Source organism: Mastigoproctus giganteus, chromosome 11 (genome assembly GCF_048544385.1).
Source record: "Mastigoproctus giganteus isolate SK-2022 chromosome 11, ASM4854438v1, whole genome shotgun sequence".
NCBI classification, from domain to species: domain Eukaryota; kingdom Metazoa; phylum Arthropoda; class Arachnida; order Uropygi; family Thelyphonidae; genus Mastigoproctus; species Mastigoproctus giganteus.
The window spans coordinates 168,362,997-169,487,558 of NC_143585.1; the positions used below are offsets into that span (position 1 = coordinate 168,362,997).

The 1,124,562-nt window shown below is 39.8% G+C and overlaps 4 protein-coding genes across 8 annotated transcripts; 3 read left to right on the forward strand and 1 right to left on the reverse strand.

The window, feature by feature from the left end:
* Positions 1-9,055: 9,055 nt before the first annotated feature.
* On the forward strand, positions 9,056-177,633 carry Apoltp (Apolipoprotein lipid transfer particle). Its single transcript, XM_090384611.1, has 34 exons — positions 9,056-9,168; positions 14,589-14,633; positions 18,490-18,647; positions 28,570-28,818; positions 38,115-38,270; positions 39,784-39,985; positions 41,013-41,256; positions 43,030-43,195; positions 44,651-44,818; positions 48,049-48,198; positions 49,073-49,217; positions 53,524-53,807; positions 54,253-54,405; positions 56,848-57,182; positions 65,068-65,250; positions 66,276-66,540; positions 66,827-66,983; positions 72,603-72,860; positions 76,489-81,496; positions 87,666-88,794; positions 88,929-89,099; positions 99,799-100,131; positions 103,472-103,637; positions 107,226-107,401; positions 108,720-109,012; positions 110,806-111,179; positions 118,638-118,882; positions 119,062-119,410; positions 119,655-120,262; positions 124,319-124,469; positions 127,946-128,388; positions 134,017-134,137; positions 153,623-153,954; positions 177,157-177,633. The coding sequence occupies exons 1-34, from the start codon at positions 9,114-9,116 to the stop codon at positions 177,217-177,219; spliced, it is 13,335 nt and encodes a 4,444-aa protein (XP_090240737.1). The 5' UTR covers positions 9,056-9,113; the 3' UTR covers positions 177,220-177,633.
* Positions 177,634-187,697: 10,064 nt separating this feature from the next.
* On the reverse strand, positions 187,698-854,242 carry LOC150078563 (catenin delta-2-like). Of its 5 annotated transcripts, XM_090385059.1 has the most exons (21): positions 853,587-854,241; positions 684,713-684,860; positions 658,804-658,875; positions 636,332-636,447; positions 586,690-586,879; positions 578,273-578,444; positions 571,476-571,853; positions 556,247-556,519; positions 510,494-510,629; positions 495,934-496,054; positions 457,515-457,631; positions 392,898-393,058; positions 351,941-352,182; positions 327,557-327,816; positions 315,268-315,418; positions 293,772-294,004; positions 267,885-268,110; positions 253,198-253,217; positions 243,274-243,381; positions 227,777-227,829; positions 188,552-188,674 (listed from the first exon to the last, which is right to left on the reverse strand). In XM_090385059.1, the coding sequence occupies exons 2-20, from the start codon at positions 684,812-684,814 to the stop codon at positions 227,809-227,811; spliced, it is 3,099 nt and encodes a 1,032-aa protein (XP_090241185.1). In that variant the 5' UTR covers positions 684,815-684,860; positions 853,587-854,241; the 3' UTR covers positions 188,552-188,674; positions 227,777-227,808. The 5 variants fall into 5 exon arrangements, 4 of the variants coding, with proteins under 4 accessions (XP_090241184.1, XP_090241182.1, XP_090241183.1 ...); XM_090385058.1 differs by lacking the exon at positions 227,777-227,829 and having other exon boundaries at positions 187,698-188,674; positions 267,894-268,110; positions 853,587-854,242; XM_090385056.1 differs by lacking the exon at positions 227,777-227,829 and having other exon boundaries at positions 187,698-188,674.
* Positions 773,953-774,735, forward strand: LOC150078564 (uncharacterized). The gene has a single exon (XM_090384612.1). It carries the CDS (start codon positions 773,953-773,955, stop codon positions 774,733-774,735), a length of 783 nt encoding a protein of 260 aa, XP_090240738.1.
* Positions 854,243-1,078,021: 223,779 nt separating the features above from the next.
* On the forward strand, positions 1,078,022-1,101,598 carry Reg-5 (Rhythmically expressed gene 5). The gene is made up of 5 exons (XM_090385154.1): positions 1,078,022-1,078,279; positions 1,082,142-1,082,208; positions 1,095,153-1,095,257; positions 1,101,158-1,101,232; positions 1,101,368-1,101,598. The coding sequence occupies exons 1-5, from the start codon at positions 1,078,076-1,078,078 to the stop codon at positions 1,101,445-1,101,447; spliced, it is 531 nt and encodes a 176-aa protein (XP_090241280.1). The 5' UTR covers positions 1,078,022-1,078,075; the 3' UTR covers positions 1,101,448-1,101,598.
* Positions 1,101,599-1,124,562: the final 22,964 nt, after the last annotated feature.

Below are 1,124,562 nucleotides of genomic sequence, written 5' to 3' on the forward strand. Positions count from 1 at the left end.
GTTTGTGTTCTTTCCTATAACGTGAGAAGATGGCAAGAATTATTGATTCTTGTGCAAGAATCCTTGCTTGTCACTGTGACTGATGTGAGAATATGTGCACGTTTCAAAAGAATGTTTGTCAATAAGTTGTGCTGAACAATATGAACTGAAGTGGACCCGCGCCTTCACGAGTAGAAACTGTGGGTGAACATGGCCTGTTCGTACTCTGGCCAGTACTACCTTTTCTGACCTATTGTGCCGACAGCTAGAGTTACAAATTTGTGGCCGATTTGCAAGAATTTGTATGGAGAGTTTCCATGCGTTGAGTACGCTTAGTAGTTGAATTAAGGGCGTCCGTTCCATCTGGATTTGGCATGGTGCATCTGGTAGACCTGTCCACATTTGTGCTAGCAACTGCTGTCTGAGCGACTTGTGCATAAGATCTGGTGGGTCCCTTGGCGTCAATCCGGGGTTTATATACTGCTCCCTTGGCAGGGGAAGAGAGGGCTGAGTTAGGGTTTCTACAGTGACAGCCAAATGCTCGTCCAAGTTCTGTCGAAGGGGTAATTGTTAAAGGGGAGCTGAGAATTTGGTCTCCCTGTGAATGCGTGTTGCGGGAGGGATCGAGGTGCCCGTTTGGGTGACATCTGGCCATTGTGATTTTGCTGGTTCTCTATAGGTTGGTTGGTGGAGTACGTTGGACCTGCTCTGTTGTCAAGTTGTCTGGCATGAAGCTCTATCAGTGCGCTTCTCTCCGCATCAGCTTTGCATTTGTATAACTTAACAAGCTCCTGTGACGATAGGATGTTGGTAATGACCGAGGCATCACCCAGTTTGGTGAGTTCTGTTAGGTTAACTAGGTCCGTAACCAGAAATGTCAGATCCTTAATTTGTTTTCTGAGCAGAAGTAGCTCATCTCTAATTTCCGCGTTCTGAATTTTGAGTCGATAATTATCGCTCAGAAGTTTTTCCAGATTCTTTTACCATCGGTTTCACCATATCTTCAAGATTGTGCCCTTGAGGAGACCTACTAAAGTAATTTCCTGTGTGGGATGAATGTTTGATGCGAGAGGGAGGGTGGTTGGGACAGTTTTCAGCTCTTCCCTAACAACAGGAGTTTCGAGGTAGCATGTCTGACTATTGGCTTCATTCCCGTTCCTTGTTCTGTAGAGAGAAGCTGAGGCTCGCCTATAGTCATTCTTTCACGTGACTTTATCCGATGTCATCCTGCGCGAGAGCTTGTTCACTGGGAATGCCCGGTTGGGTGGGTGGAGTTTCTGATGCTTCATTATTATGAAGCATCAGAAAGGGGTTTCTTTCTGATGCTTCATTATTATGCAGTTGTGTAGGGCTGTTCTTCTCAGACTCGATAGAGTGCCTACCACTCTTAGACCGTTCAGCGGCAGGAGAACTGCGTTGGCAGGCTATTTTCGGAATCTCAAGCTCTCCGAGTGTTTTCTGACCTGATCGTGCGGCGCAATACATAGCCTCATTGTTGCTGGTTAGCACCTCACACGGAATTTCATTCTCATTGACAGCTACGTGGTCCTCCGAGTTGCTTAGGGTAGCAGGCCTGAGACTACTGTTTTCTTCTTTGGCTCTTGACGGGGACGTCGACTTGTCTGTTTTCGTGGAATTATTAGGTTCAGTTACCTTTCTCTTCTCTTAAATTTCGACCTTTTATTTAATGGTAGTTTCTGATTTACAGGTGATTTGCATTCTTGGCATAGGTAGGATTTTCGCTTCGCAATTGTCAATTTCGAAAGATTATTGACATAGCACGCCCCGAAGCTAAGTGAGCAGCAGCTGACACATGGCGGCTCCGTAGCCAGGTGGGCAGGAGCAGCAGTGCGTAGCGCACGCTTCTTGATTAGACCGGGGTTTGAGCCCGTCACCACCAAATACGGAGAATGCGGAAAGGTCAGGGAATGACTACTGCATATCCCCGGAGCAATATGGCCTTAGTTGCAAAAACAAATAACAAGCTCACACATGTATTGTAAGCGACACAAGCTTTTGACATTGGCTGCAAGTGCATATACAGGGGGCCATGCCTTTCTTCTGAATAGGACTAGGCATATTTAAACTAAGCCAAGTTATACTGTAGTGGTATTAGAATATCTTTCTTTCCGCGATTTTAGAACTTAAGCTCAGAATGCGAGTTTTCAATACAATTCGCCACAGTGACAATTAGCAGATTTCCTTGAGATTGCAGGCCTTTAGGCGGTGGGGTAGAGACCACTTGGGAATTGACCGCACTGACTGATTAAGGGATTTAATCCAGTAAATTGTGTGACGACCTCGATCTCGGGCGGTTCTACATTAATCGTAAGCCGTACTCGGGAAATGTTTCACTGTAGACTACAGAAAAATGACCATAAAGATTTACCTGTCAGAGATAGTTGTACGATAGCTCCATCAATGGGTCGCTCACACTACAAGAAATCTTCCGGTATTAGATTCATCATAGTGCACTGTTTTGAACACTGTTTTTGGCACTAAACGCGGAGCAACCAAATGCGTAGCCGCACACTAACTTCGAATTTGAGACGAACTATCTCAACTATGGGATGGCTGGCATCCACTGGTATTGCACTGCCTCCAGTGGGTACTGAACATTGTCCGTGTCAGGAGCGGCAAACAAGATTGTTAAAGTGGACTACGGCATAAAACTTAGTTGTGGTCCACCTCCCCGCGATGTAAACGAGCAATGGGCGGGCTTTCCAAATTGGCCAGAAACAACTAAACAACACAACACTTTCACTACATAAGCACAACATAACGCACTGGCCTTTTGCAAAGCTCTGTATCATCACACGTAGTTGAACTGACCGCCTTGCGTAAGATATACCTTCCTTCCCTCTCTCTTACTCTTGTGTACATATTCTTGGATGGAAACAAAAGAATTGTACCATTGCATTGTCCATTAAATTAAACATAAGAGAAAAACAAAAAACAGTGGATGTAGAATTATTTTTGACACATCCATAGCAAACGTGTGGCTTCAGCAAAGTTTGGCAAACACTGACAAAGTTCAAATTGTACTTTTATTACCAAAAATTGTGATCCGATTGCGCCGTGACAGAAACCTTTTCCACCGACTCATATTTGCCGCCAGAATTTAGTACAGGAAAGTAGCGGCGTTAGCAAGCTTTTCACGACCTCGATTCTCTGAATACGAACATTCATTTTATCATCATTCTACTCTTCCGTTTGGCAGGGGGTTGAGTCCCTATCGACCTCCATTGTTGTCTGTCTCTTGAATCTTGCATCATTTGTTGATGGCTCTGTGTTTTCCTTTAGGCATTGGAGCCATTCTCTTTTGGGTCTTCCTGGTAGTCTCTTATCTCCAATTCTTCCTGTCAGTACTACACTAGGCAGCCTGTGTTGTTTCATCCGGTTCACATGTCCAAACCAATGAAGTTTTTTGTAGATCTGCTCTATTATTCTGCGTTCAAAATTTAATTTTTCTTATTTGTTCATTAATTTTATGTTCTCTCCAATTTGTTTTATTGATTTTTCTTAGACATCTCATTTCAAATGACTATTTTTTGCCTTTCTTTCTTATTTATTCTCCAATTCTCTGATCCATAAGTTTCTGTGGGAATGATGACAGTTTCATATAATTCAATTTTTAGACTATTGAGATTTTGCTCTTCCATATGTTTTTGAGTTTGTTCATGTTTGTCCATCCGATGTTCAGTCTGTGATTAATTTGGTCAATATTACTTAGATTTCCGGTTATTAGAGAGCCCAGGTATACAAATTTTTGTACTTGTTCTATTTGTTGATTTTGGATGTGTGTCTTCTATGTTTTTTCCCCATTTGCATTACTTTGGTTTTATTTATATTAATAAGAATTCCATAATGGTTGCTTGCTTTATCGAAGTTTGTTAATATTTCTTTTAGTTGTTCTTTGGTTTCTGTTAAAATCTGCATATTTTATGTGGTTTATATTTTTTACATTTATTATTGCGCCTCTTTTTGTTTCAATTGATTTCATTAGTTCTTCTAGGTAGATATTAAATAGATATGGAGATAAAGGGCATCCCTGGATGACTCCTTTCTCTATATCAAATTTCTCTGTTTTAAGGTTGTTGAATTTTACTATTGCTCTTGTATTTTATAGAAATTGTTTACAAACATGATTATTTCCTGATCAAGTGGGATTTTTTGTAGTTGCTTCATTAATTTTTTTTTGTTTACAGAGTCAAATGCCTGCTTGAAATCGATGAAGCACAGATAAAGATGTTTCTTCTTATTCCAATATTTTTCTGCAATGATGTTTAGTGTGAATATTTGATCTATTGTTGATCTGTCTTTTCTAAATCCTGCTTGTTCCCCTATAATCCGTATATATTAAACATAAAATGTGTATATAATATTTCGGGACGAGACTACGTGTTCAGTATATGTAACCCACTGCACGTAGTATCTCGTATCCTGATATGTACTTAGCACCCTCCTGGCACTTTGCCGTCCCGGGGTGGTTTCCTTATGGAAATAAACAGATAATAATAATAATAATAATAATAATATTGTTTCTTCATATATTTTAATAATACAAACATGTTATTCCGCTCAATGAGGACCCTCCAATTATGTGGCCGGCCCACCCAGTTAGCATTACTGGGATCTAACGCCCACAACGTACCGGATTTCTAGCCTTAACTAGAAATCCGGTACGTTGGACGTGACGTAATTTGAGACTTATAGAAATCGGAACGGGTGGAGGGTCCACGGTGATGTTATTGTATTCTCTATCTTGTGAACTGCTCTGACTCTAGGTGTCCGTCTCAGAGTATAAACAGAAAATTTATTTTATGTGAAAGTGTCCAAATTTCTGCCATTTGTAGCACCTCACGGGATTTTGTAAGTGTGGGCGAATGCGAAAATTTAAAATTCACCTTTATGAGCTGATAGTAGCAGATCGGTGTGTTAAACGTTAATATAATATTGCATTCAAGTCCAACTGTCCTCCTCTTCAGATTCAAGATTGTTTTGGCCTATACTCTTAATCCTTCTGGTTACTATTTCTTCCTCGAAGACCTTCCATTCTGTTGCTTTCTTCGACAGTATTCAGAATTTCATGTGAATTTCAACACGCTTCTGTCCAAAAGGTGATAACTTTATTAGCTATTCTGAGTGTTGTGATTGCCTATGTTTTCCAAACTCCGGTTTTTTTCATCCGCAAAACAGGCAAACTAATAAAAACGTGCGATTTATATATATAAATTGCACTTGGGATGTACGAGCTGGGCTACAGTATTTCATAATTGAAAAAAAAAAAAAAAAAAAGCATAGCTTCTGCTATGAAAATTCTGCTTGGAAAATGCATCTACCGCAATCTCCAACCACTTCTGAATTATAAAGTGAAATAACTTACAAAATTTGCCAGAAAGTATATGAAAAGCAAAGTTGGTGAACATGTTGCACAGCTTCCGCCCACCATCCTCCTTTTGAGAGAGAGTGATCACAGCCAGATTCGCTATTACCATCAGTGGACGATCCCACTAGTTCAAGAAGGAAATTATTCAATATCCATGCTAATATACTCCTTTATGTTCCTCCTCTGTTCAGGTCACCAGCTCCGCCACATGGAAGTAAGAGTAATGGCACAAGTGGACAAGCGGTGTGTTAAGTTACTCTAAAAGGAATTCATTTTCTTTCCTGCCTTGATTTGTAAGACTGTAGTCTATTGAACTTCATATAAATTTAAAAGATCTAAAATGAAAAAAAAAATCGTTGATTGTAAGAATCACTCTTTTCAAAGTGTTCTCCTTGCTAAGAGAAAGTAAACGCTTGGCATCCACCATTCTCAGCACTTACTTGTCCCTTTAAATTTGTACAAATTCTTAAGACAGTCTGCGAAGGCTTCCAAACCATTTTGGATAAAGAAGGGCGACATCTTTGTCAGAATGAATTATCGGGAAGCGTGGTGTAGGCTCTGATACTTCTTCCGTTCTAATTCTTTTTTTCTGCGGTGGCAGTATTCGATTCTACCTGAAAATGTGATGACAGGAATCGTATTGGAGTCCCGGAAGGATTTAGATTATCAAAATTCATGCGTCCCCACACCACCATGGATCCGTTCGAGATACTCAACACGTGGCAAACAATACCAGAGTTACCCAAACACCATGCTTTCACAGCGCCCAGCCTGAAGCTTGTTCTTCGGATCACAACGGTACCGCCTTGGGAACCCATCCACAGACGATGTCCCGTCTTGTGAAAGCAGAGAAAGTGGTGTGATTGAGTTGCTCTAACCCAGTGGTTTTAAACCTTTTTTTTTTAATAACGGCACCCCTAAGTAATTTATTTCATTTTGTGGCACCCCTACTCAATTTTCTACCTGTTAGATCCGATTCTCTGTGGTGTGTGTGTGTGTGTGTGTGTGTGTGTGTATGTATATATATATATATATATATATATATATATAAAATATTAAAAAAATATGTAATATGATAGTTATTACAATAATATAACTATAAACAAAATTACAATTCATAATACAAATTATATATATATATATATATATATATATATATATATATATATATAATCATATAAATTAGAATAAGGTTTAAAATAAAACAAAATAATACCAGCAGTACGGCAAGACTAGAGCGAAAAAACAAAATTAAACCTAAATTCAAATCTAAACAGGGAGGGAAGAGAGAGGGAGTAAGAATTTATTTTTATTAAGTAATACTTCTTTTTCAACATTATTTAAATATAATTATATATATATATATATATATAATAATTTTATTCTTTATATAGAGGAATTAAATAGTATGAATCAGAGCTGTAATACTCAATATGTTCTACGTTGATAATAATATTAGTAAATTAATAAGAGGAGTTTACCTCAATATAGTACGTGGAACACTTCCGTATGATACCCTCCAGAAATTAAAACGGAAAAAACGAAAAAATCGACAACTTACCGGTCCATTAAAGTAAAATATAAATAATTAAAGTAAAATATAAATAATTAAATAATCAATTTAACACAATTTAAAATCAATTCAAAACAATTAAAATTAAAATTAACGCAATTAAAAGAATAACGAAAATATTCAAAACGATCTTCCTTCCTTTTTTTTTTTTTTTTTTCCGTCGTTGAATATTTATAGGCATTTAGAAATTGATTAAAGATAATCGATCTTTTGTAGGTGAACGGGTGGTAGCTATTATAATGTAGAAGCATACCGGTGTTTGTGGGTTTTCGATAGATGCTAAATTGTATTTTGTTCGAGTCCCGGGTAAGCGTGAAATTTAGAAAGTTTAATGATTTTGTATCCGTATCTTCCCTTTCCAATGTAAATTTGAGTCTAGAATGAATATTATTAAATATCATTATTATTAATGGACCGGTAAGTTGTCGATTTTTTCGTTTTTTCCGTTTTAATTTCTGGAGGGTATCATACGGAAGTGTTCCACGTACTATATTGAGGTAAACTCCTCTTATTAATTTACTAATAGAGGAATTAAATAAACATCAATTGTAGATCACCACAAAATTAAAAAGATACCGTACACCTTTTTATAATGAAATAAATATATACATTTAAAAAAAATAAGTTTAAGTAACTTAAACCAAAATTACGTGGCACCCCGGTTGAAAACCACTGCTCTAAACCAGAGAACCCCATCATCCATTCCCACAAGTCGCAACGTACGTCACGTCCAACGTACCAAACTTCTAGCCTAGGTTGTGGGCGTTAAATCCGAGTAATGCTAACTGGTGGGCCGGCTACATGATGGGAGGGTCCTCATTGAGCGGAATAACAGGAAAGGACTGCTTCTTTCCGTTTGGTGATAAAAAGGTCCCTTTTAAAGCTTGACAGTGAATAAATAAAAGAATTTTCTAATGGAGAAATAAAATGCGAGGTCGGTATGTGTAAAAAAAAAAATAATAATAACTGCTAACCTCTTTCTGTAGATAGTTATCTACAGTTCTGTAGATAGTTATCTACAGAAAGAGGTTAGCAGTTCGGTAAAGATTGCAATTTCGATATGATTAAAAAATGACGTTTGTATTATTTCTGATATCAAATGATATCCTGATTTGTTCACAACAGCGTGCATTTAATTAGGAATTGAAAAGGAATGGAAATTGAACTGGCTTAAAAAGCCAAATCTTCCGTAGCAAATTGCGTATTCATACAATCTGTTATTCCCATCTAGCTCTCTTTCGTTATAATTAGCAATTTATGTGAAAATGAGTCATCTGAATTGCGATATTTCATTATTATTACTACTACTACTCTAACAGATGATCCTCGCTTTCTCAGTTATAAAAAAAAAGTTACAAACTGAAGACGCTATCATAATTAGGTAGAAATAAAGTTCCAATTGCTGTCCTAATTTTCCTTGTCCTTCATGACGTTTGTCTAGTGCTATTCATAACACGAACGAAAATGAGAATAAGGATGCTGGGAATAATATCTAGAACTTACAAGCCTTGTTTTGACCTTGTCCATTGTTCTCATTAATACTACGCAACGATAAGGTCATCTGCCGTATTTGTTAAGTAAAGAACGGGGCCATGCAAATCATAAACCAGATATGTCAAAATAATTGATATTCTGATAAATGTAATACAAAGGTTATGGAAGATACAGCGATCTGGGGAGAAGAGAGATACGTAAAAGTGTTACATGAACAATGGTCAGAACATGTTTTGAAAACGGTGGTCTAAAATCGAAACATGAAGAGAGAGAGAGAGAGAGAGAGAGAGAGAGAGAGAGAGAGAGAGAGAGAGAGAGAGAGAGAGAGAGAGAGAGAAGGTGCACCCTGGTTGTGCAAAAGGAATGAAGCGATCTCATGTATTTCGAGTGCATGTCCTGTTGATAGCAACCGAACGGTAACAGCCCAATCGCTGACCTTTTGGACCTTCTGCGAATTGATCACAAGTTGACATATCTTATCGCCGCTTTAACCTCAAAGTTTATTAGGATCAACCGCTACCATTTCCTACCGGCATACATTGCGAACTATGCCCATTGCTTTCCGGAGCTCCGATATAAAAGATGAGGTCACGCCTTTGTCCATAGAAACCGCTTTACTACTGGCAACAACCGAAAGCCAGTAGAACCTTCCATAACAGTTTTCATCCGAATGCAGCGATGAGCTACACACGCGTAGTTCTGCTCGTGGCCTTCGCAGCCAGTGCAGTTGCAGGTAAGCCGATCTTCCTTTTCAAGCATCGCCGCGTTATCTTTATTTTCAGCTGTATTTAACTGAATTCAGAATGATGCGAGAAACACAAGTTTAAAGATTATCCAACTCATATGCATTCTTCGTATAGCAAAAAAATATGCGACTGGTGGAGTGGCTGCGGTTCCATGAAACGCATTCATTCATTCAAGTTCTGCAGGAGCAGCGAAAGATGATCTAAAAGAGCCATAACAACAAATAGTCCGAATGCTAGAAGTACGAATGAAAGAGTTGTCGGAAAGAGTCACTAGAAGTAGAATTTTGTGAATGTTTATTAATTTTGGAGTTGCGAAAAAGAATAAAAATGCTTTCGAATAAACAGAAGAGGCCGATGACAACAGTAAGTTTTAAAGAAATCTCTCTCTCCCCGAGTTCTTCAACGATATATAATGGATTCATTTTGGTAAAAGCCCCACCAACAATATTCATTAAATTAAACCGCCTAAACTTATTAAAACCAGTGGAATTTCGCTAACCAAAGATACTATAAATATGAAGTGATCTATCTAATCATTGGTGCATAACCTAAACGTGATTGAGAGTTACTTTCACATAATTTAGTTTTTCACATAAGAGTTCATGGCGTCATGCGACAATAGGATGAGGAAAATAATATGGTTTTAGTGGTGAAATAAGTGTAAATTTGGTTCCTATTGAATTGTAAACCCAAGTTTCAAGGTGACGGTGGTGGTTGTTTAGTTTATTATTATTGGAATCTGTTTATCAACCTAATTAAGCACTCCTCTCTATGGTTACAATATAATATATTTAAGGTATGGTTACAATATAATTTACTTTGGTACATATCCAAAACCTAACATTTAAACTAAAAGGACTCAGTTGCTTACAGCGGATGTTTCAGACACTCAATGATATAAGCAGAGGGCAATATTCTTACTTAATTCCATTGGCTTTTATAGAGCAGATATTCAGCAGAATACAAACTTTTATTATGTCATTTTATTTTGTGTTAACTGTTTAAACAGACCCAATTTAACGTCTTTTTTCTTTTTTACAACTTCCACTTCTATCTTATTCTCTACCCTGGGTGATCTAGATTTCTGTAAGCCTTAATTGCAAAAGGCCTTTAAGCGTTTTTTGCAAGCAAGACAAGCAAACAGTTCTTCCATTATTCGAAGATTCATATATTCGACAATCAGATGCAATTGATATGTAAACCTTATCTGAATTGTTTTGGATATCTACAGCCATCTTGAAAACCATTGAAACACATACCAGCGAGATTGATGTTTCAGTCTCGCGTTTGGCCGACTTGAAAAGAAATTACATTCGCTCTTGTTTCCAAATTTAGTAAAATGATAAAGCCTTCAAAGACACATCACCTCTAACATGACTGCCCGCAAACAACTTATGATATTGCAAATGGGCAGCTACTATATCATGTTTCATTACAGTCTTACGGGCTTGGACACGCATAACAACTCAGTCCTGAAACCTCATTGTCAAGCCTTACCATATCTACATTTTGGGGGTGGGGGGGCTTCCTTGCCAACATGGTTAGTTACGAATAAATTAAATGCTCAGATATTTTTATTATAATTTAGTTGTTATTAAATATTTATCATTACTGTTCGCTTGTTATTACGTAATCATTAAACAAATTTCATGTTAACCTAACGTTGAACGTTTCTGTAAAATTCCTGACGGATAAATTGAGAAGAGGGTAAACTGCTTTATGCATAAGAAGCAATAAATATTACTTCTCTCTAAACGCATAGCAGATTGGATTGTATGCAACTGGTGCTAAGGCCAGCTAATATAAGAGGCATTACTACATAGTGTTTGTAAATCGGGTGTATTCTGTGTTCGATTTTTTATTGCTGGTAGATGAAGTGAGAATTACAGACCTACAAGTTTGATTTCTGTGCCGGGGTTTTGACTCCTTTAATGTAACTCATCAGTGGAGTCAAAACCAAAAAGAAGTAAGTAATGCAAGATCATCTCGACAGAAATAGAACTATAAAATAACCCCGGTATAAATTTATTTAGGGAGAAATCATTTTGATTTTCCCTTAAATAAATGGATGCAAATAATAAGTTTTTTTAAATAGCAAAAGTAGAAAATGTTAAAACCCATTTCCTACCAAAATTAGGCATGTTGAATACAAGTAGACCTCTATATATGCGATTAATTCGTGCAACGAGTGTACCGGTTATCTCGAAACCGCATATAACGAGGTTAAAAACCAATGGGAAAAATTCTAATTCATCCATGATGTTTTGGAACATTCGTCAGAAGACTTAATTTAGGCCTTTAAAATACGTTTTAACTGTGTACATAGAAATATAAAGAATAATGAAAAGCAAGTAAGCTAAAAAACGTTTATTAGAGAAATGAGCTACAAAATGAGTGAAAAATGGATATGCTACTTCCTATAAAAATATTTTTCAAGCGTCGTTTGAATAGTTGTATCCTTCATTTTCATTTTTTATTCATAAAATTTACGATAGCAGCTATTTCCATTTTATAGGGTTCGGTGAACTAGCATGCTTCTTTCCATATTCGGTTCTAAATCCATAATTTGTTGTTTAACAGTTTCCAAATTTCGAAACATCTGCTCGAGTTCCTTCGAGTTGAAATTTCCTTCGAGAGACACTCCTCTCCTTCAGTCGCAATTCATTCTTTCTCATCGTAGGCACGCTGTTGCTCCAATTCTATAAGATCCGTGTCAGTGAGTGACTGTGGATGCGAATCTAGGCATTCCCTGACATTAGGGGGAATCTTCAAAGCCAAGATCCTTTCCAATGATTCCAATTTCTTCAATAACATCAACTTTTGGGGAATTTTTTTTTTTTTTTGTTTTTTGTTTTTGCATTTTTAAAAATATTTTGTTTCATAATCGGCTGCGCTATTCGAAATTTTAGAGGGCATGTATAGAGGAAAGGTGTCAATGTTTGACATTAACAGAAAACTCATATATCGAGGTTTACCTATATATTAAATAACGCAGTAGAAGTCTTCGTTATCCATCACTCAAATTACCGGAAGGCTCTGATAACCTCATGTTTATATTCTAGAACAAAGACAGTGTGGGGGAGGGGTTACTACTTAATCAGTTTTGTCTGGGGTCTATATATTAGGGAAAAAAATGTAACTCACCGCAGTCGGATCCCTCTCTGGCATAAAAATAATAAAATTCCAAGTAAATATTATCATAACACATTTTTATTTTCTTTTATTACACAAAAATGCGAGACTAAAATTATATTTTGAAATAATCAATTTTTACCATTTTTCAGAAGTTGCGCAATTAATTACCGTTACTTTAAACAAAATAAAATAAAATTTTACTAAGTTTTCCTATACATACTGTATTTTTATATGGTATGGTTATAATTTAATTTACATTGGTACATAACCAAAATTTTAGTTTCTATTGTCGACCAATGGGTTTTCGTAGGCTTGATGACATGCACAGAGAACTGAAACGCCATAATCCACGTGTGTACCACATGACAAAGCTTTTTTTTTTTACTGTGTTCCACTAAGCCAACTTTCAGTATCCATAAGTTGGTTTATTGAATGTTGGTTGAAAGTTGGCTTAGCGGAACTGAAACTTTCAACTCTCAACCCTTCCAACTTTCAGTATCCATTATCAAAATACAAGTAAGAGAAAGAAAAAGAATAACATAAAGATGATGCGCCTGTGTTTAAATTAACAACGTCTGTTATATCTATGGATTAGTAACAACATTCAGTTATCTCTTGCTTAAGATAAAACAGGATCGAAATATAAAGCTGCTTCCAATAATCAATTTTGGGATGAAAGGTTCTAATTTAAGCTAAAGCATTAAAATCCTTAAGACAACTAAGAATAAGAGTGGTAACATAATAAATATCTTACTCGTGATAGCCTTAAGAATTTTATTACGTGAGCTTAAATCAGATACTTTTTCTTCAATTAAGTATTCTTTTTTATTTCAAGAAACAGATAAATGTATTAAAAACCCATAGGTATAGCATATGTTATTAATTAATCATAGTTGCACCATGCTTATGTTTACTTTACTTTCTTTCCATTGGTAATGTTTTGATAACGGATGCCCGAAGTTGGATCCTAAACATCGATATCTGAGTAATTATTATTTAGTATAATAAACGTGCCTGTTTTTTTGGAAAAAAGGGTTTAAGATATCTGACACTCAAATTAATCATTTAATTGCATAAGAAATGTGGAATCAAATTTTTCATCCATCTATGCCTTTACTTTAATCGCATACAGTACTTTGATTTCAGTAAAGCTTTTGATACTGTTCAACATGAACGGTTGTTTTATAATTACAGAAGTGTGGCAGTAGAAGCAGTTACTACTACTGATAGTTAAATTGTAGGAAACTGAGTAATAAATGACCACCTCATGGACTAATGTTAGGAATGAGGTCCCACAAGGCGAAGTGTGCTAGTTCCCTGATTCTGATGTGTATTAATGTAGGTATTTAAGGACGTCTAAGTTTGCTGATGATAATGCAAAGGTGGGTGGTTAATGGCAGTAATCAGATCATGCCACTTCGATAAGATCTGGACAAACTAAGCAGATGGGTTTAAAATGGAAATTAGCTTTTACTGTTGATCGTCTACGCGGTAGCATAGTGGTATCGTCACCGTCCTCCCCACACTGGGTGGAAAGGGGCCGGTTTCGAATCCCGTGGATGACGCGAGGAACTTTAATGGGCTTTTTTCATTTCGTGGCTGAGTTAGTCGGTCTTAGGCAAAATATAAAATATCTTGCACAGAAGCAATTAAGGCCACGAGGAATCATTTTATTACGACTGTAACTTGTGTGCATTATTTGATTGGTTGCTGATTTTTCGGACGAAAAACAAATTCTCACGACCGACTAAATTAGTCACGGTGTGAAAAAAAAAAAAAAAAAAAAAAGGTTCATCTAGATGATAAAGGTCCGTCTAGATGATATTCAGACCTTGGTTTTTCATACGAAGGGAAAATGACTATAACGCTGCTCACAGTCCAGAGTAAGGATTTGATTTTGCATTCAGATTTAAAGTTCTGTCGATGAATGACATCTCTAAAAGAAAAAAAATAACGAAATGATATGAGGCATTCATATAACTGAGGGTGAAACAGGGGTTGAGCTTTGCGACTGAAATACCCTTCAAAACAAGAGTTGATTCAGGAAATAATACATATTTTCATTATGTACTCCTAAATCAATAAGATATTTGAGAAATAAACAAAAATCCAATATTGATCATTAAAAATAGTAAATTTATTAAAATGTACGTATTTATTTATGAAAAGCACCTTTAAAACTCTTCAATGTTTTTCTTAGTAATACGACATGCTCTTAATATGATTATGATATTAACAATACTTACAAATTCTCTCGTTTCTCATTTTACAGTTCCGCTGGAATTCCGCAGCGAGCAATGTGCAAGGCACTGCACGGGTGAGTAGAGATTTTTCATTTCCTCTTTATCGACATTTGTGTTCGTTATGATCTGACTTTATGCCGTTATATTAGATCAGGTTTCCATAATTCAGTGAAGTCCTCAATCATCACAAGATGCAGGGCTGCGCTATGCCAGTTTAGCAATATAACGCAAACGTTTTCCAACCCCGGACCCCCTTTTTCCTAGGTTTCCGGTGGCCTCCAAAATAAAATATCATTCTGTTTTATTGTTCTCAGCAATAAACCGCTGTGATCGTCAAATAAATAGCTCAGCCTCTCGAAAACTACACGCAAAAGGGGTTCATCTCGAGATGGATATGTACTTATATGCATCTGCCAAAACGACTGGAATTTCTTCAAGAACAAGAGCTAAGTGGATTCTAGACCTTTAAAATTATTTCGAAATGAAACAACCCTCATAGCGAATGAAAAATTTGAGGTACCACTGAAAACAGAAACCAGTACTTTCCACTTAATCATCAGCGGAAAATCACCACGCCAGACTAACAATTCTCACTTCCAGCCTACCAACTAGATCAATTACATCTGACGATGTAATTCATCTAGTTGGTAGCATAACCTACTGTGATCTATCCAATTTGATAATGGGGCATACTCCATGCCATGAACTGTAATAACACATCTACTATAGCTTCCAGAGTGAACAAAAACCTCCAGTTTATACTTCAGGCTTCTCAATCCTGACTGATTTAGGTTGTTCTCCCTGAAGGAATAACATGAGGAGGGGTCACAAGGTTGCCTAAGTACTCTTAGCTACCAGCCAAAAAGCTCTCGATATCTATTTTGAATCGAAGTTCAGATTCGATAACTACACTGAACCCCTCAAGCGGGTCAACTGCCTATGATGGGGGAGCGAAGAAGCAATTACCCTAAGTCCCGACAAGGATATTCGGGACCAATATTCGGATTGGAATCTTGGACCTTAAAATGGACAACATACAAGAGCCAACTCCCTCCTCAGACTAGAACCACAGATAATGGCCCAACAAGTTGGTTGGTTACTTGGTTGTTTTAGGATTTTAGGGCGCATTAGCGTCTAAGGCTACAATGCGCCAAGTCAAAAAGGTGTAAAATATAAAACTATAATATTATAATTGTTTATATATTATTGTAAAGGAGTGTACGATATAAAAAGTTTATAAAGCATAAAATTAATAAGTTGTAAAAACTTAAATATAGCTGACATGTTGTCGTTGTCCGATAAAATCTGTCTGAATGTATAGGGCTTAGACAAATGACTAAAACATAAACGACGATCATTATAAAAATACGGACATTCAATTAAAAAATAACGGGCAGTTAAAATGGTGTCACAATTTCTACACATAGGACGATCGTCTGTCCTCAGCAGATAGCAATGTATCAAGTGACAATGTCCTATGCGGAGCCGAGATAGAACAACTTCCTCTTTTCGGTTCCTATGCAAACTAGACTGCAAATGTTCAATTACAGGCTTAATCTCATATAAATTGTTTGCAGTCTGTCCATGCCATGAGTGTTGCCATTGGGATATAAGTTTCTTTCGAATTACTTGTCTGTAGTCTGTATAGGGGATAACAGGCAAGAGTTAAAGAGGTTCGCTGATTTGGCTGCAGTGTCTGCCAAATCATTTCCTGAGATCCCAATGTGGCCTGGGGCCCAACAGTTAAACATCCCAAGGTTGCCAAATTTCACCACAATGAGGAAAGATGATGACCATAAAAATATTAATACGATTAATATACGTCCTAAATATCTGAGATTTATGCGAGTGGCACACTCCTTCTCCAGCTTATCAAAAGAAGAAGTCATATTAAAACAGAATCGACCCCGGCCCTTCCAATAATATAACAGCAGCTCTGCAGTGAACAATAAATTTCGTCTCCATTCGCATTAAAGGATACTGTCCGTAATGAATAGATACGAAGATAAACTGTTCCAATGAACTCACCTGGACTAGCAGGCGCCTCCGTAGTCAGGTGGGAAGGAGCAGCAGTGCATAGCACACGCTTCTTGATTAGACCGGGGTTCGAGCCCGTCACCACCAAATATGGAGGATGCGGAAAGGTCAGGGATGACCACCGCATATCCCCGCGCAATATGGCCTTAGTTGCTAATGCTCCTAAAAAAGAAACCAAAAAAAAAAAAAAAAAAAAAAAAACCTGGACTAGCATTTGGCTCACTGAAACACAACAGTCTTGCTATTGCTATGCACAATTTGTAATTTGGTCCTCTGCCCGAAATACTTATATTAGGAAGTTTCTCGGCCTTCAATACTGGGTACTCCGGTGGTTGAACAGGATTGCCGGGAAGTCCTTTACAATATTAAAAGCCATACTGTATACAAACTAGAACCAGCTGCTCCGTGGATTCAGAGGGTCACCTTACATAACATCTGCACTTTAGCACAACTGACTGGGAGTTTAGATGCTCCTCAAATTGAAAATCTTGTGGTTAGGCCTCGCCTTGAGCCCTCGAAAATTCCTCGATGTCTCCGTAGTGCTCTCCATAACGCAGACGATTAAGGCGGTTGTTTCCTGCCAATACTCTGAAGCTCTTTAGACTTCAAAATAGACCAGGACAGGTACTGCCATGTAAAAACTTACAGGAAGCTCATTGCAGCTAATCTGTATACGAAACTACAACTATAATGAAGAACGTACTTCAAGTGCCCTTGAACTCAAAAATCTGTAATGAATGTTTTTAGTGTCTTCAAAAGACTCTTATAGCACTGAGAATATTCCATTTGTTCAACAGAATGATTATTAGAATCAATTCATAGTGTGAATGCAATTTATCAATGTATTTCTGTATCTACGTAATTTTTCCTCTATATTTATTTATTTTATGTATTTTCTGATATTTTATTCTATGTTGCTCTAATAAATTTTCTTGGATGTATGTTGAGCCACCCTCCTAGATAATTTCTGTACAGGGATGTTTGTTAAATAAACTGATGATGATAATAATAATATGGCCTATTTAAATTTTTAATGACTTCGCTGGAATTTGTATTTACTGCGAATTTAAATCTAAATACCTGATTAATCATTAACTGCTTATCAATATTGTAATGCTCTCCATTTCACTGCAATGTTTTTTTAATTATAACTTATCTAAGTAACAATAATTTCTTAATTTTTATTGTACTGCACTTGTCTCTGTGATGAGCTTATGCTCATCACAGCGACAAATGCAGATTGTGAGGAGCAGAAGCTCATCACAATGACATAAAAATGTGGAGTTTACTATTTGGGTCACGTATTGTAACCCATTATTGCCAGTAAATAAGATTTATTTTCTTTATTTAAAAATTAATTTGTTTGTCCTTCATATTAATTTGTCCTTCCCCATTTAAAAATAAAAAAATAATTTAAAAAATAATAAAATTAAAAATCTACCCGCCTCTCTGTCCCTTTATGCAGCTTGCTCGATGCATAATCACTTAGCTCGGCTACCAGAAATACTAGAGAAAAAAGATTTCTCATCGCGGTGGGCGAAAAAAAATACACCCTGGAAACAGAATTTCTGTTTTCAGGGTGTATGTCATTCCTGAGAATTATCTCCGAAATATTCGGGAATAATTCTCAGGAATGACACTAAACAGGGCACCAATTACTTTATTTAATAGAGTGCATCTTTAATTTAAATTAAAAATGCAAAATAGTTCAAATTAGCCCTTAAAATTATTTCAAAAAATAATCTTTTTTTCGGGGATATTTTTTCCTGAATTCGTTATGCGCATTGTACGAAAGTAAAGTTGATATATTAAACTTATTTATTAGATTTAGGCCTATTTTAATATAAAAAATGCGTAATAATAAATTTCCTTATTTTCTTTTCTTTCGTATAGAGAGCAATGAATTCAAATATAGCCCAGGTATTTACACATACGACTATGAAACCACGACGGTGACAACGGTCGAAGGCCTGACCCAAGAAAAGTCTCAACTGCACTTCACGGCTAAAGTCGATATCCATGTGTTAACAAAGTGCGAGTTTGCTCTGAGAGTAAGTCATTTTGATTTCAGAATGCCCAAATAATAATAAATACATTTCAGTCAAATTATGGAACTTTAATTAATGCAATGAATTAATGAAACTCACTAAACACACGGCAGATCTATTAATTTAACGATGTATTATAACTTACATAATAGTTATCTTTGTGGTATCTAGTTAAAAAGGAAGAAAAACAGCGACTGTATTAACTACTTGGCATTGTCCAAGAAATTCAATATTATGGGGGAAGGACGCTACGTGGTTGTTTCCATTAATATTGTTACTATATTTAATACCACTCATATCACGTAAAATTAATAGTAATATAGTTTATTAAGCCATTTGCCTAAACTGCTATACATTAGGGTGACGTTTCAGGCATCTGACCGATAACCCCAGGGGCTCATATCTAGTGAGTATGGGCTTGGCACACCCAGGGTCCTGAGCTGGATATCATCGTTCTTCTCTTCTTTGGTGATCCCCTTCTACTTTTGACTCTCTCTCTCTCTCTCTCTCTCTCTCTCTCTCTCTCTCTCAGTGTAACTCAATTTTTTTGGCTGGTGCAGCATAAGCCTCAGGCTTCCTTGCGCCGTATTGGCTAATAATATCCATCATCAGACCATGCAGACTCCTTTTGACATCAGGGAGAAACCTGATGTACGCATCAGGTTTCTGGGGGCATCGGCAAGAGGAGTCTGCCAGCATCATTGTCTGATGATGGGTATCGGTAAGATGCCTGAAACGTCACCTTAATGTATAGCAGTTTAGGCAAATAGCTTAATAAACTATATTATTAATTTCACGTGGTATTTGAGTGGTATTAAATATAGCAATAATCTTAGTAAATTCTATATTACACAGGGTGAGCGAAATATCCTATGAATCAGTATTTAAACTGTGCTGTAAGTAGTAAGAGCCCATATACACACACGCCTTAAATGTCGTGAACAAATTATTGTCAGGTAGTTTGTTTGTTGTTTGTTATTTGGTTTTTAGGAGCATTAGCAACTAAGGCCATATTCCGCATCCTCCGTATTTGGTGGTGACGGGCTGGAACCCCGGTCTAATCAAGAAACGTGTGCTACGCACCGCTGCTCCTTCTCACCTGGCTACGGAGGCGCCTTGTCAGGTAGTCCCAATTCGCATTAATCTTTAACTAGTCGTGCGTACACGACTAGTCAAAGGCCAGAGTGTTTTGGTAGAACATTCGTTTCTTGCGGAGGTGAACATGCAGTAGTCAAACAGAAATTTGAGGAAATGTATCCCGAAATTCATTTACCGCATCGTTCACAGCTGATGGAAGACAATTCTGAACGTCTACCATTTTTAGCGATGAAGGGGGAGTTCCATTTATCGAAGTACGTCAACTCCCAAAACAGGTGCGTGGTCGACTGTTAAATCCACATGCCATTTGGATCACTGCATGATCCAAAGGTTGCTACATGGTGCACAATATCACGAAGACGCTTAATTCATACCATATTGTTCGAGAACACTATCAGATTTATCGTGACATTATTCTGTGCCCTTTCATTGCACATTTAACGTGAGGAGCAAATTTAGCGGGGGGGGGGGCACTTTTAATAGGATGGTACTACAGCGTACAAGGCTCATATCCGTGATACTTCAGAATTTCGCCTAATTTCCAAGGATACTTAAGCACTGAGGTGATCCGATCTTACTCCCACCGACTTTTATCTGTGAATGCAATGGAAAAAGACAGTCTACCAAACAATCCTCGTAGTCTCAGTGATTTGAAGGAAACTATCGCGAACTTCGGAGTGTCGTCCATAGTAAACTGGTACGAAGCTAACAAAATAGAACGAATTGATGCTGGTTTATATGCCGGAGAAGGGTCACTTTTTATATTTATTGTAACTGTACATCCAATATAACTATTTCCACTCTAATCTATATCCAGTACAGACTTTTCGCTCACTTTTGTAGTCTTGATACTTAGCAATCTGCTATGCCGGATAAAACTTCTTGTAAAACTTTTGTCATTTAGAAAAATTTTCGGTGAAAAATTTTATCAAAAGGGTGTTTAACCTACTAAAGAAATGAGTCAAAGTACACCGTGACACAAACGAAAGGGGTCGATTATCTAAAAACCTCTCTCAAACTGACTGCTGGAGCAACACATTGCGATATGTCTGTTTAATCTTTAAGCAGTCCCTATCCCAGTCAATGTCAAAGATACGACGCCCTCTTTTAAGCATACGGAAATTAACAAAAGTTCACTCAGTAAATGGCCAACAAGAAATCACCAGGATCACCATCTTAAAATGCACCTTGCTTTAATATCTTTTAGTCTGAAGGGAAAATCAACCCTACAAAATCTGCAATGGTGTTCTCACTGAGACCATGCCAGCTGCATCTTCTGGTGATGCTGAAAACCATCTTAACCCCACAAGGTTGATTACACCGCCACACAGATATATGGGTGTTTAACCAACCACAAGCAAGCGACGTGCCGAAACACTTTACGTCTAAATCTGTATTTTTGAGGTAATACAAAATCTGCTTCACTTTTGAGGCAGAAACATCCATCAAAGTCATTCAGAGGAGGATTCAACTTCACTCCTGTATGCTGCAGAGATATGGACTTCAGCTTTCCCAAAGCGTTTCACAGCATTCCATCAGGCGAATATTGGTTTCTCAAGTGGCTTGTAAGCAATCATAACCTCAACTGGCCATACTCACCATAAGTGCTACCATAATTAGAGAAGCCGGTTATGAAAAGAAAGACTGTAAAAAGAAGACCGATTACATACCACTGTAACAACCGGTGACTCTGTATCTGTTGACATATCCCCCGAGCTACCCGCGTGAAATGTTAAAAACTTTATTGTCGATTGATGTCTCAAGTGAAACTTTTAAGAGTAATTTAATTATTTATCAATACCTTCTCGGGTATGGCTGGGAAATGAATATCGTTCTTATTAGGTGTTGGCATTCAATGCTGTTCAATGCCTTTTTACCATCCAAATAAGGTGATAAACTTTTTCTCTTAGGTTTTATGTATACAAAGTGCGGCTAAAATGAAACGAGAATTGTTGCTTACCAACGCATGTCAACAATAATCATATTGTGCTGTAGCTTGTTTTTTTCATGTACAGATCAGTTTTTGTTTTGTTGCAATTAGTTAAGTTTTGATTGAACTATGCCTTTTTAAGTGAATTAGTGTTCCAATCCTCCCTCTGAAAAAAATGAGTGATTGTAATTTAGAGCAAAGAATTGTTATTAATTTTTTGGATTCAGTGATAACAGGAGATGAATCCTAGGTCTTTCAGTATGATCCACAAACCAAGCGTAGGGCCTCTCAGGGACATTACCTTCAACCCGTTTAAACAAAACAAGAATCTCTCAATCGAAGATCAAGTCCGTGCTTGTAATTTCTTTTGATTGTCGTGGTTTTGTTCATCATAACTTTTTCCGGCCAAATCAGACATTCTATATTGAGATTTTAGGAAGACTTCGTGAAAAAATTCGAAAGATACAGCCCAATTTATGGCCGGGAAATGGTTTTTGCATCGTGAAAATGCGCCGTGTCATTCCTCTGTCTCAGTGAGAAAGTTTTTAACGAAAAACAAGATCACAATGGGATTGAGTAAAATGAATGAGGAAAGTTTTCCTTCGTGGGTGAACATGAACCAGGGAACACAAAATTAAAATCTCGGAATATAACAGAAGACTGGACCTCACGCAGTGGGATGTCGAACACTGGAATAAGTTGCCTCCAAAAGTGGCACAGGCAGTGAAGTCGGGTTACGTTTAAAGCAGAATTAGATGATTATCTTGTGAGAATGGAAATAGTATGAATATTCTGTTTTCTTTTCTTTTATTGTTATTATTTTATTTTATCACTTTTTTTTTTTGGTCGATGTAGAAAAACGTACATTCCTCGCATCATTTAACCTTGCACACTAATACAATTCATAAGCTAATCCATCACTTTAATTGCACCATCCACTACCAGTCAATGCAATGGAGTTCATCTTTTGGGGTCTTGTTGTTTCTAATAACAATAGGTCCCTAAATAAATTAAGTAAATCTTATTTATGGCTCCGCGAGATGTTAATCCTAGCCAGACTTTAACAACTCAATCTTAAAATCACAAGTAAGTGAACACACAAGTGAAATAACCAACCGCGAAGAAATTCACACAACCAAAACTCGCTGTAGCCGACTGGTGAAATTGAGGGTAAAATTGCACACGTTATTTTACCCTTGATCGTGGTTCATATACAGGTGATTGGCATATATGGTGCTGTGTGTATTTCTCTTTATTTTGTAAACTCCTCTAACCCTATATGCCATCCCGGAATGCAAACAGAAGAAATTCGTTTATCACTACAGTTGCCTTCTTTTTGAGAGCATCAGCTGGCAAATTAAGACGGGCTTGTCTTTGTACAGATAAATCAACAAAGAGTTTGTCAGAATTCTCTTATCATGTCGGGGATTGCTATTCCGGGTCAAGATATTTTGCTGTCTCAACTGCATCGCAGACTGGGCAAGTTCCTGGGTTTGAACTGTTGCGTGTTGTTCGCCTCAGACAGCCGCACCTACAATGGCCGCTGGGTTTCTGCGATTGAGGAAAGAATCTTGACCCTTTATCAGGTGAATTAGTAGAAGTCACAAACCACCACCAGAGGTCATAACAAGAGTGTGGGAAAGGAAAGAAATACAGATTAAAATTCACCAATCATTCGTTTGATGAACTAATCTTGCTCCCTTTGACTGTTCAAATCCATCGAAAACGTTTGCTTATCGTCAATTGTTTATTTCAGTGGTCGAATGCTTCTCGACCTGCGATTTCAAGAACGAACGATAACCTTCCAACTGCCACATTTTACAGGGGTCAGACACTTAATGTCCTGACCGCACTAGTTAGGATAGTGCAGGTCGCCGTTTTTAGTTTCTTTCAACAATGAAGGTTGTTTACTCCGCGCTGACTGGATGAATCACAGTAATGTTGAAAACAAGACGCCATAAATGTCTTCAAGGTTATTGACAAACACACCGTTAGCACGAATTTATTAGATGTGCAGTGCTCGGGAGCTTTTGTTCAGTTTGGTCGCATTTCTTTCGATTTTTTTTTTTTTTTTTTTTTGCCGTATTAATTGCAGAAGTAGTTGAACTAAGCGCAATTCTGTTAAATACAGACACTAATTTATCAGCGCAGAATGGAGCGATTTGGAGGTGTCATTCGACAGCACGTGACGCCCTTCTCACCGACCAATCCTCACCGTCGCATAAAAGACGCGCAATGTCTGCGCGCCGAAACTTTGGACCATTTGGCATTCCATGAAGTTGATAACAACAAATCTCTCTCTCTCACTCTCTGTGTAGTTAACGTCAATGGCGTTGCCTCTACAGTCGAAAAAAGCTATGCGCATTGCTTAGTTGGCCTTAATGTGGGGAATTGTCAGCAGAGCATCACTAATGATTGCAAAAAGAAGTTGGTTTTGATTAATCTGTACGGTTTCATTTTCGCGATTGCATATGTTATGTTATATAAAAATATTATGTGAAAATAATTATATCTAATAATAATCATATCTTCTACAAAAAAATAGTATTCTTCGTACGTAATAATGAACACACAGCAACACATGGCGTCCTCTCATAATTTAATACGCAATTGTTTGGGTAGCATTTACTGCGGGTGTACTTATTACCGCTCCTCTCTTTTCGACGTTCGTTCGCTGCAAATGAAAGCATGCAGCTTCATCCCCCCACCCATTCATCAGTGCAGCATGAGGTCATCAAACATTTAACACCTCCACTTCCGGAGAACGAACTTGATAACCAAGTGGAAGGCCGTGTCACACAAACTGACTGATAAACAAAACAAAAGTCCGTTAAAGAACTCTGTGATAACTGCGAACTCTGTGTTCGCCATCATCTTAATTTCAGCCTCCTTTTTGGTAAAACAGACAAAAAAAGCACTTACCCCCCCCCGGCGCATGAAATGCTAGCACACAAATATTTCCTAAGAAACTCATTTATTTATTATAATATTAAAGTAATTAACACAAACGGTATGAATTTTCATGCTCAGATTCCTTTCCACACATAATAAGAATGGTTTCCACGTTCTCACTTTATCAAATTATTATTCTTATCATATTCAGATTTTACCAAACATTGGTGTTCACCTTCAGTTCCTGAAAGTGGTGTACACGAATGTTTCTAATGACGCGACAACTATGTTCTCGCCACTTTCGGTAAGATACGGCTGAAGAATCATATCTCTGAAGTCCACGAGTGCAGCGGATTCCTGCAGAACCATTCTTTCAAAGAACTCCACAAGTCACATGGGTTCAAGTCTGGACTCAGTTGTGGCCAAAATAATGGCAACTATGACGATCGGGATAACGATATCCCAATCTGCGAGGGCTAAAAACAACGTGCAAGAATACGAACGCGACATCATCCGTATTTGGCATGACGCCACCTTGCACAAACCACAGGAGTCCATGGAATGCCGAGTTGCCATCAACCGTACCAGAGAGCCATTCTGACCCAAACGCAGGAATCGCTGTGTGAAGTTTCGGTGAAGGGCTCACGAAGGGCAACATGACTGACAACACTGAAGGGCAACATGACTTCACGGGGCTATTCACACGGGCACGCACTTACCCTCCATGAGGTTGGTGGGGAGGTTCTGTTGACCAAAACCGTACTCTGCTTGTTCGCAGTCCTGTCCAAAGGAAAATAAGCTTCATCTGAAACCAGTTTTTATGTGTAACATTGCATTTCTGCCCATACGGATAACTGAAGTTCTCTGTGCCTATCTTATTTGGAAAGTTTGTGTAATTTTGTACGTGAACATTTTCAAATCCAACCGAAGCATTCGTTGAGCAGAACGCCGAGATATTGCAAATTCACGAGCTGATTTTCTTTTTGACTTTTCTGGACTAAGCTGCATTGCAACTGGGAGGCCTTTAGAAATCTCTAGTTAACAACTAGCAACGAAGGTCGTTTTGGGATAAAAGAATTTTTTTTAAAAAATTAGTTTAAAAAAAATCGAGATCTTAGCACAGAACATCTTCTTACACCCTGTTTCGGAGAGAAGGAAAAAAAAAAAACAACTTTAGCCTTCTGCTTGATTTTGCGGGGCGACTTCTGTGCCATTTTACTTGATGATTCATAAATATGCTCCCTTGCGAATTTTTCAAGTCCTGTTGCAAACAAATTTCGCGGTTAAGCTTTAATTGGTTATGCAAATGTGTCAACATTTTGTGCCGGCAGAATAGAGATTTTATTTTCAAGAATTTTAACCAAAGTAATGACTCTTGTCTTCGGCGCAGGAAGGACACTGTTGTGGATACCGTTGAATCGGAAAATCCCCCAGACACTTCCATAAGAAAATAAAGCTACTTTTGTTTAGATCCGTAAGTAAGCGTACTGATTAACCTAGCAAAGTTCCAGAGGAGGAGATGGATTTTTCTCCGCAGTCCAACAATGGTGGAGCCTGGATAAACGTGTGTGTGTCTGAAATTCTGTAAATGGTAGGGGGGGGGCATAATTACAAGAAACTAAATTGCGAATGAAGCCAGTAAACAATACCTTGCAGCATCACTCACCACAGTGTCAGATTTTCAGCCAAGTGAAAAATTAATGTGCGAATTAATCATGCACATGATGTCAATCGACACCACCATTAAGTCGGTGGCCCAACTGCAGTCTAGTCAGAGGGTAACGTTGCCTCATGCCAACTTATAAACAGAAATTTAACTGCTGTCTTTTCCTTGTACTCTTTTTTTTTTTTTTTTTTAATCTATTCAGCGATAGCTGCCCTCACTTCATGTGTTTATATTTCGGTTATCTTGGATATAAACAAGAATTGCCTTTCTGCACAGGAATATGATGCGTGATCTAAATTTCTTTATGTAAATCTAATTGAGCTACACAGAGTGTGTTTTGCGAACCACTATTAGTTCACTTAATTGCATCAGTATCCAAAAAGCAAAACACACCTAGCATTGTGCCATTTTTAACTCTCATATTATTCCCATCGCAAAAAAATGTGGCCATCCATTCAAGCTTAATCACGACTATCTGAAATGGACTAGGCCAATTTTCATAAAGAATGATGGTGTCCAGAACTCCCCGACCTCCAATTATGAAGCAAATGATGGAATAAATATCGGAAATTTAGCATTAATCAAAGATCTCGTTTCAATCAATCAATTTCATCAATATTTGATGTTAAAGGAAATAAAATAGCGAAAAATGTTGATATGACGCTGGAAGTTGGCGACAATTTTGAAAACCCTATTCAATGTGTTAACTTAATTTCTAATTTTTCACACCAATTGGTGGAGGGCCACAGAAACACGGATTAGCCATCCCTATTCTATATCATTCTTTGGATGCAGCCTCCAGACCTGGATGCAATATCTCAATTGTGGTTGCACCATCGTTTTATATAAGAATATGGATCTCCTCCTCTTGCATAATTTCGATAAATCATAACAGAACGACATGTATTCGTCTCCTTGCCTGCTGTCTGTTAAACTCCAGTCTTTCTCATCCAGGAAACTCTCGTCTTTCAATTCATCCCACCACAATCCATCCACTAATCAATATTTAAGATGCTTTATGATTTTTAAGTACCATTTTTCAAGATCATACTTGCAATCAGTCTAAATCATTTTGAAGTAGCCTGGTTCTGATTGTTAACCACCTCCCAACCTTCAAATAATCAGAAACTTCGAAAACTTCCCCTGTATTCTCTCATCAGTGCCGTTTAGGAAGACAGGAAACAAGAGATGATGAGCAGTGATCACTGAGGATTCCACTTGCTAATCCAACCAGTCCACTGTGAAGAATATCCATTATTGCCACCCTCTGCATCTTACTCTAGGGTAAGACCAGTTAGGTTTTCTATGTATTTTTGAACGTTAAGTGGCGAAAAAAAGTTCACAGGGTGTAATACAAGATGCATGGGATCTATTAAATTATTTAGGTCCGCTTTCGACACTTAAGAGTCTGAGTAGGGTTATTTTCCACAGCATTGTGGAGAGCATTTTGTTCCTTTTGACACTGGATTGTCATTACCATCCAGGTTTCTGGCCGCGCCACGGGCGCGGCCAGAATGTTGAACAAGCAGCATCACTGAGTGACCAAGTGAAATTCTATTAAGGTTAGTCCTACAGTGGTGACGAGGGCTAACTTAATTGTTACTAACATGGTGGCGCTACACTTCAGAATTAATAGCCACAGTCCATTATTTCGCATATACTTTACATAATCTTCAAGGACAATTTCAACGCCTTTAACTTACACAACCACTACCAATTCCTTAAATGCTATTCAATCCAGTGGGCAAACATAACTTAGTTAATGTCAATCCTTCTAAAACCTGGTCCTTATATGTCGCAAAAAAATTCTTCTTCTTCTTCTTCTCCTGGGCATATTGTCGATGACACTCAGATTTCTCTACAAGGTTACATATCTCTATTAGGGATTAACCTGACTTCTAATCTCTCTAGGCATAAACACATCACAAATATTCCTTCCTCTACATCTAAAATCTTGCGTTATCCGCCCTACCATGGAGAGTAAGGAAGTTTACAGTGCAGAATGAACAAAATATCGCAATTGAACAAGTGAATGATGGAATTGACGTTTTTTTTTTTTTTTTTTTTTACTAACGATAATCATTTGTTCTGCATTTCAGTAACATATACAAATGAACTTCACCAGTTGGCTTAACAGTCATAGGAAGCGTTGGTTTATGAGACAAAACTGAATGACTTGTCCTTTTGGGGCATCCTCGTCTGGTACCAAACATCTTTAATTTTGTAGAATCGCGTGCATTTTTTTTAAATGATTTTTTTTAAATTTATTTTTGAAAATGAAGTGAAATAGATAAATCTCCGGATAATGCCTCTATTAATTCCGTCTTTTTCAACTGTAGGTTCGAGAAGTGAGACTCAAGCAATCGGATCCTCGAAATCCAAGCGATGTAGTACCCGTAAAAGACACTCGGGAGTTTGCAAGAACGATAGAAAGGAACACACTTCACTTCTCCTTCCAGGACGGCAAGGTCGATGCTCTGTGCCCCGTCGATGGAGAACAGCCGTGGGTACTTAACATCAAGAGAGGTATTCTGTCAGCCTTCCAAACTTCAATACCAAGTCCAGAGTCAACGGGAAAAATAAACGAGGTAAGGAGTCAAAGTTATTAAACGCAATTCTACAGCAGGGCAATTTTGCCAAATTCATTTTCTCATGATTTCATAATTATTCTATTTAAATGACTTTTTACTCTTCTGAGTCCCATTCTTTTCTTTAACTGTGTCACATTCTTTTCTTTCTATTGCTCAATTAAATCTTTCAGCTTGCTTGTCTTGCATTTTAGCCTATATTTTGGGTATTTCTCAACTTGAACGAATGTGTGAAATTTTTTAGGGACCCTAGGGTTTAGGCCCCTTAATTAAGGTATTAATATTAAATCGCATGTATTAATAATCTCAGTTAACAGAGCTCAAGAAATAGTAGTCCGCTGTAGTACAATACTTTGATTAAATCCTGTTAATTAAATAATTTAATTACTTCCTGTAATTAAAACCTTTACCACCAAAATTTCCTTCAATACTACCCATTACTGTCATATTTTTGATACTGCTTTTAGATATTTGTCCCCTTTGTACTTTCCAACTGATTCAAGAAACCACCCCTCTATGTGTTCACTGCGCATTCACGATTTTCGTTATTATAACAGGGAAAACAGTCTGCCATAATGTTACCCCTGCTCTTTCTTGCCCAATCAAGTTAAGTGATTTTTATCTTTTTTTTTTGGTATCTTTAATCTTTATTGTATACAAACATGGTATATACAATAGACCCTTCACAGCAGCAATGCCAGGGGTTTTACATTGGTTGGTGGACAATAGCTTTGGGGGAAGGGGGCCCACATCGAAGTTCGGGCTCATCCCCCAGTGCCAACAATAAAATAGAATCAATGTCAGATTATTTACAGAATATATGCTTTTGACAGTATTTACAATGAAATAATAAAGGTATTCATATTTACATTATGTTATATTAATATTTATATTCATAAAGATATTGTTGACTTTATTTACAACATATTCATAAAGACATCGTGCTTTGAACAATATTTACAATATATTGGGCATTATTATTATGCTGCCCTTATCAATGTGCACTTTGCCTGGCCAAGGTCAGGCTCTTAAGGATCTGTCTTCGGTACCTCCGATCTTTCACAAACCTACAGAGGTCGCCGTCAATTGAAACAATTGTGGAGAGCATCTCCCTGGGGAGAAAGCGGTCACTGAGCGATAGTCTGTTATAGTCAGCTGTGAGCGTGGGAGCTGACCTCAGTCCGGGTAGAGGGATTCTCCAGCCACACAGTTCCCAGATGCTTGGCTCCGAGACCATTCCGGTTGTCATCTTGACAGTGAGAACGAGGCGTTTTTCAAATAGAAGATCTGGAAGTCGGGCAAAATTAAGTGACTTCGCCATCGCAGTTGTTCTTTGCTGGGGTGGACGACGATGTTTTTGCGTGATCCAACGAAGGAGCCAGTATTCGGCGGAGTACACGCGTTTGATGTTGGTAGGGGCCGCGGACCCCCAAATTTCCGAGGCATACAGTACGACGGAGTATACTGAGGTGTATACGTATCGACGAGTCACATCCAGATCCCTAACGTGGAGCAGTTGTTGTTTTGTGGTCCAGCGCATTTGACAGAATTTTGCTGTGAGCTTGTCAATGTGGGGGTTGAAGCTCAGTTTATAGTCGAAGACGACTCCAAAGTCTGTATGCATCTTGACCACTGGGAAGGGAATGCCGTCTAGAGAGACTTGGATTTCAGTGGGTTGGCGCTTCAGAGAAAAGACAATTTGTGCTGATTTGGCAGGGTTAATGAGGAGGCCAAATTGACGGAGATAGGATCCTAAGTTACGTAACTTTTCACAGATCTTTTTATTGATGTTTGAGAGATGTTTGCCGGGGTTAATCTGAGTAAATATCTTAATATCATCGGCATAGCATAGTATGTCTTCTCTCTGTTGCACAAACGGAAGAATAACTGCGGTGAATAATGCTCCGGAGAGAACTCCGCCTTGGGGAACTCCTGCAGTGATCTTTCTCCAGATTGTGTGTTGATCCGCTTTAAGAAGAATGGTTCTCTCAGAGAGCAGGGCTGTGATAAACCACAACATGTCACCTTTTATGAGGTGAACAAGTGAGGCGATACTGATGGAGTCGAAAGCAGCTTCCAGGTCGATATAGGTGACAGAAAGCTCTGCTTTAGCTTCTAGTGCACTGAGAATGGTGTTGGTTATCGATGTTAAATTGGTGACTGTGGATCTACCTGGAATGCCATAGTGGATCTGTGGGGGTTTGTTAGGCATGATTTGATTGGTGAGGCATGATTTGATTTATCGTACGCTTCGGAATCGTTTAGCATACAAAACACAACTCAAATCAAATAACTTCTGATTTCCGATAGTCATTTTTCACACCACCCACAAGGAATCAATCCCTGGACTTCATCAATCTCTGGGAACCGTCTCGTTGCTTTCAAGCAGTATTTGATTTTTTTTTTTTTTTTTTTTTTTGTAAGTTGTTGGCGCATCGGCTTCTGTGGCCAGAATGCACCTCCCAAAGTTTTTGCATTTTACTCTGATCCAAGCCCGAGGCGGGATTCGAACACTCGACCTTTGGGTTGCCATGCAGGAACTTTACCCACCTGGCTAGCCCGGTCGGCGCAGTATTTGATAATTAATATAATCCCCCAACTTCTGAGCAAACTCTTCATTCCCTTATCTCGGGATGGCGCCATGTTCCAGTTATTCCTTCGGTTATTAGTTGACTTAAGTAGAAATTCAAGTTCTATATTATAGAATTTGTTCATTCAAGTACATTTCATAAGCAACACCCCTATCATTATTATACCGAGAGATTAAAGGTTTGCATTTTTTAAAACACTTTTTTACATGATACATCCCATTATTTGCTTCCCTAATTTCTCTGCATGCAACTGCTATGTCCAATTCATCAGTATTTCGATGTGTATACAAAGTATAATTACGAAGTACCCTCGAGGAGGTGGACCTCTGCTGATTTCCTTAATCTGATTGTTACCAAAAATTTACCTATTTCCCCACGATTATTAACGATTTAGAAAAACTGGGATTTCCCCCAGTTTTTATAAACCAATAAGGTCTCTTCTGTGTCGTCAGCAAAGAACATCAGGTCAAAAGGTGAAATCGCTGTAGCCCAGCTTTTGTTGCTATTGCAAATGCACTGAAGGGATTACACAAAATTTCTGCCCAGAGAGAGAATTTGGTGCAATTCCCTTCTAGTTGATCGTAGGGTTTTGGGCTCATCAGCTCTGTAGTCGATTTGCTGAACGAAAAACTCGAGTTTCGGGGTGGGGGGGAACACACACCCTCGCCTGATACCGACTAACTCAACAACGTCGTGAAAAAGACTCATAAAAATTCCTTACGTCATTGACGGGATTCGAACCTAGGTCTTTTCCATCAGATCTGGGGGGAGAGGATGGTGATTTTATCAACTGCACTACCCACGAGGGAGTTCTCTTCTGATTTCTTCAATGAAAATCCTTGTTCTTTCAAGTTCGTTTCCCTCTTCTTTACAGTCCGGTTGATGCAGGAACCGAGTGACCGAGTGGAGAAGGTCGATGCACGAGTAAGTGAAGAAGAAAGAAGGCGCACGCAATGAAATCCATATCTGTATGATAAAACAAGTAATCCGAGAAGCGTAGGGTTGCGACAGGGCCATGATTCCGTCATGCAGTTTGTTCAACAGAATGTTGTGTAACACTGATAACGAAGAAATGAAAATCGGCTTCTACGAATAAAGCGGTTTTTAACAATATTCCGGAGGGCAGGAAGACAAGTTTGAATTTTAATTTCCAGAAACTGTGCTCACGAAAGATAATTTCTGAAAACACTTAATGGTAAACATGTTTCCATTCTTTTGAACAGAATTGTCGCAATCGCCTAAATAGGCAACTGCTGCAATTCTCTTCTGGTGGGAATTTTCCACCAGCAACGACCAGCTTCAGAACTCAGTTCGCCTTAATACTGGCTGTTAATTCGTAACCATCGTAATAGGAAATCTATCGAGTAACCCTGAACGTTGAGATTCACAATCGAAGACGTTGTCTGTTAATCACTGGCCCAGAATAGATTCCAAAGCTCATTTTGTTGGATCATCCGCAAACTGTCGGACCAGACTTCGTTTATTTCTGGTCAATTGGACCACAGGAAAAAAACTGTATTTCTAGGGCTAATTGATAGACCACAGGCTGAAACTCAATTCACTGGAAAGCGCATGATTGTTGGTTCCTCAACTTTGACTCACAAAACCGCCTCTGATCTCCGGAGAAATCCATCTTTTTTTCCCACCCTCAATTTCTTTACTTCCTTTATCTATAAAAGTACAACTAACAGTCCTTTCAAACGTCCAGCTTCCATCTACTCCACCTCATATATACCAGGAAACTCGCTAACAGTGGCACCACCCGTGTCGATTGTCTGAAACGTTCCACTGTTTCTTCTACGGTGGAGTGGTGTGCAGCTGATCATGTGAAAGACATACAAGGTCAAACCGTAGGTTCACCACATTCGATTTTATATGTAGGGAAAAGGAGCCACTTTTCCCTGTCTTCAACCGTCTTCTTAGCTCTGAGTGCAGCGGACCCAGTACAGCCGGACACCATCCACTCTTGTGCAAATTTCTCCTTTTGATTTGTTTCCATCAATTAGTGCGGCCTACAACAAGAAGTCCACTTTAACAAATATAGTTTAGCGCAAGGTCAATTTAAAAAGACATTATTAAGAACTTAACGTCTTAATAAAACTTAATATTAATATGCAAAAAACATGAAGTTGCGAAGGCTTTTTTTTTTTTTTTTCCGCTAATCTGTAAAGGCGCCTCCGTAGCCAGGTGGGAAGGAGCAGCAGTGCGCAGCACACGCTTCTTGATTAGACCGGGGTTCGAGCCCGTCACCACCAAATACGGAGGATGCGGAAAGGTCAAGGAATGACCACCGCATATCCCGGAGCAATATGGTCTTAGTTGCTAATTCTCCTAAAAGAAACCAACAAAACAAAAACAAAAAAGCTAATCTGTAAAAATGAACGATATAAAGATTCATATAAATCTCTTTCAGGATTGTCAATAGCGTTGTTTCACTTTTTTTTTTTTTTTTTTCCGTATTTCAAAGGAAGATCCATCGCTCCACTTTAATTTCAGTTGATTCACCAATGACCATAAGTTGTCCGTGGACACTTCGGAACAGCTTCCCAGCAAAGTACCAACCAACCTTCTTAAATTGCTTTGCCAATTCAGTCCTCAAAAAAAAAAAACTGCTCCGCTTTCTATCGGCGAAAATAAAAATTATAATTACGCACAGGTCTTATGCAAAAACATTCTTCCATTTGTCTTCCCTGTCTCATAACATATGCTATACGTCTAGTGAACTCGAGAGGAAAGTGAAAGCCAAAGATCAGGCAGTCTATTATTAAAATGAACAACTACTGAGTTTGACACTATGGAGGGTTATCTTTTAAGACATGTTTTTTGGTTAGACGGGTATTGTCGAATATGGATTTTGGAAAGAATGACTTCCTCCATTCTATGGATTGTAAAACTAAATATCTATCGTTTAGTTTCATATGATTTGGAATACTTTGTTAGCAATTCGTGCTTCTGGAGTGATAACCACTGTCTTTCACAAGCCTGTTTAATTAATAAAAGATTTATAATCAGTGTAAAAACCTTGGATTGATGACATTTTTGGCATTATAATTTGCGCGTTCAATTTCCCGAATTTCTGCCTGAACATCGTAATTGTGAATAACATTCTTCTTATTGTTATTCTGCTTTTTTCCCTGAAAGCAAACTGCTTGTTGAGTTTAGGACAAATCACTTTTCCATCTCCGCCAAAGATGCCGTTGCCTTAGCTGGGCGAATCAGCTAAAACTACCGCATCATTGACGGCTATGCCCATTAATCAGGTGGTTATTTTCAAGGGCGAAAGCAACTCCCACTTGTTTACACTAGTAACAAACCAAAATGAAATGAAATGAAATATAACAACGGTGGAGAGATTTAGGCGCCACCTATGACAACATTATGAACCAATCAAAGAAAGAAAAATATCAACGGACCTTGGACTATCCCTTCGATAAGCACTCGATATCAGTCGTTTTCAAAACATATTTCCAATCAACACTAAAATATTTCAACATATTAGGCATCACCTAATCATCCAATAAGGCATTAGTAAAAGATTGCTAACTGATTGAAATGTGTGCAGGAAATGTGCATCCTTTTACAAGAAATTAAATTCAAATTATACCGTGACATAACACTTGAAGTGTTTCCGTTGCGATACGTCCCGTTCGTTTGAAAGATGATTAGATCAAATGCATCAAAATGTGGAAATAGCTTCAACTTGTGTAGGAAAAAAAAAAAAAAAAAGAAAGAAACATGAGAAATACACATTTTCAAATAAGAAGAATTGGTCTGGTATACAATTTTTTTTAAATTTAAATGATTGATCCACCAATATTTTAATTTAAGGGTGTAGGAGGGAGTGAGGGATACCCAAACACGCGTTAAAGATATATCTTTCTAATATCGGCTTTTGTGGCTACAAACGGAACCTCCTTGAGTTGTATATAAGTGTTTCTTTGACGCGTATCCTTAGACAAACGTGTCTATATTACCACTATCCCAGAACCTAATTATCCCCAAATCACCACTTTCCCTGAACCCAATAGCACTGAGGCCTTAAACCCCTCAATATTATTGAGGGGTTAAGGCCTCCTCATTAATATTGAGTATAAGGAAAGACCCTTGCATAACCCTTGTTCAGGTGTATTTCATCTATACAAGTATGTTATTTCAGCGTACTTGGAAAAACTAAGCTGATAAAAATCGGCCCTAACAACTTTTATAGAGTCCCTCACATCTGGAGTTAATCCACAAGGCTTTGGCATTCATATATGGTTTCCTATTGTGCCTGGGTAGAACTGCCGACACACGCATTCTGATCCGACTCGAGGCATTTTTTTAGCGTAGTCCTATATTCATCCAACACGTCGTTAATTAGTACGAGCTTAAGAAAAACAACAATTCTCTACTATTATAATCAATAACTTATCTATTCTATAAAAAAATAATAGCGGAACGAAAACTATACATTGACACTCGATTAAAATAAAATTTTAAACGTTCCGGGAAGGGGAAAAAAAAAAAAAAAAAAAAAAAGGCTTTTTCAGTTTGGCCAGCTGGTTTACATTTAAACTCAATAGCATTAATTTCATTAAACTGGGAGTTAACATGCGGCGCATTCCTAAAACTGTAAAAGAGGCGTCAATATGTCACGGATCACCATGATCCCTAACACTTTAATTTACAACGCTCTAAGTCATTTAACACGGTCTCTAAGTCATCTAATAATATATTCAGACTAAACAATTTAGGGAAAACATGGTAGCAATCGATATGTAACAAATACAAAGTGAACGATTAAAAATTGCCAATAGCAAAACTTGAGTACTTACCAAGAAATCGGCAATCAGAAGCCACATCTTGAAAATGGAAATAAGAATATCGATACTAACTTCGAGGTCTCACTGAAACGACTAATACCGACTACTGACTTAACTCAGAGATCCTTCAAAAGAGCCCTTAAAATTCACAAAGAGCAATAAATGCCTAAATATTTTATATCGAGAATATTGTTATTATCGCTATATTAGAACCAATCTTATTATAAACTTCATATTTTTAATAATTTAATATTTCTCTTTAATGCTAATTTTTGAAAGCCGCTCGGCATAATTGCCAAATTCTTTTCCTCACTATTAATAGCTCCATTTTATTGATATATATATCAACTATTACATATACATTGCTTAATTTCGCTGCAGTATCTGCCAGATCATTGTCCTGAGCTTCGGACTGGACAGCTTCAGGGTTTTTATTCACCAACCCGGAAATGTGCGCAGGGCAGCTTAATCGCAAAACTACAATTATGGCGGAATTTGTGCGATGAGTTGTAGCAAAGTATATGGACCTTTCTTATTTGAAGAATTTAGTTTGGTTTGGTGTTTATTGGCGCATCAGCAACATTGGCTATAATGCGCCAACAGTAATAAAATTGGTAAAAGATAGAAAAGTGATTAAAGATTGCCACTGCGATTTAAATTAAAACAATGACCCGTTAATGGTCACTGTGTCAAGAAAAGGTTTAAAGCCCTTTGTAAAAATAGAAAATGATCATAAAAGTATAAGCGATATATAAATACAATTAATAAAAGAGTATTTTTAAATAAAAGGAAACAAGTTAATTAAATTTAAATAGGAAATAACCGCCGACACGTGGCCGTTGTCAGATAGTATCTGGCTAAGAGTACAGAGCTCAGCCAGATGGTTAAAAGTGATAATATATATGCACTGTTCATGTCTAAAACATGGAAATTCGGTTAAAATAGGTTTAATTGCTTAAAAGGTGTCACAGTACATAGGAGGACAGCCCTAAGCAGAAAAGCGTCTGTAAGATGCTTTCTTACAGACGCTTTTCTGCGCAGAGACGACAGCAATATTTGGATTACAGGCTTAATCCTTGTTTGTGGCCATTGGGAATGTCGTATATTTACATTTCGTATCACTTGCCTGTATATGGGACCATCAGGCTGCGATTGCTCTGGGATTGTGCTGATCCGGCTGCAGCATCTGCCAGATCATTGTCCCAGATCCCAATGTGACTCGGGATCCAGCAGAAGCGGATGTCAAATGTACTGGTAGATCCATGAAGAGTATGTGATTTCTCCTGAACCCTGTACAGGACTGGATGAGATCGCGTCTCATCATTGATAGAGCCTGTAATGAACTTAAAGAATCTGTGTATACCTTTGACAGTTATTTTTATGTGGTCCATAGCTAGCTCTGTATCATACAACTCTGCTGTGTACATACTGTAGTCGTATGGAATCTTCTCAGATACTGTGAAACGTGACTTTGGATATTTATTTTCAAATACATTACAAGCGATACACCCTATTACAATTGGTAAAACTGTATAAAATATAACTGATACTGAGTGTATGACACTGAGTCTGTGACATCACTGTCATACTGAGTGTATGACAGCGATATCCCTGGCTCGAGTATGGATTCATTTTGAAAAAAAAAAAAAAAAAAAAAAATTGGCAGTAAACATTTCTAAATAAATTATAAATTTTTATTTAAATTCTATATACCAATTCAAACTTACTACACCACATAAAACAGAATGGTGGAATAATACAATGTATCCTTTGCGTATTTTCCTCCACCCCAAAAAAGTACAGTTTGAATTGCATGATTTTGCACTCGTCCTGCGTATCCTATAATTTATATTTAGAATAATTTTGTCATTGAAGATGTTTTTCTCCTCTCTGTGTATTCCAGGTTGACGTAGCAGGAAAGTGCATCGCAGAGTATCAGTCACTCGGAAAGAACTGGAGAGGTCATCTTACCATTCGGAAGACTAAAGATCTTTCACTATGCACGGATCGTCAGAACATCCAGACAGCCCTTCAGGCCACCCCTTATACAGAAAACGACGTAAGTAACCAAATATGACATTGTCGCTCGCTAGCTATTCAGTGACATTCGCGCTAAAATTCCACCCCATCTCATCAACAAACTGTTGATTTAAGAAACTTACAGCTTACGTAAGCAGTACCACGAAATATGTGGGTGAAAGGCATATGAGAAAGAAGAGGACAGTCACAGAATGACCTTCAACCGCCTCTAGAATTTCTCTCTTTCTCCATTATAATATGAATGCGAAATGAATAAGATGAATTTTTAATGCTTCTTAAGGCTCTTGGAATCTCGTTATACCCAGATGAATTGAATGATGGGACATAAAAAAAATTTCCCTGGTCACTCAATTACAAAAAATTACTTTTTTGAAGAACCTGCAGGCACTCATCGAGAGCACGAAATGAAAGAATAATAAGATTTAATTTAATTCTATGAGTTTGGAATTGAAACTGGAGAAGGATGCGGAGAAGTATAGACCAGGATAAAGTCGGGCCGCAACTGATTCAGATCAAATGTATTGTTGGGAAAATCAACTTTTCGAAATCGCTGTGTGTTAGTGAAGCTACAACCGTTCTGTAATAATTAAAACCATAAAAAATTTAAAAAAAAAAAAAAAAAAAGCTCAGCACATTCTTTCGAGAGTTTTATGAATATCGGCTTTTTTTTTATTTTTTAAGCGTATATCCTCATTGAGAGCGATAATCAATGAGGTTACGTATGACTGTTAGTCGAGTCTTAACAGTAGGATCAATCAGGAAGCTTCCTTTCATAAGTAAAAAAAGATGAGTTAAGCGAGAATAGCCGATATGCAGTCTCGCCAGCAGTTCCTTCTCTGGTGTGTCGTAGTTAAGACCGGTGATCTCCGAAATTATAGGGTCATCGGGTTTGTATTCCTCGAGGAGGATCAGCTCTTTCATTCCAGAACTACTGGGGATCCAGCAGAAAGTTGTAACCGTGAGTGGATGCCTCTCCCCTGTAATTTTTAGCGAAGGGGAGAGGATGTGAACAGCAGAGAGATCATCCGTTAAATAAATAAATCTTTATTTGCCACGATTATACTAACCAAGCGTAAGTGCGAGTGTGGCTGACAGTTCGGCAACCCGATCCGCAGATAATTTGACGGCATAAAATCCAGCAGTGAAATTACTGCATCATGAAAGAAAGGGGTAGTGGGAGTAAAAGAAGGAAAGACCGCCGCAGCAACTATCAGTATGTCAGTTTTTGAACCATCAGTGCAAATTATTTTCTGCTGGCCTGGGAGTTCACTACTGAGATTGCTGTATGTAACTTTAATATTGTAAGGCTACATGACATTCTTTGCACAGTTTACAGTGGTCACCACAGGATAAGTAAAGGTTTCATTATTCACTAATGGCTATACCATTAGTGTGTCCACTGTAACGTAGTAGTACCTTAAATAGCTTCCCCTGCGTTTATTATTATTTTATTTATTTTTCTTGGGTGACGCGTAATGTCAGTAAGACTTATCTTTTTGGAAGAACTCACAAAAAATCTTCTTTCCTTTCAGCAAACAAAATCTACGCCTTTGGTGAAGGGTTTCCAGGAGTGCGAACAGAGTATCGCCGAGGATATCCTCCAGAGTTCTACTTGCAAAGAAGCGCACACCTTCACGCCGTTCTCCCGTCAGTCGAACGGGGTTATGACCACGGTGACCCAGAAAATCAACTTCCGCAACTTCAATTCTCAATCTCAAACGTTTACTGGCAATGGTAAGTGCAACAGATGGCGCTATTTGCAATCAATCCACGTCTTTTTAGCATTAAGAACTTCGGTGGCTGCTTCGCACAGAAATATCGCTGGTGCGGCCATGGTTTGGGACGAAAGAGACGCCCGTACATATTTGTGTTTAGAAATAAGCGCAGAGGCCGCTAAGGCCGTGGCAGGGTTGGCGCAAATGAAATTTCAGGAAAGAAAACTCCAATTTTTCACTGAGTCAACTCTTGGCAAGAGACTTGATTGGTACGCTTCAAATCCAGTTCGGTACTGTCCATTCCGTGTAACAGAGGAAAAGAGATAAAGTTATATAGTTGTAATTAAACGAAATGGCTTATTAAGAAAGCGTAAATGATATAGTTTTATTAAGTGTTCCGCAAAGTATAATCTTGTAATTAATGCGACAAAGAGATAATTATTTTCTTTTCACTTCTGTTAATCAAAGAAAAGAAAAAATATTCAATTATTTTCTCAAACAAATCGAATGCGCCTGAAATGTAAGGAACTGTACACGTTAACTCGCTTCCCCTGAACTTCGGCTAAGAAACACTTGGGAGAGCCCACCTAAGTTCAGTCTGCGCAAATTCTTAACAATCAACTTTTTTTGTTGAATTTAATATAAAGAAAAACAAAAAGGTGATAGGAATGGATTATACTCAATCTGGATTAATTATCCTGGACAAAAGAGCAAAAAAATAATTCAGAAGTGTAAAAAATATAAAAATCTAACTAATGGGATGAGAAGATTCTTCGGTTCATTTTTAAACAGCATTAGTTTGTAATATTGTATCGGTGCGCTTTATAGACTTCATTAGAATTTAAGATTTAAAGAAACAAGTTAATCTCAGTGGAAGAGCGAGTAACGGAAGTTCCGGCTGCAGCAAATCTTGAGGCTATCAAATTAATTATTATTTTCCTTCCGAGTAAAAGGAAACACGGCCATTCTAAATAGTAGATCATATTTTGTTGTCGCGTTTGTTATAAAACCCAGCTGATACAAATCTTAAATGTATGTCGTTCTAGATTACAAGCCTACCAGGGAGAGTATGCTGTTTGACCACGAATACGAAGAGGTGCCTACAAATGCGATAGCGCAGGCAGAAGGAGCCTTACTTGAACTCTGCCAAGCAGCGAAAGATGACATCCGATCTTCCGTACCTGGCCGTTTTGCATCTTTTGTGTACCACCTGCGCAACTTGGACGGCAAGTCTTTGTACAAGCTTTTTCTCAAAGCTGACCGCATCTGCAACAGCAATTCTAAAGCGAGGTAATTGAATTAAGTAGAAATAATTTAAGTGGTAATGCATTTAAATAATTTCGCAGAGATCTTGAATAACAGCGACACCCACCATCTCGCATGAGGGCATTTGTTTATTACCTCTTCGCTATTTTTTTTTTTTTTTTCAATGTCCTGGGTTAACTTGTGGTGAGAGGAGACCCAATGGTACAGAACCCTGCAGAGCTCCGCTAATATCACTTTGGGACTGTAGGATGTTATTCATGCGCTGTTTAACTGCACGATTATTAAGTGGAGATGTTAGGAAATCTAGAGTATCGGCCCCTATCTAACGATAGTTCTCAACCAGTTTTTTGAATTTGTAAGTTCATAACCTCAAATGCTGATTCAATGCGCAACTAGGTGACTGCCAGTCCTGTTTTCAAATGCTGTAAAGATTCTGATAATGGTTGCTAAAAGGGTGTTTACGGGTGACTTATTTGGAATTGATAAATAAAATTTAGGGAATGCTGCCTGGCAGTATCTGTCTGGAGAGGACTGGCAGCAATATTTTTTCGAGAAACTTCGGTAGGGTTGATGAATTAAACATTGGCGTGTAATGTTTGTCAATTGATGGAATAAGTACTTTAGAAAGTGGTCTAATAACGCATTCCTTTCACTAGTGAGGGAAGCAGCGGTTTGAGAGTTACGAATTAAAATGTGCCGTAGAGTTTGTTAACAAGGGATGGTCTGAGGCACTAACTTAAGTTGCTAGATTCTGATGGAATCTAGCAACTTAATTCGAGCTTAATTCTGATGAACTTCAAGCAACTCAATTCCAGCCATTGCAGCAGTCGGATTCCATCGGACTGTTGTAATGGCTTGATTTGAGTTTACTGCGGGGATCACCTATTGTTCTGATAACGTTTTGGTGCTAAGTGGGTTCAGAATGGCAAGTTCAGAGAGATGGACCCTCTCTACCTCAGTGGTAGAAAACCTGGTCAATCCAGCAAATGTGGATTTAGCTGCAATTCAATTAGGTACGATTCAATCGCCTTAGACGTGAGTCGTTAAATTAGGTTCGAGGTTTTCGAGCAAACATATCTGCAACGGCTTGAGACTGCCTCCAAGAGTGGTGCAGGAGAAGGAAGAAAGGTATTTGTTTTACCATCCATACTCAAACTTTTGTCACTCGAGTCACACTTGAGTTAAAAGACGCTTTATTCGCGACACACCTAAAGAGTGAGTGACAAGAACTCAATGGACTTTTTTTCTTAATCTCGCTGCTCACTTGAAAGTCTCGTGCACCAAGGCGATGGAACAGTCAGTTTATAAACCATTGCATGTTAACTCTCTCAGTGACGCACTCTGCAGTATCATACGTAATGTGATACGGAAGAGTGCATCAGTATCATACGTAGTGTTGTGAGTGGACGTTTTGACTCCGAAGGCCCATAATGGAACAAAATCCATTTAATGGAACAAAATTGTGGGTGGGTGGGTGTGTGTGTGGGTGTGTTTTTATACCAAGTTTTTATATTTTTTCCTTAATTATATTGTCGATATCATCATTATTTTTACTTTGTATAATGGAAAATTAAGTTTACCGTGTTTTTTATTAAATTTTTATTGACATATTTATTGTTTTTCCCCATTTTCATGGGCCTTTAGTCGCGCTAACCGAGGTTTTCCGATACTTATCAGGAACCTATCCTCCACGGTTGGTGAAGAATTATTGTGCGCAAGGTGGATTCTAAATGGTTGAATCATAATTATATTTCCTTTATATATACATATATATATAATTTTTTTTTCCACATCTAGAAAATTCTTTCTGGATGCCATCCCAGTGGTAGGAACAACAGATTCAGTCCGCCTGATGAGCGAGATGATCAGTCGTGTGGAGGTTTCCAAAGAGGAAATCGAATTCTGGCTCACTTCCATCGCATTCGTGACGAAACCAACGAAGGAGATGATAACCATACTGAGCGTAAGTGCATTCAAATCGGGGGTTTTATTCTTAATGCACTGCAATTAAATAACATATACAATCTCCAGTCAAAACACTGTCCACCTGTTGCTACCAGTATTGCCACCACACCGGTGCGGCATGGTCTCTATAAGGCCTCTGAATATTATGCATGCATGCATAGTACAAAACGTGATTCATCGGAAAAGGCAACCCTTTTTCAGTTGTCAAAGGTCCAATGACGCGGTTTTAATGCAAATTTCAGGAGTCGTTGGCGGTTGGTAGCCGCAAACATGGGTACCTTGACCGTGTGCCTACTCCGAAGGCCCATAAGCAGAAGAGTTCGTTAGATCGTGGTCTTGGAAACACCACTAGTCATCCGTCCACCATCGTTGCTCGCGGGAACAGCCTATGTTCACAACGACCATCGATGATGCATGGGGGCCGGAGACTGGCCCAGCGATTGCTGCTCTGTCCACACATCCGTCTGCGATTGGAACGCTTTAACTACGGGACGCCGCGAACATTTGCGGTTTCCACAATACTGCCACCCTTCAACCAGTATTTGACAATCATCTCTTTTTCAGTCCATCAGAGCCGACCGGGCTAGCCGAGTGGGTAAAGTACCTGCCCGGCAACCCAAAGGTCGCGGGTTCGATTCCCGCCTCGGGCTTGGATCAAAGTACTGCAAAAACCTTGGGAGGTGCAATATGGCCACAGAAGCCGATGCGCCAACAACTACCAAAAATCAAAAAAAAAAAAAAAAAAATCAGTCCATCAGATCACGTTCCTTGCCCATATACATCAAGTACTTCGTATGGACCGAAAGCCACAAACCTACAGTATCACATTTACCTGCGCAACACCTGTGCCACCAGATGGAGAAGAACGGCCGATTGCTACAACACGGGGATGATCATAATATTTTGACTGGGCAGTGTATACGCTAGCGTAAACTCACGCATTATTTTGTACGAATTTATGGTTAGTTTGCATATACAGTATTTACTTGTCTTCGAAAAGTTAATTCAATCAAATTGAAAATGAAGGCGTACATTGAATGTTTTGTTCCATTTATTTTTATTAAACTTGATATTTATAATTAACGTATATTGAAAATAAATATTTACCCAAAGCGATATAAAATTCGGTACACTTTGAATGAAATAAATTAAATAATTTTATTATTATTATTTTTTCTTTTTATAATTTTATTGTCGTAAAGTAGGCCAAGTCCACTTAAACCCGAAGGGGTTCCCTTTTCCCTTCCGACACCCATGAATTCAATCTGGAGGTATAAAAATTACGTAGCGAGAGCTAAGATTTTTGATACAGCCTTTCCTTTGAGACGTTTTTAAGAACTTAACGCAACTGCACTCTCGAAAATTGAACACTGCATTACATAATTGAAGTATTACGTATAAAAAGTGTGCGGGTCGCCAAATTACTCATTTGCCTTCTTGTACTGTTTTTCAGCCTCTTCTGAGCAGTCATCACGACGAAGCTATTCTGGGGATATCTGCCCTCATCCATACTTATTGCATTCATAATAAGGACTGCAGCTCGAGCTCTGAAGTTCGTGAGGCGCTAACAACGATAGTCAACAGTCTGGGAGAAAGTTGCTATGGACCTGATGAAAGGAAGGTAAAATCTTTGTATTTACAACTGATCTTTATATATTTGTATGGCTGCTTATACAGAAGGATATGTCCCCTCCCCCACGCTCATCTCTTCTTATTTCTGCAAAATTACCAGTAGTGAAGTCGGCACAGAAGCTTCTTCCTATTTTTGATTAATTCTTAGACCATATCCAGTATTTTCGTGACTCAGGGAGGGGTTGGTGGAATTGCAACACAGGGACGATTGAGAACCACTGCATATACTAGCCTTTCATTCTCTCTCGCTCGGATATATATACAGGGCGCCTCAAAAATACACGGCATAACTTCAGGAATGAGTTCCTCATATGTAGACAATAAAAATACAGTATTTTATATCAACACAGTTCAGGAAATGCTTGGTTTCCGAGTTTTGAAGGTCTGTCTATGACACTTAACTGTTCACATCACCTTATAGTAATTGTTCAAAATGTCCACCTTCTGCCTGAATACAGGCCTCACATTGACGTCTCATGGACTCGCGAAGACGATGCCAAATTCCAGGCATGTTTCCTATTGTCTCACAGCCTGCCACAATTCGATTGCGGAGAGTTTTCACATCAGCTACCAGAGTCGAATACACCAATGACTTTAAATGAGCCCTCAAGAAGAAATCTAGTGGGTTTAAATCAGTGAGCGTGGAGGCCAGGCAGTTGGTCCACCTCTACCTATCCACAGACCAGGAAACCTTCGATTCAGGTAATTGCGGGCTAGGTGGCTGAAATGTGCGGGAACGCCATAGTGCATGAAGTGTGCTTGTTGACGAATGATCAGTGGCATGTCATCCAAGAAATCAGGCATGTTGTTTTCCAGAAAGTTTCTGTACGCCTGCCCTGTGAGTTTGTTTGGAAGTACATGGGGTCCAATAACTTATCAACAGCCCAGATGTTGAGGCTGAACCGCTGTTGGTGATGTGATGGAAGAATTGCACGAGGGTTTTCCTCAGCCCATACCTGCTCATTGTGAAAGTTTTGGATCCGTCTCGTGTGAACTGTGCTTCATCTGCGAATATCACTAAGGCAGAAAAGTGAGGAGTTGTACTACACTGCTGCAAGAACCACTGGCAGAACGTTACTCGCGCAGTGTAATCTGCTAGTGACAAGGCCTGTACCCGTTGCAGATGGTAAGGATACAGTTGGTGTTCTCGCAACACTCTCCAAATAGTCGAACGTTGAACAGCCAGTTGCATTGCTATTCTGAGTGTGCTGATTCCAGGAGTGGCATGTACAACATCCAAAATCTCCTCTCTACTTGAGGAGTCGTAGATCTTGGTCGTCCTCTGTCGGCAGAACGAGGTGTAACGGTCCCAATGTTCACAAAGACGGCAATGGATACCTTCAAACGTTTTCCTGTCTGGACATCTTTCTGGGAACCTTTCGTGGTACAAACGACGAGCCTCCAGAGCATTGCCGTCTGCCAAACCGTACATAAAGTGCATATCCGCTTGCTCCTGATTTGAGTACATGATCGGAATGGAAAACCACCAGATTCTATCAGTACCTTGTGATGAAGGAAATCACCTGCGGGAGATAAGACATTCCGGTTAATAACTCGGGAACCAAGCATTTCCGGAATTATGTTGATATAAAATATTTTTTATTGTCTACATATGAGGAACTCATTCCTGAAGTTATGCCGCGTATTTTTGAGACACCCTGTGCATATATATAAATTTTTAACCGCTAATTTTAGTCTTTTATCGCTGTGATGGATAAACTTTCATGTTAATGCTATTGCTGGTTTAACAATTATACATTATACGCACACTAATAATACTGTGCATAAATTTTATTTGATCCATTTTTTTTTTTTTTTTTTATTTAGGACGGGAGGCATTTCAGTCATTAAGGCCTGACTGTCTGTCTAGCAATTGGTGTGCTATCAGTGGTCGGTTAGCCTATTATTACACGCTGAATTTAAATTTAAATTGTTAAAAGAATTATTACAAGACAAAGAATTATTAATAGGTTAGTGGAAATAATAATAATAAGGTAAAGTTAGGAGAAATTAAGGAATAAGATTAATAAAAAATTAGGGAACAAAATTACATTATTTCACATGGTCATCTCTCTCCGCTACTTCCTCAGGGGCTTTGAGCGGATATATAACAAATTTTCTTTAATTCCCAACTTTCATAAGACTAAATAAGACCCAACTTTAAAGGCATTGTCAGCAAGTCTGTTTGTCACAACAAAATGAGCATTGGTGCTCATCAGTTTTATTCGCACATTCGCCAAATTAAACGTTCTTGCGGTAGCACAGTGGATAACGTCGTCGTATACAGTGTGGCGCTCGATTCCCATTCCCTGATGCCATTCGACGAACGAAACTGGGAAATGTTTCTCGTCTTTTATGAACTTTTTTCTTCAAATCTAGCCGAGTTCTTGGATATACCGGGTTTCGAGGTATTTTCGTTATGAAAACTGGGAGTTTTCAACCTGAAGGATAGGAGCACAATACTGTTATTATTAAATAAACAGTAATAATAATATTTTGTTTTTTCACCGAAGACACTAAGACTAACACAAACTATTGTTTCTGTAAATTTAGAATGCATAAATACATACAGCGCTTAACCTTCACATCGCCAGTCCAAATGATTTACTCCCTGAAATCAATCCAGACACATTTTGATATGTCTCATATACCTTTTAACCTTCTAATCTCATCTTGACCGTCTCTGGAACGCAGCGTAGCAGTTTTGGTCAATACACATATGGACTTGAGTGTCATCTTTGACACAAAGTTTTCTTTCAAGCAGCACATCGACAATTAATGGCTTAATTTTTACCGAAATGGGCCACAAAGCAGCAGCTACTTCAAGCAAGGAATAAATCCATCATGAGAAAGTATTTAGTAACCAAAATACATCCTGAGAAGAACGTGGTAAGATCCTGGGAGGTACCACGACATGACAAGTTCGAACAGAATCAGAATATAATATAATAAAGTGGTGGAATAAGATCCAGATACATACTCAAGAAACATCAACTACACTTCTTCCACCATCTTGTTCTTATATAGGTTAGTTTTTATATATTTTATATTATTAAAAATATTATATTAATAATATAAATATTATACTGTAAAAAATTATAATATAAATATTAATACTACAAATATTAATAATATAAATTATTTCTTTTAAATCTCAACTCATCTCGATCACTGAAATGTCCAGTTTCACTGATGGACTTTTTTGTTTGTTGTGTGCAGGTACTGTTGAGCCTGAAAGCAATAGGGAACATTGGTCAGATCTTTGGGAAGGAAGACATCTTAGAAAAATGCTACGGCAATCCTCAAAACAGCATTGAAGTGCGACTGGCGGCCATTCAAGCCTTCCGTCGGTTCTCCTGTGACACTCCGGTAAGTGATCGATTACCCATCCCTTGGTTAGGTGGTTTATTGCAATTTACACTTTAAACAGCTCTCCTGATTGGGAACTGTGGGAAACAGTCATCGGAAAAACGAGTCATTTTACTGCAGTGGTGGTCTTAGGATTTTCTGAAGGAGGTGGGGAAACTTAAGTAATGTTTCTTAAGTAAGAAATCCGAAAACCATTGAGTTTTAATTACACCACTCGATGATATGAGAAAGCTTAAAGAAATGTGGGTCGACCTAAATGGCGAAATATGAGGAATGGCAAGTTTCCAAGGAAAAAAAAAAAAAAAAAACAGAGGTCGACGTACGTGACGGTGCGGTGTCTTCATTTCTGACTTTTTTAAAAATCAGCTGTACAATTAAGTTATTTCTTCCCCCAAATCGGAAGGCGAGCCATGGATAAGTTGCGGGTCACTTATGGCACGTGCAGCAGGTTGTCCACCTCTTCTTTAAAATAATTACGAATAATTCGTTTACTATGAAATCCGAGTTCACTTTCTTAACTTTAACATAATAACACAAATCTCTTCGGAATCCTTTCTTCTAAAATGGCGCTTCTATGGTATAACTTGAACGAGTGCTATAATTAACTTTGGTTAATTACAGCTCTCACTCCTCCAGTTGCGTTCAAGAACAGCCAATATATCCAATAGAAAACCGGTTTATAATGCTGAAAATGGTCTTCATTGAGCAAAATCTTCGGATGCTGACGGAAAGGATGTCAGAGGCATATGGACCGAAATGGCGAGGGCTTCAATTTATTGATTTATCAATAATTCTATTATTTATTAAAAATATTTTTAAACTAAAAATGAGACACAATAAGATAATTTGCAAATTGTTCGTTTCTCCGCCGCAGAGAGAAGATCTGATGAAGCTGTACTCCAACGTCAACGAAAAAACCGAACTGAGGATTGCAGCTTATTTGTCTGTCATGAATTGTCCCACCCACTCCACCATAATGGGAGTTAAAGCAGCCATGGAAAATGAAAGAATTAACCAAGGTAAGCAATGAAAAACTACACAGGTCTCAGCTATTTTTCCCTAATGTGTTCCCTACTGGTGTCCCAGAACATTAAATAAATAATTCGAGAACATATTTTTATATCTTCCTAAACTACTGGGACATAATGTAACGGTTTACTGTGTCCCTTTTTCTCCCTTGCATTCCATTAATTTTTTGCACCTCTGAATTACACGTGTTATTCTTCATTATAGCGGAAACTATACAGTTCCGTTTACAGGGTGGAAGGGTATATTACATTCCAAGGCAGACTGAGCTGGTAACTTCGCAGGTTAAAAAAGGGACAAAATATTTTAGGTTCGGCAGCGGGAAGGGAGGAACAGGTATATTGAAAAGCCTTGGGTTAGAGAAGTTGCTGCAGTAGCTTTAGATACTCTCCCAAAAACAAACAGAAATAAATCCAATTTAGGGAAATTCAGAAAGGAGAAATTGAACCTCCAAAAACATCCACAACAGTTGGAGTGTTCCTAGGTAAAAAAAAAAAGAACACCAAACCATTTTAGGGAAAAAAATTAATGGACCGCATGGTGTTCTTTCGGAGTTACTTTCACTTCCACACTAACTTTGTCTCCTCATTTTTCTCCTTAATTTACAACATAAGCGTTAACCCAATAGCAGTGTAAGTTTGAGGAACAATCAAAATACAAATCGTTGATGAGCAATCCTCAAACGGAGTTTTATTAATTTTTTTTAAATGTAAATTTTTAAAATGCAAAATAACTTATCAGGAAAAAAAAATAGAACAGAAAATAATAGTAATCTTCTGGAATGGAATTTAACTAGATATAGCACTTGCTTCACAGTGAATGCTTAGAGACCTGACATATTCTCTAACAGAAATTTTCGCTGCTTTAGGATTGCAAAGAAATATCCGTCGGGGGAGTTTGATATTCTGAAGAACCTCTTATGGGGCCTTTGTTTCATATCAGAATATGGTTATATTCGGAACAATTCTTGAGATAGCACAACATTTTTTTGCTTTTATGGAATACTTCAAGGGACATCCCGAGTGCTTCTTTTTGCCAGAAGTATGACAATTGCTATAGTCAGAGACAGAAAAGAAACTTTATTGGAAGAAGAGACTAGAGAGCTGCCGTCCTGGTAATCGCCGCTTCCTAGTAGCTAAGTAGCCAGAAACAACAAAACAACACACTAGACGTACACAGGCATAACACAATACTCATTTCTGGCCATTTTTACAGTATTGTATTAATCACACTGTACCATGGCAGAGTTGAACTAACGTTTAGGTGCCGCCGTACATAAGACAACACATATCCATGTTGTCCCCGCCTTGATACGAGATTTCACTTCACCTTTTCCACTAGGTACCACAATCCATATTGCTTCAATATTTTCTCTAAACAAATTCCTAATCTTTCACACATACTCGTTCATCTCCTTTATGTCCTCCTATTAGCAATGTTTCCTCAGAATCTGTCATCAGTGCCATATCATCTGTAAATGTAATACTTACTCTTGATAATCTTTCTAGCCATTTTCATCCAATACAATTCTGACGTATTTCCTTTATCAAATGCCTCTTTAACCATTTCTTCTACATCTATTAAAGACGGGTACAGACAACACCCCTGGTCTCACACTTCTTCCTATCTCCATACTTTCAATATCACCTTGTCTTATCCTAACGATTACCTTTTGTCCCCCAGTGTAATCTACTAATCATTCTGCTGTTCTTCCATCCACTCCTATACTTTTTAATATGCTCAAGAATTTAACCCAACCAAAAACTTTCTGTAAGTCAATGAAACATATACATACATCTCTGTTCGCTTCAGTCATTCTTTTCAAGCTTTGCTCTCTTCCTAAAATCAAACTGTCCTCCTCCCACATTTTCCTTTATCCTTTTTAATATTTTAACATTATGTTTTGCTGCATGCGGTACTAAACTTACACTTCAATATATGACTTTTCTTTTCTCTTGGCATCAATTAAAACTTCTGGCCACATTAATCTACATAATTCTGTTAATTCTCTCAAGTCCGCTTTCCCTAGACCCTATAATTTCCACTGGAATACATTAATGCCTACTGCCTTATGTTCCTTCATTTCCTTTAACCCTCGCTCACTGGCATCCTCAACTGTAACAAGTACACTCGCGTGGAGTCTTTCATCACCCTGTTCTGTTTTAACTATAAAACATTTATTTTTAGCTTTTTTACTGATCTGAAAATAGTAATCTGTTAATTATGATCTGATAAACCCAACTAAAAAATATATCGAACGAAAGTAAATGAGAGCAATAAGAATAATAATAAAAGAAGTTGTCATCGTATTTTTTTAGAATTTAGAGTCACTAAAACAACTCTCCCCGATTGAAACTCAGGTGCTCGCGTGGTGGCTAGCAGACTCAATGTGAACGTCGTTCGCATTTAACCGACGAAATAAAAGCATCAGGCGAGATTAAACACGTCTTTGATGTCTCAGAGACATCACATGTGAATGGGAGTTGCCTAAGAAGAAGGTACACGCTTTTGCTCACCTGGAGTCTGTTAGTCTCTTTTGAATTTAGACTCTTAATTCTCTAACTGAATATTACATAATCAGTTGGAGAATATTTGTGGGAAAATGCAGATGGGAGGTTTTGATTTAATCTCCAGATTAAAAAAAAAAAATTAAAGTGGCGTCTGTCAGACACTATGCTAACAGATGAAGATTACTGCTTCGATTACCTCTTGCTCCAATATGACTGGCCCCAAGCCTGTTTTGATTTATTATGTCGCTTTTTCTTTCTGCCGCTCGTCTCACCCATATAACTTTCATTTATGTTCCGCTCATCTCCCTTTGATCTCCTCTGGTTCCCTTAGTACAGAGGTTCCCAAACTTTCTCGGTTCACGTCGCCCTTAGTGTCCCAGTAATTTTTTCATGGCGCCCCTAGGCCAAAAGAAATAGCTAACACAGTGACTTTCGACCTTTTAATAAACCGATTCTGTGTGTATGTGTGCGTTTAAAAAATATGATAGTTATTATAATAAAATAATTATAAACAAAATTACATTTTATAATATAAATTATATATGCTTATAATAATAATTTTTTTCTTTATATAGACGTACTAAATAACCATCAATTACAGATCACCACAAAATTAAAAAGATGTGGTACAATGAATACCGTACACCTTTTTATAATGAAATAAATTTATAAATTTCAAAAAAAAAAAGTTTAAATAACTTAAACCCAAATTCCATGGCACCTCTGGAACGTTGTTGCTGCATCCAGGCTGAAACCACTGCCTTAGTGCCATCCCATTCCTTCCGTCTGTAACACCCAGACCTCTTTCTTCCCTTTTGATCTCTGCTTGTATCCTTACTCTCTCATGCATAAAATCGCAAACGTAAACAGAACCCGATGTGAAGCTCACCCAGACCAACCCGCGTTAGCAAAGCCTAGGATATAATAACACAACATTATCCAAAGCTGAATACAACTTTAAAAAATCTCTCACGTTATTCCATAATTAATAATATGAGTGCATCTTTGCATTTATCAGAAATGCATAAAAATTAGAGGATTTTGGTTTTTTTTAGGAGCATTAGCAACTAAGGCCATATTGCTCCGGGATATGCGGTGGTCATTCCCTGACCTTTCCGCATTCTCCGTATTTGGTGGTGACGGGCTCGAACCCCGGTCTAATCAAGAAGCGTGTGCTATGCACTGCTACTCCTTCCCACCTGGCTACGGAGGCGCCTAATTAGAGGACGACAATTTTCACCAATGCATCGATCATCAGTTCCTTCATTTAGGTACCTTAAAAACTTGCAATCTGAAGAACTCCCAGTAAAATAAACCGGGCAACATAAGGAAGCAGAGCTGCTTTATCAACACTCCTTAAAATATTTCTTTTCCACTTTTTCTGCGCTAAATTACGCAGTCGGTGGACAAATCAAATGCTAAAATAAAGAAACAGAAAAACACAATGCCCGGACAACTCGTTTGAAAGTCGAAGTTAGTTCTGCATGATGCAAGAAAGGAAGTCACCAGAGGGTTAGCTGACCTTCCCCGCTGAAAATGTCTCACATCTGAAATATGAGTAATTACTTACCTTCTACTTTGACTCTCTCTCTCTCCTACATAAAATAAGAAAAGTGTGTATTCTATTTCAGTCAAAATCGCCTTTACTATGTACAGCTCAGCTAAAACTTGGCTGCAAGAGTTGCTACGAATTTTCCACTCAGTTTTTTTATTATTATTATTATTTAAATATGTCGCTGTCTATCGTTCAACAGATGTCTTACTTCATTGTTTCCTGTTTGTCCTCCAGTTGGATCCTTCGTGTGGAGCCACTTGACCAACCTCGAGAGAACTTCCAGTCCGGCGAGTCACAGCATCAGGGCCATTCTCTCCAACTTGTACCTAATGAACAAGTTCAACGGGGACGCGCGTAAATTCTCCCGAGCTTACTCGGGTTCGATATTCTTCGATTCAATCAGCACCGGAGTTCACGTTGACAGCAACATCATCTTCACGCCCGAGTCTTACATCGCCACCTCAGGCATGCTTAATTTCACCTTCGACTTGTTTGGACAGAGCTGTAACTTATTTGAGGTACTCATTTCGTTCATTCTCTTTCTCTTTTTTTATTTTAAAATATAAGTATAGTAATTAATAACACGAAACTCCAATTTTCCCCATGCGGTGGTCATATGTAACCATCGGATATCCAAAGTAACACAAGCAAACGAATTGTTCCCTCGTGTTACTTTGAAATTTGATTCCTTGAAATTAAGATTTTTGGCAGAGTACGTTCTCTGACCGCCTCTATTTGTTCCTCTGACTTTTCTTATTCATATCTTAATTTTCTTGATATTAAGATATGAATAAAACTTAAAAATAATTACAGCACTCCTATTAAATGGTAAGGATGCCATTTATTTCAAGCGTTGCAATTTTTAAGTTTTAATGCTTAAAAACAACAGCTAGTCAAAGTTATGTCATAATGTGAAATATACGCAGGACTTTTCTGGAAACAATAAATTTCATTCATTTTTAGGTGGGAGGTCGAATAGAAGGACTGGATCAAGTGATGGAATCTTTCTTTGGTCCGAAAGGTTATTTCCCCAAGAGCGCAATTAGCAAGATGCTGAACAACGTCAGGCCGAAGAGGTCCATCGCTGATAACAAAATTGATGAGCTCGATTCGGAGGTAAGTTAGGGTTACAAAAAATTGTGTGAAATTCCTGTTTTATTTCCTTTCCGTGCAATAGGAATTAAAGTGTTAGTTGTCTGACGGGGGTCAGGCACAATGTGGAACGGGGGTCCCCTAGTGGGACCCCCGTTCCACATTGCGCGGACAGGTACTTGATTTAATTTTTTTTTTTTTTATATATACATAAAGTAGAACCCGGATAAGAAATTCTCCGCATAAGAAGTTTTCCTCTTTAATTAAGTCCCAATTTCATCTCTATATGTTGTATTGTAATGTATTATTTTACCGCGTAAGAAGTTTCCCGGGTAAAACGTTTTCCCGCATAAAAAGTCCCTGATAAAGAATAGACTGTATTATTATAATGACGTTTTCCTACTTAATACGTTTTTTTAAATATAGAAATTCTTTATTTTTAATATTAAACAAATAAACATTTGGTAATGGAACAATTTAGTGCCAAGCGTCATTTTAGTTCATAGTAAACCATCGAAGTAGGCGAAATGGCATCGTTTTTGTTATATCTCATATTGCGAATGCCTTCACAACGAGTTGCCCTGATATTGCACTACCTCCAATAAGCAACGTTTCGCCAATGGAGAAGACTAATGTTACTTATTCTCCGCGGATACCACCACCCAGGGATGGTGAGGTGGTAGTATCTGCCGAGAATCCATTGGCAAAAGTTTGCCTATTCAAGAATCCAGTGTCGAAACGTTGCTTATTCGAGGTAGTTCAATATCAAGGCAACTCGTTGCGAAGGCATATAACAGAAACGATGCCATTTCACCAACTTCGGTGGTTTACTACGAACTAAAATGATGCTTGACACTAACTTGTTCGATTAGTGATTTTCCGTAGTCTGAGGCATTCAGCGTTAAAACCTTTTACTATAAACATTTTGATATAATGGAAATGACATAGCCTGACGTAGCCGAGTGGTCAGGAGAGAGAGAGTGCAGTAGCACGTGCTCTTTGAGTGGACCTGGGTTCAAGCCCGTGACTGCTAATGCGATTAAATTTTTGTATTGATTGATTTATTGTGAACTCCATTGACCTAGTGGTCGTGCCGGAGTATAAACAAGAACATTGATGTTAATATTGCAATTGTATTCATCGATATCCATAATTGGGTACGTGGACCGCGTTAAGTTCTGATGGTTGTGAAGAGTTCTGAATTACTTAGTGGATTGTTGCTCTGTCTTTTTGTAATTGTGAACTTTTATGGTACGTTGAAACTCCAAAGGAACTCATTCTTCCAACTTGGTAATGAGTTTACCAAAAGCAGAATGTTAAGCAATTAGAATCCTCAGTTTAAAATTGTTTCCCACAGGTAGAGTAAAATATTTACAAATTCTAAAATTGTATCTTTCATTTTTATTTGCGTAGTTAATATTTCATACACTTAGGTGCTGTTTTTTAGGCGCATCAGCAACTTAGTACAGAACTTATGTCATATTGCACCGTATATAACATGTCTGTAAGTGGGGTTTGTTCTGTGGTCGAAATGAGGTTACACAGGTTTTTCTCTAGAATTACTGGTATACGGACTATACCATTGTGAGACAGTTCTTATGGTACTCCAGCTCATACAGTTTTCCGTGTGTGTGTGTGTGTGTGTGCGAGCGCGCCTATGTCTGAATAGATGTGAGTTCACGGGTGGATTTGCATGTTAAATCGGTCTCAAAACTTACTCCTTCCTTAAAGATTTTTAAGATCCTTAAGGATCTAAAAGATTTTTGAGGATTCTTAAGAATTGTCTTATTAGGTGCCTCTACACAGAGAAATACCAGCAAGGGCAACAGGCAGTGGAAAAGATTGTCATTGTGTAATAAATTATAAGAGCAGCAAATGTTTGCTACTTCATGTGGGCAGTACTGTAAATAAAAGGCGATTCTGTGTGCGCGAAACTCCCTAAAATAGAAACTAGGCATAGTTTTCGTTTAAGACTTAGAAAGAAGCATGTGCAGCCAATATGAGTATTAGGCAAAGCTACAAGATACGCATACAATTAAAGCATAGATTAAACATTTTAGTAATATTGCTTTCGTATCTGACGTTATCCTTCATATAAATTATTGAACTGCATATTGTTTATTCCATTTGTTATAATTGAGAAATGGGACAGCTTGGATAGGCAACCAGGAGGTAAATGAGAAAACTAAGTTTGTACAATGCTTCACTTTCAATTAAATAAAAAAAACAAAAGTTACAACTTCTCTCGACATAAAAATAAGTCCAAACCGATTCTAGTTGCGCGGTTAAAGAATTTATGACAAAAAAAGTTCGGGGAAGCGCGAATACGGATTAACATTGAGGGAGCCTGTACGGAGAGACAATAAAACAGTTTCAAGATAAATCCCCAATTCCCTGTATTGTTTTATTTAAATATTTGAGTTTTACGAGAGGAATCGACAATTTATTTCATCTGTTTTCTTACAGTTTGATGCCCGATCTCGCTACTATCGTGATCCCGTGGGATCCATGTACGTTAAACTCCTTGGCAACGAACTCTTCCACACCAGATTAGGCGGAAATTACGAAGACGAATATGTCCCAACTCTCGATGACATCATCACTCGATTGGCCAAAGAGCAAGATTACGAATTTTCAAAGAGCGTTATGTTCCTGGATACTACTTACACCATCCCCATGGGTACGGGAATGCCACTTCGTTTGGACATCAATGGTACTGCCACAGTGGCATTTAAGATGGGCGGAAAGTTTCTAGTAAGGTCCTTCAAGGAAGTTGACATAAGGGGACGCTTCGAACCAAGGTGAGTTTTTGTAGGTTTCAGAAAAAAAACAAAAGATTATATTATAGATATTTCAGAAAAAAAAAAAAAGATTTAGGTTTTGTTTCTTATAAAGTTGCAGGAAAATCAGTCAGCCCGAAGACGCCCGGTGGTTACAGTAGTACACACATTTGAGTCAATCGTGGTTCAGGTCAACGTGACTGCTATAAAAAGAAAATTTTATACTCCGGGGCTGCCACATGGGTCAGGGAAGATCACAAAACAGAGAATAAACAAGAATATCACCGTATTTATCAGCCACATGAGCTAAAACTATAGTCAAGTCTAACGCGTGTATTACTATATAGTTGCATTTCACCACGTATTCCTTATTTTGTTAACTCCTCTGACTGTGCGGTTACACCGCAATAAAATTTATTGATTTATGGCAAAATGCACGGAAGTCGTTATTTTACACGTAGCTGAAGATCATAGCAGAGTAGTCTCGCATAAAAGACAGCTTATTTGAACATGTCTATTGTGAATCTCTTCAACAACGGGCAGCCCTATTATGCACTTCAAATAAGTAGTGCACATTGAGGCTACTCGACTTCAGCGCGACTTATCACTCTCCCGAGCCTATGCTAAGAGTTTCCTCACTTCTATAATTTGTTCAATGAATTACCTCAAAACGAAGCAAAATGTTTTACCGTTGTTCTTAAGAACCTGCGGTTTACAAGAGCCACTTTTTTTTTATTTACATTTGAATAAATATTTATTATTAAACCGAATAACCGAAAATAATAATAACATATTGCACAATTCCTGAGCTCAGACACTGTGCAATATGTAAGACAGCAAATTCCGTAAACCTGCAGTGGTCCCCTCTAGACAGCCGTATTTGGGTGGTCCTACTGTGCTTCCCAATCAAATGAAGCCGGAATATCTTTTGCAATTTTACAGAAACGTATTGAGAGGAATATGTTTTTCGTATTCAACAACGGAATTCAACGAGTATAACGAGTTGAAGCAACGCACTTCAGTTGTATTAACAACTCGAGATAATTCAACATCCCAAATCGAGCTGACTGGAAATTAATGTCAGTATGTTAACAAAACACTCATTTTATGTGCCATTATTTTTATTTCAGTAATCTGTCAGGATGGTTCACTTTTTTTTTTCTTTCTGTTTTTGCTTATTACTATTCAATAAATAAATTGAACAGTAACTAGCAAAAACAATAACTGAACGGTAACAAGCAAAAACAATAAATGAACAGTAATAAGCAAAAACAACAATTCAATAAATGATCACAAAGACAAAGCTCATTATACTAATAAGCTTTGTCTTTCACACAAATTACCTTGGTATCGAAATAGTTTCGTGAAATAACGCTTTACATTAAGTTTTTCGTCTGGGGACGCTGATATCCCTCCAGTGACAGCGCTTAGTCTTCCGCTCTTAAGAAACTACATTTATCTACATAGGCAACCAACCTAATATCGTTTTCAATCGGATAATAGCATCACCCAGTAGGCAAATCCATTAAAAACTCAAGTAGTGCTGTGACCAGTTTCCGAACTGCGTGCTTTCAGCATCACACAGTTGTTTGTCTCTATTAGCGCCCTTGTGTCGAGCGGTGAACGAACACATCGAATCTAAACAGCATGCCAAACGTAACTTACGTCACGCATGTAGAAGATGAAGAAGTCTTTATTGTATACACAAGGCACACTCCGTACACAAAACCCTTGACAGCTACAAGCCGGGGGTTTACATGAAAGGATAACACAACTTAATAAACGAGAATGAGAAAAAAACAGTATTATTACTAATTTTACAACCGTATATTAAAATTCGAGCGCAAAAAATGCCAAATTACATATAATAATAATAATTAGTTAATTAGTTATTTTGGTTTTTAGGAGCATTAGCAACTAAGGCCATATTGCTCCGCGATATGCGGTGGTCATTCCCTGACCTTTCCGCATCCTCCGTATTTGGTGGTGACGGGCTCGAACCCCGGTCTAATCAAGAAGCGTGTGCTATGCACTGCTGCTCCTTCCCATCTGGCTACGGAGGCGCCACATATAATAATAATATCTTTATTGCAGGCATTGAATAGTTACATGGATGCCTGATGCAATAATACCCATAACAGCGACAATGCTAGGGGTTTAACATAAAATTAACCAATACAGGAATAATTACATAAAATATATATTAAAACGTATAATTACATACACTGTGCTGCCACTTTATTAGGTACACCCCTGCTGTGCACACAAATGGTTTGTCCCACAACGTTGCAAGTCACATGACCACAGTTGTGGATATAAATGCAGCAGAACAACCTTTTTAGTAACAGTTAAGCGTATAAACAGTAGCAAGAATGGGGTTTTCCCCCATTCTTGCTACTGTTTATACGCTTAACGGACTTAACGGCTTAACTTATCTAACGGACTTCGAACGTGGCATGGTAGTAGGTGGAAGACGTGCTGGACAAAGCATCTCTGAAACGGCAGTTCTCCAGAACTTTCCACGCACCACAGTTTCAAGGGTGTATCGAGAATGGTGCAACGAACAGAAAACATCCTCTCAACGGCACTCCTGTGGAAGAAAATCGCTTATTAATGAGAATTGTCAGAGAAGGATGGCTAGAATTGTGCAAGCAAACAGACGGGCCACAATGTCGCACATCACGTCAGAATACAACCTTGGTGCCCAAAACAAAATATAGCAACGGGCCCCTGATTGCACTTTGTCGCGAAAGGACTTCAACAGCCGACGGCCACATCGCGTACCTTTGTTATCAATGAAGAACACGAGGGCACGCCTCCTGTGGGCACAGAAACACTAGCACTGGACTATCGAGGATTGGAAAACAGTTGCTTGGTCTCACGAGTCGAAGTTCCTGGTGCATCATGTTGATGGAAGGCTCAGAATTTGGCGAAAAGAACATGACTCCATGCACCAGTCATGTCTGATGACTACTGTGCAAGGTGGTGGGAGCAGTGTTATGGTGTGGGGAATGTTTACTTGGCACACGTTGGGTCCATTGATACCCATAGATTCACGTCTGAATGCCACATCGTACCTAAACATCGTTGCTGACCAAATGCATTCATTCACGTTGACAGTTTATCATCAGTCTGATGGTTACTTCCAGCAGGATAATTCGCCGGTAAACAAAGCCCGAATCACTATGGAATCATTCCAGGAAGATGACAATGACTTTTCTTTGCTACAGTGGCCCGCTCAGTCTCTGGATCTCAATCCTACTGAACATCTTTGGGATGAACTGGAAAGGGCTGTTCGCTGCAGGCCTACACCTCCGTCGAATCTCAAGGAACTGCATGATACCCATGTCTGCATGGTACTCCATTCCTGCACAACATTTGCAGCATCTTGTTCAATCCATGCCTAGACGAATTAAGGCTGTTTTGAAGGCTAAAGGAGGTTCAACACGCTACTAGGTAGGTGTACCTAATAAAGTGGCAGCACAGTGTATATTACGTTTAAAAATTATATATTAACATGGAAAATTAAAGAACATTTGTTTTCTTCATGCTACACACTGCGCGATGGAAAAACGATGGCAGTCACTCGGCTGAAGACGAAACCTGTTCCCTGATGATGCGTCTTCTGTACGATTTATCCTCTATGAACTTTTTGTAGTCCACACTGATCTCCTGGACGTTGTGGAGCAAATCCATGGGCAGGAATCTGTCGCCTATCCTCAGCCTCCACGCCAAAGACTGCAGAGAGGGGAGGGCTCTTAACTGTTTCGGAGCGATCCTCCAATTCCACATCTGCCAAAAACTTGGCGTATTGATTTCACCCGCTATCATTTTAATTGACACGAGCAAGCGGAGAGTGAATATCCGTTCGGAGACTCTGTATTTTATAAATTAGGCAATATCTGAAGTATGTGTGAGGGGGGCAGTTTACGCTTGAAGAGGACCCACTGAAGAAGCCAGTACTCATCAGATGCAATGGCTTTTAGCGTGGTTTTCGTTTCCGACCCCCAGATTTCCGAACCGTAGGTGATGACTGGCTGCAGAAATCGGTATATGTATTGGAGCGTGTACTCGGGCTCTGTGACATGAAGGAGGTGTTGTTTCGCAAGCCATCTGTATCTGCAGACCTTGTTGTGAATGTCTGCAACATGGCGTTTGAAACTGAGTTTGGGGTCGAAGATAACGCCGAGATTTCTGTGCATGGTTGCTAGGGGTTCCATGGATTTCCAGGTTTAGTTGCGTTGGGTTTGATTTGAGTGAAACCACCATTTGTGCACATTTGTTTGGATTTATCTTAAGGGAAAACTGTGCCAAATATTTAATCAGATTCTTAAGGCTGTTAATGATGGTTTCGGAAACAGAATCAGGTCGGGCGGTCCGGTGAATTCGATAGAGGAGCTTCAAGTCGTCTGCATAACTGATAAATTCTGTTTGCTGGCACAGGAATGGGTGGATGGCAGCCGTAAAGAGGAGCCCTGAAAGAATTCCGCCCAGGGAACACCTACACAAACTTTCCTTGCGAATGATTTTTTTATTCAAGTCAGGTGAAGGACCCTGGTCGTAAGTAGCGACTTCAAGAATTCCAATATATTGCTTTTGATTTGGTACTCCTCCTCACAAAGTTTCAGGAGGGGCTGGATGTTTATGCTGTCGAATGCAGACTGGATATCCAGATAAACAATTGCCATCTCAGCCCTATCTTGTAGAGCCCCAGAATGGTTTTGGTGGTTTTCAGGAGGTTGGTAATGGTGTACCTGCGTTTCAAGGTGATTCACATTCAAGGTGAATAAATGGTCATTCACATGGCAGAACCTGGTTGGTTAGAATGGGAAGAAGGCACTTCTCCATGACTTTGAGGAGACAAGAGGCTTTCATTATTGGCCTGAATTGTGAAACTGAGGTCGCTCCTTGTGTTTTGGGGATTGGTCGGACAATATATTGGTTCCAGGCTGTTGGAAAACTTTGAGTTATGAGGATTCCATTAAAGATTCCTAGGAGTGCATCAATGATGAAAACACTAACGCTATTAAGGATGAATTGTGGGACCAACATGGACCCCATCATATCCGGTGCAAGACATTGATGGTCTGGATAAGCTGTCTTTTTGCAATGATGATGAAAGCGAGGACATCCCGCTGACAACTGTTGTGAATGCTCTTAAGGTCTGACGCTGACTTTGGCTTAAATCTTGATGTAGTCTAGCCATTCGATCGGATTAAGTTGAGGGAATTTATCATGCCTTGCCTTAAACGGTGCCTTTCCGTTCTCGATTGTTTTGTCGATGTAGGCTTTCATGGCTTTAGATTTTCTTCTATTAAACTGGGCACGGGCTCTTGAGTATGAAATCCTGTCTAGTGGGTCTGATGTTGCTTTCCATTTTTCATGTAGCCTTTGTTTATTCTGAAATTTAAGGTTGAGCTATTGGGTACACCATGCTTTGCTCCGACAAGACATTGAAACTGTTTTTGACGCTGCAATTCGAGCAACAGACTGCAGCCAGCAAGTAAGAAAGTGCAGGCCGAGCTGTGGGTGACATTGGTTTAGGGCTTCCCAAGGAAAAATGGATGCTGCGAAGCAGAATTTCTGTGGATTGAGGAGTGAAGGGCTAATCACTGTCTTCTTAACTGGTGCCTGGTGTTGCCAGATTTCCTGGAAGTTATTGGAAGAATGAGGGCTACTGCTAGATGATCTGACATGAATGCTGTTTCAGGCTGGCTGTAGACGGTGAGAGTGTCTGTTGCATAGATTAGGTCTAACAGGTTAGTGCCTCTGGTAGGGGAAAAATTCTGGAGGGTAAGACCTACTGCACCCAGATTAGAAGATAACAATCTGTGAAGACTGTGTTGGCCTGAGTTAATATTAAAGTCTCCACACACAAGTACTGTTGCTTTGGAGTGGCATTGATTAATGATCCAGTTGGGGACCTCTTGTAAAGTGTTCTTTACTGTGGGAGGGGGATGTAGACTGTGCACACGTCATGTCTGTGGCCTTGAATGCTGAGTGAGTCTCTTGCAGCTTCAAACAATTCTGTTTTTGGAGTGGCTGAGCTAGTTAGTGAGAATTTTTGTGTGTTCAAGAGAATGCCTACACCACGACCACCAGTCGTCCGTTCCCTGGAGGCAAAAATATTAAAATATATATACAACAGCGTGTTGGCAAGTAAACTTTTTCCCAAGGAAAAGTCGTTTTATAGTGCAGGACAGTCTGAACAGACGTAGAAATGTTTGAACACTGCAGTGATGGAGAGGTCCTCGGGAGCAGGTTCTAACGTCCTGTGACGTGGGTCTGAGTGGGAAGTCGATGGAGTAAGCCTTGCCTTTTTTTTTTTTTTTATCGACTACCAACTTGTTAAAGTTGCCCTTCAAGGAGTATATGTACTGCAGCATTTGCACGGGTAAGAACCGATGAGATAACTTCAACCGGTTTGAGGTGGCCTGAAGGACTGGGTTAGCCCTAAGGCTTGGGACTGGAATCCTCCATTCGCAGTTAGCCCAGAAGTCTGGTTCGCCAACCATCATTTTGAAAGCAAAGACGAGTCTTCTCTCACGAATGATGGCAAGATGATGTCTAACCTTGAGAGCTGCCGCCATCTAGGTATTCCTTGGCAGGGGGAAGCCGAAATTTCCATATGGGGCCACTTCAAGAGCCAGAATTCCCCGCGAAAATCCGTCGTAGCAGTTGACGTCCAGACTTCGGCACCATAGAGAATGACCGGATATACACAGGTCTTGATGTATCTGCACCCCACAGCTCGGTCATGGACGTGTGAAAGTTGTTGCTTAAGCATCCAGAGTTGACATAACTTTATTTGCAGGTGATCTATATGTGGTAGAAAGGAGAGCTTTTGGTCAAAAATAACGACTAGATCGGCGCGTTGCTGAACAGCAGAAATCGCTAATCCTCTTACCAGACTGGAATTCAACCTTGTGGGATTCCAGCTGTAATAGTCCTAGTGTAGCGCAGATTGCCATCGCGAACAATAATAGTCCTGTTCTCAAGCATCGTCTGAATATATTAAATCTCTACTGGGTAGGCTGAGTGAGCATACCACTGTATATCGATGTAATATAGAAGTCAAACACTATTCTAACGCTGGTTACTGAAAAAGTGAAATAGTTTCTAAAAAAATAACGCGACTTATGTTCTTCCGTGGCAAGAGTCGCTCTGCGATATTTTCACAACGTTGATATTCTCACGAGTTTCCGTAATGCAAATTTCGACCGTGTTTAAGGCCACAAAAATCACGTTCCGTAATTTTTAACGGCTCTGTTTTGAGGTAATATACCACCACGGCCATTCAATCTTCTGTGCTGACTGCCATGTTACTTTATTGCTTTTACTAAGCATGTGCGTTCGTAATTTTACAGTTTTTCCACAGACGGGGACACTATGCATGGAACAAAGTTGTTACTTTTAGATTTCATATCAATACTATTCTTTCATTCGAAGTTATTCGCACGGTTGTAAGCAGTTTACTTTCTCGAGAATGGTTGATAATCGCACTTTGAGGATCGCAAATACCGGAGAGAGATCCTTGATGACCTAAACTCAACCAGGCGAACTGCACAGTAATGTGGAAGTATAATAAATTTAAAAAGGATGTCTGTATAATATTGTATATAATGTCAAAAATATTGTATAATATCTTTGAGTATATTATTATACTCATAAAACTTATTATATTGTTGGCCCTGGAGGATGAACCCGAATTTCGATGCGGGCCCCGTCCTCAAGGCCTTTGTCCACCAGCCAATGTGAAGCCCCTGGCATTCCTGCTGTGAAGGGTGCATTGTATACGTCCTTTTGTACACAATAAAGATTATATTTATTTATATTTGCTGAGTGAGCGTGTATTTGTCTTTTCATCGTAAACATTTTGTATTTACAATTAATTATTCATTTCCAGCGGTGCCGTCGAAATCGCAACGTTGATGACAGTTGATGTCGGGAAAGCCAAAACGGGACTCAGAGTGGTTGCCACCATGCATTCTTCCTCTTCAATAGACGGACTCGTACAACTAAACAATGGCGAGGTGGTTCGCGCTCAACTGAATGCCCCACGTGATCGCATGGAAATTATAGACATTCAGTAAGTATACGTAGCCTACTTTTACGCGCTCTCTTGAATTTCGTATCTCAAAATATTCTCCCATTAGTCATGTAACGATCAGTCCTTCACATCACATTAAAAAAGAAAAAAAATGCTTTCGAAGACCCTTTTCTAAGGGTGAAATACACTTAGAAACGCTCAAACTATTAATAAATATGAGGAAATGATATAATCGTCGCAAACGCACTCTTCGAAGTCACACGAAAGCTCGGCAATTCTTTATTTCTCCAAATTAACGGAGATATTACGATAAGCAACTTAAAACGATTATGCGCTAGCCCGCTCTCTAACTTACCCGTGTGTGCTCCGTCCTTACAGGGCTCTCAAGAAGTCGCATAACCCAGATTAAGTGGGGTCAGCACCATTCACTGTAATACTCACGCAAGAAGAAACAAATTCGGCGTTTAATTTTTTTTTTTTTTTTAAGATTTTGCAAAGGCTTTTCTGGAATGCCTGTGGGTTTTTCAGTGAAATAAATCCTAACTGTTTCACAGCTTTATTGGGCACCATTAAACCCCTTAAGTCACAATCCTGATTGCACCGAAAGTTTCTTGGGACTTTTTGAAAGAGACCGCTGTAACTTTTCCATCACTTAGCATTGATCAAAACGAGAGGTCTTCTACTACGTGTCTTGTCCGATATATTTTCCACTTTCCCGAAGAGCTGATGTCAGCAAAAACTTGAAATGTCGCCATTTATGTCCCCCCCCCACCGTATCTGCTCAATTAAAATTTGCTTAATATCATTGCATTTTCTCAAAATTAATTCATTAATAAAATGCATTTCATCTCCTTTAAAAAAAAACATTTATTAACGTCAGTTGTTGATTTCGGGGCCTTCGAAGCATTTTTCTTATCAATCCTGAGAAGAATGATATCATCTTAGAACACCTATTTCCTACAGATAAAGTTAATCCAGCAATATTCAGAATTCAAGCAATAAATTGAATAATGATGAGTGGAGGCACTTAATGTCTTCTGTTTTTTTTTTTTTTTCATGAACAGGAGCAAGATCTATTTGGTCCACGGTCAAGAGGAGAGCGAACAGAGAGGCATCACCGAAGAAAACATCGATGTCCGAAGATGCACAGGAAAACTTACCAGCCGCCTGTTGGGAATGGAATTGTGCGGGGAACTGCAAGTGCCTGGTGGTGGAAACAACGCTCCATTGTTCCCCATCTCAGGTCCAGCTGCCCTTCGCATCTACTTACAGAAAACAGATCCAGCGCTTAACAGCTACAATTTCGAAGCGAAGTGGAACAAAGAAATGGCAAGTAATCCTTTGAAAACCAACTCCCAAGGAGACTACACACGGTAATGTGTAATCTCGTTGGGAGCTTTTATAAGCAATGAAACCACTACGGCAATTTTCGCAAACACGAGCATTTTGCACAGCTGTTTACCTTATTTTAATATCTCTAAATTGAAAACGATCAGCCGTAGTAAACAAATAATGAAATCAATAAACAAACAAATAATAGCTGTAGTAAACGAATAATTTTGCATTGTGTGTTTTGCGAGCGCTCTAAAAACTTTCTCTCTTCTTTTCTTCACAGATCACCAAAAATGAATACATCCGTCACGCCGCCATATCGTTTAACACCCCCAATTCGAATATCGACCGTGAAATAAGTGCAGAATTCCACCTCAACAAACTGGAAAACTCAGCTGCGCTGAAGCTGAAGACTCCGATCAAACGCTTTGGAGTGAATGGTAAGAAATTATTTCTCGTTGCTCATTTTCGTTTAACTAAAAATTATTTTTTTTGTTTTTTAATTAATTTATTCAAGTGTCTTATTGGTTCTTCTGATAAACTTTATTTACTTATTCCCCCCCCCCATACCCCATGGATCACATTTTAAAATGAGGATTTTATTAGAATTAGTAGTGTTTCCCATCGTCACTTTTCATTCCTTAAAACGTTATTAATGAAAAAATAAAAAAAGCGTGCGCCCATCTTTGCCATCCAAAACGGAACTCTCAACAAGAAGATGCCTACGGAAGGAGTGGATCCAGTCCGGCCTCCTATTCATTTCTTCCAATTCCCTTCATATTCTGCAAATTCTGATTCCCTTCATATTCTTCAAAACCAGAAATGCAGATTCGGCAACGACATTGAATGCCCCAAGCGGTTCAACTAGCCACGATGGAGAGTGAAGCAGCATTCTGCTTATATAAGTATTGTGTGGTTTATTGCAGATATCAAATAAATTAAAACTCAATGATAAAATTAAACTTTCTTCTTCTACAATGATTAAAATTGAATTCCAACCACTTGGAAAATAGATAAATCAATTTACGCCTAAATTAAAGAAAAAAAAAACGATTGTGTTAACACATTGATAGACACCACCCTATTATATCAGGTGGTAGATTCAGTAATTTATTATCAAACTTTTTAAAGGAATTGAACCACCTCGAAGCCAAGGCTACGTTTCGGGAACTCACCCAGGCCTGAAGGAGGGAACATGGTGAGTTCTCGAAACGTAGCCATAAACAGTTTGTGTTTGACATCGAGGTGATTTAATTCCTTTAAAATTGTATCATTTCGATAATAAATTACTTAATCTACCATCTTATATGATAGTGTAGTGTCTATCAATCCATTAACATGATTGTTCGAACATGATTGTAAAATAAACGACGTAGCCCATTCTCAACTGCGTCAATTCCTGTAAATGACTCAAATCACATATAACTACTACTATAAAATACAACCTAAGGCTTCTTCTTCACCTAATGAAATTTAAAATATTACGCAGATAAAGTCTTTTTTTTTTTCAGATGCACACAATATCCTTATGATTATGGAAGAGATCCTGACGGCGTTCCGCATATGTTTTGGAAACGCTGCACATTTCTATTAAATATTAACGACATAAAAACTGCTATTAATTTATATCTTTAATCCTCCTCAACAATTAATGTTGAGGAAATGGACCATAATCTGCCACGCTGGTCCAGTGCGGGTTGGGGGATCGACTGTACTCCTCCTCCTCCCACTGAATAACTCGTTGAAGAGCTTCGTTTAGGATGACGCAGTCATTGATACTGCGAATTGCTTTATAGATTTTTATGTCGTCTGCAAATATGTTGATTTTGATTTGGTAGTCTCCAAGGGTGCTTGGCAGGTCGTTGATGTAGATAAGAAATAATAGCGGGCCTAAGGATGAACCCTGTGGGACACCAATTTTAGGCTTGAAAGGATATGAGGTTTTACCTTTAAATGTCACGGACATTTCTCTACCTTCCAAGTAGTTTTCAATCCAGTTTAGTGCCTGTCCTCTGAGACCATAGTGATGCAGTTTGTTGATTAGTCTCTGATGGACTACCTTGTCGAAGGCTTTGCTTAAATCAAGGAAGATGGAGTCGACTTTTCCTTCGTCAAGCGCCTGGGATATATTGGAAACAAACGAAATCATATCTGTGCAGGTGGAACGACCCTTGATAAATCCGTGGGAGTAATCTGACAAATTACGCTTCATAAAGTTAAATAGCTGCTTCATTACAATGGATTCAATTATCTTTGAGAGTGTATTCAATTGACAAACTGGTCTGTAATTGTTGGGTGAGGATGGGTCTCCTTTTTTGTAAAGAGGGGTAACAAGGCCTTTTTCAGTTGAGCTGGATCGATTCCACTCTCAAATACCAATTTTATTAAGTGAAGTAATGGCTTTACAAGTGTGGTTCCACATTTTTTCCATAAGACAGTAGGGATACCGTCCGGGCCTCGTGTGAGGTCCGTTTTCATACTGTGCATTGTGCTCAATAATTCTGCTTGGTTGATTTCGAATGCTGTTAGTGTATCAATGTAGTTGAGAGGAAAATTTTCTTTACCTTCCATTCTGTCATTTGCTGTATCTGTTTTATAAATTTCTTCAAAGTTGCTAGCAAGGTAGTCTGCCTCAGACAAAGATGACAATTCACTGGGAATATCTAGCGTGTTTACAGCCGCAATTTGATTTTTTGCTTTGAAATAGCTGAATATAGGCTTCATATCTTTTGCCTCGAAGACTCTTCTTTCGACAAAGCACAATTATTTGTTGTAGTCCTGATTTTAATATCATTTTAACCTGTCTTCTTAAGGAAGAATATTTATTGTAAAGGCATATTTCTTTATTTGTCTTAAACCTACTATGCATTTTTCGTTTTTTTGCCAGTAGGGATTTTAGTTCCTTAGAGAACCAGTGTGGGTAATTTGGATCAGGAACACTATAGCATGGAACAAGATTGTTAGTTACTTCATTAATGATTTGGTAAAAGCAGTCCAGTGCTTCTTGAGGATCATTGATTTTTAATAGTAATTCCCAATTATAGTTTTTAAATGCATAATTCATATCATGCCATTTCACTTTATTGAAATTGAGCTTCTGTTTTTGTTCTAAATCCGTATCTTTAACTGGTCTTTTCTTGATGGAAAAGGCCGCGGGAATGTGATCTGATTTGAAAAGATTAGTTGGCTTAAAGACCACCAAAGGAAAGTTGGTGAAGACTAAATCCAAGTAGTTTTCATTTCTAGTTGTAAATTCACAGATCTGATTCAGATTTAGAGAGATGAAATTTTTTTGAAATCTACCCTTAAGTGTCCAGATATTGGTTGGATTGGCATTACATCCATTGTAGGCATGTATATTAAAGTCCCCTAAAACAATTAAATGGTCTATTCCCAGATGTTGATCAAGAATTTGGTCGATAGTGTTCTCAAATTCCATCATAAGAGTGTTATCTATAGGTGGTGGAAGGTAGACAAGCATAACATAGCAGTTATAAGAGCCACTGCCCAGTTGGAGAAAAATTCCTTCAATGTTAGCCAAGACTTTGATTTTTGAGATAGAAATCTCTTTTTGGCAGACGATCATGAGCCCGCCGCCTCTCTTATGCAGTCTATCCCTACGAATAACAACAAAGCCCGGTGGGCCCAATTCACTGTCCTTAACATCCTGAGTGAGCCATGTTTCCACTAAGAAGTAGATGTCGTAGTCTTCTTGTAATATAAGGGAATAGGTGGCTTTATAGTTGCTATCGTTTAGACATTGCACGTTTTAATAGTAACATAGGAAATTATCTTGTAAATTATTCTTATTTTGCCTAACTGGATTCATATTTTCCTGTATTTTCTTGATTGTCTATAGTTGCTATTTATTTACGTTTTCAATATTCGTAGGTGAGGATGGGTTTATTCATTTTGTCCTTGTACTTACATTCTTGTGGAAAGGCAATATCAGTGTTCCTTCAGGCCAGTTATTAGTGTCCAGAATTCTTGCTTCGTTGTCCTCACTATATGAAACTTTCAAGGATGAGTACCTCTGTGGAAACCTTGCTTTCAGTTTGGTTACCTGAACATTTAACTTACAAAAGCTGTTAACGTATACTTGTAATTCTCTTTCACTTGTGTCCGGGGCCAACCTTGAAACAAATATAGCCTTGAGCTTTGAAATAACTTTAAGCTTTTTGTTGCCCCGATTAGTAGCTGAGAATTCGGATTCCGGTTTTTTTTTTTTCTGCTAGAGTAACTTATTTCAATTTTGTTTGTGTTATCCGCTTCATCCTTGTCGCCGCCATTTTCCACATCCCTTTTTAATATTTCGGCATAAATATGCTTTGTCTGTACCTTGGCTGTATACGAAATGTATTTAGCAGTCAAGGGACATGAACTTCGGTCTACTCAAAGAGCGTGTGCTACTGCACTCCCGCTCCTGACCATTCGGATATTGGCCATCAATTTATATCTTAAATGGACTCACATATCCTTGATATTTTAAAAGCGCTCATATTATTATACCACGCATACAAAAGCGGTTCTAACATCGCTTTTGTATTTCCAGTTCCTCAAATCAATGCTTGGAAAAATTATTAGATACAATAATACACCGAAAATTATCTTCTTACTTTCTTCCAGTTATATCTGCTGATCAACACAGCTTTCGCACTGGAATATCAATTGTGACTAACCCGCTTGCCACCTGGCAGTTTGCTACTATAGAAACTGAGAGAAGCAATTGGATACATTGTCTATACTGATCTCCCAAGCGATTTTGATACGGTCGAACATGATTTATTAAAATCTAAATTACAAAATTATAGTATTGGAGAATTAAATTGGTTACGTGACTACATATCTAATTGTAAATTACTGCATCTACAACGGATATACGCCTTGAACCATTCCAACTGAAGTTCAGCAAGGGTCATCCTTTTTATCCTTTACTATCCAATATGTATATCAATGATCTTACTTGTATGCCTAAACCTGATGAAGCCAAGATTTTACTATACATAGATAACGTTAAATTTTACATTTCACGTAACTAAGCAATTGAAAGAGAAAGACCACAGCCAACCGTGGTTACTTTTTATTACTGGACAAATTAAGTAACTCGGACATTGATAATAAAAAACGTAACATTTTCATTCAAATATCCACTGATAAAGCACCGATAATTTCATTCAAATATTCAATGATAAAGCAATTAATTACACAGCCAATTCCAAAATTTACATACTAATGAAATAAGCCATTTAGAGATAATTGCTCTTTGGCCACATATCGACGGTATATTTATCATTACAGTATAGTTAAAACAAGACCACAGAAAACCTGGATTCTTAAAACGTTTTTAAAATAATTTTAAAAGCTCTAAACTGAAACGGACTCCAGTAGTTTTACTTCTATTGAAATCTGCTGGTCCAGTGACTAATACAACCCACGTCTCGAACTTACTTGAATTAATGAAATTGGATAATCAGATGCCTACCGTTGATAAAATTATGTTTTAAATTTATCAAAATACAAATTAATCCAAATTGTAAAAATAAAAAGGTTAACTGGATTAAAATTTTTAAATTAAATTGCAAACGACTAAATACCGAATTATTTCATTAAATGTTTCACCCTTCACACGAGAAAACCTTTCACATAAAATATGTGACCGACTGACTATCCGTTTTATGTTATCTTTATTGAATGGGAGAAGCCGGAATCCATGCATTCCAATTAAGGAATTCATAGAGCAATTAAAAAACAACTTGAAGTTTTCAATATTATTATTTTTGTGTTTTTTAAGAATTTATGATTTGATATTTAGTTTAAAAACTATAGTTAATAAATTTTCAATGTTACGATGATGTCCTTCTCCTATGTTATAAGTGGGTTATCCTTGCTTATAGTACCTATTTTGTATATTAGGATTTGTAATTGGGATAAAAAAAATAATAAAATTTAAGTGTATCCCGCAACAATCTGGGACTCGGCATCACCCAGCCTCCACTACAGAAACCAATATACAGGGACCAAATACTGGATTAATTATAACAGCGCGTGTTTTCTTTCAGCCAAGTACGTCGCCGAGCCGAGTCAGAAGCGGTTCGACTTCAGCGTCATGGTGGACGACAAGGAAAAGTTCGCCATCCAGTCGGAAATTAGGACTCAATTAGAAGCTGGCGGCGCTCGCTACACGCCGACGTTGGAGATCCGTGGGCCTTCCAGTCGCCATCTGAGGGTCAGTGGTTCCGCCTCACTTCGATACGGGCAGAAATACAGCGGACAGCTGAGTGTGGAGGATTTGACGGAAAGACCGATTACTTTCAGAGGTGAGACACTCCCGCATCAGCAGAGCGGTTCATTTGAAATTACCGCGAATTTAATAAAATGCAAGAATTATCCAATGACGATCGAAACTGTAAACAGTTTATTGGCGCACTGACAACGGAGATCATAATGCGCCGGTTCATTTGTTATATTATGTTCTCTGTGTGGAAATCTTGTTCGAATTTATGGAAGTTAAATATTTTCTGCGGTTATGTGTTATATTATTATTTCAGTATTTAATATCCGTGTAGATACACCATATTAAATATATAATTTCAAGCTCTTAAGATATTATGCCTAGTTGCATTTAGTTTTATTATAGTATTATTTACAGTAGATGGTAGGAGTTGATTGTCTGCATGAATCAAAAAATATCTGATACGTGTTCCTTGGCACCCAAAATATCTTTGAGGGTCATGTTTTGGTTTTATTTATATAATGTCGAAAAAATCTGTTGTTGATCATTTTCATACGTTGGGCATTCTGTCATTAATGTTTGGATAGTATTGCATGCTAAGCATCTTGGGGGCTTCTCCGCACACAGAAGATAACCACGTGTATATCCTATCCGTAATCTGGTCAGAACAACTCTCTCTTTGATTTCCATGTGCTCGTTTTCCAGTCCTCAACTTTTTGGTTTTATTTAATATAATTTATTTGATGTTTATTTTTGCCAGGGTTCTTGCCATTGTGTTCGATAGCGGTTTCGAATGATTGCAATCCTTATGTGGAACTGGGAAAGATTGTTTCTGAATATTAGTTGTTCATTTTGCGATTCTGTCAGCTTCTTCATTTCCGTTTATACTTTTGTGTCCTAGTATCCAACAGAAAAGTATTTCCTGTTTTTTTTTTTAGTTAAGTCTGTTAATGTCTGTTTAATTTGCCAGAGTATGCTAATCTCCTACATGGTTCTCTGATTTTGATCCGTCTGCATATATTGGTACATGATCGGGATATTGCATTCTGTGTACTAGATGTAGTTGTTGAAATTTGATGGCTGATAAAGTATTTTTATTCCACTTTTGTGTGAAGAGTTCACAAATCGTGGGGTGGTTTATCCATGGCGGTATTATATATCCTTCTAGGTTTGCAACATTATCTATTTTGAGATCAATAGCTCTTGTAGCCTGATGCCTAGAGATTGTTATGCACTTGTACGGTTCCTATATATGTTTTCTCATTTTGGTGAGAATAGGGATGTCCATATCGGATGTTCTCTTATGGGTCTTATCCTGTATGCATATAGTAGTGTCAACTGTTGTTTCTTGAAGAACTGTGGTGGTTCATTAGCCTCTTATAGAGATTGTATGTAGAGGTGTGCGGAAGGCTCCTGTTGCTATTCATACAGCACTATGGTGAATCGGGTGTAACCTTTTGAGGGTGCTCTTTTTCGCCGATGCATAAACGGGTGATCCATAATCTATTTTTGACCTTACTAGTGTTTTTTAAAGGTTGAGCAGAGTATAACTGTCTGCTTCCCAAGATACGGTGTTAAGACTTTATGAATATTGAGTTGTTTCATACATTTTATTCGTAATTGTGTTATATATTCTACGAAGGTCAACTTATTGTCTAGATGAGTCCAAGAAATTTTACACTTTGCTTAACTGCTATTATGTGACCGTGCAGCGTTAGTTCAGGATTTAAATTTTGTTTTCTACAGAAATGTACGCAGACTGTTTTTGTTGTAAAATTCTAAACCCGTTTTTCTGAGCCCAATTATTGCTGATTACGCCTTTCTACTGTTTAAATATTTTGAGCTTGATAAGAAATACTGAAGCCATCTGCATACAATGCATGTGGCACTGTGGGTGGCAGTTGTTTGTGATGCTATTTATCTTTATGACGAATAGTATGGCACTCAGCGCCGACCCATGGGGAATGTCTTCTTCTTGTTTATATGATTTTGACATGGTGTTCCGTATTCTAACTTGACATGTTCTATTTTTCATGAAATTTTGGATGAATAGAGGTAAATGTCCCCTAGACCTATATCATCGATGTCGTGTAGTACACCGTATCTCCATGCTGTGTCAAAAGTACGGCAACCATATGTTTTGATTTGGTTATAATTGCATCTCTTATGTCTGCTTGTATTCGTGCAAGGCGGATCTAATGGGAATCTATTATGTCTAAACCCACACTGCACACTCTTGAACCAGTTGGTTGTCTCTAAATACCGACTTATCTTTTGTTGATTATCTTCTCTATAACTTTGCTTAAGCAGCTAGTGAGGGCTATCGGTCGATAGTAGTTTGGGTTGTTGTGATATTTATTGGGTTTTTGGAAAGCTAATACACGCTTCAGGATATTGTTTGTTTGTTATTTGGTTTTTAGGAGCATTAGCAACTAAGGCCATATTGCTCCGGGAATATGCGGTGGTCATTCCCTGACCTTTCCGCATCCTCCGTATTTGGTGGTGACGGGCTCGAACCCCGGTCAAATCAAAAAGCGTGTGCTACGCACTGCTGCGCCTTCCCACCTGGCTACGGAGGCGCCTTCAGGATATTGGTTTTCTAGTACAATCAAAGATTATAGAATTAAACTGTACAATCTTTGCGATTGTACAGTTTAAGAAGGTTTTCTACTTATTTTTGCTTTAGATGTTTAAGCATATCATTGTGTATATTGTCTGGTGCAACTGCACTTGGTTTTGTTTGTGATATTGCTTTATGTAATGTAATTGGTTCGAACCAAAAGGATCGAACCAATAGGGTTCGATCCTTTTGGTGTAAAAATTAATTTTTTTTTCTTCTCCTTATAGATCGAAAATTCTGTAGGGTAAGATTGTTTTTAAGACACTTTGGCAAAAATTTCTCCTAATATATTGGCTATCTTTGATGCTTCGTTAATGCTTTCTCCATTCCAGTGTAATACTACGGATGGTTGGTTTTTATTTTTCTCATTCATTTTTCGTATTTTATTCCATATTATGTGCGTGTTTGTTGTTCTATTTATTGAGGAAGTAAATTGGATCCAGGAAGTTTTTTTGGCTTGTTACTCGGTATACCTACCTAGTGCTTGTGCCTGTTTATATTTTAGGAGATTATCTGCTGTAGGATATGTGAGTTCCACGGAACACCGAACCAAAGAAGATCCATAATACAGGGTATTGCAGACCTGGTTTGCTTCAGTTGAACTTGTGTAGTTTGTTGTTGGTTAATTCATCTACTCTTCATGTTTAACATAAATATACAGGGAAGGTTCAATGGAAAGTCGTCTGAGAGCCTGTGACCCATTCAGCCGATTCTGACGAGGTTGATTTGGTTATACCCAATTAGGCGACAGTATGTCCAGAGGAATTCCATTCTCGCGCAATTTTTTTGTTTGCTGATGAAACGAATGGTTTCATGAGTGGAGGAAGCAAGTTTGTTTCATTATCATCTGCGCCTGCACTTAAAATCCGAACGCGTGGATGATGACGTCGCATGCGGCTCTTAATCGCATTAAAGACCCACATCGGCCTACTGCGCTAATGATAAAATCAATCAATACATGGTGCGGGATAACCCAATGCACGAAAATGCTCGAAACGAATTTCTATTGAACCTACCTTTTATGGGAGATAGTTTTCTGTGCTCGTTAATTTCGTCAACATTCTCACTGACTTACACGCTATCCTTTTTTCAGGTGACATCGACATTAAAGGCGAGGAGAGATACGAAGGCCAGCTGACCCTGAACTCCTATCTGCTGGACACTACGGTCAAAGGTTATACCCAATTAGGCGACAGTATGTCCAGCAAACTTACCGTGGACTACCAGTTCATGCAGGGACGTCGGGAGAAAATTGACTTGAGCCAAAAGTTCCGCGATCTTTCAGCTAGTTCGCTCACGAAGTATACGGGAGTCGTGAACTTTCAATCCACAGCATTACCGCAATATAACAGCGTTCTTTCGTGGGAGACGCAGAGTACCACGGGCCACATAGAGAACACGTTGCAGATCAGCGTGGGAGACAGCCAACGAAGGCGAGTCCACAAAATCACGCTTCAAGAGATCGTACGCTACGAAGGGACGCCGACTAATAACAAAGCCTCGGTGACGTTCAAAATACTCTACCCGGAAAGAGACATCGATTACGTGCTCAACATGAGGCACGAGAACACAGACTCATCCCTCAAAAACCTCGTTAACATACAGTACGCTGCCGGGAAGCAGATCAACACACTGATCGACCTAAAGGCGGACACGAGCGAACGCATGCAGCTCAGAGCCGACCTGCAACTGGAATATCCCGGAAGGGAAATGCGTCTGACGACCGACGTGAAGAAAGTTCGAGCCAGAGAATACCGAGCCACCTTAACCACCCAATGGCAGCGAGGTCGGCATGCGGCAGCAGTTCTCAACTACAAGAACCGAAGTGACCGCTACACACTGAAGCACGATGCAGATGCCGAAGTCAGACTCCCTGGGCACCATCCCATGACGCTAGTCACGTCCCTAGATGTCTCTGCAGGGAAATATACAGTTCTTGGCGAAGCCAACTTCGGGAACGAGAAATACCGAGCGAATGCAGAGTACACCACCGATTTTCTATCGCACCATCGCATCAAGGGTCAGCTGAACTGCCAAGAACGCGCCTACACAGCTGATGCCATGCTGCAGTACGAGGGAGAGAAAATAAATGCCAACGTCGACCTCATGCATGCCTCGGGTCAGCGCGTGACGACCAAGCTTTCTCTGCAAAATGCCCAACGTTTAAGCGGTGTGACCCTTGACCTGAAATGGGATGCCGACCGGGACCCTTCTCGCGGAGTCACCATTGAAGGAGAAATACGGAGTCCTTCGTCGGGACATCAAGGGGTAGTGAGTGTTACCTTTCCCGGCAGAACCATCAGGGGCTCGTTCTCCACCTCCAAGAACGGCCAACTCTTTGGAGGCAACTTCAAAACCAACAACAAGGCGGAGATTGAATGGGCGCCCAGCAGGAAGGTCACCCTCAGCCTCGATGCCAACACCGCTCTCACACGTGACAACAGCCAGATAATGGGAGATATTACCGTCACCACTCCCTTTCGGGATTATGAAAGCTCGGGTCTGAAAGTAAGTCACAGCGGAAACCTGCGAGAGTGGAACAGCGAAGTAGTGACCACATGGAAGCGGAAGAACTTCGTCACGGTGTCTTCGGAAGGTAAATTCGACAGCAACCGGAACGGGAAAAACCTTCTCGCCAGCCTGAAGTTTATGACGCCCATCAAAGGCTACGAGTCCATCGCTCTGGGGGTGACACACAACAGCGGTCCATCGGAGTTGTCGAGCAGAGGAGAACTGCTCCTGGGATCACACAGAAATTTCGCTGCCACACTGCAAGGCTCCATCACACTAACGGGTCTACGTGGTGGTCTGAACTTCACTACTCCTTTCAGAAACCTTCGCGAGATTTCTGCCACCCTCGTGCATAGCCACACCCCAGGATTCTTCAAAACTCAAGGCGAACTTCAGTGGGATCCTACGAAGAAAATCACCGTCGACGTGGAAGGCAAGCACCGCTCCTCCAGAGCCGGTTACGCGTGTGCTTTCACGGCTCAGTGCACCACCCCATTCCGAGGTTACGATTCCGCTTCGACTCGAATCACGTACAACAGCGACGAAAAGGCCATCGCGGCGAACGCAGAAACCAACTGGGGATACAACAAAGTCAGCGTTGGGTTATCGCGTTCCAAAAAAGGCGAGTCCAGGAGCCAGGTCCTAGACGGAAAAATATATTTCACGAGTCCTTTCCGCCACTACGAAAATCTCCAGATAACAGGAAACCTGCGGGCTGACGACAACACTTTTGCAGTCGTCACAGACGCCCAACTGCCCTACAACAAAGTGATCAATTTGAAGAGCAACGGGAAAATGATTTCTGTGAATGACATCGAATTTAATGCCGTCTTCCGTTCGTCGCTCAACGGCCTAGACGTTGTGTCACTGAACGTGCTGCATAATCTTCGACACAACCTCCGCACAACCGTAGACCTCAGTTACGGAAGTAAGAAGGTAACGGCTATTCTCACAGGCAGTCGGAGTGAGGACTACAGTTCGTTCGCCTACGAATCCACTCTTTTCATCACCACCCCGTTCAGAAACTTCGAGGAAATGAAAGTATCCATCGTCCACAACAGGAGGGATCTGCAATACACCACTCGCATTCGAGCCAACAAGAACAGGAGCGTCGTCACCCTTGCCCATGAAATGAAAGTCGTGGACCCCTTAAACTTTAACGCCGAACTCGCTGTTTCTACCCCTTTCCGTACGCTGAATGCTCTGCAGGTGAACGTGAACCAAGAGGGAGGCTCTGGCCAGCTCAAACACAACACTAAAGTGGAGTGGAACAGGGCCAACAAAATTGAGCTGTCCGGACAATATCTCGACAGCAGCCCGGAGCACGGAAACAACGGTTTGGTTATTATCAAACTGACAACCCCCTTCGAGCAACTGAAATCGCTTGGCATTGACGGATCGTATGAAAGCAACAGACGCGAATATAAACCCAAGTTGACCCTCCAGTGGAACGAAGATAGAGCTGTAATGGAGGGCAGCCTCTTTCTCCACCCCCGGCAGCAGCGCGCGCACGGAAAGATCACTTTCACCAGCACCATCCCGGACTACGATTTCTTCAGTCTGTCGGGAGCGTATGACATCTCTAACGCCAAGAAAACGGCGCAGGTGGCTCTGCAACATGACCGGGACTCCACCATGTCTCTGAAAGGCTCTCTCTTCCGCGATGACTCGTCGGGGCAAGTGGAGATCGCTGCCATCACTCCCATCCGTGACTACGAGAGTGTGATTGTTTCCGGAAATTACGATGTCCAGGATGAGCAGAAATCCGCTTCCGTATCCTGCAGATGGGACGCACAGAAGATAGCACTGTCTGGTCAAATGGACAGCGACGACAACGGGTTGCAGCTGAGGCTTACCCTCGACACCCCCTTCCAGAAAGCGAAAGAAATAACGGCTTCGGCGAAGTACATCCTGAAAAGCGATTATGTGTTAGGGGAAGTGACCGGCCAGTGGGCTCCGGAGAGCAAAGTTCTCGTCAACGGGGAGTACAACCAAAGGAGCACGGGGGTTACTCTGAAGGGGCTCGTGAAGTCCCCCTTCCCTGGATACGAAGTGCTGATTATGGAACTAAAGACAGACCAGCAAGGCGCCAAGAAGACGTTCGGCGGCTTCTACCAGTGGGATGTGTTCAAGAAGATAGAGCTCACTGCCGAACTGGAAACAACCGCCAACACTGGTGGTAGAATGAACGTGCTCTTCCGCACACCCTTCCATCCGTACGAAGAAATTTCTTTCAACGGCGCTCTGATGAGTGAACGTCAAAGTCTCCAGACAGAAGGAAACTTCCAGTGGGGAGCGAGGAAAGTGATAAATCTCGCTGCACGTGTCCACTACAGCGTTTACCCAACGGACATCAGTGTCTATTTCAACTCTCCTTTCCGCCCGTTCAGAAATGTCAAATTTACGTTTACCGTTTACAACGCGGAGCGTCAGTTTGATCTCACTTCAGTTCTGGAATGGGAAAAGAGTAAAGCCGATCTGGTGGTGTCGTTCAAGAATCCCGACGACGGCTACGTGGAGGGGAAGATCAAGCTGAACACCCCTTTCACCGACTATCGCGAGATGGGCGTAGAGGGAAACTTGAAGAACGATCGCAGACTGATCAATGGGAGATTGAGTCTCACCACCCCCATAAGAGGCATCGAGAATTTTGACATCACGGGCGAACTGAAGACCACCAGACACGGATACGAAAGCGAGATGGTCGTTCAAACACCCCTTCGGAGGTACTCTTTGTCTGGAATCGTAAGTAACAATCGTTTCCAGCCTTTTGAAGCGAAACTGATAATCAAGACCCCGCATGTGGACTACAGTTCCATCACAATAGCCGCCAAAATTAACAATGACGGACGTTCCACTACTTTGGTTGAACTGAGCTGCGCAACGCCCTCGACTACACACAGTTTCGGTGCTGCCGTTAAAGTAGAAACAGGCGCAACTCGAGTCGAAATAAAGCTCGATTCCAGTCTGCTTTACGGCCGTGCATTGAACTTTCTCACAGACGTTAATTACATCGACAACTTGCAAGCCACACTCTCTCTTCAGTACGCCCAGAATCTGCACCGCATGACAATCACTCACAGGTACACGCCCTTTGAGATCGCGGTCAAGTTCGAGAGTCCCATTATTGCGGACAGAGAAATGACGGTGAAAGTCACCTACAGCAACAGACGGAACAGAAACATCGAAGGCACGTTCACCATCGGCACGCCATCGGAAACTCACCAATTGAAGGTAAAGTACGACGCTAGAAACAGGCAGACGACAGCTTTAGTGGAACTCACCTGTCCGATGCTGCCCTTCCGCAAGCTCACCACAGAGCTGAAGTTGATCAATAGCAACAACAAGGACATGGAAGCCACCCTGACTCTGTTCACGCCCGACTCCCGACACTCTCTGACGGGCAGCTACAAAGATTACAGCATTGAAAAGCAAGCTCAGATGAAGGTCGAAAGCCCACTTCTTGGATTTCATTCGCTCTCTGTCAGCGGCACCGTCAAGAACGACAACGAGAAAGCGATGGAAGGCATTCTCACAATATCAACGCCCAAAGAGGAGCTCCGCATTGCCGGCAACATGAAAGGAAACGGGTAAGTACACTTTCAGCGAATTACTTCTGTCCAACCTTAACTCTCAATCAGTTTCAATAAAATTATAATCAGTAGCATTGTGTGTGCAATCGATTTAGTGTTAGTGTGATGGCTAAATGATGCGGGAGCTTTTTCTGCATCTGCCAAAAAAATAAGTCTCATTCGTACATTCTCCGTCGCCAAAAAGTGGTTATCCAGTTCCAATTTCAGCACTACCAAAATATCACGCTCGACCAAGTCTGCAGGCAGTTCGGAATGAACTGACTGCATGCATGCATGATGATCTACAGCAACGCGCTACCCAAAAGTAAACTTTGAGATTCTCTTACTCGCTAAATTTTTTATCTGTGTCCCTTGGTGCTTTTCTCTTCTGTCAGTAAAAATGTAACTCCCTCCCCATCATTTTGCTGATTCTCTTCAGGGCTTTATACACTTCTAACAGAAACCTTCTCCCTGCCCCACCCCACCAAGATAGTAGCCAAGCAATGCAGTCTGCACTTTTAAGCTGTTGTAATCGATGGCCACATGAAATGGGATGATGGAAAATAAAGTGCTAATCGATGTCCAAATTTCATATGGACATCGATTAGCACTCATCACCAATATGGTTGCCCTTCTCTGACGAATTTCTAGAAGTTGTCTTTTTTTTTTTTTTTTTTTTTTTTCAAGTGTGGCCGCCAGATCTGATGTCATGGCCTTCCTAGCCATCTGTTTACGTTGAACAGAAAGTTCATGTCTGGCTGAATCATAACCTCGACGTCTTTTTCATTCCGCTCCACATTTAACTGCACTCCCCCCTCCTAGCTGGAAACTCCTGGATTTCGTGTCTAATCTTACATTTTATAAGCATTAAAATGCATTTGCTATTTTTTAGGCCCTTTTTGCAACCGATTTTTCATTTCTAAGTAATATGGCCTGGTTCTACATAACTTCCACTGCACTCCCTCATCAACGTCATTAAGGAAGATAAGAAAAGAGAAGTGGTCCCAACTGATCCCTAACTGATTTCGCTTGCCACACTGGTCCACCCCTGACGCATGTCCATTTGTGACTGTTCTCGGTCTCCTATCTTTTAGCCAGTCCTTGATCTAAAGAAAGATCTTCCCATTAATTCCAGTTTGCTCAAGTTTCTATAACAGCCCTTCGTGAGGAACAAAAAAAAAGCTTTATTGAAATCAAGGTAATGTTTTTACGACCGACTTCATCATGATATTTTTACTAGACTGGCTATGCGAGACTTCTCCCTCATGAACTGATGCTGCGATCCATTAAGAATACCATACTATTGCTATCGAGACGGTTTGTATTTCATCCTTAATCAGAGACTTCACGATCTTCACAAACCCCCACAAATTCACTATGCCATTCCCGGAAGATCCACAGTCACCAATTTAACTTCCATAACCAGCACCATTCTCAGTGCACTAGAAACCAAAGCAGAACTTGCTGTTACGTATGTCGACCTGGAAGCTGCCTTCGACTCAATCAGCATTCCCTCACTCGTTCACCTCCTAGAAAATTACTTCCATATAAAAGGTGACTTGTTGTGGTTTATCACAACCCTGCTATCAGACAGAATCATTGTTCTTACAGCGGATCAAGATATAATCTCAAGGAAAATCACTGCAGGAGTTCCCCAAGGCGGAGTCCTCTCCGGAGCATTATTTACTGCAATCATTATTCCGTTTGTTCAAGAGAGAGAAGACATAATTTGCTATGCTAACGATATTAAGTTACACACCCAGATTAACCCGGGGGAACATATCTCAAAAATTAATGAAAAGATCAATCGAAAGTTACACGACTTAGAATCCTATCTCCATCAATTTGGACTACTTATTAATCCTGCAAAATCAGCCCAAATTGTCTTTTCGTTGAAGCACCAACCCACTGAAGTCCAAGTTTCTCTAAATGACATTCTCCTTCCAGTGGTAAATACACATACAGACTTGGGAGTAGTTTTCGATTGCAAACTGACCTTCAAGCCCCACATTGACAAGCTCATAACAAAATTCTGCAAAATGCGGTGGATTACCAAACAACAACTACTTCACGTTAAGGATCTCGATGTGACTCGGCGGTACGTATACACCTCTGTATACTCCGTCGTGTTATACCCCTCAGAAATATGGGCATCTGCAGCCCCCACGAATATCAAGCGTGTGTACTCCTCCGAATACTGGCTCCTTCGTTGGGTCACATATAAACATCATCGTCCACCCCAGCAAAGAACAACTGCGATGGCAACCGCACTGAACTTTGCCCGACTGCCAAATCTTATAATGGAAAGACGCCTCACCCTAACTGTTAAAATGACCACTGGAATAATCTCGGAGCCAAACATATGGGAACTGTGCAGCTGGAGGATCCCTCAACCCGGACTGAGATCAGCTCCAACCCTTATAGCCAACCATAACAGACTAGCCCTTAGCGACCGCTTTCTCCCCAAGCAGATGCTTATCACAGTCCAAGGAATCGAAGGCGACCTCTACAAATTTGTCAAGGACCGCAAATACCGGAGGGAGATTCTTGATGACATACACTCAACCAGGCAAACTGCACAGTATAATAAATTTAAATAGGATATCTGTATAATATGTTATATAATGTCAAAAATACTGTATAACATTTTTATGAATATTGGGAATAATTTAAGTGAAATGTATTATATTGTTGGCCCTGGGGGATGAACCCGAACTTCGATGTGGGCCCCGTCCTCAAGGCCTTTGGACACCAGCCAATGTGAGGCCCCTGGCATTCCTGCCGTGAAGGGTAAATTGTATACATCCTTTGTACACAATAAAGATTATATTTATTTATATCTTACCCCATTGAAGTCAAAAATTTCTTTAGTAGAAGCTCGCAATAGCATCAGCCAAAGAAAAAATAGCTCAGATGGTTGAGAGTTCTTATTATATAATTGCGAATTGTTGCCTCTTCGATAAAACTGAACGAGCCTTATGAAGCATCTAGAAGTGCTTACACAAACAGAACTGTCAACAAAGAATTTAAGAAATAACAGAAGACCAGTTTGGGATTTGACTGTTTCAGATTTTCCACCAAAGCAAATAAACCTAATGAGGCATTATTTTGGTAACTGCGTGTGGTAGATGAAAAATTCAATTTCTCATGGAAAAAAGAAATTTTCAGTCTTCGAAAGAAATCGATTAAATCGGCCAAACTGCCATAAAAATTCCGAACCCAGGCCTTTTCTGCACGGAACGGAAGAACCAGCGACTACAGCATTGCTTTAATTCCAGGTATCCTTCTGCTAGAAATCTAAGGCAATCACGTCCGGTTTATCACTCTCTGCAAAGTACTAATCCGTTTTAAGGTGGATCCTCAAACTGCAGCGATGTTCGGTCACGCTGATGTCTCCACTGTTTCTAGAAAACTTGTATTTCCTGTTTTCTAGAATCAGTGGAGGAATCTTCCACTGATTCTAGAAAACAGGAAATACAAGTCAAAACTTCGTTCGAAACGTGGTTTGTCCCCTCAATCCTTCCTTCGGCTGTACAGTTAGAGAATTCGATATGCGGGAGTTGAAGGGCCAGCATACTCAGGGAAAAAATTATAGGATTCGCTTTATCGCATTATAATCGGATTCAAAATCATGCCTTTTGCTCCCACCCTGATGGCCCTTGACAGCAGACATAACGGAATAATAAATTTAGGCCGGACGGAGGCGATCTGGTCAGATAAAAAGAACCTGGTAACCCTCCAACCGCAGCACCACAATGAAGTGGCAGGGATCAGCCACGATCAGGCCACCGCCTCAAACATGACCAAAACGCTCCATAAGGATCACCCACATGTCATGAAATGACACGCGATCACACATCACGTGACTATAATTCCCCACGAGTTGTTGAGACTGTTTCCTTGTATACTGTACTTCTATTTAGTGTTTACATTATGTGACAACAATCTCCTACTCGGTTAATTTAGAGAAAAAGTCATTTATCTTTTCTCTAATTTGACCTACTAATTGATTTTACCACGATGAAAATTAACGGAACATTAATACAGAAAGTCAGTTCTTTTACAGGTGATATATATATCTCACGGATGACATAAGCACACTACAGGCGGACACTTGCGCTCGAGGGAGGGGAGGGGGAGGCATAGTTTCATAATTTATTTAACAGCAATCCGATTCCTTGTCGTTGTCCCCCCCCACCTCCCTCGCACGCTTCGAACGGCCTTCTTACTCTAAATATCGTTGCATAGTACCTATTCAACGGACGGCGTTGAATTGCGTACCAAGTTAAATGTTAATTTATTGTTTGTGTTTTTTTTTAAAGATATTTTATGACCATTTATTAAATAATCTTTATAAAACACAAACTTTAATGTAAAAATGAAGTATAACATGTAAGAAATACCTATTTAACGTGTTATTGGAGAACGAATTACAGGATATAAATGTATAATGGGTTTCGACTTACAATATTTTCAACATACAATGGGTTTTGTGGAACGAATTACCATCGGATGTTGGGGCGTCACTGTGTACACACACACACACAGTCGGACTTCCATATAACGAAATTGATCGTTCGCCAAATTCATTAAACATAAATTTCGTTATAAAGAAATATGACCTTTACAACTATGAAAAAAAAAAATACTGTAATTCAACATTCAGAAATATAGTAAAAGATGAGAAATAAATCAGAAAAAGTGGGAATGAATAAATTTTCTAACATTTTAAAACAATTAAGTTATTAATATCACATATTAAGGAATTACTAATTATATGATACGCACAATATATTAGTATACTTTTAAGAAGTATGTCGGTAAATATTTGGTTATTTTTGTTATACACTGGATTTTACTGTACATCGTTTAAAAAAATATTCGCATTTGTTTAAGCACTCAAATATATTTTCTGGCACATTTTCTCCACACTGAAGGCCTCGACGAAAAGTTTCAAATGCTGCCAACATTTGTTTGGAAGGTTTAATGTTGCACTCATTGGAGTAAGTTACTATGACATCGTTATCAACTCCTAAAGATTCTTCAAGATCAATTTCTCCACTGATCAAACCTCTCGCTTACAGTTCTTCCCAAGATTGCTCAATGTCTTGTAGCAGTTCATCCCTCTCATCGCTGTTAATTGGCGTTTTATCAAAACCTTTTGTGAAACAATTCTTAATCATTGTTTCCGTCACACCTTGACTCCACATAACACCACTGGAATGTGGGGACCACGCTAACTGAGTCTCTACAAATTTGATTAGAGACTCGGAGTATTTATGGCTGATGGTCTCAACCAACCTCTTAAGGAGGCCACTTTTCAGTGTTCGCACCATTCTAGGAGAACCAGCTACGCTTTCAAGCCTTTCTGTATGAGAAATGGCGATGTGGACAGGAAGGTTCTACAGGTAAGTTCTACTCCTCGAGTAGAACTTAGATGTTCTACTCGAGGAGTAGAACATCCGTCTTCGGTCTCTTTCGGTCGGTTAAATCATCATCGAGTTGATGCAAATCAATGGAAAGTTGTCACAGTCCCTGATGATCCTTTTGGCCCCTGGTAGTTAGCTTCACCACCCAGGTTTGCGGCACTGCCACGGAGAGACAACAGGTGACAGAGTTAGTTTGATAGTACTGCTAGAAAAAGAAACAGAAAAGTAGATTTCCATTCTGGACCTCTGCCTACTTGTAGTGCAACGGAGCTACTCTAATTTATAAATAGAGAAAAATAGAATTTTTCACTGAGAAGCTCTTTAGAGAAAACGCTTTGAGAAACAGTGATATCGCTTGGCCAAGAAACGCTTTGCACCCAGGGCCTATATTAATACTGTACATATTTATTTTTCTTACATTTTTTAAACAGGGTACTACGTTTATATTATTTGAACTCTATGCATTGGGTTTAAAAGTGAAAGTGGAATAACTATAGCCAGTCTCATGTATGTTGTTAAGTAATTAAATCGATACGAGTACTGACATTATCAGTACTCGTATCGTATTACAAAAAACTACACCTGCTAGAAATAGTCCGCTATGGAAAAAAGAAAACAAATTAATCACCGGGCGAAACTGGTTCAGAAAAATTTCTTTAAATCTTTGAGAAGTGAAAAAAAAATTTCATTTTGTTGACCAGCTTTATTTTCTCTCTGTCTAACCGATCTCTTTCTGGTTTTATCTTATTCTTCTCCAGATGGAATGACTTTGAAGCCTTCGCCACTGTCAACACTCCATTTAATGTTCTGCGCATGCTTCGAGTGGACACCAAATTCCACAATAACATGTTCCGGGACATAGCAGGAAGCGTACAGATTGAGTCTTCTCATGAGGCTCTCAGAGCCGCGGCCATTTCTGGCAAATTCCGTCGCAGCAGCGGTGTGGAAGATCTATCCATTATGCTAGTACTTCCCAGTGAGCGGTATAGCTCCGTCGGTCTGTTGGCCAATGTCCACTATAGTCCCGATTTCACATCTGTCATCTCCAGAGTCACTCTGTCACTTCCTCAGAAGAGTTTCAGCGTGTCCAGTAAATTTTCAAGTAAACCGGGAGAGATCTCCGCTTCTGCTGGATACGAATGGGGACATACGAATAAAATAGATCTCGCCGGCAGCCTGAAATATGGCAGAAGTCATTTGGAAAGCCAGATTACCCTCGTAACTCCTTTTAAGAGCTATGAAAACTACGATTTACGTATGAGTTTCATGAGGCGGGATCGGTCGCGATACGATATTGTGATGAGCTACAAAAATCCAACCGATGTGGTAAGCACGTTCAGAACCATTTACACCTATCAGAACTTATTGAACTTTGAAGGAGACTTCAATTTGAACATTCCTCTGAGTGGATTCCAGGAGATGTCCGTTAAGATACAACAAGAATTTGTCAGCGGTCTTTGGCGAATGAGCTTTGAGTCTGCGTGGGCCCGCAATCGAAAAATCTCGGTGGATTTCAACCACAGATACAACGAAACCCACCACACGGGATCTGTAGAAATGAACTCGTCGTACAGAGCTGTCAGATCTACATCTGTCACCTACACTTTCGGTAACAGCTATCAGGACACGAAGGTCGCGATGAACATCAACTTCAACAGTCGTAACATCATACGAAGTGAGTTTGCATCATCATTTGACCGCAACACACGCGGATCTGTCAAAACATTTACGGTTGACCTACCAGGAGTACCGTTTACAGTTGCCGCATCCTCACAGCCCTTGCCCGCAGGATACGAAATATCTGCGAAAACCGTGTGCCCGACCAGGACTGTGACATTCCATACCACGTACCAACGGACTGCAGAGGGTTCTGAACCACGAGATGACGCTTAACTGGGATGACGCCGCTCGTAGAGGCCTATCTTACGAGTTGCGTGTTTCAGGCGCCTCCCGAGGACGTTCCGCTACGAACGAAATTTACGGCCGCCTACACCTTCCAATCAGATCCTTCGAATTGAAAGGCACCACTCATCCACCCACAAAGGAGTCTCGTGTGGAGTCGACTTTTACTGGGATATCGCACGCAATCCCAGAAGCATCTGGCCCTTGGTTTCGAGCACTTGGATCTCAGCACTCGAAGTCAGGCTGCTCACAAAGTGAAGATTACCGCATCCCACCCACGATTAAACAAGGTAAGTTTCTCTTTCGTTAAGTTGATTTTGCTTTTAATGTCTAGTTGTTTTGGCATCGGTTAATCAATCTTCAAATACGCGTGCACGCACTTTTGTTTCCGAACTTCAAACAGAAAGTTTATTGTATAAATAACACACCCAGATTAACAGCAGCACATCATCAAAAACAGATCACATCACCAAAGTTTTCTGTTTTTCAACAGAAAGGAAGCATTTTACAGCGCAAGCTAAATCCGATGTGGTGACGTTAATTAGGCTTAAGTATGCAGATGATATGAAGGTTGGCAGGGTAGTTAATCACAGTAACCAGCGTATGGCTACTGCAACAAGGTCTAGACAGACAGGTTTAGAAGTGGCAATTGAAGTTTAATATTGTCAAATGCAAGGTACTTCTTAGGGTAGCAATAATTCCAGATTAACGTACCAGCTGTATGGATTTCTGGTACTATACTCAGGGCATTCTATTTAAGCAGCCAGAGCCCACCACTCCCTGTGCAACAGCACATCCGTGGCTGGGGTCTTAATATTTTATGGCTTCAGAACTTCTAATTAAATAAGTAAATTTTATTAATAATAATAATAACAAAATAAGTAGTGACAAATGGGCCTGGAGTACTGGGGTCCATAGTTTAACAGATATTTATTTAAAGTATACCCAGTATAAAATAAAATAAAATAAAATATTCCAGAAGCTTTCGGAACTCGTGTCCCTTTCTCAACTGACAGAATTTTTGAATACATTACAAGCAAAGTGTGGCACGTTACTCATTCGTCATTGTTGTAGCACGGACGTGTGCTGCCTTGCGCCAGTGATCATCCATCAATAAAACGGTTGTCTCCAGGATTGGATGTATACGCATGCCTTCTCTGGCGATTTAATGCCTTAGGGGTTGTTCATTATGTTTAGTGACTCTAGCCATAGGCGGTGGCGAAAGTGTCGCGCGTGGTCCACTACCTCAAAGTCGCGCTTGGGGTCAAGATCGTGGTTGGTAGCCCAAAAATGTTCTGCAAGCGCGGACTGGTCAGTTTCGGCAAGCCGGATTGCTCTGTGGTGTTCCGTGAGGCGATCCTGGAGACGTCTCGATGTCTCACCTACGTAGCAACTGTTACAGGGCCCTACAGGTGATACGGTACACTACATTGCTGCGTAAGACAGGTGTGACAGGGGTCTTCACACTGGAGACAAGTGAACGTAGGTTCCTACCTGGTAATTGTACACATTTTATGTTGTAACTTCTCAGGATCTTCGAGATACGTCCTGACACTCCTGGATAGTACGGAATGTAGGCGGATGATATGCCGACTTGCTTCGGAGGTCTTGGGTTGGAAGTAAGTTCTTGTGCCTGTAACAAGCATCTGTTTAGTACATGGGATGGATAACCGCATCTGGTTAAGTCCGCCTTCACACGGGAGATCTCGTTACGTCTAATTGTGTCGGTGCTGAATGGCTCCAGGCCCTGGAGAACAGGGTGCGGGCAGTGCTATTGAGATGGCTTGGAGCGTGGCCGGACCCGTAGTTGGTGAATTGACCGCACCACATGGGTTTGCGGTATACTGAGGTCTCTAGATGTGGGCTCTACGCGATGCACTAGCACGTCCAGAAACGGGAGCGAACCGTCCACCTCTGATTCTACGGTAAACTTGATGAAATTGGATAGAGAGTTGAGGTATTCTAGTAGTACCGTTTCAGAACCACGTGGTATTATGGTAAAAATATCGTCGACATATCTACACCACGTTGTAATAGGTGTAGGTGGGTTCTGGTGTATCTGCTATGGGTGCCCCTGTCAGTTCCGTAGTAGCTAACATCGCCATGGAAGATCTGGAGAAGCAGATACACCAGAACCCACCTACACCTATTACAACGTGGTGTAGATATGTCGACGATATTTTTACCATAATACCACGTGGTTCTGAAACGGTACTACTAGAATACCTCAACTCTCTATCCAATTTCATCAAGTTTACCGTAGAATCAGAGGTGGACGGTTCGCTCCCGTTTCTGGACGTGCTAGTGCATCGCGTAGGCCCACATCTAGAGACCTCAGTATACCGCAAACCCATGTGGTGCGGTCAATTCACCAACTACGGGTCCGGCCACGCTCCAAGCCATCTCAATAGCACTGCCCGCACCCTGTTCTCCAGGGCCTGGAGCCATTCCAGCACCGACACAATTAGACGTAACGAGATCTCCCGTGTGAAGGCGGACTTAACCAGATGCGGTTATCCATCCCATGTACTAAACAGATGCTTGTTACAGGCACAAGAACTTACTTCCAACCCAAGACCTCCGAAGCAAGTCGGCATATCATCCGCCTACATTCCGTACTATCCAGGAGTGTCAGGACGTATCTCGAAGATCCTGAGAAGTTACAACATAAAATGTGTACAATTACCAGGTAGGAACCTACGTTCACTTGTCTCCAGTGTGAAGACCCCTGTCACACCTGTCTTACGCAGCAATGTAGTGTACCGTATCACCTGTAGGGCCTGTAACAGTTGCTACGTAGGTGAGACATCGAGACGTCTCCAGGATCGCCTCACGGAACACGACAGAGCAATCCGGCTTGCCGAAACTGACCAGTCCGCGCTTGCAGAACATTTTTGGGCTACCAACCACGATCTTGACCCCAAGCGCGACTTTGAGATAGTGGACCACGCGCGACACTTTCGCCACCGCCTATGGCTAGAGTCACTAAACATAATGAACAACCCTAAGGCATTAAATCGCCAGAAAGGCATGCGTATACATCCAATCCTGGAGACAACCGTTTTATTGATGGATGATCACTGGCGCAAGGCAGCACACGTCCGTGCTACAACAATGACGAATGAGTAACGTGCCACACTTTGCTTGTAATGTATTCAAAAATTCTGTCAGTTGAGAAAGGGACACGAGTTCCGAAAGCTTCTGGAAATATTTTATTTTATTTTATTTTATACTGGGTATACTTTAAATAAATATCTGTTAAAATAAGTTAGTTTAAACAATTCCAGCTTCTTAGCCTGCCCTGAGTAATAATATATTTTGATTCCTCCATATGTCTTAATCAGGGCAGTTACCGCCCCTGCCTCGAGGAGGCGAGCTTCCACTATCTTGCAATCTTTTCCTTCTATTAAAAACACTTTTGATAAATTCATTAAAATAGTTTATATTTTCCTTACTAGTGAACAAGGTACCAAGACAATCTCCATCCAAGACTCCAACTTTTCTTTCCAATCTTACTCTAATAGCCACATATTGATAACACTCTAGCATAACGTGCTTGATGTTTCGCTCTCTCCACATGTACACAAACCATTTTCTCGTAATCTCAACTCAAATAATTTCTGATTCAGACCATGACTAGTTAAAATGAAGGTCGCCTGTAGCCCAAATTGCTGCCAAGGTCTTTGTCTTGTATTAATTATCCCAACATTTGGGAGAAATAAAATGTTTGCCGGCCTTTAATAGTGGCAGCCCACAATTCTTGCCATTTAATTTGGATATCTATGATTATCCTTTTCTTCTGTTCTTTGACATCAATTTTTGAATATACATATCCATCTCTGGGACAAGACGTAATACCCAATATAGTCTTCCTCACATTGTTTTTTGTGAGGTATATTAGGCCTTTCAATAGTACTTCGTACGGTGCTGGCATCCTCCCTGCAAGGCTTCAGAAGAAACAGTTCTACATGCTCTAGTGACTCCTAATAATGCAAATCTTTGAGCCTGAACTAAGTACTTTTGTATCATTACATTTTCAACTCTATGTACCGAAGCCCCTGAGGCATAGGTCACAATTGGTATGAATAAGCATTGGTATAATAGTGTTAATGCTCTACCTTTGATCCCCCAATCGGTCCGTATAACCCTTCGATGCTTGGAGTACAAGAGTCTTATTTTATTCTTCAAATATTTCACATGTTCTGTAATGAAGTCTTTCCTCAAGTTGCAGGCCCAAATATCTAGCCACTGTTACATACCGAACAGCACCCCCTTTCCAGCCGCAAGGTGGGAGGTCGGCTTGCACTTAGCTTACCTTTCAATAGCATTTGTACCTTCTTGCCCAGAGAGAGATTGTAATTTATTAAGCTTGCTCCATTCTTCCAAAGAACTTAGAGCTATACCTGCCCTAGTTTCTAATTGTAGCCTAGAATCGCCATAAACTAAAATTGCAACATCATCCGCATACGCTATGCACTCTGATCCTTCAGTTCTTTTACCCAAGAAGGTATCAAGCACTATGTTCCAGACAAAGGGGCCCATCACCTTGGCACAAAGGGGCTCTTGCGGAAATCCTCTGTAGATCCTTCTTGTTACTTGTTCATATCTTGTTTTAACAAGTATGGATCTATTATCAAAGTAGTCCCTTACTACACTGTACAATCTGTTTGGGCATTCCATTTTTCTTATTCTTGCTAAGATGCCCTACCACCAGAGTCGGTCAAAGGCTCCATGAAAGTCCACGAATACCGGGAGGACATACCTTGCATCACTCTCCTTAACAGCTTTGGTTAGTCTATACACAACGTCCTCAGTTCCTTTTCCCTTTTTAAAACCAAATTGGTTTTCTGAGGACATAGACATATTTTCATATATAATCATTAATCTGGTTATAACCAGTCTTTCATAAACTTTTCCCATTACTGATAGGAGAGCAATGGATCGATATGCCCCAGTTTCATTTAGCAGTCTATCCGTGCTTTTTATTAATAACTTTACTTGTGCCTCCTTCCAACTCTTAGGGAAAGCACCCGCTTTAAAACATTTATTGTACAGTTCTAATATTATCTGTGAAGTCAGCATAAAAGCCTTCTTCAACACAGTCACTTCAATTTTATCTAAGCCCGGCGACTTACCATCCTTTGCCTGATCCATAGCACGACTCACTTCTTCAAGCGTAAAATCACTTTCCTCTTTGGTAGACAAGTATTGCATATTATCAATTTTCATTTGCTCCTGAATTAGAGTATTTTCATTTTCATCCAGACTTGGAAAGAGATCATCCAGTATTCTGTTCATTGTATCCTTCCAATTTAAGGTTTAATTGCACTCAGTACCAACTGTAGTGGTTATGTTCGCTATACTCTTTTTTTGAATTTATTAATTTATAAACCGTTCCCCATGGATCTCTAGCTCCTTGCTCTTCGACGTACGACTTCCAACAACTATTCTTAGCTTCATTAATTTCATTTATATATTCACGCCTTTTTCTTTGATATTGTTGCACATAAGTTATCACAATATCAATATTACCCAATCTGCGCTGTCTTTGACATTGTCTTCTTAGCTTCATTACATTCTTCCTTAGAACAGAATCTTTCAGACCACCAAAACACTGGTCTGCTTGCTACACACATCTTCTTCATACTATTATTACAAGACTGAATTGTCACATCAGTTAATTTTCTAACATATTCCTCCATATTTAATTTTAACCACTCAATGCCATTAATTAATTGCATATAAATTTCGTCAAATCTTGGCCATTTTACAGTTTTAACAGAAAACCTATCCAGATTATACTAAATTCTATTTTGATCTTGGCATCTTATTGTAAACAGAATCGCATTATGATCACTGTGTAGTCCTCCATAACCTTCCAATTTTCAATTGCATTCCTCACCGAGCCAGTTACAAGAGTAAAATCGATATAAGACTGACCATGCACTGTATTATAAGTAGGCAGATGTCCTGCAATATTCAACACTTCCCAGTTTGAAGTTATAATAAACTCCTCAAGTTGTGTGCCTCTATCATCAGAGTTCATTCCACCCCAAAGTGGAGAGTTAGCATTAGAATCAAGTGCAATGACAACTCCCTCAGAACCCAGCAGTCTTTTTAGCTTTTCCAAGTACTCAATTTCATGTTCGATGTTACCAGAGTGCTGACAATACAATGTCACCACGTAGACTCTACCAAATGCGCCCATAAGCTCACAACAAACAGCATTTGTATTACATAGTGTCAAATTTTTTGTAACCACTACGTCTGGTGTTCGAACTATAATGGCCGCACTCGGCGAATCACCCTCGGACAACACTCTATACCTTTGTGGGTAACATCGTACTTGTTCGTGGACCGCATAAGGCTCCTGCAAGAGTGGCACTGCAATATTGTCCTCCATTACATAGTTTATTTGAGAAGCCACACTTTTTGCTCTTTGGGCATTTAGTTGTAGCACTTTAATGCCTCCACCCATAATTTATTTTTTTCTTGTATATTTCTAATGCTTTCTTATATTCAGGACAATCCTTACTTACAGCAACATGGCCCACCTCCACCAGATTTTTCTCACAACTACAGCAAACTGGCTGCTTATTCTTATTTGTGCAATTTTTGAAGGTATGTCCTACCTCTCCACAGTGTTCACAATGCGTCTCCTTCTTACAATATTTCGCCACATGTCCATACATTAAACATTTATAGCATTGAGTGACTGGAAAAATTTCTTTATATCTGCAAGCAGACCAGCCAATCAAGAACCTACTTCTTAATTTTGCTCTTTTCCATACACTAGTACTAAGTTGAAGTACCCAATTTTCAGTGTCTGTTCCCTTGGTCTTATTTACAGATAGAACTTCAATACCTTGTATACATTTGCTTTCAGACATTCCCATGTCTTTAAAGTTCTTTAACCATATGGAGATGGGGATGAAGAAAGAAGAAAGTTCTTTAACCATATGGAGAAGGGGATGAAGAAAGAAGAACTTCTTTTGGAAGTTCTTCTTTCTTCATCTCCTTCTCCACATTAAAGACGACAACTTTTGGTAACATTGACCTTGGAATTGTGCATTTTAGGCCTAAAACACCTAGCCCAGAACATCCCTTGATCCTTGCAATATCATTGTCAGTCGCTGCCTCCAGAATGACTCTTCGATCTCGAATAGGCCTTATATTTTTAACTTTCGTATCTTTGAGCATAGGTCTAATTTCTTTCAAATTCACTTCTTCACTTGTTTTAAATTTATCAGTTATCGATTTCAAAATTACAATTTTTGGTGGTTTATCTTGATCATCAACATGCTTTTTTGCTACTGATGCACAGGAATCTTTTTTTCACCTTTTCCTCTTCTTAACTTTTTCTTTTAGTGCGATATTTTCTATATAAACATTGTGAGCTTTCATTTCTAGTTCATCCCACTGTCTAATATTTTTCGTATCGATGTTGCAGGAACATTACTGCATTTATCCCACAAATAATATTTCAATCTATTCCTTACGTTTCGTACATCTTGAAATCCTTCATATTCAGTTGTTATAGAAGTACTTTCATCTTTCTTTTGCTTTTTTCTGGACTGGGATTTCTTTGTAACACTTACATCTGAGTCACCCTTAGACCTTTTCTTTTTCCTTGTTTTTTGTGCATTAGCCGTCTGTGGTGCACTTAGATCTTCCTGAGTCACTTCTGAAGTTCCAGCGAGCGACAATGATCGGCCCTTCACTAGAGTTCTGGCCAGGGCACGCCCAGAGAAGACTTCTTTTACTGTCCTTTCCTGTACTTGTGTGAGGATGTCTTGGTTAGTTCCTTCACATTCTTCCTCTGTCAACTCTGAGGCTGCCAAAGTCACCTCGTCCTCCATCGGATCTAGTTCACTAGAAGAGGACATTGTATAAATAAAACACAATATGTACAATTAAAAAGCTAGTGCCAACAATGACAAAAGCTAAATATATACACTATTTACACTTATCGAAGAGCAAGAAGCTGTTAATCCAAAGTTAACTCAAATGGAATTTTATTAAAAAACTAAAACACCAACTAAAAACAATCCCCATCCCAAGTGAAACGGACTGGAGTCCCAGAGCTTAGGACTATCTCTGAAGGGCACGGAAATGCTAAATTTATATTCCAGAAACCTTCTGTTCCTCACTAATTTATTCTGGCCCGTTCAACCGGAAAGTGGAATCTCCACAAACCAGCGGCCCGTCGTCTGGGGCGGCCGCCCCAGACGACGGGCCGCTAATCTCAGCTTTTGCAACTCGTTCAATCAAAGCAAAAAATGCAAAGTAGCACACAACAATAAACTGTACAGAAATTAAAGCTAACCTCCGAGTTCAATTGTCGGCCAAAATACAATTATGCTTATCAGTGTCCCCAAGATTAGCCCTGGGGCTTATCTTCAATATCTTCCGATATGCAATGTCCGGTTAGATAAGAAGTTCTCTGAGCAGTGCAGAGGGGCAGCCAGGGCAGCTCATGTGGTGTGTGTTTCCCAGAATATACAGGCCAGCAGAGATAAGAGGATTATGCCATTTTATAAAGCCGTATTCTTGAGCGCTGCGTACAGGTCTGGAGACTATTTTAGGAAAGAATTTTTGGAATGGGTAAGAGAAAAGGAACAAGAATATCATTGTCTCTGTATACATTAAAAAAGTTTTCCTCCCAGTGATATTTATTCGAGCCAATGGGAGAAAACGGCGAGGCAATTACGTCACTACAAATGCAATTAATTATTGACAACTGCCTCCATAACCTTCACCAACCTCATCCACATGCTTCCCTGTCTAACATTTGATGTTCCATTGTAACGTTTTTGTATACTAATGAATATTGTTTATTTGTAAATACAGTTTGTAAATATTTTAAATATTTATATAGTTTGTAAATATTTCAGTCCAACTCTTTGGGATGCAACAATATTCCTCATGAATTTTCAAACCCGAAGCAAACGGCTTTTTCCTAAGTGACCTGTGTAAACGTAGGTAAATAGCGTAATTACATTGTGATATTTATTCCACCTTGAGAATTCTGCGCACTACAAATGCACAGGTAAATAATTACATAGGTCATTTCCTGATTAGATATCGATCATAGTAACAGTGTTTTTTTGTCTGGCAGCACCGGGGGTCTCCCCCAACTCCGCGTTTTTACCTGTGCAGAATACAATACTCTATATAAGGCCAGGGTGTATGTTTTGCGAAGTATTAGTGTGGGTTGGGTTGTGTTGTTCCTCTGGCCACTTAGCCTGGGGGACTGTGGAGAGCTACTATCATCCCCCAGTTTCCATCACCGCCCCGGGGAGACGGGCCAGGACACATTAAGAGAGGAAAAAGCTCTGGCGGGGTGAATACTGGTGTAGCCTAGGCATCCAAGGAGATGCCCAAAAAAATTATTGGAAAGGAGATAATTGGGAGACAGGAAGAGGGTGGGATAAAAGGAGCAGAGAACAGAGGGGGGAAATCGCTGAGGCACTCGCTTGATTTGAAAGTTTTCTTGATCTGACCCCTGGTACAGGACACCCATCCTGGTCAGAGGGTGGGAGTTGAAAGTGGGTGGTGGGGGAGCCACCCAGGGTGGAGGAACGAGACTCAACGATCTGAAGCTTATTACATACCATTTAGTCTCCTCTTGCAAGTGAAACCGTCAGTGGATCATCAAACTGCTACCCAATAAGGCAGCAATAGCTGTCGAAATGAAACCAGACCTCCATCCAACGCTTGCTCCCACCCCACACGAGTGCGGGGCTTGAGCAAGCGTTTGCTGTTTTCAGGATAGATCCCTGGAATAGTTCCCATAATGAACCTATATCCAACAGTGTATAATTGTTTTTACACAGCGAGTGGAATCCACGAAATATCGCTACAGCCCTGCTCGATCCACTACTGTCCCATTCATGAACTGTAGCCCGCTCGTTTCCTTTAACCACTGTTTTATGACATTGTTGGCAATAGTTGCTATTCGTTTCTGCATTGTCAAAATTTTGATGTTTGGATCCTTGCTGAAAATCAGTTCGCTGATATCAGAGTGCCTTGTACTTTCCTCGACATGTTGAAATAAACAAGCATGCGAGTGGTTAAAAAAAATTGCTGCATGGCTTATTGCCAGTCCAGGATTCCCAAACTAAGAGGTAGATTGAAGTCGTCCCTTCAAGTTGCCTATAGAATTGTTTGGTCTGTAACGTATCCCGACTATCACTTCCCGTTACCTCAAGTCATCTAATGCTCCATAGTCTTCAACATCCATCTGAACTGCATTTAATCCTGAGAACAGCTTGGCAGTTTTCAGAGAGCTTTCAATAGCAGGCAATCCCGCTTTGACCTTCCCTGTCCTGGAACACGCTATACTCGCCATAATGAAATTCATCATCCCTCATCTCTGGATGGCGCCATGTCTCCGCCGGTCCGAATATATAAACATTGTTTAAACTAATCGAAAATTCAAAGTCGTTTAATTAATTTACAGTGCTCTTGGCATTACGGTATAACTAAAATTAAATTTTATATTTCACTGCTTATCACAACCCGGACACATCCTGATAGCTGTTAAAATGTTACTCAGGTGGTAGTGACTGCTGGTGGTTTTTGCATCTTATACATTTGTACATACGAGAGCTCGTATAAATACTCACGGGGAGAATACAAGTGTAATTTTGGCCCATGTGTCGCTAACCTGTTTAACTGCTAGAACTCTTAACCTCTCTCTCCCTAAAATTATCAATTTACCTTAATTCTTAAGAGTGTAAACACTTACAAAACCCTCCTCTTCTTAAATAAATTCCATTTAGTAATGCAGGCGAGGCTGGAAAAAACTTCCCTCCATAAGCCCTTCAGAGTCTCTCCCTCAAATATAGAATTAATCCTGATATTTTTCGTTTATGGTTAGCAAAAAATTCATATATTTATAAAAGAATCAATTTTAATAAGAAATATTAAAAAAGAAAGTAGACTCAATAGATCGACATTTTGTTTTCTTTCTTTCTTTTTTCTTAGGATATCGTGGCCCTAGCAGAAGTCACTCTGAGTCCCTTAGAAATTCACGGAAAGATGGAGTTGGATTACTCTCGTTACCACGAACACAACCTTCTTCTAGAAGCCAGAGCCAAGAACTTGTCGCGCAACGGAGAGAGTACTCATTATTCTGTATTCTTGAATGCCCGCCATCCCATCAGCTCCGTCGATACGCAGTTGTCAGCAGAGGTTATCAACACCCACCAAGAAATGTCAGCCCAGATGCGTGCTAATCACCTAGACAGCGGGAGACAGCAGTGCGTGCACATGTTGAAAGCTAAAATCATGAAGCTGAGAAGCGAAATCAACCTGCTGGTAAGTTTTATTCAAAGAACACTTGTGCACTTTGCTTAACAAATACAATTAGCGACACCAGCAGAAGTAATTGAGTTAAATTATATTGACTGCACATAAGATACGATATACCCACCACGGCGTACTCGGAAGGATCTCTCTCAGATTGATATACACATTCTTCTTCCAGTCACATAGTTCCCTGAGTAGCTGTTGTGGCCACCAATAAATTCCTCCAACTGCATCGATCATGTGCTATACGAGCGGCATCGCAAAATGTCACGCCCAAAAGTTCACTGATCCCATCCTTCCACCTAGTTGCAGGTCATATATATATATATATATATATATATATATATATATATATATATATATATATATATATATATATATACAGGGTGATTCACTACCAGTGCGACAAACTTGCAGGAGGTGTAGGGGGCACAAAGACGAATCGGAATCACATAGCATTGCAGGGTCCGAAATGCCTTCGTCATGCGGTAGAGGCCGTTGAACGGGAGGTCGCGTGAACAGCGATCCCGCTGGAAGTCAGCATTTGCGAACCGTTTCTGTTGAAGAAACCAAGTAGCAAAAGTCCTCCGGAGTGGATAATCCGCAGGCTCCAATGATTGGACGCGTTGCAGATGGTATGAACTCATTTGGTTTGTTGACAGTATCCTCCATACAGTGGATTAGGAAATACCCAATCGTTGGCCTATCGCTCGAGTACTTTTTTTTAGAAAAAAAAAAATAACAATAAATAAATAAAAAACAAACATATTAATCAAAATATAATAATGAAATAGTAATTAAAACGAAAAAGGACTACAAGTTGAGCAGAACATGAAATGACATCGGCTAACTAAGGCTGGCACTTTGTTTCTGTTTGTAAAGGACATAATTGTCCTTTACAAATAGAAAGATAGGCCTAGGTTCCATCGCGATATGCCTTGTCAACAGACCACAGGTCGGTGTTGAGCGAGTTGAAAGTGTCGAGAGTCACATTTGGGAAGTGTCTCTTGAAATTCTATAACCTCTGGAGTCTTCAGCACAAGGATGGGGATATTGCGGAGATGTCTGCCTGGCAAAAGGCAACCAACCGTGTTCCAGATGTTGATGTGATCATGCTTAGCCGAGCACAGATGAAGGAATGCTTTTATTTTTAGCACGTGGGATCTGTGGACTGTGGCGTGTATTGCCGGTTGGAGCAGAGTGCAGATTTATATGTCGTATCTATGTGGTGCGACCACAAGTTGGCCCACTTCAGCACCCAGAATTCGAGGCCCCATAGTTTCCTGAGGCTGGTGGGTGGTGCCGCCGACCAAACTTCCACAGCATAGGAGAGCAAGCTACAGAACTAAGTTGCGAGGTATTTCCTGATTATTTGCTTATTGTGCGTTTTGCACAGATCTATTTTCATTTCCCAGAAGGCTCTCAGGGCTTTGAAGTACTCAGCTTCGATTTTTTTTTTTTTTTATAGGTGAGGTTGGCATCAAGAATTACTCCTAGGAATTTGGCACAAAGTAACAAAACCGATGCCATTTCACCTACTTCGGTCGGTGATTTAGTACGAACTAAAATGATACCTGGCACATAATTTGTTCGTCTAGCTTAAGAACTGTAATAGTTTTTACACTTGTTATCAGTAATCATGTATGTGTACTGATACACACAGAAATCACCATATAACAAGTAAAGTGTCATATTTAGAACTGTAGCTGAAAGACAGCCCATAAAAATGACGTTACCTCCCACGGCATATTTCAGAATTCTTCTGATACAATAAGTCTTTCTATTCGTGTATTCACTTCAACACACAACGGTAGGGGGGGGGGGTTATTGTGTGCCTGCTTCAGAATACTTCGACTAGAACGACATCAGAGACGGACTAGCTCAGGCCCGATTCCAGTAACAGTAGTCCTCTGTCATGCCTCGCCAGGAGAGCTCTCCAACTGATTGTCTCAGATGTGGAAGGGGAAGAAAGACCTTTCCTGCAAGTATTTTGCAGTATATCTCTCTTCAATCATTATTGGTCGTTTCAAACAAAGAACTTTGGCAGTAGCTACTTTGGTGGAGGAGAGAGAAGTAATAGAAGAAGAGAAGGAAAGAATTTTTTTTATATTAATATACATATTTCCTTTATTGCTAAACATTTTAGTAAATTTATCCTCTGCATTGTAAATATACCCCTCTGGCTTGCACGCCGTACAAGGGGCGATTGTATCTTACAATCAACCGAAAAATAAATAAATACACGAACTTTTTATGAAATACGAGTATCAAGAATTTTGCAGTTGTCTTTTAATAACCCTCATGTTGTATGACTGAGAAAATATGCTAAAGTTGTCAACACAGAGGGCACTGTTCCTCCTCTTGGCAAAAGGGATGAAAGAGTGAGGATCCCACACGAACTTGGAAGACGATCGGCTAAAAATTTTTAATAAAAACAGGAAGATGCCCTCTAAGAAAGAGGATACAGGTCTTTTAAGATGCCAAATCATACGCTTTTTTAGGAAAGCATCCCAGATGGATATTTCTAGTCTAATAAGATGACTAAGCTGGCCCGGTTCCTTCGGAGCAGCACTAGCTGCTGGAGAAAAGGTCATTTAATTCTAAATACCACATTAAATGAAAATTAACCATTCTCAGGAAAGCCTACGATAATCTTTATCGATGGTCTACTAGTAAATAAAGAGAACTTATAAAACGTCTTATATTATGCTGCTTAACATTCGAAATTCCACTCCGAATTAAGCATTGTCTCAAAAATGGCAGAAAATATGGCGCGTATAAGTAATAGGTGACTTCAACTTGGTCCAAATGGAAACTAGGTACAAATACTAAGAAACGACCTGTCAAAGGTGACTGGCACTAAAGCTCAAATGGGGGATGCATTTAAAATGTTTTCCTGCTCAAAATGCTATTTGATCATTCTTCGTGTTATTCAACGATTTACTTGAAACACTTCGAAATGAAACTACTGTTAACATATCTCATCTATAAAATGCAAACATTTTTTTTTTTTTACAATTTAAACGTTAATATCTGCTATCCTATATGGGCAGCGAATTAACTATTTTGTTCATAATTTTTAATGAACATGAACGGCAAACGCAATACCGGACTTAAGAACGCGCGAGTAAGAAACTTCGACGAACGTTACAACGATCATAACAGCAAATGCTGTCCTTTCATCCGCATCATGCATGGCATAAATTATTTAAAATAACATTCCTCTCTATAATAAAAATGTTTCGATGCATTTTCAGCAACCTATTAATGTTCTGTTTATTTAAATAAGCGGCCAACAAATGAAGAACGCATTCACGTTGCTAACAAATCTCCTCCTTTATTTCATTAGTTGAAAACGAATGCCGAAGAGTCGCTTATCACAGGGCGGATGTTTAACAGAGACCGCGAGTTCACCATTGCTGTGGAGAAAAAGCAGAATGACCAACTCACCCTTCACTCTCAAATTCGGTTCAGCAGAAGACACAAGAATGTCGACCTCAACATAACTCTACCAGGTAAGTCCGACTACGCGGCAAAAGAACTTCCTCGCTCAGTTTGTTAATGTTCAAGCATCTTACAAATTTATAAAAACTGCATCAAACTCTTTGAATTCGATCATTGAACCCTTTTTCTTTATTCACATATCCACTTTTAGTGCTCTTTATTATTATTACTGCCATTAATTCCCGGAAGTCAAAACATTTAAACACATGTTTGATAGGGAGAAAAAAAAAAAAAAAAAAAAAAGTCTTCATCTTTAGGAAAATATTTTTTTTTTATTTTATAAAACTCGTAATCACTTGGAGACAACTACCGCTTAATTTGATTAAGTTCACTCTTGATTTTTAAGGAGTCCTTATGTGCTGTAATGTAATAACTAGATCGTATGTATAGCTTAGCTTAATTTTCAGCACTCACCTCATAGTAATCCGCTTAGCTGGTGGAGAGTTTTACCACATACATAGTGGTTATAGGATTCTAATAATTTACAGGGATTATGGGTTTAAAAACTAAGTTATGGGCTATAAAATTTTCTTAAAAAAGGAAAGTGCACCTTCCCAAATTCAATTCATACAAGACAACACACGAGTACGAGACACAAGATCATAACAACGTTATATATTTGATCAAATGCCAATCAGATTGCCAAGCATGTTACGTAGGCAGTAACAACAGCAAAATTCGGGACATCAAAAATTTCCAACACACGTGCATACTACTACTGTAATAGTAGTATGCAAATCTAATTCAACAAGTACAGAACTAACACAACACGTCCAATCTTATAATCATAACCCACTTATCGATTCAGCCATCACAGTAGTGAAATTAAATTCCAGCTACAAAATCCTTGAAAACGAAGCCCTCGGCATCGAATGGTTTAAGCGCCATACATCACTCAATGCGTTAAACAAAAGGATTCCCGCCAATTTCTCCCCCATTTGGAATTTAGCACGTATTAAGTTTCCACGTGCACTGAAATGCATTTCGGGAAACCCAACCCGTATATAACACAAGCGCACTCTCCCCCCCCCACTATAGCTAACTGAGGACGATTTCGAAAGTCGCTCGTGCACGGCTATTAGCTTCTATTTTTCTTAATTTAATTTAATTTAATTAGGAAACCATAGAATGAAAGGTGCACTTTCCTTTCTTAAGAATATTTTTATAGCCCATAACTTAGTTTTAAACCCATAATCCCTGTAAGTTATTAGAATCCTATAACCACTATGTATGTGGTAAAACTCTCCACCAGCTAAGCGGATTACTATGAGGTGAGTGCTGAAAATTAAGCTAAGCTATACATACGATCTAGATTTGATTAAGTTCTTAAAAGAATAATACGTAGGAACAGGCAACGTAAGAATACTACACGTCCTACCATTAAAATCTGGACACTTGCATACCTACAAATGAACTTCATTTACAGGGAAACTAACAGCGTGTGCTGAAACCTTTATGACTCCTCTCCTGGTCTCCAGAGAATATTCCCCACCAGTCTTTTGACGCCTTAGCGTATTTGCATAAATACCTATTGCCATGTCCATCCGCATGTAACAACTTGACTCCTACTGGACGGATTTTCACGAAATTTTATATTTTGTTATATAGAAAGATTTGTCAAGCTATCCCAAATTTCATTAAAATAAGGCAAATATCAATCCAGCAATTATTTCTTTTTTCTGCACAATCTATATGAAAAGAAAAAAAGAAATTCATAGTTTAATATATAATGTGCGTGTTAGAACGCAGTTTTAACACGCACATTATATATTAATATAAAGATGTAAGTATAAGTTACATGGAATGCCAAAAAGGAATATTTTTTTTCCTTAATAAAACAGCCGAATTTGTCGCCGCTTTGAAAACCGAATAGCGGAAAATATCGGAGGTCATTTACAACAAGTTAGTTAATCCGCGCTGTGTACTAAATTCAGGCACGTCAGCAAATAGTAGTAGTATTGATTTATGACAAAATACCCCACCATGAGCACAGAAATCTATTCCTATAAATGAAAGTATATTTCATGTATTACTCTAAGAAATGCGAATATTACCAATAAATTTTCAACATATATTCCGTTTGCCGTTGGAGTGGTTCTAAGTTTAATTCTGATTTCGTTGCATTTTCCATTCAGAAATATTACCATAAATTTGGACCGGGAGCCCTGATCCATATCAAAATTCCAATGTTTACTCAGAATACTTTAGAAATCTCTATAACAAATGGGTTGTTTATTTATAAATAAACAACCCATTTGTTATAAATATATATATTTATTTATATTTGTTATTGATTTATAGCAATAACAAGTTATTGCTATAAATCAATAACAATAACTTATTTCGTCATAAATCAATAATACTACTATTTGCTGACGTGCCTGAATTTAGCACACCGCGCGGATTAACTAACTTGTTGTAAATGCCCTCCGATATTTTCCGATTTCGGTTTTCAAAGAGGCAGTCTCTCCGCACACTCATCTGACGATCCAATTCATTCCAGAGGTTCCCTACAGGATTGAGGTCAGAGCTCCGGGCTGGCTAGTCCAACTTTTCGACACTGTCCTCAAACCAGCATGTCACAACGCCAGCAGTATGCAGTATGACACGAAGCGTTCCCCTGTTGATATAACCCTTCCAAGATGTCTAGATAGACATCAACATTCATCCAAAATAACCAATGCCCCCAAACTCCATTGTCAGGACAATACAGTCCAGCAAGCTACTTTCTCCAGGCATCCGCCACACCAAGGTACGACAAACTGGAAGGCCCTGTACTCCAACAGTGCAGCTTTCTATTGGTCCACAGTCCAAGCATGGATAGTTTTCATGGTGTCTGTATAGGGAACTGAGAGGCGTTGGTTACCCAGAGAAGTGGCTGATTCCGCAGCGATATCAGTTAATTCGTTTCTCTCGATTCCAGTGTGGTTTGAGATCCAGCAAAAAAAAAAAAAAAAAAAAAAAAAAACGGATGTCATATTCAGATTTAAAAAGAGAAGAGAGCATCTGCTGAATCTGGGACTGAACTGAACGAAGTTTAACTTTACTGTTAATAAATAAAACTGACTATTAAAAACATGCTTGAAAAATCAGCGCCTATCATATATCTTTCTTAATAGCTGTCGTTGATGGGATCAAGGGCTAGTTCTATTGCATGCAACTCTGCTGTAATACACACTGTTTCCTGTAGAATTTTGTTGGATACTATATTTTGCAGAAGGACAGCAGCTAATCTCAAATGTGATTCTGACTTCGAGCCATCTGTATAGACGGACAGGAAGTGAAAATATTTTACTTGATTTGCTACAAGGAGTTGCTGGAAAAGAAAGTGGGGTTGCAATCGTCCCCGGGTTGGGACCGTAGCACATGTCAGGGTGGAAGGAATTACTTAGGAAATTCATAAAGGTTGGCTATCGTCAAGTTTAGGTAACTTAACAGCCCTTGAATCTGAATACCAAAGGGTAGATCGGTAGTCCGATGAGTGTTGCATAGATTAATGCAACATTTGAAATATGTTTCCACGCTACCAAATTAACAGACATCCAAAAATTCTAATCACTTGAAAAATCATTAATATCTTACCTTTTCTTTCTTTTCAGACCAGGACGGTATTCACCTGAGAGGTTCTCTGCCGGACTCAGCCGCACATTTCAAAGTTCTTCACACCACCAAAGGACGGCAAATTTCCGATGCCAACTTCTACTTGGGTCTCGAAAATCGCTACACGCTCAAGTCGCATCTCACCTGGCGTCCTGAACTATGGCAAGAACTTAAGGTAAGGGATGGCTGGGAGAGCGCATCCGGTTTAGGTTTCACAACCGTTCAACTGCCAAGAAATCCAATGATATTCAACATGTGTTATAATGTCTACCAACTGGTCAGCTCTCCTCTAATGGCGAAGTGGGTGTTACTGGAATAAAAACATAAATATTACTGATAGTTTCAGTTGCATAAACGGCGACATAAGTGGAAACGATCACAATTTCCCGGTTATAAACAGAGGCAGAAGGGAAAGTAGCCAAAAAAGCAGCACTTATCAACAAGCTGCTCGCTACAACAATATCTTGGAACGAAACTTTGCTTTCAGTCGTCACCGGGAAGCTGTGATCATAGCAAGATGATAATAATTATTACAGTTAACTATAGTCGCGAATACATGTTAATGCGTTCTTTCTTTTAATTTATTAATTAAATACATAAATTGGTTAAAAATAGAATTTTATTCATAATGCAGTAAGTGTAGACTAAGTTAGGCATACATTCCTTCAGAATGATTTAAAACGGCACACATAATAAACAAGTATTTCTAAGATTCTTTTTCTTTTCATTTATGACGAAAATTTTATTTATGACTTAATTCTTTTCATTTAAGACAAAAAAAAAGCATTTATCGAATAAGAACTAGAAAAACTTAAGACGTTCCAATCTAATTAGGTACTATGAGGTAATCACAAAGGAAACGGATGCAAAAAATATTATTGGATTCTCTGCAGTCGAAAGCTTTTTGACAGAAGGTGGTTATTAATGGGAACTGCTCTTCACACATTAATATCAGCGGTCCTCAGAGTTCGGTTCCGGACCCCTTACCGTTTCTACAGAGTACCACATTTGGGTAGCTATAATCCAACGATAACATACCAGTTTCGCTCCGTGAATCCACATTCGCGAGCCACCCTCGTGATCTTATTAGAGAAAGAGAAAACTGCGACAGTTTGCATTTCTCTTTCTTTATTTCAAAATTTCTTGCTGCGCAAACCATTAATCAAACAGATTAATGTACTATACTCATTTACCGCTGTTATGCCAACGGTTTACAACAACTACAAGTTGATTAGTTTATTTATTATTTGAAAATACAGTAAAAATCAATTACCCTTTACCGCCAAATGTGCTAATTTTACAATTGGCAATTTTGTAAAAAGGCTACAGAAGTTGAAGCACGTGAGGAAGAGGCGGGCCGTAATCGGCAATTCACGCGAAGAATTATTACTCGCTCAGCTTTCTTTTCTTTTCTTCAAGTTTTCACGAAAACGAGATACATTTTTACGTTTCCGTTGTAGCTCCGTTTAGTAATCGCAGATATCCTTTTTCAGGATTCCGTTTCAAGGAAGTACGAATACGTCAACGAGCAAATCCGCCGCATCCCTTTCCATTTGGTAAATGATGTCGCATCTCACATCACGGTCAGCACGTCTGCAGTAGGGCGCTCGATGAGTGAGGAACTTGCACCATTCCATAAAGACTTCTCGCAAGATTTGGAACTGCTGGCTACAGATATCCAGGGAGCACGTGAAGAGCTTCGTCAAATGTACAGAAACAACGAATTCTATATGCAGGACATCGCTTATTACCTCGATTACCTCGGCTTGGCCGGAAGAACTTTGTGGTAAGTTTCGTAGTATTCATTTTATGCGCGTGCCATGGGAAAACAGTTACATTAGGGCTATTTGAGAATAACCTCATCTAACTGATGATTTAGTTCCATAAAGTATGTTTGCTTGTTCGTATGAAAAAAACCCAGTTTTACGGTCAAGGGCCATGTTATCTCGCCTGAGACCGACTAATTCCACCATAGAGTGGAAAAAGTTCCACGTCATTGATGATATTGAAATCCGGACCTTTTCCACCAGCTGTGGGGGAGGCGGTGACTGAACTAGCACGGAAATAATCGCCGTAAAAGGACAATAGCAAATAAAATTTTTAGTAGCCACTCAACTGTAGAAAACAAACCAAAATGAGCGAAAAAAATTGAAGTAGTCTTTCTACAATTTTCGTCATCTTGTCTCTTTTCTACCATTGTATACATAACTTCTGCACACTGGCACAGGGTTTCTCACAAAGACGGGGAGGGGGCATCTTCGGAAAGTGAACAGGTGATATTTCGCTGCTGTGATTATTACAAATTTTTAAAAAATTTGTTTTTGATTGAAATTAGCTTTTTCACTACAACTCCCAATTTTTCTAGAAATTAAAAAACTTAACTTACTGGTTTAACGATTTACAAAATTGTAACATTATTACACCACGTTAAAGGAATTGCTTCCGTCAGCAAGAGGTAATGCTGAAGAGGGGTAACTGCCACTTTCATATAAACAAAAATTAAAACTCAGGCAACCAAATAAAATTAATTGAAATTAGGGGGCTCAGCCCCCTGCTCGCTAACCCCCGCGCACACTTTTCTACATAAATTGTAGAGGAATGACGGAGTAGGTCAAATCTTTCTAAGTAAAAGACACATACCTGTCGCAACGCACTGATCAATATCTAATCAGGAAATTACCTATGTAATTATTTACCCGTGCATTTGTGGTGACGTAATGACGTAAATAAATGGGAATCTGCCCACTTGCACCACGCATCCCTCTTCTCCCATTGGCTACCCCAACCCCAAGGTGGAATAAAAAGCACTATGTAATTATTTACCCGTGCTTACATAGGCCACCTAGGAAGAGGCCCTTTACTTCGGGTTCCATGATGCATGAGAAATATTGTTGCATCCGAAAGAGCAGGACTAAAATATTTACAAAATACTAAACGATTTACAAATATATAAACTACATCGGGTCCCTTCATCAGCTGACATTACAATGGAACATCAAATGATGCCGGACGTGGTCATGTGAAGCACGAGACAGTGAAGCACGTGGTCATGTGTCATGAGACAGTGAAGCACGTGCACGCGGTTGGTGAACGTTATGGAGGCAGTTGTCTTTCAATGGACGACACAATGTAATCATTTACCTGAGCATTTGTAGTGACGTAATTGTCCCGTCCTCTTCTCCCATTGGCTCGAATAAATATCACTAGAAGGAAAACTTTTTTAATGTATAGAGAGATTATGGAATAGATAAGCAGGGGACAAGCATAGAGGCACGGTCTCCTACTTACTCTGACTGGTCATTCTCTTCTGTTATAGTGAGGTTACTGCTTTGCATATTAAACTGTCCCCAGACAGAGGAAACAAGAATATTTTAACTACCTTAGATATTACACTACAGAATACATTTATAGTATTAAAATTACTGGTTTAATTTAATGTCAGTACAGTATTAAATCTTCAAGCAAAGGAGTATTAAAAATTCGTAGCTAATTTTACATAAACTCAATATTAAGCTTACTCGACTTTTTTGTTTCTTTACAGTTTAAATTTTAATAAGTTGCATTCTTTTTCTCTTTCAGTAATTTTATTGAGTACTCGCTATACCTTATTAAAGAGGGTGTCTACGACCTTACTGAGATGGTAGGGACGGCAATTAGCTACCTCGGCAATGCGGTAATAGACGGTATGACGTACATGGTTGACACAGTTAATTACTACCTCAGCGGACTTACCGAGATGATGAGCAAGCTGGAAGAATACGTCCTCAGGTGTACTCAAAATGCCTTGGAATTCACGATGAGAGCTGTCATCAGCAGTGCAGAGTTTCTTCTTCGCAAGACGCAGGAAGCCGCCGAGTACTTCAAGGAAAATGGTCTCGATTTCATTCGCCACTATGTACCCTTCGTTGAGGAATGGTGTACGGCGCTGCAGAGAAAGATGGAAAGAATTTCAGGTGAGTTACCTCATTGCGGAGCGTGCTGCCTTCTTATATGTAAACATAAATGAAGTCTGCTTTTTTCAGAAAACACTCTTTTTATGAGAATTCCCCGATGACTTTGCTTAACATTTATTTATGAAGAGGCAGCTAGCATCAGTTTATAGCAGTTCCTAATTGTCTATCTGACAAAAGGTAGTTCACTAGATGAGCTCTTTTAATTAGTAAAGTGCAGCTTTGCGAGTCCACACACACACACATTGCATTTACAGAATACAATTAAGATGTATTTATTTACAAAATACTTTACAGGTTGCCCTAACAAAATATGTGATAACAAAAGATGTTTGTTACGGTCAGTGATGACCTACAAAAATTTGTTGCGAATTACAGTATTCGGAAATCACTGTTAAAGTGGTTATACTTCATAAAATGTAGTCAAAAAACGAAACCCTTATCGGACTATTTCCTTTTTCTCCCGCAGTTCCTCGAGGATCTTCTTTGGGTCCATTATTATTCTATATTATTAACGATTTTGCTCCCATAGATAAACCTGAAGCGGCCAAAATTTTCATAAACTTTGAATAACGTTCAGCAAAATTTCAAGAATAATTTAACATTGACGACGTTGAATTTTGTGTGCGTTGTAAATGACCTTTGTAGCCTGCGGTCAGCACTGGATTATCTTCTGCCGTTGGGCACAATCATATAATCTGCATATAAATATCGAAACATGCAAAACAATTTAATTTAAAAATCAACCCAAAGTGGATTATACAATTAATTTCCAAATTAACACACACTCCCGCCTAAAAGTTTGGAATCACGTCTCATTTTTCTTAATTTTCAGAGTTTTTATTAAAATAGGACAAACTGTTTACCAACGTTTACTAAATTATTTTCTATTACGTATAAAAATCAAATAACTTAAATAATATTTAAGAAATTTCAAGAATATGCCAGAATATTCATGAAAGGTAGAGAAGATTCCTGAACATTGTTGATTCTAGAATATTCTAGAAAGTGGGAGTATTGTTTCAATACTATAGAAGGTTGTAGATGATTGTAGAGCGTTTTGCAACAATAAAAATGGAGGAGTAGTAGTGGCATGTGATGCAAGAAAGCAAGTGTATGAGCTTATGCAGCATCAGCCAAAAAAAAAAAAACACACTATTCCCTCCAAATGTCTGTCTAGCTCCTCCTTAAATTTATTCAACCTATCAACTTCCATAACGACAGATGGAAGTTTGTTCCAGCAATTAACAACCCGCTGGCTAAAGACAAATTTTCCCACATCTATTCTACATCTGTCCTTTCTTAATTTGAATTTATGCCCCCTTAGGTTCGTAATCTGAACAAGTGGAATGATCCCATCAGAATTCAGCGTGCTCAACCCATTCAAACCCTTACACACCTCAATCAGATAACCGCGCAGGTGTCTAGTCTCCAGCCACTTCAATTTGCAGAACTTAAGCCTCTCTTGGTAAGAGGATCCTTCATTCCCCTCACCAATCTTGTTACCCTTCTCTGTACACGCTCAAGTAAATCGACATCCTTCCTAAAATGAGGCCTCCAGACCTGTACGCAGTACTCAAGGCGTGGCCTGACCATTGCCTTATACAGAGGGACAATCACCTCTTTCTCCCTGCTAGCAAAATTCCTATATATCATTGACAAAACCTCATGACCTGCCCTGGCAGCCTGTCTGCATTGCTCAGAAAACTTCATATCTGACTGCACAATTACTCCCAGGTCTTTTTCATTTTCTACCACCTTAAGTGTAGTATCACACAGTTGGTACGTTCTCTGGGGTTACTTCTACCCATATGCAGTACTCTGCATTTGTCAAGGTTAAACTTCAGTTGCCACCTCTCAGCTCATCTACCCAAATTTTCTAGATTCTGTTGCAGTAGCACACTGCCATTACTGTCATTACCAACCCTGCCAATCTTTGTATCATCTGCAAACTTCGACATTAAGCCTGATATACCTTCATAAATATCATTGATAAATATACAAAACAGCAGTGGACCCAACACTGAACCCTGTGGGACTCCACTAATAACATTAGTCCAAGAAGAGCAGCACCCATTGATTACCACCCTCTGTCTTCTCCCACTTAACCATTCTTTTATCCATTGTAGCAACTTACCCTTAATACCATTCTGATCCAATATGTACAATAGTCTTCCATGCGCAACAGTGTCAAAAGCTTTCCCGAAATCCAAATATATGATATCAAAATTATTTTTTGCATCCTGTTCCTTTGTAACCACATCATAATATCCTATCAAATTTGTCAGACAAGACTTTCCCTTAACAAACCCATGCTGTGTCTGAATTATTGTTGCACTCTTGTCTAGATGATCCTGCAATGCATCTTTAACCAGTGACTCCATTATTTTACCCGGAACAGAAGTTACACTAACTGGTCTGTAATTACTCGTGTCACCCTTCGATCCCCTTTGTGAATTGGGGATACATTTGCACATCTCCAGTGCGTGGGAACTTCCCCTGAGTCCAAGGATGCTCTCATAATTATGGGTAAGGGTTTGCTTAGTTGCTTTGCCGTCTCCTTTAATATAACTGGATAGATCCTATCCACCCCAGGTGCTTTTCTTACTTAAACGTAATGATAAATTTTGTCTGACGATTTTAAACTTTCAATCTATTAAAAAAAAAAAAAAAAAAAAATTTGCAAAAATAAGTAAAAATAAAAATGGCCTTGTGGTTAGTGACCGGCCGGCACTATTGTGAAGCGGCATTTAACTTCAACAATTTCTCTTCCACTTTCCTCTCAGTTATTACAAAATCATTAAGTATCCTGCTACAATTTGATAACCTTCTGCCATTTTCAAACATTAATAATTCCTCACGTGTGAATGTAGATGCAAAATACTCATTCAGTTTGTTTGCTATCTGAGCAGGATCATCAACAGTCGAACCATCGATGTCAAGTGGACCAATCAGATTCATCCCCTTCCTTTTAGAGTTTATATAAGTAAAGAAATCCTTGCTGTTTTTCTTAGCACATTTTGCCAAAGATTTCTCCTAATCTGCCTTTGCCTGCCTAACCTCCTTTGTGACCTGATTACAGACTAGCTTATATCTGCCATAGGCTTCTGAGTCGCCTGATAATTTATATGCATCCCATGCATTTTTCTTCTCTGTTACGAGCCTCATTAGTTCATTTGACAACCATTTAGGCCTAAACCTTGAACAATATTTCTTAATAGGTACGAAACTTTTAGTAGCTTCCACGATTAATTCCTTGAATGCTTCTCACTTAGAATTTACTGTTGGTAACATCGTCAGTTGATCCCACTGTACAGAATTTAAAAAAAACTTTCTGAGACCACTGTACTCACCTTTACGGAATCAAAAACCCTTCCCTTTACCCATGATTGTGATTATATCTTTAAGTAAATCCCACATCAGTAGATTGTGATCACTGCCACCTAGTGGTTCCTTTATCTGCAAATTCTTAATACACGAATGATCACTGCTGATAACCAGATCAAGAGTATTAAATAAATAAATTTTCTGTTTATACTCCGGGACGACCAAACGGTCAGAGGAGTTTACAAGATACACAGAATACAAGGAATAGCACCGTATTCAGTAGTCACGGGCTTGAACTCCGGTCACTCAAGGCACGTGCACTTATGCACCCGCGCGCCTGACCACTAGGCTACGGCGGCAACATAAATAAATAAATTTTCTGTTTATACTCCGGCACGACAACCAAGTCAGTAGAGTTTATAATAAATCATCAATACAAATATTTATCGTATTTAGTAGTCACGGGCTTGAACCCCGGTTCACTCAAGGAACGCGTGCTATGCACTCTCGCTCCTGACCACTGGGCTACGTCAGGCCTTATTACTTTCTCTGGTTGCCTATCGAACATGCTGCTGCAGAAAACAATCATCCAATAAATCCACAAAAGTCTGACTAGTGTGTGAGTGACCAACCCACAAGTTCCAGTCAATATCTGGGAAGTTAAAATCCCCCATTATAAGACATTCCGATTTACTAGCCCACTCTATTTCTCTGTACAATTGTTCATTGTACTCATTCGAGTCATTAGGTCTATAACACACTCCTACTCTTATTTTTGCTTTCGCAGTGCTTATGTCACACCAAACTGACTCAACAGTGCACTGTTCATCTATATCAACTGGATGCACTTCTTTTGATTTTATGTTTTTCTTAATTAACAGCATAACACCTCCTCCCTTTCTATCCTTTCTGTAAGAGTAAGAGCTGTAAACTTACAAAATTAAACACCCGTCATTCGGAAAGTGTGTTTGGTGTAAAGTCGTGTATTTCGTGGTAAACGTTAAAAGAAATAAGGAACTGAATGTTGAAAAAAGAAAGTTATTCCATGAGAAGTATTGGCAAAAAATTAGGTGTTTCATTTAAAGGGGTATAAATATTCAACGAGACTGGCAGTGTAAAAAGACAAACCACGATAAGGACAACCTCGCTTAACAACGGAAACAAAAATTAAGACCATAAAACTGATTTCTAAACGCAATCGACGACTTCCTGCATCCGAAATCCGAGCTGAGTTCAACAGGAATACAGAAATTCCCGTGCCTACATCCACTGTAAAAGTTCGTCTTCAACAACCAAGGCTACATTGCTCGTATAGCAGTCCGGAAAAATCCTTATTAAAATCGGAAAATCAAAAGAAACGGTTGGGTTGGGCTAAGACCTATCAATATTGGACAATTGATGAGAGAAAAAACGTATTGTGGACGGATGAATCCAAATTTGAAATTTTGGATCCAAGTGTAGAGTTTATGTGAGACGATCCACTGAAAAAAAAAAAATAATAAAAATTGTGTCACATTGTTGCCTACAGTCAAGCACAGTTGCATCATAATCAGGATTTCTTTTTTTCTAGAGTGGGTGACATAATCAGAATTGAAGGAATTTTAAGAAAAGAAATCCATAAAAAGATTTTTAAACATATTGCAATATCCTCTAGACTTTGACTTTGTAGAAGAAATTTTATATTACAAGACAATTTTGTATTACAACAACCCAAAGATCTAAGCTGTGCAGGGACTTTATAGCAACTGAACAATGGGAGGGGTATTGCAAATTATGGTGAAGCCACCCAATCGGCTGAATTAAACCCAATAGAACTATTATGGGATCATCTGGACCGTCAAGTCTCTGATGTCTGCTCATCTTCACAAAATTTATAGGAAACCTTGCAGATCGCTTGGAGTAGCCAAGTGGTCAGGCGCGCGGGTGCATAATTACACGTGCCTTGAGTGACCGGGGGTTCAAGACCGTGACTGCAAAATACGGTGCTGTTTCTTGTATTCTGTCTATCTTGTGAATTCGTTTGGTCGTCCCAGAGTATAAACAGAAAATTTACTTTTAATTTATTTATTTACTATGAAAACAGTGTCTTGGCTAACATATTAAAATTGACATTAAAATTATGGATATTAAAATTAATCGCCAGAATTCCATTTGTGTAAGACAGGGATAAAATCTCGTGCAGGATATTTTGATGAAAAATTAGAACAGTTGTTAATATTAATCATTTCAATACTTTTTGCTGTATATTTTTCAATGCTTAATAAAAAAAAATCTTGAATTACTTTGTAGTATGTTGTTTTTAAACCTTCCAATTGTCATAGCTAATTTCAAAAAAAATATAAAGAAAACTGTTGCCATACCTTTGATTCCAAACTTTTAGGCGGGAGTGTATATCAGGGTTGGCCAACCGGCGGCTCCTTGAATCTTTGACTACCTTTCATGTATCGTATTGTCTTGATTATAATGTGCACCCTGCGGCCATTCGCATTCCTCCCCACCCAATTTAAGTCCCAACCGATTAAAATTCTAAATATGTAATCATTAGTGGAATAGATACGACACACGCGTACTTGATAATTTCCCAAACAATGTTATTAATAAAAAAACAGTTACTTTATGAATTAATACATCTTAATATTTTTGATTTTGTGTTGATTATTTTACATTCAAAAACTGAAATCGCATCCGATCCGTGAACTGCAAACCCAACCCATAGTGCAGGTAATATGCAAACACCCGACCCAGGACTCTAGCCAAGCTGTGCACTCCATAACCACAGATGAATATTCCAAACCCAATTCCCCAGAGACCCAATTCCGCTCCTTAAAACTATAAACTTCAAAACACAAACAAAAAAAAAAAAAAGTCATGCTCAGCGTCTCGCCAAAATTTCTAACCAATCGCAAACGGTAACATACAACTCGTGAAAAAAAAAAAATAATATAAATAAATAAATAAAAATAACGTATTCATTTAAATACAGAAAAGTTAACACACAAAGGATTACCATATTTAAATTACCAGTTCTACGCCATTATTATATTTTACATAATAAAATATAATATGCAACAAGAAATAAAAACAAATTTACAAATAATAATCGTAATTAAAATAAAAAATTACAAGTTTGCTTAATAGGTTGCACCTTTCTAGTGCCTAATATTAATCTGGTAGCTACAAGCTGGAGTAGATATACTCGATGTCATCTCTCCCTCTCTCTCTCTGCATATATATATATATATATATATATATATATATATATATATATATCCCCCCGCCAGAATGTCAGGGCTTTTCTCTACAAAACAAGTCAGTCTAAATCCAGGCTGAGCAATGTTCCCACATTGTCGGTAAAGAACCAGATCGAGGCTCTTTGTACTGTTCTTGGGTGGCTGCAATGTAGCTAGACTATTCCGATGAGAGTCTGCTGGTAGTTGGGTGTAGTAAAAGACAATCTTGGCGAGACTTGGAATTTCTATCCTTTCCGTGAAGAGGTTTGACGGTATCGTTATGCGGAATTTGATTATGGATTGGCGTCAGCAATACTCAGTCCGGGTTGGCATCAGCAATACTTCTTCAAAGTATAAACGGCTCTCCAAAGTAACGGCTCAGCCACCTAAGAATCCAGTATTCAACAGATAGTTTAATGTTAACTGAATGAGCACTGTTTATTAGCGAATGGCGGAGTTCCATCTGATAGCGGCTGCTTCCATTCATCATTATAAACGTGCAGTCCGAGGAGCGGTTGCTCGCTAATAATCTTGCACTTCAAACAGCTTTGAAGTCGACGCTTGAATGAACAAACGAACGAAAGAAAAAAAGGGGTTTAAGATTATATATAAACTGACGGGCACTAAAAAAGCAGGCTGTATAAAATCGTGATGGAACATGGAAATGACAAGAGCACAGCAGCAGTGTTCATAAAGTAAAGGGATCATTTATTGAAATGTTGAAAAAAAAAAATTCTTTTTTCGAGATCAATTAAGTACGAAACATCATCATGCAAACAAATAAATGAGTATAATTGAATATAAAAGGCATCACATCATTGAATTTATAGTTTCGTTCTTTATTACATTTAATTATCCATTATTTCGCCATGATATAATTCATTCGCATTATCTTATTTTGTAGATGCCGTGGGCTCTGCGATAGCATCGATATACGAACACCCCTATGTTTCGGCTCTATCGAGCTACTTCAGCAGAATTGCGGCCACCTTTAAGTCCTTCCGAGACTACACCATCCAACTGAGATTTTCTGATGTGGCGGACTTCATCCAGTCTACGGGCAACTTGGCACTCCAGTACTACAGCAATATTGTTAACCACCCCAATGTAGAGTACATCAGTGACGTCACCAATTGTGCTATGGAAAAGGTAAGGAACACCTCAGTTCAGTGGAAATATTTCCCATTTTTAGAAAACAGGAAAAAAAAATTAACAAAAGAGCCCCAGGTCAATTCAGTTCCTATACCTTGCACCTAAATTCGTCAATTGATTTACAGTATATCTTTTATATCGCAAAGTACTGAAAGCATTTATTTCTTTTATTGCAGAGCATCCAGATATATAGATACTTAGGGTTGGACTCGTTGATGAAATATTCCTTAAAAGCGGCTTTCCAGCAAGCAAGTAAGCTACTATTGGATGCAGGTCACAACGCTATTAACGACATTTATCGGCTACAAAGAATGCCGACATACGAAATAAAACCTGGCTCCATCAGTTTCCAATATACTCTTGTGGTTCCGGAATTCATCTTGAACGAAGCTGGTTTCAACTTTTTGCCAAGGTCGCAGCAGAGATTATTAGACTTCGTTAAGGAAAAGAGATTTAATCTGTGGGATCTCTACTACAGCATAAAACGACGCCTTGACAGAAGTAACTGGATCCCGCCTTTTAACAGTAAGTAATCTATGCATTCAACTACCGATGTTGATCATGACTAGCTTAAACTGAACGTTCATAAATATCCTCGGGGGTTAAAAATGGCGCACTGTGGCCTACATTGCTTATGCGCCTAAAACTCAAACAAACAAACGTGCACTAACTATAAAATTTTATTTCTTTGCTTTATTCAATTTTAGAACAGAGTACTGTATTTGTAGTATTCTGTCAACAAAGTAACTTTGTTTTCTCTTCCCGATAGCTTACGCCGTGATTGCAGGCAACCAACACTACATGACTTTCGATAAATTTTTCTTCGACTTCGCCGGCGAGTGCAGCTACCTGTTAGCTCGTGATTTCGTGGATGGCAACTTTACTGTCACCGTCAACTATGACAGCGACGGCCAGAAAATCATCAGAAAATCTATGACAGTCCTCAGTGATGGCAGGAAAATTGAAATCAGTTCCGACTACAAGGTCACCATCGACGACTTGAAGGTCGAACTACCTCAGAAGATCGACGGAACCACCATCAAGCGAGAGGGCGCAATTATTCACATACACAACGATCGGGAAGTCGACATTTTCTTCAACTTTATTCACGACATCTGCACCATAAAAATGTCGGGATTCTACTTTGGAAAGACTGCTGGTCTTTTCGGCACTTACGACTATGAGCCTTATCTGGACATGATGACGCCCGACAGGAGGATTGCAGACAACGTTGAGTCCTTTGCAAGTAGCTGGGAAGTTGGCAAACGGAAATGTAAACATAACAACGTGGCTGCTGTGGCATCCAATGATTACAGGGTCAAAGAAAAGTGCCGGGAATTGTTTAATAATAACGAATTCGCTTTCTGCCTGCCTCAGGTGAGTTGTCTATTTTCATACTTAGGAAAAAGAATTTAAATGTTCAAAATTTTAATAAATGTACTTCCACAAACATCATGAGCCGAAATGCATTGGAGAGGAAGATAGTTTACTGCATACGTTGATATTATTCTTCAAAAAATGCTCGGAAAAAAGCGCTTCGGTATATTTTTATTATTATTAACATCAGTTTATTAAGCACAAAAGAAACCATGGGTCACCCAGGGACGGCAATGTGCCAGAAGGTTGTGAAATTTACATACACCCTTCTGGTTTTTAACAGGCATAAAAAGACAGCAAATGAAAACATTATCAGATCCGAAATCCACACAGTATATGATGAAAATCTGTAGGAAATAACTGGAAGTTAAACATGTTATAAGTTGTTTTTCTTCACTTATTGTTTTGTACACGCCTGTTCAACAGGAATTTATAAATTAACTTTCTAAAATAACAGAAAGTTTAGTAGATTTGCTCAAGCCTAAGCATGCAAACGCGTCCTATAGTTAAAGGCGTAAAAGACCGACTCAAAATACAAATAATGATAAATTTTTCCTTTTTCCAAAATTAAAGGAATACAAACTTAAACTTCATACTATCATGAGCGAGGTGTATCCGAACAGTCGCACTAGATGTTCGACTAATCTTCAATAGTTGTTCATTTGCTTTTACATTCAGGTGTTTCACAGTATTGTATGCTGGATCCAACATGACATCCATTTTTTAGCTTGTTCACAAATGCGTAAAGAGCCTGCTGTCTTTATCGCGTCCGGTCCATCCGCGTGTAAAAACTCTCCTCGAAGTAGGCAGATTTTTATGTCATTTTATATTCCGTCCTTCGAAAAGACTTATCGAATTTTTAAATGTCATTAAAATTGAACCAATAGACATTCGGCATTTTATTTCTTTATTTTTGTTTCCCATAAGATTTTCAGTTATGTCTGTGCATAAATTGGAGTGTGATATTTTGGATTCTTCAGCATTATTCGATATGGAAAAGTCGGATGGACACCAAAACTGCAACATATATTTCATTGGTCTGTTGGAAGCGTTTAAGATATTTCCCCTGCCTCGATTTTTCCTCTTGCAAAAATATATTTATTCATTTATAATAAATGAATAAATATATTCATTTATATATAAATGAATAAATGAGTAAATAAATAAATAAATATTTCCAACAGTTGATCGACAAGGAAATGTCTGATCGATATCAACTTTTCAGAATATGTCTTTTTGGTCCATGGGTAGGTTTTAAGCATAATTCTAATTGCATACCCACCTTTCCTCCTCTCGCCTATGTAAATGCACACGAGGGGTGTTTGAAAAGTTAGTGGTCCGAGTATGAAGGAGTTATTGGGGGGTTTAGTAGCATGCTATATTTCAACATAGTCCCCTTTGAGGTCGTTCCCACCGATGCTGCAATGCGTTGATTCCAGCTGCAAAGAAAGGGCTTCCAGGAACACGTATCCACTGGTAAACCCTTCGTAAGCATATTACAGAAGTTTATACTTCTGCTATGCGTTATTTGATAATCGAAAGCGCCTGAAATGTAACGATCTGTTTTGTTTTATTATTTTTTTTTTCTTTGCTGATATATACAAATATACACCGCCAAAGCGATTTGCAGTGCTCGGCGGTCGGAGGTACTCTTCATTCCGAGACCTCATTTCCTTATATCAAACATTAAAATGCCCTTGCATTAAAGCTAATAACTTATTCGCAACTTTTACTTGGAAACCATTAACAATAACCATGTGTTTAAAAACCAGTTTGCGGAATTTTTATTGGAATAAAATCGTTCAAATTCTATTCGAATTATATTTTTTCGGGTTCCTGTTTTTCTGTCAGCTCTAGGCGGAGTGCCTAAAGGAAAATGAAAGCTGGCTAATGAAAAGGGAGCCCTGTATACTATTTTAAAAAAGCTATTTTAAATTGTAGAATCAGCAATGTGCATAAATAACCTTGGCGTATCAGCAACATCACATTTTTCCAGGAAGGTCAGACCGTACCTACTTTCTCAGAGACAAAGACGGATTATGGGCTCCTTTAAACTTTTATTTTTGTTCTGAAGCCTTCAAACAAGAAATAAACGACTGCACTTCGGAATTCCTGTGATCTGTCCTTAACCTGAGAAATATGGAAGTCATTATCATTTGTATTGGTGCAATACATAAGATGCATAACAGAGCATCCGTTCTCCAGATCTTCCACCTGCAGTAGGACCTGTAGCACGTGGGCGATTCCTTCACCTACCAGAAAATTCTGATACGGTTGTCATTATCTGACGATTGGCAAGCCAGAATACGATAGTGACTCTTACCAACCAAAATATCTCAGTGAGCTACTTTTCACTCAAGCTGAATGGAATGATATGGTGTGAATTGGGCCATATGGGTCGGATTCTAGGTATATTCTGGTTTTGAAAACCAGAATACACCAAGACGAATCCAGCTTTTGGGAGTTATTGTTGTTGGTTTTAAGTCGCACGGACTTAGGCTATGTTGCGCGAGTGTGTGTGTTATGTCTGCACGAGACAATATACATGTTGTGCAGGCTGAAGCATCCCGGAGTAACTCAAGGGGAGAGCCCCCCCCCTGAAATTGGTTAACTTCATCCTTGATTGAAGACGAATATAGAAATTCTGAGCGTGTACGAATTGCACATCGACCACAGAGTTAATGAATCATTCACTTTTCCTATTTTTGAAACAAGAACATGGGAGGGATATATCCCCTATCCAGCAAGGTTATTTGGATAACAATCCAAACGGATAAGTATTCCCTACCTAAGAAATGAGCCACCGTCACAAATTTTTAGAAATGAAAAGTCAATAATCACGAATCTATTTCAAGGTCACTATTTGAAGTGTCCTTGAAATAGTGAAATCAACGACACTATTTCAAGAATGCATAATCAGACTTCACTTTTTTTTTTTTTTTTTTTTTTTCCAGCTACATTTTGTTTCTGGTCGGTGTAGAAACACAAATTGGCATCACAAATGTTATTCGGAACTTCGGGAATATGAAAATGACTGTTAGAAGCACGCTAATTAATTTCAAAAGTTGGCTTGAAAAATGAACTTGAAAGTTCACTTTTACAATTCAATCCCACTTAAGCTACTTTCCCAAAAAGTCTTTGCTGTGTCAACAAAATTCAAGGAGAAAATTCACCAAGACATCCAGGATTAGGATTTTACTGGCGCAAAACCGACTAAGGCTATGGTGTGCCACGACCACCAAGACATCCAGGTAATGGAGAAAAAACAACCAAAAGAGGAGGAGGAGGAATGGCAAAAAAACTGAAAATTGTAAATTTAATCGTACATAACTTATAAAATTCAGGAAATCTTCACCTAAATACTAAAGGAATGAAAGTAAAATGAACCTTTGATCATTTTTGGAAATGTTTGAGAACATTACTATAAAATCAATATAACCAGCACAAAACAAGCAAATATGTTGTTCGTTTAGAGAAAATCCCCCATGCGATGGAACATTATTTTCGAAATTAGCATTGTTATGTTATTATTATACAAGTTATATTATTATGCTCATATTATTCCCATATGGCCCGATTTAATTAATGGTAGCATGAAAAATCTAAAGCAAAACAAGAACTTAAGTGGGCAGGGAAAACAGAAATTAATAAAAGGTTATGAATCTGCAGATTCGCTTTCGCCCGTTCTTAAATCATTTCGGATTAATGCAATTTTTTCTTGCCTTAAAAGTCGAGACGTCCCACCACGAATAGGCTTTCATTCGCTATTTGAGATGTGTAAATGGAAACAAATGTTTTGAAAAATGTTTTGTTAGTTAATAATACAGTACTTAAATAGGATATTAATAGCCTTTCACACGGTCAACTTCCACTTACTCTGCTACTCTGCGTTAACTCTAATTGAGGCATGATAGGAAACAATGATTTGCCACTCAGCCTCTGAAATGGCCCATTGTTTCCTATAAGCACCTCAGGTGGCGTGGATTTGACCGTGTGAAAGAATTGTAATTTGCTTCTGAACAACTGGTCTCATAATAGTTCATCTCTTTTCATTAGGTTTCACACGAACCTTATGAGCGCATGTGCATTAACGACCTCTCTTTGGTCTCGGAAAGCACGTACAACAGTGCTCTCTGTACATCCGCGGCAGCTTACGTGCAAGAGTGTAAGGAAGCAGGAATACCGCTGAAGATGCCAAACTCATGCAGTAAGTATCTCGTTTTTCGCCTTTGGTATGTATTTATGTATGTATACAACTTATGTTAATAAAGAATCTTATTATTATTCTATTAATGGGCGGCTCCTGGGACATTAGTTCAACACCCCCATGTCATTCTGTATAAATACAGGTCATTGTAAAGGCTGGATGTAGTGCTGGTGTGGGTCTGCGTTAGTGTAGTGTACGACTATGTTGTTCGTGTTGTCATCCAGCCACTTTTCTTCCAGGGGCGGCAATCCGAAGGATCACAAGCCGCCAACTCTGGCACACGACCATGCCACAATGAGGCGCAGTGGGAACAAAAATATGCGGAGGGTAGGTAGGCCTTTGCAAGCAAACACTGTCGGTCTTCAAAAGAAGACAGTGATTTTACACCCATAGGCGGATGACCTAACCCAGGTGTAACAATCAGAGAGATTGGCTCACTGAACAAATCTCACCCGAACCCAGAAAATAAAATAAGTAAATAAAAAAAATAAATAAATAAAATTGAGGGATGGGGAGTCCTTTAGTATTGTGCTTACAGAAATTGGGCAATCGCAACCAAGAACTTTTCATTACCACTTTCTCATATTAATAATAACAATAATCGACAAGGACCCCGGCGTGACATACGTCGCCAACTTGCCCCAGAAACAATACAGCGCACCACCGCTAGATATAGGGTTATCACCCAAACGGATTACACTCAAAGACATTGCCAGGTCTTCAGAATAGTATATCAGAAGCTACAGAAGAAATACCAATTACATTAATAGAGTTCCTGAAGTACACTGTGTTACAAGTACGAGAAGCGCACTATAGCCAGTGTAGCTTATGCGCCATTAACCACCCACAAGTACGATCATCAGGCCGTACTAGAGACCCCCACCCACAAGTTGTATCGCAGCGTCATAAGCACGCACAAGATGTTCCCGCACAACAGACTAAACATAACCTCCACTGACAAGAAGGAAAAGACTACTTACCTAATCGACATGTTAGATGCTGAAACCAGCAACCCCCAAGTAAAAGATGAAGTGCATGACAGGAAATCAGAGAGATTGGCATATAGAACAAATAACGACCATCCTGATCACCGTGCCAACCACCGGCATGGTGCCAAAGAGCTTACGTATGAACTTAGTAGCAATAAGCATCCCAAGAAACACCTACAAGGAACTCCAGAATGCCGCGATCCTGAAAACCTGTAGGATAGTCAGAACTCCTCAATCAATAATAGTAATCGGACATAACCATCCCATGTGCCTCGTACAAGTGCCCATTGCGGGATAGCAGAATCCCAGAGGAAGAAAGAAATAATAAACTACAGAAATGCGAGCCCTATGGAATGCATCAGGGAAAATCAGTCGGTAGAAACTACCAGATGAAGACGGGTAAAGAGATCGAAGCTATGCCAGAGGGAAAGACCTACAAATACCTTGGGGTGGTGCAAGCTAAACATCTCGAACAAGATCAAGGCCTGTCTAACCAAGAAATGCCATCAGAGAAGCTTGCTAAACAGAAGGAACGCAGTCAAAGCCATAAACACCTGCAAAAGTCCCAGTACTAAAGTACTCCTTCGGGACCATAGAGTGCACCAACACCGTGTTGGGGGAGATCTTGAATGAGGCCAGAATAATGATGACCAAGAACCGTGAACACAATCCGAAGGTGGCTGTCGAGAAACTGATGGAAAGGAGCAGGAAAGGGTTTGACAGACCACATCGAACAACAGAATAAGGCATTTAAAATCTGAAGGAAGGATTACTTTCAGAAAACTAAAACAACAATCTACCAAAGCCATAAGAGAGAGAGTCAAGAGGCACACCTCGTTCAACGTCAAAGAGGAGAGCCCCCCCCTAACCAGACGGAAAGATGGTCGATGGAAAGAAGGCACTACAATGACCTCCGTCAAGACTTTACTTAAGGTTTCCAACGCATGGCTGATCAGCGGGACGCTCCTCCTCGAGACCGAAGGATTCATGCTCACCATCCACAACCAGGTAATAAACACCTGTAAATTACTGGTGTTGATTACCTGGTTGTGGATGGATGTAGTTACTGGCAGTAACTACATCACAAAGGAACTCGAAGTGATAGATGACACATGTCGACAATCCTGCTTGAAGCCAGAAACAATCCAGCACATCCCTGCTGGATGCAGGGTACACTCACAGACAAGACCAGGTCGCCAGGAAAACACATCAGAAGCTAGGGAAGAAATATCCGTTGGAAGAAATAAAGAAACCATACCGTACTGCATTGCAAACCTCAGGTCGTGCCCGCGAACTGTACTGGGACCTTGCCATAAGAACAAACAAGTTGATTCTGCACAGCAATTAATTTTAAGTAAAACAAAACACTTTAAAATTATTTGAAAATTTCAACTAATTTTAAAGCGCTTTGGTTATTTATATATATTTACAGTAAAAAATTAATCAGGAAACATCTGTAATTACGAAAGACTTCTTACTAATGTTCCCTTCCATCTGAGATCGTAATGCTGCACCAGATGACTTTTTTTCTGCTTTTAAGTTTTTCTACTTCACCCGGTACTCTTTTAATCCAGTACATTAAAACCACCTCTACTTGATAGCCCTTAACACTGCGAGGCCAGTCACAGCCATCCTTTCGCGATGCCTGTGCATCATGGTGTTTAGAAAATGATTTTCATACGAACTTAATCAGTCACGTTTCAATTACATGCGTACATATTTTTTATTATTATTTTTTTTTATATTTTTTTTTAACGCGAAGCTTAACAGGTCGACTTCTTCTGCGAGGTAAAGGCCGCGGTGAACATGAGAAATTTATGGAATCTATTAAACCTGTTATTAAAATAATAAACCAGAAATTAACCTATTAAAACTGAGATCGAAATTCTATAAATACGTGCAAAGTTTGAAACATTTGTGAGATTGAAAAAAGTGATTTTTCAGTAACGTGTGTCCTAGAAGGTCGCGTAAAAACAAGCGCACAAAAAAAACAAAGTTTAGAAAGAACACTACGGAATACTGACGTATAAAACGTCGATTATGACCAAGTTTGACCGAGAATGACCTCAAAAGATGCAAAAACAGAATGTTACCCAAAAGGGAGTCTTAAATCATAATTCGCGTTTCTCATAGTCAGAGTTAGATCAGAAGCCCGTCCGAAACTATGGAAAATGCTTGCGGCGAAGCAGTTTTCCTTTTTAAAATTATCCGAAAAAAATAAAATGAAATAGTTAATTCCAAATTCAGCAGCTCGTACGTTGGTGAACCTTTGTTCTAGTAGACTACGAGTCTACACAGCACGTTTTTCTTTTTTTTTTTTTAATGGTACCTTGGAAGTGGAGTCACCTGGCTAGTGCAGCGTTCACCGAAGTATGTGAAAATTTATTAAAGTATGAATAAAATGAAATAAATAGATGAACAGAGTTCCTTCCTTGAAATATTTAATTCCTGTTAACGATTTTAAGAGTTTTCATGTTTCAATTGCAGCGCGCTGTGAAAAGCACGACGGGACCATGATGGAAGTTGGAGACGCCATCAAGTTCACTAGAGAGGATGCGATCAACTCTGCCGACATCGTGTTCATTGTGGAAGAGCAAGAGTGCAACAGAGGCATTATGAGGACGTTGAGCAAACTAGCATTTGGAATCGAAGACAGCTTTAAGCAAAAAGGTTATCGCAACATTCGCTATGCAGTCATCGGCTTCGGCGGCGACAATGTGCACGTGGCCCCTCACATCCATACCATCGATGGACAAATATTTGGCAACATCAGAGCAGTTGAGTCAGCATTTTCGAGTCTAACCATCGGGTCCAGCCGGACGAATATCATCGATGCCCTCAGATATGCAGCAAACCTCCCATTCCGCGCGGGTGTCACGAAGAGCTTCATCCTGGCCAAGTGCACTATATGCAAGGCGGAAGACGTCAAGGTAAGATTACGCGCTTACACACCTTTTAGGATAGAGTGTGCGATATCAGTTGTAAGAAAAAGATGATAATCCTGGGCATCCCAACCGTTTTAAGTGGAATCCTGAAAATCAAACTTTGGAGGGTCGTGCTATTCACGACCCTCCAAAAAAAAAAAGGAGGGTGTTTCCATTAATTAAACTGACAAGCCCATTTTATATTTAAGAGACATGATAATTTACGATGCTTGCGTCTGACTCTCGTATCACAGGCGATAGAAGTATATAATTGTTTAACAATTATAAATTGGCCGTTTATTCATCTCAATGTTTTTGTAACGGCGTCATCCCACTAAAGTGCGTCATTAACAGCGTGGCACACAATCATATCGACACTCGGGCAAGGTAAAGTAAGACGAATCCACTTATAAGCGCGCACTTGGAGAAAGGCGCCTAAATTCGCTCTTCGAATCCGGCCAAACCAAAGTAGTAATAAGAAAGAATAATTTCAAAGATCAGACTTAAAACAACTGAGACTAGTCATTACACTGAAAGGACAGATTTAATGGGATACCTGGTTCCTAGGCAACGCGACGCTGTCACATATAGGTACACTGCATCACTGCATTCACGTAGACGATAATTCGATGTCAGTATGGATAAACGTCGTGAGTTAACCGACACTGAACGAGGGATGATAGCGGGTGTCCGACGCATGGGTCACTCTATCGCGGAGATAGTACAGAAATTGCACTATCCCTATTCGACAGTATCAAGAGCGTATCGGGAATACGCCATTTCCGGAATAACATCTCATCGTGGACAGCGCTGTGGGAGCAGAAAGGTGGTGGATGAACGTGGCCGTCGAAGTCTGTCTCGCATTGTTTCAGCCAACCGGAGAGCGACAGTGGCACAAATCACCACCGATTTCAACGACAGAGGTGCCAGAAACGTCTCCACCAAGACCATCATCAGGCGATCATCAGTCGCAATAGGTTATGGGAGCACCATGGGATAGTCGCCCCATTCACCGGATATGAACCCTCTGTAGAGCATCTTTGGGATGCTGTGGAAAGGTCCGTTCGAGCTTTGCATCCTCCACCCAAGAATGCGACGGAATTATGGACAGCGATGCAGCAGGCATGGATGGAAATACCTGTGGAACGCTTTTGTGAACTAGTGGACGCAATACCTCGCCGTGTGACTGCCCTTATCCGGGCGAAAGGTGGGCCTACCTGTTACTAGCTAGGTACCCCATGATTTCTGTCCACTCAATGTACATGATTTTCCAGTTTAATCGTAACACTGTACTCGTGGAGGTGTGTTGTTTTTTTTTTTTTTTTTTTGATAAGGAGCTACTTATGGACAATTTCACTTATCAAGACATCAACAATTATAAAATCTCCAATGAAAATACTTTAGCTGATGAAAAGGCAGATTAGAAATAAACACTTAATATTATTAATTGTTTTATTCACTTTCTTCATTTTCTCACACTAATCAAGGATGATGGAATTAGAAAAATTCCAGCGATATCTTGATTTCTAGGAACTCAAAACCTCTGGTTCCACTCAAACTCGAGATTTATAAACTTACTGCATTGCTGACCCAACTCGGACACCTCTGCCAAGAAACTCAGCGTAAGGCTTCCAGTTGTTCCACTGATGGCATCTAAAGAAGCCATTAGTGGAGCTGTACCAATTTTTTCGCTGTTAGCAATGAGATCCTTGACCGAGTATGAGCAGAAATCAAGTAATGATATGTTTAATGACACATACATTGAAGTTATGTAATACCGTTAATACATTTGAGACGAAAAAGTTTGCGAATCAAATAAAGAAAAAGTTAGCCCAAATATGGAAAATGTACAGTAAGAACTCTTTTTTTCGCAAATCCGCTTACAAAAGCCCGCCATATATCTGTGGAAAAGTTTTTAAAAGTGCATCCATAAAACCTGAGATCGCATCCTTACATAATAATCTAAATGAAACCAAGCATTGTATTTCTCTTTGATCAGCTTGCCATGCATGCCCGATCACACGCACTCGTAGAAATATTAGGGGATGAAAGAAGAAAAATCTGTTTATTCTAGAGGATGTATTTTCGAAGAATTTCCCCGAAGAGCTGGGGGGGGGGGGTCCTTCGAAAGAAGGATTTAACAATTTGCACCCATAATGAGAAAAATGTGTTACATATCCAAAGCTGCGTATTTGTGACGTCTGTAAATTGAGATGCCCGATTTTATTTCCGCATAATGATCACTAATCGATGATAAAAAAAAAAAAAAAAAAATGGTAGGTCAGCTACTTTATTATTGGTGATCTACTATTCCGACAACTGCACACTTTCTTCGTACCCTAAATTATGCAAATTACTGTAGCTCAGCTAAAAACTCAAAGCGTTTTATATACCTTATCTTGTCACTGGCTCTGTCATCAAATTTGCCACTTTTTCAGTCACTTCTAATAGAGACAGAAAGCTGAAATTTTGTACATATTCGTAATTCGCGTGGCAATGCATTCTATGAAAATTTGAGCTAAATCCATCAAGCGATGCCGTACAGCCATTGCATGTCATATATATTGGCTACCCGGATTTATACCTAATTTAGATTTCGGACCTTTTCCCCAATTATATGATTAGAAGGATGTAATTTTGAAGATGATCTCTTTTGACGTAATCATACTTTATTTATAAAAAAATGCATGAAAATTTCTATTCATAAAAAATAAGAAAAAATAATATAAAAAACAAGTTTTTTCAAAAATATACCTTAATTCCAATAAAGGTATATTTTTGAAAGACTTGTTTTTATATTATTTTTTATTTATAATATTCTGTTAGCTTTAGGCCATTTTGTCGTCTGGAACTCTTGTCATATTTGGGCTGAAATTTTTGAATTTGATGTTAAAATTGAACTAAATATTGCCGTTTAAATTTTTACCATTTATAATTTAAAATTTACGTAACCAACCGTTTTTTTTTCCTCAATGGGGAAAGTTGTTCCTAGTTCTAAAACATCGGTGTACTTCTGTAAACAAAGTAAATAAATTTTAACATAACTGCCCCTATACAGGGGCATGTTATATGTCGCATCTCCTCTTGAAAATAATGCCACTGAAATCTAAGGAAAGTAGGTGGCAGGACCCGCCAGAGTTACAAATATTGGTAACACCCGGCCGGCCTCCCCGTGGCTGGTATTGGTAACATCGAATCTCACTAGGGGCCCGGCGGCTAACAGGCCAAACGAACAATGGGCACAACATACCCCACACACTTATAAATGGGAGAAATCCCAGGAGCCATCAGACCCTCAACGTACCTAATACGTAATGGCAAAAGGAAAACATTCAAGAGAATTACTTTCTTAAAAAAAATTGTGGTGGAGAGCAGCAATTTCATGAAAAAGAAGTTTTTTTTTTGGGGGGGGGGTGAACAAGTACGCAATAATAAATTCATTGTTAGTAAATAAAAATGAAATAAATCAAACGGGAAAGGATACTTTGGAGTTTAACTTTGCGATTTTGGCCATTTGTTATCAACGATCAGGCATCAGCAGTGGCGTATCCAGGTATCACCGTAAGGGGGGGGGGGCATGGCGACCAGGCTTTAAGTTTTTTTTTTTAGAACGCCTCCTGCGTTCTTTTTCTTGAATTGAAAACTTTTGGTTAAGGGGGACATATGCCCTTCTGCCCACTCCTGGTTATCAGTAATGTTCAACAAGACTATACGGCTGCTGCCATTATTTCCACAAATGTAAGTAATGCAACAAACGAAATTTAAGTAAATTTAATATTATAACAAAACACTACAAAAATAATTTATAACATTATTTACTGGAGAGACTGTATGCAGCGTAGTTTCGAAAGAGAGCCAACATGCGCTTTAAATGTTATTCATAAACTCGATCTGGCTCCCTCTGTCACAAGAATGTAACTTACGTTATAAATTAGAACTCACCTCCATTCTTTTAGAATGGTGCTAACTTCAAAGCATGCAATACCTATTCTCTCTTTTGAGATAGTATGAATTGCCAATGGGCGTTTCGTGCAATTTTGCCAAAATCCAAAATGTGAGAGATCGGAAGAACGTGATGGCCAAGACACATCACCCCCATATCCCATACAATGGCCTTCAAAATATGCATCGTACCCATTCTTGTACCGCTACGATATTTTGTGAGGTTGGGCATCGTCCTGCTGGAACTAAAGATGTCGGGCGTCGAACTTTACAGTACTTTTTACCAGTCAGCCAGATACATTAACGCGAAGTGCCCACTTCCCATAAGGACGCCCAAGGGACTGTTCCAGGCCTCCCGCTATATGAGTGTACAAGTGGCGGGCAAGGAGCAAAACAACCCACCGGATTGGTGCGAAACCTTTGGTGAGTGAATGCAAGGATAAACCGACAAGGCGAGGAGAGACGTATGGGAGACAATGCAGAGCACTTTGAAGCAGGGCGATTCTACATGTCCTCCATCGAGTGGGGGATCGCAGCAGATGCTGATTCAACATTCCTTTCTGACTTACATCGCAGGTATCTGCGTCTCATTCGGTGAACGAGAGATGAATAGCGAATGACTCCAAGAAGGCCACGTATCGTGAAGATGGAAGGGTGGGTGTGTGGTAAAAAGACCCTACATTCGTTCTGCAGTTGGAGCAGGTTGGCGAATGTTTGACTATAATATGCGTGCAAGCATGTTTATAACGAACGATCGCTCCATCATTGCCGACAATGTGCACAGGATATCCCTGCTTAAGGAGGACACTCACTGACGATCATGGCGCCTTCAAGTAGGATACCACAGAGCCAGACGTGTGCATAAATGCAAAATGTGTTAAGTGTCTAACAGCAACAGGTGTTTCCCCCATCTCTGCGTTGCTTGCATTGTGGGTGTACCAGTTCACTGGGAATTTAAAAGTGTGTGGAACATGTGAGTGTGTAATGTTATGTACGTTCTTCCTCTGACCATTTAGCGGCTGGATCCCTGCTGAGGCCCAACGTTGCCTGCACTTGACTCTGTTGCTGAACATGAAGATTTTCCCATCCGGTGACCCCAATCCCCTCATTCGAAACCCTCACTGACTATCTGTGGATAAGATCGCCATACTAAACAGATAGCGTGGCAACCCCCACCCCACCCCACACTGGAACGTGGCATTGCAAGGTGTTTAAAGCCATTCTGCGAACCGATGGGCACGACTCGACATTAAATATTTCAATATCCTTTCAACCGTATTTGCAATTTATTACAGATGGCAATTGGCATATTTGGAGATCTGTTAAACTGAAATTTACGTAAAGCTGCTCAGCTACAGTTAACTCGACAAGTAGATTACTAATTAATTAATCGGAAATTCGATTTTCGAGCTGTGTGCAATTTAAACCGCCAAAATACTACTTCCCCGACATCCACGGAACTGACTTTTTTTTTTCTTTTTTTTTTTTTTTTTGGAGATGAGACGGGGGAGGGTGCATACCAGATAAAATACTCCTAAATAATGGCAAGCGAAAAGAATTTATCGTTAACTAAGGTTTTCACTTGGAACGCCGTGTATTAGAAACATCTGGCTCTTTTTGTGTACTTGTACAGATTATTCAGAATTTTTACTTAAGTAAAACGTTTAAAATGAACTTTTTTTTTTTTTTCAGGCTAAATACAGCGAAATGTTGCGCACTTTGCTGGATGGGGACATCACGCTACACGTACTAAGCGAGCAACGATACGACACCAAGACAGCATCCAAGAAAACGAAAGTCAGCAAAGTAATTGGTAAGTTGTGTGATAAATAAAAAATAAATAATTTCAATCCTGTCATAATTTTAAGTATGTTTTTAAACAAGTCCAATCCCTATCTCTAAAATTGGAAGTTCACAATATATATAAATAAAAAAAAAAGCTCCGTTCCGCAAAAGGATAACTAAATTGTCCCATGTAAACAGCACACCCAACTTTTAAACGCGATTCTTAACGCATTCTTTAAATTAATTTTATTAATTCATTTAATGTTTTTTTATTAATTCTTTTAAATGCAATTAAAGGGTAAAAGTAACTTCAACTATCGAACTGTGCAAGTTCTGGAAAAGCACAAACCAGAAAACCCCTGTAGAATCAGTTCATCTCGATAGCAACAAACCTCGTTTTTAAATTCATATCTCTACAGATTTTGTTTTGTTATTTGGTTTTTAGGAGCATTAGCAACTAAAGCTATTCTGAAATGGGTGGCATTGTCTCATCTTCCTGATTACAAGACCAATGAGGAATTTCTCCGTCCCAGAGTATAAACAGGAAATTTATTTATTTAATACAGACAGAATGTAAGCCTGTCTTAATAATAAACAGAATATAAGGAAAAGGAGGGATGCATAAATTGACAGGTGCCCCCTTACCCCCTCGCTACGCCATTGTCGATAGGCTCGTTCAAAGTTCACCCCGCCTCGTTCCTCAATTCACAACTTACCCACAGTAGAAAGTGCCTCAGCTAAGATTTTTCGCCGGCAGTTTTTGTGAGATTTAAATTATCTGAAGAGGTAAAGGAAAACGGCTATACTCCATTTTATAGGTACACCTTGTCATGGGCATGGCCGAAGAACGGAGTGATTGTCTGGTCGAGTTCTGCGATTGGGTCATTACTGTTGTTGTTAGATTTGTTGGTGCATCAGCAACTAAGGCTATAATAATGCACTAATTATTGTCTGATATTTTCTTACAGGTGATAGGCGTTCAGATATGGTGATATTTATCAATTTTAAAAAAATAAAAATGTCATCCATGTTCTCTCGATCTCCTAGGACACTCTAATGGCTGCAATTATGAAAATGAGGAAAAAACTGTTTTCCGTTCTTTTTGATCTATAGCGGGCATTCTATGATGATATGCTTTACTGTGTATGAGTATAAATAGTTAGGGCATTGTTTGTTAGTAGATAGCTATGAGTGAGGAATGTATTACCAATGTGCGTAATCTGATCTGGCTAGAATGGTTTTTTCCTTTCTGTTTCGTCTGAGGCTGGATTGCCACTGTTGGGATTCTCTCTTGATTTCAAAAAGTTTGTTACTTGTTTGATATTTCCACATTCGTGACTACCGTTCTTTATATGTCTGTTTGATAATGGATTTATGATCACTATAAGGAGTTTTGAAAGTAGATGGCATCACATTTGTAGCAATTTTAGCAGTTAAATCTGCTTGCTCGTTTCCTAGGATTCCAATGTGTCCTGGGATCCAACAAAATATTACGAGCTGTCCATGAAGTTCTAGTAACTTAGCCCAAATTTTCTGTATCAGCGGATGATTGGGAAGAATTTACGCTGTAGAGTATCAACAGCACTTAACGAGTCCGTATATATATTGGATTGCATACAAGGCTTCTTTTATATTCTCTAGGGCCATATAACTCTGAGGTATAAGTTCTGATGAAAACTGTCTGAAGATGGTGGCATTTTGTAGTACTACAGCTGTGCCAACTTTATTACCAGTTTTTGATCCATCTGTGTATAGTTGAATGAAACTGCTAAACTCGATGGAGTGGGCCATATGTATTTGTCTAATGTTGATATCTGGAAGGTTATTCTTCCGCATTGCTGAAAATATCTATCAATATGCACCGGAGGCATTTGCCATGACTGGGTTTCGATGCTGATATCCTGAAGTGTGTTTAGTAAATTTCAGGTCCCAGCTTGCGATCAGAGATTGAAGCCTAAAGCCAGATGGTTTGTTGAACCGTGGGTAATTAGTGTGAATGCGTAATTTCTTTTTGATTGGATGCAAATTCGCTTTTAGCAGTAAATGCGAAATTATCATTTGCACGTGTTTTGTTTTTGTTTAATCGTCGCCGTTGTGCTGCTGTTGGATATTTTCTCTGCTACCGTATTTCGTCGTGTTGTTTGCTATTGGTATGTCAGGACTAATGCGGTGAGTTTTCTTTGTATTCAAGTAGTCATTTTTGTTTAGTGAAAAAATGTTATGTTTTTACGAGACTTCGGGAGGGATTCAAGCAAAATCCGGTCTTTGGCCAGAGGTTTGGATACTAAAGTTTTACCCTCGTTGTTAATCCACGTGGAATAGCAAGTAATGTACGGCCGAGACGTATCAGTGGTTGTGTCTGGTGTTAATATTTGTCACTTGTTTAAAAAAAATATTATTTCTCTATATTTTGCTCCCTATTGCTGTTTCTTTTTCATCATTTCAGCTCCGGCATATTGTGGTGTCACGTGACACGCATGTAACGTGCGGGCGAGGAAGAGAGGGAAAAAGCAGTGGGTGGGAAGTAGCTTCACCTGCCTTCATTCCCTTTTTCTCGTCGAATTACGAAGATGTACCCGTAATTGGAGTATAACCAGAAAAACGATTTGTGTGAGGAAAAATTTCCCCCTCCTACTACTTCTTCAGAAACGTAGGGAAAACATTTTCGGTGTTAGTTTCGCAAGTACAGTTACATTCTAAGAAACATTTTCCCTTTTTCCCTTCGGAAACGCTACATTCGTTTTAAAGAATGCAAGTAGGTTAACTGAGTCACCGTACACCTTATTAACAGGGGTTGTTTAACTAAAGACTCCAGGATATAAGGCTACCAATCTTATCTTGAAACAAATCGAACAAACTAATTCGATGAACCTTCTTTCAGCTCAAGACACTATTCCTACGTGCCCGCTCGCTCCACGTGCCGCAATTCACGCCGTAGCTCGAATGTTCAAATTGCGTTTTAAAATATCCGGTATGTAAAGGAAATTACTCTTTATAAATAGTAGTAACTCAGCTTCCTTTTTTTAAAGCGTTTACTCTCATTTCTAGAGTTAAATGACAAAATATACGCTTAATGAAAGAAAAAATCCGCTTCCCTAAATCATTTCAGTTCTATTATAATATTAATAATAAACAACGGCGCACAGAGAGAAAAATTCGAATTGAATTAAGACCGGGACTAATGAATTAATTAATCGGAATGCGTATCTCATTATTCAAAAGCGAGCTCAGATTTCTTCGAAAGAAATCTAAGCTGCTCGATTGTGAACATACCTAAAACTATTTGGAACGTCTTCTTCCAATGCAGCACACAACCCTTCTTGGATTTCCACGTAAGGCACATCGCGATTCTTAGAGAGCACCGACAGTGCTTAATCCGAACTTTCACGAGCGACATCTGGACGGACAGCAACACACAGCGGCGTAAACAATTCCTTGAAGTTTGTTGTCAATGCAGTTTACTTAAAATAACAATTTTAAGTAAACTGCATTGAAAGCTTAGGATTCTTGTCCAATTGGAGAGAAACCATCCTACTTGTACAACTTCTTCTTCTTTCAATTTGGGAGTAGAAATACCAGATATTTTTGTCACACGGGACTAATTAATTCAGTCACAGCGAGAACAGAGCTCAAAAATATTTCTGCCCTTTCCAAATTAGATTGCCTTAATCCCTTGGTTTTCCATCTCTGGTCTAAAAATGCCGGAGCGAAAGTGTTAATAACAATCCATGCGGTTAATAAGTGCTATTCTTTCTTCGCATTAATTCTTCTTTGTGAAAACACATGTAATGAACCTCCCTCACACAATAGCCAAACCATAACCCAAACTTATGGTCCCACATTTTAAGAGCTGAAAATCGAGACAAAACGAATCGGGAGGTGAAAAATCGGGACAAAACTGGGAAGAAAAAAATCGTGGAAAAAGCTCGGGAGAAGAAAAACTGGACAAAACTCTGATAAAGACAAATCATACAATTACCGGTATCCATCTGTTTTTGCCACGGTGAGGTAGTCATTATTTGTCCTAGGTACCTCACCGTGAGGTAGTCACGGTGAGGTACCTATGACATCCAATACACTGCTCGATAAAATTAACAGAACAAAATGAATATGTTAATTTGAACAGTAAGGCGAATATTTGATATACTGGTGTGCAAAACTTAAGGACCAACACTATTTCTAAAGGTTACAATCACAAAATCAAACGAAACAGCCTGTGGCGATTTGCATAACCGTGGCCATTCAGTAGAAAGCTGGTGCACATGCAAAAATTTGAATCGTGATGAGAGGGCTCACATATCACATCTGGTGAGTATGGGCTTGGCACACCCAGGGTCCTGAGCTGGATATCATCATTCTTCTCTTTCTTGGTGATTCCTTTCTACTTTTCTCTCTCTCTCTCTCTCTCTCTCTCAGGGTAATAGGGAATATTTTTTTTTTTTTTTTTTGGCTGGTGCAGTATAAGCCTCAGGCTTCCTTGCACCATATGGCTAATAATAATAATAATAAAAAGATAAAAGCAGGAGTTCAGTAGTTATGTACAAATTACCGAATGGTGAACACGATTGTTACAGACGTTCGATTGGTTTCATACAGTGCTATAGACAACGAAATGGAAATGGCCAGTATATAACATCTGGATGACTTTATCCGGGGTCGAATAATTGGGAAGGTCGAAGTGCAAGGAGTGTGGCTGCAGAGTTCGGTATCTCCCATAGCATCGTCTCACGTGCTTGGTCAGCCTTCAGAACGACAGGTACAGCTGTTCGAAGACCACTGGTGGTCGTCTACGAAAAATAACGCTCAATTATGACCGCTATATACTTTTACAGGCCAAGAAGGACCGACAGCGGGATCCATTGCAAATCAGCTGCACAGGACGCAGGATATCGCAGTTTACTGTGACCAGGCGACTCCACAAAGGTGGACTGATTTCCCGACGGCCAGTACGCTGCGTCCCTTTAACACCTACCAATCGGAGACACCGTTTACAGTGGTGCATCGAACAAGGACTGGACAGCAGAGCAATGGGGTAAGGTACTCTTTACTGATGAGAGTAGATTCAGTCTCAGCAGCGATTCTGGACGTCAGCTAATCTGGCGAGAGGTTGGCACACGGTATAACCCCCCAAACATCACTGAAAGGGATCGATATGGCGGTCGAGGTGTTCTCGTCTGGGGAAGCTTTATCTTGGATGGATGTACACAACTCCAGATACAGGAAAGCAGTACTGTAACCGGTGCACGCTACTGTACTGAGGTAATCCTTCCCCATGTGCGTGTCCGTTCCGAGGTGCCATTGGCCACGAGTTCGTGTTTATGGATGATAATGCCACACCTAATCGAACTGCAGCTGTTCATATGCTTTTGGAAAGTGAAGACATTGTTCGTATGGACTGGTCTGCCCGTCCCAGGATCTGAATCCCATCGAACACATATGGGACGCTCTGGGGAGACGCCTAGCGGCACGTCCACACCCACCATAAAATGTTCACCAGCTGAAGATGGCGCTGACAGAGGAATGGACAATGTTACCGCAAGAACTTATCAACAACATTGTTCTAAGTATGGACAGGCAGTGAAAAGCCTGCGTCGACATTTGGGGTAGCCATGTCTCCTACTGAGGACCACCTCTTCCCTTTGTTCCATCTTTGGCATTGATGCATCTGTATCATGGCAGCCAGTGGTATGTTTCCATTTTTGAATAAAGTCCCTCTGTACCGTTTTGTTTCCGTTATTGTGTCGCTGTTGTTTACTTCATCATTTCTGTACCTCATGAGGTTCCTTTGATATGCGTTTTGCCTATCCAGGCCACTCCTATGAGAAGGTACAGGAAAACCTGACTGGTCCTTAAGTTTTGCACACCATTGTATAATAGGCATCTTGGCATGCAAATTCCGAGTATCCAATAGAAATCGATTTACCGCCTTATAGAGCCGCTTATTATGCAAATTACTCATGCCTATAAAAACACAGGTTGAGAACACATCACTTCATTACCGGTTTTTTTTATTGCAATTCATCGATTTAGATGATTCTTTCAGATTGCGGGCCTTTGGACAACTTGAAGCCAGGCAGTCGCAGGCGGAGGTGCCACGTTGGCTTAATGTGTCACTCAGTGACTTCTCGGCACTATGGAACTATGGAAGCAGTTTGTCTGGCGGTAGCACAGTGGTATCGTCACCGTTCTCCCCACACCGGGAGGAAAAGGCCGGATTCGAATCCCGTCGATGACGCGAAGAACTTTAATGGGCTTTTTTCACTCGGTGGCTGAGTTATTCTGTCTTAGGCGTAGATAGCAAGGTCCCCCCATGGGGGAAAACCTTGCTATCTATGCCTCAGACCCTGGAACTCAGGGTTTTTCGTCCAGCAAAAAAGGCAAATCGACCAGAGAACACACGCAATTTACAGAAGCAATACACATGGGTGACCCTAATAAATAGAAGGATGTATAGCTGCTGGAACGAGTACAGAGAAGGGCAACAAAATTAGTGAATGGAACAAAGGGGTGCTCTTACGAAGAAAGGCTTAAGTTTTGCAAATTGCAGTGTCTGGAGACTAGGCACCAGCGAGGTGATCTGATAGAGGTGTATAAAGCCTTGAATGGTTTAAGCATGCTCAATGCTGATGGAATTCTTCCACTCGCTCAGAATAATCACCTGAGAGGGCATAAATTCAAATTGAGAAAAGACAGATGTAGGATAGACGTGCGGAAATTTGCCTTTAGCCAGCGAGTGGTTGGTTGGTGGAACAGACTTCCATCCCTTGTCGTGGAGATTGATAGCCTAAATAAGTTTAAGGCTCAGCTGGACAGGTATTTTGAACGAACAGAGGGGTGAAGTGGAAGTGTGTTTTTTTTTTTTTTTTTTTTTGGCTGTTGCTGCATAAGCTTGCTTTCTTGCATCAAATGCCTCTACTAATGCTAATGCTAATAGGTTTTTTTTTTTTTTTTTTTTTTTATAGAAGCATATTCAGGAGACAGGAACCATTATAAGAAGAGCTGGTTTGGTTTTTGTGGTAACTATGGTTATAATACACCACACAAGAAGAGCTGTAAAAGGTCGCCCGAGGGCTGCATCAACCAAAACTGTGCGTTGGACGCCCATCAACTGTCTCTTAAAGTTGCTGCAGCCACAGGCAAAAACATTTCCAACCTGTCTGTGTTAAGAAGGCTTAGTTCAATGGATTCTACGCAAGGCAGCCTGTCGTTTTTATCCCATTAACACCTTTGGTACGTAGGGGGAAACCCTGGAGACCACCTCAAAAAACAAGAATCACATTAACCCCAGACCACCGCAGAGCTCGTCGAAACTGGTGTCATGAACATGTGACCTTGGAGCCCTGACAAATGGTATTCAATTCTTTTCTCTGATGAGTCCTGTCTTAGCCTACAAACAGGTTCTAGACGTCATTTCTGCTGGAGACAACGAGGAATGCGGTACCATCCCTCCAACATCAGAAAAAGGATACACGGTGGAGGCAGTGTTCTCGTGTGGGGCGGAATAGTGATCAACGGCCGCACCCCTCTTCACGTTTTTGACAGGACAGCAGGATGGCAAGTGTTCAGCGGTACCTAGAATAGATTCTCGAACCCTATGCGTGACTTTTTAGGGTTGCAGTTGGCTCAGATTTTCTTTCCATGCATGACAACGCCACTGCACATAGAACTCAAGTGGTGAAGGAATATCTTGAAACTGAAGATACCCAACGACTGCCGTGACCAGCACGATCAGCGGACTTAAATCAGATCGAATATGTGTTGAGCGCCTTTGGGCGTTGCATTTCAAACCGACAGCCAATTCCTCAGTTTACTTGGTCTGCTCTGGTAGAAGAATGCGATTTGTTGCCACAGAATCTTATGAGCACCTTTATATCGAGTATGGTTCATCGCTGTTAGGTCCATTTAGCCGTTGGAGGGGATCATTCTGATATTTTCGAGCATCTTGTATCGACTTCTGTAATGTGGCTTTTTGATAATTCTTATACAACCCCTATAAATGTTCCTTATACCTGTCCGAAGTTTCTCGCTGTCTCCTCGTTTCATCGTTATTCTATGGAACATCGCCATATCAAATTTTGTCCCGCTTCATCGCAAGCTGCGAGTTTTCTATGCAGCTTGCGATGATATTATTTCATAAAATAGTTAAAAAATGAAAAGAGGATTACCTCAGTAATTTCTTGTAAAACGCTCCAATATTGACATTGTTATACAAATGAATTTAGTAAAATTACTTAAATGTATTTTTACACCCAAAGAAAAATCGATGATCCAACATATCCGGTATCAATAATTTAAAAGCCCCAAACCTGACCCCAAAAATATGCTAAATCACCAAAAAATACGAGTAAAAATGATATATATATATTATTATATATATTATTATTTTAGGGTTACCCGTAATTAAATACATTAACCCATATTTGTGTCTGTAAATTGCGTATGTTCTATGGTTGATTTGCCTGTTTTGCTGGACGAAAAAACCCCAGTTACTGGGGAGAAAAACTTGCTATCTACGCCTGAGACCAACTAACTCAGCCACGGAGTGAAAAAAGCCCATTAAAGTTCCTCGCGTCATCGACGGAATTCGAACCCAGGCCTTTTCCACCCGGTGTGGGGAGGACGGTGACGATACCACTGTGCTACCGCGCAGACAAATATCAGCATCATTAAATAAACCGACCGGGCTAGCCAGGTGGGTAAAGTGCCTGCCTGGCAACCCAAAGGTCGCGGGTTCGAATCCCGCCTCGGGCTTGGATCAAAGTACTGCAAAAACCTTGGGAGGTGCATTATGGCCACAGAAGCCGATGCGCCAACAACTACAAAAAAAAAAAAAAAAAAAAAATCATTAAATAAAACGAATACTATGTAATTGCGGTACTCTCCTGAAGCGGACGAAGCTTTTCGACAAAGGTCGTGGTTACAGGGCCTGTATGTACTTAAGTTTTCCAAGGTTTTCCAAAAAAAAAAAAAAAAAAACCACACTCAAAAACCAGGTCGTCATGTCCCTTCCTTATAATGATACCCGGATATGCCACTGATAGAGAGTGTAGATATTGGAGTGTTTTACAAGAAATTATTAAGTTAATCCTCTATTTTTTTTATTTTTTAATTAATTTATAACATAAAGCATATTGAGTCTCGCTGCTCTTAGACTTATTAATTTCATAAAATAGTGCACAAAAAATCTGTAAGTTTATTTTTGGTTCAAGTAAAATTATCAATCAGTTAACAGTAGGAACACAAAATTCTATTTCAGGGAAAGTCATCATGTTTTGCACCTACAAGTCAGAAGGTCGCTTTGCTCCCTTCTGCTACACGAACTTGAATTATACGTTTTTATATTTTAATTTTTTTTTGTGGGAGGGCCCCCCCCACACCCCATTCTTCAGTATTTTTGATTCGGTTTCCGTTAATACAGAGAGATTTTTAGCTGCTTTCAGTTGTCCATGCGAAAAACATGGTGATGTTAAGTCAAACACGAAACTTAGATAATGTTTGACCTTTACTAAAAGCCAATTTCACAGGAAACTGTGTTCGTTGTAAAATGAAGTTATATCCCCATTCGTTTGAATACACACAGTATGAATCCGTGGAATATATGCTTTCTATCCAGCTCTGTCACCTGCGACGTGTTCACAAACCAAACATGTCTTCCATATTTCCACTACAGTAGCATTGTGATATAAAAGTAATCTTTCGTATCTTTCCTTTCTTAATTGTGAAGCCTTTAACTTATTGTTTTCATATTTTTCAATAATCGCTTTGCCTTCTTCGATATCAGAATTGTTAAGTGCTCCTTCATACTCAAGATCTTTTATTTTATCTCAGCCTTTCTGGTACGATCTTTCTCTTTTCTATTACTGCCATTAATAACAGCATTGCTAATAGGTGAAGAAACCTTTAAAAAATCGTTGCCTTGAAACATGTAGAATTCTAAAAATTAAAAGCACTATAAATATTCTTTTGTATATAGAAAAATTTAGACAGCAAAAAAATTAAGAGTTCTTAAAAGCATCTTTGAAACAGACTTGTAAATCACTTTGTTGTAATATGACGCAATAGCAGTTAGCCCCGCCTTGCGGAAAGCAAAAAGTATGCACGTGAAGAAGCAAACTATTCTTTTATATATAGATTACAAAATACGATGTAAAATCAAAATACATTTTTCAATAAAAATGCCAGATAAATCTTTTCATAACTATTAGTCAGTCATGTTACAACCTCTTTAATTTAGATTTTCTGTTTCTTAACGAAGTTAAAACTTGCACACAAGTCGATACGAAATCAGTTGCTACTTGCAGACTAGCTTTCAGGCCTTCCACTCCATTTCATGCCAGTGTAAAGAATACGTTCAAAGAAAATATGGTTTCAACAAAAGATGAACGTTTTATAATCTTTTTTTTTTCTTTTTTTTTTTTTTTTTTTTTTTTCACAACGTGGCTGAATTCTCCGGTAATGGTGAAGATTGCATGACTTTTTCTTTATCTCTATAAAACTGAGGTTTTTTTTTTTATACAGCAAGCCATCCGCCAATAGCAAACATTGAGGTTTCAAAATTAGGTTTCATAGCATTAGCACGCTTAATACATGCCACAACCTTTGAGTATTGCGAACTTTGATCACATTTTTCTTTTAAAGAATGGTAATTCATTATTTTCCGCAATGCTAACAAAATTGGTGAGGAAAGCTCAGCAGCCCTTTGTTTTCATTCTTTATGAATACGTGTTCCGTAAATAAATAAGTAACTATAGATTGGTTTTGAAGAATCGGAGGCTTGAGCCGTATTACCATTATTAACCCGAAGGACACTATTAGGCAGTGCTCAAGGGCAGCAATATAGTACTGTAGTTTTAAGTATTTGCTATTTGCAACCACATGTTGAGATGTCCCAAAAACTCAGAGAAACCGACGATTGGTTTGGTATGATTGTTAAAGAACATAGGGCGAGCACGTTCGAGTACACGGGTAACAGAATTTATAGTTTAGCATCCGCAATTTTTTTTATTTTTTATTTCAAGTAAGCTTTTATATCTAAAACCACCATGTTCACTATCTAAAAATGTCATGCATATCGGAATTTAGGATTAAAATGGAATAACGATGCAAGGAAGTGAACTTATTCCGTATCTGCTAAAAAACCTCTCATATTAATCTCACATTGAAAAAGATTTGCCAAACTCTTTGACTCGACCGCTATTGTGGCAACTTTTGTTCTGTTTCACAACATGCCACCTGAAGATAAACTTTATAAGATATAGTCTACTGTTCCAGATTAAAACTTTACGGATGTGACTTCTGGTTCACGAAAATATTCCTCCTACATTCATTTTACTAACACCTCTCATGTCCTTATGCACTTTAATCAACTCTTCCCCTCACCCCCAGGTGTCTATCCATAGGTGTCTTTGCTATTCTCTGCAGACCGCTCTAGAGACCACTCCTTGCCCTCATGCAACCACGTGCACAGTTGATAGAATCGCCATCCTCCCCACACCTGGTGGAAAATACCTGAGTTTGAGTTCCATCGATGACCTGAGGAATTTTTATGGGCCTTTTTCACAATGTGGCTGAGTTAGACAGTCTAAGGCAAGGGAACAATGGTTTTTTTTTCTTCAGAAACTCGGGTTTTTCGTCCGGCAAATGGAAAATCGACCACACACAATTTACAGACATTTTACACGGAGCAATATGGTCTTAGGCGCTAATGCTCCAAAAACCCTACAACAACAACAGACCGTTCCTTATAGAAATAATACTCAGGGCTCTTTATCAATTTAGTTGCTCTTCTCTGTACCTTTTGTAGAAGTTCTGTATCTTTCTTCAGATGCAGCGTCCACATTTGGATACAATATTCCAAGTGTGTTTGTACCATCATTTTATAAAACGAAATAACCTCCTCCTCTTCCCTACGTGATTGGAAAATGTTTTTTCAGTGCACAATGACCTGCACAGCAGGTCATTGTGTATTATACAGTCTATATAGGGATAAAGAATGAGGAAAAATGATGGGACACATTACTGTGTGTTGTGACACATTACTCCCGTCACCAGCATTCTAATTACCGGCGAGTTGCACCACAGTCGCTCTTCTGTTGCCACATACCATCCGGGAGAGCCTTCACTTATCTCAAGCATCGATGAGCCGTGGTCGTACAATACCTCGCCGGCGGTTGGTGGGTTTTTGCTCCTTGGACCATTTTCGGTAGGTTATGACCACAGCTGACCATGAGCATCCCACCAGCCGTGTCGTTTTGGATATGCTCTGACCAGTCTGCGTGGGTAGCATAGCGGTATCATCACAGTCCTCCTCACACCAGGTGGAAAATGCCCGGGTTCGAATCCCATCGATGACACGAGAAACTTTAATGGGTTTTTTTCACTCCTTGGCTGCTTTCCGTAAAGCAAAACAGACAAATTGACCATAGAACACATGCAATTAACAGACATAAGACACACAGCACGGCAGATGAATTTAATTATTCGGGTTGTCTAAATAACCCGAATAATTAAATTTAAATTAGTTGTCTGTGACCCAGTCGTCCGGCCATAACAATTTGGCCTTTGGCAAACTCGCTTAAGTCTGCTGCCTTTCCTATCTAAAGAACACTGATTTCCTATCTAACACTGATTAACGGAGCTCAGTATCAGCTGTTTTTTATACCGTGTCCCGACCCGCGCACGCGCCGTAGTTCACCTGCAGTGCTTAGATTTGCATAATGACTCGCTGGTCATAATGTTTTAGCTCATCAGTGTATATATATGGAACTATGCATTAGACGAAACATTGAATCAAGAATGGGAAGGAAGTTACATAGTATCAGATGATGTCGCATTAATAATACAGGGTGTTTCAAAAATTTAAAGGTGAACTGTACACACTATAATAATCAAAAAAAGCCTAGTAAACATGAGTCCTTAAGTGAATCGTTTTCGAGATATCGCACATTTCTGGTTGGAATCCACCACTGACAAGGTGAACTGTAGAGAGTTCGGATCCACTACTGACTTGTTTGTTTAGGTTAGGTTAGGTTATGCTCATTCTCTCCTTTTCCCCTCTCTCAATGCTCTGGGATGTAGCAGGCATACTAGTACTTGTCAAAGGATAGTCAACATGGAAAGAGATTAAGCAACGAAGAGTATGCGAACATGCACTTCATGTACGGTAAGGTCAACGGCAGTGCACTCGAGGCTGCACGTTTGTACCAAGAAGCATTTCCCTGCCGAAGGCAGCCCAACAGGCACACATTCATCATGGTACATCAACGCCTTAGAGAACAAGGGCGCTTTGCACATGGAGTACGAGCAGGTAGACCCAGAAGGAAAGGGTGTTAGAAAGAATAGTAGTAGTCATAGTATATTGATGTATGTAAGGTGGCACCTAGACATAAAGTCCATCTCCACCGTATGATCAGTATCAAGCAGAACATCTACCAATAAAAAAAAAAGAAAAAAAAGGCCACTCTGCAACCAAGGAGCAAACACCAAATTGACGATTGCCTCCCGGTGCCCATCCCTAGAGCTGGGTCTGGGTCAACTGTTCCTGTCTGTGCACAATGCACGAACTCCACACCCATCGGATGAAGTGCAATACCGATAGATGTCAACTTCCCCGCATCCTGGCTGCCTACACCAGGAATACAATGTTAGAAAGAATAGAACCAAATCCAGGAACTTCGACAGAGTATTTTTTGGATCTAACGGCACCAGGGATTTACTCCATCTCCGCGTATGTTCTTTGTATCGAGGACAGTACGCTGTCAAGGCCAGAGGTTTAAAAGTGTGTGGATCATGTATTGTCCCATCTGGGGCCTGGCGGCTTGTTAGCCGCCAGGCCCCAGATGGGACCTGTCGTTTACGTACTCCGCCACGTGGAGGCCAGCCAGGTGTTCACCTTAAAGTTTGCTCTGGCAGGTCCTACCACCTATTTTCCTGAGATTTCAGTGGCTAGGAACTTAAAAAAAAAAAAAAAAAAAATCTTCTTTTCTTTTGGGCACGGATGGTACATTACACGCAACTTAGAGGGGCTATAAGGGATAAGCGCTGGAGGTAATAATATTTCCTAATAGGTCGGGCATGAATTTTGGTGTTTTAAATTTGGACGTGTGGGGCAGGCGCTGTTGTAAAGAGAAAGAGATGGGAAGGGAGGTGGAAGACTGGGAAGTTGGAAATTGGAAGTAAGGGGTCTATAGGGAAGATGACCCCTGTTGAAATAGTGGGGCATGCCCATGCCCCACCAGAGGAGAAAGAGGGGTGGCAGGAGGGGGAGGAGACAGCAGGCCGTCCCCTCCCCCCCTTGCTAGGGAAAGAGAAGTAAAAAGCAGGCTAGACAGAGCCGGGGCGCTATATGGCATCATAAGATGCAATCTTCAAGGTCCGAGTCCAAGTTTCAATCTTCGTCTCTGCATTGATCCAGTGGAGGTCCAAGTCCAGACGTCAGGTCCAGTTTGTTACATTCATGTGTTTTATCTGCTTCAGGTGGTCACTATTTCAGAGTTTCGCAGTCATCTCAGGTAGTTACGTCTGTGTTTTCATAGGTTAGTGATGATGTGGCATGGATCTTTGTCTTTCAAAGAGTTTGCGGGCAAAGATGGTGAAAGCCCGGTAATTATCTTCCTCTTGCAATATTATTTCTTCTCGGTTTTTTAGCAAGGAGTTGATGCGTGTATATAGCTGACATCTGAGGTCCTCGTAGTTGTCACAGTCATGGATAAGATGTTCCCATGTTTCCTCCTGGCCGCAGTTACAGCTCGGGTTGTCAGAGATTCCCAGCTCATGGAGTTTTCCTCTGAAGGAGCCGTGTCCTGTAAGAAGGTTACAGCTCGCATTTACAGGCCGCAGTTACAGCTCGGGTTGTCAGAGATTCCCAGCTCATGGAGTTTTCCTCTGAAGGAGCCGTGTCCTGTAAGAAGGAAGGTGGTGTGCAAGCCAGGGGAAAACCAGGACGGGGAAATAGGACATACCCTGCTGACATCGGGTATAAATTTTTTGGTGACTTGACCTTTTGTGGTAAGATTCCATCTATTTTGCCAGATAGATTGCAGGTGTTTCGTTAACCTCTTATTTTCTGAGGATTTGCTTTTCTGTGGATCTGTTGTGTAGCCTAAATAAGTTGTGGTTCTTCCTTTTGAATGTTGGTGTAGCAGCTCACAGCGCACAATCTCCAGGTCAAGGGGAAGGAAGCCTGCCAGGACCTGGAGCGCATGGGTGCTCACCGTGCAGCAGGCTCTAGTTGTTGTCAATAGTATGGATCAGTGGATCGACTCCAGCTTTTTCTTGTTGACTGCTGTGTTTGCTTTCTGATACCAGGCGCCTGCACCATAGGAAAGGATAGGGATGAAGAGAGCTTTGTATAGAAGAGAAAGGGCCCTCTTCTTTAGTCCCCAGTCCCTCCTGGTGATTTTGGTTATCAGGGCCGAGAGCCTTCTTGTTTTCGTTCTGAGATAACAGAGATGAGATGTGAAGTTCAAGTTTCGGTCTAGTGTTATTCCTAAGTATTTTAGTTCCTGTTTGAGTTTGATGGTCGCTCCATTTATTTTGATTAGTGGAGGTCTACCAGGGTGAAGGTGACTCCTGAGGAGTATTGAGTTTGTTTTTTCGGTTGAGATCGTTAGAAGATTCCTATTGGCCCAATCCTGTAGCATGTGTGTGGCATGATTGCCTATGGCCTCCAGTTGAGCCCTGCTGTCTGCTTGAAGCATCATAATCAGATCATCAGCGTATGCCTGTGTAATGACATTTGGAACATCCAGGTTTAAAAACTCATCAAGCACCAGGTTCCACAGGAGCGGCCCCAGGACGGATCCCTGGGGGCAGCCCCTGTAAACCAGTCTGGATGCAGAGGTAAAGGGAGTGCTGACAGTAATTCTTCGGTTTTCCAGGTAAGATTTCATGCAGCGAAATAGATTTGATGGGATTTCAGCCCATCGGAGCCTGGCTAGAACACTGGGCCACCAGAGGGAGCCAAAGGCTCCAGCGAAGTCAATTGAGATGAGGAGGAAATATTTCTTGTTACAGTTTCTGACTGCATCGATGATCCTCTCGAAGGCATCAGTGGTGGAGCATCCCCTCCTGAAACCAAATTGGTTTCTTGACATCAATTGAGCATTCTGGTAACGGTTTTCAATTCTGTGGTAGATGAGTCGCTCAAAGAGCTTGCTCAGCATCGACAGCAGAGCGATAGGCCTGTATGAGCCTGGCATGTCCTGGGGTTTAGTGGGGTTTTTCAGGGTAAGTCTGACTCGGGCTGTCTTCCACCAAGTTGGAAAGAAACCCTCTGTGAGGCATTGATTTACTAGGTTTAATATAGTAATAGTATCCGGTATAATTTCCACTGCCTTTTTTAGTATTTCCGGCTCTATTTGATCTTCGCCGGGAGTTTTCCTGTTTTGCATTTTGGCTGCAGCTATGTTGAGTTCTGTTATCGTGAAAGGGGGCTCCACTGTCTGGGTGGAGTATTTATCATTCTCCTCGCAGAGAGTTCTCTGTTCATGCGTGTGTGGAATTGTTGAAGGTAGGAGGATATGGTCCAATATATTATTAATGGAGGAGTGCCAGGATCTAGTGTATGTCCCTTGAGGTGTTAAGGTGGCTGCAACGACTTCTCCCCTGGGGAATTTACTTGTGGTGATTTTATATGCCAATTCCCAGGGGTCTGCATTTCCCAATGTGGATACAAAGTCTTCCCAGGAGTGTCTCTTTCTTGTTTTAATTTGAGCCGTATATTGGTTCCTGACCTCCCGGTATTGCTGTCTGAGTATGTCAACCTCTGCTTGGGGCCAAGATCTGCGTGCCCTTTGGAACCTTTTTCGGGCATTATTCACTCGCTGTCTTATTGCCTGGAGTTCTGGTGACCACCAGTGGACCACTTTGGGAACGGGCTTCTTCTTCCTGATGGCCATGTTTGCTGCTTCAGTTATAAGCTGCGTTACTTTTTGTTGGTGTTGGTCTGGATTGAGATATTTTGGGTCGAAATTCCTGGCTTTTTCCATCAATGTTTGTTGGAATAAGTTCCAGTCTGCTTTTGGATGGCGTATCTTGGCGAGAGGAATCTAGGTGGATACTGTGCTACGAGGGAGTGGTGGAGGTCAAAGGTTAGGACTCTGTGGGCCGAGGTAGTCCAGTGTTCTTGTACCACCCAGGGGGAGAGATGCCCAACAATCGACCGGGTTGCTCTGCAAGAGCGTGTACTGACACGCTCTTGCAGAGCAACCTGAGTCATAGCAGTGTGTGGCGAATTTTACATCGCCGATTACTGTACCCCTATCATATTCAGCGTGTACAAGGTCTCATCAATACAGACTACCCTCCCAGAGTCAGTGGCGGATCTTAACAGAAAATGTGCATTATCTCGAAAACGGTTCATTTGCGGCCCGATGTTCACTGGGACTTTTTTGCTTATTTTAGTTTGTACTTTTCACCTTTAAATTATTGACCATCATTTTTGAAACACCCTGTATATGGAAATTCAAGATCGAAAATAAAGCAGAAATAGCTTTGAGTAATGTACAGAAGTGGGCAGAGTTGCGTAGGCTCAAAATTTCTCCTACAACATCTAAATGTGTAATGCTTAAGGGTCTTTGTCCCGATAATGATGTATGCATATGGTGCTTGGGCTCAGTTGTGGATAATGTTATGATGAAAAGGCATCATGCAGCACAGAAGACTGCCCTATTGAGCCTTACTAGAGTTTGCAGACAACTCTCCAACGATGCCTTGCAAATAATAGCAGGCTAAAAACCTATAGACTTCGTTATCATAGAGAGAGAGATACTTGATGTGTAAAACCAGAAGGAAGCAGTGTATAAAGATATGTGGGACAAGGGCTTGTCCTATTTTAGGGTAAGAATATAGTAAAAAAGATTTTAAGAAAGAAGAATGAGAATTGAACAGCATATAATGGAGACACGGCACGATCGTTGGAGAGTATCTGATAAAGGAAGGATAACGTATAAGATGATTTCTGATGAAAGTATGACAGAAAATGTTAAGGGTTATTCAAGTATGGGGTTATATCCGATAATAGTGCAGCATTTTTTTATTGCTAGGTAACGTTCTCATTTTTCTCTTTTCCTTTTCAGCCCCTCTGAGCTCATGCCCCAGTGCAATTGTCCCGCTTGTCCCATAGGGTGATAGCCACTAAGTCTGCTGCTATTTCCACAGTTAAAAATGGCATAGCACTTAAATTTCTAGTCAAAGGCTGAAAGATCAAAGAAAAATAAATTTTTACGTTCACAATTGGTTCCAAACGAGAAAATTGTTAGCCCGATCTCATATGCAATCGCCAAGCCATGGTTGATATTATTTGAAGTAGCATTTCATGTTTAACTGGCAATATTATCAGAGGGGGCTTGGATGAAGAAACGTTGAGGCCTCTTCATATGGAATTTAGGACACTAGTTTTTCTAATTTTGTTTAATGTTTATTTTTTCCCAGACCCACAGTCGTAATTCAAGCTGCTTTGTTGCTAAATCTGAACTAGTCCTTATCCTATGAACAACTTTTTTGAAATTACCATTAAATTGGATTCTAAATATAATAAAAAATTTGAAAGTATTCAATTTAAGATAAAATTTCTTGCAGAACATTTTACATTAGATAATTATAGAATGCCTTAAAGTACCGTGTGATTGGACTAAGTTTCAATAGCAAAAGCTTAATTTACGATACTCACCTTGGACGATCTGCAGTTGTTATTTGGGTGAATGAATGACTAAATTTTTTGGGTTTGGGTAATTTAAAGTTAAGTAGATTAATTGGTAAGTTTACGGGATGGGAATAAATTAATTGAAAACGGAATTAAAATATGCAAGGAAGCAGAAGTGAACAACTCCGTCCCTGGTTGTCATGGAGAATTAATTAATTAAGAACTCTAAAATATGTGAAACAGATGAGGCCAATAGTCATAACGGTAGACTTTCGTTTTGTTAAAAACGTCTTCAGTTGGCAAAGTTTGGTGGAGAGAGAACGCGTGCTGTATTTTAAAGAAATTTTTATGTTCCCGTGATGCACTTTGCGACATGCGGAAATCTCAAGTGTGTAAGATTCCAAACCACTAAACTTTGCCAACTGAAGACGTTTTTAACAAAACGAAAGTCTAGCGTTATGACTATTGGCCTATCTGTTTCACATATTTTAGAGTTCTTAATTAATTCTCCATGACAACCAGGGACGGAGTTGTGCACTCTGCTTCCTTGCGCATATTTTAATTCCGTTTTCAATTAATTTATTCCCATCCCGTAAACTTACCAATTAACCTACTTAACTTTAAATTACCCAAACCCAAAAAATTTAGTCATTCATTCACCCGAATAACAACTGCAGATCGTTCAAGGTGAATACCGTAAATTAAGCTTTTGCTATTGAAACTTAGAACATTTTACTTATTTGCACATACTGTGTAGCATAAATAAAAATCCCCACTATGGGTATTTTTCTTCGAGCTTATATTCAGTGACAAATTAGATATGAAACAGTAATTTTATGGCAAATTAAAGGTATTTAAACTCTCTTCCAGGTTTAGACAATAAGTTTGCTTATACCTTGAAAGATGTAAAGGATTCGTCGTTGAAAGGTGACGCAGACCTGTTAGCACAGTTGCGAATTGTTAAGAAGGATATCTGCGTTCCCCTGGCGCTGGAGGCAAACGGATCGTCATTCTCGTCTCAAATACTATCCGAGAACAAGAAGAGCAACTACAAGAAGTTCTTTGATGTCATGTCTCGTCGTGTGGCACTGACTGCCGAGCCCTCAGATTGCCAGATTTGCGAATGTATAAACAGCGAAGAAGGCGTCGGCAAGAGTGTATGCCAACGTTGCATCTCCAGTACCATTGCCAATATGATTTCGGTGAGTATTGACAACTATTTAAACTACAGTAGTTGTAATGATATACCGCATTATGAAAAACAGAAAAGGTTTTTAGAAATGGTATTTATTCCTTAATGAACCTAATTTAGCAGAAATTAAAATATAATGGACAACGTAAACTGAACCAGGCTTGACGTTTTGCAGATCCCAGTGATATCTACTCAGTCTGATGGCATTTACCATCAGTATTTTTCCACATTTTTTATTTGCTTTTGCATTTTCTGAATCCTGTATTTTAATGCATTCATAACCCAAGGGGATCACATCTGGTGAGTATGGGCTTGGTACACCCAGGATTCTGAGCTAGATATAATCATTCTTCTCTTTCTTGGTCTGACTCTCTCTCTCTCTTTCGGGGTAATTCGTAATTTTTTTTTGGCTAGTGTAGCATAAGCCTCAGGCTTCCTTGTACCACATGGCTAATAATAAAGAAAGTGCGAATATGTGCAGCTGCAGAAGTGTTTGAATTGACATGGTTCGACTCCCTCACTGCTATACATAATAATTATTGCATTTCCATCAGAAATGATTACTTACCTATGAAGTTGTGTTTTAGTATAAAGATATATATTAAAGTATAAGTAAGATTGAGACAGAATGGAAAAGGTGTAGAAAAAAGGGGGAAGAAAGAAACAAATAAATAAACGAGGACAGAAGTTGAAAAATAAGGAGTGGAGTATCTAAAACTTTTTCGAAAGGATTAAATGTTAAACGTAAAGCAAATATAGCCATGATTACAAGCCAATAAATAATATACTGGTGCAGTATTTAGACCAGCGTCCACCTGACCGCGCCAATCTTGCGTTTTAGAGGTACAACATTTTGTCTATAAATATTGAACACTGTCTCGTTCAGTGTTATGGTATCATGTCATGTTTCTTTATAAAAAAATGTATATATTTAAACATTGGTATTAACGGCCCTAAGCTCATAACTCATTATGCTCATAAGTGAATTATGTCTGTAGAAGTGTGTGTCAAAGCTGATTTGCGTGTTGTGCAAACAAAAAAAAAAAAAAAAAAACAGAATAGCACAACGGGGGTGGGGGGGTGGGGGGGATAACGTACAGTTCGCGTGCCTCTAGGGCCGAGGCTCTAATGCAATTAGCTATCTACAAATTAAAATTATTCCTTTTTTTTTATTATTATATTTTTTAATGTATTCGTTGCAAGTTGGACATAGCAAACTATTTCCAATTAATCACTGCCACCGCAGCCAAGCGGTCAAACGTGAGGGTACAAAAGTAGACGCATGTGTTTGAATAACTAACTGAGGTTCAAACTCATGTGACTACCAAATATGGTAATTTGTATTTCCTATATTTTTGTGAATACCTTTCACATTGTGGTCATTCTGGACTATAAACGGAAATATTTGGCAATTTACCTTAATTTTTTTTATTTTTATGTAGTATATAACAGAGCTATAGTGCTCTATACATTCTACGTTGATTATTATTATTAGCTATATGGTGCAGGAAAACCTGAGGCTTATGCTGCACCAGCCAAAAAAAAAAAAAAAAAATTCTCGAGTTACCCTGAGAGAGGGAGAGAAAGTCAAAAGTAGAAGGGAATCACCAAGAAAGAGAAGAATGTTGATATCCAGCTCAGGACCCTGGGTGTGCCAAGCCCATACTCACCAGATGTGAGCCCTTAGAGTTAAATCAATATTTGTAGAAGTAAAATCGTTATTCAAAATTTACGTTTAACTTTAGATTTCCAATTATTTTTTTAATTTGTTTTTTGAATTTTAGTTAATTTTTGAATTGTGTTCAATTGATTTTTTACTGTAATCATTTTGCGTTAATCTTTTATTCGTTTTAATTTCTGGAGAGTATCATAGGGTGTTCTACGGTGTAGGGTGACCAACTCTTGATCAACCAATTTCGGGATATCGACCTTAAAAATCGGGACACAAAAAAAAAAAAAAAAAAAATCAGGATTTTTTCATTGGTACATGAGATTACAAAATACCCCGGATCCCCGCTTTATACATGCCAACGAACCTGTTTCACAAATATTGCGATGTGGCAGCGCACACACACGCGTACCAATTAAAAGCTTGGATTTTGTTCGTGTCCAGGAATTTAAGACAAATAAATATCGAAGATGTAAATGGGGATTTATTTTATTTAAACTTTCTATACACATTCACGTTTTGCTAGTTAATGAATTTTAGCACGATCTATTATTACAGTTTATATAATTTATTTTACGTTATGTGATAAATCGGGAAAAATGCCGATTGTTCTTTCGGAACACCTCCATAGAGAGCCGAAAATCTAGATGCCCCACAAAATTCGGGACAGTTGGTCACCCTAGTTTTACGTATCATATTAAGGTATACTGAGTGATCACTGACCACCTACCTAATACTTTGTAGTTCCTCCTTTTGCCCTCAGTACAGCAGTTATCCGACGTGGCATTGATTCAACAAGATGTCGGAAGGGTTCAGGAGGTATGGCCAACCAAGCTGTGTGTAATGCGGTCAGGTATGGAGGTGACTAGTGTAACCAGGTGCTTGATATGCCTTTCCATAATGTCCCACAAGTGCTCTATGGGATAGATATCGGGGGAGTTCGGAGGCCAATCGAGATGATAGAAGTCAGAACTGTGTTCCTCAAACATTCCTGCACATCAAATGCCCAATGGCTTGTCATCTTGGAAGACACCATCGCTATTCAGGAAAAAGTGTAACATAGTGGGGTGTACAGTCAGCAAACAGTTGACGATAGTGGAGACCACTGATACATTGTTCCCCACGCACCAGGGAGTCAAAGTTCCTGCCAGTGAAACATGCCCCAGACCATAGAACTGCCTCCATCAGCCTGCACTTTTGATACCATACACGATGGATCAAGAGCCTCATGTTGTTGATGCCAAATCCACACATGACCATCCACGGATTAAATAATGTGACTCATCCAACCAGAACACCTTCCTCCAGTCTTGTAACGTCCAACTTGCTTGCTCTTTGCACTAGGCAAGTCTTTTAAGCCAATGAACCTTGGTTAGGAGAGGATGCCATAGGGGTTGTCTGCTGGTATAGCCCATACATGTGAGCATACGACACATGGTCATGCCAGATATTGTTCCAGGTTGGCCCATGTTGTATTGGGTAGTCAACAGTGCTGTGCCTGTTCACCTGTAGGAGTCATCGGACCCAGCGCTCACCACTAACATCAACCTTTCGCTGACCTTTGCAGTTTTGCTGTCAGATCATTGTTTGATCATTTTGACACCAGTCCTGGTACACTAACTACAGCGGCTCTCGAACACCCCACCAGTTCAGCCGTTTGGGAAATCGAGGCACCAGCTCGTCAAGCACCCACAATCTGTCCTTTATCAAAGTCCGATAAATCCTTCCCATCACTCTCGGAATTTTACTACACACTGAACCACCGACACCTTATCTATGCTACATAGGTCGACTAACTCCGCATTCTCATGCCTCACGCAGTCAATGGGTTGCATTCAGTTTTCATAGGGGTGGTCATAATTCAGTGATCTTTCAACAAATACTTGATTTTTTTTTTTTTTTTTATATTGCCATGCTAGCTATCTCAGAGCAGATTCCTCATTTCTGTTCCTGTGACAAATTTTTTTTCTTGAAATCCTCTACTGTTCTTCTTTAAAAGATGCAGTTGATAGCAGTTTCAGGAGACTTCTTTCACCATTTGTTAATAATGACAATTATTAACAAATGAACTAATAAATTATGATTAAGAAATTAACCATTTCAAAAACAGTACTTTTATGATAACTATACATTAAAATAGTATTAAAATGAAACTAAATGCTACTAGGCATAATATTTTAAGGTTATCAATATAATATCAGTGCAGACACACCATAGACAACTCAAAAAAAAAAACTACGATAGTAGTATAAAGGGCATCATTTTATCTGTATCTCATATTGTGCTAATCCTTCACGAGTAGCCATATATTGCACTACCTCAAATAAGTAACGCTTCACTAATAGAGAACACTATTGTTACTTATTATGTGGTGGGGACCACCACACAGACTACACCATTTCAAGGCTTGTTTTTTTATGTGTGGGATAATAACTCTACTATCCACTTGTAAAGGGACAGAAACTCCAACTCACACTGCTCAAAAACCCCCTCAAATAAGCAACAATTCCCCAATAGAGAAGACTGTTATTACCTATTTTCAGAAACTCCATGATTATCAGTCTCCCCAGATGGCACCATTTGAAAAATGGTATGGAATAAGTTTTTTTTTTTTTTTTTTTTTTTTTTATCATCTCATGGATAATAATTTTTATAATTTGATTAATAGTATAATTAATTTAAGTCTGTTTGGTATAACAAAAGCACCGGGAAAGGAAAAATGAGAGTAGGTGTGTGTTATAGTATGAGGATACTCTGCTATCCTCATACTGTCCCTATTAGACTTAGGAAAGCAAAAAAAAAAATGTGTAGGACAGGAAGAAGAAGAAATTCTGTAATTCTTGCAAAAGGTGGCTCTGCTAGGTAGTGAATAAAGATTTCTAAATTTTTGGCCTGCTCTGTCTGTAGTCATGATTATAGAATTTTGGAATTGTTTCTTTCGGCAGTGATGACAAGCAGAGGGCACAAATAGGGCAATGCGAGTGTGGCCCTGGCAACAAGTACTAACTCATCATAGGCACCATGTAGCTAAGACTTTGAATCACTGAATTTATAAATTATTTTGTAAGAAACTGCTATTATCTTAAATAATTTTTATAAAAGCCTCTTTTATTTTTTTTTTTTTCTCCCCCCATATAAGTGTACCATCTCATGGATAATAATTTTTATAATTTAATTAATAGTATAATTAATTTTTAAGTCTGTTTGGTGTGACATAAGAACCGGGAAAGGAAAAATGAGAGTAGGTGGGTGTTATAGGCCTAATGAATCTGATGAGTATAATAAGAAATTGTACAGGGAAATAGAGTGGGCCAGTAAATCAGAGAATCTTATTTATAATGCGGGATTTTAATTTCCCAGATATTGACTGGAATTTGTGGGTTTGGCACTCACACACTAGCAAGGCTTTTCTGGATTTATTGGATGATTGTTTTCTACATCAGCATGTTTGGGAGGCAACTAGAGGGAGTAATACTCTTGATTTGATTATCAGTAGTGATTCTTCATGCATTAAGAATCTGCAGATACAGGAACCACTAGGTGGCAGTGATCACAGTGTGCTGAAGTGGGATTTGCTCAAAGAGGTAACTACCATGGGGTAAAGGGAACGGTTTTTACTTTCGTAAAGGCAACTACGATGGCCTGAGACAGTATTTATTTAAATTCTATACAGTGGGACCAACTGATGATGTTACCAACAGCAAATTCAAAATGGGAAGCATTCAAAGAACTTATCTTGGAAGCTAGCAGGCTTTACATACCAACTAAGAAATATTGTTCAAGGTTTAGGCCTAAATGGATGTCAGATGGACTAATGAGACATATGGCAGAGAAGAAAATGCATGGGATACATATAAATTAACGGGTGACATGGAAGCCTATGATAGATATAAGCTGGTCTGTAACCAAGTCACAAAGGAGATTAGGCAGGCAAAGGCAGATTATGAGAAATCCTAGGCAAAAGATGCAAAGAAAAACAGAAAAGAGTTCTTTATGCATGTAAACTCTAGAAGGAAAGGGATGAATCATATTTGTCCACTGGATATTGCTAGTTCAACTGTTGATGATCCTGCTCAGGTGGCTAACAAACTAAACGATATTTTGCATCTACATTCACACTTGAGGAGTTATTCAGGAAGGGGAATACCAGAGGTGAAGTAAACTCTGGCAGTGAGCTAGATGATTTTGTAATAACTGAGAGGAAAGTGGAGGAGAAATTTTTGAGGATAAACATAAAAAAGGCACCTGGGGTGGATGGGATCTCTCTAGTTATATTAAAGGAGGCAGCAAAGGAAGTAAGCAAACCCTTAGCCATCATTATGAGAGCTTCTTTGGACTCAAGGGAGGTACCCATAGACTGCAGATATGCAAATGTGTGACCCCAATTCACAAAGGAGGATTAAACGCTGACACAAGTAATTATAGACCTGTGAGTTTAACTTCTGTTCCAGGAAAATTAATGGAGGCACTGGTTAAAGACGCACTGCAGGATCATCTAGAGAAGACTTGAGTTATAGCTCGGACACAGCACGGTTTTGTTAAGGGAAAGTCTTGCCTGACCAATTTGATTGGATACTATGATGCAGTCACAAAAGAACTGGATGCAGGGAATAACTTTGATATTATATATTTGGATTTTAGAAAGACTTTTCATACTGTTTCACATGGAAGACTGCTGCACAAATTGGAGCAGTGTGGCATTGGAGGCAAATTGCTGCTATGGATAAAGGGATGGTTGTGGAGGAGAAGATGGTTGAGTGGAAATCAGTGGACACTGCTCATCACGGACTAATGTTATTATTGGAGTCCCTCAGAGTTCAGTGTTGGGTCCATTGTTGTTTTCTGTATTTATAAATGATATTGATGATGGTATAGCAAGCTTAATGTCCAAGTTTGCAGACGATAAATAGGTTGGCAGAGTTGTTAAGGACACTACTGATGCTATGCTGCTGCAACAAGATCTGGAAAGATTGAGCAGACGGGCTGAGAGGCGGCAAATGAAGTTTAACATTGACAAATGTAAAGTACTACATGTGGGAAGCAGTAACCCCAGAGCAACATATCAACTCTGGTACTACACTGACAGTGGTAGAGAATGAAAAAGACTTGGGGGTAATTGTGCAGGCAGATATTAAGTTTTCTGAGCTGTGCAGACGGGCTGCAAGAGTAGCTTGCAGCCCATCTTGTCAATGGTATACAGGAATTTTTCTAGCAGGGATAAGGAGGTGATTATTCCCTTGTATAAGGCAATGGTCAGGCCACACCTTGATTACTGTATACAGGTCTGGAAGCCTCACATGAAGAAGGATGTAGAGCTGGTAGAACGAGTACAGAGAAGGGCAACAAGATTAGTGAATGGAACAAAGGGTTGCTCTTACGAAGAAAGGCTTAAGTTTTGCAAATTACAGTGTCTGGAGACTAGGCACCGGGAAGATGATCTGATAGAGGTGTATAAAGCCTTGAATGGTTTGAGCATGCTCAATGCCGATGGGATTCTCCCCTTTGCTCAGAATAATCACCTGAGAGGGCATAAATTCAAATTGAGGAAAGACAGATGTAGGATAGATGTACAGAAATTTTCCTTTAGCCAGCGGATAGTTGGTTGGTGGAACAGACTTCCATTCCTTGTTGTGGGAGTTGATAGCCTAAATAAATTTAAGGCTCAGCTGGAAAGGTATTTCGAATGAACGGAGGCGTGAAATGGGAGTGGTGCGTTTTTTTTTTTTTTTTGGCTGATGCTGCATAAGCTTTCTTTCTTGCATCATATGCCTGTACTAATGCTAATCTGTAATAAAGTCACAAACGAGGTTAGGCAGGCAAAGGCAGATTACAAGAAATCTTTGGCAAAGGATGCAAAGAAAAACAGCAGAGTTCTCTACTTAGGTAAACAATATAAGGAAAGGGATGAATCAGATTGGACCACTTAACATAGATGGGTTGAGTATTGATGATCATGCTCAGGTAGCTGATAAACTGAAATGAGTATTTTGAATCTAAATTCACACATGAGGAGTTATTCAATGAGGGGAATGCCAGAAGTTTATCAAACACTAACAAGGAGCTAAGTGATTTTGTAATAACTGAGAAATTCTTGAAGTTAAATATAAAAAAGGAACCTGGAGTGGACAGGATCTCTCCAGTTATATTAAGAGAGGCAGCAAAGGAAGTAAGCAAACCCTTAGCCATAATTATGAGAGCTTCCTTGGACTCAGGGGAGGTTCCCATGGACCGGAGGACAAATATATCACCAATTCACAAAGGAGGTTCTCAAAAGGTGACACAAGTAATTATAGATCTGCTAGTTTAACTTGTGTTCTGGGGAAAATAATGGAGTCACTGGTTAAAGAAGCATTGCAGGATCATCTAGAAAAGACTGCAGTAATAGTTAAGACACAACATGGGTTTGTTAAAGGGAGGTCTTGTCTGACCAGTTTGATTGGATACTATGATGTGGTCACAAAGGAACTGAATGTCAAAAATAATTTTGATATCTTACACTTGGATTTCAGGAAAGCTTTGATACTGTTGCACATGGAACACTGCTCTAGAAATGGGAGAGGTATGGTATTAAGGGCAAGTGGCAACAATGGATAAAGGGATGGTTGAGTGGGAGATGACAGAGAGTGGTAATGCTCTCGTGGACAAATGTTATAAGTGGAGTTCCCCAGGATTCGGTGCTGGGCCCATTGTTGTTTTGTGTATTCATTAATGATATTGATTAAGGTATATCAGGATTAATGTCCAAGTTTGCAGATGATACAAAGGTAGGCAGGGATGTTAAAAACAGTAAAGATAGTATGCTACTCCAACTGGATCTAGATAAGTTGAGCAAATGGGCTGAGAAGTGGCAACTGAAGTTTAACTTGACAAATTTAAAGTTTAAATTGACAAATGCAAAGTACTGCATATGGGTAGCAATAACTGAAGAGAAATGTATCAACTGTGTGCTACTACACTCAGGAAACTGAGAAAAGTCTGGGGGTAATTGTGCAGTCAAATATGAAGTTTGCTGAGCAGTGCAGACAGACTGCCAGGGCAGATCGTGGAGTCCTGTCAATGATATATAGGAGTTTTACTAGCAGAGACAGGGAGGTGATTATTCCGTTGTACAAGGCAATGGTCAAGCAACACCTAAAGTATATATATACAGGTCTGGAGGCCTCATTTTTGGAAGAATGTAGAGTTGCTAGAACTAGTACAAAGAAGGGCAACAAGACTGGTGAGGGGAACAACGGGGTTCTCTTAGCAAGAAAGGCTTAAGTCTGCAAATTGCAGCACCTGGAGAGTAGACACCTGCAAGGGTTGCTTGTTGTCTGTTGTTTAGTTTTATGAGCATTAGCAACTAAGGCCATGTTGCTCCGGGGATAGGCGGTGGTCATTCCCTGACTTTTCCGCATCCTCCGTATTTGGTGGACACGGGCTCGAACCCCAGTCTAATCAAGAAGTGTGTGTGCTATGCACTGCTGCTTCTGTCCACCTGGCTATGGAGGCGCCACTTGCAAAGTGATCTGATTGAGGTGTATAAGGCCTTGAATGGGTTGAGCAAGCTGAATGTTGATGGGATTCTTCCTCTTGCTCAGATTAAGAACCTGAGGTAGCATAGATTCAAATTGATGAAAGACGTTTGTAGAAAAGCAGTGCGGAAATTTGCCTTTAGCCAGCGGGTGGTTGATTGGTGGAACAGATTTCCATCTTTTATTGTGGAAATCTTTGAGGTTGTCACAGACATTCTCTCAGATATGCCAGACAAGTTGTACTTGTTATCTGGGAGTCTAAAACGCTGATGGAAGGTCTTGCCTGACCAATTTGATTGGATACTATGATGTAGTCACAAAAGAACTGGATGCAGGGAATAACTTTGATATTATATATTTGGATCTTAGAAAGGCTTTTGATACTGTTGCACATGGAAGACTGCTGCACAAATTGGAGCAGTGTGGCATTGGAGGCAAATTGCTGCTGTGGATAAGGGGATGGTTGAGTGGCAGAAGACAGAGAGTGGTAATCAATGGACACTGCTCAACGTGGACTAATGTTATTAGTGGAGTTCCTCAAGGTTCAGTGTTGGGTCCGTTGTTGTTTTCGGTGTTTATGAATGATATTGATGATGGGATATCAAGTTTAATGTCCAAGTTTGCAGATGATACAAAGGTTGGCAGGGTCGTTAAGGACAATACTGACGCTATGCTGCTGCAACAGGATCTGGACAGGTTGAACAGATGGGCTGAGAGGTGGCAAATGAGGTTTAACATCGACAAATGTAAAGTGCTGCATATGGGAAACAGTAACCCCAGAGCAACGTATCAACTCTGCGGTACTATACTGACAGTGGTGGAGAATGAAAAGGACCTGGGGGTAATTGTGCAGGCAGATATGAAGTTCTCTGAGCAGTGCAGACGAGCTGCAAGAGTAGCTCATGGTGTCTTGTCAATGATATACAGGAATTTTTCTAGCAGGGATAAGGAGGTGATTATTCCCTTGTATAAGGCAATGGTAAGGCCACATCTTGAGTACTGTATACAGGTCTGGAGGCCTCATTTCAAGAAGGATGTAGAGCTGCTGGAACGGGTACAGAGAAGGGCAACAAGATTAGTAAATGGAACAAAGGGTTGCTCTTACGAAGAAAGGCTTAAGTTTTGCAAATTACAGAGTCTGGAGACTAGGCACCGGCGAGGTGATCTGATAGAGGTGTATAAGGCTTTGAATGGTTTGAGCATGCTCAATGCCAATGGGATTCTTCATCTTTCTCAGAATAATCACCTCAGAGGGCATAAATTCAAATTGAGGAAGGACGGATGTCGGATAGATGTGCGGAAATTTGCCTTTGGCCAGCGGGTGGTTGGTTGGTGGAACCGACTTCCATCACTGGTTGTTGAAGTTGATAGCCTAAACAAATTTAAAGCTCAACTGGACAGGTATTTCGAACGAACGGAGGGGTGAAATGGGAGTGGGTTTTTTTTTTTTTTTTGTTTTTTTTGGCTGATGCTGAATAAGCTTGCTTTCTTGCATCATATGCCTCTGCAATGCTAATGCTAATGCTAATATTCGGGTGACACTCAAGTCAAGTGGACTCAATTTCGGCGAAGTTTGGACAGTATGTGACAGCCAAATCCTCTGCTTGCACCTTCACGATGGTGCTATTGTTAGTAATCCTGGGTATAACCTCCATGCGCAAGAACACGGTGGGTGACCACACAGGTGTAAACCAATGTAATCAGGGGTCGAGGTGTGGCGCCCACACCACATGGAGGAATGCCACCCCCTCTGTGTTACCAGGCAGTAATACAGGGTAGATAACTCTCATTAACTGGTGCAATGACACCACTTTGCTTATTGGAGGCTTGCAGTGGTGGAACCCATGTTTAATCTCCAGAACTAATTTCCGGTCAACCCTTCCCCATCTCTTCCTTCATGCAGTATGATTGATGACTTTTGAGGTTATGATGAACATTGTGGCGAGATCCATTCTTCCTTACATTTCAAGGGTACAGCTGTAAAACGTGTTCGCAGGCCAGCCGCTAGTACCGGACCGAACCTATTGGTAACTCTCTAGAAGGTTTCCGGATCAGATAGTGTATAAGCTTGCTACCTCTACTCTGCCAGATAGTGACTGGAGGGAGTCCGAGTAGTGTGTATGTACGGGGGGAGGGGTATTGTCGAGGGCTTGTTATGTCAACGATCTGGGTATATTCTTACCATGTGTACACCATATCCAAAAATTTCATTACTTCATACAGCATGTCCCACCCACTTTTTCTTACTATTGAATACACCATGAATTGTCAAACTAATAGAATAAGCTTATCTGCAAAAAGATCTAAACCTCTCAAACACTTTCTAATTCATTTCACAAATATATGTGGTCTCAGTTCTAATCTCAACGATGTCCATTTCCACTTGCAGTCTGCCAAACCCCATGTAATTTTTCTGACAGAATCTCAGTTATCGGTTCAACTACTGCTCATCTTAGTTGCCCAAATTATTTGCTGTATGATTCTTTTCGCCTCAAAGATGGTACTTGTGCATATGTCTGTTCCGATATTCCCTGTCAGACACTTGGTAATTTGGAATCTCCTCTTTTCGATCTTCTCTGGCTTAAAATCTCTACCTCATTGTGTCAAATTCATCTGTTGTCTCTACCGTTCTCCCAACTCCACCAATCACTTGGAGTGCTTTGACTTCCTCTCTTTACAACTTGACTTTCTCCAGTCCAACTTTCCTAACAGTGAGGTAATTTTCCTTGGTGATTTTAATCTTCACAACTCCAGTTGGCTTCCGTTTTCTAGTCACACCGACCCAGCTGGTCGAGATGCTGAGGCTTTCGTAATTACTAATAACTTTGCACAGTTTGTTTATTTACCTACAAGAATACCGGACAAAACTAACCATACAGCCAACACGCTTGATCTTTTTCTCACAAACAACCCTTCTAATTACACGGTGAAAATTAAGTGGTCCTTTAAGCACCTCAGATCACAACATGGTGATTGTCTCTTCTCCAATGGAGCCTTTATCTCATGACTATTCCCAACCTCATATTGTTGCAAAATGGTATGACCTGCGAGATTTCTTTCCTTCTTTTCCTTGGCTGGATTACTGTTTCAAAACTTCTGATGTCAACGTTTAGTCTGATCGTGTCAGTGAAATTATTCTTGCAGGAATGGAATCCTTTATCCCACACTCCACTTTAAAATCTCGTCCTTTATCTAAACCATGGTTTTCCAATAAATGTGCTAAGGCTGTTCAAGAGAAGAATGTTGCATATTGTAATTGGCTTGTTTCTAATTCTTCAGTTTCATTTTCTGCCTACAACAAAGCTCGCTACAATTGTAAAGCAGTTATTAATCAGTCCAAACTAGAGGTTGAACAGGCTAAGAGTAGAAAACTTGCTTCTTGCCCTAATGGTAGCCGAGCATTCTGGTCTTTTGCCAAAGCTATAGGCCGCAACTTTTGCACATCTCAGCTCCCACCTCTGTCCAAACCATATGGTTCTGTTGTCACTTCAGCCAAGGATAAAGCTGACCTGCTAGCATCCCATTTTCCTTCCAACTCATGTATTAATGATCTTGGTAAAACACTTTCCACCATTCCCAACACGCTCCATTCACTGCCTCCTGTGGTCTTCAGTCAAAAGGATATCAGAAGGATTTTAACGAATCTTGATGCTAAGAAAGTTCCAGGTCCCGATGGTATTTCTCCACTTGTTCTCAAAACCTGTGCTCCTGAACTTACTCTTGTTCTTTGCCGCCTCTTTTCACTTTCTTATTCCAAAGGTGTTTTTCCTTCTGCTTGGAAATTTTCTCATATCCAGCCAGTTCCTACAGAGGGTGACAAATCCCTCCCATCCAATTATTGTCCCATTGTAATTACTTCTACTCTTTCCAAAGTAATGGAGAAATCGATTAACCACCAACTCAAACTACCTAGAAATCTTCCGTCTGATCAATGATCGCCAGTATGGATTCCGTCAGATTCGATCCACTGGGGATATTCTGGCTTATGGTACCCATTTATGGACTAATTCAATGGAAAAGTTCGTTGAAACATAAGCAGTTGCTCTTGACATCTCAAAGACTTTCGATCGTGTTTGGCATAAAGGTCTTCTAAACAAGCTTGCATCTTATGGTTTGCCAACTGTTTTTTGTAATTGGTTATCCAGTTTTCTGTCTGATCGTGAGGGTGATGGTAGATGGCTCTTTGTCTTCTAACTTCTCCACTAATGCCAGTGTCCCCCAAAGTTCTTTCCCCCACTCTTTTCCTCTTGTATATTAATGACCTTCTTCCATTGACTGGAAATCCTATCCATAGTTTTGCCGATGATAGCACATTGCATTCCAATTTTCATTTTTAGAAACCTTGTCCTGCTCGATCAGCTTCAACTTCTCGAAAATCTGCTACCAATTCCTTAAATGCCGATCTCCAGGTAATTCTCCAGTGGACAAAGACAATTTAGTTGATTTCAATCCTTCTAGAACTCAGCCTTGTCTTATATCTTGCAAAAAGGATTCTTCTGCTCTTCTGCTTATCTTTGTTGACACTCCAATTTCTAGGCAAAATGATATATCTCTTTTGGGGATTACTCTGACTTCTAATCTCTCTTGGCACAAGCACATTAAAAATATTGCTTCCTCTGCATCTAAAAAACTTGGTTTTCTCTTTCGCTCTTGGCATTATTTTTCTTCCAAACAGATGTTCACTCTTTACAAATCGCAAATCCACTCTACCATGGAATATTGTTCCCACATCTTTTAATGATTAATGATTCATCTCTAACAGAGTCTCTCTGCTCGATGTCTCATAGATGTACTGTTTTTGCTGCATCCCTCTTCTACAGATATTTTCATGGGCACTGTTCTTCTGAATTGGCTTCTATAATTCCCGCTCTCTCTCTTTCAAAACAGTCCAAATACGTGCCGCCACCAGCCAACATCCATTTACTGTCCAACTTCAAACTTCCTCGTTTATTCATTCAACTGCAGTTTTCTGGAACAACCTTCCTTCATGCGTATTTCCTGAAAATTACAGTCTACAGAAGTTCAAGTCCAATGTCAACAAATATCTTCTTTCGTCTTCTCAACCTCCAACCCAAGTATGGTTCTAAGTACTATAGGTTCTAATACCTCTCGTGTTTGGGGTTTACATAAAAAAAAAAAAAAAAAAAGTTGATAGCCTAAATAAATTTAAGGCTGAGCTGGACAGGCATTTGGAACAGATGGAGGGGTGAAATGGGAGGGGTTTTTTTTTTTTGGCTGATGCTGCATAAGCTTGCTTTCTTCCATCAATTAAAGAAGCTAATGCTAATTAACTCTGTGGTTCAAAGCACTCTCTTATCAGCTTCTTAAAAATTAATATGCATGCACCACCAAGCTTCAGGAGCCTTGCTCATGTTTAGTTGCAAAAGAATTTTCTAATAATATTCTGAAATCTTAATTTCACTAATTTCATGCTTCCAACTTGAATCACACAGTTTCTCCACTTAAATTAGCTATAAAATACAATAAGAGTAACAATGTATTTGTGGAAGTGTATCTCATACTTCTTGGAATTGGGTAAATCATTATTAGGAGTTGTATATCCCCAATAAACTTGTTACTATTGCTTTGTTTACTACAGTTTCCTCTTCCCATCTTAGAAATTTACATCACCACTCCTCGGAAATTTCTTAAATTACTAGCACAGTGTGCTGTTCAACCTTTTCTAAGGCAATCTACCTTTTCTAAACAATTGAAAATACCTATCTACCCCAGTTGGGAAGAGTGATAAACAAAAGGATAAGCATACATATTACTAGTGTCCCCCCCATGGTTGATAATAACAAAATTAAAACATACAATATGATACTAGCCTTATGACAATCTGGTGGTGGAAAATGGCAATACCACTGAACATAATAATAAAAGAAAACTGCTACCACTACATATTAAGTAGCATGTTGAAACTCAACTTAGTTTTTGGTGTGGGGATATCAAAACAGCTGGAAAAATTAGCTGCTGTTTCATCAACTAAGGTTGCAAAACACTTAAATAAAATGGCAATACTTTTATTTTGATTTTCCTAATGAATTTGAATTTTCCTCATAATAGCACCATAGAAACTGCTATAATGAGTTATGAGCCTTTCATGCATAACTGCAGTGAAAATGTGCCATTCGTTATTTTAAATCAGTTACTACCAATTATACTCACACTTTAAAAGAAAAAAATGGCTGATTTTTTTTTTTTTTTTTTTTCTGACAGAGTGAGAGAGAGGAGATTCATCTCATCAACCCCACATAAGCTACTGACCCCAAAATAAATCTTAGCTACCCAAGAGTACTGTCCACCAAGTCCACCACTTATAAAGAAAAGAACTGTTATACCTGAATTTCAAGTACATTTTTAACAAATCAGATTCCAACTTGGATATCATATTTTATACATTTGGCTCAGCACAAATTTTGAATGGATTCTATCTCACAAGCTTGTACATTAAGTTCTTAATAAGCTTTCCCATATGAACAATATTATAAATTTATTTATTTCTTCAAACACATTAAAATGGCCAAATATGTGTGAAATCATTTAGATTTATCACACTCGTAAAAGCATTAGAATGGACATAAGATGCAAGAAATCAAGCTTATGCAGAATCAGCCAAGCCCACCCCCTCCCATTTCAATTATCTATTCACTCCAAATGCTTGTCCAGCTCAGCCTTAAATTTATTTAAGCTATCAACTTCCACAAGAGTTGGAAGTTTCCAGCAATCAACTACCTGCTGGCTAAAGGCAAATTTCCGCACATCTATTCTACGACTAGCACAGTGTGCTGTTCAACTGTCTTTCCTCAATTTGAATTTATGCCCCCCTCAGGTTCATAATCTGAGCAAGAGGAAGACTCCCATCAGCACTGAGCTTGCTCAAACCATTTAAGGCCTTACACACATATCGATCAGATCACCTCGCATGTGCTTAGTCTCCAAGCACTTCAATTTGCAGGAATTAAGCCTATCTTGGTAAGAGCACCCCTTTGTTCACCAATCTTGTTGCCCTTCTTTGTACTCTTTCTAGCAACTGTACATCCTTCCTAAAATGAGGCCTCCAGACCAAGGTGTGGCCTGACCATTGCCTTGTACAACGGGATAATCACCTCCTTGTCCCTGCTAGCAAAATTCCTATATCTCATTTACAAGACTCCATGACCTACTCTGGCAGCCTGTCTGCACTGCTCAGCGAACTTCATATCTGACTGCACAATTACCACCAGGTCTTTTTCACTCTCCACTTCCCTGAGTGTAGTACCACACAGTTGGTATGTTTCTCTTTGGTTACTGCTACCCATATGCAGTACTTTGCATTTGTCAATGTTAAACTTGAGTTGCCCAACTTATCTAGATCCAGTTGCAGTAACATACTGTCATTAACAACCCTGCCAACCTTTGTATCATCTGAGCTCGATAGGTGTCAACTTTGACATTACGTCTGATATACCCTCAATCAATATTCTTGATGAATACAAAAAACAACAATGGGCCCAGCACCGAACCATGGGGAACTTCACTAATAACATTATTCCACGAAGAGCAGTGTCCACTGATTACCACTCTCTGTCATCTCCCACTCAACCATCCCTTTATCTATTGTAGCAGCTTGCTCTTAATGCCATACCGCTCCAATTTGTACAGCAGGCCTCTGTGTACAACGGTATCAAAAGCTTTCCTGAAATCCAAGTATAAGATATCAAAATTATTTTTTGTATCCAGTTCCTTTGTAACCACATCACAGTATCCAATCAAACTGGTCAGACAAGACCTCCCTTTAACAAACCCATGATATCTTAACTGTTACCGAAGTCGTGTCTACATAATCCTACAATGATTCTTTTTGCCAGTGACTATATTATTTTCCCCGGAACCAAAGTTAAATTAACAGGTGTATAATTACTTGTCACCTTTGTGAATTTGTGATACATTTGCACACCTCCAGTCCATGGGGACCTCCCCTGGGTCTAAGGAAGCTCTCATAATTATGGCTAAGGGTTTGCTTACTTTCTTTGCTTCCTCCTTTAATGTAACTGGATAGCTCCCATACACCCCAGGTGCCTTCCTTATATTTAACTTCAACAATTTCTCCTCCACTTTGCTCTCAGTTATTACAAAATCACTTAGCTACCTGTTAGAATTTGATAAGCTTCTGGCATTACTCTCCTTGAATAGCTCCTCATGTGTGAATGTAGATTCAAAATACTCCCTTTCCTTCTAGAATACAAAGTTCTTTACATAAGTAAAGAACTCTTGGCTGTTTTTCTTTGCATCCTTTTCCAAAGATTTCTCGTAATCTGCCTAACCTCCTTTCTGTCTTGATTACAGACTAGCTTATATTTGCCATAGGCTTCTGTGTCGCCTGATAATTTATATGCATCCCATGCATTTTGCTTCTCTGCCACGAGCCTCATTAATTCATCTGACATTCATTTAGGCCTAAATGGTATGCCAAGTCTAGTAGCCTCCAAGATTAAGTCCCTGAAGGCTTCCCATTTAGAATTCACCATTGGTAACATCATCAGTTGCCTTTACGAAAGCAAAAGAATTTCCATTTACCCTTGATGGTAGTTACACCTTTAAGTAAATCCCACATCAGTACACTGTGATCACTGTCACCCAGTGGTTCCTTTATCTGCAAATTCTTAATGCATGAATAATCACTGCTGATTGAGAGTATTACTCCCTCTGGTTGCCTCTCAAACATGTTGCTGTAGTAAACAGTCATCCAATAAATCTGCAAAAGCTTTGTGTAGGTGCAAGTGACCATCCCACAAGTTCCAGTCAATATCTGGAAAGTTAAAATACCCATTACAAGACATTCTGATTTACTGGCCCACTCTATTTCTCTGCACAACTGCTCGTTGTACTCATCAGATTCATTAGGCCTATAACACACACCTACTCTCATTTTCCCTTTTCCAGTACTTATGTCACACCAAACAGACTCAACATTGCATTGTCCACCAACATCATTTGGATGCACTTCCTTAGATTTTGTGTGTTTCTTAACTAATAGCACAACCCCTCCACCCTTCCTGTCCTGTCTATCCTTTCTGTACACACTGTACTCCCCAAATTCCAATTCTGCACTGCTTATATCTGTGTGACACTGTCTCTGATATCCCAACAATATCTGCACTTGATGTCTTGACTAACACTTCAAGTTCATCAAATTTATTAACTATACTAATAGCATTGGTGTACATGCAACTGTTCCTACTCTTAGTTACTGTAACACAGCCCATTAGCATTAGCATTAGCATTAGTAGAGGCATTTGATGCAAGAAAGCAAGCTTATGCAGCATCAGCCAAAAAAAAAAAAAAAAAAACCACTTCCACTTCACCCCTCTGTTCGTTCAAAATACCTGTCCAGCTGAGCCTTAAACTTATTTAGGCTATCAACCTCCACCACAAGGGATGGAAGTCTGTTCCACCAACCAACCACCCGCTGGCTAAAGGCAAATTTCCGCACGTCTATCCTACATCTGTCTTTCCTCAATTTGAATTTATGCCCTCTCAGGTGATTATTCTGAGCTAGAGGAAGAATCCCATCCGCATTGAGCAAGCTTAAACCATTCAAGGCTTTATACACCTCTATCAGATCACCTTGCTGGTGCCTAGTCTCCAGACACTGTAATTTGCAAAACTTAAGCCTTTCTTCATAAGAGCACCCCTTTGTTCCATTCACTAATCTTGTTGCCCTTCTCTGTACTCGTTCCAGCAGCTCTACATCCTTCTTGAAATGAGGCCTCCAGACCTGTATACAGTACTCTAGGTGTGGCCTGACCATCGCCTTATACAATGGAATAATCACCTCCTTATCCCTGCTGGAAAAATTCCTGTATATCATTGACAATACTCCATGAGCTACTCTTGCAGCCCGTCTGCACTGCTCAGAGAACTTCATATCTGCCTGCACAACCACCCCCAAGTCCCTTTCATTCTCTACCACTGTCAGTGTTGTACCATAGAGTTGATACGTTGCTCTGGGGTTGCTGTTTCCCATGTGTAGTACTTTACATTTGTCAATGTTAAACTTCATTTGCCACCTCTCAGCCCATCTGCTCAACCTTTCCAGATCCTGTTGCATTAGCATAGTGTCAGTAGTGTTCTTGACAACCCTGCCAACCTTTGTATCGTCTGCAAACTTGGACATTAATCCCGATATACCATCATCAATATCATTTATAAATACAGAAAACAATAATGGACCCAACACTGAGCCCTGAGGGACTCCACTAATAACATCAGTCCACGATGAGCAGTGTCCATTGATTACCACTCTCTGTCTTCTCCCCCTCAACCACCCCTTTATCCATAGCAGCAATTTGCCTCCAATGTCACACTGCTCCAATTTGTGTAGCAGTCTTCCATGTGCAACAGTATCAAAAGCCTTTCTAAGATCCAAGTATATAATATCAAAGTTATTCCCTGCATCCAGTTCTTTTGTGACTGCATCATAGTATCCAATCAAGTTGGTCAGGCAAGGCTTCCCCTTAACAAAACCATGCTGTGTCTGAGCTATAACTGAAGTCTTGTCTAAATGATCCTGCAGTGCGTCTTTAACCAGTGCCTCCATTAATTTTCCTGGAACAGAAGTCAAGCTCACAGGTCTATAATTACTTGTGTCAGCCTTTGATCCTCCTTTGTGAATTGGGGTCACATTTGCACATTTCCAGTCTATGGGTACCTCCCCTGAGTCCAAGGAAGCTCTCATAATTATGGCTAAGGGTTTGCTTACTTCCTTTGCTGCCTCCTTTAATATAACTGGATAGATCCCATCCACCCCGGGTGCCTTTCTTGTGTTTATCTTCAACAGTTTCTCCTCCACTTTACTCCCAGTTATTTCAAGATTCTGTAACTTACTGCTAGAGTTGAATACACCTCTGGCATTCCCCTCGCTGAATAACTCCTCATGTGTGAATGTCGATGCAAAATATTCATTTAGTTTGTTAGCCACCTGAGCAGGATCATCAACACTTGACCCATCAATATCAAGTGGACCAATCTGATTCATCCCTTTCCTTCTAGAGTTTACATAAGTTTTTTTTTTTTTTTTTTTTTGATTTGGTAGTTATTGGCGCATCGGCTTCTGTGGCCATATTGCACCTCCCAAGGTTTTTGCAGTACTTTGATCCAAGCCCGAGGCGGGAATCGAACCCGCGACCTTTGGGTTGCCGGGCAGGTACTTTACCCACTCGGCTAGCCCGGTCGGCTAATTTAGTTTACATAAGTAAAGAACTCTTTGCTGTTTTTCTTTGCATCCCTTGCCAAGGATTTCTCGTAATCTGCCTTCGCCTGCCTAACCTCCTTTGTAACTTGGTTGCATATCAACTTGTATCTATCATAGGCTTCTGTGTCATGTGTTAATTTGTAAGTATCCCATGCATTTTTCTTCTCTGCCATATGCCTCATTAGTTCATCTGACATCCATTTTGGCCTAAACCTTGAACAATATTTCTTAGTTGGTATGTAAAGCCTAGTAGCTTCCAAGATAAGTTCTTTGAATGCTTCCCATTTTGAATTTGCTGTTGGTAACATCATCAGTTGGTCCCACTGTATAGAATTTAAATACTGTCTCAGTCCATCGTAGTCGCCTTTACGGAAGCCCATGTACCATGTACTTACTTGTTTCACTGTGACTCCCAGTGGTCCTGGAAATCCCCTGCAACTTGCTTTCCATTCCAATAGAAGCAGTGCAACAATCACTTTTGCTCTGCCTTCGGCCACTGTTAATCTTTTAGTCTGTGTATCCCCCCCGAAGTTAGCAGTTTTCCGACCCGCTTAACACCACCTCGATAGCATCAGCTGTTATTCTTGCACCCTTTCTATTTAGGTGTACCTCATCCCTGTAGAAGCAATCGCTCCAGTTAACAAGCACAGACCACACTGAAAAAAATTCTACCCTATGAGCCTTGCACAATCTCTCCAGGGCCGATTTGATTGACAAGGCTCTCATCATATACTCCCTCCTATCGTGCCTGGGCAGAATTGCAGACACTTTCAAATTCAACCCTAGCTCGCAACTTTTTTTTCAACATTGACCTGTACTTGCTAATTAAATCTGTAGATCTCTTACTTTGGATGTCTTTAGTGCCAATATGTACAACATGTTGGTACTAATGACCTCCCTTTTGTGCCCTTAAAAGATATCTGCTCTACAATGTCATCAACTTTTTCCCCTGGCAGAAATACCCTGATCCTGTTCCACCTGTCCTTTTTGCATAATATATTCCCCATCTCCCTGACAATAGTCACCAAATATAACTAGTTCCTATGGAACCAGCGCATTCTGCCTTGGAGATTGCCTCTGCGTTGCCTGCTGTACTCTGGCATTGAATTGGGCAGCTTGATGGGCCCCTCGTATATTAATTTCTTTGAGAGTATCTGCCCTACACCTCAAACTCTCATTGGCACTTAATTTCTTGGTTCTAGGTACCTAGAGTACCTGTTCCTGAAATGTCCGCAAACATTTCACACATTTTTTGAGACTATGATATGTTAGAAAATCGCCCCCTTCATTTCTCCCCCGAGCCACAGCACTCCTGCTACTCTGTGATCTTTGCTTTGCAACTCTGGTCTAGGTCATGATTTCCGTTTAAATACAGTTTAATTAATGACAAAATTTAATAAGATTAATAAATTTATTGGTTAATTGATAGTACTATACTAAGCTAACAGATTTCTAATACAGTGCTACATATTATGCTATCTCATTTTATGTTATACCTTATGCTACAATTCGAGATATATGTTAAGCTATTTTGCATCGATCAGTACAATGGCCGCAAGTTGAACAATGTTGGCGCCAAGACCGGTATTAGTGGCAAGTCTTAAATTACAGAAATCACTAGTTAAATTTAAAAAAATAAGCTAACGATATTAAATAGGCTACTAAGCCTATTTAATATCTTTGTGAAAAGCAATGTAGTTTGTTAATTAACAAAGAATACGGTAAAAATAACAAAACTACTTATTGTTTTCAGCAGCCGAAAATCCACCGACTCTGTATTTGTTATTTGTCAAATGGCTAGATCTAACAATAGAAAAAAAAAAAATGTATAGTGGCTATTTCATCCATGATTTAGCTAAAATCAGGGCCCATTTAAGCATTCTTGGGACTAAGCACAATTGTGAGGCCCTAGGTTGTCTGAATATAAGTAAAATTTGCAGGTCCCTATTTCACCACCAGCCCACCCGTAATGGGCAAAATACTATGTTTTAAAAAAATTACAAGAGTAAGATCAATAATATTCCAATAAAAAATAACATTAATTAAATAATATTATTACAATAATATTAAAAAATAATTATATTCAAGGAAACTAAAAAAAACTTTGTTATACAAAGTTTTTTAATTTCCCTGAATGCAGTGTGTAAGCAGAGACTACATCTCAGAGCCATAATTAGTTGTTACTAATTTGTGCCAAACACTTTAAAATCATAATTATTATTTTATAATATAAACAAGTTTGCTAGGCCATGTGATTGTCAAAACAAGATTAATTAACAACAGGATGAATTAAGCTATTTCAAAACAAGATTAAACAACCTATTAATAGTGGACTTTTTTGTTTTTTACTTTGTCCAATACCAATTAAACCTACCATAAATTACATTTGACACAGGTGCAATAGTGAAGCTACCATATTATCAAATCCATCACCACCATGGTGGTGGTGATGGATTTGATGGGGGGGCACGGTCTTCCTATGGCTGGATAGGTGTCATTGTTAGAGATCAACCATCCAGTAGGGTTGAATATATAATTTCATTTTTCCATAGACAATCTTTCTTGCTTCAGGACCCATTCTTGTTTTGCATTTGTGCATGCATGCATGTGCATCACAGTGATTTGCCTGATGAAGAACTATGGGTTTTAAACTCTCCTTAGGTTAGGCAGGCTTTATGTAATATACCAAATTTAAATAGCTTAACTGCCATAGTAACATAATCATTTAGATAACACAGATAAATATTAATCTGTATGATTTCCTTATTTCTATTTATTTTTCATTTCTAGGCTGATTTTTCTCCTACATATTTTGCCGGCATTACGTCTGACCAGCAAGAATTAGTGAAATGAAAGGTGACTGTAATGAACAAATTCCTTCGTTGAAGAAACCAAAACCGAATCAAAGTGGACGTTCTATGTAAATTAAAAAAAAAAATGGCAGTAAAAACTTTTTTTAAAGCTACAGAATGTTACTGTGGCATGTATAAAGACACGGTGTTCATAATCAGGGTATTATAATAATAACTTCATGTCATTCCACTAATAACCGTGTGGTGGCACTGCTTTGCAGTACAATGCAATGTCCGTGTACATTGTTGGTGTGTCTGTGTGTTCATCACGTAGCTACATTTTAAGGTAAGATATGGTGTGCACAACATTTCTTATGAGTAGATTGTATCATCATTCCCCCTGCCTACTTGAATTACATACATTTGTCAATGTTATTTACTACTGGAATTAAATAAATAAAGCTGCAGCCTTCAAGGTGTCATGTGAAATCATTAAAATATGAAATGATTAAAACTGTTTCGCCAGCACAGCAATCTGTGAATTTAAAACTGAATCTTTCTCATTGCTAGCACAGAGGTCCACACCTTTGGTACTCATGCATCAGCAAAATATCCATGTGAGTTAATTTCACTGCCGTGAAAGTCTCAACCAAAACAAACTAGCATCCCTGAGTTCAACCTCTAACCCCATATGCAAAAATAACAACAGGTTTTGCACATAGGTGAGGGGGATTGAACACAGGGACAAAATACATACAGCTCATAATTTCAAAACTCACCCACGACTAATTCAAAATGGATCTGCCTCACCCATACCAGTATGAACCTGAAAAACAACTGGAAAATTGTATGTTAGTGAGAAAGGTAACTGTAATGAAATATTCCTTTTCAGAGAAACCAAATCACAGACATTTAAAAAAATATATATCCTAATTTTTTTTCTGTGTGTGAGAGAGAGAGAGCTGATCTCATCAGCTCATATATCCACCCCATGTAAGCAAAAAAAAAAACCTCTGCATATTTACACACACACACACACACACATACACACACACACTCTCTCTCTCTCTCTCTCTCTCTCTCTCTCTCTCTCTCTCTAAAGGGGCGCCTCCGTAGCCAGGTGGGAAGGAGCAGCAGTGCGTAGCACACGCTTCTTGATTAGACCGGGGTTCAAGCCCATCACCACCAAATACGGAGGATGTGGAAAGGTCAGGGAATGACCACCGCATATCCCGGAGCAATATGGCCTTAGTTGCTAATGCTCCTAAAAACTAAATAACAAATAACAATAACACTCTAAAGGGTTTTTAGGTAGCCTAGTTACATAATTACCTTCGCACCCATCCATGAATTAGTGAAAGACTAGTAGATCATAATAATAATGAGTAGCTCATGGAGTATTGTCAATGATATACAGGAATTTTTCCAGCAGGGATAAGGAGGTGATTATTCCATTGTATAAGGCGATGGTCAGGCCACACCTAGAGTACTGTATACAGGTCTGGAGGCCTCATTTCAAGAAGGATGTAGAGCTGCTGGAACGAGTACAGAGAAGGGCAACAAGATTAGTGAATGGAACAAAGGGGTGCTCTTACGAAGAAAGGCTTAAGTTTTGCAGATTAGACCGGGGTTCAAGCCCATCACCACCAAATACGGAGGATGTGGAAAGGTCAGGGAATGACCACCGCATATCCCGGAGCAATATGGCCTTAGTTGCTAATGCTCCTAAAAACTAAATAACAAATAACAATAACAATAACACTCTAAAGGGTTTTTAGGTAGCCTAGTTACATAATTACCTTCGCACCCATCCATGAATTAGTGAAAGACTAGTAGATCATAATAATAATGAGTAGCTCATGGAGTATTGTCAATGATATACAGGAATTTTTCCAGTAGGGATAAGGAGGTGATTATTCCATTGTATAAGGCGATGGTCAGGCCACACCTAGAGTACTGTATACAGGTCTGGAGGCCTCATTTCAAGAAGGATGTAGAGCTGCTGGAACGAGTACAGAGAAGGGCAACAAGATTAGTGAATGGAACAAAGGGGTGCTCTTACGAAGAAAGGCTTAAGTTTTGCAAATTACAGTGTCTGGAGACTAGGCACCAGCGAGGTGATCTGATAGAGGTGTATAAAGCCTTGAATGGTTTAAGCATGCTCAATGCTGATGGGATTCTTCCTCTAGCTCAGAAAAATCACCTGAGAGGGCATAAATTCAAATTGAGGAAAGACAGATGTAGGATAGATGTGCGGAAATTTGCCTTTAGCCAGCGGGTGGTTGGTTGGTGGAACAGACTTCCATCCCTTGTGGTGGAGGTTGATAGCCTAAATAAGTTTAAGGCTCAGCTGGACAGGTATTTTGAACGAACAGAGGGGTGAAGTGGAAGTGGGTTTTTTTTTTTTTTTTTTGGCTGATGCTGCATAAGCTTGCTTTCTTGCATCAAATGCCTCTACTAATGCTAATGCTAATGATAATAATTCATAATAATCATTTATACACTACAAACTTATTTTAAAATAAAAGATGTACAAAATCACATTGATAATGGTTTGAATGTAAAGAAATAAATTGATAGGTTTGAAAACAATTATTTCAATCAAAAAGATGTTATGTTCTATGTAATCAGAGTGCTTGGTTGAGATTTATTTTAACGTTTCACAAGGGAGAAAAAATCCTAAAGGAGAAAATATAAAATAAACAAAAATTACATTTTAATTATTTTATTTTAATTCTATTTTTGTAAAATATTTTAATTTGATGTTTGTTATCGCTCTGAATACACTAGGACAATAATTTTCATTCAAAACCATATTAAGGTAATAAAATAAGAAAAAATGTCTGCTAGAATATAGATAATGCAAAGCATGGATTTATCTTTGAATGTTCAAGTCTAAGGAATAAAAGAAAATTAAAAGGAATATTTGAAGCAAGAAATTATGGAACAACATTAAAGGTTAAGCTTCACACTAAGAGATAATCATTCCCATTTCTGTCACTGTGGTTAAAACAAATCAATTTTCTGCAATAATGTTAAATGATTTAAGTGAAAGTCAGGGTTGCCGCATATCCAGCTTTTCAAACAGGCATCCCCCTTTTAAAGGCACATTTACACTTATGGATTTTTGGTCCAAAAAATTTGTTGTCATGTGTCTAAAAAAACAAAAAATCCAGGGCAATAAAATGTTCTGAACAATGTTTAGAACAAAATCTAGGGGTCACTCGGTGAGCAATATAAAAGCTACTCATCTTAAAAAGCTCTTTCAATAGCTCTGAAATATTTGAATGAAAGAGAGACAATATCTCTTCATCAAATACCTCATGGGGCCTTGAATTCACTCTACTGAACCAGGCCTTGGATGCTGAGACATCATAAATTTTTCAACTGTCACAGGACTGACACAATTGTTGTCAACTTAATCAATTACCCAAATTAATAACCCTTTCCTACAGTGGTGATAACCCTTTCCTACAGAAGTAGGGAAAATTAGCAACACAGCAAAACATTGGCTGCTTTAATGCTTAATGCACACATAATCTAATCTAACCTTCATATAGCACTTGTATAGTAGGAAAGCATAGCAATGGATATCCCTTTGCTATGCTCAAAAGGTGAATCATTCATCTTTAAGTCTTTCAAGAAGCTTGATGTCTTATTTCAAAATGCAGTTTCTTAAGTCCTTAATTTAAATTTACTGAAAAACAGCACTTGCTGCAGAAAGTCTACCTGCATTTTCTTCGTCTACTTTGAGATTGCCAAAAATACACTCATTCAAAATGCTTCAAAATGGAAGTGACATTAATTCAAATCAATCATAGAAATTCAAATCAATAACTTCATTTTTAGTAAAATATTTTCTCAAATATTTGTTGATTTTGTTTATCAGCTACAATTGTAGCTGATTAACAAAAGGTACTGTTGTAGGTGACATTCCATGTTCATGTTCAATATTGACTGTTCATTTGCCAGCTTCAAAAACTAGCAATAATTTTCAATTTAATTTCCAAACTGGAGACTACACTCTTGACTTTATAATTATTAAGTTGTAGAATAGATGTGCAGAAGTTTGCCTTTAGCCAACGGATAGTTGATTGCTGGAACAGACTTCCATCTGTTGTGTGTATTTAAGCTGATAGCTTAAATAAATTTAAGACTGAACTAGACAAACATTTGGAGTGACTGGATGGGTGAAATAGGAAGTTTTTTTTTTTTTTGGCTGATGCTGTATAAGCTTGTTTTCTTGCATCATATGCCTCAACTAATGCTAATGCTAATTATTAGCCATAGGGTGCAAGGAAGCTGAGACTTTTGCTGCACCAGCCAAAACATAAAAAAAAAATTTGAGTTACCCAGAGAGAAAGAAAACAAGAGTCAAAAGTAGAAAGGAATCACCAAGAAAGAGAAGAATGATGATATCCAGCTCAGGACCTAGGGCCGTGCCAAGTACCTGAGGCAAGAATGAAAAATTGTACCCTACTGTTAATGATGGCAACATTGGCAATTATTTAATCTTTCTTTTGAGCCCCTTTCAGCTTTTAACCAGAGGCAAGAGCCTCATTTGCCTCACCCTCAGCATGGCTCTGTCAGGACCCTGTGTGAGCCAAGCCTATACTCACCAGATGTGAGCCCTGGTTCTTAGCTTCCTTCTAATTTTACAGAGGTGCTGAGTTAGTTAAAAAAAAAAAAAAAAATTTATCTAAGAATTGGTATGAGAACTGCACCAGAAATATTCCTGGTAGACTGACACTGTGAGTGACTGGAAGTTGCAAACATGAAACATATGACCAATGAACCAAAGAATGAAAGCATTTCTTCAAAGGGTAATTGACTGCCATATTTTTCTACACTTCTAAACTTAGCAGCAACAAATGCTGTCTTCATTCTTTGGTTCGTGGGAGATAGGTCTCCTGTGCAATGTTTGCAACTTCCAACCACTCAACAGTGATTGAAAGTTGCAAACATAGCACATCAGATGGTGTCAGTCTGCCAGGAATACACCTGGTGAGGTTTAGAAACCAATTTCCGGATAATTCTGTCTTATTTTATTTTTTTTCAATGGACTCCATGCCTTCCTCTGCAAAATCTGTTTTGTTTTTGGGTAGTCTCTCCTCTCACACACGTAATGATCTAATTAATTTAATTAAATGAAAGAGCTAAGAACCACCAAAAATACATTGTGCTCATTCATATTTTGGACATATAGAAGAAAGCTGCTTAATAAACTTTCAGAAGTAATAAGTTTTCCAAGCTTTATATTATGTAACCTTAATTAACTTAAGTATAATTGTATAGAACCATTCAACAATATTACTTGGAGAACAAGTTCATTACCCAAGGAGGTGGGGGGGGGGCTGTTTTTTTTTTTTTGGATTTCAGATATTCTACTTAGCTTGAGAATTGCATGAAATTTACATTATATTTTTTATATTATACATATTTTTTTTTTTTTTTGCAACCAGCCTATGTGGTAAAGGCTGGTTGCAAAAAACTTTGCAACCAGTAAAGTTTTTTGCAACCAGCTTTTACCACATAGGCTTGCAACCAGCTTTTATTCTTTATCCCAGAGCACAGGGTTACCAAGGTTATTGGTCGAAAACCATTTACTACAAAAATGGAGTGACTAATCATACATTTTCTGTCTTTCAGAGAACAGTCCAATGATTAATTACATATGGCTTTGTATAAATTCAATTTTTAAGAAAAAATTACTGAACATGCAAGTGAACCACCAGATCTCCATATTCCTAGAACATAATTTTCAGTTCTAACTGATTTATAGCCTTAAAAAGTGTTTATCACTATTTTTGAAGTTCATTTTGTATTTCCTGCAAAAAAAATTGTGGCTCTTTGATAATCTTATTAAAACTATATGAGAGCACATAGTTGCATTCCCATTTACACTATATTGTGAACAAGGAGAAAATATTTCAACTTTTAAATAGTTGTTTATTTTCATTTAATACATGTTTTTAACAGCATCATTATGGGATCTTTTATCGCTTTGTACATAAACAGAAAAAAAAAAAAAAAGAGAGAGAATTATTTATATATATGTGGCCAAGTTATAGGCTTTTAACAGGTCCAGATGCAAAAAATCACTCTGGAAACTGTTTCAATCAGTTTTATAATAATTACTGCCTTTATGAATAAAATGTATTTTTAAAGTGCTCAGAGCAAATAGTTCAACTTTTAATAGTTACTTATTTCAATTTAACATATGTTTTTGACAACAACATTATGAGATTTTTAATCCCTTTGTATAAGAAGAGAAAAAACAAAAGTGAATATCATTTATGTTGTCAAGTTATAGAATTTTAGGTCCAGTTTCCAAAACCATTGTGACAACTGTTTCAGTTAATTTTATAAGAATTACTCCTATTATGAATAAAAATATTTTTAATCTGAATTGTAACCAAGTGACTATTCATATTATAAAATGAAATGTGGTTCACTGATGGGTTAAAATTAATAATATTTTATGATCACAGTCTTAATTTCAGCAAGGAAACCTGCTTTCTTTACACTGTTTTAATCCATTAACTTGAATTTGTACTAAATTGCTGAGTGCAAACCAACCAACAATTACTATGTAATATAATACAGTACAGTGCTTCAACAAATTCTATTTCACATCTGTTCAAGACATTTAAATTTCCAGTCTAAAAATCAACTTGATTTTTTCAAGTTTTAACAAGGAATAACGAATAAAAGTTTGATGAAATATCTTATGTAACATTTCATACTCTTTATAATAAATATTTTTTAAGAATTTGAAATCAACAATATTTCTGAAAATATTGTGATATGCACATTAATATAGGAATTATTTCTCTTTCTAATGCAAAAATTCTTATAAAGTACTTCACAAAATTAGAAAAGTACACATCACATTTAATACAGTTAAAATTTAGAAACCATAAGTGAGGATCTGTATGTTCCCACCTGAATTCTGATGAAAGAAATGCATTAATTATTACGTAATATATTCAATTTGATATAAATCGCTTATAGACTGGCAGTTTAAATTGATGGGGTTTCAAATCCCAAACCATGCCATGGATTTGGTTTACAGAAAGCATGTTAAGCTAGTGACCCTTGGTGCACAGCCCACTCATAGTTGTGCCCCACGTGTTGTCAACTTTCACAAGGCAACAAGGTTAATCCTCTATGAAAATAATAATAAAGTATGATACTTAACTGTCCAACAAGAATGTAAAAAACAACAACGGCAACAGGCATGTTTTCATTTTTACTTTACCAATAAATCTTTTGAGGGGGGGGAGAGAAAAGGTAAGAAACAGTTTAATTTGGAAAACTTTAGAAATTCATTCTAAATTCTGACATTAGGAGCACAGCGGTGAAAAAAAAGAAACCATAAGAAACAAACCATAAGAAACAAACAAACTCTATGGAATGTTACCATAGCAAGAGGCATTTTCTGACATTTCTTATGGCTAAACTTTTAAAAAACAATGACGGAAACTGAAAGCAAACATCATATTCTAAAGAAATATTAAACCTAACGCTGATATAATTCTAACAGATATTTAATTTATAAGTTTTACTCTGTAGAATATAAGCATGGCAACCAGAAAGTTAAAAGGAGATATGCTAACTAATATAAATTTAAATATAATTCATAACTTATACAAACCATAAAAAGTGTTGATCAGCATACAATTATATATTTTTGTGCAAGGGGAAATATAGGAAAATATTTAATAAATTTTTCTCGGTAACATCAGTGATATGATGTGCGCACACTAGTTTAAGCCTGCAAACCTCCCTCCTGAGAAATGTTTGTGCAGCCCACCATCACTTTTGTTTGACACCTCAGTTTACAACCCCCCCCCCCCCCCCAAGTAAACTATTCACTAAATCCATGCATAATGTGAGATCTGCACAGGCCACACGTTTAAGCTGCCGAGCAATAGTTCAATGTTTCAGAATGATTACTTGATGTTAGAGATGCATTATAGTTATTAATAAATTTTTTTTTAGGATGAATTTTATTAAATTTAATGCAACATGCATAATTACAAGCAAGAAAAGCAGAATGTTTAGTGTTGTTTTTTTGAGTATTATGTGTGAACAATGGCATATAATTAATAATTAACAAGGAACTTTAAGATATATAAAATAAGGTACAACAGTTTATAGTTCGTGTATTAATACAGGTTAGTCTATGTGGCCCAAATTCAACATAGATACGGAATACTGTATAAGCATCTAAACCATTTAACACCATAGAAAATAGTACTGGGAAAAAAGTATTCTTTAATAAATTAAGGACAACAAAAGCAATTTAAAAAATATATACCTGCCCTACTGGACACCTGCATATATACAAATAACCTTTATTTAAAGGAAAACTAAAGGTTTCAGTGTGCTAAAATCTTTAGCCTTTATGGCAGACTATAGTCTGCATGGAACACTCTCCATTAGTTTTTTGTAAATGTTCTGTGACATTTTCCACTATCCAGCCTTCAAAGCAGCGACCACTTCAGTTCTATTTTTGGGTAGTCTCTCCTCTCACACACACATAATGATCCAATTTATCCCAGGTGTTCTCTCTCTCTCTCTCTAGGATTGAAGTCAGGGGCCAGTCGAACTTTTAGATGCTTATATCCTCAAACCAGTCAGTCACAACACAAGCAGAATGATATGGGAAGTTGTCCTGTGATACAGGTATGGACTTTCCCAACAAGCAGCCACAATGTAGGTAACACATTACTGTCTAGGACATATAGAAAAACTTCAGCATTTGTGGTTTTGTCTGAAATAACTAATGATACCAGGAAAAACTGACTCGTTACTCCAAAGCACAGCTTTCCATTGGTCTTTGGTCCAAGTAAAGGAAGCTTTACACCATGCTAAATGTGATCTGGCATTAGTTGGGGAGATTAGCGGCTTGTGGATGGCTGCATGGCCATGGTAACCTACATCATGCAGCATCCTTTGCAATGTACTGGTAATGTGTCCTAATCATTTCACTGGGGATCTGTTTTTGCTGCGACAATATGAACCAGCGTTACAAGAGGATGATTCTTTGAAGAGCACTCCTCTCATGTTCCAACAACTTCCATGATTTCCAGGTTGCTTTTTGACAGTTTTGGCACCAGTCCACTTCCATTTGCAGATAGCATCATTGATCATCAGTGCAGGGATCTTCAGTGCCATTCAAACATAACATACAGACTGACTGCTTATGTGAGTCTGTTGATTCTGTCAACTGTGGCATCCTGCATTCAAAACTGTACTACTGTGTCCTTGATTGCTTATGAGCATATTTAGTTGTCTGACTAACTATCAGCGGAGGGGTGTCTGGATATTAATGGTAGGGCAGTGTATATTTAGTGATTAAGCTTTTATTAAATATATGGAAATAGACAAAAAAAAAAAAAGCAAGCAAAAGTTATATTTGCTTAACATAGTATGAGAGGGATGAAAAAAAAAAAACTTCCTTTTTTATTGAAAAATCAGTGCATAACAAAAATGTGTTTCATTCATTTCCTATATTCTTGCTTTGATAAAAGATATACTTGATTTATTTTCTACAATGTTATGCAGTCTTCATGTTTTCATAGGAACAAATAGATTTTTTTTTACTGATTTGTGCCCAGTGAATAAAAAAGCACTTATTTTAAACTTGACATTGAGGTAATTTCTCCATCAGAGGAAGTAATTTCATTTTTTAAAAACAAAAATAAAAAGAGGAAGTAATTTTCATTTTTTTCTAAAGAAATATTTATTTATTATACAATTAGTTTGTTGGTGTCAAGAAGCTAGCCAACAATACAACCTAAATATTTCTTAAAAGTCCTTTTAACATTGTGTGGTGAGTGAATTTATAACAATTCAACTAATATAGTTGCTAATCAATGTACATGAAATTAACACAGTCCAGAAAAAGTTAATAATAAAGAGGAATTATTTAGATCACATCTGTTTTAAAGAAATCTGATGCTTCTGTTTCAAAAATGTAACAAAGAAACAAGTAATAACAGTTTTTAATTTTAATTTACATTTCGACTGAGATAATAATAATCTGTTATACCCCTGTAGTATAACAGTCTTTGCTAACAGATACCCACTTTATATTTTACCAAGCCATGCCACCCACATGCAAAAATCTATTGTGAGCAATTTCACTATTATTTGTTACCTGCATGGCAATCACTTAACAGATTAAGCCATTGGCTGGTTTGTAGGCTGATAAACAAATAACAAGTCACTGGGGATTAACACCTTACAACATTTACAAAACAGCTGCATATATAACAATGGGATTCCCAATAACTCTATAAGATTTTGCATAAAGAGAATTATCACAAATACATCACGAATTGCAATGTATGACTGGCAAAAATAAACAATACTTTCAGGATTACAGAGAGAGAGAGAGAGAGAGAGAGAGAGAGAGAGAGAGAGAGTGTGTGCATGGGGAATAAGAGAAAATGTGAGGATGGGGGGGAGACAAGGAATGGTAAGGGATAGAAAAGGTGGGGTGGAGGGGGAAGAAAAAGGGGGGGGGGGGGGGAAGATATAAATCACCACTACAAAAAATGAGATTTTAAAATGAACAAAAACAATATTAAAAAGTATTAACACCATCAGTCCAACAATGTTTAAATGAGATAACTGTATGAGGCATTTAGCTTCTTTCAACACTCAACAGTCTTAAAGAGCAGTTCCTTAGATTCATCTCTTATTATTACAACAGAATTACACTTTGGACCAACCTGCAATTGAGCATTGATGAACCAACACTGTACAAATAAGGAGAACCCTCCAAACTGCAATGAACACACTTGTGGTTTGCGGGCAAGTCCACACAATTGTGCAAAGTGGCAGGTAAGTACTTTGGAATTTGAAGGGGTGGGGGAAGAGGAGCAGAATCCATAAAAATTACCCAGAATTTACATATCAGATTCCATTTCATGACAAGCACTAAAATTCTTTGTAGTCCTATCCTTATACACCTTAGGTTGTTCTATCACAAATATGTTGTCTTGGCACGAATAAAATCAACATGACACATGTATTGGACTCAATCACTTATTAGGAGAAAGATGTCAGAACCTTGCTCCTGTAATTCCCCCTCTTCACCTTCAGGCACTAGTGGTATATTACATTTGTTGCAATCCACTGAGCCCTTTGGGCACAGGTTAATACTTTCTTCCAATCACATCAGTCAAAAGCAATAAGAAAGCATAATTTAAAATGACAATACAAAAAGTATTTTGCCAACTGTCGTTTTATAGGAATGTTAACATCTCACTGCTTTGACTTCTTTGTGACTCACTTTTAATGCTATATCACAAATCATCTTTCCATCTCTGATTAGGCTACAGTTTAAAACCTTTCTTGTTTCATACCCAGGAATCACCTGCTGAAGGTACTCCATGGTGATCATCAAGGAGGAGTGGCAGGGAAGACATATCTGTTTGCCGATTCTTCTTCCTGTCCCTATTTACCTGAGCGTACACAGGCTCAGTGGCGGACTGCAACTTCTGGAAAATAAGAAATGAATGTGAATATTAGTTTTTATTTTAGAATACTGCAAGTACACACACAAACATAAGTGCAATATTTTTAACAAAGCTGCATGTGCTCTATTTCTTGGGGTCTTCAAGGATGACATCTATTTTTAAATCTAAAAAATATGGTGTATAAACTGATTGTGCAAAGACGTGATGATGATGTTGAGATGTTATAGGAAATATTGTTGAGAAATACTGCAGTACTTTAATAGCAAATTCATGCATAAAAATTTTAATAGAAGAGGTGCAAGAACTTGCTGATGCTACTGAGACAGTGTTAAGTTGTTTGGAAAAGTGCTAGTTTGGAGGAATACACAGACTGATAGTTGAATGGCAACCATAAACATAAGTGAAATTGATTCTTGCAGAATTCTATTATACTGAGACATGCAGCAGCCGGAAAAGCAAGATGTGATGGATTACAAGGCCTACTAGGGGTGGGGATCCTAATGGGACCAACAAATAGGTTTTTTAGGGTTACTAAGAGCAAAAACATGCATATGCGTGCACGTGCGCGCGGGCTTGATTTGATTTTGATTTTGGTAGTTGTTGGCGCATCGGCTTCTGTGGCCATATTGCACCTCCCAAGGTTTTTGCAGTACTTTGATCCAAGCCCGAGGCGGGAATCGAACCCGCGACCTTTGGGTTGCTGGGCAGGTACTTTACCCACTCGGCTAGCCCGGTCGGCTTGCGCACAGGCGCACACACACACAAGGGTTATAATTTTTTCTCTCAAACCTGGGAACAAAATGGTTTCGACAGAGAATATGTTGTTGTTGTTGTTGTTATTTGGTTTTTTAGGAGCATTAGCAACTAAGGCCATATTGCTCCGGGGATGTGCGGTGGTCATTCCCTGACCTTTCCGCATCCTCCATATTTGGTGGTGACGGGCTCGAACCCCGGTCTAATCAAGAAGCGTGTGTTACACACTGGTGCTCCTTCCCACCTGGCTACGGAGGCGCCGAGAGAATATGAAAAATAAACATACCATTCTGTATTTGAAAGGATGGAATTAAATAATATTTATTAGTAATAAACAAATGAAATTTTATTAATACTGCTGAAATACAAGAGTAATATTAAAAATTTAAATTGATTAGATTATAAAAAAATGAAATAAATATAGTAAAAAAGGCCTACGTGCTCTGGATTCATTACGAAAATTTTATTTTGTTTCTCAGAGCAAACTAAACTAGAATTACAATTAATAAGTTTTCGGCTGGGAGGCAGCCTTCTTCAGATTGAATACATGAATGGCAGTTGGAATAGAGATGTGCACTGCCAGGATGGTGCGTGAGGCGCGTGGTTAATTGTTTGTTGATGTTTGTGGCTGTGACATATGGTGGTGATGTGGCCAGCGTTTGTCTATGCCAGGATGCACTGCCAGGATGGTGCGTGAGGCGCGTGGTTAATTGTTTGTTGATGTTTGTGGCTGTGACATATGGTGGTGACGTGGCCAGCGTTTGTCTATGGATAGAATTACTGCCTCTGTGATGGGGTTAACTTGGGCGTTTCATTTTATCCATAAAAGGGCGATTCGTTTGGCAGATGTAGAACACTCAGCTATCGCCGAGCATGTCTGGACAACCCGCCACGACATCGACCCACACCGCGATGTCGTGGTTGTGGACAGGTCCCACCATTACCTAAAGCGCACCTGGTTGGAATCGTTAAATATAAAATGCTCGGATGCCTCTTTGAACAGGAACAGTGGTTGCCAAGTTAACCCCATCACAGAGGCAGTAATTCTATCCATAGACAAACGCTGGCCACGTCACCACCATATGTCACAGCCACAAACATCAACAAACAATTAACCACGCGCCTCACGCACCATCCTGGCAGTGCACATCTCTATTCCAACTGCCATTCATGTATTCAATCTGAAGAAGGCTGCCTCCCAGCCGAAAGCTTATTAATTGTAATTCTAGTTTAGTTTGCTCTGAGAAACAAAATAAAATTTTCGTAATGAAATAAATAGATTACAAAAATAAAATACTTAATAAATCGTATGGAATAAGGAGGTATATTCTGCTTTTTTCTTTTTTTTCTTTTTTTGCCAGTCATATTTAAACTGTTTAGGTAATGTAATGATAATAATGCTGACAGCAGAATAAAATTTCCCTTCACAACATGTTGCACTGGTTCACTACTTTATTGTTTTACTACTTTTAAACAAATAGAATGGTTTGGATTTTATTGGTACATTAGCAACTAAGGCTATAATGCGGCAAAACCAAGTCATATATAAAAATTTAAGCTTTCAGTGACCTAACAAATTAGGTTAAGATATATAATTTAATAGGTATAAAAAGTATTAAAAGATATATCAATAACGATAATAACATAGGTATAAAAAGTATAAAAGATATATCAATGAAGAAATAACAATAAAAGGTAAATTTTTTAAAGGTGAGTATAAAGGTTTACTGATTTTAAATAGCTAAAAACAGCAAACACATGGTCATTGTCAGACAATATCTGACTGAGTATATAAGACTCCCAACTGGATATCTTCTTCATAGGAATGACGGCACTAACTGATAGCAATCAAACTCACACACTTTCCATTGCACCTACTCAACTTTGCAGCCCTCCCTTGTTCTGCAAGCTGTATTCCTTTCCCTGGCCTTTGGTGAGCTCCCAGACCAGGGGTGATTCCTACTTCTCCCTTCCCACCTCTTCTTTCTGCTGGAGGATGCCTTCTTTCCTCATCCTCCTCCTTTTGACTACTTTGACTCCACCACTCGCTTCCCTTTTTTTTATTTGGTCTCTGTCCAGAAAGCTCAGACAACCTTGGCGGAGATCAGCCAGAGTATGAGGGCAGTCTGGCTCACTTCCAGTGGTGGCAGCGGGCAACGTAGGGTCCCACTAAGAGCCCTGCAGCCAAGTAGCCAGAGCCACAACAACAGAACATAACACAATACTGCATAAATCAGACACTACACTTTTTTTGACTTATGCAATAGTTCTGTTCCATTACAGAGTACATATGGTGCAGATGTGAGAAACTACAGGTGGTGCCTAACCCTAAATACTATGCCACTCGGCCAGATGATTAAAAGTGGTAAAATATAAATTATGCTAGTCTCTAAAACTTAGACACTCAGTTAAAATGTGATGAATAGTTAAAACAGAGCAACAGTTCTTGCACATAGGAGAGTCATCTGCCCTCAGCAGAAATCAGGGCCGTGTGAGCCATTTTAGTACCTGAGGCAAGAATGAAAAATTGCACCCTACTTGTAATGATGGCAACGTTGGTAATTATTTAATCTTTCTTTTGGCGCCCCTTTCAGCTTTTCACGTGAGGCAAGAGCCTCATTCGCCTCACCCTCGGCACAGCTCTGGCAGAAATCCATGTGCAAGATGACTGTGTCCTATGCAGAGGCAAGCTAGAACAACTTCCTCTCTGCAGTTCCTGCACAAACTTGACTGCCAGTTGTGGATTACAGGCTTTATTTGATAGAGCTTGTTTGTGTTCTGCCCATGCCAAGACTGTTGCCATTGGGAGAGTAACGTAAGATGTATCACCTGCCTGAAGTCTGTGTAAGGGACTAACAGGCAATGAGGGGTTCTGGTGATCTGGCTGCAGTATCTGCCAGTTCATGGCCCCTGATCCCAGTGTGGCTTAGAATCCAGCAGAAATGAATGTCAAATGCGCACTCAGATAGAGAGTGTAGCATCTGTGGATCCGGATCAGGAATGGATGAGGAGTAAACCTCATCCCCGATAAAGCCTGCAGTATATATAGAGAATCAGCATACACCATACACCTTTGATACTTATGGATTTTAATGTGGTCCAAGGCTATAGCATACAACTCAGCTGTATATTAGCTACATTCTTGGGGAATCTTCCAAGATATAGTACTACCTGGGAAGATAGCAGCAGATCCGACAGACAACTCCAAGCCATCAGTGAAGACAGGCAAGAAGTCACAGTATTCGGTTCAGTGAGCAGCATAGCATTGTTGGTAGACAGAAGATGGAGTTATGGCCTCACCCCAATTTTTAATGGAGAAGTTGCATGATGGTAAGTGAGCATGCCAGAGTAGAAGTGGTTGCCTTGGTGACTGGGCAACATTGTCTACCATGATGTTGAGCTCTCTGAGCAGCTCTTGGACATGGATACCAAAGGGACAATTGGCAGTCTGACAGGTTCCATTTGAGACAAAAGTGTAGTGTATGCAGGTTTCTGAGGTGAAAACCTGAAACCATTAGCCATTGCCCAAGTTTTAACATGGTCAATGGCATGCCGCAATTATCTTTCGATAATCCTCATGTTGCATGACTGAGAGAAGATGGTAAACGTCATCACAAAGAGGGTGCTGTTTACAGTTGGAGGAATAGAATTAACTTTGATAGCAAAAAGCTATCAAGGTTAATTTTTACTGAACTTCGCTTAGCACTAACCCTTAGGTGGACTCCTTCCTCTTGACAAAAAGATCGAGAAAGAATGGACTCTACACGAACTTGGAATGGCCGGTTCAGAAAAAAATATTTAATAAAAAGAGCTAGTGGCCCCTAAGACCCAGCCCATAGATATCCTTTAAAATTCCAAAGCTAGAACAAATCTCCAAGCAGTGTCACACCCTTTTTCCATATCAAATAAAATTGACACTAAGTGCTCATGTTTGAGGAAAGCATCTCAAATAGATGTTTCCAGTCTTATAAGATGGTCAAGTGTTGACCTGTTCCTCAGGACCAGATTTACACATAAGCTAAACAAATTACAGCTGAGGGCCTCACATTACAGGGAGCCTTGCTCCATCTTTAAAAAAATCCTTTTTTAATATTATCACAGGTGAACTGTAAGAGAGAGAGAATTGGCCTCACATCCTTAATGTCCTTTGAAAACCACATTGTACTTTGGAAAGGAAGTCATTTGCTTCTAAATAACACGAGATGGGCATTTCAGGATTTTGCATAAGCTACTTGTCAGAGAAATCGGACAGTAGTTATTCGGAAATTTTGGATCCTTTCCTGGATTCGGAAAGGCAATCATGATTCCCTTATGCCAGGAGTCCGGAAATTCATCTTTAAGAAAGACTGTTGTACAAACAGAGCTACTGATCCAGAGATTCAAATAAAAGGTGTTTAATAGTAGTAGTAGTAGCAGTGGCATGTGATGCAAGAAAGCAAATATATGAGCTTATGCAGCATCAGCCAAAAAAAAAAAAAAATCACACCTCATAAGGGATGTCATTTGGCCCTACAGCACTTGCCTGGGATAGTGATAGTGCCACTTTCATTTCCCAATCTGTGAAGGGTTGATTGTATTCATTCGGGGGTGGTTGAGGGGGAGAAGACAGAGAGTGGTAATCAATGGACACTGCTCATTGTGGACTAATGTTATTAGTGGAATCCCTCAGGGTTTAGTATTGGGTCCATTATTGTTTTCTGTATTTATAAATAATATTGATGATGGTATATCAAGCTTAATGTCCAAGTTTGCAGACAATACAAAGGTTGGCAGGGTTGTTAAGGACACTACTGATGCTATGCTGCTCCAACAGGATATGGAAAGGTTGAGCAGATGGGTTGAGGTGGCAAATGAAGTTTAACATTGACAAATGTAAAGTACTACATATGGGAAACAGCAATCCCAGAGCAACATATCAACTCTGTGGTACTACACCGACAGTGGTAGAGAATGAAAAGGACCTGGGGGTAATTGTGCAGGCAGATATGAAGTTCTCTGAGCAGTGCAGATGGGCTGCAAGAGTAGCTCATGGTGTCTTAGTATTAGTATTAGTAGAGGCATATGATGCAAGAAAGCAAGCTTATGCAGCATCAGCCAAAAAAAAAACAAAATTTCCACTTCACCCCTCCATTCGTTCAAAATACCTGTCCAGCTGCGCCTTAAATTTATTTAGGCTATCAACTTCCATAACAAGGGATGGAAGTCTGTTCCACCAACCAACTACCCGCTGGCTAAAGGCAGCGGGTATTTATGCCCTCTCAGGTGATTATTCTGAGCAAGAGGAAGAATCCCTGCCTTGTCAAAACAGGGACTTGCCAATGTCTTGTCAATGATATACAGGAATTTTTCTAGCAGGGATAAGGAGGTGATTATTCCCTTGTATAAGGCAATGGTTAGGCCACACCTTGAGTATTGTATACAGGTCTGGAGGCCTCATTTCAAGAAGGATGTAGAGCTGCTGGAACGCGTACAGAGAAGAGCAACTTCCATTAGTGAATGGAACAAAGGGTTGCTCTTACGAAGAAAGGCTTAAGTTTTGCAAATTACAGTGTCTGGAGACTAGGCACCGGCGAGGTGATCTGATAGAGGTGTATAAAGCCTTGAATGGTTTGAGCATTCTCAATGCTGATGGGATTCTTCCTCTTGCTCAGAATAATCACCTGAGAGAGCATAAATTCAAATTGAGGAAAGACAGATGTAGGATAGATGTGCGGAAATTTGCCTTTAGCCAACGGGTAGTTGGTTGGTGGAACAGACTTCCATCCCTTGTTGTGGAAGTTGATGGTCTAAATAAATTTAAGGCTCAGCTGGACAGGTATTTCGAACGAACGGAGGGGTAAAGTGGAATTTTTTTTTTTTTTTTTTTTTTTGGCTGATGCTAATGCTCACAGTTATTTGACAAAACTTCAAATATTGCCTTTTAGCATTTTTTTTTGAGGGTCAGAAACTCAGGGATGGAGGTAAGGTATTTTGACAGACACTTTTGCAAATATCTTCCCAAGAGTGTTTGCAATTGAAGTTGGGTCTGCAACTGCACATCCATCATGCTCCAGGATCGATGAAGGGTGTGATGTATATCTGCCCTTCATTTTCTGGACTTTCCTGGTTGATGGAAGATGTGAAGTGGATCCAATATTCCTTCTGACTCTGATGTCTTACATAACGTACTTTGGAACATGCATGTTTGAAAGCTATTAGGTTATCTGTGGTGGGGTAATGGCAAAATATTCCCCACCTCTTGTTACGAGCCTTCCTTGCTGATGTGCATTTAGAATTCCACCACGGTTTTGGAAATAGTGGAAACCGAGTTGAGGTCTTTGGAATTGCAAGTTGCCACTTGGACAACAGTGTCCAAGATGTGTTTTACCACATCATTAATTGATTCCTTGCTGACAGTGGTGGTATCAAATGATGCCAGATCTTTGAAGGCATTCCAGTCAACCTGATTGACCTTCCACCATGGTCTCCCATTGTAAAGGGCGGATATCATGGGGAAGTGATCACTACCATAAAGGTTGTTTTCAAGCTCCTGTACAAACAGGAAGGATAAAGGGGAGCATATTGGGTGATTCCATGTCAAGTGGCCTAATTTTGAAGATGATCCCTGCTCGACCATCTTCAATTTTGTTGAAACTTGGTGTAGATGTTTAAACAGGTTTCCAAAGAAGCTGTGCAAAAATTCAGTTCAAAATATAGCATGCTTGAGGCGCCAGCACCTTTTTTGTGGAGATCACTTGTGTTATGTGGAGAAAATCACAAAAAATTTTCAAAGTTTTAAGTGTTACTGTTGCAAAACATTGAGAGGTAGTGCTCTGAAACTTGGTATACCTAGTTAACTTTTGGCAGAGAAAAGAAAACGTTTGGTGTCCAGGCACAAAAACCTCCACACTTTTTACAATGCGGTTTAAAACTGGCACCAAAAATTGGTCTTGACAAATTTAAGCAAGACTTTTGAAAGTCACAACTTTGAAATAAAAACCTTTGGTACCTTCTTCTTTGGGTATTCCATTTAACATCTGCATGAATTCAGCCTAACTAAATATGAGCTCTTATACTTCTTGTTTGCTGGCTGAGATATTTTCCCTCAAAATTTGACTCAAAATTAGGGGCAAATATTTTAATGTGGGATACCTTCAATTCTCTTGTTTTTGCAACAAGAATCATGGTTTTTCAGTTTTGTGTCTTGCTACTTAAGGCCTAAAAATGGCCTTAAACATTTTATATTTTCCACATAATATTTACATACTTATTTGATGGTGAAGTTTCACATCTCAATAAGGACAGAACTATTGCATTTACAAAAGTGAAATTTTCTGCAATTACTCTGCCCTTTGGTTTAAGGAGAAAGGATATACTGCCAATGCACAAAAAGATCTGCGTTTTTTTACAATGGAGGTGCAAATGGCAAGAAAACAAATTGCATAGGTTTCTTTAGTGCAAGCTCCCAAGCCTGAAAAGTGGTCTTTATTCAGGATTCCAAGCATAAAGATGATGTTCTATTGGTTTCTAAGCTTGAAAGAAGTTACAACCTGCAACAAAATTTATTTAAAACACAATACAATTTGAAATAAGCAAGTGAATGTGAAGATATTGAATCACTGCTTTGTAATGGACTGGAACTTTTCATTGATGGTTGATATTACTACTTCAGGCAAGCTATATTGTCGTCCCATTGTTGTTGTTTTTGGAGCTGGAAGATTGGCAATAATTTGTTGTTCAGGAATCCAGCCGACATCTTGTCCAGCAGGCCAGTGAAATGAGTGAGCTGCTCCATGAGGATGCATGAACTTTACCAATACATAGTGTTCTTCAAATGAAATTTCACAAATATTTCCAATCCACCAATTATTGTCATAAATACAGGCAATGTATTGGCCAGGTTGTAAATTAACAATTGGCACATACTGAATATTGGTTTCACTAGTCTGATCTACATGAACTACAAATGAAGATGGTGTGCCATTTGATACTCTGCAAACACAAATCTGTCTTGTGTCAATAGGAATGAAGTGATGATTTTCTCTTGTTCCAGCAATAGTATGACCATTTATGAATCTTTTCTCTTGAAATGGTCTTACTTGCTCAATTTCCTCTTTAGAAACAAAACAGAATTTTATTCCAGTCACATGCTTGTCACAAAATTCAAACATGTTTCTTGGTGTCAGGATTTGGTTTTCAATTGGTCGTTGGAGACTCGCATGTGCTGCCAATCGTTTTATTGTTCCACCAATTCCATCACATGGTGACTTACCATGGCTAGTGCCAAAGAAATTCCATTCAGCACTGATATCAAAATCCTTCTAATGATGACACAAGTTAATAAAATTCTTGAAATTCTTGTATTGAGCTGCAGAACCATCACTGAAGTAGTAAAGTGCCTGATTTCTGTCATGAACTCTTCGAATATTCAATTAAGTTGGTTAGAAAAACATGCACTGCAATTGTGTCATGTTGAAGGCAGTCACTGATTATGCAGAAACTTATATTCTGAAGTTCAACATCCTTGTAATCAGGGCTGTCGCAAGTGGGTAGGCAAGGTAAGTGTTGCTTATGGGCGGCAGTTCAAGAGGGTGCCAAAAAAACACTTTTTACATATACAAGTAGGACCTCTGTTTAATTAACAAACTTCTTTATAGTGAAATTTTCTATTTAGCGATACATGCAATATCACATGCAAAGCGTTTCATAATTTCATTTTTTTCCTCTATCAACAAAGACTGGCCTTACCAGGGAAACCCTGGTGGGCCAGAGGCCGGTGTGATTTTGGCCATAAACACTTGTATGAGGCGGCTACAAGTTTTCTCCAGAAGAATTTTTGACAGTCTATTGGTATTGCTTTTCTTTTTCTCTCTGAATCTGTAGTATCTTCACCAGCATGCTTCATTTTCATACTTTTCTCAAGTATTTTACTCATTTTTAGGGAATAAAACACAATTTCAGTATAAAAAAGGACAAAAATGAGGAGGCATGCTTGATACACAAACAAAGCTGCCCACGTGTGGCGAATGAATAAACAAAGCAGCAAAGACAGAAACAAACTATTATCCCTCAAGCTAGCTTACATTTTACTAAAATACATTTTGGAGATCACTACCATAAAACAATAAAAACAATATCCAGTTGTTTTCCTGCTGGTGGAATTTGTTATAAACTCGATCTAATTACATTTGCGATAATACCAATAGCTGCAATTGTGGATTTTTATGTTATTATGGGGAAATGTGTTTCCACTTCACTGAAACCTTCAATCATACGAAAAACACAAATACATTTTCAAAAACTTCTCTTCTTTCAGTTTGGGTGATTCCCGAGTTCGACTGCCATTTTTTGTAAACACAAAGGCGAATTCGGTTTGTGTTATATACGACATCATTCCCCTATTTATAAATCGTGTAGTGTAAACACGTGTTATACAAGGACTGACCGTACTATATACTATATTTTAATTTTTTTCTCAGGGTAAGTATTTTTTGTGCTACCATGTGCAACTTATTTGTTAGCATATGCTTATAACTTCGATTCTTTATACAATTTCAGCTTTTCAGCGTTGCTTATAAATATCACGAAACTTGCCTCCTAATCCATATGGTTAAAATATAATGAGGAAATTAAAATGGGAAATTAAAAAATTCCCCAAGGGGACAAAAGTGCACTCTTTTCTGCTTGGATTGTCATACATAAAAATTAACGATTATGAAACTAAGAATGAGAAGAACCAAAAGTCCTAACGTTGGACTTTCGCAGTTCCATCATCAGTTGGTTCATTTAATCAGGAAAGAAATTCTGTGTTATAAAGGTTAACTCTAGCTCTTGTGGTGCATGGTTAGCGCACGTGCCAGAAATTTTACATGTTATCCTGCAAGGTTCAGTAGGAAAATCATTCAATGGCTAAAGCTTTGTGTATTGATAATAGTTTATAATTGGAATTCAGTTTTGTTAATATTATTGCAGAATCTGTTTGAGTGTTATAATTATGTGAATGCAAATGTAGACTGAGTTCTGTAGCTGAATAATTAGCATGAGAGGCTGATTTGGTGATATATGCTCTGTTATTTGCAGTTTCAGTGGATCCAAATTTGGTGGTAATACTACCAATTTTGTATGCATCAGGGTACCTACAGACGCTTCAGCTTGCCTGCACAGGCCAAGTTTGTGCAGTCAAACTGTGTGTGTATGTAGCGCAGGCCACCTGAATGGCCATCTGACCCCGTCTGTGTAAATTTGAGCGACGACAGATATTGCCCGACACAGATATTGACCTATAGGTCTATGCATGTAGATGTGGTTTTCCCAAATATGGCACACATACACACAAGGAACCTTGTGAAGGCGCACTCAATGCCGTAAACAAATTCCCTACTTGATAACATTATTCTATAATTATTAGCTTCACAAATTCTGATTGTAATTGGGCCTCTGGTGTCGGTAATTTCCAGATTCTGGGTTATGAGAGTGAGCAAACAGCAGGTTAGACAAAAAACTAAACACAGTGAATGGAACAAATAATTCATATTTAATGCACTTTAAATTCTTCTTCACTACCCTTAAGCTGTACGAAGAAATTCTTCTTCGCTACTCTTAAAGATAATACTGTATTACTCCATGTGAATCGTTACAACATATTTTTAAAAACGATTTTACAGATACTTTTCCAAATGTAGCAGTTGCACTAAGAATTTTTATAACTACCAGTTTCAGCTGCCTGGGGTGAACGGAGTTTTTCAAAATTAAAATTAATCAAAAATTATTTATGATCAACAATGTCTGAACGACTTTCTAATTTGGCAATAATTTCAACAGAAAATGACCTTTCGGAAAAAATAAACATAAATGAAATAATTAATAAATTCGCATTTCCTTTAAGAAATGTGAAAATAAGCAAGGAAACATAAATTTGTTTCCTTGCTTATATTCCTTTTATTTTATTATTGTGGTAGAATACGATTACTGTGATTTAGAATTTAAAGTTTATTTACAGAATTTCAGAATGATTTTGTTATTTTTGCTTGTTATTTCATTATATTACATATGAGATATTTTGTAATTATTTTCTCTTTTAATAAATGAATGCTATTTTATTTATGCCTTGTTTTATTTTTTAATCCAAATATTTTGGGGCGGCAAATTTTATTTCGCTTACTGATGGCACATAGGGTCACGGCAGCCCTGCTTGTAATAAATGACAAACGGATGCAATGTAGCCTGGCTATTCTCCCAGTGGAACCCTTGAATAGCATCTTGCCCAACAAATGAATAATTTTCTGCAAAATCCATCAAGATGACCAATTCTCCTTTCATTAGGCTTTCCTTTGTTGACTTCAAATGGTAGCTTTGATGTTTAGCAATATAGTGATGACAGGAAAGGTTAAATATCTTTGTACTCAACTCTTCAATAAAATCTTCTATTGTTAATTGCTTTGTGTCCAGTGTATCTCTGTCAGTGTGTATCCATTGCTTGAATTCAATAACATCTTCTGGTTCATTGTTTTCAAAAATATTCTCTAGAAACTTTTTTAATTCATCTATTCCTGGATTCATCTATTTCACACCGATGAAGCATACAATCTTTTGACTCCAAATCACAGACTGTTTTACCAATGAGAACCTTGTAATCATATTCAACAGGATTGCTGCTAGAATTAACTTGATATTTTGATGGATTGTGCATACACATACAAAATGTGTCCTGGTGACACCACTTGGGTCGAAGTTCACAAAATTTAGAAAATTCAATGTCAGATCCATTTCTATCTTGATAAATTATAAACATTTCCTTCAAGTTGCTGAGTAGTAGTCGCTTTTGCATTCCATAGGCATTTCTAATGGAAGTGTAATCTTTCTTTCCAGGGCATATCTGACTAAATTCATCATCTTCAAAAAATTTCATCACCTTTTGCTTTACTTGCTCAGAAAGATTTTTTCCTTGCTTTTTTCCAGGTATGGCCATGATCCTTTCTTTTGCTTTAAGTTTTCTAGCTTTCTTGACCATTCTTTCTGAGACACTAAACTCTTCCGTTGTTTTCTTTATGGACCAACTAACTGGAGCTAGTGTTAATATTTGAAGTATTTCTGAATGACTTGATACCATAAACTTTTCTTTCTATTCTTTCAGCAGCTCGTTGTAATCTAACAGTTTCCACACTGATGATTTGCACTTGGCTCCACGATGTCATTTGGATCCAAGACACCAATAGATGCAATTTTACTGGCAATTACATCTTGTACTTGCCTTCCTTTTAGCACAGCCTTGTAAGTCTCTTAGCCATTCGCTGAAATTTCAGAGGAGAAATACCAATAGCCATCAAACTTGTGTTCAAGCTTTCAGTCACATGCATTTTGTCACCATGGTCTGATCCAGATGAAGTTGATGTTCTTGTTGCTGCTTTTCGGCTGTTAGACTCTTTTTGGCATGATGGGCACAGCTTCTGGCGTGGTTTTATGTCTACCTTTGTTAGGTCTTTCAGGTAGTCTGCCATTGACAAATCACTTGGTTGTAAACTTTTTTTCACCATGTGATTTTTCTTCTGGAAAGGAATGCAACATGTCAAAAAAATTCAAATTTTGTCAAAAGCAAAGCTTCATGATGTAGACAAATTGCATCTTCTTCACTCAGTTGTAATCCACAACTTTGACCTATTAGCTGTTGTTCTTTAAATTCAAATTCTTTAAATAATTTTAACCTAGGTTTGGTTGTATAGGATAGCACATGACATTTAGAATTATCCATATGACTGATGGAGCATGAGTCCAGCTTATCTCCAGCAAAATCTTTTGATTCCATGGCTTTCATGCTGACTATTAAGTGGACATTTCTGCAAGCAATGAAACCTTAACTTTATTACAGTCAAACAATAAAAAATAGAGGAACAAAATTAACAAACTATTCATTGTGAAGATAAAACACATTAATAACAGCATGGTTCAAATATCAGCTATTTATACTTTTTTTTGTGTGATTCTAGAATATCCCAGAGTTCTAGAATGTTCTGGAATGTCCATCAGTTTTTTTGGAATTCAAGAATATTCTATAATTCTTCGGTTGGTGTTGTTGTTGTTGTAGGGATTTATTAGGCATATCAGCAACTATGGCCATAGTGCACCCTAATTCTTGGGTATTCTTCTAGAATATTCCAGAATTCTAGAATATACTCTATTTCTAGATTATTCTAAACATTAGGCAGTGTTCTGCAACAAAAAAGATCTCACAAATACCACACTGCTCCAATTTGTGCAGCAGTCTTCCATGTGCAACAGCATCAAAAGCCTTTCTAAGATCCAAGTATATAATATCAAAGTTATTCCCTGCATCCAGCTGTTTTGTGACTGCATCATAGTATCCAATCAAATTGGTCAGGCAAGACTTCCCCTTAACAAAACCATGCTGTGTCCGAGCTATGACTGAAGTCTTGTCTAGATGATCCTGCAGTGCTTCTTTAACCAGTGCCTCCATTAATTTTCCTGAAACACAAGTTAAACTCACAGGTCTATAATTACTTGTGTAAGCTTTTGATCCTCCTTTGTGAATTGGTGTCACATTTGCACATCTCCAGTCTATGGGTACCTCCCCTGAGTCCAAGGAAGCTCCCATAATTATGACTAAGGGTTTGCTTACTTCCTTTGGTGCCTCCTTTAATATAACTGGATGGATCACATCCACCTCGGGTGCCTTTCTTCTGTTTATCTTCAACAATTTTTTTTTTGGCCGGTGCACCTTAAGCTTCAGGCTTCCTTGTACCATATGGCTAATAATAATAATAATAATTTCTCCTCCACTTTACACTCAGTTATTACAAGATTATCTAGCTTACTGCCAGAGTTGAATACACCTCTGGCATTCCCCTCGCTGAATAACTCCTCATGTGTGAATGTCGATGCAAAATATTCATTTAGTTTGTTAGCTACCCAAGCAGGATCATCAACAGTTGAACCATTGATATCAAGTGTATGTCTGCCAGGGGCAAAGGTTGATGACGTTGTACAGCGAATATCATCTTTTAAGGGCACAAAAGGTGATATAGTTGTACACGTTGGCACTAATAATATTAAGAGTAGGAGACCGGCAGAATTACTTAACAAGTACAGGTCACTGTTGAACAAAAGCCGAGAATTAGGGTTGAATTTGAAAGTGTCTGCAATTCTGCCCAGACACGATAGGAGGGAGTATATGATGAGAGCCTTGTCGATCAATTCGGCCCTGGAAAGATTGTGCAAGGCTCAAGGGGTAGAATTTTTTTCAGCCTGGACTGTACTTGTTAACAGGAGAGACTGCTTCTACAGGGATGGGATACACTTAAATAGAAAGGGTGCAAGAATATTTGCTGATGCTATCGAGGCAGTGTTAGGTGGGTCGGAAAACTGCTAGCTTGGGGGGAGATAAAGACCAATAGATTGACAGTAGCCACTGGCAGAGGTGAAAGAGATTCTTGCACTGCTTCTAATAGAATGAGCAGAAGCCTGAAAAACAAGATGCATGGTATTTCAGAGACTGCTGGGAGCCATTGCTGTACAAGTCAACACATGGGTTGTGTTAGGGTAGCTAAGAATAGAAACAGGTGCAGGTATACTTGCGTGTACACCAATGCTAGGAGTTTAGAAATAAATTTGATGAATTTGAGGTATTGCTCAAAACATCGAAGGCAGATATTGTTGGGATATCAGAGACGTGGTGTCACACAGATATAAGGGATGCAGAACTGCAATTTGGGGAGTACAACGTCTACAGAAAGGATAGACAGGATAGGAAGGGGGGAGGGGTTATGCTATTAGTTAAGAAACACATAAAAACCAAGGAAGTTAAGCCAGTCGACATCGCTGGACAGTGCAGTGTGGAGTCAGTTTGGTGTGACATAAACATTGGGAGATCAAAATTGAGAGTAGGAGTCTGCTATAGGCCTAATGACTCTGATGAGTATAATAAGGAACTGTACAGGGAAATAGAGTGGGCCAGTAAATCAGAGTGTCTTATAATGGGAGATTTTAATTTCCCAGATATTGACTGGAATTTGGGGGCTGGTTACTCACACACTAGCAGGGCTTTTGTGGATTTATTGGATGATTGTTTTCTACATCAGCATGTTCGGGAGGCAACTAGAGGGAGTAATACTCTTGATTTGATTATCAGCAGTGATTCTTCATGCATTAAGAATCTGCAGATAAATGAACCACTAGGTGGCAGTGATCACAGTGTGCTGAAGTGGGATTTACTCAAAGAGGTAACTACCATTAGGGGTAAAGGGAAGGGTTATTGCTTCCGTAAAGGTGACTACGATGGACTGAGACAGTATTTAAATTCTATACAGTGGGACCAACTGATGATGTTACCAACACAAATTCAAAATGGGAAGCATTCAAAGAACTTATCTTGGAAGCTACTAGGCTTTACATACCAACTAAGAAATATTGTTCAAGGTTTAGGCCAAAATGGATGTCAGATGAACTAATGAGGCATATGGCAGAGAAGAAAAATGCATGGGATACTTACAAATTAACACATGACACAGAAGCTTATGATAGATACAAGTTGATATGCAACCAAGTTACAAAGGACGTTAGGCAGGCGAAGGCAGATTACGAGAAATCCTTGGCAAGGGATGCAAAGAAAAACAGCAAAGAGTTCTTTACTTATGTAAACTCTAGAAGGAAGGGGATGAATCAGATTGGTCCACTTGCTATTGATGGGTCAACTGTTGATGATCCTGCTCAGGTAGCTAACAAACTAAATTACTATTTTGCATCAACGTTCACACATGAGGAGTTATTCAGCGAGGGGAATGCCAGAGGTGTATTCAACTCTAGCAGTAAGTTACAGAATCTTGAAATAACTGGGAGTAAAGTGGAGGAGAAACTGTTGAAGATAAACACAAGAAAGGCACCCGGGGTGGATGGGATCTATCCAGTTATATTAAAGGAGGCAGCAAAGGAAGTAAGCAAACCCTTAGCCATAATTATGAGAGCTTCCTTGGACTCAGGGGAGGAGGTACCCATAGACTGGAAATGTGCAAATGTGACCCCAATTCACAAAGGAGGATCAAAGGCTGACACAAGTAATTATAGACCTGTGAGCTTGACTTCTGTTCCAGGAAAATTAATGGAGGCACTGGTTAAAGACGCACTGCAGGATCATTTAGACAAGACTTCAGTTATAGCTCAGACACAGCATGGTTTTGTTAAGGGGAAGTCTTGCCTGACCAACTTGATTGGATACTATGATGCAGTCACAAAAGAACTGGATGCAGGGAATAACTTTGATATTATATACTTGGATCTTAGAAAGGCTTTTGATACTGTTGCACATGCAAGACTGCTACACAAATTGGAGCAGTGTGACATTGGAGGCAAATTGCTGCTATGGATAAAGGGGTGGTTGAGGGGGAGAAGACAGAGAGTGGTAATCAATGGACACTGCTCATCGTGGACTGATGTTATTAGTGGAGTCCCTCAGGGCTCAGTGTTGGGTCCATTATTGTTTTCTGTATTTATAAATGATATTGATGATGGTATATCAGGCTTAATGTCCAAGTTTGCAGACGATACAAAGGTTGGCAGGGTTGTCAAGGACACTACTGACACTATGCTGCTGCAACAGGATCTGGAAAGGTTGAGCAGATGGGCTGAGAGGTGGCAAATGAAGTTTAACACTGACAAATGTAAAGTACTACACATGGGAAACAGCAACCCCAGAGCAACGTATCAACTCTGTGGTACTACACTGACAGTGGTAGAGAATGAAAGGGACTTGGGGGTGGTTGTGCAGGCAGATATGAAGTTCTCTGAGCAGTGCAGACGGGCTGCAAGAGTAGCTCATGGAGTATTGTCAATGATATACAGGAATTTTTCCAGCAGGGATAAATAGGTGATTATTCCATTGTATAAACCGATGGTCAGGCCACACCTAGAGTACTGTATACAGGTCTGGAGGCCTCATTTCAAGAAGGATGTAGAGCTGCTGGAACGAGTACAGAGAAGGGCAACAAGATTAGTGAATGGAACAAAGGGGTGCTCTTACGAAGAAAGGCTTAAGTTTTGCAAATTACAGTGTCTGGAGACTAGGCACCAGCGAGGTGATCTGATAGAGGTGTATAAGGCCTTGAATGGTTTAAGCATGCTCAATGCTGATGGGATTCTTCCTCTAGCTCAGAAAAATCACCTGAGAGGGCATAAATTCAAATTGAGGAAAGACAGATGTAGGATAGACGTGCGGAAATTTGCCTTTAGCCAGCGGGTGGTTGGTTGGTGGAACAGACTTCCATCCCTTGTGGTGGAGGTTGATAGCCTAAATAAGTTTAAGGCTCAGCTGGACAGGTATTTTGAACGAACAGAGGGGTGAAAGTGGGTTTTTTTTTTTTGGCTGATGCTGCATAAGCTTGCTTTCTTGCATCAAATGCCTCTACTAATGCTAATGCTAAGTGGACCAATCTGATTCATCCCCTTCCTTCTAGAGTTTACATAACAAAGAAAAACAGCAAAGAGTTCTTTAAACTCTTTGCTGTTTTTCTTTGCATCCTTTGCCAAAGATTTCTCATAATCTGGCCTTTGCCTGCCAAACCTCCTTTGTGATTTGGTTACAGACCAGCTTATATCTATCATAGGCTTCTGTGTCATGTGTTAATTTATATGTATCCCATGCATTTTTCTTCTCTGCCATGTGTCTCATTAGTTCATCTGACATCCATTTAGACCTAAACCTTGAAGAATATTTCTTAGTTGGTATGTAAAGCTTAGTAGCTTCCAAGATAAGTTCTTTGAATGCTTCCCATTTTGAATTTGCTGTTGGTAACATCATCAGTTGGTCCTACTGTATAGAATTTAAATGTTGGCAGGCTGCTGTTGGAATCTCATGTGGGAGACACCAATGGGCGATTATAAAAGGCAAAACATGACAAAAGCAGTATTTTGTTATCAGATAAATATTTCTGTAAATAGAATACGGTTAATGTTGTTGTTCTTTTATGTTGTTGTTCGGCTTTTAGGAGCATTAGCAACTAAGGCCATATTGCTCCGAGGATATGCTGTTGTCATTCCCTGACCTTCCCGCATCCTCCGTATTTGGTGGTCACGGGCTCGACCCTCGGTCTAATCAAGAAGCGTGTGCTACGCACTGCTGCTCCTTCCCACCTGGCTACGGAGGCGCCTATACGGTTAATTGGCCGATTGTTCAATATTTTGAACTGTATGTAACATTTTCTTAAAATATATGAAATCTTTTTCACTAGAACTGATTTAGATTTTACTCCCTTCTCCCATAAAATTGGTGGGTGTTACAACAATATGGGTGTCATATTTGAATTCAACATCACATTTACAAGAATCACGCTGAATTTTAAGGGAGTGAAACAATTTTTTTTTTTGTCGGCCAGTGTTATTAAGTTAAACATAAAAAAGACACCTGTGGCAAATGTGATCTATTCCATTATATTAACGAAGTCAAGCAAACCCTTAGCCATAATTATGAGAGCATCTTTGAATTCAGGGAAGGAAGTCCCTGTGCACTGGAGATTTGCAAATGTATTCCCTATCAGAAAGGAGGATCACTTGTTACTTTCATTTCAGTTCCAGGGAAAATAATGGAATCACTGGTTAAAGAGGTAATGCAAGAACCACTAGACAGGAGTGAAATTATACTTAGTCCACAAAGAGCAGTGTCCTTTGATTACCACTCGCTGTCTTCTCCCAATCAATCATCCCTTTATCCATGGCAGCAATTTGCCTCCAATGCCACACTGCTCCAATTTGTGCGGCAGTCTTCCATGTGCAACAGTATCAAAGGTTTTTCTACGATCCAAACATATGATATCAAAGTTATTCTTTGCATCCAGTTCCGTTGTGACTACATTATAGGATCCAATCAAATTAGTCAGACAAGACGTCCCCTTAACAAACCCATGCTGTGTCCGAGCAATAACTGAAGTCTTGCTCTAGATGATCTTGCAATGCTTCTTTAACCAGTGCCTCCATTAATTTCCCTGGAACACAAGTTAAACTAAAAGGTCTCTAATTACCTGTCTCCCTTTGATCCTCCTTTGTGGATTGGGGTCACATCTGCACATCTCCAGTCCATGGGTACCTCCCCTGAGTCCAGGGAAACTCTCATAATTATGGCTAAGGGTTTACTTACTTCCTTTGCCGCCTCCTTTAATATAACTGGATTGATTCCATCCACCCCAGGTGCCTTTCTTGTGTTTATCTTGAAAAATTTCTCCTATCAGTTATTTAGAGAAGTGTATTCATCTCTAGCCTACTGCCAGAGATGAATACACTTCTGGCATTCTCCTCCTTGAATAACTCCTCATGTGTGAATGTTGATGCAAAATATTCATTTAGTTTGTTAGCTATCTGAGCAGGATCATCAAGAGTTGAAACATCGATATAAAGTGGACCAATCTGATTCATCCCCTTTCTTCTAGAATTTACACAAGTAAAGAACTCTTTGCTGTTTTTCTTTGCATCCTTTGCTAAAGATTTCTCGTAATCTGCCTTCGCCTGCCTAACCTCCTTTGTAACTTGGTTACAGACCAGCTTATATCTATCATAATCTTCTGTATCACATGTTAATTTATAAATATCCCATGCATTTTTCTTCTCTGTCACATGTCTAATTAGTTCATCTGACATCCATTTAGGCCTAAATCTTGAACAATATTTCTTTGTTGGTATGAAAAGTCTAGTAGCTTCCAAGAATGAATTTGTTGAATTTTTTGAATTTGTTGTTGGTAACATCATCAGTTGGTTCCACCATATGCATTCCAGTGTGGAGATATATGGCAATTTAACAACCCTAGTCCTTTCAAATGACCAATAGTACAATAGGAGAAAATTTAAAGAATCATTCTTTATAAAAATGATCAAGGCCAACTCTATAAAGAGAAGACAAGGTATAGAATTAAATCAACAATATTTCAACATCCTTAAAGTGACAGTAAATGAAGACCTTAAAAAAACAAACAATGAAAGCTCCATACTAGAAAGACAGCCATCTCTTCCTCTCCCCACCACCAATCCCCCTTAGTTCCAAGGCTGGCATAATTATAACCTAGGCAGTTTCTAGGAAAGAGAGCTAACCATTCTGAAAAAAAATCAACCCCCCCCCCCCCAAGGCACATTTGAACAACAAGTAACATTGGGGATCAGGATAGTCGATCTGGCAACCTACCATTGGCCAATTAATAAGATTCCAAGGCATCTTATTAAGTAAAGAAAGCCAACATGAGAATGACGAGAGACATAGGATAACTTATGCGGAAAATTAGTTTCCCAACACGGCACTCTAGCGTTGCATGCTCGGTAAACAGACAGTAGGTGTTATTGGTCTGGAGCAAAGTCGAGAACGATATATTGATTGACAGGTAGGCGTGGCAAACGATGTGCATATTGGTGTGTGAACACAACACACGATAACATCGGGTTAGTGTCATTTTAGTAGCACTCAGAAGCACTAATGGTAACTTGCCCTAATGAACGCTTTCCATAATGGGGAAAAAAGGTCAGGTTACCTCCACTTGAATTCCATGGGAGCTCGAACCCCTCCCGAAATGGAGGGGGGAACCTAACGTTTTTCCTTTAGAATCATGTGGACCAGGGCATAAATTGTTTATTAACAAAATATTATTTTTTTTATTACTGTACTTTTATTTTTAGACACTCATGTGGATACACACGTATCATAACATCAATCAACACCTCAACAGCTATTCACTATATATATATATATATACATATATATATATATAGAATCTTTCTTTCTTTTCTAGGCGCCTCCATAGCCAGGTGGTCGGGGCAGCAGTGCATAGCACACACTTCTTGATTAGACCGGGGTTTGAGCCCGTGCCCACCAAATACGGAGGATGCGGAAAGGTCAGGGAATGACCACTGCATATCCCTGGAGCAATATGGCCTTAGTTTCTAATGCTCCTAAAAACCAAATAACAAATCTTTCTTTTCTTATATTATTTCCTAACCTAATGTTTAACGTTAGGTCACTAAATATAAGGAAACCGTTTCTATTATTTCCTAACCTACCATTTAATGTCAAGTTACGAAATATAAAGAAACCTTTTCCTTTTTTTCATAACCAAACCTAAATCTACAGTATAGTAAAAACACTCATGAACTCCAAAAATCTGCTTTGAGAAAAAAACATAATGAAAAACATAAAAATGAACAGAACGAAACTTTTATTAATTTAGTTTTCATCAAAAAATCAACCAACGTTTTATTTTCCTTACAAATTTCTTCCATCTGTTTACCGTTCATTACAAAACTATTATGCACCATTCTTTACTCATAAATACATTATAATGCCAACCAATGACTACACAGTAGCTTGTCTTCTGTCACGTCCACCACCAATCATTTCATCGTTTGCTACGCCTACCTGTCAATCAATATATCCTTTTCGATTTTGGCTCCAGACCGATAACACCTACCTATCTGTTTACCGAGCGAGCAGCGCTAGAGTTCGGTGTCCGGAAACTAATTTACCATGTAAATTATCCGATGTTTCTCGTTGTTCTCGTGTTGGCTTTCTTTACCTTAGCTGATGCCAACATTCAGCACCAGACCCAACATATATAAATGAGATGTTAAAAGCATCCCATGTCTGAATAAAGATGTAGGCATTCAGCAAGACAGGAGTCTGTTAATAGGTAAGCCAGTATTTCATTTACATTTGCTTTTTTTTCCCTCTATTTGTATAAAAGTTACAAATTATTCATAATTGAATGTTTGTAGTAAACATAAATGAATTAATAATTGTAACAATTTGTTTTTCCAAACTTTAGTAGAGCCAAGTATAGGCCTGATGATGGGTTGGGTTGGGGCAAGGTTCCCAAAGTGTTACCTAATTGTACAGTACATTTAGTCAATAATAAACTAACTTAAAAGAAAAGAAAGAAAAAAAATGACCACGTGGTAGAAGTGTAGTTATTTAAAGAGAAAAATTACACATAATGCCATTTCCTAATTATATTATTCCAATCTCTGTTTTTATTCACACTTGAGTTGGTTATGTTAATTTTCCCACAAAGCTTTTGGACTTTGCCTAAGATTTGGGAGTGTTCTTTTCATGCATTGTTTAGCAAGTTCTTTCACTTTGTGATACAAGCGAAAGCATCATCAACAGACACCCTTGACACAACTCATTTGCATACCATTGTTCATTTGCTTATAATTTCCCAATTAACATTAGCAAAGTTCCACCTAATGACATGACTAAGGCAAGATGGTAAATTTGCATTTATTTTGCAGTGACAATACAATTGGGCAACAGTCACTACCCAGTTGATTGTTATTAATATTAGCAGTGGCAAAATGAATGATACAAGGAAGCAAGCTTAAACAGCATCAGCAAAAAAAAACAAACAAAACCCACAATATCCAAAACCCCTGATATCCACATCACTGTTCTTCTGAATTGGCTTCTATAATTCCTGCTCTCTCTTTCAAAACAGTCCGAACACGTGCCGCCACCGGCCAACATCCATTTACTGTCCAACTTCAAACCCACAGAACCAACTTTTCATCTTCCTCATTTATTCATTCAACTGCCGTTTTCTGGAACAACCTTCCTTCATACGTATTTCCTGAAAATTACAATCTACAGAAGTTCAAGTCCAATGTCAACAAATATCTTCTTTCGTCTTCTTAACCTCAAACCCAAGCACGGTACTAAGTACTATAGGTCCTAATACCTCTCGTGTTTGGGGTTCACATAAAAAAAAAAAAAAATCATCTGTCCACCCCCTCTAATAACAAAGATTAACAAGTATAGTCGTGCTCAAAAAATTGTATCACTTGCAGATTTCACTAAATTTCTGTAAAAATTGGCAATATATCATATATGTTTTCTAATAGCATTACCATACTACATGATCCATTTCTAGCAAGCTCTCTTAGATGCCATGTGCTATACATGATTGCATCACCCTAGCAACAGTATACAATGCAATGCCACAAGCCCATATTTTGTGCTATTGTAATGGCTAAGTTTTTGCAATTAACACCACGAAGGAAAAGTGCTGCTGCATTAAATGCAGAGGGACGTTCTATGCATGAAAAAGTTAAAAGAATTCACTGTAATCAGTCAACAGTGGCACATTTATTATGAAAATTATCAGAAACTGATGGTTGAAACAGATGGAAAAGAAGTGGACATTCACAAATATCTTCTGCATATTTGGATCAGTGGAAATGTGCTAAAGATCCATTGCATTTTGCATTTTTCAGAATGACTCTGGTCCAGGTCATAGAGCCAAAACTGTAAATATTACTTGATAAAATTAGGAAAAGTTTTAAATTTATGAAATGTTGCACTCTTGCTTAAATAAATGTAATTTATTTTGCTGTCTTTACTGTCGACAGATGCAAAAATAGTTGAAGGGTAAATCAATTCACACAATAACATGGCCTGGGGAAGAGTCCAGACCTCAATCCATTTGAAAATTGTTGGAACAAAATGGGTGTTTCAGTAATGCAAAAGAAACAAAAACACTGAGAGGGCTGCAGGAGACAATCTGTGTTAGGTACCATGAGTTTCCCAGGAATACGTTCAGTACCTTATGTTCTATGATGTGCAGCAGTTATCAAAGCAAAGGTTGTTGTTGTTGTGATGGGGGTTTAATGGCGCACGAGCTGCTGGGGCTATAGTGCACCTATTCATAGGAAAATGATAAAATTCAAATTTCAGATAGAATCAATTTATGATTTATTACAGTGATGTTTTAGAATTTTTCATACAATCCAATTTTTTTCAAAAACGAGAAGAATTCATTGATGTTTGCATCGTCACCTATAATATTTTTTAATGTCTTCGGTTCCGGAAGATTTTTTAGGGAAAGGAGGATGGATATTCTGTCCTGATCGTAGTGAGGGCAGTCAATGAGAATGTGTTTGACTGATAAGTGCGAGGAACAGTGTGGACAATGAGGAGGATCCTCTCCTGTAAGTAGGTGAAGGTGTGTCAGATGTGTATGTCCTATCCGCGCTCGTGCAAGCACTACTTCTTCTCTGCGTACTATTTTGGTGCTAGAGCGCCAAAGTTGTGGATCCTGTTTAAACTTTATCAGTTGGAGCAAGGGTTAAATCATAAGTTGATGGATTTTTGGCAGTTTTGTCAGCCAGTTCATTCCCTTTTATCCCCGAATGGGCTGGGATCCAACAAAAGGTCACTGATTGATGACGTTCTTCAATTTTTAATAAGAGGCTTCTGATTTGGTTTAAAATAGGATGAACCTTGTAAGAAAAGTTTTGTATTGCTGTAATTGAGCTTAGAGAGTCAGTGTATACAATATATTTTAGAGATGGGTAGCGATTCAGGTTTTCTAAAGCTAACTTTATTGCATGAAGTTCTGCAGAGAAGCTGCTATACTCAGGTGGAAGGGAAGCAGAAATGATTGTAGAGGGAAATACTGCTGCTGCTCCAACGGCTGAATGTGATTTGGAGCCATCAGTATATATTGGCAATAAATTAGCATATTTCTGAATATGGCTTGCATGGAGTTGTTTCACGTTGAGTGACGGTAGGAGATTCTTTCCCCATTTTTGAAGATAAGTATCACAAGTTAATTGTGGAGGAGGTGTCCAAGGTGGGTGAGAGCATTTCACTACATCTAGCCTGTTGACATTAGGAATATTCCAATTCTGTGTTACTTCAATTAGGCGTAAGCCTGCCGGTCTTATTTTACTGGGTTTATTTCTATAAAGGTTTTGCAGTGGTGGATTAAAGAGATATGGCCCAATAGGATGCTGACAGTAACTTTGTATTCGGGCTGCATACTTAAGAAGTAGTGCTTTCCTGCGGAGACAAAGAGGGGGCTCATGTGCTTCAATGTATAAACTGTGGGTAGGAGATGTTCTGAATGCGCCAAGGGCAATCCGCAATGCACTATGCTGTATAGGGTCCAACCAGCGTAGTGTACTCTTTCGAGCAGAATCGTAGATTGGAGCACCATAATCCAAACGGGATCTGATCAATGCTCTATATAATAGAAGCAAAGATGTACGGTCTGCTCCCCAAGACATTGCAGATAAAGCTCTGAGTATGTTCAGTTTTTTGAGGCAGGAAGTACGCAGCGATTTAATGTGATCTAAGAAATTTAATTTTCTGTCAAGGATTAATCCCAAGAATCTGATATTGTTGGACACTGGAATGATAAAATTTGACATCTGAAGTTCAGGATCTGCATGCATTTTTCGTTGATTACAAAAGTGGATTGCAACAGTTTTCTGCTGAGATAGTCGATAGCCATTGAGTCCTGCCCACCTTTGGACCTTATTCAAGGTCCAAAGGTGGATCTCATATTCTGAGAATGGCAAGAAATGGAGAGATCATCCGCATAAAGATAGGTCTCAACTGTATTTGGAAGTTCCTTTGTGATAGAATCAATTTTAAGGGCAAAGAGGGTTGCACTCAATACTGAACCTTGTGGCACTCCCTCTTCCTGTAAGAATGTCATTGAAAGCGAGTTGTGGTATCGAACTTGGAACGAACGAGTCTGGAGAAAGTTCCTGATGAAAATAGGAAGGTTGCCTCGTAGACCAAGGGCATGGAGGTCGCTGAGAATGCCATGACGCCAGGTAGTGTCAAATGCCTTCTCTATGTCTATGGACACCAAAACAAGATGTTCATTTTTTTACGAAGGCATTGCGAATTGCAGACTCTGCCTTGATCATGAGATCTAAGGAGGACCTGTTCTTACGAAAGCCATGCTGATTATTACTCATTAGATGTTGTGCTTCGATGGCCCATGCAAATCGATTATGAATAATTTTTTCAAGTAATTTTCCGAGGCAACTGGAGAGGGAAATTGGTCGGTAATTGTATGGAATTGTAGGGTCTTTTCCAGGTTTCAAAAAGGCAAGGACTGTGGCATGATGCCAAGAGCTGGGATAAATGTTTTCCATAAATATTCTGTTATAGTAGACCAGTAGTATTTGTAAATTTTTGTCAAAGCAAAGGGTGGGCCAACGAAATATTAGTGTGCATTTTGTTGTTTCTTTAGTTATATAACTACCTGTCATCCTAGTACACCTAATTCTGTTTTTGCACGAACTTTTTTTACACAAATTTGATTTAACACGAATTCAAAATAAATATTTAATTCTCTTTTTACGCGAGTCATTTTGATTTAACACGATTTCTATAAATTTTTTTTTGCCTAAATTCTAAGAAAATTTTTTTTTATTTGTGGCATATTAGTATAATTTCTATATTACATGCACCGATAGATTGAATAACAGCTAGTGTGTGCGTTCTGAAACCGGTGCTTTTGTTTACCAATGTGTACATCTAGGTATCTATGAATCCTCAACATTTTTATTGAATTTGGTGCACATCTACAGTATTCGTGCATTGTATCTCCGGAAGACATTTAGTAGTAAGCTCTATTTCAAAGTGAAAGAATCTTCAGTGAAATTTGTGCACATATAAATTTATTAATTTTGCCGATAGTCAATAAATTGTAAGTTTACAAATTTTTCATATCTTTTTTTATTAATTATAACTGAGATATTTTTCAGTAGCCCTTATATAATGTCGAATAATTCGCCTATTACCAAAATGAAAAGGAAAGTGATTTCTTTGGAACTTAAAATTCAAATTTTAGATCATCTTGCAACTGGACAAGAGGCTACATCTGTAGGAAAGGATTTTGGTGCACATGAAGCTACTGTAAGAACTATTAAGAACAATGAAGCTGCAATTAGGAAGTCGGTATGTTCTGGAACAAAAGTAAGTGTTAATTCACCATCATATACAAGAGATATTGTCAAGGAAAAAATGGAAAAGGCTCTGGTAATATGGATAGAAGATCAGTCACAAAAAAAGTACCAGTAGATGGAAATGCCATCAAGCAAACAGCACTAAGAATTTAGAGACGGATTAAAGAAAAGGAACCAAACATTTCATCTCAGTTAAACAGAAAGTATATAAGGATCTAAAGTGAGGGGCCCATCAAGCTCTCAGCTTCCCACATCAATGCCAGAGCTTCACTTGGTTATCACGCAACAGTGCGACAACCCCCAAGGCAAAATGCGCTGGTCCCACAAGAACTAGTAGTTGTTGGTGACTCTATTGTCAGGGAAACGGGGAACATGCTTTGTAAAAAGGATAGGTGGAACAGGACCAGGGTATGTCTGCCAGGGGCAAAGGTTGATGATGTTGTAGAGCGGATATCATCTTTTAAGTGCACAAAAGGTGATATAGTTGTAAACGTTGGAACTAATGATATTAAGAGTAGGAGACCGGCAGAATTACTTAACAAATACAGGTCACTGTTGAAAAAAAGCCGTGAATTAGGGTTAATTTGAAAGTGTCTGCAATTCTGCCCAGACACAACAGGAGGGAGTATATGATGAGAGCCTTGTCGATCAAGTCGGCCCTGGAAAGATTGTGCAAGGCTCAAGGGGTAGAATTTTTTTCAGCCTGGTCTGTACTTGTTAACAGGAGAGACTGCTTCTACAGGGATGGGATACACTTAAATAGAAAGGGTGCAAGAATATTTGCTGATGCTATAGAGGCAGTGTTAGGTAGGTCAGAAAACTGCTAGCTTGGGGGGATACAAGGACTGATAGATTAACAGTAGCCACTGGCAGAGGTGAAAGTGATTCTTGCACTGCTTCTATTGAAATGAGCAGCAGCCTGAAAAACAAGATGCAGGATATTTCAGAGACTGCTGGGAGTCATTGCGGTACAAGTAAACACATAGGTTGTGTTAGAGTAGCTAAGAAAAAGAACAGATGCATGTATACTTGCGTGTATACCAATGCTAGGAGTTTGGTAAATAAATTTGATGAATTTGAAGTATTGCTCAAAGCATAAAAGGCGGATATTGTTAGGATATAAGAGACGTGGTGTCACACAGATATAATGAATGCAGAACTGGAATTTGGGGAGTACAACGTCTACAGAAAGGGTAGACAGGAATAGGAATTAAGGAGGGGTTATGCTATTAGTTAAGAAACACATAAAATCCAAGGAAGTGAAGCCAGTCGACATCGGTGGACAGTGCAGTGTCGAGTCAATTTGGTGTGACATAAGCACTGGGAGATCAAAATTGAGAGTAGGAGTGTGCTACAGGCCTAATGATGTTTGTTTGTTTGTTTGTTTGTTTTAGGGTTTTATGGCGCATTAGCATCTAAGGCTATAATGCGCCAAGTCAAAAGGATGTAGAATATAAAACTATAATATTAAAATTATTTGTATATTATTGTAAAATAATATACAATATAAAATGTTCATATAGCATAAAACGATAAAAATATTTTAGATAGAATTATTTAGATTAATAAGTTGTAAAAACTTACAAATAGCTGACACGTTGTCATTGTCCGATAAAACCTGTCTGAGTGTATAAGGTTCAGACAGATGGCTAAAACATAAACGGCGATCATTATAAAAGGACGGAAATTCAAACGGGGTCATTATAAAAGGACGGACCAGGCCTAATGACACTGATGAGTATAATAAGAAACTGTACAGGGAAATAGAGTGGGCCAGTAAATCAGAGAGTCTTATAATGGGCCAGTAAATCAGAGAGTCTTATAATGGAGGATTTTAATTTCCAGATATTGACTGGAATTTGTGGGTTGGTCACTCACACACTAGCAAGGCTTTTGTGGATTTATCGGATGATTGTTTTCTACATCAGCATGTTCGGGAGGCAACTAGAGGGAGTAATACTCTTGATTTGATTATCAGTAGTGATTCTTCATGAATTAAGAATCTGCAGATAGAGGAATCACTAGGTGGTAGTGATCACAGTGTGCTGAAGTGGGATTTACTCAAAGAGGAAACTACCATCAGGGGTAAAGGGAAGGGTTATTGCTTTCGTAAAGGCGACTACGATGGTCTGAGACTATTTAAATTCTATACAGTGGGACCAACTGATGATGTTACCAACAGTAAATTCAAAATGGGAAGCATTCAAAGAACATATCTTGGAAGCTACTAGGCTTTACATACCAACTAAGAAATATTGTTCAAGGTTTAGGCCTAAATGGATGTCAGATGAACTAATGAGACATATGGCAGAGAAGAAAAATGCATGGGATACATATAAATTAACACGTCACGCAGAAGCCTATGACAGATATAAGTTGATCTGTAACCAAGTTACATAAGACGTTAGGCAGGTGAAGGCAGACTATGAGAAATCTTTGGCAAGGGATGCAAAGAGTTCTTTACTTATGTAAACTCTAGAAGGAAGGGGATGAATCAAATTGGTCCACTTGATATCGATGGTTCACCTGTTCATGATGCTGCTCAGGTAGCTAACAAACTAAATGAATATTTTGCATCGACATTCACACATGAGTTATTCAGTGAGGGGAATGTCAGAGGTGTATTCAACTCTGGCAGTAAGCTAGATAATCTTGTAATAACTGAGAGTAAAGTGGAGGAGAAATTGTTGAAGATAAACACAAGAAAGGCACCTCAGGTGGATGGGATCTATCCAGTTATATTAAAAGAGGCAGCAGAGGAAGTAAGATAATCCTTAGCCATAATTATGAGAGATTTCTTGAACTCAGGGAAGGTACCCATAGACTAGAGATGTGCAAATGTGACGCCAATTCACAAAGGAGGATCAAAGGCTAGTAATTATAGAGGAACAAGTAATTATAGACCTGTGAGTTTAACTTCTGTTCCAGGAAAATTAATGGAGGCACTGGTTAAAGATGCACTGCAGGATCATCTAGACAAGACTTCAGTTATAGCTCGGACACAGCATGGTTTTGTTAAGGGGAAGTCTACCCTGACCAATTTGATTGGATACTATGATGCAGTCACAAAAGAACTGGAGGCAGGGAATAACTTTGATATTATATACTTGGATCTTAGAAAGGCTTTTGATACTGTTGCACATGGAAGACTGCTGCAGAAATTGGATCAGTGTGGCATTGCAGGCAAATTGCTGCTATGGATAAAGGGGTGGTTGAGGGGAGAAGACAGAGAGTGGTATTCAATGGACACTGCTCATTGTGGATTAATGTTATTAGTGGAGTCCTTCAGGGTTCAGTGTTGGGTTAATTTTTGTTTTCTGTATTTATAAATAATACTGATGATGGTATATCAAGCTTAATGTCCAAGTTTGCAGACAATACAAAGGTTGGCAGGGTTGTTAAGGACACTACTGACGCTATGCTGTTGCAACAGCATCTGGAAAGGTTGAGCAGATGGGCTGAGAGGTGGCAAATGAATTTTAACATTGACAAATGTAAAGTACTACATATGGGAAACAGCAATCCCAGAGCAACGTATGAACTCTGTGGTACTACACTGACAGTGGTAGAGAATGAAAAGGACCTGGGGGTAATTGTGCAGGCAGATATGAAGTTCTCTGAGCAGTGCAGACGGGCTGCAAGAGTAGCTCATGGTGTCTTATCGATGATATACAGGAATTTTTCTAGCAGGGATAAGGAGGTGATTATTCCCTTGTATAAGGCAATGGTCAGGTGTGGCCTGACCAACTGAGTACTGTATACAGGTCTGGAGGCCTCATTTCAAGAAGGATGTAGAGCTGCTGGAACGAGTACAGAGAAGGGCAACAAGATTAATGAATGGAACGAAGGGTTGCTCTTATGAAGAAAGGCTTAAGTTTTGTAAATTACAGTGTCTGGAGACTAGGCACCGGCGAGGTCATCTGATAGAGGTGTATAAAGCCTTGAATGGTTTGAGCATGCTCAATGCTGATGGGATTATTCCTCTTGCTCAGAATAAACACCTGAGAGGGCATAAATTCAAATTGAGCAAAGACAGATGTAGGATAGATGTGCGGAAATTTGCCTTTAGCCAGCGGGTAGTTGGTTGGTGGAACAGACTTCCATCCCTTGTTGTGGAAGTTGATAGCCTAAATAAATTTAACGCTCAGCTGGACAGGTATTTCGAACGAACGGAGGGGTGAAGTGGAAGTTTTTTTTTTTTTTTTTTTTTGGCTGATGCTGCATAAGCTTGCTTTCTTGCATCATATGCCTCTACTAATGCTAATGCTATGAATTTTCTGCGAGTACAGGTTGGATGACAGTGTTTCTTAAAAGGAATGCTCTTCATAATATAAAAATTATAAAGGTGAAACTGCATCTGCAGATGAATCGGCTGCTAAAGTATTCCTGCAGGAACTTGCAAAAATTATTGAAGATGGAGGATACACTCCTGATCAAGTGTGGAATGCAGATGAAACTGGTTTCTTCTGGAAACAAATGCCAAACAGAATGTATGTAGCAAAATCATAGAAAACTGCTGGTGGTTTTAAGGTAGATAAGGTTCGTGTGACCTTATTATTTTCTTCCAATGCTTCAGGAGATCGTATGTTGAAACCACTGCTGGTAAATCGAGACCTAAACCCACGTTCAATGAAAGGTGTAGATATCAATAAACTGCCTGTTCACTGGATGGCAAACAAGAAGACCTGGGTGACCACTGCTATCTTTATAGAATGGTTCAACAAATGTTTCGTCCCAGAAGTGAGACGTTATATGAATTTGAAAGGTCTCGAAACGTACAAATTTTATTTCTGCCACCTAATACTACATCTTTGATACAACCGCTAGACCAAGGTATAATTGCGACAATTAAAACATACTACGTAAAACGAACATTCCAACACGTTTTGGACAAACTGAACGATGAAACACTAACAGTCATTGATGTGTGGAAGAAATTCTCAATTATGAATTGTATCAATCAAGTTGGATTAGCGTTAACTGAATTAAAACCAGCAACTTTAAATGCATGTTGGAAAGCGGTTTGGCCACAATGTGTAAAAAGCAAAGATCCCATCATCCTAATACGATCAAATTTCCTAACATCATTACAATGGCACACAAAATTGGTGGAGAAGGATTCGATTATCTATCGTTTGAAGATATTGATGAATTCTTAACCGACAAAGCCCAAAGCGAAGATGAAATATTAGAGGTTGTCCTTGGGACTCCTTATCCCACAGAACACAGTGATAATGAAGAAAATGATACTGTTCTAAATGCAGATTTAATAAAAGAAGGTCTGGAACTGGCCAGAAAATTAGGTAATCATTTTGTCAAACATGACTCTAATGAGGAACGTGCTGGGAAGTTTCAACGTGAACTGAAGTTGTTGACAGCCTCTTACAGAGAATTATATAATGGCCTAACCAAAACACGAACACAACGATTAATAACTGAATTTGTTCGTAAAACCGGTGAAACATCAGCACCAGAGGAGACTCATGCTGATTTTGCTCAAGAGATTACAGAAAGAATTTCATTAATAGACGTTTGGTTTGGTTTTTAATGGCGCATTGGCAGCTGTGGCCATAATGCACCAAATCATTAATAGAGGAAGAAGACGATGTCCACAACATTTCTAGTGATAGCAGTGATATTCCAGTCGTACGCAAACATATGCGCTGCTTATTATCAGAAAGTGAAAATGAATAAAATCTTGTTATGTGTAAAACAGATTTTTTTTATGAAAAATATGTTTCATTTCATATGCATACAAATTTACTTTAATACATTTTCATTACATATTATTACATGTGTAATTTGTTGAAATAAAGTAATAAGCTTATAACGAATATTTTTATGTGTTTTTTTTTAATTATTTTTACTGATTTTTTAGATCTGGAACCAATCTTCTTTTCTTCCATAAATACAATCTTTTTTTTACACAAATTTTTTTACACGTATTTTTCAGGAACGTATCTATCGTGTAAAAACAGAATTAGGTGTATAAGCAAAGAAATGAAAAAAAAAAAAATCACTGCTTTCATAGAATTTCTGTTATTATATGAACCATAAGTAACATGCTGTTATTTTGTAGAACAGTACTTATTTCATCATTATGTACCCATAAGGCATAAAAGTAAATTTTTCTGCAATTAATAATTTCATATACATATTATTACTTATTTATGTTCTTTCAACTATTTCTAATTTTTTTGAGCATTGTTGCATTTTTTATTGGAAAAAAAATATGTGGGGGAGTAAAATACATCTCTGGAAGTTGATTTCAAATTTGTGTTCCGTTTTCCTCTAGCATATCTAGTTTTTGCAATGAGACTGATATTATATACATGATAACTCCGCCATGGACGGTCCCAAGCCCGGTTGCAAAAGGAGGAGGGTGGTCTTCCTGCCGAAATGACCAGAACCGGGAAACCGGGGAAACTAGGCAAGAAACCACATGAAATTCGGAACAAGCTCTTTCAACAATGTTACTGCATCCGGGGCAGCTGATGCGCCAGCACTGGGGACCCAGGGTGCCGGTGTGAAGTGGACCACTGACCACAGCAGTAAGCTTACTATGCCGAAAAGGGCAATTAACATTGGCAAATGGAATGTTCGAATGGAGCACCACGTTGGACAAAAGGAAATCATCACCCAAGAACTACTTAGGTCCAAGATATCAATCGCGGCATTATCTAAACTAAGGCTCACCGGGCATGGAACGATGATCATCCAACCACCAGCACCTAACGAAGCAGTTACGCTATTCTACTCTGGTGGTGAGAAACGAGAAGCAGGAGTGGGCTTTATGGTCGATGTTCAGGCCACCAGTAGCGTGGTCGCTTTCCAACCAATATAGGACCGCCTGGCAGTCCTTACTGTCAAGGGCACCATCAAGACCCATATCATCTCCGCCTATGCACCAACTGAGACTAGCTTGGACCCGACCAAGAATGATTTTTACAACCAGCTCCAACATACACTGGATTCAATTCCACAGACAGAAGTGATCATCCTTGCAGGTGACTTTAATGTCCACATTGGCGTGGACAGATCTGGTTGGGAAACAACAATGGGCAAGTTTGGTCATGGGAAGATCAATGACAACGGACTACGTCTGCTGTCGTTTGCCGCATCTAACAACCTGATCATCGGAAACAGCCATTTCCAGCACCCTCAAAAACATCGACTTACATGGCGAAATCCATCTGGCAAGGACTCAGCAATCCTGGACTACATTTTGATCGACGCCCGATTTCGCTCATCACTCATGGACGTCCGTGCCATGAGGGGACCTGATTCCGGATCTGATCACTACCTCATCCGGGCTAAGGTGCAGCTCAAACTACGACATGCAAAAAGGTCATCTTGGTCAGCCAAGCTAGACTGGAGGCAGCTAATGAATGCTGCCAACAAACAGGCATATCACATCGCCCTATCCAACCGCTTTGAGACACTGGCCACATCCAAGGATATAAATGAAGAAGAAAAGCAGATCTCTGATGCCATCCTGAAATGTGCCAAGCTCCTATGCCCACCTGCCCGACGCAATCATGGATATCAGACGAGTGCCTCGACCTCATGGACAAACGTAAACAGGCAAAATTGGTCGACTTCGAACGGTACCGGCAGTTAAACCGAGAGGTCCGACAGAGGATGAAAGCGGAGAGAGAAGCATACTGGAACCAAGTGGTAGACGATCTTGAAGAGGTGGCATCCAAGCACGAGTACCGCACTCTCTACCGCACCCTCAGATGTCTGAGTGGAAAGACCAAATTGACTAGTGACAACATCAAGAACGCTGATGGGACTTTCATGCGATCACCGTCCGAACGCCTGCAACGGTGGAGTGAATTCTTTAAAGCATTGTATAATCATGACCCACCTGAGGGACCACTAGCAGCCACACCACCGATCGATCCCCCTGAGGTCTCCATGGTCGATGTCGAGCCTACAGTAGAAGAAGTGAAAGCAGCCATACAATCCCTAAAGAATGGCAGGGCACCATTTCCTCAAAACCATCTGGTACACTGAACAAATTCCGCTAACATGGAGGAAAGCTATTATCGTGCATATCCACAAGAAAGGTGATAACCGGGATTGCAAGAACTACTGTGGCATCAGTCTCCTTTCCATCATCGGAAAGGTCCTTATGAAGATCATTCAATCAAGGCTGCAAAAACATAGCGAGCAAACCAGTCGAGAAGAACAGGCAGGATTTAGACCCGGGCGAGGATGCTGTGATCAAATCTTCGCCATCCGTCAGCTGATGGAGGAGAGGATCCGGTGTGGACGGCGAACCGTCATTGTTTTTATTGACTTTAAGTCTGCTTTCGACTGTGTCCACCGGCCCGTTTTATGGAAATTGCTAGAGGTCGAACATGTACCTCGAAAAGTCATCACACCCCTTCAAACTGCATACAACGGTTTAACCAGCCAGGTGCGCATCCAGAACGATTTATCTGAGGAATTTACCATCCAAACTGGAGTCCGCCAAGGGAACATGGCCTCCTTGTTGCTTTTCAATATTGTGGTCGACGCCATTATGAGGCAAGCATTCAGCAACAGACAGGGCATACAATACGGCAAGGATCACTATGTGACTGACTTGATGTTTGCCGACAATAGTGCTATCTTTGCTGGAAACGACGCTGAAGCCACGGACATCCTCTATGACATTGCCCGCATTGCCCGGCCATACGGGTTGAAGATCAATGCTGATAAGACAAAATGCCCTGACAACAGATGGGTCACAAGCCAACATCTATCTCGAAGGTGTCCAGATCGAGCAAGTTCAGGATTTTAAATACCTTGGGTCGCTGGTCCAGGAGAAGAAAGTTGCATCCACCGTGGAGATCCACAGCAGAATTGGACAGGCAGCCACTGTGTTCGCCTAGCTCAAATGGTTGTGGAAGAGGACCAACATTTCCTCAAAGACTAAAATCCGACTCTTCTGGACTTTGATCCTGCCCATTCTCCTTTACGGATCGGAAACATGGATTTGTCTCAAGCTAGATTTAAACAAATCTGAGGTATTCCAAATGCGATGCCTGCAGCAAATCCTGGGCATCTCACTTCGTGACCATATCACTAATGATACCATCTGCGCCAGATGCCAACAGCAACCAACCATCGCCAACCAAATCCAGAAGCAAAGGCTTAGATGGTTTGGCCACGTATGTAGAATGGGCGCGAATAGAATACCATCCACACTCCTTTGGAGACAACGACCCACCCAATGGAGCATTCAACGGACCGTGCCTAGGAAAACGACCTGAAGAGCCGACGTCTCGACCTTAATCAGGCCAGGACCAACGCCATGGATTGTAAAGCATGGAAGAACATCACAGAGCAAGTCTGAAACCCTGCGGCACCTACAGCAGCGTACTGGTTGCGTGGCCAACCGCCTCCTCCAGCCGCCAGCTAAGGACCAAAGAAGAAAGAATATACATGATGAGCCTAATTATACCATATCTACATGACATAATTATTTAACATAATTTAATTATTTATTTATTTATTATTATTATTGCTTACAGATTAATATTTATGTAATTGTTTGAATACACCTATGTCCTTGTTATTTCATAATTTAATTATATTTTGTTTCAAGTAAGATCTGATGAATTACTAAAACATATTTGTTATTATGCCTTGAAAGTGAAAAAATCACCCTAACAAATTCTGCTGTATGTGTGTGGCTCTTCCCAAACTAAATCACAATGGTACAATAAAAACAGATATTCGGGAAAATTTTATGCTTTGGTTGTCCCATAGGAAGCTAGAGGTATGGGCACCACCTGTTATTTGTACCTTGGTCTAATAGATTATATGGTTGAATGAAATGAAAATGTTGATGCCATTTGTCACATCCATGATATGGAGGGAATCAAAAGATGATGGTGATTGTTTCTTTTGTAGTGTGATCCTCAGTGAAGAATAAGTACAAGAATGTTTATTTAAACTGAATTCAGCTATGAGACCAATCCCTCACAGTGACAGTATATCAATTCCACTACTTCCAACAGCATGGACTAAATCCTTCAAATGTGGAAATGGAATGCAATGAAGGTGTGATTGACGGAGACCTGAAAACTTCAGCAGATATTGAGTCCACCCAATGAAGAGACACTGGAGCCAGAACTGTTTACCCAAGATGAGTTGAGTTGAATGACCACATTAGAGATCTAGACCTCTCCTAAGACTTTTTTTTTTTTTTACTGCTATTTGATCAGATTATTAAAGTTTAATGATCCCATGTAACACTAGTTTAGCCTACTCCCCATTAGAAAATACTGGGACCCTTCCCCAAATATAGGCAGATAGAAATTATAAACATTAAAAAATATTCAATGTATAAAAACATTTTTTAAACTTCTTCTAAATTACTGGAAGTACGGTGTAAATTCCTAGCACAGAATCAGGCAAATAGAGCAAGCGACAAGCATGCTCTATCCATTGCTACCACGCTAAAAAGCCATGATGCTAAAGTAAAGGATTACCTTCTGTTTTCTTTCTCCTTATTAATGAATATCATGTTTATTAATATATAAATATGAACTGAAAGTAACTATCTTATTAATAAGACTAATAACTGTAACAACTCACAACATAAAATGAAATGTCATACAACTGCAAATATAACACACTGTGTTCGCAATTTTATGACAACTGCCTTGCCCTGTCAATTTTTTTTCAATTACACAGCATAACTTCTATGTTTCAAGTAACATAAATTTTATTAGAAATGCATTATCTTGTAAGATTACAATATCTACCAAAGTACAGAACATGATGTGGTAACCACTGTCTTGCACATTATGTTCGTATGGATACAGTAGCTAACAGCCAGTCATTCTTTCCACCCATATTGCTATAATGGCATTTTCAAACCCAAGATTTATATTTATAACTCTATAAATATAAATTACATTTATAACTCTATGTATTTCCTTCATTTCATTATATTTCATTAATTCTTCATTTCACAAAATGATTACTACATACTTCAATTTGTGAAAATGCGAACTCTCAAGTCAATCACAAAAAAGAGAACACAAAACTGTGTAGAAAAATGAGTTTATTAGTTTATTATAGATTAAAGTTATTACATCTGAAGTAATAATGGGAGAAGGGGAGGACTGTCTGATTTTTTTGAAGCTACCTTGCTCCCTTCTTGTAAGGCTTAAACATTGAATGAGAAATTTATTTTATTCAGTCTTAACACCTGTACAGTGCTCGTGCCAGAAGGGTTTATAGGTATAGCCATTAAACTGTTTAAGCCTCAGAAAGGGAGCAAGGCAGCTTCCAGATTGTCAGGCAAACCCCCCCCCCAACACACACACACACTATTAATATTTCTTTAAATGTAACAACTGTAATCCACAATAAATTCACCATTTTTACAGTTACATGTTCCCCAAGTTACCAGCTGCTTCAGCAAAACTTCAGAAAAAAAAGTTAATGGACAAGCTCACTTGGTATCGAGTCCCATGATGAATAAGAATAGAAAGAGTAGAGAAGGAGTTTGTGTTCTCTTTTTAGTTATTTATTCACCTGAATAACTTGCAAAATGTCCTTCCTTACAATATATTTAGAAATCATTCATATTTTTTGCATATAAAAATTTTAAAGGAAGAAATTATAGCTTAATGAAAATTTCATAGAACCCACCCACAGAGAAGGTGTGCTTTGACTGCAATAGGTTAGAAGCCATCAGGAGGAGGCTGTTAGAGGAAGAAAGAAAGAATGACAGCAGTAAAGTAAGTTAGATGAGACTGTTAGATGAGAGGAGGTTATACAATAATAATCATAAATCCTTACTTACTTACTATAAAATTTGTTCCTAGTAAATTTTATTTTACATAGTACTTTGAAAATGAACAGTAGTTAACACAGAATATGAAATTTGATTCTATTTAACTGAGAAAACTGTAAAGCACTAATTGAAATATGTTTAGGATTACATCTTTCATTATTTGCTAAAAAAAACTAAAAAGAAATGCACACTATGAAATAAATATGCAAATTATAAGAAATTGTATTCAGTGTGCTGACAAGATTTTAAATGATTTTAAACCGAAACACACAGAGAATATTTCAAACTGCATATCAATTCACTGTTTATCTTTTAAAAATTAAAAAATTTTATTTTTTTCAAAAAAAAAAAATCAGAAAGATTAAAGAACTTAATACCATAATAATATTATGAGGTGAAGTGAAATAAAAATAAGATTTCTGGTAATGAAAGATAAATTATGCACTGACATAGCGGAAGTTTGGGGACAAGCACATAAGGTACATGCATACTGTATAGTGCCTTCTACATATCTTAATTCTGAAAAGTTACCACTTCAGAGTTACAAGATACATACATATTTGATAGATGGCACTATCCAATATGCATGTACTGGATAGATGCATATATTGGATCTATCCAATATATGCATCTTGATGTGCACAGCAGTGTGAACAGAGGCAAGACATTCAGTATATCTCATTACAGTGTGTTCCAGTTTTTATCTTAGGTAAGGTGTGGCAAAACATTTGATATCAAACAAACTACAGTATAGGACCTGTATAAATTGAATATACAAATGTCTCTAGGGTTAGAGACAAGTGTGAAAGACTAAGGAAGCTGCATTCATAATGCAGCCTTGGTCTATACTGTGATCATGATCGATGAGACTATAGATTTAAACCTTATGAACTGGTAGTTCAAAGGATACAGTGCAAAAATACACCATCACCATTGACAAACAGATTAGTTTTAAAAGCACTTGGAACAGCACACTCTGGTGAAATAGCTTGTGTCAGATTGATATTCAAGTATTCTCCAAGATGATCTGAAAAGTGCTATTAAAAATGAGAGATGCAGATCCAGATGTTTTGACTGTAGATGTTATTTTGAATACGTAAGTGTACATGGTGCAACATAACATAGCAACACTGCTGTGACTCCAGTGAGAGAGAGAGACTCAACTATCTTCCATATAGCCTGATTATCATTTTGAAACATCATCATTGAAACAGGTCCAAAAATGAAACATCATCGTTGAAACAGGCTTAACTGAAAGCAGGAGACAAGGTCATTTGATTCTAGGTACCGTAAGAGACGAGCACTGACAATTTTCTCCAATATTTTGCATAAACAGCTAGTTCAGAGTAATAGGAGAGTAATTTTTTTGGAAATTTAGGATCCTTTCCTAGCTTAGTGAAAGCAATAATAATTGCCTTGCACCAGCTGTCTATAACTGTTCTCTAAGGAAAATTCTGTTGTATAGGAAGAGCAGGTGTTCCATGAATTTTGTTGATAGATGGCAATTTTGGCGATTATAAAACACTTAAGGTGGTAGAAAATGAAAAAGACCTGGGAGTAATTGTCCAGTCAGATATGAAGTTTTCTGAGCAATGCAAACAGGCTGCCAGGGCAGGTAATGGGGTTTTGTCAATGATATATAGGAATTTTGCTATCAGGGAAAAGGAGGTGATTGTCCCTCTGTATAAGGCAATGGTCAGGCCATGCCTTGAGTACTGCATACAGGTCTGGAGGCCTCATTTTAGGAAAGATGTAGATTTGCTTGAGGTGTACAGAGAAGGGTAACAAGATTGGTGAGGGGAATGAAGGGATCCTCTTACCAAGTTTTTTTTTATTTTTTTTGAATTTTAGGAGCATTAGCAACTAAGGCCATATTGCTCCAGGATATGCGGTGGTCATTCCTTGACCTTTCCGCATCCTCCATATTTGGTGGTGACGGGCTTGAACCCCGGTCTAATCAAGAAGCGTGTGCTACACACTGCTGCTTCTTCCCATCTGGCTATGGAGGCGCCGCCACTTACCAAGAGAGGCTTAAGTTCTGCAAATTGCAGTGGCTGGAGACTAGGCACCTGTGAGGTGGCTAGTCTCCAGCCACTGAAATTTGCTCCAGCCCAGTCTCCTGATTGAGGTGTATAAGGCCTTGACTGGGTTAAGAACGCTGAATTCTGATGGGATTCTTCCACTTGTTCAGATTACGAACCTCAGGGGGCATAAATTAAAATTAAGGAAAGACAGATGTAGAATAGATGTGCGGAAATTTGCCTTTAGCCAGCGGGTGGTTAATTGCTAGAACAAACTTCCATCTGTCGTTGTGGAAGTTGATAGGTAAAATAAATTTAAGGAGGAACTGGACAAACATTTAGAGAGAATTGTTTTGTAAATTTTTTTTTTTTTTTTTTTTTTTTTGGCTGATGCTGCATAAGCTCATACACTTGCTTTCTTGCATCACATGCCACTACTACTACTGCTGCTACTACTACTACATCTCATAACGGATGTCTGGTCCAACAGCACTAGCCTTGGTTAGCATGATGGCTGTTTTCAGCTCATGTATGGTAAATGGCTTATTATATGGGTAGATACTTTCTGATGAAAATTAAGGACCTGTTTTTCCGTTATGTGTTTAAGGACCAGATACTCTGAATAAGAAGATGTTGCTGAGATGTTAGCAAATGTTTTCCCAAGAGATGTTTCCATTGCAGTTGAGTCTGCGTCCACTATATTCCAAGACTGAGGAGGGGTGTGCTGTGTATTTTCCCTTCATTTTCTCTATTTTGCCCCAGACCACCTTACTGCTGGTTATCTCGATAATAGATGATGTGAAACAGATCCATGATTCCTTTGACTCTGATGGTGATGTAGTGTGCTATTAGGTTATTAAGGCTGGCCATTGTAGGATATCATTGGAATATCCCCCATGCTTTGTTTTGAGCCTTTTTTCCTGCTGTGCATTGTGAATTCCACCATGATTTGGGAAATGGTGGAAACCAGGTGGATGTTTATGGAATTGCAATTGCAGCTGCATGGATGATGTTTTCTGTAATGTTCATAATTCCATCTTTGATAGGTTCCTAACTGACTGTAGTGATGTCAAAATTTACCAGATCTTGAAAGGCATTCCAGTTGGCCTAATCAATCTTCCACTATGGTAACCTAAAAAGAAAACATGGTCTCCTGGTATGCAAGCAGGTTATCTTGGGGAAGTGATCACTTCCATATGGGATTTCTTCCATCTCCCAGGTACGTGAAGGAAAGAGAGAAGGGGAGCAGATAGAAAGATCAATGGTAGAAATGTGGAAGAAGGCATTTGTTCCCACATTCAGAAGGGAGAGGTCATTGTCAGTGAGCATATGCCGAATGACTCATCCCCTTCAACTGATGTCAGAAGCATCCCACAGGGTGTTATGCCCATTAAAATTCCCAAGTAAGAAAGAGGGAATCAACTGATCATCATCAGGATCTTTTAGCATTTTTTTTTTTTTTTGGTAGTTGTTGGCGAATAGGCTTCTATGGCCATAATGCACCTCCCAAGGTTTTTGCAGTACTTTGATCCAAGCCTGAGGCGGGAATCGAACCCGCAACCTTTGGGTTGCCAGGCAGGCACTTTACCCACCTGGCTAGCCCGGTCGGCCTTTTAGCATTAGCAAAGGCATATGATGCAAGAAAGCAAGCTAATACAGCATTGGCCAAAAAAAAAAAAAACCTTCCCATTTCACTGATCCATTCGATCCAAATGTTTGTTTAACAACAGATGGAAATTTGTTCCAGCAATCAACTACCCACTGGCTAAAGGCAAATTTCCACACATCTATTCTACAACTGTCTTTCCTCAGTTTGAATCTATGCCCCCTCAGGTTTGTAAAATTGAGCCTGCTCAATCCATTCAAGGCCTTATACACCTCAATCAGATCACCTTGCAGGTACCTGGTCTCCAGAGGCTGCAATTTGCAGAACTTAAGCCTTTCTTCGTAAGAGCATCCCTTTGTTCCGCTCACCAGTCTTGTTGCCCTTCTCTGTACTCGTTCTAGCAACTCTAGATCCTTCTTAAAATGAGGCCTCGAGACCTGTATACAGTACTCAAGGTGTGGCCTGACCACTGCGTTATACAAGGGTATAATTACCTCCTTATCCCTACTCGCAAAATTCCTGTATATCATTGACAAGACCCCCCATGACCTACTCTGGCAGCCCGTCTGCACTGCTCAGAAAACTTCATATCTGACCGCACAATTACCCCCAAGTCTCTTTCATTCTCCACTACCCTGAGTGTAGCACCACCCAGTTGGAACATTTCTCTAGGGTTACTGCTACCCATATGCAGTACTTTGCATTTGTCAATGTTAAACTTCAGTTGCCACTTCTCAGCTCACCTGCCCGACTTTTCCAGATCCTGTTGTAGCAGTATACTGTCATTACTGTTATTAATAACCCTGCCAACCTTTGTATCATCTGCAAACTTGGACATTAAGCCTGATATAGGTGAAAGACTTGTGGAATTTGCAGAATCTCAAGGAATGTCAATAATGAACACTTTCTTCCAAGAAAAGGGTGAGCAGAAAGTGGACATTGAAGAGCCCAAATGAATTAACAACTAATGAAATCGACTTCATCCTCACTAACAGAAGATATATCGTGAATGATGTTACCGTCCTGAACGAGGTAAATATTGGAAATGATCACAGAATTGTAAGATGCACATGTGATATAGATGTAGGAAAAGAAAGGGAAAAAAAAAACAGACTCGAGTAAATAATATGAAGGTCTTTGAGATAACAGAATAGGAGAAAAAGCAGTGTGTACTGGACCTTGAGAACAAGTTTGAGCTTCTGCAGACTGTTCAGGACCAAGATATCGACGAGGAATACTACAACTTTCTGAAAGTGATAAAGCCCAAGAAACCTATAGGTAAAAAGAAATCCAAAGAAGAAAAAATTAGTCAAGAAACGCTTGTCATGATGAACCAAAGATGAGAAATGAAGAGCAAGATAAACACTGACTAGGATAAAATTGAGTATACTGAGTTATGCAAAGCCATTACGAAGAGACTCAAGGAGAACATAAGAAGATTTAACACAAGAAAAGTAGAACAAGCATTAAGGGAAAACAAAGGACTTAAATCAGCAGCCATGAGCAGTAATACAGAAGGACAAATTATATTGAAACCAAAGAATAGCGATGGTGTACTTATAAATCGCTGAGAAGGCATAGTTTAAATAGCAGAAGACTATTATAGAGAATTATACAAGGAGCGAGGGAATGATGCCAACAGTGGGGAAGATGGATCACAAATTAGTAACACATACAGCATACCCGATATCCATCTTGATGAGGTAGAAGATGCATTGAAGAAAATGACGAATCAGAAAGCCACAGAGGAAGATGAAGTTACTGTAGAGTTGTTAAAATTGGGAGGAAGAGACATGACACAGAAACTTGCAACACTCTTCACAAAATACATTAGGAAAGGTGTGACCCCCTAAGGAGTGAAATAATGCATTCATAGTTTTGCTGCATAAGAAAGGAGATAAATCAGAAATTGGAAATATAGACCAATTAGCTTATTATCCCATATCTACAAGTTGTTCGCAAGGGTTATTACCAACAGATTAGAAAGAATACTTGATGAGAATCAACCGAAAGAGCAAGCTGGCTTTAGGACAGGATTCTCAACTATGGATCACCTTCACGTAATATCACAGCTAATGGAGAAAGCAAATGAATATAAAACATCATTATGCTTGGCATTTCTGGATTATGAAAAGCATTTGACTCCATACAGCAGAAGGCAATGTTTCAGGCACTGTTAAGACAAGGCATAGATACCTCATATATTATAATTTTGAAGGAAATATATGAGAACATTATTATCTGCTTTATTAGACTAGACAAAGACAGTAGCAAATATAAAATTGAGAAAGGAGTTCGACAAGGAGACACAATATATCCGAAGATGTTTACTGCTGCCCTTGAAGAAGTTTTCAGAAGATTAGACTGGTCGCAGAAAGGAGCCAATGGAAAGTACCTAAACCATTTACGATTTGCAGATGACATTGTCATCATAAGCCATGATTCCAAAAAATTAGAGGAAAATCTTAATCGGTTATGCAGAGTTAATAAGGATTTTGGACTAATGATGAACAGGTGTGCCACAGAAAGGGATATAATCATTGAAGGAGCAGTAATTGAAAAGGTGGATTCATATATTTATCTGGGACAAGTCATTAGCTATAATAATGATAAATGGCTGGAAGTAAAGAGAAGAATAAAATTTTGGATGGTAGCATTCAGGAAATATAGTCACATACTGAGGACTGGAAGTGAAACTTGGGAACTCGCCAAAAGAATGGAAGAGAAGCTGAGAACTACACAGCAAAGAATGGAAGGAATTATATTAGGAATCAGACTGTTAGATATGAAGAGAAACACATGGATTAGGCAGCTAACTTCAGCAAAGGACATTCTTATCAAAACTAAAGTACTAAAATGGTCTTAGGCAGGACACATACCTTGAAGACATGATGACAGATAGACTAAGAAAATAACAGAATGGTACCCAACAGGAGCTAGAAGAAAACCTGGAAGACAACAACAAAGATGGATAGATGAAATTCACAAGTTCGTGGATGTTTTGTGCAATGGATGGCCATTGCACAAAACATAAGGAACTGGAAAGTTGCTGGAGAAGCCTTCATCCTGCAGCGGATTGAAAATGGCTGATGATGATGATGACCTTCATCAATATCATTGATAAATATACAAAACAACATTGGGCTCAACACCGAACCATGAGGAACACCACTAATAACATTAGTCCACATAGAGCCATATCCACTGATTACCACTCTCTGTCTTCTCCCACTCAACCATTCTTTTTATCCATTGTAGCAACTTACCCTTAATACCATTCTGCTCCAATTTGTACAGTAGTCTTTCATGCACAACAGTGTCAAAAGCTTTCCTGAAATCCAAGTACAGGCATACCTCGGTTAACGTTACCTCTGATAACGAAGCCTCGATATAACGAAGTCGGCAATTTCAAGCCCCATTTAACATAAAAAAATATTCCAATTTAAGACCAACGCCCGACAATCATTCGATTGGTGACTGACGGCGACTCGTTACGACTCGTCCCGAGCTGACGCGAAAAACGTTGTTTCAGTGTGGCGCATTGCAATAATCGAGGTAGGTTCTTTGTAGCATTACATAACGTAGATTTTGTAAATTTTAATAGAAATATTTTTGTTTTAGTTAATTAAAATGTCAGAATCAAAGAAAAGAAAAGCAATTTCTTTGGAAACTAAACTAAATATCGTACGACGTGTTGAAAGCGGCGAAAGAAAATCCGATGTGGCACATTCTTTAGGATTAGCGCAATCAACTTTAACAACCATACTAAGTCAATCAGAAAAAATAAAACAGTCTGCTCAGAATTGTACAGATGTTACAGCGGCAAAATTAACTCGCTTAAGGAATCCAATTTTAGAAAAAATGGAGAAAATGTTAAGTTTGTGGATAGATGATATGTCACAACGTCATATGCCTTTAAGTCAAATTGTGATTCAAGAAAAAGCATTATTTTTGTTTAATCACCTGAAATCTAAACAAACTGAAGAAATTACGGAAACCTTTAGGGCTTCTTGTGGTTGGTTAGAGAAATTTAAAAAAACGGGCCAGTGTAAAATTAACAGGAGAAGCTGCAAATAAGTTTCCAGAAAAACTAAAGGAAATAATTGAACGTGAAAATTTTCCACCAAATTTGGTGTTCAATGTTGACGAAAGCGGTTTGTTCTGGAAACGGCTACCAACAAAAAGCTTCATTTCTATTGAAGAAAAATCAGCTGCTGGGTTCAAAGCAGCCAAAGACCGTTTAACGTTACTCTTTGGATCAAATGCCTCTGGCGATTATAAATTAAAATTGTTATTAGTTTACCATTCAGAAAATCCGAGGGCGTTAAAAGGTAACATAAAAATGAATTTACCTGTAATATGGAAAGCAAATAGAAAAGCGTGGGTTACCAAGGAGTTATTTACTGATTGGTTTGTTAACCACTTTTGTCCTGGAGTAAAACGGTATTGTCAAAAAAAACAACTTTGAAGAAAAAGCTCTTTTGTTGTTAGACAATGCTCCAGGACATCCTACTGATCTTAACACGTTGGACACATGCATTCCTGTCAAAGTTGTGTTTCTTCCAGCAAACACAACTTTCCTGATTCAACCATTGGATCAGGGAGTAATAGCATCATTTAAAGCTTATTATCTGCGTCGAATTTTAAGCAATTTACCTGAACTAGAGGATAAAGAGGAAATGACAGTTAAAACTTTTTGGAAAAACTACACCATTAAAAACGCAATTGAAAACATTGATAGTTCTTGGAAAGTAGTCACTAAGAAATGCTTAAATGGAGTTTGGCGCAAAATATGGCCAGAAGTTGTACTAGAAGAAGAAAATAACATCCAAGAAATTAGAAATGAATTAGAAGTTATCCAGATGGCTCAATCAATAGGTTTCGAAAATGTCGATGAAGAGGATGTTAGAAATTTATTGAATGCAGAAGATGATGGTTTTTCAGTGGAAGATTTAGAAAACCTTGTTAGCAACGAAGACAAAGATAATGAAGGCGAAGTTAAAGAAGTTCCTGCCGAAAAAGTGTTAACAACCAAAGATTTAAAAAGGTGCTTAAATGACATTGAAAACGTTTTAAATTTTTTTAGTGAAAATGATCCTGATTTAGGAAGAAGTGTTATAGTTAAGCGATCAGTGTTAAATGCAATAACTCCGTATAGGCCATTGTTAAATGAAAGAGAAAAAAAGCATAAACAATCAACTTTAACCTCATATTTTAAAATTGTGATTTCACTTTGTATGTAAGTTGACTGTTTATTTAATAAAACTTTTCTTTGTTCGAAAAAAAGCTTTTCATTTTCTTTACGTAGGAACGTATCCCTATTCTGGCCATAGTATTTTTACCTCTGAAAACGAAGTTTCGCTTAACGAAGTAATTTCGTGGAACGCATCCTATTCGTTAATCGAGGTATGCCTGTATATGATATCAAAATTATTTTTTGAATCCAGCTCCTTTGTGACCACGTCATAGTATCCAATCAAATTAGCCAGACAATACTTCCCCTTAACAAACCCATGCTGCGTGTGAATTATTATTGCAGCCTTGTCTAGATGATCCTGCAATGCTTCTTTACCATTGACTCCATTATTTTCCCTGGAACAAAATCAAACTAACAGGTCTGTAAATTACTCATGTTAGCCTTTGATCTCCCCTTTGTGAATTTGGGGGGGGCCCGGATTTGTACATCTCCAGTCCACGAGATCCTCCCCTGAATCTAAGGATGCTCTCACAATTATGGCTAATGGTTTGCTTACTTCCTTTGCCACCTCCTTTAATATAACTAGATAGATCCCATCCATCCCAGGTGCTTTTCTTATATTTAACTTCAACAATTTCTCCACTACTTTGCTCTCAGTTATTACAAAATCATTTAGCTCCCTGTTAGAGTTTGATAAATATCTGGCCCTCTCCTCCTTGAATAACTCCTCATGTGTGAATGTAGATGGAAAATACTCATTTAGTTTGGCAGCTATCTGAGAATGATCATCTACGGTCAAACCATTGATATCAAGAACATGACCAATCTGATTCATCCCTTTCCTTTTAGAGTTTATATAAGTAAAGAAGTCTTTGCTGTTTTCTTTGCAACCTTTGCAAAGATTTCTCATAAACTGCGTTTGCTTCCTAATCTCCTTTGTGACTTGATTACAGACTATCTTGTATCTACCACGGGCTTCTGTGTTGCCTGACAATTTATATGCATCCCATGCATTTTTCTTCTCTGCCACGAGTTTCATTAGTTCATCTGACATCCATTTGGGCCTAAATCTAGAACAGTATTTCTTAGTTGGAACAAAAAGCCTAGTAGCTTCCAAAATTCCTTCCTTGAATGCTTCCCATTTAGAATTTGCTGTTGGTAACATCATCAGTTGGTCCCACTGTTGTTGTTATTTGGTTTTTAGGAGCATTAGCAACTAAGGCCATATTGCTCCGGGATATGCGGTGGTCATTCCCTGACCTTTCCGTATCCTCCGTATTTGGTGGTGATGGGCTCGAACCCCGGTCTAATCAAGAAGCGTGTGCTCTGCACTGGGTCCCACTGTATAGAACTTAAAAAATCTATGAGACCACTGTGGTCACCTTTACAAAAGCAAAAACCCTTCCCTTTACCCCTCATGGTAGTTACATCTTTAAGTAAATAATCCCACATCGGTACACTGTGATCACTGCCACCTAGTGGTTCCTTTATCTGTAAATTCTTAATGCATGAATAATCACTACTGAAAATCAGATCAAGAGCGTTACTCCCTCTTGTTGTCTCTCTAACATGCTGCTGCAGAAAACATCATCATCATCATCATCAGCCATTTTCAATCCACTGCAGGATGAAGGCCTCTCCAGCAACTTTCCAGTTCCTTCTGTTTTGAGCACTGGACATCCATTTACTACCCACAAACTCATGAATTTCATCTATCCATCTCCGCCTTTGTCTTCCAGGTTTTCTTCTAGCTCCTCTTGGATACCATTCCGTTATTTTCTTATGCAGAAAACACTCATCCAATAAATCCACTTTTTTTTTTTTTTTTTGGTAGTTGTTGGCGCATAGGCTTCTGTGGCCATGACGCACCTCCCAAGGTTTTTGCAGTACACTGATCCAAGCCCGAGGCGGGAATCGAACCCACAACCTTTGGGTTGCCAGGCATGTACTTTACCCACCCAGCTAGCCCGGTCGGCCCAATAAATCCACAAAAGCATTTCTAGAGTGCAGGTGACCAACCCACAAGCTCCAGTCTATATCTGGGAATTTAAAATCCCCCATTATAAGACACTCGGATTTACTGGCCCACTCTATTTCTCTGTATAATTGTTCATTGTACTCATCAGAGTTATTAGAACATTGCACTGTTTGTCTATGTCAACTGGATGCACTTCCTTAGATTTTATGTGTTTCTTAACTAACAGCATAACTCCTCCTCCTCCCCCCTTCCTATCCTGTCTATCCTTTCTGTAACATTGCACTCCCCAAATTCCAATTCTGCATTCCTTATATCTGTGTGACACCACGTCTCTAATATCCCAACAATAGTTGCCTTGGATGTCTTAACCAGCACTTCAAATTCATCAAATTTATTTACTATACTCCTAGCATTGGTGTACATGCAAGTATACATGCACCTTTCTTAGGGATGTCAATCCCAGGCAGTTGCTGACAAGGATAGTGACTCCTCCATGAGCAGGGCCATCCACAATTCTATCCTTATGAATAATCATGATCTTATGCATGGTGAGTCATAATTTGTTTTCAGATAAGCCTCCTGTAAGCAAGAACAGGCTGGTTCATGCTTCTGCAAGAGTGTCTTGATGTCTTCTCATTTCGCTGGAATCCATCACAATTCCATTGTAGCAATTTAATCATTATTTTGGCTTGGTGGTGGTTCTGTTGACAGGCTTCTGAAGTGAGGGCTTACTTTTATCAGTCTTGGATTTTTCTTTTTTGGGGAAGTATGGGCACTATCCTCCACAAAGTGTTCCAAAATTGTTTCATCAGGTTCCTCCTGAGTTTCAACATTAATTTTTTTTTGGACTGCCATTGACAGTTGGATTTTCTGTTCTGTTACTTGGCTTGATTTTTGTCCTGCTGGAGCAGAAGGAGGTACTGATATTGGAGTGGCAATTGACTGAGTTTCCTGCACTGGCTTTACTGAACTCAGTAAATAGCGGGCTGTGGGTGTAAATGACTTTACACCCACAGCCCGCTATTCCAGTGATATAGTCAATTCGGTTTGAGTTCCAATATGAACATTCCTCAGCAACCTTTTTTTCAGTATATGTTGACTTTTTGCTATTTACTGGTTTAACTGCTTTTCTGGCCTCCTGGTATGAGATGTTCAGCTCTTCTTTTAATCACTGTATTTCTTTTTCTTTCTTCAACCTCTGACATTCTTGAGAGTATGCAGGGTGCTCACCAATTAATGCAGGTGGGTTTTGTAGCTTTGCATGGTGTAATTTCATGGTCCTTTGAACCACATAAAGTGCATCTGAGAACACCAGCAGGCCATGTGTGAATGTCATATTTCTGGCATTTGAAACACCTTTACAGGTTTGGAACATGTAGATGTACTGTGCAGTCCAGACAACCAGCTTAAATCTCATTAGGTGATATTGGAGCATTAAAAGTAAGGATAAGGTTTCTAGTTGGCACTAGATTCCCATCCCTACATGTGAATATTCACTTTGCAGCTGTTACTCCTTGCAATTTTAGTTCTGAACAGATCTCCTATTCAGACACTGCCAGAAGATCATGCCTCTGGATGAGTTCAGTGACTTATGGGTTGTGCCAGTAATTGGCATTTTCTAATTATTTTGCATGGAGGAGCTGTTCAGAGTGCTTTTCACACTTCATTTAAATGAGGACATCCCCAGAATGCAGCTGCTTTACAGATTTGGGGGAGCATGCCAACCCTTCCACACTTTGCTAAATAAAGAAGGGTGACATTTTCTCTATAGGTTTCTTTCTGGCAGAATGGCGTATCAGATATCTAGGTGTTGGACGTGATAGAGCTTCAGTCCTGGCCTCTCTGTCATTAATTTCTGGTAGGGGCCAAGTTGGAGCTCCCAGAAGAAAAGTTAAGATTATCAGGTTTACTAATGTACAAGTTAGGCAACTGCACATTTCTGTATGTAACCAACTACTTAAGTAGTTATAAATTGGCATCATTAAGTATATCTCATATTGTGAATACCTTCACAATGAGTTGCCATGATATTGCACTACCTCGAATAAGTAATGCTTCACCATATTGTTACTTATTCTCAGCGGCACCAATACAACACTGTTTCAGAGCTTATTGGCTACTCATCAATGGGTGAGCAAGTATCTGGTGTTGCAATGATGACAACCCAGTTGCAAAGTATAACTCCACAATATGAGAGATGCCTGATGGTGTGGATTAATTTAGATTACAGAATAGTTTAGGGCTAAAGCCTCAGGTTACGAGGGAATTAACTAACATACAAGTTAGTGCAATTGCATCATTTCTGTCCATAGCCAACTACTTAAGTAGTTATAAATTGGCATCATTAAGTATATCACATATCGTGAATACTTTCAAGAGTTGCCATGATATTGCACTACCTCAAATAAGTAATTTCTGTCTGTAACCAACTACTTAAGTAGTTATAAATTGGCATCATTAAGTATATCACATATCGTGAATACTTTCATGAGTTGCCATGATATTGCACTACCTCAAATAAGTAATGCTTCACTTATACTCAAGTGAAGCATTACTTATATTGAAGTGTTACTTATTCGAGGTAGTGCAATATCATGGCAACTCATGAAAGTATTCACAATATGTGATATACTTAATGATGCCAATTTATAACTACTTAAGTAGTTGGCTACAGACAGAAATGATGCAAATGCACTAACTTGTACGTTAGTTAACTCCCTACGTAACCTGAGGCTTTACCCTAAACTATTCTGATTATCAAGTTTGCAATAGTTTTGGTTTTGGTTCAGTGTCCAGATTCTTCACCCACCACAGAGCCCAAATAGGACACCCACTACCTGGCAAACATTAAATGCACTTGGCATTGGGATGCCAGGGTTACGCAGACACTATACCTGGACCATGAGAATAGGGCGCATGGCATCGATACAATTGACCCTTGCAGGTGAACCTATTAGTCGACTGATCCTGGCCGAGCCATCCAGGACCACCTGTCTTGTCTAAGCAGGGGCCAAAGAGGTGTATTGAAGCTGGGCCCCCTCAACCACCAGGATTCCCCTTTCCGAATTTCCATGGGTCGCAGTGCATGGCAAATACGCCGGATTCCACCAGTGACAACCTGGAACCTAGGCTGTGGGTGTTGGATCCCAGTGATGATAAACTGGGGGACCAGCAGCATCACTGGGAGGTCCCCTCACCTACTTGGTCCCCACGTTGAGGGGACCAAGTAGGTATGTTACAAATAAGCTTGGTGAGAATGTGTGTTTACTTTTACTGATTCTATAAGTAAATATATAAATGCTTCTGCCACTATTATAGAATGCTCCTAAAATCCCAATGTGGTACATCTCTTCTGTGACTGATGTACCATCCAATTTTTTTCTAAGTGGACAATCTCTAGTTGTGTTGGATTTGATTATTTATTAGTGTATCACTCTTCCATTACAGATTATTTAGAAAGTGTGTCAGTTTATGCACTGCAAGAGGGAGAAAAAATGATGAACCCCTTTTTGAAGGCTGACTAATTTGACTAGTATGAGAGAAATCCATAAGAATTCTACTTTACAATATGAATTGAACCTGACATTTTCCATATGGTGGGGGGGGGGGTTATTATATAGCTACTTTGCTAGTCTTGAGCATGCAGAAGATGGATAGGACATCACAGTGCAATTAAGTGGCAAGTCACATCCTGATTTGCCATCCCTTAATTCCCTTCTGAGGGGTTATCTCAAATTGGTTGCTTACCAAAAATTGGACAAGGTTTTGGCAAACAACCATTGTTAATTGCCCAGTTAATTGTTAAAAGAACTATTGGTTACTTGTTCAAGACCTAGGACAATTAACCAATTAAAAGATAATACCACAACATATGCAGAAAAATTAATAAAAAAAAATGCTTTAGAGAGTAAAGCATAATGCAATTTGGACATCAGTTTTAAATAGTGAAGTAATAAATTAAACAAATGTTAGATTTCTGTGAAAACAGACTTTTGTAAATAGGATTATATTAAAAGTTTTTATGACAATGTACTTATTACACACACACTGTCTCAGAGCTAATATGTAAAATATGGCAAAGGATTCATATAAAAATATATATGATATGGAAGAAATGAACAGATAATACATATCTAACTTATACCATCTTTAAGATACTCAAAATTATATAATATTCATAATTTATATAAATAATTACACAATTTATTAGTTGTAATAAAGTGTAATTTTATTCTTGCACAATTGCTTGCCTATTTCAAAACTGCTAGAAATCTGACCATAACTGCTTGAAATTAATGTTTTTTTTTCTATATATATACATTTTAGAGATTTCGGGGATAGTGTATGTAAAACTGAATAATAAATACAGAGGAGTGGTCATCAGAATTAAAAAATTAAAATTAAATACAGATTTACATTTTATGGAAGAATATACCAAGTGGAAGCAAGTGAAATGTGATCTTAACCAACTACCTCAAAATTTTAAATATGCCCCTATCATTACCAAAATCAAAATCACTATCATTAAAAAAAAAAACTGTAACACTTACCAAAGGGGGGGGAAATACAGCAACCCCACCCACTGGTCGCCTAGGAAGTTGAGGCTGAGCAGCAGGTTCTGTTTGATGTCCAATTTCATTTAGTGGAAGTTCTTCAGACTGAAAAAAATAAATAAATACGATAAGAAGTGTATACCAAAGCCTTGTTTATATCAGTGAAATAATATTTTAGTGGTGTCAGTATTAACATACTGACATTGCTAAAACTTTATTTATGAATGGCAACAAAGCTTTAAAGTAATAAAGTTACTTTACAAACTGTGTTGTCAGAAATATGACAGAAGGATAATAGTAAAAAATAAAATAAAATAATACATATACTATATCCTTGACACACACACATTTTGTCCTCCTAAAAAAATGGAAACAGAAATTTGGGTGGATGACTTTATTCATGAATTTAATCCAAGGCTTGAGATTTCTCCTAAGGCTTGATGAGCAAATTAAGATGCTGTTTATTTTTTAACTAAATTCAGCATTTTTATTAAAACTTTTTATTAGCTTCAGCATTTTTACTAACAAAGTTCATTAACTTTAACATTCTTTTTCACACATCCATAGCCTGAAAGAGATAGATAAAACTGGAAATCACATTGCTGGTAGAAAATAAATTCACAATTTGTTTATATATTTTTTCATGTCTTAAAAACATGGGGTGCATAGTTTTTTAAGCATGCAAGGTTATTCAAAAAAATATAAAATATAAACAATTCAGTGTGGAAAAAAAAATAAAATAAAATAGCCAGAACTATTCAGGTTTTCAAAGTTGACTTCATCAAATTTATATAGAAATATACAAGTACTCCAGTGTTTCTCAATCTTTTTACTCTAGTGGCACATTTTCCAAAGAAAAAAATTTCGCGGCACACCTACATAGTCATAGAAAAAGAAATTTCTAAATTAAATAAATAGAACGAAAAATAATATTAACAATTTTTTTATTTATACTTATATTATATCTGTGTTATGCAAACAATTCTTACAACCAAAATAAAATATTCGGACAATGATGTTAAAATAAAAACGACGCTAGTTTTTTTTTAAGATTTCGCGGCACACCCTTTGAGAAACACTGAAGTACTCCTAGATGCTTAGTTACCAGATGTTGCAATTTAGCAACTTGCACCTCTCCCAACAGGTTTTCCTAAAATAAGGTTTTAAAAATTGTAGGCAGTACTCAAGATTTGGCATAACCAGTGCTCCGAATAATGAGATAATCACCTCTTCCCCCTCACACCTATATGTTAGTAAAGTTCCTATATATCATTGGCACAACTCCCATGAACTGTCCTAGAAGCTATCTGCCCAGAGAACTATATCATAAAAAAGAATAAAACAGAATGATTATCCCAGATCATTTTCATTATTCACTGCCTTGAGATACTAAAATGCCATTTTTCAGCCAATCCAAGTAGTTTATCTAAATGTTGCTGAATTGGCATAACCTTTGCCTAATTTTGTATCAGCAAACTTTTAGAAAAACTAGAAATTCCTAAACCAATATCATTAATAATTTCAGAAACAATAACATAAAGAATACTGAAACTTGTGAGATGCTGTTCATAAACATTTATAACCATTCTTGTTTCTTCTTGCTTGACCATCGGTTGGTTAGGGATTTATTTGGTGCAGCAGCATCTATGGCCATAGTGCACCAACTTGACCATCGCTTTATCCACTTGACACTAATTCCATATTGTTTCAATTTATGCAGTCAGAAAGGAGGTTAGGCAAGCAAGGACAGATGAGAAATCTTTGGCAAAGGATACAAAGAAAAACAGCAAAGACTTCTTTACTTATGTAAAAACTAAAGGAAGGGAACAAATTTAACTGGTCCACTTGATATCAATGGGTTGACTGTTGATGATTCTGCTCAGGCTACTAACGAACTGAGTGAGTATTTTCCATCTATACTCACACATGAGGAATTCTTCAGGGAAGGGGATGCCAGACATTTATCAAACTCTAACAGGCCGCTAAAAGATTTTGTAATAACTGAGAGGAAAGTAGAAGAGAAATTGTTGAGGTTAAATATAAGAAAGGCACCTAGGGTGGATGGGATCTATCCAATTATAATAAGGAAGGCAGCAGAGGAAGTAAGTAAAACCTTAGCCATAACTATGAGAGCATCCTTGGATTCAGGGGAAGTCCCTGTGGACAGGAAATGTGTGAATGTATCTCCAATTCACAAAGGGGAATCGAAGGGTGACACAAGTAATTACAGACCATTCAGCTTAACTTCTGTTCCAGGGAAAATAATTGAGTCACTGGTAAAAGAAGCAATGCAGGATCATCTAGACAAGGCTACAAGGGAAAATCTTGTCTGACCAATTTGACTGAATACTATGAGGTAAGGAACTGGATGCAAAAAAATAATTATGATATCATAGGAGGTACTACCCAAATGTTCCCAAAATTTGAATGTTGTGTGGGAACTACAACTAGTACAGACTTGTGGTGCTAGGTAACACTGCATGAGCCCTTTGTGAATCAGTGTGCCACGTGGTGCTGGGCTGGATACAGTCATTGAATATTTATGCACAGTTCTTTGGTGGTGTGTTTCACGTAGTTTGCGATTGTTGTGAGGGCTGATGTGATAGAGCAATGTGCTTGCTTGTTTGTTATTTGGATTTTAGGAGCATTAGAAACTAAGGCCATATTGCTCCGGGATATGTGGTGGTCATTCCCTGACCTTTCCGCATCCTCCGTATTTGGTGGTGACGGGCTCGAACCCCGGTCTAATCAAGAAGCGTGTGCTACGCACTGCTGCTCCTTCCCACCTGGCTACAGAGACGCCCCAATGTGCTTGCATCAAGTTTTGTTTCCTTCTTAACGATACAGCAGCAGAAACCCATAAGAAGTTGAAACAAGCTTTTGGTGACAATGCTTTAGGCCAGACACAGATCTACTACTGGTTTAACTGTTTTAAAAACGGTCAAATGTCAGTTGATGAAGATGATCGCTCTGGGCGTCCATCATCAAGCACCACCCTGGAAAATGTCGCAAAAGTTCGGCCGGTGATCCGTGAAGACTGTAGGAGGACCGTCCACAACATTTGTGGCATTGTAGGATTATTGTACGGCATGTATCAGTGGATTTTGTCAGACGAGCTGAACATGAGAAGGATTGCGGCCAAGTTCAGGCCAAGGTTACTGAGTGAAGACCAAAAGCAGCATCGCATGGAAATTAGCAGAGATCTTCAAGAACGTGCCAGGAGTGATCAAAATTTCCTTTCTACGGTTGTCACTGGTGAAAACAGTTAGGTATATGGGTATGACCCAGAAACCAAGCAACAATCATCCCAGTGGAAGAGCCCATCTTCACCCCGACCGAAGAAAGCCCGAAAAGTGAGGAGCAACGTGAAGTACATGCTGATCTGTTTTTTGGACATTGACTGGATTATCCATAAGGAATTTGTCCCTCCTGGCCAGACTGTCAACACAAAATTCTACTACAACATCCTGAGGCAGTTAAGGGAAGCCATCAGGAGGAAACATCCAGAGAAGTGCCACACAAACTGGGTCCTTCATCATGACAATGCACTGGCCCACAGATCTCTCACTGGCACAGTTCTTGTCATCCAACAACATGAAAATCATCCTCAACTCCCCTTATTTTCTAGACTTAGCCCCCACCCCCCTGCAACTTCTTCCTCTTCCCAAGAATGAAAATCAAACTGAAGGGACGAAGATTGACAGCATAGAGGATATTCAAACTGAATCACAGGCGACGTGGAACACTATGATGAAGAAGGACTTTCAGAACGCATTGCATTCAAATCATGGGAGAAGAGCAGGGATCAGTGTTTATGCTCTCAAGGGGACTACTTCGAAGGTGACGAATAAGACCAAGAGTGGGTCTAATTTATTTTATAAATACATTTCGGGAACTTTTAGGTAGCACCTCATATAATTGGATTTCAGGAAGGCTTTTGATACTGTTACACATAAAAGACTGCTGTACAAATTGGAGCAGTGTGGTGTTAAGGGAAAGTTACTGCTCTGGATAAAGGTGCATATCTTTATTGGCATATTAACTCATAATGCACCAGTTCATATGATATGTTGTGTTTCAGAGGTGCTGACTATGGATTTGAGTTGTTCCTTTTAGCCTGGTTCATACATCATTGGATTAGTCTGTTGATTGTGTTTACTTCTTTAGAGGATGTTATATAGATTAACAGCTTTAAGGAAAGTGAAAACATCTGTATGGTCATCTCTATCATTTAAGAGGTCTGTTAAGGCAATGGTGTGATGTGTCCTATAAAACATCTTTGAAGGCTTGTTTGCATTCGTTTTCATATGTAGGAGTTTCAGTCTATTAATATATGTTGGACTGACTGGATACTGCCACAAGCCTGACATTGTGGTGGTAGTTCTGCTCACAAAAAGAATGGGTGCACGATATGGGTATGTCCGATTCTTAGTCTGGCCAGTACTGTTTCTTCTTTTCTCGATTTTCGTGTGCTAGAAACTCAGTTTTCAATATTCGGCTTTATTTGGTATAGTTTGTTTGCTGATTCCAATTTCTTGCCATTGCAACTGTCAAGTACTACATATCGCAGTACACCTTGTAATCGAAATATGGTACTGAAATTTCTTCTCCGGTCTGCAATGTGGCTTCTTTTGCTGATCTGTCTGCTGCTTCATTTCCAGCAATCCCTGTATGTCTTGGGATCCAGCAGAAATGTATATGATGTTCTTTTATGGAGCAGTCAGTTATTATTGTTGTATGTGTCAAAGAATTGGGTGTTTGCATGTATCTATGTTTTGCATGGCTTGTAAAGAACGTAAGGAATCTGTATATACACTTCTCATGTAAGTATTACATGAAGTGTATATAGAAGTGTTAATACACGAATTAAGGCTATTTTTATTGCATACAATTCTGCCGTTTATGTAGACTGCACTCTTTCGGTAGTTGTTGCATTAAAGTAATATCTGGAAATACATCTGCTACTCCCACTAAAACATCTGTTTTTGAGTCATATGTTTATATTGGAATATAATCAGAAAAACTGAGCTGCATGTAACTGTTGGAAGACTGTTGCAGGTATTGATTTTTTATCCCATTTCTGAAAGGAGAAGTCATGTATTGGGATAATCAAATCCCATAGTGAAGGGGTGTGAACTGGCAAGTGTGCTACACAGTCTATATTAAGGTTATGTACTGCTAGAAAATCTTGCATTCTGATCCCCAGGGGTCAATTTGCTTGTTGGCAATTCTGGTAGATATTTCTGCAACATGGATCAAAAAGAGGGTCTCCCAAGCACAGATTTTATTTTAAATGCATAATCCAATGCCAGTTGCTGTTGCCTAAGAGTTAGGGGTGGTTTTTTGGCTTCGACACAGACTATATATGGGAGAGATATGATAGGCACCAGAGGCTACACACAGCACATTGTGATGAACTGGGTCCAGCCATTTCCGAGCTGTTTTCTGTGCTGAAACTTACACTGGGTTCCATAGTCCAACTTTGATCTCATTAGCTTTGTATAGGTTTAATAAGGAATATCTGTCTGCTCCCCATGCTGTTGATGGAAGGATTTTAAATATGTTAAGATTTTTTTTTTTTTTTACAACTTTTACATACCTACCGATGTGCTCCAAGAATGTAAGTTTCTTGTCTAAGATTAGTCCAAGAAATTTTGCTTTTGGCTGTGTTGGTATTCTCTGGTCTTCTAGTTTTAATTCTGGGTCAGGATGGGGATTTTGTTTGTGACAGACATGTACACATATTGTTTTTTTTTGCATTGACAGTCTAAATCCATTATCTAGAGCCTACTTACTTATATTATTAACTGTGCATTGCAACTGCCTCTCGATAGTTCTTAAGGTTTGTGACTGACTAGAGATGCTAAACTCATCAACATAAAGTACATGTGACACTGAAGGAGAGAACTGATTTGTGGTTGAATTAAACTTTATGGCAAACAATGTGGCACTCAAGACCGAGCCCTGTGGGATGCCTTCTTCTTGGTAGATTTTGGAGAAAGAAGTTTGTATTTTGACTTGGAAGGTTCTGTGCATAAGGAAATTGTGGATAAGCAAAGAACAATTGCCTTTGAGTGCAGCATGGTGCATATCTCATAGAATCCCATATCTCCAAGTGGTATCATAAGCTTTTTCAATGTCAAAAAATATAGTAATCACATGTTGTGATCTGATGAATGCATTTCTGATGTTAGCTTCTATCCTAACTAAATGGTCTAGTGTAGATCTGTAATGTCTAAAACCACACTGCATATTTGTGTAGATGTTATTTTCCTCTAAATACTATATCAATCTTTTATTTATAATTTTTTCTAGTAATTTTCCTAAATAACTGGTGAGAGCTATTGGTTGATAGTAGCATGGATTTGTTAAGTCTTTGTCAGGTTTACGGAAAGTTAGTACTATTGCATGGCACCATGTGTTTAGAAATACATTTCCTTAGAATATTCTGTCATATAGTTTCAATAGATTTTCCTAATTCAGTCTTTTTAAGGTGCTTGATCATGTCGTAATGTATGTTGTTTGGGCTTAATGCACTCTGTCCGGCTAGGGACAAAATTTTGTGCAATTCATTTATTGTAAATGGTTCATTGTAGGGCTCATTTCCCTTTGATTTAAATTTTTAATATTATGTTTTTCTGCTTTTTCTTTTTGCATCAGAAATTCCAGAGGGTATGAAGCTTTTGCTGATACTTTTGCAAAGGTCTCACCTAATGTATTTTCAATAACGGTAGGGTCAGTCAAACTGATTCCACTGTAGACCAATATTGGTGATGGCCTATTTCTATATTTTTCTTATTTTATTCCAGACTACTGGCAATTGAAATTTAACATTGGCAAAGGCAAAGTACACCTAAACCTCTTTTTATGCGAATTTTTTTTATGTGAATTGGGATATCAAAAATATTTTTTTTACATGATTTTTATTCACTTTTACGCGACCACACTAAAGGCTAAGTTAGGAAAAATTATTCTGAAAATTTTGTAGAATTGCATTCTTGTTTCAATTAAGAAAATTCTAAATTCTAAATTCCCCGAATTACATAACTGACTGCGCTTAAACAAAAAACAAACAGCAGTTGTTTGCAATTTGAATTTGGTTTCTCATATCAACATAGAAAATTCTTACGAATTACATTTATTGGGAATTCCCCGAATTATATAACTGACTGCGCATAAAAAAGCAGTTCTTAGCAGTTTGAATTTGGTGTTTGAGTAGACAAACACAGTTACCGCATTTTTTAAGTGAAATCAAAATAAAAATCGCATTATAAAATTAATAACTTTGCCAAGAAATAATAAATGGTAAGCTACATTGTACAGTAACGTAATTTTCAAACTTTCATTTCATTAACCAAAGATTTTAATCCAGCCCTCAACATGATGTTGCCAATAACCAAAAAAATAAGGAAAGCTGTTTCCTTGGATATAAAAAATTCAAATTTTAGATCATCTTCAAACTGGGGAATGTGCAACGGCTGTGGGTAAGCATTTTGGAGTCCGTGAATCAACTATCAGATCTATAAAGATCAGGGTATAATTGCGACTTTTAAAACATATTATGTCAGATGAACATTTCAGTTCGTTTTGAACAAGCTAAATGATGATGAAACACTGTCAGTTATGGATAGGTGGAAAAAATTTTCAATTATGGATTATATTGATCAGGTTCGATTTTCGTTATCTAAATTGAGACCAGAAACTATGAATGCATGCTGGAATGCTATTTGGCCCGCATGTGTTAAAGAGAATGCTCCTGTTCCCTTCAATCATACTGCAGAATCCCCAATATAATAAGTTTGGCATGTGTGAAATTGGCGGAGAAGGATTCGATGATCTTACGTCGGCAGATATTGAAGACGAAATAGTGGAGATTGTTTCTGAGACTACTGAAAGCAAAGAAGTTAATGATAATGATTAAAATAATCCTACTTTTACTGCTGATATAATTAAAGGTCTTAAACTGGCCAGTAATTTAGGCAATTATTTTTCCCAACATGATCCAAATGAAGAATGTACTGGGAAGTTTTCACGTCAGCTTAAGTTGTTAATGTCTTCATACAGAGAATTATATTGTGACTTATCTAAAGCATCAACACAGCGATTAATAACTGAGTTCGTGCCTAAAACTACTGAAACAACCAGTGGTACTTTTGTTCAAGACATGAAAAGAATAATTCCACAAGTTGAAGCGGAAGTCGATGATGATAATACCATATCTAGTAGTTCTAGTGATATTACAGTCTCAGGAAAATGAAAGCTTTCGCATTTATTGTCAGAAACTGATAGCAAATAACATAATTTTTTTATAGAATCCCTAGCAAACAACTGAAATGAATATGTTTTTTTTTTTTTAAGTTATTAAAATTCATTATATGTATGTGTGTTATCCATGAAATGTAAATAAATATCTTATGATCCTAACGAATTTAATGTTTGTTTTTTTCATTATTTTACTTATATTTCAGGTTTGGAACCAATCTTCACTTTTTCTATGGAGTCGGTAGTTCTTTTTACGCGAATTATTTTTACGCATAATTTTTAGGAACGTATCTATCGCATAAAAAGAGTTTTAGGTGTACTGCACATGGGTAGCAATAATTCCAGAGTAACATACTAATGTGCGGTACTCAGGGTAGTGGAAAATGAAAAAGACTGGGTAATTGCACAGTCAGATATGAAGTTCTCTGAGAAATGCCAACAGGCTGCTAGGACAGCTCATGGGGTCAATGATATTAAGGAATTTTTCTAGCAGGGATAAGGAAGTGATTATAATGGTATAAGGAAATGGTTAGGCCACATCTTGACTACTGCATAGAGGTCTGGAGGCCTCATTTTAGAAAGGATGTAGACCTGCTGGAATAGCAGATCTACATCCTTTCTAAAATGAGAAGTACAGAGAAGGGCAGCGAGATTGGTGAAGGGAACGAAAGGGTGGTCTTACCAAAAAAAGGCTTCAGTTCTGCAAATTACAGCATCTGGAGACTAGGAACCTGTGGGGTGATCTGATTAAGGTGTTTAAGCCTTTTCATGGATTGAGCAAGCTCAATGCTGATGGGCCTCTTCTTCTTGCTCGGACCACACGCATGAGAGGGCACAAATTCAAATTGAGGAAGGATGATTGCAGAACAGATGTGCTGTTATTATTTGGAGCATTAGCAAATAAGGCCATATTGCCCCGGGCATATGCAGTGGTCATTCCCTGACCTCTCCGCATTCTCCATATTTAGTGGTTACGGGCTCGAAACCCGGTCTAATCAATAAGCGTGTGCTACGCATTGCTACTCCTGCCCACCTGGCTACGGAGGCACCTGAACAGATGTGCAGCAGTTTGCCTTTAGCCAGAGGGTGGCTGATTGCTGGAACAATTTTTCATCTGTTGTTGTGGAAGTTTATAGCTTAAATAAATTCAAAGAAGAACTAGACACATTACTGGCAAGCAAGCACCCATAATAAGACATTCACACTCGCTCACCTATTCCATTTTTGTGTAGAGGTTCTTGTGATAATCTTTTCAATCTTCTGATCTGTAAATTACTCTTTAGTAGGTTCAAAAGTTATTCTCATTTGAAGAAAATGACAGATTTTCTTGATGCATGTACAATTAGAGAGATTTCTTTAATACAGAAGCTAAAAAATCAGAAAATATCATAGGTTTACCAGATGGAATCATGCAATGAATGTATGCACTTTTTTCATTACAGACAACTTTCTTGTCCAATCATTTCTCCACTGACCAATGATGAGATCAGTATTCCTTTTCATTCTTTTATTCAATTTTCATTCTTTTTCCTATTGCCAACTCCCTAGTGAATGAGATAAGCTACATGCAAGTAAATAAAGCATTGACTTTTAAATAAAAGAATAGCTTTTGCTAATTTTTAATATACTATCATAATTAGAAAATTAAAAAACACTTACTTGAGTATAAGGAACTGTTCCTGCAAAAGAAAAGAAATACAATTTGCAACCTGTGTTTAAATATATCTTAAGTTCATATAAAAAGGAAATAATATTTTAGATATGTGTATATATATACATACACATTACTTCATTTACCTTCTAAAACTGTTTAGCAATGGAAAAAACTATGGACCTAATCCAGTGAGCTTCCTGCATGTATGAGGTTTTTCAAGCAGTGTGTATCCTCACTGAAGTAAGAAATAGCTTACTAAAAGGAAAGAGAGATCAAAAGAACAAAAAGACAAGAAAAGAAATAAGTTTCTCCAGTTAAGCTAATAATTACGTAATTTATGTAAATACAGTCATTTACATATATTAAAAAAACAGAATAAAGATGAAAGCCTTATCTTCTGTTGTTGAACAGTTATTTGATAGCCAATGTCATTTTGATTACCTGTGGTTGATTGTGTTAAGTGAACAAGTACACATATAACCACTTGGTAAAAACAGCTTTAAAGATGACAAGTTTCTTGCTATTTGCAGATTTTGTGTTTGTCGTATCATTTACAATCAATGAGCATTTAGATACATACAAATGTAAATGCCAAATGAGCATTTACATACATAATGAAATGACTACAAACACAAAAAATAAACTTTTTGTGAATAGCTGTTTATATTCAAATTGCCAAGATTAAGTAAAACCAAGCTAAAAAAAAAATTACAAATCACCAATGCTTTTAAATATATCTTCCTTTGAACAGTAGCACAAAACCTAATTAAAAAACACATTTATGATTCATCATATATCAGTTATGTAAAATTTAAAAAAATCAAAAAAAAAAAAAATTAAGCTTTTGCTATTGAAACTTAGTTAAAAAATTCTAGTTTGAATCTTATGCTTATTGATAGAGTTATATTTCACTTATAACATTTCTCCTTATATGACAATACTTGTGAAGCATGGGAAATTTTATTTATGTGAAAATATTTTCTTCTTGCACATCCAACAGCACATGCAGATGCATATGGAAATTTTCCATAAATGCAATGTTTCTTCAGTGATATTTGTCTATGGTAACTCTAATTGTGGCTTTCAGTTCATCAGCCAAAATAGGGTTATTCCTTATATGCTACCCTTAAGAAATCTCAAAAAAGGAAACAATCACATGGATTAAAATCTGCTGTGAGTACAGTAGCAAAGATCATCCAATTCTGGCCATCCAGGATATAGATTCATGATGATCCTATTACTAAAAGGTTTGACTGTCAAGGAACCAAAACCTGCATTTTTTAAATTTGTAGTCACGCTCCATCCCTTTTAAAAATGATACCTGCGCATGCCTTGAAATCTGAAATAGTGGTCTCTGAAGGATTTTCAGATAATGGTTGGCATTCACTATATCATCACAAAAAACTGATCTCACAATTCTAGCACACATTCTGAAGCATGCTCCTCAGTGTATTTTTCTGGATGCAAAAGTGTCTTCATCATTATGTAGAAATTTTCCACAACCCAGACATGCATATTTGGTTTAATGATATATCTATATGTGGAGGCGAGTTTTATTTGGGAACAAAATAAAATCAATAACTGTTCAATTGTCTTCGAAAAACCGTTTAAAGAAATCACAAAAGTTGAGCTTCCTATCTTCATCAACATTTATCAGAGAAAGTTGAATATGCATTTTAGAGGAAAACAGTTTTACGACTTGCTAAATTATGGTTAAGGTGCTGTTTGTTTTTAAACAATGCTAGCAAGAGCTTTGTTTAAGATTTGTTTAGATTTTTTCAGAGTGTGAATAACATGCAATCTTTTCAGGCTTCTTTACACTTCTTTCCTTCTTATTGTCATATGCAACACCGGCCTTTTCAATTTTTTTTTAACGTTTTCAAATTTTACTCAAAACCTACACTGCAACTCAATAACACTACAGTATGATAAAAAATTTTCATGCAAAATATATGCTGCTAATTAGCATAAGTTATTTTATTTACAAATGATTGTGGAACAGTATTAAATCACTGATACATGGATTTTTCAGTATCTAGACTATTTAAAATATAACAGTACTTGCAAATTGAAGGCAATGCCATAAGTTGTTTTAAAATGCTACTCTAGAAATAAACAGAACTTTCCAAATGAGAAGCAATATGTATTCAGTCAGCGTTGATCCACAGGTGATGCAATGATTTACATTACCCATCTTTTGAATAAATTCAATGGAAAAGTTTGGTGAAACTCAGGCAGTTGATCTTCACATTTCCAAGACATTCATATTTTGCACAAATGCCTTCTAAACAAGCTCCCATCATATAGAATGACATGTACAGGCGGGCCTCGATTAACGCGATTAATTCGTCCCGTGAGTGCATTGCACAAAGCGGAAGCGCGTTAATCGAATATAATAACCAATAGGAAAAATTATAATTGGTCCATGACCTTTTGGAATGTCCATAAAGAATTTTAAAAATACCTTTTAAATAACTTTTTAACTGTATATAATGTAAAAGATAATGAAAATAATTATGGAATTAAATATTTATTGCATAAAACAGCGGTTCTTAAACTGTGCGCCACGGAATATTTTAAATTTTCGAGGGAAACACAGCGATACTCGACATCTGTCAAACACCGCACGAACTACTAGCTCGAGGTAGTTCACAACTACTAAACGAAACTGTTAGGTATTTCTTTTGGTCTGGGTGCGCCTTGAAAAAATTACTGAGACATTAAAGGCGCCGTGAACAGAGAAACTTTGGGAACCTCTGACATAAAATACACAATGAAGAAATTACTGCTGCGGAAATATTTGAACATTGTTGACTTTCTCTTTTCATCAATCAATTTCTGATAGCCGACAACAATCTTCTCTGGGCCCTGGCGAAATAAATATCACAGAGAACATCAAACCTTTTCTTGGAGTTTCTATGCGATACAGAAGATTTCGTCTAATTCTTTTACAGTTATCTCCTTTGCAGTAATATTTTCATCTGGCTCATTTAAAAATCTGAATTTTTAAATGCAAGATTGCATTGACTTTATTAGCAGGAGACAAACACGTCTTCTTCCGATGCTAGATGGAACACACCGAGGCGGGCAGCAGGCAAACATTTGTTTATTGACCGTACGACTCGCGGTAAGCTTAACGCGCGATTCAAATCTTTTTCAACTATCGCATAAAAAAAAAAAGATTGCGTTAGCTGGAAATTTGCATCATGTAAAGTGAAAAGTGGTATCATTTTTCAAATAGCGTTAACTGAATATCGCGTTAATCAAACTCGCGTTATGCGAGGCCTAGCTGTATTTTTTAGCAGATTCAGTAGCCAGTTTTCTCTCTGACTGCTCACTGCAAGTAGTAGTGGCATGTGATGCAAGAAAGCAAGTGTATGAGCTTATGCAGCATCAGCCAAAAAAAAAAAAAAAAAAATCACACCATTCCCTCCAAATACCTGTCCAGTTCCTCCTTAAATTTATTCAACCTATCAACTTCCACAATGACAGATCTAAGTTTGTTCCAGCAATTAACCACCGCTGGCTAAACGCAAATTTCCGCACATCTATTCTACATCTGTCCTTTCTATGCCCCCTTAGGTTCGTAATCTGAACAAGTGGAAGGATCCCATCAGAATTCAGCGTGCTCAACCCATTCAAGGCCTTATACACCTCAATCAGATCACTGCGCAAGTACCTAGTCTCCAGCCACTGCAATTTGCAGAACTTAAGCCTCTCTTGGTAAGAGGATCCCTTCATTCCCCTCACCAATCTTGTTGCCCTTCTCTGTACATGCGCAAGCAAATCTACATCCTTCCTAAAATGAGGCCTCCAGACCTGTATGCAGTACTCAAGGCGTGGCCTGACCATTGCTTTATACAGAGGGACAATCACCTCCTTTTCCCTGCTAGCAAAATTCCTATATATTATTGACAAAACCCCGTGACCTGCCCTGGCAGCCTGTCTGCATTGCTCAGAAAACTTCATATCTGACTGCACAATTACTCCCAGGTCTTTTTCATTTTCTACCACCTTAAGTGTAGTACCACACAGTTGGTACGTTTCTCTGGGGTTACTTCTACCCATATGCAGTACTTTGCAATTGTCAAGGTTAAACTTCAGTTGCCACTTCTTAGCCCATCTGCCCAAATTATCTAGATCCTGTTGCAGTAGCACACTGTCATTACTGTCATTAACAACCCTGCCAACCTTTGTATCATCTGCAAACTTCGACATTAAGCCTGATATACCTTCATCAATATCATTGATAAATATACAAAACAACAGTGGACCCAACACTGAACCCTGTGGGACTCCACTAATAACATTAGTCCACAAAGGGCAGTACCCATTGATTACCCTCTGTCTTCTCCCACTTAACCATCCTTTTATCCGTTCTAGCAACTTACCCTTAATGCCATTCTGCTCCAATTTGTACAATAGTCTTCCATGCGCAACAGTGTCAAAAGCTTTCCTGAAATCCAAATATATGATATCAAAATTATTTTTTGCATCCAGTTCCTTTGTAACCACATCATAATATCCTATCAAATTTTCAGACAAGACTTTCCCTTAACAAACCCATGCTGTGTCTGAATTATTGCTGCAGTCTTGTCTAGATGATCCTGCAATGCATCTTTAACCAGTGACTCCATTATTTTACCAGGAGCAGAAGTTAAACTAACTGGTCTGTAATTACTCGTGTCACCCTTCGATCCCCCTTTGTGAATTGGGGATACATTTGCACATCTCCAGTCCATGGGAACCTCCCCTGAGTCCAAGGATGCTCTCATAATTATGGCTAAGGGTTTGCTTAGTTGCTTTGCCGCCTCCTTTAATATAACTGGATAGATCCCATCCGCCCCAGGTGCTTTTCTTATGTTTAACTTCAACAATTTATCCTCCACTTTGCTCTCAGTTATTACGAAATCATTAAGTACCCTGCTACAATATGATAATCTTCTGCCATTTTCAAACTTTAATAATTCCTCATGTGTGAATGTAGATGCAAAATACTCATTCAGTTTGTTTGCTATCTGAGCAGGATCATCAACAGTCTAACCATCGATGTCAAGTGGACCAATCAGATTCATCCCCTTCCTTCTGGAGTTTACATAAGTAAAGAACTCCTTGCTGTTTTTCTTTGCATCCCTTGCCAAAGATTTCTCGTAATCTGCCTTCGACTGCCTAACCTCCTTTGTAACTTGGTTACAGATCAACTTATATCTATCATAGACTTCTGTGTCACGGGTTAATTTATATGTATCCCATGCATTTTTCTTCTCTGCCATATGTCTCATTAGTTTCATCTGACATCCATTTAGGCCTGAACCTTGAACAATATTTCTTAGTTGGTATGTAAAGCCTAGTAGCTTCCAAGATGAGTTCTTTGAATGCTTCCCATTTTGAGTTTGCTGTTGGTAACATCATCAGTTGGTCCCACTGTATAGAATTTAAATACTGTCTCAGTCCATCGTAGTCGCCTTTACGAAAGCAATAACCCTTCCCTTTACCCCTGATGGTAGTTACCTCTTTGAGTAAATCCCACTTCAGCACACTGTGATCACTGCCACCTAGTGGTTCCTGTATCTGCAGATTCTTAATGCATGAAGAATCACTACTGATAATCAAATCAAGAGTATTGCTCCATCTAGTTGCCTCCCGAACATGCTGATTTAGAAAACAATCATCCAATAAATCCACAAAAGCCTTGCTAGTGTGTGAGTGACTAACCCACAAATTCCAGTCAATATCTGGGAAATTAAAATCCCCCATTATAAGACTCTCTGATTTACTGGCCCCCTCTATTTCCCTGTACAGTATCTTATTATACTCATCAGAGTCATTAGGCCTATAGCACACTCCTACTCTCAATTTTAATTTCCCTATGCTTATGTCACACCAAACTGACTGGACACTGCACTGTCCATCAATGTCGACTGGCTTCACTTTCTTGGATTTTATGTGTTTCTTAACTAATAGCATAACCCCTCCTCCTCTCCTGTCCTGTCTATCCCTTCTATACACATTGTATTCCCCAAATTCCAGTTCTGCATTACTTATATCTGTGTGACACCTCGTCTCTGATATCCCAACAATATCCACCTTTGATGCTTTGAGCAATACCTCAAATTCATCAAATTTATTTACCAAACTCCTAGCATTGGTGTACACGCAAGTATACATGCACCTGTTCTTTTTCTTAGCTACCCTAACACAACCCATGTGTTTTCTTGTACCCCGATGACTCCCAGCAGTCTCTGAAATATCCTGCATCTTATTTTCCAGGCTGCTGCTCATTCCAATAGAAGCAGTGCAAGAATCACTTTCATCTCTGCCAGTGGCTACTGTTAATCTATTAGTACTTGTATCCCCCCAATCTAGCAGTTTTCCGACCCATCTAACAATGCCTCGATAGCATCAGCAAACATTCTTGCACCCTTTCTATTTAGGTGTATCCCATCCCTGTAGAAGCAGTCTCTCCTGTTAACAAGCACAGACCAGGCTGAAAAAAATTCAACCCCTTGAGCCTTGCACAATCTTTCCAGGGTCGAATTGATCGACAGGGCTCTCATCATATACTCCCTCCTATCATGTCTGGGCAGAATTGCAGACACTTTCAAATTCAACCCTAATTCACGGCTTTTTTTCAGCAGTGACCTGTACTTGTTAAGTAATTCCGCTGGTCATTTTAAAACAATTCTGCCGGAATTGTTTTAGCATAACATAACGTACGTCATCTGGGCCGGTAGCGCTATTTGAAGATTTATTTAAGGATTCCTTAAGTTCTGATAAATTAAATGGTTGATTGTATGGAAGTGAGAGATGTGTGTAGAAGTTAATTTTGTGGTATTCTGCAACTACCTTGAGGTGCTGAAAGAGAATGGAGTAGGAAGCAGATATTGTAGAGAATAATTCTGCTAGCACACTGGCGATTTCCTTAGGTGCAGATAGATCTTTCCCATTCCAGCAGAGTATTGGAGAGGGTAGTCAAGAGAATTTTCCATTTAGTGCTTTTATTCTTCTACAAATAAGCCATGGTCAGTGTCTTTGGTGAGAGTTGAGCCAAATGAGATCCAGGAGTCACATTTTGCATTTCGTCTAATCTATTTTGCTTTGGCTTTAAGTCTTTTGTATTCGATTAGATCACTGGTCATAGGAAATTTAAGGAATTTGTTCCAAGCACGGTTTTTCTCCAACTTGGCATCAGAGCAATCTGTATTTCACCAGTTGCTATGGTGGGAGCACTTGTGAGATTGTGACTTCGGAATAGAATTTTTAGCTGCAGTTAGTTATCTGATTGGTAATGTAAATAGTTACATTTTCAATGGGATATTAATGGACATAACTCCTCTCCAACTGGACGTGGGGGAGTAGCTGCCCCAGTTTGCCTTCTTGAACTTCAAGTTAGATAGTTGCTCGAGAGTTGGAGTTACCTGTGTTTGTAATGAGCAAAAGAATTGGAAAGTGATTACTGTTCAGAGGATTGTTATCACTGACCATGTCATGCTTGAAAAAACTGATGGTGAGCAGATTGACACCATCAGTTTTTTAATCTATTGCAGAAGTAGATCCTGTAGGTAGGTGAATATAGGTGGGAGATCCAGAGTTTAGTATAGTTAGGTTGTTATTATTCATGAATGTTTCTATTAATTTGCCACTTGCATCAATCGCAGGCAACTCCCATAATTGATGGTGACCATTGAAGTCACCAAAAAGGCAGATTGGAGATGGCAGTTGCATAATCAGATTATCAAGTTCTGTATTTGAAATTGGTTGAGAAGGGGGAATATATATAGAAGCTAGGGGTTATCGATATACCAATTGAAATATATGCTGCCACAGCTTCCATACTAGTTTGCAACTGAATGTGCCTGGAGGGTATAATTGATTTCACAAGCACAGCTACTCCTCCATGGGTCGGAGACTCTGAGATCCTGTCCTATCTTTTCTATACATTGTATAGTTTGTAAATTTTGGTGAAGCTTGAGATAATAAGAAAGTTTCCTGAAGAGATACTCCTAGTGATTTATACTGAATTAGTAAATCTCTTAAGTTGTCAGAATTGCTGCTTAGTCCTCTGCAGTTCCACTGTATGCTATTAGACATTATTTAAGTTTAGTAGTGGCAGATCAGTCTGACTGTTTTTTTATAAGTGGAGCATTTCTGTCTATCTTGTTTTATTTTATCTTTTTTTTTTGGGAAATAGGAGCATAGAGAATCCATCCATGGTGTAAATTGCATGGAGTTACAAAATGGGCTCCTCATTATCTAAACGCTCATCCACTTCCATACTGTTGATGGGAGTTTCCATTTTTTTTTGAACCTGAGTCAGATTTTACCTTTTCTTTTTCAAATGGGACTGATGGAGTGACTTGGAGGATTGTCTTTCTTAGTGGTTATAAGTGTAGATTTCAACCAGTTCACTAGAGAGATGTTAGGCAGAACTGAAACTTCTGTTTCTGCTGCAGTAGAAACAAAGTTCCAAGTGCAAGCTGCATAGGAACATCCACTAGGTAAGCTCAACATAACTTGCCTACATGCCTCAGGAAACATGACTTTATTTACTAGTTTGTATTTTCGAATTTTCTTTCTGTTACCCAAAGTTCACAGATTTTGGAAAAGGGTGGGTGGCTTCCTTTACAGTTTGGACAAACAGGAGTTGTGATTGTGCAATCTGTTTGAGTATGCTCTTTAGATCTGCAGATGGGACATATGGCTTCACCTCTACATGCCTGCTGCAAATGACCATATTTCTGGCATTTGAAGCAACGAATGGGATCGGAATGTTTTTAAGTGTTTTAGTCCTTTAGTGAGGATGGACTACTGAATATTAAAATGATGAATCTTGTTGGAGTGAGATTTCCATCTTTTTTAGTCAATCCGTTTCACATTTATTAATTTTTGGCTACTGAGTTCTTGAAGTAGTTCTTGTTTGGAGACTGTAATTAGGTCCCATGCACTGATCACACCCTTTGGTGAATTTAAGGTTCTGTGGGGAGTAACTGATACTGTCAGCCCACAAAATGATGTTGTGTTTAAAAGCCATACAGAAGGTTTTGAGGTGGCTGTTTCAATCAGTTGGGCTGCGGACTGTGGTCTTTTTGCCATATTTGGTGATCCAGCAATTGATTCTAAACATTTTTGAATCAAGAATGGTGATAATTTACCCACAAGTTGGGTGGATAAAGAATGAATCACCAAGAAATTTGGTAATTAATCATGACATTGTGCTTCCCTTCAAAGCCTTATGGGTTAGTTGGAGTCATGGTTGATGTAAGGAATTTCTGATCTCGAGCTCAATGGTTCTAAAGGTGGATAACTGCTTTATCCATGATGATTCCTTTTGGCTCTGGGGGTTTATTTTTACCGTTCCCACCAGGAGGAGGAGGAAGGAGCAGTGCCACCTCGTAGCCAAGCGTAGAGATTAGTTAATAAATTAAAGGAAAAAGGTACTTTCCTTCTTCTGGGCTCTCTTCTTAGTTCTTTTAAGAAAGTAGAGCTACTTAACAGAAAACTTTAATAATATGAGAAAAAAACAAACAGCAAAGAAAACTCTGTCGATGGGAAGAAAAACACTCCATGAACACACAAGAATCACTTGGCACTCAAGGCCATTCCTTTGCTGCTTCCTTTAGTATAACTGGATAGATCCCATCCACCTCAGGTGCCTTTCTTATGTTGAATTTCAACAATTTCTCCTCCACTTTGCTCTCAGTTATTACAAAATCATTTTGCTCCCTGCAAGAATTTGATAAGTTTCTGGCCTCCACTTCCCTAGAGACTTCCTCATGTGTGAATGTAGATGTACAATACTCATTCAGTTTGTGAGCTACCTCAGCAAGTTCATCAACAATCGAACCGTCGATGTCAAGTGGACCAATCTGATTCATCCTCTTTCTTCTAGAGTTCACATAAGTAAAGAAGTCTTTACTGTTTTTCTTTGCATCCTATGCCAAAGATTTCTCATAATCTGCCTTTGCATGCCTAACATTCATTGTTGCTGTTGTGTAGGTTCCACGACACAAGGGCAACTATGGCCAAGATGTGTCTGTCAGAGTCACTATATTCATTTTTATGAATATTGGATATAATATCAAAATGTATGTATATTTCTAAGATGTTTAATATACATAAAGAGTTCACTTAGGTTTGCTTTGTCACCAAGTGAGGGACTGCAGGATCATCTAGACAAGAATTCAGTTATAGCTCGGACACAGCATGGCTTTGTTAAGGGGAAGTCTTGCCTGACCAATTTGATTGGATACTATGATGCAGCCACAAAAGAACTGGATGCAGGGAATAACTTTGATATTATATATTTGGATCTTAGAAAGGCTTTTGATACTGTTGCACATGGAAGACTGCTGCACAAATTGGAGCAGTGTGGCATTGGAGGCAAATTGCTGCTACGGATAAAGGGGTGGTTGAGGGGGAGAAGACAGAGAGTGGTAATCAATGGACACTGCTCATCGTGGACTAATGTTATTAGTGGAATCCCTCAGGGTTCAGTGTTGGATCCATTGTTTTCTGTATTTATAAATAATATTGATGATGGTATATCAAGCTTAATGTCCAAGTTTGCAGACGATACAAAAGTTGGCAGGATTGTTAAAGACACTACTGACGGTATGCTGCTGCAACAGGATCTGGAAAGGTTGAGCAGATGGGCTGAGAGGTGGCAAATGAAGTTTAACATTGACAAATGTAAAGTACTACATATGGGAAACAGCAATTCCAGAGCAACGTATGAACTCTGTGATACTACACTGACAGTGGTAGAGAATGAAAAGGACCTGGGGGTAATTGTGCAGGCAGATATGAAGTTCTCTGAGCAGTGCAGATGGGCTGCAAGAGTAGCTCATGGTGTCTTATCGATGATATACAGGAATTTTTCTAGCAGGGATAAGGAGGTGATTATTCCCTTGTATAAGGCAGTGGTCAGGTGTGGCCTGACCAATTGAGTACTGTATACAGGTCTGGAGGCCTCATTTCAAGAAGGATGTAGAGCTGCTGGAACGAGTACAGAGAAGAGCAACAAGATTAATGAATGGAACGAAGGGTTGCTCTTATGAAGAAAGGCTTACGTTTTGCAAATTACAGTGTCTGGAGACTAGGCACCGGTGAGGTGATCTGATAGAGGTGTATAAAGCCTTGAATGATTTGAGCATGCTCAATGCTGATGGGATTCTGCCTCTTGCTCAGAATAATCACCTGAGAGGGTATAAATTCAAATTGAGGAAAGACAGATGTAGGATAGATGTCCGGAAATTTGTCTTTAGCCAGCGGGTAGTTGGTTGGTGGAACAGACTTCCATCCCTCGTCGTGGAAGTTGATAGCCCAAATAAATTAAGGCTCAGCTGGACAGGTATTTCGAATGAACGTAGGGGTGAAGTGGAAGTTTTTTTTTTTTCCTGGCTGATGTTGCATAAGCTTGCTTTCTTGCATCATATGCCTCTGCTATTACTAATGCTGAGTATATGGATTAGAGTCAGAGAAGCTTGCAAGTTTGCTAATAATCAGAAGGAGGTGGTACGGATGGTTAAATAGAATGGGCAATCAATCAGAATGTGCCTTACTGTGAGTTGTACCTGGCAGACAGAACAGAGCGGAGAATCTTCTCCTAGAAGCAGATGTTTGCATGTGAGGAAGGTATGTCCGATACGCAGTCTTGTCAATATAACTTCTTCCCGTCTATTTGTACGTGAACTAGAATGCCATAAACATAGATCTTTTTTTATTCTGCGGAGTTTATTGCATGGCTGTTCTCTCCAAAGTTATGTCCAAATAGAAATATATTTGGCGCGAAAGACATCTCTATAATCTGTACAAGGTACGAACTGAAGGTGATCATGTGTATAAAGATCTGGATTTTTGCAGCTTGGTCTGCATGATTATTTCCTGGGGATCCAACAGATAGAACCTTGTTTTCTTGTTTTTTGGAAATCTTCAAGTTGTTTTTTGAGATGTTGAATCAAGCTGTTTGAGCAATATTTGCTATTCTGTAGCACTACTAGTGCACTAAGGGTTGAAGGAGCCTTAGCAAATCGCAAGTAACCCAGGAATGCCTCAGAGGATTCACAACTCAATGCAGAGAAGACTACAAAGCTGTGTACAGATGAAAGCATTTTGAACACCTTTTGTAACAACCTGTAACATGTAACATCTATAAAATCTTGTGGTGTTGAAACCAAAAATTAAAAATGTATTATCTTATGTTTAGGATTCACAGCTTTTCGCTAAACTAGTGCTCCCATAGTCAGTGGCGGATCTTAACAGAAAATGTGCATTATCTCGAAAACGGTTCACTGGGACTTTTTTTGCTTATTTTAGTTTGTACTTTTCACCTTTAAATTATTGACCATCATTTTTTAAACACCCTGTATATCATTGACAAAAATTCCATGAGCTGTCCTGGCCGCCTGTCTGCACTGCTTAGAGAACTTCATATCCAACTGCAAAATTCCACCCCCCCCCCCCAAGTCTTTTTCATTCTCTACCACACTGAGTGTAGACCACACAGCTGATAAATAAGTTACTCTGGGGTTACTGCAATCCACATACAGTACTTTGCATTTGTCAATTGTAAATTGTAAGCTCAGAACAATTGTCAATTGTTCTGAGCCCCACTGACCCAATTTTCTTAGATTTTGTTGCAGTAGCACACCATTATTACTGTCATTATCAACCTGCCAATCTTCGTATCATCTGTAAACTTGGACATTAAGCCTGATATGTCATTATCAATATCATTGATAAATATAGAAAATGACAATGGATCCAATGGTGAACCCTGGGAAACTCAACTAATAACATTAGTACATAAAGAGCAGTGTCTATTGATTACCACTCTGTCTTCTCCCATTCAACAATCCTTTTATCCATAGCAGTAACTTGCCCTTAATGCCACACTGCTCCAATCTGTACAGCAGTCTTTTATGTGCAACAGTATCAAAAGCTTTCCCGAAGTAGTAGTAGTGGCAAATGATGCAAGAAAGCAAGCTTATATAACATCACCCAAAAAAAAAAAAAAATAAATAAAAAAAAAACACTACATGCTTCTCCTGTCCATACCTCCAAGATTTTGTCTAGTTCTTCCTTGAATTTATTCAAGCCATCCACTTCCACAAGTGCATGATATCAAAATTACGATTTGCATCCAGTTCTTTTGTGACTACATCGCAGTATCCAATCAAATTGGTCAAACAAGATTTCCCCTTAACAAACCCATGCTGTGTTGGAAGTGTAATTGCAGCCATGTCTATTTGGTCCTGCATTACTTCTTTTAACAGTGACTCCATTTTCCCTGGAACAGAAGTTAAAATAAAAGGTCTGTAATTACTCATGTCAACCTTTGATCCTGCTTTGTGATTTGGGGGTACATTTGCACACCTCCAGTCCTCAGGGACCACCCTTGAATCCAATGATACTCTCATAATTATGGCTAAGGGTTTGCTTACTCCCTTCATTGTCTCCCTTAATATAATTGGATAGATCCCATCCACCCCAGTGCCTTTCTTATGTTTAACTTTAACAATTTCTCTTCCAATTTCACTCAGTTATTACAAAAGCATTTAGCTCTCTGTTACAGTTTGATACACATCTGGCATCACGTTCTATAAAGAATTCCTCATCTGTGAATGTAAATGTAAAATACTCAGTTTGTCACCATAATGAGCAAGATCATCAAGAGTAGAACCATCAATATCTAGTTGACCAATCTGATTCAATCCCTTCCGTCTAGTGTTTATATAAGTAAAGAAGTCTTGGCTGTTTTTCTTAGCATCCTTCACCTAAGATTTATCATAATCTGCCTTCACTGGCCTAATCTCCTTTGTGGCTTGATTACAGATAGTTTATATGTACCATAGGCTTCTGTATCGCGTGATAATTTATATGCATCCTATGCATTTTTCTTCTCTGCCATGAGTCTCATCAGTTCATCTGAATCCATTTAGGACCATATATACTTTGAAGAATATCTCTTAATTGGTATGAAAAGCCTCATACACAGTGGTATGAGGTATAGCGGTATTTACTGAAGGATTAAAAAAATTACCATTCTTTTTAAACAATAATTATAATGAGGTGTAGGCAATCATTATCAATTTACATGACAATTTGATTTTAACAATGCACTGTGGAGAAATTTAATCAATAATTCATGAGTAATAACAAAGAAGCTAAATTTTGTTTTAGTGGTTGTATGGAATTACATTTATTATTGGCATACATCTGAAGTTAAGTTGCAGCTTATAGAGGAGATTAACCACAGATTTAATGAAGCATACAATTTTCCAACTGACTTATACTGGGAAATGTCTCGCTCTCATCAATTTTAACTCCACATCTTTTTTGAATGGATTCTTGAAAGACAAATGCAATCATAGATACACATGCTGAATTGCATTTTTAGTATGTCCAGATTGCAATTTTTTTTTTCCCTTAAAATGTGCTAGAATTTAAAGAATTCTGGATTATAAAGTGTGAGATCTTCCTGTAATCACCAATTCATGAATTAATAAAAAATATGAAAAAAAAATAAAATCTTGCCTTAGTTATCAGTAATTACAGTATATTTTTCATCTCAGAAATTCTGTTTAGTCATATAAATTTCATAAAACCAAATCAGACAGAATTTAAATAAGGCTGCAATATTTAAAGAATATTTAAAATAAAAAACAGATTCATGCATGAAACAAAAACGAACCTGGATTACCAGTGGAGTTGAGGTCCCTTCCTCTTATTAACGTCCTGTCCTCATAATTAGTTCCTCCCTGTGTACTCATTGGTCGACTTAATGTATTATTAGCACTGCTGGGTGGAGAAGCAGTATTACGAGCAACCATGGTTTTTGTAATAAAGTGAGATTCTTTCCATCCTGCTTTCCTATAAACCTCTCTCAATTCTTGATGTTGCCACATATTGAAAAGTAACTATAAAAAAATACATATTTTAAAAAAAAAAAGTATGCATTCACACAGAATAGTGGAGCTGTTTCATTCTTTTTACTACTGTAAGGCTCTTAAAAAAAGACAATGTTTTAGAACAACCCCAGTTTACTCTAGAAATTTTAAAATATTCATTTTTGTTAAACAAATATAGACGGGATTAAGTCTACAAATACAACAATTATGTTCACAATTTTTTTAAATGGTAAGGATAATCTTTGCCTTATTAAAACAGAGATTAACATATGCCAGAAAATATGATAATCATATATTGTGGCAAATGTAAACCTCTATTTTTCACCTCAGAAACTGTGTTTAGTCATATAAATACCCCCCCCCCCTCAGCTTTACACTCATTTTTTGTATCTCAAATAGTGGTGGAATTACAGGAGATAGAAAATGATTGCACAGTAAATTGTAAAGAACATGGAAAGGATGTACAAGTACTCCCTTGTGTAGCAAGTCACAAAATGAACAAGAATAGGTGACAACATGATATCACTCTTACTGATGCTACAGGTATACATGGGAGGCTTTGATTTGTAACTAAGTCACTGTTGGTTGCCTATTCAGTACTGCACTGCAAACTCGAAGATGATAATTTCTTTTTAATTAATTAATTTATTTATTCAATTGATTGCTACTTACAATCACCCCTTGTACAGCGTGCAAGCTAGAGGGAATAAATTCTGTTTATACTCCGAGACAATCACATGGTCAGAGGAGTCCATAAGACTGAAAGAATACCAGAAACAGCAATGTATTTAGTAGTCAAGGGCTTGAACCCCGGTTTACTTTCCAAGAATTAAAAAGTAAACTCCCAAATAATTCTATGAACTGCTTTCATCTGACGAAGAAGATGAACAAATTCTTTGGTCAGCAAGCATGTATATTTGTGCAAAAATATATATAATAAATTATAAATATATTAGTATTAATTCGTGTCCTTTAACTTGAAGCACTTGCCTTTAATTTAAGTTTAAGATTTTATACTTGGTATATAAGTCAACTTTAAAATTTAGATGATTTTCTTTAGCATTTCAAAGGCTGTCTTATAAGATTTAATTTGAATTTTAATGGGGCATTAGCAACTAAGGCTATAATGTACGAAAACCAAGTCATATAAAAGATAGTTAAAAATTTCAATACCCTGAAGAGTTAATTCACTATTTCAAAATCTATAACAATAAAAATATGAAAAAAAAAAAAAAAGTATAAAAGGTACATTTTAAATAGGAGTAAAAAGTCTTAATGCTTTTAAATAACTAAAATTGGCTGACTGGCGGTGTTAGCCATTTTTAGTCATTGTCGGATAAAATCAGACTGAGTGTATAAGGCTCAACTAAAACCAGTAAAATTAAAATGTATTTGTCTGTAATTAGTATTAACTAAATAATATTGGTGTAAATACACGATTGTTTACCCATAAGTTTAACTGCATACTTAGTTTAATGATATCGTTTAGATTTTATCTCATATTAGCATCAGTATTAGTACAGGCATATGATGCAAGAAAGCAAGCTTATGCAGCATTAGCCAAAAAAAAAAACCCCCTAACCCATTTCACCCCTCCATTCGTTCCAAATACCCATCCAGCTCAGCATTAAATTTATTTAGGCTTTCAACTTCCACAACCAAGGATGGAAGTCTGTTCCACCAACCAACCGCCTGCTGGCTAAAGGCAAACTTCCGCATATCTATCCTACATCTGTCTTTCCTCAATTTGAAAATGTCCTCCCAGGTGATTATTCTGAGCAAGAGGAGGAATCCCATCAGCATTGAGCATGCTCAAACCATTCAAAGCTTTATACACCTCAATCAGATCACCTCGCAGGTGCCTAGTCTTCAGACACTAATGTGCAAAATTTAAGCCTTTCTTCGTAAGCGCAACCCTTTGTTCCATTCACTAATCTTGTCGTCCTTCTCTGGATTCGTTCCAACAGCTCTACATCCTTCTTAAAATGAGGCCTCAGACCTGTATACAGTACTCAAGGTGTGGCCTGACCATTGCCTTATACAAAGGGATAATCACCTCTTTATCCCTGCTAGAAAAATTCCTCTATATATCTTTGACAAGACACTATGTGCTACTTTTGCAGACCGTCGGCACTGCTCAGAAAACTTCATATCTGCCTGCACAATTAACCCCAGGTCCTTTTCGTTCTCTACCACTGTCAGTGTAGTACCACAGAATTGATAAGTCACTCTGGGGTTACTGCTTTCCATATGTAGTACTTTACACTTGTCAATGTTGAACTTAATTTGCCACCTCTCAGCCCATTTGGTAAACTTTTCTAGATCCTGTTGCAGCAGCATACTGTCATTAGTGTCCTTAACAACTCTGCCAACCTTTGTATCGTCTGCAAACTTGGATACTAAGCTTGATATACCATCATCAATATCATTTATAAATACAGAAAACAACAATGGACCCAACACTGAACCCTGAGGGACTCCACTAGTAACATTACCCACGATGAGCAGTGTCCATTGATTACCACGCCCTGTCTTCTCCCACTCAACCATCCCTTTATCTATAGCAGCAATTTGCCTCCAATGCCACACTGCTTAAAATTGTTCAGCATTCTTCCATGTGCAACAGTATCAAAAGCCTTTCTAAGATCCATATATATGATATCAAAGTTATTCCCTGCATCCAAGTTCCTTTGTGACCACATCATAGTATCCATTCAAATTGGTCAGGAAAGACTTTCCCTTAACAAAACCATTCTGTGTCTGAGTTATAACTGAAGTCTTGTCTAGATGATACTGCAGTGCTTCTTTAACCAATGACTCCATTAATTTTCATGGAACAGAAGTTAAACTAACAGGTCTATAATTACTTGTGTTGGCCTTTGATCCTCCTTTGTGAATTGGGGTCACATTTGCACATCTCCAGTCCTTGGGTACTTCCCCTGAGTCCAAGGAAGCTCTCATAATTATGGCTAAGGGTTTGCTTACTTCCTTTGCTGTCTCCTTTAATATAACTGGATAGATTCCATGCACCCTGGGTGCCTTTTTGTGTTTATCTTCAATAATTGCTCCTCCACTTTCTTCTCATTTATTACAAAATCATCTAGCTCACTGCCACAGTTTAACTAACCTCTGGCATTCCCCTCCCTGAATAACTCCTCATGGATGAAAGTAGATGCAAAATACTCATTTAGTTTGTTAGCCACCTAAGCAGGATCATCAACAGATGAACCTTCAATATTCAGTGGACCAATCTGATTCATCCCTTTACATAGGTAAAGAACTCTTTGTTGTTTTTCTTTGCATCCTTTGCCAAAGATTTCTTATAATCTGCCTTTGCCTGCCTAATCTCCTTTGCGACTTGGTTACAGACCAGCTTATATCTATCGTAGGCTTCCATATCACCCATTAATTTATATGTATCCCATGCATTTTTCTTCTCTGCCACATGTCTCATTAGTTCATCTAACATCCATTTAGGCCTATACCTTGAACAATATTTCTTAGATGGTATGTAAAGCCTAGTAGTTTCCAGGATACGTTCTTTGAATGCTTGCCATTTTGAATTTGCTGTTGGTAACATCATCAGTTGGTCTCACCATATAGAATTTAAATACTGTCTCAGACCACTGTAGTTGCCTTTATGAAAGCAAAAACCCTCCCCTTTACCCCTGATGGTAGTTACCTCTTTGAGTAAATCCCACTTCAGCACACTGTGATCATTGCCACCTAGTGGTTCCTTTATCTGCAGATTCTTAATGCATGAAGAATCACTACTGATAATCAGATCAAGAGTATTACTCCCTCTAGTTGCCTCCCGAACATGCTGATGTAGAAAACAATCATCCAATAAATCCACAAAAGCCTTGCTAGTGTGTGAGTGACCAACTCACAAATTCCAGTCAATATCAGGGAAATTAAAATCCCCCATTATAAGACTCTCTGATTTACTGGCCCCCTCTATTTCCCTGTACAGTATCTTATTATACTCATCAGAGTCATTAGGCCTATAACACACTCCTACTCTCAATTTTGATCTCCCAATGCTTATGTCACACCAAACTGACTCGACACTTCACTGTCCAGCGATGTCGACTGGTTTCACATCCTTGGATTTTATGTGTTTCTTAACTAATAGCATAACTTCTCCTCCCTTCCTATCCTTCCTGTACACATTGCACTCCCCAAATTCCAGTTCTACATTCCTTATATTTGTGTGACACCACGTCTCTGATATCCCAACAATATCAGCCTTTGATATTTTGAGCAATACCTCAAATTCATCAAATTTATTTACCAAACTCCTAGCATTGGTGTACATGCAAGTATACATGCACCTGTTCCTATTCTTAGCTACCCTAACACAACCCATGTGTTTACTTGTACCGCAATGACTCCCAGCAGTCTCAGAAATACCATGCATCTTGTTTTCCAGGCTGCTGCTGATTCCAATAGAAGCAGTGCAGCATCACTTTCACCTCTGACAGTGGCTACTCTTAATCTATTAGTCCTTGTATCACCCCAAGCTAGCAGTTTTCCGACTCAACTAACACTGCCTCGATAGCATCAGCAAATATTCTTGCACCCTTTCTATTTAAGTGTATCCGATCCCAGTAGAAGCAAAATCTTCTGTTAACAAGTACAGACCAGGCTGAAAAAAAAATTCTACCCCTTGAGCCTTGCACAATCTTTCCAGGGCCGAATTGATTGACAGGACTCTCATCATATACTCCCTCCTATCGTGTCTGGGCAGAATTGCAGACACTTTCAAATTCAATCCTAATTCATGGCTTTTTTTTTTTTAACAGTGACCTGTACTTGTTAAGTAATTCCCACGGTCTCCCACTCTTAATATCATTAGTGCCAACATGTACAACAATATCACCTTTTGTGCCCTTAAAAGATGATATCCACTCTACATGTGGCAGAGAAGAAAAATGAGTGGGATACATATAAATTAACAGGTGACACGGAAGCCTATGATAGCTATAAGCTGGTCTGTAACCAAGTCACAAAGGAGGTTAGGCAGGAATATGCAGAATACGAGAAATCTTTGAAACTCTAGAAGGAAGGGGATGAATCAGTTTGGACCAACTGATATCGATTGGTCAACTATTGATGCTCCTGCTCAGGTAGCTAACAAACTAAATGAGTATTTTGCATCTACATTCACACATGAGGAGTTATTCAGCAAGGGGAATGCCAGAGGAGAATTAAACTCTGGCAGTGAGCTAAATGGTTATGTAATAACTGAGATAAAAGTGGAGGAGAAATTGTTGAAGATAAACATAAGAAAGGCACCTGGGGTGGATGGGATCTATCCAGTTATATTATAGGAAGCAACAACAGATGTAAGCAAACCCTTAGCCATAATTATGAGAGCTTCCTTGTACTGTGGGAGGTACCCATGGACTGGAGATGTGCAAATGTGATGCCAATTCACAAAGGAGGACCAAAGGGTGACAAAACTAATTACAGATATGTTAGTTTAACTTCTGTTCCAGGGAAATTAATGGAGATACTGGTTAAAGCAGTGGTTTTCAACCTGTTTTTAATAACGGCACCCCTAAGTAATTTATTTTATTTTGTGGCACCTCTACTCAATTTTCTTCCTGTTTGATCTGATTTTCTCTCTGTATATATCTGTATAAATATACAGTAATACCCCGACTTACGCGAACTCGGAGTTACGCGATTCTTGATTTTTTCATTTGGCAACACTGCCACCCACTATCTTCAAGGTCGTTTTTCATATGCTATCGATATACGGTGCGACGGCGGAGAGTGAGAGCGAAAGATGAACAAAATTCAACTTTGCTGCACAATGAGCTGAACACATATACAAGAATTTGCATTCCAACTGTCATATTTATATGTATGCGTTCGAATTTGTGCTCAACTTTTGTTGGAAATTACATCGTTTTCAAGAATAAAAAAAACTTTCCAGGCTTTAAGGTTTCCAAAGACCGATTGACAATGATGATTGGCGGGAATGCTGCTGGTGACTGCAAGTTAAAACCTCTCTTAATTTATCGCTCCGAAAACCCAAGAGTTTTAAAAAATATATCTAAAATAAGCTTACCAGTGATTTAGAAGTCCAATCATAAAGCTTGGATGACAGCTTCTGTTTTTGGGGACTGGTTTGGTCACCACTTCATACCCGAAGTCGAACATTACTGCAAGTCTAAACAGATTCCATTTAAATTGATCCTTCTTATTAATGCACCCGGTCACCCTCCTGCCACCCTAATTAATTTCGAACGACGTGTGAAAGTTGTGTTTTTGCCTCCAAACACAACCAGCTTGCTTCAACCGATGGACCAGGGAGTCATCAAAACATTCAAGGCCTACTACACGAGGTGTTCGTTTGCACGTCTGAATGAAGCTATGAGACAAAATAGTGAGATATCTGTTAAAGACTTTTGGAAACAATTCAATGTTTTAGATGCCGTAAGAATCACTGAAGAATCTTGGGATGAAATTCACAAAAAAACATTGAATGGTGTCTGGAAGAAACTTTGTCCATTTTTTTTCAAAAACGAGATGAAAACAATGCCAGAAACTGATCATGTTGCTCATATGACAGAAGTTGTTAATCTTGCCAGGCAATTAGATTTGGAAGTCAATGGTGATGATGTCAACGAGCTGTTGGATTCACATAGTGAATCCAACTGCAATTGTATAACCAACTGCAATTTTATTAAATATTTTTCTTTTAAACAATGAATGAGCTCATAGAGATGCGTGAGCAATACGTCACTGAATTATCCAACACTTCACACCCAGTTCCACCAGAAAAGCACAAGACAATTGCAAGCTTGACAGAAGGTCTCAGCTCAATTGAAAAGGACTTAAAAATTTTAGAAAACATAGACTCCAACGGAGAATGCGTTATAGCTACAAAGCAAAGGAATAAAAAATTATTAGCTTGCTATGAAGAAATTCTGCGTGAAAAAAAGAAGGCGCTGTGTCGTCAGACGAATTTGTTAGATTTTATGAAGCCATCGACATTGAAATAACTTTTTTACGTAACTCATTTATTTTTTAATACATAATTTATATTAATATGTATAAATAACTGCAATTTTATTAAATATTTTTCTTTTAAACTAGTGTTTTTGTTAGTCCTTGGTCCCAATTAAACAAAATTTATATGTATTTATATGCAAAGTTGGACCCCAACTTACGCGAATTCGACTTAAGCGATTTTCGTCTGACCCACCTATCGCGTAACTTCGGGGTATTACTGTATATATATACATAATATTAAAAAATATATATATATATGTTATATGATATTTATTACAATAATATATGATTATAAAAATTACATTTCATAATACAAATTATATATACAGTGAAACTTCCCTTTAACGGACAGCCATGGGGAATGAAAATCTGTCCGTTAGAGAGAAGTGTCCGCTAACAAGAAGTCTGAGGGAGAAAAAAAAACAGAATGAAAGAAAAATCGTTAAACGTTTAATGTAAAATTAAATTAAAATATATACAGATTTTGAACAATATTTTTGTAAATAATATACATACAATTGTGCTATGCATATTATGACTTTATCTTAAGAAAAATACATACAGTAATCACTTATTTTCTTCTGCACCTTCTTCCAGCTGATAATTTTGTTTTAAACATTTGTTTGGAGTGAAGAAACCATCGAAAGTCCTTCAGTATCTTCTTCAGCGGCGAAAAACATTTTTAAACGATTGATTTGTATGAGCGCTTCTTCTATTTTCATCGGTGGTTCGTCTTTAATATGTTCTTCGACAAAATGACCTCCTTCCATTTCTTCATCCTCATGAGGAACTTCTTGAAAAATATCGTTGATATCTAGAGCGCCATCTTCTGTAGTGAGGTTTGAGTCTATATCTTTGTAGCCAGGGTCACTTGTAGCTGAAATATCGTACATTATCAATAGATGTTGAAGTGCTTGTTCTTCTTGGTGCTCCACATTGCTGTTCACAACTTCAATTTTGCGTTTGAGAAGCCAGACTTTACAAAACAGTTCACGACAGTTTGTTTTCTAATTGCATTTACTGAAGAGGAAATCCACTGAATCGCATCTAGGATGCTGATTTTCTTTGGAAGGTCACTCGCACATGTTACATCGTTCATGTTTGCAATGAGATGTCTTAAAACACGTTTTCTGTAGTGAAGTTTAAAATGTTTTATTATCCCTTGATCCAAGGGCTGACACTCCGCAGATGTGTTTGGTGGCAGAAAAATGATTTGAATGTTGGACAATTCAATGTGCGGGTGAGATGCAGCATTATCCATGAAAAGAATAATTTTTATGTTTTCACGAATCATGTTTTGGTTAAAGTGACTTATCCATTCGTTCATGATATCTCGTGTCATCCACGCTTTTTTATTAGACTTCCAGTCAACATTCAAAAGATTCAACTTTATGCCCTTGAAACAATGAGGATTTTGTGGTTTTCCTATAACAAGAGGTTGTTCAAAGTCTCCCAGCATATTTGTACACAATAGTACAGTCAAACGTTCCTTAGAAATTTTTCCGCCTGGCACTTTTCGTTTTTTAGACTCATTGTTTCTTCAGGAAGAGCTTTAAAAAACAACCCTGTTTCGTCACAGTTGTAAATATCCTTAGCTTCAAAATCACGACATAAATCTTCCAATTTGACGGTCCACTCTGTTACAACCCAAGTATCAACAGATCCACCTTCACCACTTACGGTTTTCCAAGAAATTTTATGCCGAGTTTTGAACTTGTCTAGCCATCCCACAGAAGCTTTGAACTCATTTACTCCCATAGATTTCGCAACCTCCAAAGCCTTTTCCCTAATAATAGGCCCATTAATGGGAATTTTTTTAGCACGTGCGCAACAAAACCACTCATACATAACATTGTCAATTTGAAGTCCAACAGTTTTCGGGAATGATTTTTGAACCTGATCATTTCCGTGTTGCCAAAATTGTTTGAGTAGTTCATTTTTTTTTTCTTTAGGATGTCGCTTACCTGCGTCTTCCAGATTTTGAATTTTGCAGCGAGAGTGCGAACACTATTTTTTTGCCGATCATATGCATTAATGAGTTCGACTTTATCTTTTAAAGTTAAATGTTTACGAGAAGACATTGTGTACTTCACAAGACACTGAACGAAACTGAAAACTGAAACTCAAAAGAAGAAAGGCCGACAGAATTTAACCCGCCCCCTGCAAACACCGAATTCATCAGAAGTTTTACATGTGCCTTAAAAATTCTTGAAAAAGGGTTTAGAACCGCGACATAAACCTTGATAAAATTCAGAGAATCGGAAATAGAAAATAGATTGAGGCAATATGTGGAAGAAAAGTTCCTAGAAAAAAGGGCCGTGAGTTCTCCCGCTGTCCGTTATGGGGAGATCAAATTAAGTGCTAATCTAAACGAAACAGTGCAGATTGCCTGTCCGCATCCGTTACAGAGAATGTCCGCTAGACAGAAGCTGCAAACACGTTAAAACCAATAGAGGTGAGTTGGGGAATTTGAAAATGTCCGTTGTAGAGAGATGTCCGTTAACGAGAGGTGTCCGTTAGGAGAAGTTTCACTGTATACAGTATATAATAATTTTATTTTTTATATAGAAGTACTAAGTAAACATCAATTATAGATCACCACAAAATTTAAAAGATACTGTACACATTTTTATAAAGAAATAAACATATAAATTAAAAAATTTATGTTTATTTCTTAAACTTAAACCCAAATGACGTGGCACTCCTGGAATGCTGTTGCGGCAACCCGGTTGAAAACCACTGGGTTAAAGAAACATTACAGGATCATCTAGAAAAGAATTCAGTTATAGCTCGGACACAACATGGGTTTGTTAAGGGGAAGTCTTGTCTGACCAATTTGATTGGATATTATGATGTGGTAACAAAAGAAATGGATGCAAAGAATAATTTTGATATCATATATTCGGATCTTAGAAAGGCTTTTGATACTGTTGCACATGGAAGAGTGCTGCACAAATTGGAGCAGTGTGGCATTGGAGGCAAATTGCTGCTATGGATAAAGGGATGGTTGAGTGGGAGAAGACAGAATGGTAATCAATGGACACTACTCTTCATGGACTAATGATATTAGTGGAGTGTAAAAAGCCTTGAATGGTTTGGGCATGCTCAATGCTGATTGGATTCTTCCTCTGCTCACAATCAGCTGAGAGGGCATAAATTCAAATTGAGGAAAGAAAGTTGTAGGATAGATGTGCAGAAGCTTTCCTTTAGCCAGCGTGTGGTTGATTGCTGGAACTAACTTCCATGTATCGTTGTAGAAGTTGATAGCTTAAACAGATTCAAGGCAGAACTAGACAAACATTTAGAAAGAGTGGATGGGTGAAATGAGAAGTTTTTTTTTTTTTTTATTTTGCTGATGCTATATAAGCATCATGTGCCTTTACCATTGCTAATGCTATTTAATTATTTAAATATATAAATACCCCTGTACTTTGAAACCACTATTGAAGTTGCTATAATTTTTGAAAGGAGAACCTGGTACCTCACTCTTCCAAAGCCCACAAGCTATCTAACTGATCAACAATTTCATTTTTAACCTTTTCTTGTATCAGATGATTCCCGATTATGTGGTTGTCTTATTTTTTTTTTTTTTTTTTATGTGAACCTCAAACACGAGAGGTATTAGAACCTATAGTACTTAGTACCGTGCTTGGGTTGGAGGTTGAGAAGACGAAAGAAGATATTTTGACATTGGACTTGAACTTCTGTAGATTGTAATTTTCAGGAAATACGTATGAAGGAAGGTTGTTCCAGAAAACGGCAGTTGAATGAATAAATGAGGAAGATGAAAAGTTGGTTCTGTGGATTTGAAGTTGAACAGTAAATGGATGTTGGCTGGTGGCGGCACGTGTTCGGACTGTTTTGAAAGAGAGAGCGGGAATTATAGAAGCCAATTCAGAAGAACAGTGCCCATGGAAATATCTGTAGAAGAGGCATGCAGCAGAAACAGTACGTCTATGAGAAAGCGAGTGGAGAGACTCTGTTAGAGATGAATCATTAATTAACCTAACTGCCCTCTTCTGAATGGAATCAAGAAGCCTGAGAGAGGTTTTGGGGGCACCACCCCAAATGTGGGAACAATATTCCATGGCAGGGTGGATTTGCGATTTATACAGAGTGAGCAGCTGTTTGGAAGAAAAGTAACGCCGAGAGCGAAAGAGAAAACAAAGTTTTTAGATGCAGAGGAAGCAATATTTGTAATGTGCTTGTGCCAAGAGAGATTAGAAGTCAGGGTAATCCCCAAAAGAGATATATCCTTTTGCCTAGAAATTGGAGTGTCACTAAAGGTAAGCATAGGAGCAGAAGAATCCTTTTTGCGAGATATAAGACAAGACTGGGTTTTAGAAGGGTTGAAATCAACTAAGTTGTCTTTGCCCCACTGGAGAATTACCTGAAGATCGGCATTTAAGGAATTGGTAGCAGATTTTCGAGAAGTTGAAGCTGATTGAGCAGGGCAAGGTTTCTCAAAATAGAAAGTTGAATGCAATGTGCTATCATCGGCAAAACTATGGATAGGATTTCTAGTCAATGGAAGAAGGTCATTGATATACAAGAGGAAAAGAGTGGGGGAAAGAACTGAACCTTGGGGGACACCGGCATTAGTGGAGAAGTTAGAAGACAGAGAGCCATCTACCATCACCCTCAGTGAGCGATCAGAGAGAAAACTGGATAACCAATTACTAAAAACAGTTGGCAAACCATAAGATGGAAGCTTGTTTAGAAGACCTTTATGCCAAACACGATCGAAAGCCTTTGAGATGTCAAGAGCAACTACTTGTGTTTCACCGAACCTTTCCATTGAAGTAGTCCATAAATGGGTAACATAAGCCAGAATATCACCAGTGGATCGACACTGACGGAATCCATACTGGCGATCGTTGATCAGACGGAAGGTTTCTAGGTAGTTTAAGAGATGGCGGTTAATTGATTTCTCCATTACTTTAGAAAGAGTAGAAGTAATTGCAATGGGACGATAATTGGATGGGAGGGATTTGTCACCCTTTTTAGGAACTGGCTGGATATGAGCAAATTTCCAAGCAGAAGGAAAAACACCTTTGGAATAAGAAAGTGAAAAAAGGCGGCAAAGAATAGGAGTAAGTTCAGGAGCACAGATTTTGAGAACAAGTGGAGAAATACCATCCAGGTTTTCCCCAACCAGGATAATTCTCAATGAATATTCTTTAGGGCTGTGTAGATCTCTTGAATAAGGAGAAATATTCAGTATTGTAAACATAAAAGAGATTTATTTTCGATATCAAACTTTACAGATAATATTTCAGCATTCTAAGTGAAATGTACAAATATATTTATCACTTTCCTCCTCAAAACATATGTACATAAATCGCTATTTTAAGTAAAGAAAATATAGCTACTGTACAAATATCTCTCAATGCTACAACACACATATGCACTGGCATTCAAAGAAAGTGAAAAAGCGTTAGAAAGTTTCTAACCCTTTTCTGCGATGGTATGTTACATTAATGACTAGCATCACAAAAAGATATAAAACAAAAGATATTTATTAATAGTTAAGGCAAAGCTAAGTAATATTTGACAGGTGCTCTCAAAATATTCCAAAATGAGCATTTGAAACCTTTATACAACAGTATAAAGTTGTATAATTCTGATAACATTTCAACCATATGAAATGTTATCAGAAGCCCTCAATTTGCTTCAGTTTATCATTTTAAATGGAAAACAAAATGAAAAGTTCACCAAGTGCAAACTAATATTTAATTGAACTGCCTCTGGCCCTGATGACAGTAGCACACCGTCGAGGCATTGACAAGATCAACAATCTGAAGATAATCAACTGATAGTTTGTGGTTATAAAACACGAATTATGACGTTCATGAAGGGTCTTTGGTTTCTTTCTGGAAAATGAAGATTCCACAGTACTATAGGATTCTATAGGATTCAGGTCCGGGCTGTTTCCTGGCCAGCTAAGAGTTGTAATGGACCGTTCTTCCAACCATTTTTTCACCTGTAACAAATGTAAACACATTACTGTCGAACCTCTAATGCAGAACTGAAGCTAAAGTAACTACGGCAGTGCCTACTTACACTTTTCGCCTGATGACAAGGAGCAGAGTCATCCTGAAAGATGCAGTTACTTGGCAGATTGAAATGGTCTCTAATAGTTGGCAGCAATTTCCCTTCCAATATAGCCAGTTACTTGGCAAGTTGAAATGGCCTCTAATGGTTGGCAGCAATTTCCCTTCCAATATAGCCAGTTACTTGGCAAGTTGAAATGGCCTCTAATGGTTGGCAGCAATTTCAGGATGACTGCCATCCGTCCCTGAAACCCCCAAAACCCCTCACTCCAGGTCGTTACTTATTCTAATAGAAGTTGTGCAAGAATCACCTTCACCTCTGCCTACGGCTGCTGTTAAACTATTAGTCCTTGTATCCCCCCAAGCTATCAGTTTTCCGACCCGACCCACCTAACACTGCCTCGATAGCATCAGCAAATATTCTTGCACCCTTTCTATTTAAGTGTATCCCATTCCTGTAGAAGCAGTCTCTCCTGTTAACAGGAGATGAAGAAGCTTTATGGTTTTTAAGGCATAAATGATTCAAAACGTGGTCCTGTTTTGGCATAGAGATTCGTTTGCATCCGGTTCCTTTTTTCCTATCAGCAGAACCAGTATTCTTGTGTTTGGAAAGAAATCTGCTCACTGTTAACTGATTACAAGACACTCTATAAGCAATATGACGGGCAGAACATCCTTCCTCACTTAAAGCAACAATAGCACTCTTTCTTCCAGGCATCAACTGCACGTAACCCGCCATCTTGACACAAGCAAGGAATAAATGCAACTCTTGCAGAGCATGCTTATATAGCTGAAAGTAACAGCTGATGCAATATTATGTCATCACCTACGCATGTCAATCTTATCTGATGCAATCTGTAAGAAATATTGCCATATACTTACGTTATTCGAAAGACAATTACAATTTTAAGGGGGTGATGCACTTTCTTTGAACACCAGTGTATAATGTAAGTTAATATACATAATCTATGTTACTTTCCTGACCTTAAAAGGCTATACTACCAACACTAATACTATCTGTTCTTGTTGGCTCCTAATTTCCTAGTCCAATAATCATTTGTCCTCTTTATACACTGCTGTACATAATTTAATGAGCACTTATATATATTCCCTTTATACATTCTTTTAGACCTGAGCATACAATCCTCACGTACTCTGACATCTCTCTACAAACCATGGACATACACTTGCCTAATGTAAGAGTTAATTAAACATGTACACACATACTTACATAATTTTAATCACATCAATATTAACCTAGAACATAAATCCTACACTTCCTAGGATTCCTTTCTGTAAACAAAGAATTTGAAAACCTTAGTTCTAACAATGCTTTTAAATTATAGAAGGATAACACATTCTCTCTCTCTCTCTCTCTCTCTCATCACTCTTTTTCTAATTAACACAGTTTCTCTACCTTTATTTTTCTTTATTTTTAGTTAGTTATTTCTACAAGGCTACCTAACTCACTGCAATCTCTAGATGCAGTTAAGTCCATCAGTCCTATTCATACTTCAATTTCTAAACAATCAATACTAGGGGTCTTACTTTTCTCTGCCTTTCTCTTTCCTCCAGTTGGTGATCCTTCGCTTTTGGTCTTTCCTACACTTCTACATGGCTGTTCTCCAGTGTCTTGGCTTACTTGTCTGCTAGGCGTACATTTCTGGAGTCACACTTGGAGCCTTCGTTTAGGGAAGTCGGATAAGCTATGAACTGCATTTGTTTGCTGGTTATGGTTCTCTCAATAAAACAAGGCTCTTGCTTCTGGAACATTCCTCTGGCCATTCATTTAGACATTCTTCTCACTTTCTGGCAACTAGCATTGCTTCTCCACACTTTATACCTAAGCACTTGCACTTCTCATAAAGGTGCCTCCGTAGACAGGTGGGCAGGAGCAGCAGTGCGTAGCACACACACTTCTTGATTAGACCGGGATTCGAGGCCGTGCCCACCAAATACAGAGGATGCAGAAAGGTCAGGGAATGACCACCGCATATCCCCGGAGCAGTATGGCTTTAGTTGCTAATGCTCCTAAAAAAAAAAAAAAAACCAAACTTCTCATAACATTTTCTTTCTTAACCTTTCCCTCACCCTTCACATCGCTTCCATCCTCTCTCTCTGAATTGCTCTTCTCCTCACCTTTCCACATTTCTCCTTTTTGTTCCTCCCTCTCCCTCCTTTTCTTGATCAATCACCATGAATTTCTCTTTCTGCATTTCTATTCTAATTTGCTCTTGTCTTCTTCCTTTGTCCTAAACATGTCCTGTATGGACAAGCCATCCTTCCCCAGAAGTACATATGTTGTTTTCGGAGCTGCCTTCTTCGGTGACTTTTCCGTGGCAGTTACTCCTCTTAATCCCTTTTCGCTATGCTCTTTTCCAGACCTAGCCACCTTCAGTTTTAAAATGCATCTCACTTAAGCTTAGGGTAGGTCACTTTGTACCTACCCTAAGCTTAAATTATCTTCCATTACTCTGAAGTACAGACAATTTCTGGCAGGTGTTTTCCCTTTGCAGTCAATTCTAAACTATCCATCCTTTTGTCTTTACCAAACCATGATTTATTCTAAGACAACCATTTAGTGCCTTTTTTCCTTTCCCAACTTATCCTTTTCGGCCCTTACCTGAGTGCCGAACTACTAAAATTTTAGGTAAACAGACCAGTCTCCCATTGACACACTTCAATTGTTCAGTTATCACTCCGAACTGCTCCCAATGACAGTGCTAATCAGAGTTCTACTTCAAACAAACACCTGTGGAAACTTTATGCTCAAGCAATTAGCCTAACCCTATCTGTTTAAAATAATTAATTTCAAAGACAAAATTTATTATTTTTCTAGACTTGTAAGATGGGTTTCTTACAATACAATTGATAGAGAGCATGTCGACCAAATATTGAAGCCAAGCTTTAACCACTCACTTTCTTACTAACCCAAACATTTTATATGCATGTTTATACGATGTTCATTGTCAATCTCCTTTGACAAGTGATCGACCATCATGTTGACTAAAAAGGCACATTGATCACTTGAGCCAGAATGCCATATTGTCTGTATGCGTGTCTCAGGTGCCTTATCAGCATGAATGGTAAATCAGGAGAAATCAGCCTCCCTGTCACAAAATCCAACTTTGGTAAATGCAATGGAATTTCTGGGTAGACAAAGCCATTTAACTTTGATATTGCCGGAATAAAATTAAAAAGTGTTGTTCTTCAGTGATCCCCTACAGCTAATTATACACAAGGATGCAAGCGACAGCAACATCGGGAGATGCAAGGTATACACATTCGATTTTAAAATGGTTCTAATTTTCATCAAAAGAGGTTTTCACATAAAACATCTTTCATGCGTACAGGGTACACGTTTTTTTTTTAATCTGTCATGTGTACATGATAGCTCACATCAGATTATATTGCTGCTAAATCAGCAATACAGTCAGTTCTGCTATAATGCGGTACATGTGTTCCTAAAAATCTCCATGTTATGGTATTTTGTGCATTAAAAACAACAGGGCTTATGAGAAAAATAGAGATGGGCTAGAGAACTCAAAAAAATAAAAAAATTTTCAGTCTGGTAAGTAAAACACTTAAAAAAGTTAGAAACTAATAAAATTGCTAACAAAGGTTTAAACATCTTAACTTTCTAATAAATAAATAAATATTACAGTAAATATAGCACTTTACCTTGACGAGATATGAGTTTGCTTGATTGATATTTGTGTTCACTGGCATTTTCTTTTTTTTAATTGGAATGTAAAATTTAAAACAGTAAAAAAAGATAAGCAATCGATAATGATGAACATGGGACGTACAAACTGCACAAGTGAGACAAGTTTACGAAGCTTAAAAAATAGGAATGAAGAGAAGATTCTGAAAATTTATTTATGTGTTTTATATGATTCAAAAATTTCATTGAAATGGAAACACATTTCACCGTAATAATGTAAAAACCCACACAATTCATCTATCGGTATTATTGCAAATGCAGTAAGATCAAGTTTACTACCATTTATAATTAGATTGCACTAACACAGAAAAGCCCAATAACCCACCTGGAACTGCAAATTGTTTTTATTATTTTATGGTAGTGACTTCCAGAAATGTGCTTCTCTGCTCATGCTATCAACACCGCACCAAATTTCTGTTTGAACAGAAAAATGTGAGCTCCTGAAAAAATGAGTCAGCCAACAATATCACGTGTTATCTTGTGTATACAGCAAATGACAATAGTGTATCTCCAACCAATACAACTACAGTAAATGGGAAATACAGCTATCGCACAATTGATGTTTGACATTTTTTAATCTTAATTGAAGATTAAAAAATGTCATGTAATGTCATGAATGTCAGTGTATCTCCAACCAATACAATTATTGGTTGTAATGAAGATTAAAAAATGTCAAACATTTTTTAATCTTCATTACAACCAATAATTGTATTGGTTGGAGATACACTGTTGTCATTTGCTGTATACACAAGATAACACGTGATATTGTTGGCCGACTCATGTTTTCAAGAGCTCACATTTTTCAGGGGTTTTCAGGAGCTCACACTGAATGTAGCAACCTGGGCAGCAGCGCAGGTTGCTACATTCAGCTTGATGCTGGGTTTTGCATTCACATGGCATTACTCGCAGACAAAATTGCAAATGAGCCATTCCGAAAATCACATTATACTCACTATGTTGCCTAATATATCAGTCACGTTGGAACAAATTTGTGTTGCAAAAATGCACATGAATATATAATCTCAAAATTTCTTATAAATTTCATTGCAACCTTAATGTGACTTTCAATTGTTTAATATTAAACTTACTCAAAGAGATAACTACCATCAGGGTAAAGGGAAGGGTTTTTGCTTTCGTAAAGGCGACTATGGAGGTCTGAGACAGTATTTAAATTCCATACAGTGGGACCATCTGATGATGTTACCAACAGCAAATTCAAAATGGGAAGCATTCAAAGAATTAATCTTGGAAGCTATTAGGCTTTACATACCAACTAAGAAATATTGTTCAAGGTTTAGGCATAAATGGATATCAGATCAACTAATGAGCCATGTGGCAGAGAGGAAAAATGGATGGGATACATATAAATTAATGGGTGACATAGAAGCTTATGATAGATATAAGCTGGTCTGTAACCAAGTCACAAAGGAGATTAAGGCAGGTAAAGGCAGATTATGAGAAATCTTTGGCAAAGGATGCAAAAAAAAAAAAAAAAAAAAAAACAGGAAAGAATTCTTTGCCTATATAAACTCTAGAAGGAAAGGGATGAATCAGATTGGTCCACTGGATATTGATAGTTCAAATGTTGATGATCCTGCTCAGGTGGCTAACAAACTAAATTAGTATTCACACACGAGGAGTTATTCAGGGAGGAGAATGCCAGAGGTGAATTAAACTCTGGCAGTGAGCTAGATGATTTTGTAATAACTGAGAGCAAAGTGGAGGAGAAATTGTTGAAGATAAACATAAAAGAGGCACCCGGGGTGGATAGGATCTATCTGGTTATATTAAAGGAGGCAGCAAAAGAAGTAAGCAAACCCTTAGCCATGATTATGAGAGCTTCCTTGGACTCAGGGGAGGTACCCATGGACTGGAGATGTGCAAATGTGACCCCAATTCACAAAGGAGGATCAAAGGGCGATAAGTAATTATAGACCTTAGTTTAACTTCTGTTCCAGGGAAATTAATGGAGGCAGGATCATCTAGACAACACTTCAGTGATAGCTTGGACTTCCCCTTAAGGGGAAGTCTTGTCTGACCAATTTGATTGTATACTATGATGTGGTCACAAAGGAATTGGATGCAGGGAATAACTTTGATATCATATATTTGGATCTTAGAAAGGCATTTGATACTTGCACATGGAAGACTGCAGAACAAATTAGGGCAGTGTGGCATTGGAGACAAATTGGTGCTATGTATAAAGGGATGGTTGAATTGGAGAAGACAGAGAGAGTGGTAATCAATGGACACTGCTCTTCATGGACTAATGTTATTATTGGAGTCCCTCAGGGTTCAGTGTTGGGTCCATTGTTGTTTTCTGTATTTATAAATGATATTGATGATGGTATATCAGGCTTTATGTCCAATTTTGCAGATGATAAAAAGGTTGGCAAGGTTGTTAAGGACAATAATGACAGTATGCTGCTGCAACAGGATCTAGAAAAGTTAAGCAGATGGGCTGAGAGGTGGCAAATGAAGTTTAACGTTGACAAGTGTAAAGTACTACATATGGGAAGCAGTAACCCCAGAGTAATGTATCAACTCTGTGGTACTACACTGACAGTGGTTGAGGTGTATAAAGCCTTGAATGGTTTGATCATGCTCAATGCTGATGGGATTCTTCCATTTGCTCAGAATAATTACCTGAGAGGACATAAATTCAAATTGAGGGAAGACAGTTGTAGGATAGATGTGCAGAAGTTTGCCTTTAGCCAGTGGGTAGTTGACTGGTGGAACAGATTTCCATCTTTTGTTGTGGAAGTTGATAGCCTAAATAAATTTAAGGCTGAGCTGGACAGGTATTTGGGATGAACGGAGGGGTGAAGTGGGAGCATTTTTTTTTTTTTTTTGCTGATGCTGTATAAGCTTGCTTACTTGCATCGTATGCCTCTACTAATGCTAATGCTTAACCACTCAGATGTGAGTGCATGAGAGATCAGTTACTATTATCTTGTGCTGGAACTTTACATATGTCACCTTATTTTCCACTTTGGATTTGAAAAATTTTTTTTGCTACTTTTCCCATTTTTAGAATATACAGGATGTTTTATTTTGCAGCTGGATCAGCAAAGTATTTTCAGCAGTTCAGTCTTTCTCTTAGAGGTAAATGTTTCCTTTTGAAAGTTTTCTAAGTGTAATTAGCATATCATTGATATATTTTGTATTGTATCCATAGCAGGGCAAGGTATAGGGAAATTGCAAATCTTTTGTAAAGAGCGTCAAAGTCCTGTTCTTTATAAAAGTTTACTCAGCAACTGAATATTCTACACAAGAATGCAGTAGCTCAAAGATTCCAAACTTTGCAGGCATGATCACAACTGAATTATAAATGAAATAGTGGTATATTAATGTTGCAGTGTATTTTTATAATACTATATTACAAAAGACTGTTGCAAGAAAAAATTTTTTTTGCTACTTTTCCCATTTTTAGAATATACAGGAAGTTTTATTTTGCAGCTGGATCAGCAAAGTATTCTCAGCAGTGCAGTCTTTTTCTTAGAGGTAAATGTTTCCTTTTGAAAGTTTTCTAAGTGTAATTAGCATATCATTGATATATTTTGTATTGCATCTATCCTGGTCCTTGAGGTTGTCACAGACATTCTCTCTGATATGCTAGACAAGCTGTACTTGCTACATGGGAGTCAAAAATGCTGATGTAACTGATATTCGGGTGACACTCAAGTCAAGTGGACCCAATTTCGGCGAAGTCCGGACAGTCTGTGACAGCCAAATTTTCTACTTGCACCTTCACAATGGTGGGACTGTTAGTAATCCTGGGTATAACCTCCATGCACAAGTACATGGTGGGTGACCACACAGGTGTGGACCAACGTAAGCAGGGGTCGAGGTGTGGTGCCCACACCACCCCTCTATGTTACCAGGCAGTACCAGGTGGTAGATGACTCTCATCAACCAGTGCAATACCACCACTTTGCTTACTGGAGGCTTGAAGTGGTGGAACCCATGTTTAGTCTATAGAGCTAAGTTCCAGTCAACCCTTCCCCATCTCTTCCATCATGCAGTATGATTGATGACTTTTGAGGTTATGATGAACATTGTGGCGAGATCCATTATTCCTTACATTTTGAGGGTACAGCTCTAAAACGGTGTTCGCAGGACGGCCGCTAGTTAGTACACAGGACTGAACCTATTGGTAACTCTCTAGGAGGCTTCCAGATCAGCTAGTGTATAACCTTTCTACCTCTACTCTGCCAGATAGTGACTGGAGGGAGTCCGAGTAGTGTGTGTGTGCGGGAGGCATTGTCGAGGCCATGTTATGTCAAGAATCTGGTTATATTCTTACCATGTGTACGCGATATCCAAAAATTTCATTACTTCATACAGCATGTCATACCCACTTTTTCTTACTATTGAATACACGATGAATTGTCAAACTAATAGAGCAAGCTTATCTGCAAAAAGATCTAAACCTCCCAAACACTTCCTAATTCATTTCACAAATATATGTGGTCTCAATTCTAATCTCAACGATGCCCATTTCCATTTGCAGTCTGCCAAACCCCATGGACATTTTCTGACAGAATCTCGGTTATCGGTTGATTCAACTACTGCTCATCTCAGATGCCCAAATTATTACACTGAATGATCCCTTTCGCCTCAAAGGTGGTACTTGTGTGTATGTCCATTCTGATATTACCTGTCAGAGACTTGGTAATTTGGAATCTCCTCTTTGATCTTCTCTGGCTTAAAATCTCTCTATATATGTGGACTCCACTAATCACTTGGAGCTCTTTGTCCAACTTTCCTAACAGTGAGGTAATTTTCCTTGATTTTAAAGTTCACAACTCCAACTGGCTTCCGTTTTCTAGTCACACTGACCCAGCTGGTCGAGATGCTGAAGCTTTTGCAATTACAGTAAACCCCCGCTATTCGCGGGGGTTACGTTCCTGAGAAATGTCGCGAATACCGAAAACGCGAATACTGAGTTATGGCTCCCATAGTAATAAAGGGGTTCCATTCCAAAGTATGAAATATATAAGAAAAACTAGTCTAAAATTTTGTCTATGTATGTATTATATGTACCTTCATAATATGACTATGTACATAGACAGTACATAGTGAAATGCAAGCATATGGCATCGAAATGAAAATAAGAAACAATTTAATATTAAACGTAATATTTATTAGAAATTTCAAACAAATCTTTCAAACCAGCGCCTTTGCTAGCAAAAAAAAAACATCCCGCCAGTGCTATCACCAGTTTCGCTAAAGTGTTGATTAAGGAGTTTTGCCTTTTCGCGAATGATGAGTGAACTTAACGGAATTTTATTTTGAGTTCGGTCTTCTATCCACAGATTTAAAGCTTTTTCCATTTTTTCTAATTTAACATCACGAGTTACAGAGCAAATTTTTGAAGCAATTAGCGCGTTTTCACAGACACTACGGCAGATTTTTTCTTCCGATTTCTTGATTGATCGTACCGTTGACTCATTGATTTTATAATGTTTTGCCACTGAGGAGACACTTTCACCATTAGAAATTTTGTCTAATAACTCAATTTTATTCGCTAATGTTATCACCTTCTTTGATATTTTCACATTTCTCTTTTTATTCGTAGCCATACTTTTGTAGGGGTTAGAAAGAACTTGTCCACAATAACGTCACTTTCTTCCGTTAACACACTCGAAAAAGTCTGTTTTACACTGCAAAACGGTAGATTTATCATTTTTGTAAGCATATCAATTAATAAATTGATAAATTTATTCAGTTTATAAGCATATAAATTAAAAGCAAACGACGAAACCTTCCATGACTAACACATACTGAACAAGGATTACCGAGAATCATCCACGCTCGCAATTTTTCACCCCTCTCCCCACACCCACTGAGCGCTGTTTTGACCGGGAAAGATAATTTTAGCCACGCCCATGTTTTTTATGGCAGAAAATATTCACGGCGCTTTAAAATTCACATTTTTTTAGGTTTCATTTTATATTAAATCGGCGATCGCGAATACGCGAAACTGCGAATACAGATACCGCGAATAGCGGGGGTTTACTGTACTAATGACCTTGCACAGATTGATCATTTATCTACAAGAATACTGGACAATCCTAATCATACAGCCAACACACTTGATCTTTTTCTCACAAACAACCCTTCTAAGTACACGGTTGAAGTGAGAGGTCCTTTAGGTACTTCAGATCACAACTTGGTGATTGTCTCTTCTCCAATGAAGCCTTTATCTCATGGCTATTCCCAACCTCGTGTTGTTTGACATTACAAGAATGCAAAATGGGATGACCTGCGAGATTTCTTTTCCTTGGTCGGATTACTGTTTCAAAACTTCTGATGTCAATGTTTGCTCAGATCATATCAGTGAAATTATTCTTGAAGGAATGGAATCCTTTATCCCACACTCCTCTTTAAAATCTTGTCCTTTATCTAAACCTTGGTTTTCCAATAAACGTGCTAAGGCTGTTCAAGAGAAGAACGTTGCATATCGTAATTGGCTTGTTTCTAATTCTTCAGCTTCATTTTCTGCCTACACCAAAGCTCACAACAATTGTAAAGCAGTTATTAATCAGTCCAAACTAGAGTTTGAACAGGCTAAGAGTATAAAACTTGCTTCTTGCCCTAATGGTAGCCGAGCATTCTGGTCTCTTGCCAAAACTATTGGCTGCAACTTTTGCCCATCTCTGCTCCCACCTCTGTCCAAACCAGATGGTTCTGTTGTCACTTCAGCCAAGGATAAAGCTGACCTGCTAGCATCCCATTTTCCTTCCAACTCATGTATTAATGATCTTGGTAAAGATCATTAATACATGAGTTGGAAGGAAAATGTGCTCCTGAACTTACTCCTGTTCTTTGCCGCCTCTTTTCACTTTCTTATTCCAAAGGTGTTTTTACTTCTGCTTGGAAATTTGCTCATATCCAGCCAGTTCCTACAGAGGGTGACAAACCCCTCCCATCCAATTATTGTCCCATTGTAATTACTTCTACTCTTTCTAAAGTAATGGAGAAATCGATTAACCACCAACTCAAACTACCTAGAAATCTTCCATCTGATCAACGATCGCCAGTATGGATTCCGTCAGTGTCAATCCACTGGTGATATTCTGACTTATGTTACCCATTTATGGACTAATTCAATGGAAAGGTTCGGTGAAACACAGGTAGTTGCTCTTGATATCTCAAAAGCTTTCGATCGTGTTTGGCATAAAGATCTTCTAAACAAATTTCATCTTATGGTTTGCCATCTGTTTTTTGTAATTGGTTATCCCATTTTCTCTCTGATAGCTCACTGAGGGTGATGGTAGATGGCTCTCTGTCTTCTAACTTCTCCACTAATGCCGGTGTCCCCCAAGGTTCAGTTCTTTCCCCCACTCTTTTCCTCTTCTATATATTAATGACCTTCTTCCATTGACTGGAAATCCTATACATAGTTTTGCCGATGATAGCACATTGCATTCCACTTTCCATTTTGAGAAACCTTGCTCTGCTCAATCAGCTTCAACTTCTCGAAAATCTGCTACCAATTCCCTAAATGCAGATCTTCAGGTAATTCTCCAGTGGGGCAGAGACAACTTAGTTGATTTCAATCCTTCTAAAACTCAGTTTTGTCTTATATCTCGCAAAAAGGATTCTTCTGCTCCTATGCTTATCTTTGGTGACACTCCGATTTCTAGGCAAAAGGATATATCTCTGTTGGGGATTACCCTGACTTCTAATCTCTCTTGGCACAAGCAGATTATAAATATTGCTTCCTCTGCATCTAAAAAACTTGGTTTTCTCTTTCGCTCTCGGCATTACTTTTCTTCGAAACAGCTGCTCACCCTGTATAAATCGCACATCCGCCCTACCATGGAATATTGTTCCCACATCTGGGTTGGTGTCCCCAAAACCTCTCTCAGCCTTCTTGATTCCATTCAGAAGATGGCAGTTAGGTTAATTAATGATTCATCTCTAACAGAGTCTCTCCACTCGCTGTCTCATAGACGTAGTCTTTCTGCTGCATGCCTCTTCTACAGATATTTCCATAGGCACTGTTCTTCTGAATTGGCTTCTATAATTCCCGCCTCTCTTTCAAAACAGTCCGAACACGTGCAGCCACCAGCCAACATCCATTTACTGTCCAACTTCAAATTCACATAACCAACTTTTCATCTTCCTAGTTTATTTCATTCAACTGCCGTTTTCTGGAACAACCTTCCTTCATACATATTTCCTGAAAATTACAATCTACAGAAGTTCAAGTCCAATATCAACAAATATCTTCTTTCATCTTCTCAAACTCCAACCCAAGCACGGTACTAAGTTTTTACTCTCGTCTTTGGGGTTTACTTAAAAAAAAAACAAAAAAAAAAAAAAAACAGTTACCTTAAATATGGTACAATTTGGAACGGTCTGGCCATGTGGTTATGTCAACTGATATTATGAAAACTATTTACCCACAAAATTTAAATTTTTATTCCAGTAACATGACATGGTATTTAGTGTTTTGGACTTTTGTGTTTAGAAAAAACAACAGGAAAACATAACTATGCAAAATACAGAAGATCACATAAGAACTATACAAAATACAGATAACTTGCTATAAAGTTGCCATTCTTTATTATATGGCTACTCTTTCAATCAGTTAGGTTCGTATTAGAAAGTTGCTTCCAACAGCTTAAGTTCCACGAGATATGTATTTCCTAAATATTGTTCCTCTAAATAGTATTAAATGCAAATATAATAGCACTTTGAGTCATTAAAAGTTTATTTATAAAATTTTAATAAGAAATAAACACATAAAACAATACACAGTAAACTGACCCCATACATGTGCCAGTTTTAAGAGTGTATGTGTGTGCGTGCGCACAAGCGCACATAACATGAAACAACACAAACTATATCCTTACCTGAGAAGTAAATTTAACAACTCTTGGAGAAAACTTGCCCTTTTGCTTTGTTATGTATGATAACCTTTCAACCCCTCCATTTTCAAATAAAGAACGAGCAAAGTCACTATTTTTGACAATGACCTCATTCAAAGTAGCTAATACAGCTGCTATTGTGTCATCTGAAGTGTTGGAATCATGCTGAGGAATCCTGTTTGGTAATTTCTGTACCAGGTCTTTCATTGCATATTTTCCTATGGAATAATGATATCTATAAAAATTACTACATATGCTTGAAATAAATCTTAAAAAAAAAAAAAAAAAATATATATATATATATATATATATATATATAAAATTTATAGAAGGTAAAACTGACGAGGATTAAAACTAAAAAAAAAAAAATATTCAAAAAATTATGTTCTATTAATAACAGAGTAGTGGCAAAGACAGATAAGAGCACTAACCAAATAATACACTTACAATGGCTCCAAACTTGAAGTATAAGTATTATAATATTATTAATATTACTAGGAGTAGTAGTAGCAGCATACAATGCAAGAAAGGAAGCATATAAAGCATCAGACAAAAAAAAAAAAACTTCCACATCACCTGTCCATTCACTCCATGAATTCATTCAAACTGCCACACATCCAGTGCTGAAGTCGTAAAATTAGCAGAAGGTATACTATGTGAAAGTTATGTATGCAAGAGAGTATATTGTGCTTATTAATAGAATTCCTGAGAATATACAGCATATACCCATATCTATATAGTTATATGCTGTATATATATATATGCACATTAATATAAAGATGTAAATATGAGTTACACGGAAAGCCAAAAGCCAAAAAGGGATAATAGCCGAAACATAAAAGAAATATTTTAAAGTAAGTGACCTGTAAAATATCTGCGAAATGATCTAATTGAGGTTTGTTTGTTTGTTTGTTTGTTTGTTTGTTATTTGGTTTTTAGGAGCATTAGCAACTAAGGCCATATGCTGTGGTCATTCCCTGACCTTTCCGCATCCTCCGTATTTGGTAGTCAAGGGCTTGAAACCCAGTCTGATCAAGAAGTGTGTGCTATGCACTGCTGCTCCCGCCCACCTGACTACAGAGGTGTATAAGGCCTTGAATGGATTGAGCAAGTTGAATGTTAATGGGATTCTTCCTCTCGATCAGATTACTCACCTGAGGAGGCATAAATTCAAATTGAGGAAAGACAATTGTAGAATAGATGTGCGGAAATTCACCTTTAGCCAGCGGGTGGTTGATAGTTGGAATAAACTTCCATATGTTGTAGTGGAGGTCAGCAACTTAAATAAATAAAAGGCAGAACTAGATAAACATTTGGAGTGAATGAATGGGTTAAAATGGGCAAGGTGTATGTTCTTTTATTTATTTTTATTTTTTTGGCTGATGCTATATAAGAGTCTAGGAAAGTTTATCACCAGCAATTGATCGCCAGCAATTTACCGCCGCATCAGTTTATCACATTTACCATCTAGAAGCAATGAGATGTGTTTGGTCAAATCATAAAAAGTTATTTTTTATTTAAGTTTCTGCCTTAAGCTATGATTAGCATATTTTTGGAATTCTATGAACTGTGAGGGAATAGTACGGAAATAAAAAAAACACATGTATGGAAATATGCAATTTAATAGGTAGATTATGTATTTTAATAGTTACATGTATCACAAAATTAGTAAAAAATCCATTATTTGAACAATATAACAATTGGTTAATTTTAAACTAAACTAATTATAACATCATGTATGTCATAGTACACTGCAAAAATTCAAAATGAATGTTTATGCAATCTTCAGAATCAGTCACGTTGGGATAATTAATTACTAAAAAACTGTAATATTTACAACATAGTATGTACATTATTAATAAGAAATATTATGCACTATACCTCTTAGAAAATCAACAATATCACCCCGTTCATCGTATACACTAACAAGCCTTTTAATTCGTTCATCATAATCGCGATACTTCTTTTTTTTTGTTGCCCGGATCACTTCCACTTAAATATTGTTCAATGCGCATTTCGTTAATACTTTGTTCTTTTTTAATGCAATCGATAAATTTCCAAATGTTGGGATGATAAGCAGCGACTTGTTCCTCAAATCCTCTATGCCACCCTTCAACAGAATTATTCGTTCTTGGTAATCCTTCAAGAACAAGCTGGCATATGTTCCACATAAGATGTAGTCTGGTTGGGCATCCAATCCATGTATCCTCAAAATAATCAACAACTTCTTGCTATCCTGGAGGAAAAACACCATTTTCACACAAATGTTCAAAAATGACCGTCACAATTGGAGTGGGCACAAATGCAATTGCTGGCAAAATTCACATATTTAAAGCAAAATTATCATCAGTTTCATAACGTTGTTTCAGTCCATTATTCTGAATGGAACGAAAAATACATTGTGAAGAGTGGAAAAAACAACCCCGTTGCAAAGCGTCAGGAAAAACTCTTCTGCAAGCATTCATCATTGCCATCTCAAAATCTATAGTTGATTGTGGGGACATAGCTGGTTCCAATTCTTTCAGCTGCTGTAGTAGAGATACATACATTTCCTCAGACTTGTTAGGCAATAATGCATAAACTAATGGAAGCGATATTTTGTCCTTGAATCCATGTATTGTATACAGCTCATAAAAAAGTAAGGGAACAGTTTTGAAAGTCCCATCGGCATACCAGTGTTCACTTTGCGCTAACAACTGCAAATTTATTTTTGTACTGAAAATTAACATACGATTGTCCTCGGGTCCAGAATCAAATTGTAGAAACAATTCTCTATTGCATGATGTTTTATATTCTTCTGTAAAAACTGTCTCTACAATGCATTGGAAGAACTGGGCCATCAAAATTTCGATTTCTTATATTTCGGATCGTTCGTTTCATTGTATTTACACTTGGAAGCCTAGGGGCTGCTGCTTGGCTACAGATTCTCGAAACATTTGAAATAATACTATGAGACATATTATTATTATTATTATTATTATTATTAATAGCCATATGCTGCAAGGAAGCTGAGGCTTATGTTGCACCAGGAAAAAATAAAAGTTCCCGAGTTATCCTGAGAGAGAGAGAGAGAGAGAGAGAGAGAGAGAGAGTCGAGAGTAGAATGATGATATCCAGCTCAGGACCCTGGGTGTGCCAAGCCCATACTCACCAGATGTGAGCCCCAGGGTTCATTTGTTGTTTCTGCATAAGTTCGAATGGTATCAAGAAGTTGTGCTGCCTCAACTCCTGCTGCGTCTCCACAATGATTGTGCTCCTTCCATGTTTTAACGATGGTGTTATCTACCATAGTAACTCGAGCGGCACATTTGGTTTTTCAGTATTTTGACACTTCCAATGAATTTTTGTTTCATTTTGCCTGTCTTTATAAAACAAATGTCCACTAAAGCACAATTTCAGTTTTCCTTTTTCTGATTTCAAAAATTCCACCGAAATGATGCATTCACAAACTCAAAAGGATGAAAAATAAACTCAAAATAAGAAAATGTTGTGATTGTAGGAGATTATAAATATATAAGTACCTCCCTAATTGGCATATCCTACCCCTACTCCCCTAAAACATGCTACTTAAGTTAAAGGAATTAAGTAGGTACCTACCTAATTCCAATTTTGGAAAAAAACAGGCAATTAAATTAAGGCACCTGCAATGGTATGTATTTCTAGGAAATGTACACCTAGTGTATAACTTCCATTTTTAACTGCACTTAATTCTTAAATAACACCTATAGAAAAGCCTTATTTTCAATTTAAAATGACCAATAAATTTATATAAATAATATATATTGTATGGCGATAAAATATGCTAGCGATCATTTGTAGGCTAAATTTTCTTAAACTTTTGGCGATAAAAGGAAAGTTTATCGTCCGCAATTCACCGCCAGCAATTAATTGCTAGCAGTTTACCGCCGCGTCAGTTTATCGCATAAACAATTTATAGCCTACAAATATCGTCAGGCAATACATATAATTTATATAAATTTATTTTTAACTTGTTTTATTCTAATAGTTTTATTTTATTCTAATAGTTGAGGCATGTGATGCAAGAAAGCAAGCTAACAAGGTAACAGCAACCCTTTGTTTGCTTCCCCAATCTTATTGCCTTTTGCTTTAGCATCAGCCCCAAAAAAAAAAAAAAAAAAAAAAAACCATTTCACTCATCCAATCCCTCAAGTCGTTAAACATTTGTCCAGTTCCTCTTTGAAATTATTTACACTATCAACTTCCACAATGACAGATGGAAGTTTGTTCCCACAATCAACTACCTGCAGGCTAATGCAAATTTCCGCACATCTGTTCTATAACTGTCTTTCCTCAATTTTAATTTATGCACCTCAAGTTCGTAATCTGAGCAAGAGGAAGAATCCCATCAGAATTGAGCCTGCTAAACAGTTTTGAGAACGAGGGTAGCCTGAGCAGACGAAGCTTATTGCCGCTCCTGGAACAGAGAAGTTTTTTCAGCTTAAATTGGCATATTAACTTATTTTCTAGAGTAGCTTTATATTCCTAGTTACGATACTTAGTTTAAAGTTTAACTTAGACAGACATTTTGTAGGTATTACTTAATATTGGTAAGGGTATCAAATCCATGTGTTACAAGTTGCAGCTCCGTTGAACGAGAGGTTTTTTAACCATATTCAGCTGACTTATTAACCAATTGTTATATCAAATTATTATCTATAAGTAGCTTACAGAGCTAGTCAGGATCCTTAGTTTATTCTAAATTGAGACAGCGAGAAGTTAATCAATACTTAAGTGTCCGTAGAAGTACTGTTCGTAAATTGCCGCCATTGTACACAATACAACATATCCCGAAGTAGATAGCGTTAGCTAAGTATAGTATAGTACATAATATAATATGGTCAGTTAATCAGTAAATCTATTAATCTTGTTAAACTTCATTGTCAATTAAATTGTACTTTAACTATATATATAACGACTTAGATTACAAACGTAACAAATAATTAATACATAATTTGATACGGAAGTTATACAAGGGAGCTCGTAGATAACACTCGATACTGAAAAATAAATATAGCGTTATACCTGAGTTGGGATACAAGTTTAAGGTTTTAGTTTTCTACTGAAATTGAAATTTTATTGAAATTAAATCGAAATCATGACTCAGACCAGAGCAGCAAACCAAAAGGCTCAAGCTAATGGGTGCTGTGGCTCAGGGGAGAACTGAGGGGGGGCAGTTGCCCTCTAAATCACAGCCTTTTAAAATGCACTGCTTGCTTGATGTTTGCGGAGCAATCGAATACAGGACATGATAATGCCATGAGAGATGTCTTTGTGTGTGCGCAACGTAAGGAGTGTAAGGAAATCAGGCGACAACTCAGCGTTGTTATGGGCCTATATGAGAGTTTGAAGGACAGGGTGGATGCCCTCGAAGGAAATAAATTGAGGGACCCATCAAGCCCTCAGCTGCCCACATCAACGCCAGAGCTTGCACTTGGTCATCATGCAACACAGAGGCAATCCCCTAGGCAGAATGTGCTGGTCCCACAGGAACTAGTAGTTGTTGGTGACTCTATTGTCAGGGAAACGGGGAACATGCTTTGTAAAAAGGATAGGTGGAACAGGACCAGGGTATATCTGCCAGGGGCAAAGGTTGGTGACGTTGTAGAGCGGATATCATCTTTTAAGGGCACAAAAGGTGATATAGTTGTACACATTGGCACTAATGATATTAAGAGTAGGAGACCGGCGCAATTACTTAACACTTAAGTACAGGTCACTGTTGAAAAAAAGCCGTGAAGTAAGGTTGAATTTGAAAGTGTCTGCAATTCTGCCCAGACACGATAGGAGGGAGTATATGATGAGAGCCTTGTCGATCAATTCGACCCTGGAAAGTCTGTGCAAGGCTCAAGGGGTAGAATTTTTTTCAGCCTGGTCTGTACTTGTTAACAGGAGAGACTGCTTCTACAGGGATGGGATACACTTAAATAGAAAGGGTGCAAGAATATTTGCTGATGCTGTCGAGGCAGTGTTAGGTGGATCGGAAAACTGCTAGTTTGGGGGGATGCAAGGACTAATAGTTTAACAGTAGCCACTGGCAGAGGTGAAAGTGATTCTTGCACTGCTTCTATTGAAATGAGCAGCAGCCTGAAAGACAAGATGCAGGATATTTCAGAGACTGCTGGGAGTCAATGCGGTACAAGTAAACACATGGGTTGTGTTAGCGTAACTAAGAATAGGAACAGGTGCATGTATACTTGCACCTGTTCTTACACCAATGCTAGGTTTGGTAAATAAATTTGATGAATTTGAGGTATTGCTCAAAGCATCAAAGGCGGATATTGTTGGGATATCAGAGACATGGGGTCAGACAGATATAAGGAATGCAGACCTGGAATTTGGGGAGTACAACGTCTACAGAAAGGATAGACAGGACAGGAGGGGTTATGCTATTAGTTAATAAACACATAAAATCCAAGGAAGTGAAGCCAGTCGACATCGATGGACAGTGCAGTGTCCAGTCTGTTTGGTGTGACATAAGCATAGAGAAATCAAAATTGAGAGTAGGAGTGTGCTATATGCCTAATGACTCTGATGAGTATAATAAGATACTGTACAGGGAAAGAGAGTGGGCCAGTAAATCAGAGAGTCTTATAATGGGGGATTTTACAGATATTGACTGGAATTTGTGGGTTGGTCACTCACACACTAGCAAGGCTTTTGTGGATTTATTGGATGATTGTTTTCTACATCAGCATGTTTGGGAGGCAACTAGAAGGAGCAATACTCTTGATTTGATTATCAGTAGTGATTCTTCATGCATTAAGAATCTGCAGATAAAGGAACCACTAGGTGGCAGTGATCACAGTGTGCTGAAGTGGGATTTACTCAAGGAGGTAACTACCATCAGAGGTAATGGGAAGGGTTTTTGCTTTCGTAAAAGAGACTATAATGGTCTGAGACAGTATTTAAATTCTATACAGTGGGACCAACTAATGATGTTACCAACAGCAAATTCAAAATGGGAAGCATTTAAAGAACTAATCTTGGAAGCTACCAGGCTTTACATACCAACTAAGAAATATTGTTCAAGGTTCAGGCCTAAATGGATGTCACATGAACTAATGAGACATATGGCAGAGAAGAAAAATTCATGGGATACATACAAATTAATGGGTGACATGGAAGCCAATGATAGATATAAGTTGGTCTGTAATTAAGTCACAAAGGAGATTAGGCAGGCAAAGGCAGATTATGAGAAATCCTTAGCAATGGATGCAAAGAAAAACAGAAAAGACTTCTTTGCCTATATAAACTCTACAAGGAAAGGGATGAATCAGATTGGTCCACTGGATATTGATGGTTCAACAGTTGAGGATCCTGCTCAGGTGGCTAACAATCTAAATGAGTATTTTGCATCTACATTCACACATGAGGAGTTATTCAGGAAGGGGAATGTCGTAGGTGAAGTAAACATTGGCAGTGAGCTAGATGATTTTGTAATAACTGAGAGGAAAGTGGAGGATAAACATAAAAAAGCACCCGGGGTGGATGGGATCTATCCAGTTATATTAAAGGAGGCAGCAAAGGAAGTAAGCAAACCCCTAGCCATAATTATGAGAGCTTCTTTGGACTCAGGGGAGGTACCCATAGACTGGAGATGTGCAAATGTAAACCGAATTCACAAAGGAGGATCAAAGGCTGACACAAGTAATTATAGACCTGTTAGTTTAACTTCTGTTTCAGGAAAATTAATGGAGGCACTGGTTAAAGCAGCACTGCAGGATCATCTAGACAAGAATTCAGTTATAGCTCAGACACAGCATGGTTTTGTTAAGGGAAGGTCTTGCCTGACCAATTTGATTGGATACTATGGTGTAGTCACAAAAGAACTGGATGCAGGGAATAACTTTGATATTATATACTTGGATCTTAGAAAGGCTTTTGATACTGTTGCACATGGAAGACTGCTGCACAAATTGGAGCAGTGTGGCATTGGAGGCAAATTGCTGCTATGGATAAAGGGATGGTTGAGTGGCAGAAGACAGAGAGTGGTAATCAATGGACACTGCTCAACGTGGGCTAATGTTATTAGTGGAGTTCCTCAGGGTTCAGTGTTGGGTCCGTTGTTGTTTTCTGTATTTATAAATGATATTGATGATGGTATATCAAGCTTAATGTCCAAGTTTGCAGACGATACAAACGTTGGCAGGGTTGTTAAGGACACTACTGATGCTATGCTGATGCTACACTGACAGTGGTAGAGAATGAAAAGGACCTGGGGGTAATTGTGCAGGCAGATATGAAGTTCTCTGAGCAGTGCAGACGAGCTGCAAGAGTAGCTCATGGTGTCTTGTCAATGATATACAGGAATTTCTCTAGCAGGGATAGGAAGGTGATTATTCCTTTGTATAAGGCAATGGTCAGGCCAAACCTTGAGTACTGTATACAGGTCTGGAGGCCTCATTTCAAGAAGGATGTAGAGCTGCTGGAACGAGTACAGAGAAGGGCAACAAGATTAGTGAATGGAACAAAGGGTTGCTCTTACGAAGAAAGGCTTAAGTTTTGCAAATTACAGAGTCTGGAGACTAGGCACCGGTGAGGTGATCTGATAGAGTTGTATAAGGCCTTGAATGGTTTGAGCATGCTTAATGCCGGTGGGATTCTTCCTCTTGCTCAGAATAATCACCTGAGAGGGCATAAATTCAAATTGAGGAAAGACAGATGTAGGATAGATGTGTGGAAATTTGCCTTTAGCCAGCGAGTAGTTGGTTGGTGGAACAGACTTCCATCATTTGGTGTTGAAGTTGATAGCCTAAACAAATTTAAGGCTCAGCTGGACAGGTATTTCGAACGAACGGAGGGGTGAAATGGGAGTGGTGTTTTTTTTTTTTTTTTTGGCTGATGCTGAATAAGCTTGCTTTCTTGCATCATATGCCTCTACTAATGCTAAACGCATTAAAGGCCTTATACACCTCAATCAGATAACCTTGCAGGTGCCTAGTCACCAGATGCTGCAATTTGTAGAACTTAAGCCTTTCTTGGTAACAGCAACCCTTTGTTTGCCTCCCCAATCTTGTTGCCCTTTGCTGTACTCACTCAAGCAGCTCTACATCCTTCCTAAAATGCGGTCTCCAGAACTGTGTGCAGTTCTCAAGGTGTGGCTTAACTATTGCCTTATACAAAGGGATAATCACCTCCTTTTCCCTACTAGCAAAATTTCTTTATATATTATCGACAATACCCCATGACCTGCTCTGGCAGTCTGTCTGTAATGCTCAAAAAATTTCATTTCTACTTGCACATTTACTCCCAGGTCTTTTTTTCATTTTCTACCACTTTAAGTGTAGTGCCACACGGCTGGTACATTTCTCTGGGGTTACTTCTACCCATATGCTTCTACCCATCATTTGTCAATGTTAAACTTCAGTTGCCACTTCCCGGCCCATCTGCCGAAATTTTCTAGATCCTATTGCAGTAGGATCTAGAAAATTCCCCTGAGTCGAAGGATGCTCTCATAATTATGGCTAAGGGTTTGCTCGAACTAAGGTTTTTCCTCGAACTGGATCCCATCCACCCCAGGTACCTTTCTTATGTTTATCTTCAACAATTTCTCCTTCAGTTTGCTCTCAATTATTACAAAACCAATACATAAAAGCAGTTCTAAAAGTGAAGTTAGTAATTACAGATTGGTTAGTCTGACTTCAGCGGTAGGGAAACTCTTAGAAACAATGATTAACAGTGTAATCCAGGGACATTTAGATAGATATGGTATTCTGAATAACAACAGAACATGGTTTTGTCATGGGAAAAATCATGTTTAACTATTTTAGTAAGCTCTTTTGATGGCTCTCATAATTATGGCTAAGGGTTTGCTTACTTCCTTTGCTGCCTCCTTTAATATAACTGGATAGATCCCATCCACCCCAGGTACGTTTCTTATGTTTAACTTCAACAATTTCTCCTCCACTTTGCTCTCAGTTATTACAAAATCATTAAGCACCCTGGTTGATAAACTTCTGGCATTTTCCTCCCTTAATAATTCCTCATGTGTGAATGTCTTGTAAGAAGTTTAATTTATTGTCCAGGATTAGGTCAAGAAATCTGATACTATTGGAAGGAGGTATGGTGAAATTTTTAAGTTATAATTCAGGCTCAGGGTGATTCTTATGTTTTTTTTACAGAAATGAATACAGTTGGATTTTCGTGCTGATAAATGGTAGCTTAGATAGCAAGACATCCACAATTCAATTTTGTTCATTTTGATCTGAAGCTGTCTCAATAGAATTCATATTTTTTTTCCTTGGCATGAGATCATGAGGTCACCTGCATAGTGATATAATTCTACTGTACACTGGAATATCATGGATGATATTGTTTATTCTTATTAGAAATAGAGTAGGACTTAAAACAGATGCCTGAAGGACACCCTCTTCCTGTATATGGATTCTAAAAAGAACATTTAGATGACTAACCTGAAAGGTTCTGCCCTGGAAAAAGCTCTAAATAAACAAGGGAAACCTGCTTCGTAGTCCAAAGGTATGAAGATCCTGTAGATTACTGAAACGCCATGTTATATCAAAGGCCTTTTCTAAATCCAAACTTACCATAACTAGGTGGTCATTTCTGACAAAAGCATTTCTGATGTTTGATTCTGCTTTGGTCATCATATTTAATGCAGATCTACTTTGCCAAAAGCCATACTGATTTTTATGTAAGATGTTATGTGACTCTCGAAATCAGGTGAGGTGCTTGAGAACCATTTTCTCCAATGTTTTCCTCAAACAACTAGCTAAGGAAACTGGACGACAATTAACTGGATTAGAGAAGTCTTTTCCTGGTTTAGGGATGGCTAATACATGTGAATGTCTCCACGAGTGAGGATAAACATGGTCTTGAAAAATTATATTAAAGAATATCAATAGAGTTTGTAAGTCAGTGTCATTCAAGTGTTTTAGCGTAATACAAAATATACCTTCAGGACCAGCTGCACTACTGGGTGCTCTGTTAAGAAATTACTTTAACTAGGAATTTTAACTTTAACAGGCTGATTATATGAAGACAGAGACCAATGTTGAAATTAATTTATGCCTTTCTGCTACCTCTTTAATTTGTTGGTATGGAGCATCATATGAATTTGCTGCTGAAATTTTTGCAAAGGCTTCAGCAAAAGCGTTTGCTATGTCTTTGGGGAAGACAGTTCCTGTCCATTACAGATCAATATAGGAGAGGATGACAACAATAGACATTTGTCATTCAGATGTCTGATTTTCCTCCAGTTTAATCAGTATCAGTGATTTTTGTGATAGGGGAAGCAAACTGTATCTAGGAATCTTTTTTGGCTTTTTTTTGTCGTGCTTTAGCATTAAATTTCTTGTAATTTATAAGGTTAATAGTAGTGGGAAGTTTACAGAAAATATTCCAAGCTTTATTCTTTTCTTTTTTTGCTCTATTACATTCATCATTCCACCAGTAATTTTTGTGTCTGCATGGATGAATCAATGACTGAGGAATAGCTTTATCAGTTGCTGCTAGTATCTGTTTAGTGATATGGTCAGTAGCTTCATCTATTGACTGACACTGAATGAAGATTTTATCTAAAACTGTACTTAGGGAAAATTTTATCCAGTTTACCTTTGTAAATTTCCATCTTCTGCGAGTTTCTGGATGGGAGGAGATAGTTTGGAATTAAAAGTAATTGGAAGAGGATTATCCAATACTGCTCAATATATACTTGGGTACAGAGTGGGGGAGTAGATTTTTGTGATAGGGGAAGCAAACTGTATCTAGGAATCTTTTTTGGCTTTTTTTTGTCGTGCTTTAGCATTAAATTTCTTGTAATTTATAAGGTTAATAGTAGTGGGAAGTTTACAGAAAATATTCCAAGCTTTATTCTTTTCTTTTTTTGCTCTATTACATTCATCATTCCACCAGTAATTTTTGTGTCTGCATGGATGAATCAATGACTGAGGAATAGCTTTATCAGTTGCTGCTAATATCTGTTTAGTGATATGGTCAGTAGCTTCATCTATTGACTGACACTGAATGAAGATTTTATCTAAAACTGTACTTAGGGAAAATTTTATCCAGTTTACCTTTGTAAATTTCCATCTTCTGCGAGTTTCTGGATGGGAGGAGATAGTTTGGAATTAAAAGTAATTGGAAGAGGATTATCCAATACTGCTCAATATATACTTGGGTACAGAGTGGGGGAGTAGATAGATAGATCTATGGCAGAACTATTTCCTGTGGGAAAATGTACATAAGTATGGGCACCTGAGTTCAGCAGAGTTAGATTGTGAGTGTCCAGAAATGTTTCTATTAGCTGTCCTCTTTTATCCATATATAGACTTCCCCATAATGGATGGTGTCCATTATAGTCACCCATCAAACAAATAGGATATGGTATCTGGGCAAAGAGCTTATCAAAGTCTATCAGTACATATGTTTGTTTCAGTGAAAGATAAATAGAAACAAGAGATAAAATTATTCCAAGTTTTATTCTTACAGCAATAACTTCTAAATTAGTTTTTAAGGGGATTTGTCTAGATGGATTAGTAATGGATACTAAAAGCACTACACCTCATGGACGGCAGCTTCTACATTCCTGTCACACCTGTACAAAGTATATTTATTTACTGAGGGGGGGGGGGTCACTTGTGGAGTTAAATATATTTCCTGTAAACAAATGCCTGCTGGACTGAAATCTTGGATTTGGTCATAGCATTCATCTGTATTAGTACATAGTTGTTGACAATTCCACTGTAAAATGCACTGCATTATTTAGTTTTAGTGGTAGGATAATCTGGTTGCTTCTTAGAGGCAGTAGGTTTATAGCAATCTATTTTATTTTTACCTTTTTGAGGAAAGGTAGGCAGTCCAGTGTCCATATCTTCTTCAGCATAAATTTATAATATAGGTTCTTCTTGAATTTTGTCATCTATATCCATTTCTGCAGCATTAATCCGGCTCTTAGTAGATTTACTTTTTGCAATCCTGGTCTCACTTTGTGATTTGATGGCATAGTAGAGGAGGATGGAAATTGGGGTGTTACAAATCTGGTCTGTGTTGTTTTGCTTTAAAGATGGCTAAGGAACTGAAAGCTGAGCTCTAGCCCGCTCAGCAAGCGATTTGTGAGGCACAATTGAATGATTAGCTTAAGTAGCATGTGAATGATAATTATTAGTAGCATTTGCATACGTGCTGGAGTACTTTCACTATTTGTTGTCTTACTTCCTGATAAGTCACTTTATGTTCAACTTTAAACTCCTGTATTTTTTTTTTCCAAGCTTCCATAATTCCCAATTTTTGCAATATGCAGATGATCCTCCTTGCAATTAGGGCAAACTGGAGATGCTGCATTACAATCTGTTTGAATGTGATCCAGGGATCTATATTTTGGGCATATATTGTTTCTTCAATATGTTGTCTGAGAGTATCCGATTCCTGACACTTATAACAGCGAATTGGATTTGGAATATAAGGATGGATATGACAATTTACATAAGCAGCTTTGTAAGTTTGGATTATTGAAAGTGAGTATTATACTATGAGTTGGAATGAGATTGCCATCCCTATGAGTCAGAATTCTCTTAGCTTGTATGACCTTTTGATCTTTCATTTCTTGTTACATTCAATAGATCCCATTCAGAGATAACACACCTTTGGATGTTTGTTATTTGTTTGTTATTTAGTTTTTAGGAGCATTAGCAACTAAGGCCATATTGCTCCGGGATATGCGGTGGTCATTCCCTGACCTTCCCGCATCCTCCGTATTTGGTGGTGACGGGCTCGAACCCCGGTCTAATCAAGAAGCGTGTGCTACGCACTGTTGCTCCTTCCCACCTGGCCACGGAGACGCCACACACCTTTGGAACTATTTAGGATTGAGTGGGGAGAGATTTTAACAGGAATTCTCCCAAAAGTTGTAAGCTTTAACAACAGTTCTAAATGTTTAGACTGTGTTATCTCAACGAGTAAATCCTCGGACTGTAATCTTTCAGCCAATTTAGATGATCCAGCAGCATTTTCTAGGAATCTCTACAATAAATAAGAGAGTTTGTTCACTGGTTGACTAGTTAAGGAATGGATAATAAGAAAAGTTGGATACTCTGGTTAATAATTGTCTTTTTTTAAGCACTTACTTTGTACATTACCTTTATCAGAATTGTACCAATCTTTGATATTTGAGCTTGAAGGTTGTAATGCTGGATAATTTTCTTTATCCATGTTGGCTCCTTTTTGCTCTGGGGGATTAGCTTTTCCACCCAGGTTACCGGCCCGCCACGGGAATGCAGGAGCAGTGCCACTTGTGGTCAAGCGTAAGAGTTAGTATGGTTAGTAAACGTAGCCAAGTGGTCAGGAGCGTGAGTGCAGTAGCACACGCTCTTTGAGTGGATCGGGGTTCGAGCCCGTGACTGCTAAATACGATTAACAATTTGTATTGATTGATTTATTGTAAACTCTACTGACCTGGTGGTCGTGCCGGAGTATAAACAAGAACATTATTTTATTTATTTTTTTTTAAACTAATAAAGAGTAAAGAAAAAGGTACTTTCCTTTTCTGGCTCCCTTTTTATACATTTAAAAAGTAGAGCTAATTAACAAAAGGACTTTCGCTCTAGGAAAATCATTCTAGGAAGTCACAGATTGCTTGGCACTCGAGGATAATCATCAATGTCTCATCAGTCTCCCAGAATCTGTTATAATATAAGTTGATTAGAGGAACACAGATGTGAAGAGAAAGCTATTTGTTGTTCTTTTATGTATAATGGATATTTGATGATAAGATGTTTTACCTTGAGGTGAGCTTGCACCTACCTCAAGAATTCTTGTTTATTACCACAACAGCCAATGTTGGCAAGATGTTCTGAGTGTAGCAATGTTTCAAATGTGCGGGATGTGAAAGATAGGAAAACAAGCCTAAATAACTGCAAAGGGTGTTCAGAGTAGTAAACTGTAGAAGAATACGTAGTCTTAACGTGTCTACAGTAATGTCAGGAGTGTTGTCAATAAAATGGCTGAATTTGAACTCCTGGTCAGGGCATTTAATGCTGACATAATAGGGCTAACAGAAACGTGGTGCCACCCAGAAATTGGGGATGATGAGTTCCACTATGGTATGTATAATGTATTTAGGAAAGACAGGGAAGATAGGAGCGGTGGTGGTGTCACACTTCTTATCAAAAGCAGCCTGAGCATGAAAAGAGCTTTTGTTCACTCTGAAGTTGTCTGCCAACATAGAATCTGGAGTGGGAGTAATCTATAGTCCAGAAAATTATGATGAGAGTCTTTACATGCAAATGGAATAGGCAAGCAAGCATGAATGTCTTATTATGGTTGACTTCAATCTGCCACAGATTGAATAGGTTCGAGGGTATAAAAATATTTCACCTTGGTGAAATATTTTTATAAATAAACTAGATGATTATTATTTGTACCAGCATGTCAGAGATAATATTAGGGGTGAGAATATCCTTGACCTCATCATTAATCACAAATTAGATAATATCACAGGGCTTAAAGTACAATTGGCAGGTAATGATCACGCAGTTGTCAGTTGGAAGATGAAGAAAGATGTTTCAGCAGTTAAAGGTAAAGCACAGGTTTTAATTTCAGAAGAGGGGGACTTTGACAGTTTAAGGCACTATATGGCATCTATTAACTGGGTGGATTGCAGAGTAAGGGTGAATACACTTGAATTAAGGTATACCTTTAAAGCAAAAATCACAGAAATCATGAATGCGTACATACCATTAAGAATATATAGCAGGAGGAGGAACCTGAAATTGATGAATGCAGAGCTGGCCAGTCAAATAGAGCAGAAAAAGATAGCATGGGACAGTTACGTAGCGATGAATAGTATTGAAGCCTACAACAACTACAAGTTGATTTGTAATAGTACCACAAATTAAGTTAGAGGCCAAGGCTGCATATGAGAAAGCACTAGCCCAGAGAGCAAAGAATGGGAACAGGGAATTTTTCATGAATGCAAATACAAGGAAGAAAAAAGCAAATCAGATTGGACCCTTATGCACAGAGTGTGGGAAAAACTTAGACAACTCGGCTGATGCTGCAGATGAATTGAACAGGTACTTTGCATCTGTCTTTACTGAAAAAAAGACCCTTCATGCTGAGAAGAGACTGTGCAAGTGACACTGAGTCATACGAAGTTAGTGATTTCAAAATTGCAGATGACTGTTTATTAGAAAATCTTCCGAGTATAGAGGCAAGTAAGAGAACTGGAGTTAATGGCATATATCCAATATTTTGAGGGAGGCTGCCAGGAAACTATTGAAGTTAATTATGAGGGCATCTTTGAATTCAGGAGAGAGTCCTTTGGATTGGAGAAGTGCCAACGTATCACCAATACGTAAAGGCAGTTCTAAAAGCGAAGTTGGTAACTACAGACTGGTTGGTCTGACTTCAGTCGAAGGGAAACTCTTAGAAACAATGATTAAGAGTGAATTCCAGGGACATTTAGATAGATACGGTGCTCTGAATAACATGCAACATGGTTTTGTCAAGGGAAAATCATGTTTAACTAATTTAGTAAGCTATTTTGACAGCTAATCATGAGCTGGATGTAGGGAACAATTTCAACATAGTTTATTTGTATTTTAGCAAAGCATCTGACTCGGTCCTTTGTGAGAGGTTACTGTATAAGCTGGAACACGTTGGAATTACTGGAAAAATTCTAAGATGGATTGCTGAGTGGCTGCAAAGCAAAAAGCAATGATTAATGGATATTCTTCAGACTGGTGTCACAAGTGGGGGGATTCCCCCCAGAGATTGGTTCTCTGACCACTGTTGTTTCTGATTTTCATAAACAACATCAACGATGGGATAGGCTTGATGTCAAAATTTGCAGATGATGTAAAGACTGGTAGAGTATTTAATGATAAGTACCAAGCAGCACTCCTTCAGGATGACTTGAACAGGCTGCAAGAAAGGTAAGAAAAGTGGCAGCTATGTTTTAATGCAGCAAAATGCAAGGTCTTACATTTGGGGAATAGCAACTCAAAAATAAATTACACAGTGGGGTTGAAATAAAACAGTAGAGGAAGAAAGGGATCTGGGAGCTATAATACAGGCAGATATGAAATTTTCTGAGCAGTGTAAACAGGCAGCCAGGAAAGCCCATTGTGTTCTATTGCTGATTTATCGAACATTATCCTGTAAATATATGAAGGTCATAGTCCCACTGTACAAGGCAATTGTAAAGCCACACTTGGAATACTGTGTGAAGTAGAGATCTCATCTGAAAATAGACATTGAGCTTCTTGAAAGGGTCCAAAGATAGGCAACTCACATGGTGAGATTGGCAAACAGGTGACCATATGAGGAAAGACTGATTATGTGGACTACAGAGCTTGGCAATCAGGCATCTCAGAGGTGACCTGATTCAAGTTTATAAGGCTCTGAGAGGGGTTAGTAAAACGAACGAAGAGAGAATTTTCACTGTTATAGACAATTCCATAACTAGTGGACTTAAATTCAAATTACAGGGATTGTAGAATTTCAACCTGTTCCAGCAAGTCATTGATTGCAGGAACAGGTTGACTTAACAGGAAGTTGAGGCGGACAGTTTGAATAAATTCAAAGGTCAACGGGACAGTTAATTTGTATTTTCTAATCTACTCTTTTTTTTTTTTTTTTTTGGCCAGTGCAGCAAAAGGCTCTGGCTTCCTTGCACTGTATGGCTAGTACTATTGCTCGTACTATAAGACATGCTATTTACTATATGTCTTATAATGGGGGATTTTAAGTGTATATCCACTTTTAAAACTGCTTACTGTATACATAATCTATTTGTCTTTAGTTTTCATTATACTCATCATAGTCATTTGGCTTATAGCAGAGTCCTATTCTCATTTTAATTTTCCCAGTGCTTAGGTCACACCAAATTGACTCAACTGGCTACCCATGTCAAATGGATGTGCTGCTTTAGTTTTTATGTGCTTCTTAACTAAGGATGCAGCCCCCACCTGTCTCTCCTTTCTGAACACATTGTACTCCCATATTCAAATTCTGAATTCCTTATGTTTTTATGTTAAATAGTTAAATTTAACATAGTTAAAATAACCATAGTCAAATTCTGCATTCCTTATGTTAAGTCATTGGATTAATTTATGTATGTACCTGATGACTTAACTAGTACTTCAAGTTCATCAAATATGTTTACTATACTCCTAGTCTTAGTGTATATGCACCTGTTTTTTACTCTTAGTAACACAGTTTGTATATTTTCTTGTTTCCTGATGACACTGGCAGGCCTTGAAATCCATGACATTGCTTTCCAGGCTTCTGAAGTTCCAAAAAAAAGCAGTGCAAGAATAACTTACACACCTCGGCCTGTAGCTGCTGTTAATCTATTAGTCTATGAACCCTCATAAACCAATAGTTTTCCAACCCACATAATACTGCTTTGAAAGTCAACAAATATTCTTGTACCTCTTCTATTTAAGCCTATCCTATTCCTGCCATAAACGGTTTCTCCTGTTAAGAAGCAAAGGCCACAGTAGAAAAATTTTATTTAATAAGCCTGGAATTGTTCTCTCCAGGGCCGAATTGACTGACAAGGCTTAGATAAACACTTGGAAATCTTGGTACTTGTTCAGTGCAATTTTTTTTTTTTTTTTAAATGCAAATATTTAATTTCTTTCATCTGTCTTAAGTACAGGCATACCTTGCTTTAAGGTGCCTCGCTTTAGAGTGCTTCACTAATATGGTGCTTTTCAATTATATTCATGTTTATTATTTTTGGTGCTTGTCTTGCTCTTGAGGGGGTTTTCGGCAGTGACACGCTCATCAGCTGACTCAGAGTTCAATCAAGCGAGTCAACCGCCACCATTCTGTAACCCGCGCTCAGTCTATTTACAGCATTTGTGCACTTCATGTCTCAGTCAAACGTTTTACTTGTGTTACTGTTATTATTGTAATTATTAATTACCATACAATGGCCCTAAGTGTAGTGCTAGTGAAAAGAACAGTTGCAAGCCTTGTTTTTTAAATCAAAAGCTAGAAATTATTAAGCTTAGTGAGAAAGGCATGTTGAATGCTGAGATAGGCTGTAAGCTAGATTTGCCATGAAAAAAACAGTTAGCACAGTAGTGAACTCAAAGGAGAAATTCTTGAAAGAAATTAAAAGTGCTACTCCAGTGAACACGAAAGTGATAAGAAAGAGAGACAGCCTTATTGCCAATATGGAGAAAGTTTTAGTGCTGGATAAAATCAAACCGGCCACAATGTTCCTTTAAGCCATGGCCTAATCCAGAGCAAGGTCCAAACTCTCTTCAATTCTATGAAAGCTGAGAGAGGCGAGGCAGCTGCAGAAGAGAGGTTTGAAGTTATTAAAGGTTGGTTCATGAGGTTTAAGGAAAGAAGCCATCTCCACAACATAAAAGTACAAGGTGAAGCAACTAGTGCTGATGTAGAAGCTGCAGAAAGCTATCCAAATGAGCTAGCTAAGGTAATTGATGAAGGTGGCTACACTAATCAGCAGATGTTCGACGTCAGCGAACCAGCCCAATATTGGAAGAAGATGCCATCTAGGACTTTCGTAGTTAAAGAGGAGAAGTCAATGTCTGCCTTCAAAGCTGCAAAGAATAGGCTGACTCTCTTGTTAGAGGCTAATGCAGCTGGTGACTGCAAGTTGGAGCCAATGCTCATCTACCATTCTGAAAATCCTATGACCATCAAGACTATGTATTATAAATCAAACAACAAAGCCTGGATGACAGCAGATCTGTTTACTGTGTGATTTACTGAATAATTTAAGCCCACTGTCGAGGCCTACTGCTTAGTAAAAAAAATTCCTTTCGAGATATTACTGATTAGTCACAATGCGCCTGGTCACCCAAGCGCTCTGATGGAGATGTACGAGAAGATAGATGTTATCCTGCCTGCTAACATAACATCTATTCTGCAGCTCATGGATCAAGGAGTAATTGCTGCTTTCAAGTCCTATTATTTAAGATGGACATTTGTTAAGACTATAGCTGCCTCAGATAGTGATACCACTGATGGGCCTGGGCAAAATAAATTGAAAGCCTTCTGGAAAGGATTTACCATTATAGATGCCATTAAGAACATTCGTGATTCATGGGAAGAGGTCAAAATATCCACATTAAAAGGAGTTTGGAAGAAGTTGATTCCCACCCACATGGATGACTTTGAAGGGTTTGAGACTTCAGTCGTGGAAATGGCAAGATAAGTGGAAGTGGAGCCTGAAGATGTAGCTGAATTGCTGGCATCTCATGAATGATCAGCCTTTAATGGATGAGGATTTGCTTTTGGTAGATGAGCAAAGAAGGTTACTTCTTGAGATGGAATCTACTCCTGATGGAGATCCAGTAAGCATTTCTGAAATGACAACAAAGGAACATTACATTGGCTTACTTGATACTGTAGTGCAGTCTTTGAGAGGATTGATGCCAATTTTGAAAGAAGTTCTACAGGGGGTAAAATACTATCAAACGGTATAGCATGCTACAGAGAACTCTTTCGCAAAAGGAAGCATCAGTCACTGAGGCAAACTTATTTGTTTTCTTATTTTAAGAAAGTGCCACAGCCACTTCAACCTTCAACAGACCTACCATTCAACAGCCATCAACATCAAGGCAAGACTCTCCACCAGCAAAGAGAATAAGATGTGTTGAAGGTTCAGATGATGAAGCTCCATTATCTTCTTCAGCTTTCCTTCCATAATTACTTCTTCTAAAATGTTCATTCATCAGTCAAAATAAGCAAAGGATAAAATATTTCAAGGTTAGCAATAACAGTACTGTAGCATTTTTTAAAATTTATTATTTTGATTTTTGCACTGTTTTTTAGGCTTTTATATGCACTGGAAAGTAAAAAAAGGCTGTGATTCACTTTATGGCAGTGGTCTGGAACTAAACCCGCCATATTAGCGAGGTATGCCTGTACATTCTTTTATTTTGTTATCTGCGTGATTTTCTTATTCCATAAAGAAATCCACAGAAATGTTATTTAAGTTGCACCTGTATATGAAACATTTTATCTGTAAAGGTGTAAATTTTTGGATAATATATTCATCATTGTAGAAATTTTCTCTTTTATCTTTTATCTTATTGTATTTTAACGCTTTTATTTTATTTCTGTTTTATCTTATGTATATATTATATTTTTATTTTAATAAATTTATTTTAACCAGTTAGTCAGTCGTTGCAAGAAACTTTGATGATAGAAAGAAAGCAATCACCACAGAAACTTAAAATGCAATATAATATTTTCTTTTAAAACATTTTTTATTGTTCAATTTTCTGGAGAAAATTAGCCTATTTCCAGATAAAAAATTATTTATCCAGGAAGGGCCTGATATTTGTCAGTCTGGATAATTAAAATTCCATTATATTTTAAACATAATTTCAATGTAGCATTATCATTATGTGTTCATCAATAAAATATAATTGGTATCTTAAACAATATATCTGACTTGATTCGAATGCATTTTTTTTTTTTTAAACAATTTTGTAAGTCAAATGAACATAAAATTTACCAATTAGTTCTTTGTTTCTCTGATCCATTGCTAAATTCCTTAGAGCAGTGGCTACTGCACACACGACTCTATCTACTTCCATTCTCAGAAGCTCTACCAGAATTGGCAGGCCTTTTTCTTTCCTAACAGCTGCCCGGATATCTATACTTGGCTATAAAAACAATGAAAAAGGAATTAATCCAACTGTTGCATTAAAAGCACATTTATAAAAATTCAACATCAAAATAAAGGAAGCATCAGTTTAAAAATAGCTGTTTGTTTGCTTGTTTGTTTGTGGATATTTATAGAGCATTAGCAACAATGACAACAGTACACTCTATTTGGATTTGTTTATAACTCAGTACAAAGAATCCTGTAAGTTAGACAGGGATCAGAAAGATGAAGATCTTGCAAAATGATAATGAGTGCATTCAATTAGAATATGTTTTATAGCTAGTGTTTCTTTGTTTGTGGGCTTTACGGCACAGGAGCAACATGGCCATAATGAACCTAACTATGAACTATGGTAGAGTTTAATTCTCCGTCCCCCCCCCCAATATGGATTGCAGTTGTTTATAGTGCATTATAGAGTTTTATCTGTTTAAGGAAAGTAAAGAAATAGGAGATGGCAATACTCAGAGTGATCGTTTCTGAAAATGAGGCAAAGAGAGTTTGCCGCTCACTGTTGTTAATGAGGCAATTAATGAGTATATGCTGGACTGTAAGGTGGGTGTTGCAGTTTGTGCAATGTAGTGGGTGGCCGTAAGTAGATAGAGATGAGTCAGGCATGTGTGGCCTATCCGTAAGTGGGCTAATAAAACTTTTTCATGTCGGTTCTCATGAATACTGGACTTCAATGGTTTGAGATCTTTTTTAATACTGAGTAGCTTGTTATTGCCTAACTCTGCCATGTGTTGCCATTGTTCAAGACATTGTTTATTTATAATGTACTTGTAGTCAGATGCAATAGTAAAGGCTTAGGCTTTGGATCAGTAGCAGTTTTGGCAGTTAGGTCAGCCTATTCATTTCCAGAAATTCCAGCATGACTAGGGATCCAACATAACAGAACTAGTTGTTTCTTATGGTTTAACTTAGTCAGAGTATTTCAGATCTGCCTAAGTAAAGGGCAATCATTCTTTGGATTTTGTTGTATAGTTTGGACAACACTAATGTAGTCTGAATATATAACACTGTGCAATAATGGTTAATGAGAGTACATAATTTAAGGCTTAGTAAATTAATAAGAGGAGTTTACCTCAATATAGTACGTGGAACACTTCCGTATGATACCCTCCAGAAATTAAAACGGAAAAAACGAAAAAATCGACAACTTACCGGTACATTAAAGTAAAATATAAATTATTAAAGTAAATTATAAATAATTAAATAATCAATTTAACACAATTCAAAATCAATTCAAAACAATTAAAATACAAATTAACGCAATTAAAAGAATCTAACGAAAATATTCAAAACGATTTTCCTTCCTAAGGAAGGAAAATCGTTTTGAATATTTTCGTTAGATTTTGAAATCGTTTTGAATATTTTCGTTAGATTTTCCTTCCTAAGGAAGGAAAATCGTTTTGAATATTTTCGTTAGATTCTTTTAATTGCGTTAATTTGTATTTTAATTGTTTTGAATTGATTTTGAATTGTGTTAAATTGATTATTTAATTATTTATAATTTACTTTAATAATTTATATTTTACTTTAATGTACCGGTAAGTTGTCGATTTTTTCGTTTTTTCCGTTTTAATTTCTGGAGGGTATCATACGGAAGTGTTCCACGTACTATATTGAGGTAAACTCCTCTTATTAATTTACTAATATCATTATCAACGTAGAACATATTGAGTATTACAGCTCTGATTCATACTATCTAATAATTTAAGGCTATGTGGATATTACAGCTAGTGATGAGCTGCAGTGCATTGTGTGCAAAGTGGGGGCATCATTATCCAGAAGTAAAAATAGATGCATGGGATGAGTATAACCAATATGTGCTTTGACCAGCAACAACCCCTTCATGTCTGTTTGATCAGAAGCTGAATTTCCACAGCTATGGATTCTGCTTTATGTTTTGCAACTTGTTATATATGTGGGTATGCCAAATTTCTGTTCACCTTTCGTTGAATATTCGGCATATGACTGACTTATAATCTTGTAAGAAATCTCAATGGGATCTTTGTCCGAGAGGTTTCTTGCTGCTTTATCCATGCACTCATTTCCTAGTATTCTAGTTTGCCCAGGAATCCAAGAGAACATGACAGTCTGTTTACTGTTATAAAATTGAAATGTTTGAGATCTTATTTGTTTCAGAGGTGGATATGAAGAGTTCAAATTATCTTGGAGGACCACAATTGCACTCAAAGAGTTCTGCAGTGACCACACTGCATTCATGTGGTAGTGAGCCAGAGATAGCTGGTGTTGGAAGGACCACTGCAGCTCCCACAGTTGTGTCAGTTTTTGAACCATCAGTATAAACTCTGCACGGGTTGTGCATTGGCCAAGGCATGGGCTGCAAGTAGTTTTTGAAAAGTTTGATTGTCTAGGGAATGTTTCCTACAATGATGAAAGTAGTTATCACATGAGGAGATATGCATATTTTCATGGAAGTTGTATTATTTCTGTATCTTGACATGATCAGATGCATATTTAACTTCTGCATTAGCTCTTATACATGGATTCCTATGAGAGCTTTACTTCAATTTAGATTTATTTTAATGAGGATATTAAAATATTCTCATGTAGATTTATTTTAATGAAGTTTATTTCTGAAAAGGTTTATCCAATGAGGATCACAGAGAAGAGACCAGTGGAATGAGAGGGGAAAGCATGGATTTTAGACCCATAATTAACCCTTTACATCTGATATTCCAGTCACTGTGACACAATAAAATTGCACTTCCATCACCGATTGTGCTCATCAGCATTTCTGATTATAGAATTTGTTTTTCCACTGTGCTGGTGCAATTATTGTACTGCCATCTATTTACATTTCACATAAACAATCTGAAAAGCTAAATCAATGTTTATTGATGTTTATATTCAGTTGTTAATGGCAAGTGGTATTGTTTGTAGTCTTCTTTCAATTGGATGTCATGGAACTGTAATGTTGGTGTTTCTATTAACTTTGTTTTCCTGGTGTCATGGCTCAGTTACTCTAATGCATCCATTTATACTCACCGATCTTTATATTCAGTTGTTAATGGCAGAGGTTTTTTTTTTTTTTTTCCTTTCTTTAAGTCAAATGCTACAAGAAGTGTGACTTTTGGCATTTCCCATTATAAAATTTGTTTTCCCACTGTACTGCAATCCAATTAAACTACATATAAATGATCTGAAAAACTAAGCCAATGTTTACTGATGCTTATGTTCAATTGATAATGGCAGATGGTGGTGTTTTTTTTTCAGTGTAGAAGTCACAAAGCAAGTTATATTCTGTGTTAGAGTGAAGCATTTAGACATGACATCAAGATCACATAAAGGTCTTTTTGATGCTGAAATTGAGAAACTGTTAGATAATTCAGCAGAAACTAAAGGAAAAAAAGGAAATTCTTACAAATAAGATAGTTTCTGACTGTTACATATAGTGTTACTGGGTTTCAATGTCACTAAATGAACTAAAGTTTTTTTGCTGTTATTATCAACATGGGGCTAAACTGGTAAAAAGAAATACTGGTCCAAGAATGGACAGAGAGAATTCAATTTTTCATGAATGTATTTAGTAGGAAAAGATATCTGCAGATATTCTGGATGTTGCATCTCTGGTCATCCATAAAATGTCAAAAAAAGGAAATTGAAAGTAAGTTGAGAAAGAAAGTCAACAATCAGGATGGAAAGTTTTGTGAATATTTTCATCCAGAAATAAATATTACATTAGAGGTTTTAAAATGTTTTTTCATGCTGTTTTATATATTAGCTCATTTAAAAAAACCCAAAAGTAAATAATTTTTGCACAACACATTTCAACTAGTCATTTTTTTGATTGTTAGAGCTGGACTGTATGGGGAAGACAGTGAAAATAATGTTTGCTTGTTTGTTCGATTCTAATTTATTGGCACATTAGTGTTTAAGGCTATTGTGCACCAAGACATGGTTATATAAGTTTAAAAAATAGATACAGTATATAAATAAATTCTGATAACCCTTGAAAAAAGGTTACCTCGTCATAAGTCATACAATGGTTAAAAGTGGTATGCTTATTAAAAATACATATATTCGGAATTTTATATACATTTATATAAATTAATATGGTGCAAAAATTTAAAAACATCTGACACATTGTCATCGTTGGATAAACTCTTACTGAGTGTATAATGCTCAGTCAGTTAAAAGCAGTAAAATGAGTGTTTCTAAAATCTGGACAGTCAATTAGAATATGTCTAATAGATAAAATGAATGGTGTCACAAGACTCACACATAGGCATGTCACTGGCCCTCAGCAGAAATGAATGTGTCAAATGACTGTGTACTATGTGAAGCCAAACAAGAACAATTTCCTCTTTATGATCCCTGTGCAGACTAGACTGCCATGGTTCAATTACAGGCTTTATCTAATGCAATTTATTGGTAGCTTCTCTGTTCCACGAATCCTGCCATTGGGAGTGTATCTTGTTGTGTATTATTTGCCTGTAGCCTGTATAGGGGACTGACAGGCAACGATTATTAGTGGAAGTTACTGATTTCATCAGCCAAATAATTTCCACTAATCCCAAGGTGGCTAGGAATCCAGCAGAAGGGGGATATCGAGTTTATGCTCATAGAGAGAGTGTATCTTCTGCTGGACCCAAGACAGGACGGGATGAGAATTGTATTTCTAAGAAAATAAAGCCTGTAATACGATACGCTGGAGGAATCAGAATATATATAAACTGTTGGTATTGACATTTACTAATGTGGTCCAAAGCTAACTATTGCATGCAGCTCTGCAGTGTACATGCTAGATTCAGAGAGAATCTGCTCTGATAGTGATTTGTGGAAAGATTGCAGCAGATCCTACATATGATTAAAACTTCATGCCATCAGTGAAAACTGGCAAGAAGTCAGAAATTATTTTTAATTATTTTATTTATTAATTTAATTATTATTTTTTGTTATTTTATTATTATTGTTATTTATTTGTTTTTTTATTATTTTTATTATTGTTATATTTTTTATTATTATTATATTTTTCATTATTATTATATTTTTTGCATTATTATTATTTTATTTATTTATTTATTTTATTTTATTTTTTGGCTGGTGAAGCATAAGCCATAGGCTTCCTGCACCATGTGGCCATTACGAATACTAATACTAAATGATCGACTCGGTGTGCTGAATAGAGCTGCAGGTAGACAGATGATGGTGTACCAGACTTTACCCAATTCTTGAAAGAAAAGTTGCATGATGGAATATGAGCATGCAAAGGTGAAAGGATTTGCTTTGGTGATTGGGCAACGTTGTCTACAATGATGTTAAGCTCACTGAGTAGCTCCTGAACATGAATAACAAAAGAATGATTGACAGTCTGACGAATGTTATACAAATTTTCTCAATGCAGCTCAATGATGATCTGTCAGGGATTTCTGTTTTAAAGTGTACTTTAGAGACAACTGCTTACATCGAGGTGATAGCGGTGGTTTGTTTGCCTCCACTTATAGGCTCTGGACAGGAGATATTTGATATGCACCAATAGCAATATGGATAGCCTGATGATGGATAGGATCCAACCATTGAATACACTGCTTCTGGCTGATACATAATACCTAGGACCGGTAATCAAGTTTAGATCGCACAAGTACACGTTAGATGCACAGTTAGGTGCATCTGTCTGCACCCCAAGATGTAGGGGAAAGGGCATAGTGAATGTTCAAGCTTCTTGTGCACTTTGTATGGAGTTGAAGAATGCATGCTAGAAATGTCAACTTTTTATCAAATACGAGTCCCAAGAATTTTGTGTCTATTGTTACTGGGATGGCATTATGTCCAAGCCTCAATTCAGGTTCAGGATGAAGATTATGTTTAAGGCAAAAATGTAAGCAAATGGTCTTCAGTGGCAAGAACCTGAATCCATTAGCAAGTTCCCAAGAATTAAGGCAATCGATGGCTTGTTGCAGTTGTCTTTCAATAACTGTCATGTTGCATAACTGAGAAAATATGCTAAAGTCATCAACATAGAAGGCACTGTTTACAGTTGGAGGAAGCTGCTCTGCGATTGAATTTATTGTTATATGAACTAATGAGACTTGTGGCAGAGAAGAAAAATGCATGGGATGGATATAAATTATCAGGCGACACAGAAGCCTGTGGCAGATATAAGCTAATCTGTAATCAAGTCACAAAGGAGATTAAGCAAGTGAAGGCAGATTACAAGAAACCTTTGGCAAAGATGATAAGAAAAACAGCAAGGACTTATTTATGTATATAAAAATTCTAAAAGGGGATGAATCAGATTGGTACACTTGATATTGATGGTTTGACTGTGGATGATCCTGCTCAGATAGCTGATAATCTAAATGAGTATTTTGCTTCTACATTCACAAATGAGGAGTTATTAAGGGAGGAAAATGTCAGAAGTTTTTCAAACTGTAACAGGGTGCGTAATGATTTTGTAATAACTGAGAGCAAAGTGGAGAAATTGTTGAAGTTAAACATAAGAAAGGCACCTGGGGTTAATGGGATCTATGCAGTTATATTAAAGGATGCAGCAAAGGAACTAAGCAAACCCTTAGCCATAATTATGAGAGCATCCATGGACTCAGGAGAAGTCCCCACGGACTGGAGATGTGCAAATGTATCCCCAATTCACAAAGGTGGATCTAGGGGTGACATCAAGTAATTACAGACCAGTTAGGTGAACTTCTGTTCTGGGTAAAATAATGGAGTCACTGGTTAAAGATGCATTGCAGGATCATCTAGACAAGACTGCAGCAATAATTCACACAAAGCACGGGTTTGTAAAGGGAAAGTCCTGTCTGATAAATCTGATTGGATACTATGATGTGGTATCCAATTACAAAGGAACTAGATGCAAAAAATAATTTTGATATCATATACTTGAATTTCAGGAAAGCTTCTGACACTGTTGTGTATAGAAGATTACTATACAAATTGGAACATGGTATTAAGGGTAAATTGCTACAATGGATAAAAGGGTGGGTGGTTGAATGGGAGAAGACAAAGAGTGGTAATCAATGGATGCTGCTCTTCGTGGACTAATGTTATTAGTAGAGTCCCACAGGGTTCGGTGTTGGGCCCACTGTTGTTTTGTCTGTTTGGTTTGGTTTTTTTTTTTTTTAGGAGCATTAGCAACTAAGGCCATATTGCTCAGGGGATATGCGGTGGTCATTCCCTGACCTTTCCGCATTCTCCGTATTTGGTGGTCACGGGCTCGAACCCCGGTCTAATCAAGAAGCGTGTGCTACGCACTGCTGCTCCTGCCCACCTGGCTATGGAGGCACCCTGTTGTTTTGTATATTTATCAATGATACTGATGAAGGTATATCAGGCTTAGTGTCAAAGTTTTCAGATTATACAAAGGTTGGCAGGGTAGTTAATGGTAATGGCAGTGTGCTACTGCAACATGATCAAGAAAATTGGGCGGATGGGCTGAGAAGTGTCAACTTAAGTTTAACATTGACAAATGCAAAGTACTGCATATAGGTGGAAGTAACCACAGAGGAACGTACCAACTGTGTGGTACTGCACTTAGGATGGTAGAAAATGAAAAAGCCTGGGGAGTGATTGTGCAGTCACATATGAAAGTTTATGAGTAATGCAGACAGGCTGCCAGAGCAGGTCATGCAGTATTATCAATGATACACAGGAATTCTGCTAGCAGGGAAAAGGAGGTGATTATCCCTTTGTGTAAGCCAATGGTCAGGTCATGCCTTGAGTACTGCGTTCAGGTTTAGAAGCCTCATTTTAGGAAGGATGTAAAGTTGCTTGAGCTTGTACAGAGAATGGCAACAAGATTGGTGAGGGGAACGAAGGAGTCCTCTTACCAAGAAAGGCTTAAGTTCTGCAAATTGCAGCAGCTTGATCCTAGGCAAATGCTAGGTGATCTGAATGAGCTGTAAAAGGCCTTGAATGGGTTGAGCATGCTGAATTCTGATGGAATTCTTCTGCTTGATCAGATTGCGAACCTGAGGAGGCATAAATTCAAATTGAGGAAAGACAGTTGTAGAATAGGTGTGTGGATATTTGCCTTTAGTCAGCGGGTAGTTAATTGCTGGAACAAACTTCCATCTGTAATTGTGGAAGTTGATAGCTTAAATAAATTCGAGGAGGAACTGGACAAATGTTTAGAGGGAATGGTTGTGTGAATTTTTTTTGGCTGATGCTACATAAGCTCACAGTCTTGCTTTCTTGAATCACATGCCTCTATTACCACTACTACAAGCTGCTACCTCTGTAGTGCCAAAATCTGTGCTGGAAGAATGCAAACACAGTAATTACTGATGGAATGAAGATTGTATACATGCTAAACATTAAAAAAAATAGAATTTAGAATTTGTTTTGCAAATACCCCACAACTAGTAACCTAATTAATTTTAAAAGAATGAAAGCTAAGTTTCACCAAATAAGAAGAAAAGCAAAAAAAAAAAAAAAATCAGCTTTTCCTTAAATATAAACAAAACACAGAATGATCTGGAAGAAAATACAAACACTTCATGACAAATATGGGCAGTCCCCAGCTTCAATACTAAACTGGGAATGGAAGAAGTTGTCCTCTCTGAGAGAAATAGCAAATGCCTTTGTTGAATTATTTGCCAGTATATTGGCAATATCCACCTACAACCCGATCTTTCAGCAAATTAAAGAATCTGCAGAACAGCATTAGATCAATTTTTCTATAATTGTTTCACACCAATACAACTAGCCATTGACATCAACAGAACTTTTAGGGTTTCTCAATAAAACATCTATTAGTGCTACTGGTCCAGGTGAGATCTACTATGTAATGTTAAAACGACCAAACAACAGAGCAAAAAAGAACATTGTTAAAATATTACAACTGAATATTTTTGGAAAATACTTACCCAAGCTCCTGGCATCACTGAATTGTCCTAGCCATCCCAAAGCCAGGAAATGATTATACCTTTCCACATAACTACAGGCCGATTTCACTGACCAGCTGTTTAGGCAAAATCCTGGAAAAAATGGTTCACAGGCAACTAACGTGGTTCCTGGAAACCAACAACTTGATAAACAGTAACTAGTGCGGGTTTCAAAAGAAGTGGTCCACATTAAATTTGACGATAAAAGCAGAAGCAAACATCTGTAATGCCTTCATAAGGAGAGAACTTACTAGTAATAGTAACGTGCGGCTGTCACAGACATTCTCTCAGGTATGACAAGCTGGGCTTGCTATCTGTATCTCCAATGGGAGCCTAAAATGCTGATGGAATAGATTTTCAGATGATACTTGAGTCAAGTGGACCAAAATTTATGAAGTCTGACTATTCTGTGACAACCAGATCCTCTGCTTGTACCTTCACAATGGTGGGACTCTTAGTAAAGAAGTCTGAGGAGCAACAAGTTTGGATGTTTCTAACAAGAACTGCCACTCCTCCACAGGCAAGGAAATCAGTACTCCTATCTCATCTGTGTAATAGTGTAATTTTTAATAGTGATAGTGTAATTTTTAATGGTAGGACACTTGTGAATTTAAATAAGTTTCCTGCAGGCTGCTGGTTCCAATTGGTCAATAAGATCATGTAAATCGTCTTTTGTATTAAAAAAGCCTCTACAGTTCCACTGAAAGATTCTTTTCATTATTTGATTTTGTTGGTAATTTTTGTTTCTGATTGTTTTTTAGTTGTAGCTTGCTTGTATCAATCTACTTTCTTTCTTAGGAAAGAAAGGATGTGTCATGTCCATCTCATCAGTTGCATGAAGCTCTAAAATTCCGTCATCTGATTCATTCTGTTCATCAATATAAATATGGTGGTTGAAAGCGGTGGTTGCAATTTTCATGGTTTCTGTTATTTTTGGCTTTGCTGCTGTAAATACATTGGCTGGAATGGTAATTGGAGTATTACTGGCTTGTTCAGTTTTTTGTTGCAAAGGATACTGTTTGGTTGTTGAGAGCAAGGAACGTGCCCAATTATCGATAGATATATTTGGAGGGACTGTAACATCTGTTTTAATACCTATTAACTGAAAATACTGAGCAGATGTGGCATATGTATCAGGGTCAGCTTTGAATATTTGTCTTCTTGCCTCTGAGTATGTGACTTTGCTCTCCACTTTATATTTCTGGATTTTTTTTCCCTTGCTTTCATAGTTCACATATTTTGGAGAACCTTTACAATCTGGACAATGAGGAGTGGTAGCAGTGCAATCAGATTGATTGTGCTCCTTTGAACCACAATTAGGACATACTGCCTAACTTTGACATGCAGTTTGGGAGTGTCTGTATTTTTGGCACTTGTAGCACATGATAGTATTTGGGATGTAAGGACAGACACGGCAATGGAGATAGCTCGCTTTGACAGATATTGGTAGGATGGGAGAGCTGGAAATGAGAATTACACTCACTGTTGGAACAAGAATATCATCTTACGAGTCATGATTCTCATTGCTTGGATGACTCTGTTCATGTAGCTCTTGAAATTTTCTTCAATTTCTTCCTCTGATACAGTTAGTAAGTCCCATTCTGTGATTACTCCCTTTGAGGAGTTTACAGTGGCATGGGAAGTAACTTTTATTGTTGTTTGCCAATAGTAGTCAGCTTTAATAGCTTTGCAGAATGTTGTAATTTCATGGTTTTTCTACTAGAAAGTCCTTAGACTGGAGTCACTTTACTGATTTTAATGAACCTGCAGCAGACTCATTGCATTTATGGACAAGGAATGGAGATAATTTACTCGGGTGCTGGTCTGATAGAGAAAGAGAGAGAGTGCAGGAATGCTAGTATCTCCTCTTGAGGGGTTGTTTTCAACCTCTTGGATTGAGAAAGGTCATTTTATTTATCATTTGTCTCTAGTCTTGAGCTATAAAGGTTGAAAAATAATGTTATCCATCTTTGCTCCTTTCAGCCTTGGGAGAGTGGATTTCTTCTCCCAGGTTATCGATATATGTTAAGCTCTGCCTTAAGTCTTTGAATTTCTTTTTCCTTCTGGAAGAAGGAAAATAAGCAGGATTTTGTAGCTGAACATGATGTAGTTTCATGGTACTTTGCAGCATATCGAACAAGCACATGCAAGGACTTCATGACAAGCCAAATGTGAGTGCCCATATTTCTGGCAGTTAAAGGCACCTTAGAGGATTTGGGACATATGGATGCACTGGACAGTTGATATAGTCAACTTTGTTTTCATTAGGAGACTTTGGTGACCTGAATGTTAGGATGTTGTTTCTTGTGTTTCCGCTCCCTATGCATTTTGCAGCTGTCACTCCTTGGGGTGTTAATTCAGAACAGATTTACTCTTCAGACACTTCCGTGAGATCCCATTCAGCAATGACACCAAGGGATGAGTGAGTTTCTTGTAGTGGGTAACTGTGATTGGCAATTTCCCCTAATAGATGTGTCTCAGAGGGGAGCTGTTCTGAATGTTTGCCACTGCTGGTCTCTACAAGGATGTTGTCCGAGTGAAGCTGTTTCATTGATTAAGAGACCCTGCCAATCCTTCCACACCCTTCTGGGTAAAGAAGGGTGAAATTTTCCCTACAGGATTCTCACTTGTAGAGTGCATTATCAGGAAACGGGGTGTTGGTGCCTTTCTGCTGAAGTGACTTTATTGGGGTCAGCATCTAATTTTTCAGGTAGGGACCGTGTTTGGCCCGAAAAGAAATCATGTGCCTCGGACCATAATGACAGGGGCATGGCAATGACAAGGTTGACCCTTGCAGGTGACATTTCATAGTGACATTCCATGACCCTTGCATGGAAGGTCACTATGAAATAGTCATATGAGTGCCTATATTTTTGACACTTTAGATAAACATACAGAGGATTTAATATATATGAACATGCTGGTCAGTGAAAATGCCCAGCTGTGAGTGGGTTAGTAAACAGTGAACTAAAAGTGGATTTGATTAGACAATTACAAACAATTGTAAACAGTTGTAAATCATTATTTCAAATCTCATATTGTTGTCATGGTGGGGAGGGGTTCAGTCTTTGTTTTTTTTTTTTGGAGCTGATTCTTCACTGATTAATTTCTAATGGTTACACTGACAAATCTTCAAATGAGCACAATAAAAATGATAAAATTGATAGAAGGAACTTTTATGGACTCTTTCTGACTTTCACATCTCAGAATTACTTCTTCAGGCTTTCAGTAAAAATAAAACCATATAGCTATACACATCAGCTTACCTGCCAATAGCATGCTGCTAAGTTTTGAACAGCACCAGCAGCAGCTTCCAAAGTTTCTGGATTTGAGCACTCAGATAAAAGTGCAAGATATGGCTGGACTACTTCTGGCTGCCACAACAACTCCATACCTTTTGCAGGTTCTGAGCGGGGATGTGGTGCAGGAGGAGACAATGTGGAAGAATCTTTTTTGTGTTTCTCCAAATTATGTGCTTCTTTCTTCTTCTTGCTTGTTCCAAAACACCCCAAGTTCTCCCCAACAACTATGAAGATAAAAGAAATGTGTATAAGAAAATAAATGTAATAATTATATAATTAAGAATGGTTTTCTAAATAAAATAACTGAACTAAAACTGTGAATTATTATATTTAACATTTCATGCATATGATAAAACAATGTTTCGTTGAATTATAATTTTTTTTTTATTGAATATTATTATACCCTAAAAACTTTTAAATCATAGAAATTTAAATATTTATTAGGAAATAAAATTTTGGTGGTTTTAAAAATAAAGAATTGCACATTTTATTCCCAAAATCTTATATAATCATTAATTATTTACAATATATTTTATTATTATTATTATTAGCCATATGGTGCAAGGCTTTTGCTGTGCCAGGCAGAAAAAAAAAAAAAAAAAAATCTGAATTACTCAGGACCCTGGGTATGCCAATCCCATACTCACACCAGATGTGAGCCCCTTGGGGTATTGTGCTACCTATCCTGTCATTTTGTTAAGAAGAGTGGCACAATCAGTAAATTAAATCAAACATATACTTCAGTTAATTGAACTTTAAAATCAGCATAAATTTCGTAGAAAATAAGCAGTGCAGAAAGGAATCAAGGAGTATCTGTGTTTTGTTTAACATTATGAGACAAAAATTACTTATGTGATAAGTGTAGCATAAGAAGCTAGTTACACTAAGGAATTTAGGCATGAAATTGAGAAGGGTGAAATAAACCTGTACACCAGTTTATTCCTTTCTCTTGTTCACTGTTATGCTAATAGAAAATTTTAATATCTATGATAATGAGCCATGTTATGGAATTCACTGCTCTCTCACAAGCTAAACATTATCATTCATTGTCTGAATTACATAAGGTATATAAATTTTGTTTATTAAAGTGTGTGCACATATTCAGTGCTCACGTGATTATTACTACTTAATTATCATGTAGGAGCATCCCACATCATCATTTTGCTGCAACAACAATAGCTCTTTTCTTCTTTTTTTCTTTTTGGTAGTTGTTGGCACATCGGCTTCTGTGGCCATAATGCACCTCCCAAGGTTTTTGCAGTACTTTGATCCAAGCCCGAGGCGGGATTCGAACCCGCGACCTTTGGGTTGCTAGGCAGGCACTTTATCCACCCGGCTAGCCCAGTTGGCCCAACAATAGGAATTAATTATAATGGGCTCTGCTGATCTCGTGATGTTTAAGTAGCATGCTGGCCAATGCACGCTGGACATCACCTTGTAATTCCTGTAGAGTGAACGAACAGCAGTGGCTCAATCCAAGCTGTGAGATTAATGACTATAGAGACATTAAGAAGGAACAAGTTTCCATTGTCTTCAAAATAGTTGTTTGCTTGTTGGTTTTTTTGAATTTCTGTAGTGCATTAACATCTATGGTAATAGTGGGCTATACATATTTTATTTATTTATTTATTTATCAAATTTAAACAGATTCCAGCCTGGACATCCTTCCACCTAGAGGGGGATCATTTGAAAAAAGTGAAATCATCATAGCATAAAATCTTACACATTGTTACAGTTGACGTAATGATTTCTGGATATACTAATGTACATAAATAGATACGTGTACACAATACAAGAAGATAATATAAGAATATGGATGGATTTTGTGGCACAAGGAAAACTAACCAAACTGTGCATTTTGCAGTAATTATACAAATGAAATTATTTTTTGCTGGTGATGTGTTAGAAATGTTCATATGAATAAATCTTCTTTAAAAAACTAAATAAGTCAGCCAGATTTGCTTCATCACTGAAAGTATGATTCAGCTCTAATGAATTATTCTGAGTTAGAAGAGATCTAAAATTTGCCATTCAAGCAACTTGAGTGTGGAGACAGTCAAGAAGGATGTGTTTCACTGTCAGTAAAGACAAACAATGAGAACAGTGAGGAAATCCTCACCTGTCAACAGGGGCGCCTCCATAGCCAGGTGGGCAAGAGCAGCACCGCGTAGCACACACTTCTTGATTAGACCGGGGTTCGAGCCCGTGACCACCAAATATGGAGGATGCGGAAAGGTCAGGGAATGACCACTGCATATCCCCGGAGCAATATGGCTTTAGTTGCTAATGCTCCTAAAAACCAAAACAACAAACAAACACCTGTCAACAAGTGAAGGTGCCATCGCATAAAAAAACATTATGGGAATCCTATTGTCTCGAAACTTGTTACTATGACTAAGTTAGCATTTGTCCGAATTTACGAATATTAGCGGGTCTCAATTACACAAGTTGTTTGTCCAACATGTCCAGGTGAAGGTGGGTGAGGTGGGTATGCCAAATGCTCTTGCAAGAACAACCTCTTCTGATCTGTTTAACTGGGAACTAGCGTTCTATTCTTTTCACATTTTCTTTATTTGAAAGAGCTTATTATGAGTTATTGCTGCCATCTTGATGCCCATTGGCCAATACTTGCCTGTTGTATAATGGATTTGTAGTTCATATTGAGTGGAGTTTTAGCTGCTCAATTTGCTTCACATTTCCCTGGATTCCAGCATGTCCATGGTGGTTTGTTTTTCGTTTATAGACTTCATGGTGCAAGGGCAGCAAGGCCACAATGTACCTAACTATGGTAATGTTAGATACATAGTTTTATCTATATTTATCTATATAATTTTATTCAAGTTTACACTGCGTTGTACAGTTTTATCCATTTGATGAAACTAAAAATTTTGGTCACACGTAGAATATCTGTTAAGAGGTCAGTAATGCCGAAAGAGGTGTTCGTTGTGGAAAATGAGGTAAACATAATTTGTCGATTACTATTGAATTTGGAGCAATTAATAAGTACATGTTGGACAGTGAGCTGGGTGTTGCAGTTTATGCACTGTGGTGGATCAGGCATGCCCAAGGATCTATCAGAATCTTACCACTATTTTGCATTCTGTAAGATTTCTTAACTCTTGTGTTCTGATGCTGTAAAGCAGTTAATGCACTCAGTGAATCAGTATATATATATAATTTCTTGTTGCTGATATGTTCAATATCCATTTTGAGTGGATGAAGTTCAGTATTGTAAATACTGCAACTAGATGAAAGACATATTTGGAGATAATACAGGTTGGTAGAACCACTGCAGCACCTGTATTGATTCAACGGTATATATTTGGAGACAATGTATATTTGCCAATGCATGAGCTGAATGTAGCTGCTGCTGTATATTTTGGTTGAACAGAACCTATTTTCCCATTGCCAAAAAACAACATTGCATAATGTTGTTTTTTGGCAATTAATTGTGCATAATGCTACCTGCACAATGTTAATTGTGCAGGCAGGTATGAACTTCTCTCAGCAGTGCAGACGAGCTGCAAGAGTAACTCATGGTGTCTTGTCAATGATATATACAGGAATTTTTCCAGCAGGGATAAGGAGGTGATTATTCCCTTGTATAAGGCAATGGTCAGGCCACACCTTGAGTACTGTATACAAGTCTGGAGGCCTCATTTCAAGAAGGATGTAGAGCTGCTGGAACGAGTACAGAGAAGGGCAACAAGATTAGTGTATATTTGGTTGCTCTTACGAAGAAAGGCTTAAGTTCTGCAAATTACAGTGTCTGGAGACTAGGCACCGGCGAGGTTATCTGATAGAGGTGTATAAAGCCTTGAGAGGGCATAAATTCAGATTGAAGAAAGACAGATGTAGGATAGATGTGAGGAAATTTGCCTTTAGCCAGCGAGTAGTTGGTTGGTGGAACAGACTTCCATCCCTTGTTGTGAAAGCTGATAGCCTAAATAAATTTAAGGCTCAGCTGGACCGGTATTTCGAACGAATGGAGGGGTGAAGTGGAAGTGTTTTTTTTGGCTGATGCTGCATAAGCTTGCTTTCTTGCATAATATGCCTCTACTAATGCTAATGAAGGTTTGAATATAGACCATGGGGGTTGTTGTTTGGATTTTTTTGGTGCAAAAGCAACTTTGGCTATATTGCCCCTATCTATTAGTGTCATGCGACAATGATGTTTCTTAATTATGATTTATATCTAAACTGAAATGTCCTATTAGTTTTAAGTAAGTAAATATGTTTTCAATGTTGGAGTTATTACCTATGATTTGTGATAAAGTCAAGAAATCCTGAATATTCACAGGGAGATGGAAGGCTGTTTGTTGTGCCATATAGTATTGGGGACATTCTATAAGGAAATGTTTCACAGTGAGTTGATAAGAGCAGTGGAGACTGCTTTGTGTGAAATGAGTATGTCCAATGCACAATCTTGTTAGAAAGACTTCTTTGTGCCGATTCTTAAGGAGACTCAAATTCCTGAGGGTCATGTTTTATTTGAAGAAGTTTATTGTTTAATTGATTTTGCCAGATTTGTGACCACTGAGTGTTGAGAATCTATTTGATGATGTCTGTAATTGAATTATGGAACTTTATAAAGCATTAGGTTTATACAAAGGGTACTAGGAAAGTTTTGCAATACAGCTTTGTTTATTTAATTTTTTCAAAGTAATTTCCTCTACATTCAATACACCTCTCCATCCTCCGAAACCAATCTTTAAACCAGTTCTGCCAAGTTTCACTAGGGAGTAAAGCACACTCGTTGTCCCAAGCCCGTAGAAGGTCCTCATCACTGGAAAACCGCCTCACTTTTAGCTTCATTTTCACATGCGGGAACAGTGCAAAGTCGCAGGGAGCAAGGTCTGAACTGTAGGGAGGGTGCTCGAGAAGTTTCAGTCCTGTCGTGGTCAAATATTCGGTGCAGGCTTTGGCGCGGTGAGCTCGAGCATTATCGTGATGGAGGTACCAGGTGTCCATTCTTGACTTTGGCCGCAGGTTCTTCATAGATCCAATGACTTTAGGCAGGCATTGTTCAGTATACCACTTAGCTGTGACTGTCTTCTGCGTGTCCAAAACGACACGTTCCACAATTCCACTCGATTTGAAAAATACAGCTATCATTTTCTTCTTTACAGATCGGGATTTTCTGACAATTATGGGTGTGTCGTCATCATCAAAGACCCAAACTTTGTTTTGAGCCTTGGTCGGCAGATCGTAATAGTACAGCCAAGTCTCATCACCTGTCACGATGTTGTTCACATACCGAGATTGTCCCTTATCAAACTTTTTTAACATCTCCCGGCACCAAGTCACACGTCGTGTCATCTGCTCTTCAGTCAGTTGATGCGGCACCCAGAGAGAACAAAGTTTCTTCACGTGCAAATGATCTTGCAGAATCAAACGAATTGCTGGTGCATTTAGGCCCAAAGTATCCTCTATCTGTTGGTAGGTCACTTGCCTGTTTTCGTCAAGCATTTTCCTCACAGCAGTAACGTTTTCCTCCGTAACTGACGTTCGTGGCCTTCCCGGCCTCTCAGAATCCTCCAGAGTGAAATTTCCCCTTTGGAATTCTCTATACCACCTGAATATCGTTGTACGATGTGGACAATCATCATCTAGTGCAAGAGTCATTTCTTCTAAGCACTGGTCTATGGTTAAACCACGCACAAAATTATACCGCAAAACTGTCCTTATCTCATTTCGTGACCACGATGCCATCGCAAGCACTTTACACTCTCACTACTAATGAATAACTGAGCCCATCGACTTGGCGCGGCGGTTACTATGCACGTATGAACATGTCTCAACATGCAACAACAAGCAGCTTCCTGTGATTCATTGTTGCGTCATATTGCAAAACTTTCCTAGTACCCTTTGTATTTGTATGATTCTTTGCTGCTCAGTCAGCACTTGGATCCCAGGACATGCAGGCATTTATGGTAATCAAACTCAAATTTACTTGCCTTCTTTTGCTTTTGAGCTTCACATGATGAGTTTGTATCTGGTGAAGGATGGGATGTGATGGTGTCTGCTTTCATTGGAGAGCATGTATTACACTTAATGAATCTGTTTGTTAAAGAGAAGAGGTTTCAATGTATTTCAAGGCTATTAGTATGGCAAAAAACTAAGCAGAATAGCTGCTGCATTCATTTGGGAGTAACTCTTAGATGACAGTTTGTTAAAGAACCACTGCAGCACCCACTTGGGCATCTGCTTTAGAGCCATCTGTATTATGCACAGCCTAGTGCAAATGCATCATATCAGTACACAGCTAAACTCTGAATTAGCAAATTTTTGTGAAGGTATTCACAATATGATATATAACTTAACTTAAACGATGCCGCCATTGCAAAAATTTACTAATTCAGAGTTTAGCTGTGTACTAATATGATGCATTTGCACTAACTGGTACGTAGTCTAATTCTCTTGCAGCCTGAGGCATAAGCCCTTAATTCATCTTATGCACATCAGGCATCTCTCATATTGTGGAATTATACTTCATAACTGTTTTGTCATCATTACATCACTAGGGTACCCACCGAAGAAGGGCCAAACAGCCCTGAAATGGGCTGTTTGGGTGGTGGTATTCGCTGAGAATAAGTAACAGTAGTCTTCTCCTTTGATGAAGCATTACTCATTCGAAGTAGTGCAATATCACGGCAAGTCGTTGTGAAGGTATTCACAATATGAAATATAACTTAAACGATGCCACTTTTACGAATATTTGCTAATTCAGAGTTTAGCTGTGTATGATGCATACACAGCTAAACTCTGACTAATATGATGCATTTGCACTAACTTGTATGTAGTCTCTCTAGCAGCCTGAGGCATAAACCCTTAATGCATCTTAGCCATTTGTAACTATTTGACTGTGATGAGTGGACTGCATACATCTTTTTTATGTTGACATTTGTCAGAGTGCTTCTTTTCCACTGTTGAAAATAAGTGTCACAGTTAGGTGTGAAAGTCTGCCATGGTAGAATAGTTATGCTATTATCCTCATATACGTTGTGAAAGGTTAGGCCCCATTTTGAAACTAGTTATTTTAGTTGTATTCCAGCTGGTTTATTTGCTGTGGTTTGTTGCTGTAGAGGTTCTCCCATTGTTGAAGAGATACTGCCAAGCAGAATGATGAGGAAGACTTCGGATTTTAATGGCAAAGTTTAATAACAGCATTTGCCTCTGGAGTGAAGGCTCGTGGACCTCCGGATATAAGCTTTGTACAGGTGATGTTAGCTATTGTTTTTTGTTGTGATATTCTGTATCCATTGTTTTTTGTCCACAATTCAATTTTTTTTAACTGTGCTTTATGGGTTTGTTGCTTTTCAATCATGCTCATGTTTTGTGAATGGCACGAAATAGTAGAATCATCTGCATAAAAGAATGTTTCAACTGTGTTCAGTAAGTCATTTGTAATAGAATTTATTTTGATTGCAAAGTAGCACTGAGAACTGAACCCTGAGGAACATCTTCTTCTTGAGTATATGTTTGCGACAGATTGTTTTGGTATTTCACTTGGAAGGTTCTGAGCTTCAGAAAATTTTATATCCTCACAAACCAAAGTTACGAAGGTCATTCAGAATACCATATCGGCAGGTAGTGTCGAAGGCCTTTGTTGTCGAGACTGACCTTAATTAGATGCTCATTCCTTAAAGGAGTATTTCGAATATTTGCCTCTGCTTTTATCATGGGGTCCAGCAATGATCGATTTTTGTGATTGATTATTAATCAATCATTGATTGATAAACATAAATCAATGATTGATTTATGTTTAACACATTATATGTTTCCAAGAACCAGACTAGTCAGTTGTTCACCATTTTCTCCAGAGTTTTACCACGGCAACCTGCTAGAGTTATTGATTGATAATTTGTGGGAATCGTATGATCTTTGCCAGATTTGGGGAAGGCAATTACAATAGGGTGATGCCAGGAGTTTAGCTAATAGTTTTCCCATATAAATTCTATTGCATAGTATAAGTAATGTATTTAGAGATTTTTGACTAAGTTGCTGTATCATTTGATAATGAACACCACTGGGTGCTGCTGCTGCACTCTTCCTTGACTTAGCCAGAGCTTTTTGCAATTCTTCTACGTTGAAAGGTGGGTTATATTGGAGTTGTTGGATGGTATTAAAGTTTAGTTTGTATTTTTCAGCTATAGATTTTGTTTTCTGAAATGATGGGATAAATGTTGATACGCTGATACATTTGCAAAAGTAGCTGCAAGAATGTTTGCTATTTCCTTGGAGTTAGTGATATACTGTCCATTCCAGTTTACTAGTGGAGTTGGTATTGAAAGATACTGCCCATTAAGTTGTCTGATTTTATGCCATATACCACAGGTATTTGTATTTCTTTTAATTGTGGAAGCGAAACGTATCCACAATTCCTTTCTACTCTTATATCAGACAGTGGAAGTTTACCTTTAGCCAGCAGGTGGTTGATTGCTGGAACAATTTTCCATCTTTAATTGTAGAAGTTGGCAGCTTAAATAAATTCAAGGAAGAAATAAACAAACATTTGGGGCGAATGGATGGGTGAAATGGGAAGGTTTTTTTGTCTCATGATGTATAAGCTTGCTTTCTTGCATCATATACCTCTACTAATGCTAATGCTAATGCTAATTAATCTTGTTATTAATTAATCTTGTTATTAATTTGTTTTTATTCTATTATTTTATTTTATTTATTTTTTGGCTGGTACAGCATAAGCCATAGGCTTCCTTGCACCGTATGGGCCAATACTAATACTAAAAATCAAGCAAATTATAATAATAAAGAAATTATTTATGACTTACACATGTTAAAGAATGTTTATTCTTCATCATCATCATTGACTAAATGCGCACTCGTTGGTTTGTTGGAAACACAAGGAGTTGCTTTCTTCAGAAATGTGTCGAGGCATTTGTTTCCAAGATAGTTTTCTCTTTTCTTTATAAATTTCATGATAATATGTATATGCATTTTTTTTTTTAAATCTATAGCAACTTCCCTAGTATGCTCCAAATTTGTATCTTGTGACTTGAAAACCTCAATTGCTTTTTCTGTGTTGAAAAGCTTTGTCTAGCCTCGTGAGAGTGAAGGAACGAACTTCTTCCTCACATTTTGCCATTTCAAAGAAGTCTTCTTTTGTGAGCTCTCCATTGTGTGCAAATTGGTTATCAGTAGTAACAACCACTTCTGTTTCATTTTGTACGATCTCTGCTGGTTCTTGAAATATTTCAAAATTATCAGTAAACTGAGGACACAGTTTATTCCAAACACCCTTCATGTTCTTCTCTGTAATTTTGTCCCAGGCTCGTATTATTTCAGTTATCTAAAATATGAAATTCTTTAAGAGGACCTCCCTCCTTACCCGTTACATGAATTAGTATATCAAATGTTTCCCGAAGATAATGCTCTTTAAATGTTGAAATAATGCCCTGGTCCATTGGCTGCAAAAGTGGTGTCGTATTTGGTGGCAAAAAATTGTTAACATTAGGGTGGTGATGTTGCAGAAATGGTGGGTGGCCAAGTGCATTATCTACAGTCAGAATCACCTGAAAAGGAATATTTTTTTTTTACTTCGGGCACAAAATGATGCAAAAACCAATCTTGGAATAAAGAAATGAAGAGAAAATTCTGAAAATGTATTTGTTTTTTATATGATTAAAGATTTCAGCGAAGGGAAAACACATTTCACCATAATAACGTGAAAACTCACAATTCCAGCTATCAGTATTTTTGCAAATGCAATAAGATCGAGTTTACTACCCATTTATAATTCATTTCACTAACAGAAAAGCCCAATAAACCAGAAAGTGCAAATTGTTTTTATTGTTTTTATGGTCATGACCCCCAGAAATGTGTGATAATGATATGATGAAAGTGTAGTGCATTTTAATGATTTGAATTGGCAACTAATACAATTTTCCTTATAAAAATGACATTTTAGAGAGATAAATAGCTTAGTTATATAGTGAAAATTTAAACTTCTGAGGTCTTGGAATGAATAACCAAAAAACAATGAATGTTTAACTTTAATTTTTTTGCAATTAATGTTCATATTTTCGATTTTGTTTATACTTGGGGGTGGGAAAAACTCGTAAACCTGGGAACTCATAAACTGGGAACTGCCTGTATTTATGGCACATTTGGAAAACTGATAAAGATCAGATATCTTACCATTCAGTCACATCCTGCACATTTTTTAGAGTGGAAAAAAATGGAATGAACTTCACAGAAAGACTAGTCTTTGTGTGAAGGCACCATATAGTCTAGAATTTGTGAATGCATACAAGAGGTTAATGTGAGTTATCCATAGAAATCAATCTACTGCAACAAATCAAATATAAAAGCATGAAGTGTTCCTGAGTTTATCTGACACTTTAAAGCCCATCTTTTATTATTATTTTTTTAACTTATTCAACATAATTTCCAACTCTTATTTAAGAATTTCACCGTATGAACCACGGTGGATGTTCATAATTTTTTGTAACTTTGCATTGACAGTGCTTTCCTCCCAAAATTTCAGCCAATTTATTTTTATTTATTAGATTATGTTAGTATTGACAAAATGCATCCTCTTAAATAATAAATAATTTACAAAGAAAAAAATGTGAGATTGCGATCTTGTGAAAAGTAGTGCTGTTTGTGAAGTATCTTTATGGAGAAAACTAGAAATACAGTTCAGCATTGATATAAAATGGATATCGGGGGACAACTTTAACACTCATAAGCAGAAGTGCATTATGGCTGATAATAAAATTTAACCAATTTTATTATTTGATTTTTTTACTATTTTGCTGTCAATAGATGAAATAGGTTTAAATATTTACTCTAGTTATTTTTTCTAAATTGTGCTGTACTTTAAATATTAAACAGTGCTTAAAGTTAATTTCAAAATTATCAATTTCTTATAATTATCCTACACTTCCAAATGAGATATGTTTACAGGAAATCTAATTTTCGTTAAAGTGCATAAAGTAGGAAATAAGGAATAGGCCACAATTTTCTTGTCAATAGATAATTAACACAAGAAAAATTTTATTATTAACCATATGACGAGAACTGCAGTTTATAGAGTGGAAGAAAATGGTGATAGTACAGGGAACAGTACCCCATCTGTAAGCACGTTTCTCATTCTCTGCATAAACATTACCTGGTGACTTAATTATTTGAATATGATTTTGAGTACATTTGGGAAGCTATACAGATCAACGTACACTTGTAATTAATGCATATTTCAGTAGTGAGCTTATTCAACAAGGTGCCACCACTGGTGGGTTACAGAACCATTTTATGATTGGGATATTAAATTTTTCTTGACTATGATTGTTTGGCTTATTTTATTCTGTGTGTGAATGTGTGTGTTTTAATACCCATAAAAAGTGTGTAGCAAAAAACATGTTAAGTATGGCCCAAAATTAATAGTAGTGAAAATGAAATAACCTTTAGTAAATTATGGATTCAATTATATTTTGGCTATGATACTTAAGTTATCAGTACAGAAAATGTTTGATGGCTATCATTAATGAACAGTAATGTGTTTGAATTATTGACAATCAGAATGTTCCAGACATTTGGTGAGATTTGCAGTGATGTTTTGGAATAAATGTTTTTACATCTATCAGAAATATGTTTTTGTTTCTCCAAACATATCCATTTGGTGGCATTAAGTCAGATGAAAGGCATGCAGCACGAAGTGACAATTTTCAGAATATTGGTGGATTACACTCTGTAGAATGAATGGCTGTATGGCATCTCACATCATCTTGGTGAAATCACTAATTGCAGGATTGGATATTCTGCACGTAACAAATCTTCCAGGGCATCGAAAATGGAGTCAGAATGTCTGATGCTGATTAGCAGAAAGTTATTACCATTTTCATCTTCAATGAACTAGGGTCCAATGACAAAATCATTACTCTAAGGTGGTAATGATTTTGTCATGTTATTTAAATCCACGAACTCTATTAATCTGGCTGGACAAATGTGAGACTCATGATAACGAAGCATTCTAGAGAAGGTGTGATCCTTGTAGTGTATAGCACGTACCTATACACAATAAACGTGAAGTGACTCCATATAACATGGATGCCTCTGTAGTGAGGCGGGTAGCACGCGCTTCTTGATTAGACCAGGGTTCGAGCCCATGACCACCAAATACGGAGGATGCAGAAAGGTCAGGGAATGACCACCACATATCCCCAGAGCAATATGGCCTTAGTTGCTAATGCTCCTAAAAACAAAATAACAACAACCACCATATAACATGACCTTGATGATTGTCCTACCTGTTTGTGGTACAAGAAACCTCCAGTATCATGGAATAGTCATCTCGACAAGTGACTAATGTTTGCATGATGCCTCTGACTGCAAGTTATCAAGGACCTATTGCAGCACATGGCCATCATTCTCTTTCATTACGGGGCTTAATGAACACCCTGACTGTCCCTTATCAACCTCTGTGCCAGGACAACTCTTTACTCTTAAATTTCAGCACAACAGGTAAGTTAAGGCCGTTACAGAGGGTCTCTTTATGGAAAGTGTGTGGATTTTTGTCAAACAAACAAAGATCACATTTGGCTCACCATTATGATCCAAAGATTGGTAACTCACCTGGCAAGATCGGCAAAAGGGCATCCATGTGAGGAAAGACTGAATATGTGCTTCGCATAGCTTGAAAACTAAGTACTATGATTCTAGAACTAGGAACCATAAATTCAGGTTATGAGGGGAGAAGTTTACACTGAATTGCAGGAAGTTTTATTTTAGCTAGCGAGTTATAAATTACTGGAATAAGTTACCACATGAGTGGAAGATGCTGACAGTTTGGGGAAATTCAAAGGTCAGATGGGTTGTTACCTATGGGAAGAAGGACACACATAAGTTGCCTATTTCCTTTTCTTTTATTATTTTACTTCTTTTTTTTTTTTTTTTTGATGGGGCAGCATAAGCCTTAGGCTTCCTTGCCCCATATGGCCATTACTAATACTAATACTAATATCTGGCTCTAGCTCTTTTTTTTTTTTTTAAATTTATGAGATTGGTGGAGGTGGGATACTTTCGAAAGAGATTCCATGCCTTATCCTTCTCTCTCTCTCTTGACTATACTGCCTTCATCATTCCACCACATTGTGGCATGTTTATGATATTTTCCAGAAGAACGAGGTATTGCAGCTTCAACTATCATTAATATTTGGTTTGTGACATGAGTTAAAGCATTGTCTATATGCTGAATAGTGATTACTTTTTCATATACTGTCAAAAGAATTGTATATTTTGTCTCCAGTCAACTTTATGGAATCTCCATTTTTTTTGGTAACATCAATCATTTCATAAATGTGTCAGACAGTGGTCTCAGACAGTTGAGACCAACTGATGATGTTACCAGAAACAAATTCTAAATGGGAAGCATTTAAGGAAGTAATTGTGGAAGCTACCATGCTTTTCATACCAATTAAGAAATACTGTTCAAGATTTAGGCCTAAACCCCGGGGGCTCACATCTGGTGAGTATGGGCTTGGCACACCCAGGGTCCTGAGCTGGATATCGTCATTCTTCTCTTTCTTGGTGATTCCCTTCTACTCTCTCTCTCTCTCTCAGGGTAACTCAGGAACTCTTTTTCCTGGTGCAGTATAAGGCTCAGGCTTCCTTGCACCATACGGCTATTGATAATAATAAATGGATACCAGATGAACTAATGAGACTTGTTGGTTGGTTGGTTGGTTGTTTGTTTGTTGTCCTAGGATATTTTTTTGGCACAAAAGCAATTTGGGCCATATTGCATCTATTTATTAGTATTGTGTGACAAAGACATTGACATTTCTTTATTAGTATTAGTTATTAGTATTTATTAGTATTGTGTGACAAAGACAAAGACATTGATCTGGCTGAAATATCCTATTAGTTTTAAACAAGTAAATATGTTTTCAATGTTGGAGTTATCACTATGATTTGTGATAAAGTTAGGGAATCCTTAATATTCATAGGGATATGGAAGGCTGTTTGTCACACCATGTGGTATTGTAGACATTCTATAAGGAAATGTTTCACAGTGAGTTGACAAGAACAGTGTAGACATTCTGGAGGATTAGCTTTCCTGAGTTAAGTTCAAGTGAGTGAGGTGTGTGTGTTCAATGAGCAGTCTTGTTAGAATGACTTCTTCATGCAGATTATTACGGAGACTTCAATTCCATCTCTGAAGTTCGTGTTTTATTTGAAAAAGTTTATTTGGTTGATTTTGCCAGATTTGTGACCACTGAGTGTTGAGAATCTGTTTGATGATAGGTCTGTAATAAGAATGTGAAACTTTGTAAAGCCTTAGGTTTATATTTGTAGGATTATTTGCTGCTCGATGAGCACTTTCATTACCATTAATGCCTGAATGTCCTAGGATCCAAAAGAAATTTACTTGCCTTCTTTTGCTTTTGAGCTTCACATCCCATATTTCACCAGATACAAGCTCATCTTGTGATGGTGTCTGCTTTCATTAAAAAGCATGTATTACAATTAGTGAATCAGTATACATGAGATGTTTCAGAAGAGGAGTGGATTCAAGGAATTTTAAGGCCATTATTATGGCGAATAGCTCAGCAGAATAACTATTGCATTCACTTTGGGAGTAGCTGTGGTATGACAGTGTGTGGAACGACCACTGCAGCACCCACTTGAGTATCTGTTTTAGAGCCATCTGTATATATCTGAAGATATTCAGAGAACTGTGAAGAGTGGACTGCATGCATCTGTTTTATATTAACATTTACCAGAGTGCTTTTCCCCACTGTTGAAAATAAGTGTCACAGTCAGGCGTGAAAGTAAGCCATGGTGGAATAGTTATGTTATTATTCTCATATATGTTGTTAAAGCTTAGGCCCCATTTTGAAACTAGTTCTTTTAGTTGTATCCCAGCTGGTTTATTTACTGTGGGTTTATTGCTGTAGAGGTTCTCTTACTGTGGATTGAAGAGATACTGCCAAGTTGGATGATGAGGAAGACTTTGGATTTTAATGGCAACATTTAATAGTAGCATTTGCCTCCAGAAATATAGTGAAGGCTCATGGGCCTCTGCATATAAGCTTTGTACAGGTGATCTTCTGTATGCCCCTAAGGAAATTGGTAAGGCACTGTGATGTATGGAATCAAGCCGCCATTTGATGACACTTGGTCTACACGAGCTATACACAGGGGCTTGATTTGATTAAAGCATGTATAGGCAAAGTAGTGTGAACCAATCAGCTCCTCACATCATTGCAGAAAGGACTCTGAGAATATTTACTTTTTTAGACAGATTGTTCGGAAGCATTTGATATGTTCCAGAAAGTTGAGTTTTTTATTGAGAATCAGGCCAACGAAACGAATACTATTTGTTACAGGTATCAGCTGGTTTTCTAGTCTTATTTCTGGATTTGGGTGCATTTTTCACTTTCTACAGAAGTGTATGGCCACTGTTTTTCGTCCACAATTCTAATTTTTTTACTACACTTTGTAATTGCCTTTCAATCATGTTCATGTTTTGCGAATGACATGAAATGGTAATTGCCTTTCAATCATGTTCATGTTTTGCGAATGACATGAAATGGTAATGTTATTTGCATAAATAAATGTTTCAAGAGTGTTCGACAGATCTTTTGTAATAGAATTTATTTTGATTGCTAACAAAGCTGCACTCAGCACTGACCTCTGAGGAACTCCTTCTTTTGAGTATACGTTTGTGATAGATTGTTTTGATATTTTACTTGGGAGGTTCTGAGCTTCAGAAAATTTTGTATTAAGATTGGTAAGTGGCCTCGTAAACCAATGTTGTGGAGGTCATTCAAAATGCTATATCGCCAGGTGGTGTCGAAGGTCTTTTCTATGTCAAGACTGATCATAATTAGATGCTTATTCCTTAGAAAAGCATTGTGAATATTTGCCTCTGCTTTTAGGTACCGTAATGGTTCACTGCTAAAATTTTTTTTGTGTAGTTAGGCTAGTTTCTTGAAGGCAGACACCTACCGTATAAGGCCTTGAATGGTTTGAGCAGGCTCAATGCTGACGAGATACTTCCGCTTGCTTCTAAGAACCTGAGGGGGGTATAGATTCAAATTGAGGAAAGACAGTTGTAGAATAGATGTTCGGAAGTTTGCCTTTAGCCAGTAGGTAGTTGATTGCTGGAACAGACTTCCATCTGTTGTTGTGGAAGTTGATAGCTTAAATAAATTTAAGGTTGAATTAGACAAACATTTGGAGTGACTGGATGAGCAAAATGGGAAGGTTTTTTTTTTTTTTTTTTTTTTGGCTGATACTGTATACACTTGCTTTCTTGCATTATATGCCTCAACTAATGCTAATGACCGGTGGGTGGCAGCTCAGTTACTAACGCTTCAAGATCTAATCTACATATACATACTCTTGATTTGGAGGAAGGTACAATTGAGACCAGTGAGAATTTAAACTGGACTGAGACTCTTACTGCAATGCTTCCAAAAATGTTTGCACTTGGAGGTGTTTACATGAAATTCTGGAGCCAATTAAAATAGCCACTTCACCATGTGCTCCGCTGGAAGGAAATCAGTCTTGTGTGTAGGTACCATAACGGTTCACTGCTATGTTGACTTGTGGAGTTAGGTTAGTTTCTTGAAGGCAGACACCTGATTGGATTATATTTATCAATCAAATCACGAATGTCGTTGATGTTACTGCGGAAACCTTGAGAATTCTGTTCTATTAGTGTATGCATTATATTGATTTTGTATTTGTATCTGTCTTTTTGTGAATAGTGATCTGCTTGTATCGTTCAGGCTTTTTCTCTTTTTTGGGGAAAAATGGACAAACATCCATCTCTTCGTCGGCATATATTTCTAAGATTGGTTCCTCTAAGTCTTCTTTTTCATATGTATTCATGTTATCATGGACAGAGGGTTTGTCTTCTGTATCTATATCTTTAGTATTTATGGTTGGTTGTGAAGTGGACAACGCATCTTGAGGAACTGAAACTGGTGTGTTGATGGCTTGGTTGACAGTTAGCGTTGAGAATGACTTTAGTGATACAGTTAAGATTGAGCAAACCCAACCAGCTATGAAATGCTGGGAGGAACTGTAACATTAGTTTGAACCACAGTAGTAGTGGTGGTAATAGTAGTTATCTGTTTGTGTTGTTGGACAGGTTCTGCATATGTGTGTGTTACTATAATTGGTGATATTATTTTTCTTTGCTTCAAGTTAGGTAACTTTATGCTCGGTTTTGTACTTTTGAATGTAGAGTGATTGCCTTTACAGTTTGTACACCATAAAGCCTGTGCCGAACATTCAGTATGGACATGATCATTAGACCCACATGAAGCACATACTATAGTCTTTTGACATACTGCCTGTGAATGCCCAAATTTCTGACATTTGAAGCATCTGATAGAGTTCGGCATAGACAGTTGGACATCACATTTCAGATATCTGGCTTTTACAGAAGTTGGTGGAATTGACAAAATGATTTTAGTATGATATTTCTAGTTAGAAGTAATGAGCTATCCCTTTTACTTAGGTTTCTCTTGACCTGAATAATGTTTTGATCTGAGAGTTCCTGTTTAATTTCTTCATCAGATACATGTAAACGGTCCCATTCTGTTATAACTTTTTTTGAATAGTTTAAGGTGGCATGAGGGGACACTCCTATGGGAGTTCCTCCAAGTGTTTTCAATTTAAGAAATTCATCTGAGTGCTTGTGTTCTTTTGTTTCAACAAGCAGGCAACTGATTTTAGTTGGCAAACCATTTATGGTGAGCCACCAGCATTCTCTAAACATTTCTGGATCAGAAAAGGAGAGAGCTTGCTGACTGGGTGGTCAGTCAATGAATGTATTATAAGGAAGTGAGGCCAGATATTCTGGTCTGTCTCCTTCTTTTATCTTTTAGCATATGAAGGGCTGTGATCTTCCTGTTCTCTAGAATGTGATGGGACATTGTTCCGGCAAGATCCAGTATTGGTATAATCCATATTTGCTCTTTTCAGCCTTCGGGAGATTAACTTTTCTGCCTAGGTTTCCGGCCCCACAATGGGAAGGCAGGAGCAGTGCCTGGTGTTACGAAGTGAAAAGTAATTAGGTGTTAGTAATAAAACTATGAGAAAAAGAAAGGTGAATTTCCTTTCTTGCTCTGTATGAATACTTTTGTGGCAAGAGCTGTTATTAAATAAACAGATTTCTTAAATGACAGGAATGTAAAAGAACTATAATTCACTTTTAGGAAATTGCAGTGAAATCACAGAAAAATCACTCAGTCAAAATCGATTGATACCTGGGACCAGACCATGGTGGCTCCATTTTTAAAGTGCCCAGGTGGGATATTATTTAGTGGGATACTCCAATTCTGCATTAGATTTTTCAATCTGATTTCAGCAGGTTTTTATTTTTATTTTTCATTTGACTTATTCCTTTAGTAGTTTATCAAAGATATTTTACCAGCTAGGATGAGAGGGAAGACACTGAAGTTTCATTTGTGGCATTGTGATGGTTGTGTTAAGTGCCTATGGAATTGTGCTTTTTTTTTTTTTTTTTTTTTTTATGTATAAGCATGGTTTAAAGAGTAATTACTTTATAAAATATATGACATGAATAGAGATAACTTCAGTGAGTCATAGGATAAAATTTTATTGCAGGTATTGAAGAGACACATGAGACATTGGCGTTTGGAAATTTTGTCTTCGAACTCTAATAGTGACACATATAGACCATAGCTTCATAGGCTTAACATAGAGGATTTACCCTTGTGAAAATTCCCATAGACAATTCCCAGTTGAGATAACATTACGCAAAATGGAGACGTTATCTTATTGCCTTGGAAATTTACTGGCTTTGGGGTAGCCCCCCTTTAGGGAGATGCCACTAAATATTTATATGTTATTATATACTGTGGCTATATCAGTCTTTTATTGCTTAGATTCCACATTTACAATTCGGAAGAGTCCCATAGGTTAACATAGGGCTAGTTTTGGGCTACTTTTAAAGAAACTTAAAGTGGCTATAACTCTCTTAATTATGGAGTTGAGGATCTTACTTTGTAGGAAAACAATCTCCTTGTAATTACTCATTTTGTAAATAATTTTGTGACACCCCTTGTCCGTTAGGGGCTGAGACCCATAAACCACCCTTGGTGAATTCTTCAACTCTTATGCAGATTTCATCCTGGGTGGGGTAAAGTGTCTATTTAGAAACATATTGTAAAACTAATTAATTGGTTGTTGTTGTTGTTGACTAAATTACTTGTCTAATTAACATGTCAGAAGATCGAGATATTACTTTTCTCAAGAATTTGAAGCATATTCATCTTGTTCTGAAGCATATTCTTCTTCTGTTGATTTTACAACAAAACAGGTGTCTACTAACAAAGAATCTTTTCAGACACCAGTAAGGCATAAATGGTAAAAGGAAATCAAAGACCCCTAAAACTGTTATAAAAGGGGAAAAAGACAAAACTAAACTTGATAAAACAAAATTGGATAAAAATAAGACTGAATAACGAAAAAGATAAGAACCGCCAGTCTCTCGTTAAAGAAATTTAAGCTAGCACAGCCAGGAACGGTGAGGGTTATGGAGTTCTTGATTCCCCAAGTGGTATAGGGGATAAAATAGTTAATGTTTGTAGTAGGGAGGACCAAGGGATTTCTTTTAAAGATGGTTTGAATCTCGGAGGATCATTACGTGCCTCGGAGGTGTATTTGACATTGGCTAAGATAAGAAGGGCTTTAGGAGAAATAATGTCCAAAGAGTCAAGTAAAATAACAAAACCAGCATCTAATAGAATTTATGGTCTCTGGGCTGACGTGGAGGTGGTGACCACAGCAATGAGCGCCTCAAGGTATGAGCTAGGGATCTGGAGGAGAGTGCTTCTCAGATAAAACAACCGTTAGATTGCCAGATTGAACTTCATAAGAAGTCCTATGCAGAGGTAGTGTGGCAGGATCTCAAGTTGGTTGATCCTGTTATCATCCAGAATAAACCAAGATCAAACAGAGGACTGACAGTGAAAGTCAGGATAGATCCTTATCAGTTCCTAGAGATGTGCCTGATCCTCAGAATCTAATTATTTTTAGGCCTACTTCCCTGAGTTCGAGTCAGGATATAAAGCAGAAGGTGACTCGAGTCATTAAGCATGACCACAAGGAGATGAAAGTAAAAGGCATTCGTCTCCTTAGGAATAGGGGGATCCTTGTGGAGAACACAAATTCGGTGGATGCTAATAGGAACTATTCTGCTTCTGCTTTGAAAGAGATAGGTCTTAACAATGGAGAAACCTCGGTTATCTGATCCAACAGTGTTAATATATGGTGTCCCTCATGAATATGCTAAGGAGGAAATACGTGATGATCTCTTCATTAAAAACTTAAGACTACGGTTTCTTGCAGGATGTAGTTAAAGACGAGGTGACTTTCAGATTTAGCCCTGGATCGGGTGCAAAGGTGGTTTATTGGGTGGTTGGATTTAGTCCTTGTATGATGAAGTATATTTTGTATAGCAATAGAATCTATCTAGGATTTACATCACACAGGTTCTGTAGGTTTACGATGGTAAGCAAGTATTTCTGTTGTTTGGGGTACGGCCACTCGGCACAATTTTGTTCACATAAGGCAGTCTCTTGTGGACGCTGTGCAGAGGGTGGTCATGTCTACAGAAAAATTTTTCCCATAAAGAAGACTCTCCAAAATGTATCGACTGCAAGAGACTTAGAGATTACAATCATTCTGTAAGGGATGTCAAGTATCCAGAATACTTAAAAGCAGTACAACTTACGGACAGCAGAACCAAATGAGTGAAGTGATAAAGGTTCAAATTCAGCAACAGAGTTGACTGATAAGAATCCAATTTTAGGTAATATTAGGGGATAAAAGTTCTTCAGATAAATGGTCAGCGCTGCTGAGTGGCAATGTATGAGATTAGAATAACAGCATTTGAAAATAATTTTGATATTATTTGCATACAGGAACCCTTTCATTCTTCACCGGTAGGGGGTGGGCCCCACAAACTTATAGGTTTTCCCACCTCAGCAAGAATTATTCATTCGCTTGACAAACCACTAAAAAGGGCCATAGTTGTTTTAAATAATATGGTTGTTAACAACATTACAGGTCATCTGTGCATGGACACTGTGACCTGTTTAATGATTTCTACACCTTTCATAAGTTTTTACATTGCATCTGTTTACTGTCCACCAACCGAAGACATACAATTGACTCTCCATCGTTTGGACAATATATGTACTAATTTCGCTTCTAAAAATCTGCATAATCTTACAAAAATCTTAAAATATACAAGGAAACTTGTCTGTGTTATACAGGTGAAATATAGTGCAGCCACAAAATATACCGACGCAAATTCACCCATGAGCTTCAACATTATGGAGGTGTTAAACAGGTTTTTCTTTTTTCTTTTTTATTTAATTTTCAAACCAGCCTTTGCTGGCTAAAAAACTTGTGGCACTAGAGCTTTCACCAAATTTGTTAATGTATTTGTATAGTTTTTGCCTTTTCGATTATAGTAAATGAGCTTAATGGAACTTTTTTCTTCATTTGATCTTCAATCCAAACATTTAATGCCTTTTCCATTTTTTCAATTTTAACATCATGCAATAAGTGCACTCTCAGAAAACTGCGCCGTATCTTTTCTTGTAATTTTTTAATGAATTGGACAGCAGATGCATTGATTTTATTTTGAAAGTTTATCTAACCACTTAATCTTGCTTGATAAAGTCATCACCTTCTTTCTTTTAACAATTCCCTTTTTTGCTAAAACTCGTATTTTTGTAGAAAATTATGCTCTCAAATGGTAAAAATGAAATAGACATGTGAACTCCAGCTACAAATGCATAACGCAGACTGGCAATGTGACATACTTGATCAACATTATTTGCACCCAAACTTGATCGTGACTGTGGGTAACAACACATTACATTGACATTTTATGCTTATAAAATGCGACCATGAATAAGCAAAACCATAACTAAAAAATCCACGAATAGTGAGGAAAGCTGTATTTAAAATAGCTATAATGATAATAAGTAATTATAAAAAATTATACTAAATATTTAAAATGTCTCCCTTCTCCTTCTTGAATACATACATGGGCTCTTTTCATTGTATTGATGACATTTTTTGTAAAGTTTGAAGTCTATGATTGCAGTTTCATTCTGTATACTGGCTTTCAGTTCCTCCAACATGTGGGGCTTATTTTTATATAATTTGCTTCTCAATAAGCCCCACAAATAATAATCCAATGACAATAAATCTGGGTATCGTGGGAGAAACAAATTTTTTAAAATAAAACAATCACTGAAATATTCACTCAGCATTGCCACTATTTCAGTGGATGTGCAATAAGTCATCCCATCTTTTTAAAATCAACAATAACATTTATCATTGAGTAATGGAATAAATTCCTTTCATTTGGAGTGAGTGAATGGGTGAAATAAGGGTTTTTTTCTTTTTTTTGGCTGATGCTATATAAGCTTGCTTTCTTGCACATCATGTGCCTTTCTAATGCTAATTGGTGCATTAAATCTCTGCAATAATCAACTGTATTAATCAACTAAGTTCTTCAAGAAGAGAGAGAATTTTAATCACTCGGTGACATGAAACTGCACACCACAAAGTGCATCAAATTCAAGGCAGTTGGTAAGGAAAAAGACCTGAGGATAATTATACATCTGCCATGCAGTTTTCCGTGCAGTGCATATAGTCTGATAAAACAGCTCATGGGATTCTATGATATACAGGAACTTTGCCAAGAGCAATAAAGTGGTAATTATATCACTTTATAAAACAATATTGGCCACATCCTGCAAACTGGTTTAGAAACTTCATATTAGGAAGGATGTAGATATTCTGTAGAAGGTGCAGAGAAGAGCAACAAAATTATCATATATTCCAGTGTGAGAGTCCACATTTGGACTTCAAACATTTAAATTTAAGGTTGAGTTATATAACAAGTATAACATCATAAACTTTAATTAAAGGTACATTTAGGGTTAGAAAGACACAAATTAATCAATATCAGTATGATTAGTAATATATTTATAATTTATTGCATAAATATTTTTATTTGAATATACATTGTTGCTCACCTTTTAATACCCAAGAATTTGTTCATCTTCTTCATTGGATGAAAACAGTTCACAGAATTTGCAATAAATTATGTTTATAGGTTTAATTTTAGTTCTGAAAAGTAAACCTGAAAGTGAGAATCTTGAAAGCTTACTTTTTGAGTTTTCGAAACTTTTCAACTTTTGAGATTGTTAGGCATGATTTACAGCTGAAACCAAATTTCACTACAATATAAAATGGACAACAAAGAATATCATGGCTACATAATTAAACCTTTCCATAATTCACAAATAGCATCAACATGAGAGAAGTCACAGAGTTATGCCTATAGGTTTTGATTTTCTCACTTTCTATGTGAGCGTATTTACACCCTTACCATCTTTACAGTTTACTGTGTAGTATAATAAAATGACACAATGTAAACATTTAAAAGAGAGAGCATAAATATTAGAATCAAAAGTAGACTCGATGCCAATTTTACTACAATACACCACTATGCAAAATGTAAAAGATAAAAAAAGGGAATGAAAACAATTTGAAAGAAAGAATATATGATTAAGCAGAAATTTAAGGCAAAAAATAGAAGTCAACTAGGATATGCAGTAATGGGACACAAAAGTGTATTCTCACCAAGAAAAACTTGGGTTCTGCAAGAATAGCATCCATGTGGCAAAGTAACCAAACTGTTTTAAGGCTTTAAAAAAGGTTGATTTAACCTAATGCCAATGGCATTTTACTTTTTCTCATATGACAGACACAAAACAACATGAATTTAAATTGAAAATGGATTGTTGCAGAATAGATATATGGAAATCTGCATTCAGCCAGAGAATCACTGTTTGTTGGAGGTGGGTATTTTGAAAAATTTAAAGAAGGATTTAGCAAATTTTAAGAGGAAGGGACAAATGGGGGAGATAATCCCCCTCCCCTTCTTTGTTTTGGTTGATGCTGTATAAGCTTGTTTCCTTGCAGCATTTTGGCAATACTAACAGGAATGTCACTAAATCACTTTCCCTGGTTATGGCAGTTTCTACATCTGTATCCGATAGAAACATCGATACTTTTTTTGACACTAATTCAATCCATTCCAAATTAAACTCAAACTTTAATTCAAGAATGTGGAGGTTCTATAAGATAATGTAGAACCTCCACTTCATTTTCACCTCAATTTTAAAACATTATTACAGCTAAAGATTAAAGCAGAATACAAATTTAGTGTTTTAATGAACTATTAAAATGAATTCACAGGATGAAGTGATTGTTAGAATTTTAAAGAAGCCTGTTCTATTACTGTTTAAGATATACCTTTGATTGGAGCAAGAGCTCTTGAATGAGTAGGTGGGGAGATTCTTTTATCATAATCTGGATCATCTACTTCCTGACAACGATATGAAAGGTTTCTTAGAATACAAACACAGTTCTCTACACTTTTATTATCCATGTCGTTCTTTCCAATAGCTGCCCTAACAAGATGTAATAGGGAATCCACAAGACCTTCACATTCGCGTAGTTTTCTTCGGGCATATTCTCCAGCAGAACTGACATTTCTGAGAAGGAAAAGAAAATGTACTATAAATGATCATCATCAGAGTGAAACTTCCATTGAGAGATATAACTTGGATATTGGTTTCCCCCCTCAAGTCAATGAGCAAGTATATATGATATATACATTTTAGAATTATATCATCTTAAGTAGCTAAAAATATAAGGAAATTGGTAAATTAAGGAAATATTAAAACAGTTCGTAAACTGATATATTCAAGATATTCTCAGTACAGTTCGTAAATTGATATGGTCAAGATATTCTCAGTCATTATTTGAAAAAGGATTATTAAGATATTTGCAGTCTATACAAAATATCTGGACAAGGCTGCAATTATACTTCAGACACAACAATGGTTTTTTTTTTTTTTTTGTTTGTTTGTTAAGGGAAAATCTTGTCTGACCAATTTGATTGGATATTATGATGTGGTCACAAAGGAACTGGAAGCAAAAAATAATTTTGATATCATATACTTGGATTTCAGGAAAGATTTTTGATACTGTTGCACATAAAAGACTGCTGTACAATTGGAGTAGTATGGCATTAAAGCCAAGTTGCTGCTATGGAAAAAAGGAATGGTTTAGTAGGAGAAGAGAGAGTGGCAGTCCATGTGCAAAGCAGTGGACTAATGTTACTAATGTTATTAGTGGAGTCCGGTGTTGGGCCCATTGTTGTTTTCTGTATTTATCAATGATACTGATGAAGGCATATCAGGCTTGATGTCCAAGTTTGAAGATGATACGAAGGTTGACAGGGTGATTAATGGTAGTAATGATGGTATGCTGCTGCTGCAATAGGATCTAGAAAAGTTAGGCAGATGGGTTCAGAAATGGAAACTTTAATATTGACAAATGCAAATTAGTGTATATGGGTAGAACCCAGATTAACATCCCATGTGGTACTACACTCAGGATAGTGGAAAATGAAAAAAAAAAAAAAACCCGGAGGTAATTGTGCAGTTGGATATGAAGTTCTCTGAGCAATGCCAGCTCGTGGGATTTGTCAAAGATATACAGAAATTTTGCTAGCAGGGATAAGGAGGTGATTATCTCATTGTTGTTGTTTTTTGGTGCAAGGGCGACTTTGGCCATATTGCACTAATCAACGTTATGAATGTTACACATGCATAGTGACTGTTATGACATCAGTAAAAAACGGTGATATAATTTTATCAGTTTAATAAAGTGGAAAAATTCCAGCAGAGTAGCATTGTTACCCATGATGTGGTAGAGTGTCGGGGTTCTTTAAGATTGGAAGAAAGCTAAATGAGACTTGGCGGGCAGTGGTGTATAAAGAACACTCAACAAGAATATGTTTCATTGTAAAAGGAAAGTTGCACTGTGTGCATTGCAGAGGATCATTACCTGTGAGGAGTTAAAGGTGGGTAAGTTGACTGTGGCCAATTTGCGGTCTGGTTAATATTACTTCCTCCCTTCTGTTTACACGGAAGCTGGAGGACCATAACTGCAGTTCAGGTTTTATTTGGAGGAGTTTATTATGTGTTTGGGCTTGCCATTGAATTGTCCACTGTTCCCTACATATTCTTCATATATTACTTTTGTATTCAAGATATGGAACATAATACTGTGATGATTCTCTGCTGGAGGGATACTTAGCAGCATAGTCTGCACATTCGTTTCCTGGTATCCCAGCATGGCCTGGGATCCAGCAGAAAATGACCACTTGCTGCAGTTCTTGGATATGCATCAGTTTGGATTTTATGAATTTTATTAAAGGATGTGCCTGAGAAGAAATATTCTGTAAAGCTATAAGCACACTCTGGGAATATGTATATATATATATATCATGCTTTTATGGATGGACAAATGAAGAATATTTTCTATTGCAAGTTTGATGGCGTATAATTCAGCTGTATAACTGCTGCATTCATTGGGAAGCAATACAGAGAAGGTTTTATGAGAGAAGACGGCTGTGGCACCCGCTCTACTCTCAGATTTTGACCCATCGGTATATAGTTTTGTAAAATACAGATGATTTTGTGTATGGGCAATGTGGAGTTGTTGTATGTTGACATTTGCAAGAGAGCGCTTTCCCCAGTTTAGGAAATAACTGTGACAGGATGGTTTAATATAATACCATGGTGGATCCGGACTGTTTGAATCTTGAAGAACTTTGTCAAAATGTATATTCCAAGTTTGTAATAATACCTGAAATCTGAGAGCAGTAGGCTAAACTGCTCTGGGTTTATTTCTATAGTACATTGTGAACTGGGAGTCATTAATTATCGGTCTAATGGGATGGGTAGGTAGACTTTGCCAATTCAAAGTCTTTTCATTGAAGCTCATGAACTTCCCCTAAACCTCAGGAGAAAGATGTTACCACTCAACTATACAACTAAAGTCCAAAGTTCTATAAGCGCCTATAGCTATCCTCAGGGCAGAATGTTGGATGGGGCAAGCTGTACTAGCACGTTCTCCCTAGAAGAATCATATACTGGCACACCGTAATCAAGGTGAGATCTGATTACGGCTCTATACAAATGAAGTAACGTGTATCGTTCTGCACCCCATGATGTTGAAGAAATAATTCTGAGTATGTTCATTTTTTTCTGGCAAGATGATTCCACAAAGTTCAATTTGCTATTGAAAATCAGACCAAGGAGACTAATGCTGTTCACAACTGAGATAGGCTGATTTGTTAAATATAGCTCTGGATCTAGATGCATCTTCCTTTTGTTACAAAAGTGAATTACTTTAGATTTTGAGCAGGAGAGTCGATACCCATTCTGTGCCATCCATATCTGAATGTTATTAATTGAAATTTGGAGCTGCCACTCAATGAAGGTCATGTTTTGTGAATTGCAAGAAATATTGAGATCATTGGCATAGAGGTATGAATTCACAGCATTGGGAATAGTTTTGGTCATGTGATTTATTCTTGTTGCGAATAAGGTGGCACTGAGCACAGAGCCTTGTGGGACCCCTTCTTGTTTGGGAGAGGACTTGTCGGTATCGAACTTGAAAGGACCTGTGCTGAAGGAAGTTCTGTATGAAACATGGTAAGTGGCCTCTCAAGTCAAGGGAATGCAGATCTCTCAGGATACCAAAACGCCATGTGGTATGAAAGGCTTGCTCTACATCAAGGCATACCATGACGAGATGCTCATTTCGGATGAATGCATTCCTGATGTTTTTTTCGGCTTTGACCATGAGATACAGGGCTGATCTATTCTTTCTGAAACCAAATTGATTGTCAGAAATTATATTTTTAGAGTCGAGATACCATGTGAGTCGATGGTGAATTATTTTTTCCAGGGTTTTACTTAAGCAACTGGTGAAAGAAATGGGTCTATAGTTTTGAGGAATAGATGATCTTTCCCTGGTTTGGGAATTGCTATTACATAGGAGTAATGCCAGGAACTGGGGAATGAATGTTCAAGGAAGATGTGCTTGAAAAAGGGCAGCAGTAAAGAGACAGATTTTTTATCTAAATGTTGGAGCATTATGTAATGTATTCCATTGGGACCTGCAGTACTGTTTTTTGAGGTAGATATGGCTTCTTGAAGTTCAAGCACTGTAAGCGGTTGATTATAGGGTAAAAAACATGTAGGTCTGAAGTTCAGTTTGGACTTTTCAGCTAATACTTTGATCTTCTGGAGTGATGGATCATATGCTGTTGAAGCAGATAACTGTAAAAAAACAGTTCCTAAGGAATTCACTATATCTGTGGGAGAAGAAAGCTCCTGCCCATTCCAGTTGAGAAGTGGGGAGGATAATGGGAGAAATTTGCCATTTAGCTGATTTATTTTTCTCCATATTATTATTAATCAAGCTTGCAAATTGAATCCAAGATTCTCTTTTAGCTTTTTTTTTTTCCTAATGTGATGGGCCTTGGCTCTGAGTCTCTTGTAGTTTATAAGATTGGTGGTGGTAGGATGTTTTTGAAACAGATTCCATGCTTGGTTTTTTTATTTTTTGGCACCCTTGCACTCTTCGTTCAACCAATAATTTATGGTTCTATGGATTGTTTGTTTTTAGGAGCATTAGCAACTAAGGCCATATTGCTCCGGGGATATGCGGTGGTCATTTCCCGACCTTTCTGCATCCTCCGTATTTGGTGGGCACAGGCTTGAACCCCAGTCTAATCAAGAAGCGGCACCTCCGTAGCCAGGTGGGCAGGAGCAGCAGTGCGTAGCACATGCTTCTTGATCAGACCAGGGTTCGAGCTCGTGACCACCAAATATGGAGGATGCGGAAAGGTCGGGAAATGACCACCGCATATCCCCGGAGCAATATGGCCTTAGTTGCTAATGCTCCTAAAAACCAAATAACAACAACAATCAAGAAGCGTGTGCTATGCACTGCTGCTCCTGCCCACATGGCTACAGAGGCGCTGTTCTATGGATGGTTGACTGTGACTGTGGAATAGCAGTACATGCAGCAGCCAGAATTTGTCTCATAATCTGATTGGTAACTATGTCAATAGCACAGGTTTTGATGATCTGTTCATCAAAGGACACTCGGGAGGTGAATTTTGTCTGATCTGATTTTGAAAATTTCCGTTTTATGTAGTTTTCTGAAATTATGGAATGTGCTGTTTGAATCTTACATATTAACGGAAAGTGATCACTGTTGAGTGGGTTGTCGAGGGCCGTCCACTCAATGCTAGGAAAGAGAGATGGAGAGCAGATGGGGAGATTTATTGCAGAGATTGTACCCGTAGAGAGATGGATGTAAGTTAGTGAGCCAGTATTTAGTATAGTTAGGATTTATCTGTCAGTTAGCTGTTTGATGAGTTGTCCTCGTCCATCTGCATTGAAGTCCCCCAATAAACAGATAGAGGTTGGTAACTGCAGAATAAGATCTTCGAGTTCATGAATAGTATAGGAGTGATTTGGCAATAGATAGATAGAAACAAGTGTCAAATTAATACCAATCACTATACACGTTGCAACAACTTCGATGGAGGTATGTAACGGGATGTGTCTGTAAGGTACTCGTGAATCTAGGAGTATGGCTACCCCTCCATGAGAATTATTTGTACCAGCTGTCTTTCATAAAAAGGGTATAATTTCTAATTGAGAGAGAGAGACACTTGTGATGTTAAATTTGTCTCTTGTAAACAGAAGCCTACAGAATGATAACAGCCTATTAGCTCATGGATATCATCAATGTTACTGTGAAGTCCTCTACAGTTCCAATGTATGATATGATGCATTATTTGGTTTTGTTACATGAAGATGATTCTGACTCCTTTTTATTCCCAGTCTGTTTGTGGCGATCGAGCTTCACTTTCTCTCTCCTCGGAAAGATTGGGCATCCAGTGTCCATGTCATCCTCTGCGTGAAGGTCTAGGATAGGTTCTTCTAGATCGGCGTTATTATCGGTATCCATATTTACTGTTATGAGATTATTTGTCTTCTTAGTGGGAGCTGAATTGGTTTTCATTTTTGTAGCATCTGATGATCTATGTGATGCAGTTGGTGGAACTGTGACTGGAGTGTTGTTGGCTCTGTTCGCTACCTTTTGCTCCTTAGGAGACTGTTTCATTGACGACGGACAGCATAGATCGGGCCCAATCTGCAATGGATACAGTTGGGGGAACGGAAACTTCAGTTTGTGTTGCCGTAGATTGATATATTTTTTTCATTGCTGTTGCATATGTGTTCTTGGGTGCATTGAGCATAATTTGTTTCTTTGCCTCTTGATATGTAACTTTTCGTTCTACCCTATACTTTTAGATTTTTTCCCCCTGTTTTCCAGAGATCACATGATTTTGAATAGGCTGGATGTGCACCTTTGCAATTAGGACAGTGTGAGGTTTTAGCATCACAGTCTGTGTGTGTGAATGTTCTTTGGAACAACAGTTTGGACAGACTGGATCTCCTCTACAAGCCAATTGTGAGTGACCAAATTTTTGGCACTTGTAATATCTTATAGGATTCGGAATGAAAGGCCATACTGGGCAATTGACACTAGATGGCTTTGACACTAGATGGTAACACTGGTGTTCCAAATGTATGAATGATGTTGCAGGTGGGAATTACATCTCCATCTCTCCTGATTGTGATGCGTTTGGCTTGTATAACGTTTTGATGTTTAAGTTCCTGGACCAGTTCAGCTTCTGTTACATTCATCAGATCCCACTCTACAATTACTCCCTTGGAGGTATTTAAGGTTGCATGTGGGGCGACCTGTACGAGTAGTCCTCCAAACGTTAATTTCAGCAAAGTCTCAGAACTTGTGCGACTTTCAGTTTCCACCAATAGGTCACCGGATCTGAGCCTTCTTGCCATTTTGGGTGAGCCCACCACATTTTCCAGACATTTCTGTATAAGAAATGGTGATAGAGTGCTAATAGATTTGTTCGAAAGAGAATGCAAAATAAGGAATGATGGGCATTCCTGTTGTCCTGTGTCCTTCCGCAATCTTATTGTCTTTGTTCCATTATATGCAATTTCATGGTCAGCATTGCTGACAGTACTAGATGAGTGTCTAGGCTGCTCAAGAGCAGGGTAGTCATCATAGTCCATGGTTAGCTCCTTTTTTGCCCTGGGGGTTAACTTTCCCTCCCAGGTTTCTGGCCCCGCCATGGGGAAGCAGGAGCAGTGCCACAAGGAGGCCAAGTGGTTAGAGGGGTTAGTTGTTAGTAAAGAATGTAATATATATATATAATATGACAAAAAAGAAAGGTGAATTTCCTTTCTCTGTTCTTACTTGAGAATTTCCAAGTGGAGAACTGATTTATAAATGAACTGCTGATAGAAAACGATATAACTTAAAAAGAACTTTTATCTCTGAGAAAGATCGCTATTAAATTTGCACTAGAAACACTTGACCTCAAATTCGCTTGGCACCCGGGGCCGATTATCTCATTGTATAAGGCAATGGTCAGACCACCCTTAGTGCTGCATACAGGTCTGGAGGCTTTATTTTAAGAAGGATGTAGAGCTGCTGGAACAAGTACAACAAGCTTCTGGAACGAGACCAAGGCTTCAGTTCTACAAACTGCAGCATCTGCAGACTAGATACCCTAGGAACAGATCTGATTGATGTGTTTAAGGCTTTGAATGGATTGAGCAAGCTCAATTCTGATGGAATTCGTCCTCTTGCTCAGACCACACAATGGGGCACAAATTCAAATTGAGGAAGAAGAGATGTTCAGAAGTTGATAGCTTAAATAAATTCAAGGTAGAACTGGACAAACTATTGGAGGGAATGAAAAGGTGAAATGGCGAGATCCAATAAGGAATATTGGATCTTGCCACGATGTTCTCGTCATAACCTCAAAAGTCATCAATCATACTGCATGACGGAAGAGATGGGGAAGGGTTGACCGGAACTTAGCTCTAGAGACTAAACATGGGTTCCACCACTTCAAGCCTCCAATAAGCAAAGTGGTGGTATTGCACCGGTTGATGAGAGTCAGCTACCACCTAGTACTGCCTGGTAACATACAGGGATGGCATTCCTCCATGTGGTGTGGGTGCCACACCTCGACCCCTGCTTACGTTGGTTCACACCTGGGTGGTCACCCACCATGTACTTGCGCATGGAGGTTATACCCAGGATTACTAACAGTCCTACCATCGTGAAGGTGCAAGCAGAGGATTTGGCTGTCACAGACCGTCCGGACTTCGCCGAAATTGGGTCCACTTGACTTGAGTGTCACCCGAATATCCGTTCCATCAGCGTTTTAGACTCCCAGGTAGCAAGTACAGCTTGTCTGGCATATCTGAGAGAATGTCTGTGACAACCTCCAGGCAGAGGTGAAAGTGATTCTTACATTGCTACTGCTGGTACGTGCAGCAGCCTGGAAAGCAAGGTGTCTAGGATTTCAGTCCCTGCTGTAAATCCTCATGGAATAAATAAACACGGGCTGCATTAGGGTATCAGAGTAAGAACGTGCATCTGGTGAGTATGGGCTTGGCACACTCAGGATCCTGAGCTGGATATCATAATTCTTCTCTTTCTTGGTGATTCCCTTCTACTTCTGAGTCTCCCTCTCTCTCTCTCTCTCTCTCTCTCTCTCTCTCTCTCTGTCAGGGTGATTCGGGAATATTTTTTTTGGCTGGTGCAGCATAAGCCTCAGGCTTCCTTGCACTATGTGGCCAGTAAGGCTAGTAATAATAATGTATACTTGCGTGTACACTAATGCTGGGAGCACTGTAAAAAAATTTGATGAATTTGAAGTAGTGATTACGTGTTGAATGCAGGCGTTATAGCAACAGTGGAGACATGGTGTCACTCAGACATTAGTGGTGCTGATTTTGAATACGGGAAGTACAGTGTATACAGGAAGGACAGACAGGACAGAAGTGGAGGGGTTATGCTCTTAGAGACGAATGTTAAATCTAAGGCAGTGCATCCAGTTGACATGGGTGATGAGTGCAATGTTGAGTCATTTTGGTGTGATATAAGGACTGGAAAAACAAAGTTGAGAGTAGGAGTGTGTTATAGCCCTAATGACTGTGATGAGTATGTTGATTACTCTGCTTCCTAGCTAAACAGGGAAACAGAGTAGCCCAGCAAATTTGAATGTTTCATAATCGGGGAGTTTAACTCTCCAGATGTAGACTACAATTTATGGTTTGGTCACTCACAAACTAGGAAGATTTTATGGATTTATCGGATGACTGTTTTCTACAGCATGTTAGAGAAGCACCTTTTTGACTTGGCACATTATAGTGTTTAAGGCTATAATGCACCAAGTCAAAAAGGTGTAAAATGTAAAAGTATAATACAAGTAGTTCTCGACTTTGTGAGTTAATTCGTTCCTCGTGTGCACTTGTAAAGCGAAAACTCGTAACGCGGGAATTTATTTCCCAAAGACAAGGTTAAAAATAGGGGTTATGTTCTCAACAATGAAATTAGTTAGCTAATTAGTTTATGTTTAAATGATTATTGATTTATCGAAAGAAATGAAAACGTAGCCTATAAAATCAAACAAATTATAATAATAGAGAAATTATTTACAACTTACAAATGTTAAAGAATGTTTATTCTTCATCAAGATTGACTAAATGCACACTCGTTGGTTTGTTGCACAAGGAGTTGTCTTCTTCAGAAATGTTTCAAGAGGCATTTGTTTCCAAGATAATCTTCTCTTTTAATTATAAATTTCACGATTGCATGCATAAGCATTTTTTAGCGGCACACACAAATTGCAATTAACATGATTCGTATGGAGTAACAAGTTTGCGAAGCTTAAAAAAAAGGAATGAAGAGAAGATTTCAGTAAAGAGGAAACACATTACACCATAATAACGTATAAAACCACACAATTATAGATATCGGTATTTTCGCAAATGCAAAAAGATTGAGTTTACTACCTGTTTATAATTGCTTGCAGTAAAAGAAAAGCCCAATAAACCGGAAAGTGCAAATTGTTTTGTTTTATGGTCGTGACCTCCAGAAATGTGCTTTAGAAAAATATCACAAAGGCGTTTAAAATTGATTCTTTAATGGGAACATATGATAATGATGAAAGAGTGTATTTTAATGATTTGAATTCGTAACTAATACAATTTACAAACCACGCTCACAACCTTTTATATGGCCTTAAGGTCACTTAAGGTCTAAAATGTCATTTTTAAGGTCATGCTCGTGACCTTAAAAATGACATTTTAGAGATATAAATAGCTTAGTTATACAACGAAAATTTCAACTTCCGAGATCTTGAAACTAATTACCAAAAAACAGTGTTATTGGGTTTCCATTACAATGTTTTAACGATACGATGGTGTCCCTGGAACTATGGCGTCTCTATCGTAAAGCGGGGTACGCTGTATTGTATAGCTATGCACGTGGTTTGGAATGCGGTATATATGAATGTTTAATATTCATTTTTTTCAAATTTGGAAAAAAAAACTCGTAAACCCAGGAACTCGTAAAGTGAGAACTGCCTGTATTATAATTGTTTATATATTATTGTGAAAGAGTATACAACATAAAAAGTTTATAAAGCATAAAACGATAAAACATTCTAGAAGAAATTATTTACGTTAATAAGTTGTAAAAAAAATTTAAATAAAGCCGACACGTTGTCATTGTCCGATAAAAACATGGTCATTCAGTTAAAATATGATGGACTGTTAAAATGGTGTCACAATTTCTACACATAGGATGATCGTTTGCCCTCAGCAGATAGCATTGTGTCAAGTGGCAATGTCGTATGTGGAACTGAAATAGAACAACTTCCTCTTTTTGGTTCCTGCACAGTCTAGACTGTGTTCAATTACAGGCTTAATCTCATATAACTTGTTTTTCCACCTGTCCATGCCATGAGTGTTGCTATTGGGATACCAGTTTCTTTTGAATTACTTGCCTATAGTCTATATAGGCACTAAGAGGCAAGAGTTAAAAAGGGTCACTGATTTGGCTGCAGTGGCTACCAAATCATTTCCTGAGATTCCAAGTGTGATTCAGCAGAAATGAATATCAAATTCAGATTGTGAAAGGAAGTATGGCTTCTGCTGTATCCAGGTGAGGACAGGATGAGGGTTGAATCTCATCAATGATAAAGCCTGCAGTGAACTCAGAGAATATTTTTTTTGTAGTGGGTGGTTTGTATACAATCCAAAGCTAGCTCGACTGCATGCAGTTCTGCAGTGAACACACAGCATTTGTGGGAGATCTGCTCAGATACCGTGGTGTCTGGGAAAACAGCTGCAGAACCAACCAACACTTCTGAACTCGAGCCATCGGTGTAGACTGGCAAGAAGTCGGAATTCTCAGCACTGTGCTAAAAAGAGCTTCAGGTGGACAGCGGATGGAGTACTGTCCTTTCCCCAATTGTTGAGAGGTCGCAGTTGAGAACACAAGCATGCCAGGGTGGAGAAGGTTGTCCTGGTAATGGGGCAACATTGTCTAATGTTATGTCCAAATCTCTGAGTAGCCTTTGGATATGAATACCGAATGGTTGATTGGCAATCTGACAAGTGTTGTACAGATCTTCCCAACATGGCTCAAAAACGTGTGTCCACGTGGGATGGACTGGCAGGAATTTCAGTTTCAAAGCATACTGTAGAGACAACTGTTTCCTACGAAGCGATAATGGAGGCTCATTTGCTTCGACATAAAGGCCCCGGACAGGGCAGATTCTAAATGTTCCAGTGGCAATAGAGATCACCTGATGGTGGATGGGATCCAGCTATCAGAGTACGCTAGGTCTAACAGATGCGAATATCTGGGACCCATAATCAAATTTAGATCACAGTGCACGACAGAGGTGCAGTAGAGTGCATCGGACAGCACCCCAAGAATTTGAAGAGATTGCACATAGGATGTTCAAGCCGCTTGTGCATTTTGCATGTAGTTGATGGATATGTTGTAGAAAGGTCAACTTTTTATCAAATAATGCACCATTATTTGATAGAAAATCTAATCTCGGGTACTACTGGAACAGCATTTTGTCCAAGCCTCAGTTCAGAAAAATGATCTTTTGTGAAGAGAATCTGAATCCATTATTCACTGCCCATGAGTTCAGATGGTCGATGGGATGTTGCAGTTGTGTCTCAATTACCCTCATGTTTCAAGAGTGAGAGGATATGTTAAAATCATCAACATAGAGGGCACAGTTTACAGCTGGAGGAAGTTGCTGGAGGAAGATGTGGTGGAATTCACTTTTATGGCAAAAAGCAAAACACTTAAAACAGATCCTTGAGGTACTCTCTCCTCTTGGCTAAAGCAGCAAGAGAGAATAGATCCTACATGGAGCTGAAAAGAACGATGAGATAAAAAGTTTTTAATAAAGGTTGGGAGATGACCTCTAAGGCCAATGCTATAAAGGTCTTTTAAACTTCAAAATCTCCAAGTCGGGTCATGCGCTTTTTCCATATCGATGAACATAGACACCAGGTGTTCTCGTTTTAAAAAGGCATCTCGAATGGATGTTTCAAGCCTGATTAAACGGTCCTATTCCTTCGGAAGCTGCACTGCAATCTGGGGAGGAGCCCATTTCTCCAAATATTAAATTTTGGTAAGCTGGCATTGATCATGCTCTCGAGGATTTTGCATAGACAGCTAGTCAGAGCAATAGGACAGTAATGTTGGGATTTTGGGATATTTTCCTGGCTTAGGAAAGGCAAGAATGATTGCCTTATACCAGGAATCCGGAAACTGCTCTTCTAAAAAATTCTGTTGTGTAGACATAGAAGTTGGTCCATGGATTTTGCCGACAGATGTTTGATCATATCATAATGGATGTGATCCAGTCCCACAGCACTTGTTTTGGTAAGAGTTACAGCAGTTTCTAACTCTTCTCCAGTGAAGAGTTCATTATAAGGTTATGAATTTTGTTAAGCAATACAAAATTCATATACCTTATAGTCGATGTATTGTTAAGCAATACATCGATAGTTTCCCTGTAATCAATTAGAACCATTTCCCCTCTAATCTTAGACTTTACATGAGATATTCGGATGACCCTCTTCTAATTGGTAACAAGGAAACTATCAATGTATTGCTTAACACATTCAACACGATACACAAGAGATTAAAGTTTACCCTCGAAACGGAAATTTATAATTCAATCAATTTCTTAAACCTTACCATCTATAAAGTGCGCATAAGATTAAGTACCAGGATTTACAGGAAAAAAACACACACGGGTAAATTTATACATTTTCATTCGCATCATCCTCTATACATTAAAGAAACAGTTCTTTTTAACCAGATCCATAATGCCGTTAAATATAGTTATACACAAGATGATCTTGGCGTTGAACTTAAATACTTCACGGAAAAATTCTTAGATAGGAAGTATCCACTACAATTGATAAATGATACCATTGTCAAGGTTAATAATAGAATTAATAACTCACGTCAACGTAACAATCGTCATGATGGGAAACTAGGAACCGAAGTCGTTCTCCCTTACCACAGGCAATTCGCGAAACGTCTTCGGCAAGTCTTTGCAAACACAAATATAACCATAGTTTTTTCATCATATAATAAACTAGGTTCCAAATTCAATGAGTACAGAACAACACACAAATACACTACAAGGATTATAATAATATTATATATCTAATTCAATGCCTGTATACTGGGAAAACCACTGCCAGAGATTTTGGCACTTCCAAAATCTCTAATACACGCGCGTATTATCATTTTAATAGCTTTAAGTCTAACCTATCTAGTATGGAGTTAACACAACATGTCCATTCCCACAATCATAATCCACTAATCGATTCAGCTATTACTATAATTAAATTGGAATCTAATTATAAAATTCTCCAAAATGAAGCTTTAGTTATTGAATGGTTTCATCGACATGTGTCATTCAACGTGTTAAACATAAAACTCCCAATCAACCTCTCCCCTATTTGGGACTTGGCACAAATAAAGTTTCCACGCGCTTTGAATTGCATCTTGGGTAATAGCACTTCTTATTAATAATGTTCACGTTCCTCTTCTCAAAAAGCTAACTGAAGACAAATATCCAAAGTTGCTCGTGCACAACTATTGGCTTTTCATTAATATTAATCTATTCAAGGTTATCCCCCACCTTTACGATTTTAATTGACAACCATGGAATGGAATGTACATTCCCTTTCTTACACGCATATTTTAATTGGTTTATATTAATCTCATGTTTAATTTTTTAAATTTCAATTGAACCACGACTTCAGTAATGATTTAGTACAAGTAAGTCTCTCATTCTTATTAAATATGTGTCTTCCATAATCTGATCACATTCAAGCGGATTCGGTCAAGAGGTGAGTGCTGAAAATTAAGCCGTGCTACTTTAATATACTTAGTTATTATAATACAGTGTATAAGGAGTTCTTAAACTTACAGTTAGTAAAATAAAAGGAGCAAAGAATAATCCATACATAAAATTATATGTGCATTTTAGCACTGTTATCTGAATTTAGTTTGTCATTTCTTAGCTGGTTTTACTATTTTAGAAATCAATGTAAATATCATTCTTTGTTCCTATTATATTTTATTTTATTCAAGTTTTGATTAGTATTTATGCACAGCTTGTGTTGCAAGAATGATTTACAATACATTTCCTAATGCTCAAGATCTATTCTCTAATAGCCAATTTTTATTTTAATGATGTGTGTACTGCAAAAACAATCAGAAAATGTGGAACTTACAAGAAACTGTAAAATGAAAAATCACAAGCAATGAATTTATTTGTCAATCAGCTAAGTAAGAATTCAAAGTCTGTTAATTCAACAGTATAAAAAATAACTGATATAGCAATAGTTGCAGACGATTTAACTCTATGTTGTCTTTTAACAAGTTGAATGTACAGGCACTCCGACTTATGTAAGGGTTGCGTTCCGTGGAACAGTACGTAAACCGGAATTTCCCTAAATGCGTATGCAACACTCACAACTAAACTTCCTGAATTTCATTGAAGAAAAAGATATGCTCAACAAACATGTAAATAGAATTATTTATTGAATTTTTTTAATTTCATGCGTAGGAAAAATTACAAGAGTGTACAAAATTACAAAAGTGCGCAATTACAAAAAAAGAGCGGAAACAGGAATAACATCAGCAAGTTTTATCTTTCAAACATCATTGCCAGAATCAACATCTCCAGCTGATAAGTAAGCTGTTGCAGAGGCTGTGGAAATTTAGAAGGGAATTTTTCCAACACATGACAAAATTTCTCTGCTGTTGCAGAATCGGTACCAGCGACTTCACGCATACTTTAACGTCATGGAAACCAGCATGATGCTTGAACCTATTAAACCACCAGTTGCTTGCCACAAACTTGGCTTGGGGTTTGCCATATTTATCATAAATATCTTCATAAATACTTGTTTCTTTGGCTTGAATGGTCATTAGACTCAGGATACTCACTTCTGAATCTGATTTTTCATCCATATTATTAATAGCATTTCCATCTTCGATATAGCACCTGAACGCTGTTTTGTGATCACTGTTGATCTTAATTGCGCTGATCCCTTAACATGTTCTTTACAGCAGTGAGACCTAATTCCCATGCAATATATGACAAACTTTGTTCTGCTTCGTATTTAATCATTTTCTCTTCATTACTGAATCAATTCTGTTTCATTTTCTAGCACTGCCGCCACTTGCACTTTCCGTTGGTTGCTTACTCTTCATCATTGTAATAAGTAAATAGGAGTGAAGAGAAGATTCGGAAAATTTATTTATGTTTTTTATATGATTGAAGATTTCAGTGAAGGAGAAACACAGTTCATCATAATAACGTAAAAACCCACACAATTCCAGTTATTGGAATTATTGCAAGTGCAATAAGATCGAGTTTATTACCCATTTATAATAGATTGCATTAACAGAAAAGCCCAATAAACCGGTAAGTGCAAACTGTTTTTACTGTTTTATGGTGTTGACCTCTAGAAATGTGCTTTAGAAAAATATCAACAAAGGCATCAAAATTGATTCTTATAATGATGAAAGGGTAATGCAATTTCCATTATAAAAATTGACCTTTTAGAGAGATAAATAGCTTAGTTTTATAGCAAAAATTTCAACTTCTTGGAATGAATTACCAAAAAAACAATGTGTTATTGGGTTCACATTGTGATATTTTCACAATACCTCCATTTATTCCTACAGGATGCAAAATACGTTTCCATGATTTTTTAAGCTTGCACCAGCCAGCAAAAACTTGCGTAATGTCGAATTTACGTAATTTGAGTATCACATAAGTCAGAGAGTGCCTGTAGTGATGAAATACAGTGACCATATGTACTGGTTACAGTGCTTGTCCCAGTGTCCCAAAAAGCTAAGAAAAATATCAAATTTGTACTGCTTTTGCCATATGATTACTTAGCAATTAAAAATAAAGAATAGCCATCGAAAGTGCTGGGAAACTTTCCAAACCCCACCTTCAGACCATAAATACTATGGGGGGATATAAAAACATCTTACTTATATGGAAAGTGAAATTAGTTGCAATTAATGTTAATTGTAATAAAAAATTACAACTAACATTAAGTTATGGTAAATTATAAGTATAAACTTGCATTAATATAATTTTGAAAATATAGAACATTTAGAATACCTTTAAAATAAATACATTAGAATACATTTAAATACATCAGAATACAAACAATTTAGAATTCTATACTCAAGTTAAAACTCAATAAATATTAAACAGAAACATAACATAGTAACTACATACACTTTGATGGAACTGGTGTTCTAGTTCTCTGCACTGCAATATAAAACTACAGAAACTTTTCTGGAGTAAGATCCAGGAATGGAGTAAGATCCAGTTTAAAGGGCAAAGTTTAGATTTTAGCCTTTGCCCCTTAGAGTGGCAAAGGCTAAACCCAAATTCTGGGGGCATTATGTAGACGACATATTATGCATATGGAACACAGCCTGGAAGATCTACACAGTTTCTAAAAAATAACCTCAGTAACTTCCATCAATCTATAAAATTCAAAATATAAACAGAAGAAAAGAACAATCTGTCCCTCCTGGATATTCTCCTATACAGACAGCACAACAGCACAGAAATGGCCCTCATCATCCATTATGACTCTGCCCACTACCGCTGCATGAAATTAGGGTTAATGAAATCCTATGTGATTTGTGCCCTCAAGATATGCAGTGACCACTATCTTCTGCATAAAGAACTCTCAACCATAACCCAAATAACTCTTAACAACAGCTAACCACTCCATGTGATAAATAAAGTAATAGACCAGACCAAGAAAGAAGTCAATGAATCCAGAAGAAATAGGAACGATATCCCATATGTCCCAGGCATCAGCAAAAACAAAGCAAGAGAAGAATACAAGGTGTAGCCATCGTTTACAGCAGCTCTTCTTCTCTAAAACAAAGACTCAGATTACCAGAAGACAACCCAAGAAGGTCAGTGTTCCACATAAAATGCAGCTGTGGATCCACTTGTTGTTGTTGTGATGGAGTTTTACGACATATAGGCTGCCAGGGCCATATTGTGTCTTTCAAATGGGTAGTACGAAATACTAAATTTATAGAAATAGGTGTTATATTTTATGATACATACCTATAGAGTTTAGGAAGATAAAAAGTTCTGTTTTATTAGGATCATCTCCGAGAATCTGCATTAATGACATAATGATGACTGTGAATCAGCAAATGATTTAAAGGTGTTTGAACGGATATTTAGAAACTGAGGATTAGTGACCATCTATTATAACATGCTTTACGGATGATGTGTTTGTAATCTGTATATGGAATTTGAAAGGTTTGAGAAATAGTAGTTTCTGATTGTTTGGCTGCAAGATCTGCTCTTTGATTGCCAGCTATCCCAGAATGTCCTGGGATCCAGCAGAATGTCACAGTTTGGTTCAACTCATTACAAGCAAGTAACTTGGAATGTATTTGAACCAAACTGAGAGGTGAGAGAAGTTGTTACTACTAGTTATAGTGGTGACAGCACTGAGTGGGTCAGTGTATATTAAAGCAGGGTAATTAAGAGTTCAGTAATCTGACGAAGAGTTAAGTTTATAGCGTAAAGCTCAGCAGTAAAGATACTGCATTCTAATGGTAATGAAACAGAAATGGTGAATGAAGGGAAGACTGACGCAGCGCCTACTTGGGTCTCAGTTTTTACAGGCCTCTGAGTTAGAAGAGTGAATTTCATGTAATTGTGTGATATTGGAGGGGGACAAGGAGTTCTTCCTCGTCCCCAAAATAATCGTCGTAATTTGCAGAAATATTTGTCCAAGGCAGATCAGGAGGTGTCATGTCCTGAAATATACAGGGTGTTTCAGTTAAACGTTTCAGAACTTCTAGGAGGGGTAGAGTACTCCTCCTGACAACTCGAAATCATATAGCAATGTGGGGTCGGAAATGCTTTCCTGAAGCGGTGTTGTACACAGAAGCACCATAAAGAAAAGAGACTGTAAGTGAGAAATCGTTTTAATAATACATGAAAAGAAGCAAAAGGTACATGGATTAAAGTAAGTGTTCGAAGTTTCTTCCACGGGCTACAATGCACGCCTCACATCTCCGACGCATGGACATCCGAACATTCTGGAATACTCCAGGTGAATTTCGAATTTCTTCGGCAGCTACTGCGATTCTTGCAACCAGCTCCTCAGCATTGTCAACAGGGGTGTCATAAACTAGCGATATCATATGACCATGAAAATTCCTTCACAAGGGAAGGAATTTTCAACACGCATAACGACCATATCTGGGCGGTCGAGAACCCGCATGCAATACGACGTCGTGCAGCACAGATTCGATTTTCGGTCAATGTATGGGCCGGTATTATGGGAGATCACCTCATCGGACCTTACCTGTTACCGTGTCGTCTAACCGGATCTATCTACTTGATCTTTCTGCAGCAAGTATTGCCACAACTTTTGAGAGATTTCTGCATCGACGCAACAGACAATGTGGTTCCAACACGATGGAGCCCCTGCCCATTATAGCGGAGATGTTCGTAACTACCTGGATGTCACATTTGGTCAACAGTGGATCGGACGTGGTGGTCCCGTGCGTTGGCCTGCTCGGTCACCCGACCTATCATGTCTTGATTTTTATTTCTGGGGTCATATGAAATCGCTAGTTTATGACACCCCTGTTGACAATGCTGAGCAGCTGGTTGCAAGAATCGCAGTAGCTGCCGAAGAAATTTGAAATTCGCCTGGAGTATTCCAGAATGTTCGGATGTCCATGCGTCGGAGATGTGAGGCGTGCATTGTAGCCCGTGGAAGAAACTTCGAACACTTACTTTAATCCATGTACCTTTTGCTTCTTTTCATGTATTATTAAAACGATTTCTCACTTACAGTCTCTTTTCTTTATGGTGCTTCTGTGTACAACACCGCTTCAGGAAAGCATTTCCGACCCCACATTGCTATATGATTTCGAGTTGTCAGGATGTACCCTACCCCTCTTAGAAGTTCTGAAACGTTTAACTGAAACACCCTGTATTGCTAATTTCTATATTCCATGCTTGAGTCAATTCTTTAAGTCTAAGTGGAGCAGGTCAGTTTTCATATGGCTTACTGTTGTAAAATGACTCCCATTCAGTATTGTACAGACATCTCCAACTAGGGTGGGAGGGAAGACTGCGAATTTTTGCAGCATACATCAAAAGTAATGTTTTCCTCCTAAGATGTAAAGGAGGTTCATGAGCTTCGATATAAAGGCTCTGAACTGGGAGGTTCTGAAAGCCCCTAGAGAAACTCTCAGTACACTGTGCTGGATCTTTCCAATTGCTCTAAAGTAGTTTTTCCCTCACAGAGTCATACACTGGAGAGCCATAGTCTAAGCGGGACCTGATGAAAGCTCAATAAAGATGGATCAGGGTATGTCGATCAGCACCCCATGACATGGATGACACACACACCGGAGAATATTCAACTTTTTCAAACAGATAGTTCAAAGATACACCGCGTGCTTGAAAGTTCAGTTTCCTATCCAGTACCAGGCCATGAACATGGACAGTGTGAACAAAAGGAATTGAATTGTTATTGATCTTTAGCTCAGGATCGGGATGCAGTGACCGTAATTTGCAAAAGTAAGTAGTGGTGAATTTCTGCTCAGCAAGACGGTATCCATTACACATGGTCCATGATTCTATTCTGGCAAGAGCAATTTGTAACTGTCTTTCAACAGTATTCATATTTTGTGACTGGCAAGATATGGTGAGGTCATCTGCATACATGTATATTTGGATGGTTTTTGGAAGTTCTCCCAATATGTTGTTGACCCCGAATCGCAAATAGGGTAGCACTCAGGATGGAACCCTGTGGGACACCCTCTACTTGAATGTGAGATGCTGACAACACATTTTGATATCAGACTTGAAAGGTGCGTAACCTTAAAAAGTTCTGGATGATTTGAGGAAGGTAGCTTCTCAGCCCCAACTGATGTAGATCTTTAATAATACCATAATGCCAAGTGGTATCAAATGCTTTCTGAATATCTAGATTCACCATCACTAGATGTTGCCTCATGACAAAAGCATTACATATGTTAGATTCAATTTTGAGTAGTAAATCTAGGGTAGATCTGTTTTTACAGAAGTCATATTGATGATCAGAAAGAATATTTTGGGAATCTAGAACCCAGATGAGCCTCTTATGCATCATCCTTTCAAAGATTTTGCTCAAACAGCTTGTTAACGATATTGGTCTGTAATTCTCAACTAGAGAAGGATCTTTACCTGGTTTTGGAATAGCACAAATATAGGAATGACACCATGAGAGAGGATATGTATTTTCTGAGAATATCCAGTTATAAAAGAGTAATAATATGTAGAGATCAGCTTCACATAGATGCTTCAACATACTGTAGTGAATGCCGTCTGGTCCTGCTGCACTATTTGCAGATTTACTCAAGGATTCTTTGAGTTCAGCTATAGTAAAGGGTTGGTTATATGGAAATGAGAGTCTAGTTGAAAAATGAAATTTATAACGTTCTTCATCAGTTTTAATGCGTTGAAAGGAGGTCACATACGAGGAAGAGGCAAAGATGTTATAAAAAGATTCTGCTAAAGCATTTGCAATGTCAGTAGAAGAGGATAGGTCCTGCCCATTCCATTGTATTATCGGAGATTGCTGTGGTTGAAATTTCCCATTGAGAGCTTGTATTTTTTTCCATATAATTCGAGTGTCAGTATTTTTGTTAACAGTTGATGCGAAGTTAATCCAGGAGTTACGTTTTGCTTTCTTCCTAATTTGCCTTGCTTTTGCTCTGAGTGTTTTGTAAAAAATTAGATTGGCGGTAGTTGGGCATTTGCAGAACTGGTTCCAAGCACGGTTTTTTTCTACTTTCGTTTTGGAGCAATCTGCATTCTACCACTAATTTTTGTGTACGCGCTTGCACTAGTCCGATTTTGGGATGGAAATTTCTGCTACAGATAGGATTTGGTTGGTAATGTGGCTAGTTACATCATCAATGTGTTGTTGTTGAACATATTGAGTGTTGAGTAGTTTTCCCAGTCTGTTTTTATGAAAGTTCCAAGAAGTACAGCCTTTAGGACATGACACGACCCATGTTTGAATTGAACTGATAATAAGAAAATGGTCACTGTGGAATGGATCATTCAGCACTAACCATTCCATGCTTGCAAAAAGAGATGCTGAACAGATGGATGTCTATGGCTGAGGTAGTACCTGTAGGTAGTTGGAGAGCCAGAATTTAGCAGAGTCAGGTAATGGTTATCCAAGAATGTTTCAATTAATTGGCCTCTCCTATCCATGGTGGAAGATCCCCTACAATGGATGGTGGCCGTTGAAATCACCGAATAAACAGACAGGAAATGGCAGTTGTGCGATTAGATTGTCAAGTTCAGTCTGGAAGCAAGGATGATTCGGTGAGATATAAATGGATGCGAGGGTTAATGATATTCCCATTGGCATCAAAACTGCTACAACTTCTAAGGAGGTTTGTAGTTGGAGAAGTCTTGATGGTATAATCGATTTTACAAGAAGTTACCCCTCCATGAGCAGGACCATCAGAATCTCTGTCTCTCCTAAACATGGTGTAATTTTTGAATCTTAGAGAGACTTTTGGTGATAGAAATGTTTCCTGTAAGCATACACCTACTGCATTTGTTTGAATAAGTAAATCACTCGGGTCATCAAAATTACTGCGCAATCCTCTACAGTTCCACTGTAGGAATTTGTTCATTGGTTGGGTTTATTTGAGGAAGTTGATCTGACTGTTTTTTTCTGTGGTTTCTGTCTGCTTTGTTTTGATTTTTCATTTCTGGGAAAGGTTGGGCATTCTGTGTCCATAGTATCATTGGCATATAATTCTAGTACTGTGTCTTCATCTTCTGACTGAACCTCCATTTCCATGTTGCTATATAGTGAGGTTTCACTTTCTTCTGGTTTTCAACACTAACAGATTTTGTTGTTTCGGGCACGGTTGAGATAGCACCAGTTGGGTTACTGATTGGCGTGTTGCTGGTTTCATTGACTGTAGATTTCTTATGCACGTTAGCACAGTTTTGGCTTAGGTAGCAAAGGAAATGTTTGGTTCAATGGACTCATCTGTTTGAGTTGCAACTGACCGGCTGTTTTTATTGACCAATGCGTATGATCAGCTAGGCATGGTTAACAGTATTTGCTTCCTTGCTTCCGGGTATGTGACTTTGTGCTCCACTTTATATTTCTGGATTTTTTTCCCTGTTTTCCAAAGGTCACATGCTTTAGAAAATGCAGGATAGCTTCCTTTACAGTTTGGGCAAGTAGGAGTGGAAGCTGTAAGTCTTCTTGGAAATGGTCCTTAGAGCCACAAATAGGACACACACACACAGCATCGCCTCGGCATGCCATCTGAGAATGGCCATACTTCTGGCACTTAAGCAGCGCCTCGGCATGCCATCTGAGAATGGCCATTGGGATGTATGGCTGAATCATGCAGTTTAAATAACCAGCTCTCACAGAAGATGGAAGAGTCGGAGTACTAAATGTCAAAATGATGGACCTGGTTGGTAGTAGGTTGGCATCTCTTTTGGTCATTATTCTCCGTGCATGAGTCACTTTTTGTTCCCTGAGTTCTTGTATTATCTCTTCTTCAGAGACGGGTAATAAGTCCCATTCGCTAATAATGCCTTTTGAGGTGTTCAGAGTATTATGGGGCATAACTGACACTGGAATACTGTTAAATGACATTAATTTTAACAGCTTTTCTGAATGAGTTGTCTTAGAAGTTTCAATTAGAAGGTCTCCAGATTGAAGATATTAAACCATTTTAGGATATCCACAAACCGATTCTAAACATTTTTGAATTAGAAAAGGTGATGGTTTGCCAACAGGTTGCTTGGATAATGAGTGCATTATAAGAAATGCTGGCACTTCTTTATTCTGATTTTATGTCCATAGTTGCTTTGGACGATTGGAGTCATGGTCATTGTCAGGAATTTCTGATCTTGAGGGCTCTAAAGATGGATAATTACTTATATCCGTGATGGCTCCTTTTGGCCCTGGGGGTTTGTTTTTACCACCCAGGTTACCGGCCGCAGAGAGGCAGGAGCAGTGCCTGGTGTGACCAAGCATAAAGTAGTAGGGGGTTAGTGATAGAACTATAAGAAAAAGAAAGGTGGCTTTCCTTTCTTGCCCTGTACACGTATTTATGTTACAAGAGCTGTTATTAAATAAATATATTGCTTAACGAGAGGAATGTAAAAGAACTATAGATCGCTTTTAAGAAATCGCACTTATAGCACGGAGAATTCGCCTAGTCACTATCGCTTGGCACCAGGAGCCGTGGATCCACTTACATTGGAGAATTGTACAGGCATCTTCAATCAAGACTACAAAAACTAAGGATGTGCATTATGGTAGGTCCAACAAATCAGATGCCCACATAGATGAAAACTATAAAAAAAAAAAAAAAACTTTCAAGAGAGTCTCTTTTATCAAACTCTTCAATAACCTTTTGATCAACAGGAAACAATTTTCAGCAAGCTATATTTCAACATTTTAAAAACAATAAAAAAAGGAAACGAAGAAACAGTTTCATCTGTACTCCCTTTCCAAAACACATACCACGTAAATACCACCAACCCTTCCAGAAATGGAAGAAAAGACAGGAGTGGGCCCATCAGGGCTGGAATCAGCTGATCTGTAATCCAACCTTCACCCTAAGACATCCACTTAGCCTGGGAAACCTTGAATCAGATCTTACCCCATTCATTTAAAAGGTCCTGCACTAGGCAAGTTTTTGTACTCTTGTATTACACAGTAGCTGGAACATCGGTTCCACCAAAACACATTTCTGTTTAATACTTATAGAGTTCTAAATCTTCTGTATTCTCAAAATTATATTAATGCAAGTTTATGCTTATAATTTACAATAACTTAACATTGGTTATAATTTCTTAATTCAATTTCCATGTAAGATGTTCTTATGTTGCTCCCCCCCCACCCCAAATAGCTTTTATGGTCTGAAATGGAGTTTGGCAAAAATCCTGAAAAGTCATCTGCTAACAAATTAGTGTAATATTGAGCTTATATTATTCATTAATTTAATAAAATCTATTTGTTAAGAATTTTCATGTGGTATAATAGTGCTTTTTAATTATATATATTAATATGTACAGTATAAACTTTACTGTATGGATAGAAACTGTGTAACAAGCTGTTCCAATTACATTATAAAATCTTTATTACCTATAAGTATACAATAAAATATGGTTTTGCAATTAATGGTTTAAATCAGGTTTTGATTTTGGTTTTTTATGGCACACGAGCGACTAAGACCACGATGCTTTAAATCGGGAGTTCTTAACCTGGGGAGAGATTTCAGGGGGTCCGTGAACTCAGATGGGAAAAAAAATTAGATCTTTATTTTCACTAACCTCTAACTGAAATTTAGCATTTTCTTCAATATGAATGTAGCCAACAAACCGCAGTAGTATTAGCAGTACTGTGACTTTTTCAACAATAAAAATTACAGATATTTTCACATCACATTACAGTTATCTCGAAATATTGGTTACATTCATCACTACTTCGAAATTACAGTATTTATTATACCCACTGCTAGATCGCATGTGATTGCAGTCTTCCTGTCTACAGATGCTTGTGTGACAGCTGGCCAACTATCGAGTCACTCTGTGCCTAGTAGTTGTTCAGCCACCAAATGGTGAAGTTATGTGTTCTCATATTGGTGACCCAGAAATCTGCATTATTTTCCAGTATTATCTATTTACAATTGTTTGTTGATCAATATGTGCAATGAGGTGAGTCATTTTCATTGTTTGTTAAAGTTTTCCAAAACTGGACAGTTCAATTGAGAATTCATAACTCTCCATAAGGCGGTGCTGGCCTTTTGTAACACAGATAGGCGTGTGGGCTACAAGTGTAGACCAGGCAAGTTCAAACATGACTGAAGTTGAGATAACTCTTGAAGTGTGTTATTTATTTAAAGTAACTACTTATTATTGCTAACAGAATCCCCATGTTGTGGGTCATGCACAGCATTGTAAGTTCTGTGAGTAGCAAAGGTACTTTCTTTTATTTGTTTTTCTCTCTTCATATTTCCTTTTTGTATGCTGTCTGTGTTATGAAGTCAAGGCATGCACATGCAGTACGTGGTGCAAATGGTGTTTGTGTATTATTATTATTCTGTGAAAATACATAAGAAAAGTCTTTGCTTCTATTCTTTGTAGTCTTTGCCACTGACTTCTCATAATCTGCCTTAGCTTGCATAGCCTCCTTTGTTACTTGATTGCAGAGTAGTTTATATCTACCACAGGCTTCTATATCATGTTGATACTTTATATGTATTCCATGAATTTTTTTTGTTTCTGTCACAAGTCACATAAGGTCATCTACATCAATTTAGGCCTGGAATGGCATTTCTTAGCTGGTATGAAAAACCTAGAAGCCTTCTACAATTACTTCTCTGAATGCTTCCCATTTAAAATTTGCTGTTGGTAACATCATTTGATGGTCCTAATGTATAGAATTTGAAAACTGTCTGAGATCACTGTAGTAACCCTTACAAAAGCAAAAGCCCTTCCCTTTATCCCTTGACAGTAGTTATGTCTTTAAGTTTGTTTATTTGTTGTTTATTTGGTTTTTAGGGGCATTAGCAACTAAGGCCATATTGCCCTGGGATATGTGGTGGTCATACCCTGACCTTTCCGCATCTTCCGTATTTGGTGGTGACGGGCTCGAACCCCGGTCTAATCAAGAAGTGTGTGCTACGCACTGCTGCTCCTTCCCACCTGGCTACGGAGGTGCCGTATGTCTTTAAGTAAATCCGAGAGCAGCACACTCATATACTAGCCAGACTTTTGTGGAGTCATCCAATAAATCCACAAAAGTTTTGCTAGTATATGAGTGACCAACCCACAAAATTCCAGTCAATATCTGAAATTTTTAATATCCCTCATTATAAGATATTCTGATTTACTTGTCCCAGCCTACTTCTATTTATAGCTTTAAGTTATACTCATCACAGTCTATAACACTGCTACTCCCGCTTTCCATTCTCGCTCTCTCAAATAATGAAAGAGAGAAAGAAATTTTAATATTATGTTGATAAATAGAAATATGGGTCAGAAATATGCAGAAGTATTATTGATGAATTCGTTTGGCAGCAGAAATTAACATTATAATATTGAGAGTTTTATTATATTTTACTTTTTATTTTATTACTTTTGCAAGAAATGCCAATCTTTTCGCATATAATAAACTCCCATTATAATGCTCCAGCTCCTGATTGCACTGAAAAAAAAAAAAAGAAACGCCTCACTACATTTCTCATGTTTATACAGTAATACTCAAGATATATTTAGATATACAGTAAGACCTCTGTTATTGTTATTTGGTTTTTAGGAGCATTAGCAACTAAGGCCATATTGCTCCAGAGGGATATGCGGTGGTCATTCCCTGACCTTTCTGCATCCTCCATATTTGGTGGTCACAGGCTTGAACCCCAGTCTAATCAAGAAGCGTGTGCTACGCACTGCTGCTCCTGCCCACCTGGCTACGGAGGCACCAGTAAGACCTCTCTTTAACAAACTTCTATATAACGGATTTTTCTATTTAATGAATTTTTTTGATTTCCCCTTGGTCATTGAAAATAGTTTCTGTATAACAAAGAAAATTTCCATATAATGAACTGATTTTGAGAGACCTGGGTACGCATTGTTCCTTTGACCTTTAGGCAACAAAGCTGATGCTGTAGAAAGCACCAATTAAGAGCTAAAAGGATTAAGGATTAACCCCTTTAGCTTTTAAGATCTAAAGAGATTAATTCTTAAGAGCATGAATTAAGAGCTAAAACATTCCACAATTTAGTGGTGCCCCTAAAACCTACACAGCCACCTCTATTGTACGAAGAAGTCGTGCTGGTCAACGGCTATCTCTGTGTCCACAGCCACTGGCAAAGATTAATGCATATTCCCCGATACGGAGATTGGCTCCTGTCAATCTGTTTTCTACTGTAAGCACCCTATTAGAGAATTAGGAGAGTGATTTTCTGAGAGTGATCCCAGAAATTCATCTGTTGTTTCGCAGAAATGAGTTATTCATACTTTCACTAAATTCCACCTGTCTCCAGTGGTGAGCTATAGAGGGCTTGCGAGAGAGCCCATTGTTATTTTTTTTCAAAATTTCGAGCCCATTGTTGAGACGATCATTTATTTTACAAATGAAATCCTGAATGCAATTATTGAGTATCCAGAGCTGAAACTACGATGGGGCGAGTGGGGCCCCATTCCCAGGATTTTCATGGTGCAATTGATCAGTTATGTATTTTAAAATTGCTTCATTTTTTATTTAATTACAGTTGGACTGTGTTCAATGAACTTCTTTATAACAAATTTTTTTGATTCCCCTTGGTAATTACATTTAAAATAGTTTCTGTTGAACGAAGAAAATTTCCATGTAACGAACAGATTAGGAGAGAACTTTGTATGTATTGTTCTCACCTCTGGCCTTTAGGCAATTTAGGTAATTAGAAAGTGCGAATTAAGGGTGAAAGGGATTACCGTTTCACAATGTTAGTGGTGTCCGTAAAACCTATGCAGTCACATACCGAGAAGTCGCACTAGTCAATACGCTTTCCATAGCCAGTCAGAGGATTAAGAAGATTCTCGACATGGATTATAGCCTCTGGTCGACGTGTGTTGTGGTTCCCCTTTACTCCGACAACCGGGCATATGTTTTTCGGAGAAGTGAGTGATCCACGCCTTCCAGTAAATTTCTCCTGTCTATGTTTACATGGTCACAGTAGCTGAATATCCATGTGATTCCGACATTTTGCACTGTATTCAAAGAACTATTGTTGTTGTTATTTGATTTTTAGGAGTATTAGCAACTAAGGCCATATTGCTCCGATCATTCGATGCGGAGGATGCGGAAAGGTCATTCCCTGACCTTTCTGCATCCTCCATATTTGGTGGTCACGGGCTCGAACCCCGGTCTAATCAAGAAGCATGTGCTACGCACTTCTGCTCCTGCCCACCTGGCTATGGAGGCGCCTTCCAAAGAACTAGTGAGAGAGAGCAACGTAGAGGGGGGGGGATTGAGGCAACTAAGATATTATATAAACATTACGAATATGAAATGTTGGCAGATTTTGAAACTTTGTCGAGCCTTTCACTGTGTAGAAAATTTTCTAAAATATAATGGCATACAGGCAATAATTAATTTAAAAAAAAAACTGTATCACCAATTTCCAAAAAACTAGCATGAATTAAGGATGATTGCTAAAGAAGATGTGGAAACTATAAAGATCGGTCGTGTGTTCGGGCCACACTGATTGTTGACAACTACATTGCCCGCCTTCACTCGGTAATTTCGAAACTTATGAGTGTGAAGCTTGTTTTCTTCCATACAAATACCATGTCTAACCCGCAGCTAATGGACCAAGAAGGTATTATCAAGAATTTGAAAATGCACATACTAAAAAAAATTATACAGAGAATAGAAACCAACCAATCAATTGATTCTGCTATAGATTTGCGGATGTGCACACCAGAGTTGGCGAAAGTGTGCAGTCAAGGTGTGACGGAAACAATGATTAAGAATTTTCCGCAAAAGCAGGATTTGGTAAAACGCCAATTAACAGCAATGAGAGGGATAAACTATTACAAGATATTAAGCAATATTGGGAAGAACTCCAAGCGAGAGGTTTGATCAGTGGAGAAACTGTTCTTGAATAATTTTTAAGAGTTGATTATTATGATGTCATAGTAGCTGAATATCCGAGTGACTCCATCATTTGGGAATTCAAAGAACTAGTGACAATATCGATGACGAGTTGGATGGAAATGAGGGCAATATTAAAAACTTTCCAAACATGAAATGTTGGCAGCCTTTGAAACTTTGCATCGAGGCCTTCAGTGTGAAGAAAATATATTTGAGTGTTTAAACAAACATTTTTATGAATGATGTACAGTAAAATCCACTGTACAAACAAAAAATTACCATATATATTTTGCAAAATAATTTTTAAAAGTGTACTAATATATTGTGTGCATTGTGCAAGTAGTCATTTCTTAATAAGCATGTATTAATAAATTAATTGTTTTAAAATGTTAAAAAATTTATTCATTCTCACTTATTTCTGATTTATTTCCCATCTTTTACTATATTTCTGAATGTTGAATTACAATGTTTTTCATTGTTGTAAAGGTCATATTTTTTTATAATTTATGTTTAACGAATATTTTTAAGCAAATGATCGATTTCATTATACAGAGTTCCAACTGTATTTATTTCAATGAAATCTTTTTAAATTTTTTTTTCTTTTTAAGCAAAAAAACATTGAATATGACAAAAAAATAAATAAAAGCAAGTGCAGTATATTAAGTGTGCAGGTTTTCAACTTATATACAGGGTGTCTCAAAAATATTGGTACAAACATTTAGGGGAGATAGGTAACATCTAAAGGAATGTGAATCGCATAGGAACCCATAACCGGAAACATCACGGGAAAGTAGTAGCAGAGGCACAAGAAGCAGAAATGACATAAGACAGTAATTAGTGGCAAACATTTATTTGACATAATATTAAAAATGGAGTACAAGATGGATGCATTTCATGATGTTACAACAGATGCTGGAAGGTTCCACCATGAGACGTGATGCATGCATGACATCGACGCAGCATGGATTGGCGGACACGATCAAACACACCTGGAGTTTCTTGGACAGTAGCAGCAGCGCAGATGAGTCTCACCACAAGAACCATTTCCGTCTCCACAGGCGATTCATGCACGATAGATTTGAAGGCCCCCCCACGGAAAGAAATCAAGGCTCAATAAATCAGGTGAGCGTGGGAGCCACGCAACGGGTCCACCACAGCCAATCCATCAATGCCCAAAATGCCTGTTCAAATAGTCACGAACACATCTTCCATAATGGACAGGCACCCCATCATGTTGAAACCAAATGTTGCGTCTCACATTTGCTAAACATCGTCAAGTAACCCTGGTAGAACTTGTTCAAAAAAGATCCGATATTTAGCGGAGTTCATGCGGGATGGTAACAGGTATAGGCTGACTAAGCAGTCACCGACCATACCTGCCCACACATTTCTTGCGAAGCGATGTTGTGCCGCATGAAGGCACACACTGTGTGGGCCCTCTGCTAATCCATACACTAGGTGCATGTCTGCCAGCTCACAGTTTGTATATTGATGCATGCTCTTCGTGCGGCGACTACTGCTTGAATGAGTAAACCAGAAATTTTCCCTCTCGCAAACTGATGAACAGCGCCATGTACTGACTTACGGTGACGTTTCTGGTTATGGATTCCTATGCGATTCACATTTCTTTAGATGTTACCTCCCTCCCCTAAATTGAGACACCCTGTATAAACAGCTGCCTCATAAAAAAAACAAAAAAAAAAAAAAAAAAAAAAAAGCTAAAAAATCAATATTATCTATTTAACAATAAAAACAGCTTCCAAATATGGGGGTCTCCACTTATAATGCTCTTTGGGGTGAGTCTCTTCAACTTGCTGTAGCAAGAATTTATTATATAGGATTGAGATATGCTTGGGCTACTTAGCCACCAGTTGCACACTCTTTAACACTTTCAGGACATCAAATATCCAGATCTACTGTCAGCCATAAGATCAGTTCTGCATGGACCTGATCTACCTGTAAAAAATCTAAGTCATGTTTAAAATCACTGCAACATATTTCGGCAGTAGGACCTATTGAAATTCAAACCCCAGTGAACAAACTTAAATTTGTAAACTAGTGTTATCATCCCATTGCAATTACTTCTACTCTTTCTAAAGTAATGGTGAAATCAATTAACCGCCAACTCTTAAACTATCTTGAAACCTTCCATTTGATCAAGGATCGCCAGTATGGATTCCATCAGTGTCGATCCACTGGTGATATTCTGGCTTATGCTACCCATTTAATGACAAATTCAATGGAAAAGTTCACTGAAACACAAGCAGTTGCTCTTGACATCTCAAAGGCTTTCGATTGTGTTTGGCATAAAAAGTCTTCTAAACAAGCTTCCATCTTATGGTTTGCCAACTGTTTTTTGTAATTGGTTATCCAGTTTTCTCTCTTATCGCTCACTGAGGGTGATGGCTCTGTCTTCTAACTTTTCCACTAATGCTGGTGTCCCCAAAGTTCGGTTCTTTCCACCACTCTTTTCCTCTTGTATATTAATGACCTTCTACCACTGACTGGAAATCCTACGCACAGTTTTGCCGATGATAGCACATTGCATTCCACTTTCATTTTGAGAAACCTTGCACTGCTCAATCAGCTTCAATTTCTTGAATATCCGCTACCAGGTCCTTAAATGCTGATCTCCAAGTAATTCTCCAGTGGGGAAAAGACAACTTAGTTGATTTCAATCCTTCTAAAACTCAGTCTTGTCTTATATCTTGCAAAAAGGATTCTTCTGCTCCTATGCTTATCTTTGGTGACACTCCAATTTCTAGGCAAGATGATATATCTCTTTTGGGGATTACCCTGACTTCTAATCTCTCTCTCTTGGTACACACACACACACACACACACACACATTACAAATTTTGCTTCCTTTGCATCTAAAAAACTTGGTTTTCTCTTTCGCTCTCGGCATTACTTTTCTTCCAAACAGTTGTTCACTCTGTACAAATTGCAAATCCACCCTACCATGGAATATTGTTCCCACATCTGGGTCGGTGCCCCTAAAATCTCTCTCAGGCTTCTAGATCCCATTCAGAAGAGGGCAGTTAGGTTCACTAATGACTCATCTCTAACAGAGTCTCTCCACTCGCTGTCTCATAGATGTACTGTTTTTGCTGCATGCATTTTCTACAGATACTTCCACTGGCACTGTTCTTCTGAATTGGCTTCTATAATTCCTGCTCTCTCTCTCTCTCTCTCTCCTTTCAAAACAGTCCAAACACGTGCTGCCACCAGCCAACATCAATTTACTGTCCAACTTCAAACTCACAGGACTACCTTTCCATTATCCTTGTTTATTCATTCAACTGCTGTTTTCTGGAACAACCTTCCTTCATATGTATTTCCTGAAAATTACAGTCTACAGAAGTTCAAGTCTAATGTCAACAAATATCTTCTTTCGTCTTCTCAACCTCCAACCCAAGCACGGTACTAAGTACTATAGGTTCTAATACCTCTCGTGTTTGGGGTTTTCATAAAAAAAAAAAAAAGTGGGAATGAATAAATTTTCTAATATTTTAAAACAATTAATATCTTAAATGGAAGCAGAAGAGACTGTGGATGAAGGAATATTTTCAACACAACAAAATTGCAATGATGCTAGAATTAGAAGCTATCCACCATAATCATCAAATATTTGGTAACGTTCTAATGAAATTCCTTATTTAACATGTCACTGAAATGGACTCAATTTTTTTTTTTTTTTACTTAATCTGATATTCTTTATAGATGTTAGATCTAACACTCTTGGTTTTTATGTTTTACTATTTTTATACCAACTTGGCATTATAAAATCAGTTCTTGCAGTGCAAGAGCCTGAAGTTATTTGTTTCAATACCCTTTCAAGTATACTTCCCTTAGCACTTGAACTGATAGTCCCCCTAGGAAGGCACCTCTGTAGCCAGGTGGGCAGGCGCAGCAGTGCGTAGCACATGCTTCTTGATTAGACTGAGGGTTCGAGCCCGTGAGCCACCAAATATGGAGGATGCAGAAAGGTCAGGGAATGACCACCGCATAACCCCGGAGCAATATGGCCTTAGTTGCTAATGCTCCTAAAAACCAAATAACAACAACAACCCCTTAGGAAATTTAAAGTTATTTTATTTTATTTTTTTTTTTTCAAGTAATATATTGAAAACAGTCTCAAATGAAATCAGTGAATTACTGTAAGTGGTGAGAAGTCACTTCAACTACATAAACCTGCCAACAGACAGGTTTGTGTTATGCAGTCTAAGTTTATGCATACAGGTTCAACATGACCATACAGGAAGGATTCAAGTTAATTAGAATATACTCTCCTGAAACAACTAGTAAATAATTCAATTGAACCACATCTTTGCTTTAGAGAAGCATGATATCCACTTCCACAATAAAAGTGAAATACATATTAAATGGAAAGGGCACCGAGCTTTTGCTTTTGACTAATTATAATAATAAATTTTCAAACACTCTTCTATTAAAATATGGGATTACATTTTAATACATCATGACTACATTGAATAAAAAGTAAATACCATTTGAAATGTGAATAACACTAATTAAACCAAGCAAATTTTTGCTATCAAATGAATTTTACTGTGTACATTATATAAATTAAACTCCCAAACAAGAGAACTATTTAAAAATTGGCAATATTTCTTGATTCCATATTAACTCCTGTCATCAGACCTAAGAAATGAGATATCAATGAAACCAAAATCATGCAAAGTTAGTTTTAAGGAAGTATGCAGCACACAAATGGGGGAGTATGCAAAAAATTGCATAAAGATCAGGAGAAAGGAAGGATGTATTATTATATACCTGTAGATTAAGCCTCTATGTTTATCATGGGAACCTCAGCCTGCAAACATCAGTAAAAAAAAAAGATACTCAAATGGCAGGTGGAGGGAGATTATTAATGAGTATTCATGTTCCCTCTAAGGAATGACTTTTTTTTTTTTTTTTTTTTTTTTTACATAAAATTGTATATGTAATGGAATAAATGAAATTATCAATTATAAGATAGTTTTTACATACAATCCATGTATCACATGTGCATATAACTAAAAAATATTTAGGACAGCTGTGGATTCCACTTGCACAGACTGGATATACACTCTTCTAAGACCCAGTTCATCGATCCTTGATGGCTGACTTATGTTGGGTCCACTGGTTATCTGAAATGTTTTCAATATACTGTGTGAAAGGCATTTGTGTGGGTTAAATAGTTTTAAGTTTATTAAAAATTAGACATGTGACTCTGCATTATTTATGCAATTTTAAATAGTTTATTTGTTCATTATTTCCCCAAAGCAGAAATTAGACAAATAATATACTAACATTATTCAGCATACTTTTAAATGCAGTACTATACGCAGTACTCAAGGTGGCCAAGCCACACCTTGAGTACTGCATACAGCTCTGGAGGCCTCATTTTAGGAAATATGTAGAACTGCTGGAATGAGTACAGAGAAGGGCAACGAGATTGGTGAGTAGAAAATAGGGTTGCTCTTACCAAGAAAGGCTTGAGTTCTGCAAATTGCAGCATCTGAAGAATAGGCCAAGGTGATCTGATTGAGGTGTATAAGGCCTTGAATGGTTTGAGCAAGCTCAATGCTGATGGGATTCTTTCTCTTGCTCAGATTATGCACATGAGGCAGCATGAATTCAAATTGAGGAAGGTCAGTTGTAAAATAAATGTGTGGAAATTTGCCTTTATCTAGTGGATGGTTGAGTGCTGGAACAAACTTCCATCTGTCATTGTGCAAGTTGACAGCTTAAATAAATTCAAGGACAAACTTTCTAGACAAAGTTTTAGAATGAATGGCTGGGTAAAATGGGAAGTTTTTTTTTTTTTTTGGCTGATGCTGTATAAGCTTGCTTTCTTGCATCACACGCCTCTACTAATGCTAGTGCTAATGCTAAAATAATACTGCGTTCTGGTTGAGATTTTGAATCAAGACTTTGGGAATTCATTAACAAGAAAAGTTGAGTAACAGATCTTCTCCAAGCAAACTTGAAGGAAACCTGTTACATCGAGTCTGATGACGAGGCTAGTGGCAGCCAGAGGTGTTCAAAGCCGCTAAATGGATTTTCTTATTTATTGATTTGAAATTGTTTTTCTAAAACTTTTGAAATTTTTTGTGATTTTCTGATTAATCTGGTGTATTTTTTCTTTACTCAGCCTTGTAATTGCATAAAAGTATCAGAAAGGGTATCAAATATACATGTTACAAGTTGCAGCTCCGCTGAAAGAGAAGTCTTCTAGCCATATTTAGCCGCTTTATTGACTAATTGTTACATCAAATTATTTTCTATAAGTAGCTTACAAACCTAGTCAGGATCGAGGGCGCTGACTCTCTTTAAAGATTACAGCTGTCAGTTGCAGGCTCCGAAAAGACGATAAGTGTTTGCCTTTTTATTTACATAATTGTTATTTTATATTGTACTTAATATGTAGTCTTATAGTTATAGTTACGCTGGTTATTTTTATTTTAATTTAGATAAACAGTTTTTGTAGATATATATAATACTTAATATACGTAAAACCGTAATTTCGTTCGAATCTTGCAGCCATTGTTTTTGTATATGGTGGTAGGGAATTCAAATTTTTAATTGAGGTAGTTAGGTAGCTCTAACGTATAATTTATAGAGTAATACGCTTCACTGTTTCTATTAGATAGCGTAGTATTGACATTTAATTAATTTAATTTGTTGATTTTATTAATTTAAAGTATCATGCCCCAAACTAGAGCAGCAAAGCAACGGGCACAAAGTGGCAAGAGTGCTGTGACTCGGGGGAGAACTGAGGGGGGGGCGATTCTCCAACGCACCAGAGCCTAAAAAAATGTGCGACTTGTGAAATGTTTGCCGAACTCTCTGGAACGGAACATGATATTGCCATGGGGGATGTCTTTGTGTGTGCGCGATGTAAGGAGTAAGGAAATCAGGCGACAACTCAGCGTTGTTATGGGCCTATATGAGAACTTGAAGGACAGGGTGGATGCCTCGAAAGATCTAAATTGAGGGGCCCATCAGGCTCTCAGCTGCCCACATAAACGCCAGAGCTTGCACTTGGTCATCACACAACACAGCGGCAACCCCCAAGGCAGAATGCGCTGGTCCCTCAGGAACTAGTAGTTGTTGGAGACTATTGTCAGGGAAACAGGAAACATGCTTTGTAAAAAGGATAGGTGGAACAGGACCAAGGTATGTCTGCCAGGGACAAAGGTTGATGACGTTGTAGAGCGGATATCATCTTTTAAGGGCACAAAAGGTGATATAGTTGTACACGTTGGCACTAATGATATTAGGAGTAGGAGACCGGCAGAATTACTTAACAAGTACAGGTCTCTGTTCAACAAAAGCCGAGAATTAGGGTTGAATTTGAAAGTGTCTGCAATTCTGCCCAGACACGATAAAAGGGAGTATATGATGAGAGCCTTGTTGATCAATTCGGCCCTGGAAAGAATGTGCAAGGCTCAAGGGGTAGAATTTTTTTCAGCCTGGTCTGTGCTTGTTAACAGGAGAGACTGCTTCTATAGGGATTGGATACACTTAAATAGAAAGGGTGCAAGAATATTTGCTGATGCTATCGAGGCAGTGTTAGGTGGGTCGGAAAACTGATAGCTTGGGGGGATACAAGGACTAATAGTTTAACAGTAGCCGTAGGCAGAGGTGAAGGTGATTCTTGCACAACTTCTATTAGAATAAGTAGCGACCTGGAGCATGGGGTGTTGGGGGTTTCAGGGATGGATGGCAGTCACCCTGAAATAGGTGGGTATATGGGATGTGTTACGGTAACTAGGAATAGGAGTAGGAGCATGTATGCTTGCATGTATACCAATGCTAAAAGTATAGTAAATAAATTTGATGAATTTGAAGTGTTGGTCAAGACATCAAAGGCAGATATTGTTGGGATAGCAGAGACGTGGTGTCACACAGATATCAGGAATGCTGAACTGGAATTTGGGGAGTACAATGTGTACAGAAAAGATAGACAGGATAGAAAGGGAGGAGGTGTTATGCTGTTAATTAAGAAAAACATAAAATCAAAAGAAGTGCATCCAGTCGATATAGATGAACAGTGCAGTGTCGAGTCGGTTTGGTGTGACATAAGCACTGTGAAAGCAAAAATAAGAGTAGGAGTGTGTTATAGGCCTAATGACTCGAATGAGTACAATGAACAATTGTACAGAGAAATAGAGTAGGCTAGTAAATCGGAATGTCTTATAATGGGGGATTTTAACTTCCCAGATATTGACTGGAACTTGTGGGTTGGTCACTCACACACTAGTCAGACTTTTGTGGATTTATTGGATGATTGTTTTCTGCAGCAGCATGTTCGAGAGGCAACCACAGAAAGTAATACTCTTGGTCTGGTTATCAGCAGTGATCATTCGTGTATTAAGAATTTGCAGATAAAGAAACCACTAGGTGGCAGTGATCACAGTGTACTGATGTGGGATTTACTTAAAGATTTAATTACCATCAGGGGTAAAGGAAAGGGTTTTTGCTTCTGTAAAGGTGAGTACAGTGGTCTCCGATAGTTTTTAAATTCTGTACAGTGGGATCAACTGACGATGTTACCAACAGTAAATTCTAAGTGGGAAGCAATCAAGGAATTAATCGTGGATGCTACTAAAAGATTCATACCTATTAAGAAATATTGTTCAAGGTTTAGGCCTAAATGGTTATCTAATGAACTAATCAGACTCGTGAGAGAGATGAAAAATGCATGGAATGCATATAAATTATCAAGCGACTCAGAAGCCTATGGCAGATATAAGCTAGTCTATAATCAGGTCACAAAGGAGGTTAGGCTAGCGAAGGCAGATTACGAGACATCCTTGGCAAAAGATGCTAACAAAAACAGCAAGGATTTCTTTACTTATATACTAGGCTTTACATACCAACTAAGAAATACTGTTCAAGGTTTAGGCCTAAATGGATGTCAGATGAACTGATGAGGCATATGGCAGAGAAGAAACATGCATGGGATACTTACAAATTAACACATGACACAGAAGCCTATGATATATACAAGTTGATCTGTAACCAAGTTACAAAGGAGGTTAGGCAGGCAAAGGCAGATTACGAGAAATCTTTGGCAAGGGATGCAAAGAAAAACAGCAAAGAGTTCTTTACTTATGTAAACTCTAGAAGGAAGGGGATGAATCAGATTGGTCCACTTGATATCGATGGGACAACTGTTGATGATCCTGCTTAGGTAGCTAACAAACTAAATGAATATTTTGCATCGACATTCACACATGAGGAGTTATTTAGCGAGGGGAAAGCCAGAGGTGTATTCAACTCTAGCAGTAAGCTAGAGAATCTTGTAATAACTGAGAGTAAAGTGGAGGAGAAATTGTTGAAGATAAACACAGGAAAGGCACCCGGGGTGGATGGGACCTATCCAGTTATATTAAAGGAGGCAGCAGAGGAAGTAAGCAAACCCTTAGCCATAATTATGAGAGCTTCCTTGGACTCAGAGGAGGTACCCACAGACTGGAGATGTGCAAATGTGACCCCAATTCACAAAGGAGGATCAAAGGCTGACACAAGCAATTATAGACCTGTGAGTTTAACTTCTGTTCCAGGAAAATTAATGGAGGCACTAGTTAAAGAAGCACTGCAGGATCATTTAGACAAGACTTCAGTTATAGCTCGGACACAGCATGGTTTTGTTAAGGGGAAGTCTTGCCTGACCAATTTGATTGGATACTATGATGCAGTCACAAAGGAACTGGATGCAGGGAATAACCTTGATATTATATACTTGGATCTTAGAAAGGCTTTTGATACTGATGCACATGGAAGACTGCTGCACAAATTGGAGCAGTGTGGCATTGGAGGCAAATTGCTGCTATGGATAAAGGGGTGGTTGAGGGGGAGAAGACAGAGAGTGGTAATCAATGGACACTGCTCATCGTGGACTAATGTTATTAGTGGAGTCCCTCAGGGTTCAGTGTTGGTTCCATTATTGTTTTCTGTATTTATAAATAATATTGATGATGGTATATCAAGCTTAATGTCCAAGTTTGCAGACGATACAAAGGTTGGCAGGGTTGTCAAGGACACTACTGACACTATGCTGCTGCAACAGGATCTGGAAAGGTTGAGCAGATGGGCTGAGAGGTGGCAAATGAAGTTTAACATTGACAAATGTAAAGTACTACACATGGGAAACAGCAACCCCAGAGCAACGTATCAACTCTGTGGTACTACACTGACAGTGGTAGAGAATGAAAGGGACTTGGGGGTGGTTGTGCAGGCAGATATGAAGTTCTCTGAGCAGTGCAGACGAGTTAGCATTAGCATTAGTAGAGGCATATGATGCAAGAAAGCAAGCTTATTCAGCATCAGCCAAAAAAAAAAAAAAAAAAAACCCTCTCCAGTTGCAAGAGTAGCTCATGGAGTCAATGATATACAGGAATTTTTCCAGCAGGGATAAGGAGGTGATTATTCCCTTGTATAAGGCAATGGTCAGGCCACACCTTGAATACTGCATACAAGTCTGGAGGCCTCATTTCAAGAAGGATGTAGAGCTGCTGGAACGAGTACAGAGAAGGGCAACAAGATTAGTGAATGGAACAAAGGGTTGCTTTTACGAAGAAAGGCTTAAGTTTTGCAAATTACAGTATCTGGAGACTAGGCACCAGCGAGGGGATCTGATAGAGATGTATAAAAACCTTGAATGGTTTGAGCATGCTCAATGCTAATGGGATTCTTCCTCTTGCTCAGAATAATCCCCTGAGAGGGCATAAATTCAAATTGAGGAAAGACAGATGTTGGATAGATGTCTGGAAATTGGCCTTAAGCCAGCAGGTAGTTGGTTGGTGGAACAGACTTCCATCCCTTGTTGTGGAAGTTGATAGCCTAAATAAATTTAAGGCTCAGCTGGACAGGTATTTCGAACGAACGGAGGAGTGAAGTGGAAGTTTTTTTTTTTTTTTTGGCTGATGTTGCATAAGCTTGCTTTCTTGCATCATATGCCTCTACTAATGCTAATGCTAATCTGAAGCAAAAAAAATTGGATCCAAAATGCCAACAAGAAAGCAACATTGTTTAGTATACTGGCTTGCCTTTTGGAAGGAAAGAGGTTTAAGTTCTTTTGTCTCATTTCTACATAAGGGACTCAATAAACCATTTAAAACTGCATAAATAATGTGGAGTCAAGTATATAATTTTTAATAAATTTATTTGATTTAATTAGTAATTATATAGTAGTGTTATTTACATTTCAAATTAATTTATCATGAACAACCATATGATGTCCGCCTCTCACCACATGAATATAATTTGATTCATATTGTTCATAAATTGGGAATATAATTTATAATAAACTGTTAAAAAAAAAAAAAAAAAAAAAAAAAGAGAGAAAAGAAAAGTGAATCAAGGTTTTTTATGTAACCGACTGCATCAGTTCTCTGAACTAGGTAAGCACCCGTCAAATCATTGTGGTCACATCTACCAGCATTTTCAATATGACTGTTACTGTATAAATAATTCATGAACTCCCATTTCAAGTGGGAAGGCATGCACTTCTTCATTAGCTACTACTTTCAACAAAATAGCACATAACTTTGACACAACAGCTACGTTTGTCTCTGGATCACTTGCTGCACATGCAAAAATTCTCTAACTGTCACTGCATAGTGCACCTTTACTGTTCTTGGATATCCTGATCACTGTGATCAGCTGTGATTATTTTGCCTACAGTTATTTACAATTCAAGTTAATTCATCATGAAAAACCACATAATGTCTTCACTTAATATCCTGATCATGGCGGTTAGTTGTGGTTATTTTGCACTTACAGTTCTTTGTTATTCTGATCATTGTGGTTAGTTGTAGATGTGACCAAGTAAAAAATGCATATGTTTTGGAATTTGATACTAATAACAAAGGTAACTAAAATTGTACATGTTAATTTAGGTATTTTCACCCTAGCATCCCTTGTGTTGTTAAACACCCATTCCAACAACATGTTAATTAGGTATTTACCTGTAAATGAAAATTAGGCAATTTTCAGTTACAGTTAAAGTTTCATTTACAATTAGAGTTGATAACCACACACAGTTATTTAATCTAAACTAAAACTACCAATACAGTTTTTCTTCTTTCCATTTTAGTATAATGAAAACAAAAAAATGCAAAACTAAATTCTATTTAATTTGCACTTCAAAATATTTCTCTCACCTTAAAACTCCACTGGCATTACGGAAGACAGTAGACCAATATATTTCATGAGACTTAATTTGATCACTAGGATCTCTGTTTCTGTCCCATCCTGAATGTGGTATAATGACATGATTGACTAATACTCCTAATGCATCATCAATTATTGGCCTTTTTAATTCCTAATGATAAACAAATAATTCTGAGAAATAAAGCAACTCTTCCCTACAGTACAGCGACATCGCATTTCACATTTCTATTTACACTGTCCTATAATTAATATTCGAACACCACTCCATTGATAATTTACAATTGCAAATGCATGTCACAATCAACAGAGTTAGCAGACTTCCAGTGTGAGATAGTAATGGATGCAGACTGCAGCTGGAACTGTTGTGAAATTACCCAGATAACCTCTAAAGCTGAGAGAATGTGGCAAGAGAACCCTGAAAGGAATCATCCACCCTGAATGCAGGTCGATATTGCTACACGTTGGTAGCAGTAACCCCTATCATGCAGCATGCACAGGATGCTGTATGATAGGGATTATCACAGTTGTGCAGCCATCCACCAACTATTAATCACCCCGACTAATGCCACAGACCAATGGAAAGCCGTGCTTTGAAGTGATGAATCAAAGTACATGGTCTACCAGTCTGACGGTCATGCCTGGGTGTGGCAAATGCATGAAGAAAGCTACCTGCCAGACTGTATCTTCCCAACAATGAAGTTGGACAGAAGCATCATAATGGTCCAGGGCTGATTTACATGGTTTGGCCTAGGACCATTGGTTGCCTTAGACAAAACTGTGAATGCTGAGGTCTATCTAGATGTCCTGGACAATAACGTGTTACCTACGTTGTGACAGAATGTCGAGGAAGGCACATACCTGTATTAGCAAGATAACGTGTATTGGCATACCGCTCACATTGTGATGTACTGGTTTGAACATGTGTGTAACAAAAAGTTACACACTTGTTCAAACAACATATTCATTCAAGAGAACCCCTTGAATGAACTGGATCAATAGGTGCATGGTGAGGAGAGACTGACTGAAAAGCAGATCGAAACTATTCACCACTTCAAAGGCCAAATTCTGGAAAACACTAGAGGATATTTACAAAAAAACTGGAACTAATTCCACAGAAACTAATGCTATCACAAAGGCTAAAGGTTAAAGACTAAAGGCACATATTATTAGTTTTTCCTGGAAATAAAGTTATATGTAGATATGCAGGTGTTCAGATATTAATGGTAGGGCAGTGTATATTACAATTTATTTATTTTTATAATGAATAAATAAGTACCATAAGCAATAATGAGAATAAAATTTTACTAGTTTAAGTGGGAAAATTTTAAAACAAATGCATTTTTAGGCATGTTAGCATATATGTGTAATGCAACTATTGTCTTCACCATGTCCATCCATACACATGTAATAACTCAGCTCTTAGTGGATCGATTTTCGTGAAATTTTATACTTGTGCCTTTTAGAAAGATTTATTTAGCCATCCTAAATTTCATTAAAATGGGGTCAATAAAAACCTGGCAATTATTATTTATTGCATCTGTCCACATGTAATAACTGACTCTCAGTTGATGGATTTTCATGAAATTTTATACTTTGCTCTGTTAGAATCATTTGTTAAGTTTTCCCAAATTTCCTTAAAATTGGACAAATAGAATCTAGCAATTATTTTTTTTTCCACAGATATCACATAGGTAATCAACATAGCTGAGGCACTGGATATTAAATTTGTTGCCATATACTGGTTGGAGAAATGAATGGGCAATAAGGCAGATGTGCAGAAGCAAAATATTCTCAAGTGCATAAGTCATTGCTTTTTGCTTAGTTTTTTTTTTTTTTTTTGTTATAAATTATGAATTATTACTATTTGCTAATCCCTTGAAATGTAGCAGTTCATGTATGTAGCAACATACACAAACCAACTTATTTTTTAATTTATAGTAACATACACAAGTCACATTAAAAAAAAAATAAAAAAAAAAGAAGCAGAAAGAAAAACAAGGATAAAGTTTCATCAGGTTTTTTTCACTAACCACATTGTTTGTGAAAAATTATTCAATGAGCAGCATATAGGGAAGGCAAAAACATTCACATGAACAGCTTTAGTCATTCAAATCACAATGCTTTTTGCAATGGGATACTAGATTACTATCATTTAAAGTGTGTTTAAAGTGTAAATGGTATTTAAAATGTAAATTATTAAATTTACACTTTAAATTAAAATACATTATTAATAATATATTTCAATCTAATTTTGAAAATAAAGGACAATTTTCTACCATCTAATATTGCTTATTTTATAATTTAACTACCAATAACATCCAAGCACTGCTGAGATGCCAATGATCATTAAAACATGTTAGGCAGTTGAACAGACAACTTCAGTAGTCGAAACCCGCTAATTTTCGTAAAATCGGACAAATGCTAATAATTTATTGTAATTTTTCCTTGTAGAGGATCTGCGATCTCATTATGGATTTAAAATAAACTTTGTGGATTTTTTTTGAAAAGGATAATATAGGCTATTTTTGAAAATTTTAAAGGAATGTTAAATTTTAGGAATATTATATATTTTATTTTAAGGCAGAAGAATACTCTTACCTGGGGTTTTCTTCAGAGACGGCTGCATCCGGGTGAAATGTAATTCAAAAGGTGTTGAAATTGCAATTATATGGAAGGAGGATGAAGGAAAAAGCCAGCATTTGGCCTAAATCCTTGCATAGGGAGTAATTGTAGGCATGCAAGACAAAAGCTGGCTTTTTCCTTCATCCTCCTTCCATATAATTGCAACTTCAACACCTTCTGAATTACATTTCACCCGGATGCAGCCGTCTCTGAAGAAAACCCCAGGTAAGAGTATTATTCTGCCTTAAAATAAAATATATAATATTCCTAAAATTTAACATTCCTTTAAAATTTCCAAAAATAGCCTATACTACCCTTTTCAAAAAAAATCCACAAAGTGTATTTTAAATCCATAATGAGATCGCAGATCCTCTACAAGGAAAAATTACAATAAATTATTAGCATTTGTCTGATTTTACGAAAATTAGCAGGTCTCGACTACTCAAGTTGTCTGTCCAACTGTCTAATAAAGTTTCGAGACTTTACAACCTCCACATATTTTTTTACTCTAAAACTTGTTAGGATGATGATACACCATATTACAACTAAATTAGCATTATTAGCTCACCAATCACTGTCATGTCTTAATTTGGCAATCACTGGAATATCAGCAATCACTAATCTTGTGGTAACCTTCACATGGATACAAGGAGCACTTACTCAGAATGGATGTGGATGTTAAATCAGGCTATTATAGGATTTCCATCTGTGCAGTACTACACAACATGGGAAAGCATTTTAATACTTTTATCCCAAGTAACTAACACGCTGTCTTGAGAAAAATCCACCAGAAAAGACACGTTCATTTCACACACAAGCAAATGGATGCTTGTGAGTAAGACAGATGCAAGTTAGAGGCATTACCATCATGTAAGGTGACCACCTGAGAGGGAGAGTTCTCATCCATTTTTGCATGGATTTTGAACCCTTCCTTCCTGTTGATCAATCCCAAACCTATTGGTCTATGCTGGCAAATTTAATGAGGTTTAATTCTTGAAATTTGGAAATGGCCACCTGAATCATTCAAAATGCTTCAGGACAAGAGAGCTTTCCTTAGATCCATCAGCTCGGAGCTTAACTGAATAAAGTCAACGTGACAGTAGTCTCCAAAAAGATGATTATCAATATACCTATTTCAGCACATAGTCAAAGATGGGTAGCATACTAACTGGTGCTAGAACGATGCTTTTCAGCATTGTTCAGAGATTCAACAGCAAATATGCTTGCAGCCATTTGGAATGACATCAGGAATTCATTAGAAAGCAAAATTAATCTCCTAATACACTTGAAGATTTTCCAAAATCTACTTCTGTATGGTATGATTTCTGCTTCATAAACAATGCCTCTTAATCAGCTGAAATTAAGTACTGGCTGCTGAGATGGTTCAGCCAACCCCAGACTGAACCTGCACATATTAATTTCAACTCCCACCGCAGAAACAAATTATAAGCTTTAGGAGTATTCTCATTCTTGCATTACTCGCACAAACTGAACACATACACAGGGCAAATCAGATGTTATTTTTACTAGAGAACTACATCCCCCACCTGAAGGAATGCAATTCTTTGGGGGTGGAGGGTGACAATTTGCTCATTTACTAAATTTTAATAATTGTGGGGGTCTTTAACTCCACATACGTATTTAAAGCACCATTTAGACCCAAGAAGAAATTCAACAATTTTGTGCTTCTCACACAGCTGAAATGCCTTATATTTTTCAGTAAAAATGTTTTATTTAATTTCTTCACTGAAAATACTATTTTTTGAAAAAGAAATAATTTGTTGTTAGGAACAGGCACTTTAGGATCCTTCCTTCTTCGGTGTTTATTGCACATATAAACAAAATAATGGCGCCTTCGTAACAAGGTGGGCAGGAGCAGCAGTTCGTAGCACATGCTTCTTGATTAGACCAGGGTTCGAGCCCGTGACCACCAAATATGGAGGATGCGGAAAGGTCAGGGAATGACCACCGCATATCCCTCTGAAGCAATATGGCCTTAGTTGCTAATGCTCCTAAAAACCAAATAACGACAACAACATAAACAACATTTCAAGGAAATTAATCTATTGCCAAGCCTCACTATTAAATTGCAAAAATTAATGACAAAGAGAAAACATCATGACATCCTTTACTGGATACAAAATAAGTTTACATTACTCACACAGAATTGTTTTTAAAAGCACCACATATCAGACAACTAGAAATATGCTCAAAGCCCTTCAAAGAAACAGTAACATTGTGAATACAAGATGCTATGATTGACAGAGTAAACAGACTTCCAGCACAGAATGATGATGGAGTGCTACATAAGTAACTAGTCTGTATATGACATTTCAATGTCACTGAAGATCATTAGGTCAATGATTGATGTATTAATCATCTCACGGAGAGGCTGTGTGTGCTAAAATAATGTAAATTTAATTCAGACACAGCATGGGTTTGTTAAGGGGAAGTCTTGTCTGACTATTTTTGGTTGGATACTATGATGTGGTCACAAAGAAAATGGATGCAAAAAATAATTTTGATATTACATACTTGTATTTCAGAAAAGCTTTTGATACTGTTGCACATGGAAGACTACTGATGTTTGTTTGTTTTTGGTTTTTTATTGGCGCATTGGCAGCTGTGGCCATAATGCGCCAAGACTATGCAATATTTAAAAGTTTAAATTCTCGGTGACCTAATTAGTTAGGTCACCATGTCCAGATAAATAATAACAAATATATAAAAATTAAATCAATAAAGAGATAACAATAACAAATTTTAAATACAATTAAAAACTTTTATTGATTTAAAATAGCTAAAAACAGCAGACACGTTGTCATTGTCGGATAAAATCTGACTGAGTGTATAAGGCTCAGTCAGATGACTAAAAGCGGTAAAACGGGTGCTGCTAAAATCTGGACAGTCAATTAAAAGGTGTCTAATCGTTAGGATTGTGCCACAGGACACACACATAGGAGGGTCATCAGCCCTCAGCAAAAACGAATGAGTTAAATGACTGTGTCCTATGCGGGTCCGGGCAAGAACAACTTCCTCCTTACGATTCCTGCGCAGACTAGACTGCCACGGTTCAATTACAGGTTTTATATGATATAACTTATTCGCAGTCTGTCTATTCCACGAATCCTGCCATTGGGAATGTATCTTTTGATGTATTATTTGCCTGTAGTCTGTATAGGGGACTAACAGGCAGTGGTCATTATTGGGAATTGCTGATTTGGCTGCGGCGTCAGCCAAATCATTTCCCCTAATCCCAATGTGGCTAGGAATCCAGCAGAAGCGGATATCATATTCACGTTCATGGAGAACGTGAATCTTCTGCTGAATGCTAGACAGAACTGGATGAGAATTATATCTCACAGATATTAAAGCCTGTAACACGCTGAGAGCGTCGGTATACAAAATGAACCGTTGGTATTGGCATTCACTAATGTGATCCAAGGCTAACTCTATAGCGTGCAGCTCTGCAGTAAATATGCTGCATTCAGAGGGAATCTGCTCCGATGTAGTGCTGTCTGTAAAGACAGCAGCAGATCCCACATATGATTCTGACTTCGACCCGTCTGTGTAGACTGGCGCGAAGTCCGAATGTTCAGCTCGGTGTGCTGAAAAAAGCTGCAGGTAGACAGACGATGGAGTGTCCGACTTTCCCCAATTTCGAAGGGACAAGTCACATGCCGGGACATGAGCATGCCAGGGTGGAAGGGGTTGCTTTGGTGTTTGGGCAACCCTGTCTACCTTTATATTAAGTTCTTTGAGTAGCTCTTGGACACGAATACCAAAAGGACGATTGGCAGTCTTACGGGTGTTGTACAAATTTTCCCATCGTGGCTCAAAAACGGTTAGCCACGTAGGGTGGTCTGGCAGGGATTTCAGTTTTAGAGCGTAGTTTAGAGACAACTGCTTACGTCGAAGCAATAATGGCGGTTCGTTTGCTTCGACGTATAAGCTCTGGACAGGAGATGTGCGATATGCTCCAATAGCGGTACGGAGAGCCAGATGATGGACAGGATCGAGCCAACGAAGTACACTGTCTCTGGCCGAATTGTATACCAGGGACCCGTAATCCAGTCTGGATCGTACAAGTGCACGATAGATGCGTAGTAGGGTGCATCGATCCGCACCCCAAGATGTTGAGGAAAGAGAGCGCAGAATATTTAGCCCTCTTGTGCACTTTGTGCGGAGTTGACGGATGTGATCCAGAAAGGTCAGCTTTTTATCGAATACGAGTCCCAAGAATTTTGTGTCCGCTGCTATTGGAATTACATTTTGTCCGAGCTTTAATTCAGGCTCAGGATGAAGATTACGCTTACGACAAAAGTGTACGCAAACGGTCTTCTCCGGCGAGAACCTGAAGCCATTAGCAAGAGCCCAGGAGTTGAGGCGATCAATAGCTTTCTGCAGTTGTCTTTCAATAACCCTCATGTTGCATGACTGACAAAATATGCTAAAGTCATCAACATAGAGGGCACAGTTTACAGTTGGAGGAAGTTGTTCTGTGATGGAATTCACTTTGATGGCAAAAAGCGTGACACTTAATACTGATCCTTGTGGTACTCCCTCCTCTTGGCTGAAGGAACGAGAGAGTGAGGATCCCACACGAACTTGGAAAGATCGATTGGCTAAAAAGTTTTTAATAAAAATGGGGAGTTGCCCCCTAAGGCCAAGGCTATGCAGATCTTTTAAGATGCCAAATCTCCAAGTTGTGTCATACGCTTTCTCCATGTCAAAGAACACCGACACCAAGTGTTCACGTTTTAGGAAAGCATCCCGGATGGATGCTTCCAATCTAATAAGATGGTCCAAAGTGGACCGGTTCCTTCGGAAGCCGCACTGTATGTTGGAGAGAAGGTCATTTGATTCTAAGTACCATATTAAACGAGAATTAACCATTCTCTCCAGGATTTTGCACAGACAGCTAGTCAGAGCAATAGGACGATAGTTGGTGGTGACTTTTGGATCCTTTCCTGGCTTAGGGAAGGCAAGAACGATTGCCTTTCTCCAGGAATCCGGAAACTGCCCTTCAGTAAAGATTCTGTTATACAGAAGGAGCAGACAATCCATAGATTTTGGTGAAAGATGTTTAATCATGTCATAATGGATGCCATCTGGTCCAACAGCACTTGCTTTGGAAAGAGCGAGGGCTCTTTTCAGTTCCTGAATAGTAAAATCCCCGTTGTAGGGATAGAGGCCCTTGGACTTAAAATTAAGTGCTTCTCTTTCCAGTTTATGTTTCAGGACCAGGAACTCTGGGGAGTACGAGGATGTTGCGGAGATGTTAGAGAATGTTTCCCCAAGAGCATTGGCTATTGCAGTTGGATCTGCAACAGCGCATCCATTATAATCTAAGATTGAAGAAGGGTGGGATGTATATTTTCCCTTCATTTTCCGGATTTTATCCCAGACTACCTTAGAGTTGGTAGACTGGTTAATAGATGATGTAAAACGGATCCACGATTCCTTTTGGCTCTGACGACGGATGTAGCGTGCTTTGGCTCGTGCACGTTTGAAGGCTATAAGGTTGTTCGTGGTAGGATATCGGCGAAATATCCCCCACGCTTTGTTTTGAGCCTTTTTTGCTGCTGTGCATAGTGAATTCCACCAAGGTTTGGGAAATGGTGGAAACCGGGCTGATGTTTTTGGGACAGCATTAGCAGCTGCGTGGACAATGATTTCTGTGATGTACGTTACTGCGTCATTGATAGGCTCCTGACTGACTGTACTGAGCTCAAAATTTGCCTGATGTTGGAAGGCATTCCAGTCAGCCTGATCAAACTTCCACCGTGGTAACCTAAAAGGAAGACACGGTCTCCCACTGTGTAACAAGGTTATCACAGGGAAGTGATCACTTCCGTATGGATTCTCCTCCACTTCCCAGGTGAGTGAAGGGAGTAGAGAAGGGGAGCAGATAGACAGATCAATGGCAGAAAAAGTACGGGTAGGCATATGGAAGAAGGTGTTTGTTCCAGTATTTAGAAGGGAAAGGTCATTGTCATTGAGCATACGCTCTATGACTCGTCCCCTTCCGTTGATGTTAGCACTACCCCACAGGGTGTTATGTCCGTTAAAATCCCCGAGAAGTAAGAAAGGGGGAGGCAACTGCGTTACAAGATCATCAAGGTCTTCCTGGGAGATGTCAGTCCCAGGTGGCAAATAAATCGAGCAGACCGTTATTAAAAATCCCACTGTAAGGCGAATTGCAACAGCCTCTATGCTGGTTGTAATTAGCAAGGGCTGAACTGGGGTCTGATTACCCACAAGGATAGCCACTCCTCCATGAGCAGGACCATCCGCAATTCTATCCTTACGAAAGATTGTGATGTTATGCAGGGTGGGATCATCATTTGCCTTTAGATAAGTCTCCTGCAAGCAAAAGCAAACTGGCTCGTGCTTTTGCAGGAGGGCCTTGATGTCATCAGTATTTCGCCGGAATCCACGACAATTCCATTGTAGGAATTTAGCCATTATTTTGGCTTGGTGGGTCCATCAGGCGGCTTCCGAGGTGCTGAGGGCTTACTTTTATCAGTCTTGGCTTTGTCTTTTTTGGGGAAGAATGGACGATGTCCCGTGTCCATTTCTTCCTCCGCAAAGAGTTCCAAGACTGATTCATCCTGTACCTCCTTGTTCTCTACATCCATTCTTTCTGTTGTTACTTCAGGCTCTTTACCACTTGGTTTTGGTAGTGGTGGAGCACTAGGAGGTACGGATATAGGAGTGGCAACTGACTGTGTTTTTTTGGTGGGCTTTTGAGAACTCAATAAATAGCGTGCAATCGGGGTGAATGACTCTCTTGGTGGTATAGTCATCTCAGTTTGTGTCCCGATAGTGCTCTTAGCAGAAACCTTCTGGGCATATGAAGGTTTCCCGCTATTTACTGGTTGGATACGTTTTCTGGCCTCTGGGTAGGAAATATTCAGCTCTGTTTTTAGTTTTTGGATTTCTTTTTCGTCTTTCCACCGCTGGCATGCTCTTGAATAGGCGGGGTGCTCACCTTGGCAGTTAACACAGGCGGGTTTTGGAGCTGTACATTCCTTGCTCTCGTGGTCTTTAACACCACATCGAGCACAGGCAGGGTTACCACGACAAGATGTTTGTGAGTGGCCGTATTTTTGGCATCTAAAACACCGCAGTGGGTTTGGGATATAAATCCTCACTGGGCAGTTTAGATAACCTGCCTTGATGGAATTTGGAGGCCGTGGGGTGTTAAACGTGAGGATGAGAACTCGGGTAGGGACGAGATTCCCATCCTTCCGTATCGATATTCTCTTTACAGCTGTCACTCCTTGGTCTTTCAATTCAGAGCAGATCTCTTCTTCAGAAACATGAAGAAGGTCCCACTCTGATATGACACCACGTGAAGAATTTAGAGTTTTATGAGGGGTTACGATGATAGGTATTCCCCCTATGGATGTAGCCTTTATGATTTTTTCCGCTTGCTTGGTGGTAGAAGCTTCGACCAAAAGGTCGCCAGAACGCAGTCTTTTTACAGATTTTGGTGAACCTGCCAACCCTTCTAATCCTTTCTGGATGAAGAAGGGTGACATCTTTCCAATGGACTGCTCTCCGGTGGAATGGAGAATGAGGAAAAGCGGTGTCACTAATGGTGGTGATTTATCCTCAGTTCTGGCTCGTTTTGCAGAGGTGTTATCTGCGTCATCATCTCGATTAGGTAGGGGCCTTGTTGGGGCCCCAGAAGAAAGGGGATTTGAATTACTCATGAGAGTAAAGAAAAATGTCTGATGCCTAAGTACCTCACCCACCACGGAGCCCTACGAGGGGGCGCCCACTCGTGAACTAGCAGGTACTGCGTACACGAATGGGACGCCGAGTTCGCTTAGAACACCATACCCACGTTACCAATAAGTCTTTATCCCGTCCCAGGACCATAGGGAGGGAGACTTATTGGAACGCAGTTGACCCTAGCAGTATAATACCACCCGCCGATTGATCCCAGTCGAGCCGGTCCGGGACCACCCGTCTCGTCGAAGCAGGGGCCAAAGTGGTGTATTAAGGCTGGGCCCCTCAACCACCAGGATCCCCCTTTCCGCTTCCACGGGTCGCGGCGCACGGCTGCACACGCCGGATTCCAATGATGTAACCCTGGAACCAAGGTATGGGCGTTGGATCCCAGTGATGCTAATCTGGAAAACCAGCAGCATCACTGGGAGGTCCCCTCACCACGTACAGGTGCCCACGTCGAGGGGTGGAAGACTACTGAACAAATTGGAGCAGTATGCATTAAGGGCAAGTTGCTACAATCAATTATCTGTTTGGGTGGGACAAGACAGAGAGTGGTAATCAATGGACACTGCTCTTTGTGGACTAATGTTATTAGTCGTGTCCCCAAGGGTTCGGTGTTGGGCCCATTGTTATTTTGTAGATTTATCAATGATATTGATGCATATACAAAATGAAGGTATATCAAGCTTAACGTTGAAGTTTGCAGATGATACAAAGGTTGGCAGGATTGTGTTGTTAATAACAGTAATGACAGTATGCTGCTGCAACAAGATCTAGAGATGTTGGGCAGATAGGCTGAGAAGTGGCAACTGAACTTTAACATTGATAAATGCAAAGTACTGCATATCGGTAGCAGTAACTCCAGAGAAATATACCAACTGGGTGTTGTTATGCTCAGGGTAGTGAAGAATGAAAAAGACCTGTGCAATCAGATATGAAGTTTTGTGAGCAGTGCAGACAGGCTGCCAGAGTAGGTCATGGCATCTTGTCAATGATATACAGGAATTTTGCGAGCAGGGCTAAGGAGGTGATTATCCCCTTGTGTAAGGCAATGGTCAGGCCACATCTTGAGTACTGTGTACAGGTCTGGAAGCCTCAATTTAGGAAGGATGTAGAGTTGCTAGAATGAGTACAAAGAAGGGCAACAAGACTCGTGAGGGGAACAGAGGGGTGCTCTTACGAAAAAAGGCTTAAGTTCTGCAAATTGCAGCATCCGGACAGTAGGCACCTTCGAGGTGATCTGATTGAGGTGTATAAGGTCTTGAATGGATTGAGCAGGCTCAATGCTGATGGGATTCTTCCTCTTGCTCAGATTACAAACCTGAGGGGACATAAACTGAAATTGAGGAAAGACAGTTGTAAAATAGATGTGAAAAAATTGATTGCTGGAACAAACTTCCATCTGTCATTGTGGAAGTTGATAGCTTAAATAAATTCAAGGCAAACATTTGGAATGAATGGATGGGTGAAATGGGAATGTTTTTTTTTTTTTTTTTTTTCCCTCTTTTGGCTGACACTGTATAAGTTTGCTTTCTTGCATCATATGCCTCTACGAATACTAATGCTAACTTGCATTCTGAGCTGATGTTATCTTTCAAGGAGTCTCCTATCACATTCCATCAGCTTCAGAAGTTTTCTGGTCACTTTGTGATGGTTGTACCACAATCCACTTCTGTTTACAGGTTAGGCCATGGTCATGCAACTATACACAAGACACTAATCGCCCCAATTAATGCCAGACAGCATCTAACTTGCTGTAAGGACTGCCATTTTTGGCCCATAGACTCATGAACTATGGTATGGAATGACAGATCAGTCTATGGCCTACCAGTCTGACTGGTATACCTGGGTATTATGGCAGATGCCCAAAAAAAGATTACTTGCTAGAATGTATCATTCCAATGACGAAGTTTGGTGAAGGCAATGTGATGGTCTATAGCTGTTTTTCATTTTTGGTCTGGGACCACTGGCTGTTTTGGACAAAGCCTTGAATTCTGAGGTAGTAGTAGTAGTAGAGGCATGTGATGCAAGAAAGCAAGCATATGAGCTTATGTAGGATCAACCAAAAAAAAAAAAAAATACAATTTCACACAACCATTCCCTCTAAAAATTTGTCCAGTTCTTCCTAGAATTTATTTAAGCTATCAACTTCCACTACAGATGGTAGTTTATTCCAGCAATTAACCACCCGCTGGCTATAGGCAAATTTCCGCACATCTATTCTACAACTGTCTTTCCTCAATTTGAATTTATGCCCCCTCAGGCTCGTAATCTCAGCAAGCGGAAGAATCCCATCAGAATTCATCAAGGCCTTATACACCTCAATCAGATCACCTCGCAGGTGCCTAATCTCCAGCTGCTGCAATTTGCAGACCTTAAGCCTTTCTTGCTAAGAGGATCCCTTCGTTCCTCTCACCAATCTTGTTACCTTTCTCTGTACATGTTCAAGCAATTCTACATCCTTCCTAAAATGAGGCCTCCAGACGTGAATGCAATACTCAAGGCTCCAAGGATGCTCTCATAATTAGGTCTATCTATATATCCTGGATAATGTTTTACCAATGTTGTAGCAGCTGATTATTATCTCATTTAGAATGCTTCGGGTTTTTGGCGCAAAGGGCCTCCTGTGTCATATTGTGCCAGTTCATGATTTACACATGACTGAATCTTTTATATTATGGTTATCAGAGATGATTATATAAATTTATGCTCAAGTTTTGAAACATTGCTTCAAAATTTGCATTACTGCTAAGAATGTGTAATAAAGTTAATGGTTCCTACAAGTTGCATAGAGAGCAAAACTGGATTTCTGGATACTACTTAAATAAATTGAATACTGAGGGCATTCTATGATGATATGTAAATGTTACAATTACATTTATTTGATTGTTAGTTGGCATTGACAGAAGGAATATCCCACTATGGGTGGGATATTCCTTCCCATCCATAAGCAAGAACACATGAGTTTTACAAGAATGACCAATTCGGAGTCTTGCCAAAATCACTTCTTCTCACCTGCTTCTTCTGAAACTAGAACCACAGCTGAGGTTCTTTTTTTAATCTGGAAGATTTTATTACTGATTTAAGTTCTTCCACAGTTCAGACCATTGATTCATACATTCTATTTTAACAATGGATTTATGATCAGCATACGACACTTTCAGGTGACAGAATGATCACTGTCAGGATGTTTAGCAGCACGATTCACAAATTCATTACCTGGCATGCCAACATGACCAGGGATCCAGCAGAACGTGATCATTTGGTTGTATGTTTGATATTGATATAATCTAGATTGGTTCTGATGTTATTAGCATTAGTAGAGGCATTTGATGCAAGAAAGCAAGCTTATGCAGCATCAGCCAAAAAAAAAAAAAAAAACCCACTTCCACTTCACCCCTCTGTTCGTTCAAAATACCTGTTCAGCTGAGCCTTAAACTTATTTAGGCTATCAACTTCCACGACAAGGGATGGAAGTCTGTTCCACCAACCAACCACTCGCTGGCTAAAGGCAAATTTCCGCACATCTATCCTACATCTGTCTTTCCTCAATTTGAATTTATGCCCTCTCCGGTGATTATTCTGAGCGAGAGGAAGAATCCCATCAGCATTGAGCATGCTCAAACCATTCAATGCTTTATACACCTCTATCATATCACCTCGCTGGTGCCTAGTCTCCAGACACTGTAATTTGCAAAACTTCAGCCTTTCTTCGTAAGAGCACCGCTTTGTTCCATTCACTAATCTTGTTGCCCTTCTCTGTACTCGTTCCAGCAGCTCTACATCCTTCTTGAAATGAGGCCTCCAGACCTGTATACAGTACTCTAGGTGTGGCCTAACCATTGCCTTATACAAGGGAATAATCACCTCCTTATCCCTGCTGGAAAAATTCCTGTATATCATTGACTCCATGAGCTACTCTTGCAACTGGAGAGGGTTTTTTTTTTTTTTTTTTTGGCTGATGCTGAATAAGCTTGCTTTCTTGCATCATATGCCTCTACTAATGCTAATGCTAACTCGTCTGCACTGCTCAGAGAACTTCATATCTGCCTGCACAACCACCCCCAAGTCCCTTTCATTCTCTACCACTGTCAGTGTAGTACCACAGAGTTGATACGTTGCTCTGGGGTTGCTGTTTCCCATGTGTAGTACTTTACATTTGTCAATGTTAAACTTCATTTGCCACCTCTCAGCCCATCTGCTCAACCTTTCCAGATCCTGTTGCAGCAGCATAGTGTCAGTAGTGTCCTTGACAACCCTGCCAACCTTTGTATCGTCTGCAAACTTGGACATTAAGCTTGATATACCATCATCAATATCATTTATAAATACAGAAAACAATAATGGACCCAACACTGAGCCCTGAGGGACTCCACTAATAACATTAGTCCATGACGAGCGGTGTCCATTGATTACCACTTTCTGTCTTCTCCCCCTCAGCCACCCCTTTATCCACAGCAGCAATTTGCCTCCAATGTCACACTGCTCCAATTTGTGCAGCAGTCTTCCATGTGCAACAGTATCAAAAGCCTTTCTAAGATCCAAGTATATAATATCAAAGTTATTCCCTGCATCCAGTTCCTTTGTGACTGCATCATAGTATCCAATCAAATTGGTCAGGCAAGACTTCTCCTTAACAAAACCATGCTGTGTCCGAGCTATAACTGAAGTCTTGTCTAAATGATCCTGCAGTGCTTCTTTAACTAGTGCCTCCATTAATTTTCCTGGAACAGAAGTTAAACTCACAGGTCTATAATTGCTTGTGTCAGCCTTTGATCCTCCTTTGTGAATTGGGGTCACATTTGCACATCTCCAGTCTGTGGGTACCTCCCCTGAGTCCAAGGAAGCTCTCATAATTATGGCTAAGGGTTTGCTTACTTCCTCTGCTGCCTCCTTTAATATAACTGGATAGATCCCATCCACCCAGGGTGCCTTTCTTGTGTTTATCTTCAACAATTTCTCCTCCACTTTACTCTCAGTTATTACAAGATTCTCTAGCTTACTGCTAGAGTTGAATACACCTCTGGCTTTCCCCTCGCTAAATAACTCCTCACGTGTGAATGTCGATGCAAAATATTCATTTAGTTTGTTAGCTACCTAAGCAGGATCATCAACAGTTGACCCATCGATATCAAGTGGACCAATCTGATTCATCCCCTTCCTTCTAGAGTTTACATAAGTAAAGAACTCTTTGCTGTTTTTCTTTGCATCCCTTGCCAAAGATTTCTCGTAATCTGCCTTCGCCTGCCTAACCTCCTTTGTAACTTGGTTACAGATCAACTTGTATCTATCATAAGCTTCTGTGTCATGTGTTAATTTGTATGTATCCCATGCATGTTTCTTCTCTGCCATATGCCTCATCAGTTCATCTGACATCCATTTAGGCCTAAACCTTGAACAATATTTCTTAGTTGGTATGTAAAGCCTAGTAGCTTCCAAGATAAGTTCTTTGAATGCTTCCCATTTTGCATTTGCTGTTGGTAACATCATCAGTTTGTCCCACTGTATAGAATTTAAACATCCAATTCTTTTGTGACTGCATCATAGTATCCTGACCAATTTGACTGGATACTATGATGCAGTCACGAAAGAACTGGATGCAGGGAATAGCTTTGATATTATATACTTGGATCTTAGAAAGGCTTTTGATACTGTTGCACATGGAAGACTGCTACACAAATTGGAGGAGTGTGACATTGGAGGCAAATTGTTGCTATTGATAAAGGGGTGGTTGAGGGGGAGAAGACAGAGTGGTAATCATTGGACACTGCTCATCATGGACTAATGTTATTAGTGGAGTCCCTCAGGGCCCAGTGTTGGGTCCATTATTGTTTTCTGTATTTATAAATGATATTGATGATGGTATATCAAGCTTAATGACCAAATTTGCAGACGATACAAAGGTTGGCAGGGTTGTCAAGGACACTACTGACACTATGCTGCTGCAACAGGATCTGGAAAGGTTGAGCAGATGGGCTGAGAGGTGGCAAATGAAGTTTAACATTGACAAATGTAAAGTACTACATATGGGAAACAGCAACCCCAGAGCAACGTATCAACTCTGTGGTACTACACTGACAGTGGTAGAGAATGAAAGGGACTTGGAGGTGGTTGTGCAGGCAGATATGAAGTTCTCTGAGCAGTGTAGATGGGCTGCAAGAGTAGCTCATGGTGTATTGTCAATGATATATAGGAATTTTTCCAGCAGGGATAAGGAGGTGATTATTCCCTTGTATAAGGCAATGGTCAGGCCACACCTAGAGTACTGTATACAGGTCTGGAGGCCTCATTTCAAGAAGGATGTAGAGCTGCTGGAACGAGTACAAAGAAGGGCAACAAGATTAGTGAATGGAACAAAGGGGTGCTCTTATGAAGAAAGGCTTAAGTTTTGCAAATTACAGTGTCTGGAGACTAGGCACCAGCGAGGTGATCTGATAGAGGTGTATAAAGCCTTGAATGGTTTAAGCATGCTCAATGCTGATGGGATTCTTCCTCTAGCTCAGAATAATCACCTGAGAGGGCATAAATTCAAATTGAGGAAAGACAGATGTAGGATAGACGTGTGGAAATTTGCCTTTAGCCAGCAGGTGGTTGGTTGGTGGAACAGACTTCCATCCCTTGTAGTGGAGGTTGATAGCCTAAATAAGTTTAAGGCTCAGCTGGACAGGTATTTTGAACGAACAGAGGGGTGAAGTGGAAGTGGTTTTTTTTTTTTTTTGGCTGATGCTGCATAAGCTTGCTTTCTTGCATCAAATGCTAATGCTGTCTCAGTCCATCGTAGTCGCCTTTACGAAAGCAATAACCCCTCCCTTTACCCCTAATGGTAGTTACCTCTTTGAGTAAATCCCACTTCATTTACTCAAAGAGGTAGTTACCTCTTTGAGTAAATCCCGCCTTTACGAAAGCAATAACCCCTCCCTTTACCCCTAATGGTAGTTACCTCTTTGAGTAAATCCCACTTCAGCACACTGTGATCACTGCCACCTAGTGGTTCATTTATCTGCAGATTCTTAATGCATGAAGAATCACTGCTGATAATCAAATCAAGAGTATTCCTCCCTCTAGCTGCCTCCCGAACATGCTGATATAGAAAACAATCATCCAATAAATCCACAAAAGCCTTGCTAGTGTGTGAGTGACCAGCCCCCAAATTCCAGTCAATATCTGGGAAATTAAAATCTCCCATTATAAGACTCTCTGATTTACTGGCCCACTATTTCCCTGTACAGTTTCTTATTATACTCATCAGAGTCATTAGGCCTATAGCACACTCCTACTCTCAATTTTGATCTCCCAATGCTTATGTCACACCAAACTGACTCAACACTGCACTGTCCAGCGATGTCCACTGGCTTCACTTCCTTGGATTTTATGTATTTCTTAACTAATAGCATAACCTCTCCTCCCTTCCTATCCAGTCTGTCCTTTCTGTAGACATTGTACTCCCCAAATTCCAGTTCTTCATTCCTTATGTCTGTGTGACACCAAGTCTCTGATATCCCAACAATATCTGCCTTTGATGTTTTGAGCAATACCTCAAATTCATCAAATTTATTTACTAAACTCCTAGCATTGGTGTACACGAAAGTATACTTGCACCTATTTCTATTCTTAGCTACCCTAACACAACCCATGTGTTTACTTGTACCGCAATGACTCCCAGCAGTCTCTGAAATATCCTGAATCTTGTTTTTCAGGCTTCTGCTCATTCCAATAGAAGCAGTGCAAGAATCTCTTTCACCTCTGCCAGTGGCTACTGTTAATCTATTCGTCTTTGTATCCTCCCAAGCTAGCAGTTTTCCGACCCACCTAACACTGCCTCGATAGCATCAGCAAATATTCTTGCATCCTTTCTATTTAAGTGTATCCCATCCCTGTAGAAGCAATCTCTCCTGTTGAACAAGTACAGTCCTTGTTACGGGAGTTTTTGTCACAAGGCCATATTGCATCTACCAAAGTTTGTGAGGTTACATGTGATAACTGCTCTGTGAGCAATTAGCATTAGAACTAACAGAGGCATACGATGCAAGAAAGCAAGTTTATACAGCATTAGCCAAAAAAAAAAAAACCCTTCCCATTTCACTCATCCATTCACTCCAAACGTTTGTCTAGTTCTTAAATAAATTCTTGAATTTATTTAAGCTGTCAAATTCCACAATGGCAGATGGAAATTTGTTCCAGCAGCAATCAACCATCAAATGGTTAAAGGCATATTTCCACACATCTATTCTACAACTGTCTTTCCTGAATCTGAATTTATGCCCCCTCAGGTGAGGAACCTGAGCAAGAGGAAGAATCCCATTAGCATTTAGCTTGCTCAAACAATTCAAGGTCTTATACACCTCAATCAGATCACCTTGCAGGCACCTAATCTCCAGATGCTACAATTTGCAGAGCGTAAGCCTTTCTTTGTAACAGTAACCCTTTGTTTCACTCACTAATCTCATTGTACTTTTCTATACTCATTCTAGCAGCTCTAAATTTTTCCTAAAATGAGTGTGCAGTACTCAAAGTGGGGCCTGATCACTGCCTTTTACAAGGGGATAATCACCTCCTTATCTCTACTAGCAAAATTCCTATATATCATTTACAAGACCCCCATAAGCTACTCTTTCAACCTGTCTGCACTGCTTAGAAACTTTATATCTGATCACACAATTACCCCGAGCTCTTTTTCATTCTCCGCTACTGAGTGTAGTACTGCACAACTGATATGTTACTCTGCGGTTACTACTACCCACATGCAGTACTTTACATTTGTCAATGTTAAACTTCAGTTACCACCTCTCAGCCTATCTGCTCAACTTTTCTAGATCCTGTTGGAGTAGCGCACTGTCCTTACTGTCATTAACAACCCTACTCACCTTTGTATCATCTGCAAACATGGACATTAAGCCTGATATATACCTTCATCAATATCATTCATAAATACAGAAAACAACAAAGGGGCCAACACAGACCCCTGGGGGACTCCACTAATAACATTAGTCCTTGAAGAGCAGTGTCCATGGATTAGCACTCTGTCTTCTCCCACTCAACCACCCCTTTATCCATAGCAGTAACTTGCCCTTAATGCCATACTGCTCCAACTTGTATCAAAAACTTTCCTAAAATTTAAGTATATGAGATCAAAATTATTTTTTGCAGCCAGTTACTTTGTGATCACATCATATTTTCAATCAAATTGGTCAGACAACACTTCCCCCTAACAAACTGATATTGTGTCTGAACTATAACTACAGTCTTGTCCTAATGATCCTGCAGTGTTTCTTTAACCAGTGATTCCATTATTTTCCCTGGAACAGAAGTTAAACTGACAGTTGTGTAATTAATAGGGTCATCTTTCAATCACCCTTTGTGAATTCGGGATACATTTGCACATCTCCAGTCAGTGGGGGACCTCTCCTGAGTCCAAGTATGCCTTCATAATCATGGGCTTGAACATTTGCTTGGACATTAATCCCTAAGGGCCAGCTTACTTCTTCAAAAATTTCTCCTCCACTTTGCCCTCAGATATTACGAAATCATTTAACTCATTTAACTAATAACATCATTTAACTAATAGCGGATTCAGAACAAGATTTACAGACCATCTTGAACGAAGTGGACATAGAAAGCCAAGCATGGGGGCTACGAATCAACAAAAAGAAAACAAAGGTGATGAAGGTCAGCAGGACTGCAAGCAAAATCACGATCAAACTAAACAACGAAAAATTAGAGCAAATACACCGCTTCAAGTATCTCGGAGTGCTCATTGATGACCAGCTGAACCATGAGGCCGAAATCAAAAGCAGAATTGAACAAGCCAGGCAGGCATTCACCAAATGGAGAACCCTCCTCACCGACAGAAGCTTGAACATCGTGCTCAAATTACGCACATTGAAATGCTACATCTGGCCAATACTGCTCTACGGTGTAGAAACCTGGACTCTAACATCAGCCACTACAAAAAAGCTCCAGGCCTTCGAAATGTGGCTCTACCGAAGAATGCTGAAAATTCCGTGGACAGCCAAGATAACCAACGCACAGGTCCTGCAGGACATGCACACGGAACGGGACCTGCTCAAAACCATCATCAGCAGGAAATGCAAATACCTAGGTCACATCGCTAGGAACCAACAAAAATATCACCTACTACCACTCATCCTGGAGGGAAAGATCGAAGGCAAGAAACGCCCAGGCAGACCGAAAATGGCATGGCTAGATAACATCAACACCTGGCTTCACATGACAACAGCACAAATTCTACACGCAGCGCTAGACAGAGAACAATATCAAAACGAAGTCGCAAACGCCATTCGGCAGCATTAAAGAAGAAGAAGAAGATTTAACTCATTGTTAGAGTTTGATAAGTTTCTGGCCTCCACTTCCCTACAAAATTCCTCATGTGTGAATATAGATGCACAATACTCATTCAGTTTGTCAGCTACTTCAGCAGAATCATCAACAATCGAACCACCAACATCAAGCGGACCAATCTAAATCATCCCCTTCCTTCTAGATTTTACATAAGTAAAGAAATCTTTACTGTTTTTCTTTGCATCCTTTGCCAAAGATTTCTCGTAATCTGCCTTTGCTTGCCTAACCTCCATTGTGACTTGATTACAGACTATTTCATATATCTACCATAGGCATCTGCATCTCCTGATAATTTATATGCATCCCTGCATTTTTCTTCTCTGCCACACGTCAGTTCGTTAGTTGATCTGACATCCATTTAGGCCTAAACCTCGAACACTATTTCTTAGTTGGTATGAAAAGCTTAGTAGCTTCCAAGATAATTCCTTGAATGCTTCCCATTTAGAAATTAGTGTTGGTGATATCATCAGTTGGTCCCACTGTATAGAATTTAAAAACTGTCTGAGACCACTGTAGTCACCTTTACGAAAGCAAAAACCCTTCCTTTTATCGTTGATGGTAGTTACATCTTTGAGTAAACCCCCACATCAGTACACTGCTATCACTGCCACCTAGTGGTTCCTTTATCTGCAGATTCTTCATGCATGAATAATCACTACTGATAATCAGATCAAGAACATTACTCCCTCTGGTTGCCTCTCGAACATGCTGCTGCAGAAAACAATCATCCAGTAAATTCAAAAAAGCCTTGCTAGTGTGCAAGTGACCAACCCACAAGTTCCTATCAATATCTAAAAAGTTAAAATCCCCCATTATAAATCAATCTGATTTACTGGCTCACTATTTCTTTGTACAGTTGTTCGTTGTACTCATCAGAGTCATTAGGCCTATAACACACTCCTACTCTCAATTTTGCTTTCCCAGTTATTATGTCACACCAAACTGACTCAACACTGCACTGTCCATCCATGTCACCTGGATGTATTTCTTCAGATTGTGTGTTTCTTAACTAACACACTTAACTAACAGCATGATCCTTCCTCCCTTTCTATTCTGTCTAGGAGACATGTTCACAATTAGAAGAGGGGCACTGACATCATCTAAAAAACATTATGGGAATCCTATTGTCACAAAACTTGATACTAGACATGTTGGACAGACAACTTGTATAATCGAGACCCACTAATATTTGTAAAATAGGACAAATGCTAACTTATTGTGATTTTCTCTTATAGAGGATCTGTGTTCTCATTTTGAATTTAAACCAATGGTTTAAATTTAAATCAAATAAAAATAGAATATTGAATAAAATATATAGGATATTAAGAAATATTATAGAGACTCCTCCACGAGGAGGTCCTTCTACAGTTCTATCCTTATGGATAATCGTGATGCTATGCATGGTGGGATCATCATTTACTTTTAGATAAGTCTCCTGTAAAGCAGAAGCAGGCTGGTTTATGCTTTTGCAAGAGTGTCTTGATGTCTTCTACATTTCGCCAGAATCCATTACAATTCCACTGTAGGAATTTAGCATTATTTGGGTATGGTGGATCTGTCAGTCGCTTCTGAAGTGTTGAGGGGTTAATTTTTTCTGTCCTGGATTTATCTTTTTTTTGGGGAAGTATGGATGCTGTCCTGTGTCCATTTCTTCCTCCACAAAGAGCTCTCTGGTACCTCCTTAGTTTCAACATCCATTTTTTCTTGTGCTGCCTTTGGCAGTTATTGAATTTCCTTTCTTTTTATATTACTGCTTGATTTTTCTATTGCTAGGGCACAAGGAGGTATTGATATTACAGTGACATCTGCTTGAATTTTCTGTGCTTGCTTTTGTGAACTAAGTAAATAGTCTGCTATAGGTGTAAATGACTCTTTTGGTGGTAGTCATTTCGGTTTGAGTACTTATAGAGCATTTCTTGGCAACCTTTTCAGCATATGTTGCCTTATTGCTATTTACTGGCTTAACCGTTTTACTGGCCCCATGATATGAGATATTTAACTCTTCTTTAAGTCTTTGTATTTCTTTTTCTTCTTTCCACCTCTGGAATGCTTGAGAGTATGCAGGGTGCTCACCTTGGCAATTAATGCAGGTGGGTTTTGTAGCTTTACATGATGTCATTTCAGGGTCCGTCAAACCACAGTGACAGCAAGCAAGAGCACCGCGGCAGGCGATTTGTGAATGTCCATATTTCTGGTATTTGAGCACCTTAACGGGTTTGGAACAAAGGACTTTTATCTCATTAAGTGATGTAAGTGTGTTAAATATAAGGATATTTCTAGTTGGGACTAGATTCCCATCCCTACGTACAAATATTCGCTTTGCAGCTGTCACTCCTTAAGATTTTAGTTCTGAACAGATCTCCTCTTCAGACACTTCAAGATTATCCCATTCAGAGATCACACCTCAGGAGGAGTTCAGTGTTCTTGTGGGATGTTACCATAATTGGCATTCCCCCAATGTTCAGAGTGTTTGTCACACTTCGTTTTGATGAGGATATCCCCAGAACATAGTCGTTTTACTGATTTAGAGGACCCTGCCAACCCATCCAAACCCTTCTGGATAAAGAAGAGTGGCATTTTCCCTATAAGTTTTTTCTCCAGTAGTGTATTACCAGGCTTGGTGTAGCATCTGATATTGTTTAAGTTCTGGGCCTCTTAGCTAAAGTGCCAGTGTCTGCATCTATGTCACCAACTTCTGGTAGGGACTGTGTTAGGGTCCCAGAAGAAAAGTTTAGAGTGAAAGGATTCATGAGGTTTTTAGTTTTGTTCAGTGCCCAGGCTCCCCACCCACCATGGAACTCAAAGGGGCGACCCACTACTGGGCAGGCTATCTAAATGAGCTTGGGAGTGGGAAGCAGGGCTATTCAGACACTATACCTGCACTGCTACCAGCCTGAATCCTGTCCTTCGGACCATGAAGAGGGCATGGCATTGACGTGGTTGACCCTTGCAGGCGAACCTACTAGCCAACTGATCCTGGCCGAGCCAACCAGGACCACCTGTCTTGTTGAAGCAGGGGCCAAAGTGGTGTGTTGAAGCTGGACCTCTAGACCAGCAAGATACCCCTTTCTGAGTTTTCATGGGTCACAGCACATGGCAAACATGCCAGATTCCTGTGGTGTTAGCCTGAAACCTAGACTGTGGGTGTTAAATCTCAGTGATGCTAATCTGGAGGACCAGCAGTGTCACTGGGAGGTCCCCCTCACTATGTAAGGTGCCCATGTCGCGGGGCAGTTTGGATGCGTCCGTATTTCTTAAGCATTTGTAGCACCTGATGGAATTCAGAATGTATGGTCAGACACAGAAATGTAGATAACCTGCTTTCCCAGATGATGGTAAGTTAGGAGACTAGAGGGAGGATGACCCCTGTGGTCAAACTACTTTACCAGAATGTCCACAGTTTAAGGAATAAACTTGAAACCACTGACAAAATTTTGCTATCTAAAGAATTTGATATGTTGTGCCTCACTGAAACCTGCTGAGGATTACATTGCAGCTCCGACCCCCAGTGGTTATGGTGCCATGCTCACATCCAGGAATAAAAGAAGGGGAGGGGGAATGTCACTGTTCTACAATCAAGCTATCCTCACCCTTGAAAACAGCATCTCCAGCAACTCAGATGATTACAAAACACTCTATACACTGCTTAAATTGAGGTCCATTTCCATTGAAGTCATTGTCATTCTACATACTACCCAATCCTACAAAGGAAACAATGCAAGAGATGACCAACTGGATCCTTCGCCACCTCCACACCTCACCAATGAAAATTGTCTGTGGAGACTTCAACCTCTCTCCATGTCTGGATCATATAAAAAGATTGCTCCTATCACAGCTAAGCATTGCTGGCCTAACTATAGCCAATGAGGGGCCCCCACAAGGGGAACAAACCAACTTGACCTGATCTTAACATCAATACCATGTACACTTGATACTCCTCAAGATGGTTATTTTAACTCAGACCATGACCCAATCCTAATACAACTGGAACCACCAATCCTAATTTGTAATGCAAAACAACAGGTGATACGGAGAACAATTTACAGTCCCAAATATCTCGATGTTTCCAAATGCAATACGGAAGCATCTCTCATCCCATGGTATGTTCTTGAGTTGTGATACCCTACTAGCGGCCGACCTGTTAACTGAATGGATTATCATGGTAGCTCAATACACTGCCTCAAAGACAGTCACAATCACTCCCCACTCTAGAGCATGTGGACCCCACATCTAAACTCCAGCTTTCAATTAAAACAGCAACTCCATAAGCAATGGAAGCAATCTGGTGAAATTAATGATAGGATAGCCTTTTCAAGAGCATGAGCCATTTTCAACTGCCGAAAATCCCTGTCCATCAAGATTTTGAACGGTTGCTAACAACGGGAAAGACACCATACACAGAAGAAACTACTAGTTTCCCAGAGCAAATTGACCCCAGAGATGGATTGACTTCATTACCCGATTGAAGCCGTTGCGGCATCCAACAATAATTTCGACCACATATTGAATCATAGTAGACAGAACTTGCTGACATCCATCACTATATCTAAACACCAAATCTTGGCATCCTCTACAGCTATGAGCGCAGATGGAATTCCCCAGTTCATGCAGAGATGCCTGGGTCCATATATATATCATCCAGCCCCTTGTTGGCATCTTCAATGCAGTACTAACCAAACACACCTTTTCCCCATCAATGGAATGTCTATTTGGTAAGGCCACACCCAAAAATAAGAACACCATCATTAGAGAAACACTTGAGACCCATCTCCAATTCCTCATGTCTCTTGAAACTACTAGAAAGGACCCTTCAGCCAACTCTAACAGCTCACATACTTCCAGATGCTCCACCACAAATTAATTCATCATTACCAAACAGGTCCACCATTACCAATCTCTTTGCCACCACCCACAGCATCCTTACAGCTTTTGAGAGGAAAGAAGAACTCCTCATAACCTACCCCAGCATCAAAGCAGCATTTGATGCCGTTCAATTACCTACCCTCCTACGACTGCTTGAAGACACCACTACTCCACAGGTGGGGATGCATCGCATTTCCTCTCATCACTCCTTCAGAATCAATCATACTCCATAATTCTGAAAAAAACTATACTAAGCAAATATCTACAGGAGTACCACAAGGGAAGTGCTCTCCAGCCTCTTCTTTACTGCCATTATCTCCCCTTTTATAATTCAGAGACCAGATATATTTTCTTATGCTGACGATTTAAAAATACTGACCACCATCCAAACAAATGCATCACAATATGATCACAGAAGAAATTAATAGTGTGCTCCTCACACTAGCAGGCTATCTCAAACAATTTGGCCTTAATATCAACCCAGCAAAGTCTGAGAGTGCATGCTCTACTCCTTGAAGAAAGAGCCCACAACGATCTAGCCATTTTTTTTTTTTTTTTTTTTTTTTTTTTTTGTTAGTTGTTGACACATCGGCTTCTGTGGCCATAATGCACCTCCCAAAGTTTTTGCATTTTACTCTGATCCAAGTCCGAGGCAGGATTCGAACCCACGACCTTTGGGTTCCAGGCAGGCACTTTACCCACCTGGCTAGCCTGGTCGTCATCTCGTCAAAGATTAATGCAGTATCCATACTTCCTGTTTCATGTCATTTAGATTTGGGGGGTGGTTTTTGACACAAAGCTGACATTTAACCATCACATCAAAAAACTCATCAGGCGAGCAGCGCACCTGAAACAGAGAGCGAAGCAGCACATTCATTAAGTCTGACAAGGATACTGCAACAAAATATGTCAGGACCATCAGTGGCGTAGCTACCATGTAGGCAGGCAAGGCAATTTCCTCCGTGCCCAGGCCCTTTAGGGACCCGGCATCTTTGGCTGTCTCCGGTTTTTGCAATTTTCATTAATTAAGTAGGGCCCGAACACGTTCTTTGCCTCCGGGCCCAAAAAAGGGTAGCTACGCTACCGAGGACCATCATACTACTTTATGCAGCAGGAGTACTACTTTATACCCCCGCTACTTTATGCAGCAGAAATTTGGGTGTCAGCAGCACCCACGGACAGAAAATCCATCTGGGCAGCAGAGTACTGGCTACTCAAGGGGATAACCTACAAACACTGGATACCACTCCAAGCCCATACGACTGAAATGGCCCTGGGAATTCCCAGGCTGCCCTCTCTCTCATTGAACAAAGGAGACTGGTAATCACGGTAAAATGCTGACTGGTCTCATCACATCTCCTTCATTCTGGGATCTCTGTGGTTGGAGGATTCCACCTGCCCAGCTCCGAAGCACCCCAACAATTTGTCCTCTTCACTCGCGACTCCACTTATCAGATTGCATCCTACCCTACCAGATGCTCAGAAGAATCCAGGGCATCGATGCCGATTAAGAGAAATTTGCTGTTAACCGACACTATAGAAAGAGGATTCTGGATCCCACACATCCCATGCCCTCCAATCACTCGGCATAGACAGAGGGCATCCTCGAAGCAATCTAGTGATATGCAAATTCACCCCAGGTTCCCTCCAGTAAGGAATAGTCAACAACTGTCCGGACAGTCTGCAAAATTAAAAGCCTTCTCTTCATTGCATCCAAGCCAACATTGCCCTGCACTCGCCACTTTAATGCTCCAATTAATTACTGAACATACTGGGAAAGGAGCCAGCAGTGTGTGCATCAACTGCCTCTGTTCATGCTGTTCTCTCCCATGAGCTGTGAATACGAAAATTGGGACTTTCAAGTGTCTTTTTGTTAATTTAATCTAAATGTTACGTTACACCAGTATTTATTTAATGTAATTTCATTTAATGTAATTTTTATGTAATCTTAATATTTTTATGTAAACCTGATGCCATTATGGAAGCCATTGTATCATCTTATTAATGTCTTTTGTCACTCGATGTTATTTCATTTAATTTGTTTTATGTCCTATATCGCTTAATGGCAATTTATTTATTTCTGTAATATGCTTGTTATCATCCCCTGGCCTTTTGGCCGTGAAGGGACATTGCAACACGATCCAATCATGTAATTGTCACAATTGAAGGTGGTGCAATAAAAGATATTCTCTCTCTCTCTCTCTCTCTCTCTCTCTCTCTAAATAGTGAACAATGGGTCAATTAACCTTATTCTATTTACAAAAAGGTTTAGCTGATAACAAAATATTTTTATTGCAATCAGCGAAAATAAGTAAATTTTACATGTATGCCTGATGCAATGCCCATAACAGCAAAAATGCTAAGGGTTATTTTGTTGTTTTTCACCTTTTATAATCATCCACTTGTGTCTCCCATATGAGATTCCAACAGTAGTCTGCCAACATATTTGTACTCCATTTTTCCTAGTATCTTTTTTTGCATTTGAGAAAGTTCTTAGTGAAACCTTTCACTGTGTTCATTGAAGGCCACTCCCAGGTTTTCAAGAAAAAAGTCTAAATGGGAATGTAAGAAGTGAAGCTTTAAAACATGTTGCATCCCAACTCTCTGTATGCTAAAATTAGCTCATCCACAATTTCACTCCACAAGTTTAGACAAATACACCAACTGTTTAAATAAACTGATTTAATGATAAAATAATACTGAATAGTATACTGAAATGATACAATAAAAACGATACAATAAAACTGTAAAATAATAATTTACCAAAAACTGATTTACTTTAAAACAAATAAAAATGATTTGATGAATTTAAAATACATTAAAAATTTTAAATTTAAAAGCAATAAAACACCATTGAAGCTTTCGGAGGCATCTGCCTCCTTTCTCAACAATAATGAGCCGAATGGGCTAGCCGGGTGGGTAAAGTGCCTGCCTGGCAACCCAAAGGTCGCGGGTTTGAATCCCGCCTCGGGCTTGGATCAAAGTACTGCAAAAACCTTGGGAGGTGCATTATAGCCACAGAAGCGATGCACCAATAACTACCAAAAAAAAAAAAAAAAAAAACAATAATGAAGTTCAAGCGACACAACCTTAAATATCAGGCTCACAGCACACATGTCTGACCAGGCGCATGTTCAACACTCCCTACACATGTGCTGGAACTGGAAATGGTCTGGGAGCAGGGCAAATTAAAACGTTTGTCTCTGGCAAGGACCACAGCCTCCAAAAGGGAGTGCAGCCAAACTCCCCTATCTCTATTCATACTATTATTACCAGATGACCCAATCCACAAACTCTCCAGCCATTTGCAGTCCCAGAATCTAGGTGCCCGGTCAAGGATGACAGCATTCTCAGGGGATATCTGATGATGTTTTTCCCAATAGTGCTCGGCAATGGTGGACTTATTGAATTCTGTGGTCTGTATATCTCTCGTATGTTCCCCCAGACGGCCCTTAAGTAGTCGCCCCTGTCTCCCCCACAATCCGGGCATTTGATTTCATAAACGACCCCACTACTAGAGTCCCTAGTAATGGGGTCTTTGACCTGTGACACCACTGTGTGCAATCTCCGACCCGGGAGCTGCACACAGCGTGTCTGAAAGTTGTGAAGCATCCTTGCAATGCGATCTGACAAGCCCGGATAGTAGGGAATATAAACTGTGGTAAGCGGTGCAGGCAGAACTACCTGATTATGCTCAACTGGCGGAATTGCAGATTATATTTATCAATGACCCTCAGAGGGTCATTGATAAATATAATAGATATAACATATAATAAATATAATAGAGTCGTTTATGAGATCAAATGCCCAGATTGTAGGGAACGGTACGTGGGGGAGACACGGCAACGACTTAAGGACCGTCTGGGTGAACATACGAGAGCTATACAGACCGCAGAATTCAATAAGTCCGCCATTGCCGAGCACTATTGGGAAAAACAACATCAGGTATCCCCTGAGAATGCTGTCATCCTTGACCGGGTGCATAGATTCTGGGACTGCAAGTGGCTGGAGAGTTTGTGGATTGGGTCATCTGGTAATAATAGTATGAATAGAGATAGGGGGTTCAGCTCCACCCCCTTTTGGAGGCTGTGGTCCTTGCCAGAGACAAACGTTTTAATTTGCCCTGCTCCCAGACCATTTCCAGTTCCAGCACACGTGTAGGGAGCGTTGAACATGCGCCTGGTCAGACATGTGTGCCGTGAGCCTGATATTTAAGGTTGTGTCACTTGAACTTCTTTATTGTTGAGAAAGGAGGCGGATGCCTCCGAAAGCTTCAATGGTATTTTATCGCTTTTAAATTTAAAATTTTTAACGTATTTTAAATTCATCAATTCATTTTTATTTGTTTTAATACTATTCAGTATTATTTTATCATTAAATCAGTTTATTTAAATGGTTGGTGTATTTGTCTAAACTTGTGGTATGTATAACCCCAACCTTAGAGGCCTTTTTGCAGATACACAATTTCACTGTAATTTTGTGATTTCTCATTGCCTAAAATGTTCCCGCAGATATTTTCAAATGCCTTCCAGGCACTTATTTCTGTAGCATTTAATTTTTTAGTGAATTCCTCAATCTTGGAATAGCAGTTTGATTTGAGGACACGGCAAAATTCCCTCTTTTATCTTGGCCTCACTGGTTCAAGGAAACGTTTGCCTCAAACAGGAAATTCCTACTCTTTTTTGTCCATTGCTTTCACAAATATTTTTATTACAAACCTAGCTTGATGTGCAATGGAGGTAAATAGATTTTGACTTATCCACCAAAGGCAGATGTGTTACATCTGCCTTTGGTGGATAAGTGTATTTTCTGGCTTAGTGTATTTTCTGAACGTTCTGGCCATTTTTTTACCCTGTAGTGGCAATCCTTCACTCAGCTGTCCCACTCACAAAGCTACCACTTTTAGGTCAGCACTGATATTCCATTTGTATTCTTGATAGCATGTTATTTGCAAAACAACCTGTAGGTTCTCATACATTTCCTTTATGTGAACTGCATGGGCCAATGTTATAGATGGATACTTATTTCCATTATGGAGTAAAATTGGATTCAAACTGACCTTAGATTAATGAAATGAATCAATGAAAAGCCTCCACTGCTTGGGGACGTACTCCAGATGTAATTCTTTCATTAATTCCTGGACATTGTTACACTAAACCAAAGCACTGACAATGGAGTAATAGTCATTATATTAAGACACCTTGACATCCTTTTCAAAAATATTTCACTGCTGAAGCCATTATCTTAGTAACTGAGCCTTGGTTTTTTTAGAGATCCAAATCTCTGACCAAATTGCTCAATTCTGCCTGAGTGATTAGATGCAGCTTTGCAGTATCAAGAATTCAGAAGTCTGGATGTGTACTTGTTCAAGGTTCTGCATCTTCTATAGAGACTTATTTTCCAATCCTGAATCAGAGTCAAGTCCATATGTTTCTGGTGACACTGGCATGGTATCATTGTGAGGAACTGGCCTTAGAGCAGAAGAAATGTTGGGATACTTGATTTTATGCTTGGATTTCCCAGAAAAACCACAAATAATGGTCATGCAAAAGTAACAATCATTTATGTGGTCTCGAGTTTCCCACCATATCACCCAGACAGCAAAAGGCATTCATTTATGTCTACCTCTAAGCCAGCCTGTTAATGTCCTTGAACATGAGCTACAGGAAATCTTTTGGAGCCCATACTTTATCTTAATCTCCGATTTTACATCCAAAATAGAGTTCATGGGCTTTTTTCACAAGTTGTGATAGTGGTTTCCACAGTGATTTTAATATCGCTTCTCTGCAAATGTAGCAAAAGCTATCTATCAGGCATTTTTTGGCAAGAACATGGCATGTTTCATGTATGGTTGAGGTAAATACACATTGAAGCTTGGAGAACGAGGTTAGCCCTGTGCAGGCAAAGTTTTTTACTGCTCCTAGAATAGAGAAGTTTTTTTCTGTTTTATTAGTTAAATTGGAATATTAACTTATTTTCTAGAGTAGCTTTATATTCCTAGTTACGATACTTAGTTTAAAGTTTAACTTAGCGATTTTCTAGGTATTACTTAGTATCGGTTAACTTAGAGATTAACTTAGAGGGTATCAAATCCACGTGTTACAAGTTGCAGCTCCGCTGAACGAGAAGTTTTTTAGCCATATTTAGCCACTTTACTGACCAATTGTTATATCAAATTATTTTCTATAAGTAGCTTATTGACCTAGTCAGGATTCTTAGTTTATTCTGAATTGAGACAGCGAGTTTTGGATCAGTTGTTATTGTTATTTGGTTTTTAGGAGCATTAGCAACTAAGGCCATATTGCTCTGGGGATATGTGGTGGTCATTTCCTGACCTTTCCGCATCATCCATATTTGGTGGTCACAGGCTCGAACCCCGGTCTGATCAAGAAGCGTGTGCTACGCACTGCTGCTCCTGCCCACCTGGCTTGCGAGATTTGGAAGTTAATTAATACTTAAGTGTCCGCAGATTTACCATTCGTAACTTGCCACCATGGTTATACAATACAATGTTATATCCCGAACTAGATAGCGTAAGCTTAGTTTAGTATAGTATAGTATATAATATAATATTTTCAATCAATCAGTAAAATCTATTAATCTTGCTAAACTTCACTGTCAATTAAATTGTACTTTTTAACTAAATACACATAACGACTTAGATTACAAACATAATAAAATTAATTAATACATAACTTGATACGGAAGTTATATAAACGGAACTCGTAGATAATACTTGATACTGAAAAATATATATAGCGTTAACTGTGTTGGGATACAAGTTTAGGGTTATAATTTTGTACTGAAATTGAAATTTTATTGAAGTTAAATCGAAATCATGACTCAGACCAGAGCAGCAAAGCAAAAGGCTCAAGCTAATGGGAGTGCTGTGGCTCAGGGGAAAACTGAGGGGGGTAGTTGCCCTCTGAATCACTGCCTTTTAAAATGCACGGCTTGCATGATGTTTGTTGAGCAATCAGGTACGGGACATGATATTGCCATGGGGGATGTCTTTATGTGTGCGCGACGTAAGGAAATCAGGCGACAACTCAGCGTTGTTATGGGCCTATAAGAGAGCTTGAAGGACAGGGTGGATGCCCTCGAAGGATCTAAATTGAAGGGCCCCTCAAGCTCTCAGCTGCCCACATCAATGCCAGAGCTTGCACTTGGTCATCACGCAACATAGCAGCAATCCCCAAGGCAGAATGTGCTGGTCCCACAGGAACTAGTAGTTTTTGGTGACTATTGTCAGGGAAACAGGGCACATGCTTTGTAAAAAGGATAGGTGGAACAGGACCAGGGTATGTCTGCCAGGGGCAAAGGTTGATAACGTTGTAGAGCAGATATCATCTTTTAAGAGTACAAAAAGTCATACAGTTGAACACGCTGGCACTAATGATATTAAGAGTAGGAGACCGGCAGAATTACTTAACAAGTACAGGTCACTGGTGAAAAAAAGCCGTAAATTAGGGTTGAATTTGAAAGTGTCTGCAATTCTGCCCTCATCAATTCTGATGAGAGCCTTGTCGATCAATTCAGCCCTGGAAAGATTGTGTAAGGCTCAAAGGGTAGAATTTTTTTTTTCAGCCTGGTCTGTACTTGTTAACAGGAGGAACTGCTTCTACAAGGATAGGATATACTTAAATAGAAAGGGTGCAAGAATATTTGCTGATGCTATCGAGGCAGTGTTAGGTGGGTCAGAAAATTGCTAGCTTGGGGGGGGGCAGCTACAAGGACTAATAGATTAACAGTAGCCACTGGCAGAGGTGAAAGTGATTCTTGCACTGCTTCTATTGGAATGAGCAGAAGCCTGGAAAACAAGATGCGATATTTCAGAGACTGCTGGGAGTCAATGCGGTACAAGTAAACACATGGGTCGTGTTAGCGTAACTAAGAATAGGAACAGGTGCATGTATACTTGCACCTGTTCTTACACCAATGCTAGGAGTTTGGTAAATAAATTTGATGAATTTGAGGTATTGCTCAAAGCATCAAAGGCGGATATTGTTGGGATATCAGAAACGTGGGGTCAGACAGATATAAGGAATGCCGAACTGGAATTTGGGGAGTACAATGTCTACAGAAAGGATAGACAGGACAGGAAGGGAGGAGGGGTTATGCTATTAGTTAAGAAACTACATAAAATCCAAGGAAGTGAAGCCAGTCGACATCGGTGGACACTGCAGTGTCGAGTCAATTTGGTGTGACATAAGCATTGGGAGATCAAAATTGAGAGTAGGAGTGTGCTATAGACCTAATGACTCTGATGAGTACAATAAGATACTGTACAGGGAAATAGAGGGGGGCCAGTAAATCAGAGAGTCTTATAATGGGGGATTTTAATTTCCTAGATACTGACTGGAATTTGTGGGTTGGTCACTCACACACTAGCAAGGCTTTTGTGGATTTATTGGATGATCATTTTCTACATCAGCATATTCAGGAGGCAATTAGAGGGAGTGATACTCTTGATCTGATTATCAGTAGTGATTCTTCATGCATTAAGAATCTGCAGATAAAGGAACCACTAGGTGGCAGTGATCACAGTGTGCTGAAGTGGGATTTACTCAAAGAGGTAACTACCATCAGGGGTAAAGGGAAGGGTTTTTGCTTTCGTAAAGGCGACTACGATGGTCTGAGACAGTATTTAAATTCTATACTTTGCCTTTGGCCAGCGGGTGGTTGGTTGGTGGAACCGACTTCCATCACTTGTTGTAGAAGTTGATAGCCTAAACAAATTTAAAGCTCAACTGGACAGGTATTTGGAACGAACAGATGGGTGAAATGGGAGTGGGGTTTTTTTTTTTTTTTTTTGGCTGATGCTGAATAAGCTTGCTTTCTTGCATCATATGCCTCTACTAATGCTACAGTAGGACGAACTGATGATGTTACCAACAGCAAATTCAAAATGGGAAGCATTCAAATAACTTATCTTGGAAGCTACTAGGCTTTACATACCAACTAAGAAATATTGTTCAAGGTTTAGGCCTAAATGGATGTCAGATGAACTAATGAGAAATATGGCAGAGAAGAAAAATGCATGGGATACATATAAATTAATGGGTGACATGGACGCCTATGATATAAGCTAGTCTGTAACCAAGTCACAAAGGAGATTAGATAGGCAAGGGCAGATTATGAGAAATCCTTGGCAAAGGATGCAAAGAAAAACAGAAAAGAGTTCTTTACCTATGTAAACTCTAGAAGGAAAGGGATGAATCAGATTGGTCCACTGGATATTGATGGTTCAACAGCTGAGGATCCTGCTCAGGTGGCTAAATAACAAAACAAGTATTTTGCTTCTACATTCACACATGAGGAGTTATTCATTAGCATTTAGCATTAGTAGAGGCATTTGATGCAAGAAAGCAAGCTTATGCAGCATCAGCCAAAAAAAAAAAACCCACGTCCACTTCACCCCCCTGTTCATTCAAAATACCTGTCCAGCTGAGCCTTAAACTTATTTAGGCTATCAACCTCCACCACAAGGGATGGAAGTCTGTTCCACCAACCAACCACCCGCTGGCTAAAGGAAAATTTCCGCACGTCTATCCTACATCTGTCTTTCCTCAATTTGAATTTATGCCCTCTCAGGTGATTTTTCTGAGCTAGAGAAGAATCCCATCAGCATTGAGCATGCTTAAACCATTCAAGGCTTTATACACCTCTATCAGATCACCTCGCTGGTGCCTAGTCTCCAGACACTGTAATTTGCAAAACTTAAGCCTTTCTTCGTAAGAGCACCCCTTTGTTCCATTCACTAATCTTGTTGCCCCTCTCTGTACTCGTTCCAGCAGCTCTACATCCTTCTTGAAATGAGGCCTCCAGACCTGTATACAGTACTCTAGGTGTGGCCTGACCATTGCCTTATACAATGGAATAATCACCTCCTTATCCCTGCTGGAAAAATTCCTGTATATCATTGACAATACTCCATGAGCTACTCTTGCAGCCCGTCTGCACTGCTCAGAGAACTTCACATCTGCCTGCACAATCACCCCCAAGTCCCTTTCATTCTCTACCACTGTCAGTGTAGTACCACATAGTTGATACGTTGCTCTGGGGTTGCTTTTTCCCATGTGTAGTACTTTACATTTGTCAATGTTAAACTTCATTTGCCACCTCTCAGCCCATCTGCTCAACCTTTCCAGATCCTGTTGCAGCAGCATAGTGTCAGTAGTGTCCTTGACAACCCTGCCAACCTTTGTATCATCTGCAAACTTGGACATTAAGCTTGATATACCATCATCAATATCATTTATAAATACAGAAAACAATAATGGACCCAACACTGAGCCCTGAGGGACTCCACTAATAACATTAGTCCACGATGAGCAGTGTCCATTGATTACCACTCTCTGTCTTCTCCCCCTCAACCACCCCTTTATCCATAGCAGCAATTTGCCTCCAATGTCACACTGCTCCAATTTGTGTAGCAGTCTTCCATGTGCAACAGTATCAAAAGCCTTTCTAAGATCCAAGTATATAATATCAAAGTTATTCCCTGCATCCAGTTCTTTTGTGACTGCATCATAGTATCCAATCAAGTTGGTCAGGCAAGACTTCCCCTTAACAAAACCATGCTGTGTCTGAGCTATAACTGAAGTCTTGTCTAAATGGTCCTGCAGTGCTTCTTTAACCAGTGCCTCCATTAATTTTCCTGGAACAGAAGTTAAGCTCACAGGTCTATAATTACTTGTGTCAGCCTTTGATCCTCCTTTGTGAATTGGGGTCACATTTGCACATTTCCAGTCTATGGGTACCTCCCCTGAGTCCAAGGAAGCTCTCATAATTATGGCTAAGGGTTTGCTTACTTCCTTTGCTGCCTCCTTTAATATAACTGGATAGATCCCATCCACCCCGGGTGCCTTTCTTGTGTTTATCTTCAACAGTTTCTCCTCCACTTTACTCCCAGTTATTTCAAGATTCTGTAGCTTACTGCTAGAGTTGAATACACCTCTGGCATTCCCCTTGCTGAATAACTCCTCATGTGTGAATGTCGATGCAAAATATTCATTTAGTTTGTTAGCTACCTGAGCAGGATCATCAACAGTTGACCCATCAATATCAAGTGGACCAATCTGATTCATCCCCTTCCTTCTAGAGTTTATATAAGTAAAGAACTCTTTGCTGTTTTTCTTTGCCTCCCTTGCCAAGGATTTCTCGTAATCTGCCTTCGCCTGCCTAACCTCCTTTGTAACTTGGTTGCATATCAACTTGTATCTATCATAGGCTTCTGTGTCATGTGTTAATTTGTAAGTATCCCATGCATTTTTCTTCTCTGCTATATGCCTCATTAGTTCATCTGACATCCATTTTGGCCTAAACCTTGAACAATATTTCTTAGTTGGTATGTAAAGCCTAGTAGCTTCCAAGATAAGTTCTTTGAATGCTTCCCATTTTGAATTTGCTGTTGGTAACATCATCAGTTGGTCCCACTGTATAGAATTTAAATACTGTCTCAGTCCATCGTAGTCGCCTTTACGGAAGCAATAACCCTTCCCTTTACCCCTAATGGTAGTTACCTCTTTCAGTAAATCCCACTTCAGCACACTGTGATCACTGCCACCTAGTGGTTCATTTATCTGCAGATTCTTAATGCATGAAGAATCACTGCTGATAATCAAATCAAGAGTATTACTCCCTCTAGTTGCCTCCCGAACATGCTGATGTAGAAAACAATCATCCAATAAATCCACAAAAGCCCTGCTAGTGTGTGAGTAGCCAGCCCCCAAATTCCAGTCAATATCTGGGAAATTAAAATCTCCCATTATAAGACTCTCTGATTTACTGGCCCAGTCTATTTCCCTGTACAGTTCCTTATTATACTCATCAGAGTCATTAGGCCTATAGCACACTCCTACTCTCAATTTTGATCTCCCAATGCTTATGTCACACCAAACTGACTCAACACTGCACTGTCCAGCGATGTCGACTGGCTTCACTTCCTTGGTTTTTATGTGTTTCTTAACTAATAGCATAACCCCTCCCCCCTTCCTATCCTGTCTATCCTTTCTGTAGACGTTGTACTCCCCAAATTGCATTTCTGCATCCCTTATATCTGTGTGACACCACGTCTCTGATATCCCAACAATATCTGCCTTCGATGTTTTGAGCAATACCTCAAATTCATCAAATTTATTTACTAAACTCCTAGCATTGGTGTACACGCAAGTATACCTGCACCTGTTTCTATTCTTAGCTACCCTAACACAACCCATGTGTTTACTTGTACCGCAATGGCTCCCAGCAGTCTCTGAAATACCATGCATCTTGTTTTTCAGGCTTCTGCTCATTCTAATAGAAGCAGTGCAAGAATCTGTTTCACCTCTGCCAGTGGCTACTGTCAATCTATTGGTCTTTGTCTCCCCCCCAAGCTAGCAGTTTTCCGACCCACCTAACACTGCCTTGATAGCATCAGCAAATATTCTTGCACCCTTTCTATTTAAGTGTATCCCATCCCTGTAGAAGCAATCTCTCCTGTTAACAAGTACAGTCCAGGCTGAAAAAAATTCTACCCCTTGAGCCTTGCACAATCTTTCCAGGGCCGAATTGATCGACAAGGCTCTCATCATATACTCCCTCCTTCAGGAAGGGGAATGCCAGAGGTGAAGTAAAGAGATTACTGCCAGAAAAATTACTGCCAGAGTACTCTGGCAGTAATTTTGAATTAACTGAGAAGAAAGTGGAGGAGGCAGTAAAGGAGGTAAGCAAACCCTTAGCCATAATTATGAGAGCTTCTTTGGACTCAGGGGAAGTACCATGGACTGGAGATGTGCAAATGTAACCCCAATTCACAAAGGAGGATCAAAAGCTGACACAAGTAATTATAGACCTGTGAGTTTAACTCCTGTTCGAGGAAAATTAATGGAGGCACTGGTTAAAGAAGCACTTCAGGATCATCTAGATAAGACTTCAGTTATAGCTCGGACACAGCATGGTTTTTTAAGGGAAAGTCTTGCTTGACCAATTTCATTGGATACTATGATGCAGTCATAAAAGAACTGGATGCAGGGAATAATTTTGATATTATATATTTGGATCTTATAAAAGGCTTTTGATACTGTTGCACATGGAAGACTGCTGCACAAATTGCAGCAGTGTGGCATTGGAGGCAAATTGCTGCTATGGATAAAGGGGTGGTTGAGGGGGAGAAGACAGAGAGTGGTAATCAATGGACACTGCTCATCGTGGACTAATGTTAATAGTGGAGTACCTCAGGTTTCAGTGTTGGGTCCATTATTGTTTTCTGTATTTATAAATAATATTGATGATGGTATATCAAGCTTAATGTTCAAGTTTCCAGACGATACAAAGGTCGGCATGGTTGTTAAGGACACTACTGATGCTATGCTGCTGCAACAGGATCTAGAAAAGTTGAGCAGATGGGCTGACAGGTGGCACATGAAGTTGAAAATTGACAAATGTAAAGTACTACATATGGGAAGCAGTAATCCCAGAGTAACGTATCAACTCTGTGGTACCACATTGACAGTGGTAGAGAATGAAAAGGACCTAAGGGTAATTGTGCAGGCAGATATGAAGTTTTCTGAGCAGTGCAGACGGTCTGCAAGAGTAGCTCATGGTGTCTTGTCAATGATATACAGGAATTTTTCTAGCAGGGATAAGGAGGTGATTATCCCCTTGTATATGGCAATGGTCAGTACTGTATACAGGTCTGGGGGCCTCATTTTAAGAAGGATGTAGAGCTGTTGGAACGAGTACAGAGAAGGGCAACAAGATTAGTGAATGGAACAAAGGGTTGCTCTTATGAAGAAAGGCTTAAGTTTTGCAAATTACAGTGTCTGGAGAGTAGGCACCGGCGAGGTGATCTTATAGAGGTGTAGAAAGCCTTGAATGGTTTGAGCATGCTCCATGCCGATGGGATTCTTCCTCTTGCTCAGAATAATCACTTGAGAGGGCATAAATTCAGATTGAGGAAAGACAGATGTAGGATAGATGTGTGGAAATTTGCCTTTAGCCAGCGAGTAGTTGGTTGGTGGAACAGTCTTCCATCGCTTGTTGTGGAAGTTGACAGCCTAAATAAATTTAAGGCTCAACCGAACAGGTATTTCGAACGAACGGAGGGGTGAAATGGAAGTGTTTTTTTTTTTTGGCTGATGCTGCATAAGCTTGCTTTCTTGCATCATATGCCTCTACTAATGCTAATGCTAAGAAGACAATTAAGAAATTGTAGATTTTTATTTCTAATTTAAACCGAGTTCATGATTTACACTAATGCACACAACACTTGTTTACAAATACTAATTCACTAAAACACTTGTTCACTACTCACTCTCTGAAACATACAATTTTTGAAATATGAAAATGCTTGGTTGGTACAGAACCCACTCATATATATATATATATATATATATATATATATATATATATAAGTAGTAAATTAATAAGAGGAGTAAACCTCAATATAGTACGTAGAACACTTCCGTACGATACCCTCCAGAAATTAAAACGGAAAAAATCGACAACTTACCGGTACATTAAAGTAAAATATAAATAATTAAATAATCAATTTAACACAATTCAAAATCAATTTAAAAACAATTAAAATTCAAATTAACGCAATTAAAAGAATCTAACGAAAATATTCAAAACGATTTTCCTTCCTGAAGCTGACAATGCTTTTCGACCGACTGTCGTGATCACAGGAATGAAAATTATCGAATCAGGCTAAACCTGCAACTTAAATAGTGATTATATGTCTTCGCGCATGCGCGTAAAGGTCCACGCATCGGAGATCAAATATGGCCGCCGAACATTAACAGAATTCTCGTGTAATTTAATTTCAACGGTTTCTGCAATTAATAGTCGCGTATAATTACGTTGAATGTTAAGTATTTTGGCCTCGTTAAATAAAAAAGTATGTTTTTCGTTAATGGCATGAAAGGCTAATTCTGACGCTGCTGATCGAGAAGCACGAACTGAGGCTTCGTGTTGATTTACACGAATATTAAGAGAAAACCGCGTCGAACCTTGGTAAGACGAGTCGCAATCACCGCAAGAAATGTTGTATACTAGATCATTAATTTGTGTTGCGAACGCGGAAAGAACCGAGCGATTGTTCAGTATAGTGTGTAACTTCTGTATAGGCCTAGCTATAATTTTAAATTCGGTAGCTTTAAAGAATCTGTTAAGCTGTTTGTGCCACTGTTCAACATATGGGACAGAAATAAAGTATTTTTTGATATTACTATTGTTGATTGGTGTAGTATTTTGTATCCTATCCTTAGCTTGTACCCTAATTCGGTTTATTGTGGTAATGGAATAACTCCTGTTTAAGAATCTGCTAGTTAATATTTGTATTTCTGAGTCCAAAGCAGAATCCGTCGTTGAATATTTATAGGCATTTAGAAATTGATTAAAGATAATCGATCTTTTGTAGGTGAACGGGTGATAGCTATTATAATGTAGAAGCATACCGGTGTTTGTGGGTTTTCGATAGATGCTAAATTGTATTTTGTTCGAGTCCCGGGTAAGCGTGAAATTTAGAAAGTTTAATGACTTTGTATCCATATCTTCCCTTTCCAATGTAAATTTGAGTCTAGAATGAATATTATTAAACGAATGTAAAATGTCTTGGACAGTACTACTATCGGTAATAACTAGAACATCGTCTAAATACCTCCCATAGTATGTGATACGGGGACGAAAAGGTGTCAAATGTATCTGCTCAATTGTTGAGAGATAGATCTCTGACATTAAGCCACTCAGGCTCAAACCCATTGGTAATCCAAAAATTTGTTTGTACACCTTGTCGAGTTCCTGAAGGAAACAATAGGTCGAATAGGAAATCCAGTCTTGTGTATTTTTACCTGACCGAAAAGTGCACTTCAATTCCTTCAACTGAACCATAGTAATGTAGTCGTTTTTACGATATGTGGTTAACGTTTTATTGTATTGATTTACCAAATTGGTAAACAGTGCCGGGTTTACATCACGATAAGTGGAGGTATCAGACACAACTGAATCTAACTTATTAATATAATCATGTTTATCTAGTATTACCACTGTATCTCCTTTATCTGCCCTCTATAATAATGTCCTTATTTTCTTGAAGTTCTCGTAAAGCTGAACTGTTATGTGTATTCAATTTAGGAAGTCACGTTTCTTTTATGTTATTCACTACTTGGTTAACTTGTTGAATAAATACAACTTTTTGTGGAACACTACGAAGTCCAAATTCAATATCAATTACGCATTGTTTTTTTGGCAGCTTTCGAAGTGGTAAATTATACCACCTCGAAATTATACCACCACATATCATAAAAACGACTACATTACTATGGTTCAGTTGAAGGAATTGAAGTCCAGAACATACAATATTCCTGCACTTTTCGGTCAGGTAAAATTACACAAGACTGGATTTCCTATTCGACCTATTGTTTCCTTCAGGAACTCGGCATTTTCAGCCTTAGCCACACATGTATATAACATTATAAAACCTTTTAGACAGGTTATACAATTTGGGATTAAGAATTACGATACATTATTTAATAATCTTAAAGACCGTATACTCGGCGACAATGACAATTTATTCTCACTAGATGTTACCTCATTATATACGAATGTAAACGTTGAATACACATTAGATATTATTTGGGATATGTTAAATAAAAACTCGACACCGATTAATTATACGAAGCTGCCTATTAAGGAAATTTTTCACTTAATTAAACTGTTAGTTGAGGCTAACTACATCACCTTTCGAGACAAGGTGTACAAACAAATTTTTGGATTACCAATGGGTTTGAGCCTGAGTGGCTTAATGTCAGAGATCTATCTCTCAACAATTGAGCAGATACATTTGACACCTTTTCGTCCCCGTATCACATACTATGGGAGGTATTTAGACGATGTTCTAGTTATTACCGATAGTAGTACTGTCCAAGACATTTTACATTCATTTAATAATATTCATTCTAGACTCAAATTTACATTGGAAAGGGAAGATACGGATACAAAGTCATTAAACTTTCTAAATTTCACGCTTACCCGGGACTCGAACAAAATACAATTTAGCATCTATCGAAAACCCACAAACACCGGTATGCTTCTACATTATAATAGCTATCACCCGTTCACCTACAAAAGATCGATTATCTTTAATCAATTTCTAAATGCCTATAAATATTCAACGACGGATTCTGCTTTGGACTCAGAAATACAAATATTAACTAGCAGATTCTTAAACAGGGGTTATCCCATTAACACAATAAATCGAATTAGGGTACAAGCTAAGGATAGGATACAAAATACTACACCAATCAACAATAGTAATATCAAAAAATACTTTATTTCTGTCCCATATGTTGAACAGTGGCACAAACAGCTTAACAGATTCTTTAAAGCTACCGAATTTAAAATTATAGCTAGGCCTATACGGAAGTTACACACTATACTGAACAATCGCTCGGTTCTTTCCGCGTTCGCAACACAAATTAATGATCTGGTATACAACATTTCTTGCGGTGATTGCGACTCGTCTTACCAAGGTTCGACGCGGTTTTCTCTTAATATTTGTGTAAATCAACACGAAGCCTCAGTTCGTGCTTCTTGATCAGCAGCGTCAGAATTAGCCTTTCATGCCATTAACGAAAAACATACTTTTTTATTTAACGAGGCCAAAATACTTAACGTTCAACGTAATTATACGCGACTATTAATTGCAGAAACCGATGAAATTAAATTACACGAGAATTCTGTTAATGTTCGGCGGCCATATTTGATCTCCGATGCGTGAACCTTTACGCGCATGCGCGAAGACATATAATCACTATTTAAGTTGCAGGTTTAGCCTGATTCGGTAATTTTCATTCCTGTGATCGACAGTCGGTCGAAAAGCATTGTCAGCTTCAGGAAGGAAAATCGTTTTGAATATTTTCGTTAGATTCTTTTAATTGCGTTAATTTGAATTTTAATTGTTTTTAAATTGATTTTGAATTGTGTTAAATTGATTATTTAATTATTTATATTTTACTTTAATGTACCGGTAAGTTGTCGAATTTTTCGTTTTTTCCGTTTTAATTTCTGGAGGGTATCATACGGAAGTGTTCTACGTACTATACTGAGGTTTACTCCTCTTATTAATTTACTAATATTATTATCAAGGTAGAACATATTGAGTATTACAGCTCTGATTCATACTATCTAATATATATCAGTAGAGAAGTTTCTAGAAGGCTCACAATGTTTCTAGAGAACTCTGGTGAAAATTCCAGTACAATACACCATGGCAACTCGTGAAGGCAGTCACAATATGAGATATAACCAAAACAGTGCCATTTTAATTAATTAATTTAGCTACTTTGGTAGATAGCTATGTTAAAATGATGCATTTGCATATTAGTAATTTGGAATGATTAGTTTATATATCCATTTGGGATACCGCATCATTTCAGTGTTTTAGTATCTTATCTTGACATAGTCCATACATGCAAAGTGTAACATTTCAACGGTGGCCTGTGCAATTATCCACATCACTAAATTAGAAACAAAAATATGCTTATTAGTCTTTGTGCAAATAACTGTGACAGCTATATTATGTTTACCTAAATAGTTGGCACTATTACCAAAAAAAAAAATTTTTAAAGTTATGCTAAACAAATCTAATGTAATTAGTAAATCTAATACAATTGGTAAATCTAAGGAAATCACTTACCTATGGCTGTGTTGGCTACTGATAGAAAACTGGATTGTTAATGTTAATGGTTGTTTGGCTGGGTTGACCTCTGGCAGTAGCTGCAGAGGTCCTCTCTAATGGATGAAGTCGCTTTTTGCCATCATGACCATTTTGAAGAAAAACAATGGAGTAAAATTTAAATTTTTAACAGGAGAATGTAATTATGCTTAATGTATATATAGCTTACTAACCAATAAAATAATTACTTAATTACTGTTAAATCTAATACAATTGAAGCTCTTTATAGTGACTCCCCACCAGTGAAATGAGAAAAACAGTCATTATATCGAAATGATATTACAGTAATAGTTCATAAATATCAGCAAAAGAACGAAGAAATGTTTGAAAATTCTATTATATAATTTGAATTTAATGTAAATATGTGAATACAGTACAGTATAATCTAATTCAAAATAGGTACCTACAGTATTAAACAAGAAAATGAAGATTATGCATTTTGCATTGATTGTAAGGTGTGGAAATATTAATCTGTTAATTACATATTTATGCTAATTAGTATATAAAGTAGTACATGTGTACTAATTACTATCAAGTAGTATGTATGTACAGTAATTATTATATAAAATAGTATAGATACATGTACGCGTACATATATATCAAGGCCTAATTGAAAACAGGGAATTGGAAATATCATTGTTTGAGCACATTTTATAAGTGAATTATGAAGGCACATTATAGCAGTTATTTTTTCTTTCACAGTTAGGCTGCACTTGAAAAAACGATGCACAAGCTCTAATCCTCTATGAGCATTCTTCAATAAAACTTCTTAATCATTACAAATTTCAGATCCCCCCTCCCTTCTTAATCACTGCGAATTTCAGATTCCCCTTCTTAATTACTACAAATTTCAAGTTCCATTACATCTGCATTAAGTTCCTCTTTATTTGTGCATATCCTGAAACACAATGTCTTGGTCCATTTGCTATAGTCTTCAACACGCATATTTTCCTCTAAGTTTACGCAATGATGCACAGCCTTAAAAAATTTCTTCACTATTATCAGACAAACTAAAATCCAGCATGTTTCAAGCAGCTAGCAATCACTTTTGTGCCAAAGCCATCCCACATTGAAATGCATAAATACACTGCCTGCAGCATGTCTATTTCGCACCGTGTTTTGCTTTTGAGACCACATGTTTAATCGCATTCTTCGAGAGTTTCTCTTAAATCATTGGATTGTACCTTATCAACTGGTTGAAGAACTGATGTCATATTAGGTAGCAGGCATTCACCAGTAATTGTAGTAGCCATTAAGTTGGCAATGCAAGGTACCCATTATCCACAAACAAAATTTTTCTATTCTCACCATTCATCCTAAGTTTCTGTTCCATTCTTCATAGATTTTTAATGATATCAGTGCCATTGAAATATATGTGACATTTCAATGGCACTGAAGATAATTAGGTTGATGATTGGTGATGTCCTATCACCTTACTAGGGGCCTGTATGCGATACAATGTCAACCTGCATTCTGATCAGCCTTTTTATTTGCTCAATACAGAGTCAGCAACGTCTTCAAACCTTTAATGTATTAGGACTTCTAAGCTTTCCCAATGATTAAGAGAGGAAGCCTCCTGCACCAAACATGTTTGCTGCTACGAGAATGGTAATCTGTTGTTTTGCCATTTTTTTACCTCTACTACCATTCCCTTGCCTTTAAATGTAACCACTCATTTGGTAGCAACTTAAAAAAAAAGAAGCCTAATTTGGCCAGCATTGAAGATGTCCTCCTGGCTGTATATCAATGAATATTTTTTAAAATGATTTTCCTTCCGTTTCTTTTTAGCATCAGTGTCGATGCCTGCACTTTTGCTGCATGCTTTTTGAAATACACCCCTTAATAGTCTTAAATTTCTAGAACCATCCACTGGAGAAAATGAAATCTTCAATATTCATCCAATGTGTAAACAATTCAGCATTAAATTTTAAAATATTTCCACCTATAGAATGTTTTCTGCATGCATCTTCATTAGCCATTCCAAGATTATCTTTCATGCTCTGATCCTATCCAGTGCAGCAAATATCTCTGTAAGCTTTCAATCTTTTTTAATCTTTTAGAATGGAGAACAGTATACCCTTAGGAATGCCGAACCATTCAGCAGTCAGTCTTAAAATGCACACCATTATCTACAGCTTGTAAGTGGCCCTTGTAATTTTTTTCTGCAATTGGCAAAACTACCTGCTTCATACAGATAAACAGCATCTATACATACTGTGTAATGAAATTAACTTCTATTTGAAGTTAATTTCCTTATATGAATGAATGCAAGAAATTGTCAATCAGCATGGGAAATCACCGAGTGCTTTCACAGCTAGCCTGCAAGCTCATAATTAGCATCAATAAATTTGCATTCTTTAATTTTGAAATGCGAATACTGAAATAAAAAAAATGTCTTTAGGAGCCATAGAATAACCATACAGTCTACGTATACTGTATAATGAAATGAACTTCTATTTCAAGTTAATTTTATTACATGAACAAGTGTGGAAATTTGCCAATGGGAATGGGATAATACCAATGATTGATTTCATGATCAGCCTGTAAGCTTGACATTAGCTTCAATAAATGAAATACTGCAATAAAAAAAATAAAATACAAGATAAAGAAAGTGGTGGAAATTTTTGGGTTATAGAGAATTTGTTTGTCTTTCAAGGTCATTATGACAAATGTAAAAGAGCATTGGATTTACAGAAATTTTTCCAGGACCTATTACATCAGTCATTATAACGTGCTGGGACTTTAAAAAGAGGTTTATTATAAAGAGCTTCAACTGTATAATCAGTAAATCTAAGGAGACCACTAAAGGTCGACTTACATTTACTGATTGCATTAGATTGTTTAATTATTTTATTAGTTAGTAAGTTGTAAATATATTAGGTATAATTATAATGTCATGTTAGGAATTTACATTTCAATTTGTTATACATTTTTCTCCAAAACAGTGACAGTGACAAAAAGCAATTTTGTCACCAAAAAACATTTCGAATAAAATCACTTTTTGGGCTTGGGTTGTCCTTTATCTCTTCTGCCAGAGAGCAACACAAGCCTGCCATTAATATTCCAGCTTTCCTCAGTAGCCAACAGATACAGTGATAGTAAAGTGGTCTCTTTAGATTTACTGATTTTTATTATTAGATTTTTAACATAGATTTAAAACCTTTTTGGGTAATATATAGAAATTATAGGCACTATTTACCTAGGTAATATAACATTAATGCTACAGCTGCTTTTTCACAAAGACCAATAAATAAATTTATTTTTGTTTGTAATTTAGTAATGTAAGTAATTATGCAGGCTACCAACAAACATTATTTGTTGGTATGTGGACCATTTGTTGTGCATATGGACCATTTCAGTATTTTATCTCAAGATAAAATACTGAAATGGTCCCAAAAAATCCTGAAGAGATATCATTTCCCATAAAGCAACCAGTTACCTCTATTACACTGGTCAACAAAATGAATCTTTTTTTTTCTTTCATCAAAGATGTAAACACAGTTTTCGAATCCAATTTGATTTCAAATATGTGCATGGTTTTTCTCTTCTACGTGTAGTTTTATAATATGACTGCTGATAATATTGATATGAAAAAATTAAGGTGATTTCATTATAAAAAACATGAGACTACATTTTTATCACATTTATGACTTACACTTTTTACCCATACTTGATATAGTACACGAGTGGAAAAAAACATATGTAAATTTTAAAATGTTGTGCAAATTATTTCCTTTGGTACACTTTGTCTAAAATGTTGCCAACATATGTACAAAATAGTTTTCCCACATACATTCATTCTAGAAACCTTGGAAGTGATTTTTCATTGACACATGTCTTGATGGAATCATTCCCCTGCTCCTACCAAGGTTTTTAGGACAGAAGTCTAAATGTAAATGCAAGAAATTAAGTTCCAGCAACATACAACATCCCATTTCTTTCTACGTACCAAGCAGTTTCTGAACTTCATGTTTGTATGCAAGAGACCTGTGATTATTCAAAAAAAGTTTCCATGAAGCCATTTGAAAGCCTGCCATGCATTCAGTTCTAATACACAGACATTTTTCAAAGCTTTCATCCTGTAGAAGCTTTGATCTGAGGCCCCACAAAAAGAGATTGTCATACATATCATTAATTAAGTGGGAATTTTTTTGGAAATTTCTCACTTAATGATATCCTCTCGAATTCATCTTACCCGTATCTTTCACAAAATTCCACATCAGGCTAACTTTAACATGGAGAGGTGAAAGAAAAATCTTCATTGGAATTCCCCAAGAACACCACTGATATTATGGCAGTAGAAAAGTAGGTCATTTACTGTAAAGAATGTCACCAAAATTTGGTTTCTTTTTTGATAGTGAAGACACTTTGATGTTCTTCTTAACCAAATGTTTCTGTTTTGTTTTTTTTTTTTTCTTGGGCCAATAATAATCTTTGGAGAGGGCCAGATCTCTAATGAGGTCATTCAACTCATTTTGGGTAAACAGCTCCAGCTCTAATGTCTCTTAATTACAGTTATCAGGTATCTGTCAACTGCATCTTCATTGCATTTCATTTCATTTTCTAAAGAAAGTTCATGCTGTGTAATTGAAGAAATTAGCATACTATCATTCTGAGGGATTGGTCTCATTGCTGAATGCAGTTTTAGATAAACAAGCTTGTATTTATTCTATGTTGAGAATCTAGTTACATTCACATTACAAATGTAACCATTGTGGTGTTTTTTGGCCCCTGCCATATCATGGATGTTGTAAATGGCATTGACTTTTTCTTTATGTTCAATCAATCATATAATGCTTTTTTTTTTTTTTTTTTTGGTAGTTGTTGGCGCATCGGCTTCTGTGGCCATAATGCACCTCCCAAGGTTTTTGCAGTACTTTGATCCAAGCCCGAGGCGGGATTCGAACCCGCGACCTTTGGGGTTGCCAGGCAGGCACTTTACCCACCTGGCTAGCCCGGTCGGCTCATATAATGCATTCGAACAAATGGTACAAATTAAATATAGTACCATACACACAACTGCGTCACCTAGAGAACAGCCGAAGTACAACTGGTAAGTTTGCAAAATATCCATCATGATTGTATGATGGTTGTAGTTTAGTTAGAAAAGAGAAACACACTTAGTTGAATTTGTTGGGTGATTTTTACACTTTCAAGGCATGATAATGAATATGTTTCAGTAATTCATTTACCCAAAACAATTTATAATTAAATAGTTACATTATGAAATAACATGACTACATAAATATGAATAACATTATCATTGTTTATGTATAAACAATAATAATAAATAATAATTATAATGTAGATTGACTGAACAGGTGTGTCCATGGTATAATCAGTCTGTCATGTTGATTGAATTTGTCTCATCACAAAACTAGAAGCATTAAGGTAGGGTTTTTTTTTTTTTTTCTGGTAGTTATTGGCGCATCAGCTTCTGTGGCCATAGTGCACCTCACAAGGTTTTTTTTTTGCAGTACTTTGATCCAAGCCTGAGGCGGGATTCGAACCCGCGACCTTTGGGTTGCCAGGCAGGCGCTTTACCCACCCGGCGAAGCATTAAGGAAAACCAAAAACAGCCTTGGAATCAGTATACAAAGATCTCTCTAGTCCACAAAGAAAAATACTTGTTACCTTATTTTCCTTATTAACATATAAGGAATTTTAGAGTATAATTGCTGTTGTTGTTGTTTACGGTTTTATTGGCACATCAGTGACTAAGGCTACAATGCACTAAAACCATAAAGAGTATAATTAATGTGCTGCATGTGTATGGGGGGGGAGAGAGAGAGAGAGAGAGAGAGAGAGAGAGATAATGTGCATGTATATGAGAGAGAGAGAGATAATGTGCATGTATAGGAGAGAGAGAGAGAGAGAGAGAGAGATATGCTGCTCCCCACCATGAGCAATTTCTGGGACATTTCCTGATCTGGAAGGCCTAGTACACTATGTAGAATGCCTCATGTAATACTGTAAACAACTTCTTTCTAATACTTTTTACTTGCTATAATCTCGTATCATCAAAATTCCTAATATTTGGAATATTACTAATTTGTGGCACTAAACTGCTATGCAGAAATAGTTATGCTCTATTGTTATCATAAACATTACTTATTTTTGAAATACTTAACATCAGTTTGCATTATCATCCATATCTGGCTTAGCAATTACATTTCCACAATTTAATAGAATTGTCAATATCATAACATTAAAAAAATATGTATATGCAAACTACTTTTTCCTTGACAAGGCAACTATTATTTTCAGGGCCATCAATGGCACAAATGGGAAGTTAATCTGCCAGAAAAACCCAAGTAGAAGCTATACTTTTAACTTTCTGTGACTATTTTAACAGTCTGGGCTATTAGGTTATCCAAAGAAAGGAGTTGTTGCCTTAATTCTACACAAATGCTTGACATTTACCTGTAACCTCATGACTAAAAAATTTCACACAAATTTTTAAAAACTGAATATATAAAAAAATTATCTTGATTATGCACATCATGCGCTATCTTTGCTGCACTATGCAAGACCAGCATGATACTCCCTTATACTGCATGTACACAGAACACACGTATGCCGAAACCTTTAGTCGTTATGACAGCCTCTAGTCTCCATGGAATACTCTCTGCTACTTTTTGTAAATATTTAATGCCATTTGGCCTTCAAAATGAAAACCAGTTCAGTGCCTTTCTTTGGGCAGTCTCTCTTCACATGCAGCCAACAGTCAAATTCGTTACAGAGGTTCTGTATAGGATTCAGGTCATGGCTCTGGGATGGCCAGTCCAACTCTTCAAATGCTCATGTCCTCAAACCATTGCTCTGCTGATACAGACATGGGTCTTCCCCCCAACATAGGTAACATTATTGTCCAGAACATCTAGATGGACCTCAGCATTCATGGTTCTGTTCAAAGCAGAACCTAAGGTCCCATAAAAAAAGCCCTCAGATCTTCACTCTGCCTCCAGCAAAAGTCACTGTTGGGATGATACAGTCCTTACTTCTCCAGAAATCTGCCACTGCCAAGCAAAACCATCAGACTGGCAGACTATGTAATGTAACTCAACACTCAAAAGTACAGTCCTCTACTGGTCTGTGGTCCAAGAACTGCAGATCTTATATCAATGTTGCTGTTGTTATTTGGTTTTTAGGAGCATTAGCAACTAAGGCCATATTGCTACGGGGATATGTGGTGGTCATTCCCTGACCTTTCCGCATCCTCCATATTTGATGGTCACCTTATATCAATCTAGATGATATTCGGCATTAGTCAGGGTGATTGCTGCAAGACCATGGTAACCCATATTGTTCAGCGTCATGCACACTGTATTAGTCCTGACATGTGTCCCAACTGTCTCACTGCAGGGGGGGTGCATGCTGTGATAATGTTTATTTGCATTCAGAGTGGAGAATTCTCTGCAGGACTTTCCTGTCACATTTGATCAGCTAATATGGAGATTTCTGGAGAAAATTTTACAACAGCTTCTGCACCAATCCACTTCCATTTGCAGATCTCATCAACAAGTGTCGATCTGGAGATCTTCAGTGTCATTGAAATGTCAGACTGATTGCTTACATTGCACCCTATTATTATTATTATTCACACTGGAAGTCTGCTAACTCCATCAAACATATCATAATACCGTCTCCATGTTGTATCTGATATGTAGTGCTTGGATAGGATGTGACCAACTACCAACACAAGGGAATGTAGTAGTAGTAGTGGCATGTGATGAAAGAAAGCAAGTGTATGAGCTTATGCAGCATCAGCCAAAAAAAAAAAAAAAAATTCACACCATTCCCTCCAAATGCCTGTCCAGTTCCTCCTTAAATTTATTCAACCTATCAACTTCCACAATGACAGATGGAAGTTTGTGCCACTGGCTAAAGGCAAATTTCCGCACATCTGTCCTTTCTTAATTTGAATTTATGCCCCCTTAGGTTCGTAATCTAAACAAGTGGAAGGATCCCATCAGAATTCAGCGTGCTCAACCCGTTCAAGGCCTTATACATCTCAATCAGATCACCGCGCAGGTGCCTAGTCTCCAGCCACTGCAATTTGCAGAACTTAAGCCTCTCTTGGTAAGAGGATCCCTTCATTCCCCTCACCAATTTTGTTGCCTTCTCTGTACACGCTCAAGTAAATCTACATCCTTCCTAAAATGAGGCCTCCAGACCTGTACGCAGTACTCAAGGCGTGGCCTGACCATTGCCTTATACCAAGGGACAATCACCTCCTTTTCCCTGCTAGCAAAATTCCTATATATCACTGACAAAACCCCATGACCTGCCCTGGCAGCCTGTCTGCATTGCTCAGAAAACTTCATATCTGACTGCACAATTACTCCCAGGTCTTTTTCATTTTCTACCACCTTAAGTGTAGTACACCACACAGTTGGTACATTTCTCTGGGGTTACTTCTACCCATATGCAATACTTTGCATTTGTCAAGGTTATACTTCAGTTGCCACTTCTTAGCCCATCTGCCCAAATTATCTAGATCCTGTTGCAGTAGCACACTGCCATTACTGTCATTAACAATCCTGCCAACCTTTGTATCATCTGCAAACTTCGACATTAAGCCTGATATACCTTTATACAAAACAACAGTGGACCTCACACCGAACCCTGTGGGACTCCACTAATAACATTAATCCACGAAGAGCAGCACCCATTGATTACCACCCTCTGTCTTCTCCCACTTAACCATCCTTTTATCCATTGTAGCAACTTACCCTTAAATATTTTCAAGACAGAGTTCATATAAAAGCAAGCAAATTTATTAACAAATTTGTTATTAGGACTAATGATGAAAAGAAAAAGAAAATTTTACGAAAATCTTTATTCAAAATAAATTGAATTAAAAGAGCTAAACAGAAGAAGAAGGATAGATGACTTTTAAGCAATAAACTTCAATTAATTAAAATAAACATAATATTTATAAATTTAATCTCATGTAACAGTCTTTCTGTTGTTTTTTTTTAAGAAATCAGAAATTTCCTATTCAGCAAGAGTCCTGTAATATATTACCATTTTGTTTTCTATGCCTTAATTTACATTTCATTTGGTGCCTCCGTAGCCAGGTGGGAAGGAGCAGCAGTGAGTAGCACACGCTTCTTGATTAGACCGGGGTTCGAGCCAGTGACCACCAAATACGGAGGGTGCGGAAAGGTCAGGGAATGACCACCGCATATTCCCGGAGCAATATGGCCTTAGTTGCTAATGCTCCTAAAAACCAAATAACAAACAAACAAACATTTCATTTTTCTTTTTGAATGATTTTGTTTGAGCACTCAGATACCCAGTTCAACAATAGAGCCTATGCACAAATACACATCAGGCAGCGCAGCAAGATCTCCAAAGGCAGACGGGGCCCCACAAGAAGCAGTGATATTAGTGATTCTATTTTTAGGGAAATAGGAACTTTACTATGCAAAATGGATAGGTTGAACAGGATCAAAGTATGTTTGCAAAGGATAAAAGTTTTTGGTTTGTATTCAAGTTACTGGCGCAATAGCATCTGCAGCTATAATGCATCAGACTTAATCTGAAGTTGATACATTTGGTGTAATTTTTAGTTTAGCAAGATGAAACTGTTGTATTTAATGTCTGTATCATTCAGGACTTTTATATCCTGCTTATTATATTTGGTGATAACAGTTAATCATATGGAAATAATAAAAGACATCCATGATATTATTTCAATCATGTAAGATATTTTCGAGCTTGAAGTTTCCATGACTGTTGAAGAGCATTCTGAAAGTCATACCATTCTTTGTCAAAACTAAGCAAATGATCATCAAATGTTGGACAGTCTGTGTGGTGTGAGAGATATGGCATAGAGGAGGGTCTTCAGATCTAAGTATGAATGAGTAATGAAGGTATGCTTGATCCTTAATCCAGCAAGAATGACCTCTCCTTGTGTGTTTGGTCTCAAGCTTGAGGACCATTGTTGAAGTGTTTTTTCCAACTGCTACAGTTTACTTGGTCTTGCCATTTTTCTCACCATTGATTCATACCACTAGAACATATGAATGATTTACAGTCGGTGTAGGATATTCCATAGGATGTATTCAACTACTTATTTTGATGCGTTATCTGCTTCTTAATTTCAATTATTTTTACTTGGAATTCAACAATATCTGATTTCAAAGTACAGTTTGTTAGTTTTTACCAAATGGTTCAGAATCTACAGAAGAACTGGGTGTGTAGTGGTGTTTGTATATCTTATGGCCTTGAGAGAACTGAGTAATTTGGTGAAAATTATACATTTTGAGATAGACTTTTCCCAAATATGGTTTAAAGCTAATAGAATGATTTACAGTTCTCTGGCAGTGTAGATAATGCATTCATTTGGAAACTGGACTGCTACGTCAACTTTCGTCTCAAAATGGCAGATTTTGAACCACCTGTGTAAATCTGGGTGTATTGTGGGCATTGGACTTTATATGCTAAATGCAAATTCTGGAGGGTGACTTTAGATAACAAAGTTTTTCCCAAGTAGAAGTCACATACTGGTTGAACTATTTTCCACTCATTTATAGAGTCAAGTTTGCAATATTGTCCAGATGGAGGTATCTATTTAATAGTAGTTCTTTCAAACATAATCCAGAGGGCTGATCAACCTTTGGATGCACTTAACACATTTTTCATACCTTGGTAAAAAAAACTTAGATATTTTCGTATCTTGGTAAATGGTGGATGGTCAGGAATGGACTCTATTTTGGTGGCATGGTATATTAAAAGGTTTTGTCTCTGTAGCTGCATCAATGCAGAGACTTTCTATGGGGATGTGCAGAATGCTCCTAAAGCTAGTTGAAGTGCACTTTGACATATAGGATTCAGCCATTTATGGGATTAATTCCATTTATTTAGCCATTTGTTTTATCTTTAATGATATCAAGAAGTACTAGATAATGCACTGTCAACAAGAATTACTGTACTCTTGTCTGAAAAAACAGAATGCAATTTCTCCAGCAGATAACTGAGCCTTGAATTTCTTGTTCATTGATAAATCTGTATGTCATCACTCCACAGGGTGCCATTTTGACATCAATTCATGGCACTGTATACCCAAGTCTAATCTTCAGTGATGATGATGCTGTCAGAAAAAAATCACTACCCATTCTCTCATACTGCAGAGTGCAGGCTTGTGCCAGAAGACTGGCATAAGCCTGCACTCTCTGCTCTTTGTAATCTGGTGCAAACATTTTGGGAAATAACCTGGAATACAATTACCTATTTCCCAGATTGCCTAGAACCACTTTCAATGCATTAAACTTATTCCCATTCTCACACATACTTCCTGGGATCTTCATAGTTATTCTTTAAGAATCAGTTTATTCAATCTTTCCTCATTTTCTATTATCACTGCTGCAGTGGCCTGACCTTGCCATGGCCTTCGAACCACTTCCACCATTATTGACACACTTAACCCACTGCTTAATGTACTCACAATAGCTGCCATGTCTCCCATATAAACATCAGTGAATATCAGTGGGTGCATTAGAATTAGTCAAATAGCACAAGGAAGCCAAAGGTTTTGCTGACTAGTCAAAAAATAAATACATAAATACAGAAGAAAAACTGAGAGGGCCAAACTTAAAAAAAAAAAGGCCTGCAGATGAAAACTTTGTATGCATTATGTTCCATTAGTAATTTACAGATATTAATTTCTTTGTTTTCCATATTTGTTAGGTGCTCAATGTGTATGTCGATGTATAGTTCAATGCTGCATGTCATTGTTCTTGTTATCTAGTTCTTGTTGTTTGGTTTTTAGGAGCATTAGCAACTAAGGCCATGTTGCTCTGGGTATATGCGGTGGTCATTCCCTGACCTTTTCACATCCTCCGTATTTGGTGGCTCACAGGCTCGAACCCCGGTCTAATCAAGAAGTGTGTGCTACGCACTGTTGCTCCTGCCCATCTGGCTATGGAGGCACTGTATGTGGTTGTTACTGTGTATTTGCAAGGTATAGAATCACTCGATTCTGTGAGATATTCAATGCTAATTGACAATTTAGTAATTAATAGTACAGTAGTATGTATTTGGTTTTTAGGTGATTTGACAGATTAAATTATATTGCACTTTTTTACTTCATATTAAAAATAGTGGACAAATATTGGAGGCAGCATTCAAACCCATGACTTTTATTTCTTAGGCAAATACAAGGATCAGTGTCGGTTAACATTTTTTGGCTTAATGCTGGTAACATATTCTGTGGATATTAACAGTGATCAGGCTACTGCATTATCTAATACTTAAACTATTATTATTATTAGCCACATGGTGCAAGGAAGCCTGAGGCTTACGCTGCACCAGCCAAAAAAAAAAATGTCAGTTACCCTGAGAGAGAGAGAGAGAGAGAGAGAGAGTCAGAAATAGTAGAGAATCGCCAAGAAAGAGAAGAATGATGATATCCAGCTCAGAACCCTGGGTGTGCCAAGTCCATACTCACCAGATGTGAGCCCCTGTACATAACCTTCAAAAAACAGCACATTCTTGGTAATGAGGATGCCAGATTTTTGAGGTTCTACTGTTAATGGCTAAAAAATAAATCTTATCTTTATCTACATTAAAATAATTTTCCTCCTAATGATATTTATTCAGCCAATAGGAGAAAAGAGATGTGGGTTAAGTGGTAATACGCAACAAATACAAAAATACGTAATAGAAGCTTGTTTTACTGTGAGAAAACAAACTTCTGTTTAAGCGTGGTCATGCACTATGTTTATCTAACATGACCACGCGGTACCATTCTTGATTTCCATATTTAACATATTTATTTAAATAAACTAAATGCAACAAGGCATAATATTTTAAGTTTAAGATTCTATATCTATATTATATCGGTGTAGATACACCATAGACAACTCTTAAAGAAAAACTACGATCCTAGTGTGAAAGGCACCCACCGACAAAAAGCCTATGAAACAGTGCCATCTGGGTGATGGTGCCCACTAAGAATAAGTGACAATCTTCTCTATTATTGAAGCATTACTTATTCGAGGTAGTGCAATACATGGTAACTCATGAAGGATGAGCACAATATGAGATACAGATGAAATGATGCTTTTCACACTACGATTATACTTTTTTCTTAAAGAGTTGTCCATAGTGTATCTAAACCAATATTATATAGATATAGTAACGTATTTATGCATTCATAGCTGAGGAAGAGACAAGCACAGAGTTGAAAGCTTCTGTAAGTATTTTATTTTATTTTATCAAAAGAAGCAAGCGCAGTAAGCAGAGGGCGAAGACCCCTAGTATACATTATAAATCTTATGTTTTCTGAATTTAAGAATACATGCAGTGTATTCTTGCCATTATCAGGAAATTTAACCTGATAATGGCAGGGTAGCTGGTTGAGCTTTAATGGTAAATTTGCTACAAAGGCACAACAATAATGTGCCAAAACCAGGTCATAACAGAAATAAAAGATAAAAGCAAGGAAGAGTTTAGAAAGAGGTTAAAATGCATAAGGATAAAAACTCATAAAACAGGTATAAAAGATATTTTAAATAAGTGTAAACAGTTGTAAGGATTTTAAATAGCTAAAACTGCTGGCACATGATGAATTTGAAGTGCTGATCAAGACATCAAAGACAAATGTTGTTGGGATATCAGAGACATAGTGTCACACAGATAAGCAATGCAGAATTGGAATTTGGGGAGTACAATGTATACATAAAGGACAGGCAGGGTAGGAAGGGAGGAGGGGTAATGCTGTTAGTTAAGAACCACATAAAATCTAACAAAGTATATCCAGTTAACATGGGCGGACTGTGCAATGTTGAGTTCGGTTTGGTGTGACATAAACACTGGGAAAGAGAAAATAAGAGTAGAAATGTGATACACCAAATGACTCTGATGACATCAACGAACAATTGTGTAGAGATATAGAATGGGCCGGAAAATCAAAATGTCTTTTAATGGAGGATTTTAACTTTCCACTGGAACTTGTGGGTTGGTCACTCCCACGATAGCAAGGTTTTTGTGGATTTACTGGAGGTCTGTTTTCTACAGCAACATGTTCGAGGGGCAACTAGAGGGTGTAATACTCTTGATCTGATTATCAGCAGTGACTATTCATGCTTTAAGAATTTGCAGATAAATTTGCAGATCACTGTCACATAGATAACCACTATGTGACAGTGATCACAGTGTACTGATGTGAGATTTACTTAAAGATGTAACTACCATCAAGGATAAACGGAAGGGTTTTTGTTTTCATAAAGGTGACTATAGCGGTCTCAGACAGTTTTTAAATTCTGTACAGACTTCAACTGATGGTGTTACCAACAGTGAATTCTAAATGGGAAACCTTCAGGGACTTAATCTTGGAGGCTACTATGCTTTTTATACCAACTAAGAAATACTGTTCAAGATTTAGATCTTAATGGATGTCAGATGACCTAATGAGGCTCGTGGCAGAAAATAAAAATGTGTGGTATGCATATCAGGTGAAACAGAAGCCTATGGCAGTTATAAGCTAGTCTGTAATCAAGTCACAAAGGAGGTTAGGCAAGCAAAGGCTGATTACGAGAAATCCTTGGCAAAGAATGCAAAGAAAAACAACAAAGACTTCTTTATTTAGGTAAACTCTAGAAGGAAGGGGATGAATCAGATTGGTCCTTCTGATGTTTGTGGTTCGACTGCTGATGATCCATTCCAGAGAGCTGACAAACAATGAGTATTTAGCATCTACATTCACTCATGAGGAATTCTGTAAGGAAGGGGAGGACAGAGTTAACAGAGCTCCCAGTTAGAGTTTACTAAACTAATAGGGAGATAAAGATTTTGTAATAACAGACAGCAAAGTGGAGGAGAAATTGTTGAAGTTAAACATAAAAAATGCACCTGGGGCAGATGGAATCTATCGAGTTATATTGAAGGAGGCAGCGGTGGAAGTGAGCAAACCCTTAGCCATAATTATGAGAGCATTCTTAGATTCAGGGGAGGATCCCATAGTGTGGAAATGTGCAAAAGCATCTCCAATTCATAAAGGGGGTTCAAAGGGTGACAAAAATAATTATAGATTGTTAGTTTAACTTCTGTTCCTGGGAAAATAATGGAATCACTGGTTAAAGAGGTGATACAGGATTACCTAGTCAAGACAGCAGCAATAGTTCAGACACAGCATGGGTTTGTTAAGGGGAAGTCTTGTCTGACCAATCTGATTGGATACTACGATGTGGTCACAAAGGAACTGGATGCTAAAAATAATTTTGATATCATATACTTAGATTTCCGGAAAGCTTTTGATACTGTAGCACAGTGCTTCTCAAACTTTTTTGGATCACTGCCACCTAAAAAAAAGCCCTCGCCAGGGCTTTTTTTTAGCCCACCAATATAAAGTGAAGCTAAATAACTGGAATGTATATATTTTAATGTTCGCCTCCAAAACCGTAAATGCAACCCTGCATGTATGTGTGTGAATTATAAAGAAAACTATTTACTGCACTTTATTCCTTCTTCGTAAAAAATTACAACTACATAAATAAAGTCAGTTATAGTCACTTAAATTAAGTCATAAAAATTAAAGTTAATTACATAAATAAGTCATGATATTAATGGAAATAGTTAATTATATTTTAATATTTAATGCGATGGATGAGCTTGGTGGAGATTTATTAACTTATCAATATTAGGTTTAATATCTGTAAGTAGAAGTCGTAAATCGTCACGTTTAACAACATCCAGACAATTTCTTTGCTTTGTCAGCAATTGAGATATAGCACTGAAACCGGTTTTGACTAGATATGACGTTGGAAAAGAAATAAATAATTTTTTTACAATTTCCACAATGCAGGATAATGGTCAGGGATTTTCTTTTGTTACCAAAATTCTTGATATGAATTTTGAAATTTTGCCTTCAGTTCAACTTCATTTTGTAACTCAATCAATTCTTCTTCTACAAAACATTCACCATCGTCATTATTTAAAAAATGATTTATAACCCAATCTGGAATTTTCAAATTAAGGAGATCTTCGAACCTTTTCTGCATATCTCTGTGCAACATTTCTAGATGATTAAAAAAAGTTAGTAGAGTTTCATCAGCTATTTTTTCTTTTTTCTCTATTTCCAACAGATTTGGAAATTGATACAATTCACGTCGTCCTACGTTGCGCATAAAAAGCTTTAATTTTGAAATAAATGCTGAAATTTGAGTTTCCGTCTTGATAAGAGTTACATCTTGTCCTTTTAAATGTAAGTTCATTGAGTTGAATCTAGTAAATAAATCTGCAAGGTAAGCAATATCAGTTTTCATTTTCTTGAGGTCATTACTAAGGTTGTTGTTCCTATCTTCAAAAACCTCGACAACAGTATCAAAGAGTTCATAAAATCTGTTGAGACAGTTGCCTTTTGACAGCCACTGAACCTCAGAGTGAAGTAGAAATCGTTCAAAATCTTCACTGTTTTGATCACAAAGCTTTCGAAATATACAATCATTCAAAGAATGTGCTTTAATTTTGTTTATAGCAGTAATAACAGTTTGTAGAGAATTGTGCAGTTGATAAAGTTTTTTTGCAACTAAATGCTGAAGGTAAATGACACAATGAACAGTAATAATATTTGGCACAGCATTTTTTAAATAAGCCATAAAACCCTTGTAACAGACAATCATTGATGGTGCTCCATCCGCCCCGTCGCCCCCTTTCATGCCTAATGCCCCCATGGATTATTCAAACGCCCCCAGGGGGCAATATCGCCCACTTTGAGAAGCACTGCTGTAGCACATGAAAGACTGCTCTATTAAAAATTGGAGCAGTATGGCATTAAGGGCAAGTTACTGCAATGGATAAAGGGATGGTTGAGTGGGAGACAGCAAAGAGTGGTAATACATGGACACTGCTCTACATGGACTAATGTTATTAGCAGAATCCCCAAGGGTTTGGTGCTGGGCCCATTGTTGTTTTGTGTATTTATCAATGATATCGATGAAGGTATACGAGGCTTAAGGTGGTGGTAGTAGTAGTGGCATGCGATGCAAGAAAGCAAGTGTATCAGCTTATGCAGCATCAGTCAAAAAAAAAAATTTACAAAACAATTTCCTCTAAATGTTTGTCCAGTTCCTCCTTAAATTTATTTAACCTATCAACTTCCCAAACGACAGATGGAAGTTTGTTCCAGCAATTAACCACCCGCTAGCTAAAGGCAAATTTCCGCACATCTATTCTACATCTGTCTTTCCTCAATTTGAACTTATGCCCCCTTAGGTTCGTAATCTGAACAAGTGGAAGAATCCCATCAGAATTCAGCGTGCTTAACCAATTGAAGACCTTAAACACCTCAATCAGATCACCTCTCAGGTGCCTAGTCTCCAGTCGCTGCAATTTGCAGAACTTAAGCCTCTCTTGGCAAGAGGATCCCTTCATTCCCCTCACCAATCTTGTTGCCCTTCTCTGTACACGCTCAAGCAAATCTACATCCTTCCTAAAATGATGCCTCCAGACCTGTACACGGTACTCAAGGTGTAGCCTGACCATTGCCTTATACAAAGGGACAATCACCTCCTTTTCCCTGCTAGAAACATTCCTATACCATTGACAAAACCCCATGACCTGTCCTGGCAGCCTGTCTGCATTGCTCAGAAAACTTGACATCTCACTGGACAATTACTCCCAGGTCTTTTTCATTTTCTACCACCTTAAGTGTAGTACCACACAGTTGGTACGTTTCTCTTGGGTTACTTCTACCCATATGCAGTACTTTGCATTTGTTAATGTTAAACTTCAGTTGCAACTTCTCAGCCCATCTGCCCAAATTATCAGATCCTGTTGCAGTAGCACGCTGCCATTGCTATCATTAACAACCCTGCCAACCTTTGTATCATCTGCAAACTTCAACATTAAGCCTGATATACCTTCATCAATATCATTGATAAATACACAAAACAACAGTGTACCCAACACCAAACCCTGTGGGACTCCACTAATAACATTAGCCCACAAAGAGCAGCACCCATTGATTACCACCCTCTGTCTTCTCCCACTCAATCAGCCTTTTATCCATTGTAGCAACTTACCCTTAATACCATTCTGCTCCAATCTGTACAGTAGTCTTTGCCAAAAGGTTTCCTGAAATCCAAGTATATGATATCAAAATTATTTTTTGCATCCAATTCCTTTGTAACCACAACATAATATCCAATCATATTTGTCAGACAAGACTTTCCCTTAACAAAACCATGCTGTGTCTGAATTATTGCTGCAGTCTTGTCTAGGTGATCCTGCAATGCATCTTTAACCAATGCTTCTTGATTAGACTGGGGTTCGAGCCTGTCACCACCAAATACGGAGGATGCGGAAAGGTCAGGGAATGACCACTGCATATATCCCGGAGCAATATGGCCTTAGTTGCTAATGCTCCTGAATAAAAAAAAAAAAAAAAACCTTTAACCAGTGACTCCAATATTTTCCCTGGAACAGAAGTTAAACTAACTGGTCTAATTACTTGTGTCACCCTTCGAACCCCATTTGTGAGGGGATACATTTGCACATCTCCAGTCCGTGGGTACCTACCCTGAGTCCAAGGATGCTGTCATGATTATGGCTAAGAGTTTGCTTACTTCCTTTGCCGCCTCCTTTAAAATAACTAGATAGATCCCATCCACCCCAGGTGCCTTTCTTATGTTTAACTTCAACAATTTCTCCTCCACTTTGCTCTCAGTTATTACAAAATCATTAAGCAACCTGCTAAAATTTGATAACTTTCTGGCATTTTCAAACCTTAACTCCTCATGTGTGAATGTAGATACAAAACATTCATTAAGTTTGTTTGCTATCTGAGCAGGATCATCAACAGTTGAAACATCGATATCAAGTGGACCAATCAGATTCATCCCCTTCCTTTTAGAGTTTATATAAGTAAAGAAATCCTTGCTGTTTTTCTTGGCATCCTTTGTCAAAGATTTCTCATAATCTGCCTTCGCCAGCCTAACCTCCTTTTTGATTTGATTACAGACTAGCTTATATCTGTCATAGGCTTCTTTGTCGCCTGATAATTTATATGCATCCCATGCATTTTTCTTCTCAGTCACGAGTCTCATTGATGGGCTAATGGGCTAACATTGACAAATGCAAAGTACTGCATATGGGTAGCAGTAACCCAAGAGAAATGTACCAACTCTGTGGTACTACACTCAGGGAGGTGGAGAATGAAAAAGACCTGGGGGTACTTGTGCAGTCAGATATGAAGTTCTCTGAACAGTGCAGATGGGCTGCCAGAGCAGGTCATGGAATTTTGTCAATGATATATATGAATTTTTCTAGCAGCGACAAGGAAGTATTTATCCCTTTGTATAAGGCAATGGTCAGGCCACACCTTGAATACTGTATACAGGTGTGGAGGCCTAATTTTAGGAAGGATGTAGAGTTGCTAGAACGAGTACAGAGTAGGGCAACAAGATCGGTGAGAGGAACAAAGGGGGTGTGCTTATGAAGAAAGGCTTAAGTCCTGCAAGTTGCAGCATCTGGAGACTAGGCACCTGTGAGGTGATCACAAGTGCTTACTGTCAGTAATTCTGTCTCCATTTAGCCTCTTCACATTGTTAGTGTTGTCCTATGCCATTAGTGAAGATGTAAGGTATGGGTGTTGGATCCTAATGACACTAATCTGTAAAGCCAGCAGCTTCACTGGGAGGTCCCCTCACAATGTATAGGTGCTCATATTGAGAGGCTATCCTGTAGAAGAAGGGGCCAAAGTGGTGTGTTGAAGCAGGTCCCCCTCGACCACAAAGACCTCCTTTCTGAGTTTCGATGGTCAGAGAGCACAGCAAACATGCTCGATTTTTATGATAAGATCATAGGAAACTGATGTTTCTCAATCAAATAAATGATATAAATAATGACCTCTCTCTGTCTTTCCCCCGTGCATATTTCATTGATATAAAAGACATTTTTGTAAAATAATAAGAAGGGTTTACCTCAATGTAGAACCCTTCTGTATGGTTCCAGAAATCAAAAAACTTACATTAGAGTAACAAATATTTAAAAACCAATTTAACACAATTAAAATCAATTTAACACAACAATTAAATTGATCAATTTAAATCAATTTAACGAAATGTGAGTTTTTAGATTTTTTTGTTTTAATTTCTGGAGAGTATCATACGGAAGGGTTCTTCGTACTATATTGAGGTAAACTCCTCTTATCATTTTACAAATATTAATATCAACGTAGAACATATTGAGCATTACAGCTCTGATTCATACTATCTAAAAGACATTTTTATAATATAAATATAATCATTTCTGAAAGCACAATAAATTACAAATAGCGTTATTAAGTACTCACTTCACAAGAGGATAGATTCCATAATATTCCAGTAATGAGCTCCCTAATTTCGTTATCTGGTGTTTTTCTTAATAACCTGACTAAAGATGGCAAGCCTCCTGCATTACGTATTGCTCGCTAACGAAACAAAACCGACAAACAATACTGAAATTATAATATTATTTAGATAGTCATGTAGTTATAAAAATTGCCTGACCTTCAAATGAGTACAGTAAGCATTACACAAAAATTCAATTTCTACAATAATTAATATGAATTAGATAATACAATATACATTATGTTACCAAAATTATTGGGCACCACGAATAAGTAAATTTCTGTTTATATTTAATAAGGCTTGACTAGAATTTACAAATTCACTGTTTTACTGCAGCATATACCAATGCAACAGTTAATAATGTGTTGAGACAGGATACAGCTTTGATCTTGTAGAGTGTGGGTGTTTGTGAGACTAAACTCATAATATATATGTGTCAATGAATGTTACCCCTTGACTTTAAGAAAATGATTTGTACATTAGATTTTAATATGGTATAGGAACTCCTCCGACCATAATACAGCACACAAGTCTTTGTAAAATGCTTTCCTTCAATTTATGAAAAGTGACAATGGAAATATTTCTCCGTTCGTTCCTCCAGCAGAACTTTTTTTATTCATCAAGCAAGCAATGCTAGTCTCTAAGCCCTCACATAACTCTCGGTTCATCCAAACAGTCATTCTGCTGAATCAAATCAGATTGGATTCTCTGAGTGGCTCAGAGACCCTCATCAGTTCATCATTGCCCAGATGGTATTCTCCCAAAGCCTAGCTATCATACAATCATAAGCAATCACACAATGCATTATCAAAGCTACACATGGCACTATTAGAAGCTATCACACTTAATTTTCTGTACCATAAAAGTGCATCAACACTGGAAGAACTGCATCACTCTTGCAAGTTGCCAAAAACTGATCCATTATGATCACCATAAAAAGAACACTCAAACCAATCATACCTACAACATTATTTTTTGTACATGAGATGGTGTGATAATTTTCAAAACATTCTTTTCTGGGAAAATATCACACTCAACTTTTTTCACTTAATGAAAGAAACAGTATACGTTGGATTTATCCCTTGAAAGTGAAACTAAAAATGAAATCTGCTTAAAGTACAGGCCTCAGAAGAATGAAAACACATTCCTTTGAGACCAGTACTGTAAACATATTACATGCATCCATTGCTGTACATTAACTTTCATTATGGAGTTCCTGTTGATCAGTGTTATAAATAAGTCAACACATTTACACTCCTCCCAAAAGTCTAAAAGGAGCCTGGAACCAAGTAAGATTTTTATTATTACTGTTTTAATTTACATAAGATATTTGGAAAAATTACTAGCAGAATACATTGAAAATATACTTTATCTATAGTGATATTAATTGATATTATTATACATGATTATTAATATTATTATTGTTGCTCATATTATTTCTCTCTGATTGGGGGTTCCACCTCGTGATGGGTATTGCTACCAAGTACACAGGGTGGTTGTTGTTATGTCTGGTGTTACTGTTGATCGAGGAACTCTCTGACTATCCTACAGGTGTTCAGGATTGCGACTTTCTGCAGTTCCTTGTACGTGTTTGCTGGGAGACCTATTGCTGCTAGGCTGTTATGTAGGGCCTTTGGCACATTCCTGTGGTTGACATGATGACTGGGATGGCCGTTACTTGTTGCATATGCCACATCTCTTTGATCTCCTGTCTTAGGTTCATGTACTTCCTGATTTTTTCCCCATGGGTTTTCTGCAGGTTGCCAGTGTTGGGTACTGCTATGTCAATCAGATAGGTAGCCTTTTCCTTCTTGTCCACAAGGGTTATGTCTGGTCTGTTGTGAGGGATTGTCCTATCTGTTATTATGGTGTGGTTCCAGTACAGCTTGTGGGTTGGGGGTCTCTAGTACTGCCTGGGGTTCATACTTGTGGTATGGTACACTTTCTTCGACCAACTGGTATTTCCTTGCTAGTCTCTGATGTATTATCCTGGCTACCTGGTTGTGTCTATGGTGTACTCAGTCTGGGTGATCATCTTGCATCACCCAGACTGAGTACCGCAGTGATGTGTTGGATCATTTCTGAGGCCAGGTGGCATTGTCGACATGTGTCATCGGACACTCCAGATTCCTTGGCAATGTATTTTCTATAGTTCCTGGTGTGATTACCTGGTCTTGGATAGCGAGAATGAATCCTTCAGTCTCGGGGAAGAGCGTCCCAATAGTGAGCCATGCAGAAGTGGCGCATGTGCGGTGACTGTGTCAGTCTAGTTATTCTGTGCTCCTACATTTACTTAAAATTCAAGTATAATTAAACAACGAAGTATAAAGTATTTGGGATATGCTGAAAGCTAAAGATGTCATCTACACAACAGAGACAACTATTGGACCCAAATCTCTGATGTAAATTTACTTTTGATAACTTTAGATTGACATAATTATATGCTTTAGCAGTAGTGATCAGTAGCACTTGGAACATACCACTTAGAGTGAATGCCAACCTAAAGCAGCTAAGTGGTTAATCCCTGCCTCAAGCAACAAGGCACCAACCCTCTGCCTTTTGTTCTCTGAGAAGAGCAAGTAGCTAAAGCCGTTTACTGTATACTTGTTTGAGTTTCACAAGGTCAAGCTAAATGGGATTGTCCACACATACAATATGGAAATCTATTCACAGTGCGCTTACAAAGTCACCCCTCTTGATCAGTGTTCATATAATTTTTGAAAACAATTAAGTCAGCCTGCAAAGTAAACAAAATCTCCTGCGATTCTCTAAAAGACTATAGTTGTGGAATCCCGAAAAATTGTATTGCCCTTTTCTGGAATTTTGCGCTGAACTACAACCATGTCAGATTCCGACATTGAATATATGAACAGAGACCGCGCAGCCGATGGCAGACTCACTAGAAATGCTAATCTCCTTCATAAGAATGATGAAGTTATGAGAAAAATAAAGAGGCAACAAAGCAAGTGGAAAGCTAGAAGGACAAGACAAAGATCTGGCACAGAGTCCCTCCCTGTAAGGGATATACCTGGGGACCCAGGCAGGGATACATCCAGCAGATCAGATACAGATAACACTGATGATAAGGAAGATAAGGATACATACAAATTAACACATGACACAGAAGCCTATGATAGATACAAGTTGATATGTAACCAAGTTACAAAGGAGGTTAGGCAGGCGAAGGCAGATTACGAGAAATCCTTGGCAAGGGATGCAAAGAAAAACAGCAAAGAGTTCTTTACTTATGTAAACTCTAGAAGGAAGGGGGGATGAATCAGATTGGTCCACTTGATATTGATGGGTCAAGTGTTGATGATCCTGCTCAGGTAACTAACAAACTAAATGAATATTTTGCATCGACATTCACACATGAGGAGTTATTCAGCGAGGGGAATGCCAGAGGTGTATTCAACTCTAGCAGTAAGCTACAGAATCTTGAAATAACTGGGAGTAAAGTGGAGGAGAAACTGTTGAAGATAAACACAAGAAAGGCACCCGGGGTGGATGGGATCTATCCAGTTATATTAAAGGAGGCAGCAAAGGAAGTAAGCAAACCCTTAGCCATAATTATGAGAGCTTCCTTGGACTCAGGGGAGGTACCCATAGACTGGAAATGTGCAAATGTGACCCCAATTCACAAAGGAGGATCAAAGGCTGACACAAGTAACTATAGACCTGTGAGCTTAACTTCTGTTCCAGGAAAATTAATGGAGGCACTGGTTAAAGAAGCACTGCAGGGTCATTTAGACAAGACTTCAGTTATAGCTCAGACACAGCATGGTTTTGTTAAGGGGAAGTCTTGCCTGACCAACTTGATTGGATACTATGATGCAGTCACAAAAGAACTGGATGCAGGGAATAACTTTGATATTATATACTTGGATCTTAGAAAAGCTTTTGATACTGTTGCACATGGAAGACTGCTACACAAATTGGAGCAGTGTGACATTGGAGGCAAATTGCTGCTATGGATAAAGGGGTGGTTGAGGGGGAGAAGACAGAGAGTGGTAATCAATGGACACTGCTCATCGTGGACTGATGTTATTAGTGGAGTCCCTCAGGGCTCAGTGTTGGGTCCATTATTGTTTTCTGTATTTATAAATGATATTGATGATGGTATATCGGGCTTAATGTCCACGTTTGCAGACGATACAAAGGTTGGCAGGGTTGTCAAGGACACTACTGACACTATGCTGCTGCAACAGGATCTGGAAAGGTTGAGCAGATGGGCTGAGAGGTGGCAAATGAAGTTTAACATTGACAAATGTAAAGTACTACACATGGGAAACAGCAACCCCAGAGCAACGTATCAACTCTGTGGTACTACACAGAGTGGTAGAGAATGAAAGGGACTTGGGGGTGGTTGTGCAGGCAGATATGAAGTTCTCTGACAGTGCAGACGGGCTGCAAGAGTAGCTCATGGAGTATTGTCAATGATATACAGGAATTTTTCCAGCAGGGATAAGGAGGTGATTATTCCATTGTATAAGGCGATGGTCAGGCCACACCTAGAGTACTGTATACAGGTCTGCAGGCCTCATTTCAAGAAGGATGTAGAGCTGCTGGAACGAGTACAGAGAAGGGCAACAAGATTAGTGAATGGAACAAAGGGGTGCTCTTACGAAGAAAGGCTTAAGTTTTGCAAATTACAGTGTCTGGAGACTAGGCACCGGCGAGGTGATCTAATAGAGGTGTATAAAGCCTTGAATGGTTTAAGCATGCTCAATGCTGATGGGATTCTTCCTCTAGCTCAGAAAAATCACCTGAGAGGGCATAAATTCAAATTGAGGAAAGACAGATGTAGGATAGACGTGTGGAAATTTGCCTTTAGCCAGCGGGTGGTTGGTTGGTGGAACAGACTTCCATCCCTTGTGGTGGAGGTTGACAACCTAAATAAGTTTAAGGCTCAGCTGGACAGGTATTTTGAACGAACAGAGGGGTGAAGTGGAAGTGGGGTTTTTTTTTTTTTTTTTTTTTTGGCTGATGCTGCATAAGCTTGCTTTCTTGCATCAAATGCCTCTACTAATGCTAATGCTATATATAAAATTTAAGGGAATACACCAAGATATAACAAATTATGGATAGATGGTCCACCCAACCACCGACAAAGAAGAAGCTGATTTTCTTGCAGATTAATGCACAGCATGCCAGAGTGGTGGTTGAACAAATTAAATTAAAAACAGAGGAAACAAATACTGACATAATTATGCTCCAGGAGCCTTATGCCTACATGGGTAAAGTCACAGGTTATCCAGCTTCATACAAAATCATTCAAGGTACTACAGGTGCACCACAGGCCGCAATCCTAGTCAGTAACACTGAAATCTCTGTAGCTAAAGTAGCTCCACTTTGTACATCCCTTAGTGCCTGTGCTCAAGTTCTTACTGCCATGGGATCCTTACATCTGCTCTCACTCTAAAGCAGACCTGGTGAAGACATCTCAATTGCGATCGCCATAATACAAACAGCACTTGACCTTCTCCCAGGGGGTAAGCTACTCATAGCCATGGACGCGAATTGTTGCTCCCCCCTTGTGGCATAGTCAAACACCTGATCATACAGTCACTCAAAATGGGGAGGAACTTGAAAACTTCATCCTTGCCTCCAGGCTACAAGTACTCAACCAGCCTGGAATCTCCCCACATACAGTAGCACCCTCTGGGAAAGTACCATCGACATCACCCTGACCACGCCGACTATTTCTGGAAAGTTCAGCAAGTGGAAGGTTAATGAAGTATGGACCACTTCTGACCACAGAGCGATCACCTATTCTCTTGGCTGTTCTGTGGGTCGCATTCCCCCAATACCAAGGGATGTAGTGCGATTCTGCACAAAGAAAGCTGACTGGCCACGTTTTCAAGCTGAACTTGTAAGAAGACTTCATGAAGATTCTTCACAACTGAATCACATCACCTCTGAGGACTGTGCAGTTTCCTTCTCGAAGACCATCAAAGAGGCCTGTGCTATGGCAATCCCCAAGAGAAGGCCCTTCAAAAACGCAGTCCCTTGGTGGAAGGCTGAACTACAAGACATGAGGAAGAGAGTCCACCAAGCTCTTAAAACTTTTCAGAGAGCCCGTGTTCACCTCCCACCCTTGGAGGTCAAAGTTGCAAAAGACAGTTACCGATTATTAAGGAACAGTTACACTACCATAATTAGACACTGCAAAAAAGCCTCATGGCAGAATTTGGTCTCGATCACAGGAAATGATAACCCCTGGGGAGTTGTCTATCGTATCGTTGTGAACAAACTCCCTAGAGGTGAAGTCCTCAGTACAACTGTAAAGCTTGATGGTTCTTCCACCTTCATGTGGGAGGACTCTGTCCACAACATGCTAAATGCCCTCTTTCCAACAAATGATGCACAGCTAACTGAAGAGCAACTACAGATTGTTACCGCTAACAATTCTTACACAACAGAAAATACTGAAGAACCTTTTACAAATGACGATCTAAAAGCTGCACTAGACAAAACTAAAGAAAATAAAACTACTGGCAGTGACCTCCTCGAGGTGGATGTTATCAAGAAATTTGCAACCTACTACCCTAACACCATGCTCGCCACTTTCAACAGATGCCTAATATAAGGCCACTTTCCTGTTATCTGGAAGGAGGCATGCCTTAAACTCATCTTGAAAAACCCAGACAAACCACCTGAAGAGCCAAAATCTTACAGGCCAATTGCTCTCTTGCCAGTCCTCGGCAAACTTCTGGAAAGGCTTCTACTCAGCAGGTTGTCAAAATGCTACTCTAAAGAAAACCTCATTTCTCCACTTCAGTACGGTTTCAAAGCTGGTTTGCAGCACTGAAGATGCTCTTCTTAAATTAATATCTACTGCTTTAAGCACTCAAGCCAAGTATGCCCTAGTCATCACAGTTGACTTTGCTGGAGCATTTGATTGGCTGTGGTGGCCAACTATTCTCAGAATACTCCAACACCACTCAACCTTCATAGCTGTGCCAGAGACTACCTGAGACACCGCACTGTCCATGTTAATACCAGGTACAAATCTGTCACTAGCCAGGTCTCTCGAGGCTGTCCCCAGGGCTTGGTCCTGGGGCCTTCCTTTTGGTCCATCGTCCTGGACGAGTTCCTTGGATGGACTTGGGGATGACTCAACCCCTTGCGTTTGCTGACGATTTGGTTTTGGTGGTGCATAGTGACACAAGAGCTGATCTAGAGGAGTGCTCAAATTGCGCACTAACTAAGCTTCAGGATTGGGCAGCCATTCACCGACTAAAGATCTCAGGAGAGTAAACAAAATCGATATTGCTCAAGGGAATGCTCCAACTACGAAGATCACCGGTTATCAAAATTGATAACACCTCCATAAAATTATACCCAGAAATCAAGTGTATTTAGGAATCGTCTTAGATGTGAAGCTAAATTTCCATCCTCACTTGAAATATATGTCACAGAAAATAAAAAAATACTCGGCCATGATCACCCGTATAAGCCGTGCAGACTGGTGCCTTAAGCGCCGAGCTCTGGCCCTCATCTATAATGCCATATTTGTCCCAATAGCTTGTTATGGAGCCTGAGTATGGTGTACTAGGGCCTCGCTCGACCGAAATTGCCAGAAACTAGACTCCATACAGCATTCTATGCTCCTTGCTATAACAAGGGTGTGCCGTACAGTAAGCAGCCCAGCTCTGCAGGTGCTAGCTGGATGTATACCCCTACACCTAGAGGTAATAAGATGAGGATTGTATCAACGGTTGAAGAAGAGTATTCCCACCGAAACAGCAGGCATCACTCTTAACCTTGATAACAACCCCAAACAGGAAAGGAAGAGAATCTCTGAAATTATGTACAGGACCTGGCAAGAGACATGGGACACCACCAACAAAGGATTAATAACCAAAAATTTCATTCCCTCTGTGAACCTCATCAGTCCAAAGCCTCCTCCCTGGTACTCACCAGGCCTCCATACTACATTTCTATTGAGAGGCCACGGACCCTTTAAAGCGAAGCTAACATCCCTAGGCATTGAAGATGATCCACTGTGTCACTGCAGGGCAGAAGAAACGTAGGATCACGTAATGTATGATTGCCATGAATATGACGAGTTCCGGCTAAGGTTTGTCACTAAAATAGTGGTGTACCACCAGGTATACCACCATTATAGTTATTTACTATGGCAGGTCCTGCCACCTAATTTCCTGAGATTTCAGTGGCAAGGACCTATAAAAAAAAACAAAAAAAAACAAAAAAAAAAAAAAAAAAAACAGTACTATAGATAGGGGTCAAAAACAAAGGGAGCATTAGTTGGACAATTTGATGTTATTAAGTTTTTGGGTATAGGGCTCAAGCAATTTGGAGTTGATTCGGATGCTAGAAGGGGAAGGAGACTGAAGACTGGGGGGGGGGGGAGATAGAGATTTGGGGTCCTAGAAAATATGACCCTAAGTCATCTTTTCTAGAGAGAGAAAGGTGTCTAGAGAGAGGGAGAGATTACCAGGGGTAATCTCTCCCTCCCGCTGGGGAGTGAAAGCAAAGGACCACCCAAGGGAGCGTGGCTACGGAGGCCAAATGGCAGCAGCTGGGCTGTGCTGGTGGGTTCTGTCACTCCTGGGACAAAGGTGGGTTTTTTTTTTTTTTTTCCTCTCTCCTGAGAGGACTGTCATATCCAGGAAGTTTCTTACTTTGATCTTCAATGGGTGGTGTTTGGGTGCCTAACCCGTCTATCAGTGAAGACAGACTGCACAAACTCGGTAAAGGCGGCATAGCGCTGCTCATCCATTATAATCAGGTACGGAGTGGGGCAACGTTGGATCCCATTAGGGACCCAGAGGCTAAACGACCAGATGAACAACAGTATACGACACTACACAAATACAAAATCCATATACTTTTAAACCTCTGGCATTGACAGTGTTCTGTTTCACACCCACAATGTGTAGCATGCAGAGATGGGGGGAACCCCTGGTGCCGTTTGACACTAAACATGCTCTACACTGTAGTGAGCCATGCATTGGAAGCAATTTTATTTATGTTATCTTGATGGAGATCATTGTAGTGTCTGCCATGGAACGTTTTCTCTGCCCATCTTTATAGCTTCGTTTGTACCTCCAGGTTGGGGGGGGGGCTCCTCGTTTAGGCTGAGTGGGGTATACCGCTTGTCTACCTTCCATATGGCCTGGTGGTGTGCTGCTGCTGTGTGTTTCTGGAAGTAATCCTTCAGGTTAACTATCGCTGTTTTCTGTTGCTCAATGAGGTCTATCATGCCCCTTCCTCTTTCCCGGGCAATTGTCAGTCTCTCCATGGCAGGTCATGGGTGGAGTTAGCGGCTTCTGGTCATTGTCCTCGTCTTTCTCATGAAATCCTTCAGCTTGGTGTTAGTCCAATTATGATCCCGAAGGAGTATGTTAGCACTGGGACATACTAGACGCCACTTTCAAAACAATCGAAGGCAACAACACTGCTGAACAGCAACTGCTATGCCAGGCCAATGAAGTATACAAATCTCCCAGAACGGAGGAGCCTTTTACCCACCCAGAACTACAAACTGCCATAAGCAAGATAAGAAATAGGAAAACTCCAGGGCTAGATATGCTTGAGCCAGAGCTGGTTAGGAAAGTGGCTGAATACACCCCAGACCTGCTCCTGGATCTTTACAACCACTGTCTCCATTTAGGCTGTTTCCCTCTCGACTGGAAAGTGGCAAACATCAAATTGATCCTAAAAAATCCATCCAAACCACAGCATAAACCAGACTCCTATCGACCAATTGCCCTACTGTCTGTGCTCAGCAAAGTACTGGAGCAGCTGCTCAGACAGAGGATTGAAGTGCACTATACCACTGCTAGCTTAACAGCCAACAAACAGTTTGGATTTAAGCCAGGAAATTCCACCGTCGACGCACTGGAATCCATCCTTAACATGGCGAAGAGCTGTCGACAAAAATACTTTCTCCTCATCTCTATTGACTTTGCAGGGGCGTTCGACGCCCTTTGGTGGCCGAGCGTCCTCGCAAGACTCAGGGCTGCCCAACTGCCGACAAACCTCTATGATTGCGTAAGAAGCTATTTGACCAACCGACGGGTCCTGGTACAGGCCCCCTATTGCAAGGTTAACCGACAAATACACTGGGGATGCCCACAGGGCTCTGTCTTAGGACCTCTCCTGTGGAACTGTGTACTGGACGAGTTCCTCTCCCTAGACTTAGGGGGCGTACAGGCATTGGCATATGCAGACGACCTGTCCCTAACCCTTACTGCAGATTCAAGAGCCCAACTAGAAACTCTCGCAAATGCAGCAGTAACCACACTGCGAGAATGGACGGAAAGGCATCGACTCACCATATCGGCCACCAAGACCAAATCCATCTTACTTAAGGGCTACCTAACACCAACTAGACCGCCGCAAATAAGAATCAACAATAGAACAATTCAGCTAGCCACAGAACTAAAGTATCTGGGTGTTATCCTGGACCGTAATCTATCTTTCACCCCACATCTAGAATATATGCAGGCTAAGATGAAAAAATATGCTGGCATGCTTGCGGGAGTCACACGTCGCGACTGGGGCCTAAAAAGGCGCACCCTTGCGATCCTTTATAAAGCAGCCATTATTCCAGCAATCACATACGCCTCCGGTGTCTGGTTCCACAAAGCCTCAACAGTGGTAAACCGCAGACGACTGGATATTATACATAGACCCATCCTATTGACCCTCACCCGAGCATGCAAGACAGTCTCTACCCACGCACTACAAGTGATCACGGGTGCTCTCCCTCTTGATCTTGAGGTGACTCGCACCGGCATGCTTCAGCAACTCAGACGCGGCAAAGCCACAACCTTCCAGGACCACACCACGAACCCGGCAAATAATTGTAAAGCTGAGAAGTACAGGCTGCAAACCTACTTAACATCAATATGGCAACAACGCTGGACGATGTCTGACAAAGGAGATGTCACCCGAAGGTTCCTCCGAAACTTGCAACGAGTATACCCAAAATATCCCACATGGCTCTGCCCTGGTCTCCATGTCACCTACCTTCTCACTGGACATGGAGCCATCCGCTATAAGCTTAACCTCTTCAGACTAACAGATAACCCAGCATATGCGTGTGGCTCCCTTGAAACCTGGGACCACCTGATGCACGAGTGTCAGTTGTATGAGGATCTTCGGGGTCACTTCATCACACGAGTCCGCTTCAACCCTAAAAACCAAGAGCACCACCTACTAGAAGACGAGGCAACCTACAATGCCCTCACTAACTTTGCACAGTGCTTATTTGCAAGACGACAGACTATACCTATGCCACCAAACCCAGAACAACCAGAATAAAACAGCATACATACTGAAACTGAATATTGATCCATAGATGGGACATTGATCCCCATGAGAGAACTGAACCAACGAATGACGTAACCTGCATGGACCGCCACCAAAATCCTGGCTGACTGTCCGGATTTCCTACTTGCCGATCTATGGACAGAGTCACCACTGACGAGGACAAACTCACTGAACAACGGACAGGACTTGTATCCCATGAGTGAATACGTAACCAGAACTTACATAAATCATTACCAAACCTAGACCAAAACCTTGGATGGAAACACCCTCATTAGGTTCGCGGATGGCACAACCCTGTTGCCTCGGCACCTGGCCTGTGGTCTCTTGCATCCATGCCCTATTGGCGATCTGGGCCAGTCCCCTCGACTAGCCTACTATTTTTCCCTCTCCCTGAGTGGGAGGGGGAGGAGATGGTTTTCTGTCTCTTCTCCCTTCTTCCATCCCTTTTTCCCTCTTGTGGGGCATGGGCATGCCCCACTGTAAACTGGAGTTGCTTTCCCTTTCGGCTCCATATTTCTATCTATCTCCCCCCCCCGCAGTCTTCAGCCTTCTCCCCACTCTATCTGACAGCAACGGGAACACGCCCCACACAATCTAAATTAATTTCACCGAACATTCTGGACTTCTCCCTAGCGCTTCCGTGACGCGTATGCGATCATTTTTTTTTTTTTTTTTTAGGTCCTAGCCACTGAAATCTCAGGAAATTAAGTGGCCGGACCTGCCAGAGTGAACTATATACTAGTGGGTACCTGGTCTGCCTCCACGGGGCGAAAGTGGGGCAACGTCGGGCCTCAGTAGGGGTCTGGCGGCTAAACGACCAGAAGAACAACGGTACACAACGCTACTCATGTACAATATCCACACACTTTTAAATCTCTGGCTTTTCCAGTCAACTGGTTCACCCACAATGTAAACTATGTGGATATGGGGGAAACCCCTGGTGCCGCTTGACCCTAAACACACTTTACACTGGGACTGCATAGGTGTTTATGGCTTTAACTGTGTTCCCTCCATTCAGCAGGCTTCTGAGTCCCTGATGATATTTTTCAGTCAGGCAGGCCTTAATTTCCTTGTGCTCTAACTGCTGAGCCTACATCATCCCCAAGTATTTGTAGGCCTCTCCCTCTGCCATGGTTTCGATCTCTTTACTGCTCTGCAGCTGGTAGTTTTGGTTTACTAATTTTCCCTGATGCAATCTGTGGGTCTTGCATTTGTCCAGACCAAATTTCATCCTAATATCTTTACTGAATTCTTCAGTGATTTGGAGCAGTTGCCGAAGGTGCTTCGCGGTTCCCACGTAAAGCTTGATGTCATCCATGTACATCAGGTGGGCGAGGGTGTACAGGTTCTTCCTTCCTTCTTTGAGGTTATAACCGTACTTGCTACTGCTGAGAATGGTAGATAGTGGGTTAAGCGCTAAACAGAACCACAATGGACTCAGGGCATCTCCGTGAAAGATTCCTCTCCTGATGGAGGATTGGCCCGGTTGTGACGTTTTCGACCTTAATGATGGTACTCCATTTTGCCATCGTTTCTCCTAGGAAGGTTATCACTATCGGATTGACTTTGTATATGTTCAGCGCCTCTATTAGCCAGCTATGAGGCATGGAGTTGAAGGCCTTGCAGTAATCGATGTAGGCTGTGTACGTGTTGCGCCACTTCTAGTAGGCTTGCTCCATAACCGTGGCATCTATGGTTAATTGTTCCTTGCATCCTTTGCTCAGCCGCTTGCATCCTTTCTGCTGTTCGGCCATTATGTTCTGGCTCTCCAAGTGGTCTGATATCTTCCTGGTTATGCAGCTGGTCAGGATCTTGTACATTGTTGGGAAGCAGGTGATTGGCCTATATTTCGCTGGGTTTCTTGTAACTTCGTCTTTAGGCTTCAGATATGTGATTCCTTGAGTGAGAAACTTCAGGATTGTCTCTGGGTGCCTTATCATTTGGGTGAACTGCTCTGCCAGGTACTTGTGTGTGTGCAAGTGAGCTTCTTGTACCAGTAGTTGTGGATGTTATCTATTCCTGGAGTTCGCCAGTTGTGAGAGTTCTTGATCGTCTGTTTTACTACTTCTACCCAAATCTCCCACCCTCTCATTTCTTGTACATCCTTGGCTTTTCTTGCGTTCTAGTTCTATCCAGGTGGCTCAGCTGTTATGTCTTACTTCCCTGCTCCATATGTTTCCTTACTTCCCTCCCCAGAGCTCCTCAATCGTCTTCTTCTTGGGTGGTCCATTCCCTTCTTCTCCGAGATTCCTGTAGAAGCCTCTTTGGTCCTCACTGAAGATTCGATTGTTTATTTTCCTCTAGGAAAATAAACAATCGAACCGATACAAAACAACCTTTGTATCGGTGTAGTCTCTTGCTGAATGCAAGGAGGTTCTGCTTCAATGTTTCCAAGTACTCTCTATTCTCTGATTTTTTGTCTCATGTTTACTGTGGACACTGTCTCTGTTGAGGATGCTCTTCACTTTTCCAATTAATTTCTTACTCTTATTGCCCCGTTGGTACTGCATCAATTAGCCTATCTTGACTCTTAATTCTTCTATCTTCTGCTGAAATCTTCTTTCCCAAGCTGGTGATTCCTTCTGTTTTCGGTTCTTCTGCTGCTGGTCTCTCGTTTCTCTTCCATTAATCCTCGTGGCTGCTACCGCAGCACAATACACAGCTGTGTGGATGGCTTCCAGTGTTACACCATTGCTTTCGAGGTAATGCGGTATTATGTGCCAATTCAGGTGGTCTGTGACTCTCCACAAGGTTCTATTTGGCTTCTGCTTCGGTATCACATGAGTCTTTATGGGGTCCATTCCTTCGAATTCTGTTAGGGCCTTCTTCCACTCGGCCTCTATTCTGGTTATCATGACCTCGTCTGTTTCCTCTTCAGCTGCTGTAGGTTGTATTTCTTCTTGCTCTTCCTCCTCTGGTTCAGCGGTGGTATGTTCTTCCTCTTCCGGTTCCATATTCTTTATCTTTTGTAGTTGATCGCTCATGTCCTGCTTGATTTTTTACAAGATTGCAAGTTGTCATATCGGTCTACAGCTTCGTTATTTCATAGTATGCTTGCGTGATGTACGTATTCATTTCAATGCTCCACTTCATGTGTTGGCGTTTTCTCCCCTCCTGGGTGGTCACTAGTGCAGTTGCGCGGGAAGCACTTCCAGTTGGTGGGGCTGGCTGGTTTTTCCCTTCTCTTGTGGTAGCCATACAGGAGACAGCACCACTCGCTCCACTGTCTTCCTTGGGAGACAGTTTTTGACTATCCTGCGCCACACTCGATGCAGTATGATTAATATTTCTCTGCGACATCCATTATTGGAGGTGGACCTGTTTAGCTTCGGCTTATGTCCAGTGGTAGTTCTCACGAGTGACGCCAGATGGCACCTCAATCTGCCTTAGCTGTCACTCCAACCTCGGGGTAGGTAGGTCCTTTGAAACAACTTTCACAATGTTTATTTATTTATTAATTTTTTTATTACTATTAATTTATTTATTATTATTACTCTAATTTATTAGTATTATTATACAGGTCTCCCAGCGTGATGAAGCCGCATTCGCTTCTGCCAAGGCGATACTCGAACCTGGGTCCATCAGGCTGGTAGTCCAGTGTAGTAACCACTGGGCCATCGTGCCCAGTGGTTACTTTGTGGTTAATTTTGAGTTACCCTGACAGAGAGAGAGAGAGAGAGAGAGAGAAAGAGAGAAGTAGAAAGGAATCACCAAGAAAGAGAAGAATGATGATATTCAGCTCAGGACCCTGGGTGTGCCAAGCCCATACTCACCAGATGTGAGCCCCTGTATTAATATTATTATACATCATTATTAATATGTATTAATATTAATACATACATGAGGTATATGAAGTACATTTCATGTATGTATAATATTAATTTGCAGCAGTGATCCCTCAAAAACTGTATATGAAGAGGCTGTCAGCAAGATTACCCTATCTGTGGGATCCCCAGAGGACAAATGAAAATTTTTCCAGTGCTGAAAGCCAAGGCTACAACTTGGGAATCTAAAACACTGATAGTGCTGATATTCAGGTACAACTTGGGAGTCAAGAGCATTGCATTTTAGTTAAGAACGGCAATTCTTCAAAAATAACATTCTCTGCTGGCACTTTCATGCAGGTGGGATTAATTATCTTGGGTTATTAATTCCATGTGCAAGGTCTAAAATGGTATGCTGTAAGTGTGAACTAATATAGCAATGTTTGAGGTGTGGCATTCAGAATCCACAGAGGAATGGACAATCATCTGTGATGCTAGGCAACAATGAGATCGTTCTCATCGCCACTTTATTTAACAGAGATTTGAGGTAGTGAAAACCATATCTGGATTCCAGAGCAAAAGCTCCTGACATGCATTATGAATTTAAAGTTATGATGGACATTTTAGCAAGATCCAATATTCCTTACATTTCAAGGATATATGTATACTTTGATTCTGGCATTTATAGATGATAGACTAGAGACAACAAGATTGTACACTAACTGATCTGGATGCCTCCTATACATTCATCCTGAAAAAAATACTTTAGAACAAAGTATTGTGTAATGCAGGTGGCATTGCAGAGTCAAGTTATGTTAAGAAAGGGGTACCCAAACTTTTTGGAGTCGTGATCCCTTAATGAAATCCTTTATACTTCCATTGACCCCCAACCATTTAATAGAAAAATAACAAAAATATTTTAATGACTGTTTCTAAGTTTTAATTATATATTATTATCAAAAAATGTGGGAAACATTTAATGAAGCTCTAAATGGGGTCTGATTTGATGTATATATCATTTAAAAATAAAATATTTTCAAATATTTTTTTACTTTTAAGACTTTTTTTTCTGAACTCCATTTTTTAAAAATTTATTCTGTTTTTTTTTCTGAATTCCTCTGTAAAACTAAAACATTAAAAATAAATTAACATATTCTTTATTGAATTTTATATATCATATTAAATAATATACAAAGGGTACTAGGAAAGTTTTGCAATACAGCTTTGTTTATTTAATTTTTTCAAAGTAATTTCCTCTACATTCAATACACCTCTCCATCCTCCGAAACCAATCTTTAAACCAGTTCTGCCAAGTTTCACTAGGGAGTAAAGCACACTCGTTGTCCCAAGCCCGTAGAAGGTCCTCATCACTGGAAAACCGCCTCCCTTTTAGCTTCATTTTCACATGCGGGAACAGTGCAAAGTCGCAGGGAGCAAGGTCTGAACTGTAGGGAGGGTACTCGAGAAGTTTCAGTCCTGTCGTGGTCAAATATTCGGTGCAGGCTTTGGCGCGGTGAGCTCGAGCATTTTCGTGATGGAGGTACCAGGTGTCCATTCTTGACTTTGGCCGCAGGTTCTTCATAGATCCAATGACTTTAGGCAGGCATTGTTCAGTATACCACTTAGCTGTGACTGTCTTCTGCGTGTCCAAAACGACACGTTCCACAATTCCACTCGATTTGAAAAATACTTCTTTACAGATTGGGATTTTCTGACAGTTACGGGTGTGTCGTCATCATCAAAGACCCAAACTTTGTTTTGAGCCTTGGTCGGCAGATCGTAATAGTACAGCCAAGTCTCGTCACCTGTCACGATGTTGTTCACATACTGAGATTGTCCCTTATCAAACTTTTTTAACATCTCCCGGCACCAAGTCACACGTCGTGTCATCTTCTCTTCAGTCAGTTGATGCGGCACCCAGAGAGAACAAAGTTTCTTCACGTGCAAATGATCTTGCAGAATCGAACGAATTGCTGGTGCATTTAGGCCCAAAGTATCCTCTATCTGTTGGTAGGTCACTCGCCTGTTTTCGTCAAGCATTTTCCTCACAGCAGTAACGTTTTCCTCCGTAACTGACGTTCGTGGCCTTCCCGGCCTCTCAGAATCCTCCGAAGTGAAATTTCCTCTTTGGAATTCTCTATACCACCTGAATATCGTTGTACGATGTGGACAATCATCATCTACTGCAAGAGTCATTTATTCTAAGCACTGGTCAATGGTTAAACCACGCACGAAATTATACCGCAAAACTGTCCTTATCTCATTTCGTGACCACAATGCCATCGCAAGCACTTTACACTCTCACTACTAATGAATAACTGAGCCCATCGACTTGGCGCGGCGGCTACTATGCATGTATGAACATGTCTCAACATGCAGCAACAAGCAGCTTCCTGTGATTCAATGTTGAGTCATATTGCAAAACTTTCCTAGTACCCTCTGTATTTATTGAACATTATTGATGCGAAGGATGTGGTTTATGGGTTTCCATAAGCTCTTTAATATTGGGTTTGAGGTTTGTGAGTTTTTAATCTTAACTAACCACACACTTCCAAGTTTAGTCAGTTCCTCTCTGTTGTTAAAATGCCATTTATGTGACTAACACTGGCTCTGACCATGTAAGTGCTCGGAAGTAAAATTGGCTCAATGGCTGCAGAAAGTTTGGGATATTTTGTTGTAATGTTTATATCCTTCCAATAATCGCTGATACTTTTATTATTAAATAAAGATTTGGTTTCTGTGTCAACATACATATCAATGAATTCGTTGTTTAAGTAACCTGGTTCAACTCCATTTTCAATATTTATATCAAATGGCGTAATGATCGATATCAGGTACATTCATTTCCTCCAGGTCCTTGAAACGTATTTTAAAGTCTTCCTTTAATTTTTCAAGATGCTCTATGTATATCTCCAAATGATCATCTCAAAGTTTTTTACCTCCTCCTTCCAATTGTTTTTAGTTGGAAAAACAGTGAAAATCTCTGCATGCCAATGAAGATCTATATAGACTTTGAACTCTAATAGAATTGAGCAGGCTTGAATGATGGCAAGATCTTTACCTTGGAGTCGATTCTGTACTTCATTAAATTATAAATACAGGTCCGCCAAATAGAACAGATGGTTCTTACACTTTTTCAGCTCATCACATAGTGATGGAGCTATGCTCGTATGAAGCTCCACAGTTGAGCCATACAAACTGACATCTTTACAAACTATCACATACCTTACTTCCACCTTACTTCGGTATGCAAAAATAATTGTTTGAATATTTCATCATTTTTTTTTTTACATAACAAAGGCCTCCGTAGCCGAGTGGGCAGGAGCGGGAGTGCAGTAGCACACGCTCTTTGAGTAGACCGGGGTTCAAGCTCCTGACTGCTGAATACGGTCGATCTGCCAACCCGCACTGGACCAGCGTGGCAGATTATGGTCCATTTCCCTCAGCATGAATTGTTGAGGAGGCTTCCATCCTGCAGTGGGTTGATAATGGCTGCACTTTACTTTTTACTTTTACCATGGCAAACAGACGTGAATTAAGTGGATGCGCTTTGATTTTATTAATTGATTTGATACACACTTTTAGAGCATAATTCAGCTTCCCATTAGTAGTAGTAGTAGTGGCATGCGATGCAAGAAAGCAAGTGTAGGAGCTTATGCAGCATCAGCCAAAAAAAAAAAAAAACACACCATTCCCTCCAAATGCCTGTCCAGTTCCTCCTTAAATTTATTTAACCTATCAGCTTCCACAACGACAGATGGAAGTTTGTTCCAGCAATTAACCACCCGCTGGCTAAAGGCAAATTTCCGCACATCTATTCTACATCTGTCCTTTCTTAATTTGAACTTATGTCCCCGTAGGTTGGTAATCTGAACAAGTTGAAGGATCCCATCAGAATTCAGCGTGCTCAACCCATTCAAGGCCTTATATACCTCAATCAGATCACCGCGCAGGTGCCTAGTCTCCAGCCACTGCAATTTGCAGAACTTAAGCCTCTCTTGGTAAGAGAATCCCTTCATTCCCCTCACCAATCGTGTTGCTCTTCTCTGTACACGCTCAAGCAAATCTACATCCTTCCTAAAATGAGGCCTCCAGACCTGTACGCAGTACTCAAAGCGTGGCCTGATCATTGCCTTATACAGAGGGACAATCACCTCCTTTTCCCTGCTAGCAAAATTCCTATATATCATTGACAAAACCCATGACCCGCCCTAGCAGCCTGTCTGCACTGCTCAGAAAACTTCATATCTGACTGAACAATTACTCCCAGGTCTTTTTCATTTTCTACCACCTTAAGTGTAGTACCACACAGTTGGTACGTTTCTCTGGGGTTACTTCTACCCATATGCAGTACTTTGCATTTGTCAAGGTTGAACTTCAGTTGCCACTTCTTAGCCCATCTGCCCAAATTATCTAGATCCTGTTGCAGTAGCACACTGCCATTACTGTCATTAACAACCCTGCCAACCTTTGTGTCATCTGCAAACTTCGACATTAAGCCTGATATACCTTCATCAATATCATTGATAAATACATAAAACAACAGTGGACCCAACACTGAACCCTGTGGGACTCCACTAATAACATTAGTCCACGAAGAGCAGCACCCATTGATTACCACCCTCTGTCTTCTCCCACTTAACCATCCTTTTATCCATTGTAGCAACTTACCCTTAATACCATTCTGCTCCAATTTGTACAGTAGTCTTCCATGCGCAACAGTGTCAAAAGCTTTCCTGAAATCCAAGTATATGATATCAAAATTATTTTTTGCATCCAGTTCCTTTGTGACCACATCATAATAACCAATCAAATTTGTCAGACAAGACTTTCCCTTAACAAACCCATGCTGTGTTTGAATTATTGCTGCAGTCTTGTCTAGATGATCCTGCACTGCATCTTTAACCAGCGACTCCATTATTTTACCCGGAACAGAAGTTAAACTAACTGGTCTGTAATTACTCGTGTCACCCTTCGATCCACCTTTGTGAATTGGGGACACATTTGCACATCTCCAGTCCGTGGGAACCTCCCCTGAGTCCAAGGATGCTCTCATAATTATGGCTAAGGGTATGCTTAGTTGCTTTGCCGCCTCCTTTAAAATAACTGGATAGATCCCATCCACCCCAGGTGCCTTTCTTATGTTTAACTTCAACAATTTCTCCTCCACTTTGCTCTCAGTTATTACAAAATCATTAAGCACACTGCTACAATTTGATAACCTTCTTCCATTTTCAAATTGTAATAATTCCTCACGTGTGAATGTAGATGCAAAATACTCATTCAGTTTGTTTGCTATCTGAGCAGGATCATCAACAGTCGAACCATCGATGTCAAGTGGACCAATCATATTCATCCCCTTCCTTTTAGAGTTTATATAAGTAAAGAAATCCTTGCTGTTTTTCTTAGCATCTTTTGCCAAAGATTTCTCGTAATCCGCCTTCGCCTGCCGAACCTCCTTTGTGACCTGATTACAGACTAGCTTATATCTGCCACAGGCTTCTGCGTCACCTGATAATTTATATGCATCCCATGTATTTTTCTTCTCTGTCACGAGTCTCATTAGTTCATTTGATAACCATTTAGGCCTAAACCTTGAACGATATTTCTTAATCGGTATATAAAGTCTAGTAGCTTCCACGATTAATTCTTTGAATGCTTCCCACTTAGAATTTACTGTTTGTAACATCGTCAGTTGATCCCACTGTACTCCCCTTTATGGAAGCAAAAACCCTTTCCTTTACCCCTGACGGTAGTTACCTCTTTGAGTAAATCCCACTTCAGCACACTGTGATCACTGCCACCTAGTGGTTCCTTTATCTGCAAATTCTTAATACACAAATGATCACTGCTGATAACCAGATCAAGAGTGTTACTTTCTCTGGTTGCCTCTCGAACATGCTGCTGCAGAAAACAATCATCCAATAAATCCACAAAAGTCTGACTAGTGTGTGAGTGACCAACCCACAAGTTCCAGTCAATATCTGGGAAGTTAAAATCCCCCATTATAAGACATTCTGATTTACTGGCCCACTCTATTTCTCTGTACAATTGTTGATTGTACTCATTCAAGTCATTAGGCCTATAACACACTCCTACTCTTATTTTTCCTTTCGCAGTGCTTATCTCACACCAAACTGACTCAACAGAGCACTGTTCATCTATATTAACTGGGTGCACTTCCTTTGATTTTATGTTTTTCTTAATTAACAGCATAACACCCCCTCCCTTTCTGTACACATTGTACTCCCCAAATTCCAGTTCTGCATTCCTTATATCTTTGTGACACCACGTCTCTGCTATCCCAACAATATCCGCCTTTAATGTCTAGACCAACACTTCAAATTCATCAAATTTATTTACTATACTTCTAGCATTGGTATACATGCAAGCATACATGCTCCTATGCCTATTCCTTGTTACCCTAACACATCCCATATACCCAACTATTCCATGATGACTGCCATCCGTCCCTGAAACCCCCAACACCCCTCGCTCCAGGTCGCTTCTTATTCTAATAGAAGTTGTGCAAGAATCACCTTCACCTCTGCCTGCGGTTACTGTTAAACTATTAGTCTTTGTATCCCCCAAACTAGGAGTTTTCCGACCCACCTAACACTGCCTCGATAGCATCAGCAAATATTCTTGCACCCTTTCTATTTAAGTGTATCCCATCCCTGTAGAAGCAATCTCTCCTGTTAACAAGTACAGTCCAGGCTGAAAAAAATTCTACCCCTTGAGCCTTGCACAATCTTTCCAGGGCCGAATTGATCGACAAGGCTCTCATCATGTACTCCCTCCTATCGTGTCTGGGCAGAATTGCAGACACTTTCAAATTCAACCCTATTTCACGGCTTTTTTTCAACAGTGACCTGTACTTGTTGAGTAATTCCGCCGGTCTCCTACTCTTAATATCATTAGTGCCAACGTGTACAACTATATCACCTTTTGTGCCCTTGAAAGATGATATCCGCTCTACAACGTCATCAATCTTTGTCTCTGGCAGACATACCCTGGTCCTGTTCCACCTATCCTTTTTACAAAGGATGTTCCCAGTTTCTTTGCTACAAGATGGTGTCTGTGTAACACACAATGAACAGTGCGTACTTCCGGGACCTTTTCTTTGACAAGGGCAGTAAATCCTCTGTAGCTGCCAACTATTGCTGATTGGGTGGTTGATTGTTTTTAAGTTTAATGGCGCATTGGCAGCTGAGGCCATAATGCGCCAAGTCAAAATTAAAGCCGATACATTATTTTATTTATTTATTTATTTTTTTAAGTAACCTGGTTACTTAAACAATGAATTCATTGATATGTATGTTGACATAGAAACTAAATCTTTAGTAATAATAAAAGTCAGTGATTATTGGAAGAAAAAGAAAGAGCCTATAAATAGGATACCATGTAAAGAAGGTAAATGTTATATACTATGGTAAAAAAGGTAAATAAAATACATAAAAATATAATCTTAAATCTTTGTATATAAATTAATTGAGTGTAAAAAGTTAAAAACATCAGACATGTTGTCTCTGCCACTTAAAATCTGACTGAGTGTAGATGGTTCAGCCAGATTATTAAAAACCCTAAAAAATAAACGCCATGGTTCTATAAAAACAGAACATAAAACTTGAAGTTATCTCCCCTTATCAGGATAAGGGGAGATAAAATATGAAATTTCTTCCTTTTTTTTTTTTTTTTTTAAAGGGCAGTATACATTTCTCTTGAATAAAGAGACATAGTATTTATTTCAAACATAACAGAGGTTTATTTCAAGATTTAATTTTACACAAAGTAATACAGCATTCTAAGAAAATTATATATATATATATGTATAATTTCATATATATAGAGTTCATTATATATATAAGTACTAGATATGATGGAAAAAATGTCAGTTTTGTAAAGCTGTAGCAGTTTTGGGTGAGATACAGTGAAATATGTTTCAAACACCTGGGTAACATACATATGCCAACGCCGGCACCATGGCAAAGCCTAGAGATATAATATATAATACAATATATAATTAAAAGGTGAGCGTAAAATAAAAGATAAAGCGTAGAGCAAAAAGGTGAAAGCAGTAATGGAAGTAATGTATGATAGAGCAAACTATAAGATAGAGCAAAATATATAAGCTAGTGAGGCAAAATTGTATAACAATACAGAGGCAAATTATAAAGCAATGCGTAAATTATAAAAATTATAAAAAAGGGTCAATTATGGGTATGTAAATACATTAAAAGGGACTTTGTCTAGAGCTAACCCTCTCAATGTATCAGCCCATAATTAATGTAGCTATCTGTTTCTGTAGTCAACTGCCAGCAACTCTAGGTAAGAATATAAGTAGGAAGGTAAAAAGGTAATGATAATATGCCGAAAGCTGGTATTAAGCTGTTATTGGTAGGTTAGATTAGGAATTTAGAAGTAATAAGCTATGATCCAAATGCTGGTAACAAACAAGCATGTATTTGATAAGAAGTTTGCTGGCGAGATAACTGTTAGCCCGACAGATAGCACAGTAGCATGAAAGATACAAATAAATATACTAGAGTAAGAGTTCCATCCATTGTAGTTGTATATCTTTGTTGAATAGGCAGCTCAGGCTAAAGGAAGGAGAACGGAAGTAGGATGTAGAATAGCAAGAGTACCTCAATCCCCCTCGAACTGCTCTAATAGTTCATGAGGTATGAAGGAAAATGGTGTTATATAGTTTATAATCGAAAGTATAGAAAAAGAGGAAAAACAATTTTATGTGGGAAGAAACCAGGAGTGTAACTTCCCGTCCCTTAAAGAAAGGGATCCTGGTATATGATTATAGGTATTACATCGTACAGGATGTAGGTAATATACTGTAATAGAAAATAGGAAGCCGTTGATATAATTAGGATACAATATGGGTGATATATATATAAGGAACAAAATTCTGGTGAACAAAAATATATAAAAATATAAATAGGTATGCTTACCACCGGTGAATGTGAAGAAAGAAAAAGATCGAGAAGTAGAGCACGTGTGTTATTTATTTGAAGCTAGTGGACATAGGCGCCCTCTGGGTTTGGGGGTTGGTGAAATCGGAAACCAAGCCAGAAGAAACGATGCCAATAAACGGTAGTGCCCTCTGTAATCTAGGTGGACACGTTTGTAATTTATGTGTATTAATTTTATGTGATAAGCTGTGGTGCATAAGCAGAACGGTAGATGGATCTCTGGAGGAAAGAGCATATGGCAAAAGGCTGATAGGAATATAGGGCGATATCACGAAATAAAAGGTAGTATAAATAAAAATAAAAGGTAATATAAAGAAATAAAAGGTAATATAAGGAAATCAAGAAATTTATTACTGCCCAATAAACGATTCCTGATCAATAAACAATCTATAACAACAAAATTCATAAACAATACTTTGCTCGCCTAATACTAATATATATACATTGTATATATATATATATATATATATTTGAATAACATATAAAATAGTTGGAAACTGATTGGATGAATAGTTGGAAACAAATATATGTATAAGTATATCACATGACAGTAGTGGGCGAATTACTAATGCTGCCATCCATAGTTCACTCTTCATCTATATAAACTGGCTAAGATTACTTTTGTCAGTAGTGTGGCTTTGCACTGTATCTCTTCTATTTTTAATTTTCGCTGCATCGGGACCACTGCTGTTCAAGTCCTCTGCATTGGCGGTACGATCTGGGGATCGGGTGGCAGACTGATCTTTCAATCGACTCGCCTTTGCGGTGATTTGTCTAGTGATCGAAATGCAGCGATTCCCTAACCATTATTGTCCTTGTGGTCCTCTGTTGAGATGGGGCGTAATGGTCAGTCTATTTTTGGTTTACTTTTGTTTTGTTTTATTGTAGTGGTCTAGATCTCTATTGCTGATATTTCACATAAATTTGGACCTGATGCCGTCAGAGGGGGTGCCATTAAATTTCTATTTTAATTGGCTTTCAAAATTTAATGAATTATTATTTATTATTCTTATAATCAGATGTTCTAAATTATCTTAGAGATTTTCTGCTGCAATATTTTTACTCTTGTTACCCCTCTCTTCCCTCCCTGGTTGGTTTGATTTTTAAGTTTAATTTTGACTATTTTCGCTCTTATGTTGCCATACTGCTGACATTATTTTATTTTTAACTCTCATTCTAATCTAAGACGCATTTAGGGCTAAAGCCTCAAGTGGCGAGCAAATTTAGACGATGTATATATTAAGTGCAATAGCATCATTAATACACAGTCATTTCTGAATAAACAGAATATTTATAAGGCGGCATCGTTTTAAGTTATATCTCATATTGTGAATACCTTCACAATGAGTTACCACGATATTGCACTACTTCAAATAAGTAACGGGAGTTACTTATTTGAAATAAGTAAACACCTAAGGAGAAGACTAATGTTACTTATTCTCAGATAGGTACCATCAACGTTTGCTCAGATCGTGTCAGTGAAATTATTCTTGCAGGAATGGAATCCTTTATCCCACACTCCACCATAAAATCTCGTCATTTATCTAAACCTTGGTTTTCCAATAAATGTGCTAAGGCTGTTCAAGAGAAGAATGTTGCATATCGTAAATGTTGCATAACACCAAAGCTCGCCACAATTGTAAAGCAGTTATTAATCAGTCCAAACTAGAGTTTGAACAGGCTAAGAGTAGAAAACTTGCTTCTTGCCCTAATGGTAGCTGAGCATTCTGGTCTCTTGCCAAAGCTATTGGCCACAACTTTTGCCCATCTCTGCTCCCACCTCTGTCCAAACCAGCTGGTTCTGTTGTCACTTCAGCCAAGGATAAAGCTGACCTGCTAGCATCCCATTTTTCTTCCAGCTCATGTATTAATGATCTTGGTAAAACACCTCCCACCATTCCCAACACGCTCCATTCAATGCCCCCTGTGGTCTTCTGTCAAGAGGATGTCAGAAGGATTTTGAGGAATCTTGATGCTAAGAAAGCTCCAAGTCCCGATTGTATTCTCCACTTGTTCTCAAAACCTGCACTCCTGAACTTACTCCTATTCCTTACCGCTTTTTTCACTTTCTTATTCCAAAGGTGTTTTTCCTTCTGCTTGGAAATTTGCTCATATCCAGCCAGTTCCTAAAAAGGGTGACAAATCCCTCCCATCCAATTATCATCCCATTGAAATTACTTCTACTCTTTCTAAAGTAATGGAGAAATCAATTAACCGCCAACTCTTAAACTACCTAGAAACCTTCCGTCTGATCAACGATAGCCAGTATGGATTCTGTCAGTGTCGATCCACTGGTGATATTCTGGTTTATGTTACCCATTTATGGACTAATTCAAGGGAAAGGTTTGGTGAAACGCAAGTAGTTGCTCTTGACATCTCAAAGGCTTTCGATCGTGTTTGGCATAAAGGTCTTCTAAACAAGCTTCCATCTTATGGTTTGCCAACTGTTTTTAGTAATTGGTTATCCAGTTTTCTCTCTGATCGCTCACTGAGGGTGATGGTAGATGGCTCTCTGTCTTCTAACTTCTCCACTAATGCCGGTGTCCCCCATGGTTCAGTTCTTTCCCCCAATCTTTTCCTCTTGTATATTAATGACCTTCTTCCATTGACTGGAAATCCTATCCATAGTTTTGCCGATGATAGCACATTGCATTCCACTTTCCATTTTTAGAAACCTTGTCATGCTCAATCAGCTTCAATTTCTTGAAAATCTGCTACCAATTCCTTAAATGCCTATCTTCAGGTAATTCTCCAGTGGGGCAAAGACAACTTAGTTGATTTCAAACATTCTAAAACTCGGTCTTGTCTTATATCTCGCAAAAAGGATTCTTCTGCTCCTATGCTTATCTTTATTGACACTCCGATTTCTAGGCAAAATGATATATCTCTTTTGGGGATTACCCTGACTTCTAATCTCTCTTGGCACGAGCACATTACAAATATTGCTTCCTCTGCATCTAAAAAACTTGGTTTTCTCTTTCGCTCTTGGCGTTACTTTTCTTCCAAACAGCTGCTCACTCTGTATAAATCACAAATCTGCCCTGCCATGGAATATTGTTCCCACAACTGGGGTAGTGCCCCCAAAACCTCTCTCAGGCTTCTTGATTCCATTCAGAAGAGGGCAGTTAGGTTAATTAATGATTCATCTCTAACAGAGTCTCTCCACTCACTCTCTCATAGATGTACTATTTCTGCTGCATGCCTCTTCAACAGATACTTCCATGGGCACTGTTCTTCTCAATTGGCTTCTATAATTCCCACTCTCTCTTTCAAAACAGTCCAAAAACGTGTCGCCACCAGCCAACATCCATTTACTGTCCAGCTTCAAACTCACAGAACCAACTTTTCATCTTCCTCATTTATTCATTCAACTGCCGTTTTCTGGAACAACCTTCCTTCATACGTATTTCCTGAAAATTACAGTCTACAGAAGTTCAAGTCCACTGTCAACCAATATCTTCTTTCGTCTTCTCAACCTCCAACCCAAGCACGGTACTAAGTACTATAGGTTCTAATACCTCTTGTGTTTGGGGTTTACATAAAAAAAACACCCAGACAGCACCGTTTCAGGGCAATTTGGCCCTTCTTCGGTTTAGATAGGTACCCAAGTGATGCAATGATGGCAAAACAGTTATGAAGTATAACTCCACAATATGAGAGATGCCTGATGGTGTATAATGTATTTAGACAGACGCATTTAGGGCTAAAGCCTCAAGCTTCGAGCAAATTTAGACTATGTATATATTAAGTGCAATAGCATCATTAATACACAGCCATTTCTAAATAAACAGAAAACTTGGTTACTTACCTACCCACCCACCGAAGAAGGGCCAAATAGCCCTGAAACGGTGCCGTCTGGGTGGTGGTACCTATCTGAGAATAAGTAACATTAATCTTCTCCTTAGGTGAAGTGTTACTTATTCGAAGTAGTGCAATATCACGGCAACTCATTGTGAAGGTATTCACAATATGAGATATAACTTAAAACGATGCCACCTTATAAATATTCTGTTTATTCAGAAATGGCTGTGTATCAATGATGCTATTGAACTTAAGCTTTAGCCAGAAATGCATCTTTGTCTAAATGCATCATACACCATCAAGCATCTCTCATATTGTGGAGTTATACTTTATAACTGTTTTGCCATCATTGCATCACTTGGGTACCTACCTACCCACCCACCGAAGAAGGGCCAAATAGCCCTTAAACGGCACCAGGGGGAGCCTGATGATGCCCGGAGTTTCCTGGAATAGGTAACAACCATCTTCTCTACTGGGGAAGCGTTGCCTATTCGAGGAATATATGAGCTTTGAGTGTGAGTCGAAGGAGCGACATTTCCTTCCTCTACCTCTCTTACTATCACCTTCCTACATCTTTATCTCTTTTCTAAGTCTAATAGGGATAGTATGAGGATAACTGAGAACTTTATCCCATACCATATTTCAAAACGGTGCCATCTTGAAATACCCACCCACGGTTCACTAACATTCATTAGTAACTATCATAGAATAAGCAACATTCAAATAAGTAATGCTTCACCTTAGGTGAAGCATTACTTATTTGAAGTAGTGCAATATCATGGCAACTCATTGTGAAGGTATTCATAATATGAGATATAATTTAAAACGATGCTGCCTTATAAATATTCTGTTTATTCAGAAATGGCTGTGTATTAATGATGCTACTGCATTTAATATATATATATACCCTCATTCTAATTTATTTGTATGGTTGTATATATATATATATATATATATATATATATATATATATATATATTATGGGAATCAAATGACAAATGAAATTTAATTAGAATATGGAATATAGGAATTATAGGATAAGGCCGAGTATTTAGTTAACCTAAGTTTAACCATAATTATGTATAGTAATTAGAGCAATTCGAGGGAAACTGAAGTACTATAGCTATCCTAACTCCTCTTCCATTTTGCATTAAATTAGCAAAAGCCCTTCCTTTTCACTATATAATTATTTTCACTAGTAAATAAACCTGTAAGAAAGTTATTGGTTGGCACTCATTTTCATTATTTTTGATTCACTGCTTTCTGTCAGGCTAGCTGTTATTCTGCCAGTTTGCTGCTAAATTTAACAAAAATTGCATCTATAATTTTAGAGTTTATTTCAGTAATCTGAACTAGACATACTGGCAAACAGAAACAGATAGCCTTAGCCAACTATTGATAGGATGTATTCAGTGGTGCTAGCCCTAGAAATTATCCTTTATCAGCAATTAGCTTCATATCATTTTATTTTATTATATATTATGTGTTTAATTATAGGGTATAACAATGAAGTCAAAATTAGGTTAACTAAATACTTGGCCTAATGGCACTATATGTATACTTTTACTCCAAATACCTATATTCCATATTCTAATTAAATTTCATTTGTCATTTGATTCCAAGGATATACTGTTCATTAAATACAATAATATAGTTTTACAGACAAATGTAATGTTCATTCGATACCTTGATGGCATTAATCTGATCTAACACTATTTTTCCAATTCTCTACTTTTCTAATTTTCTACATTTTTAACACTAATTTCATATGTGTTTGTTTATATATATTTACCACTTTCCTTAACAAAAGAACCTTGAATATACAATCTCTACTTCAAGTTAAAGGGGTAACTCCAGTACTAAAATATCCCTTCTCTTAATGTAGGGGGTCCCCAAAGTAGTCAATATCAACCCCTGTGGGTCAATAATAGAATCTATGGGGTTGATAAACTTCAAGAGGTCGACTGGGGTCAATTAAACATTTTTACTCGTATGTAAGATCCCAATCTTACAAGTCTCATGCAAATAAATTTTGTCTTTGGAATTAAATTATACAAAACAGATAGAGTAAGCTAATTGCTTGTGCATCTAAACATCTCACGGGTGTGACAGTGGGAGACAGGTCTGTTACTTTTATATTATAATGGCTCTGTATTCAAATGATGGCCAATAGGATAAGTTTGGGAAGGAATAAAGACACCATTCCCGAATTTTTCCTTAAAAACGGTAAGTGCAGGATAGTTAAGAAATGACAGCCGAGGGGAAACACCTCTACCGCTAAAATTTCTGTACTTCAGGAGAGAAAAGAGACCGTGATAATGGCAGGTAGCTTAAGCCTCAGGGAGGAACAAAGAAACCGACCCTGAAATGTGTTTCAAAACTGATGGGAGGCTGGTTCTGGCAAAACGCAGAACCAAAAGGGTTAAAAGAAGTCATGCCGAGGGAAGTTGCTCTGCAACCAATGCTTGTACTCCTGGGGAAGGGGTGGTCCAGCCATACAGGACACGTTATGAACAAATATTGAGACTAGAGCAACGAGGAAAAGAGATGCAAAGGAGAATGCCTGCCAATAGCAGTACGAGTAGTGAGTCATAACTTACAAAATCAGTAGCTAAATTTAAAAAATAAGCTAATGAACATGACTAAAACTATTTAATCCATTTATAAAACACAATTTAATATGTTAATTAATCTAGAATATGGTAAAAATTTCCCACACCTTATACATTTGCATTAGCTAAAAAAGTCTACGATAGAATAACATTAAAAATTCTTTATTCTATGATTCTTTTCAAATTGAAAATCATCATAGACCAAATTTCAATTTGTGGTGATAATTATGCAGATATCCACTTATTGTGTAATGAATTTACACCATCTAAATACTGCACAATGATAATCTTTACATGACCAATTAATTGTGTTCATATCTATATATCACATCAGTTATAAATGATATCATGACAACTCTACCTCTTACTGCATCATTTATATCTCTGTGATACTATATAACCATTTGCATAACCAACAATTTTCATAAAATATACTTATTCATTCGTGTTAAAATTTTTTGGACACAGTACATCTTACAAAACATAATATACAGGACAGTTTAATGGCATGTGCTTTTCCATTCCTCAATTTCCTCTCACAACCTTTTATTTTTCTTAGTTTCCCTTCCCACATGGAATTTTAAATAAGCAGTATCAAGAGGTGAGTAATCTTTGTAAAGAAGTTTTTATTTAATTTATAATTATTTACACAAATTGTAATTCACTAAGTGGATAACATTATTGAATGAAACTTTGAGCCCATCTAATTCTTAGAGTAGTATGTGGGTGATTTTACTAAAACTGATTAACCACACTGAGAAAAGGGCTACCTTATCAGTCTTTCACAATCTCTAAAGGGCCAAATTGATTAACAAAGGCTCTCGTTGTCTCAGTAGAATTGCACACATTTTCAAATTAACCAAAAGTCCTGAATTTTTCTCAACATTGCCCTGTACTTGTTAAGTAAGTCCTCAGATCTTCTACTCTTAATGGTAATAGTGCCAACATGTACAACAATATCACCTTTTGTGCCCTCAAAAGATGGTATATGCTCTACAGTGTCATCAACTCTTTTGCTTCCATCAGATATACTCTGGTCCTATTTCACCTATCCTTTTGCACAACATATTTCTCATTTCCCTGACAACAGAGTCACCGACAATAACTTCCTCCTGTGGGACCAGCACATTTTGCCTAGGAAGTTGCTATTTTGGCTGATGCACAAGTGCAAGCTCTGGCTTTGAGGTCAGCAGCTGAGATGGGCCCCAATTTAATTCCTTCGAGGACATTCACCCTGTTCTTCAAGCTCTCATAAATGCTCATCAATTGTCAAAGTGTATGTCAATATGTTCTGACAGGGACTATGTTGGAGCCTCCAGAATAATTTAGATTATTAGAATTCATTAGGATTTTATTCTACTTCAGTGTCCAGGCTCTTCGTCTGCTAGGGAGCCCAAAGGGATGCCTACTCCAGCCCCAGCCAGAAAGTAATAAATGTGTTCAGAAGTAGGATGTCAGGGCTACCTAGGAACCATAATCACATGTCCATCAGCCATATTCTGTATCTCGTGTCATGAAAGTAGGGGTGTGGTATCAGCACGGATAACCCATGTTGATGAACCCACTAGTCCAGTGTTTCCCAAATTTTATATAGCTGCTGGGGACTGGTTTTTTCTAGCTTTTTTTTTTTTTTTAATCCAAAAATATGCTTAAAAAAATAAATAAATTTTACTCTTTAGTTAATCCTGTAACACTACACGATATTATTACATGTTCAACTTTACAGCTTTTTAATAAATAAGAAATTAATGATATTGTTTAAAATCAATTAGCAACTTTATGTCAGTAATAAAAGAAGACAATTTTATTCTAAAATGTGGTTCGACATTCAGTTTATTTCTATCCTTGTTTTTTGAAGAAAAGAAAAGATGAGAAACTAGTTTTACTCTTATGTGACTTTCCATGTTTATGAATGTTGTATGATAACAATAAACTCACATAATTATCTGTAATATTTTCTGTTACAGAAAATACTGACAACTGTGTAGAGGTCCTGGTAGAGGTCCTCGGAAAATACTAGTATTTTCTGACTGGTATTTTCTGAGGATTTGTACCAGGCAGTGAACCACACTTTGGGAAGATCTGCACTAATCAAATGATCCTGGGAGAGCCCGCCCATTCAAGATCCTCTCACCTTGTCAAAGCAGGAGCCAAAGTAGCGTTCCAGACGGACCACTCGAAGATCAGATCCCAGTGAATGGTAAACATGCCAAATTCCTATGATGTTAACCTAGAACCAAGACTGTGGATATTAGATTCCAATTATTCTAATCTGGAGGACCAGTAGTGTTACCAGGAGGTCCCTTTATCATGTATAGGTGCCCATGTAAAGGAGTCTTGATGCTGTATATACCAATAATAATGCTTCTGCAACACCTGAAAGTATTCCTGACAGGCTTCTGTTGGACTTAGTAATAGTTTCTGCGTCAAATTCTGAATAACTTTTTTAGTTTCTGCCAATCTGTGATCTCGCAAGGGGACTTTAGCTTGAGAAACAAAATAAAAACAAAAAAACATGGCAAGCTGCATCCGACAGGTATGGCAGATGGGGAGACAGTGATGGAGTAATCTGCAAGAAATTCTTCAATGAAAAAGTGGTGAGTGTGCAGAAGCATTGTCATGATACAAACCCGAATTGCCGGAAGCCCATTTTCCACAAACATTGCACGATTGAATTTTTTGTAGCACGCCTGGTTTTGTTTTGCAGCACTCCCAAACCATGTAGGACAAATTCATAACGAATGAATTTGTCCTACATGGTCAATATTCGAGTTTGCCTCATAATGCATTCTAAGTCAAAAAATAACACCAATACTAATGCTTCTGCTTATCAAAAAATACGATAAGCACAATTATTCTTTTCATATTTTTTATTAGGGTAATCAAAAAAACTTATTCAAATATGACGACTGTGTTTATCAAAAAATATAAGCATAATCTTCACACGATTAAGATTGTCTTGCTTTTTTAGCTAAGGTAAAGAAAGCCTGCACGAGAAGCACGCAAAAGTTCGATGAAATTTACTGGTAAAAGTACTTTGCCGTAATGGCATTTGTATTTTTGCTTGCTCAGTAAACAGACAGTGGGTGTTATCGGTCTGGGGTAGAAGTTGAATCCCACGGTAACTCTGAAACCCTACCGAAGAGTGTGTGTGTGTGGGGGGGGGGGGGTCACCTGACCTTTTTTCTTTAGAATCACAAACAGAGTCATATTGGAAGTTCTGGCATCATAAAAAAATGTATGTAACATAGTTTCACAGGTAAACTTTTTCAAAAATTGCCATGCTTCTGGTGGGGGCTTCCTTTGCCCTTTTTTTTTCTTAATAAACAATTTATCCACTAGTCCACCAGCGATTCTAAAGAAAAAAGGTCAGGTTACCTCCTCCACTTCGGGAGGGTTTCAATCTCCCATGGGATTCTATTTCTACTCCTGACCAATAACACCCACTGTTTACCGAGCGAGCAACAATACAAATGCCGTTACGGCAAAGTACTTTTACTGGTAAATTTCATCGAACTTTTACGTGCTTCTCGTGCAGGTTTTCTTTACCTTCACCGCTTTTTTTTAGAATGCAGAATGCCTTGTAGAATGCAGTCTTTCAGTTAGAGGACTAAGTCTTTGTTTTTGGTCATAACTAATATCCATAATAATGGTCAAAATAAAGTGCAAGTCAGCAGACAAAGATCCTGACTTGAAAGAACTCGATACTCTGTGAACATCAGTGAGGATATAGGACATAACTTGGCTGAAACACATCGCATTTGTAAATCTTATAGTTTCACGAGCATCATGTTAGTGCAAACTGTTAAAATTGATTGAAATATCCTAATCAATACCAATTTTGGTAGTACCTTAAAAATATCGATCACTTCTGATCAGATTGTGAATACTTTTGTTTATGATCTGATAAGAAGTTGAAGAGTAGCCATTTTATTGTCTTAAAATTCTACTGTAATTTTTATATTTTTTAATTCTGATTTGATTTTTGACAATATTATTTTTGAATTTAAAATTAATAATTTTTGAATTTTTCAAAAAATTGACTTTTGAAAATTAATATTAAAAAGCAATTATGTGCAGAGTTTGAATTTTCACGAATTTTAAAATTCCATGAAGAATCTCACTGCACAGAGAGAGACTGCTGGGATTGGGGAACTCCCCGCACACAGGTTCAGAAACCTCACTCCTCAAAAGATAAAATTTTCTATGGAATTGCTATACATAACCGAAATAAAAGAATTATGAATTATAAAGCTCAATTCATAATTTATTAAGAATAAATTATGGTGTTTATAAATTACTTAACTGATTATGAAGCTTGATTAAAATTTTACCATAATAGGTACTGTAAAACGATTTGCTACACTTAAGAAAACAACTCAAAGAATTTCTTATCACACAACCACACTGCAGTAAACCACCACATGGGTACCTCCGGTAGCAGGTAGAACGTGAAGACAGTAGCCAATTTCATTCTACGTGTTTTGAAGCATCTCTTGAGAAATGGAAGTCACTGCCAGTTCAATCTGGTCTTTTAACTGTGTGACATTAAATTTTTCTGCATATGCCTTGTCCTTTAAGTAAAGAAATCCATAGGTGTGATATCGGGGAATGAAGAGGCGATGGAATGAGACCATTCTGGCGGATCCACTGGTTTGGAAATTTGTTATTGAGGAAATCGCATGGTAGTGCTGCCCCATCTTGCTGATAGAACATGTGGCTGCATATCTTCCAGCTGAAGCACAACATACAGTTCAGGCATATCTAAGTAATTTGCAGAGTTCACAGTGTTCTTGTGGGAGAAAAATGGCCCAATCACCTAGCTGAAGGACAGTGTGAACCATGCACATGTTCACAAACAGTGGTTGTTTTCAGATTCTCATATGCAACAACTGTAAAGGACAAGGTATAGGCAAAAAAAGCAGCATGTGTACCCTGTACGCACAAAAATTGTTTTATTTATGTGAAAACAAAAATCCGAAACATTTAACATTTTAAAGAATTTATTTTTTTCCGACAATTTCATCAATTTGAGGTTGCATGAATTAGGAACCGATTTCAAAAACATTAAATTGTTTTCAATGCAGTTATTGGCGTATTCTCGAAATTGGGTTTGTTCTTTGGTGAGCTTAGCATCTTAGTCTTCTAATTTAATACTACTGCAACAGGATCTAGAGAAATTGAGCAGATGGACTGAGAGGTGGCAAATGAATTTTAACATTAACAAATGTAAAGTACTGCATGTGGACAGCAGTAACCCAAGACTAACATATCAAATGTGTGGAACTGCACTCAGAAAAGTGGAGAATGAAAGAGACCTGGGGGTCAGATATGAAGATTTCTGACAGTGCAGACAGGCTACAAGAGTAGCTCAAGGTGTCTTGTCAATGATATACAGGAATTTTTCTAGCAGGAATAAGGAGGTGATTATTATTATTATTATTATTATTAACAGCCATATGGTGCAAAGAAGCCCAAGGCTTATGTTGCACCAGTAAAAAAAAAAAAAAAAAATTTCCCGAGTTACCCTGAGAGAGAGAGAGAGAGTCAAAAGTAGAAGGGAATCACCAAGAAAGGGAAGAATGATAATATCCAGCTCAGGACCCTGGGTGTGCCAAGCCCATACTCAACAGATGTGAGCCCCTGGGGTTGTCCCCTTGTATAAGGCAATGGTCAGACCACATCTCGAGTACTGTATACATGTCTGAAGGCCTCATTTTAGGAAGGATGTAGAGCTGCTGGAATGAGTACAGAGAAGGGCAATGAGATTGGTGAAGCAAACAAGGGGTTGCTCTTAAGAAGAAAGGTTTAAATCCTGCAAATTGCAATGTCTGGAGACTAGGTACCTGCTAGGTGATCTGATTGAGGTGTATAAGGCCTTGAATGGTTTGAGCAAGCTCAATGCTGATGGATTCTTCCTCTTGCCCAGATTAATCATCTGAGGGGAAATAAATTTAAATTGAGGAAAGACAGTTGTAGAACAGATATGTGAAATAAATTCAGGGCAGAACTAGACAAACATTTGGAGTGAATGAATGGGTGAAATGGGAAGGGCTTTTTTTTTTTTTTTTGTTTATTTTGGCTGATACCGTATAAGCTTGCTTTCTTGCATCATATGCTCCATCATATGCTGATTTGCATGAACAGTATATGAGGAGAAATGAGCCGCTCGGCCACTAAATCCAGTCGAGGCAGATAAGGTGGAATAGCAGGACAAACGAAACCACTGCTCTTCGAAAATGTTGGAATGGAATCATTTTTGAGAGATGCTCGACAAGTATTACAAGCCTTCATAGTCATTACATCTGCAGTTGGAAATTCCAAGAGAAGTAATAGATAACTTCCTGGAGTGCACAATTTTACTTCATTTTCATACCATAATCAATCACAGATATCACAAACAGGTCCAAATGTATTTTTCAGAAATTGTCATTCAAATTCTTTATAGGAGTTGCAGTCATGTTCAATGTTCTTGTAAATTATTAAAATTTTAAACTTGTGGAGAGTCTAGAACAGGCGATTGAGATGAAATATGATTTTGTTTCTTTTTGGATGATGCAATTAAAGGTGGTTGTTGCAGTATACTCTGTCTAGCCGATTCAGGAATCAATTGAAATCCTCAGGTAATTCATTTGAACTCAAATCTTCTGAATCGAAATCTTCAGGAAGTTCTTGAATATAATTTCGTGATGTTGACGATCCAGCTTTTTGATGAGAAATCGATGCAGTTGATCAAAATCTTGAGAAGCAGATTTTATTAAACTCTGCATTTTTTTTCGTTCTCTATGTTTTTGAATTTATTCTTTTGTCAACATGGAAGGCATCTTCGGTGACTTTGAAGCTTTTATTCTTGCATAATTCTCTCAATTTCACTCAGCTGGAGTTTTAGCCATCTTCAAAATACTCTTATAGGTTTTTAACAAATTATATTTGGCATTTTTACAATTCAAATCAGTAATTAGCAAAATCCATTTGTAGAATAGTATGACATCATAACCAAAAATTACTGAAATAAGTGATTGTTGTTTGTTGAAATTATTGTTTTATTGTTGCATTCGTAAATCAAAACCGTTTAATCAAACAGCTATTAAAATCTAACAGCCAGAACTGAAGTTATGAACTATGTAACGTTATATGCTCATGCCCCCTGTTACTTATGCTACTTAGAAGGTTGATGTTAATCAAAATCTTGAGAAGCAGATTTCATTAAACTCTGCATTTATTTCATTCTCTATGTTTTTGAACTTGTTCTTTTGTCGACGTGAGAGGCTTTTTCAGTGGCTTCGAAGCTTTTATTCTTGCATAATATTACTACTCACTGCTTACTCTACCGAACCAATGTTAGTGATTGAATTAGTGTCATTTAGGAAGTGATGTCATTTCCATCTCTTAGTATGAACAAAGTACTTATTCTCACACCCGCTACTTACTGTACCGAATCAACATTAGTGACTGAGTTAGCATGCATCGTTAGCTCCATTTAAGAAGTGACGTCGTTTGTGTCATTTCTGTAAGAAAATTTCATTACCAATTGGTCTTGATTCAGTCCAGAAATGTAGTAGGTGCCACCAAAGGTGTTTTCACATCAACAAAGTTAACAACATCATGGGGTTAAAAGACCGGATTGAACAGGCAGTGATTTCCATTTCTCAAGAGATGTTTCAAAATATTTGGAATGAAATTGGCTACCATCTTGCCATTCTACGTGCTACCAAAGCACCACCCGTGTGGTGGTTTGCTGAGGTGCAGTTGTGTGAGAAGAAATTGTGATAAGAAATTCTTTGAGTTGCTTTGCCAAGTGTAGCAAACTGTTTTATAACCTGTATTACAATAAAATTTTAATTGAGCTTTATAATCAATGTGAATATTTACAGACATTCTGTAGCAGTTCAAAATATGTTTTTTTCACTGAATTACCTTATTCTCATCATTTTGTCTTCCAAATGAAAGATTTCTTAGAGCTCCGCAAGCATTCCTTTGTATTTCTGGAATTTCTTGATTCAGTAAATCTACAAGTGGGGGGATACCACCTAATACCCTACAATAAAAAATTTCTTTTTTTTTTATTTAGTAATACAAAAATTTTAATAAGTTCAATTAACTTAATAAGAATACTTTCTAATAAAAATTAAAATTCATTCTTCTGTAGGCTAAGATTACACAAAAAAGTAATATTTCAGGAAAACTCATTTTCATAGCTGCAACCTTCACATCTCTAAACGATTGGTCTATGATCACATACACAATTTTCACAACAGCGACCTGAAGTTTAAAGCTTCTCAAGAATGAACATGTCACAGTGGCAATCTCCTAGGCAGAATGCACTGGTCCAAAAGAAGGTGAATATTGTCAGTAGTTCTATTGTTAGGGGAAACAGGAAATATGTTGTGCAAGAAGGATAGGTGGAATAGGACCAGGGTATGTCTGCCAATAGAAAAGGAAGATCTCTAGAGCCAGATATCATCTTTTAAGGGCACAAAAGGTGATATTGTTGTACACGTTGGTACTAATGATATTACGAGTGGGAGATCAGTGGAGTTACTTAACAAGTACAGGGAAATGTTTGGAAAAAGTTGCAAGTCAGGATTTAATTTGAAAGTGTCTGCAATTCTGCCCAGACACAACAGGAGAGAGTACACGTTCAGAGTGTTGTCAAATAATTCGACGTTGGAGAAAATGTGCTAGGTTCATGAGGGTAGAAATTTTCTCAGCTTGCTCTGTGCTTGTCAATAGGAGAAACTGCTTTTACAGGAATGGGATACACAGTGAACAGAAGGTTTGCAAGAATATTTGCTGATGCCATCCAGGTAGTTAGTTTGTTTTTTTCAGTTTTAATGAAAACGTTTTTCAGTTTTAAACTAGCACTATAATGTACAAAACCATGTCCTATAAAAGATAATAGTACACATTTCAGTGACCTAATTACTTAGGTCACTATGTATATACATATACTAATATAAATACGTAAAAAGGTATAAAATTATATTTAAATACAAATTATATTTAAATATATTTAAATTTAAATAAAATTATATTTAAATTATATTGATTTTAAAAATCTAAAAACAGCTGAGACATTGTTGTTGTCAGATAAAATCTGATTGAATGTAATAAGGCTCAGTCAGCTGAGTAAAAACATTAAAATATTTTTTTTTTTTTTTTTGGGAGTTGTTGGCGCATAGGCTTCTGTGGCCATAATGCACCTCCCAAGGTTTTTGCAGTACATTGATCCAAGCCCGAGGCGGGAATCGAACCCGCGACCTTTAGGATGCCAGGCAGGCACTTTAACCACCCGGCTAGCCCGGTCGGCCACATTAAAATATGTAAAATGTTCCTGTCTGTATTGTGACTATACAGGCAGTGGTAGGTGGGTCAGAAAACTGATAGCTTACTACACACAGACTAACAGCTTAACTATAACCACAGGCAGAGGTGAAAGTGATCAAAATTAAACAAATGTTACCAAAATAAATTACTGAAATTAATTTCACAAAATTACAAAAACTAAATTTAAACAAATTCTAAACATAAATTTTGTCTACCAGACCCCGCTATTAATCCTCTTCACTTAATCTGCTGGAGCCAACTTAAAACACACCTGCTCTCCACCATGTTCTAGTTACCTAGTATATTCTGAATTTGTCTCAGGTTATTGTCCTTAGTGCCATGTTGCAAGGTTTGTATTATACTGAGCAAGTCTGTAAAAGTCAGACAATGTGATTGTCTCATACCATATTTGGTTTTGAGCTAATTATGTTACGTGTAGTTCCATTGCATAAATGCTACGTTCGGTAGGATGGTTGGTTGATTGTGTGTTTAATGGTATATTAGCAGCTTAGGCCATAATGCACCAAGTCAAAAATAAAAACAGTACTAAATGTGTGTTGTAACTTATAAAGGGGCTACTACACCAAGATGGTAAAAATGAGGTTCAAAGGTATATAAAAAGCAATATGGTAAAAACAAATAACAGAATATAAAATTAACATATAATAAAATTCAAATCTGTGTATATAAATTAATCGAGTATAAAATATTTAAAATGTCAGTCATGTTGTCTCTGTCATATAAAATCTGGCTGAGTGTAAAAGGTACAGCCAGATTATTAAAAGAGTTAAAACATAGATGGTGTGCATCTCTAAATATGGGACATTCAATAAAAACATGACAAACAGTTCTCACACATATGAGGATGGTTCAATAAAAATCACCCTCACCTACTTCCACATATCGCAGAGTCATGAGATATTTTGTGCGTAGCATCATACATATCTCTGTACTAAAGGTGTAAAATATCAGCCCTGTGTCTTAATTTGTTTTTCTTTTATAGAACTGAACATGTGATGAAGTAGCATCGTGGACAAAGTTGAAGCCAGAGCTGTAATCCGGTATCTGTTCTTGAAGGAGAAATCTCCTAAAAGAAATCCACGAGGAGATGACTGCTGTATATATATGGCAGTGCTTCACAATGCCCCATCCTATGGCATTGTGAAGCACTGCCATAGACAGTTTAGGTGTGGTCGGATGTCGGTAGAATCTGAGCCCATTCCAGGTCATCCCCCATTAAGCCATTGATGACAGCACAATCAGAAAAGTGGAGTCTTTAATCATGGAAGATTGCCAGATATCTGTGCATGAATTGTACCAGGAGGTGAAAATTAGTGTGGCCTCTGTTGAAATGTCCTTCATGACCAACTCCACTTACAGAAATTGAGTGCAATATGGATTCCCTGATTTTATTCTCTTCTATTCACTCAGGATGAAAGTTGGATGCACCATTTCAACCCTGATAGTAAAAGACAATCCATGGAATGGTGACATTCATAGTTCCCCACCCCAAAGAAGGCAAGGGTCCAAGCGTCAGCAGGAAAGGTCTTCCTGACAGTGTTTTGGGATGAGAAAGGAGTAATAATGACTGATTACCTGCTGAAAAGTACAACAATTAGGTGACTATTATGCCAACTTACTCACAAAATTAAGGGAGAAAATCAAAACATGTAGGCATGGCATGCTGTCCAAAGGTGTGAGAATGTTTCAAGACAATGCCCCAGTTCACATTTCTGAAATCGCAACAACACAAGTGGCCACTTGTGGATAAGAAATACTGCCCCATCCAGCCTACTCACCCGATCTTGCACCATTGGACTACTTCTTGTTTCCTTCCCTCAAATCATTTCTTCAGGGGACCTACTTCCCTGACGATGAGACACTTACATCTGCAACACTCATGGTTCAAAGACCAACCTCATCACTTCTACAAAAACGGTATCCGTAGCCTCATCCATCAATGGGGAAAATATGTAAATCTGCACGGTGGCTATGTAGAGGACTAAAACCTATGCCAAGAATCAACAGGCTAGCACCTCTGCAGCTAGGTCAGGGTGATTCTTTATTGAACCACCCTCGTAGGTGGGTCATCTGCTTCAGCAAAAGGAGTATGTCAGATAACAGTGACCTATGCAGAGCCGAGCAAGAACAACTTCTCTTCGCACCTTCGTAGACTAGACTGCCATTGCCGGATTACAGGCTTAATCTGATGTAGTTTATTTATACCTCCAGTGCCAAGAATCTTGCCACTGGAGGTATAAATTAGAGTGTATTATTTGCCTCTGGTATATACAGGATGATTCACTACCAGTGCGACAAACTTGCAGGAGGTGTAGAGTGTAGAGTGTGTAGAGTGTATTTAGTGTCAAGCGGCACCAGGGGTTTCCCCCATCTCCGCGTTCCTTTCATTGTAGGTGTGCCAGTTCACTGGAAAGGCCAGAGATTTAAAAGTGTGTGGATATTGTATATGTATAGTGCTATGTACCGTTGTTCTTCTGGCCATTTAGCCGCTGGACCCCTGCTGAGGCCCAACGTTGTCCACACTCAGCCCCGTGGAGGCAGGCCAGGTATATCAGCATTATAATAAATTACTCTGGCAGGTCCTGCCACCTAATTTCCTGAGATTTCAGTGGCTAGGACCTAAAAAAAAAAAAAAAAAAAAAAAAAAATTTTGATCTTTCGCATGGGGGGGGCGTTAAGAGCGCTAGGATTTGAAAGGCCAAAACTATTGGCAAACAGTAATTTGGACGTGTAGGGCAATCGCTTGTGTACAGATAGAGTAGGGGAGGGAGACTGAAGAAGGGGGGGGAGAGACAGAAATATGGAGTCAATAGGGAAGGCGACTCCAATAGGTGTCAGTGAGGCATGCCCATGCCCCACCAGAAGGGAAAATGGGGGTGGCGAGGAAGGGAGGAGACAATAGGACAGGCACCTCCCCCCCTGCCAGGGAAGTGGAGTGGAAAGAAAGCCAGGAAAGTGCCCAGCTCGGTCGCCAGTTGGCGCACTGGCAGCAAATCTGCTGTTCAAGGTGGGGAAAAAGATATGGGTCCAACGAAGCAGTCGGAACCAGTTCCCCGATGTCATTCATTGGCTATGTGTCCATCCAGGTAAGTTGAGGTCAGTCACATTTATGGGTTATATACACGACCAGGGTAGTCTCGTGGAGTGTCTCTTTTGCATCCCGGATGGGTCTGGTCCGTTGATCCTGTTTCCATCATCAGGAAGGGTGGTCTAGTGCTGCTTATAGTCCGGTGATGTGGAAATTTAATGTCTGCTACAAGGCATACTGTGCCCTTAGTTCCTGATCGCAGAACAGGTTCTTCTTCTGGCAAAGAGTTCCTGTGCAAATCTGGTGAGGTTCTTATATTCTTCGCTTGTGTCCAAGAGATGATGCTCTTGGCCTCGCGGCACGTAGGTCAATCTTGTTATTAGATTTCCACGTAGGTCCTCGTAGTTTGTACATTCGTGTATGAGGTGGGTCCAGCTTTCCGGTTCGCCACATGAACAGTTGGGGTCTTGGAGGAGGCCCAGAGATGTTAGTTTCTCGTTGAAGGGGCCATGACCCGTCAATAAGTAGGTGGCATATAGGCCTGGGTGGAACCATACAGGTAGTTTAGGGAAAAACCTGTCTACATCAGGTATGAAGCGTCGTGTCACCTCTCCTTTGGTTGAGTCTGTCCACCTGTTTTGCCATTCCTGTTTTAAGTGTGCCAAGAGCTGAGCCTTTTCCATTTTTATATTGTGTGTGGGTTCAATCGTAAAGCCCGAGTAGGTCACAGAGATTCCTTTTGATATGTAGTATGCTAGTCCGCATCTGATCACTTCGAGATCCAGGGGTAAGGATCCAGTAAGAACCTGGAGCGCCTCCGTGCTCACAGTATTGCAGGCTCGGGTTGTTTTGAGCAATATTGTTCGTTGTGTTGAGTCCAGTATTCTTTTGTTGGTGGTCAGTCTGGTTCTATGGTACCATATTGGTACACCGTATGTGATCGCTGGGAGAAAAGTAGTCTTGTAGTATAGCAACATGGTTTGTTTACTCAGTCCCCAGTCCTTGCGTGAGACTCGCGCAATCAGGCCTGAGTAGTTCCTAATCTTCGTCCTGAGTTGCCTGAGATGCGGTTGGAATGTGAGCTTGCTGTCAAAAATGATCCTGAGGTATTTCATTTGTTGGGCGAATTTGATTGTAGCGCAATTTATTTTAATTTGCGGTGGCCTCCTTATGTCCAATGTTCCCTTAAGCAAGATGGAAGTCGTTTTGGCAGGCGAGATCTGTAGAAAGTTCTCCGTAGCCCACCGCTGTAGAGTATACAGAGCTTGATTTGCTCGAATCTCAAGTTGTGTCCTATTATCTGCCGTCACAGTGAGAATTAAATTATCCGCAAATGCTTGGGTTACCACCTCCCCAAGGCCGGTGTTCAGAAAATCATCAAATACTATATTCCACAGCAGTGGACCGAGCACGGAACCTTGGGGGCACCCCCTGTGGATGTTCCTGCTGATCTGTTGGTATGGTACTTTCACTTCTATTTTTCAGTGTGAGAGGGGGCTTTTGATATTATTATAAAGGTTGCTTGGGACCTGTGCCATTCTGAGCCTGCCCAGGATGCTCGGCAACCAAAGTGAGTCGAACGCCCCGGCAAAATCCACTGCAATAGCGAGAAAGTACTTCTGTTGGCAATCATTCACTGATATCAGTAGGTTTCTCATCGCATCGACAGTCGAGTGACCTGGCTTGAATCCGAATTGGTTTTTTGCCTCAAGGTTGGCAGTGGAGTAGTAGTGTTGTATCCATCTATAAAGGAGCCGTTCATATAGCTTACTTAAAACTGTTAGGAGCGCTATGGGTCGATATGATTCCAGGAATGCCGGATTTTTGTTTGGGGTTTTGAGAATTAATTTGACATTTGCTGTTCTCCACTCCATAGGGAAGTAGCCAGCCTCCGGGCAGCAATTGTACAGCCTTAAGAGAAGTTGGGGTTCTAAGTCAGCAACCTTCTTTATGATTTCAGGTTCAAGCATATCTCTTCCAGGGCATCTTTTGGGCCTAATCCGGGCAGTCGCTTCTTGAAGTTCCTCCATTGTAAATGGTTGTTCTATCTGTTCCGTGAGGTATTCTTCATTTTCTTTGCACAGCTAGAGTTGTTGTTCACTGGTTGGCTGTGCTGGTTCCTTCAGTATTGCGTTTAGGAGGTTGTTGACTGATTCCTCCCACGTTGTTGTTAGAGTGCCTTGTGGAGTTCGAGTCGTCGTGAGGACTTCTCCCCTGGGGAGTTTATTTCGTAGTTACTTTGTATATAACCCCCCCCCCCAGGGATCCGCATTTCCAGCTGTGGAGACAAATAACTCCCAGGATTTTCTTTTACTCTTTTGGATTTTGTCTGTGTATAGATTTCTTGCCTCCCTATAGCGTTGTCTTAAGGCCTCTACCTCAGCCTGCGGCCAAGACCTGCGGGCTCTTTGGAATTGTTTCCTTCTATTTGTGACCTCCTTCCTAAGGGTCTGCAGCTCCCGGGTCAACCATGGGACCTTTCCTGGGGAGGGTCTCTTCTTCTTTATGGTTGCACTGCTGGACGCTGTGATTATGTTAGTCACTGTTCTTTGCAGGACGTCTGGATCAGTTTCCTTCTCTATTTGCTGTTGTCTAGCTTTGATAGCTATGGCTAGGTGAACCGCAAAACTGATTCCAGTCCGCTTTGTGGATTGCAAATCTGTTGGGGAGATATCTGGTGATTGGGGTTCTGGTTAGCGTTCTTGAGATTCGGTACATGATCACCCGGTGATCGGATGTTGTCCAGGAATTTTCAACTGTCCATCTGTCGATGTGCGCGGCCATATTGGCTGTGGCTATTGTTATGTCTATGTCTGCTTCCCAAAGCAGGTTGCAGAACGTGGGCAAATGGTGTGGCTGGTTAAGGATCACAAACGGCGAGGTGGCTAGGAAGTCTTCAAGTAGCTGACCATTGTGCGTAGCTCTTCTGCTCTCCGTTTTGCTATGCCATGCAGGCGACCGACAGTTCACATCTGCTCCCACAATAATCCGCTGGTTTGGTAGGATGTCAAGTAGCTGTTGCAAGTAATTTATGGCAGTTGTGATATCCTGTCCGGGTCTAGAGTAGAGGGATATGGCATAGAAGGCTCCTATTGGTGTGATGACATGGGCGCAGGCTGCCCATGGTGTGCACAGCTGTGCGATCTTCATTGCCGTGATGTCCGGGTTTCGGACCAGGACCGCGGCCCAGGGAGTGTCCTCATCAGATTGGATTAGTTTATATGCAAGTGGATAGCCCCTTACTTGTTTGGAATGTGCATACGGTTCCTGAAGTAGCAGGATATCAGCGCTCTCTTGGTCGGCCTTAAGGCGTAGCTGGTCAGCCACAGCCCTGGCTCTCTGTGCATTATGCTGGAATATTTTCATCTCTGTGGTGTTGAATTTCTTAGTTGTAGTCGCCATAATCAGTTCTAGTTTGGTGCATGCTCTTTGCTTTGATGTATGAGGGACAGTTAGGGTCCCTTATCGAGTGTTTGCAATCCATTTTTACCAACTTGCAATTAGCACAGATAGGGTCTTTGTCCTTATTTGGACAGTTTTTAAACTCGTGTCCCCGCTCTGTACAATGGCCACAGGTGGGCTGAGTCTGAGCACAGGTGTGGGTAGTATGCCCGAATTTACAACACCGGAAGCATTTTGGGACGGGTACGTACTCCCTGAAGCGGTGGCTGCCCCAGTTGATAAAGACTCTGTTTTGCTGGCATATAGTCTTCCAGGCTGCTGGTGAGAGCTCTACCACCCAGTTAGTGGCGTTTCCTGCTCTAGCTTTAGTCTGAAATCTCGGAGTAACGATGGTTGATGGTGCCTTCCCTGGATAGTCTTGCTGTAGGTTTCTCATGTACAGCTCTGTTTGGATCTCAGTCGGGGTTATGTCCTTGTCCAAGTCGTATATAATTACACAAGGCCCCTTTCTTTTCGGTGGTAGGGCCTCTAATCCAAGTGTGTGGATTGTTTGATTGTTTAGTATCAGGTTTGCATCCGCCTTTGTCTGGGTTTCAATAATAACACCCACATTTCGGGTTTTGCGAACCGATTTGATTTTTGCCGCTTTTAAGTCTTCGGTAAGGTTGTTTACTACTATGTTCTTTACCTCTTCGCTGGTGTGGACTTCATCTTTGGAGGTCGGTCTTATGATGACTAGGTGAGGGGTTGGCAAGAGGGTCTTGCGTTTAGTGGTAGATTCCTTAGTTACTTAGTTTGGTTGGTGGGTTGCTGTGTCCTCAGCACTTCAGCAAAAGTGGGGGCTCGCTGTTGCACTTTGTTCGCCCCACTTTCAAGATAGGCATCAAGCCTGGCAGTTATTTTTTCATTTTCCAGGTGCGTTTGGTCCAAAATTGTTTCTAGTTTGGTCCACAGGGAAACGATTTCAGCTCTTAGTCCTGTAGTCACTCTGCTGCTCTGCTTCTTGAATAAGTTTTCAAGGGCGGTTCGCAGGATTAGTTTCTGTTCAGGGACGGTGCCCCTGGGCAAGGTTGAATCCAGTGGTGGTTCCTCTTGTTTCTCTTCGGTAGAATCCCGTTGGGAGGCATGAATCTCTTGTGATTCTCTCGTGTCGGTTTGTGAGCGGGTTTTCCTTTTAGCGGAGGGGGCTCCGGCGCAGGGATCCACCGGCCCCTCGTCATGCTCGATGACTGTAATGTCATCCTTGTTGGTATGCTGCAATGAGGTTTGGGTTTTATTGGTTTTACCTTCCATGTTGGGATAATTTCAAATAATCGAAGTAGGTCCGGATTTCCGAGTCGGTAGGGTGTTGCTTCAGTAGGACTTGATTTTTGGTGCAGGAAGACACCCGCTACAAGTTCGTAATCCAATTTGGTGAATTTTTGTGCACTAAAGAAGATTTTGAAAAGCAGGTGGTCGCTGCAAGGCAATTACTGCCAGAGGCGTAGAGTGCGCCCAAGTAGCGCTCGCTAAAGAAAAGCTTAAGCGGCAAGTGACCTTCAGCTATGACTGTGAGTGTGGCCCGAGACGTTGATATGCGCCTAGCAAGTGGTGGCGGTGGCGAAGCTAGTGTCGAAGGCTGTAGATGGCAACCAGGAGCTCTCGCTAATAGAGGCTTAAGCATTAACACATATGGGGGGTCACTCTCCCCACTCAATAATGCAGATCACCGTAGTCACGCCCTCCAGTTCAAGAACTATGGGTGAAGCAGTATGTGTGTCGTCGCAGGCCGTCCCAGTGTAGCACGGCGCAGTAAAAAATAGTTCTCTACACTAAGTACATGTCCAAAGCACACGATTTTACACAATTCAGCAGTTTACGGTACAGTTTGGTGGAGCGGTCTTTCAGCTCAGTTTTAAACACAGTTTGGGCAACTCCCCAGTCAAGTGTAAACTACCAACGTGGCTTCTGCTTTACATCAGTGCCTCTCTATGACCCTTCTGCCAGCCACATGGTGACCATTGTAGTCTGACAACAAAGGACACAGATAGAAACGTTGGTAATTTACTAAATTCCCAATAGATAATAAAACTAATCTCACCTACGGAATCCTCCAGATAAGCTCTTTCAGATGGAACACTTTTTTAAACTGATTAAACATTTTAAACACTTATTTTCCACACAAATTCAGGAGCGCGAAATAACGTGTCCAGTCGTAACCCGGTCCTGCAGGAGGTGTAGGGGGCACAAAGATGAATCGGAATCACATAGCATTGCAGAGTCCGAAATGCGGTAGAGGACGTTGAACGGGAGGTTGCATGAACAGCAATCCCGCTGGAAGTCAGCATTTGCGATCAGGTTCCTGAGGCAGTAGGATGGACGAGTATTCAAACGGTGAACTGGCCGACATGCACCTCGCGTATGGAGCTGCGGACTGTAATGGGTGCATAGCTCTGTGCTTGTACCAGGAACGTTTCCCGCACAGGCGTGCTCCTCATCATACAATTTTCGCATGTGTGCACAGAAAGTTACGTGAGACTGGTTGTTTCACGAGAGGTACCATGAATCGAGAGCGAACAACGAGGGCGCCAGACAATGAGGAGAATGTCCTACGTCTTGCAGAAGGCAATCTGAGTACGAGTACTCGAGCGATAGGCCAACGATTGGGTATTTCCCAATCCACTGTATGGATGTACTGTCAACAAACCAAATGAGTTCATACCATCTGCAATGCATCCAATCATTGGAGCCTGCGGATTATCCACTCCGGAGGACTTTTGCTACTTGGTTTCTTCAACAGAAACGGTTCGCAAATGCTGACTTCCAGCGGGATCGCTGTTCACGCGACCTCCCGTTCAACGTCCTCTACCGCATGACAAAGGCATTTCGAACCCTGCAATGCTATGTGATTCCAATTTGTCTTTGTGCCCCCTACACCTCCTGCAAGTTTGTCGCACTGGTAGTGAATCACCCTGTATAGGGGACTGACAGGTTTTTGTCTCTGTACTAAGGCTATTCTATCCAAATGCAAAGCTAAATTTAAACCTCCAATCTTAAGTCACTAAGGAAAAAGGTTTTAACACATAAAGGTATTCTTTATGATAAACCACCAATTTATGAACTTAAGAGGATATTCTCAAAGCCAAATACATTTTTTTCTTAAGATATGTCTTCTTTTTCTTTATCTTTAAAATCAGTATAATCACCTCCTTTTCAAGAAAAGCAAAATAGCTTACCTCTGGAATTCTGAAACAGTGGCAAAATTAAGAAGTGTGTGTAAAGTGACATGTTACCTTTATTAGAAATTCAGTCAATATCTCTGACTTGCTATATTTTCCTTTAAACATCTGGAACACCACTTGAGATTTTCAGCAAGAAACTTGAACACAAACTTCATGAAATAATCAAAAGCAAATTCACTTATACATATTTGTTTCTCTTAACATTTCTTATAAAAAATCATGTCATAAATATATATAAAAATTTTACATGAACCTGAAAAAGAATAAATAACTCTAGGGTTCAAACTTGCATTACATAAATTAACAGCAAGAAATGAATATCCAAAACTTCATGTTGTTGGTGATATTTTATGCACCAGTTTAACCATTATATCTCAATCTGTATTCTCTATCAGCATTCTGTTTCTAAAACAAATCGATATAACCTGCTGTTAGGAATTTTAAGATGGGATGCTGTACGTCATGTGATATCTAATTGTTTTTTAATTAAGTTACAACAGCCATTTTTGTCTTCATGCAGAGAAGCATATATAATAGTAACAGAACAAACAAAATTAATCTTATATTTCCTGTTTTCAAACACATCATTACAATGATATTACTACAAAATTATGATGATGCATAACCAAAGTGACGTATCTAACTAATTTTTTAAATAATAACTTCTTTTTTTTGTTTTTATACAGGATTTATCAACTACAGTTGTAACTTGCTGCCCATACTTGGTAACAATGTATTTTCAGGTCTTTTGATTTCAGCCTTTCTTTAGCATTTTTTTAAATTTTATTTTTCTCTCATCAGTGAGACCAAGTGATGAAGTTACCAATGGCAAATTCTAAATAGGAAGTATTCAAGGACGTAACCAAAGACGCTAATAGGCTTTTGATTCCAAGAAAGATATAGCATTCAACTTAAATTCAGTTTAAGTTTTCAACTTAAATGGATGTCAGATGAACTATTGAGACATGTGGCAGAGAAGAAAAATGCATGAGATGCATATAAATTATCAGATGATACAGAAACCTATGGTATATACAAATTAGTCTGTAATCAAGTCACAAAGGTGTTTAGGCAAGCTAAGGCAATTTATGATAAATCTCTGGCAAAGAAAAACACCAAAGACTTCTGTGCTTATATTAATATCACATTGGGCCACTTGATGTGTATGGGCTGACTATTGATGACCCTGCTCAAGTTGCAGTCAAATTGAACAGGTATTTTGCATCTACATTCAAACATAAGGAACATAAGGAATTCTTTAGGGAAGGTGATGCCAGAAGTTTATCAAACTATAACTAGGAGCTAAATGACTTTGCGATAATTAAAAGGAAAGTAGAGGAGAAACTGTTGAAGATTGACATAAAAGAGGTACCTGAGGTGGATGAAATTAACCAATTATATTAAAGGAGGGAGCAAAGAAGGTAAGCAAACTGCCATAATTACGAGAGCATCCATGGATTCTGGAGAGGTCATATGGACTGGAGATGTGCAAATGAATCCCCAATTCATAAATGGGGATCAAAAGGCAACATGAGTAATTACAGACCTGTTAACTTAATGTCTGTTCCAGGGAAAATAATAGAATCACCAGTTAAAGTACTGCAAGGCTATCTAGACAGGCACATGCAATTATACTGCAATCACAGCATGGATTTGTTAATGGGAAGTCTTGTCTAACTAATCTGATAGGTTACTATGATGCAGTGACCTATCAGTTGGTCACTCACTGCATCAAATATTGCAAAAAATATTTTTGCATCACATTATGCAAAAAATAATTTTGACATCATATACTTGGATTTCAGGAAGGCAATTTCGATACTGTTGCACATAAAAGATGGTAAAATGAATGGATAAATGGATAAAGTGGATGGATAAAGCGGAAGAAAACAGAGTGGTTACCAATGGGCACTGTTCTTAGTGGTCTAATGTTATTAGTGGAGTTCCCTAGGGTTCTGTGCTGAGTCCATTGTTGTTTTCAACATTTATCAATAATATCGATGAACGTATATCAGACTTCGGGTCAAAGTTTGCAGATGATACAAAGATTGGTAGCATGGTTAATGATAATCATCAGAGTGAGCTACTGCAACGAGATCTAGGAAAATTGGGTTGATGGGATGAGAAATGGAAGTTGAACACTGGCAAATGCAAAGTACTGCATATGGGTAGCAGTAACCCCTATGTAACTTATCAACTGTACATTCAGGGTAGTGAAGAATGAAAAAGATCTGGGAGTAACTGTAGTCAGAGATGATTGGTTGGTTTTTTTTTTTTTTTTTTTTTTTTTTTAGGAGCATTAGCAACTAAGGCCATATTGCTCCGGGATATGCGGTGGTCATTCCTTGACCTTTCCGCATCCTCCGTATTAGGTGGTCACGGGCTCAAACCCCAGTCTAATCAAGAAGCGTGTGCTACGCACTGCTGCTCCTACCCACCTGGCTATGGTTGTTATGTTGTTGTTATTTGGTTTTTAGGAGCATTAGCAACTAAGGCCATATTGCTCCGGTGCGGTGGTCATTCCCTGACCTTTCCGCATCCTCCGTATTTGGTGGTGATGGGCTCGAACCCCGGTCTAATCAAGAAGCGTGTGCTACGCGCTGCTGCTCCTTCCCACCTGGCTACGGAGGCGCCTGCCCTAGCTATGGAGGCACCATCAGTCAGACATGAAATTCTCTGAGCAGTGCAGACATGTTGCCAGGACAGCTCATGAGGTTTTGTCAATAATATACAGAAACTTTGCTGGCACGGATAAGGAGATGATTATCCCTTTGTATAAAGCCATAGTTAGGCTGCATCTTGAGTACTGTATACAGATCTGGAAGCCTCACATTAGGAAGGATGTTGATCAATTGGAACAGGTGCAGAAAAGGGCAACCAAACTTGTTAAAGGAACAAAATGATGCTCTTACCTATAAAGGCTTCAATTCTGAAAATTGCAGCATCTCGAGGCTAGGCACCTGCGGGAAAACTGATTGAGGTGTTTAAAGCCTCGAATGGTATTAAAATTGAATGCCATTAAAATTCAGCCTACTTGAAAGTAAGCTGAATTTTAATGGCATTCTCCCACTTGCTGAGACTACATACATGAAGGAGCATAAATTTCAGTTGAGTAAGGCTGGTTGAGGATAGATGCATGGAAGTTTGCTTTCAGCCAGCAGGTAATTAACTGTTGTAACAGGCTTCCATCTGTTGTGTAGTGGATGGATTGAAGAAATTCAAGGAAGAACTAGATGAATTCCTGCTGCTATATAAGCTTGCTTTCTTGCATCATCATTTCCATTACTACTACTAAGCACATAAATCCTTATTTCTATAAGCTTATTTTAACATTAGTAAAATTACAATTCAATGTGCAAGATACATTTATAAATTTATCTACAAGAGAAATTTTTATTTTTGCATCCTATAACTGTGCAGTGAAGCATCCTTTTTCACAAAGCTACAGATATATATTAGAGATTAACACTGTACCTACCGTGTTTTTTGCTTTATATTATCATCCATATAACATAGGTGCTGAAGATAAGCTGCAGCATTAGCCCGAACTATGTTATTTGGGTGTGCAAGAAATTCTACAACTTCATGTAAATCTGGATCTCTCCACCGAACATCTGGAGAACAAAAGGTGGGAACAGGGAGGAGGGGGGGGGGAATGTTTTACATAAACTTCAAAAATTAACATAAAATTTATCATAATATATTTTCTGAATACATTCAACCATTACCATAAATGTAATGCTAGATTTTACATGAAAACTAATCAGTATATACATAATCAATTTACTATCCTCTTTATTAGACACTTCAGCGAAGGTAAAGAAAGCCAACACAAGAACTGTGGGAAACTTCGGGGAAAACTTATGGGGCAAACTCGTTACCTGCTACCGCAGTTTCTCCCTGCATTCTTGGTAAACAGATGGTGTTTGTTATTGGTAGGGCAGTAGAAGTCGATAATGATGTACTGATTAGTTTTTTTCTCATTATTAAAAATAGATTACTGGAGTGCATGAGCGTAATGCCTTCGGGACTGAAATTTACTTATCGTTACACTCTCCAGACTGCCTCAGCCTTCCCGCAGTTTTAAAATAGGAAGGCGACTTCTACAGATGGTGCGCGTTATCAGTAGTGGCAGTAGAAGTTGTTTTCCTATTTTAAAACAGTAGGAAGAGGGGGATAAACACCCTAAGACTGAGGCAGTCTGGAAGGTGTACCCGTAGGTAAATTTCAGAGGTGAAGGCATTACACTCATGAACTCCAATAATCTGCTTTTAATAATGAGAAAAAACTAATCAATACAAAATCTAATAGATAACAATTATCGACTTCTACTGCCACTACCGATGACGTGCACCATCTGTTTACTGAGAATGCAGGGAGAAACTGCGGTAGCGGGTAATGACTTTGCCCGGTAAAGTTTCCGAAGTTACTCGTGGTTTTCGTGTTGGTATTCTTTACCTTACACTTCAAAAACATCAGATCACAATCCACATGTGTGGATTGTGATCTGAGGTGTTTGATTTCATTCATAAAGAGACTTTCTGCTCTCACTGAAGATTGAGTACTTGGCACTTGACTTTCTACCCTCACCTCACAGAAGGCAAAAAGTCCCTCCATGATCAAAAAAGAATACAGTTAAAATACACAAATTTTGATTGAATTTCAAATACTGCAAACACCCCTGAAAACATATAGATTTGTACAATATGCACTACATCAGTCTGATTTAAAATGTCAGCAACTTGGTTCTATTCAAATAATAACTTAAAGTCGGCCCCTTTCACAATCAGCCATGTGGTAGGCAATGGCATACCACCACATTACCTGATGCCACAGAGACCACAACAAAAACAACTCCAAAAACTGCTGTTAATCAGATCCCGGATGCCACTGTCAGCCCTGCAAAATTAAATTTAAGAAAGAAGAGGGTAAATGTGGCCACATGGAACTTAAAAAGTTTAAAAGAAGGCAAGATGGATATGGTCATCAATGAAATGAATAGGTATAAAATTGACATTTTAGGAGCAACCGAAATCATGTGGACAGGACAAGGTCATTTCAAAACTGGAAATGGGTTTTTGGTTGTTTTTTCTGGGAGTGACCAAGTAAAAGAACACAGTGTCGCTGTCATTTTGAATAAGGAATGTTCACGGTCTCTTCTTGGATACAATCCTATTAATAGTAGAATGATGATGGTTAGACTTCAGAGCCAGCCAGTTAATCTCACAGTTTTAGTTGCATATGCACCGACATCAACATCCGCAGATGAAGATATGGACATTTATTACGAAAATCTCCAATCAGCTCTTGATCTGGTCCCAAAAAAAGAATGTTCTGATACTCATGGGTGATTTTAATGAAAAAGTAAGCAAGACAGTTTCTTCTAGTCTGGAATGTGGTAGGTTTGGTCTTGGCACTAGAAATGAACGGGATGAATGTTTAATTGAATTATGTCATCTGAACAGTCTTGTAATAGGTAATACCTGCTTTCAGTAGGACCCGAGAAAACTCTACACGTGGAAATCTCGTGATCATAAAACAAGGAATCAGATTGATTTCATCCTTATTCAGCAAAGGTGGCATTCCAGTGTAATCACAGCAAAAACACTTCCTGGAGCACATTGTGGCAGTGATCATCATCTACTCCACATCATTCTCAAGCTGAAGCTGAAAAAGATCATGAATAAGGTTTTCCCTAGAAGCATGAATGTAGAAAATATTCCAAACGATTATATACTTCAAACAGGCAATCGTTTTAAGCTCTATTTGAACTAGATGACAATATGCTGCCTGAGGAAATGTGGGAAAATACAAAAAGCATTATTAAGTATTCAGCAAATAGATACATTATAGAAAGGTCAAAGGTCAGGAAGTCATGGATTACAGAAGCCACTTTTAAACTTATTTAACAGAGAACTGCAAAAACCCAGGGTGTACAAGGAAACAAAGAGGATCAGGAACTAAGCAAAGTCATTAAGCACTGTTTAAGCCAGGACAAACAGGATTATATCAATCAAAAGTGTAAAGAAATCACATACGACAACAAATGAAACAACACTAAAAAGATCTATAATGTAATTAAGTCCTTAAGACAAAAGTTCTGACTAAAACTTAATGTAATTAAGGACTCCAAAGGAGAAATTTTAACAGAGGGGAACACAATTAAAGAAAGGTCAAAAGAATACTGTGAGCAGTTCTTCTGAACACCTGCTGATACTAATGATCTGTTACCCCTTTTCAAGAGTGTGATCATGAACCAGTTCCACTGAAGGAAGAAGTCGGAAAAGCCATCAGAGAACTGACATGTGGCAAATCACCTGCCTGTTGTTGTTATGGGGGTTTCACGACGCATAAGCTACTTGGCTATAATGCGCCTATTCGTTTATTATAAAAAGGACATCAGAAAGTCTTGTACAGTCGTTGTTATTTTTGGTGGTGGTTTAGGGATTTATTAGGCGCATCGGCAACTATGGCCATAGTGCACCTACTGTACATAGTGTACAGTAGTCAGAAAGGTCCTTAATCAGAAAAGATTAAAAATTCCATTTTGCTTGAGGAAGCGGAAAAATTCAGAAATACTGGCTTTGTCACCAATCAAATTCTCTGGAGTTAATGGTTGATGAAGGTTAACCAGTGATTGCAGGGTTGAAATTCTGTCTTGTTTATAATAGAGGCAGTCAAGGAGAATGTGTTTAACAGTCATATTTATATAACAATGTGGACACTGTGGTGGAATCTCCTGTAAGTAAATGAAGGTGGGTTAGGTGAGTATGACCTATTCTTGCTCTTGAAAGGATTACTTCTCATCTTGATGCATGGAAACTAGAGTGGCAGATTTTTGGATCCTGTTTAATCTGCAAAAGAGTTTATTATATTAGTTTGAGAATGCCATAGTGCTGCCCATTCTGATAGGCATGCAGCATTAATCATTAGTGCATTGTCTGATGCGGGAACAGGGATATTGATTAAATCTAAGGTGGTTCGGTTTTTTGCAGCATTATCGGCCAGTTCATTGCCCAAAATACCAGAATGTGCTGGTATCCAACAGAAGATAACTAGTTGGTGGCATTCTTCAATCTGCAGTAATAATCTTCTAATTTCATTAATTACAGGGCGAACTTTATCTGAGGAATTACACAATGCCTTGACTGACCTGAGGGAATCAGTGTAAATTACAGATTTTAAAGACTGGTCAGAAGAGAAATTTTGTAAAGCTAGTTTAATTGCAAATAATTCAGCTGAAAAGATACTGAATTCAGATGGAAGGGACGCTGATACAATTGCACTCGGAAACACTGCAGCTGCTCCAATGTTTGAATTGGATTTAGAGCCATCTGTGTATATTGGTAAAAAATCAATTATTTTTGAGTAGAACTGCATGAAGTTGTCTGATATTTGATCCTTGCAAAATATTCTTTCCCCATTGAAGGTGGGTCATACCCACCTTCAATGGGGAAAGATTCAAGAAGGCAAAGACCAGCTGGTTTTACTATGCTAGCTTTATTTCTGTACATATTTTCTAATGGTGGATTCAAAAGGTATGAATATGCTGCGAGGCACAACTTTGTATCTTGACAGAGTACTTCAGCAATAGTGATTTCCTACATAAAGATAGCGGGGGGCTCATGAGCATCAATGTAAAGGCTGTGTGCTGGCGATGTTCTGAAAGCACCAAGTGCAATCCGTAGTGAACTGTGTTGAACTGGAACAAGCCAGCATAATGCCCTCTTCCTGGCAGAATCATAAATGGGAGCTCCATAATCAAGACGGGATCCATAATCAAGATGCCAAAGATTTCCCGTAATCTGTCTTCACCTGCCTAACCTCCTTTGTGACTTGATTACAGACTAGCTTCATAGGTCTGTGTCGCCTGATAATTTATATGCATCCCATGCATTTTTCTTCTCTGCCATGAGTCTCATTAATTCATCTGACATCCATTTAGGCCTGAACCTTGAACAGTATTTCTTAGTTGGTATGAAAAGCCTAGTAACCTCCAATATTAAGTCCCTGAAGGCTTCCCATTTAGAATTCACCATCAGTAACATCATCCCAATGTATAGAATTTAAAAACTGTCTGAGACCTCTGTGGTCACCTTTACAAAAACCCTTCCCTTTACCCTTGATTGTAGTTACATCTTTAAGTAAATCTCACATCAGTACACTGTGATCAGTCACCTAGTGGTTCCTTTATTTGTAAATTCATAATGCATGCGTCATCACTGCTGATAATCAGTTCAACGGTATTACTGCCTCTGGTTGCCCCTTGAACATTTTTCTGTAGAAAACAATCCTCCAATAAATCCACAAAAGTCTTGCCAGCTTTCGAGTGACCAACCCACAAGTTCCAGTCAATATCTGGAAAGTTAAAATCCCCCCCCCCTTTACAAGACATTCTGATTTACTATTTCTCTGCAAAAATGTTCATTGTACTCATCAGTGTTATTAGGCCTATAACATACTCCTACTCTCATTTTCCCTTTCCCAGTGTTTATGCCACACCAAACAGACTCAACATTGCACTGTCCACTCGTGTCAACTGAATGCACTTCCTTAGATTTTATGTTTCTTAACTAACAGCATGACCCCGCCTCCCTTCCTACCCTGTCTGTCCTTTCTGTACACATTGTACACCCAAAATTCCAATTCTGCACTGCTTATATCTGTGTGACACCATGTCTCTGATATCCTAACAATATCTGCCTTTGATGTCTTGATCAGCAATTTTTAATCTTTATGCCAAAGATATCATAAGTGAAGATTAGGATGATTTAGAGACTGGCATCAAAATTGGAGGACGCAAGATAAACAACCTTTGTTATACAGATGATACTGTGGTAATTTGCAATTCTAAAAATCATCTTAAAGAAACTGAGGAGAGTATGTGAAGCAAATAAGAAAAAAGGATTGTTTCTGAATGTGTGTAAAACTAAAATTATGGTGATTGGTGATAATCTTGGTTCCAATAAAGTGAAGGTTAATGGGCAAGATATCAAAGAAGTTGATGAATTTGATTACTTAGGGTCAAGAATAAATAAAAATAGTGACTGCTCAAGCAATATAAAGAGATGACAACAATTGCTAAAATGTGGTCACTGATCTGACAAAATTACGGAGAAATCAAGATCTGCCCCTAAAGACGAAACTGAGAATCATTGATTCGTTAATTTTTCCGGTTGCCATTTATGGATGTGAAGGATGGAGTCTGAAAAGAGTTGACAGGAAGAAAACTGAGGGATCTGAAATGTGGTGTTACAGGAGAATACTATTATTTCTTACTTGGATCGAAGAACAAATGAGTGGGTATTGAATAAAACTGGCAGGCCTAAAATTCTTCTTCACAGCATCAACAAAAGAAAACTCAAGTTTTTTGTTCATATAGTAAGAAGGAAAAACTTTCTGTTGAAGAATATAATGGAAGGAAAAATCGAGGGTAAGAGGTGAATAGGAAGACCTGCAACTAGGTGGAAGGATGGGAACAGTGAACTTCTGGGCATGACACTTTGCAATGCCGCTCGTAGAGCACATGATTGATGCAGTTGGAGGAATTTGTTGGTGGCAACAACAGCTCCTCGGGAAGCTATGTGACTGGAAGAAGAATGACTACTTTACTATAAGTTGTTGTTGATATAATGTTTAACAATACAAGAGCTACTGAAGCCAAACTGTGTCTGTCATAGGTTATTTAATACATTATATCTATTTAATTATATTGAAGAGTATAAGCCAATATGCTTCAAATATGTGAACAGTTCTTCTATATTGGCTTGATTTCTGAGGAAATTGAATAAAATCTGAGCTTCATTCAATCTGCAGAATGATTTAAAGTTGCTAGAGCAGATGGATGAGTAAAGTGGAGAAGTCTCCCAGAAAGTGATGACTAAGAGTTGAGTGGCACAGGATGTGCACTGTTGGTGGGTTTTCTCCCAATAATAAAAACAGGTGTGTAAGATGAGTGTGTCCAATTCTCAGTCTTGCCAATACCACTTCTTCTTGTCTGTTCCATCTAAACCCAGAGAGCCACAACTTGGGATCTTGTTTTTTCTGGAAAAAGTTTGTTGGTGGCATTACTTTGTGAGATCTGTGACCAGTTATGGTAACATGCCTTGTGAATTATAATCCATATAAGGAACCTGAACCTATTGTGAGAATGTGGCAATACATTGTTTAGTGGCAAAATCAACACTCTTGGAATTTCTTGGAATTCCGGAATGTCCCAGGATCCAACAAAATGTTACTGATTGTTTGAATTTGCTGCAGGAGAGTAACTGGTAGTGAATGGTTTTCAGTGTTGGATGAGAGGAAGAGAAATTTTAATTTATGGTAATGATTGCACTGAGAGAGTCAGTATAGATTAGAGCACATGAAATGGAATATTCAACAATCTGGTAAAGTGTTAGTTTTATGATATATAGTTCGGCAGTAAAGATACTGCACTCAGCTGGTAATGAAGCAGTAACTGTGAATGAAGAAAAGACTGTCACAGCACCTACCACATTGTCAGTTTTCTATCCATCTGTGTATATTGTACAGGCAGGGCCAGCCACAAGCATGTGCAACCGGTGTTGAACAGGGCCCTGCGCTCAAATGGTCTAAATTAGTTCTACTCAAAATATTGTCCGTGAACCAATGCCATTCTGCAATGAATAATTTTTCATTTTTCTAGTAATTCATTTTTATTGCATTTTAAAAAATTATTGGTCCACGATAGATTGGAAATAAAAGGAAATGGTCCTTAAAAACAGATAGTTTGAGAAGCACTGGTCTAAATAATATCATCCGCATCTTTTCTGCATTTCTATCAACAAACCTACCGCTTGTCTTAATGTCTAGTTACATTATCGTCACTCCAAGAGTGCTTGCTGTTGTTTTTTTTTGGCGCAAGGGCTACTATGACCAAATTGCGCCTATTTCTGTGGAGAGACACTGTACAGATCAGTAAAGCGAATTTATAAGAGCATATATATTAGCATTAGTAGAGGCATTAGATGCAAGAAAGCACAGATCAGTAAAGCGAATTTATAAGAGCATATATATTAGCATTAGTAGAGGCATTAGATGCAAGAAAGCAAGCTTATGCAGCATCAGCCAAAAAAAATAAATAAATAAATAAAAAATAACCACTTCCGCTTCACCCCTCTGCTCGTTCGAACTACCTGTCCAGCTGAGCCTTAAACTTATTTAGGCTATCAACTTCCACAACAAGGGATGGAAGTCTGTTCCACCAACCAACCACCCGCTGGCTAAAGACAAATTTCCACACGTCTATCCTACATCTGTCTTTCCTTAATTTGAATTTATGCCCTCTCAGGTGATTATTCTGAGCAAGAGGAAGAATCCCATCAGCATTGAGCATGCTCAAACCATTCAAGGCTTTATACACCTCTATCAGATCACCTCACTGGTGCCTAGTCTCCAGACACTGTAATTTGCAAAACTTAAGCCTTTCTTCATAAGAGCACCCCTTTGTTCCATTCACTAATCTTGTTGCCCTTCTCTGTACTCGTTCCAGCAGCTCTACATCCTTCTTGAAATGAGGCCTCCAGACCTGTATACAGTACTCTAGGTGTGGCCTGACCATTGCCTTATACAAGGGAATAATCACCTCCTTATCCCTGCTAGAAAAATTCCTATATATCATTGACAATACACCATGAGCTACTCTTGCAGCCTGTCTGCACTGTTCAGAGAACTTCATATCTGCCTGCACAACCACCCGATTAATATATATATTAATCTGTTTCAGAAAGTGAAAAAATACGGGTAGATTAGAGTTGTCTCCAAGAATATGTCTTAGTTGAAGAGATTCATTCAAGTTATGGAGGATCTAAATGATGTTAATCTGACAGACTGATAATGATCGCACTCTATAAGAATATGTTTTATAGTTAGTGGTGGATTATTTCCTTGCAATAAATAGAGATGTGTAAGGTGGGTATGTCCAATACGTGCCCTGGCAAGTACAACCTCTTCATGCCTGTTTGAGCGGAAACTAGATTTCCATACCTGCGTATTCTGTTTTATATTTCGTAACTTGTTATTTAACTGATTATGCCAAATTTCTCTCCATTTTTCATTGCATATTCGGTGAATGGTTAATTTATAGTCTGTGAAAGGAATCTGGATATTGTCATTGTCAGTGGGATTTCTTGTTGCTTTATCTGCATGCTCATTTCCTGGTATTCCAGTGTGCCCTGGGATCCAACAAAAAGTAACACTGCTTATTTTTATGAAGATCCAATATTTGAGTTCTTATTAGATTTATCAATGGATGTGGAGAGCGAGAATTGCCATGGAGCGCTGTCACTGCACTCAAAGAGTCTGTACATATTATGTCTTTGGTGTGGAGTTAGTAGCAATGAAAGTCAAACCCATCTTAATGGCATAGAGTTCTGCAGTGAAAACACTGCATTCCTGAGGCAACGAGACAAGAGACTGTTGATGTTGGTAGAACCACAGCAGCTCCCACAGCTGTGTCACTTTTGGAGCCATCAGTATAAATTTGCAGAGTTTGTGCATTTGCCAAGGAGTGGGCTGCATGTATTTTCTGAAAAGTTTCATTGTTCAGGAATTGTTTCCCCAACGTTGAAAGTAATAATCGCATGAAGGTATGCATGCTTTCCATGGAGGTTGCACGATTTCTCTATCTCGATGAATATTGGTCAAATGCATATTCCACTGATGAATTAGTTCTTGTAGGCGGATTCCTGTAGGTTTGATTTCATGAGGTTTATTTCTAAAAAGGTTTACCCACTGGGGATCATAGAGGTGTGATCAGATAGGATGATATGGAAAAACTATTTATTTTAACTGCATAGTTGAGGAGAAGCATCTTTCTCCGAAGGTGGAGTGGAGGTTCATTGGCTTCTATATATAGGCTTTGGATTGGCGAAGTCCGGAATGCCCCAAGAGCAATCCTGAGCGCACTATGTTGTACTGTGTCAAGACAGGCCAACAGAGTCTTTCAAGCGGAATCATAAACTGGAGTGCCATAATCTAATCGCGACCTTATTAAAGCTCAGTATAGATGGAGCAAAGTATAGCAATCAGCTCTCCATGTCATGGATGAGATAACTTTAAGTATATTCAGCTTTTTCATACAGATAGTTCGTGTTTGTAGTATATGCTTCTGGAATGTCAGTTTGGTGTCAAATGTCATGCCCAAGAATTGGATATTGCTAGTGATTGGTATTGGTTTATTTCCCAATGATAATTCGGGTTCTGGATGTAACTGACGTTTTTTACAAAAGTGAATGGCTACAGTTTTGGTTGCGGATAGACGATAACCATTATGTGAAGTCCATGACACTATTTTGTTTATGGAAAGTTGCAGTTGTCGTTCAATGGAACACATATTCTGTGAATGGCAGAATATTGCAAGATCATCAGCATACAGATAGATGTCTACGTTACCCAAAATGTTGGGCACTAAATTGTTTATCCTGAGAGCAAAGAGTGTAGCACTCAATACCGATCCCTGTGGTGCACTTTCTCTTTGGACAAAACATTGTGAAAGAGCATTACGGTATCTCACTTGAAAAGTTCTATTTTTAAGGTAACTCTCTATAATCATTGGGAGTCGACCTCTGAGTCTTATGGCATAGAGGTCTTGTAGAATGCCACAGCGCCAGGTGGTGTCAAATGCTTTTTCAATATCTAGGCACACCATGACAAAATGTTCTTTTCGGATAAAGGCGTTTCGTATGTTACACTCGGCTTTCACCATCAAGTGTAATGTGGATCGGTTTTTGCAGAAGCCGTATTTATTACAGTTAATGACTGAATGGGATTCTATGTACCATACAAGTCTATTGTGTATCATCTTTTCTAATGTCTTGCCCAAGCAGCTGGTAAGGGATATTGGTCTATAGTTGCATGGATTCGTCTGATCTTTTCCAGCTTTAGAAAAAGCTAGCACTGTTGAATGACACCATGAGCGAGGATAGTGGCTTTCGGAGAAGAGTAGATTCAGAAACAGCAATAGGGAATTTAATGCCTTTTTGTCTAGATGAGGTAATAAATCCTATCAGGACCTGATGCCCCATTTGTTGATTTTTTTAGAGCGTCCTGTAGCTCCAAAAATGTAAACTACTGATTATATGGATATGTTAGTTTTGTGCTGAAATTTAATTCGCATTTCTCAGCCCTTCTTTTATGTTGCTGAAAGGATGATTCATATGCAGCAATATCTGAGATTTTGGCAAAATTTTCTGCAAGAGCATTGGCTATTTCAATTGGAGAAGATAAGTCTTGTCCGTTCCATCTCAGTATTGTATAGGGCGTTGGTAAGAATCTTCCATTCAGTTTTTTTATTTTATTCCAGATTATTCTGCTATTGGTATCTTTCATTATAGTAGAGGCAAACTGGATCCAAGAATCTTTTTTAGCCTTTTTCCTTACAAAACGTGCTTTTGCTTTAAGTTTTTTGAAATTTATAAGGTTCTCCATTGTTGGGTGTTTTCGAAACAGGTTCCATGCCCGGTTTTTCTCTTTTTTGACAAGCTGGCACGCATCACTCCACCACAAATTTGCATGTTTAGAGGAACCAGTACGGATTTTGGGTATAGCCTTGGCTGCGGCATTTAGGATCTCAGTTGTGATGTGTTGTGTGGCATCATTGACGGATTGAGGTCTGATAATTTCGTTGTCGAATGAGATATTAGAAGCAAACAATTTCCAATCTGCCTTGAAAAATTTCCATTTTAAGTGCATATTATTTGCCTGAGGGATTCTAGATGTTTGGATTTCACAAATTATCGGATAATGGTCACTGTTTAGGGGATTATCCATTGTTGACCAGCGAATGAGTGGATACAATGTTGGAGAGCAGATTGTTAAGTCTATAGCTGTAGTTGTTCTAGTAGCAAAATGAATGTATCTGCACCAGTGTTCAGCAGTGTTAGATTACATTTGTCAAGTAGCAATTCCAGAATTTTTCCTCGTCTGTCTGTATGTGGGGAGCCCCAGAGTGGATGGTGGGCATTAAAATCCCCCAATAAACAAAAGGGGGGAAGGATCTGCAGCAGAAGTTCTTCTAGATCATTATAATTATATACTTTGTTTGGTGATAGGTAGATTGAAACTATTGTTAACAGGATTCCTAAGGAGACACGTACTGCTACTGCTTCTAAGGGGGGTCTGCAGTGGAATATGTTTAGTAGGAATTCTTGAGTTTACAAGAATGGCCACACCTCCACGCACAGTGTTATTGTTATTTCTGTTATGCTGATATATAGTATAGTTCTTGATTTTTGGGATTACTTGTGGTGGTAGACTAGTTTCTTGTAAACATATGCTTACCGGACTGTACTGTTGGATTAGGTCATAGATATCATCAATGTTGCTACGTAGGCCTCTACAGTTCCACTGTATGATGGGATCCATTATTTGTTTTTAGTAGTTGGGTTTGGTTCAGTCTGCCTTTTAGGTCCAGTCTGTTTCTGTCTCTCCAATTTTATTCTTTCTTTTTTCGAGAAAATAAGTCGTCCGGTGTCCATGTCATCTTCTGCGTGTAGATCTAAGATTGTCTCATCCTGGTTGATGTTTTCATCTGTATCCATATTTGTTAAATTTGGCTGAGTTTTCTGCATTGGAGCTATTGTCTTAGTTTTTATGGTTTTTGAGGAAGACTGTGATGCAGTTGACGGTACTGTAATTGGTGTATTATTGGCACGATCTGTTGCATGTTGTTGTGTAGTAGATTGCTGTGAGGTTGAAAGTATTTTTCGGGCCCAATCTGAAATAGATATGGTTGGGGGAATTGACACGTCTGTTTGAGTGGTGGCTGACTGGAATTTCTTTGCTGCTGTTGCATAGGTATATTTTGGTGTCGTAAGCATAATTTGCTTCTTTGCCTCCTGGTAAGTCACTTTCTGCTCTACTCTGTATTTTTGTATTTTTTTCCTGTTTTCCATAGTTCACAGGTCCTTGAATAAGTGGGATGTTGGCCTTGACAGTTCGGACAATGTGGTGTTTCAGCATCACATTCCGTTTGTGTGTGAAGAGTGCTTGCGTGAGTTGACTTGAATACTTCTGGAGGCAAGGAAATATCAAACAGGGCCAAGCAAGTAAATCCTGCACAGGGCTACGCAAGTAATTCTGAACCGGACCCCACGAATTTTTGGGCCAGCTCTGTGTACAGGCATTGGAGTTCAGTTAGCATGAGCTGCATGTAACTGTCCAATACTGGAGGAAAATTAAACATTTCTTCCCCCACTGGCAAAAGCAGTCCTCATTTGAAGTGGGAGCATGAAACTAGGGTGAACCAGGAACATGTCCTGAGAAATTTTTTTTAAATCAATATTCCAAGTTTAAAGAATTTCTCTTAGCCTGAGTGCCACAGGTTGATTTTCATTTGGCTTACTGTCATAAAAGGAATCCCAACATGCAATATACAGATATAGTGATGAAAGGCTCCGGATCTTAGCTGCATAGTGAGACAGCAATGTTTTTTTTCAAAGGTGTAATGGGAAATCATATTCTTCAACATAAAGGCTTTGTACTAGAGAAGTCCTGAAAGCTCCTAGGGCTGTTGTCAGAGCACTGTGATGGATAGCATTTAGCTGTTCTAAAGTACTTCATCTAGCCAAGTCGTATACCCATATAATAAAAAGTATACCCAAAGCAATAAAATAAGTGGGAACAGATCAGAGACTTGTAGAAGTGAAGTAAGGAGTACCAATCAGCTCCCCATGACAGGAATGAGACTCAACAAAGTATGTTAAACTGTTTTCGACAAGTAGATATGTGATATGTGCTTAGAAGTTAAGCTTACCATCTAATATCAGGCCCAGAAATCTGATGCTGTTTACTAGCAGAATCAGACTATTGTTTAGCTATAGTTCTGGATGGGAGGGAGAGCACGTCGCTAACAAAAGTGAGTGGGGGTACATTTCTGTTCAGCTAGTTGATTCAATTCTGTTTACGGCAAGTTGGAGTTGATGTTCAATGACATTCATGCTTTGCAGCTGGCAGGAGATGGTGAGGTCACCCGCATACATGTAAGTCTCAACAGTTTTGGAGATGTCTTCGTTTGTGTTGTTCAACTGAACTGCGAATAACACTGTGCTCAGTTTGGATTGGATTGAATTTTGTTTTGTTGGCACATTAGCAACTACGGCTATAATGCACCAAAAACAGGTCATATAAAACAAAACAATTAAGCTTGCAGTGACCTAATGAATTAGATCACTATGTCAAGATATATAAGAATACAGGAATAAAAATGGATAAATTAATAACAGTAAAGAGATACCAATAAAAAGTAAACTTTAAATGCAAGTAAAAAGGTTTATTGATTTTAAATAGCTAAAAACAGCAGACCACAGTCATTGTCAGACAATATCTGACTGAGTGTATAAGGCCCAGTCAGGTGACTAAAAGCAGTAAAATATAAAACACGTTGCTGTCTAAAATGTGGGCAGTCAATTAAAATATGAATAGATAAAAAGATGTCACAATTCTCAAACATAGGAGAATCGTCTGTCTTCAGCAGGAATTCATGCATCAGATTACTCTATCCTATGCGGAGGAGGCGCCTCCGTAGCCAGGTGGGAAGGAGCAGCAGTGCGTAGCACATGCTTATTGATTAGACTGGGGTTCGAGACCATCACCACCAAATACGGAGGATGCGGAAAGGTCAGGGAATGACCACCGCATATTCCTGGAGCAATATGGCCTTCGTTGCTAATGCTCCTGAAAACCAAATAACAACAACCTATGCGGAGGCAAGCTAGAATAACTTCCTATCTACAATTCCTGCAAAGAATCTACTGCTAGTGTTCGATTACAGGCTTTATCAGATACAGTTTGTTTGCTTCTAACTTGCACTTGCCAAGATTGTTGCCATTGGGAGAGTAATGTAGAGAGTATTAGCGGCCTGTAGTCTGTATAGGGGACTAACAGGCTATTGTTGCTGTGGGGTAGGGTCAAATGCCTTTTCAAGGTCTAAGTTGACCATGAGTAGATGTTTCATGATAAAAGCACTGTGGATATGAGATTCGCTTTGATGACCATGTCTAGGGTTTGATCTATTTATCCGAAAGCCATACTAATGATCTGGCAGGAGATTCTGTGACTCGATGAATCAAGTGAGCCTTGTATGAACCATTCTTTTGAAAATTTTGCCCATGCAGCTCATGTGAGATATTGGCCAATAGTTTTGAACCAGGAAAGGATCTTAGCCTGGTTTTCGTAAGACGATAACAAAAAAAAAAAAAAAAAAAAAAAATTGGCACCAGGAAGAAGGATAGGCATTTTCAGAGAAGATCCAATTATAGAAAATACAAGTTCCATTCAAGTAAATTATTATTATTAGCCATATGGTGCAAGGAAGCCTGGGGCTTATGCTGCACCAGCCAAAAAAAAAATTCCCTATTACCCTGAGAGAGAGAAGTAGAAAGGAATCACCAAGAAAGGGAAGAATGATGATATCCAGCTCAGGACCCTGGGTGTGCCAAGCCCATACTCACCAGATGTGAGCCCCTGGGGTTATGCTTCAGCATAACGTAATGAATATCAGCTGGGCCTGTGGCACTATTGGAACACCCTGTTAAATGATTCTTGAAGTTCTATTAATATAAAGGGCTGGTTGTATCTGAATGAACAGCGCATGAAGAAATTGATTTTATACCCTTTTGTACATGTTTTGATGTTCTGTAAGGCAGACGCACAGGAAGCAGAAGAAGAGATTGTAACAAATGATTCTGCTAGTGCATCAGCAACTTCTTCAGCTGTAGATAGGTCTTTCCCTTTCCAGTAAAATATTGCAGAGGGCATTTGAACGAATTTGCCATTTAGCACCTGTATTCTTTTCTATACTAGCCTTGTGTCAGTTTGGTGATGGTTGAGGAAAAAGCAATCCATGAATCTCGTTTCGCTTTCTGTCTAATTTGTCTTGCTTTAGCCTTAAGTCTTTTATAAGCAATGAGGTTACTACTAGTGGTAGGATACTTGTGGAAATTATTCCAAGCATGGTTTTTCTCCTGTTTGGCATTAAAGCAATCTGTATTCCACCAGTGATTTCAGTGAGTCTTGGATTTTGGAATGGAGGCATTAGCTGCAGTCAGAATCTGATTGGTTATATAAGTTATGTTGTTGTTGTTATTTGGGTTTTAGGAGCATTAGCAACTAAGGCCATATTGCTCCGGAGACATGCGGTGGTCATTCCCTGACCTTTCCGCATCCTCCGTATTTGGTGGGCACGGGCTCAAACCCCGGTCTCATCAAGAAGCGTGTGCTGCTCCTGCCCACCTGGCTATGGAGGCGCCAGGTTATGTAAGTAGTTAAATCATCAATAAGTTGTTTTTGAATATAAAGTCTGTCTAGAAGTATTTGGGCAGAAAAGCTATCCCAGTTTACATTTCTAAACTTCCAAGTGGATCGTTGATTTGATCAGGATTTGAAGTTACCCCTGTTTGTATTGAGCAAATAATTGGAAAGTGATCACTATTAAAGGGATCGGTTAATACCGATCATATTGTTGTTGTTGTTTAAAGGTTTTAAGACACAAGGGCATCAAATGCCAATATGTGTCTTTCCAGGTTTTCTTATTTTTGTATAAATCAATTTTTTTCAGATTTGTTTGTCAAATTGGATTTGCCGAATAAGATTAAACAGTTCATCTAGATTTGCAGAGTTGTCTAATATCTGTTGAAAGGTAAGTGTATTCTGATTATTGCATAACCTCTGGAAGCAAAGGAATCTGGAATTTCTGAAGCATGGGCATACCAAAAGGATGTGTTTTACTGTAAGCTGAACTTGGCATTGAAAATAGAGAGGGAGATTTTTGATTAGCCAGTAAATGATAATGTGTAAGATGGGTGTGGTCAATTCTTAGTCTGGCAAGCATTACTTCTCTGCAATTTTTCCTGATTTTGAGTCCCATGTTTGTGGATTTGGTTTTATTTCCTGAAGTTTATTGATCCATTCATCTTCACATGCTCTAATAATAATTGGGCTAAAATCAGAGTATGGTACTATCTTTGTATTGTTTGGCAGTTCAGAAGCTGACTTTGCTGTGTTATCTGCTTTTTCATTGCCTTTTATTCCAGAGTGTCCTGGGATCCAGCAGAGAGTTATTTTAGAGTGTTTTTTTTTTGACAGAGGTTGATTAGAGAGTCAATTTCTGGTAGGACAGGATGACAAGAATGATGTTTATCCTGTATGGCTGATATAGTGCTGAGAGAGACAATATATTAGGATGGAAAGTGATGACTGTTGACATATTTCACTTAATGCAAGTTGGATGGCATATAATTCTGCAGAAAGTATGCTGTACTCAAGTGGAAGAGATTTTAAACCACATGTGAAGGGAATACAGCTGCTACCTACATGGGAGTGCAACTTAGAGCCATCTGTATAGATTACGAGTTTCCCAGTGTATTCCAAAGTATGGTTGGCATGTAGCTGCTGGATGTTAAAGGAGGATATGGTGTTTTTTGACCAATGATTGAAGTATAGATCAATGTCTATACCACGGAGGTAAAGGCGCATTCGTACTTTCTTCAATTTTATTGAGATCAATTTCCCATTTCTGTATTATTTCTTGGAGGCGTATCCCAGCAGGCCTGGGTTGATCAGGCTTGGATTCGTAGAGTCTTTGCCAAAGAGGTTGGTTTAGGTATACCCAACAAGGATGAGACGGAGAGCTTATTTTGGCTGCATATTGGCAAAGTAGGCTTTGTCTTCTAATATATAGAGAGGGTTCGTGTGCTTCCACGTACAAGCTCTGAACTGGCGAGGTTCTGTAGGCACTTAGTGCAGATTGAAGGGCACTGTGCTGGATGGTGTTCAGGGATCGTAAGATGCTGGTGCATATACTATAGCTCCATAATCTAATTGTGACCAGATTAGAGCATGATATAAATTCAGCAATGACTGCCTGGCAGTGCCCCAAGATGCTGAGAATACTGCAGAAGGATATTTAACTTCTCGAGGCATGTAGTTCGTAGAAGGGTTACATGTTTATGAAAATTTAATTTGGTACCAAAAATCAAACCCAATAATCTTATGGAGTCTGTCATTGGTACTTTTCTGCCTTTCAGTTTTAATACAGGTTCTGAATGAAGTGATCACAATTTTCAGAAGTGTATTGCTGCTGTTTTCCCCTCAGTTAATTGATATCCGTTGCATTTTGTCGAAGTTTTAATTTTATTTATTGCTAATTGTAGTTGTCTTTCAATGGTAGCCATGCTCAATGATTGACAGGAGATAGCAAGATCATCTGCATACATATAAGTTTCCACCATAGCTGGGATGTCTCGAGTGATGCCACTGATATGTAATGCAAAAAGTGCAGCGCTTAAGGTCGATCCTTGAGGTACTCTTTTTCTTCCGTGTAATTGTGGACAGCTCATTCTGAAATCGCACTTGAAAGGTCCTGAGATAGAGAAAATTCTGTATGAACTGAGGTTAAGTCTTGCAGGATTCGATATCTCCAGGTTGTATCGAATGCTTTGGTAATATCAAAAGTTATCATTACCATGTGTTGTTTTTTAACAAAAGCATTTCGAGTGTGGGCTTCACCTTTAATGTGGACATCAGTTGTAGACCTGTTAAGGCGGAAGCCAAATTGTTGTCGCGTTAAAGTGTCTTGATCTTCAATAATCCAGGTAAGTCTCCTGTGAACCATCTTTTCTAGTATTTTTCGTAAACAGCTGGTCAAAGATATAGGACGATAATTGTTAGGGGACGTAGTATCTTTCCCAGCTTTTGCTATGGCTACCACTATTGAATGCTGCTATGCATCATTCAGGGTAAATATTCTGTTGTAAAATTTTAATAGGGCAAATTTTGAGTTGGAGTTGAGATGGCGAAGCATCATGTAGTAAGTGCCATCTTGTCCAGCAGAACTATTTTGAGAATTCTGGAGAGCTTTGTTAAATTCAGTAATAATGAATGGAAGGTTATAGGAAAAGGATTGGTTTGTACTGAAGTTAATTTTATATTTTTCCATAGATGTTTTTGTGCATCTAAATGAGTCTTCATAAGACTCAGAGGATGAAGTACCAGTATTGTTGTTGTTATTTGGCTTAACAACACGAGGGCTACTGAGGCCAAATTGTGTCTGCTCATGGTTTATTTAGTTGAAATATACCACTGTAGATAACAGGACTGAAAACAGGTCTGTTTTCAGTCCTGTAGATGTTAAATTAAATACTCCTATATAAGCCAATACATTTTAAATAGATTACAAGTTCTTTTACAAGTTATTTCAGACTGACTGAAAAGTGTTTGACCGTATGGTTGAATAAGGGACAATCAAATACGAAATGCCTAATAGAAAGTTGACTGTCATAGGATGAACACTGGGGTGGATCTTCTCCCAGTAGCAGGAACAGATGGGTATAATGAGTGTGTCCAATTCTGAGTCTTGCTAATACCACTTCCTCTCGTCTGTTTTGTCGAAAGCCTGAGAGCCACAGCTTTGGTTCTTGCTTTATCTGGTAAAGTTTATTGTTGGTGTTACTTTTCCAGATCTGTGACCAGTTGTCGTAACTTGCTTTGTGAATAACAGGCTTATAATCAGTGTAAGGAACCTGAGGATGTTCTGGGACAGCTGGTTGAGGATGTTTAGCTACGAGGTCCGTACTTTCATTTCCCGGAATACCAGAATGGCCAGGGATCCAGAAAAAATTGATTGTTTGATTGATTGATTGGACACACTGCAGAAAATAGCTGAGAATGAGTGTTTCAAGGTAGGATGAGAAGATGAGAAATTCTTCCTTATGGCAGAAACAGCACTGAGCAAGTCAGTGTAAATTATGGCAGGTGAGATGGAAAGTTCAATAATTTTACTAAGTGCTAATTTGATGGTATATAATTCGGCTGTGAAGATGCTGCAGACTAATGGTAGTGAGGCAGTAACCGTTAGAGAAGGAAAAAGTGCAGCAGCACCAACCGTACTGGCTGTTTTGGATCTGTCAGTATAGCCTTTACAGACATGGGAGTTCAGAGTAGTGTGAGCTAAGTGCAACTGCCTGATATTAAAGGAAGGTACAGTATTCTTTCCCCAATCCAGAAAATGTGTATCATGGGAGGAAGAAACGTATGTCCAAGGTGGAACAGGTGCAGTTGTGTCCCGAAAAATATCGGTTAAATTGATATTCCAACTCTGAGAAAGTCCTTTAATCCTGAGTGAAGCAGGTCTGTTTTCATTTGGCTTGCTGTCATATAACAAATCCCACCTAGTATTATAAAGATATTCCCAACTGGGGTGAGATGGAAGACTCTGGATCTTAGCAGCGTAGTGGAGCAGTAATAATTTCCTATGAAGATGTAATGGAGGATCATGTGCTTCGATATAAAGACTCTGGATTGGAGAAGTCCTAAAAGTGCCCAACGCAGTCCTGAGAGCACTGTGCTGGACAATATTTAGACGTTGTAAAGTAGTGCTCCTGGCAGAGTCATAGACCAGACAACAATAATCTAGCCGTGAATGGATTAAAGTTCTATAAAGATGCAGTAGAGTATACCAATCAGTGCCCCATGACATAGCCGAGACTGATCGCAGTATATTCAGATGCTTTAGACGTATTTCTTAAATGAGAGATTTGAGCTTGGAAGTCCAGCTTGCTATCTAATATCACTCCAAGGAATTTTACGGTACTTACAAGCGGGATTGGAATATTGTTTATTTGTAGTTCCGGATTGGGATGGAGAGCTCGTTTCTTGCAAAAGTGGGTGAGAGTGCATTTCTTTTCTGATAGTCTGTAGCCATTCTGTGAAGTCCATGATTATATTTTGGTAATGGCAAGTTGAAGCTGCTGTTCGATGGTGTTCATACTTTGGGATTGACAAGAAATTGTAAGGTCATCTGCATACATGTAAGTTTCAACAGTTTTTGGGATATTTCATGTTATGCTGTTAACTCGGATTGAAAATAGTGTTGGACTAAGTATCGATCCCTGCGGGACTCAGTCTTCCTGAATGTGAGATGCAGAGAGTACATTTTTATATCGGACCTGAAAAGAACACAATTTTATTTTCGGCAAATGGCCCATAAGCCCCAAGTGATAAAGGTCCATAATAATTCCATGATGCCATGTAGTGTCGAATGCCTTTTCAAGATCTAGGTTTACCATGACTAGATGCTGTTTCATGACAAAGGCATTGTGGATATGAGATTCGGCTTTGTTAAGCACGTCCAGCGTTGATCTATTCTTCCGAAAGCAATACTGATGATCTGGAAGGAGATTCTATGACTCCAGGATGTAAGTAAGCCTAGTACGAACCATCCTTTCAAAAATTTTATCCAGGCAGCTTCATAAGAGATATTGGCCTATAATTTTCAAAACAGGAATGATTTTTTCCTGGTTTTGGAAAGGCAATAATGAAAGAATGATGCCAGGAAGAAGGATAGTAATTTTCAAGGAATATCAGATTATGAAAGATTAACAGGGTACTCAAATCTTCTTCAATTAAATGTTTCAGCATAACGTAATGAACTCCATCTAGGCCTGCGGCACTATTTGAAGATCTGTTTAATGATTCTTGAAGTTCTATGAATATAAAGGGTTGGTTGTACAGGAAAGAGCGGTGCATAAAAAAGTTGATTTTATATCGTTCTGCACTAGCTTTGATGTTCTGAAATGTGGACCCACAGGAGGCAGAAGCAGAGATTGTAGTTTATTTGTTGTTTGGTTTTTAGGAGCATTAGCAACTAAGGCCATATTGCTCCGGGGATATGCGATGGTCATTCCTTGACCTTTCCGCATCCTCCATATTTGGTGGCTCATGGGCTCGAACCCCGATCTAATCAAGAAGCGTGTGCTACACACTGCTGCTCCTGCCCACCTGGCAGAGATTGTAGTAAATGATTCAGCCAGTGCATTAGCAACTTCTTCAGCTGTAGATAGGTCTTTCCCTTTCCAATGAAGTATTGGCGAGGGCATATGGGCAAATTTCTCATTTAGTGCCTGTATTCTTCTCCAGATGAGACATGTGTCGGTGTCTTTTGTGATTGTTGAGGCAAAAGCGATCCACGAGTCTTGTTTCGCGTTCCGTCTAATTTGCCTTACTTTTGCTTTAAGCCTTTTATAAGCAATGAGGTTATTAGTGGTGGGATTCTTATGGAAATTATTCAAAGCTCGATTTTTTTCCTGTTTGGCAGTGAAGCAATCTGCATTCCACCAGTGATTTCAGTGATTGCGATGTGTCTTGGATTTTGGAATGTAGGTATTTGCTGCAGTCAGAATCTGATTGGTGATGTAAGTATTTACATCATCAATAGGTTCTTTTTTTAACATAAAGTCTGTCTAGAAGTATTTGAGCAGAATAGCCATACCAGTTCGCCTTTTTAAATTTCCAAGAGGATCGTTGATCAGGATTTGGTGTTACTCCTGTTTGTAAGGAGCAAATGATCGGAAAGTGATCACTGTTAAAAGGATCGGTTAATACAGACCACGTCATGATCGGAAAGATGGAAGGTGAGCAAACTGACAAGTCAATTTGAGAAGTAGATCCTGTAGGTAGAAGATCCAGAGTTTAATAAATTTAGATCATTACTGATGATGTTTCAAGGAGTCCTTATGTACTGTGATGTAATGACTAGATCGCAGATATAGCTTAGCTTAATTTTTCAGCACTCACCTCATAGCAATCTGCTTAGTTGGTTGAAAGTTTTGCCATGTGCATAGTGGTTAAGAGATTCTAATAACTTACGGGGATTATAAATTTAAAAACTAAGTTATGGGCTTTAAAAATTTTTCTAAGAAAGGAAAGTGCACCTTTCATTCTATGGTTGTCTAATTAAAATAAATTAAATGAAGTGAGATAAAAGCTAATAGCCGTGCACGAGCGACTTTCGAAATCATCTTCAGTTAGCTAGAGTGGGGAGGGGAGAGCGCGCGAGTGTGTTATATACAGGTCGAGTTCCTGAAATTCATTTTAGTGCACGTGGAAACTTAATACATGCTAAATTCCAAATAGGGGAGAAGTTGGCAGAAATCTTTTTGTTTAATATGTTAAGTAATGTGTAGCGCTTAAACCACTCAATGACGAGGACTACATTTTGAAGGATTTTATAACTGGAATTTAGATTATCTATTGTGATCGCTGAATTGATGAGTGGGTTATGATTATAAGATTGAACTTGTTGTGTTAGTTCTGTACTTGCTAAATTAGATTTGAAGCTATTAAAGTGGTAGTATGCACGTGTTAGAAATTTTTGATCTCCCGAATTTTGCTGTTGTACTGCCTATGTACAACAGCAAAATTCAAAGCAAAGGAACAGCAAAGTTCCCCTCTAAGCCCCTTAGGGGCTTAGAGGGGAACAGGTATTCTGTGTGTTATCAGACACTCAGCCTAAAATACTAATGGATCCAATATCTCTCTATTACAGAAGATTTAGGAGAAGTCCAGTTGGCCTGCCTCCCTAAAATCCACTCATGCACACCTTCTCGATGGTAAGCCCTGTTACGTCACTTAGGTGGCAACGAACGTGTAGAGTGGTTCTCTTCAAGACGCCTGGTCAGCGTGAAGAGGAAAAGACCAAACCCTCCAGCAATATGAAAGCACGACGAAACAAATGGCCCTCAGTCCCCAGCAGCTTTCACTCTCCCTCTTACGGCAGCGAGAGGATTAGAGTGGAAGCAGAGGGTGCTAAGAATCTCTGGGTACGACCAGGCTGCCATGCACGGAAACTGAACTTGGCCTGTTATAACGTAAGAACACTCATAGGTGAAGACAGGATATTAGAGCTGGGAAAGGAATTAGAAAATGTGAATTGGAATATCATCGGTTTGGCTGAAACAAGAAGAAATGAATCACTTATAAGTTTATCAAGTGGAAATCTGCTGTACACCAATGGAAACAGTGAAAGGAGTGAAGGTGTAGTTGGGTTTCTGGTCCATAAAGATTTTAAAAACAACATTTTGGAATTCAAAAGTACATCACCAAGAGTGTCAAGACTAATACTCAAGATTTCTAAGAGATACAAGCTAAAGATTATAATGATTTATGCACCAACATCGAGCCATGATGATAAAGAGGTTGAAGAAATGTACACCGAAATTGAGAGTCTTCTAGATGAGCAGAAAACCCACTACACTATTATTATGGGAGACTTCAATGCTAAGGTTGGAAAAAGACAAAACAGCGCAGAAAGGGGAACTATAGGAAATTTTGGAATTGGTGAAAGAAATGAAAGAGGTGAAAGACTTGTGGAATTTGCAGAATCTCAAGGACTGTCAGTAATGAACACTTCTTTCAAGAAAAGGGTGAACAGAAAGTGGACATGGAAGAGTCCAAATGGATTAACTACTAATGAAATCGACTTCATCCTCACTAACAGAAGATATATTGTGAATGATGTTACCGTCCTGAATAAGGTAAATGTTGGAAGTGATCACAGAATGGTAAGATGTACACTTGATATAGATGTAGGAAAGGAAAGGAAAAAACTGACTCGAGTAAATAATACAAAGGTCTTTGAGATAACAGAAGAGGAGAAAAAGCAGTATGTACTGGGACTTAAGAACAATTATGAGCTTCTGCAGACTGCTGAGGACCAAGATATCGACGAGGAATATTGCAACTTTTTGAAAGTGATAAAGCCCAAGAAACCTATAGGTAAAAAGAAATCCAAAGAAGAAAAAATTAGTCAAGAAACACTTGTCATGATGAACCGAAGACGACAAATGAAAAGCAAGAAAAACACTGACAGGGAGAAAATTGAGTATACTGAGTTATGCAAAGCCATTAGAAAGAGACTCAGAGACGACATAAGACGATTTAACACAAGAAAAGTAGAACAAGCATTAAGGGAAAACAAAGGATTTAAATCAGCAGCCATGAGCAGTAATACAGAAAGACAAATGATACTGAAACTGAAGAATAGCGATGGTGTACTTATAAACAGCAGAGAAGGCATAATTCAAATAGCAGAAGACTACTATAGAGAATTATACAAGGAGCAGGGGAATGATGCCAGCAGTGGGGAAGATGGATTGCAAAGTAGCAACACATACGACATACCGAATATTCTTCCTGATGAGGTAGAACATGCACTGAAGAAAATGAAGAATCAGAAAGCCCCGGGGGAAGATGAAGTTACTGTAGAGTTGTTAAAATTGAGAGGAAGAGACATAACACAAAAACTGGCAAGGCTCTTCACAAAGTGCATTAGAAAAGGTGTGACGCCTAAGCAGTGGAATAATGCAATCATAGTTTTGCTGCATAAGAAAGGAGATAAATCAGAAATTGGAAATTACAGACCAATTAGCTTGTTATCCCACATCTACAAGTTGTTCACAAGGGTCATTACTAACAGATTAGAAAGAATACTTGATGAGAATCAACCGAAAGAGCAAGCTGGCTTTAGGACAGGATTCTCAACTATGGATCACCTTCATGTAATATCACAGCTAATGGAGAAAGCAAATGAATATAAAACACCATTATGCCTGGCATTTGTGGATTATGAAAAGGCATTTGACTCCATACAGCATAAGGCAATGTTTCGGGCACTGGAAAGACAAGGCATCGATACCCGATATATTATGATTTTGAAGAAAACATACGAGAGTGCTACCTCCTTTATTAGACTAGACAAAGACAGTAGGAAATTTAAAATCGAGAAAGGAGTTCGACAAGGAGACAATATCTCCGAAGCTGTTTACTGCTGCCCTTGAGGAAGCTTTCAGAAGATTAGACTGGTCGCAGAAAGGAGTCAATGTGAACGGAGAGTACCTAAACCATTTACGATTTGCAGATGACATTGTAGTCATAAGCCATGATCCCAAAGAATTAGAGGAAAATCTTAATCAGTTATGCACAGCTAGTAAGGATTTTGGACTACAGATGAATATGGCTAAAACAAAAGTAATGATGAACAAGTATGCCACAGAAAGAGAAATAATGATTGAAGGAGCAGTAATTGAAAAGGTGGAGTCATATACTTATCTGGGACAAGTTATTAGCTGTAGTAATGATAAATGGCTGGAAGTCAAGAGAAGAATAAATTTTGGATGGATAGCATTCAGGAAATATAGTCACATACTGAAGAGCAATATCCCAGTTTGTCTGAAACGTAAAATAATGAACCAATGTATACTCCCCACCATGACTTATGGAAGTGAAACTTGGGCACTCACCAAAAGAATGGAAGAGAAGCTGAGAACTACACAGCGAAGAATGGAACGAATCATATTGGGGATCAGACTGTTAGATAAGAAGAGAAACACATGGATTAGGCAACAAACTCAAGTAAAGGACATTCTTACCAAAACTAAAGAACTAAAATGGTCTTGGGCAGGACACATAGCTCGAAGACATGATGACAGATGAACTAAGAAAATAACAGAATGGTATCCAAGAGGAGCTAAAAGAAAACCTGGAAGACAAAGGCGGAGATGGATAGATGAAATTCATGAGTTTGTGGGTAGCATTAGTAGAGGCATTTGATGCAAGAAAGCAAGCTTATGCATGCAGCATCAGCCAAAAAAAAAAAAAAAAAAAACCACTTCCACTTCACCCCTCTGTTCGTTCAAAATACCTGTCCAGCTGAGCCTTAAACTTATTTAGGCTATCAACCTCCACCACAAGGGATGGAAGTCTGTTCCACCAACCAACCACCCGCTGGCTAAAGGCAAATTTCCGCACGTCTATCCTACATCTGTCTTTCCTCAATTTGAATTTATGCCCTCTCAGGTGATTATTCTGAGCTAGAGGAAGAATCCCATCAGCATTGAGCATGCTTAAACCATTCAAGGCTTTATACACCTCTATCAGATCACCTCGCTGGTGCCTAGTCTCCAGACACTGTAATTTGCAAAACTTAAGCCTTTCTTCGTAAGAGCACCCCTTTGTTCCATTCACTAATCTTGATGCCCTTCTCTGTACTCGTTCCAGCAGCTCTACATCCTTCTTGAAATGAGGCCTCCAGACCTGTATACAGTACTCTAGGTGTGGCCTGACCATCGCCTTATACAATGGAATAATCACCTCCTTATCCCTGCTGGAAAAATTCCTGTATATCATTGACAATACTCCATGAGCTACTCTTGCAGCCCGTCTGCACTGCTCAGAGAACTTCATATCTGCCTGCACAACCACCCCAAGTCCCTTTCATTCTCTACCACTGTCAGTGTTGTACCATAGAGTTGATACGTTGCTCTGGGGTTGCTGTTTCCCATGTGTAGTACTTTACATTTGTCAATGTTAAACTTCATTTGCCACCTCTCAGCCCATCTGCTCAACCTTTCCAGATCCTGTTGCAGAAGCATAGTGTCAGTAGTGTCCTTGAAAACCCTGCCAACCTTTGTATCGTCTGCAAACTTGGACATTAATCCCGATATACCATCATCAATATCATTTATAAATACAGAAAACAATAATGGACCCAACACTGAGCCCTGAGGGACTCCACTAATAACATCAGTCCACGATGAGCAGTGTCCATTGATTACCACTCTCTGTCTTCTCCCCCTCAACCACCCCTTTATCCATAGCAGCAATTTGCCTCCAATGTCACACTGCTCCAATTTGTGTAGCAGTCTTGCATGTGCAACAGTATCAAAAGCCTTTCTAAGATCCAAGTATATAATATCAAAGTTATTCCCTGCATCCAGTTCTTTTGTGACTGCATCATAGTATCCAATCAAGTTGGTCAGGCAAGACTTCCCCTTAACAAAACCATGCTGTGTCTGAGCTATAACTGAAGTCTTGTCTAAATGATCCTGCAGTGCGTCTTTAACCAGTGCCTCCATTAATTTTCCTGGAACAGAAGTCAAGCTCACAGGTCTATAATTACTTGTGTCAGCCTTTGATCCTCCTTTGTGAATTGGGGTCACATTTGCACATTTCCAGTCTATGGGTACCTCCCCTGAGTCCAAGGAAGCTCTCATAATTATGGCTAAGGGTTTGCTTACTTCCTTTGCTGCCTCCTTTAATATAACTGGATAGATCCCATCCACCCCGGGTGCCTTTCTTGTGTTTATCTTCAACAGTTTCTCCTCCACTTTACTCCCAGTTATTTCAAGATTCTGTAACTTACTGCTAGAGTTGAATACACCTCTGGCATTCCCCTCGCTGAATAACTCCTCATGTCTGAACGTTGATGCAAAATAGTAATTTAGTTTGTTAGCTACCTGAGCAGGATCATCAACAGTTGACCCATCAATAGCAAGTGGACCAATCTGATTCATCCCCTTCCTTCTAGAGTTTACATAAGTAAAGAACTCTTTGCTGTTTTTCTTTGCATCCCTTGCCAAGGATTTCTCGTAATCTGCCTTCGCCTGCCTAACGTCCTTTGTAACTTGGTTGCATATCAACTTGTATCTATCATAAGCTTCTGTGTCATGTGTTAATTTGTAAGTATCCCATGCATTTTTCTTCTCTGCCATATGCCTCATTAGTTCATCTGACATCCATTTTGGCCTAAACCTTGAACAATATTTCTTAGTTGGTATGTAAAGCCTAGTAGCTTCCAAGATAAGTTCTTTGAATGCTTCCCATTTTGAATTTGCTGTTGGTAACATCATCAGTTGGTCCCACTGTATAGAATTTAAATACTGTCTCAGTCCATCGTAGTCGCCTTTACGGAAGCAATAACCCTTCCCTTTACCCCTAATGGTAGTTACCTCTTTGAGTAAATCCCACTTCAGCACACTGTGATCACTGCCACCTAGTGGTTCATTTATCTGCAGATTCTTAATGCATGAAGAATCACTGCTGATAATCAAATCAAGAGTATTACTCCCTCTAGTTGCCTCCCGAACATGCTGATGTAGAAAACAATCATCCAATAAATCCACAAAAGCCCTGCTAGTGTGTGAGTATCCAGCCCCCAAATTCCAGTCAATATCTGGGAAATTAAAATCTCCCATTATAAGACACTCTGATTTACTGGGCCACTCTATTTCCCTGTACAGTTCCTTATTATACTCATCAGAGTCATTAGGCCTATAGCACACTCCTACTCTCAATTTTGATCTCCCAATGTTTATGTCACACCAAACTGACTCCACACTGCATTGTCCAGCGATGTCGACTGGCTTCATTTCCTTGGTTTTTATGTGTTTCTTAACTAATAGCATAACACCTCCCCCCTTCCTATCCTGTCTATCCTTTCTGTAGACGTTGTACTCCCCAAATTGCAGTTCCGCATCCCTTATATCTGTGTGACACCACGTCTCTGATATCCCAACAATATCTGCCTTCGATGTTTTGAGCAATACCTCAAATTCATCAAATTTATTTACTAAACTCCTAGCATTGGTGTACACGCAAGTATACCTGCACCTGTTTCTATTCTTAGCTACCCTAACACAACCCATGTGTTTACTTGTACCACAATGGCTCCCAGCAGTGTCTGAAATACCATGCATCTTGTTTTTCAGGCTTCTGCTCATTCTAATAGAAGCAGTGCAAGAATCTCTTTCACCTCTGCCTGCGGTTACTGTTAAACTATTAGTCTTTGTCTCCCCCCAAGCTAGCAGTTTTCCGACCCACCTAACACTGCCTCGATAGCATCAGCAAATATTCTTGCACCCTTTCTATTTAAGTGTATCCCATCCCTGTAGAAGCAATCTCTCCTGTTAACAAGTACAGTCCAGGCTGAAAAAAATTCTACCCCTTGAGCCTTGCACAATCTTTCCAGGGCCGAATTGATCGACAAGGCTCTCATCATATACTCCCTCCTATCGTGTCTGGGCAGAATTGCAGTAATTCTGCCGGTCTCCTACTCTTAATATTATTAGTGCCAACGTGTACAACTATATCACCTTTTGTGCCATTAAAAGATGATATTCGCTCTACAACGTCATCAACCTTTGCCCATGGCAGACATACCCTGGTCCTGTTCCAATACAGGACCAGGGTATGTCTGCCAGGGGCACTGGACATCCAATACAGTAGTAAATGGATGTCCAGTGCTCAAAACAGAAGGAACTGGAAAGTTGCTGGAGAGGCCTTCATCCTGCAGTGGATTGAAAATGGCTGATGATGATGATGACTGCCTATGTAACATGCTTGACAATCTGATTGGCATCTAATTAAATATATAATGTTATTATGATCTTGTGTCCTACAAGACATTTCATACAAGACAACATAAGAGTATGGGAAGTTGTCTCTCAATCATTCTCATGTTCTGGGAGTGGCAAGATATACTAAAATCATCTGCATATAAAGTAGTGAATACAGTGGCTGGAATTACCTTAGTAATTGAATTGATTTTTATAATGAATAGAGTGGCACTTAAAGCTGAGCCCTGTGAAACACCTTCTTCTTGGATGAATTTTTGGGAGCGAGTGGATTGAATGCGGACTTGAAAGGATCGCTGCTTCAAAAAGATTTGTATAAACCTTGGCATATTACCCCTGAGGCCTAATGAATACAAATCACGGAGAATTCCGTATCACCAAGCTGTGTCAAAAGCTTTCTCAACATCTAAATAAACAGTAGTCAAATGTTCCTTCCTTAAGAAGGGGCGCCTCCGTAGCCAGGTGGGCAGGAGCAGCAGTGCGTAGCACACGCTTCTTGATTAGACCGGGGTTCGAGCCCGTGACCACCAAATACGGAGGATGCGGAAAAGGTCAGGGAATGACTACCGCATATCCCGGAGCACTATGGCCTTAGTTGCTAATGCTCCTAAAAACCAAACAACATCCTTAAGAAGGCATTGCGAATCTGGTTTTCCATTTGTATCAAGAGGTCTAAAGTTGATTTACCTGTACGAAATCCACACTACGATGAATTGATAAGGTTGTATTTGCTGAGCACCCAAGTAAGACGAACGTTTACCATATTTTTCCTTATTTTGCCCATACAGCTGCCCACATCAATGCCAGAGCCTGCACTTGAACATCACGCAACACAGTGGCAACCCCCAAGGCAGAATGCACTGTTCCCACGGGAACTAGAAGTCATCAATGACTCTATTGTCAGGGAAACAGAGAACATATTGTGTAAAAAGGATAGGTGGAACAGGACCAGGGTATGTCTGCCAGAGACAAAGGTTGATCACGGGAGCAGGTATCATCTTTTAAGGGCACAAACGTTGATATGGTTGTACACGTTGGCACTAATAATATTAACAGCAGGAGACTGGCGGAATTACTAAACAAGTACAGGTCACTGTTGAAAAAAAGCCGTGAATTAGGGTTGAGTTTGAAAGTGTCTGCAATTCTGCCCAGACACGATAGGAGGGAGTGTATGATGAGAGCCTTGTCAATCAATTCGGCCCTGGAGGGACTGTGCAAGGCTCAAGGTGTAGAATTTTTCTCAGACTTGTCTGTGCTTGTTAACAGGAGAGATTCCTTCTACAGGGATGGGATACACTTAAATAGAAAGGTTGCACGAATATTTGCTGATATTATCGAGGCAGTGTTAGGTGGGTCAGAAAACTGCTAGCTTGGGGGGATATACGGACTAATAGATTAACAGTAGCCGCTGGCAGAGGTGAAAGTGATTCTTGCACTGCTTCTATTGGAATGAGCAGCAACCTGGAAAACAAGATACAGGGGATTTCAGAGACTGCTGGGAATTATTGTGGTAAAGTAAACACATGGGCTGATATTACACAATATAAGGAATGCAGAACTGGAATTTGGGGAGTACAATGTGTACAGGAAGGATAGAAAGGAAGAAGGGGTTATGCTATTAGTTAAGAAACACAAAATCCAAAGAGGTAGAGAAAGTAGACATTGCTGGACAGTGCAGTGTCGAGTCAGTTTTGTGTGACATAAGAACTGGAAAATCAAAATTGAGAGCAGGAGTATGTTATAGGCCTAATGACTCTGATGAGTATAATAAAAAAAACTGTACAGGGGAATAAAGTGGGCCAGTAAATCACTGTCTTATAATAGGGAATTTTAATTTCCCGGATATTGACTGGAATTTGTGGGTTGGTCACACACACTAGCAAGGCTTTTGTAGATTTATTGGATGATTGTTTTCTACATCAGCATGTTCAGGAGGCAACTAGAGGGAGTAATACTCTTGATCTGATTATCAGTAGTGATTCTTCATTGCATTAAGAATCTGCAGATAAAGGAATCACTAGGTGGCAGTGATCACAGTGTACTGAAGTGCGATTTACTCAAAGAGGTAACTACCATCAGGGGTAAAGGGAAGGGTGTTTGCTTTCGTAAAAGGCGACTATGGTGGTCTGAGACAGTATTTAAATTCTATACAGTGGGACCAACTGATGATGTTACTAACAGCAAATTCAAAATGGGAAGCATTCAAAGAACTTATCTTGGAAGCTACTAGGCTTTACATACCAACTAAGAAATATTGTTCAAGGTTTAGGCCTAAATGGATGTCAGATGAATTAATGAGACATATCGCAGAGAAGAAAAATGCATGTAATACATATAAATTAATGGGTGACATGGAAGCCTATGATAGATATAAGCTGGTCTGTAACCAAGTCAGAAAGTGGGTTAGTCAAGCAAAGGCAGATTATGAGAAATCCTTGGCAAAGGATGCAAAGAAAAACAGAAAAGAGTTCTTTACCTATGTAATCTCTAGAAGGAAAGGGATGAATCAGATTGGTCCACTCGATATTGATGGTTCAACAGTTGATGATCCTGCTTAGGTGGCTAGCAAACTAAATGAGTATTTTGCATCTACATTCACACATGGGCTTATTCAGGGAGGGGAATGCCAGAGGTGAACTAAACTCTGGCAGTGAGCTAGATGATTTTGTAATAATTGAGAGGACAGTGGAGGAGAAATTGTTGAAGATAAAAACAAGGAAGGCACCTGGGGTGGCTGTTCCACCAACGAACTACCCGCTGGCTAAAGGCAAATTTCTAAACATCTATCCTACATGTCTTTCCTCGATTTGAATTTATGCCCTCTCAGGTGATTATTCTGAGCAAGAGGAAGAATTCCATCAGCATTGTGCATGCTCAAACCATTCAAGGCTTTATACACCTCTATCAGATCACCTCACCGGTGGCTAGTCTCCAGACACTGTAATTTGCAAAACTTAGCCTTTCTTCGTAAGAGCAACCCTTCGTTCCATTCACTAATCTTGTTGCCCTTCTCTGTACTCGTTCCATCAGCTCTACATCGTTCTTGAATTGAGACTTTCAGACCTGTATACAGTACTTAAGGTGTGGCTTGACCATTGCCTTATCCCTGCTAGAAAAATTCCTGTATATCTTTGACAAGACACCATGAGCTACTTTTGCAGCCCATCTGCACTGTGCAGAAAATTTTCATATCTGCTTGCACAAATACCCCCAGTTCCTTTTCATTCTCTACCACTGTCAGTGTAGTACCACAGAATTGATAAGTCACTCTGGGGTTACTGTTTCCCATATGTAGTACTTCACATTTGTCAATGGTAAACTTCATTTGCCACCTCTCAGCCCATCTGCTCAACCTTTCCAGATCCTGTTGCAGCAGCAGCAGCATACTGTCAGTAGTGTCCTTAACAACAATGCCAACCTTTATATTGTCTGCAAACTTCGATATTAAGCTTGATATATACCATCATCAATATCATTTATAAATACAGAAAACAACAATGGACCCAACACTGAACAATGAGGGACTCTACTAATAACATTATTGATGGGATAAACTTAAATAGAAAGGGTGCAAGAATATTTGCTGATGCTATCGAGGCAGTGTTAGGTGGGTCGGAAAACTGCTAGTTTGGGGGGATACAAAGACTAATAGTTTAACAGTAACCGCAGGCAGAGGTGAAGGTGATTCTTGCACAACTTCAATTAGAATAAGAAGTGACCTGGAGCGAGGGGTGTTGGGGGTTTCAGGGACGGATGGCAGTCATCATGGAATAGTTGGGTATATGGGATGTGTTAGGGTAACAAGGAATAGGCATAGGAGCATGTATGCTTGCATGTATACCAATGCTAGAAGTATAGTAAATAAATTTGATGAATTTGAAGTGTTGGTCAAGACATTAAAGGCGGATATTGTTGGGATAGCAGAGACGTGGTGTCACAAAGATATAAGGAATGCAGAACTGGAATTTGGGGAGTACAATGTGTACAGAAAAGATAGACAGGACAGAAAGGGAGGGGGTGTTATGCTGTTAATTAAGAAAAACATAAAATCAAAGGAAGTGCACCCAGTTAATATAGATGAACAGTGCTCTGTTGAGTCAGTTTGGTGTGAGATAAGCACTGCGAAAGGAAAAATAAGAGTAGGAGTGTGTTATAGGCCTAATGACTTGAATGAGTACAATCAACAATTGTACAGAGAAATAGAGTGGGCCAGTAAATCAGAATGTCTTATAATGGGGGATTTTAACTTCCCAGATATTGACTGGAACTTGTGGGTTGGTCACTCACACACTAGTCAGACTTTTGTGGATTTATTGGATGATTGTTTTCTGCAGCAGCATGTTCGAGAGGCAACCAGAGAAAGTAACACTCTTGATCTCGTTATCAGCAGTGATCATTTGTGTATTAAGAATTTGCAGATAAAGGAACCACTAGGTGGCAGTGATCACAATGTGCTGAAGTGGGATTTACTCAAAGAGGTAACTACCGTCAGGGGTAAAGGAAAGGGTTTTTGCTTCCGTAAAGGGGAGTACAGTGGTCTCAGACAGTTTTTAAGTTCTGTACAGTGGGATCAACTGACGATGTTACAAACAGTAAATTCTAAGTGGGAAGCATTCAAAGAATTAATCGTGGAAGCTACTAGACTTTATATACCGATTAAGAAATATCGTTCAAGGTTTAGGCCTAAATGGTTATCAAATGAACTAATGAGACTCGTGACAGAGAAGAAAAATGCATGGGATGCATATAAATTATCAGGTGACGCAGAAGCCTGTGGCAGATATAAGCTAGTCTGTAATCAGGTCACAAAGGAGGTTCGGCAGGCGAAGGCGGATTACGAGAAATCTTTGGCAAAAGATGCTAAGAAAAACAGCAAGGATTTCTTTACTTATATAAACTCTAAAAGGAAGGGGATGAATATGATTGGTCCACTTCACATCGATGGTTCGACTGTTGATGATCCTGCTCAGATAGCAAACAAACTGAATGAGTATTTTGCATCTACATTCACATGTGAGGAATTATTACAATTTGAAAATGGAAGAAGGTTATCAAATTGTAGCAGTGTGCTTAATGATTTTGTAATAACTGAGAGCAAAGTGGAGGAGAAATTGTTGAAGTTAAACATAAGAAAGGCACCTGGGGTGGATGGGATCTATCCAGTTATTTTAAAGGAGGCGGCAAAGCAACTAAGCAAACCCTTAGCCATAATTATGAGAGCATCCTTGGACTCAGGGGAGGTTCCTACGGACTGGAGATGTGCAAATGTGTCCCCAATTCACAAAGGTGGATCGAAGGGTGACACGAGTAATTACAGACCAGTTAGTTTAACTTCTGTTCCGGGTAAAATAATGGAGTCGCTGGTTAAAGATGCAGTGCAGGATCATCTAGACAAGACTGCAGCAATAATTCAAACACAGCATGGGTTTGTTAAGGGAAAGTCTTGTCTGACAAATTTGATTGGTTATTATGATGTGGTCACAAAGGAACTGGATGCAAAAAATAATTTTGATATCATATACTTGGATTTCAGGAAAGCTTTTGACACTGTTGCGCATGGAAGACTACTGTACAAATTGGAGCAGAATGGTATTAAGGGTAAGTTGCTACAATGGATAAAAGGATGGTTAAGTGGGAGAAGACAGAGGGTGGTAATCAATGGGTGCTGCTCTTCGTGGACTAATGTTATTAGTGGAGTCCCACAGGGTTCGGTGTTGGGTCCACTGTTGTTTTGTGTATTTATCAATGATATTGATGAAGGTATATCAGGCTTAATGTCGAAGTTTGCAGATGACACAAAGGTTGGCAGGGTTGTTAATGACAGTAATGGCAGTGTGCTACTGCAACAGGATCTAGATAATTTGGGCAGATGGGCTAAGAAGTGGCAACTGAAGTTCAACCTTGACAAATGCAATGTACTGCATATGGGTAGAGGTAACCCCAGAGAAACGTACCAACTGTGTGGTACACTTAAGGTGGTAGAAAATGAAAAAGACCTGGGAGTAATTGTGCAGTCAGATATGAAGTTTTCTGAGCAGTGCAGACAGGCTGCTAGGGCGGGTCATGGGGTTTTGTCAATGATATATAGGAATTTTGCTAACAGGGAAAAGGAGGTGATTGTCCCTCTGTATAAGGCAATGGTCAGGCCATGCCTTGAGTACTACGTACAGGTCTGGAGGCCTGATTTTAGGAAGGATGTAGATTTGCTTGAGCGTGTACAGAGAAGAGCAATACGATTGGTGAGGGGAACGAAGGGATTCTCTTACCACGAGAGGCTTAAGTTCTGCAAATTGCAGTGGCTGGAGACTAGGCACCTGCGCGGTGATCTGATTGAGATCTATAAGGCCTTGAATGGGTTGAGCACGCTGAATTCTGATGGGATCCTTCCACTTGTTCAGATTACCAACCTACAGGGACATAAGTTCAAATTAAGAAAGGACAGATGTAGAATAGATGTGCGGAAATTTGCCTTTAGCCAGCGGGTGGTTAATTGCTGGAACAAACTTCCATCTGTCGTTGTGGAAGTTGATAGGTTAAATAAATTTAAGGAGGAACTGGACAGGCATTTGGAGGGAATGGTGTGATTTTTTTTTTTTTTTTTGGCTAATGCTGCATAAGCTCCTACACTTGCTTTCTTGCATCATGTGCCACTACTACTACTATTGCTTTTAAAACATTATTCACAGATGCCTTAAATGCGTATATACCATTAAAAAAATACTCCACAAGAAGGGTTCCAAGTTGGATGAATAGTGAAGTTGCCGCATTACTTGAGCAGAAAAAGGTGGCATGGAAAGGTTACAGAGCAATAAAAAGTACTGAAGCCTATAAAATCTACAAGGTGATGTGTAATAGAGCCACAGAAAAGGTTCGACAGGCAAAGGCAGTTTATGAGAAATCACTAGCAAACAGAGCAAAGAGGGGGTTATAAAGAATTCTTCACATATATAAATGCCAAGAAGAGCAGGACAAACCAGATCGGACCTTTACGTAAGGGAAAGGGGATAGTAATAAATACACCAGCTGCCGTTGCAGATGAACTCAACAGTTATTTTGTATCGATATTTACAAATGAAAAGCCTTTTGTGGCAATGGGAAATTGTGGGAGCGAAGTTAAAAAATATGTAATTAATGATATTGAAATTTCGCAAGATTATTTAATGAAAAAACTTTCGAGCCTACAGACCAGTAAAGCTCCTGGAGTTGATGGAATATACCCTATAATCTTAAGAGAGGTGGCAAGCGAGTGCATTGAACCATTGAGGCTAATTATGCGAGCATCACTAGACTATGGGGAGATTCCCTTGGATTGGAAAAGTGCCAATGTATCTCCCATACATAAGGGTGGCTCTAAAAGTGAAGTTGGAAATTATCGACCTGTCAGTCTGACTTCAGTAGTAGGAAAAATCATGGAGGCAATGACCAAGGGTGGAATTCAGGATCATTTGGATCGAATTGAAATTCTCAAGGATACTCAGCATGGTTTTGTAAAGGGAAAATCATGTTTAACAAATCTGGTTCGCTATTTCGAAAGGGTCACTCACGAGCTGGATTTAGGGAATAATTTCGACATTGTTTATTTAGATTTCAGCAAAGCTTTTGACTCAGTCCCACATGAGCGGTTGCTTTATAAGCTGGAACAGGTTGGAATCACCGGGAAAATCCTTAGATGGATAGAAAGATGGCTTCAGGGCAGGAGGCAGAGGGTTGTGATAAATGGCTATTCCTCAGATTGGGTTGATGTAAGCAGTAGGGTTCCCCAAGGATCAGTATTAGGACCACTGTTGTTTTTAATTTTCATAAACGACATTGATGAAGGGATAGAGGGCACGATGTCTAAATTTGCAGATGACGTTAAAATTGGTAGAGTAGTTAATGATCACTGTCAAGCTGAGCTTCTTCAGAGAGACCTAGATAGACTTCAGGAATGGTCAGAAAAATGGCAGCTGTGCTTTAATCCAACAAAGTGTAAGGTATTACACCTGGGAAACAGTAATCCCAAAAAAACTAATTCACTTGGTGGAGTTCAACTAAACCCAGTACTGGAGGAAATGGACTTGGGTGTTACGATACGGTCAGACATGAAATTCTCTGAGCATTGTAAACTGGTTGCAAGGAAGGCCCATGGTGCCCTATCGATGATCTATCGAACTTTTGCAAGTAGAGATAGGGACGTGATAATCCCATTATATAAGGCTTATGTTAGACCACACTTGGAATACTGTGTTCAAGTATGGAGACCGCACCTAAAGAAAGACATCGAGCTTCTTGAAAGGGTGCAAAGAAGGGTAACTCGCCTGGTGAGATCGGCAAAAGGGCGTCCTTATGAAGAAAGACTTCGAATATGTGGGTTGCAGAGTTTGGAAACTAGACACCTTAGAGGAGATTTGATTGAGGTGTTTAAGGCTGTGAGAGGCATCAGTAAAATGAATGAGGACAAAATTTTCAAGATTATAAATGATGCTAGAACTAGGGGACATAAATTCAAGTTACGGGGGGAAATGTTTAGATTGGACTGCAGGAAGTTTTATTTTAGCCAGCGAGTTATAAATTACTGGAATAAGTTGCCTACACAGGTGGTAGAGGCTGCCAGTTTGGGGAAATTCAAAGGTCATCTGGATAGTACTTTCGGGTAAGGGAATCGCATAGGATGATAGGTTTAATTTCCTTTTTATTTATTTTTTATTTTATTTATTAATTATTATTATTTAGTTATTTATTTATTTATTTTTTTGTTTTTAATCATTGTTTTGTTCGGATTTTTTTTTTTTTTTGGCTGGTGCAGCATAAGCCATAGGCTTTCTTGCACCAAGCGGCCGTTACTAATACTAATACTACATAGCAAAATCTGAATGAACAGAATATTAGCAAAGCGGCATCGTTCTAAGTTATATCTCATATTGTGAATACCTTCGCAACGAGTTGCCATGATATTACACGACGAGTGTAATATCATGGCAACTCGTTGCCATGATATATATAATATGAAAATTATTCCCTGCATCCAGGTCTTTTGTGACTGCATCATAGCATCCAATGAAATTTGTCAGGCAAGACTTTCCCTCAACAAAGTTATAGCTGTGTCTGAGCTATAACTGAAGTCTTGTCTAGATGATTAGCATTAGTAGAGGCATACGATGCAAGAAAGCAAGCTTATTCAGCATCAGCCCAAAAAAAAAAAAAAAAAACACCCTCTCCCATTTCACCCCTCCGTTCGTTCGAAATACCTGTCCAGTTGAGCTTTAAATTTGTTTAGGCTATCAACTTCAACAACAAGTGATGGAAGTCGGTTCCACCAACCAACCACCCGCTGGCCAAAGGCAAATTTCCGCACATCTATCCGACATCCGTCCTTCCTCAATTTGAATTTATGCCCTCTGAGGTGATTATTCTGAGAAAGATGAAGAATCCCATTGGCATTGAGCATGCTCAAACCATTCAAGGCCTTATACACCTCTATCAGATCACCTCGCCGGTGCCTAGTCTCCAGACTCTGTAATTTGCAAAACTTAAGCCTTTCTTCGTAAGAGCAACCCTTTGTTCCATTTACTAATCTTGTTGCCCTTCTCTGTACCCGTTCCAGCAGCTCTACATCCTTCTTGAAATGAGGCCTCCAGACCTGTATACAGTACTCAAGATGTGGCCTAACCATTGCCTTATACAAGGGAATAATCACCTCCTTATCCCTGCTAGAAAAATTCCTGTATATCATTGACAAGACACCATGAGCTACTCTTGCAGCTCGTCTGCACTGCTCAGAGAACTTCATATCTCCCTGCACAATTACCCCCAGGTCCTTTTCATACTCCACCACTGTCAGTGTGGTACCGCAGAGTTGATACGTTGCTCTGGGGTTACTGTTTCCCATATGCAGTACTTTACATTTGTCAATGTTAAACTTCATTTGCCACCTCTCAGCCCATCTGTTCAACCTTTCCAGATCCTGTTGCAGCAGCATAGCGTCAGTAGTGTCCTTGACGACCCTGCCAACCTTTGTATCATCTGCAAACTTGGACATTAAACTTGATATCCCATCATCAATATCATTCATAAACACCGAAAACAACAACGGACCCAACACTGAACCTTGAGGAACTCCACTAATAACATTAGTCCACGTTGAGCAGTGTCCATTGATTACCACTCTCTGTCTTCTGCCACTCAACCATCCCCTTATCCATAGCAGCAATTTGCCTCCAATGCCACACTGCTCCAATTTGTGCAGCAGTCTTCCATGTGCAACAGTATCAAAAGCCTTTCTAAGATCCAAATATATAATATCAAAGTTATTCCCTGCATCCAGTTCTTTTGTGACTACATCATAGTATCCAATCAAATTGGTCAGGCAAGACCTGCCCTTAACAAAACCATGCTGCGTCTGAGCTATAACTGAATTCTTGTCTAGATGATCCTGCAGTGCTTCTTTAACCAGTGCCTCCATTAATTTACCTGGAACAGAAGTTAAACTAACAGGTCTATAATTACTTGTGTCAGCCTTTGATCCTCCTTTGTGAATTGGGGTTACATTTGCACATCTCCAGTCTATGGGTACCTCCCCTGAGTCCAAAGAAGCTCTCATAATTATGGCTAGGGGTTTGCATACTTCCTTTGCTGCCTCCTTTAATATAACTGGATAGATCCCATCCACCCCAGGTGCCTTTTTTATGTTTATCCTCAACAATCTCTCCTCCACTTTCCTCTCAGTTATTACAAAATCATCCAGCTCACTGCCAATGTTTACTTTACCTACATCATTCTCCTTCCTGAATAACTCCTCATGCGTGAATGTAGATGCAAAATACTCGTTTAGATTGTTAGCCACCTGAGCAGGATCCTCAACTGTTGAACCATCAATATCCAGTGGACCAATCTGATTCATCCCTTTCCTTCTCGAGTTCAAGTATGTAAAGAACTCTTTTCTGTTTTTCTTTGCATCCTTTGCCAAGGATTTTTCGTAGTCTGCCTTTGCCTGCCTAATCTCCTTTGTGACTTGGTTACAGACCAACTTATATCTATCATAGGCTTCCATGTCACCCATTAATTTATATGTATCCCATGCATTTTTCTTCTCTGCCACATGTCTCATTAGTTCATCTGACAACCATTTAGGCCTAAACCTTGAACAATATTTCTTAGTTGGTATGTAAAGCCTGGTAGCCTCCAAGATTAGTTCCTTGAATGCTTCCCATTTTGAGTTTGCTGTTGGTAACATCATCAGTTGGTCCCACTGTATAGAATTTAAATACTGTCTCAGACCATCATAGTCGCCTTTACGAAAACAAAAACCCTTCCCTTTACCTCTGATGGTAGTTACCTCCTTGAGTAAATCCCACTTCAACACACTGTGATCACTGCCACCTGGTGGTTCATTTATCTGCAGGTTCTTAATGCATGAAGAGTCACTACTGATAATCAGATCAAGAGTATTGCTCCCTCTTGTTGCCTCACGAACATGCTGGTGTAGAAAACAATCATCCAATAAATCCACAAAAGCCTTGCTAGTGTGCGAGTGACCAACCCACAAATTCCAGTCAATATCTGGGAAATTAAAATCCCCCATTATAAGACTCTCTGATTTACTGGCCCACTCTATTTCCCTGTACAATATCTTATTATACTCATCAGAGTCATTAGGCCTATAGCACACTCCTACTCTCAATTTTGATTTCCCTATGCTTATGTCACACCAAACTGATTCGGCACTGCCCTGTCCATCGATGTCGACTGGCTTCACTTCCTTGGACTTTATGTGTTTCTTAATTAATAGCATAACCCCTCCTCCCCTCCTGTCCTGTCTATCCTTTCTATACACATTGTATTCCCCAAATTCCAGTTCCGCATTACTTATATCTGTGTGACACCACGTCTCTGATATCCCAACAATATCTGCCTTTGATGTTTTGAGCAATACCTCAAATTCATCAAATTTATTTACCAAACTCCTAGCATTGGTGTACACGCAGGTATACATGCACCTGTTTCTATTCTTAGCTACCCTAACACAACCCATGTGTTTACTTGTAACGCAATGACTACCAGCAGTCTCTGAAATATCCTGCATCTTGTTTTTCAGACTTCTGCTCATTTCAATAGAAGCAGTGCAAGAATCACTTCCACCTCTGCCAGTGGCTACTGTTAATCTATTAGTCCTTGTATCCCCCCCAACTAGCAGTTTTCCGACCCACCTAACACTGCCTCGACAGCATCAGCAAAAATTCTTGCACCCTTTCTATTTAAGTGTATCCCATCCCTGTAGAAGCAATCTCTCCTGTTAACAAGTACAGTCCAGGCTGAAAAAAATTCTACCCCTTGAGCCTTGCACAATCCCTCCAGGGCCGAATTGATCGACAAGGCTCTCATCATATACTCCCTCCTATCGTGTCTGGGCAGAATTGCAGACACTTTCAAGTTCAACCCTAATTCACGGCTTTTTTTCAGCAGTGACCTGTACTTGCTAAGTAATTCCGCCGGTCTCCTACTCTTAATATCATTCGTGCCAACGTGTACAACTATATCACCTTTTGTGCCCTTAAAAGATGATATCCGCTCTACAATGTCATCAACCTTTGCCCCTGGCAGACATACCCTGGTCCTATTCCACCTATCGATCCTGCAGTGCTTCTTTAACCAGTGCCTCCATTAATTTTCCTGGAACAGAAGTTAAACTCACAGGTCTATAATTACTTGTGTCAGCTTTTGATCCTCCTTCGTGAATTGGGGTCACATTTGCACATCTCCAGTCTATGGGTACTTCCTCTGAGTCCAAGGAAGCTCTCATAATTATGGCTAAGGGTTTGCTTACTTCCTTTGCTGCCTGTTTATCTTCAACAATTTCTCCTCCACTTTACTCTCAGTTATTACAAGTAATAACATCTCAGTTATAATCTCAGTTATTACAAGATTATCTAGCTTACTGCCAGAGTTGAATACACCTCTGGCATTCCCCTCGCTGAATAACTCCTCCTCATGTGTGAATGTCGATGCAAAATATTCATTTAGTTTGTTAGCTACCTGAGCAGGATCATCTACAGTTAAACCATCGATATCAAGTGGACCAATCTGATTCATCCCCTTCCTTCTAGAGTTTACATAAGTAAAGAACACTTTGCTGTTTTTCTTTGCATCCCTTGCCAAAGATTTCTCGTAACCTGCCTTGGCTTGCCTTTGTAACTTGTAACTTGGTTACAGATCAACTTATATCTATCATAGGCTTCTGTGTCACGTGTTAATTTATATGTATCCCATGCATTTTTCTTCTCTGCCATATGTCTCATTAGTTCATCTGACATCCATTTAGCCCTAAACCTTGAACAATATTTCTTAGTTGGTATGTAAAGCCTAGTAGCTTCCAAGATAAGTTCTTTGAATGCTTCCCATTTTGAATTTGCTGTTGGTAACATCATCAGTTGGTCACACTGTATAGAATTTAAATATTGTCTCAGATCATTTTGAGGTAGATATGGCTTCTTCAAGTTCAAACATCGTAAGTTTGATTGTAGTGTAAAGAAGATGTGGTTCTGTTCAGTTAGGATTTTTCAGCTAAAAGTTTGATCTTTTTGAAATGATGGACCATAGTTGCCAAGGCAAACTGTGAGAAAGATGTTAGCTGTTTTATTTTTATTAGTCAGTATTTCTTGCATATTTTTATTCCAAGAGTCTCTTTTAGTTTTCTTCCTAACATGGAGGGCCTTGGCTCAAAGTCTCTTGTAGCTTATAAGATTGACAGTGGTAGGATGTTTGAGAAACAGATTCCATGATCGTTTTGTTTTCTTTTTTTCTTTGCACTCTTTCACTCTTCATTCCACCAATAATTTATGGCTTTATGGATGGTTGACTGCGATTGTGGAATTGCAGCAGATGGAGTTGTCAGTATTTGTTTTGTAATGTGATCAGTAACTGTGTCAATAGGCAGGTTTCAATGGTCTGATCATCAAAGGACACATGAGAGGTGTACACTGCCCAATCTGCTTTGGAAAATTTCCATTTTATGTAGTTTTCTGAGATTATAGAATGCTATGTTTAAATTTTACATATTAATGTGAAGTGATCACTGTTGAGCGGATCGTCAAGGGCCATCCACTCAATACTAGTAAAAAGGGACTGAATGCAGATGAGAGATCTATTGCAGAGGTTGATCCTGTAGACGGATGTAAGTTGGCGAGCCAGTATTTAGTATAGTTAGGTTTTGTCTGTCAATGAGCATTTCAATAAGTTGTCATCATCCATCTGCACTGGGAGAATCCCACAATGGATGGTGTCCATTCAAATCATCCAATAAACAAAATGGGGTTGGCAACTGCAGAATAAGCTTTTAGAGTTCATGAATGGTCAGGAGCAGGAGTGCAGTAGCACACGCTCCTTGAGTAGACCGGGGTTCAAGCCCCTGACTGCTAAATATGGTCGATCTGCCAACCCACACTGGACCAGCGTGGCAGATTATGGTCCATTTCCCTCAACGTGAATTGTTGAGGAGGCTTCCATCCTGCAGTGGGTTGATAATGGCTGCAGTTTATAGGGGTAACCTGGAGATAGGTAGATAGAAATAAGTGTCAAAGTAATACCGATCGGTATATGCATAGCAACAGCTTCAATGAAGGTTTTTAAAGGAATGTGTCTGCAAAGTACTCGTGAATCTAGGAGTATGGCTACCCTTCCGTGACCATTATTTGTAACAGGTCTGTCGTGCCTAAAAAAGTATATAATTTTTAACTGAGAAAGGGATACACAGTGTTAAAATTGTCTCTTGTAAGCAGATGCCAACAGGAGGATAATGACCAATTAGTTGATTGGCATCCTCAATATTACTTCGAAGTCCTCTACAGTTCCACTGCATGATACAATGCATTATTTGGTTTTAGTACACGAGGATAATTCTGATTCTTTTTTTTTATATCCCAAGACTGTTTATGGCAATGAAGGTTCACCTTCTCTCTTTTTGGAAAGATTGGGCATCCAGTGTCCATATCATCTTCAAGCAGAAGATGATATGGAGATCTAGGCTCATCTGAGTCAGCACTGTTATCAATATACATGTTAATTAATGTGATATTGTTTGTCTTCTTAGTTGGAACTGAATCAGTTTTCAGTTTTGTAACATCTAATGGTCTATGTGATGTAGTTATTGGAACTGTGACTGGAGTATTGTTAGCTCTGTTTACTACCTTTTGCTTCTTAGGAGTCTGTTTCATTGATGATGAGAGTATAGATTGGGCCCAATCTGCAATGGATATGGTTGGGAGAACTCAAACTTTAGTCTTTGTTGCCACTGAATGATATTTTTGCAGTGCTGTTGCATATGTGTTCTTGAGTGCATTGAGCATAATTTGCTTCTTTGCCTCAGGGTAAGTGACTTTCTGTTCTATCTTATATGATTTGGAATAGTCTGAATAGGCCTTTGCAATTTGGACAGTGCTATGTTTTAGCATTGTAGTCTGTTTGCATATGTGCTTTTGATCCACAGTTTGGACAGACTATCTCTTCGACAAGCCATTTGTGAGTGACCAAATTTTGGCACTTGTGGCATCTTATAGGATTCGAAATAAAAGGTCATACCCAGCAGTTCAGATAGCCGGCTTTGACACTAGATGGTGAGATAGGTATACCAAATGTCAGGGTGATGTTGTGGGTGGAAATAAGATTTCCATCTTTCCTGATCATGATGCATTTGGCTTGTATAACTTTTTGATTTTTCATTTCCTTTATCTCAAAGCATTAGCTGTGAAGGATGGCTTCATAAAAGCCATCACTCTCACCTAATGATTTGGGATATAGCAATAAATGAAAAACAGTGAGGGTTGAAAGATCAAAGTCATATTGCATTGCAAGCATAAATGTATAATCCTAATAGCATTGTTGTAGGGGGTAGGGGCCAATCTCAACCACAAATTCACACGAAACACTTTCTAGCATATCAATTCCAAAATCAAAGTGCACCTTATACACCACTTTGCTCATAGCTTGAACTATTTTATGTAGAATAAGCCAGTTTTCTGCAGAAAAAAAAATTTCAAAGTTGTTACATTCACTTATGATTACCATATTTACATTTTAATTATAACAAACTGTGGAAAGATAAAATTCTAAATTGAAAGAGCTCTCGGTAAATTTTTGCTATATTACTATTGTCTGTATAAAATTGTAACTCCATAAGATAAGAAAAAAAAAAAAAAACAAATGCCTGTGAATTACTTAGCAAATGTTCAGCATAAAAAAAAGAAATAATAATAAAATAAATATTGACCATCTACCTCTGTCTTCTCCTTCTACATGTTCAGATGCTAAATGTGGATGCCTTGGTGGAGGGTATTTACCATCACCTACTGGTACTGTATTTCCCTCTTCCTCTATAACAGATCGTGGAGGATGCAGATAAGGGGCAGGTGGCCGAGTATGTGGAGTCTGAGTCTGAGGGTGATCATCATAACTAGGTCGACGATCAAGATATCCCTGGGGTGCAGTATCATATGGTGTATATCCTGGTGATGTTGCTGATATTTGTGATCCTGAATAGCCATAAGGGCCTAGATTACAAATGAATAAAATAAAATTAAGATCCAATTAAGATATTAAGTAAGATCATAATTATATGCCTCAATTATTACTACTTTAACAGAAAAGATAATTCCTCAGTAGTTCAGAAATTGCAGAAAATACATCTATCACTAACTAGAGAAAACTATAATCGTGACACTTTGGGGAAATTTATATTATCCCATCTTCAGTGAGCATCTGGGTACTCCATAAACATGAGGAGTCTGTCTCTCTCCCTCCCCACAGTGATTTGTGTAGTCAAAGTGATTTCTTGCAGAAACCAGACATGCTATGGGACATTATGCCATAATGTACCACTGCCTAGGGCAAAAATTCCCCAAAGGACACCAGATTATAAGAATTATTACGGGGATACCAGGTTTAATTTTTTACCAAATTTTTAAAAATTATTTTTTAATTTCAAGAATAATTAGCACTTCTCATATGCTATTCATTTCATGAAATTTATATTATCCCTATTTTCAGTGAGCATCTGGGTACTTTTCATGTTGTTCATTTCATGAAAAAAACATGAAATCAAATAGCATTAGCAAGGACACATGATGCAAGAAAGCAAGCTTATATAGCTTCAGCCAAAAAAACACATACGCCCTTCTCATTTCACCCATCCACTCTTTCCAAATGTTTGTCTAGTTCTGCCTTGAATCTGTTTAAGCCATCAACTTCTACGACAGATGGAAGTTTGTTCCAGAAATCAACTACCTGCTGGCTAAAGGCAAACTTCCGCACATCTATCCTACAACTGTCTTTCCTCAATTTAAATTTATGCCCTCTCATGCGATTATTCTGAGCAAGAGGAAGATTCCCATCAGCATTGAGCATGCTCAAACCATTCAAAGCTTTATACACCTCTATCAGATCACCTCACCAGTGCCTAGTCTCCAGACACTGTAATTTGCAAAACTTAAGCTCTTTATTCGTAAGAGCAACTCTTTGTTCAATTCACTAATCTTGTTGCCCTTCTCTGTACTCGTTCCAGCAGCTCTACATCCTTCTTGAAATGAGACTTTCAGACCTGTATACAGTACTCAAGGTGTGGCCTGACCATTGCCTTATACAAGGGAATAATCACCTCCTTATCCCTGCTAGAAAAATTCCTGTATATCATTGACAAGACACCATGAGCTACTCTTGTAGCCCATCTGCACTGCTCAGAGAACTTCATATCTGCCTGCACAATTACCCCCAGGTCCTTTTCATTCTCTACCACTGTCAATGTAGTACCACAGAGTTGATACGTTACTCTGGGGTTACTGTTTCCCCTATGTAGTATTTTACATTTGTCAATGTTAAACTTCATTTGCCACCTCTCAGCCCATCTGCTCAACCTGTCCAGATCCTGTTGCAGCAGCATAGCATCAGTAGTGTCCTTAACAACCTTTGTATCGTCTGCAAACTTGGACATTAAGCTTGATATACCATCTTCAATATCATTTATAAATACAGAAAACAACAATGGACCCAACACTGAACTCTGAGGAACTCCATTGGCAATATCATGTCCCGTTCCTGATTGCTCCACAAACATCAATCACGCAGCACATTTCAAAAGGCTGCGATTCAGAGGACAACTGCACCCCTCCCCAGTTCTTCCTTGAGCCACTGCACTCCCATTAGTTTGAGCCTTTTGCTTTGCTGCTCTGGTCTGAGTCATGATTTCTATTCAATTTCAAATAAAATTCCAATACAAAATATAACGCTAAACTTATATCCCAATTCAGTTATAACACTATACATATGTATTTCAGTATTCAATATTATCTCCAAGTTACGTTATATGACTTCTTATCTTCAGTTATATTTGGAAAATTAAATGCACTAGGCATAATCCTTATGGGTTTTGATAATTAACTATATAATATCGGTGTAAATACACCATAGTTAACCCATAGATTTGAGCTACGATTGTAGCGTAGAAGGCATCGTTTTAATTGTATCTCATAATGTGGTTGCCTTCACAACAAGATAGCTACTATTGAATTACTTCAAATAAATAACGCTTCTCTAGTAGAGAAGACTACTGTTATTTATTTTCAGCGGTATCACCACCCAGACGTTTCGAAGCTGTTTGGCTTCGTCATCAGTGGGCGGGCAGGTACCCAGGTAATACAACAAGCCATCTCAGTTGCAAAGTTATATCCACATTATGAGAGATGCCAAAAGGGTGTGGTGGTAATGTATTTGGAAAATTAAATGCACTAGGCATAATCCTTATGGGTTTTGATAATTAACTATATAATATCGGTGTAAATACACCATAGTTAACCCATAGATTTCAGCTACGATTGTAGCTCAAATTCATGGGTGCAAGGAAAGCCTCAAAAGGTGCAAGGAAAGCCTCAGCCTTCCTTGCACCTTATGGCTAATAATAATAATAACATAGAAACAACCAGGTAGCCAGGATAATACATCAGAAGCTAGCAAGGCAACACCAGTTGATCAAAGAAAGTGTACCATACTACAAGTTGGGGTCTCTAGTACTGCCTGGGGTTCGTACTACAAGTACGAACCCCAGGCAGTACTAGAGACCCCAACCCACAAGCTGTACTGGGACCGTGCCATAATAACGGATAAGACAATCCCGCACGACATACCGAACATAACCCTTCTGGACAAGAAGGAAAATGCTATCTATCTGACTGACATAGTGGCAACCTGCAGAAAACCCATAGGGAAAAAATCAGGAAGTACACGAACCTAAGACAGGAGATCAAAGAGATGTGGCATATATACAACAAGTAACGACCATCTCAATCATTGTGTCAACCACAGGTATGGTGCCAAAGACCCTACATAACAGCCTAGCAGCAATAGGTCTCCTAGCGAACACGTACAAGGAACTCCAGAAAATCGCAATCCTGAACACGTGTAGGATAGAGAGTTCCTTGACCAACAGTACCACCAGACATTACAACAACCACCCTGTGTACTTGGTAGCAATACCTGTCATGAGGTGGAACCCCCAATCAGGGAGAAATATATAAGAGCAATAATAATAATAATAATATAACCTCCTTTTTCTGTCTTTTTGCAGAAGTAAAATTCTCTTGGTCTACAGTCAAATTTTCAGTTAGGGACCAGGTTGGGGCCGCAGAAGAAATTAGTTTATCAGGATTCATGGAGTTTAATTTGTTCAGTGCCCGGGCTCCCCATCCACCATTGAGCCCAATGGGACGCCAACTACCCAGAAAGCAATCAATGCGTTCGGGAGTGGGAGGCCAGGGCTACCCTGACACCATATCCACACCGCCACCAACCTGAATCCTGTCACTCAGACCATGAGGGTAGGGGCATAGCTTTAGCACGATTGACCCTCATAGGTGAACCTACTGGCTGAATGATCCTAGCTAGGCCTTCCAGGACTACCCGTCTTGTCGAAGCAGGGGCCAAAGTGGTATATTGAAACTGGGACCCTCAACCACCAGGATTCCCCTTTCCGAATTTTCATGGGTCACAGCACAAGGCAAACACACCAGATTCCATTGATGTTAGCATGTACATTAAGCTGTGGCATTGGATCACAGTGATGCTAACCTGGAGGACCAACATCATCGCTGGGAGGTCCCCTCACCATGTACAGGTGCCCACGTCAAGGGGCTTTCGTAGAGGTGACTACAGTGGTCTCAAAAATTGTGTAAGTGGGATCAACTTATTGTGTTACCAACAGCAAATTCTAAATGGGAAGTTTTGCTTTGAATTTATATGATTTTGAGGCTATAGGTGCAACAGCAGCCTAGGCTATAGTGTGCCAACCACGATAAATAAGTAGACATATTAAAAGTACAGAAACAAAAGTTAAAAGATTAGTGACCTGAGAATACTGGTCACTATATCATAAAAATATTTGTACAAAAATTATGAATAAAACCAGCCAACAAAGTATACACGATATATATAAAAGGTAATAACGGTATACACTGTGCTGCCACTTTATTAGGTACACCTACCTAGTAGCGTGCTGGCCTCCTTTAGCCTTCAAAACAGCCTGAATTCGTTTTGGCATGGATTGAACAAGAAGCTGAAAAAGTTGTGCAGGAATGGAGCACCATGCAGACATGAGTGCATCACGCAGTTCCTTGAGATTCAATGGAGGTGTAGGCTTGCAGCGAACAGCCCTTTCCAGCTCATCCCAAAGATGTTCAATAGGATTGAGATCGAGGGACTGAGCGGGCCACTGCAGCAAAGAAAAGTCATTGTCATGTTCCTGGAACCATTCCAGTGATTCGGGCTTTATGCACAGGTGCATTATCCTGCTGGAAGTAACCATCTGACTGAGGATAAACTGTCAACATGATACGATGAATCTATGGGTATCAATGGACCCAACGTGTGCCAAGAAAACATTCCCCACAGCATAACACTGCCCCACCACCTTGCACAGTAGTCATCAGACATGACGGGGCCATGGATTCATGTTGTTTTCGCCAAATTCTGAGCCTTCCATCAACATTATACACCAGGAACTTTGACTCGTCAGACCAAGCAACTGTTTTCCAATCCCCGCTAGCCCAGCTGGTGTTGCTGTCCCCACAGTAGGCATGCTCTCTTGTTCTTCATTGATAACAAAGGTATGCGATGTGGCCGTCGGCTGTTGTAGCCCATTCGTGACAAAGTGCGACCAGTGGTCCGTTGTGATATTTTGCTCTGCGCACCGAGTTTGTATTCTGACGTGATGTGCAACATTGTGGCCCATCAATCATCAATTTGCTTGCACAATTCTAGCCATCCTCCTCTGACCCTTCTCACTAATAAGCGATTTTCTTTCACAGGAGTGCTGTTGAGAGGATGTTTTCTGTTCGTTGCACCATTCTCGATACACCCTTGAAACTGTGGAGCGCAAAAAGTTAAAAACTGAAGTTTCAGAGATGCTTTGTCCAGCACCTACTACCATGTCACATTCGAAATCCGTTAGATCACTCCTTTTTCCCATTCTTGCTACAGTTTGTACGCTTAACTGATACTAGAAAGGTTGTTCTGCTGCATTTATATCCACAACTGTGGCTATGTGACTTGCAACTTGTTGGACAAACCATTTGTGTGCACCAGCAGGGGTGTACCTAATAAAGTGGCAGCACAGTGTATGTTAACACAAGAGTATACGTTAAAAAGATGTAAAGAAGTTTATCAGTTTTAAATTATTAAAAACAGCTGACATGTGGTCATATGGCTCAGTCAGATGATTAAAAGCTGTAAAAGATATACATCATTCATGTCTAAAACGTGGACATTCTATGTGGAGGCAAGCCAGAACAACTTCCTCTTTATGACTTCTGCACAGACTAGACTGCCATCTTTGGATTACAGGCTTGATTTGACAGAGATTGTGTCAAATCAAGACAGAGATTGTGGGTGTGTAATACATTTCTTGTTAACTTGCCCATAGTCTGTATAAAGGACTAGTGGGCTGTGATTGCTGTGGGATTGTGCTGATCTGTCTACAGAGTCTTCTAAATCATTTCCCTTGATCCCAGTGTGGCGTGGGATCCAGCAGAAGTGGATATCAAATGTAGATTCACAAAGGGTAAACAACTTCTGCTGGACAGGATTGGATTGGAATTATATCTGATTATGGATAAGGCCTGTAATGCACTTAAAGAATCAGTGTAAACTATGCACCTTTGTTAATTGTCAGTTTTAATATGGTCCAAGGCTAGCTAGCTCAATAGTGTACAACTCTGCAGTGTATATACGGCACTCCTGTGGAATTTTTTGAGAAAACGTGCTATCTGGGAATACAGCAGCGGATCCCATAGATGACTCGGATTTCGAGCCATCAGTAAAGATGGGCAGGAAATCAGAGTATGTAGATCGATGAGCAGCATAGAGTTGTATGTAGACAGATGGTGAGGTGCATGACTTTCCTCAGATGTTAAGAGAGATTGCATGGTGGAAAGTGTTGCCTTGGTGACTGGGCAACCTTGCCTACCGTGATTTGAAGCTCTCTGAGCAGCTCTTGGATGCGAATACCAAAGGGGCGGTTGGAAGTCCGATGGGCGTTATAGAGATTTTCCCATCGTGGCTCGAAAATGGATGGCCACGCCACATAGGATTGTCTGGCAGGGATTTCAGTTTAAAAGCATATATTGTGACAACTGCTTTTGTCAGAGCGACAGTTGCTTTGGCATATAAACTGTGGACAGGGGATGTTCGAAATGCTCCAGTAGCAATGTGGATAGCTTGGTGGTGAACTGGGTCTAACCATCGAAGTACGTAGATGCATACACTTGGGATCCATAATCTAATTCAGATCGGACAAGTGCACGGTAGAGACGAAATAATTTATTGCAGTGATCTGCTCCCCAGTTATTGGATGAGATTGCACACAACAGGTTCAGTGACCTTGTGCATTTTGTGTGCAGTTGACAGATGTGGGGTAAAAAAATCAACTTACTTTCGAAAATCAGCCCCAAGAATTTTGTCTCTGATGCTACTGGAATGATGTTTTGCCGAGCCTGAATTCTGGTTCAGGATGAAGGTTCTGTTTGCAACAAAAGTGTATGCAGTTGAGAGTCGAGAACCCAAAACTGTTACTGATTGCCCAAGATTTAACACGGTCAACAGCATGCTGCAATTGTCTTTCGATAACTCTCATGTTACATGACTGTAAAAAGAGGCGCCTCCGTAGCCAGGTGGGAAAGAGCAGCAGTGCGTAGCACACGCTTCTTGATTAGACCGGGGTTCGAGCCCATCACCACCAAATACAGAGGATGCGGAAAGTTCAGGGAATGACCACCGCATATCCCGGAGCAATATGGCCTTAGTCGCTAATGCTCTTAAAAACCAAATAACAAACAACAAACGACTGTAAAAAGATGGTAAAGTCATCAAAAAAGAGGGCACTTTTTTCAGTTGGAGGAAGTTGCTCAGTAATAGAATTAACTTTGATAGGAAAAAGCATAACACTTAGAACTAACCCTTGGGTAACTCCCTCCTCTTGGCTAAAAGTGTAAAAAAAAAAAAAAAAAAAAAAAAATGGACCTCACACGAACTTGGAATGATCGATTCAGTAAAAAATTTTTAATGAAAAGGGCTACGTGGACCCCTAAGACCAAGATTGTAGATATCTTTCAGGATTCCAAACCTCCAAGCCGCATCATATGCTTTTTCCATATCAAAGAACATCGACATCAGATGCTCGTGTTTAATGAAAGCATCTCGAATAGATGTTTCCAGTCTTATTAAGTGATCAAGTGTTGATCTATTCCTTCGGAAGCCACATTCTACCTTGGAAAGATGGCCTTTTGTTTCTGGACACCACAAAAGGCAGGCATTGACCATCCTTTCCGGGATCGTGCATGAGCAGCTTGTCAGAGCAATGAGGTGGTAATTTTTCGGAATTTTCGCATCCTTTCCTGGCTTGGGAAAGTCAACAACTATTCCCTTATGCCAGCAGTCCAGAAACTGATCTTCGAAATATATTCTGTTGTACAGAGACAGCAGACAATCAATAGATTCAGATGAAAGATGTTTAATCATTTCATAATGGATGTCATCTGGCCCAATGGCACTCGCATAGGATAGAGGTGGTGCTGCTTTCATTTTCCATTCTGTGAAGGGCTGATTATATGCCTCACAGTTATTGGATGACAATTTCAAAAACTGCTCTTCCACTTTTTGTTTGAGGGCCAGAAGCTCAGGAGGATAGGATGATTCGGCAGCTTCTTTTACAAATTACTCCCCTAGAGTGTTCGTAGTTGCAGTTGGATCTGCTGTGGTACATCCATTATATTCTAGGATCAATAGTTTGTGCATCATATCTGCCCTTCATTTTCTGGACTTTATCCCAGACAAGCTTAGGTGACACTGTGTGGAAAATGGGAGATGTGAAGTGAATCCAAGATTCTTTCTGACTCTGATGTCTAATGTAACATTAGCATTAGCAGAGGCATATGACACAAGAAAGCAAGCTTATGCAGCATCAGCCAAAAAAAAACCCTTCCACTTCATCCCTCCATTCGTTCGAAATACCTGTCCAGCGAGCCTTAAATTTATTTAGGCTATCAACTTCCACAACAAGGGATGGAAGTCTGTTCCACCAACCAACTACCTGCTGGCTAAAGGCAAATTTCCGCACATCTATCCTACATCTGTCTTTCCTCAATTTGAATTTATGCCCTCTCAGGTGATTATTCTGAGCAAGAGGCAGTATCCCATCAGCATTGAGCATGCTCAAACCATTCAAGGCTTTGTACACCTCTATCAGATCACCTCGCCGGTGCCTAGTCTCCAGACACTGTAATTTGCAAAACTTAAGCCTTTCTTCGTAAGAGCAACCCTTCGTTCTGTTCACTAACCTTGTTGCCCTTCTCTGTACTCGTTCCAGCAGCTCTACATCCTTCTTGAAATGAGGCCTCCAGACCTGTATACAGTACTCAAGGTGAGACCTGACCATTGCCTTATACAAGGGAATAATCAACTCCCTATCCCTGCTAGAAAAATTCCTGTATATCATTGATAAGACACCATGAGCTACTCTTGCAGCCCTTCTGCACTGCTCAGAGAACTTCATATCGGCCTGCACAATTACCTCCAGGTCCTTTTCATTCTCTACCACTGTCAGCGTAGTACCACAGAGTTGATACGTTGCTCTGGGGTTGCTGTTTCCCATATGTAGATGTTTGGCATGTGCACGTTTGAAGGCTAATAAGCTATCTGTGGTGGGGTAATGACGACAAAATATCCCCAATGCCTTGTTTTGAGCCTTTCTTGCTGATGTGCATTTAGTATTCCACCATGGTTTTGGAAATGGTGGAAACTGAGTTGACACCTTTGAAATTGTAATTGCCGTTGCTCAGACAGTGTCTGTAATATGCTTTACCAAGTGGTAATATGCTTTACCAAGTTAATGAAGTGGTAAAGCATATTACAGACAGTGTCCGTAATATGCTTTACCACTTCATTAACTGGTCTAAATGGGAAGCATTCTAGAAATTAATCTTCACAGCTACTAGGCTGTCCATACCAACTAAGAAATACTGTTCTAGATTTTGGCCTAAATGGATGGCAGATGAACTAATGAGACTTGAAGCAAAGAAGAAAATGCATGGGACACATATAAATTACAGGGAGACACAGATGGGGAGAAATAGGCAAGGGTAAAGAAAGCCAACACGAGAACGACGAGAAAGGTCGGATAACTTATGGGGAAAATAACTGATTCAGTTGGAGCCATAAGTATTTCTTTTTAAAAAAGTTGCAATTAGTAATTCAGATATTTTCTATGCAGAATGGAAAATTAAATTAAATAAATTGCCCAAAATTTTTGCAATCAATTACAATTTCTATATGCATTTTAAGATAAAAATAATTTTGTTTCTCCCTGTCTGTGTCTCCCTATAATATTTCTCGGATAAGGTAAAGAAAGCCAACACGAGAATGACGAGAAACGTCAGATAACTTACAGAGAAAATTAGTTTCCCGCAACCAGACTCTAGAGCTGCTTGCTTTTTTTTTTTTTTTTTTTTTTTTTTGATTTGGTAGTTATTGGCGCATCGGCTTCTGTGGCCATATTGCACCTCCCAAGGTTTTTGCAGTACTTTGATCCAAGCCCGAGGCGGGAATTGAACCCGCGACCTTTGGGTTGCCGGGCAGGTACTTTACCCACTCGGCTAGCCCGGTAGGCGCTGCTTGCTTGGTAAACAGACGGTAGGTGTTATCAGTCTGGAGCTGAAATCGAGAAGGATGTATTGATTGACAGGTAGGCGTGGCAAACGATTAAATGATTGGTGGTAGGCACGGCAGACGACAAGCTACTGTGTAGCCATTGGTTGGCATTATAATGTGTATTTATGAGCAAAGAACGGTGCATAATAGTTTTGTGATGAACGGTAAACAGGTAATAGCAACGATGAATCTTTTGAAGGAAAATAAAACGTTGGTTGATTTTTTGATGAAAACTTAATTAATAAAGTTTCATTCTGTTCATTTTTTTGTTCTTCATTATTGAAACCAGATTTTTGGAGTTCATGAGTGTTTTAACTATATTGTTGATTTAGGTTTGGTTAAGAAAAAAGGAAGAGGTTTCTTTATTTTTCGTAAGCAAACCTTAAATGGTAGGTTAGGAAATAATAGGAAAAGAAAGAAAGATTCTTTACACATATATATATATATATATATATATATATATATAAACAATAGGAGGTTATGCTTTTTATTATGGAAAGAGAACAGCCAGTAGTGCAATCAACCAACAGGTTAGCTAAAAGTCAAAAATATTATATTATACGTACTTAGTGCTGTATTTCAGATGATTTCAACGTTGTTAAATCATCTGAAATACAGCACTAAGTGAAATACAGTACTAGTGGAGCATTAGGAGGTACATATAGGAGTGGCAGCTGTTTGTTCCTTTTGTGTGGGTTTTATTGAACTTAGCAGATAGCATGTGATGGGAGTGAATGACTCGTTTGGTGGTATGGTCATTTTGGGTCTGAATTCTAATGGAACATCTCCCTGCTACCTTCTGACCGTAGTCAGTTTATTTGTATTTATAGTTTTCACCGTTTTTCTTGCCTCCTGATAAGATATAATAGCAGTGATGAATCTTTTAAAGAAAATTGAAGCTTTTTTTAATGAAAACAAAATTAATAAAAGTTTCATTCTGTTCATTATTACGTTCTTCATTATTGAAATCAGATTTTTGGAATTCATGAGTGTTTTAACTATATTGATGATTTAGTTTGGTTACGGGAAAAGGTTTCTTTATTTTTCATTATATTTTGTAACCTGACCTTAAACGGTAGGTTAAGAAATAATAGGAAAAGAAGGAAAGATTCTTTATATATATATATATATATATTAGCATTAGTATTAGTAGAGGCATATGATGCAAGAAAGCAAGCTTCTGCAGCATCAGCCAAAAAAAAACCGCTCCCATTTCAACTCTCCATTCATTCCAAATACCAGTCCTGCTCAGGCTTAAATTTATTTAGGTTATCAACTTCCACAACAAAGGATGGAAGTCGGTTCCACCAACCAACTACCCGCTGGCTAAAGGCAAACTTCTGCGCATCTATTCTACATCTGTCTTTCCTTAATTTCAATTTATGCCCTCTCAGGATCCCATCAGCATTAAGCATGCTCAAACCATTCAAGGTTTTATACACATCAATCAGATCACGTCACAGGTGCTACTCTCCAGACACTGTAATTTGCAAAATTTAAGCCTTTCTTCGTAAGAACAACCTTTTGTTCCATTCACTCTGACCTGTATATAGTGAGTACTATATACAGGTCCTCCAGACCTGTATATAGTACTCACGTGTGGCCTGACCATTGCCTTATACAAGGGCATAATCACCTCCTTATCCCTGCTAAACAAATTCCTGTATATCACTGACAAGACATTGTGAGCTACTCTTGCAGCCCATCTGCACTGCTCAAAAAATTTCATATCTGCCTGCGCAATTACCCCCAGGTCCTTTTTTCATTCTCCACCACTATCAGTGTAGTACCACAGATTTGATACGTCACTGTGGAGTTACTGATTCCCATATGTAGTACTTTACATTTGTCAATATTAAAATTCATTTGCCACCTCTCAGCCCATCTGCTCACTTTTCTAGATCCTGTTGCAGCAGCATACAGTCATTAGTGTCCTTAACAACCCTGCCAACCTTCGTATCGTCTGCAAGCTTGATCATCATCAATATCATTTATAAATACAGAAAATAACAATGGACCCAACACTGAACCCTGAGGGACTCCACTAATAACATTAGTTCACGATGAGCAGTGTCCACTGATTACTACAATCTGTCTTCTCCCACTCAACCACCCCTTTATCCATAGCAGTAATTTGCCTCCAATGCCACACACCCCAATTTGTTCAGCAGTCTTCCATGTGCAACAGTTTCAGAAGCCTTTCTAAGATCCAAATATATGATATCAAAGTTATTCCCTGAAGCCAGTTCCTTTGTGACGACATCATAGTATCCAATCAAATTGGTCAGGCAAGACTTTTCCTTAACAAAACCATGCTGTGTCCAAGCTATAACTGAAGTCTTCTAGATGATCCTGCAGTGCTTCTATAACCAGTGCCTCCATTAATTTTCCTGGAACAGAAGTTAAACTAACAGGTCTATAATTACGTGTGTTGCCCTTTGATCCTCCTTTGTGAATTGGGTGCCCATCTCCAGTCCATGTGTACCTCCCCCTGAGTCCAAAGACGCTCTCATAATTATGGCAAAGAGTTTGCTTACTTCCTTTGCTGCCTCCTTTAATATAACTGGATAGATCCCATCCACCCCAGGTGCATTTTTTATGTTTATCCTCAACACTTTCTCGTCCACTTTCCTCTCAGTTATTACAAAATCATCTAGCTTACTGCCAGAGTTGAACTCACCTCAGGCATTCACCTCCATGAATAACTCCTGATGGGTGAATGTAGACCCATGAACTAAATGAGTATTTACCAAAATACTAATACTCATTTAGTTTGTTAGCCAACTGAGCAGGATCATCAACAGTTGAACCATCAATATCCAGTGGACCAATCTGATTCATTCCTTTCCTTCTAGAGTTTACCTAGGTAAAGAACTCTTTGTTGTTTTTCGTTGCATCCTTTGCAAAGGATTTCTCATAATCTGCCTAATCTCCTTTGTAATCATCCAATAAATCCACAAAAGCCTTTCTACTGTGTGAGTAACCAACTGAAAAATTCTAGTTAATATCTGGGAAATTAAAATCTCCCATTATAAGACTCTCTGATTTACTGGCCCACTCTATTTACCCCTACAGTTTCTTATTATAATCATCAGAGTCATTAGGCCTATAACACACTCCTACTCTCAATTTTGATCTCCTGATGCTTATGTCACACCAAACTGATTCGACACTGCACTGTCCAGAGATGTCGACTGGCTTCACTTCCCTGGATTTTTTGTGTTTCTTAACTAATAGCATAACCCCTCCTCCCTTCCTATCCTCTCTATCTTTACTGTACACATTGTACTCCCCAAATTCCAGTTCTGCATTCCTTATATCTGTGTGACACCAAGTCTCTGATATCCAAACAATATCTGCCTTTGATGTTTTGAACAATACCTCAAATTCATCAAATTTATTTACCAAACTCCCAGCATTGGTGTACATGCAAGTATACATGCACCTGTTCCTATTCTTAGCTACCCTAACACAACCTATGTGTTTACTTGTACCACAATGACTCCAGCAATCTCTGAAATACACTGCATTTTGTTTTCCAGGCTACTGCTCATTCCAATAGAAGCAGTGCAAGAATCACTTTAACCTCTGCCAGTGGCTACTGTTAATCTATTAATCCGTGTACCCCCCCAAACTAGCAGTTTTCCGACCCACCTAACACTGCCTCGACAGCATCAGCAAATATTCTTGCACCCTTTCTATTTAAGTGTATTCCATCCCTGTAGAAGCAGTGTCTCCTATTAACAAGTACAGACCAGGCTGAAAAAACTTCTACCCCTTGAGCCTTGCACAATCTTTCGAGGGCCTAATCGATCAACAAGGCTCTCATCATATACTCCCTCCTATTGTGTCTGGGCAGAATTGCAGACACTTTCAAATTCAACCCTAATTCACGGCTTTTTTTCAACAGTGACCTGCACTTGTTAAGTAATTCTGCCAGTCTCCTGCTCTTAATATCGTTAGTGCCAACGTGTACAACAATATCACCTTTTGTGCCCTTAAAAGATGATACCCACTCTACAACATCATTAACCTTAGCCCCTAGCAGACATACCCTGGTCCTGTTCCACCTATCCTTTTTATATAGCATGTTCCCCATTTCCCTGACAATAGAGTCACCAACAACTACTAGTTCCTGTGGAACCAGTGCATTCTGCCTTATATATATATATATATATATATATATATATATAAAGAATCTTTCTTTCTTTTCCTATATATATATATATATATATATATATATATATATATATATATAAATATAAAGAATCTTTCTTTCTTTTCTTATATATATATATAAAGAATCTTTCTTTCTTTTCCTATTATTTCCTAATCTACCATTTAAGGTCAGGTTACGAAATATAACGAAAAATAAAGAAACCGTTTACTTTTTGCTTAACCAAACCTAAATCAACAATATAGTTGAAACACTCATGAACTCCAAAAATCTGATGATTTCAATAATGAAGAACATAAAAATGAACAGAATGAAACTTTTATTAATTTTGTTTTCATCAAAAAATCAACCAACGTTTTATTTTCCTTTAAAAGATTCATCACTGCTATTACCTGTTTACCATTCATCACAAAACTATTATAAACTTCTTTGCTCATAAATACACATTATAATGCCAACCAATGACTACACAATAGCTTGTCTGTCGTGCCTTCCACCAATCATTTCATCGTTTGCCACACCTACCTGTCAATCAATACATCCTTCTCGATTTCGGCTCCAGACCGATAACGATAAGCAGCGCTAGAGTCTGGTGTCGGGAAACTAATTTTCCGTGTAAGTTATCTGACGTTTCTCGTCGTTCTTGTGTTGGCTTTCTTTACCTTAGCCGAGAAATATTATAGGGAGACACAGATGGGTGAAATAAAATTATTTTTATCTTAAAATGCATATAGAAATTGTAATTTATTGCAAAAATTTTGGGAAATTTATTTTATTTAATTTTTCATTCTGCATAGAAAAAATCTGAAAAATCATAATTTTACTAATTGCAACTTTTTAAAAAAGAAATACTTATGGCTCCAACTGAGTCAGTTATTAACAATTGGATATTTTTCATTTTGGACATCTTTATTTTTGCCAATAAGCAAAATTTTACATCACTTCTTTCTCATTTATTAAATGTTTTATTCTATCATTTTTTATATATAAAACAAATGCTTTATACAGTTAGAAATTAAAAAATTTTAATCCATTTTAAAATACACTCTGAAAAAACTTATAATCCATGTACTAATTAAAATTACCATATCGATCAACTGGAGGTGGTGGGGGTGGGGGTGCTACAGATGTAGGAGGATACCTTTCCTGGTATTCTGTCCTTGATGGCATTATTGATGGATCTAAATCTTCATAGGCAGTAGGTCTATGGTTATAATCTGCTTCTCCAACATGAGGAACCTGAGGCATTGCTCTATGAGGCTGAGGTGATTCGGATGCAACAGAAGGTGGTGATGGGGGTCTCACAGGATATTCCCGATACTCATATTCTGGATAGCCTTGGCTGGGATGGGACTGATATATTTCATAATTTTGTCCTGAACTGGGAGATACCGTTCTATATGAACCATAATCCGATGGATAACCAATTGGAGGTGCCTGACCTGCTGGACTTGGAGGCCTACCTAGATTTAAAATGAAAATAATAAGTTAGAATGATGATTTCCACAAAGATATGTCATATGGCAATAATCATAAATTAACTATAAGAATTTTTTTGATGGTATATAAGCCACAGAAGAAAACTATTTTGTAGAGATGAAATACATTTAAACAAAATTTGTGCAAAGGTCTTTGCCAATATCATTAAGGCCTTAAGTGTCCAGAGGAAACTGCAAGTTGTGGGGGAGGAAGGGTAATAAAGACATTTATCTGAAGATCATGCTGAAAGTTGTGCTTGCACATACATCAAAAGTTCATGTACAAGACTTAAAAAGCTAGAGCCTTCTGATATTTGAAATACATGCTGACAACAGCAATGTTTAAGATGAAGGGGGCAGCTAATGCTATGGCAACAAACTTTCATTCCTTAAGAGAATATTAGAGCAGTAAACATCACAAGAATGCAGTCTGAACAGTGTACACACATTAGGAGTATTGTGGATAAAATGAGTGAGTATGGACTCCTGGTTAGAACAACAAATACTGATATAAAACAGCTAAAATAAATTTGGTACCACCCAGAAACAGAGGATGCTGAGGTTTCATACATCATTTATAATGTTAGTTGTTACTGATATAATGTTTTACGACACAATGGCTACTTGAGGACAAATTGTGTCTGTCATAGTTTATTTAATATAATATAATATATATATTTAATATATTATAGATCTTTAATTATATTGATGGATATAGGCCAGAACTCTTCAAGTATATTAAGAGTTCTATGTTGGCTTGATTTCCGTGGATAGTGGATAAACTCTGAGCTTCAATCTCTGCATAATGACTGGAAGGTGCTAGAGTGGATAAGTAAAGTGGACAGTTTATCAGAAAGTGACGGATCGTTTGCTGAGTGTGACAGGATGTGCACTGGGGTAGATTTTCTCCAATAATGAAAATAGGCATGTAAGATGAGTGTGTCCAATTCTCAGTCTTGACTATAGCACTTTTCATCCATTACATCGGAACCCAAAGAGCCACAACTTTGGATCTTGTTTTATTTGGTAAAGTTTATTGGTGGAATTACTTTGCCAGATCTGTAACCAGTTATGATAACATTCCTTGCGAATTATAGGCTTGTAATCCATATAAGGAACCTGATGTTGTTGTGAGAGTGTGGGAATAGGTTGTTTAGCAGCAAGATCAGCAATCTCATTTCCTGGTGTTCCAGAATGTTCTGGGATCCGACAAAAGTGTTACAGATTGATTGGATTCGCTGCATTGACAGTGAATGGCTTTCAGTGTAGGATGAGAAATCCTCCTTTATGGCAAAGATTGCACTGAGAGAGTCAGTGTAGATTAGAGCATGTAAAATGGAAAATTCAACAATCTGGTCAAATGCTAACTTTATAGCATACACTTTTGCAGTAAAGATACTGCATTCAGCCAGTAATGAAGCAGTAAGTGGCAACTGCCGCAGCACAGACTGATTGAAAAAATTGTCAGTTTTCAATCAGTCTGTGTATATTAAACAAGCATTGGAGTTCAGGGTAGTGTGAGCTGCACGCAACTGTCTGATATTGGAGGAAGATAAAATGTTCTTCCCCCATTGGTGAAAGTAATCATCATGAGAAGGAAGTTGGAGCATACCTCCAGAGTGGAAGAGAGAGAGTCTTATCCTCAGAAATTTTACTTAAGTCAATATTCCAAGTTTGAAGAATTTCTCTTAGTCAGAGTGCTGCAGGTGATTTTCATTTGGCTTACTATCATAAAAAAAATCCCGACAGGTATTATACAAATACTTAAAACAAGGATGTGATGAGAGACTCTGGATCTTAGCTGCATAGCAAGACAGCAATCATTCGCTTTAAACGTACAAGCTCTGGACTAGAAAAGTCCTGAAAGCTCCCAGGGCAGTCCTCAGAGCACTGTGCTGGAGTGTGTTAACCATTCTAATGTACTTCTCCTAACTGAGTCATATACTGGACAACCATAATCTAAGCATGAAAGGATCACAGATTTCTAGAGGTGAAGTAAGGAGTACAGAATGGCTCCCTATGACATGGATGAGACTGAACGAAGTATGTTCAACTGTTTTAGACAATCAGTTTGTAGATGAGTAACATGTGCTTGGAAATTTAGCTTGCTATCTAATATCAGGCCTAGAAATCTGATACTGTTTACTAGCAGGATCGGATTACTGTACAGCTGTACTTGAGGATGCGGATGCAGATGAGCACATTGCTTACTGAAGTGAGTGGTGGTAGATAAAAATCTACCACCACTCAGCTTTTGACATCTATTGCGGGAGGTCCAGAATTCAATTCTGTTCTGTTTATAGCAAGCTAGAGCTTAATGATATTCGTGCTTTGTGACTGGCAAGAGATGGTGAGGTCATCTGCATACATGTAAGCCTCAACAGTTTTGGGGTTGTCTCATCTGAGATGATACCTCTTGATAAATATAATGTTCTGTGTGCAGTAATTGGCATTCTTCTGACTGATGTTTCTTAGAGTGCCTGTCATATTTGATTTCAATTAAGAGATTCCCATAACAGAGCCTATAAACTGATTTTGGGGAACCTGCTAATCCCTCTAAACCCTCCTGTGCAAAGAAGAGTGGCATTTTCCCAAAGGTTTCACAGTTTTTGATGATTAGGAAACTTGGTATAGCATCTTAGAGTACTTCAAGTTCGGTGTCTCTTTGCTGGGTTGGCATTGCCTAGATCCTCTTTTTATTTCAGATAGGGACAACACTGGGGATCAGATAGGGACGTTAGAGTCCCTGAAGAAATATTATCATGATTCATAGTTTTTTAAAATTTGGTTCAGTCCTGGGCTCCCCACCCATCACAAAGTCCAAAAGGACTTTGTGATGGGTGGGGAGCCCAGGAATTCTTTGTAAAAGAATTCCCGAATGCATCTATTGCTGGCCGGGGTAATTTATGACTGCCAGGGCTACCCAGGCATGCCATTGGCATGGTTCACTTTTGCAGGCAAACCCACTAGCTGATTTCTCCAGGCTGATCCATCCAAGATCACCCATCTTCTCGAAGCAGAGGAGGGATAAAATGGTGTGTTGGAGCTGGGTCCCCTCAACCACAAAGATTCCTCTTTCCGAGTTTCCATGGGTCGCAGTTCACAGCAAACAGCTGTGATGATGAGCAGCATCACTGGGAGGCCCCTCACCACGTACAGGTGTGCATGTTGAGGGGAGGTCAAGATTTAATTTTAATAAAAGTGCTAGATGACCATAAGATCAAGATTATAGATATCTTTTACAATTCGAAATCTCTGTGCCATGTCATATGCTATGTCATACCTATAAGAAATAAAACTGACACCAGGTGCTTGAGTTTGAGGAAAGCATCTGAAATTATCATTTCCAGTCTTATTAACTGGTCAAGTGTTGGCATGATTCTTCAGAAGCCGAATGCAATATACTTTGAAAAAGAGGTCATTTGCTTCTAAATAGCACATGAGGCAGTATTGGCCATCCTTTCAAGGATCCTGCAAAAGTTTGTCAGAGCAATGGGATGGTAATTTTTTGGATGCTTTCCTGGCTAAGGGAAGGCAAGCACAATTTCCTTATGTCAGAAGCCTGGAAACTGGTCTTTAAGATAGATTATGTTGCACAGACAAAGCAGCCAATCCACATATTCAGATGAAAGATATTTAATCATCTCACAATGAGTGTCTTCTGGCCTGATGGCACTCATCTAGGATAGATAGATAGATAGAGAGAGAGAGAGAGAGAGAGAGAGAGAGAGAGAGAGAGAGAGAGAGAGAGAGAGAGAGAGAGAGAGAGAGCCACTTTCATTTCCCATTCTGCAAAAGTTTGGTTGTAGTCCTCACAGTTATTTGAAGTAGACTTCAACTGCTGTTTTTCAGACTTTTTGCATGAAGAATAGAAACGCGGGGGGGGGGGACTAGATTTTTGGGCAGACACTTGAGCAAATGTCTCCCCTAATTTGTTTGCAATTGCAGTTGGTCAGCAATTGCACATCAATTATGTTCTAAGCTCAATGTAGTGTGTAACATGTCCTAATTTTATGGACTTCGTGCCAGATGTGCTTAGGTGTCACTGTCTGGATAATAATAAGAGGTTAGCATACTTTCCAGTGCTCATTACCCCCTTCAAGCCAACGTAACCAACAATAGAGTCTACTAACCACTCTAATCTGTTTGCTTTTGTTTCAACCGTTGATTATTACGCATTTCCATCATTTAGAGAGAGAGAGAGAGGTTTGAAGACAAACTGTAATGTCTACTGATTTATTGTAACACTGAATCAGTGCACCTTCTGAAAATCTGAAATGATCCCCTTGTGTTCCTGGCGCCATGCAGGCCACTGTTTCTTATCAGGACAGGCATTATGGTCATTCATTCTTATACTTAGGACACCACAAGTGAGACTGAACCACAAGAAGGTTCAGTCCCACTGTACTGCTGAAAATGGACTCTACAGTCCCAATTTGAACCCTCCATTCTCCTGATAGCCTAAATCATAAGTAAATCATCCACTATCTGTATGTGTTGATATTTTTGCTACTCATAATCTCTTTCAAAATCTATCAATTCACGGTTGTTGTTTGTGGTTTTATGATGCAAAAGCTGCTTCGGCTATATTTTGCCTGTTCAGATTTTGTTATTTTAGGTTATGCTGTTACTGACGTTGGCATATTAGATACGGCTGGTAGGGTTTATTAGACTGAGGTACGTAAAGAATTCATTTACGTCTGATTTTTCTCCAATAATGTGTTCAAGGCATAATGGTTCCTTTGCACATGATTTGAAAGCTGAAATGCACCTTTCATTTTCTACAGAAAATGAAAGTATATTGCTGCTGTCTTTTGTACCAAGAGGAGTTGATATCCATTATAGATGGATCAGGACTATTTCGTTTATAGTACATTGCTGCTGTCTCTCGATTGTGTGCATATTCTGTGAGTGGCATGAAATATAGATATAGTCTATATCATCGGCATATAGATATGTTTATACAGTTTTTGGAATTACTTCTCTGATAGGATTGATTTTGATAGTGAAAAGAGTTGCACTAAGGACTGAGCCTTGGGGTACCCCCTGTTCTTTATTGTATGTTTGAGACAGATATTATGGTAGCAGACTTGGAAAGTTCTTTTATATATGAATTTATGGAGGAACTTTGGTAGATTGCCTCACAGTCCTAATTTGTGCAATCCATGGAGGATATCATCTCTCCACGTAGTATCGAAAGCCTTTTCAACGTCAAGGCATATCATAACAAGGTGTTCATTTCAGAAAGGCATTGCATATGTTTGCTTTGGCTTTTGTCATTATAACTGTTGTTGATCTGTTTTTTGAAAACCGTATTGGCTTGGACTACAGATAATGTGAGAGTCAAGAAACCATGTTAACTGATCGTTCACCATTTTTTCTTAAGTTTTACCAAGACACTTAGTGAGTGCAATGATTATAAGGATTTGAGTGCCCCTTCCCTGGTTTTGGAAATGCCAGCACAAACGAATGCCGCTAAGAGTCTGGATATGTGTCCTCAAGATATATTTATTATACAGCAACAAGAGAATGCATAATTTTCAGTGAGAATCCACTATTAATCATTTAATAGTGGATTCTATTCAGACCTCCTGCACTTTGCTTTGATTTAGCTAAGGCTTTATGCAATTCATTTATAGTAAATGGTTGGCTCAAATTAATAGCATAGCTTAATTAATTCCGAATTTTAAACTCAACTACCATTTTATCCTATCTCAACATGTCAATTGCAGATTATATAAAAAGGTGAGTACTGCAAATTAAGCTATGCTATTAATTTGAGTCAATTTAAATCGGTACTTTAAGAATTCTACAATTTAAGTAAATGGTTGGTTATATGAAATCTCATGAGTTGCTTGGAAATTAATTTTGTATTTTTCAATTTGAGTTTTATATTTTTGAAAGACTGGTCTGTATGATGATGTTGCTGATATTTCTTTGAAGGTTTTCTCCTAGTAGGTTTGCAATTTTTTCTGGTTCAGTTATGTCATGACATTTCCAGCTAATCATCGGTTTAGGGGCTGTTGAATATTTGACATTTGAATACAGAATCACTTACAATGAACTGAGGATAAGAAAGATGCTAGAAATAAAACAGAACGAAATCACTCAGGAAGATCAGTAAATCTTCCTGAGTGATTTCCTGAAGAAAATCACTAGTACACTATTGCTTGGCACTCGAGGCCTCAATTCATGGTACTTCACAATACACAATGCAGACAGATCAGCCAGCACATCAATATTCTAGTATTTGACAGAGTATTTTATACCACTGATACACAATGTATTATTATTTAGCAGCACAATTAATCATATTTTAATAAGAGGTACAGATGCACATGCATGATCACACACACACACACACACACACACACACTGAAAGTTACTATAGTAACACTAAATACCTGAATCATATGTGCCATAATCATTTGAACCATCTCCAACAGGAGCATAAGTATAAGCAACAAAATTGGCTGTGGATGGCGGAGGTGGTCCTCCAGTATACGAAGGATAATCAGTTTGTCCATCTGGAGGTATATGTCTTGGAATTAACTTTGGAGGGGGAGTTGGTTTCATCTAATAAAAATATATATCCTCAAATAAACAGATATCTTTAGTTTATAAAATTATATGTTATATCATTTATTCAACTGAATTTCATGCATTATTTATATATTGTTCATGTATTTATAATAACTATAGTATATAAATAATCTGATACTTCACTTTCTTATAAATATAGGCAACCTCATACAACACAGTACGTCTACAACAAGGTTTCGCTCTGACATGATTGATAAATTGCAGTAATCCTCGTGCAATACGATACTTATATAACATGGTTTCGCTCTAACACGATTAGAGAATTGCGACAAACCTCGCAAAACATTTTTGAGCTTTTTGTGTGGGGAAAATCCTGCTATTATATTGGATGTAATTTTTCAACATTTCCATTATTTTTTGTGAATCCCCACTGTGGACTCGCTAGTCATAACGCAAAAAAAAATTATTATTGGGAAATCCCAGTACAGTAATACCCCAAAGTTACGCGATGGGTGGGTCCGACGAAAATCGCGTAAGTCGGGGTACAACTTTGCACATAAATACATACAAATTTTGCTTAATTGGGACCAAGGACTAACAAAAACACTAGTTTAGAAGAAAAATATTAATAAAATTGCAGTTCTTTATACATATTAATACAAAATATGTATTAAAAAAACAAATGACTTACGTAAAAAAGTTATTTCGATGTCGATGGCTTCATAAAATCTAACAAATTCGTCTGACGACACAGCGCCTTCTTTTTTTCACGCAGAATTTCTTCGTAGCAAGCTAATAATTTTTTTATTCCTTGCTTTGTAGCTATAACGCGTTCTTCGTTGGAGTCTATGTTTTCTAAAATTTTTAAGCCCTTTACAATTGAGCCCTTTTCAATTTACAACCTGTCAAGTTTGCAATTGTCATGTGCTTTTCGCCGTTGCTTCATTTAGGCCTGTAGCACGTGCAATATCACATGGTCTTTCATTTCGCTCAAAGCGTTTCACAATTTCATATTTTTTCTCTATCGACAGAGGCGGACTGGCCATAAGCCTTACCGGGGAAACCCCGGTGGGCCGGAGGCCGGTGTGATTTTGGCCATAAACCATAGTATGAGGCCACTATAAATTTTCCCCAGGTAAGAATTTTTGATCCAGTCCGCCTCTGTTTATCGATATTGCTTTTCTTTTTCTCTCTGAATCTGCAGCGTCTTCACCAGGACGCTTCCTTTTCACACCTTTTAAGTATTTTACTCCTTTTTAGGGAATAAAGCACAATTACAAAACGAGGAGGCACGCTTGATACACATAAACAAGCTGCGCGCATGTAGCAACTGAATAAACAACACCATAAAGGCAGAGATACACTATTAACACCTCACATTTCTAGGGGTTACTACCATAAAACAATAAAACTCCATTTGCGTTTCTGCTAGTGAAATCTGTTATAAACTGGCAGTAAACTCGATCTAATTGCATTTGCGATTATACCGATAGCTGGAATTGTGTTGGTTTTTAGGTTACATTATGGTGAAATGTGTTTCCCCTTCACTGATATAAAAAACATAAAAGCAGCAAAGTTGAATTTTGTTCATCTTTCGCTCTCATTCTCCGCCGTCGCACCGTATATTGATAACATATGAAAAACGACCTTGAAGATAGTGGGCGGCAGCGTTGCCAAATGAAAAAAATCAAGAACCGCGTAACTCCGAGTTCGCGTAAGTCGGGGTATTACTGTACTTTATTTTGTTGGAAAATCACCATATTAGGTTCAGTGCTATTGAACGTGTGCTTGTTAGAGACCATAAAAACTGACTTCGAAACATGCAGTTCATGATTTTTAAGGTTTTTGTAAGGAATATGTATTTAGTCAAAGCTTAATAAAGAGACGGCACTCACCTCAATAATCCACTGTGGTTATATGAATCATACAGCAGTGTGAGAAATCATTGTTTAAACTAAAAACGGTGTTTAAAAATCGCGATAAGGAAAGCGTGATTTAAAAAGCGTAATTGAAAAACTTAGCCCACAGGAGGAGGGATGCACCATATCATCCTCCAGTTGTCTGAAATTATAATTAGAAAAGGATTAAGGCCAATAGTCGAGAACGATAGACTTGCCGCAGATCTTAAGTATCCGAAATGTTGTGCTGGACATGTGGTAATTTAATTCGCATGAGATTCCAAATGGTAGACAAGGTAACCGGAAGATTTGTGCTTAAGATGTCAAGATCAGTGTTGAGACAATACCATTCTATTATGAGGGTTTTGTGAAAAGGATTTTATAATTTGAATTTAATTTGAAGATGGTTGTTGCGGTATCAACTGAGGGGTTGTGGTTATGAGTGTGTATATGTTGAGACAGTTCAGTATTTCCTTGCTGTGTCTGAAAACTATGGACATGGTAGTAGGCACTTGTGTTTGCAATGGTGGATGATCCAAATTTATTAGTAGTGCTCCTGACGTAGCATGCATTACACAGTCGGGTTGACATTTGATTAAATAAACTATGTTGTTGATGCCTTTAGTGTCGTAAATGCGGGTTTCTTTATATTTATTAAAAGGGGCTCCTAACTTATTATAGGTAGAAAAAATTATAGAGATATCAGTGTTAGCGAAGATAAGACATAATCGTCTAGCGATTTGACAGCGGTAAGGGAGAAAAACGTGAATGTTGGATGGGCTGGATTTTTTATAACCAGGTTTAGAAACACTTAAACTACTAATCTTACTTTTAACAGTTGAAATAATTTGTTGGATTAGTTTGATGGGATATTTTCTGGCTGTAAATATTTCAGTGAGATATTTTAGCTCGAAAGATAGATCATCCTGTGATTGGCAGTACTTAAAGGCATTAAAAACTTGGTTGTAAAGAACTGATTTCTTTACACTAAGGGGATGATGTGAGAGAAAATGTAGTTATTGGCCTGTGTTGGTTTTTTTCCTGTAGATTTTCATCTTAAGCCTGTTATTTCGTTTATATATGGTTAAATTAAGAAAATTGATTGCGTTATTAGTTTCTAGTTCTATGGTGTATCTTTGGTGTACTGAATTAAAATTGGTAAAAAGATCGATGATGGTGTTTTGGTCTGCGATTATTAGAACGTTATCCGCATATTGGATGTAAAGTTTAATATTTGCCAGAAAAGGTTCAAGGGCCTGATGTTCGAATGTGGCAAGGTATATCTCAGATTTTAAAACATTAATCACAGATGCCTTGAATGCGTATATACCATTAAAAAAAATACTCCACGAGGAGGGTTCCAAGTTGGATGAATAGTGAAGTTGCCACATTACTTGAGCAGAAAAAGGTGGCATTGGAAAGGTTACAGAGCAATAAAAAGTACTGAAGCCTATAACAGCTAAAAGGTGATGTGTAATAGAGCCACAGAAAAGGTTCGACAGGCAAAGGCAGTTTATGAGAAATCACTAGCAAACAGAGCAAAGAGGGGGGGATAAAGAATTCTTCACATATATAAATGCCAAGAAGAGCAGGACAAACCAGATCGGACCTTTACGTAAGGGAAAGGGGATAGTAATAAATACACCAGCTGCCGTTGCAGATGAACTCAACAGTTATTTTGCATCGATATTTACAAATGAAAAGCCTTTTGTGGCAATGGGAAATTGTGGGAGCGAAGTTAAAAAATATATAATTAATGATATTGAAATTTCGCAAGATTATTTAATGAAAAAACTTTCGAGCCTGCAGACCAATAAGGCTCCTGGAGTTGATGGAATATACCCTATAATCTTAACAGAGGCAGCAAGCCAGTGCATTGAACCATTAAGGCTAATTATGCGAGCATCACTAGACTCTGGGGAGATTCCCTTGGATTGGAAAAGTGCAAATGTATCTCCCATACATAAGAGTGGCTCTAAAAGTGAAGTTGGAAATTATTGACCTGTCAGTCTGACTTCAGTAGTAGGGAAAATCATGGAGGCAATGATCAAGGGTGGAATTCAGGATCATTTGGATCGAATTGAAATTCTCAAGGATACTCAGCATGGTTTTGTAAAGGGAAAATCATGTTTAACAAATCTGATTCGCTATTTCGAAAGGGTCAATCACGAGCTGGATTTAGGGAATAATTTCGACATTGTATATTTAGATTTCAGCAAAGCTTTTGACTCAGTCCCACATGAGCGGTTGCTTTATAAGCTGGAACAGGTTGGAATCACTGGGAAAATCCTTAGATGGATAGAAGGATGGCTTCAGGGCAGGAGGCAGAGGGTTGTGATAAATGGCTAATCCTCAGATTGGGTTGAAGTAAGAAGTGGGGTTCCCCAAGGATCAGTATTAGGACCACTGTTGTTTTTAATTTTCATAAACGACATTGATGAAGGGATAGAGGGCGTGATGTCTAAATTTGCAGATGACGTTAAAATTGGTAGAGTAGTTAATGATCACTGTCAAGCTGAGCTTCTTCAGAGAGACCTAGATAGACTTCAAGAATGGTCAGAAAAATGGCAGCTGTGCTTTAATCCAACAAAGTGTAAGGTAATACCTCAAATTCATCAAATAAATTTGATGAATATGAGGTATTGCTCAAAACATCAAAGGCAGATATTGTTGGGATTTCAGAGACGTGGTGTCACACAGATATAAGGAATGCAGAACTGGAATTTGGGGAGTACAATGTCTACAGAAAGGACAGACAGGATAGGAAGGGAGGAGGGATTATGCTATTAGTTAATAAACACATAAAATCCAAGGAAGTGAAGCTAGTCGACATCGCTGGACAGTGCAGTGGCGAGTCAGTTTGGTGTGACATAAGCATTGGGAGATCAAAATTGAGAGTAGGAGTGTGCTATAGGCCTAATGACTCTGATGAGTATAATAAAAAACTGTACAGAGAAATACAGTGGGCCAGTAAATCAGAGAGTCTTATAATGGGGGATTTTAATTTCCCAGATATTGACTGGAATTTGGGGGCTGGTCACTCACACACTAGCAAGGCTTTTGTGGATTTATTGGATGATTGTTTTCTACATCAGCAAGTTCGGGAGGCAACTAGAGGGAGTAATACTCTTGATTTGATTATCAGTAGTGATTCTTCATGCATTAAGAATCTGCAGATAAATGAACCACTAGGTGGCAGTGATCACAGTGTTCTGAAGTGGGATTTACTCAAAGAAGTAACTACCATTAGGGGTAAAGGGAAGGGGTATTGCTTTCGTAAAGGCGACTACGATGGACTGAGACAGTATTTAAATTCTATACAGTGGGATCAACTGATAATGTTACCAACAGCAAATTCAAAATGGGAAGCATTCAAAGAACTTATCTTGGAAGCTACTAGGCTTTACATACCAACTAAGAAATATTGTTCAAGGTTTAGGCCTAAATGGATGTCAGATGAACTAATGAGGCATATGGCAGAGAAGAAAAATGCATGGAATACATACAAATTAACACGTGACACAGAAGCCTATGATAGATACAAGTTGATCTGTAACCAAGTTACAAAGGAGGTTAGGCAGGTGAAGGCAGATTACGAGAAATCCGTGGCAAGGGATGCGAAGAAAAACAGCAAAGAGTTCTTTACTTATGTAAATTCTAGAAGGAAGGGGATGAATCAGATTGGTCCACTTGATATCGATGGGTCAACTGTTGATGATCCTGCTCAGGTAGCTAACAAACTAAATTAATATTTTGCATCGACATTCACACATGAGGAGTTATTCAGCGAGGGGAATGCCAGAGGTGTATTCAACTCTGGCAGTAAGCTAGAGAATCTTGTAATAACTGAGAGTAAAGTGGAGGAGAAATTGTTGAAGATAAACACAAGAAAGGCACCTGGGGTGGATGGGATCTATCCAGTTATATTAAAGGAGGCAGCAAAGGAAGTAAGCAAACCCTTAGCCATAATTATGAGAGCTTCCTTGGACTCAGGGGAGGTACCCATGGACTGGAGATGTGCAAATGTGACTCCAATTCACAAAGGAGGATCAAAGGCTGACACAAGTAATTATAGACCTGCGAGTTTAACTTCTGTTCCCGGAAAATTAATGGAGGCACTGGTTAAAGAAGCACTGCAGGATCATCTAGACAAGACTTCAGTTATAGCTCGGACACAGCATGGTTTTGTTAAGGGGAAGTCTTGCCTGACCAATTTGATTGGATACTATGATGCAGTCACAAAAGAACTGGATGCAGGGAATAACTTTGATATTATATACTTGGATCTTAGAAAGGCTTTTGATACTGTTGCACATGGAAGACTACTGCACAAATTGGAGCAGTGTGGCATTGGAGGCAAATTGCTGCTATGGATAAAGGGGTGGTTGAGGGGGTGAAGACAGACAGTGGTAATCAATGGACACTGCTGATCGTGGACTAATGTTATTAGTGGAGTCCCTCAGAGTTCAGTATTGGGTCCTTTATTGTTTTCTGTATTTATAAATGATATTGATGATGGTATATCAAGCTTAATGTCCAAGTTTGCAGACGATACAAAGGTTGGCAGGGTTGACAAGGACACTACTGACACTATGCTGCTGCAACAGGATCTGGAAAGGTTGAGCAGATGGGCTGAGAGGTGGCAAATGAAGTTTAATATTTGCAAATGTAAAGTACTACATATGGGAAACAGCAACCCCAGAGCAATGTATCAACTCTGTGGTACTACACTGACAGTGGTACAGAATGAAAGGGACCTGGGGATGGTTGTGCAGGCAGATATGAAGTTCTCTGAGCAGTGCAGACGGGCTGCAAGAGTAGCTCATGGTGTATTGTCGATGATATATAGGAATTTTTGTAGCAGGGATAAGGAGGTGATTATTCCCTTGTACAAGGCAATGGTCAGGCCACACCTAGAGTACTGTATACAGGTCTGGAGGCCTCATTTCAAGAAGGATGTAGAGATGCTGGAACGAGTATAGAGAAGGGCAACAAGATTAGTGAATGGAACAAAGGGGTGCTCTTACGAAGAAAGGCTTAAGTTTTGCGAATTACAGTGTCTGGAGACTAGGCACCAGCGAGGTGATCTGATAGAGGTGTACAAAGCCTTGAATGGTTTGAGCATGCTCAATGCTGATGGGATTCTTCCTCTTGCTCAGAATAATCACCTGAGAGGGCATAAATTCAAATTGAGGAAAGACAGATGTAGGATAGATGTGCGGAAATATGCCTTTAGCCAGCGGGTGGTTGGTAGGTGGAACAGACTTCCATCCCTTGTCGTGGAAGTTGATAGCCTAAATAAGTTTAAGGCTCAGCTGGACAGGCATTTCGAACGAACAGAGGGGTGAAGTAGAAGTGGTTATTTTTTATTTATTATTATTATTAATTTTTTTTTTTTTTTTTTGGCTGATGCTACATAAGCTTGCTTTCTTGCATCAAATGCCTCTACTAATGCTAAATGCTAGTGCTTAATTTTTTTAACGTTGGGGTACTAGGAGGTACCAATATTTGAGTGGCAGCTGACTGAGTTTTCTGTGCAGATTGACTGAGTAAACAGCAGGCGATGGATGTAATTTTTGAGTCTCAATGAAACATTTCTTGGCAATCTTTTCAGCATTGCCTTATTACTATTTACTGGCTTCACTGCAGTGTACTCCTTTATCAACTTTAAAGATTACCCCAGGGTTCTCAGCTGGATATCATCATTCTTCTCTTTCTTGGTGATTCCGTTCTACTTCTGACTGACTGACTCTCTTTCTCTCTCTCTCAGGGTAATTCTGGTTTTGGCTGGTGCAGCATAAGCTTCAGGCTTCCTTGCACCATATGGTTAATCATAATAATAATAAAGGAGCACAACAGTCTTCAAAGTTGATGAAGGAACATATAGCTCTAAAATCTACTTGGTGCGTATTTTGCTTTTATCACTTTTAGTACTTTTACTGTTTATAGTATTTACCTGTATAGTTTTTATTTCTGTTTATTTAGCTTAAATTTTCATTATACTGTATTTCATTTATTTTTCACTATATTTTAATAAAGTTTTATTTCTTATGTTTTCATCAGCAGTTGCAAGATTTATTTCAGAACTTCCAACACAAGGCATTTTTGCTAACATATGAAACGAATAATTTAAAATTTAAATTACACAAAAACTACATAAACATATAAAAGATTTTAAGTGGACTTATTGGGTGTCTATAAATAAATTTTATTAATACAATTTTACATGATAGTACTAATTCGAATTTGTGTTTTTGCCAAAATATTTTCTTGAAAACTAAAAAAAAAAAAAAAAATCATGATAATAATTTAATAATTTTTTTTTCTAATTTCCAGCTTTAAGGCAATGATCTTATATTAGTATGAACAATAGCACTCACCTGCTGTGGCTTTGCTTGTGGAATTGGGCGATTAAGTACTGCACCATTTTCACCTGGAACTGATAACTGCGAGGAACTTGGAGACACACTACCATCATGATGACTGTTGGCTGAAGTTTCAAAATTTACACCGTATGGAGTTTGAACTGGTAATGCTCTTTCTTGACCATAATAAGTGTCAGGATACTGCCTAGTTGAAAAGTAAACAAACATTTGAGTATAATTGCTTGATTTGAAATTTTTAATTACAAGTTAATTCCAATGAAAACTCAATCAGATGAACCAACCGTTTATAAAATTTTGCATCCAGAAATCACACTGCACAAATTCGGTTCAGTTCAAATTATTATTACTTTTTTTTTTGGTATATTTTAGAAATTTGACAATGTCAGAAATGAGCATTTAGGAAGTTTAGCAACTGTCAATAATGCTTGTGAAGTTCACTCATTCAGGAGTGCCTGCTTCATATCCCACACAGAAAAGCAGATGGAAAAAACATGTAAAAATAAAAGTATTGCTATTGCTCCAACCATTTCAACCCAGCACACAGTAATAGATTTCATAGAAAGATTTTTAGTTCATAAATAACTGCCTAGATGGTCCTGCTTCATTCTTGTCAAGGTGGTCTTGCATACCACCTAATACAAATTTTCAATTCATCCTTTGATTCTCCCCCCCCCATTATGCATTGGAGAGAAGAAATTTGCACATCTCCAAAATTCAGATGCTTCCCCTGAATTCAAGGATGCTCTCATAATTATGGCTAAAGGTTTACTTAACTCTTTTACCACCTCTCTTATAATTGGATAAACCCCAATTAAAATATGCTGAATGCTTAAAATGTTTTTGCAATTCCCACACATAGGAGAGTCAACCACCCTCTGCATGAAGTGTAAGATGATTGTGTCCTATGCAGAAGCGAGCAAGAACAACTTCCTCTATGCAATTCCTGCACAGACTAGACTGCCACAGTTCATTACAGGATGTATCCGGTAGTGTTTGTTCGTGGTCTGCCCATGCCAAGATCATCGCCACTGGGATAATAATTTGGAGTGTATCATATGAGCCACTCAGAAGCCAAACTGATCAACTCCATGAAATAAAAAGTAAAGAAAACTGATGAAATTATAAATATTGTTTTTTAAAATTTAGCTTGAAATATACACACCAACAAATATTATATAGTGTATTATTTTAGAAGTAGGTTTTATATTATAAGATATAAAATATATAAAAATAAATATATAAAAAAATTTGTTTGTGTTTTTACAAAATTTCTATAAACTTATGGAGTTAATTGATTTGACAAATGAAAATATGGAAATTGCAGAAAAAATAAATACAACATTATAACATTATTTATTATGGAACTTTCAACAGAAAATCAATATACAAATTGTTTTATTATTATTATTGTTTTTATTATATTATTATTATCAACATAAGGTCCTTGAGGTTGTCACAGACATTCTCTCATATATGCCAGACAAACAAGCTGTACTTGCTACCTGGGAGTCTAAAACGCTGATGGAACTGATATCCGGGTGACACTCAAGTCAAGTGGACCCAATTTCGGCAAAGTCCGGACGGTCTGTGACAGCCAAATCCTCTGCTTGCACCTTCACAATGGTGGGACTGTTAGTAATCCTGGGTATAACCTCCATGCACAAGTACATGGTGGGTGACCACCCAGGTGTGAACCAACGTAAGCAGGGGATGAGGTGTGGCGCCCACACCACATGGAGGAACGCTGCCCCTCTATGTTACCAGGCAGTACTAGGTGGTAGATGACTCTCATCAACCGGTGAAATACCACCACTTTCTTATTAGAGGCTTGAAGTGGTGGAACCCATGTTTAGTCTCTAGAGCTAAGTTCCGGTCAACACTTCCCTATCTCTTCCATCATGCAGTATGATTGATGACTTTTGAGGTTAGGATGAACATCGTGGCGAGATCCAATATTCCTTACATTTTGAGGGTACAGCTCTAAAATGGTGTTCGCAGGACGGCCGCTAGTTAGTACACCGGACCAAACCTATTGGTAACTCTCTAGGAGGCTTCCGGATCAGCTAGTGTATAATCTTGCTACCTCTACTCTGCCAGATAGTGACTGGAGGGAGTCTGAGTAGTGTGTATGCGGGGAGCATTGTCAACGATCTGGGTATATTCTTACCACATGTACGCCATATCCAAAAATTTCATTACTTCATACAGCATGTCCCACCCACTTTTTCTTACTATTGAATACACCATGAATTGTCAAACTAATAGAGCAAGCTTATCTGCGAAAAGATCTAAACCTCCCAAGGACTTCCTAATTCATTTCACAAATATACATGGTCTTAATTCTAATCTCAATGATGTCCATTTCCACATGCAGTCTGCCAAACCCCATGTACTTTTTCTGACAGAATCTCAGTTATCGGTTGATTCAACTACTGCTCGTCTCAGATGCCCAAATCATTCGCTGTATGATTCCTTTCGCCTCAAAGGTGGAACTTGTGCATATGTTCATTCTGATATTCCCTGTCAAAGACTTGGCAATTTGGAATCTCCTCTCTTTGATCTTCTCTGGCTTAAAATCTCTCTACCTCATTGTGTCAAATTCATCTGTTGTCTCTACCGTTCTCCCAACTCCACTAATCATTTGGAGCTCTATGAGTTCCTCTCTTTGCAACTTGACTTTCTCCAGTCCAACTTTCCTAACAGTGAGGTAATTTTCCTTGGTGATTTTAATGTTCACAACTCCAGCTGGCTTTTGTTTTCTAGTCACACCGACCCAGCAGGTCGAGATGCTGAGGCTTTTGCAATTACTAATGACCTAGCACAGATTGTTCATTTACCTACAAGAATACCAGGCAATACTAATAATGCAGCCAATACGCTTGATCTTTTTCTCACAAACAACACTTCTAAGTACACGGTCGAAGTGAGAGGTCCTTTAGGCACTTCAGATCACAACTTGGTAATTGTCTCTTCTCCAATGGAACCTTTATCTCATGGCTATTCCCAACCTCGTGTTGTTTGGTATTACAAGAATGCAAAATGGGATAACCTGTGAGACTTCTTTTCTTCGGTCGGATTACTGTTTCAAAACTTCTGATGTCAACATATGCTCAGATCGTGTCAGTGAAATTATTCTTGCATGAATGGAATCCTTTATCCCACACTCCACTTTAAAATCTTGTCCCTTATCTAAACCTTGGTTTTCCAATAAATGTGCTAAGGCTGTTCAAGAGAAGAATGTTGCATATCGTAATTGGCTTGTTTCTAATTCTTCAGTTTCATTTTCTGCCTACACCAAAGCTCGCAACAATTGTAAAGCAGTTATTAATCAGTCCAAACTAGAGTTTGAACAGGCTAAGAGTAGAAAACTTGCTTCTTGCCCTAATGGAAGTCAAGCATTCTGGTCTCTTGCCAAAGCTATTGGCCACTACTTTTGCCCATCTCTGCTCCCACCTCTGTCCAAACCAGATGGTTCTGTTGTCACTTCAGCCAAGGATAAAGCTGACCTGCTAGCATCCCATTTTTCTTCCAGCTCATGTATTAATGATCTTGGTAAAACACCTCCCACCATTCCCAACACGCTCCGTTCAATGCCTCCTGTGGTCTTCCGTCAAAAGGATATCAGAAGGATTTTGATGAATCTTGATGCTAAGAAAGATCCAGGTCCTGAAGGTATTTCTCTATTTGTTCTCAAAACCTGTGCTCCTGAACTTACTCCTATTCTTTGCCGCCTTTTTTCACTTTCTTATTCCAAAGGTGTTTTTCCTTCTGCTTAGAAATTTGCTCATATCCAGCCAGTTCCTAAAAAGGGTGACAAATCCCTCCCATCCAATTATCGTCCCATTGCAATTACTTCTACTCTTTCTAAAGTAATGGAGAAATCAATTAACCGCCAACTCTTAAACTACCTAGAAACCTTCCATCTGATCAACGATCGCCAGTATGGATTCCGTCAGTGTCGATCCACTGGTGATATTCTGGCTTATGTTACCAATTTATGGACTAATTCAATGGAAAGGTTCGGTGAAACACAAGTAGTTGCTCTTGACATCTCAAAGGCTTTTGATCGTGTTTGGCATAAAGGTCTTCTAAACAGGCTTCCATCTTATGGTTTGCCAACTGTTTTTAGTAATTGGTTATCCAGTTTTCTCTCTGATCGCTCACTGAGGGTGATGGTAGATGGCTCTCTGTCTTCTAACTTCTCTACTAATGCCGGTGTCCCCCAAGGTTCAGTTCTTTCCCCCACTCTATTCCTTTTGTATATCAATGACCTTCTTCCATTGACTGGAAATCCTATCCATAGTTTTGCCGATGATAGCACATTGCATTCAACTTTCCATTTTGAGAAACCTTGTCCTGCTCAATCAGTTTCAACTTCTCGAAAATCTGCTACCAATTCCTTAAATGCCGATCTTCAGGTAATTCTCCAGTGAGGTAAAGACAACTTAGTTGATTTCAACCCTTCTAAAACTCAGTCTTGTCTTATATCTTGCAAAAAGGATTCTTCTGCTCCTATGCTTATCTTTAGTGACACTGTGATTTCTAGGCAAAATGATATATCTCTTTTGGGGATTACCCTGACTTCTAATCTCTCTTGGCACAAGCACATTACAAATATTGCTTCCTCTGCATCTAAAAAACTTGGTTTTCTCTTTCACTCTCGGCGTTACTTTTCTTCCAACCAGCTGCTCACTCTGTATAAATCGCAAATCTGCCCTGCTATGGAATATTGTTCCCACATCTGGGGTGGTGCCCCCAAAACCTCTCTCAGGCTTCTTGATTCCATTCAGAAGAGGGCAGTTAGGTTAATTAATGATTCATCTCTAACAGAGTCTCTCCACTCGCTTTCTCATAGACGTACTGTTTCTGCTGCATGCCTCTTCTACAGATACTTCCATCGGCACTGTTCTTCTGAACTGGCTTCTATAATTCCCGCTCTCTCTTTCAAAACAGTCCAAACACGTGCCGCAAACATCCATTTACTGTCCAACTTCAAACCCACAGAACCAACTTTTCATCTTCCTCATTTATTCATTCAACTGCCGTTTTCTGGAACAACCTTCCTTCATACGTATTTCCTGAAAATTACAATCTACAGAAGTTCAAGAAGTTCAGAAATGTCAACAAATATCTTCTTTCGTCTTCTCAACCTCCAACCCAAGGATGGTACTAAGTACTGTAGGTTCTAATACCTCTCGTGTTTGGGGTTCACATAAAAAAAAAATAAATAAATAATTAATACCTTCAATGTTAGTTGCATCTAATATACCATCACCTCAATTTGTGTTTAAATTTTTGTAATAGTCATGTTTAATAGGAGGAATGTATTTCAATAGGTCCATCATGTCTTTTCTCTTTTCTTTTGTTACAGAGCTACCAGATGGATATAACAAGGGCTACTATGTTTTTCAGTATTGATGGTCTTCGTTGAACTTGCATTTGAATTGTATAATTTGTGGTTTCGACATTAATTTAATCCATTGCATATTCAGCCAGTTGACTGATAATCCCGTAATTGTTTTCTTTCTGCATGTGATGGAATCTTCTAATGGTTTTGTGGAAAGAAAGGTCTGATGAGTCATCTCAATCACATGAAACGGTTTTTTCTTCTTACATGTTCTGATGATTTCGTACCAATCAGCAGGAGATAAAATGTTTTGATTCTTCTTCATAAGCGATTCGATAATGGCAAAATCAGAATCATTAGGCTAACTATGTTCAGTTAACAATAATTTCATTTCAATTAATTCAGCTTTTATCTCTATACTTTGAACCGGTTTTAATAAACTTAGAACACTTTAAATATTCCTATTTTGTTTCTGTCCAGTATTTAAACGATTCTGGCTCAGTTTCTGTCCAGTATTTGAATTTGTTTCAGTACTTGGGTTATGGGCAATATTTTCCTTGTTTGTATCTAATGATGAAACTGAATAAATACAAAAACGTTTCTTGAATTGGGGTTTAGGAGAATTGGAGGATCACTATCTGATTCAGTACTCAAGATGTGGTCAGGCCACATCTTGAGTACTGAATCAATTTATTAATTGATTTGAGGTCAATCTTAAAATGAAGTCTGGAGGCCTCATTTTAAGAAGGATGTAGAGTTGCTGGAATGAATACAGAGAAGGGCAAAAAGATTAGTGAATGGAACAAGTTTTGCAAATTACTGTGCCTGGAGACTAGGCACCTACAAGGTGATCTGATTGAGGTGTATAAAGCCTTGAATGGTTTGAGCATGCTCAATTCTGATGGGATTCTTCCTCTTGCTCAGAATAATCACCTGAGAGGTCATAAATTGAAATTGAGGAAAGACAGTTGTATGATAGATGTGCAGAAGTTTGCCTTTAGCCAGCGGTGGTTTATCACTGGAACAAACTTCCATCTGTTGTTATAGAAGTTGATAGCTTAAATAGATTCAAGGCAGAACTAGACAAGCATTTGGAGTGAGTGAATGGATGAAATGAGAAGGGTTTTTTTTTTTTGGCTGATGCTATATAAGCTTGCTTTCTTGCATCATTTGCCTTTACTAATGCTAATTACTCTGCAAGTCACAATAATAATTACTGGCCATTTTTATTTTACACTTGTAAATTTAGTTTCTTTTATAAAACAATGTACTTTTATAATTAATATGATGCTTCTTGTTTAACACTTCCCAATAACACTGATTATGGACAACTACTGACACCAAACTGAAGTTATTCGAAATGACTTCTGAAATGTATTAACTGTTATTCAGAAGCCATTAGAAGAAATAGAATTATCGAGGTTAATCGTTTGGTTTCTGAAAAGTTAAGCACTAATCATGTGCTCTGATACTAGTTTTTTTTTTTTTTTTTTTTGGCTGATGCTGCATAAGCTTGCTTTCTTGCATCATGTGCCTCTACTAATGCTAAATGCTAATACTAAAATTGAGAAAATTGCAGAAAGTGGAGTTGATCAGTTTGGCCTCTGAGTGGCTCATATGCCTGTAGTCTGTATAGGGGACTAACAGGATATGACTCTCCTGAGATTGTGATGATCTGGTTCCAGTATCTGCCAAATCCTGATCCCTCTGATCCTGATGCGGCTTGGGATCCAGCAGAACTGTACATCGAAACTCAATTAATAAGGAGAATACAGCTTCTGCTGAACCCTGGATAGGACTAGATAAGGATTATATCTCATCATTGATAGAGCCTGTAATGCACTTAAGGAATCTGTATCTGATATTTATATACATTTTATATTTATTAGTTTTAGTGATCAGTTTTAAATTTTAATGATACCTTTAATATTTATTAGTTTTAATTTGATCCAAGGTACTAGCTCTATGGCATACAACTCTGTGGTGTATATACTGCACTGGTGGTTGATCAACCACCGCTGGCTACTGGCTGGAAAGACTGCAGTGGATCCCATTCATGATTCTGATTTAGCATTAGTAGAGGCATATGATGCAAGAAAGCAAGATTATACAGCATAAGCCAAAAATAAAAAAAAAAAACCTTCCCATTTCACCCATTCATTCAAACCAAATGGTTGTCTAGTTCTCCTTGAATTTATTTAAGCTGTCAACTTCTACAGCAACAGATGGAAGTTTGTTCCTGCAATCAACCACCCACTGCCTAAAGTAAAATTTCCACACATCTATTGTACAACTGTCTTTCTTCATTTTAATTTATGTCCCCTCAAGCAATTAATCTGGGCAAGAGGAAGAATCCCATCAGCATTGATCTTGCTCAAACCATTCAAGGCCTTATACACCTAACTCAGATCACCTCGCATGTGCCTAGTCTCCAGACACTGAAATTTGCAGAACTTATGCCTTTCTTCATAAGAGCATTCCTTTGTTTCGTTCACCAATCCCGTTGCCCTTATGTATATTTGTTCAAGCAACCTCCATCCTTTCTAAAATGATTCCTCCAGGCCTGTATGCAGTGCTCAAGGTGTGGCCTGACCATTGCCTTATACAATGGGATAATCACCTCCTTATTGCTGCTATAAAAATTCCTGTATATCATTGACAATAAACCATGAGTAACTCTTGCAGACAGTCTGCACTGCTCAGAAAACTTCATATCTCACTGCACAATTACCCCAAAGTCTTTTTCATTCTCTACCACCCTGAGTGTAGTACCACACAGTTAATACATTACTCTGGAGTTACTGCTACCCATATGCAATACTTTGCATTTGTCAATGTTAAACTTCAACTGCCACTTCTCATCCCATCTACTCAACTTTTCAAGATTGTGTCGCGGTAGCGTACTGTCATTAGTGTTAACAACACTGCCAACATTCGTATCATCTGCAAACTTGGACAATAAGCCTTATATACCATCATCGATATCATTAATAAATACAGAAAACAACAATGGATCCAACACCGAACCCAGGGAGACTCCAATCCAAGAAGAGCAAGAAGAGCAGTGTCCATTTATTACCACTTTATTCCCATTCAACCATCCCTTTATCCATTGCAGAAACTTGCTCTTAATGCCATACTCCAACAAATTTGTACAGTAGTCTTCCATGTGCAACAGTATCAAAAGATTTCCTGAAATCCTAGTATACGATATTCAAATTATTTTTTGCATCCAGTTCCTTTGTGACCACAAAGGAACTGGATACCAGTTGGCTAGTATCTTTGATACCACAAAGATACTAATCAAATCGATCAGACAAGACTTCCTCTTAGCAAATCCATGATGTGTCTGAACTATAACTGCAGTCTTATCTAGATGATCCTGCAGTGCTTCTTTAATCAGTGCCTCTATTAATTTCCCCAGAACAGAAGTTAAACTAATGGGTCTGTAATTACCTGTGTCACCCTTTGATCCTCCTTTGTGAATTGGGGTCACATTTGCACTTCTCCAGTCCATGGGGACTTCCCCTCAATCCAAGGAAGCTCTCATAATTATGGCTAAGGGTTTGCTTACTTCCTTTGCTGTCTCGTTTAATAACTGGATAGATCCCATCCACCCCAGGTGCATTTCTTATGTTTAACTTCGACAATTTCTCCTTCACTTAGCTCTCGATTATTACAAAATCAATTAGTTCCCCACCAGAGTTTGATAAACTTCTGGCATTATCCTCCCTGAATAACTCCCCATGTGTGAATGTAGAAGCAAAATACTCATTCACTTTGTCAGCCACCTGAGCAGGACAATCAACAGTGGAACCAGCAATATCAAGTGGACCAATCTGATTCATCCCCTTCCTTCTAGAAATCTTTGCTGCTTTTCTTTGCATCCTATGCTACAGATTTCTCATAAGCTGCTTTCACCTGCCTAACCTCTTTGTGACTTGATTACAGACCAGCTTATATCTACCATAAGCTTCTGTGTCACCTGATAATTTATATGCATCCCATGCATTTTTCTTCTCTGCCACAAGTCTCAGTTAAGTAAGTTTCAGATTTCTTACTCTTAATATCATTAGTGCCAACATGTACAAAGTATCACCTTTTGCACCTCTTAAAAGATGATAGTTGCTCCACAATATCATCAAACTTTGTTCCTTGCTGAATACCCAGGGCCTATTCCACCTATCATTTTTCCCAAAATATATTTCCCAGTTTTCTGACAATAGCTCCTTGACGTGGGCACCTGTAAGTGGTGAGGGGACCACCCAGTTCGATTCACAGACATCTCCTAATGAGGTTAAAGCTGGCTACATCAACCGTTCAGTTTGTCCATATATCCCAAATCCTTTATGGTGCTTTAAGTGCCAGAGGTATGGACATTTGCAAATGGCCTGCTGTGGAGTCCTTACATGTGATAGATGTGGTGCAAAGGACCATGAAACAACAACATGTTTGGCTACAAAACCCACTTGCATTAGATGCCAAGAAGAACACCCAGCCTGCTCATGAGCATGCCAGAGGTGGAAAGAAGAACAAGAAATTCAATGATTTAAGGCAGAGCTGAACACATATCAGGAGGCAAGAAAAGTGGTGAAACTTATAAATACCAATATACCCAGCTATGCCCAGAAGGTAGCAGGAAGATGTTCCATCGGAACTCAGATGGAAATGATCATTCCTCCAAAAGAGTCATTCACTCCCATTACACATTACCTCCTCTTAAATTCACGAAAACCTGCACAGAAAGATCAATCAGCTGCTACTCCCATACCAGTACTTCCTAATACTCCACAAGTAACAAAAGAGTTTACCAAAGAAAAGACCAAGAAAGTTGACGTACCCCCTAGTACCCAAGAAAATATGGATTTTGAGGAGAAGGAGGTATAAGATAATTCAGTCTTGGAACTCTTTTCTGAGGAGGAAATATGGACACAGGACAGTGTCCATATTTCTCCAAAAGAGATTATCCATGACCGAGAAAAGTAAGACCTCAGCACCTCGGATGAAAAGATGACTTTGGCATCTTTTCACAGTCATGGAACATGAGGTTTATCAAGAGACAATTGCAGAATGCCATTGACCATGTCAACTCTTGGGCAGTGGCCTGCTCAAATATAGTTTCAGGTTCCCATCTCAGAAGACCGTCTGTGTTCAGTTTTGTCCCAAATGGAACCTTCACCCTGAACCAGAATTAAAGCTCAGACAAACAATTATTCCAGTAGCACCCGAGACAAAATTCTTGGGGCTTGTATTCAATGGTAAGTTGATTTTCCTTCCACGTATTCATCAACTGAGGACCCCTCCCACCGTGACACACTCATGTACCGCCATGCGACTTCTCCATTCATAACAAGGGAAAAGCCAGACGATTCAGCAGACGAGGGAAAAGCCAGAACTTCGCCGTCTGTCTAGTTAAAACTCAATCCTTTCCATCGATCTGCTTGCTCTTTTTTTCTGCCTGTCTTCTCTGATGGCTCTAAATCACAGATATTGACTGGAACATGTGGGTTGGTCACTTTCACACTAGCAAGGCTTTTTTGGATTTATTGGATGATTGTTTTCTGCAGCAGCATGTTCGAGAAGCAACAAGAGGGAGTAATACTCTTGATCTGATTATCAGTAGTGATTCTTCATGCATTAAGAATCTTCAGATAAAGGAACCACTAGGTGGCAGTGATCACAGTGTGCTGATGTGAGATCTACTCAAAGATATAACTACCATCAGGGCTAAAGGGAAGGTATTTTGCTTTCGTAAATGTGACTACGGTAGTCTGAGACAGTTTTTAAATTCTATACAGTGGAACCAACTAATCATATTACCAATAGTAAATTCTAAATGGGAAGAATTCAAAGAATTAATCTTTGAAGCTACTAGGCTTTTCATACTAACTAAGAAATATTGTTCAACATTTAGGCTTAACGTGGCAAATGATACAAAAAAGCAAGTTTATACATAATGAGCCAGAAAAAAAAAGCCAACACTTCCCATATCACCTGTCCATCCTCTCCAATAATATGTCTACTTTTGCTTTCAATTTATTCAAACTATCCATCTGTTGTTGCTGTTGTTATTATTTGGTTTTTAGCAGCATTAGCAACTAAGGCCATATTGCTCTGAGGATATGCGGTGGTCATTCCCTGACCTTTCCGCATCCTCCGTATTTGGTGGTCATGGGCTCGAACCCCGGTCTAATCACGAAGCGTGTGCTATGCACTGCCGCTCCTGCCCACTTCACTACGGAGGCACCTAACTATCCATCTCTACAACACCAGATGGGAGTTTGTTCCAACAATCACCTATCTGCTGGCTGAAAGTAAATTTCCACACATCAATCCTGCAACCATCCTTGCAATTTGAAATTATGCCCCCTCATGTGTGTGGTCTGAGCAAGAGAGAGGTTAAATATTTGCTGATGCTATCAGTGCAGTGTAAGGAGCTTGCCTGAGCCCCTTATTAAAAATATTAGTTTTAAATATAACAGGCTATTTTAACTGGAATGATCCTTCACTGATATTCTACAGACTACACAAATAAGTTCCTATTTGAGCAGCAATGCCATAAGTTGCATTTTCAATTAGCCAGTGCAACTCAATCATTGTTCGTGAAATTGAATCTCTTCAATTTCATGAACATTTCATTGAATATTTAATTAGCATTAGCAGAGGCATTTGATGCAAGAAAGCAAGCTTATGCAGCATCAGCCAAAAAAAAAAAAAAAACCCACTTCCACTTCACCCCTCTGTTCGTTCAAAATACCTGTCCAGCTGAGCCTTAAACTTATTTAGGCTATCAACCTCCACTACAAGGGATGGAAGTCTGTTCCACCAACCAACCAACCACCCGCTGGCTAAAGGCAAATTTCCGCACATCTATCCTACATCTGTCTTTCCTCAATTTGAATTTATGCCCTCTCAGGTGATTATTCTGAGCAAGAGGAAGAATCCCATCAGCATTGAGCATGCTCAAACCATTCAAGGCTTTATACACCTCTATCAGATCACCTTGCTGGTGCCTAGTCTCCAGACACTGTAATTTGCAAAACTTAAGCCTTTCTTCGTAAGAGCACCCCTTTGTTCCATTCACTAATCTTGTTGCCCTTTTTTGCACTCGTTCCAGCAGCTCTACATCCTTCTTGAAATGAGGCCTCCAGACCTGTATACAGTACTCTAGGTGTGGCCTGACCATTGCCTTATACAAGGGAATAATCACCTCCTTATCCCTGCTGGAAAAATTCCTGTATATCATTGACAATACTCCATGAGCTACTCTTGCAGCCCATCTGCACTGCTCAGAGAACTTCATATCTGCCTGCACAACCACCCCCAAGTTCCTTTCATTCTCTACCACTGTCAGTGTAGTACCACAGAGTTGATACATTGCTCTGGGGTTGCTGTTTCCCATGTGTAGTACTTTACATTTGTCAATGTTAAACTTCATTTGCCACCTCTCAGCCCATCTGCTCAACCTTTCCAGATCCTGTTGCAGCAGCATAGTGTCAGTAGTGTCCTTGACAACCCTGCCAAACTTTGTATCATCTGCAAACTTGGACATTAAGCTTGATATACCATCATCAATATCATTTATAAATACAGAAAACAATAATGGACCCAACACTGAGCCCTGAGGGACTTCACTAATAACATTAGTCCACGATGAGCAGTGTCCATTGATTACCACTCTGTCTTCTCCCCCTCAACCACCCCTTTATCCATAGCAGCAATTTGCCTCCAATGTCACACTGCTCCAATTTGTGTAGCAGTCTTCCATGTGCAACAGTATCAAAAGCCTTTCTAAGATAAAAGTATATAATATCAAAGCTATTCCCTGCATCCAGTTCTTTTGTGACTGCATCATAGTATCCAATCAAATTGGTCAGGCAAGACTTCCCCTTAACAAAACCATGCTGTGTCCGAGCTATAACTGAAGTCTTGTCTAAATGATCCTGCAGTGCTTCTTTAACCAGTGCCTCCATTAATTTTCCTGGAACAGAAGTTAAGCTCACAGGTCTATAATTCCTTGTGTCAGCCTTTGATCCTCCTTTGTGAATTGGGGTCACATTTGCACATTTCCAGTCTATGGGTACCTCCCCTAAGTCCAAGGAAGCTCTCATAATTATGGCTAAGGGTTTGCTTACTTCATTTGCTGCCTCCTTTAATATAACTGGATAGATCCCATCCACCCCGGGTGCCTTTCTTGTGTTTATCTTCAACAGTTTCTCCTCCACTTTACTCCCAGTTATTTCAAGATTCTGTAGCTTACTGCTAGAGTTGAATACACCTCTGGCATTCCCCTCGCTGAATAACTCCTCATGTGTGAACGTCGATGCAAAATAGTAATTTAGTTTGTTAGCTACCTGAGCAGGATCATCAACAGTTGACCCATCAATATCAAGTGGACCAATCTGATTCATCCCCTTCCTTCTAGAGTTTACATAAGTAAAGAACTCTTTGCTGTTTTTCTTTGCATCCCTTGCCAAGGATTTCTCGTAATCTGCCTTCGCCTGCCTGACCTCCTTTGTAACGTGGTTGCATATCAACTTGTATCTATCATAGGCTTCTGTGTCATGTGTTAATTTGTAAGTATCCGATGCATTTTTCTTCTCTGCCATATGCCTCATTAGTTCATCTGACATCCATTTTGGCCTAAACCTTGAACAATATTTCTTAGTTGGTAATCTTAATTGTTGATCACATCATTTAGATATTTTTATGAATAACTAAAAAAAGTACAAGGTAAAAGAAAAAAAAAATGTTTATTGAAGAACTCTGTTTTAACGATTTAATTTTTTCGTGCTGAGGTTTTATTTAAAAAATAATGTAATAGTGTAGTGTCACTTCATTACTAAAGAGTGAGTGCTTCGGCTCACTCAGCCTGGTGCTGATAACAGGACTTCACAAGTTACCAAATTCGTTTTCTTATTTCAGAAAACTTTTTGGTTTCTTAAAATGCTGCTTGCAGTATGAAAATGCTGGTTCTCTTGCAAATGGACTGCATTCGTTATTATTTGTAACTGTTCAATTAAATTTTTAAATTTATGAATATTGTTTTCTTACATGTCATTTTTCAATGAAACAAAAATTTTATTAGATCTGCTCAAAATAAGAAAAAAACCTAATGAACATAAAATATAAGCCTTAATGGTTCCTTCCCTTTTCTAGTTTATAAAATCAACGGCGTGAAACTTAAAAATTAAATTTTGGGCTCCTATTTCTGCTTATTTATTAAGTGTAGAAGTAGAAATATGCAGAAACTTCTTTAATTCTCCTGAAATTAAAAAAAAATGCCATTAGGCACTTCCACTTTTAGAGAAGTATGTGTAATCAAAATTACACATACTTCTGCTTGTATAGTGAAACCCCTCTAAGATTCCACCTTCGATTCCACATACATTTGGTCTTTATAGAGGTGGTAACCTTGCAGAAATATAGAAAAAGTCAGATATATTGTGATATAATGAAAATTTTGAAAGGAGAATAGACACTTAAAAACACTTTAAAGTAAGACTTGTTTCTTACTTTGTTTCATTTGAAATTATAAATTATTTTTTACATTAATTATAAAAAGTCTTCAAACTAACAAAATTATTTAATTAATTATTTACTTTAATTATAAAAATCTTAAAACAGTTAAGATTTAAAACAGTTAATATAAAATATATAAATATAAATGAATTCCTGGCCCTTGATACTGGCGAAGTCGGTGCCTAGGCCTTCGCTGATGATTTGATACTAACTGTTGCTGCTGACTCATGAGCACAGATTGAAGAAAAAGCCAAAACTGGGCTACAATCCATTTCCTGCAGATTTTGCCAAGTAAGACCTGCTCAATACTCCTGAAGGGCAGACGCGACCTTGCCAGACCATCGCAAATGAAAATCCAAGGCACCACAATAAAACTTGCTACAGAAATCAAATATCTTGGAATCATCATAGACAGAAATCTGTCTTTCCAGCCTCATCTAAAGTACATTAAACAAAAGATACGGAAATATTTTGCACTGGTCGCAAGCTGACAAGGAGGGACTGGGCACTAAACAAGTGGACCCTGTCCCTCTACTACAAATCTACCTTCATCCCGGTAGTCACATATGCTTCATTAGTTTGGTACAAAAAGGTAACCACAGTGGTAAATAGAAGAACCTTGGACAGTATCCAGCGGTCAATAATTCTGACAATCACACAAGAGCTGTCTCGACAGTCAGCACGCACGCACTCACTCACTCCAGGTTCTGGTGGGAGTCCTCCCTCTGGACTTGGAAACCATTAAATGCACCCTGACATATAATATGGCAAAAGAAATACAGTGTACTATCCTGAACTATACATTGGACTTCGTCAACAACAGGAAGCTTGAAAAAACCAGACTGCTTGACCACCTCCAACAGGAATGGCAGAATCGGTGGACAGAGTCCACTAAAGAGGAAATCACTAAGAAGTTCCTCCCGAGCATAAACAGAGTCTTTCCAAAACTCCAGAGTTGGTTTCAACCGAGGCTCCACGTCACCTTTCTGCTCACTGGGCACGGTCCATTTAATGCAAAACTGTCTAGCTTCTGAATCACTGAGGATCCCCGTTGCTTCTGTGGCCATGAGGAGACATGGCAACATCTCATGTATGACTGCAACCACTATGAGGACCTGCGATGTATGCTCACCACTGCTACTACCTCCTTCCCGCAGAACATGGAACAGCATCTTCCTGACTCGGAACATGAATACAAAGCCCTTACCATCTTTGCACAGAAATTCTTCGCTAGAAGGAGAACACTTATAGCAAATGACCATGCACAGCACCTGGAAGCTGATGATGAATCACAAAACTAGGACTGGAGAAAACTGGAATACACAAGAAAACTGTACCAAAATAACCTACAACCACGAACATGACTATCATCTAGCCTTGTTCATGAGGGAACTGACAACCAGGAAGACCTACGTCTGAACCAGACAAACTGACACAGGACTTGACATGAACTGGATACAAATTATTTGCACTGGACCACTAGCTGACTGGCTAAACCAAATGGCCAATGCACGAACTAAGAAAATGATATCACCAGGACCCAAGGCAGCATCTTCATAACATGCACACTGGGTGACCTGAACAGGTTACATGACCAACCATAGAACGAGACTTGCCTCATGTATGACCTTATGACTGGATTTGCCTCCTACATTGAACATGTTCACCAACAAAGATCCGGTTCAGATCGCTTGGACTCTTCACGTGCTCTCTACTGCCAATGCCTGATGGCGATCTGTACCGGGCTCCCTTACCTTTACTCTCTTTCCCCTGGTGGGGAAGAGGAGACAGTCTTGTCTCCTCTTATTCTTCTCCTGGTGCTGTGCCCTGGTGGTCCCGAGAATTGCTGGCCCTAAGAAGTGAGGTCAACTGGAGAAGGCGCAGCTTTCAGAGAGCAAGGAGGTCCTGGTCTAAAGATGAAGTCGAATACCTAAGTAACCAATACAGGGAGGCGAGGAATGCTTACACTGCAATGATCAGGCAGCATAAAAGGCTGTCCTGTGAGCACCTCGTGTCCACTGTTGGGAACTCTGAACCATAGCGAGTGGACTACAGGTGACCACAAACAAGCTTCCCCGGGGAGAGGTCATCCCCTCTACAAGAACATTGCAGGGTCAAATGACAACGACTTTGCAGGACTGTATAAGCAACATCTTGGAAACTACTTTCAAGAGACCGGACCTGGGGTGTACCCCAGAGCAGCAACAGCTGGAAATAGGAAATGCCTGCTACAGTACCATGGACAAAGAACAGCCTTTTACTGCACAACAGATTGCTGCTGCTGCTACTTGTAGGATACAAAACAAGAAGACACCTAGATATAACCTTCTTGAACCAGAAATCGTCAAAAAAGAAATTGAATACAAATCTAAATTAATACTGGAACTATACAACCATTGCCTAGACTCCAGGGCATTTCCTATGGACTGGAAAATGGCAAGAGTTCACCTAATAAAGAATCTGCGCAAACCACAGGAGCTCTCAGAGTCATACAGACCTATTGCCTTACAGTCTTGTCCTCAGTAAAGTGTTGGAAGAACAACTCCTTCGATTAAGACTAGAGGCACACTATGAATCCACAGGGCTTGCGGCATTGAATCAATTCGGCTTTAAGATGGGCAAATCCACTGCTGACGCACTGCAGAATATTATTACAGCAATCAGAAACTGTGAATCTAAATATTTCCTGGTCATCTCCATGAACTTCACAGGGGCATCTGGCACCTTATGGTGGTCAAGTCGGCACTTTATGGTGGTCTAAATATTTCCTAGGTCATCTCGACATGCAAAAATCCCAGAGAACCTCTAGAACTGTATCAAATCTTATCTACCAAACAGGTACAAAATCTTGACCAAATCTTGGTCAAAACCTCCTACAGTCAAGTGACAAGGCAACTGCACCGAGGTTGTCCGCAGGGCTCAGTATTGGGGCCCCTGCTGTGGAATTACATGTTGGATGACTTCTTAAATATTGACCTCAGTGAGGTTCGGTCACAAGCTTATGCAGACGATTTGATCCTTATGCTGGGAGCAGACTCTAGGGCACTCCTGGAAAGCCACGAAAACCATGCTCTGGCAAAATTGCGAAATTGGGCCTCCCACAACCAGTTAAGCATCTCACCTGCCAAGACCTGTTCTGTGCTGTGCTGCTGAAAGGCATGCTACAAGAAAGGAGGCCACCCCAAATCAAGATAGAGGGTACTACCATCAAACTGCAGCCACATCTGAAATATCTATGAGTAGTCTTAGTACAAATCTATCTTTCCTACCACATATGATCCATACTCATAAGATTACTAACTACACTGCCCTTGTGACCAGGGTGACCCAGCGGGACTGGGCCTCAAGAAGCTCACCATGGTGCTCTTCTATAAGGCAGTCTTCATCTCCGCCATCACCTATGCCTCTGGGGCATGGTTCTCCAAAACGCTGATGGTTTTTAACAACCTAAAATTTAAACCATACAGTGCCTCTATCCTTCTAACAATAACCAGAGCATGCCGTACAGTCTCAATTCATGCCCTGCAGGTCCTGGCCAGTGTGCTTCCTTTCGACTTGGAAATTGTAAGTACTGGCCTTCTCCACAAAGGGAAAAAAGGACACACTCCTAGGCGGCTTCATGCTGAATCCACTTAACAACAACTAAGGAAAAGAGATTAATCATTCATCTAACTCAAATCTGGCAGCATAGATGCTCTGAGTCCACGAAGGGTACCATTACACACAAATTTATCCCGAATGTCCAAACAGTGTGTCCTAAATGCCTGGTTTTCTCCGAGCGCTCAAACCAAGTTTCTCCTGACGGGAGAAACTCCATTAGAGCAAAACTGGCTGCCTTTCACATAAGATAACCCACTCTGCAATTGTGAGTCTCAAGAAACATGGATCATTTGATGTACGAGTGCCCACACTATGACCTTAGATGCATCTTAATTACCCAGATTCATTATCTCTTGCAAGGGCAAGAAAGACACCTATTAGAGAATGAAGAGCATTACCCTGCCTTCTCCACCTTCGCCCAGGAACTCTTCACCAGGCAAAGAACCCTTCCTCAAACATAGCTCTATGAGTAGCAACCCCATCAACATGAGCAGACAGCACAGGGCACCCAAGCAATCCTAGCATATGCTGACCATAACTCAAACTGGATAACATCGCCAAACTCTGAACTCCTGTGCAACTACTAAACTGAAAGCCTGAAAATTCCTCGAACCCAGTAATGGCATCTGATGACTGTTGGAACTAGACTCTTTCCTAGGAAGGAACCTGCACTTCTTGCAAGTCTGTGTCATCAAGCTTGAAGCCATTAAATTGAACCTGGATGGGACCAATGCCCCACTTAATACTGCACCACTGATCTTGACCCATTAGATTGAGTAAGCATACCTTGTATAGGACCCTGTCCCATGTATGTAAATACTGGACCAGACCTGACCTGACCAATTGGACAATACTCGCTGCCAAACTGAGATCTGCAGCTCCTCAGCATCCTGCTGTGTTTTTGCTGACCTCATGTCTTGGACTGATCCTCTGCATCTGCACTGCGACTACCAGATTTGTCAATTTGCAGCTTGCTGCCAAACTGGTGATCTGAGCAGGGCACTCTAGTGCTGCCCACTTTAACCCCCCCCTTGACAGGGAGAGAGGAGACAGTCCGATGCATCCTCCCCTGTTCTTTGCTTAGTGGGGCATGGGCCTGCCTCACTGATTTTGGGGTCATCTACTCTATCAACCCTATACTTCTGTCTCTCATCCCCCCAGCCTTCAGTGTCCTATCCCCCCTCTAGCTTTCCAACTAGTGTTCAACTGATGTTAAAATTATCCTAGCCCTACTCTCAAAATTTAAAACTCCTTTGGCTTGACCCAACCTCTAGTGCACCCCTTTCTCTTTTTTTTTTTTTTTTTTTAATAGGTCCTAGCCACTGAAATCTCAGGAAACTAGGTGGCAGGACCTGCCAGTGTACTATATAAAAATACTGGTGTACCTGAATTGCCTCCACGGGGCTTAGTGCGGGCAACTTAGTGTGTCCCAATGGCTAAAAGGTCAGAAGAACAATGGTACATGACACTACACTTTACAACATCCATACACTTTTAAATCTCTGGCCTTTACAGCGTACTGTAACACACGACAGTGTCTACTACACAGAGATGGGGGAAACCCCCTGGTGCCATTAGACCCTAAACACACTTACTACCATAAAGTTTTTGTCTTCAAACACCCATGTACACACAGGGAAGAGAGGAGGAAACTGAAAGGTCAATTGCTATAAATGCACAGGTAGGCATGTGGAAGGTGTCAGATCCCACAGTTAGAAGGGTCAGAGCATTATTTTCTAGCATAAGCTCGAAAATTTGACACCTGTCGCTGATGTCAACACTACTCCACAGAGTATTATGTCCGATGAAATCCACTAGTAATAGAAAAGGAGGCAGCAACTGCTGAATGAGATCATCAAGGTCTGCCTGGGGGATGTCATTCCCAGCTGAGAAAAAGATAGAACAAACAGTTAGGAGAAACCCTACTGTTAGACTGACTGCTATTGCCTCTAAGTTGGTGGTAAGGGGCATTGCTTGAAAATGGGATGGTTACTCATAAGGATGCCAACTCCTCCATGAGCAGGTCCAACTCCACTCTGTCTTTACGAATAATTGAACAGTTGCACAAGTGAGGGTCCTCATTTGCTTTTAAATAGGTCTGCTATAAGCAAATTGAGCAGTAGGAGCCTTGAATTATGTCATCATAATTCCTTCGGAATTATGATGGATTATAATTCCGAAGGAATCCATGGCAATTCCACCGTAAAAATTTTTGTGTAGTCATTATTTAGATTTCAGTGGTCCATCTGATGGCTTCTGAAGGACCGGGGGCTTTCTTTTCTCAGTCCTGGATTTTTCTCTCTTTGAAAAGAATGGGCTTTGGCCTATTTCTTCTTCTTCTTCAACAAAGAGGTCCAGGACTGAGTCATCTGGTACCTCCTTGTCTTCAACATCTATTTTCTCTTGTGTTATCGGTAGCACCTCAGATTTTTGTGTTTTCATTTCCACTTAGTTTTGGTAGTGGTGGAGAGCTAAGAGGTACTGATATTGTAGTGGCAGCTGACTGGGTTTTTTTGTGTGGGTTTTTGAAAGTTCAATAAATAGTGTACAACAGGAGTGAATGACTCTTTTGATGGGATAGACATATCAGTTTGCATTGCGATGGAATGTTTCCCTACAACTTATGTAGACTTTTTACTATTTATTGGCTTGACTGCTTTCCTCAGTCAAGATACAATATGTTCAACTCTGCCTTGAGTCTGTGTATCTCTTTTTCTTCTTTAACCCGCTGGCATGCCCTGGAGAATAGAGTGCTCACCTTTGCAGTTGATGCAAGTGGTTTGATGGCTGTACATGCAGTGCTGTTATGGTCTTTTGCACCACAACTAGGACAAGCAGTCACTACACAGCAGGCCATCTGCAAATGCCCATATTTTTGGCATTTAAAACATCACAGTTGGTTTGAGATGTATGGCCTTAGATTGCAATTTACATACCCAGCTTTTATTGAGTTAGGGGATGTTAGAGAATTAAACGCAAAGATGAGGTTTCTAATTGGTATCAACTTCCTATCCTTACGCATAGAAATTCTTTTAACAGCTATCGCTCCCTGTGGTTTTAGTTCCAAGATTTCCTCCTCAGTGACCTCGAGGAGGTCCCACTCCGAGATGATACCTCTCGATGAGTTTAGTGTTCTGTGTGGTGTCACACATCAGTATTCCTCCGATCAACATTGATTGGAGCAGCTGCTCTGAGTGCCTGTCGCTTTTTGTTCCAATTAAGAGGTCCCCAGAATGAAGTCTCTTAACTGTTTAGGGGAACCTGCTAACCCCTTAAACCCTTCTGTATAAAGAAGGAAGAATTTTACCAATAGGTTTCTCAGTTTGCAAATGAATAATCAAGAACCTTGGAGTGGGACCTGACAGTTCTTCGGTTCGTGGCCTCTTTGCTAACATTGGATTTGTCTATTTCATCATTTTGATTTTCAGTTAGGGACCGGGTTGGGGCCCCCAGAGGAAAGTATTTTATCAGGATTCATAGTGTTTTTTAATTATTGTTCAATGCTCGGGCTCATTATAAGACATTCTGATTTACTGACGCACTATTTCTCTGTACAGTTGTTAGTAGTACTCAATACAGTCATTCAGCCTATAACACACTCCTACTCTCATGTTTGTTTTCCCAGTGCTTATGCCACACCAAACTGACTCAATACTGCACTGGCCACCCATGTTAACTGGATGCACTATCTTAAATTTTGTGCACTTCTTAACTAAGAGCATAACCCCCCCACCTTCCTTTCTGCGTACATTGTACTTCCTATATTCAAATTCTGCACCCCCTTATATCTGAATGACACGATGTCTGCATTTGATAATGACGTGACCAAATTCAAATTTATTAACTATGCTCCTAACATACGTATGCGCAAGTATACTTGAACCTGTTCTTACTTTTAGTTACCCTAACACAGCCCATATATTTCCTTCTTGCATGATAAAGACCCACAGCAGGCCTTGAAACTCCAGTATCTTGCTTTCCAGGAGAGGATGTCTCTTAGGTCATCTGCTGTGGAACCCCATACATCCGAGTATGCTGTGCGTCATCATTTGTAATACTGTTCTTGCAATCCCCATATTGTATTGCAATGCCAACTGTCACACAGTGAACTGTTATTGAGCTCGTACAATCTACTGAACCCTTCACTCACCACAAACATCCGCCTTGTGTAATCCTTTACAGTTCTGTTGGTGGGAGGTGGTTTCATCTGTTCGACACCATTCTTTGTACACCCTAACAAAAGTGGGCCACGAGCAACCGAAAAGATGCCATTTCCGACACTGAAGCACTCGATGCACGAGCTCCCACAATCATACCGTTTTGAACTGTGTGATATCTTTACTACAGCCCATAACTACTACTTTATCACTTTAACTTACATGATCAAATTCAAATTATCACTGCTCTAAGGTAGGAAGCTGTTCAACTTTTTATACTGCAAACGATGCAGCATAGTTCATTATGGATGGGATGGTCATAATTCAGTGATCACTGAGTGTACATAATATCTTTATAAAACAAAAATTTATAAGGAGCAAACAGTTGAGAACATTAGCAAAAATTTTTACACTTGTGTTATCAGTGTGACAACAACAAATGATTTGGAAAGTAGGTCCACTAAAACTGGAAGTTGAATGGTTTTAGGGGAAGACACTTGGTAAATTTATGTAAAGAAAATTTATAAAATTATAAACAAGACTGAAGAAAGAAATTAAAATGATAACAATGGGTACTGTACAATTAAAAAGGTACTTTTATTATTCAAACATCAATTTCCGCCTTTTAAGAAAGACAGCTCACATCTGATGAGTATGGGCTTGGCACACCCAGGGTCCTGAGCTGGATATCATCATTCTTCTCTTTCTTGGTGATTCCCTTCTACTTCTGAGTCTCTCTCTCTCTCTCTCTCTCTCTCTCTCTCTCTCTCTCTCTCTCTCTCTCAGGGTAATTCAGAATAATTTTTTTTTTTGGCTGGTGCAACATAAGCCTCAGGCTTCCTTGCACCATATGGCTAATAATAATAATAACCGGAAAATTTTGAAATGACTGAAAGAAGGCAGGAGAAAAAATAAAACGGCTAAATTAGCATATCCCGTGGATCATTTCGGAGCAGTGATTGCTCCTCCTTAGTTCCGCCTACCAGTTGCTTCCCCGCAATGATTGGAAACTCTGACCTCTTCAGTATACGGCACCAGTTTCAGTTAGTTTGTTTATTCCCCCTTTATCGCTGGATTAAAATCGGGATTTATTCTTCCCCCTTTCGCTGGCTTACAATTTGGTAGTTAGCAGCCTAACAAAGTAACGTGAGAGAGGAGGCCAGAGCATCGCGCCACGCTTCCCCCAACGATTACTAGGAAGATGTATCGTATTCTAAAGCAGAGTGATATATTCAATATGCCAAAATAATAAACAATATAATTTTCGTCCAAGAAAATTGATGGCAATCCTTAAAAAAAAAAACCAGTCTTATTCTATCTTCTAATAATCTCACCAAAATAGATATACAGTACTGTATTCAACGTATTGACAACTTCCTACGAGTTCGTCCTTGATGGATTGGAACCGTTTACATAATAAATAAATAATAATTATTATTACATTGTGTGAAAATACGCACCAGATAACACTATCGAATGAAATATTCAATATCGATTATCCGAAGTCTCTATGGTGGCGAAAGTCTACGTATGTTTAGTTTAATTGAGTTTATGGTCAGATAACAAAAAAATAATAAATGCAGAAAACTGCTGAAATTTGGATGAAAATCCTTACAGATGTTGCTTGTTTACTTTAGCAGCATGGCGGTTCCCCTCCCCACAACACCTTATGCATCAGCAAAGAGTGCTGTGACTAGCTGATGGCAGAGAGTAGTAAGATATCTTACTACTCTGTGGCTGATTGCAACCGTTATTCGGACGGAGATTGAGTGCTATAATATAATGTATATCAAAATATCATTTTCTATAAACGCAGGGAATGAAAATTACAAACTTAAAGGTACAAAAAACTATTTTTTATTTCTTTCGATTGGTTGGTTGGTTGGTTATTAGGAGCATTAGCAACTAAGGCTATATTGCTCCGGGATATGCAGTGGTCATTCTCTGACCTTTCCACATCCTCCGTATTTGGTGGTGACGGGCTCGAACCCCGGTCTAATCAAGAAGCGTATGCTATGCACTGCTCCTTCCCACCTGGCTACAGAGGCGCCATTTCTTTCGAAATGACGGGTATTTAAAATGCTTTATTGTAGCAACATTAATTCCCCACTTTGAGACTGAGTTGTATTAACCCTTATAAAATACAGCACTGTATGTTATTTTGAAAATTCCGAAATATGTTGACAATGTCAACACCATTAGCATTAGAGTAGAGGCATATGATGCAAGAAATTAAGCTTATAACAGCATCAGGTGGTAGATGACTTTCATCAACCGGTGAAATACCACCACTTTGCTTATTGGAGGCTTGAAGTGGTGAAACCCATGTTTAGTCTATAGAGCAAAGTTTCCGGCATCCCCCCCCCCATACTTCTCCTTCAACCCATGCACGGTACTAAGTACTATAGGTTTTGATACCTTTCGTGTTTGGGTTTTTCATTTAAAAAAAAAAAAAATCAACCAAAACAAAAAAAAAAAAAAAAATTTCCCATTTCATCCATCCATTCGCTCCAAAAGTTTATTCAGTTCTTCCTTGAATTTATTTAAGCTATTAACTTCCAATATAGTTAGAGAAGGACGTTACGTGGTATTTTTCCATACTTTACTGTACATTGTATAGTAGTTTAGGCGAATAACTTAATAAACTACAGTACTGTATACTGTTTCACGTGGTAAAAGAGTGGTATTACATATAGTAATAATCTATCAACTTCTAAAATGAGAGATGGAAGTTTGTTCCAGCAATCAACCACCCGCTGGCTAAAATAGCAAATCAGGTCGTATAGTTCATCTATACGCATTTTTAAGTAATCTTCGTTCGTTTCCGTTACAATTTCTATTATTATTTACAGTTCCATTGTAAGACATTCTGCAGTATTTGTTTTTGTGGAGAAATGGTCTGTCTGCTTTTTGGACGCAGATGATTTCTGGCAGCCTCTTTTCGCTTTTTTTTTTTTTTTCCCCAAAAAAACGGGTATCCGTGTCCATATCTTCAGCATCAATCAAGCGGCGCGATTGAGACCGGGCCATTACCTGGATGATAATTATGATACTCTTTTGCAGGTGTGTGTGTGTGTGTGTGTGTGTGTGAGAGAGAGAGAGAGAGAGAGAGAGAGAGAGAGAGAGAGAGAGAGAGAGAGAGAGAGCGAGAGAGCCCATTCTGCAAGGATTTGTTTGAGAGAACTGTCATTGGTTTGGGTGGAAACTGAATAATATTTGTGTATAACGGCTGCATATGATTGCTCTGATGAATTTTGCACTTTTTTCGTCTTGCTTCTTGATAAGTCATTTATGTTCCCCTATGTATGCCTGTCCCCCCCCTTTCTTTTACTTTTGTAATTAAGACAATGCGGGGATGCTACAACGCAGTCTCTGATCCTGAGGTCCACAATTTGGACATACTGTAACTTGTTTCCTCTGCAGAGAGCGTCCAAAAATTTAACCCCAGGGGTTCACACCTGTTGAGTATGGGCTTGGCACACCCAGGGTCTTGATCTGGATATCATCATTCTTCTTTTTCTTGGTGATCCCCCCCTCTCTCTCTCTCTCTCTCTCTCTCTCTCTCTCTCTCTCTCTCTCTCTCTGAGAGGGTAACTTAGAATTTTTTTTTTTTTTTGGCTGGTGCAGCATAAGCCTCAGGCTTCCTTGCACCATATGGCTAATAATAATAAATTTCTGGCATTTATAGCAATGTAGGATATTTGGAATATTCCAGATTAAAAGTAGGCATTATTATCTGTATTGTAACCAGATAACCATCTCTATGTCATTATTCTCTTGGTCTCAGTGACTTTCTGACCTTGCAATTCTTGTATGAGCTCTTCTTCTGTTAAATTCAGCAGGTCCGAATTGGAGATAACACATTTCGAAGTATTAAGGGTTGTAAAGTGTAAAGTGTGTTTAGGGTCAAGCGGCACCAGGGGTTTCCCCCATCTCCGCGTAGTTTACATTGTGGGTGAACCAGTTGACTGGAAAAGCCAGAGATTTAAAAGTGTATGGACTTTGTATATATTTGATGCCTTGTACCGTTGTTCATCTGGTCATTTAGCCGCCAGACCCCTACTGAGGCCCGACGTTGTCCCACTTTAGCGCCGTGGAGGCAGACCAGGTACTCACTAGTATATAGTTCACTCTGGCAGGTCCTGCCACCTAATTTCCTAAGATTTCAGCGGCTAGGACCTTAAAAAAAAAAAAAAAAAAAAAAAAAAAAAAAAAAACGCGTACGGGGAGCGCTAGAAGTCCAAAATGTTGGGCAAAATTGGGTTGATATTTTAACGGGGATTTTTCAAATATCGTAAACTACAGCAGTAATTCTGAATTTCTGGGTTTGTTTTTTTTTAGCAGCAAAACTCCTGACTGTAGTCTATTACCCTACAGCAGCTTTCTCAGGAACAAAAAGACATTCATGCCAAGTTGCGTGAAACAATGATCACTCGACATGCTTCAAGAAATTAGTTTCTTTCCGATTGTAACGATAGTTGAAACATGAATTCCACTGTTCAATCCTGAAATCAAAAATTAGCCTGCCAATAGGAGTATGCTGAGTCACTGCAACCCAAAAAAGTTCCATGTTTCCGCAAGTGCGGAGAAAATGACAGTTGCTGCTTTCTGTGATATTGGTAGAATAATCCTTACATATTGCACAGGGCCGCTCCGACATCAGTTGTTCTCCACATTTAAAACGTCAGAAATATCATAGGCGAATGGGCTGGTTCGCTGTCATGTATAAACCATACCCTCTGCTAGTTTGCAAGGCCTTCCAGTGTTTCGCAAAAATTGTGCCTCAGAAAATGTGGCCTGCCATTCTTGAAAGGTAAAAAATAAGGACCGAAAAATTGCCCCAAGAGCACCACCCCAAACATTAAAAGAAAAGGTATGCTGACAAGTAATAATGATAGAACAAGGCTTGTCTTTGGCGGGATGGGTGTTTCAAGAGTTGAGAATTCCTGTATTCGTAAAACATGATTCATATTTAACCAAAAAAGAGGACTGGAAAATCGAGGATTACGATGTACATTGCAAAATGAGCCACCGACAAAAACTGTCTGACTTTATTCATATCTTGTGGCAGCAGTTCTTGTCTAAAAGCATACTGCGAAACGGATTCAATTGTTATGCAATGACCTCCATACGCGCAACCTTCTGGTACTTGTGGCAGCTACTTGAACAGATACCTGAACAGCAGGACGTATCCGCTCTTCAAAATTTGTCATTAAAAAATGGTCTTTCCACAGCAGCATTTTATTATTATTATGTCTAAGGTGGCACCTAGACTTCCGTCTATCTCCACCTGATGCCCCAGGGGCTAATCTTGGGGACTGATTGAGTGACTTATCAGAAGTGTAATTAGCGAATTTTGATTAAAATTTCTTTTTATTGATTTGTTACTTTTTGAGTTTTCTGTTGCACGAAGTGCATTGATTAGCTGCCCTACGTTCTCGACGTCTGGGGTGAGCGGTTAGGGGTTCATCCCCCTGACCGGCTAAACGGGTATTGAGTTGGTGGGGCAGAGAAAATTTGGTTTAAAAATTGCATTTTGTGCCCTCAAGTTTAAAGTTTTGGGACCCCCACTCGTTTCACTTGAGTGGGGGGTGTTTTTAAATAAGTTTTCAAATAGATTTTTGGATACTTGTGTTTTGAGTTGAAGTATTGGTCTTACAGACCTTGTATAAAGTTAAAGTTGTAAATAGTGGGCAATTGTAGCCTTTTAATATGTCCGGTAAAAAGTCGAGCGCTGGCTCTCTTTCCAAGAAAAAAGCAGAGATGGAGTTGGAAGCAGACAGTGATTCGGAGAGTGAAAACTCTGAGACTCAGGAAGAGGTGGAAGATACAGATCTTGAAGAAGTAAATGGAAAAACTGACAGTACTGGGGAATCTCGTGATACAGCTCGTGAAAGGAAAAAGCAGGAGATATGGACACCAGAAAAGAAATTAGAAATGATAAATAGTATGAAGAAGCTGTTAAATTCTATGACAAAAAGTTCGGAACAAGGACCCGTGGTAACTGGATTAGATAAAATAGTAGAGGCACGAGGGAGATTAAGGGCTCTCCTATTGCAAAGAGAACATCGGGTAACGGGCAATGTAGCAACCAAGATTATGGAAATACGGGATGATCTAGAAATGGCCATAATAAAGCTGGAGATAGACTTACGTGTTATTAAGGCTGAAAAGAAAGACATTCAAAAACAATACAAAAAGGAATATGCCACTGTGGTAAAAGAAAAGTATGTTGCAAAACCCAGAGTGGCAGTTATTACTACCAAGAACAGTAAACATAAATGTAGCGAAGATATTAAAAAAGATCTAATTAAAAAAGTGAGACCTGAGCTACAGAATGTCAAGGTACAAAATTTAAGAGCTGTACTGGATAAGAAGATCATCCTTGAAGTAGAGTCAGAAAAGGATATAGATTTGCTCGTAGATTGTCCAAAATTTAAAGAACTGAAATTGTGTGTGGAAAAGTAAAGAAGCGAGATCCCAAGGTTCTGATTTATGACGTGGAACTAGATGTGAATAAAGACGAGTTGAAAGAACAATTATGGATTAAGAACTTGAAAGATTATGGAGTAAACTAAGATGTATTCCAAGAAAGTTTTAATGTGATATCTGTAAATAAAGCAAAGAACAAGAAACTGAATAATTGGATAGTGCAGATAGCAGGTTCCGTCCATAAGCAGCTGATTAGAAAAGGAAAAGTGTTTGTGAATTGATCTGCCTGTCGGGTTCGTGACATTGTCACGGTGACCCAATGTTACAGATGCATGGCTTTTGGTCATATTGCTAAGTTCTGTAAAATGAAGGCGTTTTGCGGATATTGTTCCATTGAAGGACATTCCTACAAAGATTGTGTTAACAAGGAAAGACCGCCTTGTTGTATAAACTGCAAACGTAGAAAAGTAACAGCAGAACATAATGCAGTAGACCATACTTGTCCCAAGTATGAAAAGGCAATGGCCCTAAGTCGGAGAAGAACAGATTACGATTGAAATTGTTAAGTGATGTTGTCTGTAGTTATGGGTCTGTGTCAGGAGGTGTCGTGGCTTGTTATTGGCCTGCTAGGGAAGGCCTATTGAGATAGTGCTATGCTTGGAAAGAGACTCAGTGTGAGACTACAGTTTTAAGATTTTATAAAGTTAAGTTAAATAATTTTAACCTCCAAACGTGTAGAGGTCTTCCTCCACGAGGAAGGGGCGGTAACTGTGGTCACACGGGATATTTACTTATCTCTGTGTGACCACAGGCTAAAGACCGATATTACGAGTCCTTTAATCAACAAAATGTCTGGAATAATTTTGGCCTGATAACTAATATAGTGATGATAAATCACATAAAATATAACTGTAATAGAAAAGTTTAAGACTTTTGCGCAGATAGGCTATTGCCTGGGTGGCGCACTGAAGGTTCTGTTGCTTAAATGGAATATCTCCACCTGATAAGCTGACTTTGTGCAGAACCCTGCAAAATAGACCTGTATGGAAGGTCTCCTAGCCACCAGGGAGCAGCTGGCACCTGCACAGCCGCACCCCGGTGCCGAAGAGACCCTAATAACCGCCCATATTCACTTGGTACTGGGCCTGGTCTTCTATTTTAAGTGCCTCATGCACAAAAATCCCGCACCCACCGGAAGTAGTGCTAAACTGGTGGGTGCCAGCAATCCCGCTCCCAGGCTGCCCACACCTGAGAGGCAACAAAAAAAAATAAATAATAATAAATAAATAAATAAAATAAAATTATATACACACATATAATATAAACAAACTAAAAATTAAAAAAAAACACAGATAAAATGTATATAACCAAATCTTAATTAGTAATCATTAGATTATTCCAATGTCTTCTATATTGAAAAACAGTTACACAGAACTCTTGCAGTGTTTGAAATTTATCCTGATTAGCAATAAGATCACTTTCACAGCCTCTAACTAAATTAGCAATCTTCACTTTTAGCCTTTCTCTATGTTCAACATACAAACTACAATCATATAATAAATGACTCCAAGTCTCAGGTTGACCGCAAGTGCATAAAGGAGAGCTGACTAGACCAAAGTAATGTAGTTTAAAATTCAATGACCCATGGCCAGTTAAAATAAATGATGTTACCATAGAAGGAAAAAACCATTTGTTGTTACTATCATAAGTAAATTTAACTGTTGGAATAAACAATCTAGTCACCTCCTCAGTTACACTAAGATCCCATTTCTGTTGCCACATACCAATCAACTGTGTTAGAACATTTTTCTTAGCTTTAGCTATCTCTATAGTGACATCAGATGTAATATTCATGAAAGAAACAACTATGCCTTTTTTTAAGTAATAACAAAGGGACCGATACACAATGTACAAGTCTAGAGGCAAATGCCCGGCCAAAACCTGCATAGCATTCGTTGAGACTGTTCTGCACAAACTAGAAATAACATAAAGCATTGAGCGCTGAATCGATAACAATTTCTGTTTAAATTTAACTTTAGTAACTCTGAAGTACCATACTGATGCTTCGTACGCAACTGTGGGTAAGAAGACTGCCTTGTAGTATAAATTTAAAACTTTCCTTTTCAACCCCCAATCTGACCTAGTTAATCGAATTATTGCTGCACTAAATTTAACTTTTTCGTGTAAGTAATTTAAATGTGGGAAAAACGATAATCTATCATCAATTCTTATAACTAGATATTTCACCTCAGATACTAGGGGAATCTGCCTCCCCTTAATTAAAGCTTTTGGCCGTCGCGCATAAACTGTTATGATGCTTAAGAAGCATCATAACAGTTTTAGTTGTGATATCAATAGTTTATGCAGATCAGCCCATGACACTAGACTTTCTAATACCTGAGCCACTCTTATTTCAAGTACAGACCTGGATTTACCAGTAACACATAAAACCAAATCATCTGCATAAGCAATCTTATGCAGATTTTCAACTGATTGTTCTAGCCATAAATTAAGTACTAAGTTCCAAAAAAGTGGGCCCAATACAGACCCCTGAGGACACCCTCTCTAAAGATTCCTATTAAACTGTAGTTGCTCAGCTTTCAGTATAATTTTCCTACCATACAAATAACTCTATCTCCTATACAATAAGTCTGGACATTGCATACCCCTTAATACAGACCGAATACCCTCATGCCACACCATGTCAAAAGCTCCAGTAAAATCTATAAAGATGGCTAACACATACTTATCCTCTACCTGGTTGGTGAAATTCATGAGATCATTAATGGCATCCTCCGTAGAATGCCCTCTCTTGAAACCATACTGATAAGGCAGGGTCAAACCATTTTTATCCATGACTTGGTTCAATCTTAAAAATAATCTTTCAAAAACTTTGCCAAGATTAGAATAACGAAATTGGTCTATATCCTCTTGGGTCATTTGGTTTCTTTACCCGGCTTAACTAACAGCTTGATCAAATCAACTTTCCAGATCACAGGAAAGGTACCTTGAAGTAAGCATTTATTATATAAGTTTAACAAGATGTTAGGATAAAGCTCAATCACTTTAAGAACAGCGATATTCTCTACTAAATCGATCCCCGGAGCTTTGGAAATGTTAACTTTCTTAGAAACGGCTCTTAATTCCTCTAAAGTAAATAAGCTAATATCAACAGACCCAAGGTATGTTCCATTAGAGTCCTTGATACCTTCTTGCTCATGAGGAAACAACTCCGATGTTATTGCCTGCACTGTTGTAATCCAATCAGCTGTTTCCACACCACTGACGATTACGGTATTCATTATCTCTCCAGGTCTTACTTTATTCATACTTAGTTTATAAATTAATCCCCAAGGATCTGTATTGCCCACACTAGTAACTAGATTTCTCCACATTAATTTACTCTCATAAATAGCCCTATAATAAATTTTCTTTTTATTCCTATAACATGCGTGATAAAATTGAGCCTCATTCAGCCTCCACCGCCTATACCTCTGATATGTCTTCCTACATAAAAATACTTCTTTCCTTAACCTGGATAATTCCGCATTCCACCAATTAACAACTCGCCTCTTAACTCGTCTTCTTGAGGCACAACTGAGGGCTCTAAGCAATGAAGACTGAATGAAAGCAGCATACTCACAAGCATTTAAAAAATTCAAATTAACCATATTGTCTCCTGAAATATCTAAAGCCACTGACAGTGCAAAACTAGACCAGTTAATCTTCTTATAAGTAAATCTAGTTAATTCAAAATTATCAAAATCTAAAGTTGTATTTAAATCAGCCAAATTAATATGAAAAACCAAAGATCTCTGATCACTATTCGTATAGTCTGTTTTCACAAGCCAATGACAGATTCGTCTGGATAACCCCTGAGTAACTAAAGTCAAATCAATGTTCGATCTGCCATGAACATTATTAAAAGTATAAGGCTGACTTGATATATTGATTACACACAAATTATTCATTAAAATAAAGTCCTCCATTAAGCGACCTCTCTGATCAGTCATGCCGCTAAACCATAAGTTAGACTTTGCATTGGAATCCAATGCAATAATTAAATTACTACAACCAATTTCACTGAAAACTGTTTCCATATAATGGATAGAATTAACAATTTCGTGACTTGGAGAACAATAAAGAGATATTAAATTAAAAGACAGCCTAGGAGTACTAATGTTCACGCATGTTGAGTTCTGACTACACAGCCCAGAGAGAACAGTTATCTGCAATAACTTATTAAAGACCACAATTGCTGTTTTAGGTTTCACATCAACTACACTTAACTCTGGCATCAGCAGGAAAACCAACAATTTTATGTCAATGTGCAAAGGAACCAACATACGGCTCCTGCATACACAAAATGTCAACACTTTCTTGCACGGCCATCATTCTAATTTCATCAGTAACCGCACGACATCTTTGGGCGTTGAGGTGAACCAACTTAAGCACACTACCTTCATCTTTATGTTGAAAACTACCATTCACATTAAAAGTACTACAGTTATCCATCATAGGTACGCGTACTGGCAAACTCTAGAGCCTTTTTATACTCAGGACAACTACTACTCCTTAATGAGTGATCATAAGCTCTATCTCTGCGCTTGCAGTTCACACAGCATGGATCTTTATTTTTATTTGGGCAATCAACAAAAAGATGGCCACCCTGAGCACAATGACCACACGACACAGTCTTGTGTGTGCAGTGTTGTATAGAGTGGCCATATCCCAAACACTTAAAACATTTAGTCACAACTGTAAAACGCCTGAATTTGTGTGACGTATATCCAAAATACAACCTGTCATTACACATCAAATTTTCCAACATGTGAGGAGCTACCCCAATCACCCAATTATTAAACCTTGCCTTGGAACTGTTACTAAATCTAAAAACAATGTCCTCTCTGACCTCTTGCTCCTCATATCCATAATCTTGAAGGTTTTTCTTATATAAATCCCTAATAATATCCTCCTGAGTTAATTCCTTAGTACATCATACATTAAGATGGTAGGGTTCTGTAACTTTACTTTATCCAGATTAATACCCTTTAATACCCTTTGGAAAAAATACCTCTGCCTTACTGAGTTTATCCAAATCCTTATCATTATCTGTTTCAACTAAGACTCCTTTATTTCGTATAGCTCTTAGATTTCTAATTTTTATTTCTTGAAACTTTTCCTTTAATGTGTTAACAATAACCTCTTTAACTTCCTGACTTGACTTATACTGTTCTAAGGACTCCTCAGCCATGAAAATAACCTTATTATTTAATCTTGCCACTTTGCTCAGCTTCCTGTTATTATCCACCATACAGATATTATTTAATATTACCTGTTTACCTATTTCAGGCTGGCTGAATCCAGCCCTAACCTTGTCCGCATAAGTCCCCTTTTGTTCTGCAACATTAGATAGAAAAGGCTGCCCTCTTACAATGTCATCTAATAAACCGGCACGCACCTCCATCTCCTCTACCCTTGTTTTAAGACGTTCATTGTCAATGACTAATGCTGTTGATATAGTCTCCATGTCAATCCATACGTCAAGTAAGAAATTAGTTGCAGCTTTAGTCACTTTATTATTTTCACTAGTCAATAACTTTTTTCTTCAACTTTGTTACAAGCTCAAAAATAGTAGACACGTCAGGGTACCTTTGCCTTTGATCTTGTATGTTAGCAACAATTATTTCACTCACACGCACATTTGTGCCTGTACTTCTTCTCCCCGATTCTGAATAAAAACTATCTACATCAGAAACCATATTATCAGGCTGAATATCCGGAAAATCAGTTATCTTAACATTTGACAAATCATTTGTGAAATCTGTTACGGCAACATCTTCTAACTGCACCCCCTGTTCAACCATGCAGCCAACTTTAACTACGTTTTCCACACCACCTACCTGAATATGAGAATCAGCATTACCAGACGTCCCAGCTTTAGTATTCACACTAACAGTACTCATTGCACTACTACCTCCACTACTTAAAACATTACTTGCTTTAATATTTTTAACTTTAGACGATTTCTCAGAAGCTGTCTTTACAGAATCAGTATTGTACAACGTGGGAACTCTGGAAGGAAGTGGGGGGAAAGCTCCAATCTTCTCTTCCTGCCCCCCTCCTTTACCAAGCTTCTTACTATGAATTCTGCCTTCCATTAACTATAATAGTCGGTTCAAAGCAACCGACTATTATTAACTGAGACGCAACAATATTATTAACTGAGGATTAGTTAACTACGCCAAAAACTACGTCAATAAATAAATATATCAAGAATTAATGTTATAACACAAGAAAGCAGTAGCAATCGAGCTAGCAACCCGACCACGTGCAGTGGCGAAAAACTTTTGCAACACACCCGAGCACTAGCCTAGTCACCAGAAACTATTCAACCACTATACTGTGCCAAAGGTTTCCACAGCAGCAAACGTTTTACGATTTGGTACTCATTCCAGTTGGAAATTTTTCGGAGTTTCTGCGAAACAGCAGCTAAAGAATTGATATGAACCTCGCCGCAGGGTGAAATTATATCAATCAACTCGTCAAATGTCATGAAAATATGAAGAAATCAGCAGAATGTTTCTTTAAAAAATCCAATTTTAACGTAGTATTCTATTTTTGCGATTTTTAGTGTCAAAAAGACGGATAATGTTATCGGAAATGTTACAACTATGGTAACCGCATAACTGGCTGTAGTATTAATCCAGCTTGTTTTCAGATTTGCCTCAAGATCTGTATCACAGTTGTTGACTACCTCCCAGGAAATGGCAGAGGTTGCCTGGATACACCTGTTGATGTCCAAATACTTTGGCGAAATCGCAATTATGTTCTCACTCCGCCTAAATATTCCTACAGAATCCACAAATGAGCACTTCTGTCGGGAAGTGGAACCCAGAAGCTTAACAAAGTCTAACAGGGAGCTAAATGATTTTACAATAATTGAGAGCAAAGTGGAGGAGAAAGTGTTAAAGTTACTGGATAGATCTTACACACCTGGGGTGGGTAAGATCTGTCCAGCTATATTAAAGGAGACTATTGTTGCTGTTTAAAAGTTTTAAGACAAGGCATCAAAGGCCAAGATGCCTCTCTTGGTAAGAGGATCTCTTCATTCCCCTCACTAATCTTGTTGCCCTTCTTTGTACACGCTCATGCAAATCTACATCCTTCCTAAAATGAGGCCTCCAGACCTGTACGCAGTATTCAAGGCGTGGCCTGACCATTGCCTTATACAGAGGAACAATCATCTCCTTTTCCCTGCTAGCAAAATTCCTATATATTATTGACAAAACTCCATGACCTGCCCTGGCAGCCTGTCTGCATTGCTCAGAAAACTTCATATCTGACTGCACAATTACTCCCAGGTCTTTTTCATTTTCTACCGCCTTAAGTGTAGTACCACACAGTTGGTACGTTTCTCTGGGGTTACTTTTACCCATATGCAGTACTTTGCATTTGTTAAGGTTAAACTTCAGTTGCCACTTCTTAGCCCTTCTGCCCAAATTTTCTAGATCCTGTTGCAGTAGCACACTGCCATTACTGTCATTAACAACCCTGCCAACCTTTGTATCATCTGCAAACTTCGACACTAAGCCTGATATACCTTCATCAATATCACTGATAAATATACAAAACAGTGGACCCAACACCGAACCCTGTGGGACTCCACTAATAACATTAGTCCACGAAGAGCAGTGACCATTGATTACCACCCTCTGTCTTCTCCCACTCAACCATCCTTTTATCCATTGTAGCAACCTACCCTTAATACCATTCTGCTCCAATTTGTACAATAGTCTTCCATGCGCAACAGTGTCAAAAGGTTTCCTGAAATCTAAATACTGTATATGATATCAAAATTATTTTTTGCATCCAGTTCCTTTGTAACCACATCATAATGTCCTATCAGATTTGTCAGACAAGGCTTTCCCTTAACAAACCCATGCTGTGTCTGAATTATTGCTGCCGTCTTGTCTAGATGATCCTACAATGCATCTTTAACCAGTGACTCCATTATTTTACCCGGAACAGAAGTTAAACTAACTGGTCTGTAATTACTCGTGTCACCCTTCGAGCTCCCTTTGTGAATTGGGGATACATTTGCACATCTCCAGTCCGCGGGGACCTCCCCTGAGTCCAAGAATGCTCTAATGGCTAAGGGTTTGCTTAGCTGCTTTGCCGCCTCCTTTAATATAACTGGATAGATCCCATCCACCCCAGGTGCCTTTCTTATGTTTAACATTCATCCTCACTTGCTCTAATAATAATTACTCTGAAATCAGTGTATAGTACTATCATTCTTTTGTTTTGGCCGTTCTGTTGCTGACTTTGTTGCATTATCTGCTTTCTCATTGCCTTCTATTCCGGAGTGGCCTAGAATTCAGCAAAGGGTTATTTCAGAATGTTGTGCTTTTTATTTTATTTAATTATTTATTTATTATTATTTTTTTTTTTTGACAGAGTTTAATTAGAAAACAAATATTTTGTAGAACAGGATTACAAGAATGTTTACCCTGTATGGCTAAGTGGAGGACAGAAAGCGATGACTGTTGACATATTTCATTTAATGCAAGTTGGATAGTAAATAATTCTGCAGAAAGTATGCTGTACTCAAGTGGAAGAGATTTTGAAATTACATGCGAACGGAATATACAGCTGCTGCACCTACATGAGAGTGCGACTTAGAGCCATACGTATCAAGTATGGGTTTCTAAGTGTATTCTGTAGTATGATTGGCATGTAGCTGTTGGATATTAAATGATGGAATGGTGTTTTTTGATCACTAATTGAAGTATAGTCTATAGTCAATGTCTATGGAGTCAATGGAGGTTAAAGCGCATTCGTACTTTCTTCAATTTTATTGATATCAATTTTCCACTTCTGTATTATTTCTTGAAGGCATATCCCAGCAGGCCCGGATTCATAGAGTGTTGTCCGAAAAGGTTGCTTAAGGTATATCCAACAAGGATGATATGGTGAGCTTCTTATTTTGGCAGCGTATTGGCAGAGTAGGCTTTGTCTTCTAAGATAAAGCGGAGCCTAATGTGCTTCCACGTACAAACTCTAAACTGGCTTGTACTAAAGGCACCTAGTGCAGATCGAAGGGCACTGTGTTTAATGGTGTTCAAAGATCGTAAGATGCTCTTTTTAGCTGAAGCTTGTTGTTGTTGTTTAAAAGCTATTGGCGCAAGAGCAGCTTAGGCTATAATGTGCCTAGCCTAGGTAGGAGAGTTTCGTATATCAGCATTTTTTCACTTTTCTTATTGTGGTTTAGAATAAAGCCAAGATTCTGCTTTATATTCATGTAACTTCTCTATAAATAGTATACTATTAATTTTATATGTTTTGTCGAGTTAACTTAAGGAGGAAGAAAACTTCGGTAATATTTGGCCGGTTATCTAAAATTGTTTTATGGATTAAGTTGTTTTGTGCATTTATTATTGTTTGAGGGCTCTATGATGTTCTCTATGAAATTTTGGACAGTTCACCATGAAGTGATGTATAGTTAGCGAAACTTAACAGTTTTGACATTGAGGGGGGGGGGGTCTTCACCTCTGCGTAGGTAAGAGTGATTTCTCTTTTAGCTTGTAAACATTCATCATTCCACCATACTTTGTTCAGCAGCTTTGATTAGATTATTTGTTACATATTGACTGCTGCCTCTAACGGATTTTGCTTAATAATACTGTATCTGCATCCAGTTTGGCAATAGATTTATACATTTTCCAACCCGCTTCATTTATTTTCAATCTGGGATTTCTACGTGATTGACATGTGGTTCCTAATGCCATGATAATGATTATCGGACAGTGATCGCTGCTGAGAGGATCTCTGTGTACTGACCAACCAAGTATTGGAAATAATGTTGGAGAGCATATAGATAGGTCGATAGCTGTGCTGTTTCCTGATGAAGGTGCATGTATATATGTGTGCCGTCATTCAACAGGGTTAAGTCATTCTGTTCTATCCATTTTTCAATTTGTCTTCCTCTCCGGTCTATGGTTTTGTATTACTCCATTAAGGGCTGTGTCCGTTGAGTTCTCCCAATATACAAAATGGGGGGCGGTAACTGAGATACTATATTTTCTAAATCTTTTTGTAATGATTCTTGGTTTGGGGGAACGTAAATTGTTTTTGTGGCTATGCGTACTGCAACTGCTTCGAGGGTTGTGTTTAGCGGAAGAATCTGGGAAGGAATATGAGAATTTACCAGAATTGCTACACAACCATGGGTCATGCCGCCTGTTACTCTATCCTTACGATATGTGATATAGTTCTGTAAGAACAAAATTCTTACACTTATCCTAGCGAATGTTATGTTATAAATATTATAACATAACAAGAAAAAAAATATATATATTAAATAATATTATTTACATAGGATGATTTTCAGCTCAGATTGCGATCGCTCCGTACCATACAGTCAAGTAGGGGAGGATTAACGTAACAACGGGGGGTAGCAGGACGGTACACAAGACAATGGGAGCACTGGAACACTAGTACAAAGGGAGCACCGCAAGGCCAGTTCATGGTCGCATAAACAGAAAGTGAGCAGCTCTTTGGAAGGAAAGAACAAGAGAACCGACTCCCCCTTGTGGAGAGGAAGATTTTAAGAACTAAGAGGGTGAAGGAGACCCTGGATGTGGCATACACCTGTGGTAATGGCTAGCCGCTAGATGAAACAGACCGACTCCTTGAGCACTTATTAATTTCAAGGAGCGGTAGAGAAAAAACAGAGTGGACTAATGGCGGTAAGTGAATCGGGAATGATCACAAGGAAATATCTAGAAATTTCTAGACGCCCAGTAGTTCATCGAAGTTGCTGGAAATTTTGTAAACAGGAAGTTACCCCAGGAGAGGGAAGGGCCAAGAAAAACGGAAGAAGTGGGAGAGAGCGAATGAGAATAATGAGATGATGAAGAACGAACGACGATTGGATAAAAATTAGAATGAGGGGCTGAAACAAAAAGGAGATGCAAGACAGGAAAGAGGAGTTAGGAGTTTTTTTTGGGAGAGTTGGGAGTTTTTGGGCAGTGTGGAAATTTAGAGAGTTCCCGTGGAGATGCCTGAGTGATGTGCGGCTGGAAAGAAATCCCGAGAAGTGCCGGGAGAATCGCCAGAAGGTAGCGGACAGAGTAATTAGTTGTGGGAGTTGCTGTTTAAGAGTTGTTGGAATAGGAAGGAGATAACCGTTGAAAGATGGAAACACCTATGCTGGAGCTGAGAAAAAAGGATCGAAAAGCCTCGGTATAGCAAGATAAGGAAGAGCTACATAGCCAGGCTTCTTAATAAAGTAGTAAGAAGAGTCCTGATAATTCTATTATGCTTCCCAGTTTCGTCAAACTGATCAGACGCCCAAAAAAAGCAGGCCGGAGCAACTTATTTAATAGCCGTATGTAAAGAAGAGCGAGTTCCTGAACGTAGGAGAATCCCTGTAGATGAGCAGCAGTTCCTTTGCCGATGAATGATTCCAGTTGGAGCCTGATGATGCCCTATGCTGTTGATGATGAGTCGCCCCTGAACTGAGAAAAGGTAGTGTAAAGAGTGATTCCCTAAGTTAATATGTAAGTACGAGATAATAATTTTAAGCTAGATTTGAAGAGAAGGACTTTAGAAAAATGTTTATTTAGTTGATAGTAGATTTGAGGAGAAGGACTTTAGAAAAATGTTTATTTAGTTGATAGTAGATTTGGTATTGATTAGTATAAAAGGAAGAAAAGGGTTCATAGATGTATGTATTTCATCTCAAGGATAAGTTAAAGCAAGGAAGATTTAGATACATGTACTTGAGACTGGTATGTTCTAAGTTAAGAAGTAAAGGTGTTCTATGTACTTGGAACGTTACAAGATATTAAGATTGAATTATTTTGGAAGGGATAAATTAATGAAAGATTATAGCGGGGATTTATAAATCTAGGACAATATCCATAGAGGTGTTAAGCCCACTGAGGTAATTCCAGTTGGGAAGTTTAACTGTTAGAAAGTAAAAATAATGTTATGAGATGTAACCTAAACCAGAAGGAGAAAAAGCAGAAAGACACGAAGAGACATATTATATCATTTGCTATTAATTTTACACCTTAACACACATATAATGCCAGTTATTAACATTATACCAATTGATGTTGTATGATACAATTCTTTAATGTATATACTGTGAAATAAACAAATTTGTATATGTTTATCATGTGTAGTATTGAGTCATTCTGAATACTCAGCCAGTCCAGAGGAGACATACACGAACTATTATTCCCCCAGAATCTGTGATCTTCTGTGCAGTATACAAGTCAGGTGTTAACGTGGAGGGGGTAAATTAAGGGGGAAATTTAATTGAGAAATACAAAGTTAAAAGAGGTGGGTGTGGAAGGTTAACGTGATTTATTATAAAAAAAAAAAAATAATAAAAATAAAAGAAAAAGCATTATCCATTAACGCATCCACTAAACCCCCCCCCCCACAGTTCTTCACTGTGGTAGAGTCTTGAGATCTGAGATATGTTTCCTGTAGGCAAAAAAGCACAGCGGGGCATGCTGTTCAATCAGATCATATATATCATGTATATTAGTGCGGAATCCTCTACAGTTCCATGGATTATAGTTCTCATTATTTGATTTCGGGGAAGGTTTCACGCTATTTCCTAGATGATGCTTTCAACTTTTCAAACTCAGGCTTTCCTTTGGAAAATATGGTTTACCGGTATCCATATCTTCTTCCGCAAAAATCTCTAGTACCGATTAGTCTGCTTGATTGGTCGCTTCTGTCTCCATTTGTTCAGTTGACCTTTGGTTTGTGACTACGGTTTTCTTGAGGAGTTTTCGTTTCTGAATGTTTTGCATTGGGAGGTACGGATAGTGGCGTGTTTGTGAGTTTCTCTTTTTGTTTTGGCTGGGAAGTAGTGCTTGTGCCCAGTCTGAAATGGACTTCTTTGGAGGAATTGTGAATTGGGTCTCTATTGTTCGGCGATTTCTTATGACCTGTGCATAGGAAGGTCTGTTTTTGATATTTGGGAGTACGGTTCTCCTGGCTTCTTGATATGTCCACACAATTTTCTACTTTATATCGTTGTATCTGCTTTTCTCTTTTCCAATATTCGCAGTTTTTGGAATAGGCGGAATGGTCCCCCTTGTAGTTTGGACATTTCAGTTGCTCAGCTGAACAGTTCTGATTAGTATGATCCTGAGATCAGGTGGAACAGATAGCAACTCCATGGCATGACATTTGTGAATGACCATACTTTTGGCATTTAAAGCAGTGGAGAGGATTGGGGATGTATGGTCTGATGTTACAATTCAGATATCAAGCCTTCGCCGATGTAGGCGGTTTGTGAGTGTTAAAGGTCAACATGAGATTTATAGTTGGGGTAAGTGCCCCATCTCTAGTTACTTTAATTCTTCTCACATGCCGGTAGGTGGCGTTTAGTGTGCTGGTGTCTTTTGCATGCTCCCGAGTTTTTGCCTTTTCTGGATAATTAAAGCTGCAAGCATAATATTTTCTCGTCTTCAGACTATTATAAAGTGATGTTCTGCCTGCCCACGTTCGTGATTTCGATGGATTCATCTGCATGGATAAGTATTTTGTATTTTTAATTTTGATATGAACATCATGGTCGACACAAGAGTCTTTGTTCGTAGTTAAAGGCGTTTGCTGTGATTGGTTGCTAATTGAATAAACTTCTTGTCGCCTTCTGGAAGTACTGGACTGAGCGCTATTTTCTCGGAACTCAAGCCAGGGATAGAAACCTGTAAAGGACTTACTCAAACTTGAAATAAAAAATCTGTACTTGACTGTTTTACCAGCATCGACTTGCTAACCCTGGAACATCCAAAGTAGGATTACCTGCTAACTTTCCATATGGTTTGGTAGGCTCCAGTGGTCTTGACCACCCCACCGCAAAATATAAGTCACACTCAGCACTCTCGCTGAGTGGTTTTTCTACCCTTCTGGAGTTATCCCCTCCCCCTTTTCTCCTGGTGGGGCATATGCTCCACTGTCAATTTACGGGATGCCCTTACCTACATCCCCTTACTCTTACTTTCATCCCCAATCTTCTTCCGTACACCCTGTACTGCCGCACTCTACCTTATTTGTTATTTATTTTTATTATTTATTTACTTATTGTTTTTATTTTTTCTTTTATTTTATTTTATTTTTTTATTATTTATTTATTTATTTATTATTATTTTTTTATTTATTTAATTTTTATTTATTTTTTATTTATTTTTTATTTCATTATTATTTATTATTATTATTATTATTATCGTTTTTTATTATTATTTTTTAATTTATTTATTATTATTATTTTTTTTTATTTATTATTTTATTTATTTTTTTTTTTAATTGGTCTCCGTTCAGGAAGCTCAGGCGACCCTGACGGAGACCTGCCAGAGAATAATGGGCAGCCTGGCTACCTCCTAGTGGTGTGTGCGGGCAACGTGGGGTTCCACCAGGAGCCCTGCGGCCAAATGCCAGGACACACAACAGAACCCAACACAAAACTACACATTCAACACACTACACTTTTTCTGGCATTTACAGTGTTCTGTATTTCTTCACAGTGTACATATGGCGCAAATGTGGGAAACCACAGGTGGCGCCCGACCCTAACACTATGCACACTATATGCCCTCGGCAACGGGAAAGCGTAGTTCCCCTGATCTTTATTGTCCCACGGGACTAAATAATTACAGTTTGTGTGTAAACAGCAGAGTCACTACCAGACCTTACATTTAACACTTTTTTTTTTTCTTTAACTGCTATTTTTAAAGAATAACATGATTAATAATAATATATCTAATTGAGAATTATGAGATCTAACATGGAAGGAAAACTTAATTCATTAAGAAAACCTGTAACTAGCTGAAAGGGTAGAGTTAGCAGTTCTCCAAAGCCGAATCAGGAAACGTTATCGCAGTCAACTCAAGAAAACCCTAATAGTGACGATTCCATTTCAACTCAAGGAATTGGAACTTCTGTAAGCTCTGGAGAAAATGACAAGACAGAAATTCTGGATAAATCACAGGATCCATCTTTCATGCATGACAAGATATCCAATATGAGAAAAGATGTAATGAGCATCCTCATGGGGGAGACCAACAAAGTTCCCAAAAAGGCTAAAGATATAATTATGGAAAAATGGTCAAATCTTGAGACTGTCATTACAGCTCTCTTAATTGATAACGAGAGATTAAGAGCTACTAATAAAGAAATCGAAATTCGGGCCAACTTATTAGATAAAATTGTACAAACTTTTTCAGTACGGAATATTAATAAAATGGATCATAGCCAGCAATCAGTTTATCAAACTGCTGAAACAAATACAGCAGTGTATGAGGGAACACAGTTGCAGGTTGCTTCCTCTGTGAGATCATATGCTGACGCTGCCCGTGGAGCAACTTCGGTGAAGGAAAAATCAGTAGGATCGAGTGAAAATGTCATAATATTACGAGCTTCTGAAAACAGTAATCTGAAAACTAGTGTCGACGTAAAAAATTTAGTATCTAATACTTTAAAGTCAGAGTTCAAGAATGTAAAAATAAAATCCTTGAGATTAGCGCGTAACAAATGCATAGTGCTAGAAACTGCTTCCAAGTCTGACCTAGTTAGCATATCTACTTCAGACTCCCTGTCCTCTGTGGGCATACCTACAGGGGTTCTCAAGAAAGACAATCCAGCAGTCGTGATATACGACATACCTAAGGATTTAAGTAAAGAAGACATCGTTGAGGATTTATACAATAAAAATCTTAGTGACAATGGATTATCACTAGAAGAAGTCAAAAAGGAAACTACTTTCAGATTTACGACCAGATCGAGATCTTCATTGAATGTTCACTGGGTAATCAGTTTTACCCCTCGAATTTATAAATGTATCTCAACTATGGACAGGATTTTCTTGGCCTGTAACTCGCATAGACATCGGCCATTTACTATTGTTACCAAGTGTTTTTTATGCTTGGGATACGGACATACGGCTCAGTACTGCACCCACACATCTCCATCTTGTGGGCATTGTGCCCAGAGTGGCCATGTCTACGCAGAATGCCCGAATAAAGAGGAATCCCCTTGCTGTATAAATTGTAAAAAGGCGCAAAAGAAACTTCCAGCATTCTATTAAAGATCCCAACTGCTGCGAATATAAAAGAGCTTTAGAACTGGCACGACAAAGGATTTCTGATGAGTGAGTCGAAAGCTGCGAATACAGTGCAAACTGATTCTGAGGTGGATAGAGTTCTTGGTTCTTCGGGAATTAAAATCATGCAGATAAACGACCACCGTTCTAGGCTGGTGGCTGATGAAATTAGGAAATCAATGAGGAGAACTTGATTGATATAGTATCCGTACAAGAACCGTATTGGGCCAGGATTCAATCGGAATCAAGCTTTAAGATACTGGGATATCCTCTGAGTTGTGCAGCCTGTACAAGAAGAGCCCAAATCAGGAATCGTGGTAACCAATAACGATTTAGACGTTGTGGTGATACACGGGTTGTGTAATCAATGTGCCACATGAGTGATGAGTGCAACAACAACATTGCAATTTTATCTTATTTCATTATATTGTCCTCCATCAATGGATTTTAATAGCTCTTTGGATTATCTGGAACATGCACTATTTATGTTGAAGCCTAATCACGTAATAATCACTACTGATGCAAATGCTAAATCAAGTCTATGGCATAGTTCTACAACAGATGGGAGAGGTCGTCTGCTTGAAGAATTTATATTTAATCACAATTTATATGTGATGAATATGTCCAATCAGCCAGCCACATTCTCTGGACCTATGGGGCAGTCCAACATTGATGTAACTATAGTAACTTCTGGCCTACGGCACTACATCTATGACTGGCGAGTCATCTCTGCCTGGACATCTAGTGACCATAGAGTTATCTCCTCTTATGTAAAAACTGTTACAACTTTAGTTAGTCAACATCGAGTGCCTGGGTTGGTTCGGTTCTCACTGAAAACAATTGATTGGTCTGCGTTCGATGCATCAATTCTTATGGACTTCTCTGTGATAAGGCAACGTCAGCTAATAGAATATTCGGCTGACTCTCTTGCTGTATTTATACAGGATTCAATTATAAGAGCAGCGTACAAGACTGGTAAGAAGAAAGTAGCTAGATCGAAATTCTGTCCTTGGTGGACTTCAGAGTTAACAGTATTAAGGAGAGCAGTAAACAGGGCTAGAAGACAGTATCAACGCCACAGACATTGGTCCCCCTCCGAGGTTGCAAGGCTGCGCGATGAATATTTGTCCTTAAAAATACAGTAGGAAGATAGCTGATCAGAAACGGGCGACATGGGCACTTTTTTGTGAAAGAATCGGGAAATTCTAACCCATGGGGTTTACTATGTAAACTGTCACGTGACAAATTCAGGTATGGGGAAGTGTTTAATACTGTAACCACGGATATCAGTGAGACTATTGGTTGGAAGGACTCCGTTGAGATAATTTTAAGTAAGTTATTTCCAACTGACGATCCTCAGGAAGATACTGAGTATCAAACTGGCATACGTAGGGATAATCGGCTCTATGTAGCTAGAGAAAATACTGCGGAGTTTACGATGGAAGAACTTACAAGAGTTTTGAAGAAGCTTAATCTCACAAAATGTCCTGGAATTGATTTAGTCGAGAATATATTTATAACGAGGTTCTGTAAGTCGTTATCTAATATCCTTTCATTAAGGTTTAACAAATGTCTAACAGAAGGGCTGTTTCCAATGCAGTGGAAGATTGCATTATTGAAGTTAGTTAGAAAACCTGGGAAGCCACTATCTGAACCTAAATCATATCGCCCTATCGCTTTTTTGGCAAACCTTGGTAAAATCCTTTAAAGGTTAATGGCATTACGGGTAACCGACCTGCTAGTGCAGCAGGATATGATATCGCCTCAGCAATATGGGTTCACTCCTGGGAAATCCTGTGAAGATTGCCTAGTGGCATTTCGAACGCATATTGAGAATTCTACATCCAAATATGAATTAGCAATGTACGTGGATTTCGAAGGGGCATTTGATACTGTTTAGTGGGAGGCAGCGATGGCTCAGTTAAGAAACGCTGATTGTTCCAACGAATTATATATGCTTTTCAAGAGTTACTTTTCAAATAGATATGTGCTAGTGAAGTCCAAGCACTTTGAGCTACGAAAACAGGTTGTGAGAGGGTGTCCTCAAGGCTCCGTCTTGGGACCCCTTATTTGGAACCTAGTTTTACAGAACTGGTTGGTTCGCACATTCCCTAATTGTAAGGTGCTGGCATTTGCAGACGATCTGACAATTATAATTGCAGGACGATCTCGCTCACTCTTAGAACAGAGAGCTAGTAGTGTGCTGACAGACTTAAGTTTTTGGGCTCAAAGCTTTAAGCTTGCTATTAGTCCTTACAAAACTAAAATGATGTTATTTTAAACAGCTTTAGATATAAATCGACCTCCTCAGATCAAGTTGAATGGTGTACAGTTACCTATGGTCCTTGATACCAAATACCTGGGAATTATTGTGGACAGTAAGTTATCATTTCACCAGCACTTATTATATTTAAGCAATAAAATCAGGAAATTTTCTGGTGCTATCATTAGAATTTCAAAGTCTGACTGGGGCCTATCACATAAAACACTGTTTCTGTATTACAAGGCAGTATTCCTTCCTATAACTACGTACGCTGCAGGAGCCTGGTTCCATACAGTTAAAATAGCTACGTTTCGGGCTAAACTAAATTCCATACAACGCATCATGCTTCTTGGTATTGTAAGAGTGTGCAGAACGGTGTCCACTGCCGCGCTGCAGGTGTTGGCCGGAGCGCTACCCTTGGATCTCCATTTGTTGTATCGTGGTTTTTGCTACCGTATTAAGAGGGAAATTCCTACAGAACATTTTGGTATAGAGATAAATATTCGCTCTGACTGCAGAGGCGAAAAGAAAAGATGTATGAATGAAATAATCAATTTATGGCAGACAAGATGGGATACCATACCTACTGGAAGAGCGACCAACTTGTTTATCCCGAACGTGACTTTTCTGAATGATAAAAAGGTTCGCAATTGGTTTACACCTAGTTTACAGTCGTCATTTTTGTTAACAGGGCACGGGTCAATGAATGAGAAATTATATGCATTAGGACTAAGTAACACGGACCTTTGTTTTTGCGGGGCCAGGGAAGGCTGGCATCACATACTATATCATTGTCGAATATATGACAATGACAGGACAGCGATACGTGAAATCCTTGAGAGTATAGCTCAATGAGAAGAAGCTATATTTTAAGAGACTGTAGTGAGTTTCAGATGCTCCAGGTATTTGCTAAATAAGTGTTTGAACTAAGGAAAAGTATGATTCCAGTGATACGAGGTTGATCAAATCCATCTGGCTGGAGGCACCGAAGTGTTTTTATGCTGCCATTCTTACTGGTTGCACAACTGGAAGATCTACCCTTTTCTTGATCTCTCTCTCTCTTCCCCCCCCCTGGTTTTTCCCTTTTCACTTTTTGATATATATGTATGTATGTTTGCGTATATATGCTAAAAACCAATATATATATATATATATATATACTTAGTACATATATATTTTTTTTTTTATTTTTTTTTTTTGTTATCTTAGTTAATTATTTTTTTCTTTTCTTTCTCTTCCTTTCGGCTTTTTTTTTTTTTTTTTTTCCCTCTGGAGTGGGCTCCAGAGAAGGAAAGCAATTTTTTTTTTTTTTTTGTCTCATACTCTGATGGACCATAGGTGTCCCATCTACTGGAACTAGCCCACCTTCCCGTGGTATGGATGAGTACCCAGAATCATCTGTCCAGGTGACTGATGCTTCTGGGTAGCCAAGCGGTCAGAACATAACAACAGAACATAAACCGACGTCACACACATATCTGGCCCATTTGTAGTGATACTGTTCTTCACAGAGTTACGAGGCGGAGTTGAACTGACGTTCTAGGAGCCGCCCCTTACATAAACACATGTCAACTTGATCTTCCAGTTCATTTTTAATTTCTTCTTCTTTAAAAAAAAAATTATATATACATATATAAGCAAACTGCTTAATTTCCTTACATACTTATTAATTTTCAAACATATTTAAACTATTTCTCACAAAACATGAAGCCGCGTTAGTGCTATGAGAAATTCGCTGGTATAGTCGATTATAATTTTTGAAACTGGAATTATGCTTTCACATTGTGGGCCAATTTGAACATTCGTCGTTGCGCTACAAATAACTGGTACGTTTAAAAATATATAATTATTTATTTGTAATGAAATGCCTTCACTGACCAGACCGCCTTTCTTATGATCAGTGTTCTTGTTCATACAACGGCACAACCACCAGGTCAGAAGAGTTTACAATAAATCATGAACAAAATGGCTAACCGTATTTAGCAGTCGTGCGAGCTTGTTAAAGCGAACTACTGTACTCTGGCTCCTGACCACTCGGCTACAGCATAAATGGTGTACCAGGAATTTCAGTAGTCACACTTCACAACCCAGTTGACGATTTAACTTATACGATACTAACTCAGTTAATTTAAGTTACAGTACGGTATTAAATAAAAGTGATGCGTTTTACTACTACGTTAACTTACATGTGTGATTCCGTCATCTTTAGATCGTCGAGATGAACTTGTCTCCAGTGGTAGGTGCTGTTTTCAGTTTCCAAATTGGATATCCCGTTTTCCTCTTCGTTTTGCAGCCTCGTATACTGTATGAAAAAGAAAATATCACTTACATAAAGTATTAAAAAAACAAAAAAAAAAACAGTAAATTTAAAAATCTTAATAGCAGCGAAGGAGTCCAGAAACTAAATTTCTGGAATCCCCCGCTAGATTGCAGAACAGCCACCACATTATCTTTAACAATCATGCCAAATATACATATAGATAACTTAAAAAAGCACCTGGAGTGGATGGAATCTATCCAGGTGTATTGAATGAAACAGCGAGGGAAGTAAGCAAATCATTAGCCATAATTATGAGAGCATTCTTAGATTCAGAGGAGGTCCCCATGGACTGGAGATGTGAAATTGTATCACCAATCGCAAAGGCAGTTCAAAGGGTTACATAAATAATTATAGACCTATTAGTTTAACTTCTCTTCCGGGAACAATAACGGAGTCAATGGTTAAAGAAGCACTGCAGGATCATCTAGACAAGAATGCAATAATATTCAGATAGCATGGGTCTGTTAAGGGGAGGTCTACGATGTAGTCACAAAGGAACAGGACGCAAAAAATAATTTTGATATCATATACTTGGATTTCAGGAACGTTTTTGATACTGTTGCACATGGAAGACTGCTGTCCATAATGCCATTTGAGCAGTATCGCATTAAGGGAAAGTTGCCACAATAGATAAAAGGATGGTTGAGTGGGAGAAGACAGAGTAGTAATCAATGGACACTGCTCTCCGTGGACTAATGTTATTAATGGAGTTCCCCAGGGTTTGGTGCTAGGCCCATTGTTGTTTTGTATATTTATCAATGATATTGATGAAAGTAAATCAGGCTTAATGTCCAAGTTTGCTGATGATACAAAGGTTGACAGGGTTGTTAATGACAGTGTGCTACCGCAACACAATCTAGAAAAGTTAGGCAAGTGGCAACTGAAGTTTAACATTGACAAATGCAAGGTACTGCATATGGGTATCAGTAACCCAAAAGAAACTAAAAGGTGATATAGTTGTACACGTTGGCACTAATAATATTAAGAGTAGGAGACCGGCAGAATTACTTAACAAGTACAGGTCACTGTTGAACAAAAGCCGAGAATTAGGGTTGAATTTGAAAGTGTCTGCAATTCTGCCCAGACACGATAGGAGGGAGTATATGATGAGAGCCTTGTCGATCAATTCGGCCCTGGAGGGATTGTGCAAGGCTCAAGGGGTAGAATTTTTTTCAGCCTGGACTGTACTTGTTAACAGGAGAGATTGCTTCTACAGGGATGGGATACACTTAAATAGAAAGGGTGCAAGAATATTTGCTGATGCTATCGAGGCAGTGTTAGGTGGGTCGGAAAACTGCTAGCTTGGGGGGAGACAAAGACCAATAGATTGACAGTAGCCACTGGCAGAGGTGAAAGAGATTCTTGCACTGCTTCTATTAGAATGAGCAGAAGCCTGGAAAACAAGATGCATGGTATTTCAGAGACTGCTGGGAGCCATTGCGGTACAAGTAAACACATGGGTTGTGTTAGGGTAGCTAAGAATAGAAACAGGTGCAGGTATACTTGCGTGTACACCAATGCTAGGAGTTTAGTAAATAAATTTGATGAATTTGAGGTATTGCTCAAAACATCAAAGGCAGATATCACAGATATAAGGGATGCAGAACTGCAATTTGGGGAGTACAACGTCTACAGAAAGGATAGACAGGATAGGAAGGTGGGAGGGGTTATGCTATTAGTTAAGAAACACATAAAAACCAAGGAAGTGAAGCCAGTCGACATCGCCGGACAGTGCAGTGTTGAGTCAGTTTGGTGTGACATAAGCATTGGGAGATCAAAATTGAGAGTAGCAGTGTGCTATAGGCCTAATGACTCTGATGAGTATAATAAGGAACTGTACAGGGAAATAGAGTGGGCCAGTAAATCAGAGAGTCTTATAATGGGAGATTTTAATTTCCCAGATATTGACTGGAATTTGGGGGCTGGTTACTCACACACTAGCAGGGCTTTTGTGGATTTATTGGATGATTGTTTTCTACATCAGCATGTTCGGGAGGCAACTAGAGGGAGTAATACTCTTGATTTGATTATCGGCAGTGATTCTGCATGCATTAAGAATCTGCAGATAAACGAACCACTAGGTGGCAGTGATCACAGTGTGCTGAAGTGGGATTTACTCAAAGAGGTAACTACCATTAGGGGTAAAGGGAAAGGTTATTGCTTCCGTAAAGACGACTACGATGGACTGAGACAGTATTTAAATTCTATACAGTGGGACCAACTGATGATGTTACCAACAGCAAATTCAAAATGGGAAGCATTCAAAGAACTTATCTTGGAAGCTACTAGGCTTTACATACCAACTAAGAAATATTGTTCAAGGTTTAGGCCAAAATGGATGTCAGATGAACTAATGAGGCATATGGCAGAGAAGAAAAATGCATGGGATACTTACAAATTAACACATGACAAAGAAGCCTATGATAGATACAAGTTGATATGCAACCAAGTTACAAAGGAGGTTAGGCAGGCAAAGGCAGATTACGAGAAATCCTTGGCAAGGGATGCAAAGAAAAACAGCAAAGAGTTCTTTACTTATGTTAACTCTAGAAGGAAGGGGATGAATCAGATTGGTCCACTTGATATTGATGGGTCAACTGTTGATGATCCTGCTCAGGTAGCTAACAAACTAAATGAATATTTTGCATCGACATTCACACATGAGGAGTTATTCAGCAAGGGGAATGCCAGAGGTGTATTCAACTCTAGCAGTAAGCTACAGAATCTTGAAATAACTGGGAGTAAAGTGGAGGAGAAACTGTTGAAGATAAACACAAGAAAGGCACCCGGGGTGGATGGGATCTATCCAGTTATATTAAAGGAGGCAGCAAAGGAAGTAAGCAAACCCTTAGCCATAATTATGAGAGCTTCCTTGGACTCAGGGGAGGTACCCATAGACTGGAAATGTGCAAATGTGACCGCAATTCACAAAGGAGGATCAAAGGCTGACACAAGTAATTATAGACCTGTGAGCTTAACTTCTGTTCCAGGAAAATTAATGGAGGCACTGGTTAAAGAAGCACTGCAGGATCATTTAGACAAGACTTCAGTTATAGCTCAGACACAGCATGGTTTTGTTAAGGGGAAGTCTTGCCTGACCAACTTGATTGGATATTATGATGCAGTCACAAAAGAACTGGATGCAGGGAATAACTTTGATATTATATACTTGGATCTTAGAAAGGCTTTTGATACTGTTGCACATGGAAGACTGCTACACAAATTGGAGCAGTGTGACATTGGAGGCAAATTGCTGCTATGGATAAAGGGGTGGTTGAGGGGGAGAAGACAGAGAGTGGTAATCAATGGACACTGCTCATCGTGGACTAATGTTATTAGTGGAGTCCCTCAGGGCTCAGTGTTGGGTCCATTATTGTTTTCTGTATTTATAAATGATATTGATGATGGTATATCAAGCTTAATGTCCAAGTTTGCAGATGGTACAAAGTTTGGCAGGGTTGTCAAGGACACTATGCTGCTGCAACAGGATCTGGAAAGGTTGAGCAGATGGGCTGAGAGATGGCAAATGAAGTTTAGCATTGACAAATGTAAAGTACTACACATGGGAAACAGCAACCCCAGAGCAACGTATCAACTCTGTGGTACTACACTGACAGTGGCAGAGAATGAAAGGGACTTGGGGGTGGTTGTGCAGGCAGATATGAAGTTCTCTGAGCAGTGCAGACGGGCTGCAAGAGTAGCTCATGGAGTATTGTCAATGATATACAGGAATTTTTCCAGCAGGGATAAGGAGGTGATTATTCCATTGTATAAGGCAATGGTCAGGCCACACCTAGAGTACTGTATACAGGTCTGGAGGCCTCATTTCAAGAAGGATGTAGAGCTGCTGGAACGAGTACAGAGAAGGGCAACAAGATTAGTGAATGGAACAAAGGGGTGCTCTTACGAAGAAAGGCTTAAGTTTTGCAAATTACAGTGTCTGGAGACTAGGCACCAGCGAGGTGATCTGATAGAGGTGTATAAAGCCTTGAATGGTTTAAGCATGCTCAATGCTGATGGGAATCTTCCTCTAGCTCAGAAAAATCACCTGAGAGGGCAAAATTCAAATTGAGGAAAGACAGATGTAGGATAGACGTGAGGAAATTTGCCTTTAGCCAGCTGGTGGTTGGTTGGTGGAACAGACTTCCATCCCTTGTGGTGGAGGTTGATAGCCTAAATAAGTTTAAGGCTCAGCTGGACAGGTATTTGGACCGAACAGAGGGGTGAAGTGGAAGTGGGTTTTTTTTTTTTTTTTTTTTGGCTGATGCTGCATAAGCTTGCTTTCTTGCATCAAATGCCTCTACTAATGCTAATGCTAACTGTGGGTACTACACTCAGAGAAGTGAAGAATGAAAAAGACTTAGGGTAATTGTGCAGTCAGATATGAAGTTCTCTGAGAGTGCAGACGGGCTGCCAGAGCAGGTCATGTGGTCTTGTCATTGATATATAGGAATTTTACTAGCAGAGACAAGGTGATTATCCCTTTATTTAAGGCAATAGTCAGGCCACACCTTGAGTACTGCATACACGTCTGGAGGCCTCATTTTGGGAAGGATGTAGAGTTGCTTGAACATGTACAGAGAAGGGAAACGAGATTGGTGAGAGGAGCAAAGGGGTGCTCTTACCAAGAAAGACTTAAGGTCTGCAAGTTACAGCATATGGAGACTAGGCTGTTGTTGTTGTATTTGGGTTTTTGGCACAAGGGCCTCTTGGGCCATATTGTGCCTGTTCAATATTTGCTTATCACAAATTTCACATGTTATTGCGATCACTGATTATTATAAAGATTTATCTGTTTCAAATAAGTAAACAGTTCCTCCAAATTTGCGTCATTGCCAATAATGTGCAATAAGGTTATCGGTTCCTTCAAGTGTGATAGGGAGGTAAAGCTTGATTTCCTGGTAGTTGAAAGTTGGGGACATTCAATGAGAATATGACAAAAGAAACACTGAGGAGGGTTCTCTCCCTTAAGCAGATACAGATGAGTTGGATGTGAATGACCGATGCGGAACCTTGCTAGAATTGCTTCTTTTCGCCTGCTTTTCCTGATACTAGATGTCCACAGTTTTGGCTCTTTTTTTTATCTGCAGAAGTTTATTATTTATTTCAGCTTTCCAGAGGTCAGACCATTGCTTCCTACATGTTGTTTTAATGATGGATTTGTAGTCGGTGTAGGGCACTTTTAGTTGCCTCTACACGTCAGGGTGTTTAGCGGCGGCATCCGCTTGTTCATTACCTGGAATGCCTACATGACCAGGTATCCAGCAGAAGGTAACCTTCTGGTTGGCTTTTTGACAGTAAAATAACTTAGACCGTATCTCTTTAAGAATCGGATGAGAGGGCGACATGGTAGATTGAATGGCAGTGATTGCGCTTAAGGAGTCTGTGCATATCAGAGATTGGAGACTAGGCACCCGCTAGGTGATCTTATTGCGCCGTAGCCTAGTGGTCAGGCGCGCGGGTGCATAAGTACACGTGCCTTGAGTGACCGGGGTTCAAGCCCGTGACTACTGAATACGGTGCTGTTTCTTGTATTCTGTCTATCTTGTGAACTCCTCTGACCGTTTGGTCGTTCCGGAATATAAACAGAAAATTTATTTTATAAAGTCTTGAATGGTTTGAGCAGGCTCAATGCTGACGGAATTCTTCCGCTAGCTCAGATTACGATATTGAGTGGGTATAGATTCAAATTGTAGAATGGATGAGCAGAAGTTGGCCTTTAGCCAGCGGGTAGGGTTTTAATTTTTTTATTTAATTCAGATAAAGTAAAAGTTACATTCACCCCTATCAGGGGTGAATGGCAGCAATACAATGCTAGAAGGGTAAACAAAACCATAACATAGCAATACAAAATCTATATTGGGTAATATAAAATATACAAATACAAAGATAAAGCTACAAGGCGAAGACAGATTATGTTCGACATAAGTGCTCTATATACAGTAGGCGTCTGTCTGTCCAAGCAGAGTGAGTGCGGGGATGCCGGCAGGATGCTGTAGGCTGACTGGAACAGGAGAAGGAGCACAGATGATACTCAATAACAGAAGCCACGTAGGACGATGGTGAAATGAAGGTCGCAAATTGCAAGACAGCGTAGGTATCTGCAAACACTTTTGTTCTATAGGCCTTGACAACGCAAATTGCCTCAGGTTTGATGTTTAAGTCTTTGATAAGTCCAATCGTGTTTGCTGGGAACAGTTGATTGCTAGAACAGACTTCCATCTGTTGTTGTGGAAGTTGCTAGCTTAAATAAATTTAAGGCTGAACTAGACAAACATTTGGAGTGACTGGATGGGTGAAATGGGAAGGTTTTTTTTTTTTTTTTTTTGGCTGATACTGTATAAGCCTGCTTCCTTGCATCATATGCTTCAACTAATGCTAATGCTAAAATCAGCCATCAGACCCATGATTCTTCGCCTCCCCAGTTCTCCTTCCCGCTGTGGCGGATCTGACTATATGGTAGATTCTTCGTTACTGGACTGATATTTTACTAGAACACGTTTAAGGCACAGAGAAGTTTGCACTTTTCGCCGAAAAAAAAAAATGTTCGCATTGGTGATGATTTTTTCGTCTATAAATCAGAGGCAAAGCAAGAAAGGATGTCTCTCTATGCCAAGTATATCTTACGGTAAGTTTAACTGTTGTGCGATGTATAAAAAGTAAGGGTCTCGGAGTTAAAAACCATGCACCTGTCTCTCGAAGCCCAAGTCAACTCCGCAAAGGAGTGAACACAGCCCATAAAGGAATGAAAGTTACGACAAAATTACAATTGTTTTATTGGAGCATCTTCTGGCAGGATGTCAGGATGAACTGAGGTGGCCCGAGTGCGAGAATATATATTGGGGAGGACAACCCATCGTTGAAAAAGGAGCCCCATTGTTAGAATCTGGGGCTCTATTTTTCGGAACCCGAGTGCATTGCAGGCTGGTGTGGAGAATGCGTGGAAAACGTTGTCAAGCAAGTGCTGCATTTCATACAGCTAGAACTTCGTTTGATGAAAACGATGTTCAACAATTCTCTTGGTCAGCCCACAATCCGGTCAAATATCTCTGGGAACCAATGAGCAACTCTTCCACAGCTGAACTGGCAAGAGACTGCGCTGAAGGATGAATTCTTTCTGTATGCTATGAGGAACCGGTGGAAATGTTACAAGGCGGGCCAATGCTGCCACTGGGACCAAAGGTAGACCTATATTTACTCCCAGGGGTTCACATCTGGTGAGTATGGGCTTGGCACACCCAGGGTCCTGAGCTGGATATCATTATTCTTCTCTTTCTTGGTGATTCCCTTTTGACTCTCTCTTAGGGTAACTCGGGAATTTTTTTTTTTGGCTGGTGCAGCATAAGCCTCAGGCTTCCTTGCACCATAAAGCTAATAATAATAATAATATTCTATTAATTTTTTCATTAAACTAGTATTTCTTCAAATGTGATGGTATCCGAATAATTTTGTGCTGTATGATGCTAAACACTAGCAATATCCTGTCATGACAGAATGCTAGGATTTTATAATTTTTAGCTAACAAATGATAGATGAAGTTTTTCAGCACAAGAAAAATCATAAACTAACCTGCGAATGCGGATATATAAAATAATGAGATGGAGTTACTTCTGGAATTAATTTTATTTACAAACATCCCTTGTTGGAGACCTACTACTGATACAAGAGCCCTACACCCATGCCAAAGAAGTTAAGGGATACCCCACCACCTACCTATAAGATCGTACAGTGCCAGGGCGACACCCCCTCGGCAGCTATATTGGTTCGTAATCCAGACTTCACTACAACCAAAATCACCCATTTCTGCCATTCCTGGGCTGCCTGCGCCCACATTATTTCTCCCGTTGGTGAATTCTGTGCTGTATCCATATACTCCAGACATGGGAATGACATCCTTCCGGTTATAAATTATCTCCAGAATCTAACTGCTGAACTACCGAATGCCAGGATACTTGTCAGCGCGGACGTGAACTGCCGCTCTCCAAGCTGGTATAGCCAAAGCCAGGAGCGAAGCGGATCCAGAAATGGACAACTTGAGGAATATCTCGCCAACAGCCCTTTCACAATATTAAATCGTCCAAACAACCTTGCCACCTACTCAAGCACACTCTGGGAGTCTACTATAGACATAATCCTGTCAACTAGATCATTCGCTGGGCATATCTCAAACTGGACCGTGCAGGATGGCTGGTCCACTTTCGACCACCGCGCCATAACCTTCCAGATGACCAGAGCACCCTTCCAAGAATACAACTCCAGAGATTCGCCATCACTAAAGCAGATTGGCCACTATTCCAAACTAGTATCACTGCCGCGGCCCGAGATTTCCATGCCCAACATCAACAGATCAGAGACCCCAATTGGCATCAAAGGGCCGTAACAAGAATCATTACAAACGCAGCCTCTACAGTCATCCCAAGGAAAAAACCTCAGTCGAGAACTGTCCCGTGGTGGGACCGAGACCTGCAGAACCTTCGACCAGAGGTGAACGCCAAAAGACGAGCGTTCCAACGTGCCCGTAGGACACAACCAGAACCAGAAGTTGACACCCTTAAGCAAAGCTACAGGGAAAAGAGGAACCAATATACAACATTGATACGGCAAAGGAAAAAACTAGCATGGGAAAACCTAGTCTCTACAGTGGGAAATGATAAACCCTGGGGGAAGGGTGTACAAAATCACCACAAACAGACATCCCAGGGGTGAAGTTATTCACTCCACCAAAACACAACTAAATCAAACCTCCTCCAACTGGAGAGAATCCATAAACAACATCCTGAATACTGTTTTTCGCCCAGCAGTAAATCCTTCAACACTGCAGCAGATCCAACTATGCAAAAGCAATGAAAACTACTTCACAGTTCAGACAGAAGAACCCTTCTCGGAACAGGACTTACACCTCGCCGCCCATCTAACAAAAAATAGAAAGACTCCAGGCCTCGACCAATTAGAACCTGAAATCATAAAGAAAGCCATCGAATACGTTCCGCAGATTTTCTTAAACCTGTTCAACCACTGTCTACGAGAAGGCTGCTTCCCGCTCGACTGGCGTACAGCGAGTGTCCGGCTAATCCAAAAGACAAGACTTGCCAGAATCTTACCGTTCAATTGCCTTACTATCAGTCTTAAGTAAAGTATTCGAATATATGTTGAAACATGTATTGGTCCATTTCCCTCAGCATGAATTGTTGAGGAGGCTTCCATCCTGCAGTGGGTTGATAATGGCTGCACTTTATTTTATTTTATTTTTTTTACTCTGCAGCGAACCTATTCTCTGACAACCAACATGGCTTTAGGAAAGGCAGATCTACTATTGATGCCCTGGATCAAATTATAAATGCAGCCAACGCCTGTGAACAAAAATATTTCCTTGTCATCTCTATCGACTTTGCCGGGGCGTTCGACACCCTTTGGTGGCAGAGCGTCCTGGCAATGCTTAGATGGGAAAATCTCCCTACAAATATCTTTAAATGCATTGCACAGTATCTCTCGCACAGCAAAATCACTGTGAGAGCCCCACACACTCAAGTCACACGGCAGAAGCACAGAGGCTGTCCACAGAGCTCAATTCTCGGCCCCATGTTATGGAACATGGTACTTGACGAGTTTCTGCAAAAAGACCTAGGAAACATTACACCTTTGGCTTATACCGATGACCTGGGCTTGATGCTTGCTGCAGGCAGCAGGACACAACTGAAAGCTTCCGGGAACAGAGCCCTCGAAACCCTACAGGAATGGGCAACTGAACACAACCTACAAATCTCTGCCGCTAAAACCTGCTCAGTCTTACTAAAGGGACATCTGCACCCAAACAGACCACCACAGATAAAGATTCAAAATAAAACAGTTCGAATGGATACCCAGCTTAAATACCTGGGTTTCCTGCTGGATAATAACCTTACTTTTAAACCGCACCTCAAGTACCTGCAGAGGAAAATTAAAAACTATGCTTCACTGTTTACCAGGATTACCAGGAAAGACTGCGGGCTCAAAAGGAGAACCCTCAATCTATTCTACACGGTCTTTCTACCCGCTATTACATATGCCGCTCCAGTCTGGTACAACAAATACACAGTGGTCTCCAATCAACGGAAGCTAGAAACTATCCAGAGGACAAAATTACTGACAACTTCTCGAGCCTGCTGCACGGTCAGCACCTACGCCCTGCATGCCCTAGGGGGGGGCCTCTCCCCCCTGGACCTGGAGGTAGTGCGGTCTGGCATCCTAACCAACCTGACCAGAGGAATTGCTACCACCTTCCGAGACTTCACCTCAAACACAGCAAACAACCACAAAATGGAAACCCGACGTGTGACCGAATACTTACATGACATCTGGCAGAAACGCTGGAATGACAGCACAAAGGGCGCCATTACCAAAAAATTCATTCCGGACCTCAGAAAAACTCATCCAGAAATGCCAGGCTGGCTTTCCCCAGGCCTACTGTCCTCATACCTACTCACTGGGCATGGGGCCATCAGAGGAAAGTTAATAACAATGGGATTAACAGACAACCCCCTATGCTTCTGTGGCCTCCCAGAGACCTGGGAGCACCTAATGTATACTTGCCCAATCTAGGAAGACCTAAGATGTGTATTAATTACACAAAATACACTTTAATCCAAAATACCAAGAGCATTACCCCTTGGAATCCAGCGAGACCTATAATGCCTTTACCAACTTTGCACAGGAACTCTTTTACAGACGAAGGACCCTCCCACCGCCATAATCCTGGCTTGTATTACCACTGTACATCAGAACTGAGGACAGAGCACAATCCCAATAGCGAATACCAACACAAAGGAGTCTCCATATATGAGGACCCTAACATGGGACCCCTGATCCCATGAACGTCACATCGGAACAGACAAACGTCTACTGGTGTCTGATGTCAAGCATGCAGGGATGGGCTCCCTCTGGTCCCTCCTCCAAAGACTACACTGGTCCCTCCTCCAAAGAATAAACCATTTTAAAAATCACAATATGAAACCAAAGGTGGGACATTGTCCCAAAGGAAGGCACAGACAGGATCTCTGCTCCTGAAGGAACAAATGGCCCACTCCACCAACGAAAACTCCAGCAATGAACCCAAGTACAGAATCTTATTTTTCCCACGGAATACTGGACTATCTCCGAACCTAACCTCACTACTAATGACTCTCGGACGGGTCCCCCCCCCCCAAATGGACAAAACCTGAACATGGATTACTATGGTGGCCTTCATATAGAGACGGCCTCTTAGAGACTCTTAATCCACTCTCCCTTGAGCGGATCTTTTCTTCCAACTCCCCCGGGCGGGAGGAGAGGTTCCCCTTTTCTCGCCTCCCCAAATTTTCACTCTGGTGGGGCATGGGCATGCCCCACTGAAGGAAAAAAAAAAAAAAAACGGGGGTCACCCTCACTATCGACCCTCTTCTTCCTACTTCAACCCCGCAGTCTTCAGTCTCCCCTCCCAATACTTTCTAGGAGCCTTTTAGGCTCCTAGAACTCGCCCTTTCAGCGTACAACCCGTCACAGCGCTCTTTAACAAAATCTTACCTAAATCAACAGCGATCACTTCAAACTTTTTTTTTTTTTAGTCCTTGCCACTGAAATCCCAGGAAAGTAGGTGGCAGGACCTGCCAGAGTATTACTTACTTGTAACACCTGGCTAGCCTCCACGTGGCGATGTATGGGCAACGTCGGTTCCCAATAGGGGCCCGGCGGCCAATAAGCCAGAGGAACAATGGGCACAAAATCGTACACAACCCACGATCCACACACTTTTAAATCTCTGGCTTGACAGTGTTCTGTTTCTGATACAATGTGCATACGCGGAGATGGGAGAAACCCCAGGTGCTGTTTGACCCGAATATACCTTATACCTTATAATTAGACGAACGCCTTTCCAGAGTTTATCGTAAGTCACTTCAAGCTCAGCCAAAAAAAAAAAAAAAAAGACTGATATTAAAAAAAAACAAAAAAAAAAATAATAATAATATCTCAGTTCAGTAATAAATACCGCTGAAAATTAATTATTTATCAGTTTCAACGAAAATAGCTGTAACTTCATCAGCAACAAAATGTAGTCTACAAAGATGCTCCTAGGCCAGAGTTCCTGAAACTGTGTCCGAGACTCCTGGAGATACGTAGAGCCCTAAATTTCTTATAAACATTTAAAAACTGGAAGAATTTGCAGCACAGAAACAATTTTGTTAAGTTTGGGTCTCCGTGGAAAATTTTCCCCCTAAAAGGAGTGGTGTGAGGCAAATCTTATGGCAGTAAAGTTTGAAACCGTTGTGACCTAGGCTAACATTGCCAAGTTTAATTTTTGACAACTCTATTTAATATCTGTCGACAGGTAAACTGATATTGCTATTTCGCTTTTATTCTTGCTAGCGTTCATCTGTGACAGTATAGCTGATTCGCCAATTGTCACTTATTTGTAGAGGTCCAACTTCGAACTGTGAGGGAGAGTAGGGGAATTCGTATAATCAAATTAATCCATGCACCAAGGAACCGTCAAACAAGAAACAGACCGCTGGACAGCCTTCTGACGAATCCAAAATTTTAATTTTGGATTCTTGGAATTCAGATCCGCCTAGTTAAGGTTACGGCTTTAACTCAAAGGTATGAATTTTCGTCCGGTAAGCCATAATGTATTAGACCAAAAAAGCATATCTACTTGGCACCAACCAAAACTCCAGGTCCAATTACTTCAGTCTAGTCCAATATAATGTAAAGACTTTTCTAACCAGGTTTTCGCCTGAAACTGAAGCCAAACACGTATTTTTCTGATACACGAGTTCTATCTCAATGCCTTCATCAAGGACAGGGCATGCTGATGCAATTATGTTGACAGTTCATTGTCAAACTCCAATACAACACCAGTCGGTCTGATTTTTATTTTTATTAGACACAAAACAGCTATACAGCCAAAAACTTATGAATATATAACGTGATGAATAAATATCTATAATAAACAGAATATATAATAAAAAGGAAAGAAAATATACACGAGGTTGAGAAAATTCTTGACCTCATCATTAATCAAGAATCAGATGACATCATAAGACTTAAAGAAACGAACCATTGGCAAGCGGTGATCACGTAGTCTTTATTTGGAAGATGAAGAAAGATGTCTAAGTAGTTAAAGGCACGGGTTTTAATTTCAGAAGAGGGAACTGACAGTCTAGGGCGCAGCATGACAACTATTAATTGGGCGGACTGCAGAGGGAGGGCGAAAACATTTGAATTATGGAATACCTTTAAAGCAAAAATCGCAAAAGCCATGAAAGCATAAATACCCATTAGAAAATACTGTACGAGGTGAATGCTGAAATGGAAAAATATGGAACTGACCGGTCTAATATAGCAAAAAAAAGATAGCATGGAAAAAAACTTTCCATTCCAAAGGCAAGTACGGCTAATGGCGTTGTAGTCATACACCCAACGATCATAAGGGAGGTGGCCAGAAAGTGTACCGAATAATTGACAACATCTTTGTACTCGGAGAAATCCAACATATTCCCAATACATAAAGGCGGTTCTAAGAGTGAAATCGGTAACTACACTACTATACAGACTGGTTAGTGTGACCTTCAGGTAGGGCTACGTTTCGAGGCAATGATTACCAATGCAATCTAGAGACATTTAGAAAGAAGTCGCAGTCTGAAGAATACACAACTTTTTTTTTTTTTTTTTTTTTTGATGAAAACCCCAAACACGAGAGGTATTAGAACCTATAGTACTTAGTACCGTGCTTGGGTTGGAGGTTGAGATTACGAAAGAAGATATTTGTTGACATTACACTCGAACTTCTGTAGACTGTAATTTTCAGGAAATACGTATGAAGGAAGGTTGTTCCAGAAAAAAGCAGTTGAATGAATAAACGAGGATGATGGAAAGTTAGTCCTGTGAGTTTGAAGTTGGACAGGAAATTGATGTTGGCTGGTGGCAGCACGTGTTCGGACTGTTTTGAAAGAGAGAACGGGAATTATAGAAGCCATCATAAGAACAGTGCCCATGGAAGTATCTGTAGAAGAGGCATGCAGCAGAAACAGTACGTCTATGAGAGAGCGAGTGGAGAGAGATTCTGTTAGAGATGAATCATTAATTAACCTAACTGCCCTCTTCTGAATGGAATCAAGAAGCCTGAGAGAGGTTTTGGGAGCACCACTCCAGATGTGGGAACAATATTCCATGGCAGGGCGGATTTGCGATTTCTACAGAGTGAGCAGCTGTTTGGAAGAAAAGTAACGCCGAGAGCGAAAGAGAAAACCAAGTTTTTTAGATACAGAGGAAGCAATATTTGTAATGTGCTTGTGCCAAGAGAGATTAGAAGTCAGGGTAATCCCCAAAAGAGATATATCATTTTGCCTAGAAATCGGAGTGTCACTAAAGATAAGCATAGGAGCAGAAGAATCCTTTTTGCGAGATATAAGACAAGACTGAGTTTTAGAAGGGTTGAAATCAACTAAGTTGTCTTTGCCCCATTGGATAATTACCTGGAGATCGGCATTTAAGGAATTGTTAGCGAATATTCGAGAAGTTGAAGCTGATTGAGCAGGGCAAGGTTTTCGAAATGGAAAGTGGAATGCAATGTGCTATCATCGGCAAAACTATGGATAGGATTTCCAGTCAATGGAAGATCATTAATATACAATAGGAAAAGAGTGGGGGGAAAGAACTGAAACTTGAGGGACACCAGCATTAGTAGAGAAGTTAGAGGACAGAGAGCCATCTACCATCACCCTCAGTCAGCGATCAGAGAGAAAACCGGATAACCAATTACAAAAAACAGTTGGCAAACCATAAGATGGAAGCTTGTTTAGAAGATCTTTATGACAAACACGATCGAAAGCCTTTGAAATGTCAAGAGCAACTGCTTGTGTTTCACCAAACGTTTCCATTGAATTTGTCCCTAAATGGGTAACATAAACTAGAATATCACCAGTGGATCGACACTGACGGAATCCATACTGGAGATCGCTGATCAGTCGGAAGGTTTCCAGGTAGTTTAAGAGTTGGCGGTTAATTGATTTCTCCATTACTTTAGAAACAGTAGAAGTAATTGTAATGGGACGATAATTAGACATTAATACATGAGTTGGAAGAAAAATGGGATGTTCCCCCTAATAAACATAGTTTTGTTAGGGGAAAGTCACGTTGAACTAACATAGTAAACTATTTACACAGTCATTCTTGAGCTGAAAGTAAAGAACAAATTTGACATACTTTATTTGGATTTTAGCAAATAATTTGACTCCGTCCCTCAAGAGAAGGTACTGTATAAGGTGGAACATGTTGGGATTACAGTACTGGAAAGATCAGGGGATTACTAGACAGAGTAGCTGCAGGGCAGAATGGAAATCGCTGTGATCATTGCATATCTTCAGATTGGTGTCCCCCAGGGATCGGTTCTTGGACCAGTGTTGTTTCTGATTTTCATAAATGACACTGACGAAGCGATAAAAGGCGTGATGTCAAAATTTACAGATGACGTAAATATTGGGAGAGTCGTTAATGGTCAGTGCCAAGCAGTACTCCTTCAGAATGAATTCAACAGGCTTCAAGAATAGTCAGATAAGCGGCACCTATGTTTTAATACAACAAAATGCAAGATCTTACATTTGGGAAATAACAACACCAAAATAGCTAAACCCTTGGCAGGGTCGAATTAAAAACAGTAAAGGAAGAAAGGGACCTGGGAGTTACGATACCAGCAGATATGAAGTTTTCGGAGCACTGCAGGCAGGAGGCCAGAATGCCCATGGTGCTGTAGCGATGATTTATCGGATATAAACCTGTAGAAATAAGGAGGTCATAATCCCACTGTGTAATGCAACTTTAAGATCGCATTTGGAATACTGCGACCAAATATGGCTACGTCATATGAAAAAAAGACGAGTTTCCTGAAAAGACGAGAAACTCGCATGGTGAGATCAGCAAAAGGGCAGCCATACATAGAAAGATTTCGATTATATGGGTGTCAGAGCTTGGTAAACAGGAACCTTGGAGTTAGTTATTTGGTTTTTAGGAGCATTAGCAACTAAGGCCATACTGCTCCGTGAATATGCGGTAGTCATTCCCTGACCTTTCCGCATCCTCCGTATTTGGTGGTGACGGGCTCGAACCCCGGTCTAATCAAGAAGCGTGTGCTACGCACTGCTGCTCCTTCCCACCTGGCTACGGAAGCGACAGGAAGGAACCTTAGAGGAGACCTGATTGACGTTTATAAGACTCTGAGAAGGATTAGTAAACTGAATGAAAACGAAATGTTCACTGTTATTCATTTTTTTTTTTTTTTTTATCCAGTGAGTTGCTGATTACTGAAAGAGGTTGTCTCCAGAGGTAGTCGAGGCTGACATTTTGAAGAAATTCAAAGGTCAACTGGACAGTTACGTGAGGAGGTAAGTGCATAATTTGTATTTTCTTATCTACTTTTTTTTTTTTTTAATTTGCCGGTGCAGCAAAACTTTTGACTTCCTCGTACTATATGGTTAATACTAACACTAATTCAATAATTTTAGCTAAGCCATTTAATTTATGACTTGTTCCATAATCCTTAATGAGTTGGGCGCTGTTCTTTTCGTATTTTATGCATTAAAGTACTGGACGACTTTTAGAGGAGAGAACGGGGTTTTGCCTGATTAAGTTTGCAAACATCTTATTAATGTTAAAATAAAATCTTATTAAGGAAGCCTATCTATCGCTGTATTAATTGATCTCAGCTCCAGCTGTTATTTAACATATGATACTTTGAATCTGTTGCTGAGTTCTCAAAGGCAGCACTTCTGAAACTGCAAAACTTACTTTGCATTTTTTTTTTTTTTTTTTGCTTTCACCTGCCACAGCTGCTTCCCAGGAGGATTATATAGTAGCAATTTTACACTTTATCACTATTTTTTTTTTTTTTTACTTCGACTTTTCCATTGTGCGTGTCACAGGATTAAATTTCGTTGTAGATCTCAATTTACGTTTTAATGTTGGGAATTAGAACTTTAGAACTATTCCGCTGATTGAATGACTTAACACCAGTTATGTGGCAAAGTCCTGACAATGATTTGCCTTTTTTCATTGCTCCAAGGACAACCCACTTCTAGAATTTTTGAACTTAACTTCTTTCAAGCGAGCACCCACAAATCACTCAACTGCAGTTAGGCATCTTACTCCAAACAAAAGGAGTTAAATTTGGCTAATATATGCAGGGGCGCGTTATACCCTCATGGGACTCAAGGCAAAATGGAATTTGGGGGCCCCATATAAAGAAAAAACTAATAAAGTCTTTAACCTTTTCAATTTCATTTTATTGTGACAATAAAACAAATTATGTGACATAAAAAAAATATCTAATCCAGAAGAATAATTCAGAAATAATACATACACTTAAACTGATAAGTATTTTTTTACTACTTTATATGGACTTTTCGTGCTTTTGGGGCTGAGAAATTGTATATCAGTTCATTATAATAAATCCTGTTTGTAATATCATTCTCGATACAAATTATTGCCAAATTACTTAATTTTTCTTGTCCAAGTGAATTTCTAATATAATTCTTAACTCTTTTAAGCACAGAGAACGATTGTTCTGCTGATGCGTTCGAAACAGGAATTGACAAAAATATTTTTAAAATTATGCCCACATTAGGAAAAATTGATATTAGTCCTCCTTGAATTGCTTCGTACATTAAAGAAGCTGAAGTTAAATTTTCATTTTTTGAAAAATATATATAATGCGTTAATTCTTTAAAAAAACAGCGTAAATGTCATCTGAATAAGTATTTATTAAATTAATAATCCAATTGTCATATTCTCTCGGTGATGTTTCCCTTAAATTTAAATTTGTAAATATAGCAAAATAATTAAAAAATTTTTGGTATGCCTCAACACGTCTTAATTTCTACTAGCAATTTATCGCAAATAACATTTGAACAATATACAGCACATGCTTGTTTGCCTATCAACTGCACACCCCGATCTCTTTTTTCATCAAAGCGTAATTTTCTCTGTCGACTTCTAACTTTATCGGATTTATAATCTTTATTGCCAGTTATGCATAAACTTCGGCTTCTATAGCATCAAAAAATTCATTGCTACCTCGAGTGTCTGATATATATAATGATAATGATTTTAAAAGATTTACAGCACGTTGTAAATTCGAATCTTTATTTTGAAGATTTCATTTATGGAATTTAATCGCTGTAGAATTGAATGCCATATGAAAAGAAAAAGAGCTGTTTCAAAAAAAAATCATGTAGCTTTTAATTTTGTCAAATGTTTTTCGTTTGAATCATTAGAGCATGTAAATAAAGATTCTTTTATGACAAAAAAATTCATTTTAACGGCTAGAATTGCATCTGCCCTTGCGGACCATCTGGTATCACTAATTCTTTTTAATGTTTTATTTCTTTCTGAGTTTGTCTTTATTAAAAGATCCCATCTTTTTGTTGATGAAGAAAGAAATACAAATAAATTTTGAATAAAATCAAAAAATGACTCGCTTCTGAACAAGATTCTGCAGCTGAATTTCCAACTAAATTTAAGGTATGAGCTGCACATGGTAGAGAAGACTACTGTTATTTGTTTTCAGAGGATACCACCACCCAGACGATCGTTACGAAGCTAGTTAGCTTCATCATCATCAGTGGGTAAAAGATAACTGATCTGCATGACTTACATCGGGAGTTGAGTCAACAATAAGTGAAAAATATTTATCTTGTTTGATATCGTTAATAATTGTATTTCTTACGTTTGTGGCCATTGAACCAATGAATTCGTCGCACGTAGTAATTGAGAGATAATTTACATGTCCTTTACCACATTTGCTATAAGTTTCTAAATGAGTTTTTAAAAAAGATATCAAATTCTGCTAAGTACTTTAAGCAACTCATAAAATTTCCTGAACTATGATGCCCTCGAAATCCCAATCCTAATGTAGCTAAACGTTTCACAGTAGCAACAACCCATTTTAAAACCTCACGCCAATAGTTTGTTTTTCATATGCTTTTATCATCTCAGAATCAATTCTTCCCACACTTTTCGAGGGCTTTACGTACGTACACACACACATACATTCCTTATGTTCTTTACACTCATCATACCTTTCTAAAATATCACCGATATTTTTCCAATCACTACATCCAGTAACTAATGCATTCGATTTGGTTGAAAACAATTTGCAAATAAAACAAAATTACTGATTTTGTTGCTTCTGAAAATATTAACCATTCTCTTTTTTCCTGAGCACCGTTAGCTCTAGTTAAATAGAAATGTGATTCGTTTAGTTTTCTTGTAACTATTTTTCCCCCTTCATTAAAATCTATTTTTGAATTTTTTATGTTGCCTTCATTTTGCCATTTTTTCACGAAGGCAAAATTGAAGGAAGTCATTCGTCATGAGTTTTGGCCACAGAGCAATATCTTTACTGTATGTTTGATCGTATCCGGAGTATCAGAGAGTGCTGTGGTTTTTCCACTATTGGTATTATCTTCGTGTGTGATGCCGAAAGAGTTATCGTTAATAACGTCGTCTGGGGATAACGAAGAGGTAGAAGCCTGTTTTCTTCTGTTGTAATGATGCAGCTGCCATTTTGAGACTCTTCTCGATGTTTTTATTGAAATAAACTATTGTAATGAGTTTTGCTGTTTTTATTTTAATTCCGATTCTCTAAATTTTAACTTTTTTCTTTTCTGCGCACCACATTTGTACGTTCTTTTCGTGGCCTTAAAAAATATATGATATTTTTAGGTTTATATTTTACAATTTAAAAATTTTTGTACTTTTAATCAGTTTTTTTATAATTAAGTAATTAAATTTTCTTAATAAAGTAATAGACAATGGAAACTCAATATAACGCAACAACTGCATTTTAGGAGGAAGTGAGGATCGATTGATTCTACAGAATAAATACCACACTATCCCAAAAAATCGTCGCCAAACATAACTGACCGACACATTAATATATCAAGTTGATATACAAGCAGGGTTGCCAGACATGTCGATTTGGGCGGGGAATCCCCGAACTATATGAAATAAAATTAAAGAAATCCGTCTATTAAGTTTGTTTTTCAAGAAACAAAAAGGAAGCTATGAGTTTATCGCTATATATCGGGTATCCGCTGTATTTGTTAATATAAAACAAAATAAAAATGAATGCTCTAAAACAAAATAAAATACCTACGATATTTAAATTAAAATCTTATCGAAAAAGTTCAGCTCTCAGTGTTCTTCTGTCACTCAATATTTGATGTTCTTACACTCGTTTTTTAAGTTAATTACACATTAAAATCAAAAACTGCTGAATTATTCCGCTGCACCCTCAGTTCTGCTTGGATATTCACTCAAGACTGGTTGATAAGATCGTGGCTACCTTCTCCCTGCTGCTTAGGGTGTTCACACGAAGAACAGGTGACCGCTTACCTGGAACTAGCAGCGACACGCAGCTAAAGCGTCTCACAGGCCACAGAGAGAAGTAAGATATGTCACAGGCTATGAACACATAGAAAACAGTTGACCAGGGCAACTTCTTGGTATGCGATTAGGTAGGTTTACGGGCACCACTGAACTGAGGGACGTTAATCCCTTTAGCTCTCGGGTAAACTAAAATTGACCACTAAACTGCCAATCAACCCCACCTGCAATTCAGCTGGTGTCCAGTAATTTCGAGGTGAAAACTTATCAAGAGATAAATAATTATGGAGGAAGGAAGGGGAGTGGGTGGTTTACTAATGCCCATCGCAGGACATTTCGACAAAATGTTCGTTGGATGCGCACCGAAATAATTAAAAGTAGAAGAGAAAAATATTTTTGCAGGTCACTATTTTAAATTTATTAAGATTATTACTATATTTAATACCACTTATATACCGCGTGAAATTAATAATATAGTTTATTAACCAATCGAGTAAACCAACGTAACGTTTCAGACATCTTGCCAATTCCCATCATCAGACCATTCGACGAGATGCCTGAAACGGCACCTTTAGGCTTAATAAAGTATATTATTAATTTCAAGTGGTATGAGTGGTATTAAATATAGCAATAATCTTAATAAATTTAAATTCGTTCGCAAAAATATTTTTCTCTTCCATTTTCAATTATTTTCATAGCCTGTGAGAAGCTTTAGCTGCAATTCGCTGCTAGTTCCTCTTCTGGTGACTAAGGGATTGGTACACCCAGGTTCCTGAGCTGGAAATCATAATTCTTGCTTTTTTAGCATAAGCCTCAGGCTTCCTTGCACCATATAGCTAATAATAATAATAATAATAATAATAATAATAATAAGCGGTCACGTGACAGCACCCTTAAGCATAAGGCTGTTAGCGGCGCTGGTTCCATACAAAGCAGCCTTTACTCTTTCAATTAACTCAACTATTTACGGACGAACTAATTATAAAATTTCATCAAAATCGGTAAAACATTTTTGAAGAAAACGTAATTTTCAAATTAATCTTCAAGTTCATTGACCTTCAGAGGTAGAAAGTCAGTTTCCGATAAAAAAAAATCACTTAAAAATATTAGTAAAAAAACAGCAATAAGTTTTTAAAACAGTGATTTTGGGACCCACTTCTGATCAGGAACCCTAGGCAGACGTCTTTTTCATCTATTGGATAACGCGCCTTTCAATATATGTTAATTTATGTTCCATTACTTTAATTTCTCATTTCGTTCCTAATACAGTTCTTGTCTGTACTGTATTCGTCATCCTCGTGATGAATACAAACCACAACACGGAGGGATCTCTAATGAACGATATTGCAGTAGTTATAACCTGTAGTTTTATATTTTGCTGCAATTAAAATACTATTTTAAATACAGCAAAATTGTGGCTTGTTTATAGCTAGACTGATTTGATATTATTATTATTATTATTATTATTATTATTATTAGCTGTATGGTACAAGGAAGCCTGAGGCTTATGCTGCACCAGCCAAAAAAACAATTCCCGAGTTACCCTGAGAGAGAGAGAGAGAGAGAGAGAGAGAGAGAGGGGGGGGGGAGTCAGAAGCAGAAAAGAATGATGATATCCAGCTCAGGACCCTGGGTTTGCCAAGCCCATACTCACCAAACGTGAGATCCTGCGCTCAAAATCATTTTGCCACTATTATTGTATATGTAACTGCATATATTAAAAAATATATGCAATTACGTTAAAAAAACATTTTAAAAAGATGGGTGTAACTCTAACTTTTGAACTTCAGTGTGTGTGTGTGTGTGTAATAAAAATTAAATTACCATGGAGTCACCACCAGGTTGCAAACTGTGAAGTTAAGCTTCATCGGATTCTCCACAAATTTCTATTTGAAATTCTGTAAACAAAGAGGGTAAAAACTCTTACAATGAGATGGAACTACTTACCCGATCTAGCTGGTTGGCAACACTTTGTCTTTCGGCTTCTAATTCTCGGCTCAGTTGTTCAAAGTGAGCTTCCTGGAATGGAAAGGGTTGAAGTTTTACATACAAACATTCGTGTCCACGTATATATTTCAAGTAAACAAATAAATAATCAACAGCAGATTTGGTTCGTTCTTTGTTGTGTATAATGCGGCTTGCACTTCCCAGGATTAATTCGCCGCTTTTGTAAATAAACCGATATCATCTTCACTAGCACGATGCTACAACTATTGCCGAACGAACCCCTTCTTGAAGTTAGAGTAATAGGTTTTCTGCTGCGCACAGTCACCCCATCGGAAGTTTATCATCCGATGATAAACTTCCGAATTAAAATTTACCAATTGAGAACATGCGGGTACATATTATAATTTCTTGCATGCACCGACCAAGTGAAAAGAACTTTTGTTAAACACACAGTTTAACAAAATTGTAACTGACATACGTACATGCAATAAGGAAATGATATTTCCTGATTAAAGATGAAAATTTCTTCCCGAATATAAATTACATTCGTCATTAATTTATGTGATACAAGCATACCTGACACACACACACACTATTTATTATTATGGATGCAGAACTGTGCTATGTTTCTGCTGGTTTCATAGTTCTGTAGGTGTCCTCACCGCATTCATCTCTAGATCATGCCTAAAGTTACTGACTAGTTGCTCCCTTGAGCCATTAATATTTAATTTGATGGCACAGCACGGCAGATGAATTTCATTATTCGGGTGGCCTAAAAATAATATATATATATTTTTTTTATTTAAACATCACTGCCGTTTGACCCTAAACACACTTTACACCTAAACATCATTGCTGACCAGGTACACCCTTTCATGGCAACGGTCTTCCCCTCTGGCGGTGGCGTCTTTCAGCAGGATAATGCGCCACGCCACACTGCCTGGATAGTTAGTTCGAGACTGGTTCGCATTCCGTGAGGAAGACTTCCAGGTATTGCCCTGGCCTCCAAATTCCCCAGACACCAATCCCATCGAGCATCTGTGGTTTGTGTTGGAACAGCAACTCCGATCTGCGGCGTCTCAACCACGGACCTTACAGGAGTTAAAGGATCTGCTGGTTACGTGTTGGTACCAGATACCACAAGACACATTTAGAAATCTTGTAGCGTCCATGCCTCGCCAGGTACGAGCTGTTTTGGCTGCACGTGGAGGACCAACATCACATTTGGTAGGTGGTCATAATGTTTTGGCTCATCGGTGTATAGCATGAGCCGCCGTATAGTGAAGATGTGCAGTTTAACGCTCCGTAGAAATTTGTTTAAAAAATGTGCTTTAACTTCAGTTCTTGTCTCAAAATGTGTTCTCACTCAAAAATGTCAACTACTGTAGTGTACTCCCCCGGTAAGAAAATTTGAAATTTCTCATGAGAAATTAGCAGGTTATTTGCGTTAATATCTGTATCCTTTGTTTGTCAGACCTCAGTGGTCACCATGTGGCTGGCAGCAGGGATATAGAGAGGCGCCGCTATCTCGCGGTTGCCACGTAAATACCCTGCACTTGACTGGGGAAGGTGCCCCCATCAATGCTAAACCCAGGCTGAAAGAGAGCCCTAACTTTCTGTGAGAGTAAAGTGCACTTATACCTATAACTACAAGCTGCTCTTAATTCGATTCAGGTTAATTTGAATTTTGAATATTACTTTGTTCTCAGTGATAAAGGCAATTTGTCCGTTTGCTTTTCCGGATTATATGACGACATACAGAACTCCCTGCCTGCACGAGCTGCGACACTAAGCTTGTCCGTAACATTTCTGGAATTTACGCCTCAGGGCTCATTGACCCACTCCTCACTCACTCACTGTGCCTTCAGCGACTTTACACGTATTCTGTATTCGCCGTTCAGTTTTTCGCTGTCTTCAAGGACGCTGATAAACCTCTAAATCGCAAATACCCACGGTTTCTGCAGCCATGAGCGAACCTACTACTTGCACGGGGTGTGGTTATCAAGCTGACTTTGTCCTCGTGTGCACTTCGTGCAAAGCCGTTCGCATCTGTGGGCCATGTAGCCCATACTCTGATCTGAAAAGACTCGCAAAGAAAATTAAAAATTCTTGGAAATGTGAACTTTGCAAACAAGCAGAAAATAACTCGAGGAATGTCGATGACACTTCACCTAATTTACAAACTGATCCGGAGTGCGTATCCCGCCGTGATTTTATTCAGCTAAGTAATTCTGTAAACGAAATTCAGACCGCAATCTCTCAACTTTCTGCTGAGTTTACACGGTTAAAGGACTCAGGGCAACAGAGAACCGACATCACAGGTGCGAAACCTGATGAACTTCTAGAACTGAGGATACCTGAACCCAGTGTGTCATGTTCAGGAACCACGGACGCACAAGACGACGTCACAGTGCTACACAAAGAAAACAAGGAGATGAAATTTATACTCCTTGATATCTATAATAAGATCGAACTGAGTAAGCCAGCAGATCCGAGCAAACTCACTAACCATCTGAACTCAGACGATCTTCGTAGATTATATAAAAATTACCCAAAGGCCGTTACAGTATCAGTCTGCCCCGAATGTAGCAAAAAATCAATCCCCAGTCCTCCATCAGAAGCTCCAGGTAGGAACGAATCTGAAAAACGGCCAAACACTGGACATCGTCGAGCGCCATCTCCTCGTCCAGCCAACTTTTTTTATTTTTGTTTTTTTATGAAAACCCCAGATACGAAAGGTATCAAAAACTATAGTACTTAGTACCGTGCAGGGGTTGGAGAAGTATGGGGGGGAGGGGGATTCTAAAAACAGATGGGAAAGGGCAAAAACCACCCACAAAAGCCCAGCATTCACGTACGATCAAGAAGAACCTGAAAAGGGCAACTGATGTTAATCACCACTCAACGAAAGAGAGGTTTCCACAATTACAGAAGCAGGTTCCACCAACGGTCAATGGCACCGCATGTAGAAACTCTCTTACTTGCAATAACGAATTCTCTACCTCTATGCTAATGAGGCAAAAGTCATAATTTCCACCTTCACACCCAACTTCTCGCAATGCCTGTCCTGTCATACCTCACTCGCACTTCTCATCTTCACAAGGCCTGGGACTCAGAGTCGGAGCGAATTCAATATTCGAACCAGCGGATTCTTCCACACTACAATTTCCACTCCCAGTTCACCCCACTGCAAATCCATCCTGTCCTATGCAACCAGAGGAAAGTACACGTATGAACTTCAGAGTGAGCCAACGAACAAGTACAGCTTCACATGAATGGCTTCGAATTGGCACATCGACCAACTCCAAACTGCAACCTTCCCACACACCTCCCAGACGGCAGAAGTCCAGACCCTCTAGTGGACTTTTCATATCTCGCTTAGCCCCAAATACCACAGCAAATCATGTTGCTGAGGGTTCTATGTGATCAACTAAACCTTCGACTAAAGGTGCAGCAACTTCACACCAGGCACCCCCGCTGCGCATTGTTCAGGGTTGAATGCGCACAAGATCTGTTCAATTTAATTGGAACCGAATCAATCTGGCCTATTGGCACCATCATTCGACCCTTCTATAATAGGAGAACCAGTCACCTTCCCCAACCTCCACTTCTGCACCAAAACCAAGTCTGCGACATCACCACCCACAGCTAACTGGACTCATTCCCGGACAACTTCCAGAGATCTCGGCAGTCCTCCTTTCATTCCACTGCTCTGCCAAGCACCACCCCGCCATGATAAGAGTATCCTGAGATATTTCGTTAGGAAGTCGTGCCGTTCGCTCGCGAATATGGCAACTCAGGACACCTCCAATCAGGACGGAAGTTCGTCAAACACCTGTCATCAGGGTGTACTTCCAAAATATCAGGTCCATTAGGAACAAACTACTCAGCAGAACGGGTCTTCCTCTCCCAGGTCGCTGACGTGGTCTGCCTCGCAGAAACGTGGCTTCAACCTAATCAAGACACACTCTTCTGCTCAGCTATTGCTGGTTACCACATGCTATCTGCCTCCAGGGAGCAATCTAGAGGCGGTGGAGTAGCCATACTGTACAACACCTCCCTATTCTCATATGAGAATTCGACCTCAACTACAACTCAAGCTTTTGAAGCGATTATAGTCTCGCTACGCTTCCAATTCAGCCACATTGATATCACATCTGTGTATATTCCCCCAGGGGCTACAATTGAAATTATTTAAGATCTAGAGAACTGGCTCTTAAACCATCTTCGTCCGCTTGCACAACGCCTTGTTTGTGGTGATTTTAACCTGCCTCCAAACCGCTATCACCGCTTTATCAGGCTCTGTGAGTTCTTCAAATCCATCGACATGAAACGGGTAAATGAGAACCCCACCAGGGGATTGAACCTACTGGATCTCGCTTTTGCTTCACCATGCACAGCTGAGGATGATCCCATCGCATTCTTCCTGTCCGATCTCCAGCCTATAGTTCTGACATGGTCATTGCAGGTGCTAAACTTCAACATCCCTGACAACAAAATAGTCAAATACGTTTCAGTACCTAAATACCTTAATCCTTAACTCTGTGTAGAAGCAGCGGCCTGCATTCCTTGGGATATCCTCACTGATTGCGACCTCAGCCTCACAGTGACACTCTTGTCTAACTGGATTAAATCCTTCACCGACTATGCTGCCACCAAACGACTAACAGTAACTCCCCGTTCCACATCGTGGTGGACTGCTGACCTCAACAACAGCTTCAAAATGAAAAAGTCCTATATAAGAAATGGAAGCTTACGAGTGGCAGCAAGACAGAATCGCCTTTTCCCGTGCCAGGGCCCACTTTAATCGAAAGAAAGCTGCTGCAATCCAAGTAAATCTTAACCGCACTCTGAGGAAAGGAAAGCCATTCTATGCTGCCCCACATGGTGTATTCAATCATATGCTTGATCCTCAAGAATGGCTCAAATACATCGCCAGGTTTTCAAATACAACCACAGTCCCATCTACAGTTGTCCAGCCTGACTATGAAAACCCTTCAGATGTCCTAAGGACTATCCAGATCAAGAAACAGGAGCTCATGCATGCCATCAATTCCCTTCCCAGAAAAGCCACTGTTGGGGAGGATGGAATTCCGCAATTTATGATCAAATGCTTGAGCACATTCATCATAGACCCTCTTCTCTGGATCTACAACAGATGCCACGCTGATCATTATTTCCCACCCCAATGGAATAAGTACAGAGTGAACCCCATCCCTAAAAACCAATTTGCCACAAACGTCAGCCAGTTCAGACGCCATATCAGTTGCCTCTTGTCTGTTAAAAACTCTTGAAAAGGCTTTGCTACTCACAATTACTCAACAAATCCTCCAGACGAAACCACATGAAATCCACTATGCCATCGCAGGAAAATCATCAATCACTAACTTGGCAGCAACCACATGTCTCGACATAAGCGCAGCCTTTGGTGCCATGTCGATCCCGGCCTTGCTCCTCCTACTTAAGGAGAAATTTCACATTCGAGGTGATATATGCTGTGCTTTTTGGAATCTCTTCTCTGTCACAGAATACTTATTATCCATCGGCAACAACGAACCTTATCCTGCGACATTACTGCTGTACCGCAGGGGGGGGGGTCCTATCTGGTGTCCTATTCACAGCTATCATCGAGCCCATTATTGCCTCAACGAATGTCTCCTATGCTATGCCGATGACCTCAAACTGCTGACTCAAATTAACCCTGGCGACAGCCCCATTCAGCTCAGCAACAGGATCAATTCCCAACTTAAGGATCTAGAATTGTACCTGGCAAACTTCAATCTAAAATCAACCTACTGAAGTCTGCTTAGGTTATATTCTTCCTTAAATCCATGCCGACAGTACTCAACGTTTCACTCGCAGGGGTAGGAATACCAAACGTACCCTCGCACACAGACCTTGGCATTCTGTTTGACCGAAAGATGTCCTTTGTCAATTATATCAACAAAATCAGTACCAAATTTTCTCGTCTACGGTGGATCTCAAAGAAGCAGCTGCTACACGTCCGACATCCTGTCACTATTAAAAGGTTCATCACCTCCACCGTCTACCCCGCCATTCTCTATGGTGCAGAAATATGGGCCTCTGCTGCACATACAAACCTCAAGCGGGTGTTCACTGCTGAATACTGGTTACTGAAATGGGCCAATAACAAGCTTCGGCTACCTCCCGCTACCACAACCACCATGATGGCACAAGGACTCGACATCCCGAGGATGAAGTGCCTGATCGTGGAAAAAGAGGCTGGTCTTCACAGTCAAACTCATCACAGGCCAGATATCATCTCCAAATATTTGGAACGCTTGCTCTTGGAGGATACCACAATCAAGCCTAAGGTCGGTACCGGCACTCGTGGCTCGCCACAACAGGCTTGTACTCACTGAGAGATTTCTTCCCAAGCAGATGCTCGCTGCCCTCAATTGCGTGGACGCCGACAGCGTAATAAGTAACAAGAAGGATAGACACAACTTTATCAAAGCCCTTGAACCCTGATATATTGCCAAGTTGTATTTATTTCTGTATTTATGACTAGCTCTGTGTTTTTATGCTGTATCTGTATTTCTTTTGCATTTGTGATCGGTATTTTGTAGCCTTTTGTATTTGTACGCCGTACTTATCTTTTCCCTAACTGCTGTATGTGAACCCCTGGCGCTCGTCGCCGTGATGTAACTTTACTTCACAATAAAGATTTATTTATTTATTTAATTTAATGATGTAATCCAAACCAACAAATGTCATTATACTGGCTACATCCGTTTTACATAATATTATTAAAAAAAAAAAAAAAAAAAAAGCGATAGCACCCCATCTACAATAATTTTAGTGGTAATGCCAATCAGCATCGCTCTTTCGTGAAGAACAGTGGTTTCGCCACTTGTCATTCGTTTTTAGAGGTTTGCTTCAAATCCAGTGGGAGACGGAGTTGAACGAAATCTCAAAGGAGGAATTATTAAAAGCCTCCTCAATCGGGGCTGTAGGCAGCCAATCTCAGGCAAAGGGAGTGGGCTTTCGTTACGAATTATTCCAGGTTTTTCAGCCTGCACAACATGCAAATCGTTTCTGCAAACGCACTTTTACAGATGTAATGGCCACAACGATACGGCCTGAGATGATACAGCGTGTGTAAATAACAATAATAATATCAACGTGTATTCAGATATCCGTGAAAAATAAACCAACACAAGGAGGAAACAACAATTTAGAGAGCAAAAATTACAACAATTCTATTATTTAAAGAAAAAATTGTATGTTTTTTGATATAAAGGCTGAACATGAAGTTCAAGTCCTGATTCATACACTCCAAAATTACTTCAACGTTAAGGTAGTGCCAGTCCTAAAGCCTAGACCTAATCATAAAGCAGCAAAATTATAGAGGATATGTGGTATTCACAGAGAGGTAACACAGGGTGGTGTTTTTCTGCTTGCCTGTTCACGGCGGCATTGGTGCCATTCTTGGCATCCCAATCCGAAGCAGTGCCATGCTGACGGTTTAAAACATCAGCTGTTCTAACGCACGCTATTATTATCATGGATGCAGAACTGTGCTATGTTTCTGCTAGTTTCATAGTTCTGTAGGTGTCCTCACCGTATTCATCTCTAGATCATGCCTAAAGTTACTAACTAGTTGCTCCCTTGAGCCATTAATAATTTCTTTGACGTTTTTGTGCAGAGTCTTACTGGCGAATAGCATTTGGGCAGTCTTGGTTTGGTTTATTTTTAGTCCAATTTATTTTCAGGTGTCTGGATTATTTGGTTGGCCACTTGCGTATCAGGGAACCTATGGACATTTGTATATGTAAGGGCGGCACCTAGCACGTTTGTTCAACTCCGACTCATATCGCTGTGAAGAACAGTATCACTACAAATGGGCCAGATGTGTGTGTGTGTGTGTGTGTGTGTGTGTGTGTGTGTGTGTGTGTGTGTGTGTGTGTGTGTGTGTGTGTGTGTGTGTGTGTGTGTGTGTGTGTGTGTGTGTGTGTGTGTTATGTTCTCGCCTCTTGGCTACCCAGAGGCATCAGTCAACTGGAGAGATGATTCTCTCCAGGTGACTGATGTTTTTCAGTACTCGTCCACACCACGGGAAGGTGGGCCAGTTCCAGTAAAACACGTACCGTCTCAAAAGAAACTGTGACCGCCTGGTGTTGCCAGCAGGTGGGCCAGGAACCTCCGGGGGACCCATTCCAGAGGGAAGAGAGATGGGGAGAACCACCCGTGGTGCAGGTTGTGGGAAAAAAAATAATAATATATATATTATAATAAGAACTATGGCAAATTTAGAAAAAAATAATAATAATAAATAAATAAAAATGAGGAATTTAGCCTTTCTTTTCACCACTGAAATCTTGGCTGTAGAATTCCATCTGGAATTTTTGCCCGGCGGAAGACCTTGTATGCCAATGCCAACCAAAACCAGACAAGCCATTCTACAGCCTGGATTTCACTGTGAAAAGAAAGGCTAAATTCCTATTATTTGTTTATTTATTATCATAATTTTTTTTCTAAATTTGCCATATTTATTAATTTTTTATATATTATATATTTTATTTTTACCTGCACCACTAGCTTTATTATTATTTAATTAATTTTATTTATTTATTTTTCTTTATTATTTATTATTTTTTTTTTATCTGCACCTTTTTTTTTCCAGAACCTGCACCACGGGCGGTTCTCCCCCTCTGTTCTCTCTGGAATAGGCTTCCGGAGGATCCTGGCCCACCTGCTGGCAACACCAGGTGATCAGAGTTTCTTTTGATACGGTACGTGTGTTACTGGAACTGGACCACCTTCCCGTGGTGTGGACGGGAAGGTGGTCCAGTTCCAGTAAACCTTCACTAGACACATTTCTGACCCTTTTACAGTTGATTCTGTTCTTCACAGCGATATGAGGCGAAGTTGAACAAACGTGCTAAGTTTGTCCATAGGTTCCCCGATACGCAAGTGGCAAACCAAATAATCCAGACACCTGAAAAATAAATTGGACTAAAAATAAACCAAACCAAGACTGTCCAAATGCTATTCGCCAGTAAGACTCTGCACAAAACCATCAAAACCTGAAAGAAAACCTTGTTATCTACGCCTGAGACCAACTAACTCAGCCACGGAGTGAAAAAAGCCCATTGAAGTTCCTCGCGTCTGATGTTTAGGTAGGTGGTAGACGTCATAGTGCCCAGCACAAAGATGACTGATCTCAGGGTATCGCAGCAGAACATCACCCAAAGCCTGACACCACCACCACTGGCTTGTTTTCGTCCCACAGTGCATCCAGGCGCTATATCTTCCGCAAGTAAATGACCCACACGTACCCGGCCGTCCACATGGTGTAACACGAAACGTGATTCATTGGACTAGACGACCTTATTCCAATCACTCAAGGTCCAGTTTCGATGCTCGCGTGCCCATTGTATGCGCTGTCGCCGGTGAACCATGGTCAGCATGGGCACTCGGAGCGAACTGCGGCTACGCAGCCCCATTTTCAGCAGCAGGGTTCGATGTACTGTGTGTGTGTGTTGTGACACATTACTCCCGTCACCAGCATTCCAATTACCGGCGGCGAGTTGCGCCACAGTCGCCCCTTCTGTTGCCACGTACCATACGGGAGAGCCTTCGCTCAACTCGAGCATCGATGAGCCGTGGTCGTCCAACATCTCGCCGGCGGTTTGTGGGTTTCCCCTCCTCGGACCACTTTCGGTAGGTGCTAACCACGGCTGATCGTGAGCACCCCACCAGCCGTGCCGCTCCGGATATGCTCTGACCCAGTCGTCTAGCGATTACAATTTGGCCTTTGTCAAACTCGCTTAAGTCCACTGCCTTTCCCATCTGAAGAACAAGAGTAAAACTGATTAACAGAGCTCGGTATCATGTATTTTTTGTACCGTGTCCCGACCCGTAGTTCAACTGCAGTTGCTTCGATTTGCATAACGACTCGCTGGTCATAATGTGTATTGGCTCATCGGTGTACAGTGAATCGTGTTTGAGTGGATTGTAACGTGACAAAGGTGACGTTAAGGATAAACTATAAAGTAACGAGACACTTAGAGGTGGTGGACCATCTGTGTTGCCAACGCTGCATCAAAAGATTGCAATAGTGTGCTTTCTCCAACTTCGGCTTCGAAGTGACATTGATGGAAACACCCAAGAAGTTCACAGGGACAGCACGCCTGATTAGAAACACAAGCCTAGGTACAAAAGGAACAGATCAAGTTGTTAAAAACCTGCAAGGCACAAATAGACACAATCCTACGGTCCTGCACATTGCCAAAAGCATTTGGTGTTGAATGCAATGAAAGTTTAGACTAGACTGAAACCTTCTTAACATGCCAGAACCAGTAGGCGGCACCACAGAAAAAAAAAATTTCCAAAAACACAGCTTTATAATACAACTGCAGTGAGCGAGTCCTTTCAAACAGCCCTAAGGCTGTTTGAAAGGACTCGCTCACTGCAGTTGTATTATAAAGTTCACTTCTCCGTCCTTTCAAACAGCCCTAAGGCTGTTTGAAAGGACAGAGAAGTGAGAAAGTATATATACGTTTTACTTTCTTTGAATGTAAGCTTACTATCATGATTAGGCCAAGAAATATTTGAGAGGAAGCCAGAATGAACTCGAGAAAGAAATTCAACGGGTACTTCTTCAGTACCTCGTCCCGATTGGAGACCATACTGATCAGCTGATACAAGAAAGGTATTAGTAAAAAGAGAAGTTTACTTAATAGTAATCAATCTTTCCAGTGTTTTGGCCAAATGAGATAACAGAGCAACAGGACACAAACACTTACCACTCGGGATGTTGGAAGTTTAGGAATCAATTTAAGAAGAGCTGTCTTTCAAGTAACAGGAAAGTAATTTCATCGACACATTTGTTGAATAGAGTCGGAAGAACCATTGAACGGAGTTTGTGGGATTGTGTAATGACGAAGCTTTCATGAAGGCCGAGGCCTGGGCAACCAGAGTTAGTATTTTTTCCGGCAGAAGTGTCCACCCACCTCCATTTGCATAAATGTCTGAAATTCAGAAATAGGAGTGGCTGAGCAGTCATATTTGTTGGTGGACACACAAGTCATTCTCCGGACGATCAGAAGGAAGAAGAGTTCTCATTACCGATGTAGGACCACGTGTTTAATGAATAAAAATTAAAAAATAGAAAACTAAAATAAAAAATAGTCTCCCAACTGAGCGAAGCGGCCATTTTATTGCTACACCGAAGAAGAATTTCCGTATCAATTAAGATATGTTTTTTTTTTAATCGCTTGTATTTATTTTTTGATTTTAGTTGTACCTTTGGCCTGACGTAGCCGAGTGGTCAGGAGCGAGAGTGCATAGCACGCGTTCCTTGAGTGGACCAGGGTTCAAGCCCGTGACTACTAAATACGATAAATATTTGTATTGACGATTTATTGTAAACTCTATTGACCTGGTTGTCGTGCCGGAGTATAAACAGAAAATTTATTTATTTAACTAGGGATAAAGGAATTGTTGAGAAGAAGAGAGAGTGGTTATTATAGGCTCCTGGTCTTCTCGGACTAATGCTATTAGTGGAGTAAATCAAGGTTCGGAACTGGGCCCCTTATTGCATTCGGCATTTATTTACGATATTAATTAAGGTTTTATGAAGTTTAAACACAGAAATTTCCTGATGATATTCCCGGTGCTATTTTAATCTGCAAAATGTAATTTACACCAATATAAATTAGTTTTTATAGATTAAAAAAAAAACAGAAAATACTGTTTATTACCTACACTTCTCGACAAAAAAAAAACATAACGAAATGTTTTTCATGAATATTATTGCGAACCCGAAGTGTCGCCGATTTTTGTCCTCGCATGCAAATTCCGAGTATCCAACAGAAACCGTACAGAGATACACATTATGCAAATTATTCATGCCTATTAAAACACGGGTTGCAACCACATCACTCCTTTCCCGTTTTTTTCGCTTGCTCATTGGGATAGCCACATCTTCAGTAGTCAGGATAGCAAAGTCATCGTAGTTTACATAATTATTATTATTAGCTATATGGTGCAAGGGAGCCTGAGGCTTATGCTGCACCAGCTAAAAAAAAAATTTCTGAATTGCCCTGAGAGAGAGAGAGAGAGAGAGAGAGAGAGAGAGAGAGAGAGAGAGAGAATGGTGATATCCAGCTGAGGAACCTGGGTGTGTCAAGCCCATACTCATCAGATGTAAGCTCCTGGGTTCTTTGAGATGGCGAGCGGTTGGACGACTTGAAGCCGGGCAGCTCCAGACGGATGTAGCACGTTGGTTTAATGTGTCACGCCGTGTTGTCTCGGCATTATGGAAGCAGAATAGACCGCTATCTGGCTCTAACAGCAAGACGGAACCTTTACTATGTCCCTTATCGACTGTCTCTTGAGGTTGTTAAATGTTTAGGGGAAAACATTTCCAACTGGACTGTGTTAATAAGACTCAATTCAAGTGGACTCCGTAGAAGGAAGCTAGTGATTTGTATCCCATTAACCCGACGGTACATAGGAGAAACCCTGGAGACCGCTTCAAAAAACAAGAATCCCATTAACCCCAAACCACCGAGGAACTCGTCGAAACTAGGGCCATGTGACTTGAAGCCCTGACAAATGGGGTACAATTCTGTTCACTGGGTCCCGTTTTAGTCTACAAACAGATTCTAGACGTTATTTCATTTGGAGACGAGAAATGCGGTACCATCCCTCCAGCATCACAGAAAGGGACACTAACGATGGAGGCGAGGATTTCGTGTGGGGCGGAATAATGATCAAGGGCCATATCCCTCATCATGTTTATGACAGGGGTACTATAATTGCGCACAGTTACCAAGAACAGACCTTCATGGATAGCACAGTTGGTAGAATCACCATCCTTCCCACACCGGGTGGAAAAGACCGGAGTTCGAGTCCTGTCGATGACGGGAGGAATTTTTATGGGCTTTTTTCACAACGTGGCTTTTTCCTTTCGGAAACTCGGGTTTTTCGTCCAGCGGACAGAATTCACGCAATTTACAGACAATATACACGGAGCAATATGGTCTTAGTCGCCGATGCTCCTAACCCTACTACAACACCAACGTACCGAGAACAGATCTCCGAACCTTGTGTGCGACCTTTTAGGGGTGCGGTTGGCCCAGAGTTTCTCTTTTCATGCACAACAACTCCGACAGCTAACTACTCGGTTGCTGTGAGCTAAGGTGTGCGCTGGTGGAAGAACGGGATTTATTGCCACAGAATCTTTTGGACACCTTATATCTAGCATGTTTCACCGCTGTCAGGCCTGTTTAGCCGTTGGAGGGGATCATACGCCGTACTAATGTCATGCGACCATATTTTCGAGTATCTTGTATAGACTTGTGTAATGTGACTTTTTTGGTAATTCTTATACAGTTCCTCTAAATGTCCTTTATACTTGTCCGAAGTGTCTCCTAATTTCGTCTTTATTCTGTGGTACACCATCATACTAAATTTTGCTCAGCTTCATCGCAAGCTGCGCTAGTTACACCACATTTTCTACATGTTATGTTAACTTTGTCGAGCAGTGTAGTTTTAAATAATATCTGAAGGAAGACTATTTATACGAATATTATTGTATTTATACGAAGGCTATTTATACGTATATTATTATATCTTTTCTTCCCGAAAATAAAACTGAGAGCGAAGAATATAAGAGCCATTTTGCTACATGAGTTAGTAATGACAAGAAATGGCGGACAAAGGCGATATGTTACTCGGATTTGAACTGGGTGTAGCGTTACGTTAACAGATGATGCGGACCCATAAAAACACAGTGGCGCAATAATTTCAGCTGCCTAAAACTACAATAATTCCCATCTTCCGAAAGCAGTTTCTTTCGCCAGCATTGAAAAATAAAAGCTTATTTGTCTCCTACAGCAGATGCTATTGACATTCAGGTGGGTTCGCGAAAAAGGAATTGCCTTCGCGTTTCTCCCGCAGGTACCGTTTTTGGCACGCCCACATTCAATAAAGAAAAAGAAGCCGAAAACACAAAAAATAAGAAAGCAAAATCAAATAAGAAGAAAAGTCACGGGTTTCGCTTGATGTTAAAAAAGTATTCGACGAAAGTAGAAACCCAATATTTTTTGCGCAACGATTTAAAATCGATTTTACTTCTCAAAGAAAGGAAAACACTGCGGAACTGTGCGTGGATGTCAAAATGAGAAAAGGAACTTCTCTAGCAGAAATATGCTCTTCTTTTCTTCTTTTTAATTGATATTTTCAAGATTATTACTCCTCTTGTCTTAAAAATATGGCATTCTTTACTTCGAGGAAACCATGACCTAAGCACCAGAAAGTGGCTTTCATAGGAAAACTCGCAGAAGTGGTGTTGGTGACACTAGAAGGCAGATCGTTTTCCCTCTGTTAAACGGTGTTCCAGTGAAAACAAAACATCTGAAGCGATCAGCCTCTCCTTCACAGTTAATTTCCTTTTCGAGACCTGCATCATCCATGACATAAGTTTTCACAGAATGATCCATGCTGAAGTACTTATGCTTCTGAGATTTGGGCTTAAAAACTGCCTTCACACTCCTAGTATTCAATTACATGAATATTGGATATTCATGCTGCTTTGCACGCATAACCTTAACACACTCCGCAATCCGGCAACAGAGTAGTCTGAAACTGCACAAGTATAAACTGAAAGACTGTGGAAAGAGGTCTGATTATCAAAGAACATCAGCTGGTTTATGAAATATATCACTGGGTGATTCCACAGCAGATCTCCGAGCATTTCTCCCACTCTGCAACGACTGTAAATTAGTGAGCTTCATCCAGCTAATTTCATCCTCACGAGCATTCTTCAGACAGCAGAACCGCAAATCTGAACGCGTTGTTTGCTGTACATGAAAATCCTAGCAAGGACATCCAAGATAGTTTTCGTGTCACCGTGTTATGTTTTTTCTCCCCATTATCCCGCTCTAATTTACCCAACTCTTTCTTTTTCTCTTATATGTGGAATAACCATACATTTAACCATACAAAGCAAGATATTAGCAGCTAATTCACGGAATACAAAAACAAGGTTTTAACAGCTGACAGTCTATGAATTGTCAGCTCTGCGAGCTTCTCATAATCGACGAGCTGCGGAATTTCACAGCGAATTTGAAAGAATTCTGTAGTGTTTGGTTGATCAAAGCCTTTTTGGGTTTCTGTCCGTGTCTTGAAAATCCTGAGAACGCTGTCAAAAAAACAAAAACAAAAAACACTGCAAACTTTCAGCTGCGCAAACGCACTTAAGGATGGTGCTTTAATTTCCTTGAAAAATGAGGTTTCTGGTCCATTCCATTTTGTCTCATGCAGCCCTGAATTAGAATCCTGTTCAATCTGGAAGAACTGATGGTTTTATTGCATCGTGTCTGAGCTAGTCTATTCAAAATTATGTGGCTTTCCTCCTGTAAATTGAAGTTTTTCATATCAAAAGGTGGTTTTCGCCTTTAGACGCAATTTGTATGCATGATATACACGCCTCATGGCATTAATGCCATGTGGCGTGTATGTTATGTATGTAAATGCAAATATCATGTATACATTACTCATATTCAAGACACCGGGAAGACGTTTCTTCCAACTCCATGGTTGGAAGAGAATTTCCACATCAGGCAAATGCCGTTTTCCAATTTAAATTTATGCCAAATGGCATGCCATCCAAGGCACTAATTTAAAGCTTTAAACACTTCAATAAGACTAGTTCCATATGCTGCAATTTTTTGAACTCTAGTCTTTATTGGTATGACTATCTTTCTTTTTGTACCTGACTGTGGCTCTCCTCTGCACCCATTCCAACATATCCACATCGGTAAAAATGAAGCTTTCAGACCCGTATGCAGTGTTCAAGATGCAGCCTAACCATTTCCTTAAATAATGGGATAGCCACGCCTTTTACTTGGCAGCAAAATTCCTGTATATCATTGATAGAACTTCATAAGTTGTCCCAGCAGCCTGCCTGCACCCACGAAGTTCCTTGAGTAGTCAAGGAACTTCGTGGGTGAATGTAAAATTAACCACTAGAACGTTTTCGTTCTATCCTACCTTGAGTGATGCCACTCCACCAAATAGGTATGATATTCTAGGATTACAGCTACTCTTGTATTTCCACTTCTCAGTCTAACTTCCTAATTTATCAAAAGTCTTTCAATGGACAAGCACTCTCTGATTACTGTCATTAACCATTCTATCCTGCTAACCTTTATGTCATCAACAAAACTTTGATATTAAACTTGATATGTCCTCAGCAATTATCCTTAATAAATATAGAAAATAACAATGGGCCCAACACCGAATCCTGGGGACTCTACTAAGAACATCAGTCCACGAAGACCAGTATTCATTGATAAGCATTCTTTGTATTCACGCACTCAACCATCCCTTTATCCAGAGCAGCAACTTGGTCTTCAATGCTACACTGTTACAATTTGTACAGCAGTCTTATGTGCAACAGTATCTAAAAGCTTTCCTGAAATCCAAGTAAAGGATATCAAAATTATTTTTTGCATCCGGTTCCTTTGTTACCATATCATAATATCTAATCAGATTGGTCAGACAAGACCATTCCTTACCAAATCCATGATATGATTGTCGTATTCCTGTCACGATGATTGTGCAATGCTTCTTTAACTATTGGCTCCATTATTTATCCTGCAACAAATATCATGCTGACAGGTCTGTAATTACTCACTTCACCATTTGATTACCCTTTGTGAAAAGGAAAGAAAGACATTCGCACATTTCCAGCAGGTGTAGGGATCTACCTTGAATGTAAGGATGCTCTCACAATTAGGGCTAAAAATTTTGTTATCGCCCTCGTAGGTAGAGTAGCGCAGTTGGTATTATCATAGTCCTTCACACATCTAGTGGAAAAGACCCGAGTTCGAACCCAGTCATTGGCGCGAGGAATTTTTATGGGTCTTTTTTACAATATGGCTCGGTTAGTGGGTCTCAGGAGACTGTAGCATGGTGCGTTTTTTTTTTTTTTTGTTTTTTTTAACCAGAAACTCTACTTTTCTATACAGCAAACTACTCGACCACAGAACACGCAATTTACAGATATAATACGTGTGGCGCAATATGGCCTAAGTTGCTAACGTGCCTCGAACCCCAATCAATTTCCCCATGCTGCTCTTCTTTGAAAATATTTGGATCCATTCAATCAGCCCGAGGTGCCTTATAAGTTTAGCTTCAGCAATTTCTCTTCTGCCTTGCTCTCAGTTAGCATAAAATGTCTCAACACCAGTTTGAATAAAGTCTATAAACTCCTGCCCCAAAAATTTATTACCTATGAATAAATATTTTCCATCTACAGATGCAAAATATTTATTCAGTTTATAAATAACCGAAATTCGTTCACCCTTTTCCATCTAATGTTGCAAAAGAGTAAGAAAAGGAATTCATCGTCAATTTTTTTTTTTTTTTTTTTTTTGTATTATGAGAAGTCTTTGGTTAACCAAAGAATTCTCATAATATTCCTTGGCAATTTGATTGCAGACTAGTTTATACTTACTGTAGAATAACCATTCCACGCTCTAGTCTCATCAGTTCTTCTAACAACCATTTAAGTCTAAACCTCGATCAATATTTCTAAGTTGGTTTAAAAGTTTTTATTAGTTCTACAATTACTTCCCTGAATGCGTCCCATTTAGAATTTGCAGTTGGTAATATTATCAGTTGGTCCCAAGTATTTAAAAACTGTCAGAAATTATAGTCACCCTCACGAAAGCAAAAGTCCTTTCCATTAACAGTAGTTACATCTTTAAGTATATCCCACATCGATACACTATAATCACTACCACCTAGTGGGTCCCTTATCTGCAGATTCTTAATGCATGAAGGGTCGCTGCTGATAATCAGATCAAGAGTATTGCTTCCCCTCGTTGCCTCCTTAATATGATGGTATAGAAAACTGTTCTTCAATAAATCTAGGAATGCTCTACTACTGAATGAGTGACCAATCCCCATTTTCCTTTCAAAATCAGGATATTTGAAGTCCGCAATGGTAAGACCTACTGATTTATTGGGCCACTTTGTTTGTCTATATAACTGTTGATTAGGTGTGTGTGTGTGTTCCCCCTCGCCCGCAAACCCTAGTTTTAAGGAGAAAGGAACCTTGCTGTCCACGCCTAAGATATACCAACTCAGTCATGGAGTGAAGAAATCCCATAAAATTCTTCTCATCCGACGGGATTTGAACCCGCGCCTTTTCCAGCCGGTGTGGGAAGAATGATTATAACCAGTAAGCGGACTCGTTATTGAAGTGAGTCGAACCTGAGTTCAAATACCGTCAATAATGTGAGGAATTTTTATGTCTTTTTCAAAATGTGGCTCGGTTAGTCTTCAGTAGGAACAGATCCTACAGACAGACAAAACCTATCATAAAGTCCATTAGCAATAGATCCTGCAGACAAAACCTATCATAAAGAAAGTCCATTTTCTCCTTTCAATTGAAAGGACTATTGGGAAAAATTCATTCTGATTGTACGGTCACTGCACATTTGCTTTCCCAGTGCCAAGACTGTTGAATCTCCTATACTAGAGTTCCCCTTAGCATAGATTATTGTGATCGTAATGAGCGGAATTGTTATGGTCCGATAAGTGCGATCTTTATCGCGTGCATACCATTCGTACAAGCCCGTATTCACGGATAAATCTGCGTGTTTTACAATCTGATAAAATACGGAATAACATTCGAACTCGGTAATTTTTACCGTTGATCTGGTTCTGTGAAACGTCTAATTTGAAATCCACAAATTATCAAATAATGCATTCACCAAACCTATGCGGATAGTTCACCGGCTCGACAGCAAATTCAAGGCGAAGTCCGCTCACCGCAGAGAAGGTCACAAGACGACAATTCGCACTTCCACCGACACATTGCAACATGCAGACTTCGTGGAAGGCAGGAATTGCGTGCGCACAGAGTACACTACACTGGAGCATCAACATTCGCGATGTGCAGGAGAGAGAGGGGTCGCAGTTCTCTCGTGAAAGGAGTAAGAATGAATAAAGGTGACGAACGACCTCCGCGCAGTTGTTACGGAATTCCTCGGATTCGAAGAAAAACAAAAATCGATTGACAATCTCGCTCAACTATTTCGGGCCGCCAAAATGGCACTCTGCTCCCGCGCGTGGGGAAAGGACGGATTAAATCACTATTAAGCGACTCCGTTATGGCATCTCGAGAAGCCCCGGAATTTGCAGCTTCCTGTCGAGACCGGAATGAAATGCTGCGCTGCGAGATTCCACATTAACTTACTCGCCCATAAATTTTCCATCGAAAATTGAAAATGAGTTAGCGAGAGGACAGGGCTCGCTCGGTTATTGCTGCTTGAGAAACATCTGCGGAGAATTTGGGTTTTTTTTTGTTTTTCTTAATAGCGCCACAGAGTGGTTTCAACTGAATTATTTGATTACTTTAATAATATCAAACAAAGAATATTTACTTGCCTACACAATAATTACAACGAAAACGAGAACACACATCAGTTCTGAAAAAAAAAAAAAAAAACACAGACACACGGTGATTACTGAATTGTGACCACCCCATCCGTAACGGACTATGCCGCATAGCTGGCAGTATAAAAAGCCGAACAGCTTCCTACGCTAGAGCAGCGGTAATTTGCATGTGTTGGTGCGTCAAAGTGGCAGTTATAGAACGCAGTAAGGATATCACGAAGTTTCAAAAGGACACGCTTGTGGCAGCTCGTGCGTCGGATGCTTCCATATTTGAAACTGCACGTTTTGTCGGTTGCTCATGGCCCACTGTGGCTAAGGTTAAAAATAATGGCGTCGAACAGGCCAAACCACCTCCCGCCGACAGAACTGTTAAGGTTTATGCAAGGTGGATGTTCGTGGTGAGCGAAGGGTGTAGCCATGTGGCAGCCAAAAGTGTTATGCGTCCCCGAGTTTAAAACTTCGTGTCACAAAATAGATTTTCACACTGACTTTTGAAAATAACCGTTTTTTAATAACTTTTTGAAAACAATCGATTTTTCCGTATTGTTTTCTCATGTTCTTACATCTTCCTCACAATTTAACGATATTATTATAAATGTAATTAGTATTATAACATAATACTAATTACTGCTAATTATGTGGATTTTAGAATTAAATTATTAAATGCAAAAAAAGGAAAAATCATAAATGTAAATAACAAATTAAATTATACGTTTAGGGACCTTTGCCAGCTGCTGCTGTGACAATCCATGAGACCCACAACCTTCGGCAGTTTATCGGTTTCCCCCGCCCTAAAAATGTTGGACGTCCCTACTCTAGCAGATGTGATGAGACCAATTATACGAACATGAAGGGATTAATTATACAATTCGCATACCTACTCAGCCAGCCTATATAAAATTAGTTATTTATTATTTTTCCATATCTAAGTAGTTGTTTCAATATATCTATGATATATCCTAATAAATTCTTTTTGACATTTGTAGCGCTGTAGCAGAAGAAATTCAGAAGGAAATAGAAATTTTTTTGCGGTTCGGACTGCAAAGTGGACAAAATTCAATCTCAATTTGACGCTCAGTCTGATAATGTAAATTGAGATAAATTGATTGATGCTGAACATGTTAAAGAATTACAAAATATATTGTTTTTGTCATCTAAGTGTAGTATGAAGAGGAAGAAATTTCGAAGACAAGTGGAGTGGTCTCTTAGAACTTCAAAGAAAAGAACTAAGAACTGTGTGAAAACAATTTCAGAACTAACGACGTCAAGGTGATTTAAATTTGGCTAATGTCTATAAATCGGAATATAAGAGGTTAAGACGGGAATATATGAAAAGTATAAAAACTGTTAAATAAAACTCTTGGAGAAAGTTTGCAAGTTAATGAAATAAGTTATACAATAAATAGAGATGGTTAATACCATCGATAGATTGGTATGGATCCACAAATATGGTTTTGGATAATCTATTTCCAGTATTGGAGATGGAATATACTGAGATTCAACGAGAGATGGTCAGGGGCAATGCTGAGTATTGGTCTCGGCAGGAGGAGGAAATGTTTACGCAGAAGGAGGTCCCGCAAGCGATTGCACAGGCAAAGGAGATGACCGATCTCCGGGCAATGACCTCATTAAAGTAAAGGTTATGAAAAGATAATTTCAAACGAAAAAAGTGCTGTTTGTACAAATTTATAATAAATATCTGAATAGGGGTTTCTTTCCCCTATTCAGATATTTATCCAGGGTTTCCCTCATTAGCCGCTCGTAAACGTCATACGGTGAGGCCAACGCAAATGCCGGCCATGCAAGGCGGCCAGGATCAACTTACATCTTGCCACACTTACAGAGATCAAGTCCTTATAAGTGCAATAGAGAAGAAATAGAAAGGGTATATATACAAGTTAGGTAAAGTATGGGTAATGGATGGGATTGGGTAAATAGAGTAGAAAAGAGAAGGATTACAGAGGGACCCATCATGAAATAGAAGTTAGTAGATTGAAAAAGGAAAAGTAATAGTATAGAGCGTGGAAGTTGTCTTCCTGTTACTTCTTCAAATTGCGAAGAAATTAAATGTTTACAGCGTACATTTACATCTGTAAAATAGCAAACGTCATCAAAGAGAGTGAAGGTAATCGACTGTCACCTCCACAAACTGTGAAAAATGAAGCAATATAATCACATCAAATAAAAGCAAGATTCATCTTCCAAACATATCTTCAAACCTTGAAGAAATGCAGTTATTTACATGAAAAGTTGCAACTATTTACGTCATATGGAAACAGTATATATAACATCGGGAGTTGGTTTCCAGACACATCTTCATGCTTTGAAGAAAAGCAATAATTTACAACATAATTCACGGCAAATATAGCATTTACCATTACTAAGTAATACCTAGTAACAAACAAGCCATCAAACTGACAAATAAGACTATACAAAAATGACAAGTTAAATAGACAATTCAGTTAAATCAATAAATTTCAAATGTAAGTAATTAACATATAGTAGTTAACCAAATTATAAAGATAATAAAGAGGTTGAGCTAATAAACATCATATCAATTCAATTAAAACCAACAACACAGAAAACCAACAGTTGTGGTCCAACAGTTAGCCCAGCCAGAGTTAGCCTAGCATCAGGATCAATTTAACAATATTAAGTCAAAAACATTTGCCAAAACAACTAAAGAAAAACCGATTGTAATATATAGCAAATATATCCTCTGTATAACACATAACAAAATACCCTTGGCTTCCAAAGTGAAAGTTCGAAAGGTCGCCAATTTCCCATAACTTCCAGTAGGTGAAGGTTCATAGGTACCACAGTTAGAATTGTTATAAAGACTCTTAATTAACAATACAAATACATAATATACACTGGTGTTCAAAGAAAGTGCATCATCTAGGAATTTCACATTTCAAACCCTTTTTCGCGATGGTATGTTACATTAATGACTAGCAACACAAATAGAAATATAAACAAAAGATATTTATTAATAGTTAAGGCAAAGCTAAGTAATATTTGACATGTGCTTTCAAAATATTTCAAAATGAGCATTTGCAACCTTCATACAACAGTTTTGGTAAATAAGACAATTATGGGTGAAATGTTATCAATAGCCCTCAATTTGCTTCAGTTTATCATTCTAAATGGAAAACTAAATGAAAAGGTGCAAACTAATTGAACCGCCTCTGGCTCTGATGACAGCAGCACACCGTTGAGGCATTGACAAGGTCAATTTCTGAAGATAATCAACTGACAGATCGTGGTTCCAAACCAATTATGAAATTCACGAAGGGTCTTTGGTTTCTTTTGGCAACAGCACATTCCACACGATGCCAACAGTTCTCTATAGGATTCAGGTCCTGGCTGTTTCCTCGCCAGCTAAGAGTTGTAATGGACCGTTCTTCCAACCATTTTGTCACATGTAACAAATGTAAACACATTACTGTCGAACCTCTAATGCACAAATGAAGCTAAAGTAACTACAGAAGTGCCTACTTACACTTTTCGTCCCCCGATGACAAGGAGCCTGAAAGATGCAGTTACTTGGCAGGTTGAAATGGTCTCTAATGTTTGGCAGCAATTTGCCTTCCAATATAGCCAGGTATCCATTGGCATTTACGGAACCTTTAATAAACTACAATTGACACGAAATGCAATCCGCCATATCATTTGGCTGTAGGGAATTTCACTGTAGACACCATACATATTTTTCACCACGTCTACTGCAAATCGTTTGTCTCCCATTAGAGCCATGCAGGTTGAATTTCTTCTCATCCGAGAAATTAACTGACTTCCACTGCTTGTGGGTGGGTCCATTTGACATGCTTCTTACACTAAATTAATCGGGCCTTTTTCATTTTTTGTGTGAGGAGGGGCTTCTTAGGACGACGGGCTACAAGTCCGTTTTTGAGCGGCGTCTTCTGACTGTTACTGCACTTGCTACCACTCCTGTCTCTTCTTCCCATTCTCTTTTCAGCTCAGACCAAGATGCTTTACAGTTTTTAAGGCAAAAACGCTTCAAAACGCGGACCTGTTTTGGCGTAGAGACTCGTTTGCGGCGTCCGTTCCTTTTTTCCTATCAGCAGAACCAGTATTCTTGAGTTTGGAAAGAAATCTACTCACTGTCGACTGCTTACAAGACACTCTGTCAGTAAAATTATTCTTGCAGGAATGGAATCCTTTATCCCACACTCCACTTTAAAATCTCGTCTTTTATCTAAACCTTGGTTTTCCAATAAATATGCTAAGGCTGTTCAAGAGAAGAATGTTGCATATCGTAATTGGCATCTTTCCAATTCTTCGGTTTCATTTTCTGCTTACACCAAAGCTCGCAACAATTGCAAAGCAGTTATTAATCAGTCCAAACTAGATTTTGAACAGGATAAGAGTAGAAAACTTGCCTTTTTCCCTAATGGTAGCCGAGCATTCTGGTCTCTTGCCAGAGCTATTGGCCATAACTTTTACCCCTCTCTGCTCCCACCTCTGTCAAAACTAGATGGTTCTGTTGTCACTTCAGCCAAAGATAAAGCTGACCTGCTAGCATCCCATTTTCCTTCCAACTCATGTATTAATGATCTTGGTAAAACACCTTCCACCATTCCCAATACGCTCCATTCAATGCCTCCTGTGGTCTTCGGTCAAAACGATGTCAGAATTTTGACGAATCTCGTTGCTAAGAAAGCTCCAGGTCCTGATGGTATTTCTCCACTTGTTCTCAAAACCTGTGCTCCTGAACTTACCCCTGTTCTTTACCGCCTTTTTTCACTTTCTTCTTCCAAAGGTGTTTTTCCTTCTGCTTGGAAATTTGCTCATATCCAGCCAGTTCCTAAAAAGGGTGACAAATCCCTCCCATCCAATTATCGTCCCATTGCAATTACTTCTACTCTTTCTAAAGTAATGGAGAAATCAATTAACCGCCAACTCTTAAACTACCTGGAAACCTTGCGTCTGATCAACGATCACCAGTATGGATTCCGTCAGTGTCGATCCACTGGTAATATTCTGGCTTATGTTACCCATTTATGGACTAATTCAATGGAAAGGTTCGGTGAAACACAAGTAGTTGCTCTTGACATCTCAAAGGCTTTTGATCGTGTTTGGCATAAATGGTACTTCTCCACTTGTTCTCAAAACCTGTGAATTCTAAACAAATCTTCTAAACAAATTTCCATCTTATGGTTTGCCATCTGTTTTTTTGTAATTGGTTATCCAGTTTTCTCTCTTATCGCCCACTGAGGGTGATGGCTCTCTGTCTTCTAACTTCTCCACTAATGCTGGTGTCTCCAAAGTTCGGTTCTTTCCCCCACTCTTTTCCTCTTGTATATTAATATCGAAACTATGGATAGGATTTCCAGTCAGTGGCTTCTACCACTGACTGGAAATCCTATCCATAGTTTTGCCGATGATAGCACATTGCATTCCACTTTCCATTTTCATAAACCTCGTCCTGCTCAGTCAGTTTCAACTTCTCTAATATCCGCTACCAATTCCTTAAATGCCGATCTTCAGGTAATTATCCAGTGGGACAAAGACACCTTAGTTGATTTCAATCCTTCTAAAACTCAGTCTTGTCTCGTATCTCGCAAAAAGGATTTTCCTGCTTCTATGCTTATCTTTGGTGACACTCCGATTCCAAGGCAAAATGATATATCTCTTTTGGGGATTACCCTAACTTCTAATCTCTCTTGGCACAAGCACATTAGAAATATTGCTTCCTCTGCATCTAAAAAACTTGGTTTTCTCTTTCGCTCTCGGCGTTACTTTTCTTCCAAACAACTGCTCACTCTGTACAAATCTCAAATCCGCCCTGCCATGGAATATTGTTCCCACATCTAGGGGGGTTCCTTTCCGCTCGCTGTCTCATAGATGTACTGTTTCTGCTGCATGCCTGTTTTACAGATACTTCCATTGGCACTGTTCTTCTGATTTGGCTTCTCTAATTCGCGCTCTCTCTTTCGAAACAGTTCGAACGCCTTCCGTAATCAACCAACAACCATTTACTGTCCAACTTCAAATTGACAGAACCAACTTTTCATCTTCCTCGTTTATTCATTCAACTGCCTTTTCCTGGAACAACCTTCCTTCGTACGTATTGCCTGAAAATTACAGCCTACAGAAGTTCAAATCTAATGTCAACAAATAGCTTCTTTCATCTTCTCAACCTTCAACCAATGCACGCTCCTAAGTCCTATAGGTTCTAATACCTCTCGTGCTTGGGGCTATTAAAAATAAATAAATAAAAAAAATGGATTACTCCTCTCACCTTAGGTTTCCTATAAAAATGGGTCGCAACACATATTTATAGGAAACGTAACCTAAACTGGACCGAGAACACAGAATTTCATCATTTTGCCAGCATTAATACTAAATTAAGCCAACAAAAAAAGAAGAAGAATAAAAGAAAAAAAAAACAAGCGGAAAAAAATTTTAAAAAAGACGAAAATTCATGCAAGGCTAGACTTACCTCTTCTTTGACAGATTTCAGGATGCTATCTGCTGTATGTTCGTGGGGTGCGTGAAGTTGCGGGATCAAAGGTCTGTCTGGAGCCACATGTTCCGACGGCATCCTGAGATTGATGCTACGCCTTTGAACTCGTCATTTAAGAACACATCTGGAAAAGAAAACGTTTCTGTAATGCCGCCATCAGGTACTAACGTAGAGAGCATCTGTTTTTTAAAAAAATTCAATTCATAGAAGGGACGCAGCCCTTCTTAAATTAATGCCTACTAAGGGATGCATTAGTCATCGATGTTTCCCCACAGAAATTTACTGAATTTTCGGTTCAGATAAATAAGACCTCCCTTCTAGAGGAACTGCGTACTTCACGAGTGAAGATAAGCTTATTTCTTTTGGTGCTGGCTAACGTTTCTGTTTGCAAGGGGACCAAATATTTTAACCGAAGGCTGGTTAAAATAGCAATATTTTAGCCACTCAACCGTTTGCAAGAAGAGGAATTATACAGCAAGTCCTCACTGATAATCGCTTTTCTTTCAACTTTCGTTTTCAACAATTAGCCCTAAAAGTGAAGACACTTTGCTTATCCATATCACTTGGCCAGGACTGGCGCCTAACTTCACAGATCTCTAATGGCTCCCATCTTAATTTTTGAGGTCGACTTTTCGTTCAAAACGCTAAACTTCTCACCGTTCAAGCAAAACTGGCATCCAAACAAACAGTTCTTCGCTTGCCGCCCTGCATATTTGCAGAACTGTTTCTACCCCCACTCTGTAAATTTTGGCAGGAACTCCTCCCTTAGATCTCTTAGTTGTTTTTCGTGGATTCTTCTACCACATCAGACAAAGCAATCCGATTTAATTTCATAATTTCCACATTGACACTTCTATTGAGCTTGCGAAGGGTTGAAAGGAAGAGGTATTAGAACTTTCTGGTTGATTTGTGGCAACAGTTGTACCACCTCTTCTAAAGGAGCAATAACCAAAAATTTCTTCCACCCGTCAATTATGTTACTAGAAAAACTGTTACAACCTATTTTGCTTCAGACTTTATACTTCCTTTATATTCTGTGGTGGCCATGAATTCTCAAAACTGTTTTATTTCAACCTCTTCGATACTGCCGTCATGCGGTGCTGAAGTTACGATACCACTCACCTCTTGTTTAGTTATCTATTTTAAGAATTCCTCGAACATCCACTCAACACTGTATTCCCAAGTTTTGTTTCTGGAATCGAAACTCAACTACTTTCTTCTAAAGCGATCTTTATTACCTTCAAAACTTTGCTAAACTCGCTGTTTCAAGACACTGAGTTTTGGCAGCTCAAGCTATACAATTATACAGGACTCCATGTTAGGCAGGCTTCAATCGGTGCAAACACAGCATAGATAATCTACAATTCTCAATATCTATTGCTTCTGATCCTGATGCATGAAATTCCACTATATCGCCTGATCTTGCTATTTATCCCTGGGAGTTCCTGACACTTCTCGCAGTTGATCACTTCTCTCAGTTCTTGTTACCTTGCTCCAGATACCGGAATCCTTGATTCATATTTCAAAGGATTGCAGAAAAATAAATATCAATTCCCACTTCGATGATTATAACCATCGTAGCGTGAATGATTTCCTATAATTATAGAAAATCACATTCTTCCAGGTATGATAAATTTAGGGCTTGGGAGTCGAAACCCCTGATGTACCAGACACTGATGTCTAATTTACGAGCGAACTGGGCTGAATTTCGGTGAAGATCAATCGTTCTACGACAACTTAACCCTTTTCCTGGTGGGACTGTTAGTGACCCTGGCTATACCGTCCACACGTGATAGGCGTGAAAAATTGCACCTAATATACTGGAGCAAACCAACGTAATCAGGGGTCGAGGAGTGACGTCCACCCCACACAGAGGAATGTCACCCCTCTGTGCCATCAGGCAATACTACGTATCGTCTAGTGACTCTAGTGCAACACCACCACTTTGCTCCGGCAACCCATTTCTTCCATCATGCAGCATGTTGATGTCTTTTGAGGTTATGATGTCGACATCTAATCTTCATTACATTTCCAGATTATATCTCTAAAACTGTTTGCCACTAGAAAAAGAACTAGATCGAACCTATTAGTAACTCACTAGGAGGTATCCGGATCAGCTAGTGAATAATCTCGCTGCCTCTACTCTGCCAGACATTGATTGGAGGGAGTCCGATAGTGTGTATGCGGAGGGCTTTGTCCAGGACATGTTATGTCAAGGAGCAGCTATGTATATTCTTGCGGTGCGTACGCCATATCCACCAAGAACTTCATTAATTCGTACATCGTTTCCCCACTCATTCCATTTTTACTTTATCTGCTGAATGCGTCATGAATAGCCAAACTAATGGAACAAACTCAGGTAGGACAAGATCTAAACCTCGCAAAATCTTCCTCGTTCATTTAACAAATATATATGGCGTCAGTTCCAATCTCAATGAAGTCCATTTCCACCTACAATCTGCCAAGCCCCACTTTGCTTTTTCTGACAGAGTCTCAACCACTGCTCGTTTCGGTTGTCACAATTAATCACTATGATTTCTTTCCCTTCAAATGTAATATTTGCGCATATATCGCTCTAATATTCCTTGTCAGAGATTTTCTAATTTGGAATCTCTTCCGATTTAAACCACTATACTCTATTCTGTAATATTTATCTCTTGCCTCTATTAATCTCCCAATTCTGCTAAACACTTGGAGCTCTTTGAAGCTCAACAAAAAACTAGGGCCACCCGAGAGAGATCTTATCTGCCCATCTATTATGTATAAAAACTGCCTATGTTTTCTGCTCGGTTTGCCTTTTTTTGCTGGACGGAAAAATGGAATTTCTGGTGGGATCAATCTTCCTATCCACGTCTAAGACCTATTAATTCAGCCATAAGTGAATAAAGCCCATAAAAGTTCCTCGCGTCCTTGACAGGATTCGAATCTGGGCCTCTTCCACTCCGTGTGTGCGGGGGGGGGGGGCGTTGATCATTACCAATGAACTACATGCGTAGGGACCCAGCCTGTAGAGATGCTGAGGCTTTTGCAATTACCGATGACTTCGCTCAGCTTGTTCATTTACGCACCAAAATACCAGACAATCCTAATTATATGCCTATAATTCGATGATATTTTTCTCACATACATCCTTGAAAGCAATCAACGTTAATTATCCTCTAAGCACTTCAGATCAAAACTAGCCGATGGTGTCTTCTCCAAGGGAGCCTCTCCCTCATGGCTATTACGAGCCTCGCGTTGTTCGGCATTATGAGAATGCAAAATTCCGTGAGTTTTATATTTCTCTCTTGGTTGGATTATTCTTTCAAATCTTCCGATCCCAATCTTACAAATTGGTATACGGTTTGAGCGAAATAACAAGACTCGGCCTGAGTACTTTGAACTTAAGATTCCATGAATTGTAAATGCAGTCATAGAGAAAGTGAAAAAGTTCGTCTTCTCACTAAAAGCAATACGATTTTATTGGCATCTACAAACATTGCACCATCTCGAGGTCGTCTTCCACTTTATCTAAACCCTTAACGACTCCATCAGCTCACATCCGAATGCCTTTTTCGAAGAAGCATTGTGGGAACAGAGTTTTATATTTGATTTATGTTAATAATTTGCCAACGGTATTAAGGGATTATCACGTTAATTAAACGTTTTTTTTTTGTTCATGATGTAAAAATTACTCTTGTATCCATGATGGCCTGGACGCCTGCAATTTCAAATATCGTGAAGGTAGCCAGCAAACAAAAAATAGAAAAATAAATTAGCCTTTCTCCAAAGAGATAGTAAGGGTTTACTACAATTTGCGCTCCTTTATAAAATTTAAATAAAACCAATCCGAACGCCTCACATTTTTGATGTTCCCGCATCCAAAAAACAGCAATGCGTTACGTTTGTCTTCAATTCAAAATACGATGAAAAATGATATCGTCAGTGGTTAAGGACCCGCTATTAAAGCCACCTTATGCGAGGGCAAATTACGAGCTTTATAATTACTACAAAATTTTACAGTAATTTATAATACTGTAATGTATTTATGATTGGAGATATAATGATTCAAGTGGACTTTCTTTAAGAAACAACTGAAATCTACAAATAAGTTATTATTTAATATTTTCGTGGGTTCCCCTATAGCTTAGCAGAAATCAAATTTACCTTCTCCTTTGCGCGTATCATTTACAGTTATTTTTTTAAAGATTTATGATTACGGAATTATCGTACCCTTCTGTAGATTGTGTTATGTACGACCAGTATCCGGTGGTCGATCCGGCACGACCATCAGGTCAGTGGAGTTTACAATAAATCAATCAATTCAAATGTTAATCGTATTTAGCAGTCACGGGCTCGAACCCCGTTCCACTCAAAGAGCGTGTACTACTGCACTCACGCTCCTGACCGCTCGGCTACGTCAGCTAGTTATTCGATTATGCCCGTCACCCTTCACGTCGTCATTGTGAGGCCAGGAATTGCCTTGTAGTAAATGCTTTTGGCCTGTTCATCTCAATTGCTCTATCTCTTTTTTTCAACTACGGAAATAGCAGTCATTATTATTACAATCAGCATATAATTACCCTGGAGTAATCGATATACTGATTGTAATAAAGAAAACTCCTGGGCCATCCTAATGCTAAAAGGGAATGGGGTTACAGAAATTTGTACTAACTGGCACCGCAGTGTTATTGTCATTATTAGATTTACATATATGGTTATTGACATTATTAATGTACAATAATTGATGTCTTGTATTGACTCGTATAAACTAACAAACCGACACAGGTTAACAGTCTTCGTTCTAGTCTACAGAGGGTTGTTGTGGGTGGGTTTTAGGCCTATTGGCGAGCTTCAGTACGCCAATGATGAAATTACAGTACTGTACAAGTCTTGCTTCCTTTCGTACACTCCTGACTCCTCGTATTACTCGTATTTTCCGCCATAACCCGACTGTTTTAAATATTAGTGGTAAGTCAGCCATTTTTTGATAATGTTCATGGCTTTTCAAATATTGATCTTACCTTGATGTCTCAGCTTTTGGATAGAAAATTTTTTCTGTGGGATGTAGTCACTGATTACACTAAGAGTGATCATAGAGCTATTGTGTTCAATTTATCTTTGGTAAATAGATATTGTGATCAGGAGGTATTTAATAAATGTAACAGATTTAATTACAAAAGAATAAATTGGGACAAATTTAAAATTTTCTTGAGTGACAGGTTTTCTTATTCAGCTGATGATTTTAATAACTTAACTGCAATAGAATATGCTTATTTTGTGCAGACATCATTGTATTTAGCATTATTATTTGCAACCAAAAAGAAGACGGAAGTGTATAGAAAAGGAAGAGTACCTTGGTGGTCTAATGAGTTGGCTGACTTAAGGAAAGAAGTTTTCAGTTTAAGGAAAACGTATCAGAGGTATAGGGTCTCAATGAAGCTGCTAGGTTTAAGGAGTTGTATAAAGTGAAAAGGAAGATTTATGATAAATCAATATATAAACATAAGATGAAAGCATGGAAAGATTTAGTATTCACTGTAGGGAATAATGACCCTTGGGGTCTTTTGTTTAAATTAACAAGAAACAAACTGAATGTTAATAATTTGATTTATACTGTGAGAACTGGCAACACTGAAACACACAATTGGACATCAACAGTTCAGGCTATCATTGATAAACTGTTTAGGGTGGATTGTGCAGCAGATGACAATACTGTGCAAAGCAGTGTTGCGAGGAACAGTGTTTATTGTGGTCCTTCAAACACAGTTTTATTTGATATTATTGAGTTTAAATTGATAACTTCTAAGTTAAATTGTAATAAAACACCGGGTTTAAATAGGGTGTGAAACAGCAGTATAGTTAAAGCTGTTGAACTCTTCCCTGAAATTATTCTAAAAATGTATAATAAGTGTTATGTGGAGAGAGTCTTTCCGGGTTTCTGAAAGATTGCCCTATTAAAATGAATTCATAAACCAGGGAAGGAATTAACTGATCCAAGAGCTTACAGGCCTCTTTCTCTGTTAGGTAACTTGGGCAAGATATTTGAAGGATTATTGTCATTAAGTTGGAGTTTTTGTTTAACTCTGCTAATGTAACTTTTCCTTACCAGCACCAAAACAACCAAAAAGAAGACGGCTTCAAGAAAAACTGTTCTGCGGGGAATACTATATAAATGATTTGGTAATTTATTGTAGGCTTTCTTCTAGTAAATATGTGTTAGCTCTGTTTGTGGACTTTGAAGGCGCTTTCGACACAGTGTGGTATGAAAGCGTCCTTCAATCTCTGTGGGCAATTAATTGTCCTGATTTGTTATATAACACTGTTCAATATTATTTATGTGGAAGAAGGATTTTAGTTAGATCTCAACATTTAGAGTATAAAAGGGATATAGATAGAGGGTGTCCATGAGGGTCAGTTTTAGGTCCAGTATTCTTAATCAATGGCTTCAGACCGAGTCACTGGAATGCCACAAAGTGGCATATGCTGATGACTTGGTTATTTGTGTTCAAGGAAACTCTAGAATGGAAATAGAAAGAAAAACGAATAATGTAGTTAACTCCTTGATTGAATGGGCTAAAAACAATAAACTCACAGTAGCATATAATAAGACAGTAATGATGATATTCAGAGGGAAGTTAGATTATGGTAGGCTCCCTAAGTTCATATAAATGATAAATAAATACCCTTAGTATCTAAGGTGAAGTATTTAGGAATAATTATAGACGACAGGTTGTTATTTACCGCACATCTCGAAAACATAAGTATTAAAATTAAAACGTTTATGGCATCTATTGTCCGTATCATTAAATCAGACTGGGGACTAGGAAACGTGTTCTAAGTCTGTATTATAAGGCAATGTTTATTCCTGTTATTGCGCATGCAGCCTCTGTGTGGTATCATAGGATTACTAATGTTAAGTTTCAGAAGAAATCTATCGATTCAAAGAGTGATGCTTTTGAAAATAGTGAGAGCACGTAAAACTATCAACTAATGCACTGCAGGTTTTAGCTGGGGCACCTCCTTTAGATTTGGTGGTAGTATTCAGAGCTTTTGGATATTCTTAAGAAAGGGTAAACAGATTACGTTTTTGGGATATTTGGGACGTTTTTGGATTACGTTTTTGGGACGTTTTAATTGATATTTGGCAGCAAAGATGAATACTAGTGAAACTGCTGCTGTTCATTCCACTAGTTAATTTTAATCATGAAAACAAGTTGACGAAGTGGTTTTATCCTAATATTGAGACCTCTTTTGTATTAACTGGCCAAGGTTCTATAAGACAAAAGTTATATCAGTTTGGCTTAGAGTCCCAACCATATTGTGAATGTAAAATGGTAGAGAGTTGGGAGTATGCTCTACATGAGTGTCCGCTATATGAAGAATACAGATTCTTCATATAGCGTATTCTTCTGTATTCTTCATATAGATTCTTCTTGATATTAAGGGATAAATTTTCTAATTTTGATAAAGATTTTGAATATTTATGTTCAATCCAAGGATTATTATTTAAGCTTTCAAGAATATTGTAGATTAGTCTTTCAAAAAAGAAAACAGTTAGCTGTTTTAATAGATACAGTGTAGATAATAGTGTTGTTTTTTTTTTTTTTTTTTTGTTGTTGTTGTTGTTGTTTAATTTTCTAGAGGTCCTTGTTAGTCATGGTTGACTGATACCGAGTGCTGGAATTTTTTTAAAAATTTAATTAATTAATTTTTAATTTAATTAAATTTTTTTGTTATTGTATTTGTTGTATTGTATTTATTTATTGTATTCTTACTTATTTATTTTATTTCTTTTTATTATTATTTTATTTTATTTTAATAATTTTAAATTGTTTTTTAATTTTATTTTTTTTAAATTTATTTATTATTATTTTATTTTATTTTAATAATTTTTAATTGTTTTTTAATTTAATTTTTTTTAATTTTTTATTATTATTTTATTTTATATATATATATATATTTTTTTTTTTTTCTTTTTTTGCTGGCTTCCTTGTTTGGGCAGCCTGGGAGCATGATTGCTGGCACCCACCGGTATTACACTACCTCTGGTGGGTGTGGGATTTTTAGTGTAAATTGCACTGACACCCGGCTTCATGTTTTAGGGTATGGGCACGAGGTATCAGGCACTGAGATAGTGCCTGCTTCCTGGTGGCGAAGAGGCCTGTTTTTTTTTTTTTGTTTTTTGGATACAGGTGGACCTGGACATTAGTCTGGGTGCCACCCTTGACATGTATACATACAATACAATTCAATAGTTTCGTAAAGGAGACTATAGTAGTCTCAGACAGTTGTTAAATTCTATACAATGGGACCAACTGATGTTATCAACAACAAATTCGCAATGGGTAGCAATAATCATAAAAGCTACTTAGACATTTTAACCCAACTAAGAAATATTGTTCAAGGCTCAGTCTTAGACCTAAATGAATATCAGATGATTTAAGGAGACAGGTGGAAGAAAAGAAAAATGCGTGGGTTGTATATAAATTATCGGATGATGCAGAAGGCTATGGTAGATATAAACTAGTTTGCAATATCAAATCACAAGGAAGGTTGGGCAAGCCAAGGCAGATTATGAGAAATCTTTTTGGCAAAGGACGCAAAGAAAAACAGCAAAGACTTCTTTACTTAAGTAAACACTAAGAGGAAGGGGATGAATCAGATTAGTTCACTTGATATCGATTATTGAACTGTTGATGATCCTTTTCACGTTGCTGGCAAACTGTATGAGTATTTTGCATCTACTTCACACATGCGGAATTCTTTAGAGAAGTGGAGGCCAGAAATTTATCTAACAGGGAGCTAATCATATTTTTTTAATAACTAAGAGGAAAGAGGAAGAAAAATTATAGAAGTTAAACATAAAAAGGGCACATTGGTGGAATGGATCTATCCAATTATATTAAGGTAGGCAGCAAAGGGGATAAGTAAACAGCCATAATTATGAGAGCATCTTTGAATTCAGGAGAGGTCCCTGTGACTGGAGATGTGCGAATGTATCCACAGTTCTTAAAGGTGGGGGGAAGAAAAGGTTACGTGATTAATTACACACCGTCAGCTTAACTTCTGTTCCAGGGGATATAATGGAGTCACTGCTTATAGAAGTGTTGCAGGACCATCTAGACAGCAGTGCTGTTATACTTCAGTCACAGCATGGGTTCACTCAGGGGAGACCTTTGACCAATCTGATTGGATACTATGACGTGGTCACAAAGGAACTGGATGCAAAAAATAATAATTTTAATACCATATACTCGGATTTCAGGAAAGCTTTTGATACTGTTGCACGCAAAACAAAAACACTGCTGTACAAATCGGAGCATTATGCATTAAAGACAAGTTGCTGCTATGGATAAAGGAATGGTTGAGTGGGAGAAGACAGTGTGGTTATCAATGGATACTGCTCTTCTTGACTAATGTTATTAGCGGAGTCCTACAGGGTTCGGTGCTGGGCCTATTGTTCTTTTCTATATTTATCAATAATATTGATGAAGGTATATGAGGCTGAATGTTGAAGTTTTCAAGTGAATCAAAGTTGGCAGGATGATTAATGACAGTAATCAGGGTGAGCTGCAATAAGATCTAGGAAAATTAGTTCGATTTGCTGAGAAATGGCAATTAAAGTTTAACATTGACAAATGCATGGTGTATATTGTGTAATTTTGTATACTTGCGCAATCAGATATGAAGTTGTCTGAGCAGTGCAGACAGACTACCAGGGCAGTTCACGGAGTCTTGCCAATGATATACAGGAATTTTTCTAACAGGGATAAGAAGGTGATTATCACGTTGTATATGGCAATGGTCAGGCCACATTTTGAGTATTATATAAAGTTCTGGAGGCCTCATTTCAGGAAAGACGTAGAGCTGCAGGAATAGGTAGAGAGAGAAGGGCAACAAGATAGGTGAAGGGAATGAAAAGATGCTCCTACAAAAAATAGCTTCAGTTTTGTAAATTACAGTGTCTAGACTCTAATCACCTGCGAGGTGATCTGATTGAGGTGTTTAGAGTTTTGAATGGCGTGAGTAAACTCAATATTGATGTGATTCTTTCTCTTGCTCAGAATGTGCAAATGAGGGGACATAAATTGAAGTTGAGGAAGGATGGTTGCAGAATAGATGTGCGAAAGTTTGCTTTCGGCTAACGGGTGGTTCATTGCCGGTACAAGCTTCCATCCTTGTTGTGGAAATTTGAAGGAATTCAAGGAAGTACTAGACAAACTATTGGAGGGAATATATAGGGTAAATGGTACTTTTAATTTTTTTTTCGGCTGTTACTGTATGAGTCCGTTTTCTTGCATCATTTGCCACTATTAATACTACTACTACTACTAATAATAATAATAATTTATAAACAATTTATGATCTTTGAAAACATTTAAATGAATTCTGTGTTTTCCCCAGAAAACACCTACCCTTCGACCTTTCATTAGAAATATTAGAAATGTCAACTACCATACAGTATCTACTTTTTTGCCACCCCTGCAATCGGGGAGAAGGGAGAGCAGGCCAGCCCATGCGAAAACACAGCTCTTGTTAAAAACAAAACTGCGATGTTCGCAGATATCGAAAATCCTCCACTTCTCCTAAAGTTCTTGCGAAATGGCTTTCCTTACAGAATGCCAAACTGGCATCCCCAGCACGTTTCTAGCCACACCTATGAGTGACTCCCAGCCAGCCTGACCTCGAAAACCTGTTCGCCCTCGTCAATCGGGTTCTCAGACAAAGACTAATTCAGCCGGACTGGCTGTCACTGATCCGTTGAAGTAGTGCACCGATTACCTGTTGTCGAGGTTGTAACGGACGGTTTTAAGATAAAGAACTTTGGGTAGTTGTGTCAAAGGGAAGTGGGATTTAGGTGGGCGGGGCTCGCGAAGCAGCAACGCACGGTGGGACTTCCTGTTCCCTGCGAGTCGACCTTTCAATCCTGCATCGCAGGCAAACAGCGGTTCAGCTTGTATTGGCCTTAAGACCGTTCTGCCCTTCTTCCGCTGAGACAAGAACATTTCGGTTATGAGCCTCCCCCATCACATTGTTCCACTCTTGGAGTAACAAATATCAAGAAACATCACCTAGCCGAATGTTCACCATAAAAGTAAAGAGACACCTTTCGTTCAAATTCACGCGATACACATAACGCGCTCACAACGTGAACAGAAACTTCCCGATTTACGAACGCCTTGTATTCTTGAAAAGCAGTTCGTAAATCGGAAGCTATTTTCCAGTACAACAAAACGGTCGTCTCACTGCACGACAACTGGGATAACCACGAGATTTACGGTTATCCCATGATGTCATACTGAATGGTACGTTGAAATATGTGTCATACTGAATGGTACGTTGAAAAAAATAGCGAACGTGGAGGTTAACTAAAGTATGGTAAATGTGGCTAAGGCTATAAGTGCAGATTCACTACGGCGTCAAATGGAATCAGCGAAGGTTTGAAATAACCGAATTTATCGCTACAGTGGCTATTTCTAAATAAATTATCCAAAAGTTAAAGGTGTTTTCGACTTTGATTTAATAATTACTATTTTATTTCAAAATTTAATCATACATCAAGGGCAAATAAGTACAGCGCCTTGTGGAAGATTTCAGTCTTCACCTTTATTGATTGGAAAGGGAAGGGAGACTACCACGGGAGACAAAATGCTTAAATCAACAAAATTATTATTATTCTTGTCATCATGTTAGGGAAGTACCGAGGGAGGGTGGGGAGTAATATTGTGGAGATGTTCGTCCGCGCTCCAGATAGTATCATGGGGCAGATAGCACAGGAAACCTTAGCAACGAGTGATCGTGGAGTGCTGAGGAAGAAGATCGTGAGCGAGGTTTTGATGTTTAATGGTAAGGACAAGGGTTTCAGGAAAGGGAATTGTTTCACAGCGTGGAGAACAAACACAAGAAAATTATCGAAAGCCTCTGACATATATACCATTAAGAGAAACATTTTTGAGCCTCAAACCAAGACCATGCGATGGACGACATAATAATCAGTTATTTCGAGGGAAGTAGCGACGGAATGCAGACCATTAAGGTTAACTATGAGGGACTCATTGGATTCAAAGGATGAGAATACTGCCGAAGTATCGATAATCTATAACTGTAGTTCCTACGAAAGAAGAAAAATTATGGATGTGATGATTTAGAGATGAAATACAGGGTTATGTACCTACAAATGTGATTCTCAAAGGAATTCAGCAGGGTTTTGTAACGGGAAAATCTCGTTCAACTAACCGCATGAACTATTATGACAGTGTCGCTCACGAGCTGGATATAAGTGCTTTGAGTGACCAGGATTCAAGCCAGGGACTTCTAAATACGACGTTGTTTCTTATATAAACTGAAAAATTCTGTTTATGTTTAAAAAATTTAATTAAGAAAGGAGTTGCAACAGGAAATGAATCGCCACGGAACTAATCCAGAAGTAAGCATTTAGGTGAAATGTCAAATTTCGGAAAAAGGTCTGAGTAAACCTAAATTTCGGTTTATTCAAATGATGCAAAGAATGCCAAATGGCGACAGACATTTTCTGTAAGACAGCGGCAAACAGTAATGATTTAACGCTTTAATTAATTGGGACTTTCGTTGGACGTAGCGCTAGTGTCCCTGCCCTTAGCATAAATCTGCGTGAGTGGTTATAATCGCAGTCCTCCCCACGCAGGGTGGAAAAGGCCGGATTCGAATCCGGCCAATAACGTTTAGAACTTTTATAGACTTCTTTCACGCCTGGCCGAGTTAGTCGTGTCAGGCGAGGACGGCAAAAGACTCTCTCTTGGAAATTCGGGTTTCTGTGAGCTAAAACAGACAAACTGACCACAAAACGCAAGCAATTTGTGCAGATAAGACACGTGGGCAGAATGAGTTCATCCTCGATTGTCCCTAATATTCTGGTCCACAGTATGAACGATGCGAGCAAAACGTATTTCATTCAATTCTCATCGGGGGATCAATTAATTGCGCGAGTCAGTTTCACACCTACGAATCTAACAACACGTCGGAGTGAATCAATGACCAACCGAATTCGGCCAGTGATTGAGCTAGATGTGTTTCAGAAGAAGCACATAATTGTGAATGCTTTATTCCTCTTTTGTAACCTGCATAAGTAAGGAGGGGGGGGGAAGAGGTCAACTCTCAGCCTTTCTGCAACAGGTTTTGACATCAGCGTGGAGTTTTCCCAAAAGCACATTCCATGTTCCCTAAAATATTGACAATAACGTTTTGTCTTTTCCACATAACAGCTGTTCGGCAATCTGAAATTGCTTTAAAAATGCTTAAAAACTTTCTGGTCATGGCAATGCTGGTCCCATACGGTCCTCTGGCCCTCAAACTCATTACAAAACACACGAGCATGGAAATGGATGATGAGATGACGTAGTCGAGTACCATACATCCTCTTACCGTTCCAAACTAAAGACATTGGACGAAAAGTATCCAAGCACCCCTGTGTATTCACAATTCATTGGACTTCCGGGATAAACGAGTGACGGAGATTGGTATAAAAAAGAATGCGCATGAACCACACGAGTTACTTGTCCTGGTCAGGCATCCTGGTTGACTGATTTGGAGAGGGTGTGTTATTATTGTTTATACACCGGCACGACCACCAGATCAGAGGAGTTTACAATAAATTTTCAATACAAATATTAATCATATTTACCAGTCACAAGCTTGAACCCCAGTCCACTCAACGTCACACTGCCCCATGAAAGAGCAGTGAGTGTGACGATGCCATTACCGTCAAGCAAAGTACAGGAAGATCATCCCATGACCAAACCAAAGGCTGCAACAATCTCATACATTACTGCAAACATCAAAAATGTTTCAGGCGTCAACAAACTCCGAGGTTTTCTGTATGAAAAACTGTGTACAGTGCTCTTGTACAGGCTTCAGTTTTCACGCAAGAGCGGCAGCACATTAGCCAAATATCAACAAACGCCAAGCAACCTCTCGCCTTGCACGGTGCAATGAAAGCCGGAGAAAGAAACGAGCAACCTAGCTTACCCTCTATTCTGATTAGAATGGCGTATGCAGAGGACACCTGGAGAACAACCGTTGTCAGATTGCATTGTGCAAACGATGAAATTTTGGGAGGGTGGAGTTATGGTGCAAGGCTTCGTGACATATATGCGTCGTAGTACGTATTACAACGGAACCGTCCTCTAACTGATGACTGTACCAATTTATGCTAATAAAATTGACTAACAAAAATATCGAACTCAATTGTTGTCCGGACAGCCATCCATACGCGTGTTCTATTTCGTATCTGAAGAGTAAATGACTGACGGTGTTTTACAAGGATTCCGAAATGAAGAAGAAGAAAATCTTTATTGTCCAGTAAAGATACAGATACAATATTGTGCCCGCCACAGCCAGGAGGCCAGGGGCTTGACAATGATATGGGGATAATATAAAAATATGTCCAGTATAAAAATTTGTACAGTATATAAAAGATAACATAACAATTAAAAACGTAGCATTAGCCATTCAATAGATATGAGTATGTACCTAGTTGTGAGGCAGACAGTACACCAAGGTATGTTCACGTTCATATATACAAAGCACATATTTAAGCATATTCACACAAGTCAGAATATTTCACAGTGCCAAATTGATGTTCGGTATTGCATTTTCTTGTGAAGACAGTTCGTCGATTTGCCTGCGACGTGCCGTTATGCGCCTCATAGGAGATAGCAGATGGAGATATCGGTATGAGTGGACATCAGGGGCCAAACAAAAGGGGAACAAGTTCGGGCAACGAGGGCCTGTAATCGCGATTAGAAGCGAATTTCTGGAGGTCAACTCCGATCATTAGCAGGGCTTGTACTGTAGGAAGTACTTGGCCAGGTAGGAATCTGTCACTGATCTTCAGCCTGTTCCGTTGTAGCTGAAGAAGAGGGGTGGCTCGTAAGGACGGAAGTGGAACATGCCACTGGCATATATCCTAGAAGTCAGGGGAGTTGATTTTTCCAACCAGCATTTTGACTGTTGTCACAGTTCTCCTCATGCCGATTATTTGAGGCAGCCGCGGGATTTGGAGTTGGTCGACCCTGCTGGTGGTCCTCTGCTGAGGGGGGAGTCGATGTTTGTGGGTTGCCCACTTCAATATCCAGTATTCATTGGCGAAGATGGGCTTCATGAGAGAAGGTACTGCGGATGCCCATATTTCAGAGGCATACAGAAAGGTAGGATACACAACAGTTTCCAGGTATCTGATTGTGGTTCTTGCATCTGTGTTATGAAGAAGATGTTGACGGGCAATCCAGCGCATTCGGCTGATCTTGCGTAGAACACATTCGATGTGACAGTTGAATCTAAGATTTGGGTCGAAGGTTACACCGAGATCTTTGTGTTTAAATGCCCCTCATACATCTGAAAATCACTTCTATACATGCAAAACGTTCCTCACATATGCAAATAAATTATCAAGCGCATGCTGAAACTGTTTTTTTTTTGTTTGTTTTTTTAACGAAAAATTAGCTCGAGATACGCTTTTTTTTTTTTTTTTTTTTTTTTTTTTTCCGTCTCGATTGATGTAAGCTTTGCAGCACATTTTCAGTTAAAACAGAATACCCGAATTACTGGATCTTTGAGTCCCCGCCTTTCTTTTGTTGGAATATTAGGCTTATAATCGGTGAAGACAACTTTTCCTCGGATTACTCACAGGAACTGAACTCGTCTCGGGCAGAAACAGCTGGATGCAAGAGCGGGTTTGATAAGGATCGTGAATATATTTATTCGTGTATTTTACTAAACTGTTTTTAACGGGAATTTGTGCTGGGCCCGCCAAATATCTGAGGGCATCTGCACTTACGTTACCGAAAGGGGCGCTGCTAAGACGTAAAGAAGTCGCGGTGAGTTGCAACACCTCGTTCCGGCGTGTAATGGATGATTTTTTAAAAGCATTTTTGGGGCAAACAACAACAAAATTCATTCCTCGCATTCATTAATTAATCGTGGCGAGGAAATTTGAGTTCTGCTTTAGAGAGCGAGGCGATGCCGGTGCCGAAGTGGAGCAACTTCGAAGAGGCGGACAAAATCGAATGATGAAAGCTCCTCTTGTTCGATTCGTTCCAATAATTCTACGTGAAACCTTAGTAGGCGAAACACGACATCGTGTAAGCCCCTGTTCCTCGATTTTTTCTTTCTTTTGGTCCTCGAGACATCTTCGGGAATTTAATTAGAAAGTGGGTGGATTCTGTAGAACAAAGTTTTCCGTATTCATAAACTTTTGTTTGATCTCTGCCGCGTACAGCTTTTGACAGTCCCCGTTCTATTAAAATTTTAATCAATGAACGCAAGGACGTTGGGGGAGTTCTGCAGAGATAAAGGAGAGAGAGAGAGGGGAAAAAAATGGAAAGAAACGCTAAGTAAACAGGCGCGTCAACGCAAAAGCAGTCCAGCTGTCTCCAGTCTCACGACTACAAGATGCCCATTGAGCCGCTCGTGTTGGAGTTTGTAGCCCACCCAGTCCCGCTCCCGACGACGATGATTACTTCCGACAATAGCGAGGACTCGAGAAAAAGGCTTCCTTTATGACTCGGCAGTGATCGCAGTCCATCCGGCGCAGTTTCTGAAGAAAATTAATGCCACTCGAAATCGCTTTTGGAGCATGCGCAATGTCTGCCAAGTGAGCTTCCAAACCGAGACGATTGCGCAGGTTCCTTTTGCGACGACCGAGCTCGAAACAAAGAGGAAGTGCGTCACTGTCAATTTAATTAATAAGGAGCTGCAACCTTTAGATCTCGGGCTCGGTGTAATTGCAATCCAAGAAACCAATCTAACAACGGCTTCATTTCGTGCAGTGAACTGCGACCTCGCTCACGGGCGTAATCGCATCATTTATATCACCGTCTCTACTTGATGTCAGCGAAGGGTTGAATCTTCTTGCCAACTCATTCGGCGGGGGGAGAAAGGAGTTAAAAAAAACACAACGAAGGATTTTGTGTTGCCCTCGGGGGCGAGGTGCAGATGTCGTTGGGTTTTAGGCGCATCCCCTACTTAGACCGTATTTCGCTATACGTATTAAATCTGTAGCAGCGTGTTCGTTCACGATTTGCATATTCTGCGAGTTGAAAGTCCGGAATAACTCGTGTGGAGGAACTCCCTTCTTCCGCTGAGCTCGGGCAACTACAACTCGAGTCTTTAGTCATCGACGAGAATCAAACCCACCAACCCAAACGAGGGTCAAGTGGCGAAACCAATATGTTGTCCCGGAGGACGAAGATATAAAGACGACTTTCCACGATGTACATTTAAATACGCTTCGGTGGACTTTGCGGTGAAGTGAGACATCACAGAGGGGAGATTTCAATAAATCGGATGATGTTAAATTTCAAAAATTCTCTTCGCGAAAACAAAACCAGCTTTAGTAAACACGCATCGGATTACCGTATGTGCGTCCACTAAGGGAGCTATGGTGAACCTGCCCTGCCCTTGTGCCAATTATCGCGGAGGAACACGGGGGAAGGGGGCCAAACTGACTAAAAATCAGTGAACACGTTTTATTGATTGTGCTATAAAATGATTGAAAGTTCCTCATTTTTAGAACTTTTTTCTGCATAATTTTGGACCAATTACACTCGCGCTTTTCACCGCTGCTGTCACCAGAAGACACAAAATAAATGAATTTTCTGTTTTTACAAAAAATTCATTTATTCATATAAGGTCAGAAGGGTTTACGCGACAGAAAGACGTCATTGTATTTAGCAATCACGTGGGCAAGATCCACGTGACTTCTGAATATGGTATAAACTGAACGCGAGTACTACTACACCCTCGCGTAACGTCACTCGGCTGTGGCGACCGTCGTCTTCAAATAAAATAAAAACATTTTACATAAACTTTTCAAGTGTGTACGCTTGCCAATACATTTTTGCAGTGTGGGGGCCATCGCGGGTATTGTGTACCAACTGAATCTTACATCTGGCTGTCCGAGTAGTGCAATGAAAAGCACGCGTCGAGAAGCAATCCGATCGGTGTTTTCAAGAGGAACGCGCGTTGGAAAATGAAATGAACACGTTTGGAAACGCATTCAATTTGCGAAGCGACCAGGACGTACTCGGATGTTCAAATGATTGCGATCCCGTACACAAGCAACGCTTCACAGACAGAGTTTCGCTGTAGTCGTGTTTTCCAACGTTTTCTCAATGATGGTGGAGTGGACAAGCAATTGGTGTACGACCATCCCATTGCCAAACTGCATTTCGTTCATTCGCTTTCGGTACAAAAACACTCGTCGTCGTCAATACAAACAAAATAATTCAGGTTTTTTAGTAATTTATTTTATTTTATTTCAAAGCGAACCCAATTGTGCGAAACTGATTTTTTCTCCGTGGTAATGTTGCGTTTTGGTGTCGAGTCAATTATTCGAGAATCCGCATTCTATGGAAAGGAAATCTTTATAACTGTGTTGCCACGTAAAAATAATTTACCAATTGCGAATTACAAGCGTGTGTATTGTTCTCAAGCCTGCACTGTCAAATGGGCAATCCTGTTAAAGCGTTGCTCGTGTTTTTTTTTTTTTTTTTTTTTTTAATGGTTTACGACAGGTTGGTTTCTCTTCATTATTCATTAGGAATTTTTGAACTAGCGGAGCAAGCACGAAAGGCAGATCCCTGAAAGTAATGTGGTCCTTGGAGTATCTTTGCCGAATCAATGCAGATTTGAAATGAGTGACCCACTTACTGGTTAAATTTAATGCAAAATTGCGTTGCAGCAGTGAAATGGTTCAACTAACTGAACAATATCTGCAGAGACAAATGCCTGAAGATTGTATTGACGAACCAAGGCCATCTCAGTTCCCACAAACAGTAATTATGGTTGAGTGAAGTCACGTGTCGAGGCCAACCAGTTCTTGCACGCTCCTTTCTCACTTACGATGTTCAAATAAGATATTTGCGAGAAATTAGTAGAGGCCCGTCGGGGTAGTGGTGACGGAAGGGACACAGCTCCCTATTTGGAAGAAAGTACTCATTTTCTGAAAGAAAAAGAAGTGGGGGGAAGAGCTCAAGCTTTATGAGGAATTTCCGCGCTTTGAAGACATCGTAAGAGCTACAAGGATACCAGGATCGCCGACCTGTACAAGCATCTTCCCTCTACTAGCTGGCTTGACCTTTCTGCGCGTTTAGCGAGAATCTGCCGTTCATTGTACGCTTACCTAACGTCATTGTGCCTGTTACTGCAGCTTGTGCATAAAACTGCACCTGCTCCAGGTGCAAAAAACTGATTAACTAAATCATTCGTGTTGCTTGGAGGACTACTTGTTCCTTGCAACTGATTTGTCTCCGGCCCTTCTGCAGTGAAACAGCCGTTGCCAGCACCTTAATAGATGGATGGGAAGTGACGCGTTTTGTTCCATTTAGGATTCATATTAGCGCCCGCTGTTTCTGTGGCAAAGCGCGTGGGAATTTCGCTCCCCTCCACATCCACTATAGAGCAATTAACTAATGTGACCTGCCCCGTACACAAACTCTCTGACCCATTTACAACCTGTTCTTGCAACAGCAAGTGTTTCCGTGTTATCAGCCTTCTGGCGTCTTCGTGTCTATTCACCAAACAGCTCCGAAATCGTAATTACGAACTTATTAATACTTATTATTAATAATAATTCTCACCGTGTCAGGTAAGAAGACTTTCAGCGTGGCCACAGCGCTGCTTTTTGTGACCGGAAGAGACATTTAAACGATGTGAGATGATTGTAAATTTGGCAAGGGCTAACAGCATTTGATCTACTGGAATCTCGACTCGACCTCTTATTTTATCTCTACTTCACATAAACACTGCAATTCGGCAGCGAATTGCAGTGTTTATTTTTATTATAAAAACACATTAAGTCTATAAAAATTTGAAGCAAACTTTAAAACTAAATCACGCAAGCAATTAATGAGATTTGTCTTTGTACTATTTGGCTTGAGATACTTTACAAACAAAACGTACGCAATATAAATATTCTGTTTATATTCCGGGACGACCACATGGCCAGAGGAGTTCAGTAAACAGAGAATACAAACAGCACCGTATTCAGCAGTCACGGGCTTGAACCCCGGTCACGCAAGGCACGTGTACTTATGCAACCTGGCCACTCGGCTACGGTGGCCATGGTATATAACAGCTATATACTGTATACAGTACTTATTTTTATTATAATGCACCACGTTTAACCACTTGCGATCATATCGATGCAATATACACTTCTAGCCTGCCGGCTGTGTTGTGGCTATTATTTATTAAATCTTTTTCCATCCATCCTCCTAAAAAGAGCGAGCTGCCTAATATTGAGGACTTGTTACAAGGATAAAGAAGATAACACTGGATAATAAAGTTTAAGTTTCGGATTCCCCCCCCCGCTCTAAAAATGTACAGTATATCTCGTGGATTTTGATGGTAAGCAGCAGCCATTGTCAATCTATCGCAGGATGGAAACCTCCTCAACAATTCCTGTTGAAAAAAATGAACCATACTCTGCCACGCTGGTCCAGTGCGGGTTGGCAGATCGACGGTATTTAGCAGTCAGGAGTTTGAACCCCAGTCTACTCAAAGAGCGTATGATTCTGCACTCCCGCTCATGACCACTCGGCTACGGATAATTTTGATGAGCTGGATCCAAATGTGAAATCAAATATTGCCTCGCACCCACAGAAACGCACGGGAATTTTAATGGTTTTATCAAGTATTACAATAAAATGTTTAAAAATATCGTTTTTTGGTTTGTTTTTTCTTTTGTAATGGTCAATCGCCTCACTGGTCAATGTCCACAAATAGTCTTCCAGCATATGGGCTTCCACAACGATCAGTTGGTTCGTAAACAGCACAGGAAAAGCGGATGGCAATGATACCTTACATTTATTTTTTAACCAGACTCTGAGACGAGAAGCGTTCATATACACTGTGGGTTCCTCACAACTAAAATGAGGAACGCACTTCTTGTCCTCATCCCACTTAATTCGGAGTAAAAATGAAGTTTGTCAGAATGTCTGCGAGATTAAATTGTGTGCGTCCACCTAACAAAAGCTGTCTAGTGAATGAACGCACTGACGTGACTTTTGAAAAGCACATTCAATTACAAGTGACACTAAAAACTATAAAAAGAACGCGAGATTGACGAATTTGCTAATATGTAACAATGTTAGCCCACACACTTAAAACTCTGACTGATTGACCCGTTTGGTAGGTTTGCTTTTCGTTGTTGTTATTTGGTTTTTAGGAGCATCAGCAACTAAAGCCATATTGCTCCGGGGATATGCGGGGATATACAGAAATGCAGTGGTCATTCCCTGATCTTTCCGCATCCTCCGTATTTGGTGGTCACGGACTCGAACCCCGGTCTAATCAAGAAGCGTGTGCTACGCACTGCCGCTCCTGCCCACCTAGCTACGGAGGCGTCTTGCTTTATGTATTCGTCCGACAGGTGGGGTAGAAAAGCCAAGAAAGTGCAGAAAACTGACCAATGAGCAAGATCAGTTTTGCCAATCGTCCCAATACGTGCATACGACTGAGATCAGGAGGTCACCAGTTAAATTCCAATTAATAGGATATAGCTCGGGAGGTCACCAATTAATTTTTTTTCGTGGTCTGTATTAGAAAAAAATGTAACACATTGCGGTCAGGATCCCTTTTTATAATAAAGTTCATAAAACGTGAAATAAATATTACGATAACATATTTTTATTTTCTTTTATTACAGAACACGAAATGGCAATCAATAATATAGCGCATGATCGGTTTTTTAAAGAAACTTCGAAAAACTGAAAGAACTTACAGAAATGCAAAACTGAAAGAACTTACAGAAATGCAAAACTAAAATAATTACGAGGGGCGTTCAATAAATTATCTACCGAAGGTACTTCCCACAGATATATTTCAATGATTCGTGATTTATCATTTTCCTACATATCTCAACTTGAATCATACTAATTTTGATCCCACTACGTTTTAAGATTGTGCTGCTGTAACAAAAAGAAGACATCTGTATCAAATTAAGGATTTGCTGCAATTGGAACATCGTTCAGCCATCAAGTTTTTCACCAAAGAAGGAAATGGGCCAAAGACCATTCATAAAAGGATGGTGGCTGTGTATGGCAGCAGTGCACCTTCAGAGTACCAAGTGAAATTCTGGTCAAAACAGTTCAAGCGAGATAGAGAGTCCATCGAAAATGATCTACGTGCAGGAAGGTCTGGGACAGCGACCACTCCAGAAATGTGCTAAGCTGTGGAAGCCCATGTGATGAATGACAGACGTTTAAAGGTGTCCCAAATCTCTAGGGAATATTACATATGTGAGGGAACAGTTATAACCACCCTCCGTGAACATTTGGGGATGACTAAGGTCGGTGCAAGGTGGGTCCCCAGATTTTTGACTCCTTTGCAGAAGCAATTCAGAGTATGGTGTTGTACTGGTGCCTAGCACGGAAAGCAGCTCTGTGATCGCTGCTCCACAGTAGCAAAGTGGCGAGCAACAACTAAACAACACTCATTCCTCAACTAAAAAGTTTTAATAGATTAAACTACTAGTTTTAATATGGATTAAGAAAATCAGCGGAATTTACTCACAATTTTTAAGTTGCGTTGGTGTATTACGCGAAAGTAACTTAACTGTTTATCGGCTGGATTTCCTTCCATGCTGGGCATCTGGGGAAAATTTGCTGAAATAGCGGCAGACAAATTAATAGCGGTTTTTTATAACCAATGCATGACGAAGGGAATCAAAAAACATGGAAAAAGGCCATTTGAAGACTAATTCTGTTGAGAACTTATCCTAAATTATATTCAACTCTGTATTAGGGGAAATATATGAGACTAATAGACAGCAGACTATCCGAATACTATAGAGAAGCAGCACTACATTCAACCAATCAGTATGGTTTTGCCATGCACCACAGAAAGCACTCTGTGGTGCATGGCAACTCCACCGAGGATGCAACACAGTTAAAAACAGTTAACAGTGAAAAACAAACAATCTATTACATTAGTCCATTAGGGTCTCCTGGTAATTTCTTACATATACTCATGTGCATTTGGTCTGTAAATTGCGTGCGCTCTCTGGTCGATTTGCCTCTTTTGCTGGACGAAAAACCTCAGTTTCTGGGGGCGAAAACCTTGCTATCTACGCCTGAGACCAACTAACTCAGCCACGGAGTGAAAAAAGTCCATTAAAGTTCTTCGCGTCATCGACGGGATTCGAACCCGGGCCTTTTCTAAGGACAGACGGACATAGTGAAGACAGTAGGCATATCTATATATATATGCCTATCGCATACACACGGATATATATGCTGTATATATATATATATATATATATCCGTGTGTATTCGAACGCCCCAAAAAAGCAAGAGGGGAAACAATATATCAGAAATGCCAACGAACGAAAGCTAAACCCCAAACGAGCTACCAGTTTATCGTTCAAATAACCCGGGTGTGCGAAGCTCCGGCCACAAGACTGAAAATCACATTATTTTGACGAATGCTGTTCCAAGAAACAGATTTTCGCCTTTTAATAGAATCCGACGTGGATAAAAATGGCCCGCTACAGAACTTAATCACACAACGAGACACGCTCGTGTCAGGGGCCTTACTCAGCTCTCGTGATGACGCACGACCGCCGGTTTCAGCAGGTGTCGCTCTGTGATCGACCGTTGGTGCTTCAAAAAACCGTCTTCGTCCGCCCGAGTAATGTGTTTGAGAGACGAAGGCCAACACTCGTCGTTAAGAAATAGGCGATGAACAGTTCTGACTTGAACTTAGTCGGCGGTATCGCAGACAGTTGAGGTTATTACCTGACCCAGACCGGTTTCGCAAGTAACGAGCGGCCAGGAATGGCAGCAACTAAAAAGAGTTCAATCAAAACCAGTCTGCTCCGGGTGACAGGCGCGTGTTATTCCTCCAGTCTCGTCCCCACAGATGATGGGGGGGGGGGATGACGACGGTCGGTCACATTTCGATTCTCAGTACCCCGAAGAGTTCAAAAGCAACAGTTGACAAGACGTCACCTTTTAAATGGAAGTCGCTCTTCACCACGTTCAATTTCCGAGCTCGGCGATGAGAACTCCCTTGAGTCGAACGTGCGTAAGAACAGCCCCTGATCGCTATTCACTCTCCGTCTAATTTCTGGCGTTGTTTTTCTAATTCTCTTGCATTTTCTTTATCCCCCCCCCCCCCACTAGCTACGAACCGAGCAAGTTTTATCCCGGTAACATCGCTCGTGCTGAGTTGGTTCAGCGCTCATTTGTACTATGGTCGACGCAATCGATCGGTATTCGATTGTGCGGAACGTGCACCTCTCGCAACTCCTCGCTCTTACCCCTTAATTTCGAAAATATTCGCGCAGTCGCTGCAACGGTTTAATATTTCTGCCGCCTCACGTGCTGGACTGCAGAATCGACCGCGACCCTACTGTGGGCTAAGAGAGGCTGGTGACCCCGCGGCAAGGAAATTTCGCCCCTCGCTAGTGGTTTTGTGTGTCCGAATCTTGTAGTTCAGCGCTCATCTGCACGAGGTTTGCTAAGAAGAAATCCTGGGTTCAGCGAACTCAGTAATAATTTTTTATTTTTTACTTTTTCATCGTGTGACATAATTAACTATTTAATTCTGATGTGACGGGACAGTTATGACTTGGCTTACATCGTATTCATCCAGTTGAAATAAAGATTTCTTCCTCTCTTTTAATTCAATGTTGGATCCAGACACTTTTGTACCGAAGAGAAAAAATATTCACATTCAAACAGTGTGTGTGTTGTCCACTTGACATGGCTGGCGAGCACCAGCTCTTCATATTCCATTACGATCAAATTGCAACTATTGTTACTCCTGCCGCAGTTTACACGCACTTCATCACCGAATTAAGGACCATCGAATACGCACCATCGCCATCATCAGTTTCTGTGCGAAAAAATTTGCTATTACTTGAAGCGCATTTCAACCAATATTTGATCATTAAGAAGACCCAAATTTAATAATAATCCGTTGCTATAAAAACAAGGGATCGCAAACTGTAACCCGCGGACAGGTCTGCGGGAAAGAAGAGGGGGCGGTGGAGACTCCGCTCATTATGTGCTTCACGATAAGTTCAGTAGTAAAATGACAGAAGCTCATCCGTCACAGCAACTCTGACAGTTATTAATCACTTTAACCCCAAGGAACTATGACATTTACCTTGACTTCAATAAACACTGTTCTCCACAAAAGGCTGTTATGTAACCTGGGGAAAATTGAGATTAATGGCAAGATCCTTCGTTGGATGAACGGATGGCTAAAATACACGGAGTCTTACACCTGGGGAACAGAAATCCAGGAGCAATTTACAAGCTAGGAGGTGGGGGAGGAGGAGTTAAAAGTGTCCAGGACGAAAAACACTTGTGGTTGCGATTCAGCCAAACACGATGTCATTTATTATATGTGTGCCTCACAGATTTAATTACTGAAGGCTGATATTTATGTCGGTACACTGGTAAAAAAAAATTGTGTGTGCCCAGCACGCATAACGGAAGTTAAGTGAAACTTCTTTCGGCGAACATTTATCACTTGACAGAGGATCCCGTATTGACCGTATGAATGCCACTGGCGACGGATATGCCTGAATGGGAGCTGCGCAGATATAAGACATTCCGTTACCAAATCTAGTTTCGGCAAGTGCTGTGGCATCGGATGTTATTTCAAACCATTTGACTTCGATAGAGACGGAATCACTTTGTTCTTGAAAGAGATACGACAGCTGTTACAGGCCGACATTTGATTTTACATCCTCATTTGGAAATGCTGTTTGAAGAAGAGCGTGATCTCGAGATGCTAAACTCTTCACATCGTTCTTGAACCAAAGCAGATCACACACAGAACAGACTGAACCGAAATCATTATCCATGAATGTGTGTTTAAACAGTGTGTGGATGCTTCGCTGTTTCTTAAAATCCTGTTGAACGATTCGATGGAGTACTTCTGGCAGTCGATTTTAATTTCTTCGCATTCCGTTTACGACTGGGCTTCGAGGACTCTTCTCGTTTTCATTTGCAGTGTCAATTTCTATGACTCACTTCTAACATTTCTGGGGATTGATGCAAGGCTATGAAGATGTGAATGGACCTTCTCCATCTTCTTTATTTAACTCCATCACTCGCCATAATTCCTTCTTCTGTCGAAATAGCTTAGATCTCTTCTTTGTGCTCAATGGGGATGGTTTCGGTGGTTGCATTGCACGTATACGTGCTCTATACGCCTTACAACGCTCACTACAGTGGATCCCCCCTCCGCTTTACGATTAGTTCACTGTACGGTCAAATCACTTTACGATGGATACTCCATGACAAAATATCGTTCACCATACGATTTGCATTTGGGGCCGGTCATTGTGTCAAATTGAATTTTAATTCTATTGACGGCGATTCTAAGAAGCGAACATAGGAGGAATATTATCCACAGGCTGTAAAAGTAGAGATATAAAGCACACATTTACACTTTATAACCTTATCAATTAAAAACGAAGGAAGGCAAAAAGTTAACTACACCGGAGTTCCCTCCTAACTGGGTCTAACGCTGCTTAACTTCGGTGACCAGACGAGAACTGGTGCATTCAGCCTAGTATGATAGTTGGCTATGCAGAACGCCTGTAATGCGTTTACTTATGGCTTAGTTTGATGTGTCGCATTTTCGTTGCGTTTTTTGTCAATCCACGAATGCGAGTTACTTCCATCTGAACACTGCCTGGAATGCGCCTAAAGAAGTTTCTCTTCAAATATATGTTTTTTTATGATGCAGCCGGCAAGTAAGTACTACCATATGTATGGCGTGATCCCTCAGCGGTTTGAAGTTGTATAGCCCGAAGTGGGCTGTGTTTTCGGTTTAGAAGCGCTCCAACGGAAAATATTCAAACCCCTTTTATTTTTTATTGCAGATACAAGCTCTGAGCTATACCATCAATTCGTCCCACAATTGTCTCGGCAAGCTAATTTTCCTGAAGATAATCTTCTTGTCAGAGCTCAAAAATAGACGGAGTCGATCGATAAGTTCTCCTTCGGATTGTTTCGCTGTTATTTTCAATTTTGGGTGGATTATAAGATTCCCTCTTGTGGTGTCATCGTGGGATGCATTTCATTTGATGAAGACGCTCTTCTGCTTTTCCAGATTACGCCTCAATCGGGTTTCTTTCTTTTTCTTCGTCCGAATTGTTTTGAAATTAATGGCATCACAAAGAAGAAATGAGAATTGTGAGAACGACAACACCCGCATTAAACACTTAACTTTTCCGGCTGCACCAGTGAAGTACTTTGAAACCAGATCCTCCTTGAACATGCGAGACACCCTGTCCACTTCTGTTTTTGCTGTCTTTGAAGGTGAATCTTATTTAAACCAGCAGTTCGAACTTTTCCTTCGCGACAGAAGCGTGTGGTGTTGTGGCCCGAGGGAAAATATAAACCACACGCTACAATCCGTTGAACTACCAATATTCTTCCTTCTTACACTATTATATCGACGAATTATTATAATATTATAAAATTAAGCAAACTCATCAATAGGACGATGTACACGATTTCGCAGAGTCCATTGAAAACATTTTTAATAATATTCCAGAGTGGTTACAAAGTTGTAGCTCAAAAGTAACGTTTCGAGGAACGGAAACAAGAACTGGAAAGGAGCTGACAACTCTCTTCTGGAGTTTTCTTAACATCTAAGAGATAAGCTGCTCTGTTCGACGGTTAACTGTACCTTGACAACCGATACGTGCTTTAAATGCAGTTCACGGGATGATGCTATTTTTAGGACGCATTTTTAAGACGAAGAATCTTCAAGGTTATTTTAAAGTAGAAGCCAAGCAACCGGAAAACAGATCTGAAGATGCTGAAATAAAAAAAAAAAAAAAAAAAATCTTTTTCTCTGGTTTTGATTCGGTTGCCAAAGTTACGAAGGAACTCGCAGCAACCGCTAGACTCAGTTGAAGAAAACAGATCGACGGGGTTCTTAATGCATTTGTAAGGCGTCATCTGAACAAAACCAGCTCCCCACTCCCAATGATGGCACGAGACATGCAAGTCCACTCATTGCTAAAAAGATCGGCATTAAAATGGCATAATGATGATGATGCAAGAAAGAAAGCGAAGATTTTTGAAAACAAATTTAATGACGCAGTCTAACCAGAAGAAGAAGAAGAAGGGACATGGGCCATCCAACCTAATCACCTGGAGGAGAATACATCTGTGTGTTGAAGCAATCGTTTCATACTCTAACCGTCCACTGTTTTAACTGCATTTTATGTTTTACGTTTTTTCTTTATAGGATTTTTTGCATTTTAATTGCACGTTTTGTATTTATTTATACAACTTTATGCGAATAGCGATTCGCTGCTATTAAAGGCTTTTAGATGCAGCCTGGCGGTGTTTAATAGAATCAACGTGAATCGTGGGCCGAACCTCAGAGGGTTCTTTCAACAAAAAGAAAATTTTCCATCGCGGAAACCATTATTTCCATAGCAACGTGATTTTTCCAACAGCGAGGAAATGCCGACCACGCACTGCGGGCATCAGAAGAAACGAGATTCTCAATGCGACCGGAGAGCGAAGAGATGGCCACAGTGATAAATGCGGCCTCCTCACCGAGGGATATCTTGCGAACTTCCGGGTTGGGGGAAGGTTAAGCGGAGATTTTTTTTTTTTTAATAGATGCGTGGTTGGAGTTTTGGAAGGGGGGGAAACTCTTTTCTCCCACCTCCACTTTTCACATCGACACGAAGATATGGAATTATGACATTAAAAAGTAATAAAAAATAAATAGTTTTACCCAAAAAGGAAAATATAACCCTGGGGGGGGGGTGAATCACTGCATATTAGCATTATTAAAATAGGCAAACCCTTTAATGCAAAGACATTAAACCTATAAAACACAGCGTAAAGTGAATAAAATATATTTAACAACGGCTCTAAATTTAAGTAGCGGCAAATGATGCAAGGAGGGAAGCTTATAAAACATCAGCCAAAAAAAAAAAAAAAATTATATAGGGTACAAGGAGGACAGGATGTACCGGAGAGGGTAAAGGAAAGGAGGTATAGACAGAGCGACGGAGGACGTAAGGGAAGGCATCCTACGCAGGTTGGGTGGGAATTCTCACACCTAAGCGGAAGAAGAGGGCCCTCGAGAGGGTGGGAAGACAGTCACGTATCAAGAGAGACAAGGATGAAACAATTCAAGCAACCTGAGTGTCAAGTTCAGTAACTAGAAGTGGTCACAATCTAAGTGAAGATGTTCAGTATATGAGAAAAGGGTATTGATCAATGTGCATCAGTCCAGGACGTTGTACCAGTGATCTTCTTCTGGTGAAGAGATCATGGGCGAAGGCAGAGAAAGCGTAGTAGATCAATGAGGAAGCGTAGTCTTCCTCATTGATCAGAAAATGATCATTTCCTGGAGGCAAGGCATGCATTTTTGATATGAGCAACCTTCGCAGGTCCTCGTGGAGCGGGCAAATATAGAATAGGTGATCCTAGTCTTCGTTATCACCACAAAAACAGCGAAGGTCATCCACGATGTTCATAGAGGCAAGTTTGTGATTTATGGATCCATGGTCTGTAACCAGGAAAGTGGTATATAACCCTGGGCTGTACCATGCTGGAGCTTCAGGGTAGATCTGGAGGTGACATAGAGGTAATAATGCAAATTCTCACAGCAGAACAAACTTGCCTTTGCAACGATTTTCCTTGGATTGTTACATTACTTTGAAACAGCTCGCTCGCCAATAGCTTAACCGGCTAACTTGTCGAAAAGATCAAGACCTCTATGATAGCCTCTTTCGGGATTAACTGGTCCCTTATAAGGGGTTCTGATTACAACGCAGACAAATCAATTGTAACGAAGTTGTTCGATGTGAGCTGCCATGCGACATACGAAATGATTTTTCAAAGCTGTAAGGTAGCTAAAGCTGTCGGATGAAAGTAGTGCAATATCAAGGCAACTCATAATAATAGCAAATTTTTCTCTTGTGAGAATTAAAACCATTGCATTATACATGCAATTTAAACCTTGCTCGCAGAAATTGATGAAAGGATAGATGGTCATTACAAATGTTTGCAGACGTAAACAAGTTCAGTTGTTTGTGCTTAATATTCAATGAAATGGGCTCTTATAAAACTGCTCACCCCCCCCCCAAGTGTACCTCATTAAATTCCGTCACCTCTTTCGTATTTTAAAGTAAGGTTATCTTTTATAAACTCAAATACTATAATATAATGCTTTCTGGTTCGCGTTACCACAAAAAAGATGACTTCAAACGTTTAGTTTACTGAAAACCCTTTCGCTGTTGCTCGCGCAAATTCTGAGCTGCAGTTCGCTGCAAATCCGGATCGCCGATAAAATCGCTGTAACCATCTCTTCATGCCTGAAGGGAAAGGAAGAGAAATTCACCCACTGTACCCGCAGAAGGCTACAGTTTTCAGGATGGACTTCAGCTGTGTTTGGGACATCTCTAAATATGGAGCGTACTCGATCGAATACCATTTCCTTGGGATTGAAGGTTTGCGCTAATTTATTAGTGAAACCACCACAGTATACAGCATAATGATACGTGGTAAGAAAAAAAAAAAGAAAAAAAAGGTTTTCTTCAATTTATAATATCAGAGCGAGCAAAGGAAAATTGCCAGGGGAAAGCGAGATAAATGTTGTGTGCAGGAAGTTGGTTAGCCTTCAGCGACAAGGGCTATTTACTCCGATGTAATTAAAATATAATTAAGACATTGACTTACGCGTTTAATTTGCTTTCGTTATAAAAACTGATAAACACGCGGTTATGCGAAATGTGTGAAGAGGCGTCCAAGCACTAACAGAAGACACTTGCAAAGAAACGGAATTATCGAGTGGACAAATCGACTGAAATTGCTTATTGATCTTTTTTGGACTCGATCGGTAAGCAAATGAGCTAATATTGAATGAAAAATGGCGAGAATATCTGTTTTCCCCCCCCCCCCCCAAAGCTCTTCGTTTTTCATGTAGCTCGTAGTTTGTAAGAAGAACTCAATGACAACTCTTATTCCACGCTAACGAAAGTAACGAACAAAAAAGAAAAAGAAAAAAGTCACATTAAGTTACCCAAGAATAACCTCATACACTCACGTGTATTATATCCCTAAATTGCGTGCCTTCTCTGGCCAGTTTGCCTACTTTCTGGAAAAACACCCGAATTCCGGGAGGGATTCGGGTGTTTTTCCAGAAAAGGAATTCTGGTGAGGAAACCTTGTTATCCTCATCTGAGGACTTTGGACGGACTCTCCTTCCTCTCGCTAGGTATCCTCACACAGAATTGAAGTCCTGAGCACGATAGAGATGCTGTCACGCACAGTAATAACGTGAGAAGCAATAACTAAGCAACCAAAGTGCCTACAAAGGATGTTCCCATAGAATTCCAATGTCCAATGAATTCCAATGTTCCCTGGAATTCATTGGACATTAACTGTGAGCGAATGTGCGAAAACAAGACCTACTAAGAATACAGTTTTTCCAGAAACACATCCCGGCATATGCTGCTGTTTCTAGAAGTATCCACTTCAGATTGATTTAAATAAAAAAAAAAAAAAAAGGTATATGGGGAGAAATTTACTTAAAAATTCCTTAATTAGAGAGAAAATATTTAAAAATTTCAACATTTTATTAAAATAAGAATTGAGTTGCAGTAAAATAACTAAAACATCATCATCATCATCATCATCAGCCATTTTCAATCCACTGCAGGATGAAGGCCTCTCCAGCAACTTTCCAGTTCCTTCTGTTTTGAGCACTGGCCATCCATTTACTACTCAAAAACTCATGAATTTCATCTATCCACCTCCGCCTTTGTCTTCCAGATTTTCTTCTAGCTCCTCTTGGGTACCATTCTGTTATTTTCTTAGTCCATCTGTCATCATGTCTTCGAGCTATGTGTCCTGCCAAAGACCATTTTAGTTCTTTAGTTTTGATAAGAATGTCCTTTACTTGAGTTTGCTGCCTAATCCATGTGTTTCTCTTCTTATCTAACAGTCTGATTCCCAATATAATTCGTTCCATTCTTCGCTGTGTAGTTCTTAGCTTCTCTTCCATTCTTTTGGTGAGTGCCCAAGTTTCACTTCCATAAGTCATGGTGGGGAGTATACATTGATTCAATATTTTACGTTTCAGACAAACTGGGATATTGCTCTTCAGTATGTGACTATATTTCCTGAATGCTATCCATCCAAAATTTATTCTTCTCTTGACTTCCAGCCATTTATCATTATTACAGCTAATAACTTGTCCCAGATAAGTATATGACTCCACCTTTTCAATTACTGCTCCTTCAATCATTATTTCCCTTTCCGTGGCATACTTGTTCATCATTACTTTTGTTTTAGCCATATTCATCTTTAGTCCAAAATCGTTACTAACTCTGCATAACTGATTAAGATTTTCCTCTAATTCTTTGGGATCGTGGCTTATGACCACAATGTCATCTGCAAATCGTAAATGGTTTAGGTACTCTCCGTTCACATTGACTCCTTTCTGCGACCAGTCTAATCTTCTGAAAGCTTCCTCAAGGGCAGCAGTAAACAGCTTCGGAGATATTGTGTCTCCTTGTCGAACTCCTTTCTCGATTTTAAATTTGCTACTGTCTTTGTCTAGTCTAATAAAGGATGTAGCACTCTCATATATTTTCTTCAAAATCATAATATATGGAGTATCTATGCCTTGTCTTTCCAGTGCCCGAAACATTGCCTTATGCTGTATGGAGTCAAATGCCTTTTCATAATCCACAAATGCTAGGCATAATGGTGTTTTATATTCATTTGCTTTCTCCATTAGCTGTGATATTACGTGAAGGTGATCCATAGTTGAGAATCCTTCCCTAAAGCCAGCTTGCTCTTTCGGTTGATTCTCATCAAGTATTCTTTCTAATCTGTTAGTAATGACCCTTGTGAACAACTTGTAGATATGGGATAACAAGCTAATTGGTCTATAATTACCAATTTCTGATTTATCTCCTTTCTTATGCAGCAAAACTATGATTGCATTATTCCACTGCTTAGGCATCACACCTTTTCTAATGCACTTTGTGAAGAGCCTTGCCAGTTTTTGTGTTATGTCTCTTCCTCCCAATTTTAACAACTCTACAGTAACTTCATCTTCCCCCGGGGCTTTCCGATTCTTCATTTTCTTCAATGCATGTTCTACCTCATCAGGAAGAATATCGGGTATGTCGTGTGTGTTGCTACTTTGCAATCCAGCTTCCTCACTGCTGGTATCATTCCCTCGCTCCTTGTATAATTCTCTATAGTAGTCTTCTGCTATTTGAATTATGCCTTCTCTGCTGTTTATAAGTACACCATCGCTATTCTTCAGTTTCAGTATCATTTGTCTTTCTGTATTACTGCTCATGGCTGCTGATTTAAATCCTTTGTTTTCCCTTAATGCTTGTTCTACTTTTCTTGTGTTAAATCTTCTTATGTCCTCTCTGAGTCTCTTTCTAATGGCTTTGCATAACTCAGTATACTCAATTTTCTCCCTGTCAGTGTTTTTCTTGCTCTTCATTTGTCGTCTTTGGTTCATCATGACAAGTGTTTCTTGACTAATTTTTTCTTCTTTGGATTTCTGTTTCCCTATAGGTTTCTTGGGCTTTATCACTTCCAGAAAGTTGTAATATTCCTCGTCGATATCTTGGTCGTGAGCAGTCTGCAGAAGCTCAAACTTGTTCTTAAGTTCCAGTACATACTGCTTTTTCTCCTCCTCTGTTATTTCAAAGACCTTTGTATTATTCACTCGAGTCAGTTTTTTCCTTTCCTTTCCTACATCTATATCAAGTGATTCCTTTCCTTTCCTACATCTATTCTGTGATCACTTCCAACATTTACCTTATTCAGAACGGTAACATCATTCACAATATATCTTCTGTTAGTGAGGATGAAGTCGATTTCATTAGTTGTTAATCCATTTGGACTCTTCCATGTCCACTTTCTGTTCACCCTTTTCTTGAAAAAAGTGTTCATTACTGACATTCCTTGAGATTCTGCAAATTCCACAAGTCTTTCACCTCTTTTATTTCTTTCACCAATTCCAAAATTTCCTATAGTTCCTCTTTCTGCGCTGTTTTGCCTTTTTCCAACCTTAGCATTGAAGTCGCCCATAATAATAGTGTAGTGGGTTTTCTGCTCATCTAGAAGGCTCTCAAATAACTAAAACACGAGTACGAAACGGGTATGAAACATTTCTGAACTAAAGTTATTTTTGTTATCAAAAGAAAGACCAACTGTTTCAGATTCTATCATTAGACCATAAAAGGTACAACTAAAGCGAAATCAATTTTAGAAATAACTCCAGCGATGAGAGGGCAAGACATTCTGTTACACACCATTTGGAGTAAGAGGTGGTTAGTTCGGCACTCAGTTTGACGAATCTGGTTTTGGCAATTCGTAGGCCCAGGAAAGTGTGTTTGCTTTATGCTTGAAACGAGCCACGACTATTTCCTTTGTGCTGCCTTTTAGAATTTCTGGTTTAGATTATTTCTGATTCTTTGAAAGAAGTTTCGTAGTTCTTCTCCGATAAATTCAACCATTTCCTCATTATGGTTTCGATTCATGAAGCTGTTTGTAACGGTGCGTTCACCTTAGAACTAATTATCCAATTTAATATATTAATATATAGTGTTACCTTCTAATTCTTGGATTTCTTCGTTGTATCAACGATTATCCTCGACCTAACTTTTTTTTCAATTTTGTTCCTCCACTCTTTTCTATCCTCCCAGTCTCCATTCTCTTTTTTCCATAGTCGCCCTCACTCCCTCTATCCATGTGCTTCTAGGCCTTCCTCTACTTTTCCTTCTGGGGGGGGGGTGTCCATTCCATTGCTTTTTAGGTAGTCTCTCTTTCCCCATTCTCATAACATGTCCATACTATTTTTATCTTTTTTGTTCTATTTTGTCAATGATGTTTATTTGAACGTACATTGCTTTTCTTATGTCTTCATTCCTAACTTTCCTAAGTTAGATCTTCGGGTTGATCTTCTCCAAAAATCAATCTCGCAATTTCTCCTTTGCCTTTCCTTTATGGTCCAAATCTCAGATCCATGTAGCAGGATACTCTGAAATACTACATTATATATTAATCCTTTGACTTTTGAGAGAATATTATTGTTTCATAATACTGGATTCAACATTCCCAAGACCTTTTTTCTCTCATTAATTCTTCTTGTAATCTCATCTTCAGAGGAACCATCCATCTGCACAATACCTCCTAGATATTTAAACTGCTTCACGTTCTTTATCTGTGCTCCATTTACACTCAAAATGTCCCCTGTTGAATTCATATATTCCGTCTTATTGAACTTTATTGTCAAACCCCATTCCATTCTCTATATTGTTCCAATAGCTTCCAATAGATCATCTGCAAACAAAAGGTTTGAAAGGTAGAGGTTTTGAGTCACACATAATCCCACATAATAGACTGCATCTTTGAGACCAAACCTCCAGAGTCACTTACAGGTACAACTTGAATAACGTGGGGGGATAAACTGCACCCCTGTTGCAAATCTTTTGATATTTTGAATTTCGTTCGTATTTCTGACCAATTTTAATGCAGAAAGTGTTATTTTTCTAATCATGTCGATCAGTGGTTGTCGTATTGATATTTTTTTCCATGGCACTCCACAGCATCTTTCTTGGGACACTATCATAAGCTTTTTCCAAGTCAATAAACACTAATCCTATATCTTGTCCAGTAGCTTGGCATTTTTCCAGAAGCTGTTTGACTGTGAATAAATGGTGAATACAGGACCGTCCAGCTGTAATGTTACCAAAATTAGAAAAATTAAGGAAGTTAATTCTGAAAAAAAAAAAGTTTATTGGTTGTTTTGTGAAATCAATTCAAACACCACAAGCGGTATTTAGTAACCACTTTTTGTAAAGTGCTTTCGACAAGGTTTTGTAAAGAGTTTTTGAAAAACTCTCGCTACCCTCTGAAACATATGTCAATAACTGTGGGGGTCTACGAAGCAAAATTAATCACTCAATACGCGCAAAGGTGTATTCATACCGATGTCCTGTAAGCATCCGTAATATGGACATCAGCACCAGTCATATCTCAATGGCTTCCTCAGCCTAAAACACTGGATCATACACTGGCTACAAAAACCAGCAAGAAATCCCTTCACTATCTCAAGATTATTAGTAAATTCCCTTTGAACTATAACACCACACTGGATAATATTCCAATGGGTTTTTGAAAAATTGTTATATTGTATTAAATAAACAACTGCTACATCTTTATTAACACTATTCAAAACTGGGCATTTACCCATCAATCTCACGGTAACTAAATTTGTCTCTTATATAAGAAAGGTGATAAGAATAACCCTGCCTCTTTTAGGCCTATCCACAAAACTAGCCCAATGACTAAGACTGTGGAACATATTGTTTATAATAGACAACTAATTGCCTTCTTCCACAATAAATTACATTTCTCTCATCATGGTTTTATTGAAGCAAGGTCGACGACCACAAACTTACATTACATTACAAACTTACATCAGGGAAGCCCTTGACAAAATCAGACATCATTTATATAGATCTTCAAAAAGCTTTTGATTCAGTTTCCCATCAAATATTACGTGTAATAAACTCGCTGATCTGGGTGTAATAGGACTTGCTCTTACTTGGTTTCAGAACTAGTTTCATAATCGGAAAAGTATTATTTGTTATAATGACGTTCACTCGGAGCGCATTAATATTCAGAGGGGTGTTCCACAGGGTTCCGCTCTTGGCCCTTTACTTTTTAGTATTTTTCTTAACGATATATCTGCTTATCTCCAAATTCAGTATTCTTACCTACGCTGATGACATGAAATTGTACAAAGAAATTAATCAGTCTTTGGATTGTGAGGAGCTGCAAAAAAGGTATTCAATTAATATAACAATGGATTAACAATTAACATCTAGTCCATCTAGTCATGGACTAGATGTTAATATTGATAAATGTCGTGTCATTACCATTTCAGATCCTCAAACAATTTGTCATCTGTTACAATTACACTTTAGCATCTTTGCATATTAATAGAATTCATGAAAAAAAAGATTTAAGAATTTTAAGGACTATTAATGGATCTTACACAACTCATATTAATAAAGTAACTGCCAGAGCCTCTAAATTACTTGGCTTAATCAAAAGTGCTTCTTTTGACTTTGTTGGCCCTGACATCCCAAAACTTGCTTATAAATCATGTGCTCGTCCAATTCTGGAGTACGTAACACAAGTGTGGACCCCTTTTGGTACAAATAATATTAATATTTGTACATGGTATCCCCTAGGCCTTTGAGGGAACATAAATTATTTCACATCTTCAAATCGTCTTAAATTTGAATTTTTCAACAGAACAGCTGCATTGTTAAATGAAAATAAAATTGATATTTTTATTAATAAAACTAGCGTTAAAAATGAATATCGCAAACTGTTGTTTTAGCGCTTTCATGTTTTCTATTAATTCTCTATACTTTAACTTTACTGAAGTTTATTTGTATTACTTTTATATGTTATTACTATATTTCAAACTGCTTTTCACAAATGCAAGGTTTTTTTGCTGTTTTTTGCGATTAATAAAAAACAAACAAACAAACAAAAAATGTATCCTTCACGTACAAGTCGAAGTTAAACCTTGGAAGTACATTACTGCCACAATAAATATCCTGACGCTCACGAAATTACTGACCAAAACCGCAAAACTGTTCATCGTCCCACAGAGTAAAGGGTGCTGATTGCGTTCATCAGCAGCCCCACTTAGTACAAGACTTGTTCGCCTTTCAAGCTTACAGCATACAGGTAATGAGGGGGCGGGGATCAGCGTAAAATCACTAATACAGTGCTAGACCACCAGGCGAGTGCAGTGCAGACTGTATACGCGTTGTGGCTTAGCGTCTACCAGTGTCTGAAAGTCAATGGTAATAGGTGGGATGACACCATTCGTCTATAAGAAACGTGATAAATTCCTGCTTGCTATATGGAGCTGGAAAACGCTGCCTGAGACGTCGTTCTAGAGGTCCCCATATATATATATTTTTTTTTCGGGTTTAGATCCGAGACTGCGATGACCATGGTATCCGAAAAAGTTCAGACTACTCCTCAAAGTACTGGGTGTCAACTTGTAATTTGTGGATTGAGGCATTTTCATCCTGAAAGACAGCTCTCTTCATGAAAAAAAAAAATGCTTGATCGTTTGATGAAGTCGATCCGTCAGGACCGTTAAATAGCGATTAGCATCAACCTTGCCTTCTAACGGAATGAGTACACCCAAATCATGCCACGAGAAAGCATCCCACGCTATTACAGAACCGCTACAATCCTTAACAGTTGGACACGAGCAATGAGTTGTAAGAATCCTTCGGTTGGCGCCACACGTGCACTCGTCCATATGCCGCAAACAAAGGGTAGGAGGAATTGTTGGACCGTATCACATTCCTCCACCGCTGGTGCTCTTTGCGCCACTGGACACGACGACGTGCGTTGTCTGGTGTGGTCAGTGGCTTGTGAAGTGAAACTCGACTGCGGTATCCAGCTCTGTGGAGTTATCGATGTAATGTTTTGGCGAAACTGGTCTCTCGCGTCCAGCTTTGAAATCCGCGCACAACTGATCAGCTGTTGCTCGCCAGTTTCACTTTACACATCGGACTAATGCTCGAACGTCCCGATTCTGGAGTACGCGGTTTCGCCCACTGCCGTCATTTGCAGATGATGTCTTCCCTTTAGATTCCCACGCAGACATGACCTTAGAAACCGTTCCTCGTGAAACATTAGCGAGCTCAGCTGTCTTAGCGAACAAAGCTCGTGCTAAATGTGCTCTAACAATTATACCCCTTTCGAAATCTCTTAAGTTCTTTTCTTGACGACATGTACCAATTATTCCACGCAGTCAGGCTGGGTTTGTCTTTACAGACACGATAATAAGCAGGCCGGGATGTCTTTGCACGTTTCATGCCTTCATCAGTGACTCGTAGATGCCGCTATTTAGCGTAAACCCAACGCTTTCCTAAAACCTTGGTGTTTCCATGTTCTACCTGTAAATGGAATGAAATCTTTGCCTCGCACTCAACATCCGTCATCACGTTGTTACCTTATTGCCCCTTGAATTTTAAATTTGTTTGGATAATCTTTGTCCCCCACTCCTCTGGCCCTATGCTGCACCAATTTGTATTTTACTGGATTTGCAATTTTAAATTTTGATTATAATAAAATAAATAAAAACGAAAAGATTCGCTGCCTTTTTTTTCTTTCTCTAAAACAGAGGATAAAACATGTTTTGATAAATGGAGGAATACTCTCGCAGGCTGCACTAAACGAACTGGAGGATAGCCAGTTGGCCATTCCTCAAGAAGTGTCCAACTATCCTTCCTTGTACTCCTCAAGGAATATAAGAAATGTTTTAAATGCACGCATTTTCCTGAAGAATCCACAGAGAGGTACATTTTCAGTTTCTCGCAGTTTCGTTCCGTCCAAAAAGAAGGCTTTTAACACCTAAAATGGATTGCTCTCGGAATGAAATTCTCATATAAAACAAAGATTCAGTGGCTGGCCATTCCTCTGTGAACGCAGAATAATGCAGTTGGCAGGAATTCCCGCTGGAAAATGATTGCTGAGCGAAATGCGTACACGGCATTTGGTTAGGTTGTGTGTGTGTCGAGCGCCACAGCAACTAATGCAGTGAGTGGGTACATGACTGTAACTGCGTGCAATTACGAGTAATTCTTTGATCTGTTTAATAGTGGAACGGCCACGCAACCCTCACGTAAGACAGACCACCTCAGCCACGTTCTGAAAAAACGCCCATAATATTTTTTTTGCATCGGTGATTGGATTCGAATCGAGGCCGTTTCCACCCGGTGTGGTTGGACGATGATTATAACCACCGAGCTACCGCGAGGACACGCACTCGGGGGAATTCTGTGGGTAAACGGGTTTAAAACTACCGCTTTTCGCAGTGAGTCAGCAATACGCAGGAAGAGCGTGCGCAACTGCCAGTTCATTAGTACAATCCATTCGCTCACTTTTTCTTTTCTGTTTTTGACATCAAACAAAATTGTTTTCGTTCGCGATGGACGCATATAATTATAGTTAATAATAAAAACAGTTACGTAATTCTTTGATCTGCCGTTGGGAGTTTCTTCGTTACGATGATCGCGCAAAAACTGTCTCCCCCTAGCGCTACTTTTTGCGACCATCGTTAACAAATTTCTCGGAGTTGTAATTATTCAGACGGTCCCCGTAATGCCATTTATCTCGTTCCTCGCACGTAAGTTTAAAATTAGCGCCAAATTAAATCGCTTTTGCCTCTTGTTAATGCTTCTAGAGAACCGCTGGAAAAAAAGGCATTTTTAGAAATGATTCATTGAGGCGGATGAGCAAAAAAGACTCCACAGGAACAATTGCAATTTAAGATGGCTTATCGCTCGTTTCAAACGCGTACCATTTGTTGCATAACTGCATCTGCAGATGTTCTCAGTTACATCACGTGATGCGTTTACATTAGGTTACTTCTAAACGAATTTGGATAAGTTCCCAATAAACTCCGATCGATTCATCTGTAAAATTTTCGAAGAACCCCAATTCATGTGTAGCTGGCCACGTTTTTTTTCCTTATTAAACATTGAAAAAAAAAAAAAAACGTCTTGCCAGAAGTAGAAGGGAATCACCAAGCAAGAGAGCCCATACTCACCAGATGGGAGCCCCTGGGGTTAACACGACCACCGGGTCAGAAGGCTTTACGAATAATCATATTGACGAATACGTACATGGTTAGCCATATTTATCAGTCACGTGCGAGAAGAAAGCACCTTTCCGTGAAGGAATTTAAGTGAGAGAAATGAAAGGAACGAAACCTTAAAAAAAAAAGGATTTCGCACCGTTTAACTCCAAGGGCCTTGGACAAGCTGGTTCATCGGATATTAGTGGACAAACTGGATCGTTAGCGACTCAGAAGCCGAGCTTTGGACTGTATTGCAACTCGGGAAGGAGATAACGTTTCATTACTAAACGGATAATGTTTCATAATTTTTAAAATCAGACGTTGGTGTACCTCACGGTTCATCCTTGGGCCCTTTTAGAATGGAATGATGGTCAATTAGGATTAATACGGGCCGATGAGTTCTGCCAATTTACACAAAAAATATTGAGTCAATTTTATTGTATTAATAATAACGTGGTTAAACTAGTTAGTACCTTGAAAAAAATTGTATGCTTATATAAGAGAATCCCACACGCAGGCGACAGCTGCGAACGAGATATACATATAAAGTAGTGTGGCAATAGATACGCTACTCCATAATGTAATAAATAAATAAATATACGCAGTATTACTTGCTAAATATGTGTTAATTTATAGGGAAAACTAATGTAGATTGACAGTTTTTCATTAAGCGTTCTTTACAATTATAACGTCAGTAATTAATTTACGGTTACTAAGATTATAACTTCATATTACTACATTCACTTTTTATTTCTATTAATCGCAGAAAGTGGGGGGGGGGGAAGATTTCAACGAGCTTGAAATTAACGTATTGCGCGCATTAACTAATTTGTTTTCAAATACTGTATGACAAAAAGGCTTATCAGCGTGAATCTTTAAAAAAAAAATGCTGAGAATCAGAAACTTCCTTCGCTGTCAAATCTTCTAAATACAAGAACTACGTTTATTATTTCGCGTGTCGATTATTTTGGGTGTAACGGACGTTCGTGTTAAGTGTACTTTGCGACCGCAATACGTTTGTGGGCTCAGCTGGAAAGACACGGAGTTCGCGCAGAATCCGTGTCAAAATGGCATCATTTGGAATATCGAACTTCGGAAGGGAAATCAGTCGATCCCCAAAACAGTTACCCACTCAGGAAGGGGGAATTTACTGCAAATATTGATAAGCATTAAGCGATTTTGGCACCGAGTAACTTTTAGATGCCCCGGGGGCACATTATTCTTAGATTCCACTTCGAATTGAAATTCGCTACCCCGCCATTGCATGCCATTATCACAAGCGGTCGAACAGCGTTGTACTCACCCACTCCCACTGCGGTTTCAAAAGAATAAAACGAATTTCCTCCGTTCAAACGGAAGTGGGGCGTGGGAAGTATTAAATCATCCTCTCTATTTCTGGGATCGTAGTGTATGTGACCCCGATGTCAACTTATCCGAAACCTTAACCGTATTCCCGTAACGCTAAGGGGGCCGACGGTTGAAATAAGACGAGATTACTACGGCTGTTCGGCGAGAAGTGGATGGCATTAACGAAACCGGTTCCGTGAGTGGCATTTCAAAAACGTCCACACGGCTGGGGAAGAACTGTGCCGGGCGTGTGGTGGTATGGTTGGGGGGGGGGGACTATTTTGAAAGCCGTTAATGAGCTTCGCTGTTTTTGTAAAAGAAATTCTGATTGGTTTGTTTGAATGGAAAACCTTCAAATCGATTGAAAACTGCCGTTTCAACACTGAGCAGATCAAATGAGGGATCATTCCACGGTAGTCGGAAGTGAATTCTCATCCAAAATGCGATTTCTGGAACTGTGGGCAGTTAATATTCCTTCTAACAACACATGACGTAGTAGAAATGCATCCGCAATTTGGAGAAACCACCGCGTTTGTGATTTGGGATCAACTCCACCGCACGGCGCAAGAGGCTAACTGCACGTTCTTTGCATCGGTTGGGAACAAGACACCACCGCATTAAATTCGGACAGATTTGTTTACTCACGAAATTTGTGCGTTGGATTATTTTATCAAAAACGCGTCTCAGATTAATTTTCATTCATTCGGCAACAACGCACTTCTTGGGTCGAAACACTACACACACACATTCAGTCGGTGTTGGTCGAGGTATGAACTTGTATTTGGCGAAATGTAGAAAGCAGCGGGATCGGCTCATTGTGGCTGTGGGTGCAGCGGGCAAACAGTTCATACAAACTAGTTTTTTTTAATCTTTTTTTCTGTTGATGCACAGAAAGCCAGTTCCTCTCACATCTTTTGGCCTTTGCTAATGCTAACACAGTTCCAAGTGTGGCGATTTTCGTTTGTTCCTAATTTACTCTTTTCGGTATTTTAGTTCGACTGAAAATCAAGAGGGGATCAAATCAGGTACAAGAATGCTGTTCCCCCTCCCCCCACTAAGTTTTTACAGAGGTGGTAATCGGCTTGAATGCGAGTTGCCATTCGACTACCCGCAGATATCACACGAAGTTCCTTGAGGTTGTCACAGACATTCTCTCAGATATGCCAGACAAGCTGTACTTGCTACCTGGGAGTCTAAAACGCTGATGGAACCGATATTCGGGTGACACTCAAGTCAAGTGGACCCAATTTCTGCGAATTCCGTCTAGACAGCCAAATCGTCTGCTTGCACCTTCACGATGGTGCGACTGTTAGTAATCCTGGGTATAAACCCCATGCGCAAGCACACTGTGGGTGACCACCCAGGTGTGAACTAAAGTAAGTAGGGGTCGAGGTGTGGCATCCACACTACATGGAGGATTGCCGCCCCTCTGCGTTCCCAGGCAGTACTAGGTGGTAGATGACTCTCATCAACCGGTGAAATTCCACCACTTTGCTTATTGGAGGCTTGAAGTGGTGGAACCCATGTTTAGTCTCTAGAGCTAAGTTCCGGTCAACCCTTCCCTATCTCTTCCATCATGCAGTATGATTGATGACTTTTGAGGTTATGATGAACGTCGTGGCGAGATCCAATATTCCTTACATTTCGAGGGTACTCTAAAACGGTGTTCGCAGGCCGGCCGCTAGTTAGTACACAGGACCGAAACCATTGGTGACTCTCTAGGAGACTTCCAGATCAGCTAGTGTATAATCTTCCTACCTCTACTCTGCAGATAGTGACTGGAGGGAGTCCGAGTAGTGTGTATGCGGGGAGCATTGTCGAGGCCACGTTATGTCAAGGATCTGGGTATATTCTTACCACATGTACGCCATATCCAAAAATTTCATTACTTCATACAGCATGTCCCACTCACTTTTTCTTACTATTGAATACACTATGAATTGTCAAACTAATAGAGCAAGCTTATCTGCGAAAAGATCTAAACCTCCCAAGGACTTCCTAATTCATTTCACAAATATACGTGGTCTCAATTATAATCTCAACGATGTCCATTTCCACTTGCAGTCTGCCAAACCCATGTACTTTTTCTGACAGAATCTCAGTTATCGGTTGATTCAACTACTGCTCATCTCAGATGCCCAAATTATTCGCTGTATGATTCCTTTCGCCTTAGAGGTGGTACTTGTGCATATGTACGTTCTGATATTCCCTGTCAGAGACTTGGCAATTTGGAATCTCCTCTCTTTGATGTTCTCTAGCTTAAAATCTCTCTCTACCTCATTGTGTCAAATTCATCTGCTGTCTCTACCGTTCTCTCAACTCCACTAATCACTAGGAGCTCTTTCACTTCCTCTCTTTGCAACTTGACTTTCTCCAGTCCAACTTTCCTAACAGTGAAGTAATTTTCCTTGGTGATTTTAATGTTCACAACTCCAGCTGGCTTCCGTTTTCTAGTCACCCCGACCCAGCAGGTCGAGATGCTGAGGCTTTTGCAATTACTAATGACCTAGCACAGATTGTTCATTTACCTACAAGAATTCCGGACAACCCTAATCATACAGCCAATACGCTTGATCTTTTTCTCACAAACAACCCTTCTAAGTACACGGTTGAAGTAAGAAGTCCTCTAGGCACTTCAGATCACAACTTGGTGATTGTCTCTTCTCCAATGGAACCTTTATCTCATGGCTATACCCAACCTCGTGTTGTTTGGCATTACAATAATGCAAAATGGGATGACCTGCGAGACTTCTTTTCTTCTTTTCCTTGGTGGGATTACTGTTTCAAAACTTCTATTGTCAACGTTTGTTCAGATCGTGTCAGTGAAATTATTCTTGCAGGAATGGAATCCTTTATCCCACACTCCACTTTAAAATATCGTCCTTTATCTAAACCTTGGTTTTCCAATACATGTGCTAAGGCTGTTCAAGAGAAGAATGTTGCATATCGTAATTGGCTTGTTTCTAATTCTTCAGTTTCATTTTCTGCCTACACCAAAGCTCGCAACAATTGTAAAGCAGTTATTAATCAGTCCAAACTAGAGTTTGAACAGGCTAAGAGTAGAAAACTTGCTTCTTGCCCTAATGGTAGCCAAGCATTCTGGTCTCTTTCGAAAGCTATTGGCCGCAACTTTTTCTCATCTCTGCTCCCACCTCTGTCCAAACCAGATGGTTCTGTTGTCACTTGAGCCAAGGATAAAGCTGACCTGCTAGCATCCCATTTTTCTTCCAGCTCATGTATTAATGATCTTGGTAAAACACCACCTACCATTCCCAATACTCTCCATTCAATGCCTCCCGTGGTCTTCCGTCAAAAGGTTATCAGAAGGATTTTGATGAAACTCGATGCTAAGAAAGCTCCAGGTCCTGATGGTATTTCTCCACATGTTCTCAAAACCTGTGCTGCTGAACTTACTCCTATTCTTTGCCGCCTTTTTTCACTTTCTTATTCCAAAGGTGTTTTTCCTTCTGCTTGGAAATTTGCTCATATCCAGCCAGTTCCTAAAAAGGGTGACAAATCCTTCCCATCCAATTATCGTCCCATTGCAATTACTTCTACTCTTTCTAAAGTAATGGAGAAATCAATTAACTGCCAACTCTTAAACTACCTAGAAACCTTCCGTCTGATCAATGATCGCCAGTATGGATTCCGTCAGTGTCGATCCACTGGTGATATTCTGGCTTATGTTACCCATTTATGGACTGATTCAGTGGAAAGGTTCGGTGAAACACAAGTAGTTGCTCTTGACATCTCAAAGGCTTTGATAGTGTTTGGCATAAAGGTCTTCTAAATAAGCTTCCATCTTATGGTTTGCCAACTGTTTTTAGTAATTGGTTATCCAGTTTTCTCTCTGATCGCTCACTGAGGGTGATGGTAGATGGCTCTCTGTCTTCTAACTTCTCCACTAATGCCAGTGTCCCCCAAGGTTCAGTTCTTTCCCCCACTCTTTTCCTGTTGAATATCAATGACCTTCTTCCATTGACTGGAAATCCTATCCATAGTTTTGCCGTTGATAGCACATTGCATTCAACTTTCCATTTTGAGAAACCTTGTCCTGCTTAATCAGCTTCAACTTCTCGAAAATCTGCTACCAATTCCTTAAATGGCGATCTTTAGGTAATTCTCCAGTGGGGCAAAGACAACTTAGTTGATTTCAACTCTTCTAAAACTCAATCTTGTCTTATATCTCGCAAAAAGGATTCTTCTGTACAAATATTGCTTCCTCTGCATCTAAAAAACTTGGTTTTCTCTTTCGCTCTCGGCGTTACTTTTCTTCCAAACAGCTGCTCACTCTACATAAATCGCACATCCGCCCTGGTTTGGAATATTGTTCCCACAACTGGGGTGGTGCCCCCAAAACCTCCCTGAATCTTTCTTGATTCCATTCAGAAGAGGGCAGTTAGGTTAATAAATTAATTCGTCTCTAACAGAGTCTCTCCATTCGCTCTCTCATAGACGTACTGTTTCTGCTGCATGCCTTTTCTACAGATACTGCCCTGGGCACTGTTCTTCTGAATTGGCTTCTATAATTCCCGCTCTCTCTTTCAAAACAGTCCGAACACGTGCCGCCACCAGCCAACATCCATTTACTGTCCAACTTCAAACCCACAGAACCAACTTTTCATCTTCCTCATTTATTCATTCAACTGCTGTTTTCTGGAACAACCTTCCTTCATACGTATTTCCTGAAAATTACCATCTACAGAAGTTCAAGTCCAGTGTCAACAAATATCTTCTTTCGTCTTCTTAACCTCCAACCCAAGCACGGTACTAAGTACTATAGGTTCTAATACCTCTCGTGTTTGGGGTTCACATAAAAAAAAAAAAAAAATACGCGTGTCTTGAGCGATGTAGTCTGCTCAGAGAGCTACGAGATGGGCTGGAAACGTGCACGCGTTATTACTGATGTACGGTACCTGGCGACTGCATCACCGAATACAGAAGTTCAGAAGCACCCGTGCGAGATGGCGGGGATAAACAACCGTGGGACACTGCGCCGATTTGCATGCGATTCCCCGAGTTAAGTGCTCACGCTGCTTGAATTTTAATTTCCACTGGCGGTTGGAAAGGGCCGTAATGACGATTACTGGATGAGCGACATGGTTTTCCAATGACCTAAATGCATTCTTTCTAAGCGCGAAAGGCCCCTGACGGGACACGAAATCATGACCTTTGCGGAATGATCTCTCGTATATGCTCAGCAGTTCCAGTAGGCGTTTTACAAGGTCGACAGGGAAGAGAGAGGGAAGACGAGGTCACGCTGGTCCCAAACCTGCATTCCTAACGCCGTATGTAGTTTCGGTTCGGGCCAGACTCCAGACAGGACCAGGACAAGTGAAGGGCCCCAAAAACCATAATTATATATTTTTAGACTCCAAAAGGAAACGGCCGAGTCTTGGCTTATGTCTAAATCTAAATGCTGTTTCAGTCAGATGCAACTGCGTTTAGAAAGGAAGCCTTCCCCCCCCCGTTCAACCCCCTAAGGAGCAGAAGTTCATTTCATTACCACCAAACATTAAGACACAGCGTCGCCTGGGGCTGAAAAGAAAATATTCCCGACGTCCCTTTCTCTTATATTCGTAGGAAGGTAGGGCCTCCGTTCGGTGCGTGTTTGGGACAAAAGTTATTTACGAGGGGCCCGCTTCCAACGAACAATCGATCAAGTTTTAATACTGTATATAGCAAGAACTGAGAAAGATACTGTGGTTGTAATCAGAAGCAAAAAAAAAAAAAAAAAAAAAAAAACCACTTATAGAAAACTTTTTACTTGAATTCGGAACGGATTCAATCAAAGTGTGGGTTCTTTAATAGATTTTCTTTTTAGTGAAAAAAGGAAGGTTGGTCACTCCATTAATTCCGGGTGGATTCAAGCAAAAGGAGTGTGGGTGTGTCACGTGGCCTGTTTGTAGGGATCTTTTTCTCTGTGACTCGTTACGCCCGTTCGCTGGTTCGTTATGCCCGTTCGCCATTCCAAAGTTTTACCTTATCTTCTTATCAATTAATTACCCTAGAGAATACTTAATAAAACTCTACGTTTACTTTCTCTAAACTTAGACGGTCAGTTTGATGTCAATAATAAGTGTATGATATTTATCAGTCTCCTCCATATACTTTTTAAGGGGGGAGTGTCTCTCTCTCATATATATTTATATATAATCCAATTAATCCAAAAATTAAATCAAGAGATAAAAATTACTAAAAATATATTAAAAATAAATAAGAAAAAATAGTAAAACTAACATCAGTGGCAGCAGAAAAGCACAATCGACTACATGTTGCTTATAAAAGGCAAATATCCTATTTTAATTTAGCTTATATTACCTATCTTCAAAAGCGAAACCGCGTTCACGAGGGTTACATAACAAAACACGCGAAGCGTCCATGGCCTGTCTAAAGTTAACAATAAAAAGTGCATTTAAAACTACATTTTTTAATCTCTGGATTTTCTTTTTAGATACAAATTGTATGGAAAAAAAGAAATAATAATAATTTGCCGGTTTCTATTTGTCCGATTTCAATGACGTTTAGAATGGCGCGACATATATTTGCAAAAGATTGAGATATAAAATTTCATGAAAATCTGTGGGGGGTGGAGAGCAATGGATGATTGTTTATATATTTTGTTATTTTTAGTTATTGTTTTATTGTTCTTATTTTTATTTCGTTTTGTTCCCTATTATGTGTTTGTCCACTTTAATCCTATTTCCCCCACTTACGCATCTGACTTTACTTCCTTGGAGAATTCCAGATTCGAGGGAACTTCTCAATTAATTACATCAATTATATCTCAATAAATTAATTAATTATTCCCTTCGTTAAGGCTGAATGTTCAAGAATAACAAACTCACAAATTAACAAACAACAATGTTTATTTACATACATATATACAACAAAATGTACAATTGAATAATAAAACATGTAATATGCATACAAGGTTAAGTCTAGAATACCTTGCATAAATTATTCTTATATTAACAATCAATATGCTATTTTCATCATTATAATCTGTGATCTCGCCATTCTGTTACAATACACTGAAGACTAATCTTAACTTTCCTAAAGTCTCTATTTGTTATTAGTCTTTCAGTTAGATCAACAATTCTCCATTAATACAAACACTATATTCAATTATCTATCCTTAGAACATTCAAATATTCTCATATAAAATTTACTATATTCAATTATCTATCTTTAAAACATTCCAAGATTCTCACTATAAACTTTATTATCCTTCTAACATATTATAATCATTTGAACAACAATTTAGTATATTACTTATCTTTCGTTTCTCTCATTTGAACAATAATCTTTTTGAATTCATTAAACTCTGTTAGTATATATATAATTTACTTAAGAGATAATTTATCTATCAAGTTACTTCTAGTGCTATCTCTGTTTTTCATTAATTAATCACTAATCTGTTTCACTAACAGTACTTACTATTATCCTTTTTCTTTCCTGTGCTTTCCGGGGCGGTTCCAAGCTTTCCTGGCTCTCAGGGTATCTTCTCGGAATCTCTTTCATCAGCTACACCTGAATTTGCTACAGATGATTTTTTTGGAACTCTTTGCTGCACTGGGACTGGCGTTCTTTCCCCACCTTATTAAAACCTATCACAAGGAAAACTCATAGGGCATCTCACACTAACTCCTACTCCTCTCCACTTTATTAAAACTTATCACAAGGAAAAACTCATAGGGTGCTACCCTCGTTTTTCCGCTCCACCTATTAAGAACTTTTTCAAGAAGAAAATTTCCCAGGGCGCTACCCTTTTCTTTTTCCACCATGTCCAAACACTCAACTGTTCTGACACATTTCCTACCACAACAGAATCCTCAACTGTCCATGTTACTAACTCATTTTACTTATCTCGACTGCTGTGTCCGCTGACTATTTCATTTTCCCTATCACCTACAAAAACTCAACTTAGAATCCCACTAACTCATTTTCCTAAACACCCACATAACTCAACTCGGGGATCTGTCACTAACTCATCTTCGCAAAACACTCCCAAATTCTCAACTCTGTGTTTTCTAACTCATTTCCATAAACACACACAAAAACTCAACTGTGTCTCTCGTCTCTCCCCGTTCACTCACTTTTTCTTCAACTCAATTTCTGTACCGCCTACATATGTCAAATACGCCTAGTTTTCAGTTTATCCAATCTTACTCATTTTATCAACTTCCACTCTCTTCTTATTCGCTAATTTTTATCTTTCTCACGCTGATTCCTTGTTGCTCGATCTAACTTCTTATTTTAAGAAGTCAGCCGCTTATAGTTATACTGTAGGAGACTAATTTCCCACGATCTATAAAACTTGCCATCACTGTCGGCCAGAGCCAGACTTCCATCTAATTCCCAGCGTTGTTCCGTATTTTACTGTCCAGGTGTAACCGATTAAAGAAATGTCCCGACAGCACATGGTCCACCGCGCTATTGTTTTCCAGAGACACCTTTTACTCATAACAGTTGCAACCAGTTTCCATTGTTTTGGATGCTCCTGTGCGCTGGGAACCGAAGTACACCCCTTCCTTGCCATTAGCCTTTGTCAAGCTTAACGCTGACCTTCATAAACGTTGTCTAATTTAATTCTTGCCAGTGATCTTAGTAATATTCTTAACTTGTAATGTTCCGCTCCCCCATATTGCTTTATTATAAGTTTTACTTTAAATAAATCTCCCTCCTCCACAAAATATTATATTTGTAAGATTTTACATCTTACAAATCGTTGCACCGCGAGTCGAGTTGTTACTTGAGGATGGGGAGAGAGAAACATGAAGAAAACAACAGGCGCATATGCACGTACGTATTTGCAGTTCAGAAATTCTGCGTGCTGTCCGCAAGAATGCCGAACCGCCCCTGGGATCCTTAATTAATGGGCTAGTCCCATTCAAGGAACAACCCCAGCATGGCCCAACAAAGCCATACCAGTCGACCAATCCAACATATTGGAGACAATATACAATATAACATCCATCCAAACAAAATCTACATATCGAGACTCGGGCCTTCAACAACCGGTGCCAATATATCTAAATTCTTTCAGGAGCAAATAGGGATCAAGGTCGCTGTGAAACCTTTGAAAACAAGATATCCCTCCTATGCTTCATTCATTATTACTTGTAACAAACATGATGAACTAAAAGTACTGGATACTAGAACTTGGCCACCGGGAATTCTAATAAAAATGTACAAAGAACGGACCTCTTCCTCGCCCTACCGCACGAGATCGAATACAACAGAGGGATAGCAACCAATGTCAGCCCCCATGCCAACTTGTCCCAATACTTCCCCTTAAATACTTCTACCAAAACGTACGCAGTATCAGCAATAAACTACATCCTCTACAAACAATCATGTTACTATCTGAATATCAGTTCATCTGCTTGACCGAAACCTGGTTATCTCACGGAAGGCAACTGGATGTAATGCTAAGATAATCGAGAGGCTGGCCTCTCGATTATCTCAGCCTTCATAACTCCAGGGATAACAGACGCGGCGGAGGTGTTGCACTGCTGTATTCATCTAGTTTTATACAATTGAGATTTAAGGTGACCAAATCAGAAAACTTCGAAGCCCTATGTGCCACATTTAGAAAGGATGCCATGCTACTACAAATTTGTCTGGTGTACCTACCCCCCGATCATACAGAAGACTCCTGGAATGAACTACAAGCATGGATAGCAGCCAATCTAGCCCCCAATATCTCAACCTTCATTATAGGTGATTTTAACATGCTCACGCCTAGACATGATGAAGCCACTGAAGATCTCAGAACAGTTATTGGTACATTTTGCTTAGTTCATCAAACCACACCTCCTACCAGGGGAAACTAGACACTGGATCAGTTATTCCACAGTCTCCCGTCCCTTAATCTGACCACTGAACATTACAGCTTCCCTTCTGATCACTCTCCCATCACGTTTGAGTTCAACGTTACTAACGACTCAAACGCTGGCGAAGCATTCGGGAATGAAGTGCTGACCAAAACAGTATACTCCATCAAATACTTAAACCCAGAGATAATCTTGGCACGTCTCACAGAAATAAACTGGAAGGAAACAATAGATATCGCAATATCTAGCCTTGCTAATGAGCTAGTTGAAATTGCCACCCAAGGAGCATCCAAGCAAATAAAATTATCTGACAGATCCAATGCATGGTTCAATGCTGAAGTCAGAGAAGCATTCAAGAGGAAACAAAAAACTTTCAGAAAATGGAAAAAGGTTTAAATACTCAGCTGACTACCAGATGTACAAGAAAGAGCGGGCAACCTTCCTTAAATACAAAAGAAAAGCAACCAGCAGCTGGTACTCAACAGAATAAATCACTACAAACGTATTGCATCCAAATGCAACAAAGTTTTCCATATATAAGAGAAGATATTTCAGGAATGGGTATCTTTGACTTTCAACGAGGTGCCATCAGACAACTGGGCGATTTCCTCATACATTCCAGACAGCCCCTTTCAACTATATCTATAACAAAGCAACACCTTATAAATACCATCAATAGACTTCCCAATAAAACTACAATTGGTCCTGACTGTTTTCCTCTATTCATGGTTAAAGTGTGCAGTGCCTTCATTGTGGAGCCCCTTCTGTCAATCTTTAATCAGATATTAAATTCCGGATCAATCCCGACAATATGGAATCACTACAGGGTACAACCCATACCCAAAAGAAGAAACCCTAAGGACTTCAGACCGATCTCGCTGGGCTGCACTCTATTAAAAGTGTTTGAGAAAACTATCTTATCAACACTGATCGACCAATGCTTCTCTCATAGACCCAAACGTCTGCATACCGTGATCTCCAAAAGATCTACATATACAAACTTACTAGACACCCTGTTTAAAATTCAAACTGCTCTCAACAGTAAATCTCAGCTGGACGTCATCTTCCTTGATATTTCATCTGCTTATGATAAGCTCTCAATTCCCGCTCTCATCTACATCCTGGAAAAATACTTTGGCATTACAGGAAGCCTGCTAAAAGCCATCAACCTCATCCTTACGCCAAGACAACTCATCATCAGCCATAAATCCTTCCAACAGGAGCGTGTTATAACGCGGGGAGTACCGCAGGGAGGTGTCCTGTCTGGTTTATGGTTCGCCGCGGCCCTTGAACCTTTCCTCGCAAGGTACACTGATTTCTCATCATATGCAGATGACCTCAAATTATATATGAAATCAAATTACAATGAACAGACCCACCTGATAAATCAGCGAGCCGCCGTCCTGATCAACAGCTTTGTAATCTATGTACTGCAGATAGGTCTGGAGCTAAACATATCTACATCAGGCCAAATCACATTTACAAAAAAGAGAATCAAAAATGACATCACAGTCTATCACAACGGAGTGCAGATAAGCAAAGTAAAGTCTCACACCGACCTCGGCTTGACTTGGGACGAGGGCCTAACTTTTCAAAACCATTTTTCGACCATGAAAACTAAGACTTTTTCGGCGACGTGGGCAATTCGACAAGAGCTGACGGGGTTATTCCACGTCGATGTAGTCGGAGGATACGTCCAGCGGTGCCTACAACCAATCGCACTATATGCATCACCAGTCTGGTCTTCTGCACCAACCTCGTACATAAACAGATTCCTGGCAGTCGAGTACTGGGTAATGCGATGGATGAACAGGGTCACGGGCAATACATTCACCATCTCCAGGGCTGTTTTATATGCCAACTTAAATATCACTCCCTGGAGAGTTCACATTGTATCCAGGAATATTCTTCTTCTGTCTCAGATGCTAACTGGTGTGATTGACGCCCCCAGTCTTCACGGAGTTATCGCTACTCCACGTGCTGGACGCAGTAATGACAATCCCTACTTACCGTTCCATTCTACACTATCCAACCTGTGCTGTCTGAAGAACTTCTTTCCGAACAAGGCAGTCCCACTTTTCAATACATTGGCAATAGATCCTGTGAAATACTGTGAAGGCAAGCAGTTCAGAGTGAAGAGCCTCTCTGAAGATTACTTGAACTATTACAGCTTGCTTGAACTATAGAAGTGTGAATCAGCTTGAAGAGGAAGGAATGACCAAAATATAAAATAGCTGTTGGACATCTACTTGTTAATAGTACTGTGAATAATTTCCTTTTCTAAAGTAAGTTGTCGATAATTACATTCTGTAAATAATAATGTAAATGATTCGCACTTCTGTAAATATTGTAAACGTGATTTGTAAATATTGCATTGTAAAAATTACCACTCTTTCATTTTTGTACACCCTTCTAGCCGGTTGGCTGTGTAAAAGGGGTGAAAGCAATCACTCGCTATTAATAAACGGATTTAATAATAATAATAATCTTGATTTTAAATAAATCAATAAATAGCATTTAGAAAGTGTACAAACATAATATCAGTGGCTGTAACAGGGCGAAATAAACTATCATTACGAGAGAGAGAGAGAGAGAGAGAGATGTGAATGTAATTATGATACCGATTTAATAGTGAGATCGGAATCGATTCTAGACGTTATTACTTTTGTAATAAAAAATGAAAATACTCCTAAAATAGACTGCGTCTGGTGGTGGGTGACCTTGAATTCATTCTCGTGGCCGTATGACTAGCGCTAGGAAATACGTGCTGTACAGCGAAATCGTTTCGGAAGAGCGCTCGTGAAAGGGTAAAAATTTCGACTCTCTTATACACTTCTCTTCAACTCGTGCGCATAAAGTGTGCACGAGACCAAATTTGCAAGACACTGCAAAGGCGAAAAGGGTGGGGATTTGAAAAGGGAACCTGAAGGGAGAAGTCGAATACGAAACTAAGCAACTTGGTAAGCTTCGAGCAGGCGAGGCGATTCAAGCGCGTGCATGACAATCTTGTTTAGAGGGAGTGCGGTTGATCCGATATGAATGATTGGCACGTTCACTCCTGACGATTCCTGGATGCGGAGGAAGAATCCAACGGAACGAGTCTGTTTTCAGATCGACAAATAATGCATTTATGCTGACAGAAAATTAATTCTGAGTGGCCCTGAAAAGAACGTTTCAGTGAACCGAGACACGCGAATGCACGATGACCCTAAAGAACTTAGGTCGTCTGCACAGGTACATCCTTACCATTACAGCGTCTATACAGATAGGAAAGATAGTGAGGGATTAGAACCTTGTGGGTGGGGCATCAGATTTTAAGGAAATTAATCCGAAAACATATTTTCGGCGCCACTTTCAGTTGGATTCGTTCATTGCCTATTCGTAACTTTGTACTGGCGATCTGGGAGGGAAATGTTGTCGGAGATATACGGGATCTTGAATACCACATGAAGAAAGGGTTCAACTTAAGAGGTCGTGTGTGACAGTCAAATGCCTTCGAGAAGTCGTGTGAATAAATTTATGTTTATGGCCTCACAAAACTGGAATCTGTAAGACTTAATTAGGGGGGGGGGATTCTTTTTAATGAAAAAGCCCGGGATTGATTTCCTGTCAATGTTTACTATTTTCGAAGGCATTGCGGTACGTTGGTTGGTTCTTTTAGGGCATACTGAACCATATGTCTGTAAAATTTTCGCTGCACGAAAACACGAGTTTCTTGGGCGAAAAACTGCGCTCTCCTTGCCTCAGACCGACTAACTCAGCCACGTTGTGAAAAGGCCCATAAAAATTCCTGGCATTAACTGACGGCACCCGAACTGAGGTCTTTTGCGCCCAGCATGGGGAGGCCAGTTATTCTACCAACTGCGCTACTCGGGGAGGCACGGCTTTGGCGATAAATTTCGAAAATGCGAGAAGACGATACTGGCGGAGGAGGCAACATTACACGGGTGGAACCGCATGGCCAGAACCGTTTTTTCGTGGTAAAATAAGGGGATTGGTTGCTCTGATCCCCTTATTTAACCAACAATGGCTGGTCGAGAGATTTTTTTTTTTTTTTTTTTTAATACAGGAATTGTTAAACCAGATTTGAATTTGAACCGAGCAGGAAGAATGTCTGCGGATGATGAATGGCTGAAAAGTTTCAATGGAGCGCGAAGGCTGCAAGTTGAGTTTCCAAAAAATTAGAGGAACACCATTTTCCTCTTCGCACAACCTTTCGTTTGTATTGACAAATAGTGGGGGGGGGCTCCAAATGCCCTCCTATTTGTCAATACAAAAATCCGTGAACTGTCAATCGATCTGAAGTGCAAAGTGAAGTCGAAGCACGTGAGCTTAGAGTTGAACTCGAAGGTGAAGGCGAGGTGATATGGGGCATCGTGTTGGCTTGCCTCGAGACTCCACGGACTTATTTAAAGCATAAAACGTAAAGGAGCGATTCCTCTCGTAAAATATCGTACGATTACCGAAGTGGAGTTCCGTGAGTGAGGCGGGGGAAGGCCTGGGGACAATCTGTTATAATTATGAAAGAATATTCAACAGTTTTTCAAGATTGGGTTGATTTGGACAGCATCAGTGACTTGTGGGAGGATATACAGAAGAAGTAAAAGAGCTGGGATATTGCAGCTTTAAACAATAGCCCATATAAAAGAAAGGCATTAAGAAAAGAAACCTTTCTTACGCAATCCTAATACGTGTAATCTGATTCTCTTTTTAACCGATGTCGTATTGGTAAAGTAAATATAAGGCAGTAGTGGCAATTCCAGATTAATGTACTTGCTGATTAGAACTACACTCAGGGTAGCGTAGAATTAAAAACATCTGGGGGGAGGTAATTGTGCAGTCAGATATGAAGTTCTCTGAGCAGTACACACAGGTTGCCAGGGCAGCTCATGGGTTTTGTCAATGATATACAGGAATTTTCTCCTTTTATCTCAGGGCAAACCTAAGAAAAGGAACACCTAGGAAATGCGATGCTCCTGTTCCTGCAGTAAACATCTTTCAACAATTTTTAAAAGAGAAGAAAATAAATCTGTTCGCAGTGAGTTGGAATGAGAGGAGAAGTTTGTGTACACTGCCAAAAATATGGGGACATCCGCTCCCAGTGTATTCACAAACAACCAGAGTTAGTTTCCTACGGAATTACAAAGGGGCTCAGTTATGGGATGTCATATCATTTGCGCTATCTCATTGCGTACAACAGCCACCGTGCGAACCTCGTAAGGTCAACTGTTGCCGAAAAAGGCCAGGAGTCGCCAACCTCTTAACGAAGTGACGGGGGGTAAATCCATGGAAATCTTTTACGTTGGCGCTGCAGATATCCACAGGAATGTCCGTGGGTGCATCCACGGCATCGTTTTCGTATCAAATCCTTTGCTCACAATCCCCAACATCGACGAATGCCGTATGGGCTAAGGTTATCCGGGTTAGAGTTAAAAACCAGATAACCGGTTAGGTTTAACCAGTTATCTGGTACCCTGCTAAGTGTGATAATTTACTTTCGGTTTCTAATTTTTCTTCGTTTTATGCAAATACTAAAACAATATTGCCTCGACAGATTAATAAAATAAAAGTTTATTGAACCAAAAATACGCAATTAAAAAGTAATTAAAAACTTGACCGTAATTAAAATTAATTAAAAATATTAAAATAAAAGTTGGATTTAAAACATAAAATGGGGCAAGTAGCTTTTGAGGCGAAGAGCCTCTTTGTCAATTAAAATATTAGCGGGTCACCTCCGCCGATATTTTAGTTTATTATTATTTTTCATTTGTAAAAAAAATAATAAACATTGTCATGCCGCAGAGTACATTTCGAAATTTATATTAAAAATTTAGTTATGAGTCAACGCGCGCAGAAAAAACCTTCAGTTTGAATTCACTTTCACCGATAAAAAGAGGAATTCGACACTGATGAAAGCTTGGCCGAATAAAGTAAAGGAGAAGAATAATTAGGGAGGGGAGGCCAGGAAAAGTTGGATTAAAATCGAAAACTGAAGAGGAAGGGGAAGCGAGTTTTAATCGTTGAAATTATTCGAACGGTTGTAAACAAAATAACCCCCCCACTCGAAAATGAAGGAGACGTGCGAGAAACAGAGTGCACAGGAACCAAATCCCCGGTATTAATAAATATTCCCTAACATAAACGTCAAATGCATTTTATTTGTATACGTTCAACGGAAGGAAACGAAATTCGTGTAACAGCTGTTACTGCGCAGCTCAAAACCGCGTGTCATCAATTCCGGGAGCGAGCGCTTAAATGAACCCCGATCGATAATTACGGTGTACAGCTCGACAGGTTCCGTATTCGGCTGCCTAACAGCGATCGGGGAATCCCAACGTTCGCAGAGAAATCGGATTTATATTATTATCAATTTATTTATCTAGGAGGGTGGCTAATACAGACATCCTACAACCAATTAGGCGGCATCTCTCCTCCCTCCCTCCAATCGTATTTGTAAAAATGCTCCATGTCAGCGGTTCGTTCAACATGACGGAAGATTCCATTCTTTATTTCCCCCCTTATCTCCAAGTGCCAGTTGTGGGGGGGGGGAGGCTAAAGGAAACTGAGGATGAAGACAGCCGCTCCAACCGTAGAAAAAAATTATTCAATTTTCCATTTACTTTTTCCACTTTAATAGTCTCTTTTGGCAGGGTTAGACCCGACAGGCCATCCCCGGCGCGTCCCTGTATGTTCCTGACAATTTATTCGCAGGCAGTGATTGAACAAAAATCGAAACATGCAAATTTGAATCGGAGTTTGGTTATCGTATAATTCTTGCACACCTGCAACCAAGAGGACCCCCCCCCCATCTCACTTCAGATGAAAAGGCATTTTCTGTTGAAAGGGGTACGGGGCCACGAAACGCAGTTTCCCCTGAGCGTTGTACGCGACGGTTGCGCACTCGTCGCGTATTTTGGAATTCCTTTGGCACTTTTTTTCTTGTCGCGTAAGGTTACACTTTCGTCTTGTAGTTCGCGTGCGAAGTTCAGAAAAAAATATTCCAACAACTGTAGTAAATGCTTTAACTTTGGTGTTTCTCATGTTGAACTCCTGGCGACCCCTTTCCAAGGAAAAAAAAAACATTGAAGGAGTACCCTTTAGGGTGTTGCACCCCTGTACAGGTTATGACACGCTTAAATCAGTCAATTGGTGGCGAGGCTGATATCTGGAGGTTCACAATGATGCTTCACCAAAAGGTTCCGCTATCTGCCCGTCTTTTAGTTTTTTTCCAAGTGACCACTGTATTGCGTCATCAATCCACTGTCGTCTTCTTCCTCCTCACTTCCTTCGATTTTTTCCTTCCAATGCTAGCAAGCTCTTTAGCCAGCCGAAAGATGGGGTGGCAGGCAATGTCTGCCATCCCATCTTTGCTTTCATTGGGTCATCAGCAGTTCTCCTTCGTCAGTAATTTTTTTCAGAACATTATTTTTCAGTCCACGATACCTCCCCATCACTACACCGACACTCACCCTATCTTTGGCCTTTATACAGTTACTTAGTAAGTATACTAAGCGTGGTTGGGGCTCAACCCCGTGCCGCTTCATAAGAAACACGGCGTTCATGACACCTTCGACGCTCTTCTGTAACACGCGTCTCAGAGGTCTTTTCGTGTTGTCTTCGTTAACTCGCCACATAACTCAGTATTGACCATACGTTTTTCATCCCGCTAAACGTGCTTTAGCTTTGAACTGCGCGACGAAGTTTGCACCCTCTGTCACGATGCCACCCAAAGGGTTTTAAAAGGAGGTTGTATTCTTCTACCATCCCTTGTTAAGTTCCCATTTCACTCCCCCTTATTCATTTATTCTCACGAATCGCGCTTTGTCGCGTTGAGCCTCAGTTCAGTTAGGCCTGTCATCCGCAAATGGCCATTACTTTTTTTTTTTTTCTCCCGAATTCCCCTGAAATGAAACGCTTTCGAGAAACGAGGCGTGTGCCTTACTAATCAAGAAATTTGTCACATTTCTCGGAACTTTAAGGAACGCAACAAGTGTGCCGTAACTTCCCTCATTAAGCAGTCGACTCAGAATATTCAACTCGAATACCGTCAGCGCTTGAACTCGAAGCAACGCACCCCGAAGCGCCGATTACAGTCGAAATTCCCCCCACAATTTATTTTAATTCGCATTTAGTTCTTTCACTATTTGGGTACTTCTTTTGGATTTCCTCTTTCTTATTCTTCCTCGAGCAGTTTTTTTTTTTTTCTCTCTCTCTCTTCTCTTAAGGGTCCTTCCTTTTTTTTTTTTTTTTTTTGTCCTCGATCAATTGAAAATATCATTCTTAGAACGGGCCTTCCTCTGCGTGCAAACTCGCAGCCTTCTTTAAAGCAACCTCTGTGTTCTAGCGGGGCCACTCATTTACTCGAAAGAGGCCGATATTGACCTCTTTTCTTTTTATTATTGTTTGGTTAGTTCGACCAGCGCGCACTCTGGACTCGCTCACAAAAATCGTAAGGGGTTAACACCACCACCGCGAAAACAGGTTTGTTAAACAGCCCGTAAGGCGGGTAATCCGAACAAAAAAAAACCAAAAAACAGGAGCATCGCCATCTTGGCGGCGTTGTATTTCCACGATTTCTAAGATGACCCCACTTTGATAAACTTTTTTTTTTTTTTTAATACAGAAAAGTACGAATGAAGTAAAAACAATCTGAAAGAAACAGCGCCGTAAAAAATACGCTTCAAAAACATTGCCTGCCATCAACGCCATTGTTGGCTGCCGAATCACAGTACACAGAGGGAGAGGGAGGGAGGGGGAGGGCTTAAATGTAGCAGCAAGAACTGAGCAAAAATGATGTTCGATTTAAGCTAATGATACTTCGAAAGAACCCCAATCGTCCCTCCACTCCCCCCCCTCGGATTCGACAGCCAAAGACGTGTCCAAAGAGATGCGAAATAAACGGTGAAATTACTCGGCACGAACGAACGAGACTGCGGTGCCTCCGACAAACATGGAATCGAAGTCAACAACAACTGCCGAGCCGTGACGTCACTGCAGAACGGAGAGCAACGCTCCTTCGGCGTTGCTGCGGACAAAAACATTACTCGCCGAAATCCGTAGTGGCTGCCCTTTCGAGCGGTGTTCAAATCGCATCCCCCGCAAACGCACGGAGGTCGAAACTTAAAAAGTGGGGGAGGGGATCCGAGGGAATCTTTACGGGGCATTCCCCGGGGCTGCGAATGATGAGCCGAACTTGGCCACTCGTCCTCGATTATGAAAGACAGACAAACGCGGAATAAGAGAGGGACGAGCTCGTGCATCGGAATGTGCAACCATCCTCGGGTTGCGATAATCGAGGCGCGGAATCGTAAAATAAAAAGCCTCGTGCATGCATCGGAGGGCATTCCGAATGACTTACCTGCTGACGGAAGAGCTGGCGAACGCTCTTAAGAGCGGATTGCGGTCACCGATAATCCACAGCTTTCAGGGGTCACCATGAAGCATTGCCACTGATGTCGACGGAGCTGTTCGAGCGTCACGAAAATCCCGAAGAACACACAAACAAAATCCCGGCCCGCTGGATGTCGATCACACCACCGTACACATCCCGTACTCGCAGAAGACAGCGGCACTGCGCAAACCGTTAGGCGTCTGCCGCGTTCCCAACAGTGTAGTGTGGTCGCAACAAAGGAGGGCGACGGTGCAATGGCCACCGGGACGAACTCTGCTGAGGAATCCCGACCCTCCCTCCCGCTCACGACTGCAAAACCGGGCCACGGCGTGCGGTTCGCGCAGAAGAAAGCTCGTTTCGCTGCTGCAGTCCGGCGGTGCCCTTGGGGATCAGGCAGCCACGGCAACGCAGGGCGATTCCAACCGAGCGAGGGAGGGAGGGAGGGAGGGATGCACGCACGCCGAAAGGTAGTCGATAAGGACGACGATTTAAAATCGAGCTATGGCGTCGTCCGTTGACTCGCGCTCCGTCCGTACTGAAACGAGGGAGACGCGCCCGCCCGAAGGCTGCTTCGTTCGCCTCTTCGAGGCCATTTGTAATCTTTTTAAGCGGGGGCCGTGAATACCCGCAGAAGTACGGCAAATATTCCTTTGTGCGCGCACAGGTAGCTCGAGGCACACGCCACAATGGCTTCACCTGCCGCACCTCCGCGCGCACAAACAACGAGACAAACGACAACGCGGAGAATACAACTGTCAATTTAGCCCTCTCGCAGGGGTTGCGGAATTCTATGAGGACCCCGTAGTAGCTCGCGAATAAAACCTCTTTCGGATTTAAAACGATAAGAAACGCGTTAGTTCCGAGAGGCACTTGGACACGTGACCGCTTTTGGAGCGGAAGGAAGTTGTGTGGGTGAAAATGTGGCGCAGCCACTTCAAATATTGCGCTCGTTCCATATTAACGCTCGCGCTGCTCAGCCAAAACTGCGTCCAAAAATGTACACGGGCGTACTATCTTGCGTAGAACGCACGTGAACGTCAGTTGAACTCCGCCTCGGTGCTCTCTGACGAACACACAACTCCAAAAAACACAATAAAATGTGCCGGATTTTGCGTTTCTTCAGTTCGTTGTTTGCCTCTTTCTTTGTCACTACGAGGGAGGTCACCTGAAGGAGAAAGCCGTCGTCATCCGACGAATTCTTAACGCAGTGTGGACGCTATCCATGTCTGCCGTCGCAGGGTTTGGGGGAGTGCGACGACTGCTTCGAGATGGTTGCTAAAAGGTCATGCGGAGATCGTTCGGCAATCTTAAGGGGAAGAAGGCAGGGGAAAGCGAAATTAATTTATTTATTATTTTTTTTTTTTCTGTTTATAATCCGTGGCGATTGGACGGTCAGAGGAGTTCACAAAATAGAGAATGCGAGAGACAGCACAGTATTTAGCGGTCAATGCAGGGCAGGGTGCACGAGTGAACTTATGCATCCTTGCCCCGCCCATCCGGCTCCAGCGGCCTTTTCTGCCACTGCTTTCAAACATCGAGTAAAACTGCGGGCCGGAAACGCAAATGTGGGCCTCTTTTATAGCGTCCAGAAATATATTTTTACGAAGAAACGCGTTTTCTTGTACTCTGGAGTCCAGAAAGAGCATTAATGACGTAAACAAAATTCAAAAGACCACCGTATTCAGCAGTCGCGTGCGCTCCAACCCCCCCCCCCACCCCCGGCTCGCTCAAATAGTGACGTCGTTGATATTTGCCGTCGAACGTTTATTAGCGAAGTCTGAACAGAACCTTCCTCCGCGATTCTCATTATCGGGTTATTTCCGTGACGCATGCCCTTTGACAGCTGGGAGGGTCAGTTTCATGAACTTTTCACTACTTACATTTTTAGAACCCCCCCCAGCAATCCTCCGAAGAAAATATCCACAGCTCCCCTCCTCCAAGACGAGGCCTCCCCTCCCGCGCTACGGAGAGCACCTTTTGTAACCACGCCTGTTTTTTTTTAATTATCTCATTTAATGCGTACATCTTTATTCAGTAGAAACAGATTCTTTGATTTTTTTTGTACAATAAATATTTGTTGATTAATGCGCAGAAGATCCTTAGCTATCCAATATAAGATTACACGTTTCTTTGGCGAATATTGACCATAAAATATGGGGGAGGGAGTTATGGGGAAAAACGGTAATTATACCATTAAATTACTGAATATAAAAAGAATATAAAATTGATGTCAATTTAGATTTGCGCGTAATCTTCAAAGACTTCTACAAACAATTTCTAAATACTTGGGGAAAAAGAGTAAATATTAGAGAGAAACAGGAAATTCCACGCGCACCCCGTGTATGAGAAGAGAGGCACCAAATGACAAGCCCGCGCACCTGAACACAATGCGCATAAAATGGATTTTTGAAAGTGCCCTCTTAACCCGACGCGTAACATTTACGAAAACCTCCCTCCCTTCATTCCGAGTGCTTCGTCTTCGTCCGCTGAAATTAAAATGTCATCGTAATACAGACAAGCTACATGACGTCATTCTGTGTGTCTGCAAAACTGGGTTTGCTGCGTCAATCCCATATCGTTGCCCCGAATAAAAGGCGCTGCTCCAAAGGACAAGAATACCGCTTATTACGCGGGCAAATAACGCGTAATATACTTCTCCATTGGCGTAGTGCAAAACCAAGGAATCTCGAGCCGAAGTGCTTCCACAATGAGATCAATGACCTACACTGCTACGAGCAAACCCATTCGACTCTCAGTTATGTGCAGAAAGAGTCTATGCCCGGACGTGTACAATGCTTATGGAGTTATTATCGTCATAAGGGAAGCTCGCTGTTCTTTAAAAAAAGAATTGTGCATATTCTTTAAGCCGCTAACCCATCAGATTGATGCCCCATCGATAGAAGATATCTCATTTCCCAAAGCAATGGTCATGGCGCATTATAGCCTTAGTGGCTAATGCGCCAATAAAATCAAAACCAACCAATCCCAAAGCAAGCGATAGAAACCACCAGAGCGGGCAATGTCCACTTAGGATGACGCTCACTATCCTGGATTTCCTGAAAAAAATGTTCCCGTGTAACATGATTCAACACCTTCTCCATCGATCCAAATAAGTTTGAAGAAAATAGAAGATACAGAATCCAAATTATCGATGAAATCTGGACCAAATCACCAGAATTACTATAAAATGCGAGCTTTATTTATGACAAATGTAAATAATTTAATGCAAAAATATGAAGCAAGGCAAATTGTAACGACAGAAAAAATATGTAGGACAACCTGTAATTGTAATATTAATTTGATATCAATTTTATTTTAAAGTTACCGTTATTAAGTGAATACAATTTTCTAAGCAATGTCATTATTTTAAATATCAAAAATTTGTATAAAATTGTACGCTGTATTTAAAATTATATATTTGTACACCCTCCTAGCCCACTGGCTCTTCAGGGGGTGAACTACTTGATGTTTTATTAATTTTATGTCCTAAAAAGGGAACTGGGCAGATGGGAGTTACATACCAACAGCGAGAAGACAACTTGCTATATGTGGACGATATTAAGTTTCTTCAACCATCCACCCCCCCCCAAAATCAGACCTACAAGCATGTACATTCACCATTAATCCCAAAATAAATAATCTGGCAGAACGGTGAGAGCAGGGACTCCACTTCAATCCAGCCGAAAACGACTTTGATTTATTCCGTTAAATCCGCACCAATCACTATTCGGCCATCAAAACATCAGACGCACAAATTCCAGTGGACATGAGACACAAACACCCTGCGTAGTATTATTGTAAACTACTGAAATGAAACCCGATTCGAAACTTCCCATGATCACACTGACATGCTGACTAAACGAATGACCATTGAGATGGTGTGCAGATGATAATTATTATTATTATTATTAACAGCTACAAAACAGCAAACAACGTGCCTGAGGGTGCAGCTACAAAGAATTATTACATAGCTTCAAAAAGCTTGGAGTATACATTTCCCAAAGTAAAGAAAAAAGTATATGTACAGATAAAATAAACTAAATAAATAAAAGGACTCATCCGTCCTATTTAAGTGAACAGGCAGAGCACTGGTATTTCTTCACACACAATCAGAGTCTTAGAACTTAAAAGAAGAGTCTATTTTAAGTCAGGTACCGGATGAGGTTAGCAATTTCAGTTGCCTCTTGAAGTGTCCGGGGGTACCAAATAATTTATCCTGTGACACTGTACGGGGCTGAAATATGGGCTTCAGCAGCCCCAATCCCAATGAAGAAAACAACTTTGGTAGATTATTGGCTGATCAACTGGGCTTTATGTTTAACCATCATTTTCCGCCACAAGATCGAAGATGGTTTTTACAGAGCAATGTATACCTCGCGAGAGCATTTAGGCGCAGTTGTGGGAAACCACCGGTGGCGGATCTTCCCATACACTATGTCCCCGATGGGGTCTGCGCGTGTAGCACAGTAGTATCGTCACCACCCTCACCGCACCAGGTGGGAAAGCCCCAATTCGAATCACGGGAGGAACTTTAATGGACTTTTTTCACTCCGTGGCTGAGTTAGTCGGTCTCAGGCGTACATGGCAAGGTTTTTCCCCCAGAAACACTTTTTCGTGCAGCAAATTGACCAGAAAATAAACGCAATTTACAGACACAATACACCCCGGGTATAGATAATGACTTACCGGGCGGCCCTAATATAATAAGTTTGTTTTGTTCCCAGTGCGGCATAGTAGTAATAGTAGGGTTATTGCCAAGTTAAGATCTGAAATACAACACTGTCACGTTTGAACAAAATCATCGGGTCCTGCTATTAATCGACACTTGAAATCAGTGACGCGTAATTCCCTTGTTTGCCGTATAGGAAGGAGGCGTAAACTAACATTAGCCTTAATGGGTGGTACGCAGATGCAGCGCGCTAAATGGCAAAGCAGCTGCACTGCGGGAGTTAGTTTGGAGTATTAGTGAGGCAATATCGGAGTTGTTCCACCGATAAGCGCATCCTTTCTGGCTGCAATGGCCCCATCCGAGAATGGGCTCTTCCAATATGATGCCCCATGGCGGAATTGTACAGATTGTCCAGTCGGCGAAGCAACGTCCAGATGTACCCGATGAAGTGGCCACTCAACCTTTATATTCCACAATAACGTGTAAGGAAGATTAAATACACACGACAACCGCAGATTTTAATCTAAGAAGGGTAAATGAAACTAGAAAAAATATGACAACACGAATCCCTTAAGGGGAAAGAAATCAAAGATTCAAGCACTCCTGTGAAAACATTTTTGTACCTCGGAGGCCTTGCGGTATTGTAAAACAATAAAGGATGAATTCTGTCGGTTCCATTTCTATCGTCGCAGTCTGTGATTCGTACAGGAGTAGCGAAAGGTGAAAAGTTAATCTCGCGATTTCTCCGTATCGACGAATACTGAATGCCGCAGTATCCGAGATTCCTGCTTTGTTTCTTTTTCTGAACAAATTTCTCAAAAAAAAGAAAGAAACGGTGTACCACGTCGCTTAACTTTTCCATACCACACGCTAATGAGGAGGAAAATAATAAATCAAAGTTAACGCGCGCGGCAAAGGACCCAGCGTCAGCGTTGAATTGAAAGAAAATTTCGTTGCGGGCTGTCAAGAATAAGTGGAAATCTGCGCGAACGAAGATGCCACGTGGAGGAATCCTTAAGAACCGCGAGGAAGTAGATGAGGCAGGAACGTGTTGTGAAATGAATACCTCCGAAGTGGATACCTTGGCGAGGGGCGCCACAGACACGCACGTGGATGATCAATTTCATCCACAGACTCGTCTACTAAACGGGGAGGGGGAGAAAGACGTGTTGCTTATCCGCTGAATCGCCCTTTTGATGTAAAAATTTACACAAATTACGTGTCCTAAAATACTCTATTCTGATCTCTAACACGTATTTAAAAGGCGATTTCGTTTCTCACATGTTCTAAACTATTTTTAAAACACGTGCCCGCTTCAACTTCAAGCGACGGTGGAGGTAGAATCCCCCTTAGTTATGCCACTGCACGATACTTGATTTGAAGTGAGTTTGCATCCTTCCTCCCTCTCTCTCTTTGCATTTTTGTATTTAAATTCTCACGACCTTCGGCAAACGTATCAGTTGCAGGAAGGGGAAACTACGCATGAAGTAAGCTGTGTTTTATTGTGCTTCCGCAGGTCATGATTGAAGCGACAAACTGAATGACAACACCGCTGCTTGGCAGTGCGCATCCAAGAGGAGGAAGTGGATTGGAAGAGGGTGGAATTGTGTTATCCGAGCCTTTGTGGTCACTTCGCAACACGTGCCCCTCATACACTTCCGCCCTCTTCTTTTTAATAATTTCTGAAAGGGGCATTTCGTGTTCGCATTTGCAATTTGGATTCCATCCAAATAGAGGGGGGGGAATCTTCCACCGCAGTCGATTACGTAATCCGATTCAACACGCGTCTCTCTGTCGATCACGGCCACGATCTCTCCGAACGATTCCTTCCGTAGTTTCCCCTTACAGAGTACTAGGTGGGGCAATTACGCCAGGTGGTGGCGGTGCATTGAGTGGTTCGTTCCAACTGCTTTTCGAATCACGCAGCTCTTCTGTTGTTGTTGTTTAAAATTGAAGAATGGATACGCGGCGGGCTCTTCGAGGAAATGCTGATGGCGCATCTTCCCACTGGCACTCGGAGAATACTCGGACTGTCACGTTTCGACGAGATGTACTCGCGCACAACGCAAATAGAGTAACGCAGAAATGCCGTAATGAAATTTTAAAATGTTTATTTTGATCGTGATCGCGATATAAGGTACATCCAAACTTTGATTTTCAAAGTGTCTTCCCGAGATTAACCTACGAAATTTAAAATCGGTTTTAAAAGCGTAATATAATAAATAGAAAAGGGTAATAAATGCGACAGTACGTACTGGAATAGCATCATTAACTTATCCACAATTTTGTATCAGATGGGGCGGCAATTTGTGAACAGATCAAACATTGGGTGCATTGCACTTAACGCAGCTTCCGACACCAGTGACAAGGGGAATGCAGCAACTTGACCTGTTCTACCATAGTTCCTTAGACATAAATTTTACTTAAATTTTTAAATTTTACTTAAATTTTATGAAGTTTTGCTAACACAAAACTTCATATAATTTAAGTCGGACCACAATCCCATTGAAATAGAAGCAGCACTAAAGATACATAAATACATGCAGGGTAACCACACACGAACTGGGAAAAGCAAAGTAAGTATCTTTTCTCCTTGAAGTACATTAATGCAGAAGTCATTCTCAGTCATCTAACTAGTTACAACTGGAATGACCTGCAAGAAAAGCCAGTAGACGAAGCTTTAGAAATGATCACTAAAAGGCTATACCAAACAGCATTGGAAGGAGCAGCAAAAGAAATCAAAATATCTGAGAGAACAAAAGAATGGTTCAACCCACAACTGAAAGCAAGTTTCCTCAGGAAGCAAAAACTGTGCAGAAAATGGCAAAGAACGGGTCATCCCGCCGATCAGGTTCGTTATAAGAAGAAAAGAGCACATTTCATCAAAGCAAAACGACAGGCACACTGCAATGTTGTTCCTAACAAACTAAAACGAGAAAAAAGAATTACTAGCAATAGAACAGAGAATATGACCGAATGAATTTTCAAGGAATGGGCTAATAACACTTTTGGTAACCTGCATGGACTGAATCAAACTGAGAACACTGATAATGGTAACAAAATTTTAGACCTCCTGAAAGATTTAAACAAGCGAAACTATTCGGCAAGAGAGGAACCAACAAGACCTCCATTGAGTGAAATACAGAGAGCGTAATGAAAGCAATCAACGATCTACCCAATAAGGCCACTGTTGGACCAGACAAATTTCCAATGTTCATTCTTAAAATAAGTAGCCCATTTATAATAGATCTATAACTGCACATCTATCAGGAAATCATCAGGTCAGGCGCTTTCCCGCAAGCTTGGAAGCATTACATCGTAACCCCAATACCAAAGATTAAACACTCAAAATTGGCTAAGGATTACAGACCAATTTCTGTTAGTTGCACCCTACAGAAGGTATTCGAAAAAGCACTGCTTCCTACCATCAACTACCACTGCTTCAGCCATAGACCACCACATTTGCACTCAGTCATTTCAAGGAGATGAACAACAACAAACTTACTGGAAACCCTTTTTCGCGTGCAGAAAGCACTAAATAAGAAAAAGCAAATTGATATTATTTTTTTGGATATCTCCGCAGCCTACGACAACGTCTCAATTCCAGCGCTCATTGCGATTTTAAGGAATTATTTTAATGTAACAGGAAATTTGTTAACTATAATAAGCAGCCTGCTAGAAGACAGAAAACTTACTGTTAAGCACCAAAAGCTACAATCTTGCTTTACCATCTCGCGAGGAGTGCCACAAGGGGGAGTTCTTTCGGCTACCCTCTTCGCGGCCGCCCTGGAGCCGTTTCTTGCACAGTACTACAATTTTATAACATATGCTGACGATGTAAAATTCTTCATCACTTCCAAAGACCACGAATCAGCCGAAGGTATTTGCCAGATGGCAAATAGCACAATCCGAGAATTTGAGAGCTACCTGGATTGCATCGGGCTCCGTATTAATGCACAGAAGTCTGCCCAAATGACCATAACTTACAAGCAGAATAAAAATGACATCTCGATCTCTGTGAACGGGTCTAGTATGGAAAAAGTGCACTCTCACCTGGACCTGGATCTTAAGTGGGATGACAGACTCACCTTTGCTCCACACTTCGCCCATATGAAGACAAACGTATTCACTGCTTTATGGGCTACTAGACAGGAACTGGTAGGAATTAGGGATCCTCAGCTAGCGACCAAGTACATTTGAATGTGTGTCCTGCCAATTGCAATGTATGTCTCGCAAATCTGGTCTTCAGCTCCAGATTCACATTATAAATCCGTCCTTGGGATCGAGTACTGGTTCTTGCGATGGCTTAACAGAGTTGCTGGCCACCCTTTTACTATCTCAAGGGCCATTCTCTACTCAAACCTTAACATCACACCCTGGATGCAGCGGACAATTAACAGGAACATACACACTCTCGCACAAATGCTCACAGGCAGAGTAGATGCTCCAGTCCTGGATAATATTCTAGTTAAACCGCGTGCCACTGCTAGACGTTGCGGAGAAGTAAATAATCCACTGCGTCTAGTCCTGAACAATCTTAGTAGCCTGCAAAGATTCTTCCCATCAAATGCGGCGAAAATATTTAACTCAATACACCGAAAAACTGTGTGAGGATGCGACATACCGGAAAGAGATCTTCCAGGATTCGTACAGACTTACCGAAATATGTATCGGCTGCAAAGTACCAAAGAATTGTGAGTAAAAGTGAAACTTTCTGCTTTAATAACAATAATAATTTGTTGACTGGAAAAAATACCATCTCTCTCTAACAGTTCTGAAAATATGTAATTTATAGATGGAATTATTAGTGAATTGTAAATATATGAGTTGTATAATGTATGTACAGAATCATTAATGTGTAAATACTGTATATGTTAAACATAAAATGTGTATATAATATTTCGGGACGAGACTACGTGTTCAGTATATGTAACCCACTGCACGTAGTATCTCGTGCCCTGATATGTACTTAGCACCCTCCTGGCACTTGGCCGTTCCGGGGTGGTTTCCTTGTGGAAATAAACAGATAATAATAATAATAATAACACAATTCCTTTCCATTTCTAAATATTCCGGTTTCCTTTTGAGCTTTGCAACGTAACAAACAAAGACTCTAAAGTTACACGAAGATTTAGTTCCTCTTGGAAACAGCTTAAAAATTTCTTGTCTTCTTCGTTCTTTTCATTTCATTTCCTTTTTATTATTATTTCTGTTTTTTGTTCTAATTTTACTTTGACTCTTTTTACCTATTTTTTTATTTAATTTTATTGTCTTACATTCGCTCTTATTATTTCAGTTTATTTTAATCTGTTTCTCTCAAATGCTAGAAGGACGTCTTTTTCAGCTGTCCTCCATATCTTTTCTACTTCCACACATAGTTCTCATTTTCCTCCACCAGAGGTCGTTACTGCGGTATAATAGATACCTTGATTTTAGGCACCGACGGTTTTTGTTTATTTCTTTCTCATCCGCTAAGACTACACGCAGATTTAAAGAGTTTATAGTGGTTAAAGAAACCAAATAGTAGTTTCTCGTGGAAGTAAGTATTTAACATTGCATAAATCATAATATCCTACTCAACAAGCTCAACAATCTTGGCTTGAGAGGAAAAATTAACCTTCTCCTTGAAGACTACCTTAGTGATAGGCCATTTGTCGTTAAAACAAACCAGTCTTTTTCAGACATTTCTTATTTTTCTAGGGGAGTACCTCAAGGCTCACTTCTCGGACCGATCCTATTTGTTCTTTACATTAATGAATTTCTCTCTCATCTTCCATCTTCCCACCTAGTAGCGTATGCCGATGACATTTCCATTCTAATCACTGATAAAGACCCTAACCAACTTCAATGCAAGATCTCTGCCCTTCTCTCTGAAATGCATAGTTGGCTTCAAAAGAATCAGCTGATACTAAACCCAGAAAAATCCAAATATATGGTGTTTAGGACGAAAAATAAACCATTGAATATTGATTTCGAAATAACATACAAAGGAAAACAACTGGAAAGGGTGAATGATACCAAGTTTCTAGGAATCTGGCTAGATGACAAGCTGAGTTGGGATAAACAAATGATCACCTTACGAAAGAAGACTTCGTCACTAGCAGGAATACTCGCCCGAGCCTCTGCCCGGGTACCTCCTTCCCTTCTCAGACTAGTATTCCTTTCCTTAATACAGCCTCACTTCACATATGGAATCATCTCATGGGGTACGACCAGTCAAGATAACCTTGCGAGAATCAATTCAATTGTCAGTCGATGTGTTCGTTCAATTTTGGGCCTTCCCTGGAATGCATCGGTGACTTCGAGATATAAGGAAGCGAGACTCTTAAGCATCTACCAACTGATACACAAAGCTGAAGCGGTCTTTGTCTACAATGCTTTGAAAACACCAAACTTTCCTCCTCTCTTCAGATCCTTTTTTATAACAATAGAAGAAGAAGAAATAAGATATAATTTAAGAAATGAAGCGAACCTGAAGGTTCCGCTTTTCAGAAAAGCCATAGGCCAGAAAAATATAAAATACAGAGGCGCAAAAACCTGGAATAATCTTCCTGAAAACATCAAAAATGCCATTTCACTAAACAAGTTCAAGAAGCTCCTAACTGAACACATCACCAGGGAGGTCTGATCTAAATCACCTTCCACTCAACTCCTGAACTTTCCACAATGCATACCAGTTTGGAAATTGTGTAAACAAGTTGAAGGAATAGCTGTCATAAATTGTAACATTCTATGCAATTATTTCATAATTTTTCTTTCATACTTGTTATTGTAAAAGTACTCACAATGTAATTATAAGTATGTACTGTTGTTAACCACGCGACATGTGTGGTTGGTTTACGTAGTCTCGGTAATGGAATGTAGAAACATGTCCGATTCATGATGTATCTGTTTTTATTGTTATCTTTTTCAAAGGGAACACCCCCTAAAAAGCCTCTGGCTTATGTGTTCTCCCTCCCTTCTTGCTGTTATCTCCCAACAATTGTAACACAAAATAGGGATAAATAAATAAATTATCAAAACATTCGTAGTGGCAAATGGCGGATGCAAGAAAGCAAGCTTATACAACATCAGCAAAAAAAGAAAAAAAACACGACTTCACCTATTCATTTCCTCCAACAGTTTGTCCAATTCTTTGAATTTACTTAAAGTTATCAACAGCCACAACGACAGATGAAAAGTTTGTTTCAGCAATCAACCAATTGCTGGCTAAAGGCAAATTTCCGCACACCTATTCTGCAACCGCCCTTCTTGAATTTAGACCACCCCGTGTTCATAATCTGAGCAAGCGGAAGTAGCCCGTCAGCATTGAGTCTGCTCAAACAATTCGACCTTATACGCCTCATTCAGATCACCTCGCAGGTGCCTAGTCTTCAGACGCTGCAATTTGCAGAACTTAGCCTTTCCTGGTAAAGAGCACTCACCAATCTTGTTGCTCTTCTCTGTACTCGTTCTAGCAACTCTGCATCCTTCCTAAAATGAGGCCCCCAGACCTGTACGCAGTACTCGAGGTGTGGCTTCACCATTGCCTTATACAAAGAGATAATCACCTCCTTTTCCCCGCTAGCATTTGGCAACTCTTGGAAACAGGAAGTTCTCCCTCCTCCTTTTTCCCCATTCTATTCTTATTTTATTTTGATTTGATATTATTCACTCTTAATCCGGTTCTCCGCTGGGTCAACAGTGAGCTGCAGTAATAATAATAATAAATTTATTGTATATAAACGGGGTGTCCAAAAGTCACTGCGCATTTTGGTGAAACAGCGATTTTCAAATAAATTCCATTACGACAAGTATATTTATTCTTTTTTACATAAAACGTAAGTATTTGTAATGTGTTAGGGAGGATGTTATTGTAATTTTTAATGTTTTCTTTTCAGACCCATAATTCACGATGAACGTTCAAAAGCGAATTTTTGTTGAAACTTCCGGCATCGAAAGAATGAAGTTTTGTGAAATTTTCTGGGAACGAAAATTCTTGGGTATGATCAGCCTTCGAGATCCCTCCCTAACTGATAACTTTGGGTCCTCTTCGATCGAACATTTCTCCAATTGATTCGATGCTTTCATGTGCTATCCTTGGGAGTCCACACCTCTCCTCGTCGAGCACAAACCCAGTTCTTTTAAACTCATTCACAAGTGCACGAATCGCATTATCTGTAGCACCGGGACTATGAAATCTCTTTGAAAATCTTGTTCGTAGAAGTCGCGTTTCAAGAACAATTTCGAAAGAGAAAAATATGAACTTCATGCGGCCGATAAGGATAAAACTGCTCGCTACCGCACGCAACAAAACAACCCCTCCCGCATAAAGACAAAAGGAATAATTGGCGTTTCTGGTTTATCTCCCGCCAGCCATTGTTCTTTCGGCCACTCGATTATACGCCATCGAATTCCTCCTCCGACTGACTTCTTATCGCTGCGTGCCACTTGAAGATCGCCCCTTCTCGCGACAGCGGCAATCCAGACGATGAAGCAAAGTGCGCGATCAACAGCCGTAAACTTGATAAGCGAGGTGATGTTTAGGGGTATTTCGAGGAATTTCCGCTCGTGATATGTTGGACTTCTTTGCTGACAGCTGCAGAACAGACGAAGTTTCTCGTGTACGCCCCACTCCGCCCCTCTCAATATGTCTCCGGGAAATTTCACAAGTCTTCAGTTCTTCTTGCGGCCACTTCAGAACCGTGGATGGGCTTGGAAGACGGTCAGGAAAGGGGCAGCTGCGTTTTAATGCAGAAAAATGCAAGGGGAACAGCAATCCTCAAAATAACGCTTGGGGGGAACAGCAACCCCCAAAATAACTTATACATTTCGTGGAGTTCCCTACGCTCTTCGCCTGAGACTGGCTAATTGAAGCCTCGAATGATTGGGTGGTTGTTTAAGGATTTTATGGCGCAGCCTCGAATGAAGAGCACTTCACAAATTCCTCCATTCGTCGAAGGGAATCGAACCTAGATTTCTCCAAAGTGGCAGACGGCGATGTATCGTGTGACTCAGGGTTACCCTTTGAGGCAAAGATAAGGTCCAGCTTATTGAAGGCCTCGGGTTTATTTCAATTTTCTTTATTATCTTTTTGATAATAATAATTTTTAGCTGGCGCCGTTAAAATTTTTAGCTTATTTAATACAACCAGATTTTTTTTTTTTTAAACCAGCGGGAATCGAACTTTAAAATTAAAATTTCTAAGCGGGACGTGAATCTCCTTCACGGGCTTTCATAACCAACCTTGCAACGAGAGATCCATACAGAGTTCTGGACATTTTATTCTCAGCTCACGATGACTCAGTCATTGCTTCCCGCGGGGGGAAAAATTCCTGAGTCCCAATCAAGCAAATGGCCTGGCTGGCGAGGAGATCAAACGATTATTGTCACACACAGACACCATCCGGTTGGTTAGACGCAATAATTCTCTTTCCCGAGGTCTTGCTTACCAAAACATCGTGCCCGGACATCACCTCATCGATTACTCCGCACGTCCTTGCCAGATTAAGCGCTCGTCATCATTTCAGTTCGAATTTGGTCGGATAAATTCGGTTTTGAACTCTGTTGGATCGTACATTCTTTTATCGATATTAATCTATTTATGTATTCTTATTGAAATAACTAGCCTTTCTTTTATTTGTATCATTATTCAACAGCTTAAAATATTATTTATTTACTTTACTTCAAATTTTGATTTATTTCTTTTAAATTGCCGTTTATTAATTAATGCGCATTCGCTTTCCAGTTCACTTAATCCTTACTTTAATGCTCCAACTCGATTTATTTTTGTTTCTAAGCGATGAATATGCATCGTATGTGTACGCGCTTTATGCTCGTATGCATAATGTCGCCTATTGTCTTCACCATGTCTGTTCGCCCGTCCGCATGTAACAACTCGACTCTAGTGGATATCCATAAAATTTTATATTTAGACCTTTTTTTTTTTTTCATACATAACACAGGCAATTCGCGTACTATGCAATGTAGTTAAAGCAGTGGATATTACGTTTGTTGCCGTGCAAAGGAAATCCGGAAAAAAAAAAAAAGAAAAGAAATCACTCGTGCGTCGAAAATAACCATTTGAAAAGTAGACAATGAGTAGGAAACTAAATGAGAATGCAGCTCTAAAACGAAGAAATGCGCCAGAGTAAGCTGATATTTCAATAACGAGATCGCAGGAATTTAAAGTAAATTGTGCGTCAGAATAAAGGATCCCGTGGGCAGCAAATGACTGAAAATCAATTTTGGCAAAGAAAGACCCATTTCCAATAGAACTGTGCGGCGGAGGTTGGAGAATCTGTGATTTCGTAGCCGTGTACCTATACGAAAGCCACCCAATTCTTTCTGTAAAAAATCGCAAGATTCGAGTGGAGTGGTGCTGTCAAAGCTAAGACCAGACTTGGGAACAATGGAAAAAGATCACGTGGTATGACGAGTCTCGATTTTCACTTTTCAGCACCACTGGTAGGACGAAAATGTGGCATGAACCTCACGAAGCCATGCATTCAGACTGTCTCATGTCCAGCACTTGACCGGCTGAAGGTGTTCCCTTTAGTATGGACTGGGGTCCGGTTAGTAAGTCGGATCACCTTCAACGACATTCTTCTATCCTAGTCGACCAATTTCGGCTCCACGAATTTTTAGTGGAGCCGACAGTGCAACTATCTTATCTGAAAGGTTCCAAGAACAATCCTAACTTCTTCGCTGGCCGCCTAATTCTGCTTATCTGAATCGAACTGAAAATGTCTGCAATAAGTTTTTTTTTTTTTTTTTTTAAATTCAGATAAAGTAAGAGATACATTCACCTCTAGACAGCAATCAAATGATAGGAGGTAAAAACGTAACATAGCAATACAAAATCTATATTGGGTAATATAAAAGACACAAAGATAAAGATTCAAGGCGAAGACAGATTATGTTCGACATAAATGCTCAACATACAGTCAGCGTCTGTCCAAGCAGAGTGCGGGGATGCCAGCAGGATGCTGTAGGCTGACTGGAACAGGAGAAGGGGCACAGATGATCCTCAATTACAGAAGTCACGTAGGACGATGATGATGAAATGAAGGTCTAAAATTTCAAGATAGCGTAGGTATCTGTGAAACCTTTTGTTCTGTTGGTCTTGTCAACACAAATTGGCCACAAAAGGGTTGATGTTTAAGTCGTTGAGAATTCCAATCGTGTTGCTGGGAACATATGACTGAGCGAGCTAATTTGGTTGAGGGCAGCCCGGATCACAGACGTTTGCCTATTTATTCTTCTGTTATTCTTGGGCAGGATGGTGAGGCTATCGATGCTGGGAGCGTCGAGTTTACCGGAAATGAGTTTAGAGAGGTGTTTATATATGTTTCGAGTGGTGATGATTTGCTTCCAAGGGGTCATGCCATGCAGCGAATGTAGTATACCCCTAGATATACTCCTACTGAGAGATCGAAGAATATTGCGCTAACCCACCAGTTCCTGTCGAGCTGACTAAAGGATGTGCTGAAAAGGGCAGCGGGGGTTCGCAATTCAGTACACCATCTGATAATTTTCGTGATATAAGAACGATGAAATCTGCAGATAGACTATTTCAGACACCTAGCGAAATCCATTTGTAATTCGGGCAAAACCTAAAATTTCTAATTTTTTGGCCAGTGGGTGCAAACAAATCACGTACTTTGGAGAGGCTTCGCGAAAGGAATATACCTCCGCTGATAAGCTCCTAATATAACTTAGCTTCGTGTTGATCCATAATAACCTTTCAGCATTAATTTTCACCAACACTTTAATGAAATACTCCAAACATTGTAAGTGAATTCATTCGGCTGTTTTTTTCACTCATACGAGATCGGAGATTCCGGGAGGGACTGACCAATCACAATTCTCAACATTGCCTCTGCTTGTAAGTCGACAAACTTTAACTGGAAAGCTCCGAAATAAATAAAGAGTTCGTAGTTGGATGATGGCAGTCCTCCCTCACAGACTAGTCGGTATACTGCATCGCCGTCAGTCGTTTGGAAAGGTCTCAGGTCGCATTACACATGTGCGACTTCAGAGAGTCCCTCACGGATAGCACAGTACAGTAGTTATAATCGTCGTTATCGCAACCGTGTGTAAAACGTCGGTGGTTCAAATATACTTTTAATGACGCGAAGAACTTTTGTGGGCTTCCATATCTTCGTGGCCGAGTTAGTCGGTCTCCAGCGAGGGAGGGTAGACATCGATTTTAGTTCGGGAAAGTGAGCTTTGAGTAAAATCAGGTTTCCTGTCTTGTTGACAATAAAATATACGCAGTTCAAAAAGGAAATACACTGGGGTTTAAGAGCATCGGCTCGGGGAACACCTCCCGCCCCTTCCCACACATTAAGAACAACTCCAGTAGGTGGAAGAACTTGCAACTGAATAGGAGTTTACAAATACATAAATGTTTGCAATTTGAAAGCATTTTTGCATTTATTGGCGGGGTATTTTTCGCAGAACCTGCGTGACCAGAAGGTGCTTAAGCAGTTCTGCCAGTATTATCATTTATGCATTAAATGCAAATCATCCGGATAAACGCACAACGAACTCCCCAGTCTGCATGCAGATTGACATCTGTTTCGATCGAAAAGCGAAACATCTGCTTCGCTTTCCCTTGTTGAAAGTTGAAATGCAACAAAAGGCATCGTTTTATACGTCTAGGAAGAAGGGACTAGTACGAGGGATCTTTTCGCCCTATTGCTGAAAACCAATGAACTCTCACTGTCGTCCCTATTCCGCATTTCGAAATTAACGCGGGGTTTGGCTCGTTTTCCGCACGCTATAAGAAGTAATACTGTCTGACCTGCTAAGAAAACTTATCAATTCTCTTAAAATCTTACTTTAATCATAAAATGGGCATAAACTGCTGGTCCTCTCTAATCCCTCGTGGGTCGTGCATTACACTAAGCCGCTGCCCCTTTGTATAATCCCTAGAATACAACGACACACTAGCTTTCTTATTGCATCATTACTTTTTTAAGCCATATTTTTTGCTTCTTTAGTTTTACACCCCACTCGGGTCTCAGGAGGGGATTTAATGGAAATTCGGAATCATCGATTGTTTACAAACTATCGATGATCCCATATTTCCATTTCCAGCGCTGTACGAATGCATTTCAATAAATATCTTAATCCAAAAATCACGTGGTAATGCTTCATATTATTTCTTTAATTATTCTTCTGATACCACACTTATCGAAGAACTCTCCCAACTTATTGATATCCTCGAAAGGCGACGTTTTTCGAGATATGTAGTAATAGTGTTAACCAACTGCCACAGACTCATTTTATCTCCGTCAGCCTCTCATTAGATGCACGCTCCTAGTTTACATTGATCATCCTCCGTCGTTTTGCTTGCCCTTCTCTTGCCCCATTCATCTCCACTCGCGCCAATCCTTTTGCGCTCCACGTCATTTAAGAAGCAAAGGCTTCTCTCCGAATTATAAAATCTTCGAATCTTGTTTTTAAGCTACCGTAACACTTAATGAGATTAGCAGGCAACGGAAATGCGGGGCTTGCTGCCCTCCCCAATTCCTCCTCGTATTCAGGTGTATCGACCCCGTTCTTACCCGTATATCAACTCAGATCAACACTGCTTTCGGAATTTATTGGTCCCTGAGGAACTATTATGCATCGATAGCCATAATCTGCTCCGGTGAGCGATTCTGCGTTCCGTGTCTCGTCTCACGAAAGCCTTCCTCCCTCCCTCCCAACCATTCTCTCACGATATGCAAGGAGAAGTCAAAATGATGGCTGGGTATCGCGGAATGAGCCATTCCCCTTCTTAATCTTTAATCTTTGGTGTGATTTCAAGTAATTCCAAACAAGACTCGTTTCTAATCCAGAAGGAGTCCAATTGTATTTGATCAAACTCTTCGGCTGGTTTTGCTGATGACGATTAATCGCACATTTCTCAACAGCAAATACGATAGCGAAACGCCTGCCGCATCGCTCAGAATATGACAAAGATATCATTCCTTCCCACCATATTTCCGTTCACCCTTCGTTCACATAACCGTATAATCCTGGGATCCAGTAAAAGCCCAACTGTAATTGTAAAATGTCTCATTTCGCTTTCTGTTAGTTGGGGACACGCTTCGTTTTAGAAATCGAAAAGTGGAAAATGTCGTAGAGGTTCAGCGTGTGTAGGAAAAACAACGAGTGGAACGAGGGCGCCTACTCGTCTAACAATCACCAGTCTGCGTGATAAATTTCAGGAACACGGAACTGAACAAAATAAGACGAGCTGTGGGAGGAAGAGATCACGAATAACTTTTCCACAGAAGTCAACAACAAAGTGTTCACGAGAACTGCAAATAAGTGTTACACGAATCTTAAAGGGCATAAATTTGAAACTTTTTAAACCTCGATTACTGCGCGCAATAGAGGAAGGTGATCCAGATAGACGAACACAATTTTGTGAGTGGGGGTGTCAAAAAATCGTTGGATCCACGTTTTTGAGGAAGCAGTTGTACGGTCATACGAAGCCAAGTTCAAACTAAATGCTCATTTGAATCGTCACACCTGTGTTTACTGAGCTACTGAAAATCCTCACTTCACCTTGCAGAAAGATGCCAGGGCCAATTGCGTGAATGGGAATCTCCTCTCGCGGGTTCATTGGCCCTTATGGACTCAATGGCACTTTTACTGGGGAGAATTATCTTGAACTGTTTAGGAACTGTGCGGCACCCAACATCAGACTCACGTTTACAGATGGTGTCGTTTTTCAACAGGATGGTGCCCCCCCCCCCCCGTTCACATTTTCATACCGCTGTCCGTGACTTATGTGGTCAGCGATTTTCACGAATAACGGATAGCTGGTCGCGGGGAAAGTGCTTTCCAAGCTCTCCGAACTTCAATCCCTTAGATTTGTTTGCACGGGGATTCCTGAAAGGAAGGTTTACACTCAAAAACATTGGAGGGTTGGAGATGGAGATACAGCAGGAAACACGCAGAATTTCAACTGACTTCTGCACTGTTATATGTAGCAGTGCTGGAAACAGATGTCAATCATGCATTGAGGATTATTAAAAGTCTATATAGATAATCTGGACGTACCTTGTTATTCTCCTAGAACAGAAAAGGAGAAAGTCCGAAAAGATGACAAAAGGACCTGTGTGGAAAGGAGCGTGTCTTGGGTAACCCGGCTGATGCAATGGATGAATTAAACATCTATTGTAAAAAAAAAAAAAAAAAAAAAAAAATAGCCTTTACTGTAAACCCCTGGCTTGTAATCGTGAAGGGTATTGTGTACGGCGTGTACTTTTTGTATGCAATAAAGAGTTCTTCTAAAACTATTCGTGGGTGAGTTTATAATACATTTGTAGACAAGATCAAGCAAAATCACGATCAAACTAAACAACGAAAAATTAGAGAAAATACACCGCTTCAAGTATCTCGGAGTGCTCATTGATGACCAGCTGAACCATGAGGCCGAAATCAAAAGCAGAATTGAACAAGCCAGGCAGGCATTCACCAAATGGAGAACCCTCCTCACCGACAGAAGCTTGAACATCGTGCTCAAATTACGCACATTGAAATGCTACATCTGGCCAATACTGCTCTACGGTGCAGAAACCTGGACTCTAACATCAGCCACTACAAAAAAGCTCCAGGCCTTCGAAATGTGGCTCTACCGAAGAATGCTGAAAATTCCGTGGACAGCCAAGATAACCAACGCACAGGTCCTGCAGGACATGCACACGGAACGGGACCTGCTCAAAACCATCATCAGCAGGAAATGCAAATACCTAGGTCACATCGCTAGGAACCAACAAAAATATCACCTACTACCACTCATCCTGGAGGGAAAGATCGAAGGCAAGAAACGCCCAGGCAGACCGAAAATGGCATGGCTAGATAACATCAACACCTGGCTTCACATGACAACAGCACAAATTCTACACGCAGCGCTAGACAGAGAACAATATCAAAACGAAATCGCAAACGCCATTCGGCAGCATTAAAGAAGAAGAAGACAAGATGATCAAAATCAGAATCAATCATCCAATAAACGTAATCTGAAAACGTTCAACTTTCCGGGACAGATAAATCTGCAAATCACACCAGAGCAGTCAAAAACGGTACAAATGAGATCAGAGCAGCAACCATTGGCGAAGGGTGTGAAAAATAAATAGATGCTTAGCCAGCTGCAAAAGTTCAAGGAACTTCTGAAAGATGTCCGTATTAATAGGAAGGGGAAAGTGAAGGGCCACGATATTCAGAAAAATTGAACTGCAGTCAATGGCGATCACGTACAAATACAACATGCATCTTTTAACTTCAAGTGCGACTAGAGAGATAAAAATTTGGGAACCAGTGATCTGGATTTGAACCCAGATCTCTTCAAACCAGTGACACAAACAAACTTACATTAACTTACGAAAAGCACATTCAAAATATTCTCTTTGCCATTTTTTATGAAACGTGAGGAAGCAAAGAGTTTAAGTCAGTGAGTTTAGAGTAGCCGAGGACTGGTTTAGTAGAAAGAGATGAAATTACAGAAAGAAACATAAAAGAGGCCCGCAACAGAGCTGAACGTCTGTGAGACAGAGTGGAGCGAATTTCCAAGAGACGGAGCAGGGTCATTAACTCGTTTGGCTGCCTACCTTTGAACAGAGTCTGGGAGTTGAAGAGACGTTTCTGGGACCCTGTCCCACTGTAGGAACAATATTAGGATCTGCAGAAGCCCTGTGGAGAGAATTTCTGGTCAACTGAAAAGGAAGTCGCTGATGTCCAGAGAAGCTGTTGTTTGTTTGTTATTTGGTTTTTAGGAGCATTAGCAACTAAAGCCATATTGCTCCGGGGATATGCTGTGGTCATTCCTTCACCTTTCCGCATCCTCCGTATTTGGTGGTGACGGGCTCGAACCCCGGTCTAATCAAGAAGCGTGTGCTACGCACCGCTACTCCTTCCCACCTGGCTACGGAGGAGCTCCAGGAGAAGCCTTGGAAGTGGAAGACTCCACTTCTCCACTTCTACTGACCACCGACAAAACACTGAAAATAAGTTCATCAAATACAAAGATAATAAATAAATGTGACTGCGTGCAATTCAAATAAGTGCGTGCGAGGATTATAATAAATTAAAAATGCGCATAATGCGATTCAGAATGCTTCCTGAAGGATGGATTGCGAAAGAGGGCGAATTTCACGATCCCCGTTCCCATTAACGAGGGATGTTATCATTTAAGGGATAATCTGCGGAAAATCTCGACATTGTTAGTTTTATCATGATAGAGAGAAACATTCCGGCGGCCATAAGATGACCTTCCATAAAGTGACACGCTACCGCTAATCTTGACGAATCGCATCGCAATAATGCGGCGCGGTTGCGTATTCAAACGCCTTTTGTGCCCCGTCCCCCACAATCCGGGTGTTGTATTTTATAAATGACCCGCTTCTCATTATGTAGGGGATGGACTGCAGAACAGTGTTCAGAAGTCTGCGACCCGTAGCTGAACAAATCTGATATAAATGGTACGCAGCATCCGGGCAATCCCCTCGGCGAGGGAACGGCCGAAATTACATCGCTAAGAGGAGTGGGGGATCGTAACATTCGTGTCTCGTACAAATGTGGTAATTTTAGGGCCGCTTATGATGAAATCGGCTGCTGCCACCGAGTTTGTTTAATGGCGTTTGCTGTGCGAGGGGAAACCGCAGCAGGCGGCACACGCACGTTTAACCCGCCATTGCTGGCATTTGCAGAAGCGCAATTTAAAATCCCCGCTAAATTTTACGACGGAGTTTCCTTGTGCGCAGAGCTGGGGGAGGGGAGTCCCCCTGAACTGGACACGCTTCTGTTATCGATCCCATCTCTTGAAGTGCAGGCCCGAGGCACTGAAAAGACGGAAGGAAAAAGGAAGGACGAAGCTGCGGCCACCAACTTCGGTATTAAATGCGATGGAAAATACGCAAAATCGACTCAAGAGAGAACTCTGAAATCGAGGAATGTTTCTTCGAGCCGTGGCATCTTTATTTGGTGCCACATATCGCCGTCTGCCGCTCGTTTGAAGAGGTCTGGGTTCGATTGCGTCGATGTCCGGAGAATTTTGCAAAGTCCTCTTGAGTCGTAGCCGATCTCAGTTGGAAGGAGTAGGGTTCTCGCCACTTATTTCGAGTTTTTCAACCCTCACAACGTTAAAATCGGCCTGTAATCTTGCGCAGACAAAGAGTATAATTTTGCCCGTAAGAAGTGCGCGTTTTTGAAAACACAATTTGAGGGTGAGGGCGTTGGTGAGTAATTTAGAAAGCGGATTTTGCGGCTGAAGGTTGGTTTTAATAAATTCGGTGACGCTTTGCGTGCAGGGTTCGTTATTCGTACCGAGCAATATTAACAGATGCTTACAGCAGTAGTAATCCTCGAGTGATTTCTGTTGCCGAATTTAAAAATTACATCTATTTTTCTTGGTCCCACACGGATTTTCGCAAAAGTCTCCTTTTTTTATGTTTCTCAATATGATTTTACGCAAAAATGATAGCGCATTCTTTATTATTACAAGACAGATTTTCCTACCAAGATCACGAGCAAGGAACCATCCAAAAGGTCCAAAAATGCGCGGCACAAGACGGTTACAATAAATCAGGGGACGTCAGGCCACTAAGGAAGCGTCATTCTCAGCTCAGTTTCGTTTGTGCACAACGGAAATAGGTAAAAACGCGTTTATTTCTGCGTCTGTACGTTTTGTAGTGCGACAACAAGAGGCTGGCTGAATACGATCGCCGTAGCTGAGTGGTCAGGCGTGAGGGTGTATAAGTACACGTGCTTTGAGTAACCGGGGTTCAAGCCCGTGACTACTAAATAAGGTGCTGTTTCTAGTATTCTCTGCATCTTCTGAACTCCTCTGATCGGTGGTCCCCCGGAATATAAACAGAATATTTATTTAATAAATAAACCCGGCAGGTTTTGCTTCATTTGTGGCAACTTTTGTATTGTGGCTGACAGTCGCCACATCTTCCACGAATTTTTCGTGCTGCCATCTGTTAAAGCATCTAATTGCTTTCGGGTGGAAACAAGATACGAGATGGATGGCAGGTGAAACTGCACAGATTTCAATGCAATTCATGCATAAACGGATCTGTGATTCGAAATGCACTTGAAATGACCTCAAAAAAATGTATATCGACTCGAGCACTCCTGAAGTCCACACCTGACAAAAGTAGATCTAACGTATGTCCTCGTGAAAGCATTTAACAGTAATTGTAACACGACTGACTGTACCCGAGCGGTCAGTCGATGGTACAGTGGTACTCGGATCGTTAACTGTGCCAAAAGATACCATTATATTATTGTGGCGTATCTTATTAATCCCAGTGGCCTCCCGAAGTATAAGCAGACCGAAGTATATCTTTGAAGCACAGAACTTCGGTCTCATCTCAATTCTTTTTTCCTTGGTTGAGTGAGGGCACTGTGTTTTCAAATTATGTTTTCTTACCATGTGGTCGGGCGATCATTAGCCAACGTTTGTTTTGCAGGAAGCACATTGTTCAGAAACACAAATTTTATCAGGGACTTCGAGGGCTTACCTTCTTCCAATCTTCATTCTTGCCGTCCATATCAGGGGCTGGTTAAGCGTTTGTCGCTATTGTTGAAGGCAACAAAGTGATTATCACAATCTGCACGCAATTATTTTTCCAGTTTTTCAGTCTTGTGACATGATTTGATCGCAGTCCAGTCAAGTTTCTCCCACACAGACTTGACCATATATACAAATTAAATTTAAATAAATAAATAAACAAAGAATACACAAAGGCAAATACGACCCGTCACAGCGTGAAAAGCGAGGGTTCTATAGTGTGGACTGCTAGTCAGAGCAGTCCACACATCGGTCACACAGGGTCTTCTTCACGATGATGTTGGTCTGTGGATAGATGGTAGGGGTTATGATCAACGAGCAGTATTACCTACCCACTATCGTCCAGGTGATCTCAGCGTTCTTATTCTGCGTCTGTATCAAACATCAGTGCGTATCCACTCATGTCCACCGCGCTGGCTTCCATCATTCGGAGCACTGGGAGGACCTGTGATAGTACGAATCGATCGCAGAGTCTATGTACCCTTTATTCTATGTATCTTGGGAAGCAACGTGAGGGTTGCGCTTAGTTCATGCCGTGACGTATGCAAATGGCCCAGAAATAAAGGGAGGGAATTACCTGTCTGAGGTTTAGTTGCAATCGTGATCCTCATATTGTTAGTGGCTGTTGGCACCTACAGTAGATTTACTGCATGGCCATTTCAAGCTGTTAAGCACTGTTCTACATAAACGTCTTTGTTGGATAAATTAATCTTACTCTCTCGTGCTGTATGCAGCACAAGAGAGAAAATTAAGGTCTGGATATATTTCTTTGCAATGTGCGAAGTAGATAAAGTGGATGCTGTTTGTTTATCCATCTGAGGGGCGCCTCTCATTTTATTTACCAAAGATTCTATATGGTTGTGAAAGCGAATCTCGGGATCAAAGGTGAGTCCCAAATCCCAGTTTGCGACCTGGATGAAGTCATCTCGATGAGATGGCAAGATTTCGTATTTACCTTAGGGAGAAGAGCATCGTTGCCAATTTGTCTGGGTTCAGCCTCAACCCAGAGTTGTTTAGGTGGTCGGCGAACTGTTGGTCTTATGATAAATGTCATCACCGCAGGGTTAGCGCTGCCGTAAACAGTAGCGCCGAAAGTACACCTTCCTGTGGAACATCGATATAAATTCTCGCCTAACCCTTCAGGGTTAGGAGAGTAATTATATCGATGTTGCTTCTCAGTCTACCTAGACGCAGCTAGCTTTTATTTGATTTTTGCCCCGTAATCGACCATATCGACGTGATTCGTTCTCTTTTTCATCTTTTCCCTTTCTCCTTTTTGTTCTAGAGAATGTCTCAAGACTGCAGTTTCGTTTGCAGTCATCGATTCTCATTTCTTGCTGTTCCCCGCATCAACTGTTTATCAGCAATTCCTTGTTCCGTTTCTTGCACTGTATTTAATAAGCACCAAACTGCTTTTACTCTTCACATCTCAGATTTTAGTTGTCTTTTCTTTTTCCGCGTAAGTTATGGGTGTGAAATTTGTAACACCGATGATTAAGTAAGCAAAAGAGGGTGGCTTCCGGAAACAGCTGCGCGCCGTACACAGTTAAAAGGGGAAGAAAACTCTTCATTTGCCCTCCGAGCTGACGGTTATTTTTCTAAGATTTCGTGCCCAACTGGAGTAAGCACTTTGGAAATATTGCTTAACAACCTACACTAGATATTCGATTGGGTTTAGCCGCTTAACAGTTCAGCTGTTCAAGTTCCAAGTGTTCCAAGCTTACGTGCAGAATGCTTTAAAACAATATCTTGAAACAGGCCTATGGGGCTGGGAATTTCCATACTATAATAATTAATGATAGACACCAGCCAGGAATTAAACTAAAAATTTACTATACAATGAAATAATATACAATGAAATATGATGCAAATAAAATAAAACACTGATTAAATTATAGTTAAAATATAGTTAAAAACAATAAAATTAATTAAAATAAACTAGGTTAAAAGCGATAAAACATACAATCTGGAGCTTTCGGAGAACTGCCGTCTCCTTCTTCAGCATACTACCAGTGCTACAACACATCCTTAAGTAGCCGGTCCATGGCACTCATGCACGTGATCATCAGACACATGATCTACATTCTCCATGCGCGTATCGGAAATGGAAGTGGCTCGGGAGCGTGTCAAACAGAAACGGTCATCCCTTCTGAGGACAACTGCCTCAAACAGGGGGTGTAAACGGATCCCCCTGTCCCTATTAATAGTATTGTGACTGGATGAACCGATTCGCAAGCTCTCGAGCCACTTGCGTTCCCAAAATCCATGGGCGCGGTCGGTAATGACCGCGTCTTCAGGGGAGATCCGATGCTGCTTTTCCCAGAAATGCTCTGCCACAGCAGACCTCGCATAGTTAGCAGTCTTGATAGCGGTCGTGTTTTCCCCCAGACGGTCCTTTAAACGTCGGCCCGTTTCCCCCACATAACACTCCTCACAATCCGGGCACTTAATCTCGTAGACCACATTGCTAGTATGGTCCTGGGCTACGGGATCTTTAACTTGGGATATCACTGTGTGCAACCTCCGACCCGGAAGTTGCACACAGCGAGTCTGGCACTCCCGCAATGCCCGTACAATACGTTCTGAAAGGCCCGGATAGTAAGGAATGTATGCAGTAGCCACAGGGGCAGGCCACTCCCTACGATTGGACTCAACCCTATGAATATATTTGTCCAAGACCCTCTGGGGGTATCCACATTTCCTGAGGTCTGCCGTGACTTTGCAAATTTCTATTTCCTTTTCTTCAGGGGTACTACAGTGGGTCCCCACCCTATTCAACAATGCCCTGGCTACACTGTTCTTATGATGACAAGCCTGTGCTGAGCTATAATGAACAAATTGGCCACGGCACATAGGCTTTCTATAGATCGTTGTTTTTAATCTAGATCCATCTCTGCTCACCAAGACATCCAGAAACGGGAGGGACCCAGCTTCTTCCACCTCCGAGGTAAATTGTATAAATGTGGAAAAGCTGTTGAGCATATTGAGCACCTCATCTTCCTTTCCCTTTTTTAAAATAGTGAAGGTATCGTCCACATATCTCCTCCACTCGCGCATGGGGAAATTCAACTGATGAAACACCCTAGTTTCCAGTTCCTCCATTGCCAAATTGGCCACAATGGCACTGATGGGGGAACCCATGGCCGTGCCATGGACCTGCTTATACATAACTTTTTGAAACACCATGGTAGTGCTTGGGAACGCAAGTGGCTCGAGAGCTTGCGAATCGGTTCATCCAGTCACAATACTATTAATAGGGACAGGGGGATCCGTTTACACCCCCTGTTTGAGGCAGTTGTCCTCAGAAGGGATGACCGTTTCTGTTTGACACGCTCCCGAGCCACTTCCATTTCCGATACGCGCATGGAGAATGTAGATCATGTGTCTGATGATCACGTGCATGAGTGCCATGGACCGGCTACTTAAGGATGTGTTGTAGCACTGGTAGTATGCTGAAGAAGGAGACGGCAGTTCTCCGAAAGCTCCAGATTGTATGTTTTATCGCTTTTAACCTAGTTTATTTTAATTAATTTTATTGTTTTTAACTATATTTTAACTATAATTTAATCAGTGTTTTATTTTATTTGCATCATATTTCATTGTATATTATTTCATTGTATAGTAAATTTTTAGTTTAATTCCTGGCTGGTGTCTATCATTAATTATTATAGTATGGAAATTCCCAGCCCCATAGGCCTGTTTCAAGATATAGTGAATAATTATGGCCATTTGATGCTTCGACACATCCGCGAGTACCAGAAAATTAGCATAGCTGAAGCTAAACAGAAGCAACATCTGAGATTTGCTCATAGGTGCAAAACACATGAGCTGGTTCCACATGGCTTTCGGGTGAGAATGCCTTTCAATGATGACCATCTGGGGAGAGTTACTAAGATCTATCAAAGAAAAGTTCTAAGTATTTGGATTTCTAAATTACATAATGATCTGAGAGGTATTAGAAGTCGCATTGGACTGAAGTTGGAATACATCAGTACCAATTTAACCCCAGTGCATGGTGCGTTGGTCTTGAGAGTAGTGGCAGATAAAGCAACTAGGGTTGCTGAGGTTTATAAGCGCAGGCAAATCAACAAATTTAATAGATTGTTAGAGGAATCCGTGGTGGTGCGTAATAGGGATACTGGCAACTTTATTCATAATCTTAGTGGCAAACAATTTACTAGAGAACAGGAGGAAGTATTGAGCCTGGGTCCAAAGTTTGCTTTGGTTCCTGCCAGACCTCCCATTGCAGAGATAGCTATGGGAGTGGAAAAAGCCATCAACAAGTTACCTGTTACCCAAGCTGATGAGATACGGGTTAGGGTTGCGGCTATTTTGAGTCAGACCAGGACAGCACATTCTAATCTCAGTCATAAACATGAAAGAGCATTAAGACAACTCAGAAAAGATGAGGATATCATAATGTTACCTGCCGACAAAGGCAGATCCACAGTGGTACTGAATAAGGATGATTATTGTGCAAAAGCTCTGGATCTTTTAGGACAGCAACATATATAAAGTTACCCATCGAAATCCGTTAGCTGGTTTGGAGAGACAAGTCAACAACATTATACAGGGATGGCATAAGGCTGGTAAAATAACCAAAGAAGTTTATTGGTCTCTTCATGCCTCAGGTTGTCGATTACCTCGGTTTTATGGCCTCCCAAAGACGCACAAGGTGGGCATTCCGTTGAGACCTATAGTATCATTTGTGGGTAGTCCCACTTATGCTTTATCTGGATTTTTAGCTGGAGTCATCTCTCCTATAGTGGGACGCTCCAGTTTAGTAATCAGAAACAGCAAGGAATTTGTGAACTTTATAAGAAGCCAATCTATAGGTGAAGACGAACTCATGATTTCGTTTGATGTGGTATCCTTGTTCACATGTATCCCCATTGAACATGGGGTGCATTGTGTAAGATCGGCCTTGGAACGAGATGATTGCTTTAGTGCTAGATCTTTACTAAGCATTGATGATATTTGTAAAGGTGTGGAATTTTGCCTCGCAAGCACTACCATGGTGTTTCAAAAAGTTATGTATAAGCAGGTCCATGGCACGGCCATGGGTTCCCCCATCAGTGCCATTGTGGCCAATTTGGCAATGGAGGAACTGGAAACTAGGGTGTTTCATCAGTTGAATTTCCCCATGCGCGAGTGGAGGAGATATGTGGACGATACCTTCACTATTTTAAAAAAGGGAAAGGAAGATGAGGTGCTCAATATGCTCAACAGCTTTTCCACATTTATACAATTTACCTCGGAGGTGGAAGAAGCTGGGTCCCTCCCGTTTCTGGATGTCTTGGTGAGCAGAGATGGATCTAGATTAAAAACAACGATCTATAGAAAGCCTATGTGCCGTGGCCAATTTGTTCATTATAGCTCAGCACAGGCTTGTCATCATAAGAACAGTGTAGCCAGGGCATTGTTGAATAGGGTGGGGACCCACTGTAGTACCCCTGAAGAAAAGGAAATAGAAATTTGCAAAGTCACGGCAGACCTCAGGAAATGTGGATACCCCCAGAGGGTCTTGGACAAATATATTCATAGGGTTGAGTCAAATCGTAGGGAGTGGCCTGCCCCTGTGGCTACTGCATACATTCCTTACTATCCGGGCCTTTCAGAACGTATTGTACGGGCATTGCGGGAGTGCCAGACTCGCTGTGTGCAACTTCCGGGTCGGAGGTTGCACACAGTGATATCCCAAGTTAAAGATCCCGTAGCCCAGGACCATACTAGCAATGTGGTCTACGAGATTAAGTGCCCGGATTGTGAGGAGTGTTATGTGGGGGAAACGGGCCGACGTTTAAAGGACCGTCTGGGGGAACACACGACCGCTATCAAGACTGCTAACTATGCGAGGTCTGCTGTGGCAGAGCATTTCTGGGAAAAGCAGCATCGGATCTCCCCTGAAGACGCGGTCATTACCGACCGCGCCCATGGATTTTGGGAACGCAAGTGGCTCGAGAGCTTGCGAATCGGTTCATCCAGTCACAATACTATTAATAGGGACAGGGGGATCCGTTTACACCCCCTGTTTGAGGCAGTTGTCCTCAGAAGGGATGACCGTTTCTGTTTGACACGCTCCCGAGCCACTTCCATTTCCGATACGCGCATGGAGAATGTAGATCATGTGTCTGATGATCACGTGCATGAGTGCCATGGACCGGCTACTTAAGGATGTGTTGTAGCACTGGTAGTATGCTGAAGAAGGAGACGGCAGTTCTCCGAAAGCTCCAGATTGTATGTTTTATCGCTTTTAACCTAGTTTATTTTAATTAATTTTATTGTTTTTAACTATATTTTAACTATAATTTAATCAGTGTTTTATTTTATTTGCATCATATTTCATTGTATATTATTTCATTGTATAGTAAATTTTTAGTTTAATTCCTGGCTGGTGTCTATCATTAATTATTATAGTATGCTTTAAAACAACCCAGCAGTGGAGGAACGAAAAATAAAAGGCCGAGTCACGGAGCCACGTCCTTGGACAGCATTCCCCCATTTGCTTTCTCCTTCAAACGTGCAGAAAAATATAATTTCGACTCTCAGTAAGCATCGGTCTGCATATTTATTTTATTTATTGCGGACTCTTCTTTTGGTGGGTCTGGGAGTGCGTTCCCTTGACCTGGGAGTCGTGTGTCGCACTGCTCGAATGGGAAATCCCTTTAGTTTGTCTTTTTCGGGAGTTTTCTACAGTTGCAATTAAACTGAACGGCCAAATTTAGAGAACGTACAACTAATACAGTTTAAGTGTTCTTTAAAGTTACAATCTTAGTAATTAATTGATAGGGAGTATACTTTCTACTTCTGTTAATCGCAGAAAATGAAAAAGAAAATTTTATTTAAGAAGGAATATCGAACGCGCCTGAAATGTACGCACCGCGTACATTAACTAACTTGTCTGCAATTGTCTTGGCAAAGAACCACGCTTTGCCTTCGTAATTCTGGGTTTCAGGTCGGCATCATAAAGTATTTTTAAATTTCATTTCGCAAGAGTGGAAATACTTTAAAAAAAACCTCTTCCACTTCCAGTTCTGCTTCATTGTAATGTTATTCACTTTCTTTTTATTTATTTATTATTATTATTTTTTTAACGTACAATATACGCAACAGGCATGCGCTCAGTTAAAGCGTATAACAGAGAACAAAAAGAAAAGAGAAAAAGATTGTACAAAACAAAAATAAATAGCAGAATAACACACTTTGTCCAATGGGAGTTCTTCAAACGGGAAAAGTCCAATTGAAGGAAATAAAAAGGTATTCGTGATAAGTCCAGTGCCATGAAGAAAATCGCAGAGGGCAGGTAGCTGCGGGAGACATCATCACATACACAAGAATTAATGAGGACATCATTAACCCACAACTCCTCCATCAGCCAGTCAAACTACTCCAAATATTTCTATGAAACTGCTTCTTGTTCACAACTATATCGAGATCAAACTTGTTCACGAGTGCCAATGTTCTTTTGAAGAAGGAGTTCCTGGATATCTCTAATCTAGATTCTAGAGTTACCGATGTGGCATGTGATCTTCTGTCTAGTAGCCACCGCTGGAGCGTGAAGATCAATAAGGGATAGAAGATCTGGTAGGTAGGTTGAACCGACAAAGATATGGGTAAAACAGTTTTAGATCAAATTCTTGTGATTCATGAAGTTGTTAAACTTTTTGTCCATCTTCAACACGAACCCCGCATAGCGCAAGGTCGAGTCTCGGTAGAATTTGTTCGTGGTAAGTCGTCTTATGTCGGAAGGGCTTGAACACCTCTCGCTCGGCTACAGAATGGCGAAAGGGAAAGGCGGCGGCGGAGGAGGCGACTGAGATCGATGCCATCGGATCGCAATGGAGATGAGGCGAGGCGGGGGGGGGAATGCGTCTGATGTCTCGAAGGTTTCGTTAGCAGTCTGAAGCAACGCTCGACGAGCTTCCACTCGCTCGCTCAGATAGAAATAACACACGGTTGCTGGCACAGGTTCTTGCACACGAAACCAGTACTTTTATTTGTTTGCTGAAGTCACGCGTTGGGGAATCTAGCGCCGTATTGCCGCCCGTGCACGTCTAACTGAATATGTGACCTGTGGTGAACTGCAGCAATGCGATGATTATCTTCCGTACTCGAAGTCGGAATATGCCGACAATACGTTGACCCGCAGTGCGTATTAAAATGCGCAGAGTGGAATGCCAGAGTTTTTTTTTCTTAGAAGGTCCACGATATTCGAAGAAGTCGTGCTGTGAAATACAATTACACTAAATACGGGAAGAAGTGACGTATTCTGATATGGATAAATACACATTCATTTCTTTAAAAAATAACATTGTTAAAATCTTTAAGGGTTTTCTTAAACCCCCAACTTAATCGAAGCCCTTAATCGAAACAATACTGATGCAAATAGAGCCACGATTGGAGAATACAATTCGTGAAGTATCTCAGCTGGTTTCAAATAGCAACGTTCCTATATATTAAAAGGCAGTTTCGGAGGCCATTACAAGTTTTAGGTTGGAGTTCAGTGGAAAATTCTTTTGAGAACATTAGTGAATAACAGAAGAAGGGCGCAAAATTAAATCTGTGGGCGGGGACAATGAATAAATACCACGATTCAGTCGCATAATTAAGGTGAAAGGACATTTAAAAATATAATATATTAATTAAGCATAAATATAAAATTAGAAAAAAAAATGACACACACAAATAATGTAAGATACTTTTGCATATTTGTACACCCTTCTAGCTGGTCGGCCACTTGCTACTTTAATAAACGGATTTAATAATAATAATACAAGTAATTTGAATTCAGGTACTTAAAGATATTTTAAAAATTAACTTATCTTACGATAATCTAACGTAAAAACGTTTATTATAAAATGTACTGTATGGTATAGCAAAAACAAAGAGTAGATCTAATCAGAACTGCTTATGTGAGCGGTCAAATCACGTGGGTAAAAGATATACGAATGAGAAAGAGGGGGGACAGCTCTCGAATGAACTCCGACCACCGTTCGGATTCTCGTTGCTGTAATAGGGCAACGAACTTCCAGTTTTAATGATAACGAATCTATTTTTTCTGTTTCACAAAAACAAATCTATTTTCAAATTACAATATTTATGGGAAAAAAACAAACAAACAAACAAACATGAGTACAAACGTGATTACACGATATTATATTTAGCCCGCAAAAATCTTTAAAAAAAATTAAAACATTTTTTTTCGTATGGAAATATGTTTATCAAGAACAAAAAAATCTTCCTAATGTATCATTCGTTCGATTTGATTTCAATTTAGCAAAATTATTTCTGATGCCAGTAAACTCCGAGTCTGCAAAAACATCACTTTCGATTAAAAATACGGTAGACCCTCGATTTAACGGACTGATTGGGGGAAGGGTGTCCGCTATTACCGAAAGTCCGTAAAAACATATATTAATAACGAACTTACAATATACAGGATGTATTAAAATGTTATTATAATGCATATTGAGTAATTTATACACGCCACTAAAATCATCTGCTAAAAATATAAAACTACATTTACGACGGGAACCAAACTTTATTTAATTAAACGCGTCAAAAACTATACAATGCAACTAATGGACTGTTTCCACACTTTTTTTTAGATCGAAATTCTCAAAAATGTTCGTAATAAGGAGGCTCGTTGTTTGTTATCTGGTTTTTAGGAGCATTAGCAACTAAGGCCATATTGCTCCGGGGATATGCGGTGGCGATTCCCTGATCTTTCCTCATCCTCCGTATTTGGTGGTCACGGGCTTGAACACCGGTCTAATCAAGAAGCGTGTGCTACGCACTGCTGCTCCTTCCCACCTGGCCAAGGAGACGCCTAATAAGGAGGCACATCAAGGTCTGATGATGATTCAATATAATGTATGAAGTCATCCATATGTTGCCTTATAACAGACAATTTAGGATGAGGTGCAGCTGATTCTTTGTTATCATCAACGTCCTCTTGTTCTCCATGGAGAACATTTTCCGCAGTCTCTCCTTCAGAAAAAAATTTGATAGCCCGGATCACCTTCATCATTTTTGTGCCACTGTTCACACCATTCTCAGTTGCATTTTTGTTGCCGGCCCTCAGAAGAGTGTCCCGAAAATTAGACGCCTCAACTCCCTCAAAGTCCATTTCAGGTTCTACGTCGTACAACAACTTCTTCCAAGCATTGGCCAAATTAGTAATCTTCATATCTTTCCACGCAGCTGTTAAGTTGAAGATAGCAGATCTGATGTTGTATGCATGTAAATTTTGCAGTGTCCTGGTGCCTCTTCTCTCTTCTTCTGCGTCTTTTGTTTCTTCCAAAACAACATCACCTATCCCAAAAACTTATTAAACAACCACTTATTAAACAAACGTGCAATAATTACACCTGATCCATGGGCTGTATCAGTGAAGTGGTGTTCGGAGGCAGAAAAACACATTTAATTCTTCCATCCCTGCTAACTAACCTCTCAGCATTAGGGTGAGCAGGTGCATTGTCTAGCAGTAAAACAGCCTTCATTTCATGAGAAGGAAATTTTTGGCGGATCTGTCTGGTAGCGTCGCACGGCTACCAGACAGATGCGACTCTGTCAGATGTAAGAAGGTTCTATAATTTTCCTTTAGGACAGAAATTTTTTGTCCGTTAAATCCGAAGTCCGTTAAATCGGGATCCATAAAATCGAGGGCCTGCTGTAATTCTAATTGATATTAATAGTGGCACACGATACAAATCAAGCAAGCTTCATACAGCATCAGCCAAAAAAAATAAAAATTCCTACATAATCATCTTCCGTCCATCCTCTCTAATAACAGTACCCAACGTGATTTTTACCTCCAGCAAATCAAAGGTTGTTTCTTGTCATGTCTTATGTATGTAGAAGTTAAAAGCAATCGTAAAAATTTCCTATCACGTCTCACTTTTAAGATATATCATAGATAACTGGATGCTGTACAAAGATATCATTACTGTTTAAAATACAATTTTTAAACTTAACTTTTGGTTGGTTTTGTTTATTGGGCTAAAAGATAAGCAAGTACATCATTACTCTTCTTGCAATATAGTATATTTTGGTTTTGATGCACTTTTCCACACAACTCAGTATTTTTATTAATTTTATTACACCACTCAACTGTTCAATATACAGAGTATGACAAACTACGCTATAAGAATTCATTTTCTGTTCAAATTTACCAATTGCTTTTACTGTTTTTAGGTTAATGCATTGTTAAAATGGAGAAGACAAAGCACAGAACTTGCGTCAATCACTCAGACAACTTCTGCTATGTTTCTGGACACTTAACCCCAAAAACTCAGAGGAAGAAAATATACAGTGTCACAAAAGTTGCATATTCATTGTACTTCGGCTGCAAGACTGGTGATCGAGAAAAAAAATTGGGCTCCACATATCTGTTCTATTACTTGTACAACGAACTTAAAGCTGTGGTTATATGGCAAGCTGAGAGATTTGGTTTTGGTTTTATTGGCGCATTAGCTACTAAGTCTATAATGCGCCAAGACCAGGTGTGCTGAGAGAATTACCTTTTGCAGTCACTATGGTGTGGTGCCAACCCAAGAATCATTTCGACGACTGCTATTTCTGCATAAAATTAAAGGTATTTCCAAAAAGAGCAAGCACTGCATCAAATATCCCATCAGCAATTAGGCCAGTGCCACACGGTAAAGAACTGTCAATACCTGTGCCACTAAAATCTTGGGGTATTGGAAGTAGTGATGAAGGTACAGAAGAAATCGTTTTACCAGATGTCGCGGAACCATGTACTTCACATGATTTGCACTACGAGCCAGAAAAAGAAAAAGGCCCCACACTACAGTGAAGAAGAAGAATTAAGCGACTTGATCAGAGACTTGGGCTTACCCAAAGAGAAGGCTGAATTACTCGGATCCAGACGACAACAGTGGAACTTACTCGCCAAAAGGTACAAACATTACAATATACCGTAAGCGAAATGAAGAGTTTAAGGTATTTTGCAATGAAAAACAACGTGTGTTTGCAAAGACGTCGTTGGTCTTATGCACGAACTGAACATTGATCACAATACCTCTGAATGCCGTTTGTTCATTGATGCATCAAAGCTAAGTTCGAAAGCAGTATTGCTTCATAATGGAAATACCTTACCATCAGTTCCTCTTGTTCATGCTGTTGGCCTGAAAGAAACTTACGATAGTATGTCCCAGATTCTTGCTGCTACGTTACAATGACTATGGCTGGAATATTTGTGGTGATCTCAAATTGATTGGACTGCTTGTTGGGTTGCAAGGTGGTTTCACTAAATACTGTTGTTTCCTGTGTTTGTGGGACAGTCGAGCAACAGCCAAACACTACGTCGTACAACACTGGGACAAGAGAGATGATTATATTCTCGGCAAAAGCAATGTAAAGTATGTTCCACAAAAGGTTATTCTTCCCCCTTTACACGTCAAGCTTGAACTGATTAAAAATTTCACTAAGGCACTGGATAAAGAAAGCAGAGGATTCTCATATTTACTGAAAATGTTTCCAAATTTATCTCATGCAAAGCTGAAGGAAGGAATTTTCATAGGTCCTCAAATAAGAAAGCTCGTAAAAGATGAAGAATTTCAAAGAAACCTGAATGATGTTGAACTGGCTGCATGGAGATCTTTCAAGGCTGTGGTACACGGATTCCTCGGAAAGAGAAAAGAGAACTATGAGCAAGTGGTGACAAACTTGCTGAAATGTTACAAGGACATGGGATGCCGAATGTCATTGAAAATGCATTTCCTTCATTCCTATGTGGATTTCTTTCCTGAAAACAGCAGATGCCAGTGATGAACAAGGAGAGTGCTTCCACCACGACGTATCTGCAATAGAAAAACGATAGCAAGGTCGCTGGGAATCTGCCATGATGGGAGATTACTGTTGGTTCCTTAAACGGGAAAGCAGTCTGGAGTATAAAAGGAAATCAATGAGTGGGAAACATGTCTAAGTAATATTGCGTGTAATAATTACAACCATGTATTCGCGGTTGTATGGATATGTATAGGAATTTTAAAAATGCGCATATCTTTTGATGTAGACGTGACAGAAGTAAAAGATTGATATTTTCATAATCAGGACATTAATTTTGTTCAGAATAACCAACTTTCGTTCCAGAGGTATGAAGAAAAAAAAAATGTCGGGTAGTGTAATTTGTCTAGTTCTTCATTGTTCTAACGATCAACCATTCGCACATTCATCCTGCACCCATCCTTCTTCAATTTGAATTTATGACCCCTCATTCTTCCTCAAGGGAAGGATGTCATCGGCATTAAGCTTACTCAGTACATTTAAAGTCTTAAAGACCTCAATCTGATTACACCCCACAGATGCCTTGTCTCCAATTTTTAGACAGAACTGAAGTCTTTGTTGGGGACACCACCCTTTTGTGCCTGTATGCAGTACTCAAGATGTGGCCTGATACAATGGGATAATCACCTTCGTATTCCTGCTAGCAAATTTCCTGTATATCATTGACGAAACCCCCATGTGCTGTCCTAACACCTATCTGCACTGTTCAGAGAACTTCATATTTGGGTGCACAATTACCCACAGGTCTTCTTCATTCTCCACTACTCTGAGCAGTGGGTCTTAATATTCGCTATACTTGTGTGTGTCCATTTAGTATCAGGAGAAATCTGTAGTTGCAGTATTTAAGTTGTTAAATCTTTTTCGCCTGTTTTTCACTAACGTATTTGCTCTCAAAATAACTTTATCGCCCTCGCAGAATCTCGAGTTCGATCTCTGTAAACTGGCCCACCGATAGGACCTCAACTAAATGCGTTTTCGTTTGAGCCTAAAGAACTGACTGAACCACTCGTGACGTCACTGTCTAGCGTTCCCGTCTGGGCGGCGTGGCGTCACTACTTTGACCTCCGTTAAGTCGTTAACCTTGGAGAACATTTTGTTTTCAAAAATGCGTTTAATTCTTCGAGAAAGTTGGGAACCACGGAGCATACAAATGCAGTCATTTGATACAAGTCAGATGGGAGGGTTACTGATCGTGAACGCTACAAATACTGTATCACGGAGTTTCTAAAGGAAGAGATATTCGTGTCAGCTCACTCATTTAACGAGAAAACTTGTTATTGTTATTTTTTTGGTTTTTAGGAGCATTAGCAACTAAGGCCATATTGCTCCGGGATATGCGGTGGTCATTCCTTGACCTTTCCGCATACTCCGTATTTGGTGGTGACGGGCTCGAACCCCGGTCTAATCAAGAAGCATGTGCTACGCACTGCTGCTCCTTCCCACCTGGCTACGGAGGCGCCCAAGAAAACTTGTAAATTACAGACAGCTGTACTCAATCTTCCCTAGAGGTGCCAAGTTTTAAGAATAAAGTTGGACACCTGTCAGGTCAAGCGCGTTGAGGTCGTACAGTGAAAGGTTTTTAAAACCGAAAGGAGAAGTGTGGCGCCACCATCGAACTCTTCTATTGACAGAATTTGCAGTTTGTATGTGGTTATTAACGTACACAGCAGGAAAAGAATTGAATCTTGGAGAACATCACCATCAGTTGAGAAATTGGAGGGAAAAATGTCAATCTGCAATTGCAAAAAACAAAAACCATAAATGGGAAGCGTGTTCAGAAAACCTTTATGCCAAACACAGTGGCGTAGCTACCATGTAGGCAGGCAAGGCAATTGCCTCCGGGTCTTTTAGAGGCCCGACGTCTTTGGCTGTCACCTGTTTTTGCAATTTTCATTAATTAATTAGGGGCCTGAACATGTTCTTTGCCTCCGGGCCCGAAAAAAGGGTAGCTACGCTACTGGCCAAACACCATCAAAAGCCGTGGAAATTTCAAAAGGAACCACGGTATTCACCCAAATTTACCACCGAATATGACTGACGAAGCCGGGTGGTCAGGGACTTGAGTGCAGTAGTACGCGCTCTTTGGGTGAACCCGGGTTCAAGCCCGTGACTGCTAAATACGATTAACATTTGTATTGATTAATTGTGAACTCCACTGACCTGATGGTCGTGCCGGAGTATGAACAGGAACTTTTTTTTTAAAGATCAGTAATATACAAAGATAACTTTGGATTCGAAACTGGCAGAACCCATATTCAGATGGAATCGAAAGAGTGTAATAGTGAGTGAGTGAAGGTTTCTGCATTACTTTGGCAAGAATAGGGATAAAATGCAATGCGCCGTTTGCACGAGGTGATTGGATATAAGCACATTTCCAGTGTAACGAGCGAGTAAAAAGGAGATAGAAAGCAGAGGCAAGACTCCAGAGCATAGGTATTGAGAAAGAGCGATGAAATGCCATCCAGGGACTTCTTATCACGAAATCCAGAATTGCTAATGTCCTCGAGGCACTGAATGGATTGTGGGGTACGGCAGGAGGCGATGTACCGAGATGACCGATACAACTCTTGGCCATTAAGTGATGACTATTATTCTTCCTAATACTCATTGGCAGAAAAAAAAAAAAAAAAAGAAAGGCCAGAACTTTTTTTGACACGGTGACGGTAAAATTGATGCTCCAACCCCGGAAACAAAAAAAGATTGTCACATTTCGCAATTCTACAGAACAGGGGGCAGTGGCTGACACAGTTGGACTAATCAGAGTATTCAGACTGATATATAGAGCACGTGATGATTTTAAACTTTAATATTTATAAAAGAGTATTTTTTTTTTTTTTTTTTTTTTGTTTTTTTATGGCGCTTGCAGCGTAATGTTTAACCCACATATTGCATTTTATATCTTTAATAATAATAATTAATCAACAATTAATGTTACTATTTCACATTTATAATATTACGGACAGGATTAATGGCAGCTTATTGTTTTTTTTTTTTTTTTTTTATATAAAAACAGCTTTTCTTAAATTTAATCCCTTTAAATTATATTCAATTTAAAAGTGTTTTTCGTAAATGTTATTTTTTTCCTAATATTTTTGTCAATGTTCCACAATGACTATCACTCAGTCTTCCACGCACTGCCACCATTTCATAACACCTATAATTGTTGGCGAAAAGAATTATCATTTCAAACAGCGCATCTTTTTCAAAATATTTAATTTAAAATCCAATTCCATAGTGGTAACTACACTATCCCATGACATCCGTCTCGCGTGGCCAGTGTAATTCTCTAGATAAATGTGAATCGATTCGTACTAATCTTGCCCAATTAATTTTCTCTTTGAAGTTCTCATTGCGCATCACACCTACGATTCACAAACCTTCAATCCCAACTCCGATTTTGCGTAACACCCGCAGTTCATAACCTCTCGTTGACAAACACCTCTCAAAGGAGTCGCATCTATCGTTCAATTCCAATCTCAATAATGAATTGAACTTTCCGATTACGATTACCGACAAGCCTTATTTTTAATACTTTCACTCTTTACACCTTTCTTCATTTTATTTCTCATGTTTTCTGCTCTTTCATTCACAGCTAATCTGAAGTACACTCGTACATATCATTACCAACATATATTTGTCATTTAACCAGGCATAAGCAACAGTTTAGCGGGTCCATAGCCAGCCAAAAATATTGTGAAATCTGCCTTAATATTCACTTCCACGAGCCTGAATTCCAAGTTTTTTCCATGGCACCTCTATTTGCATCGTCCGGACCATCCTCCTGATATACGAATGCTCTCTCTCTCTCTCTCGTGATATTTTCACCTCTCCAGTTCCCAATTCTTCTGGCTATCCACAGCGATTCAAATTTATTGTTTACCAATCTTTCCGCACACTTACTTCTCACTGTGTACCCATGCTGTTCCGGTTCACTTCCTGCCAAGCCACCCCTTCTACATCCACTCCCTCAAAAAGAACCCTCATTTTAAGTATACCCGAAATTCTAGAATTTAAACTTGTCGTCGAGTAACTATTTCTAAGAGGCTGCGCCGGCTGTCCTATTAGCTTTTTAAAATAGTTCTGGAACAGTGATGGGCAAAACGTGGTCGCGGGCCGCAAGGGGCCCATGGTCGCATTTTGCCAGAACACCGGGAACAAGAAACGAAATAATATGAAAGAGTTAACGAAAACTATATTCTATTATAGAAATATTATTAAACACTTACGTTGTATTAATGGTAATAAACATACTTTTAACACCAGAACAAATCAATCGAAAGCTTCATCTCGTCCAAATGACAGTCGCGATATTTGATCTCGTTACTTCGAATCAGGTTCTGGACAACAAAACGGCGACGTAAATATTGACAACGCACCAGTTGCCGTAGCGTAATGGACGCAGAGGCTCTGCCTTCTTCATTCCTATTTGTTCCCTCAATCACGTGCTACAGCTGGCCGAGAAAGTAGCCCAGCAGTTGCATGCCGATGCCAGTCGAGTGAACAGAGTTTGTCCCGCGAAATATAATTCAGTGTTAGCGCGTAAAATATCCTTTTTTGTTTCTAAATAAAATTTAAACCCTCCTGTGGTTAACGAAACCCTCCAGAAGATTCGACCTTTCGAACAACACCGAAGATAAGTTAAGAGAAGGGACATCATCTACTGTATGGCGGGAAAGAACAGCTGTTGTCTTGGCAAGACGCAAAAAAGACAATGGGCCATAATTTGTTTCTGTACCACTGCTGGACACATCAAGAATATGTAGGCGCTAAATCGAGAAAAAGACCAACGCAGTTGTTACGAAACTTGTTATCTACAGCAGGTGAAAAGGAGACTTAACCATCGCCGAGTCAATCGGTTGTTGAGCGACTCGGATTCAGCGAATGAGGTGTACAAGATCACGCAGAACATGCGTACAATTTGAAGCTGGAAATTCATAAAGATCTGGATATGAAAAGAAATTCTTTTCCACAACTAACTGATAATGACTGGGTGGGCGATTTTGCACTTGCAATTCTGTGCCACCCGACGCTTAAATTAACTCTGCGCGGAAAGAACCTACTCGTCGTCAAAATTTGCCAACTTACAAGCATTCGAGAATAAGTTCCGGACTCCAATTGCGTTCGAATAATTTGAGCTTTCTTCTCAATTCTAGGAACAGGAACGCTTACTGACTCTAAGAAATACGTCGACGAACTTCGAAATTCTTCGACAAGAATTTAGCTTTCGATTGCAAGATTTCAGAAGACCGCCTTCCGAGGCCGCTTTCGGTTTATTTTCAACCCCATTTGGCGTTGCGAATAAACCGTGGCAGACAAACTTCAATTGGAAATTACGGCGCGATGAGAAGTAAATTCACGAGAGAGTTTACTTTTCTGTAAGCTCTCCTTGAACCGAGTGCTAAGAAACCACGCGTATTGAGAACCCTTAAACACGATGCATATTTGCGAGCAATTCTTTTCAAAGATGAACAGCGACCGCCTTGCGAAGAACGTACCCAGAAATGGACTGGAGGATGATTGGAGACCCGCCTCCTCGGTGTTGCTTCCGAATTGCGCCCACAGATATTGACTTCCTGTGGCCAAAAAGCAGCCAGTTCTCTAACCGGCTTTCCTTTTCTACGAAGCGCTCAATGTAAGTTATAAGAAAAAGATTCGAAAGTTTAAAGTGGCCGGTTCCGTTCATTGCTGGCCGTTTAGAAGATTTTAAAAGCTCTTTCTTGCGTACTCTCGGTTTAAAAAATAATAAATAAATCTGCCGCCATTGTCAATCCCCTGCAGGATGGAGACACCCCTTCGACAAGTCACGTTGAAGGAATGGACCGTAATCTGCCACTCTGGTCCAGTGCGGGGAGGCAGATCGACCTCATTTAGTAGTCACGGATTCGAACCCAGGTCTACCGAAAGAGCCTGCGCGATTGCACTGCCACTCCTCACCACTCGGCTTCTGTTTACTTTTACTTCAATCTGATTCCTCGCGTATATAAAGTAGATGGGCAGGTAGGGGGCGCAATAGAAGGACCGTAACAAGAAATTTTCCCTTTTCTTTCCTTCCGTATAAAAGCAATAACACTTGTTGTTCACTAGAAGTCTTCAAAAGTATTCAAAGGAAGCGTCTCACGGTCTTCACATTCGGAGGGGTAACATTTTTGTATTCTTGCGTTTCGGGGCCTTTTTTAAATTTTTTAATCGTCTCCACTCTCTCAGCCACGAACTTTAAACATTGGCGGAATAAAATAATCCAAATGACGGCGCTTGCAGCGTCGGTTCCGCCGACGGAAAACACGCAGTGCCCCTCCCCTCCCCTCCCCTCATTTTGTTCCGAAAAGTGCAGTCCTCGTTCGGTTTTCTCGAGGGAACGCGAGAGAAGCGCGCTTTATTCCTTTCTTCCCCGCAAACTGGTTTCCCCGCGCAACAGAAGGATGCGAAATCTCCTTGGAAACGGCAGCTGGCCTCGGGCTCTCGTAAACAGCTCGATAACAAATGCGTGCTGCACGGAGCATTCGCGATGGCGCCCAACTCGGGACAAACACTCGGAAGCAACATTCACGCTGCACCTTTCGCTGCGCGTCGCTTCTGCCGGAGATGCCACACGGAGGCGAAGATCGGGCGAACACCTTTCCAGCCATCGTCGGCATTCACCCTCTCTGCAAGGAGGAGGAGGAGGAGGAGGAACTAACGGCTTGCAGTTGTTTAAGAAAGGGGGGGGGGGGTGGATTTCTACGGGAGTCTCGTAATACGATTTCGTGTCGGGGGGAGTCGGATTGCGCAATAAAAAGAAAAAGCGGGCGGTGGTGCAGTGTTGTAGTTGAGGGCGTACAGCGGTATTTGCCCGTTTCTTTCGTTTTTTCTCGGGAAAATAGCGCGCACCCTCGCCTTTTGATTAATTACCGCTGGTGGCGCTGCTTTACGCACGGCATACCCTCCGCTTTTCTTTGGCGCATCCCCGTGAACAATTTTTGCATTTGGCGCTTGGGGCCCGCGGCCGAAAGAGAAAAAAATTTAATCGGGTAAGTTTTTTAGTTACGTTTCTTTTGACAATTTGCCGCGTCCACGAACACTTTTTTTTCACACGAAGTGTATGTTTTTGTTGCGCGGCAGAAGTGTGTTTAGTGTCAAACGGCACGAGGGGTTTCCCCACCTACGCGGCTCAAGGGAACAGAGGTGAAATGGTATTAGCGCGGCTGCCGCTTCCACGACAATTTAAGGATTTGTGACTGGGGTGGGGGCAAGTGAAATAGGGGTCCACTTATTGTAGGGGTCATTATTATCGAGTATAGTATTACTATTGCACCTATAATATTTTTCAGTATTACTGGGGGCCTTCGGGGACTTTTGCCCCCGCCGTTTACAGATGAAAAAAGTCCGTGACGCGGTATTCAATTAAACCGCGATGTTGGATTAAAGAAACGAAACTGAACTCTTTGGTCCATGGGCTCGCATCGATAACTGCAATGAAATTGAGATTCCCCGGTTTGCTAGAACGGCATTAGAGAAAATTCTCGTTCAAAAAGCGATGGAAGGTCGGAAATCGTGCGGATTAAAAAGATTTGAGGTTGCGTTAACCGCCGGACTGACTGGAAAAATCTCGTCCAGTGTTTATTGAACATCGACGAGTTTGCAAAGAACGAATACGGACGTGGGTGAAGCTGGATCGGGCATAGAAACATCGCGTAATCCGGCGAAAAGAATTTTAAAATTTCGTCAAGGAAGCGTCATCTTTTGCGGAGGAATGTGACACCTCGTCGATACGCGAATGAACGGAGGCGATTTCTAAGAAACATTTTGATGACCCGCCGGAGGACCACCGATTTGCAAATGCAGAATCGCTCTTTAAAGTTGACCTTTTTTTATCAAAAGGTTTCAATTCGTTTTCTCACTCGTTTGCATTTCTTGCTCCAACTCAATTAATCCAAGTGGATGACGACTCCATTATAAAAAACGCGGAGGAGAAATTTCGAGTGACTTTTCGGAATCGTTTCGAAGCGATGCCCACTTCGCGCCGAGTGAAGAGAAAGTGAAATCGAAAGCGAGTTTCGAGAAGTGGTCAAAGTCAAATAGTGCGATGCGAGTGCTAGTTTTCCGGAAGTGCGCTTGCTTCTTATTGACGTTATTTTTGACAATTCCGGTTCCTGCATCAACCGCGGAACGGTCTTGCTCGAAATTAAGAATTATTTGAGGAGCACTGCGGGCAGCCAGAGATAGTAACACGCGTTGCCTTTACTACTCTGCAGGGACGACAAAGTCTATCAGCCACTGCTTAGCACAGAAGCGCAAGAAGCTGAAAGAACGGACATCTCTAAATTAATGAATGAATGAATTAATTAATTAATGCCCGATCTCGGCGAAAACCATTCTAAATCAATAATCTTTGCGTCGTTTAATTTTCAGAATTTATTTTTCATATTTACACAATTTCATATTATTTTCGTTATTAAAAGAGATTTCAAATACACGGTTATCGTTGTGTCGTTTTTTTATTTCTACCAAAACATATTTTCGGGGGGGGGCTTTCTAGTTAGGCCACCGCGTACACCCCACCTTATTCTTGCGAGTGCAGCACCGAACGGGTGAAAGAGGAATGCTTCGAAAAAAGGAAGTGTCACGTCATCAAGAGTCCAGCGATTCAATTTAGACGCGAGCGAGGTCGCCGCCTCTTCGCACGAGCTGAGATTCGAAAAAGGAGAACAAATGCTCCGAGGAGGATAGTCGACAGCAAACTCTTCCCAAACTGAAGTTCGCTCCCAATTAAGTCTCCGTCCGAGACTGGATTGGTTCGGTTCCTTCACTTGAAAACAATTCGTTACTTTGACCGCGATGGTTCTGCTCGTTCGTTCTTTCACGCTCTGTTCACTTCATTCTTCTTAATGGATGATGGAAAAGCCTTCGTTTTCAAGCGCATCCCTTTGCGTTGCAAAGAACCGAGGAGGGTGGAGAAACGGCAGCTCAGTTAAGCGTAAACTCCACTAAAGATGAAAACGAAATGCGTGTCGGGAGAAGGAATGGTTAAAACGAGTAAAACCAGGATTCTGTTCTGATGACAACAATGCTCACACAGTAACAGCCACGGCAGCTTAAAGGGGCCATCCCCTCAAAACATCGGGTCAATAAGTGAGGATTGGTGGTGGAATAAATTCCCAGCCACCCCTTGCAGTTTTCGACATCAGTCGGCGTTGTACTGAACCACAGAAACACCAAATGAAGGGCAATTCGTGTTGACCCTCGGTCACTGCGAGCACCCTCTATTCAGTGATGAAACTCTTGCGAAGACCCCGCCATGCGAATCGAACCCGAGCCAATAAAGTTGCGAAAAAAACCACATTTTGTCCACAAACGATCCGGCAATTTTAATTGAGCCCCTCGGAGGCACCGAAACTTCCGGCTGCCCAAGGTTTTGTTACTGCTGGGAGAAGCCCAGCGGAGAAAGCGTGGACAGAATTCTGATGATGGATTACGGTTCACGTGATTTCTCCCGATGGACTCCCCCCGAGAGAGTTCTGTTTCGCCGCAGAATTAAATGAAAAATGTGTAATTTAGCGCAGACACCGCGGCGTACCCGCACCATACAATGAGGGACCTTTTCCAGATCCCCGAAAACAAATTTCCCAAAGAAACGCGCAACTACTTCGAGGACCGAAACCAGAATGCGAGCATGCGCAGCACTTCGCAGGCTGGACCTCAAGCGCCCCTTTTATTATTAACGGAATCGACCCGCGAGAACTTTCGGCGTCTGACGAACATTCCATTTCTTACCTGATGTGACGACACGAGACAATAGAGCACGTGGGCAACAGCGAGCAGCCGGTTCTGCGGCGGTGACACGTCATTTATCATAAGCAACACCTCTTGCGAGCTGTTACCAAACCTCAAGCCGACCTCAGGCAGTTGCCCGCGAGCGCAAATAACCTCGTTATTGATGCATTCGCCGCGTCTGCCCTTTCTTTTCTTATTATTCCACGTGACACAACTCGCGACAACAGTCAACCGGTTTTATCAGCGCAGCAACTGCGAGTCGCCGTTTCTAAAGTTTATTGGCGCAATCGAGCGATAAAAAAACGCTCCGCGAAGCGAGCTGCGTTCACATAAACGAACTCGTTTTTTTTTAATTTTTATCACATTTTCAGGCAAATCGCATTGGACCACTTCCTCCACTCTGGGACACGGAGGATGCGTCTTCAAAGGGAAGAGACTCAACGGGGCACGGATGGATGATTTCGCTGGAGCCACGAAACTCTTGTCGACCTTGCAATGTCCGCAAGTGGGACACTGAGAAACGCCTGTTGCAGACGCCAACAAAGAAACTCTCGAGTAACTTTCGAGTCTTGCTACCCATTTGTAATAACAACTCATTTCAGTCAGGTTTTTTTGTGTGTGAATGCGCTTCAAGGTGTCAGCGCTGACGAAGTAGTATATATTTGGTCCTTGAGGCTGTCGAGGACCCTTTTTACAGACATTTTCTCAGGTACGCCAAATGGTGCTCGCTACCCGGGGATCTACAACGCCGATTGAACTGATAAATGGGTGACACTCAAGTAAGGTGGACCTAATTTCTGCAAAGTCCGATAGGTTTGTGACAGCCAAATCCTGTTTGCACCTTCACAGTGGCGGGACTGTTAGTAACCCTGGGTATAACCCCCATGGGCAAGTCTTGAAATACGGCAACTAACATGTTGGAGGTGACTGCCCAGGAGTGAACCAACGTAAGCACGGGTCGATGTATGGTACCCACACCACACAGAGGAATGCTGCCCCCTCCCCTCTGTGTTACCAGCAATAAGACTCTCACCAATCGGTGCAATACCACCATTTTGCTTATTGGAGGCTTGAAGTGGTGGAATCCATGTTTAGTCGCCAGAGCAAAGCTCCAGAAACTTCACCATTTCTCTTCCTTTAAGCAGTGTGTGACTGATGTCTTCTAAGGTTATGAAGGACATCATGGCGAGAACCAATCTTCCTTACGTTTCGAGAGTACGGTTTTAAAATGTGTTCTCAGGCCAGCCGCTAGATGTCCACCGGGGCCGAACAATGTCATTATTTTAAATATCAAAAATTTGTATAAAATTGTACGCTGTATTTAGAATATATGTATTTGTACACCCTCCTAGCCCACTGGCTGTTCAGGGGATGAACCTAAGGTTAATAAACAGATAATAATAAAAATAATAATATTTTGGTAAATCTGTAGGAGGTTTCCGGATCAGATAGTACATACTCTTGCTGCCTCTACTCTGTCATTTAGTGACTAGATGGAGTCCGAGTAATGTGTATGTGGGGCATGTCTAGGACATGTTAAGTCCAGGAGCTGGATATATTATCGTCATGCCCAAAAATTTCATTACTTCGTACAGCATGTGCACCCCCACGCCCCACATTTTTTCACTACTGAATACTGTATATCATGAATTGTGAAATTAATAGAACACACTTATCTACGAAAAGATCATACATCCGAAACACTTCCTCGTTCATTTCACAAATATACGTGGTCTCAGTCCCAGTCTTAATGATGTTCATTTCCACTTACAGTCTGCCAAACCCCATGTACTTTCTCTGACAAAATCTCAGTTATCAGTTGATTCAACCACTGCTCATCTCAGTTGTCCGAATTATCCGTTGTACGATTTCTTTCGATTCAAAGGTGATACTTGTACATGTCTGCTCTGATATTCCCTTCAGAGATTTAGTAAAATGTAATCTCTTATTTTCCATCTGCTCTGTCTTAAAGTCTCTTTGCCACATTCTGTTAAATTCATCTGTTGCCTCTATTGTTCTCTCAACTCTGCTAATCACTTGGAACTCTTTGACTTCCTCTCTTTGAAATTTGGCTTCCTCCAGTCCGACTTTACTAACAGTGAGGTAATTCTCTGTAGTGATTTTAATATTAACAAATCCAGCTGGTTTCCATTTTCTAGTCAGACGGACCCAGCTGGTCGAGATGCTGAGCCTTTTGCAATTACTAATGACTTCGCACAGATTGTTCATTTACCTACCAGAATACCAGACTATCCTAACCACGCAGCGAACACGCTTCATCTTTTCTCACAAACACCCCTTCTAAGTACACAGTCGAGGTGAGCGATCCTCTAGGCACCTCACTTCACAATTTGGTGATGGTCTCTTCTCTCCAATGGAGCCTATCTCTTATGGCCATTCTCAAACTCGTGTTGTTTGACATTACAAGAAAGCAAAACAGGATGATCTGCAAGATTTCTTCTTTTCCTTGGTCGGATTACTATTTCAAATCTTCTGATGTCAACTTTTGCTCGAATCGTGTCAGTAAAAAAAATTGTAGGAGATGGAATCCTTCATTCCACACACCACCTTATAATCTCGTCCTTTATCTAAACCTCGGTTTTCCAATAAATTTGCTAAGGCTGTTCAAGATACGAATGTTGCATATCGCAATTGGCTTGTATTCCAATCTCCAGGTTCATTTTCTGCCTATAACCAACACTCTCTATAACCAAAGCTTGCACCAATTGTAAAGCAGATACTAGTCCTAAATAGATTTCAAACAGGCTGAGTAGAAAACTTGCTTCTTGTCCAAATGGTAGCCGGGTATTCTGGTTTCTTGCCAAAGATATTGGCCGCAACTTTTGCTCATCGCTAAGGCTGACCTGCTAGCATCCTGTTTTTCTTCCAACTGGTATATTGATGATCTTGATAAAACACCTCCCACCATTCCCAACACGCTCCATTCAATGTCTCCTGTGGTCTTCCGTCAGAAGAATTATTTTCAACAATCTCGAAGAAAGGTTCAGGTCATGATGGTATTTCTCCACTTGTCCTCAAAACCTGTGCTCCTAAAATTACTCCTGTTCTGTGTCGCTTTTTTTTTTTTTTTTCTCCTTCTTATTCGAAAGGTGTTTTTCTTTCTGCTTGGATATTTGCTCATATCCAGCCAGTTCTTAAAAAAGAGTGACAGATCTCTCCCATTGCGATTACTTCTATTCTTCCTAAAGTAATGAAGAAATAAATTAACGCCCAACTTTCCTATCAATGATTGCGAGTATGAATTTCATTAGTGTCGAGCCACAGGTGATATTCTGGCTTATGTTATCCATTTATGAATAAATTCAATGGAAGAGTTCGAGCGAAACTCAACAATTGTTCTTGACATTTCAAAGGTTTTTTTTTTTTTTTATCGTGTTTGGCATAAAGGTCTTCTAAACAAGCTTCCATCTTATGGTTTGCCAACCGTTTTTTGTAATTGGTTATCCAGTTTTCTATCTGATCGCTCACTGAGGGTAGTGGTAGATGGCTCTCTGTCTTCTAATTTCTCCACTAAAAGGATTCTTCTGCTCCTAGCTTCGATGACAATGATTTCTAGGCAAGTCGATATATCTCTTTTGGAGATTACCCTGACTTCTAATCTCCCTTGGCACAAGCATATTAGAAATATTGCTTCCTCTGCATCTAAAACTGGATTTTCGTTTTCGCTCTCTGCGTTACTTTTCTTCCAAACAGCTGCTCACTCTGTACAAATCGCAAATACATCCTACCGTGGAACATTGTTCCGATTCTATGGTGGGGGTGCTCAAATTTCTCTCACAAATATCACCTTCTTTTGAACCTTAAATCCATGCGTAGTACTAAGTACTATAGGTTCTAATACCTCTTGTGTTTGGGGTTTACATAAAAAAAAATAATAATAAAAAAATATCTTGGCACATTTATGGCTGTGCCGATACTCTGCGCCGTCCAGAAGAAATCAGTTCTCTTTCAAGAAGATTTCACATTTTGAACATTGCTAAATTAGTAATGGTTAAGATTTAATATTTATTGAAATATTTTATTTTTAACTAATTTAGAAATTTAGTTGAAATGAGCACACGTCGGAACAACGTAATATGAAACAAGAACAATAAAAATTGATAAAACCTGCCCGAATGACAGAAAATCGCGGTCGCCTCATGTTCTTATAAATAATATTGTTTATGTACACACACGAGTTTCTGTTTTACACCAAATCCTTTTGGCGACAGATCCAGTTGTATCCTTCAAATACCTCCTGGCAAAGTTTATACTCCGCACGACCACCAGGTCAGAGAGGTTTACCTTAACTCCTGAACACAACATTAATCGTATTTAGCAGTCACGGGCTTGAACCATAGTCTCTGAAAGAGCGCCTGCATTCTCGCTGCTGACCACTCTACAAAAAACGTTCTCCATAAACTCGGGTTTTTCATCCCCCACTATATGTAGGTCAGGAATACATGCCGTGTGCAGAAGAGACATACCGACGAGTCGTGGCCTTGAGTACCGCAGTTATCGTAAGCAGCCCACCCGAATCCCACAAAGTACGAGAACACCCACCAAGTACGAGAAGGAACAACAAAGTTATTGTCCCAAGATCAAATCGAGCGTTGTCAACTTTCCGCGGTGCTCATTACGGACTCCACACTGGAGCGAACTATCGTTGACAGTTCACTCAAGGATAGCGTAGGGGCTTCAGGGACATCCCCGAAGGCTTCGACCCGCTAATAATTATCGGGAAGAATGCAAACCGTGGTCTGTCTGCAGCCAGCAGTCGGTTTCTCGTGCAACTCTCGCTTTTCGCGTTAAGCGCAACACGCAATTAAAAGACGGATTTTTCCGAATAAATATTCGGAAGGTCTTCCTTCCTTCCCACATTCCGTTGGAGATTTTATTCCCACAGCGAAGAAAAACGACAAGTAGCCATGGCAACCGCCATCTGCCCGAGGCTCCCAGAACCCGTTTCGGCTTAGAATATTGCGTTGGTACGCGACACCCCGTCTCGGGTGTCCAATAGGAAAAGGTCGAGTCGTTTATGTTGTCGCTTTAGAAAAAATGAAGTGGATAGAGAGATGAGAACCAGTCGTAACATCTGCATTTATTTATTAGAACGATAGTCTGTTGAAATATTTACGTGAAACAGAAAAGTGATGTAAAAATATCTGTTTTAAATTCCTCGACTTGGATAAAACGTCTTACAATAATGTTGCAGAATCCCCTCTTCCCCCCCCCCCAGGAATTTCTCTTATTTTAAGCATTTTACCTCAAATAACTTGGGCGGACAAACGGGATATTTCTACGGGATTGCAGGTATTCCGCAACTCAGTTGAAATGCATCTCCGCAATCCCATCCCATCGCGAGGAGTTCTGTGGGGTCGTCTTTCCCGTACCAACAACAGCGGGCCCTGAAAAGCAATTACGGGTGGTGTCCGGGATATGTAATTTGGTTTTAATTGTTTATTTTTGTCCACGTTAATTACTAAACCTAAAATGTCCCGAAATTGATAAAGACTGAGCACATTTTTCCTTAATCCTCCAACGCGAACTATTTTTTTTTTCTTTCAAGCGCATCCATTTATATCTTCTCTGATATTCCGCTAAAGAAGAAAGAAAAACAAGAGTGGAATGCCACTCGTTGGTTTTTTACACCAATACCGCCAAGGAAGGAAAGGCCTGGTGAGTGAGTGACCGGTACTGCTCGACCTGAAACCGAGGTCAGTATGGATAAACGACGTGAGTTAATCGACTTTGAAAGAGGAATGATAGCGGGTGCCCGAAGCATGGGTCACTCTATCGCGGAGGTGGTACAGAAATTGCACTAACCCCCCTTCGACAGTATCATGTAGACATGTACAGTATCTTATGTGGGACGCCACCTGAACGTCAATTCACCTCCGCCTTCGTACACTGTGATGATTACAGAAAGCACTGTAACAGCCCAGATGTGTGTGTGTGTGATGTTATGTTCGTGCAGTGTGTGTGTTGTTTCTGGTCGTTTTGTCACCAGGCAGGCGATCACCTGGAAAGCCTGCCCAGTGTCTGTCTACACCACGGGGAGGTAGGCCATAACTACGCATGTATCGCAGCCGCCCTCCGAACGCTCTGGTTTACCAGCTCTAATTACTGCTCTAATATCAGAGCAAAAAAATAAAATAAATAAAATATATATATATGTAAGAAAATAATGAAAACTAGATAATAAAATTCTGTCCATCGGGCAGCCCAAACCCAGGGAACCAGCAAAAATAAATAAGTAAATAAATACAAATATAAAGTGAAGAAGAAAAAAAAACAAAAAGAAAAAGAAAAAAAAACAAAAAGAAAAAGAAAAAAAAAATAATAATAAAAAATAATAATAAATAAATAAAATAATAATAAAAAAAAAATAATAATATATCTGATCCCGCACTGGCCAAAAGCTAGTGCCAGCAAGGGTCTCCACTAGGAAGGCTAGGAGGTATTCCGTAGTTCAGTGAAAAGGCGTCTCCGGCGATCAAAAGCATGACGAGCAAATTCTTGAAGGGACTGGAAATTTTCTGTGGTGCTCAGGAAGTCCGGCTCATTTCCGGGGACAGTGATACTGGTAAGGAACTCGTCAATATTTGGCAGTCTAGGTGGAACACCTCACACACAGGCTCCGTTACCAGAAAATTCCTCCCTGATTTCACAACCTTGAAAACGGTAAAGACCTGGTTTTCTCTCACCTTGGAATCCTCCTACTTGGTTACCGGACACGGGTCCCTCAACGAAAAGTTACATCAACTGGGTTTGCTACCAACAGATCGCTGTTTCTGCGGCAGTCCAGAGAATTGGAAACATCTTTTCGAATGCAGGTTGTACGATGACTTAAGAAGGACCCTGCTGCAAGCTGTGCCAGGTATCTCAGAACAGCAACCAGAGCCTCTACTCCAAACACCTGACAATCTAAAGGCATTCCAATCCTATGCATCCGAAGTCTTTGAGCGCAGGAAGCAGAGCTACATAGTTGTAACTGCACCTAACAATACCTCTTCAGTGACTTAAGGATTCTATATTCGCATGCCACCATCTTTTTATTTATTTATTTTTTTTTTTCCACGTACTCTCTGGAGTTTGCACTCTAGTGCAGCCAGTTTATTTATTCATTTATTTTCATTTCGTTCATTTATTCTATTTTTTTATTTATCTTTATTAAATTATTATTTTTCTTATTTAATATGTTCTTCACGCGCTCTGCCCTGAGTTCCCACTCTAGCGCAGCCAATTTATTTACTTATTTTATTATTTTATACCTATTTTTTTTTCCCTTCACGCGCTCTGCCTTGAGTTCCCACTCCTAGGGCAGCCAATTTATTTCATTGTTTTTTCTTCTTATTATTATTATTTCTTTATTTTTTTATTATTATTTTTATCATTATTATTATTTAATATATTTTTTGATTATTATTTAATATATATATATTTTTATTATTATTAATTAATTAATATTTTATTTATTTTTTTCTCCTAACACACGGGTGGGTTTTTTATTATTATTATTATTATTATTATTATTTATTTTTTATTTTTTATTTTTTTTTTGCTCTTCTTTCTTTATCTCCTCCCTCTGGAATGGGCCCCCAGAGGAATCTGTCCCGCCTTCCCATGGTGTGAACGAGTACCCAGAATCATCTGTCCAGGTGACTGATGCTTCTGGGTAGCCAAGCGGCCAGAACATAACAACAGAACACACACAATCGTACGTCATACACATATCTGGCCCATTTGTAGTGATATTGTTCTTCACAGAGACACGACGCGGAGTTCAACAAACGTTCTAGGTGCCGCCCTTACCTATACACATGTCCACATGATACTGGTGGAGAACTGGACACGGCTCTATAAATCATAAGTTGACTACCTTGGGAATCATCAAAAACCCCTACTGTACATTTGGATAAATTGAAGATTGGGACCATCTTCTTTATATGAGAAATCACTAGCAAACAGAGCAAAGAGGGGGGATAAAGAATTCTTCACATATATAAATGCCAAGAAGAGCAGGACAAACCAGATCGGACCTTTACGTAAGGGAAAGGGGATAGTAATAAATACACCAGCTGCCGTTGCAGGCCGACCGGGCTAGCCGAGTGGGTAAAGTACCTGCCCGGCAACCCAAAGGTCGCGGGTTCGATTCCCGCCTCGGGCTTGGATCAAAGTACTGCAAAAACCTTGGGAGGTGCAATATGGCCACAGAAGCCGATACGCCAACAACTATCAAATCAAATCAAGCCGTTGCAGATGAACTCAACAGTTATTTTGCATCGATATTTACAAATGAAAAGCCTTTTGTGGCAATGGGAAATTGTGGGAGCGAAGTTAAAAAATATGTAATTAATGATATTGAAATTTCGTAAGATTATTTAATGAAAAAACTTTCGAGCCTACAGACCAGTAAGGCTCCTGGAGTTGATGGAATATACCCTATAATCTTAAGAGAGGCGGCAAGCGAGTGCATTGAAACATTGAGGCTAATTATGCGAGAATCACTAGACTCTGGGGAGATTCCCTGGATTGGAAAAGTGCAAATGTGTCTCCCATACATAAGGGTGGCTCTAAAAGTGAAGTTGGAAATTATCGACCTGTCAGTCTGACTTCAGTAGTAGAGAAAATCATGGAGGCAATGATCAAGGGTGGAATTCAGGATCATTTGGATCGAACTGAAATTCTCAAGGATACTCAGCATGGTTTTGTAAAGGGAAAATCATGTTTAACAAATCTGGTTCGCTATTTCGAAAGGGTCATTCACGAGCTGGATTTAGGGAATAATTTCGACATTGTTTATTTAGATTTCAGCAAAGCTTTTGACTCAGTCCCACATGAGCGGTTGCTTTATAAGCTGGAACGAACAGGTTGGAATCACTAGGAAAATCCTTAGATGGATAGAAGAATGGCTTCAGGGCAGGAGGCAGAGGTTTGTGATGAATGGCTATTCCTCAGATTGGGTTGATGTAAGAAGTGGGGTTCCCCAAGGATCAGTATTAGGACCACTGTTGTTTCTAATTTTCATAAACGAAATTGATGAAGGGATAGAGGGCGTGATGTCTAAATTTGCAGATGATGTTAAAATTGGTAGAGTAGTTAATGATCACTGTCAAGCTGAGCTTCTTCAGAGAGACCTAGATAGACTTCAAGAATGGTCAGAAAAATGGCAGCTGTGCTTTAATCCAACAAAGTGTAAGGTATTACACCTGGGAAACAGTAATCCCAAAATAACTTATTCACTTGGTGGAGTTCAACTAAACCCAGTACTGGAGGAAAGGGACTTGGGTGTTACGATACGGTCAGACGTGAAATTCTCTGAGCATTGTAAACAGGTTGCAAGGAAGGCCCATGGTGTCCTGTCAATGATCTATCGAACTTTTGCAAGTAGAGATAGGGACGTGATAATCCCATTATATAAGGCTTAAGTTAGACCACACTTGGAATACTGTGTGGAGACCGCACCTAAAGAAAGACATCGAGCTTCTTGAAAGGGTGCAAAGAAGGGTAACTCGCCTGGTGAGATCGGCAAAAGGGCGTCCTTATGAAGAAAGACTTCGAATATGTGGGTTGCAGAGTTTGGAAACTAGACACCTTAGAGGAGATTTGATTGAGGTGTTTAAGGCTCTGAGAGGCATCAGTAAAATGAATGAGGACAAAATTTTCAAGATTATAAATGATGCTAGAACTAGGGGACATGAATTCAAGTTACGGGGGGAAATGTTTAGATTGGACTGCAGGAAGTTTTATTTTAGCCAGCGAGTTATAAATTACTGGAATAAGTTGCCTTCATGGGTGGTAGAGGCCGACAGTTTGGGGAAATTCAAAGGTCAACTGGATAGTACTTTCGGGTAAGGGAAGCGCATAGGATGATAGGTTTAATTTCCTTTTTATTTATATTTTATTTTATTATTTTTATTTATTTTTTTTATTTATTAATTATTATTATTTAGTTATTTATTTTATTTATTTATTTAATTTTTGTTTTTATCATTGTTTTGTTCGGATTTTTTTTTTTTTTTTTTTTGGCTGGTGCAGCATAAGCCATAGGCTTTCTTGCACTATGCGGCCGTTACTAATACTAATACTGACTGCCCAATTTATGACGATCTTTGAGGAACACTGTACACCAGACTGCAACACATACCTCAAGGACAGGAGCACCTGTTAATTTCTGACGAACAGTATTACAAATTATTAACGCGCAGAACCTCTTTTCTAGGCGCAGGACTCTAGAACCAACTGAAGCTAAGGATACAAACCTGTAAGGGACTTGCTCAAACTTGAAATAAAAAATCTGTACTTCACCGTTTTACCAGCATCGACTTGCTAACCCTGGAACATCCAGAGTAGGATTACCTGCTAACTTTCCATATGGTTGGGTAGGCTCCAGTGGTCTTGACCACTCCACCGCAAAATATAAGTCACACTCAGCACTCTCGCTGAGTGGCTTTTCTACCCTTCTGGAGTTATCCCCCCTTTTCTCCTGGTGGGACATACGCTCCACTGTCAATTTAGGGGATGCCCTCACCTACATCCCCTTACTCTTACTGTCATCCCCCATCTTCTTCCGTACACCCTGTACTGCCGCACTCTACCTTACTTTTTATTTATTTTTATTTTATTGTATTGTATCATTGTTATTATTATTTTATTATTATTATTTAATATATTTTTATTTTAATTTTTATTTATTTCATTATATATATTTTTTATTATTATTATTTTATTTTTTTTTTAATTGGTCTCCGTTCAAGAAGCTCAGGTGACCCTGACGGAGACCTGCCAGAGAATAATGGGCAGCCTGGCTACCTCCTAGTGGTGTGTACGGGCAACGTGGGGTTCCACCAGGGGCCCTGCGGCCAAATGCCAGGACACACAACAGAACCCAACACAAAACTACACATTCAACACACTACACTTTTTCTGGCATTTACAGTGTTCTGTATTTCTTCACAGTGTACATATGGCGCAGATGTGGGAAACCACAGGTGGCGCCGACCCTAACACTATGCACACTATGATACTGGCGGAGAGAAGAAGGTTCTGTCGAAGTTCTAGGTATTGATGGCAGGGGTATAAAATATGTTCCCAGTCTTCTGGGTCACCACAAGAACAGAGAGGTGATTTAGAAAAGTTGAAATTTGCAAGTTTGGCATTAAGGGAGCCATGACCAGAGAGTAAGTAGAGAGTGTACAGACCAGGATGAAACCATTTCTGAGTGGACTCTAACGTGGAAAAGGTGACGTCAGGGATGAACTTTAAAATAACAAGACCCTTAGAGGTAGCGGCCCATCTTTTTTTTTTTTTATGAAAACCCCAAACACGAAAGGTATCAAAACCTGTAGTACTTAGTACCGTGCATGGGTTGAAGGAGAAGTATGGGGGGAGGGGGATGCCGGAAACTTTGCTCTAGAGACTAAACATGGGTTTCACCACTTCAAGCCTCCAATAAGCAAAGTGGTGGTATTTCACCGGTTCATGAACGTCATCTACCACCTACTGAATTGCCAGCTCTGCATCAAAATATTCCAACAGCGTCTTTTCTCTGCCTTGGGATCAACAGTGACATCGATAGTAATACCAAGAAAGGTGACAGGGACAGCGTGCCTAATGTAGAAGCACAGGCCTCGGTACATAAGAAAGAGATCGAGAGGCAGACAGCCGTTAAGGACCTGCAAAGCAGGAGTAGACACAGTCCTACAGGCCCTGCACATTGCTAAAAGCATTTTATTTTGAATGCTGTGAAGTTTAGTCTGTACTGAAACCTTATTAACATGCCCGAACGAGGCGGCCGCACCATAGGAACAAATTGGCAGAAACACAGCTTTGTAATATAACCGAAGAGAGCGAGAATTAAGACCCTAAGATTGTTTAGAGAGACGCAGAAGTGAGAAGGTAAGTTTTTTGACTTTCTTTGAGAGATCTTCCAAGTGTTTAGTAAATGTAAGTTTACTATCAATGATCAGACCAAGAAATTTGAGGGAAGAAACCATGGAAAGTGATTTGTTTTGAAGTTTTACAACAGGTGACCATCAAATATTAAGCGAACCGTTAACCAGCATCATTTTAGTTTTCGATGAGGGTATGGATAATTTATTTATGGTGGACCACTGAGAGAGATCTGACATGACTAAGTTGGCAGTACTTTCAAGGGAAGCACGGGAATTGCCCTGGATCAGCAGGGTGAGATCGTCTGCATAAGCCAATTTGGAAGTATAAGGAATAGTTTTAAGGAGCCATTCGTCAAGAACGATGTTCCAGACGAGTGGTCCAAGAACAGAGCCCTGGGGGCAGCATCAAGCCCTTCGACAGTATCAAGAGTGTATCGGGAATACGCCATTTGCGGAATAACATCTCATCGGGGATAGCGCTGTGGGCGGAGAAAGGTGGTGGATGAACGTGGCCGTCTGTCTCGCATTGTTTCAGCCAACCAGAGAGCGACAGTGGCACAAATCACCGCCGACTTCAACGAGGGTGGTATCAGAAACGTCTTCACCAAGACCATCGGCGGTCATATGCTGCAGTAGTTTATGGGAGCCTCCGACCCACCAGAGTCCCATTGCTAACACCACGACACTGCACTCTACGCTCAACCGGGCGAAAGCACATCGGCACTGGACCTTGGATGATTGGAGACGGGTCTCCTGGTCCGATGAGTCGCGTTTCTAGTTATTTCGAGCGGACGAGATGATCTAGCGGAAACCGCACGAAGTTATGCATCCTTACAGACTATCTGCGTCCCTTTATGGTCATCATGCACTTACAGGGCAATGGACTCTTCCAGCAGGACAATGAGCCTCTCCACAGAGCCGTGGTGACTAGAACACGGTTCGAAGAGCATTTCGCAGATTTTACCACCATCGAATGACCTCTCCGTTCACCAGACACTAACCCTGTGGAGCATCTTTCGGATGTCGAGCTTTGGATCCTGGGTGGACCAGGAATGCGACGGAATTATAGACAGTAGTGCAGCAAGCATGGATGGAAATACCTGTGGAACGCCTTCGTGAACTAGTGGACTCAATGCCTCGCCATGTGACTGTCCTTATCCCATGATTTCATGAAATAACCACGGGAGGGTCATTTTCAGCGGAAGAGCAGCTGAAGCAAACTGAAAGGGCACACATTCTCTCCTTCTGGTTACCTCAATTACTACGAATAAACCCCCCCCCTTCCCAAAGGAATCTCAAACTAGAAAATGGCATAATTCCAGCCTAATTCACCTTCCGTGGCAGCGGTGGATGCACCGGGCTGGAACAATGGACATGTGTTGTTCTTATGTGGGGTGTCCCCTAAACATACTTCAATTCCGCTCGTTGCTCCGTGGAGTTGAAGAAAACTTCAACTCCACGGAGCAACGTGTAAAATGGCCAGAAATGAATGCAGACCGGGCCTGAAGTAAATGTATATTTTATGTAGGGCCGCACCCAAAACAAACGTTCAAATCCGCCTTGTATATGCGAAGACATTGGAAAACTGTAAATCAGGCCAGACATGGAAGTACACGGTTTTATCTTCCCCCCCCCCTTTCCTTTACGTAATGTGAAAATTTTCTTCTTTACAAAAAAAAAAAAAATTGCCTTTCTTGGGGTCACCAACCCCTGCAACCACGGCAGGTTTAAGGGGCAACAGAATTGAGAGTTTTGAATGCAACAAGCTCACACACCGATTAACTGCCCCTCCTGGCCACCAGGAGGAGGGGCAACGATTACTGACAATCGATAATGAACGTTTAAACTTCACAAATGCCGGGATGAAAAGGTATAGCACAACGTGTTCCGAATGCTTTATTTGTGCGTCAGTTGATTTTCTGTTGGCTTATCGGCGCATAAATAACATACACAATCGGCTCTCGCAGCCCCGGTACGAGCTCGAGAGTGCATCATCATTACGTCTGACCAACCAGTAACCGACACGCGGCAACGGGCATCTTAAAAGAGTCGTCACACTTACTGGCAGGTTGCCAACAATCCTCCATGAACGTTGCCCTTTATCTGCCGGCGAAAACTGGGATGCTCTTCGGGCTAACACTCGTGCGTTCGATTTGTGCTTGTACGTCATTATGGACAACTACGGTTGCAGCAGAAATACCGCAAAGCATTTTTTATTTCTTTTTTTACCGAACACCGTGTTTAAAATCGCTCGTGTATTCACTTGGGCAAATTGGGTTATGGAGTTTCCTCCCCTTCTTATTCTCATTTTTCACATTTGAAACAAGCTCAGAAAATGGTCTGAACCCCACCTACAATGAAACCGGGTGTCGCAACAAGCTACACTTAAAAGGTTACGGCAAAATAATGTACACCACCGAAAGAACACGCGTGCGTGCGTGCGTGTGTGTGTAGAATATAGATCGAACTTAAATCTGAAAGTCCAAAAGAAACAAAATACTTCGACTAATTTAATTCATTAAAAGCGCATAAATTCATTCTTTTCTTAAAGCTTGCAGAATCATTTCTACAGCCGCTAAAAGCTTTCGTCCGTAATTGGCTTCATTGCTTATTCAATACACATACAAAGGTTGGCAGAGTTAGTTCATCGCAGTAATCATTGCAATAACGTGGAGACAAATTAGGCAGATGGTCTGAGAAGTGACAATTGAAGTCTGACAAATGGGTAGCAGTAATCGCAGTTTAACCAACCAACTGTGCGGGTACGTTAGGGTAGTGGATTGGGTAGGGTAGTGTACACCAAGGGAAATGGAAAAAGACCCGGGGGTTGTGCAGTGAGATATGGAGTTCCCTGAGCAGTGCAAACAGGCTGCAAGGGCAGCTCATGGGTTTTGTCAATGACATACAGGAATTTTGCTAGCACGGATAAGACGCTGATTGTCCCATTGTAGAATGGCTGGGCCGCATCCATATCCACAATAGACTTTTAGGCATTGCAAGCGCATTGTTTCCACACGTGGTCGTCGGATGGAAATGTATGAAGAAACGATAAAACTGTGGGCACAATCAACCTTCCAACCTGAATAAGAAAAACATCCATCCCTTCCTGTAGCAGCCATCACAGACAAGGACAGGACCGAGCTTGCGCATCCTAAGATCTCAAGATTATGAAAGCAATAAACAGCCTTTCCAATGAACCTACAGTTGGTCCCAATGGATCTGCACTTTTTCCTGAAAATACGCAGTATCTATGTGATTGACCTTTTACATTACATCTTAAACCGTATTCTCGATTGGTATCGCATCAACAAATTGGAACGTCTATCATGCATTACCAGTTCCACAAACTAACAAACCGAAAGATCCCAAAGGCTACAGAGCAATCTATTTCCCGTGGGCTGCTAAAAGTGTTTGAAAAAAACCATACAATCCATCTTAGTCGATCACTGTTTCAATGGGCGACCACAGCATCTCCATACCTAGGACATACAGCATACTCCATACAGCATCTCCATTCCTAGGAGGTCTACGCTGTCTAATCTATTAATGACCAGCTCGGCAATACAAAAGGCCCTAAGAAACAACTCGAAATCTTATTCCTTGGCATACAAGCCGCTTTCGACACATTCAGCACAACAGAACTAGTTAAAGTTTTGAAGCATTATTTCCGAATCGAAGGTAATTTCAGGTTTCTTGCTGTCCTTAATCAACAAGACAATTTTTATTAAATACAGTAAACCCTCGATTTAACAGACCCCGATATAACGGACCGGACAAATAATAATACAGTGTGTACATATTAATCTGGACCATATTTTTTTTTTTTTTTTTAGGTTATACAAAACTTCAGTGTTATTAAAAATTAATAATAATTTCCATTATTGTTTTGATAATTACCTACTTTTATTTTTATAATCAAATTCAGGATATTGTTTTTTATTCTTTCTGAAAACGACGTTCAAATATCTGTTTTCAGAGTTTACAGATAACAGGCGATAACAGGATAAGAGCAGGCGGTGGCTTGGGAGCTGAACGTGACTCATCTGCAGGTCTACCGACTCGCTTTGTTTCGGTCTTAGTCTGCTTCAAGCTATCGTGCGGTCAGGTTGTATACAGAGTGTTTCTGTGATTTCTGAATTGTGGCTTTATTTATAAAATAATTTTGCAATCCTTACAATTTAAAATGGCATCAAGTGATAGAGGAGTTAAAAGAAAGCGTGTGAACTTAAATGTGGCACAGAAATTAGAGCTAATTGAGAAATTAGAACAAGACGTCTCAGTAGCACGTGTTTGTGAAATTTACTGCGTAAAAAAACAAACTGTTTCTGATATCCGTAAATCAAAGGCCAAATTGCAACATAATTTTATATTGTACAGTACGGTATATTGTATTGTAGCTTTTTTTTTTTTTTTACATTAAGAACAATAAAAAATGTTCCTCCCCCAGGTTACATTCGATTTAACGGACTTTCGGCATTAACGGACACCCCTTCTCCCCTATTTGTCCGTTAAAGCGAGGGTTTACTGTGTAACCATAGGTTGGAGAGAACCACCACGACCTCTGTAGGTATCCCACAAGGGGGAGTTTTTTCATAATGGTTTTTTTTCCCACAGCGTTAGAGCCCTTCTTTGCAAAGCAACCAAACTTCATTTCATACGCTGATGATCTTAAGATGCTGGTCACATCTCATGATCCAGCAAAAGCTGAGGCAGTCGCCTATGAAAATCAGATAGTACTGTTTGAACTCCAGGATTATCTAGAATGTCTGAGGCTTAAGCTGAATCCTCAGAAAGCAGCTCAGATGATCTGAACAAAAAGGAGAACTAGGAATGAAATTATGCTCACAATCAACGTGACTGCCATTAAAAAGGCTCACTCTTATACGTATTTGGGATTGAAGTGGGATGACGGGCTTACTTTTAAAGACTACCTCAAGATGGCCATGCATACGACATTGGTAGTATTACCGTAAAATTTGGATCGACTAAAACTGCAAATAACAGAGTTTTATATCACCAAACCAGCCTTCATGGAGGCTAAAAACTCTTGCGGCGCTCTGGGCAATCCGGCAGGAGTTGGTCGGTCTTAGGCCTCGAGGGTTCTTCTTGGAATACATCCGAAGGAATTTGACATCCGTACCGCTCTATGCATCGGCACTCTGGTCAGGGGCCTCCTCTACCCAACTAAAGAGATTTCTTGGGGTTGAATATTAGCTCATGAGATGGCTAAACTGGGAGATGGGCTATCCTTTTACTTAGGGTTACCATCCATCCTCTTTTAACCGGATTTTTTGTCTAAAATTTTTGTCAGGGTGGATTTTTATAAATTTGTCTAAATGTCCGGATTTTTATATTATACGCCATTTTTTTTTATGCAAGCTCGACGAAAACTACCCAGTTACGTTATACAGAATCGTTTTCGGAATAGGAGACGATTCTTCAATTCGAATTTCCGTGTTGACAATTAGGCGGAAGACCCCAACGACGCTCAGTTTAGGGCATTGAAATTGTTGACAGATTTCTCACTGACAGATTTCTTCCCAAGCAGATGCTCCCCGTACTCAACCGTGTGGACGCCGACATCGACAGCATAATAAGGAACAAGAAGGACAGACAACTTTATCAAAGCCCTTGAACCTTGATATTTATTTATTTGTATTTCTTATGTATTTATGTCTAGCTCTGTGTTTTTATTCTGTATTTGTATTTCTGTTGCATCTGTGATCGGTATTTTGTAGTCTTTTTGTATGTTCGCTGTATTTTGTAGCCTTTTGTATTTGTATGCCGTACTTATCTTATCTAGATGTGAACCCCTGGCGCTCGTCGCCGTGATGGGATATGGTGCTGTAACTCTACTTCACAATAAAGATTTATTTATTTATTTGTTATCAACCCACGCCTGCTTCAGAATTTACGCACATATAAATTTTATATAGTCTAGCAATACAATATTTTGGTTTAGAGAGTAGATAACGCGTGAAGATCAGATGGTGTGCTAGAAAAAGATATATAAATTAGAGGAATTCCAGCGTGTCAAATAAATATTGACAGTTCGAGGGACTGTTTTCTCTAGAAATTGATTGCAGCATATGAAAACGTGGATTCGAGCCGTGTGCACACCAAATTGATCGAAAGTTGCGTACTGTCGGCTAAATTTGGTATACTTATCAACGATCCAATCAAGAGGCACACACTAGTTTATTTAATACCAAAGTTTATCTTTTTTTAAAATACCGTTTTTCACTTTAATTACAAAAATATTTATTATTCATCTTTATATCTGCAGGCACTTTTCTGCAATTAGGTTAGTTTAGTTGTGAACGTAAAACATAACCTGACCTTAATAAAATTTATACTTCACTACTTACAATAAAAAAATATTTATTTCAATGATAAAAATTAATATTATAAAGACTATACTTCCCCTAAAATGCCTAAAAGGAAGTGCATGTTTACAGCAGAGAAGAATGTAAAGTTTGCAGCTGTTCAAGGTGAGGCCTCTTCGGGAAAGGTTACAGGTTTTTTTGTCAAAGCTGTCGGTAAAATAGAATATGATCTGGCTGCTGCAGAGAGTACCTTCGCTTTTCACACTGTTAAAACCAAGAACCAAGACAGAAGCCATTGTAAACTTTGTACTTGCAAATAATTCTCTTAGTGTTGTTACTGTAGAAACTTTAAAAGAAAATACAATTGCATATTGCGGGGTCTCAACTGATGGAAATAATTCATGGTTCTGAAAAAAATCTTCCCATTAATTATTCAGAATGTTGATGTAAATGAAGGAATAAAATTAATTGAATTACTTGAAATCTTGAAAAAAATGATTTGTGTGAAAAATGCATCGCATTCACTGGGGACAATTGCGATACAACGTCCGGAGGACTGAGACGAAATGAAGAGAATAATTTCTTTGCAAAATTAAAGAAATTGTTGCGTAACAAAACTTTGATTGGAGTGGGCTGCCCTGCACATATTTTGAACAATTGTCTTCAGAATGCCGCAGAACTTTGGGAAGTTGATGTAGAGAACATTGTTTTTAAAATTTACTAGTATTTTCATAATTATACAGTCCGGACTGAAGAGCTTAAGGAATACTGTGAGTTTGTTGAGATTGAATATAGACAGCTTCTTTCTCACAGGAAGACGAGATGGCTTTCATTATTTCCAAGCATCACAAGGCTCAGAGATATGTTTTCAGCTTTACAGGCTTATTTTCTGTCCCAAGAAAAACCTCCCATTCTGATTGAAAGGTTCTTTGAAATGGATTTAGTGAGATTCATCTTTGGTTCGTGCAATCGCTTATCAATGTATTCCATACACACATACAACGAATTGAAAGGGAAAGTAACTCAGCTGCAGAAGTGCTAGATGTCTTAGTCTCGGTGAAAGAAATTATCTCGAAACGGATGGATCACAACTTCATGCCATTAAGACTAAAGGAAATGCTATACAAAAAACATGATGAAGGACGGACTTGTACTTGAATGCGAAAAATTTTCTAGTGATACAAAAAATCTGTATAGAAATTGCGTGGAATATTTAGATAAGTGGCTTCACTATATGGAACCCATTTCCTGTTTTATATGGATGCAGTACCAAGCTGGAACGATGTAGAATGTTTTATTTCCTATTTGATTGACAAAGGGGTAATTTTTTGAGGGTCAAATGAATAATAAAGACTTTAAAAACATGCTTATACATGGAATGTGGGCCAAATATTTTAGTAATTCAAAAAATATTGAATTCATTAAGAATGTTGAAAATTGCCCAGTTTTTCTTTGCAATTCCTCCTCACAATGCAAATGTAGAAAGAGTATTCTCTCTAATGCAAAGTCAGAAAGAAAGGAATAGGTTATAAATGTCAATTCTGTAAAAGGTATTTTGTTTTTGCAGTACAATTTCAAACATATGTCATGCGTTGATTTTTACACATATTTCAGAGGCAATCCAGAGCTACTGAAAGAAATAATTTCTCAAGACAAATATGAATGTACTAATCCTAAACATCAGTAAATGTGGTTTACATTGTCTTTATTTTATTATTTGCATAATATATTTGTCCTCTTTTCTGTCCTCTTTTTTAATCCAAGATGAACTTTTTGCCCTCTTTTATTCGCCCCAAAACATGTAAATGTCCTCTTTTTATGAGTGCAGAAAATGGTAACCCTATTTTACCATCTGTAGGAGCCTGCTCTACGCAAACCTTAGCATGAAACCGTGGGAATCTATCATCAAAGAGAGAAATCTGCACAACTTCTATGCGGCCAAATGGATTTGCCTGACATCCGGGAAGTGACGACAAACCCTGGAATCTCAGACGAAGCCGGTGCAGTTCAACACTTGTCCACGATCTTCCCTGCAAAACGTGCAATACCTTAGATCAGAGTGGCGCGATCATTAGCAATTAAACCGAGCGATTTACGTCTTACTGTTTTATACGGTTGTCAATCGGTATCTTCTGATCGCACCAAGAGAGTTGAAGTATCTGCTGGAAGGCGGGGGAAAAGCCAGTCTTGAACAGCGCGCTTTAAACGCTAGTTCAACTCCGTCCTGTTGCACTACATACAAGCAGTAAGATGGCCACGAATGAGCTTGAAATGTTGTGGTGTGTGTGTGTGTGTGGGTTGATTAATTGTGTGGCCACTGTGCCACCAAGAAGGCGGCTGCCGGGGAAAGGGGTTAGATTCATTTGTACAAAGAAAAATAAAACAAAAACCATTGTTTTTGTTCCTTTTGGAGGGGAGGACACGCTTTTGAGCTGCGTCGCTGTAATGTATAGACACAAATTTCGGGCAGCGAGCTGAGGCAGGTGCGTGCATTTGTTTCCATAAAAATCCGCCCATTCCACAAATGCCCGAGTTTCGTGTTAAATAATTTCCTATTTTTTATACTCCGAGAGGCGACCCGGGTATAAATAGGAAGGTCAGAAGAGTTCACAAGATAAAAAGAATACAAGAAACAGCACCGTATTTAGTAATCACGCGGACTCAAACCACGATCACTTGGAGCACGTGTACTTATGTATCCTGGCGCCTGACCACCGTAGCGACTAACGATGAGATGCTTTTTGTACCGTTCCTCAGATGCACGGATTCACACGTGTATAACGAGGAAGGAAGCGAACGTAGTTTCAACTCCGCTTTGCAATGAATGGAATTCTGTAAAAGGCCAGAAATGCGCGTATATTATGTTTGCGCAGTGCGTGTGTGGTTCAGTTGCTCCTGGCCAATCCGTAACGAGGAAGGCGATCGCCACTTAAGCCCGTTCAGTGACCGCGTACACCACGAGGAGGTGGGCCACAACTGCGCATGTACCGTGGCCGACGTCGAAACCCTCTTACTACCCTAAAGCGGGGCAGTAATTTGCATTTTAATCGTATTCTCGTGTGGGGGAATTCCTGGAAAGTGCACTGCGGCAGCAAATTTCGGAGGAGATTACGGCGAGCAGCCGTTTGTCATGGTGTGCCCTATGACCTTCGTGCGTTGTTTGCGCCACACAGGAAGGCGACTGTCCGCGTGTTGCACGAGACATTTGGACTCGTGGGACCAGCACACTCGTTTCCAGTCGTCCAGTGTCCAACCAGGGTGTTGTTGACATCCCAGCATTCGCCCTCGACGATGCTCAGCGGTGAGGAGAGGGTGTCTCTTGGGTCGTGCGAATGTGCGGCGCATCGTCATTTGGGATATTGTTCTTGCCTTCCCCACATTGTATCGCGATGTCGCACAGCGGAGCCGTGAGCGAACAACAAGACATGGCGTTTCCGATATGGAAGCACCCGACGCACGAGCTCCCACAATCATACCGTTTTGAAACTCCGTGACATCTTTTCTACGTCCCATAACCGCTACTTCGTCACTTTGACTCGCACGACCACGTGCAAATTAGCACGTGGCTCTAGCCGTTAGGCTTTCATTACTGCGAGCAGGGGTGGTCATAATTTGGGCGATTCCTCGGTGCACGTATACAATGAAATTTATAAAAAAGGGCAAAATAAGTTGAGAAAAATTAACTAAATTTTAACATTTGTGTGTATCAGTTTGACAACGACAGATGACACGTCCACGAAAACTAGGATGAGTTGAACTAAACTAGGCGAAGAAACTTGGTAAATTTAAATAAGAATGTTTATAAAATTAAAGAAGACCGCAGAAGAAATTACAACGATAACGAGAGGCAGTGAGCAATTTAAAACGTAAAAAATGTTATTATTCAGACAGATTGGAGGAAGACAGAACGCGAAATATTTTGAAATGATGGAAAGAAGGTAGGAGAAGAAATAAAAACAGATTCCTGACCTGGAGAGACGTCGCCTACTATAAACAGTTTCTGGTTACAGCTTGCGCGAGGATTTTCGCCTTAGAACAAGGCAACTCAGGATTTGAAGCTTGTTTGTTTGTTATTTGGTTTTTAGGAGCATTAGCAACTAAGGCCATATTGCTCCGGGATATGCGGTGGTCATTCCCTGACCTTTCCGCATTCTCCGTATTTGATGGTGACGGGCTCGAACCCCGGTCTAATCAAGAAGAGGATTTGAAGCGTCATCGGATTAAAGCGCGCTGTCCGTGCGGTGGAATCGTCGACGGAACCATTTAATTTGCCCACTCCGTATTCCTTCTGGCATTGTCGGTTATGGACTGTACCCGGGTTCGCCCAGGCCAGTGAATTACGAGGAAGTCGAGCACGAAAACGATTCATTCCGTTCACGGAACTGTTGCGTTCAAAATCCCACAAAATCCACCGCCCGGGACATCGGGCTGTAGTAATCCTGCCTCTTCGCGAAAACCGTAAATCTCTTTCACGCGCGTGCTGCCATTAAAATGCGGGCGTCTTTTTGCGAAATGAACGCGACTAGAAATGTCAGAGGGGTCGATGGAAATCCACGGAACCCCATCACCCCAGTCACCAAGCACACAGGTCTCGGCGTTATATTGAGTGCCTCCTGAATTTTTGACAACATCAGAGCGCGTAAGTGAATGTTGATTGTCGTTGGCGCTAAAGTGGTTGGGCTAAAATGCGCCAATTGGGTCTCAGCTGAACCAGGGTAAAATGGCAGCAGCAATGCTGGTTTTAATCGTATTGCGCTCGACTACTGCAGTTTCTGCAGTAGTCGAGCGCAATACGATTAAATTACACCATTAGAAACTTACTTTTTTTTTCTTTTTTTTTCGTTTTAGTTAGTGCATCGGCTTCTGTGGCCATAATGCACCTCCCAAGGTTTTTGCGCAACTCTGATCCAAGCGCGAGGCGGGTTTCGAACCCGCGACCTTAGGGTTGCCAGGCAGGCACTTTACCCACCCGGCTAGCCCGGTCGGCACTTACTTTTGTATATTAATTACGAGTGCGCTATCCCCATCCCCCCACCCACTCACCCACCAAACAGTTCAAAAATGTCAACTGGCGTTTCAAATTCGCATTTTCCTCCGACGTTCTGTCCGCACAGCGAAATCTGTGTCCCCAGAGTGTTGTGTTGTCGTTGTGTGTGTCTGATTTTCAGACGTCAGCTTCATTGGCACGATGGGAGGGGTCCACTTCGTGCGTCGCAGCCACGACTACATTCGTCAGGCTTTATCAAATGACAATCGCATCGCGGCCAGTTACATCACCCCCATCGATCGAATGCCAGCGAGTAATAAATTTAATCTCCAAAAGACACTGCGGGGCTCGATAATCGATAAATAAATCTTCGCGTGCGCTGCAAATTATGCAGAAGACGATTACAGTCACGAGCATTTAACGAAGAAAATTGCGGATCGGATTCATTTTCAAATATTTAAGGTTTGCGCGCCTCACGTGAGGCACGGATCCTTATCGATGAAGGAGCGGCGATTTTTCGAGTGAAGCGAAATGCGGAAAACATGGAGCCCACTCACGCGATGCGCTCTCGAAACAGATCCCCCTCCTTCTAAGACGCGCCGCTTTCAGTACTGCGGCGTTCCATCTACTCCACGAAGAAGTCACGTGTTCATTCTCTATTTGATGACGAAGACAGTCTCGACTACCGCTTGATGATGATGAGCGCTACACATTGCCAAGCGATGTTTTACCGCACATTGGCTTCAACGAAAGCTTTCACATTGCTCGCGAGCGGGCTACAGAGCGATGTCGCCGATTCTCTGGCGAGAAACGCTTACCGCATGCGCGCTGGCCTTATGCGCCACCCTGCTCGGTACAAGCGTTGCTCTTGTGAACGATTGATATCTCGCGAACGGGTTTATTTTGCGAACGACGCCAAAATTAAAGAAACAAATATCAACCCACCCGCACTTTTGAGAGAAGATTAAAAATTAATTTCAGGAAAAAAGAAGTTGTGGACGGAAGTGGCAGTTGCCTGCGGACTAGAAAGAGGTCCGATGTATTTTTTATTTCATTTGAACTGGCACACGAACAGTGTGTGTGCGCGCGCATTTCTTTGTGTAGATCATCGGTACGTTTTACCCGTAAAGAAGCTACCGAAAATGTAATGTACAGTTAACGTTAAGGTCAGCGAACATACATTACTAGACATCGGATTAAACGCGCCACCTTTGTTGCGTCTATCGTCCAACGTCATTTTACACGCAGAGGATGAATGACCTTCCTACTTGTACCGAAGTGCACAATTCGGCTCTATTTAAAAAGGTGAGCTTTAGAAGCCGCAAGGACTTCCATCGATAACAGGCGTTTCCAATCCATGGAACAGCTGTCGGGTGATGCCAGAGGCTAAAATTTGGTCTACAACTCTCCCGAAGCATTTTCGGCCAATCGCGACTGAATTAACTTCGCTGAAGCTCGTATATATCTTCCAGAGTTTAGCTTCTGGCCCAAAAGTTCCAAAAACAATGCCAATCTGCTCTATCTCTAACAGGTCCACCATTTCAAACCTCCATTCTCAACACCTTCGAAGACAACTCTGAATTAGCAGTTACTTAGGTTGACAATGGAGCTGCACTTGTTAGCGTACGCTTTCTCGCTATCCTCTTTCTTCTACAATCCTTTTCAAAACTGATGGGGACGTGCGCTATTTTATAATTTTTTTTTTTTTTTTTTTTTTTTGTCTTTACTGAGCGACAGAAAAATGAATCTACCGAACAGAAAATGTGTCACATTCATCTCAAATCTCCGGAGGCTTGCTCGTAGGCAAAGTTCTTTCTGAGCTGCTACTCATTGCTACCATCAAGCAAGTTTATAAGTTTTTATTCAATAAAGGACATTACAGAGTTAACTCCAATGACAATGTATATGTACAGTGTTATAAGACAAATAAATAGCGGTGCATTTTAGAGATATACAATCTAGGAGAATGCTTTACTTCAAAGGTGATGGCATTACAGTCAATAAAAGCGTCGAAGTAGGGATCCCACAAGGTGGTTCTCTCTCAGCCTTGCTATTTGCAGCAATATTCGTTCCACTAATGAATCAAATTCCAGCTTTCCTATCGTATGCTGATGATATTGTATGCTACTTGCCATGCAAACGTCACGTTGGTGATTCACAAGAAGGACAAATCTCCTCTGAATCTGTAAACAGCTACCTAAATACATTCTATAAGTATGCTAAATTTTTTGGCCTGTCAGTCAATCCAGAGAAGTCAAACTATCTCATCTTTACGCCAAGTCGGATCACTTCTACTGATACTGCATCTTCTCTACTTCCGGAATTGGCAGGAAATGTCCTGACTCCCACAGACAGTGTCAATTTCCTAGGAGTAATCCTGGATGCCAACCTCACCTATAAAAAACAAATTCAAGCTCAGTATTCCAAAGCCCTGAGAGCGTTTTGGGGAATAAAAATTGATCTGTGCAAAACGCACAATAAGAAAATAATCAAGAAGTACCTCGCAACTTATTTCTGTAGTGTACTCTCCTATGCCGTGGAAATTTGGTCGGCGGCACCACCCACTCAGCCTCAGGAAACTATGGGGCCTCGAATTCTGGGTGCTGAAGTGAGCCAACTTGTGGTCACACCAGAACTACACAACATCTAAATCTACTCTCTGTTGCAACCTGCAATATACGCCCATAGTCCACAGAGCCCACGTGCTAAAAATAAAGTCATTCCTTCATCTTTGCTCAGCTAAGCAGGATCACATCAACATCTGGAACACGGTTGGTTGGCGTTTGCCAGGCAGACATCTCCGCAGTAGCCCCTCCAGAGGTTACAGAATTTCAAGAGACACTTCCCTAATGTGACTCTGGACATTCTCAACTCGCTCAACATCGACATCAACCTGTGAACGATAGACAAGGCATATCGCGATGGCATCTTGGCCCATCTTGCTGTTTGTAAAGGACATTTGTGTAAGTGCCGATCTCAGTTAGCCGATGTAATTTCATGTTCTGCTCAACTTGTAGTCCTTTTTCGCTGTAATTACCACTTCATTTTAACATTATGACTATCATCTTTGCTTTGATCTATTAATTATTATTTTTATTTTATTTATTTATTTATTTATTTTTATAAAACACAATCACTTGTATAAACAACAAATTGTAAGATTCCTCTGGCTTTCTGTGTAAGGAATCACTAGTGTATACAATTTATGTTATTAGTAAAATAATAAGAGGAGTATACCTAAATTTATTAACAATTTATGTTAATAAAGAATCTTATTATTATTATATAAACACACAGACAACAACCCATTATAGTGTTGAGATGATGATTAAACGTGGAAAAGCCGATTATTTTATTTATACAAGAGTTACAGATAGATTCCGAATTGCTAAGTTCAAGTTGAATGAAGTATTGGTAATTTGTGAAATGGGCTATTTGCAAGTTGTTCAGAAAAATTAAGGCCCTCAGCAATGGACTGTTTTTTCCTTAATCAGTCCTGTATTTGAGAGAAAAGAGAGACGAGACTGAAATGAAGTGAAAGGAACAGGATAAGTTATGTTTTCTATGCAGCCTGGGTCTAAGATTTTATAATGTGAAAGCCTATAAACAAATTTAAGTTGGATCACAGTTCGCCTGTTTAATAAGTAAGATAAGGAAAACCTTTAGAACTACATAACAATATTTAATATTTCTGTGGAAACATTTAGTGCCATCTAATTTTAATAGCAATCTTATGCACTTTTTTGAATGTTTTCCAGTTCTTGAACTGGAAAAGATTCAAACTTTTGGCTGTTCTGGGTGGGTCTACATAATGAGAACATATTCAAGAATTTTATTATTATTATTATTATTTTATTAGTTGCTGGCGCATTAGTTGCTATATTCAAGAATCGTCGAGACAGTAGCTCCAAATAAATGTCTATTAAACGCCGCATTACTGAAGTATAAGTGAATCTCTTGATGAATCACGGAGATGGGGGGGGGGGGAACCCCTGGTGCCGTTTGACACTAAACACTCTCTTGATGAATTTAAGAACCTTCTTAAAAGCTTCCGAAATATGAGGAACGAAAAAGTCGTCAGAGGAAACAATACCCATAAGTCCTTAAGATGGAATTTACGTGAATACCACTCATCCATTCCAAAGCGATCATCCTAGTGTGTGCAGATCGCAATAAGCTTATAACCCTCACCCACCATCAATACCATCATTGCTTTCATTTATGAAAGTCTTCATACCCTGGCTAAGGCCTTGAAGTTCTTTAAGCTAAATTTCAGTTCTCGGAGCATAATCTATGTCCATGCTCTTCTCCTTTGAGCAACCCCTATCCATCATGACCTTCAAAAACTTTGGTATAAACTTTTACCAAAAATTAAGATTTAATCCACGCGAGATCCCCCCACCCACCCGCTTAAGTGCTCTACTTTGGCAGGCTAAAAAACAACGCTTCCTGCATATTCAAGACCATATCTAAATACGAAGATCACTCCAAATTCGTCTGGTGTATCCGATATGCTTCGGAATTATGGGTCTCTGCCGCTCTCACCCTTCTAAAACCAATATTAAAATGACCACAGCTCCGAACCAATGCCACAGCGGCGGCTAGAGTACATCAGGGAGCCAGCCCTAGACTCCCTGATCTATTCAGAGTCAGAAGACTCACAACCACTGTCAAGGTGTTTTCAGGCCAAACCACCTCATAAATCTCTGGTGGGGGATTCTGTGCAGATCCCCTCCCCTCCGTTCTTAGGACAGAGCCCAACTTCATAAGTGACTCGCCTCAAGTTCTTCGACCGATTCCTCCCTTGGCAGATGCTCCTTATAATCCTACTTCAGAAAATGGAAATTGATTGGACATATTTCCTTCACGGCATATCGTCGTGAAGGAAATATGTGAAGGACAAGGACTGGATCCGTGTCCTTCAAAGTTAATGCTTCGTCTCGAATGATAACGGCGCTTTCCCATGGCAGGAACAGATCAAGTTTTCAAAGACCTTAAACTGAATCTTCCCACTGGCCACTTCAACTGCTATTGTGCTGCTCGTAGGCTGTAGAAAAGGACGAACCCTTCCTGAACCAGCTGGTACGAATATCATTAGTAATTCAAAAAATAGAAAATATATTCACACGAATGAGTGGCTGATTCTGGCCAGATAATTGATGGGAACACATTCTTTTCTTATTTGTATATTACTTTTATATCTTTTTTACTTTTTATTTTTAAAGATTACTTTTTAAAGGTTTTAAGCTACTTTTTTATTAATTAGAACGTACCTTGTTCCCTACAATCTTAGATGCAAAGCTCTTGGCCTTGTCTACGGAAGAGTGCTCATCTATAATAAAGTTTATTTATTTTCCTCCACCTGGTAGTAGCCAATTACAGCCCCGAGTGAACATTCTTTTACAGAACCATCCTTCAATCTGCAAGCGAGCTGCAAACGTAATGCTGAAGGAGGTCGTAATCCTCGTGTAATCACCGGTCGATTGACAGTAACCTTTACTTGCAGGGATTTTCCCTTCCTCGTGACGTGATAAGAACAGATACACCGACGATTAAATTCTTTTCTGTTCAGCAGTCGCGTGAGTTAAAACCGCGGTCAACTAATACGCGTGTATTATGCACCCTCGCTTTTCACCACCTAGCTACGACGGCCCACGTGCGTATCTCTCTGTCATTAAACCCCCTCACAATCATATTTCCGCATTCTAAAGTGAAAAAGGAGTACGGAACCTCCATTAATTGCAGTTAAATTCATAAATAGATATCTATGTTTTTTAAAAATCATTGAATAAAGTTGTTTTATTATGTTTTTTTTTCTGTCATTTTCATTATTTCACGGGTTAAAAAAGAGCAGCAGTTTTTGATGCCTCATCTCTCTGCAGCTCGAAGATCTATAGACAGGACACAGTGAAAGAACTCTATAAACATGAACAATAATGTGAAAAGTGCATTACGTGAAAAGAATTTCACTGGATTCACTGTGGCGTTTTTTTTTTGTTGATTATTTATTTTATTTGTTGTTGTTTTATTTATTTATTTTTATTCTGTTGCGTATTTCTATTTTCGATCTGTTTTGATTTCTTGCAATTCCGATCAATTACATTGATCGGAATTGCAACTGGAATTAGCATAATGTCGCCCTTCTAGCCGAACCAGACTGTGCCAGGGGTGCCCACTGATGTTGTTGTTGTTGTTAGGTTTGTTGGTGCATCAGCAACTATGGCTATAATGCACTGATTTCTGACTAGTGTGTCTTTGTTGTTGATGCTGATTCTGATAAAAATTTAAACAAGGTGATATTTATTAATCAGTTTTAGGAAAACAAAAATGTCATCCATATCTTGACGATCTTCTAGAACATTACGTAGTGTTAATTGATTGCAATTTTTGAAAAGTAAGGAGAAAGCAGTTTTTCGTTGTCTTAAATATAGTGGGCATTCAATAACGATATGCTTTACAGTGAGTAGACATGAACAGTTACTGCATTGTGGGGCATCTTCCTTTCTTAATAAGTAACTGTGAGTGAGGTATGTGTGACCAATGCGCAGTCGCGCTAGTACAGTTTCTTCTTTTCTATTTTCCCTTAGACTGGATCGCCACTGTTTGGGTTCTTTCTTTATTTCAAAAAGTTTATTATTTGTTTCTTTTTCCCATATATGTTTCCACTGTTCTTTAGAGGTCTGCTGTATAATGGATTTAAAGTCAACATAAGGTGTCCTGAAATTGGAAGAAATAGGATTGGAAGCATTTTTGGCAGCTAAATCTGCCTGTTCATTTCCTGGGATTCCAGAGTGTCCAGGAATCCAACAAAAAATTATGCGGTGACCACTTGCATGAATTGCCATTAACTGAGTCCAGATTTGTTGTACCAGAGGATGACTGTTGGGGCGTTTACCTTGTATACAATTCACAGCACTTAATGAATCGGTATAGATTATGGATTGAGTATATGAGGCTTCTTTTATTTTCTCCAGGGCTAGTAAAATACCATACAACTCAGCAGTAAAATTACTACATTCTGGAGGGAGCTGTTTAGCGATGATAGCATCCGGCAGGACTACAGCTGTACCAACTTTACTGGCAGTCTTGGATCCATCTGTATATAGCTGCACGTAACTGCTAAACTGAATTGAGTGGGCCAGATGTAATTGTCTGATGTTAATATTTGGAAGATTATTCTTTCCCCATTTCTGATAGTATTTTTCAATATCTATCGTGGGTATTTGCCATGGCTGGATTTGCATGCTAGTATCCTGCATTATGTCATTCATGCTGAGTCCCCAGCTAGTGTTTAGAGCTTGAAGCCTAATGCCAGATGGTTTGTTGATACGTGATTTAGTACGATAGAGGTTTTCCCATTTTGGTCTGAAGAGATATTGCCATATCGGGTGTTGTGGAAAGCTGCTGATTTTCGCAGCATAATTTAGGAGGAGAATTTGTCGCCGAAGTTCTAGTGGCGGTTCATTGGCTTCCGTATATAGACTTAAAATGGGAGATGTACGAAAGGCACCCAGTGCTATTCGAAGTGCACTATGATGAATGGGGTCAAGCCATTTCAGTACACTTGGCCTGGCTGAGGCATATGCAGGAGATGCGTAGTCTAAGCGGGATCTAATTAATGAGCGGTATAAATGTAGCAACATGTACCGATCTGCACCCCATGACATAGAGGAGATTACTCTGAGAATATTTAGTTTCTTAAGGCAGCTGGTACGAATATATTTTATATGTTCAAGGAAGTTTAATTTTTTATCAAGTATTATACCAAGAAAACGAGTGCTTGGTTGAAATGTAATACAATGGGAGTCTAACTGAAGGTTTGGATCAGGATACAATGTACGTTTACGACAGAAGTGTACTGCAGTTGTTTTCGGTTTAGAAATTCTGTAGCCATTGTTTTTGGCCCAAGAGACTATTCTATTAATGGTGACTTGTAGTTGTCTCTCAATAAGTCGCATATTTTGAGAATGACATGAGATGGCAAGGTCATCAGCATACAGGTATGCATCAACGGTGTTAGGTATACTATTAGCTATAGAATCGATCCTGATGGCAAAAAGTGTTGCACTCAGCACTGAGCCTTGGGGAACTCCTTCTTCTTGAACATATGTGCCAGAAAGTGACGAGTGGTAGAGGACTTGGAAGGATCTGTTAGATAGGAAGTTCTGAATGAATTTCGGGAGATGACCCCGAAGACCAGATTTATGTAAGTCTCGAAGAATCCCATAACGCCAAGTTGTATCAAATGCTTTCTCGATGTCAATGCATATCATAACAAAGTGTTCATTTCTTAGAAAGGCGTTCCGAATATTTGCTTCTGCTTTGATAATGAGGTCAAGCGTCGATCTACTTCTCCGAAAACCATACTGGCTTGGACTCAGAATGTTTTGAGTCTCCAAATACCACGTTAGTCGGGTGTTAAGTATTTTTTCCACTGTTTTTCTCAAGCAACTTGTTAAGGTGATAGGTCGATAGTTTGTTGGGTTTGTATGGTCTTTTCCTGGTTTCGGGAAGGCTAGCACATAAGAATGGCACCAGCTGGTGGGGTAATATTCCTCTAAAAAAATTCTATTATAGAGTAGTAAGAGACCACTTAATGATCTTTCACTTAAATGGGAAATCATTGAGTAATAAATTCCATCAGGACCTGGAGCACTGTTTTTCACTTTTGTGAGCGCATTAAGCAATTCAGTCATGGTCAACGGCAGATTGTATGAATGTTTGAGAGCTGTATTAAAATTCAGTTTATACTTTTCTGTATTTTGTTTTAGCATCTGAAAGGCTGGTTCATAGGCGGAAACAGCTGAGAGTGATTCAAAAGACGAGCCAAATGCATTAGCAAGTTCTTCAGGTTCAGAAATTTCCTTTCCTTTCAGAAATAGAATCGGGGAAGTAACAAGTGGGTATTTGCCATTGATACGTTTGATTTTTTTCCAAACTGTAGCAGTATTTGTGAATCTGTTTATTGTGGCAGCATAGCGTGACCATGCTTCTTTTTTACTCATTCGTCTTATATAACGAGCCTTAGCCCTTGCTCTTTTAAACTGTAGGAGGTTGGCTGTGGTTGGATGTTTTCTAAACTGATTCCAGGATTTATTTCTTTCTCTTTTAGCAATGCTACATGCTTCGGTCCACCACATTTTTGGATGGAGTCGGATTTTAAATGATGATTTTGGGATAGCGGATTCAGCTGCTGTCATTATTCGTTCTGTGATATAGCTTACTGCAGAATCTATCTTGTCAGTAGCAATGATAGTGGAATCTAAATGAGCTATTTCTTGATATTTAGCCCAATTGGCCTTGTCAAATTTCCAAATTGTTCTAATTCTGTTGATCGGAGGAGAACTTGTACAGAAATTACAGATGATCGGAAAGTGGTCACTACCAAGAGGGTTGTCAGTAACTGTCCAGTCTATGAGAGGAAATATTGTTGGAGAACATACTGTTAGGTCAATGGCAGAGCTTGAGCCAGATGGTACATGAACATATGTGTGATCACCTGTGTTTAAAATAGTTAGATTGTGTTTATCCAAGAATTTCTCAATTATTTTCCCTCTGCAGTCAAGTTGTTGAGAACCCCATAGAGGGTTATGGCCATTCCAGTCACCCAGAATACAGAAAGGAGCGGGTATTTGTCCTACTAGGTCATCTAAATCAGCAAGGGTGTAAGCGTGGTTTGGTGACAGATACAATGAGACTAAAGTTATCGTTATGCCTATGGTGATACGGGCTGCAATTGCCTCCAACGGTGTTTGCAAGGGAACAGGTCTGGAGGGAATTGAAGAGTTTACTAACAGCGCCACTCCTCCGTGTGCTGCATTAGAGCAGTTTCTATCTTTTCTGTACATGGTGAAGCGTTTAACTGTTATAGATACTGCATTCGTCAGGTTTGTTTCTTGTATGCATGCTGCAACGGGCTTATATTCACTTAGGAGATCGTAGAGGTCATCGATATTAGCACGAAATCCGCGACAATTCCATTGAATTACTGTGTGCATTGTTCGGTTTTAAAAGGAGGGTTTGGTTTCTTACGGCGGATTTTTTTGTTTGCGCTTGTCTACTTTTGCTTTTTCTTTTTTTGGGAAGACTGGTCTACCCGTGTCAATGTCATCCTCTGGATGAATCTCAAGAATTGAATCATCTTCATCTATCTTTTCATCAATATCCATGGTATCGGATATAAATTTAGTAGTGTTGCTTCTTTCAGGAGTCTTGGCTCGTTCATTTGGTTGTTCATTAGGCTTCTTATCTGGAGGTATTGTTACAGGAGTATTTGCTTCTCGAGTAGCATATTTAGGAGTAGGTTTTTCCTTTGATGAGGAGAGGAGCGATTTAGCCCAACCAGATATTGAGATATTTGGAGGGACTGAGCAGTCTGTCTGAGTTTCTACTGAGCGTAGCCGTTGGGTAACTGAAGCATATGTAGGTGACTTAGCAGGTACTGCAAAATGTTTTTTAGCTTCTTGATAGGATACTTTCTGCTCTATCTTATACTTTTGAATATTCTTTTCTCTTTTCCATTGAGGGCATTCCTTAGAGAAGGCAGAGTGGTTACCATGGCAGTTAGGACAAATTTGCACTTCAGTGTTACAGGTTGTGTGTGTATGCTCTTTTGAGCCGCAGTTAGCACAAGTGGCTACACTTCTGCAGACAGCTTGGGAATGACCAAATTTTTGGCACTTAAAGCACCGGACTGGATTTGGAATGTATGGTCTTACTTGGCATCGAAGATAACCAGCTTTAATAGAAGTAGGCAGATTTGGTGTTTTGAATGTTAGGATCACCGTGCGTGTGGGAGCAGGTTCTCCATCTCTTTTAATCATAATTCTTTTGGCTTGTACTACGTTTTGATCTCTTAGCTCATGCACAAGTTCATCCTCTGATACGTTTAATAAATCCCACTCTGATATTACCCCTTTAGAGGAGTTTAAGGTGGCATGTGGGGTAACCTTCGTGGGAATTCCACCGAAAGTAGATATTTTCAATAGCCTCTCAGCATGTCGATGTTCGGTCATTTCGATCAATAAATCTCCGGATCTTAATCGCCGAACCATTTTTGGAGGGCCAGCCACATTTTCGAGACATTTCTGTATCAAAAATGGGGACAGCTTACTCAGTGGTTGGTCTGTGGAGGAGTGTAGTGTTAGAAAGAGTGGTGTGATCTTATCCATTCCTTCTTTTTTTTGTCTCTTAGCATGGGATACATTTGTGTCGTCATGATCTGGATTATGTTTGTCCAGTTCTGAATCATAAGATCCACACGAGGACTGTTTATTTTTGTCCATCGTTGCTCCTTTTAGTCCTGGGAGAGTGGATTTCTTCTCCCAGACTTCCAGCCCCGCCACGTGGAGGCAGGAGCAGTGCCACCTAGTGGCCAAGCGGTTGGAGAGGTTAGTTTGTTAGTGCGAAAATTAATAAATATACTAGGAAAAGAAAGGTAATTTTCCTTTCTGGGTTCTTACTTAGGACCTGTTAAGTACAGAACCACTTATAAAGAAATAAGGATGAGAAAAGCACTGGAAAGAAAATATAACGAAATCACTTAGAAAGAGCACTATATATCACTTAGGAAAATCGCTTGGACACTATCGCTTGGCACTCGGGACCGCCCACTGATGTGGAAATAAAATGATGTTAATAATAATACTACGTAACGTATATTGACGCCATTGTAATGACCGCATCTCTACGAATTAACTGACGCAATATCATTTGACACGCCATTTTAATCTTCAGTTATCGTCCAATTATTTAAATAAAAATCGCTTCGTTTCCTAGTTACTATTATATAATAGAATCGGACTGACAGATGTCATTATCGCGGCAGTTATCATTCAGAGCTATCATTTGTCTCCTGTAATCTATTCCAGGAGACAATAGCACAGTAAGTAGCGGATGGAATCTCTAATCCCGTGTATCCTTTGGTCGATTTGCTCGATGAATAATTGAGCAAACCGGTAGAGAGAGAGAAAAAAACACTAGGCAACAGCCTGAGATACTCAGACACGTCGTGTTGTTGGGTTTTACTCGTATCAGCGACTCAGACCATGCTGCGCATTGTGTATGTCTTTTGAGGTGTGTTCACGACTGATATGCATGTTGTACTGGCTACAAAACTCGGAATAGCTAATGTGAGACCCCCCACTTATACCCGAGAATGGTTAATTACAGCGTCGGACGAAGAGAACTTTAGAAATTCCTTCGGTCACAGAGTGAACCGAAACAACCAACATCTCTCCAGACGAGTGACAAGTGGATCAGGACATGCTGCGATGTAAAAAAAAAAAAAAAAAAAAAAGCCTATAAAATCTCCTCGCGTCATTGACGGAATTCGAAATCGGGCCTTTTCCAACCGACTTGGGGGAACAGTGATTATAAGCATTGTGTTACCCACAAGAACTCTCTGCATGTCAAACTTCGTGTCTTCTGTGTCCTAATCCTCAAGTCTTTCTCATCCCGAACATCCAGCTTTCAATTCTCCCTTCTCCTCCCAACGTACAAACTACTTCCTGAGTTTCTGTTTCTCAAGTACATTTGATCATAAGATCACTTTATAGTCCCTTACTTGCCATCGGTCCAAGTCCTTTTGAAGCACCACAGCCTGGTTAACTGCCCTCTCAACTCAAGTATTCGGAAAACTTTGACAGCTCCCCTGCATTCCCTCATCAACATAATCGAGGACTACAGGAAAGGAGAAAGGTCCTAGTCCTGATGCTACTCATTCCACGTTGTTTAGTCTGAATTCATCAGCCAAGCAGCAAAAGGTTCCACTGAGAGGGATGTATACAAATATTGCCAACTAAAACCTGCGAGGCTTCAAATCAGTTCCAGTTTTAAACATTTGACCGAGAGAGTTGTAAGATATGGAATCTTACAAAAATAATTTTTTTTTTTATAAAGACTTTGGAAGTTATTTTTTTTTTAAAGATTCTTGCGGCTAGTGGGATAAGATGGTAATATCGTCTATTTCACTAATAAGATTATTCAGTATGAAATAAAGCGAGTCTGTGCTTTCAACTTCCGCTATAAGCGGGGAATAAACGAAGAAAACTACTGTAAAGCAGCATGGGGTCTGGTGCAAACAGACGAATTAAGGTTTATGCGGGGTCGTAAACAGGAAGTGGGTTCTTGACCAGCACATAAGTTTCCAAAGATACATACTGTGGTCACTAGATGTGAGTTTCGTACGCTACAGGGACAAGACATTAGAGAGAAGGGAGTGTTGTTTTTTGGATAATCGGCTAACATCTAAGGGCACACAGTATGGCAGCAGATCCGGTAAAATAGTAAAAGTGGGTGTATTGCAACACGTGCTACTGGGCCGACTGAGTAAGGGTTTCCAACAAATGAAAGGAGAAGAATCCGAGGATGAGTATAGGATTGAAAGGAGTCACTGGTAATAGGCGTGGCGGACTCGGGAGAAAGATGAAGGAAGGTAGAATAAAAAGGGAGTGAAAGGGTTGGAAAGAGAGTCTGTCAAAGTTGAGCAAGTGCTGACCAGTTTAAGATGGAGTAGTTAGTCGAGAAAGGGTAGATAAGTTTTAAGATAGAAGAATTAGTGAGAGAGGCAGTCGAGTAAGTGGAGAGAATAAGTTAAGATGTATTAATCAGTCAGTTAGTCAATCCGTCAGTAAGTCAGTAGAAGACAGTATTTTTGAGTGAAGGAGTGAAAGGGATGAAGAAAAGTGCCGTAGAAAAAAATTAAAATTGTTGGACAATAAAGGAAGCCCGACGTGTTGTCAGTAAAGAGCAGAAGGCAATTAAAATAGTTGAGGAGGCACAATACGGTAGAAGTTAGTTCATTGCAGGATCTCACAAAGGATAAGAAGAAATCAAATCCATTATCAAGTAACGAGATGTCTGATACCCAGGAGATAAATGGTGCTGAAGCCGATAATGTTCTGAGCCAAACAAAAGTGAGAACAACCGTTCTAACCAGATGAAATTAATCGCTTTTAAGGAGCAAAGGTACACGAAACCCGAGAAGCAAACCCGATAACTCCTGACGAACTCTCCAAGGGTTTGTGAGATGCGTTCCAGATGGAATAGACCTAATATTCACCACAAGAAAGATGAAAGACATGCCGCAGAGCCCGTCAAGATAACTAAGTAAGTGATTAGTTTACTAAAGTATTCTCACCATCACACAAAAGACTGTAGATACCCCGATAGCCGAATTGGTAGAACTTTTAAACAGAACACTGAGATAGGTATAAGAATTACTCAGTTGAAAGGGTAGGTTATTGTAGGATATGTGTTGAAGGACAATAACCAGAGCATGTTAATAAGTGTATAGAAGTCTTTTAGTTTATTCGAAGTAATTGATGCCTTGTTTATAATTGCCTGATAGGCTACAATTAATTATATTTTGGATGGGAATTAGAAGTGATCGATACCTGTTAATAATCATTGTAATAAGTAAATAAGTATTGAATTTTGGAAAGGAATTAGAGGGAATAAGAAAACCGACGGCAGCCATCAAATGTTCAAGTTGTATTTGTAGAAATTGGCAGTGGCATGATTGAAGAAGGTTGTAAATTATAATCTGTTATAAAGTGGGAGGGATAACAAATTCTCCAGAAATTAATAGAAGTTTAATCTAATTTTGGAGTAAGAAATTGATTTGTAAAGGAGAGAGAATGTTAACAGATTCTTGAAAGTTATTTGAGCTCAGGTGTAAGGAGGAAGAAACATCATCAGTTCTTGAAAGGGGAATTTTGATTATGATATATATAAGTAGATGAGATTAGATTATTTTGTCATGTGTTTGAGTTTAATCATTTTGGTTTGGACGTATTCATGTAAATATGTACAATAAACTAAATTTTATATAAAAACTTTTGTGTATTTTTTGTTATTCTGAGCACCAGCCTATCAGAAGGGCATTAAATACATCTAAAGAGCTTTTCCCTTTGAATCTAAGATTTTCTGTGAAGTTAATAGTCAGATGCGCAAGTGGGGAGTTACTTAAAAGGGGAACTAACCAAAAGGATATGAAAATATATATAGGTAAGTAATAAATAATAAATAAAATCGCCACCCCCACAGAGTCAAACATCCTTGAATTTAAATTAAATATTTGACGGGAATAGGAGGAGGCATTAAAAACATAATGCTAGACTGAATTTGCAGCCAATTCGGTTATTCTCGTATATTAAAATAAACAAATTGTAAATTTATATTCGAATTAAATTTCTAATAAATTAATTAATACCGGGGAGCAGCTAATGGAACCAATCTATTCGAGAAGAGAATCTATACCTCCCCAAACATCCTGATTAATTTCGCCAATACGCGTGGGCTCAGTTCTAATCTCAGCGAAGTCTATTTCTATCTTCAATCTGCCAAATCCTACTTATGGCTTTTGACAACCTTTTAGTTTCCACGAATACCACCATTCTTGATTTCCTAATTACTTGCCCTATAGTTCCTTCCGTTAAAAAGTAGCGCTTGTGCGCATGTTCCGGTATTCTGTCAGAGAATCCTAATCTGGAATATCCTCTTTTTGATGTCCTTTGCCTCAAAATCCCCTTACCTCACTCTCCCAACCCGTGCTTAAGCACCTTCGATAAGTCTCGAAAAAAGACGCTAAAGTTTTGTCTTTTTCTTCATGTTCCAACAGAGTTGAAGACCAGTTGTCCTCCACGTTTCTCAGCTCGGTTGGACTGGAGAAGTTTTGCCAGCAAAACGTGTGTTCCGTTGACCCGAACATAGCGCTGAGAACCCAAGGAGGACTTCTTTCCCTCGTCTCGATACGAAGTCGACGCGTGACAGCTGCTAATAAAGTTCTCGCGTCTGTTGACAAGGCCTTCTCAAGAAGGTCTCGCTAATTGGGCGATCGCAGGAATTTGCCCGGATTGAATGACTCGATAATGAATGCGTTTGTTCTAGGAACAAATTCCGAGCGAATGCGTTTGGCCACCAGATTGGCCGCTAGAAGGTCAATGAATATGCAACGACATTCCCCACTTTACAACTCCTCCCTGAAAACACATGTTCAACGCGGAAGTGCGACGCACATTTACTTGTGCTACATGTCGAGAGCGTGATTATGAACACGCACGTCTGTTTCTCGTTGGCCACAGCGAAAGGCGAGTAATCCTAACGCTGCGAGCTACGAATTCAGCAAACCACAACTACTTTTTGTACGGGAAATGGTCTTACTGCACGTGAGAGATTCTTCCGAATAAAATCGAGGGAGTCGCTGCGCATAGTCAACTTTTTCGTTCAGGAGCCATTTTTAGTCCTTAATCCAAATCGTAATCCTCTTAAACTTCCATAGAGGTCTAAATTTAAATTAAGATTTAGGATAAGCTTAGAAAAAAATAAAATATTTTTGCCACTCAGCTTCCGGTGATCTTCGGTGCAAATACCGTTTTATTTGAACCCGAACCGCAACTCATTAAACAAAATGCTTTTTAATTAAATTTATAAGCAATATTTGACCCTCTTGCGTTGGTAGAATCGCCGTCTTCCATACACCGGGTGGAAAAGACCAGACCGGTTCGTAAAACTCGGGGTAATCGCCAGCAAACCAACCACAGAACACATGCAAATTACAGACATATTGTATATGGCGAAAAATGGCCTCGGTTGCTGATGTGCTTAAAACAACCAACAGAGTACACACGCATTCTGCACAGGCAAACGGTATCACTAATTTAGGTCAGATGGGCATAGCGATTCGAACACTGTCGTTACCTTTTTAGAATAACAAAGTTAAAAGAAAATTATAAACTGAAATTGTAAAAAATATATAAAAAACAAAACAAAAAAACCTGTCATATTAGAAGTACCCAAGGCCCAACTTATAGGAACATGTTTATTATCCATAAATTGCATGTTTCCTTTGGTCAATTTGCCTGTTTTTCTGAAAGAAAAACCAGAGTTTCGGAGGTGGGGGGGGGCGAGGAAACCTTGCTATCGACATCAGAGAACCACAACCTCAACCGCACAGGGAAAAAGCCAGTAAAAGTTCTTCGAGTCATTGATGGGATTCGAACTCAGGACTTTTCCACACGGTGTGGGGAGGACTGTGATTATATCCACGAGGGCCGCTATGAGTATTGGAAAGTGTGCCATGCGATTTTTATGTATACGACCGAGTGTCATGTGGAATGCATCGGGATTGGTCCAATGACCAAATTATACGCGTCCAATTGATTCTGTGGAAATAGCTCGTTGATGCAAGAGAACAAGGAGGCGGAACGATTTCTGCCGAATAATAGAGGTTGCAGTATGTCATGTGGACATGCATTGCGTCTTAGGTAGAGCGGCTCTTGAACCCTAGCTCAACTCTGCTTTAACGAGATTACTTGCTTTGTTTACTTTGAAAACTTCAAATATGTTGAGGTTAATCTTGTATACAGTGTTTAATTTTTGTATAGTTGTTTTTTTTTTTTTTTTTTTTTTTTTAACAATTTTTGGCTAGAGTCTTTGGCTCAAACTTTGTTGGGCTCTTGGAAGAGAGGGACTCTTCTGCTGCTGCTGGCTGATAGCCCCTGGTCTTCTTTCCGGTGGTGGTGGTGCGCGATTTCGACCTGCTGATTCCGGTTAGCCAAACAGCCAGTTCATTTCTGGCCATTTCTACTGCGCCCTACACAAATACATAGCTCAACTCTGTCTTAGTGCTCTGTGATGAATACAGAACTATGTAAAATGGCCAGAAAGGAGTGTAGTGTTAGGTTTGTATATACCCGTCCATGCCACGAGGAGGCGGTCCATAACTGTGCGCATACTGACCAGCCAAAAGGACTAATTTAAAGATCCTACATGCATTAGAAGGCAGAAGCCAATCCCCTGTGAATGCGGTACCAGGGGGAAAGGGGAGGCTGGGAAGGAGGGAATTAAAAAATAACAGAATACAGTAAAAGAAAAATAATAGTTTAAAAATAATTTTAACAGAATTAAGAGGGTATAAATAAAAAAAGAAAACAATAGAAAATTAAGAAAAAAATAAAAATTCCGCTCTGAAACAAGGCGCCACACTGAACTCGCCCCTAAAAGGTAAGGCCAGCGTAAAAATAAAAAGAAAATAAATAAACACACACCCACAAACAAATTAAAGTACGAATAAAATAAATGTAATAGTAATAATAAAAGCTAGAGACGTAAATACAATAAGCTATTAAAAAATAATAATAAGAATAAGAAAGAAAAGGCAGCGGAACTATAACTGCCTAACATTATAAAGACAGCAGCTCATTTACAGCTAAAAATATCAAAACACAAAAAAAAAAACTTTTTTTTTTTTTTTAAGGAAAATTACTTATAGCCAAGCTGTGTGACTATACAACCAACCCTGGGGAACCGCTCAGCTGGTTTTTCCTAACCAATTACGGTATTGCCAATAAGATGTTCTCGGGAGTGACTTCCGTCGAGTAAATAAATCTTTGGCATAATCTTGAAAATGTTGGATCCTCGATGAATTTGTACTCCTGACCTGTTTGAAATATTTGTGGGACACAATTCAGTTGTCTCTGATCTCCATAAATCAGGCAGTAATACAGTAGAGAAATCTTTATTGCAATAATAATAACAACAACACAAATCTATACATTGCAATATTGCCCTTCGCGGCCACCAGGCCAGGGGTAGATGCTTCCATCCTCTAGAGATCGTTTGTTGCTTGTTATTTGGTTTTTAGGAGCATTAGCAACTAAGGCCATATTGCTCCGGGATATGCGGCGGTCATTTCCTGACCTTTCCGCTTCCTCCGTATTTGGTGGTGACGGGCTCGCACCCCGGTCTAACTCTAGAGATCCACAAAATCAATGGTCGGAGTCAACGAGATGAAAAAAATTTAAGTTTAGCATTGAGCGATTCATGTCCAGGATGATATAATTTGGGAAGAGACAAGGGGTAAACTATTTTCCTGTAGACTTATTTAGAAGGGTAACATTTGGTATGAGCTGATTTTTTGTTACCAGCCCCTTTGTGCAATCTTGGGAACACCAACACTGCACTGGGGGAAAAAAAGAGATGTCTAGTCTGACAGCCCGATTCCTAGTGTTTCACACGGATGGAAAGAAATGCCAAGTTAACGGGATACTGTTTTCGACTAGTTGTATTCCTTCGTGGCTGCAGTTCATCTACGAGAGTTCTTCCAACAGAATAATGCACCGTGTCACTAGGCTATAACTGTATAAAACTGGTTACAGGTGCATGAATGTGGATTCATGCCTACTGCGGTGGCTTTCCGAGCCACCAGATCTAAATACAACTGAAGCACCTGTGAGATGAGATGGCTGCGGATCTCTTCAGAAAGCAATCAGATTTGCAACAACTGTGAAAGTAATTGAGTCAGCATGGACCAGATTCTCTTTCTGGCACATCTTCGAAAACTCGTTGAGTCCATGTCTTGTCAAATGTACGCTGTTCTGAAGGATGAAGAAGTGACTTAGTCGGTAATAGTTAGATGCACCTAAGAAAGTGGTCACTCAGTGTATAGCACAACCAGACCACTCAGACTATCCGTGGTCACTATGCTGTAAGCGCTCAGCTAACTAGTGGCAATCTTCTTCTCTCACTATGTGAATCATCTTTGCACCTGATACTCCATTTTAGAAAGCACTCAGAATGAAATTTGACCTTAAACTTCAGCTTTAAGAAGAGAAGCAATAGACAGTGACCTGCTCTGAAAATAGCAAGAACACTAATCTTCGATTCATTCATAACGGGCCTCCAAAATCGCACCCATCCGGAAAAGAGCTGAGTTCTCATTTCCGTTTCAAGGTTTGGCAACAGGTTCTCTGACTAGAACCAAGAAACTCAGGACGACTGTTTTCCTGACATCCAACCCCACCCGATGACACTAGAGCGCGCTCAAAATTATTGAAGACTGTCCAAGAATCATGGACAGTTCGCCTCAAAAATATAAAAGCTGCAACGTTCAACAACACTTCGAGGGGGGAGAAACAGTAATAAAGTGAAAACAACTTCAGATACAAATCAACTGCAGCGTAGGATGACATCCGACTTTGTATAATGAAGTTCCACGTCTTTATTAAATGCGGCGACCAGTTTCGAGAAGAAACACGAATACTGCGTTGGGTATAAATGTACTATTTTATTCCATCTACACAGTTACAACATTAAAAAAATTGAACACTTAAAATAAAATACAAAAGGGAAAAAAAAAAAAAAAAAAACAGAACGAAGACGCAACGTTTCGGTTATTTTTTTATGGATGAAAAACCCGTTTCAGGCAGGAAAATACCAGAACACGCCATGAAAAAGGCCATTAAAAATTATACCCATCTAGACGAGAATTATACCCAGGCGTCTTCCTTACAGAATGGAAAAGAAGTGATTGAAGTCATCGTGCCTTGATTGAAATAAAGTTTTTTTCTTGTCCTCCCTCTTAATAACATTGCACACAGAATATATCTGCCTAGAAGAAAACACCGAATTCTAGACAAAAACGATACAAAACAGGAGTTACGGGTACAGGGTTTAATAACGAGTGGAGAAATGCCGTCTGGGATTGTTAGCGATATAATTCAGAGACGTTGAATTCTTCTAAAAATCAGAAGCTGATATTCAGTTGGGTGGACTCGAAGGCAATAGGATCACCAAAGAGAAACAGCAGTAGAACAGAACAGAAGTTACTGCAAATACAGCTTCGGAAAGAGCTCAGGAGACTGGAATTGTTTTTTGGCCAAAGAAGCGAGCTCCTACTGGGCCTTTTCAAAATCAGTTTTCTTTTTTAACAGCTTGTTTACAACTAATGCGAACATAAATAATGTAGCCAGAAAACGAAGTTGGAGATTTGGATACAAGCCAACTGCAGTATTCCTTTTTTTTTTCTTTCTTTTTTTGGGGGGGGGGGGTATTAAAAGACAAATCTTTAGTACGGTATTAGTAATGGCCATATGGTGCAAGGAAGTTATGGCTTATGCTGCACAAGGCAAAAAAAGAAAAAAAAGAAATAATAAAATACATAAAATAAAATAATAAGAATAAAAACAAATTAATAATAAGAAGAAAATTTAAGAAAAACATAATAATAATAATTAATAAGAGAAAAGGAAATGTATAACCTTCAACCCTTAGGTAATTATTTAGCTGACCTTTGAATTTCCCCAGACTGTCAGCCGCTACCACCCATGTAGGCAACTTATTCCAGTAATTTATAACTCGCTGGATAAAATAAACCTTCCTGCAATCCAGTTTAAACAACTCCCTCCGTAACTTGAAAGAAATTACAGCCCCTTATTCTCGAATCATTTATAACCGTGAAAATTTCGTCCTCATTCATTTTACTGATGCCCCTCATTCATTTTACTGATGCCTCTCAGAGCCTTAAACACCTCAATCAAATCTCCTCTAAGGTGTCTAGTTTCCTAACTCTGCAACCCACATATTCGAAGTCTTTCCTCACATGGACGCCCTTTTGCCGATCTCACCAGGCGAGTTACCCTTCTTTGCACCCTTTCAAGAAGCTCGATGTCTTTCTTTAGGTGCGGTCTCCATACTTGAACACAGTATTCCAAGGGCGGTCTAACAATAGCCTTATACAACGGAATTATGACATCCTTATCTCTACTAGCGATTATTCGATAAATAATCGATAGGACACCATGGGCCTTCCTTGCAACAGGTCTACAATGCTTTCAGAACTTAAAGTCTGACCGTAGTCTAACACCCAAGTCCCTTTCCTCCACTACCGGCTTTAGTTCAATCCCACGAAATGTATAAGTTATTTTGGGGCTACTGTTCCCCGGTCCAATACTTTACACTTTACTGGATTAAAGCGTAGCTGCCATTTTTCTGACCATCCTTGAAGTCTATCTAGGTCATTCTGAAGAAGCTCTGCTTGGCGGAGATCATTAACTACTCTACTAATCTTTATATAATCTGCAAATTTAGACATCACGCCCTCTACCCCTTCATCGATGTCATTTTTGAAACTCAAAAACAACAATGATCCTAATAGTGATCCTTCGGAAACCCACTTCTTAAATCAACCCAATCTGAGGAATAATCATTTATCACAACCCTCTGCCTCCTGTCCCGAAGCCATCCAGCTATCCATCTAAGGATTTTCCCTGTGATTCCAACCTGTTCCAGCTTATAAAGTAACCGCTCATGTGGGACTGAGTCAAATGCTTTGCTGAAATCCAAATAAACAAGGTGAAATTATTCCCAAAGTCCAGCTCTTGAGGGACCCCGTCAAAATAGCTAACCAGATGAGTTAAACATGATTTTCCCTTTACAAACCATGCTGCGTATCCTTCAGAATTCCATTTATATCCAAGTAATCCTGAATCTTAACCCCCCTTCCCCCGAATGCAAAAATGCAGGGGCGAGGATAGTTAAGCACAATATATTCAGATAAAAAATTCAATATACTGTTTAAATCTCATTGTTGTTATGTCGAACGACACGACCTTTATTATTATTATTGATTTTCTCCTCGTGGGATTTTTTTTCACCCCTTGACGGGTACTAGTACGAAGTGCATGGATTGGTGGTGCATCAGCATCTGAGGGTATAATGCTCTGGTGAGTTGTGTCCAGTTACTTATTATTGTGTCCAGTTATTAGTGTTGGTCGAAGAACTAACTATGCTACAGGTGTTCAGGACCACTGTTTTCTGAATTTCCATGTAAGTGTTCGTATTTTTAATACAGTACACTTTCTTCGATCAATCGGTATTTTTGCGTTAGCTTCTGATGTATTATCCTGGAGATCTGGTCGTGTCTGTGATTGCACCCGTCTGGATGATCACCCTGCCTCCTGTGTGGATGTGCTGGGTTGTTTCTGGAGCCAGATGGCATCGTTGACGTGTGTCATCTGTCATTCCGAGGTCCTCGGCGATGTATTCCTGTACTTCTCTGCGTTGATTATCTGGTATTGTATAGGAGCATGAATCCTTCGGTTTCGGAAGAGCCTCCATAACACTACAAAAATGATTTTGTTTAAATCACAGATGGATTCAAGATGTCCTCCGCAAATTAAAATCAATGCAATTCGTTTGTCCAAATGAATTGCATTGGAACACTATTAAATAAAAAATTGAGTTTTTATCCTCATATGGTATATTTGGGAGAAAAAGTCCAAAAAGGGCTTCAGGAGCAATAATCAGATTATCGCGTTCAGACGCGTTCAGATCTAGAAGTCTCTTTTGTTATATATTACAAAGCAGTGTTCCTCCCAATGGTAAAGTACTCAGCTGGAGCATGGTTTTATAGGGTAGGAATTGTTTGACATACAAATAAATTACAATTGATTCAGAGATTATGCTTTTGGCTGTTCACGGTGCTTGTAGAACTGTTTCCACATCCGCATTCCAGGTCCTTGCTGAGACCTTACCCTTGGATTTCTTTGTCGCATTTTGAGGCTTTTGTTATCGTATTAAGAAAGAGGATTCCGACAACGTATTTAGGAAGAGTTACAATTGCAGTATTGGAATGAACTAATTCTTATCTGGCAGACGAGGTGAGACAATTCTTCAACTGAAGTGGCGACAAGATATGGTACTCCAGAAGTGACGTATGTGTTAAATAATGTGAATCAAATGTGGTTTACTATAAGAATGGACACTTCATTCTTGATACCTGGTCATGAAAATGTAAATGAGCTGTTTCAGATGGGGTTGAGTGTTACAGAATTATGTCTGTGTGGACTTAAGGAAAACTAGAAAAAAAACAAGTGTTTTATGAATGTCCTTTTTATATATTTTGAAAAAAATACCAAAGAACACTTCTAATATTAATTTTTTTAAGTGTTTGGATAGTTTCAAATGGTGGAAGATGTGTAAATTAACTTTGGACTACAAAAATTGCGCGACTAATCAAATTTTGTTAAAAATCAACTTTTTGGTGTATTTTGAAAGTAATAGCCACGCAACATTGATCAATTTTCAGTGCTTTGAAGTAGTGTAAGATACATTTCTTACAAATTTCAACCGTACAAAAATGCTTACTGTTAATCGAGAGTTATTAAAAAGCAATCGCACGTCTGTCCAGCAGCGAATGACAGATATCTGATAATTTTAATCAAAATACTCAAATTAATGTTGGTGCCGTTCGAAATGTATGTGGTTTCCATTAAAAGTGATCTTTATTCTCCGGTTTGCTCCAAACTTTCCTTTCTACAAAGTGTACAAGTGAAATTTCAAGGAAGAACTGAAGTGATCTTGGAGCGAATGGATGGGTGGAATCGGAAGGGTTTTTTTTTTTTTTTGCTGATGCTAGGTAACCTCGCTTATATGCTTCTACTAATGCTAAATTATTGTGTCGGTAAGCTCCGCGAAGCCTGCTTTTCTTTTGAAGTAGCAATGAACAGTAGGGATTATTTCTTGAGATATAAAAGATTTAATGATTGACTAATTTTGCATCGAAAGCTTCAAGTCCAGCTCTTGGCTTTACAACACGCGAATTTGTTTTACACAATTGTTATAGATGACAACCAAGAAAAGAGGTGGCGCACTCCCTCTTCGTAGGGATATTTTTTTAAATTTAATCGATTAATATATTGGAACTTTCACCTTTACCCCTCTTTACCTTCCTTTCGTGTAATTTTTAATTTTAACCAATACGGATCTCAGAAGGGATCTAAGATAATAAGCTTTTCTAAAAATTTAATAAAAATACAGAAATTAATGCAAGTTTTCCATTAAAATGATTTTTATTTTAGCGTGTTTGCTCGAGAAAGTCTTTCGTAAGAGGATTTCTTTAGACACTGCTGTTCACGCATGCACTTAATACAGGTTCGAGTCCGAAGAGACTCGAACTTTTCCAAGTATTTATTCGCAAAAAGGGGAAACAACACAAGGGGCCCCTGTTTTATTTGACTAACACGACGTACGCCGTGTTGGGGAAAAGTTCTTTTTATTTGAACAAAATCAATTTTAGTTTTTCTCTTTCTCTGGCAATTTTTCTCCGATTCGAAAAGTGATGTTGTTTCTACGGACGTGTGGTGATTTCATGCTCCGATTAAGCACAACTGCTGCGGGAGATTTTGGGTTTTTTATGTTAAAATCGGAAATCTGTAAGGTTATAACTCGCTCAAAAGTGTGGAAAATGTAGATCGATTTTTATGTTTTGAATGTACAAGAAAAGTTTGTGCCCACATTGAAATTTCAAGATTTATCTCACTACGTTCTTATAGTGTACAGAAAATGTGGAAAAGTTATCGGGTTTTTTTTTAAGGCTTTTAAAGTTGATTTTTCACGTTTCGTGTGAAATGCGCCTTATTAAAAATTCAACTCTTCGCGATATTTCGAAAATAATTCGTATGATTTCCATTAAAGTGATCTTTATTCTCACGTGTTTGCTACAAACTTTATTTCTAGTACACTGAGCGGACAGAAATCATGGGATACCTACCTAGTAACAGGCAGGCCTACCTTTCGTCCTGATAAGGGCAGTCCACACGGCGAGGCATTGAGTCCACAGGTATTTCCATCCATGGTTGCTGCACCGCTGTCCATAATTCCGTCGCATTCCTGGGCGGAGGGTCCGAAGCTCGAACAGACCTTTCCGCAGCATCACAAAGGTGCTCCACAGGGTTCACGTCCAGTGAACGGGGAAGCCATTCCATGGTGGTAAAATCTGCGGAATGCTTTTCGAACCATTTCTAGTCACCACAGTTCTGTCAGGAGGCGCATTGTCCTGTTGTAGGAGTCCATTGCCCTATGGCAATTGCCCATTGAGGAGTCCATTGCCCTATGCCCTATGGCTATCATTGCCACTCTTGGTACGGAAACGAGGAGATTGCAATTAGGCGTAATATACCTACCACCGGAGCACATTAAAGAAAACAGAGCCGAGCTTCTTACGTGGCTCACCTCAAATCTGAGCACGAACACAGACACAATCATAATGGGGGACCTCAATATGCCACTACCAAAACATCGGGAGGCAAAAAGCGAGTTGGACGATACAATGAATGCTTTAAACATAATCCAATTGAAAACACCAGCAACAAGAGGAACTCAGTGCCTAGATCTCATATACTACAATACCCCAGATATAAAGTTGAGGAATAGCTACATGAAATTCACTTCGGATCACCAACCGCTCACGTGTGAAGCCACTTTAAGAAGAATCCGGGACATCCGCCAAACTGGTCCGCATCCAAAAAGCGATACAAAGATAATTTTCTCATCAAAATATATTAAAAGTGACGTCATTCTGAAACATCTGATGGCATATAATTGGCAAAACCTATACCTTTTGGCCACTGATGATGCCTTATCAGCGCTCTCACAATCACTCATGCATATGGCTGAAGAAGGAGCATCTAAGGAAATTAAATTATCAGACAGGGCAAAGCCCTGGTTCAACTCACAGTTGAAAGCAATCTTCAAAAATAAGCAAAAATTGTTCAGGAAATGGAAAAGAACTAGGCATCCAGAGGACACACCCGGTATAAACATGAAAGAGCACGTTTCATGAAGGAGAAGAAACGGGCACACATCGATATGGCTAAAGCAAAACTAAAAAAAGGCAAAAGAATTGTCAGCAAAAAAAACCTCGCGACTGAGGCATCCTTTAAGGAATGGACCGAAGCCACTTTCGGAACACCCCTCAAGGAAAACCAAATTGACAGCGAAGCAAACAATAACAGGATACAAGATGTAATCAAGGGGTTTAAGGAATCTATCAATAGTAATCGGATTGTCACTAACAATCCGATTACTATTGATAGATGTTCTACTACACATATTCCAGAGAATTTTGATGGAGGAGAACTTCCCGAAGCTGTGGAAAAGCTATATTGTAAAACCTATCCCCAAAATAAAAAACCCAAAATCTGTAAAAGACTTCAGACCAATCGCTATCGGATGCTCATTGCAAAAAATCTTTGAAAAAACAATCCTGCACACCATCATCGAGCATTGCTTCAAGCACAGGCCAGAATACCTGCACTCAGTACTTCCACAGAGATCGACCATCACCAACCTCATGGAGACACTGCTAAGGATCCAGCAAGCACTAAACAGCAAGCAGCAGGTGGACGTAGTCTATTTAAATGTGGCATCCGCGTATGATAACATATCCATCCCAGCTCTCATAGTCATTCTGCGGGACTACTTTCACATTGCAAGAAATGCCCTCCATTTATTTAAGAGCACTCTTTGGCGCAGACAAATTGCGGTGACAAACGAAAACATGTGCACAACGTATGACGTTGATAAAGGTGTCCCGCAAGGAGGAGTATTGTCTGCCACACTTTTTTGCCATAGCCCTAGAACCCTTCTTAGCCCAGAATAAGAAGCACTTCATCACATACGCCGATGATATAAAATTTTTTATTACCTCAGGAGATCAGAAATCAGCTGACTACCACAACCAAGTGGCTAATACTAAAATAAAAGAACTTCAAGAGTATCTTGATTGTATCGGACTGCAGTTGAACGAAAAAAAGACGGCACAAATGACTTTCACAAATAAAATAAAGCCAAACAAAATGGCAATATTTGTGAACGGCATCCTCGTCCAAAAGGCACAGTCACACATTGATCTTGGTCTCAAGTGGGACGAAGGCCTGACCTTCCGCCCGCACTTCGCATACATCCGTAACAAAACATACGCGGCGCTTTGGGCAACCAGGCAGGAGCTCACCGGTATTAGAGACCCCGGTCTGATGAAGCAATACATCAACAGATGTGTTACTCCTGTTCCCCTATACGCGGCACAAATCTGGTCTTCAGCTGCCGAATGCAGTATCAAAGCCTTTCTAGGACTCGAATACTGGCTCTTGAGATGGCTGAACAGAATTTCAGCTAAGCCTTTTACCATCTCAAGAGCTATACTATACTCCAATTTAGAGGTCACACCCTGGAGACAAATAATCACGTCAAGGAACATAATGACCCTCGCTCAGCTTTTAACGGGACGACTGGACGCACCGAAAGCCCGAGAGTGGATAAAAATACCCGGCGAAAAATCAAGACGAGTTGCAGATAAGGAACCGCAACTCAAAGCGGCATTTACGCAGTTGGATAGCCTCGGAAGATTCTTTCCAGCAAACACCATCCAGCTATTCAACAACCTAAATATCAATCCTGAAAAGCTCTGCAATTGCAAATCCTACAGAAAGGAAGTTCTCAGAAACTGTTACTTGCAAATACAGATGTAAGGATACAGTTTTAGCGCCTTGTTCGGCCAGACACAAGCCACTGGGCTTTAGGAAACCCGACCTCATCAGGAAATAGATGTCAGGATTGTCCTACCTACAAAACTCTAATCCCCACAGAAGAAGACGACTGCGGGAAAATTGAACTTTCAAATTTTTTATTTTGCTGTATCGCTGTCATTCCTGTTGTTTCAAATGCTGTACGTTGTCTGGCTGTAAATATTTGTGTTTATGTAAATATGGTGAAACTCCCATTTGTGTGTGTGTTTAAGCAGAAGGTATACTTCAATTTTAATGATATTATGTTCTTACCAGTTTACGGTAGTAAAAGCCTTTGCGAGTAATCAATAACTCAATTATTCTATATTCCAGATAATTATAAATCAGATATTATGTATTTCATGTATTTTATAACTGTAACATAGATGTATATTTTGTAACATAGTTGTATATGTATATTCACCCTCTAGCCTGTGGCTGTAACCGGGTGTTCTCCTAAGAGAAATAAACTGATGATAATAAAAAAAAAAAATGGATGCACGATGATCATGAAGAAATGCAGATGGTCTACAAGGACGGACCCGTAACCTGGACCGTTCAGAGATGCGTCTAGACGTACCAAAGGTCCCAACGTGTCCAGTTGAACAGGCACCAGACCATTACCGACGTCCACCTGCCTGAACAGCTCCTTGTTGACATGACGAGTGCATAGCTTCGTACGGTTTCCGCCAGATAAGCACCCTCCCGTTCGCTCGAAATAAATAAATAAATTTTCTGTTTATACTCCTGGATGACCAAACGGTCAGAGGAGTTTACAAGATACACAGAATACAAGAAACAACACCGTATTCAGTAGTCACGGGCTTGAACCCCGGTCACTCAAGGCACGTATACTTATGCACCCACGCGCATGACCACTAGGCTACGGAGGCCTAAACGATAACTGGTAACGGGACTGATCGGACCAGGATACCCTTCTCCAATCATCCAAGGTCCACTGCCGATGTTCTTTCGCCCAGTTGAGGACTAGAGTCCTGTGTCGTAGTGTTACCAATGGGACTCTGGTGGGTCCCATAACCTCTTCCGCTAATGATCGCCTGATAGTCTTGGTGGAGACGTTTCTGACACCTCCCTCGTTGAAGTCGACGGCGATTTGTGCCACTGTCGCTTTCCGGTTGGCTTAAACAATGAGCGACAGACGTCGACGGTCACGTTCATCGGCACCCTTTCTCCGTCCACAATGCTGTTATTCAGGTAATGGGGTATTCCCGATACACTCTTTATACTGTCGAACAGGGATAGGGAAATTTCTGTACGACCTCTGCGATAGAGTGACCTATTGTCGGGCACCCCCTATCATCCCGCTTTCAAAGTCCGTTAACTCACGACGTTTATCCATACTGACATCGAATTACTGTCTACGTGAATGCAGTGATGCAGTATACCTATATCAATCAATAAGCGCACTCAGCAGATGGAAACTCCCAGTGAAACTCTCCAGCTCAGGCACGTTTGTGAAACGTACAACATCACAGCTGTGACTACCCGAGCCAAGCTGTTAATCACTAGGCTGGGACCTACTACCCAGGCCACTGCTATCAAAAGCTTCCTAGACAAAGAGCTCGGCATTAAGGTAGATGTTAGAGCCATTAAAACCAAATTCCCATCATATTCTTCTTTTGTGCTCTCTTGCCACAGGGCTCACCTCCATGAGGTTCTTAACCCGGCAGTCTAGCCGACAGGTGCCTTAATTAAGCCATTCATTGAAACAAAAAATTACACCAATCACAAGGCCAATATTATACACCAATAGCAATCAATTTTCAAGAGACAAACGGATGTTACACAAACATCATTAACTTTCTTTCTACAAAATGTTAGGAGCCTCGCTAACAAGTTCCATACCTTGCAAGTCCTGCTTCCCCAGGAAGCCAGATTTCATTTGCATCTCGGAAACTTGGGTTGATGATGGGAAACACCTCGGGGTGCTCCTCTCGTTACCACTATCTGGCAAACTTCAGAAAAGACAAGAGAGGAGGTGGAGTTGCAATCTTCATCAAGGACCCCTTTCAGGCAGCTTCACAGCAACAAAACGCTACACTACGAAGCAGTCATTGCAACTTTCAGCAAGAATAGAAAAAAAGATTCAAATCGACCTCGTGAATCTGCCGCCAGGACACACCCCCATCAATCAGAAAAGGCCTTTTTGCACGGTTATCTTTCCATTTTCTCCCGGAAATCCAAACAACCATTTTAGGGGATTTTAACATGTCTTTGCCAAGGCAAGGCATTCCATGTCTTCATCTAAGATACCAGCTTACCTTGAGGCTTACTCCCTAGATACTCCACCGGCCAGATGGAGACGAGCATATAATCAAGAATTCTTCTGTATATAATATTTACTATGTACACCCCCTCTAGCCGAACCAGGCTGTTCCGGGGATGCCCACTGATGTGGAAATAAAAAGATGCTAACAATAATAATAATAATAAATAGCTGGCAAGCGGTGGGTTGTTCCACTAGCGAGAAGGGTGACCTCGTCGCATTGCCGAGGAACCAAGTATCCATGAATTTTGTGTGCTTTCGGTGTATACAAGTGAAATTATTGCGTCAGTAATGATAGCTTGGGATGGATTCGATTGTGATATCGATATTGGAGATGGACGCTGCCTCGGATCTTTTCTGTGTTTACATAAATTGTTCGCGAACTACATGGCCATCGTTTATTCAATTTCTTTGAAATTGTTTCTAGAAAAATCAAAGTTTTGTGTTGTTTCAAACGTACTTGAAACAACTCGAAGCTGGTACACGAATAATATTATCCGCTCGTGCTTTCTTATAGCAACGCAATACAAATTAAAAAAAAAAATATATATATATATATATATTCTTTAGGTTTTGCTCGCTGTCATATGTTCTGCTGCGTTTAAAAATACAGTTAAACATCTACAAAGAGGTATTATTATTATTATTAGCCATATGGTGGAAGGAAGCCTGAGGTTTATGCTGCACCAGTCAAAAAAATTCCAAGTTACCCTGAGTGAGAGAGAATAAAATAAATAAATTTTCTGTTTATACTCCGGGACGACCAAATGGTCGGAGGAGTTCGAAAAGTAGAAAGGAGTCACCAAGAAAGAGAAGAACGATGATATCCAGCTCAGGACCATGGGCGTGCCAGGCCCATACTCACCAGATGTGAGCCCCTGAGGGGATAATAAGAAATATTTATTATTTTTCCCGGGAATAAAATTAATTTTCCCAAAAATAATTCCGTATTTCTTCTTTCTGTTGCAATAAAAGAACAATCGTGCGGGAAAAGTCATCGGATGTAAAGAATTTATCTTCATTCATGACCTTCCAGCGAAAGGTTCGACGATTTCGCAAAAGTAAAGTTTTAATTCGTCTTTGGGCGACTACGGAAAGGCTCGAGTTGTTATTGGAGCGGAGGTTTAATGGCGCAAGGGCTGTTATGACTAAACTGCGTCTCCAACCTTGAAATAGTGATCAGTATGGTAAGGAAAGGAATTGAGAAGTACTGTACTTATATAAATTGATCGCTTTCAGATAGGGGAACAGCCTGGAAAACGCTCGAGTGTACATGCGGGAACAGTCAATGGACACGCAATGGCGAGAATTCTTTCGGCCCTTAAAAGACTTCTGACTAATGTACTCCTTTTTGGGGAGGGGCGTTACGGGTGGACAAATGCTAATGGCGATTTCTGGACTTTTGGGATTGAAAGGACTCATTCACAGTTATAGAGATTGAATGTTTCCCGTTCTTCTCTCTCAGTTTGTCAACAAATGTTCGGCGTTGATTTTCACCTCCTCAAGGAGTAGTTCGGACGTGATAATTCTTTGTGATAATTATTTCTAAAATGCCTAGTTTCAATATTACCTGCAAACCAGTAAGGGGCAAAAAAAAAAAAAAAAAAAGTGTGTTTTACAGCGTTTCGCGTCGCTTTGTTCGATTTGGAAGTAGTGTCACTCGGAACACACGTTCGTCTTTCCAAATATCAGTGGGGTGAATTGAAAGGAAAGCGAAGTCAAGTTACGTTGACATATTAAGAAAAGAATACAAACTAAGGCAGCATTTCCACCTTGGTGTGAGATAACCTGAGCAACAGCGATCTCCAGAAAAATCTTCACTTCGACCTTCTCGAAGCGAAACTTCGATTTGTTGTCGATTTCGTAGAAATCCGAAAAGAATATAACGGAACACGAAAAATCGCATTTCTATGGCGATATTGATTTTCTAGAGCTCTTCCAAAGCACGATGTCGTTTTAGACTTCTCGGCCAGATGCAAGCTGAGTAAGAGACCTTGCTGTGATTTCTGGAGTTCTTCGGGGTTCCCGTAACTTTCCCATTTCAGCAAAACTCCACCGAGGGAAGGTAATACGTCTGGACAAATAAGTGTTGTTTTCCGTTGCGGATTGTTCGTGTTAATAAACGCGAATTTTCAAATAGAGCCCTGTATTTGTGGATCCAATTACAGAAAAAGATTCCAGAATTAACAGAGGTAATCAGCAAAAACCCGGCAATAGCTGCGAGTGTCGTTATGGTATGTTATTAGCATTAAGAACTTTATTATCTCGAGCATATATATATATTTTTTTATTTTTGAATGCAAGTTATTTTTTATTATTGAATGCAAGTTGAACTTTATTATTATTGATAATGTCTCTTTTTGTAAATTGTATTCAACTTTTTTGTATTCACCATAAATTGTCTTTAACGAAAAATTAGTTTGAAACGTGAATAATGCGCATGCACATTAATTTTCTTCACCTTTAAAAAAAAAAAAAAAAACTTTAAAAATTGAATATTTTCAAATTCTCACAGTCAGGAACTTCATAATTTTTCCTTCTTATTGAAAAGATATTTATTTTCTCCTTAAAATTCGTGCCAAATTACTTAAAATCCCACAGAAAGTGGCGCCCCCTAACAGGAAAGCGAAAACGAGTCCAATTTCGCCCAAAGGATCATGGGAATAAAACCACAGTCTAAACTAAAACTACACGGTTGAGGACCACGTGACTTCCAGTGACGTCACCGCTACCGACGCCAAAGAGGGGAGTAGGGGGGGAGGTTAATTTTATCCAAATGACCAGTTCTAAGTACACGTTTTCAGACATTTTTGCAGTACGTGGACGTGTTTATCACTTTTTGAATATGAAATCATTTAAATATTTCTTTTTCTTTTAGCGTTCCAATAAACGTTTCTTCCTTAGCAGCTTTCTTTTCCGGTCACCGGGAAAATCTCTTCGTTGTCGCTTATTCTTCACATATTCAGGTTGCCCTGACAACCTAAATATGCTGCACGACACCTTTGGGTAATTTGGTGTTTTTGCGCTGCAGTAACACTAGCAAAGCTTCCAACTACAGCAGGGTTACAATGATCTCCTACGCGTTCTTTTTCTTACAGGTAAAAGAAGACCGACTCCAGATCAGAAGCTGTTTGTCTTTATAGCGCTTTTTATATTTCTTATAATTAGCGAACTGGGCACTATCCCCGAGGGGCGAGCTCTGTTGAGATTTTTTGAAAATAATGATTCCTTTCTAAATAGTATCCACAATAAGACTTTCATTCATCAAAAACTGTTCGATTTGTGCTTCCTTAGCTTAGATGTGAAAAACACAATTTTAAGAAATCAAAAATACACGACAGTATTTATTTTTTCATAAAGGAACTCTGAATCAAAATTTTACAAATTACTTTCCGATACACTTTTCTGATCGCCAAAGGTTTGTTCGTTTAACTCGATAATTTCTCCACCTCACTCAAAGCATGTTCATTAAGGAACTTGGAATTAAAAAGGAAAAATGCGGGCAATTATTTCACTCACACAATACTGGAAATTTTAAAAAGCGGAAAATATTGAAATGGAGTCCTGGAGACAAAAGGTGGTCACTTTTCGGTGACCAACAGAGTCAGTTGACTCACAGCAGTTTGTGGCTCGCTATGGACAAGGCAGACATATCTCAACACGTCCAGTTCGAGTAACCACCCCTTCCACTAGGGAGTTTATTTCCAGCTCAAAAATGTGACTTTTTATACAAAATTATTTTAGTACGGTTAATCAGAGGGGTTATATTTTGACACAGGAAAACAAAAATCACAAGCGTACACACAGCTAATCGCTTTGACAAAAATGTGAGCGTTAATCCTAGTTAGCAGTCACGTGAGATCGAACCGTGGAATTTTGAGAGTGCAAGTGAGGGCCAAAATTGCAATCCGCTACTATAAGAGTTGAAAGGTGGTGGAGGACTGAATGCGGAATCTACGCAGCACCGGAGGCACAAAAGATAAAAAAATTTCACCAGAAATGAATGACAGCAGCAGCAGGTGACATCAGCGATAGGGAGAGAACAGGAAATCTGTCAACCACTGGGACTCCAGACAACACCGCGACAGTGATTGAAATATTCCCTAGGAGCCCACAGCGTAAAAGTTGACTCTCCCATTACGCAGTTGCGACCATCCTCAGGAGAGAACTGTCTTTGAAACCATGGAGGCCACAATTCGGTCAACACTTGTGTCCTGATGACTGAGACAGAAGGATGGAATTTGCAGAACTTATTAGTTGGTGGAACGAAAAGTGACCAGAGCTGTTTGGAGTGGTGAGGTTGTGTTTCTCGTTGGCAGTTTTGTTAATTGATCCAACTGTCATTACTGGGCAGCAGAAAACCTGGACATGTCTTGAAAAAGGCTTAAAGTAGGGTAATCCAACTACGGCATCACATCGTCCACTGTAGTTAAACCATTCATTCTGCGAGAAAACTCGAAATGTCGCAAGGCTGTTTTGTGGCCAATTATTTCGCATCGAAACTTAACTTCGTCCGGGATAGAGCAGACCCACCCCCATCCACATTTTTCAAATCACATCCGTACATGGCTGCATGAGCATTACCCAGGGCGATGGACTGGCAGACGCTGTGTGTATGAATAGCCTGCCTGCAGCTCGGATGTGACGCTCTGCGATATATATAAAACAGTTACCAAAATGCTCACAGGCATTCCAATTAACTTTTTGCAATCGATAGTGTGGAATGTACCAGTTCGTTTACGAAAATGTGTCGAAAATCTGAGGCTCGTGTGGAATTTTAAGACACTGCCCACAGCTGCTTTTATTTGTTTATTTTTTTTATTAGGATTATGAACTTAAAGGCTTTTATATTAATAACGCCAAACAACATCGGTGAGAACGTCCAGTTAATTATTAGGATTTTTGTGGAACATTTAGTTAAAATGCGCCGAATTATGTAAAATAAAACAATGTAATTGGGCATCGCAAGGTTGCATAAAACAAACGATTCTATAACTGCGCAAGTGCAACAGAATTGCGAGTAACGTGTCCTAAAAATGCCACGCAATTGCTGTGACATAAAATGCGGCGGGTTTCAAATTACGCGTCATATATTTTTTAAAATAAATCTTTAAAAACAGCATCCACTGAAAGCAAAACCGCATTAGGTTGAAAATCAGAGAAAACGTTTTCAAAACCAAGCGCGCAGGGCGAATTTTGATTTTATCTGTCCGATGTTCGCATTAGCTTCCTCAGATTATTTTTTTTTATTTTACTTCGTTTATTTATTTTTTCCCCCTTTCCGGTAGCATTTCTTTTTTCAAGAAGGTTAAGTTACCTACAAATTGTGGGGGGAAGAAAATTATTTTTTTTAAACGGCATTTTCTTGAAATTGCGATCCAACCGTGCGAGGGGTTGCGGGTTCCCAGCGGCGTTTAAAAAGGAAAATCGTAGAAATTCCGAGTAACCAACCCTTCCCTTTTACGGACACGGACTTTTGAACGATGAATATTACGGGCTTCTTCCTCGAAAGTCAGGGGCGCTACACGGGGTGAATGTGCGCCAACAAATAATATTTTAAATCGCAAAAATTAATGGGAAAATTGAACGCCACCAACGAGTGTGTTCGTTTGGAGCAAAATTGGTGCGAAAAGCAAAGTTCAAACGTCGTACGCTGGTGGAAAGACGTTTTTCCTTCGACGTGCGTCTGCTACAGAAATTGGGCCGCGGATCATCTGGGCGCTGCTTATGACGTCATTGGGTTGGCCGGGTCCGTCTACGTAGCGCTCAAGTTAGGTTAAAGCGTACGTGACAACAGCGACCCCGTTCGTGTTTTCGTCGAGTGCGTGCTGCCGAAGCCAAGTTAAACTCAGTTTTGACTGGCGGCTGCACCCGCATAGAGAGAGAGAGAGAGAGAGAGAGAGATTTTTCGGTCAGCATAGCAAACCCACTGAAAGTGAAAGCTAATTGGACGCTGCCGAATAGCAGAAAATGGAATCCAGCGAGAACGCGTGTGTTTTAAATGGCGCAGGATATTGCAATCACGCACGAAATGCCTCGCGTCTGAAGCCTTCCAGATTTTCCGAGGCCATTGGGTCTCCTAACTATCGAGGCAGACGAAATGCTCAAGGTGTGCGCGTGACAATTTTATGAAGAGAATTTGCTGGAAAGAGCACGGATTGGTGTTAGTTGGCGCTGGCAAAGTTAAAATAATTATTAATGCGGCGCAGCAGACCAGTGACAGCTGCCAATCTGTCCCCTCTGCAGGCCTCGTTGCTGGCCTGACGCAGTGACTTGGACGACCCCCAATAAGTGCTTGCAGCTCACAAAGTTCGCCTCGCTGCAACTTCCCCCGTTCCATTTTCAGTCAGTCTTCGCCAGACACTTCAAATGCAGATATTTCGGTTTTTGCTCGAGTTATTCGTAAACATCACGACGAAGGTAAGGAGGCGGGGGGGGGGGAGTCCTTTAAAAGCAGCTGACAGCAGAAACTACCTGTAAGCTAGCTTCTGCTGTCAGCTGCTTTTAAAGGCTAAATAAAGATTATATCTCTCTGTCTCTCTCTGATAAAATCTTGCCCGATCCGTTGAACGGATCGGGCAACATTTCAGTCGTAATTTTGGTGAGTGCGGAACTGCGTTTAGAGCCCGCTTTATGGGCGCAGTGCGCTTTTACAAGATCGGCGAGAGCCTCTCTTGTAACAGCGCATAAACTTCGAGAAATATGGGGGAAGAGGGCTGGACAATATTATCCCGGCTGCGAATGTGTCTTAAAGATTTATAAAGGTTACGATACAAGACGATAGACAGGTTATTCCCCGGGTTCCAGAGTTTATTCGCAGGTATCGAGGCTACCGATTATTCGATATCTCCCCCCCCCCTTCCGCGCGCCCTGCAATGATGAGCGGATTCTAGAATCGAACGTGCACTTTTTCAAATGCACGGTCATTCGCCTCTTCTGCGTGAATGAATGGAGACTAATCTTGGATGACCTTCTGGAAAAGAAACAACATTCGTGGCGTTTCTCACATGCAATAAATAAATTGGGGGGAGGGGAAGGATGTTAGTGCGAGGCTGCAGAGTTCTCATTGCTCCCAACAGAAGAGAATGCTAAAAATAGCGCAACTTGTCCGCTGCACGCGAGGCTTGCGACGTCTTTACTACAAGCTAAGCGAGGTTAAAAGAGAGAAAAGAAGAATCTAACCTGTCATTGTTGCTGGTGCTCGGCGTGCTATTACTCCACTGAAGGAAACCACCCGGGGTGTTCAGGGGTCGAGAATCGGGAGTCCGAGCGTCGGGTGCACAGAAGAAAGTTCAGCTCGCGCACACACTACACAGACTGGTGCGGCATTCGCTCACCTCCACTTTAAAGGCCAACTCGAAAAACTGCGTGGTGCACTGCCATCGGCGTGCGTGGTGCAGCACCCCCACCAACTGAGGACGACGTCTGCGTGCAGGAGCGAGGAGTGCCCGGCAGTAGGAAGAGCCAGCTGCACTAACGAGATGAGGTCACGGCTGCGGTTTGGGCGAGCACCCTGCACGTAGAAAGACAAATCCAAACGGCGCACTGAAATTCGTCTCGTTTCTCGCCAAGCATCGCTCGCTCGATATTTCTGGCTCCTTGCGCAACCGCTTCCTGGGTGGCTCGGTGAGATCGCAGCAAACTACGGAGACGGCTCACCTCATTTCACCGCACGATCGATAATTACGTGTGGTCGCTCCTTCCGCGGATTACGCGAAGAAATGTTCAGAAATCGAACCACCCCCTCGGCAACGAAGAAGGGCAGGGGCAACACGAAACAATCCCGCGAAAAGCTTCGGTGCCTTACGTTAATATCGCCGGTTACTACGAGTTACACCGCGGAATACGTCTCTGCTTTTCCACCCAACGATATACGAGCATGCGCAGCGCATCCACCAGCATCGGCGACGCCATTGGTCGAGCCTCCACTTCTGGAAAACGTCGATACGCCATTTATTTGTTTTTAGAGAAGAAAATCGGGCGTTTTTCTCCCGAGCTCCTTAATTTTCTTCCTCCGAATGGAAGTTGGTTTCAAATTTCTCACCCACACCGCGAAGCCCGAGTTCTAAGCGTGAAGGCGCGCGGTACGGGTTGAAACCGAGATAAAAGAGCACGTAAACGTGATTCAGTTCGAAGGAAAGACGGATGACGAAGCCACGACGTACATTCACCAAAAAATGCGAAATCCAAATCGTAACACCGTACTAGCGAAAGCAAACGGCTTGCAAATGGACTTAAATCGAAAAGGGGCAATCCGAGCAAAAGGGGTTGAGAAGGGCGCAGGAGGAGGCTTAGAAACAAATAACTGAAAGAGGATTGCAATGGCATCGGAAAGGACAAACGAATGTGGACATGTGTTTTTGTTAAAGGGCGGCTCCTAGAACGTGAGTTCAACTCCGCCTCGTATCTCTGTGAAGAACAGTATCACTACAAATGGGCCAGATGTGTGTGTGTGACGTCGGTTTGTGTGTGTGTGTTCTGTTGTTCTGTTCTGTTCTGGCCTCTTGGCTACCCAGAAGCATCAGTCACCTGGACAGATGATTCTGGGTACTCGTCCACACCACGGGAAGGTGGGCCAGTTCCAATGGAGCACGTACTGTCTCGATAAGAGACTCTGAACCACCTGATGTTGCCAAAAGGTGGGCCAGATTTCTCTGGGGGCCCACTCCAGAGAGAGGAAAAAAAAAAATAAATAAAATAAAAATTAAATAAACTAAAAACAGAAACAAAATGTATTTCCCGTGGTGCAAAAAAAAAACAAAAAAAATAATAAATAAATAAAATAAAATAATAATAATAAACAAATAAATAATTATAATAATTCCCAGTGGTGAAAAAGAAAATATATTAAATAAATAAATTTAAAAAATGATAATAAAAATAATAATAAAATTTTAAAAAAATAAAAATAAAAAAATAAAATTAAAAAATAAATAAATAAATAAATGATAAAATAAATAATTAAATAAAATAAGAAAAATAAAATAAAACAAATTCCCTGTGATGAAAAAAAAAAAAAAAAGGGAGAGCTGTCTGTCTGGCACCAATGATAGTCCACATCCCAGTTGTCAGAACAGAGCACGAGTAAAAAAAAAAAAAAAAAAAAAATGAAGCTAAGTAAATGAAAAAAAAAAAAATAAATAAATAAAAAATAAATAATAATAATAATAATTACAGAATAATTAAATTTTAATCCCACAGTGAAGAGGAAGATGTAAGTCGGGGTGCCAGCAGAGAGAGAGTAAGAGAAAAAAAAAAAAAAATGTGAGAGTGGTTATCTATCCTGCACAGAGGGAGAAAGAAGAAAAGGTGAGCCAAGGCTGCTCCTAGTTCCAGGGCAGGACCCGGAAACAGTGCAGAACGCAAGTTTGAGGAAAAATAAAAAATAATAAATAAAAAAAAAAATAATAATAATAAAATAAAAATAAATAAAAAATAAAAATAATTAAAGAATAAATAAATAATTTTAATCCCACACCCTGGCTACAGTGAAGAGAAAAATGTAAATCGGGTGCCAGCAGAGAGAGAATGAAAACAAAACTAAAAAAAAAAAATGGGAGAGTGGTTATCTATCCTGCACAGAGTGAGAAAGAAGAAAAGGTGAGCCAAGGCTGCTCCTAGTTCCAGGGCAGGACCCGGAAACAATGCAGAACGGAGGGAGGAAAAAAAAAAAAAAAAAATAGTCAGTAGAAGGGGTGACTTTCAGTTGGCAGTGGAATTGTTAATAATCGGCATTTCCACGTCGGTGATTGACGATCAGTGTCCTCCTCCAGGCAAATACCTCAGCTGCAAAGGTCTGGAAGGCTTCGAGGTTGTTTTGGATACATATCAGTTGATGCAGATCTGCTGGTGGGAAGTCCTGGATCTTATTCTGGAGAAGGTTTCTGATGTCGTTGTAATGTACACACTCCAGAAGCAAATGTTTCCAACTTTCACTTTTTCCGCAAAAGCAGTAGGGAGTGTCGATGAGTCCCAGTGTATGCAGTTTCTCATTTAGAGAACCGTGTCCGGTAATGAGAAAGGATGATTCGAGGCTGAGGGAGAACCATCGGGCGTTATTTTTAGTGGTTGCGAAGGTTACCTCCGGAAGAAAACTCCGAGTTACAACTCCTACAGTAGAAGAATCCCATCTGGTCTGCCATACATTGAAGAGTTTATTGAGACATCGAGATTTCTCCTGCTTTATATCTGTAGTTAGTGAGAGTTCTATATCCAGGATCGTTGCCGGAATACCTTTTTTAATTCGATAGCAGAGCCCCTTGTAGATTGTGTAAAGGTCGAGAGGGAGGGTGCCTGCTATAACTTGGAGAGACTGTACGGCAGATTCGATGGGTCGCCAGTAACATAGCTCTTTGTATAGAGTTTAGCTTTTCTTTCATCTTAATGATGGGAACTCTGTGAAACCAGACCCCGGCAGCATAGGTTACTATTGGGAGAAAGACAGCTTTATAATAAAGAAGAAGGGTTCGTTTTGATAGTCCCCACTCACTTCTTGAGATCCGTATAATTGCGGCGGAGAACTTTTTGGTCTTGGAACTCAGATGCTGTAGATGGGGGAAGAAAGACAGACGGTTGTCTATTACTACTCCCAGGACTTTTGTCTGTTCTACGAAGGTTAGCTGGGTTCCGCTGATTTTGACCTGGGGAGGCCTTCGTAAGTCGAGTCGGTTTTTAAACACCATCATCTTAGTTTTGGCAGCGTTGATTTGAAATTTGTTGATTGTTGTCCAGGTAGAGAGATGGTGGAGTACTCGCTGTGCTGTGGATTCGAGGGCTGCTCTGGAATGACCAGCGACCACGATGGTGAGGTCGTCGGCGAATGCTATGATTTTCGTTTTTTCAAAACTGTTACTGAGCCAGCTCTGGAGCACCATATTCCACACCAAGGGCCCCAGGACAGAGCCCTGGGGACACCCACGGTGGATGGGTTTAAGGACTTCGTGATATTTTGACTTAACTACTATTGTACGTTGTGAGAAGTAGCTTCTGAACAGCCAGTAAAGATTGTTTGGACATTCTGCTGTGCGAAGACGTTCCAGTGCACTTTCCCACCATACATTATCGAAGGCCCCCTCGAAGTCAATAAACAGAGCGAGTTCACATTTGGATTGCGAAGTTTCCAGATGCAGGATCAAATCAGAGAGGGCATCTTCACATGATCTGCCCTGGGTGAATCCATGTTGGGCTGGTGAAATCATACCTTTGGAGAGAAAGAGATTCGTGATTCGGATGGCCATTAGTCTTTCCAAGGTCTTGCCCAGGTTTGGCAGCAGGGCAATTGGTCTGTATGAACGAGGGTTTGTTATTGGTTTATTTGGTTTTGGTATTAGGCGAGAAGTGCAACCTTCCAGGGCTGGGGCAACTTTGATTTTTGGAGGCATTTATTGTACAATAATAGAAGATGTTCTGGCTTTAATTTGTGAAATCTAATGATGAAGGCATATTCAATTAAATCCAGTCCCGGGCACTTTTTCGTATTTACTTTTTTGAGGACCTGATTCAATTCCAGATCGGTGAAGGGTTCAGCTGTGTTATATATTCGGCATTCTTCTTCCGGATACTTTTGTGTTCCGGCAAGTCATTCTGAGGGTTGTCGTCCGGGAAGAGCTTATTTATGATGGTACTGACAGAGTCAGTCCAGTTGGTGGTTTCATTTTGATCAGCCTGGACAGTGCCAGAGATATTTGTTGTGAAGGTTTTTCCCCGTGTGATTTTATACAGTAACCCCCAGGGGTTCGAATTTTCAGATTCTAGGACGAATGTAGCCCAGATTTCTCGCTTTCTAGTTGCTATTGCCTTGGTGTATGTATTATTTTTATTCAAGTATTCCCTGTGTAGACTTTCGACGTCTGCTGCTGGCCAGTTTCGTCGGTTCTGATACTGCTTTCCTGCGCGGTGGACTTCCCTCCTTAGTGTCATAAGTTCCGTGTTCCACCATGCACAAGGTCTGTTGCATGGGACTTTCTTCCTTGTTGCTCTATACGAAGCTCTGGTAATTGCTGTTTGTATTACTTCACTGTATTCTTCTGGTGTTGCTTCTTCATATTGGAGAGGGTCACGTGTTGGAAAGTCTCTATTGATGGAGAAGTCGAAGGCAAGGACAAACGAATATGCAAAATTGACGAAGACGCAAACGGTTTCGATCTTCTTTCTGCTAAATGAAACCAATTTTGACCCCGTTTCTCCGAAAACAGCGCCGTCCGATCAGTAATTATATTTCTTAAAATCGTAAGATGTCCGATGAAGGGGTAAAGGCGAATCGACGTGCTGGTGCACCGAGTTCCATGGCCCACACCCGTCGCTTATCAACCTACGGACGCAGTTCAGAGGGGAGGACCGACGATCGTTTTAATTATTTAATTCTTCGACCAGAAAGCGCTCGCCAAGCCGGAAGCGAATAAAAAATTCATAACCGAGCGGGAACGCGCGCACGAAGTGATGCGCACACGTCGAACGAATGAAACCCCCGTCAGAACAATTTCACAAACAGTTGACGCAACTTTCCAAACATTGAACGTAAAAATAGAAATCTTTGGGGTGGCAGTGATACGCGCAGGATTTTAACAAAATGCGAATTTTTTGCTCTTTTTCAGTTACGCGGGTCGTTATCAGTAAAATAAGTTATTCGTACTTATTCCTTACCAAACTGCTTCTGTTTCTTAAATGCGTCCCACGAGGGATTGTTAACGGTGGACCGACATCATTTTAACTACATATTGACCGTTAATTGGAGACGCCCTTTTTACGACGTCCCCTATTCATAATTCGCAGGCAGAAACCCACACTTTCAATGAGGAGTCCAGATTTTACGAAACGAACTGCTCCTTAATAAATGATCTTATTTTTAATAACGCTGCAGGTACACGAAAAACCCGTTCAGTACTTTAATCAGTACTCGAGGCTTTAAATCGTCGCAGGTGCCTAGTCTCCACACGCCGCAACAGGCACAACTAACGCGTCGCTTGGTAAGAGTGCCCTTTTCTGCCTCTGCCAATCTAGTTAATTAAAATCCTCTTCCGAAAAAAAAATTAAAAGACAAATCCATCACTGTTTTCGTCCCCCCCCCCCTTTTGGTTCTATAGATTTTTTAAACATTGTGTACATACGTGTAAATCACACGCGCTTTTTCAAATACTGTATATGTAAGTGTTGAATATTTTTTTATATTTAATATTTATATTCTCTTTACTTATATTAATATCACTTTTTATTTTTTATATAATTTTCACCTTGGAATAAATATTACAACCGTTCGTAAATATTCATTTTTCTTGCGTGTATAATTTTATTTTATATACTGTATATAAGTTATGTGTTTATTATCTGACGAGGCACTCATTAATTTCCTTTGGAATGTATGTACTTTCAGTTCCTTTCATAACTTATTTATTATTTTTAGCGTAATACAATGTTTAATGATACCGCTATACAAAAGTATATCCTTATATGTAAGACGAAAGCTGTTTTGAGTTGAGAATACAAAAAAAAAAAAAAAAGAAGAAATAAATAAAATAAAAATTGCTATTCTCTGCACATATCCCAACAGATCCGCATCCATCTTAAAGAGAAGCTTCCAGACATATGTGCAGTATCAAGATGCGACTTACTCATATATACATCCTTTGCAACGGAATAATCACCTCCATGTCCCTAAGGCAAAATTCGTGCATATCGTTGACAGTTGTCCTAGCAGCCTGTATGCACTGCTCAGAGAACTTTATGCTGAACTATTCAATTACCCGTAGGTCTCTTTCGTTCTCCACCACCTTCAGTATGTGTATGGTGGAGAACAAAATGTCGCTATTCTGGGATTACCAATGCTGCACATAAGCAGTATCATGTATTTATCAATGTTAAACCTGAACTGATATTTCTCTGCCCATCTTCTCAATTTTTCTGCTTCTGTAGTACGCATTCGTTTCTGTCTTTAACTACCTTGTCAACTTCTACAAGCATTAAGCCTTCCTCAGCATTATTAATAAATATTGAAAACGGTAACGGATTCAGCAATGAACGGCGAGGAACTCAACTAATAACATTGGTCTAAGAAGATCATTACCCATTAATAACCACTCTGTCTTCTCTCACTCAACCACCCCTTTATCCGCAGAAGTAACTTGCCCTTAAGGCCACACTGCTCCAATTTATACAGCAGTCTTTTATGTGCAACTGTCTCAAAAGCCTTCGAGACATCCAAATATATAATATCAAAATTATTTTTTGCATCCAGCTCCTTTGTTACTGCATCATAGTATCCAATCGAGTTGGTCATAGAGATCGCCCCTTAACAAATCCATGCCATGAACACAGTATAACTGCATTCCAGTCCAGATAATTCTGCATTATTTCTTTAACCAGAGACTCCACTGCTTTCCTGGAACAGAAGTTAAGCTAACAGGTCTGTAATTATTCATGTCACCCTTTGATCCCTCATTTGTGAATTGGGGATACATTGACACATCTCGAGTCCACAGGGACCTCCACTGAAACCAAAGATGCTCTCATAATTATGGCTAAAGGTTTGCTTACCTCTCTTCCTGCTTCCCTTAATATAACTGGATGTACTCCGTCCACCCACGTGTAGTTTTTATATTTAACTTCAACAATTTTTCCATTACTTTCCTCTCAGTTTTGTAATAACTGTATTAATTATTCAGCCCCCAGTATATTTCTGGTATTCCCATCTTTGCATTATTATTCATCCCATTCGCATCACATTTTGGTAGCACTTTTATCCAACTTACAACAAAATTTATCGTTCGCATTTGTTCCATCAGTCAACGCTATGACAACATTTTAAACAACGTAACCGCTTTAACATGACTGCGTGCGAACGACTGAAAATACGCAAGTCGCGTAGGTCATCTGCCAAGGCGTGCTTCGTTATGTATGCAACGGATTGAGCCATGGAATTCACTTACTGTACTTGTAAATAGCGAATCCAACTTTTTCAGTTTAAGAAGCTAATTATTTTTTATTAAATTACACTTTAGGAGAGCAGAAAATTGTCCGAAATGTAGTTAAAAATACAAGGGCAATAAGGATTCCAACGAATACTTCGTAAGATGAACGAAGTTACCATAACAAAAGAGAGGAAATGAAGTAGACGCAGGATATTGAAAACTCCCCGAACCAATTCGAATATGCACTGCCGAACATGGAATGGGCTTTGGCGCAATACATTACAGACCAACATTTTTCAAGATAAAATGCATCCGCGCATCGGGGCATGTTTTTCAGACGGGCTATTTGACGTTCCTGAATCGACTCCCTCCACCGCTGCGAAACAGTTGTTGCTGCCATGACAACCGCGGCTACTGGTCCCATTTTTTTCGCTTGGAAATTTGCCAAGGATGATGTGGTGCCACTGCCGTCTCGGATGAAACCAGGTGATTGCCCGGATAATACGACACCTTCCCATCGTTGCTAAAGCAAAAGCGCGATTTCGTTGCATGGAAAACAATATTTGTTGTAGATTGGTGAAACGAATTATGAAAAAACAGAGCTTTATCTTACCGGGAATTATTGCATGGGCACTTAATAAAGATTGCTTCTTGCAGATGTAGTTTTTTTTTTTTTTTTTTCTTTTATTAATTGCCAGGGTTATAAAACACAGAAAGAAACATAAGAATTCGATTACGTGCATTCTAACGCGCAGAGAAATGCGTAAAAATGAGAATATGCATGTTCAGTCAAATACAATAAAATGGGACAGTCGTTTTAATTAATTCATCGAATGTTTGGTTCATTATTCAATGCTTCGTTTAACTTTCGGTGAAATTTTCAGAGTCGGGTTCCCATTATGGAGAGATCTGCGCAATTCTCAATTTGCAATGCAGAAACTGAGCATTGTTTAGTTTGCTGTTTATGCAAAGCAACAGTGGATCCACATTCTCACGTGGTATTAGAATAAATTGTTCCACCAAGCGAAGATCCGCTATAAATGCGTAATCTGATAACCCTCACAAGAAACATCTCTACTAATGGAAATCGAGTTGAAATACCTTCAAATGACACTTCCGATTCTTCCACACTGCCCGAATCTGATATGTTATGTTATTGTTAGGCTTCTTCAACAGACTCTAGCAACTCGATCTTGTGCTTTCTGTTGCCATTGTACACCAGAAAATTCCACAATTTCATCGATCCACCTCATCTTTGGTCTTTTTCTTGGGCGTTTACAGTCAAGCGGGGTCCATCTGTCGCAGTTTTTCTTGATATGTATGTACTGTATATCCTGCCCATTTCCATTCTAAGCGCTTTGTTCTTTCAATGATGTCACCGACTTTGGTTTGTGCGAATCTATGCGCATGTTTTTCGGTCTCTTCTGGTTAAGTTCAAAATTCGGCGCCACATACCTCGCTGTGTGACCCTTGGCCTTTGTATAGATTTTTGGCATTCAATAACGTATGGTTTCGCATCCATATGTTGGAACAGTCAACACATTGTTATGTATTAACTAATACTATATGTTAAGGCCGCCGTAGCCGAGTGGTCAGGCGCACAGGTGCATAAGTACACGTGCCTTGAGTGATCCGGGCTCAAGCCCGTGACTGATGAATGCGGTACTGTTCATCGTATTTTCTCTACTTTATGAATTCCTCTGACCGTGTGGTAGTTCCCGAGTATAAACAGAAAATTTATTTATATAAAAGTAATGTATTTGATTTCTCGTTACTGGAACAAGCATAATATCTAGTACTTTAACTAGGTGGATAGCCTATGCGGTATATATAAAGAAAATTAGTGGTTTACTTCGTTTTAAGGAAACGGACAACAAACACGTTGCCAAAGACAATTTTTATGCATCAAATCTTTAATGAAGGCACGCTGAAATAAAAAAAAAATAAGAAAGAAAATTTACAAAAATAAATAAACAGAAAAATTTATATAATCGATTTTGACTGAAATTTACAGAACACAAACGAAAACTATAATGTATTGCAATGAAAGCTTTTCCTTCTGTCTGACTTTTCTTCAAGAAGACTTCAATTCTCACTGCTTACAAAAGCAACCTTAAAACACGGTGATAGATCAACAGACCAACCCCCCCTGATTGAAACCTCAAAGTGAGTGACCCCATCTTGACCCACTTAGCAATACATCCTTAATAATACGTGTCTACGTTTGAAGAACACAACATCCACAGGTTGAACTGATCAGTGGTGTGCCCACTAGCAGCTGAAGCCACAGAACATCGGAATCAAGTCCCATGTTGTTGCATGTCAAATTTACGAAGGTGTGTCCATCGGGAACAATCAGAAATAGACTGCTACTGATGGACCAGAAAGGAACTTTTCTGAACTTAAAATATGTACAATCAACAGGGCCATTTTAAGAACTCTCAGTTCCCCCCCTGGCGAATTTCCAAATGTGGCCTCTATTCAGTTTTAATTTTTTTCTGGGTTTTTCTTAGTCGCTAAAAGAGCTACTGGAAACTGTGCTCCATCACCACGTCAAGGTGGAAATCCGTCGATGGAGTTTTTTTTCTTTTTCTTGTTTTTTTTTTTTCTCCTTTAAATTTTAAATTTTTTTATTTTTTTGAAATCTTTAATTCGTATGAAATTTGTTCGAAATGTGAAGAAAATACCTATGAACAACTTGAAGAATAGGTTTCTTTACGGAAATTATAAAAGTCGTTTTCGACATTTCAAAGTGGCAAACTCCTGGATTTCGCCATTTAAATCTACGTAAAAAGAGCTACTTATGAGATTTATGTTTAATTTCGTTCTCACCAAGTAAATCCAGGTGTTCCAAACAACCAAAAGTTGACATGCACTTCTTCGTATGCTTTACCACGTTTCTCTAAATTATATATTAAAGAATCTGTTATTGGTAAATATGATTCTATTTTAAATTTTCGACCACTGTGCAGAACTTTGTCTTCACCACCCTCCATGAAAACGCTAAAATGGCTACGCTTTTTTACACGCTTATAAGAATCGCGATAGTCCTTAATGCAAGATTTATCTTTTGCTCTCTTTTCATAATCTTCAAATAAATCTCTTTTCCCATTTATGTGTAATGTCAATGATTTAATTAATTTAACAGCCACTGATAGGTTGATATTCTCTTTTTGTAAATTAATATTTGTTTTGTTAATACGGCTTAAAATATCATTCCAGAAAATTATTAAAAAAGTTGTTTCTAACTCATCCATTTTATAACGTAAATGTTCAGCAGTAAGACAGGTTTCGGGCGTTTCAGTTTTATCATTTAAAAGTTCATCCAGAGCTTTCTTTATATTTTCGTAACCATCACGAAGGGCAGTGACAGCATTTGCAGCATGTGCAGACCAGCGAGTTTTTGATAAACTTTTCACAACTTTTAGATGAGAGCCTAAATTTGAAATCAGTATTTCCCAACGATGTGTGGATGATGAAAAAAAAAAGAGTTGTACATATTTTGAATAAAATTAAAGTAAATCATAACGCTTGAGTTACATTCTACCGCTTGCAATCCAATTAAGTTCATGGAATGCCCCGTGCATGATATATAAAAGGCAAACTCGTTTTGCTCTTGCAATCCTGAATATTCGATGCGTTGTCTTAACGACTGACCTTTGCAGTTTATCAATGCAATATCTTTTAAAAATGAAGTAACCACATCAGAAAGATGATTTGCTGTATGCCCATGAATTGAAACCAACTGCAAAAACATTCTATTGGACCATCGTATCTGACAAATCGGATAATAAAAGTTAATTGGTCATTGGTTTTGATGCCATTATGTTAATAAATTCTTCGCATATTGTAGCAGACAAATACGAAGGGTTTCCTTTCCCGGCATTACTGTATTTTTTAATATGGTCACACAAAAACGGATCAGATTGGCTAAGCAGCTCCATAATTCCCAAATAATTTCCGTTTCTTACAGAACTACTATTCTGGTTATCACCTCTCAAAGGAAGCCCGTCTTGATGCTAGAAATTTAACGACGAATGCTATTCTTTTTAGCACTTTCTTCCAATATTGACGTTCGTTTTTAATCTGAGTTTCTAATTGCGTGTCAATACGCGCAGCTTCTCTTGTTCGGGAATAATACGTCATCGTGCATTTTCTACGCTCTTGTCTAATTTCATGCTCTGTAGCAGCCTTTGCAGAATGCTTCCAATCATTAAATCCGCTTATATTAAATGCAGACGTGGAATATGAAAATAGCTTACTTACACGCAAAACAAAATACATCTCCCTGCGATGGCGAATATATAAGCCACTCTCGGTTTACTAATCTCCCCGTTGTATAATTTTCGCTTAAACATAGCTTGGGTTAAATGCCTCGATTCGATAGTACAATCAGCAGCCTTCTATATACGTACCGATTTGATGAAATCACATTCTCTGTTTTGACACGAAGACGGACCTTTTTCTGTCCAATAGGATTGTACATTATTACTTACAGGGGGCCATAACGCAGGATCAGAACTTATGCTTGTAATACCATCAATTTGACCAGAACTTATATTACTTACATTACTATAAATTTCATCAAATCGCGCTTTTTTGGAAAGATCATTTTCCAAAGCGTTCTACGTAATAGCTATATGGCATTGGTAATACTGCATCTTTCTGGATTGATAATAAATATTTTGCTTTTGTTCAGCACTGTAGAAGTTGAAGGACAATCATTACTGTTGCTTGCGGTAACCGAATCCAAACCTGTTTTAGTAAAGAAGGTTGTAACTTTTGGAAGCCGTTTAATCATTTCTTCCTGATGCTTTGCCTTTTTTCTTTTTGCAGCACCACTTCCAAAAATCCGTTTCATTTTAAGATATTATTTGTTATAAAGGACCAACAGTACGTAAAATACAAAGTAAAATGCTATATTGGTGAAGACGGACGGGTTATTATACAGGGTGTTTCAAAAAGTGATGGTCAATAATTTAAAGGTGAACCGTACAGATCACAATATTTAAAAAAAGCCTAGTGAACATGGGTCCTTAAGTGAATCGTTTTCAAGATATTGCACATTTCTGGTTGAAATCCACCACTGACAAGGTGAACTGTACAGAGTTCGGATCCACCACTGACTTGTTTGTTTAGGTTACGTTATGCTCATTCTCTCCCTTTCCCCTCTCTCAATACTCTGAGACGTAGCAGGCATACTAGTACTTGTCAAAGAATATTCAACGTGGAAAGAGGTTACAGCAACGAAGAGTATGCGGACATGCACTTCATGTATGGTAAAGCCAACGACAGTGCACTCGAGGCTGCACGTTTGTACCAAGAAGCATTTCCCCGCCGAAGGGGAAAATGTTTCTTGGTACAAAGAAGGCAGCGCAACAGGCGCACATTCATCAGGGTACATCAACGACTTAGAGAACATGGGCGCTTCGCACATGGAGTACGAGCAGGTAGGCCCAGAGGCATAACATCTGATGTTGAGGAAACGGTGTTAGAAAGAATAGAACAAAATCCAGGAATTTCGACAAGGAGGGTTGTACATCATCATCATCATCCAGCGTGTACATCATCATCAGCCATTTTCAATCCACTGCAGGATGAAGGCCTCTCCAGCAAGCTGTCATATGCTGGAGGGTTTGGTCTTTTCCTCTTCACGCTGACCAGGCGTCTTGAAGAGAACCACTCTACACGTTCGTTGCCACCTAAGTGACGTAACAGGGCTTACCATCGAGAAAGTGTGCATGTGCATGAGTGGATTTTAGGGAGGCAGGCCAACCGGACTTCTCCTAAATCTTCTGTAATATTGGATCCATCAGTGTTTTAGGCTGAGTGTCTGATAACACACAGGATACCTGTTCCCCTCTAAGTCTCAGCAATACAGACTATCCTCCCAGAGTCAGTGGCGGATCTTAACAGAAAATGGGAATTATCAAAGAAGGTTCTTTTGCTGCTCGATGTTGACTGGGATTTTTTGTTTATTTTAGTTTGTACTTTTCACCTTTAAATTGTTGACCATCATTTTTGAAACACCCTGTATGACACCCTGTAATAGAAACAGTACGGTGGTCAACTTCAGTAACGCTGACGATGATGCGGCGAATCTACATAATGAAATTCAATAAATTGCATTATGTAGATTCATAATTTGATAGTATAAACCAGAGCTACAATGCTCAATACGTTCTACGTTGATATCAAAATGTTTGAAAAAGAAAAAGAGAAGTTTAGCTGAATATGATACGTAGAAGACTTCCGTATGATTCTCTCCAGAAATTAAAACGAAAACAATTTTTAAAAAAATTGAAAATCTTACATTACAGTAAGAAATAATTAACAATAATTAAAAATCAAATAAACATAATTTAAAAATTAATTTAACGAAAAAAAATGCAAAACGCTTTTCCATCCTAGTTTTGCATTTTTTTCGTTAAATTAATTTTTTAATTGTTCATTTGATTTTTAATTATTGTTAATTATTTCTTACTGTAAGGTAAGATTTTCGATTTTTTTTTAAATTGTTTTCGTTTTAATTTCTGGAGAGTATCATACGGAAGTGTTCTGCGTATCATATTGAGGTAAACATCTCTTATTCTTTTACAAAAAAAGTAGATTCATAATGCAATTTATTGAATTGTATTGTGTTATTTATTCAAAGCAATAAATTTGTCGACCAGCAGCGGACCTATAAGGCATCCGTGACGTCACTTTGCATGCGAGAAGCTTTGCACTGAGCGTAGCGGACATTTAAAAGTTGTAATTATATTATATAATTATATAATATAATATATATATATTATTAATTTATAATCATAAGCCAGAATGAAATTTGTTAATTATATTCGGCACTTTAAACTATTTAAAGAAATCATTATTGCTTTATCATCATTATGTTCCGTGTTTGCGGTGCTTTCGACCGCAACGTAACGTGTGGGACAGACGGTCTTTTAAAAAAATATTTAAGATCAACGAGTGAGGACCCTGGCGTCCACCGGGTGCGCCCATGCTTTAAAACGGCCCAGGTCTTCAACTGTAGGGCAAAGTAGCGTCTCTCACTCATTTACATTTGAGTTTCTAAGTCGCAACGCAGAAACTCGAACAACGCTGATTAATGCAATTTTCTGTTGCATCTTGGGAGAAAGCGAGAGCATTTTACACATCAGCCACGTTAATCTAGCATAACTATTGCAAACCATTACGTAGGAATTAACTTAGCAGGAATACAGATGTTTAAAAAAAGTTAATTCTACATTAGTCACAGGCATTACAATCTGCAACAGAAATGAAGACATTTTTAAGACTTATAACTGCTGGTGTGATTTAGGATACATATGCTCCCAAATCGGATGTCTATGGATGGTTTATCACGTTAAAGAGAGGAGCAGCCATAATAACCGTGAACTTTTTAAATGTTTCGTACGATAGACACCTTTTCGCACTTTTTTTTTTTTTTTTTTTTTTTTTTTTTTAACAAGCTGCTAGAGCCATTTTTATTGCCGTTTCTAGCTCAATACAGAACCATCAAATCGCAGTCAAATATAGTCATCTGCAAACTGGCAATTAGGCGATTTAGATGCTGGTACGATTCAAAGAACTTTTCCTTACAGCAAACGTGAATTCAGGCACATAAAATGTACGGAATTCATTTTTCGAAGAAATTCAAGAATGAATTCGAGTCTGGTGGACCTTTGTAACGAAAATAAAATAATAAAACCGCCGTTTGTCACAGATCCCGGATCCTCAAGTGGGCTGCCAACAAGCACCAACTTCCTCTCCTAAAACGGAACAACAGCGATGGTAATTTGCTCCACACGCTTCCTGCTCAAACAGATGAGCGCCACTTACTCACAATAATTAGGTTAATGGGAGAGAAAATTTCTGCGCTTTCTTTGGAATCTCAGGAATCTCTCTGTAGATTCCTGCCATATCAGATGATCTCCCAGGTTGAATTCTTTGACTAGGACTTAGTCCGAATCAAAAGAGAATGATCGTGCCTATAGACAGGCGATGGTTATAGTCGACTTTCCAAAGCACCTGGTTCCTGTTCGTAAGGATCATCATGCTTCTCTTACGCAGTCAATTGGTTTGGCAAAGATCCTGAAACTGAAGGTTACGCTACGTCCTATTAGCGATGGCTACAGATGGTTCGAGAACTATTGTACTTCCCAATGACACTTTGCACCTCACAATTGCACGTTGTCTCGCCTCCTGCGGAAATGGAAAACTATTTGTGCCGCACAAATTCCAGGATCGCATGAGTGAACTCACTAATCTGAGCATTCTCTGTTCCCCTGATTCCCTCACTCCACTGATGACTGCCAAATCGTGCTCTATACACAACGTTTATGTATTTAAAAAAATTTAGTTTATTTCTTTTTATAATCTGATTTGATTTTTTTAGGCGCGTTCGCATATACAGGATGTCCTTGAAATCGACGTCGAATTTATTGAGGGATTTTATTTATCCATTAAAATACTGTACAAGAAGAAAAGTCTACACTCAGTTTGAAGTAGAATCAGCGGATTTTCAGTTAGAGCGCTAAACAGATTATGACGTCATTTCCATTTCTAGAGTTTTGCTTATAACAGTAAATTTATTAAAAAGCTTACTTTAGTTAGAAATAATTATTTATGTAAAAACGTTTTAATTTCAATTATTACTAAGTACCTGAATAATATTACTTGTACCGTACGTGGCTATCAATAATTCCAGAACAATAAATCAAGAAATAAATGTCAGGATTTTCCTACCCATCCAACTCTAATCCCCACAGAAGAACCCGACTGCTGGAAACAACAGTAAATTGAACTTTCAAATTTTTATTTTGCATTGCATTGCATTACATTATATTGTATCGCGGTCATACCTGTTGTCACGTGGTTTCATATGCTGTACGTTGTTTGGCTGTAAATATTTGTGTTTATGTAAATACGGTGAAACTCCCACTTGTGTGTGTTTAAACAGAAGGTAGGTATGCTTCAATTGTCACGGTATTAAGTTCTTACCAGTTTACAGCAGTTGAGTAGTAAAAGCTTTAGCGGGTAATTAATAACTGAAGTATTTTATATTCCAGATAAGATGTACTTATAAATCAGATTTCACGTATTTTAAAATTGTATTACATTTTGTAACGTAGTTGTAGATGTATCATCACCCTCTGGCCAGTGGCTGTAACAGGGTGTTCTCCTAAGAGAAATAAACTGATGAAAATAATAATAAATATTCGTTGATTAAAATTTGGCTACGAATTGAAGGGCACCCAGAAACTCAATAACGTTGTACAGCGGGAGTAAATGAATTTTATTAGTACAGTATTGTAATCAAACTGAAATATCAAAAGAAAGCCAAAAAAAAAAAGAAATTCAAAAAATATCACAAAAGATGTTCGAAATGAGTGCTGTGTGACAGGAGACGAACTTCAACACGGCGTGAGAAGGAATCCCGTACCTGGAAGTAGCACTTTTTAATAGCAGCGGCAGCTTCGTGGATGCGATTCAACAAGTCATCTTGATTGTTAACCTCTGTGGAATAAACAATTTGTTTCATTGATGATTTACTACATCAGATTATTAGATCTTATTTTTCAAGTAGGCAGATAATAGTCATCTCACAACATTTGGTATTTTCAAAAGTCATTTCCAGAGGATGCCCACAAGGCTCGGTCCGTGGGCCTCTCCACTGGAATTCTGTTTTAGACCAATGGTTACTAAAAGACAGTCAAATTTGCAATAAAATAGGATATGCTGACGATATAGGGCTATGTATACCAGGCAGGTCAAGGCTTGAAACACATGGGAAAGAAATCCTGGATGATTTGCTGGAATGGTCTAGAATAAACAATTAAAATTTTCTTAGAAAAACTAAATTGATGATCTTCAATAATAAACTAGATCTCCTAAACAAACCCCCTAAACTTCATATCAAAAATGTCCAAATTCCTTATGTTTCTCAAAATAAATATCTTGGTCTCTTAATTTATGATAAATTTTCTTTTATGCCCCAAGTAAAGTACTTATCTGAAAAGATTACGAAGTTTACTGCCAATGTGATTAGGCTCTCAAAAGCTGAATGTGGTATAAAGCACAAAATTTTGGCATTATATTATAAGGCTATATTTTTGCCAATTATAGTAAATGCGGCTGCCATATGGTTTCCTAGGTTTACTCACGTCACAGTGAAAGCCAAACTTTTATCATATCAGAGATAGATGATATTGGCAACACACAGATGCTGCAGAACAACATCAACCGTTGCATTACAAGTGATCTCAGGTTGTATTCCGATTGACCTTTATGTGACATACCGAGGTATGATTTCCAACTTAAAGAAAGGTTTGGCAACTCAAATCCTCAACATTGTAAGTAATCCGGCCACGGGCATTCGTCAGGAGAAAATTAATCTTTGGACAAAATTCATTGAGAAGTGGAAATACAGATGGCAATGCAGTGAAATAGGATTCACTACGAGGGAGTTCCTTGAAGATGCAACATTTTCTGTAAATAAGAAAATTATGGGATGGTTTAATCTTTCAATGACAACGTCGTATTTAATTACTGGACATGGTTCACTGAGGGATAAATTGTGTAAATTTGGACTTGAACCCGACACTTTGTGTTTTTGTGGGGCAGTAGAAGATTGGAGGCATGTTCTGCTTTACTGTCCGGCTTATGACGATGTCAGACGAGAACTATTTAAGAGCAGTCAACCCATTAGGACTGACAACCTCAATATTTTAATTCAAGATGTCAAGAACTTTGCAGCATTCCAACCTTTTTCTGACAAGGTGTTTAAAAGAAGACGCACCTTGTTTACTAATTCTAGAAGTGGACAACAGACTTATTCATGAAGTTATATTTCTTCCTTACAGATGTTTACTTAGAACTATCAAAACAGATGTTTACTTAGAAACTAAATTTTGTTTTCTTAAATTAGTAATAATATTGAATGTATAAAATGGTATTAACATAGATACATAGATTTTTTTCTCTATTTTTTTTTTTTAGTTTCTTTTATTTATTTTTTTCCCCTCGGGTTGGGCAGCTTGAGGGTTTCTGTCCTTTGGTATTGCACTTCTTCCACTGGACGACAAATTGGTGCAGCAGCACTAGACAATAGAACCAGGCACAACTCCTCATGCTTAGAAATGGGCAGTGGTTGACCGGGTGTTGATCGCTGTAGAGTGTAGACAAATGGCGCCTCCGTAGCCAGGTGGGAAGGAGCAGCAGTGCGTAGCACACGCTTCTTGATTAGACCGGGGTTCGAGCCCGTGCCCACCAAATACGGAGGATGCGAAAAGGTCAGGGAATGACCACCGCATATCCCGCAGCAATATGGCCTTAGTTGCTAATGCTCCTAAAAAAAAAAAAAAAAACCACAACAACAGTGTAGACATCAGAGTTACTTTTTCAACACAGATTTTCCAAAGTGGAGTTCGACTAAACGTGTAGGTGCCACCCAGAACAAGTACATCCGCATACATACATAGTATATCTTTTATTACTTTCAAGTGAAGCTGTATTATTAAAATAATTCCTTGCACAGAATGCGATTATTGTAAATAGAAAGTGTTTGTATCTATCTATATATGTAAATTAAAAAAAAAGAAAAGATTTTCCACAGACCATATATGGAGATTGTGCACGTTAGATATCCCATCGCGTATAAACGTTGTCTCGTCGGTCCACAGGATATTAACAAGAAAGTCAGGACTGTTGTTGATACGATTAAGCATCCATAAACCAAATTGTGGTAATACAGGCGTTGAATGCCGCATATGGTATGCATACAGCCTCTGTTCACGCAGTGTGCGCCAAACGAAAGTTTTGGGATGACTCGACTTGCAGAAACTCTTCGCGTGCTGGTGGAGGGATCTAATGTCACGATATCCAGCACCTCTTCCTCTGCTTGTGTAGAATATGATCGGGGCCTGCCTCGGTCATGATGCCCTTTCACTCTCTACTCCCCGTTTCCCTCAAATTGCGGTGGACGTTTACAAACACACGCCAATTAGGGTGTCGCCTTGTTGGAAAACGACGCTGGTATTCGGTGGCTGCAGCTCTAGCATTGCCTTCGCATACGCAGTACACAGAATGAATGTCCTGTTAACATTAATGATCTTCTACTCTCCATACACCTAATGAAGTAATTATACCACAGCAACAATCCGTTCGTTGCAACCTTACATATTCATCACGCGTTTTATAAAAAAATACAGTACGACAATTTACATAACATTTAGTGCAACAGTCTAATTTGCATACCGCACTTCATGATGTTAGCAAAACGCTAGAAGCAGAAATGATGTCACTAATCGCGCTAACTCAAAAACGCGTTTCTCCTACTTCAAAAGGAGTGCAGACTTTTCTTCTTGTAATTAATGAACCATTCCCTCAATAAATATCGACGTCGATTTAAGGACACCCTGTGTGTGTATATATTCTAATAGTCTGTTGTCTTCCGGTATTTTCCATCCACATGTAGCAGATGGACTTCCAATGGACGGATTTTCATAAAATTTTATATTTCGGCTTGTTCAAATAGCTGTCAAGCCGAACCAAATTTCCTTAAAATCGGACAAATAGAAACCCGGCAATTATTATTTATTTTTTCCGTTGTGTTTTTAAAAGCTGCACGGTTAGCTTTAGAACGGTCAGTGCACGCTTCGCGTGTACTGTTGTGCGAGACTCGTAAACGTGATGTTGTGAAGAGATACATGCGGGCAGAGAGAATCTTAAAAATACTGCATATGGGAAACAGTAAGAAATATTACACTGTTGTAATTAAACAGAAAGGCTAAGTTTAGACAAAGTAAAATATAGTTTTATCAAGTGTTCTATAGTTACAATCTTAGTAATTATCGACAAGAGATAACTGTATTTAGTTTTCATTTCTCTTCGAAAATTGAAAAAAAAAAAAAAATCATTTAATTTAAGGAAAAAATCGAACGCCCCTGAAATGCAGCACGCTGCATACATTATCTAACTTGTTCCTATTTATATACTGTTTAATATTATTTAATCTATACATGGTTCCGTGCTATGGGTGTTGTCATGTTACAACATGGCCACTGCCATGTTTGTCATGTTGCAATGGGCAATAAAGATTTCTTATTTATTCATTTGAATCTACAAACTGCAAAAGGTGTGCAGCAGGGGACAGGATATTCGTTTCAATTGTAAAAGTGGAGTAGAATTATTGTCGCTGTGGCCGACCTTGGTAAATGTAGCAAGGTTGCAGGTGTAACTTCGTCGGATTCCAGTGAGGATTATGCTCCTGCCTTGGGGGAGTGGGGAGAAGTGCTGGTAGGTCTATTGTAGTGGGCGCATCGCATCACAATAAAAAAGAGAATTACCAGACATCCGTGGTTTAAAAGGAGGGAATCAGATCGACTTGAAGCAAATGGACAACTGAAACAAAAAAGACAGCCACTCAATTGGAAAACAATATTTATAAAAATTTAAAATGCTTGCCGAACACAATGGAAAAAGGAGGACGTATCCACCTTTTGCCAGACTGCCAACCCTAATGTTGTATAATTTTTGTAATGAACCGCTGTTTTACAGTGTGGATAATGCAAAGTTTAGTTTTTTAAGTGCTTTTGAACTAATTGTACCAATTCCTCGCTGGATCCGATCGTCACACGATGCATGGGCTAATAACAGCAGCTCGCACCTTGATTGCTCATGAAACAGCCAAGGTTAGACAATGTATGAGGAGCTGTTGAGAGTCCACGTGGCGTCTGATGATGGGATCCGGCAGGAATCCTGAAATGTTACCTTTAACAAGTTTAGTGAAATCAAGTTTTCTAACTTTATGTTATCCACGTGGTGCAAGTGGTTAATTACAAAAATAATCTATGGATAACGTCATTTCCAGGTGATGGGAGGGCTACTGAAAACTGCTTGAGATTAAGACATAACTATTGCTGATTTAACACGATCTACAAATATTGTCAGACGAAGGTTCGTAAATACTGTTGAGTTAAACAGAAATGCCATCGGTGCTGTTATTAAAGTACAGGCTTTATAAAAACTCGCAAGCAAACAAGCTCGCATAAGTGACGCTTATAAGAGGGATGACTTCGTAATAAAACGGCAAATGTTTAACGAAGAGTAGAAATGTAGACTACTGAACTCTACAGAAGTTCAAGTCTAATGTCAACAAATATCTTCTTTCATCTTCTCAACTTTCAACCCAAGCACTGCACTAAGCACTATACCTCTCGTGTTTGTGGTTTTTATAACAAAAAAAAAAAAGTACAAATCTGTACTCGTATATCGGGTTTCTTTATTTAATTAGCTTCTGAATCAAAATCATGTCTGTTGCTTCAGAGATGTTTTTTAAACTTAGGTGGGGGGGAACAAAAATTTGGACTATAGGAAGAAAATGAGGAATGGCTTCAAATCCCAACGACGAAAGCCTCGTGACGCCGCACGGCGGCGGGGATAAATGAGCATACCGGGGGGGCTCCCTCTTTTCCCAAGCTCTGAGCTGGATCTCGTTGATGACCTCGATCAAGCGATGTTCACACTACGATACATTTCTGATTAACCTTTATCTGTAAGGTATCTACACCATAAACGCGGAGTTGCCATAGTTTGGTAGGGGCCGCATACGCACCAACAAATAAAAAATATATCAAGCGATGATCGCCTCTGGTCGGTCGGTGGGCTGATGTTTTCACTTCGACCATACTGAGACGTACATAAAATGTCTGTAAATTCTCACAGTTACGTTGTCAGATCTTAGGGGTGAACTCAGGTGGGCGGGCACTCCGGGTGCCCACCTCCCAACGACGACACAATCTGCGAAACTGTTTTTATTCTGGTGGTGGCCTCACCTTTAATAACAACGAATGGTCTTTTCTATTTGGAAAGCCTTTCTTACCTCGAAGTGTAATTGACCGGGGCAACTCGTTGTGAAGGAATTTGAAATGTGAGATATTCCAATAATGATTGAAATATCTCAGATCTCGTTTTTTACGTTAAAAACGTTTTTACTGGCGTTATTCCAAAAATTTTGTAACGAAAAACGTTACGAAAATTTATTTCAGTTTAATTTATCATTCAGTGGACCAAATTTAATAAAATTTTGCACGGAGCTTCACCTTAGCTCTATACTAGAGGAAAAACTTTGAAACCTCTGAAAATTGCGGTAGTTTTTCTAGGATAGGGGAAAATATGAACATGTGGTCAAGGATCATGTGATCTCCTTAATAAACGGGATAATGTGGACGAATAGCATATTGTTGAAATGCTAAGGAATTTAAAATCAGAAATATTAAGGTTTTAAGATTCAAAAAAATTTCGGAAATGCGTTAATTCGAAAATGCATCTGGTTAGTATTAGTATTAGTAACTGCCGCATGGTGCAAGAAAGCCTATGGCTTATGCTGCACCAGCCAAAAAAAAAAAAAAAAAAAAAATCCGAACAAAACAATGATAAAAACAAAAAAATAAATAAATAAATAAAATAAATAACTAAATAATAATAATTAATAAATAAAAAAAATAAATAAAAATAATAAAATAAAATATAAATAAAAAGGAAATTAAACCTATCATCCTATGCGCTTCCCTTACCCGAAAGTACTATCCAGATGACCTTTGAATTTCCCCAAACTCTCGGCCTCTACCACCCATGAAGGCAACTTATTCCAGTAATTTATAACTCGCTGGCTAAAATAAAACTTCCTGCAGTCCAATCTAAACATTTCTCCCGTAACCTGAAGTTATGTCCCCTAGTTCTAGCATCATTTATAATCTTGAAAATTTCGTCCTCATTCATTTTACTGATGCCTCTCAGAGCCTTAAACACTCAATCAAATCTCCTCTAAGGTGTCTAGTTTCCAAACTCTGCAACCCACATATTCGAAGTCTTTCTTCATAAGGACGCCCTTTTGCCGATCTCACCAGGCGAGTTACCCTTCTTTGCACCCTTTCAAGAAGCTCGATGTCTTTCTTTAGGTGCGGTCTCCATACTTGAACACAGTATTCCAAGTGTGGTCTAACATAAGCCTTATATAATGGGATTATCACGTCCCTATCTCTACTTGCAAAAGTTCGATAGATCATCGATAGGACACCATGGGCCTTCCTTGCAACCTGTTTACAATGCTCAGAGAATTTCATGTCTGACAGTATTGTAACACCCAAGTCCCTTTCCTCCAGTACTGGGTTTAGTTGAACTCCACCAAGTGAATAAGTTTTTTTGGGATTACTGTTTCCCAGGTGTAATACCTTACACTTTGTTGGATTAAAGCACAGCTGCCATTTTTCTGACCATTCCTGAAGTCTATCTAGGTCTCTCTGAAGAAGCTCAGCTTGACAGTGATCATTAACTACTCTACCAATTTTAGCATCATCTGCAAATTTAGACATCACGCCCTCTATCCCTTCATCAATGTCGTTTATGAAAATTAAAAACAACAGTGGTCCTAATACTGATCCTTGGGGAACCCCACTTCTTACATCAACCCAATCTGAGGAATAGCCATTTATCACAACCCTCTGCCTCCTGCCCTGAAGCCATCCTTCTATCCATCTAAGGATTTTCCCAGTGATTCCAACCTGTTCCAGCTTATAAAGCAACCGCTCATGTGGGACTGAGTCAAAAGCTTTGCTGAAATCTAAATAAACAATGTCGAAATTATTCCCTAAATCCAGCTCGTCAGTGACCCTTTCAAAACAGCGAACCAGATTTGTTAAACATGATTTTCCCTTTACAAAACCATGCTGAGTATCCTTGAGAATTTCAATTCGATCCAAATGATCCTGAATTCCACCCTTGATCATTGCCTCCATGACTGACTTCAGTAGTTTCAAGCTGGTTTCAAGCGACCTGGTGTTTTCAGATTGAATGTAATTTTTTTCTTTACAATTAAACTGTGAGCCTGGAAAAGAGTTGTGCAAATTTATGAAAGCATTCACCAACTTGGACATGTCATCAGATCTTTCGATAAATACTACACGTAATGGAACAACTATAGATGGTGCATTTAATCGTGAACTAAAATCTCTTCAATGTAAAAATTATATATCCTAATTTAGTTGTCACAGACCAGTACTTTCAGTAACTGATATGTGATTATTATTAATAAAATACAAACATCGTTATATTATTATTCATGAATTTTATTAAGATCTGAAAATTAAAACGTTTTTAACGCCTGCCGATCACTCTTAAATTCTTTTTCCAGAATTCAAACAAATGACACATTCAGACCTGCCTCATTTTCTGACTTCACACCTGTTAAAGATGATATCCTCATTAACCTCTTTATCACTGATGATGATTTAAATTCGGCATTAAAAAGCATGAGAAATGTCTATACTAGAGGTCCAGATGACATTCCAGGCTTATTTTGGAAAATGACTGTTACTACCTTAAAACCCCTCATACTGCGAATCTTAAACTTGTCCCTCAGGCTGGGGAAGTATCCTAAGCACTTTAAGCCGGTCAGTATAGTTCATATTTTCAAAAAAAGGTGATAAAAATGATGTAACTCATTACAGACCCATAACCTTGCAAAACAGCCTGGCTAAACTCATCGACACAGCAGAACACAAACATCTCTTCGAATTCTTCGAATTGATCAGAATCAACATGGTTTCTGCAGTGGAAAGTCAGTAGCCACAAATTTGCTTCCTTTCTGGCAATATACCTCTGAAGTTCTTGATGCACCACCTTCAAGTTTATGCCGTCTACACAGATATATCTAAAGTATTTGATAAAGTCCCGCACGAACAACTTCTGGAAAAACTTAAGCAATATGGTATCCGTGACCCTCTGCTCTCATTGGCTACGCAGCTATATTACGCATCGTTCCTTGAGCGTTATCATCAATCAAGTGAACTCAGACTATTTTATACCACTAAGTGGAGTACCGCAAAGGCTTCCCTTTAAGTCCTCTTCTTTTCATTGTTTTCCTAAATGATCTTCCTTCTTTCATCTACACCTCCAATGTTCAAGTTGCTCTCTATGCAGATGATCTTAAGATCTACTCAACAGTGAAGGAGATTACCGATTCTCAACAGCTTCAATGTGCTCTCAATAAATTCTCTCTGTGGCTATCTCTGAAAAGCTTGTCTGCCATCCCCTCGAAGTGCAAAGTAATCTCCTTCTCATCCGGCAGATCTCCACAACTAATAAATACGGAGTACAGTATTAACTCTGTGATCATCGAAAGGTGTGACCAAGTTAACGACTTGGGGATTATCTTCTCCAGCAGTGCTAAATTCGATGCCCATGTCCTTAAAATCACCAGCAAAGCATTGAAAACACTGGGATTCATCAAACGGTACACTTACAAGTTCAAAAACTACAGATGTGCGGTTATCCTTTATAAAACTATTGTTCTGCCAATCCTTAAATTCAGTTCACCCATCTGGAATCCTCACACAAAGACTTTAACTAACAAAATTGAAGCAGTCCAAAAAAATTTTGTCCGTTACCTTACGTATGGCAATCCTCTATTCTATCACTCAGTGTATTATGAATCGCTGTGTGATTACTTTCATCTGAGTCCTCTGTGCACTAGAAGAGTTATTGCTGACATCACCCTTCTAGCCAAAGTACTCACTGGAACTTATGAAGCATCTGATATCCTTAGCAAAATCAACTTCAATGCTCCTTGTGGACAAGGCAGGAACCTTTTACCGTTTCGCCTTGACTCTGCCACCACGGGCTTTATGAAGTTCAGTCCACTGAACAGGAATCAGCAAATCAGCAAATGACTCTCTCATTGATTTCTTTGACAACTCCCAATCACTGACGAACTCCATCCACAAGTTTGCCTCTTCACTTAAACTGCAAAGTGACTAGCTCTGATCTGATTATTGTAGTTTATTATTATTATGTGTTTTATTATTTTTCTATTCTCTAACTAATTAATTATTATTTGTTTTACCGGTAACTTAACTTAATTTTTTTTCCTTTTAACACCTTTAAGATGTACACCGATCTTCAAGCAGACCCAGAAAAGCTTTGCACAAAGAAGAGGTACAGGACTGAAACGTTTCAGAATGCATTACTCCACCTATAAATGTTGAGTGATGCCGACAGAGGGAAACAAAAGAGAATGCAGGAAATGAAGAATGAACTGGTCGGGACTGTTTATGCTCCTGTTATGTTTGCATTATACGTCTTATCTTTCTGTGAACTCGTTGTAAATAGTGGTGTAGATGTGAACATTCTCTAATTCATTGTAAAATTACAAATTATGCTTGTGCTCTCTTTCTATCTGCCCGTCAGGTAAAATAAGGCAATGATGTGTATAATATAATTAATTAGACAATGTATATTTTGTATAATTTATTAAGACAACGATACGTATAAATTATAAATGGATAATAATGAATATAACTTATATTTGTATATCTGAATGTGCACCCCCTGGTTAATAGCCGTAAGCGGGTGTCTCTTAGGAGAAAATAAAGATGAAAAAAATTTTGTACCTCTTTTGTACATGTGATTTTAATGATTAAATCTATGTCAATGTTTATCTTCCTGTTGGATCTCTTATTATTGTTATTGTGTTTATTGTTCTGATCTCAGATACACCGTTAATGGCTACCTGTTGTGTATCATGTTATTAATAAAAATAAATAAAAATGGAAAACACGTTTATGATATTGTGAAAAAAAAGATTCACGGAGGGAAGGGTGACGTTTCCGAAACGATGACAAAGCGCTTCACGCTTTCGACGAGAAAAGGCAAAGAGATTTCGAAAGCGGAAGGTTTTTAAAAATGAAGTTTGATTTGAATTCGTGCGAGAAAGTCGTCGTGTTATGAGGACACCAAACAGTAGCGCAATAATCTCGATGATTGGAAGTATGAATTGCTTGCAAATCGACGAATGTTTAGCTTTCTTTGAATTCGAGGAAGAACGCGTGGTTGGACCGAGAAATTTTGAAGCGTGAGACATTGCGAGATCGATGTGGGAGGGACGATGATCAGGCGGAATGACACGCCGGATGCATAAGAACTTGCAAACATAACTTGGGGATTCGTACACAAACACATTTTAAAGCGCGCAATTCACAAAAACGTCTTCGCGGTGCACACTTTTAATATTTTATTGGTCCATTTGTCATTAACTTCGCACAATCTCTTTCCGCGGCGACAAATACTGGGGTGGATGTACGAACGAGGGTGGTGAGCACTTCGCTAAGCCCGAAACGAGGTACAAATCTGGCAGAAGCGCTGGTCGGCAGTCGCGGAAAGGAAGATGGGGGCCTCTTACACGGCTGAGCCCACTAATCGCTGACAGCGGTGACGTTCTAATTAATGACGGCACTTATCGGGACAGCGTGTCACGTGGTTAGCAGCATTCGCACCGTCTCTCGCACGAAGTGTTTGGTGGTGGCGCCCTCATGTCACTCTCGGCACTTTTTGCCGCTGCTGAAGAACCAGAACGTGCTCGCCTTTTCTTACGACGTATTCATTCTCGCGTGTTTTCTTTGTTGCCGTCTAATTTGTTGTAGGATGTCTGTCTTAGCCACCCTTCTAGATAATGTCTGTACATGGGTGTTACGTAAGTAAACTGATAATAATAAACAGAAAATGAAGCTTCCCGTGTGCCTCAACATGCTCAACGTCCCCCTACGCTGCTCGCGTGGAGGATTTTTTTTTTTTTTTCGGCCAGCGGAAGTTGATTTCACTCAACTACAGCACGAGACCTCCGTGACAGCGTAGTGGTTTCGTCACTTCTTTGCAGAAGTCGGGGTTGAATCCCTCCAACGACTAGAGGGATTCCTAAAGACCTCTTCAACCTTGGCTGCAGTCAACCGCTCTCGTGCAGAGGAAGCAGGGCAACCTAACGTGGCTCGAAATGCTCATGCGCACTTAATTAACGTTTTAATTTATTTATAAACGGCGCTTCCGACAGAAAGTTGTCTCCCCCCCTCGTTAATCGAATGCGTCTCCTGAGAGAAAACTGAAAATCGTTGTTGGTCTCGTAAGCAGCTGCTGTTTAAAGAAATTCTGCATTTCTGTCGCGTGCATTTCGAGAGAAATCGTTGCCCGCTTTCGATTCGCCATGAAATAAAAATAATCGACGCACGGGATGGAAATGCATTTCACGCAAAACATCTGCCAAATTGGGGAACAGAGTTGCATCCTCCTCCGTTACTCCACTCTCGAAGTCAGCGTCCGTCGACGCCTTCAGGAACTAACCACACGAAGTCCCACTCTCACTTCTGCTCTTTTCAGTCACGGTCCAGGGCGAATGACCTTTCTTCGCTGAACAGGCGATAAAGCAGAAGTCCGAAGTGAATGCCGCCATCACTGTACGATCGCTATTAAAAGAGATAGAGCGCGACACCGCCCTCAAGACTTAACGCCCCCCTTCATTCTCACGACGATGCTTTCCACCAGGCGAAGGCGGAAAAGCGTATTAAAAAAAAGCTGCATCCGTTTTCTTAGTCCTCTTCCTTTGATCCGTTTTCTTAGTCCTCTTCTTTTGCATCCTTTTCCTTCGTGTTTCGTGAAATACAATATTTGGCAAAGGTGAGCTGTAAAGTGCAAGCACAGGCATAGCGAGGTTATCTGACGCCCGAGGACAATGCGATATACACTGAGTGATCACTGAATTATGACCACCCCTATGAAAACTGAAGGCGACCACGTGAGGTACGAGAGTGCGGAATTAGTCGACCTACATAGCATCGATAAGGTGTCAGTGGTTCAGTAGGTAGTAAAATTCCGAGGGTGATTGGTAGGATTTATCGGACTTTGATAAAGCACAAGCTTCCACCTCACACATACTTCAGAAATGACCAAACTTCTAAACTACAGAAAAGTCTCAGAACGGGTCTTTACCCTCCACTTACTCGTCACCATTAAAATGACAGCGGGTGAAATCAACACGCCAAGTTTTTGGCAGATTTGTAGCTGGAGAATCCCCCCGAAACCCTTAAGGGCCCTCCCTACTTTACAGTCCGTGGCGTGGAGGCTCAGGAAGGGCGACAGATTCCTGCCAATGGAGATGCTCCAAAACGTCCAAGATATGGATGCTGACTACAAGAGATTCATTGAGGACAAAGCGTACAGAAGACGTATCATCAGGGAGGAGCTCTCATCTTCAACCCAGTGACTGTCACTGTTGTTCCTTGATCGGTTTTTTGATATTGTGAAAAAAAAAATCTATTTTCTCGTGTTTACAACTTATTTTTTGTTGTTAGAGTTTTAGTTCGTTTCTATGTTAAACCCCTAGCATTTTTGCTGTCAATTTTACATGTATGCCTGATTGCATCAGGCATACATGTAAAATTTACTTATTTTTGCTGATTGCCATAAAGATCTTATACAGACAGATTGTAGGTGCTCGAATAGCTGGTGCCTCGATTTCCCAAACAGCTGAACAGGTGGGGTGTTTGAGAGAGCTGCCGTACTTAAAGTGTACAAGGACTAGCGTCAAAATGGTCAAACAACGACCCTACGGCAAGACTGCAAAATATGAGTTAGAGGTGAGCGAAATATGAGTTAGAGGTGAGCGTCGAGTCCGACAACTCGTACAGGCGAACAGGCGCAACACTATTGAAGAGTTGACTATCCAATAGAACATGGGCCAACCCGGCACAATATCTGCCACGACCATGCGTGGCACGCTCGCACGTATTGGCTATACCAGCAGATGACCTCTACGGCATCCTCTCCTAACCAAGGTTCATCGGCGGAAAAGACTCGCCTGGTGCAAAGAGCATGCAAGTTGGACGTTAGAAGACTGGAAGAAAGTGTGCTGGTCGGATGAGTCACGTTATTTACTCTGCACCGTGGATGGTCGTGTACGGATCGGCGTCAATAACACGAGGCTTTTCATCCAGCATGCATGGTATCAAAAGTGCAGGCTGGTGGAGTGTGACCTCTGGTGCATGTGGAACAACGTATCATTGGTCTCCGCTATCGCCAACTGCTTGCTGACTGTGCACATCCGGCTACGTTACACTTTTTCTCGAATGGCATCGGGCACTTGTTGTGTGCAGGAATGGTTTGAGGAACACTGTTCTGACTTCCAGCATACCGATTGGCCTTCGAACTCCCCCGATATCAATCCCATAGAGCACTTGTAAGACACTATGGAAAGGCATATCAGGTGTCTGGATACACCAATTACCTCCACACCTGCATTGCTGACCGCATTACACACAGCTTAGTTGGCAGTACCTCCCGAACGCTTCCGACATCTTGTTGAATCAATGCCACGTCGGATAGCTGCTGTACTGAGGGCAAAAGAAGGACCTGCGAAGTATTAGATAGGTTGTCATAATTCGGTGATCACGCAGTGTATTTTGAGCCCTTAAATATTGTGATCTGGCGCTCTCACGGCACCCGCCCCGTAGATCAGTGCCCCGTAGCATTTTGACGATGATGGTAGTTCTACCAGGCAACATTCCCCTTACCATAGCACGTTCTCTTCTACCTCCTGTGCTTATCTTCGATGGCACTCCAACACATGGTACTAAGTACTAGGCAAGGTGATATATCTCCGTTGGGAGATGTATCATTCTTGGCATAAACACATTACATCTGAAAAACTGGATTTGTTTCTTTCACTCTGCAATACTTTTCTTCCAAACTTAGTTAATAGCATATTGTAACGTTCTTCTTGCTACATATAAATAAAATGGTTCCTTATGAGATAAAACGTGAAGGGCATCATTCGAGACAGTTCTGCAGGCCCTCGTTACTGCCAAAAGAGCAAATCTTTGTGCTGATAGGAGACTCCTTCAAACATGACTGTTATTTATCCTAAAACCACATGCTCCATAAGCATATCCCAGGTGGCATAAGCATAAACATATCCAATGGGTAGAAAGATAGATTATAAAGGAGATCAAGGGCGATAATTTCTCCTTATTTAAAAATAAACTATTCTGATTTTATCTTATAAAAACCAAGCACGAGGCAAAAAGGATAATCTTTCATCTATCATAACTCCAAGGACTAAGGGGGTATACATTATAGGACTCGTAAAGATCTTAACAATAGTCCTTCACTAAGCTTTACCTTAAGCATCAACTTGTGTCTTGCTATAAGAGAACTGTAACTTGTTTATCTCAACCCAATTCTCTATTACCGTCATCATCAGCTGAGTTCTTTCCTCGAGCTGCTTCCTTGATCGACCGTACATCAACAGTAACAGGTCATCAGCGTACGCGACCAGGTCGCCGCCTGTCCAATCTTGTTCTAGCGAATCATCCATTAAAACATTCCAACTAAATGGACCAAGAATGGATCCTTGAGGAGTTCCTCTTATAACTTTCTGGTTTACTTCACCATAGTTCTCGCAATACTATCAGATCTCTGATTAAAATATTCTTTCAAGACACTATATAGCTACTCAGGGCACCTCACATCATCATTTTGGCTATAAAACCAGGCCACCATAACTTATCAAATGCCCCCTTAAATTCTAGAAAAATACCAAGAACATAATTCTCCAGTCTCCTGCAATTGCTGCACCATATAGTGTACCACATCCTCAGTTGATCTGCCCTTTCTAAAGCCAAGTTGCCTCATTCCCCTTTCTTCATACAGCTTTTACACTTTATTAATCAACAGCCTTTCATACACTTTGCCCAACACTGGAAAAAGAGCAACATGTCTGTACGAAGAAGGATCAAATGTACTTTTCAGCAATAGCTTTATTACTGATTCTTTCCTCTAAAACTTCTTTAGAGAAATATCTTTTCTCTAAAACAGCTATTGTACATTTCAATTAATTCAATTCCATGTTTTTCACCAAACATCTTAACTACGTCCGGTAATATTCCATTCTTTTCAGGGCCTTCCTCTCCTTAGTCTTTTCTAATGCCACGCTTATCTTGTCCAAAGTGAAATCACGCTCATCCTCCGCCCCTCTATATTCTATATTTTAACTGTAATTCCCTTTTGATCTTCATTTTTGCTCCACTCTCGGTCTGCGAAAAGCAGGGAGGAAAGCACACTCCTCATTCAGGACATCCAGACATATGTCACCCTTCCTCGTTTATTAACCACCGTATGATACACTTTATCCACTTTAACTTTATTAAATAAAATTTTATCCAGCAGAATCCAAACATCTTCACTAATTTTTCTCTCACAAATTGTTGCCAGAATTTCTGCTTTTCCATCTGTGTCGTACTGATATAATCTCTCCTCAAACAAACATACCTTTCTCTCCGAATTTCTATTTCCTCCTCAATTCTTAATCTCTTTACTCTCTGAAATGTCCTTTTGACTCGCATCACCTCCCTCCGTCCTCGCCTCCGTCAACCTCGATGTCCACCAAGGTACTAACACTCTTTCAAAAGCCTGGAACCTCCTCAGGGCTCCTGGAAGCCCCCTCCAATATTGCAGCTATTACGCTGGACTTCTGTATTGCCAGGCTGCTGGAGGAAAACATAGAGGGCTGGTCCAACCTATAAACCGCATTCAATCTATTTGTATTAAAAGCTCTATCGTTTCGCCTCCATTATCGGTGCATCACTTTCCCACATGACTGAACTCGCATTAGAATCCAATCCAAACACACTTTTTCCCCTCTTAATTTCTCGCATAACTTTTCTATATAATTCAGATAAGGAGGCAATTCCTCTCTGAACTGACAGTATATACAGTACATGTACTAACAAAATATATAATATCAGATAACGCCTCAATGCAAATTCCATGGATAATTCATCAACTGGGTAACAACGAGATCTTTATTCCAAACAACAACAGCAGCCTTACAGTTAACCCTAACCTCACTTTTCATATCTAAGCAATTCTATCATCAATTCTGTACCCTTTGACTTCTCCATTTACCATGTATGGCTCCTGCAAGAGGACAATATCACCTCCTATTTCATCCAATTTTTTACTCAATTGTATTGCAACATTATAGGATTTCTGCCCATTAATCTGTACAGTACAACCTTGAGCATACTCATCACTCTCTATATCCTATCCATAATCTATTCTAGACTTACATTTCTCATAAAACCTTTTAAACTATGTACAGTCTTTACTCCTTATTAAGTAGCAGAAGCCCCCTTACCCTTTCGTTTGCGACTAATACAAATTGGACTTTCATTTCTCCTAGTACAATCTTTGTACGCGTGGCCCTTTCCTCAGCAGTCACCACACGTGATTTTTCCTTTACAATGAAAAGCAACAGGCCAAGTACTTAAATCATTTAAGCACAAGGATTATGTCCTTCCCTATGGGATGACCATCAGCAATATATCTTCCTTTTAGCTAAGATGTATCGCACGATTTTTGTTTCTTCACAAATGCAGTTATTAACTTCTCTTGCACTAACTTTTCAGACAGATCGCACTATTATACTTTTCTTTACTTCATTCAAACTGTATCCGTCTTCCTGTAAATACTATTCCCAAATTTCACTAATTAATTCACGCTTCTCCATGTCTTTCTCCACCTCATAAATAATGATTTTAGCTCCAGACTTCTTTGGAACTTCAATACGAAGACCTCTCAAAGTCAAAGGGATGACAACTACGAAGGGCCGCCCTTCCTTTATTTATCCATCTCCGGCGCTGTTAGTAACTGTTGCAACGTCATTATATCGAGCGCCCAACTCGCTGATTAAACTGGTGGGTAATAAAAGCCAGGATTGAATTTTAGAAGGATTGAAATCAACTAAGCTATCTTTGTCCCACTGGAAGATCAACATTTAAGGAATGGTAGTGGGTTTTCGAGAAGTTGAAGTTGTTTGTGAAGGCAGTACTAGGAGGTATTGTGCGTTACCAAGAAATACTACGTGGTATCGCTTAGTAACACAGTGGGGCGCAATTCCCCCGTTTGGTGTGGACGCCATACTTCGATTCCCCCCCTGCTTACGTTGATTCACACAGGGTTGGTCGACTCCAGTATACTGTAAGTGTTTAACTATGTAATAATAGTTAACCCATAAACTTGAACTACGAATGTAGTGTAAAAGGCATCGTTTTAATTCTATCTCATATTGTGGGTTCTTTCACAACGAGATAGCTGCTATTGCACTACTTCAAATAAATAACGCTTCTCTAGTAGAGAAGACTACCGTTATTTATTTTCGGAGGATACCACCACCCAGACGATCGTTTCGAAGGATATTCGGCTTCATCATCAGTGGGCGGGCAGGTGCCCTGGTAATGCAACGTGCCATCACAGTTGCGAAGTTATTTCCACAATGAGAGATGCCAAAGGTTGTTGGTAAAAATGTAATTTGAAAATGAAATGCACGAGGCATAATTCTTATGGGTTTTGGTATTTAACTATATAATATTGGTGTAAATACACCATAGTTAACCCTAACCAAAACCCACAAGAATTATGCCTCGTGCATTTCATTTTCAAATTACTGTAAGTGTTGTACTTTAGGGCTTGCACACGGGGTTATACCCGGAGTTACTTACGGTTACACCATCCGTAAGGTTAAAGCTGAGGATTTGATTGTAGCAGAACAACCGGACTTCGCTTAAATTCGATCCCCTTGAATCACAAGTGTCACCTGAATATCAGTTCCATCAGCGTTTGAGACTCCCAAGTAGCAAGCTCATCTCGTCATACCTGAGACAAAGTCTGCAACAGTCTCAAGGACCTGCGTTCGTTCCACACTCTCGTCATTCCGCTGACCCGCAGCGATTATTGATCGATTTCTCCGCAGACACGTGCGATGTTTCCTCACCGTTCTCTTTGTGATCTTCAAATAACCCGATGCCACGCAGTCAGTTTGTGCGTGCGAAGTTCATTAATAAAGCCGAAATGAGCTTCCCTGTAAGACCAATAAACGGACGACGCTGCCGATCTCGCATTATGCTACGACCTTCTGCAGAACTTTGAGACGCGCGCGCGCACACACACACACACATCTACACATACTGATGCACACAGAGAAGGAAAAATCTCTTGGGTGCTTCGAAGACAAAACATAATCTCCTACATTCTTTGTATTCCATTTTGGATGCAGCAATAGCAATCGCCAGCGTGGCGAATTCGTGAAAACGGCACCGAAATGAAGAATGAATGAAGAGTGTACAAATTCAATATATCAGTTTTCAAAGAGCGAATGAAAAAACTATAAAGGATGCTAAACAATGGGAGGAGTCGAGATTTCATCACCTAAAAAATCTTTATAATAAATCTATCAAAAAGACATAGAAATAGCCAAGATTCCAGAAGGACCGATCATCCTTTGAATTGGAGTTCGAGTTTGTTGTGACTGCAGAGACCACGAAGTGTGAGAGAGCGATGTGCCTTCTCTCCCATTTCGTAGTCTGTCATCAAAAAATCACTCCGTGATGTAACAGAAGACAGAGGCCATCAAGTCGATGATCTCTCTCTCTCTCTCTCTCTCTGTACAACTTTCAGTCGGAGAGAGTTCTACACGTGAAATTTTCGCATTCGCGTTTTACCACTGCTGATCCAGAAAAAGAGAGGTTTCCATCCTACAAACAAGAAAAAAAATTTCGCTTCCTCTGTAGTTTCGTCAGTTTTCGTGAAACAGCCGGTGAATACCGCTTTGAGTAACCCAGTTGGGTATTTAACGCGATCACCCTTCTTACACCGAACTGCAGTGCTGTACAAAGGGTGAAAGCAACTGCAGCTCATGCAACACACGGCAGTTTCATGCCACCCTGAAAGAGTCACACATGACGTAGCTTCCTCGGCCACAAAGTATTGCCAAACGGTAACAAATTTGATGCACGTGGAAAACTGCCCTCAGATAAGTGATGATTATGTGATACTCGTAAACAGTCAGCTGAATACTCTTATTAATTAAAGTCCAAAGCTAAAGCCTACTTGAAGAAATACAACTCAAGGCACAATTAGTTAGAAATAAGTTCATCGTTGTGAATCAGCCTTCTACCATAAAACACAACCTTCAAAATGGCAAAGAGGCTACACCAAAAGAATGCAAGGTACCAATACATCGTGATGGTCGACAAAGTATGAAGCAACCAACTAAATCTCAAATCAGCCGTACAAAAGAGAAACAATCTCCGACTAATAGGAAACCATTACTTGACGATGCCCACCCCATCGATGTGAGTCAATTACCTGTATCAGAGCACCCTTGTGAACCTAGGTGTGATGTCGATTATATATCTGAAGCAGCCCTTTCTCACAATGAAGCCTCTCAAAATACTTCGTGTCTACACTCAAGCATAACTTGTGACACTAACGAAAAACCCACTTATGCACATATCGGCTCCCAGCAGTCATCCTTCCAACAATCGCGACCTAAATCCCCAAGGAAGTGACATTAATGACCAATGATCCAACTTCTCACCAAGATAGTTTTGTAAATAGATTGGTAGCCCAGAGGCCTCAAGGAATAACACCAGTATGCCCCAAAAAAGCCAAACCAGTCGACCAATCAAACATATTGGAGAAAATATATAATATAACATCCATCCAAATAAAATTGAAGATCTTTATATCGAGACTTGGACCATCTACAACCGATGTAAATATATCAAAATTTTTTGAGGAACAAATAGGGATCAAGGTGGCTGTTAAACCTTTGAAAACGAAATATCCTTACTATGCCTCATTCACAATTACTTGTAACAAACATGATGAACTAAAAGTGCTAGATACCAGCACCTGGCCTCCAGGAACTCTAATAAAAATGTACAAAGAACGGACCTCTTCCACATCCTACCGCATGAGATCGACAACAACACGGATAGCAGCCAACGTCAGCCTCATGCCAACTGTCTCAATATTTCTCCTTAAATGCTTCTACCAAAATCTACGCAGTATCAGCAATAAACTACACCCTCTGCAAACTATCATGTTACTAGCCGAATATCAGTTCATCTGCTTGACCGAAACCTGGTTATCTCACGGAATGCAACCAGATGTCATAAGTCAGCCTCTCGATTACCTCAGTCTCCATAATTTCAGGGATAGCAGACGCGGCAGAGGTGTTGCGTTACTGTACTCATCCAGTTTCAAGCAGTCCAGATTTCAGGTGACCAAATCAGATAAATTCGAAGCCCTATGTTCCACATTTAGAAAGGATACCATACAACTCCAAATTTGTCTTTTATATCTATCCCCCGACCATACAGAAGATCCACGAAGTGAACTGATAGTATGGATAGCAGCCAACCTAGCCTCCAATCCCCCACCTTTATTATAGGCGATTTGAACATGCTTCGCCTAGACCCGATGATGCTACTGAAGATCTCATATCAGTCATTGGCACATTTGGCTTAGTTCCTCCAAACTACACCTCCTACCAGGGGAAACCAGTGCTGGATCAATTATTCCACAATCTCCCACACCTTGGTCTGACCACTGAACACCACAGCTTCGCTTCTGATCACTCTCCCATCACGTTTGAGTTCAACTTTACTAACGACTCAAACGCTGGTGGAACTTTTGGGAATGAGGTGATGACCAAAACAGTATACTCCATCAAATACTTAAACTCAGAGATCATCCTTGCATGTCCGACATAAATAAACTGGAAGGATCTACAGCAAGTATCAATAGACATCGCTATATTTACAGTGGCTAACTAGCTAGTTGAAATTGTCACCCAAGGAGCTTCCATCCAAATAAAATTCTCTGATAGATCCAACGCCGACCGGGCTAGCCGGGTGGGTAAAGTGCCTGCCTGACAACCCAAATGTCGCGGGTTCGAATACCGCCTCCGGCTTGGATCAGAGTAGAAAATGCAAAAAAAAAAAAAAAATAAATAAAATAAAATAAACCTTGGGAGGTGCAAAATGGCCACAGAAGCCGATGCGCCAACAACTAAAAAAAAAAAAAAAAAAGATAGATCCAACACATGGTTCAATGCTGAAGTCAGATAATCATTCAAGAGGAAACAAAAAGCTTTCAGAAAAAGGTAAAAGTATCATCACTCAGCTGACTACCAGATGTACAAGAAAAAGCGGGCAACCTTGCTCAATTGTAAACGAAAAGCAATCCGGCAGCTGGTATTTAATAGAACAAATCACTCCAAACATATATTACATCCACATGCACGAAGGATTGCCATACGGATGAGAAGGTATTTCAGGAATGGGTATCTTTGACTATCAACGAGGTGCCATCAGACCCAAAAATTCAAAACCTAAGCGATTTCGTCATGCCATCCAGACAGTCCCTTTCAAATATATATCTAACAAAACAGCACCTTATAAATACCATCAATAGACTTCCCAATAAATCTACAATGGTCCTGACGGCTTCCCTCTATTCATGGTTAAAGTATCCAGTGCTTTCATTGTGGAGCCCCTTCCAACAATCTTTAAACACATATTGAATTCCGGAACAATCCGGACAGGGTACAACCCATACCCAAAAGAAGAAACCCTAAGGCTCAGTGGGCTGCTTTCTATTAAAAGTGTTTCAGAAAACTATGTTATCAGTGCTGATCGATCGATGCTTCTCTCATAGACCTAAGCATCTTCATACTGTGATCACCAAAACATCTACATATACAAACCTACTGGACATTCTATTTAAAATTCAAACTGCTCTTAACAGGAAATCTCAGCTGGACGTCATCTTCCTTGGACGCCAGCTCTCAATTCCCGCACTCATCTGCACCCTAAAAAAAATACTTTGGCATTACAGGTAGCCTGTTAAAAAGCATCAGCCTCATCCTTACATCAATACAACTCACCATCAGCCAGAAATCCTTCCAACAGGAGTGCATTATAACGCGAGGAGTACTGCAGGGAGGTGTTCTGTCCGGTCTGCTGTTCGCCGCTGCCCTTGAACCTTTCCTCGCAAGGTACACTGATTTCTCATCATATGCAGACGACCTTAAACTATACATACCATCTAAAGATGCTGAATAAACTCACCTAACAAATCAGTGACTCTCCGTCCTTGTAGCCAATCTACTACAAATAGGTCTGGAGCTAAACATATCTAAATCAGCTCAAATTACCTTTACAAAAAAGAGAATAAAAAATGAAATCACAGCCTATCACAAGGGATTGCAGATAAGGAAAATTGAAGTCTCACACCGACTTCGACATGACTTGGGACGAGCACCTCACTTTTCAGAACCATTTTTCGATCATGAAAACGGAAACTTTCTCGGGAATGTGGGCAATTCGACAAGAGCTCACGGGATTACTCAACGTCGATTGTAGTCGGAGGATGCGTCCAGCGGTGTCTACAACCTGTTGCACTATATGCATCGTCTGCGCGGGTAGCAGTCGTATCGTCACCATCCTGCCCACACCGGGTTTGAATACCGTCGATGACGCGAGGAACTTTAGTTGGGTTTTTTTCACTCCGTGGCTGAGTTAGACCGACTAACTCAGCCACGGAGTTAGTCAGTCAATTTACATGTGTGGACATGTGTGTGTATAGGTAGGGTGGCTCCTAGAACGTCCGTTCAAATCCACCTCGTTTCTTTGTACGTTGAACAGACTCTGCAAAACAGGCCAGCGTGTAGTAGTGCAATGTTCGTGTAGTTTAATGCATGTTATGTTGTTGTGTTATGCTGACCTCTTAGCTACCGAGAAGCAGCTATCACCAGGAAGGCTGCTTCTAGATACTCGTCCACACCACGGGAAGGTGGGCCAGTTCCAGTAGATGGGACGCATAAGGTCTCAGGTTATGAGACAACAAAAAAAAAAAAAAAAAAAAAAAAACCCTCTGGGGTCCCAATCCAGAGCTTAAAAAAAAAAAAAAAAAAAAAAAAAATAATAATAAATAACACACGTATATATATATATATATATAAAATAATAATTAAAAAAAAAAATAAAAAAAAATAAATAAAAAATATAAATAAAAAAAAAAATAAAAAAAAAAATAAATAAATTAAAAAAATAATAAAAAAAAAATAATAATAAATAAATAAATAAATCCTCCTCATCATCACCAATAGTCTCTTGGGCATTCTGGACCCACTTCAGTATTCTTTTCAACACACTATTCTGGTTCAACTGTTTAACAGGCGTTTCCTCAGTTCAAAGGCTCCCTTTGCAAAATCCTGGAATAATTGAAATACACTCCTATTAGATAAGAACACCTCTTCCCGACCTAACTCATTTTCAGCAATGATTTCCCTGATTATTTCCCTGACATTATCGTAAATTGTACACACATATAATATATGGTGCCAACTTTCACTCTCACCACAAAAACAGAGATCTGTATCCGAAAGACCCAACTGAAATAATTTCGCTTTCATCGAGCCGTGACCTGTTAGTAAAAATGATGTTTGTAAACTTGGCGTAAACCAACTTCGAACTGTTCTGTCACTTAAAAAGGTAACATCCGGAATAAATTTCTTTGTCACTCGACCAGTAGATACAGTGTCCCATCTTGTTTGCCACAAGTTAACAATCTCGTTTAAACATCTTCTCTTCTCCCTCTTAATATCAGAATTTATGTCAACTTCTATGCCAACAAGTCTAGTAGATATTTTCTTCTTAATGCCATAGCACAGCCCTCGATAAGCCACGAACAAATCCAAAGGGACTGCCCCAGCCATCACTTGAAGTGCAGTCGTAGCTACAGTTCTACATACCCTTAATATACTGAGAAGCATCGTTCTTTGTAGTGAGTTTAATTTAGCCTGAAATCTAACAAGAGCCACTCTGTGAGACCAAACTCCCGCTGCATACGTAACCATAGGCAGAAACACCACCTTATAATATAAAAATAAAGTTTTATTGGACACACCCCAATCTCCTCTTGATACTCTTATAATATAACCGGCAAATTTCCTGATCTTGCTATGTAGATGTGTTATATGCGCATAATAAGACAACTTGTGATCAATAATGAGCCCCAAGTATTTAGTTTCAGAAACCATAGTCAACTGTCTCCCATTTAATTTTATTTGCGGCGGTCGTCCCAAATCAAGTTTGGTTTTAAAAAGCATCATTTTGGTCTTTTGGGGGCTAATGGTAAGCTTAAATCCTTGTGCCCAGGTATTAATATCATTTATTACACGGTTTGCATTTTGCTCCAAATCGTGTCGTGATCGACCTGCCACAATTAATGTGACATCATCAGCAAAAGCTATCACGTGACAATTTACTTGTGGTCGAACCAGCCAGTTCTGTAACACTAAATTCCAAATGGAAGGACCTAATACAGAGCCCTGAGGGCAACCTCGCGTGATTTGTCTTTGAAGGAGAAAATGTTTAGACCTTACAGTCACATATCTCTCAGAAAAATAACTCCTGAACAGACTGTATAACTGCTTAGAACACTCAGCACGACACAGTTGAGAAAGAGCTGCCTCCCACCATACTGAGTCAAACGCACCTTCAAAATCTATATATATAGCGAGTTCATATTTTGAATCAGAGTTTGAAATGTATGTATGAAAGTCCAGAAGAGCATCCTCGCACGATTTCCCCGATGTAAAACCATACTGATTAGGTGTAATCATGTCATGGCGTTCTAACAATTCTTGTAAACGTATTGCCATTAACCTCTCTAACACTTTCCCCAGATTAGCCAACAAAGCAATTGGACGGTACGACTTAGGCTCAATTAAAGGTTTCCCAGGCTTCCTAATTAGCCTCAATAAAGCAATCTTCCATTTCAATGGAAACAGTCCTTCCTCTAGGCACTTATTATATAACAAAAGTAACATGTTAGGTATTAACTTAAAAAACCTCACTATAAATGCGTTCTCAATCAAATCTATTCCTGGACATTTTGCAAAATTAAGTTTCTTTAACACCCCTGCTAGTTCATCTATTGTAAACGCCATGGTATTGCCTCTAGCTACATAAAATTGATTTTTTCTCCGCAGTTCGAATTGGCACTGTGAGTCTAAGATGGGATCGTCAACCGGGAACAGCCTGGTTAATATTGCATCTACTGAATCCTCCCAGCCAATAGTCTCAGTAGAATCCTCTTGAATTGTATTAAATACCTCCAAACTTCTCAGTTTATCTCTTGACAACTTATATAGCAAACCCCAGGGATCGTTTCTCCCCGATTGTTTTACAAACAATTGCCAGGTTTCTCTCTTCCGAGTTGCCATGGTTCTCTTGTAATTATTTTTAAGAGATACATAATTGTCATGCAATCTAACTACCTCAGAATGACCCCAATTCCGATGCCGCTGGTACTGTCTCCTAGCTCGATATACAGCCCGTCGTAAGACAGTCAGTTCGTTTGTCCACCATGGGCAGGATTTACAGACAAAATACATGTATGGTATATATTAGTAATAATGGGTTGCCCTAATGTAATAGTTTGAGTTTAGAGTTTTCATTAAATGCATCGCCAATCTGGTCTTCTGCCCTGACGTCATACATAAACAGATTCCTGGCAGTCGAGTACTGGGTAATGCGATGGATGAACGGGGTCACGGGCAACGTATTCACCATCTCCAGGGCTGTTTTAAATACCAATCTAAATATAACTCCCTGGAGAGTTCACATAGCATCCAGGAATATTCTTCTTCTTTCTCAGATGCTTACCGGTGTGACTGAAGGCATCGAGGACTTATCTGTACTCCACATGCTGGACGCAGTAATGACAACCCCTACCTACCGTTACATTCTATACTGTCCAACCTGTGCTGTCTGAAGAATTTCTTCCCGAACAACGCAGTCAACCGTTTCAATTCATTGGCAACAGACCGTGTGAAATTCTCCGAAAACAAGCAGTACAGAGTGAAGAGCTTCTCTGAAGCGCACAGCTTACTTCAACAAAAGAACGGGAAGACCCTTGAGGAAACTCGGATATAGAAAATGGAATGACCAACGTGAAATGTCTATTCTTCATCTACTTTTGATGAGACCGTAAATAATTTCCCCTGTTAATTTCGCCAATAATTACATTTTGTAAATAATATTGTAAATATATGTACTTGTGTAAATATTGTAAATAATTGCAATTCTTGCATTTTTGTACACCCTTAGCCAAATTTCTTCCCAAACAACTGTGCAAAATGGGTGGAAGCAAAAACTTGTTATAATAATGAACGGATTTAATAATAATTATTATAATAGTAGTAGTTTGAGTTCATCTTGCTCAAACTTAAGGATATAAATGCATCTTTTGGTCCAAGGGCGTAAAAGGCAGCCCCAAAAGAGAAATAAACAGAAGAAATAATAACAACACACACTGGCCAAAAAAATGAGAACCTTTATTCAGTATCGATTGGGCCGCCTTTGTTTCGAATAACAGTGCGGAGAGGCATGGATTCTCCAAGGTGTTTTATTGCGTTTTGGTCCAATCGTAGCCATTCTTCCAGCAAAATATCGCGCAGCTGCGACAAAGTGAAGGAAGAGGACTTCGTTGTAGAATAGCTTCTCCATACACATATATTTGAAATAATGAAATTAGAAATTTACCTGACCTCAATCCTATTGAGAATTTGTGTATATCCCACAAATTCTCAATAGGACTGAGGTCAGGTAAATGTAGGGGCCAGGGAAGATGGTAGAAATACGTGTCGTGTCCTTTGAACCATTCTTGGTGATGCGCTGTCGCATTGTCATCCATAAAGTGGCCATCACATGGGAGATAAAAGTGTAACATTGCAGGGTGCAGTACATCTGATGCAAAATTCAAGTACTCCCTGGGTGACATTACCTTCCATCGGTATCAACGGACCCAGTCCATCTCAACAAAACATTCTCTATACCATGATACCACGTCCATACACCGTGTCAATGTATGGGAAGAATTTTTTAGCAATTTCTCCCTTGGTAGTTTGCTCCCATCGACTTTGCCATGCCCGCTGCAGGTGTTGAGTTACTCTTTGTATCTTTATCCTGCGTTTGTTAATTGGATCGGTGGTGTGCCCTATGAAAATTGTTGGCAGTCCTTTAGCCAAATAGTGGAGCATGGCGGTTCTGATTGCTTCCAGGTCCAGCGGGAGGGCTCCCGCGTGAACCTGAAGGGCGTGCGTACTCACTGTACCATTATTACGCCCAGATACTTAAGTTGCGTGTCCAATTTGATGATAGTGTTCCGAATCTTTATCTGTGGCAATCTTCTTATCTCTAGCTTCCCTTTCAGCAGCACCGAGCAGGTTTTTGCGGGAGAGATTTGGATTTAGATATCGATCAGTGTGCGTTTCGACAGATGTCTTTTAAGTAGAAAAGATTTGACTTACTCCGTCATACCTCTACATTTTACGTAGAAAAGGGCGCGCCGGGGTTGGTGAGCAAAGCGAGCAGAGGGCGAAACCCCCTAGTTAACTCACACGCCCAAGCTTCTTGCTCGTCCTTCGAGGCTACATTTTAAAGATTGTTTCCTCCCATATTAAAAGCTCCATCTGGTTCAATCCCTGGATGCTGACTTGTGTACATCCATAGATGATAAAAAGTATAGACGGCTCATTCTAGATCTGCGTGCGGTCTCCACAACTACCAACTGATATCAGATCGTTATGGCTGGGCAAGAATCTCACAGCAAACCAAACTCAAGGAAACTATCTTTTGTTATCGCAATTTGTATTATTTTAGTTATTTATTTTTTGTATTAGTTTTCCCTCCAAGTTAATATTATCTGCTATATGAATTTTCTTTTTTAATACATAATTTGCCTATAATTTAATCTTTATACTTCCGGAGAGGTTATCTCTGCCGACAAGAACTTGACAAGTCTGTAAAACAGAAGTACAGTGTATCTGGTTGTTGGACTGCAAGATCTGCTTTTTCATTTCCTGCTATCCCAGAATGCTCAGGGACCCAGCAGAATGTCAGTTTGGTTTGACTCATTACATGCAAGTAATTTAGAACGGATTTGTTTTATTACAGGGTCTGTAATAAAGTTCGTATTTTACTATTTATTTCAGAGACAGCACTGAGTGAGTTGGTGTATATTAAAGCAGACGGAATTAGATGTTCAATAATGTGATCCAGAGCTAAGTTTATAGCATAAGGCTCAGCAGTGAAGATACTGCATTCTACTGGTAATGAGACAGAAGTGGTGAATGAAGGGAATATTACAGTAGCACCTACTTGGGTCTCAGTTTTTGATCCATCTGTGTAGATTTCACAGGCATGTTAATGAGTAAGAGAGTAAGCTGCATCTAACTGTGCAATATTGGGGGAGATAAAGTGTTATTTCCCCACTGTTGAAAATAGTCATATATTGCACAGCTTTTTGTCCAGGGTGGATCTGGTGCTGTCATATCCCGAAATATATTACCGATTTCTATATTCCATGATTAAGTCAGTTCTTTAAATCTAAGTGGAGCAGGTCGGTTTTTATTCGGTTTACTGTTGAAAAAGGTCTCCCATTCAGTATTGAACAGACATCTCCAACAAGGTGAGAGGGAATACTGAAGATTTTTGCGGCATACATCAGAACTAATGTTTTTCTGCGAAGATGTAAGGGAAGTTCATGAGCTTCGATTTCAAGACTCTGAACTGGGGAAGTTCTGAAAGCCTCCAGAGCAACTCTCAGAGCACTGTGCTGGATGATGTTTAATCGCTCTAAAGTTCTTTTTCTTGCAGAGTCATACACTGGAGAATCATAGCCCAAACGAGACCTGATGAGCGCTCTATAAAGATGGATAAGGGTATGTCGATCAGCGCCCCATAACAAGCATGACACACACACCGGAGGATATTCAACTTCTTCAAACAGATAGTTCGAAGATAGGCCAGTTGTGCTTGAAAGTTCATTTCCTATCTAATATCAGGCCAAGAAATAGGACAGTGTGAGCATGAGGAACTGGCACGTTATTTATCGTTAGCTCTGGATCAGTATGAAGTCTCCGAAGTTTGCAGAAATGAGTGGTAGTGGATTTCTGTTCAGCGAAATGGTATCCATTGCGTAAGGTCCAGGAATGAATTCTGGTTAGAGCAATTTGTAGCTGTCTTTCGATAGTATTCATACTTTGCGATTGGCAGGATACGGTGAGGTCGTCAGCATACATGTATACTTCAATCGTTTTTGGAAGATCTTCCAATATATTGTTGACCCTAATCGCAAATAGGGCTGGACTCATTATGGAACCCTGTGGGACACCCTCTTCTTGAATGTGAGATGCTGACGGCATGTTTTGATATCGGACTTGAAATGTGTGTAATTTTAGAAAGTTCTGAATTATTAAACGGAGGTAGCCTCTCGGTCCTAACTGATACATATCTTTAATTATACCATGTGGTGTCAAATGCGTTATGAATATCCAGGTTGACCATCACTAGATGTTGTCTCCTGACGAAGGCGTTATGAATGTTGGATTCAATTTTTACAAGTAAATCGAGAGCGGACCTGTTTTTAGGGGAGCCATATTGGTGATCAGAAAGTAGATTTTCGGAGTCTAGAATCCAGGTCAACCTCTTATGCACCATCCTTTCAAGTATTTTTCCCAAAATGCTGGTCAATGATATCGGTCTATAATTCTGAATTAGAGATGGATTTTTGCCGGGTTTTGGTATAGCGCAAATATAGGAATGACGCCAAGAGAGAGAGAGAGAGAGAGAGAGAGAGAGAGAGAGAGAGAGAGAGAGAGAGAGAGGGGGGGTATGTATATTCTGAAAAGATCAGGTTGTAAAAGAGCAATAATATGTACAGATCGGCTTCACACAGATGTTTCAGCATACTGTAGTGAATTCCGTCTGGTCGTGCTGCGCTAGATGGAGATTTGATCAGGGATTCTTTCAGCTCAGCGTAAGTAAAGGGCTGGTTATACGGAAGTGAGCGACTATTTGAAAAATTCAATTTAATACGTTCTTCATTAGTTTTAATGCGTTGAAAGGAGGTCACATAAAAGGAAGAGGCGAAAATATTATACAGAAATTTCTGCTGAAGCATTTGCAATATCAGTAGGAGAGGATAAGTCCTGCCCATTGCATCGTATTATTGGAGACTGCAACGGTAAATTTTTCCCATTGGGTGCTCGTATTTTTTTCCAGATAATCCGAGTGTCTGTTTCTGTATTAGAAAAGGCGATAGTTTGCCAACAACAGGTTGCGTGGATAATGAGTGCGTTATAAGAAATGCTGGCACGTCTTTATTCTGATTTTCCGTCCGTAGTCGCTTCGGACGATAGGAGTCATGGTCGATATCAGGAATTTCTGATTTTGAGCTCAAGGGCTCTAAAGGTGGATAGCTACTTATATCCATGATGGCCCCTTTTGGCCCTGGGGATTTGTTTTTACCACCCAGGTTACTGGCCCCGCCGCGGGGAGGCAGAAGCAGTGCCTGGTGTGACCAAGCATAAAGTAGTAGGGGTTAGTAATAGAACTATCAGAAAAAGAAAGGTGGCTTTCCTTTCTTGCCCTGTACAAATACTTTTGTATCAAGAGCTGTTAATAAACAAATATATTGCTTAACGAGAGGAACGTAAAAGAATTATAGATCGCTTTTAGGAAATCGCACTTAAAGCACAGAGAAATCGCTTAGTTACAATCGCTTGACACCAGGGGCCTCTTACAATGAAGACTTTATTTATTTATTTAATATTATAATTAATTCAATTATATTAATACATTAATTTATAATATAATTTCATCGCTTTTATGAAACCAATGGTACATTTCTCTTATTACTTTGACTGTACGTGTCAAAAGTATTAAATTGAGTAAGCCCGTAATTATACGCACACATTCAACGGCTGGTAAGGAACTTTTTGGCTACTGCAGGATGGAAGCCTCTTGAGCAATTCATGTTGAGGGAAATGGACCATAATCTGCCACGCTGGTCCAGTGCGGGTTGGCAGATCAACCATATTTAGCAGTCAGGGACTTGAACCCCGATCTACTCAAGGAGCGTGTGCTACTGCACTTCCGCTCCTGACCACTCGGCTACGGAGGCCTTTCTTCAAAGGCATTCGAACCCAAACGCCCCGCGGGAATAAAAATATTCCAACAGTTTTCATCGGGTGAGTTAGAAAGACCAAATTATAACTGAAGCTTAAGAGAATGACTGCTGGTGAACCGATGTAAAATCCTCATCTCGTGAAATTTACTTTTGCTCAGAATCGGTGGAATAGATTTCCTGCCAAGATTGGTAAACTTCAAAGTGCAGTTGGCTGGTTGTATTTTGGTGATGGAGGAAGCACGAATGGTTGGAAATTTTAATTATTTCTTTATGGTAACTGCAGAGAGAGAAAGTATATGCTTCCTTCCTGGCATCTAATGCAAATTAGCCTTCGGAATCTAATCACAATTGCCCTCGAGGGTAGCTCAGTTGGTAGAATCGCCAGGCGCTCAGGGGAAAAAAAAAAAGGTCGGGCAAAACTTTTGAGTGTAAAATCGTTTGTGACATCTGTGAAAGAGAAAGGGTCTGAGAGTAAAAGAATTTTTTTCGTTCTGGGTCACAATTAGCGTGATGCTGAACGAAAAGCAACAGGAGGAAATTCAATAAAAATGCACATTCTGCTCACTGATACATCACACGCCGACTTCATTCTTCTTTCTATCCCGATGCACACTTCGTGGTGCCACGAAGAAGCACATTTCCGTAGCCGAATTCAGTTCTATTTCTGTTGTTGTTGCACAAAAATATATACACATTCGTAAAATCACATCTAGTTCAGTCCCCGTTAGTTCCACGTTTTAATTTCGCAGGATCAACCTCCTGGAACGAACTTCCATTTTTTTTTTTCTTCTTCTTTTTCTGGCCGATGTTTTATCAGGTTGATTTCTTACATCATTTACAAATATATTTTTTTTTATGTAGACACCTCTCCTCGTAAGCTCATAAAACCTGAAAGACCGCTCTATGTCTGTAGTTTTAACCTATACTGAATTGAAGACGGATTCAGTCCCCACAGTTGGAAATAATTCGGCCATTTTCAATCACAGTTATCGAGAGATCCAAATTTTCTACAATTTGGCAAAGACAAGCTACGACGACGGACACGAAGGTCGGTCATTGCTGTTATTTATCACTCGAGCTATCCCGGAATTAAGCCCTTTGACCACGTGCAAAGCGGTCCGAAGCAGACCATTTCGATTGACACTTCCCCAAACATCTTAAGAAAATTTTCCTTGACGTCAGTTATGAGAGGCATTGCGCATCCCTTTCTACATCTGGTACTTTCAACGTTCCGTGCCGCCCGTTTGCCTCTGTTTTTCCAGTTGAGCGTGTCGTGATGATTCCATTGTTTATCCATCCTTTTTTTTACGACCTCAAATAGCACTTTTTGTTTGACAATTTTCGCTCGTGCTTTCAGACTGCACTCAGAGAAACGAGATTTCCCGAGCGAAGCTCATCTTAATGTACTGCAACCGAATCTCTGCCCGGGATTGTGGTCGCACTTACGTGCACGCACAAAGCTACTGTCCACCTCTTCGGGTGTCTTCGGACTAATTGAATTTCTCGGAGAGGCCACGGGCACACGAAACGCTGCTCAGCGGGCTACTCCGCATTTCCGCTCACAACTGGTCTGGACCTCCCTCCAGTCAGCAAGTACGTGACCGGTTTGTTCAAATTTCGAGCAAACGTGATTCCATTGCGTAACAGGGAGCTCGAGGCCTCAGACAGTGCAGAGGGTGATGGGCAAGCGCTTGCGACCGTGGACAGAGGGCTGTTGCCAGAGTTTCATTAGACTACACGTCCCCATTTATTACCGAACTGTCTTGCAGGCAACAACAGGAACCCAAGTAGTTTCCTAATACTGTTAGCGCCATCTGCCAGAAAATATAAGACAATTTTGAATTATCATTATTTTTCTGTTACTGGAGGAAGGGCTGTTTTATTGTCGGGACAGCCACAGACACAGTTCTGGCGTTCCCTTAATTAAGAACTTGTGATGAAATGCAAATAAAGAAAAAAAAAAAAAAAAAAAAAACTGTAGAGGAAAACATGTAGGAGCAGCCAACATCTACAAAACCAACTTCCTCTGTAAGATTCGAGTGCCGTTTCCCATATGGAAAACGTTTTAATTTCGCAGTAACTTCTGCGAAATTAAATCACTGCTGGCAGCTAAAACAGCCAGAAGTGATTCAGAGAAGACTTCTGAATTAGATACATTGGTAATTGCCGAAAACAGTGTCAACAATTCATTCAAATGTTACAAAAAATATTGTGTAAACATTCATTATAATAATACAGTAATGTGGGCGTGAAACTGATTTCGAGATTAAATTGTACAAATTTTTGAAAGCAGCTTTAGCGAGCAACTGAAGCATTTCCAGAGAACTGACGCATGCCAGTAGAGAATCTGCATAGCATGCAAACATAAATAAATATAAATAAATAAATATAATCTTTATTGTGTACAAAGAATGTATACAATTTACCCTTCACGGCAGGAAAGCCAGGGGCTTCACATTGGCTGGTGTACAAAGGCCTTGAGGACGGGGCCCACATCGAGGTTCGGGTTCATCCCCCAGGGCCAGTAATATAATACGTTTCAGTTAAATTATTCACAATATTCATAAGAATGTTATACAGTATTTTTGACATTATATACAATATTATACAGATATCCTATTTAAATTTATTATATTGCAACATTACTGTGCAGTTTGCCTGGATGAGAGTAGGTCATCAAGAATCTCCCTCCGGTATTTGCGGTCCTTGACAAATTTGTAGAGGTCGCCTTCGATTGCTTGGACTGTGATAAGCATCTGCTTGGGGAGAAAGCGGTCGCTAAGGGCTAGTCTGTTATGGTTGGATATAAGTGTTGGAGATGATCTCAGTCCGGGTTGAGGGATCCTCCAGCTGCACAGTTCCCATATGCTTGGCTCTGAGATTATTCCAGTGGTCATTTTGACAGTTAGGGTGAGGCGTCTTTCCATTATAAGGTTTGGCAGTCGTGCAAAGTTCAGTGCGGTTGCCATCGCAGTTGTTCTTTGCTGGGGTGGACGATGATGTTTATGTGTGACCCAACGAAGGAGCCAGTATTCGGAGGAGTACACACGCTTGATATTCGTGAGGGCTGCAGATGCCCATATTTCTGAGGCGTATAACACGACGGAGTATACAGAGGTGTATACGTACCGCCGAGTCACATCCAGATCCTTAACGTGAAGTAGTTGTTGTTTGGTAATCCACCGCATTTTGGAGAATTTTGTTATGAGCTTGTCAATGTGGGGCTTGAAGGTCAGTTTGCAATCGAAAACTACTCCCAAGTCTGTATGTGTATTTACCACTGGAAGGAGAATGCCATTTAGAGAAACTTGGACTTCAGTGGGTTGGTGCTTCAACGAAAAGACAATTTGGGCTGATTTTGCAGGATTAATAAGTAGTCCAAATTGATGGAGATAGGATTCTAAATCGTGTAGCTTTCGATTGATCTTTTCAGTAATTTTTGAGATATGTTCCCCCAGGTTAATCTGGGTGTGTAACTTAATATCGTCAGCATAGCAAATTATATCTTCTCTCTCTTGAACAAACGGAATAATGACTGCAGTAAATAATGCTCCGGAGAGGACTCCGCCTTGGGGAACTCCTGCAGTGATTTTTCTTGAGATTATCTCTTGTTCTGCTGTAAGAACAATGATTCTATCTGATAGCAGGGTTGTTATAAACCACAACAAGTCACCTTTTATATGGAAGTAATTTTCTAGGAGGTGAACGAGTGAGGGAATGTTGATTGAGTCGAAGGCGGCTTCCAGGTCGACATACGTAACGGCAAGTTCTGCTTTGGCTTCTAGTGCACTGAGAATGGTGCTGGTTATGGAAGTTAAATTGGTGACTGTGGATCTTCCGGGAATGGCATAGTGAATTTGTGGGGGTTTGTGAGGCATGATTTGATTTGTGATGGTTGAAAGTAATGCCTTCTCCATAAGTTTCAAGAGGCTGGAAGAGCGAGAGATTGGCCTGAACTGTTTAATGAGGGATGCAGATTGGCATTTAGGATGTGGTCTCACAGCATATCTGTTCCAGAGAGGGGGGAAGTAGTGCTGCGTTAAGATACGGTTAAAAATTGAGAGTAGTGGATCGATGATAAACGTGCTGAGACACTTGATCATGAATTGTGGCACGAGGTCAGGGCCTGCGGTTGCGGTGGGTGGCAATCCATTTATAGCAGTTATAAGCTGCTTCCTGGTGATGCTAACGGTGGCGAGAATATCCGTAGGGATGTTGTTGACAGGTAAGTTGGCTGGATATGTCGGGGCCACCTTGTTCGAGAACCGTGCAATGTGGTCCATCCACAGTTCAAGATCCAGTGTTTTAGGGATTCCTGTATGCCGAGAGTCGTAAAATGGTTTGCCTTTTTGTAGGGTTGCTTTTAGATGCTCTTTGATTGCAGATGATTTCTGGCGGTTGAACACTGCCCTTGCTCTGGAGAAGGCAATCCGATCTTGTACAGCGCCTGACTCTTTCCATTTCTTATGCAGATTTTGTTTTTCTTGGAAGGTTTTGTTCAGTGGAGGCGTCCACCAAGCTCTTGAACGGGGAGTGATGTAGACAGTCCTTGTCGCTCCGTAGTTGGCAATGGTCCGGATCCACCTGGTCATGAGGTCCACAGCCAACTGGAGATCGCAATTGTTGAGAACTTCCCAAGGGATGGAGGATGCGGCTTCGAGACATCGTGGTGGATCAATGAATTTGGGGGATGTTATTTCTTTTTTCTTTTTTGGGCCTTGAATATTGAAGTTAGGTGCGGCTAAGTGCAGGAGTATGGCAATGGGTTCGTGATCGGATTGAAAGAGATCGTGAGGGTTGTCTAAGAGGTCGCATGGTGCTGAGGAGAATACCAAATCTAAGAGATTGGGTCCTCTCGTGGGGTGGCAGTTGAGAAGGCTGATACCCATTGACTCCATACTGCTAACGAGTATCCTACTAAGATGTGCGAGAGTAGGTGGAAGATTGAAATCTCCACAAACAATGTGCTTAGCAGAGGCGTGGAGGTGATTCACTAGCCAATGGATTACATCTTCAATGATATCACTGTTTGGACCTGGTGGAATATATACTGTTGCTATGTCTATCAAGTAGGTGTTAAGCTTGAGGGACACCATGGCAGCTTCAAATGCAAGGGATTGGCTTACCACAAAATGTACCAATGAAAAGAGGGTGGTATTGTAGAGTATTGCGACTCCCCCTCCTCTACGATCCACTCTAGAGGAGCAGAGCATCTGGTAACCAGCCTGAGGTGCACAGGCAATTGAGTCCTGGCCATTCCCAAGCCACGTTTCAGCGATACAGAGGACATCCAGGGTTTTCGAGAGTAGAAGCTGTTCGACAATGTTTAGCTTGTTACAGATACTTCTTGCATTTTGAAAGACAATTCGAATGGTGGTAGCCTTAGCAATCGGAGTTCGTACAGGTGGCAGGTTTCTTTTTTGGGGCCGCATTGGTCTATTGTGCGTTGTGATATGTACAGGGATATTAGAGACAGGTTTGCAGCCTTGGGAATTGACATCATAAACGGCTGGTAGTTGGATTGATTGATATGTGGACATATTGTTTCCTATAGTAGTTTTGTTCTCAGTAGATTCATTTGAATTCTTCTGTGTTTCTATGGCTTGGCAGCTTGGTAGTTTTAATTGCTATTGTATTTGTTGATGATTTTGGTGGTTTATTGCAGTTCTTGGTGTCTGGTCTAGGAAGGGTTTGACGAGAGTTCCAGGGGGCCATAGCCTTGGATCCAACACGAAGCTCATCATCTCTGGGTGGCAGGTAAGGATGAAAGATGCGTAAGTTGGGTACCTAGTTCTTCTCTGTCTCACATCAATATTTATACTGTGACGTTCTGCAAACATGGCCTTAATGCTGCCTGGTTTAGTAGTTGGTTCCAGTCGAGAAACAAAGATTTGCCCGCGAGTCTGGACCGCTGTGATATTGTACGAATATGAGTGATTCCCCTTAATGGAGTGTTGTGTGCCACCTGTTTTTCCCTTTTGTCTTCCACGTTCCATATTCTGATGGGTTGAATATATGATCCCGGTTTCTTTTGAGTGAACCTGTTGATCGGAGAAAAGAGACTTGGGCAGGGAGTGCATGCAGTTTGTAAGCCTTGCTGGTGGGATCTTTTGGATTTTATGATCGTCTTTTTGGCTGGTGGCTTCTTCTGCCAATGTGGGTATTAATGGACTCTTTCCAGTTTGAATTGTCTGCTCTAACATTTTAGGTTTGGTATTATTTAGGGTCGATACTGTAGAGGGGGCCACTTGAGAGGTCTTTGAGCGGCTGTCTCCGGTGATGTTAGATGCAGGTTTGGTAGAGTTATCTTCACTGAAATCTGCATCTTTCCTGTTCAGTTGATTAGTGGGTTGTTCTCTTTTGCTATTTTGAGGTTGGGTTCTGTGGTAGAAGGCTGGTTCAGTACAGTGAATTTATTTGCAACTACTTGTGCCTTGAGTTGTTGTATTTCTTCAAGTAGGCTTGAGTTTTGGGCTTTGATTTGCTTAATCTCATTAATAAGCGTATTCAGCTGCGTGTTTATGAGCATTACATAATCATCACTTATCTGCAGGCAGTTTTCCCTGTGCATCAAAGTTGTTACCGTTTGGGTGCACTTTGTGGCCGAGGTAGCTACATCATATATGACTCCTCCAGGGCGTCGTGGAACGGCTGTGTGTTGCAACAGAGACGTGGAGGTAGCGCTGTCGTCTGTGGGGGAATGATTGTCACCATCGGCGATTTGTATCTGCTGATCGGAAGTTTCCGGTGTGGTGCTTATGCTGGGGTGTGGTAGGATGGCTTTATTTTTCTGTGCGGATGATGTAGTTTCGGTTGATGTGCAGGGTACCTCAGTAGGTTGGGGAGGTGCCCTTGATGCACCGTTGAGGGAGTCACTGTCCGGTATTTCCTTGCAAGAAAGACATGAAAAATTGCGTCTCCGTTGCTTGTTCATCTTTTTTAAATCAATTTTGAGGCATGATCCACAAAACGTAGCGTAGCACGTAACACAAATAATGCATAGGTCAGTGTTTAATTTGCATAATTTACATTCAGCTGTGATGAAGACTTCATTTAACTCGGTCATATTTGGATGTCTGATGGGAAATGCTCGTGTTTGAAAGTTTAACCGGCTAAATTAGTGGTACAGTATTTAGTTCAGAAAGCTTGTCACCGACTTTAGGAATGCAGTTAATCTGTTTCCGGGGGAGGGGGTGAATTTCCAGGAATTAGTAATTGACGCGTATCGCCAGGGCAACTGATCGCAAGTACTGTACTGTACTAACCTACAGCAGTGGAATCTGACCTTGATCTGTAGCCGGCAGCGGTAAGTGGTGCTGGTCAATTTTCCGAGCGTTAATACAGCTTGATCATGTCCGATTATGAGATTCTGTAATATGAAAAGGAACTGCAAATAATAAATACCTGGGTGCCTTGGTCGCCTTGAAGTTGGTGTCTTCTTCTTCAGAGTCACTTGAGGATTATAACGATACTTAAATCACCTTATAAACTTAGGCATAACTTCATTAATTTTAATGTTTACTGAGAGCAACACACATACGTGACCGGGTCCGGCGCCACCTACAAATGTGGACGAACGGTTTTCTGAAATCTACAACATTACTTCCGTTGCAACCAGAGAGCAAATTTTTGTATCAAGCCTGGGGCCCACAACACAGCCCAGAAACATTAAAGCCATGTGTGAGGGCGAACATGGGATAACTGTGGAAGTAAAGCGAGTGAAAACACGACACCCAGCTTACTCCCTTATAATCTCTTGTCCACCAGATAAAGCAACTCGCAAACAAGACGTAAGCGCCTCGCCAGTAGGTACCTTCGTCAAGCCCTACAGAGACAGATGGGCCAGACCACTGGTTAAAAATGATGCAAGGAATCGGGCTCAATAGCAATCAAAAAAACTACCCCCAGCTGGGGATGCAGAACATCATATCCACTTGTTTGCACAAAACGTGAGGAGCATCTCAAATAAGCTCCACACCATACAAACGATGATGATGTACGAGGACCTGGATTTCATTTGCCTAATCGAAACCTGGTTGGGAAATTAAAAACAGTTAGATCGGCTAACTGCGGCAGCAAACTGCAAATGTGTGGGAACCGGAAGAACAGATAGGCGAGGAGGGGAGTTATAATTTGCTATCAAAATAAATACCAGCCTATAAGAGAACGAAAAACCAATTCAAATAATTTTGAAGGGATTTGCGTTACCTTTTCAAAAGAGCACGTGAAAATACAGTTATGCATCATATACCTCCCACCTGAGCACTCAAAGGAGACAAGAAACGAACTCTATGCTTGGCTTGCTGCAAATCTAAAGCCATCAGTCGACACAATAATAGCGGGGGATTTTAATTTGCCTTTTCCGAAACACAGGGAGGCCAAGAAAGAGCTGGATGCGACATTGGGTGCATTGCACTTAACGCAGCTTCCGACACCAGTGACAAGGGGAATGCAGCAACTTGACCTGTTGTACCATAGTTCCTTAGACATAAGGCTAGCGCAAAACTGCATAAAATTTAAGTCGGACCACAATCCTATTGAAATAGAAGCAGCACTGAAGATACACAAATACATGCAGGGTAACCACACGAACTGGGAAAAGCAAAGTAAGTATCTTTTCTCCGTGAAGTATATTAATGCAGAGGTCATTCTCAGTCACCTGACTAGTTACAACTGGAATGACCTGCAAGAAAAGCCAGTAGACGAAGCTTTAGAAATGATCACTAAAAAGCTATACCAAACAGCATTGGAAGGAGCAGCAAAAGAAATCAAAATATCTGAGAGAACAAAAGAATGGTTTAACCCACAACTGAAAGCAAGTTTCCTCAGGAAGCAAAAACTGTATAGAAAATGGCAAAGAACGGGTCATCCTGCCGATCACATTCGTTATAAGAAAGAAAGAGCACATTTCATCAAAGCAAAACGACAGGCACACTGCAGTGTTGTTCATAATAAACTAAAAAGAGCAAAAAGAATTACTAGCAATAGAAATAGCACAGAGAATATGACCGAATGCATTTTCAAGGAATGGGCTAATAACACTTTTAGTAACCTGCATGGACTGAATCAAATTGAGAACACTGATAATGGTAACAAAATTTTTGAATTCCTGAATGATTTAAACAAGCGAAACTATTCGGCAATAGAGGAACCAACAAGACCTCCATTGAGTGAAATACAAATCACCAAAGAGAGCGTAATGAAAGCAATCAACGATCTGCCCAATAAGGCCACTGTTGGACCAGACAAATTTCCAATGTTCATCCTTAAGATAAGTAGCCCATTTATAATAGATCTATTACTGCACATCTATCAGGAAATCATTAGGTCAGGAGCTTTCCCACAAGCCTGGAAAAATTACATTGTAACCCCAATACCAAAGATTAAACACCCAAAATTGGCTAAGGATTACAGACCAATTTCTGTTAGTTGCACCCTACAGAAGGTATTGGAAAAAGCACTGCTTCCCACCATCAATCAACACTGTTTCAGCCATAGACCACCACATTTGCACTCAGTTATTTCGGGTAGATCAACAATAACAAACTTACTGGAAACCCTTTTTCGCGTGCAGAAAGCACTACATGAGAAAAAACAAATTGATATTATATTTTTGGATATCTCCGCAGCCTACGACAACGTCTCAATTCCAGCGCTCATTGCAATTTTAAAGAATTATTTTAATGTAAGAGGAAATTTGTTAACTATAATAAGCAGCCTGCTAGAACATAGAAAACTTATTGTTAAGCACCAAAAGCTACAATCTTGCTTTACCATCTCGCAAGGAGTGCCACAAGGGGGAGTTCTTTCGGCTACTCTCTTCGCGGCCGCCCTGGAGCCGTTGCTTGCACGGTACTACAATTTTATAACATATGCTGACGATGTAAAATTCTTCATCACTTCCAAAGACCATGAATCATCAGAAGGTATTTGTCAAATGGCAAATAGCACAATCCAAGAATTTGAGAGCTACCTGGATTGCATCGGGCTCCGTATTAACGCACAGAAGTCTGCCCAAATGACCATAACTTGCAAGCAGAATAAAAATGACATCTCGATCACTGTGAACGGGTCTAGTGTGGAAAAAGTGCACTCTCACCTGGACCTGGGTCTTAAGTGGGATGACAGACTCACCTTTGCTCAACACTTCGCCCATATGAAGACAAAAATATTCGCCGCTTTATGGGCTACTAGACAGGAACTGGTAGGAATTAGGGATCCTCAGATAGCGACCAAGTACATTTTAATGTGTGTCCTGCCAATTGCAATGTATGCCTCGCAAGTCTGGTCTTCAGCTCCAGATTCACATTGTAAGTCCGTCCTTGGGATCGAGTACTGGTTCTTGCGATGGCTTAACAGAGTTGCTGGCCACCCTTTTACTATCTCAAGGGCCATTCTCTACTCAAACCTTAACATCACACCCTGGATGCAGCGGACAATTAACAGGAACATACACACTCTCGCACAAATGCTCTCAGGCAAAGTAGATGCTCCAGTCCTGGATAATATTCTAGTTAAACCGCGTGCCACTGCTAAACTTTGCGGAGAAGTAAATAATCCACTGCGTTCAGTCCTGAACAATCTTAGTAGCCTGCAAAGGTTCTTCCCATCAAATGCAGCGAAAATATTTAACTCACTACACATAGATGCCGAAAAACTGTGTGAGGATGCGACATACCGGAAAGAGATCTTCCAGGATTCGTACAGACTTAGCGAAATATGAACTGGCTGCAAAGTACCAAAGAATTGTGAATAAAAGTGAAACTTTCTGCTTTAAGAACAATAATAATTTGTTGACTGTAAAAATATACCTTCTGTAACAGTTATGTTAATATGTAATTTATAGATGGAATTATTAGTGAATTGTAAATATATGAGTTGTAGAATGTATGTACAGAATCATTAATGCGTAAATACTGTATATATTTAACATAAAATGTGTATATAATATTTCGGGACGAGACTACGTGTTCAGTATATGTAACCCACTGCACGTAGTATCTCGTACCCTGATATGTACTTAGCACCCTCCTGGCACGTTGCCGTCCAGGGGTGGTTTCCTTATGGAAATAAACAGATAATAATAATAATTATGTATGTGTTGTGGGGGGGGGATGCCGATCGGAAGACTGCGACGCATCTGACAACAGACTCTAGATGCAGATGGAACGGGCGAACAAAGGCGATTGTCTTAAGAGTTCCGTAAGACATTCGCCCTTACTCTCGTATTATGGATGAATTCAATGTACCCCTTATTAATAAGATTTCTCTGCAAATTGCGTGGTAGACAGAATTGCGTGGTATTCTGTGGTCGATTTACTGTTTGCTGGACGGGAAATCAGAGTTTCTGGAGAAAAAGCCACGCTACCTTCGTCAGAGACCGACTAACTCAGCGATGTTGCGAAAAAGACCCATAAAAATTCCTCACGTCATTGACGGGATTCGAACTCGGCTGTTTTCATTCCAGTGTGAGGAGGATGGTGATAATACCAACTGTATTATCGCCATCCTCCTCACTAGTTACTACTTAGAACCACCCGCGGGGGATGGGGGTTCTAAGTAGTGGTGCGTTGTCGCAATTTTCGATACAGACCCGTGTTTGTTCCAACAAGATGCCCTATGCCATATAGACAATGCTGATAAAGAATGCTCAAGAATGCACAATAGCTGTAACAGCCTGCGCAGAGTTCCGATTTGACCACTGTGGATACCTATTGGATGAACTGGAACGTCGGATGAAAGAGAGATAAACACTTCTCACAATGACAACTGCATGTTGTCATTGTTGGAAATTTATTTGAAATTTATTTAATAATTCACGCGAAGCCAGATGTATTTAAAATTAGCCAGCACAGGACTCTTACGATTAGCGAGTACTTAAACAGAGGTGATGTCTCTGGTTCGGAAAGAATGGCTAACACTACCACTAAATTCTGCCACGAGATCGACATTGACTGGTTCCCATCAACACTTCTCCAATGGCAGTTGGTTAAAATCCCTCTGATCAGATGAACAACACAATGAATCATTAAACCTGAAAACATTCTTCCACTACGGTTATGAACTGACAGCAGCCTCAGCTCAATAAGAACGCACTTCTCGTGCATCAGTTTTGTCCTCTCTCCTACTTCAGCAGGTAGTGCCCTTCGCATCTCCGAAAGTTCGTTTTAGAGAGGGAATTTAATTTTTGTTATCGTCTTGGACAGTGCTGGTGAGACTGCGTTTCCGGTGAACGAACTTTTGGCGTTGTGCTGCTGTTCCAAATGACTCCGTGCAGGATATCGATTTCTGGCGGTTGTCCCGAATTGACGTCGACACAGCGTATTCTTGATGCGAGCAGCAGTCCGCGAGGATGTGCTAACGAACTGTCTAAGTTGAATCATTTCTTGTACAGCTGAGCGAAGAAGGACCACGAAAAGGTTGCTTTGTAACGTGAGTGAGTGTGGATTCGCTTGTTAGGTAAATAAGTAATTAGAAAGAGCTCGGCTCGCTAAAACATCTCAAGCACCCCACGCAATGCACTTGCAATAAGATGGAAATTTACTTCGTGAGCAACAAAAAAAGAAAGAAATCGAAAGGAACAGTGATCAATTTCCCACAGATCCCCATTTCTGCAGAGTATAATTTCCCATACAAGACACTAAAAAGGAAGTGTCTTTTAAGGGAAGCTCTTTAAAGAAAAAAACTCTTTCGGGAAAGGGGAAAAGCAGTCGGTGATCAGACTAACTCTGTTATTACCGCTATCGCCACGAATTTGGGGAAGCAATTCAGGTGCGTTTGTTTTTCCCCGTAGTATTTTGTTTAGTTGGAGGCGGACCAGTAAGTGGTATCGATTTGGGAATGGCAGCTGATTCGAGTTTTGTACTGATTTTTGATTGTTCAATAAGTAGCGTGCAACGGGAGCAAAAGATTCTTTTTGTGGATTGTCATATCAGCTTGAGTCCGAACAGATTGCTTCGCTGCAGCCTCCTGACCATTCGTGGACTTATTGTTTCTTATTGGCATTGCCAGTTTTCTCGCCTCCTAATGAGATATTGAGTTCTGCTTTGCGTCGCTGTATTTTCTTCGAAATTACTATCACATCACAGGCCAAGTATTGACGTTTCTGACATCTCTTCTTCAGAATAGAACCATCCAAATGTCCATAGGAAAGCAAAGGTATACTAGACAAATACAAGGAGGCGTGCCACAACGAGGAGTCCTGTCTGGAATTCTTTTCACAACTATCATCACAACTGGAATTCTTATCACAATTAACACAATAGAACAGATTTGATATCATATGCAGATGATTTAAAGATCTTAACAAGAATAAATTTGACCGACGAAGGAAAAGACACCACAATAACCATCAATAAGACCTTATCAGAAGTACAGCAGTACCTCACGAAATTTGACCTGCAAGTTAACCCTGAGAAATCTGCCATCATGGTATTCTCACTTAAACCCACACCAACCATAATTCAGCCTGCGATTGACGAAGTCCTAATCCTCTGCGTCGAAAAGCAGAGAGATCTGGGTGTGATCTTCGACAGAAAATTAAGATTCCATCATCATATAGAAGAACTCAGTCCTAAATCCAACTAAGTGGGTTGCCAAGCAGCACTTGCTACACATTCAGAACACAAATCTGATAAAAATATATATCAGGACGATGATTTTCGAAGGTGTACTGTATGGAGTTGAGTGTGTGGCTCGGCTGCAAACACCACAATCAAACCATTAAAAGCCGCTGAATACTGGCGCCTGAAGTGGGCAACCAGGAATGTCATCTCCTACCACAGCAGCACACAACACCAAAGCGCTGAAATTAACCAGGTTTTCAGCATTAATGCATGAGAGAAGACTCATCTTCACCTTAAAAATGATCGCAGGGATCGCAGCACCCAACATTTGGGACACTGTGTGCTGACGGATCCCCCAGCCAGCTCTCCGCTCCACTCCCAAGCTTCTTGCACTTCCTTGGAGGCTACATTTTAAAGATCGATTCTTTCCTTATCAGAAGCTCCATCTAGTTCAATTCCTCATCCTAGATCTGCACGGCTCTTTCTAGAGCTGCATGTGGTCTCTACAACTACCAAGTGATTTCAGATAGTTACAGCTGGGCAATAAATATCACAGAAAACCGGACTCATGGAAACTGTCTTTTGTTATCCCAATTTGTATTATTTTAGTTTGAATAATTTAATCTTTATTCTTCCGGCGAGGTTATCTTTGCCGCTTGTTAACCCCTGACATTGTGCAGTGAAGGGTATTGTAGAGCTGTGGTACCTGCGTGTACCGGTGAACTTTACAATAAAGATCTTATTGATTGATTTATTTATATTTCTTTTCTTGTTTCCACCAGGGGCACGCCCTTGAGTAAGCAGGGTGCTGGCCTTCGCAGTTCATATAAGTGGGTTTCGTGGCCGTACATGAATTACTTTTTGTGCTCTTTTGCACAACAACAAGCACAGGCTCCAAGGTAGGTCATCTGCGAATGCCGTATTTCTGGCATTTAAAACATCTCATGTTTTAAACACCCTTTTCATTTTATCCTTATTTGGGTTCTCCCGGTTATTTTGCCCTGGGTTAGTCCAGCAGATGATAGCAGATCCTGGCCGCCTTCACGTGGCAGGGATAGAAGGTGGAACGTGGTGACCAAGTGTTGCTACTTCCTATCTGCTACGAGCCAGGTACCGGCCAACATACAAATGGCCGGTTTTGGCGTAAGCTTCTACACAAGATGTACAACGGCGACTAATGGGGGAAACCCTGGGATCTGCCTCAACAACACATGACTATCCCCTGAATAATTAAAAACAACGCGGGGAATTTGGGATGCCTTACAGATAAATTCTACCAGTCTCCAGAATCCGGTCTACCAAAAAGTCTACTGAAATGTTAGTTACAATTGCAGCTGGTATGGGTTCAAGCTTCTGCCTCTAGGGGGTGCTGGAGGGACAAATTTGCATGTAGTGTTCTTGGGCGTCAGTAGTTCTGTGGCGTCAGCAAGTCATCACATGTATCAATAAACAGCAAAGAAGAAACAAAAAAATAAGTTCACTACACAAATTAATTATTCAAATTGGAAGTCATTAATTAATGGCTGCATATTAATTAGTCTAATTACACTACGATCATAAATTGATGACATCGGATTAATTAGTTCAAACTTCCGGAATTGAGTATACCTTCTTCAGACCTTAGTAAGTTGACCAGTGGCCGTTCTCCTTTAGGGTACGTGATTTGCTGCTGCTGTTTGAGACAGGGGGTTCTGTCCCAGCCGGGGAAGAAGCAATGGCCGTAATTAAGTAACTGAATTTTCCGTGCGAAAAGAGAATGTCCCCCAAAATCACTAAAAGCATTGACAGTTCAACGAGCAAAATATCCCCATGTAGCAAATGAACTAAGGCATTCATTTTAGCGCAATCAGTCAAAAATAACGTTCCATTTACAGTGAAATAAAGTTCTAAAATTAGAATAAAAACAATTGCAAGTCTTATATGGCGTCGCCACTATGAACGATCCGAGAGAAGCAAAGACAAAGCGGAAAAGTTTATAACCTTCATTTTTCGACAATGCCTAAATAGTTTGCTGTAAAAATAACGTATTTTGACTCACCAGACAAAAGGTTCTCTTTGATTTGAAGTTATCTCAGAAACTGTAGTCTGAACCACTTTGCAAGAGCACACAATCCATGTACAGCAGCGGTTCTCTAAAATTGTTGTTTTTTTATTCGGATATTACAAAATGCAGGTGCCAACTCTGAGCTCGAGAGAAGATTCTAGTTCCTCTCCAGAGGAGGAACCGGAGGATTCTAACCTTCCCCCCTCTGAAATCAATCAGCAGAACTTCACCCAGAAAAGAAGAAGAGCAAGAGAAGATCTAAGAACCGCCCTCTACGCTCCTCTCCATCCCCAGTTGGTGAACATAACAGGTCGCCATCGGGGAGATCCTGACCAGTCAATTTCTTCCAAATTATATTTCAGCATCTCAACTTCCATAGCAGCCTCCATCCGGGAATCACTTGCCTGTGCTGTCTCCTCATCACCACCAGCTCCTCCACATACAGCTGCTTTCTTTCCATCCTCCTCAGCTACTCCGGCTGATGTCCTGCCCCCCCATGACAATACAAACTATAACATCTGCTTCCAATGCACAAACTTACCTTCCACCACCATCCTCTCTTGATCAAACCATTGCCTCAGGAATTCCTCCAACTTGCAGATTGGCAATTCCGGGTCTTCCAGGCTCCAATATGCAAGGGAATGAGACCGAATCAACTTCAATCCATCAGATTATTCAGTACTCCATAAAAATATCATCACATTTCTAAAAAATTATAACAGATTCACCAAGGCTGCAGGAAATTATATACAAAAGCTATGGGCCAGTCTAGAGATGATCATAACTGCCCTCCTTATAGATAATAAGACGCTCAAGGCAGTAAATGAAGAGCTAAAGTCAAGGACGACAACCTAGGACACACCATTGAAGAGGTTCAGAGTGAAATCACAGTTAGATTTAATACCAAAGCTAAACAGGGATCAGTAACGCACCGAATCATCACGCTGCCACTAAATCTGTTCTGGAGACTGATGTCCCTTGACAAGATTTTCCTTGGGTGCAGCTCCCTTCACAGCGGTGACAAAATGTTTCCTCTGCCTGGGGTTTGGGTATACTTCAATGCATTGCATCCACACATCACCAACGTGCAGTCCCTGTGCCTGAAGCGGTCGTGTGCATGCTGAATGCCCGAGCAAGATGAGCAGCCCAGCTGCATTAATTGCAAAAGAAAACGACGTGACCATAATCATTCTGTTAGAGATGCAGCCTGCCGGAAAACCAAAAAGCACTAGAACTAGCACGACTTAGGACCGCGGATGGCTGAAACCCTCTGTCCTAGACTCCAGTCAGCTGGCCATCAAACTCTGGATATTCAGATCACCAATCAACCAACTAACCATCTAAACAGAATATCACAAACATTTAGGATCATGCAAATTAATGGACAACGATCACGTGCGTTGGCGGATGAAATCCGAAAAGCAGCTGAAGAGCACAAGATTGATATTATTGCAATTCAGGAGCCATATGCAACCAAAATCCCAGCTAGCAATACCCAGAAAATCACAGGGTACTCAATCCAAGCAAGAATCATACAGCCAACCAACGCAAAAACTTGTATAGTTGTTCTAAACGAGAAATTGGATGTTCAGGTGGTTCGTGGGTTTTGCAGGAGGTTTGCAAACTGCATCCAAATCAGGAACCACTCAATGTCCTTCTATTTAATAACCCTCTACTGTCCGCCCTCTGAATAGTTCGAGGAATTCCTTAACTATCTTGGCCATACATTAGACTTTTAGACTCAAACAACATCCTAATTACGGCTGACGTTAATGCGAAGTCCCATTTCTGTCACAGACCAGTTCCTGACCACCGAGGACTGCTGATGGAAGATCTTATCCTCACCAGGAACCTAATCATCCAGAATCTACCAAACCAACTACCTACATATTGCAATTCAATAGGACAGTCAAATATTGATGTAACCATTACTACCAATGATCTCCTAACACACATACAGAACTGGACAACCATCCCAGACTGGATGCTTGGTGACCATAGGGTCATATATTTCCACATTACTAAAAACCAACCGCCAGCCCCTCTCCATGAACAACAGCTTAGCTTTGTCCGATTCGCCATGAAAAAGTAGATTGGGCAACATTTGAGGAATCCATTAAATAAGACTTTCCAGAATCAGACTCTTCCCATCTCAGTGCTTTCGCCTGAACAATTGGCAGATACTATCCAAATCGCCATAAGGCATCCTACATGCCGGCAAGTAAGAAGAGAGCTTGTACCAAACCCTGTGCTTGGTGGACAACGGAATTAACTAATCTTAGGAGAGATGTCCACAGAGAACGAAAACAATATCAGGACCACAGAGACTGGCCAGCTCCTGATGTCACCCGGCTATATCGAGACTACATAAATAAGAAAAATACATATATCAGGGAAAATGCAAAAAGAAAGAAAGAGATCTGGCCCAACTTTGTAAAACAATCAGGTGGTGTGAATCCATGGGGATTACTATACAAGTTAGCACGAGACAAGACTCTCGCGTCTGACATCTTTTTTTTCGAACCATCAAATCTGGTCAGCAGGAAACCTCTAACTGTGCTGACTCAATCATCCCATTCTCTACAAACTCTTTCCTGACGATAACCCCCTGGAAGACGTTCCAGAACTCAGTACAGTCAGAAGAGACAATGAAAAATACCAAGCATCAGTGAAAACTGACCCATTCACAAAACAGGAACTTGAAGTAGTTCTTAAGAAGATTAACATCAAAAAATGCCCAGCACTAGACATGGTGGAATATGCTTTCATCATTACGTTACATAAAATTCAACCTGAGCTCCTGCTACTGTTATACAACAAATGTTTCTCTCACTCTTGTTTCCCACAAATCTGGAAGACTGCACTGCTCCGTCTCATCGTCAAGCCCAATAAACTAATTACAGAGCCGAGATCCTTCAGACCCATAGCACTTCTGGCCAACTTGGGAAAATCCTAGAACGGTTAATAGCTCTATGCATTACGAATTTGTTTCTTTCTCGAAATGTGATCTCGCCTGCACAATATGGATTTACCCCAGGTAGGTCTTGTGAGGAGGCCCTCTCGGACCTGGCACTGCATCTGGAGATGTTCAATTATACGAAATGGCCCTGTTCATTTATTTTCAGGGGGCCTTCGACAACGTGTGGTGAGAAAGCGCCCTGGAACGCCTCTGTTTGGCAGAATGCCCTCACAATCTCTGTTGGTTAATCTGAAGCTACTTTTCAGAGAGATCAATCATCGTAAAATCTAAATACCAACAGATCCACAGGCCTATTTACCGAGGGGTGTCCACAGGGGTCAGTTCTTGGACCCCTGGTCTCGAATATGGTGCTTCAAAACTGGCTACACAATTCATTTGAACATTTTAAAATCACTGCATTTGCCAATGATTTGATTGTCATCATCTCAGATCATTCAAGCTCTGTCCTTAAACTGAGAGCGCTGAAAGTCCTTGATAGCCTCACTTCTTGAGTGGCAACCAACAAACTTTAGATTAATCCCACCAAAACAAAGATTATGATTTTTAAAACCACACTTGACATAAGAAGGACGCCCAGGTAAAAATTAATGGTATCCAGTTCCCCGTAGTTGTGCAGACCAGGGTCTTGGGCATGATCTTCGACCACACGCTATCATTCCTGCCTCACCTACAACACCTTCCTTTGTGAAATAACCAGGAAGTTTACAGCCTCCATCATTTTAATTTCAAGAAATGAGTGGGGCCTGTCCAGACGGACCCTGCTCCTCTACTATAAAGTGATGTTCCTTCCCATAGTCTCATTCGCGGCCGGAGCTTTGTTCCACAGAGCGGTAACCGTCAAAATGAAGGAAAATCTCAACTCAATCCAGAGGGCAATGTTACTAGCAACACATCGCATCTGCCGAACGTTGTCCACTGCGGCAATTCAGGTTATTGTTGGGACTCTCCCGTTAGACCTTTATGTAATATTTAGAGGATGTAATATGTATTTATGCTTCAGGCTCAAAAAAGGAATACATGGATATAGACCTATCGCTGAATGATGACAATAAAAGGGAAAAAGCTCGATGCTTTAACGAGCTAATAAATGTCTGGCAAACAAGGTGGGACAAATCGACTGTTCGCACTGTACCAGAAATTTCCTATCGGATGTCTCCTTTGTGATGTCGAAGAAGATTAGCTCGTGGTTCACGATTAGTCTGGGAACATCATATTTTTTTACTGAGCATGGGTCCCTTAACGATAAACTCCACCAGCTAGCCCTCTTAATTACTGACCACTCTTTCTGTGGAGCAAAAGAAAGTTGGCAAAATGTTCTCCACGAATGTGCCTGCTATGAAGGCATTAGGAATGAGCTGCGAAATGAAGTCCAATCAAGTTGACCAACTTGTTATGTGGGTCAGGAATCTCTTTTGAGAGGAGTACGTGCTATACTGAGACTGGCCCACCTTCCCGTGGTGTGGACGAGTACCCAGAATCATCTGTCTAGCTGATTGATTCTTGGTAGCGAAGAATGGGCAGCGAAGAGGCCAGAACAAAACAACAGAACACACAAAAACCTACACCAACACATTTCTGGCCCTTTTACAGTTGATCCTATTCTTCACAGAGACACGAGGCGGAGCTGAACAGATGTTCTAAGTGCCACCCTTTACGTATACACATGTCCACATGGCCTTACGTTACAATTCATGTAACCCGCTTTTATCGAGTTCGGAGATATTGGAGAATTAAACGTGAGATGATGTTTCTAGTTGGTGCTAATTTCCCATCCATACGTATGGCACTTCTTTTCGCAGCTATCACTCCCTGTGGCTTTAGTTCAAAACAGATCTCCTCCTCAGTAACCTCTCCTTGAGGTTACTGAGGAGAAGATGACGACACCTCTTGATGAGTTGAGTGTTCTGTGTGCTGTCATAATAACTGGTATTCTTCCGAATGATGTTGCTCGGAGTAGCTGCTCAGAGTGTCTGTGTTTTCCGTTTTTTGTTTCAATTAAGATGTTCCAAGAACGAAGCCCCTTAACTGATTTAGGAGGACCTGCTAATCCCTCTACACCCTTCTGTAGAAGGGTGACATTTTCCCAATAGGATTTTCAGTTTGCGAATGCGTGATCAAGAACCTTGGAACAGGAACTGACAGTACCTCAGTTCGGGATCGCTTTGCTGCATCGATATCGTCTGTTTGTTCGGTTTTGTTTTCTGATAGGGACCGATTTCAGCTCTAGAAGAAATTATTTTTTCAGGATTCACGGATATTTTGTATCTGTTCAGTTTCCGGGTTCCCCACCCACCCACCACGGAACCACATGACACGCTCACTACCCGGCAAGCAATAAATGCGCTCGGAAGTAGGACGCCAGTGATACCCATACACTGCAACGCCGCCAGCCTGAATCCTGTCCCTCGTACCATGGGGTAGGGGCATAGCATTGACACGATTGACCCTTGCAGGCGAACTCAATACCCATTGATCCTAGCCAGATCGTCAGGACCACCCGTCTAGTCGAAGTAGGGGCCAAAGTGGTGTGTTGAAGCTGGGCCCCTCAACAACCAAGTTCCCCCTTTCCTAATTTCCATGGGTCGCAACGCAAGGAAAAGCCGGATTCTTATGATGTTAGCCTAGAACCATCACTGGGATCCAACGCTGTGGGCGTTGGATCCCAGTGATGCTAATCTGGAGGACCAGTAGCGTCACTGAGAGGTTTCCTCATCATGTACCAGTGCCCACGTCGAGTGGCATTTAGAAGAGAAAGATCGTTCGTTTTCAGTGAATATATGCTCAATAACGCCTCCCCTTCTATTAACGTCGGTACTACCCCACAGGGTGTTATGTCCATTAAAACCCCCCAGTAGTAAGCAAAGGGGAGGCAAGTGTATAACAAAAGATCACCAAAGTCTTTCTGAGAGATGTCAGTCCCAGGTGACAAATAAATGAAGCAATGTATTAAAAACAGGGAAAATAATGGAGTTAGTTGATAGAAATGGAGCTATTAGGCAAATGCAGGTTGGATATTTGTTAAAGGGGGATTATGCCTGACCAGTTCGATTAGTTACCATAAAGTTGATCCAGTTCCACAATGGAACTGGATGTAAAGAATGATTTGTACATTCAAAAGAGATTTCAATAACATATCTAATAAAGTGCCTTGTGATGACTATTGTGTAAATTGGAGCAATGTGGCATTAGAGGCAAGTTGCTACTATAGATAAAGGGACAGCTAAGTCGTAGGAGACACACACTAGTTATACACCACTGCCGTTCATGGGTTAATATTACAGGTGAGTTCCACAGGGTTCAGTGTTGGTCTCCTCACTTTTTTTAATATTTATTTTAGCTTTCGTGTCTTAGTTTGCTGTGATTCAAAGGTGCGCTGAAATATAGTTTTAACATTGATGGCATACAATACTATACCGTTTGGGAAGCATCAAACTGAAGAAGTCTAGAGAATACTGTATAGTCCGTCATAAAGTTCTCTGAATAGTACAGCCAACATGCTAAAACAGCTCATAGGGTTTTGTGGATGACATACAGAAACTATGCAAGAAACAACAAAGCGATGATTGTAGAAGAAATGTTTTGTTAATAATCCAACACAACTTACGACTTCATTCTGACAATATTGCATTTAGCAATTATGTGGGCTTGACTGAGTTCAAACCGACATATTTAGCAGTCACGTGAACTTGAACCTTGGCCAAGTCAAGTCAAACGCATGTGTTATCGCACTCCTGCTAACCACTCGGTTACAGTCAAGCCTAACTGGTGGTCAGGCCACATCCTGAATGCTGCATACGCCTTTGAAATTCTCATTTTGGGAAGGACGCAGATCTGTTAGAATGAGTAGAGATAAAAGCTAAAGTTTAGTTGGTAGACGGAAAGGTGCTCTAAGCAAGGGTTCTGTAAACTGTATCGTCTAAGAAGGTAGATATTTGCGCGGTGAATGAAGTGGTTGAGGCTTCTAAAAGGGTTGAGCAATTCTAAATCCTGAGGGCGTCCTTATTCTACGTTCCCTTGCACGTGTCACGTGACATATGCGAGGGCGCAAGCTTTTAAATTGAAAAGTAATTGATTGCTGAAATAACCTTCCATTGTGGGTCAAAACAGAAATACAACGCAATTGTTTTTCTCTTCAGGTTTAGACAGCTCTTCACTGCCGACCACGGTTTTACTCTCTAATTGTATAAACTGTTTTCGAAAAGAAGTCAACAAATGCAAAGTGAAACTATAACTACCAATTCTGAGAAGTTCAGTTCAGAGTTTAAAGTAACATACACATCGCCATCCCAGCGAGGATGGCGATGTGCCTTGGGGAACGTTGCACTGTGCAGAAAGAGAAAACAAAATCAGATTTTTCCTGTGCACCATTTGATTAGAAGTGGGTGATAACGTTGTACGTAGTGTAGTTGCTGAGGACCAACTCATCTGCCCGTGTAATATGTCTATAAATTGCGAGTATTCTCTGGTCCATTTGCATGTTTTGCTGGATGAAAACCCCGAGTGGGGCGCTAAGGGAGAACGTATCTCAACTCGCCTGATATCAACGAAGAAAAAAAAAGAGCCCACAAAATTTCCTCGCGCCATTGATGGGATTCGACCTATTTTCATCTGGTGTGGCGGAGGACGGTGATTATAATCACTGTGCTACTGCGGCGATGTTCGTTGCCATAAAACGAAAACTATAAATTCTGGCCAAATGACGGACCTTTAACGACCATATAAAACCAGCCGTCGGCTTCCTGACTTCCCGACCCCACCATGCCGTACGGTAGCCTCTGCTGCCATGCAATCGTGAGTGGATCAGTTAGAAGAATCGCCATCCTCGCCGCACAGGTGAAAAAGAGCTCAGTTCGAATCTGCTCAAAGACGCGAGGAATTTTTATGGGTTTTATCATAGCGGGGCTGAGTTAGTTGGTCTCATGTGAGAGCAGAATGGTTTTTTTCTCGAAAAATAAGGTTTTTTTCTGCAGCACACAAGCAAATTTACCACAAGGACAGACGCAATTTGCAGACATATTACATCCGGCGAAATATGGCTTAAGTTGCCCAAGTGCCTAAAATCCTACAACCAGTTACCGAACTGTTTCCATATAAGAGTAATAATTACATCAGTCTATAACTGAATAAAATTACATATTGACAAAGATATTACGATGACCGGAATCTGGATAAGTCCGCTAAAGGAATCCTGGATAGGTAATATGTTAATATTTAATTTTTAGGCACGCATACTTCAGTTTTTTGTTGTAATGAACAGTCAGCCTATAATGGACTCAGCAGCGGAACACAGCAATAGTCGCTTAAGACAATACGGTGCTTACAAGGTCAAGGACAACGTCATGTGCCGGCAAAGTTAGGGATTATACCATCCCCACCCAAACTGTACTTTTCTTCTGTTATTCTCACAGGCAGGAAGTTGCTTTGCTGCGAGATATTTTAGGAATCTGTGGTCTTTTGTGTGCCTTTAAGGGATAAACTTTATAGCTGGAAGGCATCTGAAGAGGACATAACTAAACTGTATGTAGTTCGTGTGTTTTCTTTAAACCGCTTAAACCTACACATGGATGACAAACAACTTCCTAATACTGAGGAGTTTCCACCGTCAGTATCTACAGCTGAAAGTTCTGGGTTATTAAATCCACAAGTTGCCTCGAGGGATCGGATGATTCTGAGTCTTCGCAAGATGAAACTTTTCGTCAGAAATCTTTTTACCAGCAGTATTCTTCATTGAGGAAAAGCTACGTGAAGGCCGTTGCCTTCCGAAAGCGTGAAATGTGGATGAATTTCGTTCACACCTCTGGAAATGTTAACCCTTGGGGTCTTCTATACAAGACTGTAAGAGGAAAGACCTTTGGTTCTAACATATTTGGCTCAATTGTGGCGGACTCCGTGGAAACACTGAACTGACATGATTCTGAAAATGCAATCTTAGACGCTCTTTTTCCGTTGGATGATCCTACCTCAGACTTAGCTGTTCATTCTAAAATCCGAACAGACAATGAATCTTATGTGTCCTCAACAACCACCGAAACTTTTACGTTGGATAAACTGCAGGCTGTCTCACATAAACTTAATGTTCAGAAGTGCCCAAGACTAGATTTTGTAGAAAACATTTTTATTATAAGAGCCGTGAAATTCTTCTAAATCCTTATGTTCTTCTAAACTTATTCAACAGATTCCTTCAGGAAAAAACTTTTCCAGAAATTTGGAAGATCGCTATAGTTAAGTTGATCAGAAAGCCGGATAAGCCTTCTGGACGGCTAGATCGTACAGGCCGATCGCTCTGCTGGCTAATTTGGGTAAATTTCTAGAGCGAATAATGGCCATTAGATTGAATAACCTACTGGTAGAACAGGATCTGCTTTCAAGGAGTCAATATGGGTTCTGTCCCGGACGTTCCTGCGAGGATGTTCTTGTGGACTTTGTCTCTTCAGTTCAAAACTCGGTTCATAAATATACCCTGGCCGTTTTCATCGACTCCCTTTGGTGGGAGAGGGTCCTGGAGCGTCTGCGATCGGCTAGGTGCTCCAACCACCTTTACTTTTTATCCGTAATTACTTTGCCAATAGAACCATAACAGTCAGGGCTAAACATAGCCAAGTATCAAGATCAGCATCTAGAGGGTGCCCACAGGGCTCTATATTGGATCCTTTTACATGGAACATGGTGCTGCAGCAGTGGTTCTCCCGATCTGTAGATAACGTCAAAATGATAGCGTATGCAGACGATCTCACCATCTTGGTAAATGGTAACTCTAGGGCCGATCTTGAAACTACCGCAAATTTTGTTCTCCGGGATCTCTACGATTGGCCACAGTCCAATCGTAGAGATCCCGGATTTTGACAAGCTGAAAATCAGCTTGTCAAAAACAAAGATGATGATTCTTGGATCAAAGTCTGATATCTCTCGTCCTCCGTTGGTCAAGATCAACAACATTCGTCTCCCTATAGGTAAAGAGAACAAGGTTCTAGGAGTGGTAATTGATTCCAGTCTCAATTTTATTCCTCACTTGACAAACTTATCATCTAAATAGGTAGATTTACTGGTGCAATTGGTAGGGTGTCCCGCGTTGAATGGGGCTCTCCAGAAAAACTTTAAGGATCTATTACAATGCAGTTTTCCTCCCTCTGATCACTCGCCTCCTTGCAGAGAACCATCTTGTAGTGTTTAGTTAAGGCATGCAGGACAGTCTCGACGCAAGCTCTGCAACTACTAGTCGGAACATTACCTTTAGACTTGCAAGTTACTTATAGAGGATTTTTATACAGACAGAAAAACCAGATCGAGACCGAATTTCTTGGAATAAAGGAGACTGTGGAACGATCTGATTAATATCTGGAAGTCTCGATGGGATACAGCTCCCGTGGGTGCAACAACGAGAAAATTTTTACCACAAGTTTCAATTCTCCTTGATAAGCGTGTTTGATTGAGGTTCTGCATGAATATATTCACGTCCTACCTGTTGACAGGACATGGAGCAATGAACCAGAGTCTTTTTAGGTTCAATTTATCACAAACAGACCTCTGTTCGTGTGGATCACCAGAGAGTTGGGATCACATCTTGTTTCATTGCTCCCTGTATGACGATCTCAGACTTCCTCTTCAAGCACTTACTAATTTTCAACCAGGACAGGAGTCGTCTCTGCTTCAAAGCTCGGGGGTATATCAGATTCTTCAGGCTTTCGCTCAAGGCGTATTTCTTCGAAGGCGTTCAGTGTCAATAGATCTCAACAGGATGCAGCACAATGGTCCTGCTGATCCTTAACTGGTTAGATCTCCTTCAATAACATATAAACTCAAATCCTCAAGAAGTGAAATTTTTCCTTGGCCTGCAGACAAAATTAAGTGCTTTTCTTTCTCGCTTTTTTTTTTCTTTTAGCAGCATCACTACTTTCTTTCATTTATGTATTTTTTTTATTATTATAATTTTTTAGGAGCACCGCCACTTTCTTTCTTTTATTTGTTTATTTATTAAATTGTTTTTTTTTATAGGAGCAGCGCTACTTTCTTTCTTTATTTTTATTTGTTTACTTATTATTTGTGGGGTTTTTTTTTTAGCAGCACCACTACCTTCTGTCTATCTTTCCATTTTACTTATTTTTATTTTATTTATTTTTATTTATTTTTATTTTCTTCTACTTCATTTATTATTTCATTTTTATTCATTTCTTTTCGATTTCCAGCACCATGGGTGGTCGGTTATTTTTCCCCTTTGGAATGGGCCTCCAGAGAATCCTGGCCTACCTTCTGGGAACATCAGTGGGTCAGAGTCTCTTTTGAGACAGTACGTGTTTACACAGACTGGCTGGCCCACCTTCCCGTGGTGTGGACGAGTACCCAGGGTCATCTGTCCAGGTGACTGATGCTTCTGGGTAGCCAAGAGGCCAGAACAGAACACACACACACACACACAAATAATACACGGAAACCTACGTCATTCACATTTCTGGCCCTTTATGGTGTGGTACTATTCCTCACAGAGATACGAGGCGGAGTTGAAATAACGTTCTAGGAGCCGCCCCTTACATATACACATGTCCACACAGTCTATAACTGTTTGTCCCTAAGTTGACACTACAAAAAATACTACATTATCCAGGCTACACGTGCTCTGTGTAATGTTCCAACAGAAATAACTGAGTGGGATTAATAAGATTTAACTTTGTTTCTATACATTGGTAAGAAGAGCCGCGTTAGAAAGTTAGACTTTTTTTCCAATTACAATATTTTTACACCCGTCCTCGTGTCGAAGGGACGTCACTCTTGCATGCATTTCAACGTGCAGTTCTTTTAATTAAACACGGACGACAACCCCTCATGTTCACCGTCAAAGTGACAACATGAATCGACTGTTGCTCAGAAATAAACGTGGGAACCGTTGAAGAGAGCGCCCGCTAAAATATTACGAATGCACTCGCAGATCTTCGAGAAAAATGATAAAAAAGAACGTCAGCTGCGTTGCCAATAAATTTTGCTAATTTAAAAAAAAAAAACGCGAGTAGATTTTGTTTTCATCGCCGATTATTTTTTAAAATATACATCGATACGTATTTTTAAAATTATATTTTTGCGATACTGGCAGAAAAACAAAATGCGCTACAGATGGGAGCGAGGCGTAGAAATGCTATGCCATTCGTCCAATGCGCGGGACATCTTGCACATTGCTCAGGGTTGTTAGATTAGGCTGGAACCGAGAGCAGGATAACACTCAAAAACGGAAACAGATTTTTGACCTAGTTATACTTTGATCCGCCAGATGGTAGCACAGCAGCAGCAGAAGATTAAAAGTGAAGAATATCAAAAAGAGTACAACTAAAAAGACGAGAATTCTTAACTGCCGAAACTGAAAGGTTATTGCATAAAGCGGGGGCTCCGACCTTTTCTTGCAACGTGCCACATATCATGTCGGAAATGCGTTGCGTCCCACCTGGGTAAAATAATGGAATCACTGGTTAAAGATGCATTGCAGGATCATCTAGACAAGACTGCAGCAATAATTCAGACACAGCATGGGATTGTTAAGGGAAAGTCTTGTCTGACAAATTTGATAGGTTATTATGATGTGGTTACAAAGGAACTGGATGCATAAAATAATTTTGATATCATATACTTGGATTTCAGGAAAGTTTTTGACACTGTTGCGCATGGAATATTAGTGTACAAATTGGAGAAATATGGTATTAAGGGTACGTTGCTACAGTGGATAAAAGGGTGGTTAAGTGGGAGAAGACAGAGGGTGGTAATCAATGGGTGCTGCTCTTCGTGGACTAATGTTATTAGTGGAGTCCCACAGGGTTCGGTGTTGGGTCCACTGTTGTTTTGTATATTTATCAATGATATTGATGAAGGTATATCAGGCTTAATGTCGAAGTTTGCAGATGACACGAAGGTTGGCAGGGTTGTTAATGACAGTAATGGCAGTGTGCTACTGCAACAGGATCTAGATAATTTGGGCAGATGGGCTAAGAAGTGGCAACTGAAGTTTAACCTTGACAAATGCAAAGTACTGCATATGGGTAGAAGTAACCCCAGAGAAACGTACCAACTGTGTGGTACTACACTTAAGGTGGTAGAAAATGAAAAAGACCTGGGAGTAATTGTGCAGGCAGATATGAAGTTTTCTGAGCAATGTAGACAGGCTGCTAGGGCAGGTCATGGGGTTTTGTCAATGATATATAGGAATTTTGCTAGCAGGGAAAAGGAGGTGATTGTCCCTCTGTATAAGGCAATGGTCAGGCCACGCCTTGAGTACTGCGTACAGGTCTGGAGGCCTCATTTTAGGAAGGATGTAGATTTGCTTGAGCGTGTACAGAGAAGGGCAACAAGATTGGTGAGGGGAATGAAGGAATTCTCTTACCAAGAGAGGCTTAAGTTCTGCAAATTGCAGTGGCTGGAAACTAGGCACCTGCGCGGTGATCTGATTGAGGTCTATAAGGCCTTGAATGGGTTGAGCACGCTGAATTCTGATGGGTTCCTCCCACTTGTTCAGAATACGAACCTACGGGGACATAAGTTCAAATTAAGAAAGGACAGATGTAGAATAGATGTGCGGAAATTTGCCTTTAGCCAGCGGGTGGTTAATTGCTGGAACAAACTTCCATCTGTCGTTGTGGAAGTTGATAGGTTAAATAAATTTAAGGAGGAACTGGACAGGCAATTGGAGGGTATGGTGTGATTTTTTTTTTTTTTTTTTTTGGCTGATGCTGCATAAGCTCCTACACTTGCTTTCTTGCATCAAGTGCCACTACTACTACTACTACTACTACTACTACTACTACCTAACGGCAGAACGAATTCAGGGAAAATAGAGGGGTTTTGGTAATCTCACACTAAGCATTTGGTTACCAATTTTCGATAAAAAAAAAGATTAAAACAAAGAATAGGGTTCGGAATGATAGATGTCACCTAGTGACCAAGCGGGGTGGTGAAGTTAATGCGTTAGTGAAAAGATTTATAAATATACTAAGAAAAGAAAGTATTTTCCTTTCTGGGTTCTAACTTAAATTCCGATGAGTGCAGAACCACTTGCAATGAGCTGAGAATTAAAAAGGCGCAAAAAATAAAACAGAACGAAATCACTTAGAAAGTCACTCTAGAAATTGCTCAAAAAATATCGCTTGGACTCTATCTCTAGGCACCCGGGGCCGCTGCATGAAGAACATTTTCTGTGATGTAAGTGACTAAAAAAAAGAAAAAAAAAAAACAAACTATTATATTTAGGCCACCCGAATAATTAAATTCATCTGCCGTGCTGTGTCTTACGTCTGTTAATTGCGTCTGTTCTATGGTCGATTTGTCTGTTTGCTGGAAGAAAAACCCCAGTTTCTGGGAGGAAACCTTGCTATCTACGCCTGAGACAGACTAATTCTGCCACGGAGTGAAAAAAAGTCCATAAAAGTTCCTCGCGTCATCGACGGGATTCAAACCCGGGCCTTTTCCCACGCGGTGTGGGGAGGACGGTAACGAAACCACCGTGCTACCGCGTAGACTGATGTAAGTGACTGCATTATTGATTGGCTCCTGTCAAATTCCACCATATGGTAAACGGAATTCCAATTAGGCTGATCAAACTTCCACCTCGGTAACCTAAAAGGAAGACATGGTCTCCCACTACTTAGGGTGATTATCATAGTGAAGTGATTATTTCCATAAGGGAAGAAAGAAGTGGAGCAGATAAAAAGACCAATGGCAGTAAGCGTACGGGTCAGCATGTGGAAGAAGGTGCTAGTTCTCACATTTAGAAGAGAGAGAGGTCATTGTCAGTGAGCATATGCTCTCTAGCATATTCCCTTCCATTAATGCCAGCAGTACCCCAAAGGCTGGTTCCTGTATTGAAATCCCTGATAAGTAGGACAGGACAAGGCAGCTGCACTATGAGATCATCAAGGTCACCCTGGGAGATGTCAGCTTCAGGTGGCAAATAAATGGAACCGACTGTTAATAAAACCCCATATGTAAGGCGAATTGCTACCCCTTCTAAGCTAGTGGAAAGCGTCAAAGGCGTGTGGTTGCCCACAAGGATACCAACTCCTTTATGAGAAGGCCCATCCCCAGTTCTGTCTATGAAATGATCGCTTTTCATTTGACTTCAAATAGGTCTCCTGTAAGCAAAAGCACACTGGCTCGTGGTTTTGCAGGAGTGCCTTGAAGTCATCACCAGTTCGCTGGAATACACGAAAATTCCACCTTTGAAATTTAGCCATTGTTTTGGTTTGGTGGGTCCATCTGGCGGTTTCCAAAGTGCTGAGCGCTTATTTTTTTCAGTCTTGGATTTATCTCTTTTGGGGAAGTATGGACGCTGTCCTGTGTCCATTTCCTCCACAGCAAAGAGTTCCAAGACAAAGTATCCTAGTACCCCCTCTCCTCAACATCCATAGTTTCTAGGAGGTACTTCAACTTTCTTGGTCTTATCGCTGGCAATTTCTTTTGTTAGTGGCGGAGCACTAGGAGATATTGATGTGAGAGCCAGAAGCTGATTGATCTTTCTGTGTAAATTTTTGTGAGCTTAACGGGTAGCGTGCGATGGGAGTGAATGACTCTTTTGGTGGGATGGTTATTTTTGTCTGATTTCCGATAGAATATCTCCCTGTTGCTTTCTCAGTGTAGGTAGGGTCGTTTATACTCAGCGGTTTCACCGCTTTTCTCACCTTCTGATGTGATATGTTCAGTTTGCCTTAAGTCGTTGAATTTCTTTTTCCTATTTCTACCTCTGGCATGCTAGTGAGTATAATTGGTGTATCCCTTTGCAGTTAATGCAGGTGGGTTTTGTTGCGAACGTGATGTAGTTTCGTGATCCTTTACACCATATTCAGTGCATGCAACTGCTCCACGTTGGTTGGTTGGATTCCGATTTTATTGGCGCAAAAGTGACTAAAGGCTATGGTGCGCCCCGACTACTCCATAAATATACAAATGAATAAAAGTCGGCTCCACGACAGGATATTTTCGACTGTCCATATTTCTGGCACTTCAAGCACCTTTGGGGGACGTATGGACGCACCGTACAGTTAGTTGATTTGATCTCATAGAGACGCTGGCGAATTGAACGTTAGGATGATAATTCTGAGGAACAAGTTTGCTGTCTCCACACAAGAATATTCGTTTCGTAGCAATTATTCCCTGCGATTCTAATTCAGAGTTCCATGAGATCCCATTCTGCGATAACACCAGGAGATCAGTGGTTTGGGTTACTGTCATAGGAATTCTACGATAGATGTGGCTTGGAGGCACCAGGCCGAAACTTTTACTGATTTTGAGGAGCTGCCAACCCTTCTGGATAAAAAAAAGGGCAACATTTTTCCCGATAATTATTGTTGGTGACTCAACTGACAGGGAAACAGGAAATATATTGTGCACAAAGGTGGAATACGAACAGGATTTGTCTACCAGGGGCAAAAGCTGATGACGTTGTAGAGCAGATATCATCTTTTAAGGGCAAAAAAGGTGATATTGTTGTACACATTAGCACCAATAATATTAAGTGTAGGAGATCTCCGGATTTACTCAACAAGTACAGGTTAACGTTGTTAGGGATGAATGTGAAAGTGTCTGCAATTCTGCGCAGACACGATAGGAGGGAGTATATGATGAGAGCCTTGTCGATCAATTCGGCCCTGGAGAAATTGTGCAAGGCTCAAGGGGCAGAATTTTTCAGCCTGGTCTGTGCTTGTTAACAGGAGAGACTGCTTCTACAGGGATGGGTACACTTAAATAGAAAGGGCGCAAGAATATTTGCTGATTTATCGAGGCAACGATTCACAGACTAATAGATTAACAGTAGCCGCAGGCAGAGGTGTAAACGATTCTTGAACTGCTTCTATTGGAATGAGCAGCAGCCCGGAAAGCCAGTTGCTGGGGATTTCACGAACTGTTGGGAGCATGAAACAAGTAAATACATGGGCTGTGTTAGAGTAATTAAAGAGTAAGAACAGATGTTGTATACTTGCATGCACACCAGTCCTAGGAGTATAGTAAATAAATTTGATGAATTTTAAGTGCTGGTAAACATTGAAGTGCTCGATATTGTTTGGATATCACAGACGTCACACAGATATAAGGAATGCAGAACTCGAATTTGGGGGACTACAATGTGTACAAAAAGGATAGACAGGATAGGAAGGGAGGAGGGGTTATGCTATTAGTTAAGAAACACAAAATCTAAGGAAGTGCATCCAGTTGACATAGATGAACAGTGCAATCCTGGGTCAGTTTGGTGTGACATAAGCACTGGAAAAGTAAAAATGAGGGTAGGAGTTTGTTATAGGCCTAATGACTCTGATCAGTACAATGAATAATTATACAGAGAAATAAAAAGGGCCAGTAAATCAGAGAGTCTTATAATGGGGGATTTTAACTTCCCAGATATTGACTGGAACTTGTGGATTGGTCACTTGCACTCTGGCAAGACTTTTGTGGATTTATTGGATGATTGTTTTCTACATCAGCATGTTCGGAGGCAACTAGAGGGAGTAATATTCTTGATTTGATTATCAGCAGTGATTCTTCATGCATTAAGAATCTGCTGATAAAGGAACCACCAGGTGGCAGTGATCACAGTGTGCTGAAGTGGGATTTACTCAAAGAGGTAACTACCATTAGGGGTAAAGGGAAGGGTTATTGCTTTCGTAAAGGCGACTACGATGGTCTGAGACAGTATTTAAATTCTATACAGTGGGACCAACTGATGATGTTATCAACAGCAAATTCGAAATGGGAAGCATTCAAGGAAGTAATCTTGGAAGTTACTAGGCTTTTCATACCAACTAAGAAATACTGCTCTAGGTTTAGGCCCAAATGGATGTGAGACGCTCGTGGCAGAGAAAAAAAAATGCATGGGATGGACATATATTGTCAGGCGACAGAGAAGCCTATGGTAAATCCAAGCTAGTCTGTAATCAAGTCACAAAGGAGCTTAGGCAAGCGAAGGCAGATTACGAAAAATCTTTGGCAAAGGATGCAAGGAAAAACACAAAGACTTCTTTACTTATTATAAACTCTAAAAAGAAGGGGATGAATCAGATTGGTCCACTTAATATAAATGGTTCGACTATTGATGATCCAGCTCAAGTAGCTGATAAACTGAATGAGTATTTTGCATCTATATTCAAACATGAGGAATTCATTCAGGGAGGAGAGAGCTAGATGTTTATCAAATTCTAACAGAGAGTAAATTGATTTTGTAATAACTGAGAGCAAAGTGGAGGAGAAATTGTTGAAGTTAAACATAAGAAAGGCACCTCGGATCCATCCAGTTATATTAAAGGAGGTGGCAGAGGAAGTAAGCAAACGCTTAGCCATAATTATGAGAGCATCCTTGGATTCGGGGGAATTCCCCACGTACTGGAGATGTGCAAATGTATCTCCAATTCACAAACGGCGATCAAAGGGTGACGAGAGTAATTACAGACCTGTTAGTTTGATTTCTGGTCCAGGGAAATTAATGGAGTCACTGGTTAAAGATGCATTGCAGGATCATCTGGACAAGACAGCAGTAATAATTCAGACACAGCATGGGTTTTTCAATGGGAAGTCTTGTCTGACCAATCTGTTTGGATATTATGATGTGGTCACAAAGGAACTGAATGCAAAAATTAAGTTTGATATCATATACTGTACTTGGATTTGAGGAATGCTTTTGACAATGTTGCGCATGGAAGACTACTGTACAAATTGGAGCAGTATGGCATTAAGGGCAAGTTGCTACAAATATATAAAAGGATGGTTGAGTGGGAGAAGACAGAGAGTGGTGGTCAATGGGTACTGCTGTACGTGGATTAATGTTGTTAGTAGTGTTCAGTGTTCTGTGCTGGGCCCATTGTTGTTTTGTATAATTATCAATGATATTGTTGAAGGTATATCAAGCTTAATGGCAAAGTTGTCAGATGATATCAAGGTTGGCAGGTTTGTTAATAACAGTAATGACAGTTTGCTGCTGCAACAGCATCTGGAAAAGTTGGGTAGATCGGCTGAGAAGTGGCAACTGAAGTTTAACATTGATAAATGTAAAGTTCTGCATATGGGTAGAAGTAACCACAGATAAGTGTACCAACTGGTTGGTGTTACACTCAGGGTAGTGGAGAAAGAAAGAGACCTGGCAGGTAATTGTGCAGTCAGATATGAAATTTTCTGAGCAGTGCAGACAGGCTGCCAGAGTAGGTCAATGGGTCTTGTCAATGTTATGTAGGAATTTTACTAGCAGAGACGAGGAGGCGATTATCACTTTGTATAAGGCAATGGTCAAGCCACACTGAGTACTGCATGCAGGTCTGGAGGCCTCATTTTAGGAAGGATGTAGATTTGCTTGAGCGTGTACAGAGAAGGGCAACAAGATTGGTGAGAGGAACAAAGGGGTATTCTTACCAAGAGAGGCTTAAGTTCTGCAAGTTACAGCATCTGGAAACTAGGCACCTGCGAGGTGATATGATTGAGGTGTACAAGGCCTTGAATGGTATGAGCAGGCTCAATGCAGGTGGGATTCTTTCTCTTGCTCAGATTACAAACCTGAGGAGGCATAGATTCAAATTGAGGAAAGACAGGTGTTGAACAGATGTATGGATGTTTGCCTTTAGCCAGCGGGTGGTTAATTGCTGGAACAAACTTCCATCTTTTGTTGTGGAAGTCGATAGCGTAAATAAATTCAAAGCAGAACTAGACAAACATCTGCACCGAGTAGATGGGTGAAACGGGAAGGTTTTTTTTTTTTTTTTTTTTTTTGGCTGAAGCTGTATAAGCTTGCTTTCTTGCATGCTAATACCAGTGCTAATAATACACTTGTAGAGTGCATTACCACCTAACGGGGTGTTGAACCTGATATTATTTCAGTTTTCTGTCGTTTTGCTGACAACTGACAGAGTCAACTTCTAATTTTTCGGATAGGGTGCGTGATGGGGGAAGTAATTAGAAGTAACTTTATCGGGATTTATGGGTTTTGGTTTTTTTTCGGTGTTTGGGCTCCCCACCCCCACGGAACCCAAATGAGATCCTCACTACCCGGCAAGCAATAAATGTTTTCGGAAAGTGGTCGCTAGGGGCTAACCAGACACTATATCCGCATCGTTCTAGCATGCCTGTCCCCTTGACCGTGAGTTTTGTGGTGTGGCAGTCACTTGCACTGACCCTTGTAGGCGAACCCCTAGCCAGGGCCAAATTAAGGATGAAATAGACCCCCGGTCATTTTAAATTTGATGCTCTTTCGCCGGCCATATTTGAATTTGAGGCTCCTTTAATATATCTATATTAAAGATAAAATCCATATGTTTGAATAACGTTTAAAATAGTTGGAAACTGAATCTTTCGTGATAAAAATAAAATAAAATAAAAAGGTACAGCATGCATCAGAGGCAGCAAAAAGCATATTCCTCTACACGATGCTTGAAAAAATATAACTATACGAATAAATTAGAATGAGTTAAAAATAAAAAATAAAATAATGCCAGCAGTATGGCAAGACAAGAGCGAAAATAGTCGAAATTAAACTTAAGAATCAAACCAAACAGGGAGGGAGGGAGAGAGGTAACAAGAGTAAAAATATTGCAGCAGAAAATCTCTAAGATAATTTAGAACATCTAATTATAAGAATAATAAATAATAATTCATTAAATTTCGAAAGCCAATTAAATAGAAATTTAACGGCGTCCTCTTTGACGGGCACCAGGTCCAAATTTATGTGAAATATCACGAACAGAGATGTGAACTACAATAAAATAAAAACAGAAATAGACTGACCATTATGGCCCATCTCGACAGAGGACCACAAGGCCAATAATGGTCAGGGAATCGCTGCATTTCGATCGCTAGACAAATCGCCGCAAAGGCAAATCGATCGAAAGATCAGTCCACCATCCGAGCGAAAATTAAAAATAGGACAGATACAGCAAGCACTCAAATACAAAGCCACACCACTGACAAAAGAAATCTTAACCAGATTATATAGGCAAAACATGGCCAATTTATCCGCCACCAGGGGATAAATTGGCACTGTAAACATGAGATGGAATACTTAACTTAGGATTAGATTTTAACATCAGAACTTCTATAGAAATCAGCAGATATTGTTGTTCTATGTCCTTTCCTTCACTTGAGATGACATTCTGAAAACGGAGGACTGCGTGCGACACAGTTTTGCGTAGTATCTCACTGGGGACGTTGACTACATGCTGTTTAAGCTTTGCTTTCAAATCGACAAGCGTCTGCATGCCGCCACGGTAAACTGTCTTTCAGGTATCCCCATAGCCAGAAATCACAGGGATTGAGATCTGTTGATCGGGCTGGCCAGAACTGCGGAAAGTCTCCAGAAATGATGCGATCATTTCCGAATGTTGAACGGAGCGTGTTGAACACTACGGTCTCCAAACATTGCCTTTCTTGCAGAGCGGGAATAATGTGATCTCTTAGAAGAGCGCAGTACTGCAGTATAACTACCGTTATACTGCACACCTTACCGTACACCTTAAGGGGCCATGGGGTATAGACTCTTGAAGAAAAATGATCCGATTATAAACTCCGCTGTGAACTCTCTCTTCACACCATGCTGTAACGTATGGACTTTTTAGTGGTCTTTCATGCACAGCAGGTGGACGATAAGTTCCCCATATTCGGCACTTTTGTGCATTTACAACCCCACGAAGAGTGAAATGTGCCTCATCAGGCCACAAGGTCAATCGAGCCCATGTATCGTCAAGTTCCATATGAGCCAGTAATCGTAGTGCAAAATCTATTCGTTGCTGCTGATCACAAGACTTTAGTTCTTGCACTACTGAATCTGGTACGGGAACCAGCACTTTACGTACAGTAGACCAAGGAAGGTTCAAGTCTCTTGACACACCTCCGGCACTGCTGACTGGTAGTGTTTCGCATTCTGATCATTGCAACTGACACTTCATCCACTACATCTGTTCCGATACGTGGTCGTACCCTACTTGGAACTTCCTAACTCGCCGGTCAGTCGCTTCAAATTTCTTTATTAGTTTTCGAAGCCCCATTGATGTCAAAGGTCCTTTACCCAAAACTTTAAGTTTCCGATATTCACGTAGTGCTGCATTAGCGTTACTATTATTTTGGTAGAATAGTTTTACTAGAAGGAGCACGTTCCTTTTTTTGTAAGAGCCACAATTGTTATTGACGCTGGCGTTGGCCTTTCTGCTTTTATCTAACAGGAAGTCATTCGCGTAATCAGCGTGTCTTGAAGTAAATGACAACTTTTATCTATGCGCAGCGCCGTTTTTCCCTGGTGGCGGATATTTGAACTAATTTTTTTTCTTCTACAAATCGCTTCCCCATACCCTAAATGACATACCCACCGATTTTCACAGCGCTAAAATTGACACCAAGGTCTCCTGAATAGGGAAACTTATTTTATAACCACCCGATATATATTTCACACGTGCCTATAAATACAAAAACTACATAGATTTTTTTTATATTCATATTACGAATAATAAATAATTCCTCGATAAAAATGTAAACTAAAAGAGGTCAAAAGTGTTTTATGTTTTTTGACTCGAAAAATCAAAACAATTTTAATAGAAACTTTTAACTTATTTTTTGTACAATAAAATTTAAACGCTTAAAGTTAAGTTTAAGAATGTTTTTATTACGCGTTTTTACGCGTTTTATTTGTGTATTATTATTAGAAATTTTTACCACTATTTAGAGAATATTTACACTGAAAATGAGGCCCCTCTTAGGGTGAGACCCCCGGCCATGGTCGGTTTGACCGTAGCGTTAATGCGGCGCCCTGTCCGTAGCCATTTGATCTTGGCAGAGCCATCCAGGCCCACCCCCGTTTTGTCGAAGCAGGAGCCAAAGTGGTGAGTCGAAGCTAGGTCTCTCAACCGGCATGATCCCCTTTTCTGAGTTTCAACGGGTGGTAGCGCAGGGGGAGGGGGGCACGCCAGATTCCTATGATGATAGCCTTAGCCTGGAACCTGGTCTGCAGGCGTTGGATCCCAACGATGTTAACTGGAAAACGAGCAGCGTCAGTCGGAGGTCCCCTCACCATGTACAGCTGCCACGTCGAGGGGAAAATCAAAATGGTCTTCCAAGTCCGAAGGCTTTAAGAACATTGGTGATAGGATCGTAAGGCCAGTGTCCGATGAAAAGTTTCGATGCAATTGTGAATAATTTGATGATGGTCATCAAAATATTTTTTGATGGCCATCATCAAATTGCCATTAAAAATTTTTGATGGCCATCATCAAAAATTTGATGATGGCCATCAAAAATATGCCTCACCCGAGAAATGGCGTGCGGTGCCAAGGAGTTAGAGGAGACACACAGAGGGCTACATTATTAAAATTACATCAGTTTTACCCAGGTTTTTTCGAGATGTACTGACCAAAAAGAAATATAAACACGACAATAATTAAACTTGAAAATGTAAAGGTTGTCACCTTTTTTGTTGTGTTCGATGTCACTCTAGTCGGTCTTTTCTCTGCCACTCTGTTTCTCAACCGTGTGCTTCCAGAGTGCACCGTGAAACAGGTCGATGCATTTCCTAATTTAGGCAGAACGCCAGAACAAATGTTTTTTACATTTATTTATTTTTTTATATAAATATTACTTTAACGTAAAAAGACTCCGACGAAAATGATGTAAATGAGATCTCACTTCTCTTTTATCCACGATCTTCTTCATAAATGAATCCTGACGAGTCCTCGTGGTTGAGAAACGGCGGTCTACAGAAGAGGTCACAGTCTACGCACACGGCGAGGGTACTAAATGCGTGATTAAAGGGCACGTGTTGTGTGGGGGGGGCGAACTGCCGCTGGAATGAGATGACCGAAATGCATTGCCAAGCAGAAGACAGACTGAACTGCCAGACGACGGATGACACCCGCTTCTTAAAAAACATCGCTGAAAATGTTTTCGGAGCTTTATTTATTGCTCGGGGAGATCGGTGCGCCGCGTGTTTACAGCGCGCCACTTAGCCAAGATGCGCTTTCGTTTTCTCCTTTTTCATTACAATTTTATTACGCTTCGATGACTCCGACGAAAATATGAACGGTGCTCTTAATTAGAGGAACGACCCCCGATGATGAAACGCCTTCTGCCCACCCCGGTCTCATTCTCCGCGGTTGCCTCTCCATTTCTTCGCTTAATTAACTCTTTCTTCTGCGTTGCCAACGCAACAGACCTACCACACCTCGTCTCGTTCTTCCAAAAGAAACTCTTAAATTTGGCATTATTATTTGCGGGGTTAAACAGTTTCCCCAACCGAGTTTTTACGGGGAAAGCGGTCGAGATGGAAACGACATATCCGTCAGTCACACTTAGGTAAACGGCGAGGTGTTCACGTGCAAAAAAAAACAACTGCGAGGAGGATATTAAAACTGCGAAAGTCGCTGGAATTACACGTCGATGACTGCGCTGTGGGTACGGCTCCTTTTCTTTTTTTTTTTTTTGCACGAAACGGACTCGTGAGCCATGTGGAGGCGGAAAATGTTTCCGGCACAAACGCCATCTAAAGTACACGCACGGAAAACCTCCGCAACAAGTTCAAAAGTGTGAAAAAACCCACCCGCAACTCTTTGCTGCTCGTGAGAGTGTTAGGCGTTTCGCTGTTTGGAGAGGTGCCCAATTACCTTCGGAGACACCTAGAACGCTGTATCTTATGTAGGGTGGCTCCCAAACGCTAGTTCAACTCCGCCGTGGCACACTGTGGTGATACAGAAACTCTGCAGAAAGGCCAGAAATGTGTGCAACGGTATGTTTGTCTGTGCATATGTTCTTCAGTTGTTTCTGACCACTTTGTTACTAGGAAGGTGCGCCCTGAAACCCCTCTACGCCACGAAGAGGCGGGCCACAGCTGAGCGCGAACTGCAGCAATCCTCGAGTGCCACGTACCGAATGTACAAATAAAACAAAATAAAATACAAATAAAGTAATAAAAATTAAAAAATAAAAATAAACAAATGAAAGCAATTAAATTAAATTCAATTAAAAATCGAAGTAAAACCAATAATAAATAAAATAATTCCAAGGCTGGACAAACACACAGTAGAGAAAAGAATAACAGAAATGCGAGGAGGAAGAATAAAAAGTAAAAAAGTAAAAGCACTTGAAAGACGGATAAAAGGAAAAGACATCAATTAAAAGGGACAAAGGAAAGAGATAAAGATTCCACACAGGATAACCTGTGTCAGCAGATGATCCTACCTCAGAACCAGCGTGGTGCCAACAGGAGATCGAAGCCGGGAAAGCTCTGATCGTTCAGCTTTGTACAAGTAACGCTAGAAGCTGTCAAAGTTGGTGGTGAGGATGGTACTTGAGCTAAAGACGTTGCTATTGACGGTAGTGATATCACGAAATGGCGACTATGGAGGCGATGGCCTGGACTGGAGGTGGAGCTGGATAGGAAGTAGTTCCCGGAATTGAAGCAATCTAGTGGTGAGTTATCCACATCTGGTAAAGGCTTTATGTGCAAAATCTTGCAGAGATTGTATTTTTCTTTGGAGACCAAGAGAAGTAACTCACTCCCTGGATAAAATGGTTGACACACAGCGGACAAATGCTGACGAAGATCCAAGTAATATGGGCAAACTAAACTAAACTATTATATTAGGGTCACCTGGAAAGTCACTTTCAACTACCCATGTATATTGCCCCAGGGGCTATTCTGGGGTACTGAGAATTCGAGCAATCGAGAGATATTTGATTTGAAAGTTGAAATTGACTGACTTTTGACTTTTGTCATTTATATTTTTTGTTCGTGTTCAAGTTACTAGTTTAGCAGCCCTACTTCCTCGTAGTCTGGGGCGGGCGAGCTGGGGTTTTCCCAGCTCGGCGAAACGGGCGAATTGATTGAGTTGGGTTCAGTAGGGTTTTTCGTTGAGTATTTCCGTGCCCTTGGGTAGTTTACCCCTGGGACCGGTCCCGTTTAACTTGGGACCGGGGTTTTTAACGCTAATTGCGTTTTTAAAAGGTTCCATTCAAAATAGAGTTGCCTGGATTAACGGCTCCTAGTTCTCTGACTGTTTTTGATTGTATATATTGTAAATAGTTAACCAATTGTCACTGTTGACTTTGGTTTTTTAGTTGTAAATATATTTATTTTTTATTTATACAATGTCTAGCTCTAGCGAGCTAGATCCTACTTGTGATGAAGTTGTTGCGGCTAGTTCAGAATTAACTGAAGATGAGATAGATGAAATAGCACAAAATGTTCTTGTTCAAGCTGGAGAACTGGCTGAAATAGAAGTGTTTACTGAGAGAAGTTTAGCAGGAACTCCAATTGATAACAGGTCGTTGTCGCTCGCAGGTCCTTCACAGATAACTGGTGATAAATCAGTGAATCAAGGTACCAGGAAGAAAAGAACTAAGGGATGTGAATCTGATACTTGTATAAAGAAAGGACAATCTCGTAAAAGACAAAGAAAAGAAGGGGAAGAAATGATTCCTTCTGAATGCGATGGGTTTGACCTTATAAGGGAAGAGCGTGAAAGATTAAGAAGTTTTCTGTGGGCCAAAACGAGTAAAGTGCCGTCTGCTTCGATAAGAATGATTTTGGAATTGAGGGATAAATTAGAAGCAAAGGTTTTGGAAGTGAATATGCAGAATATAATTTTAAAAGAACGTTTGAAGAATGAAGAAGGTAAATTAAAAAAGGACACATATTCGATGATTACAAAGAAGAATGCTCAGAAGGAAGCAAAGACATCTAAAGTTCTAATATTGAAGGCTACAAAGGAGAACTTTAAGACGAGTGATGATGTCAAGGATGGAGTATTAAAGGAAGCTAGACCTATGCTGAAGGATATCAAGGTCAGAAATATAAGGCCAATAAGGGATCGTGGAGTTATTGTGGAGGCGGCGACTGACGACGACCTGAATAAAATTAAGGAATGTTCTAAGCTAAAGGAGTTGGGGTTAAGTTGCTCAATACCCAAGTCGATATTCCCTAAGATTGTACTATTTGATGTGGAGAAAGGATTCAGTCGGGAAGAAATGTCCAAAGAGATATGGAAAAAGAATTTGGAAGATTGTGGTATTTCCGAAGATAAAGTTAAAGATGGAATCCAAGTGTTAACAGTTAATAAAACAAAGGACACAAACATGGAGAATTGGATATTGCAGTTTACACCTAAGATTTGGAAAAGAATTAAGAAAAGTGAAAGATTGTTAGTAGGCTGGTCTGCCTGTAGATATAAAGAAATCTTTAACGTTACTCAATGTTATAGATGTATGATGTTTGGACATGTGGCCAAGTATTGTAGGAAAGAGGCGCATTGTGGTCACTGTGGTGATATCGGACACACTTTTAGGAACTGCACTAAAAAGAATTTGCAGCCTAAATGTATTAATTGTAAAAGAAATAGAGTAGAAGATGGTCATGTTGCTGTTAGTAGAGATTGCCCAGAATATAAAAAGGCTCTGGAAATATATAGGAAAAAAATTAATTATGGATAAGAAACTAAAAATTTTGCAGTTAAATGCCCAGAAGGCAAGAAGCGTGGCCATGCAGATCAACCAAAGGATGGAGAAGGACGACATCGACATAGCCTTGCTACAGGAGCCATTTTCTGCTAGCGGACATGTAATGCATTATCCCCTAGGATACAGAGTTTTATCTAATGGGAACTCTCCAAATACTGCCATCATAGTAAGAACAAGAGAAATAGTAGTTACTGTGGTGCAAACCTTATGTAATGAAAATGCAATGTGTTGTGAGGTGATTGGCAGTTTTGGTAGGGTGTATTTAGTTACTATGTATTGTCGGCATGCAGAATCCATCTTGCATGATGTGGAATACTTAGAAAAAGTTAATAGATTAATTGGCACTAGTGGCTTGGTGGTGTCGATGGACTCTAACTCCAACTCTCCTATCTGGGGCAGTGTGAATACTGATGAAAGAGGTTTTTATCTTGAAGAATTCATAATTGCTTCCGGAATGGAAGTTGTGAATGTGTGTGGGCACGTGGCTACATTTTCGACTGTAAATGGGCAATCTTTTATTGATCTAACAATGGCTTCTGGTGCGGTGAAAAATAAAATCAGAAATTGGAATGTGGTAGAAGGTTATACCACGAGTGACCATAGTGCTATTCTCTTTACTATTGAAAATATTAACGAGGTACGTTATGTATATGATATTGAAAGATATTGTATGAAAAGTGTTGCTTGGCCACTGTTCAATGAAGTGTATCAAAATCTTGCAAGTACTATACAATGGCAAGACTTAGGGTTAAATGAGTATGTTGAAACATTGAGTAACATAATATTAAAAGCTTGTGATGTTAGTACTAAGAAAAGATATATAAGAAGCAGACCAGTCTTTTGGTGGTGTAGCCATTTGACTTTATTGCGGAAACAAACAAATAAATATAGGCGGTTATATCAAAGGTGCAGGAGATTGGGGAATGTCGACTTGTTAACTGGGTATTTGAGCATATATAGAGAGAAAAGAAAAGAGTATAATAAAGCTATAAATGATTGTAAAACTTCTAGTTGGGAAAGATATGTCAGAGAGCAGGGAGCCAGAGATCCATGGGGGATTTTTAGAATTCTAACTAATAAAAAAGGAAGCCCAGATATCACTAGTTCAATTGGAACTGGAGATAATCAGACTATAAACTGGGAAGATTCGGTCAGCAGGATACTTGGTGATTTGTTTCCTGAAATCGAAGATGTTGTCTCTACTTCTCTGCAAGTTCAGATGAAGGAGCAAAATGAGCGATATATTACTGAGTGTAAAGAGCAGGAGTTTTCTATTGGGGAGGTCAGCATGGCGGTGGACCGAGCAAGGGATGGTAAGTCACCGGGCCCTGATAAAATAGAGGTTAAAGTTATGAAACAGGCCTTTCTGTTAAGACCAGAGATTTTTATAAATTTGTATAATATGTGTTTGAGAATGGGGGCTTTTCCTAGGAGCTGGAAGCGGGCTCACGTGAAATTGATTATTAAGGATATGGATCGATTAATGAATGAGACTGGCACATACCGACCCATTGCTCTTCTATCAGTCTTGGGAAAAGTATATGAAAGGCTGCTGATAGAGCGGCTAATGATTAAATATGAAAGTAAATCTATGTGCTCTGTAAACCAGTATGGTTTTAAAAAGGGAAAGAGTACAGAAGATGCAGCATATAGGCTGGTCCAAGCTGTGGAATTGAGCAGTGCTAGGTATGTGCTAGGGATCTTTATAGATTTCAGGGGGGCCTTCGACCGGCTCTGGTGGGAGAGCGTCCTTTTTAGAATAAGAAAAACAGAATGCCCTGATAACTTATATAATGTATTCAAGGAATACTTTTCAGAAAGAGATGTAAATGTAGTTACAAAGTACAGTAGAGTTAACAAAGTTATAACTAGCGGATGTCCTCAGGGCTCGGTGATGGGCCCCTTTGTTTGGAATATTGTCATGGATGAGTTCCTTGAGAAAACGTTTGAAGGAGTGGAGTGCATAGCGTACGCTGATGACCTGGTAATGTTAGTGGAAGGAGATTCTCGCCTGCAGTTAGAGACTAGGGCAGGGAATGCTATGGCCTCCTTGCAGGATTGGAGTAATCAAAATAAATTGACAATATCTATAGAGAAAACAGTGCAAATGCTGTTGAAGGGTAAGTTAAGTGAAAATCGTCCTCCCACTGTAAGGTTGTCTGGTAGAACTGTTCGATATGTCAGAGTGGTGAGGTATTTAGGTTTAATGCTTGAAGAGAGGTTATTTTTTATTGCACATGTTAAATATCTCAAGAACAAAGTTAAATTATTGTATTCCAAGCTTAGGAGGGTTGTAAGGTGTGACTGGGGGATAAGAGGACGATCCTTGAATTTGTTATATAACTGTGTCTTTGTCGCCATTGTGACCTACGCCTCCGGAGCTTGGGTACATCGTGTAGAAAACTCTCTAATTAGAAAGCATCTAATACAAGCACAGCGTTTTGTGTTATTGTCCATCACTAGGGCATGCCGGACCGTTTCGAATGACGCCTTGCAGGTGGTTGCAGGTAAATTGCCGGTATATTATGAAGTTCTATTGGCAGGAATGGTTTATTATATAAAGTATAATATTAGGAAAACCATTTTAAATGTGTCATCCTGTCCATTGGATAATTATGTCTATTCTCGTTCTGACATTAGAACAGAAAAGAAAAGAATAGTTTCAGAACTGATGGTGCAGTGGCAGGAAAAATGGCATGTATCTGAGAAGGGCAGGCAAACTTACTCCTTTTTTCCAATGGTAGATATTGTAAATACAAGAGTTAAACCATGGCTTCATTTTGGAATGCGTGCTATGTTTTTACTGACAGGACATGGGTTAGCACTCAGATTATTTGAGTTAGGGCTCAGAGACTCTGCCCTCTGTTCTTGCGGTGAGGTGGAGACTTCGAAGCATATAATGTTAGAATGTGTACAATATCTGGATTATAGAAATTTGTTAGAAGCTTCAGTTGGATCGATGGAGACGAATTGTCTAAGTGTCTTGTTTGCCACAAAAGAGAATTTTAGAAGTTTTAATCTTTATGTGGATGCGGTTTTTAAAAGAAGAGCGCGAATGCTAGAAAGTAGTCACCCGCCTCCGCGAGGCAGGGACGGTAACCGCCCTCATTAAGATATGTGGTTATAAATTAAAACAAGACATATAGTTTCTGATGGCGGGCTAAGTGGTGTTTTAAAATTTAGTTCATTTTATCGATTGTTTAACAAAATTCTAATATTTGAACTCTGTTGCCATTTTTCGAGGACCCAAGCCATGGATGTGTTCTTGCACCGGGAGTGGTTGGGTTATGGTATTTTGAATGGAATACCCATGTATATTGTGTCTGTGCTAAATGGAGTGTGTTCTCTGGTCGATTTGCCTGTTTTGCTGGAAGAAAAAAAAACCCAGTTTCTGGGGAGGGGGGAAACCTTGCTATCTATGTCTGAGTCCGACTAACTCAGCCACGGAGTGAAAAAAGCCCGTTAGAGTTCCTCGCGTCATCGACGCCATTCGAACCTTTTCCACCCGGTGTGGGGAGGACGGTGAATGACACTACTAGCACCTGCGCAAACCAAATAATATGGACAGGTGAAAAGAGAACATGCTATTAGTCTACTGGGGTGCCACAATTATAGAGGACAGAATCAGACAGATTAAACACAAGTTTATCGCGAAGAGCACCACAGCCAGTTTCAAGAAAAAGAGTGTGGAGACATGGTGCAGGCAAGTAGAAGACCACTGATCTTGTATGGATACAAAATATGTATCCATATCTTGTATGGATACAAAAATAGATACAAAATCAAGATTTTGTATCTATTTTGGAACTTGTACCTATGGCGCTGACGCCATAGATACAAATTCGAAAAAAAGTGCCATTTTATACATAAGAGGTTAGGCGGCTAATACCCCAGGATTGATGCGACAATCGGATAAGCATAGAAATATACTTGACTGTTTTATCAGAAGGTGTAAGACGTGTCTGAAAGTTAAACTTATGATCTAGAATATTACCCAAAAATTTATATGAGTCAACCATGGAGAGAGGGCAACCAAGAAAGTTTAACAGTTGGTGGCCTGGAAGGTTGCCGGTTAGATAAAGAAGCTTAGCCTTGTCAGAAGAAGTGTGGGGAGGACGGTGAAGAGTATACCAATATCCCAGATCATCCATGATGTTACTGGCAGTACTTTCAAAAGAAGAATGAGAATGACCAAGGACAAGAAGCATTAGATCATCGGTATATGCGAATTTAGAAGCAATGCGAGTTGAACGGAGAAGCCACTCATCTAGAACCAAATTCCAGACGAGCGGACCCAGCACTGAACCTTGTGGGCATCTTCGCGAGACAGAGCGACTAAGTTGCTGAGCACCAGAAATGATTCCGATAAAACGATGGACAATGTAGTTGCAGGTGAAGTTAGAGTTGTGAGGAGCATTGAGCATCCCTGAGGTGTGCAAAAAAAGCTTTCCCACCAATTCTTAAAGGTCTCTTTCACTGCAGCCGATCTCAGGCAGAGGGATTTCCCCCCATAAGTTGTTCAGATTTCTCAGCCTCGCAACACAAATCTTCGGCCTGTCAATTTACAGTAGTACGAACGCACAACGCAATAACCAGTAGTTCTTAACCTTTTTTGAGTCACGGATCCGTTCGACAATAGTTGTGGACCTCCATCCCCCCTCGATCTTAGAAAAAAGCATATAAACACATAAATTTTACACAGTTTATTTTATTTTATTTTATTGTCAACTGAGTTCCTTCACGTAGAGCAATACACCGTTAACTAAATATTTCTCTCTCATTTTATCATGCAAAAGTTAACAGCCACTTTGAAAAAATTAAATTAAACCAAATCGTGCAAATAAAATACAGTTTGTTGTTTTCTTTTGTTTTTAAATTCTGTTAAAAGTAAATTTCAGTGAAAATTTCAAATGGTGTTATTTGTCTTGCACAATAAATTGAAATTGTGGAGTAGTATTCGATATGGCAACGTGCATGTCATCTTTAACATCCTATCGATTTCCAGTTTTCATTTTGATGGTAACAAGTTCTGAAATCCTTGACTCACAAAAGTATGTAGTAGCAAACGGAATCAGAACTCGTACAGCTCACTTTTCCGGACGATGGGACACTGGACTGAAGTAATTCTCCAACACTCTTCGAGCTGAATTCATGTCACATCATTTCCTTCGTCCTCAAGTCAATGAGGCCATTTTGGCAAGGTCTGCATCACTGATGTAAGCGAGGAAAGGATTACGAATCCAAGTTTAATTTTAATGTCGCCTGAGCAGATATAACCTTCAAAAGAGTTCGATGTTTCCGAGTGTCTGTAGATGTCTGAGTGCAGAGAAATGGCAACAAGGCTTTGCTCATTCTCGACTTCAGCTTGTAGAAGCACTGCTCCAGTACTAGAAAGTTCGCACAGTTGTAGGCTACTAATCTCCTCTTCCAGAATGGCAGCTTGGCGAAAAGTGCTCATAGTTTTTCAGCAGAATTTATAATGCTGACTACAGGGGACTTGAACCAAAAGATTCATTGCTTTGCACTTAGCTTTGTTTTAGTACGGTAAAAAATCTGCCAAGAGTAAGCCAATCCACGAATGAACTACACCCAGTAAAATGGTTCTGAGAGAAGGCTTTCCTTTACTCTCACAAAAAGTGAAACTCTTGCTTGAAGTTGAATCAAACGCTTCAAGACTTCTTCTCCAAAAAGTCAGACAGGTACCCCAGTTCATAACAAAGAATCTAAGGGTACATTATTGATGCCCGTGTAACTATCTGCAGTCTATGCCATTAAATAAGTTCTTTTTAACTTTGTGGAATGCTTAAAATAAAACACTCTTGTCAACAGTTCACCTTCCACACTGGAAAAGCATCTCAACCTTCTCCAATATATTAAAAGTTCTGGAGAAAGCTCGACTCTTTCCTCCCCCTCCGTCATGTGCAATCAAATCTTCCCAAGTACTAGTCCTCCCAAATCCTCCCTCTTCAAGTCCATTACTAGCTACCACAGAGATCAACATTCTATAGCAAACCAGAGACTGCGTTCGATGCAATTCAAATTATTCTACTTCTGCAGCTGTTTTAAAGCACTATCAGATCAAAAGGGGATACTTACTTACTTTCATCACTTCTGCAGGACTTGGTCGCTATGTTATCAGCTGCACATGTCTTTAGAGACGAATAGCAGCTGGGGTTAACACGGGGTGATAAATTTGGCATAAAATGTAATCCACCCGTTGAACGTGCCATGTCCAGAGGTTATTTTCTTTCACATAAGTTATTTCGAGAAGCTACCTCTTTGTTTTGTTGTTGTATATTTGTTCTTGCGAGTTTCCTTCTATTAATTGTTCCACGTAAACCTTTTGGCCACATTAGTTTGTGGCCGAATATTCTTTGAGATGTAGCTAGGGGTGGCTCTGCTGCCTGCCTCCCTTTTTGGAACGGTCGTCCCTCAACGAGTAGAGGAATTTCTAAAATCCTGTACAATCGAGACTGTTTTTAGCCGGTCTCAGACAGAAGGGGGTTTTCCAGCTCTCATAATATCCAAATGGCCGTGGATACACACTACTGCATGACAAATGCACAATACAGATATGAAGGTCTGACGCTGTTGAAGTAAAAGTGCAGAATTATGCACGCCACATGTCTGTGTCCACGAGTTAGAACAGAAAAAAAGGATCGACAAAATACTTGCGGAATGGGAACTGTGGCCACCTTGAATGTGATCATCAGACTGATTTAGTGAAGTTCTCTAAGTTGGGATGTTTGCAATGCTGATTTCATACAACAATTATTTAAGTACATAGTTCAAACAGACAGAAGAAAGAGAAATAATTCCCTCCCCACCCAGCAACGCATTCCCACGTTCTCAATAGCAAATAACTACTTAAATGGCGGAACAATGATAGAGGCCGTCGTAGCCGAGTGGACAGGCGCACGAGGATGCATAGGTACACGTGCCTTGAGTTAGGGGATTCAAACTCGTGACAACACGTAACCTAAATGCTGTTTCCTGTATTCTTCCTATCTTGTGAACTCCTCTTTTGACCGTGTGGTCGTCCAGAAGTATAAACAGAAAATTTATTTATTTATTTATAATTTTCCAGCGAAGTTAATGTTTTGGACATGAAGAGTTGTTGAAATGACCAGCGGTCAGAGAGCTAATCGTGCCCACGAGCCCGGATGCATTCTGGCCGAAACAGCCGAAATGCATTTCTAAGCGTATTCGTCATTGGCTGTCGTTAGGTTCAGCGAACTGTGATAACAAACGGACTCACCACTCCAGCTCAGAATTGACAGGTGAGAAAATCTTTGATAGATTTCTCTGCAGATGCGTTTATCTCCCACACTTTATCTCCTGGAAACAAAATATTTTTCTTCTCCTCTGGAATCCCCGAAGATCTTGTCCGGAGCACGGAGAACAGCGGATATACATAATGCATGGCGATAGCATTTGTCTGCTTCGTTGAGCTCTTGATAGTTCCTTACTACGCATAATACAAACTGGAGGCGCAGCGAATGGAATGGAGGAGTTCTGAGCTGCCCTTAAAATGATCAATTATCCGCCACCACACAAAATCTACTTCAATATTTCGAGAAAGTTCGGAGGGATTTCAATTTCTCCAAAACTGGTTTTTCCATCGAAAATCGCTTTGTCTTTCCTCGAAGTGCATTCGACGTGCCACCAGGGAGAGCCTGAACAACGCTGTAATGTTTTTTAAGAGCAGTCCACACACAGCCTCATTATGATAAATCGCTCTTCTCCGATAAAATTTATTTGCCTTTCCGCAAAGCGCGAGTCGCGCATTATCACAGCGCAGCAGTCATCGGGGGTGCTGTAACTATAAATTCTGGTACGCCCGGATTTCCGGCCGAAATGCCAAAGCAGCCGTGGAACCCCGACCCGATAGTATGACAATTTCGTCGCTGTAGTCACGTTATCAAATTCATAACGTTCTCCAACACCTTGACACATAACAGCAGTGCGATGATATTCTGTGGAACCAAAGGAGACTTTCATATTTTTGCGAAATTTTCACTAAGAGTCGTTGTTCTAACAGACGAGTAGAGGAATCTTCACAAAAGGAAGATTTACCCTTTCTAATCAATTCATAATTGGTAGTGATCATCTTAAGATGGCTTTAGACGAAGAACTTCAACAAGAAGTTGCCTATCGATGCAACAAAAGCTTTTTATTTAGTTAACCACGATTTCGTGAACCAGAAATCCAGTTAACGTTCTAATGTTGCACCATAAATACGACGTTAGAACAGTAAAAAGACATCCAAAAATTCTTTTATATCGACGATGTTGAAATCTAAAGCATTATTCATTCAGTTCGTGACTGCGTGTTTTTAATATTTACGTCATATTGGAATACGAATGAAAAATTGCGATTTAACTGCGGATTAATTTAATTAATTACAGGCTCGCGGAAATGCCCAACACTCTCCGTTGATTTTCCAAAACACATTAAACAGGAAGAAAAGCAAAACGTGTCCAGTCAAACCATATATTCAGGGGACCTATTTCAGGTTCAAATTAAATAATATAATCTTCTCAGCATTTCTGCATACAAATTTGTTTCTAAAAGTCTATGGGTACATTAATAGATAAAATACAAAAAACCAAGAGCACAATTCATGCGCGCTAAGAGACAAGCTCATCGACACACTCTTATGGCAGGGATTGCCAGCTCAAAGAGAATCGTTACCAATTCATGTGTCCACCGTTCTCTAGACCGGAATGCGCTTCGAGGTTGGGCAGATCACATCTTCCCGCTGTTGGCCTCCGATTTTCCCCGCTGTGACGGTGAATTTACCCCAGAAAACAATAAAACGCGTTTGTTTGCGAGGGTCGCATTGCTTTGTGCTCTGCTGAACGTAAGTTAAAAATAATGATCTTTTCAACGACCACATGTCCATTTGACACTGCGGGAATCCTTGTGCCAGCACGCGTCTAAATACAGCCATATCATGGATGATAGTCGTTCAGGTATCTTATATTATTTTCATCTTTGAATGCTCTTTTATGGCGATTGGCACTCGCATATCCTGCATAGCTTCTGTAAACTGCACTTAACCTCAGTAATCCTGGCCTACAGCGATCGTAGCATTGTCTCTACTGAGGGAAGAACACCTTTCCGCGTCTCAACGGCTTGAGCAGTGGCCGGACTGAACCGATTCTATTAACCCCATACGAAATTGAAAGCTCACAAACAATAGTGGCCTTCCTTCTTTCTGTCTGCTCCAAAAGAATTATGTGGAAGTCACTGTAAAAGCATTCGGATCAACGTTAAAATTTGCTGCCTTCAAATAGTAGCGATGAAATAAGCAATATGCAGATGGAAGATTGTATACACACTTGTCAGCCCTGCCTGAAGAAAGTCAAACATACTAATTTGCAATAGTGACTGCGGCCGCTCCTTATGCGGAAACTGCTCTGGACGGTCACAAATCTTTAAAATGTCAAAGTCAGCCAAAGAGCGTTACGTTTGTGCTCACTGCTGGAAGGTATCCCCAAGGAAATCTGAAATCTCACCGAAGAAACCCGGTTCGACGTCTCAAGACGTGAATCGAGCTCAGAAACAGGAGAGCACACAGCTAGCTACATCGACCACTGATACTGAAAGCACTATTCCGCTCCTCGGACTAATTGACTCCGAGGATACTCCCAGTGAAACCAGTAACGCTAAAGACATCCCCACGACCAAGCGCACCATCGGAACACAGCACGATCTCAATCCTACCTCTCACATCAGCACTGCCTCACAGACTAAATGGACCCACGCACCCGAGGCCGCCGCGTCGATCTGGACGGCAAACAGTGTCAGCATGTACCCTGATGCGGAAGTCACAGCGGAAACGAATACGCAGTATTCAATAGGGCTGCGAAATAAAAACCATCCTGTTCGTTCCAGCCAACCTCATATAACCGATGAGGTCCTGTTGCCAATGTTGAGTAACTTCAAGGCTGCCCTACAAAAACATGTACAATCGGAGCTTGATAAGTTTTACGAGCTTTTCTCTAGCAAAATTCGTGAGGATGTAAAACGCAGCATAAGTTATTCTATTCTTGACTCAAATAGTGCAGTAGAAAACCTGCAGAAATCCATCACTACACAGAGAAAATATCGCATTCCCATGCAGAAGGCAATAATATACCCGAAATTCGGTTCTCAACGTACACGTCAAATGAAAATGTAAAAATTCCACCGAGTGAGCATTCCATGTCCCTTCCAACCAGCCGTAGTACAGCCATCACGAGTGCCTCACAACCTATACACGTGCACAACTCATCAGTCAATTCATGTAGTCGTGAGGAAAGTCCAGAAACGATGCCATCGGTACACACGAGGATTGCACCAAGAAGTGACATCAACCATCATACAGAACAGCTAGCTCACGGCGCTGAAATTCGTCCTAATAAAAAGGCCATCAGAACAACATGGGCAGGGATTGTGGGTAGATCTCAGCCCCATCCCACTCACAACACTCCATCACCAAAGGTCAAACAGTCACACGAACCAGGTGCACGAATGAAAAATGCGTGTGTAACAGGCACGTCAAATTCTTCTAGGCTCAAAGCCATGGCGCCACATCGCAACAGAACATCTAAGAATTTTTTCATTTCGAGGCTGCATCTCCTAACAACTCCTGAACAAGTAGCTGACGTCCTCCTTCAAGACCTCTACGTCAGTGCGGAAGTCACTAAGGTACCTACCAAGAGCAATAATTACAGGATAACTTCCTTCAAGTTATCCTGTGAAGCAACGTCCGTCGAAGCTATCAGTATCAGTTTGGGGCAAAGACAACTTAGTTGATTTCAACCCTTCTAAAACTCAGTCTTATCTTATATCTCGCAAAAAGGATTCTTCTGCTCCTATGCTTATCTTTAGTGACACTCCGATTTCTAGGCAAAATGATATATCTCTTTTGGGGATTACCCTGACTTCTAATCTCTGTTGGCACAAGCAAATTACAAATATTGCTTCCTCTGCATCTAAAAAACTTGGTTTTCTCTTTCGCTCTCGGCGTTACTTTTCTTCCAAACAGCTGCTCACTCTGTATAAATCGCAAATCCGCCCTGCCATGGAATATTGTTCCCACATCTGGGGTGGTGCCCCCAAAACCTCTCTCAGGCTTCTTGATTCCATTCAGAAGAGGGCAGTTAGGTTAATTAATGATTCATCTCTAACAGAGTCTCTCCACTCGCTTTCTCATAGACGCACTGTTTCTGCTGCATGCCTCTTCTACAGATACTTCCATGGGCACTGTTCTTCTGAATTGGCTTCTATAATTCCTGCTCTCTCTTTCAGAACAGTCCGAACACGTGTCGCCACCAGCCATCAAACCCACAGAACCAACTTTTCAACTTCCTCATGTATTCATTCAACTGCCGTTTTCTGGAACAACCTTCCTTCATACGTATTTCATGAAAATTAGAGTGTACAGAAGTTCAAGTCCAATGTCAACAAATATCTTCTTTCGTCTTCTTAACCTCAAACCCAAGCACGATACTAAGTACTATAGGTTCTAATACCTCTCGTGTTTGGGGTTCACATAGAAAAAAAAAAAAAAAACGCTCTTCCTGGCCGATTGGTGTTACTGTACGACCGTTCTACCTAAGCAACAGCGTCAGAAGGAGAAACATCGCGGAGCACGCATCGGACACTGGATTAAATGGAAGCTGACTGAAGATCCAATCTCTACATTGGTCGCGCCCCTTATGCCATACCCAAAACAAGAAAGTCGATTCTACCATCGCAGTAGACAGCAGCCCCATTTTACCCTATAGCCCACATCCTCCGAGCAAGCAAGACGAGCTACGATGTCCAATCCCAACAGTGATCACAATGAGACACCCACGACCTCATGTGGTACTTCCTTTTTCGAGGTCCAAAAATTTAATTCAAGTGCACCGCTCTGACACCGTAAGTATAAAGTTAGGAGCTTGCGAAATAAAATGGAGACTACGGAGCAAATCCTGCTAGCAGGCGAATTCGATATTTTAGCTATATCCCGAACATGGCTTGAGCATGAGCAACAGAACATAGTGATAGCTACATCAGCAGGCTATGTGGGTAGCCTGCTGGTGCAGGTTCACCTCCAGGAGGAATAGAAGGGGAGGTGGTGTTGCTATGTTCTTCAAAGACACGGCCTTCAAATTGATCAACACTATCTTTAAAAGTATTTTATTATTTTATTTTTTTTTGGCGGGCTCCAGGGTGTCCCCTATTCGCCAGCCTACAGTGACTCACCAAATTTCGAAGCCCTAGCCAGGACACTGCTCAGAAACGCATCCACAATAGATATCACAAACCCCCCCAGATTCACTATGGAATTCCAGGTAGATCCACAGTCACCAATTTAACATCGTTAACCAACACCATTCTCAGTGCACTAGAAGCGAAAGCAGAGCTTTCTGTCACCTACATCGACCTGGAAGCTGCCTTCGACTCCATCAGTATCCCCTCACTTGTTCACCTCCTAGAAAACTACTTCTACATAAAAGGTGACATGTTGTGGTTTATCACAGCCCTGCTCTCTGACAGAACCATTCTTCTCAAAGTGGATCAACACACAATCTGGAGAAAGATCACTGCGGGAGTTCCCCAAGGCGGAGTTCTCTCCGGAGCATTATTCACCGCAATTATTATTCCGTTTGTGCAACAGAGAGAAGACATACTCTGCTATGCCGATGATATTAAAATATATACTCAGATTAACCCCGGCGAACATCTCTCAAACATCAATAAAAAGATCTGTGAAAAGTTACATAACCTAGGATCCTATCTCCATCAATTTGGCCTCCTCATTAACCCCGCCAAATCAGCCCAAATGGTCTTTTCTCTGAAGCGCCAACCCACTGAAATCCAAGCTTCACTAGACGGCATTCCCCTCCCAGCGGTCAAGATGCATACAGACTTGGGCGTCGTGTTCGACTATAAACTGAGCTTCAACCCCCACATTGACAAGCTCATAGCAAAATTTTGTCAAATGCGCTGGACCACAAAACAACAACTGCTCCACGTTAGGGATCTGGATGTGACTCGTCGGTACGTATACACCTCAGTATACTCCGTCGTACTGTATGCCTCGGAAATTTGGGGGTCCGCGGCCCCTACCAACATCAAGCGCGTGTACTCCGCCGAATACTGGCTCCTTCGTTGGATCACGCAAAAACATCGTCGTCCACCCCAGCAAAGGACAACTGCGATGGCGACGTCACTTCACTTTGCCCGACTTCCAGATCTTGTATTAGAAAAACGCCTCGTTTTCACTGTTAAGATGACAACCGGAATGGTCTCGGAGCCAAGCATCTGGGAACTGTGTGGCTGGAGGATCCCTCTACCCGGACTGAGGTCAGCTCCCATGCTCACAGCTCACTATAACAGACTATCGCTCAGTGACCGCTTTCTCCCCAAGGAGATGCTTCCCACAATCGTTTCAATTGACGGCGACCTCTGTAGGTTTGTGAAGGATCGGAGGTACCGAAGACAGATCCTTAAGAGCCTGACCTTGGCCAGGCAAAGTGCACATTAATAAGGGCAGCATAATAATGCCCAATGTGTTGTACATAATGTTCAAAGCACGATGTCTTTATGAATATAAATATTAATATAACATAATGTAAATACGAATATCTTTATTATTTCATTGTAAATACTGTCAAAAGCATATATCCTGTAAACAATCTGACACTGATTCTATTTTATTGTTGGCTCTGGGGGATGAGCCCGAACTTCGATGTGGGCCCCGTCTCCCCAAGGCTATTATTGTCCACCAGCCAATGTAAAACCCCTGGCATTACTGCTGTGAAGGGTCTATTGTATATACCATGTTTGTATACAATAAAGATTATATATATATATATATATATCTGCGTAATGTACATCCGGCCGGTACTCACAATTCATATTACTGAGGCAGCCAACTGGGCAATCACTCACTTTCACCCCTCAGCTCACCATATCGCCATCGGAGATTTCAACCTCCCTCCACAGCTCACAAAAAGATCTTTGTTGACTACATGAAGTCAGCAAACATACACCTAATCGATCACTGCTCTACTCGAGGAGAAAACCACCTTGATTTGCTATTTTCCTCCTTAGCATGTATGATTGAAGAACCACCTGAGACGCACTACAAATCTGATCACGATCCTATCTACGCAAAAGTAATTATTCCTGCTCGGGGACCACCTTCCCGAAAAGACATTCAAACCGCCGTCATCATCAGCCCCAAGCTCATTAACATCCAAAAATGCCTGCAAGCCGCCACCCTTATACCTTGGCATGTCCTTCAAACATGTGACCTCTCGCTTGCTGTAACACTATTGACAAACTTGATGAACACCACTGCATAATATTCCGCATCAAAGAAGATAAGGATCTCATCTTACTCCAAAGCCTGGTGGAATCCAAATGTACACATGGCCTTCCTGTTAAAGCAGCAGCTACACCAGATCTGGAAAAGAACTCAACAGACTTCCGACCAGATATCTTATTCAAGAGCACGAGTGCAATTTAATAATAGGGAGAAATCACGAGCAATAACAGCACACCTGGGCGCCCAACTTCAAAAAGGGAAAATCCCATACCGCTTCAGATCCCATAGCTTTCCTAGTCAGCTGGACCCAGCTCAATGGTTAGATCATATTACCAGATCCAACACGTGTGCAGATCAACTAAACTCTTTGTTATGTCCCGACAATGAATTACAACAAGACATCTTGCATTCCATCACCATCTCTACACACCAACTGACAGCAGAGATAAACTCTCTTCTAGCGACAGCAACCGCGGGGGCAGACAAAGTGGCACAATTCATGGTAAAATGCCTCAGTCCGTTCATCCTCCAACTGTTCAAGTCCATCTTCAACGGAATTGTAACCACAAGAAAATTTCCTAAAGCCTTTCCTACCTTGTCAGACCACATCCAAAACTTCGAAACCCCACTCTACCCAGGCAGTTTCGGCGGATATCTAACTCTTCAACGCTCCTGAAAATTCTGGAAAAAACTATGCTGCCCACCTTAATGAATCAGATTCTTGGAGGTAAGCCGCTACAGATCCACTACAGAATCCGAAACCGATCCACAGTGACGAACCTCCTTGCAACTGCATGTAATATATTGTCCGGCTTTGAACAGCAAGTGGAACTCGCAATCACGTACCTGGATATCGAAGCTGCCTTTCACGCCATCAAAGTGTCGGCGCTCCTCCGCTTACTGGAAGACCACTATCTAATCCAAGGTAACATCCTCTGGTTCATAGCATCGCTCCTCTATGAGAGGGTACTACAAGCCGATGCCTATGCACAATCGCACAAGAAGGCAATTTCTGCTGGTGTTCCGCAAGGAGGAGTCCGATCTGGCTTATTATTTACACGTAGACAAGCTCACTTCCAGAGCAGCCTCTCTCCGATGGCTAGCTAAACAACAACTCATTTATGTTAGGAGCCACGTGTAATTAAGAAATTCATCAGAACAGTAATCTATTCTCCACTCCTCTATGCTGCTGAAGTGTGGGCATCAGCAGCTACTACAACGAAGAAACCAATCCTCACTGCAGAATTCTGGCTATTTAAATGAGCTAACTGGAAAGCTTGTCTTTCACCACAGGACAGAACTACATACAGCCTTAGCTACCTCACTGGGGATGCAGCGACTGCCTGACATCATTGAAATACAACGACTGATAGCTACAGTTAAAATGATCACGGGTCAGATCTCAACCCCGTCCATTTGTGATTCGTGTTACTGGCGAATACCCAAGCCAGAACTTCGGTCAACCTCGTTGTTCTGCTCGAGGAATCGGAGGCTTCATATCTCAGACCGCTTCCTACCAAACCAAATTAGGCGCCTCCGTAGCCAGGTGGGAAGGAGTTGCAGTGCGTAGCACACGCTTCTTGATTAGACCGGGGTTCGAGCCCGTCACCACCAAATACGGGGAATGCGGAAAGGTCAGGGAATGACCACCGTATATTCCCGGAGCAATATGGCCTTAGTTGCTAATGTTCCTAAAAACCAAATAACAAAACTAACAACCCAAACAAAATGCTACCGGAAGTACAGCACCTCGACGCTGACTTGCAGAGGTTTTGCAGCAATAAAACCTACAGGAAAGAAGTGTTAGCAGCTCGCTCCACTCCCAGAATCGAATGAGAACAAGTTCGTGCGCCCTCCACACCATCTGCCAAGCTCTCCTCTGCCACGACAAAATTCGTCTGACAGAGAAGTGCCATTCATGTATATTAGATATTTTTATTGTAAATAAAATCGTAAATAAGATATTTTTATTGTAAATATAACCATACGATGCCACTTGTAAATATAGTTAATACTGTGTAATGTGAGGAAGTGTAATGACATGTGTTTATATGTTACATTTTTGATTTTAGAATGTGCATTATCCATTATATATCCTGATGTGAGCATTATCTATTGACTAATTATCTATTCTGATGTGAGCCCCTGGCCATTGGCCGTGACGGGACAATTGCAACTTCACTTAAATCTATATATGTACATTATATTCATTTAGTTGCAATAAAGATTCTCTCTCTCTCTAAAATTCCGCTTTCTTGCAAAACAGGATCTTGTCTGCGCAAAAACAACCTGCCAAGAAACAACACTGCCGGACCCGATGGATTTCCCTTATACTTGCTAAAAATTTGCAGCCCATTCGTAATTGATTTCCTCCTACCTACCTTCAAAAGGATTCTCGCGTTTGCAACTATACTTTCAATGTGGAAGCAGTATGCGCAAAACTCATACCAAAGAACACACGGGGGGGGGGAATCCAATAAGGAATACAAGCCAATCTTCATAGGATTCAATATGCCAAAAATCTTTGAGAAAGCGATCTCCGGACACATAAATGAGCGCTGCTTTCGCCACAGACTCAGCTGTCTGCACTACGCCATAATAAAAAAAAAAATTAAAGATCAACAACCACTAACCCCCACGAGACTTTCTGTAGGATATAACATTTCCTGAACAATAGAGAACAAACGGATATACTTTTCTTTGGAATGGATATCAAAACAGCATAGGATAGACTCTCCCCAGAGAGCAACGTCAGAATTTTTGGCTCCGGACTTCAAATTTTTCGACAGCTGCTCATTGGAAGGCAAATCCTTGTGATGTATAATAACAACAGCTTCAAGAACACCATAAACAGAGACATACCTCAAGGGGGTGTTCTGTCTGCATCAGCCCTCAACCCCTTCATGTTGTTGCGCGAAAACTTTATTTCGTATGCAGACCACCTGAAGACGTTCTTCTCCTCACAAGAGAGTCGAGACACTGTATTTATCTCGCAGGCTGCAACACGCCAGATTTCGGACGCTGTAGTCTACCTCAAAGCTATTGGCTTACAGTTAAATCACAGCAATAAAAGAGACCTTGAGCTTCGGGCTACACATATCGCTGTAATTTCAGTAACCACCCACTAAAGCTTTAGGGGCGAGCTGACCCTTCATCAGCTTATTTGTGTACGGTATACTGAGTATATATTGGGTAAAATAACAGAAGGCGACTGAGCATGATCGTAAAATCACAACTCCAGTGCCGGTAACGCAGTATTACGCATGCGTAAGGATGTCAGTCGTTACTAGAAATTATAGTAATAGCATCGCAGTTTTCCTAGATGGCCTCCCTGTCAACAGAGTCACGGATCACGCAGATTTAGGAGTCACGTGGGACGAACAACTCACCTTCTCGCGGCATTCACAAACACCAAGAAAAGGACCCTTGCAGCCCTCTGGAGAGCGAAGCAAGAACTTGCTGGTGTTTACCATCTGAACCTCATAACTCAATGTGTCGCGTTTCCGACCTGCTGATTCCGGGTAACCAAACAGCCAGTTCACTTCTGGCCATTTCTGCAGAATCCTCTAATTGAAAAGTGAAACGAGGCGGAGATGAACTAATTTCAGGTGCCGCCCAAGACAAATACATACATAACTCAAGGTGTTCTGAGATGCGTCTCTCCGGTTGCGCTCTAGGAAGTTTGTTGTTTTGAGCGTCTTATATACCAATAGCACTACTCTCTGTCCTAGAAAAACCCCAGTACGGCTCCTAACCTATCGACTTGCCAACCGATATATCGAGTACCAACTCGTATCCTCACACCAATTTGGCTTCAAGATTGGATGTAGCACTGAAGACGCCATCCACAGACTAATTACTCATGCCACACCAACGGAAGCAAAACACTCCTTGGCTATTATGATTGACTTCGCTGGGGCCATCGATCGATTGTGGTGGCCCAGTGTCCTTCGAAGACTTCAGCAGGCTGGAATCTCCAGCAACCACTACTACAGTTTAAAGTCATACCTCGAAGACAGAAGAGTGCATATTGTCACTAAATTTTGAACAGTCAAAAGAAGTGTCTTCCGGGGGGTTATCCCCAAAGCTCTGTTCTGGTACCATTTCTATGGTGCATTGTCTTGGATGAGTTCCTGGGGATGGACTTTGGTGGGGTTCTTACATTAGCCTACGATCTTGTTCTCGTCATTCAGTCCGACACTTGAGCTGCCTTGGAGGTTAAGGCCAATGTGGCTTTGGGACGCCTCCAGAGTTGGGCCAGAACATATCAATTTACTATCTCCGGTGAGAAGACGAAATCGATGTTATTGAAGGGGAAACTGCAGATACACAGACTACCAGTTATGAAGATTAATAATGTTCCAATTCGCCCCTATGAGGAAATTAAATACCTAGGCCTCTACATCGACCCCCAGCTAACCTTCCATCCTCACTTGAAATACCAAGAAATCAAGATAGAGAAATATGCAGATATGATTAGAAGAATCAGAAGAGCAGATTGGGGCCTAAAACAGAAAGCCCTCTTCCTAATTTACAAAGCAGTTTTTATTCCGCTTGTCAGTTACGGTGCTTCAGTCTGTTGCACCAAATATGCACTGGAGCGAAACAAACGCAAGCTCTACTCCATACAGCGATTAATGCTTTTATCGGTAACCAGAGCGTGCCACACTGTCAGCACTCCAGCCCTCGAATTCGTCGCAGGGTATATGCCCCTCTATCTTGAAGTTGCCAAAAGAGGCTTTTCCATCGTCTGAAAAAAAGCATACCTACACAGCTATTTAATCTCCAATTGGACCTGATAAGCGACCACAAACAGGAAAAAAAGACGAATCTCAGATCACTTGCAGCGCCTCTGACAGGAATCCTGCAATTCAACCCACAAAGGAGAAATAACAAATAAATTCTTCCCCTCAGTCAGCTTCACCTTTCCCAAGCCTCCTCCCTGGTATTGAAGCAACCTTTTTATTAACAGGACACGGATAATTCCGGCAAAAACTCAACTCTATTGACATCTAACTACACCCATTTTGCCATTGTGGTGAGGAGGAGCCCTGGGTCCACGTTATGTATGAGTGCCCCATCAAATTATGCAGCTGAAATCTGGGCATCAGCAGCACCTACGATCGGAAAACCCATCTGGGCAGTGGAATATTGACTCCTCAAATGGGAAACCTACAAGCACTGGTTACCACCCCATGTTCATACAACTAAAATGGCCCAGACCCTGGGAATTCCCAGGCTGCCCTCTCTCATTGACGAATAAAGACTGATAATCACAGTAAAGATGTTGACCGGTCTGATCACGTCTCCTTAATTCTGGGATAATTCTGGAAGGATTCCACCTGCCCAGCTCAGAGCCACCCGAACTTGCCGTCTTCATTCACGCCTCCACCTATCAGATCGTTTCCTACCATACTAGATGCACGGACGAATCCAGGACATCAACGCCGACCTTAAGAAATTTGCCGTCAACCGACGATATAGACGTGGGATACTAGGCCCAGGGGCTTAGAGGGGAACAGGTATCCTGTGTGTTATCAGACACTCAGCCTAAAACACTGATGGATCCAATATCTCTCTATTACAGAAGATTTAGGAGAAGTCCGATTGGCCTGCCTCCCTAAAATCCACTCATGCACACCTTCTCGATGGTAAGCCCTGTTACGTCACTTAGGTGGCAACGAACGTGTAGAATGGTTCTCTTCAAGACGCCTGGTCAGCGTGAAGAGGAAAACACCAAACCCTCCAGCAATGAGAGCACAACAATACAAATGGCCCTCAGTCCCCAGCAGCTTTCACTCTCCCTCTTACGGCAGCGAGAGGATCAGAGTGGAAGCAGAGGGTGCTAAGAATCTCTGGGTACGACCAGGCTGCCATGCACGGAAATTGAACTTGGCCTGTTATAACGTACGATCACTCATCGGTGAAGACAGGATATTAGAGCTGGAAAAGGAATTAGAAAATGTGAATTGGAATATCATCGGTTTGGCTGAAACAAGAAGAAGAAATGAATCACTTATAAGTTTATCAAGTGGAAATCTGCTGTACACCAATGGAAACAGTGAAAGGAGTGAAGGTGGAGTTGGGTTTCTGGTCCATAAAGATTTTAAAAACAACATTTTGGAATTCAAAAGTGCATCACCAAGGGTGTTAAGACTAATACTCAAGATTTCTAAGAGATACAAGCTAAAGATTATAATGATTTATGCACCAACATCGAGCCATGATAATGAAGAGGTTGAAGAAATGTACAAAGAAATTGAGAGTCTTCTAGATGAGCAGAAAACCCACTACACTATTATTATGGGGGACTTCAATGCTAAGGTTGGAAAAAGGCAAAACAGCGCAGAAAGAGGAACTATAGGAAATTTTGGAATTGGTGAAAGAAATAAAATTGCTGAAAGACTTGTGGAATTTGCAGAATCTCAAGGAATGTCAGTAATGAACACTTTTTTTAAGAAAAGGGTGAACAGAAAGTGGACATGGAAGAGTCCAAATGGATTAACAACTAATGAAATCGACTTCATCCTCACTAACAGAAGATATATTGTGAATGATGTTACCATCCTGAATAAGGTAAATGTTGGAAGTGATCACTGAATGGTAAGATGTACACTTGATATAGATGTAGGAAAGGAAAGGAAAAAAACTGACTCGAGTAAATAATACAAAGGTCTTTGAGATAACAGAGGAGGAGAAAAAGCAGTATGTACTGGAACTTAAGAACCAGTTTGAGCTTCTGCAGACTGCTCAGGACCAAGATATCGACGAGGAATATTACAACTTTCTGAAAGTGATAAAGCCCAAGAAACCTATAGGGAAACAGAAATCCAAAGAAGAAAAAATTAGTCAAGAAACACTTGTCATGATGAACCAAAGACGACAAATGAAGAGCAAGAAAAACACTGACAGGGAGAAAATTGAGTATACCGAGTTATGCAAAGCCATTAGAAAGAGACTCAGAGAGGACATAAGAAGATTTAACACAAGAAAAGTAAAACAAGCATTAAGGGAAAACAAAGAATTTAAATCAGCAGCCATGAGCAGTAATACAGAAAGACAAATGATACTGAAACTGAAGAATAGCGATGGTGTACTTATAAACAGCAGAGAAGGCATAATTCAAATAGCAGAAGACTACTATAGAGAATTATACAAGGAGCGAGGGAATGATACCAGCAGTGGGGAAGATGGATTGCAAAGTAGCAACACATACGACATACCCGATATTCTTCCTGATGAGGTAGAACATGCATTGAAGAAAATGAAGAATCGGAAAGCCCCGGGGGAAGATGAAGTTACTGTAGAGTTGTTAAAATTGGGAGGAAGAGACATAACACAAAAACTGGCAAGGCTCTTCACAAAGTGCATTAGAAAAGGTGTGATGCCTAAGCAGTGTATTAATGTAATCATAGTTTTTCTGCATATAAGAAAGGAGATAAATCAGAAATTGGAAATTATAGACCAATTAGCTTGTTATCCCATATCTACAAGTTGTTCACAAGGGTCATTACTAACAGATTAGAAAGAATACTTGATGAGAATCAACCGAAAGAGCAAGCTGGCTTTAGGACAGGATTCTCAACTATGGATCACCTTCGCGTAATATCACAGCTAATGGAGAAAGCAAATGAATATAAAACACCATTATGCCTGGCATTTGTGGATTATGAAAAGGCATTTGACTCCATACAGCATAAGGCAATGTTTCGGGCACTGGAAAGACAAGGCATTGATACCCCACATATTATGATTTTGAAGAAAATATATGAGAGTGCTACATCCTTTATTAGACTAGACAAAGACAGTAGCAAATTTAAAATCGAGAAAGGAGTTCGACAAGGAGACACAATGTCTCTGAAGCTGTTTACTGCTGCCCTTGAGGAAGCTTTCAGAAGATTAGACTGGTCGCAGAAAGGAGTCAATGTGAACGGAGAGTACCTAAACCATTTACGATTTGCAGATGACATTGTGGTCATAAGCCACGATCCCAAAGAATTAGAGGAAAATCTTAATCAGTTATGCACAGTTAGTAAGGATTTTGGACTAAAGATGAATATGGCTAAAACAAAAGTAATGATGAACAAGTATGCCACGGAAAGGGAAATAATGATTGAAGGAGCAGTAATTGAAAAGGTGGAGTCATATACTTATCTGGGACAAGCTATTAGCTGTAATAATGATAAATGGCTGGAAGTCAAGAGAAGAATAAATTTGGGATGGCTAGCATTCAGGAAATATAGTCACATACTGAAGAGCAATATCCCAGTTTGTCTGAAACGTAAAATAATGAACCAATTTATACTCCCCACCATGACTTATGGAAGTGAAACTTGGGCACTCACCAAAAGAATGGAAGAGAAGCTAAGAACTACACAGCGAAGAATGGAACGAATTATATTGGGAATCAGACTGTTAGATAAGAAGAGAAACACATGGATTAGGCAGCAAACTCAAGTAAAGGACATGCTTATCAAAACTAAAGAACTAAAATGGTCTTGGGCAGGACACATAGCTCGAAGACATGATGACAGATGGACTAAGAAAATAACAGAATGGTACCCAAGAGGAGCTAGAAGAAAACCTGGAAGACAAAGGCGGAGATGGATAGATGAAATTCATGAGTTTTTGGGTAGTAAATGGATGGCCAGTGCTCAAAACAGAAGGAACTGGAAAGTTGCTGGAGAGGCCGTCATCCTGCAGTGGATTGAAAATGGCTGATGATGATGATGACTAGGCCCAACACCCTCAATGGACTACGAACTGTCAGCTGCATCTGACAATCGCCAAACCCCTCAACTAATACAGGGAAGGCGACCACAGCGCCATCATCTCTTGACAACGCGTTGCAACCCATCGCAACGTCTAGACTGAAGTGAAACTGCCCCGGTTGGAGACCCCCTGTGAATTAATTAGTTAAAGGGAGACAAGCCTGACAGTGCTTTTGCTGCTCTCTCCCATGAACTGTGAGGACAACAGTCACTGTCGTATATGCATTCGTCATTTCGTTTTATCCCTATATTATTTAATGTCATCTTATTTTTTTCTTTTATGTCTTATGGCATTTAATGTTTTTAATGTTTTTGTAATTCCTCTTATAGGTAAACCCCTGGCCGTGAAGGGAAAGTTGCAATGCATAACCTTGTAACCAGATACTATAAAATGTTGCAATAAATATATTTCTCTCTCTCTCTCTCTCTATTACAGATCAACCTGGCTGTTGTAGGCTTCCATACTTTTCACCGCTTTGGGATTTTCTTTTTCTTTTTTTTTATTTTTCTATTCTATTAAACTGGCCAGATCTGTATCCATCCATACATCAAAAGTATCTGTATCCTCCCTTATAAGGCAGCATAAAAGATCATCTTGGGAACGACTCGTGAAAACGACAGGCAATCTGAACCCTGGGGTGTGGTGTACCGCATCACCACCAACAAGTTCCCCAGGGGCGAAGCTATCCAATCCACTCTCACACCACAGGGCACTATCATTACATCGTGGAAGCAATCTTTGGCCAATATTCTGGACACACTTTTTGGCACAGATACCGACTCTCTGACAATGCAACAGCAAGAAATATGCCAGGCAAATAATATCTACTTCAACAATGCTGTAGAAGACGAATTTACTACCGATGAACTGCAGCAGGCTCTTACCAAAATGGAGAGGAAATGCCCCTGACCAGACATCATTGAACACGAAGTCCTTAAAAAGACCGCCCAAATCAACATCCAGTTTCTACTCGACCTCTTCAATAAGTGCTTGTCAAATGGATCTTTCCCAGAAGAATGGAAAAACGCCAATGTAAAGCTGATCATAAAAAATCCACCTAAACCGCTCCAACAACCAGAGTCATATCGACCCATTGCTCTTTTATCCATGGTCAGTTAAACTGTTTGAACGTCTACTCCTAGTACCGCTCCAAGACCATTACATCAAAGCCGGGCTCCAGTCCAACTTCGGCTACCGGGCTAGCCGGGTGGATAAAGTGCCTGTCTGGCAACCCAAAGATCGCGTGTTGAATCCCGCCTGGGGCTTGGATATCACGATGGTGCCGCACTATCCGGTTGGATCTCATGGCCACGATACACGAAGGAAGCAAGAAAAAACTGGTTCCTTCGTGTATTGATCATATCATATAATAAAAAAAAAAGTCCAACTTCCAGTTTGGATTTCGACGGGGCGTTGCACAGAAGACATACTGCAAAGGATCATCTCTGCAGTTTCAACTTCTACCTTCAAATACTACCTACTAATAGCAATAGATTCTGCTGGAGTCTTCGACAGGCTCTGGTGGGCAAGTATTCTTCGCAGACTTAGGCAAGCAAATATTCCATTAAATTTATATAAATGCATTCAAAACTACTTATCAAATAGGAAAATTACAATCTCCTCAACGTACCGAAGAATCACCAGGTCTATCTACAGAGGTTGCTCCCAAGGTTCAGTCCTTGGTCCTTTTCTGTGGAACATTGTCCTGATTGTCATGGATGAGCTCCATGGACTGGACCTAGTTCCTGTATCTATACAAGCCTTTGCTGATGATGTCACCATCTCCATTGAGGCTGACAGCAGAGCTTCTCTGGAAGCCAGAGGAAACCAGGCACTTCAAATCCCTCAGTACTGGGCAGCCCTACACAAGCTAAGACTCTCACCCCAAAAGACAATCCATTCTACTGAAGGGATCACTGCAGCCTAGTAGAAACCCCGCTATCAAACTTCATGGCCAAATCATCAAGCTAGTTTCCACTTTAAAACTACTAGGAACAGTATTTGACCCTAAGCTCACTTTCTCTCAGTATCTTGCACACCTCCATGCGAAAGTGAGAAACTACACTGCTCTTATTTCACGGGTAGTCGTGACTGGGGATTGAATCGACGCACCCTTAAGGTTCTGTTCAAATCAATCTTCCTTCCCTTCATAACGTATGGATCAGGGGTCTGGTTTCGCAGGGCAACTGTTTACAACAACAAACATAAACTGGGAACCATCCAGCGCACCATCCTTCTTACTATTTCAAGGGCATGCTGCACAGTTAGCAACCCAAGCCTTTCAGGTTCTTGCGGGCGTCCTTCCGCTTGATCTGGAGGTTATTCGAAGGGGCCTCCACTACTGTCTATCCAGGGGTATACCAGCAACTATCCTTGGACACTCCATCAATAACCTGAATGAAATCAGGCAGGAAAAGAAAAAAATTGCCATCCTACTACTTCAGACCTGGCAGGACAGATGGACTGCTATCGACAAGGGCCCAATCGCCAAGAAATTTATATCTTATGTGAATGTCGTATTTCCCAAATCTCCAAATTGGTTTTCTCCTGGTCTTTACACCACCTACCTCATCACTGGACACGGATCACTAAACCATAAACTAACATCCATGAGAATCATTGACAACCCCTACTGTGCATGTGGTGAAATAGAAGACTGGAACCATCTAGTATATACCTGTCAACACTACGAGGACCTCCGCAGCATCCTGTTTACTCGTATCCAAGATAACCCTCAAGGAAATTAACACTTATTCATCACAAAAGAAAACTACTTCTATGAGTTTACCAAGTTTGCACAAGCCCTCTTCACAAGACGGAGCACCCTATTACCAATGCAAAATAGGAACAACCCAAACATCTGATCCTAACCTAACTGGCCAACCGATCTTAACCTGGAAAGGATCAACTGGCGTACGAGCCACCTGATTCCTCAGTGGCAACTTACACGCAGCTCTCTTGCTGTGTCTTATTTATCCTCCTCCCCGGGTTCCCCTTTCACTTGATGGCGCTTATTGCTCCATTGATAACCTGGAGGATGCCTTCGCCTACATTCTCCCTATTTCTAGCTATACCCTCCTTTCTTGCGTGCACTCTGTACTTCCCCGACATCGCCAATATGGCTGCCGTTGTTACTGCCACGCTGAAACAGCGCTCTGCGATTTATGGATTAAATTATGAGTTCTTAGTGCTTTTATTTCAGGAAAAGTATGTCCAGTGATTTATAAACTACAGTGGACTCTATAGGTGAGGAACTTTTGAGTATTTAACTGGAATTTTGCAAGTTACCAGCGTTTTTTATCTGTTTCCTTTGTTTGCCAGACCTACACTGGTCACCATGTGGCTGGCAGCAGGGATATAGAGAGGCACCGATTTTAACGCGGAAGCCACGTTGGTACCTTGTACTTGACTGGGGAGGGTGCCACGATCTGTGATATATCCAGAGCAAAAGCTGCTCTAACAAGCTGTGCTTACAACTGTTTTAAAAGACAGTGAATAATGTTTTTAGTGACTCCCCCCGCCATAAACTTCCATGATGTTGTGGAATCTTCTCTCACGTGCCTATTTCAATATTTTAGATGTCACAGGAAACCCCATGCGGAGGTAATCCCACTGCTCTAGGGGCATTTTAACACTTGACTCCCCCCCCCCAATGATTTGACCTTGGGGATAGCTGAAATCGTTGCCAGGGTATTGTGTGACAACCATACAACGCACGAACTTGTGTGACCCACCAAACTTCGTCTTTTTAAATCAGCTACAAGAATATATAAACAGAACCCCGCTAATCCGAATACTCCGATTTTCCGATCTGGCCAGAAATGCCTTCGGAAAACCCCAACCAAACCGAAGAAAACATCGGAAAAGAACCAGAACCCATCCTGATTGATGGCAATAGGGACGACACCGAGGAACAAAAACCGACCCCACTTTCAAAAAAAAGGAACAAGAAACCGGGCGTCCCGAAATTCGAACGGGAAACCAGGTCGCAATCTGACCTGAGCAAAAGTAATTTGGAACAACAAAACCAACTGACTGAGATGACTGAAGAAACGCAAACCCTAGACCACACCTTACCAGGGGGCCCAGTACCAGACCAGATTCTCATACTCAGGTCTGCACTGGAGGAAATTTTTGCAAAGCAGAACAATCGAGTTACAACAACGATTCGAGCAGACATTGTCTCACTGTGGACAAAACTGGAAACTATCCTGTACAAAACCCACATAGAGAACGAAAAAATAAACGCCACATTAGAGGCATACCTGCAAGGCGGGGCAAGAGAAATGCCACAGCGTGCCCCGACCTTCTCAGAAGCGCTGAGGAACAAAACCACCACTGCAAACATAAATGAACCTGCTGCCAAACCTGCAAGAGTGTCCTCGAGAAGAACACTCCTACCAACACCCAACATAGTCATCCTAAAGTCAACAGGACAAGATGAACATACAAGCGAAGAAATAAAGAAGGTGGTAATGGAAAACCTGCGGAAAGACCTCGAAGCTACCCGAATTAAAGCAATAAGGAAAACAAGAAACCCAGGGATTGTAATAGAAACGGAGACCAAGGAAGAAGCGGAAATAATCATGTCCAATGCAAAGATCCCGACCTTGGGCCTTACTGCTGAAACCCTAAGAAGAAAAGGGCCATCTGTCATAATATTTGACGTGGACCAAGACATCACCCCCGAGACTCTAACCGGGGAAATCTATAGGAAAAACCTACAGAGAGGACTACCAGAGAGGGATGAAAAGCTAATGGTAATGCCCAAGTATAAAACAAGGGCCAGAAGCAGCGGAAACTGTAACTGGGTAGTGGAGCTGGCCCCAGAGGCCTGGCAAGTCCTTCGGGAACAGCGATCAATTTTTATAGAGTGGAGTAGCCACAGGTACAGAGAACACGTGGCTATAGTAAAGTGTTTTAGGTGCTGCAAATATGGGCACACGACACACACATGTAATCAAATGGAACCAACCTGCGGCCACTGCTCCGAAAAGGGGCACAACTTCAGTAGCTGCCCAAACAAAGCAAAAGACCCTGTATGCGTCAACTGCAAGCTACTAAGGCTAGATCATACGCATTCCATAAGAGATCCAAAATGTCCGACATATCAAAAGTTCAAGTGTATATATCAACTCAGAACCGATTATGGGTACGCAACGTAAAAAATATAACGATGGAGTGCTAAAAATTCACCAAATAAATGCGCAACGTGCGAAAGCAGTGGTCGCCCAAGTATGCCTAAAAGCAGAAGAAGACAATGCTGATCTCATCCTTATTCAAGAGCCCTACACTCACATGAAGAAGGTTAGGGGATACCCGCTCAGGTTTAAAATAGTACAGAGTGACGAAGATACACCGTGGGCAGCAATTATAGTCCGCAACCCAGAAATAACAGTAACCAAGATCCCACAGTTATGCACGCCATGGGCAGCATGTGCACATATAATCAGCTCTGTCGGCTGCCTATATGCAGTCTCTCTCTACTGCAGACCTGGCGTCGAGATTGACTTCGCCATTACATATCTCCAGGATGTCCAAACTACCCTAGCAGGACAGAGGATCATAATAGGTGCCGACGTCAACTGCCGATCCCCAGTCTGGCACAGCGCCACGCCGGACCGGCAAGGCACCAGAAACGGCCAAAGACTGGAAGAGTTCCTGGCTAACTCAATATTGACGGTTAAAAATCAACCTTTCTGCCTCCCAACCTTCTGTAATACACTTTGGGAGGCGACCATTGACATCACCCTAATCACAAGAAATATCGATTCCCACGTGACCGACTGGACGGTGCAAAATGCTTGGACCACGTCGGATCACCGTACCATCACCTACCGGATACAGAGAACCACAGCAAGAATCGCAACAGAAAGGACGATGCTAAACAGATTTGCAATCTCCAAAGCCAATTGGGAACTCTACCGAGAACAGCTTATTAGTAGAGCCCAACATGATAGAATTGGGCAAACCAGACAGTATGGCCAAGAAATAAGAGAGGACCCAGACGAACTGCAACAAATAATAACAAACATCATAACCAAGGCAGCTGAAGTTGCCATAAAAAGAAAAACGCTTTCGAGCAAGACCATGCCCTGGTGGACCCCAGAGCTGCAACGACAAAGGAGATTAGTCCAACAAAAAAGGAAGGAATATCAGAGAGCACGGAGGTCGTGGCCACCCGCTGAGGTCACTTACCTGCGCCGCCAATATACAGTACTGAGAAATACTTATACCGAGAGTATAAAGAAAAGTAAAAAGTCCTCCTGGGAACGACTGGTCTCAACTAAAGGTAATGAGAATCCCTGGGGAGTGGTCTACAAGATCACAACAAATAAACTCCCCAGGGGGGAAATAACCACAGCAACTATAACGCCGCAACGCACCCTCACCACAACATGGGACGACTCGGTGGCCAACATTTTGAACACCATTATAAAAGACCCACCGAATATACTCACGGAAGACCAACAAGCTATCATACAGGCAAACGAGACCTATAACACCCAACAAATGGAGCCGCCAATTACCATGGATGAGCTGCAGGAAGCTGCAACACAAATGCGCAACAAGAAATGCCCTGGCCCTGACCTCTTGGACCCAGAACTCGTTAAGAGGGCGGTGGAGCACATACCGGAACCCCTGCTGCACCTATTCAACTGCTGCCTCAGAGTGGGCCATTTCCCAACTAGCTGGAAAACAGCACATCTCAAGCTCATCCTGAAAAACCCAACTAAACCACCTGAACAACCAAACTCTTACCGTCCTATAGCGCTGCTATCAACACTAAGTAAACTCCTGGAGAGAATACTACATCGAAGAATACTCAGCCACTACAAAGAAGCTGACCTAGAGTCACCCAGACAATATGGGTTCAAACCCGGACTCTCCACGATTGAAGCAATTCGGAAACTCCTAGAAAGCGCAGCACAATGTAATGAAAAGTACTTCCTGGTAATTGCGGTCGACTTCGCTGGGGCGTTCGACACCCTCTGGTGGCCGAGCGTCCTGGGCAGACTCCGCAAGGCAAAAATCCCCATGAATTTATATAATTGCATTAGATCCTACCTCTCAGATAGAAAAATCAGGGTAATGGCACCGTTCCGGAGCCTGACAAGATCGGTCCGCAGGGGCTGCCCGCAGGGATCTGTCCTGGGGCCGCTCCTGTGGAACATTGTTTTTGATGAATTCCTAGCACTCGACTTGGGTGATGTCAACGCACAAGCTTTCGCGGATGATCTCGTCCTAACGGTGGCAGCGAGCTCTAGATCACAGTTAGAAGCCCGTGCAAACCATGCACTGCAAGTGCTCCAGGACTGGGCAAACCTGCATACACTGGAGATTTCCCCGACCAAAACGAACTCAATTCTACTGAGAGGAACACTCAACATCAGACGGCCGCCCCAGATAAAAGTAAGGGGAAGCACAATCAAACTGGCAAAACAGATGAAATACCTAGGCATTATCCTAGATTCCAACCTGTCCTTTAAACAACACCTCTTATATCTGAAGGAGAAGCTGAGAAAATACGCAGCACTAGTAGTCAGAGTAACACGCAGAGACTGGGGACTAAACAAAAGAACATTATCCCTCTACTATAAAGCAATTTTCGTCCCAGCAATTACTTATGGAGCCCCAATATGGTACGTCAAAGCAAGAACTGCAGTAAATAAAAGAATCCTCGATACAATACAGCGAAAAATACTCCTCACCATCACCAGGGCGTGTAACACGGTGAGTACCTGTGCGTTGCAGGTCCTGGCGGGAACTCTCCCTCTGGACCTGGAGGTGGCGAGATGTGGGTTGATGTACTACCTGGCAAAGGGAACACCGACCATGTTTGACACTTTTACACTGGACCCTACAAACAACCACCGAATGGAAAAACAGAAAATCATGGAACACCTGAAAGAAACTTGGCAGAGGAGATGGCAAGAGACGACCAAGGGTGAAGTCACACGGAAATTTATACCCTACGTAGACAAGACCTATCCAAAAGCCCCCAAATGGTTCTACCCAGGACTGAACACCACCTTCCTCCTGACGGGCCATGGGCCCTTTAACGCAAAACTGAATTCATTCGGACTGACCGAGGACCCAACTTGCACCTGTGGCAATATGGAGACGTGGCAACATATCATGCACAAATGTGAATGCTATGAGGAACAAAGATCAGTACTCATCACCAGTATAAAATTTGTACCAAAAGACAATGAGCATCACCTCCTGGATTCGGAAGACGAGTACACCGCGTTCAGCCGCTACGCCCAGGACATCTTTAACAGAAGGAGAACAGAAATCGCTATCCGCAACAATATGGAAACATCTGAATAGAAGAACTCCATTGAAACTAACCAAGGAGGAGACTACAGCATGAACATACCGCATGACTACAACCGATCAGAAGAAATTACCAACAAAGATAACTCTCCATTCATGACCTGGTGCAAATGGCCAGGACTGATGCTCTCAACGAATATGACTACCTGAATTGACATCAAAGCAGTACTACAAACTGACCAGAGTCATCACTCCTCTTCCTGATCCCATAAGATGAACACGAGACAAGTGAGACTGAACCAAGACTGTGACCCACCTGAAGCAACACTGAACTGAACATCCAAAAACCATGACTGTGACTGCAGCTACGCTGTTGCCTCGCCTTTTGGCGATCTGGGTTGGACACCTAGTCTGGCCCACTTTCTCTCCATATCCTGGCGGTGGGAGGGGCCGGGACCGTCCCCTCCCCCGTCTCCCCCGTTTACTTCTCCTGGTGCGGCATGGGCATGCCACACTGATATCTGGGGTCGTCTACCCTATTGGCCTCATACTTCTGTCTTTCCCCTCCAGTCTTCAGTCTTTCCCCCACTCTCTCTCTCTATACATCACAGTGTACGCCCCACACGACAAAAACTTAAACTTCCAAATTATAACAGCCAAATCGTGCATCAATTCCGAAACTTAACCTCATTAGCGAACCACCCCCTAAAATCGCGTTATTATTATTATTTTTATTTATTATTACTATTTTTTTTTTTTTTTTTTTTTTTTTTTTTTAGGCCCTAGCCACTGAAATCTCAGGAAATTAGGTGGCAGGGCCTGCCAGAGTAAATAATTATGCTGGGTGTACCTGGTCTGCCTCCACGGGGCTGAGTGTGGGCAACGTTGGGCCCCAGCAGGGGTCTAGCGGCTAAATGGCCAGAGGAACAACGATACACAACACAATACTTCCAAATCCCATACACTTTTAAATCTCTGGCCTTAACAGTGATCTGTTACACCCACAAAGAAAACCACGCGGAGATGGGGGAAACCCCTGGTGCCGTTTGACACGAACACACTTTACACTTTACACTTTGTACTTCCCCGACTCAACTTTTTTTTTTTTTTTTTTTTTTTGTCTCCGTCCAGGAAGCTCTGGAGACCCTGGCGGAGACAAGCGAGAGAATAATGAGCAGCCTGGCTACCTCCTAGTGGTGTGGGCGGGCAACGTGGAGTCCCACTAGGGGGCCCTGCGGCCAAATTCCAAAGACACACAACAGAACCTAACGCGATATGTCAAATACAACACACAACACTTTTCTTGCATTTACAGTAGTTCTGTATTTCTTCATAGCAAACATATGGCGCACATACCCCCAGGGGCTCACATGTGGTGCGTATGGGCTTGGGGTACCCAGGGTCCCGAGCTGGATATCATCATTCTTCTCTTTCCTATTTTTTTTTTTTTTTTTTTTTTGGCTGGTGCAGCAAAAGCCTCAGGCTAAAATGATGGCTAAAATAATAATAATAATGTGGGAAACCAGAGGTGGCGCCTGACCCTAATACTATGCATACTATGTATCCATCCATCTCGGCATCCTCCTCATGCTAAAGTTTTTAGAAGAAGAAGAAGAAGAACTCTTTATTGCATACAAAACGCACATGCCGTACACAATACCCTTCACGGCTAAAAGCCAGGGGTTTTAATGGTATTCAAACGGGTTTGTGATGTGAAACCGCTCACTGTGAAGCAGAACTAGCCAGTCAGTTTTAAAATAGAGTAGGGCGACCCCTGCTTTCATTTTGAAAGGGGTTTTATCAATCGATTCGTAACTACAAAAGTCTTAACTCTGTTTTAGCCGTGCTGGATAAACAATACACGAATCCCGCTTAAGAATCTTCAGCGAATACTCTGTGCTTGTACTCTGTCGGGTGCAACTAGTTTTAGAGGACGTTTCAGTTTTTTCCAGCGATAATAAAATTGCAGACGCCGATTCACGGGTGTATTTCGGAAGAAATCTGACGGAAACCTAAAGACAAGACGACCATCGACTCAATCGAAGTTTAAAAAATGAAATGTAACAACGCACACCGTGAATAATTTAAAAGAGCTTTCCTTCATCAACCGAATATTTTATGCAAAAACCCTCGATGTCATTACCGGACAAAATCGTGTACTTCCTTTCTGAAGAATTGCAATCGAAGGATATTCGCGTTTATTGCAGATGTCATTCGCTTCCAGAACGCACTCAACATCCACTCCTTTTCTTTTCTCTCTGCAACCCGTGGATTGTTAGGCAGCCGAACGGAAAGATTTATTTTCTGACCGTGTTTCTGTTGTCCCGTAAATATGAACAGCATCCCCTCACGGGCGAATGTAAATTCCAAATTCTTCTGTCGCCGCCAAATCGATCGAAATGGAGATGGGGAGTACGCGCAAATATTCGAACAATACCCGCTAACAGAGCGCTGGAAAAGGAAACGAATATTTATATCCTGCTCTAAATTAAAATCGGCAAGTGCAGAATGAAATTGAGAACAGACCCGTTATTGTCGAGAGTACTAATAATAATAATTTGAATTAATTTAAATTTTCTGTTTTTATACTCCGGGACGACCAAACGGTCAGAGGAGTTCACAAGATAGACAGAATACAAGAAACAGCACCGTATTCAGTAGTCACGGGCTTGAACCCCGGTCACTCAAGGCACGTGTACTTATGCACCCGCGCGCCTGACCACTAGGCTACGGCGGCCTATATTGGCGACTTTCTTTTGTGCCACAGCAACGCAAGCGCGCTGACAAAAGAAAACACGACAGTACTTTTTCCACTGGAAAAAGTCGACTGCAATTACAGAATTGCTTTCGTCCATCTACTTATATCGTTTATGTGCATTGGCTTAGTTTAGAATAAAGAGATTTTTTCAACGTTATTTTAAGAAAGCTGCCAGATTTTCTGGATTCCCCAGCAAGGCACCAACAGTACACTTGGATTTCAGGGAACCTTTTGATGCTTTTGGGCATGGAAGACGGCGGTACAAATTGGAGCAGGTTGGCATTAAGGTAAGTTGGATAGAGGGATCGTTGAGTGGGAGAAGACAGAGTGGTAATCAATGGACGCTGCTCTTCGCGGACTAATGTTATTAGTAGAGTCCCCCAGGGTTCGATGTTGGGCCCACTGTTGTTGTCTGTATTTATTCATTACATCGATGATTTATTAATTATATTGTTCAGGCTTAATGTCCAAGTTTGCAGATGATACGAAGGTTGACAGCAATGACGGTATTGCAATAGCATGCTGTACAGATCTAGAAAAGTTAGGCAGATGGGCTGAGAAATGGCAACTGAAGTTTAGCGTATTGATAAATGCTGTTTTTGTTGGGTTTAACGGGTCCCACCAGTGAGGCCAAATTGTGTCTGTTCATAGTTTACATGCAGCAATTCGTTAGAGATGTTAAAGTACATGCTCCTGTATAGGCCCATATGTTTTAAAGACATCAAAAGTTCTACATTGCTTCATTTCCTATGAAGTGAGATAAAGCACATGAGATGTTCAACGAGGAGAGTAAGTGAAAAGTGTTAGACTGGATGGTGTTAGACCGTAAGGCGTCACCAGTGGTTCCCTGATCTGTGCCATAAGTACTCTCGTGAAGAAATACAGTGCTCTGAAAAAGCCAGAATTGAGGTAGTGACATAGTGTTTGGGGAGGAGGCGCCACCGGTGTTTCCCACAACTACGCCATAAGTACTGTTGTGAAGTATACATTACTCTGTAAAAGCCAGACAAAAGTATTGTGTGTTGTATGTGAGGAGCTGTTTGTTGGGTTCTGCTGTTTTCGCCACAGGACCCCTAATGGAACCCCAAGATGCCTGTGTGGTTTATGTTAGAGTTGTGTTATGTTCTATAGCGTTTCTGGCTACTTGGCCGAAGGACCCTTAGTGGGACCCTTGCCCGCCACCATCACCAGGTGAGTCAGGCAATCCATTTTCTCTGGCTAGTCTTCGCCAAGGTCGCCTGAACTTCCTGGATGGAGACCAAGTACAAAAAAAAAAAAAAAAAAAAAAAAAAAAAAAGTGTGAGTGATAGTAAAAGAGCTAAAGTAGGTAAAAAGTATTATTAGATACTCTGTCATTGAACATGTCGGAAATGGGCATTGGTCTTATTCATGTTCCTCCTTCACACGGCGATGCCACCCTGGAGCGCATCTTCTCAAACTGTTTAGTAGAGGAAACCCTGACCATAACTGAGAACTTCCTCCCGTCCGATCATGTTCCGATTGCTGCGATGATATCTCAGGCACCTAAGGATGAACGTACACAAGTACAAACTACGAACACTGTCAGGAGAGTATACAATCCAAAATACATCAACATTGGAAAAGTTACTACCCTTTTCCAACTTTACCCATGGAATATACTGGATGAGCTTAACATAAATGAGGCTGCCTACTGGCTTTCGAGATGGATGGAATTCATTGCAAGGTCTGCAATGTCCAAAACTTGCATCCTTAGTCCCCACTCAAAGCCATGGTGGAATGACCTCCTGACCAAGGCCTTTAGGAAAAAACAGGCAGCCCATGCCTCTTACAAGAAGTCGCCTTCACAAGAGTCATACGCCAGATTTTCCAAAGCAAGGATGGATTTTCAGAAGAGGAAACAATTTTCTATTGACAATTTCATGAACCGCCGTCTATCCAGGGGAAAACGTGTGTGGTCCACAAGTCATACTTGCACCCCTCTGTCTTAAGATGTCCAGGAATGGTGTGAGCATGTGCTGCGTTTTAAGCGAGATCATCGTGTGTCCGAAGCATATCCTTGGAACGAAGCGTTTAACATTTCTTCACCTACTAGTAATACAGAAATTTCCGAAGAACAACTAATAAAAATAATAAATTCACTACCTGACAAGTCCACCATAGGAATTGACGCTCTGTTTAGTCTAAAAATTGCTTCTCATTTCATCAGCAAAGAGCTCACTCAACTCTACAACTAAGTACTCAAATTTGCACAGGTGCCTTCAAGCTGATTATCATACAGAGTCGTGGCAGTTCCGAAAAAGCCTCATGCGAAACGACCGGCTGACTTCAGACCAATATCAATTGCCTCTCCCTTCCTGAAATGCCTCGAGAAGTGCATCTATAATGATGTATCACTCGCAATCTTTGCGCATAGGCCAGGACACACCCATTATGCCATGCCTCATAGATCTACGGTAACCTGCCTACAGTTATTATCGCAGAAAATACTTCAGGCCTGGAATGACAACGAAGATCACACCATTTTCCTCGACATGAAATCTGCTTTCGACTCAGTCCAAATAACACCCCTTCTTGCCTTACTTGAGAGATTCTACTGGATATCCGGAAAGATGCTCGAGATCCTCAATAGTTTGCTATCTAGGAGAATGTTTCACTTCGAAGGCGATGGCGTTAAAGTCACTAAAAGCGTCGAAGTCGGGATCTCACAAGGTGGTTGTCTCTCAGCCTTGTTATTTGCAGCAATATTCGTTCCACTAATGGATCAAATTCCAGCGTTCCTATCGTATGCTGATGATATTGTTTGCTACTTGCCATGCAAACGCCATGTTGGTCCTTCACAAGAAAGACAAACCGGCTCTGAATCGTTAAACGGCTACCTAAATACATTCTATTAGTATGCTAAATTTTTTGGCCTGTCAGTCAATCCAGAGAAGTCAAACTATCTTATCTTTACGCCAAGTCGGATCACTTCTACTGATACTGCATCTTCTCTACTTCCGGTATTGGCAGGAAATGTCCTGACTCCCACAGACAGTGTCAAATTCCTAGGAGTAATCCTGGATGCCAACCTCACCTATAAAAAACAAATCCAAGCTCAGTATTCCAAAGCCCTGAGAGCGTTTTGGGGAATAAAAATTGATCTGTGCAAAACGCACAATAAGAAAATAATCAAGAAGTACCTCGCAACTTATTTCTGTAGTGTACTCTCCTATGCCGTGGAAGTTGGGTCGGCGGCACCACCCACCAGCCTCAGAAAATTATGGGGCCTCGAATTCTGGGTGCTTAAGTGGGCAACTTGTGGTCGCACCAGAACTACACAACATCAAAATCTACTCTCTGCTGCAACCTGCAATATACGCCCATAGTCCACAGAGCCCATGTGCTAAAAACAAAGTCATTCCTTCATCTGTGCTCAGCTAAGCATGATCACATCAACATCTGGAACACGGTTGGTTGGCGTTTGCCAGGCAGACATCTCCGTAGTACTCCCTCCTTATGCTCAAGGCTCCAGCGGTTACAGAATTTCAAGAGACACTTCCCTAATGTGACTCTGGACACTCTCAACTCGCTCAACATCGACATCGACCTGTGGAATATAGACAAGGCATATCGAGATGGCATTTTGTCCCATTTTGCGGTTTGTAAAGGACATTTATGTAAGTGCCGATCTTAGTTAGCCGATGTCATTTCATGTTCCGCTCAACTTGTATTCCTTTTTCGCTGTAATTACTACTTCATTCATTTTTACATTTTGACTATTATCTTTGTTTTGATCCATTAATTATTATTTAGTTGTTATTATTATTATTATTATTTATTTTTTTTTTTATAAATCAAAATCACTTGTATAAACAACTAGATGTAAGATTCCTCTGGCTTTCTGTGTAAGGAATTACTAGTGTATAAAATTTATGTTCATAAAGAATCTTATTATTATTTGCAATGGCCACATGGTAGAAGGAAGCCTATGGCTTACGCTGCACGAGCCAAAAAAAAATAAAAAATAAAAAATAAAAAAAAAATAAGAAGAAAATTTTAAAAAATAAATAATTAATAAAAGAAAAGGAAATAGGCAACCTATACGTTTCCCTCCTCTCTTTAATTATCCAGACGACCTTTGAACTTCCCCAAACTGTCAGCCTCTACCACCCATATAAGTATTTCAGTAATTTATATATCGTTGACTAAAATAACTTCCTGCAATCCAGTCTAAACAACTCCCCCCCCCGTAACTTGACATTACGGTCCCTAGTTCTAGAATCATTTATAACCGTCAAAATTTCGTCCTCATTCATTTTGGGCGCCTCCGCAGCCAGGTGGGAAGGAGCAGCAGTGCGTAGCACACGCTTCTTGATTAGACCTGGGTTCGAGCCCGTCACCACCAAATACGGAGGATGCGAAAAGGTCAGGGAATGACCACCGCATGTTCCCGGAGCAATATGGCCTTAGTTGCTAATGCTCCAAAAAACCAAATAACAAACAACAACCTCATTCATTTTACTGATGCCTCTCAGAGCCTTAAACACCTCAATCAAGTCTCCTCTAAGGTTTCCTACTTTCCAAGCTCTGCAATCCACATATTCGAGGTCTTTCCTCATAGGGACGCCCTTTTGCCGATCGCACCAGGCGAGTTACCCTTCTTTGCACCCTTTCAAGAAGCCTGATGTCTTTCTTTAGGTGCGGTCTCCATACTTGAACACAGTATTCCAAGTGTGGTCTAACATAAGCCTTATATAATCGGATTATTATGTCCTTATCTCTACTAGCAAATGTTCGATAAATCATCGATAGGACACCATGGGCCTTTTTTGCAACCTGTTTACAATGCTCGGAGAACTTCATATCTTACCGTATCGTAACACCCAATTCCCTTTCCTCCAGTACTGGCTTTAGTTCAACTCCACCAAGTGAATAAGTTATTTTTGGAGTTATTGTTCCGCAGATTTAATATCTTACACTTTGTTGGATTAAAGCATAGCAGCCCTTTTTTCTGACCATTCCTGAAGTCTATCCCGGTCACTCTGAAGAAGCTCAGCTTGACAGTGATCATTAACTACTCTACCAATTTTAACATCATCTGCAAATTTAGACATCACGCCCTCTAACCCATCATTGATGTCATTTATGAAACTTAAAAACAACTGTGGTCCTAATAGTGATCCTTGGGGAACCCTACTTCTTACATCAACCCAATCTGGGGAATAACCATTTATCACAACCTTCTTCCCCCTGCCGTGAAGCCACCCTGCTGTCCAGCTAAGATTTTCCTTGTGATTCCAACCTATTCCAGCTTATAAAGTAGCCGCTCATGTGGGACTGAGTAGATTGCTTTGCTGGTATCTAAATAAGCAACGTCGAAATTATTCCCTAAGTCTAGCTCTTGATGACCCTGTCAAAATAACTAACCAGATTACTTAAACATGATTTTCTCTTTACAAAACCATGCTGAGTGTCCTTCCGAATTCCATTTCTATATAAATGATCCTAAATTCCACCCTTGATCATTGCTTCCATGATTTTCCCTACCATTGAAGTTAGACTAACCGGCCGGTAATTTCCCACTTCACTCTTAGAACCGCCCTTATGTACTAGAGTCACATTGCCACTTTTCCAATCCAACGGAATCACTCCCGAGTCCAGTGATGCTCTCATAATTAGCCTCAATGGTTCAATGCACTCACTTGCCGCCTCCCTTAAGATTATAGAATAAATGCTATCAACCCCAGAAGCCTTACTAACCTGTAGGTTCGAAAGTTTTTTCATTAAATCAACCTGTGAAATTTAAACATCATTAATTGCATTTTTTTTTTTAAATTCACCCCCGTAATTTCTCATTTGACGTGAAGGGTTTTTCTTCTGTAAATATCGATGCAAAGTAACTATTGAGTTCTGCAACTTCAGCTGGGGTATCTAATACTATCCCACGTCCATTACATAAGGGTCCAATCTGGTTTGTTCTTCTCTTCTTTGCATTTATATATGTGAAGAATGCCTTACCTCCCTTTACTCTTTGCTCTCTTTGCCAGCGATTTCTCATGATCTGTCAGCGATTTCTTCAGTCTAACCTTTTCTGTGGTTCTATTACAGATCATCTTGTAGCTGTTATGGGCTTCAGTACTTTTTATTGCTCTGTAACCTGTTCAAGTAATACGGCAACTTCACTATTCATCCAACTTGGAATCCTCCTCTCCTCGTGGAGTATTTTTTAATGGCATATAAGCATTCAACGTTTCTGTGATTAATATTTTAAAGGTATACCATATTCAATTGTATTCGCTCTCTGTGAGATATCTACTCAGTTAATAGAGGCCATGAGGCATCGTAATTTCCTTTTCTGAAATTAAAACCCATTCCTTTGCCTTTTACTTCTGCTACCTCTCTCGTCATCATCCACCGTAGAACTCCGTGATCACTTCCTGCTACTGGTTCCTCTACTGTCAGCCCTGTTATGTCATCTGATTCATGTGTGATGATGAGGTCTAGGATATTCTTTTCTCTAGTACAGTATTTACATACAGAGGTTAAGACAGGGACATATGTCCGGCGGTTACATGGAGCACATGTATGCTTAACCCTAAAGGTACAGAATTTACAGTGTTTATTATTTTACATTATTGAAAGTTGTGCAATACCGAAGTATCACACCCGGCCGGCGTCCCCGTCGCTAGGTATGGTAACGCCGGGTCCCACTGGGGGCCCGGCGGCCAACAGGCCGGATGAACAATGGGCACAACAAACTACATACCAAATGACCCATACATTATTTTTAAACCTCTGGCATAGACAGGGTACTGTCACTCATACAAAGAACATACGTGGAGATGGGAGAAATCCCCGGAGCCGTCAGACCCTCAACATACCTATACCTATACATACCTATACCTACCGAAGTATCTCGAATTATAGGATATTATTTTCTCAAAAGTGCTAAAAATTACAAAACCATGAGAGAAATGTACAAAATATAGAGAAATGAGGCAGTCCTTCACCGGTTGTTGCACGTGGTATGTCTTCAATCTTGACTGTAATAGTGCTCACAGCCAGGCGTCTTTGGAATAGTAGATTCTAAGAGCGAGATGGCTTCACTTTATTTTCCTTTTCACCTATCGTTAACGGGATGCATTGTGGTGGCATTTTCCTTCGTGGCGTCTCATAAGTGTACGTTTGCATATGTGTCCTTTATCTTCTGACGTCTGTATGTTTGCTGCTCGCAGAATCTATCCAGGTTGATGGCTAGATTGTCCATCAAATCTACCGTGTTTCTTGGGAACACGCGTCTCAATCCTTTCAGGTTGTTCAAACTGATTGTGAGAGTGGGCCTTGGGTCCATTTGATTCCTTCCGGCAATGCGGGAAGTTTTTATTAGATCAGTAATGTCAGGGGCGTCGAGTCGTCTTGTGATTAGTCTGGCAAGTGTAAGAAGGTTTGCTGCCACAATCGGTTGTTTCCATGGAGTGACTTCCAGATTTATGAAGAACTGAGCCCTAGAAATGGTGTATTGATTGCCAGTCCGCAGTTGAGCCATTTCAGGAGCCAGTATTCCAGGCTGAGGAACTTCTTGCAGTGTGCTGTAGGAGCAGAGGACCAAATGGTTGCAGCATCGAGAGAGGTATGGGATAGACACATTGGACAACATATTTCTTTACCAGGTCGGCGCTCATGAATTCCCGTTAGTTCCTCGCGGATCGCCCAAATAGCGGAGTACATTTTGGTTTTTGTGTTCAGGAGGTGAGCCTGGAATGTCAGTCCCTCATCCCATACTAATCAGAGATCCTTGTGTGTTTTAACTTTCTGAATGGGTGATCCATTGATGGTAAGATTAATGTCATTGCGTGACTTCTTCCAGGTGAAGAACATTTGAGCTATCTTTGCTTGATTAATCTGTAGTCCGATGAAAGCCAGATATTGTTCGAGGTTATGTATGGTTTTACTTGCCGGCAAGGTAGTGCTAAGAACCTGAGTTTGGTCAGAAGGTGTGATATAAAGTTTCAGGTCATCAGCGTATGACTGGAAGTCAGTTTGGGATGCCAGGAAAGGCTCCAGCACTGCGGCAAATAGGGTTGATGATAGGACTCCCCCTTGTGGGACACCGCTATTAGTAATGCAAGTTGTCCGAAATCTGCGATGTGAGATGATAAGATGTCTATGCTCCAGGATTTATTTAATGATATTGAAAGTCCTTCCAGTGAAAGTCCTTCCAGTGATGTTCAAGTACTGCTGGAGAATGGTGATTAGCGCTGTTATGTCTATTTTGTCATAGGCCCCTTTCATGTCAAAGAAAATAACATCAAGCTGTGTCCTGTTGTTGAGGGCTTTCTGGATTCTGGTAAGAGTGTCTTTGAGGTTGCTGTTAGTAGATCTCCCCTTAATCACGGTCTGGAGGTACGGAGGCCTGTGATTGAAACAGTGGTCTGCAATGGTGGGCTGGATTGCTTTTTCACATATCATGAGGAACCCACAGCCGACGGCAATAGGCCTGAAATCTTGAGGCCGCTTGGGGGTCCATGCATTTAGGGACTGGCCGAACAAAGTATGTGTTCCAGATATTTGAAATCTCTCCACTTTCTAAGATTTTATTGAAATATGGACTAGGAGGTCTATAATATATGAACTGCAGATTTTGATTAGAAACAGAGGAAACCGGTCGGGACCCACAACAGCTTTCAGTGGAAGTTTTTTGACGATCTCCATCAGATTTACTGGATCGCCCTCGTTTCCACACCCTTTGTACTTAATGGAGGTGGTTTCGGTGGTCGCATTGCACGTGTACGTGCTCTATATGCCTTGCAACGCTCACTATTATTCTTCGGCAAGTTCAATTATACATTTTACTGTCGAAATATTTTATAAAATACGGTAGAGTGTAGAGTGTAGAGTGTGTTTAGTGTCAAACGGCACCAGGGGTTTCCCCCATCTCCGCGTGCTATACATTGTGGGTGTGAAACAGAACACTGTCAATGCCAGAGGTTTAAAAGTATATGGATTTTGTATTTGTGTAGTGTCGTGTACCGTTGTTCCGCTGGTCATTTAGCCGCTGGGCCCCTAATGGGACTCAACGTTGTCCACACTCTGCCTCGTGGAGGCAGACCAGGTACACCAGTATTATAGTTATTTACTCTGGCAGGTCCTGCTACCTAATTTCCTGAGATTTCAGTGGCAAGGACCTTAAAAAAAAAAACACGTTATAGTTATGGGTCAGCCAAAATGAAGTACTATTTATGCAAATAAATGTTAAGTTTTTGGGTGCAATTGCAATTTAACAATGGTTCAGACACTAGTAATTATAATTAAAAGAGAAAGAGAGAGAGAGAGAGAGGGGTGGGGAGACTGAAGGCTGGGGGAAAAAGACAGAAATAAGGGGTACATAGAGAAGATGACTCCCAATCAGTGGAGAAGGCCCATGCCCCACCAGAGGGAAGAGGGGGCGGCGAGGGGAGGAGGAGACAAGAAGTCACCTCCCCCTCCCGCCCGGGGAGTGGAGGCAAAGGGCCACGCAAGGGACCATGGCTTAAAAAAAAAAAAATCTATAGAGTCCCAAAGAAAGGTCTTGTATCAGTCCAAGAATCGTTAGTTTAGTCGTGGTGCCTGTTCTTGGTCCCTGTAGATAGCAATAAGTGTCCTCCTTCGGCTGAACAGTCCCTGGGCGAATTTTGTCAACTCCTTATACTCCTTATAAACCTGTTGGACCTTAGAGTCCAACAGGTTTGATTCTCTCTCGCGAGGGAAGTAAGTCAGCTTTGTCATCAGGAGGCAGCGGAGATCCTCATAATTTTCACAGTTGTACATTATGTGAGACCATGTCTCCACTTCCCCACAGACACAGCGGGGATCGTTTACTAATTTAAAACTGTTTAGTTTGGCATTCAGGGCCCCATGACCTGTTAAAAGATACGTAGTGTACAGTCCAGGGTGAAACCACGATGGTGCTTTTGGGTATAATCTTCCGACGTCAGGCAGAAATTTCCTCGTTATTTCCCCTTTTGTGGATTCTGACCACCTGTCCTGCCAGACCTGCTGTAGGTGGGTGGCGAGTTTTGTTTTCTCTCTTTTTAGGTTTCCTGTAGGGTCAATGGAGTGGCCCAGGAAGGTGCAGGGAAGCCCTTTTGCTAGATGCTGCAACTGGCAAAGTGTGATGACTACCTGTTCAGAGTCCTCAGATCTTACTTTAAGGATCGACAAGTTAGAGTATGTGCAAAGCATTTATCATACACGACTACCGTTTCAAGAGGATGCCCTCAAGGTTCAGTCTTGGGACCTCTCTTTTGGAATGCAGTGCTAGACCAGTGGCTCACGAAGGATAGCGATGAGTTCATCAAAGTTGCATATGCAGATGACTTGGTGGTGGCGGTGCAGGGAGGGTCAAGACAAATTCTCGAACAAAAAATTCAGTCAGTTTTGAATAATTTAGTGGCATGGGCGGGTTTGAATAAACTAAAGATTTCTGTCACCAAGACCAATTTCATGGTGTTTAAACACCACTTCGATTATGGAAGGCCGCCAAAGGTAACCCTATATGGTACTCAAATTCCATATGTACAGAACACCAAATATCTGGGTTTAACTTTAGATGATCGTCTCAGGTTTCATGTACATGTCACTAAAATCAATGAAAAAATCAAAAAGTTCGTAGCTGCAGTTGTAAGAATTTCCCGCAAGGAATGGGGTTTATCCAAAAAAACTCTGGTATTGTACTACAAGACGATATTTCTTCCCATTGTAGATTATGGTGCTGGTATTTGGTTTGCGGCTGCTACCAACTAAAGCCAAGCTTCTGTCCCTGCAACGTACAATGTTGCTTACAGTTATACGCGCTCCAAGGACAGTGTCGACAAATGCCTTACAGGTTATTGCAGGTACCATCCCCTTGGATTTACACATTATTTTCCGAGGTATTGTATATAACTTAAAGAAGGGAAAGGCGTTACAAATATTGAATATCACCTCTAATCCAAATAACAACATAAAGGAGGAAAAACGTAGAATTTGGGGCGAGCTTGTGAATTGCTGGCAGCAACGTTGGGATTTGAGTGAGTATGGAACCATTACAAGAGGCTTCATTCCGGCCGTAAGCTTTGCAATGGACAGGAGGGTGTCGTCTTGGTTTGCTCCCACCATGACAACGAGTTACTTAATCACTGGACATGACTTAAGGGCCAAACTATTTGAAAGAGGATTAGAACCTGACCCCTACTGTTCGTGCGGTGAGGTGGAATCTTGGAGACATGTCATCCTTGAATGCGGACTGTATACTTCAGACAGGCAGGAATTACTAAATAGGTTGCCAAACCTCACGGAGAATAATTTACCTCTCTTGGTTCAGAGGTGGGACATCTTTGCTTTGCTTCAGGAATTCTCGGCCAAAGTTTTTAAAAGAAGACAGGAGCTAAGAAATCTATTGCAGGATACCAATTAAGGGAAGTGCTGCACATTTGACGACAGAACACTTCGTGTAATGTCATCTTTATAGGATGTTTCTTGTCTACAGCGAGATGATCTTCTGCTCCTGGACACCCAATTCAGGCTTGCATTTGTGGATGGACTCTAAAGTGGAGATAATGTTAATGTTAATGTTTCTAAGTGTTAAGTTAATGTAAGTGTATGTATTTGCTATTTGCATGTAAATAATCGTATAATGTTGCTTTTTTTTTTTTCAACAAGTGTACATTGTTCTTAGTTGGAAAATTTTTATTTTTATTTTTTATTTTATTTTTATTTTTATTTATTATTATTTTTTTTTTTCGCTGGCCTCCAAGTTTGGGCAGCCTTGGGGGCGGGATTGCTGGCACCTACCAGTATAGCACTACTTCCGGTAGGTGCAGGATTTGTGCATTACAGCACACATAGAGAATGGTGGATCCAGGTGTTAGTTAATCCCTGGTGGCGAAATGGCCTGACATAATGCTCTTTTTTTCAGGCCTGTCTTGCAGACGTTCTGAGCTTTCTCAGGAGTAAAAGGTGGAGATGGGCTTATGTCTAGGAGCCACCCTTCATATCAGGACACACACAATCAATGTACAGAAAGACTACAGTATATATAAGAGCATGTATATAAATCTGTATATAAATATTGTATATAAATTGATTAATATTGTATGTAAATTGATTAAGATAACTTGAGAATGTATATACAGTTGTGTGTTAATAAATAAATAAATAAATAATAATAATGCACCATGGCACAACGCACCACCTCGTGGTCAAGGGGAAGTGCTACCGCCAGAATCTGCAGAGCATGTGTACTCACAGTGCAGCAGGAACATGTAATACAGAGGAGTATTGCCCGTTGGATGGAATCGAGTGTCCTTCTGTTAACTGCAGTAGTGGCTTTATGGGTGACGCTTAAGTTATGGCTGGTATAAATGTTGTTTTGTAATACAGTGCCAAGAACGACAAAAGAAATATTTTGTTTTTTAATCTTTTGAAATTGGACTGCTGGAAGCTGAGATATAACGATCTAAAACGTAAACGCGACACGCGTGCGAGTTACACCGTGACCGCGCTGTAGGGGTACTGATTTCTTCATGTATCGCTCGTGCCTGGTACGGAGAGGGGCGATGAATCATTTTGTGTTGCATTTTCGCGGCGATTTTTGTCAATCCACGGACGCAAGTTACTCCCATGTAAAAACTGGGTGGGACGCGCCTAAAGACGTTTTACTTCAAAAGACTATTGCGATTGCATAAATGGCAAACTGAAAATCAAGCGTTGGATTTAGCACTGCGTTCAATCAGCAATGCCGCTCCATCTAATAATGATGCACCTGAAGTGATTGTTAATTACGTATAACGGAACATTACCCACGGACATCCCCTGATGAAGGCTTTCATACAATGAGACTTACTAACCCCAGGGGCTCACATCTGGTGAGTATGGGCTTGGCACACCCAGGGTCCTGAGCTGGATATCATCATTCTTCTCTTTCTTGTTGATCCCTTTCTAACTCTCTCTCTTTCTCTAAGGGTAACTCGCGAAATTTTTTAGCTTGTGCAGCATAAGTCTCAGGCTTCATTGGCTAATAATAATAAGCGTTTGAGGCATTCATAGCACGCCTCAAATGCTTTTTTTTTTCTTGCATTCCTGAGACTTTTACCTTCACTTGTATTCTAAGATGATATCATTTTATCTACCTGGGAAATAAAAAAAAAAAAAAAACTATCTGCACTTTGCCATAATGCTAGATCTATAGAACTTTGTCCGTCAATTGGAGTAATTCTTCACGGAAGAAAAGGGCAGAAAATTGCGCACTACAGTAAGACACATTACACTGGTGTGCAAAAAATTAAAGGACCAGTCAGGTTTTCACCTGTAGCTTCTCATAGGAGTGGCCAGGATATGGGAAAAGCTTAAATATGATCATAGATTAGAGATGACCACCACGACCTCTGTCGGCATCCTACAAGTTGTTTAGTCATGATTTTTTACCGCAGCACTAGAGCTCTTCCTTGCGAAACACCCAAACTTCATTTCATATGCTGATGACCTTAGTGCTAGTCACATCCGATGATCCAGAAAACGCTGAGGTAGTCGCCTATGAAAATCAGATAGTACTATTTAAGCTCCAGGATCATCTAGGACGTCTGGTACTTAAACTGAATCCTCAAAAAAGCGGCTCAGATGACTTTCAGAAAAGGAGGACTATTAGTGAAATTATGCTCACAATAAATGGGACTGACCGCCATTAAAAAGGTTCACTCCCACACGGATTTGGGGTTGAAGTGGGATGATGGGGTTACTTTCAAATACCACCTCAAGATGACCAGGCTAAAAACGCTTGCGGCGTACTGTGCAATCCGGCAGGAGTAGGTCTTAGGCCTCGAGAGTTCCTTTTGGAATACGTCCGAAAAAATTTAACACCTGTACCGCTCTACGCTTCGGTACTCTGGTCAGGAGCTTCCTATACTCAACTGAAGAGATTTCTGGGGATTGAATATTGGCTCCTGAGATGGCTAAACAGGAAGATGGGCTACCCTTTCACCACCTCTAGGAGCGTGTTCTATGCAAACCTGGGCATGAAACCTTGGGAAACCATAGTCAAAGAGAGGAATCTGCACACCTTGGCACGACTTCTATGCGGCCAAATGAACTCGCCTGACATCATGGATGTTTCTGCAAACCCTCGTACCTCACAAAGAACCTGGTGCAGTTCAACACTTTGTCTACAATCTTGTCTGCAAAATGTACAATAACTGATGTCAGTGTTTTCGGCAAATACGTTCGGAATATATAACGGCCTCGGAATTGACGTCTCATCTTTCTGCAGCTCGAAGCGATATAGACAGGACATAATGAAAGAACTCTACAAACACGAACAATAAGCGGTACGTAAAAAGAATTTCCTGCAAAGGCTTTCCTGGATTTCATCACTGTGTTTTTTATTGTTTGTTATTTATTTATTTTATTGTTTATTATTTTATGTATTGATTTTTATCTCGTTATGTATTTTCAATCTGTTTTGATTTCTTGCAATTCCAATGAATGTAATCAACTGGAATTTGCATAATGTACACCCTTCTAGCCGAACCAGGCTGTTCCAGGGGTACCCCCTGATGTGCAAATAAAACGATATTAATAATAATACCAAAGGAACCTCGTGCGTTACAGAAATGATGAAGGAAACAACACCGACACAACAACGGAAACAAAACGGTACAGAGGGACTTTATTCAAAAATGGCAACATAGCACTGGCTGCCATGATACAGATGCATCACTGCCAAAGATGGAACAAAGGGAAGAGGTGGTCCTCAGTAGAAGATATGGCCGCCCCTAATGTCGATACAGGCTCTGCACCACCTGTCCATACTTAGAACAATGTTGTTGACAGGTTCTTGCAGTAACATCGTCCATTCCTCTGTCAGCGCCATCTTCAGCTGGTGAATATTTTCTGGTGGGTGTGGATATGCCGCTATACGTCTCCCCAGAGCGTCCCATATATGTTCGATGGGATTTAGACGGCTGAACGTGCAGATCAATCCATACGAACAATGTCCTCACTTTCCAAAAGCATATCAACAGCTGCAGTACGATGGGGTGTGGCGTTATCATCCATAAACACGGACTCGGGGCCAATGGCACCTCAGAACACACGCACACGGGGAAGGATTACCTCAGCACAGTAGCGTGCACCGGTTACAGTACCGCCTTCCAGTATCTCGAGTTGTGTTCGTCCATCCAAGATAACGCCTCCCCAAACGAGAACACCTCGACCGCCACATCGATCCCTTTCAGTGATTAGCTGACGTCCAGAATCGCTGCTGGGACTAAATCTACTCTCATCAGTAAAGAGTACCTTAAGTAAAGATTTTGTAGTCGTAACTTTTAGAAATTCAGTTCATCAGCTGGGATTATTTTTTGTTCTATTAAATTAGCCAGCTCCTTATTCATCCGCATTGGGATCCTCCTTGTGCACTATGAGGCTTGACGTAGCCGAGTGGTCAGGAGCGAGAGTGCATAGCACGCGTTCCTTGAATAGACCGGGGTTCAAGCCCGTGACTGCTAAATACGATAAATATTTGTACTGACAATTTATTGTAAACTCTACTGACTTGGTTGTCGTGCCGGAGTATAAACAGAAAATTTATTTATTTATTATTATTATTTATTTATTTAGCTTAATAGTATATGTGCATTAGTGCCCTCTGTTATTGGTGCTTAAAGTTATTTCATAATTCATCTGTATTCTCCCTCTATGTAGTCTTCCTGATTAATAGGTAAAGTAGTACTTCAGGATTTCATAGTTCCTTTCCTGAAATTTAACAGGAGACCTTTGTTTCACCATTTATCCATTATTATTTTCTGCTAAGGGTTTTTGTACCGTGAACCTACCACACTGTCAGGATCACATTTGATGGTTAGGTCCAGAATATTTTAGTCATAGTACTTTCCCTAATGTGTTGATATAGATAGATAACATCACCTACTTGATTCTAATTGATTTAAAATTTTTCACTGATGAGATCTGCCCCATCCCTCAAGTTTCTCCAGTAAAAAAGGGGAGATTGAAATTTTCCATAGCAAGGCATTCTGACTTATTTGCTCATTCTCTCTGCACGTAGAGGCTCTCATCATACCTTTCTCAGAGTTCTGGTGTCTACCATATTCCAACTATCATTTTTCCACTGCACCCCTACTCTACAAACTCGGTACATGCACGTGTTTCAAATCTGGAAATGCTCTATTGCACACAAGCTACTTTTGAAAAAAAGCATGACTCTCTCCCTTTTCTTTAGTTCATTCATTTCAAATACTTTGCACATATCATAGTCAGATTGATTGCTCCAAGTTATAAATTAAGCTGCTAATTCAGATAAATAGAATGGTGCCCCTGGAAATATTTATAGGGGAAAAAGCATTCGGCAGGAACCAGACATCTGTTTAGAAGAAAAGTAGCACGAAAAACAAAAGAAAGAATCAAGTTCTTTCAAATGCAGAGTAAACGGTATTCATGATGTATTTATGCTAAGCAAAGTTAGACATATTTTTCTGGTGATAACCCGAAAGATATGTGAGCTTGTCTGGATATCTGAGCATTGCTGAAGGAGCAATTACTCTTTTGTGAAGGAATTTTAGAAAGATTGAAGTTTCTAGTTTTGTGTTGTTGTGTGTGTGTTTTTGCCTGTTGCAGAATTACTTGGTGATCGGTAATTATTGAATTGGTGGTGGATAGCTGAGTGGTTTGCCAGACTGAAAGGAGGAATGTAATGTACTATCATTGGCAATAGGACAGGATGTCTCGTTAATGGAAGAAAGTTAATATATAGCAGGCAAAGAATGGGGTGAAAGAATAGAACTGTGGAGAACTCCAGCATTAGCTGAGAAATTAGAAGATGCCATTTACCATCACATTTAGTGAATGGTCAGAGGCCACATTGGAAAACAATTGTAAAAAAAAAAAAAAATAGCGTTGATCCTTATGTTCTGCACACCACTATATTCCCTCAGCATGAATTGTTGAGGAGACTTCCATCCTGCAGTGGGTTGATAATGGCTGCACTTTACTTTTTTTATATTAGCAGGAGATCGTGAACTTCAAAAGATACTTCAGGAAGTCTCACGGTACAGAATGGTACAATTGGCTCACGATATGGAAAGATTCATTCTATAATACGCTGGAATATTACTCGCAAGATGAACATTGACATTTTCCGTGGATTCGAATGAAATCGATGGAGGGCACAGAAATGCTCTGTATTTGTAAAAAAAAAAAAAAAATTTGAGGGCACGGAAATGCTCTGAAGTTTGTTTTTTTTTGGATGTATATTATGTCACTGAAACTGTGTGTGCCCGATATCGATTTTTGTTATCTGGCCAAAAAACCCGAGTTTCCGGGAGAAAAAAACCCACGCATTCTCGCCTGAGACCGACTAACTCAGCCACGTTGTGAAAAATACCCCCTAAAAATTCCTCGCGTCATTGACGGGATTCGAACAGAGGTATTTTCCACCCGGTGTGGGGAGGACGGTGATAATTCCAACTGTGCTCCCCACGAGAGCGCAAGAAGTGCGATTTGACCCCGTAAGTACAGTCAATCCACACCCAGTGGTTTCCCTCTACACGGGTCTGCTGTGTGGAGGCCCAGCGGCACTCCGGAAGAACGTAATTGTTAACCCACAGAGGCCAGGTCAACTCAATGGCCTCTGTCTTGGGTCTTCTGAGTAGGCCCACCAGCCTACCCAGGACAACAATTTAATCCCCAGAGGGAAGGGCAGCTCACTCCCCTCTGAACAAATCATTTGTATAGGCCCCACGGCACTACACGAGAACGTTACATCGTAAGTTCTCGTTTCTTTCTGCAACTTCACCCAGTGTTAAAGAATTTTAACACCACTTAGGAAGCACGTTGCTTTCCTCGACCCCACACTGCTTTATGAAAACAGTTTGAATTAACATTGAAGGCCGCAAGGGACCTTTCGCCGTATTTAATGAGCACTCGCTTCCGGCTCAGGTTTCACGATGTCTTCGTGAAACCAGTTATTGTTCCCCACAATTCATGAAGGGAACAAAAAGCGACGTCGCTGCAGACGCTCGGCCGCCACAAGCCAGTATCCCTGCAAGAGCTCTTCTTGAGACCTCTTGGTTAATCATCTGAATAACCAAAGGGCCGACATATCCCGCTTTCGCGGATGATATTTGGCTAGCTTTCGCCCTCTTACTGTACGTGAGGTTTCTGTCCTCACGGTGCTAACCTCAGTACACCTGCGTCACCTTTTCGCAGGTGCACTGACTGTCCAACTCCCCATCTGACCTGCGAGTGTTGTAGCAAAAGAATGTGGCCCGTCGCATTCTTCTACCCAATAACGCAGTTTGAAGAAACAGTGAAAGTAGTGGTATTTCATTGGCGGCCGCAGAGCGACCTCCCACTTATGCTACACCTTTCACGTCTCTTTCGCTTATCAGACTAGAGTCGAGCCTTGCAGGATCTTATTCCCCATGTCTGCGTTTCACCCAACGGGGAATTCTAGATGAAACGGGTCTGTTCCCTTACTCGAAGGGAACAATATTTAAAATGTTAACCCAGTTAACAGATGCCATTCCGGCACAGCAGCCGTTCCGGCCTCTGCTTGGGGTCAGCTGCGTAGACCAACCGGTACTACAAAACGGTACAAAAAGCGACGTCGCTACAGACGCCACAAGCCAGTATCCCTGCAAGAGCTCTTCTTGACACCTGTCGGTTAATCATCTGAATAACCAAAAGGCCGACATATCCCGCTTTCGCGGATGACATTTGGCTAGCTTTCGCCCTCTTACTGTACGTGAGGTTTCTGTCCTCACGGTGCTAACCTCAGTACACCTGCGTCACCTTTTCGCAGGTGCACTGACTGTCCAACTCCCCATCTGACCTGCGAGTCTGTAGCAAAAGAATGTGGCCCGTGGCATTCTTCTACCCAATAACGCAGTTTGAAGAAACAGTGAAAGTAGTGGTATTTCATTTGCGGCCGCAGGTCGACCTCCCACTTATGCTACACCTTTCACGTCTCTTCCACTTATCAGACTAGAGTCGAGCCTTGCAGGGTCTTATTCCCCATGTCTGCGTTTCACCCGAAGGGGAATTCTAGATGAAACGGGTCTGTTCCCTTACTCGAAGAGAACAAAATTTAAAAATGTTAACCCAGTTAACAGATGCCATTCCGGCCTCTGCTTGGGGGTCAGCTGCGTAGACCAACCGGTACTACAAAACGGTACGGGGAGCATTAAGGGAAAGCAAAACTTCACAGAAATATAAGGCAATGCATCGCATTCGTCTCGCCCGTACTTACTGTCTGAGTTTCGCACGTCCGTTCTTCCACAGAACTGCTCCCCTTATATATACGAGTGCGAAGGTGTTTAGGTAGGTATACTCGATCTTCGATAAGAAGACGCCGCACACTCCGCGAACAGTTAGCCGCAGCCTTCCGCTTCGGGGAAGCTCGTCCCTTAACTTCTCAAATTAGTACGGTTGAAAAAACGCCAATGTCGCGTTCGTGTTAGCGTCACTTTTGCTTTTCTTATCTCTGCTATGACAGACAGAGAGAGACGCGAATTGTGCCTGATACGCTCCCCGTACTTCTGACGGGAACGAGCGACAGAAATTCACGAAGACGGATCAAGAGAAATGTGTCCAATTTCAACCTCCCAACAACCCTGTAGATAAGCAAGATGGATACACCAGCGAGTATAAAATCATCGTGTTGAAAGTAAAACTGATTAATTTAATTCCTACGATTATTTACTTATTTGTTTTACAATGACGGGAAAACGGACAAGTCGCTCGGCAAACTTAGCCGTATCTTCAATCCGATAGATCAATAACTTGTCAATCTCACTGCAGGATACCCGTCTCTCATTGGCCCCTCTTATTGAGGACTGCAAACTACTGTCAATCCCATCGTCATTACTGAAAACCATGGCAAATTAAACTTCCAACTTTTCTTTAAACATTATGGACAATTCTAACTTAATTAAAGGCATTAATTTACTTAAATAATTAAAACATCTAAGTTTGGGTGCCTAATCTTATTTAATACGATTAGATTACCTTAATAAGGTTAAGTTCGTATCATTCGTTAAGTCTAACTTCGCTACGACACAATGTCCATGTGATATTTTTTTTCAAAAATTAGATTGTCAAGCTATGAATATATTGTATGAGAACACAAAACACGAAAAGTATTAGATGCGTGGATTGAACCTTGAGAATATGAAAGTAGATACTTTCTGACTGCACAATTATTGTGCTTTGTAATTTTCAGGAAACACGTATGAAGGTTGATTAGCATTATAATTAGTAGAGGCATATAATGCAAGAAAGCAAGCTTATACAGCATCAGCCAAAAAAAAATTTCCCATTTCACATCACCATTCACTCTAAAAGTTTGTCAAATTCTTCCTTGAATTTAATTAAACTCTCAACTTCCTTAATGACAGAGGAACTTTGTTCCAGCAATCAACCACCCTGGCTAAAGGCAAATTCCCGATAATCTGTTCTACAACTGTTTGTCCTCAATTCGAATGTATGACCAACCATCAGGTTCTTAATCTGAGCAAGAAGAAGAATCCCATCAGCAGTGAGACTGCTCAAACCATTTAATGTCTTATACACCTCAATCAGATCACCTCGTAGGTGCCTAGTCTATGGACGCTGCAATTTGTAGAATTTAGGCCACTCTTAGTTCGCACCCCTTTGTTCCCTTCACCAATCTTGTTGCCATTCTCTGTACTCATTCTAGCAACTCTACAACTTTCCGAAAATGAGGCTTCCAGATCCATACGCAGTATTCAAAGCGTGGCCTGACTACTGCCTTATACAAAGGAATAATCACCTCCTTCTCCCTACTAGCAAAATTCCTTTATATCATTGACAAACCCCATGGCTTGCTCTGGCATACTGTCTGCACTGCTCAGAAAACTTCATATCTGACTGCACAATTACCCTTGGTCATTTTATTCTCTACCACCATGAGTGTAGTGCCGTACAGTTGTTACGTTTCTCTGGGGTTATTTCTACCCATATGTAGTACTTTGCATTTGTTAATGTTAAACTTCAGTTGCCATTTCTCAGCCCATCTGCCCAACTTTTCTAGATCCTGCTGCAGTAGCACACTGCCATTACTGTCGTTAACAACCCTGTCAACCTTTGTATCATCTCTAGACTTCAACATTAAGCTTGATATTCATAAATATACAAACTGTTGTTTTGTATATTTATCAATATCATTGATAAATATACAAAGCAACAGTGGGCCCAACATCGAACCCTGTGGGACTCCATTGATAACATTAGTCCACGAAGAGCAGCGTCCATTGATTACCACTCTCCGTCTTCTCCCACTCAACCACCCTTTTATCCACTGTAGCAACGTACCCTTAATACCATATTTCTCCAATTTGTACACTAATATTCCATGCGCAACAGTGTCAAAAACTTTCCTGAAATCCAAGTATATGATATCAAAATTATTTTTTGCATCTAGTTTCTTTGTAACCACATCATAGTCAATCAAATTTGTCAGACAAGATTTTCCCTTAACAAACCCATGCTGTGTCTGAATTATTGCTGCAGTCTTGTCTAGATGATCCTGCAATGCATCATTAACAAGTGACTCCATTATTTTCCCCGGAACAGAAGTTAAACTAACTGGTCTGTAATTTCTGGTCTGGGAATTGGGGATACATTTGCGCATGTCCAGTCTGTGGGGACTTCCCCTGAGTCCAAGGATGCTCTCATAATTATGGCTAATGATTTGCTTATTTCCTTTGCCGCGTTCTTTAATATTACAGGATAGATCCCGTCAGCCCCAGGTGCCTTTCTTATTTAACTATTTAACTTCAAGAATTTCTTATATTTGACTTCAACAACAAGATTACTGAACCCCATTAGTGCCATCTCTAATAACTGAGGAGTAGACCGACGATCTTTACTCCAAATTTGTCATGCGCTGGTCCATTCAAAACTAGACTACGGGTCCCAAGAGTATGCATCTGCTAGAGACAGCGTATTACGATGGCTAGACCCAGTTCACCAACAAGCCATCCCTATTGCTACTGGACCATTTCAAGCATCAGCTGTCCAGGGTGTATACGCGGTGAGGCATGGGCCTGCCTCACTGGCAATCTGTGGACGCCTTCTATATCGTTCCCATTCTTCTGCCTTTCATCTCCCAACCTTCAGCCTCCCCCCTACTCTATATATACGCCAGCGCATATCTCACACTGTAAAACTCTAACAATGTCTAAATTAAACTAAGTACGCAAAATTTTAGACCCTACAGAATCTAGTGTCTACCCCTACAATGTTCTTTTTTAAGGCCCTAGCCACTTAAATCACAGGAAACTCTGTGGCAGGGGCTGCCAGAGTAAAAATTTCAAAGTACTGTGTACCTGGTTTGCTTCCATGAGGCTAAGTGCGAGCAACGTTGGGCCCCAGCAGGGGGTGTAGCGGCTAAATGGCCAGAAGAACAACGACACACAACATTACACTCCCCAATATCCATGCACTTTTAAATCACTAGCTTTTGCAGTGAACTGTTACACCCACAATGAAAGCAACGCGGAGATGGGGGGAAACCCCTGGTACCTGACGGTACCAGGGGTTTCCCCCATCTCCGCGTTGGAATACAATTACGAATACACTTTATAGTTTATGTCGAAGCAATTAAATTACCTCTATCGCTTCGACGAATGCAATTGTCGCTAAAATGAAATCCCTCAGAGGCTACCCCAAGTGGACATCCGTTTTCAAGCCACGATGGGAAAATCTATATAACACTCGTTAGACTGCCAACCGACCCTTTGGTATCCGTGTCCAAGAGCCGCACGGACAGCTGAATACTACAGTAGGCAAAGTCACAGAGGCAACCCGTTCCACCCTACCATGCCCATGTTGCATCATGCGATATCTCCATTCATAACGGGGGGGGGGGGGGAAGCCAGAGCTTTACCATCTCTCTGCTTTCCATCGATCTGCTTACTCTGATTTCCTGCCTATCTCCACTGATGATTCGGTATCAGAATCATCCATGGGATCTGCTGTAGTCTTCAGAGAAAGTACGTTATCTGAAAACAATCCCCACGAGCGCAATATATACACCGCAGAGTTGTATGCTATAGAGCTAACCTTGGACCATATTAAAAGTAATAATTATCAAAGGTGTATGGTATACATAGATTCTTTAGGCTCTATCAAAGATGAGCTATAATCCTCATCCAGTCCTGTCCAGGATTCATCAGGAACTATACTCACTTTATGAATTAAGGTACGGCATTCGGTTCTGCTGGATCTCAAGCCCCATTGGGATCAGAGGTAATGATCTGGCAGATGCCGCAGCCAGATCATCACAATCTCAGAACAGTCGCAGCCTGTTCGTCCCTTATACAGACTACAGCCATGTGATACACTCCAAATTATTTTCCCAGTGGCAACAATCTTGACATGGGCAGACCACGAACAAACTTTATCACATAAAGCCTGTAATTAAAAACTGTGGCAGTCTGTTCTGCACAGGAACCGCAGAGAGGAAGTTGTTCTAGCTCACTTCCGCATAAGACATCTTACGCATGCTTTCTGCTGAGGGCAGATGACTGTCTCATGTGTAAGACTTCTAGCACCGATTTAACCATTCGTCATATTTTAACCGAGTGTCCACGTTTTATACAGGAGCCTGTTTTATATTTTACCGCTTTTAATCATTTGTCTGAGCCTTATACATTCATTCAGATTTTATCTGACTATCAGCATGTAGCTGCTGTTTTTACTTATTTAAAATCGCTAAACCTCTTTAATCGCATTTAACTTTTACCACTTTACTGTTATTTCTTTATTGTTTTGTATTTTGTATCTTTTTATATCAGTATTGTTATATATCTGGACATAGTGACCTAATTCGTTCGATCACTGAAGGATTAACTGTTTTGTTTTTCATGACCTTGTTTTGGCACATTACAGCCATAGTTTCTAATGAGCCAATAAAACCCAAACCAAACTAAAATGGTGAGATCCATTTTCTATAATTAACTGTCTCCGCTGTAGTAAAGACTCCGGGATGCTGACTATTTGGGTTGATGCTTTGAAATATTCTTTTTGGGTTGATGCCTTGAAATATTCTTTTTGGGTTGATGCCTTGAAATATTCTTTTTGGGTTGATGCCTTGAAATATTCTTTTAGGATGTATAGAAGAGTAGGAATGGAGACTACGATAAGCAGATTTAATATCGAAAAAGATAATATCGATTTGAGCTCTGTCATTCAGAGATTTTTGTGCTCTGACGAGCGTATCGAGAAGAAGTCGTGGCCCTGTGGTGTAGAACCGTGTGGAGGTAGGATGGTCGATGAGAAACACAGTGTTGGACAATTCCTGGGTGTAAAAGTTTTTCAAACATTTTTTATAGTACATCATATGGAAATTGGAATAAGGAAGTATTTAGGAGTATTAGGGTTTCCAATTTTAGGAACTGGTTTAACGCAATAAGATTTACAGAGTTCAGATGTAGCGCCTGTCTTTAGAATCTTCCGGAACATATTAAGGAGGAGATCCACAATGTACACCTTAACCACAAACAGTGGAAAGCGTACAGGTCCCGTTTGGCCTTGTTGGGCAGGCCATTTTTTAAGTAAACGAGCCGATGCTTAATAATAATTACCTCATTCGTAGCAGTCAGAGTTTTCCGGGTTACACTAGGCAGGGTTGAGGTTCCTGTGGCGAGTTCACTCCTCAAATAGCTTTCCTTCCATGTTAAAGTGATTGTTGCATTTTTAAGAAATTCTCCGTGACTTCTTAATTTGGGATAAGATGTACTGTTCAGTTGATGTAGTTTCCTCTTCAGACGCAGGAAGTGAGCTCTCTTCCTTTTAAAGGTTTCGTTGTGTAAAGTGTGTTCAGTGTCTAACGGCACCAGGGGCTTCCCCCATTTCCGCGTTGCTTTCATTGTGGGTGTATCAGTTCACTGGGAAGGCCAGAGATTTAAAAGTGTGTGGATCATATCTGCACTACCTCTCGAACTTACCCATTTTCTCTATGCCCTCTGCTTACCTCTAAAGGCGATTTTCATGTCAGGATACAATTCTCTTGGTTGTCTTGGTAATTCTGACTTGTTTAGATGCATCAATCATGTTTGTATGTATCTCAACTGCTCAGCTAAGAATTGGATTGCCTCTTCAGTAGATAATGAAAATAAATTAACCCAATTAATGGTGGAGAGATAGTTGATGATGATTTCAGGTTTCAAGAATTTTGTGGAAAATATCAGTTCAGAGTGAGTATCTGAATTGTAATTTCTAATTTGAGTTCCTGATCTCATTGGTATAGAGAAGGCATAATAGGTCAGTAATAATATGTCAGTGATCTGAAGAGAATGCGAAAGATTTGGGCAGGTTATTGCAGTTGGGAAAGTTGTGGAAAACAAGGGCTAGAACTTGACCTGATCTGGTTGGCGATGTGATATGTCTCCCAAGGTCCAAAGAATTGAAGGTTAATGCAGACTTTATTTCAATGTGCCAGTCCGAAGATATGGGACTGGCATATTGAAATCACTTCCCACAACTGTTTATTGAGCAGCGGGTAGACTAATAAGTTCTGGAGTTCAATCCGTGTATCTACAGTGTGATAACTCTTTCAAATACAAGTTAGTGCAATGCATGAGGTTCTGTACACAATAAATCACCGAAATTGGTGAAATGGCATCGTTTTCATCACATCTCATATTGTGAATACCTTCACAACATCGGGTGGCGTTCGAACAAGTAACGCTTAAGGCTATTATTACTTAATCTCAGTGTATACCCACCCAGAGGCTTTAGCCCTAAATTTTATTTTAGTCTGTTTCAAATACTTAAATTACAATTAGTTTATTTATTTATTTATTAAACCTGTTTATTGCCTCTGCCGAAAGCCACCCCCTGGACAGTATGGAGGTAATACAGCCCTGACATGTTGATACAAATAACAGTCATCTAGTCGGTTTAAAAATTTTGTCCCCCATTTGGAGTTTCCTTCCCATTTGCTCCAATCAATTAGAGGCAAATTAAAATCACCCATAATAAGGCATTGACGCTTACTTGCCCATTCCATTTACATGTGGAGCTCTCTTCATAATCTTCACAATCACCAGAACTGTAGATTATTCTCACTCTCATTATACCTTTGTTTCCAACTATTTCACCCCATACAGATTCTATATTAGCATGTGAAATATGTGAATTCGTCGCGCTCAGGCTGCTTTTGATAAGAAGCACGAGTGACCACCCCTTCTAATGTACAACCATGGTGTAAACCTAAAAGTAATACCCACATTTCAAGGTGGGAATGGAGTGCATAAAAATTTCAGTCAATTTACAAGATGGGCCCCCAAACTAATCGCACACCATGAGGTCAGAATGCGTCGGGTTGTGTTATCATCCTCTGCTCAATGACATTCAAACATTATCTGTCTTCATTCCAGGTTGTTGTCCATGCTTTTCCTTCACCAGGTCTTCTGGTACCTAGTGTTTGGGGAGGGGGCGCCACCAGTGGTTTCGCCATAAGTACTCTTGTGATGTATACAGTAGTCCGTATTGCGTGCTGTATATGAGAAGTATTATGTTGGGTTCTGTAGTTGTGGTCTGACTTTTGGCTGCAGGACCCCTAATGGACCCCACGTTGCCCATGCAAATCCCTTACTCTTGGAACGGTTTCCGAAGTCTGTGTACAACTGCGTGATCCTCACTGAGCTATCCGATACTTGTGCAGACTGGCCAGCTTTCCAGCGTGAACATTTAGATGGGTGGCTCTTTGTGCAGTATTGGTTGTTCGCCGAAAGGAAAAAGGGCTCTTCCTTCTGCTTTACCCCCTTATGCGGCCCAATTGCTCGATAAGTTAGATCAAGGAGCGCGTCACTGCGGAGTCACGCAATGCATCGGCGCCATCTTTAATGCAATGATCCAATTGCAGCAAGCCTACGGTACGTGTGGAAGTTGTGTTGCAAAATCGGTGAGAAACTAATAGAAAAGACACGATAACAAGAATTGTATGAATAGACACTTCTGTGTATTACACATTCATCAGAAAATATGGACTCAATAACCAGAATTAATAAATAAATGCGCCCGTATTAAACCATATTTGATGTTGTCCGTGTCTCGCAATCTTAGTCACTGATTTAAATTAAAAAATTAAATTAAATTACGTACAAAAGCGGCTTTCATTAAATTTCCTCTCTGAAGATCGTGCGTTCTCTTCTTTTCTCGATCTTTTTTTTTATGTTGTTGTTAGTTTTTTATACAGTGGGTGTGTTTCAAAGTCTTTATGAACGAATATATTTCGTTGAGATATATCCACTCTCAAAGTGAACGTGTCGATACGATACGCAAGTAACGTGTGCCCCCTGAACCCAATGAATTCATCGCGATGCCAATTTTTATAGCCCATCATTTGCACTATTTTCTTTTCGGTTCCAAAGTATTTTTCTTTTTCGTTTAATTTCCAAAGGATTCCCAGTAACGTTTGTAATTAAGCTCGCGTAACGTCTCCTATCTCATTGTTAAGACATTGCGCATGCGTCCAACCCCACCAACTGAAAAGGCATTAACGCCGAAGCATTCCGAGGCCGAAATGTGAGGTTTCATTTCAGGAATTTTCCTTCGGACCAACGACGTTAATTAGAAATTGTGTAGCGAGCGATGCGCCACCCTAATATTTAAGGCAGTCGTTTTAATAATACCGAGGTTATTAAGAAAGAAGAAAAAAAAAAAAGAGGGCAACGCAATCATCGCCGTCTCCGTTGTTTATTAAATATTTCCGAGCCGTCATCGTAAAATCTGCGGGTCCTTCGCTTAAGATCGCAAATCGCCGTTGTTCCGTATTAGCTATATCTTCGTTGCTAGGCAACCAGGATTCGAAACGGAAGAGTCTCGTGGATTATGAAGACACTCCTAATAGGTAACGGGCACGAAAATATTATCTTAGAATCGTGCACAAAGCGAAAGCTAAATGCTGATCTCCCCCTCAGCTTTATAGGCGGATTAGGTATAAGGCGCCTAACATCCGTCTGTCCGTCAGCATGTTATAGCTAGACCCACAGTGGATGGATTTTCACGAAATTTTATATTTGTCTATAGATTTCGCAGCTTTCCTTGCCTTCTGATATAATAAGTTCAGCTCTGCCTCTGAATGGATGATTAAAAATCTTGGAATAGCCACTGATGGTATTTCGGTTCGTTGTCTCCTTGTTGCATTACCGTTACCTGTTTCTTCGTTTGTATTTGACGATAGGGACCGTGTTCGGACCCCAGAAGAAATATGTTTATCAGAATTCATAATGCTTTTATTTTGGTTCGGTGCCCGGGCTCCCCACCCACCACGGATTCCACATGGGATACCCATTACGGGAAAGCAATAAATACTCTCGGGAGAGGGACACCAGGGGCTATATGAACACCATACCCGTACCGCCTCAGCCTGAATCCTGTCCATCGGACCATGAGGGTAGAGACGTGGCATTGACACGGCGCACTCTCGCGTGTGAACCCATTAGCCAATTGATCCTGGCCAGGCCTTCTAGGAACCAAAATGGTGTGCGTCCCTCAATTTGAATCTGGGCCACTCAACGGGTTGCAATGCACGGCAAACCGGATTCCTAAGACATTTGCCTGAAACTTAAGCTGTGGGCATTGGACCTCCAGTGATGCTTATCCGAAAGCGCAGCAGAGTCACTGGAAGGTCCAATGACCACGTACTGGTGTCGACGAGGTTATCGAGGGTGCACAAGGTCTATGCAGTATGACCAAGTGCAAAGTGTGTTAGTTGTCTGTGGTACCAGAGGTTTCCCCCATCTCCGCGTTGTGTACTCTGTTTGTGTAGCACAGAACTCTGTGAAGGCCACAGATTTAAAACGTGTGTGGGGAGCGGACAGATGGGTTGTGTTGTGTTGTGTACAGTGGTTCTTCTGACCATTTAACCGTTGGGACCCACCGTTACCGCATTTGGCCCCGGGGAGGCAGGTCAGGTATTCAGTAGATTCTTTGTACTCTGGCAGGTCCTACCACCTAGTTTCCGAAGATTTCAGTGGAAAGGGCCTATGTCAGAGAAAGAGAAAAAAAAAGTGAGTTCACGCTAGGATATAAAAGGCCAAGAGAGGTTATGTCAGCGCGGTTTAAATTTGGACTTTATTAATTGATAAAATGTGTGGAGTGTAGACTGCGAGTTAGACAGTTGTTGTTATTTGGTTTTTAGGAGCATTAGCAACTAAGGCCATATTGCTCCGGGGATATGCGGTGGTCATTCCCTGACCTTTCCGCGAGAAACCAGCGCGTGCGCGTGTAGTGTGTAGACAAGTGATTTGTATGCTCTTCAACTTTTTAAAAATTTAAATAGTTTCTTCCCGTTTATCAAATCTAAACTTATACTAATAGATGCTTTATTGGATGTTCTTCTCGTCCTTCAACTTATATTATGCAGATTGTCATCAGGTAACCTTTTATTTTGAAATTTTCCTATATGATATGTATATGTGTTAAGACACTCTGTCCGCTGCATTGTGACACAAGGTCAAAGTTCTCAGCTACAAAAGCTTTTCAGTCAACGACGGGAAAACACAAGGTCAAACATTCCTATTTTTGCAGGCGTTAAGAGTCCCATCGTACCTCCCTGCTAATAGCCTTACTTGGGATTGTGGTGACCTTCCGATCTGAAGGCGATTAATTAACTGAACACAACAGTTTATTCTGTCAAACGCAGCGGCCTTGTTTCCAATGCATTTTTCGGGAACAATTTCCTATACTCTAGCAGTGATTAACATTTATTAATTTGATTGCTTGCTGAACTATTTTACATAGTAAACTAACTGTGCTGTGTGTTAAATTATACTAATTTAGATTAATTATGGCCCTGAACATTAATTTGAATATGCAAATTCACTAAGCCCCTGGCGGTTTCAATAGGACCTATTGGAAAATTGGTAGATTTTGGTAGGACTAAAGTATAACAGCCCAAATATACCATTGATTGCTAATCTTTTGGCTACATACTCCTTATTTTCAAACTGAGACGTGATAACTGTTTTAAATGAATGCAAGAGAAAGCTCCAGTTCCCCAATTGAGGAGGAACCCGATCCAGGATGCCCCCCTCCACAGACCACTGCTCTTAAGACCCCACTGAAGAGTGGCTATCTGTCACTAAAGAAAAAGAAAGGTAACAAGAAGTGCAAGGAAGCAAAGATGGCCTGTGCCACACTTTGCGCAGAACAACCAGTACAGGATGAAGGGCATGTCAAACCTTTGGTGATTGATCAAGGCCCAGTTGATACGCCCCCTCGTGATTCGGTATCAAAAGAGGCCATGGCCTCAGCATCAGCCATTGCCACTGTTCCTGCTGCAGTTTCTCCATCTGCCACAGCTGCTGCATCTGCAGCCCCTGCTCTTCTCATAGCTCCTGCTCCTCAACTGCCAGCCAAAAGCACCACCCAAGTTCAAACTCCAACAGCCCTTGCAAATGCCATTGCAGCTGGACTAAAACCCTCTACGAGATTGGGAATTCCCCCACCCAGCACTGAAATTGACAGGGGACCCATGATTGGGCCAGTGTCCCTACACCAAACAATCTCATTGCTCCACGGACATCTAATTGCATTCCTAAACAATGACTCAAATAGATTTACGAAAGTAGCTGGGAACCACATCCAGGAACTTTGGTACAGCCTGCAGTCCATAACAACTGAGCTGCTAATAGACAATGAAAGGCTAAAAGCAATAAATGATGAGCTCAGAACAAAAACCTCACTGCTGGAGAAAGTGATAAACACCTTTACTAAACTTCCAGCCTCTATCGACCATGAATGTGTAGCTGCCAAGGATCCCACCACCTCTGGACTTCCCATTGGAACCACATCCTATGCTGGAACTGTCAAATCTAGCATACCTAGTTCTTCCACCCAAGTCAAAGTGAGGACCCTACAGCCCCAGCCTGCAGAGAAGAGACAACAGCATCTCCTTCTTCTACGAGCAAGCGAAAACTCGGAATTAAAAACAAGCAGTGAGGTGAAAGAGTTGATACAGAACACCATCAGAACGGAATATAAGAACCTAAAGATAAAGTCCCTCCGGCCAATCAGAAATAAAGGAGTGCTGCTGGAGACAGCTACCCAAGAGGACCTGAAGTCCATTTCAGCCAGTTGCTCTCTGTCCACAGCTGGAGTCGCCATAGCCCCACCAAAACTATCCAATCCATCCATCATAGTGTATGACATACCTAAGGAACTGACAAACGAAGAGGTGCTAGAAGATCTGTTCCATAAGAACCTAGTAGACTATGGGTTTACATGGAATGAAGTGAAGACAGAGACTACCTTTAGATTCAACACGAAATCTAAGTCTAGTGCTACTGAACATAGAGTAATCAGCTTCAGTCCACGAATCTTTAAGCACATTCTCTCTTCAGATAGAATTTATTTAGGCTGCCAAGCACACAGATTCCGCCAGTTCACAATAGTTACAAAATGCTTCCTCTGCCTTGGCTATGGGCATACCTCCCAGAGCTGTACCCATAATTCCCCATCTTGTGGTCACTGTGCCCGAAGTGGTCATGTGCATGGGAGTGTCCGCATCATGAGGAAGAGCCCAGCTGTGTAAATTGCAAGAGGCGCCGCCTCCCCCATAACCACTCAGTCCGGGATACAGCATGCCCGGAATATCAGAAGGCTCTAGAACTCGTACGGCTAAGGACCGCCGATGAATAGCCCCAATCCCATTCCTACAAGAACTAGAGGACGGTCTCCCCGGAATACCCCCTTTCCTCCAATGGATACAGTTGCCATGGACACACCCAGCCACCAATGCCTCAAAGTCATGCAAATCAATGGGCACAGGTCTCGTGCCGTTGCTGATGAGATTCGTCTGGCTGCTGAGTTGCATGCAGTGGATGTGATCGCAATCCAGGAGCCTTATGCTGCTAAAAACCATTCCAACCACACATCCAAAATCACCGGCTTCTCAATGCACACTCGAATAATCCAGCCTAGCTTGGAGGACCCAAAGACTTGCATCGTCGTTCTAAACAAGGATCTGGATGTCCTCGTAATACATGGCCTCTGCAATCAGCTTGCCACTTGTGTGCAGATCACATATGCCACACAGTCATTCTACCTGCTGTCCCTGTATTGTCCCCCTTCTGCTGATTTTAACAACTAACTTAACTTCTTGGAATATGCTCTTGACTTCCTCGGCTCAAAATCTCTCCTAGTTGCCTCTGATGTGAATGCCAAGTCTGAGTTCTGGTTTTGCCCTACTGCTGATGCCCGTGGATTACTTCTGGAAGACCTTGTCCTGAATAGAAACCTAACAATACACAATCAACCCAGTCCCTACACCACATACAGCAGCTCTACAGGAGAATCAAACATTGATGTCACCATCTCCACTAGGGACATTGACCCCCTGGTCTCTGACTGGAAGGTTATCCCAGACTGGACCCTCAGCGACCATAGAGTCATAGTTTTCCTCATAAACTTAACCCCACTGAAAAAAGACAACCAGATAAGACTGCCTGCACTTGTGAGGTTCTCCACCAGAAATGTCGACTGGCAATCCTTTGAACGTTCTATTAAAGGAGACTTCCCTGAAAGTGAGCCAAATCCCAATGAATCCATGCAAGCCAATGAACTGGTAAATGCTCTCCAGTAAGCAATCCTCAAAGCATCATATAAATCCGCCAAAAAGAAAATATTCCGACCTATTGGCTCCACTTGGTGAACCAATGATCTCACTAGACTTCGGAGACTGGCAATGCGAGCACGACGTTACTACCAGCGGCACCGGGACTGGGCACCCCCAGAAGTCGAACGGCTCTACAGTGACTACATCCAAAAGAAAAACGACTATACTAAAGCCATAGCAGCCAGGAAAAAAGCAACCTGGGTGAGCTTTGTTAAGGAAACTGGAAATTCCAACCCCTGGGGTTTAGTGTATAAAATAACAAGAGATAAACCTTCACCCCTGAAATTTTTAACTCTGTACAGGCTAACTCCCAGGAAACCTCCAACTGGCTTGATTCAGCCAACCTAATCCTTGACAGGTTATTTCCTCCAGACGATGTTGCTAAGGATCTCCCAGAGCATACAGCAATTAGAAGAGCAAATCGAAACTACGCCACAGAAAGCACAACGGATCCTTTCACCCTGGAAGAGCTGAATGCAGTATTACAGAAAATAAACCCAAACAAATGCCCTGGCCTAGACCAGATAGAGTATACCTTCATCTTTTGTCTGTTTAAACTAAGGCCGCTGTACCTCCTCCTGTTGTACAATAAATGCCTCCAGGGAGGTATCTTTCCCAAGGACTGGAAAACTGCTCTTCTGCGCCTGATAAAGAAACCACACAAGCCACCTTCAGATCCTCGCTCCTTCCGTCCCATTGCACTCTTGGCAAATCTCGGGAAAATTCTCGAGCGTCTTATGGCCCTAAGAGTCTCGGCGCTTTTCCAGGCGAAAAATCTAATCTCTTCACATCAATATGGCTTCACACCAGGACGCTCCTCGGAAGAGGCCCTTTTTGACCTGGTATTACATATCGAAAACTCCGAAGCTAAGTTTGAACTGGCAATCTTTGTCGATTTTGAGGGAGCGTTCGACACTGTCTGGTGGGACAGCGCTTTGGAGCGCCTCCGGTCTGCCTCCTGTTCCCATCAATTATATAAACTTTTCCTTAGCTACTTCTCCGAAAGAACTGTTATCCTAAAATCTAAGTATCAACATGTCCTCAGGCCTGTCTCTCGGGATGCCCCCAGGGGTCGGTTTTGGGGCCTGTGGTGTGGAATATGGTTCTACAGAATTGGCTCTCCCGTTCTTTTGAGAACACCAAAGTTGTTGCCTTTGCCGATGACCTTACCATCATTGTGTCTGGAAAATCTAGGAGTGCCATTGAACATAATGCCAATCTGGTCCTGTCTGATCTCTCCTCCTGGGCAGCATTGAACAAACTCCGCATTAACCCAAGTAAAACCAAAATGATGCTCTTTAAGCACAAGCTAGATCTCAGGCGTCCACCACAAGTTAAAATCTCTGGAATCCGGCTACCCATAGTTACTGAAGCTACCATTCTTGGAGTGGTAATTGATCACAAACTGAGCTTCCTGCCACACCTCGCCCATCTCAGATCAAAAGTCAAGAAACTCTCTGGCTCCATTATTCGTATTTCCAGGAATGACTGGGGCCTTTCCAAGAGGGCACTTCGTTTGTACTATAAAGCAGTCTTCCTTCCAATCGTCACATATGCAGCCGGTGCCTGGTTTCACCGAGTTGGCTTGGTCCAGATGAGAAACAAATTGAGTTCCATCCAACGTACAATGCTACTGGCTACCCTGAGAGTTTGCAGAACAGTTTCTACAGCAGCCATCCAAGTCATAGCTGGAACTCTTCCTCTGGATTTGTATGCTGCTTACAGAGGACTAGTATTTAGAATCAAAAACAGCATCCCCACTAAGTTCCTTGACATCGAGCTTGATCTTGACACTGACCCAAAAGCTGAGAAAGCCAGATGCTACAACGAGTTAATGAACATCTGGCAGACCCGATGGGATACATCCCAGGTTGGAGTGGTTACTAGAAGATTCCTTCCTGATGTAACCTTTACCTCCTATAATTTGGTTCAATCCTGGCTTTCCCTCACCATGGAGACTTCCTTCCTAGTTACTGGACATGGCTCACTTAATGAAAAACTGCACCAACTAGGCCTCTGCACGACTGACCTGTGCTACTGTGGAGCCAAGGAAAACTGGAGGCACCTCCTTTTTGACTGTATTCTGTACGAAGACTTGAGACAAGATTTAGTGACCACCATCCCAATATCAGAAAACCAATTAGACCAGTTACTCCAAACCCCTGAACGTTTATTTGCTCTTCACAACTTTGCTATGGAAGTCTTTTCTCGAAGGAGGAGATCATATAGAGTGGTCAACACCCCTGGCATTGGGCCTGAAGTGGAATAGACAATGGTGTTTTTTTTTTTTTCTCTCCTGCTCCTCCTTGCATTCTGTTTGGAGTCAGCCACTCCACATTACTTTTATTTTATATATATATACATATATATATATATTTTTTATTATTATTTTTCTTTATTTTATTTATTTATTTATTTTTTTTTATTTAATTATTTTTATTTTTTTATATATATATTTTCTTTTCTTTTTTATTTTTATTTAATTATTAAATTTTTTTTCCCCTTTCTTTTTGTCTGCCCCTCTGGAATGGGCCCCCAGAGGATCCTGACCTACCTGCTGGCAACATCATGTGGGTCAGTGTCTCTTTTGAGACAGTACGTGCATTACTGGGACTGGCCCACCTTCCCGTGGTGTGGACGAGTACCCAGAATCATCTGTCCAGGTGATTGATGCTTCTGGGTAGCCAAGTGACCAGACGCAACAACAGAACACACACATAATACACACAAACCTACGTCACACACATCTGGCCCAATTGTAGTGATACTGTCCTTCACAGAGATACGAGGCGGAGTTGAACAGATGTTCTAGGTGCCGCCCTTTACAAAAACACATGTCCACATGACCTTTCCGCGTCCTCCGTATTTGGTGGCTCACGGGCTCGAACCCCGGTCTAATCAAGAAGCGTGTGCTACTCCTGCCCACCTGGCTACGGAGGCGCCGAAGTATGGGGACGATAGAGAAGGCGACCCCAGAAAGTCAGTGAGGCAGACCCATGCCTCATCAGGCGGAAGAAGGGGGTGTACCGTAACCCACCTTTAGAATCTCGTACCGAATACCCAAAGCGAGCTTGGGATCGTTCAAAAATAAAAATAAAAAAAAAATAATAAGAAGAAAGAAACGTAATTCGGCTTTCCAGAAACCTGAAAGCAGCACAAACTCACACACTCAACCATCCTCTAGCAAACACAATGATAGGACAGACAGACAATGAAATGACAAGGTTAGAAAAGTAAAAAGATAAGGAGGAATCCCACACAAACAAGCCTGTGCCAGCAACAATCTCGTCTCATAGCCAGTCTGAGGCCTCTCGTGACGATGAAGACAAGGTCCAGAAAGGATTTAATATCATTCAGCAGACAGAGCTGTAGCTCAGCAGCAAACAGCAGCGTTGATTTGTAGTGTAGATAATTTCTTCAGCTAGGACCTTCGGAGGAAATGGAATCCGAAGCAGAGGAATCACTGAAGTCTAGAGAAAGCGTAATCTGTTCAAGGCAGGTTAATGTCTTACAAGCAAAGTCCTGAAGAAGGTTCCATATTTCCTTTGATGTCACAGAAGATTCATTTGCAGGAGAAAATGAAGTGTGCAAGAGACAAGAAAAGGCTGACGAAGGTCGCTAAAGAGCGAACAATTAAAGGAGGCATGTTTCCAATAATCGGTTGGTCACAAAAACAAAAAAGGTGGATCAGATAGATTAAAGGTCATAAATTTAGCTTGAAGAGAGCCATGTCAGTCAGTTAGAAAAGAAGCGTGTTTGGAGAAAACCATTTTGGAAAATTTTTTTTCAAAACCAGAAGTAACCAATGAAATCAATTTTGTGACCAGACCTTTGGTTGTTGTTGATGTTATTGGGTTTAGCAAAAACAAGGGCTAAAGAGGCCAAATTGTGTTTGTTCATGGTTTATTTGCAGGCAACATATTGATAGCTAAAGATGTTAAATTATATGCTCCTGTACAGGCCAATATGTTTTAAATATATCAAAAGTGCTTCTACATTTTCTTCATTTCCTATGACGTGAGATAAATCATGTGAGATGTTTAGGCGCCTACGTAGCCAGGTGGGAAGGAGCAGCAGTGCGTAGCACACGCTTCTTGATTAGACCGGGGTTCGAGCCCGTCACCACCAAATACGGAGGATGCGGAAAGGTCATTCAGGGAATGACCACCGCATATCCCGGAGCAATATGGCCTTAGTTGCTAATGCTCCTAAAAACCAAATAATAACAATAATAATGAGATGTTTAACATAGCAAATGAGTGAAAAGTGTTTGAGCGGATGGTTCAAGGTAAAGGACAGTCAACCAAAAAATGACGGACCGTAAGTTGCCTATGACACTGAGGTGGTTTTCCCCCAATCATAGGAAGAGATGAGTACGATGAGCGTGTCCAATTCTCAGTGTCATCAACACCACTTCCTCTCGTCTGTTTCGTCGGAAGCCAGAGAGAGCCGCAGCTTTGGTTCTTGCTTTATCTGGCTGGTAAAGTTTATTGTTGATGTTACTTTTCCAGATCTGTAACCATTTAAAGTAGCACGCCTTTCGTATGAGAGGCTTGTAGTCAGTGTCAGGAATCCGAGGATGTTGTGAGACAGCGGGCTGAGAATGTTTTGCGATAAGGTCAGCACTTTCATTTCCCGGAATGCCAGAATGGTCAGAGATCCAGTAAAAACTAATTGACAGATTGGACACGCTGCAGGAAATTAACTGGGAATGAATGTATTTCAAGATAAGATGAGAAATTCTTCCTGATGGCAGACACAACACTGAGGGAGTATGTGCAAATTATGGCAGGTGAGATGGAAATCTCAATAATCTCGCTAAGTGCTAACTTGATGGCATATAATTCAGCTGCGAAGACGCTGCAGGCTAATGGTAGTGAGGATGTAACAGTAAGTGAAAGAAAAACAGCAGCAGCACCTACCGTACTCGTCAATATAGATTTTACAGGCGTTCAGAGTAGCGTGAGCTGAGTGCAACTGCCTGATATTGCGGGGAGGAATAACATTCTTCCCCCGCTGCAGAAAGTGTATATCGTGAGAGGCAGAAACATACGTCTAAGGTGGAACAGGCGCAGTTGTGTCATGAAAAATATCACTTAAATCGACATTCCAAGTTTAAGCAAGCTCTTTGATCCTGAATGAAGCAGGTCTATTTTCATTCGGCTTACTCTCATAGAGCACATATCACCGAGTATTATAAAGATACTCCCAACGGGAGTGTAATGGAAGACTCTGGATCTTTGCAGAGTATTGGAAAAATAATGATTTCCTACGAAGATTTAATGGAGGATCATGCGCTTCAATATAAAGACTTCGGATTGGAGAAGTCCTGAAAGCGCCGAATGAGTTCTCAAAGCACTCTACTGGATGACATTTAGACGTTGTAAAGTAGTGCTTCCTATACTATAATTTTTAGTGTTTTCCACCAACCATGGAATAAAACGAAAGACGAAAAAACCAAATTTTTAAAAATTTAATATTTACAATAAATTATTTACAAACCAAATATTACTGATAGTAATTTTAAAATAAAACAACTGTGATATACAGGATAATAATAAAATGCCGAATTTAAAATGCAATAAAATATACTGGTTAAAAGCGCTAAAATACTAACTGAAGCTTTCAAAGGCTTCTGCCTTCTTTCTCAACAGTGTAATTTCTGTTTTGCGGTGCATCATTAAATACCAGCAGGTTCACGGTGCATCTCACGTGAACGTGTACTGTTCCCGTCAGAACCGGAAGTGGCTCGGGAGCGTTTCAGGCAAAAACGTTCATCCCCTCCAAGGATTACCGCCTCAAAGAGGGGATGAATACGTGTGCCCCTATCTCTATTTATATTTTTCTCAGTAGCACTAATTCGTAAGCTCTCGAGCCACTTGCGGTCCCAGTACACGTTCACGTGAGATGCACCGTGAACCTGCTGGTATTTAATGATGCACCGCAAAACAGAAATTACACTGTTGAGAAAGAAGGCAGAAGCCTTTGAAAGCTTCAGTTAGTATTTTAGCGCTTTTAACCAGTATATTTTATTGCATTTTAAATTCGGCATTTTATTATTATCCTGTATATCACAGTTGTTTTATTTTAAAATTACTATCAGTAATATTTGGTTTGTAAATAATTTATTGTAAATATTAAATTTTTAAAAATTTGGTTTTTTCGTCTTTCGTTTTATTCCATGGTTGGTGGAAAACACTAAAAATTATAGTATGAGTATACCCAACCCCAGAGGCTTATTTGAAGAATTGTTTAGTGCTTCCTGGCAGAGTCATATATTGGACAACCATAATCTAGGCGTGAACGGATTAAAGTTCTGTAAAGATGCAGTAGAGTATATCGACCAGCTCCCTATGACAGTCGAGACTGATCGAAGTATGTTCAAATGCTTTAGAAAAGTATTTCTTAAATGAGTGTATATCGGGTTAGAAGTTCAGCTTGTTGTCTAATTTCACTCCAAGAAATTAATTGGGATTGGAGTACTGTTTATTTGCAATTCAAGATTAGAATGGAGAGCTCGTCGCTTGCAAAAAATAGTGGTAGTGCATTTCTTTCCTGAAATCGGTGACCATTCCGCGAAATCCAGAATTGTATTTTGGTTATGGCAAGTTGGACCTGCGTTCGACGGTATTCATACTTTGAGATTGACAGGAAATGGTAAGGTCTTCTGAGTGCATGTAAGTTTCAACAGTTTTTGGGATGTCACGTGTCATGCTGCTAACTGGGATTGCAAATAAGAACTAAGATATCAAATAAGAACCAAGAACAAACAACAAATAAGAACTAAGTATCGATCCCTGTCGGACTCCTTCTTCGTGAATGTGAGTTGTAGAGAGTACGTGTTTATATCGGACCTGAAAAGAATGCAATTGCAGGAAATTTTGAAATATTTCAGGCAAAATGGCCCCTAAGCCCCAGCTAGTGGGATGTTAATACTAGGACACCAAGTAGTGTGAAATGCCTTTTTTAGATCTAAGTTGATCATGATTATGTGTTGTTTCATGACAAAGGCATTACGGATGTGAGCTTTGATAAGCACGCCTAACGTTGATCTGTTGTTCCGAAAGCCATATTGATGATCAGGAAGGAGATTCCGTGACTCGAGGAACCAAGTGAGCCTTGTATGTGCCATCCTTTCGAAAACTTTACCCACGCAGCTCGTGAGAGAAATGGGCCTATAATTTTGAACCATAGAAGGATCTTTGCCTGATTTTGGAAAGGCGATAATGGAAGTATGGCGCCAGGAAGAAGGATAGACATTTTCAGAGAAGCTCCTATTATAGAAAATCAATAAGGTACACAAGTCCTCTCTAAGTAAGTGCTTCAGCATAATGTAAAGAACACCATCCGGTTCTGCAGCGCTGTTGTAAGATCCATTTAATGCTTCTCTAGGTTCTATTAATGTAAAGGGTTGGTTGTACGGAAAGGAGCGCTGTGTGAAGAAATTGATTTTATATCGTTCTTATCCAGCTTTGATGTTTTGGAAGGAGGATGCATAGGAGACTGAAGCAGAGATTATGGAAAACAATTCTGTTAGTTCATTTGCATATTCTTCAGGAGCAGACACATCTTTCCCTTTGCAATGAAGTATCGGAGAGGGCAGCTGAAGAAATTTGTCATTTCGGGCCTGTATCCTCCAGATGAGCCGTTTGTCTGTGTCTTTTGTGACGGTTGAGGAAAGAGAAATCCACGAGTCATGTTTCGGTTTCCGTCTAATTTGCCTTGCTTTAGCTTTAAGTCTTTTAAAAGCAATTAAGTTATTAGTGGTGGGATGCTTGCGGAAATTATTCCAAACTCGTTTTTCCTTCTGTTTGGCATGAAAACAATCCATATTCCACCAGTTAAATCGGTGAATGCGATTTGTCTTGGATTTTTGAATTAGCATTAGCATTAGCTTAGTAGAGGCATTTGATGCAAGAAAGCAAGCTTATGCAGCATCAGCCAAAAAAAAAAAAACCCACTTCCACTTCACCCCTCTGTTCGTTCAAAATACCTGTCCAGTTGAGCCTTAAACTTATTTAGGCTATCAACCTCCACCACAAGGGATGGAAGTCTGTTCCACCAACCAACCACCCGCTGGCTAAAGGCAAATTTCCGCACGTCTATCCTACATCTGTCTTTCCTCAATTTGAATTTATGCCCTCTCAGGTGATTTTTCTGAGCTAGAGGAAGAATCCCATCAGCATTGAGCATGCTTAAACCATTCAAGGCTTTATACACCTCTATCAGATCACCTCGCTGGTGCCTAGTCTCCAGACACTGTAATTTGCAAAACTTAAGCCTTTCTTAGTAAGAGCACCCCTTTGTTCCATTCACTAATCTTGTTGCCCTTCTCTGTACTCGTTCCAGCAGCTCTACATCCTTCTTGAAATGAGGCCTCCAGACCTGTATACAGTACTCTAGGTGTGGCCTGACCATTGCCTTATACAATGGAATAATCACCTCCTTATCCCTGCTGGAAAAATTCTTGTATATCATTGACAATACTCCATGAGCTACTCTTGCAGCCCGCTGCACTGCTCAGAGAACTTCATATCTGCCTGCATAACCACCCCCAAGTCCCTTTCATTCTCTACCACTGTCAGTGTTGTACCACAGAGTTGATACGTTGCACTGGGGTTGCTGTTTCCCATGTGTAGTACTTTACATTTGTCAATGTTAAACTTCATTTGCCACCTCTCAGCCCATCTGCTCAACCTTTCCAGATCCTGTTGCAGCAGCATAGTGTCAGTAGTGTCCTTGACAACCCTGCCAACCTTTGTATCGTCTGCAAACTTGGACATTAAGCCCGATATACCATCATCAATATCATTTATAAATACAGAAAACAATAATGGACCCAACACTGAGCCCTGAGGGACTCCACTAATAACATCAGTCCACGATGAGCAGTGTCCATTGATTACCACTCTCTGTCTTCTCCCCCTCAACCACCCCTTTATCCATAGCAGCAATTTGCCTCCAATGTCACACTGCTCCAATTTGTGTAGCAGTCTTCCATGTCCAACAGTATCAAAAGCCTTTATAAGATCCAAGTATATAATATCAAAGTTATTCCCTGCATCCAGTTCTTTTGTGACTGCATCATAGTATCCAATCAAGTTGGTCAGGCAAGACTTCCCCTTAACAAAACCATGCTGTGTCTGAGCTATAACTGAAGTCTTGTCTAAATGATCCTGCAGTGCTTCTTTAACCAGTGCCTTCATTAATTTTCCTGGAACAGAAGTTAAGCTCACAGGTCTATAATTACTTGTGTCAGCCTTTGATCCTCCTTTGTGAATTGGGGTCACATTTGCACATTTCCAGTCTATGGGTACCTCCCCTGAGTCCAAGGAAGCTCTCATAATTATGGCTAAGGGTTTGCTTACTTCCTTTGCTGCCTCCTTTAATATAACTGGATAGATCCCATCCACCCCGGGTACCTTTCTTGTGTTTATCTTCAACAGTTTCTCCTCCATTTTACTCCCAGTTATTTCAAGATTCTGTAGCTTACTGCTAGAGTTGAATACACCTCTGGCATTCCCCTCGCTGAATAACTCCTCATGTGTGAATGTCGATGCAAAATATTCATTTAGTTTGTTAGCTACCTGAGCAGGATCATCAACACTTGACCCATCAATATCAAGTGGAATAATCTGATTCATCCCCTTCCTTCTAGAGTTTACATAAGTAAAGAACTCTTTGCTGTTTTTCTTTGCATCCCTTGCCAAGGATTTCTCGTAATCTGCCTTCGCCTGCCTAACCTCCTTTGTAACTTGGTTGCATATCAACTTGTATCTATCATAGGCTTCTGTGTCATGTGTTAATTTGTAAGTATCCCATGCATTTTTCTTCTCTGCCATATGCCTCATTAGTTCATCTGACATCCATTTTGGCCTAAACCTTGAACAATATTTCTTAGTTGGTATGTAAAGCCTAGTAGCTTCCAAGATAAGTTCTTTGAATGCTTCCCATTTTGAATTTGCTGTTGGTAACATCATCAGTTGGTCCCACTGTATAGAATTTAAATACTGTCTCAGTCCATCGTAGTCGCCTTTACGGAAGCAATAACCCTTCCCTTTACCCCTAATGGTAGTTACCTCTTTGAGTAAATCCCACTTCAGCACACTGTGATCACTGCCACCTAGTGGTTCATTTATGTGCAGATTCTTAATGCATGAAGAATCACTGCTGATAATCAAATCAAGAGTATTACTGCCTCTAGTTGCCTCCCGAACATGCTGATGTAGAAAACAATCATCCAATAAATCCACAAAAGCCCTGCTAGTGTGTGAGTGACCAGCCCCCAAATTCCAGTCAATATCTGGGAAATTAAAATCTCCCATTATAAGACTCTCTGATTTATTGGCCCACTCTATTTCCCTGTACAGTTCCTTATTATACTCATCAGAGTCATTAGGCCTATAGCACACTCCTACTCTCAATTTTGATCTCCCAATGCTTATGTCACACCAACTGACTCCACACTGCACTGTCCAGCGATGTCGACTGGCTTCACTTCCTTGGTTTTTATGTGTTTGAATAGAAGCATCAGTTGCAGTCAGAATCTAATTGGTCATATATCTAATTACATCATCAATAGGTTGTTTTTGAGCAGTCTGTCTAGATATATAAGGGCAGAATGGCCATCCCAGATGTCAGTTCGCCTTTTTAAACTTCAAGTGGATCTCTGATCAGGATGTGAAAGTAGCCTTATATATCACGAGCAAATAATCGGAAAATGTTCGCGAATAAAGGGATCGGTTAACACCGACCATGTCATGATTGGAAAGATGGATGGTGAATAAATTGACAAAGTCAATTGCAGAAGTAGATCATGTAGGTAGGTGGATATAGGGTGGGGATCCAGAGTTTAGTAAATTAAGATCATTATTGTTCAAAACGTCTTCAATCAATTTGCCTCTTGCGTCCATTGCAGTGGATTCCCACAATGAATGGTGTCCATTAAAGTAATTGAAGATACAAATTGGTGTTGGGAGTTGTGTAAGGAAGTTGTCCAGTTCTGATTGAGGAAATGGTACACATAGCGGAATGTAAATTGAAACAAGAGTAACTGAATTACCAACTGCAATACGATCTGTCACAGCTTCTAGGGTGGTTTGTAATTGGATGAGCCTCGATGCAATATTAGAATTAATAATAATAGCTACTCATCCACGTGCAGAATATTCTGATCTCTTATCTCCTCTGTACAAGATATAATTTGAAAATTTTGGAGAGACCTGCGGTGACAAGAATGTTTTCTGAAGGCATGGGATTAAATTGAGTTAGCAAATCCTTTAAGTCACATTAATGGCTTCATTGTCCTTTGCAGTTCTATTGTATAATATTGTGCATATTTAGGTTTAGTTGAGGATGTTTCGTCTGGCTGTTTTGACGTTAAAAACGTTTTTACTGGAGTTATTCTAAAAATTTTGTAACAAAACTTGTCATGTGAAGAGCGTTACGGAAGTGATGTCATCTTCAGTTTCCGCCAGAAGGGAATTATTGTAACTTGTATTGTTGCAATCATACTTGTACGATGGCAAAAATAATTTATCTTCTACTGGACCAAATCTAACAAAATTTTACACGGAGCCTCATCTTAGCTCTATACTAGAGGAAAAACATTCCTCTAATATCGAGCTAAGATATATTTTCCTCTGAAAATTTCAGTAGTTTTTCCGGGATAGTGGAAAATATGAACGTGTGATCGAACGTAATAAACGGGATAATGTGGACGTATAGACTATCGTTGGAAAGCGAGGAATTTAGAAACTTAGGTTTTAAGATACAAAAAAAAAAACTTTCGGAAATGCGTTAATTCTAAAACGCATCTGGTTCCAGTCACCTGGTGTTTTCAGATTAACGCAATTTTTTTGTTTACAATTAAACTCTGAGGCTGGAAAAGAATTCTGCAAATTTATGAAAACGTTCTTCAACTTGGACATGTCTCAGATCTTTCGATAAATACTACGCGTAATGGGACAACTATAGATGGTGTATTTAGTCTGAACTAAAATCTCTTCAATGTAAACATTACATACATCCTACTTTAGTCATCACGCTTCCAGTAACTATTAATTATGTAATTATTAATAGAAGAAAAACATTGTTATCTTATTATCCATGAATTTTATTAATATCTCAAAATTAAAACTTTTTCAACGTCTGCATATTTAACGTGTTTTCATTGAAAACACGTTAAATATGCTGGCGGCAGTTCACTCAATGAACCTGCTACACAATTTTATTTATTTTGTATGCGGGGAACTTTTTCCGGTCTTTTTATGGGGGGGGCATCCAGTATCCATTGTGTCTTTGGCATGAAGTTTCAGGATGGGTTCGTCGTAATCTGGGTGTATATCCACTTCCATACTGTTGGTGGGTGCTTCGGTTTTCGTATAGTCCTTAACAGTTTTTAATTTTCCAGTGTCATTCAAGACCGTTGGAGTATCAGTTGGGATACTAATTAGAGTGTTAGTGGCTTCACTGGTTTTAATTTTAGGATTGTCATTCCAGGTGTTCATAGAGTTGCTTTAACTCACTTAGATAGAGAAGAGTTGCATGGAATTGACACATTTGTTTGAACAGGCGTGTCAAAGTTGACGAACAGCTCCAGGTGTGAGACGCATAGCATTGGCTAGTCATGGTCAACATAACTTGCCTCCGTGCCTCAGGATATGTTACTTTATGTTCAATTTTGTATTTTTGGATTTTTTTTTCCAGTTTTCCACATTTCACAAGATTTAGAAAAAGCAGGGTGGCTTTCTAGTTGGGGCAAACGGGAGTTGAGGCTGAACAATTTGTTTGTGTATGGTCTTTTGATCCATGAATTGGACAAATGGCATATCCTCTGCATGCCTGCTAAAAGTGGCCATATTTATTGAATTTACAATAACGAATAGGGTTCGGGATGTAAGGACGAATTCGGTAGTTGCCAAATTTTACTGTGGATGGCATTCTGGAGTGCTAAATGTTAAAATGGTGGGTCTAGCAGGAATGAAATTTCCATCTTTTTTCGTCATTATTCGTTTGGCACTGATCACGTTTTGACTGCTAAGTTGTTGAACTAATTCTTCCTCAGATACTGTAAGTTCATTCCACTCTGTGATAACACCTTTAGACGAATTTAAGGTGTTCTGGGAAGTGACAGAGTGGTAGCCCACCAAACATCGTTGTTTTTAGAAGCCATTCAGGATGTTTTAAGCTATTTTGATCAGGAGGTCTCCCGATTCAGTCGTTTCACCATTTTGGTAATTCGGCGATGAATTCCAAATATCTTTGAATTAGAAATGGTGATAACTTGCCCACAGGCTGGGTAGATAGGGAGTGTATTACCAAAAATTTTGGCAAGTCACTGTGCTTCCGTTCGGAGCCTTTTAGGTTGGTTCAAGTCACTATCATTGGTTTTTTCCTGTCTTGAGCTTAAAAGCTCTAAAGACAGATATTCGTTTATATCCATGGTTGCTCCTTTTTGTCCCGAAGGATAAGTTTTCTCCCAGGCCCGCCACGTGGCGACAGTAGCGGTGCCACCTAGTGATCAAGCGACAGGAGAAGTTAGTTTGTTAGTGAAAATATGAATAAATATACTAAGAAAAGAAAGGTGATTTTCCTTTCTGGTTTCTTACTCACAATCTGTTAAGTACAGAACCACTTAAAAGAACTGAGGATAAGAAAGGCGCTAGAAATAAAACAGAACAAAATCACTTAGAAAATCAATCACTCTATAAATCGTTCAAGAAAAATCGCTTGGCACTCGGGGCATAGACGTTGGGAAGCAATGGGCCGTCAAACCTGCCAAAGTTGGACAAGTTAGTCTCAGCAGCTTTTATTTTCAATTTTAGGGTGACACTGAATACAAAAAGTGCATCCAACAAAGGAAATTGTTCTTGAGTGACGAAAATGGAAACAAATTCCACAGAAAATTATCTGGGGGTCCAGTGGAAGACAACCATTTATGACCGGAAGGTCATCTGTGGAAAGTGTACAACATGTTCGATTCATCACTAAAAGCATGCTTCGCTGAAGAGACGATAATTTTTTCTGAAGGCGAATCTTTTTAACGTCCATAACCAGGCGCCAGCACCATAAGTACAGAGAAGGAGAAACACAACTTTATATAAGAGACGGAGTGTACGATGATTAAGAACCCAAGGTTGGTCAGAGAGGCAGCCAATCGTAGATGCGTATTTTATAATTTTTCGCGAAGGTGCGAAATATGAGCTGATCGGGCGTGAAAAAGCAGGTGACCCATCGTGCAGAGACTTTCACATCTAATTCAGATGCTTGTAGTCTCTACTACTGTAGTTCTCCAACAGCTGCTCGCCGACCATCCACCACAATGCCACTGCTGATGTTTCCCGGAGGTGTTCTTATTGATGGACGTCAGCTGTTCCGTTCATCTTCAATGCCAGGTTAAGTTGAGCCACTCAATTTTTGACAGTTGCAAACGATGTGGCAGATTCCTCTGATGTAAATACCATTGCGTTCATCAATATCCCTGCTCGTAACTCCTGTTTTGTAAAGGTGTTTATTACGGCTCGATTTAATTTATTCAAACTTGAATTTCAGGAACCTAAAAAAAAGTGTAGTTAGTGATGTACGTTGCATGCGTTATAGTTAATCTAAAGGTTAAACTTACTGGAAAAAAAAGAAGAAAGAAGTTATATGAGACTTAACAAATAATCCGCATTGAATTCAAGGCATTCAGCAACGTGGGATTTATTTGGTTTGCTACCTCCCACTGTCCTTTGATTATAAACAGTCCACTAACTTTCTTAAACAAACAGAAAAAAAACTGTACATTAAATGGCGCGGAAACATGGATCAAAGGAGTTTGCAGCTATTATTAATTATTTTGACAATAAAAACAATCGTTAACCGTATTTGGCAGTGACGTGATCTTAAACCACCGTCAACTGGAATGCGCGTGCTGCTACACTCCGCCCCCCCATTCACCATCCAGCTACATCAGGCCTGTCCGGCATGGGTCACGAATCCGAGATAAGTTTTAGAGGACGACAGGGGTTAGAGGTTCCCAATTTTTCGACTTCCTAATTGTTGAACTGAATGCCGTTCGTGCTCATCGGGAAGCTCTCGCTTATTTTCCTTCGTGCATTCCTCGCAGGTATGAGTAACGTGTCAGTCTGTGTTCTGTACTGTGTTCTGAAGTTCCTTCCCGTTATCCGTTGTTGGTTGCATCTTCCAGACACGTTCAGCACTCTGAATGCACCCCAAGAAGCAGGCACTCCGTGATGTACTCCTCTCCTGCGGGGCACATGCCGACGAGCCTTAAGGAACACGTGGAGTGAAATGCCATAAAAGTGGGTTTTTCTAAATGTCCACTTCAGAATAGTTTTTATTTTCGTTCTCTCTCTAATGGAAGTTAGAAAGTGATAGGCAGCAGTCTCTGAGGGGACCTCGGCTGTCACCCGAAATACCTCTTTTTCCTCGGTTGCTATGGAAACAGACGTTAAAGGATGTCTCTTCGTTTCGACAAATGCGCGCATTTCTTTTCTCACTTCCTGCACGGGGAAGTGACAGCTCATTTGCCTACCGAGTTCTCCTCTCACGTGTCCGTTCTGTCGAAGAAGGCAAAACGCATTATGGCGTGCGCTGCCAAAGACGCCGTTCCTCAACTGCCACAAAATGCAACAAATTCTTTGCGTTTGCTTCCTTTCACTCTTTTCTGCGCTGCGCGAAGTTTGTTTTGCTTTTGCGACGAAGCAACTAATGCCACGAGGCGTCGGTGTATTGTCTGTAAATTGTATTTTATGGTCGGTTCGTCTCTTTGCTGGATTGAAAACCAGATTTTAAGGGGAGGGGACCGTGCGACCCTCGCTCGAAACCAACTTAACTTGGCCACGGTCTGAAGAAGAAAAAAAAATTCCTTCCATCTTGATCGGACACGAATCGAGACCTTTTGCGCAAAGAGTGGAAGGAAAGCGATGGAACTGCACTCAATTTTTCTCCGTTGCTACGCAGACGAAGGGATGAAATCAGAAAAACCAGTGCCAAGAGCTTACGAACTTTAAACGAGCAATGAAACAAAAATGTTGGCGTGTGGTCTTTCGAAAAAGAATAACAGAAATCCACACAGGCGAGAAGAGAAGAGAAAGAACAAAAATCAACTCTTCTCTGTCTATACATTAGTGAAAGCTGCTCTTACACATACGATGGTGCCCCCAGTCAAGTAACCGATAAGTATAATACAACCGCGCTTCCTTCTAACTGAAGAACGACGACGGGTTTAGACTGTTAGAGGCTCGAGGCGTAAAGTCTATTTAAGTTCGTGGAAACGTCTGTGGGAAGTTGACCTATCCGAACTGTTTCCTGGAGTTCGGATGGGTCAAATTGTGGATAAATCACAGACAGAAGAGACAAAACAGAAAGATGGGCCAAGAAGGCACTCCATGGCAGACATTACAATGCCTTCGATCAATATTACACAGATAAGATGGTTTCGAACGAATGGTTCACGAGCGGGAATCTCTTCCCGAGACCGAAGGACTCATGCTCGCCATCCAAGGCCAGGCAATCACACCAGGAAATGCATGTACACTTCATGTATAGTATCTTATGAAAGACAGCACCAGAATGTCAGTTCAACTCGGCCGTGGTACACTCTGATGAAGAGAATCCTGTAAAATGCCAGAAATGTGTGTAATGTTATGTTTGTTCAGTGTTTCGATTTGTTATTTAGTTGTTTCTGGCCATTTTGCCAACTGGACAGCTTGCCCAGTGCCCGTCTACACCGCGAGGACGAGGGCCACACCTAGGCATGAATCGCGGATCCTTGAAATATCCCATACAGAATGACCCCTAGTTTCGGGTTATTCATTAAAAAATAATAAATTAAAAAAAGCAATTCCCGCGGCTACTGGTGGAGCGAAAGACCAGCGGATGCCAGCAATCCTGTATCCAGGAATCCTAGTCCCAAGCAAGCTGGGGGTTTGAGAGAGAGAGAGAGAGAGAGAGAGAGAGAGAGAGAGAGAGAGAGAGAAAGAGAGAGAGAGAGAGAGAGAGAGAGATCTTTATTGAAACACAGAGATAGTGATGTACATAGTATTGCAGTTGCACCTGCCCATCACGGCACAGTGGCAAGGACTTAACAATAAATTGTAAAGTCAAAGTTGCCTGAAAAAGCTAAAAAAATAAAAGAGTACAATAATGATGAATAAGTTAAATAAAGTATTATCCAATAGAGAAATGAATTAGTTATACTAAACATTAAACGTGTGTACAGAATATTAGTCACAAAATACATAAGAACATACTGTACATCGGATAGCATAATTATATACATAGTAAGAGAATACATTGATCGGGACTCAGGTTATAATATTAATAATCGTGGCATGTGATGCAAGAAAGCATGTGTATGAGCTTATGCAGCATCAGCCAAAAAAAAAAAAAAAAAAAATCACACCATTCCCTCCAAATGCCTGTCCAGTTCCTCCTTAAATTTATTTAACCTATCAACTTCCACAACGACAGATGGAAGTTTGTTCCAGCAATTAACCACCCGCTGGCTAAAGGCAAATTTACGCACATCTATTCTACATCTGTCTTTTCTTAATTTAAATTTATGCCCCCTTAGGTTCGTAATCTGAACAAGTGGAAGAATCCCAACAGAATTCGGCATGCTCAACCCATTCAAGGCCTTATACACCTGAATCAGATTACTGCGCAGGTGCCTAGTTTCCAGCCACTGCAATTTGCAGAACTTAAGCCTCTCTTGGTAAGAGGATCCCTTCATTCCCCTCACCAATCTTGTTGCCCTTCTCTGTAAATGAAGCAAATCTATACAGATTTTTATTGCCTTATACAGAGGGACAATCACCTCATTGTCCCTGCTAGCAAAATTCCTATATATCATTGACAAAACCCCATGACCTGCCCTGGCAGCCTGTCTGCATTGCTCAGAAAACTTCATATCTGACTGCAGAATTACTCCCAGGTCTTTTTCATTTTCTGCCACCTTAAGTGTAGTACCACACAGGTGGCCAAGGCCACCCACTACGGAATATTTATTTTCTATATTTTCGATCCTGACTAAACTTGTTGAGGTCGGCATCTAGACCTTGGACGCGTGATATCATCTGCTGAGGAAGGAACCGTCCCGAAGGGTGAAGGCGTGTTTGAAGAGGGCATAGCTGTGGATTTCCTCTCTCCTCAAAAGGCTATCATAGAAAAATAAAATAAAAAAAGCACTTGATAGGAAAGCAGAAGAAAACAAAAGAAAACAGAAAAAGGTAATGAAAAAACATGAATCCCGGCCTGAGAACACCAGAAACTACAGGAAATACATCGTCAAGGATCCCAGAATGACACACATCGATGATGTCACCTGGCCCCAGAAAGAATCCAGCACACCACCGCAGGATGCAGGGTGTTCACCCAAACGGAGTACGTTCACAAATACGACCAGATCGCGAGGATAATGCATCAGACGCTAGCGCAAAATTACTAGTTCATCAAAGAAAGGGTACCACGTTACAAGTACGAACCTTAGGCTGTAATGGAGACCCGTATTCACAAACTATACCGGGACTGTATCATAATAACGGACAAGATGATCCAACACAAGAAACCAGACCTAACCCTCATCTACAAGAAGCAAAAGATCTACCTGATGGACATATCGGTGCCCAACCAGCAAACTCCAGAAAACCTGCGAGGAAAAGATCAGGAAGTACTCAGACCTAAAACAGGAAGCATAGAAATGTGGCATATAACTTACTTGTGGAAAGTCGTTACTTGTGGCAAGTAAAGACCATCTCGATCGCCGTGTCAACGACAGGTATGGTGCCAAAGAGCCTCCATAAGAACCCAACAGAAATAATAAAAAATGTAGTAACTACAACAAAACCAACCATCCATGCACTTGGTATCATGACCCGTCTCGTCACAGGGACGTTTCATTCATTCATTCATTCATTCATTCATTACACACAATATAGTCTCAACATTATGTACATAAAAGTATATACATGATTTATATACAAGATATATTTACATATAATTATATGCTCCGACAAACATTAAACTCTCATGTGTGTGTGCAAGTGTGTTCTTATTCAGGGTAGCTCCCAGGCATAAGCCCAAATCTACCTTGAGAACTTGGAAATATGTAGTCTTTACAAAGCAGTCCTGAAAAAGTATGTTAAATTACCTAAGTCTGATTTTACTGAAGCGTAATTCGCACTTGAAATCCCGCACCCATTGGAGGTAGTGCAATACCAGTGAGTGCCAGCAATCCCGCGCCCTGGGTTGCCCATACCAGGGAGTCAGCAGGGAAAAAAATATATATATATAATAAAACAACAATAATATTCAATAGTCTGGATGGCACAACTATAAACTTCAAAAATCATAGTTCAATTGAATATTTCCCTCAGTTGCTGTTTCACATGCACTGGAACCTCCAAAACCAATAACGGTACTATCCAGCAAATCTCCAACTTTACGCCATGGATAATAGAACCTTTAGACGACCAGACCCGACGCAATGAATCAGATCCAGCACCCCAGAATCCAGAATGGAGTATTCATGATCGCAGCACAAAAGACAACTAACCAGAGCACCAGACCCAACACCATGAATCAGGTCCAGCACCCCAGCTGCTAGCCAGATGTAGAAACAAATAGTGAAACTCCATGAAGACAATTAAGTCACTAGGTCTGCCTCTCAAGAAAGGCTCTGAGAACAGTTCTTCTTGCAAAAACATCAGCTGAAAACTCCTGAAATAAATTAAAACAGTCACGATTTGCAATAAGCAAATGCACTGTATCAAATGATAAGTCAGGAATATGCGCCATCAAAATCCGCCTTTGGTCTTCATACTCCCGACATAAAAAAATTACATGCATCCAAGTCGCCTGCTCGCCACATGTACAGAAAGGATCTGTCTCCAACCCTCTCTCATATAATTTGGCTCTAAGTGAGCCGTGTCCTGTTAACAAATAAGAAGTGTACATAGATGACGTAAACCAAGATGCCACGGTTTTTGCCAATGCATAGTTCACCTGGGGAATATATTTCCTCGTCACAGCTCCAACATCACCACTTTCCCATCTGGTCTGCCATAAATCCATTAATTTATTCCATATTCGTTGTTTTCTTCTTTAATATTATTCTCCAAATCGATTGTGATATCCAAAAACGTTACTGATGTACCCTTTTTCAATTTGTACAAAAACCCTCTGTAGACAATAAATAAATCCAATGGCATAGTACCAGCAATTACCTGTAGGGCGTTTGTAGACGCTGTTCTAGGTACTTTCAATAAAGTTAATAACATAGAGCGCTGAAGCGATAAAAGTTTCGATCGAATCCTAGTTTTAGTTACCACAGAAAACCAAACAACAGCCGCATATGCCACTATCTGGAGAAAAATAGTCTTATAATACAATGACAACACTCTCTTATTCAATCCCCACTCCTTACGAGAAATCCTAGCAATGGAGCCTGTAAAGTGTCTTACTTTTACATTTAGGTGTGAAACATGTGGTAAAAAGGAAAGTTTGTCATCTATGATTAATCCCAAATACTTAGTTACTTAGTTTTAGCAACATAAGGAATTTGAACTCCACCTAAAAGAACTCTTGGAGGTCTGCCGTAATCAAACTGTTTCTTAAAAACCATAAAACAGGTCTTACTTGCAGAGATCTTCAATATGTTCAAATTGGCCCACTGCATTAAATCATCTAAAACGGACTGTATTTTTCTTTCCAATGGAGCGCCCAGAAACTCCAATCACAAGGTCATCAGCATAGGCTATCTTAGCAAACTCTGTACTCTCCTTAACAAGCCACTGATTTAAAACTGCATTCCAAAAGAGAGGTCCCAAAACCGAACCTTGAGAACAGCCTCTAGGGACACTGGCACTATTTGACAGATGACGTGCACGCACAGTAATAAATCTGTCCTGAAAGTATGACCTTATAGTGTTAAATATGTAACTATTACACTCTGCAAGCACTAGAGATCGAAAGGCACTTTCCCACCATACCGAATCAAATGCTCCTTCGAAGTCTATAAAGACCATAAGAACATATTTCTTAGAAGAATCCTTGATGTAATTTAAAAGAGATGTTATGGCGTCCTCTGTAGAGTGCCCCTTCTTAAATCCATGCTGATCAGCAGAACACAGATGCTTATCCTCTAACATCGCAGAAATTCTGGGAGCAAGTAACCTTTCATAAACCTTACCCATGTTCGCCAAGAGAGAAATTGGTCTGTATGCTCTCGGATCAGTCCTGGGCTTACCAGGCTTATGCAATATCTTTAACAGTGCCATCTTCCACGGTCTTGGAAAAGTACCTTCAGTGAAACATTTAATAAACAAATTTAACATAATTTGAGGAAAGTAATCATAAAACTTAATGATTACTTGATTTTCAATTAAGTCCAAACCTGGACATTTCTTAACGTTCAATTTAGCTACTGCTGCACCCAACTCCACCAAACTGAAGAGTTCAGCTTCAGCGTCACCTGCTCCTCATAGGGACGGAGAAAATTCCATAATTTTTTTATATATATACATAATAATAACCGATCCCTAATAATAATGACCATCCCGATCATCGTGTCGGCCACAGGTATGGTGCCAAAGACCCTACATAACAGCCTAGCAGCAATAGGTCTCCCAGCGAACACCTACAAAGAACTCCAGAAAGTCGGAATCATGAACACCTGTAGGATAGTCAGAGAGTTCCTCGACCAACAGTAACACCAGACGTAACAACAACCACCCTGTGTACTTGGTAGCAATATCCGTCACGAGGTGGAATCCCCAATCAGGGAGAAATAATATAAGAACAATAATAATTTCCAGAAGCGTGTATGGAATTTCTGGCAGCAATCAGCCGTCTCTCGTTGTTGCAATTGTGGCCAACACATCAGATGGAGATGCATTCAGGGTAGACGATGCATCTGTTTATCCTCATCCAGCCGAATCACATCACAAAATCAAGCCAACCAACAGTGTCTGCCCAGCTGTTGTTAGAAAACAGAATAAACGTCTGACAGGACGGTGAATAGCGTTTCTTTCCAAAATACTTCTATACTCTTTAAATTATGTTTAGCTAACTTAAACTGCCCGCAGTTTAGGTTGGTTAATTGCTTCACGAGATCTGGAGTAAAGCTTATTGGGACATAGCGTCGGTTGGCTCTCATGTTTTACTTAAGTGCCGTTTCAGATTGAAGTTCACAGTCATGTGGGGACAGACCTGGACCTAGAGGTAACACTTATTATTATTATCATCATTTTATTTCCACATCAGTGGGAACAGCCTGGTTCGGCTAGAAGGGTGTACATTATGCAAATTCCAGTTGATTACATTGATTGGAATTGCAAGAGATCAAAACAGATTGAAAATACACAACGAAATAAAAATCAATAAACGAAATAATACAACAATAAAAAAACACAACGGTGAATCCAGTGAAGCTTTTGCAGGGAATCCTTTTCACATAGCGCTTATTGTTCGTGTTTATAGAGTTATTTCACTATGTCTTGTCTATAGCGCTTCGAGATGCACAAAGATGAAGCATCAATTCCCAGGGAGTTATATATTCCTAACGTATTCGCCGAAAACACTGATCTAAGGTATTGCACGTTTTGCAGAGAAGATTGTGGACAAGGTGTTGAACTGCACCGGGTTCGTTCTGAGGTCCGAGGATTTGCAGCAACATCCCAGATGTCAAGCGAATGCATTTGGCCGCTTAGAAGTTGTGCCAAGGTGTGTAGATTCCTCTCTTTGACGATGGTTTCCCAGGGTTTCATGCCAAGGTTTGCATAGAGCACGCTCCTAGAGATGGTGAAAGGCTTGCCCATCTCCCTTTTTAGCCATCGCAGTAGCCAATATTCAACCCCCAGGAGTTATCGTTTATGCACCAGCATAGGATGAAACTGTTTTACATCAACATGTAATGACACTGATCGCTAGCGTGAGCTCTCAAGTCCGGACTATTACAATTGGGAGCACGGAAGCAGGTTCAATACATTTCACAATTCTCAAGAGATGTCGACTTACAATTGCCTCATGGGCTTTAGGGATACCGAAGTTTGTGGTGGACAAATGGAGAAGGAGTGAGCCTGGATATTGATCCCATCCAAATAATGAAACTTCAGGGACCGACTATGATTCATTTTCTCCCGATCCAATTTGATGAGGACAGAGCAACGAAGATATGATGTTCCCCTGTTGCGGGGAACGAAGATGTGTTATTCTGATATCAGATCTTCCCACAAGATTGATTGATAAACTGCAGTAGGCCTCACGAGTAGGACAACGGCAAAAAATCTCGTTGTTCTTCCATACGTTGTCAAAACAGCTAGTCTCGATTTGCGCGTAATTTTTCGCGCTTAATTTTTCACATGAAATCTAATAAATCTCCCTCTGCGAAAAGCAAATTAAAATTTTTAAATTTTAGTCGAAAACAATAATATATTCAAATAATTTATTTTGAGCATTGTGGTTCTAATTTTAATTCTCGTGGTCGCGCTTCACAGTGTATTGCAATCGTGGTAGGCAGACGTTTGTTCAGAAAATTGGAAAAACAAAAAAAAAAAATTTATAACTCTGCTTTCAGTAGGTACCAAAGTACCTTGACATTGGGGCACAAGTTCGCAATTTTTGACGAAAAAGAGGCTTAATATCTTAATTAGTCAATCACGTGCAATGCGGTTTGACGTTGATCAAGCAGGAAATCGAATCACTCTCAGCTATCAAAAACTGGGATTCATCTCAAAGTGTTGAGGTCATTACACTCCATAAAAGTAATCGCGTGTGCAAACTAATTTCTATCAAAATAAAACTCGGGAACTGTTGCCTAAATTTCTCTTAATAAAGCGAAGCGGCAGCTTCTGACATTATGACCCCGCGCATTTCTTGCGGTGCCGCCCCCATTCCTCGTAACGTGGGACAATGTGCGCATCGCAGTTAATGACTCGGTTTTATTTCGTTTGCTTTTCCTCTCTAACAGAATTTCGCCGGAAATGTTTCCCCTGGTGGCAGTATCGACGCACTTTTCAAACCTTAACGATCTTTGATCTTTATTAATTGCTGTTTTCGTCTGCCACGGTCGTTCTATTTTATCAGATCTTAAACGGAAGATTTTCTTGCGAAAATTCTTACACTTCCACGATCCAGCGCATCTCATCATCGCTATAACTGCTGGCGAAAAGAAAACACGTTTACGATCGGAGAAAATTAAACTTACGACCGACACCACCGTGAAATTTCTTAATGTCCACAAACTTCAGTCGTACGCGCGAGGCAAACTAAAGTAAACGTGTCCCGAAGGGAAAGTCCCTCTTAATTATAAGAGACAGTCGAGGTTTACTTTTGTCCGCATTTCATAAGGAAGAGCAGAAATCTTACGCCAGCGAATCAGTCCACAAATTAACGAGGGCCCGTTTTTCACACCCAACAAAAGGCCTTTCTCTCCTTACAGCCGCGTTAGCGCGTGGCTGATATTTGATTAATGCTGCCCAGCGAAATTAACTCCGCTGATCTTCTGATGAAGAATTTTAAATGAGCAATGCGATGGAAACAGATGCGAAGTGGGATTAATAAAGAATTTCTGTATGATGGTTGGACAGCGGATCGTTCCTAAGTTGGCATATCAACAGTTTTAAAAACCGCTCCCCCTCCCTGCGCTCAGTTCGTGGAATTCTAATTGCAAGACCATCGTGGTGCCGAATTGTGCAGTTGAGATACCTTCGAAAGTAAGGAAGGAGCCATTATTATTATTTATTCAGCTAAGGAGAAAGTTATATGCACTCCTAGACATCATTCATATGCTACGAGAGTAAATACAACCACAAATATTTATAGCCCATTATACAGGGCTGTTTTACACCATTTGAACCGTACTTCCACGATCGATTCAGAACCTGAAAACAATGAAAAAGCCCACAAAAACATGCGTTCAGTGATCACTGAATCATGACCACTCCATCCGTAGTGCCCACTGTCCAGGCAGGTGGCAGTGGTTGCTTAATATGAGGCATGTGTTTCTGGCAAGAACTAGGATCCCTGGTTCGATGGAACCACGCTTCCTGGTGAGATCTACCGGCAGCTCTTAGAAGACAATGTGCACCCTGCCATGTTGCATTCTTTCCGGAACAGACAGGGGCCCTTCCAAGACGATAATGCGCCATGTGTCCTAGTCCCGCACTGTGTACGCGTGGTTTACAGTGGAGATATCACCCATCTCGATGTCTTCCAACCAATTGAACATCGGTGGGATGTTTTGTAACGGGAAATGAGGAAAGCCTTAGAGACAGCATGGCTGCAGATCCCTACGCGCATCTTCACACATCTAGTGGAATCAATACTTAGGAGAATAGTGGCTGTTATCCGCGATTTTTACCACTTGAAACACCACAGCCGTTTTTAAAAATTCAGACCGCCACAGCTCAGTGTCCGATCCGAATGAATGCGTGTTTGTATGAACTTTTTTTATTGTTTCGGGGCCTGAATCAAACTGCAAATAAGCCCACGTTATGAAACACTCCATACATCAGCTAATATAAATATATATAAATCAATAACAACTAATTAGATAAGCCGACAATATCCTTTTAAATACTCTTGATGGGATGCATCTCCATATACCCATGGTGGACAGAGTAATGCAGTTCCACCAAGCGTATGTAGAAGTATCAGAGATAACGTCCGGATTTAAAGATCCAGACTAGACCGAAGCTCTAGAGTCTAGATCTAGGCCAGCTCTAAACGGAAGCAAATTACCTCCTTCGTTTTGATTTCAAGATGTGAAACGTGTGGAAACACCGTTCCGCATCTTTTACACTTTGAATTTCGAGTAATGAAAATTAACCTTGATTTCCACTTCTGAATATAAAAAAAAAAAAAGTTGGAAAATATATTATTGTCTTAACCGACCTTTGGCGGATGAATTCGCTTCCTTGGAATGAATCCCTCTTCTTTGGCCTTTTTCTATTTGCACAAAAACTGCGTTTGAAAAATTTAAAAAATTAAAGCTTTTACATTTCATAGTCTGCGGCTGAAGCACAGTGGTATCGTCACCGTCCTCCCCACGCCGGGTGGAAAAGGCCCGGGTTCGAATACCGTCGATGACGCGAGGAACTTTAATGGGCTTTTTTTCACTCCGTGGCTGAGTTAGTCGGTCTCGGGCGTAGATAGCAAGGTTTTCCCCCAAAAAACTGGGATCTTTCGTCCAGCAAACAGACAAATCGACCATAGAACACACGCAAGTAACAGACATAACACACACACACACAGCACGGCAGATGAATTTAATTATTCGGGTGGCCTAAAAATAATAGATTTTTTTTTTTTTAGGTTTATATTTCATACATTTCAAAAGTTCTGTCTTGGAGGACCCATCATCTGGAATATCGTCATAGACAGTTGGTTACTTCGCGTTTTTAATAAGACACACGCAATAGCATATGCCGACGATTTGACTCTCATCTTTGGAGGCAAATCTTGCTCGGATCTCGAATCTCTCGCCAACATGGTCCTCTCTGATCTTCTTGCTTGGGCAGACACTAATAAACCGAGTATATCTCCCTCAAAGACCAAGAGATGACTTTCAGGGGAATACTTGTTTATGGCAGACCACCGCTCATTAAAATTAATGGCCGTTCTATCCCAATGGTTCCACAGCTCAAATATATATATATATATATATATATATAAATAAGATCTTTATTGTACAGTACATCGGTACACGCAGGTACCACGACCATACAATACCCTTCACGGCACCATGCCAGGGGTTAACAAACGGCAGAGATAACCTCGCCGGAATTATAAAGATTAATTTTTAAAAAATTAATTAAAATTAAAAAATTAAAATATTAATTAAAATTAAAAGATTAATTAATAAAAAAAAAAAAAAAAAAAAAAAAGTACTCATAGCAGATAACATTGACTTGAAAGGAAAACTAATACAAAAATAACAAGTTGTGATAACAAAAGATTTTCCTCGAGTCCAGTTTTCTGAGAGTCTCTTGCCCCGCCAAACCGATCTGAGATCAGTTGGTAGTTGTGGAGACCACGTGCAGATCTAGGATGATCCGTCTATACTTTTTATCATCTATGATTTTAAATAAGTCAGCATCCAAGGATTGAACCAGGTGGAGCTTCTGATAAGGGAGGAACCGATCTTTCAAATGTAGTCTCGAAGGAAGAGCAAGAAGCTTGGGGTTATCTCGGAGTTATTGTGGATGAGCGATTAAATTTTGTGGCCCACGTCAAAAATTCAAAATTCTAACTTCAAAAATCAAAAAGTATATTAACGCTCTAATCAGAATTACCAAGACTGAATGGGGATTAAACAGGAAACTCTTTCCCTATATTACAAGGCTGTTTTTGTACGGCTCTGGAGAGTGGTTTCGCAAGGCAACAAGCATCAAATTTAAAGGTAAACTAATCACACTTCAAAGATCTCTGCTCCTTTCCATGCTTCGCGCTTGCCGGACAGTATCGTCTGCTGCACTGCACGTCTTGGGAGGTGTGCTTCCAAGGGACCTTCACCTCGTGTACAAAGGTCTCTGATACCGAATAAAACATAGAATTCCCACTGCAACTCTTCGCATAGCTTGTAATTTAGATGCAGATGTCAAGCAAGAGAAACTCAGAATGTAGAAAAATCTGATAAACATCTGGCAAACCAGATGGGATACCAGCCAAACTGGGCATGTGACACGAAACTTCGTTACTGTCTGTGGGTGGATGCGGGATTTTCTTTTTGCGTGACCTCTTGCCTTTCTCTCCAGATGGGATTTTGATGGTGCCTGGGATTGGGCTTGCACTTAACCAGTAGACTTTGGATGTTTTTGTTTTGTTATCTTAATTATTTACTTATTATTATTTATTTTATTAGTTTTCTTTTTTCTCTTCGAATGATCTCAAACTCGTTTTGGACATTCGGTACGAGCTACTCGAGGTCCGCCATAGTACACGCGTAGTTGTGGCCCACCTCCCCGTGGTGTAATATTGGGCAGGCTTTCCAGGTGATCGCCTGCCTGGTACCAAAGAGGCCAGGAACAACTAAACAACAACAACACACACACACACACACACACTGCACAAACACAATATTACACACATTTGTGGCCTTTTACAGTAGTGCTGAAAGATAAGGAACGGCGACAAGTGGAAGTCATCCCGCTATCACGGAGGTTCGAAAATTGTTTGCAAAAACATGACTTTTTTTTTGTTTGTTTTATTGATATAATAATTTCGAAGAACCAACCGTTTATTTATTTATTTTTGTGGTGTAACGAAGAGGAAGTCTCGCAATGGGAGCGCTCGCGTTCTTTCTGTTCTTGTGGTTCGCTTTCCAATAAACGAACGATATTATCGACATCTTCATTAAAATCATCCCCCCCCGTTCTTCCCCAATAAGCCATTCGAGTACAATAACGGCCGGTGAATTGTTAACCACGCCGCCTTTCACGAGCACGTTCGTGTCACGACAGCTTGTATCTGTAACGTCAACGTTACCAGTTTGCGCATTAAACAATGGCGACAGACAGCGGCCAACAATAGAAGATGAAGTAGTGTTGCTTCACGCGCCACTTGCTCGCGGCATCATTTAACGACGATACCCTAAATGAGCTGGCGACGTGAAGAAGCCATTCGAGCGAAACACGCGCTCACCCTTCTTTTAAAAGCGCTCCTGTCATTAACCCTTCGGGGAACAGATTTTGGACTCGGTTCACAACCCCCCATCCCCCACACACATTTATTTACTGCGAAATTATGAACGGCGCTTCGAGCGAACCGGACTGAAGAAGATTCCGACACGGGGGGGGGGGGGGGGGCAGATGCGCATGTCGTGTTTATGAATCTCCTTCCGCGTATTACTTATTTGATGTAACAGTGCGCGCGTGTAGCGCAGTAGTATCGTCACCGTCGTCCCTACGCCAGATAGAAAAGGCCCGGGTTCGAATCCCGTCGATGACGCGAGGAACTTTAGTGGGCTTTTTTCACTCCGTGGCTGAGTTAGTCGGTCTCAGGCGTAGATAGCGAGGTTTTCCCCCCAGAAACTGGGGTATTTTCGTCCAGAAAACACACGCAAATCGACCTGAGAACACACGCACGCAATGGACACCTTATTAGCATTAGCATTAATAGAGGCATACGATGCAAGAAAGCAAGCTTATGCAGCATCAGCCAAAAAATAATAATAATAAAATAAAATAAAATAAATAAATAAAAAATAACCACTTCCACTTCACCCCTCTGTTCGTTCGAAATACCTGTCCAGCTGAGCCTTATAGGAAGCAATACGGCCATGGTCGCTGATGTTCCTCCAAAACCGAACTACAGCAACACAACAACGAGTGTAATGAAATTAGGAGACGTTGGAGTATTAATCGTAAAGATATTTCTCGTTGGTACGAACTTCCCATCCCTAAGCGTGGAAATTCTTTTAGCAGCTATCACTCCCTGTGGGTTCAGTTTAGAGAAGATTTCCCCCCTGCAACTCAAGGAGGTCCCACTCCGAAAGATGAATTCCGTGTTGTGTGGTGTGACCGCAACTCCAACTGATGTTGTGCGGAGGAGCTGCTCAGAGCTGTCACTTTCTATTTCAATTAAGGGGTCTGCAGCAAACTGCCCTCTTACTTCATTTCGGGGGATCTGTTGACCGCTTTAAACCCTATTGTATGAAAAATGGTGACACTTTCCCAATAGGTTTCTCAGATTTTGAATGCATTATTAAAGAATCTTGGAACGGGACCGAATGGTACTTCTGTTCGGGGTCTCTCTCTCTCTCTGTCTCTCTCTTTTTTTTTTTTTCCTGCATTGGCACTTTCTGTTTCATGTTTTTTTTTCCCCTGAAAGGGACCGTGTTGGGGGCCCCCCCTGAAGAAATAACATTATCAGGATTCATAGTGGTTTTTTTTTAATGCCTGGGCTCCCCATCCATCACGGAGCCAAAATGGGACGCCCACTACTCGGCAAGCAATAAATTCGCTCGGGAATGGATACACGGACCTTGAATCTTGTCCCTCGCATCATGGGGGTAGGGGAATGGCATTCAAATTATTATATTAGGGTCTCCCATAATTTCTTACATACACTCGTTTGTGTATTATGTCTGTGTTCTCTGGTCGATTTGCCCGTTTTGCTGGACGAAAAATCCCAGTTTCTGGGGAAAAAAGTTACGCCTGAGACCGACTAACTCAGCAACGGAGTGAAAAAAGCTCATTAAAGTTCCTCGCGTCATCGACGGGATTCGAACCCAGGCCTTTTTCTACATCCTGTGTGGGGAAGACGGTGACGATACCACTGTGCTACCGCAGGGACTGGGGAGGGATGGCATTGGCATGGTTGACCCTTGCAGGAGAACTCACTAACCGATTGATCCTAGCCGATCCTTCCAGAACCACCAGCGTTGTCGATGGAAAGGCCAAAGTGTTTTGTTCAAGCTGGGCCCCTCAACCACCAAGGTCCCCCTTTCCGAGTTTCCATGGGTTGCACCGCACGGCAAACACGAATGATTGCTGTGATGTTAGCCTGGAACTTGGGTTGTGGGCGTTGGATTCCAGTGATACTAATGGAGGACCAGCACGTCACTGGGAGGTCCCCTCATTACGTACATGTGCCTATGTCGAGGGGACTTTTACGATAAATAAGACAAGACTGACTTTTAGAAGGAATGAAGTCTTCTCCGTGGCATTGGAATTCTCTGGAGATTGGCACTGAAGGAATTGGTAGCGAACATGTGAGAAGTGGAGGTTGTTTGTACAGGACTAGTTTCTCAAACTGAAAGGTAGGATGCAGCGCTATCATCAAGAAAGCTATGGATGGGATTTCCATCCAGTTGAAGGAGGTCATCAAAAAGGACCTTCATTTGCATTTTAATTTCTACTTTCTCATTTCTAAATATAAATGAGAAGTGAGAAGTGAGAAATGAGAATTAAACAGTTCAAATGTTTAATAACACACAGTTTCGGCCGTCCAAAGAAAAAAATAAATTCTTCGTCCTCCCTGTATGCACGCGATGGAGACCGACCAGAATGTTCGTTGCCGTATCAGATATTAACTTTGAACATTTAAATGAACGGCTCCGGAAATGATTTTCGACACTTCCTGTTGGTTGCTGCCGCCATTACAGCAGTTGACAGTTTTTGTACAATGGATTTATTAGAGAGAAATTTCTGAGAGAAATTTAATATTTACACGAACTAATAATACACACACACTGCGCACAGACAGTACAAAAGAAATTTCAGCACCTCACGAATCACCTGCCTGCAGTCGGGTAGTTAATTATCTCTCCACCACCTGTTCCACTCCCTCTGAGCAAAACGTGGATGCGCTTTGCTACAAGGCAAACAGACATGCGCAGTTGTCTTCGATTTATCGTTGGAGGCTTGGCTGCTCGCTTTTGAGGAGAATATTTAAGATCAAATCTTTTTTCCTTGGCTTCTGAACCACCATTTTCTTTTCAGAAAATGGACAAATACATTCACAAAAAAAAAAAAAAAATACCCGTTATCTTTACTGGATTTCGTCGGAAGGATATCATTTTCCTATTTACAGTTATGCACGGGACAATAATTATCAAAAATTAAAAAAATAATAATAAATGTTAATGCGCACATTCTAGCAAGAAAGTAACCGAGCAAATGTGAAATATCGCATTCCTCCTCTGCGCCACTTTTGAAATCAACAGCTTATTTTTATGCAGTCCGACTATTTTTTGACAACAACAAACAGCGATCCTCATCTCGAAGCTTGGATAATCCTGATTCCGAAGAAAACTTCGATCGAAATCCGTCGAGACGGAAGAAACGTATAGTCTTTTTCACACGCCACGTCCATCTTGGCGACTCTACTCACTGAAACTTGACTTTTCATCCCGCATGAAATTGAACCAGACCGTAACTCCCGAAAGTCGAAGAAATTCCGAACTTTGTCACCTGCAGAAGAAAAGCGATTCTCGTGGTATTTTAGGTATTAGGTATTAGGTATGTTCGGGGTCTGACGGCACCTGGGATTTCTCCCATCTCCGCCTATGTTCTCTGTATCGGACAAGCCAGAGATTTAAAAGTGTGTGGGATAAGCACTGTGTAGTTTGTTGTGCCCATTGTTCATCCGGCCTGTTAGCCGCCGGGCCCTAGCGAGACCCGACGTTACCAATACCCGCCACGGGGAGGCCGGCCGGGTGTTACCAATATTTGTACTCTGGCTGGTCTTGCCACCTACTTTCCTGGGATTTCAGTGGCTAGGACCAAAAAAAAAAAATAATAAAATAAAATAAATAATAAATAAAATAAAATATAAATAAAAAAAAAAAATAATAAAAAAAATAATAATAAATAAATCGAGGTTGATATTAGTGATACTTAACAAGTTAGTATTAATAGTATGCGACGTGGGGCTGTGCGGTCAAAGTGAGTTTTAAAACGAAATAGGTTCGGGCAAGAATTTTGATGTTCTCTTTTGATTTTGACATGTAGGGCTAAACGCTGTGCAAGACAAAAGTTTGGGGGAAGGATGAAGACTGGGGGGAAGAAATTGGAAATAAGGGGCCGACAGAGTAGATGGCCCCTGTAGGTGGTGAGGCATGCCCGTGCCCCACCAGAGTGAGAAAATTGGGGAGACAAGCCTCTTCTCCCCAGGAGTTTGAAAAAAAAAAAAAAAAAAAAAGAAGATCCGCTCAAGAGAGTGCGGATTTGGGTCGCCATTAGGCTGTTCCGGCGGGAGAGTGCCACCGGATGTTGTCTCCATCAGTTTGCAGGCCCTAAAAAGCTGGCCGTTGAGTCTCGTCTAGGTGGGACACTAATAGGGGGTTAAATCTGAGATGTCATCCTTCCAGACTTCATGTGGTTTGGGGCCTATTTTCTGGTCATTATCTTGGGGTCATAATCAAGTCTACTGGCTGTCATTATGGGGTTTTATCCCTTCCGTGATGTCCGTTGAGTCTCGTCTAGGTGGGACACTAATAGGGGGTTAAATCTGAGATGTCATCCTTCCAGACTTCATGTGGTTTGGGGCCTATTTTCTGGTCATTATCTTGGGGTCATAATCAAGTCTACTGGCTGTCATTATGGGGTTTTATCCCTTCCGTGATGTTTGCTAGTCCTTACACTACCTTTTGTCATTTTATAGTGGGTCTAGGCTGCAAGGTCTTGGGGCACTTTGTTCTGATGTCACGACTATTTAAAGGTTTTTTTCACTTCCATTGGCGGTAATCATGACTCTTGTAGTTAGACAATCTATTGTCACTTGTCTTTCCAGTGCATTTTGTAGTCAGTCCAAGGTCTTTATAGTCGGCTCCTCTATGTCGTCTCGCTGCTATTTGCAGGTTTGCCGTTAAGGTCTTCTGTATATGGCGGTTAGTGTTTGGCGCCTGGTAAATAATCCCTGGGCAAAATCAGTTAAGGCTAAATATTCTTCTTGTGTATCTAGTAGATGTGACTCGAGATCCCTCGGTAAATAGTGAACTCTAGTTATTAGTCTGCATCTAAGGTCTTCGTATTGGGCACACTCAAACATAATGTGCACCCAGCTTTCTTGTTCGCCGCAAGTACAACGTGGATCCTCCACTATTCCCAATGCTGTAAGCTTTGCATTGAAAGCCCCATGACCCGTAAGGAGGTAGGTCGTGTAAAGTCCGGGTTGCAGCCAGGTTGGAAGAATGGGGTATACTCTGTCTACGTCCGGGATGAACTTTTTGGTGATATTCCCTTTTGTTGTGTTTGTCCAGCGGTCTTGCCAGGTTTCTTTTAGGTAATTCTGCAGCCTGTTCTTTTCAGCCTTGTGGGTTGCATTGTTATCCACTGTGTAGTCTTGGTGGGTGCAAGGCATTCCTTTGGTTATATAATAGGCTATTCCAGTACGTATGATGTCCAGATCAAGGGGAAGGGCTCCGGCCAAGACCTGTAGGGCAACAGTGCTAGTGGTGCTACAGGCTCTGGTAATGGTTAACAGGATAGTTCTATGGATTGAGTCGATTATGCGTCGATTATGCGTTCTCGTGGTATTTTGGGGCAAAAGTACAATTATGCTGGAGAGTTACCCGAGGAAGGGCGCAAGTGTCAACAGTGCTTCGTACATGCACGCGAGCCACGCCACATCACGACAACTTCGAGGATTGTTTATCGGAGCACCTCTTCTCGCAACTGATGTCGCCATTCAAGATTAGCGTTTCGAAGTGCTGCCACGCCCTCCTTATTCATCCGACTTGGCTCCGAGTGGCTATTGTCTTATTGGATCACTAAGAAGCGCTGGGAGAGAGAAACACTTCCCTTATGAACATCAAAAGCTCATCGAGAAAGCGAAGAAAATCTTTTCTGAGATGTCCGGACATTACTTTAAGATTGAAGACGCGTTGCAAGGGGACATGTGGACATGTGTTTTTGTAAGTGGCGGCTCCTAGAACGTGAGTTCATCTCTGCCTCGTATTTCTGTGAAGAACAGTATCACTACAAATGGGCCAGATGTGTGTGACGTCGGTTTGTGTGTTCTGTTGTTCTGTTCTGGCCTCTTGGCTACCCAGAAGCATCAGTCACCTGGACAGATGATTCTGGGTACTCGTCCACACCACGGGAAGGTGGGCCAGTCCCAATGGAGCACGTACTGTCTCGATACGAGACTCTGAACCACCTGATGTTGCCAAAAGGTGGGCCAGATTTCTCTGGGGGCCCACTCCAGAGAGGGAAAAAAAATAAAATAAAATAAAAAGTAAATAAACTAAAAACAAAAACAAAATATATTTCCCGTGGTGCAAAAAAAAAAAAATAAAAATAAAAAAAATAATAATAATAACTAAAAAAAGAAAAAATAAAAATAATAAAAAAAAATAGTAATAATAATTCCCCGTGGTGAAAAAGAAAATATATTAAATAAATAATAAAAAAAATAATAATTATAATAGTTCCCCGTGGTGAAAAAAATATATTAAATAAATAAATAAAAAATAATAATAATAATAAAAAAATAATAAATAAATTGCAAAGGGAAGAGACTGAGAGAAAACAGCTAACCGGGCTAGCCGAGTGGGAAAAGTGCCTGCCTGGCAACCCCAAAGTCGCGGGTTCGAATCCCGCCTCAGGCTTGGATCAGAGTAAAATGCAAAAACTTTGGAAGGTGCATTATGGACACAGAAGCCAATGCGCCAACAACTGAAAAAAGAGGGAAAATAACGAGATTCTTCACAATAAATAAAGTAAAGAATTTTTTTAATTTTGCTGTTTTCATTTGAACTTCGTAGTTAGTTTTTTTTTTTTTTTTTAATATTAGATTGGCAGTAAGTGTGAGTCAGGAGTACTTAAAGGAAAGAACAGGTCCGATCAACTACATCTTCGCAGGAAGGAACGGAAAGAGAAAGACATTTGCTAGTTGCAGAGGGGGCTGATTTGGGAAAGGCGTGTTTACTCTTTGCCTATAAATTGTTTTTAATGTCCTTCATCACATCTTGCGGACCTAGCCAGGGGCACATTCAAGAGAGGGCAGAGTGGAGCATTACCCCCCCCCCCCCATTTACCATGCGTATGTTCCAAGGTCTATCTAAAAAAAAACACACAGAAACCTGGTCGCCATGCCTCCTCCTTCCCCTACAATGATACGATAGTGGACCTAGCTGTGGACTTCCTTGTAGTTAACTGGCAAGTTTTATAAATTTCAGAATGTTGGGCTTATTTAATTCCATTTTTATGCGAGTATACATAGACGCCTGTTGTCTTCACCACGTCAAGATAGAGGGACTCCCAGTCGATAGATTTTCATTAAATTTTTATGTTTGGGCCTTTTAAAATTATTTGTCGAGCCACGCCGAATTTCATTAAAATCTGACACATAGAAATCTGGCGATTATTATTTCTTTATTTCTTTTTTCGCGTGCAAATTGTACGCAAAAGAGAAAATTCGTGGATTAAATGTAGTTCTAATGCGAAATTGTTAACTTTAAATAGTTGGTGCACGTTTTGCATTTGCGTGTGTTGCTGTGTAAGACTCGTGAACGTGCTATCGTATCGCTTGTGAAAAGATGTAATGCAGAGAGAAAAGAGAGATTTAATAAATATTATACGGTTGTAATTAAACTGAACGCTTAAGTTTACAGTTTTATTAAGTGTTCTATAAAGTTACAATCTTAGTAATTAATTTATGAGGAGATAACTATACTTATTTTTCACTTCATTTAATAATAATAAATAATAAAATTCTTTATTCATAGAAATTAAATTATTCGATGACAGAATAGGACACGATTCCAGCTACAGGCAACCGGAGGAATCTTACAATTAACTGGACACATTACATCCAGTACATACAAAACTACGTGGGTCCGCAGCAAATACGTAGACAGGTGCAATATACACAGCTTATATTGCAATAAATGGATTTTATAGTTATTATAATAGATTGATTATACAGAGCTTATATCGCATTACAGTATATAGGTTTTATATTATATACAAGCCGCAACACATTGAGACAGTCTGGAAACTTTCACTCGGAGTTATTCCGCTGACAATTGCAAGAATGCTGACTGCACTTCCTGATTTGCGCTTTTCTCTTCTGTAGGCAGAATCTCTTGACCACACATCCAAATCAATGTTTCGTAGGTCAGCGGGCCGATGATGCTGTTCGGAAAGCGCAGGTTAGAACAGAGCACTGGACGGTTTCTGAGGGCTCTGCCAGGGATTTTCCACCCTACGATTTTCCAGATATTAACGAAGTCGAGAGCAGCGGGCACAGATTAAGCGCCATTGTGAGGTTCCTCGCATATGCCAGGTGCTGGGCAGGGGGTGTATCTCAGATTTATGCAGAGCTGTGATTTTGATGTTGTTTAGGGTAGGGGAGCCCAATTGTTGGCCCACTTTAGGACCCAAAATTCCAGACCCAGAGTATCTTCAGACTGGACATAGGAGCAGCGGACCAAACTTCAATACCATAACTGATGACAGAACTAAAATAGTAGAGGAGAAAATTTTCTGACTATTTCCTTGTTGTGCGCTCTACAGAAATCAAGTTTCATACCCCAGAAAGCCCGTAATGCTCTTGAATGCAGTCGCTGGATTTGTTCCTTATACGTTAGGTTTTCCTCCATTACCACTCGTAGGAATTTTACGGAATGAGTGGCGACGAGAACATGCCCGCAATGGAGGGCTGCTGGATTGAGGTCTGCTTTGCTCTAGGTGAGAAAATGATATATTTAGATTTTTCAGGGTTTATTTTAAGCCCAAAATAGGTAGCATATTCACAGAAAGAGGAGAGATATTTGTTCAGGATGACAGACTTCGATAATTCCTCTGCCTGGTGAGGTGTACAGTGTGTTTAGTGTCAAACGGCACCAGGGGTTTCCCCCATCTCCGCGTACTATACATTGTGGGCGTGAAACAGAACACTGTCAATGCCAGAGGTTTAAAAGTGTATGGATTTTGTACATGTGTCGTGTCGTGTACCGTTGTTCCTCTGGTCATTTAGCCGATGGGCCCCTAATGGAACCGAACGTTGTCCACACTCCGCCCAGTGGAGGCAGACCAGGTACACCACTATTATAGTTATTTACTCTGGCAGGTCCTGCCACCTAATTTCCTGAGATTTCGGTGGCTAGGACCTAAAAAGAAAAAAATAATAAATAAAATAAATGAAAATGAAAATAAAAAATAATAAATAAATAAAATAAAATAAAGGGGAAAAAAACCCCGTTATAGACAGGGGTCAGCCGAAAGGAGTACTATTTATACGAAAAGATTCTCTGTAATGTGGCTTCTGCGCGAGAGGGGGAGACACAGATGCAATGGATGTTAGACTCAACAGATCCGAAATTAATTGATGGAGGAGCTTTGATGCAGCTGTCAGGGGCAGGTTGAAGTCTCCGAGAATTATTACTTTCTGGTTGCACTTGATAGAGGTCAGGAGCCAAGCAGAAAAATTAGTAATGCATTGGTCTGCAACGGGTGGGGGTAAGTAAACTGCACATACTGTACTAGCAACTGTAGTACATCGACTAGATAGCAGCCCAGTGCAGCCTCAAAATCGTTACCAGGATATGCACAAGACTTGATCAGAGGGAACTGTTGCCTTGACAGATTAAGACTCCCCCTCCTTTCCTACCTTTCCTGTTCGCCAGAATAGACTGATAACCGATGTTGGTGGTTAAAGGCGATATGTCCATGTCATCAGGAAGCCAAGTTTCAATAAGGACAACAAAGTCGTAATCCCCACTTAGAAGTATGTCAATCAGGGCACTGAGCATATTCTTCAAGCTCCTAATGTTCTGCATGAAGCATTTCACACGTTTATCGTTGACAGGCTTGATCTGGATTAAATTTCTAGGGTTTCTTCCCCTGAGGATGGTGGCTGATTGGAAGTGGATTCCTCTTGAGCAGGGTGTGGCACTAGGACCCGTCCTACTAGTAATGTGTGCACTTGTATCTGGTTATCAGACTTGACGAGATGATTGCAGGATTTAGTCAGCACGGTGGCTGCTCTTCTTTCATCAGGTTGAAAGGTACAGTCCGGTTTGCTGACTAGCTATGCAGAGAGATGCACCCTGCCCACCTGTGGTCTCGAAATCGCATGTACCCCGCCTGAACTGCACTAACTTGTTCATGTTCTGTGAACTGCTTGATGTTCCCGATTTCGATACTTTGTACGTGGATGATTTTACAAAAAAGTTATGCTCCTTTGTCATTTTAATTTCTCTATTCAAAATGAAGCGGAATAGCTCAACAAACACATCCGCTCTTCTTCACCCCACATCTTCCACTTCTGTTGAGTATCAGTCGGCAGCTTATAAACAGAGCGAGTAAATCTTCTCAACATTTTTCGTTAGCAAGCGAACAACTGAGCAAAGTAACGTTTCTCATTACTTTGTCGAGCTATTTGCCACAACAGAATCGGTCCTTGAGCTGACACAGCTCTGAAATTATTCAGTACTAAATATAGATAGCGGACAGAATTTGGGTTTTATTTTAGGTCAAAGTAATTACGATGTGGCAAAAGCAACGGGTGAATCATCGGCAAAGTAATATTTAAAAATGCAGATAATCGCTTTCAGTTAGGTGAACAACTTTTAATCCACATTAACCCAAAATCATTAGATGTATTGAAAATTATTTAAAATGAACTTATACAAACTTATTGAATAAGGAAGGAGAAAAAGTGGCGCGAGTCTCTTGTGTCTTATTTTCTGCGTATCCTACTGCTTGCTGTAAATGTCTTTCGGGATATTTGTTGACAAAGATATTCATGTGTAGCTTTTGTCCAAAATGAATAAATCTCTGTTTTAGCGAATTTCAAATTTCCAGGTTAATGAAAATATAACGCACTTTAAGACAGCCATTCTTTATAATATCAATTCATCAGACAACTCACCTTAATGAGAATCGTCATGGGTTCCCACTTCTCTCGAGGATAAACTTTATCTCGTTCGCGGTCAGAGTCTTCTCTGGCGGAAGAAACAACTTCGTTGTACTTCTAAATCCCAGGCGGATTCGAGCCGGCTCGTGGTTGTCAAGAAAACGGCTTCCTCTTCATCCTGCACTGCAGGAGGGGCATTCGCGTTGTTCTAATGGAAGCGCTTTATCTCCTGCGTGGCTTTCCGAACCTAACAGCCTCAAACCACGAGAGAATCTCGAGCGAAATAATCCCTCTTACTTAGAAAGCGCCGATAAAGAATGGAGAAAGAACAGTGTCGTGAGAGAAGGTTGCTGTTTGAACAAGATGCTCGTTAAAAACGAAGGAGGCACGTAAACAGCAGCGAAGGGGGGAGGGGCGTATCGGTGTTTACTCGCGATCGATCTCACCGGAATGAACGGTCTTTAGTCGGGTTGATTTAGCGCAGGATTAACCACTCGTGAACTGCAGAAATGTGCATTTAACGTAGGTTGAAGTTTGATCGGCTATTCAACGAAATATAATGGACGAATGGCAACGATGGGTGAAGGAATCCTTCCTTTGAAAGAGTCAGAAACTGGAGGCTGCTGCTCTAAAGAAGTTTCTGCTCGGTGTACCGACGACTTGCGCGAAGAATTAAACTGGATTTTGCGAAACGAAATTCTTCTTCTAACCATTTCGTTCATCCTCTGGATAACGAAGACAACTCAATCCTTAGTGCGAAAGATAAAGGGCTCTTTCTTACAAATGGTGCCTTAACCTTATTTTTAAACGAAAGCGAAGTCCAGTCGCACCTGACAAGCGATAACGAAGTTGCGCATGGCCTTTGTACAAAACTTAGCAAATAACTCAGGAAATAATGTGTTGTCCTGTAACGTGTCAAATCTTTGTGGTTCTATCAAACATTTCAGCCGGAATTTCCACCCTTGACTAAAATTCCTACTTCTTTGAATGATCCCTCAAGTCAGCATGTCCCTTACGCAATTGGGTGGTGGGGGGGAGAGGATAAGTGATTCTTCCACAAATAACACGAATCCCTTTTTCCGAACTTATCGAAACGAATTATAGTGATTGCGCAGTTAAAAGATATCGTGTCAGCATGCGTTATTGAAAGGGCTGCTCCTGGAACGTCGGTTGAACTCCGCCTCGTGTTACTGTGAAGTACAGTTCTGTACTACTGTCAATAGGCCAGGCATGTGATTTAGTGTTGTTCTGACTACACACAAGCAGCAATCACCTGGAGAGCTTCTGAGTACGCGTCCGCACCACGGGAAGGTGGGTCAATCCAGTATACGCTCTTCCGGTCTCAGTAAAGAGACTGCCCCCCCCATACATTATCTGGGGGGGGCATTCCAGAGGGAAAAAAGGAGAGAGAGAGGGAAAAAAAACATGTATTTTACACAAAGACATTGTCCCTGTTAGGAAATAATAGTAGCACGTAGATCACCAATCATTGGTATTATAAATGTTTATACCTTTCTAAGAAAAATAAAATAAAAATAATAATAAACACATATAATAAATAAACGATAAAAAAATTAAGAACTCGTTATAAAAAATAAATTAAAAAAACTGCCACCATATGCACACCTTACAGAAATCAAATGATTCAATAAGCAGCGCAGATAACTCTTCGAGAACACAGTACATCTTCCAACGCTGTGTAGTACTGTGTATTCACGTCCTATTCTTAATCCATTTTACTATAAATGCCACTCAGAAGAAGAGAAGCACCAACTTCTCAAAAGTTCTCTTCTACCTTCATGCAACATCCAGCTCTTGCACACCAACTGAGTAATCACCACACCTACCAATGGAACTGGGAAAGATAATTTGAAATAAATGACTGGCATGACGTCACTCGTAAATCTTGTATTAAATTCCCTCGATGTTCCTGAACAACCTCCGAAAATACAGCTCTGTCCTGTATTTTCGAAAATGCAGAGCTGCCCTATAAAGCACTCCCATTAGATGCTGAAGACAGCAACAATCGCTTTCTTTTATTAAAAACTTCATTAGCAAAGATGCGAAAAGCATTCAAGCGTTCTGAGGCGTTGCGATGTGCTCAAATTCTCGTCCGGGAATCATTTCTTCGATAGAAGCAATAAATTGCGACTTAATTTGTTTATAACATAAACGTTCGTATAAAACACGAAACCAACCTTCGGTTTCCCCACATATAGAAAGAGGCGTAGTTTAATGAGTTTCTCATTAAGAGAGCCGTGTCCATTAAGAATACAGGCAGTAAACACACTTAAAGAAAACCACAAGTTACGTTTTTATTCAATGAAAATGAAAACGCATGGATATATAAAAAATTCTGTAGCAGGTACATTTAGTGTCCTGTCGCTAGCACATTTAACGTGTTTTACACATTTAAGACTGATCGGCAGGCATTAAAAACGTTTTTAATTTTCAGATATTAATAAAATCCATGAATAATGATATAGCAATGTTTTTATTTTATTAATAATAATTAGGGGACTTCGCCCCTTGGTTGCTTTACTCGCCAACCCCCGCGCACGCTTTTCTACGTAATATGTAGAGGCAGGACGGAGTAAGTCAAATCTTTTCTACATAAAAGATACTCCTGTCGAAAGGCACTGATCGATATCTAATCTAATATATAAAAGAAAATAGAAAGTGTAAAAAAAAACTATAAAAAGTAAAACTGTGTGAATGTTCAGTGAATGAAAGTTATTATTAATTGCACGTTGTTATTATTATCATCTTTATTTTTTCTAGGAGACACTCGGTTACAGCTACTGGCCAGGGGGTGAAATACATATTTAATTATGTTACAGAATATATGACAATATACAATTTTAAAATGTATGTAATACATTTTAAAATTGTATATTGTCATATATTCTGTCATATACAGTACAGTACTTGTTATATGATTTATACAATATTTGTGAAACTAAATATATCTGGATTCTGTCTTAGCCTCTTCACTGGACAGACTGATTGATGGCTATGCAGGCCCTCAGGGGCCTCATGGTTATTCAAGTTCACACCATGCTGTAGCTTTTCCAAGCTGGCATGGTGTGGGATGCTGACACTGGCCATTAGGGTAATCCCCAGCCTAGTGTGGGTCAGAGCTCCAAAAAGCACACTCCACCATAGGAATCTCTTTCCCCACCACGTGGGGTGGCTGAGTCTCCTTCCCCCACCCTGGGTTGCCCTACCCCCTTTTGCGTGGTGGCTCACCCCACCACCCACTTTCAACTCCCACCCTCTGGACCAGGATGGTCGTCCGGTACCAGGGGTCCACTTACTCTCTCTCCCCCTTTCAAATCAGGCAAGTGCCTCAACTATGCCCCCTCTGTTCTCTGCTCCTTTCATCCCGCCCTCTTTCTACCTCCCCATTATCTCCTTTCTAATAAAATAAAAAATGTTTTTTTTTTTGGGCTCTCCTTGGATGCCTAGGTTGCACCAGGGTTCACCCTGCCAGAGCTATCTTCTCTCCCAATGTGTCCTGCGCCGCCTCCCCAGGGTAGTGATGAAAACTGGGGGTGTTAGTGGCTTTCCATAGGCCCGCAGGCTAAGTGGCAAGAGGAACAAACCACACTAATACTTTACAAAACACACATTAACGCACACCCTGTCCTTATGCAGAGTATTGTATCCACCACACAGTAAAAACGCGGAGTTTGGGAAAGCCCCCCCCCGTGCCGCCAGACAAAAACCACTACGATCGATACGTAATCAGGAAATGACCCACGTAATTATTTACCTGTGCATTTGTAGTGCACGGCATTCTCAAGGTCGAATAAAAATCACAATGTAATTATTTATCTGCATTTACATAGGTCACTTAGGAAAATGCCTTTTATGCTTCGGGTTGAATTAATAATACATGAGGAATATTGTTGCATCCCAAAATGCAGGACTAAAATATTTCGTTGAAATATTTACAAACTATACAAATATTTAAAATATTTACAAAATACTAAATTACTGTATTTACAAATATACAATATTCATTAATATAAAAAAAAAACGTTACAATGGAACATCAAATGTTCGACAGAGAAGCACGTTCACAAGGTTGGTGAACGTTATGGAGGCAGTTGTCAATAATTAATTGCATTTCGTATACAGTTCTCATAAATGTGTCATTCGTCCTCAGCAAAAAGGAGTGTGTCAGATGACACCGATGCGGAGCCGAGCAAGGACAACTTCCTCTTTTTGCATCCTATGTAGACTAGACTGCCATTGCCGGATTACAAAATTAATCTGATGTAGTTTATTTGTGGCCTGTCCGTGACAAGAATCTTGTCATTGGGAATATAATTTAGAGCGCATTATTTGACTGCAGTCTGTATAGGGAACGGACAGGCAATGATTATCCAGGGAAATGGGTGATTTGGCAGTGGTATCAGCTTATTCATTTCCCCGGATCTCAATCTAGCTTGGGATCCAGAAGAAGCAGATATCAAAATCCGATTCCACGAGAGAAAAAATCATCTGCCGAATCCGACACCGAACTGGATGAGGGTTATACCTCACCGTTAATAAAGTCTGTAACGCACTTGATAATTCACTGTATATCATATAACTTTGGCAATGGCTATATTTAATGTGATCAAGGGCTATTTCTATTGCATACAACTCTGCAGTATATATATGCTGCTTTCTTCTGGAATCTTGTTGGACACTGTTGGGCAAGACAACAACTGATTTCACCTACGATCCTTCTGACTTTGAGCCACCTATGTATACTGGCAAGAAGTCGGAATACTGTCCTCGATATGTTTCAAAGAGTTTCTGGTAGACTGGTTTCTGGTGGTGGTGTGACAGCCTTCGACCAGATCTTGAGGGAAAAGTCACAAATTGGAACTTGCGCATGCCTGGGTGGAAGGAATTGCCTTAGTGACTGTCCATCGTTGTCTGCCACCACGTTCAGTTCACTTAGCCGCCCTTGAATTCGAATACCAAAAGGTAGGTTGGAAGTCGGACGAGTTATATAGATTTTCCTATCGCGACTCAAAAACTGATGCCCATTTGGGGATGCCGGGCACGGAATTCAAATTAAAAGCATACTGCAAAGGCAACTGTTTACATCGAAGAGACAGAGATGGTTCATTTGCTTCAACGTAAAGGCTTTGGACAGGGGTGTTCGAAATGCTCCTGTGGCCGTCCGGATGGCATGGTGATGGTTCGTATCTAACCACCAAGGTACTTATCTCTAGCAGAAGTAAAAACCTGACAACCATAATCAAGTTTGTAACGGACACGAGCTCGGTAGAGACTAAGAAGAGTACAGCAATCTGCATCCCCGAAGCTGACGAAAGAGCACAAAAGAAGTTAAGCCCTTTCACGCACCTGGTTCTCAGCTGACAAATGTGTTCTAAAAATATCAGCTTCTTATCGAAAATTACTCCAATGAACTTGACTACAGCTGGGATGCTGTTTTGCCTAAGCATTAATTCTGATTCAGGATGAAGATTACATTTGCGACAAAAGTGTACACAAATGGTCTTCTTTTTTTTTTTTTTTTTTTTTTTGATTTGGTAGTTATTGGCGCATCGGCTTCTGTGGCCATATTGCACCTCCCAAGGTTTTTGCAGTACTTTGATCCAAGCCCGAGGCGAGAATCGAACCCGCGACCTTTGGGTTGCCGGGCAGGTACTTTACCCACTCGGCTAGCCCGGTCGGCAATGGTCTTCTACGACAAAAGCCTGAACCCATTAGATAAAGAACAAGATGCATGGTGATCAATGGCTTTTTTCAGTTGCCCTTCAATAACTCTCATATTGAATTAATTTTATTTGCAAAAAGCGTAACACTCAGAGCGGATCCTTGTGGGATTCCCTCCTCTTGGCAAAATATTCGAGAGGGTGTGGATCCTACACGAATTTGAAATCGGCGATTACAAAGAAAGGTTTAATAAAAATGGGAAGGTTACCCCTAACACCAAAGTTATGGGGGTCTTGCAATATGCCGAATCGCCAGGCTGTGTGGTACGCTTTTTCAATATCAAAGAAAACTGCTACGAGATGGTCGGATTTTATTTTTATTTTTTTATAACCACAAAACACGAGAGGTGTTTGAACCTATAGTGCTTAGTATCGTGCGTGGGCTGAAGGTTGAGAAGATGAAAGAAGATACCTGTTCACTTTAGACTTGAATTGTAGATTTTAATTTTCAGGAAATACGTATGAAGGAAGGTTGTTCCAGAGAACGGTAGTTAAATTAATAAATAAGGAAGAAGAGTTGGTTCCGTGAGTTTAAAGTTGGACAGTAAAAGGATTTTGACTGGTAGTGGCAAGTGTTCGGACTGTTTTGAAAGAGAGAGAGCGGGAATTATAGAAGCCAATTCAGAAGAACAGTGTCCATGGAAATATCTGTAGAAGAGGCATGCAGCAGAAACAGTGCGTCTATGAGACAGCGAGCGGAGAGACTCTCTTAGAGATGAGTCATTAATTAACCTAATTGCCCTCTTCTGAATGGAATCTAGGAGTCTGAGAGAGGTTTTGGGGTACAACCCTAGATGTGGGAACAACATCCCATGGTAGGGCGGATAGTTAAAAGTAGTAGTGGGATGATCCCCACTACAGATATATGATCTTGCCTAGAAATCCGAGTGCCATCAAAGACTGGAGATGTGCAAATGTATCCCATTTCATAAAGGGCGACATGCGTTATTACACACACATGTTAGCTAACCAGGGAAAATAATGGAATCAATGGTTAAAGAAGTAACGTAGGGCCATCAGGTCAGTCATACAATTATATTGCAATCAACGAAGAAGAATAGGAGCAGAAGAATCTTTTTTGCAAGATATAAGGCAGGAATGAGTTTTAGGATTGAAATCAACTAAGTTATCTTTACTCCACTGGAGATCAGCATTTAAGGAATTGGTAGTGAATACTGAAGAAGTTGAAGCTGTTTGTGCAGGGTTAGTTTATTCAAACTGGAAGGTCGAACACAATGTGCTATCATCAGCAAAACTATGAATAAGATTTCTGGTCAATGGAGAAGGTCATTAATATACAAGTCGAAAATAGTTGGAGAAAGAACTGAACCTTGGGAAACACCAGCATTAGTAGAGAAGTTAGAATCTACCCTCACCAGCAGTGAGCGATCACAGAGAAAACTGGACATCCAATTACAAAAAAAACAATTGGCGATCTACAAGATGGACTTATGCCAAACATGATCAAAATCCTTTGAAATGTTCAAGAATAACTGCTTGAGTTTCACCAAACTTTTACATTGAATTTGCTGATAGATGGGTAACATAAGCCACAATATCACCAGTGGATCGACACTGACGGAATCCATACTGACGATGTTTGATCAGAAAGATCCTATTAAATAAATCTAGAAGATGATCCCTAGATTGTCTTGAAAGTTGATTTATCCTTTCATAGTGGATATTATCCGACCCCAGAGCGCTTGCTAGTGAGGACGAAGATGAAACTTTCTGGAAGTCGTTGTCAGTAACGAAGCGACATTCCTCCTGTCTGGTAAAGTTAAGAGAGAATTTTGCTCGTTAACAGAAGAGACTGTTTTTACAGGGATGGGATACATTTGAATAGAAGGGGTGCAAGAATATACTTCTAGCTCGGGAAGATACACAGACTAATAGTCTAACTAGAGCTGCGGGCAGAGATGAAAGTAATTTTTGCAGTGCTACTATTGATATATAGTATCTATCAGCAGCCTGGAAAGCAAGGCGACTGAGACTTCACGTCATCATGGAACAAATAAATGCGCGAGTTGTGTTAGGGTAACTATGATTAAGAACTTGTGCATGTATACTTGCATACACACTAAAGCTAGGGACGTTGTAAACGAAATTGATGAATTTTAAGTCATTAAATGCAGACATTGTAGGAACAGAGGAAACAGTATTTACTGAGATATAAGTGATGCTGAATTTGAATATGAGGAGAAAAATGTGTACAGAAAGCACAGGCAGGACAGTGAGGGAGGAGGGTTTATGCTGTTAGTTAGGAAACACATAAAATCTAAGGCAATGCATCCAGTTGATGGGTGATGAGTGCAATGTTCAGTCAGTTTGGTATAAAAGCAAGGCGACTTGCTTTCGTACTGGGAAAACAAAAATGAGTAGGAGTGTGTTATAGTCCTACTGGCCGTGATGAGTACACCAAACAGTTATACAGTGAAACAGAGTGGGCCAACAAACTATAAAGTCTCATAATGGGGGATTTTAACTTTCACCGGTGTTGACTAGATTTTGTGGGTTGGTCACTCACATACCAGAAAGACTTTTGTAGATTTCTTGGATGACAGTTTTCTATAGCAGCATGTTAGAGAGGCGACACGAGGAAGCAATACTCTTGATCTGGTTGTCAACAGTGATTCGTCATGCATTAAGAATCTGCAGGTAAAAGATCAACTGGGTGGCAGCGATCACAGTGTGGAATTTAATTAAACACATCTCATACTGTCAAGGGTGAAGGGAAAGGCTTTTGCTTTCGTAAGGGTGACTACAGGGGTCCCAGACAGTTTTTAAATGCTATGCAGTCGGACCAAATGTTGATGTTACCAACAGCAAATTCTAAATGGGAATTAATCTTGGAAGTCACTAAGCTTTTCTTACCGACGAACAAATACTGTTCAAGGATTAAACCTAAATGGATGTCAGATGAACTATTGAGACACGTGGCAGAGAAGAAAAGTGCATGGAATGCATATCAATTATCAGGTATTGCTCTGACCTCCAAATTCCCCAGACATCAATCCCATCGAGCATCTGTGGTTTATGTTGGAACAGCAACTGCGATCTCCGGCGTCTTAACCACGGACTTCAGAGGAGTTAAAGGATCTGCTGGTTACGTGTTGGTACCAGATACCACAAGAACCATTTAGAAATCTTGTAGCCTCCATGCTTTGCCGGGTACGAGCTGTTTTGTCTGCACGTGAAGGGCCAACATCATATTAGGTAGGTGGTCATAATGTGTATATGCTCATGAGTGTATAGGCTCGACTAGAATATATGAGATGAGCATATACTAGTAACATGGACATTTACTAGTAATAAAGATGAGGAAGAGATTGTTATGTGTGAACGCGGGCTGTTTAAAAGGTGGGCCTTCGGCAATTCAGAATTTGCAGTGGGACGGATAATCACTGTAGGAAAAGCACGCTCTACAAAGACTATATCTGAAATTGTCACCGGTGGCTATTCGCGCGATGGCATACGCGTTGAACGTTTGACGACCCCCTTGAAGGGTACCATTCAATAATACCGTCTATCGTACAACGAAAGAAAAACGAGCACGCTGTTGAAGAACAGCGCTTTTCGAAGCACGGCTGACAATATTAAACGAGTATTATTGATTCGCTTGAACCGTAGCGGCGTAACTGGCAATACGCCTCACTACAAAGGGTAAATTCGGAGGGTTTATTGCCCATCCAGTCCTCTACCCGCTACACCATCGGGGTGCGTCCTAAATTTTGCAACTGAAAAATCGATCGGGAAATTTTTGATACGAATACTTACACAGAAATTTAAAAAAAAAAACGATCTTTTACTTATTTAAATAAAATAAACGAAATATTCCACCATTCACTCACAGCCAGTGAGCGAATGGTGGAATTCACTCAATGCCACTGGAGGTTGGGTTCATCGTTAAAGGCAACAGTTCGGAACACAACGTAAGTGAACTTTCGTTTAACCGCTAAGAGATGGCGCCACCGAGATTCGGACAGGTTTAGAAATATCAGATTGCCTCTGACATTTCCGACTTGATATCGTGTAAAATACGACGGCTGTTCAACAAAGAATGATCACAATTCATTTTTAACGAACAACCGTACTGCTTGCTATTTCTAGCTGAGCTGCGGAGTTTAAGATCAAACCGAGCTGCATCACAAAGCAACTACACGGTTGACTCATGGGCATGGTGGGATCAAAAGGTGGTCCGTCAAATTCATGTCCGTTCATTTCACCCGCGTAACAATGCGGGTGACAATCGACGAGCAGAATGCTGCTTTCAGATTTTGTTTCTGTCTCAAGAAAACATCAGTTGAAGCGTATCACATGTTAAAAGAGGCTTATGGTGAATCTACGCTTCCACACATCACGGCTCGCAGGTGGTTTAGAACGTTTAAAGAGAGACTGATTCAATCACAAAAATCGGCGGTCCTGGAGCCCCAACCACTGCTATCACCACAGAATCCATAAACATTGCTTCTGTAATCGTGAGAGAAGGTCTTCGTATAACAGAAAGGCAACTGGCGAATCTCGCAAAACTCTTTGAAAGACTTCTAGCCCGACACCCCATAAGATGTTACACGAAAAACAACTTTGTTCTAACCAACAATTTGGCTTCAAAAAAGGGAAATCCACGAAGGAGACCACATCTGCTCTAACTACTTTTTCTCAGAATTCTACTTCAAAAATATGTTTTGGCTGTGCTTATGGACTTCGAGGGCGCTTTCGACTCCCTTTGGTGGGAGAGCGCCCTCGAGTCCTAAAGGGCTGCTAATTGTGATGATTATACCTACAAGGTCTTAAGATCTCATTTCAGTGATCGTATGGTAAAGGTAATTGCAAAGCACCTGACATGCAGTTCCCTTGTATTCAGAGGATGTCCAAGGATGGGCGTTGGGGCTTCTCCTCTGGAATGCAGTTCTAGACAAATGGCTTTTAAGAGATCATCAAGGTGTACTTAAAGTTGCATATGCCGATGACCTAGTGGGCATCGAGGGGAGATACAGAAAGGTGCTTCAGGAGTGTACGCAACCAATTGTTGACGATTTGGTAACACGAGCGAATACAAACAAATTAAAAAAATTTCACCAAGTATGACGACTTTTATGACTTTTGGCAATCACTTCAACTACAACAGACCTCCTAGGAGTCTTCTTAATAACATACAAGTACTATATGTCTCTGAGACTAAATATTTTGGAGTTATATTAGATGACAGATTAAGTTTTCAGTCGCATTTTTCAAAATTGAAGAACAAAATTCGAAATTTTACTGCTTCAGTGGTTAGGATCTCTAGGAAAGAATGGGGTCTTAGTAATGGAGGTGCAGCATAAGCCATAGGCTTTCTTGCACCATGCGGCCGTTACTAATACTAACTGGAATTTGGCAACGCAGATGGGATGAAAGCCAATTTGGTCACATCACTAGGAAATATATGCAAAAGGCTGACTATCTAACATCCCCAGCTCATGGTTTGCGCCAAATATGTACATTTCTGCTCACGGGGCACGGCTCCTTACGGGCTAAGCTCTTTCAACTCTTCGTGGACTCGAACATGATCCATACTGTACATGTAATGACTCCGAAACATGTTCTCCTATTCTGCCCGGAATATGAACAATTTAGACACACTTTAGTTGGTCTTGTTCCAGAGTTATCAGAAGAAAACGTCGGTATTCTTGTTGAGTGTGCCAGTAACTTCAAAGCCCTCCAAGATTTTCCTACCAAATGTTTTCAAGAAGCGTTTTCAACTAAGATCCCTGGCTTCTCAGAGGATGAATTAAGTTGATCTCGTCAACTTTTTTTTTCATTAAGGATTTTAGTATTAAATTTTTTAAACTATTTTTATTTTATTTTATTTATTTTTTATTTTGTTATTATTCTTTTTTTTTTTTTGCTGGCTCCGATGTGTGGGCTGCCTGGGAGCAGGATTGCTGGCACCCAATGGTATTACACTACCTCCAGTGGGTGTAAAGTGTAAAGTGTGTTTGGTTTCCCTAATTTCCGCGTTGCTTTCATTGTGGATGTACCAGTTTGCAGGGAAATGTCAGAGATTTAAAAGTGTGCGGGAGTTGTTCATGTGTAGTGTCGTGTACCGTTATTCAGCACCGTTATTTCGGTCCTCGTCACCGAAATCAGGAAAGTAAGTGGCAGGACCTGCCAGAGTATAATTAGTCTCTTGGTACACCCTGCCGGCGTCCCCGTCGCTAGGTATGGTAACGCCGGGTCCCACTGGGGGCCCGGCGGCCAACAGGCCGGATGAACAATGGGCACAACAAACTACATACTATATGACCCATACATTATTTTTAAACCTCTGGCATTAGCATTAGCATTAGCATTACTAGAGGCATTTGATGCAAGAAAGCAAGCTTATGCAGCATCAGCCAAAAAAAAAAAAAACCCACTTCCACTTCACCCCTCTGTTCGTTCAAAATACCTGTCCAGCTGAGCCTTAAACTTATTTAGGCTATCAACCTCCACCACAAGGGATGGCAGTCTGTTCCACCAACCAACCACCCGCTGGCTAAAGGCAAATTTCCGCACGTCTATCCTACATCTGTCTTTCCTCAATTTGAATTTATGCCCTCTCAGGTGATTTTTCTGAGCTAGAGGAAGAATCCCATCAGCATTGAGCATGCTTAAACCATTCAAGGCTTTATACACCTCTATCAGATCACCTCGCTGGTGCCTAGTCTCCAGACACTGTAATTTGCAAAACTTAAGCCTTTCTTCGTAAGAGTACCCCTTTATCAACCTCCACGCAAGGGATGGGAGTCTGTTCCACCAACCAACCACCAGCTGGCTAAAGGCAAATTTCCGCACGTCTATCCTACATCTGTCTTTCCTCAATTTGAATTTATGCCCTCTCAGGTGATTTTTCTGAGCTAGAGGAAGAATCCCATCAGCATTGAGCATGCTTAAACCATTCAAGGCTTTATACACCTCTATCAGATCACCTCGCTGGTGCCTAGTCTCCAGACACTGTAATTTGCAAAACTTAAGCCTTTCTTCGTAAGAGCACCCCTTTGTTCCATTCACTAATCTTGTTGCCCTTCTCTGTACTCGTTCCAGCAGCTCTACATCCTTCTTGAAATGAGGCCTCCAGACCTGTATACAGTACTCTAGGTGTGGCCTGACCATTGCCTTATACAATGGAATAATCACCTCCTTATCCCTGCTGGAAAAATTCCTGTATATCATTGACAATACTCCATGAGCTACTCTTGCAGCCCGTCTGCACTGCTCAGAGAACTTCATATCTGCCTGCACAACCACCCCCAAGTCCCTTTCATTCTCTACCACTGTCAGTGTAGTACCACAGAGTTGATACGTTGCTCTGGGGTTGCTTTTTCCCATGTGTAGTACTTTACATTTGTCAATGCTAAACTTCATTGAAGCCAGTCGACATCGCTGGACAGTGCAGTGTGGAGTCAGTTTGGTGTGACATAAACATTGGGAGATCAAAATTGAGAGTAGGAGTGTGCTATAGGCCTAATGACTCTGATGAGTATAATAAGGAACTGTACAGGGAAATAGAGTGGGCCAGTAAATCAGAGAGTCTTATAATGGGAGATTTTAATTTCCCAGATATTGACTGGAATTTGGGGGCTGGTCACTCACACACTAGCAGGGCTTTTGTGGATTTATTGGATGATTGTTTTCTACATCCGCATGTTCGGGAGGCAACTAGAGGGAGTAATACTCTTGATTTGATTATCAGCAGTGATTCTTCATGCATTAAGAATCTGCAGATAAATGAACCACTAGGTGGCAGTGATCACAGTGTGCTGAAGTGGGATTTACTGAAAGAGGTAACTACCATTAGGGGTAAAGGGAAGGGTTATTGCTTCCGTAAAGGTGACTACGATGGACTGAGACAGTATTTAAATTCTTTACAGTGGGACCAACTGATGATGTTACCAACAGCAAATTCAAAATGGGAAGCATTCAAAGAACTTATCTTGGAAGCTACTAGGCTTTACATACCAACTAACATACCAATACCAATGGCATAGCCATTGGTATTGGTTACATACCATACTTACTTACATACCAATGGCATAGACAGGGTACTGTCACTCGATACACAGAACATACGCGGAGATGGGAGAAATCCCCGGAGCCGTCAGACCCTCAACATACCTATACCTATACCGTTATTCATCTAGTCGTTTAGCCGCTATACCCCTGCTGAGGCTCAGCGTTGCCCCACATACGCCCCGTGGAGGCAGACTAGGATCCCAGTAGCTTCGGTTTTACTCTGGCAGGTCCTGCCGCTTATTTTCCCGAGATTTCGGCGGCTAGGATCTATTAAAAAAAACCGTTAGGTTAGTGACGATGCATGTACAGGCAATCTCCGTATAACACAGTTTCGCTCTAACACGAATTGCCACAATCTTCGCACAACATGGTACTTATATAACACGGTTTCGCTCTAACACGGTTAGAGAATTTCGGTAAACCTCGCATAAAAGGGTATTTTTGAGCTTTTGTCTGGGAAAACCCTGCTTTTATGTTGGATGTAATTTTTCAACGTTTCCACTCTTCTTGAATCCCCGCTGTTGACTCGCTAGTCAAAAAAAAAAAAAAAAAAACTATTCAGAAATTCCTGTATTTTATTTTGTTGGGAAATTCCCGTGTTACGTTCTGTGCTATTGAACTTGTACTTGTTGAACTTGTGGCAAAAAATCTAGATTTCAAAGTTTTACTACTATTGGATAGCACAGCAGGCCAACCAAAAGATTTAATTCATCCAAAGGTTGAAGTTATGTTCCTACCGCCACAGTTGTACTGGGGTTAATACAACTTCTTTCATTCAGCCGTTAGATCAAGGCATTGCATCCACTTTAAAACTCATTCCATCAGAAAATCGTCACAATGGATTTTGGAAAAAAATTGATTCCGAATCTATTGGAGTATTGCAGGCATGGAAACATTTCTCAATTGTGGACTGTATCAGAATCATAGCTTTATCGCTGAAAGAAGTAAAACCGTCAACGTTAAGTGCGTGTGGAAAAATGTATGGCCAGGGTCACTTCATTCAGGAAATATGATCGAACAGTCACTAAACGGAATTGGTGCGATAGTAGAACTTGCTACGTCACTAGGAGGGAAAGGTTTTGATGATATGACTACTGAAGCCCTGTTGGATAGCACAGTTGATAGAATCGCCCTCCTCCCCACACCGGCTGGAAAATACCCGAGTTCGATTCCCGTCGATGAAGGGAGGAATTTTTATGGGTCTTTTTCACAACGTGGCTGAGTTAGTTGGGCGAGGGTGGCATGGTTTTTCCTCCCGGAAACTCGGGTTTTTCGTCCAGAAAAACAGAAAATCGACCTCATCACACACCCAATTTATACAGGGTGATTCACTACCAGTGCGACAAACTTGCAGGAGGTATAGGGGCCACAAAGACGAATCGGAGTCACATAGCATTGCAGGGTTCGAAATGCCTTCGTCATGCGGTAGAGGACGTTGAATGAGAGGTCGCGTGAACAGCGATTCCGCTGGAAGTCAGCATTTGCGAACCGTTTCTGTTGAAGAAACCAAGTAACAAAAGTCCTCCGGAGTGGATAATCCGCAGGCTCCAATGATTGGACGCGTTGCAGATGGTATGAACTCATTTGGTTTGTTGACAGTATCCTCCATACAGTAGATTGGGAAATACCCAATCGTTGGCTCGAGTATTCGTACTCGGATTGCCTTCTGCAAGATGTAGGACATTCTTCTCATTGTCTGGCGTCCTCGGTCGTTCGCTCTCGATTCATGGTACCTCTCGTGAAACAACCAGTCTCACGTAACCTTCTCATCATACGATTAAAATCGTATGATGAGGAGCACGCCTGTGCGGGAAACGTTCCTGGTACAAGCGCAGAGTGGCGCGCACGTTACTATCCGCATCTCCATACGCGAGGTGCATGTCGGCCAGTTCAACGTTTGAATACTTGTCCATCCTACTGCCTCGGGAACCGGTTCGCAAATGCTGACTTCCAGCGGGATCGCTGTTTACGCGACCACCCGTTCAACGTCCTCTACCGTATGACGAAGGCATTTTGGACCCTGCAATGCAATGTGATTCCGATTCGTCTTTGTGCCCCCTACACCTCCTGCAAGTTCGTCGCACTGGTAGTGAATCACCCTGTAGACAATATACACAGAGTAACATGACCTTAGTCGTCGATGCTTCTAAAAAAATAAAAAAAAAGATACGGTTACTGAAGACGCTCAAGAATTACTGGTAGAAAAAGAAGCCGGCGTAGCGGATTTGGTGCAAATGGCATCCGAGGTAAAATCAAATCAATTCAGATGATGACATCCAGGATGAAAATTCTAAACTTCCAAATTTTACACTAAAAAGCATAGGGGAAGGCATTTTTCGTACATTCAAGCGACTGGCTAGGTCGCAGGGACGGTCTTTGCTGTACCCATTTATTCGATACAGAATCGTGCTCTGGTGACGGCTCGCATTTAAGACTCATTGCCGTCAGCAAGCGTCTCTGTTCCCGCACACTCCACAGATCCTGTTCGAATCATCCTCCCCTCTCTAAGGAGAGGACTGTCTCTCGCGAGTTAGCCTAAAGTTAGCCGAGCAATTAGAATCTTATTTTTTGAATGCAGATTCTTGAATGAAAGGAGTCCAAAGTTCAAAAGGGAGCTTCAAAAATGATTAGTTCCATACGATGAAATTCACAAAGATTTATCCAGCAAAAACAAACAAACCCAGATTACTGATTTTTAAAGAGAGCAGAAGATACACGAAATTTAGAATGGTGTATTTTTGTTAGTTTTGTTAAGATTTTGTTAACGAAATAGTGTATTTTTGTTAGCTTTGGGAACGTAACCCCCTCCTTGTACTTTTTCTTAGTTCCGTTTAACGCGGTTTCGCACAACACGACATTTTATAGGAACCTAATAACCGTGTTATACGAGGGCTACCTGTACACATGTACAATTATATACACACCCACATGTGTTGGCGTGGGGGTATGTTCGCTAAGGGTTTATGCCGAATTATGGGCGTAAAGGTTTTTTGGCGCATTAAGTTTTTGTTGCGTGGGGCTTTCGCTAGCGTAAAGATAGAGGTGGGGGAGACAGAAGACTGGGGGTGGGAGACAGAAATATGGGGCCAATAGGGTAAGTAGCCCCAGTTTTCAGTGAGCCATGCCCCACCAGAGTAGAAGATGTGGGGTGCAAAATGTGTTAAGTGTCTAAAGGCACCAGGGGTTTCCTCCATCTCCGCGTTGCTTTCATCGTGAGTGTACCAGTTCACTGGGAAGGTCAGAGATTTAAAAGTGTGTGTATCATGTGAGTGTGTTATGTTATGTACCGTTGTTCCTCTGGCCATTTAGCCGCTGGACCCCAGCTGAGGCCCAACGTTGCCTGCACTTCGCCCTGTGGAGGCAGACCAGGTAACCACTAGTTTAAATTTGCACTCTGACAGGTCCTGCCATGTAGTTTCCTGAGATTTCAGTGGCTAGTTTTTCAACCTTAAAAAAAAATTGCATGGAGATATTGCGCTAGAATTGGAAAAGCCAAAATGGTGGGCGAACAGCGTAATTTAGATACGGCTATCTTTGGCGTGTGGGGCATTCGCTTGCATACAGATAGAGTTGGGTGGGGAGAATGAAGATTGGGGGATAAAGAGAGAAGAATGAGCTCAATAGGGAAGGCGGAATCAGTGGGGCATGCCCATGCCCCACCAGAGGGAAGAGTGGGGTCGGCTAGGAGGGGAGGGGAGGAGACAGAAAAACCGTCACCTCCCCCCGCTGGGGTGGGCCGAACAAGGGAGCCGGCTCAGTTCCACCGTGCAGTTTTATAAAAATGAGAAACAAAGTGAACTCCATTCAAAGAGGAATGATCCTGGCCACCCACCGTATACGCAGGACTGTCTCCACGGCAGCTATTCAGGTAATTGCGGGAACTCTCCCGCTTGATTTGTTTATGATCTTCCGTGGGCTCTGCTTCAGAATCAGAAAGAAAATACCAACCTGTATTCTGGATATTGAGCTTAATCTCACTGCAGATGATAAGTGGGAAAAAGCAAGATGTTACAGCGAATTGGTCAACATCTGGAAAACCAGGTGGAATACGTCGCCACAAGGCACAGTAACCAAAAGATTCCTCCCCGAGGTGAAGTTTTCGATGACCAAAACTGCAAGATCCTGGTTCTCTCTCAGCCTTGGAACGTGCTTCTTGGGGACGGGCCACGGCTCTCTTAATGAAAAGCTGTACCAACTGGGGCTTCTCGCTACCGACCTATGCTTTTGTGGAGGCAAGGAAAACTGGTACCACCTCTCAGAGATCAACTTCGGAGAGACATTCTGAACTTCTCCCCAACCAATCAGTTGATCCAATATGGATCAACTAATCCAGACTCCAAACAATTTCTCTTCCCTGCAGGCCTTTGCATCTGGCATTTTTACCAGGCGAAAGACCATGTATGCCAATGCCAACCAAAACCAGAGAAACAATTCTACAGCTAGATTTCACTCTTGTGAAGGGGAAGGCTAAATTCAAATTTTTATTTATTTTTATTTTTTTATTTTATTTTATTTTTTCTCTATATATTTTATTTTTTTATTTTATTTATTTTTTTTCTCTATATATTTTATTTTTTTATTTTATTTTAATTTTTATTATTTTTATTTATTTTTTATTATTATTATTTTATTATTAAAATAATTATTATCGTTTTTTTTGCTCAATTTGCCACACTATTAATTTTTATTTCTCATATTCATAAATATATCACTTTATTATTATAATATATTACAATGTATTACCTTTATTATAATATATTACCTGCACGCACCACTAGCTTTTTTATTTATTTATTTTTTATTTTTATTTTATTTTATTTTTAATTTTTATTACAACCTGCACCACGGGTAGATTTTTTTTTTTTTTTTTCCTTTCTCCTCTCTTGCCTCTGGAATGGGCCCCCAGAGGTTCCTGGCCCACCTGCTGACAACACCAGGTGGGTCAGAGTCTCTTTAGAGACGGTATGTGTTTTATTGGGACTGCCCACCTTCCGTGGTTGATTGATTGATTGATTGATTGATTGATTGATTTGGTAGTTGTTGGCGCATCGGCTTCTGTGGCCATATTGCACCTCCCAAGGTTTTTGCAGTACTTTGATCCAAGCCCGAGGCGAGAATCGAACCCGCGACCTTTGGGTTGCCGGGCAGGTACTTTACCCACTCGGCTAGCCCGGTCGGCTGCCTTCCGTGGTGTGGACGAGTACCCAGAATCATCTGTCCAGGTGACTGATGCTTCTGAGTAGCCAAGCGGCCAGAACAGAACAACAGAACACACACATAATACACACAAACCGACGTCACACACATATCTGGCCCATTTGTAGTGATACTGTTCTTCACAGAGATACGAGGCGGAGTTGAACAAACGTTCTGGCATCTTATGTCCTTAAAGAGGGGATATTCAAGCATCAGATGTGTCCATGTCTGGTTTTCACCGCAGTGGCATAGTGGTGATTCTTTTATTCCGAAGGTTGAAAGTTTGGCATTAAAGAAACCATGTCCCGTTAGAAGGAAGGTGGTTTTTTTAAAACCGACATTTTAAGGTGAAGTGTGGAATAAATGATTCCATCCCTACACAAATAATTTCACTGACACGATCTGAGCAAACGTTGACATCAGAAGTTTTGAAACAATAATGCAACCAAGGAAAGAAGAAGAGAAATCTCGCAGATCATCCCATTTTGCATTCTTGTAATGCCAAACAATACGAGGCGGGGTATGCCCACAAGGGAAAGGCTCCAATGGAGAAGAGACCATCACCATGATGTGATCTGAGGTGCCTAAAGGACTACTCACCCCCACCGTGTACTTAGAACGGTTGTTTGTGAGAAAAAAGATCAAGTGTGTTGGCTTTGTAGTTAGGATTGTCTTCTATTCTAGTAGGTAAATGACTAATCTTTGCGAAGTCATTAGTAATCGCAAAAGCCTCGACATCTCGACCAGCTGGGGTTGTAAACATTAAAATCACCAAGGAAAATTACCTCACTGCTAGGAAAGTTGGACTGGAGAAAGTCAAGTTTCAAAGAGAGGAAGTCAAAGAGTTCCAAGTGATTAGTGGAGTTGGAAGAACGAGAGGCAACAGATAAATTTGATAGAATGTTTTATAGAGATTTTAAGCCAGAGAAGCTCAAAAAGGGGAGATTTAAATTACTAAGTCTCTAATAGGAAATATCAGAACGAACATATGCACATGTGCCCTTCAAAGGGCACTTGTGCATATGTCCGTTCTGATCCTGCCAAATTAGGTAAGGACCAAAAGTTGAATATAATCCTTACGGATGCTCTGATAACTGTATAAAGTTCCATAATGTTTGATAGTATAAACTTGTGCACAACCATTGAAGCGACAGGAATCATACAGCGAATAATTCGGACAACTGAGATGAGCAGTGTGTTCAATCAAGCGAAAACTGAGATTCTGTCAGAAAAAGTACATGGGGTTTGGCAGACTGCAAGTGGAAATGGACATCATTGAGATTAGAACGGAGACCACGGAATATTTGTGAAATGAATTAGGAAGTGTTTGAGAAGTTTAGGTCTTTTCGGTTAGATAAGTTGGTTCTATTAGTTTGACAATTCACGCTGTATTCAGTAGCAAGAAAAGGTGGGGAACATGAAGTAATGAAATTTTTGGATATGGGGTACTCTCATGGTAAGAATACAGAGTGGTCATAGAGTCCTGCTCCGGTTTTAAAATTTAATAACTAAAGTTATACAAATGATAGGACAATTTAGTAAAAATTATATGAAAGTTCAAGTCTTAAAGTTTTTTAATAATAATTTCAACCACGTAAATCTGTTTTTTCTTTTGTTGTGCTGTATTTATATTTTATCAATTTATCTTTTATTTGTAGATACTGAATGACCCCAAATGGCGACAATTGAAGAAAAAGTTAACTGCGTTCTTTGGCTTTAAATCAATAACAGCTGTGAGAAGAAAGTTCGCTACTTATTATAAAAAAATGCTCCTCATAAAAAGTCAATAAAATAAGTAGGTGGGTGAAAATTTTTAAAGAAATTGGATCAGTTAATGACAAACCACGATCTGGGAGACCCCGAATTAGTCAACACTGATGGCGGCCATGTTGAAGTGTGATAATTAAAAACTGCATTAAGAATAAAACTTTAAGACTTTTTACTAAATAGTTCCATTATTTGTGTATCTTTAGTTATTAAAATTTAAAACCGGTGCAAGACTTTATGACCACCCTGTATACCCAGCTCCATGAGATTATACACTACCTGATCCAAAAAAAAAAAAAAAAAAAAAAAAACCTATTATATTAGATCACCCGAGTATTTAAATTCATCTGCCCTGCATTGCGCATTATGTCTGTAAATTGGGTGTGTTCTTTGGTCGATTTGCCTGTTTTGCTGGATGAAAAACCTCCAGTTTCTGGGGGGAAACCTTGCTATCTACGTCTGAAACCGGCTAACTCAGCCACGGAGTGAAAAGAGCCCGTTGCAGTTGCTGAGTTGTCGACGAGATTCGAACTCCGCCCTTTTTCACTCGGTGTGGCGAGGATGGTGTTTACCCGCGCAGACTGAATTAAACAACAGAAGGCGAGTCAGAAGCTGAATGGTTATTTAAAGGAAAACAGTGCCACTCTACTGTCATAATGAAGATAGGTAAACAGCACGCACTGCTCAATCACAACAAGGAGAGCCCAATTATACAGACCAAAAGCAAGGACAAAAAGATGGGCTAACAAGGCACTCTATGGAAGACGCTGCAATGCTTCGAATGCAGGGCTCACGAGAGAGTAGTCGTAAATAAATAAATCTGGTTAACCTAGATGGAACAGGACCAGGGTGTGGCTGCCAGAGACAAAAGTTGATGACGTTGTAAAGCATATATTATCTTTTAAGGGCACAAAAGGTGATATTGTTGTACCAATGGCATTAAGAGTAGGAGATCTGCATATTTGCTTAACACGTACAGGTCAATGTTGCAAAAAAGTAAGTCGTGAGTCAGGGTTAAATTTGAAAGTGTCTGCAATTCTGCCCAGACACGATAAGAGAGAACACATGATGAGAGCCTTGTCAATCAATTCGGCCCTGGAGGGAATGTGCAAGGCTCAAGGGGTGGAATTTTTTTCAGCGTGGTCTGTGCTTGTTAACAGGAGAGACGGCTTCTACAGGGATGGGAAACACTTAAATAGAAAGGGTGCAAGAATATTTGCTGATGCTATCGAGGCAGTGTTAGGTGGGTCGGAAAACTGCTAGCTTGGGGGGATTCACAGACTAAAAGGTTAAAAGTAGCCGCAGGCAGATGTGAAGGTGATTCTTGAACAACTACTATTAGAATAAGTAGCGACCTGGAGGGAGGGGGGTTGGGGGTTTCAGGAACTGACGGCAGAAGGTTATCAAATTGTAGCAGGGTGCTTAATGATTTTGTAATAACCGAGAGCAAAGTGGAGGAGAAATTGAAGTTAAACATAAGAAAAGCACCTGGGGTGGATGGGATCTATCCAGTTATATTAAAGGAGGCGGCAAAGCAACTAAGCAAACCCTTAGCCATAATTATGAGAGCATCCTTGGACTCAGGGGAGGTTCCCACGGACTGGAGATGTGCAAATGTATCCCCAATTCACAAAGGGGGATCGAAGGGTGACACGAGTAAATACAGACCAGTTAGTTTAACTTCTGTTCCGGGTAAAATAATGGAGTCACTGGTTAAAGATGTACTGCAGGATCATCTAGACAAGACTGCAGCAATAATTCAGACACAGCATGAGTTTGTTAAGGGAAAGTCTTGTCTGACAAATTTGATAGGATATTATGATGTGGTTACAAAGGAACTGGATGCAAAAAATAATGTTGATATCATATATTTGGATTTCAGGAAAGCTTTTGACACTGTTACGCATCGAAGACTATTGTACAAATTGGAACAGAATATTATTAAGGGTAAGTTGATACAATGGATAAAAAGATGGTTGAGTGGGAGAAGACAGAGGGTGGTAATTAATTGGTGCTGCTCTTCGTGGACTAATGTTATTAGTGGAGTCCCACAGGGTTCAGTGTTGGGGCCACTGTTGTTTTGTATATTTATCAATGATATTGATGAAGGTATATCAGGCTGAGTGTCGAAGTTTGCAGATGATACAAAGGTTGGCAGGGTTGTTAATGTAATGTTAGTGTGCTACTGCAACAGGATCTAGATAATTTGGGCAGATGGGCTAAGAAGTGGCAACTGAAGTTTAACCTTGACAAATGCAAAGTACTGCATATGGGTAGAAGTAACCCCAGAGAAACGTACCAACTGTGTGGTACTACACTTAAGGTGGTAGAAAATGAAAGAGACCTGGGAGTAATTGTGCAGGCAGATATGAAGTTTTCTGAGCAATGCAGACAGGCTGCCAGGGCAGGTCATGGGGTTTTGTTAATGATATATAGAAATTTTGCTAGCAGGGAAAAGGAGGTGATTGTCCCTATGTATAAGGCAATGGTCAGGCCATGCCTTGAGTACTGCGTACAGGTCTGGAGGCCTCATTTTAGGAAGGATGTAGATTTGCTTGAGCGTGTACAGAGAAGGGCAACAAGGTTGGTGAGGAAAATGAAGGGATCCTCTTACCAAGAGAGAGTTCTGCAAATTGCAGTGGCTGGAGACCAGGCACCTGCGCGGTGATCTGATTGAGGTGTGTAAGGGTTTGAATGGGTTGAGCATGCTGAATTCTGATGGGATCCTTCCACTTGTTCAGATTAAGAACCTAAAGGGGCATAAATTCAAATTAAGAAAAGACAGATGTAGAATAGATGTGCGGAAATTTGCCTTTAGCCAGCGGGTGGTTAATTGCTGGAACAAACTTCGGTCTGTCGTTGTGGAAGTTGATAGGTTGAATAAATTTAAGGAGGAAACTGGACAGGCATTTGGAGGGAATGGTGTGATTTTTTTCTTCTTTTTTTTGGCTGATGCTTCATAAGCTCATTCACTTGCTTTCTTACATCACATACCACTACTACTACTATTAGTACCTTATATTCTGAGTGCTGTAATCAAGTAAAACGAGTCATCCACATTATCTTCTGAGTCACTGCCTGTGGCTTTCTGTTTGTCGATTGTCTTCCCCTGTTCAGAGACTGCGATTTCTTCCTCGCTCAGATAATGCGCAGGTGGATCTTCCGCATCCACCTCAATCCAAGCAGCCAGGTCATTGGCTCCAAGATGACACGCCAAATACGTTAAAATAAGCCTTTGCTTCTTGTTCTGAAAATGCTGCTAATTCAAGATTGGTGATCTTGTCTTTTCCAGCAGTTTCAATTGCTGATGAGCTGACTTTCTCCCACTCTAATCCAACATTGTATGAAATGTCTTTCAGTGTTAATGTTTTCAAAAATTCTAGAACTTGAATTTCTGAGTTCACAACACCGACAAATAGCGAACGGTACTACGTAGACTTTGAAGGCTTGAATAATGCCTTCATCCATGAACTGAATTAGTGCAGTTCTTGCCTGCCAATCTTGGCAGGCAAGATTGCCATCTTTCGATTTCAGGACATCAGACGAAGGATGAGCTAGGCAGCGATCCAAGAGTAGCAGCAGAGCCTTTTCTTCAACATTTTTTTGGAAAGCAAGTGGCGTCTTATCGATGGTACAAATTTACTCGCAAACTATGAAGCAAAATTATCACTCGTCACTGGAGCTATTTTTATAAATCACAGGTAGAGATTTCATGTTGACATGCTTAAAACACCGGGGACTTTTACTTTTAAAAATGCACAATGGCTTTGCTCGTTATTTCCACCTTGTTTGCGCACAGTAATTCTATCTTTATTAGTTTACATGCCCGCTTTGTTGGGTGCCTTTTTAATATCCAGTGACATGTCGAGGAGAAGTTGTACAGTTGCTGATCAGTGAATTCACCACCTTGAATCTCATTACGCAGAAACCCAGGAAACGCTTCTGGTGCTGTAATGCCACCAAATGCAAATTCGCCTACAAGACTAACCTGGGATATCTCACGATGATCCATCTCCAAAGCCACCCTTCAGAATCTATAAATGTATCATCATCTCCATCAATAGCTTATGAAATTTAAGTGTCCGTGCTTTCAAAATTACCCGTTTATCGGTACCCCTTTAACACGCTTCTGTAGAAACCACTCGTATAAGCATTGATCCACATCACTGTTTTCACAAAGTCCAATTTTTTTCTTTGGATGAGCTTCCCTCATCTTGTACGGCGTCTAAGAATGAACGCCATTTTTCTCCTCTTTCATCCAACCGTGGATCGTTCTTTCTGGAATTCCACACTCGCGAAATGTACTTCATTTTGGTTTTTTTATGTAAGGGTAAGAAGATGATACTAACTTTTTTGGATCTTTATTGATAAGTATAGTATGAATTTTGAAATTATTTTAATGCGCCCAACTGTTGAAGTTATTTAATGCAGGTTGTAATGATTGACACTGTTTTAAATTACTGCGGGTTGAAAACATTTTAATATCATCCGCGCATTTATCAATTTAGATGGTATTAGAATACAAACATGAAGAAAAGAAAAAGAATTCCTTATAAAAATGTTTATATTTAAGACAACACGGAATAAAAATAGTTCAAATCGAACAAATTACGAATATTTTTTTAAATTTATAATTTAAACGAGGGGTCGCTTGTGAAAAGATATATTTGCATACGTGCAGAGAAAAAAGAGACTTAAAGTACACACTGTATATGGGAGAATAAAATTTATACGGTTGTAATTAAACTAAATGGCTAAATTAAGCCTATACAGTTTTATTAAGTGTTCTGGGAAGTTATAAATTGACAAGACGACAACTGTATTTACTTTTCATTTGTATTAATTACAGAAAGAGAAAGAAAATGCAATTAACTTAAAAGTTACTGTCAAAGAAGTTGTAATTTCGTTTTATGATGTCGTTCTTCCTATATTTCTTACAGTGTGGAAATATTTTTCGAATTTCTTATTAGACTTAGAAAATTATAAGAGTGTCGATGCAACTTATGGCCTTTAGTATAATTTAATTTTTTCTGCTTTACTTTATCCTTCTTTTCCTTCTCAAACAAACAAGATCTTGTTTCTTTACAAACACATTTAATAGATTTCCATCCACTTAGTAATGTACTTTCCTTTACTTGGCTGCTGCTTTTTAATCTGACTTTTCAACAGATAAATTGCAATCCAACACTCGTTTCTCAAATACATTTTTGATACAAATACAGTTTATTAAAAAGACTCGTTATCTGGCTACACTGTTTAAAAAACAGTCACTTATATGGTGACCAAGTAGATTCGCAGGCCCTTTGTCTTTCATATTTGGAAGCAGAAAAAAGCGCCAAACTCTGCAGGCGCTCGTTCGTCGTGACAACAACCTCGCGGCAATTTCGAGGAAAATGAAGCAATTAAGATTGGCGTCATCACAAAATGACTTCAATTTAAAGACGCTGGAAGTACTCCCTATCGAAACGGTAAATTAAGAGAAGATCCAAAACGCTTGGTTTAACCTGAGAGATGGGGAGCATAATTTAAGCACACTCTTTTTCTTTAATAATCATATTAGGGGCTAATTAATCCTTTTCCCTGGACCCTCCGTTACACCAAATATTCGTCTTTAAAGAATAGTTCCTCTCCAAAGTTGTCCTTCCCTTTTTGAATTCAAACGACGAAAATAAATAATTCTGCCTCGCTTGGAATTCGCTTATGAAACACCGTGAACGCTTGGCCAAAGGAACGGCACCCTCGGACGTTACCTTACCAAAGTTGGCAACAGAGGAGGGAATCCTGGAGAGATGAGCGTGAGTTGACATTCCTTAACAACACGTTGTTTTCAGGAGCCAGTTCAGAGGTCGCATTCCCGGGATGATTTCTGCAACTTTTGTTGTTATTTTTGTATTTTGTTTTGCCAAGAAGGCGCCATGGAAAAGTCAGGTGTCGTCGCTTCTGACGAAAACCCAGCAGCAGACTTGTTCTTCGTAGCAGCGTCGCGGTATCGCCTCCTACCTTCTCAAGTTCATCCGCTTCCCTCCCCATTTAGCATTTTCTTGTTTTTTTATTCGCACGCGAATGCCTCCGGTTGGAAATCCAGTTGCCCCGTATAACGACGAAACCCTGTGACGTCACGCGGCAGCCTGACTGACGGTTGAAATGTTCGCGATCCTTCACGCGTCTGAATAATATGGTGACCGCTGGGTTTTCCTCCCATCGGCAGTTCCGCATCCATCACCAGAGATGAAACGAAGCACATGCAGTTGTGTAATCCTTCCAGCAGATGATTATAACGCGGTAAGTCGCCACTCCGGGCCAGTTCAACGATTTGGCGAGACACGGGAAGCTACCACCATGATTACTGCGGTGTTGGCTCTCGGACTTTTTGCATCGCACGCTGCGTCAAGTGCAATTCCCATTTGGGAGCTGCAGAGGTACGAGGAAAAGGTGAGAATGTTTTCCTTTTTCGGTGACAATTTTTTCCTTCTAACAGAAAAGAAAAATTACTCCTTTTTTATTTAATATAAAATTCAAATGTCTTAATTACGGATAATTGACAACTTGATTGAGGGATGATTGGTGACCCATCATCCTAAAATGTTTGATGGATGACTGGTCACCAATCATCCCTCAAACATTTTAAAACATTTTAACCCTTCACGGCCAGCTTGGCCAGGGATTTCGCGAAACAAAATAGAGGACTTAACAGGTCCTCTACATCAAGATAATCGGCAGTACTCCGTCAGATGCAAATAAGTTAAATTACGGTTACACACATGCTGAAAGAAAATGGTAATAAAACAACACAAAAAGTAGTTTCAGGTAGCAGGAAACTGGTGACGGTGTCATGCAGAAGAGGAATGTCGCCGTCACTGCCGGAAGATAAAGTTAGGACGAGGAAGGCTCCCCAGGATCTTCCGCCCGTATTTTAAGTCCTCCAGAAATTTCCTGCAGTCGCAGTCGTGGGCCTGAAGAGTTGATAACACTTGAGTTGGAAGGAACCTGCCAGTCGGCACAAGCCTATTTTAATACCGGCCTGATAATAATGGTGTCCCTCTGCGGTTGAACACAGTTCCCAGGAGTTTGGAGTGTCGATCATTCCGGAGAACATCTTGACTGTGAAGCGTTCCGCGAGCAAAGCTAGCATTTCTTAATTCCCAGAGAATGCGCCATCTGGGTTGTTCTCTATTATAGAGTGATGCATAGTTCATTGGTGACGTACCGCAGCAGCCGGTATTCGTTAGTGTAGTCTTTTTAATTACGGTCTTAGAAACGGAGACCCAAATTTCGGTTGCATGTAAGGTGGCAGAGTACGTTGCTGAATAAATGATCTTTCTAACAAGTACCGGATCGTTTGTATGCAGCAGTTGTTATTTGGTAGTCCATCTGAGTTTGCGAAACTTTTTGGTTAGTCGTTCTATTTGGGCATGGAACGCCGTCACTGTCGGCTGTGACTACCCATATTTCCAAATTATTAAGAGATACAGAGACTTCAGTGGGTGATTCTTCAATGAGCACACTGTTATGGATGACTTGGATGGGTTCTTTCTAAGGTTAAAGATATGCTCGTAGCTGTTAATTTCGAACCGATGACACGGCTGATATCAGCTCATTGCTCAGTGGGCCCGATCCTTGAGGATTTTTAGGTTATTGCGTAAGATGTCACGGTTTTATCGAAGAAAGGGAACAAGTTTGGCTACGAATAATAACCTGGAGAGGACGCACCCTTGAGGTAACTCTGCAGAAATCTTTCCTTGACACTGTTCTGTTTCTGTCGGAAAATGATTGTTCTTTTTTGTAAGATGGCACTGACGAACCAAAGGACATCACCCGCAACGGAGAAATAATTCTCGAACAAATGGACAGGGGTATACCCACAGCATCAAAGGCTGCTTGCAGATCGACGTATGTGATTGCCATTTTTATATGGTGAAGGCTGTTACTGCAATTCCGTTCGGTGGTAATGTTTGACGATAGACTACAGTTGAATAAACGCATAGATTTCCTTCCAAGCCTTTATTATTTCTTTTATTTATGCTGTTTCTTCACAGACTCTCTCTACCCCCTCCTTCCAGAAATATTTATGGTATCGAAGGTCTGCAGAACATCGATATTGTTGAGCTCAGCTACGGCGTTTTAGTGTAGAAGAGTGCTAAGGTATGTAGGTTCTTCCTTTCTTTCTGTGTAAGGTTCTTTGATGGAAATGGTAAATGGATTTCGAGCAATGCGGTCTGGCAGGAAAGCGAGAAGAGGATCACTACTGATGCCATTACGACAATTACTTGAGTAAAGTACCATATTGATATCCATTATGGGCACGAACTGACGTAGCAGAAGTTCTCCAACAAATACAGGCGCGCGACCATTTCATTAAATACTCAGCCACGTTGCAAATCCATTTCATTTGTGAATTACAGCTACAAAAGACGATGTCAGTGGGGTCAACTGAAACCATCCAAAATCTCCTATACATGAACTTTCTGCGTGGAGACCTACGGCTTGTGTGCGTGGCACTGAGTGCCCTGACTGAGTAGAAGTAGAAGAATGTGGGCACTCGGACATCGTATTTGGAAGTTCTTTGCAAGTGAGTCTAGGCTCCAGACGGATTCTTGTAGGGTTCTAGTGTGTTGTGAAAAAGAGAAACCCGAAACAACCCTGTGTGCATAACAGAACACAACTCAATATATTGTTGAGCCATGTTGAAAGATGAAAGTATCATCCGTGTGGATTGGCTAGCTCTCTCCCCCGATCTGAAATCCCTCGAGCACATTTGGGACGCCCTAGGAAGACGTATTGTAGCTCGTTCCGCACATCGATAGCTGGAACACACTTGGAATGTTGTGTCCAAGTATGGAGACCGTTGTTAAAAAAAAAAAAAAAAAAAGCCCTCGATGTGAGCTCCTTGAAAGGGTCGAAAGATGAGCAACGCACTTGGTGAGTTCAGCAAAAAAGGCATCCATATGGGGAAAGACCTCGAATATGAGAGCTGTAGAACTGAAAACTTGCAGATTTCACTGAAGTATATAATGGTCTGAGAGATGAAAGTAAGAATGAATGAGTTAGTTAATTTAAGCTGTGCGTCACATTTCAGGGACGTTAGCAAATAGTAATAATTCACGATTATAACAAAAAAAAAAAAAAGCAAAAATTCAGAGCATGGCAATGGCAACAAACAATATCTAGTGCTTCAGCTACACATACAGTATAAGGAATTTCCTATGCGATATGTATGAAAAATAAATGAATAATATTTCCCGGATTTCTCTTGGTCCGATTTTAATGAAGTTTGGGAAGAGTTGACAAATCGTTCTATAACAGAGTGAAATATAAAATTTCATGAAAATACGTCACAGGGTGTCCAGTTATCACATGCGGACAGACGAATTGGACGGACAAAGAAATAATAATTGCCAGATTAGTTCGATTTTAATGAAATTTGGGTTGACTCTACGAATCGAACCTTTCCAAAGGGTCCAAATGTAAATTTCATGATAATCCATCCACTCGGGTTGATTCGAGAAGAGGGGTCACAGATTTCAGTTACGATGAGAGACGTTTCGGCTCGATTGAAGGAAGTTTTCTTTTAGCCGGGGTGTTGTTAATTATTGGAATACCTTACTTCCATGGCTGGTTAAGGTTGACAGCTTGGGGAAATTCAAAGTTCAACTGTACAGATACTCACGCGAGAAGAGAGTCAATTTTTTTTTTTTTTTTTGCCGGGGCAGTAAAAGCCTAGGGCTTCCTTGCACCATACGATTAATATCGACGCATTTCACCCGCGAAACAAGTCTGGCATTTGCTGAGGGCTAGGCATCATTCTAAAGTCGTTGTCCGTCCACATGTGGTCTACGCAGGTGACAAAACCTGTTCCCATCATCTTACAATACTTTGCTTCTGATCCAATACAGCAGCAGCTGCCTTCAATGTTTCGACACTCGCACATACATGTTCGCGCGCTGATCTCAGCTTAAGCTTAGCTTTTGTGGATATGACGACGTAAGTATTTCGTCACACCCACAAAAGTATGGGATGCGAGTATATCGACGTACGTATGTCGTCTTATTTACCGCACAAACATCGTCTGCACCTGCTGTGATTCCCCAAACTGAACATCCAAATACTGTACAGTCTATTAAATTGCGTTTGTTATGCTGTTTTTTATTATGTATTTTATCATGTATTTTCTTTGCTGTTTCACAAATTAATAATTAAACCAGAAAGTGAATCAGAAACAACACGAAAACAAATAAAGCAATAAAAAAGAGTAAATAAAACTATGACAATGGCTAATTAACGACGTACATTTCAGATGGGACGCCTCATGTACGTTTTTGTTCATCTTGTAGAAGAGTCCTGCAAGACTTCTTCCCTTCCAGGTAGGAACGCTTTAGGTAATAATTCCAAAATTAATTTAATTGTCTTTATTTAGATTGAATTGGGTTGTTTAGGAAATGCCCTTAAACGATGACGGCATTCGTAGGTTCGCAAACCAGAGTTTTCGGGACTTTCACGCGACACCAACTAACTCAGGGGCGTCCAACTTTTTTTTGCTTGTGGACAGAAACAGATAAAATGCTGAAGTTCGCTGCCGTATAGTTTCCTGCTGGAAGCAGACCCCTGGACCAGTCCCTGACCATTAATTATGCCCTTTTCAAAGTACAATTTAATTTTTGTTGATGAATGTTTATTTATATTTAGAGATTAAATTTCTTACCCGTAAGAATTAAATACAAAAATAGAACATTGTCATTACGTGGTTATATATCGTTAATTATTAAGTTTGTGTTAGTTTTTAGGGGGACCAGTGGAGACAAGTGTATTAAACAAGTATATTAAACCACAGGCTCACATCTTATGAGTATGGGCTTGGTACATCTAGGGTCCTGAGCTGGATATCATCATTCTTCTCTTTCTTGATGATTCTCCCCCCCCCCCCCCTCTCTAAATTTCTGTTGTACAAGTCTTCTAACAGGTCTTCCTTGTTCATCGTTTTTTCCACATCATACAATATTATTTTTCACCCTAGCTCTTTTGGAGTCGGGAGAATCACGCCCAATCGTTTAATGCTCTCGCATTCCTTTACCTCTTGTGGCTCCATTTCTGTTTGCATCTCCAATACCACACCATTATCCCTAATCTTCCGAAGCCTCCTTATCCTAATTTTCTTTAAGCTGCTTTTAAGCTCTTTAGTTACTGCTAAACGCACTTCATCACTATTTTTCAATCTTGATCCCTCAGCTGCTTTCACTATCAGAACATGTCCGCCTGTCCCATCCAATGATGAGGAAGACAAGCATACCCGACTTTCATTTCTGCCCTTAATTTAGCCTCTTCCCTCGTACGATCCAGGTAAAAGTCCCCTTGATCTAGCATACTCTGTGTTCCATCGCATGGAGACAAACCAAGGGAAACAGGTGGTGTGCATTTCAACAACTTCTCCAAATTTCTATTTGCCTTGGCAAAGTCAGGATCCTTTTGAATACTGTGCATAGTATTCTTCAAACTGGTATTGTACTTACTTTGGAACATTTGGAACACATTTACCTTTACAGCATGGCGACGTAGCCGTGCCCCGCGAGGTAAGGCCCCTTGAACTTTCATCCACTCTATTAAACCTATTTCTAAGCCTACTGCTCTAAAACAGCCGGAAGACACTTCTGGAAGAGAATGGAGTAACCATTCCCAAGTCACCAGTCAACTGCAAATCTCCACTTCTGCTTTCCTGCTGAGTACCTAGTAATAGATACTGAGTATCTAGTAATAGTGGCATGTGATGCAAGAAGGCAAGCGTATGAGCTTATGTATTCTTCTTCCAGGCACATAGCTCCCTGAGGAGCTGTTGTGACCACCAACAAGTTCCTTCAACTACATCGATCGTGTGCTATACGAGCAGCATCTCAAAGTGTCATGCCCAGAAATTCACTGATCCCATCCTTCCACCTAGTTGCAGGTCTTCCTCTGCACCTCTTCCCCTCGGTTTTTCCCTTCCATTATATTCTTCAACAGAAAGTTTTCCCTTCTTACTATATGACCAAAAACCTCGAGTTTTCTTTTGTTGATGATATGAAGAAAAATTTTAGGCCTGCCAATTTTATTCAATACCCACTCATTTGTTCTTTGATCTAAGTAAGAAATACGCAGTATTCTCCTGTAACACCACATTTCAAATGCCTCAATTTTCTTCCTGTCAACTCTTTTCAGATTCCGTCCTTCGCATCCATAAGTGGCAATTGGAAAAATTAACGAATCAATGATTCTGTTTCGTCTTTAGGGGCAAATAATGATCTCTCCATAATTTTATCAGATCAGCAACCAACCTTTTAGCAATTGCCTGTCGTCTCTTTACATCGTTTGAGCAGTCACTATTTTTATTTATTCTTGACCCTAGTAATCAAATTCATCAACTTCTTCGATATCTTGCCCATTAACCTTCACTTCACTGGAATCGAGATTATCCATTCCCTATAAAAGTTTGTCCAGTTCCTCCTTGAATTTATTTAAGCTATCAACTTCCACAATGACAGATTGAAGTTTGTTCCAGTAATTAACCACCCGCTGGCTAAAGGCAAATTTCCGCACATCTATTCTACAACTACCTTTCTTCAATTTGAATTTATGCCCCTTTACTTTCGTAATCTGAGCAAGCAGAAGAATCCCATCAGAATTCAGCGTGCTCAATCCATTCAAGGCCTTATACACCTCAATTAGATTACCTCACAGGTTCCTAGTTTCCACAAGCTGCAATTTTCAGAAATTAAGCCTTTCCTGGTAAGAGGGCCCCACTGTTTCCCAATCTTGTTGCATTTCTCTGTACACGCCCAAGCAAATCTACATCCTTCCTAAAATGAGGCCTCCAGACCTGTACGCCGTACTCAAGGCGCGGCCTCACCATTGCCTTATACAAGTGGATAATCATCTCCTTTTCCCAACTCTCAAAATTCCCGTATATCATTGACAAAGCCGCATGGCCTGCTCTAGCAGCCTGTCTGCATTGCTCAGAAAATTTCATATCTGACTTCACAATTACTACCAGCTCATCTAGTCTAGTTAATGTTCTATCGGTTTTATTCTTAACGTTATTCGGCCTACCCTTTCCAGAACTTCTTTGCACTGTTCCGCCGGATATTGCATCTGTTATTTTCTCATGATTCCGCACAGACATGTAGATTTCACTATACTCATCCTCTCCATTATCAACTTCATCATCCCCAAATCCAGCCATATCTCTTACCCTATTTATAACTCCACTAATTTCTCCAAGGTTATTCAATTTTCCTGAACAGATTGTATCTAGAACAACCTTGTCATTCGAAAATCCTTCACACAAGCATTCGTTACTTCCCTTCAGTATGCCTTGATTATTCCCTGCTGTGTGAAAGCAAAAATCATTCAGCAATATCCCATTATCAACAAAATCATTCTTTTCCACCCAACAATATTTTATTGTCCTTTGTTTCCATAACTACTGTATTTTCCTGTGTTTCCATATCTTCAACTAAACCCATGCATCTATCTCTGTCCCCAATTGTCTTTCCCTAATGTCACCTATGTCCTTTGCGCCTTCTAAACCCTTAGCCATTATCCTTTCATCCACGGTGAGAATCCACAGCCGTATACTTTATGAGCAAAGCAAACGGTAGTACAGTTTATGCTACCTAAAGCATGCTTATTGAATCCTCCTTTACAGTTTACATTTATGACCGATGTTTAAGAGATGGTGCAAGAGTTCTTCTTTCACGACCAACTTAGACTATTGTTAACGGTTACCTGACTTAAAATCGTTGGGCCTGGAAAACTATCAATAATTTAAATACTTGCCACCGGACCTCCTTTACCTCTACAAATGTAATCCCGAGCTAGAGGTTTGAATGCCGTGACCTAAGATAAGACTGTCAGTAAGAAACAGGCCTTAGAATTTTGAATCATATTAGTTCTCATTTCAAAATTTCAACACCCCTGTAAACACAGGGAGCCATTAAAGGCAGTTATGCTCTGAGAACGTTCAACTGTCGCGACCTAAATTTGTATCTATATTCTACATATTTACCAATTCTTGACTAAAAATATTCAAACCAGAAAGCCAACAGCTTCCTCTACCAAATCCACGTATTTCTTTAACCTAGACTCGCTAATATTACTTTTTATTTAAAGAAAATATTAGAGCAGTAAAAAACCAGAAGTGTATAATGATACCCCAGCGCCATCATAAATATGAACATCTCCAGGGAGGAAATGAAGACGGAGATATTTGTCCGTTTTTGTGGTGTTAATAAAGCTACGAGGGGTTTCCGAAAAGTAAGGTTACACATTTTTTCTCTCGACGATGTTTAATAATACGAAGTTGAAATTACACACCAAGAAATAAGTGAACATGCACTCCTTCTCCACAAAATCTCCAGTTTTATTGATGCACTTGTCCCAACGATGGATCAGTTTATCAGTACCAGTACTGAAGAAGACCGTGCCATCCGTGGTGAAATACTTTCCTGAAAGGTGTTTTTTCAGAGGAACAAATGGAATTCAAGGCGCAGAACAAATGGAAGTCTGAAGGCGCTAAATGTGGGCTGTAAGGGGGATGTGACAGAATTTCCCAACGATTACGGCGCAACCACTCACGAGTGGTGTGGAGTTACGTTGTCGTGCAACAAAATCATAACGCTTGTCAGGAGTCCTGGTCGTTTGCGTCGAATATTGGCTTTCAGTTTTTCCAATGTTCCACAGTAAAGCTATGCATTGGTTCTTCCTCCCTTCGGCAAGAAATCCACCAATAGAACGCCTTGGCGTTCTATTGGTGGATTTCGCAGAACAATGTGGCCACGCCTACCCTCCCGATATCGATCTTCAATGTCAACACACCCCACTTTAAATTCATTGCACCAAAAACATCTGCTTCTTTGTCATCACCTTTTCGCCATCATAGCAACCAGTTCACGGTGAACGTCACTTGGTGAAGGCCCGTTTGCTTGAAAAAAGCGAATAACTTCACGAACACCTATTTTGGACCACACTCGCACGGTAGCCGCCATTTTGCAACTGGAATCTGCTGTGAGGCGACAGTACCGCAACACTGCACTGGCGAGTTTTTGAGCGTTATTAACGGGTCTATCTGTCCACCGCGTTTCATCTAATTCCCTTTCGCCATTATTAAGAAAAAAAATGTGTTACCTTGATTGGGTCATCTAGGTGTCAAGGGGTATTAGAGATCATTTGTTCCAGTAGGATAGGATTTTCATTGGCTTCATGTCGTATAAGTTCAATGACTTTCATTTAGTTACCTTGTGCTATAATTGTCAGGAATTTGGTCATACAGCCAGAACATGTTACCGCAGAGACCCTGTTTGCAGTCACTGTGCAAGTATAGGCACTCCTACACATTCTGTACTCATCAGCGAGAACAACCGATCTGTTCCAATCGAGCCGCAGACTATTTCACGCACCTACGGTGACTGTTAAGTCGTCGGTTGGTTCTATCGTATGAGAGGTGACCAGGGGATGCCCACAAGGATCGGTTTTTGGACCACTAATGAGGAACCTAGTTTTGGAGGACTGGTTGCGTAGGGACTGGACTTCGAGTATACAGATGTTAGCATATGCCTATAATCTTGTGCTGCTTATTGAAGGATATTCACAGGTGCAACTAGAAACCAGGTCACAGCAAGTTTTGCTTGAACTTAATAACTGGTGCAGGTTATATAAACTGACTGTATCAGGAATAAAAACAAGGACAATGGTCTTCAAGGGTCATTTCTCGAGTTATTTTCCAGCCTCAGAATTTAATTCTAGATTGAAATCACCAATTACAGGTATACGATCCAGTGGCTCTTCCAATTGTGCACCTTCAATGGAATACGGCATCAAATTCTTATTTATGAATTTTTGAATTATATCTAACGACATCTCTGGAGTGATGTATATGGAAACGATGAAAATAGATTCACTATTGAATTTGCATAAAGATCCACAAATGTCTCCAATTTGATCTGATACCACTGTCGCATTACTGCTATTACGTTGTGTAATGATATGTGGTGGGTGTACTGATAATAGTTCAACCTTCACGTTGATATATCGCAACGCCACCACTACGAACATCCAACCTTTTAAATTGAGTCACATATTGGAATGGTTTAAGTAATATATGTTCATCATTATCCAACCACGTTTCACTTAATATCAATATTTTGGATTACTGTAAGATTGTGGCCGTTTTGATATCTGGAACATGGGTCCATAAACTTTGTACGTTCATTGACGATATCAACATACCACTTCATATGAAATCTTGTAGTTCATCCTGTAGAGACTGTAGCTTATTATTTTTCAAGCGATCTAGTTCAGCACGAAGTTCTATATTACTAGTAGCTTTGCCGTGGGGATTTGTAATATATAAACCTTGCAATGAGGTCATTCGAGAGCCAGGTATACAAGTTGCTGTTGATGATCTTTCTCATAATTATATACAACTTTGTCGAAGGTCCTTCCTTAAGATTTATGTATAGCCGAAGCACAAGCACATACTAAAGGAAATTGTGTACGTCTACATGTTAATTTCCTATTGTTCTTGATTGGAATCGTAGTTGATCGTTTTATAATAGGCACGGATTGACGATGTAAATGTTTAATTTTCACATATTGCTTATAACGAGATTGACAGTCCTATTTTTGACTCAGGAAATTTCATCCAAACTCGTTTAACTGTTTCGTCGTCCTCAAATTCAAAATACAGGCACTCCTCAGCTTACATACTCAATCGGTTTTTTTTTTTTCATGTACGTAAGTCCAACTTTGGTCTTGCAGATACAAAATACACATACAGTACAGTACAACGCACCGAGATTATAATCCCCGACAAACTTCATCATGAACAGCATTTTATGATTTGTAACCGAGTTAAATTAGGCTGAAAAAACATACCACGAATAATAATGTATAGTACAGTATTTATTCAAAACTAATTTAATCTAAATATGATAAGTAATTTAATTTAATATACGATCAAATCACTTTACGATGGACTCTCCAAAATAAAATACCGTTCACCATAGGATATGTACACTGGTGTGCAAAACTGTAGGACCAACACTATTTGTAAAGGTTACAACCACAAAATCAAAAGAAACAGCCTGTGGCGATTTGCATAACTGTGGCCGTGAAATAGAAAGCCATTCAATAGAAATAGAAAACATTTGAATCGTGACGAGAGGGCTCACATAAACAGATAAAAGCAGCAGTTCAGCAGTTATGCGCAAATTACCGAATGGTGAGCACGATTGTTACAGACGTTCGTTTGGTTTCATACAGTGCTACAGACAACGAAATGGAAATGGCCAGTAGACACCTGGATGATTTTACGCGGGGTCGAATAATTGGGAAGCTCGAGGATGGTCGAAGTGTGGCTGCAGAGTTCGGTATCGCCCATAGCATCGTCTCACGTGCGTGGTCGGCCTTCAGAACGACAAGTACAGCTGTTAGAAGGACCAGTGGTAATCGTCCACGAAAAACAACGCCCAATGATGATCGCTATATACTCCTACAGGCCAAGAGGGACCCATTGCAAACCAGCTGCACATGACAGGATATCGCGGTTTACTGTGGCCAAGCGACTCCACAAAGGTGAAGTCTCCTAGCCACAGTAAACCGCAACTCCACAAAGGTAGACTGTTTGTCCGACGGGCAGTACGCTGTGTCCCTTTAACACCTGCCCATCGGAGACACCGTTACAGTGGTGCATCGAACACAAGGACTGGACAGCAGGGCAGTGGGGGTAGGTACTCTTTACTGATGACAGTAGATTCAGTCTCAGCAGCGATTCTGGACGTCAACTAATCTGGCGAGAGATTGGCACACGGTATTACCCCGCAAACATCACCGAAAGGGATCGATATGGCGGTCGAGGTGTTCTCGTCTGGGGTGGCGTTATCTTGGATGGAAGTACACAAATTCAGATACTGTAACCGGTGCACGCTACTGTACTGAGGTAATCCTTCCCCATGTGCGTCTGTTCCAAGTTGCCATTGGCCCCGAGTTCGTGTTTATGGATGATAACGACACACCCCATCGCACTGCAGCTGTTGATATGCTTTTGGAAAGTGAGGACATTGTTCGTATGGATTGGCCAGCCCGTTTCCCCCCACCAATCTAAATCCCATCGAACACATATTGGACCCCTCTCGGAAGGCTCCTAGCGGCACGTCCACACCCACCAGAAAATGTTCACCCAGCTGAAGATGACACTGAGAGAGGAATGGACGATATTACCGCAAGAACGTATCAACAACATTGTTTTAAGTATGGAGAAGTGGTGCAAAGCCTGCATCGACATTAGGGGTGGCTATATCTCCTACTGAGGACCACCTCTTCCCTTTGTTCTATCTTTGGCAGTGATGCATCTGTATCATGGCAGCCAGTACTATGTTGCCCTTTTTGAATAAAGTCCTTCTGTACCGTTTTTTCCGTTGTTGTGTCGGTGTTGTTTCCTTCATCATTTCTGTACCTCACGAGGTTTCTTTGGTATGCTTTTCCCATATCCGACAACTCCTATGAGAAGCTACAGGTGAAAACCTGACTGGTCCTTAAGTTTTGTACACCAGTTTGTTTGATACATTACAATGGCTTCTATACGTTTCCATCAAAAAAAAAAATAATAATAATTTAAAAGTAAATGTCTTTCCACAGCAGCAGCAGGTCCAGTGAGAAATACTTGTATCGGTTCATGTATCTGATTATCAATTTGACGATAGATAGCTTCAAGTAATAATGCGTATTGTTCTTTATTAATTATTTTATTATTATTTTTTTTTTTTTATGAAAACCCCAAACACGAGAGGTATTAGAACCTATAGTGCTTAGTACCGTGCTTGGGTTGGAGGTTGAGAAGACGAAAGAAGATATTTGTTGACATTGGACTTGAACTTCTGTAATTTTCAGGAAATACGTATGAAGGAAGGTCGTTCCAGATTAGTACTACTCATCACACGACAGTATTCTTTAAATGATAAGACATTCTCTCGCTTCCTAACGACAGATGATATTTATCCATTATCATCTCTTCATCAATAGTTTTCTTGTCGGTAAAGAAATCATCATCAATTTCTTTTGATTTAAGATGTTTTTAATTTTTTCCACCGCCAGTCCTTTTTCATCATTCTCATCAAGTTCGATACGTTGCCTACAAATTGCTAGCGTCTTTTCAATACCAATAACAGATTCGAACTGTTTTTTTCTCAAGGTAATTATCTCTTTGTTGGTTTCATAAAGTTCAAAATATTTATTTTCATTCTTCTCCTTGATTATAATTCCGATACGGAATTATTTTAGGAAATTGTCTTTTCACCCATCAGTCATTTCCTTTTCGATAATATGCAGTAAATTGCGCAAGATTTATATCTTTTAATGTTTAGCCTCGTTTTTCATATTTATCAAAAATACTATCTTTCCATATATCCAAAGACTCACTCTTAACTTGCTGTTCATCCAATTCAGCTATTGATTTACGTAATTTCTGACGCTCATGTGGCCATACCGTTGGCATGTATTCAATCGCTGTTGAAGACACGGACATTGGGTATCGTCATAAATACCAAGTTGCCTCTCGTGAACTCATCTCCACAGAATTCAATACATCTATACTTAATGTTCGTGTTAGATCAGTTATATCCATATCAGGATATTCTTCTTGTAGCTCTAAAATTTTCCATTGCCTATTCCTCTGTTAGTTTTATTCACATCTTCGACCACATATGTTGCGCATGAATATTCTTCTGTGATAAATTGTAAATCCGAATTAGACTCGAGCACTCCTAAAAATCCAAGGATTGTAATTATTCATAAATTTCTCTTCTATCTTGCGTTTAAGAAATACACGTGGTCGTTTGATACCAGCCCTCGAAATATTTAAATATCCTTCTTCTGATTGGCATTGGTTTTAATTTAATTTAATTCTTCGAAATTAACACGATTACCCAGTTCTAATGAGTCGTGCATTTTACAATATTTTTTGCGATAAGCTAATCTTCGATTGTCATTTCTGGCCATCGGTACCAATATACGAGTTTATCAATATATGAGATGTCTTGGCGTTCATAAACGATTTAAATTGATTAATTGAGGTAATCGTACGCTGACATTTTTGGAATGACACGACTTTACTCTGTCTTTTAGCGCCTCTCGTGATCAGACGTGGACATCTCACCTTTAAAATTTCAGCGATCTCACCGGAGAGGATTCAACGAAACTCAGTAAAACATGCTTGCTCGTGACTGACAAATTAAATTTTTTAATGCAGATATCAAAATTACTTGTATTGATATCGTCTGAGACCTCTTTCGACAAGGCGAACTAATAATATTCTTCGCCTTTTCTATAAAATTCTACGTAAAAAATCTATTGGTCCGTTATTATATTGGGAAACTTATCAGTGTTTGGAGCCAATTTTTATGAGTAGATTTCGAAATAAATTCTTGAAATTTCGCATTACGTCACAACTTCTACACGCATCGGTTTTTGCATTTACCCATATGGGGAGGACTAACGTGTTCAAATTTGTCTCTGTCCCGCACCTCTCTGTGTCAGTAACGGAAAGGCATTGCCTAGCATTGTACTATTAAAATGTTTCAGCAGAAACAAAGGAAGTGTCTGAATTGCCATGACGCTTTCTGCTACGTATGTGGACGATTTACAACAAAATCTCGGAGAAAGAAAATCTACATGCATATTCTTTGTACTACGGTTGCAAGATTGGCGATCAGGTGATTGGTGATCAAAACTTGGTCTCCACATATGTGTTGTTACGAGCGCCACAAATTTAACTGGAAAAATTAAAAGCATACCAGTTCTCTCCGCACGTGTTCTACGATGTGGAGAGAACTGAAAAACCACACTGATGATTGCTATTTCTGCATTAAAAAAAATAATCACGGATGTCCAGAGAAAGCAAGCACAGCATCAAATATCATTCTTCAAGAAGCAGAAGGCCTACCAACGGTGGATGAAAACTACTGATGCTGAACACTTCAATGCCTATAAAAAGGCAAGGGCTCTTTTCTTCAGACAGAAAAGATTAGCCTGAAACCAACTTTCCCTGGATAAACTGAAAAGATCCAAAAGACTTCAAAAAGAAAGCCACAATTACATCACTATGAAGCAAGAAACGTTTAAACAATGGATTGAGCTCATTTTTTAACAGACTGACCAACCACATTCACAACTCCCTGTTCCTCTTTTCAGCCCTCCTTGCAAATCTCCATTACCATTCCTAACCATTACCCGAAGCCTTTTAGAGATCATTAAAAAAACAAAAAAAAAAAACTACCAATGAAAGTTATAGAGGGCCCAAATCGGTTTCCTCTGTTTCTAATAAAAATCTGTAGTACATATATCATAGACCTCCTGGTCGATATTTTCAACAAAATCCTAGAATGTGGAAAGACCCCATAGATCCCAATCGCCCACAACCCTTCAGACCTGTTGCCACCAGCTGCGGGTTCTTTATGATATTTGAAAAAACAATTCAGCCCTCCATTGCAGACCACTGTTTCAATCACAATCCTCCGTACGGAGATTAAGGGGAGATCTACTAATAATAACCTCATGGACACCCTTATTAGAATCCAGAGAGTTCTCAACGACAGGACACAGCTTGATGTTATTTTCTTTGATATAAAAGCATCTTGTGACAAAATAGACATAACAGCTCTAATTACCATTCTCCAGCATTACTTCAACATTGGAGGAAATCTTCTCAGCATAATTAAATCAATCCTGGAGCTTATACATCTCATATTGCAGCTTTTGGCGAACGTGCGTTACTAATAGGGGTGTTCCACAAGGGGAGTCCTGCCCTCAACCCTATTTTACGCAGCGCTAGAGCCCTTCCTGGTTTCCCAAACTGACTTCCACTCAAATGCTGATAATCTGAAACTTTACGTCACGTCTTCTGACTAAAATCTACGATGTGGAGAGAAGTTCTTAGCACTAAGAACTTTTTAGCACTACCTTGCAGGCATATAAAAAGAACCATCAACTTGAACAATCGGATTATCGGATTACAGATTAATCAAGCAAAGACAGCTAAAAAGTCTTTCCTCTGGAAGAAGTCATTCAATGATATCAAATGTTACCATCAGTGGATCACCCATTCAAAAAAGTTAAAGCACAAAAGGATCTCGGGTTAGTATGGGATGAGGGGCTGACTTTCCAGGCTCGCCTCCTGAAGGCAAAAACAAAAATGTACTCTGCTATGTGGGCCATCCATCAGGAACTAACGGAGACTCGTGACACTGAATTGGTAAAGAAATACGTCCTTTGATGTCTGTATTCCATACCTCCTTATGCAGCAACTATTTGGTCCTCTGCTCCTATAACATATTTCAACGAGTTCCTCAGCCTAGAATACTGGCTCCTGAAATGGCTCAACCAGCGAACTGGCAGCCAGTACACTATTTCCAAGCCTCAAATCTACATCAATCTCGAAGTCAGTCCATGAAAACAACAGATTGTGGCACCGAACCTACTTGCACTGGCCAGACTAATCACAGGACGCCTCGACGCCTCTGATATCACAGGCCTCATTAAAACTTCCAGAATTGCTGGAAGAAATCAAGTGGATCGAAGGCTCTCAATCAGAATCAGTTTTAATGACCTCAAAGGCCTGAGACGCATGTTTTCAGGAAACACCGTAGATGTGATCAACAACCTGGTCATCGATCTGGATAAATTCTGCCAGCAGAATACATATTGGACACATACAAATTTATCGTTATGACTCTCAAGAACACCGCCAGAAGGAAAACAACATAGCAAGACCCTTGACAGGATAAATTTAAAATAAAATAAAAGTGAAACTGTTACTGATCTCCTCCCTTGGCATCTATTAGGCCAAAGACGCCTGGCAGTGAACGCTGAGATAGTCAAGAAAGAAGAGATACTACGGACAACATCCGGTGATGAACTGACCGCCTCAACCAAAAGGAATCCTTTATATTCTTGTACATATTTTTCAATAACTGTATGGCACAATTTTGATAAAATAATATCTTTAATTTGGGACACTTCGGTATCGGAGTGTTTTCCATTTCTTTCTAATTTTATGAGTAATTTCTCCGACTGTTCTCTAATTATTATTGTGGTGTATTTTATCATACGGTTTACCTGAATGCATCATTGTTTCAGTTTTGGCTGTATTCCGCATATTATGAAAATATGCTGTTAAAAGTCATTAATGTCTCTTTTTCCTGTGGGTTTGTGTTAATTTTTTTTCTAATATGAATAAAACTTATTAATATCATTCATTATTTTTTTCTGATTCAAGAAATACTTTCAGAGTGCCGGAAGATGATGATGCTGTATGGAGTAGCAAATTTATTAAATTACGATGAGAAAGAACTGGACCTTTTAGATCCGGATCAGCGTAATGGCTCCCGAATAGGTAAGCTACTTTTTATTAATTTAAAACGGACTTACAAGTTAGTAAGGCTACTGGTGTGTGTGTGTGTGTGTGTGTGTGTCCACCCTGATACAAGGAAGCAACAAGTAGCAGGGAGGTGTGTCCTGATACCCTTGGAGGCGGACCACAACGAAGCGCGACTGTCTTACCGAGACCTGGCTCGGTAAGACAGATAACATCAGCAGACCGAGACCTGGCTCCAGCCACATCAAGAGTCTCTAGTCGCTGTTGACACTTCTGGATACAAGGCCTACTTCAAATCCAGATTTATAACGAGGGGTGGAGGAGTAGCCCTGTTTGTGCGTGACATAGCAGGTCAAATCATCTCGGTAGCCTACTCGGATTCAGAGCTTTATGAGGCATTACTTGCCATTTTAAAAGTCCACACAGTACTCTTAGATATAGCTGTTGTTTACATTCCATCTCTCCCTAGTGTAGAAATGATAAATGATGTAGTAGACTGTCTTCTCAACAAATTACATGTGTAAGCCACCCATATAGTATCTGGTGATTTCAACCTTCCATCGCAGCTCAATAACCTACTGGACACCATGTTAGATAGACTGTAGCCATGCTTCATCTCTCTTATCAACGATCAATCTACAAGAGGTGAAAATAGATTTGACCTAATTCTGTAAATGTATAATTGTTGTACTTCTCCCCCCCCCCGGAATGTTCTTTCCATCCGATTATAGCCCATTTGCAATGCTCATAATGCTACCATATATGGACTTCAATGCCAAAACTAAGAGCCAGCTTGTGACTTCGCCAGCCTTTCCGGACCCAAATAAATGCTTATTTGCTGCCAGCTGTATCCCGTGGGAATGTCTACTCAAACGTGATGCCTTATTTGCAACAACTCTCTCTTAACCAGCTGGATCAACTCTATTGCAGAATTTGCGGCTTCCAAAGTTGTAAGTATATCACCAAGATCGAAAACCTGGTGGAACTCTAGCCTAACTGCATTGTTTAAACTAAAGCAAACTCTGCACAGAAAATGGAAACTGTCAAATGATACACAAAAGAGAATTAACTACTCGAGGGCCAGAGCAATATTTAATAGGGAAAAATCTAGAGCAATCAACTGCTATATGAAAGACACACTGGACAGGGGAAAGTTGCCTCGTTGCACACATGAAAGTGACAAAAATCAGAGACTTGACAAAGGAGCTTGGATGGACCACATCAGCAGATTCTCCAGCACCACTGGCCCTTAGTTTTCATGAGTCACAAGTCAGGGAGTTTGAGTGGGATCAAGATTTATGACAATGAGTTGGAATCTGTCCAACTCATTGTTGGACAGATTCCCCCGCCTGAGCTTACCAGGCAGAGCCAAAACAAAAGCGAAGGTTTGTTGGAGAGGAGCGCGGAAGTGACAGTGTGACTGCCGAGTATATTGAAGGCAAAGTTGGTGGATGGTAGAAAGACTTCCACCATGAATTAGAAAAGTAGGGGTCAGATTAAGATGGTTATTTGAAATAGAGATGACGGTATTGACGAAGGTGGTGGCTTAGACTGAAGGGGGAACCAGGATAGGAGTAGTTCCAGGAACTGAAGAACTAGTAATGATCTGTCCGCGTCTGGTGATGGCTTTACGAGAAAAATCTTGCAGAAGGTTAAACTTTTCTACGGAGAAAGAAAGAAAGAAAGAAAGAAAGAAAGAAAGAGAGAGAGAGAGAGAGAGAGAGAGAGAGAGAGAGAGAGAGAGAGAGAGATGATTCATTGCCAGGAGAAAATGGTCGACACACACACACAGCAAAAAAGAGGCTGACGAAGATCCATATAACAAAGTTACTCCCTATGCTACTCTACTCCTCAATGGGAGTAATCACAGAATGGGACTTAACTGTATCAGAGAAGTAAATTTTCCAAGAGCTATGTGAACAAAGAGTCATCCACGCAAGGAGAATCATGACCCAAAAAGACGGTGTTCTTGTTCGGACAAGAAGCAAAATCCTCACTTTCAGCTCTGCCATCCTACCAACACTTGTCAAAGCAGGCTATCTCCATTGCCATGTTCGGCCTTACATCGCGAACCGCATCAGGTGTTACAAGTACCAAAAATATGTACATTCCTAAATTGTCTATCGACGTGAGTCAGTATGTGTTAATTGTGGGTCAAAGCACAATCAATCTGATTTCACTGCTACCCCTCCCCATTATTCAAATTGTAAGAGTAATTACCCGGTGTTCTCCAAAATATGTGAACTATGGAAAGAAGGCAAAAAAAAAAAAAAAAAAAAAAAAAAATCCATAAATATAAAGTGGAGAACAGAGGCGAAAAGACAAATAATCAAAACAGAGCCAAAGCCTACATTGCCACATCTGCTCGAATTTTCAATCAATAGGTATTCAAACAGTTGTTATAGTTTCTCCAAATATATCAATCGCCAATTGGGCACGTTCCTTGTTCTCCGCATCCAAACAATATCCTTTGCAACAAAAGAAATGACCAAGCCAATAACACCCCAATTATCATTCCAGCAAAACAGAACAAAACGGCAATAAAACTTAAAGTAACAGAAACTACGAAACTGCACCCGCCGCTTCCAACCACCGGAATGGCTATTGTCAAACAAAATGAATAACTAAAAAGTGAAAAGAAACGAAAACAACCAACAAAATCGCTTAATGGAAAGAATCTTTAAATGGAATTGTAGTGATTTTCGTAATACAAAAGACGATTTACGTGATCTTACTAACCGATATGAACCAGCAAACTAAAACTAAACTATTATGTTAGGGTCACCGGGTAATTTCTTACCTACACTGAGTGATCACTGAATTATGACCACCCTTATGAACCAGCACGCATATGCTTCAAGAAACTTATTTAAATCCACAAGTGTGTGTCCATTAAAATTACGCTATTTTCAGACAAGAGAGAAGATTCGCCACATGGTGTTCAGACTCCTTTTGGAGTAGTGGAAGTGCGCACTGTAATTGGTGTTACTCTTACCAAATGGATCATTACAACTTGAGGAATCAGTCGGTAAAAATAGTTTTGTGTTATTAGGGCCTTGGCCCGTTCCGTTGGAATGTAGACATCGATGTAGAATGTAGAATTCCTCAACCTTGATTTTGGACCCGTCTCTTCCCAGGCATATGTTGACGATCTTATCCTTACTGTTCCACGAAATTCTCGCGCTTCCATTGAAATTGCTGGCAACAATGCCATACAGATTCTACAGGATTGGGCTACCACCCAAAAGCTCCACATTTTCCTACAAAAAAAAAAAAAAAAAAAAAATCTATGATACTCAAAGAATCCCTCCAGCTAACTAGACCTCCTCATATAAATATTTCTGGCAGAACCATCCATCTGGTAACGGAACTAAGATGTCTTGGTGTTATTCTTGATCCCAACCTTCTCTCCACACCTATCTCTCCATACCAAAATTAGGAAATTGCCAGTTAGTCGTAGAGATTGAAGCCTGACGTATTGTACCTTACCTCTTCTTTTCTACAAGATGTTTTCTTGCCCATAATCACATACTGTGCTGGGGTGTTAATCAACTGTGACACCCTCAACAAGAACATGAGGAAATTAAACTCAATTCAGACAACCGTCCTCCTTGTTACTCCATGCAGGCTGCATAGTTGGTAATCCTGCCCTTCAGGTCTTGGCTGGTTCTCTCCCCCTGGATCTGGAGGTCATGCAAAGAACATGAAAAATATCCAAAGAGGCCTCCACCATCAACTTTCTAGAAGTCTCCCGGCCACCATTCTTAAATAGACAGCTGCTAATATTAAACGGAAGAAGACACGCTGTGCAGCCTTCCTTGCCCAAACTTGGCAATCCAGATGGATCACCTTAATAAAAGACCAATCACCCACAAGTTCATACCAGATATCTCTGAAGGCTACCCAAACATCGTCTCACTGGTTTTCTCCAGGGCTACTAGGTTTCTCCTCAGGGCCACGCCTCTGTCAACAGCAAACTGGCATCCATGGGCATTACTGAGGATCTCAAATGTCACTGTGGACTCATTGAGGACTGGGAGTACTTCTGTCCAACGTAACCAGGATCTTCGGTGCCGACTCATCACTCAAATTCGGGACCAACCACAAGGAAGAGAATTTTTATATTTTAGCGAGGAGTACTACGATTAAGCCTTTTCCGTTTTGCCCAGGAATTATTCACCCAGCGATCACTACTTCCAGAATTTCCAGCGCAACCTGCCACAACTTCTGAACTAGCTGGGACACTTACCTAGACTTTCCAGTTCGCTACTAGCAGGGACAACCACACCTACTGCAGTTATCGACGTACTAATTCTACCAGATTTGACGTACAAATCACCAGAGACAGCAAACCCTGGAGTTTTGGTCACAAGGTAGGACTGCTAGCTCAGATATAGTTCTGGGTTAGCAGTATCCTGCTGTGGTTACACACCACCCATTCACCTATGGCAACCAACACAGCTCCCTTTCTGCGTGACTTTCTTCCCCCTTCCTGGGGTTTATCCCCCTCCTTTCGTCTTGTGAAGTATGTGGGTATATGGGCTTTGCTCCACCTGCTCCACTTCCAAACCAGGGGAATCCCTCCGACGACTTCCCCCTTCCCTCTTACATTCTGTACTTTCCACATATCCTCCCCCCTTTTTTTTTTGTCTCTGTCCAGGAAGTTCGGGCGACCCTGGCGGAGACTAGCCAGCGAATAACGGATAACCATTGCTACCTTCCAGTGGTGTGTGTCGTAATATGCAGTCTACTATGGACCGCACAGTCAAATGCCAGAGAACAGAACCCAACACAATACGTACATCACTATTATAAAACTATGATATTAGGGTCACCCGGTAATTTCTTACATATACCATTTGCGTAATGGGCCTGTAAATTGCGTGTGTTCTCTGATCGAATTGCCTGTTTTGCTGGACGAAAAAATCCGTTTCTCGGACAAAAACCTTGCTATGTACCCTTGAGACTAATTAAGCCACGAAGTGAAAAAAGCCCATTAAATTTCCCAATATAAAAAGCTGTTCTGCTTTTTTTTACAGCTTTTATATAATTAATCGAAAAATAAAAATGCTCTTATAATCCCATCATCCTTTGAGTTCGTTCTCGTGGTGATACGATTATAGGTGTCGCTAATGAAAAGCCAACTCATCATATATAAAGAAAACTGCAGAAGAATTTACAACATTGTCCATTTGATAAAACGTGCCACTTCCATGTCCTTCTCTTAATATCAACGCTAAACCCTTAAAAGACAATAAGAGTTGTCCCGATCAGCCATTTTTCCGAGGAAGTACAGGAAGTGACTAATATGAACGTCAAAAGGGACGAAGAAAGGAATTCTAGAAAATGGTACGGAAAGCAATACATCGGGATTTATAACATAATTTATTAGTACTCTAATTTGATCCATACATTTCGATTTTGAGGCATCCACACAGCAAACGTGGCACAAAAAACGCATGCTCCCTGACACTTTCTGATCTTAATTATACCTCAGAAACTATAAACAAAGAAGGAAAGAAGAAAGGAAATTAGATTAAAAACAAAATCAGAAATTGAAAGCGAGAATGATGCAACTTAATCATTAATTGTGGCAAAAAAAAAAAAAAAAAAAAAAAAGAGTGTTTAAATCAGTTGGTATCGAGGGCTCCAGTGATTTTCGGGACCCTCCCCCTAATGTTTGAAATATTGTGTATTTAAAAAGGTCTCATTAGCATATTTTACGACAATAATTTCTTTTTGCATTTATTTTACTATAGAAACTGAAAATATTTCAACTTTTGGGACTCGAGGAATTCTGTTGACAACTATGCAACTGCGCAGTTTTCAACAAAACATGAAAGAAATATTTTAGTTTGTTGAAGTGTTAGGTATTAATCAATAACGTGATTTTTTTTTTTTTTTTTTTTTTTTTGTAGTTTGGCAAGCAGCAGTAAAGTCGAAGTTCAAATTTCCTGAAGTGTCGGCTAAAAACGAAGACCAAAGTATTCAAGGTATATTTAAATAATGGAAGTTTAAAAAAAAAAAAAACGGATAAAAACCGAAAAATCAATGTCCATACTATTGTTAATAATTGTCGTTATCTTTTTACACATTTTGCAGAATATAAAAACCGTTTATATTTTCAGGAACCTTCTATGACAATTCTGACGCCAGCATCCGATCACCTGTCCGGGTTCTACCAGCACCATCGAATAAACATATATGAGAGCAGTTCTTTCTCTATTCTGTCTCTCAGGGACACTTGGAGGTCCCGGGTAAACAACTGATATCCATTCCATCATTTCGGAAAGCATCCTCTTGCTAAGACGTTTGTTCCCACATTTCCTTGGAAGCGAATGCACAAGCAGAAAAGCATCACCATCTATCTATCTGTACTCTCCAATCTACTGCCACTATTTTAATGCCGTATCACGGAATGTAAATACTCCTTTCATTATTTACTCATTGCTGTTAAATAAAACAATATAAATGAAATATTATTGATGAATTATTGGTTTCAAACTGAAATTAAATCAGTAAACATAAACGAGTTCTAAATCGAACACACTCATGCGACGTGAATGTGATTTAAACGAAAAGTTATGCCATGGTTTTTTTTATGGTTTATGACATAACTTTTCGTTTATTATTATTTTTATGATTTATGTGGGTGTCTTATGAGGCTTCATTGTGATCGAGTGCAGATAATCCGTCGAGCTCTGTGATCCACGTGAAGATGGAGATAATCGCATAAAGCTGACACGACGCGACAATCTATCTGAAAACAACTGCAGTCATTAGGCATTAAATTTCGGTTTAATAATTTGCAGTTTGTTTACAAATATACACAAAGATACACTACGCTACAAGATCAATTCAACAGCATATGACCACTCACAATATAAAAGTAGAGAACAGTGGAATTCAGTGAAATCCACTTTGAAAGTACAGATAGAGATCACCTGATCAGAAAGCCCCGGGGAAGATGAAATTACTACAGAGTTGTTAAAATTGGGAGGAAGAGAGACATTACATTGAGATAAGGAGTGGAATAATGCAACCATAGTTTTGCTGCATAAGAAAGGAGATAAATCAGAAATTGGGAACTGTAGACCAATTAGCTTGTTATCCAACATCTACAAGTTGTTCACAAGGGTCATTACTAACAGATTAGAAAGAATACTTGATGAGAATCAACCGAAAGAGCAAGCTGGCTTTAGGACAGGATTCTCAACTATGGATCACCTTCACGTAATATCACAGCTAATGGAGAAAGCAAATGAATATAAAACACCATTATGCCTGGCATTTGTGGATTATGAAAAGGCATTTGACTCCATACAGCATAAGGCAATGTTTCGGGCACTGGAAAGACAAGGCATAGATACCCCATATATTATGATTTTGAAGAAAATATATGAGAGTGCTACATCCTTTATTAGACTAGACAAAGACAGTAGCAAATTTAAAATCGAGAAAGGAGTTCGACAAGGAGACACAATATCTCCGAAGCTGTTTACTGCTGCCCTTGAGGAAGCTTTCAGGAGATTAGACTGGTCGCAGAAAGGAATAAACGTGAACGGGTAGTACCTAAACCATTTACGATTTGCAAATGTTATTGTGATCACAAGCCACGATCCCAAAGAATTAGAAGAAAATCTTAAATCAGTTATGCAGAGTTAGTAAGGATTTTGGACTAAAGGTGAATATAGCTAAAACAAAAGTAATGAAGAACAAGTATGCCACAGAAAGGAATATAATGATTGAAGGAGCAGTAATAGAAAAGGTGGAGTCATATACTTATCTGGGACAAGTCATTAGCTGTAATAATGATAAATGGCTGGAAGTCAAGAGAATAATAAATTTTGGATGGAAAAATAAATAAAATTCAGGAAAAATAGTCACATACTGAGGAGCAATGTCCCAATTTGTCTGAAACGTAAAATAAGGAACCAATGTATACTGCCCACCATGACTTATGGAAGTGAAACTTGGGCACTCACCAAAAGAACGGAAGAGAAGCTGAGAACTACACAGCGAAGAATGGAACGAATTATTTTGGGAATTAGACTGTTAGATATGAAAAGAAATACATGGATTAGGCAGCAAACTCAAGTAAAGGACATTCTTATCAGAAGTAAAGAACTAAAATGGTCTTGGGCAGGACACATAGCTCGAAGACATGACAGATGGACTAAGAAAATAACAGAATGGTACCCAAGAGGAGCTAGAAGAAAACCTGGAAGACAACGATGGAGATGGACAGATGAAATTCACAAATTCGTGAGCAGTAAATGGATGGCCATTGCACAAAACAAAAGGAACTCGAAAGCTGCTGGAGAGGCCTTCATCCTGCAGTGAATTGAAAATGGCTGATGATGATGAGGTTACTAGTTGTCGGAAATTTTCGAAACAAATTTCAAGCTCTATTTTTTTCCTGTTTAGCGTGCCTACAATCCTGATTCCACCAATGTGTGTTTGCGTTTTCCCAGCACAAATTTTGCTATTTCAGAGGTAGATATCTGATTGCTTGTGAAATCTGATTAGTTATGTTCAGGGACATTATGTATGGGCTGGAATTTGACTACTTCATCATCAAACTGGACATGATAAGCATATTTATTCCAGTATGCCCTACGAAATTTCCAAGTTGAGCGATGAAGTGTACGAGAGTTTACCCTTGTTTGGAGCTTGCAGCGAATATAAGTGATCACTATTTATTGGGTTATCGAGACTTGACCACTCCGTATTGGTATATATGGAGGAAGAACAATTTGAAAGGTCTATGGCACTCATTGATCCCGTAGTTAAATTGATATAGGTAGACTGACCAGTGTTCAAGTGGGTAAGTTGATAAGCATCATGAAGCGATTCTATTAGTTTAGCTGTCTTGTAAATTATTGAATATCCCCACAGCGGATGACGAGTAAGTAGAATGTAGATGGTAGCTGGTCTATTAGATTTTCAAGGTCATCTGAGGAGGACGAGAAATTAGGGAGAACATATATAGATGCTATTGTAGGAGTAATACCAATTACAGTGCACACTACTACTCTTGTCTGAAAATAGTGTAATTTTTAATGGTAGGCCACACTTGTGGATTTAAATAAGTTTCCTGAAGCATATGCCTGCTGGTTCATATCGTCTGCGCGGAAGCACAGTGGTATCATCACCGTCCTCCCCACACCAGGTGGAAAAGGTCCGGTTCGAATCTCGTCGATGACGCGAGGAACTTTAATAGCTTTTTTCTCTCCGACTCTGGCTGAGTCAGTCGGTCTCCGGCGTAGATAGCAAGGTTTTCCCCACAGAAACTGTAGTTTTTTCATTTAGAAAAACAGGAAAATCGACCAGACAACACATTCAATTTACAGACATAACACCTATATCGTTATATGTAAGAAATTACCGGGTGACCCTAACCTAATAGTTTAGTTTTAGTTTGCTGGTTCATATCGGTTAGTAAGATCACGTAAATCGTCTTTTGTATTACGAAAACCATTACAATTCCATTTAAAGATTCTTTCCATTAAGCGATTTTGTTGGTTGTTTTCGTTTCTGACTTCTTTTTAGTTATATCTTGCTTGTATCGGTCTAACTTCGCTTTGTCTTTCTTAGGCAACAAAGGACGTGTCATGTCCATCTCATCGGCGCATGAAGCTCTAAAATTCCGTCATTCATCTGATTCATTCTGTTCTACAATGGCCATTACGGTGGTTGGAAGTGGCGGGCGCAGTTTCGTAGTTTCTATTACTTTTCGCTTTGTTCTGTTTTGTTGGACTAATAATTGGGGTAACAGTGGCTTGTTCAGTTTTTTGTTGCAAAGGATATTGTTTGGATGCGGAGAGCAAGGAACGTGCCCAGCTGACGATTGATATATTTAAAGAAACCATAACAACTGTTTAAATACCTATTAATTGAAAATTCTGAGCAGCTGTGGCATATGTACGCTTTGGCACTGTGTTGATTGTTTGTCTTTTCGCCTCTGATTATTTAACTTTGTTCTCCACTTTACATTTATGGATTTTTCTTCTTTTTTTTCGCCTTGTTCCCATAGTTCACATATTTTGGAGAATGCCGGGTGATTTACCCTTACAATTTGGCTAATGAGGAGGGGTAGCAATGAAATCAGATTGATTGTGCTTTGACCCACAATGAAGATATACTGACTCACGTCGACATGCAATTTAGGAATATCCGTATTTTTGGCACTTGTAACACCTGATGAGGGGCTTAGAGGGGAACAGGTATCCTGTGTGTTATCAGACACTCAGCCTAAAACACTGATGGATCCAATATCTCTCTATTACAGAAGATTTAGGAGAAGTCCGGTTGGCCTGCCTCCCTAAAATCCACTCATGCACACCTTCTCGATGGTAAGCCCTGTTACGTCACTTAGGTGGCAACGAACGTGTAGAGTGGTTCTCTTCAAGACGCCTGGTCAGCGTGAAGAGGAAAAGACCAAACCCTCCAGCAATGAGAGCACAACAATACAAATGGCCCTCAGTCCCCAGCAGCTTTCACTCTCCCTCTTACGGCAGCGAGAGGATCAGAGTGGAAGCAGAGGGTGCTAAGAATCTCTGGGTACGACCAGGCTGCCATGCACGGAAATTGAACTTGGCCTGTTATAACGTACGATCACTCATCGGTGAAGACAGGATATTAGAGCTGGAAAAGGAATTAGAAAATGTGAATTGGAATATCATCGGTTTGGCTGAAACAAGAAGAAGAAATGAATCACTTATAAGTTTATCAAGTGGAAATCTGCTGTACACCAATGGAAACAGTGAAAGGAGTGAAGGTGGAGTTGGGTTTCTGGTCCATAAAGATTTTAAAAACAACATTTTGGAATTCAAAAGTACATCACCAAGGGTGTCAAGACTAATACTCAAGATTTCTAAGAGGTACAAGCTAAAGATTATAATGATTTATGCACCAACATCGAGCCATGATGATGAAGAGGTTGAAGAAATGTACACTGAAATTGAGAGTCTTCTAGATGAGCAGAAAACCCACTACACTATTATTATGGGGGACTTCAATGCTAAGGTTGGAAAAAGGCAAAACAGTGCAGAAAGAGGAACTATAGGAAATTTTGGAATTGGTGAAAGAAATAAAAGAGGTGAAAGACTTGTGGAATTTGCAGAATCTCAAGGAATGTCAGTAATGAACACTTTTTTCAAGAAAAGGGTGAACAGAAAGTGGACATGGAAGAGTCCAAATGGATTAACAACTAATGAAATCGACTTCATCCTCACTAACAGAAGATATATTGTGAATGATGTTACCGTCCTGAATAAGGTAAATGTTGGAAGTGATCACAGAATGGTAAGATGTACACTTGATATAGATGTAGGAAAGGAAAGGAAAAAACTGACTCGAGTAAATAATACAAAGGTCTTTGAAATAACAGAGGAGGAGGAGAAAAAGCAGTATGTACTGGAACTTAAGAACAAGTTTGAGCTTCTGCAGACTGCTCAGGACCAAGATATCGACGAGGAATATTACAACTTTCTGAAAGTGATAAAGCCCAAGAAACCTATAGGGAAACAGAAATCCAAAGAAGAAAAAATTAGTCAAGAAACACTTGCCATGATGAACCAAAGACGACAAATGAAGAGCAAGAAAAACACTGACAGGGAGAAAATTGAGTATACTGAGTTATGCAAAGCCATTAGAAAGAGACTCAGAGAGGACATAAGAAGATTTAACACAAGAAAAGTAGAACAAGCATTAAGGGAAAACAAAGGATTTAAATCAGCAGCCATGAGCAGTAATACAGAAAGACAAATGATACTGAAACTGAAGAATAGCGATGGTGTACTTATAAACAGCAGAGAAGGCATAATTCAAATAGCAGAAGACTACTATAGAGAATTATACAAGGAGCGAGGGAATGATTCCAGCAGTGGGGAAGATGGATTGCAAAGTAGCAACACATACTACATACCCGATATTCTTCCTGATGAGGTAGAACATGCATTGAAGAAAATGAAGAATCGGAAAGCCCCGGGGGAAGATGAAGTTACTGTAGAGTTGTTAAAATTGGGAGGAAGAGACATAACACAAAAACTGGCAAGGCTCTTCACAAAGTGCATTAGAAAAGTTATGATGCCTAAGCAGTGGAATAATGCAATCATAGTTTTGCTGCATAAGAAAGGAGATAAATCAGAAATTGGAAATTATAGACCAATTAGCTTGTTATCCCATATCTACAAGTTGTTCACAAGGGTCATTACTAACAGATTAGAAAGAATACTTGATGAGAATCAACCGAAAGAGCAAGCTGGCTTTAGGACAGGATTCTCAACTATGGATCACCTTCACGTAATATCACAGCTAATGGAGAAAGCAAATGAATACAAAACACCATTATGCCTGGCATTTGTGGATTATGAAAAGGCATTTGACTCCATACAGCATAAGGCAATGTTTCGGGCACTGGAAAGACAAGGCATAGATACTCCATATATTATGATTTTGAAGAAAATATATGAGAGTGCTACATCCTTTATTAGACTAGACAAAGACAGTAGCAAATTTAAAATCGAGAAAGGAGTTCGACAAGGAGACACAATATCTCCGAAGCTGTTTACTGCTGCCCTTGAGGAAGCTTTCAGAAGATTAGACTGGTCGCAGAAAGGAGTCAATGTAAACGGAGAGTACCTAAACCATTTACGATTTGCAGATGACATTGTGGTCATAAGCCACGATCCCAAAGAATTAGAGGAAAATCTTAATCAGTTATGCACAGTTAGTAAGGATTTTGGACTAAAGATGAATATGGCTAAAACAAAAGTAATGATGAACAAGTATGCCACGGAAAGGGAAATAATGATTGAAGGAGCAGTAATTGAAAAGGTGGAGTCATATACTTATCTGGGACAAGTTATTAGCTGTAATAATGATAAATGGCTGGAAGTCAAGAGAAGAATAAATTTTGGATGGATAGCATTCAGGAAATATAGTCACATACTGAAGAGCAATATCCCAGTTTGTCTGAAACGTAAAATAATGAATCAATGTATACTCCCCACCATGACTTATGGAAGTGAAACTTGGGCACTCACCAAAAGAATGGAAGAGAAGCTAAGAACTACACAGCGAAGAATGGAACGAATTATATTGGGAATCAGACTGTTAGATAAGAAGAGAAACACATGGATTAGGCAGCAAACTCAAGTAAAGGACATTCTTATCAAAACTAAAGAACTAAAATGGTCTTGGGCAGGACACATAGCTCGAAGACATGATGACAGATGGACTAAGAAAATAACAGAATGGTACCCAAGAGGAGCTAGAAGAAAACCTGGAAGACAAAGGCGGAGATGGATAAATGAAATTCATGAGTTTTTGAGTAGTAAATGGATGGCCAGTGCTCAAAACAGAAGGAACTGGAAAGTTGCTGGAGAGGCCTTCATCCTGCAGTGGATTGAAAATGGCTGATGATGATGATGATGATGAACACCTGATGAGGTTCGGGATGTAAGGAAGAACACGGCAATGGAGATAGCTTGCTTTGAAAGATGTTGGTAGGATGGGAGAGCTAAAAGTGAGGATTATACTTCTTGTTGGAACAAGAACACAGTCTTTCCGGGTCATAATTCTCCTTGCTTGGATGACTCTTTTTTCACATCGCTCTTGGAAAATTTGCTCCTCTGATACAGTTAAGTCCCATTCTGTGATTGCTCCCTTTGAGCAGTCTAGAGTGGCATGGCGAGTAACTTAGCATTTGTAGAGGCATATGATGCAAGAAAGCAAGCTTATTCAGCATCAGCCAAAAAAAAAAAAAAAAACACACCACTCCCATTTCACCCCTCCGCTCGTTCGAAATACCTGTCCAGTTGAGCTTTAAATTTGTTTAGGCTATCAACTTCAACAACAAGTGATGGAAGTCGGTTCCGCCAACCAACCACCCGCTGGCCAAAGGCAAATTTCCGCACATCTATCCGACATCCGTCCTTCCTCAATTTGAATTTATGCCCTCTCAGCTGATTATTCTGAGCAAGATGAAGAATCCCATTGGCATTGAGCATGCTCAAACCATTCAAAGCCTTATACACCTCTATCAGATCACCTCGCCGGTGCCTAGTCTCCAGACTCTGTAATTTGCAAAACTTAAGCCTTTCTTCGTAAGAGCAACCCTTTGTTCCATTCACTAATCTTGTTGCCTTTCTCTGTACCCGTTCCAGCAGCTCTACATCTTTCTCGAAATGAGGCCTCCAGACCTGTATACAGTACTCAAGATGTGGCCTAACCATTGCCTTATACAAGGGAATAATCACCTCCTTATCCCTGCTAGAAAAATTCCTGTATATCATTGACAATACTCCATGAGCTACTCTTGCAGCTCGTCTGCACTGCGCAGAGAACTTCATATCTGCCTGCACAATTACCCCCAGGTCCTTTTCATTCTGCACCACTGTCAGTGTAGTACCACAGAGTTGATACGTTGCTCTGGGGTTACTGTTTCCCAAATGTAGTACTTTATATTTGTCAATGTTAAACTTCATTTGCCACCTCTCAGCCCATCTGCTCAACCTTTCCAGATCCTGTTGCAGCAGCGTAGCGTCAGTAGTGTCCTTAACAACCCTGCCAACCTTTGTATCATCTGCAAACTTGGACATTAAACTTGATATCCCATCATCAATATCATTCATAAACACCGAAAACAACAACGGACCCAACACTGAACCCTGAGTAACTCCACTAATAACATTAGTCCACGTTGAGCAGTGTCCATTGATTACCACTCTCTGTCTTCTGCCACTCAACCATTCCCTTATCCATAGCAGCAATTTGCCTCCAATGCCACACTGCTCCAATTTGTGCAGCAGTATTCCATTTGCAACAGTATCAAAAGCCTTTCTAAGATCCAAATATATAATATCAAAGTTATTCCCTGCATCCAGTTCTTTTGTGACTGCATCATAGTATCCAATCAAGTTGGTCAGGCAAGACCTGCCCTTAACAAAACCATGCTGCGTCTGAGCTATAACTGAATTCTTGTCTAGATGATCCTGCAGTGCTACTTTAACCAGTGCCTCCATTAATTTATCTGGAACAGACGTTAAACTAACAGGTCTATAATTACTTGTGTCAACCTTTGATCCTCCTTTGTGAATTGGGGTTACATTTGCACATCTCCAGTCTATGGGTACCTCCCCTGAGTCCAAAGGAGCTCTCATAATTATGGTTAAGTGTTTGTTTACCTACTTTGCTGCCTCCTTTAATATAACTCGATAGATCCTGTCCATCCCGGATGCCTTTTTTATGTTTATCTTCAACAATTTCTCCTCCACTTTCCTCTCAGTTATTACAAAATCATCCAGTTCACTGCCAGAGTTTAACTCACCTCTGGTATTCCCCTCCCCGAATAACTCCTCATGGGTGAATGTAGATGCAAAATACTCATTTAGTTTTGTTAGCCACCTGAGCAGGATCATCAACAGTTGAACCATCAATATCAAGTGGACCAATCTGTTTCATCCCTTTCCTTCTAGAGTTTACATAGGTAAAGAACTCTTTTCTGTTTTTCTTTGCATCCTTTGCCAAGGATCTTCCATAGTCTGCCTTTGCCTGCCTAATCTCCTTTGTGACTTGGTTACAGACAAACTTATATATATCATAGGCTTCCATGTCACCCATTAATTTGTATGTATCCCATGCATTTTTCTTCTCTGCCACATGTTTCATTAGTTCATCTGACAACCATTTAGGCCTAAACCTTGAACAATATTTCTTAGTTGGTATGTAAAGCCTGGTAGCCTCCAAGATTAGTTCCTTGAATGCTTCCCATTTTGAGTTTGCTGTTGGTAACATCATCAGTTGGTCCCACTGTATAGAATTTAAATACTGTCTCAGACCATCATAGTCGCCTTTACGAAAACAAAAACCCTTCCCTTTACCTCTGATGGTAGTTACCTCCTTGAGTAAATCCCACTTCAACACACTGTGATCACTGCCACCTAGTGGTTCATTTATCTGCAGATTCTTAATGCATGAAGAATCACTACTGCTAATCAGATCAAGAGTATTGCTCCCTCTTGTTGCCTCACGAACATGCTGATGTAGAAAACAATCATCCAATAAATCCACAAAAGCCTTGCTAATGTGCGAGTGACCAATCCACAAATTCCAGTCAATATCTGGGAAATTAAAATCCCCCATTATAAGACTCTCTGATTTACTGGCCCACTCTATTTCCCTGTACAATATCTTATTATACTCATCAGAGTCATTAGGCCTATAGCACACTCCTACTCTCAATTTTGATTTACCTATGCTTATGTCCCACCAAACTGACTCGACACTGCCCTGTCCATCGATGTCGACTGGCTTCACTTCCTTGGACTTTATGTGTTTCTTAATTAATAGCATAATCCCTCCTCCCCTCCTGTCCTGTCTATCCTTTCTATACACATTGTATTCCCCAAATTCCAGTTCCGCATTACTTATATCTGTGTGACACCACGTCTCTGATATCCCAACAATATCTGCCTTTGATATTTTGAGCAATACCTCAAATTCATCAAATTTATTTACCAAACTCCTAGCATTGGTGTACACGCAGGTATACATGCACCTGTTTCTATTCTTAGCTACCCTAACACAACCCATGTGTTTACATGTACCACAATGACTCCCAGCAGTCTCTGAAATATCCTGCATCTTGTTTTTCAGGCTTCTGCTCATTTCAATAGAAGCAGTGCAAGAATCACTTCCACCTTTGCCAGTGGCTACTGTTAATCTATTAGTCCTTGTATCCCCCCCAACTAGCAGTTTTCCGACCCACCTAACACTGCCTCGACAGCATCAACAAAAATTCTTGCACCCTTTCTATTTAAGTGTATCCCATCCCTGTAGAAGCAATCTCTCCTGTTAACAAGTACAGTCCAGGCTGAAAAAAATTCTACCCCTTGAGCCTTGCACAATCCCTCCAGGGCCGCATTGATCGACAAGGCAACTTTTCACAACTTTTATTGGTTGTTCGCCAAAAGTAGTCAGGTTTAATAGTTTTGCAGAATATTAGAATTTCATGGTCTCTACCAGAAGGTCCCCAGACTGGAGTCGCTTTACTGCTTTCGGTGAACCTGCAGAAGAATCAATGCATTGCAGCACAACAAATGGAGATAATTTGCTCAGCGACTGGTCTGATAGAGTACAGATCGAGAAATGCTGGTATCTACTCTTAGGGGGATGTTTTCAGCCTCTTGGGTTGAAATAAGTCATTTTCTTTGTCGTTTTTCTGTAGTCTTGAACTCGATGACTCTAAAAGTGGTAACACAGTATCCAACGTTTCTCCTTTCAGTCCCGGGAGAGTGAATTTCTTCTCACAGGTTACCGGCCCCGCCACGGCGAAGCAGGAGCAGTTCCGCTAAGTGACCAAGCGGTATAAAAGTTAGTACATTAATTTAAGAAGGAAAGAAAAAGGCAGTTTTCCTTTCTGAAACTCATTACAGTTCGTACGACCAAGTTTACTATTAATTAATAGGAACTTAAAAAAACTTTTACAACTGAACAAAACTGTATTCTTTTAGAAAATGCTTTAGAAATCACTTGAAGAATCGCTTGATCACGATAACGCTTGGCACCTGGGGCTGAGTCATAAGGCAAATAGCACCCTCTCCCCTACACTCATTTGTTTTTCCCAGTGCTTATGTCACAAACTGACTTACCATTGTACTTGCCACCCACGTCGACTGAATGCACTGCCTTAATTCTAAGGGTGGGCATCCATTCTTAACTAAGAGCATAACCCTAACGCTCCTCTCCTATCTGTCCTTACTTTACAACCCCATATTCAAATTCTGAATCCCTTGTGTCTGAGTGACACTACGTTTCTGATAACCCCACAATGTCTGCATTTGACGACTTCACCAGCACTTCAAATTCATTTACTATACTCCTAACGTTAGTGTACAGACAAGTATAGAGAAGCACCTGTTCTTACTCTTATTTACCCTAACATAGAACATGTATTTGCTTGTTTCATCATGAACCACAACATGTTGAAATCCCCAACACCTTGCTTTCCAGGCAGCTGCGTGTTCCAATAGAAGCGGTGCAAAGAATCACTTTCACCTGTGCTCGAGGCTCTAATTGATGTATTAGTCTGTGTATCCCCTTTCAAAGCTATCAGTTTTCCGACCCACTTAGCACGGCCTCGATAGCATCAGCGAATATTCTTGCTCCCCCTTCTATTAAGTCACAGGGATGTAAAAGCAGTCACCTATTAACAAACACAGACAACGCTGAGCAATGAGGGAAATTTTAATAGTGTTTGTGAGGGGCTGGAGGAGGTGGGTATATATTCTTGCTGTTTGCATGCCATACCTAAAAGTTCCACGAATTTATATGGTACGATTATAATGGGCATCATAGCACTCCCCTCCCACCAACCTTTATTTCATCTACACGAATGCATCAAGAATAATCAAACTAATGAAACAAGTTATCTACAAAAAGAATTAAACCTCCGAAAAACTTCCTGATTCATTCTCACACAAAAGAAGAAAAATAAATAAATGACTTTCCGGAAACGGAAATATTTACCATGAATTATGATAAATGTCTGTTTACAAGAGAGGGTGAGTTATGATACCAGAGTTTATACAAATTATGAAATGGCAAAATTGATTTTATGAGTAATTTCTTTGACAGCGCAATTAAATTTGTTAAAAATTGTACTTAACATAAGTATCATGAACTTTATACTTTAACTACTTCGGTAGATAGCTATGTTAAAATGATGCATTTGCATTAACCTACATACGTATCATGAACTTTTAAACATAAAAATTAAACAGGTGACGTAAAAGTAGGTATCCTTAAGTTATTATACTCATCTGTACGAAATATATATATATTTTTTTTCAGAAATGGCAAATGAGGGGGAAAAGACACGATGCAATCACATTCAATCTACAAATTAAAGTTTTACACCAAAACCAAAAATGATATGTTGAGAAAACTGTCTAATGAAACTATGCAATGAAAATAAAAAAATAATAATAAATAAGTAAATAAAAATCACTGTCTAAGTCATTATAACATTCCAGCATAGGCCCAAAACGAAACGATAAATCCGTTAATGTTCAGCGTCTTCATCACCTTTACAAAAATCTAAAAATCACCATCCCCTGTATGTTCAGTAAATCCCCAGTGCCTGCTAGAGCCAGCACGATCCCCGATAACGGATCGTGCATCCATTACAACTACACACTGTTCTTACACGATATTTCTACTACTCAGAATAAATGTTTTTGCAAATACACGAAGATAAATTCACACGGGCAAGACGATGTCAGAAAGTTAACTACCAATTGGCCAGATGGCCACAGCAAAATTTGAAACACAAGCAGGGTTGGATAAGAGAGGGGCTCGAAAAGGGACCTGTATTTGAAACGCAGTTCGTTGCATGAATAGGTGAGCTTCTATTGCGATTTCAAAATCGGACAGAGCTCAAAAACAGAATAAAACAAGCACGATAACTCCATTTTCATCTGGATAAGAGGAGGTATCAACATCAGCTTAACAAAAATTAAGACGTTCGAATTTTATACAACTTCCTTCATTTTGTAATGTACTACAATAAGGTTGTAAGACAAGAAACAAGGTTCCTGTCATTAACTTCTTCCCCCTCCCCTCTCCCTCAGTCACGAATTGAATCGTGCAGAGCGAGAATGAACGGATGCACACAATTCCGTTATACTTTAAAATGTTCATCCCTCAAAGGCAATTTTAGAATTTCACTATATCTCAACCGATTGAGGGCCACCCTAAAAACACACCAGTGCCAGAGCACCTGTCCAGATTAAAAGGGATTGATCATTAAGGGCAATCAGCCAGAGCATCCACCTAGAATCAGTTGGCAGTCGTCTGCGCTTTTCAAGACGTCACGTGTGTAAAGCAGTAGCGCAAAGTGGATTTTTATGTTTATCACGCTATAGCATAGCAGGGTATCATTTTGAAATTTATCTCTTCAATATAGAAAATTCAAATACTGTTTTTTTTTTTTTTTTTATTATTACAATACGTTCGCTTTTAAAAATAACATTTTTAAATGAAAGAAATATATTTACCTACCTCATTTACATGCAAATTCCACTCTACGATCCTTCTTGACAAATTCGTCAATGCCATTTTCATGAGACCCTTTTGAATTTCGTAACCTGTAGAGCAAACTCTATTCTATCGACATTTGAGATAAACCTGACAATTGCATTTCCCCAGCTGTATTTCTTTGAAAAGTTTTGATTCTTTTCAATGCAGAAAATGTTCTTTCAACAGTTTCAGAAGTAAAAGGAATTACAATATTACAAAGCAAATTACACAGTTTGAAATTTTCTGTCATCGCATCAACAAACTCATTGGTGTAGATGTATTGCGTGAACGTTGCTACACTTTTTAAGAAAACTCTTCCACGGAGTACACAACAGTTAATTCATTCTTAAAGATGAATAATATCAAAATAATGGCCGTATGTTCCTCTTAGAGGTTTTAAAACAATCTCAGGAAAAACCCCTCGAAATATTCTTTAAATTTACTGAAATTTAATAGCTCCAAGAATTCAAGTTTTTCTAATGATGAAACCATACTTTAATTCGCTGCACTGTTGTGTCTGTGATTCCACAACATAACATTTTGTAGTGCTCCTTCGGCTCATCAGAATCTTAGAATGGACTCCGTGTATCTCTACGCCACTGGCGTAACTATGCCAATGCGGTGGATTGGGGCAAAGACCGAAAGGGAGGTCCACTGCCCTACTGCTCGAAACAGAAAAAAATTAAATTGAGTAAAAATGTAAGTTCTTTAGTTATGTTTGTGATAAAATTTATTATGTCTACGAACAATAATTTTTTTCACACGAAGCGTGTTTGTTGTTAACTAGCTGCACAGCACAAATTCAACAATCATACTGGACACCTGAATCTGTGCTGTGCAGCTAGCTAACAACAAACATGCTTCGTGGGAAAAAAAATTATTGTTCGTAGACATAGTAAATTTTATTATAAACATAGGCTGACCATAATTCCTTGAAGCCAAAACGGGACGGGGAGAAGAAATGTTGTTCGGAAAGAGCAGAAAAAAAATATTCAACAAAATGTTTTTAGAGCGACTTCTTAGAGGAGGACTGTACATCATCAAGTTCGCACCAAGAATATTTTTCGGATGAACGTATTTTGCGTAACAAATTTTGATCTTTTAAGATCTTGTCGCAAAACTTATCACATTCCATATTACAATTTTGGTTTATAATTGGCATGGCTTTCAAGGTTTCAACACTTAATCTGGATTTCTCCTTCGACCACACGCTATTCATTATGGAAAGTATTCTCTTAAGCTTTTACTGCTATTCACATTATTAAGTCGATTATACAACGGTACATTAAGAAGCTCTATGAATCATCTAAGGAAAGTATTCTCTCCACGGAAGCTGTACTTACAGGTAGGCAAAGAACAAATTCCACAATATTACTGCAATTCTGGAAAGCCAGACATTTTTTCACGCATTTATAAAATATTTGAACCCATCTATCAGATGCAGAAATGTTTTCTTTATTCCATGTGTCCAACTGCCTGACAACTATTGCTTTTATAAGTGTCCACTGATCAAATATGCGAGTTTCGTCTGTTCCTGTTCGTGTAATAAGCTCCTCGCTGAAACTACCCTGTATTTCTTTCCATCCAGGTACCTTTCTCAGTAAAGTAAAGTAAAGTGCAGCCATTATCAACCCACTGCAGGATGGAAGCCTCCTCAACAATTCATGCTGAGGGAAACGGACCATAATCTGCCACGCTGGTCCAGTGCGGGTTGGCAGATCGACCGTATTCAGCGGTCAGGGACTTGAACCCCGGTCTACTCAGTTAATACCACTTAAAATTTTTCAGTATTTCCCAAGCTGCATTTCCACTTGTTTACGTGTTCTAAGCTGGTTTCATAAAAGTTCTTAACTACTTCTCATTAATTTCACCTCCGTCTATTAACATTTTTATTTTATTTTTAACATAAGTTGTTACAAAAAGTTAGTTTTTTCTGACTTCTAATATGTTTGTAAGATTTTCAATCATAGCTACTTCTGTAGCTGAAATATTATCTTTTTCAATAAAACTAATATGTGTTGCGAACTTGAAACTTGATCCCATGCGAATGACAACCATAATTCCAAACATGGATCTTCAAATAATTTTTTTAACATAACAGGGCATTTCTCTTCAGAAAGAAAATATGAAAGAAGTCCGTCACTCCCTTTGCAATTTCTTCCCTGTGTTGTTAGATAAACTGATGACTGCCCTTAATGATCTGTATGCTAATATGCAAATCAAAACCGGATGCTTCAAAACTCATGTCTTCCAAACAAAATGAATCAGTTTATAGAATCAACACTCAATTCACCGTCCAATCAGCAGAGCTAGATATTTTGACCTCTCACAGTCCCGCTGAATTTGAATGTCGCCCATACACTCATGGACCCAATCACCATTCGGATGAACCTCAATTCCCTAATGTAGCAATCAGCGAAGTCCCAGTCAGGAATCCATGTCATGCAGCTGAGCAGATGTGCGATCCACAGATGGCGGCCCACCAAATTAGCATCCTACCTCGAAAATTGACCTCAGTTTTACCATCTGTGCTGCTATCTGAAAGCAGCAACACTTCACGATCCACACGACCTCATTTGAAAAAATCCAGGCAGCCATCGCTCACCTGTCATTAATAAACAATCTTGGGCTTAAATTGCCGCTACTTGTTCTGTTTCGTCTCCTCAATCGACAGCTAATCAGAACCCTCATTTCTCTAGTTCACCTTCTCAAATTAAGAGTCACCCTGCCAATATCAAGGAAAAGTGTCAGATTAGGATTGGTACCTCCACGTTCTCTATTCTGAGACCAATGAGCAAGCCTCCCACCTCCCATCACAGAAGCCTTTTTATTTCCCGACTGGAGCCACTGACAACTGCTGAGGATATTGGGGCAGCAATGATTAAAGAACTGCATACCAAAGTATCGGCAAATTACTCAAGAAAACACCGAATTACTCGTCCTTTAAAGTTGTTTGCGCAAGTCGGCCTTCAGATCTGTTGCATCCACATCAGTGTGGCCAGTTGGCACCCTAATCAGGCCAAAACCAACCACTTCAACTTCATCTTGTGAGCAAAACCGAAGGATAACACTGCTCCCTCCCTTGACTAACAAATTGTGAAACTGCACTAGTGTCTGTCAACTGTCGAAAACCACTGAACCACATGTCCAGCTCCAATCACTTTCTTACCCCAGCTACTGCTTATAATCGTGCTGATGTGACACCTCATAACCCTACTTTTCAATTACTATCAATTCACAGTATAATTTCCACTAGACCTAATCTGTTGAGGTATCCAAAAAGCATCAACAAATAGATCAGCACTTCTAAAAATTCCCTTTCAACTCACCCTTAGAGTTTTCTACCAAAATGTCTGGAGCCTCCGAAATAAGCGTGGAACCCTAGGACAACTCTTGTTGTCCAACAATGTGGATGTAATTTGTCTATCAGAAACATGGCTCGAACCAGACCAGGAGTCCATAGCCTGTGCTCCAGCCGCTGGATATTCATCGTTCTTCACATCAAGATCTCAATCCAGAGGTGGCGGTATTGCCATCTTCCTCAGAGATTCCAACCTCGATTCCAACAAATTTGTATACGTCTCATCTAGCAACTCCTTATTTTATGAAGCAATAGTCGTGACTATGACATATGATGCCTGTTTAATCGATTTAGCGGCAATCTACATCCCTCCTCCCCCCGTTCCAGATATTGCAACAATTGACGATGCTACCGGTTGGATAATGAATAAGTTATACCCCTCTGCTACTCACATTCCCTGTGGCGATTTTAACCTTCCACCGCACCTCACCCCTTTCCTTCAACGACTAATGAACAATCTCTGTCCATTAAAGTTTACGATTATCAGAGGAGCTGACGAGAGGCACTAATCGTCTCGACCTGATTCAATGTTTTGGCATTTGCAGAGTCGATATTCCATCAGAAATGTCTTCAAAATCAGACCACGACCCAATTGCATTACTTTTTTTACTGCTGCTAAGACCCTGTTTCGATTGCCATAATACTGTGGAAAAGAAAATCATATTTTCTCCGACTTTTCTTGATCTCAAAAAGTGCCTCGAGTTAGCACAGTGAATTCCATGGCATGTGCTTGATGGATCCTCGCAGTTGACCTAATCATGAGATGGATAAATAGTCACCCTCGATTCGTCAGCCAAAACCGCATTTCTCCAAGGACTAGAGCTTGGTGGACCAAAGATTTCCACAATAAGCAGTACCTTCACAGGCAATGAAAAATCTCTAGCACAACCCAAGATCGGATCCTGTTTTCCAGAGCAAGAGCAATTTTCAACCAACTCAAGCTTAAACAGATACACAGCCATAAATAGATACACTGAGGCTACCTTGTCTAAAGGAAAAGCGCCATACTCACCCAGGCACAGTGTCATCAATCCCAATCTAGATAACAGGATGGACTACATTTCAAACTTCTGCAGAAATTTCTCTTCAAAACTCTTAATTTTCTCCTACTAAACCTCTCCATCATCTCCATCACAAGACAGCAACTGATAAATGCTATAAACTCCCTGCGTCCATTCAGTACAGCAGGCTGAGATAAAATACCTCATTTCACAATTAAGTGCATTAGCCCCTACATCCTAGACGCATTGCAATCAATCTACAACTTGGTTCTTTCCACACGAGTTTTCCCGGCTCAATGGAATGAATTCTCTGTGCGTCCACTGCCTAAGGTTCAAGCGCCAACAAGCCCAAAAGATTTCAGACCAATCTCAACTTCTTTCACCCTCCTCAAACTCCTTGAAAAGATACTCCTTCCAGCATTGAACAAACAGCTGATGCCACAGAAACTGAAACAGTTTCACTCCGCAGTCATAAATAGATCCACCATGACAAAGATTCTACAGGGTATCAACAGCTGAGCAGCCCTTTCTAATGCCAAACTGGTTATCAGAGTGGAGCCCCCGCATTGTCATAGTGCTTTACTATTCGTTGGAAGAGGAGGTGTTCAAAAAGCTTGCTAAGAACAGATAAAAGAGCAATTGGGCGAAAGGACTCCGGAAGGTCCTGTGGTTTTGTAGGATTTTTCAATATGAGTCTGACGCTCACAGTCCCAGTCTGTTGGAAAGCATCCTTGTTTCTGGAATGAATTCAGCTGCTGTCTTGACTATTTCGGGTTCCAAATCAATACCCGGTGATTTTCTGTTTCGGATTTTCTGGGCCGCCGCAGTGAGATCCGTTATAGTGACTGGTTCCTCAACAAGTGCAGTGTCATAATTATTGTCTTCACAGAGTTGTAACTGTTCAGGGGTATTTAGAGATATTATTGCAGAGGTATTATCTTGTTTGAAGGCTACGTTCAATATATTATCAATGGTTTCCTGCCAGGTTTTGGTGGTTGTGCCCTGGGGCGTTTTCGTGGCAAACCCCCCCCCCCCCCCTTGGGGAGTTTTTTGGTTGTGATCCTACCACTCCCCAAAGATCAGTGTTGCCAATTACTGAGACAAGGTGCTCTAAGATAGCGTAAACATCCCACGACGTTTGTGCTAATGATCATTGCAGTGTATGTATTCCTTGCTTCACGATATTGCTGTCTTAAGAAGTTAAATTCGGGTTCTGATCAAGAATTTCGTGCTCGTTGAAAATTTTTCCTCTTGGTGTTTACTTCTCGCCTAAGAGCTTGGAGCTCAGCAGACCACCATGGGACGGCTTTTTGCGATTCGTGACCATGCATTGGTGTTGATCAATATCTGTGGCTGTTTGAATATCCTGAATTGAAGTCTGTAGTATCTGTTTGAATCGATCCTCGGTCAGTTTTATCCAATATGTATCTGTGCTGCTAGCGTAAACATCCCACGACGTTTGTGCTAATGATCATTGCAGTGTATGTATTCCTTGCTTCACGATATTGCTGTCTTAAGAAGTTAAATTCGGGTTCTGATCAAGAATTTCGTGCTCGTTGAAAATTTTTCCTCTTGGTGTTTACTTCTCGCCTAAGAGCTTGGAGCTCAGCAGACCACCATGGGACGGCTTTTTGCGATTCGTGACCATGCATTGGTGTTGATCAATATCTGTGGCTGTTTGAATATCCTGAACTGAAGTCTGTAGTATGTTTGAATCGATCCTCGGTCAGTTTTATCCAATATGTATCTGTGCTGCATCTGTCGTGGTATGAAGTTACGAGTGACCGGTGCATTTTAAACGTGATGACTCTGTGGTCAGATGTCTTCCAGCTTTCTCTCACCATCCAGTCAGTGAAGTGACCAATCAGCACATGAGCTGGTGGCCAGAGTAATGTAGACTCTCACATGGGATTACTAAAAGTCGGTAGATTGCCCGGTTAGTTTATGACTGTTAGTCTACTGTTTGCCAGAAATTCCTTTAATCTTTGCCGTTCCAGAGAGAGCCACTCTGGAGTCTAACTCATGCAGGGAGTGGAGATAGAGGAAACCCCTGGTGCCATCAGACAACACAGTACCATGTAGGGAACCGGCAGTTTACGTCCACCGAGAGCACAATTTTGGCATTGAGGTATTCAAGAGCTAGGAGGATACATTAGCATTGCATAGAATTCTCCTAAGGGACAATAATGTGGGCGCAGGCAGCCCAAGGCGTACAGAATTTGGAGATCTTGGTGACCGTCAGTCGGCGTTACCTATTAAGATTGCCGGCCCATGGGGTATCTCCGTCGACCTGGACTATTTTGTAGTTTAATGGGCAGGTAAAAAAGCTCCTGACTTTTTAGTGTATGTATATGGTTCTTGGAAGAGTAACACGTCATAGTTCTCTTCATCGGCTTTAATTCTAAGTTGGCTTGCAACTGCCTTTGCCCGTTGCACATTATGCTGCATACATTGAATCTGTTTGGTGTTGAATCTTTTAGGGCAGATCCCCATATTCGATTCGGGTTTTGTAAGTAGTGTTATGTATCTTACAAAGTATTCTGGTTTGGTACGACCTCCTTGCCTTTAAGTAGACTGGGCAATTATTATCCCGAATGCTTGTTTGTTGTTTGGTCGTTAGGAGCATTAGCAACTAAGGCCATATTGCTCCGGGAATATGCGGTGGTCATTCCCTGACCTTTCCGCATTTCCGTATTTGGTGGTGACGGGCTCGAACCCTGGTCTAATCAAGAAGCGTGTGCTATGCACTGCTGCTCCTTCAGAGAATTGATATTGGCTACGGAGGCGCCTCATTATCCCGAATCGAGTATTAAAGTTGAAGCCTCTGAGATTTACAGTTTGTGCAAACCATATGGACATATAGCAAATTCGTGCTTTTTTCGGTATAGTGCCCACAGGCTGCTTCCTTCTGGGTCCAGAGTGTCATGTGCCTGAAGCAACAACATTTGAAGCACTTGCGCACAGCTACGTGCTCCTTAAAGCAGTGGCTGCCCCAGTTGATAAAGATTCTATTGGTTTGACTAATAATTTTCCAGGCCGACGGTGCGAGCTCCAAGACCCAATTGGTGTTGTTTCCTGTTCTTGATTTTGTTTGATATTTTGGTATGATCATCTCTACCAGGGCTTCTTCGGCGAGGTAAAGTTGTAAATTTCTCTGGTACAGTACAGTTCCTGCTTCAACGTGCCTCAGGGGAGAGGTCCTTGTCCATGTCAAAAATATGGACAGTTCCCCCCTTTTTTGGGGAAGTTCCCCAGTTAGCACTAGAGTAGATATCGTTGGGTTGTTCATGTTCAGTTTCTATTAGGATTCCCGTGTTCCTAATAGATTTTATCTTCGTGTTTCTGAAATTACTGGTGAGATTGTCAATTTCGGACGTTTTTGACCTGCTCACTGGATTTTAGTGACTCTGCTGACTAGTTCTAGAATAACTAGGTGTGGCTCTGTAGTAGGGTCTTTTTCTTTGGAGTAGGTGCACTATTTTCGTCTGGTTGGGATGAGCTTTCGAATCCTCAGTGCTTCTGCATACCAGGTGGCATTTGACTGCCTTGCTCATCCATATATGCCTCCAGCTTGGCTATTGCTCTCTCTTCTTCGTGTATTTATTAAAATGATCTCCATCTTTGTCCAAATAGTGACAATTTCACTTCTGACGCCGGTGGTAATTCAATTGTTTGATTTTGCCACGAGGCACTCTAGCTGCGTGCGTAGCGTCAGCATCTCGATCAGCACAGGCCCTTCAGGTAAAGTATGGTCAAGGGTAGTCCTGCTGTGGCTGTTTCCCTGTGTCTTCCGGTGGGTCTTGTTGTGTATTGCAAACTTCTTTTGCCTCGTTAGTGTTCGTGTTTCCCTGTTGGATTTCAGAACAGCAAGTTTCTTGTTTTTTCTCTTGTTTTCGGTTGAGCCAGAGTTAGGCTCCTCTGCGTTGCCCAAATCACCACCATGGGTCTAATCAGTCTTAATCATCGCCATGGGTCTAATCAGTGGTTGGTCAGATTTTCCCAGCACTTCAATATCTGGGTCATTCATTTGTATCCGGCTTATTGGGATTAGTTCGGACAATCGAGATCTCAGATGGCTCACTGAAAAGATGGTCACAAATGCTGGCAACTGGCAAAAACCGTAAGTTCCTAGGCCTATATGGGGGCCAAGCAGTGGGAACTGGCTATATCCTCTAGTCACATGGGGTGGGTTTGGAGCCCACTCTGAAAGGCAAGATGAGGCATGTATCATTTTTTTCATTTATTAACACATGACTGTACATACATTTTCAAGATACATATTAATCAATTTATATACAATATTTAAAAACTTAATTTTAAATTGCATTAAATTGATTTTTAATTGTGTTCATTTGGTTTTTAATTATTATCAATTATTTCTTACTGTAATGTAAGATTTTCGATTTTTTAATTGTTTTCGTTTTAATTTCTGGAGAGTATCGTACGTACGTATCATACTGAGGTAGACTTCTCTTATCCTTTTACAAAAATTTTGCAGAAAAGAAAAATCTAAGTTATCGTGAGCAGAAACCATGCAGATCTTTCCCAACAATGGCAGTAGTAGTTTCACAGTTTGAAACTACTATTGCAAATGCACTGTACTGCATATATTGTCTGATGCGGTGTTCAATCATCAGCAATTTTCACAGGCTGTGGACTGAAAAACTGAGAATAACCTAAGAATTTTAAAAATCCTCTCCAAACAAGCGACAAAAACACTATACTGCCATGGACGAATGTGATGTGAATAAGTTCACAAAAATTCCTCTAGCTTTGAACCAAGAAATCATTGTTCTTCCACAGCAATGGTGATTACAAATTACCCAGGAGGGCTTTCGTTTATGCAAAAGTAAGCTTATAGTATTATTCACTTGCT

Bases quoted from the DNA above. Each gene is read 5' to 3' on its own strand.
- LOC150078564 (XM_090384612.1), top strand. From the start codon at position 773,953: ATGCTTCGACACATCCGCGAGTACCAGAAAATTAGCATAGCTGAAGCT.
- LOC150078563 (XM_090385056.1), bottom strand. From the start codon at position 684,814: ATGCCGTCGGAACATGTGGCTCCAGACAGACCTTTGATCCCGCAACTT. The intron at 315,419-327,556 runs GTAAGCTGATGT...TTGTTTTTATAG, and splicing joins TAGCAGCATGCTATTGGCAG to CCAAGTATAGATATCCGGGC. The intron at 188,675-243,273 runs GTAAGTGTTACA...CTTATTTTCCAG, and splicing joins CTGTATTTCCCCCCCCTTTG to AAGTTGCAGTCCGCCACTGA.
- Reg-5 (XM_090385154.1), top strand. From the start codon at position 1,078,076: ATGAAACGAAGCACATGCAGTTGTGTAATCCTTCCAGCAGATGATTAT. The intron at 1,095,258-1,101,157 runs GTAAGCTACTTT...TTTTTTTTGTAG, and splicing joins GCGTAATGGCTCCCGAATAG to TTTGGCAAGCAGCAGTAAAG. The intron at 1,101,233-1,101,367 runs GTATATTTAAAT...TTATATTTTCAG, and splicing joins CGAAGACCAAAGTATTCAAG to GAACCTTCTATGACAATTCT.
- Apoltp (XM_090384611.1), top strand. From the start codon at position 9,114: ATGAGCTACACACGCGTAGTTCTGCTCGTGGCCTTCGCAGCCAGTGCA. The intron at 44,819-48,048 runs GTAAAATCTTTG...TGTTGTGTGCAG, and splicing joins ATGGACCTGATGAAAGGAAG to GTACTGTTGAGCCTGAAAGC. The intron at 153,955-177,156 runs GTGAGTATTGAC...TTTCATTTCTAG, and splicing joins CCATTGCCAATATGATTTCG to GCTGATTTTTCTCCTACATA.